This window comes from Pristiophorus japonicus, chromosome 4 (assembly GCF_044704955.1).
Source record: "Pristiophorus japonicus isolate sPriJap1 chromosome 4, sPriJap1.hap1, whole genome shotgun sequence".
Taxonomy (NCBI): Eukaryota; Metazoa; Chordata; class Chondrichthyes; family Pristiophoridae; genus Pristiophorus; species Pristiophorus japonicus.
This window is the reverse complement of record NC_091980.1, coordinates 162,826,837-163,980,269: the sequence shown is the minus strand read 5'-3', so window position 1 is coordinate 163,980,269 and position 1,153,433 is coordinate 162,826,837. Positions and strand designations below refer to the sequence as shown.

Here is a 1,153,433-nt window from a genome sequence, read left to right as displayed (position 1 = left end):
GATATCGCGTAGAGTGAATCAAATTGGCTGAAGACTGGCTTCTGTGATGGTGGCGACCTCAGTAGGAGGCCGATATGAATCATATACTCGGCACTTCTGGCTGAAGATGGTTGCAAACACTTCAGCCTTGTCTTTTGCACTTGTGTGCTGGGCTCTGCCAACATTGAGGACGGGGATATTCATGGAACCTCCCTCTCCCGTAAGTTGTTTAATTGTCAACCACCATTCACGACTGGATGTAGCAGGACTGCAGAGCTTTGATCTGATCTGTTGATTGAGGGATTGCTTAGCTCTATTTATAGCATGCTGCTTCCGCTGTTTAGCATGCATGTAGTCCTGTGTTGCAGCTTCCCCAGATTGGGGTATCATTTTTAGATACATCTGGTGCTGCTCCTGGCATACTCTTCTGCACTCCTTATTGAGCCAGGATTGGTCCCCTGGCTTGCTAGTAATGGTAGGATGAAGGGTATGCCGGGCCATGAGGTTACAGATTGTGGTGGAATACAATTCTGCTGCTGCTGATGGCCCACAGTGCCTCATGGATGACCAGTTTTGAGCTGCTAGATCTGTTCTGAATCTATCCCATTTAGCACGGTGGTATTGCCACACAACACGATGGAGGGTGTCCTCAGTGTGAAGATGGAACTTTGCCTCCACAATGACTGTGCAGTGATCACAGCGACCAAGGATGTCATGGACAGATGCATCTGCGACAGGTAGATTGGTGAGGACGAGGTCAAGTAGGATTTTCCCTTGTGTTGGCTCTCTCACCACCTGCTGCAGACCCAATCTAGCAGCTATGCCTTCAGGACTCAGCCAGCTCGGGCAGTAGTGGTGCTACCGAGCCACACTTGGCAATGGACGTTGAAGTCCCCTATCCAGAGTATATTCTGTGCCCTTGCTACCATTAGTGCTTCTTCCAAGTGATGTTTAACATGGAGGAATACTGATTCATCAGCTGAGGCAGGGCAGTAGGTGGTAATCAGCAGGAGGTTGACCTGAAGCCATGAGATTTCATGGGGTCTGGAGTCAATATTGAGGACTTCCAGGGCCACTTCCTCCCTCCCGACTATATCACTGCCGTCACCTCGGGTGGGTCTGACCTGGCGGTGGGACGGGACATACCCAGGGATGGTGATCGAGGAATCTGGGACATTGGCTGAAATTGTGAGTATGACTATGTCAGGCTGTTGCTTGACAAGTCTGTGGGACAGCTCTCCCAATGTTAGCACAAGTCTCCAGATGTTGCTGAGGACTTTGCTGGGTCAGCTGGGCTGGGTGTGCCATTGTCGTGTCCGAGGCCGGTGCTGAGGTCGATGCCGGGTGCTCCGTCCAGTTTTATTATTGTTTTTTGTAGCAGTTTATTACGGGTGGCTCGCTGGGCTATTTCAGAGCACAGTTAAAAGCCAACCACATTGCTGTGGAGTCACATAGAGGCCATACCAGGTAAGGACGGCAGACAAGAGATTAATGTGCAAAGTTAAAGCACATGGGATTGGGGGTAGTGTGCTGACGTGGATTGAGAACTGGTTGTCAGACAGGAAGCAATGAGTAGGAGTAAATGGGGACTTTTCAGAATGGCAGGCAGTGACTAGTGGGGTGCCGCAAGGTTCTGTGCTGGAGCCCCAGCTGTTTACATTGTACATTAATGATTTAGACGAGGGGATTAAATGCAGTATCTCCAAATTTGCGGATGACACTAAGTTGGGTGGCAGTGTGAGCTGCAAGGAGGATGCTATGAGGCTGCAGAGCGACTTGGATAGGTTAGGTGAGTGGGCAAATGCATGGCAGATGAAGTATAATGTGGATAAATGTGAGGTTACCCACTTTGGTGGTAAAAACAGAGAGACAGACTATTATCTGAATAGTGACAGATTAGGAAAAGGGGAGGTGCAAAGTGACCTGGGTGTCATGGTACATCAGTCATTGAAGTTTGAATGCAGGTACAGCAGGCAGTTAAGAAAGCAAATGGCATGTTGGCCTTCATCGCGAGGGGATTTGAGTACAGGGGCAGGGAGGTGTTGCTACAGTTGTACAGGGCCTTGGTGAGGCCACACCTGGAGTATTGTGTACAGTTTTGGTCTCCTAACCTGAGGAAGGACATTCTTGCTATTGAGGGAGTGCAGCGAAGGTTCACCAGGCTGATTCCCGGGATGGCGGGACTGACCTATCAAGAAAGACTGGATCAACTGGGCTTGTATTCACTGGAGTTCAGAAGAATAAGAGGGGACCTCATAGAAACGTTTAAAATTCTGACGGGGTTAGACAGGTTAGATGCAGGAAGAATGTTCCCAATGTTGGGGAAGTCCAGAACCAGGGGACACAGTCTAAGGATAAGGGGTAAGCCATTTAGGACCGAGATGAGGAGGAATTTCTTCACCCAGAGAGTGGTGAACCTGTGGAATTCTCTACCACAGAAAGTTGTTGAGGCCAATTCACTAAATATATTCAAAAAGGAGTCAGATGAAGTCCTTACTATTAGGGGGATCAAGGGGTATGGTAAGAAAGCAGGAAGGGGGTACTGAAGTTGCATGTTCAGCCATGAACTCATTGAATGGCGGTGCAGGCTAGAAGGGCTGAATGGCCTACTCCTGCACCTATTTTCTATGTTTCTATGTTTCTATTTCCTTCCCTAAAGGATATTGGTGAACCAGATGGGACTTTACGACAATCCGGTAGTTTCATGGTCACCATTACTGACACTAGATTTTTATTCCAGATTTATTGAATTCATATTTTGGATCAGTGTCCTGCCCAGCAACCGGCTACATTCACAGCCTGGCTTGTGGATGGACGAGAAAAGCAGCGGTGGAGGCCGTAGCTGAGATAACTTGGGGACTGTCCGTGGCAATAAGGTGGGGGTGCAGGTGGAAGATCCGACATCGCTCTCTTGCGCCCCATTGATCGTGACATCAGCGTGCACAGTGCCTCGTTTCCGCCCCAGTTGTGAGAGTCTGTCTTGCTGCATCGCCAGATGTCAATAACAGCAGCTGCAGGGGACGATGTCACCTCGGCTGGCCACTTGGGGAGTGATATTTAAAGGTTTAGGTCATCAGTTAGGGCAAAATTTATTAATGACCCCAGTCTCGTGTCTTTTGCATTTTTGGCAGCGCTGCACTCTCTTAAAGTGCTTGGGGCTGTTGAGCGCAGGTCCCGTCACCCCATAGAGATAGGATGAAGGTTGCATCACATCAACATTGGCTCCTCCCTTTAAGTGAGGAGAGGAGCATCCAAAGAAGGCAGCGCTGCATGAACATTATTCAGCATTCTGCCATTACCGCCTGTCTCACTGACTTTAGTGTACAAATGGAAGTCATAACACTTGATTTAGTGCTCCACGTCCCTCTTGGAACGCTGAAGCAGATGTTCCCAGGATCAAAACATCTTTTCTGTCTGTGAAAATTTAGCACCCCATTTCTCACCCGTACTTCCTTGACCAAGCTTTTGGTCATCTGCCCTAATTTCTTCCTATAAGGCTCGGTGTCAAATATGTTGGCTTAGACTACTCCTGTGAAGCACCTTGGGACATTTTACTATGTTGAAGGTGCTATATAAATACAAATTGGTATAGTTGTTGTTTGAGGTGGCAGTTTAGAGGGAGCTTTAATTTATATCTAACCCTGTGCTGTACCTGTCCTCAGACTGTTTGATGGGGACAGTGTCAAGAGAGCTTTACTCTGTATCTAACCCGTGCTGTATCTGCGCTGGGAATGTTTGAGGGGCAGTGTAGAAGGAGCTTTAGTCTGGGGAAAGATTCGATACGTTAGCGGCTCCAGTTAGTACCTGGCAGGGGCGCTGATGGGGCACTGAGGCAGCAGTGCCGTGGTGAGGCGAATCCAGCGAAGTACACCAAATTCGGCCTCCCCATAGCACCGCCACTACGAGTTAGTGCCAGGCAGATAGTAATGTCAGTGAGTGTGCAAAGCACACTGGGCGCCCGATCTGCAAAATTAATTGTCGCCCCCTGCCGTAGTGCCTTGCCCCGACAGTGACAAGGAGAGGAAGCGTCTAGGAGGCAGATGCCAGCTCCAGGGGATCATGAGTAATGAGTCGCAGCTGTTTTTATGAATAAATATGAGGAGCTCGTGGACTTCTTTGTCTTTAAGATTGAGACCATCCGTTCGGCCGCCTCTGCCTCTTCCTTTCCTTCCCCGAGTCCGCCTGGCCAAACTTCCTCTCAGGATTCCCCCTGACCTCGCATCTTTCTCCAGTTTCTCTCTGATCTCTCCTCATGACCTTTCTGAGGTCACCCTGTCCATGAGACCCAATTCCTGCTTCCTTGACCCTATTCCCACCAAATTGCTGAGCACCCAACTTCCTTTTCTGGCTGACATTGTTAATGGTTCTCTTTCCTCAGGTACTGTCCCTACCCCCCCCCCCCCCTCAAATCTGCTCTCATCACCTCAAAAAAACAACACTCGACCCCTCCATCCTTGCAAACTGCCGCCCCAGCTCCAAGCTCCCTGTCCTCTCCAAGTTAGAGTGAAGAACCATCGCCAATGGTTAAAGTGGTTACCATGAAGAGTAGTGAAGATATATGCCCCTTGCAAATATTTGGTCAAGAGGTTTGATCTTGGAAAGGTTTGGTTTGTTCACATTGATCATATTTTATCTATAGATGTGGAAGGAGTTGGAATGATTCGATTATTTCTGATGAGTCAGATAGTCTTATTACAAGTAGAGTAGAGTACCAGTAGCAAATCCTACATCAGATGTACTAGAAACAAGTCCAAGAGGGAGTCAGAATTTAAGTCCGAGTCCGAGTCAGGCAGTCAAACAGTCTGAAGTTGTAGAGAATCAAAATGTAGATCAAGGGTTACTCTTGGAGGAAAACTCTCCTCAGCCTAAAATGATTCTATGTTCGACACCAAGTTTGGGAAGTTCTGTTCGAGAGTGAAGGTATCCTCTTCGAAACAGAAAACCAGTGGTTAAGTTTGATTTGTAAATATGCCAAAATAAGTCCATGGGCACAATTTTCCCCAGCGATTTGTGCCTTTTTTTGGTGCATGCCGCTTTTTTTGGCCTAAATTTTTAAAAAATCCAAGTTTTCCCAATCTTTGTGCGCCAGCGTAACTCGGTTAGTTACGATTTTTTTAGGGTTTATTTGGCATCATAGGGGGCGTAACCTGATGTCTGCGCCAATGTTTCATAATTATGCAAGTTTGGCCAATTTAAATTTTTCCAAGGACGGTGTATGTGACCATTCCTGGAAAACCTTCTGGGAACTTAAGGAAAACCAGCACACATCAAAAAATCGGCGCAGAAAGATGCTATTGTTTTTACGCAAAGTTTTGGAGGGAATCAAGAACATATAAATATGCATAATCAAGCTTAATGTTCAAAACTTAAAATGGAAGTTTAATAGAATTCTTTGAGTTTTGATTTTTTTTAAACTGACACCCTACCACCGACCATCTCCAAAGCGGGCTCGAGGGTCGGAGTGTTGGCCGACAGAATCTGTCCCTCGCCCAGATACAGGGACTCTGGGCTCGGCTTGAAAAGAAGCCCGGTGGGGGTTTGGGGGGCTGTGGAAGGCGAACTGAAGGCATGAGAAGCCTTACACTATGCATCAAATGAAGCCTGGGGAGGGGTTGAGGGGGGGCAGTGTTTCCCAATCATTGCATCTGCTCAGACCTGGGTGTGGTCCATACTTAGGGCATCAACCTTGGGGAGAGAGAGAACAAAGAACCTTGTCCTGTCTCCCCTTTTGAGCTTCTTGCAAAGGTACAATATCTTCTGCAAGTTGGTTCCAGCGTTTCTTCATTTCTTTTGGTGAAACTTTTACGTGACCTCTGCTGGTGTCCAGCTCGTGCCATTTGGCCTCAATTACATAAACTAGTGCCTCCACATCATCCTGTATGAAATTCTTGCTCCTTGAGCCGCGGTGCATATCGTATTGCAGTTCTGATTTTTCCAATGAGAATTCAAGTTCTCTCACACAACTGGCTGTTTAAAAATGGCCGAATGCAGACCGAGAGCTGTACTGCGCATGTCCATTTCTTTTTCGCGGATGCTCAGAAGGGGGAGGCATCGTTTTTTCGGCACAGACATTAGCCTCCACCCCCCAAAGCTACAGGACAGGCTGTGCGGCACCAATTTCAAAAAATAGAACGGGGAAGCTTGCTACTTTTTTTTGGAGTAGTAGGGGCCGCACAGCCACGAGTGTAATTCTGGCAAAATACGGCATTGGGGAAAGTTGAGCCCCATATCTTTCGTTGTGTATAACCATGCACGTTACGCATGATAATTATTTTGTTATGATTACTTCTTCATTAAGGAGGGAGAGTGTAATGTCAAGCTCCACCTAGTGGACTACTGCTCCACCTAGTGGACTACTGTGGTAATGCAACTGCTGCTGTAAATACAATAAAAGTCACATGATGTAATGGAGCCATCTTGTGTGTGTGCCTTAGTGATGTTGTAAAGAATATATTGCACTCTTTCCTCCTCCAAGAAATTCTTTAAAACATTTCTCTTTGACCAAGCTTGTCGGATCTCTGGAGCAGCAGCTTGTTCCCGAGGTCTACTTAGTTAGTTTCTCCTTGTGCGGCTCGGTGTCAAATTTTAGAAAAATCTCATAATACTCCTGTGAAGTGCCTTGAGCTTTACTCGATATCTAACCTGTGCTGTACCTGCCCTGGGAGTGTTTGATGGGGCAGTGTAGAGGGAGCTTTACTCTGTATCTAACCTGTGCTGTACCTGCCCTGGGAGTGTTTGATGGGGCAGTGTAGAGGGAGCTTTACTCTGTATCTAACCCGTGCTGTACCTGCCCTGGGAGTGTTTGATGGGACAGTGTAGAGGGAGCTTTACTCTGTATCTAACCCCGTGCTGTACCTGCCCTGGGAGTGTTTGATGGGACAGTGTAGAGGGAACTTTACTCTGTATCTAACCCCGTGCTGTACCTGCCCTGGGAGTGTTTGATGGGACAGTGTAGAGGGAACTTTACTCTGTATCTAACCCCGTGCTGTACCTGCCCTGGGAGTGTTTGATGGGACAGTTTGGAGGGAGCTTTACTCTGTGTCTAACCCCGTGCTGTTACTGGCCCTGGGAGTGTTTAATGGGACAGTGTAGAGGGAGATTTACACTGTATCTAACCCATGCTGTACCTGCCCTGGAAGTGTTTGATGGGACAGTGTAGAGGGAGCTTTACTCTGTATCTAACCCCGTGCTGTATCTGCCCTGGCAATGTTTGATGCGACAGTGTGGGGATAATTGTAACCTTAGCTGCCTGGTCGGCCAGTTTTACTCTTCATTGAATTAATCGGAAAGTACATCCTGGGGCCAATCGGATTGCGACAGTTCCTCACTGGGCTGGTTGGGTTACAATAGACGCCATGTGCCTGAAAATTATTCTGTTCTCCAACATTTACGTGCCAAACCTGGGTGGGCACAAAGGTTCACCAGAAAAAACAAAATAAAGAACATGATTTGGAATAAAATTCCTGCTCAGTTCACCCCGCACACACAGCTGAGAGACTGAGCGCCCTCTTTCAATGCTTTTCTGAATTAAACACTAAAGGATTGTAAGATGACTCATGACCCAAAGTGCAGAGTGGGTTTCAGACTGCAGATGTTGACTCTCCCCTCGCCACAAGCTCTCCCGCTTTTTTCCCCAGTTATTGGGACAGGTCCACTACTGACTGTGGGCTTCTCGTTTTCATATTAGTACTTCAGCGCCTGCACAGGTTAATGCTGGTCCAGCACACGCCACACGACCCGCAGTCAGACTGAGCAATGTACAGGTGATGGAATCGGGACTTCCTGACTCACAGGAGCTGCAGCTCAATAGCAGGTGTTCCCCTAGTAAGTGCCTATCTCTGCCCCTGAGGTATACTCTGTCAATCCTTCCTGCCCCTCTGCTGGTCTCCGTTTGCTGAGATGTCACCATGAAATAGGAAGATGTTGCCTGAAATTGTCCAGTGAAATGAGTTATTGTAACTTCTAAACAACAACTGTTGGAGATCAGGGAGTTCCTCCTAACCCCTGCATTAGAGAGAATTTATAAAGAGCTGCAGGGGCTGGAAATTCGGTACCAGCCATTTTGAGGCGTTATTCCTGGTGGGGTGGTAAGTATAGCGCACTCTCAGGAATAAAGCTGGAATTAGAAAGCAAAAATAAAGAAAGTGAGTTTGAAGGAGAGAGGAAACAAGCAGGAAAAAAGGGTAAAAATACAAACTTAAAGGCACTTTTTCTGAATGCACATAGCATTTGTAATAAGATAGATGAGTTGACGGCACAATTTGAGACAAATGGGTATGATCTGATAGCCATTACAGAGACGTGGTTGCAAGGTGACCAGGACTGGGAATTAAATATTATGGGGTACTTGACAATCTGGAAGGACAGACAGAAAGGAAAAGGAGGTGGGGTAGCTCTATTGATCACTGCAATAGTAAGAAACAATATTGGCTCAAATGATAAGGGTGTTGAAACAGTTTGGGTGGAGATAAGGAACAATAAGGAGAAAAAGTCACTGGTGGGCATAGTCTATAGGCCCCCTAACAGTAGCAACTCCGTTGGTCGGAGCATAAACCAGGAAATGGTGGGGGCTTGTAAAAAGAGAACAGCAATAATCATGGGTGATTTTAACTTCCATATTGATTGGACAAATCAAATAGGTCAGGGTAGCCTTGAGGACGAGTTCATAGCGTGCATAAGGGACTGGTTCCTTGAGCAGTATATAATGGAACCAACCAGGAGGCAGGCTATCTTAGATTTGGTCCTGTGTAATGAGACAGCATTAATAAACAATCTCCTAGTAAAGGATCCCCTCGGAATGAGTGATCATAGCATAATTGAATTTCAAATCCAGATGGAGGATGAGAAAGCTGGATCTCTAACCAGCGTACTAAGCTTAAATAAAGGAGACTATGAAGGTATGAGGGCAGATTTGGATAAAGTGGACTGGGAAAATAGATTAAAGTGTAGGACGGTTGATGAACAGTGGTGTACATTTAAGGAGATATTTCACAACTTTAAAGAAAAATATATTGCAGTAAAGTGGAAAGGGTGTAAGAGAAAAGATAGCCATCCGTGGCTAACTTAAGAAATAAAGGATGGTATCCAATTAAAAACAAGGGCATACAAAGTGGCCAAAACTAGTGGGAGGACAGAAGACTGGGAAGTTTTTAAAAGCCAGCAAAGAGTGACTAAAAAATGATTAAGAAAGGGAAGATAGACTATGAAAGTAAACTAGCACAAAATATAAAAACAGATAGCAAGAGTTTCTATAGGTATATAAAAAGGAAAAGAGTGGCTAAAGTAAATGTTGGTCCCTTAGAGGACAAGACCAGGGAATTAGTAATGGGGAACATGGAGATGGCAGAACAAATATTTTGTATCAGTCTTTACGGTAGAGGACTCTAAACATATTCCAACAGTGGATAGTCAAGGGGCTATGGGGGGCGGAGGGGGAGGAACATAACACACTCACAATCACTAAGGAGGTGGTACTCAGTAAGATAATGGGACTAAAGGCAGATAAATCTGCTGGACCTGATGGTTTGCATCCTAGGGTCTTAAGAGAAGTAGCGGCAGGGATTGTGGATGCATTGGTTGTAATTTACCAAAATTACCTGGATTCTAGGAAGGTCCCAGCAGATTGGAAAACTTCAAATGTAACGCCCGTATTTAAAAAAAGAGGCAGATAAAGAGGCAGGAAACTATAGACCAGTTAGCCTAACATCTGTGACTGGGAAAATGCTGGAGTCCATTATTAAAGAAACAGTAGCAGGACATAGGGAAAACCAAAATTTGGTCAGGCAGAGTCAGCATGGATTTATGAAGGGGAAGTCATATTTGACAAATTTGCTGGAGTTCTTCCGAGGATGTAACAAACAGGGTGGATAAAGGGGAACCAGTGGATGTGGTGTATTTGGATTTCCAGAAGGCATTTGACAAGGTGCCAGATAAAAGGTTACTGCACAAGATAAAAGTTCACGGAGTTGGGGGTAATATATTAGCATGGATAGAGGATTGGCTAACTAACAGAAAACAGAGAGTCGGGATAAATGGTTCATTCTCTGGTTGACAACCAGTAACTAGTGGTGTGCCGCAGGGATCAGTGCTGGGACCCCAATTATTTACAAACTATATTAACGACATGGAAGAAGGGACTGAGTGTAATGTAGCCAAGTTTGCTGACAATACAAAGATGGGAGGAAAAGCAATGTGTGAGGAGGACACAAAAAATGTGCAAAAAGACATAGGCAGGCTAAATGAGTGGGCAACAATTTGTCAGATGGAGTAAAATGTTGGAAAATATGAGGTCATGCACTTTGGCAGAACAAATCAAAGAGCAAGTTATTATTTAAATGGAGTAAGATTGCAAAGTGCCGCAGTACAGCGGGACCTGGAGGCACTTGTGCATGAAAAGCAAAAGGATAGTATGCAAGTACAGCAAGTGATCAGGAAGGCCAATGGTATCTTGGCCTTTATTGCAAAGGGGATGGAGTATAAAAGCAGTGAAATCTTGCTACAGCTATATAAGGTATTGGTGAGGCCACACCTGGAATACTGCGTGCAGTTTTGGTTTCCATATTTACGAAAGGATATACTTGCTTTGGAGGCAGTTCAGAGAAGGTTCACTATGTTGATTCTGAGCATAAGGGGTTTGACGTATGAGGAAAGGTTGAGTAGGTTGGGCCTCTACTCATTGGAATTCAGAAGAATAAGAGGTGATCTTATCGAAATGTATAAGATTATGAGGGGACTTCACAAGATGTTGCAGAGAGGATGTTTCCACTGATGGGGGAGACTAGAACTAGAGGCCATGATCTTAGAATAAGGGGCCGCCCATTTAAAACAATGAGGAGAAATTTCTTCTCTCAGAGGGTTGTAAATCTGTGGAATTCGCTGTCTCAGAGAGCTGTGGAAGCTGGGACATTGAATAAATGTAAGACAGAAATAGACAGTTTCTTAAACGATAAGGGGATAAGGGGTTATGGGGAATGGGCGGGGAAGTGGAGCTGAGTCCATGATCAGATCAACCATGATCTTATTGAATGGCGGAGCAGACTCGAGGGGCCGTATGGCCCACTCCTGTTCCTACTTCTTATGTTCTTATGTTCTAAAGGTTTGCGCCTCCAATCTCAGTCAACTCACCTCTGGCATGTAAGATTAGGATCACAGGTCACACAAACCCAGAGGGTGTTAGGAGTTGTAAAATATTTTATTGAAGAACTAGGGGCTGAAATTGTCCCTTTCGGTGAGGCCTGTAACCGCCAGAAAGCGGCGGGGAATGTCCTGCGGAATGGCCATCATTCGCACAATTGCTCTCATGCGTTTTTCCAGCAGTGAGCATATACCGCCCCGTTTTCCCCCGCCCCCTCCCACCCCCCGCCAGACCCACCCTGCAGCTGTCGAAGCCGCTTCAAGTGCGTCATCAAAGCGGCACCGCTGACAAACTGTCCTGGAAGCGAAATTCATCTGATAAAGTCTTGTGAGTGCGTTTTATGTCAGTACACAGTGCTTGGTGAAGACTGCCAGTGGAGGACGAGGCAGCAGTGCCACCAGAGGAGGAGGAAGAGGAGGAGGGCCAGGAGCAGGAGATGCAGGAACCCGAAGTGCATGAGGAGCAGCAGGAGGAGGACCAGGATGTGGTTGGCCAGCCACGTAGGAGGCGGTGTCACCATGGTGACCCTGCAAGGGAAGCACAAAGCCGTCTCATTACTGCACGTTTCTGATGAGCTAATGCACACTTGGGCCTTCATCTGTGCTGCTCCATGGGCAAACCTATGAGCCCTCTCATGCAGCATTACCACAGTTAAATGAGAGACCGAAACAGAGATTGCAAACCAAAATAAAGATTTATTAGACCCCAAACAATGGATCCACAAAACATAGACATTATCAATTATCACCCTTGTGCATCTCCTTATAACCTCCCCTTACACATACCTATTCATACACCACGCTGCAGTGTCTCTCCGGTGGCTGCTTCATGGCTCTGGGAAGGCTGCACTGTGTCAGGAGAGGAAGCTACAGATGTCCTTCTCGGATGCCCTCTGTTATATATGCAAACTATAGATATACTCTCTGTGTAGTCACTATTGTTGCATAAGATGGAGACTTGTCACCTGATATACTATCAATAAGGTTTACACTGTGTATATACTATGCTGGCACCACTAGAGGGTGCAACTGGTGGAGTCCAGAGTTTCCTGCCCCTGTGGCAGAGGCTGTCCACCAGAGGATACTGTGGTGGGAGACCTGCATAGGTGTGCAGGGCCCAGTATAAAAGGCCCACCATGCTTGTGCCTCACTCTGGAGTTACAAATAAAGGACAAAGGTCACTACAGTTTGAGTACAACACATTGCCTCATGGAATCATTCATAAGTACATTACAGACTTAACAACTGGCAACAAGAATACGGACCTTCACACGATTATGGCTACCTTTGGCACACTAAAAGACTTCGCAGAGGGTGATGATTGGGATGCCTTCACGGAAAGGCTCGAGCAATATTTTGTGGCAAACGACCTGGTTGGGGAGATGGACACAGTGGCAGAGAAGCGCAAGGCTATACTGCTGACCAGTTGTGGGTCCGAGGTCTACAGCCTTGTCAGGGACTTGCTGGCACTCAGGAAGGCCAAGAATAAGACATACGATGAGCTGACTGAACTAATTTGCGACCAACTAAGACCAAAACAGAGCATCCTCATGGATAGGCACAGATTCTACACTCACCATAGACCTGAGGGCCAGGAGATTGCAAAATATGCTGCCGACCTCAGGAGACTTGCAGTGCCGTGTGATTTCGGCACGCACCTCAACGAAGCATTGCGAGACATCTTCGTTATGGGAATTAGCCTCGAGGGCCTCCTTCACAAGCTATTATCTGCCGATACCACAGTCAACCTGCAGAAGGCCATCAGCATCAGTCAGGCGTTCATGACCTCGACCTGCAGCACCAAGCAAATTATTCATCCTGTGGACTCAAACCCGGCAAGTACTGTACACAGAATTCTACCTTTCACAGGCAAGACTGCAGAATGTGGCTCTGCCCACGGCAGAGAGCACAGACCTCAAGTTTCCAGAACTCAGTCTGCCGAGGGGTGCTAATCGTGTAGCACCATGCTGGCGTTGCAGAGGAAACGACAGGGCTCACCAGTGTCGGTTTGCTGAGTACTATGCAAAGCCTGGAACACGAAGGGCCACCTCTAGCGTATGTGTAAAAGAAATACGACTCACCATCTAGCAGAAGAGTCGGTAGATGACTTTGAATCCAGTGGGGAGTATGATGATTTGGCCAGAGAGGCAGCTCAGCCCCAAAAAGAAGTGTATGGAGTGTATACCTGCACCATTGATTGTCCTCCAGTCAAGATGGAAGTCGAGATAAACGGCGTTCCAGTCTTCATGGAAGTGGACACGAGAGCGAGCCAGTCAGTGATGAGCCAGGATGCCTTTGAGAGGCTATGGAATGAAAAATGACCTGAGCTGGTTCCAGTACAGGAAAAGTTGCGCACCTACACCAAGGAGCTGATCCCAATCCTTGGCAGTGCGGATGTAAGTGTAATCTATAATGGCGTGGTGCACAAGTTACCTCTGTGGATTGTTGCAGGTGATGGTCCAACGCTATTCGGAAGAAGGTGGATGGGGAATATCAAGTGGAAATGGGAAAACCTCTTCACTCCAGCAATCAATGTCCTCCGTGCTCAGAGGCAGAGCAAAACCTCACCTTCGCTTGGGCCAGGCATCAAAGAACACAGACCTAAGGCACAGACCGTCCATTAGGACTGCGTGGCAATGATCCGACCGGAATGACCTTCCCAGCTCCAGTGGTAGGGCTCCTGGGGAGGAAGATTGAATTCACAGGCACTGTTCCAGCTTTTGTGGCAGAATCGCGGGAGAGAAGGATCAAGGCAGTCGACCTCGAGGACAGAGGCAAGATGGCATCCATGCTGCAGCGGGATGCAGCGTGGCTGAACAAAAAGATGGCCGCGGCCATATCACGAGGTGCAATGCTGAGAGACCAACAGAACTTAAAGAGACATTGTATGCATGGCAATCAATGTAACGAACTGATTAAGATTGTGAACAAAATGTTGTTGCGAGATGTCGGTACCAGTCCTAATGTAAAGAACAAAATGTTGTTGCGAGATGTCGGGAATAGAGTGTCCCCAAAAGTAACAAGCGAGCGAATTTGGGAGGGTAAAGGCGTTGATCCTGATCCCCTGCCCCAGGTCTATCCCATGCTGCAGGCACCCGATGGCACTATTTGCCTTGGACCTGGAAATTAAAATGGTGCCATATGCGCAGTTGGCCACCATTGCCTAGCACCTGGGTGGAGACGGCACAGCCCCCAGACCCAGTCACTACCTCGGCCATGTCTGGGAGCAAAGGGTCAGAACCAACGAGTTCCCCAAACAGGACCTGGAACAGCCAGGTTCCCAACACCGTAAGAGAGCAGGCAGAAGATTCTGCAGCCCTCAAAATAGGACAGGGAGGTCACACACATCTGTGGCTCTGCCCACCACTAGGCAACATCAAAGGCCCTGAGTCCTGGCTGGGTGAGCGAACCAAGCCCACCCCACTAGCAGGGGCGCAACGCCGCTATCAGATGACGAGGACCCTGTCCGGTTGCTCTGGAACCTGGGTCCTCGCATACCTGTACTGCTACCTCACTACTTACCATGAATGAACCATGAATGCAATCCACCCAATCCTGGCGCACAACCGCAAAACGTAACGAATGTAAATCACTGAACCAAGGTATCACGATATAAACTGTAACTTCCTTTCTTTGTACTTGCACTGTGTCTGATTCTATATGTTAATGTAACGGGCCTGCTACATGATCTCGCTGTGTGTGGCGGGGGGCGGGGGGGGGGAAAGATGGATGTAGCCATGGACACACACATGGATCCACACCCAGAACCCACTGGAACCTCCACTGCATCATCGAACCATCCAAACTGGTAACCACTACCCAATGTTGTGGCAAAAGGACTTGGGGGTTAACAGGGAGAGAGCCAAGCCAAAGCACAACCAAGGTGCAAGGGCTATTGGCACTTATGTCTGGGGCGAGCTAAGCCAGAACACATAGTGCAAAGATAATCAGCACAAAAGACTTGGGGGAGAGTGATGTTATATGTGCAGACTATAGATATACTCTCCGTGTAGTCACTGTATAGTTGCATAAGATGGAGATTTGTTACCTGATGTACTAGCAATAGGGTTTACACTGTATATATTATGCTGGTACCACTAGAGGGTGCAACTGTTGGAGACTGGAGTTTTCTGCCGCTGTGGCAGAGGCTGTCCACTACAGGGCACTGTGGTGGGAGACCTGAGGGTCACATGAATAGGTGTGCAGGGCCCAGTATAAAAGGCTGCCCACCATGCTTGTGCCTCACTCTGGAGTTATAAATAAAGGACCAAGGTCAGTACAGTTTGAGTACAACACATTGCCCCGTGGAGTCATTCATAAGGACATTACAGACATAACACCCTCGACCAGCTCTGTCCCTGGAAGGGCCAGCTGCAGACTGGGCAGCATCCTCCTCGCTGTGTTCAGTCGGCCTTGGCTCGGACGGGTCCATGCTTATCGGCAATGGCGGAGTGACAGGTCTGGGGTCAGGACTGCTGTGATCCTGAGAGAGCACATCATCCTCCTGATCTGAGGAGACTGTGCCACTCCACGGGGGCAGCACCTCACCATCACCACCAATCTGAGGAAGCACAAGTCGGTGGTGTGGCACGACACCGGAACGTCCCCCGTGGACTACGGTGGACCCAACTGCAATGGCAACAGTCAGCTCTCGTGTGGCATCCAGCTGAGACTGCATGAGAGCAGACACAGTCTCAACACCACCAGAGAGGACAGCAGTAAGATGCTCCGTGGCCTGTTGCCCAGAGTGCATAACAGCTTCCAGGGCCAGGGCCATCCTCTCTAAAGCAGCACTCAGACGTTGGTTCCCTTGCGCCTGTGGGTAATTGCAGCTGCCACATCGCCAACGTGCCGCGGCATCACAGCTGGATCCACACGGTCACTTTGGGAGTCCACCATCGTCTGCACACCAATGATGGACTCCATGGTGTTCACAGAGCTGTCCACAATGCTGGGGCCAGATTGCTCCACGCTCGTGACCACTTGCGACAGACTCTCAGATGCCCTTGCCATTGCTGACAGGAGCTCGGATGGCATGGCCTCCACCCTTGTTTAATAAGCCCCAACATCAATGGGCTCGTCTGAGTCCTCTTCAGCAGAACTCACATGCGAAATTGCCCCCGAGAGATGGCACCCGAGGTGCCCTTGGTCCATCACCATGATGCAGCCTGCTAGGGTCTCGGCAATTAGTGCAAGTGTGGGTCCATTACATGCAGCTGTCAGTCTCACATGAAAGGGGAGCCTCCATTGTGAGTGTGCACACATATATATTTACAATCTATTTACAATCGAGATGAACGACTTGGAAGAAGGGACTGAGTGTAACGTATCCAAGTTTGCTAACGTTACGAAGATGGGAGGAAAAGCGATGTTTGAGGAGGACACAAAAAATCTGAACATAGGAACATAGAAAATAGATGCAGGAGTAGACCATTCGGCCCTTCGAGCCTGCATCACCATTCAATATGATCATGGCTGATCATGGAACTTTAGTACCCCATTCCTGCTTTCTCTCCATACCCCTTGATCCCTTTAACCGTAAGGGCCACATCTAACTCCCTTTTGAATATATCTAATGAACTGGCATCAACAACTTTCTGTGGTAGAGAATTCCACACGTTCACAATTCTCTGAGTGAAGAAGTTTCTCCTCATCTCAGTCCTAAATGGCTTACCCCTTATCCTTAATCTATGACCCCTGGTTCTGGACTTCCCCAACATCGGGAACATTCTTTCTGCATCTAACCTGTCCAATCCCATCAGAATTTTACATGTTTCTGTGAGATCCCCTCTCATTCTTCTAAATTCCAGTGAACATAAGCCGAGTCAATCCAATCTTTCTTCATATGTCAGTCCTGCCATCCCGGGAATCAGTCTGGTGAACCTTCGCTGCATTCCCTCAATAGCAAGAATGTCCTTCCTCAGATTAGGAGACCAAAACTGTTCACAATATTCACGGTCTGGTCTCACCAAGGCCCTGTACAACTGCAGTAAGTCCTCCCTGCTCCTATATTCAAATCCGCTCGCTACAAAGGCCAACATGCCATTTGCCTTCTTCACCGCCTGCTGTACCTGCATGCCAACTTTCAATGACTGATGTACCATGACACCCAGGTCTCATTGCACCTCCCCTTTTCCTCATCTGTCAACATTCAGATAATATTCTGCCTTCCTGTTTTTGCCACCAAAGTGGATAACCTCACATTTCTCTACATTATACTTCATATGCCATGCATTTTGCCTACTCACCTAACCTGTCCAATTCAACCTGCACCCTCTTAGCATCCTCCTCACAGCTCACATTGCCTCCCAGCTTAGTGTCATCTGTAAACTTGGCGATATTACATTCAATTCCTTCGTCTAAATCATTAATATATATTGTAAATAGCTGGGATCCCAGCACTGAACCTTGCGGTACCCCACTATTCACTGCCTGCCATTCTGAAAAGGACACGTTTATTCCTACTCTTTGCTGCCTATTTGCCAACCAGTTCTCGATCCATGACAATACATTATCCCCAATACTATGTGCTTTAATTTTGCACACTAATCTCTTGTGTGGGACCGTGTCAAAACCTTTTGAAAGTCCAAATACACCACATCCACTGGTTCTCCCTTGTCCACTCTACTAGTTATGTCCTCAAAAAATTCTAGAAGATTTGTTAAGCATGATTTCCCTTTCATAAATCCATGCTGACTTGGACCGATCCTGCTTTCCAAATGTGCTGCTATTACATCTTTAATAATTGATTCCAACATTTTCTCCACTACAAATGTCAGGCTAACCGGTCTATTATTCCCTGTTTTCTCTCCCTCCTTTTTTAAAAAGTGAGGTTACATTAGCTATCCTCCAAACCATAGGAACTGATCTAGAGTCTATAGAATGTTGGAAAATGACCACCAATGCATCCACTATTTCTTGGGCCACTTGCTTCAGTACTCTGGGATGCAGACTATAAGGCCCTGGGGATTTATCAGCCTTTAATCGCATCAATTTCCCTAACACAATTTCCTGGCCAATAAGGATTTCCTTCAATTCCTCCTTCTTGCTAGACCTTCGGTCCCCTAGTATTTCCGGAAGGTTATTTCCTTAGTGAAGACAGAACCAAAGTATTTGTTCAATTGGTCTGCCTATTCTTTGCTCCCCATTATAAATTCACCTGATTCTGACTGCAAGGGACCTACCTTTGTCTTCACTAATCTTTTTCTCTTCACATATCTATAGAAGCTTTTGCATTCAGTTTTTATGTTCCCTGCAAGTTTCCTCTCATACTCTATTTTCCCCCTCCTAATTAAACCCTTTGTCCTCCTCTGCTGAATTCTAAATTTCTCCCAGTCCTCAGTTTTGCTGCTTTTTCTGGCCAATTTAGATGCCTCTTTCTTGGATTTAACACTATCCCTAATTTCCCTTGTTAGCCACGGTTGAGCCACCTTTCCCGTTTTATGTTTATATGCCAGACAGGGATGTACAATTGCTGAAGTTCATCCATGTGATCTTTAAATGTATGCCATTGCCTGTCCACCGTCAACCCTTTAAGTATCATTTGCCAGTCTATCCTAGCCAATTTATGCCTCATACCATCAAAGTTACCTTTCTTTAAGTTCAGGACCATAGTCTCTGAATTAACTGTCACTCTCCATCTTAATGAAGAATTCTACCATTTTATGGTCACTCTTCCCCGAGGGGCCTCGCACAACAAAATTGCTAATTAATCCTCTCTCATTACACAACACCCAGTCTAGGATAGCCAATTCTCTAATTAGTTCCTCGAAATATTGGTCGAGAAAACCGTCCCTTATACACTCCAGGAAATCCTCCTCCATCGTATTGCTACCAGTTTGGTTAGCCCAATCTATATGTAGATTAAAGTCACCCATCATAACTGCTGTACCATTATTGCACGCATCCCTAATTTCCTGTTTGATGCCATCCCCAACCTCACTACTATTGTTTGGTGGTCTGGATACAACTCCCACTCGCGTTTTCTGCCCTTTGGTGTTCCGCAGCTCTACCCATACAGATTCCACATCATCCAAGCTAATGTCCTTCCTTACTATTGTGTTAAACTCCTCTTTAACCAGCAATGTCATCCCACCTCCTTTTCCTTTCTGTCCATCCTTCCTGAATGTTGAATACCTCTGGATGTTGAGTTCCCAGCCTTGGTCACCCTGGAGCCATGTCTCTGTAATCCCAAATTACATCATATCCGTTAACAGCTATCTGCGCAATTAATTCATCCACCTTATTACGAATGCTCCTTGCATTGAGACACCAAGCCATCAGGCTTGTTTTTTTAACACTCTTTGTCCTTTTAGAATTCTGTTACAATGTGGCCCTCTTTGATTTTTGCCTTTGATTTCTCTGCCCTCCACTTTTCTTTATCTCCTTTCTACCTTTTGCTTCTGCCCCCATTTTACTTCCCTCTGTCTCCCTGCATAGATTCCCATCCCCCTGCCATCTTAGTTTAAACCCTCCCCAACAGCACTAGCATACACTCCCCCTAGGTCATTGGTTCCGGTCCTGCCCAGGTGCAGACCATCTGCTTTGTACTGGTCCCACCTCCCCTAGAACCGGTTCCAATATCCCAGGAATTTGAATCCCTCCCTCTTGCACTATTCCTCAAGCCACATATCTTTCTTAACTATCCTGCTATTTCTACTCTGAGATTACTACCTTTGAGGTCCTACTTTTTAATTTAACTCCTAGCTCCCTAAATTCAGCTTGTAGGACCTCATCCCATTTTTTACCTATATCGTTGGTACCTATAGGCACCATGACAACTGTCTGTTCACCCTCCAGAATGCCTTGCAGCCGCTCTGAGACATCCTTGACTCTTGCACCAGGGAGGCAACATGCCATCCTGGAGTCTCGATTGCGGCTGCAGAAACGTCTATCTATTCCCCTTACAATAGAATGCCCTACAATTATAGCTCTCCTACACTTTTTCCTGCCCTCCTGTGCAGTAGAGCCACCCATGGTGCCATGAACTTGGCTGATACTGCCTTCCCCTGATGAGCCATCTCCCCCAACAGTTTTGAAGGGAGATGACCGCAGGGGACCTCTGCACTACCTTCCTTCCACTGCTCTTCCTGCTGGTCACCCAATCCCTATCTGCCTGTGTAACCATTACTTGCTGTGTGACCAACTCACTATACGTGCTATTCACGACATCCTCAGCATGGTGGATGCTCCAGATTGAATTCATGCGTAGCTCCAGAGCCGCAATGCCGTCTGTCAGGAGCATGACACAGGTCTGGGCTCTCCTGCCATGACTTAACCCTTAAATTAACTTAATTTGGCAACAATGCCAAAGGTTACCTACTGATAAGAAAAGAAAAAGATGAAATACTCACCAATCCACCAGCCAATCACTTACCCGCTTGGCTGTGACATCACACTTCGATTTATTTTTATTTGTCATGCAGGTAATGCAGGAAATCAACTCTTGCACTAATCCGAAGTGGGAATAAAAGAGATTGGGTACAGACCCAAGACAGTTTATAATAACAGGACTCTTGTGTTAGAAACATAGAAACATAGAAAATAGGTGCAGGAGTAGGCCATTCGGCTGAACATGCAACTTCAGTACCCCATTCCTGCTTTCTCACCATACCCCTTGATTCCCCTAGTAGTAAGGACTTCATCTAACTCCTTTTTGAATATATTTAGTGAATTGGCCTCAACAACTTTCTGTGGTAGAGAATTCCACAGGTTCACCACTCTCTGGGTGAAGAAATTCCTCCTCATCTCGGTCCTAAATGGCTTCCCCCTTATCCTTAGACTGTGTCCCCTGGTTCTGGACTTCCCCAACATTGGGAACATTCTTCCTGCATCTAACCTGTCTAACCCCGTCAGAATTTTAAACGTTTCTATGAGGTCCCCTCTCATTCTTCTGAACTCCAGTGAATACAAGCCCAGTTGATCCAGTCTTTCTTGATAGGTCAGTCCCGCCATCCCGGGAATCAGTCTGGTGAACCTTCGCTGCACTCCCTCAATAGCAAGAATGTCCTTCCTCAGGTTAGGAGACCAAAACTGTACACAATACTCCAGGTGTGGCCTCACCAAGGCCCTGTACAATTATAGCAACACCTCCCTGTCCCTGTACTCAAATCCCCTCGCTACAAAGGCCAACATGCCATTTGTCTTCTTCACCGCCTGCTGTACCTGCATGCCAACCTTCAATGACTGATGTACCATAACACCCAGGTCTCTTTGCACCTCCCCTTTTCCTAATCTGTCACCATTCAGATAATAGTCTGTCTCTCTGTTTTTACCACCAAAGTAGATAACCTCACATTTATCCACATTATACTTCATCTGCCATGCATTTGCCCACTCACCTAACCTATCCAAGTCGCTCTGCAGCCTCATAGCATCCTCCTCACAGCTCACACTGCCACCCAACTTAGTGTCATCTGCAAATTTGGAGATACTACATTTAATCCCCTCGTCTAAATCATTAATAAACAGTGTAAACAGCTGGGGCCCCAGCACAGAACCTTGCAGTACCCCACTAGTCACTGCCTGCCATTCTGAAAAGTACCCATTTACTCCTACTCTTTGCTTCCTGTCTGACAACCAGTTCTCAATCCATGTCAGCACACTACCTCCAATCCCATGTGCTTTAACTTTGCACATCAATCTCTTGTGTGGGACCTTGTCGAAAGCCTTCTGAAAGTCCAAATATACCACATCAACTGGTTCTCCCTTGTCCACTCTACTGGAAACATCCTCAAAAAATTCCAGAAGATTTGTCAAGCATGATTTCCCTTTCACAAATCCATGCTGACTTGGACCTATCATATTACCTCTTTCCAAATGCACTGCTATGACATCCTTAATAATTGATTCCATCATTTTACCCACTACCGATGTCAGGCTGACCGGTCTATAATTCCCTGTTTTCTCTCTCCCTCCTTTTTTAAAAAGTGGGGTTACATTGGCTACCCTCCACTCCATAGGAACTGATCCAGAGTCAATGGAATGTTGGAAAATGACTGTCAATGCATCCACTATTTCCAAGGCCACCTCCTTAAGTACTCTGGGATGCAGTCCATCAGACCCTGGGGATTTATCGGCCTTCAATCCCATCAATTTCCCCAACACAATTTCCCGACTAATAAGGATTTCCCTCAGTTCCTCCTCCTTACTAGACCCTCCGACCCCTTTTATATCCGGAAGGTTGTTTGTGTCCTCCTCAGTGAATACCGAACCAAAGTACTTGTTATTACATTAGCCAGCACACGTCCACCTCGGAGAAGCCTCTGACCCTAACTGTCCGCTTTCCCCTCTCGGTCACCCATTTTTATACTTTATTTCAATGGGCTTGTTGATACCAGATGTCAATCATCTTTTGCCCATCTTATAGTCCAATTACAGGGGAAAGTGTACTTATGAGGTCATTTTCTTCCTTATCGCTCTCTGAATGTCTTGTTGTTCTTTCAAGGGACAGCTTGTTTATCTTACTCGGGGGCAGCAACGCAGCTTTATAGACAGCTTAATGCTCAGGTCCAACAAAAAACCCGTGACCTAAAGAATAGATGGTGAGTGGAGAAAGCACAGGAGATTCAGCAGCTGGCCAACAGCCATAATGTGCGAGGATTCTTCATCACAGTCAAGTTCACCTACGGCCCAAGCACCAAAGGCCCCACCCCACTGCAGGCCAAGAATGGAGAGACACTCATCAAGGTCACCGAGGCAATCAGGACCCAATGGAAGGAGCACTTCGAAGATCTCCTTAACCGAAATTCTGCCTTTGACTCAAGTGTCCTCGACTCCATCCCGTAGCGTGCTACCCGCCACCATCTCAGCAAAACCCCAGCCCTGCATGAGGTAGAAAAGGCCATCCGTCAGCTCAAGAACAACAAGGTATCGGGAGCGGATGGAATCCCCGCTGAGGCACTAAAGTATAGCAGAGAGGCACTATTGGCATGAATGCATGACCTCATCTCACTCATCTGGAAGGAGGAGAGCATGCCGGAAGATCTCAGAGATGCAGTAATTGTGACCATTTTTAAAAAAGGGGACAAGTCCGACTGTGGCAACTACAGAGGAATCTCCCTGCTATCAGCCACTGGGAAGATCATCACTAGAATCCTTCTCAACTGTCTTCTCCCTGTGGCTGAGGAGCTCGTCCCGGAGTCACAGTGTGAATTCCGTCCACTACGGAGTACAACGGACATGATCTTTGCAGTGTGTCAACTGCAAGAGGAACAGCACCAACCCTTGTACATGGCCTTCTTTGACCTTACAAAGCCTTTGACACTGTTAACCGCGAGGGAATATGAAACGTTCTCCTCTGTTTCGCCTGCCCCCAAAAGTTTGTTGCCATCCTCCGTTTGCTCCACGACGACATGCAAGCCATGATCCTGACCAACGGATCCACCACAGACCCAATCCACGTCCGGACCGGGGTCAAGCAGGGCTGCGTCATCGCGCCAACCCTCTTCTCGATCTTCCTCGCTGCAATGCTCCACTTAACACTCAAAAAGCTCCCCGCTGGAGTGGAACTAAATTATAGAAACAGTGGGAACCTGTTCAACCTTCGTCACCTCCAGGACAGGTCCAAGACCACCCCATCCTCTGTCGTCGAGCTACAGTACACAGACGATGCTTGCGTCTGCACATTTAGAGGCTGAACTCCAAGTCATAGTTAACATCTTCACTGAGGCATACGAAAGCATGGGCCTTACACTAAACATCCGTAAGACAAAGGTCTTCCACCAACCTGACCCCGCCACATAGCACTGCCCCGCGGTTATCAAATCCATGGCACGGCCCTGGTCAACGTGGACCACTTTCCATACCTTGGGAGCCTATTATCAACAAGGGCAGACATCGATGACGAGCTTCAAAACTGCCTCCAGTGCGCCAGCACAGCCTGAGGAAGAGAGTGTTCGAAGATCGGGTCCTCAAATCTGGCACCAAGCTTATGGTCTACAGGGCTGTAGTGATACCCACCCTCCTGTATGGTTCAGAGACATGGACCATATACAGTAGACACCTCAAATCGCTGGAGAAATACCACCAGCGTTGTATCCACAATATCTTGCAAATCCCCTGGGAGGACAGGCGCACCAGTGTTAGTGCCCTCGATCAGACCAACATCCCCAACATTGAAGCACAGACCACACATGACCAGCTCCATTGGGTGGGCCACATTTTTTGCATGCCTGACACAAAACTCCCAAAGCAAGCGTTCTGCTCAAAACTCCTACAGGGCAAGCGAGCCGCAGGTGGGAAGACAAAACATTTCGAGGACACCCTCAAAGGTTCTTTTGATAAAATGCAACATCCCCACCGACACCTGGGATTCCCTGGCCAATAATCAGCCTAACTGGAGGAAGAGCATCCGGGAACACCTTGAGTCTCATCGCCAAGAGTATGCAGAAAACAAGCGCAGGCAGCGGAAGGAGCATGCGGCAAACCAGACTCCCCACCCACCCTTTCCTTCAATGACTGTCTGTCCCATCTGTGACAGAGACTGTAATTCACATATTGGACCTGTTCAGTCACCTGAGAACTCATTTTTAGAGTAGAAGCAAGTCTTCCTCGATTTTGAGGGACTGCCTATGATGATGATGATGTTTATCTTTAAGACTCCTTGCTAAATCCTTTATCACCATAGCTAGATTGAAGGCCTGTTTTTCTGCCTTGTCTTGCTGTGACCCTAACTCTCTGTGTCTGCTAAGCTGGCACAAGTATTTCTTTTATAAAATCATTACTTCTTTCATAATTTACAATTTCTTTGGGTTTAAAGATTTCTTAGATTGTCCTGTCCTGGTGAGTGACTCACAATGTCAAGCGCCCGCTCCAGGAATATTTTCAGTTTGCTCAACTCACTTGTTTCGGGTACTCTGGGTTTAATCTCCTCACTGTGTTGTGTTCACTGGTCTCAGTCGGCAGTTTCCCTAAACTCCTCACTGTATTTCTATCATTCCTTTCCCTGTGCTCATCCCAGAATTAATCAGTACAGATTGGTTTAGCAGAATGACCTGTTTCTGTGTTGTAATTCCAGACAGCAGCTTTTTTGGCCAGCGCTTAAACATGCTCTCAATGATGGCCTGGATTGTGTTCAATCTGTTAACAATTGGACGGTAAATATCTCATTTCGAAGAATAGCCAACAATCCAACCCATGTACTTCTCCTTGTCACTCTCTGTCAGCAGTCAACCAATGCATAATGATCAAAGCCCACATGACCCAAAGGCCTGTAGTGGAGAGTGTCCCACACTGGAAAGTGTTCACTTCGCTGCTGTCCCATGTTTAGCTTTCTCTGGGTGTAATCTTCGCTCGGTGTTAGTTTTGTTGATCTCAGTCAACTGTTGCGTAAAACTCATCACTGTGCTTCTAACCCACCATACCCCAGGGTTATTCCAGCACTAAACTGCATTTTAGTTGGTTGCCGGTTTAGGATTTATTCTTTCCATAATCACTTCAGTTTTGATTGTCTGTTTTCAATTAATGACCTAAATTCACACAAACATTATTTTCCTTCACTGTCTTTTGTCAACCTGCTATCTTTCACAGCCTTATTTGCCGATTGAGCTAATTCTAAAAGTATGCACTATGCTAAGCGAAACAAGTTCTCCCAGTCTCCCAGCCAACATTCCTCCCCAACAAACACCGCCGTTGTTTACCAGATCAGAGACCACGTGACATGGGTTCATCTCTCACTGTGACGAAAGCTGGAAACTCAGTTATTGCACACTCACTCTCAGACAGACGGGAAGAGGGGAGAATAATAAAGGTTATTGAACAATGTGTAGGGTACATGGGATTAGGACAGCTACTCACATGGAGGAGAAACACCAGTACCATCTGGTTGGGCCCAATGGCCTGTTTCCTTGTTGTAATTCGAGATCGTTCATTTTTTTGGAAGTGAGCAAACACCCTCCCACAGAATTGCAGGAAATCTGTTGTCAACAGAGACACATTCAATATCTCATTTCCAGAAGGGAAAACAATTCAAATCCCATTCTTTCTCCCTATCTGTCAGGATTAAACCAATCTTTACTGATCTCAGCTCTCATGGCCCAAAGTCCCGTGCTGGGAGGGTGTGCTCTGGAGGGCGTCCCTGTGCTGGGAGGGCGTCCCGTGCTGGGAGGGTGTCCCGTGCTGGGAGGGTGTCCCCGTGCTCTGGAGGGCGTCCCCGTGCTCTGGAGGGCGTCCCCGTGCTCTGGAGGGCTTCCCCGTGCTGGGAGGGTGTCCCGTGCTGGGAGGGTGTCACGTGCTGGGAGGGTGTCCCCGTGCCGGGCGGGTGTCTCCCGTGCTGGGAGGATGTCCCCGTGCTGGGAGGGTGTCCCGTGCTGGGAGGGTGTCCCCGTGCTGGAAGGGCATCCCTGTGCTGGGAGGGTGTCCCGTGCTGGGAGGGTGTCCCGTGCTGGAAGGGCATCCCCGTGCTGGGAGGGTGTCCCGTCCTGGGAGGGTGTCCCGTGCTGGAAGGGCATCCCCGTGCTGGGAGGGTGTCCCGTGCTGGGAGGGTGTCCCCGTGCTGGGAGGGTGTCCCCGTGCTCTGGAGGGCGTCCCCGTGCTCTGGAGGGCGTCCCTGTGCTGGGAGGGTGTCCCGTGCTGGGAGGATGTCCCCGTGCTCTGGAGGGCGTCCCCGTGCTGGGAGGCTGTCCCGTGCCGGGAGGGTGTCCCCGTGCCGGGAGGGTGTTCCCGTGCCGGGAGGGTGTCCCCGTGCTGGGAGGGTGTCCCGTGCTGGGAGGGTGTCTCCCGTGCCGGGAGGGTATCCCGTGCTGGGAGGGTGTCCCGTGCTGGGAGGGTGTCTCCCGTGCCGGGAGGGTGTCCCGTGCTGGGAGGGTGTCCCGTGCTGGGAGGGTGTCCCCGTGCCGGGAGGGTGTCTCCCGTGCCGGGAGGGTGTCCCCGTGCCGGGAGGGTGTCTCCCGTGCCGGGAGGGTGTCCCCATGCTGGGGGGGGCGGCGGGGTGAAGCGGTCCCTGTGCTGGGAGAGCGTCCCGTACTGGCGGGTATGCAGCACTGGAGAGCTTCCTGCAGTGGAGAGTGACGCATGCAGCCACCGAACGTCTCAAAGTGCTTTACAGCCAATGAAATACTTTTGGAGTGTAGTCAATGTTGTACTATGGGTTGACCCGTGCTGTCCCTGGGCCTTCAGTTCTTCTGGGCCCCGTACCCTCATCTGTCGCACCTCTGCCACGATCTCTCACCACTCCTCCACCATAAACATTCACCACATCTCGCCACAAACACTCGCCGCTCATCCGCCCTGACCTTCCCACTCCTCTGTACCTGGGTCCTGCTGATGTTCCTGACCACGCTCCAAAACGGCGACCAGGGTTTTGCTGAAGTCACCCAGTTGCCCATCTCAAAATTGTCGCACACTTGGAGTAGGTCGCGCTGGAGGTTGGAGTGGTACACCGCTCCAGCTCTTTTATAGCCCGACTTGTGGAGCTGTTCTCTCGCAGGTTGGGGGGTCACTTATTTTCATGAATAAGGGCTGTATGAATAGACAGAATACAATGGATCGATGGACTAAAACTCAACTGAAACATACAAAGGAAACATCGGATAAAACTAAGAAAGAATATGCAGTGATAAAGTGCTTTCATGTGACTAGGATTTCCTGAAGTGCTTCACAGCCAATTAACTATTTTTAATGTGTGATCATAATGTACGCAAACACAGAAGCCAATCTGTGCACAGCAAGGTTCCAGAAACAGCAATGAAAAACAACAACTAGATATTTTCTTTTAGATATTAGTTGAGGAACAAATGTTGGCCAGGACACCAGTGGAACTCCCTAATCCTTCCTCGAATAAAGCCAAGGAGCCTTTTACATCCATCTGAGATCGCAGATAGGACCTTGGTTGAACATTGGGATTCTTCCCTTCTTCCAGTTTGCTGAGCATCAGGAATTTTGCAGCATTTTTAGGTCACCTTTTTTGTCAGTTTCTTGGGTCAGTTTACACTAAAGTTTATCGTTCAGCCTTGGCTTCAATATTCTCAAGCTGCTGTTTGGAAAATTAAATATTGGTCTCAGATTCTTTTGAGAGGGAGGCGAGTGATTCTACAAGTCTGGTATCAAATGTCTTTTTCTCGGTGGCAGGTGTACATTCTTGCACCGCTAGAGTGTCCTGGGGAAACTCCCGGTGTGTGCTTGGATTCTGAGGAGGTTCCAGCAGATTGGAAAACTGAAAATGTAACGCCCCTATTTAAAAAAGGAGGCAGACAAAAAGCAGGAAACTATATACCAGTTAGCCTAACATCTGTGGTTGGGAAAATGTTGGAGTCCATTATTAAAGAAAAGTAGCAGGATATTTGAAAAAGCAAAATTCGGGCAGGCAGAGTCAGCATGGATTTATGAAGGGGAAGTCATGTTTGACAAATTTGTTGGAGTTTTTGAGGATGTAACAAACAGGGTGGATAAAGGGGAACCAGTGGATGTGGTGTATTTGGACTTCCAGAAGGCATTTGACAAGGTGCCACATAAAACCTTACTGCACAAGATAAAAGTTCACGGGGTTGGAGATAATATATTAGCATGGATAGAGGATTGGCTAACTAACAGAGAACAGAGAGTCAGGATAAATGGTTCATTCTCTGGTTGGCAACCAGTAACGAGTGGTGTGCCTCAGGGTTCAGTGCTGGGACCCCAACTACTTACAATCTATATTAACGACTTGGAAAAAGGGACTGAGTGTAATGTAGTCAGGTTTGCTGACGATACAAACATGGGAGGAAAAGCAATGTGTGAGGAGGACACAAAAAATCTGCAAAAGGACATAGACAAGCTAAGTGAGTGGCAAAGATTTGGCAGATGGAGTATAATGTTGGAAAGTGTGAGGTCATGCACTTTGGCAGAAAAAATCAAAGAGCAAGTTATTATTTAAATGGAGAAAGATTGCAAAGTGCTGCAGCACAGCAGGACCTGTTGATATTTGTGCATGAAACACAAAAGGATAGTATGCAAGTACAGCAAGTGATCAGGAAGGCCAATGGTATCTTGGCGTTTATTGCAAAGGGGATGGAGTATAAAAGTAGGGAAGTCTTGCTACAGCTATACAAGGTATTGGTGAGGCCACACCTGGAATACTGTGTGAAGTTTTGGTTTCCATATTTACTAAAGGATATACTTGCTTTGGAGGCAGTACAGAGAAGGTTCACTAGGTTGATTCTGGGGATGAGCGGGTTGACTTATGAGGAAAGGTTGAGTAGGTTGGGCCTCTCCTCATTGGAATTCAGAAGAATGAGAGGTGATCTTTTCAAAACGTATAAGATTATGAGGGGGCTTCACAAGGTGGATGCAGAGAGGATGTTTCCACTGGTGGGGGAGACTAGAACTAGAGGGCATGATCCTAGAATAAGGGGCCACTCATTTAAAACAGAGATGAGGAGAAATTTCTTCTCAGGGAGGGTTGTAAATCTGTGGAATTCGCTGCCTCAGAGATCCGTGGAAGCTGGGACATTGAATAAATTTAAGACGGAAATAGACAGTTACTTAACCGATAATGGGACAGGAGTAGGCCATACAGCCCCTCTCCTATTTCTTATGTTCTTATGTTCTTATAAGAGGTTACGGGAGCGGGCGGGGAAGTGGAGATGAGTCCATGATCAGATCAGCCATGATCTTATTGAATGGCGGAGCAGGCTTGAGGGGCCGTATGGCCTACTCCTGTTCCTATTTCTTATGTTATTATGTAAATGCATACAGCAGCGCTACTGAGTGACTGAATCCTGGTTCCGGGGACAGATTCTGGCCGAGCCGATAGCTGTGGCATGGTATGCACTGTAAGCATCGGCTCCCCAAGCATTGTTGGACATTATCTGGACATTGCGTTTTAATATTTCTCATTGTAGAAAAGAGCTGGCAGCCCCTGTTGTGGGAGAGGCCCAGGTAATTTTCCATGTTGTACACGAAAAATCCACATCTGATGGGCGGGGATGGTCTGGGAAGTTTCAATGGCCAAGAGAAGGCAACTCATCACAGGTTATGGGCAAAGATGGAGGGTCCTTTGTTAAGCACTGTGAACTCGTCAGAGATCAAGCCATTACCTGGAATGAGATAACCCCGAGAAGCGGGAAACCAGAACAATAGAAAGCCATTAAGCCCCAGACCGGTTGGAAGCAAAACCCCATTACCAGCCATCACTGGAATACACATGGGCCACTCAGACAGAAGCCTCAACACAAGGAAAACTTTATTGGGCCAGAAGAAGCAAACAAACAGGATCCTCAAAACATGGAAAAACGTTATTTGTTCAGAAAAGGCAAACAGACTTTGGATATAAAAGGTAGCCGCATGGCCATACTATAGCTCTCTCTTTTTTTCTCTCGCTTGCTTCACCTCTACAAGGACCGAGCACTCCATCTGCGACGGAGAAGAAAAAAACCATAGACAGTATGGAACCAGAAGAGACACGTTTTCACCAGGAGAAGCAGCGAGTAAGACAACGAATCGATGAGCATCATCCCTGCCCACGCATCTTTAAGATCACAGCCTCTGTGTGAGGAGTGTCGTGTGTTCTCCCAACCAAGCCATAGAAGGGTTTTAGTGGGGAGGTTTTGCTGCAAGGACCATAGGGGTACGCCCAGCCAGTCGGTACAGATTCGGGGGTACACTGTGGATCCGAGCAGAGGGTTTAGATGTTGGGTACTTCGTGATAGGGGCGTTTTAGACACCGCAGGGTATTGGATTGTGACAACATCATCACTGTGTTTACTTGTAGTTTTGCTGTGCTGAGGTAGCTTGAATAAAAGCATTGTCGGTTTTGTCCGAGGTATTTGTCCGTTATTCATTCATCTGTTCAGTACAGTAATCACTCCCTGGTCTACAACTATTGTAATGTGGGGGGTGCGTGGAAAACACCTAAGGGAAACCACTTACACCATGTAGGAGCCAGTGTTTAGGAGAGGAGCAGAGAGAAAAAAATTGAATGAGGAAACTGACAAGAACAATTAAAAAACTAGTTGAACTAGGTTTTAAGTTTCACCGACGGGTGGAGGACTGGCAGCAACAGATCGGCCAGCTGGATTACACCTCGTCTGATTTTCCTGTCCAAGCCCTGGGTGCTTATCCTACACACGAGCAATTGTCCTAATCCCTGTTCCCATTTCCCTTTATTCTGTTTACCACCTATCTAACCTATTCTGAAATGTTGGTCTCTGCTTCGATCACTAACTCCACTACTACACTCTACAGTCACACAATCCGCTGTTAAAAAATATATTCTATACATCTTGACAGAAATCCCAGCATGCTATGAGCTTGTTTATGGCCTTATCATATTATCGTGTGGGCCTTGTGGGGGCCCCGGCAGGTTCCAGGTTTCCGCATGTGCTATACAAGTGCGAAAACCCGGGTCTTGCGATCTGTCAAGGTGCCGAACCATAGGATATTGCGTGGCATAAGCAACAACTATTAAAATATATCGGTGTCCTTATACAAACCTCTCCAGCAGTCCCACTATGTTCATAGCAATCCTTTCCAAGGGAACCTCAGATATTATAAAAGGTCATTCTTTACCATGTGATATGGTGCTGGACCTTTGGTTTTACCTTCAACAGGGTGACCATTTATCAGCACTACCTCTTGCTTCACATTTTGTAGGGCTGGATCATTTATTTGTCCCATTGAAAGCCATAAGTACACATATCAAGTCCCTTGAAATTCATCCTCTTATCCCCTGGGCAGTCGGCCAGAGGAGCTCCCCTCCCAACCCCTCATTCCAGGCCCTGCTGGGGCTGGAGGAGCAGAGTGAATAGGGCCTTGGTCGCCAACTAAAACTCTAGGGCTAGAAATTCATTATAGCCAAGGAATGGGCAGTGTTTAGACTAAAAATGGTTAATTAGCACTTGTGAAAATCGTCTAGGCTGCACGCAAAATTCATTCTCGCTCTTCATTAAAATGATTGCAGTCCTGATTCTAGTCTAAAAACCCAAGCTCATTGATGTTACACTGAAAAGATTGAACAATAGCGGGTGTAGTCTAAACTCAAGTAATGATTGCCAGTGGCTTTTATCACTGCTTAAAGGGGAGGTTCATTGATGCTGCAGTACCTCAGTCTCAGCATTGTTGGGTGTGCAGCTGCCTCACCAACCATAAGAAGAACAAGGAGAACAAGCACTTATTTACAAATCCTGATGGCAGGTCGCCATGCCAGGGAGAGAGCCTGACGGTTTTCTGATGAAGCTTTGGAGGCCTTGGTTTTAACAGTGGAGCGAAGGCGGGCAGTCCTGTACCAACTGGCAGGAGGCCCTCGCCAGAAGTCTGCCGAACTATTTGGAGGGAGCTTGGACACCATGTCACGGGCAGCACTGTGATCCTCAGGATCCACATCCAGTGCAGGAACAAGTTGAACGAGCCCATACAGGTGGTCAGGATAAGTGAAGGCTTCAACAAATGCTACATGCCACCATCTGTACTGCAAGCTTTACATACTGTTCAGTGCACCACCCCCAGCATTCACCCACCAACAATCCCTACCTTGCTACACTCACAGCTACATCTCACACCATCCACACAATGACAGCTATTCAACTATGGCAGGCACAAGGGCCATTAGTTATTAGAATTCATGTGATATGTTTATAGATAAATCAATTAAGTGTGTTTGGAATATTTTGTGGTCTCTCTCATTTCACGTTTGTGCCCAGGAAGATGGTGTGATGTGGTGTGAGACAGGGATGGTATGATGGGGATGTGGTGAGCTGTGGGGATCTGGGGTCTGAGCAGCCGGTCACAGACAGCCCATCCGGCAGGCCCATTGTCTTGCTGTCTCCACCCTCCTCCTCTGGCTCGTCGTCCTCCTGAGGTAATCTCACAATCCCGCAGTTCCCATGACTGTGAGGAATTGTTGTGAGCAGGAGTCTTTAAAAAATAATGAATGACTTCTGCACTTGAATATACATAATAAGAACATAAGAATTAGGAACTGGAGTAGGCCATCTAGCCCCTCGAGCCTGCTCCGCCATTCAATAAGATCATGGCTGATCTGGCCGTGGACTCAGCTCCACTTACCCGCCCTCTCCCCGTAACCCTTAATTCCCTTATTGGTTAAAAATCTATCTACCTGTGACTTGAACACATTCAATGAGCCAGCCTCAACTGCTTCCTTGGGCAGAGAATTCCACAGATTCACAACCCTCTGGGAGAAGAAATTCCTTCTCAACTCGGTTTTAAATTGGCTCCCCCGTATTTTGAGACTGTGCCCCCTAGTTCTAGTCTCCCCTACCAGTGGAAACCACTTCTCTGCCTCTATCTTGTCGATCCCTTTCATGATTTTAAATGTTTCTATAAGATCACCCCTCATCCTTCTGAACTCCAACGAGTAAAGACCCAGTCTACTCAATCTATCATCATAAGGTAACCCCCTCATTTTCGGAATCAGTCTAGTGAATCGTCCCTGTACCCCTTCCAAAGCTAGTATATGCTTCCTTAAGTAAGGTGACCAAAACTGCACGCAGTACTCCAGGTGCGGCCTTACCAATACCCTATACAGTTGCAGCAGGACCTCCCTGCTTTTGTACTCCATCCCTCTCCCAATGAAGGCCAACATTCCATTCGCCTTCCTGATTACCTGCTGCACCTGCAAACTAACCTTTTGGGATTCATGCACAAGGACCCCCAGGTCCCTCTGCACCTCAGCATGTTGTAATTTCTCCCCATTCAAATAATATTCCCTTTTACTGTTTTTTTTTCCCAAGGTGGATGACCTCACACTTTCCGACATTGTATTCCATCTGCCAAACCTTAGCCCATTCGCTTAACCTATCCAAATCTCCTTCCAGCCTCTCTCAGTCCTCTACACAACCCGCTTTCCCACTAATCTTAGTGTCATCTGCAAATTTTGTTGCACTACACTCTGTCCCCTCTTCCAGGTCATCTATGTATATTGTAAACAGTTGTGGTCCCAGCACCGATCCCTGTAGCACACCACTAACCACCGATTTCCAAACCGAAAAGGACCCATTTATCCCGACTCTCTGCTTTCTGTTCGCCAGCCAATTCTCTATCCATGCTAATACATTTCCTCTGGCGCCGCGTACCTCTATCTTCTGCAGCAACCTTTTGTGTGGCACCTTATCGAATGCCTTTTGGAAATCTAAATACACCACATCATATCGGTACACCTCTATCCACCATGCTCGTTATATCCTCAAAGAATTCCAGTAAATTAGTTAAACATGATTTCCCCTTCATGAATCCATGCTGCGTCTGCTTGATTGCACTATTCCTACAAGGATGTCCCGCTATTTCTTCCTTAATGATAGTTTTAAGCATTTTCCCCACTACAGATGTTAAACTAACCGGCCTATAGTTACCTGCCTTTTGCATGCTCCCCTTTTTAAACAGAGGCGTTACATTAGCTGCTTTCCAATCCGCTGGTACCTCCCCAGAGTCCAGAGAATTTTGGTAGATTATAACGAATGCATCTGCTATAACTTCCGCCATCTCTTTTAATACCCTGGGATGCATTTCATCAGGACCAGGGGACTTGTCTACCTTGAGTCCCATTAGCCTGTCCAGCACTACCCCACTAGTGATAGTGATTCTCTCAAGGTCCTCCCTTCCCACATTCCTGTGGCCTGCAATTTTTGGCATGATTTTTGTGTCTTCCACTGTGAATACCGAAGCAAAATAATTGTTTAAGGTCTCAGCCATTTCCACATTTCCCATTATTAAATCCCCCTTCTCATCTTCTAAGCGACCAACATTTACTTTAGTCACTCTTTTCCGTTTTATATATCTGTAAAAGCTTTTACTATCTGTTTTTATGTTTTGCGCAAGTTTACCTTCGTAATCTATCTTCCCTTTCTTTATTGCTTTTTTAGTCATTCTTTGCTGTTGCTTAAAATTTTCCCAATCCTCTAGTTTCCCACTAACCTTGGCCACCTTATACGCATTGGTCTTTGATTTGATACTCTCCTTTATTTCCTTGGTTATCCACGGCTGGTTATCCCTTCTCTTGCCGCCCTTCTTTTTCACTGGAATATATTTTTGTTGCGCACTATGAAAGAGCTCCTTAAAAGTCCTCCACTGTTCCTCAATTGTGCCACCATTTAGTCTTTGTTTCCAGTTTACTTTAGCCAACTCTGCCCTCATCCCATTGTAGTCCCCTTTATTTAAGCATAGTACGCTCGTTTCTGACACAACATCCTCACCCTCAATCTGTATTACAAATTCAACCATACTGTGATCACTCATTCCGAGAGGATCTTTTACTAGGAGATCGTTTATTTTTCCTGTCTCATTACACAGGACCAGATGTAAGATGGCTTGCTCCCTTGTAGGTTCTGTTACATACTGTTCTAAGAAACAATCCCGTATGCATTCTATGAATTCCTCCTCCAGGCTACCCCGTGCGATTTGATTTGACCAATCGATATGTAGGTTAAAATCCCCCATGACGACTGTCGTTCCTTTTTCACATTTCTCCATTATTCCCTTGATTATTGCCCACACCACCGTGAAGTTATTATTTGGGGGCCTATAAACTACGCCGACCAGTGACTTTTTCCTCTTACTATCTCTAATCTCCACCCACAATGATTCAACATTTTGTTCATTGGAGCCAATATCATCCCTCACAACTGCCCTGATATCATCCCTTATTAACAGAGCTACCCCACCTCCTTTCCCTTCTTGTCTATCTTTCTGAATCGTCAGATACCCCTATATGTTTAATTCCCAGTCTTGGCCACCCTGCAACCACGTTTCTGTAATGGCCACCAAATCATACCCATTTGTAATGATTTGTGCCGTCAACTCATTTACTTTATTTCGAATGCTGCGTGCGTTCAGGTCGAGTGTTTTAATACTAGTTTTTAAACCATGATTTTTAGTTTTGACCCCTCCTGCAGCCCCTTTATATTCAGTGGCCCTTTTTGTTTCTTGCCTTGGGTTTCTCTGCCCTCCACTTTTACTCATCTCCTTTCTGTCTTTTGCTTTTGTCTCCTTTTTGTTTCCCTCTGTCTCCCTGCATTGGTTCCCACCCCCCTGCCATATTAGTTTAACTCCTCCCCAACAGCACTAGCAAACACTCCCCCTAGGACATTGGTTCCGGACCTGCCCAGGTGCAGACCGTCCGGTTTGTACTGGTCCCACCTCCCCTAGAACCTGTTCCAATGCCCCAGGAATTTGAATCCCTCCCTGCTGCACCACTGCTCAAGCCACGTATTCATCTGTGCTACCCTGCGATTCCTACTCTGACTAGCACGTGGCACTGGTAGCAATCCCGAGGTTACTACTTTTGAGGTCCTACTTTTTAATTTAGCTCCTAGCTCCTTAAATTCGTCTCATAGGACCTCATCCCTTTTTTTTACCTATGTCGTTGGTACCAATGTGCACCATGACAACTGGCTGTTCTCCCTCTCTTTTTAGAATGTCCTGCACCCGCTCTGAGACATCCTTGACCCTTGCACCAGGGAGGCAACATACCATCCTGGAGTCTCGGTTGCGGCCGCAGAAATGCTTATCTATTCCCCTTACGATTGAATCCCCTATCACTATCGCTCTCCCACTCTCTGTAACACTCCCTGTAACCAAAAAAACTTGAAATAATTAAAGAGCTGTTCAGGTGCAGCAAGTAGCAAGCCAGCACCAAACCTGCATAACCCAATCAGGGACAGCTGATTGGGAATGGTGCCTTTAAATATTGCTGCTGCTGCCTGCTTTCTGCTTGTAGACACCAGCTCTCTCTCTCTCTGCACTGCCGTTAAAGTAAGTGGCTAAATCCAATGTTGCACACACACTGGCATCACGATCTCCATCATGGCAAACTCCCTGGCAATCGAGTTTACCGGCACCGCTACCGGCACCACCGATATGGTGTGTGTCACTGGAACCGGCATCAACTGTTGTTACAGCTGTCACCGGGCTTTAGCATCATCTCCTGACGTTAACGCGTAGCGCAATCCACACGAATTTCTCCTCCAAAGTTATTGGCCCTGTATTTGCAGTCGGAGGTTTCCCACGGGAACAAATCACTGTCACTCCAATGCTTCGAAATCTGTATAAACTGAGTGGAGCCTTTGTTTTTGGAAGTTCCTGTCTTGGGCTGCTGAGACTAAGAGCTTTCCGGCATATGTTGGAATAATGATCATTTTGAACCTATCTCCGGAGTCTGTCATCAATTGAGCATTGATCCTCTATTTCAGTGGGTCCAGTCAGGAGAAAGGAAGATTTCACCACAACAATTGGCGTAGTCTTGGCAGGATCCGGTGGCACCCGTGTGTGGCCAGCAGAGGCAAACCAAAAGGGGCAAGTATTTTAAGTTACCACCCAATAGTTAGGGTTCAACCCGATGCTGCTCGCCTGATAAGACCGAAGTATCTGAACAAATTTGAGACAGGCCCAGGAGAAGGTGCGATCGGGTCGAACGTACTTGTAATGCTGCATAAATATAGAGCGAACCACAGAGTCAGATCTATTAAAGAGCAGATAAGCAAGTTGTGCAAGAACCATCCAAAAGCAGTGGTAGGGAGAAACCCGCTAGATTTACGATTTTAAAGGGATGGCTGAAACAACCATGGATTGGGGACCCGGGGAGTTGATTACTAAGTTCTTAGCTGATGGGCGAAACAACCATTGGGGACCCAAGGGGTCGATTACTAAGTTCATAGCCGAGAGATAAGGAAAAAAGAGAGATATGAAAGTGTGCGTGGAAGTTTTCCTGACTGTGGAATGTTTGGGGTGGGAGTTAATGAATTTTTCATTTGTCTGAAAGCCTATCTTTTAAAAAGAAAGAAGAATGTATATGTTTGTTTTAGCCCCGCCCACCCCACACACTTTTCAGATATAAAGCTGAATCTTTTTTAACCCTTTGTAATGTTGTACTGGATCTGGGAAAATTGTGTACCTAGAATTGAACTAGATTTGAAGTTAGAAACACAGGTGCGGATTTATTTTGATTATGATTTACGGAGCCATGACGCACAAAGACGGGCTGTTTAACAAAAGATAAAACTTCAGCCTTGAAGTTACAGTTGCTAAAAGAAAAACAAATTGAACGTTTTAATTGGATTACCAAAAAAAAATTGTGTGGTCTTGTTTTAAGTCAATTTGACTCGTATCAAAGCATTGTCTTTTCAATTTGATTATTGCAAGCAAATCAATTTGAACGTTTAAAAAACACCGTCTTCTTTAGTGACCCTCTTTAAAAAAAGCCTGCATACATTTCTCAGAGCTACAAGCTAAGGGAAGCTTCATCCTCTTTTTCCTTTTGGGTAAAATATGTGAAGTTTACTAAATACAAAAAGTAATTCAGTATTTTTACACTTCATTGGAAAGGCATCCAAAGAAAGAATATGGAAACTGACGTCAAATTTTATCTGCTCTGTATTGTGTTTAGTTAATAACATACTGGCTACGGGAAAAAAAACATATTGGTCTGAATTTAGTTAAGGTTAATTAACTAATGAAAACTGGACTTCCATTGTGGTCACTTTGAAATTCTGGTTATTTCAAAGTGTGAATGTCGTTAGTTCCAGATATGAAACTTTCACCACATTGGAAAAAGAGATACAAGACACTCTATGTTGATAATGATTTTTGCTAGTAAAAGTAAAAGTTGCCATTTGGTTGTTTGGGAAATTTTATTCTAAATTACATGAAAGTTTCTAGTTCAGTAAAAGAAATGTAAATTTTGGGTTTGGAAATTTTTTTTAATGGATGATACAGGACAGTTTGGAAATAATGCTAGAAAGTTTAGAGGCAATCTAAAATGCCGTATTCTCTGATGAGAGACAGTCGTGCTCGAGGTGGGGAGATCGAGATGAATTGCGAGCACTTGTCTCTCAGATCAGGGAGTTTTTAAAAAAGATTACACAAAGTCACGTAATGATGTCATGCATTCTTACAAACCTGCAAAAGAGTTAACCCTTTCCGCTGACAGCTGTTTTATTTAGTGCACCAACTTTAGCATCGCTGCATGAAATTTAAAAATATTGGACATTATTAATTTAAGTTTCTTAATTGGAAGTGAATGTTTTCCCATATGCCAGAAGGAAAATAAATAGCAACGTTTATAAAGAATTAAAAAAAAATGTGCAATAACTGGGACCAAGTTAGAACATTTGATCTATGTTTTCTATCTTTAATAGGATGTGTAAAATGGAGAGAGGAAGTAAACATGCTTAAGGTAAATGGAGAAGCCACTCCACAGGGAAAGGAGGGGTGGAAGCAAAGGGAATTGGTAGAGGCCGCAGGGCTCCCACAGAGGCCACCGTAATAAAAATAAAAGTGCACCGGAAGATAGAATCCCCGGAACAGTTAGGGAATCAAAGAGCCGATGAAGCTGCCAAATTGGCAGCTGAATCAGAAGGGTGAGAAGAAACAGTTCCCGCAGCCAGTTGTGCTACTGGCCGGAGAAAGTAAATATAATAGAATTGCACAAAGTAACACCCAGGGAAGAAGTACAGGAATGGGAAAATAAAGGTGCAACAAAGGGAACAGACAATCTCTGGCGGTGGGGAGACCAGGTGGCTGCCCCGAAATGTATATAAAACAGCCTGCTAGGAATATATCACAGCCGAGCACATGCTGGCTGATCCAACATGATAGAGAATATGGGAAGATGCTGGTGGTGGCCAGGAATGGGGAAAGATGTAGCCAAGCATTGCCGGAGATGTGTTATATGTGTCCAGCATAATGCCGGGAAGCCCATAAAGGTACAAATGGGACATCAATTAAAACCCACAGGACAGTGGGAAAACCGACAGGTATATTTTACTGGATCCCTCCTGAATTCTAGGAGAAAAACATACTGTCTAGTGGTAATTGATCAATTTACACGATGGGTGGAAGCCTTTGCCATCAGGAATTGCAACCCCACCACTGTAGCAAGAATATTTGCAGAAGAAATAATCCCTCGCTGGGGTGTTTCCCTCAATCAGGGGACACACTTCACCGGGAAGATAATCCAACATACATGAGCCTTGCTTGGGATTAAGCAACAATTCCACATCCCATATCACCCACAAAGCTCAGGGATGGTGGAAAGAATGAACCCAACTCTTAAATTGTCCTTACCTAAAGCTATAGAGGAGACCGGGAAGGGATGGGCAGAATTACTCCCCAGTATAATAATACTTAGGTCCACCTCGAATAGAATGACAGGACTGACTCCCTTTGAATTGATGATGGGTAGAGCTATGAGACTACTGGAGGGAGTAATTACAGGAGGGGCGAATGCAGGACCAGCAAGAGATAGAGGATTATTAAACAATTATATGAGAAATTGCATACCTTAAAGCAAGAAGCGCGGGATCAACAAATAATTAAGGATATCACACAGGATGCAGATAAGCACCAGGGAAACACCCCTGGGGTGGGTGGGAAGCTGATGGTTAAGATAACTCCTGATAAACCAGGATTTTGCACCAAAGTGGCAGGGCCCATATGAGGTGCTTATGAGCAGTGACACCTGCGCATGCGTAGACATGAGAGGAAAGGGAAGATGGAAGCATTGGACACAGCTAAAATTATACAAATAATTAACTGGTGATGATCGGATTATCTTTTCTTACAGATGAGTGGCGATATTGCTATTATTCAATATGATGAAACTGAGGAGTAGTATATAAGACACCGGGACTGGGAAAATTAACTCATTGACGGAACTATATGGTCAATAGTGGGGACCATAATGATAGCTGTAACAATTGTGCAATTTTGGAAAGTTTGGCCAGAAAGACGATAGTGGAGAAGCATCAATCACTGGCAGGAGTTAGAGCTGGTGTGAGTATAAAATGAAGTTAATGATAACATTGGTGATCGGGGTCCTCCGGGGTAGCATGGGTACCAGTTTGGAGGTATATTATACCCCTGATGTTGGATATTGTATCAATGATACTACCATCTCCATGCCAGCTGATACTGGACTTCAGCTGATATGTAAAGGCCCAATAACCCTATATTCAAGGAAAGATGGGTCCCAGGGCCTCTTCCTCCACACCAATGGGGAATCCATTATGGTGAGGTAGAACAAGGATGACAGCCAAATGACTTACAGCACGATGGGTAGTAGTTACCCACAGACAGCACAGACTCGTCAGGTCTGGGTGAAATGCGAACCTAAGACCACAATGGGACGGTGGAAAGCTACAGGCTCCTCATCCTCTGTTAACCCACAAGGGAAGTACACATTGATGCTGGCCCCAGGGGCGAATGAGCCATGGAAAACTATATATTATGATAATACACCCGTAAACAAATATAACAGCCAAACCAAACTGCAAGAGACGACTGTAAGAAACTGTACCAAGAGACATAGAGGTGTTGGGATAGAATGGCAGTGAAATAGTAAGAAGATGGAATGTGTAACATGCTCAGGGACATCTTTCTAGTCATAACGGCATAGGATACCAAACAGCAGCAAGGAACAAGCCAGGGAGAGTGTGACCTCTGGGAATGCCAAAGCGAGAAACATCTGATTGACCAGACAATGCAGATCCTCCGACTAAGAGAATGACGAAGTTTAAAATAACTGGAATGACATAGGGGCCTAGAAAGAGTGGATAAGAAGGACCTATTTCCTGTGGCAGAGGAGTCAACAACCAGGGGGCATAGATTTAAAGTAATTAGTAGGAGGTTCAGAGGGGATTTGAGGGGAAATATTTTCATCCAGAGGGTGGTGGGGTCTGAAACTCACTGTCTGAAAAGGTGGTCGAGGCAGAAACCTGTTATGCCTTTAGATGCTCTGATAATGACTCCATGAGGCAATGTATTGTACTTGAACTCGAGTGACCTTAGTCCATTTAGCTCCAGAGTGAGGATCACAACTGGTGGCCTGCCTTTTATACTAGGCCTGGCACACTTGTACAGGTGACCTACAAGTCTCCTACTGCAGTGCCCTCTGGTGGCACATCTTAGTGACCATACAGCTGGTGCACAAATAGTACAAGCAGTAGACATGTTTGGATAAATGACATCACTCTCCCCCAAGTCCTTAGTGCAAATCGCCTTCATGCATTGACTGTGCTCTGGGCTTAGCTCTACCTGGTTGACCCTTGGAGGGTCGTTTCCATCTTGGGTGAATGGGTGGTGTTTCGTTGGCAGTAGAGGTGCTGGTGGTTTCTGTTTGTGCCTCCTTGACCACTCCATTCTCTCTCCCCCGTGCCCCCCCCACACATAGATTATGCCGGTGGCTCATTACATTCATATACATTCAAGTCCAGAAAAAAAATTGCATTTACATCATTACATTTGTGGTACAGTTGTGAGGCAAGTACATTTGACTGGTGAGGTACATTCTTGGTATTAGTTCTGGTGTCAGCACCAGTCTGTGAGGACAAACTAATACCAGAACTGCTGGATGGTGTCCATGTAGTCTGGTGGGGCACGGTGCCCAGTGCTGGCACCCGATTGGCTCGTGTTGCCTGCTCGCGGGACCTTTGGCGTTGCTCCTAGCGTTGGGCCTGTGACCTCCCTGTCCTCTCCTTGTGCCCCGGGTCGCTGCTGCTCCCTGAGGAGCTGTCGTCTAGCAGTGCACAGGGACTGCTGACTCGCTTGCCTGGGCGTTATTTGGTTTTGGATCCTGGCTGGTCCCGGTCCCATTTGGGAGAACCGTTGCAGGTGACCCTTCATTCCCGGATGTAGCCATGGTGGTGATAGGGTCTGGGGGCTGTGCCTTAGTGCAGTTTGCTCTTTCAAGCTCGTGGCGGTTGGTGCCATCGGGTGCCTGAGAGGTGGAGTTGATCAGCGGCAGGTGTCGATACCGGTGCCGTTGCCCTCCTGAGATCACTTGCTCTGCAGCTTGTCTATATTAGCTGCTTGTGGCCACACTCCGTGGTGCATCACTCTGGTCCCAGGGATGCAGGCTACAGCATTGGGTAGCACGCTGGACCTGTGTGCTCCCAATGGGTGTTTGCCCGCTGCATTAACTGAATGCAGTTGAAATCCTACATCGCACATTTCATTACTTATTGTAGATAAACTGTAGCTCCGATCGCAATTGCATGATTTTTCTTTGCTTATTACATGCATAAAGCTCTGATCATCAATTGCAGGCTTTACATTTAACTCACAGTTGCTGTTACATTGATTGAGAATGTGGACTTGTCCGTTTAAGTGTGGTGGGTTGCTGGCCTCCTTTAAGAGAGCCTTGCTATCTTTACCTCAATCCTCTTCTTCGCTTGGGACCACGCGTTGCTCCCTCAGCGCTGCCCCTCGTGGCCTGGCCGCCGCCATCTTTTCCCTCAGCGCTTCACCTCGTGGTTTGGGTGTCATCTTTCTTCCATCCACAATGTCGACTGCTGTGATCCTCTTCTCCCCGGGTTCTGCCACCGAAGCTGGGAAGTTGTCTTTGGATCCGGCTTTCTTCCTCCGGAGTCCTACCACTGGAGCCTGGAAGGTGCGTTCGAGTCGTCTCAGCTGGATCATCTCCACACAGTCGTGCTGAGTGTTCTATGCCTTGGGTGCTGTGCTGGTCTGCGGATACAACCTCAGGTGAGGGCTTTCTTTGCCTCTGAGTGCAGGGGACGTCAATCACTGGAGGGATGAAATCTTCCCAGCTCCAATGGATCTTCTCCATCCACCTTCTTCCGAGTAGCGATGGTCCATCACCTGCAGCAATCCACAGTGGTAACTTGTGCACCATACTATCATGGAGAACCTTTACCAACCACTACCAACGACTGGAATAAGCTCATTGGTGTGGTTGCACAGCTTTGCCTGAACTGGGACCAATTTGGGTTGTTCAGCCAGATTGTCCCATAGCCTCTCAAAGCTTCCTTGATTCATCATTGACTGTCTCGCCCCGTGTCCACTTCCCTGAAGACTGGAGCGCCATTTATCTCGACTTCCATCCTCAACAGGGAACATTCTGTGATGCAGGTAAACATGCCATATACCTCAACGTGGGGCTGAGCTGCCTCACTGACTATCGTTTCATAATCCGTGCTGGATTCATGGCCATCTGCAGACTCTTCATCAGCACAGTGAGTCATATTTCTTTCACACATTCGCTGGAGGTAGCACTTTGTGCTGCAGCATTTACACACATAGTCCTTAAAAAGGCACTGGTGAGCCCTGTGATTTCCTCCGCAACACCAGCATGCTGCTACTCGATTAGCCCCCCTCGGTGGACTCTGAGTTAAGGGACGCAGGGGCCTGTTCTCTCTGCCCTGAGGAGATTCACGTTCTACAGTCCAACCTCTAAAAGGCGCCAGTCTGTGTACAATACTTGCTGGGTTTGAGTCCTGAGGATGAGTCATCCGCCTAGAGCCGCAGGTCGAGGTCATAAATGCTTGGCTCGTGGTGATGGCCTTCTGCAGTGTGACTGTGATATCCGCAGATAGTAGTCTGTGAAGAAGGCCCTCGTGGCCGATTCCGATGACAAAGATATCCCGCAGCACTTCGGTGAGGTGGTCGCCGGAATCACACGGTGCCGCCAGCCTCCTGAGGTCTGCAGCATATTTCACGATTTCCTGGCCTTCGGGCCGTCGGTGGGTATAAAACCGGTGTCTGGCTGTGAGGATGCTTAAATGGCTTCCTTTGGAAAAAAAAGATTCATACTGATTTTCTTTTCAGAATGGATGATCAAACAATAAAGTTTAAATTGGGATACAATGGGTTCCGATTTTGAATATTTTACATTTTTCACATAATAATGTGGGATTGGATTTTATTGAATCTGTTCCACGCATCTGATTTGTTTTGCACTGATACCGAAGCCGAATTTGAATTTAGACACATGAGTAAAGATTGCCGAACAAGGATGGGAATTGCTGTGTCTGCACTGGTACTTTTTGCTCCAAGCATATATATCCTGGGGTGCAGTTCAAACTATGTATTTTTATATTATCACATTAGCAATATTGATCGAAAGTGTAAAATATTGATCACAATTGCCAAATAAATCTAACTATTGAGGGATGAACACTGACTAGAATGTGACGAGTAACTAGTTAACATTTGAAATGCAAGTGTATTGAAGTAGTGTGGAAACTATTTTAGCTGTACTGTGTTCATACAATATTAATGGTAGGGATCTCCGTGCTGGAACCTGTTGTCTTGCATGACAGGAATTAGATAACATTGCAGGAAATAAATTCTTAAAATATGACACCACAGAAGGATGATAGTTGTTCAGCCTGTTGCCTGTGTGAAACAGCTCTCCGCATTGTCGCATTCCCTTGTCCTGCCCCATACTCCTATCAAATTTAAACTTTTCAAATATTTATCCCTTCCCTTTTGAAAGATGTGATAGATTTTTTTCTACCACTATTTATATTTGTGCATTCTTTGTTCTTGTAACACCCTGCCCGAACAATGTCCCCTTCTTAGTGAGGATTTTAAATAAAAACAGAAAATGTTGCGAATACTCAGCAGTTTAGGCAGCATTTGTGGAGCGAGAGAAGGTGATTTAACCCATCGAGCCTGTGCTAGCTCTCTGTAAGAACACGTCGAGAGGTGGGCGCCAGAGGGACTGGAGTACATCATCACCCCTGGCAACCAAATTTTAATTTGATTGAAGTTGACTGTCTGAAGTTTAATTTGTTTACGTTTGTCGGTTTTAGTGCCCCCCCTTTAATCAGGGGGCACTTGATTATTGTTCTACTTTAAATTAGGATACATTGGGTTCTGATTTTGAAGATTTTACAATTTTCACATAATAACGTGGGATTGCATTTTATTGAATCTGTTCCACACATCTGATTTGTTTTGCACTGATACCGAAGCCGAATTTGAATGTAGACACATGAGTAAAGATTGCCGAACAAGGATGGGAATTGCTGGGTCTGCCCTGGTACTTTTTGCTCAAAGCACATATTTCCTGGGGTGCAGTTCAAACTATGTAGCTTGCAATGAAATATCCATTCACTGCAATCGTTAAATTAGTTAAATAATGAAAGCAGCTCACCTTAAACCAGAGCTTCCTTTCTAGCATTGCAACTCAGTCTCTGCTTATTTATCATCCCATTCCCTCTCCATGTGAATCGGCAATGGGAGATCACTGACTCTGTTTACAGTGTGTCTTTACCATCCAATTGACATTCCACACAATTCTGCAACAGATCGATTTTAAATGATCTGCTGGTTGAACATTGAATTGAACAATATCTGACTACAGTTATTGCGTGAGATACTTCTCTATTGTGCGGCTAAATGGTCTCAATACAATTCTAATGCTGAATCTTTTACAGTAATCATGATTTATATGGAGGTACCGTCTTTCAGATGAGGTATTAAACCGAGGCCCCATCTGCTCTCTCAGGTGGATGTAAATGATCCCATGGCACTATTTTGAAGAAGAGCAGGGCGCTATCCCCAGTGTACTGGCCAATATTTATCCCTCAATCAACATCACCAAAACAGATTGTTTGGTCATTAACAAATTGTTGTTTGTGGGAGCTTGCTGTGTGCAAATTGGCTGCCACCTTTCCTACGTTACAAAAGCGACTTCACTTCAAAAAGTACTTCATTGGCTTCAAAGCACTTTGTGACATCCAGTGATCCTGAAAGGTGCTATATAAATGCAAATCTTTCTTCCTTTGTACGTTTACATATTATAATAAAGCCTGTACAACCCCTGTCACATGATTATCCGATTATTGCTCATGGGCTTTCATTGAAAGAGCGAGTGGTGAAAAATACAATGAGCCTGAAATTGGGCAGCAGTTCTCCCACTGTAAAATGGGTGGGAGGTCGGCAGACAGCTGGAGAAACCACCTATATGGCTGGACATGGCCACACGCCATTTCTCGGGTGGTCCTGGGGTCTCTCTCCGACATTGCAGCACAAACCAGGAGATCCCCCCTGGGGATTTCCAGGTCTGTGTCATCATTAGCCCCAGGAACTGAGGACATGGATTGCTAGCAAATGGAGAAGACCACTAGTCCCCAGAATCCAATCTCATTTTGAATCCTCAAGCCAACGTACCCACGGACCTTTCACTATATCTCTCCTTCATATCTATCTCTAGCCTTTACTAGGCGGCAAGTTTCCTAAGAGTACAGGGCACAGTAGATGGCATCCATGTGTTCAGCATATATCTTGCCTTGTGCGAATGGGTTCTGTTGCACCAGATAACTGAGCTCACCACTCAGCATTTATGCTTCACAAAACAAGCTCACTGTGTGCCCCACAAAACATGATAGACTGCAGTGTTCCTGCAGGCAAGGTGTGTATAGACACTGATGCCCACATAGAGGATCTTGTAGCATAGCGGTTATGTTACTGCATGAGTTTTCCAGAGGCCTGGACAGATGATCCAGAGACATGAGATCAAATCCTATCATGGCAGTTTGGGAATGAAAAGTGATTCAATTAAACAAATCTGGAATAAAAAGCTAATATCTGGAATCTAGTATTTGTAACGGTGAAAATTAAATTATCAGATTGTCATAAAAACTCAAGTGGGCCTTTAGGGAAGGGGACCTACCGTCCTTACTCAGTCTGGCCTATATGTGACTATAGACACATAGCAATATGTTTGACTGTGAAATGACCTAGTAAGCCACTCAATTGTATCAAACTATGAAAAAATATATTTGGAATAAAACCAGATGGATCGACCTGAGCATCGTTCTCGGACACGACAAAGGTACACCCCGCCCAGACAACGCTGCAAAGTCCTCCACACTAACATATGGGGTGTTGTGATAATTGCTGACCTAGTCATATGCACAGAAATGTAACTTTCAGCCAACATCCCAGACTCCTTCATCAGCACCCACCAGCAGGAAAGAGCTGGTCACGCCGTGGTATTCAGGAGGCAGTGGCCCCGGATCTTCTCACTCCCATAGCATCAGGTCAAACATGGGCAAGGAAACCGCTGTCAGATTTCTAAATCTCTGGCATTAAATTGACAGCAAGACCAACTCTTTTAAAACAATTTGGAATATTTTATTAAGCACACACACATGCACATCTATCAGAGAAACAGCAGTTCCCAGCTATCCTACAGATCTACTTAGTTACAACAGATACAATGATGTTACAATAAAAAAGATATAAACAGGTATATTCCACTTCCCTCTGACAAAGCACATGTCCTGCTCCTTTGTCTGTAGAGGAAGGTTCCTGCTTTGCCGTGTGCTAAGGAGAAGAAAGACCCAGCAATCTTCGCTTGGATTATTATAGCCCTTACGGCCATTGTTTCTCAGAAAGCCTCAGGATTGGGTATTATTTTCAGGGCCATTCCTGATTGGCTTCTCCTCACACAGGGCTGTGCCATTCCTTGATTAGGTTAATGGCTTTCCAATTAACATCTTTTCTGGTTTGGCAAGTTTCAAAGCCATGCTGACATGAACTTGGGGAACTCATCCATTTTGTTTATTTTAACACAGCAGCCTTTCCATATAATCTACAATTTTAAAATTTATATATATACAGAATCAATGTTATCATTAATAAACACTTTTATTCCTACACCGCCTGCTGATTATGACTTACGACCTTCCCTCCGCTGATGAACCAGTACTCCTCCATGTTCAACACCACTTGGAAGCAGCATTGAGGGTAGCAAGGGCACAAAATGTACTTCAGTGTCCATCACCAAGTCCCATCTTCACACTGAGGACATCCTCAGCTGTGTTAAATGAGATAGATTCAGAACAGATCTAACAGCAGAAAACTGCGCATCAATGAGTCACTGTGGGCCAGCAGCAGCAGAATTATATTCCACCACAATCTGTAACCACATGGCTCAGCATATCCCTCACTCTACCATTACCATTAAAACCGGAGACCAACCCTGGTTTAATGAGGATTGCAGAAGAGCATGCCAGGAGCAGCACCATCCTTACCAAAAAATGAGATGTTAACCTGGGGAAGGTACAACACAGGACTACATGCGTGCTAAAGAGCAGAAGCAGCATGCTATAGACAGTGTTAAATGATCCAACAATCAATCGATCCAGTCAAAGCTCTGCAGTCTTGCCACATCCAGTTGCACATGTAGGTGGACAATTAAACAACGAACGGGAGGAGGAGGCTCCATGAACGACAATCTTCAGCCAGCAGTGACAAGTGGATGATCAATGTCGGTCCCCACCATCACAGATGCCGATCTTCAGCCAAATCGAATCACTCCAGGTGATATCAAGAAACGGCTAAACACGCTGGACATGGCAAAGACTATGGGTCTCGACCACATCCCGGCTATAGTACTGCAGACTTGTGTTCCTGAAGTGGCTGCACGTCCAGCCAAGTGGTTCCAGTACAGCTACAACACTGGCATCTACCCAAAAAAGTGGAAAACTGCCCAGGTATATTCTGCTCACAAAAGGCAGGACAAATCCAATCCAGCAATTAGCGCCCCATCAGACTACTCCCAATCATCAGCAAAGTGATGGAAGGTTTGTTGACAGTGCTATCAAGTGACATTAAATGCCTAGTGTCGGCTCCATCAGGACCACTCGGCTCCAGACAGCATTTCAGCCTTGGTTCAAACATGGACGAAAGAGCTGAATTCCAGAGGTGGGGCGAGAGTGACTGCCCTTGGCATCAAGGCAGCATTCGACCAAGTGTGGCATCAAGGAGCCCTAATAAAACTGAAGTCGGGAAGGAACAAGGCACACGATAGGTTTGTGGTGCGAGGAGGAGGGAAAGTAAAAGGTACACGCTTGCACCATCGGCAGCTTTTAAATCAAAGGACATTGTGGGATGAGGGGGCAGTGGGATGTGAGAAGGAGGATTAGGTTCGAGGATACCGTCATCTTCAGTGATTTCAGCCCCGCCGCTGGCTACGGCTGCAGTGATCGTCGCTCCAATGATGGCGATTACCATCTCCTCCATCGGGGTAAGGATATGCAGCCGGGCCTGACCCACCGATCAGCTCCTGCTGCCTCTCTTTATGTGTCAACTTGTTCTGCAACAGAAAGGCAAGTGTGTCAGTGAGTGTCATGCAATCTGTTTATGTGATAAGCCTGTCATGGGTGAATAACTGGCAGTATGTGCAAGCTGTGAGATGTGTAAGAATAAAAGTGGTTTATTAATGATTAAAATTGATTCTGTGCATGTATAAATGTTAAAAGTGTAGATTATAAGGAAAGGCCTGTTTGTGTTGAAACAAAATGAAAGCCCATGGGTTGCCAGCACGGGCTGAGTTTTGTAAGAAACAAAATGGAAGCCCACAGAGCTGCCGCATGGGTTTTGTGTATTGGAAAGGCATTTAATCTAATCAAGAGATGGCTGAGCCAGACCAGACAGCCACATGTGTGAGGAGAGCCAATAAGGAACTGCCCTGGAACCAAGGTCCAATCCTGAGACGTTCTGAGGGACAATGGCTTTGAGAGGTATAAAGAACTGGGCCAAAGGTTCTTCGCTCTCTCCTGAACCAGCCAGCCAAAGGGAAGTAATGTATATCACTCTTTATATAACCTCATTGTATCTTTTGTAACTAAGGTGGATGTGCGTGTGTGTGTGTATGTGTTTTTAATAAACTGTTCCAATTGTTTTAAAACAATTGTCTCACTGTCAAATTTAATGCCAGAGATTTAGAAATCTTACAGCTGGGGAGTGCCCGCTGGTGTCCACTGGTGTGCAGCGGCGTGCAACACTCACAAGAGTCCTCCCGCCCACCCGCTGCATCCCCAGTTTGGTCCGGGTGGTCCTCTGTTCCAGCAGGGGAAAAGACCGCCGCCTACAGGCAGGTCTTACCTGAACAGTAAGTATGAAGATCTGCAAAAAAAGATTAGTCCATTTCTTTTCTTTATTTCTTTTGCAGGGACTAAGGTGGACGGGGTCCCCTGAAGGATTTATGATGGTTTTTATTACTGTTTTGAAAACGTTTTATTTTATCAGTTCCCCCCTCCCTGGGCCTTACTCTATCCTTGGCAGTACTTTGCCGAGGATCACATTTGCCGCCCAGAATGGGAGCGACTGCCCGCTGCCGCCCAGAATTGGCGTGCAAGGCCCATTCTTGCCGCCGGATGGTCTCTCCCACATTTTTTCATGAAACTTCTGCCCAAAGTACCGTCAGGATCTCAGCGGTCCTTTGGCTGGTAATTGGGCGGAACTTGGCTTTCACCAAACTCGGGCCCATTGAATTTGGTCATATTATGATCACTGGTAGATAAATGTTCCCTGACTGTTAGACTGTTAAGTGTCAGCTGTGGCTCAGTGGGTAGCACAGTTGCCTCTGAGTCAGAAGGTTGTGGGTTCATAGTCCCACCCTAGGGATTGGAGCACGCAAATCTAGGCTGACACTCCAGTACAGTGTTGAGGGAGTGCTGCACTGTCTGAGGTGCCGTCTTTCGGATGAGACTTTAAACCGAGGCCCTGTCAGCTCGCTCATGTGGATGTAAAAGATCTCGTGGCACTATTTAGAAGAAGAGCAGGGGAGTTATTCCCAGTGCCCTGGCCAATATTTATCCCTCAATTAACAACAAAAACAGATTATCTGGTCATTATCACATTGCTGTTTATGGGAGCTTGCTTTGCAAAAATTGGCTGCCGTAATTCCCACATTACAATAGCGATTACATTCCAAAACAACTTCATTGGCTGTAAAGCACTTTCAGGTAGTCATAAAAGGCACTTTTTAAATTCAAGTCTTTCTTTCTTTCTATTAACTAAGTCTGGCTCTTTACTCATTACTAAATCTAGTGTGGCCTGCCCTCTTTTGGTTCTGGAACATATTGCTCCAGAAAACTATCTTTAATGCACTGAAGAAATTCACTACCTTTCTGGCATGAGCTACTCTGCTCTTCCTAATCGATATAAAAATTAAAGGCCCAGAAATAGCGTTCAGAGGCTTCCCACGGGCAGATGTCCCCGACCTGGAAAATTTATATGAATTTATCTGGTTGTCCCGGAGGTTTGGAGACTTCTGGATCTGGGCCTCTATGCAAAGACCTGTGCAGAGGCCCACATATTCCATGGAGTTAACTGCTTCGTACACATCCCTGGGATCATGTGGGCCGGCCCAACCAAAGATAGGGGGATCCCCATTCATACTTCTGGTGAGTTCCGTATATATAGAACTCACCCTTTGTATGAATGAGAATACCCCAAAAATACACAAGCACTTAAAATAGATTTTTTTTGAGAAAATAATTAATTTTTTAATTAATTATTTGAAACATTCATTTAATTTAAAAAAAAATAAATATATATAATTTAAAGGGTCTAAAAATAAACTTACCTTATTTAGTAAAATTTTAAATGTTCAAATTGTTGAGTAAAGTGTATTTTTCTGTCCTTTAAAAGTCTTACGCTGACAAAAGCAGGCCTTGCACCTTACGTCTGCTTTTATCAGTTGTAAGAATTTCAAGGGCATTCGCTGGGCAGAAAGTGGGTAAATAGCCCAGGTCTCCGCCCGCAGAGGCCCTTTTCTTCTGGATGCATATGATCTATCAGAAGGATTCTTGCCAGATTGCAAGTTGCGGGTTTAGGCGCATGTGCTTCGCATGCCTAACCCCGGAACATGCGGGGCCCCTACATGTGAAACTCACCGCAGCTTTGGGATTTGGCGCAGGCACAGGTGGAAATCGTGAAGTTGCGGTCTGTCATTGACAGCTCTGAAACAGGCCCCTACCCCCACAAAACCAGCAATCTGTGTAATCACCCAAATCAGGGAAACTGATGAAAAATTCAGCTCTTCCGCAGTAATTACACGGTTAAATTCTCCACTAAATGTTGAAGCTAAAAGGATTAGGTGTAACTGGGCTTTTGCGAGCGTTATTACTGCTAAACAAATGTTAAGGGCCTGGAAAACTCATTTTAATTTGTGCCGTGTGTAGTTTGTCCATTTTAATAACAATTAAAATGTTTCAGAAACTTTAATAAGACATATTTTTTGAGTTTGTGCATCGTTATTTCAGGTTTGCCTTTTCCCCATGTGAGAATCCAATCTTTGTTTCGCTCTCTCTAACACTTTTAAAAACGTAGAATTTTAAGAGCTTACTCACTACCTTGTCCGCTGGCTGTGAGAATTCTTCATTTTGTTTGGCTGCTTAGACAGTTTGTTGACATCACAGCAGTTTGCACAAGGGAATCCCCATTAACTTCTGTTGATTAGAATTGAAGGTTAGTAAACCAAAGTTCTCGACACAGAGATTGTGAGATCCTTGTGTGAAGCGTGCTTCAGGGCCAGCGGTGAACACCTTTGCTTTGCAGCTGAGCGCAAATTCCGGGCCATTGAAACTCTGGAGGCAGTTCAGAGAAAAGCTTGAAGATCAGAGGCCTGAGGCCTGAGGGAAGATGGAGAAACTCAGGCTTTTCAACATTGAAAGGGAGTGTCTTTCTACACTGAGATTTGGGCAGCAATCTCTGCTGTCTGTCCTTATTTAGGGTTAGGGTTAGGGTAGCAGGCAGTTTAGCTTTGATAGGTATGTCACCAAAGCCCATCTCCTGAAATCTCCAGCATTCCTAAGAAGACTTTTTGTGCCAAGTCACTAAATATTAGAATGTGAATGGTACAGTAAACTGACACAATCTGACAGAAACATGGCAACATTTACAATTCCAGTTTATTGAGAGACAATCAGGAATCTGGTGAAGAGTCACTTCAGCATTAAATACAAGATGATTGACAGAACTCCCTGGCATGATCAGTGATCACTAAATATTGTACAATTGGTCCCTTCAATCAATTCTGGGATTATGCTAATTCCTAAATGCAGAATAGAGCGGAGGACTACATCAAATCCAATTTTTTAATACAGCCTCTGCCCATTCAAGAGCTGCTTTGCAATACCTACTACAGATCAGTGAGCAGTTTCATGGCCCTTGCCTGACTTCTCCATGGCAAATGGACTGATTCCACCAACCAGAAATCTATGTTTTTGTTTCAGAAGGCAATGCTCTTGAACCTTGAATGTTAAAATAGAGTAATTCACTTAAACCCCTGCACATTGCACTTACCTCGAACAGAAGTCCCGTAAAAATTGCGTATCTTCTGCCCATCGCCGAAGTCATAGGTGATGGGAGTGAAAGGTCCGTTATCACCTGGGCATTTCCCTTTGTTGTATTCTACAGGGTAACGCTGAAATAGAACATATTGTCCACACATTGAAAAACAATCCGCTTGGCCGTCTCATCCCTCTTTGCCCCCTCCTCTCCCTGCGCCCACTTCTCCCAGTCCTCCTCCTAACTTTGCAGTTCCTTTCTCCCACAATCCCCAACATCTTCCGACCCAATGCTTTTCGAACTCATCTCTTCCATGAAAAGCTCACCACCTGCTCTATTGGACACCTGCCAACACAATTCCAGGTTATCAGCCTGGCCCAGTGGTAATATTCTCATCTCTCAGTCAGAACATTGTAGATTCAAGCTTTACTGCAGGGACTTGACTGCATGATCCAGGCTGCTACTTCAGTGCAGTACTGAGGGCATGTTGCATTGTTGGAGGGGCACCATTTGGATAAGATGTTAAACCAAAGCCTTTTTTGCCAGTCCTGGAGGATGTAGAGGATCCCATGGCTCTATTCAAAGAAAAGCAGGGTAGTTCTCCCAGTGTCCCGGCCAACATTTATCCCTCAGTCATCTCTTCCAGAAACAGAGTAACTGATTATGTATCCCATTATTGTCTGTTGATGCTTGCTGTGCCTGCTACGTTTGCCTACTGTAATGTATTCATGGGTTCTTTGCTTAAGAATTCATAACCAAGGTTTAACAATCATACTGCACTTTATCAATTTATCCACTAGGCTCACAAGTGCATGCCTCATCATGGCTGACCTAAACTGAACTGACTGGGTTTTTATTGAATCTTGTGGACATCACGTGACTGGCTAAGCCACTCACAATGTAACAACTCTACAACTATTTCAAGTTGATCTGTAAATCAAGTTGATCTGTAAATCAAGTGCCCCTTGATTAAAGGGGGGCACTAAAACTGACACATTAAGCAAATTAAACTTTGGACAGTGACTTAAATCAAATTAAAATTTGGTTGCCGGGGGTGATGATGCACTCCAGTCCCTCTGGCGCCCACCTCTCGCGGAAGGCAGCGAGTGTACCGGTGGACACTGCGTGCTCCATCTCCAGGGACACCCTGGTTCGGATGTAACCGCGGAAGAGAGGCAGGCAGTCGGGCTAAACAACTCCCTCGACCGCCCGCTGCCTGGACCGGTTGATGACCACCTTGGCCATGCCCAGGAGCAATCCCACGAGGAGGCCTTCCGACCTGCACGCTCCCCTCCGCACAGGAGCGTGGGACTAAAGTGCAGCCGGAATTTGAGGAGCAGCTGCTTCATTTAATGGAAGAGGGGCTGCAACCTCATACTCTCAACATAACCATGGAACACGGACTCCTCTAGACCGCAGAAATTAGAGGCGGCCTGGGAGTCCGTGAACCGACTTAAAAACCGATTGCACGGGACTGCTCCATGTAAAACCCTCCAGGCCAAGTCCCCAATAAATAAAGGGAGGACTCCTGTGTAGAGAGCACTCTATTGAGGGCCCCACCTCCTCTGGATGGCAAGATGGTGTGCCATGGCGTGTCCAGACAACAGACGAGGATGGAAAAGTGGAGAGTGTGAAAGAACAGCCCGTACAGGCATCCCCTCCGCACAGAACTGAAAGGCACGGAGGGGATTTCCCGGAGGAGGCTCAAGTTGTGAGGCACCAGCTCCCGAGGGAGGTTTCGGGCCTGGCGCCGATGGGGAATTCCATCCAGACGGGGATCAGTTCGGACGGAATCTCCCCATGTCCTTGAGCATCCTCGACACACCTAACCGAGTCAGGGCCCAGTGCTGTTTTTAGCGACTCGATGACATTGGCCGCATGTCGGACGTTGGCCCAGGATAGGTGCTGTGCTAGCTCCTCTGGCACCATCCAGCCCACTCCTCCGCCATCGAGCAGGTCCCTGACCCTGATCACCTCGCCAGCCACAGCCCTCTCGTTCGCCTGCCACCTAAAACCGCGGTCGTGGAGGTACAGATTCCTGAGCAGCGGCTTCCAAAGGACAGCCGCCACTCCAAACAGGGGAGAACTGCATTTGGTGGCAACGCTCTTCCAGACCCTGATGAGTTTCTGGTAAAAGACAGGTAGGCCCTGATGCCCTCCAGGCTCACAAACAGGAGCTGCGTGTCATAATTAAGGCAGTACTGCTGGCAGAAAACACACGTTGCCAGCGCACACCTTCGAGGAGGGTGCTCGACGTACAGGTATCTCTGCAGAATCTGAAGACAGAACGTCGCAGCCTGGGTGCTCACGCACACCAACGCCTAACCACCCTCCCTAAGCAAGAGACTCAGAACTGCAGCAGAGACCTGGTGCTTCCTGTTGTTCCAGAAGAAGTCCACCAGCTTTTTCTGTATCTTAGTGACAAACTCGGGGGGAGTGTTAAAAATGACCAACTGGTAGCACAGCACAGCGGCCACCAGCTGGTTTATGACTAGCGCTCAACCCCTGTAGGACAGCACTCGGAGCAGTCCTGTCCAGTGCCCTAGGTGAGCGGCAACTTTAGCCTCCAGCTCGCCGGCCAGCTTCTTCGTCAGGGCTAAGGTAGACTCCCAGATAGAGGAGATGGGTCGTGCTCCAGGCAAAAGGCCTGAGCTCCTCAGGCAGGGAGTCTACCCGCCACTGGCCCACCAGGAGTCCGGAACATTCATCCCAGTTGATCAATGGGATCCTTGACCTTGAGGAGCACATCATCGGCCGAAGCCGAGAGGATGACCTCCATGCCCGGCCCTTGCAGAGCCAGTCCCATCAACCTCTTCCGCAAGAGGCACAGGAAAGGCTCCACGCATTTGAAATATAACTGGCTGGACATGGGGCATCCCTGGAGCACCCCTCTCCCAAAGCACAGGGGCGGCATCAAAACCGTTAACCTTAATCAGACACTCCGCGGCGGCGTACAAAAATCAGATCCGGGTGACGAAATGAGTCCCGAACCCAAAAGCGCGCAGAGTTCCGAACAGATAATCGTGATCCACCCTGTCGAACGCCTTCTTCTGGTCTAGGGAAAGGAAGGCGACCAACAGACCAGCTCTCTGGGAATGGTGGACCAGGTCCCGGTCCAGATGGATGTTGTTGTGGATTATCCGGCCCGGGACCATGTCGGACTGGTTGGAGTGGATCATGTGGTCCAGCACGGCACCAAGGCAAGCAGACATAGTCCTGGCAAAAATTTTATAATCCCTGCTGAGGAGGGAGACCGGGCACCATTTCTTAAGTAGGCAGAGAGGGGCATCTCCCTGGTCGCCAGACTTTCCCCCAGGACCTGTGCGTTGTCGCCCCTGAGGACGTCCCAGAACCCCCTGTGGAACTCCACAGGCTTAGCGGAGCGTCCAGATCTTTGGCGCCCTCTGGGCCAATCTTCGGTAGGTCCTCCCACAAAACTCTACGTGCCTCCTCACTGGATGGATCAGAGAAAACAGAGCCCTGTAATAGTCGCGGGCCCTGTTACTGATGCCCTCCAGATCCAAGACCAGAGATCCGTCGTCGGCCAGCAGCGTCAAGAGCTGCTTACAGACCTCCTGTCTTTTTTCCAGCGAGTATAAGAACGGGGAGCTGCGGTGCAGGTCCCGGAGGAACTGCATCCGCAACCTCATGAATGCACCTCGTGACCCGACAAGTTGCAGGTCCTTCTTCACTTCATACATCATCCACAGGGCCGGGTCCTCGACGACTTGACCGAGACGGGACTTCAGGTCGAGCACCTCCATCTCCAGGCATCCCACCCTGGCCTCCCGCCTCTTGGTCGACCCCTTCGCGTACTCTTGACAGAAGAGATGGACGTGAGCCTTGCCGACCTCCCACCATAACCTCAAGGAGGGGAAGCCCCCCTGCTTCCTTCTCCAGTTGGGCCAGAACCGACAGAACGAATCCCGGAACTGCTTGTCCTCCAGCAGCATGTTGTTAAAGTGCCAGTACACGGACCCCACCCATGCACAGAGCGAAAGAAGCTCCACCCACACCAGGTGGTGGTCCGAGCACGTACTGGCCACATGGAAGCCGCTGGAATGCAGGATACATATGCCCGGGATATGTACAGGCAGTCGATTCTGGACCATCCTCTTCCAGGACTCACCCAAGTGAAGGCACTCGAGTTGGGATGGAGATTTCGCCAAACATCCACCAAGTCGAAGGACCCGACCAGATCCCTTAACTTCTCCATCGCCGTCATGCTCTGCGGGGCACCGAAGAAGTCCCTTGCCTCGAGGGTGCAGTTAAAATCCCCCCCGAGGTCAATGCAGTCGTTGATGTCGAAGGAACCTAGAAGAGTGGACACTCCTTCGAAGTAACATTTGCTACGGACCAGGCTGGGGGGCGTACTCGTTCACTAAATGGAGTGGCCGTCCCCCAGACAAACCGTGACATGGAGCCTGGCACAGGCTCCTCGACCCCCAAGATCTCCGGCTGAAAATGTGGGGACATCAAGATGGCCACCCCACAAGAAGTGGCAGTGAGGTGGCTCATGCGGACCTCTCATGGAAATATAAAAACATAGAAAATAGGTGCAGGAGTAGGCCATTTGGCCTTCGAGCCTGCACCACCATTCAATAAGATCATGGCTGACCATGCAATTTCAGTACCATTCCTGCTTTCTCTCCATACCCCTTGATCCCTTTAGCCGTAAGGGTCACATTTAAATCCCTTTTGAATATATCTAACAAACTGGCCTGTGGTAGAGAATTCCACAGGTTCACAATTCTCTGAGTGAAGAGGTTTCTCCTCATCTCGGTCCTAAATAGATTACACCTTATCCTTAGACTGGGACCCCTGGTTTTGACTTCCCCAACATCTGGAACATTCTTCCTGCATCTAACCTGTCCAATCCCGTTAGTATTTTATATATTTCTATGAGATTCCCTCTCATTCTTCTAAATTCCAGTGAATATAAGCCTAGTCGATCCAATCTTTCTTCCTCTGTCAGTCCTGCCATCCCGGGAATCAGTCTGGTGAATCTTCGCTGCACTCCTTCAATAGCAAGAATGTCCTTCCTCAGATTAGGAGACCAAAACTGTATGCAATATTTAAGGTGTGGCCTCACCAAGGCCATGTACAACTGCAGTAAGACCTCCCTGCTCGTATACTCAAATCGTCTCGCTATGAAGGCCAACATGCCATTTGTCTTCTTCACCGCCTGCTGTACCTGCATGCCAACTTTCAATGGCTGATGTACCATGACACTTTGGTCTCGTTGCACCTCCCCTTTTCCTAGTCTGTCACATTCAGATAATATTCTGCCTTTCTGTTTTTGCCACCAAAGTGGATAACCTCATATTTATCCACATTATACTGCATCTGCCATGCATTTACCCATTCACCTAACCTGTCCAAGTCACCCTGCAGCCTCTTAGCATCCTCCTCACAGCTCACACTTCCACCCAGCTTAGTGTCATCTGAAAACTTGGATATTACATTCAATTCCTTTGTCTAAATCATTAATGTATATTGTAAATAGTTGGGGTCCCAGCACTGACCCTTGCAGTCCCCCACAAGTCACTGCCTAACATTCTGAAAAGCACACGTTTATTCCTACTCCTTGATTCCTGTCTGCCAACCAGTTCTCTATCCATGTCAATACATTACCCCCAATACCATATGCTTTAATACCATGTGCTTTAATTTTGCACACTAATTTCTTGTGCGGGACCTTGTCAAAAGCCTTTTGAAAGTCCAAATACACCACATCCACTGCTCCTCCCTTGTCCATTCTGCGAGTTACATCCTCAAAAAATTCTAGAAGATTTGTTAAGCATGATTTCCCTTTCATAAATCCATGCTGACTTGGACCGACACTGCTTTCTAAATGCGCTGCTATTAGATCTTTAACAATTGATTCCAACATTTTACCCACGACCGATGTCAGGCTAACAGGTCAATAATTCCCTGTATTCTCTCTCCCTCCTTTTTTAAAAAGTGGTGTTACATTAGCTACCCTCCAATCCATAGGAACTGATCCAGAGTCTAGAGAATGTTTGAAAATGACCACCAATGCATCCACTATTTCTAGGGCCACTTCCTTAAGTACTCCGGGATGCCCTGGGGACTTGCCAGCCTTCAGTCCCTTCAATTTCCCTAACACAATTTCCTGACTAATTAGGATTTCCTTCAGTTCCTCCTTCTCGTTAGACCCTCGGTCCACTATTATTTTCGGGAAGTTATTCGTGTTTTCTTTAGTGAAGACAGAACCAAAGTATTTGTTCAATTGGTCTGCCATTTCCTTGTTCCCCATTATGAACTCACCTGATTCTGACTGCAAGGGACCTACATTAGTCATCACTAATCTTTCTCTTCACATATCTCCTTGCCATTCCAGGAGCCACGTGGCCTCGTCTCCCGGAACGGTGTGGGTTTCTTGCAGGAAGCACACTGCACATTTCCCCTCCCATAGGAGCAAAAAATTATTAAATCTACGGTGTGCCTCTCTGCCACAGTTGATGTTGAGGCTGGCTATGGTTATCTTCATGTCAAGAGCATTGTGCAACCTCTACTAACCTACTGTGGGGAGGGAGAGGAGTCGTGTGATGACCTCCACTCCCTCAGCAACCCAGTGAGGAATGTTTTGAGCTGGCACAACTCAAGATTACCTTTTTTGGTCAGGTTCTGTCCATGCCCATGGTTTTGACGACCGTGCGGACGGTCCAGATGAGCAGTGCCAGCTTGGACCATTTGTTCAGGGCCAGCTGGGCTCTATTACAGCGACCCTCCATTCTGCAAATAATCCCGGAGTTGCTTGGCAGGAATGAAGGGGGGACTCAGCGGCGGGCACGAGGAGATCCATCGCCTCACTGGCGATGGACTCTAAATCCTCTCCCGCACCCACCACCAAGTCCCCGTCCTACTCCGGCAGGTCGCCACCAGCGGCCAGTCCATCGACCGCACCATGCGGCCCTACCTCTGTCAGGATCCCATTCCCAGGATCATTGGCGGAGGAGTTCTCTCTGGGCTCCTCCTGGGATGCCGGGTCGGGAAGTGGCAGTGGATGGGGGACCCCTTGCACCCCAGGCACCGGGAAGCATGAAGAAACCGGGCCGAAAAACATTTCCAGATCCTCCAAGTCCCCTGGGGCCACCGTCAGGGACAGAGATTGGGGTTTCTCACCCTCCCCGCCACCACCCTCCGACCCAGCGGGCAGGGGTTCTTGACATTCATTTTCTGCCAGGTCGAGCAGATCCCGGGGGATGTGAAGGTTTGACTGGACGGATTCGGACTGGATCTCTTTCGCCTCGCCCAGCCTCAGTCTCCAGGACGCTCGACCTGTGTTTGACTAACCTGATTGAATTTTTTGAGGAGGTAACCAAGAGGGTTGATGAGGGTAGTGCATAAGATGTAGGATATATGGACTTTAGCAAGGCTTTTGATAAGGTCCCACATGGTAGACTGGTCATGAAGGTTAAAACCCATGGGATACAGGGCAAAGTGGCAAGTTGGATCCAAAATTGGCTTAGAGGTAGGAAGCAAAGGGTAATGATTGATGGATGCTTTTGTGACTGGAAGGATGTTTCAAGTAGGGTTCTGCAGGGCTCAGTACTGGGTCCCTTGCTTTTTGTGGTATATATCAATGATTTAGATTTGAATATAGGGAGTATGATTAAGAAGTTTGCAGACGACATTAAAATTGGCTGTGTGGTTGATAATGAAGAGGAAAGTCATAGGCTGCAGGAGGATATAAATCTAGTGGACAGGTGGGCAGAGCAATGGCAAATGGAATTTAATTCAGAGAAGTCTGAGGTGATGCACTTTGGAAGGGCTAATAAGGAAAAGGTATACACATTAAGCGGTAAGCCACTTAATAGTGTAGATGAACAAAGGGACCTTGGAGTGCTTATCCACAGATCCCTGAAAGTAGCAGGCCAGATGGATAAGGTGGTTAAGAAGGCATACGGAATGCTTGCCTTTATTGGCTGAGGCATAGAATATAAGAGCAGGAAGGTTATGCTTAAATTGTATAATACTTTGGTTAGGCCACAGCTAGAGTATTGCGTGCAGTTCTGGTCGCCGTATTATAGGAAGGACTTGATTGCACTCGAGACGGTACAAAGGAGATTTACTAAGATGCTGCCTGGAATGGAAAATCTTAGCTTTGAGGATAGATTGGATAGGCTGGGTTTGTTCTCATTGGAATAGAGGAGGTTGAGAGGAAACATAAAAACATAGAAACATAGAAAATAGGTGCAGGAGCAGGCCATTCAGCCCTTCTAGCCTGCACCGCCATTCAATGAGTTCATGGCTGAACATGAAACTTCAGTACCCCCTTCCTGCTTTCTCGCCATAACCCTTGATCCCCCGAGTAGTAAGGACTTCATCTAACTCCCTTTTGAATATATTTAGTGAATTGGCCTCAACTACTTTCTGTGGTAGAGAATTCCACAGGTTCACCACTCTCTGGGTGAAGAAGTTTCTCCTCATCTCGGTCCTAAATGGCTTACCCCTTATCCTCAGACTGTGACCCCTGGTTCTGGACTTCCCCAACATTGGGAACATTCTTCCTGCATCTAACCTGTCTAAACCCGTCAGAATTTTAAACGTTTCTATGAGGTCCCCTCTCATTCTTCTGAACTCCAGTGAATACAAGCCCAGTTGATCCAGTCTTTCTTGATAGGTCAGTCCCGCCATCCCGGGAATCAGTCTGGTGAATCTTCGCTGCACTCCCTCAATAGCAAGAATGTCCTTCCTCAAGTTAGGAGACCAAAACTGTACACAATACTCCAGGTGTGGCCTCACCAAGGCCCTGTACAACTGTAGCAACACCTCCCTGCCCCTGTATTCAAATCCCCTCGCAATGAAGGCCAACATGCCATTTGCTTTCTTAACCGCCTGCTGTACCTGCATGCTAACCTTCAATGACTGATGTACCATGACACCCAGGTCTCGTTGCACCTTCCCTTTTCCTAATCTGTCACCATTCAGATAATAGTCTGTCTCTCTGTTTTTACCACCAAAGTGGATAACCTCACATTTATCCACATTATACTTCATCTGCCATGCATTTGCCCACTCACCTAACCTATCCAAGTCACTCTGCAGCCTAATAGCATCCTCCTCGCAGCTCACACTGCCACCCAACTTAGTGTCATCCGCAAATTTGGAGATACTGCATTTAATCCCCTCGTCTAAATCATTAATGTACAATGTAAACAGCTGGGGCCCCAGCACAGAACCTTGCGGTACCCCACGAGTCACTGCCTGCCATTCTGAAAAGTACCCATTTACTCCTACTCTTTGCTTCCTGTCTGACAACCAGTTCTCAATCCACGTCAGCACACTACCCCCAATCCCATGTGCTTTAACTTTGCACATTAATCTCTTGTGTGGGACCTTGTCGAAAGCCTTCTGAAAGTCCAAATATACCACATCAACTGGTTCTCCTTTGTCCACTTTACTGGAAACATCCTCAAAAAATTCCAGAAGATTTGTCAAGCATGATTTCCCTTTCACAAATCCATGCTGACTTGGACCTATCATGTCACCATTTTCCAGATGCACTGCTATGACATCCTTAATAATTGATTCCATCATTTTACCCACTACTGAGGTCAGACTGACCGGTCTATAATTCCCTGTTTTCTCTCTCCCTCCTTTTTTAAAAAGTGGGGTTACATTGGCTACCCACCACTCCATAGGAACTGATCCAGAGTCAATGGAATGTTGGAAAATGACTGTCAATGCATCCGCTATTTCCAAGGCCACCTCCTTAAGTACTCTGGGATGCAGTCCATCAGGCCCTGGGGATTTATCGGCCTTCAATCCCATCAATTTCCCCAACACAATTTCCCGACTAATAAAGATTTCCCTCAGTTCCCCCTCCTTACTAGACCCTCTGACCCCTTTTATATCCGGAAGGTTGTTTGTATCCTCCTTAGTGAATACCGAACAAATTACTTGTTCAATTGGTCTGCCATTTCTTTGTTCTCCGTTATGACTTCCCCTGATTCTGACTGCAGGGGACCTACGTTTGTCTTTACTAACCTTTTTCTCTTTACATACCTATAGAAACTTTTGCAATCCACCTTAATGTTCCCTGCAAGCTTCTTCTCGTACTCCATTTTCCCTGCCCTAATCAAACCCTTTGTCCTCCTCTGCTGAGTTCTAAATTTCTCCCAGTCCCCAGGTTCGCTGCTATTTCTGGCCAATTTGTATGCCACTTCCTTGGCTTTAATACTATCCCTGATTTCCCCAGATAGCCACGGTTGAGCCACCTTCCCTTTTTTATTTTTACGCCAGACAGGAATGTACAATTGTTGTAATTCAGCCATGCGGTCTCTAAATGTCTGCCATTGCCCATCCATAGTCAACCCCCTAAGTATCATTCGCCAATCTATCCTAGCCAATTCACGCCTCATACCTTCAAAGTTACCCTTCTTTAAGTTCTGGACCATGGTCTCTGAATTTACTGTTTCATTCTCCATCCTAATGCAGAAATCCACCATATTATGGTCACTCTTCCCCAAGGGGCCTCGCACAATGAGATTGCTAATTAATCCTCTCTCATTACACAACACCCAGTCTAAGATGGCCTCCCCCCTAGTTGGTTCCTCAACATATTGGTCTAGAAAACCATCCCTTATGCACTCCAGGAAATCCTCCTCCACCGTATTGCTTCCAGTTTGGCTAGCCCAATCTATGTGCATATTAAAGTCACCCATTATAACTGCTACACCTTTATTGCATGCACCCCTAATTTCCTGTTTGATGCCCTCCCCAACATCCCTATTACTGTTTGGAGGTCTGTACACAACTCCTACTAACGTTTTTTGCCCTTTGGTGTTCTGCAGCTCTACCCATATAGATTCCACATCATCCAAGCTAATGTCTTTCCTAACTATTGCATTAATCTCCTCTTTAACCAACATTGCTACCCCACCTCCTTTTCCTTTTATTCTATCCTTCCTGAATGTTGAATACCCCGAATGTTGAGTTCCCAGCCCTGATCATCCTGGAGCCACGTCTCCGTAATCCCAATCACATCATATTTATTAACATCTATTTGCACAATTAATTCATCCACCTTATTGCGGATACTCCTTGCATTAAGACACAAAGCCTTCAGGCTTGTTTTTTTAACACCCTTTGTCCTTTTAGAATTTTGCTGTACAGTGGCCCTTTTTGTTCTTTGTCTTGGGTTTCTCCGCCCTCCACTTTTCCTCATCTCCTTTCTGTCTTTTGCTTTTGCCTCCTTTTTGTTTCCCTCTGTCTCCCTGCATTGGTTCCCATCCCCCTGCCATATTAGTTTAAATCCTCCCCAACAGCACTAGCAAACACTCCCCCTAGGACATTGGTTCCGGTCCTGCCCAGGTGCAGACCGTCCGGTTTGTACTGGTCCCACCTCCCCCAGAACCGGTCCCAATGCCCCAGGAATTTGAATCCCTCCCTGCTGCACCACTGCTCAAGCCACGTATTCATCTGCGCTATCCTGCGATTCCTACTCTGACTATCACGTGGCACTGGTAGCAATCCCGAGATTACTACTTTTGAGGTCCTACTTTTTAATTTAGCTCCTAGCTCCTTAAATTCGTTTCGTAGGACCTCATCCCTTTTTTTACCTATGTCGTTGGTACCAATGTGCACCACGACAACTGGCTGTTCTCCCTCCCATTTCAGAATGTCCTGCACCCGCTCCGAGACATCCTTGACCCTTGCACCAGGGAGGCAACATACCATCCTGGAGTCTCGGTCGCGGCCGCAGAAACGCCTATCTATTCCCCTCACCATTGAATACCCTATCACTATTGCTGTCCCACTCTTTTTCTTGCCCTCCTGTGCAGCAGAGCCAGCCACGGTGCCATGAACTTGGCTGCTGCTGCCCTCCCCTGATGAGTCATCCCCCTCAACAGTACTCAAAACAGTGTATCTGTTTTGCAGGGGGATGACCACAGGGGACCCCTGCACTACCTTCCTTGCACTACTCTTCCTGCTGGTCTTCCATTCCCTAGCTGGCTGTGGACCCTTTCCCTGCGGTAAGACCAACTCACTACACGTGATACTCACGTCATTCTCAGCACCGTGGATGCTCCAGAGCGAATCCACCCTCAGCTCCAACTCTGCAACGCGGACAGTCAGGAGCTTGAGGTGGATACACTTCCCGCACACGTAGTCGTCAGGGACACCGGAAGTGTCCCTGAGTTCCCACATGGTACAGGAGGAGCATAACACCCGACCGAGCTCTCCTGCCATGACTGAACCCTTAGATGCACTTAAATTGGCAACAACAATGTTAAAAGTTACTGACTAATATAAGAAGAAAAAGAAAAACTACTCACCAATCACCAGCCAATCACTTACCCCCTAGGCTGTGACGTCACCTTTGTTTCTTTCTTTGCCTTCTCCCTGTAGCTGCACCGGCACGCCTCTCGCCGACCCCGGACTCGTGCTGCTCCAAGTTCCCGCCTCCTCGACTGACTGCTCGAACTGCTCGACTCCCGCTGGCCTTTATAGGCCTCTCGCCGACCCCGGACTCGCGCTGCTCCGAGCTCCCGCCTCCTCGACTGACTGCTCGAACTGCTCGACTCCCGCTGGCCTTTATAGGCCTCTCTCCGACCCCGGACTCGCGCTGCTCCGAGCTCCCGCCTCCTCGACTGACTGCTCGAACTGCTCGACTCCCGCTGGCCTTTATAGGCCTCTCGCCGACCCCGGACTCGCGCTGCTCCGAGCTCCCGCCTCCTCGACTGACTGCTCGAACTGATCGACTCCCGCTGGCCTTTATAGGCCTCTCGCCGACCCCGGACTCGCGCTGCTCCGAGCTCCCGCCTCCTCGACTGATTGAGGTGTACAATATATTGAGGGCCCTGGACATAGTGGATAGTAAGGGTCTATTTCCATTGGTGGAGGGGTCTATTACGAGGGGGCATAGTTTTAAGGTGACTGGTGGAAGGTTTAGAGGGGATTTGAGGGGGCGCTTCTTTACACGGAGGGCTGTGGGGATCTGGAACTCGCTGCCTGGAAGAGTGGTGAATGCAGAAACCCTCACTACTTTTAAGAGATGGTTGGATGGGCACTTAAAGTGCCATTACCTTTTGTTGGACGGCGCAGATATAATGGTAAGTACTGCAGGGGATCGAATACAGCCAGGGTAGCCTGGGTGGGTCGGAGAGGAATTTTCGCAGATTTTTTCTCCCTGAATCTGGACCGACTAGACTTATATTCACTGGAATTTAGAAGAATGAGAGGGCATCTCATAGAAGCATATAAAATTCTGACGGGATTGGACAGGTTAGATGCAGGAAGAATGTTCCCGATGTTGGGGAAGTCTAGAACCAGGGGTCATAGTCTAAGGATAAGGGGTAAGCCATATAGGACCGAGATGAGGAGAAACTTTTTCACTCAGAGAGTTGTGAACCTGTGGAATTCACTACCACAGAAAATTGTTGAGTCCAGTTCGTTGGATATATTCAAAAGGGAGTTAGATGTGGCCCTTACGGCGAAAGGGATCAATGGGTATGGAGAGAAGGCAGGAGTGGGGTACTGAAGTTGCATGATCAGCCATGATCATATTGAATAGTGCTGCAGGCTCGAAGGGCTGAATGGCCTGCTGCTGCACCTATTTTCTATGTTTCTATGTAAATTGGCCTGGGTTTTTATCTGTTTTTTGCCTCTCCCAGGAGATCACATGGCTCCGGTTGGGGTAGAGTGGAGAATATTTCAGTATAAGGTGTGTTGCAGTTGGGTGAGGTGGACTGGTTGGGCTTGGTGCTTGGTGTCTTTCCGTCATTGTTCATAGATTTATATGTAACCTTTAGGGCTGCTGACCAAGAGCTGTGCGGCTCTTTGTCGGCCGGCGTGGACACGATGGGCCGAAATGGCCTCTTTCTGCGCTATAAATTTCTATGTTTCTATGTTTCTATGTTTTAATTTTGTGATTGTGCAGATGAATATTATCGGAGGCTTGAACTGTAACCTAACCAATACAATTTTGTGTGTTTCGGGGCAAATTCCCGATTGCACCCAAAGCAGAAACTCCACATCTTTTTCAAATGTCGCACTGCACTTTAGACAATGCTGGAACACTCACCTTGTAAAGCTGGAACAGGTTCCCCCCGTACTGATGCAGGAACTTGGTCTGGGTGTGATAGCGGAGGATTGCCGCATGTCTCCAGCTCGTTATGGGCGTGTTGTTGGGTACGTGCCACACGGATATGTCTGAGGCCATGATGTCATAGTAACCCGGGTTCTGTTTGGAAGCAGACACAGTTAGTCAACTATAGCAAGCAGAGTTCAGGAGCATCAAAAAGCATGTGTTACTGAGAGTGACCTCTCTAAGGGCCCAAGTTTCCATATGATTTGCGCCTGATTTTTTAGGAGCAACTGGTGGAGAACGGACTATCTTAGAAATCACAATTCTCCACATTTTTTTTTCTGCAGTTCTAGTCAGGTAGAACAGTTCTACTTTGGAACAGAATTTTTTCTTCAAAAGGGGGCGTGTCCGGCCACTGACGCCTGATTTGAAAGTTTCCACAGTGAAAACGTACTCCAAACTAAAGCAGAATGGAGCAAGTGAAGATTTTTGTACAACTGAAAAAACCTGTTCTACACATTAAAAAATCAGGCGCAGGTTACAAATTAGGCGTCCAGAACGAGGTGGGGGGGGGAAGGGAAGTCATTAAATTCAATAATAAATATTATACAAATAAATCCAACCTGAATAAACATTTATAAGCAAAGAAAAGATTAAATAAACCATCTTCCTACCTGTGTGAAAGTGCTTCAGGCAGGCCTTTCGGGACCGAAGGCTGAACGGGCCGGCCCGAGACTTCGGGCAGGGCCCGTCCCCAGCACCAGATTTACAGGTAGGTGGCGTTGGGTTGGATCGGGTCGGGGAGGTTCGGTTCGGTTCGGTTCGGGGGAGGGGGAGGGAGGGAGAGAGAGGGAGGGAGAGAGAGAGGGAGAGGGAGGGAGAGAGAGAGAGAGGGAGAGGGAGGGAGGGAGGTCAGGTCGGATCCAGTCCGGGAGCGGGAGTCGGGTCGGGTCGGGTCCAGTGGGGGGGGGGGAGGGTCGGGTCGGGTCGGGGGGCGGGAGCGCGGGTCGGGTCGGGTCCAGTCGGGAGGGCGGGGAGCGGGAACAGGAGCGCGGGTCGGGTCGGGTCCAGTTGGGGAGGCGGGGAGCAGGAAAAGGAGCACGGGTCGGGTTGGGTCGGGTCCAGTCGGGGGGTCTGGGGGGGCGGGGAGCGGGAACAGGAGCACGGGTTGGGTCCAGTCGGGGGGTCGGGGGGGGCGGGGAGCGGGAACAGGAGCACGGGTTGGGTCCAGTCGGGGGCGGAGGGGGGGGGAGCGGGAACAGGAGCACGGGTCGGGTCCAGTCGGGGGCGGGGGGGGGGTGGGGGAGCGGGTGTCGGGTCTGGTCCGGAGGCAGGGGGGAAGGGGAGCGGGTGTTGGGTCTGGTCTGGAGGCAGGGGGGGCGGGGAGCGGGTGTTGGGTCTGGTCCGGAGGCGGGGGGGAGCGGGTGTTGGGTCTGGTCTGGAGGCAGGGGGGGGCGGGGGAGCGGGTGTCGGGTCTGGTCCGGAGGCAGGGGGGGCGGGGGAGCGGGTGTCGGGTCTGGTCCGGAGGCGGGGGGGGCGGGGAGCGGGTGTTGGGTCTGGTCCGGAGGCGGGGGGGGCGGGGGAGCGGGTGTCGGGTCTGGTCCGGAGGCGGGGTGGGGGGGAGCGGGTGTTGGGTCTGGTCTGGAGGCGGGGGGGGCGGGGGAGCGGGTGTTGGGTCTGGTCCGGAGGCGGGGGGTGCGGGGGAGCGGGTGTCGGGTCTGGTCCGGAGGCGGGGGGGGCGGGGAGCGGGTGTCGGGTCTGGTCCGGAGGCGGGGTGGGGGGGAGCGGGTGTTGGGTCTGGTCTGGAGGCAGGGGAGTGGGGGAGCGGGTGTTGGGTCTGGTCTGGAGGCGGGGGGGGCGGGGGAGCGGGTGTCGGGTCTGGTCCGGAGGCGGGGGGGGCGGGGAGCGGGTGTTGGGTCTGGTCCGGAGGCGGGGGGGGCGGGGGAGCGGGTGTCGGGTCTGGTCCGGAGGCGGGGGGGTGGGGGAGCGGGTGTTGGGTCTGGTCTGGAGGCGGGGGGGGCGGGGGAGCGGGTGTTGGGTCTGGTCCGGAGGCGGGGGGGTGGGGGAGCGGGTGTCGGGTCTGGTCCGGAGGCGGGGGGGGCGGGGAGCGGGTGTCGGGTCTGGTCCGGAGGCGGGGGGGCGGGGGAGCGGGTGTCGGGTCTGGTCCGGAGGCGGGGGGGGCGGGGAGCGGGTGTCGGGTCTGGTCCGGAGGCGGGGGGGTGGGGGAGCGGGTGTCGGGTCTGGTCCGGAGGCGGGGTGGGGCGGGGAGCGGGTGTCGGGTCTGGTCCGGAGGCGGGGTGGGGGGGAGCGGGTGTTGGGTCTGGTCCGGAGGCGGGGGAGTGGGGGAGCGAGTGTCAGGTCTGGTCCGGAGGCGGGGGAGTGGGGGAGCGAGTGTCAGGTCTGGTCCGGAGGCAGGGGGGGCGGGGGAGCGGGTGTCAGGTCTGGTCCGGAGGCGGGGGGGCGGGGGAGCGAGTGTCGGGTCTGGTCCGGAGGCAGGGGGGGCGGGGAGCGGGTCTGGTCCGGAGGCGGGGGGGGCGGGGAGCGGGTGTCGGGTCTGGTCCGGAGGCGGGGGTGGGGGTGGAGCGGGTGTCGGGTCTGGCCCGGAGGCAGGGGGGTGCGGGGAGCGGGTGTTGGGTCTGGTCGGGGGGGGTGGGGGGAATGCAGGAGCTGGCCGTGGGAGGAGCCTTATTCACGTAGCCCCAGTGAGGCCATTGGGCCAGGGCTAGGGGCTGCGTGCTTCGGGCCCCTCCCACACAGTTCGGCGCCTGGAGCTACTGCACTTGCGTGCCCACTGTAGCGCGCATGTGCAGAGGTCCCGGCACTGTTTTCAGCGCAGGGACCTGGCTCCGCCCCCTACAGCTCGTGCTGCGCTGCGCCGAGGGCCAGAGGACCTGCAGGGAGATGGCGAATACAGAGGATGTTTTTAGGCGCACTTTGTGGCGCAAAAAACGGGCGTCCAGGTCGGGACTGCGCCGTTCTACGCGCGTGTGGAAACTTGGGCCCTTTGAATCAGATCCAGCTGCACAGTATGGAGTTGATAACATGGTTTTTGGAGCCCGTAGCATTGCTGCTCATTGTATGCTGGCTCAATACACTGTGGAATGCTGAGTCCTACAGAGTGCCCCTTACAATAAAAACAAGGGCATACAAAATGGCCAAAACTACTGGGAGGACAGAAGTCTGGGAAGCTTTTAAAAGCAGAAAAGAATGACTGAAAAAATGATGAAGAAAGGGAAGATAGACTATGAAAGTAAACTAGCACAAAATATAAAAACAGATAGCAAGAATTTCTATAGGTATATAAAAAGGAAAAGAGTGGCGAAAGTAAATGTTGATCCCTTCGAGGATGAGACCGGGGAACTAGTAATGGGGAACATGGAGATGGCAGAAACTCTGAACAAATATTTTGTATCAGTCTTTACCGTAGAGGACACTAATAATATTCCAACAGTGGATAGTCAAGGGGCGATAGAGGAGAGGAACATAACACCTCATAATCACTAAGGAGGTGGTACTCAATAAGATAATAGGACTAAAGACAAATAAATCCCCTGGCAAGGATGGCTTGCATCCTTGGCTCTGAAGAGAAGTAGCGGCAGGGATTGTGGATGCATTGGTTGTAATTTACCAAAATAACCTAGATTCTGGGGGTGTCCCAGCAGATTGGAAAACTGCAAATGTAATGCCCCTATTTAAGAAAGAGGCAGACAAAAAGCAGGAAACTTTGGTTCGGTATTCACGAAGGAGGACACAAACAACCTTCTGGATATAAAAGGGGTCAGAGGGTCTCGTAAGAAGGAGGAACTGAGGGAAATCCTTATTAGTCGGGAAATTGTGTTGGGGAAATTGATGGGATTGAAGGCCGATAAATCCCCAGGGCCTGATGGACTGCATCCCAGGGTACTTAAGGAGGTGGCCTTGGAAATAGCGGATGCATTGACAGTCATTTTCCAACATTCCATAGACTCTGGATCAGTTCCTATGGAGTGGAGGGTAGCCAATGTAAACCCACTTTCTAAAAAAGGAGGGAGAGAGAAAACAGAGAATTATAGACCAGTCAGCCTGACATCGGTAGTGGGTAAAATGATGGAATCAATTATTAAGGATGTCATAGCAGCGCATTTGGAAAGAGGTGACATGATAGGTCCAAGTCAGCATGGACTTGTGAAAGGGAAATCATGCTTGACAAACCTTCTGGAATTTTTTGAGGATGTTTCCAGTAAAGTGCACAAGGGAGAACCAGTTGATGTGGTATATTTGGACTTTCAGAAGGCTTTCGACAAGGTCCCACACAGGAGATTAATGTGCAAAGTTAAAGCACATGGGATTGGGGGTAGTGTACTGACGTGGATTGAGAACTGGTTGTCAGACAGGAAGCAAAGAGTAGGAGTAAATGGGTACTTTTCAGAATGGCAGGCAGTGACTAGTGGGGTACCGCAAGGTTCTGTGCTGGGGCCCCAGCTGTTTACATTGCATATTAATGATTTAGACAAGGGAATTAATTGTAGTATCTCCAAATTTGCGGATGACACTAAGTTGGGTGGCAGTGTGAGCTGCGAGGAGGATGCTATGAGGCTGCAGAGTGACTTGGATAGGTTAGGTGAGTGGGCAAATGCATGGCAGATGAAGTATAATGTGGATAAATGTGAGGTTATCCACTTTGGTGGTAAAAACAGAGTGACAGACTATTATCTGAATGGTGACAGATTAGGAAAAGGGGAAGTGCAACAAGACCTGGGTGTCATGGTACATCAGTCATTGAAGTTTGAATGCAGGTACAGCAGGCGGTTAAGAAAGCAAATGGTATGTTGGCCTTCATAGCGAGGGGATTTGAGTACAGGGGCAGGGAGGTGTTACTACAGTTGTACAGGGCCTTGGTGAGGCCACACCTTAAATATTGTGTACAGTTTTGGTCTCCTAACTTGAGGAAGGACATTCTTGCTATTGAGGTAATGCAGCGAAGGTTCACCAGACTGATTCCCGGGATGGCGGGACTGACATATCAAGAAAGACTGGATCAACTGGGCTTGTATTCACTGGAGTTCAGAAGAATGAGAGGGGATCTCATAGAAACGTTTAAAATTCTGACGGGTTTAGACAGGTTAGATGCAGGAAAAACGTTCCCAATGTTGGGGAAGTCCAGAACCAGGGATCACAGTCTAAGGATAATGGGTAAGCCATTTAGGACCGAGATGAGGAAAAACTTCTTCACCCAGAGAGTGGTGAACCTGTGGAATTCTCTACCACAGGAAGTTGTTGAGGCCAATTCACTAAATATATTCAAAAAGGAGTTAGATGTAGTCTTTACTACTAGGGGGATCAAGGGGTATGGTGAGAAAGCAGGAATGGGGTACTGAAGTTGCATGTTCAGCTATTAACTCATTGAATGGCGGTGCAGGCTCGAAGGGCAGAATGGCCTACTCCTGTCCCTATTTTCTATGTTTCTATGTTTCTATAGTCCAGTTAGCCTCACATCTATGGTTGGGAAAATGTTGGAGGCCATTCTTAAAGAAGCAGTAGCAGGACATGTGGATAAGCAAAATTCGGTAAGGCAGAGTCAGCATGGATTTATGAAGGGAAGGTCATGTTTAACAAATTTGCTAAAGTTCTTTGAAGATGTAATGAACAGGATGGATAAAAGGGGACAAGTGTGTTATATATGTGGAATTGTATTTACTCTCTACAGCCACCAAAGAGCTTATCCCCTGGAGTCCCAAGGGATCCCATAATCCCTTGGGAGCACAGGTATTTAAGGAGGTTTCACAGGTTGGAGAGGCACTGTGGAGACCTGCAATTAAAGACTTCGGTCACACTTCACTTTGAGCTCACAGTATTCAGTCTTATTCTTTCTCCATACACAACAACTGGCGATGAGATACAGATAGTGAACCCAAAGATGCAGAGAACAGTGGCCATCCTGGAGAAATTCTCGGAGGGAGATGATTGGCAAATCTTTGTGGAGCGACTCGACCAATACTTCGTGACCAATGAGCTAGATGGGGAAAAGAGCGCTGCCAAACGAAGGGTGATCCTCCTCACCGTCTGTGGGGCACCAACGTGTGGCCTCATGAAAAATCTGCTCACGCCAGCGAAACCCACAGAGAAATCGTACGACGATTTGTACATGCTGGTCTGAGAGCGTTTGAACCCAAAGGAAAGCGTTCTGATGGCGAGGTACCGGTTCTACACCTACAAAAGATTTGACGGCCAGGAAGCGGTGAGTTATGTCGCCAAGCTAAGACGCCTTGCAGGACATTGCGAATTTGAAGGACATTTAGAGCACATGCTCAGAGACTTTTTTGTACTTGACATTGGCCATGAAACCATACTTCACAAACTTTTGACTGTAGAGACACCAACCTTGAGTAAGGCCATAGCGATAGCCCAGGCGTCCATTGCCACCAGTGACAATACGAAGCAAATCTCTCAGCACACAAGTGCTGCTACAAGTACTGTGAATGAAGTGATGTTGTTTTTGAATCATAATATACAGGGCAGGTCACACATACCTGCAGCTGCATGTCCGCAGATGTCTCGAAGTCCACCATCAAGGGTGATGAATGCAAGTTCATTAACATCTTGTTGGCGCTGCGGGGGTGATCATCGTTTCCATTCATGCCAATTTAAAGAATACGTTTGCAAGAGCAAATGGGATACCTCCTACGAGTGTGCAGGTGAGCTGCAAAGCCTGTTAAACCTGCAAGCTACCATATTGCAGAGGAGGATAGATCCATGGATGATCACGACGAAACAGAACCTCAGATAGAGGAGGCAGAGGTACGTGGGGTGCACACATTCACCACGAATTGTCCCCCGGTAATGCTGAATGTTGAACTAAATGGACTCCCGGTGTCAATGGAGCTGGACACGGGCGTGAGCCAGTCCATCATGGGCAAAAAGACATTCAAAAGGTTGTGGTGCAACAAGGCCTCAAGGCCAGTCTTAACTCCAGTTCGCATGAAACTAAGAACTTATACGAAAGAACTGATTCCTGTATTCAGCAGTGCTACCATAAAGGTCTCCTACGAGGAAGTGGTGCACAAGCTACCACTCTGAGTGGTACCAGGCGATGGTCCCATGCTGCTCGGCAGGAGCTGGCTGGGAAAGATACGCTGGAACTGGGACGACATCCGAGTGTTATCGCCCACTGACGACACTTCGTGTGCCCAGGTCTTAAACAAATTTCCTTCGGCTGTTCGAACCAGACATCGGGAAATTTCAAGGAGCAAAAGTGCAGATCCACCTAATTCCGGGGGCGTGACCCATCCATCACAAGTTGAGAGCAGTACTGGACATGATGAAAGGATAGAGATCGAGCTAGACCGGCTGCAAAGAGAGGGCATCATTTCACTGATCGAGTTCGGCGAGTGGGCCAGTCCTATTGTCCCAGTCCTCAAGGGAGACAGCACCATCAGAATCTGTGGCTATTACAAAGTAACTATCAATCATTTCTCCCTGCAGGACCAATACCCACTACCAAAGGCTGACGACCTCTTTGCAACACTAGCGGGAGGAAAGACGTTCACGAAGCTGGATCTGACTTCAGTCTACATGACGCAGGATCTGGAGGAATCATCGAAGGCCCTAACCTGCATCAACATGCACAAAGGTCTTTTTGTTTATAACAGATGCCCTTTTGGAATCTGATCAGCGGCGGCGATATTCCAGAGAAACATGGAAAGTTTACTGAAGTCGGTCCCGCACACCGTGGTCTTCCAGGACAACATCTTGGTCACAGGTTGGAACACAGTCGAGCACCTGCTGAACCTGGAGGAGGTTCTTAGTCGACTCAACCGCGTGGGGCTCAGGTTAAAATGCTCGAAGTGCGTTTTCCTGTTGCCTGAAGTGGAGTTATTGGGAAGGAGGATTGCGGCGGACGGCATGAGGCCCACCAATGCGAAGACGGAGGCAATCGAGAACGCACAGAACATGATGGAGCTGCGGTCGTTTCTGGGACTCTTGAACTACTTTGATAACTTCTTACCGGGTCTCAGCACACGGCTAGTACCACTACCTGTCTTACTATGGAAAGGGGGCGAATGGGTTTGGGGCAAAAGCCAAGAAAATGCCTTAGTAAAAGTGAGAAAATTGTTATGCTCAAGCAAATTGCTTGTGTTGTATGATCCATGTAAGCGTTTGGTACTAGCATGTGATGTGTCGTCATATGGCGTCGGATGTGTACTGAAACAACCTAATGATTTTGGGAAACTGCAACCGGTTGCTTATGCATCCAGGAGTCTGTCTAAGGCTGAGAAAGCCTACAGCATGATTGAAAAAGAAGTGTTAGCATGTGTGTATGGGGTAAAGAAAATACATCAATACCTGTTTGGACTAAAATTCGAATTGGAAACTGACGATAAGCCACTTATATCCCTGTTTTCCGAGAGTAAAGGGATAAATACCAACGCATTGGCCCGCATTCAGAGATGGGCGCTCACGTTGTCCGCATACAACTATGCCATCCGGCACAGGCCAGGCAGAGAAAACTGCGCCAATGCTCTCAGTAGGCTGCCATTGCCCACCACGGGGTAGAAATGGCGCAGCCCGCAGATCTAGCCATGGTTATGGAAGCATTTGAGAGTGAGCAATCACCCGTCACTGCCCGGCAGATCAAAACCTGGACAAGCCAGGCCCCTTATTATCTCTAGTCAAAAGCTGTGTGCTTCACGGGAGCTGGTCCAGTGTCCCAATGGAAATGCAGGAAGAGATAAAGCCGTTCCAGCAAAGATGAAATGTCTATACAGGCAGACAGCCTTCGGTGGGACAATTGAGTAGTGGTCCTCAAGAAATGCAGAGACACCTTCATCAATGACCTCCACAGTACCCACCCAGGCATCGTAATGATGAAAGCGATATCCAGATCCCACGTGTGGTGGCCCGGTATCGATGCAGACTTAGAGTCCTGCGTTCACAGATGTAGTACATGCTCGCAGTTAAGCTATGTACTCAGGGAGGCTTCGCTAATTTATGGTCTTGGCCCTCCAAACCGTGGGCTAGGGTACACGTTGACTATGCTGGCCCGTTCTTGGGTAAAATGTTCCTAGTGGTTGTAGACGCGAACTCCAAGTGGATTGAATGTGAGATAATGTCGGCTAGCACGTCTGCTGCCACTACTGAAAGCCTGCGGGCCATGTTTGCCACACATGGCTTACCTGATCTCCTGGTGAGCGACAACGGGCCATGTTTTACCAGTGCAGAGTTCAAAGAATTCATGACCCATAATGGGATCAAACGTGTCACATCTGCCCCGTTTAAACCAGCATCCAATGGTCAGGAAGAGCGAGCAGTGCAAACCATCAAGCAAGGCTTGAAGAGTGTAACTGAAGGCTCACTGCAAACTCACTTATCCCGAGTCCTGCTTAGCTACCGCACGAGACCCCACTCTCTCACTGGGATCCCATCTGCTGAACTGCTCATGAAAAGAGCAGTTAAGTCAAGGCTCTCGTTCGTTTACCCTGATTTACATGAACAGGTAAAGAGCAGGTGACTTCAACAAAGTGCACACCATGATAGCGCAAATGTGTCACGTGAGATTGAAATCAATGACCCTGTATTTGTATTAAATTATGGATCAGGTCCCTCGTGGCTTCCCGGCACTGTTGTGGCCAAAGAAGGGAGCAGTGTGTTTCGGGTCAAACTTTCAAGTGGACTCATTCAACGGAAACACTTGATCCAAATCAAACTTAGATTCACGGACTATCCTGAGCAACCCACTTTGGACCCTACCTTTTTTGATCCCCCAACATATACACCAGTGGCAACCGGCACCACGGTTGACCACGAAGCAGAACCCATCATCCACAGCAGCCCTGCAGGGCCCAACACACCAGGCAGCCCAGCAAGGCCAGCTGCACAGCAGCCCAGCGAGGGTCCAACAAATGATTCAACAACATTAGCTTTCACACCGAGACGATCAACCAGGGCAAGAAGGGTCCCAGATCAACTCACATTTTAAATAGTTACACTATTGACTTTGGCGAGGAGTGTTATATATGTGGACTTGTATTTACTCTGTACAGCCACCAGAGGGTTTTATTCCCTGGAGTCCCAAGGGATCCATAATCCCATGGGAGCACAGGTATTTAAGGAGGCTTCACAGGTTGGAGAGGCACTCTGGAGACCTACAATAAAAGACTGAGGTCACACTTCACTTCGAGCTCACAGTGTTCAGTCTGACTCTTTCTCCATACACAACACAGTGGATGTGGTGTATTTGGACTTCCAGAAGGCATTTGACAAGGTACCACATAAAAGGTTACTGCACATGATAAAAGTTCACGGGGTTGGAGGTAATATATTAGCATAGATAGAGGATTGGCGAACTAACAAAAAAAGAGAGTCGGGATAAATGGTTCATTCTCTGGTTGGCAGCCAGTAACTAGTGCATTGCCGCAGGGATCAGTGCTGGGACCCCAACTATTTACAATCTATATTAACGACTTGGAAGAAGGGACGGAGTGTAATGTAGCCAAGTTTGCTGACGATACAAAGATGGGAGGAAAAGCAATGTGTGAGGACACACAAAATCTGATAAAGGACATAGACAGGCTAAGTGAGTGGGCAAAAATTTGGCAGATGGATTATAATTTTGGAGAGTGTGAGGTCATGCACTTTGGCAGAAAAGATCAAAGAGCAAGTTATTATTTAAATGGAGAAAGATTACAAAGTGCCGAAGTATAGCGGGACCTGGAGGTACTTGTGCATGAAACACAAAAGGATAGTATGCAGATACAGCAAGTGATCAGGAAGGCCAATGGTATCTTGGCATTAATTGCAAAGGGGATGGAGTATTAAAGCAGGAAAGACTTGCTAGAGCTACACAAAGTATTGGTGAGGCCACACCTGGAATACAGTGGGCAGTTTTGGTTTCCATATTTACGAAAGGATATACTTGCTTTGGAGGCAGTACAGAGAAGGTTCACTAGGTTGATTCCGGGGATGAGCGGGTTGACATGAGGAAAGGTTGAGTAGGTTGGGCCTCTCTTCATTGGAATTCAGAAGAATGAGAGGTGATCTTATCGAAACGTATAAGATTATGAAGGGGCTTGACAAGGTGGATGCAGAGAGGATGTTTCCACTGATGGGTGAGACTAGAACGAGAGGCCATTTAAAACAGAGATGAGGAGGAATTCCTTCTCTCAGAGGTTGTATTTTACTGCCTTGGAGAGCTGTGGAAGCTAGGACGTTGAATAAATTTAAGAGAGAAATAGACAGTTTCTTGAGTGATAAGGGGATAAAGGGTAATGGGGAGCGGGCGGGGAAGTGGAGCTGAGTCCATGAACAGATCAGCTATGATCTTATTGATGGTGGAGCAGGCTCAAGGGGCCGTATGGCCCACTCCTTTTCCTATTTCTTATGTTCTTATCTTCATCTTCTTACATGTTTGATAATGCAATCCAAGAGCATCTCAGGCACATTAAAGACCCAATTTCACAGTAAGTGAGAGGAGGTACCTAGAATATAATTGATGCACCTGACTGGTGTTGTAAGCGCTTGTACAAAAAGCGTGCAGTTAGGTAAAGCACTGCCCCTTAGTTGGGTGTCAGTGTGAAATGCTGCAATACCTGCATGTGGGGAGTGAATGAATGAGTGAATAAAGATGTGAGGAATGAAAATCAAATATAATAGCCGCAAGTTAAGGGGAGATCTCTAACCACATCTGCTTCCTATCCAGAATCTCCATGGTCCTCTGCTCATGAAGTTAATGGTCAGAGCATTGGTGGCCCTTTCCAGTCTGCATGCACTGCCTTTTGTTATGTGCAGCTTTCTCCTGCAAGCAAGTAGTTTAAAGGGATGTACATTGCAAAGTGGAACATGAGGGAAGATGTATGCCACTCAAGTGGCCAAGTTACTAGGCACCTTCTAGGAGTGTGTCAACATTCAGCATGCAGGGCCCTTGTGCTGGCTGTGCACTTGATGATTACACATGGAAGCTGACTCCATGTCTGCCCATGATATTGTCAAGAGGCAGCATGCAGATGTGGAAGAGGAGAGGGCCAAGAATGGATCTTTCAGGGACTCTGAAGGCAATGGTGCAGGGCTGGGAAGAGATGCCATTGCTGGAAACGCCCTGGCTATAACAGAACAGGAAGGAGGGGAAAATCAGAAATGGTGTGGAAAAGATAAATCTGGAGCATCGCTTCAAACTAAACTGTGGCAGAATGACACAGCTTCAAATTAGAAAAACGGGAAATTTAAGACTCATGTGAGGAAGCACTCCTTCAAAAAGAGCGATAAATGCAATGGAATGGATATCTGGGTAGGGTAATGTAGGGGTTACCTTAGAATGATTTGGATGTGGTGCGATGAGGGGAGTGTAACTTTTTACTTTCTGGATTGATGATCTAAAATCAGGCCAAATGGACTCATTGCTATTTATCGATCTTGTGATTCTTTTGTACAGTTGGTGGCAAAACAATAGGGCAGCCAATATGAGCTGCCTTAGTGGTGTTTGCACTGATGCTCTTCTCTGCACTGCCTGCACTATGCTGGTGGTGGGGGCTTTGATGTTCCTCCAAGCTTCAGTTTCACTGGAGTCTTTATTCATTTTGTCCTTTTCCCCAGGTCCCGTGTACAGGATCTAAGTTAACTGAGCATCCAACTGATTCATTCCCCTAAACATTTGAACAATTTTAATCCAACCGCATTTCTTTTGTCCAATGAAAACGAATTACTTTCTGTGAATATCTCATCACTGACTCTGAAATTCCGGCATCATGCTGGTCATTCTGCCCTAATGCGCTCCAGTGCCTAAAACCAATTTCCTTTTTAAGGACGAGTTCCCCATAACTCCCCCGATGTACAGTCTAGTGATCTACACAGGTTAGAAAACATGTTCCAGCTTATAGTTACATTCATTCCTGTCCATGAAGGGTCCTTTCAGTCAGTGATCAGTAATGATGACCAGGTATATTTCTCCTTTGTTCATTCACTTCCCTTCACCTTGCCTGTGCTCTGTGTTTCCTGTTCCAGTTTGTAGAACCTTGGCCTAGACATTCGGTAACGCCCCAGTTGGAAAGTTGGAAAAGTAGCACCAGGCACTAATCATTCTCTCCACCAACGATATTCAGCTTTAGCGCTCCAAGAGGGAAGTGGAGCACGAAATCAAACTCTAACCACTTCTCTGAGTGCGCCAAAGTCCGAGAGTGAGGTGGAAGCGGCAAAGCGCAGAACAATTTCGAGCACATTGGTAACGGCATGAGAGGCGGCTTCCCTCGTGTAAAGGGCAGGATCAGTGATGCTGCACAAGCTCATTGTTGGCAGTTCTGTTTTACAAGGTGACCTGCGCGACTGCCATTATAGCCCCAAACACTCACACAGTGGAGGCCTTGGATATCTTGCACCGGTGAAACATGAAAAACTTTGCACAGGCACTAGACTGGTGAAAATAATAAAGGTTAGAAACATAGAAACATAGAAAATAGGTGCAGGAGTAGGCCATTCTGCCCTTCGAGCCTGCACCGCCATTCAATGAGTTCATGGCTGACCATGCAACCTCAGTACCCCATTTCTGCTTTCTCGCCATACCCCTTGATCCTCCTAGTAGTAAGGATTATATCTCACTCCTTTTTGAATATATTTAGTGAATTGGCCTCAAGAACTTTCTGTGGTAGAGAATTCCACAGGTTCACCACTCTCTGGGTGAAGAAGTTTCTCCTCATCTCAGTCCTAAATGGCTTACCCCTTATCCTTAGACTGTGACCCCTGGTTCTGGACTTCTCCAACATTGGGAACATTCTTACTGCATCTAACCTGTCTAAACCCGTCAGAATTTTAAACATTTCTATGAGATCCCCTCTCATTCTTCTGAACTCCAGTGAATACAAGCCCAGTTGATCCAGTCTTTCTTGATATGTCAGTCCCGCCATCCCGGGAATCAGTCTGGTGAACCTTCGCTGCACTCCCTCAATAGCAAGAATGTCCTTCCTCAAGTTAGGAGACCAAAACTGTGCACAATACTCCAGGTGTGGCCTCACCAAGGCCCTGTACAACTGTAGCAATACCTCCCTGCCCCTGTACTCAAATCCCCTCGCTATGAAGGCCAACGTGCCATTTGCTTTCTTAACCGCCTGCTGTACCTGCATGCCAACCTTCAATGACTGATGTACCATGACACCCAGATTTCGTTGCACCTCCACTTTTCCTAATCTGTCACCATTCAGATAATAGTCTGTCTCTCTGTTTTTACCACCAAAGTGGATAACCTCACATTGATCCACATTATACTTCATCTGCCATGCATTTGCCCACTCACCTAACCTATCCAAGTCACTCTGCAGCCTCATAGCATCCTCCTCGCAACTCACACTGCCACCCAACTTAGTGTCATCCGCAAATTTAGAGATACTACATTTAATCCCCTCGTCCAAATCATTAATGTACAATGTAAACAGCTGGGGCCCCAGCACAGAACCTTGCGGTACCCCACTAGTCACTGCCTGCCATTCTGAAAAGTACCCATTTACTCCTACTTTTTGCTTCCTGTCTGCCAACCAGTTCTCAATCCATGTCAGCACACTACCCCCAATCCCATGTGCTTTAACTTTGCACATTAATCTCTTGTGTGGGACCTTGTCGAAAGCCTTCTGAAAGTCCAAATATACCACATCAACTGGTTCTCCCTTGTCCACTCTACTGGAAACATCCTCAAAAAATTCCAGAAGATTTGTAAAGCATGATTTCCCTTTCACAAATCCATGCTGACTTGGACCTATCATGTCACCTCTTTCCAAATGCGCTGCTATGACATCCTTAATAATTGATTCCATCATTTTACCCACAACCGATGTCAGGCTGACCAGTCTATAATTCCCTGTTTTCTCTCTCCCTCCTTTTTTAAAAAGTGGGGTTCCATTGGCTACCCTCCACTCCAGAGGAACTGATCCAAAGTCGATGGAATGTTGGAAAATGACTGTCAATGCATCCGCTATTTCCAAGGCCACCTCCTTAAATACTCTGGGATGCAGTCCATCAGGCCCTGGGGATTTATCGGCCTCAATCCCATCAATTTCCCCAACACAATTTCCCGACCAATAAGGATTTCCCTCAGTTCCTCCTTCTTACGAGACCCTCTGACCCCTTTTATATCCAGAAGGTTGTTTGTGTCCTCCTGAGTGAATACCGAACCAAATTACTTGTTCAATTGGTCTGCCATTTCTTTGTTCCCCGTTATGACTTCCCCTGATTCTGACTGCAGGGGACCTACGTTTGTCTTTACTAAGCTTTTTCTCTTTATGTATCTATGGAAACTTTTGCAGTCCGTCTTAATGTTCCGTGCAAGCTTCCTCTCGTATTTTCCCTGCCCTAATCAAATCCTTTGTCCTCCTCTGCTGAGTTCTAAATTTCTCCCAGTCCCCAGGTTTACTGCTATTTCTGGCCAATTTGGATGCCACTTCCTTGGCTTTAATACTATCCCTGATTTCCCTTGATAGCCACGGTTGAGCCATCTTCCCTTTTTTATTTTTACGCCAGACAGGGATGTACAATTGTTGTAGTTCATCCATGCGGTCTCTAAATGTCTGCCATTGCCCATCCACAGTCAACCCCTTAAGTATCATTCGCCAATCTATCCTAGCTAATTCACGCCTCATACCTTCAAAGTTACCCTTCTTTAAGTTCTGGACCATGGTCTCTGAATTAACTGTTTCATTCTCCATCCTAATGTAGAATTCCACCATATTATGGTCACTCTTCCCCAAGGGGCCTCGCACAACGAGATTACTAATAAAGTTTGCGCTAACTGGAAACCTTTCCCTTAAATTACCACTCCCCAATTGGCCAGCCATGTTCACAATGCCTCCTCTTGCTGGGGTTGTCGACACGAGGCGTTACAGCAGGGGGCAAGAGTTAATTTTACATCCGGGGCGATAACGGAGCGCAGCGCACTTTATGACATCATGATCAGCGAGGCGCTAGAGGCCCAGGTGCGACGGGTTAGCACCAGCGCTAAACTGACACTGACGTTCGTGGGCGTCCGGTCGCTAACCCCTTCGTGTCCCGTTAGTGCCCCAACCAGGCACTAATGGGTGGCGCTATCCTACCGAATTTCTAGTCCTAATAATGTCAACATTAAAACCCCCCTGCCCTCCCTTAGCCCACCCATTTAATTGTCAATCTCACTTGTATTTGGCACTTGCTCACACAACTAGCTGTCATCATCAAATTAGATATTGGTACAAGAATAACTCTTCCCCATTCAACTTGTTAATAGTGTGAACAGCAAGTGATTCTTGTGAAACTTTACTTATTACTAACTCCCAGGAGGGCTTCAATTTGTCTTCTACCTTCATTTGATTATAAACACAATTTGTTAATAATTTGAAAGCCTTGATCTTCTTCAGAAGACTCCTAAGTCCAGTGTTAGAACATGAGGAAGTCCCATTCTGGTTATTTAGCAGGCAGAGTGGGCTGAGGGCAGCACTCACCAATCACATCGTCATCTCATGGGGTCAAATAGGAGGGACTTCTCTGCACAATATCTGTCAACCATCAATTAACCAGGCAACAAAAGGCAAGATATCACAATATCTCCCCTCACACGGCTGCAAATTGAACGGGTCAGTTCAGTAGATGTCCTTTCTCTTTAACTACAAGCTACACTCAGCTCCTCCAGTTAGACTTCTCCTTCTTTGCACATTTGTCTTAATTGCCTCAGCTCTGGTCAGTGCTCCATTAGCCCCAGTCACTACAAACCATGCATTCTTTTAAGCAAAAAGATTTCACAAAAGTTCATCACCTTCAAGTCGTCACTTGTCGCTCCATCTATTGAACCAAATGTCACATAGTTGGACCATGACCCGTCTCCTGCCGGACGTCGAGCATCATTCCCTTGTTGGCTGGACCAGCGGTCCCCAGTGGTGCATTTCCCGTACATGTTGTTCTCGTGGACGCTTGCGACAACAGTCCAACCACCGCCATTGGTGGTCATGTCACAGAATGCGTGATAGGGTGAGCCACCTTTGGTGCTCAACATCTGGATACCATCTGTGGTAAAGAGTATAATATAAGGTAAATCAATTGAATCAGAGAGTTGGAGAACAGCAATGTCTCTGTACATGAAGGGTTTGGAACCACTACCACAACTGGAAGGATACATTGGGCTCGATTTCCCTGTATTGTGCCTGGGTGTATTGGATCACCTTGAGGACAATCAGGTGGAGGGGATTGAATGCAGGTAATGGAGATCATTCTATACTCAATGTATGGATAAAAAGGTCAGTCAGAGGCTACTCATAATAAAGCGCCTTTCAAACTCGAGAGTGGCTCAACAACAACAACAACTTGTATTTATATAGCACCTTTCAGGTAATCCCAATGCGCTTCACAGGAGTATTATGTGATAAAATTTGAAACCGAGCTGAATAAGTGGAAATTAGTGCAGGTGACCAAAAGCTTGGTCAAAGAGGTTTGTTTTAAGGAGCATCTTGAAGGAGGAAAGAGAGATAGAGAGGCAGGGAGGTTTAGGCAGCAAGTTCCAGAGCTTGGGCCTAGGCAACAGAAGGCACGGCCACCAATGGTTGAGCGATTATAAGCAGGGATGCACAGGAGGGCAGAATTACAGGAGCACAGACATCTTGGGGGTTGTGGTGCTGGAGGAGATTACAAAGATAGGGAGGGGCAAGGCCATGGAGGGATTTGAAAATCAGAATGAGAATTTTGAAACCGAAGCATTGTTTAACCAGAAGCCAATGTCGGTCTGCGAGCACAGGGGTGATGGGTGAACGGGCAGCTGAGTTTTGGATCACCTCTAGTTTAGATGGGGTAGAATATGGGAGTCGAGCTAGGAGTGCATTGATCTAGAGGTAACAAAGGCATGGATGAGGGCTTCAGCTTTGGATGAGCTGAGACAAGGGCGGAGACGGGTGATTCTATGGAGGTGGAAAGAGGCGATCGTAATTATGCTGAGGAAAATGTTTTCGCAAGCTAATTTCCGGGTTATACATGACCACAAGGTTGCGAACAGTCTGGTTCAGCCTCAGACAGGAGTTGCGGAGAGTCATGGAGTCAGTGTCTCAGGAACGGAGTTTGTGGCGGGGACCGAAAACAATGGCTTCGGTCTTCCGAATATTCAATTGGAAAACATTTCTGCTCATCCAGAACTGGATGTTGGATAAGCAGTCTGACAATTTATAGATCGTGGAGGGGTCGAGAGAAGTGGCAGTGAGGTAGAGCTGGGTGTTATCAGCGTACATGTGGAAACTGATGCTGTGTTTCCGGATGATGTCGCCAAGAGGCAAAGTAGATGAGAAACACTCCACAGCTAATGTAAGTTTAATCACTATTGTACTGTTGGGAACAATTATATCGAGGTCGGCGATCACCCCTGCTTGATTTTCCTCTATGCACTGTACCCACCCGATCCAATAAATCCCAACGCAACAACAGGAAACTCGATCCCATTACTTTATTTTTCTTTGCACCTTCCTATTTTCTCCTAAATTTGCCTCTCCCAATGTCAGGCTCTGCTCCTGGGCTGTGGTTCCATGGGCAGCAACTCTGTGCTTCTTCACTGAAGTTCCCATTCTCAGGGTATTTTTCAGACTTTGTAGCACTGGCGGGAAGCTCGCTGGTGTGTACCACATCTTTAAATTAAGGCTCGGAAGCATTGCACACAGTGCCCGTGCTGATTTCTGACACCCGCTTCCAGCACTCGCATCTCCCACCACCAGAGTGAAGTCCAAACATCAGCTGCTTTTAATCGTGGGACCTCAGCAGCACAGTGCAACCTCTCTCCTTTTTTGTCATGGGGCATCCTTTGAGACTCAATGTCACATGATAAAGACAGGAGGAACCCAACTAACTTTATCCTTCACCAAGCTGGAGACGGCCCCTGTGAGACCCTCACAGCCACTCTGGTCTACACTCATCTACAATGCTTTCACGAGTAGGCTTCATGAATAAAACATGATAGAGTTTGGGCTTTGGGGTAATCGAGAGTAAGGACATTTCTCCTTATTTCCCGACCAGATTCATTAGTAACGATCTTGTATTAACTTGTTTTGGATTCTCCCGCAAGGGGAAACATTCACTTCATAACTACCCTGACCAACCCATTAATAATGTTAAAGACCTCGATCAGGTCACCTCTAGGTCTTCTCTTTTCAAATAAAATCCCCAACTTGTTCAATCAGTCACATTGATCTACATTAGAGTTTATTTGCGACATCTGCCTAAGTTTTCTAATGCCTTCTTTTATTTTGTTGCATTGTGATATGTCCTCACTGTACAGTATAAATGCACACGGGCCATACTTGAGAGAAGGTCACTCTGTGACCAGTTACCTTTATTAACAAGACCTCAAGTCGTGAAGGTGGGTGGAGCTTCTCCTTTTATACCTGAAAGTCCAGGTTAGGAGTGTCTCCCACAAGTTCACCCCCTTGTGGTCAGTGTTCTCAAGGTGTGCAACTCATACATGGGTTACAATGATAGTTGAATACATGACATCACCTCCCCTGCAAAGTCTTATTGGGATCACAGGTTAAATCTCTCTGGTGGTTTATGCTCCCTTGTAGAGTGTCAGAGTTGGGGCTCCGGTTACTGGCCTGAATGTCTGCTGTTTGCGGTGCCTCAGGCCTGTCCAGACTGCCCACAGTGACTGGGCTCTCCTCCACTTGGTTCTAGTGTTCGGTCACCTGTGGTGGATTAAACTCAACGTCATGTTCTTCCTCTGCTTCTTCTATGGGGTTGCTGAACCTCCTTTTAGTTTGATCCACGTGTTGTGGCTGATTTGTCCATTGGTAAGTTTAACTACGAAAACCCTATTCCCCTCTTTGGCAATCACAGTGCATGCAAGCCATTTGGGCCCTGCAGCGTAATTAAGGACAAAAACAGGGTAATTGACATCAATACATCGCGCCCTCGCATTCCTGTCATGATAGTCAGATTGTGACTGACGCTTGCTCTCAACAATTTCATTCATAGTAGGGTGTATAAGGGATAACTTCCTTTTCATTAGCAGCTCTGCGGGTGGAACCCCTGTGAGCGAGTGTGGTCGGGATCAATTGATCAACAGGAGGCCTGATAAGTGGCTTTGTAGGGAACCCCCTTGGATTCTGAGCATCCCCTGTTTGATTATCTGCACTGCTTGTTCTGCCTGGTCTTTTAAGGCCGGCTTGAACGGTGCCGTTCTGACATGGTAGATTCCATTGCCTGCCATGAAGTCCTGGAATTCAGTGCTTGTGAAGCAGGGGCCATTGTCGCTGACCAAGACATCCGGTAGACCATGGGTGGCGAACATTGTCCGTAGACTTTCTACTGTGGCAGAGGATGTACTTGAAATTAAAATGGCACACTCAATCCATTTGGAGTAGGTGTCTACTACAACCAAAAACATTTTTCCCATGAAAGGACCTGCGTAGTCCACATGGATGCGTGACCATGACTTGGCGGGCCAGTACCAGGGGCTAAGTGGGGCTTCCCTGGATGTGTTGCCCAGCTGAGCACATAGAAACATAGAAACATAGAAAATAGGTGCAGGAGCAGGCCATTCAGCCCTTCTAGCCTGCACCGCCATTTAATGAGTTCATGGCTGAACATGAAACTTCAGTACCCCCTTCCTGCTTTCTCGCCATACCCCTTGATCCCCCGAGTAGTAAGGACTTCATCTAACTCCCTTTTGAATATATTTAGTGAATTGGCCTCAACTACTCTCTGTGGTAGAGAATGTGTTGCACCTGCGAACACAAAGTTCCAGGTCTGCATCTATCCCTGGGCACCAAACGTGTGACCTGGCAATTGCATTCATCATGACAATGCCCGGGTGCTCATTGTGAAGTTCTCTGATAAACACCTCTCTGCCCATCTGGGGCATGGCTACTCGGTTTCCCCACAATAGGCGATCAGCCTGAATCGAGAGTTCATCCTTGCGCCTATGAAACGGTTTAAATTGCTCAGGGCATGCCCCGTACGTGGCTGCCCAGTCCCCATTCAGGACACATTTCTTAACTAAAGAGAGTAGCGGGTCTTTATTTATCTAGACATTAATCTGACGGGCTGTCACAGGTGAGCCTTTGCTTTCGAAAGCTTCAACAGCCATGACCATCTCAGCATCATGCTCAGTTGCCCCCTCAGTGGTGGCTAGTGGGAGCCTGCTGAGTGCATTGGCGCAGTTTTCAGTGCCCGGTCTGTGCCGAATTGTGTAGTCATAGGCAGCTAACGTAAGTGCCCACCTCTGTATGTGGGCCGATGCATTCGCTTTAATGGCCTTGTTGTCGGCCAAAAGGGACGTTCGGGGTTTGTGATCTGTCTCCAGCTCAAATTTCCTGCCAAATAACTACTGGTGCATTTTTTTTACTGCATATACAAATGCTAGCGCTTCCTTTTCTACCATCCCGTAGCCCCTTTCTGCCTGGGACTGACTTCTGGAGGCATAAACTACCGCTGTAACTGACCATTAGCATTCACATGTTGCAACACACACACATCGCACATTAGAACAAGTTTCTTCCACGGGTCATATAATGTTAACAGTTTGTTGGAGCATAACATGTTGCGTGCTCTATCAAAAGCCCTTTCCTGGCTGTCCCCCCAGACCCAATCGCGACCTTTGCATAGGAGCACGTGTAGCGGCTCTGATAGCGTGCTCAATTTGGGAAGAAATTTACCAAAATAGTTCAGGAGCCCCAGGAACAAATGCAGCTCCGTCGTCTTACGGGGTTTGGGTGCTCTCTGGATCGCTTCCGTTTTGGACGCAGTGGGTCTGATCCCATCTGCTGCTACCCTCCTCCCCAGGAATTCTACCTCTGGAGCTAAGAAGACCCACTTCGCCTTTTTCAGTCGCAGCCCTACCCAGTCCAGTCTGCGTAGCACCTCCTCCAGGCTGTGGGGGTGTTCTTCAGTATTGCGACCCGTGATGAGGATGTCTTCTTGAAAAACCACCGTCCTTGGAATCGACTTGAGGAGGCTTTCCATATATCGCTGAAAGATTGCGGCAGCCGAACGAATCCCGAATGGACATTTGTTAAACTCAAACAACCCCTTGTGTGTCGTGATGGTGGTCAGCTTCTTCGACTCACTCACCAGCTCCTGGGTCATGTAAGCTGAGGTCAGGTCCAATTTTGAAAAAAGTTTGCCACCGGATAGCGTCGCAAAGAGGTCCTCCGCACTCGGTAGCGGGTACTGGTCTTGGAGTGACACCCGATTGATGGCGGCCTTGTAATCACCACATATCCTGACCAATCCATCCGCCTCGAGCACCGGCATGATCGGGCTCGCCCGGTCACTAAATTCGACTTGTGAGATGATGCCTTCCCTCAGCAGGTGGTCCAATTCGCATTCTATCTTTTCCCGCATCACGTACGGCACCGCTCTGGCCTTGTGGTGTACTGGCCTGGCGTCTGGGTTTATGTGAATCACTACCTTGGCCCCCATGAAAGTGCTGATGCCGGGTTGAAATAATGAGTCCAATTTGTCCAGGACCTGTGAGCATGATACTCGCTCCATAGAAGAAATTGCATTGACATCGCCCCATTTCTAGTTCATGACATCAAGCCAACTCCTCCCCAATAATGCGGGACCGTCCCCTGGGACAATCCAGAGTGGCAATCTGTTCCCCGAGTCTTTGTGGGTCACGACTACCATGGCGCTGCCTAGCACTGGAATAATCTCCTTTGTATATGTCCGTAGCTGTGCGTCAATTGACAATAATTTTGGCCTCCTGGCCTTGGACACACCCACAACCTTTCGAACTGTTTGATACTCATCAGGGACTGGCTGGCTCCCGTGTCTAGCTTCATTAATACTGGCATGCCATTGAGGAGCACTTTCATCATTATCGGTGGCGTCCTGAAATATGAACTGTATATGTGCTCCACATGAACTCGCTGAACTTCAGCTTCCAGCGATTTCCATCAGTATTCATTTGCCCTCGGAAGGCTTACATCGGGCCCGTCCTCCTCGTAGATCAATCTGGCTGCAGGCTTCCTGCACATACGCGCCAAGTGAACGCTGACATTGCAGTTTCTGCAGGTATATTGCTGATACCTGCAAGCTCTGGCTGGGTGTTTGCCTCCACACCTCCAGCATGAGCTGGAGGCCCCATTGTTGGAAACAAAAGGTCCATTACCAGTCGATCGTCTCTGACTGTCTCTGTAACTGTCCTTAAGCGCACCATTAACAGGTGTTGATGACCCTATTACTGGCCGCATTGTCCATTGCGATGGCATGAATCGTCGTTCAGCTAGCCATTGTCTCTGTTGAATTCCCCCTTTGGGTTCAACTACATGCTGGGGCATGTCCGATTGCCCTTGTCTGCCTAGAGAACTGTATGCCGCGTTAACAATGTTGACTCCTTAATCGTTTGCTGCATTTGAGCCAAAACTTTTTCATTCTGGTCTCTTCCTCCCCTGAGATAAATGTCTAGGCTATTAGAGCCGCCATTTCCAGGGTCAAGTCTTTGGTCTCAATCAGTTTCCTGAAAACCCCAGCATGCCCGATGCCCTCAATAAAAAAGTCTCGCAGCATCTCCGCTCTGCATGCATCTGGGAACTTACATAGGCTCGCCAGTCGCCGGAGATCTGCCACAAAGTCTGGAACGCTTTGCCCTTCTCGCCGCTGGTGCGTGTAAAACCAGTGTCTCGCCATGTGCATGTTGCTCACCGGTTTAAGATGTTCCCCGAGCAACTTACTGAGGTCTTCCAACGTCTTGTCCGCCGGCTTCTCTGGCGCTATAAGTTCCTTCATCAGGGAGTACGTTCTGGACCTACAAACCGTCAGGAGATGAGCCCTGCGTTTGTCGGCCGAATCCTGTCCCAACCATTCCTTAGTGATAAAACTTTGCTGTAGTCTCTCAATAAAGTCGTCCCAATCATCACCAACACAATACTTCTCTTCTGTGCTGCTAGTGGCCATGTTCGCGTGGTTTAAATCCCAGTTTCTCATCGCCAATGATGTGTCCTTACTATACAGTATAAATGCACAAGAGGCCCATACTTGAGAGAAGGTCACTCTGTAACCAGTTACTATTATTACCAAGACCTCAAGTCGTGAAGGTGGGTGGAGCTTCCCCTTTTATACCTGAAAATCCAGGTTTGGAGTGTCTCCCACAAGTTCACCCCCTTGTGGTCAATGTTCTCAAGCTGTACAACTTAGGTCAGCTTATACATGGGTTACAATGATAGTTGAATACATGAAAACATTCTCCCTCAGTATTAGCTATACTCACAGTTTGGTATCATCTGCAAATTGTGATATTGGGTTACTTGTTCCTAAAACCAAATTATTGTTGTAAATTATGAATGACAGTGGTCCCAGCACTGATCCTTGTGGGACACCGCTTTCTACCTTCCTCCAATCTGATTGACGACTTTCTGCTTTCTATTTTTTAGCCAATTGCTATCCATTCAGCTATTTGTCCTCAGCCTCCACATGCCGTAAGCTTTGTCATGAGCCCGAATTCCTCCCCTTTCTCTGTACGTTTGAGACAACTACTCACCATTTTCTTCTCTTGCAGCCATTTTCTAAACGTAATTCTAAGTTTAAATAGATGATTCATGAAATATTTCTGATTCAACTCCACTTCGACTATGTTCAAAACATAACCTGGACGGACACTTCGGTGCCACACTGAGCAAATGTTGTATTGTGAGATAGTTACAGGGAGGCGAGGTGGGTGTGAGTGAGGCCGAGGATGCAGAGGCCCTGACGACCTTACTGACAGGACCTCAGTTACATATTTAGCTGTGTTTCCCACCCGGCTGATTGGCAGGGGGAAGACCAGCAGCAGGAGGTCACAGCCGTGGGCCCTTGGGAACGGTCCCGGGGAGTTGGCGAGGCCCACGGCCGTAACTTGGGGTGAAGCCCGGGATCGGGAGGGGGAGAGGCCCGGGATCGGGAGGGGGAGAGGCCCAGGATCGGGAAGGGGAGAGACCCAGTATCGGGAGGGGGAGAGGCCCAGGATCGGGAGGGGGAGAGACCCAGTATCGGGAGGGGGAGAGGTCCGGGATCGGGAGGGGGAGAGGTCCAGGATCGGGATGGGGAGAGGCCCATGATCGGGAGGGGGAGAGGCCCAGGATCGGGAGGGGGAGAGGCCCAGGATCGGGAGGAGGAGAGACCCAGTATCAGGAGGGGGAGAGGTCCAGGATCAGGACAGGGAGAGGCCCAGGATCGGGAGAGGGAGAGGCTCAGGATCGGGAGGGGGAGAGCCCAGGATTGGGACGGGGAGAGGCCCAGGATCGGGAGGGGGACAGGCCCGCGATCGGGAGGGGGAGAGGCTCAGGATCGGGAGGGGAGAGAGGCCCAGGATCGGGAGGGGGAGAGACCCATGGTTGGGAGGGAGAGAGAAAGGGAGGAGACCAAAGGCTTCCTTGAGGGGCTGAGGGAGGTGATGCAAACCTGATCCTCCTGGCCTACTTGCACTGTGGGAGCTCGATTTAAATATGTTCATTAAGTGTCTCGCTTCCCCATAGTCGCACACTCGGAGACCCTGATATCTACCGCCGTAAAAAAGGCTCTGGGTGCATGGGCGGCATGTTGTGCTCACATTCTGTAATTTAATTTTTCCTGGGATGTGGGTGTCGCTGGAAAAGCCAACATTTATTGCCCATCCCTAATTGCCCTTGTGAAGGTGGTGATGAGCCACTTCCAAGATAGATTTCCAAGTCAGGATGGCGTGTATTTGGAGGGGAATTTGCAGGTGATGGTGTTCCCATGCACCTGCTGCCCTTGTCCTTCTAGGTGGTAGAGGTCGCGGGTTTGGGATGTGCTGCCGAAAAATCCTTGGCGAGTTGCTGCAGGGTATATTATAGATGGTACACACTGTAGACACAGTGTGCCAGTGGTGGAGGGAATAAATGTTTAAGGTGGTGGATGGGGTGCCAATCAAGTGTGCTGCTTTGTCGTGAATGGTGTTGAGCTTCTTGAGTGTTGGAGCGGCATTCATCCAGGAAAGTAGAGAGTATTCCATCACACTCCTGACTTGTGCCTTGTAGATATTGGAAAGGCTTTGGGGAGTCAGGAGGTGAGACACTCGTCGCAGAATACCCAGCCTCTGACCTGCTTTTGTTGCCACAGTATTTCTGTGGCTGGTCCAGTTATGTTTCTGGTCAATGGTGACCCCCAGGGTGTTGATGGTGGGGGATTGGGCAATGGTAATACTGTTGAATGTCAAGGGCAGGTGGTCAGACTCCCGTTGATTGAGTTTGTCATTGCCTGACACTTGTGTGGTGCAAATCTTACTTGCCACCTATCTGCCCAAGCCAGAATGTCATCTAGGTCTTGCTGCACGTGGGCACGGACTGCTTCATTTTCAGAGCAGTTGTGAATGGAACTGAACACTGTGCAATCATCAACGAACATCTCCAGTTCCCCATGTTCAAATCTTGAAGCCCCAACCTGACCCTCTCCCGCCCGTCGTTGGGTGGGGTTGGGAAGAGTGAGTTCATCTCGAGGCCATTGTCTTTTGGATCAAATAGAAGCTGTATGAAAAATGAAAAATGAAAACATTTACCTTGGGTGATGTGATGTTTCTCTTTGAGTTCCCTGCAGCTCCTGGGTAAATTATTGAAGCTATTTTCCTCGAAGTTTCCAGCTATTGACAATTGTATCTTTCTCAATTTCATCTGAAAACCAAAACAAAGTTATATTTAGTACCATTGGATACAGTGAGACACAGAGAGAAAGAGACAGAAGGAGACACAGAGAAAGAGAGAGAGGAGCAAAGAGAGATACCGAGAGAGACACAGCGAGAAAGAGACATAGAGATAGAGAGAGAGGAGCGAAGAGAGACACTGAGAGGGACAGATATTTGGATGAACACAGAGTGAAAGAGAAAAAGTCAGACAATCAGGGAGCCAGTAAAAGAGGTATGAGGTACAGGGAGAAAGATAGAGAGGGAGAGGAAGACACACAGATGACGAGAAAGGAAAACAGAGAAAAGCCGACAGAGACAGAAAGAAAGAAACAGACATCACAGACAGAGAGAGGGGAAAGGAAATGATAGAGAGAGGCAGCGTGACAAAAACACAGACACAGTGTGACAGAAAGAAGAGAGATACAAAGAGGGGGAAGGAGACAGACAGAGCCAGAAAGATTGACTTAGAAATAGAGAGAGAGAGAGACAGAGTGAGCGGGCAAGAGATGGGAGAAAGATTCAGTACTAGATTGACAGAGCCACACATGCAGACAGACAGGAAGAGAGCCACACGGGCAGAAGGACAGAAAGAAGTGAGAATGAAGGCAGAGATTTATGTTACGATGCAGCTCAGAGGCACCACCAGCCTCTGGTACATTGCTGAATTGGCGATTCTTCCAGTGTGAATCAGACAAGCGAATGTCGTGCAGCTCATCTCTTGGGAGCCAAACTCGTTTTGTCCAACAACATTTAGATGAATATCCTACGGGAATTGCAGGAGGAGCAGGATCCCTGGGCTGTACATCTCTTCCTAGCTCTGGGGAATAGGGGACAGCCAGACTGAGAAAGGACCAAACTGTACACACCACAATCCAACCTGATCTGCACAGTTTGTCCAATATCTTAGTTACCCCAGTTTGAATTCAATAAAGTAAACAAAGTGCAAGAATATGATGGAATCGTCACTTACCACCAGAACCAAGACTGGAGGATTGCTCAATATTGAGAATGACAAGGAGGAGAAAAAGGGCAGCCTTCATGTCTTCACAACAGCTTTCCCGGGGCAAGTGTCAAATCCTGGGAAGGTGAAGTTGACAAGATAAAAGGGTCTGATGAAGAGCACATTAACTGCTGACATTTTGAATATTGAATGAACTCATTAATTCTACATATTGTGAGGACCCAGTCAGTTCCTGCCCATAGATTTTAGAAACCATGTTGTATAAAGATACTCATGGATAATAATGGAAATTTAAGTCATGTTTAGATTTAAAAGTAGAAGCAGTCAGAGAATCACAGATTAATGCAGCACAGAAAGAGGCCATTCGGCCCATCGAGTTTGTGCCAGCTGTTTTGAAGAGCAATTCAGTTAGTGTCGCTCCCCCGCTCCGTCCCTGTATCCCCGCAATTTTTTCTCCTTCATTTATCCAATTCCCTTTTGAAGTTTATGATTGAATCTGTATCCACCATCCTATCAGGCAGTGTATTCCAAAACCTAACCACTCGCTGCGGGAAAAAGTTACTTCCTCATGTCGCCTCTGGTTCTTTTGCCAATCACCTTAAATCTGTGCCCTCTCGTTATCGACCCACCAACCATTGGAAACAGTTTCTCTTTATTTACTTTATCTAAACCTTCATACTTTTAAACACCTCCATCAAATCTTCTCTTAGTCTTCTCTGCTCCAAGGAGAACAAACCCAGCTTCTCCAGTCTATCCACGTAACTGTAATCCACTAACTCTGGAACCATTCTAGTAAATCTCTTCTGCACCCTCTCTAAAACCTTCACATCCTTCCTAAAGTGTGGTGCCTAGAATTGGCACAATACTTCAGCTGGGGCTGCACTTGGGTTTTATATAGGTTTAGCATCACTTCCTGGCTTTTGTACTCAATCTCTCTATTTATAAAGCCCAGGATCCCATGTCCTTTATATATAATCGCCCCTCTCCCCGCAGAGTGAACACCCACTCGGCTCAGCAAGCAGAATTGAGAGCCGTTATTCTCACCGCCCACTATACAGCATCTGAAGCAACAAACATTTGGTCAGACAGCAGCTATGTATGCAATGCAGTTATGGCCTTGCCCCTATACCAAGAAACTGCGTACTATTAGATGATAGAATTCTATTACATTCTGGTATCCTCCGTAAACTTTGGGAAATGCTCCAGAAACGACTCGCCCCTTGTCACATCGGTAAAGTGTGTGCTCACCAGAGAGATTCCTCATCCCATACCTAGGGCAATAATGCAGCTGATCAGTTGGCTAAAGAATCCACAATAACCGGATTAGACGTACCAGGCTGGGTTTTTGAAACTCCTCAGATACCTGCAGTAGCGGCTGCCACTAAAACACAAGCCCTCGACTTGCATCAACTCCAGTCCGAGTACGACCCCTATGCACAAGTCATGGAATGGCATAACCAAGGCTGTCCGCTACCACAAGCCACCTCATGGGCAGACTCCACTGAGCTCCAAAGTTACCATCAGATGGCTGATTCCCTGCTTATGTTTAAAAATAAACTGCATTACCTTGTGGGATGTGTTCCTCCGCAACTTAAAGATGAGATGTTAAGTTTGTTTTATTCCCACCCTACTGCAGGACATTATTCCGCCCCGACCACAATACAAAAATTAAATCAAGTCTGTTGGTGGCCTGGGTTGGAAAATGATGTCACAGAATATGTTAATCGATACTTACCATGTTTACAGACAAACCCTTCTGCCTGCTCTAATCGAGCTCTACTCAGATCCCAACCCCCTCCTGAAGGTCCATGGACACACCTACAAATTGATTTTATTGGACCTTTTAACAAATCCCAGGGTAATTATGAACACGCTCTGGTAGTAATTGATCAGTTCACAAAATGGATCGAAGCCTTTCCAACGAAGGATAATAAGGCACATATGGCCGCGCAAAACCTTTTGAGTGAGGTGTTCTGTAGGTGGGGAATAGCAATACAGGTCGATAGCGATCAGGGTCCACATTTTACTGGAGCAGGTTTTACTATTCTGCAGGACATGCTCCAAATAAGGCACAAGTTGCATATTGCACATCATCAACAATCATCAGGAATTGTAGAAAGGGGTAATCGGACATTGAAAACAATGTTCGGTAAATGATGTACAGAACACCCCACTCAATGGGCTAACATGATGCCTTTATGTTTAATGACAATACGCTCTAACCCTCATGTGACGACAAAGGTAAGTCTATATGAGGCTAGGACTGGGAGACAAATGCCGATACCAGGACACATAACCCTGGGGAATAACACACCACTCAAATTACAGCCTTGTAGCCAGTAATGGTTGCAGACACTGATAGACCATGTGGATACAGTAAACAGACTGGTTACCCAGAACATTGGAAAGTCACAAAACCAAATGAAACACAACTTTAACAAAAGGGTAAGACCATTCGAATATGATGTCACAGACAAAGTAATGGTGCAGAATTTTACCCCAAAGAAACATTCTTTTGATATAAACTGGACGGGTCCACATCAAATAATTGGTAAATTAAACCCCACTGTGTACCTATTGAATGTTCCGTATGGCCCAAAGGGAGAACCAAAACTGAAATGGTTCCAAATCAATCAGATGTAAACTGTTAAAAATTAAAGGATATTATGTTTGATTTTCTTGCAGGTGAATGATGTGGCTCTATACGCTTCTATTGATACTCGGAAATGTGGGAAAGACAATGAATGAAGAGCAGGACTGCAGAGCAGTCTCAGACGATAAATGTACTCAACTCCATTTTTTTTGGAACAGAACCACTGGTTCTTGGTGGACATAAAAAACAAAGATTTATAATGAACCCTATGGATGGCATTTCCCACTGTGGATGAAGAAGGATAATAATGTAGCAACAGAATATACGGCAGGTTGTGGTGCTATGACGGAAGGTGTCGATCAGTGGGAAATAAAAGAAGGAATCGGAGAATGTTTCACATGTCCGTTAAGAGATAGGGAAGGCCCAAAATTATGGAGATTTCTGAAAAAGAGTGGGGGGTTGTGGGGAGACAAAAAAAAACAAAGCAAGGCCCGATAGCATCAGAAAGTAAAGTATGCATCCAATTGTGTTGGCCGAGATGGTGGAAAAAACATGAAAGGCAGTATTCATGCATTGGGACACATATTAAAACTACCCAAACCTGAGGGAAGTGGGATAGGTGTACAGGTGGTGAAATTTGAGGATGCCATAGAAAGATGTTATAATGATAAAGGGGAATTCCGTAGCATTAGGTTTGAATCGTATAAAACATTTCATGACTCAGATCAGGATTAGGGATGCGCAACTGTGTAAAATTAGAAGTTTGATTAAAGCATATCCAGTCAAGCACGAATGCCACAAGGTAGGGAACCAAAAATCATTAGGATTAATAGCACAAGTTCCTAGTTTAATGAACCAAACTAGACCCAAGCCCCTGTTTAGAATAGAGAACACAGGGCTGGCAAAAACAAACCGTTAGCCAATTCCTATTGGCCCCACAATGGTTAATTCAGTTAGAAGAATTAATATGGATTGCACCAAACCTTGAAGGATGTAATATAAATGAGGACACCCTCATTTGTCCTTATGATTTTTATGAGCACTCAAAAAAGACATGTGGTTTCGATTGGAATCAGGAAGGTCGAAATTATCATCATCATCATAGGCAGTCTCTCGGATTCGAGGAAGACCTGCTTCCACTCTAAGAATGAGTCCTTAGGTGGCTATACAGTCCAATACAACAGCCACAGTCCTTGCCACAGATAGGATAGACAGTCGTTGAGGGTAAGGGAGGGTGGGACAGGTTTACTGCATGTTCTTTCCGCTGCCTGCGCTTGTTTTCTGCATGCACTCGGCAATGAGACTCGAAGCGCTCAGCGCCCTCCCGGATGTACTTCCTCCACTTAGGGCGGTCTTTGGCCAGGTACTCCCAGGTGTCAGTGGGGATGTTGCACTTTATCAGGGAGGCTTTGAGGGTGTCCTTGTAACATTTCCTTTGTCCAGCTTTGGCTCGTTTGCCGTGAAGGAGTTCCGAGTAGAGTGCTTGCTTTAGTCCGTAAATCTGAGTTTGCTTTGGTCCAAATGTTTCCTGCAGGTGAGTCCATTTGCGAGTTTGACCACAAACACTCTACTCCCCTCTTTGGCCAAAGCAGTGCCAGAAAGCCACTTGGGACCTTGTCCATAGTTCAACACAAATGCAAGATCATTTATTTCAATTTCGCGTGTCACATTTGCGCGATCATGATATGTATTCTGTTGAAGCCGCCTGCTCTCTATCTGTTCATATAGATCAGGGTGGACTAACCCTTGTCTTTAGTGCCCTTTTCATGAGCAGTTCAGCAGGAGGAACCCCAGTGAGCGAGTGGGGTCTTGTGCGGTAACTAAGCAGGACTCGGGATAGGCGAGTCTGCACTGAGCCTTCAGTTACCCTCTTCAAGCTCTGCTTGATTGTTTGAACTCCTCGTTCTGCCTGACCATTGGACGCTGGTTTAATTGGGGCAGACATAACATGTTTGATCCCGTTGCGGGTCATGAACTCCTTAAATTCAGCACTGGTAAAGCACGGCCCATTGTCATTTACAAGGACATCAGGCAGGCCGTGTGTGGCAAACATGGCCCGTAGGCTTTCAATGGTGGCAGCGGACATGCTTGCCGACATTATCACACATTCAATCCATTTGGAGTATGCATCTACAACCACTAAAAACATTTTTTCCAAGAATGGGCCTGCATAGTCGACATGGACCCTAGACCACGGTTTGGAGGGCCAGGACCATAAACTTAGTGGCGTTCCCTGGGTGCATTGCTTAATTGGGAGCATGTATTACATTTGTGCATGCAGGATTCTAAGTCTGCAACGATACCGGGCGACGACACGTGGGATCTGGCTATCGCTTTGATCATTACGATGCCTGGGTGGGTGCTGTGGAGATCACTAATGAAGATGTCCCTGCCCTTTTTTGGCACAACTGCCCGATTACCCCATAGGAGGCAGTCTGCCTGTATAGACATTTCATCTTTCCGCCGCTGGTACGGCTTTATTTCTTCCTGCATCTCTGTCAGGACACTAGACCAACTCCCGTGGAGCACACAGTTTTTTACGAAGGACAGTAAGGGGTCCTGGCTCGTCCAGGTTCTAATCTGTTGGGCGGTAACAGGTGATTGCTCACTCTCGAATGCTTCCATTACCATAACTAAGTTTGCAGGCTGTGCCATCTCCACCCCCGTGGTCGGCAATGGCAGCCTACTGAGAGCATCGGCACAGTTTTCTGTGCCTGGCCTGTGGCGGATGGTATAGTTGCATGCGGACAACGTAAGCGCCCATCTCTAGATGCGGGCCGATGCATTCGTATTTATCCCCTTGCTTTCAGAAAAGAGGGATATCATTGGCTTATGGTCAGTTTCCAATTCAAATTTGAGCCCGAACAGATATTGATGCATTTTCTTTATCCCGTAAACACACGCTAATGCTTTTTTTTCGCTCATACTGTAGGCTCTCTCAGCTTTAGACAGACTTCTGGATGCATAAGCAACCGGTTGCAATTTCCCAAATTCATTAGCTTGTTGCAATACACACCCGACCCAGTATGGCGACGCATCACATGCTCGTACCAAACACTCACATGGATCGTACAACACAAGCAATTTGTTTGAACATAACAGCTTCCAAGCTTTCTCAAAGGCATTTTCTTGGCTTTTACCCATTCATCTCCTTTATGCAGTCTACCAGGTCTAACAATGTGCAAAGACCCGGTAAGAAGTTACCAAAATATTTCAGGAGTTCTCGAAATGACTGCAGCTCCGTCATGTTCTGTGGTCTCGGTGCATTCTTGATTGCCTCCGTCTTCGAATTGGTGGGCCTGATGCCATCCGCTGCGATTCTTCTCCCCAGGAACTCCACTTCAGGCACCAGGAAAAAGCACTTCGAGCATTTTAGCCTCATCCCCACACAATTGAGCCGACTAAAAACCTCCTCCAGGTTCTGCAGGTGCTCGACAGTGTCCTGACCTGCAACCAAGATGTCGTCCTAGAAGACCACGGTGCGCAGGACCAACTTCAGCAAGCTTTCCATGTTCCTCTGGAATATCGCCGCAGCTGATCGAATCCCAAACGGGCATCTATTATAAATGAAGAGACCTTTGTGCGTGTTGATGCAGGTGAGGCCTTTCGATGATTCCTTCAGCTCCTGCGTCATGTAGGCCGAGGTCAGGTCCAGCTTCATGAACATTTTTCCTCCCGCCAGCGTCTCAAATAGGTCGTGTGCCTTTGGTAGACGGTATTGATCCTGCAGTGAGAAATGATTGATAGTTACTTTGTAATCATCACAGATTCTGATGGTGCCGTCTCCCTTGAGGACTGAAACAATCGGACTGATTAAATTCATTGAATTCGATCTGCGAAATGATGCCCTCTCATTGCAGCCTATCCTGCTCGATCTCCACCCTCTCTCTCATCATGTATGGTACCGCTCTCGCCTTGTGATGGATGGGTCACACCTCCTGAATCAAATGGATCTGCACTTTTGCTCCTTAGAACTTCCCGATGCCTGATTAGAACAGCGAGGGGAACTTGCTTAGGACCTGGACACATGAAGTGTCATCGACAGACGAAAGCGCTCGGACATCGTCCCAGTTCCAACGTATCTTTCCCAGCCACTCCTGCTGAACAGCATGGGGCCATCGCCCGGTACCACTCAGAATGGTAACTCGTGCACCGATCCATCGTTGGAGACCTTTACGGTAGCACTGCCAATTATGGGAATCAGTTCCTTTGCTTACATTCTCAGTTTAATACAAATGGGAGTCAGGACTGGCCTTGAAGCCTTGCTGCACCACAATTTATCGAAAGCCTTTTTGCTCATTATGGACTGGCTTGCACCCGTGTCCAGCTCCATGGACACCGGGAGTCCATTTAATTCAACCGTCAGCATTATCGAGGGACACTTTGTGGTTAATGTGTGCACCCCATATACCTCTTCCTCCTCGGTCTGAGGCTCTGGTTCGTCATGATCCACCGTGGATCTGTCCTCCTCTGCAATATGGTGGTTAGCAGGGTCTGCAGCTCATCTGCACATACATTGGAGGTGTCCCATTGTTCCACAGCCCTTGCAAACCTATCCTTTGAAGTGGCATGAATGGAAATGATGATCACCCCCGCAGTGCCTTGATGGTGGACTCTGATTCATCTGCGGACGTGCAGCTACAGGCGTGTAAGTCCTGCCATGTACATTTCGATTGGAAAACAACGTTACTTTGTTCACAGTACTTACATAAGAACATAAGAATTAGGAACAGGAGTAGGCCGTCTAGCCCCTTGAGCCTGCTCCGCAATTCAACAAGATCATGGCTGATCTGGCCGTGGACTCAGCTCCACTTACCCGCCCGCTCCCCATAACCCTTAATTCACTTATTGGTTAAAAATGTATCTCTCTGTGATTTGAATACATTCAATGAGCTAGCCTCAACTGCTTCCCTGGGCAGAGAATTCCACAGATTCACAACCCTCTGGGAAAAGAAATTCCTTCTCAACTCGGTTTTAAATTGGCTCCCCCTAGTTCTAGTCTCCCCGACCAGTGGAAACAACCTCTCTGCCTCTATCTTGTCTATCCCTTTCATTATTTTAAATGTTTCTAGAAGATCACCCCTCATCCTTCTGAACGCCAACGAGTAACGACCCAGTCTACTCAATCTATCATCATAAGGTAACCCTCTCATCTCCGGAATCAGTCTAGTGAATCGTCTCTGTACCCCCTCCAAAGCTAGTATATCCTTCCTTAAGTAAGGTGACCAAAACTGCACGCAGTACTCCAGGTGCGGCCTCACTAATACCTTATACAGTTGCAGCAGGACCTCCCTACTTTTTACTCCATCCCTCTCGCAATGAAGGCCAACATTCCATTCGCCTTCCTGATTACCTGTTGCACCTGCAAACTAACTTTTTGGAATTCATGCACAAGGTCCCCCAGGTCCCTCTGCACCGCAGCATGTTGTAATTTCTCCCCATTCAAATAATATTCCCTTTTACTGTTTTTTTTTCCAAGGTGGATGACCTCACATTTTACGACATTGTATTCCATCTGCCAAACCTTAGTCCATTTGCTTAACCTATCTAAATCTCTTTGCAGCCTCTCTGTGTCCTCTACACAACCTGCTTTCCCACTAATCTTTGTGTCATCTGCAAATTTTGTTACACTACACTCTGTCCCCTCTTCCAGGTCATCCATGTATATTGTAAACAGTTTTGGTCCCAGCACCGGTCCCTGTGGCACACCATTAACCACAGATTTCCAACCTGAAAAGGACCCATTTATCCCGACTCTCTGCTTTCTGTTCGCCAGCCAATTCTCTATCCATGCTAATACATTTCCTCTGACTCCGCATACCTTTATCTTCTGCAGTAACCTTTTGTGTGGCACTTTATCGAATGCCTTTTGGAAATCTAAATACACCACATCCATCGGTACACCTCTATCCACCATGCTCATTATATCCTCAAAGAATTCCAGTAAATTAGTTAAACATGATTTCCCCTTCATGAATCCATGTTGCGTCTGCTTGATTGCACTATTCCTACAAGGATGTCCCGCTATTTCTTCCTTAATGATAGCTTCAAGCATTTTCCCCACTACAGCTGTTAAACTAACCGGCCTATAGTTACCTGCCTTTTGTCTGCCCCCTTTTTTAAACAGAGGCGTTACATTAGCTGCTCTCCAATCCACTGGTACCTCCCCAGAGTCCAGAGAATTTTGGTAGATTATAACGAATGCATCTGCTATAACTTCCGCCATCTCTTTTAATACCCTGGGATGCATTTCATCAGGACCAGGGGACTTGTCTACCTTGAGTCCCATTAGCCTGTCCAGCACTACCCCGCTCGTGATAGTGATTGTCTCAAGGTCCTCCCTTCCCACATTCCCGTGACCAGCAATTTTTGGCATGGTTTTTGTGTCTTCCACTGTGAAGACCCAAGCAAAATAATTGTTTAAAGTCTCAGCCATTTCCATATTTCCCATTATTAAATCCCCCTTCTCATCTTCTAAGGGATCAACATTTACTTTAGTCACTCTTTTCCGTTTTATATATCGGTAAAAGCTTTTACTATCTGTTTTTATGTTTTGCGCAAGTTTACTTTCGTAATCTATCTTTCCTTTCTTAGTCATTGCAGCAGCACTAGTGTGCTGAGAAATTTGTTTGGTATCGTCACTGATGGCGATTAACGCCTGGGCTATCGCTATGGCTTTAATCAAGGTTGTGGTCTCGACAGTCAAACGTTTGCAAAGTATTACTTCATGGCTGATGCCAAGTACAAAGAAGTCCCTGAGCATGTTTCCTTCAAATTCACAATGTCCTGCAAGGCGCCTTTGCTCGGTGACATAGCTCGCCACTTCCTGGCCTTCAGACCTCTTGTACGTGTAGAACCGGTACCTCGCCATCAGAATGCTTTCCTTCAGGTTTAGATGCTCCCAGACCAGTATGCACAACTCATTGTATGACTTGTCTGTGCGTTTCACTGGAGCGAGCTGGTTTTTCATGAGGCCATACGTTGGTGCCCCGCAAACAGTGAGGAGGATCGCCCTTCGTTTGGCAGCGTTCACTTCTCCTTCCAGCTCGATGGCCACGAAGTATTGGTCGAGTCACTCCACAAAGGTTTCCCAATCATCTCCCTCTGAAAATTTCTCCAGGATGCCCACAGTTCTCTGCATTGTTGTGGTGGGGTTCGTCATTTGTATCTAGTCGCCAGTTGTTATGTCTTGAATAAAGAGTCAGACTAGATACTGCAAGCTCAAAGTAAGGTGTGACCGTAGTCCTTAATTACAGATCTCAGAGTGCCTCTCCAGTATGTGTGGCCTCCTTATATACAGGTGTTTCCAAGGGATTGTGGAATCCCTTGGGACTCCAGGGGATGGTTAGACATGGGATTTACAGGTTTACATGCATAACAGACAGTTTGTTAACCGATAAAGGAATAAGGGGTTATGGGGAGCGCGGGCAGGGAAGTGGACCTGAGTCCATGATCAGATCAGCCATGATCGTATTAAATGGTGGAGCAGGCTCGAGGGGCCGTATGACCTACTCCTGTTCCTATTTCTTATGTTCTAATTGCCCTTGAGAAGGAGATGGAGAGCCGTTATTTCAGAGGCCAGTTAAGAGTCAACCACATTGCTGTGGGCCTGGAGTCACATATGGGCCAGACTGGGTAAGGGCGACAGATTTCCGAAAGGACATTAGCAAACCAGATAGCTTTTTTCCAACAATGGAATATTTTCATGGTCACCATCACTGATGCTGGCTTTTTCCTCCAGTTTCATTTAATTCACTGAATTAAAATTCCCCAGCTGCCATGGTGGGATTTGAACTCGTGTCTCTGGATCATTAACCCAGGCCTCTTGATTGCTGGTCCACAAACATTACCAGTGGTGACCCTACTCTAACATTACCAGTGGTGAACCTACGCTAACATTACTGGTGGTGACCCTGCTCTAACATTACTGGTGATGACCCTACTCTATCATCATCATCATCATCATAGGCAGTCCCTCGGAATCGAGGAAGACTTGCTTCCACTCCCAAAGTGAGTTCTTTGGTGGCTGAACAGTCCAACATGAGAGTCACAGACCCCGTCACAGGTGGGACAGATATTCATCGGGGGAAGGGGAGGATGGGACTGATTTTCTGCACGTTCCTTCCGCTGCCTGCGCCTGACCGCTTCACACTCGCAGAGTTGAGATTCGAAGAGCTCAACGCCCTCCCGGATGTACTTTCTCCACCTAGGATGGTCTTCGGCCAGGGTCTCCCAGGCATCAGTGATGATTTCACACTTCACCAGGGAGGCTTTGAGGGTGTCCTTGTAATGTTTCCACTACCCACCTTTGGCTCATTTGCCATGAAGGAGCTCTGCATAGAGCAATTGCTTAGGGAGTCTCGTGTCTGTCATGCAAACTAAGTGGCCTGCCTAGCGAAGCTGATTGAGTGTGGTTAGTGCTTCAATGCTAGGGATGTTAGCCTGGGCGAGGACACTGATGTTGGTGCGTCTGTCCTCCCAGGAGATTTGCAGGATCTTGCGGAGACATCATTGGTGATATGTCTCCAGCGACTTGAGGTGTCTACTGTATATGGTCGATGCCTCTGAGCCATACAGGAGGGCGGGTATTTCTACAGCCCTGTAGACCATGAGCTTGGTGGTAGGTTTGAGGGCCCGGTCTTCGAACACTCCTTTCCTCAGGTGGCCGAAGACTGAACTGGAGCACTGGAGGCGATGTTGAATTTTCACATCAATGTCTGCCTTTGTTGACAAGAAGCTCCCGAGGTATGGGAAGTGGTCCACGTTGTCGAGGGCCGCACCATGAATCTTGATGACAGGGGGACAGTGCTGTGTGGCGAGGACAGGCTGGTGGAGGACCTTTGTCTTACTGATGTTAAGCGTAAGGCTCATGCTTTCATATGCCTCGGTGAATACATCGACTATATCCTGGAGTTCAGCCTCAGAATATGCGCAGACGCAGGCATCGTCTAACATTACTGGTGATGACCCTACTCCAACATTACTGGTAGTCTCCTGGAGGATGCAACTGGGGAATTAATAATCGAGAAGAGGGAAATGGCAGAGACATTGAACAAATATTTTGTACCAGTCTTCATGGTAGAAGACACTAAAAATATCCCAATAGTGGATAATTACGGGGCTATAGGGAGGGAGGAACCTACACAATCACTATCACTAATGAAGTAATACTAGGTAAAATAATGGGACTAAAGGCGGACAAGTCCCCTGGACCTGAGGCCTTACATCCTAGGGTCTGAAGAGAAATGGCTGCAGAGCCAATGGATGCATTGGATGTAATCTACCAACATTTCCCTAGGATTCTGGGGTGGTCCCAACAGATTGGAAAACCTCAAATGTAGGCAGAGAAAAAGCAGGAAACTATAGACCAGTTATCCTGATATCTGTTGTTGGAAAAATGCTGGAGTCTATAATTAAGGAAGCAGTAGCGGGACATTTGGAAAAGCATGATTCAATCAAGCAGAGTCAGCATGGTTTTAGTAAAAGGAAAATCATATTTGACAAATTTGCTGGAGTTCTTTCAGGATGTAATGAGCAGGGTGAATTAGGTGGAACCAATGGATGTGGTGTATTTGGATTTCCAGAAGGCATTCGATAAGGTGCCACATAAAAGGTTACTGCACAACATAAAAGCTCATGGGGTTGGGGTAATATATTAGCATGGATAGAGGATTGGCTAACTAACAGAAAACAGAGAGTCGGGATAAATGAGTCATTTTCCGGTTGGCAATCAGAAACTAGTAGGGTGCCGCAGGGATCAGTGCTGGGACCTCAACTATTTACAATCTATATTAATGACTGGGTGAAGGGACCGAGTGTAATGTAGCCAGGTTTGCTGATGATACAAAGATGGGTAGGAAAGCAAATTGTGAGGACACAAACAATCTGCAAAGGGATATAGACAGGCTAAGTGAGTGGGCAAAAATTTGGCAGATGGAATATAATGTGGGAAAATGTGAGGTTATCCTCTTTGGCAGCTGTAATAGAAAAGAAAATTATAATTTAAATGGAGAGAAATTGCAAAGTGCTGCAGTACAGAGGTGCCTGGTGGTCCTTGTGCATGAAACACAGAAAGTTAGTTTGCAGGTACAGCAAGTAATCAGGAAGGCAAATGGAATGTTAGCCTTTATTGCAAGGAGGATGGAGTATAAAAGCAGAGAAGTCCTGCTACAACTGTGCAGGGTATTAGTGAGGCCACACCTGGACTACTGCGTACAGTTTTGGTCTCCATAATTGAGGAAGGATATACTTGCATTGTAGGCTGTTCAGAGAAGGTTCACTAGGTTGATTCCGGAGATGAGGGGGTTGACTTTTGAGGATGCGTTGAGTAGGTTGGGCCGACTCAAGAATGAGCGGTGATCTAATTGAAACTTAATAGTTTCAAAAGGGATGCAGAGAGAATATTTCCGCTCATAGGGGAAACAAAAACTTGGGGACATAGAATAAGGGGCCACCCACTTAAAACTGAGATGAGGAGAAATGTCTTCTCTCAGAGGGTTGTAAATCTGTGAAATTCTCTGCCCCAGAGAGCTGTGGAGCGGATCTCGATCTCGATCTCTCTTGATCTCTCTCTCGATCTCTCTCTCGATCTCTCATTCAATCTCTCTCGATCTCTCTCTCGATGTCTCTCTCTCTCGATCCCTCTCTCTCTCGGTCTCTCTCTCTGTCTGTGAATCTCTCTCTGTGAATCTCTCTGTGCCTCACTCGGTCTCTGTCTTTCTCAGTCTCTCTCATTCTCTCTCATTTTCTCTCTATCCCTGTCTCTCTCTCTCTGACTATGTCTCTCTGTCTCTGTATCTCTCTCCGTTTCTCTATCTATCTGTGTGTGTCCATCTCTGTGACTCGCTGTCTGTCTCTCTCTGCATCTCTTTCTCTCTCTCTCTGACACTCCCCCTTTCTGCCTCTGCCTCTCTCTGTCTGTCTCTATCTCTGTCACAGACTCGCACTCTCCCTCTACCTCTCTGTCCCCCTCTCGCCGTGTCTCTCTCCCTCTCTCTCTGTCTTTCTCTGTCACTCTGTGTGTTTGTGTGTGTGTGTGTGTGTGTGTGCATGCATGCATGTGTGTGCGTGCGTCTCAATCCATTTCTCTGTGCATGTCTCTCTCTCTCTCTCTTTCTCTCACACTCTCACTTTCTCTCTCCTCGACTGTGTCTCACTCTTTGTCTCTCTCTGTGTCTCTCATTTTGTCTCTCTCTATGCTTCTATCACTCTCTCTCTCTTTCTGTATATCTGTCTACCAATCTCTGTCTTTCATTCTTTATCTCCCTTTCTGTCCTCCCCACTCTCTCTTTGCCTCTTCCTCTCTCTTTCTACCTCTCTCTCTCCAAGTCCCTCTCTCTCTCCCTATGTTCCTCTCTCTCTCTATTCCTCTCTCTCTCTTTCTCTCTCCCTCTCTATCTGTCTATCTCAGTCTCACTAAATAAGTCTCTATGTCACCCTCACTCCCGTTTTTCTCTGTCTCACTCTCTCTGTCTGTCTTTCTCACATTCACTGTTTCTCTCTGCCTCCACCTCAGTCCCTCTGTCTCTCGCTGTAGCTCCATCGCTCTGTCTCTCTCACACTCTCATTCTTGGTCTCTCTGTCTATGTCGCTTTCATTCTCTTTTTCTGTCTCTCTTTATTTCTCTGTCTGTCTGTCAATCTCACCTCCTCTCTCTCTGTCTGTAGAATTTACCAATATTTCGCAAAGATTCCTTGTACCTTTGCCCTGGAGAGGAGAAGAATCCCTATCTGGACTTTTAAAATGGAAGGAAAAACTTCGGGACACAAATGAGTTTCAAGGGTCAGACGAGGCCTGCAGGGGATAAAAGGGGATGCATTCTTGGAGACCCCCCCCCCCCCCAGTGTTTGGACTCATAGGAAAGGGAATTTAATTTGGAACTCGATGAACATTTTGGTATCCTTGGAAAAACTCTGAGGAAGATACCTAAGAGCTTTACAAGTTTAAGATCGCTAAAAGAATATTTTTGGAACAGACTGCTCGAACAGAGGGTGGGACTTCACTCAGGAATGGGATATTGGAGCTAATTTAATTTGTCTGGGAGAATGAGTTGATCGATAACTAACAAGAACTGTGAGACATAAAAATTCGCTCCCTAGGACATAAACGCATCGAGAGCTATCAGGCTAATCACCGGAGACCATTATTGGCATGCATGTGCAAATAGGCCCATAGAAATCATGGGCCCAGCCCAACGGCCCAAGAGTTTAAACACTGCTTCAACAATGCCAACTGGTGATCTTCCTCATTAACACATCATAATCCAATTACTGCTGAATGAGCCTGACAAATTCTGACAAAGAAGAGAGTTTTAAATCAATGAGCAGCTACCTTGAAACAAAGAGCTGGGCCAGGTTTGGTGGGAGATAAGGAAGCCTTTTTGGGGTATTATCTATTCCCAGTTTTATAAGGAAGGTGGGGAGTGAAGAAATGGAGTAGTGAAGGAAACTACAAGAAATCATCAAGGTCCGACCGAGCACAAGGCCCACGAAATGGAAGGTTGTCAGCAACCAAATTGACAACCCGGGCCACCACAACCAGTGAAACGACCAATCGAAACCAACTCAGCAAAAAGTGAAGAATCGACATTTATTTCCACTCTACAATCTACTTCTGAATGACCAACGGGTGAGAAATTACCTAGAAGGACTAACTAAAACTATTCCTAACCAAAGAAAGTGGGTACTTACCCCATACATCCAAAACACAACTTACCGCATCAACGGACTCACCCCAACTGAAGACTACGCAGTCCGAAGTCTTCTCCTCCGTCCGGGGTACGGCTCGCTTAGAAGTCCAAGTGCAGCAAAACCCAAAACCACGATTCACCGGCAACTATCAAAAGGGGATTGGTGAGCATAGCCGCTGAACTCCCAGAGCTATAACTTAGTTAATTAGGGGAATTGGGAGGGAGAGGCTGGGATAACTTGTGTAAATGTATCTGTATTTTCCTCCTTATCCCATTTAGAATTTAAGCTGTATTCTTTACCCCACAAGCTGTATGTTGACAATTTATTCAATGTGTTGTACCCCTCAATGTGTATTGGTATTACTATTCTATGTGTGTTATTAAAGGTGTGCCTTTTACTTCCTTTTAAACACAATAAAGCCATACCTGCTCCCTACGTTGAAACCGATTGTCTGTCCAAGTCTGTCACAGTCCCTTCATAATTCCAGAGTCTAGAACCAAGGGTGTGGGAGCGATTCGAAACCGCTCATACAAGGTCAGAAGGCAAAGCTGACCCCCCCCCCCCGAAAACCACCCCCTACAGTCTCTCTCCATCCCTCTGTCTCTGACTCACTGTTTATGTCATTCTCTCTCTCTCACGATCTATCTCTTTAAATGGAGAAAAATTGCAAAATGCTGCAGTACAGAAAGACCTGGGGGTACTTGTGCATAAAACACAAAAAGTTAGTATGCAGGTACAGCAAGTGATCAGGAAGGCAAATGGAATGTTGGCCTTTATTGCAAGGGGGATAGAGTATAAAAGCAGAGAAGTCCTGCTACAACTGTACAGGGTATTGGTGAGGCCACACCTGGAGTACTGTGTGCAGTTTTGGTCTCCGTATTTAAGGAAGGATATACTTGCATTGGAGGCTGTTCAGAAAAGTTCACTAGGTTGATTCCGGAGATGAGGTGATTGACTTATGAAGATAGGTTGAGTAGGTTGGGCCTATACTCATTGGAGTTCAGAAGAATGAGAGGGGATCTTATCGAAACATACAAGATAATGAGGGGACTCGACAAGATGGATGCAGAGAGGATATTTCCACTCATAGGGCAAACTAAAATTAGGGGACATAATCTCAGAATAAGAGGCCACCCATTTAAAATGGAGATGAGGCGGAATTTCTTCTCTCAGAGGGTTGTAAATCTATAGAATTTTCTGTTTCAGAGAGCTGTGGAGGCTGGGTCATTGAATAGATTTAAGGTGGAGTTAGACAGATTTTTGAGTGATGGGAATAAAGGGTTATGGGGAGCGGGCAGGGAAGTGGAGCTGAGTCCATGATCAGATCAGCCATGATATTAAAAGGCAGAGCAGGCTCGAGGGGCCTTTTTGTGTTCTTGTGATCTTGTGTTCGCTATCTCTTTCGCTCTGTCTCTGTCCTTTTGTCTCTGTTCCTCTGTATCTGACTCTGTCTCTCTGTGTGACTTCCTGTCTGTGTATCTCTCTTTCTTTTTCTCTATGTCTCTCTGTCTCTCTCGGTGTATTTTCGTTTCTGCATCTCTCTCTCTCCCTCTATCTCTCTAGCTCTGTTTACCTATCTCTGTCTCTCTATTCCTGTCTATCTCTGTCCATCTCTCTCTCTCTCTCTCTCTCTCTCCCTCTCTCTCCTTCTCTCTTTATATGTATCTCTCTCTCTCTCCGTTTCTCTCTGTTTGTACTGCTCTCTGCCTCTCTCTCTTTCTCTTTCCTGCTCTCGCTTTCTCTCAATGTCTCTCTCTTTCTCTCTGCCAGATTCTCTCTCTCTGTTGCTCTCTCTCTCCCCTTCTTTCACTATGTGTCTTTTTCTATCTCACTACCTCTCTCTCTGTTTTCCTCATTCATTCTCTGTGTGTATGTGTCTCTCTGTCTTCCTCTCTTTCTCCTGCTCTGTGTTTCTCTCTTTCTGTCTCCACCTCTCTGTCTCACTCTCTTTCTCTCTGTCTCTATAACTCTGTTTCTCGCTGTAGCTCTCTTGCTCTGTCTCTCTCACAGTCTCACTCTCTGTCTCTCTGTCTCTCTGACATTCTTTCTTTCAGACTCTCTTTATTTCTGTCTGTCTCTGTCCATCTCTTTATCTCTCTATCTCTATTTATGACTGTCTCTATCTCTCTATGTAGCTTTGTCGCTCTGTCTCTGTCCTTCTGTCACTGTTCATCCGTATCCCTCTCTCTGCCTCTCCCTCTCTCTCTTTCCCTCTCTCGCTTTCACTCTCTTTCTCTGATTCTCTCTGCTGTCTCTCTCTCTCTCTCTGTCTGTAAAGTCCTTACTCTACAATATGAAACCACACGAGGTACATTCTGGGGACAAGGTCACTCTGACCTTAACTCTTTATTAACAGGACTCCAAAGACGATGACCCTGCATGGGACTTCCATTTTTATACCTGTGTGATCAGGTAAGGAGTGTCTCCTACAATTTCACCCCTTGTGGTCAAGATGTGTATCTAGGTTGTGTGTATACAATAATACAGTGGTGTTACATTGTGGTGTTAGTGAAAATAAATTCACATAGACTCTGGTAAAGTAAGAGAGACAACTTTATTGCTAACAGAGCTCTGGCAGAAGAGTTTTAGATCCCGCGACCTGCGAAGCACCTTCTCCCCAAGTGCCTGGTGCCGCGGGCTTATAAGCAGTTTACAGAGGGCGGAATACAATCATTTAAATTTATTTACATACAACCAATCAATCCATATGGCAACGCATAAAATTACATTCTCCCAATCATGTTGTTGCACAACTTCTTTAGTCCAAGTGAAACCTGATAGCATGGCACGTGTTTGGGGGGCCCTTCTTCTTTATCTTCCTTTGTGGTTAGTTATTCTGCTTGTTTTCAAAGCTATCTATGAAACTGGCCTGTACCTGGTCATGAGTCACTTGTTGCTGCAGAGTTCATAGCAGCGGACAGCAGATAGGTTTCTTGGTACAAAGTTCATTTAATGGAAAAGCAGAAAGTTGGCTTATCCCATCATGCTTTGCTATTTCTGAAAATCCACTCCAACAGTGGATACAGACATGACATCATCTCCCCACCCAAAGTCTTATTGGGATCACAGGTTCAGTCTTTCAGGTGCTTACGCTCCCTTGTGCAACACCGCAGTTGGGGCTCTGGTTGTTGGACACTGACGTGAGTGTCTGTCATCTGTGGTGATTCCGGCCTGTCCAGGCTGACTGCAGGGACTGTGCATTCTCCTGATTGCTCTTGTTGCTCGTTCACTGGCGGTGTTGTGAGCTCCATCTCATGGTCTTCTTCAGGTTCCTCCGTGTCAATGCTGAACCTTTTTTTTACTTGGTCCAGATGCTTACGGCATATTTGACCATTATTGAGTTTTATCACGATGACCCAATTCCCCTCTTTGTCAATGACAATGCCCTCAAGCCATTTGGGCCCCATGGCATGATTGAGGACAATTACAGGATCATTTATTTCTATACACTTCCCTCTCGAATTACGGTCATGGTACTCGTTTTGTGACTTGCGCTTGCCCTCAACTATGTCGGCCAGGACTGGGTGAATGAGGGACTACCGAGTTTTGAGTGTCCATTTCATTAGTAGCTCTGCGGGCCAGCAGGTGACGCGATAGGCGGCATTGTAGGGAGGGTCCTTGAATCCTGAACATACCTTGCTTAATGGTTTGGACCGCACGTTCTGCCTGGCCATTGGAGGCCGGCTTGAACGGCACAGTCCTGACGTGGATGATGCCATTGCCCGACTTAAACTCTCGGAATTCGTAGCTTGTGAAACATGGGCCATTATCACTAAGCACGATGTCCGGCAAGCTGTGGGTTGCAAAGGTCGCACGTAGGCTCTCCACGGTGGTGGACGATGTGCATGAATTCAGAATGATGCACTTGATCCATTTTGAGTACTCATCTACCACAATAAGGAACATCTTTCCCATGAACGCCCGTGTAGTCAACATGAATGCGTGACCATGGCCTGGTGGGCCAGGGCTACGGCCGTAGCGGGAACAGGAGCGCAGGTCGGGTCGGGTCCAGTCGGGAGGGGGGGGGGGGGCGGAGCGGGAACAGGAGCGTGGGTCGGGTCGGGTCCAGTCGGGAGGGGGGGGGGGGGGGCGGAGCGGGAACAGGAGCGTGGGTCGAGTCGGGTCGAGTCGGGGGGGGGGGGGGGCGGAGCGGGAACAGGAGCGCGGGTCGGGTCGGGTCCAGTCGTGTGGGGGGGTGCGGAGCGGGAACAGGAGCGCAGGTCGGGTCGGGTCCAGTCGGGAGTGGGGGGGGGGGCGGAGCGGGAACAGGAGCGCGGGTCGAGTCGGGTCGGGTCGGGGGGGGGAGCGGAGCGGGAACAGGAGCGTGGGTCGGGTCGGGTCGGGGGGGGGCGGAGCGGGAACAGGAGCGTGGGTCGGGTTGGGTCCAGTCGTGTGGGGGGGTGCGGAGCGGGAACAGGAGCTTGGGTCGGGTCCAGGCGGGGGGCGGGGGAGCGGGCGTCGGGTCTGGTCGGGGGGGGTGGGGGGAATGCAGGAGCTGGCCGTGGGAGGAGCCTTATTCACGCAGCCCCAGTGAGGCCATTGGGCCAGGGCTAGGGGCTGCGTGCTTCGGGCCCCTCCCACACTGTTCGGCGCCTGGAGCTACTGCACTTGCGTGCCCACTGTAGCGCGCATGTGCAGAGGTCCCGGCACTGTTTTCAGCGCAGGGACCTGGCTCCGCCCCCTACAGCTTGTGCTGCGCTGCGCCGAGGGCCAGAGGACCTGCAGGGAGGTGACGAATACGGAGGATTTTTTTAGGCGCACTTTGTGGCACGAAAAATGGGCATCCAGGTCGGGACTGCGCCGTTCTACGCGCGTGTGGAAACTTGGGCCCTTTGAATCAGATCCAGCTGCACAGTATGGAGTTGATAACATGGTTTTTGGAGCCCGTAGCATTGCTGCTCATTGTATGCTGGCTCAATACACTGTGGAATGCTGAGTCCTACAGAGTGCCCCTTACAATAAAAACAAGGGCATACAAAATGGCCAAAACTACTGGGAGGACAGAAGTCTGGGAAGCTTTTAAAAGCAGAAAAGAATGACTGAAAAAATGATGAAGAAAGGGAAGATAGACTATGAAAGTAAACTAGCACAAAATATAAAAACAGATAGCAAGAATTTCTATAGGTATATAAAAAGGAAAAGAGTGGCTAAAGTAAATGTTGATCCCTTCGAGGATGAGACCGGGGAACTAGTAATGGGGAACATGGAGATGGCAGAAACTCTGAACAAATATTTTATATCAGTCTTTACCGTAGAGGACACTAATAATATTCCAACAGTGGATAGTCAAGGGGCGATAGAGGGGAGGAACATAACACCTCATAATCACTAAGGAGGTGGTACTCAGTAAGATAATAGGACTAAAGACAGATAAATCCCCTGGCAAGGATGGCTTGCATCCTTGGCTCTGAAGAGAAGTAGCGGCAGGGATTGTGGATGCATTGGTTGTAATTTACCAAAATAACCTAGATTCTGGGGGTGTCCCAGCAGATTGGAAAACTGCAAATGTAAAGCCCCTATTTAAGAAAGAGGCAGACAAAAAGCAGGAAACTTTGGTTCGGTATTCACTAAGGAGGACACAAACAACCTTCCGGATATAAAAGGGGTCAGAGGGTCTAGTAAGGAGGAGGAACTGAGGGAACTCCTTATTAGTTGGGAAATTGTGTTGGGGAAATTGATGGGATTGAAGGCCGATAAATCCCAGGGCCTGATGGACTGCATCCCAGGGTACTTAAGGAGGTGGCCTTGGAAATTGGCAGTCATTTTCCAACATTCCATAGACTCTGGATCAGTTCCTATGGAATGGAGGGTAGTCAATGTAACCCCACTTTTTAAAAAAGGAGGGAGAGAGAAAACAGAGAATTATAGAGCAGTCAGCCTGACATCAGTAGTGGGTAAAATGATGGTATCAATTATTAAGGATGTCATAGCAGCGCATTTGGAAAGAGGTGACATTTGTGAAAGGGAAATCATGCTTGACAAACCTTCTGGAATTTTTTGAGGATGTTTCCAGTAAAGTGGACAAGGGAAAACCAGTTGATGTGGTATATTTGGACTTTCAGAAGGCTTTCGACAAGGTCCCACACAAGAGATTAATGTGCAAAGTTAAAGCGCATGGGATTGGGGGTAGTGTGCTGACGTGGATTGAGAACTGGTTGTCAGACAGGAAGCAAAGAGTAGGAGTAAATGTGTACTTTTCAGAATGGCAGGCAGTGACTAGTGGGGTACCGCAAGGTTCTGTGCTGGGGCCCCAGCTGTTTACATTGTACATTAATGATTTAGACGAGGGGATTAAATGTAGTATCTCCAAATTTGCGGATGACACTAAGTTGGGTGGCAGTGTGAGTTGCGAGGAGGATGCTATGAGGCTGCAGAGTGACTTGGATAGGTTAGGTGAGTGGGCAAATGTATGGCAGATGAAGTATAATGTGGATAAATGTGAGGTTATCCACTTTGGTGGTAAAAACAGAGAGACAGACTATTATCTGAATGGTGACAGATTAGGAAATGAGGAGGTGCAACGAGACCTGGGTGTCATGGTACATCAGTCATTGAAGGTTGGCATGCAGGTACAGCAGGCGGTTAAGAAAGCAAATGGCATGTTGGCCTTCATAGTGAGGGGATTTGAGTACAGGGGCAGGGAGGTGTTGCTACAGTTATACAGGGCCTTGGTGAGGCCACACCTGGAGTATTGTGTACAGTTTTGGTCTCCTAACTTGAGGAAGGACATTCTTGCTATTGAGGGAGTGCAGCGAAGATTCACCAGACTGATTCCCGGGATGGTGGGACTGACCTATCAAGAAAGACTGGATCAACTGGGCTTGAATTCACTGGAGTTCAGAAGAATGAGAGGGGACCTCATAGAAATGTTCAAAATTCTGACGGGTTTAGACAGGTTGGATGCAGGAAGAATGTTCCCAATGTTGGGGAAGTCCAGAACCAGGGGTCACAGTCTAAGGACAAGGGGTAAGCCATTTAGGACCGAGATGAGGAGAAACTTCTTCACCCAGAGAGTGGTGAACCTGTGGAATTCTCTACCACAGAAAGTAGTTGAGGCCAATTCACTAAATATATTCAAAAGGGAGTTAGATGAAGTCCTTACTACTCGGCGGATCAAGGTGTATGGCGAGAAAGCAGGAAGCGGGTACTGAAGTGCATGCTCAGCCATGAACTCATTGAATGGCGGTGCAGGCTAGAAGGGCTGAATGGCCTACTCCTGCACCTATTTTCTATGTTTCTATGTTTCTATACCAAAGAGGTACTGATGCATTTTTTTTACACCATAGACACATGCAAGCGCTTCCTTCTCAACCATCCCATATCCCTGTTCTGCTTGAGAGAGCGACCTGGAGGCATAAGCCACAGGTTGTAATTAACCCTCAGCACTGCCCTGCTGCAACACACACCCAACCCGATAGGACGATGCATAACATGTCAGAACCAATTTTTTACAGGGGTCGTACAGGGTCAACAACTTGTTTGAACAAAGTAGGTTTCGCGCCCGATCAAAAACCCGTTCCTGACACTCCCCCCAAAACCAATCACAACCCCTACGCAGGAGTACATGTAGCAGCTCCAACAACGTGCTCAAGTTTGGCAGAAAGTTCCCGAAATAGTTCAACAGTCCCAGAAGTGAACGCAACTCCGATGTGTTGCAGGGCTTGGGTGATCGTCGAATCGCCTCTATTTTGGATTCGGTGGGCCGAATCCCATCTGCAGCAACCTTCCTGCCCAGAAACTCAACCTCAGGAGCTAAGAACACACAATTAGACTTCTTGAGTCGCAGGCCTAACCGGTCCAGTCGGCATAGCACCTCCACCAGGTTGTGGAGGTGTTCCTCGGTATCTCGAACCGTGACGAGGATGCCGTCCTGGAATACGATCATTCCAGGAATGGATTTAAGCAGGCTTTCTATGTTTCTTTGAAAAATCGCGGCCGCTGATCGAATGCCAAATGGGCAGTCCCTTGTGCGTGGTGATAGTGGTCAGTAGTTTAGATTAGTCGGCCAGTTCCTGGGTCGTATAGGCTGAAGGAAGATCCAACTTGGTGAACAGCTTGCTGCCTGTCAATGTGGCGAAGAGATCCTTCGCTCTCGGGAGCGGGTATTGATCTTGTCGAGACACCCGATTGATGGTGGCCTTGTAGTCGCCACAGATCCTGACAGAGCCATCCGTTTTACATTAGCGATGAGAAACGGGAATTCACAACCCACGAGAATGGCCGCCGGTAGCACAGAGGAACGGTACTGTGTTGGGGAAGACTGGGATGATTTTGTCGAGAGGCTTCAGCAAAGCTTCGTTATGAAAAAATGGCTGGGGGATGCAGCGGCCGACAAGCGAAGGGCTCATCTTTTGACCAGCTGTGGACCAAAGACTTACACGCTCATGAAGGACTTACAAGCACCCAAAAAGCCGGTGGACAAAACCTTTGAAGAACTTAGCAAATTGATCAGGGAGCATCTCAAACCGGCGAGTAGTATACATATGGCCTGACACAGATTCTACACCCACCAACGTCGTGAAGGACATAGCATACCGGACTTCGTAGCGGACCTCCGGCATTTGGCCAGCCTCTGTAAGTTCACAGATGCCTGCAGGGGGGAGATGCTAAGGGACTTCTATATCGAGGGCATCGGTCATGCGGGAATTTTCCGCAAATTAATTGAGAACAAGTATTTGACCTTGGAAGCGGCGGCGTTGATAGCTAAAACTTTCATGACGGGGGAGGAAGAGACAAAAATAATATACGCGCGCAATTCTGCCTCTAACGCGGCGATGGATCAGGGAGTCAACATCATCAATGCGACTCAGAGCCCCGCAGGCAGGCAGGGGCAGTCCGACACCCCCCCAGGCAGAAATAGACCTCAGAGTAGGACTTCAACAGAGACAATGGCAGGCTGAACGGACATTCACGCCATCACAGTGGTCAATGCAGCCCGGGATGGGGCCATTGACACCCCCTAATAGGGTACTTAAGAGCAGTCAAAGGGACAGTCAGCACGGAATGCCTGGCCACAGTCCCTTTGTTCCCAGCAATGGAAACTTAAACTCATGCTGGAAGTGTGGGGAAACACTCAGCTCGATCTTGTAGATTTCAATAGTTTGTCTGCAGGAACTGCAATCTTAGTGACCACTTAGCTCGAATGTGCAGGAAGCCTGCAACCAGATTAATATATGAGGCAGATGGACCAGAAGAGGGTTCTTTGAGGCAGGTTGACTTGTGCGGCAAATCGATGGATGCCGAGGTTCAGCGGGTCCATGTGGCGAATATTCACAATTCATACACCAAAATGCCACCAATGATGATGAGTGTTTTACTAAATGGTATCCCAGTACACATGGAGCTGGACACTGGGGCCAGCCAGTCATTCATGGGCGTTCAGCAATTTGAGAAGCTTTGGCCACTTAAAGCCAGTAGACCCAAATTACACATATTGAGACACAATTACGGACTTACACTAAAGAAAGCATTCAAGTGCTAGGTAGTGCAATGTTGGCTGTCACACACAATGGGGTAGTGAATTGGCTGCCGCTCTGGATTGTCCCGTGCAATGGTCCCGCACTGTTAGGGAGGAGCTGGCTCGCCGAGATGAACTGAAAATGGGAGGATGTTCACGCAATGTCATCTGTGGAGCGAAGTTCGTGCTAACAAGTCCTACAACAATTCGATTCACTATTCTAACCTGGCGTCGGGACTTTCAAAGGCACTAAAGTACTGATACACATCACCCCGGACGCAAGGCCAGTGCACCACAAAGCTAGAGCGGTGCCGTATGTGATGCAGGAAAAGATTGAGAGCGAATTGGACCGGCTGTTGAGAGAGGGCATCATCTCGCCTGTTGAATTCAGCGACTGGACGAGCCCCATCGATCCCATCCTTGTCGCCAATGTAAAGTCCTTACTCTACAATATGAAACCACACAAGGCACATTCTGGGGACAAGGTCACTCTGACCTTAACTCGTTATTTACAGGACTCCAAAGACGATGACCCTGCGTGGGACTTCCCTTTTTATACCTGTTGATCAGGTAAGGAGTGTCTTCCACATGTTCACCCCTTGTGGTCAAGATGTGCATCTAGGTTGTGTGTATACAGTAATACAGTGGTGTTACATTGTGGTTACATACATGACACTGTCCCTCTCACTATCTCCCACTCTCTCTATCTCGCTATCACTCTCTCGATGTATCTCTCTCTCTCTCTCTCTCTCTCTCTGACCCCGCCTATCTCTGTCCAGCTCTCTCTCTCGCTCTTTCTCTATGTCTAGCTCTGTCTCACTACTTCTGTCTCTATGTCTCCCTCCCTCTTTTTCTGTGTGTCAGTGCCTCTCTCTCTATTGGCTTCTCTTTATTCCGCTCTGTGTGTCTCTGTGTGTCCCCACCTCTCTGCCTACTGTCTCTTTGATCCTCTCTCTCTCTGAACCTCCCTAGCTCAGTCTCTCTCTCTCTCTCTGAACCTCCCTAGCTCTGTCTCTCTCTCTCTCTCTCTCTTTCTCTGAACCTCCCTAGCTCTGTCTCTCTCTCTCTCTCTCTCTCTCTGAACCTCCCTAGCTCTGTCTCTCTCTGAACCTTCCTAGCTTTGTCTCTCTCTCTCTTTCTGAACCTTCCTAGCTCTGTCTCTGTCTCTCTCTCTCTCTCTCTGAACCTCCCTAGCTCTGTCTCTGTCTCTCTCTCTCTGAACCTCCCTAGCTCTGTCTCTCTCTCTCTCTCTGAATCTACCTAGCTCTGTCTCTATGTCTCTGTCTCTCTCTCTCTCTCTCTCTCTGTCTCTGTCCCTCGCTCTCTCACAGTTTTTCTCGCTGTTTGTCCTGTTCTCTGCCTCTCCATCTCTCTCTCTCTTTCTCTTTCCCTCTCTCGCTTTCTCTCTGTCGCTCCCTGTCTCTCTCTCTCTCCGTCACTCTCTCTATCTCCCACTTTCTCTGTATCTCTATCTCTATCACATTCAGTGTATCTCTCTCTTTTTCTCCCTGGCTCTGTCACCATCTATCTCTATCCCTCTATCTCACCATTCTCTGTGTCTATTTCTGTCTCACTACCTCTGTCTCTATGTTTCCCTCCCTCTTTCTCTGTGTGTGTCTGTCTCTCTCTCTGCCTCTCTTTCTCCTGCTCTGTGCTTCTCTCTCTCCCTCTCCACCTTTCTGTCTCTGTTATGTATGTAACCATGTAATACTTGCCACCAGAGGGTGCGACTGTTGGAGTCCTAATGGTCACCTGCACACATGTACAGGGCCAGTATAAAAGGTTGGCTGCCATGTTGTTTAGGCACTCTGGAGTTGTAATAAAGAAGACTTAGCTCACAGTACTCAGCCTTGTGGAGTTCTTCTATACAGAACAATTGGCGATGAGTAACAGAATACGAACATTCACGCAACCATGGCTGCCGTCGGAATATTAGAGAGATTCATAGAGGGTGATGATTGGATAGCCTTCGTCGAGCGTCTCGACCAGTACTTCGTAGCCAATGAGCTGGAAGGAAACACTAACGCGGCCAAGCACAGGGCGGTTCTCCTCACCATCTGTAGGCCTAAAGTATTCGGCCTCATTAGGAATCTGCTCGCACCGACAAAACCAATGGAGAAGAAATATACAGAGTTGTGCACACTGGTTTTGGACCACCTCAAGCCAAAGGAGAGCATCCTCATGGCCAGATATCGTTTTCACACGCACCATCGCTCCGGGGGCCTTGCGGGACGTTGCAATTTTGGAGCTGCGTTGGGGCAAATGCTGTGGGGCTTTTTTGTGCTGGGCATCAGCCACGAGGTCATTCTTCGAAAGCTGCTGGCTGCCGAAGCCCCAGACCTGAACAGGGCCATCGCGATCACCCAGGCATGCATGGCCACGGGCAATAACACCAAACAGTTATCCCCTCAACATCGAAGCTCACCGGCAAGTATTGTGCCTAAAATGACATAGCTAGCAATCCGAACTGCATATGGCAGGGCCTATACGTCTGCGGCTGAAAGACCTGTTATGACTCAGAGTCCGCCATCGGGGATGAATGTGAATCCATCAGCACCGTGTTGGCGCTGCGGGGGTAATCATCAGGCCCATCAATGTCGATTTAAGCACTAGGCACCCAAATTTCTGCAGCCGCTTAGAGCGGCGTAGTTAGCTGTGGTGCGCCAACTTCGTGGGGAAAAAAGCGTGCCGTAAACTTAGTGGGATAATTTGGCTGTTCCTGGATCCCTGTGGTCCCGTGGCGTGGCGCAGGGAAACCTGCGGGGGGGGGGGCGGAGCTATGGCCGCGCTTGCTCAACGCAGCCAGCAGGGGGATGGGGCTTGAGCCCAGCATCTCCTCGAGTGCCGGCAGGGGGATGCATGTCTGTTTCAGCGTGCACAAATGCACAATGTCCGTTTTAGCGTGTGCGCATGCACAATGTGAATTTCAGCGTGCATGCATGCACAATACGCGTTTCAGCGTGTGCGCATGCACAATGCACGTTTCAGCGTGCGCGCATGCACAATGTCCATTTCAATGTGCGCACATGCGCAGTGCAACAGGAAACTTGGCAATCGGCCAATTAAAGGGAGAGCGTCCTTAGTGCCTCAGCAGCATTGGCAATGGACCATATATAAAGGTAAGGTGTGAATAGTGATTTTTGGGTGGCTGAGGGAGTGGAAAGGAGTGCTGCATAGGTGGAAGAAAGGTTAGAACTGTGATTTTTGAACATTACCTGAGTGTAATTCCAACACACGAATGACGCAAGAGCGTGCGGCACGAACAAATAATTTCCTCCATGAGGAAGTGGAGAAACTAGTGATTGTCATTGAGGACAAATGGTTGGAGCTGGATATCAGTAAGAGTGGTCCTACAAATGTTCCACCCAAAGAAATGATAAGACGATGGAACCTAGTTGCAGAAGAATACTCCACAGGGGTGAATAATGCAAGATCTGGAAACCATGCAAAAAGAAATGACAGGACGTTGGTCAAGTAGTGAGTGTAAGTAATATCTTCTTCTTTAAATGGAATTACAATTGAAAATGTGAGCATCTGTATGTGTCCCACCCATCAGAAGCGCACCATGTGTGAAAAGTTATATTTTCATCTTTGCAGCAGAAATTGGCCCACAACTAAAGGGAAAGACTTAGAACAGGAGGAGGTCCGCCAAATCTGCACCAACTCTCACCCCTGGAACAGAGGGTTGCTGCCTTGCTGAGTCACACCGACAGAAAATGAATCAGCTCTGTACAAGCTGGACCCACACGCGAGGGTGAGGGTGATTCATTAAAATGCATCGTCACCCTTCAAATCAACCTGCTGACTGGCCTGCTACGCGTGAGACTACTAATGCACCCATCCTGCCCCTTCCTATGCTGCTAACCGTTTGACTGTTCTGTTGTATTTTGCAGAAGAAGAAGACAATCCGGGACATCCTGAAGATCCACCAGAAGATCCAGATGCTCCAGACCAAGGCAGGTGGGGGGAGGAGGGGTCCATGGAAATGTGTTCACGGGAGAATGCTGACCGCGATATGGATCAGTCCACGGTCATCAACATAGGTAGTCCCTCCGAATCGAGGAAGACTTGCTTTGACTCTTAGCATGAGTTCTTAGGTGGCTGTACAGTCCAATACGAGAACCACAGTCTCTGTCACAGGTGGGACAGATAGTCATTGAGGGAAAGGCTGGGCAGGGAGCCTGGTTTGCAGCATGCTCCTTCCGCTGCCTGCGCTTGACTTCTGCATGCTCTCGGCGATGATACTCGAGGAGCTCAGCGTTCTCCCGAATGCACTTCCTCCACTTAGGGCGGTCTTGGGCCCGGGACTCCCAGGTGTCAGTGGGGATGTCGTACTTTATCGGGGAGGCTTTGAGGGTGTCCTTGGAACGTATCCTCTGCCCATCTTTGGCTCATTTGCCGTGGATGAGTTCCGAGTAGAGCGCTTGCTTTAGGAGTCTCGTGTCTGGCATGCGAACTATGTAGTCTGCCCAGTGGAGCCGATCAAGTGTGGTCAGTGCTTCAATGCTGGGGATGTTGGCCTGGACGAGGACGCTAATGTTTGTGCGTCTGTCCTCCCAGGGGATATGCAGGATATAGCGGAGACATCACGTGTGGTATTTCTCCAGTGACTTGAGGTGTCTGCTGTACCTGGTCCACGTCTCTGAGCCATACAGGAGGGCAGGTATTAGAAACATAGAAACATAGAAAATACGTGCAGGAGTAGGCCATTTGGCCCTTCTAGCCTGCACCGCCATTCAATGAGTTCATGGCTGAACATGCAACTTCAGTACCCCATTCCTGCTTTCTCGCCATACCCCTTGATCCCCCTAGTAGTAAGGACTTCATCTAACTCCTTTTTGAATATATTTAGTTAATTGGCCTCAACAACTTTCTGTGATAGAGAATTCCACAGGTTCACCACTCTCTGGGTGAAGAAGTTTCTCCTCATCTCGGTCCTAAATGGCTTACCCCTTATCCTTAGACTGTGACCCCTGGTTCTGGACTTCCCCAACATTAGGAACATTCTTCCTGCATCTAACCTGTCTAACCCCGTCAGAATTTTAAACATTTCTATGAGGTCCCCTCTCATTCTTCTGAACTCCAGTGAATACAAGCCCAGTTGATCCAGTCTTTCTTGATAGGTCAGTCCCGCCATCCCGGGAATCAATCTGGTGAACCTTCGCTGCACTCCCTCAATAGCAAGAATGTCCTTCCTCAGGTTAGGAGACCAAAACTGTACACAATACTCCAGGTGTGGCCTCACCAAGGCCCTGTACAACTGTAGTAACACCTCCCTGCCCCTGTACTCAAATCCTCTCGCTATGAAGGCCAACATGCCATTTGCTTCCTTAACCGCCTGCTGTACCTGCATGCCAACCTTCAATGACTGATGTACCATGACACCCAGGTCTCTTTGCACCTCCCCTTTTCCTAATCTGTCACCATTCAGATAATAGTCTGTCTCTCTGTTTTTACCACCAAAGTGGATAACCTCACATTGATCCACATTATACTTCATCTGCCATGCATTTGCCCACTCACCTAACCTATCCAAGTCGCTCTGCAGCCTCATAGCATCCTCCTCGCAGCTCACACTGCCACCCAACTTAGTGTCATCCGCAAATTTGGATGTCTCCTGGGGAACAGAGTTTTGGAGTTTACACAATTCCCCAGACAATTTGTTTAAGCTCAAATATCCCAGACAGCTCCAATACCCAAAACTGGCCTTTTCAGAGGTTAATGTTCCCATGGTTTCTGCAGTCCTTTCCCCCTGCAGACCCATGCATCTTTTAACAATCTCAAAGTTCATTTTAAGTGAGTCCAAAATAATCCTTCCTTCGGGTTTCTTCACAAAGTGAGGGAATCTTTGAATTTTGAGAAAACACGAGTTTTACAGATGCTTGGAGATGTCATCTGCTCAGAACCTCCTCCAGCAGCTCAGTGATGAGCAAGAGTTCAGTCTGTTACCATGCCAACCCAACTTGTGTTTTCAATTATCCAATCCTTGGTTTCAAATTACCAAGTGAACTAGCAAAAGCAGACCTTCACACTCGATTTGGTAAAGTTTAGCTCCTGTTCATGGAGATTGACTTGGACTAAATGTGAAAATTGTCCTCAGTTAAAGGGTCTTCGTGTAACAGAGTCTGGCAAACTTTTATTTTTTGCTGACACAATGATTTAAACAATATTGAAGTGGAATTTGTGAATGGGGCAGGACAAGTGGATAAGGCTGTTGAAAAGCTTCATTAGTAGAGGCATAGAGTACAAAAGCAAGGAACCACTGGGTAGGCTCCAGCACAGACCCGAAACTTTAACTCTGTTTCTCTCACCACAGGTGCTGCCTGACCCGCTGAGATTTCCATCATTTTCTGTTTTTATTTCAGATTGCAGCATACACAGTATTTTGCTTTTGTATTATATTTATGGCCCCTAGTTTTAGACTTCCCTTCATGTAGAAACATTTTCTCTATGTCGATCCTATCAAACAACTTCATCATTTTAAAGACCTCTATTCTCTCAGTCTTCTCCTTTCTACAACAAAGAGAACCAGCTCTTCAGTTGCACCCTCTCACTTCTGGTACCGTCCTTATGAATCTTTTTGCAACTTCTCCAATGCCTTGATATCCTATTTGTAATATGGAGACTTGAACAAGCACAGTATTCCAAGGGCAATCTAACCAAGGCTCATAGAAACGTAGAAACAGAGAAAATAGGTGAAGGAGTAGGCCATCCGGCCCTTCGAGCCTGCACCACCATTCAATATGATCATGGCCGATCATTCACCTCAGTACCCCGTTCCTGCTTTCTCTCCATACCCCTTGATCCCTTTAGCCGCAAGGGCCATATCTAACTCCCTCTTGAATATATCCAATGAACTGGCATCAACAACTCTCTTCAGTAGGAAATTCCACAGGTTAACAACTCTCTGAGTGAAGAAGTTCCTCCTCATCTCAGTCCTAAATGGCTTACCCCTTATCCTAAGACTATGTCCCCTGGTTCTGGACTGCCCCAACATCGGGAACATTCTTCCTGCATCTAACCTGTCCAGTCCCGTCAGAATTTTATATGTTTCTATGAGATCCCCTCTCATCCTTCTAAACTCCAGTGAATACAGGCCCAGTCGATCCAGTCTCTCCTCTTATGTCAGTCCTGCCATCCCAGGAATCAGTCTGATGAACCTTCGTAGCACTCTCTCAATAGCAAGAACGTCCTTCCTCAGATTAGGAGATCAAAACTGAACACAATATTCCAGGTGGGGCCTCACCAAGGCCCTGTGCAACTGCAGTAAGACTTCCCTGCTCCAAAACTCAAATACCCTTGCTATGAAAGCCAACATACCATTTGCCTTCTTCACCGCCTGCTGTACCTGCATGCCAACTTTCAATGACTGATGAATCATGACACCCAGGTCTCGCTGCATCTCCCCTTTTCCTAATCTGCCGCCATTCAGATAATATTCTGTCTTCACGTTTTTGCCCCCAAAGTGGATAACCTCACATTTATCCACATTATACTGCATCTGCCATGTATTTGCCCACTCGCCTAACCTGTCCAAATCACCCTGCAGCCTCTAAGCATCCTCCTCACAGCTCACACCACCACCCAGTTTAATGTCATCTGCAAACTTGGAGATATTACACTCAATTCCATCATCCAAATAATTAATATACATTGTAAAGAGCTGGGATCCCAGCACTGAACCCTGCGGCCCTCCACTAGTCACTGCCTGCCATTCTGAAAAGGACCCGTTAATCCCGACTCTCTGCTTCCTGTCTGCCAACCAGTTCTCTATCCATGTCAGTACATTACCCCCAATGCCAGGTGCTTTGATTTTGCACACCAATCTCTTGTGTGGCACCTTGTCAAAAGCCTTTTGAAAGTCCAAATACAGCACATCCACTGGTTCTCCCCTGTCCACTCTAATAGTTACATCCTCAAAAAATTCCAGAAGATTTTCCAAGCATGATTTCCCCTTCATAAATCCATGCTGAATGGACCAATCCTATCACTGCTTTCCAAATGTGCTGCTATTTCATCCTTAATGATTGATTTCAACATTTTCTCTACTTGTGATATCAGGCTAACTGGTCTATAATTACCCGTTTTCTCTCTCCCTCCTTTTTTAAAAAGGGATGTTATATTAGCTACCCTCCAGTCCATAGGAACTGCTCCAGAGTCGATAGACTGTTGGAAAATTATCACCAATGCATCCACTATTTCTAGGGCCACTTCCTTAAGAACTCTGGGATGTAGACTATCAGGCCCTGGGGATTTATCGGCCTTCAATCCCATCAATTTCCCCAACACCATTTCCCGCCTAATACGGATATCCTTAAGTTCCTCCTTCTCACTAGACCTTCGGACCCCTAATACATCGGGAAGGTTATTTATATCTTCCTTTGTGAAGACAGAACCAAAGTACTTGTTCAATTAGTCTGCCATTTCTTTGTTCCCCATTATAAATTCACCTGAATCCGACTGCAAGGGACCAACATTTGTCTTCACGAATCTTTTTCTCTTCACATATCTATAGAAGCTTTTGCAGTCATTTTTTATGTTTCCGGCAAGCTTCCTCTTGTATCCTATTTTCCCCCTCTTAATTAAACCCTTTGTCCTCCTCTGCTGTATCCTAAATTTCTCCCAGTCCTCCGGCTTGCTACTTTTTCTGGCAAATTTGTATGCCTCTTCCTTGGATTTAACACTATCCTTAATTTCCCTTGTTAGCCATGGTTGAACCACCTTCCCCGTTTTATTTTTACTCCAGACAGGGATGTACAATTGTTGAATTTCGTCCATATGATCTTTAAAGGTTTGCCATTGCCTATCCACCGTCAACCCTTTAATTATCATTTGCCAGTCTATTCTAGCCAATTCACGCCTCACACCATCAAAGTTACCTTTCCTTAAGTTCAGGACCCTAGTTTCTGAATTAACTTTGTCACTCTCCATTTTCATAAAGAATTCTACCATATTATGGTCACTCTTCCCCAAGGGGCCTCGTACAACAAGATTGCTAATTAGTCCTTTCTCATTACACATCACCCAGTCTAGGATGGCCAGCTCTCTGGTTGGTTCCTCGACATATTGGTCTAGAAAACCATCCCTAATACACTCCAGGAAATCCACCTCCACTGCATTGCTACCAGTTAGGTTAGCCCAATCAATATGTAGATTAAAGTCGCCTATGATTACTGCTGTACCTTTATTGCACACATCCCTTATTTCTTGTTTGATGCTGTCCCCAACCTCACTACTACTATTTGGTGGCCTGCACACAACTCCCACTAGCGTTTTCTGCCCTTTGGTATTCCGTAACTCCACCCATACCGATTCCACATCATCCAAGCTAATGTCCTTCCTTACAATTGCATTAATTGCCTCTTTAACCAGCCCGCCTCCTTTTCCTTTCTGTCTATCCTTCCTAAATGCTGAATACCCCTGGATGTTGAGTTCCCAGTCTTGGTCACTCTGGAGCCATGACTCCGCGATGCCAATCACATCATACCCGTTAACTGCTATCTGCGCAGTTAATTCACCCACCTTATTCCGAATACTCCTCGCATTGAGGCACAGAGCCTTCAGGCTTGTCTTTTTGACACACTTTGACCCTTTAGAATTCTGCTGTAAAGTGGCCCTTTTTGTTTTTTGCCTTGGGTTTCTCTGCCCTCCACTTTTACTATTCTCCTTTCTATCTTGCAGCCAGTGGAAGGATGTGGGGAAAGTTCAGACGGGATCACGCACCATTGGAGTGAACAGAAATCCAGAGACCGGAGCTTGTACCTGTTATGTATTTATCCCTTGGCAACCAGGCTCTATATAAGTTTAACATAACTTCTCTGTTTTTGAATTCCTTCCCTCTAGAAATGAAACCAAATGCACGCTACTTTTAATATAAAAACAGAAAATGCTGGAAATACTCATCGGGTCAGGCAGCATCTGTGGAGACAGAAACAGAGCTAATTTCTCTGGTCGATAACCTTTCGTCATCTATGAAATGCTACTTTTAATGACTTGTGTAACTGTATCTCTAGACCCCTTTCCACCTCTTCCCCATTTAGACTGTTATTTTCCAAGTGGCCTCCTTATCCCTCCTGCCAAAATGCACCACTTCACACTTATCTATATTGATAATCACCATCAATAAAACAGATTATCTGGTCATTATCTCATTGCTGTTTGTGGGAGCTTGCTGTGCGCAAATTGGCTGCCGTGTGTAACAGTGACTACACTTCAAAAATAATCCTGGCTGGAGGTGTGTTCGGGCACCCTGAGGCTGTGAAAGGCGCTGTAACTGTGGCATCGGATTGCTGCCCCATATAACATCCCTTTTGTCCCCTGCACCTGCAGGGTAAAGGCATTGCAGCCAGCGGAAGGATATGGGGAAAGTTCAGATGGGATCACGCACCCTTGGAGTGAACAGAAATCCAGAGACCGGAGCTTGTACCTATTAAGTATTTATCCCTTGGCAACCAGTATCACACCACCACCAGAGGGCCTACCTGTTGGCGTCCCAAGGGATCTCAGCATTCCTTGGGAGCACTGTATATAAGCAGGCCACTCATGCGATACCTGCACTCTGGAGTCTAATTAAAGGAGCTAAGGTCACACTTACTCATTGCTTACAGTACTCAGTTTCATCCTTTATTATGAGCATAACAATTGGCGAAGAGATAACGAACAACTGCGCGAAAATGCAAAGAACAGTTGGTATCTTGGAGAAGTTCTCAGAAGGGAACGATTGGAAGACCTTTGTGGAGAGACTCGACCAATACTTCGTAGCTAACGAGCTGGAAGGGGACGAGAACGCTGCCAAACGGAGGGCTATCCTCCTTACCGTCTGTGGGGCAACAACCTATGGCCTCATGAAGAATCTTAGAAACATAGAAACATAGAAAATAGATGCAGGAGTAGGCCATTCGGCCCTTCGAGCCTGCACCACCATTCAATAAGATCATGGCCGATCATTCACCTCAGTACCCCTTTCCTGCTTTCTCTCCATATCCCTTGATCCCTTTAGCCGTAAGGGGCATATCTAACTCCCTCTTGAATATATCCAATGAACTGGCATCAACAACTCTCTGCAATAGGGAATTCCACAGGTTAACAACTCTCTGAGTGAAGAAGTTTCTCCTCATCTCAATCCTAAATGGCTTACCCCTTATCCTTAGACTATGTCCCCTGGTTCTGGACTTCCCCAACATCGGGGACATGCATTTCTTATGTCACATTTTTACATTCTGAAATGCTATGTAAACATTTCTAATGAGCATTTCAATGTTAAAATTTCAACATTTATTTGTGAAGCCATGAGATGGCACCGTAATGATAATTCCAATGTTAAAGTTACAATACTGAGCTGTATGGATTACCTGTGTGTCACTCAGTGGTAGTGTATCAACTTTCCCTCACAGCAATATTTCCTGAGAAGAATGTGTGCGCCATTTTCTCAGTAACTAAAGTGTAAAGGGTGGTTTGCAGGGGGTCAGCTTTCCTTCTGACCTTATATGAGCAGTTCCGAATCGCTCCCTTGGTTCTAGACACTGGAATTATGAAGGGACTGTGACAGACTTGGACAGAAAATCAGTTTCAAGGTAGGAAGCAGGTATGGCTTTATTGTGTTTAAAAAGAAGTAAAAGGCACACCTTTAATAACACCAATGCACACTGAGGGATACATTGAATAACACATTGAATAAATTGTCAAATTACAGCCTGTGGGGAAAATAATACAGCTTAAACTCTAAATGGGGTAAAGAGGAGAATGCAGATACATTTACACAAGTTATCCCAACCTCCCCCTCCCAATTCTCCTAACTAACTAAGTTATAGCTCTGAGGGTTCAGGGGCTATGCTCACTAATCCCTTTAGACAGTTGCCGCGGTTTCAGAGTTCGCTGCACTTGGCCTTCTAGGCGAGCTGCACCCCGGACGGAGGAGAGGACTTCGGACTGCGTAGTCTTCGGTTGGGGTGCGTCCCTTGATGCGGTAAGTTGCGTTTTGGATGTATGGGGTAAGTACCCACTTTCTTTGGTTAGGAATAGTTTTAGTTCGTCCTTTTTGGTAATTTCTCACCGTTGGGTCGTTCAGAAGTAGATTGTAGAGTGGTTGTCAATTTAGTTGCTGACAACCTTCCGTTTCGTGGGCCTCGTGATCGGTCAGTTCTTGATGAGTTCGAGTAGTTTCCTTCACTATTCCATTTCTTCACTGTAGAGGAAGCAGGCTGCTTGTGTCTGTGTCTGTGTTCCAGTCTGTGTCCTTCTTCGAATCTGTGCGAGTTTCAGTCTGTGTCCTTGTTCGGGTCTGTGCGAGTTCCAGTCTGTGTTCTGTTAGTTTTTCCTTGCTCCGAATCTTCTAGCTCCGGTAAAGCCAACAACCAAATCCTATGAAGAATTGTGTATGCTGATCCAGGAGCACCTAAATCCTAAGGAAAGTGTTTTGATGGCGAGGTATCGGTTCTACACGTGTCAATGGTCAGAGGGTCAAGAAATGGCAAGCTACGTCACCGAACGAAGGCACCTTGCAGGACATTGCGAATTTGATAGATTTCTAGAACAAATGCTGAGAGACTTTTTTGTGCTTGGCATTGGCCATGAGGTAATCCTTCGCAAACTATTGACTGTTAAAACACCGAATCTGAGCAAAGCCATAACTGGAATTCTTTGAGGATATAACGAGCATGGTGGACAGAGATGTACCGATGGATGTGGTGTATTTAGATTTCCAAAAGGCATTCGATAAGGTGCCACACAAAAGGTTACTGCAGAAGATAAAGGTACGCGGAGTCAGAGGAAATGTATTAGCATGGATAGAGAATTGGCTAACTAACAGAAAGCAGAGAGACGGGATAAATGGGTCCTTTTCAGGTTGGAAATCGGTGGTCAGCGGTGTGCCACAGGGATCGGTGCTGGGACCACAACTGTTTACAATATACATAGATGATCTGGAAGAGGGGACAGAGTGTAGTGTAACAAAATTTGCGGATGACACTAAGATTAGTGGAAAAGCGGGTTGTGTAGAGGACACAGAGAGGTTGCAAAGAGATTTGGATAGGTTAAGCGAATGGGCTAAGGTTTGGCAGATGGAATACAATGTCGGAAAATGTGAGGTCATCCACCTTGGAAAAAAAAACAGTAAAAGGGAATATTATTTGAATGGGGAGAAATTACAACATGCTGCGGTGCAGAGAGACCTGGGGGTCCTTGTGCATGAAACTCTTTTGAGTTTACCTGAAAAAAAAACATAAACATTAAACCGTGCCACCCGCCTGGGTGACACAGCAGACATTTTCAAGGCCCCTTTTTTTTCTTCCTTTTTTTGTGGTTTTTTTTTCTCTTTTTTTTGTGGTTTTTTTTTTGGGGCGCTAAAATCACATTTTTCCAAGTGCCCCCTATAAAAGGGGAGGGGGACACTAAAAGCACCGGCAATTAAAACAAATTAAACTTTAAAATGTAAAATCAAATTAAAATTTGGTTGCCGGGCGTGATGATGCACTCCAGTCACTCCGGTGCCCACCTCTCGCGGAAGGCCGCGAGCGTACCGGTGGACACCGCGTGCTCCATCTCCAAGGACACCCTGGCGTGGATGTACACGCGGAAGAGAGGCAGGCAGTCAGGTTGAACGACTCACTCGAACGCCCGCTGCCTGGATCGGCTGATGGCACCCTTGGCCGTGCCCAGGAGCAGTCCTACGAGGAGGCCTTCGGACCTACCCACTCCCCTCCGCACAGGGTGCCCAAAGATCAGGAGAGTGGGACTGAAGTGCAGCCAGAATTTCAGGAGCAGCCCCTTCAAATAATAAAACAGGGGCTGCAACCTTGTGCATTCCATAAAAACATGGAACACGGACTCTTCCAGACCGCAGAAATTGCAGGCGGCCTGGGAGTCCGTGAACCGGCTTAAAAATTTGTTGCACGGCACTGCTCCGTGCACCACCCTCCAGGCCAAGTCCCCGATGAATAGTGGGAGGACCCCTGCGTAGAGTGCCCTCCATCGGGGACCCCCGCCTCCTCCGGACGGCAAGATGGTACGCCATGGCGTGTCCGGACAGCCGGCGAGGATGGCAAAGTTGAGAGTGTGCAGGAGCAGCCCGTACAGGAAACCCCTCCGCGCGGAACTGAAAGGCACGGAGGGGATTTCCCCGAGGCGGCTCAAGTTGTGAGGCGCCGGCCCCCGAGGGAGGTTCCGGGGTTTGGCGCCGATGAGGAATTCCGTCCGGACGGGGGTCAGTTCGGACGGGATCGCCCCACGTGCTTGAGCCTCCTCGATGCACCTAACGGAGTCAGGGCCCAGAGCTGTTTTTAGCGACTCGATGGCATCGGCCGCGTGGCGGACGTTGGCAGAATTTAGGCGCCGCACCAGCGTGTCTGGCGCCAACCAGCCCGCTCCTCCGCCATCGAGCAGGTCCCTGACCCTGGTCACCTCACCAGCCACAGCCCTCTCTTCCAACCGCCACATAAAACCTCGGTCGTGGAGGTACGGATTCCCGAGCAGCGGCTCCTGCAGGACGGCCGCCACTCCAGCCGGCGGAGAGCTGCGCTTGGTGGAGACTTTGTTCCAGACCCTGATGAGTTCCCTGTAAAAGACAGGCAGCTCCCAGAGGGCGGTCCTGGCACCCCCCAAGTTCACAAACAGGAGCTGCGTGTCATAATTGAGGTCGCGCTGCTGGCGGAAGAAATACGTCGCCAGAGCGCACCACCTAGGAGGGGGCTCGACGTAAAGGTATCTCTGCAGGGGCTGAAGATGGAAAGTCGCGAGCTGGGCGCTGACGCACACCAACGACTGACCGCCCTCCTCAAGCGGGAGACTCAAGACCGCAGCAGAGACCCAGTGCTTCCTGTTGTTCCAGAAGAAGTCCACCAGCTTCTTCTGTATCTTGGTGACAAACGCAGGGGGAGGGGTCAAAGTGACCAGCCGGTACCACAACATTGCGGCCACCAGCTGGTTTATGACTAGCGTCGACCCCGGTAGGACAGCACTCGGAGCAGGCCTGTCCAGCGCCCTAGGCGAGCGGCGACCTTGGCCTCCAGCTCCTGCCAGTTCGCCGGCTAGGCTCCCTCGTCAGGGCTAAGATAGACTCCCAGATAGAGGAGATGGGTCGTGCTCCAGGCAAAAGGCCTGAGCTCCTCTGGCAGGGAGTCCACCCGCCACTGACCCACCAGGAGTCCGGAACATTTCTCCCAGTTGATCCTGGCAGAGGACGCGGCCGAGTAAATCTCCTGGCACTCACACATCCTCCGCAGGTCAGCGGGATCCTCTACCGCGAGGAGCACGTCATCGGCGTAAGCCGAGAGGACGACCCCCACGCCCGGCCCTTGCAGAGCCAGTCCGTCAACCTTGTCCGCAAGAGGCGCAGGAAAGGCTCCACGCAAACGGCGTATAACTGGCCGGACATGGGGCATCCCTGGTGCACCCCTCTCCTAAAGCGAAGGGGCGCCATCAAGGACCCGTTAACCTTAATCAGACACTCCGCGGCGGCGTACAAAAGTCGGATCCGGGCGACGAAATGCGTCCCGAACCCGAAAGCGCGCAAAGTTCCGAGCAGATAGTCGTGATCCACCCTGTCGAACGCCTTCTCTTGGTCGAGGGATAGGAAGGCGACCGACAGACCAGCCTCCTGGGAACAATGGATGAGGTCCCGGACCAGATGGATGTTATCGTGGATTGTCCGGCCCGGGACCGTGTAGGACTGGTCGGGGTGGATCATGTGGTCCAGCTCAGCACCAAGGCGAGCAGACATCGCCCTGGCGAAGATTTTGTAGTCCGTGCTGAGGAGGGAGACCGGGCACCAGTTCTTAAGGAGGCGGAGATCGCCCTTCTTAGGCAGCAGGACGATGACTGCCCTGCGCCAAGAGAGGGGCATCTCCCCGGTCGCCAGACTTTCCCCCAGGACCCGCGCGTAGTCGCTCCCCAGGACGTCCCAGAACGCCCTGTGGAACTCCATGGTCAGCCCGTCCAGCCCCGGGGATTTTCCCCTCGAGAGCCGGGCGAGGGCACCGGTCAGCTCCGCCAGGCTTAGCGGAGCTTCCAGATTTTCGGCGCCCTCCGGGCTGACCTTCGGCAGGTCCTCCCACAAAACTCTACGTGCTTCCTCGCTGGACGGAGCCGGAGAGAACAGAGCCCCGTAATATTCACGGGCCCTGTTGTTGACGCCCTCCGGATCCGAGATGAGAGAGCCGTCGTCGGCCAGCAGCGTCAAGAGCTGCTTATGGACACTCTGCCTTTTTTCCAGCGAGTAGAAGAAGGGGGAGCCGCGGTCCAGATCCCGCAGGAACCGGATCCGCGACCTCACGAACGCGCCTCGGGACCCGACGAGCTGCAGGTCGTTCAGCGCGGCCTTCTTCGCTTCGTACACCGTCCGCAGGGCCAGGTCCTGGACGACTTGACCGAGACGGGCTTCCAGGTCGAGCACCTCTTTTTCTAGGCGCCCGACTCTGGCCGCCCGCCTCTTGGTCGACCCCCTCGCGTACTCTTGACAGAAGACGCGGACGTGAGCCTTGCCCACGTCCCACCATAGCCTCAAGGAGGGGAAGCCCCCCTGCTTCCTTCTCCAGTCAGACCAGAATCGACGGAACGAGTCCTGGAACCGCTTGTCCTCCAGCAGCCGGTTGTTAAAGTGCCAGTACGCGGACCTCGTCCTCGCGCGGAGCGAAGCGAGCTCCGCCCACACCAGGTGGTGGTCCGAACACGGCACCGGCCGCATGGAGGCCGCCGGGACGCAGGAAACGTACGCCCGAGACACATAAAGGCGGTCGACTCTGGACCATCCTACTCCAGGCCTCACCCAAGTAAAGGCGCTGGAGTCGGGCTGGAGATTTCGCCAGACGTCCGCCAAGACGAAGGACCCGACCAGGTCCCTCAACTTCTCCATCGCCGTCATGCACTGCGGGGCACCGGAGCGGTCCCTCGCCTCGAGGGTGCAGTTAAAATCCCCCCCGAAGACAATGCAGTCGCCGACGTCGACGGAGCCAAGAAGAGCGGAACGTCCCGCCCACCTTGAGCCCCTTTTCGAGGGCCAGGGACACCGCCCGCTCCGACCCCAGGAAGAACATAGCCTTCCCAGACATCTTGGAGGCTGCGACAATGGCCGAGGGGCCGACTACCCCAGCCATCGCCCGCACGCACTCCTCAATGCTCATTGTGGGGTGAGTGTAGCTCCTGACCCCGTATTTTCTTGTAATTAATCTGAAAGGTGGCAGGGCAGCGGGTGGCGCAGGAGGTGCCGTGGAAGCGGTTGCCACCTGCGCATATGTCTTTGCTGACCCTGCCACCGGCGTGGATGGGGTCGCCATCACGGGGTCCCTTTAAGGGCTACACCCACCCCAAAGTCACAGGCCCTAATGGTTTTTAAATGGCCTCGTTTAATAGACTGAGCAGAGGAGCTCTTAACGAGGCACACCTCTCTCCTAGTTGGCAATTGGGGAGGGGCCTTGCTCCCTCTGCTCAGTTATTTTTTTGTTTGGTTTTTTTTTTAATTGGGAGGAAGGGGTCTCAGAGAGAGAGGGGAGAGACAGAGAGAGAGAGATAGAGAAAGGGGGGTGCGGGAAAGAGGGAGGCTGCGAGGGCAGGTCTCCCCTCGCAGCTGTGGGTGGGTGCAATCCCCAGATGGCAAAACACAAATAGTCTTTGGGGGTGGTCTTCGGGTGAGGGGAGAAGATGTCTTCACCTGGGGCAGCTAGAGCCACCAGGCACACACTCCTAACGATGTAAAATAGGTGGTAAATTTTCTTGAGCCTGGTAGCTCCAGCTATCCCAGGCTAGGCAATGGGGCAGGGGTGTTCAATTGTGTGTGGGGCCTAGCTGTGGGCAAGACCCCCACACACACTTCCACACAACACACCCCCCGCGATGTTCTGGCCCTCAGTGGTCTTCTTTCCTCCCCCCACCGATATAACAAAGTCTATTGGGGACTGCACCAATACACCCACCTGTAGAATGGTAGAGTCTCCCTCCTTCCACACTGGATTTTGTTGTTGGTCTTTTCCCCCTCTCTCCAACTCTTTGCAGAAATGGTAAAGTGTTCAAAGTTTTCTGCTTCCCTCCTCTCCCTCTGGGTGAAAGTTGGTGGTGAAGCCCCTTCCTTCCTTCTCTTCCTGGGCTGTTCTCAGGGCTCTCCAGGCCTTCCAGGCAGGAGCTAAGGTTGGTAGCTGCTCCTCTCAGCAGCTCAGCTCCAACTGTGCAGGACACGCCTCCACTGCTCCACAATTGGTCCTTGTGCATGAATCCCAAAAAGTTAGTTTGCAGGTGCAGCAGGTAATCAGGAAGGCGAATGGAATGTTGGCCTTCATTGCGAGAGGGATGGAATACAAAAGCAGGGAGGTCCTGCTGCAACTGTATATGGTATTGGTGAGGCCGCACCTGGAGTACTGCGTGCAGTTTTTGTCACCTTACTTAAGGAAGGATATACTAGCTTTGGAGGGGGTACAGAGACGATTCACTAGGCTGATTCCGGAGATGAGGGGGTTACCTTATGATGATAGATTGAGTAGACTTTACTCGTTGGAGTTCAGAAGGATGAGGGGTGATCTTATAGAAACATTTAAAATAATGAAAGGGATAGACAAGATAGAGGCAGAGAGGTTGTTTCCATTGGTCGGGGAGACTAGAACTAGGGGCACAACCTCAAAATACGGGGGAGCCAATTTAAAACCGAGTTGAGAAGGAATTTCTTCTCCCAGAGGGTTGTGAATCTGTGGAATTCTCTGCCCAAGGAAGCAGTTGAGGCTAGCTCATTGAATGTATTCAAATCACAGATAGATAGATTTTTAACCAATAAGGGAATTAAGGGTTACGGGGAGCGAGCGGGTAAGTGGAGCTGAGTCCACGGCCAGATCAGCCATGATCTTGTTGAATGGCGGAGCAGGCTCGAGGGGCTAGATGGCCTACTCCTGTTCCTAATTCTTTTGTTCTTATGTTCTAATAGCCCAGGCATTTATGTCCACCAGTGATAACACCAAACAAATTTCGCAGCATAAAGAGGTTTCGGCCAGTACTGTGTACAAAGTAACGTTGTTTTCGAGCAGGAATATACATGGCAGAACGTACATGCCAGCTGATGCATGACCGCAGATGACCCAGAGTCCGCCATCAATCATTAATGCGAGGCAGTTAACACCTTGTTAGCATTGTGGAGGTGATCATTGGGCCCATTAATGCCGCTTCAAGCACGATGCGTGCAACGGCTGCAGAACAAAGGGACACTTCCAGCGAATGAGCAGGCGAGCTGCAAACCCTGCAAACCACCAAGTTGCAGAGGACGATCGATCCACGGTGGATTAGGTTGAACTAGAGACTCAAACCGAGGAGGCAGAAGTGTACAAGGTACACACCTTCACCACAAAATGTCCACCAATAATGTTAAAAATTAAACTGAATGGAATTCCAGTATCCATAGAACTGGACACGGGGGCGAGTCAGTCCATAATGAGCAAAAAGGCCTTCGACAGGCTGTGGTGCAACAAGGCACACAGGCCCAAGCTCAGCCCCATTCACACCAAACTAAGGACTTACACCAAAGAACTTATCCCTGTAATTGGCAGTGCAGAAGTCAAAGTCTCCTATGATGGAGCAGTGCACGAACTCCCACGATGGATTCTACCAGTGGATGGCCCAACACTGTTTGGCAGAAGCTGGCTGGGAAAAATCCGTTGGAACTGGGACGACATCCGAGCGCTTTCGTCCGTCGGCGATGCCTCATGTGCCCAGGTTCTGAGCAGATTTCCATCGTTGTTCGAGCCAGGAATTGGAAGTTTCTCGGGGGTGAAAATGCAGATCCATTTGGTTCCCGGTACATGACCCATCCACCACAGGCGGTACCGTAGATGATGCAAGAGAAAGTGGAAATTGAGCTGGACAGGCTGCAGCGAGAAGGCATCATCGCGCCGGTGGAATTCAATGAGTGGGCCAGTCCGATTGTCTTGGTACTTAAAGGTGACAGCACGGTCAGAATTTGTGGGGACTTTAAAGTAACGATTAACCGTTTTTCGCTACAGGACCAGTACCCACTACCCAAGGCAGATGACCTATTTGCGACTCTGGCTGGAGGAAAGACATTCACCAAGTTGGACCCGACCTTGGCCTACATGATGCAGGAGCTGGAGGAATCTTCGAATGGCCTCACCTGCATCAACACGCACAAAGGTCTTTTCATCTATAACAGATTCCCGTTCGGGATTCGGTCGGCCGCGGCAATTTTCAAACGAAACATGGAGAGCCTGCTAAAGTCGGTTCCTCGCACTGTGGTTTTCCAGGACGACATACTGGTCACAGATCGGGACATCATCGAACACTTGAAGAATCTGGAAGAGGTTCTAAGTCGGCTAGATCGCGTGGGACTCAGGTTGAAATGCTCGAAGTGTGTTTTCCTGATGCCAGAGGTTGAGTTCTTGGGAAGAAGAATCGCAGCAGACAGCATCAGACCCACCGACGCAAAGACGGAGGCCATCAAGAAAGCTCCGAGACCACAGACCGTGATGGAGCTGCGGTCGTTCCTGGGACTCCTGAACTATTTCAGTAATTTCCTACCCGGGTTAAGCACCTTGTTAGAACCCCTGCAAGTGCTACTGGGAGGGAGACGACTGGATATGGGGGAATTCACAAGAGGCTGCCTTTGAGAAAGTCAGAAATCTGTTCTGTTCAAACAAACTGTTTGTTCTCTATAAACCATACAAACGATTATTGCTAGCTTGTGATGCATCATCATATGGGGTTGGGTGTGCGTTACAACAGGCTAACGAATCGGGAATTTTGCAACTGGTCGCATATGCGTCCAGGAGTCTGTCCAAGGCCGAAAGGGCCGACAGCATGATTGATAAAGAAGCTCTGATGTGCGTTTATGGGGTGAAAAAAATGCACCAGTATTTGTTTGGTCTCAAGTTTGAGCTTGAAACTGACCATAAGCCGCTCATATCGCTGTTCTCAGAGAACAAAGGGATTAACACTAATGCCTCTGCCCGCATCCAAAGATGGACGTTCACGCTATGTAATCCGCCACAGACCGGGCACAGAGAACTGCGCTGATGCTCTCAGTTGGCTTACCATTGCCCACCACTGGGGTGGAAATGGCACAGCCTGCAGACTTGCTCATGGTGATGGATGCATTCGAAAACAAAAAGTCACCCGTTACAGCCCACCAGATCAGGACCTGGACCAGCCAGGATTCTTTACTGTCCCTGGTAAAAAACTGTGTCCTCCATGGGAGCTGGTCCAGCGTTCCAGCGGAGATACAGGAGGTGATTAAACCGTTCCACAGGCACAAAGACGAAATCTCCTTGCAGGTGGACTGTCTCATGTGGGGCAATCGCGTGATCCTGCCCAAGAAAGGCAGAGAAACCTTCATTCATGATCTACACAGCACCCATCCAGTCATTGTAATGATGAAAGCCATAGCCAGATCCCATGTATGGTGGCCCAGCATCGACTCAGATTTAGAGTCATGCGTGTGCCAGTGCAACACTTGTTCTCAACTGAGCAATGCACGAGAGAGACACCAATAAGTTTGTGGTCGTGGCCCTCCAAACTGTGGTCAAGGATCCACGTTGACTATGCGGGCCCATTTCTAGGCAAAGTGTCCTTGGTTGTCGTGGATGCTTATTCAAAATGGATTGAATGTGTAATAATGTCTGTAAGCACGTCCACCATCACCATCGAAAGCCTACGAGCCATGTTTGCCACACAAGGTCTGCCTGATGTCCTAGTCAGCGACAATGGGCTGTGTTTCACCAGTGCTGAACTCAAGAAATTCATGATCCGCAATGGGATCAAGCATGTCACATCTGCCCCGTTCAAGCCTGCATCCAATGGCCAAGCAGAACAGACAGTCCAGACCTTCAAGCAAAGCTTGAAACGAGTGTCGGAAGGCTCCCTGCAGACCCGACTGTCCCGAGTTCTGATCAGCTACCGCACCAGACCCAACTTACTCACTGGGGTTCCCCCAGCCGAGCTGCTCATGAAAAGGGCGCTCAAAACAAGGCTCTCTCTTGTCCACCCTGACCTCCATGATCACATTGAGGGCAGGCGGCATCACAAAATATGTACCATGACCACGCAAATTTGTCACGCGATATTCAGGTCAATGATCCTGTGTTTGCACTCAATTATGGACATGGTCCCAAATGGTTCGTTGGCATGGTCATAGCCAAAGAAGGGAGTAGGGTGTTTCAGGTCAAAATGCCCAATGGGCTAACGCGCAGAAAGCATTTGGACCAAATCAAATTGTGGTTCACTAACAGCTACGAGCAACCCGAAGAGGACACCGCCAAATTCACCCTCCAACACACACACAAGTGGCGACCGACATCATGGTTAACCACGAAGCCGAACTCACCATCCCTAGCAGCCCGGCAAGGCCAGTTGCCCAGCAGTCCAGCGAAGAACCAACCAACTCACCCACACCCGCATTTGTACCGAGACGACCGACAAGGGACGAAAAGCCCCAGATCATTTCACCCTGTAAATAAGTGTACTATTGACTTTACGAGGGGGTGATGTTATGTATTTAACCCTTGGCAACTTGTATCACACCACCACCAGAGGGCCGACCTGTTGGAGTCCCAAGGGAACCCAGCATCCCTTGGGAGCACTGTATATAAACAGGCCACCCATGCAGTACCTGCAAACTTAAACATACTCCACACAAATAACAAACTGGAAATATGCAGGAAAAGCAAAAAAATACATTATTTTTACAGAATTTCATTCCCTGTAGTCTAATTAAAGGAGCTAAGGTCACACTTACTCATTGCTTGCAGTACTCGGTTTCATCCTTTATTATCAGCGTAACAGTACCCAACAGCCCACCACCCTTTCTCGTGCCCACGTGATTATTGCGCCCTTTCTGTCCCGGCCCCGGGGTGTACGGAATGCGCAGGCATATTGCAAGCAGCACCCTGTAAATAGGGAATGAAATTCTGTAAAAATAATGTTTTTTTTGTTTTTACTGCATATTTCCAGTTTGTTATTTGTGTGGAGTATGTTCAAATTTCCCAACCGTTAAGTTTCTGAAATTATTGGACTAAAATGCACTCAATACAGATGAATCAAACTGATTAAAGACAGAAAAAGATAAACAGGTCAGATCCTTTGTCTCTGAAGACCGCATGGACTGGATTGCGAAATCTCAGAAGAACCAGGGGTCAGGTGAGAATATTTTTCCACAGCGAGTTGTTGTGATCTGGAATGGTGCCTGAAGGGCCGGTGGAAGCAGATTCAATAACATTCAAAGGGAATTGGATAAATACTTGAAAAGGAAACATGTTCAGGGCTTTGGGGAAAGAGCGGGGAGTGGGACTAATTTGATCGCTCTTTCAAAGAGCCAGCACGGGCACAATGGGCCGAATAGACTCCTTCTGTGCTGTATCAGTCTATGAAGTAAATTCTGATATTCCTGAGAACTCTAACCCCGATCTTCATCATTTTACAAATGATATATTTGGAGCTATTACTTTGCCTGGTTTGGTATTTTTTGGTGTATAATTGGTGGGTTTTATCCGGTTGGGAGAGAATGTGGTGCACCTGTTACTGTCACGGAATTGTGGGCACATTTTCCTCCTGGGATCCCTCGCGCCCGACCTCAGCTGTGTCGTAGCTCTTGTGAAACATGGGACTAATCCAGTGCACATGTTGGTTGCTCTACAGGCCACATTTACATGTTCTGCAAGGTGAGTTCGGGTGTGACCATCTCCACATTGGATCTGCAACTGAATTTGATACTTCAGTGTCAGCTGTGGCTCACTGGGTAACACTCTCACCTCTAAGTCAGAAGGTCATGGGTTCAAGTCCCACTCCAGGGACATGAGTGCATAAATCTAGGCTGACACTCCAGTGCAATGCTGCACTGTTGGAGGTGCCGTCTTTTGGATGAAATGTTAAACCGAGACCCCATCTGCCCTCTCAGGTGGACATAAACGATCCCATGGCACTACTTTGAAGAAGAGCAGGGGAGTTATCCCCGGTGTCCTGGCCAATATTTATCCCTCAATCAACATAACAAAAACAGATTATCTGGTCATTATCACATTGCTGTTTGTGGGAGCTTGCTGTGTGCAAATTGGCTGCTGCGTTTCCCACATTACAACAGTGATTACACTCCAAAAGTACTTCATTGTGTGTAAAGAGCTTTGCGACGTCCAGTGGTCGTAAAAGGCACTATATAAATGTAAGTAAATTTTTCCTTCCAAATCGATCAGCTGCAGTTAAAAAGAAGCAGAAAACGTTGTTTGTCGAAAGCACCCCCCTTTGTTATTGGCCACATTTGTGCAAATCTCAGGTGCTGAAGTCAGCAATAATCTTTGCTACATTTTGATGATGTGCAAATAGAAAATACAAGAGGGTGGAGCAAACGATAGAGTAAGTTGTCGAAGGATGTTGCGAAGGAGCGCTACTTTAAATAAAAAAGCTCTCTGTGGCAGGAAGCCAGCAAATGCAATTCGATGTGACAGTAACTGCATCTCTCACACGAGCAGAGGGATGGGAGGTGAGGAAAGACCCTCACACTGTACAATCGATGAGGCAGCCTCATCCCCCGTCCCCTCCCCCTCCAGTCACCAGCAAAGCCAACTCTTGCCGGAGGAAAAAGAAAAGAGAGGGCAAAGCTTTTGGCCAACTTCAGGAAAAAGCCAAGATCTTTCCCCGATTGCCGAAGATTATCATGGTTAGATGTGATATATCACGAGCCAAACATCTCTAATCTCCTCCCCATATCCCAATTACCCTTGTATCCCAATTTCCTCAGGAGTACAGGACTGGGCGCAATCATTTCCATCCATCAGGAGATATGACAGCAAAGTCAACCAACGGTAGGAATTAAACGCAAGTGGCATTGGGAGCCATTTTGACTTTGAGCGACAGTGTTAAGCGGCGTCATACAGCTCTCCCCATTTATATTTCTTTTGACATCTGAGGAAATGAAATTGATGAGAGATGTTGAACGGGCAACTGATCCGATATCGCCCATGTTACACTATTGACCAGGGTTACAATTACCCCCATAGTCTGCTAGAACATTCCACTTTCTGTTCCAGTTTAATTGATCTAGATATGAGTTCTTTTTACCAAACGTTCATAAAATTATGAGCAAATGAGGCTAACAGTTACTTAATGCGCATCCAGACAGGGAGGATAGTGTGTGGAGTATTCCCTGAGCTCTCCTCTCAATGTGCATGTTTCCAAATCTGTATAAAATATAATTCAACAGCCCTGGCTGTCCACTCCATGACAGGGACCAGCCATTTCATGTCTCTTCACATCATGCGTTACTGCTACGAGCTGAGGGATGCATCTGGATCCAAGATATCGGCATTTGGGACCAATCTGGATGCCTGTATAGAAACATAGCAGCATAGAAAATAGTTGCAGGAGTAGGCCATTCGGCCCTTCGAGCCTGTACTGCCATTCAATATGATCATGGCTGATCATGCAACTTCAGTACCCCATTCCTGCTTTCTCTCCATACCCCCGGATCCTTTAGCCGTAAGGGCCACATCTAACTCCCTTTTGAATATATCTAACAAACTGGCCTCAACAACTTTCTGTGGTAGAGAATTCCACAGGTTCACAATTCTCTGAGTGAAGAAGTTTCTCCTCATCTCGGTCCTAAATGGCTTACCTCTTGTCCTTAGACTGTGACCCCTGTTTCTGGACTTCCCCAACATCGGGAACATTCTTCCTGCATCTAACCTGTCCAATCCCGTCAGAAATTTCTATGTTTCTATGAGATCACTTTGCATTCTTCTAAATTCTAGTGAATATAAGCCTAGTCGATCCAGTCTTTCTTCATATGTCAGTCCTGCCATCCCGGGATTCAGTCTCGTGAACCTACACTGCACTCCGTCAATCGCAGGAATATCCTTCCTCAGATTGGGAGACCAAAACTGTACACAATATTCAAGGTGTGGCCTCACCAAGGCCCTGTCCAACTGCAGTAAGACCTCCCTGCTCCTATACTCAAATCCTCTCACTATGAAGGCCAACATGTCATTTGCCTTCTTCACCGCCTGCTGTACTTGCGTGCCAACTTTCAACGACTGATGGACCATGACACCCAGGTCTCTTTGCACCTCCCCTTTTCCTAACCTGTCACCATTCAGATAATATTCTGCCTTCCTGTTTTTGCCATCAAAGTGGATAACCTCACATTTATCTACATTATACTGCATCTGCCATGCATTTGCCCACTCACTTAACCTGTCCAAGTCACTCTGCAGCCTCTTAGCATCCTCCTCACAGCTCACAATGCCACCCAGCTTAGTGTCATCTGCAAACTTGGAGATATTACATTCAATTCCTTCATCTAAATCATTAATATATATTGTAAATAGCTGGGGACCCAGCACTGAGCCTTGCGATACCCCACTCATCACTGCCTGCCATTCTGAAAATGACCCGAATATTTCTACTCTTTGCTTCCTGTCTGCCAACCAGTTCTCTATCCATGTCAATACATTACTCCCAATACCAAGTTTCTCACTATTCTCTTGTGTGGGGCCTTGTCAAAAGCCTTTTGAAAGTCCAAATACACCACATCCACTGGTTCTCCCTTGTCCACTCTACTAGTTACATCCTCAAAAAATTCTCGAAGATTTGTCAAGCATGATTTCCCTTTCATAAATCCATGCTGACTTGGACCGATCCTGTCACTGCTTTCCAAATGCGCTGCTATTACATCTTTAATAATTGATTCTAACATTTTCCCCACTACCGATGTCAGGCTAACCGGTCTATAATTCAGTATAGGAGCAGGAAGGTTCTTACTGCAGTTGAAGAGGGCCTTGGTGAGGCCACACCTGGAGCATTGTGTACAGTTTTGGTCTCCTAATCTGAGGAAGGACATTCTTGCTATTGACGGAGTGCAGCAAAGGTTCACCAGACTGATTCCCGGGATGACAGGACTGACATATGAAGAAAAACCAGATCGAAAAGTCTTACATTCAATGGAATTTCGAAGAATGAAAGGGGATCTCATAGAAACATATAAAATTCTGATGGGATTGGGCAGGTTAGATGCAGGAAGAATGTTCCCAATGTTGGGGAAGTCCAGAACCAGGGGTCACAGTCTAAGGATAAGTGGTAAGCCATTTAAGACCGAGATGAGGAGAAACTTCTTCACTCAGAGAGTTGTGAGCATGCGGAATTCTCTACCACAGAAAGTTGTTGAGTTCAATTCATTAAATATATTCAAGAGGGAGTTAGATGTAGCCCTTACGGCTAAAGGGATCAAGGGGTATGGAGAGAAAACAGGAGTTGTGCACTGAAGTTGCATGATCTTATTGAATGGTGGTGCAGGCTTGAAGGGCCGAATGGCCTACTCTGCACCTATTTTCTATGTATCTATAATTCCCTGTTTTCTCTCTCCCTCCTTTTTTAAAAAGTAGGGTTACATTAGCTACCCCCAATGCATAGGAACTGATCCAGAGTCTATAAAATATTGGAAAATGACCACCAATGCATCCACTATTTCTAGGACCACTTCCTTAAGTACTCTGCGATGCAGACTGTCAGGCCTGTGAATTTATCGGCCTTCAATCCCATCAATTTCCCTAACACAATTTCCTGACGAATAAGGATTTCCTTCAGTTCCTCCTTCTCGCTAGACACTCAGTCCACTATTATTTTTGGAAGGTTATTTGTGTCTTCCTGAGTGAAGACAGAACCAAAGTATTTGTTCAATTGGTCTGCCATTTCTTTGTTCCCCATTATAAATTTCCCCTCAAATCCCCTCTAAACCTCCTAACCAATGACTTTAAGTCTATGCCCACTGGTTGTTAACCCCTCTGCTAAGCGAAATCATCATATGCAGTCCCTCGAAACAAGGATGACTTGCTTCCACGCTAAAAAGGGATGAGTTCACAGATGTTTCAATGAAGGACCTAATATTCCAGATCCGAACCTACATGTTGAAGGGTGGAAGATGCCTGTGTGTGGATTTTTTTAATGTGTGGTGACCGTTGCACCCCAGCCACCCCACAGGCTTGACAGAGCGAGGCGTTTTTATCCAGTGGCAAGGGTTATCCAAGACGATTGGAGATCTGCTCTGCTGCACGGACCAAGTGCACACACATATCACAGTGTGGGCAGGCCTGTGCTGCCCCTGGGCCCTTGGCCCTGAACTCATGCCCCTCCTGGGCCCCGATCACATCCCTCCACAGTCCTTCGCCGCTCCTTCGCCCTGACCTCACCAGTCTTGCAGTATCTGCCCACACTCCAATCACCGGCCTGGACCTTGATGACGTCACTCTTCACTCCACGCTGCTCCAAGGCCTCCACACTGCTCCCCAGGGCCCTGCTCCTCGGGGACCCCCACGCCGCTCCCCGGTGCCCTCACGCTGCTCCTCGAGGCTTCCGCGCCGCTCCCAGGTGCCACACCTCCGCTCCTTTTATGGCCCCGACCTGCTGCTGGTGTTCTGAGGATAGATCCTTTCTATCCACTCTATTTAGGCCCCTCATAATTTTATACACCTCAATAAGGTCTCTCCTCAACTTCCTCTGTTCCAAAGAAAACATCCCCAGCCTATCCAATCTTTCCTCATAGCTAAAATTCACCAGTCCATGCAACATCCATGCAAATCTCCTCTGTACACTGTCTACTGCAATCACATCTTTCCTGTAACGTGGCAACTAGAACTGCACACAGTACTCTAGAAGTGGCCTAATTAGTGTTTTATACAATTCAAGCATAATCTCCCTGCTCTTGTGTTCTATGCCTCGCCAATAAAAGCAAATATTCCGTATGTCTTCTTAATCATCTTATTTACCTGGCCTGCTACCTTCAGGAATCTGTGGACATGCACTCCAAAGTGCCTCTTTCCTCTACAGTCTAGACTCAGTGTTGTACCATTAAATGTGTATTCCCTTGCATTGTTGGCCCTCCCCAAATGCATTACCTCACTTCTCCAGATTGAATTCCATTTGCCACTATTCTGTCCATCTGACCAGTTCATTGATATCTTCCTGCAGTCTACAGCTTTCTTCTTCATTATCAACCACACAATAAATTTTTGTATCATCTGCGAACTTCTTAATCATACCCGCTACATTCAAGTCTAAATCATTGATGTATACCACAAAAAGCAAGGGACCCAGCACTGAGCCCTGCGGAACCCCACTGGAAGCAGCCTTCCAGTCACAAAAACACCCATCAACCATTACCCTTTGCTTCCTGCCTCTGAGCTAATTTTGGATCCAACTTGACACTTTGCCCTGGATCCCAAGGGCTTTTACTTTCATGACCAGTCTACCATGTGGGTCCTTATCAAAAGCCTTGCTAACATCCATATACATTACATCATACGCACTGCCCTCATTGACCCTTCTGGTTACCTCCTCAAAAAATTCAATCAAGTTAGTCAGATACCGTCTTTCCTTAACAAATCCATGCTGACTGTCCTTGATTAATCTATGTCTTTCCAAATGAAGATTTATCCTGTCTCTCAGGATTTTTTCCAATAATTTTCCCACCACCAAGGTTAGGCTGACTGGCCTGTAATTACTCGGTCTATCCCTTTCTCTGATAGAGTCTCTGCTATTTCCTCGTTTGCTTCTCTTAACAGCTTTCAAAGATGTTAAACCCCTTAATACTTGCTCTCTCACTGTGTTTATTTCATCTAATATTTCACACTCCTCCTCCCTGATTAGAATGACTGCATAGAAAAAACATAGAAATTTACAGTGCAGAAGAAAGCCATTTTGGTCCATCGTGTCCGTGCTGGCCGAAATGTTAGTCCCACCTTTTATTTAAGGGAACATACTTGCTTTGAACCCTCACAGTCTCCTCCTTGAATGTCTCCCACTGCTCTAACACTGATTTACCTTCAAGTAGCTGTTTCCAGTCCACTTTGGCTAAATCACATCTCAGCTTAGTAAAATTGGCTTTTCCCCAATTGAGAACTTTTATTCCGGGTCTATCATTGTCCTTTTCCATAACTACCCTAAATCTAACTGAATTTTGATCACCAGCACCAAAATGTTCTCCCACTGACACCCCTTCCACCTGCCCAGCTTCATTCCCGAAAACTAAATCCCTTGTTGGGCTTGCTGCATACTGGCTAAATAAAGTTCTCTTGAATGCATTTTAGGAATTCTGCACCCTCATTATCTGGTCATTATCACATTGCTGTTTGTGGGAGCTTGCTGTGCGCAAATTGGCTGCTGTGTTTCCTACATTACAACAGTGACTGCACTACAAAATTACTTAAATTTATCTCTAACCAGCTTTTTAATCCCACAAATCAGGAAACACACAGTAAGTTTGTTAATTTCCATTGCATATTTATTTCCAGATGTTAAACTTCTCACATTTAAATTGTTGAAATAACGTGACTTGAAACATAAATGACGGGCAGGAAAAGACCTGCTGCTCCATCCAGCCTGTCCCACACAACAGCGATGCTTTGTACCCGCAAACAACATTCGGCGATGACTTGAAGCCGCTCGGTGAGTTGCCCTGAGTTCCCCTTCCATGTCGTTCCGGCTCGCACGGAAACCATCCTCAATCTTGTTTGTGAAAGTGCTCACTGTGACACTCTTTAATTTGCCATTCCTATAGGCCGTGTCATACTCAGTGGATTGGAATTGAATTACAGAGCCAGCAATGCTCAGATGAAACATCAGCTCCTAAACATTAACGGACTGAAGGGGGGAGGGATGGGGGATGGGGGTGGGGGTGGGGGCAGTCGGGGATGTGGACCTAATTATCGGGATGCATCGGTACAATTTGTCTGGGAAAATGTTTTTGCCCTCCATCCCCGGCTCCCGTGCTGTGTTAACTTTAAGCACACTCCAGAACTCAGCTTGTTGACACCCAAAGACACCCCAGAACGAGGAGAATCCAGTCACTTCCCTCCCCACAAGGTGGCTTGAAAATGCCGTCAATTGAAGAATGAAGAGGAGCTTACGAGGGAACAGCTTACAAGGGAGCTGATCTTCAGTCGGGCATTCTCCACACACTACTGGCTACTAACCAAGTAGCCGAGGAGGATGGGAATGGCGGCTTAAGCGACCAGGACAGAAATGATAAAGTGATCATTACCCATGAATGCCACACTGCTGGGATACCCTAATCTGGTGGGCATTCCGTCTCAACAGCCAGCCCACCAATCAGAAGCTGGCAAGATCCAAATCCAGGTCCTGATGGTTCAGTTTACTGCTTGGATCTGGCACTGGCACCCGTGAATAACACTCACTTTGATCAATTTGTCCTGGGAGCCAGAGAGTCTGTCCCCTTGCAGGGTCCGCACTTCTCACCCTGAGTACCAGTTGGTCAGTGTCCAACAGTGTGTGGAGCATGTTGGAAGGAAAAATATTGATTCCCTAAATAAAATGTAGGCTTGTCTTTAATCTTCAAATGACTCCTCTGTGAAGTCAGACCAGCAATATTTAACACCAGGGTGTATGAGAAGCATGGTTTGTGAGGCAAGGAAAGGGTTAACCAGAATCACCTTCTGCTGCGATGTTCTGTAGTATCCTGGAGATCAGGCAACCCTGAACAACAGAATCTAGAAACGAAAGAATGAAAGGCTGTCCAGCCTCCACCCTGACTGCCTGAGGTCCTTGAGCAGAGAGGTGATTGTCTGCTGCTACAAGCAAGTCGATCGATCAGGTAACCCCCAAAGTGCTGAAGATATTCTGGAATACCTCAGTGTGGATCATCCATGGGTCAGGGTGAACCACAGAGCAGCTGAGTGTGCCGACTGTAGTATTGTCCACCACGGCCTAATGTGGCAGCAAGAGTGTCACCCCGTTGTTCAAGCACCAGTGGGAAGCAACACGTCAATTTTACAGAGGGACCCAGGAGGGGGGGCCAAGACTGTTGGAAGTCCAGGACAGACTGGATCAACTGGGCCTTTATACATTGGAGTTTAGAAGGATGAGAGGGGATCTCATAGAAAGATACAAGATTCTGACGCCACAGGACAGGTTAGATGCGGGTAGATTGTTCCCGATATTGGGCAAGTCCAGAACCAGGGGGACACAGTCTTAGGACTGAAATGAGGAGAAACGTATTCACTCAGGGAGTTGTTAACTTGTGGAATTCCCTACCGCAGAGAGTTGTTGATGCCAGTTCATTGGATATATTCAAGAGGGAGTTAGATATGGCCCTTGCGCCTAAGGGGATCAAGGGGTATGGAGAGAAAGCAGGAAAGGGATACTGAGGGAATGATCAGCCATGATCTTTTCGAACGGTGGTGCAGGCTCGAAGGGCCGAATGGCCTACTCCTGCACCTATTTTCTATGTTTCTACTGGACTACGGTCATACTGTCTGTTTGTAGACATAGAAACATAGAAACATAGAAATTTACAGCGGAGGAGGAGGCCATTTTGGCCCATTGTGTCCGCGCCGGCCGACAAAGAGCTGCACGGCACTTGGTCAGCAGCCCTAAAGGTTACATATAAACCTATGAACAATGACGGAAAAGCAAAGAGCACAAGGCCCAACCAGTCCGCCTCACACAACGCGAAACCCCTTATATTGAAACATTCCACACTCCACCCCAACCGGAGTCATGTGATCTCCCGGGAGAGGAAAAAAACAGATAAAAACCCAGGCCAATTTAGGGAGAAAAAATCTGGGAAAATTCCTCTCTGACCCGTCCAGGCGATCGAAACTAGTCTAGGAGATCACACTGGCCGTATTCTATTCCCTGCAGTACTTACCATTATATCTGCGCCATCCAACAAAAGATCATCCAGTCTAATCCCAATTACCAGCTCTAGCTCCATAACCCTGCAGGTTACTGCACTTTAACTGCCCATCCAACCACCTCTAAAAATGGTGAGGGTTTCTGCATCCACCACACTTCCAGGCAGCGAGTTCCAGATCCCCACAACCTTCTGCGTAAAGAAGCCCCCCTCCTCAAATCCCCTCTAAACCTTCCACCAACCACCATAAAACTATGACCCCTCGCAATAGACCCCTCCACCAATGGAAATAGACCCTTACTATCCACGGTGTCCAGGCCTCTCAATATGTAGTAATCATCGATAAGGTCTCCTCTCAATCTCCTCTGTTCCAATGAGAACAAACCCAGCCTATCCAATCTGTCCTCATAACTAAGATTCTCCATTCCAGGCAGCATCCTAGAAAATCACCTCTGCACCCTCTCTAGTACAATCACATCCTTCCTGTAATATGGCAACCAGAACTGCACGCAGTACTCCAGCTGTGGCTGAACCAAAGTGTGATACAATTTAAGCATAACCTCCCTGCTCTTATATTCCATGCCTTGGCCAATAAAGGCAAGCATTCCGTATGCCTTCTTAACCACCTTATCCTCCTGGCCTGCTACTTTCAGGGATCTGTGGACCAATGGTGGAGCTTTGGAGGCGTGGCCTATTCAGTTGGAGCTGAGCTGCAGTGAGAGAAGGAACTCCCTGCTTTTGCTCCTGTATAGAAGGCCTGGAGTGAGCCCTGAGATCAGCCCAGGAAGAGGAGGAGAGGGCTGGCTTACTACAACTCAACGTCCAGAGGGAGAGGAGGAGAGCTGAAAAATTCAACAACTTTATTTACTTCTACAAAGAGTTGGAGAGAGGGGGAAAAGAGCAACAACCTGTGTGGAAGGAGGGAGATTCTACAACATTCTACAGGTAGGTGTTGGTGCATTCCCCGAAAGACTTTGTTGTATCGGTGGGGGGAGGAAAGAAGACCTTTCGAGGGCCGGAACATCGCGGCGGGTGTATGTGTGTGGAAGTGTGTGTGGGGGTCTTGCTTACAGCTAGGCCCCACACACCACTGAAGCACCCCTCCTCCATTGCCTAGCCTGGGATAGCTGGAGCTACCTGGCTGAAGTAGCACTAATTACCCTATTAAACATCGTTGGGAGTGTGTGCCTGGGTGGCTCCAGCTACCCCAGGTGAAGACATCTTCTCCCCCCACCCGAAGACCATTCTACAAAGACTGTGTTTTTTGCCATCTGGGGAGTGCACCCCAAGAAACACCCACCCATCGCTGTGAGGGGAGACCTGCCCTCGCAGCTTCCCTCTTTCCCACCCCCCACTCTCTTTCTCTCTGTCTCTCCCCTCTCTCTCTGAGAGCCCTTTCCTCCTAATTGTAAAACAATTAAGAGAACTGAGCAGAGGGAGCAAGGCCCCTCCCCATTCGTTAACTAGGGGAGAGGTGTGCCCCATTAAGAGCTCCCTCTGCTCAAAACACCAACGAGGCCAATTAAAGACCATTAAGGCCTGTGACTTTCGGGTGGGTGTAGCCCTTAAAGGGACCCCGTGATGGTGACCCCATCCATGCCGGTGGCAGGGCCAGCTAGGACATATGCGCAGGCGGCGTCCACATCCACGGCGCCCCCTGCGCCACCTGCTGCCCTGCCACCATTCAGAATAATTACTAAGAAACACGGGGTCAAGAGCTACACTCACCCCACAATGAGCATTGAGGAGTGCGTGCGGGCGATGGCTGGGGTAGTCGGCCCCTCGGCCATTGTCGCAGCCTCCAAGATGTCTGGGAAGGCCGTGTTCTTCCTGGGGTTGGAGCGAGCGGTGTCCCTGGCCCTCGAAAAGGGGCTCACGGTGGGTGGGACGTTCCTGCCGGTGGACCCTCTCGAGGCCACCGCGCAGAGGGTCACCATTTCAAACGTCCCGCCCTTTGTTCCCGCTGAGCTCCTCCTCCCTCACCTACACCAACTGGGGGAGGTAAGGTCGGGGATCAACCCCATACCGCTCGGCCTCAGGGAGAACAGCCTGCGCCATGTGTTCTCCTTCCGCCGCCAGCTCTTTGTCCGGCTGGCGTGGGAGGAGACGACGGAGGGCAATTTTAATGTGGTGCACGAGGGGACTGCCTACCGCGTCTTCTGGACGTCGGACGGCGTGCGGTGCCATGCCTGTAGGGAGGTGGGGCACGTTCGCAAGAACTGCCCCGCCTCCAAGGCCGCCAAACCACCAAAGGCGGCCAAGGCTGGCGCCGCCGCCACCCCTCCCCCTAGTTGTGTCCGCGTGCCGGGAGCTGTGGGTGCGCGGGCATCGTCGGGGGCCTTGTTTTCACGGCCTCTGGAGGGGGGAAGGGAGAGTGTCTGATCGGAAGGAAGGCGCGGAGGAAGGCAAAACATCTCGAGGCGGGTTCCCTCTGTGCGCCAGAAAGTTTGACCACCGCGCTCAGCCCAACCCAGTCACCGGCGAGCGCGGGGTGCCCTGAGCCCGTGCCCGAGCCCTTGAACAACACCACAGAGGGGCTCGGGCGCGGGCATGATAAGAAAAAGGGGGGAGTGGAGCGGGAGGCCTCGGCAGACATGGAGGTCTCCCTGCCTCCGCGCCCCCCCAGGAACAAAAGGAGGCGCCGCTCCAATGAGGCGGAGGGGGAACAACATCCCTCCGCAGAGGAGTCGGTGCCCGCCGCGTGTCCCGCGTCCCCCACCAGCGCCCCCAAGCTGCGCTGTAGGCGAGAGGAGTCTGTCCCCGGGGAGGGTGAGACAGTCGAGGCTGCCCAGCCTCTGCCTCCCGGGGATGGCGTGGAAGATCTGCCTGTTGTGGGGGGCGTGGGGCCAGCGGAGGAATGCGTAGCCGCCGGGTCGAGCGTCCTGGGGACGGAGGCGGGCGGGGCTGAAAAGGCCGAACCTGAGCCCGCCCAGCCAATATCCAACTTCCCCCGGGACTTGCTCGACCCGGCAGAAATACACAGTATTAACAGTTTTAATGAATCTGTACACGTTGGGCCGAGGAGTGGCGGCGAGGAGGGAGAAGAACACCAACCCTCGCTCCCGACTTTGGAGCTGGGGTACTTGGAGGACCTGGAACATTACTTTGACCAGGTCTCTCCGTGTTCCCCGGTTCCTGGGGCGGAGGGGGAACCCCTTCCACCGTCACTTCCTGACCCAGCACCACTTTTAAAAGAGCCCAGTGGGGACTCCTCTGCCGACGATCCTGGGGGTGGGATCAGGGCAGAGCCAGGGCCGGATGGAGCGGCCGGGCCGTTTGCCGTACCTCGTGCGGTCGACGGGCCGGCTGCTGGCGACGACCTCCCGGAGGGGGACGGGGACTCGGTGGGGGACGAGGGAGAAGATCTCGAGTCCATCGCCAGTGAGGCGGTGGATCTCCTCGTGCCCGCCGATGAGACCCCCTCATTCCTGCAAAGGAACTCCGGGACTTTTTGGTCCAGAGCCAGGGTCGCCGCAACCGAGCCCATCTGGCCCTGGAAAGATGGTCCGAGCCGGGGCTGCTCGTCGCGTCCGTCCGCGCCGCAGCTAAAATCATGGCCGCGGGCGGGCCCTTATCAAAGGCGCAAGGCCTTGAGCTGCGCCGGCTCGAAGGGTTCCTCGCTGGGCTGCTGAAGGAGTGGAGGCCAACAAACGACTCCACTCCACCCCCCACAATAGGTTAGGTAGAGGTTGCACTCTGCTTTTGTCATGAAGATAACCATAGCCAGCCTCAACATCAACGGCGGCAGAGAGGCACGCTGTAGATTTAACAATTTTTCGCTCCTGTGGGAGGGGAAATATGCGGTGTGCTTCCTGCAAGAAACCCACACTGTTCCGGGAGACGAAGCCACGTGGCTCCTGGAATGGCAAGGAGAGGTCCGCATGAGCCACCTCACTACCACTTCTTGTGGGGTGGCCATCTTGCTGTCCCCGCATTTTCAGCCGGAGATCTTGGGGGTCGAGGAGCCCGTGCCAGGCTGCTTGCTGCACGTCACGGTTCGCCTGGGGGACATGCCGCTCCATCTCATGAACGTGTACGCCCCTCAGCCCGGCCCGCAGCAAATGCGCTTCTTCGAAGAAGTGTCCGCTCTTCTTGGCTCCGTCGACGTTGGCGACTGCATTGTCCTCGGGGGGGATTTTAACTGCACCCTCAAGGCGAGGGACTGCTCCGGTACCCCGCAGAACATGACGGCGATCGAGAAGTTGAGGGACCTGGTCGGGTCCTTCGACTTGGTGGACGTCTGGCGAAATCTCCACCCCGACTCCAGCGCCTTTACTTGGGTGAGGCCTGGAGTAGGATGTTCCAGAATCGACCGCCTTTACATGTCTCGGGCGTACGTTTCCTGCGTCCCGGCGGCCTCCATGCGGCCGGTGCCGTGTTCGGACCACCACCTGGTGTGGGCGGAGCTCGCTTCGCTCCGTGCGAGGACGGGGTCCGCGTACTGGCATTTTAACAACCAGCTGCTGGAGGACGTGCGGTTCCAGGACTCGTTCCGTCGATTCTGGGCCGACTGGAGAAGGAAGCAGGGGAACTTCCCTTCCTTGAGGCTATGGTGGGACGTGGGCAAGGCTCACATCCGCGTCTTCTGCCAAGAGTACGCGAGGGGGTCGACCAAGAGGCGGGCGGCCAGGGTCGGGTGCCTCGAAAAAGAGGTGCTCGACCTGGAAGCCCGTCTCGGTCAAGTCGTCGAGGACCCGGCCCTGCGGACGGTGTACGAAGCGAAGAAGGCCGCGCTGAAGGACCTGCAGCTCGTCGGGTCCCGAGGCGTGTTCGTGAGGCCGCGGATCCGGTTCCTGCAGGATCTGGACCGCGGCTCCCTCTTCTTCTACTCGCTGGAAAAAAGACAGAGTGTCTGTAAGCAGCTCTTGACGCTGCTGGCCGATGACGGCTCTCTTGTCTCGGATCCGGAGGGCGTCAACAACAGGGCCCGTGAATATTACGGGGCTCTGTTCTCTCCGGAGCTGTCCAGCGAGGAAGCGCGTAGAGTCTTGTGGGAGGACCTGCCGAAGGTCGGCCCGGAGGGCGCCGAAAATCTGGAAGCTCCGCTACGCCTGGCGGAGCTGACCGGCGCCCTCAACCGGCTCTCGAGGGGAAAAGCCCCGGGGCTGGAAGGGCTGACCGTGGAGTTCCACAGGGCGTTCTGGGACATCCTGGAGGGCGACTACGCGCGGGTCCTGGGGAAAGTCTGACGACCGGGGAGATGCCCCTCTCTTGGCGCAGGGCAGTCATCGTCCTGCTGCCTAAGAAGGGCGATCTCCGCCTCCTTAAGAACTGGCGCCCTGTCTCCCTCCTCAGCACGGACTACAAAATCTTCGCCAGGGTGATGTCTGCTCGCCTTGGCGCCGTGCTGGACCACATGATCCACCCCGACCAGTCCTACACGGTCCCGGGCCGGACAATCCACGATAACATCCATCTGGTCCGGGACCTCATCCATCATTCCCAGGAGGCTGGTCTGTTGGTCGCCTTCCTATCTCTCGACCAAGAGAAGGCGTTCGAAAGGGTTGATCACGACTATCTGTTCGGGACTCTGAGCGCTTTCGGGTTCGGGACGCATTTCGTCGCCCGAATCCGACTTTTGTAAGCCGCCGCAGAGTGTCTGATAAAGGTTAACGGGTTCTTGACGGCGCCCCTTCGCTTTGGGAGAGGGGTGCGCCAGGGATGCCCCATTTCCGGCCAGTTATATGCCGTCTGCGTGGAGCCTTTCCTGCACCTCCTGTGGACGAGGTTGACGGGACTGGCTCTGCAAGGGCCGGGCGTGGAGGTCGTCCTCTCGGCTTACGCCGATGACGTGCTCCTCGCGGTCGAGGATCCCGCTGACCTGCGGAGGATGCGTGAGTGCCAGGAGATTTACTCGGCCGCATCCTCCGCCAGGATCAACTGGGAGAAATGTTCCGGACTCCTGGTGGGTCAGTGGCGGGTGGACTCCCTGCCGGAGGAGCTCAGGCCTTTTGCCTGGAGCACGACCCATCTCCTCTATCTGGGAGTCTACCTTAGCCCCGACGAGGAAGCCTGGCCGGCGAACTGGCAAGAGCTGGAGGCCAAGGTCGCCGCTCGCCTAGGGCGCTGGACAGGACTGCTCCGAGTGCTGTCCTACAGGGGTCGAGCGCTCGTCATAAACCAGCTGGTGGCCGCCATGTTGTGGTACCGGCTGGTCACTTTGACCCCACCCCCTGCGTTTGTCACCAAGATACAGAAGAAGCTGGTGGACTTCTTCTGGAACAACATGAAGGACTCGGTCTCTGCCGCGGTCTTGAGTCTCCTACTTGGGGAGGGCGGTCAGTCGTTGGTGTGCGTCAGCGCCCAGCTCGCGACTTTCCATCTTCAGACCCTGCAGAGATACCTTTACGTCGAGCCCCCTCCTAGGTGGCTTGCTCTGGCGACGTATTTCTTCCGCCTGCAGCTCGGCCTCAACTACGACACGCAGCTCCTGTTTGTGAGCTTGGGGGGTATCAGGACCGCCATCCAGGTGCTGCCTGTCTTTTACAAGGAACTCATCAGGGTCTGGAACAAAGTCTCCACCAAGCGCAGCTCTCCACCGGCTGGAGTGGCGGCCGTCTTGCAGGAGCCGCTGCTCGGGAATCCGTACCTCCACGACCGAGATTTTAGGTGGCGGTCGGATGAGAGGGCTGTGGCTGGTGAGGTGACCAGGGTCAGGGACCTGCTCGATGGTGGAGGAGCGGGCTGGATGGCGCCAGACACGCTGGTGCGACGCCTAAATTTGGCCGACGTCCGCCGCGCGGCCGATGTCATCGAGTCACTAAAAACAGCTCTGGGCCCTGACTCCGTTAGGTGCATCGAGGAGGCTCAAGCACGTGGGGAGATCCCGTCTGAACTGACCCCCGTCCAGACGGAATTCCTCATCAGCGCCAAACCCCGGAACCTCCCTCGGGATCCGGCGCCTCACAACTTGAACCGCCTCGGGGAAATCCCCTCCGTGCCTTTCAGTTCCGCGCGGAGGGGTTTCCTGTACGGGCTGCTCCTGCACACTCTCAACTTTGCCATTCTCGCCTGCCGTCCGGACACGCCATGGCGTACCATCTTGCCGTCCGGAGGAGGCGGGGGTCCCCGATGGAGGACACTGTACGCGGGAGTCCTCCCACTATTTATCGGGGACTTGGCCTGGAGGGTGGTGCACGGAGCAGTACCATGCAATAAATTTTTAAGCCGGTTCACGGGCTCCCAGGCCGCCTGCAATTTCTGCGGTCTGGAAGAGTCCGTGTTCCATGTTTTTATCGAATGCACGAGGTTGCAGCCCCTGTTTTATTATTTAAAGGGGCTGCTCCTGAAATTCTGGCTGCACTTCAGTCCCACACTCCTGATCTTTGGGCACCCTGTGCGGAGGGGAGCGGGTAGGTCCGAGGGCCTCCTCGTAGGACTGCTCCTGGGCACGGCCAAGGGTGCCATCAGCCGGTCCAGGCAGCGGGCGTTCGAGTGAGTCGTTCAGCCTGACTGCCTGCCTCTCTTCCGTGCGTACATCCACGCCAGGGTTTCCTTGGAGATGGAGCACGCGGTGTCCACCGGTACGCTCGCGGCCTTCCGCGAGAGGTGGGCACCGGAGGGACTGGAGTGCATCATTACCCCTGGCAACCAAATTTTAATTTGATTTTATTTATTTTACAGTTTGATTTCTTTTAATTGCCGGTTTTAGTGTCCCCCTCCCCTTTTATAGGGGGCACTTGTCGAATTAACGATTTTATGGACCCCCAAAAAAAATTTTTTAAAGTAAAAAAAAAAGTAAAAAAAAACAAACATAAAAACAAAAAAAGGGCAGTTTGAAAAATGCTTGGTGTGTCCCCCAGATTGGGGGGCATTTGATTTAATGTTTATTTTGTTATCCAACCAAAAATAGTTCTGTGGACAAGGGTGGAGCTGTTGGAGGCGTGGCCTGATCATTTGGAGCCTGGAGCAGTGAGGGAAGGAGCTCCCTGCTGTAGCTCCTGCCTGAAGGCCTGGAGAGAAACCTGAGACCAGCCCAGGAAGAGGAGGAAGGGGCTTACTTCATTACAATCCATCCAGAGGGAGAGGAGGAGAGCAGACAATTCAACAACTTTATTACTTCCACAGAGAGTTGGAGAGACGGGGAAAGAACAACAACCTTTGTGGAAGGAGGGAGACTCTACAACATTTGACAGGTGGGTGTACTGGTGTTCATTCCCCTAAAGACATTGTTGTATCGGTGGGGGGAGAAAAGAAGATTTCTTCGAGGCCCGGAACATCGCGGGGGGTGTGTGTGTGTGGAAGTGTGTGTGGGGGTCTTGCTTACAGCTAGGCCCCACACACCACTGAAGCACCCCTCCCCCATTGTCTAGCCTGGGATAGCTGGAGCTACCTGGCTGAAGAATTATTAAGCACCCTATTTAACATCGTTGGGAGTGTGTGCCTGGGTGGCTCCAGCTGCCCCAGGTGAAAACATCTTCTACCCCCCACCCGAAGACCATCCTATAAGACTGTGTCTTGTTTTTTTTCCATCATCTGGGGAGTGCACCCCAAGAAAAACACCCACCCATCGCTGTGAGGGGAGACCTGCCCTCACAGCTTCCCTCTTTCCCACCCCCGTCTCTCTCTCACTCTGTCACTCCCCTCTCTCTATGAGAGCCCCTTTCCTCCTTAATTAAAATTAAATTAAGACAACTGAGCAGAGGGAGCAAGGCCCCTCTCCAATCGTTAACTCGGGGAGAGGTGTGCCCCATTAAGAGCTCCCTCTGCTAAAACACCAACGAGGCCAATTTAAGATTATTAAGGCCTGTGACTTTGGGGTGGGTGTAGCCCTTAAGGGGACCCCGTGATGGCGACCCCATCCACGCCGGTGGCAGGGCCAGCTAAGACGTACGCGCAGGCGGTGTCCACATCCACGGCGCCTCCTGCGCCTCCTGCTGCCCTGCCACCATTCAGACTTATAACAAAAAAACACGGGGTCAAGAGCTACAGTCACCCCACAATGAGCATCGAGGAGTGCGTGCGAGCGATGGCTGGGGTAGTCGGCCCCTCGGCCCTTGTCGCAGCCTCCAAAATGTCTGGGAAGGCGGTGTTCTTCCTGGGGCGGAGCGGGCGGTGTTCCTGGCCCTTGAAAAGGGGCTCACAGTGGGCGGGACGTTCCTGCCGGTGGACCCTCTCGAGGCCACCGCGCAGAGGGTCATCATTTCTAACGTCCCGCCCTTTGTTCCCGCTGATCTCCTCCTCCCTCACCTACACCAAATGGGGGAGGTAAGGTCAGGGATTAGCCCCATACCGCTCGGCCTCAGGGAGAACAGCCTACGCCATGTGTTCTCCTTCCACCGCCAGCTTTTTGTCCGGTTGGCGCGGGAGGAGACGACAGAGGGCAGTTTTAATGTGGCGCACGAGGGGACTGCCTACCGCGTCTTTTGTACGTCGGACGGCGTGCGGTGCCATGCCTGTAGGGAGGTGGGGCACGTTCGTAAGAACTGCCCCGCCTCCAAAGCCGCCAAACCACCGAAGGCGGACAAGGCTGGCGCCACCTCCACCCCTCCCCCTAGTTGCGTCCGCGTGCCGGGAGCCGTAGGTGCGCGGGCATCATCGGAGGCCTTTGTTTTCACGGCCTCCGGCGGGGGGGAGGGAGAGCGTCCAGTCGGAAAGAAGGCGCGGAGGATGGTGAAACATCTCGAGGCGGGTCCCCTCAGTGCGCCAGACAATTTGATTACCGCGCTCAGCCCAACCCTGTCACCGGCGAGCGCGGGGTGCTCTGAGCCCGTGCCCGAGCCCTTGACCAATATCACAGAGGGGCTCGGGCGCCGGCAAGATAAGAAAAAGGAGGGAGTGGAGCGGGAAGCCTCGGCAGACATGGAGGTCTCCCTGACTCCGCGCCCCCCCAGGAACAAAAGGAGGCGCCGCTCCAATGAGGCGGAGGAGGAACAACATCCCTCCGCGGAGGAGTCGGTGCCCGCCGCGTGTCCCGCGTCCCCCACCAGCGCCCCCAAACTGCGCCGTAGGCGCGAGGAATCTGTCCCCGGGGAGGGTGAGGCAGTCGAGGCTGCCCAGCCTCTGCCTCCCGGGGATGGCGTGGAAGATCTGCCTGTCGTGGGGGGCGTGGGGCCAGCGGAGGAATGTGTAGCCGCCGGGTCGAGCGTCCCGGGGACTGAGGCGGGCGGGGCCGAAAAGGCCGAACCTGAGCCCGCCCAGCTATTAACCAACTTCCCCCGGGAGTCGCTCGACCTGGAAGAAATACAAAGTGTTAACAATTTTAATGATTCTGTACACACTGGGCCGGGGGGTGGCGGAGGGAGGGGGAACAACAACAACCCTCGCCCCCTACTTTGGGGCTCGGGGCTTTGGAGGACCTGTAACATTTCTTTGACCAGGTCACTCCAGTTTCCCCGGTTCCTGGTGCGGAGGAGGATCCCCTTCCGCTGTTGCTTCCCGACCCAGCACCACTTTTCAAAGAGCCCAGTGGGGACTGCTCTGCCGACGATCCTGGGGGTGGGATCGGGTCAGAGCCAGGGCCGGATGGAGCGGCCGGGCCGTTTGCCGTACCTCGTGCGGTCGACGGGCCGGCTGCTGGCGGCGACCTCCCGGAGGGGGACGGGGACTCGGTGGGGGACGCGGGAGAAGATCTAGAGTCCACCGTCAGTGAGGCGGTGGATCTCCTTGTGCCCGCCGCTGAGTCTCCCCTCATTCCTGTAAAGGAACTCCAGGACTTTTTGGTCCAGACCAGGGTCGCCGCAACCGAACCCATCTGGTCCGGGTAAAATGGTTCGAGCCGGTGCTGCTCATCGCGTCCGTCCGCGACGCCGCTAAAACCATGGCCGCGGGCGGGCCCTTATCAAGGGCGCAAGGCCTTGAGCTACGCCGGCTCAAAAGATTCCTTGCTGGGCTGCTGAAGGAGTGGAGGGCAACAAAAGACTCCACTCCCCCCCACACAATAGGTTAGGTAGAGGTTGCACTCTGCTTTTGCCATGAAGATAACCATAGCCAGCCTCAACATCAACGGCGGCAGAGAGGCACACCGTAGATTTGACAATTTTTCGCTCCTGCTGGAGGGGAAATATGCGGTGTGCTTCCTGCAAGAAACCCACACTGTTCCGGGAGACGAAGCCACGTGGCTCCTGGAATGGCAAGGAGAGGTCCGCATGAGCCACCTCACCGCCACTTCTTGTGGGGTGGCCATCTTGCTGGGCCCGCATCTTCAGCCGGAGATCTTGGGGGTCGAGGAGCCCGTGCCAGGCCGCTTGCTGCACGTCACAGTTCGCCTGGGGGACGTGCCGCTCCATCTCGTGAACGTGCACGCCCCTCAGCCCGGTCCGCAGCAAACGCGCTTCTTCGAAGAAGTGTCCGCTCTTCTTGGCTCCGTCGACGTTGGCGACTGCATTGTTCTCGGAGGGGATTTTAACTGCACCCTCGAGGCGAGGGACCGCTCCGGTGCCCCGCAGTGCATGACGGCGATGGAGAAGTTGAGGGACCTGATCGGGTCCCTCGACTTGGTGGACGTCTGGCGAAATCTCCACCCCGACTCCAGCGCCTTTACTTGGGTGAGGCCTGGAGTAGGATGGTGCAGAATCGACCGCCTTTATGTGTCTCGGGCGTACATTTCCTGCGTCCCGGCGGCCTCCATGCGGCCGGTGCCGTGTTCGGACCACCACCTGGTGTGGGCGGAGCTCGCTTCGCTCCGCGCGAGGACGGGGTCCGCGCACTGGCATTTTAACAACCAGCTGCTGGAGGACGTGCGGTTCCAGGACTCGTTCCGTCGTTTCTGGGCCGACTGGAGAAGGAAGCAGGGGGGCTTCCCCTCCTTGAGGCTATGGTGGGACGTGGGCAAGGCTCACGTCCGCGTCTTCTGTCAAGAGTACGCGAGGGGGTTGACCAAGAGGCAGGCGGCCAGGGTCGGGCGCCTCGAAAAAGAGGTGCTCGACCTGGAGTCCCGTCTCGGTCAAGTCGTCGAGGACCCGGCCCTGCGGACGGTGTACGAAATGAAGAAGGACCTGCAGCTCGTCGGGTCCCGAGGCGCGTTCGTGAGGTTGCGGATCCCGTTCCTGCGGGATCTGGACCGCGGCTCCCCCTTCTTCTTCTCGCTGGAAAAAAGAGTATCCATCAGCAGGTCTGGACACTGCTGGCCGATGACGGCTCTCTCGTCTCGGATCCGTAGGGCGTCAACAACAGGGCCTATTACGGGGCTCTGTTCTCTCCGGAGCCGTCCAGCGAGGAAGCGCGTAGAGTTTTGTGGGAGGACCTGCCGAAGGTCAGCACGGAGGGCGCCGAAAATCTGGAAGCTCCGCTAAGCCTGGCGGAGCTGACCGGTGCCCTCGACCGGCTCTCGAGGGGAAAAGCCCCGGGGCTGGACGGGCTGACTGTGGAGTTCCACAGAGCGTTCTGCAATGTCCTGGGGGGCGACTACGCGCGGGTCCTGGGGGAAAGTCTGACGACCGGGGAGATGCCCCTCTCTTGGCGCAGGGCAGTCATCGTCCTGCTGCCTAAGAAGGGCGATCTCCGCCTTCTTAAGAACTGGCGCCCGGTCTCCCTCCTCAGCACGGACTACAAAATCTTCGCCAGGGCGATGTCTGCTCGCCTTGGCGCCGTGCTGGACCACATGATCCACCCCGACCAGTCCTACACCGTCCCGGGGCGGACAATCCACGATAACATCCATCTGGTCCAGGACCTCATCCATCATTCCCAGATGGCTGGTCTGTCGGTCGCCTTCCTATCTCTCGACCAAAAGAAGGCGTTCGACAGGGCGGATCACGACTATCTTTTTGGGACTCTGCGCATTTTCGGTTTCGGGACGCATTTCGTCGCCCGGATCCGAATTTTGTACGCCGCCGCGGAGTGTCTGATAAACGTTAACGGGTCCTCGACGGCGCCCCTTCAGTTTGGGAGAGGGGTGCGCCAGGGATGCCCCATGTCCGGCCAGTTATATGCCGTCTGCGTGGAGCCTTTCCCGCGCCTCCTGCGGACGAGGTTGACGGGACTGGCTCTGCAAGGGCCGGGCGTGGAGGTCGTCCTCTCGGCTTACGCCGATGACGTGCTCCTCGCGGTAGAGGATCCCGCTGACCTGCGGAGGATGCGTGAGTGCCAGGAGATTTACTCGGCTGCATCCTCTGCCAGGATCAACTGGGAGAAATGTTCTGGACTCCTGGTGGGTCAGTGGCGGGTGGACTCCCTGTCGGAGGAGCTCAGGCCTTTTGCCTGGAGCACGACCCATCTCCTCTATCTGGGAGTCTACCTTAGCCCCGATGAGGAAGCCTGGCCGGCGAACTGGCAAGAGCTGGAGGCCAAGGTCGCCGCTCGCCTAGGGCGCTGGACAGGACTGCTCCGAGTGCTGTCCTGCAGGGGTCGAGCGCTAGTCATAAACCAGCTGATGGCTGCCATGCTGTGGTACCGGCTGGTCACTTTGACCCCTCCCCCTGCATTTGTCACCAAGATACAGAAGAAGCTGGTGGACTTCTTCTGGAACAACAGGAAGCACTGGGTCTCTGCCGCGGTCTTGAGTCTCCCACTTGGGGAGGGCGGTCAGTCGTTGGTGTGCGTCAGCGCCCAGCTCATGACTTTCCGTCTTCAGACCCTGCAGAGATACCTTTACGTCAAGTCCCCTCCTAGGTGGCGTGCTCTGGCGACGTATTTCTTCCGCCAGCAGCACGGCCTCAACTACGACACGCAGCTCCTGTTTGTGAGCTTGGGGGGCGTCAGGACCGCCGTCCAGGAACTGCCTGTCTTTTACAAGGAACTCACCAGGGTCTGGAACAAAGTCTCCACCAAGCGCAGCTCTCCACTGGCTGGAGTGGCGGCCGTCCTGCAGGAGCCGCTGCTCGGGAATCCGTACCTCCACGACCAAGGTTTTAGGTGGTGGTCGGACGAGAGGGCTGTGGCTGGTGAGGTGACCAGCGTCAGGGACCTGCTCGATGGCGGAGGAGCGGGCTGGATGGCGCCAGACACGCTGGTGCGGCGTCTAAATTCGGCCGACGTCCGCCGCACGGCCGATGCCATTGAGTCGCTAAAAACAGCTCTGGGCCCTGACTCCGTTAGGTGCATCGAGGAGGCTCAAGCACGTGGGGAGATCCTGTCTGAACTGACCCCCATCCGGACGGAATTCCTCATCGGCGCCAAACCCCGGAACCTCCCTCGGAAGCCGGCGCCTCACAACTTGAGCCGCCTCGGGGAAATCCCCTCCGTGCCTTTCAGTTCCGCGCGGAGGGGTTTCTCTGTACGGGCTGCTCCTGCACACTCTCAACTTTGCCATCCTCGCCTGCCGACCGGACCGGAAAATGTACAATATCTTATTCTACCGTTCACAACCCGAGCCTGCTGAAATGACAAGTCAACTCATCCAGTCCACTGGCCTTGAAGCCCATTCCTCCTGAATGTTGCAGCGTTACCTGAAGGCATTACCTGAAGAGCCCGATGGCAGTAGCCCAAATGCCTGGAGGACGCTGTGCCCCAAGATCACCATCACTCGTTCAGATGCTGCGACAAAGGAGAACTGTGGAAACATTACTGGCCGAGTGATAGACATCAAGAATGCTCAACTGGAGGCATATCTCCATCAGTTGAGCCTTCTGGATGACTATCTCTCACTCTCAATGCAGATCGTGACCTGTATGCCCACTAGTAGATAGTTCCTCTGATGGCCAAACATAGAAACATAGAAATTTACAACGCAGAAGGAGGCGCATCGTGTCTGCGCCGGCCGACAAAGCCGCACAGCCCTTGGTCAGCAGCCCTAAAGCTTACATATAAACCTATGAACAATGACTGAAAGGCAAAGAGCACCCAGCCCAACCAGTCCGCCTCACACAATTGCGACACTCCTTTATTGAAACATTCTACACTTCACCTCATCCGGAGCCATGTGATCTCCTGAGAAAGAAAAAAAAACAGATTAAAAACCCAGGCCAATTTAGGGAGAAGAAATCTTGGAAAATTGCTCTCTGACCCATCCAGGTGATCAATACTAGTCCAGGAGATCACACCCTGGCTGTATTCTATTCCCTGTAGTACTTACCATTATATCTGCGCCGTCCAACAAAAGGTCATCCAGTCTAATCACAATTACCAGCTCTACGTCTGTAACCCTGCAGGTTACTGCGCTTTAAGTGTCCATCCAACCATCTTTTAAAAGTGGTGAGCGTTTCTACATCCACCACTCTTCCAGGCAGCGAGTTCCAGATCCCCACAACGCTCTGCGTAAAGAAGTCCCGCCTCAAATCCCCTCTATAACTTCCATCAACCAGCTTAAAACTATGCCCCCTCGTAAAAGACCCCTCCACCAATGGAAATAGGCCCTTGCTATCCACTATGTCCAGGCCCCTCAATATTTTGTGCAGCTCGATGAGGTCTCCTCTCAACTTCCTCTGTTCCAACGAGAACAAACCCAGCCTATCCAATCTGTCCTTATAACTAAGATTCTCCATTCCAGGCAGCATCCGAGTAAATCTCCTCCTCACCGTCTCTAGTGCAATCATGTCTTTCCTATAATACGGTGACCAGAACTGCACGCAGTACTCCAGCTGTGGCCTAACCAAAGTATTTTCAATTTAAGCATAACCTCCCTGCTCTTATATTCTATGCCTCGGCCAATAAAGGCAAGCTTTCCGTATGCCTTCTTAACCACCTTATCCATCTGGCCTGCTACTTTCAGGGATCTGTGGACAAGCACTCCAAGGTCTTTTTGTTCAACTACACTATTAAATGGCCTACCACCTAATGTGTATACCCCTTCCTTATTAGCCCTCACACTTCTCTGAATTAAATTCCATTTGCCATTGCTCTGCCCACCTGACCAGTAGATTGATATCCTCCTGCAGCGTATGACTTTCTTCTTCATTATCAACCACACAGCCAATTTTAGTGTCATCTGCAAACTTCTTAATCTTACTCCCGATATTCAACTCTAAATCATTGATGTATACCACAAAAAGCAATGGACCCAGTACTGAACCCTGCGGAACCCCACAGGAAACATCCTTCCAGTCACATTGGAAACCAATCCACATTGTGAATAACAAACTGCTAATGCTCACTACTTCTGGTGTCTGAACCCAAGTGTCCAGAGTAATTCACTTCCACAGGGAAGTACTGGATGTGACCCACCCACCCAGCTCTGTAGTGGGCTATCAGGCAGTCACTGCTTGGGGACGTGGAGCTGGACAGGGTATCGAAGGTTACTTGTTGCGAGCTCTCTGTATTCCAGGTTCTAGTCTGGAATGATGGGCTAGCATGGGTCATAGGACATTGCGGTCCGGATAAAGCTTTGTCAAGGCTTATGGAGGTAAATGATTACATAGGATTACATAGGAGATACGGCACAGAAACAGGCCATTCGGCCCAGTCAGCCAATGCCGGTGCTTCTGCTCCACCCACTCATCTAACTATCAGCAGAACCCTCTATTCCTTTCTCCCTCATCTGCTTGTCTAGCCTTCCCTTATATAAATCGATTCTATTCACTTCAACCACTCCCTGGGGTAGTGAGCTCCACATTCTCACCACGCTCTGGGTAAAGATTTTCAGGAACTGCAGGTGCCCGTTGGTGCTGAGGGCTTCTTTGGCGAGCAAGTGGAGGAGCTGCTTCATAACTTCTCTACCTTTCAATTCTACCCCTCTAGAAATAAACCCTAGTGCTTGGGCTATTGTGTGGTACCTTATCGACTGGTTGATAGTTCTCTGGACATGTTCTATCTCCCTTAAATACAGGAATGGATTGGTGGTGGTGCTACATTATCCAGAGGAGGAAGGTCCAGAAACAACTGCCTTTACATTTCCTGGGCGTACTTCTCCCACTTTCTGGTGGCTTCCTTACGGCCGGTGGGGTGCTGGAGGATGAGTGGCTCTGGGATTCGTTCCATCAATTCTGGGCATGGCTGAATGTTCTGCTACAGCAGCTCCTCCACTTGCTCACCAAAGAAGCCCTCAGCATCAAATACTAAAGGGTACCTGCAGTACCTCAAAGTGCCCCAAGTTGCATGGCCAAGCTCATTGGTAAGGCAAGATCTACTGGATGCTGGGCCCTGCTCTGATATTGAGGGCACCCACACAGCTTTTTGCTGCAGTAGATGCTCTCTGAAGGTGGTCCTCACTCTGTGACAGGGATTGCTCCCTCAACTCACCTGCGAGGCATTAGGCTGCTGGTCAGTAAAGCCGGCCCCAATGTATTTGGTGGTAGGGAATTCGGGACATGTGCTAAACCCTGCAGGAAGGTCTGCCAGGCCCCAAATGTGGGTGGACCAGGACTAGTTTCACTCGGCAGTAACCTTCCTTCTGATGCCTTCACCACTGAAGTTCACCAGATGCCAATAAACTGCAAGGTGTGAAAGCAGGGTGGCGGAGGCACTATGGATGCTGTCTACCTTGGCCTTAACTGCAGTCCACCCAAACTGTCCAGGAAATTAGTAGGATGAATATAGCTATAGCCTGAGGCCTTTGCAAGAGCCCAAGTAAAAACTAAAGCCCCCGCGCTCCCGCCCCTCCCACAAGTGAAGGGATCTCCAGATCCCACAGTTTCAGACTCGCTCACCCTCGTGTTAAATACATGAAAAAGCCTAAACGACTGGAGATTGTGGTCTGACTCAGGCTCCCAGCTTGGATTCCGAAGGCGGGATGTCTCTGGGAAGCTGCCTCAGGCTGAAGAGATAGGGGAGGTTGATAGTAAGGCTCTGGGAACAGAGATGAGGGCCTCACGATCAGCCTTCCCTGCCGGTTCAGCCCGAGGAAGCTATATGGAGGCTTCCTGCCTTCGGAAGCGATTAGCTACAGGCTCATGAATACAAAGGCCAATGGAGTTAGACCCTCCAGACATGAGCCCCTGTCTCGTGGGGGAGGTGCCACTGAGGCACACATATCCTCCCTTGGAGTGAGAGCCCTTGGAACCTAGATGCCCCATAGGAATTGGGAGAGATCCTGGCACCAGCAGTCACGGACTCCTCCAAGCCAACTGGTGCCAGGGGAGGACTCCCTCTTAATTCTGGGAAGTTTCGGGGCAACATCCAGAGTGTCCCTTCTTGAGACTTTCCTGTTTAGTACCAAGGTGGACCCCTGGCCGGCACTGGTTGGAGATGACTGCACAGACTGGGCTTTACCCAGTGTCAGTGCAGTTCACCCCAAGCAGTGCCGAACTGAGCCTGGAGTTGGAAAAGGGTTGGTGCTTGATGCCGATGCAGGGACATGAGGGCTCGATGGTTCTGTGCTGTGGGCGGAGGGGAGGGGGGGCAGGTATTGGTTATTGGTTATTAAACACAAATTGAAAGATGTCGAGTTGGCACTGAGAAATGGATGGGACACAGAGGGATGGCATCAGAAGAATTTCAGTTGGACCGCTCCGCTCCTTCTGTGGTTTCTCTGTTGGCATTGATTTGATTTCTGTCACAATGTGCTCTCTCTTGTGTGTCTGATCCACTTGTCTTTGTGGTTTTATTACTCACAACTTTAGTCTGTAGGTATTTTGATGAAACCGCCCTTTTGCTCTCTTTCATTCTGACGCCAACCATGAACCTCTAGCAGAAGAAGAAATTACAGATTTGTTTTTAAAACACTGGATCGCAACAAGACAACTACAGGTACTTTAGTGCTACCCTTGTATAGTAAACCATTGGAGCTGTAAATGCTTAATGCAGATTCTGGGTGCAAAACTATCAACGTTTCTTTTCATGTAATGTTACTGGCCACAGATTCTGATGCCACCTGAGTATTAAAGGTTGTGGAGTTGGGGAATGTACACCTTCTTCAGAATCCAAGAGATGGTCCAGAATGGTGGCAATGCTATCAGGTGAACCAGGATGACTGGGACATGGAGCTTCTCTGACACAATCGGAGGGCTATTGGTGGCAGTACCTGAGCCAGCTGACCTGGGAGCAGGTCTTTGACAAGGACCCAGGGATTGGCAAGGTCAGAGGGCACCAGTAACAGCTGGGACAAGAGTTTCCCATCGACTCCTTGTCCCACAGATTATCCCAGTTGATCAGAACAACGAGCGAGTACTGATCTGCTCTCAGTTTCCAGGGTTTGAGCATTGATGTCTGCATGGTCACTGCAGTGGATTATACTGTAACACTCTCTGACTTTCACGGGGAATTAGACAAGCTGGAATAAACAAACCTTCTACAGCTGGACCCTTCTGATTGTCAGCTGGTTAGTGATGATTCCATTGTTCACATTCCCTTCACCAGGTCTTCTCGCCGGCCACATTCACTCCTAGAGAGATCAGCCGGTTAGTCACAGTCAGAACAGCTCCCTTTCCTTCACTTAAACTGCTTGTGCAGCCTCTTCTGCCTCATGTTCTCCCTGTTTACAAACCTATCGTGATGTCAGTGATCACGTGATGCACAGGGTAGGGTCAGGCTTGTCCTGTGATGTCACAGTTTGACCCTTCCAGTTAAAGGGCCTCATCTTCATGCAGCTGTGTTTGGCCAAAAAGCCTTGGGCCTTAGGTTGGATGTGCTAGAATGCAATAACAGCTTTGCACTTGGTTATGAACCAGAGAGTCGGATGTGCAGACAATGGGCAGTGATGGGATTGTTTGCCTTCTCCATGCCCCCTTCTCTCAGTGGGGCCCAGTTACATGTGTGACTGTTGGTCACCCTGCAGACTGTCCCGAGCAATGCCCTGAGGGATCTACCAATGATAAGTAGTTGTCTACATTTACAGAACAGGGAGTGAGCACCAAACTCAAGGGCTGGGAGGGGCTGGTCAGTGAGGGAGCTGAGAGTGGGACTCAGTAACCATCTGTGAGCAGGCTGCAGGCTCCAGACTTCCTATTAACAACGCCAAAAAAGATCTCATAACAAAATGAACTGTTCCAACAACCTACTGTGCATCAGTATTACTGTATCTATTAAATTCTTTATGTTGCTCATTCTGACTTTCACAAATGATGATACAAGATCAATAGGTTAATACCAACCTTTCAAAGCTCACAACCTTCTCTCTAATCTGCTTGTTGATGATGTTTTCATCATGTTCTCTTCATAAAGCAAAGATGGTGAGATATTGTATCCGGCCACATTCACTGCAAGAGAGATCAGCCAATTAGTCACAGTCAGTGCTTTCCTTCACTGAAACTGGTGGTGTCTCAGTTTGCCCCAGGTTATGTTATGTCTGTAATGCACTTAGGAATGACTCCACGAGGCAATGTGTTGTACTCAAACTGTAGTGACCTTGGTCCTTTATTCGTAATTCCAGAGTGAGGCACAAGCTTGATGGACAGCCATTCATATTGGGCCCAGCACACCTATGCAGGTGACCTTCAGGTCTCCCACCACGGTGCCCTCTGGTGGACAGCCTCTGCCAGAGGGGCAGGAAAACCCAGTCTCCACCAGTTGCACCCTCTAGTTGTGCCAGCAGAGTATATACACAGTGTAAACCTTGTAGACAGTACATCAGGTAACAAGTGTCCATCTTATGCAACTATACAGTGACTACACAGAGAGTATATCTACAGTCTGCATATATAACAGGTTACAAACCAATTGTGATGCCTGATCTCACTGTGATGCACAGGGTAGGGTCAGGCTTTCCCTATGATGTCATGGTTTGACCCGTCCAGTGCAAGGGCCTCACCTTGATGTAACTGTTTTTGGCCAAAAACCCCTAGGCTTTAGATTACAATGACTAGATGCGCTAGAATGCAATAACAGCTTTACACTTGGTTATGACCCAGAGAAGAGGGTGCATGGGTGATGGGCAATGATAAGATGGTTTGCCTTCTCTGTGCCCCCATCTCTGGGTGGAGGATGATTGTAGCACTCCAATGTCCTTCTGAAACAGCGTTTATGTTTCTTGGGTTTGTAGTGCAGGACGCACAGATCAACGGTGGTGCAGCAGCCAGAAGAACATAAGAACATAAGAAATAGGAACAGGAATAGGCCATACAGCCCCTCGAGCCTGCTCCGCCATTTAATATAATCATGGCTGATCCGATCATGGACTCAGGTCCACTTCCCTGCCCGCTCCCCATAACCCCTTAATCCCTTATCAGTTAAGAAACTATCTTTTTCTGTCTTAAATCCCTTCAATGCCCCAGCTTCCACAGCACTTTGAGACAGCGATTTCCACAGATTTACAACCTTCTGAGAAAAGAAATTCCTCCTCATCTCAGTTTTAAATGGGTGGCCCCTTATTCTAAAATCATGCCCTTGAGTTCTAGTCTCCCCTATCAGTGGTAACATTCTCTCTGCATCCACCTTGTCAAGCCCCCTCATAATCTTAAATGTTTCGGTAAGATCCCCTCTCATTCTTCTGAATTCCAATGAGTAGAGACCCAATCTACTCAACCTTTCCTCATAAGTCAACCCCTCAGCTCAGGAATCAACCTCGTGAACCTTCTCTGAACTGCTTCCAAAGCAAGTATATCCTTTATTAAATATGGAAACCAAAACTGAACGCAGTATTCCAGGTGTGGCCTCACCAATATCCTGTATAACTGTAGCAAGACTTCCCCGCTTTTATACTCCATCCCCTTTGCAATAAAGCCAAGATAACATTGGCCTTCCTGATCACTTGCTGTACCTGCATACTATCCTTTTGTGTTTCATACGCAACTACCCTCAGGTCTCACTGTACTGCAGCACTTTGCAATCTTTCTTCATTTAAATAATAACTTGCTCTTTGATCTTTTCTGCAAAGTGCGTGACTTCACACTTTCCAACATTAGACCCCAACTGCCAAATTTTTGCCCGACTGCCTATGTCCTTTTGCAGATTTTTTGTGTCCTCCTCACACATTGCTTTTCCTCCCATCTTTGTTTCACCAGCAAACTTGGCTACGTTACACTCGGTCCCTTCTTCCAAGTCATTAATATAGATTGTAAATAGTTGGGGTCCCAGCACTGATCCCTGCGACACCCCACTGGTTACTGATTGCCAACCACAGAATGAACCATTTATCCCGACTCTCTGTTTTCTGTTTGTTAGCCAATCCTCTATCCATGCCCCTATATTACCCCGAACCCCGTGAACTTTTACCTTGTGCAGTAACCTTTTATGTGGCACCTTGTCAAATGCCTTCTGGAAGTCCAAATACACCACATCCACTGTTCCCCTTTATCCACTCTGTTCATTATATCCTCAAAGAATTCCAGCAAATTTGTCAAACGTGACTTCCCCTTCATAAATCCATGCTGACTCTGCCTGACTGAATTATGTTTTTCCAAATGTCCTTCGACTGCTTCTTTAACAACATTTTCCCAATCCAATCCTTTAATCAATCCTCAATCCATGCTAGTATGTTACCCTTAATCCCATTAACCCTAACTTTGTTTAATAATCTCTTGTGTGGCACCTTATCGAATGCCTTCTGATGTGATTTTTGGCACATCATCGCCCATTTATCGCCCATTTATCGCCCGATCATCACCCGATCATCGCCCATTTATCGCCCATTTATCGCCCGATCATCACCCGATCATCGCCCATTTAGCGCCCATTTGGCGCTGAGATTCAGGCTGTCGCCCATTTTTGCCAGAAAGTGGAAACTAGCGCCCGAATATCACCCGTTTATCGTCGGCCCAACTTTCGGCACACATGAATGTGCTGCATCGCCCGGCCTAAGTTTAAAAAAAAATATGACGTCATCCACGTGCCAGGCCAAGAGTAGTGCTGAAAATGGAAACTTGCGTCGCATTATCGCCCAGATGATCGCTACAGCAACTTTCGGCATTTTGCCCGCACTTTGCTGAAATGGTCGCTGGCCGAAAAAGTCGCTGAAAAAAAGCTGCACTCACTGACCTTAAGTCGGAGCTACTCGGCAGTACTTAGCACTACGGACGCCATTTTGAAAGTAGGAAGATCTGTACTGAAAGGCCTCTTCAAGTGCTTGTGAGGAGAATCAATTTGTGAATGATTTTACAGGCGGTTTTGACCCTTGCCAATCATCTAATCACATTTGTATCTGTTGAGGACAAATTAAGGGCATTTATAGCGATTTATAGTGATGGGGCCTGTAATTTCTCAACCAGTATTGGTCTCTAATCACATGCTGCAGACTGAAGTTGGGAGAAGGTACATTGAAGAGCATTATGTGCCCAATCAAAGAGATAGCAGAATGCTGCAGAGGAGGAGACATTACACCCAACGCATTTACAGGGAAAAGTGATCATACCTGAACTTGTCCGATAACACACGCGTTAGGAGGCTGCACTTCCGAAAGGAGGTCATCAGTGAGATATACCAGCTAAATAAGGGAGATCTGCAGCCTACCAGCACCATCAGGACCGCACTGCCCGTTGAGGTCAAGGTTACTGCGGCGCTTTCCTTCTGTGCATCGGGCTCCTTTCAGGCCTCGGCTGGCGACATTTGTGGTATCTCTCAGCACGCCCGCCACACACTGCTCCATTCGACAGGTGACTGAACCGTTTACACACGCAGGATGGACTTTATAAACTTCCCTATGACCAGGGAAGCACAGACTGAGAGGACTTTGGGTTTCTCGTGAATAGCAAACTTCCCCAAGGTGCAGGGAGCAATAGACTGTACACACATCGCCCTGCGAGCACTTTTACAGGATGCAGAGGTGTTTCGGAAGCGAAAGGGATTCCACTCCCTGAATGTGCAACTTGTTGTCAACCACAAGCAAATAATCATGGCATTAAAGGCTAATTTTCCAGGCAGCATCCATGATGTGTACATCTTGTGTGAGGGTACTGTCCCTGACCTGTTTAAGAGTCAGCCACAAGGTTACGGTTTGATGCTGGGGGATAAAGGATATGGCTTTGCCAGCTGGCTCATGACCTCCCTGCGTAAGCCCCAGATGGAAGCCGAGAAGTGCGACAATGAAAGCCATATAACTACATGCAATGTTGTCAAAAAGACAATTGGAGTGCTTAAGCAGTGCTTCAGATGCGTAGACCACTCAGGAGGTAACCTACAATACCACCCTGAGCAGGTCACTGAGTTTATTGTGGTGTGCTGCATGTTGCATTACCTAGCTATCAAGAGAGGACAACAGTTGCTAGATGGGTCTGCCGGTCCACCTCAGGAGAGAGGGGAGGTGGAAGAGGAGGATGAGGAGGAGGATGACGAGGACCTCGGGGAGGACAATCAGCCTGGCGATGAACCCATGCCCCCACACCCCACCCCCCCCACAAGACTGGAAAAGCCCCGTGGTAGTTACACGGCTGCAAAACACTTGCGTCAGCAGCTCATAAATGAACACTTTGCGTGAACTTACATTGGTGACACTTACAGTTACGTTACATTTCATCCTTGCCTGGCCTGGCCATGGCCATTGTTTACAACCATTGTACTGATGTTTTACCTTACATTATTAGAAGACACTTCAGGACAATTGTAAAATTAAATAAAAATTAAATAAAATTAAACACAAATCTGAAAATGTTTACAACAAACATATATAACACCCGCCCCCCCACCCCCCACCAACCCCGAACATTCAACAATATTTTCAACATAACAATAACATAACAGTGAACATTTAACAAAAATGTATTTTGAACAAGAGGTAGCAACAATATACAACACCCCTCTCCTTCCCCTCTCCTTACCTGCGGCCATGCTGCCCTCCTGAACCTTGACCTTCCCTTCTAATAAGCCCCCGTTTCAATCCATGAGTCATGGGACCAAAACGTCTTGCAGCAGGGGACCTCAAGGCCTGCTGCTGTGGTGGGGGCGGGGGTGACGTCGGCAGAGTCTCCTCAGTGGCTGGAGGAGAAGACGTTTCGGAAGAAACGTTTTCCGAGTCAGAAGGAAGTTCTTCCTCCTGACTCACATCTGTCCGGGTGGTTGGTGGGACGGCACCTTGGGGGGCCGCAAGGCATGGACAGCGTCGGTCGTTTGGCCCATTGCCACAACTATCCGCTCCATGCCCTCCATTATTGGTGCGGACATTGCGGCAATGTTTCCGGTCAACCACCAATCACGTGGAGGAGCTCTCGACCGATGTCGATGCTCTCCCTGGACAGTGCGACCATGTCCTTGTTAGGATCAGCCCGTCGCAGCGCGTGCCTACCTCGCCAACTCAACCTCCGTGGGGTTGGCTTGGGCACTGTGCACCTTCAAGTGGCCTGCTGCAAGCCGCTGGGCCCCGGTACTTCATCTGTCCATGAAGACATGGCCGCAGGTACAACAGATGACAATTGGTCATCTTCCTCCTCCTCAGTAGTCTCCTCTGGACCCGTGGTGATGACCACCTGCAATGGCACAGGCATTCGTGGAGGGGCCTCTCTTCGCGCCTCGGGAGTCTCGGGACCTGCAAAACATAATTGAGGTTATTAGAACAGAAGGGTAGACATGAGAATGCTTGTGCTGCGCTGACATATGTAGGAGGAGCAACACTACTGCAATAAATGTGAATGAGAGACGTTACATATGATTACATCATATGGTTGTACATCTATGGAATTCACTGCCCCAGAGGGCTGTGGAGGCTGGGGCATTGAATATATTTAAGGCGGAGATAGACAGATTTTTGAGCGATAAGGGACTAAAGGATTATGGGGAGCGGGCAGGGAAGTGGAGCTAAGTCCATGATCAGATCAGCCATGATATTGATTGGCGGAGCAGGCCAGAGGGGCCAAATGGCCGACTCCTGCTCCTATTTCTTATGTTCTTATGGTTTTAACCTGGGAGTACTACAGAAGGTGCATGCATAACATGGCATCATTATTATATTATAATGAAATGCCATTAAATGACTTTAAATTATCACTGGTTTACCACTGGTTTACACATTACTCACGTGGTACAACAACGGGACCTGCACCACCCCGGGTGGCAGAGCGACTGTGGCTGCCCGCTGGTGCTGCAGCACATTCCTCCAAGTCAGTCAGGGTCTGTATATCAGCAGGGCCTCCTCCGGTGCGCCTCTGCTCTGCCTGATTCTTGGATATCTTCCTCTGCAAACGTGACAAGAGCATGGTATAAGCTAATTGACTAGGCACTATTACGGAAAGACAACAGACGTTATATGCTAATATGGTTTGTATCCACAATGGATGCATGGTTATAACATCTACGTTCAGAGAAAATATTTGGACTTTCAAAAGGCTTTTGACAAGGTTCCACACAAGAGATTAATGTGCAAAATTAAAGCACATGGTATTGGGGGTAATGTATTGATGTGGCTAGAGAACTGGTAGGCAGACAGGAAGCAAAGAGTAGGAATAAACGGGTCCTTTTCAGAATGGCAGGCAGTGACTAGTGGGGTACCGCCAGGTTCAGTGCTGGGACACTAGCTATTTATAATATACATTAATGATTTAGATGAAGGAATTGAATGTAATATCTGCAAGTTTGCAGATGACACTAAGCTGGGTGAGCTGTGAGGAGGATGCGAAGAGGCTGTCGGGTGACTTGGACAGGTGAGGTGAGTGGGCAAATGCATGGCAGATGCAGTATAATGTAGATAAATGTGAGGTTATCCACTTTGGTGGCAAAAACAGGAAGGCAGAATATTATCTGAATGTCGACAGATTAGGAAAAGGGGAGGTGCAACGAGACCTGGGTGTCATGGTACATCAGTCATTGAAAGTTGGCATACAGGTACAGTGGGCGGTGAAGGCGGCAAATGGCATGTTGACCTTCATAGTGAGAGGATTTGACTATAGGAGCAGGGAGGTCTTACTGCAGTTGGACAGGGCCTTGGAGAGGCCACACCTTGAATATTGTGTACAGTTTTGGCTCCTAATCTGCGGAAGGACATTCTTGCTATTGAGGGAGTGCAGCGAAGGTTCACCAGACTGCTTCCCGGGATGGCAGGACTGACATATGAGGAAATACTGGATCGACTAGGCTTATTCTCACTGGAACTTAGAAGAATGAGAGGGGATCTCAGAGAAACATAAAATTCTGACGGGATTGGACAGGTTAGATGCAGGAAGAATGTTCCCGATGTTGGGGAAGTCCAGAACCAGGGGTCACAGTCTAAGGATAAGGGGTAAGCCATTTAGGACCGAGATGAGGAGAAACTTCTTCACTCAGAGAATTGTGAACCTGAGGAATTCTCGACCACAGAAAGTTGTTGATGCCAGTTCGTTGGATATATTCAAAAGGGAGTTAGATGTGGCCCTTACGGCTAAATGGATCAAGGAGTATGGAGAGAAAGCAGGAATGGGGTACTGAGGTGAATTATCAGGCATGATCTTATTGAATGGTTGCAGGCTTGAAGAGCCAAATGGCCTACTCCTGCACCTATTTTCCATGTATCTATGAAACATTCTAAAATCAATATTGCAGGTGAGGCCTCATCAAGGCCCTGTACAACTGCAGTAAGACATCCCTGATCCTATCCCCTAGCTATGAAGGCCAACATGCCATTTGTCTTCTTCACCGCATGCTGTACCTGCATACCAACTTTCAATGACTGATGTACCATGACACCCAGGTCTCATTGCACCTCCCCATTTCCTACTCTGCCGCCATTCAGATAATATTCTGCCTTCCTGTTTTTGCCACCAAAGTGGATAACCTGACATTTATCCACATTATACTGCATCTGCAATGCATTTGCCCACTCACCTTACCTGTCCAAGTCATCCTGCAACCTCTTAGCATCCTCCTCACAGCTCACACCGCCGCCCAGCTTATTGTCATCTGCAAACTTGGATATATTACACTCAATTCCTTCATCTAAATCATTGATGTATATTGTAAATAGCTGGGGTCCCAGCACTGAGCCCTGCAGCATCACACTAGTCACTGCCTGCCATTCTGAGAAGGACCGGTTTATCCCTATTCTCTGCTTCCTGTCTGCCAACCAGTTCTTTATCCACATCAATACATTACCCCCAATACCATGTGCATTAATCTCTTGTGTGGGACCTTGTCAAAAGCCTTTTGAAAGTCCAAATACACCACATCCACTGGTTCTCCCTTATCCACTCTACTAGTTACATCCTCAAAAAATTCTAGAAGATTTGTCAAGCATGATTTCCCTTTCATAAATCCATGCTGACTTGGACTGATCGTGTCACTGCTTTCCATCTTTATGTACTGCTATTTCATCTTTAATAATTAATTCCAACATTTTCCCCACTACTGATGTCAGGCTAACTGGTCTATAATTACCCGTTTTCTCTCTCCCTGCTTTTTTAAAAAGTGGTGTTACATTTGCTACCCTCCAGTCCATAGGAACTGATCCAAAGTCGATAGACTGTTGGAAAATGATCACCAATGCATCCACTATTTCTTGAGCCACTTCCTTCAGTACTCTGGGATACTGACTGTCAGGCCCTGGAGATTTATCGGCCTTCAATCTCATCAATTTCTCGAACACAATTTCCTGACTAATAAGAATTTCCTTCAGTTCTTCCTTCTCGCGAGAATCTTGGTTCCCTAGTATTTCCGGAAGGTTATTTGTGTCTTCCTTCGTGAAGACAGAACCAAAGTATTTGTTCAATTGGTCTGCTATTTCTTTGTTCCGCATTATGAATTCTCCTGATTCTGACTGCAAGGGACCTACATTTGTCTTCACTAATCTTTTTATGTTCCCAGCAAGCTTCCTCTCATACACTATTTTCCCCCTCCTAATGACACTCGTTGTCCTCCTCTACTGAATTCTAAATTCAGTCCTCAGGTTTGCCGCTTTTTATGGCCAATTTACATGTCTCTTCCTTGGATTTAACACTATCCTTAATTTCCCTTGTTAGCCACGGTTGAGCCACCTTCCCCGTTTTATTTTTACTCCAGACAGGGATGTACAATTGCTGAAGTTCATCATGTGATCTTTGAATGTTTGCCATTGCCTATCCACCGTCAACCATTTAAGTATCATTCGCCAGTCTATTCTAGCCAATTCACGTTTCATACCATCGAAGTTACCTTTCCTTCAGTTCAGGATCCTAGTCTCTGAATTAACTGTGTCACTCTCCATCTTAATAAAGAGTTCTACCATATTATGGTCACTCTTCCCCAAGGGGCCTTACACAACAAGATTGCTAATTAGTCCTTTCTCATTACACATCACCCAGTCTAGGATGGCCAGAACTCTATAGTTGGTTCCTCAACATATTGGTCTAGAAAACCATCCCTAATACACTCCAGGAAATCCTCCTTCACCGTATTGCTACCAGTTTGGTTAGCCCGATCTATATGAAGATTAAAGTTGCCCATGATAACTGCTGTACCTTTATTGCACGCATCCCTAATTTCTTATTTGATGCTGTTCCCAACCTCACTACTACTGTTTGGTGGTCTGTACACAACTCCCACTAGAGTTTTCTGCCCTTTGGTATTCTGCAGCTCTATCCATACAGATTCCACATCATCCAAGCTAATGTCCTTCCTTACTATTGCGTTAATTTCCTCTTTAACCAGCAATGCTACCCCACCTCTTTTTCCTTTCTGTCTATCCTTCCTGAATGCTGAATACCCCTGGTTGTTGAGTTCCCAGTCTTGGTCACCCTGGAGCCATGTCTCCATAATCCCAATTATATCATATTCGTTAATAGCTGCCTGCGCATTTAATTCATCCACCTTATTATGAGTACTCCTCGCATTGAGTCACAGAGCCTTCAGGCTTGTCTTTTTAACACACTTTATCCCTTTAGAATTTTGCTGTAATGTGGCCCTTTTTGATTTTTGCCTTGGGTTTCTCAGCCCTCCACTTTTACATTTCTTCTTTCTATCTTTTGCTTCTGCCCCCCATTTTACTTCCCTCTGTCTCCCTGCATAGGTTCCCATCCCCCTGCCATATTAGTTTAACCTCTCCCCAACAGCACTAGCAAACACTCCCCCTAGGACATTGGTTCCGGTCCTGCCCAGGTGCAGACCGTCCGGTTTGTACTGGTCCCTCCTCCCCCTGAACCAGTTCCAATGTCCCAGGAATTTGAATTCCTCCCTCCTGCACCACTCCTCAAGCCACGTATTCATCTTAGCTAACTTCCAATCCTACTCTGACTAGCATGTGACACTGGTAGCAATCCTGAGATTACTACCTTTGAGGTCCTACTTTTTAAATTAACTTCTAGCTCCCTAAACTCAGCTTGTAGGACCTCCTTCCATTTTTTCCTTACATCGTTGGTACCTATATGTACCATGACAGCTGACTGTTCACCCTCCCACTCCAGAATGTGCTGCAGCCGCTCCGAGATATCCTTGACCCTTGCACCAGGGAGGCAACATATCATCCTGGAGACTCATTTGCGACCGCAGAAACGCCTATCTATTCCCCTTACAATGGAATTCCATGTCACTATATCACTCCCACTCTTTTTCCTGCCCTCCTGTGCTGCAGAGACACCCCTGGTGCCATAGACTTGGCTGCTGCTGCCTTCCCCTAATGAGTCAACTCCCCCAACAGTACCCAAGGTGGTATTTCTGTTTTGGAGGGAGATGACCGCAGGGGACCTCTGCACTATCTTCCTTCCACTGCTCTTCCTGATGGTCACCCATTCCCTATCTGCCTGTGTAACCTTTACCTGCGGTGTGACTGTTATATATGTGGACTTTGAGTCATCTGCGGACGTGCAGCTGCAGGTATGTTTGACATGCCCTGTACATTACAATTCGAAAACAACATCACTTTGTTCACAGTACTTGTAGCAGCAATTGTGTGCTGAGAGATTTGCTTGGTATTGTCACTGGTGTCAATGAACGCCTGGGCTATCGCTATGGCCTTACTATGGGATCTCTATCGTCAAAAGTTTGCGAAGTATGGTTTCGTGGCCAATGCCAAGAATGAAAAAGTCTCTGAGCATGTGCTCCAAATGTCCTTCAAATTCGCGATGTCCTGCACGGCGTCTTAGCTCGGCGACATAACTCGCCATATCCTGGCCTTCAAACCTTTTGTAGGTGTTGAACTGATATCTCGCCATCAGAACGCTTTCCTTCAGGTTCAAATGCTCTCGGACCAGAGTGCACAAATCATCGTACGATTTTTCCGTGGATTTCGCTGGAGTGAGGCCATACGTTGGTGCCCCACAGACGGTGAGGAGGATCGCCCTTCGTTTGGCAGCGCTCTCTTCCCCATCTAGCTCGTTGGCCACAAAGTATTGGTTGAGTCGCTCCACAAAAGTTACACAATCATCTCCCTCCGAAAATTTCTCCAGGATACCCAGTGTTCTCTGCATCTTTGGGTTCGCTATCTGTATCTCATCACCAGTTGTTGTGTATGGAGAAAGAGTCAGACTGAACACTGTGAGCTCAAAGTAAAGTGTGACCTTAGTCTTTTATTGCAGGTCTCCAGAGTGCCTCACCAACCTGTGAAGCCTCCTTAAATACCTGTGCTCCCAAGAGATTATGGGATCCGTTGGGACTCCAGGGGATGAGCCCTCTGGTAGCTGTACAGAGTAAATACAAGTCCACATATATAACAGTGACCAACACACTAAACGTGCTATTCACGACATCCTCAGCATCGCGGATGCTCCAGAGTGAATCCATGCACAGCTCCAGTGCCGCAATATGGTCTGTCAGGAGCTGCAGCTGGATACACTTCCCACACATGTTGTCATCAGGGACACTGGAAGCGACCCTGACTTCCCACATAGCGTAGGATGAGCATGACATGGGTCTGGGCTCTCCTGCCATGACTTAACCCTTAAATTACTTCATTAAGGATGGAGTGGATATTACACACGTAGATGGACTTCACGAAAATAAACTATTCCTTAAAACCAATGGGAATGTGCCTCAGTATCAGGTCGAAGATAATGACCAGTAGATCCGCCACTGCCATGGCCAACAGGTAATAAGGGACACATTTGGAGAGACCGCAGTTTCCCCGGGACAGGACCACAATCGTCACCATGTTAACTAGGAGGAAAGGAAATGAATAGGGACAGTATATATCAGGCTGGGCGCAAGAGCAGCAGTTTGTTGCAATTCAGGGTGAAATATGCAACACATTAGCGACATCACTGATATAATCTAATTCTATTACCTGTGGGACTGAATACAGGGTTTATGGTGAGGATAATCGGGAATACATCGTGGAATCAATAAATGAAATGGAAATAAATACAACATGAATGTGTCGGATGTTTAATCAATGGGAAATTAAATGACAGATCCACCTTTAGCCTAGCGGACAAAAGCAGGGCCCGAGGTCCTTGGGACACAAAGTGTTATGTATGGAGAAAGAGTCAGACTGAATACTGTGAGCTCAAAGTAAAGTGTGACTGTAGTCTTTTATTGCAGGTCTGCAGAGTGCCTCTCCAACCTGTGAGGCTTCCTTAAATACCTGTGCTCCCAAGGGATTATGGGATCCCTCGGGATACCAGGGCTGAGCCCTCTGGTGGCTGTAAAGAGTAAATACACGGTTACATATATAACAACACTCCCCCAGCCCCCGCACCCCCCCGCCAAAGTCAATAGTGTAACTATTTACAATGTGAGTCGACCTGGGGCCCTTCTTGCCCTGGTTGATTGTCTCGGTTTGAAAGCTGGTGTTGTTGGATCATTTGTTGGGCCCTCGCTGGGCTGCTGTGCAGCTGGCCTTGCTGGGCTGCCTGGTGTATTGGAACCTGCTGGACTGCTGTGGATGATGGGTTCTGCTTCGTGGTCAACCACGGTGCCGGTTGCCACTGGTGTGTATGTTGGGGGATCAAAAAAGGTAGGATCCAAGGTGGGTTGCTCAGGATAGTCCGTGAATCTGAGTTTGATTTGGTCCAAGTGTTTCCGGTGAATGAATCCATTTGAAAGTTTGACCCGAAACACCCTTCTTCCCTTTTTGGCCATGACAGTGCCAGGAAGCCACTTGGGACCTTCTCTATAATTCAATACAATTACAGGATAATTGATTTCAATCTCACGTGACACATTTGCGCTATCATGGTATGTACTTTGTTGAAGCCACCTGCTCTCCACCTGTTCATGTAGATCAGGGTGAACTAACGAGAGCCTTGTCTTAAATACTCTTTTCATGAGCAGTTCAGCAGGTGGGATCCAAGTGAGCGAATGGAGTCTCGTGCGATAGCTAAGCAGAACTCGGGATAGGCGAGTCTGCAGTGAGCCTGATCATTAGATGCTGGTTTAAACGGGGCAGATGTGACATGTTTGATCCTGTTCTGGGTCATGAATTCTTTGAGCTCAGCACATGGCCTGTTGTCGCTCACCAGGACATCGGGTAGGCCGTGTGTGGCAAACATGGACCGTAGGCTTTCAGCAGTGGCAGCGGACATACTAACCGACATTATCTCACATTCAATCCACTTGGAGTACGCATCTACAACCACAAGGAACATTTTACACAAGAACGGGCCTGCATAGTCAATGTGTACCCGAGACCACCGTTTGGAAGGCCAAGATCAAAACTTAGCGGCGCCTCCCTGGGTACATTGGTTAACCGCAAGCATGTATTACATCTGTGAACGCAGGACTCTAAGTCCACATCGATACCAGGCCACCACACGTGGGATCTGGCTATCGCTTTCATCATTACGATGCCTGGGTGGTTACTGTGGAGGTCATTGATGAAGCTATCTCTGCCCTTCTTGGGAACCACTACACGATTGTCCCACAGAAGGCAATCTGTCTGTATTGGCGACGAGGTAATGAACAACCACGCGAAAATGCAAAGAACAGTCGGTATCTGGAGAAGTTCTCAGAAGGGGACGATTGAGAGGCCTTTGTGGAGAGACTCAACCAATACTTCATGGCCAATGAGCTGGACGGGGATGAGAACGCTACCAAACGAAGGGCGATCCTCCTAACTGTCTGTGGAGCAACAACCTATGGCCTCATGAAGAATCTCCTGGCTCCGGCAAAACCAACAGAGAAATCCTACGAAGAATTGTGTACGCTGGTCCGGGAGCACCTAAATCCTAAGGAAAGCGTTTTGATGGCGAGATATCGGATCTATATGTGTCAACGATCGGAGGGCCAGGAAGTGGCGAGCTATGTCACCGAACTAAGGCACCTCGTAGGACATTGTGAGTTTGAGGGATTCCTAGAACAAATGCTCAGAGACTTTTTTGTATTGGGCATTGGACCTGAGACAATCCTTCGCAAACTGCTGACTGTAGAAACTCCGAATCTAAGTAAAGCCATAACGATAGCCCAGACATTTATGTCCACCAGCGACAACACCAAGGAGATTTCGCAGAATAAAGAATTTTCGGCCAGTACTGTGCATAAAATTAATTCGGTTTCGAGCAGAAATGTACATGGCAGAACATACACGCCGACTGCTGCTGCCTGAGCTCAGTTGACCCAGAGTCCGCCATCAATCGTTAATGCGAGGCTGGTGTTGTGGAGGTGATCATCGGCCCCATCAATGCCGCTTCAAGCACTATGTGTGCAACGGTTGCAGAACAATGGGACACCTCCAGCGAATGTGCAGGCGAGCTGCAAACCCTGCAAACCACCACATTGCAGAAGAAGATCGATCTCGTGTGGATCAGGCTGAATTGGAGTCTTGTACCAAGGAGGCAGAAGTGTACGGGGTGCACACATTCACTCGGAAATGTCCACCGATAATGTTGAAAGTTGAACTGAACAGTATTCCAGTATCTATGGAACTGCACAGGGGTGCAAGTCAATCCATAATGACTAAAAAGGGCTTCGACAGGCTGTGGGGCAAAAAGGCACTCAGGCTCAAACTCAGCCCCAATCACACCAAACTAAGGACTTACACCAAGGAACTCTTCCCTGTAATTGGCAGTGCAGAAGTCAAAGTCTCCAATGATGGTGCAGTACACAAACTCTCGCTGTGGATTGTGCCAGGGAATGGCCCCACGTTGCTTGGCAGAAGCTGGCTGGAAAAAATCCACTGGAACTGGGATGACATACGAGTGTTTTCGCCTGTCGATGACGCCTCATGTGCCCAGGTTCTGAGCAAGTTCCCATCATTGTTCGAGCCAGACATTGGAAGCTTCTTGGGGGCGAAAGTGCAGATCCATTTGGTTCCCGGTATGCAACTCATCCACCACAAGGCACGGTCGGTACCGTACATGATGCATGAAAAAGTGAAAATTAAGCTGGACAGGCTACAGCGAGAAGGCATCATCATGCCAGTGGAAATCAATGACTGGGCTAGTCCAATTGTCCCAGTACTTAAAGAGAACGGCACAGTTAGAATTTGTGGGGACTATAAAGTAATGATAACCTGTTTTTTGCTGCAGAACCAGTACCCGCTACCCAAGGCAGATGACCTATTTGTGACCCTGGCTGGAGGTCAAGCTAGACCTGACCTCGGCCTGCATAATGCAGGAGCTGGAGGAGTCTTCGAAAGGCCTCACCTGCACACACACAAAGGTCTATTCATCTATAACCGGTGCCCGCCATTCAATAAGATCATGGCTGATCATTCGCCTCAGTACCCCTTTCTTGCTTTCTCTCCATACTCCTTGAACCCTTTAGCCGTAAGGGCCATATCTAATTCCCTCTTGAATATATCTAACGAACTGGCATCAACAACTTTCTGCGGTAGAGAAAGCCACAGGTTAACAACTCTCTGAGCGAAGAAGTTTCTCCTCATCTCGGTCCTAAATGGCTTACCCCTTATCCTTAGACTGTGACCCCTGGTTCTGGACTTCCCCAGTATCGGGAACATTCTTTCTGCCTCTAAACTGTCCAATCCCGTCAGAATTTGATATGTTTCTAGGAGATCGCCTCTCATTCTTCTAAACTCCAGTGAATACAGGCCCAGTCGATCCACTCCCTCCTCATATGTCAGTCCTGCCATCCTGGGAATCAGTCTGGTGAACCTTCGCTGTACTCCCTCAATAGCAAGAACGTCCTTCCTCAGATTACGAGAGCAAAACTGAACACAATATTCCAGGTGAGGCCTCACCAAGGCCTTGTACACCTGCAGTAAGACCTCCTGCTCCCTTAATCAAATCCCCTAGCTATAAAGGCCAACATACCATTTGCCTTCTTCACTGCCTGCTGTACCTGCATGTCAACTTTCAATGACTGATGTACCATGACACGCAGGTCTCATTGCACCTCCCTTTTTCTGAATAAGTAGCCATTCAGGTAATATTCTGCCTTCCTGTTTTGCCACCAAAGTGAATAACCTCAAGTTTATCTACATTATACTGCATCTGCCATGCATTTGCCCAGTCACCTAACCTGTCTAAATCACCCTGCAGCCTCTTAGCATCCTCCTCACAGCTCACACTGCCACCCAGCTTCGTGTCATTTGCAAACTTGGAGATATTACACTCAATTCCTTCATCTAAAGGAGCAAGAAGATTCTTCATGAGGCCATAGGTTGTTGCCGCACAGACGGTGAGCAGACGCGCCCTTCATTTGGCAGCGTTCACATTCCCTTCCAACTCGTTGGCCACGAAGTATTGGTCGAGTCACTCCACGAAGACCTCCCAATTGTCCCCTTCTGAGAATTTTTCCAGGATACCAACAGTTCTCTCCATTTTTGTTATCTCGTCGCCAGTTGTTATGTCCAGAATAAAGTAACATCATTGAGTACTGTAGACATGAGTAAGTGTGACATTAGTCTCTTTATTCTAACTCCAGAGTGCTGGTACAGCATGGGAGGCCTGCTTATATACAGTGCTCTCAAGGGATGCTGGAATCCCTTGGGACTCCAATAGATACGCCCTCTGGTGGTGGTAGAATGCTGGTTACACAGGGTTGCATACATAACAAAAACGACATTACTTTGTGTACAGTACTTGCTGATGTATCTATATGCTGCAAAATTTGTTTGGTGTTATCGCTGGTGGACATGAATGCCTGGGTTATCGTTATGGCTTTGCTCAGGTTCGGTGTTTCAACAGTCAATAGTTTGTGAAGGATAACCTCATGGCCAATGCTGAGCACAAAAAAGTCTCTTAGCATTTGCTCCAGGAATCCACCGAATTCGCAATGTCCTGCAAGGTGCCTTAGTTCGGCTACATAGCTCACCACTTCCTGACCTTCAGACCGTTGACATATGTATATAAGCGATACCTTGCTAACAGAACACTCTCCTTCGGATTTAGGTGCTCCCGGACCAGCGTATACAGTTCTTCATACGATTTGGTTGTTGGTTTCATCGGAGCAAGAAGATTCTTCATGAGGCCACAGGTTGTTGCCCCACAGACGGTGAGGAGGATCGCCCTCCGTTTGGCAGCATTCTCATTCCCTTTCAGCTCGTTGGCCACGAAGTATTGGTCAAGTTGCTCCACGAAGGCTTCCCAATCATCACCTTCTGAAAATTTCTCCAGGATACCAACAGTTCTCTGCATTTTCGAGTGGCGGTTCATTATCTATTACCCTATTACCTGTCACCAGTTGTTATGTCTCATCTCATCTGAGTACTGTAGACTTGAATAAGTGTGATCTTTGTCTCTTTGTTCTGACTCCAGAATGCTGGCACAGTATGGGAGGCCTGCTTATATGCAGTGCTCTCAAGGGATGCTGAGATCCCTTGGGACTCCAAAAAATACGCCCTCTGGTGGTGGTAGAATGCTGGTTACAAGGTGTTGCATACATAATAGAGGCCCTGGAGCTGGTAGGCAGGAGCACTGGTGGCAGAAGGCTCCCAGTGGTCCCGGAGCGTGGCATAGAAACAGAGAAACATAGAAAATAGGTGCAGGAGTAGGATATTCGGCCTTCGAGCCTGCACCACCATTCAAAAAGATCATGGCTGATCATTCCCTCAGCACCGCTTTCCTGCTTTCTCTCCATACCCCTTGATCCCCTTTCGCCGTAAGGGCCATATCTAACTCCCTCTTGAATATATCCAATGAACTGGCATCAACAACTCTCTGCGGCAGGAAACTCTCTGAGTGAAGAAGTTTCTCCTCATCTCAGTCCTAAATGGCCTACCCCTTATCCTAAGACTGTGTCCCCTTGTTTCTGGACTTCCCCAACATCGGGAACATTCTACCCACATCTAACCTGTCCCATCCCATCAGAATCTTATATGTTTCTATGAGATCCCCTCTCATCCTTCTAAACTCCAATGCATAAAGGCCCCATTGATCCAGTCTCTCCTCATATGTCAGTCCAGCCATCCCGGGAATCAGTCTGGTGAACCTTTACTGCACTCCCTCAAGAGCAAGAAAGTCCTTCCTCAGATTAGGAGACCAAAACTGTACACAATATTCCAGGTGGGGCCTCACCAAGGCCCTGTACAACTGCAGTAAGACCTCCCTGCTCCTATACTCAAATCCCCTAGCTATGAAGGCCAACATACCATTTGCCTTCTTCACCGCCTGCTGTACCTGTATGCCAACTTTCAATGACTGATGAACCATGATACCCAGGTCTCGTTGTACATCCCCTTTTCCTAATCTGCCGCCATTCAGCTAATATTGTGTATTTGCGTTTTTGCCCCCAAAGTGGATAACATCACATTCATCCACAATATACTGCATCTGCGATGCATTTGCCCACTCACCTAACCTGTCCAAGTCACCCTGCAGCTTCTTAGCGTCCCCCTCACAGCTCACACCGCCACCCAGTTTAGTGTCATCTGCAAACTTGGAGATATTATACTCAATTCTTTCATCTAAATCATTGTAAAGAGCTGGGGTCCCAGCACTGAGCCCTGCGGCACCGCACTAGTCACTGCTTGCCATTCTGAAAAGGACCCGTTTATCCCGACTCTCTGCTTCCTGTCTGCCAACCAGTTCTCTATCCATGTCAGTACATTACCCCCAATACCATGTGCTTTGATTTTGCACACCAATCTCTTGTGTGGGACCTTGTCAAAAGCCTTTTGAAAGTCCAAATACACCACATTCACTGGTTCTCCCTTGTCCACTCTGCTAGTTACATCCTTAAAAAATTCCAGAAGATTTGTCAAGCATGATTTCCCCTTCATAAATCCATGCTGACTTGGACCGATCAGGTCACTGCTTTCCAAAAGTGCTGCTATTTCATCCGTAATATTTGATTCCAACATTTTCCCCACTACTGATATCAGGCGAACCGGTCTATAATTACCCGCATTCTCTCTCCCTCCCTTTTTAAAAAGTGGTGTTACATTAGCTACCCTCCAGTCCATAGGAACTGATCCAGAGTCGATAGACTGTTGGAAAATGATCACCAATGCATCCACTATTTTTAGGGCCACTTCCTTAAGTACTCTGGGATGCAGCCATCAGGCCCCGGGGATTTATCGGCCTTCAATCTCATCAATTTCCCAAACATAATTTCCCACCTAATAAGGATATCCTTCAGTTGCTCCTTCTCACTAGACCCACAGTCCCCGAGTACTTCCGTAAGGTTAGTTGTGTCCTCCTTCATGACGACGGAACCAAAGTACTTGTTCAATTGGTCTGCCATTTCTTTGTTCCCCATTATAAATTCACCTGAATCCGACTGCACCCGAAGGTGCCGCACCTCCATTGCCAACCACACGAGAGCCAGGAGCAATATCTTGCTTCTGGCGTGGAGCACATTCCCACCTTGGGACCGTCCTCTCCCTTATCCGTCCAAGCAGCGGTTCGGTCATCATCCCCCACTCCACCCCACCAATGAAGCATCGCCTGAGGAGCTCCAAGTGGCTTGGAGTCAGGAGGGGAAGGGGAAGGGGTAGAGATGGGGAGGAGAAGCGGTGGGGGGGCGGCGAGGGTGGGGGGAGGGTTCTTTTTTGCAGAGAAACTGATGATTTCAGAGAAATGTTCGGTTTAAATGTTTTTTATTTACCAAAACCTTGTTGCGCATTGGCTCAGATAGTTGCACCGTTACTCGCTGGTGATTCCTTATCAAAGGGTACAATCACACTGAACCTCAATCGACTTACACTTTAACTTTCACCAAGGTAATGCACACCATTGATTTATGACCTGCACACACAGCAGTGTGTCAGCCTTGTAAATAACACCAACATTCTTTCAGGCAATGCGCTCATTGATGAGCTCCTGACGTAAGGCTCTGACAGCTATCATGCCACCATGGGTCCTTTCATGCGGTCTACAGGGGGGCGGGGGCATGGCTTCAGCATCAGCCTGATTGTCTGGGCCGATGTCAGCATCTGCCTCCTCGCCCTCCTCTTCCTCTCTCTGGTGAGGCGGACTGTCAGGCTCATGAGGCAATTCTTGTCCCTTCCTGATAGCTAAGTTGTGTAGCATGAAGCACACCACCACGAATTGCGCTACCTGCTCAAGGTGGTATTGGAGGTCACTTCCTGAGTGGTGCAGGCATCTAAAGTGCTGCTGAAGCACTCCAATGGTTTTCTCCACGATATTGCGAGTGGTTCTGTGGCTCTTGTAGTATCGCCTCTCGGCTTCGGTGTGGGTGTCACGCAGGGGCTCATCAGCCAGGTGGCGAGGCCACATCCTTTGTCACCAAGCATTCAGCATTGATCTTGTGGCTCATTGATAAACAAGTCAGATACAGTGCTCTCACGCAGGATGTGAGCATCATGGATGCTGCCCTGAAATTTAGCATTCACTGGCATTATAATTTGTTGGTGGTCGACAACGAGTTGGAAATTCAGGGAATGGAATCTCTTGCGGTTCCTGAAATCCTCTGCATCCTAAAAAGGTACCCGCATCACGATGTGCGTACAGTCTATTGCTCCCTGCACCTTGGGGAAGTTTACAATTGTGGAGAATCCTAGAGCCCTCAGAGTCTGAGCCTCCCTGGTCATAGGGAAGCTGATCAATTCCCTCCTGTGTGCGTACAGGGCTTCAGTGACCTGTCTAATGCAGCAATGTGTGGCATGCTGAGACAGACCGCAAATGTCGGTAGCTGAGGCCTGAAAAGAACCCGACGCGTAGAACGACAGTGCCGCGGTGACTTTGACCTCGATGGACAGTGCAGTATTGATGGTGCTGGCAGGCTGCAGATCTCCACTTATGAGCTGGCATACCTCAGTGATAACCTCTTTGTGGGAACGCAGTCTCTGAAGGCAGGTGGTGTTGGACAAGTCGAGGTAAGACTGTTTGTCCTTGTACTTGCGGGAGGTGTAACGTCTTGTCCTCCTCATCAGTCTGGCACGTCTGACATTGGGCACATAATGTTGTGAAGCATACCTTCGGCCATCTCGAATCTGCAGCATGTAAGTGGTCATCAAGAGAGGGTGAGAAAGGACAGGCCCCATTACAATAGCTCTCTGTTTTCCACCAATTGGTCACAAAGAATGAATGTCCTGACAAAGACACCTATTAAATTCCAATTGATCACAGTATGCTCAAGATGTTTGTACAGATGTTCACATCACCTCCAAAGACCTCCAGAGTACATCCGAACTCCCCCGAGGTTGAAGCAGAACAGCCTTTTAAAGGATGCGACATGTGATGTAGAACATAGTATCCATAATGCTGTGATTAGTTCCGGTTAGTTCCACTTTTTCTGGGCGTTTTTTTGGGCGAGCGATATTGTGGGCGATATGTATGCGAGGTGGTGAAAGTGACGCTGGGTGATCTCATGGCCGTTAGTTTCGGCAAATGTGATCCTTACAACAAAAAAAGTGGGCGGGCGGTATTATTGAATCTCGGCATTAATTCCACGTGGAAACTAACACTGGGCGATATTATAGGTGTTGATTTCGCCCATTCTGATGGTTCTGCCCAAAAAATGTGGGCGGGCGGTATTATTTTTTCCCGGCATTACGCACATGAGGAAAGTAACGCTTGGTGATAAGTTTCCGAAAAATGCCCATCAGTTTCTATTTTGTGGCTAAATGGCCGATATATGGGCATTATACATCATTTCAGCGGTAAAATGGACATTAAGTGGGCATTAAGCATGCAAATAAAGTGGAAAAACAAGCCCCATGTCCCCTCGTTTTAGTTTCCTTTATGTGGAAATATCTTCTCTGCATCCACCTTGTCGAGCCCCCTCATTACCTTAAAAGTTTCACGAATATCACCTCTCATTCTTCTGAACTCCAATGTGTATAGGCCCAACCTACTCAACCTATCCTCATAAGTCAACCCCCGCATCTCCGGAATCAACCAAGTGAACTTTCTCTGAACAGCCTCCAATGCAAGTATATCCTTCTTTAAATACGGAGACTAAAACTGTACGCAGTACTCCAGGTATGGCCTCACCAATATCCTGTACAGTTGAAGCAGGACTTCTCTGCATTTATACTCTACCCACTTAAAATAAAAGCCAACATTCCATTTGCCTTCCTGCTTACTTGCTGTACCTGCATACTAAATTTTTGTGTTTCATGCACAATGACCCCCAGGTCTCTCGGTACTGCAGCACTTTGCAATTTTTCTCCATTTAAATTATAATTTGCTTTTCGATTATTTGTGCCAAAGTGGATAACCTCATATTTTCCCAGATTATACTCCATCTGCCAATTTTTTGCCCAGTCACTTAGCCTGTCTATGTCCTTTTGCAGATTTTTGTGTCCTCCTCACAATTTGCTTTCCCAACCATGTTTGTATCATCAGCAAACTTGGCTCCATTATACTCGGTCCCTTCAGAGAGCAGCCATAGCATCATAGGCAGTCCCTCGAAAGCGAGGAAGACTTGCTTCCACTCGAAATGTGAGTTCTCAGGTGACTGTACAGCCCAATATGGGAATTACAGTCTCTGTCACAGAAGGGACAGACGGTCATTGAAGGAAAGGGTGGGTGCGGAGTCTGGTTTGCCACACGCTCCTTCCGCTGCCTGCACTTGTTTTCTGCATGCTCTCGGCGACAAGACTCAATGTGCTTAGCGCCCTCCCAGATGCTCTTCCTCCACACAGTGCGGTCTTTATCCAGGGATTCTGTTGTGTATGCAATAACTGTTAGACTGAGTACTGTTTAACTCCAAGAGGTGTGACCTTGGCTCTGCTTTATTAAGGCCCAAAGTGATTAATATATGAAATGACTGGCCTTTTATACTTGGGCTGCACACACGGTGCGTGCAGCCCAATGGCCTCCAACAGTGATGCCATCTAGTGGCTAGTGATCCCAAAAGTACATACATAACAATACCCCCCCCCACCCTCTGAGATATTAACACAGTCTTGTACAAATTGTGATGTCCGGTGTTTTACGCTCCCGGGTTGATCGTCTCAGTTGAACTCCAGCCTTGGGTGAGTGTTCAGAGTCTGTTGTGACTGGTGGCTGGGTGGCTGACCTGATGGGAGTGGTAGTGGCCATGTCAGGGATTGAAAGTCCCGATTCACTGATGACCACTGAGTCCTCTGATGACTGGGGGTAGGTTGATTGGTCGTCGATTGTCTCTCCCTCTGACTGTTCCGGTTCGTCTGTGTGCCACAGCTTTGTCTGATCCATATGTTTCCTGCATGTTTGCCCATTTTGGAGCTTGACAATAAATACTCTGTTGCCCTCCTTGGCCATGACAGTACCAGTGATCCACTTGGGACCCTGACCATAATTCAGAAGATATAAAGGATCATTTACAGAAATATCATGCGACACAGCTGTGCGATCTTGAAACCCTTGCTGACTTTGTCTTCTATATTCAACATGATTATTCAAGTCAGGGTGTACAAGAGATAGCTTGGTCTTAAGACCTCTCTTCATTATTAGTTCAGCAGACGAGACCCCGCTAAGCGTGTGTGGTCTTGTCCTGTAACTACGCAGTATGCATGACAGGCGGGTCTGCAGTGACCCTTGGGTTACTCGCTTCATACTCTGCTTTATGATTTGGACGGCACGTTCTGCTTGCCCACTGGATGCAGGTTTGAATGATGCTGACCTTACATGTTTGATACCATTGAGTTTCATGAACTCTTGAATGCCCTGACTGGTGAAGCACGATCCGTTGTCGCTAACAACGATGTTAGGCAGACCACGTGTCGCGAACATGACGCTGAGATTCTCAATGGTAGCTGTGGATGTGCTGGATGACATGATTATACATTCTATCCACTTCGAATATGCATCCACCACAACTAAAAACATCTTCCCCAGGAAGGGACATGCAAAGTCCATGTGGATCCTGGACCATGGTTTGGACAACCACGACCACAGACTCAGCGGCGATTCCACTGGTGCTTTGCTGAGCTGCATGCAAGTGTTGCACTGATGCACACATGATTCCAGCTCAGAGTCAATTCCCGGCCACCATACGTGAGACCTGGCGATGGCTTTCATCATTGCAATGCCGGGATGTGTGCTATGTAGCTCACGTACAAATTTCTCTCTCCCTTTCTTGGGCATAACAACACGATTACCCCACAGCATACAATCCGACTGAATAGACAGTTTATCTTTGCGACTAATGTAAAGTTTGGTCTCCTCGTACATTTTCTTGGGTATGGCAGACCAATCATCTTTGAGGATGCAACTATTCACCACAGATAAAATGGCATCCTGGCTGAACCAGGTCTTAACTTGTTGAGCTGTGACAGGTGTTCCTTCACTCTCAAAAGCATCCATAACTGACACTCGGTCCGCCGGTTGTGGCATTTTCACCTCCGGTGTGGGCAACGGCAGACGGCTCAAAGCATCGGCACAATTCTCGGTTCCAGGTCTGTGGCGAGTGAGATAATCATAAGCGGATAATGTCAGCGCCCACCTCTGGATGCGGGAAAACCTTTGTTTTCAGAGAACAGTGAAATCAGTGGTTTGTGATCTGTCTCCAGTTCAAACTGAAGACCAAACAGGTACTGATGCATCTTTTTAACCCCATACACACAGGCTAGTGCTTCTTTCTCTAGGCTCTTTCCGTTTTCGACAACCTTTTAGAAGCATATGTGACTGGTTGAAGTTTACCCGACTCATTAGCTTGTTGGAGTATGCAACCAATCCCATATGACGAAACATCACAGGCCAATACTAAACATTTACATGGGTCATAATGTACCAGTAGCTTGTTGGACCAAAGCAGATTCATGGTTTTCTCAAAGTTCTGTCTTGAAACGTACCCCACACCCAGTTGTCGCCTTTTCTTAGCAGCATGTGCAGTGCTTCTAATAAGGTGCTCAATTTAGGTCGGAAGTTACCGAAGTAGTTGAGTAGACCCAGGAACGAATGCAGCTCCGTCACATTCTGCGGCTTGGGTGCATTCTTGATAGCCTTGGTTTTCGCGTCCGTGGGCCTGATGCCGTTAGCTGCAATTTTCCTCCCCAGGAATTCGACCTCTGATGCCATGAAGGCTCACTTCGAGCGTTTCAGTCTGAGTCCCACTTTGTCCAGACATTGTAGAACCTCTTCCAGGTTGTTCAGATGTTCCTCAGAGTCATGACCTGTGATCAGGATGTCATCTTGGAACACGACGGTTCTGGGAACAGACTTCAGTAGACTCTCCATGTTCCTCTGAAATATTACTGCAGCTGAGCGAATTTCAAAAGGGCACCTGTGATAAATAAACAGTCCTTTATGCGTGTTAATGCACGTGAGTCTCTTCGATGTCTTGACCAGCTCCTGTGTCATGTAGGCCGATGTCAAGTCCAGTTTGGTGAATGACTTCCCCCCGGCTAGCATTGTAAACAAGTCATCAGCCTTCGGTAATGGGTACTGATCCTGTTTCGAAACCCTGTTGATTGTAGCCTTGTAGTTTTCACAGATTCTGACTGTGCCATCACTTTTCAGCACAGGAACAATGGGGCTGGCCCATTTATTAAATTCAACCGGTGACATGGTTCCTTCACGCTGGAGTCTGTCCAGTTCGATTTCGACCTTCTCCCTCATCATATACGGAACTGCCCGAGCTTTATGATGGACGGGTCTTGCATCCAAGTCCACATGGATCTGCACCTTGGCTCCCATGAAGTTGCTGATGCCTGGCTCGAACAGCGAGGGGAACTTGCTCAGTACTTGGGCACATGTATCTTTCTCCTACGACAACGCCTTGATGTCGTTTCAATCACATCTGATTTTTTTCAAGCCAGTTCCTGCCGAACAAAGTTGGGCCATTGCCTGGGACAATCCATAGCAGTAACTTATGAACCGCACCGTCATACGACACTTTAATTGTGGCACTGTCAATCACTGTTATGAGTCCTTTGCTGTACGTGTGCAACTTGGCATTGACTGGACTCAGCTTGGGCCTCACAGCCTTAGTATCCCACAGCTTGTCGAATGCCCTCTGGCTCATTATCGATTGACTTGCCCCCGTGTCCAGTTCCATCGATACCGGCACCCCATTAAATTTCACATTGATCATTATCGGTTTGCTCTTAGTCAGGAACGAGTATAGTCCATACACTTCCTCTTCTGGTATCGCAGATTGCGTATCCGGATCTGAGCTGGTCTGACCATCATCCTCCACGTGGTGTGTCGCAGCACACTTGCTCATCAGCGGACACTTGCACTAGAGATGCCCCACTCTGAGACAGCCTTTGCAACTATATTGCTTAAATCGGCACTGATGGTGCCGTTGATTTCCCCCACAACACCAACATGGAGAAATCGGATGCATTCCCGCTGGCAGACTTTGGGCAGCCACAGGTTTTGCGTATGCAGTCGAGTAGGCCCTGCCATGTGCCGCTCTGCCGAATGCTGAATCAATCCTATTTACAGTACTTACCGAGTTTCAATTTTTCATTGATATCTGCTTTAGACTTCTATCGGTCGTCATGCATGACTGAGCGATCGTGATGGCCCTGTTCAAGTCCAACGTCTCCACCGCCAGTAGTTTATGCAGGATCACCTTGTGGTTGATGCTGATTACAAAGAAGTCCCGCAGCATGTCGGCCAACATAGCCCGAACTTACATGGTCCCGCTTGACGTCTCAGGTTGGTAACGAATTCTGGCCCTCTGAGCAAACGTGCGAGTAAAATCTGTATCTCGAGATGATGATGCCTTCGTCTGGCTTAAGGTGGTCCTGTACCAATGTACACAATTCTTCATACGTCTTCTCTGTTGGACTCAGAGGCAGGACTAGATTCTTTATCAGACCATAAATGTGTGGACCGCAAACTGTGAGGAACACCGCCCGGTGCTGATCTGTGTCGCCGACCTCCTCCATTTTGTTGGCCATGAAGAACTGGCTCAAACGGCTCACAAAGTCTGCCCAATCTCCTCCTTCCACAAGTCGCTCCAACAATCCAATTGTGCTCATTTTTGGATTCATCGGTTCTTGTTGCCTTGTCGCCAAATGTTGTGTATGCAATAACTATTAGACTGAGTACAGTTTAACCCCAAGAGATATGATCTTGGCTCTGCTTTATTAAGGCCCAAAGTGACTAACATACAAAATGGCTGGCCTTTTATACTTGGGCAGTACACACGTGTGTGCAGCCCAATGGCCCCCAACAGTGACGCCATCTAGTGGCTAGTGATCCCAAAAGTACATACATGACAGATTCCCAGGTGTCGGTGGGGTTGTCGCACTTTATCAGGGAGGCTTTGAGAGTGTCCTTGAAATGTTTCCTCTGCCCACCTGGGGCTCGCTTTCCATGTAGGTGTTTCATGTTGGGCATCTCATGTTGGGCATGCAGACAATGTGGCCGCCCATCAGAGCTGGTCGAGTGTGGTCAGTGCTTCGATGCTGGGGATGTTGGCCTGATCAAGAACACTGATGTTGGTACGTCTATACTCCCAGGGGATTTGCAGGATCTTGCCGGAGAACTGTATTCCACTGTAGAGTACATCAGGGCGAGTGTTCTCAGAAGGTTTGAGTGTCTGCTCCTCATGTGGAGCCGGTGAGTTGACCCGACTCTTTAATTTCTTCCCAACGTTCTGGAGATGCTGTCCATATGACAGGGTGCGATATCGAGCATGGCTCCTAAATAGGGTTTTTTGGGTATGTTTTACTGCTGTGCCACAAAAGGAGACTTTTAAAGCTTGGTTTGCTTGTTGGGTGTTGAGGTGGAATGTCGATGTGACGGTCTTTAGTGGGTTTGGTTGGAGTCACCATCGGCGGAAGTAGTCCTCTTCCTCTGCAAGTCATTGGTCAGGGTCTCCTCGGTGACGGACAGATTCATGTTTTGCATGGCCAAGGCAGTGTATACGAACTTGCGAGACTCTGTTTTGGGCAGATCACTGGTATAAACCTTGAATAACATGGGTGCCAGGACAGAAACCTGTGGGAGTCATTGTTCAATGTCCTATATCTGTTCTTCTGAGTGCCAAAGATCGAGGTACGTTTAATTCGTCAAGGTGGCAGAGAGAATATAACCCAAATCTATGTTTCCTCTCTAAATACAGCAAAGGAAACCCAATCATCGTCTCCAGAACTGTGCTCAATGACTTCCTCAATCATCAAAGTTGGCATCGAAATTCCTGTCAATACATCAACATCGGAAGGCCGGCAAACCTTCCAAAGATCAGTTGACACCAACATCAGCTCGATTCCGGCAACCACCAATGCCTTCAACAGATTTATAGGAATTATTAACCTGCTGCCAAATGCAGTATACCTCAGTGGTTTAGAAACACATATATTCCTTGCAGGACAGAAGAAAGCAAGGCTCTCTACCAGGAGTGATCGCAGAACAAGAACCAAGCCACAGCCACTGCAATGCCCTTGAACTCAGCAAGATGTGAACGGTGGAGGAGCCTTGTGGAGAAAACTAACCATTCACTCCAGCAGGAAAGCATGGACCCTGCTCCATCACAGGACAACCATCAGAGCGGACGTCATTGCATCCCATTTGATACAGACATCAAAGGCTCCGGTGGACAAAGAATTTCAATGCCAGGTGCAGCAACAGCTTTCGACAAACTTGATGGCGGTACCAAGGTTGTCAATTATGTTTGATCCATTCACCTTGGATAGTAGATACATTGGATGTAAAAATTCCTTGGATTCTAGAGAGGTCCCAGCACATTGGAAAACAGCAAATGTCGCTGCCTGGAAGAGTTGTGGATGCGCAAATGCTCACTACTTTTAAGAGATGCTTGGATGGGCACTTAAAGTGCAGTAACCTGCAGGGTTACGGACCTAGAGCTGGTGATTGGGATTCGACTGGATGACCTTTTGTTGGACGGTGCAGATATAATGGTAAGTACTGCAGAGAATAGAATACAGCCAGGGTGATCTCCTGGAGTGGTTTTGATCGCTTGGATGGTCGGCGAGGAATTTTCTCAGATTTTTTCTCCCTAAATTGGCTTGAGTTTTTATCTGCTTTTTGCCTCTCCCAGGAAATCACATGGCTTCAGTTGGGGTGGAGTGTAGAATATTTCGGTACAAGGGGTGTCGCAGTTGTGTGAGGCGGGCTGGTTGGGCTGGCTGCACTTTGCCTTTCCGTCATTGTTCATAGGTTTATATGTAACCTTTAGGGCTGCTGACCAAGGGCCAAACTTCTCTTTGTCGGCCGGCGTGGACACGATGGGCCGAAATGGCCTCCTTCTGCGCTGTAAATTTCTATGTTTCTATGTAACACCTCTTTTTAAAAAAGGAGGCAGACAGAAAACAGAAAACTTTAGACCAGTTCGCCTCACATCTGTCATTGGGAAATGCTGGTGTTCATTATTAAGGAAGCAGCAGCAGGGCATTTGGAAAAGCATAATACAGTCAAGCCGAGTCAGCATGGGTTTATGAAAGGGAAATCACGTTTGACAAATTTGTTGGAGTTCTTTGAGGATGTAATGAGCAGGGTGGATAAGGGGGAACCAGTGGATGTGGTGTATTTGTATTTCCAGAAGGCATTTGATAAGGTGCCACATAAAAGGTTACTGCACAAGATAACAGCTCACGGGGTTGGAGGTAATATATTAGCATAGTTAGTGGATTGGCTAACTAACAGAAAACAGAGTCAGGATTAATGGGTCATTTTCCGGTTGGCAAACGGTAACCAGTGGGGTGCCACAGAGATCGGTGATGGGGCCTCAACTATTTACAATTTATATTAATGACTTGGATGAAGGCACCGACTGTAATGTAGCCGAGTTTGCTGATGATACAATGATGGGTGGGAAAGCAAGTTGTGAGGAGGACACAAAAGATCTTCAAAGGGATATGGACAGGCTAAATGAGTGGGCAAACATTTGGCAGATGGAATCTAATGTGGGAATGTGTGAGGTTATCCACTTTGGCAGGAAAAATAAAAAAAACACGTTATTATTTAAATGGAGATACAAAAGGCTGCAGTAAAGAGGGACCTGGGAGTCCTTGTGAAACACAAGAAATTAGTATGCAGGTACAGCAAGTAATCAGGAAGGAAAATGGAATGTTGGTATAAAATCGGAGATGTCCTACTACAACTGTACAGGGTATTGGTGAGGCCACACCTAGAATACTGCATAGTTCAGTCGTGGGGAAAATGTTGGAATCAATTATTAAAGATGAAAGAGCAGTGCATTTGGAAAGCAGTGACAGGATCAGTCCAAGTCAGCATGGATTATGAAAGGGAAATCATGCTTGACAAATCTTCTAGAATTTTTTGAAGATGTAACTACTCGAGTAGACAAGGGAGAACCAGTGGATGTGGCATATTTGGACTTTCAAAAGGCTTTTGACAAGGTCCCACACAAGAGATTGGTGTGCAAAATTAAAGCACATGGTATTGGGGGCAATGTATGGAGGTGGATAGAGAACTGGTTGGCAGACAGGAAGCAGAGAGTCGGGATAAACGGATCCTTTTCAGAATGGCAGGCAGTGACTAATGGATGCCGCAGGGCTCAGTGCTGGGACCCCAGCTCTTTACAATATACATTAATGATTTAGATGAAGGAATTGAGTGTAATATCTGCAAGTTTGCAAATGACACGAAGCTGGGTGGCAGTATGAGCTGTGAAGAGGATGCTAAGAGGCTGCAGGGTGACTTGGACAGGTTAGGTGTGTGGGCAAATGCATGGCAGATGCAGTATAATGTGAATAAATGTGAGGTTATCCACTTTGGTGGCAAAAACATGAAGGCAGAACATTATCTGATTGGCGGCAGATTCGGAAAAGGGAAGGTGCAACGAGACCTGGGTATCATGCTACATCAGTCATTGAAAGTTGGCATGCACGTACAACAGGCGATGAAGAAGGCAAATGGCATTTTGGCCTTCTTAGCTAGGGGATTTGAGTATAGGAGCAGGAAGGCCTTACTGCAGTTGTAGAGGGCCTTGGTGAGGCCTCACCTGGAATATTGTGTTCAGTTTTGGTCTCCTAATCTGAGGAAGGACATTCTTGCTATTGATGGAGTGCAGTGAAGGCTCACCAGATTGATTCCCGGGATGGCAGGACTGACTTAATAGGAGAGACTGGATCGACTGGGCCTGTATTCACTGGAGTTTAGAAGAATGAGAGGGGATCTCATAGAAACATATAAAATTCTGACGGGACTGGACAGGTTAGATGCAGGAAGAATGTTCCCGATGTTGGGGAAGTCCAGAACCAAGGGTCACAGTCTAAGGACAGTGGGTAAGCCATTTAGGACCGAGATGAGATGAAACTTCTTCACAGTGGAATTCTCTATTGCAGAGAGTTATTGATGCCAATTCGCTGGATATATTCAAGAGGTAGTTAGATATGGCCCTTACGGCTAAAGGGATCTAGGGGTATGGAGAGAAAGCAGGAAAGATACTGAGGTGAATGATCAGCCATGATCTTATTGAATGGTGTTGCAGGCTCGAAGGGCCGAATGGCCTAATCCTGCATCTATTTTCTATGTTTCTATATCGTTTTCGTGTCCTTATTTAAGGAAGGATATACTTGCACTTGAGGCAGTTCAGAGAAAGTTCACTAGGTTGAGTGGCGAGAGTAAATGTTGGTCCCTTAGAAGACGAGACCGGGGAACATGGAGAAGGCAAAAACTCTGAATATATATTTTGTATCAGTCTTTACGGTAGAGGACATTAATAATATTCCAACAGTCGATAGTCAAGGGGCTATAGCCGGGGAGGAGCTTAACACAATCACAAGATAAGATAATGGGACTAAAGGCGGATAAATCCATCGGACGATTGCATCCTAGGGTCTTAAGAGAAGTAATGGCAGGGATAGTAGATGCATTGGTTGTAATTTACCAAAATTCCCTGGACTCTTGGGAGTCCCAGCAGATTGGAAAACTGCAAATGTAGCACCTGTATTTAAAAAAGGAGGCAGACAAAAAGCAGGAAACTATAGACCAGTTAGCCTAACATCTGTGGTTGGGAAAATGTTGGAGTCCATTATTAAAGAAGCAGCAGCAGGACATTTGGAAAAGCAAAATTCAGTCAGGCAGAGTCAGCATGGATTTATGAAGGGGAAGTCATGTTTGACAAATTTGAGGATGTAACAAACAGGGTGGATCAAGGGGAACCAGTGGATGTGGTGTATGTGGACTTCCAGATGGCATTTGACAAGGTGCCACATAAAAGGTTACTGCACAAGATAAAAGTTCACGGGGTTCGTGTAATCTATTAGCATGGATAGAGGATTGGCTAACGAACAGAAACAGAGAGTAGGGATAAATGATTCATTCTCGGGTTGGCAATCAGTAACCAGGGGGTGCCGCAGGGATCAGGGCTGGGACCCCAACTATTGACAATCTATATCAACGACTTGGAGGAAGGGACTGAGTGTAATGTGGCCAAGTTTGTCGACAATACTGTTTTGTATTTAATTTTTTGTAACCTGCATGACACCTGACCACCAGAGGGCCCACCTGTTGGGAGTCCCAAGGGATCCCAGCATCCCTTGGGAGGACAGTATATTAGCAGGCCACCCACGAGATATCTGCACTCTGGAATCTTATTAAAGGAGCTAAGGTCACACCTGCTAATTTCACACAGTATTCAGTCTCACCCTTTATTATGAATGTAATAATTGGCAACGAGGTAACAAACAACTGCACGAAAATGCAAAGAACAGTCGGCATTCTGGAGAAGTTCTCTGAAGGAGATAATTGGGAGGCCTCCGTGGAGAGACTCGACCAATACTTCGTGGCCAACAAGCTGGAAGGGGATGAGAACGCTACCAAATGAAGGGCAATCCTCCTAACTGTCTGTGGGGCAACAACCTATGGCCTCATGAAGAATCTCCTGGCCGCGGCAAAACCAACAGACAAATCCTACGAAGAATTGTGTACACTGGTCTGGGAGCACCTAAATCCTAAGGAAAGTGTTTTGATGGCGAGATATCGGTTCGACATGTGTCAACGATCAGAGGGCCAGGAAGTGGTGAGCTACGTCGCCGGACTAAGGCACCTCGCAGGATGTTGTGAGTTTGAGGGATTCCTGGAACAAATGCTCAGTGTCTTTTTTGTATTGGGCATTGGACATGAGACAATCCTTCGCAAACTGCTGACTGTAGAAACTCCGAATCTAAGTAAAGCCAGAACGATAGGCCAGGCATTTACGTCCACCAGCGACAACACCAAGCAGATTTCGCAGAACAAAGAAGTTTCGGCCAGTCCTGTGCATAAAGTAACATCGGTGTTGAGCAGAAATGTACACGGCAGAACGTACACGGCGGCTGCTGTGGCCCGACCTCAATTGACCCAGAGTCTGCCATCAACTGTTAATGCAAGGCAGTTAACACCCTGTTGGCACTGCAGAGTTGATCATCGGCCCCATCAATGCCGCTTTAAGCACTGTGCGTGCAATGGTTGCAGAAGAATGGGACACCTCCAACGAATGTGCAGGCGAGCTGCAAACCCTGCAAACCACCACATTGCAGAGGAAGATCGATCTACTGTGGATCAGGCTGAATTGGAGACTCGTACTGAGGAGGCAGAAGTGTACGGGGTACACACGTTCACTCGGAAATGTCCACCAATAATGTTGAAAGTTGAACTGAATGACATTCCAGTATCTATAGAGCTAGACACGGGGGTAATTCAGTCCATAATAACACAGGTTGTGTGGAAATAAGGCAAAAAGGCCCAAGCTCAGCCCCTTTCACACCAAACTAAGGACTTACACCAAGAAACTAATCCTTGTAATTGGCAGTGCAGAAGTCAAAGTCTCCTACGACGGAGCAGTACAAGAACTCCCACTGTGGATTGTACCAGAGGATGGTCCCACGTTGTTTGGCGGAAGCTGGCTGGGAAAAATCAACTGGAACTGGGATGACATCCAAGCGCTTTCGTTCGTTGACGATGCCTCATGTACCCAGGTTCTGAGCAAGTGCCCATCGTTGTTCGAGCCAGGCATTGGAAACTTCTCAGGGGCAAAAGTGCAGATCTATTTGGTTCCTGGTACACAACCCATCCACCACAATGATGCAGGAAAAAGTGGAAATTGAGCTGGACAGGCTGCAACATGAAAGCATCAATCAACGACTGAGCCAGTCCGATTGTTCCGGTACTCAAGGAGGATGGCATGGTTAGAATTTGTGGGGACTATAAAGTAACGATTAACCGTTTTTCGCTGCAGGACCAGTATCTGCTACCCAAGGCAGACGATCTATTTGCGACCCTGGCTGGAGGGAAGACGTTCACCAAACTGGACCTGACCTCGGCCTACATGACGCAGGAGCTGGAGAAGTCTTCGAAAGGCCTCACCTGCATCAACACACACAAAGGTCTGTTTACCTACAACCGGTGCCCGTTCGGGATTCGGTCGGCCGCGGCAATCTTCCAGCAGAACATGGAGAGTCTGCTAAAGTCAGTTCCTTGTACAGTGGTCTTCCAGGACGACATATTGGTTACAGGTCGGGACACCATGGAGCACTTGAAGAATCTGGAGGAGGTTCCTAGTCGGTTGGATCGCGTGGGACTCAGGTTGAAACGCTCAAAGTGTGTTTACTTGGCACAGGACGTCGAATTCTTGGGAAGGAGAATTGCAGCAGACGGCATCAGACCCACCGACGCCAAGACGGAGACCATCAAGAACGCACCGCGACCACAGAACGTGACGGAGCTGCGGTCGTTCCTGGGACTCTTTAACTATTTCGGTAATTTCCTACCTGGGTTAAGCACCCGACTAGAACCCCGACATGTGCTACTGCGCAAGGGAGACGACTGGATATGGGGGAATGCACAAGAGGCTGTCTTTAAGAAAGCCAGGAATCTGTTGTGTTCTAACAAACCGCTTGTCCTGTATAACCCTTGTAAATGATTAGTGCTAGCTTGCGATGTGTCATCATATGGGGTCGGGAATGTGTTACAACAGGCTAATGAATCGGGGATTTTGCAACCGGTCGCTTATGCGTCCAGGAGTTTGTCCAAGGTCGAAAGGGCCTACAGCATGGTTGAAAAAGAGGCTCTGGCATGCGTTTACGGGGTAAAAAAAATGCACCAATACTTATTTGGCCTCAAGTTTGAGCTTGAAACTGACCACAGGCCGCTCATATCGCTGTTCTCTGAGAGCAAAGGGATTAATACCAATGCCTCTGTCCAGATCCAAAGATGGGTGCTCATGCTGTCGGCATACAACTATGTAATCCGCCACAGACCGGGCACAGAGAACTGCGCAGATGCTCTCAGTCGGCTGCCATTGTCCATCGGGGTGGAAATGACACAGCCAGCGGACTTGCTCATGGTCATGGAGGCATTTGAGAATGAGAAGTCCCCCGTTATGGCCCGCCAGATCAGGACCTGAACCAGCCAGGATCCTTTACTGTCCTTGGTAAAAAACTGTGTCCTCCATGGGACTAGTCCGGTGTCCCAGTGGAGATGCAGGAAGCGATTAAGCCGTTCCACAGGCGCAAAGACGAGTTGTCCCTGCAGGCGGACTGTCTATTGTGAGGCAATCGTGGGGTCTTGTCCAAAAAGGCAGAGATACATTCATATGTGAACTACACAGCACCCACCCAGGCATCGTAACGATGAAAGCCACAGCCAGATCCCATGTGTGGTGGCCTGACATCGACTCAGATTTAGAGTCATGCGAGCGCCAGTGCAACACTTGCTCTCAGCTGAGCAATGCACCCAGAGACGCACCGCTAAGTTTGTGGTCATGGCCCTTGAAACTGCGGTCAAGGATCCATGTAAACTATGTCGGCCCATTTCCAGGCAAAATGTTTTTGGTTGTTGTGGACGCTTACTCAAAATGGATTGAATGTGCAATAATGTCTGTCAGCACATCCACGGCCACCACTGAAAGCCTATGAGCCATGTTTGCCACGCACAGCTTGCCTGATGTCCTAGTCAGCGACAATGGGCAGTGCTTCACCAGTGCTGAATTCAAGGAATTCATGACCCGCAACAGGATCAAACACATCGCATCTGCCCCGTTCAAGCCCGCATCCAATGGCCAGGCGGAACAGGCAGTTCAGACCATCAAGCAAAGCTTGAAACGTGTGTCGGAAGGCTCCCTGCAGAACCGCTTGTCCCGAGTGCTGCTCAGCTTCTGTACCAGACCCCACTCACTCACCGGGGTTCCCCCAACTGAGCTGCTCATGAAAAGAACACTCAAAAAAAGGCTCTCTCTTGTCCACCCTGATCTCCATGATCACGTGGAGGGCAAGCGGCATCAACAAAGTGTGTACCATGACCACGCATATTTATCACGTTTTATTGAGATCAATGATCCTGTGTTTGTGCTCAATTATGGACATGGTCCCTATTGTGTTCCTAACACAGATGAGGCTGCACACAGGGATGTTAAAGTAACAGTGACCTCAGTCTTTAATAAGACACTCCAGAGTGAGGAACAGGCCTTAGGGGCCGGCTTATATACAGTGCTCCCAAGGGATGCTAGTATCCCTTGGGACTTCAGGGGATGAGCTCCCTGGTGGTGGAACATGGGAGTGCATGCTTTACAGATACACGACATCACTTCCCCCCCCCACAAAGTCAAAGTGAAAACTATTTACAGGGTGAGGCGGTCGGGGGCCTTTCTTTCCCTGGTGGACCGCCTAAGTACAAATGTCTGTTCTGTTGTGTTGGCTGTGCCCTCGCTGGGCTGGCATGTTGTTGGCCTCTGCAAGGCTGCTAGGTGAGCCTGGCCTTGCTGGGCTGTTGGGCGTGATGGGTTTGATTTCCTGGTCCGGCGTGGTGTCGTTGATCCTTTGGGTGTGTGTTGTGGGCTCGAAAAAGGTGGTGTCTGCTGTGGGTTGTTCAGGGCAGTCTGTGAACCGCAGCCTCGTTTGGTCCAGGTGCTTTCTGCAAATTTGTCCATTGTCCAGTATGACTGCAAACACCCTATTCCCTTCTTTAGCTATCACCGTGCCCGCAATCCACTTGGGACCATGTCCATAGTTTAGCAGACACAGGGTCATTCAGATCAATTTCCCGTGACACAATGGCGCGACCATCGTTTACATTTTGTTGCTGCCGCCTGCTCTCTACCTGATCATGCAGGTTGGGGTGAACCAGCGAGAGTCTGGTTTTAAGTGTCCTTTTCATGAGCAGCTCAGCCGGGGGTACCTCTGTGAGCGAGTGGGATCTCGTGTGGTAGCTGAGCAGTACTCAGGACAGGTGGGTTTGGAGTGACCCTTCTGTGACTCGCTAAGGGCTCTGCTTGATGGTTTGTACTGCCCGCTCTGCCTGCCCATTGGAGGTTGGTTTAAACGGGGCCGAGGTGACATGTTTGATCCCAGTGCGGGTCATGAATTTTAAAAATTCGGCACTGGTGAAACATGGCCCGTTGTCACTGACCAGTATGTCAGGCAGGCCGTGGGTGGCAAACATGGCCCTCAGGCTTTCAATGGTGGCAGTGGTTCCCAACATTATTTCACATTCAATACATTTTGAAAAAGCATCCACCACCACCAGGAACATTTTACCGAGAAACGGGCCCACATAGTCGACATGGATCCTCGACCATGGTCTGGAGGGTCAGAACCACAAACTTAGTGGTGCCTCTCTGGGCGCGTTGCTCAACTGAGCACATACGATGCATTGCCATACACAGGACTCGAAGTCAGAGTCGATACCGGGCCATCACATCGGATCTGGCTATCGCTTTCATCATTACTATACCCGGGTGTGTGCTGCAGAGATCTGAGATGAACATCTCCCTGCTCTTTTTTGGTAGCCCTACACGGTTACCCCACAACAGGCAGTCTACCTGAATGGGCAGCTCGTCCTTTCGCCGCTGGAACGGCTTGATTGGCTCTTGCATTTCAATGGCAATGCTGGCCCAGCTCCCATGCTGTACACAGTTTTTTTCTAGGCACAGCAAAAGATCTTGGCTGGTCCAATCCTAATCTGGCGGGCCGTGACAGGTGATTTATCATTTTCAAAGCTTCCATGACCATCGACAAGTTTGCGGGCTGCGCCACCATCAACAAGTTTGCAGGCTGCGCCATTTCCACCCCCGTGGTGGACAATGGTAGCCGACTGAAAGCATCCGCACAGTTCTCGGTGCCTGGCCTGTGGCGGCTGGTATAGTTATACGCTGATAGCGCAAGTGGCCACCTTTGTATGCGGGCTGAGGCATTAGTATTTATCCCCTTGTTTTCAGCAAACAGGGATGTGAGGGGCTTGTGATCGGTTTCCAGCTCAAATTTGAGGCCAATCAGGTACTGATGCATTTTCTTTACACTGAACACACACGCTAATGCCCCTTTCTCAATCATGCTGTCGGCCCTCTCGGCCTTAGACAAGCTCCTGGAAGCATAGGCGACAGGTTGCAACTTCCCCACAACGTTAGCTTGTTGTAATACACACCCGACTCCGTACGACGATGCGTCACATGCTAGCACAAGTCTTTTACATGGGTTATACAATGCAAGCAGCTTGTTGGAGCATAAAATGTTTCTGGCTTTCTCAAAAGCAATTACATGTTTTTTTTTCCCATACCCAGTTCTCACCTTTGCGCAATAACACATGTCGGGGCTCTAAAAGGGTGCTTAATCCCGGAAGGAAGTTATCAAAATAGTTGGAGTCGTCCCAGGAACGACCTCAGCTCCGTGACGTTCTGTGGCCCGGGCACGTTCCTGATAACCGCTGTCTTGGCGTCTGTGGGCCGAATGCCGTCCACCGCGATCTTTTTCCCCAGAAACTCCAATTCTGTTGCCATGAAGACGCATTTCGACGTCTTCAGCCGCAGTCCTACGTGATCCAGTCGCTGGAGGACCTCCTTCAGGTTTTGTAGGTGCTCGGCGGTGTCCCGATCCGTGACCAATATGTTGTCCTGAAAGACCACCGTGCGTGGTACCGACTTGAGTCGGCTCTCCAAGTTTCTCTGGAAGATCGCTGCAGCCAACCGAATTCCAGCGGGCATCTATTGTAGATGAACAGTCCCTTGTGCGTGTTGATGCAGGTGAGGCCCTTCGAAGACTCCTCCAGCTCCTGCATCATGTAGGCCGAAGTCAGGTCGAGCTTGGTGAACGCCTTGCCTCCTGCCAGCGTCGCAAATAGGTCGTCTGCCTTAGGTAGCGGGTATTGGTTCTGCAGTGAGAAGCGATTAATAGTTACTTTATAATCGCCACAAATCCTGACCATGCCATCACTTTTGAGTACTGGAACAATCGGGCTGGCCCATTTGCTGAATTCCGCTGGGGAGATTATGCCCTCGCGTTGCAGCCTGTCCAGCTCGATTTCCACTCTCTCCCTCATCATGTGAGGTACCGCTCGCGCCTTGTGGTGAATGGGTCGTGTCTCTGGGACCAAGTGGATCTGCACCTTCGCCCCGGAAAAGTTTCCAATGCCTGGCTCAAAAATGGAAGGAAATTTGATAAGAACCTGGGTACATGAGGCCTCATCGACATGTGATAGTGCTCGGATGTCATCCCAGTTCCAGCGGATTTTGCCCAACCAGTTCCTTCCAAGCAGTATGGGGCCATCGTCCAGGACAATCCAGAGTGGCAGTTCGTGCGCCATGCCCTCGTAGATGATCTTGACCATGGTGCTGCCCAGGACAGTGATAAGCTCTTTGGTGTACGTTCTCAGTTTTGTGTGGATGGGGCTCAGGGCTGGTCTGAATGCCTTGTTGCACCACAGTCTCTTAAACATCTTTTTACTCATGATGGATTGGCTAGCGCCAGTGTCCAGTTCCATGGCTTCGGGTAAGCCAATCAATTTTACGTTTAGCATTATAGGTGGACATTTCATCGAAAATGTGTGCACTCCGTGTACTTCAACATCTGCCTCCTCTCTCTGAGGCTCAAAATTGCTTTGATCCACCATGAACCGATCTTCCTCTGCCGTATAGTGGTTAGCAGGTTTTACAGAGCTTGCAGCTCATTTGCAAGCTCGTTGGAGGTGGCCCATTGTTCCACAGCTCTTGCAAACATACCCTTTGAAGCGGCATGAATAGGCTGAATGGAAGCCTCCACAATGCCAACAAGGTGTGAATTGCCTTACATTCATCCTTTGTTGCGGACTCTGAGTCATCTGGGTCACCTGAGGCCTGCTGGCAGTTGCAGACTCATGGGTTCTGCCCTGTACATTTCTGCTCATAAACACTGTTCCAGTTAATTTATGAACATTGCTAGCACTTGTGTGCTGAGAGATTTGTTTGGTGTTATCACTGGTGGACATAAACACCTGTGCTATTGCAATGGCCTTACTGAGGGTCGGTGTCTCTACAGTCAAAAGTTTTCGTAGGATGGTCTCGTGGCCAGTACCCAGTACAAAAAAGTCTCTGAACATTTGCTCCAGGTAGCCATCAAACTCACATTGTCCTGCAAGTCGCGTTAGCTCGGCAACGTAGCTCGCCACTTCCTGACCTTCAGATCGCTGGCATGTGTAGAACCGATACCTCGCCATCAGCACGCTCTCCCTCGGGTTAAGATGCTCCCGAACCAGTGTACACAGCTCCTCATACGACTTATCTGTGGGTTTCACCAGAGCCAGAAGATTCTTCATGAGGCTGTAGGTCGGTGCCCCGCAGACTGTGAGGGGGACCGCTCTCCTTTTTGCAGCACTTCCTTCTCCATCCAGCTCGTTGGCTACAAAGTACTAGTCTAGCTGTTCGACATAGGCTCCCAGTCCTCACCCTCCGAGAACTTCTCCAGGATGCCCACAGTTTGCTGCATCTTTGCGTTGGATTCGTATTCTCGTCAACAGTGTTCCTAACACAGATGAGGCTGCACACAGGGAGGTTAAAGTAACAGTGACCTCAGTCTTTAATAAGACACTCCAGAGTGAGGAACAGGCCTTCGGGGCCAGCTTATATACAGTGCTCCCAAGGGATGCTGGGATCCCTTGGGATTTCAGGGGATGAGCTCCCTGGTGACGGAACATGGGAGTGCATGCTTTACAGATACACAACAGTCCCAAATGGCTTGCTGGCACGGTCACAGCCAACGAGGGGAGTAGGGTGTTTCAGGTCAAATTGGCCAATGGACAACCGCACAGAAAACATTTGGACCAAATCGAATTGCGGTTCATCAACAGCTACAAACCACCCGAAGAGGACACCACCAACTTTGACCTTCCAACACACACACACAAGTGACAACTGACATCATGGTTGACCACGAAGCCGAACTCACCATCCCCAGCAGCCCGGCAAGGCCGGATGCCCAATAGTCCAGTGAAGAACTGACCAAACCACCCACACCCGCATTTGTACCGAGACGATCGACAAGGAAGCGTAAAGCCCAAGATCATCTCACCTTGTAAATATGTGTACTGTTGACTTCACGGGGAAGTGATGTTATGTATTTAACCCTTTGCAAGGATTAAATACATAACATTTAACCCCACCTGTTAGAAACATAGAAAAATAGGTCTAGGAGTAGGCCTTTCGGCTCTTCGAGCCTGCACCACCATTCAATAAGATCATGGCTGATCATTCCCTCAGTACCCCTTTCCTGCTTTCTCTCCATATCCCTTGATCCCCTTAGCCTCTTGAATATATTCAATGAACTGGCATCAGCAACTCTCTGCGGCAGGGAATTCCACAGGTTAACAACTCTCTGCGTGAAGAAGTTTCTCCGCATCTCAGTCCCAAATGGCCTACCCCTTATCCTAAGACTGTGTCCCCTGGTTCTGGACTTCCCCAACATTGGGAACATGCTTCCCGCATCTAACCTGTCCAGTCCCGTCAGAATCTTATATGTTTTTATGAGATTCCCTCTCATCCTTCTAAACTCCAGTGTACAAAGGCCCAGTTGATCCTGTCTCTCCTATTATATCAGTCCAGCCATCCCGGGAATCAGTCTGGTGAACCTTCGCTGCACTCCCTCAATAGCAAGAACGTCCTACCTCAGATTAGGTGACCAAAACTGAACACAATATTCCAGGTGAGGCCTCACCAAGGCCGTGTACAACTGCAGTAAGGCTTCCCTGCTCCTATACTCAAATCCCCTAGCTATGAAGACCAACATACCATTTGCCTTCTTCACCGCCTGCTGTACCTGCATGCCAACTTTCAATGACTGATGAATCATGACACCCAGGTCTCGTTGCAACTCCTCTTTTCCTAATCTGCTGCCATTGAGATAATATTCTGCCTTCGTGTTTTTGCCACCAAAGTGGATAACCTCACATTTATCCACATTATACTGCATCTGCCATGCATTTGCCCACTCACCTAACCTGTCTCAGTCACCCTGCAGCCTCTTAGCATCCTCCTCACAGCTCACACCACCACCCAGTTTCGTGTCATCTGCAAATTTGGAGATATTACACTCAATTCCTTCATCTAAATCATTGATGTATATTGTAAAGAGCTGGGGTCCCAGCACTGAGCTCTGCGTCACTCCACTAGTCACTGCCTGCCATTGTGAAAAGGACCCGTTTATCCCGACTCTCTGCTTCCTATCTGCCAACCAGTTCTCTATCCATGTCAGTACATTACCCCCAATACCATGTGCTTTGATTTTGCACACCAATCTCTTGAGTGGGACCTTGTCAAAAGCCTTTTGAAAGTCCAAATACACCACATCCACTGGTTCTCCCTTGTCCACTCTATTAGTTACATCCCCCAAAAATTCCAGAAGATTTGTCAAGCATGATTTCCCTTTCATAAATCCATGCTGACTTGGACCGATCCGGTCACTGCTTCTCAAATGCGCTGCTATTTCATCCTTAATAAATGATTCCAACATTTTCCCCACTACTGATATCAGGCTAACCGGTCTATAATTACTCGTTTTCTCTCTACCTTCTTTTAAAAAAGTGGTATTACATTCGCTACCTCCAGTCCATAGGAACTGATTCAGAGTCGATAGACTGTTGGAAAATGATCACCAATACATCCACTATTTCTAGGGCCACTTCCTTAAGTACTCTGGGGTGCAGACTCTCAGGCCCTGGGGATTTATCGGCCTTCAATCTCATAAATTTCCCGAACACAATTTCCTGACAAATAAGAATTTCCTTCAGTTCTTCCTTCTTGCGAGAATCTCAGTCCCCTAATATTTCCGGAAGGTTATTTGTGTCTTCCGTCATGAAGACAGAACCAAAGTATTTGTTCAATTGGTCTGTCATTTCTTTGTTCCCCATTATAAATTCACCTGAATCCGACTGCAATGGACCTATGTTTGTCTTCACTAATCTTTTTCTCTTCACACATACATAGAAGCTTTTGCAGTCAGTTTTTATGTTCCAGGCAAGCTTCCTCTCGTACTCCATTTTCCCCCTCTTAATTAAAGCATTTGTCCTCCTCTGCTGAATTCTAAATTGTTCCCAGTCCTCAGGTTTGCTGTTTTTTCTGGCCAATTTTATATGCCTCTTCCTTGGATTTAACACTATCCTTAATTTCCTTGTTAGCCACGATTGAGCCACCTTCCCCATTTTATTTTTACTCCAGACAGGGATGTACAATTGTTGAAATTCATCCATGTGATCTTTTAATGTTTGCCATTGCCTACCCACCGACAACTCTTTAAATATCATTGGCCAGTCTATTCTAGCCAATTCACGCCTCATACCATCGAAATTACCTTTCCTTAAGTTCAGGACCCGAACTCTGAATTAACTGTGTCACTCTCCATCTTAATTAAGAATTCTACCATATTATGGTCACTCTTCCCCAAGGGGACTCACACAACAAGATTGCTAATTAGTCCCTTCTCATTACACATCACCCAGTCTAGGATGGCCAGCACTCTAGTTGGTTCCTCGACATATTGGTCTGGAAAACCCTCCCTAATACACTCCAGGAAATCCTCCTCCACCGCATTGCTGCCAGTTTGGTTAGCCCAATCAATATGTAGATTAAAGTCACCCATGATAACTGCTGTACCTTCATTGCACGCATCCCTTATTTCTTGTTTGATGCTGTCCCCAACCTCACTACTACTGTTTCGTGGTCTGTACACAACTCCCACTAGCGTTTTCAGCCCTTTGGTATTCCGTAGCTCCACCCATACCGATTCCACATCATCCAACCTAATGTCCTTCCTTACTGTTGCATTAATTTCCTCTTTAACCAGCAATGCCACCCCACCTCCTTTTCCTTTCTGTCTATCCTTCCTAAATGTTGAATACCCCTGGATGTTGAGTTCCCAGCCTTGGTCACCCTGGAGCCATGTCTCCGTAATGCCAATTATATCATAGCCGTTAACTGCTTTCTGCGCAGTTAATTCATCCACCTTATTCTGAATGCTCCTCGCATTGAGGCACAGAGACTTCAGGCTTGTCTTTCTAACACACTTTGCCCCTTTAGAATTTTGCTGTAATGTGGCCCTTTTTGCCTTAGATTTCTCTGCCCTCCACTTATACTTTGTTTCTTTCCATCTTTTGCTTCTGCCCACATTCTGCTTCCCTCTGTCTCCCTGCATAGGTTCCCATCCCCCTGCCATATTAGTTTAACCCCTCCCCAACAGCACTAGCAAACACTCCCCCCAGGATATTGGTTCCAGTCCTGCCCAGGTGCAGACCGTCTGGTTTGTACTGGTCCCACCTCCCCCAGAACCGGTTCCAATGTCCCAGCAATTTAAATCCCTCCCTCTGCACCACTCTTCAAGCCATTCATCTGAACTATCCTGCGATTCCTACTCTGACTAGCACATGGCACTGGTAGCAATCCTGAGATTACTACTTTTGAGGTCCTGCTTTTTAATTTAGCTCCTAGCTCGCTAAATTCGTCTCGTAGGACCTCATCCCGTTTTTTTACCTATATCGTTGGCACCTATATGCACCACAACAACTGGCTGTTCACCCTCCCTTTTTAAAATGTCCTGCACCCGCTCCGAGACATTCTTGAACCTTGCACCAGGGAGGCAACATACCATCCTGGAGTCTCGGTTGTGGCCGCAGAAACGTCTATCTATTCCCCTTAAAATAGAATCCCCTACTACTATTGCTCTCCCACTCTTTTTCCTGCCCTCCTGTGCCGCAGAGCCACCCACGGTGCCATGAACTTGGCTGCTGCTGCTCTCCCCTGATGAGTCATCCCCCCCAACTGTACCCAAAGCGGCTTATCTGTTTTGTAGGGGGATGACCGCAGGGGACCCCTGCACTATCTTCTTTGCACTGCTCTTCCTGTTGGTCACCCATTCCCTATCTGGCTGTGTACCCTTTACCTGTGGTAAGACCAACTCACTAAACATGCTGTTCATGTCATCCTCAGCATCGTGGATGCTGCAGAGTGAATCCACCCGCAGCTCTAGTGCCGCAATGCGGTCTGTCAGGGGCTGTGGGTGGATGCACTTCCCACACACATAGTCGTCAGGGACACCGGAAGCGTCCCTGTCTTCCCACGTATTACAGGGGGAGCATAACACGTGTCCGAGCTCTCCTGCCATGACTTAACCCTTCGATTACTTAATTTGGCAACAGCAATGCTAAAAGGTTACTTACTGATAAAGAAAGAAAAATAAAAACTACTCACCAATCACTTACCCCCTTGGCTGTGATATCACATTTCGATTTCTTTCTACTTCCTTTTTGTCTTCTCTCCCAGCAGCAGCTGCACCGGCTGGCCTCTCCGGCTGCCTCACGAACTCCTCGCTGGCCTTTATAGGCCTCCCGATGTTGCTCCTCGATCTCCCGCCTCTCCGGCTGCCTCACGAACTCCTCGCTGGCCTTTATAGGCCTCCCGACATGGCTCCTCGATCTCCCGCCTCTCCGGCTGCCTCACGAACTCCCTGCTGGCCTTTATAGGCCTCCCGACGTTGCTCCTCGATCTCCCGCCTCTCCGATGATTGAGAGTAGACTGATAGGATGGTAATTGGCAGGTTTGGATTAGGTCTGCTTTTTGTGGGCAATTGTCCACATGGTCAGGTAAATGCCAGTGTTGTATCTGTACTGGAACAGCTTGGTTAGGTCTGGAGTACAAATTTTTGTCACTGCAGCTGTGATATTGTCAGGACCCATAGCTTTTGCCATGTCCAGTGCACTCAGCTGTTTCTTGATATCAAGTAGAGTGAAGTGAATTGGCTAAAGACTGGCATCTGTGATGGATTGGGACCTCAGGAGGAGGTCAAGAAGGATCATCCACGTGGCACTTCTGCCTGAAGATGGTTGCGACTGTTTCAGCCTTCTGTTTTGCACTAACATGCTGGGCTCTGCCATTATTGATGATCGGGGTGTTCATGGAGCCTCCTTCTCCCTTTAATTGCTTAATGTTGCTAGATGTGGCAGGGCTGCAGAGCTTTGACCTGATCTATTGGTTAGATAGGTGTTTGAAGGAAAGGGGTATAAAGGGATGGGGGAAATAAAGAGATATAGGAACAGGGCAGGCACACGGGATTAGGACTGTTGCTCATGTAGAGGATAAACGACAGAGTGGTTAGCCGAAACAGCCTGCTTCCATGTTGTAATTTCTATGTCGTTCTATGCTTGGGTTTCTGGTCTGGGTGTGTATTTTATTTAGTTCAGCCATTTTTTTTGGCAGCACATTGCAGGTTTCATTGCTGCTTTCCACAAGCCAATAGTGCACACCAGCTGTTTAATAATTCGAATACCTTACCCATGAGGAAGTTACAAGCTCAAGTCAATAGTTGTGTTTAGTAATTGTCACAACGATTCGGTTAATCATTGCACGGGTGTTCAGCTGAACAGCAGATACAGCAACAGACAGTGGGGCAAAACAGGAGCCCAAAGTGTGCGAAAGCTGCATTGGTTAGGTGTTTGTAGGAGACCATTTTCAGTGCTTTACTCATGTTGCACCAACCCCACTAGGGTTTTTTGGATGAGACGTTAAACCGAGGCCCCGTCTGCTCTCTCAGGTGGACGTAAAAGATTCCATGGCACTATTTTGAAGAAGAGCAGGCGAGCTATCCCCGGTGTCCTGGCCAATATTTACCTCTCAATCAACATAACAAAAACAGAGTATCTGGTCATTATCACATTGCTGTTTGTGGGAGCTTGCTTGTGTGCAAATTGGCTGCCGCATTTCCCATATTACAACAGCGACTACACTTCAAAACTACTTAATTGGCTGTAAAGCACTTTGAGACATCTGGTGGTCATGAAAGGTGACATCTAAATACACGTCTTTCTTTCTTTTGTTGATTTAAAATGAAAGTCGGGGTTCAACCGACAGCAAAACTTGCTCCACTCTACTCCATACCCAGCCTTAACCCCAAAATTAGAACTGAACCTTTCTCTGCACCACCGTGACATCAACATGTCCCACACCAATCACCCTTGAGATTTCTCTGTGAGATTAATACTCAATTGGGGACAATTATCTGCTGTGAGCATTCATTCCTGAGAATCTAATCAGATACCTCCCCAAAACATTGTCTGCCAGCTCTTGGGAACGGGGGCGAGATCCCATTAATCTTGGGTGTATTTAGAGTTCAGCTCCCTGAGGTGGAAGGACAGGTTATATCTTGTTTCTCTCTACAGCTTCTATTGCAATCTTGTTCAGTTTTGTTTTGAAATGACAAACATACGAGAATCAAAAATACCCTTACTGACACAGAAAATTCTGTTTGGAAAGCACTTTTTCAGAAACTTTCTATGTGACAGAAAGGGAAAGTTGGGTGGTTTCCTTTTGTCAATTATACCGCACTATAAAGATTGCAGCAGAAAACTTAACCAAACAGGCAAAAAAACTGTTCAACAAGGATAACATTCGATAATTAATTAAATGCAATCACTATAGAATCATAGAATGATACAGCACAGAAGGTGGCCATTCGGCCCATCATGCCTGTGCCGGCTCTTTGAAAGAGCAATCCTATTCATCCCACTCCCCTGCTCTTTCCCCATAGTCCTGCAAAATCTGTCTAAGTATTTATACAATTCCCTTTTGAAAGAAAAAGACTTGCATTTATATAGCATCTTTCACAACTACCAGACGTCCCAAAGCGCTGTACAGTCCATGAGTTGCTTTTGAAGTAGCATCATCATCATAGGCAGTCCCTCAGAATCGAGGAAGACTTGCTTCTACTCTTAACATGAATTCTTAGGTGGCTGTACAGTCCAATACGAGAACCACAGTCTCTGTCACAGGTGGGACAGAGAGTTGTTGAGGGAAGGGGTGGGTGGGACTGGTTTGCCGCATGCTCTTTCCGCTGCCTGCGCTTGATTTCTGCATGCTCTCGCCAACGAGACTCAAGGTGCTCAGCGCCCTCCCGCATGCACTTCCTCCACTTAGGGTGGTCTTTGGCCAGGGACTCCCAGGTATCAGTGGAGATGTTGCACTTTATCGGGGATGCTTTGAGGGTGCCCTTGTAACGTTTCCGCTGCCCACCTTTGGCTCGTTTGCCGTGAAGGAGTTCCGAGTAGAGCACTTGCTAACTATGCAGCCTCCCAGCGGAGTTGATCAAGTGTGGTCAATGCTTCAATGCTGGGGATGTTGGCCTGTTTGAGGACACCAACGTTGATGCGTCTGTCCTCCCAGGGGATTTGTAGGATCTTGCGGAGACATCGTTGGTGGTATTCCTCCAGCGAATTGAGGTGTCTACTGTACATGATCCATGTTTCTGAGCCATACAGGAGGGCGGGTATTACTACAACTGTTTTGAGGGTCTGGTCTTCAAACACTCTTTTGCTCAGGCAGCCGAAAACTGCAGTGTCGCACTGGAGGCGGTGTTGTAGTATAATCACTCTTGTAATGTAGGAAACGCGGCAGTCAATATGTGCACAGGAAGCTCCCACAAACAACAATGTGATAAATGACCAGAGAATCTAGTTTTGTAATGTTGGTTCAGGGATAAATATTGGCCAGGACTGGGGATAACTCTCCTGCTCTTCTTCAAAATCATGCCAAGGGATCTTTTATGTCCCCCTGAGAGGGCAGACAGGGTCTCGGTTTAACGTTTCATTTGAAAGACGGTACCTCCGACAGTGCAGCACTCCCTCAGCACTGCACTGGAGTGTCAGCCTAGATTTTTATGCTCAAGTCCCTGGAGAGGGAATTGAACCCACTACCTTCTGACTCAGAGACAAGAGTGCTACCCACTGAGCCACAGCTGACACTAATATTGAAACTTGTTATTGAATCTGCTTCCACCACCCATTCCGGCAGTGCATTCCAGATCATAACAACTCGCTGTGTGGAAAGAAAATGTTTCCTTATCTCGCCTGCGGTCCTTTTGCCAATGACCTTAAATTTGTGTCCTCTGGTTACCGACCATTCTGCCACATGAAGCAGTTTCTCCTAATTTACTCGATCGAAATCCTTCCTGTCTCTATCAAGTCACTCACAAGCACCTACAGTATTCTCCGAAGCCCCACAACAAAGCTATGAGAGATCCACCAGTTTCAAAAATGATTTCTTCACAGATGCTCCAAACAGCCTGTTGAGGAAAGTTCTTTGTGAACTGTGTTTTTAAAAACTGTGTTAGCCCAATTATATTCCAAGTAAAACCTTCGGTTTATAAGGTATTTGTATTTTGGACTGAGGTGGTTTCCATCTCCCCGGGCTATCGATTCCTTATGCCGTTGTGGTGGGGTTTCACCTGGATAGTTTCCCATCATGTGTAGTATGCACTACCATCACTGATGTGTAATGTAAAGGGCAAAGATTTCTTCCCTCCAACAGCACCCGAGAGTTACTACTGGAGGCAGTTCAAATACAAGCCCAATAGAGACTGGAGAGACACTGCAAGCAGGAATCAGAGGGTGTGGCACTCGTGGGTCACAGGTCTGTGCTGGAGCATCTCTCTCTTACTGCCCTAACCAACATCATCAAAACGGCATCACACACTGAAACAAAGGAAAAAAACTTTGCATTATAGAATGCCTTATCGACTCACTCAATATACAATGAATTACTTAATAGTACAGTCACTGTTGTTGTAAAAATGGTAGTTGTTATACATCCAGAAAAATTTCACAAATAGCATAAAGGACCAGTGTTACATGTCAAACAATTTTGGTTAACTCATCTGTCTTTGATGTGACATTTGCATACGTCAGCAATGTGTATCCTCACCAACATGGAGAAAATAAGTTCGCAGAATTTCGCAAACAGCTGAGAAACTCTCCCAGACCATAAAAATTTAAAGTAACTAGTCACACCTCACAAATAATTATTAAAAATACAGACTTCAAGAATTGAGATGTATCTAAACCAATGTTTCCCCTAATTTTATTTTTGGGTGCGCGGTCCCTTTTAAGGAGCTGTGTGGCCCAGTCACAGGTTCACGCCACATGAACTTTAACACAGGAAAAGCCCGTCCCGGACTGCAAGAGATCGGCAGAGAGCTGCGCAGCTGCACAGCTTATAGGGAACGTTGGTCTGAACCCCTATCCACACAACTGAGACACTGGCACCAGTACTGGGGAAAGAGGCTGCTGTTCGGTTGGGACAGGCTTCATTTAGACTGTGCTGGGACTAGGGTCCTGGCGAATTGAATAACCAGGGCTGTAGAGAGGGCTTTAAACTAATTAGGGGTGGGCGGGGCGGGGGGGAAGCGGGGGATGGTTCAGGTGAGCGGGAATTAAAAAAGTCAAAGAATAAGGAGAAGACAATTGAGTAGGGAAGCACAGGGGGAAATGAAAAACCAGAGCGAGGCAGGAAGGGACAGAATGTACAAACATAAAAGTGAATCAGAAAGTGGGACCAAAACAGGAAAAAATGGTAAAAAAAAAATTTAAAAGCTCTTTAAATGAATGCACGCAGTATTCGTAACAGAATAGATGAGTTGGTGGCACAAATAGATACAAATGGGTATGATCTAATAGCCATTACAGAAATGTGGTTGCAAGATGACCAAGGCTGGGAATTAAATATTCAGGGATATTTGACAATTCGGTGGACAGACAGAAAGAAAAAGGACGTGGTGTAGCTCTGTTAATAAAGGATGAGATCAGTGCATTAGTGAGAAATGATATTGGCTCAGAAGATCAAGATATTGAATCAGTTTGGGTGGAGAAAAGGAATAATAAAGGGGAAAAGTCAGTGGTGGGCATAGTCTGTCTATAGGCTCCCTAACAGTAACTACACAGTTGGACAAAGTATAAATCAAGAAATAATGGAGCCTTGTAAAAAAGGAAAGTTAATAATCATGGGCAATTTTAACCTTCATGTAGATTGGACAAAACAAATTGGCCAGGGTAGCTTTGAGGAAGAGTTCACAGACTGTATCCGGGGTAGTTTCCTTGGAACAGTACATTGCGGCACCAACCAGGGAGCAGGCTATCTTAGATCTGGTATTGTGTAATGAGACAGGATTAATAAACAATCTCCTCATAAAGGATCCTCTGGGATGAGTGACCATAACATGGTTGAATTTCAAATTCAATTGGAGGGTGAGAAAGTTGGATCTCAAACCAGTGTCCTAAACTTAAATAAAGGAGACTACAAAGGTATGAAGGCAGAGTTGGCTAAAGTGGACTGGGAAAATAGATTAAAGTATGGGACAGTTGATGAACAGTGGCAGACATTTAAGGAGATATTTCATAACTCTCAACAAAAATATATCCCAATGAGAAGGAAAGACTGTAAGAGAAGGGATAACCATCCGTGGCTAACTAAGGAAATAAGGGATGGTATCAAATTGAAAACAAGGTCATACAATGTGGCCAAGACTAGTGGGAGGCCAGAGGATTGGGAAACTTTTAAAAGCCAGCAAAGAACAACTACAAAAAATAATAAAGAGAGGGAAGATAGATTATGAAATTAAACGAGCATGAAATATAAAAACAGATAGTAAGAGTTTCTACAGGTACATAAAAAGGAAAAGAGTGGCTAAAGTAAATGTTGGTCCCCAAGAGGATGAGACTGGGGAACTAATAATGGGGAACAGGGAAATGGCAGACACTTTGAATAAATATTTTGTATCGGTCTTCACGGTAGAAGACACTAAAAACATCCCAATAGTGCATAATCAAGGGGCTATAAAGAGGGAGGAACTTAATACAATCACTATCACTAAAGAAGTAGTACTCGGTAAAATAATGGGACTAAAGGCGGACAAGTCCCCTGGACCTGATGGCTTGCATCCTAATGTCTTAAGAGAAGTGGCTGCTGAGATAGTGGATGAATTGGTTGTAATCAACCAAAATTCCCTGGATTCTGGGGAGGTCCCGGCGGATTGGAAAACCGCAAATGTAGCATCTCTATTTAAAAAAGGAGGCAGACAGAAAGCAGGAAACTATAGACCAGTTAGCCTAGCATCTATCGTTGGGAAAATGCTGAGGTCCATTATTAAAGAAACAGTAGCAGGACATTTGGAAAAGTTTAATTCAATCAAGCAGGGTCAGCATGGTTTTATGAAAGGGAAATCATGTTTCACAAACTTGCTGGAGTTCTTTGAGGATGTAACAAGCAGGGTGGATAAGGGGGAGCCAGTGGATGTGGTGTACTTGGATTTCCAGAAGGTATTCGATTAGGTGCCACATAAAAGGTTACTGCACAAGATAAAAGTTCACAGAGTTAGGGGGAATATATTAGCATGGATAGAAGATTGGCTAACTGATAGAAAACAGAGAGTCGGGATAAATGGGTCATTTTCGGATTGGCAAACAGTAACTAGTGGGGTGCCGCAGGGATCGGTGCTGGGGTTTCAATTATTTACAATTTATATTAATGACTTGGATAAAGGGACCGAGTGTAATGTAGCCAAGTTTTCTGATGATACAAAGATGGGGAAGAAAGTAAATTGTGAGGAGGTCACAAAAAATCTGCAAAGGGATGCAGACAGGCTAAGCGAGTGGGAAAAAATTTGACAGATGCAATATAATGTGGGAAAATGTGAGGTTATCCACTTTGGCAGGAAAAGTAGAAAAGCAAATTATAATTTACATGGAGAAAAATTGCAAAGTGTTGCAGTACATTGGGACCTGGGAATCCTTGTGCATGAAACACAAAAAGTTAGCATGCAGGTACAGCAAGTAATCAGGAAGACAATGAAATGTTGGTCTTTATTGCAAGGGAGAGTATAAAAGCAGAGAATTCCAGCTACAACTGTACAGGGTACAGGTGAGGTCACACCTAGAGTACTGCATACAGTTTTGGTCTCCGTATTTAAGGAAGGATATACTTGCATTGGAGACTGTCAGATAACGTTCATTTGATTGATTCCGGACATGGGGGGTGGGGTTGACTGTTGAAGATAGGTTGAGTAGGTTGGGCCTATACACACTGGAGTTCAGAAGAATGAGAGGTGATCTTATCAAAACTTATAAGGTAATGAGGGGGCTCGACAAGGTAGATGCAGAGAGGATATTTCCACTCGTAAGGGAAATAGTCTCAGGATAAAGGGCTGCCCATTTAAAACTGAGATGAGGAGGAATTTCTTCTCTCAGAGGGTTGTAAATCTGTAGAATTCTCTGCTTGAGAGGTGTGGAGACTGTGTTATTGAATATATTTAAGGCGGAGATAGACAGATTTTTGAGCGATAAGGAAATCATCATAAATGGTCCCTCGAAACGAGGATGACTTGCTTCCACGCCAAAAAGGATGAGTTCACAGGTGTTTCAATGAAGGACCCGAATTACATCCTCAAGGTTGGAAGATGCCTGTGCGTGGATTTTTTTAACATGTGGTGGCCGTTGCACACCAGCCACCACACGGGCTTGACAGAGCGAGGTCTTGGTCCAGTGGCAAGGATTACCCAAGACGACTGGAGACCAGCTCTGTTGCATGACCTAGTGCGCACATATCGCACTGTGGGCTGGTCCCGAACTCACTCCTCCCCTGGGCCACAGTCTCTCACTGCTCCAGCGATAAGGGAATAAACGTTTTTGGGGAGCGGGCAGGGAAGTGGAGTTGAGTCCATGATCAAATCAGCCTTGATCTAATTAAATGACGGAACAGGCTTGAGGGGCCAAATGGCCTACTCCTGCTCCTATTTGTTACGTTCTTATTGTCTTAACCAGTTAATCGGGTATTGATGGAGGGGGGAATGCTGACAAGACACCAGCAGAAGTCCTTATCTTATTTGAATAGTGCACAAGATAATTAGCATCCTCCTGAATCAAGGTTAGAGGAAGAGAGGTTTAGCATCTGGAAATGCAGCACACCTTCAGTACTGCACTCGAGCATCAGCCTGGACTGTGTGCTCAAGTCCTATTGTGGGGTTGGAACTTGCAACCTTTTTACCCAGAGGTGAGGGTGCACTGAGCTCAATCAGGGGCCAAATATTGTGTGCTTAACAATACTTCCGGAGTTTCCCTTGACCTCCATTACATACATTGAAATAATTCTCTTAATTGACAATGGCACTCACTTGGTTTGGTTTCTTCCTTCAGCTTCTCCAGTCGTTCAGCAATGGCTCGGTCCTCTTTGGACAGACCCCAGTACTTCGAGCCTGAGCCAGTGCCTGGTAACTGACAGCCTGCCTTGTGGACTGCAGTTTGTCCCTGCTGTTTGGCCTCTAACGCAGCCACTCGCCTAGATTAGAGAAAAACTTTATAGAAGCTTTATCATAAGAGAAATCACTTATTCAGTGTTCATTTAGTCAAGAACATACATTCCATTTGTGAAAAGCTCAGATTACCAAGAGTTATAATCACAGAACCAGTACTTGATCCAGGATTTTTCAGTGTCAATGCTGCTACATTGTTCCTGTGATACGTGGATCATAACTAAACAGTATTCCCTGCAAAGCAGGAGAATTTCTAATATCTCCTTAACTCTTCTTGGGCAGTCCCCCGGAGTCGAGGGTGACTTACTTCCACACTAAAATGAGTTGTCAGGTGACTGATGAGACCAATGCGGTATCGACAGTCCCTGTCACAGGTGGGGCAGGTGGTGTTTGAAGGGACCAGTGGGTGGGGTGCTTGAGTTGTCGTACATTCCTTCGCTGTTTCTCGGATGCTTCTCCTCCACTTTGAGCGGTCTTGGGCCAGGGATTCCTAAATATCGATGGGGATGTTGCACTTTTTCTAAGGAGGCTTTGAGGTTGTCTGAAGCGTTTTCTCTGCCCTCCTGGGAATCCCTCGCCGTGTCGGAGCACGGAGTGGAGTGCTTGTTTCGGGCGTCTAGTGTCGGGCATGTGGACAATGTGGCCCGTCCATCGGAGCTGGTCGAGCGTGGTCAATGCTTCAATGCTGGGGATGTTGGCTTGAGCGAGAACACCGATGTTGGTGCGCCTATCCTGCCAATGGAATTCCCCTTTGGTCTCTTCCATAACTTTCAGGGTTGGGGCATACGTGCTGATGAGCATAGCATACTGGTTCCGGGTTAGGGTGAGCCGAAGGGTCATGAGGCGTATGTTTATCCTGCAAGGGACACCAGAGAGACCAAAGAGGAATTCTACTCCAGGCTTAAACAATCCCTGTCCCGAGTCCCAACGGGCGACAAGCTGATTCTCCTTGGCGACTTTAATGCCAGAGTTGGAGAATTTCTAATATCTCCTTAACTACAATAATATTTAGTAAATGTGCAAGGCCTGTCCTATGTGCCAGCCGACAGTTTAGTGGCCAACGAATGTGGTGCAAAGGATATTATGGTAATATTGCTAGATGTACCAAGCTTTGTGCTTTCTAAAGATAAATTAGAAATGTTCAGCACCCGACATTTGGTAAATGCATCACATGCAGTACAAACTGGGAAAGTTCTACGAAGTTTGATTTTGAATCGTGATAATTGCTCTCAGTATACGTGAGCTCAGTGGCATGGGGAAGCCTGTACGGTTTCTACTGATTGCTATCCAGTGACCCTGCTGGAAAGTTTATTTGTGGGAGTGTATGATGAGGACAAAATTGTGCTCAGTTGTGCTGCCACCCATGGTCAAACTGCCTGCCACACTCACTATCTATGCTCCTGTACGAAGAATGGACAGAATTGCCGGCTCCAGTGGAACCATACACCAGCAGGGATCATCACTTTCAGGATAAAAGGGAGAAAGCATTTTCTTCCTTTCAGTCTCCTAATCCAAGCATTGTACCTTATGGCATCTTTGGAAAAGTGGATTGTTATAATATCAACGGATACATTGGCTTGTGGCTGGGGGAGCGCAAGCTCGCATTTCTGACATTCTTTGCGATGGTGCAGTCTGGAGATATCAAAAGGGTTAAAAGTTGAAGATTGAAGTTTGGAATAAAAACAGGATGTTTGGATTGAAACAGGCTGCTAGACGATGGAGCCATGTAGCCAATCAAATGTGTCTATCTGATCACCTGTGTGTTTATAGTACTTCATCTGGGAATTGATTTATGGCAGTGAGACTTGACTTCAGGATAATAAGTGGCTGGTCATTTGTCTGTATGTTGTGTGTTTGAGTGTAACTTGTTACTATGTGAATAATAATTTGAGTGGACCTTGTTACGATGCGAATAATAATCGGAGTTATGTATAGTAATTCATGATATTGTCTGTATTTGAGTGTACCTTATTACTATGCGAATAATAATTTGATGACATCGCCTGTATGTTAAACGATTCAGAAAGCAGTCAGCCGTGATTTCAGGACAATGCCATTTGATCGTCGGGGGCCAGCATCGCAAGAGGAGCAGCGCAGGACGACTCAGGGCGGCGGCAGCAACTGGAAACAGCGGCAGATTGTCGGGAGCCAGCATGTGCAGAGGCTGAAAGTAAAACAAAGAAGTAAAATGAAATCGAAGTGTGATGTCACAGTCAAGCGGATAAGTGATTGGCTGGTGGATTGGTGAGTGTTTAATCTTTTTCTTTTTATTTCCTTATCAGCAGGTAACCTTTGGCATTGTTGCTAAATTGTTAATTTAAGGGTTAAGCCATGGCAGGAGAGCCCAGACCCATGTCATGCTCCTCCTGTGCTATGTGGGAAGTCAGGGATGCTCCCAGTGTTCCTGACTGCTATGTGTGCAGGAAGTGTGTCCAGCTGCAGCTCCTGACAGACCGCATTATGGCACTGGAGCTGCACGTGGATTCACTCTGGAGCATCTGTGATGCTGAGGATGTCGTGAATAGCACGTTTAGTGAGTTGGTCACGCCGCAGGTAAAGGTTATTCAGGCAGATAGGGAATGGGTGACCATCAGGCACAGCAGTGGAAGGAAGGTAGTGCAGGGATACCCTGTGGTCATCTCCCTCCAAAACAGATACACCGTTCTGGGTACTGTTGGGGGAGATGACTCATCAGGGGAAGGCAGCAGCAGCCAAGTCCATAGCACCATGGGTGGCTCTGCTGCACAGGAGGGCAGGAAAAAGAGTGAGAGAGCTATAGTGGTAGGGGATTCTATTCCAAGGGGAATAGATAGGCGTTTCTGTGGCCGCAATCAAGACTCCAGGATGGTATATTGCCTCCCTAGTGCAAGCGTCAAGGATGTCTCGGAGCGACTGCAGGGCATTTTGGAGGGGGAGGGTGAACAGCCAGTTGTCATGATGCATATAGGTACCAATATAGGTAAAAGAAATGGGATGAGGTCCTACAAGCTGACTTTAGGGAGCTAGAAGTTAAATTAAAAAGTAGGACCTCAAAGGTAGTAATCTTAGGATTGCTACCAATGCCACGTGCTAGTCAGAGTAGAAATAGCAGGAGAGTTAAGATGAATATGTGGCTTGAGGAATGGTGCAAGAGGGAGGGATTCAAATTCCTGGGACATTGGAACCAGTTCTGGGGGAGTTGGGACCAGTACAAACCGGATGGTCTGCACATAGGCAGGACCGGAACCAATGTCCTGGGTGGAGTGTTTGCTAGTGCTGTTGGGGAGGGCTTAAAATATTATGGCAAGGGGATGGTAATCTATGCAGGGAGACAGATGGAAGTAAAATGGAGGCAGAAGCAAAAGGTAGAAAGGAGATAAGGAAAGGTGAGAGCAGAGAAAGCAAAGGCAAAAAATCAAAAAAGGCCACATTACAATATAATTCTAAAAGGACAAAGAGTGTTAAAAAAACAAGCCTGAAGGCTCTGTGTCTCAATGCGAGGAGCATTTGTAATAAGGTGAATGAATTATCTGTGCAGATAGCTGTTAATGGATATGATGTAATTGGGATTATGGAGACATGGCTCCAGGGTGACCAAGGCTGGGAACTCAACATCCATGGGTATTCAATGTACAGGAAGGATAGACAGAAAGGAAAAGGAGGTGGGGTAGCGTTGTTGGGTAAAGAGGAGATTAACGCAATAGTAAGGAAGGACATTAGCTTGGATGATGTGGAATCTGTATGGGTAGAGCTGCGGAACACCAAAGGACAGAAAACGCCAGTGGGAGTTGTGTACAGACCATCAAACAGTGGTAGTGAGGTTGGGAATGGCATCAAACAGGAAATTAGGAATGCTTGCAATAAAGGTACAGCAGTTATTATGGGTGACTTTAATTTACATATAGATTGGACTAAACAAACTGGTAGCAATAAGTGGAGGAGGATTTCCTGGAGTGTATAAGGGACGGTTTTCCAGACCAATATGTCAAGGAACCAACTAGAGAGCAAGCCATCCTAGACTGGTTCTTGTGTAATGAGAAAGGATTAATTGGCAATATTGTTGTGCGAGGCCTCTTGGGGAAGAGTGACTATAATATGACAGAATTCTTCATTAAGATGGAGAGTGACACAGTTAATTCAGGGACTAGGGTCCTGAACTTAAAGAAAGGTAACTTCGATGGTATGAGACGTGAATTGGCTAGGATAGACTGGCAAATGATACTAAAAGGGTCTACGGTGGACAGGCAATGGCAAACATTTAAAGATCACATGGATGAACTTCAACAATTGTACATCCCTGTCTGGCGTAAAAATAAAACGGGTAAGGTGAGTCAACCGTGGTTAACAAGGGAAATTAGAGATAGTGTTAAATCCAAGGAAGAAGCATATAAATTGGCCAGAAAAAGCAACAAACCTGAGACTGGAAGAAATTTAGAATTCAGCAGAGGAGTACAAAGGGTTTAATTAGGAGGGGGAAAATAGAGTATGAGAGTAAGCTTGCAGGAAACATAAAAACTGACTGCAAAAGCTTCCATAGGTATGTGAAGAGACAACGATTAGTGAAGACAAATGTGGGTCCCTTGCAGTCAGAATCAGGTGAATTTATAATGGGGAACAAAGAAAAGACAGACCAATTGAACAAATACTTTGTTTCTGTCTTCACTAAGGAAGACACAGCTAACCCGGAAATACTACGGGACCGAGGGTCTAGCGAGAAGGAGGAACTGAAGGAAATTCTTATTAGTTAGGAAATTGTGTTAAGGAAATTTATGGGACTGAAGGCCGATAAATCCCTAGGATGTGATAGTCTGCATCACAGAATAGTTAAGGAAGTGGCCCTAGAAATAGTGGATGCATTGGTGGTCATTTTCCAACATTCGAGAGACTCTGGATCAGTTCCTATGGATTGGAGGGTAGCTAATGTAACCCCACTTTTTAAAAAAGGATGGAGAGAGAAAATAGGGAATTATAGACCGGTTAGCCTGACATCGGTAGTGGGGAAAATGTTGGAATCAATTATTAAAGATGTAATAGCAGCGCATTTGGAAAGCTGTGACAGGATCGGTCCAAGTCAGCATGGATGTATGAAAGGGAAATCATGCTTGACAAATCTTTGAGAATTTTTTGAGGATGTAACTCATAGAATGGACAAGGGAGAACCAGTGGATGTGGAGTATTTGTACTTTAAAAAGACTTTTGACAAGGCCCCACACAAGAGATTAGTGTGCAAAATTAAAGCACATGGTATTGGGGGAATGTATTAACGTGGAGAGAGAAGTGGTTGGCAGACAGGAAGCAAAGAGTTGGAATAAACGGGACCTTTTCAGAATGGCAGGCAGTGACTAGTGGGGTACCGCAAGGTTCAGTGCTGAGCCCGCATCTGTTTACAATATACATTAATAATTTGGACGAAGGAATTGAACATAATATCTCCAAGTTTGCAAATGACACTAAGCTGGGTGGCAGTGTGAGCTGTGAGGAGGTTGCAGGGTGACTTGGACAGGTGAGGTGAGTGGGCAAATGCATGGCAGATGCAGTATAATGTCGATAAATGTGAAGTTATCCACTTGGTGGCAAAAACAAGGAGGTAGAATATTATCTGAATGGTGACAGATTAGGAAAAGGGGAAGTGCAACAAGACCTGGCAAATGGCCTTCATAGTGAGAGGATTTGAGTACTGGAGCAGGGAGATCTTACTGCAGTTGTACAGGGCCTTGGTGAAGCCACACCTTGAATATTGTGTACAGTTTTGGTCTCCTAATCTGAGGAAGGACATTCTTGCTATTGAGGGAGTGCAGCGAAGGTTCACCAGACTGATTCCCGGGATGACAGGACTGACGTATGAAGAAAGACTGGTTCGACTAGACTGAAATTTAGAAGAATGAGAGGGTATCTCATTGAAACATATAAAATTCTGATCGGACTGGAAGATGCAGGAAGAATGTTCCCGATGTTGGGGAAGTCCAGAACCAGGAGTCACAGTCTAAGGATAAGGGCTAAGCCATTTAGGACTGAGATGAGGGGAAACTTCTTCACTCAGAGAATTGTGAACCTGTGGAATTCTCTAGCACAGAAAGTTGTTGAGGCCAGTTCATTAGATAAATTCAAAAGAGAGTTAGATGTGGCCCTTATGGCTAAAGGGATCAAAGGGTATGGAGAGCAAACAGGAATAGGGTACTGAAGTTGCATGACCAGCCATGATCATATTGAATGGTGGTGCAGGCTCGAAGGGCCGAATGGCCTACTCCTGCACTTATTTTCTATGTTTCTATGATTCTACATCGTCGGCATGTTAATTGTCTGAATGTACTATGCAAAGAAATAAGAGTTCAAAGGCTTTTTCGGTATAAAGATGAGAGTTTGACACTGGACACTAGACACTGGAATCTCAGAAGGCGTGTGCTACAAGCAGCCACGGAAATTGGAAGAGCTGCCTTTGTGACGTGTCTCAGTAACTTTCATACTTGGTTTGTACAGAATGAATGTCTGAATAAAAGACCTGATCCTGCATTGACTACAACTGAGTGTGTGTGTGTAATTCGATGTTTAAAGCAACGAAATGAAAAGAGCAAGGTAGCCTTACAACATATTGGTGACCCCGACGTGATTTTCAAACGTTCGTTGGCTGAGTTGTTCGAAGAAGTGTTTCCGACACATCAGTTCGAAGGGTAACCATTCTCTTACTTGTTGTGACTTAAAGGGATCTCCAGTTAGTAATGGGAGGATCAGGGAATATTCCAGATGAAGTCCGGTCATTTCTTAATGAGTGGATTGAGTCCAAAGTGGGACCTAATGGGATAAGGCAGGAAACAATGACAGGAGGATGCCGAGAGACACAGCAGTCCTCGAGGAGAGTGTCCAGTTAAAAAAAGATTAAAGAGTTTGCGTTAAAAAATGATAAAAAGAGAACAGCATTTGTGTTGCAGTGTCTAATGCTGGGGATTCAAAAGTTATGTGAAGAGGCTGAGGCTAGAGATAGGGAAGTCTCAGAACTCAGAGCGCAGCTAACAGCAATGGGTAATGAAGTAGAGAATTGATGATGTCAGGCATTCGGGGCCCCAGGACTGGATCAGTATCTTGCTGATGAACAGAACCGTAATCAAGCTCTAGAGAAAGGAATATCTAAGCTGCAGCAGATGGTGATATTAGGGACAGCAATTGATAAAGCTGGGTGGTATTCAGAGGATTCCCCAGGTCTGAGAGTTGAAAAGGGCATTAAGGGACAGGGAGAAAGCCCACCATTCCCTTCCACACCTCCGTTGCCTTCTCCGACTCCGGAGCCTTGAACCAGTGTTCAGACAAGGCGAGAGCAGGATCATAATTCCTCTACTCCCTATGGAGCTAGTGAAGGGAACACTACCTTAAGTGGTTTTGGGGATTCCTGGTATGAGCGAGGAGGGGTAAAGTCGCAGGACATGCGAGCTATCCTTAGTGAAGTGGGACCTGCACCGCTTCAGGATCTGAATAAGTTTGTCCAATGGTGGTGTAATATTCTGGGATGGTGGCAGTCAGGGTCACATATCGGAAAAACAGAAGGTTCACATGATTCTGTGAGTTTTAGGGAATCACTGGGGAAAGGTAGTAGGTTTTGAAACAACTTCCAGGGCTCTGCTTGGTTGAATCATAGTTGCAATCTTTGGTGCTCACTCAGGGCCACAGTTAATAAAGCAGCTTGCACTATTACCAGGAGAAGGACCCAGGGAAACGGGGAAACATATATTCCAGTTATGTAAAAGTTTGGGAACTAATTGGATTGCTGTCATTACGGGGATGATACACATCGAGAGAACATTTTGACACTCCTACCCACTTCAGTAGTTCTGGAAGTAGATGCCTGGGGCGGGGACGATAGTTTTGATAAATGATTGGCAAGGGTAGAAAGCTTGTATCAGAGAGCTGCAGGAATTTCAGTCATGGAAGTGAGACAGAGGTTACAGTGATGGAAAGCAGAAGGGCCTGAGTGGATGAACCCCGCGAGGAGTCACATAAAAGGAGTAGGACCAGTGGTGCCTGGATCCCGACCCGTCAGTTGATAGAGGACAGGGATAGACTGGCTAAAGAATTGGAAAAGGTAAAAGAAAAGCTGAAGAATCAGGAAAGAGAAGCTAGTGTCACAGACAGGAATGATATCTCGGTTCAGTTGATGAGGTCAGGGGTAGATTCCGCAGGTGAGGGAGGATTCCTATAGGGCTGCCGCGCATCAACCACACGTCGTTTCTTTAGGATCCGTACTTCAGGATAGGGGTGGCCATACCCTTATCGAGGCTTGTGGGGAAGGGCAGCGGGAAATTAACACAGGGTCCGCCGGACAAATGAAGGTTGAGGTGGTCCTGGAGGAAGGGGATTTCCCTCTTCAGAGACAGTACCCCAACACCCCAGATGCACGAAGAGCAGTTATTGAACAGTCGGAGATGAAAGCAGTGGGAGAAGCTTGTTCAGAAGCATTTAAAGTTTCTGCAGGAACGGGCTGTCTCAGAACCGATGAGATGTTCAGTGAAAAGCTCAAATGTGGGAGTTATAAACATGATCTTAAAGGATGCGAAATAGAAGTTGCAGCATTGCAAATGTGGAGAGAGGAAATTACTGCAGTTCTGAAGGGTGAACTGAGAGAAGGACTGGGTCTCTCGACTGACTATTCAGCATTTCCGTCATCTTTTACTCTATGTTGTTACACTTCTCCCACAAAGCAGAGGAAATGGTTAAAAACTGTGCAGTGGGCAACAGACTTGGTCGAAGACAACAATTGTGAGTTTACATTTCTGAATGTAAACAGCATGGAATTCAGTAGAAAACATCAACAATTGAAAGTTGACTTTGAAATGAAAATGGAAACGGTGATCACAGACCAACGGACTTTAAAATGACATCCTGAGAATCTGAATCTGCAGCAACCCTACTTTGACCCTAATTGTGCTGCTATTCGGAAGAAGGAAATGCAGAAATGGAGTACAGGATTTCAACAGCTACGGAGTTTGAATTAAGCAATTGTGGACATTAACCATCACACTGTGGAAAGTGAGAACATTCGCACAACTTTGGAAAATGTTACCCAGATAGGGCCTGCAGAGAGGCAAAGAGAAGAAGTGGGGGAATGTGGGAGCACAAGCCAGCATTTCTGAAATACTTTGCTTCAGCCGTGGTCTATTTGGCCAGTCGTGTCCTCAGCTGACATTGAGTCAACAGGCTCAGCTCTACATTAATTAATGAGAAATCCCAACTATGAATTTCTATGCCAGAGATTATTTTCACTAACTCTCTTGGCATCTTAAAATCCATCACGCACAGTCCAATTCTGAAGATAGGTGCTCAAACAACAATGCTTCTCCGGTTCTGGGAACTGTGGAATATCTAAGTATAGAGGCTTCATATAATGGAATACTTCAGAGCAAAAATGACTCCTGGCTGGATAGCTCCCTCGGGAGCACCTCACTGTGCACCTCTATCCTTGGCCATCTGCTGCCATGCATAGCCCTTTCTCCCCCAATCTCCTCTCTTTCACTGTTTAAGTTCACCTGGCTCTCGCAGTGGATGTATTTTTGCCCTAACAACAAGCTAACTGGTAGTTTAAACTGCCACTGCCCATTCCTGACCATGCCTGCACTTTGCCAGCACTGGATCTTTTCTCAAATTCTCTGCAATTTAAGACTACGCTTCTGCGCTGGACCACACTGGACTACACCGTAAGACTCAACTGTGTGTCTCTGATCTCCTGCCCAGTTGCTTCAAGTTTGAAGCAACTTTGTTCAGCTTACAGCCCTTCCCACATTGCTGCTGTTACCTGCTGAGCCTTGACTGGCCGACTGGTTCTACTGTTTTTCAGCTTCAGCTACAATCTGGTTCCTGGTTGAAGCTCCACACTCCTGGGTCAAAGTACATTTCTTTGCGGACGTGTTAATTTACAGCACCTAATGCTCTGATTGGTCCACTTGGATGACAAGTCTTGATTGCTGATTGATTCACTTGGAGGACAAAACGCAGCCAGCAGTTTCTCTGGAATGCATAATTAGATCCTCCTTGCCTATAGAAACATAGAAAATAGATGCAGGAGCAGGCCATTCGGCCCTTCAAGCCTGCACCACCATTCAATATGATCATGGCTGATCATTCACCTCAGTATCCCTTTTGTGCTTTCTCTCCATACCCCTTGATCTCTTTAGCCGTAAGGGCCACATCTAACTCCCGCTTGAATATATCTAACGAACTGGCCTCAACAACTTTCTGCGGTAGAGAGTGCCACAGGTTAACAACACTCTGAGTGAAGAAGTTTCTCCTCATCTTGGTCCCATCAGACTTTTATATGTTTCTATGAGATCCCCTCTCATTCTTCTAAACTCCAGTGAATACAAGCCCGTCGATCCAGACTCTCCTCATATGTCAGTCCTGCCATCCCAGGAATCAGTCTGGTGAACCTTCATTGCACTCCCTCAATAGCAAGAACGTCCTACCTCAGATTAGGTGACCAAAACGGAACACAATATTCTAGGTGAGGCCTCACCAATGCCCTGTACAACTACAGTAAGACCTCCTTGCTCCTATACTCAAATCTCCTAGTTATGAAGGCCAACATGCCATTTGCCTTCTTCACCGCCTGCTGTCCCTGCATGCCAACTTTCAATGACTGATGTATCATGACACCCAGTTCTCGTTGTACCTCTCCTTTCCTAATTTGTTGCCATTCAGATAATTTTCTGCCTTCCTGTTTTTGCCATCAAAATGGATAACCTCACATTTATCCACATTATACTGCAACTGCCATGCATTTGTCCACTCACCTAACCTGTCCAAATCACCCTGCAGCCTCTTAGCATCCTCCTCACAGCTTACACCGCCACCTAGCTTGTGTCATCTACAAACTTCAAGATATTACACTCAATTCCTTCATCTAAATCATTGATGTATATTGTAAATAGCCGGGGTCCCAGCACTGAACCCTACGGCACCCCACTAGTCACTGCATGCCATTCTGAAAAGGACCCATTTATCCCGACTCTCTGCTTCCTATCTGCCAACCAGTTCTCTATCCACGTCAATACATTACCCCCAATACCATGTGCTTTAATTTTGCACACTAATCTCTTGTGTGGGATCTTGTCAAAAGCCTTTTGAAAGTCCAAATACACCACATCCACTGGTTCTCCCTTGTCCACTCTACTAGTTACATCCTCAAAAAATTGTAGAAAATTTGTCAAGCACGATTTCCCTTTCATAGATCCATTCTGACTTGGACCGATCCTGTCACTGCTTTCCAAATGCACTGCTATTTTATCTTTAATAATTGATTCCAACATTTTCCCCACTGCTGATGTCAGGCTAACCAGTCTATAATTACCTGTTTTCTCTCTCTCTCCTTTTTAAAAAAGTGGTGCTACATTAGCTACCCTCCAGTCCATAGGAACTGATCCAGAGTTGATAGACTGTTAGAAAATGATCACCAATGCATCCACTATTTCTAGGGCCACTTCCTTAAGTATTCTGGGATGCAGACGATCAGGCCCTGGGGATTTATTGGCCTTCAATCCCATCAATTTACCTAACACAATTCCCTGACTAATAAGGATTTCCTTCAGTTCCTCCTTCTCGATAGACCCTCGGTCCCCTAGAATTTCCGGAAGGTTATTTGTGCCTTCCTTCGTGAAGACAGAACTAAAGTATTTGTTCAATTGGTCTGCCATTTCTTTATTCCCTATTATAAATTTACCTGATTCTGACTGCAAGGGACCAACATTTGTCTTCACTAATCTTATTCTCTTCACATATCTATCGAAGCTTTTGCAGTCAGTTTTTATGTTCCCTGCAAGCTTCCTCTCATACTATATTTTCCCGCTCCTAATTAAACCCTTTGTCTTCCTCTGCTGAATTCTAAATTTTTTCCAGTCCTCAGGTTTGCTGCTTTTTCTGGCCAATTTATATGACTCTTCCTTGGATTTAACACTATCCCTAATTTCTCTTGTTAGCCACAGTTGAGCCACCTTCCCCGTTTTATTTTTACTCCAGACAGGGATGTACAATTGTTGAAGTTCACCCATGTGACCTTTAAATGTCTGCCATTGCCTATCCACCGTGAGCCCTTTAAGTGTCATTCGCCAGTCTAATCTAGCCAATTCACGTCTCAAACCATCGAAGTTGCCTTTCCTTAAGTTCAGGACCCTAGTCTTTGAATTAACTGTGTCACTTTCCATCTTAATAAAGAATTATACCTTATTATGGTCACTCTTCCTGAAGGGGCCTCACACAACAAGATTGCTAATTAGTCCTTTCTCGTTACACATCACCCAGTCTAGGATGGCCAGCCCTCCACTTGGCTCCTCGATATATTGGTCTCGAAAACCATCCCTCATACACTATGGGAAATTCTCCTCCACCATACTGCTATCAGTTTGGTTAGCCCAATCTATATGTAGATTAAAGTCGCCCATGATAACTGCTGTACCTTTATTGTACGCATCCCTAATTTCTTGTTTGATGCTGTCCCCAACCTCACTACTACTGTTTGGTGGTCTGTGCACAACTCCCACTTGCGTTTTCTGCCCTTTGGTATTCCGCAGCTCTACCCATACAGATTCCACATCGTCCAAGCTAATGTCCTTCCTTACTATTGCATTATTTTCCTCTTTAACCAGCAACGCTACCCCACCTCCTTTTCCTTTCTGTCTATCCTTCCTGAATGTTGAATACCCCTGGATATTGAGTTCCCAGCCTTGGTCACCCTGGAGCCATGTCTCCGTAATGCCAATTATATCATATTCGTTAATAGCTGCCTGAGCAGTTAATTCGTTCACCTTATTATGAATACTCCTCACATTGAGGCACAGAGCCTTCAGGCTTGTCTTTTTAACACACTTTGTCCCTTTAGAATTTTGCTGCAATGTGGCCCTTTTTGATTTTTGCCTTGGGTTTCTCTGCCCTTCACTTTTACTTTTCTTCTTTCTATTTTTTGCTTCTGCCCCCATTCTACTTCCCTCTGTCTCCCTGCATAGGTTCCCATCCCCCTGCCCAACAGCACTAGCAAACACTCCCCCTAGGACATTGTTTCCGGTCCTGCCCAGGTGCAGTCCATCCAGTTTGTACTGGTCCCACCTCCCCCAGAACCGGTTCCAATATCCCAGGAATTTGAACCCCTCCCTCCTGCACCACTCCTCAAGCCACGTATTCATCTTCGCTATCCTGCTATTTCTACTCTGACTAGCACGTGGCACTGGCAGCAATCCTGAGATTTCTACCTTTGAGGTCCTACTTTTTAATTTAAGTCCTAGCTCCCTAAATTCAGCTTGTAGGACCTCATTCCATTTTTTACCTATATCGTTGGTACCTATACGCATCACGATAACTAGCTGTTCACCCTCCCTCTCCAGAATGCCCTGCAGTCACTCCGAGACATCCTTGGCTTGCGACAGGGAGGCAACATACCATCCTGGAGTCTTGGTTACGACCGCAGAAACGCCTATCTATTCCTCTTAGAATAGAATCCCCTACCACTATAGCTCTCCCATTCTTTTTCCTGCCCTCCTGTGCAGCAGAACCATCCACGGTGCCATGAACTTGGCTGCTGCTGCCTTCCCCTGATGAGCCATCTCCCGGAACAGTACCCAAAATGGTGTATCTGTTTTGTTGGGAGATGATCGCAGCGGACCCCTGCACAACTACCTTTCATTGCTCTGCCTGATGGTCACCCATTCCCTATCTGGCTGCGTAGCCTTTACCTGCGGTGTGACCAACTCACTAAACGTGCTATTCACGACATCCTCAGCATCGCGGATGCTCCAGAGTGAATCCATGCGCAGCTCCAGTGCCGCAATGTGGTCTGAAAGGAGCGGCAGCTGGATGCACTTCCTGCATACATAGTCGTCAGGGACATTGTCCCTGATTTCCCACATAGCACAGGAGGAGACTGGACTCTTGTACCATGACTTAACCCTTAAATTAATTTAATTTGGCAATATGCCAAAGGTTGCTTACTGATAAGAAAAAGAAAAAGATAAAGATAAGGAAAAACTACTCACCAATCACCAGCCAATCACTTACCCCATTGGCTGTGTTGTCACCTTTCGATTTCTTTTTACTTCTTTTTTCTCCCTGCAGCTGCTGGACCTTTAGTAGGCCTCTCACCTTTCACCTTTCACCTCTCGCTGCACCGCCTCCCAACTGCTGCTCCCGATGCAGCTGGACCTTTAGTAGGCCTCTCACCTTTCACCTTTCACCTCTCGCTGCACCGCCTCCCGACTGCTGCTCCCGACGCAGCTGGGCCTTTAGTAGGCCTCTCACCTTTCACCTCTTGCTGCACTGCCTCCCGACTGCTGCTCCCGACGTTGCTGGACCTTGAGCAGGGCTCTCACCTCTCGCCGTTCGCTGCTCCGCCTCTATGTAATCAGTTACTTTGCAAAGTGTAATTCGAGCCCTTCTGACTGCAGACACCACAGACAAAGCTCACTTGGAACAGACAGGGCTCACTCTCATGGGTTAAGACTTTCTCCCATCTGCAAACAAGTTCCTGCCCCGACTGCCCAAGTTCATGACCGCCTCCCTCCTGCCACCCAGATCCGTGACCTACTCCCCCCACTCCTGTGATGTATGTAGCACTCAAATTACTGACTCCACACAGTCTGATGTTGTAGTAACTGCTGTGACCTTGGTTCTTTATTGTGTAACTCCAGAGTGCTACTCAGGTGTGGTGGGCAGCCTTTTATACTCTGTCTCGCAGGTACTTTCGGGTCTCCCACCACAGTGCCCCTTGTGGTGCACCATTGTAACTATACATTTAATGTACATGGACAATACATAACATCTCACTCCCCGCCCAGTTCCAAAAGCAAATTGCCGGTAACCTCGGCCTTGTTCGTCCTGGTTGATTTGTGAGTGTGAGTCCATGACCATCCACCTATGCAAGCATGTGGTATTTGCAGTCCTTACATGGGTGACACAAGTACACAAACATAATCTCCAGTAGAAAACAGGTACACATAGACCGTACATTTGTATGACACATATAGATGCGTTGAAGAGTTATATCAAAAGGTTGCAGATACACTGAACAGTTATTAAATCCCAGCTCCACTGGGTGAGGCATGGTGGCAGCATACAGCCCCTTTTTGCCCGAGGTAATGGGCTGCGCTGACAAAGGGTATGGCAACTAGTGCGTTGCCTCTGTTCTCAGAAAATAGTTGCCTTTAGCGGCTTGTCTGCAGCCACTGAGCTATTGCATGAATCACATAAAATCATTTTAATCACAGTAATCATTTTGACTCACTCTTGTCCTTACAAAAGTCTCTTTGTGCAGACCGCAATGGTGTAAGGCCCCTTTAAGATTCCCGGGTACATGTCCCTTTTAAGCCGCCATTTTGTTTTCCCCACGAGGTTTCTACTGGGTGCCGCCATTTTAGGTGCTCTGCTGGTGCTTGCCCGCCTCTCTCTGCAGAACTCTGCTGCTGGTGCCTGCTCTCTCTCTCACTCGAGAGCCGCCACACTCTGAACGCACCCGGGAGCTGCAACGCACCGGCCCCTGCACCGCCGCATCCTCCGGAGCACCCCACGCAACTGACCTTTTTGACCGGGAGCCACCGCACACTCACACACGTCCTCCGGGGCCGAGCTCCTCACTGCCGCAGCCGATCCTCGGAGCACCGGCCTTCACGACGTCGCCGAGCGAGTCCCGCTCCCGAAACTGCCGATTCACCGCTCCTCTCGCTGCAAGCCCCGCGAACGGCCGCCTCTGCCTGCGGGCCGACGGTGCCTGCTGGAGCAGCCCGTCGAAGCCCTTCTCCCTTCTCCAGCTCGGTCGGTGCTGCTGCTGGTTCCAGCGCCTCTTTCTCACTCTCAGACTTTGCAGGGGGGAGTCGATGGCTGCCGCTGCTCTGCCCAACCCCACACACGCTTCCTTCGCTGCTCTCCGATCCGAAGGTGGAGGCCTGCTCTGCCTGTGAACACGGGGGACAGCGGTCTGTGGAGGAATGAAGTCTTCCCAGCTCCCACGGACCTTCCCCATCCATCTCCTGCCGAGTAGCGTCGGCCCATCGCCTGCAATGATCCACAAAGGTAAACCATGCGTCTCGCCACCGTGGGATACCTGCACATCTGCTCTGCCAAGAACAGGTATCAGTTCCTTGGTGTAGGTGCGCAGCTTCGCCGTGACCGGGACCAGCTTGGGTCGTGCAGCTGGGTTGATCCACAGTTTAGCAAAAGTTTCCTGACTCATCAGCGACTGACCCGACCCAGTGTCCACTTCCATACTCACTGGGACTCCGCTAATCTTGACTTCCATAATCACTGGGGCCAAATCGTCGGTACAAGTATACAGTCCAAACGCCTCATCTTCTTCTACCTGGGGCTGGGATGCCCGTCGAGCCAAACTGCAATGTTCCTCGCTGGATAGCAGATCATCTACCGTCTCCCTCAGCCACACGGTGAGTCGTGTTTCTTTTGCACATACGCTGAAGGTGGTCTTTCGTGTGGCAGGTATTGCCCGTATACTCCGCAAACCTGTGCCTGGCCGTGAGGATGCTCTCCTTCGGTTTCAGTTGGTTACGAATGAGTTCAATCAGTTGCTCATATGACTTGTCCTTGGCGCTCGCAGGTGCCAGCAAACCCCTGACGAGACGGTAAACCTCATCGCCACAACTGAGCCCCATGGCTTCCCCGCAGCGCCAGCATGATGCTACTTGATTAGCCCCCCTCAGCGGACTCTGAGTTCCAGGACCCCGAGGTCCGTGCTCTCTGCCCTGGGCAGAGCCACGTTCTGCAGTTTTGCCCGTGACGGGCACTATCCTGTGAATAGTACCTGCCGGGTTCGAGACTGTGTGGATCATCTGCTTGGTGCTGCAAGTCGAAGTTATAAATGCCCTGCTGATGTTGATGGCTTGCTGCAGGCTGACTGTAGGTTCAGTAGATAGCAGCTTGTGAAGGAGACCCTCATGGCCAATCCCCATAACAAAAACGTCTCGCAGTGCCTCGTTAAAGTGCATGCCAAAATCACAAGGCACTGCAAGTCTCCTGATGTCCACAGCATATTTGGTGACATCCTGGCCCTCAGGTCTGCAGTGGTGGTAGAATTTGTGCCTGGCCGTGAGGATGCTCTCCTTCGGTTTCAGTTGGTTACTAATGAGTTCAATCAGCTGCTCATATGACTTGTCCTTGGCGCTCGCAGGTGTCAGCAAATCCCTGACGAGACGGTAAACCTCATCGCCACAACTGGACAGCAATATCGCCTTATGTTTCTCTCTCAGTGCATCCGTGTTCCCTGTCAGGTCGTTTGCTATAAAATAGTACTCGAGCCTTTCCGTAAAAGCATCCCAGTCATTACCCTCTGGGAAATCCTTTAGCCCACCCAAAGTAGCCATGGTTACGTGAAGAGCTCGTCTGTGTCCTCGTCGCCAATTTGTGATGTATGTAGCATTCAAATCACTGACTCCACACAGTCTGGTGTAGTAACTGCTGTGACCTTGGTCATTTATTGTGTAACTCCAGAGTGCCACTCAGGTGTGGTGGGCAGCCTTTTATACTCTGTCTCGCAGGTACTTTCGGGTCTCCCACCACAGTGCCCCTTGTGGTGCACCATTGTAACCATACATTTAATGTACATGGACAATACATAACATATCCCCCATCCCAAATGGGAGCCTGACCTCTACCTTTTCCCCACCTCCTCAGCCCCCGATTCCCGCTCTCTCTCCCTCCAATCCCTCCCCCATGCCCTCTCTCTCCTCGATTCTCTCTCTCCCTCCCCACTCTCCATTCAATCCCCCCTCTCTCTCCCTCCTATCCATTCTCTCCCACTACTCTCTCCCTCCAATTCCCCCTCCCTCTTCCCGATCCTCCTTCTCTCTCACCCCTCTCTCCCCCTCGAATCCCCTCTCTCTCTCCTCCAATTCCCTCTCTCTCTCCTCCAATTCCCTCTCTCTCTCCTCCAATCCCCTCTCTCTCTCCTCGAATTGCATCTCTCTCTATCCAATCTCCCTCTCTCTCCCTCTCTTCCTCCAATCCCTTCTCTCAATCAGATTCCCTCGCTCTCCCTCCCTCTCCCTCCAATCCCTCACTCTCTCCCCCTGATCCCCTCTCCCCCCCTCTCTCTCCCTCTGATTCCCTCTCCCTCTCTCTCCCTCTGATCCCTCTTCCTCTGATCCCCTCTACCTCCCCCTCTCTCTCCCTCCCATCCTCCTCTCTCTCCATCGGATTCCCTCTCTTTCCCTCTCCAAGGGTCACAGTTTCAGAATAAGGGGTCAGCCATTTAGGGATCAGATGAGAAGTTTCTTCACTCAGGGAACGGTGGATCTTTGGAATTATCTACCTCAGAGGGCTATGGAGGCTCAGTCATTGAGTATATTCCTGACCTTCTCCCCCTGAGTTCAATGAACTTCAGCCCCCACGTTCCTGACCTTCTCGCGTCGAGTTCCTGACCTTCTTTCACTTCCCTCGCCCCAGGTTTCTGACCTTCTCCCCATGGGTTTCTGTCTTCCCCCTCCCATTCCTACCGCACCCCCACCCCGAGTTCCTGACCTCCTCCTCCTCATTTCTGAACTTCTTCCCCCAAGTTCCTGACCTTCTCACCTTGAATTCCTGGCCTTCCCTCCCAGAATTCCTGACTATCTCCAACCTCCCCGCCCCGCCGCCCCCCCCCCACCCCACCCGCCCCGGAGTTCCTGACGTTCTACTCTCCGGCGAGCTCCTCTCCCCCTACCCATCTCAGAACTCCTCTCCTCCCCACTCTGAACCCCTCACCTCCCCCACACTGAACTCCTCACCTCCCCCACACTGAGCGTCTCTCCTTCCCCAATCCGAGCGCCTCTTTTCCCTCTCCTCTCCTGCTCCGAGTGCCTCTCCTCCCCCGCTCCGAGCACCTCTCCTCCCCCGCTCCGAGCGCCTCTCCTCCCCCGCTCCGAACGCCTCTCCTCCCCTGCTCTGAGTGCCTCTCCTCCCTCTCCGATCTCCTCTCCCTGCGGGGCCTCCCGCTTCGATCCCCTTTCCAAACTTCCCCGCACTTTGATACCCTCTGTTTTGCAATTCATTCCATTTCAGCAGTTCACTCTCTCACTCATTTGATTTGAGCCCTCTCAAATATATTCAAAAACTATTTGAAGTATCATCGGCTGTCTGCAAAGTTTGGGGTGTGGGGGGTGGTGGAGTTTGGTGCTGAGCAACTTTCAAACAACCACTGATTTGTTCACATGTATCACAGGTGCTTTTTCCGATTGTGGTTGCAGTTATTCAAATCCAGGAAGTCCTGGTTATAATATAGAGCTTGCACTCATGGACTACTGCTCCACCTAGTGGACTACTGTGGTAATGCAACTGCTGATGTAAATATAATAAAAAGAGCACGTGGCAAAGTCACATGACAAGTTCCTGTAGTGCCATCTTGTGTATTTGTGTGTGTTTGTGATAGCGTAACAAATATATCACATTGGTGACATCGGATAGCATAATCGTATGCCGAGCTGAAATTTTTGTTGGTGGATAATTCTGCCAACTGACAGAGAGACTTTGAGGGCTTCTTTGTTTTGCAGAATTGCTAAGAATCCACGGTAAATTTCAAGCAGACTTGGCTGAACTTGGAGTCCAGATGGCCGCTCCTATGGGAATAACAGGGTGCTTGGGTGAGTTCCATCATGACCGAGACTTTTGGAGGGAAATGGAGTGGCTAGAAATATTTTTTCACTGTGAATAGCATCGTTGAAGTCCTCGATGATGAAATCCGTAACCGGATGGGGTTAGAAAGAAAACAGGCTATTTTCTTGACTGAAGCAGGCCTTGAGGTGCATGAAATACTGAAAAATGTGCTTATTCCAGTCAAGCCCAAGAACACACCACTGATGGAGATTCTAAGCAAGTTAAAATAGCACTACAGTCCTGAGCCCCTATAAATTGCTGAAAGTTATTATTTTGGAAACAATATCAATTAACTGACGAGTGTACCAGTGAGTACATTGCAGCTTGAAAAAAGCTATCCATTCAGTCATTTCGGAAACTTTCAGGACCGAGCATTGTGTTCCCGCTTTGTTTTTGGGATGAAAAATGAAGCAATCAGAAGGAAGTTATTGACAACCCCTAACTTGACTTTTGATTTAGCTTGCCAGCCGACTATGTTGATTTATATGGCCGACCAATACTCCCGAGAATTTTCTGCCATTTCCAGTCATTAGCCAACCCAGGTCAATCACCTTCAGGTTAAAAGTAAAAGGCAGTTGGGCCCCAAGGCCTCAGCAAATAGCCACGGTAACAGTGAATTGAAGTTGTGCTATCATTGCCTGGGACGCCACCATCATCATTATAGGCGGTCCCTTGAACGAGGATGACTTGCTTCCACATGAGTTCACAGATGTTTCAATGAAGGACCAGATATTACAGTCCTGAACTCCAATTGAAGGGATGGAAGATGCCTGTACATGGATTTTTTTAATGTGTGGTGTGGTGACCGTTGCACATCAGCCACCACACGGGTTTGACAGAGCTAGGTCTTTATCCAGTGGCAAAGGTTAACCAGGACAACTGGAGACCTGCTCTGCTGCATGGACCTCGTGCACACAGATATCGCAGTGTGGGCTGGCCCGTGCTTGATGTGGACCCTCGGCTCTTCTGGGCCCCGTACACCTATTTTGCCGCATATCCGCCACGATCTCTCGCCGCTCCTCCGCCACAAATATTTGTCGCATCTCTGCCACGATCACTCATCGCTCCTCCGCCACAAAACACTCACTGCACCTATGCCATGATCTCCCACTGCTCCTCCACACCAAACATTCGCCGAACCTCCACCGCGATCACCCACGATCCCGCAACGTCCCTCCACCTTGATCACTCGCCACACCTCTGCCACGACCTTCCCGCTCCTCTGCTTTACCAAGTTCCCGCCGATGCTCCGTCCCATGCTCCAAGCAGCAACCTGGGTCCTGATGACATCACCATTTGTGTCAGCTCACGCTGGAAGTTGTAGTGGTATGCTCCAGCTCTTTTATGGCCCGACCTGCGGAGGTGTTCTGGGACAACACATTGCTCAAAACTGTTTCTTCTGAAAGAAAACAGGGCATCTTGCAAAGGCATGGCGACTGAAGAGTAAATCAATGTTCAATGCTTGAAGTAGAAATCACCAGATACTATATAGCATTGAAGAGAAGCAACAGGATGAGGAGTTTCTGGAGATACATGTCATCAGGAGCACAAGGGTATCTAACAAGGATTCGCGTAATATGCTCATCCAAGTAGATGTTGCAGGAACCAGGATACCCATGGAAATCGACACTGGTGCATCCGTGAGCGTAGTACAGAATCGTTATATCTCGACAAGTTGAGTGATTTTCCACTGGAGAAGTTGAAGATAGAGCTGTGAGGCTACTCAGGAGAGAACATTCCTGTAGTAGGATGTATCACCGTACCGGTGAAGTACAAGGATCAGTTTTAGAACTTGCCTCTCTTAGTAGTGGCAGGAGACAAGGCTGGTGCATAGGTAGAAAGTTGGGTTCAAAATAAACTTACCCTATTGCACAGGGTTTTTAATGTATAAATGATTGGTCAAATATTATATATTTTTTAACTCTTACGCTGGTAAAAGCAAACCTTATGCCTGCTTATACCAGGCGTAAGAATTTCATGGGCATTCTCTGGGCAGAAGTTGGGTAAATAACCCAACTCTCACCTGCAAATGCCCTTTTTCTGGGAATACATTGGATCTGTCAAGAAAATTCTTGACAGATCACAAGTTCCAAATTTTTGCGTATGCATTTCGCGCGTGAAATCCCGGAACTCGCCAGGCCCATAGGGGCCGCAAATTATGGCCTATTACATATATATATATATGCATGTTCTTGTTATTTACTTGCTTATTCAAATTTTGTTAAATAAATTTGTTTAATAGTTTAAACCTAAAAGGTTTGATGTTGTGATGCTCTACTGCTTATCGAAGACAGATGAGCAATCAATGCTTTGGAAGCAAAAAGTACTTGTGTCGTCAAAATACTTAACAGAAGTGTTATTCTGTTGGTCAACTTGGGTACGTTACAATCCGCTGGACTATGTTTCAGTGCACTGCTGCCCTCTCACAATCACCTGTGCTGCTGTATTGGGTCCTGGACAGAAATCCACCTTCCCCTGGGCCACATTCCATTTCTCTGCTGGCTTCTCGGCTTTACTGTGACCTCCACTTTCTACTGTATTCTTCATTGAACTGTCTCTTTTCCAGCACCTGGTCTGCCTCCCCAGGCTCAGTTTTCTGCTCCTTTGGTACTTTAGACTATGCTGAGGGAGCTCTGATCCATTCCTGCTGTTGCCCCTCTACTCCCACTGTCTCCTCACTGATAAGGACATCACCGACCACTTCCTTGCATCACCCAAATCCCCTACTGGCTTTGAACCCCATTTCATTCTGTATCACCCCTGGATAAGATTCTTTCCCAAATCATTTAAAACGGCGCTTTCAAACTCCCAACTGCCAGGCCTTTGGCCCTTCATTCATCATCAATTTGCTCAACCACCTCCTTACTTTCACCTTTGTTGTCCTTGTCTCTATTAAAACCTTTACTCTCTCCCACCCTGCTCATTTCCCCATGTATGGCTCCCATCTTGGCTCTCTTAATTCCAAAGGATACAGAATTGAGCGTATTTCATGCATTGGTTTAGCCATCCATCACAGGATCTGGCTGGATCATGTCAAGCCCTGATTAGGCCTTACTCTCTTCTGATGGGGCATGATTCACCTGGACAGTACAGCAAGCAGCTTGGGATGAACCAGAACTATGGGCAGGAGATTGGAGCTTGGGAAGAAGAGTAGGTGACCAGGGACTGATGGGGTCGGGGATTGGGGCTTGGAGCAGGGTCAAGATTGACAGTGGACAGGTATTCAGGGGAGAGGGGGGTTGGGGATTTGGATGATTTGGAGACCGGGGAATGCGAGACTGGGGAAAAGGGGTCGGGGCTTGGTGGTCAGGGAGAAAAGGTTCCTTGGCTCCCAAACCTTCAGATTTAAAATGCTCATCCTTGTGTTTAAATCTCTTCATGGCCTTGGTCCTCACAATCTTTAGAACCTTCTCGAGCATACAACCCTTCTCCCCAACTTTCTGTTCCTCTGTCTCTGGCTTTTTGTGCATCCAACTCCTCCTTTACTGGTGGCCGAGCCTTCAACTATCAGACACTCCAGAATGCTCCACCTAAGCCAGTCTGTCTCATTGCATTCCGCTCCCTGATAAGACTCTTCTTAAAAGCCATCTCTTTGATCAACGTTTTGTTCACCCTTCATAATATCTCCTTCTTTGGGTTGGTGTCCATGTTTTTCACATTATGCTATCCTGAAGTGTCATAGGGTTTTCTTTCTATGTTGTGCCATGAGATTATTTTCTATGTTAAGGGCACTATATAAATGGAATTAGGAAATACTATCTCACCTCAGTTAGATCACTCCTCAACCTCTGAACTCGAGGGAATACGTGCCAAGTTTATAAAAATTGTCCTCATAATTTAACCCTTTAAGCCCCGGTACCCTTTCCATGGCCAATATATCCTTCCTTTGGGGCGGTGTCCAAAGCTGAATTCAGTACTTCAAGATGCTGCCGAACTGAAGTATAGCTTTTTTCTGCATTCCAGTCCCTTTGAGATAAAGGCCAACAATCCCTTTGCCCTTTTTCTTTAGTTTTTGTACCATACATAATTTCAAACTATCAACGTGCCAAAAATTGAAGCCATTTTGTCAGTATTAGTTTTATCCATTGGTTTCATCTTCATTGGCTGCTGGACATATATGGGTAATTAGTTTCTGTTGGCTATTTCTGCAAAGTACGAAACCTGAGCTTCAGTTTCCGTCAAACAAAATACACCCAGTTTGATTGAATCTGTTGAACAGTATCTTGGATAGCGGACTCGACAATGTGTTCATCACTGGCCATTGTAGGTTATTCAAGCACTTGGCACTCCTCCAGTTATCCCTTTCAAATCGTAGGTGATTAAAATTCCGAGCTTCTATCTGATACAGTGTATATTCAGTCTGCTTGCTGAGATGCAGTGGATCATCTGGTGGCACCTAGTACATTCCAGTATGCACATTGGGAAGGGCTTTCTGTTCAACCCCTGGGTCTTGCTGTCCCTTACCTAGATATGGGGAAAGCAAAGGTACATTCTGGTTCATGTAGGATGCAAGGTCCGCTTATAGAACTGTTTGGTGATGCAGACCCCAAGTAGGATATCTGGCATAAAACCCGAAAACAACAACGGAGAAAGCCTTTATGTCAAAGGCATATTGATAGTAACCAGATTTTAATAAATAAACTCAAGGCACAATCTGAATAACAGAAGGTAACAGACATAACTTTCTTTTTAATCCACCAGCATTGCCTTTTGGAAAAATTGGAATGCACAAGGTCACAAGGGGCTAAACAGCTTTATTTCCAAGTACTTACATTGGTCAAAGCAACTTCTGCTTTGGTGGCTGTGCTTTGCGGTGCCGAGGCCCCATGCTCCGGAATTCCTCCAAAACCCTCTGCTCTTTTAAGATCCTCCTTAAATCCCACCTCTTTGGCCCACCCGCATCTCTCTTCTTCAATTGCTCCTCCGTGAAGTGGCATGGGACACTTTCTATGCTGAAGCCACTGTATAAATTGTACTTGTTGTATTAACTATTGAAAACTGATTGGCTTTTGATCTTAAATACCAATAGGCAATAAAGTACTGTGCTTGAATACAGAACTGACCATACACCTGTGCTGTAACTATCAATTGCATGTCACTACTATTTACATACATATATCAGATAGCCAACAGTAAAATCTGAAGACTTCTTGCATTTAAAGCATTATCATCAATAGCTAGATTTCCATGTACAGCAATCCCAGATTAAATGACTCAGAAAAAGTATTTTTGACTATTTAGACTCAAAACAATCCAGCAGAGATTTCAACAAAAGAATAAACTAAAACTTGTTTGAATTTGACAGGAAATGGTCCATTTCCAGGAGTGATTAATGTGAACACAATAGAAGGTGGATTGCTGGAGAACAGGACTAGTCTGTTGGCAAACCATGGCTTTACTACACTGGCGTTGGCCTACCGTGATTACGATGACCTCCAAACGATGTGATAAACTTCGACTGAGATTATTTTGAAGAAGCCGTGAATTTTTTGAGGCAGCATCCAAAGGTGAGTTACATCATCAAATAAACTATTTGCATGTAGTAGATTTTGCACTATGATGGAAAATCTGTGGCAATGATGTTTAATGATAAGCATTATGTCATGTAACGCACAATGTATTATATAGTTGCCATTGCTTATGGACAGTATTATATATCTCCCTTTGTGTAAGTATTTCTTTGCTTCTTCCTTACAACGTAATTATTTTCTCTCTGTCTGCCTCTCCCTCTATTTCTGTCTCTCTCCTCCTTCACTTCTCATTGTCCTTTTAAAGCACTTGGGTCAGGCAGGTCAGTTGGGAAGCACTTGGAGGGTGTCACCACTGGGTGAGTGAGCAAGCACTCACTGCGTTTGGTTCCCCTCCTGTAATTGCCAACCAAACACCACAGTTCATGTAGAAGCTGGGTTGGATAAGCCTGCTAAAGGGATCACGTAAATGTGAACTGCATATTTATTATTTTAACGTGCCAAGGCGGATAGAGAAATGGATAATTCACTGTGCTATACTGTTTGTTCATCTATCTTATGTAAATAAATTCACATGCCAGCAGGCGATGCATTCCAGTAGAAAGTGAGGGTTTTCTGTTATGATCCTTGGGTCACTATCATTTACCCAGACACTGAGCAAGGAACAGGTGAGGCAACAATACAGAAAGTACAGGGTCCCCGGCTACTGGTTTGGTTGGTGGTTCATTCTTTTAGTTAATCTACTGGAACTCTAGGGACTTATTTACAAGTCACCAGTCGGAATACAGTCACCAGTCAGAATACATATTTGTGCATCTCAAGTCTCCTAGTCTTCATGTTGCTAGCTGCTGTGCTATCATTCTTGCATTTAGGAGCACTATCTTTCAAGTAAGATGTTTTCAAGGAGGAAGAAAAAATCCAAACACAGGCGACATTTTCGTTGCAGTGGCATCATATACAAATGATGTGTATATTGGCTGTTGTGTCTTTGTTCTTAAGTAAATGAAGTAAAGCTTGCCAACCAGCTTTTATTGAAATAACAATCATTTTCATCCAGCACTTGTATCGAAACAAAACTATTTTTGCATTTCATTCTCTCGAGCAAGGTATTATAATGGATTCATTCTAAAAAATAAAATTATGAATATCAGATCAGTTAATAGATCACTACGTTGAAATTAGTGCACAGGAGTCACTTAATTAGCCTCTTCAAAATATGTGAAAAGAAAATCTGAATATTGTGCCCATTGGCGCACTGACTCACTGCACTGCTCAAAGAAACGTAGAAACATAGAAACATAGAAAATAGGTGCAGGAGTAGGCCATTCGCCCTTGGAGCCTGAACCACCATTCAATATAATCATGGCTGATCATTCAACCTCAGTGCCCAATTCCTGCTTTCTCTTCATACCCCTTAATCACTTTAGCCGTAAGGGCCACATCTAACTCCCTTTTGAATATATCTAACCAACTGGCCTCAACAACTCTGTGGTAGCGAATTCCACAGGTTCACAATTCTCTGAGTGAAGAAGTTTCTCCTCATCTCGGTCCTAAATGGCTTACTCCTTATCCTTAGACTGTGACCCCTGGTTCTGGACTTCCCCAACATCGGGAACATTCTTCCTGCATCTAACCTGTCCAATCCAGTCAGAATTTTATCTGTTTCTATGAGATCTCCTCTCATTCTTCTAAATTCCAGTGAATATAAGTCTAGTCGATCCAATCTTTCCTCAAATGTCAGCCCTGCCATCCCGGGAATCAGTCTGGTGAACCTTCGCTGCACTCCCTCAATATCAAGAATGTCCTTCCTCAGATTAGGAGACCAAAACTATACATAATATTCAAGGTGTGGTCTCACCAAGGCCCTGTACAACTGCAGTAAGACCTCCCTGCTCCTATACTCAAATCCTCTCGCTATGAAGGCCAACATGCCATTTGCCTTCTTCACTGCCTGCTGTACCTGCATGCCAACTTTCAATAACTGATATACCATGACACCCAGGTCTCGTTGCACCTCCCCTTTATCTAATCTGTAACCATTCAGGTAATATTCTGCTTTCCTGTTTTTGCCACCAACCTCACATTTATCTACATTATACTGCATCTGCCATGCATTTGCCCACTCACCTAACCTGTCCAACTCACTCTGCAGCCTCTTAGCATCCTCCTCACAGCTCACACTGCCATCTAGTTTAGTGTCATGTGCAAACATGGAGATAGGAGATATTACATTCAATTCCTTTGTCTAAATCATTAATGTATATTGTAAATAGCTGGGGTCCCAGCACTGAGCCTTGCGGTACCCCACTAGTCACTGCCTGCCATTCTAAAAAGGACACGATTATTCCTACTATTGGCTTCCTGTCTGCCAACCAGTTCTCTAATACATTACCCCCAATACTATGTGCTTTAATTTTGCACAACAATCTCTTGTGTGGGACTTTGTCAAAAGCCTTTTGAAAGTCCAAATACACCTCATCCACTGGTTCTCCCTTGTCCACTCTACTAGTTCTATATTCTAGAAGAGTTGTCAAGCATGATTTCCCTTTCATAAATCCATGCTGACTTGGACCGATCTTGTCACTGCTTTCCAAATGCGCTGCTATTACATCTTTAATAATTGATTCCAACATTTTCCCCACTACCGATGTCGGGCTAACCGGTCTTGAATTCCCTGTTTTCTCTCTCCCTCCTTTTCTCAAATGTGGGGTTACATTAGCTACCCTCCAATCCATAGGAACTGATGCAGAGTCTCTAGAATGTTGGAAAATAACCACCAATGCATCCACTATTTCTAGGGCCACTTCCTTAAGTACTCTGGGATGCAGACTATCAGGTCCTGGGGATTTATCGGCCTTCAATCTCATCAATTTCCCTAACACAATTCCCTGACTAATAAGGATATCCTTCAGTTCCACCTTCTCACTAGATCCTCGGTCCCCTCGTATTTCCAGAAGGTTATTTGTGTCTTCCTTAGTGAAGACAGAACCAAAGTATTTGTTCAATTGGTCTGCTGATTCTTTGTTCCCCATTATAAATTCATCTGATTCTAACTGCAAGGGACCTACATTTGTCTTCACTAATCTTTTTCTCTTCACATATCTATCGAAGCTTTTGCAGTCAGTTTTTATATTCCCTGCAAGCTTACTCTCATACTCTATTTTCCCCCTCCTAATTAAACCCTTTGTCTTCCTGAATTCTAAATTTCTCCCAGTCCTCAGGTTTGCTGCTTTTTCTGGCCAATTTATATGCCTCTTCCTTGGATTTAACACTATCCCTAATTTCCCTTGTTAGCCACTGTTGAGCCACCTTCCCTATTTTATTTTTACGCCAGACAGGGATGCACAATTGTTGAAGTTCATCCATATGATTTTTAAATGTGTGCTATTGCTTATCTACCGTCAACCCTTTGAGTATCATTCACCAGTCTATCCTAGCCAATTCACGTCTCATACCATCAAAGTTACCTTTAAGTCAGGACCCTAGTCTCTGAATTAATTATGTCACTCTCCATCTTAAATGAAGAATTCTACCATACTATGGTCACTCTTCGCCAAGTGGCCTCAAACAAAATTGCTAATTTAACCTCTCATTACACAACACCCAGTCTCAGATGGCCAGTTCTCTAGTTGGTTCCTCGACATATTGATCTTGAAAACCATCCTTTATATACTCCAGGAAATCCTCCTCCACCGTATTTCTATCAGTTTGTTTAGCCTAATCTATATGTAGATTAAAGTCACCCATGATAACTGCTGTACCTTTATTGCACACATCCCTAATTTCCAGTTTGATGCCATCCCCAACCTCAGTGGCAAAATATGAGCAGGCTACTGAATGGACTGTTTGGAGAATGTGATCCACAAAATATTTAAAGAAATCCACAAATCTTGTGCATTTAAAAATGAATTTGACTTATTTAGTTACCAGAAAATAATGAATGAGTTTTTCTCACATGACAACTTATCTACAATGTCTGAGAGATTAATAGAGGTAAAATTCACAACAGTGAATGAAGAATGGTATCAGCAAAAACCTGGGAGAAGGTCAGCTCCTGTCCACTTGATAACATGCAAACCAGAGGGTCGAACTTCTAAATTAGGAGATAAAGGCCTAGAAATTCGAGCTCACCCAAAACACAGGGATCAATCCCCCCACCTGAATGGATAGGCCCAAGACCTTAGAGCTCATTATTATCAAGCCGGTGAGCTGCGGACATTTAATAGACGTCCCCAGACAGGCCACCAGGGAAGTGGACTTGAAGATCAGGCTGCTGCAACGCCAGTAGCGACCCTTGGGTAAAAGTTTAAAAGGGTCCAGGAAACGAAGGTGATTGGGATGCATGGGTAACAGTCAGGATTGGGGAGGAAAGATGATGGGATCGGGGAGGGGGTGTTGTCGAGGTCACAATCGGTGGAGGTAAGAAGTACCGATCGGGAGGGGGGAGGCCGGCAGAGGTCCTCATGACTTTAATGTGGAGTCAGGAGAAGCACTCAACAACAACAACTTGTACTTATATAGTGCCTTTAACATAGTAAAAAGTCAAAATTAGGGCAGACTTGGTCAACGAGGTAGGTTTTAAGGAGCGTCTTAAAGGAGGAAGAGAGGTGGAGATGTTTAGGCAGGAAATTCCAGAGCTTAGGGCAACAGAATGCATGGTCGCTAATAGTTGAGCAATTATAATCAGGGATGCTCAAGAGGGCAGAATTAGAAGAGCGCAGATATCTCTGGGGGGGTTTGTGGAACTGGAGGAGATTAGAGATGGGTGGGGGGTGTGGGGGGTGGTGGCGGTGGCAAGGCCATGAAGTGATTTGAAAACAAGAATGAGAATTTTGAAATTGAGACATTGCTAAACTGAGAGCCAATGTAGGTCCACGAGCACAGGGGTGATGGGTGAACGGGACTTGGTGCTAGTTAGGACATGGGCAGCTGAGTTTTGGATGAACTCAAGCTTATGTCGGGTAGAAAATGTAAGGCCAGCTAGGAGTGCATTGGAATAGTCAAGTTTAGAGGTAACAAAGACATGGGCGAGGGTCTCAACAGCGGATGAGCTGAGGCAAGGGTGGAAACAGGTGATGTTATGGAGGTGGAAATAGACGGTCTTAAATTATGTCACAGTTATGTATTCGGAAGCTCATTTCAGGATCAAATAAAACACGAGATTTGCGAACAGTGTGGTTCAGCCTCAGCCAGATGCCAGGTTCTCCTGGCTCCACATTCAGGTAAGTGTTATGTATGTAAATATTACCAATGACTTGCCACCAGGGAGCACACCTGTGGGAGACCCAAGGGCTACCTACACACCCTGGGCAAGTAGGTATAAAAGACAATCTACCATGCTGCTTCCTCACTCTGGAGTTACATTAAAGAGACCAAGGTCACAACAGTTTGAGCTTACAAAATACAGTTTTGTGGAATTATTCTGAACATAACAATTGGCGACGAGTAACAGATCACAAACTGTCACACAGTTACCGCTGCCGTTGATATTCTTGACAGATTTGTTGAAGGTGATGATTGGGAAGCCTTCGTTGAGCATCTTGACCAGTACTTCTTGGACATTGAGCTGGAAAAAGAAGAAACCGCGGTCAAGCGCAGGGCGATTCTCTTCACCGTTTGCGGGTCCACGATATATGGCCTCATCAAAAATCTGCTAGCACCGACAAAACCAACAGAGAAGACATATGAAGAGTTGTGCATGCTGGTTCGGGAACACCACAAACCGAAGGAGAGCATCTTGATGGCCAAGTATCGCTTTTATACGCACCATCGCTCAGAGGACCAGGATGTGGCAAGTTATGTCGCCGACCTAAGATGCCTTGCAGGACCGAGCGTATTTGTTTAATTTTTGGGGGAAGTGTTGCGGGACTTTTTCGTGCTTGGAATTGGCCATGAGGTCATTCTGCGCAAACTGCTTTCTGCCAAATCCCGAGATCTGAGCAAGGCCATTACGATAGCCCAAGCTTTCATGTCCACGAACAATAACACTAAACAGATATCATTGCAGCATCGAAGCTCACCGGCAAGTACTGTGCATAAAATAATGCCTTCAGCAGGCAGAACTGTACATGGCAGGGCCTACACGCCTGCAGAGGCCAGACCTAGGATGACTCACCAAGTCCGCATTGGGGCGTGAATGCGAATCCATTATCATGTTGGCGCTGCGGGGGTAATCATCGAGCCCATCAATGTCGATTCAAGCACTACGTGTGAAAGGGCTGTGGAACAATGGGGCACCTCCAGCGAATGTGCAGACATGCTGCAACTCACCACGTGGCAGAGTCGGCAGAAGATGACGATCCGGCGCGGATCACGCTGAACGGATGAGAGAGGCAACTCAACCTGAGGCTGGAGAGGAAGCGTATGGGGTACACACCTTCACCACCAAAAGCCCTCCGATAATGTTAAAAGTCAACTTAAACGGCATTCCAATTTCCATGGAATTGGACACGGGGGTGAGTCAGTCAATTATGAGTCAGAAGGCTTTTGAGAAACTGTGGGGCAACAAGGCACAAAGGCCAAAACTAAGCCCGCTCCACTCCAAGCTGCGCACTTACACCAAAGAGCTAATACCAGTCATTGGCAATGTGGCAGTGAAGGTATCATACGATGGAGCTGTGCATGATTTACCACTATGGATTGTACCAGGCGATGGCCCAATGCTGTTCGGCAGAAGCTGGCGAGGAAGAATCCAATGGAACTGGGACGACATCAAAGCACTGTCTTCGGTGGATGACACCCCGTACGCCCAAGTGCTAAACAAATTCCCGTTGTTATTCGAGCCAGGCATCGGCAACTTCACAGGCGCCAAAGTGCAGATCCATCTCGTCCCTGATGCAAGACCCGTTCATCACAAGGCCTGAGCAGTTCCATACATGATGCAAGAGAAAGTCGAGATCGAGCTGGACAGACTTCAACGAGAGGAGATCATATCGCCAGTCGAGTTCAATGAGTGGGCCAGTCCAATTGTTCGGGTGTTGAAAAGCAATGGCACGGTCAGAATCTGCGGGGACTACAAGGTCACGATCAACCGAGTCTCGTTACAGGACCAGTATCCACTACCCAAAGCGGATGACCTGTTCGCAACGCTAGCACGGGCGAAGTCATTCACCAAGCTGGATCTAACCTATGCTTACATGACACAGGAGCTGGCTGAACCTTCGAAAAAATTGACGTGCATCAACACGCACAGAGGACTGTTCATATACCACAGATGCCCCTTTGGGATTTGTTCGGCTGCAGCCATCTTCCATAGGAACATGGAGAGTCTGCTGAAATCGGTTCCGTGCACCGTGGTGTTTCAAGACGATATCTTGATGACTGGCCGCAACACCACCGAACACTTGCACAACCTGGAAGAGGTTCTCAAGCGACTGGACAGAGTGGGACTCAGACTGAAACGCTCCAAGTGTGTTTTCCTGACGCCAGAGGTCAAATTTCTGGGGAGAAAGATTGCTGCTGACGGCATCAGGCCCACAGACTCCAAGACAGAGGCCATCAAGAATGCACCCAGAGCACAGAATGTGACGGAGCTGCGTTCGCTCCTGGGAATCCGCAACTATTTTGGTAACTTTCCACCGGGCATGAGCACTTTGCTGGAGCCATTGTATTTATTGCTACGCAAGGGTGACGACTGGGTTTGGGGTAAATCTCCAAGTGACAGCCTTTAACAAGGCTAGAAACATGCTATGTTCTAACAAGTTACTTGTATTGTATAACCCATGTAAATGTTTAGCACTAGCTTGTGATGCATCTTCGTACGGGGTCAGTTGTGTGTTACAACAAGCCAATGTGTCAGCAAACTGCAACCGGTTGCATATGCACCCAGAAGCTTATCTAAGGCTGAAAGAGCTTACAGTATTGTTGGGTAATAGGTATTAGCATGCACATATGGGGTTAAGAAAATGCATCAATACCTATTTGGACTCTGGTTCGAGCTTGAAACCGACCACAAGCCGCTCATTTCGCTGTTCTCAGAAAGCAAGGGTATTAACACCAATGCTTCGTCCCGCATCCAAAGATGGGCACTAACGTTATCTGCGTATGACTATGTAATGCGCCACAGACCAGGCACTGAGAACTATACTGATGCCCTTAGTCGGCTACCATTATCCACCACCGGGGTAGAAATGGCGCAACCCGCAGATTTGCTTCTTGTAATGGATGCTTTTGAGAGCAAGGGGTCACCTGTCACGGCTCGCCAGATCAGGACCTGCACTAGCCAGGACCCTGTGCTGGCACAAATAAAAAGCTGCGTCCTCAATGGGAGATGGTTGGCGGTTCCCGGGGAAACGCAAGACGAAATTAAGCTGTTCCACCGACACAAGGTTGAAATGTCCATCCATTTGGACTGTCTCCGATGTTGGAATCATGTAGTTTTGCCAAAAAAAGGCAGGAAAAAGTGTATACGCGGCCTTCACAGTACCCACCCAGGCATAGTCATGATGAAGGCTATCACCAGGTTGCACGTTTGGTGGCCCAGCATTGACTCGGAATTGGAGTCATGCGTACACCAATGTAACACTTGCTCACAGTTGAGCAATGCACCAAGGGAGGCCCCACTGAGTCTGTGGCCATGGCCCTCCAAACCGTGGTCCAGGGTCCACGTAGATTTCGCTGGCTCCTTTCTAGGAAAAATGTTCCTCGCAGCAGTGGACGCTTACTCTAAATGGATTGAATGTATATTAACGTCATCATGTACATCCACTGCCACCGTTGAAAGCCTCCGGGTCAATGACACCAATGACATAGGTAAAAAACTAAATGAGGTCCTACAAGGCGAATTTAGGGAGCTAGGAGCTAAATTAATAAGTAGGACCTCAAAATTAGTAATCTCAGGATTACTACCAGTGCCACATGCTAGTCAGAGTCGGAAACGCAGGATAGCTCAGATGAATACGTGACTTGAGGAGTTGTGCAGAAGGGAGCGATTCAAATTCCTGAGACATTGGAACCAGTTCTGGGGGAGGTGGGACCAGTACAAACCGGATGGTCTGCACCTGGGCAGGACCGGAACCAATATCCAAGGGGGAGTGTTCGCGAGTGCTGTTGGGGAGGATTTAAACTAATAGGGCAGGGGGATGGGAACCTATGCAGGGAGACAGAGGGAAATAAAAAGGAGGCAGAAGCAAAATATAGAAAGGAGAATATTAAAAGTGGAGGGCAGAGAAACCCAAGGCAAAAAACAAAAAAAAGGCCACATTACAGCAAAATTGCAAGCCTCTGTGCCTCAATGCGAGGAGTATTCGGAATAAGGTGGATGAATTAACTGCGCAGATAGCAGTTAACGGATACGATGTGATTGGCATCACGGAGACATGGCTCCAGGGGGACCAAGGCTTGGAACTCAACATCCAAGGGTATTCAGCATTTAGGAAGGATGGACAGAAAGGAAAAGGAGGCAGGGTGGTATTGCTGGTTAAAGATGAAATCAATGCAGGAAGGACATTAGCCTGGATGATGTGGAATCGGTATGGGTGGAGCTGCGGAATACCAAAGGACTGAAAACGCTAGTAGGTGTTGTGTATAGACCACCAAATAGTAGTAGTGAGGTTGGAGACATCATCAAGCAAGAAATAAGGGATGTGTGCAATAAAGTTACAGCAGTAATCACAGGCGACTTTAATCTACACATTGATTGGTCTAACCTAACTGGTAGCAATGCAGTGGAGGAGGATTTCCTGGAGTGTATTAGGGATGGTTTTCAAGACCAATATGTCGAGGAACCAACCAGGGTGCTGGCCATCCTAGACTGGGTATTGTGTAATGAGAAGGGACTAATTAGCAATCTTGTTGTGTAAGGCCCCTTGGGGAAAAGTGACCAGAATATGGTAGAAATCCTTATTAAAATGGAGAGTGACAAAGTTAATTCGGGAACTAGTGTCCTGAAATTAAGGAAAGGTAACTTTGACGGTATGAGGCGTGAATTGGCTAGAATAGACTGGCAAACAATACTAAAAGGGTGGACGGTGGATAAGCAATGGCAAACATTTAAAGATCACATGGATGAACTTCAGCAAATGTACATCCCTGTCTGGAGTAAAAATAAAACTGGGAAGGTGGCTCAACAATGGCTAACAAAGGAAATTAAGGATAGTGTTAAAGAACATAATACATAAGAACATAAGAACATAAAGCCAAGGAAGAGGCATATAAATTGGCTAGAAAAAGCAACAAACCTGAGGACTGGGAGAAATTTAGAATTCAACAGAGGAGGACTAAGGGTTTAATTAAGAGGGGGAAAATAGAGTATGAGCGGAAGCTTGCAAGGAAGATAAAAACTGACTGCAAAAGCTTCTATAAATATGTGAAGGGAAAAAGATTAGTAAAGACAAGCGTAGGTCCCTTGCAGTCAGATTCAGATGAAAGTATAATGGGGAACAAAGAAATGGCAGACCAATTGAACCAATACTTCGATTCTGTCTTCATGAAGGAAGATACAAATAACCTTCCGTAGGTACTAGGGGACAGTGGGTCTAGTGAGAAGGAGGAACTGAAGGATATCCTTATTAGGCGAGAAATTGTGTTAGGGAAATTGATGGGATTGAAGGCCGATAAATCCCCAGGGCCTGATAGTCACCCGAGGTGATGAAAACTACTGTATTAATGCAAGTGCATTCCTTTAACTTCGCTGCTCCTCTTAAAAAGATGCCATGGGTTCTTTTACGTGCACCTGAGATGGCAGACAGGGGCTCGGTTTCTCATCACATCTGAAAGACAGCACCTCTGGCAGTGCAGCTCTCCCTCAGTACTGCACAGCAATACAAGCCTGGATTTTGTGCTCAAGTTCTAAAGTGGGGTTTGAACCCACAACCTTCTGACTGAAAGATGAGAGTACTACCAATGAGCCAAGGCAGATACTTAACATAACAATAATCACTTAAACAACGTCATTTATACAACACCTTGAACATAGAAAAACATGCTCACGAGGTGTAATCAAACAGAAATTGAACCTGAGTAAAGTTGGAGAAATTCAGAGGGGTGACTAAAAGCTTGGTCAAAGAGATGGATTTTAAGGAAGGCGGAGAGGGAGTAGAGATGCGGGGGGGTTAAGGCAATGGTGACTGAAGGCTCGGCCACCAATGGTGGTTTAAAGGGAGAGGGATGCACAAAAGACCAGAGTCAGAGAAAAGGCCCATTGTGGGATGGGTTGGAAGGGTTGTATTCTGTTACAGAGATGGGGACTGGTGAAGCTGCAAAGGGATTTAAATATGGGGATGATCATTTTCAATTTGAACCATCGGAGGACCAGAGGTCAATGGAGGTCAACAGAGGCAGGGGTCATAGGTGCCTGGGACTTGGTGTGGGGTAGGGTCCGGGCTGCATGAGCAGTTTTGGATGAGCTGATGTTTGTAGAACGTGGAGCACAGGAGGCCAGCTGGGGGAATGTTGGAGTAATTGCGAATAGAAGTGACAAAGGCGTGGACCCTCTTTAAAACCCATGTCTTTATTCACCCATCCTCATCTCTCATTCCTTTGCTGAGCGCCATCTTCTTTATGTTTCTGTGAGGCACCTTGGGACAGTGTTGTATGTTATAGGTGGTGTATAAAGGCAAGTTGTTGTCCCAACACACAGGTGTCCACAGGTAGCATCATCTACAATGTGTACGTCCTGTATGATTTATAATCTCAATACAAAATGAGGTTAGAAGAAGTTTAGATTTTTTTAATACCTAAGCTCATAGATTTCAAAGCACAGAAAATAAGGAGTTTTTTTTTTAACTCTTTCCATGTCAAATACACTAGGCAAATACTTGAAAAACTGTCTAAAAATCACAGATGTTTAATAGTGAATTAAAAGGACATGGTCCGTAGATAATGTTAATACCATAGATGAAACTATCTATGTTTGATGGGTCAATAATACTTTTCTAACAGGATCACATTTATAGATATTTTCCATGGAGTATCTTGTTTTGAGACTGTGTAAGCCCCAGTTAATTATAATCACATGATTGTCTCCACTTGTTTGTTCCATGAACTGTAAGTAATATTAAAAATGATGTAACTGAATTATCTCACTGGAGATTTCCCTCCTGTATAAATACGAGGTTCCTCTCGATGTATCATGTAATCAGGCAGAGTTGTTGCTTCCGGCATCTACAGAAACCATCACACCTCACGGAAAATGCGTGAACCAACAACACTCCATCAGATAGAAGACATTTACTACCCTGTTCTTGCAGTTATTGGAGTTCCTGGTAAGCCAACAAATCATTTAATACAAGCAAATTACTTTTGACATGTAAATTTATTCATGTTATTTTGAAATGTATCATTTCTTTGAACTTTAAAATTCTGTTTAATACCTAAGAACATAAGAAATAGGAGCAGGAGTAGGCCATTTGGCCCCTCGAGCCTGCTCCACCATTCAATAAGATCATGGCTGATCTCCTACCTCAACTCCACAATCCTGCCCTATCCCCACATCTCTTGATTCACTTAATGCCCAAAAATCTGTTGAACTTCCTTAAATATACTCAACGACTGAGCATCCACAGCTCTTTGGGGTAGAGAATTACAAAGATTCACAATGCTCTGATTGAAGACATTTCTCCTCCTCTCAGTTCTTAATGCCTAGCCCATGACCCTGAGACTACGGCCCCTAGTTCTAGCCTCTGCAGCCAGATGAAGCAGCCTCCGAGCATCTACCCTATATAGCCCTCAAGGAATTTTATACATTACAATGTGATCATGTAAGATTTAGGATCACAGGTCACACACAGATACCTAATGGGGCTTAGGAGTTTTAAGGTATTTTATTAAGGATCTACAGTTTAAAGCATAATCAGATATTACATGTAGTTAGGATAAGTATAATAGATATACAACCTGTAACAAGGAGCGATGTATGACCCCCGAAGCGGAATGCCATGACCGGATGGATGGATGGGCTGACAGAGGGTTAGATGCCCAATGAGACAGCGCAGAGGTCTCAGTTCAGCAGTCACTTCTCCTGGTCCATCCCTCGAGCTGTTGGGGATGTTAGGTTATTCACCAGCATGGATCTATCCCGGGGGATAAACTTGATCAGGGTGTTGAGTTATTCACCAGCATTTGTCCACCCTGAGGAAGCCTTTGCCCCTCGCTGACTGACCATTTCACTCTCGGCCTTCTATCTTTATACTCTATTTCGGTGGGGTGGTGATTGCCTGGTGTCAATCATTTTGTCCCTCACCTATGATCTAATTATTCCTCCCTGCCTGGCTGACAAGGCCTGTTCTCTTATCTTTCTGGGAAAATGCCTTATGTTTTCGTGGGTTCCACGCTGTCTGTAAATCCGGTCTTCTCCAGAGCAGTCCCATGATTTCCTAACGTCATGTGCTGTCTTGCATTTTGCAACCCTCTTCTCACTATTGTGTTTTGGCCGAGAGGCCATTTGTCTCAATATTTGTTATCTTACCTTGCTGACATTCTTGTCATCTGTTCACGAGTGCATTTTATCATTTCTGTTCTTTAAGAATTTTTGTATTTAATAGCTATTTCTTACAATAACCCCATTTTGGGTCGAATAACTATTTTCCCTCTCATTCTACTGATCTCCAGAGAATATAAACCCATTCTACTCAATCTCTCCTCATAGGACAACCTTCTCATCCCTCGAATCAATCTAATGAATCTTTGTTGCACTCCCTCTAAGGCAAATATACCCTTCCTTGGATAAGGAGACCAAAACTATGCACAATACTCCAGGTGTGGTCTCACCAAAGCCTTGTACAATTGCAACAAGTTTTCCTTACTCTTGTCCTCCAACCTTCTTGCAATAAATGCTGACATACTATTTGCCTTCATAACTGTTTGCTGTTTCTGCAAGTTAACTTTCTGAGATTTGTGTACAATGACACCCAAATCCAACTGAATACCAACATTTTCTAGTCTCTCACCTTTCAAAAAATACTCAACTTTTCTATACTTCTTATCAAATTGGATCATTTCACATTTTCCCTTGTCTACTGCAGTTGAACTTTCTATATCCCGATGCAGCACCCTCACTTGCCCACCTAACTTTGTAGTCAGAAACCTTGGATACATTACACTTGGTCCCATCATCTCAGTCATTCCTTTAGATTGTAAATAGCTGAGGCCCAGGCACTGATCATAGTTTAAACCTGCGAATCTGAAAACTGCCCGTTCATTCCAACTCTCTGTTTTCTGTCCGAAAGCCAATTCATGCTACTCCCATTCCCTTGAGCCTTAATTGTGCAAAAATCTCTTATATGCGGATGATAAAACAGCGCCAGGGTCAGTGCAAGACCAGTGGGAGATAAAAGCTGGGAGCTGGGAGCAGCGGGGGATAAAAGCTGGGAGCTGGGAGCAGTGGGGGATAAAAGCTGGGAGCTGGGAACAGCGGGGGATAAAGCTGGGAGCTGGGAGCAGCGGGGGATAAAAGCTGGGAGCTGGGAACAGCGGGGGATAAAAGCTGGGAGCTGGGAGCAGCGGGGGATAAAAGCTGGGAGCTGGGAGCAGTGGGGGATAAAAGCTGGGAGCTGGGAACAGCGGAGGATAAAAGCTGGGAGCTGGGAGCAGCGGGGGATAAAAGCTGGGAGCTGGGAGCAGTGGGGGATAAAAGCTGGGAGCTGGGAACAGCGGGGGATAAAAGCTGGGAGCTGGGAGCAGTGGGGGATAAAAGCTGGGAGCTGGGAGCAGTGGGGGATAAAAGCTGGGAGCAGCGGAGGATAAAAGCTGGGAGCTGGGAGCAGCGGGGGATAAAAGCTGGGAGCTGGGAGCAGCGGGGGATAAAAGCTGGGAGCAGTGGGGGATAAAAGCTGGGAGCAGCGGAGGATAAAAGCTGGGAGCTGGGAGCAGCGGGGGATAAAAGCTGGGAGCAGCGGGGGATAAAAGCTGGGAGCAGTGGGGGATAAAAGCTGGGAGCAGTGGGGGATAAAAGCTGGGAGCTGGGAGCAGTGGGGGATAAAAGCTGGGAGCAGTGGGGGATAAAAGCTGGGAGCTGGGAGCAGCGGGGGATAAAAGCTGGGAGCTGGGAGCAGCGGGGGATAAAAGCTGGGAGCAGCGGGGGATAAAAGCTGGGAGCAGTGGGGGATAAAAGCTGGGAGCAGTGGGGGATAAAAGCTGGGAGCTGGGAGCAGTGGGGGATAAAAGCTGGGAGCTGGGAGCAGCGGGGGATAAAAGCTGGGAGCAGTGGGGGATAAAAGCTGGGAGCAGCGGAGGATAAAAGCTGGGAGCTGGGAGCAGCGGGGGATAAAAGCTGGGAGCAGTGGGGGATAAAAGCTGGGAGCAGTGGGGGATAAAAGCTGGGAGCTGGGAGCAGCGGGGGATAAAAGCTGGGAGCTGGGAGCAGTGGGGGATAAAAGCTGGGAGCAGCGGAGGATAAAAGCTGGGAGCTGGGAGCAGCGGGGGATAAAAGCTGGGAGCTGGGAGCAGCGGGGGATAAAAGCTGGGAGCTGGGAGCAGTGGGGGATAAAAGCTGGGAACAGTGGGGGATAAAAGCTGGGAGCTGGGAGCAGCGGGGGATAAAAGCTGGGAGCTGGGAGCAGTGGGGGATAAAAGCTGGGAGCAGCGGAGGATAAAAGCTGGGAGCTGGGAGCAGCGGGGGATAAAAGCTGGGAGCAGTGGGGTTAAAAGCTGGGAGCTGGGAGCAGTGGGGGATAAAAGCTGGGAGCTGGGAACAGCGGGGGATAAAAGCTGGGAACTGGGAGCAGCGGAGGATAAAATCTGGGAGCTCGGAGCTTCATCAACGGACGGACCTGTGAGGGGAGAGAGAAAAAAAAATCAAAGTGTGACATCACAGGAAAACAGGTAAGTGATTAGCTGGTGAGTATTTCTCTATTTCTCTCTTTCTTCTAAACTTGGGAATTGGTTTAAATTAGGAGCCATGGTTCAGGTTAAAAACTATACGTAGATATTGTGATATTTCAAAGTGTGAAATTTAAATCGTTAAACAAAGTACAATAGAGATTGCAGGGTAGGCGGTGACCCAGCTGTGGAGGCTCGGTCATTGAATATATTTAAGGTGGAGATAGACAGATTTTTGAGCGATAAGGGAATCGAAGGTTATGGGGAGTGGGTGGAGAAGTGGAGTTGAGGCCAGGATCATATCAGCCATGATCTTATTAAATGGCGGAGCAGGCTCGAGGGGCCAAATGGCCTACTCCTGCTCCTATTTCTTATGTTCTTGTGGCACCTTATTGAATGCCTTCTGAAAATCCAAATATACCATATCCACTGGTTCCCACTTTTCTACCCCATCAGTTACACCCTCAAAAAACTCTAATACATTTGTCAAACGCAATCTCCTTTTCATAAAACTGTGGTGCCAATGCCGAATCATATTATGATTTTTTAAGTGCTGTGTCCCACATAATAGATTCTAGCATTTTCCCTTCTTCTGATGTCAGGCTAAGTGACCTATAGCTCCCTGTTTTCTCTCTCCCTCCTATCTTGAACAGCAGGGCTATTTGTGACCATCCAATTCACAGGAACCATTCCAGAATCTAGCGAACTCTGGAAGATCAAAGCCAATAGAAGAAAGAAGAAACATAGAAACATAGAAAAATAGGTGTAGGAGTAGGCCATTCGGCCCTTCGAGCCTGCACCGCCATTCAATAAGATCGTGGCTGATCATTCCTTCAGTACCCCTTTCCTGCTTTCTCTCCATACCCCTTGATCCCCTTAACCGGAAGAGCCATATCTAACTCCCTCTTGAAGATATTCAGTGAACTGGCATCAACAACTCCCTGCGGCAGGGAATTCCACAGGTTAACAACTCTCTGAGTGAAGAAGTTTCTCCCCATCTCAGTCCTAAATGGCCTACCCCTTATCCTAAGACTATGTCCCCTGGTTCTGGACTTGCCCAACATCAGGAACATTCTTCCCGCATCTAACCTGTCCAGTCCCGTTAGAATCTTATATGTTTCTATGAGATCCCCTCTCATCTTCTAAACTCCAGTGAATAAAGGCCCAGTTGATCCAGTCTCTTCTCATATGACAGCCCAGCCATCCCTGGAATCAGTCTGGTGAACCTTTGCTGCACTCCCTCAATTGCAAGAACATCCTTCTTCAGACTAGGAGACCAAAACTGAACACAATATTCCAGGTGAGGCCTCACTAAGGCCTGTACAACTGCATTAAGACCTCTCTGCTTCTATATTCAAATCCCCTAGCTATGAAGGCCAACATACCATTTGCCTTCTTTACCGCCTGCTGTACCTGCATGTCCACTTTCAGTGACTGATGAACCATGACACCCAGGTCTCGTTGCACCTCCCCTTTTCCTATTTGCCGCCATTCATATATTATTCTGCCTTCGTGTTTTTGCCCCCAAAATGGATAACCTCACATTTATCTACATTATACTGAATCTGCCATGCATTTGCCCATTCACCTAATCTGTCCCAGTCACTCTTAGCATCCTCGTTACAGCACGCACCGCCACCCAGTTTAGTGTCATCTGCAAACTTGGAGATATTACACTCTATTCCTTCATCCAAATCGTTAATGTATATTGTAAAGAGCTGTGGTTCCAGCACTGAGCCCTGTGGCACTCCACTAGTCACTGCCTGCCATTCTGAAAAGGACCCATTTATCCCAACTCTCTGCTTCCTGTCTGCCAACCAGTTCCCTATTCACGTCAGTACATTACCCCCAATACCATGTGCTTTGACTTTGCACAACAATCTCTTGTGCGGTACCTTGTCAAAAGCCTTCTGAAAGTCCAAATACACCACATTCACTGGTTCTCCCTTGTCCACTCTGCTAGTTACATCCTCAAAAAATTCCAGAAGATTCGTCAAGCATGATTTCCCTTTCATAAATCCATGCTGACTCGATCCGATCCTGTCACCGCTTTCCAAATGCTCTGCTATTTCATCCTTCATGATCGATTCCAACATTTTCCCCACTACTGATGTCAAGCTAACCAGTTGAAAATTACCTATTTTCTCTCTCCCTCCTTTTTTAAAAAGTGGGGTTACATTAGCTACCCTCCAGTCCATGGGACTGATCCAGAATCGATAGACTGTTGGAAAATGATCACCAATGCATCCACTATTTCTAGGGCCACTTCCTTGAGCACTCTGGGATGCAGACTATCAGGCCCCGGGGATTTATCTGCCTTCAATCCCATCAATTTCCCTAACACAATTTCCCGCCTAATAAGGATATCCTTCAGTTCCTCCTTCTCACTAGGCCCACTGTCCCTTTGTACCTTCGGAAGGATATTTCTATCTTCCTTCGTGAAGACAGAACTGAAGTATTGGTTCAATTGGTCTGCCATTTCTTTGTCCTCCATTATAATTTCATCTGAATCTGACTGCAAGGGACCTACGTTTGACTTTACTAATGTTTTTCTCTTCACATATTTATAGAAGCTTTTGCAGTCAGTTTTTATATTCCCTGCAAGCTTCCGCTCGTACTCTATTTTCCCCCTCTTAATTAAACCCTTAGTCCTCCTCTGTTGAATTCTAAATTTCTCCCAGTCCTCAGGTTTGTTGCTTTTTCGAGCCAATTTATATGCTTCTTCCTTGGCTTTAACACTATCCTTAATTTCCTTTGATAGCCATGGTTGAGCCACCTTCCCAGTTTTATTTTTACTCCAGACAGGGATGTACATTTGCTGAAGTTCATCCATGTGATCTTTAAATGTTTGCCATTGCTTATCCACCGTCAACCCTTTGAGTATTGTTTGCCTGTCTATTCTAGCCAATTCACGCCTCATACCGTCAAAGTTACCTTTCCTTACATTCAGGACCCTAGTTTCCGAATTAACTATGTTATTCTCCATCTTAATAAGGAATTCTACCATATTATGGTCACTTGTCCCCAAGGGGCCTCGCACAACAAGATTGCTAATTAGTCCCTTCTCATTACACAATACCCAGTCTCGGATGGCCAGCTCCCTGGTTGGTTCCTCCACTATCACTGCAGCCACTTCTTTTAAAACCCATGGGTGCAGGCCAGCAGGTCCAGGTGATTTGTCGGCTTTCTCAGGACCCGTTCATTTTCAGAACAAGAGTTCATCAACCATCACCAATTCTTCCATCGCCCCAGCTTCCTGCTCCCTCACACACTCTCAACTGCGTCACTACAGAAAAATCTGAATTAATTCTGATGTTCACCTTCTTCAGCATACAACGGGCCCTCATCTGGTCTTTTCCGCTTTTCTTAGGTTTCATGCTATTCATTTATTTACCAATTTCCACGGTAGTGAATGATGTTTGACATATATTTTCAGAACAAATTACTGACACAGTTTAAAGGATTGAATTGCATTGTATTTGTGGTCAGTGAAGCTTGTGAGTATTAAATTCCACATACATTCATCTCAAACTATTGTTGTCATTGGGATCTCTCTCTGCAATTCCCTTGCTCTCTGGAATTCATGGCTCGAGAGGTCGAATGGCCTACTCCTGCTCCTAATTCTCATGTTCTCTTATGTTCTCGTATGTTCAAGTACTTTTTAAATGTGATAAGGGTTTCTGCCTCTACCAACCTTTCAGGCAATGAGCTCCAGACCCCCACCACCCTTCTGGGTGATTTTTTTCTCCCTCTTCTTCCCTCTAATCCTTCTACCAACTACTTTAAATCTATGCCCCCTGGTTATTGACCTCTCTGCTGAGGGAAATACATCCTTCCTATCCATTCTATCAAATCCTCTCATAATTTTATACGCCTCAATAAGGTCTCCTCTCAGCCGCTCTATTCCAAAGTAAATAACCCAGCCTATCTAATCTTTCCTCCTCGATAATATTTTCCAGTCCTGGCAACATCCTCGTAAATCTCCTCTGCACCCTCTCTCGTGCAATCACATCCTTCCTGTAATGTGGTGACCAGAACTGCATGCAGTACTCAAGCTGTGACCTAACTAATGTTGTATAGAGAACATAAGAACATAAGAATTAGGAACAGGAGTAGGCCATCTAGCCCCTCGAGACTGCTCCGCCATTCAACAAGATCATGGCTAATCTGGCCATGGACTCAGCTCCTCTTACCCGCCCACTCTCCATAACCCTTAATTCCCTTATTGGTTAAAAATCTATCTATCTGTGACTTGAATACATTCAATGAGCTACCCTCAACTGCTTCCTTGGGCAGAGAATTCCACAGATTCACAACACTCTGGGAGAAGAAATTCCTTCTCAACTCGGTTTTAAATTGGCTCCCCCGTATTTTGAGGCTGTGCCCCCTAGTTCTAGTCTCCCCTACCAGTGGAAACAACCTCTCTGCCTCTATCTTGTCTATCCCTTTCATTATTTTAAATGTTTCTATAAGATCACCCCTCATCCTTCTGAACTCCAATGAGGAAAGACCCAGTCTACTCAATCTATCATCATAAGGTAACCCCCTCATCTCCGGAATCAGCCGAGTGAATCGTCTCTGTACCCGTTCCAAAGCTAGTATATCCTTCCTTAAGTAAGGTGATCAAAACTGCACGCAGTACTCCAGGTGCGGCCTCAGCAATACCCTGTACAGTTACAGCAGTACTTCCCTGCCTTTGTACTCGATCCCTCTCGCAATGAAGGCCAACATTCCATTCGCCTTCCTGATTACCTGTTGCACCTGCAAACTAACTTTTTGTGATTCATGCACAAGGAAAAAAAAAAAAAGGGGGGAAAAAAAAGGGCCTTGTAAATGTCTGGAGTGTCACCCAGGTCGGGTGGCACCGTTTAATGTTTTATGTTTTGCAGGTGAACTCCAAAAAGAGTTTCATGCACAAGGACCAATTGTGGAGCAGTGGAGGCGTGTCCTGCTCAGTAGGAGCTGAGCTGCAGAGAGAGGAGCAGCTACCAACCTGTGCTCCTGCCTGGAGAGCCCTGAGAACAGCCCAGGAAGAGAAGGAAGGAAGGGGCTTCACCACCAACTTTCACCCAGAGGGAGAGGAGGAAAAAGCAGAAAACTTTAACAACTTTTACCATTCTGCAAAGAGTTGGAGAGAGGGGGAAAAACCAACAACAAACATCCAGTGTGGAAGGAGGGAGACTCTACCATTCTACAGGTGGGTGTTGTGCAGTCCCAAAAAAACTTTGTTGAATCGGTGGGGGGAGAAAAGAAGACCACTGAGGGCCGGAACATCGCGGGGGGTGTGTGTGTGTGGAAAGTGTGTGTGGGGGCCTTGCTTACAACTAGGCCCCACACACAATTGAACCCCCCCCCCCCCAATTGCCTAGCCTGGGATAGCTGGAGCTACCAGGCTGAAGATTTTCTTTTCCTTAAATACCCTATTAAACATCATTAGGAGTGTGTGCCTGGTGGCTCGAGCTGCCCCAGGTGAAGACATCTTCTCCCCTCACCTGAAGACCACCCCAAAGACTTTGTGTTTTGCCATCTGGGGATTGCACCCACCCACAGCTGCGAGGGGAGACCTGCCCTCGCAGTTCCCCCCCCCCTTCCCACCCCCCTCTCTCTTTCTCTGTTACTCTGTTTCTCCCCCCTCTCTCTGAGGCCCCTTTCTCCTAATTTAAAAAAAAACAATTGAGACAACTGAGCAGAGGGAGCAAGGCCCCTCCCAATTGCCAACTAGGGGAGAGGTGCCTCGTTAAGGGCTCCTCTGCTCAGTTAATATACGAGGCCAATAAAGACCATTAAGGCCTGTGACTTTGGGGTGGGTGTAGCCCTTAAAGGGACCCCGTGATGGCGACCCCATCCACGCCGGTGGCAGGGCCAGCGAGGACATATGCGCAGGTGGCAACCGCTTCCACGGCACCTCCTGCGCCACCCGCTGCCCTGCCACCATTCAGATTAATCACCAAAAAACACGGGGTCAAGAGCTACACTCACCCCACAATGACCATCGAGGAGTGCGTGCGGGCGATGGCTGGGGTAGTCGGCCCCTCGGCCATTGTCGCAGCCTCCAAGATGTCTGGGAAGGCCGTGTTCTTCCTGGGGTCGGAGCGGGCGGTGTCCCTGGCCCTTGAAAAGGGGCTCACGGTGGGCGGGACGTTCCTGCCGGTGGACCCTCTCGAGGCCACCGCGCAGAGGGTCATCGTGTCAAACGTCCCGCCCTTTGTTTCCGCTGAGCTCCTCCTCCCTCACCTACACCAACTGGGGGAGGTAAGGTCGGGGATCAACCCCATACCGCTCGGCCTCAGGGAGAGCAGCCTGCGCCACGTGTTCTCCTTCCGCCGCCAGCTCTTTGTCCGGCTGGCGCGGGAGGAGACGACGGAGGGGAACTTCAATGTGGTGCACGAGGGGACTGCCTACCGCGTCTTTTGGACGTCGGACGGCGTGCGGTGCCATGCCTGCAGGGAGGTGGGGCACGTTCGCAAGAACTGCCCCGCCTCCAAGGCCGCCAAACCACCGAAGGTGGCCAAGGCTGGCGCCGCCGCCACCCCTCCCCCTAGTTGCGTCCGCGTGCCGGGAGCCGTAGGTGCGCGGGCATCGTCGGAGGCCTTTGTTTTCGGGGCCTCCGGCGGGGGGGAGGGAGAGCGTCCGAACGGAAGGAAGGCGCGGGACAAGGAGAAACATCTAGAGGCGGGTCCCCTCAGTGCGCCAGAAAGATTGACCACCGCGCTCGGCCCAACCCAGCCACCGGCGAGCGCGGGGTGCCCTGAGCCCGTGCCCGAGCCCTTGAACAACACCGCAGAGGGGCCCGGGCGCGTGCAAGAAAAGAAAAAGGGGGGGGGGCGGAGCGGGAGGCCTCGGCAGACATGGAGGTCTCCCTGCCTCAACGCACCTCCAGCAACAAAAGGAGGCGCCGCTCCGTTGAGGCGGAGGGGGAACAACATCCCTCCGCGGAGGAGTCGGTGCCCGCCGCGTGTCCCGCGTCCCCCACCAGCGCCCCCAAGCAGCGCTGTAGGCGGGAGGAGTCTGTCCCCGGGGAGGGTGAGACAGTCGAGGCTGCCCAGCCTCTGCCTCCCGGGGATGGCGTGGAAGATCTGCCTGTCGTGGGGGGCGTGGGGACCGCGGAGGAATGCATTGCCGCCGGGCCGGGCGCCCCGGGGACTGAGGCGGGCGGGGCCGAAAAGGCCGAACCTGAGCCCGCCCAGCCAATACCCAACTTCCCCCGGGAGTCGCTCGACCCGGCAGAAACCGAAACAAATGTTTATTATGACACTGTAGATGCTGGGCCGGGGGTGGCAGCGGGGAGGGGGAGGAACACCCACCCTCGCCCCTTACTTTGGAGCTGGTGCACTTGGGGAGCCTGGGGATTTCCTATGGCCGGGTCTCTCCTTGTTCCCCGGTTCCTGGGGCGGAAGGGGAACCCCTTCCGCTGTCATTTCCCGACCCAGCACCATTTTTAAAAGAGCCCAGTGGGGACTCCTCTGCTGACGATCCTGGGGGTGGGATCGGGGCAGAGCCAGGGCCGGTTGGAGCGGCCGGTTCATTTGCCGTACCTTGTGCGGTCGATGGGCCGGCTGCTGGCGGCCACCTCCCGGAGGAGGACGGGGACTTGGTGGGGGACGCGGGTGAAGACCTAGAGACCACCGCCAGCGAGGCGGTGGATCTGCTCGCGGCCGCCGCCGAGACCATCCTCATTCCTGCAAAGGAACTCCGGGACTTTTTGGCCCAGAGCCGGGGTCGCTGCAACCAAGCCCGACTGGCCCTGGAAAAATGGTCCGAGCCAGAGCTGATCAAGGGGTCCGTCCGCGCCGCCGTTAAAACCTTGGCCGCGGGCAGGCCCTTGACAAAGGCGCAACACCTTGAGCTGCGCGAGCTCGAGGGACTCCTCGCTGGGCTGCGGAGGGAGCGGAGTTCAACAAAAGACTCCGCTCCCTCCCCCACAATAGGTTAAGGTAGAGCTTGCACTATGCTTTTGCCATGAAGATAACCATAGCCAGCCTCAACATCAACGGCGGCAGAGGGGCACGCCGTAGATTTGACAATTTTTCGCTCCTGTGGGAGGGGAAATATGCGGTGTGCTTCCTGCAAGAAACCCACACCGTTCCGGGAGACGAAGCCACGTGGCTCCTGGAATGGCAAGGAGAGGTCCGCATGAGCCACCTCACCGCCATTTCTAGTGGGGTGGCCATCTTGCTGGGCCCGCATTTTCAGCCGGAGATCTTGGGGGTCGAGGAGCCCGTGCCAGGCCGCTTGCTGCACGTAACGGTTCGCCTGGGGGACGTGCCGCTCCATCTCGTGAACGTGTACGCCCCTCAGCCCGGCCCGCAGCAAACGCGCTTCTTTGAAGAGGTGTCCGCTCTTCTTGGCTCCGTCGACGTCGGCGACTGCATTGTCCTCGGGGGGGATTTTAACTGCACCCTCGAGGCGAGGGACCGCTCCGGTGCCCCGCAGTGCATGACGGCGATGGAGAAGTTGAGGGACCTGGTCGGGTCCTTCGACTTGGTGGACGTCTGGCGAAATCTCCACCCCGACTCCAGCGCCTTTACTTGGGTGAGGCCTGGAGTAGGATGGTCTAGAGTCGACCGTCTTTACGTGTCTCGGGCGTACGTTTCCTGCGTCCCGGCGGCCTCCATGCGGCCGGTGCCGTGTTCGGACCACCACCTGGTGTGGGCGGAGCTCGCTTCGCTCCGCGCAAGGACGGGGTCCGCGTACTGGCACTTTAACAACCGGCTGCTGGAGGACGTGCGGTTCCAGGACTCGTTCCGTCGATTCTGGTCCGACTGGAGAAGGAAGCAGGGGGGCTTCCCCTCCTTGAGGCTATGGTGGGACGTGGGCAAGGCTCACATCCGCGTCTTCTGTCAAGAGTACGCGAGGGGGTCGACCAAGAGGCGGGCGGCCAGAGTCGGGCGCCTAGAAAAAGAGGTGCTCGACCTGGAAGCCCGTCTCGGTCAAGTCGTCCAGGACCCGGCCCTGCGGACGGTGTACGAAGCGAAGAAGGCCGCGCTGAAGGACCTGCAGCTCGTCGGGTCCCGAGGCGCGTTCGTGAGGTCGCGGATCCGGTTCCTGCGGGATCTGGACCGCGGCTCCCCCTTCTTCTACTCGCTGGAAAAAAGGCAGAGTGTCCGTAAGCAGCTCTTGATGCTGCTGGCCGACGACGGCTCTCTCGTCTCTGATCCGGAGGGCGTCAACAACAGGGCCCGTGAATATTACGGGGCTCTGTTCTCTCCGGATCCGTCCAGCGAGGAAGCACGTAGAGTTTTGTGGGAGGACCTGCCGAAGGTCAGCCCGGAGGGCGCCGAAAATCTGGAAGCTCCGCTAAGCCTGGCGGAGCTGACCGGTACCCTCGCCCGGCTCTCGAGGGGAAAATCCCCGGGGCTGGACGGGCTGACCGTGGAGTTCCACAGGGCATTCTGGGACGTCCTGGGGAGCGACTACGCGCGGGTCCTGGGGGAAAGTCTGGCGACCGGGGAGATGCCCCTCTCTTGGCGCAGGGCAGTCATCGTCCTGCTGCCTAAGAAGGGCGATCTCCGCCTCCTTAAGAACTGGCGCCCGGTCTCCCTCCTCAGCACAGACTACAAAATCTTTGCCAGGGCGATGTCTGCTCGCCTTGGTGCCGTGCTGGACCACATGATCCACCCCGACCAGTCCTACACGGTCCCGGGCCGGACAATCCACGATAACATCCATCTGGTCCGGGACCTCATCCATTGTTCCCAGGAGGCTGGTCTGTCGGTCGCCTTCCTATTCCTCGACCAAGAGAAGGCATTCGACAGGGTGGATCACGACTATCCGCTCGGAACTCTGCGCGCTTTCGGGTTCGGGACGCATTTCGTCGCCCGGATCCGACTTTTGTACGCCGCCGCGGAGTGTCTGATTAAGGTTAACGGGTCCTTGATGGCGCCCCTTCGCTTTAGGAGAGGGGTGCGCCAGGGATGCCCCATGTCCGGCCAGTTATACGCCGTTTGCGTGGAGCCTTTCCTGCGCCTCTTGTGGACGAGGTTGACGGGACTGGCTCTGCAAGGGCCGGGCGTGGAGGTCGTCCTCTCGGCTTACGCCGATGACGTGCTCCTCGCGGTAGAGGATCCCACTGACCTGCGGAGGATGCGTGAGTGCCAGGAGATTTACTCGGCCGCGTCCTCCGCCAGGATCAACTGGGAGAAATGTTCCGGACTCCTGGTGGGTCAGTGGCGGGTGGACTCCCTGCCGGGGGAGCTCAGGCCTTTTGCCTGGAGCACGACCCATCTCCTCTATCTGGGAGTCTACCTTAGCCCCGATGAGGGAGCCTGGCCGGCGAACTGGCAGGAGCTGGAGGCCAAGGTCGCCGCTCGCCTAGGGCGCTGGACAGGACTGCTCCGAGTGCTGTCCTACAGGGGTCGAGCGCTAGTCATAAACCAGCTGGTGGCCGCAATGTTGTGGTACCGGCTGGTCACTTTGACCCCTCCCCCTGCGTTTGTCGCCAAGATACAGAAGAAGCTGGTGGACTTCTTCTGGAACAACAGGAAGCACTGGGTCTCTGCCGCGGTCTTGAGTCTCCCGCTTGAGGAGGGCGGTCAGTCGTTGGTGTGCGTCAGCGCCCAGCTCGCGACTTTCCGTCTTCAGACCCTGCAGAGATACCTTTACGTCGAGCCCCCTCCTAGGTGGTGCGCTCTGGCGAGGTATTTCTTCCGCCAGCAGCGCGACCTCAATTATGACACGCAGCTCCTGTTTGTGAACTTGGGGGGTGCCAGGACCGCCCTCCGGGAGTTGCCTGTCTTTTACAGGGAACTCATCAGGGTCTGGAACAAAGTCTCCACCAAGCGCAGCTCTCCGCCGGCTGGAGTGGCGGCCGTCCTGCAGGAACCGCTGCTCGGGAATCCGTACCTCCACGGCCGAGGTTTTATGTGGCGGTCGGAAGAGAGGGCTGTGGCTGGTGAGGTGACCAGGGTCAGGGACCTGCTCGATGGCGGAGGAGCGGGCTGGATGGCGCCAGACACGCTGGCGCGGCGCCTAAATTCTGCCAACGTCCGCCACGCGGCCGATGCCATCGAGTCGCTAAAAACAGCTCTGGGCCCTGACTCCGTTAGGTGCATCGAGGAGGCTCAAGCACGTGGGGAGATCCCGTCCGAACTGACCCCCGTCCGGACGGAATTCCTCATCGGCGCCAAACCCCGGAACCTCCCTCGGGGGCCGGCGCCTCACAACTTGAGCCGCCTTGGGGAAATCCCCTCCGTGCCTTTCAGTTCCGCGCGGAGGGGTATCCTGTACTGGCTGCTCCTGCACACCCTCAACTTTGCCATCCTCGCCGGCCGTCCGGACACGCCATGGCGTACCATCTTGCCGTCCGGAGGAGGCGAGGGTCCCCGATGGAGGGCACTCTACGCAGGGGTCCTCCCACTATTCATCGGGGACTTGGCCTGGAGGGTGGTGCACGGAGCAGTGCCGTGCAACAAATTTTTAAGCCGGTTCACGGACTCCCAGGCCGCCTGCAATTTCTGCGGTCTGGAAGAGTCCGTGTTCCATGTTTTTATGGAGTGCACAAGGTTGCAGCCCCTGTTTTATTATTTGAAGGGGCTGCTCCTGAAATTCTGGCTGCACTTCAGTCCCACTCTCCTGATCTTTGGGCACCCTGTGCGGAGGGGAGCGGGTAGGTCCGAAGGCCTCCTCGTAGGACTGCTCCTGGGCACGGCCAAGGGTGCCATCAGCCGGTCCAGGCAGGGGGCGGTCGAGGGGGTCGTTCAACCTGACTGCCTGCCTCTCTTCCACTCTTACATCCGGTCCAGGGTGTCCTTGGAGATGGAGCACGCGGTGTCCACCGGTACGCTCGCGGCCTTCCGCGAGAGGTGGGCACCGGAGGGACTGGAGTGCATCATCACGCCCGGCAACCAAATTTTAATTTGATTTTACGTTTTTAAGTTTAATTTGTTTTAATTGCCGGTGCTTTTAGTGTCCCCCTTCCCTTTTATAGGGAGCACTGGGGAAAATTGTGATTTTAGTGCCCCAAAAAAAACCCCAGAAAAAACCAGAAAAAGAAAAACACAAAAAAAAAAGGGAAAAAAAAGGGCCTTGTAAATGTCTGGAGTGTCACCCAGGTCGGGTGGCACCGTTTAATGTTTTTTTTTTTGCAGGTGAACTCCAAAAAGAGTTTCATGCACAAGGACCAATTGTGGAGCAGTGGAGGCGTGTCCTGCTCAGTAGGAGCTGAGCTGCAGAGAGAGGAGCAGCTACCAACCTGTGCTCCTGCCTGGAGAGCCCTGAGAACAGCCCAGGAAGAGAAGGAAGGAAGGGGCTTCACCACCAACTTTCACCCAGAGGGAGAGGAGGAAAAAGCAGAAAACTTTAACAACTTTTACCATTCTGCAAAGAGTTGGAGAGAGAGGGAAAAACCAACAACAAACATCCAGTGTGGAAGGAGGGAGACTCTACCATTCTACAGGTGGGTGTTGGTGCAGTCCCAAAAAGACTTTGTTGAATCGGTGGGGGGAGAAAAGAAGACCACTGAGGGCCGGAACATCGCGGGGGGTGTGTGTGTGTGGAAAGTGTGTGTGGGGGCCTTGCTTACAACTAGGCCCCACACACAATTGAACCACCCCCCCCCCCAATTGCCCAGCCTGGGATAGCTGGAGCTACCAGGCTGAAGATTTTCTTTTCCTTAAATACCCTATTAAACATCATTAGGAGTGTGTGCCTGGTGGCTCGAGCTGCCCCAGGTGAAGACATCTTCTCCCCTCACCTGAAGACCACCCCAAAGACTTTGTGTTTTGCCATCTGGGGATTGCACCCACCCACAGCTGCGAGGGGAGACCTGCCCTCGCAGTTCCCCCCCCCTTCCCACCCCACTCTCTCTTTCTCTGTTACTCTGTTTCTCCCCTCTCTCTCTGAGGCCCCTTTCTCCTAATTTAAAAAAAAAACAATTGGGACAACTGAGCAGAGGGAGCAAGGCCCCTCCCCAATTGCCAACTAGGGGAGAGGTGCCTCGTTAAGGGCTCCTCTGCTCAGTTAATATACGAGGCCAATAAAGACCATTAAGGCCTGTGACTTTGGGGTGGGTGTAGCCCTTAAAGGGACCCCGTGATGGCGACCCCATCCACGCCGGTGGCAGGGCCAGCGAGGACATATGCGCAGGTGGCAACCGCTTCCACGGCACCTCCTGCGCCACCCGCTGCCCTGCCACCATTCAGATTAATCACCAAAAAACACGGGGTCAAGAGCTACACTCACCCCACAATGACCATCGAGGAGTGCGTGCGGGCGATGGCTGGGGTAGTCGGCCCCTCGGCCATTGTCGCAGCCTCCAAGATGTCTGGGAAGGCCGTGTTCTTCCTGGGGTCGGAGCGGGCGGTGTCCCTGGCCCTCGAAAAGGGGCTCACGGTGGGCGGGACGTTCCTGCCGGTGGACCCTCTCGAGGCCACCGCGCAGAGCGTCATCGTGTCAAACGTCCCGCCCTTTGTTTCCGCTGAGCTCCTCCTCCCTCACCTACACCAACTGGGGGAGGTAAGGTCGGGGATCAACCCCATACCGCTCGGCCTCAGGGAGAGCAGCCTGCGCCACGTGTTCTCCTTCCGCCGCTAGCTCTTTGTCCGGCTGGCGCGGGAGGAGACGACGGAGGGGAACTTCAATGTGGTGCACGAGGGGACTGCCTACCACGTCTTTTGGACGGCGTGCGGTGCCATGCCTGCAGGGAGGTGGGGCACGTTTGCAAGAACTGCCCCGCCTCCAAGGCCGCCAAACCACCGAAGGCGGCCAAGGCTGGCGCTGCCGCCACCCCTCCCCCTAGTTGCGTCCGCGTGCCGGGAGCCATAGGTGCGCGGGCATCGTCGGAGGCCTTTGTTTTCGGGGCCTCCGGCAGGGGGGAGGGAGAGCGTCCGAACGGAAGGAAGGCGCGGGACAAGGAGAAACATCTAGAGGCGGGTCCCCTCAGTGCGCCAGATAATTTGACCACCGCGCTCGGCCCAACCCAGCCACCGGCGAGCGCGGGGTGCCCTGAGCCCGTGCCCGAGCCCTTGAACAACACTGCAGAGGGGCCCGGGCGCGGGTAAGAAAAGAAAAAGGGGGGGGGCGGAGCGGGAGGCCTCGGCAGACATGGAGGTCTCCCTGCCTCAGCGCACCTCCAGCAACAAAAGGAGGCGCCGCTCCGTTGAGGCGGAGGGGGAACAACATCCCTCCGCGGAGGAGTCGGTGCTCGCCGCGTGTCCCGCGTCCCCCACCAGCGCCCCCAAGCAGCGCTGTAGGCGGGAGGAGTCTGTCCCCGGGGAGGGTGAGACAGTCGAGGCTGCCCAGCCTCTGCCTCCCAGGGATGGCGTGGAAGATCTGCCTGTCGTGGGGGGCGTGGGGACCGCGGAGGAATGCATTGCCGCCGGGCCGGGCGCCCCGGGGACTGAGGCGGGCGGGGCCGAAAAGGCCGAACCTGAGCCCGCCCAGCCAATACCCAACTTCCCCCGGGAGTCGCTCGACCCGGCAGAAACCGAAACAAATGTTTATTATGACACTGTAGATGCTGGGCCGGGGGTGGCAGCGGGGAGGGGGAGGAACACCCACCCTCGCCCCTTACTTTGGAGCTGGTGCACTTGGGAGCCTGGGGATTTCCTATGGCCGGGTCTCTCCTTGTTCCCCGGTTCCTGGGGTGGAAGGGGAACCCCTTCCGCTGTCGCTTCCCGACCCAGCACCATTTTTAAAAGAGCCCAGTGGGGACTCCTCTGCTGACGATCCTGGGGGTGGGATCGGGGCAGAGCCAGGGCCGGTTGGAGCGGCCGGTTCATTTGCCGTACCTTGTGCGGTCGATGGGCCGGCTGCTGGCGGCCACCTCCCGGAGGAGGACGGGGACTCGGTGGGGGACGCGGGTGAAGACCTAGAGACCACCGCCAGCGAGGCGGTGGATCTGCTCGCGGCCGCCGCCGAGACCATCCTCATTCCTGCAAAGGAACTCCGGGACTTTTTGGCCCAGAGCCGGGGTCACTGCAACCAAGCCCGACTGGCCCTGGAAAAATGGTCCGAGCCAGAGCTGATCAAGGGGCCCGTCCGCGCCGCCGTTAAAACCTTGGCCGCGGGCAGGCCCTTGACAAAGGCGCAACACCTTGAGCTGCGCGAGCTCGAGGGACTCCTCGCTGGGCTGCGGAGGGAGCGGAGTTCAACAAAAGACTCCGCTCCCTCCCCCACAATAGGTTAAGGTAGAGCTTGCACTATGCTTTTGCCATGAAGATAACCATAGCCAGCCTCAACATCAACGGCGGCAGAGGGGCACGCCGTAGATTTGACAATTTTTCGCTCCTGCGGGAGGGGAAATATGCGGTGTGCTTCCTGCAAGAAACCCACACCGTTCCGGGAGACGAAGCCACGTGGCTCCTGGAATGGCAAGGAGAGGTCCGCATGAGCCACCTCACCGCCATTTCTAGTGGGGTGGCCATCTTGCTGGGCCCGCATTTTCAGCCGGAGATCTTGGGGGTCGAGGAGCCCGTGCCAGGCCGCTTGCTGCACGTAACGGTTCGCCTGAGGGACGTGCCGCTCCATCTCGTGAACGTGTACGCCCCTCAGCCCGGCCCGCAGCAAACGCGCTTCTTTGAAGAGGTGTCCGCTCTTCTTGGCTCCGTCGACGTCGGCGACTGCATTGTCCTCGGGGGGGATTTTAACTGCACCCTCGAGGCGAGGGACCGCTCCGGTGCCCCGCAGTGCATGACGGCGATGGAGAAGTTGAGGGACTTGGTCGGGTCCTTCGACTTGGTGGACGTCTGGCGAAATCTCCACCCCGACTCCAGCGCCTTTACTTGGGTGAGGCCTGGAGTAGGATGGTCTGGAGTCGACCGTCTTTACGTGTCTCGGGCGTACGTTTCCTGCGTCCCGGCGGCCTCCATGCGGCCGGTGCCGTGTTCGGACCACCACCTGGTGTGGGCGGAGCTCGCTTCGCTCCGCGCGAGGACGGGGTCCGCGTACTGGCACTTTAACAACCGGCTGCTGGAGGACGTGCGGTTCCAGGACTCGTTCCGTCGATTCTGGTCCGACTGGAGAAGGAAGCAAGGGGGCTTCCCCTCCTTGAGGCTATGGTGGGACGTGGGCAAGGCTCACATCCACGTCTTCTGTCAAGAGTACGCGAGGGGGTCGACCAAGAGGCGGGCGGCCAGAGTCGGGCGCCTAGAAAAAGAGGTGCTCGACCTGGAAGCCCGTCTCGGTCAAGTCGTCCAGGACCCGGCCCTGCGGACGGTGTACGAAGCGAAGAAGGCCGCGCTGAAGGACCTGCAGCTCGTCGGGTCCCGAGGCGCGTTCGTGAGGTCGCGGATCCGGTTCCTGCGGGATCTGGACCGCGGCTCCCCCTTCTTCTACTCGCTGGAAAAAAGGCAGAGTGTCCGTAAGCAGCTCTTGATGCTGCTGGCCGACGACGGCTCTCTCGTCTCTGATCCGGAGGGCGTCAACAACAGGGCCCGTGAATATTACGGGGCTCTGTTCTCTCCGGATCCGTCCAGCGAGGAAGCACGTAGAGTTTTGTGGGAGGACCTGCCGAAGGTCAGCCCGGAGGGCGCCGAAAATCTGGAAGCTCCGCTAAGCCTGGCGGAGCTGACCGGTACCCTCGCCCGGCTCTCGAGGGGAAAATCCCCGGGGCTGGACGGGCTGACCGTGGAGTTCCACAGGGCATTCTGGGACGTCCTGGGGAGCGACTACGCGCGGGTCCTGGGGGAAAGTCTGGCGACCGGGGAGATGCCCCTCTCTTGGCGCAGGGCAGTCATCGTCCTGCTGCCTAAGAAGGGCGATCTCCGCCTCCTTAAGAACTGGCGCCCGGTCTCCCTCCTCAGCACGGACTACAAAATCTTCGCCAGGGCGATGTCTGCTCGCCTTGGTGCCGTGCTGGACCACATGATCCACCCCGACCAGTCCTACACGGTCCCGGGCCGGACAATCCACGATAACATCCATCTGGTCCGGGACCTCATCCATTGTTCCCAGGAGGCTGGTCTGTCGGTCGCCTTCCTATTCCTCGACCAAGAGAAGGCATTCGACAGGGTGGATCACGACTATCTGCTCGGAACTCTGCGCGCTTTCGGGTTCGGGACGCATTTCGTCGCCCGGATCCGACTTTTGTACGCCGCCGCGGAGTGTCTGATTAAGGTTAACGGGTCCTTGATGGCGCCCCTTCGCTTTAGGAGAGGGGTGCGCCAGGGATACCCAATGTCCGGCCAGTTATACGCCGTTTGCGTGGAGCCTTTCCTGCGCCTCTTGCGGACGAGGTTGATGGGACTGGCTCTGCAAGGGCCGGGCGTGGAGGTCGTCCTCTCGGCTTACGCCGATGACGTGCTCCTCGTGGTAGAGGATCCCGCTGACCTGCGGAGGATGCGTGAGTGCCAGGAGATTTACTCGGCCGCGTCCTCCGCCAGGATCAACTGGGAGAAATGTTCCGGACTCCTGGTGGGTCAGTGGCGGGTGGACTCCCTGCCGGGGGAGCTCAGGCCTTTTGCCTGGAGCACGACCCATCTCCTCTATCTGGGAGTCTACCTTAGCCCCGATGAGGGAGCCTGGCCGGCGAACTGGCAGGAGCTGGAGGCCAAGGTCGCCGCTCGCCTAGGGCGCTGGACAGGACTGCTCCGAGTGCTGTCCTACAGGGGTCGAGCGCTAGTCATAAACCAGCTGGTGGCCGCAATGTTGTGGTACCGGCTGGTCACTTTGACCCCTCCCCCTGCGTTTGTCGCCAAGATACAGAAGAAGCTGGTGGACTTCTTCTGGAACAACAGGAAGCACTGGGTCTCTGCCGCGGTCTTGAGTCTCCCGCTTGAGGAGGGCGGTCAGTCGTTGGTGTGCGTCAGCGCCCAGCTCGCGACTTTCCGTCTTCAGACCCTGCAGAGATACCTTTACGTCGAGCCCCCTCCTAGGTGGTGCGCTCTGGCGAGGTATTTCTTCCGCCATCAGCACGACCTCAATTATGACACGCAGCTCCTGTTTGTGAACTTGGGGGGTGCCAGGAACGCCCTCCGGGAGCTGCCTGTCTTTTACAGGGAACTCATCAGGGTCTGGAACAAAGTCTCCACCAAGCGCAGCTCTCCGCCGGCTGGAGTGGCGGCCGTCCTGCAGGAGCCGCTGCTCGGGAATCCGTACCTCCACGACCGAGGTTTTATGTGGCGGTCGGAAGAGAGGGCTGTGGCTGGTGAGGTGACCAGGGTCAGGGACCTGCTCGATGGCGGAGGAGTGGGCTGGATGGCGCCAGACACGCTGGCGCGGCGCCTAAATTCTGCCAACGTCCGCCACGCGGCCGATGCCATCGAGTCGCTAAAAACAGCTCTGGGCCCTGACTCCGTTAGGTGCATCGAGGAGGCTCAAGCATGTGGGGAGATCCCGTCCGAACTGACCCCCGTCCGGACGGAATTCCTCATCGGCGCCAAACCCCGGAACCTCCCTCGGGGGCCGGCGCCTCACAACTTGAGCCGCTTCGGGGAAATCCCCTCCGTGCCTTTCAGTTCCGCGCGGAGGGGTTTCTTGTACAGGCTGCTCCTGCACACTCTCAACTTTGCCATCCTCGCCGGCCGTCCGGACACGCCATGGCGTACCATCTTGCCGTCCGGAGGAGGCGGGGGTCCCCGATGGAGGGCACTCTACGCAGGGGTCCTCCCACTATTCATCGGGGACTTGGCCTGGAGGGTGGTGCAGGGAGCAGTGCCGTGCAACAAATCTTTAAGCCGGTTCACGGACTCCCAGGCCGCCTGCAATTTCTGCGGTCTGGAAGAGTCCGTGTTCCATGTTTTTATGGAATGTACAAGGTTGCAGCCCCTGTTTTATTATTTGAAGGGGCTGCTCCTGAAATTCTGGCTGCACTTCAGTCCCACTCTCCTGATCTTTGGGCACCCTGTGCGGAGGGGAGCGGGTAGGTCCGAAGGCCTCCTCGTAGGACTGCTCCTGGGCACGGCCAAGGGTGCCATCAGCCGGTCCAGGCAGCGGGCGGTTGAGGGGGTCGTCCAACCTGACTGCCTGCCTCTCTTCCGCTCTTACATCCAGTCCAGGGTGTCCTTGGAGATGGAGCACGCGTTGTCCACCGGTACGCTCGCGGCCTTCCGCGAGAGGTGGGCACCGGAGTGACTGGAGTGCATCATCACGCCCGGCAACCAAATTTTAATTTGATTTTACGTTTTAAAGTTTATTTTGTTTTAATTGCCGGTGCTTTTAGTGTCCCCTTCCCTTTTTTAGGGGGCACTGGAAAATTGTGATTGTAGTGCCCAAAAAAAAACCAAAAAAAAAGAAAAACTCAAAAAAAACAAAAAAAGGGGAAAAAAAGGGCCTTGTAAATGTCTGGTGTGTCACCCAGGTTGGGTGGCATGATTTAATGTTTTATGTTTTTGCAGGTAGACTCTAAAAGAGTTTCATGCACAAGGACCCCCAGGTCCCTCTGCACCGCAGCATGTTGTAATTTCTCCCCATTCAAATAATATTCCCTTTTACTGTTTATTTTCCCAAGGTTGATGACCTCACACTTTCCGACATTGTATTCCATCTGCCAAACCTTAGCCCATTCACTTAACCTATCTAAATCTCTTTGCAGCCTCTCTGTGTCCTCTGCACAACCCGCTTTCCCACCAATTTTTGTGTCATCTGCACATTTTGTTACACTACACTCTGTCCCCTCTTCCAGGTCATCTATGTATATTGTAAACAGTTGTGGTCCCAGCACCGATCCCTGTGGCACACCACAAACCACCAATTTCCAACCCAAAAAGGACCCATTTATCCCGACTCTGCTTTCTGTTAGCCAGCCAATTCTCTATCCATGCTAATACATTTCCATTGATTCCGCGTACCTTTATCTTCTGCAGTCACCTTTTGTGTGGCACCTTATCGAATGCCTTTTGAAAATCTAAATACACCACATCCATCGGTACACCTCTATCCACCATGCTCATTATATCCTCAAAGAATTCCAGTAAATTAGTTAAACATGATTTCCCCTTCATGAATCCATGCTGTGTCTGCTTGATTGCACTATTCCTATCTACATGTCCTGCTATTTCTTCCTTAATGATAGTTTCAAGCATTTTCCCCACTACAGATGTTAAACTAACCGGCCTATAGTTACCTGCCTTTTGTCTGCCCCCTTTTTTAAACAGAGACGTTACATTAGCTGCTTTCCAATCCGCTGGTACCTCCCCAGAGTCCAGAGAATTTTGGTAGATTATAACGAATGCATCTGCTATAACTTCCGCCATCTCTTTTACTACCCTGGAATGCATTTCATCAGGACCAGGGGACTTGTCTACCTTGAGTCCCATTAGCCTGTCCAGCACTACCCACTTAGTGATAGTAATTGTCTCAAGGTCCTCCCTTCCCACATTCCTGTGACCAGCAATTTCTGGCATGGTTTCTGTGTCTTCCACTGTGAAGACCGAAGCAAAATAATTGTTTAAGGTCTCAGCCATTTCCACATTTCCCATTATTAACTCCCCCTTCTCATCTTCACAGGGACCAACATTTACTTTAGTCACTCTTTTCCGTTTTATATATCTGTAAAAGCTTTTACATCCGTTTTTATGTTTTGCGCAAGTTTACCTTCGTAATCTATCTTTCCTTTCTTTATTGCTTTCTTAGTCATTCTTTGCTGTCGTTTAAAATTTTCCCAATCTTCTAGTTTCCCACTAACCTTGGCCACCTTATATGCATTGGTTTTTAATTTGATACTCTCCTTTATTTCCTTGGTTAACCACGGCTGGTCATCCCTTCTCTTACCGCCCTTCTTTTTCACTGGAATATATTTTTGTTGAGCACGATGAAAGAGCTCCTTAAAAGTCCTCCACTGTTCCTCAATTGTGCCACCGTTGAGTCTGTGTTTCCAGTTTACTTTAGCCAACTCTGCCCTCATCCCACTGTAGTCCCCTTTGTTTAAGCATAGTACACTCATTTGAGACACTACTTTCTCACCCTCAATCTGTATTACAAATTCAACCATACTGTGATCACTCATTCCGAGAGGATCTTTTACTAGGAGATCGTTTATTATTCCTGTCTCATTACACAGGACCAGATCTAAGATAGCTTGCTTCCTTGTAGGTTCTGTAACATACTGTTCTAAGAAACAATCCCGTATGCATTCTATGAATTTCTCCTCCAGGCTACCCCATGCGATTTGATTTGACCAATCGATATGTAGTTTAAAATCCTCCATGATTACTGCCGTTCCTTTTTCACATGCCTCCATTATTCCCTTGATTATTGCCCGCCCCACCGTGAAGTTATTATTTGGGGGCCTATAAACTAAGCCCATCAGTGACTTTTTCCCCTTACTATCTCTAATCTCCACCCACAATGATTCAACATTTTGTTCATTAGAGCCAATATCGTCTCTCACAACTGCCCTGATATCATCCTTTATTAACAGAGCTACCCCACCTCCTTTCCCTTCTTGTCTATCTTTCTGAATTGTCAGATACCCCTGTATGTTTAATTCCCAGTCTTGGCCCCCCTGCAACCACGTTTCTGTAATGGCCACTAAATCATACCCATTTGTAATGATTTGTGCCGTCAACTCATTTACTTTATTTCGAATGGTGCGTGCGTTTAGGTCGAGTATTTTAATACTCGTTTTTCAACCATGATTTTTAGTTTTGACCCCTCCTGCAGCCCCTTTATATTCAGTGGCCCTTTTTGTTTTTTGCCTTGCGTTTCTCTGCCCTCCACTTTTACTCATCTTCTTTCTGTCTTTTGCTTTTATCTCCTTTTTGTTTCCCTCTGTCTCCCTGCATTGGTTCCCATCCCCCTGCCATATTAGTTTAACTCCTCCCCAACAGCACTAGCAAAGACTCCCCCGAGGACATTGCTTCCGGTCCTGCCGAGGTGCAGACCATCCAGTTTGTACTGGTCCCACCTCCCCCAGAACCGGTTCCAATGCCCCAGCAATTTGAATCCCTCCCTGCTGCACCACTGCTCAAGCCACGTATTCATCTGAGCTATCCTGCGATTCCTACTCTGATTAGCACGTGGCACTGGTAGCAATCCTGAGATTACTACTTTTGAGGTCCTACGTTTTAATTTAGCTCCTAGCTCCTTAAATTTGTCTCGTAGGACCTCATCCCTTTTTTTACCTATATCGTTGGTACCAATGTGCACCACGACAACTGGCTGTTCACCCTCCCTTTTCAGAATGTCCTGCACCCACTCCAAGACATCCTTGACCCTTGCAACAAGGAGGCAACATACCATCCTAGAGTCTCGGTTGTGGCCGCAGAAACGCCTATCTATTCCCCTTACAATCGAATCCCCTATCACTATCGCTCTCCCACTCTTTTTCCTGCCCTACTGTGCAGCAGAGCCAGCCACGGTGCCATGAACTTGGCTGCTGCTGCCCTCCCCTGATGAGTCATCCCCCTCAACAGTACTCAAAACGGTGTATCTGTTTTGCAGAGGGATGACCGCAGGAGACCCCTGCACTACCTTCCTTGCACTGCTCTTCCTGCTGGTCTTCCATTCCCTAGCTCGCTGTGGACCCTTCACCTGCGGTAAGACCAACTCACTAAACGTGCTATTCATGTCATTCTCAGCATCGTGGTTGCTCCAGAGTGAATCCACCCTCAGCTCCAATTCCGCAACGCAGTCTGTCAGGAGCTGGAGGCAGATACACTTCCCGCACACGTAGTCGTCAGGGACACCGGAAGTGTCCCTGAGTTCCCACATGGTACAGGAGGAGCATATCATGTGACTGAGCTCTCCTGCCATGACTTAACCCTTAGATACACTTAAATTGGCAACAACAATGCTAAAGTTTACTCACTGTTATAGAAGAGAAAAAAGAAAAACTACTCACCAATCACCAGCCAATCACTTACCCCCTTGGCTGTGACATCACCTTTCTGTTTCTTTCTACTTCTTTTTTGCCTTCTCCCTGTAGCTGCACAAGCACACCTCTCACCGACTCCGGACTCGCGCTGCTCCGAGTTCCCGCCTCCTCGAACTGCCTGACTCCCGCTGGCCTTTATAGGCCTCTCGCCGACCGCGGACTTGCGCTGCTCCGAGCTCCCGCCTCCTTGACTGACTGTTCAAACTGCCTGACTCCCGCTGGCCTTTATAGGCCTCTCGTCGACCCCGGAGTCGCGCTGCTCCAAGCTCCCGCCTCCGCGACTGACTGCTCGAACTGCCTGACTCCCGCTGGCCTTTATAGGCCTTTCGTCGACCCCGGATTCACGCTGCTCCAAACTCCCGCCTCCGCGACTGACTGCTCGAACTGCCTGACTCCCGCTGGCCTTGATAGGCCCCTCGCCGACCCCGGATTCACGCTGCTCCGAGCTCCCGCCCCCGCGACTGACTGCTCGAACTGCCTGACTCCCGCTGGCCTTTATAAGCCTCTCGCCGACCCTGGACTCGTGCTGCTCCGAGCTCCCGCCTCCTCGACTGACTGCTCGAACTGCCTGACTCCTAGTATAACTTCCCAGCTCTGATATTCTATGCCTTGGCTAATAAAGTAAAGCATTTCGCATGCCTTTTTAACTACGTTATCGACCTGTCCTGATACCTTTAATGATCTGTGGACATAAACTCCAATGTCCCTCTGTTCCTCCACACCCCTCAGTATCCTTCCATTTATTGTGTATTCCCTTGCCTTGTTCCCCCTCCCCAAATGTATTACCTCACACTTTCCCAGATAGAATTCCATTTTCCACTTTTCTGCCCAACTGACCAGTTCTTCGATATCTTCCTGCAGGCTAAATCTTTCCTCCTTACTGTCAACCACACGGCTAATTTTTGTATCATCTGCAAATTTCTTTATCATGCCCCCTACATTGAAGTCTAAATCACTAATATATATTTCCAAAAGCAAGGGGCCGAACACTGAGCCCTGTGGAACCCCACTGGAAACAGCCTCCCAGTCGCGAAAGCACCCATCAACCATTAACCTTTGCTTCCTGCCACTGAGCTAATTTTACATTCAATTTGCCACTCTCCCTTGGATCCCGTGGGTTTTTACTTTTTTGATCAGCCTGCCATGTGGGACCTTGTCAAAAGCCTTGCTAAAGTCCATGTAGATTGCATCAAAGGCAGTGCCCTCATCGATCTTCTGTGTTACCTCCTGAAATAAATGCCATCAAGTTAGATGGCAACAGAAAGTTGCAAAAGGACATTGACTGATTGAGAGAGTGGGCAAAACTGTGGCAGATGGAGTTCAATGTGGAGAAGTGTGAGTCCATCCACTTGGGACCTAAGTGAGACAGATCAGAGTATTTTCTAAATGGCGAGAAGCAAGGAACTGTGGATGAGAAGAGAGAATTTGGGGTCAAAATACACGAATCGCTAAAAGCTCCTGGACATCTACAAAAAATAATTAAAGAGGCCAATGGAATGATGGCCTTTATCTCAAGATTGGAAGGATATATTAGCCTGGGAGGGGGTGCAGCGCAGATTCACCAGAATAATACTGGGGCTGCAACGGTTAAACTATGAGGACAGGTTGCATACACGAGACTTGTATTCCCTCGTGTATGGAAGATTAAGGGGTGATCTCATTGGGGTGTTTAAGATGAATAATGGAGTTGATAGGGTAGATAGAGAGAAACTATTACCTCTGGAGGGTGAGTTCAGAATAAGGGTGCATAACATCAAAATGACAGCGAGGCAGTTCAGGGGTGATGTCAGGAAGTACTTGTTCACACAAAGGGTAGTGAAAATCTGGAACTCCCCACCCCACCTCCAAAAAGCTGTTGAGGCTGGGGGTAAATTGAAAAGTTCAAAACTGAGATTGATAGATTTTTGTTAGGCGAGGGTGTTGAAGGTTACGGAACCAAGGCAGCTAAATGGAGTTAAGATACAGAGCATTAATGATCTAATTGAATGGCGGAACAAGCTCAAAGAGCTGAATGGCCTACTCTGCTTCGAAAGTTCTAATGTCCCGATGTAATTCCCTTGCTCCCTAGGATTCTCAGCAAAGTCCAGGAACCCGCAGGGAGGAATTCCCAAAAAGAAAACACAGCCTGATTCAGCATCTCTGTGATTTTCAGAGCATCACAGAATGTTGAAAGAGTTGGTGCAGAGGAAATCTTTAATGGCAAAAGCATTAACCTCGGGTAGAAGTCAAAGATATGGGGAAGGTGGATTGAGGTAAAAGATCAGCCATGATCTTATTGAGTGACTGAGCAAGCTTACTCCTGCTCCTATTTCTTGCCTTGCTCTCCTGAATGTCTATCTATAATTCCCTTGTTTTCTCTATTTATTCCAGTAAACTCAGTGGCCATTCTGATCCTGTCCCGAGGAAAGTATGGTCTCTCCAAATGTATCACCCGTTACCTGGTGGCCATGGAAGTGGCAGATCTGCTGGTCATTTTCACTGACGTGATACTGTTTATCATTATTCTTTTCACTTCCCAGGTACTTACCTGGACACCACTCCTGCAGGTTCTGTCTTACATGTCCTGCTTTCTGCAGCCACAGACATTTCTGTCTGGTTCACCGGCACTTTCACCTTTGATCAATTTGTCGCAATCTGTTGCCAGAAACTAAAAACAAAATATTGCACAGTACAAACTGCGGCTGTGGTTATAGCGACAGTGAGTGTACTGTTCTGCTTGAAAAACATGCCTTGGTACTTTATATATGAACCTGACTATATAATTGACAATATACCCTGGGGCCTCACCACATCACCCAGCTTTTACACCAATGCTGCATGGGTAGCATTTGACTGCCTCAGTATTATTTTAACCCCTTTCCTTCCATTTGTTCTGATTTCACTGCGCAATGCTCTGACTGTCAGACACATTTTAGTGGCCAGCAGAGTCCGCAGGAGACTACTGGGCAACAGCAATAGTGAGAATCACAATGACCCAGCGATAGAGAACCGAAGGAAAACCATAATTTTACTCTTCGCTATATCTGGAAGCTTTATACTGTTATGGATGACAAATGTTCTATATTTCTTTTATTGGCAAATTACTGACATTTATGATTACACAGGTCCCCATGATCCTGCATATATCACTGAACAAACTGGCTACATGCTGCAGCTTTTGAGTTCCTGCACCAACACCTGTATTTATGCAGTGACCCAGACCAAATTCAGACAGCAGTTGAAGCTTGCAGTGAAATATCCATTCACTGCAATCGTTAAATTAGTTAAATAATGAAAGCAGCTCACCTTAAACCAGAGCTTCCTTTCTAGCATTGCAACTCAGTTTCTGCTTATTTATCATCCCACTCCCTCTCCATGTGAATCGGCAACAGGAGATCACTGACTCTGTTTACAGTGCATCTTTACCATCCGATTGAAACTCCACACAATTCTGCAACAGATCGATTTTGAATGATCTGCTGGTTGAACATTGAATTGAACAATATCTGACTACAGTTATTGCGTGAGATACTTCTGTATTCTGCGGCTAAATGGTCTCAAGTACAATTCTGATGCTGAATCTTTTACAGTAATCATGATTTATATGGAGGTACCGTCTTTCAGATGAGGTATTAAACCGAGGTCCCATCTGCTCTCTCAGGTGGATGTAAATGATCCCATGGCACTATTTTGAAGAAGAGCAGGGCGCTATCCCCAGTGTACTGGCCAATATTTATCCCTCAATCAACATCACCAAAACAGATTGTTTGGTCATTAACAAATTGCTGTTTGTGGGAGCTTGCTTTGTGCAAATTGGTTGCCACCTTTCCTACGTTACAAAAGCGACTTCACTTTGAAAAGTACTTCATTGGCTTTAAAGCACTTTGTGACATCCAGTGATCCTGAAAGATGCTATATAAATGCAAATCTTTCTTCCTTTGTACGTTTACATATTATAATAAAGCCTGTACAACCCCTGTCACATGATTATCCGATTATTGCTCATGGGCTTTCATTGAAAGAGTGAGTGGTGAAAAATACAATGAGCCTGAAATTGGGCAGCAGTTCTCCCACTGTAAAATGGGTGGGAGGTCGGCAGACAGCTGGAGAAACCACCTATATGGCTGGACATGGCCACATGCCATTTCTTGGGTGGTCCTGGGGTCTCTCTCCGACATTGCAGCACAAACCAGGAGATCCCCCCTGGGGATTTCCAGGTCTGTGTCATCATTAGCCCCAGGAACTGAGGACATGGATTGCTAGCAAATGGAGAAGGCCACTAGTCCCCAGAATCCAATCTCATTTTGAATCCTCATGCCAACGTACCCACAAACCTTTCACTATATCTCTCCTTCATATCTCTCTCTAGCCTTTACTAGGCGGCAAGTTTCCTAAGAGTACAGGGCACAGTAGATGGCACCCATATGTTCAGCATATATCTTGCCTTGTGCGAATGGGTTCTGTTGCACCAGGTAACTGAGCTCACCACTCAGCATTTATGCTTCATAAAACAAGCTCATTCTGTGGCCACAAAACATGATAGACTGCAGTGTTCCTGCAGGCAAGGTGTGTATAGACACTGATGCACACATAGAGGGTATTGTAGCATAGCGGTTATGTTACTGCATGAGTTTTCCAGAGGCCTGGACATGAGATCAAATCCTATCATGGCAGTTTGGGAATGAAAAGTGATTCAATTCAACCAATCTGGAATAAAAAGCTAATATCTGGAATCAAGTATTTGTAACGGTGAAAATTAAATTACCGGATTGTCATAAAAACTCATGTGGGCCTTAAGGGAAGGGGACCTACCGTCCTTACTCAGTCTGGCCTATATGTGACTACAGACACATAGCAATATGTTTGACTGTGAAATGACCTAGTAAACCACTCAATTGTATAAAACTATGAAAATATATATTTGGAATAAAACCAGATGGATCGACCTGAGCATCGTTCTCGGACACGACAAAGGTACACCCCGCCCAGACAACGCTGCAAAGTCCTCCACACTAACATATGGGGTGTTGTGATAATTGCTGACCTAGTCATATGCACAGAAACGTAACTTTCAGCCAACATCCCAGACTCCTTCATCAGCACCCACCAGCAGGAAAGAGCTGGTCACGCCGTGGTATTCAGGAGGCAGTGGCCCTGTGTCTTCTCAGTCCCATAGCATCATGGGCAGCGAAACCGCTGTCAGATTTCTAAATCTCTGGCATTAAATTGACAGCAAGACCAATTCTTTTAAAACAATTTGTAATAGTTTATTAAGCACACACACATGCACATCTATCAGAGAAACAGCAGTTCCCAGCTATCCTACAGATCTACTTAGTTACAACAGATCCAATGATGTTACAATAAAAAAGGTGTAAACAGGTATATTCCACTTCCCTCTGGCAAAGCACACGTCCTGCTCCTTTGTCTGTAGAGGAAGGTTCCTGCTTTGCCGTGTGCTAAGGGGAAGAAAGACCCAGCAATCTTTGCTTGGATTATTATAGCCCTTACGGCCATTGTTTCTCAGGAAGCCTCAGGATTGGGTATTATTCCTGATTGACTTCTCCTCATACATGTGTCTGTCTGGAGGGCCGTGCCGTTCCTTGATTAGGTTAATGGCTTTCCAATTAACATCTTTTCTTGTTTGGCAAGTTTCAAAGCCATGCTGACATGAACTTGGGCAACTCATCCATTTTGTTTATTTTAACACTGCAGCCTTTCCATATAATCGCCATGTTTAAAATTTATATATATACAGAATCAATGTTATCATTACTAAACACTTTTATTTCTACACCGCCTGCTGATTACGACCTACGACCTTCCCTCCACTGATGAACCAGTACTCCTCCATGTTCAACACCACTTGGAAGCAGCATTGAGGGTAGCAAGAACACAAAATGTACTTCAGTGTCCATCACCAAGTCCCATCTTCACACTGAGGATTCCCCCAGCCGTGCTAAATGGGATAGATTCAGAACAGATCTAACAGCAGAAAACTGCGCATCAATGAGTCACTGTGGGCCAGCAGCAGCAGAATTATATTCCACCACAATCTGTAACCACATGGCTCGGCATATCCCTCACTCTACCATTACCATTAAAACCGGAGACCAACCCTGGTTTAATGAGGATTGCAGAAGAGCATGCCAGGAGCAGCACCATCCTTACCAAAAAATGAGATGTTAACCTGGGGAAGGTACAACACATGCATGCTAAAGAGCAGAAGCAGCATGCTATAGACAGCGTTAAATGATCCAACAATCAATCGATCAGATCAAAGCTCTGCAGTCTTGCCACATCTAGTTGCACATGTAGGTGGACAATTAAACAACGAACGGGAGGAGGAGGCTCCATGAACGACAATCTTCAGCCAGCAGTGACGAGTGGATGATCAATCTCGGTCCCCACCATCATAGATGCCGATCTTCAACCAAATCGAATCACTCCAGGTGATATCAAGAAATGGTTAAGCGCGCTGGACATGGCAAAGACTATGGGTCTCGACCACATCCCGGCTATAGTGTCGCAGACTTGTGCTCCTGAAGTGGCTGCACATCCAGCCAAGCGGTTCCAGTACAGCTACAACACTGGCATCTACCCAAAAAGTGGAAAACTGCCCAGGTATATTCTGCCCACAAAAGGCAGGACAAATCCAATCCAGCAATTAGCGCCCCATCAGACTACTCCCAATCATCAGCAAAGTGATGGAAGGTTTTGTTGACAGTGCTATCAAGTGACATTAAATGCCTAGTGTCGGCTCCATCAGGACCACTCGGCTCCAGACAGCATTTCAGCCTTGGTTCAAACATGGACGAAAGAGCTGAATTCCAGAGGTGGGGTGAGAGTGACTGCCCTTGGCACCAAGGCAGCATTTGACCGAGTGTGGCATCAAGGAGCCCTAATAAAACTGAAGTCGGGAAGGAACAAGGCACACGATAGGTTTGTGGTGCGAGGAGGAGGGAAAGTAAAAGGTACACGCTTGCACCATCGGCAGCTTTTAAATCAAAGGACATTGTGGGATGAGGGGGCAGTGGGATGTGAGAAGGAGGATTAGGTTCGAGGATACTGTCATCTTCGATGGTTTCAGCCCCGCCGCTGGCTACGGCTGCAGTGATCGCCGCTCCAATGATGGCGATCACCATCTCCTCCATCGGGGTAAGGAGATGCAGCCGGGCCTGACCCACCGATCAGCTCCTGCTGCCTCTCTTCATGTGTCAACTTGTTCTGCAACAGAAAGGCAAGTGTGTCAGTGAGTGTCATGCAATCTGTTTATGTGATAAGCCTGTCATGGGTGAATAACTGCCAGTTTGTGCAAGCTGTGACATGTGTAAGAATAAAAGTGGTTTATTAATGATTAAAATTGATTCTGTGCATGTATAAATGTTAAAAGTGTAGATTATAAGGAAAGGCCTGTTTGTGTTGAAACAAAATGAAAGCCCATGGGTTGCCAGCACGGGCTGAGTTTTGTAAGAAACAAAATGGAAGCCCACAGAGCTGCCGCATGGGTTTTGTGTATTGGAAAGGCATTTAATCTAATCAAGAGATGGCTGAGCCAGGCCAGACAGCCACATGTGTGAGGAGAGCCAATATGGAACTGCCCTGGAACCAACGTCCAATCCTGAGGCTTTCTGAGGGACAATGTCTTTGAGAGGTATAAAGAACTCAGCCGAAGATTCTTCTCTCTCTCCTGAACCAACCAGCCAAAGGGAAGTAACATATATCACTCTTTATTATAACCTCATTGTATCTGTTGTAACTAAGGTGGATGTGCATGTGTGTGTGTGTGTGTTTAATAAACGGTTCCAGTTGTTTCAAAAGAATTGTATCACTGTCAAATTTAATGCCAGAGAATTAGAAATCTTACAATTGGTGGAGAATGTGGGCACCTGTTGGAGACAGCTTTTTGATGATTCTTTTGAAAAATTGGAAATCTCTGGAGTTGCGATTCTAATCTGTGTTGCGAAGTATAAGCTTGAAACGATTAAGCGGATCGGGAGAAATTGCATCTTAAGGAGCGGTCATCTCAATAGTTGTAACTGTTTAAGTGGGGACCCATCAGTAGTTATATTCAAAAGACACAGAATGAAGGGATCGCTCATGAACAGAAAGCCAACAGTGAAAAGAAATGTTGAGCTAATTTATCAGGAGAAGTTGTCCAAAAATTTCCCGATACAAGACATAGAAGAGTTAAAGGCACAGGCACAGCACATCTTGGAGGGGCAACCTGCATCCTTCGCGGAGATGGTGAAACTTATCCAGGAGAGAGTAGATCAGGGAGAGCTGAGGCTAAAACAGGCAAACAGTCTCGTGGCATTCAGCACATTTTATTGTGTCCGGAGAGATGAGGAATTAATGAGTCAGGATGCCAAAGTGATACAAGATTTGAAAGAATTGCTAGTAAAAGAGATTCAACAAAAAGAAAGAGAGAATGAAAGTATAAAACAACAAAAGGAAGCAGACCTCCAACTTGTGAAGCAGTTAAAAGAGGGTAAAATATAGCATTTAAGACAAGAAATTGGCCAATTAAGCCACAGTATTAAGCAATTAGAAAGAGGGGCGGAACAGGCAGCTTCATTGCTGCAACAACAGTCTCTCAAACTTAAATGCCACAGCAGCCGTTTTGAAGCAAATGAAAACAAATTAGAGTTAAAAAAAAAAAATTAGGAAACTTGAGGCTCCAGCAAGAGATAGAAGATGCTGGGGGCCGTTAAGGGAAGTCATTAAGAAGCCACATAGGGAGGCAGATCACTCCCAGTGTCAACTAAAAATGCGAGGCTAAAAAATAAGTTAGGGGAGCAGCAGGCTCTGGTATCCGCAGTAACACGGGGAGCCGTAACAGAGACAGCAGAAGGGGATGAGGGGGAGACAGATTGGGAAGAGGAAGGAAGTCAGTATAATCCCCAGGATAGTGGTGTAGAATGGGATACCTTGGAGACACAAGAGCCAATTGTAGCCGGAGTAACCACCTCGTCACGATGTAATGTGCACGGCCACATCACGAGTAACCATACCGACTCACAGACCATATCTGGTGCTGACGCCACGGCGTGTAGCCACAAGTTGGGGCCCATTCATGATGGGGCGACCCACTGGAAGTTGATAGGAGGTGGGCAAATTTCAGGAGGGGACACCTCGAGTTGGAAGAGTCCTCCTCTTGGCTTGTTCCACTTCCCTAAAAGATAATCTGCCAGACTCAGTCCTCCAACCTGGTGCAGTGGCCGATGCACTCATGACCGAGATCCTAAACCATTTAGGGATCCGAAACTTGAACTTAGTGGCTCTGCTTAATCAGACCAAGCAACACCCAGAAGAGATCCCTAGAGCCTTCAGTGATCGCCTGTACAAATCTATCAAAGCATGCAGAACCAGGCACCCGCAAATGCTACAGTAGGAAAGAATCAGGAACAATTTAAATCGATGTTCCTGACCCAACTCCACCCTTTAGTTAAAACCACCCTGGGAATAGCCATGAGGCCCACCAATCAGTGGACAGATATAGAGACCAGCGCTCAAAGAGCCTGGGAGATGGTAAAAGACCAGTTAAAGGGGAAGTCACCACCCACTGCAAATAAGCCAGTGTTGATGGTGGAGGGATATCGAAACTACCCCTTTAAGGGACAGTGCTTTAATTGTAAGAAGGTAGGCCACCTAGCAAAAGACTGCAGGAGATCCAGACCAGCACCGAACCATGATGCAACGCATAGATACCTCCTGAGGGATGAATCCAAGCCCACTGGGACAGATCAAAGATTGGATCAATTGATAACCTTAAAACAAACCCAAATTGCCATGGGGAGGATGCAAAATAATTTACCAGTGCACGCAATCGCCGATGCACACTCATTAGAGAGACCCATTCAAGGACCGATCCTGTGACAAGGTTCGGCCCCCAAAGATTGGTCGGAAGTGGGGTTCCGATGTGATGGTAGTGGGAGCCCTGTAGTCCATGTTGTCTTAAAAGGGGGCAGACAGCAGATTATGCTTATCGATACTGGTTCAGCCATTACCATCATCCACACCCCATACTCTAAATGCCATGCAGCGGCGGGCAAGGGTTATATGACCTTTAAAGAATTTAACGGTGATACAACCACTGCATATACAGGGAAGGCCACTGAACTTCAGTTGGGAGGCCTCACCTGTAAGGTCCCAGCACCTATGCTGATGACCACCCCAGATGGAAGGGGAATTTTAGGGACTGATGTGTTGAATCAGTATGGCACGGTGATAGATTATAATCAGGACTGTGTTTGGATGGGATTGAGAGATAAGGCAGGAGTGATAGAAATTTCAGATGCTCACTCAGTTTTTGCTATTAAAAAGCCATCTGATTATGACGCTCCAGGGAGTGAAAATGAAGCTGTGGCAAAACTAATTCAGGAACACCTAGCAGTGTTTGCCACATGCAAGCATGACTGTGGAAAAATGATAGGCGAGGAATCTATTGAGGGACACCCCCCCACTCATTCACTAAACAGTACCCCATTCCAAGGGAGCGTCACCCTTACATCCAAGACACCATAAAATCTCTAGTCGAGCAGGGTGTTCTTAGAACAGGCATTTTCACGACCAATTCACCCACATGGCCGGTTAAAAAGCCTGATAGAAGCTGGCGACTAACTATTGATTACAGAAAGTTAAATTCTGTAACACCAGCCTGCTCACCGCCAATAAGAGAAACTCCTACCATATTATCTCAAATTCCTGCTGGTTTGACCCTCGACTTCACCAATGGATTCTGGAGTATCCCTGTTAAAGGGGAAGACCAGTACAAATTTGCGTTCACATTTGAGGACCAGAACTACACCTGGACATGCTTGCCTCAGGGGTTCCACAATGCCCCCACGATATTCCATAAAAGAATGGCTGCAATTTTAAAAGACTTTTCCCGTGCTACCTGTTTGCTGCAGTCCGTAGACGACCTACTACTGGCAACCAACAGCATGGAGGAGCAGCTGTCCCTTTTGCACGAACTTTTGACATTGTTGGCTCAGGCGGGACTAAAGGTGAATCCCCGTAAGGCTCAATTAGTAAAAGAATGGGTCACCTTTCTCGGAATGTCCATTTCTCCAAAGGGATCATCTCCCGACTCTCACAAGGTGGAGATAATACCGCGACTGCCATTACCCACTTCCAAAACAGCCCTACGATCATTCTTGGGTTTGGTGGGGTACCAAAGGTACTTTATCCCAGGATTTGCAGAGTGTGCAAAGCCCCTGTATGATTTCATAAAACTGCAGGGTGTTGACATATGCCCAGCATGGACTGATGCCCACACCTAGTCCGTGGCTAAATTAAAAACTGCAGTGATACTGGCCACATGTCTGATCCCACACAGCCCATCCATTTGGAGGTCGGGGCCACAGAACAAAGCTTCACTGCAGTTCTGTACCAAATGCGAGCTGATCGACTGCAGACCATTGCATATGCGTCTTGAATCCTGCAGGGGGCACAAAAGATGTATGCTGCATGTGAGCACCACCTACTGGCCATCTTCTGGTCGGTACATCACTTTACTTTTATTACTGGGTTACAGGATACAATCCTGCACAGCGGACACCTCTGAAACTACTGATGAAACCTGGAGATTCACGAGTTTGCTCGCAGTGCTTCAGCAAATGGACATTGGAATTTATGGAAGGGACATTGATACCAATTCCAAACCCACCACATAGCTGCCACAATTTCTGATCTATGAGGGGTCCCGCATGTATGTCCGTTACCCCTGATTAACTTTGAGACCCATCCTGTGCAGAAAGAGCCCATTAAGGGTGCCCCAGATGTCTAAATCGATGGGTCCTCATATCACATTGAAGGATCCCCTCACAGCGGATATGCTGTGCTATTGCCAGAAAGAACCATCCAGCGAAGATGCAACAGACAGTCTTCACAATATGCAGAAATCACTGCACTTCTAACTGCTATAAAGGTGACCTCAGATAGACCCGCGAATATTTGGTCCGATAGTGCCTATGCTATAAACACCATGCTGTCCCTGCCACTATACCACAAAAATGACTATTGTACGATAGACGGTAAGGCCCTCGTCTATGGGTCCTAGTTACATGTGCTCTGGTCATACCTTAAACATACCAGCCCTGCTTCATAGGAAAGGTAATAGCCCATAGAAAAGGGGTTCCACATAGTGAGGGAAATTCCAGAGCAGACAGAGCAGCCAAGGACACTGTGATTGATGGGGAGATTGAGGATATAGTTGTTGAGCACTGCAATGTTGTTAGCAAGGCCTCCCCAACAGATCACCTAGATTTAAAATCCCTGCAGCAGCAATACTGTTCATATGCTGTTGTAAGTGCCTGGCACGAGGAAGACAGACCCCTTCCTCAACCAACAGCCTGGGCTCCGAATACCATACTAGCCACTGCCCCTGACTCAGATGAGCAGTTGCTGATGTTCAAAAGAAAGCCAAACGCCTGTCCGGTGGTGTGTGTTCCACCAGAGATGGGTTAAGAACTGCTCATCCTCTTTCACTCCCACCCCACAGCAGGGAATTATTCGGCCTTGGTAACCTTAAGGTAGCATCCACAGCTTGGTGGCCTTCCATGAGGGAAATAATCAACCAATACATGGCACGATGCCTACCGTGTGCAACACAATCCTCCCGCATGTACTAACTGAGCCTTGCTTCAATGCGCACCCCCACCTCAAGGGCCATGGTCTCACCTCCAGATAGACTTCATTGGGCCACTTCCACAGGCACAAGGCAATTTTCAGCATGCCCTAGTAGTGGTGGATCAATTCACTAAATGGATCGATGCATTCCCCTACCCCAATCACAGCTGCCAAAACACTATTGAATCATGTGTTTTGTAGGTGGGGAGCACCAGTGCAAATGGACAGCGATCAGGGTTTACATTTTACCGGTAAAATTTTTACCCACCTGAAGAAAATGTTGGGGATAAAACACAAATTACACCACCCCCCCAGTCGTCCAGAGGAGTCGAAAGGGGGAACAAGACCCTCAAGTTAATGTTAAAAAAATTGTGTACAGACCACCCCACAACGGGCTAACATGCTGCCAATGTGCTTAATGGCAATGAGGTCCATACCTCATAGAACAGGGGTCTCCCTATATCAGGCCATGATGGGGAGGCTCATGAGAACACCAGGCCAGCTAACACTAACAGGATGGGTCCGCTGACAATGAAAACGCATAGTTCCAAGTGGCTGGAACAAGTGGTAGATCACACCGATCAGATCAATCGATTTGTGGCCACCAAATTGGGGAAGTCAAGAAGACACGATAAAAATTACTTTAAGAAGAAAGTACATCCTGTTGAATAGGAGGTGGGAGACTCAGTAATGATTCCAAATTATGGGAAAAAGAAGCTGCCTTTGGGCCCAGGTGGTGGGGACCGCATAAGTTTATAGACCGATTGAACCCTGCGGTTTATTTGATTCAGTTACCGGGGGAAAAGGGTGTTAAATACAAGAAGTGGTTTCACATTAATCAGTTAAAAGCTGCCAAAGAGTAAATACTGCACTGATTTGTTTCCCACAGATCATGTTACGGATCCTCACGATTGTCAGGACAATACCGGCCACGACCGAAGCCGAGGGAAGATGGAGAAGTGGGAGCTGCAGCATGACTCACGGACATCATTAATCATCAATGTGTTCTGAGAAGCGACGGTGCACTGAAGATACGGGAGATGTGAGATGTGATTGGACTATAATAAATCCCCGACGTGTCCTACACCTTACGAGGTGGGGACCAAGTCAGGCTATCCACTTCTCTCTCTCTCCCTCGCAATATCTATGATATGTAATCCCTGAGGAGATAAACTATATGAGGGGTCAATAAAGATATTTCCCCCTCAAGGTGGGGACTTTGTAAGAATAAAAGTGTTTATTAATGATTAAAATTGATTCTGTGCATGTATAAATGTTAAAAGTGTCGATTACAAGGAAAGGCCTGTTTGTGTTGAAACAAAATGAAAGCCCACAGGTTGCCAGCATGGGCTGAGTTTTGTAAGCAACTAAATGGGAGCCCACAGAGCTGCCGCATTTAATTTTTTGAAAAATAAAGATACATAATTTAAAGGGTCTTAAAATAAACTTCAGGCACAGGTGGAAATCGTGAAGTTGCGGTCTGTCATTGACAGCTCTGAAACAGGCCCCTACCCCCACAAAGCCAGCAATCTGTGTAATCATCCAAATCAGGGAAACTGATGAAAAATTCAGCTCTTACGCAGTAATTACACGGTTAAATTCCCCACTAAATGTTGGGGCGAAAGAGATTAGGTGTAACTGGGGTTTTGCCAGTGTTATTACTGCTAAACAAATGTTAAGGACCTGGAAAACTCATTTTAATTTTGTGCAGAGTGAAGTTTGTCCATTTTAATAACAATTAAAATGTTTCAGAAATTTGAATAAAATATATTTTTTAATTTGTCCATCGTTATTTCAGGTTTGCCTTTTCCCCACATGAGAATCCAATCTTTGTTTTGCACTCTCTAACACTTTTAAAAGCGTAGAATTTTAAGAGCTTACTCACTATCTTGTCCACTGGTTGTGAGAATTCTTCATTTTGATTGGCTGCTTAGACAGTTTGTTGACATCACAGCAGTTTGCACAAGGGAATCCCCGTTAACTTCCGTTGATTTGAATTGAAGGTTAGTAAACCCAAAGTTCTCGACACTGTGGTGAACACCTTTGCTTCGCCTCTGAGCGCAAATTCTGGGCCATTGAAACTCTGGAGGCAGTTCAGAGAAAAGCTTAAAGATCAGAGGCATGAGGCCTGAGGGAAGATGGAAAAACTCAAGCTTTTCAACATTGAAAGGAAGTGTCCTTCTAAACTGAGATGTGGGCAGCAATCTCTGCTGTCTGTCCTTATTTAGGGTTAGGGTTAGGGTAGCAGGCAATTTAGCTTTGATAGGTATCTGTCACCAAAGCCATCTCCTGAAATATCCAGCATTCCGAGAAGACTTTTTGTGCCGAGTCACTAAATATTAGAATGTGAATGGTACAGTAAACTGCTGACACAATCTGACAGAAACATGGCAGCATTTACAATTCCAGTTTATTGAGAGACAATCAGGAATCTGGTGAAGAGTCACTTCCGCATTAAGTACAAGATGATTGACAGAAATCCCTGGCGTGATCAGTGATTAATGATTTCTCCCCCGCACCAAACTCTAAATATTGTACAATTAGTCCCTTCAATCAATTGTGGGATTGTGCTCATTCCTGAATGCAGAATAGAGCAGTGGACCATATCAAATCCAATTTTTTAATGTTTAAATGCTAAATGTTGTACAGTTGCCTTCAATCATTCAGTGTACTAGGAAGAGAGATCCGAGAAGATGTGGATTGTGTTAACGGTAGAAGATCAGCACAGCTGCTTCTGTGATCACTTTTGTTGCACTGTACGCCTTTCCCTTGCCGTACCCACTCCAGTCAAATGCTGCAAAATCTCCACACTGCCTCGGGCGTCCCCCAGGAAAGTATCCTCCGCCTCCGATACAGAACTACAAATAAATAATGTGAAATATTTTAACTGTCAGGTACAGAGATGGCCCAGTGGGCAAAGGCACCAGTCACTGCAGTATTGAGGCAAACCCTGAACTGTGCAGATCAAGAAAGTTCCAGGCTCAATTCCCCCAATGTTAGTTGATCTCAGTTGGGGCAGTGTTAGGGTAGAGAGGGGAAAAATAGCCTGGGTTGTCTCCTGGTCATTGTCTAGTGACTCCTGCTGGAACATCTGTGTGTGGATCAGCCTCAGCTGTGATGCCCCACCCTCTGTCCACTGACTTTTCCTATTTTCTATTGGCTCATCCCCAGTTACATCGATTCACTCCTCTGTCATCCCTCTCTAATGCAGTACCCGTACTTACATGTTCTGAATTGCATCCTTTGGTTTTCATTCCAGAACACATGGCAAGAGCTGCCCTTTCCTTGTTGAACACCCTGAATTGCACAAAGCCAGGTTCAAATTCTCCTGTAAACACATATCAGAACACATAATTATTTATATATAAACAGGTTAGACATCCAGCACACACCTGCCATGCTTCAGATCTCACATTTCAAAGAATCACAATTAGAAAAAAAGGGACAACATCCAATCATTCTCTGCTGTTTTTTGACCTTGATAACTGTGGCTTTCAAACAGTTGCATTTGAGTCCAGAATGTGCCTATTAAACCATTTCCACACAGGGAGCAGTGGTCTTATAGGGACAGGTCAGGTTAAACACAGCTCCATTTTAGTTTACAGATACTTAGAGCCTTTTTTCACTTTCCCGACATGGCCACGGGATTCACGCAGTTCAGGAACCACGTCTGTCAACCTGAGGCGGGAATTTCGTGGCCATTCCTCCAGCTGATTACTTGACACATACAATGTACAGTAAAAGCTCCCACCCGACAGATGATCAATTTCCTCAGCAGAAGCTGTTGTTTAGTGCATTTCCAGCACAGATTTTGCAGTCTGCAAGTGTTTCCAGCAAAGTCTCCATCCAGTGTCACCTCATTGGAAGAACTCACTCACCATTGACAGAATGCTTCTGTCATCTGTACTTCACCTGCCATCTACTCCATCAACATGGATGCCGTCGATACTGTCCCACCTTGGTCCTTCGCTGACGTTGCTGGTGGGGCTCTGGAGCACGGCCCTGGATTCAACGCCTCCCTACCGCCCCAGCAATGCCCCTCCATGGACGATGATTGCCTCTAATAGCGCTCTGCCTCCATTGAGGGGTGAAAGGTCTGAATTCCACGTCGGGGACTGAACTTCCGGACCAAGAGATAAATGTTCCCGCCCCGGAAGCTTACCGCCTCCAAACGGGGCGTGGGGCAGTTTCGCCCCCTTTAAGCTTGACACATTAACAGAAACTTTACATAAACATTGGGTAAAGCACACAATTGGCTACCCTTATATGTTGTTAGTTGGTATGATTGCACTAGGGTGGGGGTAAGTGTGAGGGGTGGCTAGTGAGATGAGGATGTGATAATGAAGATAGAGAGAGATGGATGCATGGAGGTGCAAGGTATGGTGTGAGTAAGGATGTTTAGGAGTAGGACTCGGAAGGCAGAGTGATGGGAATGTGATGAGAGGTTTCCTGATTTAATGAGATCATTGAAACGTTTGCAGCACTGCACCCAGGTCCTCCTGACCACATCACTGCTTGTGACATCATCTGCAATCTGCAACCAGGCTGCCTTGTCTCCCGGGGAGGTGTCTTCCACCCATCGGAAGGGAAGAGGAGCTCCCTTATTGCTCTGCCTCCCTCCATAAGCATCTGGAAGGAGACATGGGAGAACCTGGGTCAGCCCTCTGCCTCTGTGCAGTCATTGTCGGTGTTTGCAGCAGTCCAATGCTGTAGTGCACTGACAGCACAATGTTAGATTATACTTCAAATGGAATGTGGCCGGGTTCACTTTGAAGATCCCGGCGGAAAACGCATCATGAATGACATCACCAGACCCGCTCCATCTCATTGGGCTTAATAGGCCCTATTAAGGTTAAGTTCATTTTCAACAGTGGGATGGAGTCAGCAGTGGGGTCATGACCCACCACAGACACCGCCCGCACCGGACCCGCCCAGGTAGGCTTGCAGAAGACTATGGCATCTAATAGAAGTGAACAGACATAAACTAGAGGAGGGTTCAAAGCTCCATTTGTCAAGGCCACCTTGGACATAAAAACAAAAGCAAAATACTCAGCAGTTCAGGCAGCATCTGTCGAGAGAGAAACAGAGTTAACGTTTCAGGTCGTTGAACCTTCATCAGAACTGGTGAATGTTCGAAAAGAACAGATCCTGAGGATCACTGAAAGGGGGCGGGGAAGAAAGAACAACATCGAAGATCTGTGATAAGGTGGAACACAGGAGAGATTAGAGACAAAAGGGACGATGAGCCAAATTCAACTGGTATTGGCAGAAGTTAGTAAAAGATTAGTCTAGATAGTGTGTGAATGGCAGAATAATTAACCAGCTGCCACTGGGGAGAAAGAGAAAAGAAACACATAAGATTGGGTGGGAGGGGGTTGGCGGTGGAATGGAGCCAAAAATGGGCACAGGTTATCTGATTGTTGAACTCGATGTTGAGTCGAGAAGGCTGTAAATTGCCGAAATGAAAGATGAGGTGCTGTTCCTCGAGCTCACGTTGAGCTTCACTGGATCAGTGTAGGAGGCCGAGGACGGAGATGTCGCAGTGGGAGTGGAGCGGGGAATTAAAGTGACAGGCGACCGGAAGCTCAGGGTCACGCTTCCAGACTGAACGGAGGTGCTCCGCAAAGTGGTCACCCAATCTACATTTGTTCTCCCCAAAGTAGAGCAGACCACGTCGTGAGCAGCGAATACAGGATACTAAATTGAGAGAAGTAGGTAAATCATTGTTTCACCTGGAAGAAGTATTTGGGGCCCTGGATAGTGGGAAGGGAGAAGGTAAAAGGGCAGGTGTTGCATCTCCTGCGCTTGTATGGGAAGGTGCTGTGGGAAGGGGAGGGATGCTGGAGGTGACTGCGGAGGGAGCTGTTCTTTCAGAACGCTGAGAGAGGAGGGGAGGGATAGATGTGATTGGTGGTGGGATCACGCTGAAGGTGGCGGAAATGACAGTAAATGATCCGTTGAACATGAGGGCTGATAGGGTGAAAGTTGAGGACATTACATTGGAGGCAGTTCAGCGAAGGTTCATTAGGTTGATTCTGGAGATGAAGAGGTTGACTTATGAAGGTAGGTTGAGTAGGTTGGGCCTCTACTCATTGGAGTTCAGAAGAATGAGAGATGATGTTATCAAAATGTATAAGATGAGGGGGCTTGTCAACCTGAATGCAGTGAGGATATTTCCACTCATAGGGGAAACTAGAACTAGGGGCATAGTCTTAGAATAAAGGGCCACCCATTTAAAACTGTTGAGGAGGAATTTCTTCTCTCAGAGGGTTGTAAATCTGTGGAATTCTCTGCCACAGAGAGCTGTGGAATCTGGGTCATTGAATATATTTAAGGCAGATTTTTAAGCAATAAGGGAATAAAGAGTTATAGGGAGCGGGCAGGGAAGTGGAGCTGAGTCCATGATCAGATCAGGCATGTTGTTATTAAATGGCGGAGCAGGCTCGAGGGGCCAGGTGGCCTACTGCTGCTCCTATTTCTGATGTTTTTATGACAAGAGGAACCCTGTTGTGGTTCTGAGAGGGAGGGGAAAGGGTGAGAGCAGAGGTGTGGGAAATAGAACGAACACGGTCGAGGGCCATGTTAACCATGGTGGAGGGGAATCCTCGGTTGAGGAAAAAGGAAGACATGTCAGAGGCACTAGTGTGAAAGGTGGCATCGTCAGAGCAGATGTGACGGAGATGGAGAAACTGGGAGATTGGAAGGGAGTCCTTACAGGATGCGGGGTGGGAGGAAGTGTAGTCGAGGTATCTGTGGGAGTCAGTGGGCCTATAGTGGATACTGGTCGATAGTCTATCCCCAGAAATGGATTCAGAGAAGTCGAGGAAGGGAAGGGAAGTGTCGGAGATGGACCATGTGAAGGTGAGGGAAGGGTAGAAATTGGATGCAAAGTGAGTGACATTTCCTAGTTCAGGGAGAGAGCAGGAAATGGCACCGATTTCATTTGAACTGTTCATCATCAAGGTGTACCTCCTCAGGTGGATGTAAAACATTTTGTGGCACTTTTTGAAGAAGTGCAGTGGAGTTCTGGGGCCATTGGCATGATTTATCCCTTTATCAACACTGTCATGATCGCTGTTTAGAATCCTGGGGGGGAAATTGGACTCTGTAACACCCATTGTTTTGTCGGTATGTGATTTTCAGATGGGTAGTGCACTGGACAGCATCTTGGTAAAAGGGTATGCGCGTGTGCACCTAACATCCGTCGCTAACTTGCAGAGCAGGCAAATTATAATGTCAATCACTATGCAATGCTAATTTGATGCCAACACTGCAATTTATGAATACCATGTTCCAGCCTCGACCTTGTCTTAACCTCACACTGCTGAACACGACAGTAAACGGCATGAAGGGCCCCACCAGTGCTATTTAATGGAATCATGAACTACTTACAGGTTAGTTGCTGGATTATTTCTTCTGAATTCTGATGCAATTTACACGTTGTTGGAGCTTTCCGACACTTGCTGAAAGTTTCAGTAGTGTGATAGCTTCACAGAGCACAGCACACACACAGCTTCTTAAGATGGCAGGCTCTCTGTACGGAAGCTACCGGAAAGCTGCCTGTCTGTTTATTATAACTCTGCAGCTGCTGTACACAATACGTCCACATCCACAGTATGGAGCTACAAGCATTACAAGCTTACAGCACTTACAGACATCACAAGTAGTCTACAAGGAGTGGTCTGGCTAGTGCTGGCACTTTTTTATTCATTTAAAAGCTTGTGCTGGACAAGTTACTGCCAGACATGGGTGGCCTGGTAGGTCTTCCTCTTGTAATTGAGCATGACTGGGAGAACGAAGAGAGGCCCAAGCAGAGCAGGTCAAGCTGCTGAAAGAGGGAGGAGAAGGGGGAGCAGGTTTATATGCAGTAGGCCATATGCACATAAAGATTTTAATGAGCAATGACCTTACCCCAACTTCAGTGACGACCAACACTTGAGATGTCTTCGCTTTGCCCTGGAAGCCCCTTTGAACAGTGGTATCCAGAAATGGCAGCAGACTGAGTTTGCAAGGCAGCAGTTTGAGCTTCCCCTGCTGCTTTCAGACATTTTGATTGAAGCTGTTTGTGCTGCAATGGAAGCTGTGACATCGGCCAGCAGACACTGCATCATGGAGGGTTCCACAGGTGTGCTGACAGAGATGACCACCTGCTCTGTGATGGCAAGGTCTGCGCAAAGCTTTGTGCCAAGTTGATGCTGGACTCCTCCATGCTCCATTGACATTGAGTGCAGGCGCCTGGTTCTGTACACCCATCAGCCTTTTTCTGTAGCCTGGCCCATCGATGTCCTCACCTGAGTCCTTTGCAGCAGGACTAGTGTGTGGCCTCGCCCTTTGGTGAGCTGTAACCTGCGCTATCCTTTCCCTCTGCCCTGGCTCCTGTGTACTGCAGCTCGTTGTCTCATTACATGCAGAGTCCCTCCTCAAACTTAGCCTCTAAAATACTCGCAGTGTCAGTCTCTGAGCTGGTGGCTGGAAGTGCAAGATCGAGTAATGTATTTTTTCTCTTCCTCCACTGACTGCTAAAGCTCCAAGGGTTTGGTGTGGGGAGAGGAGAAAGTAAGAAGTGCGTGCTTACACTCTCTGCAGCTTGTGAGTCAGAAGAGATTGTGGGATGAGGGTGAAGTGGGATGAGAGAAGGAGGATTGAGTATGTAGATACTCTCATTGTCAATCCCTCCAGTGGCCACAGCCTCAGTGATGCCACTTCCCATAATGGTCAGCACTGTCTCGTCAATAGAGGTTAAAACTTGGTTGACTTGCTGCCAGTGTGTGTGAGCTATCAGTTGTAGGTGCGAGACTTGCAACAGTGCTAAGTGTGCGAGGATGAGGTAAAGAATATGGATTTTAGGGTTGAGTACTGATTGATAGAGAGATGAGCGATAGGGGTATAGTAAATTGAGCAGTTGATGAAGTTAGTGGTGCAGTTGTTGGGATCTGCCATTTGAAGATGAACTCACTCACCTTGATGACTTGTATGAGATTGTTAAACTTCTGCCTGCACTACATTATGTTCTTGGAGCCACACTCCTGGCATTGACCTCTGACACTATTTGTTTTCACTGCCTCCTGAGCAAATGTTTGGAGACCTGCTGCCCCCTGCAGATATAGGAGATCTCTCCTTTGTAAAGTCCTGTCCCTGCAGTACAGAATCACACGAGGCACATACTGAAGTCAAGGTCACTCAGGACCTGCACCTTTATTACACAGCTCTCGAATGCCACACTTGCCTGAGACCTGTCTTTATATACCTGTGTGAAACAGGTATCCAGGGTCTCCTGCAAGTGCACCCCTGGTGGTAAGGTGAGCTTGTGGTTACAGGTCATCTCTAGTTACAGTCATGTATAGCATGGTAACATACAGTTATGTACAGTAGTGTGAGATACATGACATCACCCTCCCCCAAGGTCTTATTGTCTTTATAGGTTCAGAGGTGGTTTACGTTCTCACGTGGAGCGTTTTAGTTGTGGTTCAGTTGTTTGCCTTGGTGCCTGTTTTTCTTCCAGTGTGATTGCTGGTATCTCGCCTGGGCTGTCTGTTTCGTTCAGTATGATTGTTGGTGTCTCACCTGGGCTGTCTGTTGGGATTGCCATTTCCTCAGGTTGTTCCCTCTGTCTGTCCACCAGGTGTGGTGTGAGTTCCACATTGTAGTCTGCCTCTGGTTGTTGGTAAATCTACTTTTGACTTGGTCTACATGCCTCCGGCAGGTTTGGCCATTGTCCATTTGTACCACCAATAGCCTGTTTGCTTCCTTGCCTGTTACTGTCCCTCCAAGCCATTTGGGACCCCTGCCATAGTTTAGCACAAACATTTTGTCCCCTATCTCATTCCACCTCCCCCTCGAATTTCGGTCATGGTACTCAGTTAGCTTACGGCGCTTTGCCTCACCGATTTCATGCATGTCTGGGAGAATTAATGAGAGCCTTGTCTTTAAGGTCCGTTTCATCAATAGTTGCGTTGGGGGGACTCCAGTCAACGAATGCGGACGAGATCTGAATGCCAGCAGCAGTCACGACAGGCGGCCCTGCAGCGTGGGACCTTGGATTTTCAGCATGCCTTGTTTAATGATTTGCACTGCTCGCTCCGCCTGGCCGTTGGAGGCCGGCTTGAATGGTGCCGTCGTAATGTGATTTACGCCGTGGTCACTTATGAAATCTTGAAATTCTGCGCTGGTGAAGCACGGACCATTGTCACTGACCAATATTTCAGGAATTTCGTGTGTTGCGAACATAGTTCCAAGGCTCTCCACAGTGGCGGAGATGGTGTTCGAGTTTAAAATGGTGCATTCGATCCACTTTGAAAATGCATCTACAACTACGAGGAACATTTTGCCAATGAATGGGCCCGCATAGTCTATGTGCACCCGCGACCACGGTTTGGTGGGCCAGGGCCAAGGGCTCAGGAAGGCCTCCCTGGGGGCATTACTGAGTTGGGCACAAATGGTGCACCGTCGGACGCAGAGCTCCAAGTCTGCATCAATGCCAGGCCACCAGACGTAGGATCTAGCAATGGCCTTCATGAGAACGATCCCCGGGTACTCGCGGTGGAGCTCCCGGACAAATGCCTCTCTGCCTCGCAGAGGCATAACTACTCGGCTGCCCCACATCAGGCAGTCTGCTTGTAGTGACAGCTCATGCATGAGCCTATGGGAAAGTTTGATCTCCTCGGGGCAGGTATCGCGAGCCTCTGCCCAGTCACCAGTTAAGCCACATCTTTTTACTAAGGATAACGTGGGGTCGCTGGTCGTCCAGGCTTTGATTTGGCGAGCCATCATGGGCGAACCTGTGGACACATATCTCATAGTCCTGTTCTTCAGACCCTTCCGTAGTCACCAGGGGTAGCCTGCTAAGCGCGTCAGCACAGTTCTCAGTGCCTGGTCTGTGCCTTATGGTATAGTCGTAAGATGCCAGCATGAGTGACCACCGTTGAATGCGCGCCGAGGCTTTGGTGTTTATTGCCTTGCTCTTGGATAGTAGGAACGTGAGGGGCTTGTGGTCAGTTTCTAATGCGAACTTGGCCCCGAAAAGGTATTGGTGCATCTTTTTGACACCGTACACGCACGCGAGCGCCTCCTTCTCCATCATTCCGTACCCGCGCTCCGCCCGCGAAAGTGACCTGGAGGCATAAGCTATGGGTTGTAATTTACTCGCACCATTGACACGTTGTAAAATGCACCCGACCCCGTATGCTGACGCATCACATGTAAGAACTAGCTTTTTACCTGGATCAAAGAAAGCCAAACACAGTTGGAACACAGAGGTTGCGTGCCTTATTGAAGGCGCGTTCCTGGGCGTCCCCCCAAAACCAATCGCACCCTTTTCTGAGTAGAATGTGGAGAGGCTCCAGCAGCGTGCTTAAGTTCTGCATAAAGTTCCCAAAGTAATTGAGTAGCCCGAGAAACATTCTGGGGCCTGGGTGCCAGGCGATTTGCTTCGGTTTTGGACACTGTTGGGTGGATTCCACCAGCGGCAATCCTTCTGCCCAAAAATTCAACCTCGGGCGCGAGAAACAGGCACTTGGATTTCTTAACTCTTCGGCCAAACCGATCCAACCGCTATAGTACTTCCTCCAAATTGCGGAGATAGGAGTCGGTGTCGCTGCCCGTGATAAGTATGTCGTCTTGAAATACAACCAGCCCCGGGATGGACTTGAGCAGACTCTCCATGTTGCACTAGAATATGGCAGCTGCCGACCTGATGCCGAATGGGCATTGATTGTACATGAAAAGACCTCGATGTGTGTTGATGGTGGTGAGTAGGTTAGACTCTTCGGTCAGTTCTTGCATCATGTACGCAGATGTCAGATCTAGTTTTGAGAAAAGTTTTCCTCCAGCCAATGTGGCAAATAGGTCCTCCGCTCTTGGCAGCGGGCATTGGTCCTGTAGGGAGACTCTGTTTATGGTAGACTTGTAATCCCCACAGATTTGTACGGATCCATCAGGCTTCATGACTGGGACGATGGGACTTGGTCAGTCGCTAAATTCCACGGGTGCGATAATGCCTTCCCGCAGAACCCTGTCCAGTTCATGTTCAATCTTTTCTCTCATCACATAGGGCACAGCTCTAGCCTTGTGATGGACCGGTCTAGCATCCCGTGTGATATAGATTTTGACTTTAGCCCCTTTGAAGGTGCCCACACCTGGCTGAAAAAGATGTTCAAATCGACTTAGAACTGTTGAGCAGGAGGTCCGTTCCTCTGACGACATAGCGTGCATATCATCCCATTTCCAATTTAGTTTTGCCAGACAGCTTCTCCCCAACAGTGCTGGGAGATCTCCGGGGACAATCCACAGGGGAAGTCGGTTCACTGTTCCTTTGTGTGTGACTGAGAGTATGGCACTGCCAAGGACTGGGACGATTTCTTTGGTATAGGTCCTTAGTTTGGTATCGACCCTTATGAGTTTTGGCCTGTCTCTTGTGCGGCCACAGCTGTTCAAATTGTTGAGCGCTCATGAGGGATTGATTCGCTCCCCTATCCAGCTCCATGTTGACAGGTATCCCATTGAGTAGGACCCTCATCATTATTGGAGGTGTCTTGTTGTAAGAGAAGTGGCCATTGATCGTGTTGACCCGCTGTACATCAGTGCCCCGGGTACTGTCCCCACCGTCTTCTGGTCCGCTTTCCGACCCTTCCGATTCGTATACCAACTGAGCTGCCGTTTCTCTGCACATGCGGGCCAGATGTCCTGTATAGTTGCAGTTTCTGCAAATGGCATGCTGAAATTGACACCCCCTTGATGAGTGCCTTCCCCCACATCTCCAGCACAGACCGCTTGCATTGTTTCCAAGGAATGAGCTGCGTCTGGCTGATCTCTCTTGAGCTTCTCTCAGTTTGTTGTTGATTGCTCGCATTGCGGGTTGATGAGGTGTGAACGGCCGTTCACGTGGCCCTTGATGGCTTCTGGTGCCACTGCCTGCTGTTGAGGGCCTGCTCTCCTGCCTTTGCCTGTGTGTGGGGGTAGCGGCTTGTTTCACGCTGTGAACCCCTTGTTCCGATGTTTCGTTAGTTGTTTTACCCGCAGTGTAGATCAAACTCGTTTCTTCTTCTCCTGCTAAGAATGTCTGTGCAACCAGTGCTGCCGCCTCTAGGGTCAAGTTCTTGGTCTCTATGAGCTTTCGGAATATGCCTGCGTGGTCTATTTCTTCAATAAAAAAGTCTCTCGGTACTTCTCTCCTTAGTTCATCGGAGAACTCACATAAGCTAGCCAACCTCCGAAGTTCTGCCACGAAGTCGGGTATGCTCTAGTCCACACAGCGTCTGTAGTTGTAGAACCTGTGTCTGGCCATGTGTAGGCTGCTCACTGGCTTCAGGTGGTCACTTACCAGTGTGCTCAACTCTTCAAACAACTTGCTTGCTGGTTTCTCGGGTGCCAGCAGGTCCTTCATTAAGGCGTATGTTTTCGAGCCACAGCTGGTCAAGAGATGGGCTCTTCTCTTGTCTGCCTTATCGTCGCCTAACCAGTCTTCAGTTACAAAACTTTGCTGAAGCCTTTCTATAAAGTCGTCCCAATTATCTCCAGCATTGTATTTTCCATCTGAGCCATTGGTCGCCATTCTGTGGATTCTGTAATCCCGTAACTCGTCGCCACTGTAAAGACCTGTCCCTGCAGTACAGATTCACACGAGGCACATACTAAAGTCAAGGTCACTCAGGACCTGCACCTTTATTACTCGAATGCCATACTTGCCTGAGACCTGTCTTTATATACCTGTGTGGAACAGGTATCCAGTGTCTCCTGCAAGTGCACCCCTGGTGGTAAAGTAAGCTTGTGGTTACAGGTCATCTCTAGTTACAGTCATGTACAGCATGGTAAGATACAGTTATGTACAGTAGTGTAAGATACATGACATCCTTCTTTCCACCACATCTACCAAGACCTCCAGTGCATCTTCTGAAAACCTTTGTGCTCACTCTCTCACATGTTTAGCCATTGCTCAAGTATCACAGCCCAGATTGCCTTTTAAAAAAATTCCCACCACTTCTTGCAGCCACAATGCACTTCCACTTTAAGAGGAGCAGGCTGCCTTTAAGTAGCGATGGCCACTCGAGATATCAGGCCGCTGCTGATACGTGCAGCCAATGAACAGTGGGGTTAGTGCTGGCTGCATGCAGAGATCATGTAAAAGAGCATCAGGCACCAACTTACCGAGCTGCCTGCAACACATTGAACAGGTGCGGGTTAATCACACACTGAAATCCCCAGGCACGTTTTCGGGGGTTAGTCAATTTCTCCCCCCTGGTGTCCTGGCCAGGATTTATCCCTTAGTCATTGTTTAGAATCATAGAATGATACAGGAGGCCAATCGCCTCATTGCACTTGCGCCGGCTCTTTGAAAGAGCTCTCCAATTAGTCCCACCCCCTGCTCTTTCCCCATTGGCCAGCAAATTTTCCCCTTCCGGTATTTATCCAATTGAAGATTATTATTGAATCTGCTTCCTCCACCCTTTCAGGCAGTGCATTCCAGGACATCACAACTCACTGCATTAAAAATAAAGTCTTCATATCGCCTCTGATTCTTTTGCCAATTACCTTCAATCTGTGCCCTCTGGTTACCGACCCTTCTGCTCCTGGAAACAGTTTCTCCTTATTTATAACCCTTCATGAGTTTGAACACTGCTATCAAATCTCCCCTTAACCTTCTCTGCTCTACGGAGAACAACCCCAATTTCTCTAGTCTCTCCACTTAACTGAAGTGTTTCAGCCCAGGTACCATTCTAGTAAACCTCCTCTGCACCCTCTCGAAGGCCTTGATATCCTTCCTAAAGTGCGGTGCCCAGAATTGGCCACATTATTCCAGTTGGGACCTGACCAGTGATTTATGAAGGTTCAGCATAACTTCCTTGCTGTATGTGGGACTTTGCTGTGTTCAACTAAGCTGCTGCTTTTGCTTACAAAACAGTATTTCAAAAAGTTTGAATTATCAGCTGTGAAATACTTTAGGATGTTCTGAAGATGCAGAAATGCAATATAAATGCAAGTTCTTTCATTTAGATACAGCCTCTGCCCATTCAAGAGCTGCTTTGCAATACCTACTACAGATCAGTGAGCAGTTTCATGGCCCTTGCCTGACTTCTCCATGGCAAATGGACTGATTCCACCAACAAAAAATCTATGTTTTTGTTTCGGAAGGCAATGCTCTTGAACCTTGAATGTTAAAATAGAGTAATTCACTTAAACCCCTGCACATTGCACTTACCTCGAACAAAAGGTCCGTAAAAATTGCGTATCTTCTGACCATCGCCGAAGTCATAGGTGATGGGAGTGAAAGGTCCGTTATCACGTGGGCATTTCCCTTTAATGTATTCTACAGGGTAACGCTGAAATAGAACATATTGTCCACACATTGAAAGACCATCCACTTGGCCGTCTCATCCCCCTATGCCCCCTCCTCTCCCTGCGCCCACTTCTCCCAGTCCTCCTCCTAACTTTGCTGTTCCTTTCCCCCCCGCAACCCCCAACATCTTCCGACCCAATTTTTTTCAAACTCATCTCTTCCATGAAAAGCTCACCACCTGCTCTATTAGACCCCTGCCAACACAATTCCAGATTTACAGCCTGGCCCAGTGGTAATATTCTCATCTCTCAGTCAGAACATTGTAGATTCAAGCTTTTCTGCAGGGACTTGACTGCATGATCCAGGCTGCTACTTCAGTGCAGCACTGAGGGCATGTTGCATTGTTGGAGGGGCATCATTTGGATAAAATGTTAAACCAAAGCCTTTTTTGCCAGTTTTGGAGGATGTTGAGGATCCCATGGCTCTATTCAAAGACAAACAGGGTAGTTCTCCCAGTGTCCCAGCCAACATTTATCCCTCAGTCAACTATTCCAGAAACAGAGTAACTGATTATGTATCCCATTATTGTCTGTTGATGCTTGCTGTGCCTGCCATGTTTGCCTATTGTAATGTATTCATGGATTCTTTGCTTAAGAATTCATAACCAAGGTTTAACAATCATACTGCACTTTATCAATTTATCCACTAGGCTCACAAGTGCATGCCTCATCATGGCTGACCTAGACTGAACTGACGGGGGTTTTATTGAATCTTGTGGACATCACGTGACTTCCTAAGCCACTCACAATGTAACAACTCTGCAACTATTTCTATTTGATCTGTAAATCAAGTTGATCTGTAAATCACGTGCCCCCTGATTAAAGGGGGGCACTAAAACTGACACATTAAACAAAATAAACTTTGGACAGTGACTTAAATCAAATTAAAATTTGGTTGCCGGGGGTGATGATGCATTCCAGTCCCTCTGGCGCCCACATCTCGCGGAAGGCCGCGAACGTACCGGTGGACACCCGTGCTCCATCTCCAGGGACACCGTGGAAGAGAGGCAGGCAGTCGGGCTGAACAAGTCCCTCGACCACCCGCTGCCTGGACCGGTTGATGGCCACCTTGGCCATGCCCAGGAGCAGTCCTACGCGGTGGCCTTCCGAGTTGCACACTCCCCTCCGCACAGGAGAGTGGGACTAAAATTCAACTGGAATTTGAGGAGCAGCCCGTTCAAGTAATGGAAGAGGGGCTGCAACCTCATACACTCAACATAAGCATGGAACACGGACTCCTCTGGACCGCAGAAATTACAGGCGACCTGGGAGTCCGTGAACCGACTTAAAAACCGATTGTATGGGACTGCTCCATGTAAAACCCTCCAGGCCAAGTCCCCAATAAATAAAGGGAGGACTCCCGCGTAGAGAGCACTCTATTGAGGGCCCCACCTCCTCCAGATGGCAAGTTGGTGCACCATAGCGTGTCCGGTCAGCAGCCGAGGATGGCAAAGTGGAGAGTGTGCAAGAGCAGCCCGTACAGGCATCCCCTCCATGCAGAACTGAAAGGCACGGCGGGGATTTCCCGGAGGAGGCTCAAGTTGTGAGGCACCAGCTCCCGAGGGAGGTTTCGGGGCCTGGTGCCGATGGGGAATTCCATCCGGACGGGGGTCAGTTCGGACAGAATCGCCCCATGTGCTTGAGCATCCTCGACACACCTAACGGAGTCAGGGCCCAGTGCTGTTTTTAGCGACTCGATGGCATTGGCCGTGCACCGGATGTCGGCCCAGGATAGGCGCCGTGCCATCTCCTCTGGCTCCATACAGCCCATTCCTCCGCCATCGAGCAGGTCCCTGACCCTGGTCCCCTCGCCAGCCACAGCCCTCTCGTCCGCCTGCCACTTAAAATCGCGGTCGTGGAGGTACGGATTCCTGACTAGCTGGTTTATGACTAGCGCTCGACCCCTGTTACAGAGCACTCAGAGCAGTCCTGTCCAGCACCCTAGGTGAGCGGCAAATTTAGCCTCCAGCTCTTGCCAGCTCGCCGGCCAGGCTTCCTCGTCAGAGGTAAGGTAGACTCCCAGATAGAGGAGATGGGTCGTGCTTCCTTCTCCAGTTGGACCAGAACCGACGGAACAAATTCCTCGTCCTCCAGCAGCAGGTTGTTAAAGTGCCAGTACACGGACCCCACCCATGCGTAGAGCGAAAGAAGCTCCGCCCACACCAGGTGGTGGTCCGAACACGTGCTGGCCACATGGAAGCCACTGGAATGCAGGATACATACGCCCGGGATATGTACAGGCAGTCGATTCTGGACCATCCTCTTCCAGGCCTCACCCAAGTGAAGGCGCTTGAGTTGGGATGGAGATTTCGCCAAACATCCACCAAGTCGAAGGACCCGAACAGGTCCCTCAACTTCTCCATTGCCATCATGCTCTGTGGGGCACCGGAGCGGTCCCTCGCCTCGAGAGTGCAGTTAAAAATCCCCCCCCACCCCCCCCCAAGGACAATGCAGTCGCCGACGTCGATGGAGCCGAGAAGAGTTGAAACTTCTTCCAAGAAACGCACTTGCTGCAGGCCGGGCTGGGGGGCATACACGTTCACTAAATGGAGCAGCCGTTCCCCAGGAGAACCATGACATGGAGCAAGCGGCCTGGCACAGGCTCCTCAATCCCCAAGATCTCCGGCTGAAAATGTGGGGCCAGCAAGATAGCCACCCCACAAGAAGTGGCAGTGAGGTGGCTAATGCGGACCTCTCCTTGCCATTCCAGGAGCCACGTAGGCTCATCTCCTGGAATGGTGTGTTTCTTGCAGGAAGCACACTGCATATTTCCCCTCCTTTAGGAGCGAAAAATTGTTAAATCTACGGCGTGCCTCTCTGCCGCCGTTGATTTTGAGGCTGGCTATTGTCATCTTCATGACAAGAGCATAGTGCAACCTCTACTAACCTAGTCGTGTGCTGACCTCCACTCCCTCAGCAAACCAGTGAGGAACGTTTTGAGTCGGCGCAGCTCAAGACTACCTTGTTTTGGTAAGGTCCTGTCCGCGCCCATGGTTTTGATGACGGCGCGGACGGACCTGATGAGCAGCGCCAGCTTGGACTATTTGTCCAGGGCCAGCTGGGCTCTATTGCGGTGACCCTGGCATTCCGCCAAATAATCCCAGAGTTCCTTGGCAGGAATGAGGGGGGGACTCAGCGGCAGGCACGAGGAGATCAATCGCCTCACTGGCGATGAACTCTACATCCTCTCCCGCACCGACCACCAAGTCCCCGTCCTCGTCCGGCTGGTTGCCATCAACGGCCAGTCCGTCGACTGCATGGGGTATGGCGAATGACCCGGCTCTACCATGCGGCCCTACTTCTGTCATGATCCCACCCCCAAGATCGTTGGCAGAGGAGTCCTCCCTGGGCTCCTCCTGGGATGTCGGATCGGGAAGTGGCAGTTGGGGAAGTCCAGAACCAAGGGTCACAGTCTAAGGATAAGGTTAAGCCATATAGGACCGTGATGAGGAGAAACATTTTCACCCAGAGAATTATGAACCTATGGAATTCTCTACCACAGAAAGTTGTTGAGTCCAGTTCATTGGATATATTCAAAAGGGAGTTAGATGGCCCTTACGGCTAAATGGATCAGCTATGGAGAGAAGGCAGGAGTGGGGTACTGAAGTTGCATGATCAGCCATGATCATGTGGAATGGTGGTGCAGGCTCGAAGGGCCGAATACCCTGCTCCTGCACCTATTTTCTATGTTTCTATGTAAATTGGCCTGGGTTTTTATCTGGTTTTTGCCTCTCCCAGGAGGTTGGGGTGGACTGTAGAATGGTTCAGTATAAGGGGCGTCGCAGTTGTGTGAGGTGGACTGGTTGGGCTGGGTGCTCGTTGCCTTTCCGTCATTGTTCAGAGGTTTATATGTAACCTTTGGGGCTGCTGATCAAGGGCTGTGTGGCTCTTTGTCGACCGGAGTGGACACAATGGGCCGAAATGGCCTCTTTCTGCGCTGTAAATTTCTATGTTTCTATATTTCTATGTTTTAATTTTGTGATTGTGCAGATGAATATTATCAGAGACTTGAACTTGAACCTAACCAGCACAATTTTGAGTGCGTTTCGGGGCAAATTCCCAACTGCACCCAAAGCGGAAACTCTACATCATTTTCAAATGTCACACTGCAGTTTAGACAATGCTGGAACACTCACCTTGTAAAGCTCGAACAGGTTCCCCCCGTACTGATGCAGGAACTTGGTCTGGGTGTGATAGCGGAGGATTGCCGCATGTCTCCAGCTCGTTATGGGCGTGTCGTTGGGTACGTGCCACACGGATATGTCTGAGGCCATGATGTCATAGTAACCCGGGTTCTGTTTGGAAGCAGACACAGTTAGTCAACTATAGCAAGTGCAGTTCAGGAGCATCAAAAAGCATGTGTTACTGAGGGTGACCTCTCTAAGAATCAAATTCAGCTGCACAGTATGGAGTTGATAACATGGTTTTTGGAGCCTGTTGCATTGCTGCTCATTGTATGCTGGCTCAATACACTGTGGAATGCTGAGTCCTACAGAGTGCCCCATACAATTAAAAACAAGGGCATACAAAGTGGCCACAACTACTGGGAGGACAAAAGTCTGGGAAGCTTTTAAGAGCCAGCAAAGAATGATTAAAAAAATGATTAAGAAAGGGAAGATAGACGATGAAAGTAAACTAGCACAAAATATAAAAACAGATAGCAAGAGTTTCTATAGGTATATAAAAAGTAAAAGAGTGGCTAAAGTAAATGTTGGTCCCTTAGAGGATGAGACCGGGGAACTAGTAATGGGGAACATGGAGATGGCAGAAACTCTGAACAAATATTTTGTATCAGTCTTTACAGTAGAGGACACTAACAATATTCCAACAGTGGATAGTCAAGGGCCTATAGGGGGGTGGGGGGACATAACACAATCACAATCACTAAGGAGGTGGTACTCAATGGGATTAAAAGCAGATAAAAATCCCCTGGACCTGATGGCTTGCATCCTAGGGTCTTAAGAGAAGTAGCGGCAGGGATTGTGGATGCATTGATTGTAATTTACCTAAATTCCCTGGATTCTGGGGAGGTCCTAGCAAATTGGAAAACTGCAAATGTAACGCCCCTAATTAAAAAAGAGAGCAGACACAAAGCAGGGAACTATAGACCAGTTAGCCTAACATCTGTGGTTGGGGAAATGTTGGAGTCCATTATTAAAGAAGCAGTGGGAGGACATTTGGATAAGCAAAATTCGGTCAGGCAGAGTCAGCATGGGTTTATGAAGGGGAGGTCATGTTTGATAAATTTGCTGGAGTTCTTTGAGGATGTAACAAACAGGGTGGATAAAGGGGAACCAGTGGATGTGGTGTATTTGGACTTCCAGAAGGCATTTGACAAGGTTCCACATAAAAGGTTACTGCATAAGATAAAAGTTCACGGGGTTGGGGGTAATATATTAGCATGGATAGAGGATTGGCTAACTAACAGAAAACAGAGAGGCAGGACAAATGGTTCATTCTCTGATTGGCAACCAGTAACTACAGTGCTGGAACCCCAATTATTTACAATCTATATTAACGACTTGGAAGAAGGGATGGAGTGTAACATAGCCAAGTTTGCTGACGAGACAAAGATGGGAGGAAAAGCAATGTGTGAGGAGAACACAAAAAATCTGCTAAAGGACATAGACAATCTAAGTGAGTGGGCAAAAATTGGGCAGATGGAGTATAATGTTGGAAAGTGTGAGGTCATGCACTTTGGCAGAAAAAAAATCAAAGAGCAAGTTAATATTTAAATGGAGAAAGATTGCGAAGTACTGCAGTGCAGCGGGACCTGGGGGTACTTGTGCATGAAACACAAAAGGATAGTATGCAGGTACAGCAAGGCCAATGGTATCTTGGCCTTAATTGCAAAGGGGATGCAGTATAAAAGCAGGGAATTCTTGCTACAGTTATACAAGGTATTGGTGAGGCCACACCTGGAATACTGCATGCAGTTTTGCTTTCCATATTTACGAAACGATGTACTTGCTTTGGAGGCAGTTTAGAGAAGGTTCACTAGGGTGATTCTGGGAATGAGGGGGTTGACTTATGAGGAAAGGTTGAATAGGTTGGGCCTCTACTCATTGGAGTTCAGAAGAATGAGAGATGATCTTATCGAAATGCATAAGATTATGAGGAGGCTTGACAAGGTGGATGCAGAGAGGATGTTTCCACTGATGTGGGAGACTAGAACCAGAGGGCATGATCTTAAACTAAGGAGCCGCACATTTAAAACAGAGATGAGGAGGAATTTCTTCTCTCAGAGGATTTTAAATCTGTGGAATTTATTGCCTCGCAGAGCTGTGGAAGCTGGGACATTGAATAAATTTACGATAGAAATACACAGTTTCTTGAGCGATAAGGGGATAAGGGGTTATGAGGTGCAGGAGGGGTAGTGGAGCTGAGTCCATGATCAGATCAGCCTTGATCTTATTGAATGGCAGAGCAGGCTCGAGGGGCCTTATGGCCTACTCCTCTTCCTAGTTCTTATCTTCATGTTCTTACATGTTTGATAATGCAATCCAAGAGCACCCCAGGCTCATTAAAGACCCAATTTCACAGTAAGTGAGAGGAGGTACCTAGAATATAATTGATGCACCTGACTGGTGTTGTAAGCACTTGTACAAAAAGCATGCAGTAAGGTGTAGCACTGCCCATTAGTAGGGTGGCAGTGTGAAATGCTGCAATGCCTGCCTGCATGTGCAGAGTGAATGAGTAAATAAGGAAGTATGAAATGAAAATCAAATATAATAGCCGCAGGTTAAGGAAAGACCTCTAACCACACCTGCTTCCTATCCAGAATCTCCATGGTCCTCTTCTCATGAAGTTAATGGTCAGAGCATTAGAGGCCCTTTCCAGTCTGCATGCACTGCCTTTTGTTGTGTGCAGTCTTCTCCTGCAAGCAAATACTGTAAAGGGATGTACATTGCAAAGTGGAACATGAGGGCAGATGTATGCCACTCAAGTGGCCAAGTTACTAGGCATCTTCTAGGAGTGTGTCAACATTCAGCGTGCAAGGCCCTTGTGCTGGCTGTGCACTTGATGATTACATGTGGAAGCTGACTCCATGTCTGCCCATGATATTGTCAAGAGGCAGCATGCAGATGTGGAAGAGGAGAGGGCCAAGGATGGATCTTTCAGAGACTCTGAAGGCAATGGTGCAGGACTGGGAAGAGAAGCCATTGCTGGAAATGCCCTGGCTATAACAGAACAGGAAAAAAGGAGGGGAAAATCAGAAATGGTGTGGAAAAGATAAATCTGGAGCATCGCTCCAAACTAAACTGTGGCAGAATGATACAGCTTCAAATGAGAAAAACGGGAAATTTAAGACTCATGTGAGGAAGCACTCCTTCAAAAAGAGCGATCAACGTAATGGAATGGATATCTGGGTAGGGTAATGTAGGGATTACCTGAGAATGATTTGGATGTGGTGGGATGAGGGCAGTGTAACTTTTTACTTTCTGGATTGATGATCTAAAATCAGGCCAAATGAACTCATTGCTATTTATCGATCTTATGATTCTTTTGTACAGTTGGTGGCAAAACAATAGGGCAGCCAATATGAGCTGCCTTAGTGGTGTTTGCACTGATGCTCTTCTCTGCACTGCCTGCACTATGCTGGTGGTGGGGGCTTTGATATTCCTCCAAGTATCAGTTTCGCTGGAGTCTTTATTCATTTTGTCCTTTTCCCCAGGTCTCGTGTACAGAATCTAAGTTAACTGAGCATCCAACTGATTCATTCCCCTAAACATTTGAACAATTTTAATCCTACCGCCTTTCTTTTGTCCAATGAAAATGAATTACTTTCTGTGAATCTCTCGTCACTGACTCCTAAATTCCGGCATCATGCTGGTCATTCTGCCCTCACGCGCTCCAGTGCCTAAAACCAATTTCCTTTTTAAGGACGAGTTCCCCATAACTCCCCCGATGTACAGTCTAGTGATCTACACAGGTTAGAAAACATGTTCCAGCTTATAGTTACATTCATTCCTGTCCATGAAGGGTCCTTTCAGTCAGTGATCAGTAATGATGCCCAGGTATATTTCTCCTTTGTTCATTCACTTCCTTTCACCTTGCCTGTGCTCTGTGTTTCCTGTTCCAGTTTGTAGAACCTTGGCCTAGACATTCGGTAACGCCCCGGTTGGAAAGTTGGAAAAGTAGCACCAGGCACTAATCATTCTCTTCTTCAGCGATATTCAGCTTTAGCGCTCCAAGAGGGAAGTGGAGCATTAAATCAAGCTCTAACCACTTCTCTTCGTGCGCCAAAGTCCGAGAGTGGGGTGAAAGCGGCAAAGCGCAGAACAATTTTGAGCACATTGGTAACGGCATGAGAGGCTGCTTCCCTCGCGTAAAGAGCAGGACCAATGATGCTGCACAAGCTCGTTGTTGCCAGTTCTGTTTTGCAAGGTGACCTGCGCGACTGCCATTACAGCCCCAAACACTCACACAGTGGAGGCCTTGGATATCTTGCACCGGTGAAACATGAAAAACTTTGCGCAGTGACCAGACTGGTGAAAATAATAAAGGTTGCGCTAACTGGAAACCTTTCCCTTAAATTACCGCTCCCCAATTGGCCAGCCGTGTTCACAATGCCTCCTCTTGCTGGGGTTGTCGACACGAGGTGTTACAGCAGGGGACGAGAGTTAATTTTACATCCGGGGCGATAACGGAGCACTGCGCACTTTATGACATCATGATCAGTGAGGCACTAGAGGCCCAGGCGCGACGGGTTAGCACCAGCACTAAACCAGCACTGAAGTTCATGGGTGTCGCTGCATTCGCCGCGTGTGGTCGCTAACCCCTTCGTGTTCCGTTAGCGCCCCAACCAGGCACTAACGGGTGGCGCTAAACTACCGAATTTCTAGTCCTAATAATGTCAACATTAAAACCCCCCTGCTCTCCCTTAGCCCACCCATTTAATTGTCAATCTCACTTGTATTTGCCACTTGCTTACACAGCTAGCTGTCATCATCAAATTAGATATTGGTACAAGAATAACTCTTCCCCATTCAACTTGTTAATAGTGTGAACAGCAAGTGATTCTTGTGAAACTTTACTTATTACTAACTCCCAGGAGGGCTTCAATTTGTCTTCTACCTTCAATTGATTATAAACGCAATTCATTAATAATTTGCGAGCCTTGGTCTTTGTTATGTATTGTCCAGGTACATTAAATGTATAAGTACAATGGTGCGTCACAGAGGGCGCTGTGGTGGGAGACCTGAAAGTACCTGCAAGACAGAGTATAAAAGGCAGCCCACCACACCTGAGAGGCACTCTGGAGTCAGACAATAAAGGACTAAGGTCACTGCAGTTACCACAACACCAGACCATGTGGAGTCAGTGATTTGAGTGCTACATACATCACATTGGCGACAAGGACACGGACGAACTTCTCGCATCAAGCAACTAAAGGATTTTACAGTGAGAAATGATTGGGAGGCCTTTATGGAAAGGCTCGAATACTACTTCACAGCAAACGACCTGACAGGGAACACGGACGCACTAAGAGAGAAGCGTAAGGCGATATTACTTTCCAGCTGTGGCGATGAGGTTTACTGTCTCGTCAGGGATTTGCTGGCACCCGGGAGCGCCAGGGACAAGTCATATGAGGAGCTGGTCGTACTCATTGGTGACCAACTTAAACTGAAGGAGAGCATCCTCACGGCCCGGTACAAATTCTACCACCACTGCAGACCTGAGGGCCAGGATGTCACCAAATATGCTACGGACCTCAGGAGACTCACGGCACTGTGTGATTTTGGCACACACCTTGATGAGGCGCTGCGAGATATTTTTGTTATGGGGATTGGCCATAAGGGTCTCCTTCACAAGCTACAATCCACGGAACCTACAGTCACCCTGAAGCAAGCCATCACCACCAGCAAGGCATTTATGGCATCGACTTGCAGAACCAAGCAAATGATCCACACAGTCTCGAACCTGGCAGGCACTGTCCACAGGATAGCGCCCACCATGGACAAAACTGCAGAACGTGGCTCTGCCCAGGGCAGAGAGCACGGACCTTGGGGTCCTGGAACTCACAGTCCGCCGAGGGGGGCTAATCGAGTAGCACCATGCTGGCGCTGCAGAGGAAGCCATGGGGCTCACCGGTGCAGGTTTGCAGAGGATACGTGCAATACCTGCCACACGAAAGGCCACCTTCAGCGTATGTGTAAAAGACACCTGACTCACCGTGTGGCTGAGGAGATGGCAGAGGGTCCAGAGGGCCCATTTTCCAGTGAGGAGCAGGCAGAAGAAGACGAGGCGTTGTTTGGACTGTATACTGTACCGACGGTTCGGCCCCGGTGATTTTGGAGGTCAAGATTAACGGAGTCCCTGTGAGTATGGAAGTAGATACTGGCTCGGGTCCGTCGTTGATGAGTCAGGAAACTTTTGAAAAACTGTGGGTTAACCCAGCTGCACGACCCAAGCCAGTCCCGGTCACGGCAAAGCTGCGTACCTAACCAAGGGACTGATGCCTGTTCTTGGCAGAGCGGATGTGCAGGTATCTCACGGTGGCGAGACACACGGTTTACCTTTGTGGGTCATTGCAGGCGATGGGCCGACACTTCTCGGCAGAAGATGGATGGGAAAGGTCCGTGGGAGCTGGGAAGACTTCACTGCTCCACAGACCGCTGTCCCCCGGGTCCCCAAAGAGCAGCGTCGACCGAGCTGGAGATGAAATAAGCAGTTCATCAGCAGTCTCAATTCCACAGGCCACAGCAACCCTGCAGCCCCAACCCTGGAAGAGCAGCTTTTCAACCCGGCTGCAGGAGCGACGGCAGGTGCTGGAGCAGGAGCGGGGGCCACAGGAGAGACGGCACCAGCGGCAGGAACGGAGGCTGCAGGAGAGACGGCACCAGCGGGAGGAGCGGAGGCCACAGGAGAGACGGCACCAGCGGGAGGAGCGGAGGCCACAGGAGAGACGGCACCAGCGGCAGGAACGGAGGCCACAGGAGAGACGGCACCAGCGGCAGGAACGGAGGCTGCAGGAGAGACGGCACCAGCGGGAGGAACGGAGGCCGCAGGAGAGGTGGCAGGTGCTGGAGCAGGAGCGGAGGCCACAGGAGAGGCGGCACCAGCGGCAGGAACGGAGGCCACAGGAGAGGTGGCAGGTGCTGGAGCAGGAGCGGAGGCCACAGGAGAGACGGCACCAGCGGCAGGAACGGAGGCCACAGGAGAGGTGGCAGGTGCTGGAGCAGGAGCGGAGGCCACAGGAGAGGCGGCACCAGCGGCAGGAACGGAGGCCACAGGAGAGACGGCACCAGCGGCAGGAACGGAGGCTGCAGGAGAGACGGCACCAGCGGGAGGAGCGGAGGCCACAGGAGAGACGGCACCAGCGGGAGGAGCGGAGGCCACAGGAGAGACGGCACCAGCGGGAGGAGCGGAGGCCACAGGAGAGATGGCACCAGCGGCAGGAACGGAGGCCACAGGAGAGACGGCACCAGCGGCAGGAACGGAGGCTGCAGGAGAGGCGGCACCAGCGGGAGGAACGGAGGCTGCAGGAGAGACGGCACCAGCGGCAGGAACGGAGGCTGCAGGAGAGACGGCACCAGCGGGAGGAACGGAGGCCGCAGGAGAGACGGCACCAGCGGCAGGAACGGAGGCTGCAGGAGAGACGGCACCAGCGGCAGGAATGGAGGCTGCAGGAGAGACGGCACCAGCGGCAGGAACGGAGGCTGCAGCGGCGGCGGAGGCTACGGAGGCGGCAGGTACGACTCGGGAGAACGCGATTTCTCGGACAGATGCAGGAGCCAGAGCAGAGGATACAGCAAGATTCAAGATCATGTTTTGGCTGTTTTCTTTCCTTCTTTCTTCGTTATTTCTTCTTTTCCATAGAGTAAAACGGCAGGCCAGCGAGCTCAAGATGGCGGCAGAAGAGCTCTGCAAAGAACAAAGGCAAACAGTACAACTAAAATGGTGGTGCCCAAGCCTCGTGGGAGCCACAAGATGGCATCTTAAAAGGGAAATGCACCCGGGAGTCTTAAAAGGGATTACACCGTTGGCGGTCCCCACAAAGAGACTTTTGTAAGGCAAGAGCGAGTCTAAATGAGCAATGTGAATGTAGGATGACGGATTTATGATAAGAATTAATATTTTAATGCTGAATGGTTACTGTATTTAAAATAATGGATATGAATTATGATTTATGATAAGAGTTAATATTTTAATGCTGAATGGTTACTGTGTTTAAAATAATGGATATGAATTATGATTTATGATATGAGTTAATATTTTAATGCTGAATGGTTACAGTGTTTAAAATTAGGGATATGAATTATGAAAAGAGTTAATACCACGAGGTTCAAGTAAAAGGGATATGGACCCGTGACTAACATGACCAATGGGCGAATGCGATTTTCGATTTAGGTGATTCATGCAATGGTTCAGCGGCTGCTAAGGCGACTACTTCATGAGAACAGAGGCAACGCACCAGTTGCGATATCCTGTCTCAGCGCAGCCCATTACCGCGGGCAAAAAGTGGCTGTGTACCACCACTGTACCTCACCCAGAGGAGCTGGGATTAAATAACTGTTCAGTGCACCTGCAACCTTTTGACATAACATCTGTACCACATATTATATGTACCATACAAATGTACCGTCTATGTAAACCTGCTTTCTGTTGGAGGTTATGCTCGTGTGCTTTATCCACCATGTAAGGACTGCAAATACCACATGTGTGCACCGGGTCCTCCACATGGGGGAGAAGAGGAAAGTGGATGGTCATGGACTCACACTCACAAATCAACCAGGACGAACAAGGCCGAGGTCACCGGCAATGGCTTTTGGAACTGCGGGGGGGAGTGAGATGTTCTGTATTGTCCAGGTACAGTAAATGTATAAGTACAATGGTGCACCACAGAGGGCGCTGTAGTGGGAGACCTGAAAGTACCTGCAAGACAGAGTAGAAAAGGCTGCCCACCACACCCGAGAGGCACTCTGGAGTCAGACAAGAAAGGACTAAGGTCACAGCAGTTACCACAACACCAGACCGTGTGGAGTCAGTGATTTGAGTGCTACATACATCACAATCTTCTTCAGAAGACTCCTAAGTCCAGTGTTAGAACATGAGGAAGTTCCATTCTGGTTATTTAGCAGGCAGAGTGGGCTGAGGACAGCACTCACCAATCACATCGTCATCTCATGGAGTCAAATAGGAGGGACTTCTCTGCACAATATCTGTCAACCAACAATCAACCAGGCAACAAAAGGCAAGATACCACAATATCTTCCCTCACACGGCTGCAAATTGAACGGGGCAGTTCAGTAGATGTCCTTTCTCTTTAATTACAAGCCACCCTCAGCTCCTCCAGTTAGACTTCTCCTTCTTTGCACATTTGTCTTAATTGCCTCAGCTCTGGTCAGTGCTCCATTAGCCCCAGTCACTACAAACCATGCATTCTTTTTAGCAAAAAGATTTCACAAAAGTTCATCACCTTCAAGTCGTCACTTGTCGCTCCCTCTGTTGAACCAAATGTTACATAGTTGGACCATGACCCGTCTCCTGCCGGACGTCGAGCATCATTCCCCTGTTGGCTGGACCAGCGGTCCCCAGTGGTGCATTTCCCGTACATGTTGTTCTCGTGGACGCTTGCGACAAGAGTCCAACCACCACCATTGGTGGTCATGTCACAGAAGGCGTGATAGGGTGAGCCACCTTTGGTGTTCAACATCTGGATACCATCTGTGGTAAGGAGTATAATATAAGGTAAATCAATTGAATCAGAGAGTTGGAGAACAGCAGTGTCTCTGTACATGAAGGATTTGGAACCACTATCACAACTGGAAGGATACATTGGGCTCGATTTCCCTGTATTGTGCCTTGGTGTATTGGATCACCTTGAGGACAATCAGGTGGAGGGGATTGAATGCAGGTAATGGAGATCATTCGATATTCAATGAATGTATAAAACGATCAGTCAGAGGCTACTCATAATAAAGAACTTGTATTTATATAGTGCCTTTCAAACTCAAGAGTGTCTCAACAACAACAACAACTTGTATTTATATAGCGCCTTTTAGGTAGTGAAACGTCCCAATGCGCTTCACAGGAGTATTATGTGATAACATTTGAAACCGAGCCGTATAAGTAGAAATTAGCGCAGGTTACCAAAAGCTTGGTCAAAGAGGTTTGTTTTAAGGAGCATCTTGAAGGAGGAAAGAGAGATAGAGAGGCAAAGAGGTTTAGGCAGCGAGTTCCAGAGCTTGGGGCCGAGGCAACAGAAGGCAAGGCCACCAATGGTTGAGCGATTATAAGCAGGGATGCACAGGAGGGCAGAATTACAGGAGCGCAGACATCTCGGGGGTTGTGGGGCTGGAGGAAATTACAGAGATAGGGAGGGGCAAGGCCATGGAGGGATTTGAAAATAAGAATGAGAATTTTGAAACCGAAGCGTTGCTTAATCAGAAGCCATTGTCGGTCAGCGAGCACAGGGGTGATGGGTGAGTGGGCAGCTGAGTTTTGGATCATCTCTAGTTTACATCGGGTAGAATGTGGGAGGCCAGTCAGGAGTGTGTTGGTCTTGAGGTAACAAAGGCATGGATGAGGGCTTCTGCAGCAAATGAGCTGAGGCAAGGGCGGAGATGGGCGATGTTACGGAGATGGAAAGAGGCGGTCTTAGTTATGCTGAGGATATGTGGTCAAAAGCTAATTTCTGGGTTAAATATGACCACAAGGTTGCAAACAGTCTGACAATTTAGAGATCGTGGAGGGGTCGAGAGAAGTGGCAGTGAGGTAGAGCTGGGTGTTATCAGTGTACATGTGGAAACTGATGCTGTGTTTCCGGATGATGTCGCCAAGAAGCAAAGTAGATGAGAAACACTCCACAGCTAATGTAAGTTTAATCACTATTGTACTGTCGGGAACAATTATATCGAGGTGGGCGATCACCCCTGCTTGATTTTCCTCTATGCACTGTACCCACCCGATCCACTAAATCCCAAAGCAACAACAGGAAACTCTATCCCATTACTTTATTTTTCTTTGCACCTTCCTATTTTCTCCTAAATTTGCCTCTCCCAATGTCAGGCTCTGCTCCTGGGCTGTGATTCCATGGGCAGCAACTCTGTGCTTCTTCACTGAAGTTCCCATTCTCAGGGTATTTTTCAGACTTTGGAGTACTGGCGGGGAGCTCGCTGGTGTGTACCACATCTTTAAATTAAGGCTCGGAAGCATTGCACACAGCGCCCGTGCTGATTTCTGATACCCGCTTCCAGCACTCGGGTCTTCCATCACCAGAGTGAAGTCCAAACATCAGCTGCTTTTAATCGTGGGACCTCAGCAGCACAGTGCAACCTCTCTCCTTTTTTGTCATGGGGCATCCTTAGAGACCCAATAAGGTCACACGATAAAGACAGGAGGAACCCAACTAACTTTATCCTTCACCAAGCTGGAGACGGCCCCTGTGAGACCCTTGTCATGTATTCAACCAGCATTGTAACCCATGTATAAACTGACCTCAGTTGTACACCATGAGAACACTGACCACTAGGTGGGAGACACTCCGAACCTGGACCTTCAAGTATAAAAGGGGAAGCTCCACCCACTATCATCACTTGAGTGCGAAGGAATAAAGGACAGGTCACAGACTGACCTTCTCTCACACATGGGCCTCGTGTGCATTTATACTGTATAGTAAGGACGTATCAATGGCGACAAGAAAGTGGGATTTAAACCACGCGAGCATGGCCACTAGCAGAACAGACGAGAGGAACTGTGTTAAGGAATGGTTGGGACAGAGATTCAACATTGTTAAAGTAGCACACAGTTCTCCAGGCAGACAAGGGCAGTCGGGCATGCCCCAACATGTAGTCGAACCCAGAGGGGGAGTTCGACAGAGACAATGGCAAGCTGAACAGCGATTCAAGCCATTGCAAGGGACAATGCGTCTAGTAATGGGGCCATCAACACCTGTTAATGGTGCACTCAAGGACAATAACCGGGGCAGTCAGGGACGATCGACTGGCAAGGGACCTTTTGTTTCAAACCGCAACTCATGCTGGAGGGGTGGAGGCATACACTCAGCCGGAGTTTGCAGAGATGAGCAAAATACCTGCAGAAATTGCAGAAATGGACACTGGGGGAAATCGCTGGAAGCTGAAGTTCAGCGAGTTCATGTGGAGCACGTATACAGTTCATACACCAGGACGCCACCAATAATGATGAAAGTGCTCCTCAATGGCATCCCAGTATCAATGGAGTTAGACACGGGTGCCAGCCAGTCCCTGATGGGTATCAAACAGTTCGAAAAGTTGTGGGCATCCAAGGCCAGGAGGCCAAAATTATCGCCGATTGACGCACAGCTATGGACTTACACAAAGGAGATCATTCCGGTGCTAGGCAGCGCTATGGTAGTCATGACCCACAAAGATTCGGAGAACAGGTTGCCACTCTGGATTCTCCCTCAGTATTAGCTATACTCACAGTTTGGTATCATCTGCAAATTGTGATATTTGGTTACTTGTTCCTAAAACCAAATTATTGTTGTAAATTATGAATGACAGTGGTCCCAGCACTGATCCTTGTGGGACACCGCTTTCTACCTTCCTCCAATCTGATTGACGATTCTCTGCTTTCTATTTTTTAGCCAATTTGCTATCCATTCAGCTATTTGTCCTCAGCCTCCACATGCCGTAAGCTTTGTCATGAGCCCGAATTCCTCCCCTTTCTCTGTACGTTTGAGACAACTACTCACCATCTTCTTCTCTTGCTGCCATTTTCTAAACGTAATTCTAAGTTTAAATAGATGATTCATGAAATATTTCTGATTCAACTCCACTTCGACTATGTTGAAACATAACCTGGACGGACACTTCGGTGCCACACTGAGCAAATGTTGTATTGTGAGATAGTTACAGGGAGGCGAGGTGGGTGTGAGTGAGGCCGAGGATGCAGAGGCCCTGACGACCTTACTAACAGGACCTCAGTTACATATTTAGCTGTGTTTCCCACCCGGCTGATGGGTAGGGGGAAGACCAGCAGCAGGAAGTCACAGCCGTGGGCCCTTGGGAACGGTCGCGGGGAGTCGGCGAGGACCACGGCCGTAACTTGGGGTGAAGCCCGGGATCGGGAGGGGGAGAGGCCCGGGATCGGGAGGGGGAAAGGCCCAGGATCGGGAGGAAGAGACGCCCAGGATCGGGAGGAAGAGACCCAGGATCGGGAGGAGGAGCGATCCAGGATCGGGAGGAGGAGCGATCCAGGATCGGGAGGAGGAGCGACCCAGGATCGGGAGGAGGAGCGACCCAGGATCGGGAGGGGGAGAGGCCCAGGATCGGGAGGAGGAGAGGACCAGGATCGGGAGGAGGAGAGGCCCAGGATTGGGATGGGGAAAAGCCCACAATCGGGAGGGGGAGAGGCCCAGGATAGGGAGGGGGAGAGAAAGGGAGGAGACCAAAGGCTTCCTTGAGGGGCTGTGGGAGGTGATGCAAACCTGATCCCCCTGGCCTACTTGCACTGTGGGAGCCCGATTTAAATATGTTCATTAAGTGTCCCCCTTCTCCACAGTCGCACACTCGGAGACCCTGATATCTACCGCTGTAAAAAAGGCTGTGGGCACATGGGTGGCATGTTGTGCTCGCATTCTGTAATTTAATTTTTTCCTGGGATGTGGGCGTCGCTGGAAAAGCCAACATTTATTGCCCATCTCTAATTGCCCTTGTGAAGGTGGTGATGAGCCACATCCAAGATATACTTCCAAGTCAGGATGGCGTGTATTTGGAGGGGAATTTTCAGGTGATGGTGTTCCCATGCACCTGCTGCCCTTGTCCTTCTAGGTGGTAGAGGTCGCGGGTTTGGGAGGTGCTGCTGAAAAATCCTTGACGCGTTGCTGCAGGGCATCTTGTAGATGGTACACACTGTAGACACAGTGTGCCATTAGTGGAGGGAATAAATGTTTAAGGTGGTGGATGGGGTGCCAATCAAGTGTGCTGCTTTGTCGTGAATGGTGTTGAGCTTCTTGAGTGTTGGAGCAGCATTCATCCAGGCAAGTGGAGAATATTCCATCACACTCCTGACTTGTGCCTTGTAGATGGTGGAAAGGCTTTGGGGAGTCAGGAGGTGAGACACTCGCCACAGAATACCCAGCCTCTGACCTGCTCTTGTTGCCACAGTATTTCTGTGGCTGGTCAAGTTAAGTTTTTGGTCAATGGTTACCCCCAGGGTGTTGATGGTGGGGGATTGGCTAATACTGTGTATGTATATACCCTGTACACTCAATGTACAGTTACATAAGACCAATGAATATATCGTTACACTGTATACATTATGCCTGTACCACCAGAGGATGCAACTGGTGGAGACCTAGAGGTCACCTGTACACTGCAGGTGACCAGGTATAAAAGGGAGCCTACCTTACTGTAACCTCATTCAGGAGCTGCAATAAATGGACTAAGGTCACAACAATTCAAGTGCAATACCTTACCTCGTGGAGTCATTACTAAAGTGCCTGCAAACACCACAATTGGCGACGAGAATACGAATTCCACGTGAAAAATGGCTAATCTGAGCATCTTTCAACAATTTTCTGATGGAGAAGATTGGGATGCCTTTGTGGAAAGGCTAGAACACTACTTCATCACGAACAACCTGGCTGGAAACACACTGACCTCACTGGCTGATAAGCGCAAGCCATCCTGCTCAACGGTTGTGGGCCCACCGTTCATGGCTTTGTCAGGGACTTGTTAGCCCCAGAGAAGGCGATAATGGAAACAATCGCAGAGCTCGTAACCCTGATACAGGAACAGCTTAAGCCAAAAAAGAGCATCCTAACAGCCAGACACTGTTCTACACACACCGGTGACCCGAAGGCCAAGAAATCGCAAAATACGCTGCAGACCTGAAGTGATTGGCTGCACCGTGTGATTTTGGCGACCACCTCACTGACGCACTGAGGGACGTCTTTGTTATCAGAATCGGCCACAAAGGCCTCCTCCACAGGCTGCTCTCTGCGGACACCACCGTCACGCTACAGAAAGCAATTAGCGTGAGCCAAGCGTTCATGGCCACATCCTGCAATTCCAGAAGGATAATGACTCAACCCCAGGACTCCAACACAGCAAGTACATTGAATCGAATGGTGCCTTTCAGAGGCAAGACAGTGACCCCAAGCCCTGCAACCCTGAGGCCACCGCAGGGGGCCAACTGGCCAGCCCAATGCTGGTGCTGTGGACTAAATCACAGAGCCCACCAATGCTGATACAGAGAATATACTTGCAAGGGCTGTATCACTAAAGGCCATCTACAGCAAATGTGTAAAATAAATTTTACTCACCGAGTCGCTGAAGAGTTGGCCGATCACCGGGGCTCCAGCGCTGATGAACACGAAGAGCGAGTCCAGGAGGTAGCTCAGCCCCAGGAAGAGGTGTACGGAGTGTTTACCTGCTCCACCGAGAGTTCCCCGTTGAAGATAGAAGTTGAAATCAACGATGTTGCAGTCTCGATGGAGGTCGATACAGGGGCGAGGCAATTGCTGATGAACCAGGCGACCTTCGAGAAACTCTGGGACAACCCTATCGAACAACCTAAAATGCGACCAATCCAGGCAAAGCTGCTCACTTACACAAACGACACCATCCCAGTTGTTGGCAGCATGGATATCCAGGTGTCCTATGGCGGCACGATGCACAAGCTACCTTTGTGGATCATTGCTGGTGATGGTCCAATGCTGCTAGGAAGAAGTTGGATGAAGCAAATCCAAATCTGTTGGAGCTGGGAAAGCCTCCAGACTCAGGCGATCGACGTCCTAGGCGGCCCCAAACTTGGATCCATCGCAGCACCTGAAGATCCTACTGTCCAGCTCTACTGCGCGGCGACAACACAGACCTGTCATGTATTCAACTATCAGTGTAGCCCATGTATAAGCTGACCTAAGTTGTACACCTTGAGAACATTGACCACAAGGGGGTGAACTTGTGGGAGTCACTCCTCACCTGGACTTTCAGGTATAAAAGGGGAAGCTCCACCCACCTTCAGGACTTGAGGTCTTGGTAATAAAGGTAACTGGTCACAGCGTGACCTTCTCTCAAGTATGGGTCTCGTGTGCATTTATACTGTATAGTAAGAACATATTATTGGCGATGAGAAACTGGGATTTAAACCATGCGAGCATGGCCACTAACAGCACAGAAGAGAGGTTCTGTGTTGGTGATGATTGGGACAACTTTATTGAGAGACTACAGCAAAGTTTTGTTACTAAGGAATGGTTGGGACAGGATTCAGCCGACAAACGCAGGGCTCATCTCCTGACGGTTTGTGGATCCAGAACGTACTCACTGATGAAGGAACTTCTAGCACCAGAGAAGCCGGCGGACAAGATGTTCGAAGAGCTCAGTAAGTTGATCGGGGAACACTTTAAACCAGCGAGCAGCATGCACATGGCGAGACACCGGTTTTACATGCACTGGCGGCGAGAAGGGCAAAGCGTGCCAGAAGTCGTGGCAGATCTCCGGCGTCTGGCGAGCTAATGTAAGTTCCCAGATGCATGCAGGGCGAAGATGCTGTGAGACTTTTTTATTAAGGGCATCGGGCACGCTGGGGTTTTCAGGAAACTGATTGAGACCAAAGACTTGACCTTGGAAGCGGTGGCTCTGATAGCCCAGACATTTATCTCAGGGGAGGAAGAGACCAGAATGATGCATGATAAAAATCTTGGCTCAAATGCGGCAAATGTCCAGGGAATCAACATTGTTCACGATGCACACAGTTCTCAAGGCAAACAAGGGCGATCGGACATGCCCTAGCATGTAGTTGAATCCAAAGGGGGAATTCAACAGAGACAATGGCTAGCTGAACACCGATTCATGCCATTTAATGGACAATGCGGTCAGTAATGGGGCCATCAACACCTGCTAATGGTGCACTTAAGGACAGTTACAGAGACAGTCAGAGACGATCGATTGGTAATGGACCTTTTGTTTCCAACAACGGGGTCTCTAGCTCATGCTGGAAGTGTGGAGGCAAACACCCAGCCAGAGCCTGCAGGTATCAGCAATATACCTGAAGAAACTGCAACGTCAGCGGTCACTTGGCGCGTATGTGCCTGCAGCCAGGTTGATGTATGAGGAGGATGGGCCAGATGTAAGCCCTATGAGGCCAAATGAATGCTGGGGGAAATTGCTGGAAGCTGAAGTTCAGCGAGTTCATGTGGAGCACATATACAGTTCATCGACCAGGAAGTCACCGATAATGATGAAAGTGCTTCTCAATTGCATCCCAGTATCAATGGAGCTAGACATGGGGGCCAGACAGTCCCTGATAAGTATCAAACAGTTTTAAAGGCTGTGGGTGTCCAAGGGCAGGAGGCCAAAATTTTTGCCGATTGATGCACAGCTATGGACATATACAAAGGAGATCATTCCGGTGCAAGGCAGCGCCACGGTAATCGTGACCCACAAAGATTCAGAGAACAGATTGCCACTCTGGATTGTCCCAGGGGACGGTCCCGCACTACTGGGGAGGAGTTGGCTTGCTGTCATGTACTGGAAATGGGGTGATGTCAATGCAATTTCTTCTGCGGAGCGAGTATCATGCTCACAGATCCTGGACAAATTTGACTCATTATTTCAACCCGGCATCGGCACTTTCATGGGGGCCAAGATAGTGATTCACATAAACCCGGACGCCAGGCCAGTACACCACAAGGCCAGAGCGGTGCCATACGTGATGCGGGAAAAGATAGAATGTGAATTGGACCGCCTGCTGAGGGAAGGCATCATCTCGCCAGTCGAATTCAGTGACTGGACGAGCCCGATCATGCCGGTGCACAAGGTAGATGGGTCGGTCAGGATATGTGGCGATTACAAGGCCACCATCAATCGGGTGTCACTCCAAGACCAGTACCCGCTACGGAGAGCGGAGTACCTCTTTGCGACAATATCCGGTGGCAAACTTTTTTCTAAATTGGACCTGACCTCAGCTTACATGACCCAGGAGCTGGCGAGTGAGTCGAAGAAGCTGACCACCAACACGACACACAAGGGGTTGTTTGAGTCTGACAGATGTCCGTTTGGGATTCGTTCGGCTGCCGTGATCTTTCAGCAAAATATGGAAAGCCTCCTCAAGTCGATTCCAGGGACGGTGGTTTTTCAAGACAACATCCTCATCACGGGTCACGATACTGAAGAACACCTCCACAACCTGGAGGAGGTGCTACACAGACTGGACCGGGTAGGGCTGCGACTAAAAAAGGCGAAGTGCGTCTTCTTAGCTCCAGAGGTAGAATTACTGGGGAGGAGGGTAGCAGCAGACGGGATCAGACCTACTGCGTCCAAAATGGAAGCGATCCAGAGCGCACCCAGACCCCGTAACACGACGGAGCTGCGTTCATTCCTGGTGCTCCTGAACTATTTTGGTAACTTTCTTCCCAAATTGAGCACGCTGTTTGAGCCACTACACGTGCTCCTACACAAAGGTCGCGATTGGGTCTGGGAGGATAGCCAGGAAAAGGCTTTTGATAGAGCACGTATTTTTTATGCTCCAACAAACTGTTAACGTAATATGACCTGTGTAAGAAACTCGTTTTAACGTGCGATGCGTCGTCCTCTGGGGTCGGGTGTGTATTGCAACATGTGAATGCCAATGGTCAGTTACAGCCGGTAGCCTATGCCTCCAGAAGTCTATCCCTGGCATAAAGGGTCTACGGGATGGTAGAAAAGGAAGTGCTAGCATGTGTATATGCTGTGAAAAAAATGCACCAGTACCTGTTCGGCAGGCAGTTTGAGCTGGAGACAGATCACACACCCCGAACGTTCTTTTTGGCCGACAACAAGGTCATAAATGCAAATGCATCGGCCCGCATACTGAGGTGGACACTCACGTTAGCCGCCTATGACTACACAATTCAGCACAGACCAGGCAGTGAAAACTGCACCGATGCACTCAGCAGGCTCCCACTAGCCACCACTGAGGGGACAACTGAGCATGCTGCTGAGATGGTCATGGCTGTTGAAGCTTTCGAAAGCGAAGGCTCACCTGTGACAGCCCATCAGATTAAAGTCTGGACAAATAAAGACCCACGACTGTCTTTAGTTAAGAAATGTGTCTTGAATGGGGACTGGGCAGCCACGTGCGGGGCATGCCCTGAGGAATTTAAACCATTTCATAGGCACAAGGATGAACTCTCGATTCAGGCTGATTGCCTACTGTGCAGAAACTGAGTAGTCATGCCCCAGAAGGGCAGAAAGGTGTTTATCAGAGAACTTCACAATGAGCACCCGGGCATTGTCATGATGAAGGCAATTGCGAGGTCACACATTTGGTGGCCAGGGATAGATGCAGACCTGGAACTTTATGTTCGCAGGTGCAACACGTGTGCTCAGCTGGGCAACGCACTCAGGGAAACCCCCCTTAGCCCCTGGTCCTGGCCCGCCAAGCCATGGTCACGCATCCATGTGGACTACGCAGGTCCTTTCATGGGAAAAATGTTTTTGGTTGTAGTAGATGCCTACTCCAAATGGATTGAGTGTGCCATTTTAAATTCAAGCACATCCTCTGCCACGGTAGAAAGTCTTCGTGCAATGATCTCCGCCCATGGTCTACCGCATGTCTTAGTCAGCGACAGTGGCCCGTGCTTCACAAGCACTGAATTCCAGGACTTCATGGCAGGCAATAGAATCAACCATGTCAGAACGGCACTGTTCAAGCCAGCCTCAATCAGCCAGGTGGAACGAGCAGTGCAGATAATCAAACAGGGGATGCTCAGAATCCAAGGTGGTTCCCTGCAAAGCCGCTTATTACGCCTCCTGTTGGCCAATAGATGCCGACCACACTCGCTCACAGGTGTTCCACCCTCAGAGCTGCCAATGAAAAGGAAGCTCAAAACCAGGTTATCCCTTATACACCCCACTATGAAAGAAATTGTTGAGAGCAGGCATCAGTCTCAATGCGACTACCATGACAGGAATGCGAGGGCGCGATGTATTGATGTCAATGACCCTGTTTTTGTCCTTAATTACGCTGCAGGTCCCAAATGGCTTGCATGCACTGTGATTGCCAAAGAGGGGAATAGGGTTTTGGTAGTTAAACTTACCAATGGACAAATCTGCCGCAAACACGTGGATCAAACTAAAAGGAGGTTCAGCAACCCCATAGAAGAAGCAGAGGAAGATCACAACGTCGAGTTTACTCCACCACAGGTGACCGAAGACCGGAACCAAGTGGAGGAGAGCCCAGTCCCTGTGGGCAGTCCGGACAGACCTGAGGCACCACAAACAGCAGACATTCAGGCAAGCCTCCAACAACCAGAGCCCCAACTCAGGCACTCTGCAAGGGAGAGTAAACCACGAGAGAGTCTTAACCTGTGATTCCAATAAGACTTTGGGGGGTGGAGGTGATGTCATGTATTCAACTATCAGTACAACCCACGTATAAGCTGACCTAAGTTGTACACCTTGAGAATATTGACCACAAGGGGGTGAACTTGTGGGAGACACTCCTAACCTGGACTTTCAGGTATAAAAGGGAAGCTCCACCCACCGTCTGTCTCTTGAGGTCTTGGGAATAAAGTTAACTGGTCACAGAGTGATCTTCTCTCATGTATGGGCCTCGTGTGCATTTATACTGTATAGTAAGGACATATTACAATCCAATGGTGAGATGATCCAACCTGAATGGACAGAGCACACATTCCGGGCCGAGGCAGGACTCTGAAGGGAGAAGATCGATGCAGAAGGTATTTCCCCAGCTTCAGTGGCAGACCCTGGGAACATAGACATAGAAAATAGGTGCAGGAGTAGGCCATTCGGCCCTTCGAGCCTGCACCACCATTCAATGAGTTCATGGCTGAACATGCAACTTCAGTACCCCATTCCTGCTTTCTCGCCATACCCCTTGATCTCTTTAGCCGTAAGCGCCATATCTATCTCACTCTTGAATATACCCAATGAACTGGCATCAACAACTCTCTGCAGAAGGGAATTCCACAGGTTAACAACTCTCTGAGTGAAGAAGTTTCTCCTCATCTCAGACCTAAATGGCCTACCCCTTATGCTAAGACTATATCCCCTGGTTCTGGATTTCCCCAACATCGGGAACATTCTTCCCGCATCTAACCTGTCCAGTCCCGTCAGAATCTTATACGTTTCTATGAGATCCCCTCTCATCCTTCTAAAGTCCAGTGAATAAAGGCCCAGTTGATCCAGTCTCTCCTCATATGTCAGTCCAGCCATCCCTGGAATCAGTCGGGTGAACCTTCGCTGAACTCCCTCAATAGCAAGAACGTCCTGCCTCAGATTAGGAGACCAAAACTGAACAGAGTATTCCAGGTGAGGCCCTGCCAAGGTCCTGTACAACTGCAGTAAGACCTCCCTGCTCCTATATTCAAATCCCCTAGCTATGAAGGCCAACATACCATTTGCCTTCTTCACCGCCTGCTGTACGTGTATGCCAACTTTCAATGACACCCAGGTCTCGTTGCACCTCCCCTTTTCCTAATCTGCCGCCATTCAGATAATATTCTGACTTCGTGTTTTTGATCCCAAAAAGGATAACCTCACATTTATCCACATTATACTGCATCTGCCATGCATTTGCCATCACCGAACCTGTCCAATTCAACCTGCAGCCTCTTAGCGTCCTCCTCACAGCTCACACCGCCACCCAGTTTAGTGTCATCTGCAAACTTGGAGATATTACACTTAATTCCTTCATCTAAATCGTTAACGTATATTGTAAAGAGCTGGGGTCCCAGCACTGAACCTACGGCACTCCACTAGTCACTGCCTGCCATTCTGTAAAGGACCCATTTATCCCGACTCTCTGCTTCCTGTCTGCCAACCAGTTCTCTATCCACGTCAGTACATTACCCCAATACCATGTGCTTTGATTTTGCACACCAATCTCTTGTGCGGGAACTTGTCAAAAGCCTTTTGAAAGTCCAAATACACCACATCCACTGGTTCTCCCTTGTCCACTCTGCTAGTTACATCCTCAAAAAATTCCAGAAGATTCGTCAAGCATGATTTCCCTTTCATAAATCCATGCTGACTTGGACCGATCCTGTCACTGCTTTCCAAATGCGCTGCTATTTCATCCTTAATGATTGGTTCCAATATTTTCCCCACTACTGATGTCAGGCTAACCGGTCTATAATTTTCTCTCTCCCACCTTTTTAAAAAAGTGGTGTTACATTAGCTACCCTCCAGTCCATAGGAACTGATCCAGAGTAGATAGACTGTTGGAAAATGATCATCAATGCAGCCACTATTTCTAGGGCCACTTCCTTAAGTACGCTGGGATGCAGACTATTAGGCCCCGGGGATTTATCAGTCTTCAATCCCATCAATTTCCCTAACACAATTTCCCACCTAATAAGGATATCCTTCAGTTCCTCCTTCTCACTGGACCCACTGTCCCCTCGGACATTCGGAAGGTTATTCGTGTCTTCCTTCTTGAAGACAGAACCAAAGTATTTGTTCAATTGGTCTGCCATTTCTTTGTTCCCCATTATAAATTCGCCTGAATCCGACTGCAAGGGACCTACATTTGTCTTCACTAATCTTTTTCTCTTCACATATTTATAGAAGCTTTTGCAGTCAGTTTTTATGTTCCCTGCAAGCTTCCTCTCGTACTCTATTTTCCCCCTCTTAATTAAACCCTTTGTCCTCCTCTGTTGAGTTCTAAATTTTTTCCAATCCTCAGGTTTGTTGTTTTTTCTAGCCAATTTATATGCCTTTTCCTTGGTTTAACACTATCCTAATTTCCCTTGTTCGCCACGGTTGAGCCACCTTCCCAGTTTTATTTTTACTCCAGACAGGGATGTAAAATTTCTGACGTTCATCCATATGATTTTAAATGTTTGCCATTGCTTATCCACCGTCAACCCTTTAAGTATCCTTTGTCAGTCTATTCTCGCCAATTCACGTCTCATACCGTCGAAGTTACCTTCCCTTAAGTTCAGGACCCTAGTTTCCGAATTAACTGTGTCACTCTCCATCTTAATAAAGAATTCTACCATATTATGGTCACTCTTCCCCAAGGGGCCTCGCATAACTAGATTGTTAATTAGTCCCTTCTCATTACACATCACCCAGTCGAGGATGTACAGCTCTCTAGTTGGTTCCTCGACATATTGGTCTAGAAAACCATCCCTAATACACTCCAGGAAATCCGCCTCCACCGCATTGCCACCAGTTTGGTTAGCCCAATCAATATGTGGATTAAAGTCGCCCATGATAACTGCTGTACCTTTATTGCACACATCCCTTATCTCTTATTTGATGCTGTCCCCAACCTCACTACTACTGTTTGGTGGTCTGTACACAACTCCCACTAATGTTTTCAGCCCTTTGGTATTCTGTAGCTCCACCCACACCGATTCTACATCATCCAGGCTAATGTCCCTCCTTACTATTGCATTAATTTCCTCTTTAACCAGTAACGCCACCCCACCTCCTTTTCCTCTCTGTCTATCCTTCCTAAATGTTGAATACCCCTGGATGTTGAGTTCCCAGCCTTGGTCACCCAAGAGCCATGTCTCCGTGATGTCAATTACATCATCGAGTTAACTGCTATCTGCGCAGTTAATTCATCCACCTTATTCCAAAAACTCCTCGCATTGAAGCACAGAGCCTTCAGGCTTGTCTTTTTAACACACTTTGCCCCTTTAGAATTTTGCTGTAATGTGGTTCTTTTTGTTTTTTGCCTTGGGTTTCTCTGCCCTCCATTTTTACTATTCTCCCTTCTAACTTTTGCTTCTGCCTCCATTTCATTTCCCTCTGTCACCCTGCATAGGTTCCCATCCCCCTGCCATGTTAGTTTAACTCTGCCCCAAGAGCACTAGTAAACACTTCCCCTTGGACATTGGTTCTGGTCCTGCCCAGGTGCAGACCGTCCGGTTTGTGCTGGTCCCATCTCCCCAAGAACCGGTTCCAATGTCCCAGGAATTTGAATCCCTCCCTCTTGCACCACTCCTCAAGCCATGTATTCACCTGAGCTATCCTGCGATTCCTCCTCTGACTCGCACGTGACACTGGTAGCAATCCTGAGATTACTACTTTTGAGGTCCTACTCTTTAATTTAGCTCCTAACTCCCTAAATTCGTCACGTAAGGCCACATTCCATTTTTTACCGATATCGCTGGTACCTATATGCACCACGACAACTGGCTATTCACGCTCCTCCTCCAAAATGTCGTGCACCCGCTCCGAGACATCCTTGACTCTTGCACCAGGGAGGCAACATTCCATCCTGGAGTCTCGGTTGCAGCCGCAGAAACGCCTATCTATTCCCCTAACAATCGAATCCCCGATCACTATAGCTCTCCCACTCTTTTTCCTGCCCTCCTGTGCAGCAGAGCCACCCACGGTGCCATGAACTTGGCTGCTGCTGCTCTCCCCTGATGAGTCATCCCCCTCAACAGTACCCAAAGCAGTGTATCTGCTTTGCAGGGGGATGACCGCAGGGGACCCCTGCACTACCTTTCTTCCACTGCTCTTCCTATTGGTCACCCATTCCCTATCTGGCTGTGGACCCTGTACCTGCGGTAAGACCAACTCGCTAAATGTGCTATTCACGTCATTCTCAGCATCATGGACGCTCCAGAGTGAATCCACTCGCAGCTCCAGTGCCGCAATGTGGTCCGCCAGGAACTGGAGGTGGATACACTTCCTGCACACGTAGTCGTCAGGGACACCAGAAGCGTCCCTGACTTCCCACATAGTACAGGAGGAGCATAACACATGTCCGAACTGTCCTGCCATGTCTTAACCCTGAGATAAACTTAATTTGGCAACAACAATGCCAAATGTTACTTACTGATATAGAAAAGAAAAAGAAAAACTACTTAACAATCACGAGCCAATCACTTACTCACTTGGCTGTGACGTCACCTTTCAATTTATTTCTACTACTTTTTTGGCTCCCTGCTGCAGCTGCACCAGCTGGTCTCCCGCCGACTCCCGAACTCCCGAGCCTCTCCTCGATCTCCCCGCTCTGTCTCCCGCCGACTCCCGAACTCCCGAGCCTCTCCTCGATCTCCCCGCTCCGTCTCCCGCCGACTCCCGAACTCCCGAGCCTCTCCTCGATCTCCCCGCTCCGTCTCCCACCGACTCCCGAACTCCCGAGCCTCTCCTCGATCTCCCCGCTCCGTCTCCCGAGCCTCTCCTCGATCTCCCCGCTCCGTCTCCCGAGCCTCTCCTCGATCTCCCCGCTCCGTCTCCCGAACTCCCGAGCCTCTCCTCGATCTCCCCGCTCCGTCTCCCACCGACTCCCGAACTCCCGAGCCTCTCCTCGATGCTGGGCCTTTTGTCGGCCGCCTCGATCTCCCTGCTCCGCCTCTAGGGGAGAGAAGGATCACCTCAGCCTGCCTCGAGGAGAGTGAAAAGATGGCGTCCGCACCACGAGGCGAAGTTCCTGAAATCAAGATGGCTGCAACCAGACCACGAGGGGCAGCGTTGAGGGAGCAACACGTGATACCGAGCAGCGAACCGGATTGTGGTAATGATTGCAAGGCCTTCTTAAAGGAGACCAGCAACCCAGAACAATTAAAGGGACAGTTCCACTTTTTGTACAGAGATGCCGTGATACTAAAGTGAGACATGTAATTAACAAATGCAAGTATTTAACTATACCGTTGAACAGCGATGCCGGTAGGATACGCAGAAAAGGTGTAATTGATGAACACAAGTATCTAAATGTAACATTGACAGCGATGCTGATAATATACAGGGAAAATATGTAATTGAGTGTAAAGAAGTAATTGACAAACATAAACTCGTACCTGAAAGCGATCGGAGCCAATGTATCATGAATGTAAACGATGGAATAATGTGTGATGCCGGGTTCAAGATGCTCACCGACAAAACCAAGGGGGATCTCCCGTTTGAAGCATCCAGGTCCAACGGGCTACCCAATCATGTAGCCTGCACCGCCGGGACCAAGGTGATGCCCCAGGGAGCGTGGCCACACACAGTGGGAACTTACCCACTGCAGGGCCAGCGATCAGCACAGGCACCACTGCTGGCACCCTGCCCCAGATCGGCCCTCCCTCACTGGTCACCAGGACCAGCACAGGGAGCAAGAGGCCAGCAAACTCCAGCGCTCCCGAGAGGGCCTGGGATGACCCAGGCTCCCACTACTGCTGAAGGGCAGCAGGGAGACCCTGCAGCCCTCAAAGGAGAACAGGGAGGCCACACATTCCTGTGGTTCTTCCACCACGAGGCAATGGCAAAGGCCCCGAGACCCAGTCAAGGGAGCGACTCGAGCTCACCCAGCTGGAGGGGGTGCAGCGCCGGCATCAGACAACCTGGACACAGTCCAGTGACTCTGGAAATAGCGTCCTCACCCACCTGCACCTGCACCCCAGGGGCAAGACTGTAATACCATGTATATACCCTGTACACTCAATATACAGTTACAGAAGACCAATGAATGTATCTTTACACTGTATACAATATGCCTGTACCACCAGAGGGTGCAACAGGTGGAGACCTAGAGATCACCTGTACACTGCAGGTGACCAGGTATAAAAGGGAGCCCACCTTACTGTAACCTCATTCAGGAGCTGCAATAAATGGACTACAGTTCAAGTGCAATAACTTACCTCGTGGAGTCATTCCGACAGTGCCTGCAAACACCACAGGTAATGCTGTAGAATGTCAAGGGGAGGTGGTTAGACTCCCGTTGTTTGAGTTAGTCATTGCCTGACACTTGTGTGGTGCAAATCTTACTTACATAGAAACATAGGAAATAGGTGCAGGAGTAGGCCATTCAGCCCTTCAAGCCAGCACCACCATTCAATAAGATCATGGCTGATCATTCACCTCAGTACCCCTTTCCTTCTTTCTGGCCATACCCCTTGATCCCTTTAGCCATAACGGCCATATCTAACTCCCTCTTGAATATATCTAACGAACTGACATCAACAACGCTCTGCGGGAGAGAATTCCACAGGTTCACAACTCTCTTAGTGAAGAAGTTTCTCCTCATCTCGATCCTAAATGGCTTACCCCTTATCCTTAGACTGTGATCCCTGGTTCTGGACATCCCCAACATCGGGAACATTCTTCCTGCATCTAACCTGTCCAGTCCCATCAGAATTTTATATGTTTCAATGCGATCCCCTCTCATTCTTCTAAATTCCTGTTAATACAGGCCCAGTCGATCCAGTCTCTCCTCATATGACAGTCCTGCCATCACGGGAATCAGTCTGGTGAACCTTCGCTGCACTCCCTCAATAGCAAGAACATCCTTCCTCAGATTAGGAGACCAAAACTGAACACAATATTCCAGGTGAGGCCTCACCAAGGCCCTGTATAACTGCAGTAAGAGCTCCCTGCTCCAACACTCAAATCGCCGAGCTATGAAGGCCAATATGTCACTTGCCTTCTTCACCGCCTGCTGTACCTGCATGCCAACCTTCAATGACAGATGTACCATAACACCCAGGTCTCATTGTACCTCCCCTTTTCCTAATCTGCCGCCATTCAGATAATATTCTGCCTTCATGTTTTTGCCACCAAAGTGGATAACCTCACATTTATCCACATTTTACTGCATCTGCCATGCATTTTCCCACTCACCTTACCTGTCCAAGTCACTCTGCATCCTCTTAGCATCCTCCTCACAGCTCACACCGCCACCCAGTTTAGTGTCATCTGCAAATTTGGAGATATTACACCCAATTCCTTCATCTAAATCATTGATGTATATTGTAAATAGCTGGGGTCCCAGCACTGAGCCCTGCGACACCCCACTAGTCACTGCCTGCCATTCTGAAAAGGACCCGTTTATCCCGACTCTCTGCCTCCAGTCTGCCAACCAGTTCTCTATCCACATCAATATATTACCCCCAATACCATGTGCTTTAAATTTGCACACCAATCTCTTCTGTGGACCTTGTCAAAAGCTTTTTGAAAGTCCAAATACACCACATCCACTGGTTCTCCCTTGTCCACTCTACAAGTTACATCCTCAAAAAATCTAGAAGATTTGTCAAGCATGATTTCTCTTTCATAAATCCATGCTGACTTAGACTGATCCGGTCACTGCTTTTCAAATGCGTTGCTATTTCGTCTTTAATAATTGATTCCAACATTTTCCCCACCACTGATGTCAGGCTAACCGGTCTATAATTCCTCGTTTTCTCTCTCCTTCCTTTTTTAAAAAGTGGTGTTACATTAGCAACCCTCCAGTCCACAGGAACTGATCCAGAGTCGATAGACTGTTGGAAGATGATCACCAATGCATCCACTATTTCTGGGGCCACTTCCTTAAGTACTCTGGGATGCAGACTATCAGGCCCTGGGGATTTATCAGCCTTCAATCCCATCAATTTCCCTAACATAATTTCCTGACTGATAATACTTGCCACCTATCTGCCCAAACCTGAATGTCATCCAGGCCTTGCTGCACATGGGCACGGACTGCTTCATTTTCTGAGGAGTTGCGAATGGAACTGAACACTGTGCAATCATCAGCGAACATCTCCAGTTCCCCATGTTTAAATCTTGAAGCCCCATCCTGACCCTCTCCTGCCTGTCGTTGGGTGGGGTTGGGGAGAGGGAGTTCATCTCGAGGCCATTGTCTTTTGGATCAAATAGAGGCTGTATGAAAAATGAAAACATTTACCTTGGGTGATGTGATGTTTCTCTTTGAGTTCCCTGCAGCTCCTGGATAAATTATTGAAGCTATTTAACTCGAAGTTTCCAGCTATATTGACAATTGTAACATCATGCTTTGCAAAGTCAATTTCATCTGCAAACCAAAACAAAGATATATTTAGTACCATTGGATACAGCGAGACACAGAGAGAAAGAGACAGAAGGAGACACAGAGAAAGAGAGAGAGGAACAAAGAGAGATACCGAGAGAGACACAGCGAGAAAGAGACAGAGGCAAACACAGAGAGAGAGAGAGGGACAAAGAGAAACACTGAGAGGGATAGATATTTGGATGAACACAGAGTGAAAGAGAAAAAGTCAGACAATCAGGGAACCATTAAAAGAGGTATGAGGTACAGGGAGAAAGATAGAGAGGGAGAGGAAGACACACAGATGACGAGAAAGGAAAACAGAAAAGCCGACGGAGACAGAAAGAAAGAAACAGACATCACAGACAGAGAGAGGGAAAGGAAATGATAGAGAGAGGCAGCGTGACAAAAACACAGACACAGTGTGACAGAAAGAAGAGAGATACAAAGAGGGGGAAGGAGACAGACAGAGCCAGAAAGATAGACTTAGAATCAGAGAAATAGAGAGAGAGACAGAGTGAGCGGGTAAGAGCTGGGAGAAAGATTCAGTACTAGATTGACAGAGCCACACATGCAGACAGACAGGAAGAGAGCCACACGGACAGAAGGACAGAAAGAAGTGAGAATGAAGGCAGAGATTTATGTTACGATGCAGCTCAGAGGCACCACCAGCCTCTGGTACATTGCTGAATTGGTGATTCTTCCAGTGTGAATCAGACAAGCGAATGTCGTGCAGCTCATCTCTTGGGAGCCAAACCTCTCAGTGTTTCTCTTTGTCCCTCTCTCTCTCTCTCTGTTTGCCTCTTCTTTCTCGCTGTGTCTCTCTCGGTATCTCTCTTTGTTCCTCTCTCTCTTTCTCTGTGTCTCCTTCTGTCTCTTTCACTCTGTGTCTCGCTGTATCCAATGGTACTAAATATATCTTTGTTTTGTCCAACGACATTTAGATGAATATCCTACGGGAATTGCAGGGGGAGCAGGATCCCTGGGCTGTACATCTCTTCCTAGCTCTGGGGAATAGGGGACAGCCAGACTGAGAAAGGATCAAACTGTACACACCACAATCCAACCTGATCTGCACAGTTTGTCCAATATCTTAGTTACCCCAGTTTGAATTCAATAAAGTAAACAAAGTGCAAGAATATGATGGAATCGTCACTTACCATCAGAACCAAGACTGGAGGATTGCTCAATATTGAGAATGACAAGGAGGAGAAAAAGGACGGCCTTCATGTCTTCACAACAGCTTTCCCGGGGCAAGTGTCAAATCCTGGGAAGGTTAAGTTGACAAGATAAAAGGGTCTGATGAAGAGCACATTAACTCTGCTGACATTTTGAATATTGAATGAACTCATTAATTCTACATATTGTGAGGATCCAGTCAGTTCCTGCCCATAGATTTTAGAACCCATGTTGTATAAAATTACTTATGGATAATAATGGAAATTTAAGTCATGCTTAGGTTTAAAAGTAGAAGCAATCAGAGAATCACAGATTAATACACATCAGAAAGAGGCCATTCAGCCCATCGAGTTTCTGCCGGCTCTTAAGAAGAGCAATCCAGTTAGTGTTGCTCCCCCGCTCCGTCCCCGTATCCCTGCAATTTTTACTCCTTCATTTATCCAATTCCCTTTTGAAGTTTACTATTGAATCTGTATCCACCATCCTATCATGATTAGCACGTTGAGTGAGTTGGTCATACCGCAGGTGAAGGTTACACAACCAGATCGGGGATGTGTGACCAGCAGGAAGAGCAGTGGAAGGAAGGTAGTGCAGAGGTCCCCTGTGATCATCCCCCTCCAAAACGGATAGACCGTTTTGGGTACTGGTGGGGGCGATGACACATCAGGGGAGGGCAGCAGCAGCCAAGTCCAGGCACCGTGGCTGGCTGTGCTGCACAGGAGGGCAGGAAAAAGTGTGGGAGAGCTATCATGGTAGGAGATTCTATTGTAAGGGGAATAGATAGGCATTTCTGCGGCCGCAACCGAGACTCCAGGATGGTATGTTGCCTCCCAAGTGCAAGGGTCAAGGATGTCTCGGAGCGGGTGCAGGACATTCTAAAAAGGGAGGGAAAACAGCCAGTTGTCGTGGTGCACATTGGTACCAACGACATCGGTAAAAAAAGGAATGAGGTCCAACGAGACGAATTTAAGGAGCTTGGAGCTAAATTAAAAAGTAGGATCTCAAAAGTAGTAATCTCAGGATTTCTACCAGTGCCATGTGCTAATCAGAGTAGGAATCATAGGATAACACAGATGAATACGTGGCTTGAGCAGTGGTGCAGCAGGGAGGGATTCAAATTCCTGGGGCATTGGAACTGGTTCTGGGGGAGGTGGGACCAGTTCAAACCAGACGGTCTGCACCTGGGCAGGACCGGAACCAATGTCCGAGGGGGAGTGTTTGCTAGTGCTGTTGGGGAGGAGTTAAACTAATATGGCAGGGGGATGGGAACCAATGCAGGGAGACAGAGGGAAACAAAATGGAGACAGAAGCAAAGGACAGAAAGGAGATGAGTAAAAGTGGAGGGCAGAGAAACCCATGGCAAAAAACAAAAAGGGCCAATGTACAGCAAAATTCTAAAAGGTCAAAGTGTAATAAAAAGGCAAGCCTGAAAGCTCAGTGCCTCAATGCGAGGAGTATTCGGAACCCAGGAGAGGGCTCTGAGCTGGTTAGAGTGGGTGAGAGCTCAGATAAACAGGACCCCAAGAAAGAATGCAAAAGGCAGGAGGCAACAGATCAGAGTAGCACTGGGGTAAGTGTAAACCACAAGGTGATAGGAAGGGACAATATGTATGAAGATAAAGGGGCTGCAGGAGGGGTCAAAACTAAAAATCATGGTTTAAAAGCTAGTATTAAAACACTCTACCTAAACGCATGCAGCATTCGAAATAAAGTAAATGAGTTGACGGCACAAATCATTACAAATGGGTCTAATTTGGTGGCCATTACAGAAACGTGGTTGTAGGGTGACCAAGACTGGGCATTAAACATACAGGGGTATCTGACAATTCAGAAGGATAGACAAGAAGGGAAAGGAGGTGGTGTTGCTCTGTTAATAAAGGATGATATTAGGGCAGTTGTGAAAGATGATATTGGCTCTAATGAACAAAATGTTGAATCATTGTGGGTGGAGATTAGAGATAGTAAGGGGAAAAAGTCACTGGCGGGCATAGTTTATAGGCCCCCAAATAATAACTTCACGGTGGGGCGGACAATAATCAAGGGAATAATAGAGGCATGTGAAAAAGGAACAGCAGTAATCATGGGGGATTTTAACCGACATATCGATTGGTCAAATCAAATCGCACGGGGTAGCCTGGAGGAGGAATTCATAGAATGCATACGGGATTGTTTCTTACAACAGTATGTTACAGAACCTACAAGGGAGCAAGCTATCTTAGATCTGCTTCTGTGTAATGAGACAGGAATAATAAACGATCTCCTAGTAAAAGATCCTCTCGGAATGAGTGATCACAGTATCGTTGAATTTGTAATACAGGTTGAGGGTGAGGAAGTAGTGTCTCAAACGAGCATACTATGCTTAAACAAAGGGGACGATAGTGGGATGAGGGCAGAGTTGGCTAAAGTAGACTGGGAACATAGACTAAACAGTGGCACAATTGAGGAACAGTGGAGGACTTTTAAGGAGCTCTTTCATAGTGCGCAACAAAAATATATTCCAGTGAAAAGGAAAGGTGGTAAGAGAAGGGATAACCAGCCGTGGATAACCAAGGAAATAAAGGAGAGTATCAAATTAAAAACCAATGCGTATAAGGTGGCCAAGGTTAGTGGGAAACTAGAAGATTGGGAAAATTTTAAACGACAGCAAAGTATGACTAAGAAAGCAATAAAGAAAGGAAAGATAGATTACGAAAGTAAACTTGCGCAAAACATAAAAACAGATAGTAAAAGCTTTTACCGATATATAAAAAGGAAAAGAGTGACTAAAGTAAATGTTGGTCCTTTAGAAGATGAGAAGGGGGATTTAATAATGGGAAATGTGGAAATGGCTGAGACCTCAAACAATTATTTTGCTTCGATCTTCACAGTGGAAGACACAAAAACCATGCCAAAAATTGCTGCTCACGGGAATGTGGGAAGGGAGGACCTTGAGACAATCACTATCACTAGGGAGGTAGTGCTGGACAGGCTAATGGGACTCAAGGTAGACAAGTCCCCTGGTCCTGATGAAATGCATCCCAGGGTATTACATAGAAACATAGAAAATAGGTGCAGGAGTAGGCCATTCGGCCCTTTAGCCTGCACCGCCATTCAATGAGTTCATGGCTGAACATTCAACTTCAGTACCCCATTCCTGCTTTCTCGCCATACCCCTTGATCCCCCTAGTAGTAAGGACCTCATCTAACTCCTTTTTGAATATATTTAGTGAATTGGCCTCAACAACTTTCTGTGGTAGAGAATTCCACAGGTTCACCACTCTCTGGGTGAAGAAGTTCCTCCGCATCTCGGTCCTAAATGGCTTACCCCTTATCCTTAGACTGTGACCTCTGGTTCTGGACTTCCCCAACATTGGGAACATTCTTCCTGCATCTAACCTGTCTAACCCCGTCAGAATTTTAAATGTTTCTATGAGGTCCCCTCTCATTCTTCTGAACTCCAGTGAATACAAGCCCAGTCTTTCTTGATAGGTCAGTCCCGCCATCCCGGGAATCAGTCTGGTGAACCTTCGCTGCACTCCCTCAATAGCAAGAATGTCCTTCCTCAGGTTAGGAGACCAAAACTGTACACAATACTCCAGGTGTGGCCTCACCAATGCCCTGTACAACTGTAGCAACACCTCCCTGCCCCTGTACTCAAATCCCCTTGCTATGAAGGCCAACATGCCATTTGCTTTCTTAACCGCCTGCTACACCTGCATGCCAACCTTCAATGACTGATGTACCATGACACCCAGGTCTCTTTGCACCTCCCCTTTTCCTAATCTGTCACCATTCAGATAATAGTCTGTCTCTCTGTTTTTACCACCGAAGTGGATAACCTCACATTTATCCACATTATACTTCATCTGCCATGCATTTGCCCACTCACCTAACCTATCCAAGTCGCTCTGCAGCCTCACAGCATCCTCCTCGCAGCTCATACTGCCACCCAACTTAGTGTCATCCGCAAATTTGGAGATACTACATTTAATCCCCTCATCTAAATCATTAATGTACAGTGTAAACAGCTGGGGCCCCAGCACAGAACCTTGCGGTACCCCACTAGTCACTGCCTGCCATTCTGAAAAGTACCCATTTACTCCTACTCTTTGCTTCCTGTCTGACAACCAGTTCTCAATCCATGTCAGTACACTACCCCCAATCCCATGTGCTCTAACTTTGCACATCAATCTCTTGTGTGGGACCTTGTCGAACGCCTTCTGAAAGTCCAAATATACCACATCAACTGGTTCTCCCTTATCCACTCTACTGGAAACATCCTCAAAAAATTCCAGAAGATTTGTCAAGCACGATTTCCCTTTCACAAATCCATGCTGACTTGGACCTATCATGTCACCTCTTTCCAAATGCACTGCTATGACATCCTTAATAATTGATTCCATCATTTTACCCACTACCGATGTCAGGCTGACCGGTCTATAATTCCCTGTTTTCTCTCTCCCTCCTTTTTTAAAAAGTGGGGTTACATTGGCTACCCTCCACTCCATAGGAACTGATCCAGAGTCAATGGAATGTTGGAAAATGACTGTCAACGCATCCACTATTTCCAAGGCCACCTCCTTAAGTACTCTGGGATGCAGTCCATCAGGCCCTGGGGATTTATCGGCCTTCAATCCCATCAATTTCCCCAACACAATTTCCCGGCTAATAAGGATTTCCCTCAGTTCCTCCTCCTTACTAGACTCCCCGACCCCTTTTATAACCGGAAGGTTGTTCGTGTCCTCCTTCGTGAATACCGAACCAAAGTACTTGTTCAATTGGTCTGCCATTTCTTTGTTCCCCGTTATGACTTCCCCTGATTCTGACTGCAGGGGACCTACGTTTGTCTTTACTAACCTTTTTCTCTTTACATACCTATAGAAACTTTTGCAATCCGTCTTAATGTTCCCTGCAAGCTTCTTCTCATACTCCATTTTCCCTGCCCTAAGTATTAAAAGAGACGGCGTAAGTTATAGCAGATGCATTGGTTATAATCTACCAAAATTCTCTGGACTCTGGGGAGGTACCAGTGGATTGGAAAGCAGCTAATGTAATGCCTCTGTTTAAAAAAAGGGGGCAGACAAAAGGCAGATAACTATAGGCCGGTTAGTTTAACATCTGTAATGGAGAAAATGCTTGAAGCTATCATTAAGGAAGAAATAGCGGGACATCGAGATAGGTATAGTGCAATCAAGCAGACGCTACATGGATTCATGAAGGGGAAATCATGTTTAACTAATTTACTGGAATTATTTTAAGATATAACGAGCATGGTGGACAGAGGTGTACTGATGGATGTGGTGTATTTAGATTTCCAAAAGGCATTCGATAAGGTGCCACACAAAAGGTTACCGCAGAAGATAAAGGTACGCGGAGTCAGCGGAAATGTATTAGCATGAATAGAGAATTGGCTGGCTAACAGAAAGCAGAGAGTTGGGATAAATGGGTCCTTTTCAGGTTGGCAATTGGTGGTTAGTGGTGTGCCATAGGGATCGGTGCTGGGACCACAACTGTTTACAATATACATAGATGACCTGGAGGAGGGGACAGAGTGTCGTGTAACAAAATTTGCAGATGACACAAAGATTAGTGGGGAAGCGGGTTGTGTAGAGGACACAGAGAGGCTGCAAAGAGATTTAGACAGGTTAAGCGAATGGGCTAAGGTTTGGCAGATGGAATACAATGTCGGAAAATGCGAGATCATCCACCTTGGAAAAAAAAACAGGAAAAGGGAATATTATTTGAATGGGGAGAAATTACAACATGCTGCGGTGCAGAGGGATCTGGGGGTCCTTTGCATGAATCCCAAAAGGTTAGTTTGCAGGTACAGCAGGTAATCAGGAAAGCGAATGGAATGTTGGCCTTCATTGCGAGAGGGATGGAGTACAAAAGCAGGGAGGTCCTGCTGCATCTGTATAGGGTTTTGGTGAGGCCGCACCTGGAGTACTGTGTGCAGTTTTGGTCACCTTACTTAAGGAAGGATATACTAGCTTTGGAGGGGGTACAGAGACGATTCACTAGGCTGATTCCGGAGATGAGGGGGTTACCTTATGATGATAGATTGAGTAGACTGGGTCTTTACTTGTTGAAGTTCAGAAGGATAAGGGGTGATCTTCTAGAAACATTTAAAATCATGAAAGGAATCGACAAGATAGAGGCAGAGAGGTTGTTTCCACTAGTCGGGGAGACTAGAACTAGGAGGCACAGCCTCAAAATACGGGGGAGCCAATTTAAAACTGAGTTGAGAAGGAATTTCTTCTCCCAGAGGGTTGTGAATCTGTGGAATTCTCTGCCCGGAAGCAGTTGAGGCTAGCTCATTGAATGTATTCAAATCACAGATAGATACATTTTTAACCAATAAGGGAATTAAGGGTTATGGGGAGAGGGCGGGTAAGTGGAGCTGAGTCCATGGCCAGATCAGCCATGATCTTTTTGAATGGCGGAGCAGGCTCGAGGGGCTAGATGGCCTACTCCTGTTCCTAATTCTTATGTTCTTATGTGAACAGCCAGTTGTTGTGGTGCAAATAGGTACCAACGATATAGGTAAAAAAACGGGATGAGGTCCTACAAGCTGAATTTAGGGAGCTAGGAATTAAATTAAAAAGTAGGACTTCAAAGGTAGTAACCTCAGAATTGCTACTGGTGCCACATGCTCGTCAGAGTAGGAATCACAAGCTAGCTCAGTTGAATACGTGGCTGGAGGAGTGGTGCAGAAGGGAGGGATTCAAATTCCTCGGACATTGGAACCGGTTCTGTGGGAGGTGGGACCAGTACAAACCAGACGGTCTGCACCTGGGCAAGACAGGAACCAATGTCCGAGGGCGAGTGTTTGCTCGTGCTGTTGGGGCGGGGTTAACCTAACATGGCAGGGGGATGGGAACCTATGCAGGGAGACAGAGGGAAGTAGAATGGGGGCAGAAGCAAAAGATAGAAAGAAGAAATGTAAAAGTGGAGGGCAGAGAATCCCAAGGCAAAAATCAAAAAGGGCCACAGTACAGCAAAATTCTGAAGGGGCAAAGTGTGTTAAAAAGACAAGCCTGAAGGCCCTGTGCCTTAAAGTGAGGAGTATTCAAAATAAGGTGGATGAATTAACTGCACAGGCAGCAATTAATGAATATGATGTAATTGGCATCAGGGAGACATAGTTCCAGGGTGACCAAGACTGGGAACACAACATCCAGGTGTGTTCAACATTCAGGAACAATAGACAGAAAGGAAAAGGAGGTGGGGTAGCATTGCTGGTTAAAGAGGAAATTAACGCAATAGGAAGGAAGGACATTAGCTTGGATGATGTGGAATCTAAATGGGTGGAGCTGTGGAATACCAAAGGGCAGAAAACGCTAGTGGGAGTTGTGTACAGACCAGCAAACAGTAGTAGTGAAATTGGGGGCAACATCAAATGAGAAATTAGGGATGCGTGCAATAAAGCAGTTATCATGGGTGACTTTAATCTACATAGAGATTGGACTAACCAAACTGGTAGCAATACGGTGGAGGCGGATTTCCTGGAGTGTATTAGGGATGGCTTTCGAGACCAATATGTCGAGGAACCAATTAGAGGGCTGGCCATCCTCGACTGGGTGATGTGTAATGAGAAAGGACTAATTAGAAATATTGTTGTGCGAGGTCCTTGGGGAAGATTGACCATAATATGGTGGAATTGTTTATCAAGATGGAGAGTGACACAGTTAATTCAGAGACTAGGGTCTTGAATTTGGGGAAAGGTAACTTCGATGGTATGAGACGTGAATTGGTTCGAACAGACTGGCAAATGTTACTGAAAGGGTTGGCGGTGGATAGGCAATGGCAAACATTTAAAGATCACATGGATGAACTTCAACAATTGTACATCCCTGTGGGAGTAAAAATAAAATGGGGAAGGTGGCTCAATCGTGGCTAACAAGGGAAATTAAGGATAGTGTTTAATCCAAGGAAGAGGCATATAAATTGGCCAGAAAAAGCAGCAAACCTGCGGACTGGGAGAACTGTAGAATTCAGCAGAGGAGGACAAAGTTTAATTAGGAGGGGGAAAATAGAAAAAGGAGCGAAAGATTAAACGGGTAATTATAGACCAGTTAGCCTGACATCAGTAGTGGGGAAATTGTTGGAATCAATTATTAAAGATGAAATAGCAGCGCATTTGGAAAGCAGTGACAGGATCGGTCCAAGTTAGCATGGATTTATGAAAGGGAAATCATGCTTGACAAATATTCTGGAATTTTTTGAGGATGTCATCATCATCATCATCATCATCATCATCATAGGCAGTCCCTCGGAATTGAGGAGGATTTTTTTCCACTCCCAAAGTGAGTTCTTTGATGAGAGAAAGCTTGCAGGGAACATAAAAACTGACTGCAAAATCTTCTATCGATATGTGAAGAGAAAAAGATTCGTGAAGACAAACGTAGGTCCCTTGCAGTCAGATTCAGGTGAATTTATATTGGGGAACAAAGAAATGACAGACCAGTTGAACAAATACTTTGGTTCTGTCTTCACGAAGGAAGACACAAATAAACTTCCGGAAATACTCGGGGACCGAAGGTCTTGTGAGAAGGAGGAACTGAAGGAAATCCTTATTAGGCAGGAAATTGTGTTCGGGAAATTGATGGAATTGAAGGCCAATAAATCCCCGGGGCCTGATAGTCTGCATCCCAGGGTACTTTAGGAAGTGGCCCTAGAAATAGTGGATGCATTGGTGAACATTTTCCAACAGTCTATCTACTCTGGATCAGTTCCTATGGACTGGAGGGTAGCTAATGTAACACCACTTTTAAAAAAAGGAGGGATAGATTAAATGGGTAATTATAGACTGGTTAGCCTGACATCAGTCGTGGGGAAAATGTTGGAATCAATTATTAAAGATGAAATAGCAGCCCATTTGGAAAGCAGTGACAGAATCGGTCCAAGTCAGCATGGATTTATGAAAGGGAAATCATGGTTGAAGAATCCTCGCATATCGTGGCTGTCGACCAGTTGTTGTATCTCCTGTGCTTTCTCCATCCACCACCTGCTCTTTTAGTCCCAAGTTTTTTGTTGGACCTGAGCCTTGAGCCGTCTGTAATGTTTTGCAGCTCCCGAGTTGGGCTGTTGCTTGAGGCTCAGAAATGCTCTGTGCTTGCGATCTATTAGTTCTTCGATCTCCTGATCATTTTTTCAAACCAGTCCTGGTGTTTTCTGGTTGAGTGACCAAGTGTCTCTTCACAGGCACTGGTTATAGAGGCCTGGAGGGCAGACCAAGCGCTATGGGGATTCAGCATCTAAGGGTCATCAAGGCACGCCAGATTGGCTGTGAGGCGCTGGCTGTATAGGGCTCTCTTAGCTGGGTCTCTCAGTGCCCCGGCATTAACTTTTTTGCGGAACTGCTTCTGCTGTCCCCTCTGCTTTGGGGCAATGTTAATGTTGATGATGGATCGGAGTAGGCAGTGGTCCGTCTAGCAGTTGTCAGCTCCTGTCATGGCGCCGGTGATGCGCACAGCCTTGTGATCCCTGGCTCGGATGATGGCATAGTCAAGCAGGTGCCAGTATTTGGAGCGAGGATGTTGCCACGATGTCTTTTATTTGTCCCTCTGGTGGAACAGGGTGTTGGTGATGAGGAGTTCATGTTCTAGACATTTTGTCAGGAGTAGGGTACCACTGGAGTTGGCTTTCCCTACCCCCTCCCTGCCAATCACGCCTCCCCAGAGGGCTGTGTCTTTTCCAACCCTGGCATTAAAATCACCCAGGAGGATCAATTTGTCACGCATGGGGATACGGGACAAGGATGTCTCGACGTTGGAATAAAATCCCTCTTTAGCCTCGTCCGTTGAATCGAGTGTAGGGGCGTATGCACTGATGACTGTGGCACATTGGTTCCGAGATAGGGTAAGGCGAAGGGTCATGAGGCGTTTGGTAACCCCACAGGAGGAGTCTTTGAGGCGATAGACCAGCTCATTCTTGACGGCAAAGCTGACTCCATGAAGGCGGCGTTCTGCCTCTGGTTTCCCTTTCCAGAAGGTGTAGCCTCCACCATGTTCCTTCAACTGGCCTTCCCCTGCCTACCGGGTCTCGATTAGGGTGGCGATGTCAATGTCAAAACGTCTGAGTTCCCGGGCAACTATGGTGGTGCGGCATTCTGCTCTGTTGCTGAGTGAGTGGGCAAATGCATGGCAAATGCAGTATAATGTGGATAAATGTGAGGTTATCCACTTTGGTGGCAAAAACACGAAGGCAGAATATTATCTGAATGGTGGCAGATTAGGAAAAGGCGGGGTGCAACGAGACCTGGGTGTCATGGTACATCAGTCATTGAAAGTTGGCGTGCAGGTACAGCAGGCGATGAAGAAGGCAAATGGTATGTTGGCCTTCGTAACTAGGGGATTTGACTACAGGAGCAGGGAGGTCTTATTGCAGTTGTATAGGGCCTTGGTGAGGCCTCACCTGGAATATTGTGTTCAGTTTTGGTCTCCTAATGTGAGGAAGGACATACTTGCTATTGAGGGAGTGCAGCAAAGGTTCACCAGACTGATTCCCGGGATGGCAGGACTGACCTATGAGGAGAGACTGGATCGACGGGTCCTGTATTCACTGGAGTTTAGAAGGATGAGAGGGGATCTCATAGAAACATAACATTTTGACGGTACTGGACAGTTTAGATGCAGGAAGAATGTTCCTGATGTTGGGGAAGTCCAGAACCAGGGGACACAGTCTAAGGATAAGGGGTAAGCCATTTAGGATTGAGATGAGGAGAAGGAGAAATCTCTTCACTCAGAGAGTTGTGAACCTGTAGAATTCCCTACTGCAGAGAATTGCTGATGGCAGTTCATTGGATATATTCAAGAGGGTGTTAGATATGGTCCTTACGGCTAAAGGGATCGAGGGGTATGGAGAGAAAGCAGGAAAGGTTTACTGAGGTGAATGATCAGCCATGATCTTATTGAATGGTGGTGAAGGCTTGAAGGGTGAATGGCCTACTCCTGCTCCTATTTTCTATGTTTTTATGTCTCTATGTTTCTATCAGGCAGTGTATTCCAAAACCTAACCACTCGCTGCGTGAAATAGTTACTTCCTCATGTCGCCTCTGGCTCTTTTGCCAATCACCTTAAATCTGTCCCCTCTCGTTATCGACCCACCAACCATTGGAAACAGTTTCTCTTTATTTACTTTATCTAAACCTTCATAATTTTAATCACCTCTATCAAATCTTCTCTTTGTCTTCTCTGCTCCAAGGAGAACAAATCCAGCCTCTCCAGTCTATCCACGTAACTGTAATCCACTAACCCTGGAACCATTCTAGTAAATCTCTCTGCACCCTCTCTAAAACGTTCACGTCCTTCCTAAAGTGTGTTGCCTAGAATTGGCACAATACTTCAGCTGGGGCTGCACTCGGGTTTTATATAGGTTTAGCATCACTTCCTGGCTTTTGTACTCTATGTCTATTTATAAAGCCCAGGATCCCATATGCTTTATTAACTGCTTTGTAAACCTGTCCTGCCACCTTCAAAGATTTGTCCACAAAGACCCACAGGTCTCTCTGTTCTTGCACCCCCTTTAAAATTATACCATTTAGTGTGTATGGTCTGTCTTCATTCTTCCTACCAAGATGTATCACCTCACACATCGTTGCATTGAATTGCATCTTCCATGTGTCCACCCATCTTATATGTCATTGTGACGGATGTTACTTCAGTTTATTCTGGGAGCCATTCATCTGCTCCTGGCACAGGTCTGCTCCCCTGTCAATTCTCCCTTGTCTCAGACCCTCCTGAATCCTACTCTCGTTCCTCAGTCTCCCACTCCCCTCTCCCGCAATTCCAGTTTCCCACACCATGCTCCGCCTTCCAGATTCACAGTCCCCTTTTTCAGGCTTATGTTTCTGTCAGTTAGGTTTCCAACTTACTTGTCCCCTGTTATGTATGTAAACCTGTAAATGCCATATCTAACCACCAGAGGGCTTATCCCCTGGAGTCCCAAGGGATCCCACAATCCCTTGGGAGCACCTGTACGTAAGGAGGCCTCACAGGCTGGAGGGACACTCTGAGATCTGTAATAAAGGACTACGATCACACCGTACTTTGAGCTTGCAGTACCCAGCCTGACTCTTTATTCAAGACAGAACAACTGGCGATGAAATACAAATGACGAACCCCACCACAACAATGCAGAAAACCGTGGGCATCCTGGAGAAATTGTCGGAGGGAGATGATTGGGAAACCTTCATGGAGCGACTTGACCAATACTTTGTGGCCAACGAGCTGGAAGGAGAAGCGAATGCTGCCAAACGAAGGACGATTCTCCTCACCGTTTGCGGGGCACCAACGAATGGCCTCATGAAAAATCTGCTCGCTGCAGCGAAACCCACAGACAAGTCATACAATAAGTTGTGCACATTGGTGCAGGAGCATCGAAACCCGAAGGAAAGCGTTCTGATGGCGAGGTATCGGTTCTACACGTACAAGAGGTCTGAAGGCCAGGAAGTGGCGAGCTACGTCACCGAACTAAGGCACCTTGCAGGACATTGCAAATTTGAAGGACACTTGGAGCACATGCTTACGGACTTCTTTGTACTTGGCATTGGCCATGAAGTAATACTTTGCAAACTTTTGACTGCAGAGACCCCAACCTTGAATAAAGCCATCGCGATTATAGCCACTAGTGACAATACCAAAAAAAATTCTCAGCACACGAGTGCTGCTGCAAGTACTGTGAACAATGTTGTTTTCGAATCAAAATGTACAGGGTAGTAATTACACACCTGCAGCTGCACATCTGCAGATGACTCAGAGTCCACCATCAAGGGTGGTGAATACAAGGTCATTCACACCTTGTTGGTGGTGCGGGGGTGATCATCGTTTCCATTCATGTTTGCAAGGGCTGTGGAACAATGGGACACCTCTATCGCATGTGCAGGCGAGCTGCAAACCCTGCTAATCCAGAAAACCACCATTTTGCTGAGGAGGACAGATCCATGGCGGAACGCGATGAACCACAGCCTCAGCCAAGGAGGCAGAGGTATATGGGGTGTACACATTTACTACAAAGTGTTCCCCGATAATGCTGAAGGTTGAATTAAATGGACTCCTGGTGTCCAAGGAGCTGGACACGGGCACAAGCCAGTCCATAATGAGCAAAAAGTCTTTGGATAAATTGTGGTGCAGCAAGGCCCATTCATACTAAACTGAGAATGTACAGAAAGGAATTGCTACTGTAAAGGTCTCCTACGATGGAGCGGTGCACAAGTTACCACTCTGGGTGGTACTGGGCGATGGCCTCACACTGTTCAGCAAGAGCTGGCTGGGAAAGATACGCTGGAACTAGGACGACGTCCGAGCGCTTTCGCCCGTCGACGACATATCATGTGCCCAGGTGCTAAACAAGTTCCCCTCGCTGTTCGAACCAGGCATCGGAAAGTTCCAAGGAGCAAAAGTGCAGATCCGTTTGATTCTGGGGGCGCGACCCATCCCTCACAATATGAGAGCAATATCTTACATGATGAGAGAGAGGGTGGAGAACGAATTGGACAGGCTGCAATGAGAAGGCAACATTTTGCTGATCGAATTCAATGAGTGGGCCAGTTCGATTGTTCCAGTCCTCAAGGGAGACGGCACCATCAGAGCCTGTGGTGATTATAAAGTAACTATCAATCATTTCTCACTGCAGGATCAGTACCCGCTACCGAAGGCAGACGACCTATTTGCGATGCCGACGGGAGGGAAAACATTCACGAAGCTGGACTTAACCTCAGTTTACATGACGCAGGAGCTGGAGGAATCATCGAAAGGCCTCACCTGCATCAACATGCACAAAGATCTCTTCATTTACAACAGATGCCCTTTTGGGATTCGATCGGTCACGGCGATATTCCAGAGGAACATGGAAAGCTTGCTGAAGTCGGTCCCGCACACCATGGTCTTCCAGGACGACATCTTGGTTACAGGTCGGGACACCGTCGAGCACCTGCAGAACCTGGAGGAGCTTCTTTGTCTGGTTACTCATGTGGGGCTCAGGCTAAAACGCTCGAAGTGCGTTTTCCTGGTGCCTGAAGTGGATTTCCTGGGGAGAAGAATCGTAGCGGACGGCATCAGACCCACCGATTCGAAAACGGAGGCAATCAAGAATGCACCGAGACCACAGAACGTGATGGAGCTGCAGTCATTTCTAGGATTCCTGAACTATTTTGGTAACTTCTTACCGGGCCTTAGCACATTGTTAGAACCCCTGCACTCTTTACTGCGTAAAGGAGATGAATGGGTAAAAGCCAAGAAAATGCCTTTGAGAAAGCTAGGAAGCTGTTATGTTCAAACAAATTGCTTGTGTTGTATGATCCATGTGAGTGTTTGGTACTAGCATGTGATACGTCATCATAAGAGATCGGGTGTGTATTGCAACAAGCTAATGAATTTGGGAAATTGCAACCCATTGCTTATGCATCCAGATGTCACTCTAAGGCCAAGAGGGCCTACAGTATGATCGAAAAAGAAGCATTAGCATGTGTTTACGGGGTAAAGAGAAGGCATCAATATTGTTCGGGCTCAAATTTGAATTGGAAAGTGACCATAAGCAGCTTATATCCCTCTTTTCTGAAAGCAAGGGGATAAATACGAATGCATTGGTCCGTATCCAGAGATGGGCGCTCACATTGTCCGCATACAACTATGCCATCCACCACAGGCCAGGCACAGAAAACTGTGCCAATGTTCTCAGTAGGTTGCCATTGCCCACCACAAGGGTGGAGATGGCATAGCCCGCAGATTTAGTCATGGTAATGGAAACATTCAAGAGTGAGCAATCACCTGTTACCTCCCGACAGATTAGAACCTGGACGAGCCAGGACCCCTTACTGTCCTTCGTAAAAAAAACTGTGTGCTCCACGGGAGTTGGTCTAGTGTCCCGTTAGAGATGCAGGAGGAAATAAAGCCGTACCAGCGGCGCAAAGATAAAATGTCTATACAGGCAGACTGCCTCCTATGGGGTAATCGGGTAGTGGTGCCAAAAAAGGGCAGGGACACTTTCATCAGTGATCTCCACAGCACCCACCCAGGCATCGTAATGATGAAAACGATAGCCAGATCCCATGTGTGGTGGCCTAGTATTGTTGCAGACTTAGAGTCTTGCATGCACAAATGTAATATATGTCCACAGTTAAGCAATGCACCCAGGGAGGCGCCACTAAGTTTATGGTCCAGGCCCTCCAAACCGTGCTCCAGGGTCCATGTTGACTATGCAGGCCCATTCTTGGGAAAAATGTTCTTAGTGATTGTAGATGAGTACTCCAAATGGATTGAATGTGTGATAATGTCGGCAAGCACATCCGCTGCCACCATTGAAAGCCTACGGGCTATGTTTGCCAAGCACGGCCTGCCTGATATCCTTGTAAGTGACAAAGGGCCATGCTTTACCAGTGCCGAGTTCAAGGAGTTCATGACCGGAATGGGATCAAACATGTGACATCTGCCCCGTTGAAACCAGCGTCCAACAGTCAGGCAGAATGAGCAGTTCAAACAATCAAGCAGAGCTTGAAAAGGGTAACTGAAGGCTCACTGCAGACTCGCTTATCCCAAGTCCTGCTTAGTTACCGCACAAGACCCCACTCGCTCACTGGGGTCCCTCCCGCTGAACTGCTCAGGAAAAGGGCACTAAAGACAAGGCTCTCATTTGTACATGCTGATCTACATGAACAGGCAGAGAGCAGACGGCTTCAACAGGATCATATCATGATCGCGCAAATGTGTCACGTGAAATTGACATAAATGATCCTGTGTTGAACTTTGAACAAGGTCCCAAGTGGCTTCCTGGCATTGTTTTGGCCAAAGAGGGGAGTAGAGTGTTTTTGGTGAAATTCTCAAATGCACTCACCTGCAGGAAACACTTGGACCAAACCAAACTCAGAACAACTCACAATAGACTCCACCTTTTTCGATCCTCCAACATACATCCAAGTGGCAACCGACCCAGCGGTTGACCACGAAGTAGAACCCATCACCCACAGCAACCCAGCAGGACTCACCACCCCCAGCAGCCCAGCAAGGTCAGCTGCACAATAGCCTGGCGAGGGTCCAACAAACGACTCACCAAAACCAGCATTTGCACCAAGGCGATCAACCAGGGAAAGGAAGGCCCCAGATCGACTCACATTGTAAATAGTTACACTATTGACTTTGGTGGGGGGGGAGTGTTGTTATGTATGTAAACCTGTAAATGCCATGTCTAACCACCAGAAGGCTTATCCCCTGGAGTCCCAAGGGATCCCACAATCCCTTGGGAGCACCTGTATATAAGGAGGCCTCACAGGCTGGAGATCTGTAATAAAGGACTATGGTCACACCCTACTTTGTGCTGGCAATATGCAATCTGACTCTTTATTCAAGACATAACATCCCTGACCTGGAACATAAGAACATAAGAAACAGGAGCAGGAGCAGGCAATTTGGCCCCTCGAGCCTGCTCCGCCATTTATTAAGATCATGGCTGATTTAATCATGGATTTAACTCCACTTCCCTGCCCGTTCCCCATAACCTTTTATTCCCCTATCGCTCAAAAATCTTTTTATCTCCCCCTAAAAGGTGGCTTCCTGATTACTTGCTGTAGCTGCATACTAACTTTTTGTGTTTCATGCACAAGGACCCCCAGGTACCTCGGTACTGCAGCACTTTGATATTTTTCTCCATATAAATAATCATTTACTTTTCTAATTTTTCTGCCAAAGTGGATAACCTCATTTTCCCACATTCTCCTTCATCTGCCAATTTTTTGCCCATTCATTAACCTGTCTATATCGCTTTGCAGATTTTTTGTGTCCACCTCACAACTTGCTTTCCCACCTATCTTTGTATCATCAGCAAACTTGGTTACATTACACTCAGTCCCTTCATCCAAGTCATTAATATAGATTGTAAATAGTTGAGGCCCCAGCACCGATCCCTGCAGCACCCCACTAGTTACTGTTTGCCAACCGGAAAATGACCTATTTATCCCGACTCTCTGTTATCTATTAGTTAGCCAATCCTCTATCCATGCGAATATATTACCCCCAACCCCGTGAAATTTTACCTTGTGCAGTAACCTTTCATGTGGCACCTTATCAAATGCCTTCTGGAAATCCAATTACACCACATCCACTGGCTCCCCCTTATCCACCTGCGTGTTACATCCTCAAAGAACTCCAGCAAATTTGTCAAACATGATTTCCCTTTTTTTAAACCATGCTGACTCTGCTTGACTGAATTATGCTTTTCCAAATGTCCTGCTACTGCTTCCTTAATAATGGACTCCTGCATTTTCCCAATGACAGATGTTAGGCTAACTGGTCTATAGTTTCCTGCTTTCTGTCTGCCTCCTTTTTTAAATAGGGGAGTTACATTTGCGGTTTTCCAATCTGCTGGGACCTCCGCAGAATCCAGGGAACTTTGGTAGATTACAACCAAAGCATCCACTATCTCTGCAACCACTTCTTTTAAAACCCTAGGATGCAAGCCACCAGGTCCAGGGGACTTGTCCTCCTTTCGTCCCATTATTTTACTGAGTACTACTTCTTTAGTGATAGTGATTGTTTTAAGTTCCACCCTCCCTAAAGCCTCTCATTCCCTAATTTCATACTTCTTGGTTTCCTATTCACTCCTCCATTTCCGATTTGCAGAGACCTTGTTCCCATTCCCCTCTCACGGGCTCCAAATCTCCTGCACCACTTAAATACCCAGCCTCCCGCTGACCTCCCTCACATTTCTAGCCTCCCGCTCTCCTCCCTTACATTCCCAGTTTCCCGCCGACCTCCCTCACATTCCCAGTTTCCCGCTGACCTCCCTCACATTCCCAGTCTCCCGCTGACCTCCCTCACATTCCCAGCCTCCCGCCGACCTCCCTCACATTTCCAGCCTCCCGCTCTCCTCCCTTACATTCTCAGTCTCCCGCTGACCTCCCTCACATTCCCAGTCTCCCGCTGACCTCTCTCACATTCCCAGCCTCCGGCCGACCTCCCTCACATTGCGAGCCTCCCGCTAACCTCTCTCACATTCCCAGTCTCCCGCTGACCTCCCTCACATTCCCAGCCTCCCACTGACCTCTCTCACATTCCCAGCCTCCTGCTCTCCTCTCTCACATTCCCAGCCTCCCGCTAACCTCCCTCACATTCCCAGCATCCCGCTCTCTCTCACATTCCCAGCCTCCCGCTCTCCTCTCTCACATTCCCAGCCTCCCGCTGACCTCTCATCAGATTCTCAGTCCCATAGGATCAGGAGAAGGCCGTTCAGTCCTTTGGGCCTACGCCGACATTCACTTGGATCGTGGTTGAGTTGCACCTCAACTTTATTTTCCCGCCTGTGCTCCATATTCCTTTATAACCCTCGCTAACAAAAATCTATCTAACTTAGTCTTGAAAGGGCCATTTCTCATAGCACCACATTCTTGATTTCTACGAGCTTTTGTGTGACTATTTCATCCTAATTTGACTCCTGAATGGCCTATCACGAATTGTAAAGTTACCCCCCCCCCCCCACCTTGTTCTGGACTCCCCCACCAGAGCAAATAGTTTCTCTTTATCTACCCTATCAAATTATTTAATCATCGTTAATACCTCGATCACATCACCCCATCATTTCCTATATTCAAGGGATTACAGCTCAAATTTATAGAACATGTCCTCACAGTTTAATCGTTTTAGCCCTGGTATAATTCTGGTGAAACTGTGATGCCCCCACTCCAAGGGCAATATATCCTTCCGGGGGAGCGGTGCCCAGAACTGAACACACAACTGCAGATGGGGTCTGATGAAAGCTTTATGCAGCTGAAGTATAATTTCCTCTCCTTTAATGAAAGCTAACATACCATTAGTCTCTCTGATTGCTTCTCGTAACTATGCATTAGCTTTTAGTGATTTGTGTACATGGACACCTAAGTCGCTTGGCTCCTCCAGAGATTCTAGTCTCTCACACTTCAAAACAAAGGGTTTGACAAAAGATAAAGAAAACCAGTTACTTCCAATCTACAGAATGACTCTCCCAGCAACAGAAAATATCTTAGCTTGGAGCTTCCACCATGGGTGCAACCCAGAGGTTAGACCCAAAAATGCGCCCACTCCAGTGCCCATTCTGCCAATGTCAAATTACACTCAAAATTATTGAGAGTCTGATTAGAATACATGCAAATGTAAAATGGGCATAAATGAGTGAACACAACAAGGGCTCAACTCACACCATATAGTTCTTCTATCAGTATGAAAATTAACGTATTAAGTGATTTAACCATCATTCATGCACATCAGGCACAGCATGCTTAATAGCCTGTAATCGGGGAAGCTTTTGAACCATTAAGGTGACTTCACAGAATCATAGAATTATAGAAAGTTACAGCATGGAAGGAGGCCATTTTGGGCCCGTTGTGTTCCCGCCGGCCGACAAAGAGCTTTCCCGACTAATACCACTTTCCAGCTCTTGGTCTGTAACCCTGTAGGTTACGGCACTTCCAACTGCACAGCCAAGTACTTTTTAAAAATGGTGAGGGTTTCTGCCTCTACCACCCTTTCTGACAGTGAGTTCCATGACATACACCATAAAAATGTTTTCAAAGAAACAGAAAATGCAGAACATGTCGCAGAGAAGATAACTTTTTTTAAATGCACAAAAATTTGCAATAAAACTGAAAAATTACCCGCCTTACCTGCAAACCTGGTTGTAATTTCAAGAGAGCCCCTGGGCTCGTAATGGGGCTCTGTAACTGCGGACCAAATGTAACTGCAGGAAGCTTGTAATGGGGCTCTGTAACCTGGGGCAGGGCCAGGTTTACGGATTGAAATGCTTTTGGGCAGAGGGTTTGATAGACGGCGATAAAAGATTGAGGTGATTTGGGCATATTGCACTTACGATCGTAGTTCACTTATGCACAAAATTCTGCGACGGTTTAGTACCCCGGTTACCCATATCTCTGTGCGCAAGTACGAAGGAAATTCAAGGCCCTTCTTGTGACGGGAGTCAGACTGACCTTAACAATCACACGTGGTATGTTTTCCAGGGTTTGAACATTGAACTTGAAAACTGTCCCAGGGATTGATAAGACTGTAAGAGCACAATCCCAGTCTCAGTAACTGTCCCAGGAATTGATAAGACTGTAAGAGCACAATCCCAGTCTCAGTAACTGTCCCAGGGATTGATAAGAGAACCAACAGAGCTCACAGAAATTACATTGGACTGGAACATAAACCTTTTTGATAGTCTGGATAGTTTGGATCATGCACGCGGTAGGCCAATAGCCAATTTTCTAAGTATAATTACAGTGCAAAGTCTCTCATCAGCGGCTGCATTCGAAGAGAGGGCAACTTGGCCAGTTGCCAACCAAAGAGCCACAGACTGATTACTCGGCTAGACTTTTCACGAGGTGGCTAAGGCCTAAAAAAATGGGCCTTGTTCCAGTGATGTGGGATATATTTCCCGTGCTGACCAGTGGCACAAGGCCCATTTTTTTTTGTTGGATTTTCCACTTGGCCTTACCCCGTCGATGTCAAATGTGCGATCTGATTTTTCGGTGATCTCACGATCGCCCAAAGAAAATGCAAGTCAAAGAAGAAAAAAAAGCTTCCCTAGCAATGTCATTCTGTGCATGTGTAGCATTTTTTTTTCGGTCGATTTTCTTTGCCGCATTTTGAGAGGTCAGGGGTCATCAGACATGCTCAGAAGCACTGGGAGGGTCAGAGAGAGAGAGAGGGGAGAGAGGCTTTTTGGGTTGTATGGTTGCATTGTTGAAATTTAAACTTAAAACTGCAAAAATTAGACATCGTTCGATTTTTGTTCGAATTTTAAAAACTTTGAAATACTGAAAAGTACAGTGAAAATCTTTTTGGAAAGTTAAAAACTTGGAAATACTGAGAATTCCAGTTAAAAATTTCTCAGCAGCATTTAATTGTAGAAATAATGGAGGGATCAAGTGAAAGGCAAAGGGCCAAGCCCTTCAGCGAGGAGGCCAATGAGGCCCCTGTGAATATAGTTAGCACGAGGTGGGAGGATCTGACATGGGTGGGCATGTGAAAGCTCCACCCCGTGCATATAGGAGGATATGGGCAGAGATTGCCAACGTGGTCACATCGACATCGAATGAAGCACACACACCGGACCGGTGGGGTGTGAACACGGGGTGGGACAGGACCTGGAGGGAAACGTGGCCGCAGGTCGGGAGGGGGGAGTGTTTTTCAAAAGTTCAATAAATGTTCTTACTTAAATGTTCAATTGTTTTTTCATCTTATAACGTTTTGGGGATTTGAGGGAAGGGTGGGTTGGTGCGGGGGGTGGGCGGGGGGTTGGAGGGAGGGTGTTGTTCATTAGTTTTAAAACATTTTCAATCTTTGTTAATAAAAAAAAACTTTAATTCAACAACTTTTGTGCCTTCTCTCTTAGTTACATTAATTTTCAAATGTACACTTTTTCATCCATATTTGTTTGTTTATTCTGTTATTACACCAGTACTTTTATTATGCCAGTATTTTAAACTTTACTTAAACTAACTCAGCTGATAGGCCAGTGCAGGCAATACAACAAGGAAACCCCACGCAAATGTAACTTTTGATTAACCCGAACTGTAATTGAATATTTGAATATCCACAATTAATAGTTCATGCAAAGCGTTCATTAATGAGCTGCTGACACAAAAGCTTAGCGGCCGTGTAACTGCCACTGGCTACTGGTCTTCGGGAGAGGTGTGGTGGTACTGGTGCTAGATCACCAGGCTGATTAAGCTCCCCAATGTCCTCGCCCACGTCCTCTCCCACTTGTTCCTCCTCTTCATTCTCGCCGGCTGCCTCTTCTGTCTCATCTCCTTCTGGAGGTGGACCTGCAGCAAGATCTGGCATTATTTGTCCTCTCTTTATAGCTAGGTTATGCAGCATGCAACACACCACAATAAACTCTGCTACCTGATCAGGGTGGTACTGCAGGCTGCCTCCAGAATGATCCAGGCATCTGAAGCGCTGCTTTAGGACTCCAATTGTCTTTTCAACGATGCTGCAAGTCGCATTGTGACTTTCATTATACCGTTTCTGTGATTCAGTGACGGGATTACGCAGAGGGGTCATCAGCCAATTTGCAAGGCCATACCCTTTATCCTCCAGCATCCAACCGTGACCTTCTGGCTGATTGACAAACAGGTCAGAGATAGCACTTTCACGTAAGATGTGCGCATCATGGATGCTGCCAGGAAACGTAGCATTCACTGTTAAAATTGTTTGATTGTGGTCGGCAACAAGCTGCACATTTAGTGAGTGGATCCCCTTTCTATTACGAAACACCTATGCGTTCTTTAAGAGTGCTTTCAGGGCAATGTGCGTGCAGTCTATTACTCCCTGTACCTTGGGGAACTGTGAAATCCCTCTCGGTCTGTGCCTCCCTGGTCATTGGGAAGCTTATGAAGTCTATCCTGCAGCGTAAAGGGCTTCAGTCACCTGTTGAATGCAGCAGTGTGTAGCGTGCTGAGAGATACGGCAGATGTCGCCAGCTGAAGCCTGAAAAGATCCCGATGCGTAGAAGGATAGGGCAGCAGTAACCCTTCACCTCAATGGACAGTGCGGTTCTGATGGTGCTGGAAAGCTGCAGGTCACCCTTGACGATTTGACATATTGCATCGATGACCTCCTTCCGGAATCGCAGACTCCTAAGACAAGCATTTTCAGACAAGTTCAGGTAAGATTGCTTTTCCATGTAATTTCGTTGGCTGTACGGTCTCCTCCTCTGTCTTCGTCTCCGTCTACGCATTACCCTGCCACCTCTTTGATTGATCCTTTCTGTAACCAGTGTGTGAGCAGTTGCAATTAAAGGCAGGGAAAGCATAGGCCCCATCACTATCGATAATTACTTTCACTAATTTTAATAATCTCTCCACTCTATACTCTCTAATCACTGTACTCTGCATTCTCTGTACTCTCTACGCTGTATACCAGTCAGTTTGATAGGCACAAACTGTTATATATTCAACCAGCATTGTAACCCATGTATAATCTGACCTAAGTTGTACACTGTGAGAACAATGATTACTTGGTGGTGAACTTGTGGGAGACACTCCTAACCTGGACCTTCAGGTATAAAAGGGGAAGCTCCACCCACTTCCATCACTTGAGTGCGAAGGAATAAAGGACAGGTCACAGATTGACCTTCTCTCAAGCATTGGCCTCGTGTGCATTTATACTGTATAGTAAGGACATATCAATGGTGACGAGAAACTGGGATTTAAACCACCCGAGCATGGCCACTAGCAGAACAGACGAGAGGTATCGTGTTAAGGAATGGTTGGGACAGAGATTCCACCTTGTTAAAGCAGCACACAGTTCTCCAGGCAGACAAGGGTGATCGGGCATGCCCCAACATGTAGTCGAACCCAAAGGGGGAGTTTGACAGAGACAATGGCAAGCTGAACGGCGATTCATGCCATTGCAAGGGACAATGCGGCCAGTAATGGGGCCATCAACACCTGTTAATGGCGCACTCAAGGACAGTCACAGGGGCAGTCAGGGACGATCGACTGGCAAGGGACCTTTTGTACCCAACAACAGCTCATGTTGGAGGCATGGAGGCACACACTCAGCCGGAGTTTGCAGAGATGAGCAAAATACCTGCAGAAATTGCAGAAATGAACGCTGGGGGAAATCGCTGGAAGCTGAAGTTCAGCGAGTTCATGTGGAGCACGTACACAGTTTATACACTAGGACGCCACCGATAATGATGAATATGCTCCTCAATGGCATTCCAGTATCAATGGAGCTAGACACGGATTCCATCCAGTCCCTGATGGGTATCAAACAGTTCGAAAGGTTGTGGGCGTCCAAGGCCAGGAGGCCAAAATTATCGCCGATTGACGCACAGCTACAGGCATACGTAAAGGAGATCATTCCGGTGCTAGGCAGCGCCACGGAAGTCGTGACCCACAAAGATTCCGAGAACAGGTTGCCACTCTGGGTTGTCCCGGGGGATGGTCCCGCACTACTGGGGAGGAGTTGGCTTGCTGTCATGAACTGGAAATGGGGCAATGTCAATGCAATTTCCTCTGTGGAGCGAGTATCATGCTCACAGATCCTGGACAAATTTGACTCATTATTTCAACCCGGCATTGGCACTTTCATGGGGGCCAAGGTAGTGATTCACATGAACCCGGATGCAGGCCAGTACACCACAAGACCAGAGTGGTGCCGTATGTGATGCGAGAAAAGATAGAAGGTGAATTGGACCGCCTGCTGAGGGAAGGCATCATCTCGCTCGTCAAATTCAGTGACTGGGCGAGCCCGATTGTGCCGGTGCTCAAGGCGGATGGGTCAGTCAGGATATGTGGTGATTACAAGGTCACCATCAATCGGGTGTCACTCCAAGACCAGTACTCGCTACCGAGGGCGAGGAACCAGGAGAGGCATGAGTTCAGGGCCAGAAGAGGCGAGGGCCCAGGGGCAGCACTGTGATATGTGTGTGCACTAGGTCAGTGCAGCAGAGCTGGTCTCCAGTCATCTTGGTTAATCCTTGCCACTGGACCAAGACCCAGCTCTGTCAAGCCCGTGTGGTGGCTGGGGTGCAACGGCCAACACACGTTAAAAAAAATCTACGCACAGGCATCTTCCACCATTCAGAATGTAGTTCAGGATCCGGAATATCATTGAAACAACTGTGAATTCATCCATTTTCGGTGTGGAAGCAAGTCATCCTCGTTTTGAGGGACTGCCTATGATGATGATGTTTATGGGAGCTTGCTTGTGCGCAATTTAGCTGCCACATTTCCTGCATGCCAACAGTGACTACACCAATAAAGTATTTCATTGGCTGTAAAACGCTTTGGATGTCCTGAGGTTGTGAAAGGTGCTATACAAATGCAAGATTCTCTTTCTCATTCTTTTACCACATTGTGTGAGATCAGCTGACTGAGCACAGGCTGAGGAGGAACATGCCATGGGCTAGACTTTCGGCACATCATTGTCCATTTAGTGTCCATTTAGTGCCCATTTATCGCACATTTAGCACACATTTAGTGCCCATTTAAGCACTGAGATGCAGGCTATCACGCATTTTTGCTAAAAAAGTGAAAACTAGCGCCCGATTATCGCCCATTTATCGCTGGCCGAAAAAGTCGCTGAAAAAAAGCTGCACTCACCTGACCTTAAGTCGGCAGTACTCGGCAGTACTCGGCACTACGGACTCCATTTTGAGAGTCGGAGGTTCCGTACTGAAAGGCTGCTTCAAGTGCTTATGAGGAGAATCAATTTGTTTAAGGCCCTTTTTGACTTTTGCCACTCATCTAATCACATTTGTATCAATTGAGGACAAATTAAGCGCATTTATAGCGATTTATAGTGATGGGGCCTGTAATTTCTCAACCAGTATTGGTCACTAATCACATGTTGCAGTGTAGAGATGGGAGAAGGTATATTGAAGAGCATTATGAGATGGCACACTGCGGAGGAGGAGATGTTACATCCAATGCACTTACAGGGGAAAGCGATCATACCTGAACTTGTCCAATAACATGTGCGTTAGGAGGCTGCACTTCAGAAAGTAGATCATCAGTGAGATATGACAGCTAATTAATGGAGATTTGCAGCCTACCAGCACCATCAGGACTGCACTGTCCGTTGAGGTTAAGGTTACTACGGCACTTTCCTTCTATGCATCGGGCTCCTTTCAGGCCACAGTTGGCGACATTTGCAGTATCGCAGCACGCCACACATTGCTCCATTTGACAGGTGACTAAAGCCCTTTATGCACACAGGATGGACTTCATGCACAGACGGAGAGGGCTTTGGATTTCTCGTAAATCGCAAACTTCCCCAAGGTGCAGGGAGCAATTGATTGTATGCACATCGCCCTGCGAGCATCTTTACAGGATGCAGAGGTGTTTCGGAACCGAAAGGGATTCCGCTCCCTGAATGTGCAGCTCGTTGTCGACCACAAGTAAATAATCATGGCAGTGAATGCTAATTTTCCGGGCAGCATCCATGATGCGCACATCTTGCATGAGAGCACTGTCTCTGACCTGTTTAACAATCAGCCACAAGGTCACGGTTGGATGCTGGGGGATAAAGGATCATCATCATCATCATAGGCAGTCCCTCGAAATGAGGATGACTTGCTTCCATGCCAAAAAAGGATGAGTTCACAGGTGTTTCAATGAAGGACCTAATATTCCAGTCCTCAACTACATATTGAAAGGTGGAAGATGCCTGTGCGTGGATTATTTTTAACGTGTGGTGGCCGTTGTACTCCAGCCACCACATGGGCTTGACAGAGCTAGGTCTTGGTCCAGTGGCAAGGATTAACCAAGGTGACTGGAGACCAGCTTTGCTGCACGGACCTAGTGCACACACATATCACAGTGCTGCCCCTGGGCCCTCGCCTCTTCTGTCCCTGAACTCATGCCTCTCCTGGGCTCCGATCCCGTCCATATACAATCTCTCGTCATTCCTTCGCCCCGACCTCGCCGCTCCTGCTGTACCTGCCCATGTTCCAATCAGCGACCTGGACCTTGATGATGTCCCTCTTCACTGCCGTCGCCCTCCTGCACCAGCTCGCGTTGTACCTTGGGTATGCCGCTACACTGCCCATGGCCGTCGCTCGTTGCTCCTTTTATGGCCCCGACCTGCCGCTGATGGTCTCGCGCAGGTCAGGGTCGCTGGGGGATAAAGGATATGGCCTTGACAGCTGAATCATGACCCCGCTGCGTAAGCCCTAGACGGAAGCCGCGAAGCGTTACAATGAAAGCCATATAGCCACATGCAGTATCGTCAAAAAGACAATTGGAGTGTTTAAACAGCACTTCAGATGCCTGGGCCACTCGGGAGGCAACCTACAATACCACCCCGAGCAGGTCACTGAGTTTATTGTGGTGTGCTGCATGTTGCATTCCCTAGCTATGAGGAGAGGACAACAATTACCAGATGGGACCGCCGGTCCATCTCAGGAGAGAGGGGAGGCGGAAGAGAAAGATGAGGAGGAGGATGACGAGGACCTCGGGTAGGACAATCAGTCTGGCGATGAACCCATGCCCCCATGCCACCCACTCCACAAGACTGGAAAAGCCCCGTGGTAGTTACGTAGCTGCAAAACTCTTGCGTCAGCAGCTCAGAAATGAACATTTTGAGTGAACTTACGTTGGTGACAGTTACACTTCCGTTACGTTTCATCCTGGTCTGGCCTGGCCATGACCATTGTTTCCAAACATTGTATTGATGGTTTACCTTAGATTATTGGAAGACACTTCAGGACAATTGCAAGGTTAAATAAAAATATTTAATAGTTAAACACAAATCTGAAAATTTTTACAACAAACATATATAACCGACCCCCGCCACCCCCCCGCCACCCCGCACCGCAGAGTGAGCACCCACTCGGCTCAGCAAGCAGAATTGAGAGCCGTTATTCTCACCGCCCACTATACAGCATCTGAAGCAACAAACATTTGGTCAGACAGCAGCTATGTATGCAATGCAGTTATGGCCTTGCCCCAAACTAAGAAACTGCGGACTATTCCTCAGATGGTAAAATTCTATTACATTCTGGTCTCCTCCGTAAACTTTGGGAAGTGCTCCAGAAACGACTCGCCCCTTGTCACATCGGTAAAGTGTGTGCTCACCAGAGAGATTCCTCATCCCATACCTAGGGCAATAATGCAGCCGATCAGTTGGCTAAAGAATCCACAATAACCGGATTAGACGTACCAGGCTGGGTTTTTGAAACTCCTCAGGAACCTGCAGTAGCGGCTGCCACTAAAACACAAGCCATCGACTTGCATCAACTCCAGTCCGAGTACGACCCCTATGCACAAGTCATGGAATGGCATAACCAAGGCTGTCCGCTACCACAACCCACCTCATGGGCAGACTCCACTGAGCTCCAAAGTTACCATCAGATGAGTGATTCCCTGCTTATGTTTAAAAATAAACTGCATTACCTTGTGGGATGTGTTCCTCCGCAACTTAAAGATGATATGTTAAGTTTGTTTCATTCCCACCCTACTGCAGGACATTATTCCGCCCCGACCACAATACAAAAATTAAATCAAGTCTGTTGGTGGCCTGGGTTGGAATATGATGTCACAGAATATGTTAATAGATACTTACCATGTTTGCAGACAAACCCTTCTGCCTGCTCTAATCGAGCTCTACTCAGACCCCAACCCGCTCCTGAAGGTCCATGGACACACCTACAAATTGATTTTATTGGACCTTTTAACAAATTCCAGGGTAATTATGAACACGCTCTGGTAGTAATTGATCAGTTCACAAAATGAATCGAAGCCTTTCCGACGAAGGATAATAAGGCACATATGGCCGCGTGAATCCTTTTGAGTGAGGTGTTCTGTAGGTGGGGAATAGCAATACAGGTCGATAGCGATCAGGGTCCACATTTTACCGGAGCAGGTTTTACTATTCTGCAGGACATGCTCCAAATAAGGCACAAGTTGCATATTGCACATCATCCACAATCATCAGAAAGTGTAGCAAGGGGTAATCGGACATTGAAAACAATGTTAGGTAAATGATGTATAGAACACCCCGCTCAATGGGCTAACATGATGCCTTTATGTTTAATGGCAATACGCTCTACCCCTCATGTGACGACAAAGGTAAGTCCATATGAGGCTAGGACTGGGAGACAAATGCCAATACCAGAACACATAACCCTGGGGGATAACACACCACTCAAATTACAGCCTTGTAGACAGAAATGATTGCAGACACTGATAGACCATGTGGACACAGTAAACAGACTGGTTGCCCAGACATTGGAAAGTCACGAAACTAAATTAAATACAACTTTAACAAAAGGGTAAGACCATTCGAATATGATGTCGGGGATAAAGTGATGGTACAGAATTTTGCCCCAAAGAAACATTCTTTTGATTAAACTGGATGGGTTCACATCAAATAATTGGTAAATTAAACCCCGCTGTGTACCGATTGAATGTTCCGTATGGCCCAAAGGGAGAACCAAAACTGAAATGGTTCCAAATCAATCAGATGTAAAATGTTAAGAATTAAAAGATATTATGTTTGATTTTCTTGCTGGTGAATTGATACTCAGAAATGTGGGAAAGACAATGAATGAAGAGCAGGACTGCAGAACAGTCTCAGACGATAAATGTACTCAACTCCTTTTTTTTGGAGCAGAACCACTGGTTCTTGGTGGACATAAAAAAACAAAGATTTATAATGAACCCTATTGATGGCATTTCCCACTGTGGATGAAGAAGGGTAATAATGTAACAACGGAATCTATTGCAGGTTGAGGGGCTATGACGGAATGTGTCGATCAGTGGGAAATAAAAGGAATCGGAGAATGTTTGACATGTCCGTTAAGAGATAGGGAAGGCCCAAAGTTATGGAGATTTCTGAAAAAGAGTGGGGGGTTGTGGGGAGACAAAAAATAACAAAGCAAGGCCCGATAGCATCAGAAAGTAAAGTATACATCCAATTGTGTTGGCCTAGATGGTGGAAAAAACTGAAGGGCAGTATTCATGCATTGGGACACATGTTAAACCTACCCACCGGGAAAATGAAGCTCTCATGCGTACCTTTAAGATTTGGGGAGAATATACCTACCCCAAACCTGAGGGAAGTGGGATAGGTGGACAGGTGGTGAAATTTGAGGATGCCGTAGAAGGATGTTATAATGATAAAGGGGAATTCCGTCGCATTAGGTTTGAATCGTGTAAAACATTTCATGACTCAGATCAGGGTCAGGGATGCGCAACTGTGTAAAATTAGAAGTATGATTAAAGCATATCCAGTCAAGCACGAATGCCACAAGGTAGGGAACCAAAAATCATTCGGGTTTGTACAAATTCCTAGTTTAATGAACCAAACTAGACCCAACCCCCTGTTTAGAATAGAGAACACAGGGGTGGCAAAAACAAACCGTTAGCCGATTCCGAACGGCCCCACTATGGTTAATTCAGTTAGAAGAATTAACATGGATTACACCAGACCTTGAAGGATGTAGTATAAATGAGCACACTCTCATTTGTCCTTATGATTTATATGAACACTCAAAAAAAACATATGGTTTTGAGTGGAATCAGGAAGGTCTAAATTATCATCATCATCATAGGCAGTCCCTTGGAATCGAGGAAGACCTGCTTCCACTCTTAGAATGAGTCCTTAGTTGGCTGTACAGTCCTTGCCACAGATAGGACAGACAGTCGTTGAGGGTAAGGGAGGGTGGGACAGGTTTACTGCATGTTCTTTCCGCTGCCTGCGCTTGTTTTCTGCATGCACTCGGCAATGAGACTCGACGTGCTCAGTGCCCTCCCGGATGCACTTCCTCCACTTAGGGTGGTCTTTGGCCAGGGACTCCAAGCTGCCGGTGGGGATGTTGCACTTTATTAGGGAGGCTTTGAGGGTGTCCTTGTAACGTTTCCTCTGTCACCTTTGGCTCGTTTGTCATGAACGAGTTTCAAGTAGAGCGCTTGTTTTGGGAGTCTCGTGTCTGGCATGTGGACAATGTGGCCTGCCCAGTGGAGCTGATCAAGTGTGGTCAGTGCTTCAATGCTGGGGATGTTAGCCTGGTCGAGGACGCTAATTTTACTATGGAAGTGACAGGACCATCAGATGTGAGAACTAGGACTGCTTATGTATGGGGGGAAAATATTGTTTCACCATCCTAGAAGATCATTATCATTATGGATTCTCTAAGTGCTCGATTAGTCCTGGTACCTAATGTCTGATGCCTACAAAAACTACCATTTTTGGGGGAAGAACTCTTCTTGTAGTGGCCGCACCTGAACAACAAGTATTGCAGGTGGAGGATAGTTTATACATTAACTGTCATGTATTTAACTGTCATTGTAACCCATGCATAAGCTGACCTAAGTTGTACACCGTGAGAACATTGACCACTAGGTGGTGAACTTGTGGGAGACACTTCTAACCTGGAATTTCAGGTATAAAAGGGGAAGCTCCGCCCACCTTCATCACTTCAGTGCTGGCGAATAAAGGTTACTGGTCACAGAGTGATCTCTCAAGTATGGGCCTCGTGTGCATTTATATTGTTTAGTAAGGACATATTTTTGGCGATGACAAACTGGGATTTAAACCACGCGAGCATGACCACTAACAGAACAGACGAGAGGTACTGTGTAGGTGATGATTGGGACAATTTTATTGAGAGACTTCAGCAAAGTTTCGTCACTAAGGAATGGCTGGGACAGGATTCGGCCGTCAAATGCAGGGCTCATCTCCTGACGGATGTGGATCCAGGACGTACTCCCTGATGAAGGACCTTCTAGCGCCAGAGAAGCCGGCGGACAAGACTTTTGAAGAGCTCAGTAAGTTGATCGGGGAACACTTTAAACAGGCGAGCAGCATGCACATGGCGAGATGGTTTTACACGCACCGGCGGCGAGAAGGGCAAAGCATTCCAGACTTCGTGGCAGATCTCTGGCTACTGGCGAGCCTATGTAAGTTCCCAGATGCATGAAGAGCGGAGATGCTGTGAGACTTTTTTATTGAGAGCATCGGGCGCGCTGGGGTTTTCAGGAAACTGATTGAGACCAAAGGCGTGACCCTGGAAACGGGGCCTTTGATGGCCCAGACATTAATCTCAGGGGAGGAAGAGACCAGAATGATGTTTGTCAAAAATCTTGGTTTAAATGCAGAAAATGGACAGGGAGTCAACATTGTTAACATCGCCCACAGTTCTCCAGGCAGCCAGGGGCAATCGGACATGCCCGAGCAAGTAGTCGAGCCCAAAGGGGGAATTCAACAGAGACAGTGGCTAGCTAAACGGCGATTCATGCCATCGCAAGAGACAATGTGGCCAGTAATGGGGCCATCAACACCTGTTAATCATGCACTTAAGAACAGTTACGGAGACAGTCAGAGACGATTGACTGGTAATGGACCTTTTGTTTCCAACAACAGCTCATGTTGGAGGTTTGGAAGCGTACACACAGCCAGAGCTTGAAGGTATCAGCAATATACCTGCAGAAACTGCAATGTCAGCGATCACTTGGCGCGTATGTGCAGGAAGCCTGCAGCCAGGTTGATATACGAAGAGGACGGGGACTATGTAATTCCTACGAGGCCAAATGGACACTGGGGGAAATCGCTGGAAGCTGAAGTTCAGTGAGTTCATGTGGAGCACATGTACAGTTCATACACCAGGACGCCACCGATAATGATGAAAGTGCTCCTCAATGGCATCCCAGTATCAATGGAGCTAGATACAGGGGCCAGCCAGTCCCTGATGAGTATCAAACAGTTCAACAAGTTGTGGGCCTCCAAGGCTAGGAGGCCAAAATTATTGCCAATTGACTCACAGCTAAGGACATATACAAAGGAGATCATTCCGGTGCTAGGCAGCGCCACAGTAGTCGTGACCCACAAAGATTCGAAGAATAGGTTGCCACTCTGGATTGTCACGGGGAATGGTCCCGCACTGCTGGGGAGGAGTTGGCTGGCTGTCAGAACTGGAAATAGGGCGATGTCAATGCAATTTCTTCTGTGGAGCGAATATCTTGCTCACAGGTCCTGGACAAATTTGACTCACTATTTCAACCCGGCATTGGCACATTCATGGGGACCAAAGTAGTGATTCACATAAACCCGGACACCAGGCCAGTACACCACAAGGCCAGAGCGGTGTCGTACGTGGTGCGGGAAAAGATAGAAGGCGAATTGGACCGCCTGCTGAGGGAAGCCATCATCTCGCCAGTCGAATTCAGTGACTGGGCGAGCCCAATCATGCCGGTGCTCAAGGCGGATGGGTCGGTCAGGATATGTGGTGATTACAAGGCCAGTATCAATCGGGTATCACCCCAAGACCAGTACCCGCTACCGAGAGTGGAGGACCTCTTTGCGATGCTATCCGGTGGCAAAGATTTTTCAAAATTGGACCTGACCTCAGCTTACATGACCCAGGAGCTGGCAAGTGAGTCGAAGAAGCTGACCACCATCATGACACACAAGGGGTTGTTTGAGTACCGTTTGGGATTCGCTCTGCTGCCGCGATCTTTCAATTAAATATGGAACGACTCCTCAAGTCGATTCCAAGGAGAGTGTTTTTCAAGACGATATCCTCATCACGGGTTGTGATACTGAAGAACACCTCCGCAACCTGGAGGAGGTGCTTCGCAGACTGAACCAGGTAGGTCTGTGACTGAAAAAGGTGAAGTGCGTCTTCCCAGCTCCAGAGGTAGAATTCCTGGGATGAGGTTAGCAGCAGATGGGATCAGACCCACTGCGTCCAAAACAGCAGCGATCCAGAGAGCACCCAGAGTCCGTAACACGACGGAGCTGCGTTCGTTCCTGGGGCTCCTGAAATATTTTGGTAACTTTCTTCCCAAATTGAGCACGCTGTTAGAACCGCTACATGTGCTCCTACGCAAAGGTCGCTAATGGGTCTGGGGGGACAGCCAGGAATCTGCTTTTGATAGAGCACAAAATTTGTTATGTTCCAACAATCTGTTAACACTATATGACCCATGTAAGAAACTCGTTTTAACGTGCGACGTGTCATCCTATGGGGTCGGGTGTGTGTTGCAGCATGTTAATGCCAAGGGTCAGTTAAAGCCAGTAACATATGCCTCCAGAAGTATGTCCCAGGCAGAACTGGGCTACGGGATGGTAGAAAAGGAAGCGCTAGCATGTGTATATGCTGTAAAAAAAATGCACCAGTAACTGTTTGGCAGGAAATTTGAGCTGGAGACAGATCACAAACCCCGAACGTCCCTTTTGGCCGACAACAAGGTCATGAATGCAAATTCATTGGCCCGCATACAGAGGTGGGCACTCACGTTAGCCACGTATGACTATACAATTCGGCACAGACCATGGCTTGGCGGGCCAGGACTAGGGGCTAAGGGGGGGCTTCCCTGGGCGCATTGACCAGCTGGGCACACGTGTTGCACCTGCGAACACAAAGTTCCAGGTCTGCATCTATCCCTGGCCACCAAACGTGTGACCTGGCAATTGCCTTCATCATGACAATGCCCAGGTGCTCGTTGTGGAGTTCTCTGATGAACCTCTCTGCCCATCTGGGGCATGACTACTCGGTTTCCCCATAGTAGGCAATCTGCGCTGATGCACTCAGCAGGCTCCCACTAGCCACCACTGAGGGGGCAACTGAGCATGATGCTGAGATGGTCATGGCTGTTGAAGCTTTCGACAGCGAAGGCTCACCTGTGACAACCCGGCAGATTAAAGTCTGGACAAATAAAGACCTGCTACTGTCTTTAATCAAGAAATGTGTCCTGAATGGGGACTGGGCAGCCACGTGCGGGGCATGCCCTGAGGAATTCAAACCATTTCACAGGCGCAAGGATGAACTCTCAATTCAGGCTGATTGCCTACTATGGGGAAACCGAGTAGTCATGCCCCAGATGGGCAGAGAGGTTCATCAGAGAACTCCACAACGAGCACCTGGGCATTGTCATGATGAAGGCAATTGCCAGGTCACACGTTTGGTGGCCAGGGATAGATGCAGACCTGGAACTTTGTGTTTGCAGGTGCAACACGTGTGCCCAGCTGGTCAATGCGCCCAGGGAAGCCCCCCCTTAGCCCCTAGTCCTGGCCAGCCAAGCCATGGTCATGCATCCATGTGGACTACGCAGGTCTTTTCATGGGAAAAATGTTTTTGGTTTTAGTAGACACCTACTCCAAATGGATCGAATGTGACATTCTCAATTCAAGCACATCCTCTGCCATGGTAGAAAGTTTCGGGAAATGTTCGCCGCCTATAGTCTACCGGACGTCTTGGTTAGCGACAATGGCCCGTGCTTTTTCAGGACTTCATGGCAGGAAATGGTATCAACCATGTCAGAATGGCACCGTTCAAGCCGGCCTCAAACGGCCAGGCGGAATGAGCAGTGCAGATAATCAAAAAGGGGATGCTCAGAATCCAAGGGGCTTCCCTGCAAAGCCGCTTATCACGTCTCCTGTTGGCCAATAAATCCAGACTACACTAGCTCACAGGGGTCCCACCCGCAGAGCTGCCAATGAAAAGGATGCTCAAAACCAGTTTATCCCTTGTACACCCCACCATGAAAGAAATTGTTGAGAGCAGGCGCCAGTCACAATGGCCCCAAGTTTCGCCATGATTTGCTCCTGATTTTTAGGAGCAACTGGTGTAGAACAGAGTATCTTAGAAATTGGAATTCTCGCCATTTAGTTTGCTCCAGTTCTAGTCAGTTAGAACAGTTTCACTTTGGAACAGAATTTTTTTTTCAAAAGGAGGCGTGTCCGGCCACTTACGCCTGTTTTCAAAGTTTCGTCAGTGAAAACTTACTCCAAACTAACTTAGAATGGAGTAAGTGAAGATTTTTGTACGCTCGAAAAAACCTTGTCTACACTTGAGAAAATCAGGCGTAGGTTACAAATCAGGCGTCGGGAATGGGAGGGGGAGGGGGTTTAAAGGGAAGTTTACAAACATTAAACACTTCAGTTTTACAAATAAAGAGCCATCATCAATAATAAATGATAAATACATCAATAAATCAACCAATAAATCAATCAAAAAAAATTAATAAGAAATAATTTTTTTTTTAAATCAATAAAAAAAACATTTTCTACTGACCGACTGCAGCACCGGGAGCCCTCCAACAGTGTGCTGGGATGCCCCCGCCTCTCTCCCCAGTGTGTCTCTGTCAGTGTCTCTATCTCTCTGTCTGTCTGTCTGTGTGTGTCTTTCATTTTCTGTCTGTCAGTGCCTGTGTTTCTGACAGCGAGGGAAGGGGGAGGAGGGGGGTAGAGGGAGAGAGAGGGGGGAGCAGAGGGAGGGAAGGTGGAGGGATGGGGGAGAAGGGGGAGAAGGGGAGGGGGAGAAGGTGGAGGGGGAGAAGGGGGAGGGGGAGGGGGGAGAAGGGGGAGGGGGAGGAGGAAAAGGGGGGGAAGAAAAAGGGGGGGAAGGAGAAGGGGGGGAAAGGAGAGGGGGGAAAGGAGATGAGGGGCGGGGGGGAAATAAAAAGGGGGAGGGAGGCTGAATGGGCCGGGCCCGAGACTTTGGGCAGGGCCCAAGATTTCAGGCAGGGTCCGTCCCCAGCACCAGATTTACAGGTAGGTGGCGTTGGGTCGGGTCGGGATCGCGGGTCGTGTCAGGGGGAGCGCGGGTCGGGGTCGGGAGCGCTGGTCAGGGTCGGGGGGGTGGTGGGAGGGAGTTCGGTTCGGTTCGGGTCGGGGGGAGGGAGAGAGATGGAGGTCAGGTCGGGGGGAGGGAGGTCAGGTCGGGTCCAGTCGGGGGGGGCGGGGGGGCGGTGTGGAAGCGGGAGTCGGGTCGGTGTCGGTGTCAGGTCCGGTCTGGAGGTGGGGGGAAAGCGGGAGTCAGGTCGGTGTCGGTGTCGGGTCCGGTCCGGAGGCGGGGGGCGGGGTGGGGGGGAAGCGGGAGTTGGGTCGGGTCCAGTCCAGGGGGTCGGGTCCGGTCCGGTCCGGGGGCGGGGGGTGCGGGCGGAAGCGGGAGTCGGATCGGATCCAGTCCAGGGGGTCGTGTCGGGTCCGGTCCGGGGACGGGGCGGGGGGGGAAGCAGGAGTCGGGTCGGTGTCGGGGTCGGGTCCGGTCCAGGGGCGGCGGCGGCGGGGGAGAAGCGGGAGTCGGGTCGGTGTCGGGTCCGGTCCGGAGGCGTGGGGCGGGAAGCGGGAGTCGAGTCGGGTCGGGAGGAAGCAGGAGCTGGCCATGGGAGGAGCCTTATTCACACAGCCCCAGTGAGGCCATTGGGCCAGGGCTAGGGTCTGCGTGCTTCGGCCCCTCCCACACAGTTTTAAGCGCCTGGAGCTACTGCACATGCGCGCCCACTGTAGCGCGCATGTGCAGAGGTCCCGGTACTGTTTTCAGCGCAGGGACCTGGCTCCGCCCCCTACAGCTCGTGCTGTGCTGCGCCGAGCTGCAAACGACCTGCAGGGAGCTGGAGAATCTGGAAATTATTTTTAGGCGCACTTTGTGGCGCCAAAAACGGGCGTCCGGGTCGGGACTGCGCCGTTCTAGGCGCGACTCGAAACTTGGGCCCAAAGTGACGACCATGACAGGAATGCGAGGGCGCGATGTATTGATGTCAATGACCCTGTCTTTGTCCTCAACTACGCTGCAGGGCCTAAATGGCTAGCAGGCACTGTGATTGCCAAAGAGGGGAATAGGATTCTGGTAGTTAAACTTACCAATGGACAAATCTGCCGCAAACACGTGGATCAAACAAAAAGGAGGTTCAGCAACCCCGTAGAAGAAGCAAAGGAGGAACACGATGTAGAGTTCACTCCTCCACAGGTGACCGAACACCGGAACCAAGCGGAGGAGAGCCCAGTCACTGTGGGCAGTCCGGACAGGCCTGAGGCACCACAAACAGCAGACACTCATTCCAGCGTCCAACAACCGGAGCCCCAACTCAGGCGCTCTACAAGGAAGTGTAAACCACCAGAGAGACTTAACCTGTGATCCCAATAAGACTTTGTCGGGGGAAGGTGATGTCATGTATTTAACTGTCATTGTAACCCATGCATAAACTGACCTAAGTTGTACACTGTGAGAAAATTGATCACTAGGTGGTGAACTTGTGGGAGGCACTCCTAATCTGGACTTTCAGGTATAAAAGGGGAAGCTCCATCCACCTTCATCACTTCAGTGCTGGCTAATCAAGGTTACTGGTCACAGAGTGACCTTCTCTCAAGTATGGGCCTCGTGAGCATTTATACTCTATAGTAAGGACATATTATTAACCTAGAGGATTACATTACTAAATTTGGATATGATATCCTGGAATTGCCTGAATATTTAACGGCCTTTAATGATTCAAATAAACAATTCCCAACGTCATTACTATAGATTGGAACAAAGAGATGAAGCCATAGCTAAAGAGATCCCAGGGATAGGAGTTACAACACATTGGTGGGATATAGGGATTAATATAGATATTCCTCCCTGGATTAGAATAATTTCACATTTATTGGTAATAGTTCAACTCACAGTGTTAATATGTTTAATTGTGTATACCTGCTATTTAAAGCACCTAATACGCCTGACACAAACACGATTTAATGTTATAACTGCACAAAGTCTATTAGACAAGAGTAAAAATGAAAACTTTAGATATTCAAGACTTTAAGGGGAAATTCAGACAGATGGTCACCAGAGTGGGTACTGAAGGTAGTGGACTGATCCGACACATAAAATGGTCCAGATTAAAAAGGCTTATCAGTATCAGGAGGTTGTGAGGAGTCGGAAGTTCCTCCACCTCAAGGTAGGGACTGTAAGATATCGCCTATTGACAGGTATTAGAAGTTAGAATTAAGAAGCTTATTTTAAACTTCACACACCTTGAATATTGTGTATAGTTTTGGTCTCCTAATCTGAGGAAGGACATTCTTGCTATTGAGGGAGATCAGCGAAGGTTCACCAGACTGATTCCCGGGATCACAGGACTGACAAATGAAGAAAGACTGGATCGACTAGGCTCATATTCACTGGAATTTAGAAGAATGAGAGGGGATCGCATAGAAATATATAAAATTCTGAGGAAAATGGACAAGTTAGATGCAGGAAGAAGGTCCCCGATGTTGGGGAAGTCCAGAACCAGAGGTCACAGACTAAGGATAAGCGGTAAGCCATTTAGGACCGAGATGAGGAGAAACTTCTTCACTCAGAGAATTGTGAACCTGTGGCATTCTCTACCACAGAAAGTTGTTGAAGCCAGTTCGTTAGATATAATCAAATTGGAGTTAGATGTGGCCCTTACGGCTAAAGGGATCAAGGAGTATGGAGAGAAAGCAGGAATAGGGGACTGAAGTTGCATGATCAGCCATGATCATATTGAATGGTGGTGCAGGCTCGAAGGGCCGAATGGCCTACTCCTGCATCTATTTTCTATGTTTCTATGTTTCTAAATATCTTTAATTAATGAATAACCTGTATGTTTGTAACTTCCTTTATATGCATTGATTGTATGTAAAACTCATTTATAAATGATAGAAAATGGCCGCATAACATAAAAAGGGTTTAAAATGGCCAAAGGCTGAAAAGCAAAGCCTCATGGTAAAATGAGCCGTTATTATGTTCACCATTTTTGTAACTGCTGATACAGCTTCATTTAGAACTAGAATGATCAAGTCCAAAATTATTCATCAATAAGATAAAGGTATGCAGCCTGTACCATTTCTTATCATAATTTTGTCAAGCCAGGCTCAGAATTCTGTGTGACATGGTCTGTATAATTGCTCTCAGAGAAGTGATTCCTGCCACAGGGAGGGGAGGGGCGATAGAGATAACATAGAAGGTCAAAAGCAGTAGACATAATATGATCTATTGTAAGGCTGAAACAGCTGTGAATTTTCACAGCATTTGAACGGGAAGAAAAGGGTATAAAGTAACAGCTCTTCTACCAGGAAGGGAGTGCGAATCAAGACAACAGGAAGAAAGAATCTTCAGAATAAAGAGATGGCACTATGGTCTCTCGAGAGGACACTGTCGAGAACAGGCTGTGACTATCATTTGTTAATTATTACTTTTTGTAACAGAACATAATTTACTTGATAAATCTCTGTTGTTTTGACTCAATTTACCTGTATTAAAAGCATTTATTATAATCTGAGCAAGAGTCTCTCAGTTTGAATTAAATATAAACCCTGAGAATAGTTGAATTGCTATAATTAGCAAAGTGGCAAAAAGCTGCGAAGTAGTTAAAAACTACATCTGGCGACCGCAAAGTGACTAAACAAAGAGATATTGTACAAAATACAATATACTCATTAAACAAGTTAACTGGGGACTCTTGTCATTTTTTATTCTTCATTTGAAAACAGGTTGTTGAATATAAACAGCAGACATAAGGCAGATCGTTTGATCACCGATCGAACCTTGTGGTGTGTTGATTTACGGCAACCGATAGTGACTATTATCTTCTTTAAGGAAGCTGAAAGCCAGGGCAGCTCTCCCCCAGTCCAGGCTGGGTCACTGTGTGAGTGACAGCAGCTGGAGAGACTGACACAGTCTGGGTAAAGGTGACTGGACCCCTCATTGCTCAGTCATGCCCCATCCATCAACGTAACCCAAAAGGAAACGGTGCCCAAATTAGACTTAAAGGATGCAAGTTCTAACCCCAGTCCAAATCTTAGCAGGGAAACTACGCAAGATTACCCAGCTTCATTACAATCCGGCAGATTTACATATTCAGTGGATCATGACAATTTAAAAACTATTTAATACTTACTCTTGCGGAAGCAACCAGGCTGTTCCGCCTCTTGCGGCACTGGTCAGATTCACGCCTATCATGGAACACTGACGACACTACATCAGCGATCTCACCCCATATTTTCTGATACATCCAGGGTGGAGGTGTCCCACGCCCACCCCGGGTTAATTGGCCCCACCGCATCTCGATGTCATTGACCAATGTGTCATTTACTTCGTCAGAGAAGGGTTTTGCCCTCCTTCTCCCTGCAACCTCCTACAGACTCTCTCCCGAGTCCTCGTGCGACATCTCCATAATTTTTATCTTTCTAATGATTTACAATCGTCTTCCCACTTTATAACTAACTCCTTCACAGCTATAGCACTCGAAAAATCAGCAATCCTTCAAAAATCAGCAATCCTTCCCTCCTTCACAAAACCTCTTCTCCTTCCCCACAACAAACACTCTCCCTCTCTTTGTCTTCTGAGCAAGCGCAGATGACCAGTGACCTCCCAAATCGCAGGAAAAATTCTTTGCTAAAAAAAAGGCGCATGCGCAGAACGACCGTTGCTATGGATGCCAGCCTTGCACGACTGAAAACATCGTAAGGCCCATTTCACATCGCTAAGGCTATCGCCCAAAAGAAAAAGCCGAAACTAATGGTTTTTAAAATGGGCGATCCTGAAAAATAAAAATTCACTAAGGCTGGAAATATCACCCATTTTTTGGGCGATAGCGATCTTACTGGAAATTCTAGCCTACGGACTCTTCCTGCCCTGAGTGGGGCTCAGTACCACTGGACTAAAATATATTTTGAATGATGTTTGCACACTGTAGCCTGTGTAATTCAGTACTATTACATACCTCCACGGGCAGATGCTGACAGGTAAATACACACCACAAGCACGGAGAGAACGAAGATTGTTATCCTGTGTCCAGCCTGAAAAATATGATCATCAATGAGAAATGTCATTTTATTTGCTGCTGATATAAATCCATTTAAAATCAGAACTACTGCCCAGTTTCAGGTGAATTACCAACACACAAACAGCCACCCTGGTACTCACTGCGATACTTCACCAAACGAGTCTCGCCCTGAGCTGATGCAATAACCTGGGCACAACCTGCTACAATTTATACTCTGCTGAGCTCAGTGACAGCCCACTGCATTGAAGTAAATAAGGAGGCGGTGCTGACACTGCTGTCCATCCAAACACTCAGAGAGCTTTCATTGCCAGTACTTTCTGACATCACCGATTTGTACAATGATCACAAGATAATTAGGAGGAGGGAGTTCACTCGGCCCATCTTAATCCATCCGCCCAGAAAGATAAACAGGCTGGATTTTCCGGCCTTCTCCGCTCCGTTTGTTGGCACAGAGCGGCGGCAATGGTGGCGGTGAGATGTTTTGGTCGGGCAGTGAGATGTTTTGGTCGGGCGGTGAGATGTTTTGGTCGGGCGGTGAGATGTTTTGGTCGGGCGGTGAGGTGTTTTGGTCGGGCGGTGAGATGTTTTGGTCGGGCGGTGAGATGTTTTGGTCGGGCGGTGAGGTGTTTTGGTCGGGCGGTCAGCCTCCAGTGCCCCGCAGTGATCCTCGGGTCCGGTTTTACGGTGGCGCGGAGCAACACCGCCCGGAAGATCTGCGCCGGTGAGCAACGGCCCTGGTTGCGACACCGGCACGAGTTTGAGCTCCTGCCCGACCCGTCCGGCCAGAAGCACGCCCCACAATGACCGCCTGGGAAATCAGGGCGCTCCAACCATCCCGTCGGCGAAGAGGTGAGTAATGGACTCCTGAGGTTAGTGTGAGTGTTTTTTCTTTTAATGTTTGTTAGCGATTTGTGTTGTGGTGGAGTGGGCAATGTTTTGGGATGTTTTTGTGTTTTTGTTTCAGTTTCCTCCCCACCCCTCAGACGTCTCTCGGAGCGCTCCTGTCCCGGCCCTTTAGCTCGGGAGTTTCCCATCCTTGTGCCAAGAGAGGTGTACAATGCCTCCATTAGCACGGTGCCTCCAGACACAGAGCCCAGCTGCCCAAACTTAAATACTGAGGCCCAAACTATTCCCGGCCGCTAACTTTCCCGCCCCGCCGACATTATTGCCTCAAAAACAGTAAAACCTAAAATCCAGCCAGATAATTCCACCCTCCCCCACCCGACTGTTCCTTCAATGATCACAAGTAATTCCCTCCCCAACTCTGGGAGAGCATCCGGTGAGTCGATCGCTCACTCCTGATCTCAGTCCGAATTTTCCCTTTCTTCGTTTGACTGTGACTTTTGCACAAACATAATCTCAAAAATTAAGAACTGCAGGTGACTGTTGTGGCGAAGAGCACTACCTCAGATATGAAGGGCCGGATTGTACTTTTAAATGAGACGTTTCATTGACTTTCAGCCTGTGAAGCTTCACTTGATATTCATGGGGAGAATGGCAATCATTTCAACATAAAATGAAGGCTCGAAACAAACAACTTGGGCAATGCGGGCTTAGATCAGTAAACATCGGTTTAATGTTGACAGAGAGGGAGAAGTTGAAGATTCTGGTTTAGTCTGTTGGCCCTTCTTGGAAATGAGATACTGAATGTGCATCTGTTGACAACAGATTTAATGCAATCCTGGCGTTCAGTGGGAGGGTGTTTGGCCATCTCCCAAAAAACGAGCGACCTGGAATTACAACAAGAAGTCAGGCCATTTGGCCCAAACAGTCTGGACTGGTGTTTTTCCTCCACATGAGTAGCTGTCCTAATCCCATGTACCCCACACCTTTGCGTCTTGTTCAATTTCCTTTATTATTCTGTCTCCCTTCCCATCTGTCTGAGAGTGAGTGTGCACCGTGTGTAATACCTGAGTGTCCAGCTTCCTGCACAATGAGAGACAAATCCATGTCACATGGTCTGTGATCTGGTAAGTAACGGCGATGTTTGTTGCGGGTGGAATGTTGGCTGAACTTGCTTTTCTTAGAATAGTGGAAACTTTTAGAATTAACTGAATAGGCAATCGAGGCTGTAAGAGATGGTGGGTTGACACAGGGCAGTGAAGGAAAATAATGTTTGTGTAAATTTAGGCCATTGATTGAAAAGAAACGATCGATACTGAAACGCAGTTTAGTGACCGAATAACCCTCGGGGATGGCGAGTTAGAAGCACAGTGATGAGTTTTAGGCAACTGCTGACAGAGATCAGCGAACCCAACACTGAACAAAGATTAAACCCAGAGAAACCTAAACAAGGGAGAACAGCGAAGTGAACATTCTCGGCACAGTTCACACTCCAGTAAAGGACTGTCTCCAGTATGGGGTGTTCCCCCAGCATGGGTCACTCTCCCCAGCACTGGACGCTCTCCCAGCACGGGACACTCTCCCCAGCACAGGACGCTCTCCCCAGCACGGGACGCTCTCCCAGCACGGGGTGCTCCCCCAGTACGGGACATAAGAACTTAAGAAATAGGACCAGGAATAAGCCATTTGGCCCCTCGAGCCTGCTCCGCCATTCATTAAGATCATGGCTGATCTGATCATGGACTCAGCTCCATTTCCCTGCCCGCTCCCCATAAGCCTTTATTCCCTTATTGTTCAAAAATCTGTCTATCTCTGCCTTAAATATATTCAATGAGCCTCCATAGCTCTCTCGGGCACAGAATTCCATAGATTTACAACCCTCAGAGAGAAGAAATTTCTCTTCATCTCAGATTTAAATGGGCAGACCCTGATTCTAAGTCTATGTTCCCGAGTTTTAGTTTCCCCTATGAGTGGAAATATCCTTTCTGCATCCACCTTGTCGAGCCCCCTTATTATCTTATAAGTTTCAATAAGATCACCTCTCATTTTTCTGAACTCCAGTACGGGACATACTCCAGGAGAGTGTCCTGTACTGCAGAATGTCCCGCACTGCAGAATATCCTGTACTGCAGAATATCCCATGCTGCAGAACGTCCTGTACTGCACAGTGTCTCATACTGCAGAATGTCCCGTACTGCAGAATGTCCCGTACTGCAGAATGTCCCATGCTGCAGAATGTCCCATGCTGCAGAATGTCCCATACTGCAGAATGTCCTGTACTGCAGAATGTCCTGTACTGCACAGTGTCCCATACTGCAGAATGTCCCATACTGCAGAATGTCCCATACTGCAGAATGTCCTGTACTGCAGAATGTCCTGTACTGCACAGTGTCCCATACTGCAGAATGTTCCATACTGCAGAATGTCCTGTACTGCAGAATGTCCCGTACTGCACAGTGTGCCGTACTGCAGAATGTTCCCATACTGCAGAATGTCCTGTACTGCACAGTGTCCCGTACTGCAGAATGTCCCGTACTGCAGAATGTCCCGTACTGCAGAATGTCCCGTACTGCAGAATGTCCCGTACTGAAGAATGTCCCGTATTGCAGAATGTCCCGTATTGCAGAATGTCCCGTATTGCAGAATGTCGCGTATTGCAGAATGTCCCGTATTGCAGAATGTCCCGTATTGCAGAATGTCGCGTATTGCAGAATGTCCTGTACTGCAGAGTGTCCCGTACTGCAGAATGGCCTGTACTGCAGAATGCCCTGTACTGCAGAATGTCCTGTGCCGGAGAATGTCCCTCAATAGCAAGAATGTTCTTCCGCAGATTAGAAGACCAAAACTGTCCACAATGTTCAAGGTGTGGCCTCACCAAGGCCCTGTACAACTGCAGCAAGAGCTCCCTGCCTCTATACTCAAATCCTCTCGCTATGAAGGCGAACATGCCATTTGCCTTCTTCACCGCGTGCTGTACCTGCATGCCGACTTTCAATGACTGATGTACCATGACAACCAGGTCTCGATGCACCTCCCCTTTTCCTAATCTGTCACCATTCAGATAATATTCTGCCTTCCTGTTTTTGCCACCAAAGTGGATAACCTCACATTTATCCACATTATACTGCATCTCAAATGTATCTCAAATGTATCATCACCTCCCAGCTCCCTGCCAAGCTCTCACAAAAGCCCGTGTTTGAATCCATGCTCTCAGACACTGTCTCTCTGTCCACCAAATTGAATTTAATATCCTTGATCTCGTCTCCAAATGCCTCCATGGCCTTACCCCATCCTACCTCTGCAATCTCCTTCAGCCCTGCGTCCCCTCCTGCACCCTTTGGTCCTCCAACTCTTGTGCATTCATTCCTCCCTTTTCCCCACCACCCACATAAGGCCTTCTGCTGCCTTAACCATTCTCCACATCAGCTTACAATACTTTAACTTCCTTTTTTCTCTTTCAAAAGCATGCTTTCAGATTTCCCAGTAGCTGAATACCTGAAGACACAGCATAATGATATACAGAGGTATGGGGACCAGGAATGTCTCAAGTTCCAGAACGCCTTATCCCTCGATGCGGGGACAGGAGAAGTAGCAAGGGTTTCAACTCCTGATTGATAGCCAGTGACCCTGTTGAACGTATATATGTGTGGACTTTAGCTTAGACAGGTTTAGTGTTGGCCGAAGGCAGGATCTGGCTCGGCTTTAGTGCCCCCTACATTGAATGACCCATTAACACCCAAACTCCATGCTCATCACTGAAGAATAACCATTGGCCTGTGGTATTGGGTGATGATACACCCTGTGAATCCTATGTATTCCAGCATAGTAGAGGAGGTGTAATGGGACGAAATCAGAGGGAAATATTGACTGAATGAGGGGTTGTGGGAGGACACGTGAGAAACATTCAGCGAAACTTTCAACTGCATCAGGGCATAAAATGGACGATAGTGAACTGGGTTCTTGTTACACACGCCACACAATTTTATTTCTATTGCCTTCAATGGAAGGAAAACTTGGATGGTGTATATCAGGCGGCCGATGGACTACCACCAGTTTTATGCCCCGCCACAGTTGAAAGATTTGCTCATTATTTGAAAGTAAAATGTATTTGTTAAAAGCTGTAAGGTTATTGTCATGTATGTAACCTTTACGTAACAACACAGCAATACTGTATATACGTAAGAAATGCACACCTTGACCACAGGGGGTCAACTTGTGGGAGACACTCCTCACCTGGTCACCCAGGTATATAAAGGGAGGTCCCACGCAGGGTCATCACTTCTCGGTCCTGTGAATAAAGGTTTAGGTCATGGAGTGACCTTGTCCATAGAATGTGCCTCATGTGGATTTGTGGTATTGTGTAAGGAACTTACATTGGCAATGAGAAATGGGAATCAACGACCCATGAGAATGGCCACCGGCAGCACAGATCAACGGTACTGTGTTGGTGAGGACTGGGACGATTTCATTGAGAGACTTCAGCAGAGTTTTGTCATGAAGGACTGGCTGGGAGACGCAGCGGCCGACAAGCGAAGGGCTCATCTGCTGACCAGCTGTGGACCTAAGACTTATGCGCTCATGAAAGACCTGCTGGCACCTGAGAAGCCGGTGGACAAAACCTTCGAAGAGCTCAGCAAACTAACCGGTGAGCACCTCAAAACGGCGAGCAGCGTACACATGGCCCAACACAAATTCTATACATACCGACGTCAGGAAGGACAGAGCATACCGGATTTTGTTGCGGTCTTCTGGCACTTGGCCAGCCTTTGTAAGTTCACAGACGCCTGCAGGGGGGAGATGCTAAGGGATTTCTTTACTGAGGGCATTGGTCATGCTGGGATTTTCAGAAAGCTAATTGAGACCAAGGACTTGACCTTGGAAGCGGCGGCATTGATGGCTCAGACTTTTATGGCGGGGGAGGAGGAAACCAAGATAATATACGCGCCCAATTCTGCCTCCAACGTGGCGATCGATCAGGGAGTCAATATCATAAACGCGATACAGAGCCCCGCAGGCAAGAGCAGTTCGAGACACCCCAGGCAGCAATCGACCCAAGAGTAAGTCTCCAATAGAGACAATGGCAGGCTGAAAGGAAATTTACGCCCCCCCCAGTGGACAATGCGGCTTGGGATGGGGCCATTGACACCCACTAACAGGGTGCTCAAGGGCAGTCAAAGGGACAATCAGTGAGGAATGCCTTGCAATAGCTCCTTTGTTCACAATAATGGGAATCTCAGCTCAGGCTGGAGGTGTGGAGGCAGACATGCTGCCAAGACTTGCAGGTTTCAACAGTTCGTCTGCAGAAATTGCAAACTCAGTGGCCATTTCGCCAGAATGTGCAGAAAGCCTGTAACCAGGCTAATATACGAGCCGGATGAACCAGATGAGGGGTCTGCAAGGCCTGATGACGCTTGGGGCAAATCAATGGACACTGAAGTTCAGCGGGTTCATGTGGCAAACATTCACAGCTCATATACGAAAACACCACCGATGATGATAAAAGTCCGATGAAATGGCATCCCTGTATGCATGGAGCTGGACACAGGAGCTAGCCAGTCACTCATGAGTGTCCAACAATTCGAAAAGTTGTGGCCACTCAAAGTCAGCAGACCCAAACTAGAATGCATTGAGACGCAATTACGGATGTACACCAAAGCAATCATTCCAGTGCTAGGCAGTGCAATGTTGGCAGTCACACACAATGGATTGGTGAACCGGCTGCCGCTCTGAATTGTCCCGGACAATGGTCCCGCATTGTTGGGGAGGAGCTGGTTAGCTGAGATGAACTGGAAATGGGAGGATGTGCACGCCATGTCATCTGTGGACCGAAGTTCATGCTCACAAGTCCTACAGCAATTTGAGTCACTATTTCAACATAGCGTCGGGACGTTCAATGGTACCAAAGTGGTGATACGCATCACCCTGGATGCCAGACCAGTGCACCACAAAGCCAGAGCTGTGTCGTATGTGATGCAGGAGAAAATTGAGAGCGAGTTGGACCGGTTGCTGAGAGAGGGCATCATCTTGCCTGTTGAATTCAACGACTGGGCAAGTCCCATCGTTCCCATTCTAAAAGCAGATGGCTCAGTCAGGATCTGTGGCGACTACAAGGCCACTATCAACCGGGTGCCCCTACAAGACCAATACCTGCTCCCGAGAGCGGAGGAGCTTTTTGCCACACTGGCAGGCGGCAAGCTGTTCACCAAGTTGGATCTCACTTCAGCCTACATGACCCAAGCACTGGCCGACGAATCTAAACTACTGACCACCATCACCACGCACAAGGGACTATTTGTTTACAACAGGTGTCCGTTTGGAATCGATCAGCGGCCGCGATTTTTCAACAAAACATGGAAAGCCTGCTCAAATCCATTCCTGGAACAATCGTATTTCAGGACGACATCCTCATCACCGGTCGTGACACCGAAGAACACCTCCATAACCTAGAGGAGGTGCTACGCCGAAAGGACCGCGACTCAAGCAGTCTTAGTGTGTGTTTTTGGCTCCCGAGGTCGAGTTTCTGGGCAGGAGGGTTGCTGCAGACGGGATTTGGCCTACCGAATCCAAAATGGATGCGATTCGACAAGCGCCCAGGCTCGGCAACACATCGGAGATGCGTTCATTTCTGGGACTCTTGAACTATTTCGGGAATTTTCTGCCGAACTTAAGCACATTGTTGGAGCCGCTACACGTGCTCCTGCGTAAGGGTTGTGATTGGTTTTGGGGGGACTGTCAGGAACGGGCTTTCAATCGGGCGCAGAACCTACTTTGTTCAAATAAGTTGTTGACCCTGTACGACCCCCGTAACAAATTGGTTCTGACATGTGATGCATCGTCCTATCGGGTTGGGTGCGTGTTGCAGCAGGGTAATGCTGAGGGCCAACTACAACCTGTGGCTTATGCCTCCAGGTCGCTCTCTCAAGCTGAACGGGGTTATGGGATGGTTGAGAAGGAAGCACTCGCATGTGTCTATGGGGTGAAAAAGATGCCTCAGTACCTTTTTGGCAGGAGATTCGAATTAGAAACGGACCACAAGCCGTTAACATCCCTGCTGTCAGACAGCAAGGCCATCAATGCCAATGCGTCAGCTCGCATACAGTGATGGGCTCTCACGCTCGCTGCTTATGACTACACCATCCGGCACCGGCCCGGATAATTGCGCTGATGCACTCAGCAGGCTTCCACTGGCCACCACCGAGGGGGCAGTGGTGCAAAGCGCTGAGATGGTCATGGCTGTTGATGCCTTTGACAGAGCAGGTTCCTCCATCACAGCCCATCAGATCAAAATCTGGACCAACAGAGATCCCCTCCTATTCTTGATGAAGAAATGTGTCCTGACTGGGGATTGGGCGCCCGCACACGGAGCATGCCCTGAGGAGGTCAGACTGTTCCACAGATGGATGGATGAGCTCTCCATCCAAGCCGATTGCCTACTCTGGGGCAGCGGGGTAGTCATGCCCCAGAGAGGCAGGGAAGCATTCATCAGGGAACTCCACAGCGAGCACCCGGGCATCGTGCTGATGAAGACCATTGCCCGGTCACATGTGTGGTGGCCGGGAATTGATTCAGACCTGGAATACTGTGTTCGCAGGTGCACTACATGTGCCTAGCGAGGTAATGCCCCCAGGGAGGCCCCGCTCAGCCCGTGGCCCTGGCCCACCAGGCCATGGTCACGTATTCACGTAGACTACGTGAGCCCGTTCATGGGAAAAATGTTTCTCATCGTGGTTGATGCGTACTCGAAATGGATCGTGTGCATCATTTTGAATTCGTGCACGACATCCACCACCATGGAGAGTCTGCGCGCGGGCTTTGAGACCCACGGCTTGCCGGACATCCTTGTTAGCGATAATGGCCCATGTTTCACAAGCTACGAATTCCGGGAGTTCATGTCGGATAATGGCATTAACCATGTCAGGACAGCACCGTTCAAGCCGGCCTCCAATGGTCAGGTGGAACATGCGGTCCAAATCATAAAGCAAGGCATGATCCGGATTTAAGGACCCTCCCTTCAATGCTGCCTATCGCGCCTCCTGCTGGCCTATAGGTCCCAACCGTACTTGCGCACGGGGGTCCCGCCTGCGGAGCTACTCATGAAATGAACACTTAAAACGGCTGTCCCTCATTCATCCAGTCCTGTCTGATATTGTTGAGGGCAAGCACCAGTCCCAAAATGAGTACCATGACTGAAATTCAAGGGGGAGATGTATAGAAATTGATGACCCTGTATTTGTTCTCAATCACGCTTTGGGGCCCAAATTGCTTGAGGGTACTGTAATAGACAAAGAGGGGAATAGGGTCATAATGGTTAAACTTAACAATGGGCAGATATGCCGCAAGCATCTGGACCAAGTAAAAAAAAGATTCAGCATGGACACTGAGGAACCTGTGGAAGATCATGAGATGGTATTCACACCACCGCCAGTGAACGAGCAACAACAACATTCAGCAGCATGCACAGTCCCTGCGGTCAGCCTGGACAGGCTCCGGAATCACCACAGGTGACAGACACGCATACCAAGGCTCAACAACCAGGACCTCAACTGCCGCACTCCACGAGAGAGCGCAGACCACCCAAGAGACTGAACCTATGATCCCAATAAGATGTTGAGGGGGAGGTGATGTCATATATGTAACCTTTATGTAACAAAACTGCAATACTGTATATACGTAAGAAATGCACACCTTGACCACAGGGGGTGAACTTGTGGGAGACACTCCTCACCTGGTCACCCAGGTATATAAAGGGAGGTCCCACGCAGAGTCATCACTTCTTGGTCCTGTGAATAAAGGTTCAGGTCATGGAGTGACCTTGTCCATAGAATGTGCCTCATGTGGATTTGTGGTATTGTGCAAGGACCTTACAGTTATGATTAACATGTCTGCAATATATCATTCTAAAAGAGAAAAAGCAAGAGCAAGAAAAAATACAAAATACAAATTACTATTTTTTCAAGGGGAATTAAAAGCTTACGATTCATACGTGTAATAGACCTTGTACAACATTCATGGCGAATAAAATAACTCGGGCGATAGAGAGAGTTTTAAACTAATTAGTGTGGGGGAGGATTCAGGTGAGTGAAAATTTAAAAAGTCAAAGATTAAGGAGAAGGCAGTGGAGCAGGGTGGCACTGGGGGAAGTGAAAACCAGAGCGTGACAGGAAGGGATAGAATGTACAAACATAAAGGTGAATCAGAAAGTGGGGTCAGAGCAGGAAAAAAAGGTAAAAACAAATTTAAAAGCTCTTTATCTGAATGCACGCAGCATTCGTAACACAATAGATGAGTTGTCGGCACAAATAGAGACAAATGTGTATGATCTGATAGCCAGCACAGAGACGTGGTTGCAAGGTCAGCAAGGCTGGGAACTAAATATTCCTTATCTCCACCCAAACTGATTCAACATCTTGATCTTCTCAGCCAATACCGTTTCTCACTAACGCACTGATCTCATCCTTTATGAACAGAGCCACCCCACCTCCTTTTCCTTTCTGCTGTCCTTCCGAATGAGTGACCATAGCATGGTTAAATATCAAATTCATTTGGAGGCTGAGAAAGTTGGATCTCAAACCAGTGTTCTAAGCTCAAACAAAGGAGACTACGAAGGTATGAAGGCAGAGTTGGCTAAAGTGGACTGGGATTAAAGTGTGCCGGTTGATGAGCAGTGGCAGACATTTAAGGACATATTTCACAGCTCTCAACAAAAATATATTCCAATGAGAAGAAAAGACTGCAAGAGAAGGGATAACCATGTGTGGCTAACTAAGGAAATAAGGGATGGTATCAAATTGAAAACAAGAGCATACAAAGTGGCCAAGACTAGTGGGAGGCCAGAGGATTGGGAAACTTTTAGAAGCCAGCAAAGAACGACTAAAAAAAAAGTAAAGAGAGGGAAGATAGATTATGAAAGCAAACTGGCATGAAATATAAAACAGATAGTAAGTTTAATAAAGAATCTGACCAGATACTGTAAGCTCAAAGTAATGTGTGACCGTAGTCCTTTATTGCAGGTCTCCAGAGTGCCTCTCCAGCCTGTGAGGCCTCCTTATATGCAGGTGCTCCCAAGGGATTGTGGGATGCCTTGGGACTCCAGGGGATGAGTCCTCTGGTGGCTAAGCAAAGTATTTACAGGTTTACATATGCAACAACATTCCCCCCCAAAGTCAACAGTGTTACTATTTACAATGTGAGTCGACCTGGGGCCTTCCTTTCCCTGGTTGATCGTCTCGATGCAAATGCTGGTTTTGGTGAGTCGTTTGTTGGGCCCTCGCTGGACTGCTGCACTGCTGGCCTTGCAGGGCTGCTGGTTGTGGTGAGTCCTGCTGCGCTGCTGCAGGTGATGGGTTCTGCTTTGTGGTCAATCGCTGGGTCAGTTGCCACTTGTGTGTGTGTTGGGGGGGTTGAAAAATGTCGAGTCTAGTGTTGGTTGTTCTGGATAGTCCATGAATCTGAGTTTGGTTTGATCCAAGTGTTTTTTGCAGGTGAGTCCATTTGAAATTTTGACCAGAAACACCCTACTCCCCTCTTTGGCCATGACAGTGCCGGGAAGCCACTTGGGACCTTGTCCATAGTTCAACACAAATACAGGATCATTAATCTCGATTTCGTGTGACACATTTGCGTGATCGCATGTATTATGTTGAAGCCGCCTGCTCTCTACTGTTCGTACAGATTAGGGTGGATTAGCGCGAGCCTTGTCTTAAGTGCCCTTTTCATGAGCAGTTCAGCGGGGGGAACCCCAGTGAGCGAGTGGGGTCTTGTGCGGTAACTAAGCAGGACTCGGGATAGGTGAGTGTCCAGTGAGCCTTCAGTTACCCTCTTCAAGCTCTGCTTGATTGTTTGCACTGCTCGCTCTGCCTAACCATTGGACGCTGGTTTAAATGGGGCAGATGTGACATGTTTGTTCCGATTGCGGGTCATGAACTCTTTGAACTCGGCACTGGTGAAGCACGGCCCATTGTCACTCACAAGGACGTCAGGCAGGCCGTGCGTGGCAAACATGTCCCGCAGGCTTTCAATGGTGGCAGCGGACGTGCTTGCCGACATTATCTCACAATCAATCCATTTGGAGTACGCATCTACAACCACAAGGAACATTTTTCCCAAGATTGGAATTGCATAGTCGAGATGGACCCTGGACCATGGTTTGGAGGGCCAGGACCATAAACTCAATGGCCCCTTCCTGGGTGCATTGTTTAACTGTGAACATGTGTTACATTTCTGCATCGATACCGAGCCACCACACGTGGGAACTGGCTATCGCTTTCAGAATTACAATGCCTGGGTGGGTACTGTGGAGGTAACTAATGAAAGTGTCCCTGCCCTTTTTTGGCATCATTACCCGATTACCCCATAGGAGGCAGCCTGTCTGGACATTTCATCTCTGCGCCGCTGGTACGGCTTTAATTCTTCCTGCAGCTCTAACGGGACACGAGACCAACTCCCGTGTAGCACACAGTTTTTTACTAAGGACAGTAAGGGGTCCTGGCTCGTCCAGGTTCTAATCTGTCGGGCGGTAACAGGTGATTGCTTAATCTCGAATGCTTCCATTACCATAACTAAAACTGCGGGCTGTGCCATCTCCACCCACGTGGTGGGCAGTGGCAACCTACTGAGAGCATCGGCACAGTTTTCTGTGCCTGGCCTGTGGCGGATGGCGTAGTTGTATGCGGACAACGTTAGCTCCCATCTCTGGATGCGGGCCGATTCATTCGTATTTATCCCCTTATTTGCAGAAAAGAGGGGTATAAGTGGCTTATGGTCGGTTTGCAATTTAAATTTGAGCCCAAACAGATATTAATGCATTTTCTTTACCCCATAAACACACGCTAACGCTTCTTGTTCGATCATGCTATAGGCCCTCAGCCTTAGACAGACTTCTGGATGCATAAGCAACCGGTTGCAATTTCCCAGATTCATTAGCTTGTTGCAATACATACCCGACACTGCATGATGACGCATCACATGCTAGTACCAAACGCTTACATGGATCATACAACACATGCAATTTGTTTGAGCATAACAGTCTCCTAGCTTTCTCAAAGGCTCTTGGCTTTTACCCCACATCTATTCATCTCCTTTAGGCAGCGAAGAGTGCAGTGGTTCTAACAGTGTGCTAAGACCCGGTAAGAAGTTACCAAAGTAGTTCAGGAGTCCTAGAAACGACCACAGCTCCGTCATGTTCTGTGGTCTTGATGTGTTCTTGATTGCCTCTGTCTTCGAATCGGTGGGCTTGATGCCATCTGTCGCGATTCTTCTCCCCAGGAACTCCACTTCAGGCGTCATGAAAATGCACTTCGAGTGTTTTACCTAAGCCCCACATGATTCAGCCGACTAATAACCTCCTCCAGGTTCTGCAGGTGCTGGACAGTGTCCCAACCTGTGACCAAGATGTCGTCCTGGAAGACCACGGCACGCGGGACCAATTTCAGCAGGCTTTCCATGTTCCTCTGGATATTGCCGCAACTGATCGAATACCAAACGGGCATCTGTTGTAAATTAAGAGATCTTTGTGCGTGTTGATGCAGATGAGGCCCTTCGATGATTCATGTAGGCCGAGGTCAAGTCCAGCTTCGTAAATTTTTTTTTCCCCGCCAGCATCGCAAATAGGTCATCTGCCTTAGGTAGCGGGTATTGATCCTGCAGGGAGAAACGATTGATAGTTGTTTTGTAATCACCACAGATTCTGCCGGTGCCATCTTCCTTGAAGACTGGAACAATCGGACTGGCGCACTCATTGAATTCGATCAGCGAAATGATGCCTTCTCGTTACAGCCATTCCATTTCGATCTCCACCCTCTCTCTCAACATGTACGGTAGCGCTCTCGCCTTGTGATGGATGGGTCGCGCCCCCAGAATCAAACGGATCTGCACTTTTGCTCCTTGGAACTTTCCGATGCCTGGTTCGAACAGCGAGGGGAACTTGTTTAGCACCTGGGCACATGATATGTCGTCGACGGACGAGAGCGCTCAGATGTCGTCCCAGTTCTGGCGTATCTTTCCCAGCCAGCTCCTGCTGAACAGCATGGGGCCATCGCCCGGTACCACCCAGAGTGGTAAATTGTGCACTGTTCCACCGTAGGAGACCTTTACGCTAGCACTACCGATTACGGGAATCAGTTCCTTTGTGTACGTTCTCAATTTAGTATGAATGGGAGTCAGGACTGGCCTTGAGGCCTTGCTGCACCACAATTTATTGAAAGTCTTTTTGCTCAGTATGGACTGGCTTGCGCCCGTGTACAGCTCCATTAACACCAGCAGTCCATTTAATTCAACCTTCAGCATTATCGGGGGACACTTTGTGGTATATGTGTGCATCCCATTTACCTCTGCCTCCTCCGTCTGAGGCTCTGGTTCATCATGATCCACCGTGGATCTGTCCTCCTCTGCAACATGATGGTCTGGAGGATTAGCAGAGTCTGCAGCATGTCTGCACATACATTGGAGGTGTCACATTGTTCTACAGCCCTTGCAAATGTATCCTTTGAAGCGGCATGAATGAAAACAATGATCACCACCACAGCGCTAACAAGGTGTTAATGGCTTTGCATTCACCACCCTTGATGGTGGTCTCTGAGACATCTGCAGACAAGCAGCTGCAGGCATGTGACGCCTGCCCTGTATGTTATTATTCGAAAACAACACTACTTTGTTCACAGCATTTGCAGCAGCACTCGTGTGCTGAGAGATGTGTTTGGTCTTGTCACTGGTGGCGATGAACGCCTGGGCTATCGCTATGGCTTTACTCAAGGTTGGGCTCTCTACATTCCAAAGTTTGTGAAGTATTACTTCATGGCCAATGCCAAGTACAAAGAAGTCCCTGAGCATGTGCTCCAAGTGTCCTTCAAATTCGCAATGTCCTGCAAGGCGCCTTAGCTCGGCGACATAGCTCGCCACTTCCTGGCCTTCAGACCTCTTGTACGTGCAGAACCGGTACCTCGCCATCAGAACGCTTTCATTCAGGTTTAGATTCTCGCGGATCAGTGTGCACAAATCACCGTAGGACACCTCTGCAGGTTTTGCTGGAGCGAGCAGATTTTTCAAGAGGCCATATGTTGGTGCCCCGCAAACGGTGAGGAGGATCGCCCTTCGTTTGTCAGCATTCGCTTCTCCTTCCAGCTCATTGGCCACAAAGTATTGGTCGAGTCACTCCACAAAGGTTTCCCAATCATCTCCCTCCGACAATTTCTCCAGGATGCCCACGCTTCTCTGCATTGTTGCACTGGGGTTCGTCATCTGTATGTCGTCGTCAGTTGTTCTGTCTTGAATAAAGAATCTGACCAGATTCTGTAAGCTCAAAGTAACGTGTGACCGCAGTCCTTTATTGCAGGTCTCCAGAGTGCCCCTCCAGCCTGTGACGTTTCCTTATGTACAGGTGCTCCCAAGGGATTGTGGGATCCCTTGGGACTCCAGGGGATGAGTCCTCTGGTGGTTAAGCAAGGTATTTACAGATTTATATATATAACAGTAAGAGTTTCTATCGGCAAATAAAAAGGAAAAGAGTGGCTAAAGTTAATGTTGCTCCCTAGCAGGATGAGACTGGGGAATTAATATGGAGAACAGGGAAATGGCAGAGACTTTGAACAAAAATTTTGTATCGTTCTTCACGGTAGAAGACACTAAAAATATCCCAATAGTGGATAATCAAGGGGCTATAGGGAGGGAGAAATTTTATACAATCACTAAAGAAGCAGTACTCGGTAAAATAATGGGACTAAAAGTGAACAAGTCACCTGGACCTGATGGCTTGCATCCTAGGGTCTAAAAGAAGTGCCTGCAGAGATAGTGGATGCATTGGTTGTAATCTAGCAAAATTCTCTGGATTCTGGGGAGGTCCCAGCGGATTGGAAAACCGCAAATGTAACAGCCCTATTTAAAAAATGAGGCAGACAGAAAGCAGGAAACGATAGACCAGTTAGCATAACATCTGTCGTTGGGAAAATGCTGGAGTCCATTATTAAGGAAGAAGTAGCAGGACATTTTGAAAAGCATGATTCAATCAAGCAGAATCAAAATGATTTTATGAAAGGGAAATCATGTTTTACTAATTTGCTGGAGTTCTCTGAGGATGTAACGAGCAGGGTGGATAAGGGGGAACAAGTGGATGTGGTGTATTTCGATTTCCAGAAGGCATTCAATAAGGTGCCACATAAAAGGTTACTGCACAAGATAAAAGTTCACGGGTTTGGGGGTAATATATTAGCATGGATAGAGAATTGGTTAACTGACAGAAAACCGTGAGTCGGGATAAATGGGTCATTTTCAGGTTGGCACACAGTAACTAGTGGGGTGCCACAGGGATCGGTGCTGGGGCCTCAATTAGTTACAATCTATATTCATGACTGGGTGAAGGGACCAAGTGTAATGCAACCAAGTGTACTGATGATACTGATGATGGTGGGAAAGCAAGTTGTGAGGAGGACACAAAAATTCTGCAAAGGGATATAGACAGATTAAGTGAGTGAGCAAAAATTTGGCAGATGGAGTATAAAGTGGGAAAATGTGAGGTTATCTACTTCGGCAGAAAAAATAGAAAAGCAAATTATAATTTAAATGGAGAAAAAATGAAAAGTGCTGCAGTACAGAGGGATCTGGAGGTCTTTGTGCATGAAACATAAAAAGTTAGTATGCAGGTAATCAGGAAGGCAAATGGAATGTTGGCCTTTATTGCAAGGGGGATGGAGTATAAAAGCAGAGAAATCCTGATACAACTGTACAGGGTATAGGTGAGGCCACACCAAGAGTACGATATACTTGCATTGGAGGCTGTTCAGAGAAGGTTCACTACGTTGATTCCAGAGATGAGGATTTTGACTTATGAAGATAGGTTGAGTAGGTTGGGCCTATACACATTGGAGTTCAGAAGAATGAGAGTTGATCTTAATGAAACATATAAGATAATGAGGGGGCTCAAAATGGTGGATGCAGAGAGGATATTTCCACTCATAGGGGAAACTGAAACTAGGGGGCATAGTCTCAGAATAAGGCACCGCCCATTTAAAACTGAGATGAGGAGTCATTTCTTCTCTCAGAAGTTTGTAAATCTGTGGAATTCTCCACCCCAGAGAGCTGTGGATGCTGGGTCATTGAATATATTTAAGGCAGAGATAGACAGATTTTTGAGTGATAAGGGAATAAAGGGAGCAGGCAGGGAAGTGGAGTTGAGTCCATGATCAGATCAGCCATGATCTTATTAACTGGTGGAGCAACATCGAGGGGCCAAATGGCCTACTCCTACTCTTATTTCGTATGTTCTTATGTTTATAGATTTACCAAATTCTCAGTTTACAAAAATCGTTTCGGGCTCCAGGCTCCTTCACTAACAAAGAAACATCATAACTTGCTCCTCACTAAAACTTTCTGTCAGCGGCTTAGTCATATATATGCAATGTCCACAAATCCAGACATGTGTTTCGAAATGTGTGTGCCAGTGATTGCATGTGTGTTATCTTCACATTGTTCACTGGCACTATTGAAAGTATAGCAGCACTAAACACTACCTAACTGAAATCATTACAAGCTCACTACCATATTACAATCACAAAAATACAGACACAAGAATAAATGGCTGGTTGCCTGGTTTAGCTTAGTAGGGTTATGAACATACTTGTATTGCAGGCAGTTTGCTTAAATAACTGACTAGGGGCACAGAATTCCATAGATTTACTACCCTCAGAGAGAAGAAATTTCTCCTCATCTCAGATTTAATTGGGCGGCCTCTTATTCTAATTCCATGTCCCCAATGATTGGAAATATCCTCTATGCATCCACCTTGTGGAGCCCCCTCATTATCCTTTAAGTTTCAATAAGATCATCTCTCAATCTTTTGAACTCTAATACGGGACATGTTCCAGGAGAGTGTCTCATACCAGAATGTCCTGTACTGCAGAATGTCCTGTACTGCAGAATGTGCTGTGCCGGAGAATGTCCCGTACTGCAGAATGTCCTGTGCCGGAGAATGTCCCGTACTGCAGAATGTCCTGTGCCGGAGAATGTCCTGTGCCAGAGAATGTCGTGTACTGTAAAAGTGCCCTGTACTCGAGGCTGTCCTGGAGTGTGTTCCATAGTAGAGAATGTTCACTTCGCTGCTCACCCTTCTTTAGGTTTCTCTGAGTTTAATCTTTGCTCAATGTTGGGTTCGCTGATCTCTGGCAACAGTTGCCTTAAATTCATCACTATGCTTCTAACCTACCTTCCCCCAGGGTTATTCCGTCACTAAACTGCGCTTCCATTGGTTGCCGGGCTTGGATTCATTCTTTGCATAATCGCTTCAGTATTGATCGTTTGTTTTCAATTAATGGCCTAAATTCACACAAACATCATTTTCCTTCACTGCCCTTTGTCAACCTGCCATCTTTCACAGCCTCATTTGCCTATTCAGCTAATTCTAAACGTTTGCACTATTCTATGAGAAGCAAGTTCTCCCAGTCTCCCAGCCAACATTCCTCCTCCAACAAACACCGCAGTTGCTTACCAGATCAGAGACTACGTGACATGGGTTCATCCCTCACTGTGAAGAAAGCTGGACACTCAGTTATTGCACACCGCGCACACTCACTCTCAGGCAGAATGGAGGAGGGGCAGAATAATAAAGGATATTGAACAAGACTCAAAGGTGGAGGGTACATGGGATGAGGACAGCTACTCATGTGGAGGAGAAACACCAGGACTGTCTGGTTGGGCCCAATGGCCTGTTTCCTTGTTGTAATTCCAGGTCACGTGTGAACATCAAGTGAGGACTGGGTCAGACACAACTGTGATAATAAACACTATCTATCCCAGTAACTATCAAATAAACACATAGATAGTGGCTGCTTGGTAAAGGTACTGTAGGGGGGCTGCATCAAAGGAATTGTACCCCAGCAACGAGTCAATGGTTTCAAGAGAGAAAGGAATAGTTTGCAACTGTGCTAAATGATGGTATAAGTGCTCCCATGTAATTTCCTCTGGATTCCCCGAAGGGTCTATCCTCGGCCCCCTCCTATTACTTAACTACACGTTGCTGCTCAGCTTCGTCATCTGAAAACATGTCATATGTCACATGTACGCTGACGACCCGAGTTCAACCTCAAAACTACCTCTCTCGACCCCTCCACTGACTTGTTACACTGCTTGCATGACATCTGGTACTAAATGAGCAGAAATTTCCTCCAACTAAATATTGGGAAGACCAAAGCCATTGTCTTCAGTCCCCGTCACAAACTCCGTTGCCTAGCCATCCCTCTCCCTGGCAACAGTCTGAGGCTGAACCAGACCGTTCACAAACTTGGTTTCATATTTGACCCCAAGATGAGCTTCCAACCACATATCCATTCCATCACCAAGACTGCCGACTTCTACTTCTGATATGTTATCCAACTGCCTCAGCTCACCTGCTGCTGAAACCCTCATCCATGCTTTTGTTACCTCTAGACTTGGCTATTCCAATGCTCTCCTGGCCGGCCTCCCAACTTCCACCCTTTATAAACTTGAGCTCATCCAAATCTCTGCTGCCTGAGTCCTAACTCGCATCAACTTCTGTTCACCCATCACCCCTGTTCTCTCTGATCAACATTGGCTCCCGGTCTGGCAACATCTCCAATTTAAAATTCTTTGTTTTCAAAGCCCTTCATGACCTTTCCCTTCCCTATCTCTGTAACCTCTTCAAACCTGCCAAGATATCTGCCTCCCTCCAATTCTTGCCTCAAGCATCCTCGATTTTAATCACTTCACCATTGGCGGCTATGCCATCAGCTACCTCGGCTCCAAGCTCTGGAATTCCCTCTTCACCTCTCCATCTCCTCCTTTAAGATGCTCTTTAAAACCTACCTCTTTGACCAAGCTTTTGTTCATCTGTCCTAATATATCCGGATGCACCAATTTGTACTAACAAAATGACTGTCGTGTCTCTGATTTGCTCTCCATTATCACATGACCTATTGTTGATTGGTCCCCTTGGAGGATAATCCACACCCTGACATTTCTCTGGAATGTGTAAATGGAACCGCCCAGCCCAAGTTCTGACTGACTTTGCAAATTTGATCCATTCTGACTTCAGAAGCCAGAGAGGACAGATCGCGAACAACCCAGCAAAAGCCACCAAGTTCCAGCCAAAGGCCCTGACCCCAGCGTCAGTGCTGCCTGTCCCAGCCGAAGCCCCTTACCTCAGCATCAGTGCATGACCTTAGCCGCACCCCACGCCATAGATGGGGCATTGTGTGCGGATTATTAACAGGTTTATTGGGTAGCATCCGAAGCTGGGTCGCTATGCCCAGAGTTCCTTGAGGGCGCCCTGCGAGGCCATCTGCAGTCTCTCCCACTGAAAGACAGCAGCCTTCCACCAGCCATGTTGCAGCCACTGGGGTAGCATTGAGTAAGAGCATTAGGATAGGCAAAGGCACATGCAAGACAGTAAGTAAAGCAATGCACAATAGTGATTAGTTACATTTTTGATGTAATATTGGATGCATATATGGAGAATGTTTGATTAGAAAGTTTGATTTGTGGGTGGTTTTATTTCAGCATTGTGGCCAAGAGGACACTGTGACGGTCACTAACAGAGAGAAGGTAAGGTGCGGGAATAATGTTGAATGGGGAATTGGGGAACGTAAGGTGTGGGAATAATGTTGAATGGGGAATTGGGGAACGTAAGGTGTGGGAATAATGTTGAATGGGGAATTGGGGAACGTAAGGTGTGGGAATAATGTTGAATGGGGAATTGGGGTTGTGTTCAATCGAACCACAGCCGGACGATTCGACCCCGGATATTCCGGTGAGAAAGGGGCTGTCTGGCTTGCCTCCAGCTTTCTGCCTCCTCATCCTCCATCCCCTCCTCCTCCTCCTGAGCTGGTGGCCGTATCCCCGGTGGCAGGGGCTGTGCCCTCATGATGGCCAGTTCTGGAGGATACAGCACACCACCACAAGTCGCGTTGCACGCTCCGGTGGGTACTGTAGGGCTCCTCCAGAGCGATCCAGGCATTGGAACCATTACTTCTGTTCCATGATGTTTTGTGTGGCAGCTTGGCTCTCATTGTAAGCATGCTGCCCATGTGTGGTTGGGTAGCGGTGTGGAATCATGAGCCAGGTGGTCAAGGGATAGATCTTGTCACCCAGTCACCACACTCTGGTTTGAGGTGGCTCAAAGACTGAGGGAACAGCAAATGGCGCAAAGAAAAAGCATCATGACTGCTGCCAGGATTGTCGGCATTCACCATCATGATGTGCTGAGCATGGTCGCACAACAACTGCACATTTAATGAGTGGAAACCTTTGTGGTTGTGGTACATCTCAGCATTTAGAAGCGGCACTCATAAAACCATGTGTCTGCACTTGATGGCGCTCTGCACCTGCTCTGGTCAGACTGAAGTCAATGAAATCCCCTCTTCTGGCATAAAGAGCTTCTGTCACCTCTCTTATGCAGCCCCGCAGTCAGCGCAGCCCCCGGCCAATGAGCATCAGCAGAGCAGGCCGGGCAGTGGAAGGAGCAGCATGGCAGCGTACCACTCCAGGGAGCAGCATGTGCTGGAGCAGGAGAACAATGGCAGTGAAAAGGGACGTCACCAAGGTCCAAGTCTGTGATTGGCGCGTGGGCGGATACTGAAGGAGCAGCGAGGTCGGGGGCGAAGGAGCGGCGACAGATTGTAGAGGGACATGATCGGGCCCAGGAGAGGCTTGAGTTTGGGGTGCAGAAGAGGTGAGGGCCCAGGGACAGCACAGGCCAGCCCACACTGCGATATGTGTGCACACTAGGTCTGTGCAGCAGAGCTGGTCTCCAGTCGTCTTGGTTAACCCTTGCCACTGGCCCAAGATCTCGCTCTGTCAAGCCTGTGTGGTGGCTGTTGTGCAACAGTCACCCCACGTTAAAAAAATCCACGCACAGGCATCTTCCACCCTTCAAGATTTAGTTCGGACCTGGAATTTTAGGTCCATCATTGAAACACCTGTGAACTTATTGATGTGGAAGCAAGTTATCCTCGATTGGTGGCACTGCCTACGATGATGATATACAGCAGTGGATGGTGAACTGCTAGATGTTACAGATGTTGCCTACTACAGCCTGGAAGGATCCCAACGCGAAGAAATTCAGGGCCATGCTTATCTTCACAGTTGCTGGCAGTGCTGACCTTGCGCTGGAGAGAGGTTGCAGGTCTGGTTGTAAGAGGCATCTCCTTCGTAAAGCACAGACGTCTCACTCACTGCTCCTAGCTCAGGTTGAGGTAAGGCCTCCTGCTGAGACCTTCTCCCCCTCCTCCTCCATTCCTCTAAGATCAGCTTGTCCTCTTCCTTGCTGCCTCTGCTCGAGATCCCTGTTATGCTGTAGGCAGCGGGGGATAACAACAAGAGCTGGGAGCAAGTGGTCTGACCAGAACCTTGAAGTCAGAAACAAGGCCTTCTCCACTTGCAGCACCACTGCCTGTCCCCTGACTAACTTTGAAGACCTCGTGAAAGCTTCAAACAGTTTAAGAAACTTCCTCAGAGCCAATAGAAATCAAAACGCAAGTTACGTGAATATTGTTGATAATCTCCTTAATTAGCGCCGGTGAGGGTGAATATTCCCTCTAATTATTTTTTAACAGGCTGTACGGCCCTTTCAGAATTCCGCGCATGTGCAATTTGTCCATTTAAAAGCGTGAGCCATCTGCACGGGACCTCCAGAGCGCTGAGCCGCTGTGCAGCTTAAAGGGAACATTGGTGAGGGTCCTTCCTGCTGCTGAATGTTAGTTTAGCTGTGCGAGGTTCAGAGACCGTTAGCTCCAGCAATGATGATGAAAATGGCAACAATGGTGTCAAATCAACGTTGTACCCTGATTGACATCACAATGCTTCTCGCGCACACTTCTAATGGCTGCCCTACCGCCCCCACCAAGATGGCATCCAGTGTGGCCCGCACCAAAAGCACTGAACAACGAGCGATACGGAACCGAATTTCTAGGCCTGTATCTGTTTGTTGAATCCAGTTACAGTTTAAAATACTCAATGTTAGGAATCAGTAACTCTACCTTGACTTCAAAGTTTTTCAAGAAACATCAACGAGGGGTCCCCAATTATCTGATGCTCACGTCACTGATGGCTCAGCTATTTGAGCCATAACGTCCAGGATGGTCCCATAATTCAATCCTTGCTCTGTCCTGAGTTAACTGATCTCAGTGAGAATTGTAGTAGGGTCACTACAATTACCCTCATAGAACATAGAAACATAGTACAGGAGCAGACCATTCAGCCCCTGAAGCCTGTCCCATCATGGCTGATTTGTAACTCAACTTCATTTACCTGTCTTTGTTCCATATCCCTTAATACCCATTGCCTAACAAAAATCGATCAGTCTTAGTCTTGAAAATATCAATTGACCCAGTATCAACAACCATTTGAGGGAGACAGTTCAAGATCTCACGACACTTTGCGTGAAAAAGGTGCTTCCTGATTTCACTCCTGTAGCGCATATCTCTAATTTTAAGATTGCGCTGCCATGAGAGGAAATAGTTTCTCTGTATCTACCCTATTGAATCCATTTATCATGTTAAGCAGCTCAATGACAATGAATGCTCAACAGTATAAACCCTGGGGAATACAAGCCAAGTCTAAGCAATTTGTTCTCATAATTTAACCCCTTCAGCCCTGATATCTGCTGCCAGACTTGCGTTGCATCCCGTTTAAGGTCGATATATTTTTCCTAAGCTGCGGTGCCCAAAACTGAACTCATTGCTCCAGATGAGGTCTAACCAAGGCTCAGTACAAACTGAAGCATAATTTCCTCACTTTTGTATTCCAACCCAATGGCTAAATTTTCCCCTTTTTTGCATGCTTAATGCCCACAATGTCCATTTTAGATTTGAAATGACGTATAACGCCCAGATATCACCCAATTAGCCACAAAATGGAAACTGAGCATTACTTTCCCCATGTGCGTAACGCCGGGAAAGTATAATACCGTCCGCCCACTTTTTTTGGGAGGAATCATCAGAATGGGCGAAATCAACGGCCATAATATCGGCCAGCGTTAGTTTCTGCACGGAATTAACGCCGAGATTCAATAATACCGAACACCCACTTTTTTTTGTCGTGAAGATCACATTTGCCAAAACTAACGCCCAGGAGATCGCCCAGCATCACTTTCACCACCTCGTACACATATCACCCACAATATCGCTCGCCCAAAAAACCACCCGGAGAAAGTGTAACTGTTCTGAATGAATCACAGCATTATGGACGCCATGTTCCTCATCACATGTTGCATCATTTAAAATGCTGCTCTGTTTCAACCTCAGGGGAGGTCGGATGTACTCTGGAGGTCTTTGGAGGCGATGTGAACATCAGTACAAAAATCTTTATCATACTGTCAATGATTGGAACTTAATAGGTGTCTTCGTCTGGACATTCATTCTTTTGTGACCAATCGGTGGAAAACAGAAAGCTATTGCAAATGGACCTGTCCTTTCTCACCCTCTCTCGATGACCAAATACATGCTGCAGAGTCCAGGTGGCAAAGGTTCACTCCACAACATTATGTGCCCAATGAAAGATGTGCCAGACTGATGAGGAGGACCTGCCATTACACCCCCCACAAGTACAGGGAGAAGGAGTCTTATCTCAACTTGCCCGACACCACCTACCTTCGGAGACTGTGCTTCCACAAAGAGGTTATCACTGAGGTATGCCAGCTCATAAAGGGAGATCTGCAGCCTGCCAGCACCATCAGTACTGCACTGTCAATCGAGGTCAAAATCACTGCGGCACTGTTGTTCTACACGTCAGATTCTTTTTAGGCCTCAGCTGGTGCCATTTGCGGTATATCTCAGCATGCCACACATTGCTGCATTAGACAGGTCACTGAAGCCCTGTACGCATGCAGGATGGACTTTATCAGCTTCCCTATGACCAGGGAGGTTCAGCCTGAGAGGGCTTTAGGATTCTACCTAATTGCTAGCTTCCCCAAGGTGCAGTGAGCAATAGACTGTACGCACATCACGATGCGGGCACCTTTTCCGGATGCAAAGGTTTTCAGGAACTGCAAGAGATTACACTCCCTGAATATGCAACTTGTTGACGATCACCAACAAATTATTATGGCAGTGAACGCTAAATTTCTGGGCAGCATCTATGATGCTCACATCCTGCGTGAGAGCACTGTATCGGACTTGTTTAACAATCAGCCACAAGGTCAATCCTGGATGCTTGGTGACAAAGGACATGGCCGCGCCACCTGGCTGATGACCCCTCCGTGACACCCACAGTGAAGCCGAGAAACAATACAATGAGAGCCACAGAGCCACTCGCAATATTGTGGAGAAAGCCATTGAAGTGCTTAAGCAACGCTCTAGATGCCTGGACCACTCAGGAATACCACCCTGAGCACATAGCTCAATTCGTGGTGGTGTGCTCCATGCTGCACAACCTGGCTATCAGAATGGGACAAGAATTGCCAGAAGAGTCCAACAGTCCACTTCACCAGAGAGAGGAAGAGCAGAACGAGGAGGTGGATGCTGACCTCGGGCCACACAATCCGACTGATGCTGAAGCCATGTCCCTGCCCCACTGTAGACCGCTTGAAAGGGCCCATGGTTGCATGATAGCTGCAAGACTCTGACATCAGGAGCTCATCAATGAGCCCTTTGCCTGAAAGAATGTTGGTGGTATTTGCAAGGCTGACACACTGCTGGGTGTGCAGGTCATACACCAATGGTGGGCATCACCTTGGTGACAGCTAAAGTTTAAGTTGATTGAAGTTAAGTGTAATTATACCCTATAATGTTAAGGAATCACCAGTGTATAACGGTGCAGCTATCTGAGCCAATGTGCAACAAGGTTTTGTGAAATAAAAAAACATTTAAACCGAACATTTGTCTGAAATCATAAGTATATCTGTATAAACCAATCCTTCCCCTCCCCAGTTCTCCTCCCCACCTCTACCCCTTCCCATTCCCATCCTGACTCCAAGCCGCCTGGCCAAGGAGCTTCTCAGGCGATGCTTCATTGGGGGAGCGGAGGGCGGGGATGATGGCCGATCCGGTGCTTGGACAGATATGGGAGAGGTCTGTCCCAAGGTGGGAACGTGTTACGAGCCAGAAGCAAGATGTTGCTCCTGGCTCTCATGTGTCATTAGAAATGGGGGTGCGGCACATTGGGGTGCAGTGCTGCGCTCTGGGACCACTGGGAGCCCTCTGCCACCCGTGTTCTTGGCTACCAGCTCCAGGGCCTCCACCATCCCTTCCATGTTATATATTATTTGTTAGCCAAAAACTCAGTGCCAACTATGTGCTTGGTGCTTAGTAGGCTTTTTGTTGCTGGTGAATCTCCCTCATGCCTCCCACAACAACCAAACAAGCACACACCACAGCCACACATGATTTTAGTCCCTCTCAGCTCCCTCTCTCTCTGTCTTCTCTTCTATGCATGTTATTATGACCCTTGACCTCCTGTATCACGGGAATCGAGCATTGCCATGCCATTGCTAAGGACGGCAACACTTTACAGCAGAATGTCAGAGAGATTTAACACCACCATCCATGTCATATCACTCGTGGTAACGCTCAATTTCAAAAATGGAGACTAGGGGCTTTGAGAATGGGTGAGAAGCCAACTATATGAAAACCCATTTTTACTGCCGACACCGGAAATAATGCCCATTTTTGGGCAATCTGCACAAAAGTGTAAAATCTAGCCCAAAGGCCAGCACTCCATTAGTCTTTTTGATTGCTATTTGTACCTGTGCTTGCTTCCTCTTTACAATTGGGACCATTCTACAGACACCTTCACAATGTAAACATCATTCAACCTACAACAACAACTTGCGCTTTTAACATCGTGAAATGTCCCAAAACATCTCACAGGAATATTAAGAGACAAAAATTTGACACCGAGCCTCATAAGGAGAAATTAGGGCAGGTGATCTTGGTCAAAGAAGTAGGTTTTAAGGAGTGTCTTAAAGGAGGGAAGAGAGGTAGAGAGGTGGTGAGGTTTCGGCAGGGAATTCCAGAGCTTAGGGCTGAGGCAACAGAAGGCATGGCCACCAATGGTTGAGCGATTATAATCATGGATGCTCAAGAGGGCAGAATTTTGCCACAGTTTTTCTCACTCACTAATCCATCAATGTTGCTTTGTAATTTTATGCTTCCGACTACACTACTTACCATACCACCAATCCTTGTAACATTGACAAACTTGGACATATGGCTCTCTATGATATTATCTAAGTCATTAATAAATATATTGAATAGTTGAGGCTCCAGCACAGATCCTTGTGGGACACAACTCACTTCTTCCTTACAATTCGAATAAATACCCGTTATCCCTACTCTCGTTGCTATGCCTGCCTTTACGTGGGATATGTGAAACATTCTTTGTTCCAGTATTACCTATGTCCACTCTTTCATCTCTTTTTCCGATACAGTAATGATTGTATCAGTGCCGCTTCCTGCTCTCACCCCAAACTAAAACATTTCATCAACTTTGATTCCAAATTCCACACACCCCCATCACCTTCACATGATCGATCTCCGACTCTTCCCTTCCCTTCTTCGATGTCTCTGTCTTGATTTCTGGGGATAGGCTGTCAATAAGTATTTACAATGAGCCCACTGAATCCAAAGCTATGTTGATAACACATCCTCCCATCCCGCTTCCTGTAAGGACTCTATTCCATTCTCCCAGTTTTTCAATCTCCGTTGCAGCTGTTCTGACGATGTCACGATAATGATAGAATGTATAGCGCCCTCTTGTTAGGAGTTATAGCACCCTCAACCTGCAGCGGGAAAGCTCATGTGTGTTTGAGAATCGCACATTGCTGACTGAGCTCCAGAATAAATAGAGTTAAATTGAACTTAAGAGTTGTTCAAGAGACAATAAAATACATGGTGCCAGAAGCAGATACTTCCGATCTTTTGACAAACGCATCTACGATCAAAATATTGGAACTGTAAGACTTTTTCAAGCAAATCGAAATCGACATTAAGCAGAGCAGTGCAGAGCATGCGTCGTAGACATCGCGAGTGAGACCGTGAAACTGTATGTACCTATTCCACTATGGATGGAACAGTTGCAAAATGAACAATATCAATGGACTCAAAGGACGATAAATTGGCATAAGCTTGTAGAGTACTCTAGAGGTTTTAGTAAAATAAACTTAATGTAGCATAAGCTATTGTCGAGCCTTGATTGAAAAAGTATTTCTGCAAATACATGGCCATGATATTTTACTAATTAGACTAGTTCTAGTCCTCTGGTTATTTGAACCGACATACTCAAAGTCCTAAACAGCAGTGTGCTATCATGACCACCATGGTGCCAACTGCCGCACACATTCCCATTGCAGGTGACTGGCAATTTGAAAGCCAACTGGAAAAAATTCAAACAGCTGTGGGACAGTTATGAAATTATCATGAATATTGTGGAAAAACCAGATAGAATTAGGGTTGCAACGTTTATCAGTGCCATTGGCAGAGATGCCCTAGATATTCACAATAATCTTCCCTACAAATCAGACGAAGACAAACAGGAAATTGCGATTATTTTGAAGCTCTGGGAAGAGGACTGTACAGGTAAAACCAACATCATCCATGAAAGGTACCATTTTAACAACCGTATACAAGGGGATGAGCGTTTTGACAGATATCTCAATAAAGTGAGGGAGCTGGCATCGTCATGTGATTTTGACAATTTAAGGGATAGTCTACAGAATATCTGATAACACTCTGCATAGGAGGCTGTTGCAAGAATCAAGCCTAACACGAGATAAGTGTGCGATGCTCTGTAAATCTACAGAGGCCACAGTTGGCCAAATGAAAGCCATGAAGCTCACTAGAACAGATTTAGACTCTGAAGATGTCAAAGTTGTCAGACAGAAACCCCCACCCACAAAGAAAGAATTCACAGACAAAGAGTTCACGAACAATTGTAGATATTGTGACAAAAGACATGAGTCAAAAAACTAAAGGCCCAGCATATGGGAAGACCTGCACAAGTTGCAGCAAACAAAATCGCTTTTCTCAAAAGTGCAGGTAGAATGGATTGAGGCAGAAGTCTACAAATAAGCCTAAATATAAGGGCAAGTCAAAAGTTAATGCACTATATGAAGACAGTGATGATTCTGATTTTGACATCATGATTGTAGAGATGCTTGTTAAAGTTAATCACAAATTCGAGGACAAAACTGATCGAAAATATCCGAACAAGATTATGGCTACCTTCTCCATTTAAGGTCAGTAGTAAAAATGCAAATAGATTGTGGGGCCACATGCAATGTGCTATGTCATCGATACTTACCTAAAGGCTTAAAGGTAAATAAATCTAAGACAACACTGTCACTATATGACAACCATGCAACCATTCCTGTGGTAGGAACTTGTAAGTTGCCATGGAGAACACAAAGAACAAGCAAAAGTACATTGTGCCCTTTGTGATCATTGAGGGCCAAAGTGCACCACTGATTGGCTCACGCACTGCTCAACCACTACAACTGATACAATTACAGCATCAGAATATTGTGGTGGTAAATGAATCATGCAAATCGCAAATTATGAACAATGCAAACATCTCGCTTGTGTCAAAAACTGATGTCAACAATGCGTATCCGGATGTATTTAAGAGACATGGACACATGCCAGGGACAGTTCACCTTGAACTTAATGAATCAGCGACACCAGATGTAATGCCACCCAGATGGGTGCAAATAGCGATCAAACAAACACTGAAAGAGGAACTCGATCATTTGGAAAAACGACAAATCATCACGAAAGTTGTTGAACCGACAGATTGGGTATCCAGTCTGGTGATGATACAAAAGCCAAATGGAAAGCTATAAGTATGTATCAACCCTCAACATCTGAACAATGCCCTGAAACGCGGACAGTATCCTGTGATCAATAACATCTTGTCACAGATGTCAAATGTAAAGGTCTTCAATAAAACAGACTGCAAGGAAGGTTTCTTGCAATGTGGACCAGACACAGGATCCTCCTACCTCACGACCTTCCAGACTCCATGGCGATGATATTGATATAATAAAATGCCATTTGGAACCAGTCCTGCCCCAGAAATCTTCCAGCAGAAACTAGACCAGAACCTTGCGGGTTTAGATGGCATCTACAAGATTGCAGACGATATCTTGATCACTAGACACGGTGAGACAAAGAGGCCAATCATGATGCAAACTTACGCAAATTCATGCAGAGATGCAGAAAGCGAAGCATCAAACTAAACTTCGATAGGTTCAAATACTAGAGCTCCCAAGTGAAATACATGGGATACATACTGTCTAATGATGGACTCAAAGCCGACCCAAGCAAAGTGATCGCAATCAATGAAATGCAGAAACCGCAGGATGTCGCAGGTGTATAATGATTTGTCATCATGACAAAGTACCTCACAAAATTCTTGCCAGATCTTTCAGATCTCAGCGAGACTCTGTGACAGCTTACTCATAAAGACATGGTCTGGAAATAGATAGAAGAACACAACAAAGCATTTGAAGCTATCAAACAATGCATGACAGATTCTCCGATGCTCAAACACTTTGACCCCAAACTTGCAACCGAAGGTCAAGGAGATACTTTGAGCAAGGATCTTGGGTTCGTCCTTCTGCAACAGGATCAATCAATTGCATACGCGAGCTGAGCGCTCACTCCAGCAGAAACGCGGTACTCTCAAATTGAAAAGGAGCTGCTCGCTCAATTCTTCGGAATGGAACAAAACCATCAATATGTATGCAGTTGCAAGATCATGCTATGGACAGACCAAAAGCCTTTGGTTGCCATTCAACGCAAACTGTTATCTGCAGCACGCAAGCGGCTACGACGTCTGATCATTCAGCTCAACCAATATGACGTCGAAATAAAGTATCAACCAGGAAAATAAATGTACCTAGCAGACACCTCTCATGCACATACCTCAAAAACATGGAGAGATCACCAACTGAAATTGTAGTGGAATGCATCCACGTGGTGGACTTTCTCCCACACTCCAAACAAGGACTGACTACCATACAATGCGCAATTGCAAGCGACTACACACTACAACTGGACATACAACAAATCATCACGGGTTGGCCAGAAACGACATATGAATTCCCGCCCAAATTTACAACACAGGATGGCATAGTCTTCAAAGGCTATCGCTGTGTCATACCAAGAACGTTGAGATCTGACATTCGTCAGTGACTTCATGCTGCTCACACTGGCATCGAGAACACTCTTCGACGTGCCACAGAATCCGTTTACTGGCCAGGACTGAACAGTGACAGAAAAGACTATGGGCTAGACTTTCCACTTGGTGGCTAAGGCCGAAAAAAATGGGCCTTGTTCCAACGATGCGGGACGTATCGGCTGTGCTGATCACCGGCTCAAGGCCCATTTTTTTTTTTTGCGATTTACCACTCGGCCTTAGCCCAGCGATGTCAAATGAGCGATGTGATTTCTCGGCAATCTCATGATCGCCCAAAGAAAACAGAAATGAATGAAAAAAAAAGCTTCCCTAGCAATGCATTACTGCGCATGTGCAGGTTGATTTTTTTTTCAGGTTGATGCTCCTTCCCGCGTCTTCACACATGCTCAGAAGCTCTGTGTGGGTCTGGGAGAGAGAGAGCGAGAGAGAGAGAGAGCGAGAGAGAGGAGAAAGGAAGCAGATTATCTTGAGCATCTGAAAAAACAGATACATTTAAAGAATGGAGGGAGTTGCAGGAAATCGAAGGGCCAAACCCTTCAGCGAGGAGGCAAATGAGGCCCTAGTGAATAGTGTAAGCACGAGGTGGGAGGATATGACACGGGGTGGGCATGGGAAACCTCCACCACATGCATATCGGAGGATTTGGGCAGAGATTACCGACATGGTCACGTTAGCATCTAATGAAGCCCGGACACCGGACCAGTGCCGGAAAAGATGGAACAGTCTACTGGCGGCTGCAAGAGTAAGTTGAAATTTAAATTTGAAATCATCCATATTTATTATTTAATGTTGTATGGAAAATCTAATTAGAATCTACAATGTTATATCGTAATCTTTAAGCATGACTAAGTAACTACATTAGGATTAAATTATTACCTTTATGCACCGCATCATAAATTTGAATGTTACAGTATGAAATATCTTCCTATGCAATGTATTGCAAACTTGAAATTGAACTTATAAATCTGTCAATCCTAAATATTTATTGCCATATCCATCTGCTTATGCTGTGCCATGTTACCTTACCTGTTACAGAAGAAGATCTCCATCAACCAGCGGGAGCAACGCAGGACTGGCGGGGGCTGTGCCATGCTGCAGTCGCTCAACGCCGACGAGGTGTTTGCAGTGGCCTTGGTGGGACCAGAAAACCGTTCGGTCACAACCCGTGGTGTGGCCGAACCCATCCTAGAGTCACGTGAGTAATGAGAATTGTGCATTGTGCAATGTGTGAATCAATAGTAAATATTTGTGATGTGGGTAATCCTATGCAATGATACTTTAATTTGATATATAATTGAGTTATACTATTGAGATGTGCTATTGATCTTCAAATGAGGTCATGTTAGGCCTGGTGACTGCTTGTGCATATGGGCTAATGGTAATGTTTTGAGTTCTTAATTAAGATGAATTGATTTGCATTGTTAAACGTTGTTTATAACTTCCATTTGTTTTTTAAAGGTCAATAGTATTGATGGAGTCAATGGACATGTCCACTGACCAATCGGGAAACTCCCAGGAGGAAGAGCCAGAGGAGGAGGCAGTGCAGAATCCTGCTGAGGCTGTGCGAGAACAGGAGGCAGAGGAGGAAGAACAGGAGATTTTTTTTGTGGGGGGGGAACAACTTGCGGCCATCTCTTTTGAGACAGATGAGGCACCGGGACCAAGCGGTGTGCAGGTGGTGACACCAAGACACGTGATATTGCACACGCTGACCCCACGGTGGTCCGGTCAGCATGATATGCACTCGCCTGCCACAGAGGACCAGACGGAGAGCTTACTTTCCCTGTGCAGGGAGACAGTCGCGTTCGGTCGCGACCTTATCCAGGGGTTTGTGTGTTTCTCAGACAATTGGAGCCAGTTCTCCACAACCTGGAGCAAGTTCTGCTCGCGCTTCTCCAGCTGGTCTTCTGAGCAATCACAGACTGCTCAGGAGACGTTGGAGGCGATCAGGGAGCAGACAGCTGCAAGAAATGCCCTACGGCACGCGTTGCTGGCTGGACACGGCGCTGCACCCCAAGGTGTCATGTCCGCTCGCAGCGAAACCCCAAGCACACAAGCGAGTACGGAGGACACAGTTCCTCTTGATTCGGAAGTAGAGCCTGAGGCTTCTGCTTCCGCTCCGTTACCTCCACCATGGCAGGAAGTCTTGCCGACCCACTCTGCACGACGTCTTGGTGTCGGTCTGCGGAGACCAAAATGGGCGGGTGGGGTGCGAACACGGGGTGGGATAGGATCTGATGGGAAACATGGCCACAGGTAAGGAGGGGGGAGTGCTTCTTAATAGTTCACTTGTTTTAAAATGTTCACTTGTTATTATCACTTTATTATTCTCTTGTTATTGTTACTAAATTGGCCACGTATTCAATTGTTAAATGTTCACTTGTTATCATTACTTAACTGTTCACTTTCCATTCTTTCTGAAATGGTCACTTGTTATCATGACTTAAATGGTCACTTGTTACCATGACTTAAATGGTCACTTGTTATCATCACTGAAATGGTCACTTGTTAGCATGACTGAAATGGTCACTTGTTATCATTACTTAAATGGCCACTTGTTCTTTAAAATGTTCAATTTCTTCTTCGAACGTTTTGGGGATTTTGAGTGAAGGGTGGGTTGGTGCGGGGGCATGGGGGGTTGGAGGGAAGGTGTTGTTCATAAGTTCTTAAAAAAAAAAATTGTTTCTTAATAAAAACATTTTTTTTTACACATCTTTTGTACCTTCTCTCTTAGTTACATAAGTTTTACAACATACAGTTTTTCATGCATATTTGTTTATTCTGTTTCCCCACGGAAATGAAACTTTTGACTCAATGTAACTGTAATTGAATGTTTGAATATCAACAATAATAGTTCATGCGAAGCATTCATTAATGAGCTGCTGACGCAAAATCTTAGCGGCCGTGTAACTGCCACTGGCTACTGGTCTTCGGGAAGGGTGTGGTGGTACCGGTGTTAGATCGCCAGGCTGATTAAGCTCCCCTATGTCCTCGCCTGCATCCTCTCCCGCCTGTTCCTCCTCTTCATCTTCGCCGGCTGCCTCTTCTGTCTCCTCTCCTTCTGGAGGTGGACCGGCAGCATGATCTGGCATTATTTGTCCTCTCTTTATAGCTAGGTTATGCAGCATGTAACACACCACAATAAACTCTCGGTCTGTGCCTCCCTGGTCATTGGGAAGCTTATGAAGTCCATCCTGTGAGCATCAAGGGATTCAGTCACTTGTTGAATGCAGCAGTGTGTAGTGTGCTGAGAGATATGGCAGATGTTGCCAGCTGAAGCCTGAAAAGATCCCGATGCGTAAAAGGCCAGGGCAGCAGTAACCTTCACCTTAACGGACAGTGCAGTTCTGATGGTGCTGAAAGGCTGCAGATCATCCTTGACGATTTGACATATCTCATCGATGACCTCCTTCCGGAATTGCAGCCTCCAAAGACAAGCATTTTCAGACACGTTCAGGTAGGATTGCTTCTCCAAGTACCTCCGTTGGCTGTACGGTCTCCTCCTCTGTCTTCGTCTCCGTCTACGCATTACTCTGCCATCTCTTCGATTGATCCTTTCAGTAACCAGTGTGTGAGCAGTTGCAATTAAAGGCAGGGAAACATAGGCCCCATCACTATCGATAATTACTTTCACTAATTTTAATAATGTCTGCACTCTATACTCTCCAATCATTGTAGTCTGCCCTGTCTGTACTCTCTAAGTTGTATACCAATCAGTTTGATAGGCACCAACAATATCATTAAATAACTTCACTATGTAAAAGCTATTTACTAAATAATTCCAATATATGAGATCTATTTAGCATAAATAGGTTGATAATACCTATTTATATTCCCTGTCCCAAATTTCTGAGTACAATTTGCTTCAATTTTACTCTCTAAATGACTCAGAACTAATTCTCCACCCTTCCTCAGAAGTTAAAAATGGCATCCGTAGTCCCCATTTCCTTCTCTTAGGCCCTGAAAAAGCAACTATTTTTGAGCACTCTTTTGGGCCTTGCATTGGCCCAGTGAAGTGTGTGCTAGGTGCTGAAACTTGGGACGGGCCTTGTGAGGGCGATCATTTGGGCGATCATCTCGGCGATCAAAGTGGAAAATTAGGGGCCTATTTTTCCAGCGATATTTTGGGCCTAGTTTCCACTTTTTGCTCAAAATGGGCAATAGAGGTCCATTTTGGGTGATAGATGGGCTTTAGATGGGCGATATGAAGTGGAAAGTCTAGCCCTATGTTTCAAAGTGTGAAACATGCAACACCTATCATTCAAGCCAACCAAAAGAGCCAATGATAAGTGACGACTGATACGTCCTTACTATACAGTATAAATGCACACGAGACCCATGCTTGAGAGAAGGTCAGTCTGTGACTTGTCCTTTATTTCTTCGCACTCAAGTGATGAAGGTGGGTGGAGCTTCCCCTTTTATACCTGAAGGTCCAGGTAAGGAGTGTCTCCCACCTAGTGTTCTCTCAGTGTACAATTTAGGTCAGATTATACATGGGTTACAATGCTGGTTGAATACATGACATCACCTCTCCCCAAAAGTCTTATTGAGATCACAGATTGAGTCTCTCTGGTGATTTACGTTCTCTTGTAGAGCGCCTGAGTTGAGACTCTGGTTGTTGGGCGCTGGCCTGAGTGTCTGCTGTTTGCGGTGCCTCAGGCCTATCCAGACTGCCCACAGTGATTGGGCTCTCCTCCCTTTGGTTCCGGTGTGCGGTCACCTGTGGTGGAGTGAACTCTACATCGTGTTCTTCCTCTGCTTCTTCTATGGGGTTGCTGAACCTCCTTTTTGTTTGATCCACGTGTTTGCGGCAGATTTGTCCTTTGGTAAGTTTAACTACCAGAATCCTATTTCCCTCTTTGGCAATCACAGTGCCTGCAAGCCATTTGGGCCCTGCAGCATAGTTGAGGACAAAAACAGGATCATATACATCAATACATCACACTCTCGCATTCCTGTCATGGTAGTCATATTGTGGCTGGCGCCTGCTCTCGACAATTTCTTTCATGGTGGGGTGTATAAGGGATAGCCGGGTTTTGAGCGTCCTTTTCATAAGCAGCTCTGCGGATGGAACCCCTGTGAGCGAGTGTGGTCGGGATATATCGGCCAACAGGAGGCATGATAAGCGCCTTTTGTAGAGAACCCCCTTGGATTCTGAGCATCCCCTGTTTGATTATCTGCACTGCTCGTTCTGCCTGGCCGTTTGAGGCCGGCTTGAACGGTGCCGTTCTGACATGGTTAATTCCATTGCCTGCCATGAAGTCCTGGAATTCAGTGCTTGTGAAGCATGGGCCATTGTCGCTGACCAAGACGTCCGGTAGACTATGGGCGGCGAACATTGCCCGTAGACTTTCTACCGTGGCAGAGGATGTGCTTGAATTTAAAATGTCACACTCGATCCATTTGGAGTAGGCGTCTACTACAACCAAAAATATTTTTCCCATGAAAGGACCTGCGTAGTCCACATGGATGCGTCACCAAGGCTTGGCGGGCCATGGCCAGGAGCTAAGGGGGGGCTTCCCTGGGCGCATTGCCCAGCTGGGCACACGTGTTGCACCTGTGAACACAAAGTTCCAGATCTGCATCTATCCCTGGCCACCAAACGTGTGACCTGGCAATTGCCTTCATCATGACAATGCCCGGGTGCTCATTGTGGAGTTCTCTGGGGACTACAGTGGGATGAGGGCAGAGTTGGCGAAAGTAGACTGGAAACACAGACTAAACGGTGGCACAATTGAGGAACAGTGGAGGACTTTTAAGGAGCTCTTTCATAGTGCTCAACAAAAATATATTCCAGTGAAAAAGAAGGGCGGTAAGAGAAGGGATAACCAGCCGTGGATAACCAAGGAAATAAAGGAGAATATCAAATTAAAAACCAATGCGTATAAGGTGGCTAAGGTTAGTGGGAAACTAGAAGATTGGGAAAATTTTAAACGACAGCAAAGAATGACGAAGAAAGCAATAAAGAAAGGAAAGATAGATTACGAAGGTAAACTTGTGCAAAACATAAAAACGGACAGTAAAAGCTTTTACAGATATATAAAACGGAAAAGAGTGACTAAAGTAAATGTTGGTCCCTTAGAAGATGAGAAGGGGAATTAATAATGGGAAATGTGGAAATGGCTGAGACCTTAAACAATTATTTTGCTTCGGTCTTCACAGTAGAAAACACAAAAACCATGCCAAAAATTGCTGGTCACAGGAGTGTGGGAAGGGAGGAACTTGAGACAATCACTATCACGAGGCGGGTGTAGTGCTGGACAAGCTAATGGGACTCAAGGTAGACAAGTCCCCTGGTCCTGATGAAATGCATCCCAGGGTATTAAAAGAGATGGCGGAAGTTATAGCAGATGTATTCGTTATAATCTACCAAAATTCGCTGGACTGGGGAGGTACCAGCGGATTGGAAAGCAGCTAATGTAACGCCTCTGTTTAAAAAAGGGGGCAGACAAAAGGCAGGTAACTATAGGCTGGTTAGTTTAACATCTGTCGTGGGGAAAATGCTTGAAACTATCATTAAGGAAGAAATAGCGGGACATCTAGATAGGAATAGTGCAATCAAGCAGGCGCAGCATGGATTCCTGAAGGGGAAATCATGTTTAACTAATTTACTGGAATTCTTTGAGGATATAACGAGCATGGTGGATAGAGGTATACCGATGGATGTGGTGTATTTAGATTTCCAAAAGGCATTCGATAAGGTGCCACACAAAAGGTTACTGCAGAAGATAAAGGTACGCGGAGTCAGAGGAAATGTATTAGCATGGTTCGAGAATTGGCTGGCTAACAAAAAGCAGAGAGTCAGAATAATTGGGTCCTTTTCGAGTTGGAAATCAGTGGTTAGTGGTGTGCCACAGGGATCGGTGCTGGGACCACAACTGTTTACAATATACATAGATGACCTGGAAGAGGGGACAGAGTGCAGTGTAACAAAATTTGCAGATGACACAAAGATTAGTGGGAAAGCAGGTTGTGTAGAGGACACAGAGAAGCTGCAAAGAGATTTAGATAGGTTAAGCGAATGGGCTAAGGTTTGGCATATGGAATACAATGTCGGAAAGTGTGAGGTCATCCACTTTGGGGAAAAAAAACAGTAAAAGGGAATATTATTTGAATGGGGAGAAATTACAACATGCTGCGGTGCAGAGGGACCTGGGGGTCCTTGTGCATGAAACCCAAAAAGTTAGTTTGCAGGTGCAGCAGGTAATCAGGAAGGCGAATGGAATGTTGGCCTTCATTGCAAGAGGGATGGAGTACAAAAGCAGGGAGGTCCTTCTGCAACTGTATAGGGTATTGATGAGGCCGCATCTGGAATACTGCGTGCAGTTTTTTGGTCACCTTAAGGAAAGATATACTAGCTTTGGAGGGGTTACAGAGACGATTCACTCGGCTGATTCCGGAGATGAGGGGGTTACCTTATGATGACAGATTGAGTAGACTGGGTCTTTACTCGTTGGAGTTCAGAAGGATGAGGGGTGATCTTACAGAAACATTTAAAATCATGAAAGGGATAGACAAGTTAGAGGCAGAGAGGTTGTTTCCACTGGTCGGGGAGATTAGAACTAGGGGGCACAGCCTCAAAATACAGGGGAGCCAATTTAAAACCGAGTTGAGAAGGAATTTCTTCTCCCAGAGGGTTGTGAGTCTGTGGAATTCTCTGCCCAAGGAAGCAGTTGAGGCTAGCTCATTGAATGTATTCAAGTCACAGATAGATAGATTTTTAACCAAAATGGGAATTAAGGGTTACGGAGAGCGGGCGGGTAAGTGGAGCTGAGTCCACGGCCAGACCAGCCATGATCTTGTTGAATGGCGGAGCAGGCTCGAGGGGCTAGATGGCCTACTCCTGTTCCTAATTCTTATGTTCTTATGTTATGTTCTCTGATGAACACCTCTCTGCCCATCTGGGGCATGACTACGCGGTTTCCCCACAGTCGGCAATCGGCCTGAATCGAGAATTCATCCCTGCGCCTGTGAAATGGTTTAAGTTCCTCAGGGCATGCCCTGTACGTGGCTGCCCAGTCCCCATTCAGGACACATTTCTTGACTAGAGACAATAGCAGATCTCTATTTGTCCAGACTTTAATCTGACGGGCTGTCACGGGTGAGCCTTCACTTCCGAAAGCTTCAACAGCCATGACCATCTCAGCAGCATGCTCGGTAGCCCCCTCAGTGGTGGTTAGTGGGAGCCTGCTGAGTGCATCGGCGCAGTTTTCAGTGCCCGGTCTGTGCCGAATTGTTTAGTCATAGGCGGCTAACGTGAGTGCCCACCTCTGTATGCGGGCCGGTGCATTTGCATTTATGGCCTTGTTGTCGGCCAAAAGGGATGTTCGGGGTTTGTGATCTGTCTCCAGCTCAAATTTCCTGCCAAACAGGTCCTGGTGCATTTTCTTTACCACATATACACATGTGAGCGCCTCCTTTTCTACCATTCCGTAACCCCTTTCTGCCTGGGACAGACTCCTGGAGGCATAAGCTACCGGCTGTAACTGACCCTTGACATTGACATGCTGCAACACACACCCGACAACATAGGACGACGCATCGCACCTTCACACAAGTTTGTTACATGGGTCGTATCGTGTTAACAGAGTGTTGGAACATAACAAATTGCGTGCTCGATTAAAAGCCCTTTCCTGGCTGTCCCCCCAGACCCATTCACGACCTTTGCGTAGGAACACGTGTAGTGGGTCTAGCAGCGTGCTCAATTTGGGAAGAACGTTCCCAAAATAGTTCAGGAGCCCCAGGAATGAACGCAGCTCTGTCATGTTACGGTGTCTGGGTGCTCTCTGGATCGCTTCCATCTTGGACGCAGTCGGGCTGATCCCGTCTGCTGCTACCCTCATCGCCAGGAATTCTACCTCTGGAGCTAGGAAGACGCACTTCGCCTTTTTCAGTCGCAGCCCTACTTAGTCAAGTCTGCATAGCCCCTCCTCCAGGTTGTGGAGGTGTTCTTCAGCATCGTAACCCGTGATGAGGATGTTGTCCTGAAAAACCACCGTCCCTGGAATCGACTTGAGGAGGCTTTCCATATTTCGTTGGAAGATCGCGGCGGCCGAGCGAATCCCGACCGGACATCTGTTGTACTCAAACAACCCCTTGTGTGTCGTGATGGTGGTCAGCTTCTTTGACTCACTCGCCAGCTCCTGGGTCATGAAAGCTGAGGTCAGGTCCAATTTTGAAAAAAGTTTGCCACCGGATAGCGTCGCAAAGAGGTCCTCCGCTCTCGGTAGCGGGTACTGGTCTTGAAGTGACACCCGATTGATGGTGGCCTTGTAATCACCACATATCCTGACCGACCCATCCTCCTTGAGCACCGGCATGATCTGGCTCGCCCAGTCACTGAATTCCACTGGCGAGATGATGCCTTCTCTCAGCAGGCGGTCCATTTCGCCTTATATCTTTTCCCGCATCATGTACGGCACCGTTCCTGGTGTATGAACTGTATACGTGCTCCACATGAACTCACTGAACTTCAGCTTCCAGCGATTTCCCCCAGCATTCATTTCTGCAATTTCTGCAGGTATTTTGCTCATCTCTGCAAACTCAGGCTGAGTGTGTGCCTCCACGCCTCCAACATGAGCTGCTGTTGAAAACAAAAGGTCCCTTGCCAGTCGATCGTCCCTGACTGCCCCTGTGACTGTCCTTGAGTGCGCCATTAACAGGTGTTGATGGCCCCATTATTGGCCACATTGTCCCTTGCAATGGCTTGAATCACCATTCAGCTTGCCATTGTCTCTGTCGAACTCCACCTCTTGGTTCGACGACATGTTGGGGCATGCCCGACTGCCCTTGTCTGTCTGGAGAACTGTGTGCTGCTTTAACAATGTTGAATCACTGTCCCAACCATTCCTTAACACAGTACCCCCTCGTCTGTTCTGCTAGTGGCCATACTCGCATGGTTTAAATCCCAGTTTCTCGTCGCCATTGATAAGTCCTTACTATGCAGGATAAATGCACACGAGGCCCATGCTTGAGAGAAGGTCAGTCTGTGACTTGTCCTTTCTTTCTTAGCACTGAAGTGATGAAGGTGGGTGGAGCTTCCCCTTTTATACCTGAAGGTCCAGATTAGGAGTGTCTCCCACCGAGTGGTCATTGTTCTCACAGTGTACAACTTAAGTCAGATTATACATGGGTTACAATGCTGGTTGAATACATGACAACGACCTCCCTCAGTGAACATGGGAAAAGATTAGTTGTGAGAGATTCACACTCGATGGCCAAGACTGCTTGTGCACAGTGGACTACTACTTGGGCTATTTCGAGATAGACAATCTACACGGAAAGAAGGATGCCACTGTTATCATCAAATACCTCAAGAAACACTTCTCCAATCATGGTATTCCAGACACAGTTCAATCCGACAATGGACCTCCCTCCAACTCACAGCACTTCACAAACTTTGCCACAAAATATGGATTCGATCACATGACAAGCTCCCCAGAATATCCACAAAGCAATGGAAAAGTTAAGAACGCGGTTAAGCTCGCAAAGCGTTTAATCAAGAAGGCAAAGAGAGACTGCGGTGACTTCTACATGAAACTTCTCATCTGGCGAAACACACCAATTGAAGGCCTTGATAGTTCACCAGTACAACACTTAGTCAGTCGCCGCAAAAAGACAAACATCCCTATCGCAAACGAACTACTCAAACCAAGAATCGTACAGGACATCAACATCAACAAAGAAAAGAAGCGTGCCAAACAAGCACACGACTACAACAGAGGTGCTACAGCACTTCCTACACTGCAGGAAGGAGAAACAGTGAGACTCAAACAAATGCAAGAAGCAAAGTTTGGCAAAAAGCTCAGGTTCAGAAACAGGTCTGCCTTCGGTCATATCAGGTCATTACAGAAGATGGCTTTCAGTATCACCGACATAGGAGACATATGAAAAAGAGCGCTGAGACATTCATCGAAACTCCAGAGATCTCAGTGACACACACACATGTTCCGCTGCCAACACAGCCAACTAACACATGAAACAGCACTTCAACGACAACACCCGAAAACACTGAAAAAGGGACTAAAGCAATCAGTGCACAGAACACCACTGAAACAGTTTGAGGCAAAGCAGCAAAATCGGCACAACACCAAAATACCTGGATCATTATGTACAGAAATAAGAAATCATTAACACTGGACACTTGGATAAATAAACATTAAGACAAGGTTTTAGTTGTTAGAAACATAGAAACATAGAAAATAGGTGCAGGAGTAGGCCATTCGGCCCTTCTAGCCTGCACCGCCATTCAATGAGTTCATGGCTGAACATGCAACTTCAGTACCCCATTCCTGCTTTCTCGCCATACCCCTTGATCTCCCTAGTGGTAAGGACTACATCTAACTCCTTTTTGAATATATTTAGTGAATTGGCCTCAACAACTTTCTGTGGTAGAGAATTCCACAGGTTCACCACTCTCTGGGTGAAGAAGTTTCTCCTCATCTCGATCCTAAATGGCTTACCTCTTATCCTTAGACTGTGCCCCTGGTTCTGGACTTCCCCAACATTGGGAACATTCTTCCTGCATCTAACCTGTCTAAACCCGTCAGAATTTTAAACGTTTCTATGAGGTCCCCTCTCATTCTTCTGAACTCCAGTGAATACAAGCCCAGTTGATCCAGTCTTTCTTGATATGTCAGTCCCGCCATCCCGGGAATCAGTCTGGTGAACCTTCGCTGCACTCCCTCAATAGCAAGAATGTCCTTCCTCAAGTTAGGAGACCGAAACTGTGCACAATACTCCAGGTGTGGCCTCACCAAGGCCCTGTACAACTGTAGTAACACCTCCTTGCCCTCGTACTCAAATCCTCTTGCTATGAAGGCCAACATGCCATTTGCTTTCTTAACCGCCTGCTGTACCTGCATGCCAACCTTCAATGACTGATGTACCATGACACCCAGGTCTCGTTGCACCTCCCCTTTTCCTCATCTGTCACCATTCAGATAATAGTCTGTCTCTCTGTTTTTACCACCAAAGTGGATAACCTCCCATTTATCCACATTATCCTTCATCTGCCATGCATTTGCTCACTCACCTAACCTATCCAAATCACTCTTCAGCCTCATAGCATCCTCCTCGCAGCTCACACTGCCACCCAACTTCGTGTCATCTGCAAATTTGGAGATACTACATTTAATCCCCTCGTCTAAATCATTAATGTACAATGTAAACAGCTGGGGCCCCAGCACAGAACCTTGCGGTACCCGACTCATCACTACCTGCCATTCTGAAAAGTACCCATTTACTCCTGCTCTTTACTTCCTGTCTGCCAACCAGTTCTCAATCCACGTCAGTACACTACCCCCAATCCCATGTGCTTTAACTTTGCACATTAATCTCTTGTGTGGGACCTTGTCGAAAGCCTTCTGAAAGTCCAAATACACCACATCAACTGGTTCTCCCTTGTCCACTCTACAGAAAACATCCTCAAAAAATTCCAGAAGATTTGTCAAGCATGATTTCCCTTTCACAAATCCATGCTGACTTGGACCTATCATGTCACCTCTTTCCAAATGCGCTACTATGACATCCTTAATAATTGATTCCATCATTTTACCCACTACTGATGTCAGGCTGACCGGTCTATAATTCCCTGTTTTCTCTCTCCCTCCTTTTTTAAAAAGTGGGGTTACATTGGCTACCCTCCAGTCCATAGGAACTGATCCAGAGTCTATGGAATGTTGGAAAATGACTGTCAATGCATCCGTTATTTCCAAGAGCACCTCCTTAAGTACTCTGGGATGCAGACCATCAGGCTCTGGAGATTTATCTGCCTTCAATCCCATCAATTTCCCCAACACAATTTCCTGATTAATAAGGATTTCCCTCAGTTCCTCCTTCTTACTAGACCCTCCGACCCCTTTTATATCCGGAAGGTTGTTTGTGTTCTCCTTAATGAACACCGAACCAAAGTACTTGTTCAATTGGTCTGCCATTTCTTTGTTCCCAGTTATGACTTCCCCTGATTCTGACTGCAGGGAACCTACATTTGTCTTTACTAACCTTTTTCTCTTTACATATCTATAGAAGCTTTTGCAGTCCATTTTAATGTTCCCTGTAAGCTTCCTCTCGTACTCTATTTTCCCTGCTCTAATCAAACCCTTTGGCCTCCTCTGCTGACTTCTAAATTTCTCCCAGTCCCCGGGTTCACTGCTATTTCTGGCCAAGTTTTACACCACTTCCTTGGCTTTAATACTGTCCCTGATTTCCCTTGATAGCCATGGTTAAGCCACCTTCCCTTTTTTATTTTTACGCCAGACAGGGATGTACAATTGTTGTCGTTCATCCATGCAGTCTCTAAATGTCTGCCATTGCCCATCCACTGTCAACACCTTAAGTATCATTCGCCAATCTATCCTAGCCAATTCACGCCTCATACCTTCAAAGTTACCCTTATTTAAGTTCTGGACCATGGTCTCTGAATTAACTGTTTCATTCTCCATTCTAATGTAGAATTCCACCATATTATGGGCACTCTTCCCCAAGGGGCCTCGCACAACGAGATTGCTAATTAATCCTCTCTCATTACACAACACGCAGTCTAAGATGGCCTCCCCCCTAGTTGGTTCCTCGACATATTGCTCTAGAAAACCATCCCTTATGCACTCCAAGAAATCCTCCTCCACTGTATTGTTTCCAGTTTGGTTAGCCTAATCTATATGCGTATTAAAGTCACCCATGGGTAACTGCTGCACCTTTATTGCATAAACCCCTAATTTCCTGTTTGCTGCCCTCCGCAACATCACTACTACTGTTTGGAGGTCTGTACACAACTCCCACTAGCGTTTTCTGCCCTTTGGTATTCCGTAGCTCCACCCATACCGATTCCACATCATCATGGCTAAGCCTTTCCTTACAATTGCATTAATTTCCTTTTTAACCAGCAACGCCTCCATTTCCTTTATGTCTATCCTTCCTAAATGTTGAATACCCTTGGATGTTGAGTTCCCAGCCTTGGTCACCCTGGAGCCATGTCTCCGTGATGCCAACCACATCGTATCCATTAACTGCTATCTGCACAGTTAATTCATCCACCTTATTCCGAATACTCCTCGCATTGAGGCACAGAGCCTTCAGGCTTGCCTTTTCAACACACTTTGACCCTTTAGAATTTTGCTGCAAAGTGGCCCTTTTTGTTTTTTGCCTTGGGTTTCTCTGCCCTCCACTTTTATTCATCTCCTTTCTGTCTCATGCCTCTGTCTCCATTTTGGTTCCTTCTGTCTGCCTGCATTGGTTCCCATCCCCCTGCCATATTAGTTTATGTCCTCCCCAACAGCACTAGCACACACTCCCCCGAGGACATTGGTTCCGCTCCTGCCTAGGTGCAGACCGTCTGGTTTGTACTGGTCCCACCTCCCCCAGAACCGGTTCCAATGCCCCAGGAATTTGAATCCCTCCCTGCTGCACCACTGCTCAATCCACTTATTCATCTGAGCTATCCTGCGATTCCAACTCTGACTAACACATGGCACAGGTAGCAATCCTGAGATTACTACTTTTGAGGTCCTACTTTTTAATTTAACTCCTTGCTCCTTAAATTCATCTCGTAGAACCTCATCCCGTTTTTTACCTATATCGTTGGTACCAATGTGCACCACGACAACTGGCTGTTCACCCTCCCTTTTCAAAATATCCTGCACCCGCTCCAAGACATCCTTGACCCTTGCACCAGGGAGGCAACATACCATCCTGGAGTCTCGGTTGCGGCCGCAGAAACGCCTATCCATTCCCCTTACAATTGAATCCCCTATCACTATCGCTCTCCCACTCTTTTTCCTGCCCTCCTGTGCAGCAGAGCCAGCCATGGTGCCATGAACTTGGCTGCTGCTGCTCGGCCCTGATGAGTCATCCCCCTCAACAGTACTCAAAGCGGTGTATCTGCTTTGCAGGGGGATGACCGCATGGGATCCCTGCACTACCTTCCTTGCACTGCTCTCCCTGTTGGTCTTCCATTCCCTATCTGTCTGTGGACCCTTTACCTGCGGTAAGACCAACTCACTAAACGTGCTATTCACGTCATTCTCAGCATCGTGGATGCTCCAGAGTGAATCCACCTTCAGCTCCAATTCCGCAACATGGTCCATCAGGAGCTGGAGGTGGATACACTTCCTGCACACGTAGTCGTCAGGGACACTGGAGACATCCCTGATTTCCCACATGGTACAGGAGGAGCATAACACAAGTTTGAGTTCTCCTGCCATGAATTAACTCTTCGATTAACTTAAATTGGCAACGATGCTAAAGGTTACTTACTGATGAAGAAAAAAGAAAAGCTACTCACCAATCACCAGCCATTCACTTACCCCCTTGGCTGTGACGTCACCTTTTTATTTCTTTCTACTTCTTTTTTGCCCTCTCCCTGTAGCTGCACCAGCTGGCCTCTTGTAGGCCTCTCCCCGATCCCGGACTCACGTCTCTCCGACGCACCTCCCTACGCCTCTCGCAGCCTCTTATCGATCCTGGACTCGCGTCTCTCCGACGCACCTCCCTATGCCTCTCGCCTCCTATTGTAGGCCTCGCGCCGACCCCGGACTCACGCCTCTCCGTCGCACCTCCCGACGCCTCTCGCAGCCTCTTGTAGGCCTCGCGCCGACCCCGGACTCCTAAACTTGTAGTTGTTTAAGACATGTATTCATAAGAAATTAATTACCAGTTTATGTTGCATTTCACTGTAATCCACTTTGTTTCTTGTGGAAGGAAAGGTGCAACGTTTGAAGGTACCGCCTCCTCTAGTTAGGAGGCATAGCGCCCTCGATCTGTAGCGGGAAACCTCGTGTGTATGAGGATCACCATTTTAACTGCACATTGCTGACTGAGCTCCAGGATAAAGAGAGTTAAATTGAACTTCAGAGTTGTTCAAGAGACAATAAATACTGTCACCTTCCACAACAGCGTTTCCAATATGTTTACCTTTTTCCTCAACCGAGGATTCTCCTCCACCGTGGTTGATAGGGCCCTCGATTGTGTCCGTTCCACTTCCTGTACTTCTGCCCTCGCCCCTACCCCTCCCTCCAAGAACCACAATAGGGTTTGCCTTGTCCTTAGCTTCCACCCCACCAGCCTCCACATTCAACGGATCATCCCCTGCCATTTCTGCCACCTCCAGTAGGATGCCAACACCAAACACATCTTCCCCTCCCCTCCTTTTTAAGCATGCTGAAGGGAGTGATCCCCCCGTGACACCCTGGTCCACTATTCAATCACCCCCAACACCCCCTCCACTTCCCACGGTGCCCTCCCAGGCAGGCGCAAATGATGCAATATCTGTCCTTTCATCTCCTCCCTTCCCAGCATTCAAGGCCCCAAACACTCCTTCCAAATGAAACAGCAATTTACTTGCACTTCTTCAATTTAGTATACTGTATTTGCTGCTCACATTGCAGTCTCCTCTACCCCGGGAGACAAAATGCAGATGAGGTGATCACCTTGCTGCACACCTCAGTTCAGTCTGCAAGCGTGACCCTGAGCTTCTGATCGCTTGCTATTTTAATTATCCATCCCATTCCTACTCTGACCTCTCTCTGCAGCCTCCTACGCTGTTCTAATGAAACTCAACGGAAGCTCGAGGAACAGGACCTCATCTTTCGATTGGGCACGTTACCGTTCTTCAGGGCTCAACATCAAGTTCAACAATTTCAGACCATAACCACTGGTCCCATTTTTTCGGACGGTTGGTGGTGGTGATGGTCCTGCTGTTGCCTTTTACAGCTCCTGTAGACCCATCTTGTATCTTTACTTGTCCAATTTCTACCCCCTTTAGCCCTGCACCACCATCCCTTTTGTCATTTAATCACGCCTGCCTTCAACCCTATCACAGACCTTCCCTGTTGTTCTTTCCTCCCCTCCCCGCTTTTCCCTGCCCCTGTACTTGCTTTACACATGTCATATCTCTAACCATTGGCAGTTCTGAGTAAAGGTCATCGACCTAAGAACATAAGAACATAAGAATTAGGAACAGGAGTAGGGCATCTAGCCCCTCAAGCCTGCTCCGCCATTCAATAAGATCATGGCTGATCTGGCCGTGGACTCAGCTCCACTTACCCGCCCTCTCCCCGTAACCCTTAATTCCCTTATTGGTTAAAAATCTATCTATCTGTGACTTGAATACATTCAATGAGCTAGCCTCAATTGCTTCCTTGGGCAGAGAATTCCACAGATTCACAACCCTCTGGGAGAAGAAATTCCTTCTCAACTCGGTTTTAAATTGGCTCCCCCGTATTTTGAGGCTGTGCCCCCTAGTTCTAGTCTCCCCTACCAGTGGAAACAACCTCTCTGCCTCTAACTTGTCTATCCCTTTCATGATTTTAAATGTTTCTATAAGATCACCCCTCATCCTTCTGAACTCCAACGAGTAAAGACCCAGTCTACTCAATCTATCATCATAAGGTAACGCCCTCATCTCCGGAATCAGCCGAGTTAATCATCTCTGTATCCACTCAAAAGCTAGTATATCCTTCCTTAAGTAAGGTGACCGAAACTGCATGCAGTACTCCAGGTGCGGCCTCACCAATACCCTGTACAGTTGCAGAAGGATCTCCCTGCTTTTGTACTCCATCCCTCTCGCAATAAAGGCCAACATTCCAATCGCCTTCCTGATTACCTGCTGCACCTGCAAACTAATTTTTTGGGTTTCACGTACAAGGACCCCAGGTCCCTCTGCACCTCAGCATGTTGTAATTTCTCCCCATTCCAAATAATATTCCCTTTTACTGTTTTTTTTCCCCAAGGTGGATGACCTCACACTTTCCGACATTGTATTCCATCTGCCAAACCTTAGCCCATTCGCTTAACCTGTCCAAATCTCTTTGCAGCCTTTCTGTGTCCTCTACACAATCCGCTTTCCCACTAACCTTTGTGTCATCTGCAAATTTTGTTACACTACACTCTGTTCCCTCTTCCAGGTCATCTATGTATATTGTAAACAGTTGTGGTCCCAGCACCGATTCCTGTGGCACACCACTAACCACCGATTTCCAACCCGAAAAGGACCCATTTATCCCGACTCTCTGTTTTCTGTTCGCCAGCCAATTCTCTATCCATGCTAATATATTTCCTCTGACTCCGCGTATCTTTATCTTCTGCAGTAACCTTTTGTGTGGCACCTTATCGAATGCCTTTTGGAAATCTAAATACACCACATCCATCGGTACACCTCTATCCACCATGCTCGTTATATCCTCAAAGAATTCTAGTAAATTAGTTAAACATGATTTCCCCTTCATGAATCCATGCTGCGTCTGCTTGATTGCACTATTCCTATCTTGATGTCCCGCTATTTCTTCCTTCATGATAGTTTCAAGAAATTACCCCACTACAGATGTTAAACTAACCGGCCTATAGTTACCTGCCTTTTGTCTGCTCCCTTTTCCAATTCGCTCCTCAGAGACCAGAGAATTTTCGTAGATTATAACGAATGCATCTGCTATAACTTCTGCCATCTCTTTTAATACCCTGGGATGCATTTCTTCAGGACCAGGGGACTTGTCTACCTTCAGTCCCATTAGCATGTCCAGCACTACCCTCCTAGTGATAGTGATTGTCTCAAGGTCCTCCCTTTCCACATTCCTGTGACCAACAATTTTTGGCATGGTTTTTGTGTCTTCCACTGTGTAGACCGAAGCAAAATAATTGTTTAAGGTCTCAGCCATTTACACATTTCCCATTATTAAATCCCCCTTCTCATCTTCCAAGGGACCAACATTTACTTTATTCACTCTTTTCCATTTTAATTATCTGTAAAAGCTTTTACTATCTGTTTTTATGTTTTGCGTAAGTTTACCTTCGTAATCTATCTTTCCTTTCTTTATTGCTTTTTTAGTCATTCTTTGCTGATGTTTAAAATTTTCCCAATCCTCTAGTTTCCCACTAACATTGGCCACCTTATACGCATTGGTTTTAAATTTGATACTCTCCTTTATTTCCTTGGTTATCCACGGCTGGTTATCCCTTCTCTTACCGCCCTTCTTTTTCACTGGAATATATTTTTGTTGCGCACTATGAAAGAGCTCCTTAAAAGTCCTCCACTGTTCCTCAATGGTGCCACCGTTTAGTCTAATTTTCCAGTCTACTTTAGCCAACTCTGCCCTCATCCCACTGTACTCCTCTTTGTTTAAGCATAGTACGCTCGTTTCTGACACAACTTCCTCGCCCTCAATCTGTATTACAAATTCAACCATACTGTGATCACTCATTCCGAGAGGATCTTTTACGAGGAGATCGTTTATTTTTCCTGTCTCATTACACAGGACCAGATCAATGATAGCTTGCTCCCTTGTCGGTTCTGTTACATACTATTCTAAGAAACAATCCCGTATGCATTCTATGAATTCCTCCTCCAGGCTACCCCGTGCGATTTGAGTTGACCAATCGATATGTAGGTTAAAATCCCCCATGACTACTGCCGTTCCTTTTTCACATGCCTCTATTATTCCCTTGATTATTGCCCGCCCCACCGTGAAGTTATTATTTGGTGGCCTATAAACTACGCCCACCAGTGACTTTTTCCCTTTAATATCTCTAATCTCCACCCACAATGATTCAACATTTTGTTCATTAGAGCCAATATCATCTCTCACAAGTGCCCTGATATCATCCTTTATTAACAGAGCTACCCCACCTCCTTTCCCTTCTTGTCTATCTTTCCGAATCGTCAGATACCCCTAGATGTTTAATTCCCAGTCTTGGCCACCCTGCAACCATGTTTCTGTAATCGCCACCAAATCATACCCATTTGTAACGATTTGTGCCGTCAACTCATTTACTTTATTTCGAATGCTGCGTGCATTTATGTAGAGTGTTTTAATCCTCGTTTTTAAACCATGATTTTTAGTTTTGACCCCTCCTGCAGCCCCTTTATATTCATTAACTTTGTTTTTCTCTCCACTGATGCTGCCACACTTTCTGTTTTTATTCCCTACCCTCTGTCTTCTACCACCCAACCAATCACCTAACAGGGTCAATAATTTACCTTCAATTCCATGAACTTCAGCCAACAGTCCTTTATGTAGAACCTTATCGCATGCCTTCAAAAAGTCCATATAAGCTACATCCATAGACATTCCCCTGTCAACTACTTTAGTTACCTCCTCAAAAAATTTAATTAGGTTCTTTCGACATGATCTACCCTTTATAAATCCATATTGGCTCTCTGTCATCAGCTCAAATTTCTCTAAATGCTCAGTCTGATACAAGTTTATAACCCATCTTTACCACCTTGAAGAACAAATAGTTCAAATCTATTTGGTTGTCCATCATTCACCAACTTCTGCCTCAGTGTCAAATGTTAAACTATTGAACATTCTGAATTGTTTTGATTAATTCATGCGCTTTGGGTTGGTGAGGAAATATTCCAGCACCTGATCACTATCCGACGACTGCTGGTAGAAGGGTGCATGTTGACAGGATGTGCTGTAAAGGGTTAATGGCTTGTGAAGGGTTAATATCCTCACTGAAGCAACAGTCACAAGAGCCAATCTTGTTAATGGCTTCACTTCCTGGACCATTATAAATGTGTTCGTTAGTTAATACTTGCTGTCTGCAAAACACAAATACTCAATCACCAGGACCAGTCTTGTTGATGGCTTTACACAAAGGCCCAGTCTTTAAGGCCAGATTTGTTGATGACCTTACTGAGTGGACTATTGTAAATGTGTTGCCTAGTTAATGCTTTCTGTCTGAGAGACACGGTCACAAAGGACAGAGGAGATGGGAGCAGATCCTGAGATTGGAATCTGATCATTCAATCATCAACTGCACAGGGCAAAGCCCGAACAGCCATCAATGAGGAATATAATAATGTTTATTGTTTACTTTTTCTCTCAAAAAAGCGTTGTAGAGCTGTTACATTGTGAGTGGCTTAGCCAGTCACATGATGTTCAATAAAAGATGTTCAATGAGGAATGTGACCATTGTATATTGAAGAAGGGGAAAAGAAAGTTAAGTTCCAGACCCCTCGCCACACGAAGGAGATGAGTGCAAGGAAGGAAGAGAGTGTGACCAGAGGGGCATCCCACGTCAGCACTTTCCATCGTCCTTGGTTGTCCGGGAAGTATGGAGGCTGCACCATGTCGCCTCTACAGTCCGGGGGTGGCCAGGTCCCTTGCAGCTCCAAAGAGATGTGAATTCTCCTCTACTCCCCTAAGAAAGGAATGGGAGCGCCTATTGTCGCCAGCAGCCTGATAGAGAGAAACAGGGCGTCAGCGGGCTGTACCATGTTGGCCCTCCAGTATGGGGGGGCGGGGGGTCAGATTGAGCAGCGCGCGGCCGCCATGTTAATGGTTTTGGCGGGAAGCCGCCGCGGCCGCCATCTTGATGATCGCGGGATGGGCACTGGCGGCCGTGGGTTAGATTTATTTGTGTTTTAGGGGCTGGGTCGCTGCTGTGGTAAAGTGGGGGAGGGATGGTGGGGTTTTTGCCGCCCACACACCGTCTGAGGGAGCGGAGGCTCGGCCGCCATGTTGAGGAGATGGCGCCTCCTCCCCCGGGCCGGGCCCCGACACTCTGGCAGCAGGTCGCTGCAATCCGGGCCGGGCCTTTCAGGGCCCTGAGCTTCGCTTGTGGCTGCTTTACTTTCCCAGATATTTTAAACGTGAGTTAAAAAACAAATGCCTTATAAAATATTGCTCGTTATATTTAACTTGGTGTCGTTCGCTTAATACAGCTGACAGTGGGTTTATCACAAAGTCAACCTTTTACATCCCATTCTCAATCCAGCACCTCTGAGAAACCCCACTTTAAATTCCTGGAATTCACTTAAAAAATATACAAACCTATTTTTTCTGGTTACATTGGGCGGGATAGCTGTTTGTCGGCCGGCACGGACACGATGGGCCGAATGGCCTCCTGTGCTGTAAATTTCTGATTCTGTGATTTCTGTGAAGTAAAACCTGTGGTTTAACCAAGTCATTACTGACCAAGTTTGTATAATGCATGCTGAATGTGTTAATAAACTTTCTGGTTTACTAAAGCGAGTAACCGTGTCACCATTTATGCCAGTGGGATCTAAGTAAATAAGGGCATTTAAAATTCCCTCCAGTGCTTGGCCAGGTTTGGGCTCAGCTCTGATTCTCCCTGCAGGGGCCTGTTGATGCTGACTGTCTGGGCTCACACATGAATGGCCATTTGGGGGAGGTGTAGGATACCCTGCATCTGTAAAACCACACTCCAGCACCGAGTCATTCCTTTCAGTTGATGAGCAGGGTCAAGGAAGAACATTTGTAGAAAAACAAGATGCATTCTGGCATATTGAACAGGTGTATAAAATCATTTGTCTCATCTACTCCTGCTCTCCTGTAGTTACCTTACACCTGCATATGGTAGCTTGCTTTTTTATCTTGCCTATGATACTGGCTGAAGTTTAAAAAGAATTGAGGTACCATGTTGGTGTAGTGCTTTGGTTATCAACACATAGCAACATTGGATGCTGGTACACAAGTTAAAATTGCCACTCCGCTGAATTTCTGGTCTCGCTTGCATGAATGCAAAGAGGTTCTGAGTGAAGGCAGGAATGGAAAGTTGGCGAAAGGGTCACATTTAAACATCTGAGTCGTACTTTAAGGAGTTTTAAAGTGAAATTCATTGATCTGTTCTGAGCAGGAAATATAGGATTATCAGCTCTGGCTAGACTTATTCCTGGAGGCTTCAATGTATGACTACTGGCCTCGCCCAGTCAAACAGCCCTTTTCCTGCATCTCCAATATTTTTATAATAAAATGTATTCTAAGAAAACGGGGGGCGAAAACCCACCATTTTCTTTAATCTTTAATTCTTGGAGATTCCAGGATAATCCTGGAGGGTTGGCAACCATGAGAAAATAAGATCCTCAATAAGAAACCTTGCATAGAATACGTGTGGGTTCACAGTTAGATCTTTCTTTTCATTTTATTTTATTTTTGTTTAAATGTGATACAAAGAGCTCTTTACCCTTTCTCTCCCAAACTTCATCTGGAGAGTGGAAGTTCAGGAGGGGATCCATTAGAATGTAAATAATTCTAAACTGTAACTCATCTGCGAAGCGACCCAAGCAATGTGACAGGAGAAAGGGTGCTGTTGATTGTAGTTTCTGCTGCACCCTATCTTTGCCAGTTTCAGTGCAGAGGGATTTAAAGGGGCTGCTCCTGAAATTCTGGCTGCACTTCAGTCCCACACTCCTGATCTTCGGGCACCCTGTGATAGGGGAGCGGGTAGGTCCGAGGGCCTCCTCGTAGGACTGCTCCTGGGCACGGCCAAGGGGGCCATCTCAGCCGGTCGAGGGGGTCGTTCAGCCAGACTGCCTGCCTCTCTTCCGCGCATACATCCGGTCCAGGGTGTCCTTGGAGATGGAGCATGCGGTGTCCACCGGTACGCTCGCGGCCTTCCGCGAGAGGTGGGCACCGGAGGTACTGGAGTGCATCATCACGCCCGGCAACCAAATTTTAATTTGATTTTATGTTTTTAAGTTAATTTGTTTTAATTGCCGGTGCTTTTAGTGTCCCCCTCCCCTTTTATAGGGGGCACTTGGAGAAAAATTTGATTCTGTGCCCAAAAATACCCCCAAAAAATAAAAAAAAAAGGCCCTTGTAAATGTTGGTGTTTCCCGCAGATCGGGGGGCACGGTTTAATGTTTTTTGTTTACTCCTAAAAGAGTTTCAGTGCAGAGGGGATTTACTAAACTGCTAAATTAAAAGATGGTTAATCCTAATTTCAACCCAGTTTATCTTTCCAGCCAGATCATGAGAACACATTGGAGGCACCTAAAGGAGTTGGGAGCTTATTACAAAGGAGCATCGAAAGCCTGTGCTCCATTCTATGGCCGGTGGGAATGCAGGCTGCCAAGTCCAAGACATGCTGAGGGAACACCAGGGTTATTAGGAGCAGATTTCTCAGATGGGAGGTCATTTTAAGGGCAAGATTTGGAGGTTTGTAGACCATTTATGACCCATTTTTGGAAACTTTTTTTTTCCTGTTGGCACTTAAATTTTCATGAGCCATTGTGGCAGTTATCGTGGATTATAATTTATTTTTCCCCAGCTCCAATTGGTTTGTCAGTGGGAAACCTCCAAATTACCATGTTTGGAGGAATAGAATAGTACGCCAGACAAGAGGTGCTCTCTGCCAGCTCCCATACATCCTCTTTTATGTAGAAATGACCTTACTTTGGCAGGTGTAGTGCTGGTGGAGGCTCCACGTTTAAAGAAAGCATCACTAGACCATCCATAGTAGCTTCACCATGACATTTGAGTAGGCTAGGCCTATATTCCTTAGAGTTTAGAAGAATGAGTGGTGATCTCATTGAAACATCTAAAATCTTTAAGGGGCTTGACAGGGTAGATTATGGGGGAATGCTTCTCCTGGCTGGGGAGTCTAGAACTGGGGGTTCACAGTCTCAGAATAAGGGGCAGTCATTTAGGACAGAGATGAGCAGGCATTTTTTCACTCAGAGTTCTGAGTCTTTGGAATTCTCTCCCCCAGAAAGCTGTGGATGCTCAGTTGTTGAATATATTCAAGACAGAGATTGATAGATTTTTGGATACTAAGGGAATGTGGGGATAGTGCGGGAAGGTGGAGTTGAAGTAGATCAGCCATGATCTTGAATGGCGGAGAAGGCTCAAATGGCCAAACGGTCCACTTCTACTGCTAATTATGTTCTTATGAATGTTTAATTGGCTATTATGCTGAGTGGGGTGGTTCATAACCATTCACAGCATATGAGTTCGATGTCCCTCCGTATAAAAATGACTCCTAACAGTTATTTAAAGGGCACTTGTAAGGTTCACTGGGAGCTATCTTATGAGATTAAGAACTTGAGATGATGTATCTTATGCACAAAGCAAAGTTAATTTATTTCATATATCAGTGTCATAGAGTAATACAATGCAGCTGCATGTGATCATCAGCAACATGATCAAATCAACCTTCACAATTTAATATGGTATGGCTGCAGGTAACATCAACCTTCACATTCAACATGAAGAGCACATAATCTAAATTCTAGTCATTGCAATGCATGTAAATATTATTGTCAATACAACAGAATAAATTGTGTTGTTCCAGCCCCTTCTTGCAGAAGTTTAGTGATCAGATCTGGCTGGTTGGAGAAGTGAAAGAGTGAGAAATGGATAGTCTGACTTTTGTCCCGAGGTGGTGTGATTCACAGACAGCTGACACAACTCCGATGTAACTTTCAGCCAGTACTAGAAGTTTAGCCATTAGTCAGTATGATGTAAAGTGACTTTGAAACCGAACTAGACAAATTAACCGTTGATTTTATTTGAAATTTCCCCAAAAAAGCCTCCAATTGAATCGCATGCTCGGATTAAAATGGTGTTCAGAAATCCCTTGATTTTAGTTGAAACAAATGGAAAAGCATAGAAGGTAGATATTACTCCAATAGGAACATGAATGTTATTGTGTCAGCATGCCATGGTTGTACAGCAGTTTCTCAGTTTGCTCTTTGCTGCCCTCTACTTGTTTAGGGCATTTTGGAGAAATGCCTGAACTTTTGGCCACAAGTGGGTCTGAGCAGATGCGTGTGCCTTGGCATTCCCTTCCCACATTGAATGCATATCTATCAGAGTGGTAAGAGGCACAGCAAAAGAGGAAATATGGAGGCTGCAGGTAATGTCCAGCACCTGGATAACTGAGGAGCTCATACTTATCTTTGCCATGTTCTTTCATTCTTTTTATGGCTTCATCAGCATAGTACTTGCTTTTCCAGTTCTTATCATTATCTTCGACAATGAACAGGATGGCTCCCTCGGTGATTTTCTATTGGGATCACACTGCCCTTGTTAACTTCTTTCATGGCCTCAACTGTGTTTGCAACTCCTGATTCTGCAATTTGTATTCGGCTTGTAGACCAGTGGAAAGCAATTTATTTTTGAAACACAATCCAAATACACCACTTGTAATGCATCCATTGATAACAACAGCTGCTCTCACATCTGGTAGAAAGGTGACCATCGAGAGAACCAAATCTGCACCTTTTGCTATTCCCATTGCTCCAACACCAGGACCTTTAACCTGGAAGACATTTTTGAAATATTCATTAATGGCAACAAATACGTAAATAGCTCTAGACAATACGAGCATGAACCAGAAATAGGAAATAAACCACAGGGGTTAAGATTCTGTATTACCGCATGTCAGAGGCAATCCTATTATATACTTCCTATTTTTAAGGTTAATATGGCCTAAAAATATGACTGTGCAGTATCCATTTCTCTGGCACTAGATGGTCTCCTATGATGGCAGAACGTGCATGTTCGTTATGAGCTGAAAGTGCATCACCTGCCATAAAGGTTCAGGCTAAAAAAGACATCCAGGTTCCATGCCTGAACAGGCATTCAGTCCTTTTGCATATTCAAATAACAAGTCTAACACCCATTTTAAGCCCCGTCTGCAATATTAGGTTGCAGGAAAACCAGGTCTGCATGCAGCCTAATAGGCGGTCCTTAACAGGTTGCAGCCTGCAGCTGTCCCTTTATGTTCAGAATAACTCCCCAAGACTGTATATTGTAAGCTCAAACTGTTGTGACCTTGGTCTCTTTAATGTAACTCCGGAGTGAGGAAGCAGCATGGTAGACTATCTTTTGTACCTGCTTGCCCAGGGTGTGCAGGTCTCATACATGTGCACCCCCTGGTGGCAAGTCTTATACATTGGTAATGTTTATATACATAACATCATTCCCCCACCCCAAAGTCTTAGTTACAAGTTATTTACAAGTTGAGGTGATCCTGGGCTCTGCGTTCCCAGGTTGATCGCCTGAGTTGAAGTCCTGGCATGGGTGAGTCGGTCGGATCATTGCTGCACTGCAGTGTGGCTGGTCTGATTGGACTGTCAGGCATGGTGGGTTCATCCTCGTGGTTGACCGCGAGGTCGATTGCTGGTTGGGTGGGTCATTGATGGTAATGTCCTCTTCAAACTGTTCTTGGTTGTCAGTGAATCGCAGTTTGGTCTGATCCAAGTGCTTTCTGCACATTTGTCCATTCAAAAGTTTGACAACAAACACTCTTCCCCTCCTTGGCTAACACAGTGCCAGCAACCCATTTGGGACCATGACCGTAATTAAGAACAAACACAGGGCCATGAACCTCAATGTCATGTGATACAGCCGTACGATCGTGGTATAAGTTATGCCGGTGACGCCGGGTTTCTACATGATCATTGAGATCCGGGTGTACTAAGGAGAGCCTGGTTTTCACTGCTCTCCATTAGCAATTCTGTAGGGGGCATCCCGGTAAGCGAGTGGGATAGTGTGTGGTAGCTGAGCAGAATCCGAGATAACCGGGTCTGCAGGGAACCGTCCATCACGCGTTTCAAACTCTGATGGTGTGTACTGTCCGTTCCGCTTGACCATTGGATGCGGTCTTAAACGGCGCAGACCTGACATGCTTGATGGCATTGTGGTCATGAACTCGTTGAATTCCGAGCTGGTGAAACATGGTGCATTATCACTAACAAAGATGTCGGGCAAACCATGGGTGACGAACATGGCCCGGAGGCTTTCAATGGTGGCAACGGCACAAATCATTACAAATGGGTATGATTTGGTGGGCATTACAGAAACGTGGTTGCAGGGTGGCCAAGTCTGGGAATTAAACATACAGGGGTATCTGACAATTCAGAAAGATAGACAAGAAGGGAAAGGAGGTGGGGGGGTAGCTCTGTTAATAACGGATGATATCAGGGCAGTTGTGAGAGACGATATTGGCTCGAATGAACAAAATGTTGAATCATTGTGGGTGGAAATTAGAGATAGTAAGGGGAAAAAGTCACTGGTGGTAGTTTATAGGCCCCCAAATAATAACTTCACGGTGGGGCGGACAATAATCAAGGGAATAATGGAGGCATGTGAAAAAGGAACGGCAGTAATCATGGGGGATTTTAACCTACATATCGATTGGTCAAATCAAATCGCACGGGGTAGCCTTGAGGAAGAATTCGAGAATGCATACAGGATTGTTTCTTAGAACAGTATGTAACAGAACCGACAAGGGAGCAAGCTATCTTAGATCTGGTCCTGTGTAATGAGACAGGAATAATAAATGATCTCCTGGTAAAAGATCCTCTCGGAATGAGTGATCACAGTATGGTTGAATTTATAATACAGATTGAGGGTGAGGAAGTAGTGTCTCAAACGAGCGTACTATGCTTAAACAAAGGGGACTATAGTGGGTTGAGGGCAGAGTTGGCTTAAGCAGACTGGGAACACAGACTAAACGGTGGCACCATTGAGGAACAGTGGAGGACTTCTAAGGAGCTTTTTCAGAGTGCTCAACAAAAATATATTCAATGTGAAAAAGAAGGGCGGCAAGAGAAGCGATAACCAGCCATGGATAACCAAGGAAATAAAGGAGAGTATCAAATTAAAAACCAATGCGTATAAGGTGGCCAAGGTTAGTGGGAAACTAGAAGATTGGGAAAATTTTAAATGACAGCAAAGAATGACTAAGAAAGCAATAAAGAAAGGAAAGATAGATTACGAAAGTAAACTTGCGCAAAACATAAAAACAGATAGTAAAAGCTTTTACCGATATATAAAACGGAAGAGAGTGACTAAAGTAAATGTTGGTCCCTTAGAAGATGAGAAGGGGGATTTAATAATGGCTGAGACCTTAAACAATTATTTTGCTTCGGTCTTCACAGTGGAAGACACAAAAACCATGCCAAAAATTGCTGGTCACTGGAATGTGAGAAGGCAGGACCTTGAGATAATCACGATCACTAGCGGGGTAATGCTGGACAGGCTAATGGGACTCAAAGGTAGACAAGTCCCCTGGTCCTAATGAAATGCGTCCCAGGGTATTAAAAGAGATGGCGGAAGTTATAGCAGATGCATTCGTTATAATCTACCAAACTTCTCTGGACTCTGGGGAGGTATCAGCGGATTGGAAAGCAGCTAATATAACGCCTCATTTTTTTTAAAAAAAGAGGGCAGACAAAAGGCAGGTAACTATAGGTCGGTTAATTTAACATCTGCAGTGTGGAAAATGCTTGAAGTTATCATTAAGGAAGAAATAGCGGGATATCTAGATAGGAATAGTGCATTCAAGCAGACGCTACATGGATTCATGAAGGGGAAATCATGTTTAACTAATTTACTGGAATTCTTTGAGGCTATAACGAGCATGGTGGATAGAGGTGTACTGATGGATGTGGTGTATTTAGATTTCCAAAAGACATTCGATAAGGTGCCACACAAAAGGTTACTGCAGAAGATAAAGGTATGCGGAGTGAGAGGAAATGTATGAGCATGGAGAGAATTGGCTGGCTAACAGAAAGCAGAGAGTTGGGATAAATGGGTCCTTTTCAGGTTGGAAATCGGTGGTCAGCGGTGTGCCACAGGGATCGGTGCTGGGACCACAACTGTTTACAATATGCACAGATGATCTGGAAGAGGGGACAGAGTGTAGTGTAACAAAATTTGCAGATGGCACAAAGATTAGTGGGAAAGCGGGTTGTGTAGAGGACACAGAGGCTGCAAAGAGATTTGGATAGGTTAAGCGAATGGGCTAAGGTTAGGCAGATGGAATACAATGTCGGAAAGTGTGAGGTCATCCACCTTGGGGGGAAAAAAAAACAGTAAAAGGGAATATTATTTGAATGGGGAGAAATTACAACATGCTGCGGTGCAGAGGGACCTGGGGGTCCTTGTGCATGAAACTCTTTTTGGGAGTAAACAAAAAACATTAAACCGTGTCCCCCCGATCTGGGGGAAACACCAAACATTTACCCCTTTTACTTTTTTTGTGTTTTTTTTTGGCACAAAAACATATTTTTTCTCCAAGTGCCCCCTATAAAGGGGATCCTTGTGCATGAAACTCTTTGAGTCTACCTGTAAAACATAAAACATTAAACCGTGCCACCCGCCCTGGATGACACAGCAGACATTTACAAGGCCCTTTTTTCTTTTTTGTGGTTTTTTTTGTGTTTTTCTTTTTTTTTTGGGCGCTAAAATCACACTTTTTTCCAGTGCCCTCTATAAAGGGGATCCTTGTGCATGAAACTCTTTTAGATCCTTGTGCATGAAACTCTTTTTGGAGTTCACCTGCAAAAACATAAAACATTAAACCGTGCCACCCGACCTGGGTGACACACCAGACATTTACAAGGCCCTTTTTTCCTTTTTTTGGTTTTTTTTTTGTGTTTTTCATTTTTTTTTTGGTTTTTTTTTGGGCGCTAAAATCAGATTTTTCCAGTGCCCCCTATAAAAGGGAAGGGGACACTAAAAGCACTGGCAATTAAAACAAATTAAACTTTAAAACGTAAAATCAAATTAAAATTTGGTTGCCGGGCGTGATGATGCACTCCAGTCCCTCCGGTGCCCACCTCTCGCGGAAGGCCGCGAGCGTACCGGTGGACACCGCGTGCTCCATCTCCAAGGACACCCTGGACCGGATGTAAGAGCGGAAGAGAGGCAGGCAGTCAGGTTGGTCGACCGCCCGCTGCCTGGACCGGCTGATGGCACCCTTGGCCGTGCCCAGGAGCAGTCCTACGAGGAGGCCCTCGGACCTGCCCGCTCCCCTCCGCACAGGGTGCCCAAAGATCAGGAGAGTGGGACTGAAGTGCAGCCAGAATTTCAGGAGCAGCCCCTTCAAATAATAAAACAGGGGCTGCAACCTTGTACATTCCATAAAAACATGGAACACGGACTCTTCCAGACCGCAGAAATTGCAGGCGGCCTGGGAGTCCGTGAACCGGCTTAAAAATTTGTTGCACGGCACTGCTCCGTGCACCACCCTCCAGGCCAAGTCCCCGATGAATAGTGGGAGGACCCCTGCGTAGAGTGCCCTCCATCGGGGACCCCCGCCTCCTCCGGACGGCAAGATGGTACGCCATGGCGTGTCCGGACGGCCGGCGAGGATGGCAAAGTTGAGAGTGTGCAGGAGCAGCCCGTACAGGAAAGCCCTCCGCGCGGAACTGAAAGGCACGGAACTGAAAGATTTCCCCGAGGCAGCTCAAGTTGTGAGGCGCCGGCCCCCGAGGGAGGTTCCGGGGTTTGGCGCGATGAGGAATTCCGTCCGGACGGGGGTCAGTTCGGACGGGATCTCCCCACGTGCTTGAGCCTCCTCGATGCACCGAACAGAGTCAGGGCCCAGAGCTGTTTTTAGCGACTCGATGGCATCGGCCGCGTGGCGGACGTTGGCAGAATTTAGGCGCCGCGCCAGCGTGTCTGGCGCCATCCAGCCCGCTCCTCCGCCATCGAGCAGGTCCCTGACCCTGGTCACCTCACCAGCCACAGCCCTCTCTTCCGACCGCCACATAAAACCTCGGTCGTGGAGGTACGGATTCCCGAGCAGTGGCTCCTGCAGGACGGCCGCCACTCCAGCCGGCGGAGAGCTGCGCTTGGTGGAGACTTTGTTCCAGACCCTGATGAGTTCCCTGTAAAAGACAGGCAGCTCCCGGAGGACGGTCCTAGCACCCTCCAAGTTCACAAACAGGAGCTGCGTGTCATAATTGAGGTCGCGCTGCTGGCGGAAGAAATACCTCGCCAGAGCACACCACCTAGGAGGGGGCTCGACGTAAAGATATCTCTGCAGGGTCTGAAGACGGAAAGTCGCGAGCTGGGTGCTGACGCACACCAACGACTGACCGCCCTCCTCAAGCGGGAGACTCAAGACCGCAGCAGAGACCCAGTGCTTCCTGTTGTTCCAGAAGAAGTCCACCAGCTTCTTCTATATCTTGGCGACAAACGCAGGGGGAGGGGTCAAAGTGACCAGCCTGTACCACAGCATTGCGGCCGCCAGCTGGTTTATGACTAGCGCTCGACCCCAGTAGGACAGCACTCGGAGCAGTCCTGTCCAGCGCCCTAGGCGAGCGGCGACCTTGGCCTCCAGCTCCTGCCAGTTCGCCGGCCAGGCTCCCTCGTCGGGGCTAAGGTAGACTCCCAGATAGAGGAGATGGGTCGTGCTTCAGGCAAAAGGCCCGAGCTCCTCCGGCAGGGAGTCCACCCGCCACTGACCCACCAGGAGTCCGGAACATTTCTCCCAGTTGATCCTTGCGGAGGACGCGGCCGAGTAAATCTCCTGGCACTCACGCATCCTCCGCAGGTCAGCAGGATCCTCTACCGCGAGGAGCACGTCATCGGCGTAAGCCGAGAGGACGACCTCCACGCCCGGCCCTTGCAGAGCCAGTCCCGTCAACCTTGTCCGCAAGAGGCGCAGGAAAGGCTCCACGCAAACGGCGTATAACTGGCCGGACATGGGGCATCCCTGGCGCACCCCTCTCCTAAAGCGAAGGGGCGCCGTCAAGGACCCGTTAACCTTAATCAGACACTCCGCGGCGGCGTACAAAAGTCGGATCCGGGCGACGAAATGCGTCCCGAACCCGAAAGCGCGCAGAGTTCCGAGCAGATAGTCGTGATCCACCCTGTCGAACGCCTTCTCTTGGTCGAGGGATAGGAAGGCGACCGACAGACCAGCCTCCTGGGAACAATGGATGAGGTCCCGGACCAGATGGATGTTATCGTGGATTGTCCGGCCCGGGACCGTGTAGGACTGGTCGGGGTGGATCATGTGGTCCAGCACGGGACCAAGGCGAGCAGACATCGCCCTGGCGAAGATTTTGTAGTCCGTGCTGAGGAGGGAGACCGGGCGCCAGTTCTTAAGGAGGCGGAGATCGCCCTTCTTAGGCAGCAGGACGATGACTGCCCTGCGCCAAGAGAGGGGCATCTCCCCGGTCGCCAGACTTTCCCCCAGGACCCGCGCGTAGTCGCTCCCCAGGACGTCCCAGAACGCCCTGTGGAACTCCACGGTCAGCCCGTCCAGCCCCGGGGATTTTCCCCTCGAGAGCCGGGCGAGGGCACCGGTCAGCTCCGCCAGGCTTAGCGGAGCTTCCAGATTTTCGGCGCCCTCCGGGCTGACCTTCGGCAGGTCCTCCCACAAAACTCTACGCGCTTCCTCGCTGGACGGATCCGGAGAGAACAGAGCCCCGTAATATTCACGGACCCTGTTGTTGACGCCCTCCGGATCCGAGACGAGAGAGCCGTCGTCGGCCAGCAGCGTCAAGAGCTGCTTACGGACACTCTGCCTTTTTTCCAGCGAGTAGAAGAAGGGGGAGCCGCGGTCCAGATCCCGCAGGAACCGGATCCGCGACCTCACGAACGCGCCTCGGGACCCGATGAGCTGCAGGTCCTTCAGCGCGGCCGCCTTCGCTTCGTACACCGTCCGCAGGGCCGGGTCCTGGACGACTTGACCGAGACGGGCTTCCAGGTCGAGCACCTCTTTTTCTAGGCGCCCGACTCTGGCCGCCCGCCTCTTGGTCGACCCACTCGCGTACTCTTGACAGAAGACGCGGACGTGAGCCTTGCCCACGTCCCACCATAGCCTCAAGGAGGGGAAGCCCCCCTGCTTCCTTCTCCAGTCGGACCAGAATCGACGGAATGAGTCCTGGAACCGCACGTCCTCCAGCAGCCGGTTGTTAAAGTGCCAGTACGCGGACCCCGTCCCCGCGCGGAGCGAAGCGAGCTCTGCCCACACCAGGTGGTGGTCCGAACACGGCACCGGCCGCATGGAGGCCGCCCGGACGCATGAAACGTACGCCCGAGACACGTAAAGGCGGTCGACTCTAGACCATCCAACTCCAGGCCTCACCCAAGTAAAGGCGCTGGAGTCGGGGTGGAGATTTCGCCAGACGTCCACCAAGTCGAAGGACCCGACCAGGTCCCTCAACTTCTCCATCGCCGTCATGCACTGCGGGGCACCGGAGCGGTCCCTCGCCTCGAGGGTGCAGTTAAAATCCCCCCCGAGGACAATGCAGTCGCCGACGTCGACGGAGCCAAGAAGAGCGGACACCTCTTCAAAGAAGCGCATTTGCTGCGGGCCGGGCTGAGGGGCGTACACGTTCACGAGATGGAGCGGCACGTCCCCTAGGCGAACCGTTACGTGCAGCAAGCGGCCTGGCACGGGCTCCTCGACCCCCAAGATCTCCGGCTGAAAATGCGGGCCCAGCAAGATGGCCACCCCACTAGAAATGGCGGTGAGGTGGCTCATGCGGACCTCTCCTTGCCATTCCAGGAGCCACGTGGCTTCGTCTCCCGGAACGGTGTGGGTTTCTTGCAGGAAGCACACCGCATATTTCCCCTCCCGCAGGAGCGAAAAATTGTCAAATCTACGGCATGCCCCTCTGCCGCCGTTGATGTTGAGGCTGGCTATGGTTATCTTCATGGCAAAAGCATAGTGCAACCTCTACCTTAACCTATTGTGGGGGTGGGAGCGGAGTCTTTTGTTGAACTCCGCTCCCTCCGCAGCCCAGCGAGGAGTCCCTCGAGCTCGCGCAGCTCAAGGTGTTGCACCTTTGTCAAGGGCCCGCCCGCGGCCAAGGTTTTAACGGCGGCGCGGACGGACCCCTTGATCAGCTCTGGCTCGGACCATTTTTCCAGGGCCAGTCGGGCTTGGTTGCAGTGACCCCAGCTCTGGGCCAAAAAGTCCCGGAGTTCCTTTGCAGGAATGAGGATGGTCTCGGCGGCGGCCGCGAGCAGATCCACCGCCTCGCTGGCGGTGGTCTCTAGGTCTTCACCCACGTCCCCCACCGAGTCCCCGTCCTCCTCCGGGAGGTGGCCGCCAGCAGCCGGCCCATCGACCGCACAAGGTACGGCAAATGAACCGGCTGCTCCAACCGGCCCTGGCTCTGCCCCGATCCCACCCCCAGGATCGTCGGCAGAGGAGTCCCCACTGGGCTCTTTTAAAAATGGTGCTGGGTCGGGAAATGACAGCGGAATGGGTTCCCCCTCCGCCCCAGGAACCGGGGAACAAGGAGAGACCCGGCCATAGGAAATCCCCAGGCTCTCCAAGTGCTCCAGCTCCACAGCAAGAGGCGAGGGTGGGTGTTCCTCCCCCTCCCCGCTGCCACCCCCCGGCCCAGCATCTACAGTGTCATTATAAACATTTGTTTCATTTTCTGCCGGGTCGAGCGACTCCCGGGGGAAGTTGGGTATTGGCTGGGCGGGCTCAGGTTCGGCCTTTTCGGCCCCGCCCGCCTCACTCCCCGGGACGCCCGGCCCGGCGGCAATGCATTCCTCCGCGATCCCCACGCCCCCCACGACAGGCAGATCTTCCACGCCATCCCCGGGAGGCAGAGGCTGGGCAGCCTCGACTGTCTCACCTTCCCCGGGGACAGACTCCTCTCGCCTACAGCGCAGCTTGGGGGCGCTGGTTGGGGACGCGGGACACGCGGCGGGCACCGACTCCTCCGCGGAGGGATGTTGTTCCCCCTCCGCCTCATCGGAGCCGCGCCTCCTTTTGTTCCTGGGGGTGCGCGGAGGCAGGGAGACCTTCATGTCTGCCGAGGCCTCCCGCTCCGCCCCCCCCCCCTTTTCCTTTTCTTGCTCGCGCCCGGGCCCCTCTGTGGTGTTGTTCAAGGGCACGGGCTCGGGGCACCCCGCGCTCGCCGGTGACTGGGTTGGGCCGAGCGCGGTAAACAAATTGTCTGGCGCACCGAGGAGACCCGCCTCTGGATGTTTTGCCTTCTCCCGCGCCTTCCTTCCGATCGGATGCTCTTCCTCCCCCCCGCCAGAGGCCGTAATAGCAAGGGCCCCCGGCGATGCCCGCGCACCTATGGCTCCCGGCACGCGGACGCAACTAGGGGGAGGGGTGGCGGCGGCGCCAGCCTTGGCCGCCTTCGGTGGTTTGGCGGCCTTGGATGCGGGGCAGTTCTTACGAACATGCCCCACCTCCCTACAGGCATGGCACCGCACGCCGTCTGACGTCCAGAAGACGCGGTAGGCAGTCCCCTCGTGCACCACATTGAAAATTTCCTCCGTCGTCTCCTCCCGCGCCAGCCGGACAAAGAGCTGGCGGCGGAAGGAGAACACGTGGTGCAGGCTGTTCTCCCTGAGGCCGAGCAGTATGGGGTTGATCCCCGACCTTACCTCCCCCAGTTGTTGTAGGTGAGGGAGGAGGAGCTCAGCGGGAACAAAGGGCGGGACGTTTGAAATGATGACCCTCTGCGTGGTGGCCTCGAGAGGGTCGACCGGCAGGAATGTCTCGCCCACCGTGAGCCCCTTTTCAAGGGCCAGGGACACCGCCCGCTCCGACCCCAGGAAGAACACGGCCTTCCCAGACATCTTGGAGGCTGCGACAATGGCCGAGGGGCCGACTACCCCAGCCATCGCCCGCACGCACTCCTCGATGCTCATTGTGGGGTGAGTGTAGCTCTTGACCCCGTGTTTTTTTGTAATTAATCTGAATGGTGGCAGGGCAGTGGGTGGCGCAGGAGGTGCCGTGGAAGCGGTTGCCACCTGCGCATATGTCCTCGCTGGCCCTGCCACCGGCATGGATGGGGTCGCCATCACGGGGTCCCTTTAAGGGCTACACCCACCCCAAAGTCACAGGCCTTAATGGTCTTTATTGGCCTCGTATATTAACTGAGCAGAGGAGCCCTTAACGAGGCACCTCTCCCCTAGTTGGCAATTGGGGAGGGGCCTTGCTCCCTCTGCTCAGTTGTCTCAATTGTTTTTAAAAAAAATTGATTTGGGAGGAAAAGGGCTCAGAGAGAGGGTGGGGGGGGGGAGGGGAGAAACAGAGAGTAACGGGGAAAGAGAGAGGGGGGGTGGGAAGGTGGGGGGGGGAACTGCGAGGGCAGGTCTCCCCTCGCAGCTGTGGGTGGGTGCACTCCCCAGATGGCAAAACACAAAAAACACAGTCTTTGGATTGGTCTTCAGGTGGGGGGAGAAGACGTCTTCACCTGGGGCAGCTGGAGCCACCAGGCACACACTCCTAACGATGTTAATAGGGTGATTAAGAAAAATCTTCAGCCTGGTAGCTCCAGCTATCCCAGGCTTGGCAAATGTGGGGGGTGGGGGGGGGTTCCAATTGTGGGGGGGGGGCCTAGTTGTAAGCAAGGCCCCCACGCACACTTCCACACACACACACACCCCCCGCGATGTTCCGGCCCTCAGTGGTCTTCTTTCCTCCCCCCACCGATATAACAAAGTCTTTTTGGGAAATGCACCCACACCCACCTGTAGAAATGTAGAGTCTCCCTCCTTCCACACTGGATGTTTGTTGTTGGTTTTTCCCCCTCTCTCCAACTCTTTGCAGAATGGTAAAAAGTTGTTAAGTTTTCTGTTCTCCTCCTCTCCCTCTGGGTGAAAGTTGGTGGTGAAGCCCCTTCCTTCCTTCTCTTCCTGGGCTGGTCTCAGGGCTCTCCAGGCCTTCCAGGCAGGAGCAAAAGTTGATAGCTGCTCCTCTCACTGCTCACAGCTCCAACTGAGCAGGACACGCCTCCACTGCTCCACGATTGGTTCCTTGTGCATGAAACTCTTTTAAGTTAGTTTGCAGGTGCAGCAGGTAATCAGGAAGGCGAATGGAATGTTGGCCTTCATTGCAAGAGGGATGGAGTACAAACACAGGGAGGTCCTGCTGCAACTGTACAGGGTATTGGTGAGGCTGCACCTGGAGTACTGCATGCAGTTTTTGTCACCTTACTTAAGGAAGGATATACTAGCTTTGGAGGGGGTACAGAGACGATTCACTCGGCTGATTCCGGAGATGAAGGGGTTACCTTATGATGATAGATTGAGTAGACTGGGTCTTTACTCGTTGGAGTTCAGAAGGATGAGGGGTGATCTTATAGAAACATTTAAAATCATGAAAGGGATAGACAAGATAGAGGCAGAGAGGTTGTTTCCACTGGTCGGGAAGACTAGAACTAGGGGGCACAACCTCAAAATACGGGGGAGCCAATTTAAAACCGAGTTGAGAAGGAATTTCTTCTCCCAGAGGGTTGTAAATCTGTGGAATTCTCTGCCCAAGGAAGCAGTTGAGGCTAGCTCATTGAATGTATTCAGATCACAGATAGATAGATTTTTAACCAAGAAGGGAATTAAGGGTTTTGGCAAGCTGAGTCCACGGCCAGATCAGCCATGATCTTGTTGAATGGCGGAGCAGGCTCGAGGGGCTAGATGGCCTACTCCTGTTTCTAATTCTTATGTTCTTATGTTCCTAATTCTTATGTTCTTATGTTATTATGGACGTACATGACATTATTATACATTCAATCCATTTAGTGTAAGCATCTACTGCTACTAGGAACATTTTTCCTGGAAAGGGGCGAGTGAAATCCTACGTGGATCCTGGACCACGGTTTGGAGGGCCATGGCCACAGACTCAGTGGGGCCTCCCTTGGTGCATTGCTCAACAGTGAGCAAGTGATACATTGGTGTACGCATGACTCCAATTCCGAGTCAATGCCGGGCCACCAAACGTGCGAACTGACGATAACCTTCATCATGACTATGCCTGGGTGGGTACTGTGAAGTCCACGTATAAACGTTTCCCTGCTTTTTTTTGGCAAAACTACACGATTCCCCCATAGGAGACAGTCCGAATGGATGGACATTTCATCCTTGCGTAGATGGAATGGCTTAATTTCGTCTTGCATTTTCCTGGCAACTGCCAACCAGCTCCCATTGAGGACGCAGCTTTTTACTTGTGCTAGCACAGTGTCCTTGCTAGTCTAGGTCCTGGTCTGGTGAGCTGTGACGGGTGACCTCTTGCTTTCAAAAGCATCCATTACAAGAAGCAAGTCTGCAGGTTGTGCCATTTCCACCCCGATGGTGGGCAACAGTAGCCGACTGAGGGCATCAGCACAGTTCTCACTGTCTGGTCTGTGGCGGATTACATCGTCATATGCAGATAACGTTAGTGCCCATCTTTGGATGTGGGATGAAACATTGGTGTTAATACCTTTTGCTTTCTGAGAACAGCGAAATGAGCAGCATGTGGTCGGTTTCGAGCTCAAACCGGGGTCCAAATAGGTATTGGTGCATTTTCTTAACCCCCGTATACGCATACTAATGCTTCTTTCTCAACCATACTGTAGGCTCTTTCAGCCTTGGATAAGCTTTTGGACGCATATGCAACCGGTTGCAGTTTGCCTGACACATTGGCTTGCTGTAACACACAACTGACCCCATACGAAGATGCATCACAAGCTAGTACTAAACATTTACATGGGTCATACAATACAAGTAACTTGTTAGAACATAGCAGGTTTCTGGCCTTGCTAAAGGCTGTTCCTTTGAGATTTACCCCAAACCCAGTCGTCACCCTTATGTAGCAATAAATGCAATCGTTCCAGCAAAGTGCTCAACCATGGTAGATCATTACCAACATAGTTGAGGAGTCCCAGGAGCAAATGCAGCTCTGTCACATTCTGTGGTCTGGGTGCATTCTTGATGGCTTCCGTTTTGGAGTCCATGGGTCTGATGCCGTCTGCCGCAATCTTTCTCGCCAGAAATTCGACCTCTGGTGCCAGGAAAACACACTGGGAGCATTTCAGCCTGAGTCCCACTCTGTCCAGTCGCTTGAGAACCTCTTCCAGATTGTGCAAGTGTTCGGTGGTGTTGCAGCCAGTGATCAAGGTGTCGTCTTAAACACCATGGTGCGCGGAACCGATTTCAGCAGACTCTCCATGTTTCTCTGGAAGCTGGCCGCAGCCGAGCAAATCCCAAAGGGGCATATGTGGTATATGAACAGTTCTCTGTGCGTGTTGATGCATGTCAATTTTTTTGACGGTTTAGCCAGCTCCTGTGTCATGTGAGCAGAGGTTAGATCCAGCTTGGTGAACAACTTCCCCGTGCTAGCGCTGTGAACAGGTCATCCGCTTTGGGTAGTGGGTACTGGCCCTGTAACGAGATTCGGTTCATCGTTACCTTGTAGTCCTCATAGATTCTGACCATCCCATCGCTTTTCAACATTGGAACAATTGGACTGGCCCACTTGTTGAACTCGACTGGCGATATGATCCCCTCTCATTGAAGTCTGTCCAGCTCGATCTCGACTTTCTCTTGCATCATGTAAAAAACCGCTTGGGCCTTGTAATGAACGGGTTGTGCATCAGGGACTAGATGGATCTGCTCTTTGGCGCCTGTGAAATTGCCGATACTTGGCTCGAATAACGACATAAATTTGTTCAGCACTTGGACATACCGAAGGCAGTGTTTTGATGTCATCCCAGTTCCATCGGATCTTTCCTGGCCAGCTTCTGCCGAACAGCGTTGGGCCATCGTCTGGTACGAACCATAGTGGGAAATCATGCACAGCTCCATCGTATGATAACTTCACTGCCGCACTGCCAATGACTGGTATGAGCTCTTTGGTGTAAGTGTGGAGCTTGTAGTGGATCGGGCCTAGCTTTGGCCTTTGTGCCTTGTTTCCTCAGTTTCTCAAAAGCCTTCTGGTTCATAATTGACTGACTCGCCCCCGTGTCCAATTCCATGGAAACTGGAATGCTGTTTAATTTGACTTTTAACATTATTGGAGGGCTTTTGGTGGTGAAGGTGTGTACCCCATACACTTCCTCTTCAGCCTCGGGTTGAGTTGCCTCTCATTCGTTCAGCGTGATCCACGCCAGATCGGTCATAGAAACATAGAAAATAGGTGCAGGAGAAGGCCATTCGGCCCTTCGAGCCTGCACCATCATTCAATAAGATCATGGTTGATCATCCACCTCAGTACCCCTTGCCTGCTTTCTCTCCATACCCCTTGATCCCTTTAGCCGAAATGGCCATGTCAACTCCCTCTTGAATATATCGAATGAACTGGCATCAACAACTCTGCGGTAGGGAATTCCACAGGTTAACAACTCTCTCAGTGAAAAGGTTTCTCCTCATCTCACTCCTAAATTGCTTCCCCCTTATCCTTAAACAGTGTCCCCTGGTTCTGGACTTCCCTAACATCGGGAACATTCTTCCTGCATTTAACCTGTCCAGTCCGGTTAGAATTTTATATATTTCTGAGATCCCCTCTCATCCTTCTGAACTCCAGTGAATAAAGGCCCAGTTGATCCAGTCTCTCCTCATATGTCAGTCTAGCCATCCCGGGAATGAGTCTGGTGAACCTTCGCTGCACTCCCCCAATAGCAAGAACATCCTTGCTCAGATTAGACGACCAAAACTGAACACAATATTCCAGGTGAGGCCTCACCAAGGCCTTGCACAACTGTAGTAAGACCTCCCTGCTCCTATACTCAAATCCCCTAGCTATGATGGCCAACATGCCATTTGCCGCCTTCACCGCCTGCTGTACCTGCATGCCAACTTTCAATGACTGATGTACTATGACACCCAGGTCTCGTTGCACCTCCCCTTTTCCTAATCTGCCATTCAGCTAATATTCTGCCTTCGTGTTTTTGCCCCCAAAGTGGATAACCTCACATTTATCCACATTATACTACCTCTGCCATGTATTTGCCCATTCAAGTAACCTATTCAAGTAACCTGTCCAAGTCACTCTGCAGCCTCTTAGCATCCTCCTCATAGCCACCCAGTTTAGCGTCATCTGCAAACTTGGAGATATTACACACAATTTCTTCATCCAAATCATTAATGTATCATGTAAATAGCTGGGGTCCCAGCACTGAGCCCTGCAGCACCCCACTAGTCACTGCCTGCCATTCTGAAAAGGACCCGACTCTCTGCTTCCTGTCTGCCAACCAGTTCTCTATCCACGTTGCCCCCAAAACCATGTGTAATGTCCTGACCCTGCAGTATAGACTTACATGAGGCACATGCTGAAGTCAAGGTCACTCTGGACCTGCACCTTTATTTCACAGCTCTCGAGTGCCACACTTGCCTGAGACCTGCCTTTATATACCTGTGTGGAACAGGTATGCAGTGTCTCCTGCAGGTGCACCCCTGGTGGTGAAGTATGCTTGTGGTTACAGGTCATATCTAGTTAGTCATGTATAGCATGGTAAGATACAGTAGTGTGAGATACATGACATCATCTCTCCCAAGGTCTTATTGTCTTTATAGATTCAGTCTCTCAGGTGGTCTGCGCTCTCACGTGGAGCATCTTAGTTGTGGTTCAGTTGTTTGCCTTGGTGCCTGTTTTTCTTTCGGTGTGATTGCTGGTATCTCGCCTGGGCAGTCTGTTGAGACTGCCCTTTCCTCAGGTTGTTCCCTCTGTCTGTCCACCAGGTGTGGTGTGAGTTCCACATTGTAGTCTGCCTCTGGTTCTGCAGTGTTGTTGGTGAATCTCTTTTTACTTGGTCTTCATGCCTCTTGCAGGTTTGGCCATTGTCCATTTGTACAATCAGTAGCCTGTTTCCTTCCTTGCCTGTTACTGTCCCTGCAAGCCATTTGGGACCCCTGCCATAGTTTAGCACAAACACTTTGTCCCCTATCTCATTCCACCTCCCCTTGAATTTCGGTCATGGTACTCAGTTAGCTTCCGGCGCTTTGCCTCTACAATTTCATGCATGTTTGGGAAGATTAACGAGAGCCTAGTCTTTAAGGTCCGTTTCATAATAGTTGCACAGGGGGAAACCCCAGTCAACGAATGCGGACGAGATCTGTATGCCAGCAGCAGTCGTGACAGGCGGCCTTGGATTTTGTGCCTTGGTGCCAAAAGCAGGCCAGCAAAGTGTGGGGAGACATCGTGCTCAGGTTGCTAAGGCCCAGTCCCGTCGGAGAGTGAGTGGCTCCAGGGAAATGGGAGGTGGTGTCATTCCTCAGGATGACAGCATTCCAGATTCCATCACCCACTCGCCAACCATACACCTTAGACAGTTGACACCCCAGCCACCTGTGACTGGTAACACCGAGGAAATGGCACCCCAGTCGAAAGCTGGGACTTCTCGGCCAGGAGCTGGTCCAGTGCATCCTCAGACGTATTGTCTGACCTCCCCCCCCCCCCCCCCCCCTCAATACATCAGCCCTTTAGCAGTCTTGCAACTGGAACATGAGGCCACATTGAGGAGGAGCAGCAGGCATAGGAGGGGTTTGAAGGGAAGGGGTGGTGGGGGACCTTGGATTTTTAGCATGCCTTGTTTAACAATTTGCACTGCTCATTTCGCCTGGCCATTGGAGGCCGGCTTGAATGGTGCCATCTTAACGTGATTTATGCCGTGGTCAACCATAAAATCTTGAAATTCTGCGCTGGTGAAGCACGGACCATTATCACTGACCAATATGTCAGGAATTCCGTGCGTTGCAAACATGGTTCTAAGGCTCTCCACAATGGTGGAGGTGGTGCTCGAGTTTAAAATGGTGCACTCGATCCACTTTGAAAATGCATCGACGACTACGAGGAACATTTTGCCCATGAATGGGCCCGCGTAGTCTACATGCACAAGCGACCACTGTTTGGTGGGCTTAGGGGGGCCTCCCTGGGGGCATTACTGAGTTGGGCACAAATGGTGCACCGCCGGACGCAGAGCTCCAAGTCCGTGTCAATGCCAGGCCACCAGACGTGGGATCTGGCTATGGCCTTCATAAGGACGATCCCCGGGTGCTCGCGATGGATCTCCTGAACAAACTCCTCTCTGCCTCGCAAGGGCATAACTACTCGGCTGTCCCATATTAGGTAGTCTGCCTGTAGTGGGTTCATGCATGCGCCTATGGAAAGGTTTGATCTCCTCGGGGCAGGCATTGCGAGCCTCTCCGCAGTCACCAGTTAAAACACATCTTTTTACTAAGGATAACTTGGGGTCGCTGGTCGTCCAGGCTCTGATTTGGCGAGCCGTCATGGGCGAACCTGTGGATTCAAAGGCATTGATTGCCATGACCATCTCAGTCCTGTTCGGTGGATCCTTCTGTGGTCACCAGGGGTAGCCTGCTAAGCACATCGGCACAGTTGTCTGTGCCTGGTCTGTGCCTTATTGTGTAGTCGTAAGATGCCAGCATGAGTGCCCACCGCTGAATGCGCGCCGAGGCGTTGACGTTTATTGCCTTGCACTCGGATAGCTGGGATGTGAGGGGTTTGTGGTTGGTTTCTAACGCGAACTTGGCCCCGAAAAGGTATTGGTGCATCTTTTTGACACCGTACATGCACGCGAGTGCCTCCTTATCAACCCTACCGTACCCGCGCTCTGCCTGCGAAAGTGACCTGGAGCCATAAGCAATGAGTTGTAATTTACCCGCATCATTGACATGCTGTAAAACGCACACGACCCCGTATGCTGACACATCACATGTAAGAACTAGCTTTTTATCTGGGTCAAAAAAAGCTAAAACACTGTTGGAACATAAAAGGTTGTGTGCTTATTGAAGGCGCGTTCTTGTGTTGATGATGATTCTTTTTCCTCAATCTGGTTCAGCGGATTCACTGAGTCGAACACCGTAGCCGCTTATAACAAAGCAGACTTTATTAATTGTTTCACCGGCCGGGACTTATCAGAACAAAGGAACGCTCTCCTTTCAGAGTGCGCTCACTTTCCACGGACAAGCCCCGTTACAATGTAGGGGCGCAACGGTTATACACTTTCGATACATGATTCAATTGAGTAACATTCAGTTCACCCTATCCTCTTGTGATCCCTCCTTCCCTTTGTCCACTCATGAGCTGACACCTGGCCTTCCTTGCCCAATTCGGTACGGCCAAGTGGTTATGTGTAACAGCAACTGTTCAATTGTTTTTACGCACACAGCTTTTCACCCTTTTTATTGTTGCAATTTTACTGGCATGACTAGCAAGACCTTGAGCAAGTCTGTTATTTGTGCCAATGTTGTAACATTTGCAGTCTGACATTCTTAATGTTGTTCTTCCATGAATCCTTTGTTCACTTCACTGTCTCTATACATTTCACTGTCTCTATACATTTTCACACATTCTCATTCCCCCCTTTTATCATTCCATGATAATCTTTAGGATTATTCCAGGAGTATCGCATTCAGCCATTCGCACTCTCTCTTTTCTGATCTCCCTTGTCGAGTAGGTCTTTAGTTTGCTGGATCATAACCCGGGAGCCCATGGCCACAAGAGGGTTTGCTAACCTTGCCATCATGACTTTACAACAAAGGTTAAAGCAACCAACAATCAAGCAACAGGTAATTATTACTACGATGAGAATAATTGCCCCGTGCATTAGATAGGATCCCCAGGATCCACCTAATAGCCAATCAAACCAGCTAGATCCTCCTGCTGGCGTGGATAACTTCTTTACCTCCCTTCTTATGTGATCAGCGAGATTGGTTATGTTTTCTGAACTATCGGGAATGTAAGTGCAACATTCAGATCCTATCAGGGCACACATTCCCCATTTCTCAGCTAACAGATAATCGAGGGCCATTCGGTTTTGTAATGCTACGGTCCGTATCACTATAATTTCGGCCGTGATGTCCTCCAGAGCTTCAGCGGTATAGTTAGCTATCTGTTCCAATACCCTCTCTGGGTTCTGTACTTCATCCATGGTGCGTCCTATCCTGAATGGGAACATCATGACCCCAAAGAACCTTTCGGCGGGGGTGAGGGCTTGCCTGTGTCGGCTGGAGGCATGTGCTTCCGCCAGGGTACGTGTTTGCCGAACAAATGCCACCACATATCCAAAATAGCAGGACCTTGCCCATCGCCTAGGCAACCAGGGATATGCCCTATGCCCGCACACAAAATACGTGCCGTTATACGTTGCCTTATATATTGTGTTGGTGTCCCAAGACTGGGCCCACAGACCTCCACCTGTTTTATTCGGAAGGTGAGAGAGGATAGTGACTCGTGCACCTATTGTGATGTTGAGGTTGTGTGGGCAATCGCTGCACCCTATGATATGTCCCTTGCTACTGGTGTCATTTCGGGTTAAACATATGTTCCCGGTTGGCCTCCCGATCCCTGAGGTATTGGTCAGGACTAAGAATTGGGGTTCCTTTTTACGGTCATAGGGTGGTTGGTACGTTTGACTAATGGGGTACCCAGCACTCTCCCACTTGGTGACGTCCCCGTGGTTATCCACATGGTAACGGTATGATGCTCCTCCTGCCCTCCGTTATCCCTCTCTTGACCCGCCTTTCATCTTTCGTATTTGCATTGGCCCCCCTCCTCTCATGCTAGGCTGGCTCAGAAGCCGCTTGACAGTCTCCGTTCGGGTCAGTGGAACGGGGCGCAAAGGAATTCCCCCTTTGGAATGTATAGGGATATGTGAGCACACCCAGCAACTAGAAAAATTCCCATTTCGCGCATAAACATAAGACATATACAAAAAGGTGTTTACATGGAGCTCTCGCTTCAGTCTCTCTTCCCACGCGCCGCACCTGACGTACACCAACGCTACTATACAGACTGTGGAACACAGACACAGTTTCATCTTATCGCTCTAGGTTAACAATTACTCGAGAACAAAATGTTTCTTATAGCGTCTCTGGACAAGGATAAATAGTCCGAATATTTTGCTAATTCAAAGAGTTCGGTTTTCTCGCCTCTCTCCTCAGGTCACTGTCAGTGTAGCTCTCGGTTAGTCGGGACGCTCCTAGGAAGGACCTTATTCAGCTATGGAGAAGAGGAAGTCTGGAACAGAAACAGGGGTTCGGATAACCAGTAAAATAGATTCGTTAGAGGGTGGTGAGCTTGCAGTGGTGCAGGTGAACCCAGGCACTTCTCCCCTCAACCTTAGCTGCAGTGGGGGTAGTAAGTAACACATGAAAAGGCCCCTCCCATCGTGGCTCTAATCCCTTCCGAATCCATTTCTTAATCAGGACATACTTCCCTGGTGCCACGAGGGACGATTCGGGCAAAACTGGGAGGTCGAGCTGAACATCTCGAACCTGGTTGTGGGCTATTCGCAGAGCCTGAGTCAGAGAAAGAACATAGGTGGTCATTTCTTCAGTCATGTGGTGGAATTGGACAGTGGAGGGGACATTCTGATTCCAGGGGGTCCTAAGGGGCCTACCATAAATGACCTCAGCGGGGGTCAGTCTAGCCCTACCGGTGCAAGTAGTTCGGATCTGGAATAGGGCTATGGGAAGCAGTTTGAGCCAGTTGAGTCCGGTTGATGCTACCAGTTTTGCAAGCTTTGGTTTTAACAGTTTGATTAGCACGTTCAACTAGTCCCGTAGCTTGGGGTCGGTAGGCACAATGCAGCTGCTGGTTAATGCGCATCTGAGAACAGAATTCTTTGTTAACTTGGCCAATAAAGTGAGGGCCATTATCGGAACTCAGTCGAGCTGGGATACCATATCTAGGAACAATTTCCCTCATTAACACCTTAACAACAGAGCCTTATTGTCCAGGGTAGAGTAGGCTTCGATCCATTTGCTAAACACATCTACTATTACTAACACATATTTGTAACACTGAACTCTTTGCAACTCAATGTAGTCCAACTGCAAGGTCTCAAAGGGACATTCTGGTAGGGGCATCTTACCTCAATCACAGGGGACTCCCTTCCCTGGATTATGCTGTTGGCAAACAAGGCAGCAACTACTGATGTTCTGGGCCAGTGCCTGGAGTCTAGGGTGCCACCAAGTGGCTAAAAGTGTGTCACTTGTTGTCCTTGCTCCACAATGAGTAGAAAAGTGCATACATTCAATAACCCATAGGGTCAACTCATCAGACATGCAAGTCTGTTCCGCGGGAGTGGCCCAGGGTTTAGAAACATTATCATAAGTACATCCATAATCTTTCCACAACAGTTTATCTTTTTCAGGAGAGTCCTCCTGTGCTTTAATGACATCTTGGATGGTTGGCATTGGTTTTTCCGAGGCTAACTTATCCTTTGCAGGATTTTAGTCTGACTCATCTTTTATCCATGCATGTCGAGGTCACTCCATGAAATCGGAGGTCAGGGTTAGGTTGCGTTTGTGGATTCCCCACCGTGGGGTATATTGGCACTTTTGCCACAGGTAATGGTGCTATGGCTGTGCACTGTGCTATCTGTATCTGTCGAGTCCCGTTTAAAAAAAAAAAAATCTCTTTCAGCTTATTTATCTTAGCCTTTTAACTCTTCAATTTGTTTTGTTTGAGTATCTATTTCTTTATTGTATCAGGCAAGTATTATTACATGAGCTAGTTCTATTTTATTCTGACTATCCTACCATTTCCTTTATCTGTCAGGTGAGTCTTTATTCTATTAAGAAATCCAAATGAATAATGTTCAGTATAAAACGGCTGTCAATGGAAAGGGTTAACTCCTTTACAGGTTTGTAAGAAAGCCTGATGTCATTGCGTGACTTCACGTAATCATCCGAAAAAAAAGTCTTTGTGCCTTCAAAACTTGCTTAGAAATTAGGAATCCGTTAAACAGCAGAAATCATTAGTAAAGCCGTCATAATAAAAATTTTCTCATTAGGAAAGGCAGCATTTTAAATTAAACTCCCAATTTTTTTAACTTCTAATTCAAGTACTTGCCAAAGATTTAAAAAAAAATGATTTAAAACGAGGCCACACATTTTTAATAGCTATTTGTTTACTGAAATTCAATTTCGTCATCAGCCTCGGTCAATGCAAAGCCAACCATTTGACTACGTAGTCGGTCAATACCTTTCTCCGAGGTCCCAGTGGAACTCTTAGTACGTTTTTCGCGCGCGCACTCTTTCTTTAAGACGTGTACGGTTTAACATGTCCTCCGTCCATCAATGAGAATCCTAATTTAGTGGCTTTCTCCTGCCAACTTGACAGAAGTGATGCATCTTTTCAAACTGCAGTGGAACTTTCTCATAATTTAAAATTTCAGAACACTTTTTTTCCTTTCAGCACCTATTTCGTACGTTACGTCTTTTTTTTTTCAGATCTCCTTTCTTCAAATTAGGTTTTGTATTTTACACAGACGGCTCAGGTCTCGGTAAATTTGTCAATTTAAAATCTCAGACAATCGAAGACACTTTTTCTTTCAAATTCATTCAATTTGTTTTCTTTCAAGGTTGCGTCTTTTTTTCCCCGTCTTTTCCATAACTAGAGGGGAGTCTGGCACGTAGGCTGAGAGGGCTGCTTTTCGTTATCTCAATTGTTCCAGCCTCAAGGTCGTGTTACACTGTCTCTTTGAAACTGCTAAAGCTTGCTGTTTTTAACATCTCAAAAAGTCCCCTTTTACACCTTCGCAGATAGCTCGCCACTTTCCCAGGAGTTTGACCTGATCCCTGAAGGTATTTCTAGATTGTTTCCAAACCTTTTTAGTTTTATATCTCCTATTTTCTTTTGGAGATCAGATTTAATATAATAATTTTTTTTTGAATCCACCTCAGTATTTTGCTGTGCCTTCTCTGAATATCTCAAAATCCCAATTCAAACTTTGTAATTTCAATCTTTATTTAAAACTTTTTTTTTTTAGCTTAGAAGCTTTTAAAAAGGCATTCTTTAATCTCATTCTGAGACTAAATTTATGTCTTTCAACCCAATGTAATCAATCATTGCATGTTTTCTTTCGACAAGTAAGTGAGCGTGTCAAATAAATTCTTTTTTTTCAACCACCGGGACCATGTATTTTTTTATATTTTATTCAACAAACTTATCCTTTGTGCATTTCCTAGCTCCGTAACTTATCATCCGAATATATCCACACCTGCGTTCCTAACTTAAAATGTAATTCAATAAGGTTCACACTCTTAAACTTCCCTCATACAGGACAACACCCTATGAAGGGTTTAAAAAAAACTTTCACTCTGTTTGAAAAAGTGGGTGGAGCTAAAACAAACCACAACTCCCCGGTTTCCCAAACAGGCTTTCATATCCACAGTCAGAATCACACAAGTACTAAATCACACAAATACTTCTCATTCAAAACAGACGTTCACAAAAGTCTCTCTTCTTTCCTATTGTTTTGGTCGGCTCTATTTTTGGATCCATGATCTTTCAGGGAATTCGTAGTATTATCTAAATTATCCATCCTCGCGTCGCCCCGCGTAGGATCAGGGTCCTAATTAGTTCCGATTGTCCCCGCGTCGCCCCGCGGTGGTTTAAATGATCTTATCCAGAGCCTAGGCGGACCAAGTGATATACAAGATCGACGCCGTACCTGGAATAAGTACAATTTTAAATTTGCACAGTCCCACGTCACCCCGCAGCTTAATTTTACGTAATTCCCTAACCTCCGCGTCGCCGTGCGGTCGCGCGATTGTCTATTTCTCTTTTCTTCCGCGTCGCCCCGCGGTTTTCCTGTTCGCATCGCCGAGCGATTTCCCTATCCTTCCCTATCCTAAGTTTAGAAGGTATTCGCCAGATTGACCTGGATCTCGTGCAGACGCTACCTGAGAACCAGCGAGTGGCCAAACTTTCCTCAGACCTTTGGAACGGAAGGAAACTGAAGTGATATTTAAAGTATACTCACTCCAGTGGCCACTTTCCTCCCGTCTCATCCAAGGCTAGTCTGGCTCTTAATTCGCAAGTTTTCGGCAGTCTGTTGAGATCCCACTTCTGACACCAAATGTTGATAAGGATTCTTTTCCCTCAATCTGGTTCAACGAATTCACTGAGTCGAACACCGTAGCCGCTTATAACAAAGCAGACTTTATTAATTGTTTCACCGGCCGGGACTTATCAGAACAAAGGAACGCTCTCCCTTCAGAGAGCGCTCACTTCCCACGGACAAGCCCCATTACAATGTAGGGGTACAACGTTTATACACTTTCGGTACATGATACAATTGAGTGACATTCCGTTCACCCTATCCTCTTGTGATCCCTCCTTCCCTACCTGGCCTTCCTTGCCCAATTAGGTACGGCCAAGTGGTTATGTGTAACAGCAACTATTTTTACACAAAGAGCTTTTCACCCTTGTTATTGTTGCAATTTTACTGGCATGACTAACAAGACCTTGAGCAAGTCTGTTATTTGTGCCAATGTTGTAACATTTGCAGTCTGACATTCTTAATGTTATTCTTCCATGAATCCTTTGTTCACTTCACTGTCTCTATACATTTCACTGTCTCTATACATTCTCACTTGGGCGTCCCCCAAAACCAACCGCACCCCTTTCTGAGTAGCACATGGAGAGGCTCCAGCAGTGTGCTCAAGTTCTGCATAAAGTTCCCAAAGTAATTGAGTAGCCCGACAAAGGCACGCAGTTCCGAGACATTCCGGGGCCTAGGTGCCACACGAATTGCTTCAGTTTTGGATTCTGTTGGGTGGATTCCATCAGCGGCAATCCTTCTGCCCAAAATTTCAACCTCGGGCACGAGAAACAGACACTTGGATTTCTTAACTCTTAGGCCTACCCGATCCAATCGACTTAGTACTTCCTCCAAATTGCGGAGATGGGAGTCGGTGTCCCTGCCCGTGATGAGCATGTCATCTTGAAACACAACCGTCCCCGGGATGGACTTGAGCAGACTCTCCATGTTGTGCTGGAATATGGCAGCTGCCAACCTGATGCCGAATGGGCATCGATTGTACATTAAAAGACCTCGATGTGTGTTGGTGGTGGTGGTGAGTAGCTTAGACTCTTCGGTCAGTTCTTGTGTCACATACACAGATGTGAGATCTAGTTTCAAGAAAAGTTTTCCTTCAGCCAATGTGGCAAATAGGTCCTCCGCTCTTGGCAGCGGCTATTGGTCTTGTAGGGAAGACTCTGTTTATGGTAGACTTGTAATCCCCACAGATTCGTACGGATCCATCAGACTTCATGACGGGGACGATGGGACTTGCTCAGTCGCTAAATTCCATGGGTGAGATAATGCCTTCCCGCAGAAGCCGGTCCAGTTCGTGTTCAATCTTTTCCCTCATCACATAAGGCACAGCTCTAGCCTTGTGATGGAATGGTCTGGCATCCTGTGTGATGTAGATTTTAACTTTAGCCCCTTTGAAGGTGCCCACACCTGGCTGATAGAGATGTTCAAAATGACTTAGAACTGTTGAGCAGGAGATCCGTTCCTCTGACAACATGGCGTGAACATCATCCCATTTCCAATTTAGTTTTACCAGCCAGCTTCTCCCCAACAGTGCTGGGAGATCTCCGGGGACAATCCACAGGGGAAGTCGGTTCACCGTCCCTTTGTGTGTGACTGAGAACATGGTGCTGCCAAGGACTGGGATGATTTCTTTGGTATAGGTCCTTAGTTTGGTGTTGATCTTTGTGAGTTTTGGTCTGTTGCTTTTGTGCGGCCACAGCTGTTCAAATTGTTGGGCGTTCATGTGAGATTGACTAGCTCCCGTGTCCAGTTCCATGTTGACGGGTATCCCGTTGAGTCGGACCCTCATCATTATTGGAGGCGCCTTGTTGTAAGAACAGTGGACATTGACCGCGTTGACCCGCTGCACCTCGGTGTCCCGGGCACTGTCCCCAACATCTTCTGGTCAGTTTTCTGAGCCTTTTGATTCGTATACCAGCCGAGCTACTGTTTTTCTGCACATGTGAGCCAGATGCCTTGTATAGTTGCAGTTTCTGCAAACGGTATGCTGAAATCGATACCCCCTTGAGTGCCTTCCCCCACATCTCCAGCACAGACCGCTTCCATTGTTTCCGAAGGATGAGCTGCGTCTGGCTGATCTCTCTTGAGCTTCTCTCAGTCTGTAGTTGATTGCTCGCATTGTGGGTTGATGAGGTGTGAACGGCCATTCATGTGGCCCTTGATGGCTTCTGGCGCCACTGCCTGCTGTTGATGGCCTGCTCTCCTGCTTTTGTCTGTGTGTGGGGGTTGTTTCACGCTGTGAACCCCTTGTTCCGATGTTTCGTTAGTTGTCGTACCCGCAGTATAGATCAACCTCGTTTCTTCTTCTCCTGCCAAGAATGTCTGTGCGACCAGCGCTGCTGCCTCTGGGGTCAAGTTCTTGGTCTCTATAAGCTTTCGGAATATGCCTGCGTGGCCTATTCCTTCAATAAAAAAGTCTCTCAGTACTTCTCTCCTTAGTTCATCAGAGAACTCGCATAAACTAGCCAGCCTTTGAAGTTCCGCCACAAAGTCAGGTATGCTCTGGCCCACACAGCATCTGTAGTTGTAGAATCTGTGTCTGGCCATGTGTAGGTTGCTCTCTGGCTTCAGATGGTCTCTCCAGTGTGCTCAACCCCTCAAACGACTTGCTTGCTGGTTTCTCGGGTGCCAGCAGGTCCTTCATTAAGGCGTATGTTTTTGAGCCGCAGCTGGTCAAGAGATGGGCTCTTCTCTTGTCTGCCTTTTGGTCGCCCAACCAGTCTTTGGTTACAAAGCTTTGCTGGAGCCTTTCTTATAAAGTCCTCCCAATTGTCTCCAGCATTTTTTTTCTCATCTGAGCCGTTGGTAGCCATTCTGTGGATTCTGTGATCCCGTAACTCGTCGCCACTGTTAAGTCCTGACCCTGCAGTACAGACTTACATGAGGCACATGCTGAAGTCAAGGTCACTCTGGACCTGCATATTTATTTCACAGCTCTCAAGTGCCACACTTGCCTGAGACCTGCCTTTATATACCTGTGTGGATCAGGTATGCAGTGTCTCCTGCAGGTGCACCCCTGGTGGTAAAGTATGCTTGTGGTTACAGGTCATATCTAGTTAGTCATGTATAGCATGGTAGGATAGTTATATACAGTAGTGTGAGATACATGACACCATGTAATTTAATTTTGCACACCAATCCCTTGTGTGGAACCTTGTGAAAAGCCTTTGGAAAGTCCAAATACACCACATCCACTGGTTCTGCCTTGTCCACTCTACTAGTTACATCCTCAAAAAATTCCAGAAGATTTGTCAAGCATGATTTCCCTTTTATAAATCCATGCTGACTTGAACCGATCATGTCACTGCTTTCCAAATGCACTGTTATTTCATCTTTAATAATTGATTCCAACATTTTCTGCACTAATGTCAGGCTAACTGGTCGATAATTACCCGTTTTCTCTCTCCCTCCTTTTTTAAAAAGTGGTGTTACATTAGCTACTCACCAGTCCATAGGAACTGATCCAGAGTCGCTAGACTGTTGGAACATGATCACCAATGCATCCACTATTTCTAGGGCCACTTTCCTAAGTACTCTGGGATACAGACTATCAGGCCCTGGGAATTTATCGGCCTTCAATCCCATCAATTTCCCTATCACAATTTCCCACCTAATAAGGATATCCTTCAGTTCCTCCTTCTCACAAGCCCCTCGGTCTCCGAGTACTTCCAGGAGATTCCTACATAAAGAGAGAACGAAAGTATTTGTTCAACTGGTCTGCCATTTTTTTGTTCCTCATTATAAAGTCACCTGAATTTGACTGCAAGGAACCTATGTTTGTCTTCACTAATCTTTTTCTCTTCACATATCTATAGAAGATTTTGCAGTCAGTTTTTATGTTCCCGGCAAGCTTTCGCTCATGCTCTATTTTCCCCCTCCTAATTAAACCCTTTATCCTCCTCTGCTGAATTCTACATTTCTCCTAGTCTTCAGGTTGCTGCTTTTTCTGGCCAATTTATATGCCTCTTCCTTGGATTTAACACTATCCTTAATTTCCCTTGTTAGCCATGGTTGAGCCTCCTTCCCCGTTTTATTTTTACTCCAGACAGGGATGTACACTTGTTGAAGTTCATCGATGTGATCTTTAAATGTTTGCCATTGCCTATCCACCGTCAACCCTTGAAGTATCATTTGCCAGTCTATTCCAGCTAATTCACGTCTCATACCATCGAAGTTACCTTTCCTTAAGTTCAAGACCCTAGTCTCTGAATTAACTGTGTCACTCTGCATCTTAATAAAGAATTCTACCATGTTATGGTCACTTTTCCCCAAGGGGCCTCTCACAACAAGATTGCTAATAAGTCCTTTCTCATTACACATCACCTAGTCCAGGATGGCCAGCCCTCTAGTTGGTTCCTCGACACATTGGTCCTGAAAGCCATTACTTATACACTCCAGAAAATCCTCCACCGTATTGCTACCAGTTTGGTTAGCCCAATCTATATGTAGATTAAAGTTGCCCATGATAACTGCAGTACCTTTATTGCACGCATCCCTAATTTCTTGTTTGATGCTGTCCGCAACCTCATTACGATTGTTTGGTGGTCTGTGCACAACTCCCACGAGCGTTTTCTGTCCTTTGGTATTCCGCAGCTGCACCCATACAGATTCCACATCATCCAAGCTAATGTCCTTCCTTACTATTGCGTTAATTTCCTCTTTTACCAGCAATGCTACCCCACCTCCTTTTCCTTTCTGTCTATCCTTCCTGAATGTTGAATACCCCTGGATGTTGAGTTCCCAGCCTTGGTCACCCTGGAGCCATGTCTCTATGATGCCAATTATATCATCTTCTGCCGACTCTGCTACGTGGTGAGTCGCAGCACGTCTGCACATTCGCTGGAGGTGCCCCATTGTTCCACAGCTCTTGTACACGTAGTGCTTGAATCGACATTGATGGGCTCGATGATTACTCCTGCAGCGCCAACATGGTGTTAATGGATTCGCATTCACGGCCACGGTGGACTCTGAGTCATCCTAGGTTTGGCCTCTGCAGGCGTGTAGGCCCTGCCATGTACAGTTCTGCCTGCTGAAGGCGTTAATTTATGCACAGTACTTGCCGGTGAGCTTCGATGCTGCAATAATATCTGTTTAGTGTTATCGTTCGTGGACTTGAAAGCCTGGGCTATCGTGATGGCCTTGCTCCGATCTAGGGATTCGGCAGACAGCAGTTTGCGAAGAATGACTTTGTGGCCGATTCCAAGCATGAAAAAGTCCTGCAACATTTCCCTCAAAAATCCAGCAAATACGCACGGTTCCGCAAGTCGTCTTAGGTCAGCGACATAGCTCGCCACGTCCTGGCCCTTGGAGCAATGGTGCGTATAAAAGCAATACCTAGCCATCAAGATGCGCTCCTTCGGCTTGAGGTGTTCCCGAACCAGTGTGAACAACTCTTCATACGTCTACGTCTTCTCCATTGGTTTTGTCGGTGGTAGCAGATTTTTGATGAGGCCATATATCGTGGACCCGCAAACGGTGTGGAGAATCGCCCTACGCTTGACCGCAGTTTCCTCCTTTTCCAGCTCATTGGCCATGAAGTATTGGTCAAGATGCTCAACGAAGGCTTCCCAATCATCATCCTCAACAAATCTCTCAAGAATACCAACGGCAGCCATAACCGTGTGAAAATTCGTGATCTGTTACTCGTTGCCAATTTATGTTCAGAATAATTCCAAGACTCTATATTGTAAGCTCAAACTGTTGTGACCTTGGTCTCTTTAATGTAACTCCAGAGTGAGGAAGCAGCCTTTTATACCTGCTTGACCAGGGTATGCAGGTACCCTTGTGTCTCCCACAGGTGTTGTCCCCTGGTGGCAAGTCTTACAGATTGGTAATGTTTACATGCATAACACAACCAACAAGTTAAGTGTTCAAAACATACTTACCTGAATGTGGAGCAAGGAGGACTAGGCATCCATCTGAAGCTGAACCACACTGTTCGCAAATCTGGTGTCATATTTGATCCTGAAATGAGCTTCCGAATACATAGCTGTGACATAATTTAAGACCGTCTATTTTCCACCTCCATAACATCACCCGTCTCCGCCCTTGCCTCAGCTCATCCGCTGTTGAGCCCCTCGTCCATGCCTTTGCTAGCTCTAAACTTGACTATTCCAATGCACTCTGAGCTGGCCTTCCATTTTCTACCCTACATAAGCTTCAGGTCATCCAAAACTCAGCTGCCCGTGTCCTAACTCGCACCAAGTCCCATTCACCCATCACCCCTGTGCTCCTGGACCTACATTGGCTCCCAGTTAAGCAATGTCTCAATTTCAAAATTCTCCTTGTTTTCAAATCCCTTCATGGCCTTGCCACCAACCCCGGCCCCCTCACCGCTCACCCATCTCTAATCTCCTCCAGCTCCACAACCCCCCAGAGATATCTGCGCTCTTCTAATTCTGCCCTCTTGAGCATCGCTGATGATAATTGCTCAACCATTAGCGACCGTGCTTTCTATTGCCTAGGCCCTAAGCTCTGGAGTTTCCTGCCTAAACCGCTCAACCTCTCTACCTCTCTCTCCTTTTAAGACGCTCCTTAAAACCTACCTTTTTGACCAAGTCTGCCCTAATTTTGACATTTTACTATGTTAAAGGTACGATATAAGTACAAGTTATTGTTGTTGAGTGCTTCTCCTGACTCCACATTAAAGTCATGTGGACCTCTGCCGGCCTCCCCCCTCCCCCGATCGGTACTTCTTACCTCCACCGATTGTGACCTCGACAATACCCCCTCCCCGATTCCATCATCTTTCCTCCCCAATCCTGACTGTTACCCATGCATCCCAATTGCTACCACCCATCTCGATCACCTTAGTTTCCTGGTCAAAAGTTTAAAGTTTTACCCAAGGGTTGCTACTGGCGTTGCAGCAGCCCGATCTTCAAGTCCATTTCCCTGGTGGCCTGTCTTGGGCGTCTATTAAATATCCGCAACTCACCGGCTCAATGATAATGAGCCCTAAGGTCTTGGGCCTATCCATTCAGTTGGAGGGATTGATCCCTGCATTTTGGGTGAGCTCGAATTTCTAGGCCTTTATCTCCTAATTTAGAAGTTTGACCCTGTTATCAAGTGGATAGGAGCTGACCGTCTCCCAGGTCTTTGTGATACCATTCTTGATTCACTGTTGCGAATTTTAGCTCTATTAATCTATCAGACACCGTAGATAAGTTGTCATGAGAGAAAGACTCATTCATTATTTTATGGTAACTAAATAAGTCAAAATCATTTTTAAATACACAAGATTTGTGGATTTCTTTCAATATTTCGTGGATCACATTCTCCAAATCAGTCCATTCAGTAGCCTGCTCATATTTTGCCACTGAGATTGGGGATGGCATCAAACTGGAAATTAGAGATGTGTGCAATAAAGGTACAGCAGTTATCATGGGTGACTTTAATCTACATATAGATTGGGCTAAACAAACTGGTAGAAATATGGTGGAGGAGGATTTCCTGGAGTGAAAAAGGGATGGTTTTCTCGACCAATATGTCGAGGAACCAACTAGAGAACTGGCCATCCTAGACTGTGTTCTGTAATGAGAGGGGATTAATTAGCAATCTTGTTGTCGAGGCCCCTTGGGAAAGAGTGACCATAATATGGTAGAATTCTTCATTAAGATGGAGAGTGACACAGTTAATTCAGAGACTAGGGTGCTGAACTTAAAGAAAGGTAACTTCAATGGTATGAGACGAGAATTGCCGAGGATAGACTGGAGAATGATACTCCAAAGGGTTGATGGTGGATAGGCAATGGCAGACATTTAAAGATCACATAGATGAACTTCAACAATTGTACATCCCTGTCTGGCGTAAAAATAAAACGGGGAAGGTGGCTCAACCGTGGCTAACAAGGGAAGTTAGGGATAGTGTTAAATCCAAGGAAGAGGCATATAAATTGGCCAGAAAAAGCAGCAAACCTGAGGACTGGGAGAAATTTGGAATTCAGCAGAGGAGGACAAAGGGTTTAATTAGTAAGGGGAAAATAGAGTATGAGAGTAAGCTTGCAGGGAACATGAAAACTGACTGCAAAAGCTTCTATAGATATGTGAAGAGAAAAATATTAGTGAAGACAAATATAGGTCCCTTGCAGTCAGATTCAGGTGAATTCATTTATAATGGGGAACAAAGAAATGGCAGACCAATTGAACAAATAATTTGGTTCTGTCTTCACCAAGGAAGACACAAATAACCTTCCAGAAATACTAGAGGACCGAGGGTCTAGCGAGAAGGAGGAACTGAAGGAAATCCTTATTAGTCAGGAAATTGTGACAGGAAAATTGATGGGATTGAAGGCCAATAAATCCCCAGTGCCTGATAGTCTGCATCCCAGAGTACTTAAGGAAAAGGCCCTCGAATTAGTGGATACATTGGTGCTCATTTTCCAATATTCTATAGACTCTGGATCAGTTCCTATGGATTGGAGGGTAGCTAATGTAATCCCACTTTTTAAAAAAGGAAGGAGAGAAAACCAGGAACTATAGACTGGTTAGCCTGACATCGGTAGTGGGGAAAATGTTGGAATCAATTATTAAAGATGTAATAGCAGGACATTTGAAAAGCAGTGACAGGATTGGTCCAAGTCAGCATGGATCTATGAAAGGGAAATCATGCTTGACAAATCTGGAACTTTTTGAGGATGTAACTAGCAGAATGGACAAGGCAGAACCAGTTGATGTGGTGTATTTGGACTTTCAAAAGGCTTTTGACAAGATTCCACACAAGAGATTGGTGTGCAAAAGTAAAGCACATGGTATTGGGAGTAACGTACTGACGTGGATAGAAAACTGGTTGGCAGACAGGGAGCAAAGAGTTGGAATAAACTAGTACTTTTCAGAATAGCAGGTAGTGACTAGGGTACGACAAGTGCTGAAACCCCAGCTATTTGAAATATACATTAATGATTTAGACAAGGGAATTGAATGTAATATCTCCAAGTTTTCAGATGACACCAAGCTGGGTGGCAGTGTGAGCTGTGAGGAGGAAGCTAAGAGGCTTCAGATTGACTTGGGCAGATTAGGTGAGTGGGCAAATGCATGGCAGATGCAGTATAATGTAGATAAATGTGAGGTTATCCACTTTGGTGGCAATAACAGGAAGGCAGAAGATTATCTAAATGGTGACAGATTCGGAAAAGGGGTGGTGCAACGAGTCATCGGTGTCATGGTACATCAGTCATTGAAAGTTGGCATGCAGGTGCAGCAGGCGATGAAGAAGGCAAATGGCATATTGGCCTTCATAGCGAGTGGATCTGAGTATAGGAGCAAGGAGGTCTTACTACAGTAGTACATGGCCTTGGTGAGGCCACACCTTGAATATTGTGTACAGTTTTGGTCTCCTAATCTGAGGAAGGACATTCTTGCTATTGAGGGAGTGCAGTGAAGGTTCACCAGACTGATTCCTGGGATGGCAGGACTGACATTTGAGGAAAGACTGGATCAACTAGCCTTATATTCACTGGAATTTAGAAGAATGAGAGGGGACCTCATAGAAACGTTTAAAATTCTGATGGGTTCTGACAGGTTAGATGCAGGAAGAATGTTCCCAATGTTGGGGAAGTCCAGAACCAAGGGTCACAGTCTAAGAATAAGGGGTAAGTCATTTAGGACTGAGATGAGGAGAAACTTCTTCACCCAGAGAGTGGTGAACCTGTGGAATTCTCTACCACAGAAAGTTGTTGAGGCCAATTCACTAAATATATTCAAAAAGGAGTTCTATGAAGTCCTTACTACTAGGGGGATCAAGGGGTATGGCGAGAAAGCAGGAATGGGGTACTGAAGTTGCATGTTCAGCCATGAACTCATTGAATGGTGGTGCAGGCTAGAAGGGCCGAATGGCCTACTCTTGCACCTATTTTCTATGTTTCTAAAACATCTTACTTGAAAGATAGTGCTCCTAAATGCAAGAATGATAACGCAGCAGCTAGCAACATGAAGACTAGGAGACTTGAGCTGCACAAATATGTATTCTGACTGGTGACTTTTAAACAAGTCCCGAGAGTTCCAATAGATTAACTAAAGGAATGAACCACCAACCAAAACCAGTAGCCGGGGACCCTGTACTTTCTGTATTGTTGTCTCACCTTTTCCTTTCTCAGTATCTGGGTAAATGATAGTGACCCAAGGATCATAACAGAGAACCCTCATTCTCTGTTGCCAGCATGTGAATTTATTTACGTAACATAGAGGAACAAACAATAAAACACAGTGAATTATCCATTTCTCTATCTGCCTTGACACATTGAAATAATAAATATGCAGTTCACATTTACGTGATCCCTTTAGCAGGCTTTATCCAACCCAACTTGTATTTGAAATGTGGTGTTTGGTTGGCAATTACAGGAGGGGAACCAAATGCAGCAAGTGCTTGCTCACTCACCCAGTGGTGACACCCTCGAGTGCTTCCCAACTGACCTGCCTAACCCAAGTGCTTTAAAAGGACAACGAGAAGTGAAAGAGGAAAGAGGCAGAAATAGAGGGAGAGGCAGACCGAGAGAGAAAATAATTACATTGTAGGGAAGAAGCAAAGAAATTCTTACACAAAGAGAGATATATAATACTGTCCATAAGCAATGGCAACTATATAATACATTGTGCGTTACATGACATCATGCTTATCATTAAACATCATTGCCACAGATTTTCCATCATAGTGCAAAATCTACTACAAGCAAATAGTTTATTTGATGATGTAACTCACCTTTGGATGAGAATGTGTAAAGAAGGGTTGCGAATGTGGTAGATGGATAGAAAAGGTGGCAAAAGGATGGAGATAGAGAATCATGCGAAAATAGCTAAAGAAATGTCAAGATGCAGACAACTGCAGAATCAACAGAAAAAAAAGGGGTTACCAAGAGTTGACGTTGAGGTTAGACACGGGTCATGAGAAAGCCGCAAGGCAGCACAAAGAAAGAAAGCAATCCTAGATAGGAAGGGAAAAGTAATAGCTTCTACTGATGATGAGGAGGGGAAACTAATTGGGTTCTTTACTGATAAGGGAAGACAGTGTAGCAAAGCTATAACTAACCTGACCTGACACCAGCCCTAATTGGGAGACTTTCTTGCCTGCTATTGGACGGTGGGTGGGGGGGGGGGGGGGAGGCAGAAAGGGATTGGATAGACCAAGTGCTAATCAAATGTGTTCTGTTTTGAAAATGTATATCTACTGTGCTTTTCGCGCTGAAAAGGGCTTGTCCAGGGGAAGGTAAACAGGCTCTGATTGAGAGTGTCCCTTTGTCTTGACAAGTCCCGGCCGGAGAATCTTCAATAAAGGTCTTTTACAGAAAAGGCAAAGAGGTGTTCGTGTGTCAGTGTATTCGCTGAAACAGATTGAGAGAAAAAGAATCCATATTAACATTTGGTGTCAGAAGTGGGATCTCAACGGACGGCTGCCGAACGCTTGCGAATTAAGAGCCGAACTAGCCTTTGACGATACGGGAGGAAAGTGGCCACGGGAGTGAGTACCCTTTAAAATACCACTTCAGTTTCCTTCAGTTCCAAAAGTCTGAGGAAAGTTTGGCCACTCACTGGTTCTCAGGTAGCCTCTGAACGAGATCCAGGTCAATCTGGCGAATACCTTTTAACTTGGGAAATAAGTGTCCAAGTCAGGTACAACGTCGACTTTGTATATCACTTAGTCCGTCTAGGCGCTGATTGGACTTAAATCGCGCGGCAACGCGGAGGGATAGGGAAATAGACAATCGCGCGGCGACGCGAATTGGAAAACAGCGAGGCGACGCAGAAGAAAAGGGAAATTGTGTAGAACTAAATTGCGGGGCGACGCGAGGAATTGTGTAAGGATAAAAGGAATTGTGTAAGGATAAAATATATCTTTACCGCGGGGCGATGCGGGAATGGGCAATCGTGGATCCAAAAATAGAGCTGGCCAAAGAAAAAAAATTAATTAATAAGCTTTGTTGAATGAAGAGAGACTTTTGTGAATGTCTGTTTTTGAATGAGAGTACTTGTGTGATTTTTTGACTGCGGAATGAATTTTTATGTTTTCATGTTTTTTTTAAAAAAGCCTGTTTGGAGGAGTGGAGCAGCTGTTTGTTTATTTTAACTCCACCCACTTCTCCAAACAGAGTGAAAGTTTTTTCAACCCTTTGTAGTGTTGTCCTGTATGTGGGAAGTTTTAAGACATTTTAAGTTAGAAACGCAAGTGTGAATTTATTCGGATGATAAGTTACGGAGCTAGGAAATGCACAAAGGATAGGTTTGTTGAGTAAAAGATAAAAAATACATGGTCCCGGTGGTTGAAAATTTTTTTTTATTTGACACGCTCACTTACTTGTCGAAAGAAAACATGCAATGATTGATTACATTGGGTTGAAAGACATTAATTTAGTTTCGGAATGAGATAAAGAATGCCTTTTTAAAAAAAAGCTTCCAGCCAAAAAAAAGTTTTAAATAAAGATTGAAATTACAAAGTTTGAATTGGGATTTTGAGATATTCAGAGAAGGCACAGCAAAATACTGAGGTGGATTCAAAAAAAAATTATTAAATTAAATCTGATCTCTTGAAGAAAAAAGGAGATATAAAACTAAAAGGTTTGGAAACAATCTAGAAATACCTTCAGGGATCAGGTCAAACTCCTGGGCGAGTAGCGAGATATCTGCAAAGGTGTAAAAGGGACTTTTGAAAAATGTTAAAAACAGCAACCTTTAGCAGTTTAGAAGAGACATTTTAACGACTTTGAAACTGAAGCATTTTGAGATAATGAAAAGCAGCCCTCAAAGCCTAATTGCGGGACTCCATTCTAGTTATGGAGAAATGAAAAAGATAAAGACGCCACTTTGAAAGTAAACAAATGATTTTAAATGAACAAATTTATGGAGTCACGAGCCCTCCGTGTAAAATACAAAACCTAATTTGAAGAAAGATCTGAAAAAAAAAGATGTAACGTACTAAATAAGTGCTGAAAAAAATGTGTTTGTGATGGAAAAAGATATAACTTACTAAATACTAGTTGATGTTTGCTGTGAAAAAGATATTGGTTTAATTAGGAAAAGGAAAAAAATTGGAAGAGGTAAAAGACACTCTACAGTGATAATGGTTTTAAATTATGAGTAAATTTCACTGCTGTTTGAAAAGATTTCCAAAATGAACGTTGTTTATCAAGAAAAGTCCCGAACAGTCTAAACAAGCAGGAGGGTTTTGAAGATAGCGAGGAGAAAAGATCTAAGCTATGCGAACTCAGCACAAAAAAAACCCTGGGAATTAGAGAATCTTACTGAATTTTAAAATTCTTATAGAAAATGGAACTGGCACGGATGTTTAGATTTTGTGCCGAGAGCGAAATAAAACATAAGATTTGGCCAGTGAACGGGACCGTAAAATAAAACGAAATGTTAGAATGTACACAGCATGTGTGAAAATTGGATTTCAGTAAGCAAAATAGCTATTAAAAATGTGTGGTCTCGTTTTAAATCAATCAAAGAAAAAAATCTTTGGCAATTAGAAGTTATGAAAATATTGGAGTTTACTCGAAAATGCCGTCTTCCCTGATGAGAAGACTTTTATTATGACGGCTTTACTAATGATTTCTGTTTTAACAGATTCCTAATTTCTAAGCAAGTTTTGAAGTCACAAAGACTTAAAAAAAAAAAAAAGAATTTTTCGGATGATTACGTGAAGTCACATAATGACATCAGGCTTTCTTACAAACCTGTAAAGGAGTTAACTCTTTCCATTGACAGCTGTTTTATACTGGACATTATTAATTTGGATTTCTTAATAGAATAAAAAAGACTCACCTAACTGAGGAAATGGTGCGATAGTCAGAATAAAAATTAAAACAGAACTAGCCTATGTAATAATGCTCGCCTGATACAAATAAAAGAAAGATACTCAAACAAAACAAATTCAAGAGTTAAAAGCTAAGATAAATAAGCTGGAAGAGATTTAAAAAAAAAAACGGGGCCAGATGGATAGTGCAGTGCGCAGCCATAGCACCATCACCTATGGCAATAGAGCCAATGTACCCCATGGTGGGTAAGTGTAGTCTACAAACCCAACCTAACTTTACTTCCGATTTCACAGAGTGACCGCAACATGCATGGATAAAAGATGAGTGGACCAGAACCTAACACGTGGTGACGACCAGGCTATCTGTTTAAAATTTGCAGATAAAACACTCACCAAGATGGGACCGCAGCGGCTACTTCGACTCTGGAGACTCAGGATACTGGGGACCTTGAAGCCCACGCAGGCACTGGATAATACAGATGGACTACGAGAGATATAGCACACTCAGGAAAGACACAACTACATGAACTAGCTTTGTTTAATTTGACCCCAGCAGCCAAGGACTGGAGCAAGGACAGAACTTATTTTAACGCATGGCTATGTGTAGTGTATTAAGTAAGGTTGTAATGCAGCAGGTTGCCGATGCCATGGGCACCAGTAGATTCCGAGAACAGGAGCAAGTTCATAGGACCAAAAGGGGAAGGGCGCAGAAATCCAACTGGACGGAATTTCAGTTCTAGAAGCTCATGCCTGGGCGGACGAAGCTGCAAACAAGCAGCCAAATCCACCCCGCAAGAACAGAAGGGTGGGAAGAGAACGGAGCAAAGGGGGAGGCTAGTAATAAAAGAATCTAAAGAAAGGATATAATTTGGGGTGCGTCAGCGACTACTTATCCTAAACCTAATGGATATCATTTTTCCTAGCTTCTGTGGGAATGAAACTATAAGTAGATACCAGAACCTGGCACAACGGATCCTCGAAGGCCCGGAACCCACTACCCTGAGATTTAATGTCAGAAATGGAACAGGGCAAGGTCAAACAAAAAGGGGAATACTGGCAACACTAGGCACGGATTATGCGGCAGGGGTTATGATGATGAATTCCATAGGCCTGTAGGCAATATACGACCGGGTTAACAACTTAATGGCGTAGTCTTGAGTGGTTTAGTGGGGAGGGACTTGCATAACCAAGCCCTACATGTGCGGTGGGGAGATGGCACGGAAGGGAAACTATTACAGGTGGCCCATACATTGCCGAAATGCCAAGACAATAAAATTGGTCCACGCAATGGGGAAAGATATAAGTAAACGATTACAGGCTGAGATAGTTTGCTCTGGGTATGGGGCCTGGATATTAAGTGAGGTACAACATAATTTGGAGCAACTCCAGAAAGGAGACATACCAGATTGGATTCCGAACAGCCGACTTAACAAATGGATTCTAGATTTAAAAAAAAATGAATAACACATGCGAGGTACGAAGGAATAGTCACGCATGGGTGCCGAAATTCAAATGTATTACTGGGCGGGTGAATATGATCGGATTTGTGTTGTCCATACCACAGTATGATGTAACAAAGGGAGACCCCTTATATCAGATTGATAATATTGGTGAAGTGAGAAACCAAACTCGGTTACGTTACCATCAGCCTGCCAGACAGGTGATTAAAATTAACAATAGTACCAAAGGCATTGATATAACTGACTGCTATAAAATTAACCAAGTGGTTTTATGTCGAGGTACGCCATGAATGACGAATGATGATTGCAGATTCCACCAAACAAACAGATGCATGCTGAGTATCACTCCTCTCGAACACAATCTTGAGACCATCGCTGCCCCGCAAGGGAACGGAGAGTGATGCGTGAGCACGGAGGTAGCCAACTTAACCATTAAGACCAGGGAAGGAGTCACCCCCTGTGTCCTCATTACTCCTAACTTCTGCTTCAGACCCAAGGGAGAAATAGACATAGACGGATATCATATACATCCCGAGACAACGGAAATCATCGATGGAACAATCACGGATACCCTCCGAGAGGGGTACGAAGAGGCGGTATGGGAACCGCAAGGCAAACAGATACCGGAACTAAATGAGGAACAATTATGTTTGGTGCAAGGAATCCAGAATCAAAGATGACACGATGTCTGGCTGATGGAAGAAATAGACAACTTACAGAGAGACACTAGCGCAATGCTGGCTGATCAGCCCTGGTACTCAAAGCTGTGGGACATTGGACTTAATATTCAAATTCACCCACGGATAAGAATAATATCACATGTACTTGTAGTAATACAGGGTCTAGTTCTGATGGTCATGATGGGATTAACATGTGCACGAATTAAACAGGCCAATCAATAAGTCAGGGCACGCACTATGATTAAGGCCATAAGGGATGAAAATTTAAGCAGTCCTACAGGAAGGACTTGCCTTGTATAACTCTGGGAAGGTTTCAGGAGGTCCCGAAGCTTGGGAGATGGCCACCCAGGTGAACGAACCTATCTGGAACTTGCCTACAGGGAGATAGTTAATGGGAAATATGGCCAGCTTGGCGTATAGCCAAGGGCCAAAAGGGGGGAAATGTAAGAGAAAAATTTGGCATTAGGGGTACCAGCGGGACAAGGGTTAAAGTGCTGGTTCCTGCACTGGCCCATAAGGAGGTAAAAGGCCTCTCTTTGACCTTGTACCAAGGCTCCAGAAGTTATCAATTCAATAATATTCCGACAGGATATGATGTGAGAACCTAAACCGACATTGATAAGACCTTGCGAAGAGGCTCGAGGCGGACTCACAGACAAAAAGGAGGATCAGGAAAGAGAATGCGCACGGCTAAATGCAATACTCTGAGAATAAGCACCAGGATTATCATGGAATGATAAAAGGGGGGAATGAGAATGTGTAAAGAAGGGTTGCGAATGTGGTAGATGGATAGAAAAGGTGGCAAAAGGATGGAGATAGGGAATCATGGGAAAATAGCTAAAGAAATGTCAAGATGCAGACAACTGCAGAATCAACAGAAAAAAAAAGGGGTTACCAAGAGTTGACATTGAGGTTAGACACGGGTCATGAGAAAGCCGCAAGGCAGCACAAAGAAAGAAAGCAATCCTAGATAGGAAGGGAAAAGTAATAGCTTCTACTGATGATGAGGAGGGGAAACTAATTGGGTTCTTTACTGATAAGGGAAGACAGTGTAGCAAAGCTATAACTAACCTGACTTGACACCAGCCCTAATTGGGAGACTTTCTTGCCTGCCATTGGACGTACTCGGGGGAGGCAGAAAGGGATTGGATAGACCAAGTGCTAATCAAATGTGTTCTGTTTTGAAAATGTATATCTATTGTGCTTTTCGCGCTGAAAAGAGCTTGTCCAGGGGAAGGTAAACAGGCTCTGATTGAGAGTGTCCCTTTGTCTTGACAAGTCCCAGCCGGAGAATCTTCAATAAAGGTCTTTTACAGAAAAGGCAAAGAGGTGTTCGCGTGTCAATGTATTCACTGAAACAGATTGAGAGAAAAAGAATCCGTATTAACATGGATGCTGCCTCAAAGAATTCACGGCTTCTTCAAAATAATCTCAGTCGAAGTTTATCACATCGTTAGGAAGGTCATCATCATCACGGTAGGCCAACGCCAGTGTAGTAAAGCCATGGTTTGCCAAGAGACTGGCCCTGTTCTCCAGCAATCCACCTTCTATTGTGTTCACATTAATCACTCGAAAAGGATCATTTCCTGTCAAATTCAAACAAGTTTTAGTTTATTCTTTTGTTGAAATCTCTGCTGGATTATTTTGAGTCTAAATAGTCAAAAATACTTTTTCTGAGTCACTTAATCCAGGATTGCTATACATAGAAAACTAGCTATTGATGATAATGCTTTAATCATAAGAAGTCTTCAGGTTTTGCTGTTGGCTGTCTGATATATGCATGTAAATAGTAGTTACATGCAATTGATTAATAGTTACAGCACCAGGTATATGGTCATTTCTGCGTTCAAGCACAGTACTTTATTGCCTATTGGTATTTAAGATCAAAAGTCAATCAGTTTTCAATAGTTAATACAACAAGTAGAATTTATACAGTGGCTTAAGCATAGAAAATGTCCCATGCCACTTCACGGAGGAGCAATCGAAAAAGAGAGATGAGGGTGGGCCAAAGAGGTGGGATTTAAGGAGGATCTTAAGAGAGCAGAGAGTTTTGGAGGAATTGCAGAGCATGGGGCGTTGGCACCGGAAAGTACAGCCACCTAATCAGAAGTTGCTTTGTAATTACTTGGAAATAAAGCTCTTTAGCCCCTTGTGACCTTGCGCATTCCAATTTTTCTAAAAGGCAATGCTGGTGGATTAAAAAGAAAATCATGTCTGTCACCTGTTATTCAGATTGTGCCTTGAGTTTATTCATTAAAATCTGGTTACTACCAATATGCCTTTCACATAAAGGCTTTCTCCATTGTTGTTTTTGGGTTTTTTGCCAAATGTCCTTCTTGGGATGTGTGTTGTGTATCTGGAAAGCATACACTCCCATGTTCCGCCACCAGGGAGCTCATCCCCTGAAGGGATCCCAGCAGCCCTTAGGAGCACTGTATATGTTCCTCACTCTGGAGTGTCTTATTAAAGACTGAGGTCACTGTTACTTTAACCTCCCTGTGTGCAGCCTCATCTGTGTTGGGAGCACAATAATCTGCATCACCAAACAGTTCTATAAGCGGATATTGCATCCTATATGAACCAGAATGGACCTTTGCTTTCCCAATATCTAGGTAAGGGACATCAAGACCCAGGGGTTGAACAAAAAACCCTTACCAATGTGCATACTGGAATGTACTAGGTGCCATCAGATGATCCACTGCGTCTCAGCAAGCAGACTGAATATACACTGTATCAGATAGAAGCTCGGAATTTTAATCACCTACGATTTAAAAGGGATAACTTGAGCCGTGCCAAGTGCTTGAATAACCCACAATGGCAAGTGATGAACACGTTGTCGAGTCCGTTATCCAAGATACTGTTCAACAGATTCAATCAAAATGAGTGTATTTTGTTTGACAGAAAGTGAAGCTCAGGTTTTGTACTTTGCAGAAATAGCCAACAGAAACTAATTACCCATATATGTCCAGCAGCCAATGATGATGGAACCAATGGATAAAACTAATACTGACAAAATGGCTTCAATTTTTGGCACATTGATAGTTTGAACTTATGTATGGTACAAAAACTAAAGAAAAAGGGCAAAGGGATTGTTGGCCTTTATCTCAAAGGGATTGGATTGCAGAAAAAAGCTATACTTCAGTTCGGCAGCATCTTGAAATACTGAATTCAGCTTTGGACACCGCACCAAAAGAAGGATATATTGGCCATGGAAAGGGTACCGAGGCTTAAAGGGTTAAATTATGAGGAAAGTTTTCATAAACTTGGCATGTATTCCCTCGAGTTCAGAGTTTGTGGAGTGATCTAACTGAGGTGAGATAGTATTTCCTAATTCTATTTATATAGTGCCCTGAACATAGAAAATAATCTCATGGCACAACATAGAAATAAAATCCCACAGCACTTCAGGATAGCATAATGTGAAAAACATGGACGCCAACCCAAAGAAGGAGATATTATGAAGGGTGAACAAAACCTTGATCAAAGAGGTGGCTTTTAAGAGGAGTCTTATCGGGAGAGGGATGCAATGAGACAGACTGGCTTAGGTGGATCATTCTGGAGTGTCTGATGGTTGAAGGCTCGGCCACCAGTTAAAGAGGTGTTGGATGCAATAATAGCCAGAAGCAGAGGAACAGAAAGTTTAGGAGAAGGGTTGTATGCTCGAGGAGGTTCAAAAGATTGTGAGACCAAGGCCATGAACAGATTTAAACACAAGGATGAGCATTTTAAACCTAAAGGTTTGGGAGCCAAGGAACTTTTTCTCCCCGACCAAGCCCCAACCCCTTTTCCCCAGTCTCCCATTCCCCAGTCTCCAAATCACCCAAATGCAATTGCAATTGCAATGTAATTGTAAGGAAGGACATTAGCTTGGATGATGTGGAATCTGTTTGGGTGGAGCTACGGAATACCAAAGGGCAGAAAACGCTAGTGGAAGTTGTGTACAGGCCACCCAGTGGAAGTTGTGTACAGGCCACCCAATAGAAGTAGTGAGGTTGGGGACAGCAGCAAACAAGAAATAAGGGATGTGTGCAATAAAGGTACAGCAGTAATCATGGGCGACTTTAATCTACATATTGATTTGGCTAACCGAACTGGGAGAAATGCGGTGGAGGAGCATTTCCTGGAGTGTGTTCGGGATGGTTTTCTCGACCAATATGTTGAGGAACCAACCAGAGAGCTCCCCATCCGAGACTGGGTGATGTGTAATGAGAAGGGATGAATTAGCAAGCTTGTTGTGCGAGGCTCCTTGGGGAAGAGTGACCATAATATGGCAGAATTCTTTTATTAAGATGGAGATTGACAAAGTTAATTTAGAAACTAGGGTCCTGAACTTAAGGAAAGGTAACTTTGATGGTATGAGGCACGAATTGGCTAGATTAGACTGGCAAATGATACCTAAAGAGTTGACGGTGGATAGGTAATGGCAAACCTATAAAGATCATATGGACAAACTTCAACAATTGTACATCCCTGTCTGCGTAAAAATAAAACGGGGAAGGTGGCTCAACCGTGGCTAACAAGGGAAATTAAGGATAGTGTTAAATCCAAGGAAGAGGCATACAAATTAGCCAGAAAAAGCAGCAAACCGGAGGACTGGGAGAAATTTAGAATACAGCAGAGGAGGACAAAGGGTTTCATGAAGAGGGGGAAAATAGAGTACGAGAGGAAGCTTGCCGGAAACGTAAAAAATGACTGCAAAAGCTTCTATAGATATGTGAAGAGAAAAAGATTAGCAAAGACAAACATAGGGCCCTTGCAGTCGGATTCGGGTGAATTTATAATGGGGAACAAAGAAATTGAACAAGTACTTTGGTTCCGTCTTCACAAAGGAAGACACAAATAACCTTCCGGATGTACTAGGGGACCGAAGGTGTAGTGAGAAGGAGGAACTGAAGGATATCCTTATGAGGCGGGAAATTGTGTTAGGGAAATTGACGGGATTGAAGGCCGATAAACCCCCAGGGCCTGATGGTCTACATCCCAGAGTAATTAAGGAAGTGGCCCTAGAAATAGTGGATGCATTGGTGATAATTTTCCAACAGTCTATCGAGTCTGGATCAGTTCCAATGCACTGGAGGGTTGCTAATGTAACACCACTTTTTAAAAAAGGAGGGAGGGAGAAAATGGGTAATTATAGACCGGTTAGTCTGACATCAGTGGTGGAGAAAATGTTGGAATCAATCATTAAGGATGAAATAGCAGTGCATTTGGAAAGCAGTGATAGGATTGGTCCAAGTCAGCATGGATTTATGAAGGGGAAATCATGCTTGACAAATCTTCTGGAATTTTTGAGGATGTAACTGGTAGAGTGGACAGGGGAGAACAGTGGATGTGATGTATTTGGACTTCCAAAAGGCTTTTGACAAGGTCCCACACAAGAGATTGGTGTTGGTATTGGGGGTAATGTACTGACGTGGATAGAGAACTGGTTGGCAGACAGGAAGCAAAGAGTCGGGATTAACGGGTGCTTTTCAGAATGGTAGGCCGTGACGAGTGGGGTGCCGCAGGGCTCAGTGCTGGTGTGAATGTTTGAAAATGTATTGAGACATTGAAGTTGAGAACGTGGGAATTATATATGGACAGTGTAAGCTAACAAAGAATTCATGGAGGAATAGCCATGACATCTCAGACTCGAGACTGCAAAATGTTACAATACTAACACATATTGAAACAAAACCCACAGTTTGCAGAAAAACCTCAAGGTCTTAGTAACTCATAATGGGCCTTTGTGTAAAATCATACCATTCTTAGATCGGCTTATGAGTGGACAATGGTAAAGAGGGATCAAAGAGGATAGGCTGAAATAGGATGTCACTCTAATTGTATCTTGTTATCTTTTACCGAAAATGTATAACCGTCGTCCCTTTACAATGTAACGTCACTTTGTCCGTAGGAAGTGAGTGCGATCTATCAGAGTTGCATTCCTTCTGTCTGATAAGGTCCCCGATCGAGATTTGCTTTTTAAATAAAAGCTTGCTTTGTTTAAAGCACAATCGGTATTCGACTCAGTGATTTCACTGAACCAGGTTGAAGGAAAAGAATCCAGAAATCAACACTGGGACCCCAGCTCTTTATAATATATATTAATGATTTAGATGATGGAATTGAGTCTACTATCTCCAAGTTTGCAGATGACACTAAACTGGGTGGCGGTGTGAGCTGTGAGCAGGTCGCTGAGGCGTGAGTCCGGGGATCAGCAGAGGCCTACAAAAGGCCGCGAGAGGCAGCGGGAGTTCGTGGTCGCTGAGTCATGAGTCCGGGGCCCAGCATCGGCGGCAGTCGGGAGCAGCGTGAGTTCGGTGAGAGGTCTATAAAAGGCGTACTTGTGCAGCTACAGGGAGAAGGCAAAAAAGAAGTAGAAAGAAACAGAAAGGTGACATCACAGCCGAGGCGGTAAGTGATTGGCTGGTGATTGGTGAGTAGTTTTTCTTTTTCTTTTTTATATTAGTCAGTAACTTTTAACATTGTGTTGCCAATTTAAGTGTATTTAAGTGTATCTAAGGGTTAAGTCATGGCAGGAGAGCTCGGTCGGGTGTTATGCTCCTCCTGTACCATGTGGGAACTCAGGGACACTTCCGGTGTCCCTGACGACTACGTGTGCGGGAAGTGTATCCGCCTCGAGCTCCTGACGGTCCGCGTTGCGGAGTTGGAGCTGAGGGTGGATTCACTCTGGAGCATCCGCGATGCTGAGAATGACGTGAGTAGCACATGTAGCGAGTTGGTCTTACCGCAGGTGAAGAGTCCACAGCCAGATAGGGAATGGAAGACCAGCAGGAAGAGTAGTGCAAGGAAGGTAGTGCAGGGATCCCCTGTGGTCATCCCCCTGCAAAACAGATACACCGCTTTGAGTACTGTTGGGGGGGATGACTCGTCAGGGGAGGGCAGCAGCAGCCAAGTTCATGGCACCATGGGTGGCTCTGTTGCACAGGAGGGCAGGAAAAAGAGTGGGAGAGCGATAGTGATAGGGGATTCAATGGTGAGGGGAATAGATAGGCGTTTCTGCGGCCGCAACCGAGACTCCAGGATGGTATGTTGCCTCCCTGGTGCAAGGGTCAAGGATGTCTCGGAGCGGGTGCAGGACATTCTGAAAAGGGAGGGAGAACAGCCAGTTGTCGTGGTGCACATTGGTACCAACGACATAGGTAAAAAAAGGGATGAGGTCCTACGAAACGAATTTAAGGAGCTAGGAGCTAAATTAAAAAGTAGGACCTCAAAAGTAGTAATCTCAGGATTGCTACCAGTGCCACATGCTAGTCAGAGTAGGAATCGCAGGATAGCGCAGATGAATACGTGGCTTGAGCAGTGGTGTAGCAGGGAGAGATTCATATTCCTGGGGCATTGGAGCCGGTTCTGGGGGAGGTGGGACCAGTACAAACCGGACGGTCTGCACCTGGGCAGGACCGGAACCAATGTCCTAGGGGGAGTGTTTGCTAGTGCTGTTGGGGAGGAGTTAAACTAATATGGCAGGGGGATGGGAACCAATGCAGGGAGACAGAGGGAGACAAAAAGGAGGCAAAAGCAAAAGACAGAAAGGAGATGAGGAAAAGTGGAGGGCAGAGAAACCCAAGGCAAAGAACAAAAAGGGCCACTGTACAGCAAAGTTCTAAAAGGACAAAGGGTGTTAAAAAAACAAGCCTGAAGGCTTTGTGTCTTAATGCAAGGAGTATCCGCAATAAGGTGGATGAATTAACTGTGCAAATAGATGTTAACAAATATGATGTGATTGGGATTACGGAGATGTGGCTCCAGGATGATCAGGGCTGGGAACTCAACATCCAGGGGTATTCAACATTCAGGAAGGATAGAATAAAAGGAAAAGGAGGTGGGGTAGCATTGCTGGTTAAAGAGGAGATTAATGCAATAGTTAGGAAAGACATTAGCTTGGATGATGTGGAATCTATATGGGTAGAGCTACAGAACACCAAAGGGCAAAAAACGTTAGTGGGAGTTGTGTACAGACCTCCAAACAGTAGTAGTGATGTTGGGGAGGGCATCAAACAGGAAATTAGGGGTGCATGTAATAAAGGTGCAGCAGTTATAATGGGTGACTTTAATATGCACATAGATTGGGCTAGCCAAACTGGAAGCAATACGGTGGAGGAGGATTTCCTGGAGTGCATAAGGGATGGTTTTCTAGACCAATATGTCGAGGAACCAATTAGTGGGGAGGCCATCTTAGACTGGGTGTTGTGTAATGAGAGAGGATTAATTAGCAATCCCATTGTGCGAGGCCCCTTGGGGAAGAGTGACCATAATATGGTGGAATTCTGCATTAGGATGGAGAATGAAACAGTTAATTCAGAGACCATGGTCCAGAACTTAAAGAAGGGTAACTTTGAAGGTATGAGGCATGAATTGGCTAGGATAGATTGGCGAATGATACTTAAGGGGTTGACTGTGGATGGGCAATGGCAGACATTTAGAGACCACATGGATGAACTACAACAATTGTACATTCCTGTCTGGCGTAAAAATAAAAAAGGGAAGGTGGCTCAACCGTGGCTATCAAGGGAAATCATGGATAGTATTAAAGCCAAGGAAGTGGCATACAAATTGGCCAGAAATAGCAGCGAACCCGGGGACTGGGAGAAATTTAAAACTCAGCAGAAGAGGACAAAGGGTTTGATTAGGGCAGGGAAAATGGAGTACGAGAAGAAGCTTGCAGGGAACATTAAGGCGGATTGCAAAAGTTTCTATTGGTATGTAAAGAGAAAAAGGTTAGTAAAGACAAACGTAGGTCCCCTGCAGTCAGAATCAGGGGAAGTCATAACGGGGAACAAAGAAATGGCAGACCCATTGAACAAGTACTTTGGTTCGGTATTCACTAAGGAGGACACCAACAACCTTCCGGATATAAAAGGGGTCAGAGGGTCTAGTAAGGAGGAGGAACTGAGGGAAATCTTTATTAGTCGGGAAATTGTGTTGGGGAAATTGATGGGATTGAAGGCTGATAAATCCCCAGGGCCTGATGGACTGCATCCCAGAGTACTTAAGGAGGTGGCCTTGGAAATAGTGGATGCATTGACATTCATTTTCCGACATTCCATTGACTCTGGATCAGTTCCTATGGAGTGGAGGGTAGCCAATGTAACCCCACTTTTTAAAAAAGGAGGGAGAGAGAAAACAGGGAATTATAGACCGGTCAGCCTGACCTCAGTAGTGGGTAAAATGATGCAATCAATTATTAAGGATGTGATAGCAGCGCATTTGGAAAATGGTGACATGATCGGTCCAAGTCAGCATGGATTTGTGAAAGAGAAATCATGCTTGACAAATCTCCTGGAATTTTTTGAGGATGTTTCCAGTAAAGTGGACAAAGGAGAACCAGTTGATGTGGTATATTTGGACTTTCAGAAGGCTTTCGACAAGGTCCCACACAAGAGATTAATGTGCAAAGTTAAAGCACATGGGATTGGGGGTATTGTGCTGACATGGATTGAGAACTGGTTGTCAGACAGGAAGCAAAGAGTAGGAGTAAATGGGTACTTTTCAGAATGGCAGGCAGTGACTAGTGGGGTACCACAATGTTCTGTGCTGGGGCCCCAGCTGTTTACATTGTACATTAATGATTTAGACGAGGGGATTAAATGTAGTATCTCCAAATTTGAGGATGACACTAAGTTGGGTGGCAGTGTGAGCTGCGAGGAGGATGCTATGAGGCTGCAGAGTGACTTGGTAGGTTAGGTGAGTGGGCAAATGCATGGCAGATGAAGTATAATGTGGATAAATGTGAGGTTATCCACTTTGGTGGTAAAAACAGAGAGACAGACTATTATCTGAATGGTGACAGATTAGGAAAAGGGGAGGTGCAACGAGACCTGGGTGTCATGGTACATCAGTCATTGAAGGTTGGCATGCAGGTACAGCAGGCGGTTAAGAAAGCAAATGGCATGTTGGCCTTCATTGCGAGGGGATTTGAGTACAGGGGTAGGGAGGTGTTGCTACAGTTGTACAGGGCCTTGGTGAGGCCACACCTGGAGTATTGTGTACAGTTTCGGTCTCCTAACTTGAGGAAGGACATTCTTGCTATTGTGGGAGTGCAGCGAAGATTCACCAGACTGATTCCCGGGATGGTGGGACTGACCTATCAAGAAAGACTGGATCAACTGGGCTTGTATTCACTGGAGTTCAGAAGAATGAGAGGGGACCTCATAGAAACATTTAAAATTCTGATGGGTTTAGACAGGTTAGATGCAGGAAGAATGTTCCCAATGTTGGAGAAGTCCAGAACCAGGGGTCACAGTCTAAGGATAAGGGGTAAGCCATTTAGGACCGAGATGAGGAGAAACTTCTTCACCCAGAGAGTGGTGAACCTGTGGAATTCTCTACCACAGAAGTAGTTGAGGCCAATTCACTAAATATATTCAAAAGGGAGTTAGATGAAGTCCTTACGACTCGGGGGATCAAGGGGTATGGCGAGAAAGCAGGAAGGGGTTACTGAAGTTGCATGTTCAGCGATGAACTCATTGAATGGCGGTGCAGGCTAGAAGGGCTGAATGGCCTACTCCTGCACCTATTTTCTATGTTTCTCAGAGGCTGCAGGGTGATTTGGACAGGTTAGGTTTGTGGGCAAATACATGGCAGATGCAGTATAATGTGGATAAATGTGAGGTTATCCACTTTGGGGGAAAAACACGATGGCAGAATATTATCAGATTAGGAAAAGGGGAGGTGCAGTGAGACTTGGGTGTCATGGTTCATCAGTCATTGAAGGTTGGCATGCAGGCACAGCAGGCGGTGAAGAAGACAAATGGTATGTTGGCCTTCATAGCAAGGGGATTTGAGTACAGGAGCAGGGAAGTCTTACTGCAATTGTCCGAGGCCCCACCTGGAATATTGTGTTCAGTTTTGGTCTCCTAATCTGAGGAAGGATGTTCTTGCTATTGAGGGAGTGCAGCGAAGGTTGGGGAAGTCCAGAACCAGGGAACACAGTCTTAGGATAAGGGGCAGGCCATTTTGGACTGAGAGGAGGAGAAACTTCTTCACTAAGAGAGTTGTTAACCTGTGAATTCCCTGCCGCAGAGAGTTGTTGATGCCAATTCATTGTATATATTCAAGAGGGAGTTAGATATGGCCCTTGCAGCTAAAGGGATCAAGGGGTATGGAGAGAAAGCAGGAAAGGGTTACTGAAGGAATGATCAGCCATGGTCTCATTGAATGCTGGTGCAGGCTCGAAGAGCCGGATGCCCTACTCCTGCACCTATTTTCCATGTTTCTATGTTTCAAATCCCTAGCCCCACTCTCCCGTGAATACTTGTCCACTGTCAATCTTGCCCCTGCTCCGAGCCTCAATCCCCGACCCCATCAGTCCCTGGTCACCCATGTTATGTATTAATGCTTGGGGGTCACCAGACACCAGAGGGCGCCGCGCTTGGAGGTCATCGGGCTGTAGGCATGTGGCATGTGTGCTTGGTCACCTGTACATAAGCGGGGTGTCTTTGTCACGTTGGCACACTTGGATTGGAATAACGATGGATCAGGTTGCACCTGAGTGAGTTTACAGTAACCAGACTCTTGAGTCATTACAATTGGCGACGAGGTAATTTAAGAACCTGCGCATGCACAATGGGCACTGTTGGAATCCTGGAAAGATTCATGAAGGGCACGGATTGGCGGATTTTGTCAAACGCTTGGATCAGTATTTTGAGGCCAACGGTATGAAAGCAGAGGCCTGCACAGTTAAGCATAGGGCAGTTCTCCTCATCGTTTGTGGGCTGAAAATTTACGGCCTCGTGAAGAAGCTTCTCTCGCCTGTACATCCGGTGGAAAAAGGGTACGAGGAATTGTGTACATTGGTGGGTAACCATCTGAAGCCAAAAGAGGAGATCATTATATCACGCTATTGTTTCTACATGCATGTTCGTGCTGAGGGCCAGTGCGTGACGGGATTTGTCGCCGACCTGCGACGCCTTACTGAGCCATGTAAGTTCGGGAACATGCTGGATGACATGCTGCGTGATGTCTTCGTGATAGGCATCAGCCATGATGTGATCCTCAGGAAGCTGTTGGCTGCAGAGATGCAGGATTTAAAAAAAGGCCATCGCGACTGCCCGGACATGCATGATGACGGATGATAATTTGAGGCATAAATCATCGACGAGTCGGAGTTCCATGGCAAGTACTGTAAACAAGATGGTGTCATCTTCGCACACAGCTGCTTACGCGAAGCCTGCCACTGCTCAGATCCCACCAACTGGTTCGATCCAGATTTCACCCTGTTGGCGTTGTGGGGGCAATCATCGGCCTCATCAGTGTTGGTTTAGACAATATTCATGCAATGGATGTTCGAAAGTGGGGCATCTTCACAGGATGTGTCCACAACGGAGCAAGCGTGGTGCGGCTCACCATGTGGTTGATGAGGACCAGTTCAGTGATGGCCCGGATATGCAACCCAAGGAGGAAGTGAATGGACTGTTAACGTTCCTCAGCAAGAGCCAGCCGATAGTCATTAATGCGAAGCTGAATGGTGTGCCTGTATCAATGGATCTGGACATGGGTGCGAGCGAATCGATAATGAGCCAAAGGACATTCAACAAGCTGTGGGACACTAAGGCTGCGAAATCGAAGCTGAGTCCAGTCAATGCCAGGTTGCATACTTACACGAAGGAACTCATACTGGTGCTCGGCAGTGCAGCAATCAAAATGTCAGATGAAGGTGTGGTTCACGAGCTAGCATTATGGATCGTCCCAGGTAATGATCCAACGCTGTTCGGCAGGAATTGGCTCAAGAAAATCAAGCTGAACTGGAATGATGTCAAGGGGTTGTCCTTGGTGGATGATACTTCATGTACTCAAGTATTGAAAAAGTTTCCTTCTTTGTTTGAACCGGGCATTGGTAATTTTACGGGAGCCAAGGTGCAGATTCACCTGAACTCCATTGCAAGGCCTGTCTAGCACAAAACTCGGTCTGTTCCCTACATGATGAGGGAGAAGGTTGAAATTGAGCTTGACAGACTCCAGCGTGAAGGGATCATATCATCGGTCGAGATTAATGAGTGGGCTAGTCCCATCCTTCCTGTATTGAAGAGTAATGGCACTGTCAGGATTTGTGGAGACGACAAGTTTACGATTTACCAATTTCCGAAAGAGGATCAGTATCCATTACCGAGGGCTGATGACCTCTTCGCCATGCTAGCTGGTGGAAAGTCACTCACAAAACTGGATCTGACGTCAGCCTATATGACTCAGGAGTTTCGAAGAAACTCACCTGCATCAGCACCCATAAAGGACTGTTCCTCTACAGCAGGTGTCCTTTTAGGATTTGTTCGGCTATAGCCATATTTCAAAGGAGTATGGAGAGTTTACTGAAGTACGTTCCTAAAACTGTTGTCTTTCAAGATGACATTCTGGTCACGGGTCGCGACACTGCTGAACATCTGAACAATCTTGAAGTCCTACAGCATCTGGACAAAGTGGGCCTCAGGCTGAAATGTTCGAAGTGTGTATTCATGGCATCTGAAGTTGAATTCCTCGAGAGGAAGATTGCTGCTGATGGCATCAGGCCCACTGATTTGAAAACCAAGGCCATCAAAAATGCACCCAGGCCTCAGAATGTGACAGAGTTGCATTCGTTCCTTGGGCTACTCAAATACTTTGGAAATTTCATACCCAGATGAGCAGTTTACTAGAGCCACTGCATGTGTTGCTAAGAAAAGGCGACAACTGGGTCTGGGGTGCGTCTCAAGATAGAGCCTTTGAGAAAGCCAAGAATCTGCAATGTTCAAACAAGTTGCTTGTTCATTATGATCCATGTAAGCATCTTGTATTGGCCTGTGATGCTTCATCATATGGGGTTGGCTGCGTACTCCAACAAGCAAATGAATCGGGCAAGCTACAACGTGTTGAGTATGCTTCGAGAAGTCTGTCTAAAACGGAAAGAGCTTACAGTATAGTAGAGAAAGAAGCTTTGGCCTGTGTTATAGGGTAAAACAAATGCACCAGTATCCTGTTTGGTCTTTGTTTTGAACTAGAAAAAGATCAGAAGCCACTCATTTCATTGGTGAAAACAAAGGTACCAATGCATCGTCCCGCATTCAAAGGTGGGTGCTGACATTGTCTACCTATGATTACGTCATCCGTCATAGGCCTGGTACTGAGAATTGTGCCGATGCACTGAGTCACCTGCTCTTACCCACAACTGAGATGGAGACGCCTCAACCTGCAGATGTACTGTTAGTAATGGATGCTTTTGAGAGTGAAGGAACCCCTGTCACTGCTCAACAAGTTGGGATCTGGACCAGTCATGACCAGATTTTATCGGTTGTGAAATGATGTGTACTCAGTGGTGATTGGTCTGCCATACCGATGGAGATGCGTGAGGAGACCAAACCTTACAACTGTCGCAAGGATGAGCTGTCCATTCAGTCAGACTGTTTACTGTGGGGTAATAGTGTAATCATGCCGAAGAAAGGTAGAGAAAAATTTGTATGTGAACTTCATAGCACTCATCCTGGTATTGTCATGATGAGGTCCATTGCTTGCTCTCAAGTATGGTGGTCTGGAATTGACTCTGATGTGGAATCATGCATGCATCAGTGCAATACTTGCATGCAGCTAAGTAAAGTACTAGTGGAATCTCCGCTGAGTCTTTGCTCATGGCCATCCAAATCATGGTCAAGGATCCACGTTGATTTTGCGGGCCCGTTCCTAGGAAAGATGTTTTTTGTCATAGTACATGCATATTCTAAGTGGATAGAGTGTGTTATGTCATCTAGCATGTCTGCAGCTACCATTGGGAGCCTTCGCATCATGTTTGCTGCTCATGGTTTGCCTGACATTGTTGTGAGCGACACTGGATCTTGCTTCACAAGTCTTGAGTTCCAAGAGTTCCTGAAACTCAATGGCATCAGACATGTGAGATCAGCTCCATTCAAGCCTGCTTCTAATGGTCAAGCAGAGCGTGCCATTCAAACGATCAAGCAAAGGATGAAAAGTGTAACTCAGGGCTCACTGCAGAGATGGTTGTCATGTATATTGCTCAGTTACAGGTCAAGACATCATACGCTTACTGGGGTTTCTCCTGCTGAACTACTGATGAAGAGAAATCTGAAGACCAGGCTTTCTCTTGTTCATCCGGATTTGAATGATCATGTTGAAAACAGATGTCAAAGTCAGCAATGGTGTCATCATCGTGTTGCCGTGTCACATGACATCACGGTCAACGATCCGGTTTATCTACTGAACTCTGGTCAAGGTCCAAAGTGGATCGCCAGCACTGTTACAGCCAAGGACGATAACAGAGTGTTTATTGTCATGCTCCAGAATGGGCAAACATGCAGAAAACACCATGACCAGGTTAAACTGCGGCACACGGATGAACTGGAATCGAGTGAGGAAGATGCAGTCAGTGACCAACCAACCATTGTTCTCTCATCAGAGGACTCTGCTGATATTACTGACTTGGAACCTTCAGTCTCTGATATGGTCAGATCAGCTACTCAGCTCTCAGTCTCAACGGACTCACAACGCTCGTCCAGAGCCAAAGTTCAATTGAGACAATCATCTTGTGAGAGGAAAGCCCCAGACCATCTTAATTTGTAAAAAGGCTGTTGTTAAGATTTTAAAAGGGGAATATTGTTATGTATTAATGCTTGAGGGTCATCAGACACCAGAGGGCGTCGCGGTCGGAAATCGTCGGGCTGTACGCATTTGGCATGTGTGCTTGGTCACCTGTATATAAGCTGGGTGTCTTTATCACGCTGGCACTCTTGGGTTGGAATAAAGATGGATCAGGTTGCACCTGAGTGACCCTCACCCTGAGTTTACAGTAACCAGACTCTTGAATCATTACAACCCACTCTTCTTCCCAAGCTCCAATCTCTTGCCCATAGTTCTGGTTCATCCCAAGCTGCTAGCTGTACTGTCCAGGTGAATCATGCCCCATCAGAAGAGAGTAAGGCCGAATCAGGGCTTGACATGATTCGGCCAGATCTGGTGATGGATGGCTAAACCAACGCATGAAATACGCTCAATTCTGTATCCCTTGGAATTAAGGGAGCAAAGATGGGAGCCATACATGGGGAAATGACCAGGATGGGAGAGAGTAAACATTGTAATAGGGACAAGGGCAACAAAGGTGAAAGTGAGGAGGTGGTTGAGCAAATTGATGATGAATGAAGGGCCAAAGACCTGGCAGTTGGGAGTTTGAAAGCGCAGTTGTAAATGACTTGCGAAAGAATCTTATGCAGGGGTGATACAGAATGAAGTGGGGTTCAAAGGCGGTAGGGGATTTGGGTGATGCAAGGAAGTGGTCGGTGATGTCCTCATCAGTGATGAGACAGTGGGAGTAGAGGGGCAACAGCATGAACGGATCAGAGCTCCCTCAGCATAGTCTAAAGTACCAAAGGAGCAGAAAACTGAGCCTGGGGAGGCAGACCAGGTGCTGGAAAAGAGAGAGTTCAATGAAGAATACAGACTCAGTAGAAAGTGGAGGTCACAGTAAAGCCGAGAAGCCAGCAGAGAAATGGAATGTGGCCCAGGAGAAGGTGGATTTCTGTCCAGGACCCAATACAGCAGCACAGGTGACTGTGAGAGGGCAGCAGTGCACTGAAACATAGTTCAGCGGATCTTAACGTACACAAGTTGACCAACAGAATAACACTTCTGTTAAGTATTCTTTGCCTCCAGAGCATTGATTGCTCACCCGTCTTTGATAAGCAGTGGAGTATCACAACATCAAACCTTTCAGGTTTAAACTATTCAACAAATTTATTTAACAACATTTGAATAAGCATGTAAATAACAAGAGCATGCATATATATAATATATATATTATATGCCATAATTTACGGCCCCTGTGGGCCACGCGAGTTCTGGGATTGCACAAAAATCTCAAACTTGTGATCTGTCAAGAATTTTCTTGACAGATCCAACTCATCCCTGGAAAAAGGGAATTTACAGGCGGAGAGTTGGGTTATTTGCCCAACTTCTGCCCAGAGAATGCTCATGAAATTCTTACCCCTGGTATAAGCAGACACGAGGCTTGCTTTTACCAGCATAAGAGTTAAAAAATATATATTTGACCAATCACTTATACATTAAAAACCCTGTGCAATAGGGAAAGTTTATTTTTAGCCCATTAAAACAGATACATTTATTTTTCATAAAATTACATTTTTGTTTTAAAAATTTGGTTAAATATCATTTTAATTTTAAATATGTAATTTAAAAAAATTATTTTGAGTGTAGATGTATTTTTTGAGGTAATCCCATTCATACTGATGGGGTTTCCGTACACACGAAATCCCTATAAGCATGAATGGGGATTCCCTTTTGTCATTGGTTGGACCGGCCCTTGTGATCCCAGGGGTGCTTGTGAACCTCTGGAGAGGCCCAGGACTGTGAATCTCCACACTTACCGGACCGTCAGCTTAGCCAGCATTTTATTTGCCCATTGGAGCCATTTCCCTGTGGGATGCCTCCGACCGCAAATTCAGGGCCATTATATAATATCCATACGCACAATAGAAATCCTTCTACTTATCTCCAGAAAGGAAAATGATAACTGGTTGCAATCTAAATGCTGAGCTTTTTTTTGCGAATCAATTTTAATATACAATGTTTCTTTTTTTTCCTATATTTCTTACTGCCATGGGAGCTGTGCTAGTCTGAACTTATATCTCTGAGTAGTTCCAAACTGATTCTCCCAGATTCAAACAACTACAGCTCGTTAAAAATTCACAGAAAATTACCAGTGTGATATATTCTTTACGACATCACAAACACAAACATACACAAGATAGCTCTACAGGAACTAGTCATGTGATCTTGTCACATGATCCTTATATTTACATCAGCAGTTGCATTACCACAGTAGTCCACTAGGTGGAGCTGTAGTCCACTAGGGGGAGCTTTATATTACACTTCTCCCTCCTTAATGAAGAAGTAATCATAACAAAATCATTAAACATAACTTGCATGGTATGCACAACAAAAGATATGCAGCTAGACTTGGCATTAGTCTCCAGATCGCCCAAAAGTGGGTGGTATTTCCAGTGTTAGCAGTTGTATTGTTTTTTGTGATTGCTGGAATATCGTCCATTTTCAAACCCGCAAGTTTCCACTTTATAATTTGACCATTAGCCGTAGCAATGTGAAATGGGCTTTAGCGATTTATTCAGTCATGCAAGGCCGGCATCCATAACAGCAATCTTTTCCCATGTTTCAGGAGGTTCAGAGTCATCTGCACATGCACAGAAGAGAATGCAAGAGAGAGAGAGAGAGAGAGAGGGGAGAAAGCTGATAGTGTGGTTTGTGGAGTATTGGACTTTTGAAGAGACGAGAGTTATTTTTGAGCAATTTCTGAATTAATTGAAATTATTTGTGATCTAAATGAATCCAATTGAATCTATGGAAAGAAGGATGAGCGCAGAGGGGGAAGGAGTGTGGAAGGGGTAGAAATGGGAGGACGTAGTCGCACAAAGCGCTTTAGCGAGGAGGCCAATGCTGCTCTAGTGGCAGAGATCGAGAATAGGTGGGCACAATTGACCCGGGAACATGGATGCCAGAGGGCAGCTAGTGGTCTCGGAATACGGCACTGCACCACAAGGTGTCACGTACCCACATTGCTCGAGACACATGCGAGTCAGGAGGAAGCTATTGCTTCTGCCTCAGAGGATGTATCCTCGGAAACGTCGTCTCCATCTACAGGACAATCAATGGATCTCCTGTCGCTCCCTCCCTCCGCCCCCACTGAAGCAGCACTCGAGGTGCCCTTTGCAAAATGACTTGGAGTTGGTAGGGGAGGGGAAGAGGTACAGACCCGGCCGGCGGGGGCGGGGGCAGGGAAGGAAAGGAGGGGCGTGGATGCAGGTAGGCAGTTATATACGTAAACCTGTAAATACCTTGTTTAACCAACAGAGGGCTCATCCCCTGGCGTCCCAAGGGATCCCACAATCCCGTGGGAGCACCTGTACTTAAAGAGGCCTCACAGGCTGGAGAAGCACTCTGGAGACCTGCAATAAAAGACTAAGGTCACACTTTACTTTGAGCTCACAGTATCTGGTCAGACTCTTTATTCATACACTGCAACTGGCGACGAGATACAGATGTTGAATCCCACCGCAACTATGCGGAGAACAGTGGGTATCCTGGAGAAATTTTTGGAGGGAGATGATTGGGAAACCTTTGTGGAGCGACTTGACCAATACTTCATGGCTAACGAGCTGGAAGGAGAAGTGAATGCTGCCAAATGAAGGCCGATCCTCCTCACCGTTTGTGGGGCACCAACGTATGGCCTCATGAAAAATATTCTTGCTCCAGCAAAACCCACAGAGAAATCGAATGATGATTTGTACACATTGGAGCATCTTATCCCTCAGGAAAGTGTTCTTATGGCGAGGTACCGGTTGTACAAGTGCAAGAGGTCCGAAGGCCAGGAAGTGGCGAGCTATATTGCCGAGCTAAGATGCCTTGCAGGACATATTGAAAATGAAGGACATTTGGAGCACATGCTCAGGTACTTCTTTGTACTTGGCATTGGCCATGAAGTAATACTTCGCAAACGTTTGACTGTAGAGGCCCCAACCTTGAGTAAAGCCATAGCGATAGCCCAGGCGTTCATCGCCACCAGTGACAATATTGTTGTTTTCGAATCGTAACGTACAGGGCAAGACTCACATGCCTGCAGCTGCACACACACAGATGTCTCAGAGTCCACCATGAAGGGTGATGAATCCGAGGCCATTAACACCTTGTTGGCCTCGTCTGCGGGGGTGATCATCGTTTCCATTCATGTCGCTTCAAAGGATACGTTTCGAGGGCTGCGGAACAATGGGACACCTCCAACATATGTGCAGGCGATCTGCAAACCTTGCTAATACTGCAAACCACCATGTTGCAGAGGAGGACAGATCAACGGCGGATTATGACGAACCAGAGCCTCAGACCGAGGAGGCAGAGGTATATGGGGTGCACACATTTACCACAGTGTCCCCCGATAATGCTGAAGGTTGAATTAAATGGACTCCCGGTGTCAATGGAGCTGGACACGGGCACGAGCTAGTCCATTATGAGCAAAAAGACTTTCAATAAATTGTGGTACAGCAAAGCCTCAAGGCCAGTCCTGACTCCCATTCGCATTAAACTGAAAACTTATACAAAGGAACTGATTCCCGTAATCGGCAGTGCTACTGTAAAGTTCTCCTACGATGCAACGGTGCACAAGTTACCACTCTGGGTGGTACTGGGCGATGGCCCCATGCTGCTCGGCAGGAGCTGGCTGGGGAAGGTACGCTGGAACTGGAAAGACATCCGAGCGCTCTCTCCCGTCTGACACTTCGTGTGCCCAGGCGTTAAACAAGTTCCCCTCGCTATTCGAATCAGGCATCAGGGAAGTTCCAAGGAGCAAAAGTGCAGAACCACCTAATTCTGGGGGCGCGACAAATCCATCACAAGGCGAGAGCAGTACCGTACATGATAGGGTGATGATCGAGCTGGACCGGCTGCAATGAGAGGGCATCATTTTGCCTATCGAATTCAATGAGTGGGCCAGTCCAATTGTTGCAGTCCTCAAGGGAGATGGCACCATCAGAATCTGTGCTGATTACAAAGTAACGATCAATCGTTTCTCCCTGCAGGATCAATACCCACTACCAAAGGCAAATGACCTATTTGTGATCCTGGCGGGAGGAAAGACGTTCATGAAGCTGGACTTGACCTCAGCCTACATGATGCAGGAGCTGGAGGAATCATCGAAGGGCCTCACCTGCATCAACATGCACAAAGGTCTCTTCATTTACAACAGATGCCCGTTTGGGATTTGATCAGCTGTGGCGATATTGGAGAGAAACATGGAAAGCTTACTGAAGTCAGTCCCACTCACCGTGGTCTTCCAGGACAACATCTTGGTTAAAGGTCGGGACACAGTCGAGCATCTGCAGATCCTGGAGGAGGTTCTTAGTTGGCTTAAAGTGCATTTTCCTGGCACCTGAAGTGGAGTTCCTGAGGAGAAGAATCGTGGCGGACGGCATCAGGCCCACCGATTTTGAAGACCGAGGCAATTGAGAATGCACCGAGACCACAGAACGTGACGGAGCTGCGGTTGTTTCTAGGACTCCTGACCTACTTTGGTAACTTCTTACCGGGTGTCAGCACACTGTTAGAACCACTGCACGCTTTACTGCGTAAAGGAGACGAATGGGTATGGGGTAAAAGCCAAGAAAATGCCTTTGTAAAAGATAGAAAACTGTTATGCTCAAAGAAATTGCTTGTGTTATATGATCCATGTAAGCGTTTGGTACTAGCATGTGATGCGTCATCAGACGGTGTCAGGTGTGTATTGCAACAAGCTAATGAATTTAGGAAATTGCAACCGGTTGCTTATGCATCCAGAAGTCTGTCTAAGGCTGAGAGGGCCGACAGCATGATTGAAAAAGAAGCATTAGCGTGTGTTTATGGGGTAAAGAAAATGCATCAATATTTGTTTGGGCTCAAATTTGCATTGGAAACCGACCATAAGGCAGTGATATCCCTTTTGTCTGAAAGTGAGGGGATAAATACGAATGCATCGGCCCGCAAACAGAGATGGGCGCTCACGTCCGCATACAACTGCGCCATCTGCCACATGCGAGGCACAGAAAACTGTCCCGATGCTCTCAGTAGGCTGCCATTGCCCACCATGGGTGGAGATGGCACAGCCCGCAGATTTAGTTATGCTAATGGAAGCATTCGAGAGTGAGCAATCACCTGCTCCTGTCCGACAGGTTAGAATCTGGATGAGCCAGGACCCCTTACTGTCCTTCATAAAAAGCTGTGTGCTTCACCGGAGCTGGTCCCGTTTCCCTTTAGAAATGCAGGAAGAAATAAAGCCATACCAGCGGCACAAAGATGAAATGTCTATACAGGCAGACTGCCTTCTGTGGGGCAATTGGCTAGTAGTACCAAAAAAAAGGCAGGGATACTTTCATTAGTGATCTCCACAGTACCCACCCAGGTATTGTAATGATGATGTGCGGGAAGTGTATCCGCCTGCAGCACCTGATAGACCGCATTGCGGCACTGGAGCTGCAGGTGGATTTACTCTGGAGCATCCATGATGCTGAGAATGACGTGAATAGCACATTGGCCATACCGAAGGTAAAGGGTACACAGCCAGACAGGGGATGGGTGACAAACAGGAAGAGCAGTGGAAGGAAGGTAGTGCAGGGGTCCCCTGTGGTCATCCCCCTGCAAAACAGATACACCGCTTTGGGTACTGTTGAGGGGGATGACTCATCAGGGGAGAGCAGTAGCAGTCAAGTTCATGGCACCGTGGTTGGCTCTGCTGCACAGGAAGGGAGGAAAAAGAGTGGCAGAGCTATAGTGATAGGGATTCGATTGTAAGCGGAATAGATAGACATTTCTGCAGCCACAATCGAGACTCCAGGATGGTATGTTGCCTCGCTGGTGCAAAGGTCAAGTATGTCTCGGAGCGGGTGCAGGACATTTTGAAATGGGAGAGTGAACAGCCAGTTGTCGTGGTGCATATCGGTACCAACGATATAGGTAAAAAACGGGATGAAGTCCCACAAGCTGAATTTAGGGAGCTAGGATTTAAATTTAAAAAGTAGGACCTCAAAGGAAGTAATCTCAGGATTGCTACCAATGCACGTGTTAGTCAGAGTAGGAATCACAGGATAGCTCAGATGAATACGTGGTTTGAGGAGTGGTGCAGAAAGGGGAAATTCAAATTCCTGGGACATTGGCACCGGTTCTGGGGGAGGTGGGACCAGTTCAATGCGGACGGTCTGCACCTGAGCAGGACCGGGACCAATGTCCTAGGGGAACTGTTTGCTAGTGCTGTTGGGGAGGGATTAAACTAATATGGCAGGGGGATGTGAACCTATGCAGGGAGACAGAGGGAAGTAAAATTGGGGCAGAAGCAAAAGATAGAAAGAAGAAAAGTAAAAGTGAAGGGCAGAGAAACACAAGGCAAAAATCAAAAAGGATCACATTGCAGCAAAATTCTAAAAGGGCAAAGTGTGTTCAAAGACAAGCCTGAAGTCTCTGCCTCAATGCGAGGAGTATTCATAATAAGGTGGATGGATGAACTGCACAGGCAGCAATTAATGAATATGATATCATTGGCATCACAGAGACATTGTTCCAGGGTGATCAAGGCTGGGAACTCAACATCCAGGGGTATTCAACATCAGTAATGATAGACAGAAAGGAAAAGGAGGTGGGGTAGAGTTGCTGGTTAAAGAGGAAGTTAACGCAATAGTAAGGAAGGACATTAGCCTGGTTGATGTGGAATCTCGATGGGTGGAGCTGCGGAATACCAAAGGGTAGAAAACGCTAGTGGGAGTTGTGTACAGGCCACCAAACAGCAGTAGTGAGGTTGGGGACAGCATCAAACAAGAAATTAGGGATGCATGCAATAAAGGTACTGCAGTTATCATGGGCGACTTTAATCTACATGTAGATTGGGCTAACCAAACGGGTAGCAATACGATGGAGGAAGATTTCCTTGAGTGTATTAGGGATGGCTTTATGGACCAAAATGTTGAGGAACCAACTAGAGGGCTGGCCATCCTAGACTGGGTGATGTGCAATGAGAAAGGCCTAATCAGCAATCTTGTTGTGTTGAGGCCCCTTGGGGAAGAGTGACCATAATATGGTGGAATTCCTTATTAAGATGGAGAGTGACACAGTTAATTCAGGGACTAGGGTCCTGAACTTAAGGAAAGGTAACTTCGATGGTATGAGACGTGAATTAGCTAGAATAGACTGGCAAATGATACTTAAATGGTTGACGGTGGATAGACAATGGCAAACATTTAAAATCACATGGATGAACTTCAAAAATTGTACATCCCTGTCTGGAGTAAAAATAAAACGGAAAAGGTGGCTCAACCATGGCTAACAAGAGAAATTAAGGATTGTGTTAAATCCAAGGAAGAGGCAAAAAAATTGGGCAAAAAAGCAGCAAACCTGAGGTGAGGACTGGGAGAAATTTAGAATTCAGCAGAGGAGGACAAAGGGTTTAATTAGAAGGGGGGAAATAGAGTATGAGAGGAAGCTTGCCGGGAACATAAAAACTGTTTGCAAAAGCTTCTATAGATATGTGAAGAGAAAAAGATTAGTGAAGATAAATGTAGGTCCCTTGCAGTCAAATTCAGGTGAATTTATAACAGGGAACAAAGAAATTGCAGACCAGTTGAACAAATACTTTGGTTCTGTCTTCACGAAGGAAATAACCTTCCGGAAGTACTAGGGGACCGAGGATCTAGTGAGAAGGAGGAGCTAAAGGATATCCTTATTAAGCGGGAAATTTTGTTAGGGAAATTGATGGGATTGAAGGCCAATAAATCCCCGGGGCCTGATTGTCTGCATCCCAGAGCAATTAAGGAAGTGGCCCTAGAAATAGTGGATGCATTGGTGATCAATTTCCAATAGTCTATCGACTCTGCATCAGTTACTATGGACTGGAGGGCAGCTAATGTAACACCACTTTTTAAAAAAAGGAGAAAGAGAGAAAACTGGTAATTATAGACCGGTTAGCCTGACATCAGTAGTGGGGAAAATGTTGGAATCAATTGTTAAAGATGAAATAACAGCACATTTGGAAAGCAGTGACAGGATCGGTCCAAGTTAACATGGATTTATGAAAGGGCAATCATGCTTGACAAATCTTCAAATGAGGATGTAACTGGTAGATATGGCTCTTACGGCTAAAGGGATCAAGGGTTACGGAGAGAAAGCAGGAAAGGGGTACTGAGGTGAAAGATCAGCCATGATCTTATTGAATGGTGGTGCAGGCTCGAAGGGCCGAATGGCCTACTCCTGCACCTATTTTCTATGTTTCTATGAAAGCGATAGCCAGATCCCACGTGTGGTGGCCCGGTATCGATGCAGACTTAGAGTCCTGCATGCACAAATGTAATACATGCTCATAGTTAAGCAATGCACCCAGGGAGGCGCCAGTAAGTTTATGGTCTTGGCCCTCCAAACCACGGTGTAGGGTCCATGTCGACTATGCAGGCCCGTTCTTTGGAAAAATGTTCCTAGTGGTTGTAGATGATTACTCCAAATGGATTGAATGTGAGATAATGTCGGCAAGCACGTCCGCTGCCAGCACTGAAAGCCTGCGAGCCATGGTTACCACGCACAGCCTGCCTGATGTCCTTGTGAGTGACAGTGGGCCGTGATTTACCAGTGCCGAGTTCAAAGAGTTCCTGACCCGCAATGGGATCAAACATGTCACGTCTGCCCCATTCAACCCAGCAATGGTCAGGCAGAGAGAGCAGTGCAAACAATCAAGCAGAGCTTGAAGAGGGTAACTGAAGGCTCACTGCAGACTCGCCTATCTCGAGTCCTGCTTAGTTACCGCATGATACTCCACTCGCTCACTGGGATTCCACCCGATGAACTGCTCATGAAAAGGGCACTTAAGACAAGGCTCTCGTTAGTCCAACCTGATCTACACGACAGGTAGCGAGCAGGCGGCTTCAACAAAGTACATATCATGATAGCACAAATGTGTCACGCAAAATTGAGATTAATCATTCTGCAATTTTGTTGAACTATGGACAAGGTCCCAAGTGGCTTCCTGGCACTTTCGTGGGCAAAAATGGGAGTAGGGTGTTTCGGGTCAAACTTTCAAATGGACTCATCTACAGGAAACACTTGGACCAAACCAAACTCAGATTCACGGACTATCCAGAGCAACCCACATTAGACCCTACCTTTTTTGACCCCCCAACACACACACCAGTGGCAACCGACCCAGCGGTTGACCACGAAGCAGAACCCATCACCCGCAGCAGCCCAGCAGGACTCACCGCACCAGGCAGCCCAGCAAGGCCAGCTGCACAGCAGCCCAATGAGGGCCCAACAAATGACTCAGCAAAACCAGCATTTGCTCCGAGATGATCATCCAGGGAAAGGAAGGCCCCAGATCGACTCACCATGTAAATAGTTACACTATTGACTTTGCGGGGGAGTGTTGTTATTTATGTAAACCTCGTTTAACCACCAGAGGGCTCATCCCCTGGAGTCCCAAGGGATCGTACAATCCCTTGGGATCACCTGTACATAAGGAGGCCTCACAGGCTGGAGAGGCACTCTGAAGACCTGCAATAAACGACTACGGTCATACATTACTTTGAACTTACAGTATCTGGTCAGACTCTTTATTCATACACTACAGGCAGGAAGGGTTATTGTTCTTGTTAATGTTAAAATATTTGTTCAATGTTGGGTGGGTGGGTGTTTGACTTGTTTAAATTGTTTACATTATATTGATGTTATTTGTTGCTGTTGATGATTTTTCAATTAATAGATTTTAAGATTTTTCACTGTTGGGGTGGGGAAGACGGGGTGCATGCGTGTTTATAAAAATCATTGTTGTTGTTAAAAATGTATTGTTATTTATAAATGTTTCACAGGGTGGAGGTGGGGGAGGTGTGTTCTGTTGTGTTGTGTTTAAAAAAGAATTTTATTAATAAAAATGTTTTATTTCACTTAACATTGTTGTGCATTGTCTTCAGCTAGCAGTTAAGCATATACAAACACTGGGGAGGCCAAGCCAGGAAAGGCAAAGATTAAACATAATGTAAATCAACTGTAACCATCTGTCACCAACGTAACGCAAACAATTCCTTTATGAGCTGCAGACACAACAATCTTGCAGCTGCATAACCACCATGGGCCCTTTCCTGTGGTCTAGAAGGGTGGGGAGGGGGGGGGAGCATGTTTTCCATGTCAGCCTGATTGTCCTCCCCGAGGTCATCGTCCACCTTCTCTTCCATCTATCCTCTCTCCTGAGGTGGACTGGCAGCCCCATCTGGCAATTCTTGTCCCCTCCTAATAGCCAAGTTATGCAGCATGCAGCACACCACGATGAATTGAGCGACCTGCTAAGGGTGGTTTTGTAATTTGCCTCCTGAGTGGTCCAGGCATCTGAAGCGCTGGTTAAGCACTCCAATTGTCTTTTCAATGATACTGCACGTGGCTATGGGCTTTCTTTGTAGCACTTCTCGGCTTCTGTCTGGGGCTTACGCAGGGGGGTCATCAGCCAGCTGGCAAGGCCATATCCTTTATCCCCCAGCATCCAACCGTGACCTTGTGGCTGACTCTTAAACAGGCCAGAGACAGTGCTCTCACGCAAGATGTGTGCATTATGGACACTCCCTGGAAATTTTGCATTTACTGCCATTATTATTTGCTTGTGGTCGACAACAAGTTGCACATTCAGGAAGCACCTCTGCATCCTGAAAAGGTGCAATAATGGCAGTCTATTGTTCCCTGCACCTTGGGGAAGTTTGCTATTCTCAAGAAACCCAAAGCCCTCTCAGTCTGTGCCTCCCTGGTCAAAGGGAAACTTATAAAGTCCATCCTTCGAGCGTAAAGGGCTTCAGTCACCTGTCGAATGCAGCAATGTGTGGCCTGCTGAGAGATACTGCAAATGTCGCCAGCTGAGGCATGAAAGGAGCCTGATGCCTAGAAGGAAAGTGCCACAGTAACTTTGACCTCAATGGGAAGTGCGGTCCTGATGGTGCTGTTAGACTGCAGATCTCTCTTAATGAGCTGGCATATCTCACTGATGACCTCCTTTCGTAAGTGCAGCCTCCTAAGGCAGGTATTCGTGGACAAGTTCAGGTATGACTGCTTGTCCCTTTAAGTGCGTCAGTGGTAAGTTCCCCCCCCCACCCCCCCGCACCTCATCAGTCTGCCACCTCTTTGATTTGGCACATAATGTTCTTCAATATACCATCTCCCATCTCTAGTCTGCATCCCATGAGTAGTCATCAATACTGGCTAAGAAATTACTGGCCCCATTACTATTACTATGGGCAAGAACCTCCACTTTTTTTGCCTGCTTAACGGCCACTTAATGCCCATTTAACTGCTGAAATGACGTATAACGCCCAGATATCGACCATTTTGGCACAAAATAGAAACTGACGTGCTTTTTTTGGAGACTTATTGGCCAAAATTACTTTCCTCACCGACTTCATGCCGAGATTCAATAATTATGCCTGGTGACTGTTTTTTGTTGTAAAGAGTATATTTACCCAAACTAGCGGCCATGGAGATCGCCCACCATCAATTTCACCACCTCGCACACATATCGCCCAGAATATCGCCCGCTCAAAAAACTGCCCACAAAAAGTGAAGCTAACCGGGACAGATGCCAGCGGTGTGGCTAGCATTTGTTAAATCCCACTTTTATGTGAGGAGCTGATATCAGAAAGATTTGCCTGAAAGAGCGCTGATGTGAGTGACAATGCTGACACATTGCTGTGTGTGCAGCTCAGACATCAATGGTGCCCATCACCTTGGTGCCAGCTAAAGTTTACGTTGATGTTGAGTTGTAGTTACCCCTTACCTGGTCAGGAATCACCAGTGTGTAACGATCCAGCTGTCTGAGACAATGTACAACAAGGTTATGTTCAATAACAAAAGTTTAATACCAACATTAGTCTGAAATCATAAGTAACACTGCTAATAACACCCAACCCCCAACCCCCACCAACATCCCACTTGTTCCACCACTGACATAAATCACATGGTCAATATGTCCAGCAACATAGAATACAAAGGCAAAGCAGGAGCGTGGTCCTCAGCCCCCATACATTGCAACAAATTGCATACACCCAGATGGAGATATAACACAGCCATCACCTGCGCACATGCACCTCACTTTCCTTCCCACCCCCCCTTCCTTCTTGCTCCACGGCGCCTGGCCGAGGAGCTCCTCAGGCTGTGCCTCATTGGGGGGGGGGGGGGGATGAAGGCAGATGCGTTGGTTGAATGGGTACAGGAGCGGGGGGTGCCTTGGGACCAACATTCTCTGATGCAGAAGCAGGATCTTGGTCCTTGCTCGCATCTGTCATTCACAGTGGTGGTGCGGAATCTAGGGGTGGAGTGCCGCGCTCTGGGACCACTGAGAGGGCTGTGGCTATTGCATCCAGGGACTCTGCTATGCGCGGAATGTGCTCAGACATGGTGGCCAGGTGTTGGGATATGTCCCCCAAAGCTTTGATGAGCTGGTCACCAACGTCTACAGTCCTCCTGGACAACCGAACCATCTCTCCGCTGTCATGTCGCACTCGTGGAACAGACCTGCCACATCCACGAGGCCTCCGCAGGGTCTGCGCTGTCCTGGGGACAAATGGGGTGCCCTGTGGAGAGGTATTTGGGGCCGACACCTCCAGAGTGGAGGCGGGAATGACCGGAGGACCAATAGATGGCCTTGGGGTGGAATGGGTTCTGGAGTGTGGCGATGCAGGTTCTTTGAAGTCCGCGCTCTCATCTGTCGAGAACAGACCCAGCGGATTGATGGGCAACAATCGGAGCTCCTCAGCACCAGATGTAGTAGGATCATCCGCCGACTCCTGCCCCGTGCCCCCACCTTCTGGCCTCTGTGGCCTTGCCTGGGGCCGAGCTGCTGGCTGAGCTGCAAGACACAAATGAGGTTGTTAGAGGAGAAGGGTGTGCTAGGGTGACAATGTGAGTCCAGCGCTACATGCAGCATATGCACGACAAAAACACCACAGCTCTCAAAATCATCAGACATCACATTTCATGACCTTTAACACATTATGGATTGCAATGATTTTCATAAGGCCACCATTATTTCTATGACACTTTTAGAAATTATCTGTCATATATGATTGGTCGGATATGAGTTGGTGTGGCATCTATTGATTTTTACATCGCGCAATGGTATAAGCTTTACTCACGTGGCATCACTTCAGGGGCTGCAGAGGCGTCCGTGGCTGTCCTGGGGTGCTTCCCCACGAACGCGTCGCTCCTCCATCTCAGTGATGTCGCTGGGGACTGGTGGTCCCCCACCCGTTCGCCTCTGCATGGAACTCATCGTCGATAGCTTCTTCTGTAAAAGGTGACAGGATGACATGGCATGAGATCATTGCAGGATATCATTGCTAGGTACTGTCACAGAGACTGACACAACATATACCCGACAGATGTAATCATGATTATTATGATAATTATTATTCTTTTCCTAAAGATGTACACCGTGACCGCAGGCTTTGAGTAAAACATTCCCGGTAAAAGTGTAAGACCTCACATCTGCTGATAGTCACTCATGACTGTTACAAATCAAATTATATAAATACATAAGCACATGTAAATCAATGTAATACTTACTGTTGCAGATCCCACAAGGTCGTTCCATCGTTTGCGGCATTGGCTGCCCTCGCGCACCTCGTTGGTCACCGATGAGACCACCTCTGCTATCTCGCTCCATATCCTCTGGTAGGCCTTTGGGGTGGGCTTCCCACGCCCTCCCTGTATCAAAGCATCCCAGCGTGACTCGACCTCCTGCAGTCGTGAGGCATTTGCCTCGTCCAAGAACTTCCTGGCTCTTCTGCGGCCTCCAATGTGCTCCTCTCCCACCTCACTGCTCTCTCCAGCGTCAGTCTCCATAATGTGCTATGATGCCTCCTCCTCTCCCTCCATTATAAGGCAAAGTCGGTAAAAATGTGGCTGTTAACAGCTACTTTCTGTTTACCTACTTGCTGTGAAGCTCTAAAATCTCCCTCCTTCCTCCCAAAGCAGCCACACCACACCCAGCCGCGCCTTCAGTCCCTCTGAGCTCCTCTCTCTCTGTCTCCTCTTCTGCACATGTCATGATCGCGGAATCGAGCATTGCCATGCCGTTGCTAAGGACGGCCACACTTTACAGCAGAAGATCAGAAAAATTTAACGCTACCACCCATTTGATATCGCTCATGGTAATGCCCATTTTCAAAAATGTAAAGTAGATGTTTTGAGAAAGGGCGAGAAGCTGGCGATCTGAAAACCCTTTTTTACCACCCACGCTTGAAATAATGCCCATTTTTGGGCAATAAGCTCAAAAATGGAAGTTCTAGCCCATAATGTTTTGTTCAGAATTAATAAATTGTCCTCCAAAAACTCATATAAAAAATTCAAATTGGCCACAACATGATTAGATGGTTGTTCAGATTTTAAAACCACCTTAAAAGCAGTCACAGATTAAATCAAAACTCCCAGAATTTGAAGCAGCCTTTTATATGAAAAGTGCTCTGATTTACAAAATGGCTTCCATGGGTTAAGGTCAGGTGAATGCAACTTTTTTCAGTGATTGTTTGGGTGATATATGAGCGAGATGCCAAAAGTAACACTCGGCGATATTCTGGGCGGTTTCTGGGCGTTAATTTCCATTCTAAACAGTATTCTCTGCGGTGCACTATTGTTGACGTCATAATTTAAAAAATATATAGGCAGGTAGTTTAACTAATTCTCGGCATTAACGTTATGCTGAAACTAACACTGCCGATAAATAGGCGTTAGTTTCCATTTTTAGGGCAAATGGGCGATAAATGGGCATTATACTTCATCTCGGTGGTTAAATGGGCGGTAAGTGGGTGGTAGTGAGGCAAAACTGATGGAAAGTCTATCCCCGACTTATTTTGCCATATTTACAAATCAAACTTAACTGCTTGTTTTCTGTTTCGAAGAGGATACCTTCGCTCTCTTGAACTGAACTTTCCAAACTTGGTGTCGAACTTAGACTCATTCTAGGCTGAGCCCGAAGAGAGTTTATCTCCAAGGGCAACCCTTGAACTGCATTTTGACTCTCTACAACTTCAGACTGTTTGTCTGCCTGACTCGGACTCAGATTTAAATTCTGACTCCTTCTTGGACTTGTTTCTAATACATCTGATGTGGGATTTGCTACTGGTACTTTACTTGTAACAAGACTATCTGACTCATCAGAAATAATTGAATCATTCCAACTTTCAACTCCTTCCACGTCTGTAGGTAAAGTATGATCAACATGAGCAAACCTAACCTGTCCATGATCAAACACCTTGACCAAATATGTGCGAGGACCACTTATCTTCACTACTCTTCCTGGTAACCACTTTAGCCATTTATGGTGATGGTTCTTCACTCTCACCTTCTGATTCAATTTCACACTTCTCTCTCTCTACCTCTATCATGATTTTCTTTCTGTCTTAATTGTTTTTTTTCTACTGACTGTGCCAAGTTTGGCTTGAACAATGAGAACCTGGTTCGTGGCTTTCATTTGAGAAACAACTCTGCTGGTGTTCTACCAGTAGTTGTATGAGGAGCATTACGATAAGTAATTAGAAAATTTTCTAGTTTGTGGTCCAATGACAACTGCTGTTTCTTTCAATGTGGATCCAGCATTTGCTTAAAGAGGGCACATTTTACAATTTGTACATTGTACTCTGCTGCATCATTTGAAGCAGGGTGGTACGATGGAACTTTGGTATGTTTCACACCATTTCTGCTCATGAACTGAGCAAATTCTACTGTCTAAAATTGTGGCTGGTTATCAGACACAATTTCTTCTGGAAGGCTATATGAAGAAAACAATCTTTGCAAATTGTCTAGTGTTTTACTCATTGTTATTGGCATCGGAAACACTTCAACCCACTTCGAATGGCAATCAATCACGATGAACAATTGTTTTCCTTCTAGCTCAGCAAAATCTACGTGTAATCTTTGCCACACCCTGGGAGGCCATTTCCATTGCTGTAATGGTCCTGATGGTGGTTTCTTGCTTACCGATTGACATGTTGTACAATAACTGATGACGTACTCAATGGGCCTGAAATTCCGATCGAGATCTTCCGACTGCGCCCGTTTGAACTTCTGATCCTGAGGCCTTCACTCCCTTCGCATCGGAGCGCGTACACGTTGGGATGTCCGTATGCTGGAGCTGGAGTCACATGGCTCTGGGCAGCCAATCAAGGTGCAGTATTTTCTTATTCATAATAATGGGAACTCCATAAGTTGGAGTTCCCATTATTATGAATGAGAACCCCCCCAAACACACAAAACACTAATACAAAATAGAAAAATACACTACATATTTAAGATTCATTTAAATTAAAGTTCTTAATAAAAAGTCGGGAAAATATATTTTTTATAAGTTTTTTAAATTATGCCTTAAAATAAACTTACCATCATGGGGGGAAGGTTTTGAACAATAAAATGTGTTTTCTTAACTTTTTAAAAATGTTTTAGTGTATTTTTAAACACTTGCTCCTGTAAAAGTAGGCTATATGCCTGCTTTTTCAGGCGCAAGATTTTTGAGGACATTTGCTGGGCAAGATATGCGTAAATATCGCAAATCTTGCCCTGCAAGTGTCCTCGCTCCCAATATGCATGAGATCTATCAAGCCAGAAAATTGACAGATCAGAAAAGCCGGTTTGCAGCGCATGCGCATTGCGCGCTGAAAACTGGCTTTTCCGATGCCTTCCCGAGTCCGTAGAAACTTCGTACGGACCAGCGACATCGGAATTTCAGCACCTATATCTTTATCTGGATCTGGCCACACTAAGTAACTGCGTACAAAACTCTTGGTCAAGCACATTCCCAGATTCTGGTTATGAAAATCGCCTAATAATTTGGATGTGAACTTAGATGCAATAGCTACTCTTGCACCCCACATAATACAATCTTTCTCCACTGATAATTCATCCCTATGAATGAAGTATGGATGAATATCTTTCTCTGATTTTGCTATCCATTTGCTCTGTAATCTTACACCTTTGACATAACTGGGTCACATTTGGTTGCTCTACCAATCTCTTCAGCTGTGACTGACAGTTCATCAATGTATGAAAAATAGAACACCTCTTTCCTATTGTGTGTAACTTGTGATAGGGATGGTAACCTGGCTCTCGCATCAGCATTACCATCTGACTAAGGTACAACAACAATGGGTGTAGCCCAATTAGTTAGATCTACCTTAGAGATAATGTTCTCAAAGGTAGTTCACATCCAAATTATTAGGCGATTTTCATAACCAGAATCTGGGAATGTGCTTGACCAAGAGTTTTGTCGTCTTTTGAGTTCTTGCTCATCTTTCTCCTTGAGTGCGTATGGTACGGGACATGGCTTGTAGTAAACTGGTCTGACGCCCTTCTATACTCTGACACTCACCTTGAAGCCTTGAATCGGACTGCGTGTTTCCCAGAACACCTTCAGATACTGCTTGATGACATCATCCTTCGATGCAAATTTCATTTCAATACGAAAAATCTTATTCCAATCCAGCATCCGTGAACTTAACCAATTTCTACCTGTAAGCCAGGCTTGTCTCCTGCCACTACAAACAGAGGCAAGCTCTGAAACTGATCCTCGTACTTCACCGGCACAGTGATACGTCCTACTACAGGAATGTTCTCTCCTGAGTAGCCTCACAGCTCTATCTTCACCTTCTCCAGTGGAAAATCACTCAACTTGTTGAGATATAACGATTCTGGTACTATGCTCTGTGTCGATTTCCATGGGTATCCTGGTTCCTGCAACATCTACTTGGATGATGATATTACGTGAATCCTTGTTAGATACCCTTGTGCTCCTGATTACATTTATCTCCAGAAACTCCTCATCCTGTTGCTTCTCTTCAATGCTATGTAGTATCTGGTGATTTCTACTTCTAGCATTGAACATTGATTTACTCTTCAGTTGCCATGCCTTTGCAAGATGCCCTGTTTTCTTTCAGAAGAAACAGTTTTGAGCAATGTGTTGTCACAGAACCTGTCCGCAGGCCGGGCCATAAAAGAGCTGGAGCATACCACTACAACTTCCAGCGCGAGCTGACACAAATGGATGACGTCATCAGGACCCAGGTTGCTGTTTGGAGCATGGGCTGGAGATCGGTGGGGTCTTGGGAAAGCAGAGGAGCGGGAAGGTCATGGCAGAGGTGCGGCGAGAGATCGTGGTGGATGTGTGGCAAATGATGTTAAGGGGCCCAGAAGAGCTGAGGGTCCAGGGGCAGCACGGGTCAGCCCACACTGTGATATAAGTGTGCACTAGGTCCGTGCAGCATCGCAAGTCTCTAATCATCCTGGTTAACCCTTGCCACTGGATAAAGGCCTAGCTCTGTCAAACCCGTATGGTGGCTGATGTGCAACAGTCACCACACATTATAAAAATCCACGCACAAGCATCTTCCACCCCTTCAATTGGAGTTCAGGTCTTGAATATCAGGTCCTTCATTGAAACATCTGTGAACTCATGTGGAAGCAAGTCTTCCTCATTCGAGTGACCGCCTCTGATGATGATGGTGGTGGTGTCCCAGGCAATGATAGCATGACTTCAATTCACTGTTACCGTGGCCATTTGCTGAGGCCTTGGGGCCCAGCTGCCTTTTACCTTTAACCTGAAGGTGATTAACCTGGATTGGCTGATGATTGGAAATGGCACAAAATTCTCAGGAGTATTGGTCGGCCATATAAATCGACATCGTCGGCTGGCAAGCGAAATCAAAAGTCAAGTTAGGGGTTATCAATAACTTCCTTCTGATTGCTTCATTTTTCCTCCCACAAACAAAGCGGGAACACAATGCTCAGTCCTGAAAGTTTCTGAAATGACAGTGAATGGATAGCTTTTTTCAAGCTACAATATACTCACTGGTACACTCGTCAGTTAATTGATTTTGTTTCCAAAATAATAACTGTCAGCAATTTGTAGAGGCTCAGGACTGTAGTGGTATTTTACCTTGCTTAGAATCTCCATCAGTGGTGTGTCCTTGGGCTTGATGGGAACAAGCAAATTTTTCAGGGTTTCATATACCTCGAGGCCTGCTTCAGTCAAGAAAAAAGCCCATTTTCTTTCGAACCACACGCGGTTACGGTTTTCGTCATCGATGACCTCAACGATACCATTCGCAGTGAAAAAATATTTCTAGCCACTCCACTTCCCTCCGAAAGTCTCTCGGTCATAATGGAACTCACCCAAGCACCCTGTTATTCCCATAGGCGCGGCCACCTGGACTCGAAGTTCAGCCAGGTCTGCTTGAAATTTACCGTGGATTTTTAGCAATTCTGCAAAACAAAGAAGCCCTCAAAGTCTCTCTGTCAGTTGGCAGAATTATCCACTAACAAAAATTTCAGCTAGGAATCCGATTATGCTATCCTATGTCACCAATGTGATATATTTGTTAGGCTATCACAAACACACACACACACACACACAAGATGGCACTACAGGAACTTGTCATGTGACCTTGCCACGTGATCCTTTTATTATATTTACATCAGCAGTTGCATTACGACAGTAGTCCACTAGGTGGAGCAGTAGTTCACTAGGGCGAGCTCTAACTTAAACCAGGACTTCCTGGATTTGAATAACTGCAACCACAATCGGGAAAAAAACCTGTGATACATGTGAACAAATCAGTGGTTGTTTGAGCATCACTCAACCATTACCCCCACACCCCAAACTTTGCAGACAGCCGATGATTCTTGAAATAGTTTTTGAAATGTATTTGAGAGGGCTCAAATCAAAGACAGAGAGTGAACTGCTAAAATGGAATTAATTGCAAAATAGAGGGCATCAAAGTGCAGGGAAGTTCGGAGAGGGGATCAAAGTGGGGGACCCCAGGGGGGGAGAGGAGATCGGAGAGGGAGGAGAGGCGCTCAGAGTGGGAGAGGAGAGGAGTTCAGAGCGGGAGAGGAGAGGGAGGCGAGGAACTTGGAGCAGGAGAGGAGAGGAGCTCTGCGATGGGAAGGTGAGGAGCTCAGAGTGGGGAAGGTGAGGAGTTCTGAGATGGGAGGGGGGAGAGAAGCTTGCCGGGGAGTAGAAGGTCAGGATCTCTGGGGGCGGGGGGCGGGGGGGCGGCGGTGTGTTGGTCAGGAATTTCAGGAGGGAAGAAGGTCAGGAAGTTGGGGGAAGAAGGTCAGGAACTCGGGGGTGAGGGGTGGGAGGGGGAAATCAGAAACCCAAGGGGAGAAGGTCAGGAACCTGGGGTGGGGGAAGTGGGAGAAGGTGGTCAGGAACTCGACATGAGAAGTTCAGGAACATGGGGGGTGAAGTTCATTGAACTCAGGGAGAGAAGGTCAGGAATGTACTCAATGACTGAGCCTCCATAGCCCTCCGGGGTAGATAATTCCAAAGATTCACCACCCTCTGAGTGAAGAAACTTCTTATCGAAGTCTGAAATGGCTGACCCCTTATTCTGAGATTGTGAGCCTTGAAGAGGGAAAGAGAGGGAATCCGATGGAGAGAGCGAAGAGGATGGGAGGGTGAGAGAGGGGGGGAGGGAGAGGGGATCAGAGGGAGAGAGAGGGGGAGAGAGCGAGGGATCAGAGGGAGAGAGAGTGAGGGGGATGGGAGAGAGAGAGAGGTGGAGTGAGAAGGGATCAGAGGGGGAGAGAGGGGGTCGGATTGAGAGAAGGGATTGGAGGAAGAGAGAGGGGGAGAGAGGGGGATCGGATGGAGAGAGAGAGGGAGAGGAGATCCGAGGGAGAGAGAGGGGGAGAGAGAGAAGGGGAGAGAGGAGGGATCGGAGGGAGAGAGAGAGGGGATCGGATTGAGAGACAGGATTGGAGGGAGAGGGAGATCGGGGAACGGGAGGGGGAATCAAAGGGAGAGAGTAGTGGGAGAGAATGGATAGGAGAGAGAGAGAGATGTGGAGAGAGGAGTGAGAGAGGGGGGATTAGAGGGAGAGAGAGGGGATCGCATTGAGAGAAGGGATTGGAGGAAGAGAGAGAGAGAGGGAAATCAGAGGGGGAGAGAGAAGGGGATCAGAGGGAGAGAGTGGGGATCGAGAAGAGAGTGGGGGAGAGAGATGGCATGCGGGCGGGATTATAGGGAGAGAGAGGAGGAATCGGGGGCTGAGGAGGTGGAGAGAAGGTGGAGGTCAGGCTCCCGTTTGGGGTGGGGGGGAGGGGCGGGGGGAGTCGGTCACGAATCTGGGCAGCATGAGGGAGGAGGTCATGAACTTGGGTGGTAGGGGGAGGAGGTCAGGAACTTGGGTAGTAGGGGCAAGAACTTGTTTGCGGATGGGAGAAAGTCTTAACCCATGAGACTGAGCCCTGTCTGTTCCAAATGAGCTTTGTCTGTCTGGTGTCTGCAGTCAGAATGGCTCGAATTACACTTTGCAAAGTAACTAATTACATAGGCAAGGAGGATCTCATTATGAATTCCAGAGAAAATGGAAACAAAGAAAATAGGTGCTGGATTAGGCCATTTGGCCCTTCGAGCCTGCACCACCATTCAATAAGATCATGGCTAATCATTCCCTCAGTACTCCTTTCCTGCTTTCTCTCCATACTCCTTGATCCCTTTACCCGTAAGAGCCATATCTAACTCCCTCTTGAATATATCCAATGAACTGGCATCAACAAGTCTCTGCAGTAGGGAATTCCCCAGGTTAACAACTCTCTGAGTGAAGAAGATTCTCCTCATCTGAGTCCTAAATGGCCTACCCCTTATCATATGACTGTGTACCCTGGTTCTGGACTTCCCCAACATCGGGAACATTTTTCCCGCATCTAACCTGTCCAGTCCCGTCAGAATCTTATATGTTTCTATGAGATCCCCTCTCATCCTTCTAAACTCCAGTGGAAAAAGACCGAGTTGATCCAGTCTCTCCTCATATGTCAGACCAGCCATGCCGGGAATCGGTCTGGTGAACCTTCGCTGCACTCCCTCAATAGCAAGAATGTCCTTTCTCAGATTAGGAGACCAAAACTGAACACAATATTCCAGGTGAGGCCTCACCAAGGCCCTGAACAACTGCAGGAAGACCTCCCTGCTCCTCTACTCAAATCCCCTTGTTATGAAGGCCAACATACTATTTGCCTTCTTCACCGCCTGCTGCACCTGCATGCCAACTTTCAATGACTGATGAACCATTATACCCAGGTCTCGTTGCACCTCCCCTTTTCCTAGTCTGCCGCCATTCAGATAATATTCTGCCTTCGTGTTTTTGCCCCCAAATTTATCCACATTTATCCACATTATACTGCATCTGCCATGCATTTGCCCACTCACCTAACCTATCCAAGTCAACCTGTAGCCTCTTAGCGTCCTCCTCACATCTCACACTGCCACCCAGTTTAGTGTCATCTGCAAACTTGGAGATAATGCACTCAATTCCTTCATCTAAATCATTAATGTATAAAGTAAAGAGCTGGGGTCCCAGCACTGAGCCCCACGGCACTCCACTAGTCACTGCTTGCCATTCTGAAAAAGACCCATTTATCCTGTTTCTCTGCTTCCTGTCTGCCAACCAGTTCTCTATCCACGTCAGTACATTACCCTCAATACCATGCGCTTTGATTTTGCACACCAATCTCTTGTGTGGGACCTTGTCAAAAGCCTTTTGAAAGTCCAAATACACCACATCCACTGGTTCTCCCTTATCCATGCTACTAGTTACATCCTCAAAAAATTCCAAAGATTTGTCAAGCATGATTTCCCTTTCATAAATTGATACTGACTTGGACCGATCCTGTCACTGCTTTCCAAATGTGCTGCAATTTCATCCTTAATAATTGATTCCAACATTTTCCCCACTACTGATGTCAGGCTAACCGGTCTATACTTCCCCGTTTTCTCTCTCCCTCCTTTTTTAAAAAGTGGTGTTACATTAGCGACCCTCCAGTCCATAGGAAGTGATCCCGAGTCGATAGACTGTTGGAAAATGATCACCAATGCATCCACTATTTCGAGGGCCACTTCCTGAAGTGCTCTGGGATGCAGTCCATCAGACCCCGGGGATTTAGTGGCCTCCAATTCCATCAATTTCCCGAACACAATTTCCTGCTAATAAGGATATCCTTCAGTTCCTCCTTCTCACAAGACCCTCGGTCCCCGAGTACTTCCGGAAGGTTATTTGTGTCTTCCTTCGTGAAGACAGAACCAAAGTATTTGTTCAATTGGTCTGTCATTTCTTTGTTCCCCATTATGAATAAATTCACCTGAATCTGACTGCAAGGGACCTACATTTGCCTTCACTAATCTTTTTCTCTTCACATATCTATAGAAGCTTTTGCAGTCGATTTTTATGTTCCTGGCAAGCTTCCTCTTGTACTCTCTTTTCCCCCTCTTAATTAAACGCTTTCTCCTCCTCAGCTGAGCTCAGAAGTGTCCAATTTTTGCCAGAAAACAAATGTCAAACAATTGAGAACTGAGTGAAGAACACTTCCCTTAACATTTTGTCCTTCTAACGAAGCTCCGCTGCTGTCTGTAATCTGGATCTGATGTCATGCACACCAGGATGGCAGGAAGTGCCATGCAAGGTGGACACAACCCCACATGGTGCCTAGCGGCCTTCCAGTACCTCACTAAACGAGCAGGTTTAAGTCTAGTGGTTGGCAAGTTATTGACTGAGGCCGAGCCTGACCCTGGCTGACGTCAGCTTAGCTCAGTGCAGACTGAGAATTAACCCTACAACCTTCTGGTGTTACCTGTGCCGAGTGCTCAGTGTTCTTGGGCACTGGGTCATATGAGCAGCTTTGAATGTGTCCATGTTTTTGCTTCAGTGTTGTAAAAATTAATACAGCAAAGTGAATTTCCCCAAGCATGGCCCTTCGCCCATTAAAGAACCACAGAGTCCCATGTTATTTCGTTACCCAAAGCCGCTGCATTCTATTTGCTTACATGTATATCTCCAATCCTGAGGAACATTATCAAGGGGAAATCCAACAAATGCCTTATTAATTTAGATGAAAGTTGAAGGTGAGAAGTTTGTCCTTTGTAAATACCGGTTGTGATGAGAATTGAGCCCAAGGTCAGGTACCTGTCTGTATCAGGACTTCTCATTTGTGGCGAGCCCTCCTAAACCTGGCTTTTTACAAGTATGACATTGCTTCCTGTGATGAAGCTTTCAAAGAGAACCTTTGTTACGCCACTTCGTATGAGGTTCAGCTGTTTATTTCTGTTGTCAAAGGTATATTATTTTTTGCACCGAAGCATTACACTCGTAGGTCAGGTTTAGCTAGTGTTAGAAGCAGAGGAAAGATCCCTCTGTTGTGCACCAACAGTAACTGCAAGCTGAGCAGTCCTCTCCTGCTCCATTGTGATAGTTACCCATTTCCCACACCAGCCATCCTATGGCCTCTCTTAGATTTTCAAATTAAGGCTGAGTTAGGTGCAGTTTTGTAATGACTCAAGGGTCTTGTTACTGTAAACTGCCTCAGGTGTAAACTTGATCCATCTTTATTCGCGCCCAAAGTACACACATCACATCGTACCTGTGCTTATATACTAGAGACCGCGCACACGCGCGTACAGCCCGATGACCTCTGATAGTAGCGCATTCTGGTGTCTGGTGACCCCAAGCATCAATACATAACAACATCCTCCTTTCAAGATCTGAATATCAGTCTTTTTACAAATTAAGACGGTCTGGGACATTCCGCTCACGAGTTGATTGTCTCAGTTCAACTTCAGTTCTAGGCGAGCGTTCTGAGTCAGTTGTGACTGAAGGCTGAGTAAGCGATCTGATGGGAGTGGTAATGACCACATCAGAGACTGAAGGTCCAGGTTCAGTAATGACAGCAGAGTCCTCTGATGAATGAACATTGGTTTGTTGGTCACTGACTGCATCTTCCTCAAACGGTTCCAGTTCATCTGTGTGCCACAGTTTTACCTGATCAACATGTTTCCTGCATGTTTGCCCATTCTTGAGCACGACAATAAACACTCTGTTACCCTCCTTGGCTGTAACAGTACCAGCGATCCACTTTGGACCTTAACCATAGTTCAGTTCATAAACCAGATCGTTGACAGAAATGTCACATGACACAGCAACACGATCATGATACCATTGCTGACTTTGACATCCATTTACAACACCATCATTCAAATCAAGATGACCAAGAGAAAGCTTGGTCTTGAGATTTCTCCTCATCAGTAGTTCAGCAGGGGAAATCCCAGTAAGCGTATGAGGTCTTGTCCTGTAACTGAGCAATATACATGACAAACGAGTCTGCAGTGAACCCTGAGTTACACGTTTCATACTTTGCTTGAACTCCTGAAAATCAAGACTTGTGAAGCAAGATCCGTTGTCGCTCTATCCACTTTAAATATGCATCCACCACAGCAAAAAACATCTTTCTCAGGAATGGGCCCGCAAAATCGATGTGGATCCTTGACCATGGTTTAGATGGTCACGACCAAAGACTCAGCGGAGATTCCGCTGGTACTTTACTTAGCTGCATGCAAGTATTGCACTGGTACACACATGATTCCAGATCAGAGTCAATTCCAGGCCACCATACATGAGACCTAGCAATGGCTTTCATCATGACAATACCGGGATGAGTGCTATGTTGTTCACGAAAAAATTTTTCTCTACCTTTCTTCGGCATGTTGACACGATTACCTCACAGTAAACAATCTGACTGAATGGACAGTTCATCTTTGCGATGGTTGTAAGGTTTGGTCTCATCACACATCTCCATAGGTATTGCAGACCAATCACCACTGAGGACACAACGTTTCAAAATCGATAAAATAGGGTCATGGCTGGTCCAGATCCTAACTTGTTGAGCAGTGACAGGAGTTCCGTCACTCTCAAAAGCATCCATTACTAACAGTAGATCTGCAGGTTGAGGTGTCTTCATAGCAGGTGTAGGCAAAGGCCGATGACTCAATGCATCGGCACAATTCTCAGTACCAGGTCTATGACGAATAACATAATCATAGGCATACAATGTCAGCGCCCATCTCTGGACACCAGATGATGCATTGGTATTAATACCTTTGTTTTCCGAAAACAGTGAAATGAGTGGCTTGTGATCTGTTTCAAGTTCAAAACGAAGACCAAACAGGTACTGATGCATCTTTTTTACCCCATACACACAGGCCAAAGCTTCTTTTTCCACCATGTTGTCGGCTCTTTCCGCTTTTGACAAACTTCTCGAAGCATACACAACAGGTTGCAGCTTACCTGACTCATCTGCTTGTTGGAGTACACAGCCAACCCCACATGATGAAGCATCACAGGTCAATACAAGACGCTTACGCGAATCATAATGAACAAGCAACTTGTTTGAACAGAGCAGATTCTTAGCTTTCTCAAAGGCTCTATCTTGAGACACACCCCAGACCCAGTTGTCACCTTTTCTGAGTAGTACATGCAGTGGCTCTAATAAAGTGCTCAATCTGGGTAAAAAATTACCAAAGTAGTTGAATAGCCCAAGGAATGAATGCAGCTCTGTCACATTCTGAGGCCTGGGTGCATTTTTAATGGCCTTGGTTTTTGAATCAGTCGGCCTCATGCCATCAGCGGCAATCTTCCTTCCCAGGAATTCAACTTCAGGAGCCATGAAGACACACTTCGAATGTTTCAGTCTGAGTCCCACTTTGCCCAGACGATGTAGGACTTCCTCAAGATTGTTCAGATGTTCAGCAGTGTCGTGACCTGTGACCAGAATGTAATCTTGAAACACGACAGTTCTAGGAACGAACTTCAGTAGACGCTCCATATTCCTCTGAAATATGGCTGCAGCCGAACTAATTCCAAAAGGTCACCTGTTGTAGACAAACAGTCCTTTATGGGTGTTGATGCAGGTGAGCTTCTTTGAAGTGCCAACAAGCTCCTGTGTCATATAGGCTGATGTCAGATCTAGCTTAGTGAACGACTTTCCACCAGCTAGCATGGCGAACTAGTCATCAGCCTTCGGTAGCGGATACTGATCCTGTTTCGAAAATCGATTAATCGTAACTTTGTAGTCTCCACAAATCCTGACAGTGCCATCACTCTTCAACACAGGAAAAGTAGGACTGGCCCACTCGTTAAAGTCGACCGGTGATATGACCCCTTCATGTTGGAGTCTGTCAACCTTAATTACAACCTTCTCCCTCATCATGTAAGGAACCGACCAAGCTGTATGATAGACAGACAATGCATCAGAATCCAGGTGAATCTGCACCTTGGCTCCAGTAAAATTACCAATGCCCAGTTCAAACAAAGAAGGAAACTTCTTTAACACTTGAGCACACAAAGTGTCATCCACCGAGGATAACGCTTTGACAACATTCCAGTTTAGCATTGGACGATTACCTGGAATGATCTATAATGGTAGATCTTGAACCACAACATCATATGACACCTTGACTACTGCACTACCAATCACCGGTATGAGTTCCTTAGTGTAAGTACTCAACTTGGCATTGACTGGACTCAACTAAGGCTTCACAGCCTCAGTGTCCCACAGCTTGTCGAATGTCCTTTGGCTCATTATCGACTGACTCGCACTCGTGACAATCTCCATTGATACAGGCACGCCATTCAACTTCACATTAATAAGTATCGTCTGGCTCTTTGCCAAGAATGAATACAGCCCATACACTTCCTCCTCGGGTTGTGTATCCAGGCCAGCACTGGACTGGTCATCATCAACAATGTGATGAGCAGCAGCACGCTTGCTCAGTTGTGGGCACGTTCTCAGAAGATGCCCCATTTTTGAACAGCCATTACAGGAGTATTGTTTAAACCGACACTGATGAGGCCGATGATTGCTCCCACAATGCCAACAGGATGAAATCAGATTCGTACCAATTGGCAGACTTTGAGCAGCTACAGGTTTCACATAAACAGTCGAGTAGGCCCTGCCATAAACAGCTCTGCCAGAAGATGACACAATCATGTTTACAGTACCTGCCATGGAGCTCTGACTCTTCGATGACCCTAAATGCAAATTATCATCAATTGTCATGCATGCCTGGGCAGTCGCATTGGCCCTTCTCAAGTCCACCTTCTCTTCGGTCAATAACTTCCGAAGAATCACATCATGGTTGATGCCTATCATGAAGAAATCTCAAAACATATCTTCCGACATGTTCCTGAACTTACACGGCTCAGCAAGACGTTGTAGGTTGGCGACGAATCTCAACACATCCTTGCCCTCAGCACGAACATGTGTATAGAAGCGATAGCATGAGATGTGATCCCCTTTTTCGCCTTAAGATGGTCACACACCAAAACACACAAATCCTCGAGCTCTTTGTCCGTTGGACATAAAGGCAAGAGAAGGTTTTACATGAGGCCGTAAATTTTCTGACCACAAAATTTTCTGTGCCGCACTGCATCAGCCTCCCCCTCCATTTTGTTGGCCACAAAATACTGATCCAGGAAGTCGATAAAATCTGCCCAATCCTCACCCTCCACGATTTTCTCCAGAATTCCAATAGTGCCCATTGTACATGCGAAGTTTCTTAATTTACCTCGTCGCTAAATTTAATGATTTAAGGTTCTTCTTAGTGTAAACTGCCTCAGGTGTAAACCTGATCCATCATTATTCGCGCCCAAAGTACACGTCACGTCGTACCCGTGCTTATATACCAGTGACCGCGCAAACGCACTTACAGCCCGATGACCTCCGACAGTGGCGCCCTCTGGTCTCTGGTGACCCCAAGCATCGATACATAAACAAGTTTCACGCCAAGACCTCGATTGAGAAAGTCTCTTCATTTTCATAGAACCCTTGCAGCCATAGGTCATAAGGAGACTTTCATCCCAGCAGTCTGGACTGGATTTGGACTTAGTTCCCAGAAGTGAAGGTGGAGCCCACTACATCCCAAGTTCAGTTGCTTAGTTATCTGCAAAGTCCTGTTACAAGTTGAGCTGAAGCCTGTTTCTCTGTATTAGAATTATCAGACGCCTGATAACCGGACACAAATGGAACAAGTCAATGATCTCGTCAAACAGATATCAGAAGAAGCAGACATAGACCAGAAATACAGCTCTGGCATCGAAGGTAAGGTGTACAAAAGATGTTTTATTCCACGTTGGCCTGGACCTTTATTTTGCTTCATGAAACACTATTATTGAATTCCAAAATTAGAGGACATAAATATAAAATAGTCACAAAGAAATCCAAGAATGAATTCAGGAGAAAATTCTTTAGCCAGAGAGTGCTTCGAATGTTGGGCTTGTTACCAGATGGAGTTGTTGAGGCGAATAGCATTGATGCATTTAAGGGGAAGCTAGATATGCACATGTGGGAGAAAGGAATAGAAGGCTGTGCTGATAGGGTTAGATGAAGTAGGGTGGGAGGAGACTCATATAGAGCATGAACCAATTGGGCCAAATGACCTGTTTAAGTGCTGTAAATTCCATGCTATCTCTACCCTGTATATTAAAAAATTATTTTCCCCAAACAATTTATAATTATGTTTTTATTTTAATTAATTTTTCCTTTTTTTTCGATTCCTAAGATTCTCTGGTTGTGATGGTAACCAAGTCAGGTTGCCATGCTCCGCCTGGCATACTGGGAAGCGTAGGGAATGACCCTGTTTTCTCTCGTAGGGAGAAGCTGAGCCTACGTCTCCTGATGGAATGGTGGAGTTTGGGAACCCCATCCCTTTTGGAGCGTAAACCTGTCCTCCAGCACTTCATGCCATTGCCCATCAATTGATGCACCATCCCATCTTATTCCCCCTTCTGCCATTATCTTTTATCACTTCCCACTCCTTCTCTGTTGAGCGGGCTAGCTCTTGCTGGGGTACAGTATTACAGGTACCAACAGTCCCCTGGTACCCAATTGGCCATTATTCATAATAAAAATAGAAAATGCTGGAAATCTCTGCAGATATGATCTCTTGCTGGGTGCCATATTCCTCCTCCTCTCTCTCGCCTTTCTCCTCCTCCTTCTCACCCTCATCCTCCTCCTGCTCCTCCTCATCCTCATCCTGCTCGTTTTTCGCCTCCTCTCTCCTTTGCGTGGCCTCTCTTCATTCTCCCAGTCATGTTGAATTCCCAGAGGCAGCTCTACCAGACCACCCATGTCTGGAAGCAACTTCTTTCAGCACAATATTATAAATGACAAAAAAAGGACTTCAAGACCTGCCAGATCACTCCCTGTGGAGGAATCAATCTTTGGAAACTTTAGGCAAGTATAGGAAAGCTCCAAAAACAACAGCAGCCAGAAGAAATAATCCAGCAACTAACCTGTAAGTATTTCATGATTCCTTTAAATAGCATAAGAACGTAAGAAATAGGAGCAGGAGTAGGCCATATGGCCCCTCGAGCCTGCTCCACAATTTAATATGATCATGATTGATCTGATCAAGGATTCAGATCCACTTCCCTACCCTTTATTCCCTTATTGGTTAAGAAGCTCTCAATCTCTATCTTAAATTTATACAATGACCCAGCTTCCACAGCTCGATGAGGCAGCGAATTCCACAGATTTACAACCCTCTGAAAGAAGAAGTTTCCCTGATTTTATGTGATTATACAGATTGCTGGCTTTGTGGGGGTAGGGGCCTGTTTCAGAGCTGTCAATGACAGACCGCAACTTCACGATTTCCACCTGTGCCTGCGCCAAATCCCAAAGCTGCGGTGAGTTTCACATGCCACGTACATAGGGGCCCAGCATGTTCCGGGGTTAGGCATGCGAAGCACATGCGCCTAAACCCGCAACTTGTGATCTGGCAAAAATCCTTCTGACAGATCATACACATCCGGAAGAAAAGGGCCTCTGCGAGCACTTTCTGCCCAGCGAATGCCCTTGAAATTCTTCCAACTGATAAAAGCAGGCGTAAGGCGCAAGGCCTGCTTTTGTCAGCGTAAGACATTTAAAGGACAGAAAAATACATTTTAATCAATAATTTGAACATTTTAAATTTTATTAAATAAGGTAAGTTTATTTTTAGATCCTTTAAATTATGTATATTTATTTTTCAAAAAATTAAATGAATGTTTTACACAATTAATTAAATTCCATTTTGATTAATTTTAAATGTGATTTAAAAAAAAATCTATTTTAAGTACTTGTGTGTTTCTGGGGTATTCTCATTCATCCACAGGTTGAGTTTTGTATATACGGAACTCACCATAAGTATGAATGGGGATCCCCAACTTTGATTGGTTGGGCCGGCCCACATGATCCTAGGGATGTGTACAAAGCGGTTAAGTCCATGGAATACGTGGGCCTCGACGCAGGCCTTTGCATAGAGGCCCAGATCCAGAAGTCTCCAAACCTCTGGAACAACAAGTTAAATTCATAGAAATTTTTCAGGTCGGGGCATCTGCCCGTGGGAAGCCTCCGACCGCTATTTCTGGGCCTTTAATTTTTATATCGATGAGGAAGAGCAGAGTAGCTCATGCCAGAAAGGTAGTGAATTTCTTCAGTGTATTAAAGATACTTTTCTGGAACAATATGTTCCAGAACCAAAAGAGGGCAGGCCACACTAGATTTAGTAATGAGTAAAGAGCCAGAATTAGTTAATAGAAAGAAAGAAAGAATTTAATTTAAAAAGTGCCTTTTACGACCACCTGAAAGCGCTTTACAGCCAGTGAAGTAGTTTTGGAATGTAGTCGCTATTGTAATGTGGGAATTACGGCAGCCAATTTTCGCACAGCAAGCTCCCACAAACAGCAATGTGATAATGACCAGATAATCTGTTTTTATTCTGTTTATTGAGGGATAAATATTGGCCAGGGTACTGAGATTACCTTTCCTGCTCTTCTTCTAAATAGTGCCATGAGATCTTTTACATCCACATGAGAGAGCTGATGGGGCCTCGGTTTAAAGTCTCATCCAAAAGACAGCACCACCGACAATGCAGCACTCCCTTAGCACTGCACTGGAGTGTCAGCCTAGATTTATGTGCTCCAGTCCCTAGGGTGGGACTATGAACCCACAACCTTCTGACTCAGAGGCAACTGTGCTACCCACTGAGCCACAGCTGACACTTAAATGTTCCCTTACTGTTAAACTGTTATCTACCAGTGATCATAATATGACCAAATTCAATGGGCCCGAGTTTGGTGAAAGCCAAGTTCCGCCCAAAGGAGCGCTGAGATCCTGACGGTACTTTGGGCGGAAGTTTCATGAAAAAATGTGGGCAAGACCGTCCGGTGGCAAGAATGGGCCTTGCGTATCGTTTCTGGGCGGCAGTGGGCAGTCGCTCCCATTCTGAGCGGCAAATGTGATCCTCGGCAAAGAACCACCGAGGATAGAGTCGGGCACAGGGAGGGGGAACTGATAAAATAAAACGTTTTCAAAACAGTAATAAAAACCATCATAAATCCTTCAGGGGACCCCATCCACCTTAGTCCCTGCAAAAGAAATAAAGAAAAGAAATGGACTAACCTTATTTTGCAGATCTTCATACTTACCGTTCAGGTAAGACCTGCCTCCATGCTACGGCCTTTTCCCCTGCTGGAGCAGAGGACCACCCGGACCAAACTGGGGATGCAGCGTGTGGGCGGGAGGACTCTTGTGGGCGTCGCATGCCGGTGCACACCAGCGGACACTCCCCAGCAGTCTTCTCTCCCCGCCGGCGTGAGGACCTCACCAAACTCGCTCGGAGGGGAGAGCGCCCAGAAACCAGGGAGACCGGCGAGGAACCTCGGTGCAGCCGATGGTACGTCCACCAAACTCAGGCCCAATGTTAGGATTGAAAAGCAGAAATATAACACATAGATTTTGGTAAGGCTAACTTTAACATGATAAGGCAGAGACTGACGTCAGCAAACTGGTCAAAACCGTTATCAGGTAAAACAACAGATGAACAGAGGGAGATGTCCAAAAATAATTTAGCTTCAAACCAGTATAGACCCCTATGCAGCAAGAAATCTACTTACCAAATAAAACAACCATGGTCAACATAAGAGGTGACCATAAAACAAAAAGAAGTCATACAAAGTGCAAAGAATAGTGTAGATCTGGGGGGGATCGGGAGAGATATAAAGAACAGCAAAGTAAAACAAACAAAGATAGTAAGAGGTGTAAAAGGGAAATACAGAAAGAAACTTGCGATATTAAGATTAACACAAAGGGGCTGAAATCACACCTTTCGTTAATGCCTCTGGCCATCGGAAAACATCGGCCACGGGGTGGCGGGGAATGGCCGCCGAGTTTGTGCGGAATGGCTGACGTTTGTGCAATTGCCCTCGTGTTCTTCCGGCGGTGAGCATATCCGACCCGTTTTCCACCCCCCCGCACCCAACCCACTCCCATCCCACAGCAGCCGAAGCCGCTTTAAGTGCATCATCAGAGAGCACACCGCCGAGGACCCACTCCGGGAACAAAAGAAGTCTTGTGACCGCTTGACGGAGCCTACGTTAGGTTTTTGTGTCAGTAATCAGTGCTTGGTGAAGACCGCCAGCCGTGTTTAAAGGTGCCCCCGCCCTCACCTCTTTTTCTGGTACATTGATGACTGTATCATAAAGATAAGGCAATCTCTGACCATTTTGTTATATCGCTCTTGACCCACATCCCCCTTTCCCAATCCAAACCTCCTTCCTTCTGCATCCGCTCCTGGAAAAAACTATCTCCAAACTCTCTTACAAACTGCACTTATCAACTCCAAACTGACCAACGTTTGGCCCTCCTTTCACAATGACATTTCTGCAGCCACCGATCTGCTCAACCACACCCTCACCATCACATTCGATGCCCTAATTCCTATTAAAACCATTACTCTCTACCACCCTGGCCGTTCCCCCTGGTCCAGCCCTCATCTTCACTCCCTCAAGTCCAAGGGGTGCAGACTTGAACGGATGTGGTGGACAACTGGTTCAGCCATTTACCGCCAGATCTGGCTCAAACACACAAAACCATTATTGGGTCCTGCACTTGTCCACAAAAACTGCTCACTATTCTCCCACCTGCCCTAAACTCACATCTTCCTCTAGTTTCTCTTTGAACTCCTCTCTTGACTTCTCCAAGTTCATATTGTCCATGAGACCCACTTCCTGCTCCCTTGACCCGATTCCCACTAAACTGCTGACCACCCAACTTCCTTTTTTGGCTCCCATGTTAGCCGACATTGTTAACGGTTCTCTCTCCTCAGGACCTGTTCCCCTCCCTCAAATCTGCTGCCAACACCCCTCTCCTCAAAAAAACAACTCTTGACCCCACTGTGCTTGCTAGTTATTGCCCCATCTCCAACCTCCCTTTCCTGTCCAAAGTATTTGAACGTGTTGTCGCCTCCAAAATCCGTGACCATCTTTCCCTGAATTCAATGTTTGAATCCCTTCAGTCTGGTTTGTGCCCCTGCCACAGTACTGAAACAGCTCTCATCAAAGTCATAAATGACATTCTTTGTAACTGTGACAAAGGTAAACTATCCCTCCTCGTTCTCCTGGACCTGTCTGCAGCCTTTGACAGAGTTGACCACTTCATCCTCCTCCAACACCTCTCCACCATTGCCCAGCTAGGTGGGACTGCACTCGCCTGGTTCCATTCTTATCTATCTAATCGTGGCCAGAAACTTTTCCAGCAATGGCTTCTCTTCCCACTCCTGCATCGTTACCTCTGGTGTCCCCCAAGGATCTATCCTTGGCCACCTCCTATTTCTCATCTATATGCTGCCCTTTGACGATATCATCCACAAAGGAGTCAGTGTCCACATGTAGGCTGACGACATCCAGCTCTACAACTACCTCTCCCTCTCCATCACTTCTCTCAACCTCTCCTTGGTCAGTAAATTGTCAGACTGCATGTCCGGCATCCAGTATGGGATGAGCAGAAATTTTCTCCAATTAAATATTGGGAAGACCGAAGCCATTGTCTTTGGTCCCCTCTACAAACTGCGTTCCCTAATCACTGATTCCATCCCTCTCCATAGCATCTATCTGAGGCTGAGCCAGACTGTTCGCAACCTAGGCGTCATATTTGACCCTGAAATGAGTTTCCAGCCACATATCGGCGACATAACTAAAACCGTCTTTTATCACCTCCTTTACAATTCCCGCCTCCGCCCCTGCCTCAGCTCTTCTGCTGCTGAAACCCTCATTCATGCTTTTGTTACCTCTAGACTTGACTACTCCAACTCACTCCTGGCTGACCTCACACACTCTACACAAAATAAACTTGGGGTCACCCAAACCTCGTCAGCCCGTGTCCTAACTCGCAACAAGTCACGATCACCCATCACACCTGTGCTTGATGACCTACATTGGCTTCCAGTTAAACAACACCACGATTTCAAAATTCTCATCCTTGTTTACAAATCGCTCCGTGGCCTTGCCCCTCCCTATCTCTGTAATCTATTTCAGACTCACAGCACCACAAGATGTCTGCGCACCTCAAATTCTGCCCTCTTGAGCATCCTTCATTATAACTGCTCAACCATCGGTGGCCGTGCCTTCAGCTGTTTGGACCCTAGGCTATTGACTAGTATCCCATATAAGCCCATTGCCTCCTACAGCTACCTGGACTTCACTTCCACCCACCCCGCATCCTGTAAGGACTACATTGCAATCTCCCAGTTTCTCCGTCTCCGTCGCATCTGCTCTGACGATGCCACCTTCCACACTAGTGCCTCTGACATGTCTTCCTTTTTCCTGAACCAAGGATTCCCCTCCACCGTGGTTAACATCGCCCTCAACCGTGTCCGTTCTATTTCCCACATCTCTGCTCTCACCCCTTCCTCTCCCTCTAAGAATCACGCCAGGGGGTTCCCCTTGTCCTCACCTTTCAACCCAGCAGACTCCACGTTCAGCGGATCATCCTCCGCCATTTCCGCCACTTCCAGCGAGATCACACCACCAATCTACCACCAATCTACCTCTCCCCTCTCAGCATTTCGAAGGGACCACTCACTCCGCAACACCCTGGTCCATTCCGCAGTCACCCCCAGCAGCCCCTCCCTTTGCACAGCACCTTCCCGTGCAAGCGCAGGAGATGCAACACTTGCCCTTTTACCTCTTCCCTTACCACTATCCACGGCCCCAAATACTCTTTCCAGGTGAAACCACGATTTACTTGTACTTCTTTCAATTTAATATACTGTGTTCGCTGCTCACGATGTGGTCTCCTCTACATTGTGGAGACCAAACGCAGATTGGGTGACCGCTTTGCGGAGCACCCCCGTTCAGTCCGTAAGCATGACCCTGAGCTCCGGTCACCTGTCACTTTAATTCCCCACACCACTCCCACATTTCCATCCTCGGCCTCCTACACTGTTCCAATGAAGCTCAACGCAAGCTCAAGGAACAGCATCTCATCTTTCATTTAGACAATTTACAGCCTTCTGGACTCCACATCGAGTTCAACAATTTCAGATCATAACCTTCCCCCGCCCCACAGACCTTATGTAATTTTTTTCTCTCTATCTCCAATGGCAGCTGGCCATTAATCCGCCATTCACACCCTATCCAGATTAATCTTTTTCTAACTTCTGCCGTTATAATTTCAAGTCGGCCCATCATCCCTTTTGTCTCTCTAATCTCTCCTGTCTTCCACCCTATCACAGACCTTTCCTTTTGTTCTTTCTTCCCCTCCCCCTTCAATGCTCCTGAAGAATGTGTTCTTTTCGAACATTCGCCAGTTCTGACGAAGGATCATTGACCTGAAACGTTAACTCTGTTTTTCTCTCCACAGATGCTGCCTGACCCGCTGAGATTTCCAGCATTTTATGTTTTTATTTCAGATTCCAGCATCCGTGATATTTTGTTTTGGTATTAGTGTTTTAAAGGTGTGTTGGGTTTAGGAGCATTTTTGACGGCAAACTTTTCTCGGACATGTTAAAGCATTGCGAGCAGCCTTGCTGACAGCACGCTTGATTGACAGTGTTCCAGGCTGTTCAAACTCCACAACAGGAGCCGTGATTGAGGAGGCTGGGCTTGGGCAGGAGATGGAAATGGGGGCAGTGCTGGCAGGCCAACGCCTCCTGCACATTGTGCGTGCCAGCGAGGCACACAGGAGAGGGTGGCACCGGGACCAACGGCTGGAGAGGCTGCGGGCGAGGGTTGCAGCAATCATGGCTGACCAGCATGCAGAGGGCCAGGGAGATGGTGAGAGGTCAACCCAGAGAGCTGCAACAGGAAGGGCCTCAGCAAAGGCGTGCCGTCAGGAGCAGGGTGAGGTACACGGACTCCTCGCACCAGATACTGGGCCAGCAGGCCAGGAGGCAGCCTGCAGAGGAGGCAGATGCTGGCCAGCAGCAACCTGCAGAGGCTGAGGACCAACCAGACCAGGAGGGAGAAGCCAATGACACAGCTGAGAGATGAAGGGGCCTGCACAGTTGTGGTGACTGAAGGCACTATCAGCAAAGGGTCTACAGGCAGCAGTTCTCGTACAGGGACCTAACTGATGACCAGTGTCTCTGTAGGCTGCCATTCTGTAAGGATGTCGTCACGGAGCTCTGCAATCTCCTGCAGGCAGACTTGCAGCTACAAACAAGGTTAAGGACAGCCCTGACTGTCGCATCGAAGGTGACCATCGCCCTTAACTTATATGCCACTGGATTGTTCCAAGCTGCAACAGCTGATATACCCAACATCTCGCAGTTTGCCGTGGATACACCCATACGTGAGGTCACAGATGCTCTCTAAGAGGAGGAGTGACTACATCTCCTTCCCAATGAGCAGGGAGAAGCAGTTGGAGCGGCACCCTGGATTCCTGCGCATTGTTAGTGTCCCCAGGGTGCGGGGGCCATTGGCTGCACCCATGTCACACTGAGGGCTCCACAAAACACTCCCGAGATGTTCTGAAACTGCAAGACATACCATTTCCTCAATGTTCAGCTGGTATGCGACCACAGCCACAAAATCATGGCAGTTGATGCCCGGTATCCTGGCAGCAGCCACGATTTGATCATACTGTGGCAGACCGGTGTGCCAGGGGTCTTTACTGGGCCTAATCAAGATTGCGGCTGGCTCCTTGGAGACAAGGGTTACCCACTGTGCACTTGGCCGATAACTCCTCCCCTTCACAACGCCAGGACTGCTACGCAGCACACGTACAATGGCAGTAATTTGGCCACCAGAGCCATCATCGAACACACCATCGGCATCCTGAAACAGGTTCCATTGCCTGGACCACTCAGGAGATGTGCTGCTGTACTCGCCTGAGCGGGTCTCCACATTCATGGTCGTGTGCTGTATGTTTCACAACCTGGCAATCATGAGGACACAACCTTTGGAGGACGAGGCAGCAGTGCCACCTGAGGAGGAGGAGGAGGGCCAGGAGCAGGAGGCGCAGGAGCCCGAAGCACAAGAGGAGCAGCAGGAAGAGGCACAGGAGGAGGATCAGGATGTGGTTGGCCAGCACGCAGGAGGCGGTGTCGCCATGGTGACCCTGCAAGGGAAGCACAAAGCCGTCTCATTACTGTGCGTTTCTGATGAACTAATGCGCACTTGGGCCTTCATCTGTGCAGCTCCATGGGCAAACTTATGAGCCCTCTCACGCAGCATTACCACAGTTAAATGAGAGACCTATACAGAGTTTTCAAACCAAAATAAAGATGTATTAGACCCCAAACAATGGATCCACAAAACATAGACATTATCAATTATCACCCTTGTGCACCTCCTTATAACCCCCCCTTACACATACCTATTCATACACCACGCTGCAGTGTCTCTCCGGTGGCTGCTTCATGGCTCTGGGAAGACTGCTCTGTGTCAGGAGAGGAAGCTACAGATGTCCTTCTAGGATGCTGTCGACCAGCTCTGCCCCTGGAAGGGCCGGCTGCAGACTGAGCAGCATCCTCCTCGCTGTGTTCAGTCGGCCTTGGCTCGGGCGGGTCCATGCTTGTCGGCAATGGCCGAGTGACAGGTCTGGGGTCAGGACTGCTGTGATCCTAAGAGAGCACCTCATCCTCTTGATCCGAGGAACCTGCGCCACTCCCCAGGGGCAGCACCTTACCATCGCCACCGATCTGAGGGAGCACAGCTTCCAGCAGAGTTTCGAGCTCCACATCACTAAAGCTGCTGGCCTTCCTCAAAGGTGTCTCATCAACCATGTCCTCTCAAGCAACAGAGACTAAACCCGGTGCTCAGGGCCGAGCTGCAAAATCTGCCCTTGAAGGCCAGGGAGCAGCTGCCTCGTTGTGAGCAATTGATCAGCAGCTGAATTTCACAGTCCAAAGGCCACTCCGCACACACACCACGGCAAATGGATCATTTCCACCTGCAATACTGCCCCGCTCCTTTTTACAACCGAAAACGCTGCATTTCGCTCTAACCACTGCCGCGGTAATGAATGGCAAAAAGGTGCGCTCCGTTTCGGGCGGCGGGCAATTTCGGCCCCCGACAGTTTAAAGCATAATAAGATACTACATGTGGTTAAGATAGGTATCATAAACATACAACCGTGACAGATGAGAACGGTCTAGGGCCCTGGAGCGAAACGACCGGACGGACTGACAGGCAGACGGACGCACGGCGAGGCAGAGTGGTGGTCTCGGATTGGTGGATCCCTGCAGCCTGCGGCAGCAGTCACCTCTGTTGTGTTGTGTCGAGCTGCAGGAGGTGTTAGGCTGTTAGCCAGCATACGTCAACCTCACAGGCAAGGACTTAACCAAGGTGATAGGCTATTTAGCCAGCACACGTCCACCTCGGAGAAGCCTCTGACCCTGACTGCCTGCTTTCCCCTCTCGGTCACCCATTTTTATACTTTATTTCGATGGGCTTGTTGATACCTGGTGTCAATCATCTTTTGCCCATCCTATAGTCCAATTACAGGGGAAAGTGTAATTATGAGGTCATTTTCTTCCTTATCTCTGTCCGAATGTCTTGTTGCCCTATTAAGGGACAGCTTGTTTATCTTTAGGCTCCTTGCTAAATCTTTTATCACCATAGCTAGATTGAAGGCCTGTTTTTCTGCCTTGTCTTGCTGTGACCTGAACTCTCTGTGTCTGCTGAGCTGGCACAAGTATTTCTTTTATAACATCATTATTTCTTTTATAATTTGCAATTTCTTTGGGTTTAAAGATTTCTTAGTGTGTCCTGTCCTGGTGAGTGTCTCACACTGTCAAGTGTCCTCTCAAAGAGTATTTTCAGTTTGCTCATCTCACTTGTTTCAGGTACTCTGGGTTTAATCTCCTCACTGTGTTGTGTTCACAAGTCTCAGTCGGCAGATTCCCTAAACTCCTCACTGTATTTCTACCATTCCTTCCCCTGTGCTCAGCCCAGGATTAGTCAGTACAGATTGGTTTAGCAGAATAGCCTGTTTCTGTGTTGTAATTCCAGATAGCAGCGTTTTTGGCCAGAGCTCAAACACGCTCTCATTGACGGCCTGGATTGTGTTCAATCTGTTGTCAACAGTTGGACGGTAAATATCTCATTTCGAAGAATAGCCAACAATCCAACCCACGTACTTCTCCTTGTCACTCTCTGTCACCAGTCAACCAATGGATAATGATCAAAGCCCAAGGCCCGTACTGGAGAGTGTCCCACACTGGGGAGGGTCTTGCACTGGAGAGTGTCCCACGCTGGGAGAGAGCGTGTCCTATACTAGAAGGTAAACAGAAAATGCTGCAAATCTCAGCTAGTCAGAGAGCTTCTGTGGAGTGAAAAACAGGGTTAATGTTTCAGGTCGATGACCCTTCATCAGAACTGAGGAATGTTTGAAATGAACGGATTCTTAAGGAGTGCTGAAAGGGGGAGGGGAGTAAAGAACAAAATAGAAGGTCTGTGATAGGGTGGAGGACAGGAGAGTTTATAAAGATAAAAGCAATTAAGGGCTGACTTGATATGGTATTGGTAGAAGTTTGAACAAGGTTAGTCTAAATAGGGTGTGAGTGGCAGAATAATTACCAAATAAGTTCGTGGGGGTGGGGGGAAGGGAGCCAAATATGGGCAGAGATTTTGTTCTGAAATTGTTGAACTTGACGTTGAGTCCAGAAACTGTAAAATGCCTAAACGAAAGAAGAGGTGCTGTTCCTCGAGCTTGCATTGAGCTTCATTGGAACAGAGTAGGAGGTCAAGGACGGAGATAGCGGAGTGGAGTGGATAATTAAAGTGACAGGCGACCGGAAGCTCGGGGACACGCTTCCGGAAATGTACGGAGGTGTTCCACAAAGTGCTCACCCAATCTGCATTTGGTCTCCCCAATGTAGAGGAGAGCACAGTCTAAATTGTTCTTGCTAGGAATCTGTTCCAGATATCCAAAATGCAGTAACATTAGTTATTCATCCAGGGAAAAATGTGCAGGTCGATGGGGAAAGTACTGGGGAGTTGGACTTATTGCCAGCTCTTTCAGAGTGTCAGAACAGGCACGATGGGCCAATTGGCCTCCTTCTGTGCAAAATGATTCTGTGATTAGTGGGCTTTGGTTAGAGTAGAACCACTATCAAAAGTGTAAGTCATCTTTCAGTTCTAAGTGGAATGAGTTGATTATCAAAGTGTCTCATGACTTAAAACCTTAAGGGCCTGAAATTGGTCGAGATACCGCCACACACCACCTGCGGACTGCCGGCGTACCTCCCAAAAGGGCAATTTTGGTCAGAAAACATCTACGACCGCTGACATACCGCTTGAAGGAATATCCCTCATTGACATACCATAGTGCGGTATGCACACCGTCCGCCATACAGGACCACCCGCAGACCGCCCACGAAGTGTGATTTTCATCACATACCGCTGACTTACCACCGGAACTGCATACCCTCCTGGAAAATGTGGTTTTATGCGATGGTAAGTGGCCAGGAATGGGCAGACTGCACGGAGCCGCCATTTGGGAAATCGGGAACAGTCAGCTAAAGCAGTAGCTCTGTATCTCTGAGGTGAAAAGTGATTTTAGAGTGTGATTTTGATTGGAAAAGGTATATTTACTATTGCTGAGTAAATTATTAAGATAGAAAGGCATTTTATTAATTTTTTTTGAAGGAAAAATAATGTGGAGATTTAAAAAGAATGGGGCCTGTGTTATCTCAGCCTGTATTGATGACAACCTGTCGAATGAAGGAACCAGATGTGAGGAAGTTTATTGAGCAGAGTTTTCAGGCTCATGGAAGAAGTCGCAGAATGATGATAAGGAGGAGGAGGCCTTACCCACAAAGGATCTTCAGGGAGAAGTGTTCATACTTGGGCCTGACCGATCGACAGTGTGTCCGAAGGCTGCGCTTCCAAAAAGAGGTTATCACTGAGATTTGCCAGCTCATTAAGACAGACCTGCAGCCCGGTAGCACCAATATTACTGCACTCTCTGTCGAGATGAAGGTGACTGTGGTACTTTCCTTTTATGCATGTGGGTCATTTCAATCATCAGCTGGGGACATATGCACTATTTCTCAGTACGCTACTTATCGGTGCATTTGACAGGTAACCAAACCACTGTATGTACGCCCCATGAAATTTATAAACTTCCCAATGACGAGGGAGGCTCAGAATGACAGGGCTTTGGGATTTGCACGCATTGCTGGCTTCCCCAAGGTGCAGGGTGCTAGTGACTACCCATATTGCGAGCACCATTACAGGAGGCAGGGGTGTACCGAAACCATAAGGGATTTCACTCCCTCAACGTGCAGCTGGTATGTGACCATACACAGTGGATAATGGCAGTGAATGTCAACTTTCTAGGGAGCATCCATGATGCGCATGGCTTGGTCCGGCATTCAGAGGACCCATGGGGGAATCCCATGAATATAGACTCCGAGGTGATGGAGGCTATTCCAGCTGTCCCACATGGAGCTGGTGCATCCTCCTCCGTCTCCAACACCAGCTCCACCTCCACTGGCTGCTGGAGCAGCGGCTCTTCCTGTTCTTCTTCCTCTTCCTCATCAGGAGAGGGCTGGGTGGTGCCAGAGGTGGAGGCAGTGGGTCTGTCGTCAGTGTCACTGTGGTCTGAATCATCCGAGTCTGGAAGTATAAAACAACATTTAAAAAAGCTTGGCAGCAGGGAAGGGGTGAGGGTTACATTAGTACATGGTACATGACTTATCGCAGCCTTACTTAAATGTCCACTGCTGCAGTACTGCATTACATATCGCAGACAGAATACATATATGCATTGCGTTACATGTCCCCAACAGTCCAATACATTACATGAGACCAACATTACAGTGCAATAAACTTACATTACATTATATCAGGCCAACATTACAGTTACAGTTAGATTACATGACATGATAGGACCACAACACAGACCGGGGATTGTATTCAACTTACCATCCTGTGTGAGTGGGTCAGCTCCAATGCCAGTGGTGGCACGGTTGCTATCCCCAAACAGGAACAGGGAATGGATCTCGATATCTGTAAGCGGCTCCTGGGTTTTGGGGCTGTCCCCTGTGCAACACTGATCGGCCGCTATTGCAGATGTCTTCCTCTGCAGAAAGGAAAGCAAATCAAAATATAAATCTTCAATCCATTTAACATGGCACAGACACACACACACAAACACTAAAAAAGCACTGTGTTGATCCGCTTGTCATTGCCTGAAAGCACAAATACATCGCCGTAACCTTAAGATAAATAACATCATCCGTATGACACTGAACCGACGTTTACGTGGTACATGGCACATGGGGAGGGAGGGGGGGCATAAATAAAATCATTACTTACTCTTGTAACCCTCACCAGGTCATTCCACCCCTTACAGCACCTTTCCCCGGTGCGTATCATCGTACTTATCGAGGACACAGCCTCCCTGATCACGTCCCAAATTCGGTTGTACTCCTTTGGGAGGGGCTTTCCACGACCACCCTTGAGGTCAGAGTACCTCTCTGTGATGTGCTTCAGAAGGGCAGGTAACTCTTTCATCGAAGACAGGCACCCTCAACCTCCCCTCCTTCTCGATATTCCTGTGCTTGGATGTTTTTCACATAATTTTTTTCTAGATATTAATTTTCCCTTCTTGTGTTGAAACTGAATAATTATTAGTCGCTACCAATTTTTTCCACTGTGCTATCTATTTTCAAACTCACTGGCCTTCGACTACCTTGCTGCTCCTTCTCACTCTCTCTCCTCCTCAACTCTCTGCGCTTGCGAACAGAGAGTCGATCCTGATCGACTACGAAGATACATACTGCCCGATGCAGACCGCTGACATGCCGCCGACATAACGGCGAAAAACTTTCACCAATTTTGCATTCTTCGGTCTCGACGGTATGAAACGACATACTGCCAACATACCACCAAGAAATGGGCGGACCATTGGTATCGACCAATGTCGGCCCCTAACTATTTTATTGACCTATAGAATTGACATAGCTTATAATTAACTGTATTCTGATAAAATGGTGCGATTGTGCATTCTACATAAGGTGAAAGACCTGAGATTCTTCATTTTAAGACACCTCTGATTGCCTGTATTGCAAATTTCAATGTCTGTTTCCGATACTCTATCACAAGTAATCATGTTCGCTCCACTGAATACTTTTATATTTCATGGAGATAGTGACATAATTGAGAATGGTGGGGAGGGATAGGGTCCATCACATTCTACCACTAAAAGAAGCTGTGGGACTTGTTTTATAATACTACTTATAATGATGGTTACAACGTTTTAGCAGCTTTACCGCTCATGAATATTCATGTAAGCCAGGCATAGAGTATGAATTGTTCCTTTACATCTTGTCATGAATCGTCTTATAAAAACTGCAATTTTAATTTTTGCTATTTCCATTTGGATTTGTGGCTCGCAATGTTTAATAACAAATACGTTTTTATTTTCAGCTATGCCAACTATATAGCACCTCTCCTACTCCTGGATATTATTTTGTGGACAGTGGTGTATTCTCATTTAGGTAAGGCAGAATGTGTTAACACAAATGGCTTCTAGTCAGTTATTGAAGCAAACTGCCTGTAATATAATATGTTCATAACCCTGGTAAGCTAAACCAGGCAACCAGCCATCTATTCTTGTGTCTGTGTATTTTTGTGATTGTAATATGGTAGTGAGCTTGTAATGTTTTCAGTTAGGTAGTGTTTAGTCCTGCTATACTTTCAATAGTGGCAGTGAACAATGTGAAGATAACACACATGCAATCACTGGCACACACATGTCGAAACATATGTCTGGATTTGTGTACAATGCATATATATATGACTAAGCCGCTGACAGAAAGTTTTAGTGAGGAGCAAGTTATGATGTTTCTTTGTTAGTGAAGGAGCCTGGAGCCCTAAACAATTTTTGTAAACTCAGCCTTTGATAAATCCAAGAACATAAGAACATACAAAATAGGAGTAGGATTGGGCCATTTGGCCCCTCGAGGTTGCTGCAACATTTAATAAGACCATGGCTGATCTGATCATGGACTCAACTCCACTTCCCTGTCTGCTCCCTTTGTACCCTTGTCACTCAAACATCTGTCTATCTCTGCCTTAAATATGTTCAATGACCCAGCCTCCACAGCTCTCTGGGGCAGAGAATTCCAGGTTTACAACCCTCTGAGAGAAGAAATTACTCCTCATCTCAGTTTTAAATGTGCGGCCCCTTATTTTGAGACAATGCCCCATAGTTTTAGTTTTCCCTATGAGTGGAAATATCCTTCCTGCATTCACCTTTTTGAGCCCCCTCATTATCTTATATGTTACGATAAGATCATCTCTCATTCTTCTGAACTCCAATGTATATCGGTCTAACCTACTCAACCTATCTTCATAAGTCATAGAAACATAGGTGCAGGAGTAGGCCATTCGGCCCTTCGAGCCTGCACCATCATTCAATATGATCATGGCTGATCATGCAACTTCAGTACTGCATTCCTGCTTTCTCTCCATACGCCTTGATCCCTTTAGCCGTAAGGGCCACATCAAACTCCCTTTTGAAAATATCTAATGACCTGGCCTCAACAACTTTCTGTGGTAAAGAATTCCACAGGTTCACAATTCTCTGAGTGAAGTAGTTTCTCCTCATCTCAGTCCTAAATGTCTTACCACTTATTCTTAGACTGTCACCCCTGACTCTGGATTCCCCAACATCGAGAACATTCTTCCTGCATCTCATCTGTCTAATCCCATCAGAATTTTATCTGTTTCTATGAGATCCCCTCTCATTCTTCTAAGTTCCAGTGAATATAAGCATAGTCGATCCAGTCATCCCGGGAATCAGTCTGATGAACCTTCGCTGCACTCCGTCAATAGCAAGAACGTCCTTCCTCAGATTAGGAGACCAAAACTGAACAAGGTGTGGTGTCACCAAGGCCCTGTACAACTGCAGTAAGACCTCCTTGCTCCTATACTCAAATCCTCTCGCTATGAAGGCCAACATGCCATTTGCTGCCTTCACTGCCTGCTGTACCTGCATGCCAACTTTTAATGACTGATGTACCATGACACACAGATCTCGTTGCACCTCCCCTTTTCCTAATCTGTCACCTTTCAGATAATATTCTGCCTTTCTGTTTTTGCCACCATAGTGGATAACCTCACATTTATCTACATTATACTGCATCTGCCATGCATTTGCCCACTCACCTAATTTGTCCAAGTCACCCTGCAACCTCTTCGCATCCTCCTCACAGCTCACACTGCCACCCAGCTTAGTGTCATCTGCAAACTTGGAGATATTACATTTAATTCCTTTGTCTAAATCATTAATGTATATTGTAAATAGCTGTGGTCCCAGCACTGAACCTTGCGGTACCCCAGTAGTCACTGCCTGCCATGCTGAAAGTCAACCCCTTCATCTCCGGAATCAACGTAGTGAACCTCCTCTGAACAGCCTCCAATGCAAGTATATCCTTCCTAAAATATGGAGACCAAAACTGTACACAGGACTCTCGGTGTGGCCTCATCTATACACTATAAATTTGCAGCAGGAATTCTCTGCTGTTATACTCCATCTCCCTTGCAATAAAGGCCAACATTCCATTTGCCTTCCTGATTACTTGCTGTACCTGCATACTAACTTTCTGTGTTTCATGCACAAAGACCCCAGATCCCTCTGTACTGCAGCAATTTGCATTTTTTCTCCATTTAAATTATAATTTGCTTTTCTATTTTTTCTGCCGAAGTGGATAACCTCACATTTTCCCACATTATACTCCATCTGCCAAATTATTGCCCACTCACTTAGCGTGTCCATATCCCTTTGCAGAATTTTTGTGTCCTCCTCACAACTAGCTTTCCCACCCTCTTTGAATCATCAGCAAATTTGGCTACATTACACTCGCTCCCTTCACCCAGTCATTCATGTAGATTGTAAAGGATCCTTTACCAAGAGATAATTTATTAATCCTGCCTCATTACACAGTACCAGATCTAAGATAGTCCACTCCTTGGTTGGTGTCGCAACGTACTGTTCAAGGAAACTATCCCGGATACACTCTGTGAACTCTTCCTCAAGGCTAAACTGGCCAATTTGCTTTGTTTAATCAATATGAAGGTTAAAATCTCCCATGATTATTGCCGTTCCTTTTTACAAGCCTCCATTACTTCTTCATTTATACGCCGTCAAACAGTGTAGCTACTTTAGGGGGCCTATAGACTTACGCCCACCAACGACTTTATCCCCTTATTATTCCTCATCTCCACCCAAATTGATTCAACATCAAGATCTTCTGAGTCAATATTGTTTCTCACAAACGCACTGATTTCATCCTGTATTAACAGAGCTACCCCACCTCCTTTCCCTTTCTGTCTATCCACCAAATTGTCAAATATCCCTGAATATTTAGTTCCCAGCCTTGGTCACCTTGCAACCACGTCTCTGTGATGGCTATCAGATTATACACATTTGTCTCTATTTCTGCCGACAACTCATCTATTTTGTTACGAATGCTGCATACATTCAGATAAAGAGCTTTTAAATTTGTTTTTTTCCAATTCTTCCTGCTTTGTCCCCAGTTTCTGATTCACCTTTATGTTTGTACATTCTGTCCCTTCCTGTCATGCTCTGGTTTTCACTTCCCCCAGTGCCACCCTGCTCTACAGCCTTCTCCTTAATCTTTGACTTTTTAAATTTTCACTCACCTGAATCCTCCCCCACACTAATTAGTTTAAAGCCCTCTCTATCGCCCGAGTTATTTTATTCGCCATGAATGTTGTATAAGGTCTATTACACGAATGAATCGTAAGCTTTTAATTCTCCTTGAAAAAATAGTAATTTGGATTTTGTATTCTTTCTTGCTCTGGCTTTTTCTCTTTTAGAATGATATTCTGCAGATGATTATGTTAATCATAACCTTATAACTTTTAACAAAAACATTTTACTTTCAAATAATGGGCAAATCTTTCAAATGTGGCGGGGCATAAAACTGGTGGTAGTCAATCGCTGCCCGATATACACCATCCAAGTTTTCTTTCCATTGAAGGCAATATAATTAAAAATTGTGTGGCGTGTGTAACAAGGACCCAGTCCACTAATGTCCATTTTATGCCTCTGATGCAGTTGAAAGTTTTGCTGAATGTTTCTCACGTGTCCTCCCACAACCCCTCATTCAGCCAATATTTCCCTCTGAGTTCCTCCCTTTACTCCTCCTCTACTATGCTGGAGTACATAGGTTTCACAGGGTGTATCATCTCCCCCAATACCACAGGCCAATGGTTATTCTTCAGTGATGAGCATGGAGCTAGGGTGTTAATGGGTTATTCAATGTAGGGGGCAGCAAAGCCAAGCCAGATCCTGCCTTCGGCCAACACTAAACCTGTCTAAGCTAAAGTCCACACATATATACTTTCAACAGGGTCACTGGCTATCAATCAGAAGGTGAAACCCTTGATAGTTCTCCTGTCCCCACATCTAGGGATAAGGCGTTCTGGAACTTGAGACATTCCTGGTCTCCATACCTCTGTATATTATTATGCTTTGCCTTCAGGAATTCAGCTACTGGAAAATCTGAGAGCATGCTTTTGGAAGGGAAAAAAGGAAGTTCAATTCTTGTAAGCTGATGTGGAGAATGGTTAAGGCAGCAGAAGGCCTTATGTGGGTGGTGGGGAAAAGGGAGGAGGGAATGCACAAGAGTTGGAGGACCAAAGGGTGTAGGAGGGGACGCAGGGCTGAAGGAGATTGCAGAGGTAGGATGGGGTAAGGCCATGGAGGCATTTGGAGACGAAATCAAGGATATTAAATTCAATTTGATGGACAGAGAGCCAGTGTCTGAGAGCATGGATTCAAACACAGGGTTTTGTGAGAGCTTGGCAGGGAGCTGGGAGGTGATGATACATTTGTGAACTTTAAAGAGGAATAGGATGTGAAAATGGTTGGAAAACACAGATCAGTTGAGAGCATTCTTTTGAGGTGGGCTAATGATGGTAGTTTTGTACGGGAGAGAAATGGTGCCTGAACAAAGGGAGCATGGGGCCAAGAGGCATAGTTGAGTAGATAGGAGTTGAGTGGCAGGGAATTAAAGGAATATGGGTGGATTTCTTTAAGAGATGAGCTTGGAGAGGGTCGGGGGGGTGATAGGAGAAAAACTGCAGAATGACAGGTGATCAGAGGTAGGGTGGGCGGAGGATCAGGTGGGGAAGTTTGAGCTCAGGCTGGGAGAAGAGGAACAGGAAGCAGCAAAGAGAAAGAAATCCAGCAGCTCTTCACATTTGGTATTGGAGGTGGGGGTAGAAGGGCTGTGTTAAGGGGTTTGAGAAAAGAAGCTTTTTCCTTCAATTTGCAATCTCCTTCAGCCCTATGTCCCCTCCCGCATCCTTCGGTCCTCCAACTCTTGTCCTTGCCCTCCAGGATAATCGTTAGGGTATTAGGAGGATTTGGCTGTGAAGTGGACACAGTAGTGCAGAGGGGAAAGACTGGCAGCACCTCTGCTCTGTGCTCCATCTGTAGCCATCCTTTGTCATCTTGTATTTTACTCCCTCCGTTTCCTCTCCCAGATGCCCTCTGGCTCCTATCTCTGTAATGAAGTAAAATGTTCTGTTGTCACTAAGTGTAAGTACAAATTTACTACTTTCCTGAACTCATTGCCCAAGCTACACTTTCACTCACTCGCGATACCTCAGACAAAAAGTTAAAAGCCCGCCAGACCCGAGTCCTGCTCTTCCCAATCCCTGATCTTGGTCTCTGGCTGAATTCCAACCCTCCAGTGACACCCGTCCCAGCCCCGATGGTTGTCAGCTCTGTCTCTTGTTCTTTGTTTTCACTCCTACCACTGTCAGTCTCCCACCGTGGGCTCCTGCTGCCCGCTGACTGTGCTGTGTAAACAGCTGTCCCAGCCTCCGCTGCTCCCTTACCTCAAATCTTTCACAGCAATTTTCAGCTGCACATTCTTCACATCTTTCTCGCTGCCCAATTTCAGGGCAGTCCTTTGGCTTGGGATTCTAGATTAACCTGCTCTGCAGATCATGCCCCGCCTGGAAAGGTAGCTCCCGTATTGAATCTTGGATGCTGATGTTGTGTTTTTATCTGTTTGCATTTTAATTTACATTTAAAACATGTTGTAAATGAGTTGGTTCCCTTTGATTTTTCATAGGACTCTTGATAGGTGTAATTCTCCTTGACGACAATCATCTTGCATATGTTGTTAAGCGAAAACCATCAGACACCACATTGTTCAGTGAAATTAGCCGAGATTTTCTGCTGCTGGCCATCTGGTGCAGTGGTGTAAACTGGGCGGTAGCTAGCAGAAAAGGGGTAATAGTTCCATCCTGTTAGAGCTCCGTCCCATTGTGCTGCAGTATTAGTACTTGGGGTGTGGTGCAGATCAGCAGTGTACAAAGCACCCTTTTCCAGCAGTGGGAGCTTAATTTAAGTATTAATTTTGGGCTGGGGATATCCCAAATCTCTCTTGATGTTTAGTAGTGCAGGATTTGCAGGAAGGGTGGGGCGGGGGAGTGGGTTATTGCACAGCACCCCTTTTGGGGCGGCAACAGCCGTGCGGCGGGATGTCCTGCACCAAGCATGGAATTCCCGCTCCGTGAACTAAATTCGATGTGCCTCTTGCACGTTTGGCCATTTAACAGTTTGGCTACAAACACCCTGTTCCCCTCCTTGGCCAAAACCGTGCCACAAACCCACTTTGGGCCATGACCATAATTCAGGACAAACACAGGGTCATGAACAGCAATGTCATGTGATATGGTTGCATGATCGTGGTACCATTGCTGCCACTGCCTTCTGGTTTCGACATGATCATTGAGATCTGGGTGTACAAGGGAGAGCCTGGTTTTGAGGCCTCTCTTCATTAACAGCTCGACCAGAGGGACCCCGGTGAGCGAATGGTGTCTCATCCGGTAACTGAGCAGAATGAGGGACAAGCGGGTCTGTAGGGAGCCGTGAGTCACGCGTTTTAGGCTCTGCTTAATGGTTCGGACAGCCCGCTCCGCTTGACCATTAGACGCGGATTTGAAAGTGGCAAACCTAACATGCTCGTTGCCATTACGGGTCATAAACTCGTGGAACTATGAACTGGTGAAACACAGTCCGTTGTCGCTGACAAGGACGCCAGGCAAGCCATGGGTGGCGAACATGGCCCAGAAACTTTCAATAGTGGCAGTGGTCGTGCTGGATGACATGATTACACATTCATTCCATTTGGAGTAAGCGTCCACTACCACTAAAACATTTTGCCAAGAAAGGGGCCGGCAAAGTCTACATGGATCCTTGACCACGGTTTGAATGGCCATGACCAGAGACTCAGCGGAGTCCCCACAGGTGCGTTACTCAGATGCATGCAAGTGTTGTACTGATGCATGCATGGCTCCAAGTCTGAGTCAATGCTGGGCCACCAAATGTAAGACCTGGCAATGGCCTTCATCATGACAATGCCATGGTGGGTATTGTGTAAATCTCGCACAAAAGTTTCCCTGCCTTTTTTGGCACAAACCACGATTACCCCATAATAGACAATCAGACTGAATAGACAATTCATCTTTGCAGCAGCTATAAGGCTTAATTTCATGCTGCATTTCCCTGGGAATGGCAGACCAATTTCCCTTTAGGACACACCTTTTTACGCTTGACAGTACAGGATCCTGGCTGGTCCAGGTCCTAATTCGGCGAGCTGTGACAGGTGACCCCTCGCTCTTGAAGGCATCCATGACCATCAGCAAGTCTGCGGGCTACGGCATTTCCACCCTGGTTGTGGGCAATGGCAGGCGGCTAAGCGCATCAGCACAGTTTTCAGTGCCTGTTCTGTGGCGGATGACATAATCATAAGCGGATAATGTCAGTGTCCCATCTTTGAATGCGGGACGAGGCATTGGTGTTTATATCTTTGCTCTCAGAAAACAATGAAACGTGCGGCTTGTGGTCTGTTTCAAGCTCAAACCGAAGCCCAAATAGGTGTTGGTGCATTTTCCTAACCCCATATATGCATGCTAAAAGCTCTTTCTCTCCCATAATATAGACTTTTCAGCCTTCGACAGACCAACTGGTTGGAGTTTGCCTGATACATTGGCTTTCTGGAGCACACAACCGACCCCATATGATGAGGCGTTGCAGGCCAGCACTAACCGCTTACATGGGTCACAGTGCACCAGTAATTTATTGGAACATAACAGGTTCCTGGCCTTCTCCAAGGCTCTGTCTTGAGATTTGTCCGAAACCCAGTCATTACCCTTTCTCAGCAGCATGTGCGAGGGCTCTCGCAATGTGCTCAAACTAGGTAGAAAGTTACAAAAATAGTTGAGAAGACCCAGGAATGAATGCAGCTCTGTCACACTCTGGGGTCTGGGTGCATTCTTGATGGCCTCTGTCTTCGAGTCCGTAGGCCTGATGCCATCTGCTGCAATTTTTCTCCCCAGGAATTCGACGTCTGGTGCAATGAAAATGCACTTGGAGCATTTTAACCTGTGTCCCACTTTGTGCAGACGATGTCGAACCTCTTCCAGGTTGTGCAGGTGTTCTGTGGCATCGCGACAGGTGATCAGGATGTCATCTTGGAACACGACGGTTCTCGGTACGAACTTCAGCAAACTCTCCATGTTTCTCTGAAATATGGCTGCCGCCGAGTGAATTCCGAAAGGGCATTTGTGGTATATAAACAATCCTTTGTGCGTGTTGATGCAGGTCAGTTTTTTCGATGATTCGACCAGCTCCTGTGTCATGTAAGCGGAGGTCAGGTCCAATTTGGTGAACGAATTACCCCCCCTGCTAGCGTTGCAAACAGGTCGGCAGCCTTGTGTAACGGGTACTGATCCTGTATCGAGACTTGGTTGACCGTTACCTTGTAGTCGCCGCAGATCCTGACCGTGCCATCACTTTTCAACACCGGGACAATTGGACTGGCCCATTCTCTGAACTCAACTGGTGATATGATTCCTTCCTGTTGAAGTCTGTCCAGTTCGATCTCGACCTTCTCCCTTATCATGTACGGAACCGCCCGAGCCTTGTGATGGACGGGTCTTGCATCTGGGCCTAGGTGGATCTGCACCTTGACTCCTGTGAAGTTGCCAATGCCTGGTTCGAACAATGAGGAAAACTTGCTCAGCACTTGAGCACACGAAGCATTATCCATTGATAAGGCTTTAATATCGTTCCAGTTCCACTTAATTTTCTCAAGCCAACTCCTGCCAAACAGCATTCGGCCATTGCCTGGAATGATCCACAATGATAAATCATGCACAGCTCCATCGTACAATACCTTTACTGCTGCACTGCCAATGGCTGGTATGAGCTCTTTGGTGTAGGTACGCAGCTTCGCATTGATTAGGCTCAGTTTGGGTCTTTTTGCCTTCGTGTCCCACAGCTTTTCGAAAGCCCTCTGGCTCATTATTGACTGACTTGCACCCATGTCCAATTCCATTGATACTAGAACCCCATTTAATGTAACTTCCAGCATTATCAGAAGACTTAGTAAAAGAATGTACCCCATACATTTCTTCGTCCTGTACCTTGGGTTGAGTTGCCTTTGCCGCTTGATGCATGCTGGATCGATCATCCTCAGCCACATGGTGTGTTGCAACACGTTTGCTCGGTTGCGGACACATTCGCTGAAGGTGCACCATTGTTGCACAGCCTTTGCATACATATTGCTTGAATCGGCAATGATGGGCCCGATGATAGCCCCCGCAACACCAACAAGGCGAGATTTGATTCACCCCCAATGGCGGACTTTGAGCAGTTACAGGTCGTACGAACGCAGACGAGTGAGCCCTGCCATGTGCAGCTCTGCCTGCCAGCGATATTATTTTATGCACAGTACTTGCCAGTGAGTTTCGATGCTGGGAAGATATCTGTTTCGCGTTTTCATCCGTCGACATGCATGCCTGGGCAATCGTGATAGGCCTGTTCAGGTCTAGAGATTCAGCAGCCAGCAGCTTCGAAGGATTACCTCGTAGCCAATGCCAAGCATGAAAAAGTCCCACAGCATTTCCTCCAACACAGCTCCGAAGTTGCACGGCCCAGCAAGACGTCTCAGGTCGGCAACAAATTCCGCCACGTCCTAGCACTCGGAGCGATTGTGCGTATAGAAAAGATACCTCGCCATGATGATGCTTTCCTTTGGTTTAAAGTGGTTCCAAACTAGCGTACACAATTCATCGTAAATCTTATCCATTGGTCGAGTCGGTGAGAGCAAATTCTTGATAAGGCCAAAAATTTTTGACCGACAAACGCTGAGGAGATCCGCCCTGCGCTTAATGGCATTATCGGTTCCTTCCAATCCGTTGGCTATGAACTACTGGTCGAGGCGATCATTGAAATCTCCCAGTCTTCCCCTACGGGAAACTACGATCTTTAATCGAATTTGGGATTCTACAAGATAAATTAAGTCTGTGGGCAGGTCTAGAGAACTAAAGAAGCCAGTTTGATTATTGAAACTGTCTGGAGCATTGAGACTAAAGTAAATTGTCTGGAAAATGGATACTTGAAAACCCTTCTCCACAAGAGACATTCACATTACAACAATTAACTCAGAGATGGCCAGCCATCAACCTGAACCGGGAAAGCCATTTTCAGCCTATGCATAAAAACAAAAGGGCCACTCCAGCCTGAATGCAAAAACCAAGCACAAAGAACATTACGATTACCAAGCTAATATTTCCATCAAGAAACAGATTTAGAAGATCAACCCACCCGAGACATATTAACTTTTAACGAGCCCGCCAAAATTAAACAAAGAATTTTGGTCTGATTTGGCGCAAAGATTAAGACAGCTCCTACAGTATAACTGGCCCCTGTTTTAACAAAGGGTTTGCCATACTATGCCTATGCCATCAAGAAGGGAGAGAGACCAATGCGACAGTTGTAAACTAACTTCTCCAGTCTCGACATCCTGAAATCGAAAAGGAAGGAAGAACATCACCATCGTGGCAGCAACCGACCGCAGCCAACGTGGTACCACTAAAAACCACTGCGATCGACCAACCTCGAAACAAAACTTCACAAGGAAGAAACCGAAGAATCGAAAGTTTCCACTCTACAATCGAGGCCTGACTACCAACAGGTGAAAACATTACCAAAAAGGACTTTGAAACCTATTTCTAACGAAAGAAAACGGGTACTTACCCCATAAATCCAAAACGCACCCTACCACATCAGCGGACTCAACCCAACTGAAGATTGCGCAGTAAGAAGTCCTCTCGGCCGTTCGGGGTACGGCAAGCAGAACCTACAGAAGCCAACGTACCCCGAAACCGCGAACTACTGCTAACTGACCAGAAAGGATTGGTAATCATAGTCCCTGTCTGCCCTGGAGTCCAACCTAGCCAGTATTAGGTACTTGGGAGGTGGGAGGTGTAATTTTGACTGCAGCCCCTTTCAATGTGTGATGTACTGTTCTTTATTAGTGTAATTATAAGTGTGACATTGTATTTTCTTATTCTTAATAAAATCAAAGTACTTTTGCACCTAACCAGTGGTCTTTTGCACTTGATCACATCCCCAAATAAATCCAGAGTTTGGAACCCAAGGGAGTGGGAGCGATTCATAGAAACATAGAAACATAGAAACAGAGAAAATAGGTGCAGGATTAGGCCATTCGGCCCTTCTAGCCTGCACCGCCATTCAATGAGTTCATGGCTGAACATGCAACTTCAGTACCCCATTCCTGCTTTCTCGCCATACTCCTTGATCCCCCTAGTAGTAAGGACTTCATCTAACTCCCTTTTGAATATATTTAGTGAATTGGCCTCAACAACTTTCTGTGGTAGAGAATTCCACAGGTTCACCACTCTCTGGGTGAAGAAGTTTCTCCTCATCTCGGTCCTAAATGGCTTACCCCTTATCCTTAGACTGTGAGCCCTGGTTTTAGACTTCCCCAACATTGGGAACATTCTTCCTGCATCTAACCTGTCTAAACCCATCAGAATTTTAAACGTTTCTATGAGGTCCCCTCTCATTCTTCTGAACTCCAGTGAATACAAGCCCAGTTGATCCAGTCTTTCTTGATAGGTCATGTCCCGCCATCCCGGGAATCAGTCTGGTGAACCTTCGCTGCACTCCCTCAATAGCAAGAATGTCCTTCCTCAGGTTAGGAGACCAAAACTGTACACAATACTCCAGGTGTGGCCTCACCAAGGCCCTGTACAACCGTAGCAACACCTCCCTGCCCCTGTGCTCGAATCCCCTTGCTATGAAGGCCAACATGCCATTTGCTTTCTTAACCGCCTGCTGTACCTGCATGCCAACTTCAATGATTGATGTACCATGACACCCAGGTCTCGTTGCACCTCCCCTTTTCCTAATCTGTCACCATTCAGATAATAGTCTGTCTCTCTGTTTTTAAGATCAAAGTGGATAACCTCACATTTATCCACATTATACTTCATCTGCCATGCATTTGCCCACTCACCGAACCTATCCAAGTCGCTCTGCAGCCTCATAGCATCCTCCTTACAGTTCACACTGCCATCCAACTTAGTGTCATCCGCAAATTTGGAGATACTACATTTAATCCCCTCGTCTAAATCATTAATGTACAGTGTAAACAGCTGGGGCCCCAGCACAGAACCTTGCGGTACTCCACTAGCCACTGCCTACCATTCTGAAAAATCCCCATTTACTCCTACTCTTTGCTTCCTGTCTGACAACCAGTTCTCAATCCATGTCAGCACACTACCCTCAATCCCATGTGCTTTAACTTTGCACATTAATCTCTTGTGTGGGACCTTGTCAAAAGCCTTCTGAAAGTCCAAATATACCACATCAACTGGTTCTCCCTTGTCCACTCTACTGGAAACATCCTCAAAAAATTCCAGAAGATTTGTCAAGCATGATTTCCCTTTCACAAATCCATGCTGACTTGGACCTATCATGTCACCTCTTACCAAATGCGCTGCTATGACATCCTTAATAATTGATTCCATCATTTAACCACGACCGACCGATGTCAGGCTGACCGGTCGATAATTCCGTGTTTTCACTCTCCCTCCTTTTTTAAAAAGTGGGGTTACATTGGCTACCCTCCACTCCATAGGAACTGATCCAGAGTCAATGGAATGTTGGAAAATGACTGTCAGTGCATCCGCTATTTCCAAGGCCACCTCCTTATGTACTCTGGGATGCAGTCCATCAGGCCCTGGGGATTTATCGGCCTTCAATCCCATCAATTTCCCCAACACAATTTCCCGACTAATAAGGATTTCCCTCAGTTCCTCCTCCATACTAGACCCTCTGACCTCTTTTACATCCGGAAGGTTGTTTTGTCCTCCTTAGTGAATACCGAACCAAAGTACTTGTTCAATTGGTCCGCCATTTCTTTGTTCCCAGTTATGACTTCCCCTGATTCTGACTGCAGGGGACCTACGTTTGACTTTACTAACCTTTTTCTCTTTACATATCGATAGAAACTTTTGCAATCCGTCTTAATGTTCCCTGCAAGCTTCTTCTCGTACTCCATTTTCCCTGCCCTAATCAAACCCTTTGTCCTCCTCTGCTGAGTTCTAAATTTCTCCCAGTCCCCGGGTTCGCTGCTATTTCTGGCCAATTTGTATGCCACTTCCTTGGCTTTAATACTATCCCTGATTTCCCTTGATAGCCACGGTTGAGCCACCTTCCCTTTTTTATTTTTACGCCAGACCGGAATGTACAATTGTTGTAGTTCATCCATGCAGTCTCTAAATGTCTGCCATTGCCCATCCACAGTCAACCCCTTAAGTATCATTCGCCAATCTATCCTAGCCAATTCATGCTCATACCTTCAACGTAGTCTTCTTTAAGTTCTGGACCATGGTCTCTGAATTAACTGTTTCATTCTCCATTCTAATGCAGAATTCCACCATATTATGGTCACTCTTCCCCAAGGGGCCTCGCACAACGAGATTGCTAATTAATCCTCTCTCATTACACAACACCCAGTCTAAGATGGCCTCCCCCCTAGTTGGTTCCTCGACATAATTGGTCTAGAAAACCATCCCTTATGCACTCCAGGAAATCCTCCTCCACCATATTGCTTCCAGTTTGGTTAGCCCAATCTATGTGCATATTAAAGTCACCCATTATAACTGCTGCACCTTTATTGCATGCACCCCTGATTTCCTGTTTGATGCTCTCCCCAACATCACTACTACTGTTTGGAGGTCTGTACACAACTCCCACTAACGTTTTTTGCCCTTTGGTGTTCTGCAGCTCTACCCATATAGATTCCACATCATCCAAGCTAATGTCCTTCCTAACTATTGCATTAATCTCCTCCTTAACCAGCAATGCTACCCCACCTCCTTTTCCTTTTTATTCTATCCTTCCTGAATGTTGAAAACCCCTGGATGTTGAGTTCCCAGCCCTGATCATCCTGGAGCCACGTCTCTGTAATCCCAATCACATCATATTTGTTAACATCTATTTGTACAGTTAATTCATCCACCTTATTACGGATACTCCTTGCATTAAGACACAAAGCCTTCAGGCTTGTTTTTTTAACACCCTTTGTCCTTTTAGAATTTTGCTGTACAGTGGCCCTTTTTGTTCTTTGCCTTAGGTTTCTCTGCCCTCCACTTTTCCTCATCTCCTTTCTGTCTTTTGCTTTAGTCTCCTTTTTGTTTCCCTCTGTCTCCCTGATTCGAACTGCTCAAGTAGGTCAGAGGTGAACCTGACCCCCGGGACCACCCCTTACAAAATGGCGACCATGGCAGGACTCTGGTATAAGGGGTGTAATGCAGAGAGTGCTGGCTTGGGAGAAAGAACCAAGATGGAAGAGAGGATTTCCTCCTATGTGTATAAGAAGGTCAATGTCACTAAAGAATGGGTGCTTGGTCTATTGTGCGCTGAGCATCAAGTTGACGCTGTGGCCCAGTGGACAGCAAGCAAGGACCATAAAGACTCAGTAGAGAAGGCAATTTGGTTGGTCTGTCTAAAGTGACAGGTCCAACTCCTGGAGAACATCGTTTAGTCGCTACAGGCAGAATTATGGGAATGCGCAAAGACCCATCAGGAAAGGGCTATGGCAGAAGAAAGGTTATGGGGAGAACTCCGTAAGCTAAAACAGGGAAAGACCCAGCTAATGGAAAGGTTTAAAAACAGTCAGGACTATTTTCAATGTCAGGTTACCGAGGCTAAAAATAATGAAAAGGTATTGCAGGAGGAAAGCACTTGCCTCACCCTACAAGTAAAAGAGCTGGAGGAAAAATTAAGAGGCATGCAGGCAGCATATAAAGTAGCTAGCTCTAACGGGTTTGAATCAGGAGAGTACAGTCCCTGCCAGCAACAAATCAAAAGTTTAAACCTTGCTCTGTCGAAGGCAAAAGGCATGGTATGCCTAATAAACCCGGGTACGGCCCAGGTAAGCCTGGAAGAGAAGGAAGAAACTGCACAGCCACCAGCTGTGGCGCCGGTGACTACACCGGTTCAGCAGCAGGAGGGGCGAACGAGTTGCGGGGCGGACAGAGATAGCGAACCACCACCACCTGTGGCGCCGAGTTTCAGCTCAGCTTGGCAGCAGGGGGGAGGGGTAGACGAGCCAGAACAGGAAGAGCCAGAACCAGGGCCAATGTGCCCAGTCCGGCAACAGAAGTTTGGCCGCCCACCAGTGCCGGGGATCAAGGGCCCCTGGTAAGTCAGTTTGTGGTTCCCCACACTCCCCAACAGCTTAGGGCTATGATAAGCCACCTGGGAAAGCTAACTCCAAAGGGAGACCCCTCAGTTCACTTTATGGAAGTGGAACAGGCAGGGGATATTTATTAATGGGTGCGACCATGCTGAGATAGCAAAGATGCTCCTCCTATCCCTGTACCAATCCCTCTCTACTGCGAGCAAAAGGGGACAGAGAACATTTGCCACCTTCCAGGAAGACATTTTAGAAGCCATGGGCTGTGATGACGGGAGTCCCTTCTCCAGAATAGAGAAAACAGTGCAGCTCACAGGGGAAAGCCAACAGGCCTTCACAGACAGACTGTGGCCTGTCTACCAGAGCACCTGTGCAGGGGACCTCAACCAAAATCACTTAAGCTGGGACGAGAGAGCCCACTGGTTCCGCAGCCTGGTAGCAAACAGCTTACCCCGAATAAGAACCAAGACTGAGGCCTGGTTTGACCCAAGAGATCTCCAGGCCACCAAACAGGGAGTGGTCAGGCAACTGACCCTAGCCTACTGGAACGGCTGGGGGACGAAAGAGCACCCACCCAAGGGAAGGGTCCACGAGGTCTGGTCTGGTCAGGATAAGAGGGAATGGCAACCCCTCCGATACAAAATGTACCTGCTTCGGATGCGGAAAGAGTGGGCACTGGAGAAAGGATTGTAGAAATCCATGGAAGAGTAGCGCAGGGAAAAGTTCTCCAGCCCCTGCCCAGAAGACTGAGACCGAGAAGCCAGTCCCTCCCGACTCGTTTGATATCTTCCTAACTGCGCTCTGTACAATGCTAGATGGCCCTGGGAGGGTAGCCCCGCCACCAATACCGAAACCCCATCTGCCCCCTCCCAACCAAAACCGTGACTAGGACAGGTACAGCCTGTCCACCTGTGTTCCCTCGAGTATGATGCGCGGGGGAGACCGACCGTTCAGATGGAAGTGGAAAAGGTGAAAGGGACTTACCTGCTGGATACCGGTGCCTCAAGCACCCTTGTCTCTGCAGCTAACCCTGCCGCCTCATCTCTGCCTTGCGGGGTCCCCTACAGGCACGGAGCAGACTCCGTTCCACTCTCCATTCGTTTAGGTACACTCCATACTAAGTGGACTTGTGTCCTGATCAAGTGGGAACAGGAAGGGAGAGGGATCCTGGGGGCTGACTTCATCCTAGGCCACGGGATCCTAGTGGATTTAAGAAACCACTGTCTTTGGGGGTCAGTCTGCACGGGACAGGATGGACTGTTCTTTATTAGTTAATTATAAGTGTGACATTGTATTTTCTGATCCATAATAAAATCAAAGTTCTTTTGCACTAAACCAGTGGTCTTTTGTACTTTATCACATCCCCCAAATAAATACAGAGTCTAGAACCCAAGGGAGTGGGAGCGATTCGAACCGCTCAAGTAGGTCATAGGTGAATCTGACCCCTGGGACCACCCCTTACACTGCGTAAAAGAGATGAATGGGTATGAGGTAAAAGCCAGAAAATGCCTTTGATAAAGCTAGGAAACTGTTATGCTCAAACAAATTGCTTGTGTTGTATGATCCATGTAAGCGTTTGTGATGCGTTGTCATACGGTGTCGGGTGCGTATTGCAACAAGCGAATGAATCTGGGAAATTGCAACCAGTGGCCTATGCATCCAGAAGTCTGTCTAAAGCTGGGAGGGCCTACAGCATGATCAAAAAAGAAGCGTTAGCGTGTGTTTATGGGGTAAAGAAAATGCATCAATATCTGTTTGGGCTCAAATTTGAATTGGAAACCGACCATAAGCCACTTATATCCCTATTTTCTGAAAATAAGGGGATAGATACGAATGCATCGGCCCAATCCAGAGATGGGCGCTCATGTTGTCGCATACATTTACGCCATCCGCCACAGGCCAGGCACAGAAAACTGTGCCAATGCTCTCAGTAGGCTGCCATTGCCCACCACAGGAGTGGAGATGGCACAGCCTGCAAATTTAGTTATGGTAATGGAAGCATTCGAGAGTGAGCAATCACCTGTTACCGCCTGACAGATTAGAACCTGGATGAGCCAAGACCCATTACTTTCCTTAGTCAAAAACTGTGTGCTCCACGGGAGTTAGTCTAGTGTCCCATTAGAGATGCAGGAAGAAATAAAGCCGTACCAGCGGTACAGAGATGAAATGTTCATACAGGCAGACTGCCTCCTATGGGGTAATCGGATAGTAATGCCAAAAAAGGGCAGGGACACTTTCATTAGTGACCTCCACAGTACCCACCCAGGCATTGTAATGATGAAAGCGATAGCCAGATCCCACGTGTGGTGGTCCGGTATCGATGCAGACTTAGAGTCCTGCATGCACAAATGTAACATATGTTCACAGTTAAGCAATGCATCCAGGGAAGGCGCCACTAAGTTTATGGTCCTGGTCCTCCAAACCATGGTCCAGGGTCCATGTCGACTATGCAGGCCCATTCTTGGGAAAAATGTTCCTTGTGGTTGTAGATGCGTACTCTAAATGGATTGAATGTAAGATAATGTCGACAAGCATGTCTGCTGCCACCATTGAAAGCCTGCGGGCCATGTTTGCCATGTATGGCCTGCCTGACATCCTTGTGAATGACAATGGGCCGTGCTTCTCCAGTGCTGAGTTCAAAGAGTTCATGACCCACAATGGGATCAAACATGTCACATTTGCCCCATTTAAACCAGCGCCAATGGTTAGGCAGAGCGAGCAGTGCAAACAATCAAGCAGAGCTTGAAGAGGGTAACTGAAGGCTCACTGGAGACTCGCCTATCTTGAGTCCTTCTTAGTTATCGCACAAGACCCCACTCGCTCACTGGGGTCCCCCCCGCTGAACTGCTCATGAAAAGGGCACTTAAGACAAGGCTCTCGCTAGTCCACCCTGATCTACGTGAACAGGTAGAGAGCAGGCGACTTCAACATAATACATATCATGATCACGCAAATGTGTCATGCGAAATCGAGATTAATGATCCTGTATTTGTGTTGAACTTTGGACAAGGTCCCAAGTGGCTTCCCGCACTATCATGCCAAAGAGGGGAGTAGAGTGTTTCTGGTCAAACTTTCAAATGGACTCACCCGCAGAAAACACTTGGACCAAACCAAACTCAGATTCACAGACCATCCAGAACAACCAACAATAGACTCTACCTTTTTCGACCCCCCAACACACACACAAGTGGCAACCAACCCAACGGTTGACCACGAAGCAGAACCCATCACCTGCAGCAGCCCAGCAGGACTCACCACATCCAGCAGCCCTGCAAGGCCAGCAGCGCAGCAGCGCAGCGAGGGCCCAATAAATGACTCACCAAAACCAGCATTTGCACCAAGACGATCAATCATGAAAGGAAGGCCCCAGATCGACTCACATTGTAAATAGTTACACTATTAACTTTTGTGAGGAGTGTTGTTATATATGTAAACCTGTAAATACCTTGTTTAACCACCAGAGAGCTCATCCCCTGGAGTCCCAAGGGATCCCACAATCCCTTGGGGGCACCTGCACATAAAGAGGCCTCACAGGCTGGAGAGACACTCTGGAGACCTGCAAAAAAGGACTACGGTCACACATTATTTTGAGCTTACAGTATCTGGTCAGATTCTTTGTTCAAGACATAACACTTACTATCTGTTTTTATATTTCATAATCTCTCTTTGTACTCTTAATTTTTTCAGTCGTTCTTTGCTGGCTTCTAAAAGTTTCCCAAACCTCTGGCCTCCCACTAGTATTCCCCACTTTGTATGCCCTTGTTTTCAATTTGATACCATCCCTTATTTCCTTAGTTAGCCACAGATGGTTATCCCTTCTCTTACAGTCTTTCCTTCTCATTGGAATATATTTTTGTTGAGAGCTGTGAAATATCTCCTGAAATGACTGCCACTGCTGATCAACCGTCCCACACTTTAATCTATTTTCCCAGTACATTTTAGCCAACTCTACCTTCATACCTTTGTAGTCTCCTTTGTTTGAGCTTAGAACACTGGTTTGAGATCCAACTTTCTCAGCCTCCAACTAAATTTGAAATGTAACCCTGCTATGGTCACTCATTCGGAAGGACAGACAGAAAGGAAAAGGAGGTGGGGTAGCTCTGTTAATAACGGATGAGATCAGTGCGTTAGTGAGAAACGATATTGGCTGAGAAGATCAAGATGTTGAATCAGTTTGGGTGGAGATAAGGAATATTTAGTTCCCAGCCTTGGTGACCTTGCAACCACGTCTCTGTGATGACTATCAGATCATACACATTTGTCTCTATTTGTGGCGAGAACTCATCTATTTTGTTACAAATGCTGCGTGCATTCAGATAAAGAGCTTTTAAATTTGTTTTTTTACCATTTTTTCCTGCTTTGTCCCCAGTTTCTGATTCACCTTTATGTTTGTACATTCTGTCCCTTCCTGTCACGCTCTGGCTTTCACTTCCCCCAGTGCCACCCTGCTCTACTGCCTTCTCCTTAATCTTTGACTTTTTAAAGTTTCACTCACCTGAATCCTCCCCCACACTAATTAATTTAAAGCCCTCTCTATCGCCCGGGTTATTTTATTCGCCATGAATGTTGTATAAGGTCTATTACACGTATGAATCGTAAGCTTTTAATTCTCATTGAAAAAATAGTAATTTGGATTTTGTATTCTTTCTTGCTCTTGCTTTTTCTCTTTTAGAATGATATACCGCAGGTGATTATGTTAATCATAACCTTATAGCTTTTAACAAATACATTTTACTTTCAAATAATGAGCAAAACTTCCAACTGTGGCGGGGCATAAAACTGGTGGTAGTCAATCGGCTGCCCGATACACACCATCCAAGATTTCTTTCTGTTGAAATCAATAGAAATAAAAATTGTGTGGCGTGTGTAACAAGGACCCAGTCCACTAACGTCCATTTTATGCCCTGATGCAGTTGAATGTTTCGCTGAATGTTTCTCACGTGTCCTCCCACAACCTCTCATTCAGTCAATATTTCCCTCTGAGTTTCTCCCTTTACTCCTCCTCTACTATGCTGGAGTACATAGGTTTCACAGGGTGTATCATCCCCCAATACCACAGGTCAAAGGTTATTCTTCAGTGATGAGCATGGAGTTTGAGTGTTAATGGGTCATACAATTTAGGGGGCACCAAAGCCGAGCCAGATCCTGCCTTCGGCCAACACTAAACCTGTCCAAGCTAAAGTCCACACATATATACGTTCAACAGGGTCACTGGCTATCAATCAGGAGGTGAAACCCTTGCTAGTTCTCCTGTCCCCGCATCTCGGGACAAGGCGTTCTGGAACTTCAGACATTCCTGGACTCCTTACCTCAGCATATTATTATGCTGTGCCTTCAGACATTCAGCAACTGGGAAACCTGAGAGCATGCTTTTGAAAGGGAAAAAAAGAAGTTAAATTATTGTAAGCTGATGTGGAGAATGGTTAAGGCAGCAGAAGGCCTTACGTGGGCGGTGGGGAAAAGTGAGGAGGGAATGCACAAGAGTTGGAGAACCAAAGGGTGCGGGAGGGGACGCAGGTCTGAAGGAGATTGCAGAGGTAGAATGGGGTAAGGCTATGGAGGCATTTGGAGACAAGATCAAGGATATTAAATTCAATTTGGTGGACAGGGAACCATTGTCTGTGAGCATGGATTCAAACACAGGGTTTTGTGAGAGCTTGGCAGGGAGCTGAGAGGTGATGATACACTTGAGAACTTTAAAGAGGAATAGGATGTGAAAATGGTTGGAAAACACAGATCAGTTGGGAGCATTCTTTTGAGGTGGGGTAATGATGGTAGTTTTGTATGGGAGAGAAATGGTGCCTGAACAAAGGGAGCATGGGGCCAAGAGGCATAGTTGAGTAGATAGGAGCTGAGTGGCAGGGAATTAAAGGAATATGGGTGGATTTCTTTAAGAGATGAGCTTGGAGAGGGTAGGGGGTGAGATAGGAGAAAAACTGCAGAATGACAGGTGATCAGAGGTAGGGTGGGTGGAGGATCAGGTGGGGAAGTTTGAGCTCAGGCTGGGAGAAGAGGAACAGGAAGCAGCAAAGAGAAAGAAATCCAGCAGCTCTTCACATTTGGTATTGGAGGTGGGGGTAGAAGGGCTGTGTTAAGGGGTTTGAGAAAAGAAGCTTTTTCCTTCAATCTGCAATCTCCTTCAGCCCTATGTCCCCTCCCGCACTCTTCGGTCCTCCAACTCTTGTCCTTGCCCTCCAGGGTAATCGTTAGGGTATTAGGAGGATTTGGCTGTGAAGTGGACACAGTAGTGCAGAGGGGAAAGACTGGCAGCACCTCTGCTCTGTGCTCCATCTGTAGCCATCCTTTGTCATCTTGTATTTTACTCCCTCCGTTTCCTGACCCAGATGCCCTCTGGCTCCTATCTCTGTAATGCAGTAAAATGTTACGTTGTCACTGAATGTAAGTACAAATTTACTAATTTCCTGAACTCATTGCCCAAGCTACACTTTCACTCACTCGCGATACCTCAGACAAAAAGTTAAAAGCCCGCCAGACCCGAGTCCTGCTCTTCCCAATCCCTGATCTTGGTCTCTGGCTGCATACCAACTCTGCAGTGACACTGTCCCAGCCCCGATGTTTGTCAGCTCTGTCTCTTGTTCTTTGTTTTCACTCCTACCACTGTCAGTCTCCCACCGTGGGCTCCTGCTGCCCGCTGACTGTGCTGTGTAAACAGCTGTCCCAGCCTCCGCTGCTCCCTTACCTCAAATCTTTCACAGCAATTTTCAGCTGCACATTCTTCACATCTTTCTCGCTGCCCAATTTCAGGGCAGTCCTTTGGCTTGGGATTCTAGATTAACCTGCTCTGCAGATCATACCCCGCCTGGAAAGGTAGCTGCCGTATTGAATCTTGGATGCTGACATTGTGTTTTTATCTGTTTGCATTTTAATTTACATTTAAAACATGTTGTAAATGAATTGGCTCCCTGTGATTTTTCATAGAACTCTGGATAGGTGTAACTTCTCCTTGACGACAATCATCTTATTCATGTTGTTAGGGTAACTGGAAGCGAGAACCATCAGACACCTCATTGTTCAGTGAAATTAGCCTATTTTCTGCTGCTGGCCATCTGGTGCAGTGGTGTAAACTGGGCGGTAGCTCGCAGAAAAGGGGTAATAGTTCCATCCTGTTAGAGCTCCGTCCCATTGTGCTGCAGTATTAGTACTTGGGGTGTGGTGCAGATCAGCAGTGTACAAAGTGCCCTTTTCCAGCAGGTGGGAGCTTAATTTAAGTATTCATTTCGGGCTGGGAATATCCCAAATCTCTCTTCTTGAGTTTATTGGTGCAGGATTTCAGGCGGGGGCGGGGTTAGGCGGTGCTGGGAGTAATTGCACAGCACGCCATTTGGGGCGGTAATGGCCGCACGGCGGGATGTCCTGCACCAAGCGCGGAATTTCCGCTCCGCAAATTAAATTCGGGTCACCGCCCCTGAGAGCAAGATAACATGTTCCACTTGCTCTGTGGGGCGCCAGCGGAGTGGAACGAATCAATTTTCAGCCCGGTAATGGCCGGCTGCACGGTACACATCCCCTGAAGCACTCGCTGTCATCGCCTGGCGCAGCAGTCGGAGGCAAAACCCAATGTAGGGGCTTGGGCGCTAACGGGGAAATACACATGACGATGAAGTCATGATCTCCGGATGCAGCAGATCAGGGCGCAATGCCATAGCACCGCCGCTACTGCTAAACTCCCGCCGAATTTAGCGGGTGTCATTAGCAGCGCCGTGCCCGTGCGCAACCTCATTTGCATCCCATTAGCACAAATGGGAGGTGCAAAGTAGCCCAGTTTCTCCCCCTTATCCAATATACATTAATGATTTGGATGAAGGAATTGACTGCAATATCTCCAAGTTTGCAGATGACACTAAGTTGGGTGGCAGTGTGAGCTGTGAGGAGGACGCTAAGAGGCTGCAGGGTGACTTGGCCAGGTTAGTTGAGTGAGTAAATGCATGGCAGATGCAATATAATGTGGATAAATGTGAGGTTATCCACTTTGGTGGCAAAAACAGGAAGGCAGAATATTATCTGAATGGTGAAAGATTAGGAAAAGGGGAGGTACAACAAGGCCTGGGCGTCATGGTGCATCAGTCATTGAAAGTTGGCATGCAGGTACAGCATGCGGTGAAGAAGGCAAATGGCATGTTTGCCTTCATAGCGAGAGGATTTGAGTATGGAGGCAGGAAGCTCATGCTGCAGTTGTATAGGGCCTTGGTGAGGCTACACCTTGAATATTGTGTACAGTTTTGGTCTTCTAATCTATGGAAGGACATTTTTGCTATTTAGGAAGTGCAGCGAAGGTTCACCAGACTCATTCCCGGGATGGCAGGAGTCACATATGAAGAAAGACTGGATTGACTCGGCTTATATTCACTGGAACTTAGAAGAATGAGAGGGGATCTCATAGAAACATATAAAATTCTAACAGGATTGGACAGGTTAGATGCAGGAAGAATGTTTCCGATGTTGGGGAAGTCTAAGGATACGGGGTAAGCCATTTAGGACTGAGATGAGGAGAAACTTCTTCACTCAGAGAGTTGTGAACTTGTGGAATCTCTACCACAGAAAGTTGTTGAGGCCAATTCGTTGGATATATTCAAAAGGGAGATGTGGCCCGTACAGCTAAAGGGATCAAGGGGTATGGAGCGAAAGCAGGAATGGGGTACTGAAGTTGCATGATCAGCCATGATCATATTGAATGGTGGTGCAGGCTCGAAGGGCCGAATGGCCTGCTCCTGCACCTATTTTCTATGTTTCTAATTTTCTATGTTAAGCTATTAAAGCAGCAGTGAGAAACTTCACTGGTTTGACTTCTGTTTGATTCAGTACTTTTTCTTTCCTAACCTCCCAAGCTTTACTCTTTACACTTTTTCTGCTCTTTGCAGAACTGCTTTAAGTTTGTTTTATAACTTCTAGAAACCATTAAATACACTTCTATATTTGTCAAGCGTAGCTCAGTGGGTAACACTCTCAACTCTGAGTCAGTCGGTTGTGCGTTCAAGTCACACTCCAGAGACTTGAGCACAAAAATCTAGGCTGACACTCCAGTGCAGTACTGTTGGAGGTGTCGTCTTTTGGATGAGTTGATAAACCGAGGCCCTGTCTGCTCTCAGGTCGATGTAAAGGATCCATGACAATATTTTGAAGAAGAGCTGGGGAGTTAGCCCCGGTGTCGTAGCCAATATTTATCCCTTAAAAAAAAAGATTATCTGGTCGTTATCACGTTGCTGCTTGTGGGAGCTTGCTGTGTGCAAATTGGCTGCAAGTTTTCCTGCATTACAACAGTGTTTACACTTGAAAAGTACTTAATTGGCTGTAAAGTTCCTTGGGATATCCTGAGGCCATGACAGGCACTATCTAAATGCAAGTCTTTCTTTCTTTGACGAGTAGACAGAGCATACCTTATACACTTTTTAAATTTTTATGAATTCAATCCCACTTAAGGATTTTAAACGTTTGTGGCAAATCCAAGATGAACAATTCTGTTACATGGATCCTTTCTAAGTTGTCATACAACTGAACATGCATGTGTCGATAACTATAACTGCCAGTGTAAATTAGTTTGCTGATCGACAGGTCTCCAATTAGGTGCCACACTTCTCTATTTTGCAAGTGTCTGGGTCACAGCCTGGACAGTGCGGCTCTGATATCAATTGTCTTTCAAGACTTCCTTTCTTGTTAGTCTTGCAAGATCCAGAGCACGTTAATTATTCCACTATTGTACAAGCTGGACATTTACAACTTCTACAAAGACCTCATATGAAATAGTATGTGCCATTATTAGAATCTCAGAATAATAAAATCATGTACAAGTCCTTTGCCCTAGTTCCAACTTTATCGAATTCTCATGTCAGCCCTTTGTTTTACAGAATGTCTGTAGTGTGTTTTAGAATGACCAGTTTAGAAACATAGAAACATAGAAAATAGGTGCAGGAGTAGGCCATTCGGCCCTTCTAGCCTGCACCGCCATTCAATGAGTTCATGGCTGAACATTCAACTTCAGTACCCCATTCCTGCTTTCTCGCCATACCCCTTGATCCCCCTAGCAGTAAGGACCTCATCTAACTCCTTTTTGAATATATTTAGTGAATTGGCCTCAACAACTTTCTGTGGTAGAGAATTCCACAGGTTCACCACTCTCTGGGTGAAGAAGTTCCTCCGCATCTCGGTCCTAAATGGCTTACCCCTTATCCTTAGACTGTGACCCCTGGTTCTGGACTTCCCCAACATTGGGAACATTCTTCCTGCATCTAACCTGTCTAACCCCGTCAGAATTTTATATGTTTCTATGAGGTCCCCTCTCATTCTTCTGAACTCCAGTGAATACAAGCCCAGTTGATCCAGTCTTTCTTGATAGGTCAGTCCCGCCATCCCGGGAATCAGTCTGGTGAACCTTCGCTGCACTCCCTCAATAGCAAGAATGTCCTTCCTCAGGTTAGGAGACCAAAACTGTACACAATACTCCAGGTGTGGCCTCACCAATGCCCTGTACAACTGTAGCAACACCTCCCTGCCCCTGTACTCAAATCCCCTTGCTATGAAGGCCAACATGCCATTTGCTTTCTTAACCGCCTGCTGCACCTGCATGCCAACCTTCAATGACTGATGTACCATGACACCCAGGTCTCTTTGCACCTCCCCTTTTCCTAATCTGTCACCATTCAGATAATAGTCTGTCTCTCTGTTTTTACCACCAAAGTGGATAACCTCACATTTATCCACATTATACTTCATCTGCCATGCATTTGCCCACTCACCTAACCTATCCAAGTCGCTCTGCAGCCTCACAGCATCCTCCTCGCAGCTCACACTGCCACCCAACTTAGTGTCATCCGCAAATTTGGAGATACTACATTTAATCCCCTCATCTAAATCATTAATGTACAGTGTAAACAGCTGGGGCCCCAGCACAGAACCTTGCCTGCCATTCTGAAAAGTCCCCATTTACTCCTACTCTTTGCTTCCTGTCTGACAACCAGTTCTCAATCCATGTCAGTACACTACCCCCAATCCCATGTGCTCTAACTTTGCACATCAATCTCTTGTGTGGGACCTTGTCGAACGCCTTCTGAAAGTCCAAATATACCACATCAACTGGTTCTCCCTTATCCACTCTACTGGAAACATCCTCAAAAAATTCCAGAAGATTTGTCAAGCATGATTTCCCTTTCACAAATCCATGCTGACTTGGACCTATCATGTCACCTCTTTCCAAATGCACTGCTATGACATCCTTAATAATTGATTCCATCATTTTACCCACTACCGATGTCAGGCTGACCGGTCTATAATTCCCTGTTTTCTCTCTCCCTCCTTTTTTAAAAAGTGGGGTTACATTGGCTACCCTCCACTCCATAGGAACTGATCCAGAGTCAATGGAATGTTGGAAAATGACTGTCAACGCATCCACTATTTCCAAGGCCACCTCCTTAAGTACTCTGGGATGCAGTCCATCAGGCCCTGGGGATTTATCGGCCTTCAATCCCATCAATTTCCCCAACACAATTTCCCGGCTAATAAGGATTTCCCTCAGTTCCTCCTCCTTACTAGACCCCCCGACCCCTTTTATAACCGGAAGGTTGTTCGTGTCCTCCTTCGTGAATACCGAACCAAAGTACTTGTTCAATTGGTCCGCCATTTCTTTGTTCCCCGTTATGACTTCCCCTGATTCTGACTGCAGGGGACCTACATTTGTCTTTACTAACCTTTTTCTCTTTACATATCTATAGAAACTTTTGCAATCCGTCTTAATGTTCCCTGCAAGCTTCTTCTCATACTCCATTTTCCCTGCCCTAATCAAACCCTTTGTCCTCCTCTGCTGAATTCTAAATTTCTCCCAGTCCCCAGGTTCGCTGCTATTTCTGGCCAATTTGTATGCCACTTCCTTGGCTTTAATACTATCCCTGATTTCCCTTGATAGCCACGGTTGAGCCACCTTCCCTTTTTTATTTCTATGCCAGACAGGAATGTACAATTGTTGTAGTTCATCCATGCGGTCTCTAAATGTCTGCCATTGCCCATCCACAGTCAACCCCTTAAGTATCATTCGCCAATCCATCTCAGCCAACCACGCCTCATACCTTCAAAGTTAGCCTTCTTTAAGTTCTGGACCATGGTCTCTGAATTAACTGTTTCATTCTCCATCCTAATGCAGAATTCCACCATATTATGGTCACTCTTCCCCAAGGGGCCTCGCACAACGAGATTGCTAATTAATCCTTTCTCATTACATAACACCCAGTCTAAGATGGCCTCCCCCCTAGTTGGTTCCTCGACATATTGGTCTAAAAAACCATCCCTTATGCACTCCAGAAAATCCTCCTCCACCGTATTGCTTCCAGTTTGGTTAGCCCAATCTATGTGCATATTAAAGTCACCCATTATAACTGCTGCACCTTTATTGCACGCACCCCTAATTTCCTGTTTGATGCCCTCCCCAACATCACTACTACTGTTTGGAGGTCTGTACACAACTCCCACTAACGTTTTTTGCCCTTTGGTGTTCTGCAGCTCTACCCATATAGATTCCACATCATCCAAGCTAATGTCCTTCCTAACTATTGCCTTAATCTCCTCCTTAACCAGCAATGCTACCCCACCTCCTTTTCCTTTTATTCTATCCTTCCTGAATGTTGAATACCCCTGGATGTTGAGTTCCCAGCCCTGCTCATCCTGGAGCCACGTCTCCGTAATCCCAATCACATCATATTTGTTAACATCTATTTGCACAGTTAATTCATCCACCTTATTGCGGATACTCCTTGCATTAAGACACAAAGCCTTTAGGCTTGTTTTTTTAACACCCTCTGTCCTTTTAGAATTTTGCTGTACAATGGCCCTTTTTGTTCTTTGCCTTGGGTTTCTCTGCCCTCCACTTTTCCTCATCTCCTTTCTGTCTTTTGTTTTTGCCTCCTTTTTGTTTCCCTCTATCTCCCTGCATTGGTTCCCATCCCCCTGCCATATTAGTTTAACTCCTCCCCAACAGCACTAGCAAACACTCCCCCGAGGACATTGGTTCCGATTCTGCCCAGGTGCAGACCGTCTGGATTGTACTGGTCCCACCTCCCCCAGAACCGGTTCCAATGCCCCAGGAATTTGAATCCCTCCCTGCTGCACCATTGCTCAAGCCACGTATTCATCTGAGCTATCCTGCGATTCCTACTCTGACTAGCACGTGGCACTGGTAGCAATCCCGAGATTACTACTTTTGAGGTCCTACTTTTTAATTTAGCTCCTAGCTCCTTAAATTCATTTCGTAGGAACTCATCCCTTTTTTTACCTATGTCATTGGTACCAACGTGCACCACGACAACTGGCTGTTCTCCCTCCCTTTTTAGAATGTCCTCCACCCGCTCCGAGACATCCTTGACCCTTGCACCAGGGAGGCAACATACCATCCTGGAGTCTCGGTTGCGGCCGCAGAAACGCCTATCTATTCCCCTTACAATTGAATCCCCTATCACTATCACTCTTCCACTCTTTTTCCTGCCCTCCTGTGCAACAGAGCCAGCCACGGTGCCATGAACTTGGCTGCTGCTGCCCTCCCCTGATGAGTCATCCCCCTCAACATCTGTTTTGCAGGGGGATGACCACAGGGGACCCCTGCACTACCTTCCTTGCACTACTCTTCCTGCTGGTCTTCCATTCCCTCGCTGGCTGTGGACCCTTCTCCTGCAGTAAGACCAACTCACTACACGTGATACTCACGTCATTCTCAGCATCGTGGATGCTCCAGAGTGAATCCACCTTCAGCTCCAACTCCGCAACGCGGACCGTCAGTAGCCGGAGGTGGACACACTTCCCGCACATGTAGTCGTCAGGTACACTGGTGTTGTCCCCGTGTTCTCACATGGTACAGGAGGAGCATATCACGTGACCGAGCTGTCCTGCCATGACTTAACCCTTAGATACACTTAAATTGCCGACAACAATGTTAAAAGTTACTGACTAATAAAGAAAAAGAAAAACTACTCACCAATCAGCAGCCAATCACTTACCACGTTGGCTGTGACGTCACCTTTTGATTTCTTTCTACTTCTTTTTTGCCTTTTTTGCCTTCTCTCCCAGCTGGAGCTGCACCGGTACGCCTCTCTCGACTCCCGCCTCTCTCGACGCTCCCCGGACTGCTGAGCCTTTTATAGGCCGCTGCCTCTCTCGACTCCCGCCTCTCTCGACGCTCCCCGGACTGCTGAGCCTTTTATAAGCCGCTGCCTCTCTCGACTCCCGCCTCTCTCGACGCTCCCCGGACTGCTGAGCCTTTTATAGGCCGCTGCCTCTCTCGACTCCCGCCTCTCTCGACGCTCCCCGGACTGCTGAGCCTTTTATAGGCCGCTGCCTCTCTCGACTCCCGCCTCTCTCGACGCTCCCCGGACTGCTGAGCCTTTTATAGGCCGCTGCCTCTCTCGACTCCCGCCTCTCTCGACGCTCCCCGGACTGCTGAGCCTTTTATAGGCCGCTGCCTCTCTCGACTCCCGCCTCTCTCGACAATTCGCTTGCAGTAAGTTCCTGATGTCACCCTTGTCATCAAGAAGTGACCAGTCATTTCCGAAGCTGAAAGATATCCATTATACACTACTTGTTAAATTCCTAATACTATGTGAATGTATTAGCCACTCCTTTTGGCTGTAAGTTTAACAAATCACTAGTAGCTCATTCTTGCCAATTTTCTCCCCTTCCTTCCTCTCTTGAAACCATTGAGTCGTTGCTGGTGTATAATTCCTTTGATGCAGCCCCCGCTACAGTACCTTTACCAAGCAGCCACTATCTATATGTTTATTTGATAGTTACTGTGATAGATAGTGTTTATTATCACAGTTATGTCTGACCCAGTCCTCACCTGATGTTCACATGCGACCTGGAATTACAACAAGGAAACAGGCCATTGGGCCCAACCAGACGGTCCTAGTATTTCTCCTCCACATGAGTAGCTGTCCTAATCCCATGTACCCTACACCTTTGAGTCTTGTTCAATATCCTTTATTATTCTGCCCCTCCTCCATTCTGCCTGAGAGTGAGTGTGCATGGTGTGCAATAACTGAGTGTCCAGCTTTCTTCACAGTGAGAGATGAACCCATGTCACGTAGTCTCTGATCTGGTAAACAACGGCGGTGTTTGTTGGGGAAGGAATGTTGGCTGGGAACTGGGAGAACTTGTTTTTTTAGAATAGTGAAAACGTTTAGAATTAGCTGTATAGGCAAATGAGGCTGTGAAAGATGGCAGGTTGACAAAGGGCAGTGAGGAAAATAATGTTTATGTGAATTTAGGCCATTAATTGAAAACAAACGATCAATACTGAAACGATTATACAAAGAATAAATCCTAGCCCAGCAAACAACTGAAGTGCAGTTTAGTGATCGAATAACCCTGGGGGATGGCAGGTTAGAAGCACAGTGATGAGTTTAAGGCAACTGTTTACAGAAATCAGCGAACCCAACACTGAGCGAAGTTTAAACCCAAAGAAACCCAAAGAAGGGTGAGCAGCGAAGTGAACATTCTCTAGTATGGAACACACTCCAGGACAGTCTCGAGTACAGGGCACTTTTACAGTGCAGGACATTCTCCGGCACGGGACATTCTCCGGCACAGGACATTCTGCAGTACGGGACATTCTGCAGTACGGGACATTCCCCGGCACGGGACATTCTCCGGCACGGGACATTCTGCAGCACGGGACATTCTCCGCACAGGACATTTTGCAGTACAGGACATTCTGCAGTACGGGACGTTCTGCAGTACGGGACATTCTCCTGGCGCATGTCCCGTACTGGAGTTCAGAAGAATGAGACGTGATCTTATTGTAACTTATAAGATAATGAGGGGGCTCGACAAGGTGGATGCAGAGAGGAAACTCGTAGGCGAAACTAAAACTAGGGAACATAGACTTAGAATAAGGGGCCGCCCAATTAAATCTGTAATGAGGAGACATTTCTTCTCTCTGAGGGTAGTAAATCTATGGAATTCTGTGCCCTAGAGAGCTGTGGAGACTCATTGAATATATTTAAGGCGGAGATAGACAGATTTTTGAGCGATAAGGGAATAAAGGGTGATGGGGAGCGGGCAGGGAAGTGGAGCTGAGTCCATGATCAGTTCAGCCATGATCTTATTGAATTGTGGAGCAGGCTCGAGGGGCCAAATGGCTTACTTCTGCTGCTATTTCTTCTGTTGTTATGTCCTGTGCTGGGGGAGCATCTCGTGCTGGGAGAGCGTCCCCTGCTGGGAGAGCACCCCATGCTGGGAATTGTTCCTTTACATCTTGTCATGAATCGTCTTATAAAAACTGAAATTTTAAATTTTGCTATTTCCATTTGGATTTGTGGCTAACAATGCATAATAACAAAGCTGTGCCAACGATATAGCACCTCTCCTGCTCTTGGATATTATTTTGTGCACCGTGATGTATTCTCATTTAGGTAAAGCAGAATGTGTTTACAAATGTGGCTTCTAGTCAGTTATTTAAGCAAACTGCCTGCAATATAATAGGCCCATAACCCTAGTAAGCAAAACCAGGCAACCAGCCATTCTTGTGTCTGTATTTTTGTCATTGTAATATGGTGGTGAGCTTGTAATGTTTTCAGTTAGGTAGTGTTTAGTCCTGCTATACTTTCAATAGTGGCAGTGAACAATGTGAAGATAACACACATGCAATCACTGGCACACACATTTCGAAACACATGTCTGGATTTGTGTACAATGCATATATATGTCTAAGCCGCTGACAGAAAGTTTTAGTGAGGAGCAAGTTATGATGTTTCTTTGTTAGTGAAGGAGCCTGGAGCCCTAAACAATTTTTGTAAACTGAGAATTTGATCAATCTAGGAACATAAGAACATACGAAATAGGAGCAGGAGTCGGCCATTTGGCCCCTCGAGGTTGCTGCAACATTTAATAAGATCATGGCTGATCTGATCATGGACTCAACTCCACTTCCCTGTCTGCTCCCTTTATTCCCTTATCACTCAAAAATCTGTCAATCTCTGCCTTAAATATATTCAATGACCCAGCCTCCACAGCTCTCTGGGGTGGAGAATTCCACAGATTTACAACCCTCTGATAGAAGAAATGGGCGGCGCCTTATTCTGAGACTATGCCCCCTAGTTTTACTTTTCCCCATGAGTGGAAATATCCTCTCTGCATCCACCATTTTGAGCCCCCTCATTATCTTATATGTTTCAATAAGATCACCTCTCATTCTTCTCAACTCCAATGTGTATGGGCCCAACCTACTCTACCTATCTTCAGAAGTCAACACTCTCATCTCCGGAATCAACCTAGTGAACCTTCTCTGAACAGCCTCCAATGCAAGAATATCCTTCCTTAAATATGGAGACCAAAACTGTACGCAGTACTCTCGGTGTGGCCTCACCTATACCCTGTACAGTTGTAGCAGGTATTCTCTGCTTTTATACTCCATCCCCCTTGCAATAAAGGCCAACATTCCATTTGCCTTCCTGATTACTTGCTGTACCTGCATACTAACTTTTTGTGTTTTATGCACAAGGACCCCCAGATCCCTCTGTACTGCAGCACTTTTCATTTTTTCTCCATTTAAATTATAATTTGCTTTTCTATTTTTCTGCTGAAGTGGATAACTTCACATTTTCCCACTTTATACTCCATCTGCCAAATTTTTGCCCACTCACTTAATCTGTCCATATCCGGTTGCAGAATTTTTGTGTCCTCCTCACAATTTGCTTTCCCACCCATCTTTTTATCATCCGTAAACTTGGCTACATTACACTTGGTCCCTTCACCCAGTCATTAATATAGATTGTAAATAGTTGAGGCCCCAGTATCGATCCCTGTGGCACCCCACTAGTTACTGTTTGCCAACCGGAAAATGACCCATTTATCCCGACTCACTTTTTTCTGTTAGTTAGCCAATCCTCTATCCATGCTAATATATTACCCCCAACCCCGTGAATTTTTATCTTGTGCAGTAACCTTTTATGTGGCACCTTATTGAATGCCTTCTTGAAATTGAAATACACCACATCCACTGGTTCCCCCTTAGCCACCCTGCTCGTTACATCCTCAAAGAACTCCAACAAATTAGTGAAATGTGATTTCCCGTTCATAAAATCGTTTTGATTCTGCTTCATTGAATCATGCTTTTCCAAATGTCCTACTACTGCTTCCTCAATAATGGACTCCAGCATTTTCCCAATGACAAATGTTATGCTAACTGGTCGATCGTTTCCTGCTTTCTGTCTGCCTCATTTTTTAAATAGGGGTGTTACATTTGCGGTTTTCCAATCCGCTGGGACTTCCCCAGAATCCAGAGAATTTTGCTAGATTTCAACCAATGCATCCACTATCTCTACAGGCACTTCTTTTAAGACCCTAGGATGCAAGCCATCAGGTCCAAGTGACTTGTCCGCCTTTAGTCCCATTATTTTACCGAGTACTGCTTCTTTAGTGATTGTATAAAATTCCTCCCTCCCTATAGCCCTTGATTATCCATTATTGGGATATTTTTAGTGTCTTCTACCATGAAGAACGATACAAAATATTTGTTCAAAATCTCTGCCATTTCCCTGTTCTCCATATTAATTCCCCAGTCTCATCCTGCTCGGGACCAACATTAACTTTAGCCATTCTTTTCCTTTTTATGTGCCTATAGAATACTTTTTTTAACAAGCAGAGTGCTCACCCCTGGAGTCCCAAGGGATCCCACAATCCCTTGGGAGCACCTGTACATAAGGAGGCCTCACAGGCTGGAGAGGCCCTCTGGAGACCTGCAATAAAGGACTACGGTCACACATTACTTTGAGCTTATAGTATCTGTTCAGAATCTTTATTCAAGACAGAACAACTGGCGACGAGACACAGATGACGAACCCCAGTGCAACAATGCAGAGAAGCGTGGGCATCCTGGAGAAATTGTCGGAGGGAGATGATTGGGAAACCTTCGTGGAGCGACTTGACCAATACTTCGTGGCTAATGAGCTGGAAGGAGAAGCGAACGCTGCCAAACGAAGGGCGATCCTCCTCACCGTTTGCGGGGCACCAACGTATGGCCTCATGAAAAATCTGCTCGCTCCAGCGAAACCTGCAGAGAAGTCCTACGGTGATTTGTGCACACTGATCCACGAGAACCTAAACCCGAATGAAAGCGTTCTGATGGCGAGGTACCGGTTCTGCACGTACAAGAGGCCTGAAGGCCAGGAATTGGCGAGCTATTGCAGGACATTGCGAATTTGAAGGACACTTGGGGCACATGCTCAGGGACTTCTTTGTACTTGGCATTGGCCATGAAGTAATACCTCGCAAACTTTTGACTGTCGAGACCTCAATCTTGAGCAAAGCCATAGCCATAGCCCAGGCATTCATCGCCACCAGTGACAATACCAAACAAATCTCTCAGCACACCAGTGCTGCTGCAAGTACTGTGAACAAAGTAAAGTTGTTTTCGAATCGTAACATACAGGGCAGGCATCACATGCCTGAAGCTGCTTGTCTGAAGATGTCTCAGAGTCCATCATCAAGAGTGGTGAATGCAAGGCCATTAACACCTTGTTGGCACTGCGGTGGTGATCATCGTTTTCATTCATGCCGTTTCAAAGGATACATTTGCAAGGGCTGAGGAACAGTGGGACGCCTCCAATGTATGTGCAGACATGCTGAAAACTCTGCTAATCCTACAAACCAACGTGTTGCAGAGGAGGGCAGATCGACGCCAGATCACGATGAACCAGAACCTCAGACTGAGGAGGCAGAGGTATATGGGATGCACACATTTACCACAAAGTGTCCCCCGATAATGCTGAAGGTTGAATTAAATTGATTGCTGGTGTAAATGGAGCCAGTCCATAATGAGCAAAAAGACTTTCGATAAATTGTGGTGCAGCAAGGCCTCAAGGCCAGTCCTGACTCCCATTCGTACGAAACTGAGAATGTACACAAAGGAACTGATTCCCGTAATCGGTAGTGCTACCACAAAGATCTCCTACGATGGAACGGTGCACAATTTACCACTCTGGGTGGTATCGGGCGATAGCCCCATGCTGTTCGGCAGGAGCTGGCTGGGAAAGATACGCCGGAACTGGGACAACATCCGAGCGCTCTCGTCCGTCGACGACACTTAATGTGCCCAGGTCCAAGACAAGTTCCCCTCGCTGTTCGAACTGAGCATCGGGAAGTTCCACTTGATTCCGGGGGGGGGGGGGGGGGCGACCCATCCATCACAAGGTAAAAGCGGTACATGATGAGAGAGAGGGTGGAGATCGATGTGGACCGGCTACAACGAGAGGGCATCATTTCAACGATCAAATTCAATGAGTGCGCCAGTCCGATTGTTCCATTCCTCAAGGAAGATGGCACCAGCAGAATCTGTGGTGATTGCAAAGCAACTATCAATCGTTTCTCCATGCAGGATCAATACCCGCTACCTAAGGCAGACGACATATTTGCGACGCTGGCGAGAGGAAAAAAATTTACGAAGCTGGACTTGACCTCGGCCTGCAGGAATCATCGAAAGGCCTCGCCTGCATCAACACGTACAAAGATCTCTTCATTTATAACAGATGCCCATTTGGTATTCGATCAGCCGCGTCGATATTCCAGAGGAACATGGAAAGCTTGCTGAAATCAGTACCGCGCACCGTGGTCTTCCAGGACGACATCTTGATCACAGGTCGGGACACTGTCGAGCACCTGCAGAACTTGGAGGAGGTTGTTAGTCGGCTTAATCATGTGGGGCTCAGGTTAAAACGCTCGAAGTGGAGTTCCTGGGGAGAAGAATCACGGCGGATGGCATCAGGCCCACCAATTTGAAGACGGAGGCAATCAAGAACGCACCTAGACCACAGAACGTGATGGAGCTGCGGTCGTTTCTCGTACTCCTGAGCTACTTTGGTAACTTCTTACCGGGTCTTAGCACACTGTTAGAACCACTGCACTCTTCACTGCCGAAAGGAGATGAATGGGTATGGGGTAAAAGCCAAGAATGTGCCTTTGAGAAAGCTAGGAAACTGCTTTGCTCAAACAAATTGCTTGTGTTGTATGATCCGTGTAAACGTTTGGTACTAGCATGTGATGCGTCATCATATGGTGTCTGGTGTGTATTGCAACAAGATAATGAATCTGGGAAATTGCAACCGATGCTTATGCATCCAGAAGTCTGTCTAATGTTGAGGGCCTACAGCATGATCGAAAAAGAAGCGTTAGCGTGTGTTTATGGGGTAAAGAAAATGCATCAATATCTGTTTGGGCTCAAATTTGAATTGGAAACTGACCATAAGCCACTTATACCCCTTTTTTCTGAAAGTAAGGCGATAAATACGAATGCATTGGCCTGCATCCACAGATGGGCGCTCACGTTGTCCGCATACAACTACGCGATCCGCCACAGGCCAGGCGCAGAAAACTGTGCCGATGCTCTCAGTCGGCTGCCATTGCCCACCACGTGGGTGGAGATGGCACAGCTCGCAGTTTTAGTTATGGTAATGGAAGCATTCGAGATTAAGCAATCATCTTGCCGCCCAACAGATTAGAACCTGGATGAGCCAGGACCCCTTACTGTCCTGAGTAAAAAACTGTGTGCTCCATGGGAGTTAGTCTCGTCTCCCATTAGAGCTGCAGGAAAAAATAAAGCCGTACCAGTGGCGCAGAGATGAAATGTCCAGACAGGCAGACTGCCTCCTATGGGGTAATTGGGTAGTGGTGCCAAAAAACGGCAGGGACACTTTCATTAGTGACCTCCACAATACCCACCCAGGCATTGTAATTATGAAAGCGATAGCCAGTTCCCACATGTGGTGACCCGGTATCGATGCAGAAATGTAACACATGTTCACTGTTAAGCAATGCACTCAGGGAGGCACCACTAAGTTTATGGTCCTGGCCTTCCAAACCATGGTCCAGGGTCCATGTCGACTATGCAGTTCCAATCTTGGGGAAAAATGTTCCTTGTGGTTGTAGATGCGTATTCCAAATGAATTGAATGTGAGATAATGTCGGCAAGCACGTCCGCTTCCATCATTGAAAGCCTGCGGGACATGTTTGCCACACACGGCCTGCCTGACGTCCTTGTGAGTGACGATGGGCCGTGCTTCACCATTGCTGAGTTCAAAGAGTTCATGATCCGCAATCGGATCAAACATGTCACATCTGCCCCATTTAAACCAGCGTCCAATGGTTAGGCAGAGCGAGCAGTGCAAACAATCAAGCAGAGCTTGAAGAGGGTAACTGAAGGCTCACTGGACACTCACCTATCCCGAGTCCTGCTTAGTTACCGCACAAGACCCCACTCGCTCACTGGGGTTCCCCCCGCTGAACTGCTCCTGAAAAGGGCACTTAAGATAAGGCTCGCGCTAATCCACCCTAATCTGCACGAACAGTAGAGAGCAGGCGGCTTCAACATAATACATACGATCGCGCAAATGTGTCACACGAAATCGAGATTAATGATCCTGTATTTATGTTGAACTATGGACAAGGTCCCAAGTGGCTTCCCGGCACTGTCGTGGCCAAAGAGGGGAGTAGGGTGTTTCTGGTCAAAATTTCAAATGGACTCACCTGCAAAGAACACTTGGATCAAACCAAACTCAGATTCATGGACTATCCAGAACAACCAACAATAGACTCTACCTTTTTCGACCCCCCAACACACACACAAGTGGCAACTGACCCAGCGATTGACCACGAAGCAGAACCCATCACCTGCAGCAGCCCAGCAGGACTCACCACACCCAGCAGCCCTGCAAGGCCAGCAGCGCAGCAGTCCAGCGAGGGCCTAATAAACGACTCACCAAAACCGGCATTTGCATCGAGACGATCAGTCAGGGAAAGGAAGGCCCCAGATCGACTCACATTGTAAATAGTTACACTGTTGACTTTTGGGGGGGAATGTTGTTTTATATGTAAACCTGTAAATACCTTGCTTAGCCACCAGAGGACTCATCCCCTGGAATCCCAAGGGATCCCACAATCCCTTGGGAGCACCTGTACAATAAGGAGGCCTCACAGGCTGGAGAGGCACTCTGCAGACCTGCAATAAAGGACTACGGTCACACATTACTTTGAGCTTACAGTATCTGGTCAGATTCTTTATTCAAGACATAACACTTACTATCTGTTTTTATATTTCATGCCAGTTTGCTTTCATAATCTATCTTCCTTCTCTTCATTATTTTCTTTAGTCGTTCTTTGCTGGCTTCGAAACGTTTCCCAATCCTCTGGCCTCCCACTAGTCTTGGCCACTTTGTATGCCCTTGTTTTCAATTTGATACCATTCCTTATTTCCTGAGTTAGCCACAGATGGTTATCCCTTCTCTTGCAGTCTTTCCTTCTCATTAGAATATATTTTTGTTGAGAGCTGTGAAATATCTCCTTAAATGTCTGCTACTGCTCATCGACCGGCCCACTTTAATTTTAATCTGTATTCCCAGTCCACTTTAGCCAACTCTGCCTTCATACCTTTCTATCTCCTGAAATGACTGCCACTGCTGATCAACAGTCCGACACTTTAATCTATTTTCCCAGTACATTTTAGCCAACTCTACCTTCATACCTTTGTAGTCTCCTTTGTTTGAGCTTAGAACACTGGTTTGAGATCCAACTTTCTCAGCCTCCAACTAAATTTGAAATGTAACCCTGCTATGGTCACTCATTCGGAAGGACAGACAGAAAGGGAAAGGAGGTGGGGTAGCTCTGTTAATAAAGGATGAGATCAGTGCGTTAGTGAGAAACAATATTGGCTGAGAAGATCAAGATGTTGAATCAGTTTGGATGGAGATAAGGAATATTTAGTTCCCAGCCTTGGTGACCTTGCAACCACGTCTCTGTGTTGGCTATCAGATCATAGAAATTTGTCTCTATTTGTGGCGAGAACTCATCTATTTTGTGACAAATTCTGCGTGCATTCAGATAAAGAGCTTTTAAATTTGCTTTTTTTCCAATTCTTCCTGCTTTGTCCCCAGTTTCTGATTCACCTTTATGTTTGTACATTCTGTCCCTTCCTGTCATGCTCTGGTTTTCACTTCCCCCAGTGCCACCGTGCTCTATTGCCTTCTCCTTTCACTTTTTAAATTTTCACACACCTGAATCCTCCCCCACACTAATTAGTTTAAAGCCCTCTCTATCGCCCGAGTTATTTTATTCACCATGAATGTTATATAAGGTCTATTACACGTATGAATCGTAAACTTTTAATTCTCCTTGAAAAAATAGTAATTTGGATTTTGTATTCTTTCTTGCTCTTGCTTTTTCTCTTTTAGAATGATATACTGCAGACGATTATATTAATCATAACCTTATAGCTTTTAACAAATACATTTTACTTTCAAATAACGGGCAAATCTTTCAACTGTGGCGGGGCATAAAACTGGTGGGAGTCAATCGGCCAGCCGATATACACCATCCAAGTTTTCTTTCCATTTGAAGGCAATAGAAATAAAAATTGTGTGGCGTGTGTAACAAGGACCAAGTTCACTAATGTCCATTTTATGACCCTGATGCAGTTGAAAGTTTCATGTATCCTCCCACAACCCCTCATTCAGTCAATATTTCCCTCTGAGTTCCTCCCTTTACTCCTCCTCTACTATGCTGGAATACATAGGTTTCACAGGGTGTATCATCCCCCCAATACCACAGGTCAAAGGTTATTCTTCAGTGATGAGCATGGAGTTTGGGTGTTAATGGGTCATTCAATGGAGGGGGCACCAAAGCCGAGCCAGATCCTGCCTTCGGCCAACACTAAACCTGTCTAAGCTAAAGTCCACACATATATACTTTCAACAGGGTCACTGGCTATCAATCAGGAGTTGAAACCATTGTTAGTTCTCCTGTCCACGCATCTCGGGATAAGGCATTCCTGGTCTCCATATCTCTGTATTATTATGCTGTGCCTTCACGTATTCAGCTACTGGGAAATCTGAGAGCATGCTTTTGAAAGGGAAAAAAAGAAGTTCAATTCTTGTAAGCTGATGTGGAGAATGGTTAAGGCAGCAGAAGGCCTTATGTGGGTGGTGGAGAAAAGGGAGGAGGGAATACACAAGAGTTGGAGGACCAAAGAGTGTGGGAGGGGACGCAGGGCTGAAGGAGATTGCAGAGGTAGGATAGGGTAAGGCCGTGGAGGCATTTGAAGACGAGATCAAGGATATTAAATTCAATTTGGTGGACAGAGAGCCAGTGTCTCAGAGCATGGATTCAAACGTGGATTTTTGTGAGAGCTTGTCAGGGAGCTGGGGGGTGATGATACATTTGTGAACTTTAAAGAGGAATATGATGTTAAAATGGTTGGAAAACACAGATCAGTTGAGAGCATTCTTTTGAGGTGGGGTAATGATGGTAGTTTTGTATGGAAGAGAAATGGTGCCTGAACAAAGGGAGCATGGGGCCAAGAGGCATAGTTGAGTAGATAGGAGTTGAGTGGCAGGGAATTAAAGGAATATGGGTGGATTTCTTTAAGAGATGAGCTTGGAGAGGGTAGGGGGGGGAGATAGGAGAAAAACTGCAGAATGACAGGTGATCAGAGGTAGGGTGGGTGGAGGATCAGGTGGGGAAGTTTGAGCTCAGGCTGGGAGAAGAGGAACAGGAAGCAGCAAAGAGAAAAAAATCCAGCAGCTCTTCACATTTGGTATTGGAGGTGGGGGTAGAAGGGCTGTGTTAAGGGGTTTGAGAAAAGAAGCTTTTTCCTTCAATCTGCAATCTCCTTCAGCCCTATGTCCCCTCCCGCACCCTTCGGTCCTCCAACTCTTGTCCTTGCCCTCCAGGGTAATCGTTAGGGTATTAGGAGGATTTGGCTGTGAAGTGGACACAGTAGTGCAGAGGGGAAAGACTGGCAGCACCTCTGTTCTGTGCTCCATCTGTAGCCATCCTTTGTCATCTTGTATTTTACTCCCTCCGTTTCTTCTCCCAGATGCCCTCTGGCTCCTATCTCTGTAATGCAGTAAAATGTTACGTTATCACTAAGTGTAAGTGCAAATTTACTACTTTCCTGAACTCATTGCCCAAGCTACACTTTCACTCACTCGCAATACCTCAGACAAAAAGTTAAAAGCCCGCCAGACCCGAGTCCTGCTCTTCCCAATCCCTGATCTTGGTCTCTGGCTGCATACCAACCCTCCAGCGACACCGTCCCAGCCCCGATGTTTGTCAGCTCTGTCTCTTGTTCTTTGTTTTCACTCCTACCACTGTCAGTCTCCCACCGTGGGCTCCTGCCTGCCCGCTGACTGTGCTGTGTAAACAGCTGTCCCAGCCTCCGCTGCTCCCTTACCTCAAATCTTTCACAGCAATTTTCAGCTGCACATTCTTCACATCTTTCTCGCTGCCCAATTTTGGGGCAGTCCTTTGGCTTGGGATTCTAGATTAACCTGCTCTGCAGATCATAACCCACCTGGAAAGGTAGCTCCCGTATTGAATCTTGGATGCTGACATTGTGTTTTTATCTGTTTGCATTTTAATTTACATTTAAAACATGTTGTAAATGAGTTGGCTCCCTCTGAATTTTTCATAGGACTCTTGATAGGTGTAACTTCTCCTTGACGACAATCATCTTGTATATGTTGTTAAGGAAACTGGAAGTGAGAACCATCAGACACCACATTGTTCAGTGAAATTAGCCTAGATTTTCTGCTGCTGGCCATCTGGTGCAGTGGTGTAAACTGGGCGGTAGCTAGCAGAAAATGGGTAATAGTTCCATCCTGTTAGAGCTCCGTCCCATTGTGCTGCAGTATTAGTACTTGGGGTGTGGTGCAGATCAGCAGTGTACAAAGTGCCCTTTTCCAGCAGGAGGGAGCTTAATTTAAGTATTCATTTCGGGCTGGGGATATCCCAAATATCTCTTCTTGACGTTTAGTGGTGCACGATTTCAGGCGGGGAGGTGGGGGGGAGCGGCTGCTGGGAGTAATTGCACAGCACCTCGTTTGGGGCGGTAATGGCCGCGTGGCAGGATGTCCTGCACCAAGCGTGGAATTCCCGCTCCGCGAACTAAATTCGGGTCACCGCCCCCGAGAGCAGGTGGAGTGCAAAATAATATGTTCCACTTGCTCTGTGGGTCGCCAGCGGGGCGGAAGGAATCAATTTTCGGCCCAGTAACGGGGCAATACACATGACACTGACGTCATGATCTCCGGACACAGCAGATCAGGGCGTAATGCCGTAGCGCCGCCGCTGCCACTAATCTGCCGAATTTAGCGGGTGTCGTTAGCAGCGCCGTACCCGGACGCAATCTCATTTGCATCCCATTAGCAAATATGGGAGGTGCCAAGTAGCCCAATTTCTCCCCTTTATTCAATATACATTAATGATTTGAACGAAGGAATTGAATGCAATATCTCCAAATTTGCAGATGACACTAAGCTGGGTGGCAGTGTGAGCTGTGAGGAGGATGCGAAGAGGTTGCAGGGTGACTTGGACAGCTTAGGTGAGTGGGCAAATGCAAGGCAGATGCAGTATAATGTGGATAACATAAGAACATAAGAGTTAGGAACAGGAGTAGGTCATCTCGCCCCTCGAGCCTGCTCCGCCATTCAACAAAATCATGGCTGATCTGGCCGTGGACTCAGCTCCACTTACCCGCCCGCTCCCCATAACCCTTAATTCCCTTATTGGTTAAAAATCTATCTATCTTTGATTTGAATACATTCAATGAGGTAGCCTCAACTGGTTCCTTGGGCAGATAATTCCACAGATTCACAACCCTCTGGGAGAAGAAATTCCTTCTCAACTTGGTTTTAAATTAGCTCCCCCGTATTTTGAGGCTGTGCCCCCTCGTTCTCGTCTCCCCGACCAGTGGAAACAACCTCTCTGCCTCTATCTTGTCTATCCCTTTCATTATTTTAAATGTTTCTATAAGATCACCCCTCATCCTTCTGAACTCCAACGAGTAAAGATCCAGTCTACTCAATCTATCATCATAAGGTAACCCCCCCATCTCCGGTATCAGCATGGTGAATCGTCTCTGTACCCCCTCCAAAGCAAGTGTATCCTTCCTTAAGTAAGGTGACAAAAACTGCACACAGTACTCCAGGTGCGGCCTCACCAATACCCTGTACAGTTGCAGCAGGACCTCCCTGCTTTTGTACTCCATCCCTCTCGCAATGAAGGCCAACATTCCAAGGACCAATGGTGGAGCTTTGGAGGTGTGGCCGAATCAGTTGGAGCTCTGCTGTTGTGAGAGAAGGAGCTGCCTGCTTTGCTCCTGTCTGGGATGCCTTGAGTGAACCCTGAGACCAGCCCAGGAATAGGAAGAGTTGTGGCTTACTACAACTCAACATCCAGAGGGAGAGGTGGAGCGCAGAAAAATGTATATTTATTACAACTGCAGAGAGTTGGAGAGAGGGGAAAAGAACAACCTGAGGAAACACCATCCAGTGTGGAAGGAGGGAGAGTCGTTTCCACAATCTTCGACAGGTGGGTGTGTTTTGGTGCATTCCCCAAAAGACTTTGTTGTATCGGTGGGGGGAGGAAAGAAGATAACTTGAGGGCCGGAACATCGCGGGGGATGTGTGTGTGTGGAAGTGTGTGTGGGGGTCTTGCTAACAGCTAGGCCCCACACACCACTGAAGCACCCCTCCCCCATTGCCTAGCCTGGGATAGCTGGAGCTACCTGGCTGAAGAATCTTTAATCACCCTATTGAACATCGTTGGGAGTGTGTGCCTGCGTGGCTCCAGCTACCCCAGGTGAAGACATCTTCTCCCCCCACCCGAAGACCATTCTACAAAGACTGTGTTTTTTGCCATCTGGGGAGTGCACCCCAAGAAACACCCACCCACCGCTGTGAGGGGAGACCTGCCCTCGCAGCTTCCCTCCTTCCTAACCCCTCACTCTATCTCTCTCTCTCTGTCTATCCCCTCTCTCTCTGAGAGCCCATTCCTCCTAATTTCTTTAAAAAAAACAATTAAGACAACTGAGCAGAGGGAGCAAGACCCCTCCCCAATTGTCAACTAGGGGAGAGGTGTGCCTCATTGAGAGCTCCTCTGCTCATACATTCAAACGAGGCCAATTTAAGACCATTAAGGCCTGTGACTCTGGGGTGGGTGTAGCCCTTAAAGGGACCCCGTGATGGCGACTCCATCCACGCCGGTGGCAGGGCCAGCAAAGACATATGCGCAGGCGGCGTCCACATCCACAGCGCCTCCTGTGCCTCCTGCTTCCCTGCCACCATTCAGACTAATAACAAAGAAACACGGGATCAAGAGCTACACTCACCCCACAATGAGCATTGAGGAGTGCGTGCGGGCGATGGCTGGGGTAGTCGGCCCATCGGCTATTGTCGCAGCCTCCAAGATGTCTGGGAAGGCCGTGTTCTTCCTGGGGTCGGAGCGAGCGGTGTCCCTGGCCATTGAAAAGGGGCTCACGGTGGGCGGGGCGTTCCTGCCGGTGGACCCTCTCGAGGCCACCGCGCAGAGGGTCATTCTATCGAACGTCCCGCCCTTTGTTCCCGCTGAGCTCCTCCTCCCTCACCTACACCAACTGGGGGAGGTAAGGTCGGGGATCAATCCCATACCGCTCGGCCTCAGGGAGAACAGCCTGCGCCATGTGTTCTCCTTCTGCCGCCAGCTCTTTGTCCGGCTGGCGTGGGAGGAGACAACAGAGGGCAATTTTAATGTGGTGCACGAGGGGACTGCCTACCGCGTCTTCTGGACGTCGGACGGCGTGCTGTGCCATGTCTGCAGGGAGGTGGGGCACGTTCGCAAGAACTGCCCCGTCTCCAAAGCCGCCAAACCACCGAAGGCGACCAAGGCTAGCGCCGCCGCCACCCCTCCCCCTAGTTGCGTCCGCGTGCCGGGAGCGTAGGTGCGCGGGCATCGTCGGAGGCCTTTGTTTTCACGGCCTCCGGCGGGGGGGAGGGAGAGCGACCGACCGGAAAGAAGGCGCGGAAGAAGACAAAACAGCTAGAGGCGGGTCCCCTCGGTGCACCAGACAATCTGTTTACCGCGCTCGGCCCAACCCCGTCACCGGCGAACGCGGGGTGCCCTGAGCCCGTGCCCGATCCCTTGACTAATACCACAGAGGGGCTCGGGCGCGGGCAAGACAAGAAAAAGGTGGGAGTGGAGCGGGAGGCCTCGGCAGACATGGAGGTCTCCCTGCCTCCGCGCCCCCCCAGGAACAAATGGAGGCGCCGCTCCAATGAGGCGGAGGGGGAACAACATCCCTCCGTGGAGGAGTCGGTGCCCGCCGCGTGTCCCGCGTCCCCCACCGGCGCCCCCAAACTGCGCCGTAGGCGCGAGGAATCTGTCCCCGTGGAGGGTGAGACAGTCGAGGCTGCCCAGCCTCTGCCCTCTGGGGGTGGCGTGGAAGATCTGCCTGTCGTGGGGGGCGCGGGGCCGGCGGAGGAATACGATGCTGCAGTGTCGAGCGTCCCGGGGACTGAGGCGGGCGGGGCCGAAAAGGCCGCACCTGAGCCCGCCCAGCTATTAACCAACTTCCCCCGGGTGTCGCTCGGCCCGGAAGAAACGGAAATTATGAATTTTAATGATTCTGTACACGCTGGGCCGGGGGGTGGCGGCGGGGAGGGGGAAGAACAACAACCATCTTTGGAGCTGGGGTACATGGAGGACCTGGAACATTACTTTGACCAGGTCTCTCCGTGTTCCCCGGCTCCTGGGGCGGAGGAGGAACCCCTTCCGCTGTCGCTTCCCAACCCAGCACCACTTTTAAAAGAGCCCAGTGGGGACTCCTCTGCCGACGATCCTGGGGGTGGGATCGGGGCAGAGCCAGGGCCGGATGGAGCGGCCGGGCCGTTTGCCATACCTCGTGCGGTCGACGGGCCGGCTGCTAGCGGCGACCTCCCGGAGGAGGACGGGGACTCGGTGGAGGACGCGGGTGAAAATCTCGAGTCCATCGTCAGTGAGGCGGTGGATCTCCTCGTGCCCGCCGCTGAGTCCCCCCTCATTCCCGTAGAGGAACTCCGGGACTTTTTGGTCCAGAGCCAGGGTCGCCGCAACTGAACCCATCTGGCCTGGGAAAGATGGTCCGAGCCGGGGCTGCTCGTCGCATCCGTCCGCGCCGCCGCTAAAACCATGGCCGCGGGCGGGCCCTTATCAAAGGCGCAAGGCCTTGAGCTGCGCCGGCTCAAAAAGTTCCTCGCTGGGCTGCTGAAGGAGTGGAGGTCAACAAACGACTCCATTCCCCCCCCCACAATAGGTTAGGTAGAGGTTGCACTATGCTTTTGTCATGAAGATAACCATAGCCAGCATCAACATCAACGGCGGCAGAGAGGCACGCCGTAGATTTAACAATTTTTCGCTCCTGCGGGAGGGGAAATATTCGACGTGCTTCCTGCAAGAAACCCACACCGTTCCGGGAGATGAAGCCACGTGGCTCCTGGAATGGCAAGGAGAGGTCCGCATGAGCCACCTCACCGGCCCTTCTTGTGGGGTGGCCATCTTGCTGGCCCCGCATTTTCAGCCGGAGATCTTGGGGGTCGAGGAGCCCGTGCCAGGCCGCTTGCTGCAAGTAACGGTTCGCCTGGGGGACATGCCGCTCCATCAAGTGAACGTGCACGCCCCTCAGCCCGGCCCGCAGCAGACGCGCTTCTTCGAAGAGGTGTCCGCTCTTCTTGGCTCTGTCGACGTCGGCGACTGCATTGTCCTCGGGGGGGATTTTAACTGCACCCTCGAGGCAAGGGTCCGCTCCGGTACCCCGCAGAGCATGATGGCGATGGAGAAGTTGAGGGATGTGGTCAGGTCATTCGACTTGGACATCTGGCGAAATCTCCATCCCGACTCCAGCGCCTTTACTTGGGTGAGGCCTGGAGTAGGATGGTCCAGAGTCGACCGCCTTTACATGTCTCGGGCATACGTTTCCTGCGTCCCGGCGGCCTCCATGCGGCCGGTGCCATGTTCGGACCACCACCTGGTGTGGGCGGAGCTCGCTTCGCTCCGCGCGAGGACGGGGTCCGCGTACTGGCATTTTAACAACCAGCTGCTGGAGGACGTGCGGTTCCAGGACTCGTTCCGTCGTTTCTGGGCCGACTGGAGAAGGAAGCAGGGGGGCTTTCCCTCCTTGAGGCTATGGTGGGACGTGGGCAAGGCTCACGTCCGCGTCTTCTGTCAAGAGTACGCGAGGGGGTCGACCAAGAGGCGGGCGGCCAGGGTCGGGCGCCTAGAAAAAGAGGTGCTCGACCTGGAGTCCCGTCTCGGTCAAGTCGTCGGGGACCCGGCCCTGCAGACTGTGTACGAAGCGAAGAAGGCCGCGCTGAAGGACCTGCAGCTCGTCGGGTCCCGAGGCGCGTTCGTGAGGTCGCGGATCCAGTTCATGCGGGAACTGGACCGCGGCTCCCCCTTCTTCTACTCGCTGGAAAAAAGACAGGGTGTCCGTAAGCAGCTCTTGACGCTGCTGGCCGACGACGGCTCTCTCGTCTCGGATCCGGAGGGCATCAACAACAGGGCCCGTGAATATTACGGGGCCCTGTTCTCTCTGGAGCCATCCAGCGAGGAAGCGCGTAGAGTTTTGGGGGAGGACCTGCCGAAAGTCTGCCCGGAGGGCGCCGATAATCTGGAAGCTCCGCTAAGCCTGGCGGAGCTGACCGGCACCCTCGACCGGCTCTCGAGGGGAAAATCCCCGGGGCTGGACGGGCTGACCATGGAGTTCCACAGGGCGTTCTGGGACGTCCTGGGGGGCGACTACGCGCGGGTCCTGGGGGAAAGTCTGGCGACCGGGGAGATGCCCCTCTCTTGGTGCAGGGCAGTCATTGTCCTGCTGCCTAAGAAGGGCGATCTCCGCCTCCTTAAGTACTGGCGCCCGGTCTCCCTCCTCAGCACGGACTACAAAATCTTCGCCAGGGCGATGTCTGCTCGCCTTGGCGCCGTGCTGGACCACATGATCCACCCCGACCAGTCCGACACGGTCCCGGGCCGGACAATCCACGATAACATCCATCTGGTCCGGGACCTCATCCATTACTCCCAGGAGGCTGGTCTGTCGGTCGCCTTCCTATCCCTCGACCAAGAGAAAGCGTTCGACAGGGTGGATCACGACTATCTGTTCGGAACTCTGCGCGCTTTCGGGTTCGGGACGCATTTCGTCGCCCGGATTCGACTTTTGTACGCCGCCGCGGAGTGTCTGATTCAGGTTAACGGGTCCTTGACGGCGCCCCTTCGCTTTGGGAGAGGGGTGCGCCAGGGATGCCCCATGTCCGGCCAGTTATATGCCGTCTGCGTGGAGCCTTTCCTGCGCCTCCTGCAGACGAGGTTGACGGGACTGGCTCTGCAAGGGCCGGGCGTGGAGGTCGTCCTCTCAGCTTACGCCGATGACGTGCTCCTCGCGGTAGAGGATCCCGCTGACCTGCGGAGGATGCGTGAGTGCCAGGAGATTTACTCGGCCGCGTCCTCCGCCAGAATCAACTGGGAGAAATGTTCCGGACTCCTGGTGGGTCAGTGGCAGGTGGACTCCCTGCCGGAGGAGCTCAGGCCTTTTGCCTGGAGCACGACCCATCTCCTCTATCTGGGAGTCTACTTTAGCCCCGACGAGGAAGCCTGGCCGGCGAACTGGCAGGAGCTGGAGGCCAAGGTAGCCGCTCGCCTAGGGCGCTGGACAGGACTGCTCTGAGTGCTGTCCTACAAGGGTTGAGCGCTAGTCATAAACCTGCTGGTGGCCGCCATGTTGTGGTACCGGCTGGTCACTTTGACCCCTCCCCCTGCGTTTGTCGCCAAGATACAGAAGAAGCTGGTGGACTTCTTCTGGAACAACAGGAAGCACTGGGTCTCTGCCGCGGTCTTGAGTCTCCCGCTTAGGGAGAGCGGTCAGTCATTGGTGTGCGTCAGCGCCCAGCTCGCGACTTTCCATCTTCAGACCCTGCAGAGATACCTTTACGTCGAGCCCCCTCCTAGGTGGCGTGCTCTGGCGATGTATTTCTTCCGCCAGCAGCACGGCCTCAACTACGACACGCAGCTCCTGTTTGTGAGTGTGGGGGGCGTCAGGACCGCCCTCCGGGAGCTGCCTGTCTTTTACAAGGAACTCATCAGGGTCTGGAACAAAGTCTCCACCAAGCGCAGCTCTCCACCGGCTGGAGTGGCGGCCGTCCTGCAGGAACCGCTGCTCGGGAATCCGTACCTCCACGACCGAGGTTTTTGGTGGCGGTCGGCTGAAAGGGCTGGGGCTGGTGAGGTGACCAGGGTCAGGGACATGCTCGATGGCGGAGGAGCGGGCTGGATGGCGCCAGACACGCTGGCGCGGCGCCTAAATTCTGCCAACGTCCGCCACGCGGCCGATGCCATCGAGTCGCTAAAAAGAGCTCTGGGCCCCGATTCCGTTAGGTGCATCGAGGAGGCTCAAGCATGTGGGGAGATCCCGTCCGAACTGACCCCCGTCCGGATGGAATTCCTCATCGGCGCCAAACCCCGGAACCTCCCTCGGGGGCCGGCGCCTCACAACTTGAGCCGCCTTGGGGAAATCCCCTCCGTGCCTTTCAGTTCCGCGCGGAGGGGTTTCCTGTACGGGCTGCTCCTGCACACTCTCAACTTTGCCATCCTCGCCGGCCGTCCGGACACGCCATGGCGTACCATCTTGCCGTCCGGAGGAGGTGGGGGTCCCCGATGGAGGGCCACTCTACGCAGGGGTCCTCCCACTATTCATCGGGGACTTGGCCTGGAGGGTGGTGTACGGAGCAGTGCCGTGCAATAAATTTTTAAGCCGGTTCACGGGCTCCCAGGCCGCCTGCAATTTCTGCGGTCTGGAAGAGTCCGTGTTCCATGTTTTTATTGAGTGCACGAGGTTGCAGCCCCTGTTTTGTTATTTAAAGGGGCTGCTCCTGAAATTCTGGCTGCACTTCAGTCCCACTCTCCTGATCTTTGGGCACCCTGTGCGGAGGGGAGCGGGTAGGTCCGAGGGCCTCCTCGTAGGAGTGCTCCTGGGCACGGCCAAGGGTGCAATCAGCCGGTCCAGGTAGCGGGCGGTCGAGGGGGTCGTTCAGCCAGACTGCATGCCTCTCTTCCGCGCATACACCCGGTCCAGGGTGTCCTTGGAGATGGAGCACGCGGTGTCCACTGGTATGCTCGCGGCCTTCCGCAAGAGGTGGGCACCGGAGGGACTGGAGTGCATCATCACGCCCGGCAACCAAATTTTAATTTGATTTTATGTTTTTAAGTTAATTTGTTTTAATTGCCGGTGCTTTTAGTGTCCCCCTCCCCTTTTATAGGGGGCACTTGGAGAAAAAATTTGATTCTGTGCCCAAAAAAACCCCCCCAAAAAAAAAAAAAATGGGCATTGTAAATGTTGGCGTTTCCCCCAGATCGGGGGGCACGGTTTAATGTTTTTTTGTTTGCTCCTAAAAGAGTTTCATGCACAAGGACCAATGGTGGATCTTTGGAGGCGTGGCCTAATCAGTTGGAGCTGTGCTGCTGAGCGAGAAGGAACTCCCTGCTTTTTCTCCTGTCTGGATGGCCTGGAGTGAGCCCTGAGAACAGCCCAGGAACAGGAGGAGAGGGCTGGCTTACTGCAATTCAACATCCGGAGGGAGAGGAGGAGAGCTGAAAAATGTATTATTTACTACAACTACAGAGAGTTGGAGAGAGGGGAAAAGAACAACCTGAGGAAACACCATCCAGTGTGGAAGGAGGGAGAGTCATTTCCACATCTTCGACAGGTGGGTGAATTGGTGCATTCCCCAAAAGACTTTGTTGTATCGGTGGGGGGAGGAAAGAAGATAACTTGAGGGCCGGAACATCGTGGCGGGTGTGTGTGTGTGGAAGTGTGTGTGGGGGTCTTGCTTACAGCTAGGCCCTACACACCACTGAAGCACCCCACCCCCATTGCCTAGCTTGGGATAGCTGGAGCTGCCTGGCTGAAGAATCTTTAATCACCCTATTGAACATCGTTGGGAGTGTGTGCCTGGGTGGCTCCAGCTACCCCAGGTGAAGACATCTCCCCCCACCCGAAGACCATTCTACAAAGACTGTGTTTTTTGCCATCTGGGGAGTGCACCCCAAGAAACACCCACCCACCGCTGTGAGGGGAGACCTGCCCTTGCAACTTCCCTCCTTCCCAACCCCTCACTCTATCTCTCTCTCTCTGTCTATCCCCTCTCTCTCTGAGAGCCCTTTCCTCCTAATTTCTTAAAAAAAACAATTAAGACAACTGAGCAGAGGGAGCAAAGCCCCTCCCCAATTGTCAACCAGGGGAGAGGTGTGCCTCATTGAGAGCTCCTCTGCTCATACATTCAAACGAGGCCAATTTAAGACCATTAAGGCCTGTGACTCTGGGGTGGGTGTAGTCCTTAAAGGGACCCCGTGATGGCGACTCCATCCACGCCGGTGGCAGGGCCAGCTAAGACTTATGCGCAGGGGGCGTCCACATCCACGACGCCTTCTGCGCCTCCTGCTGCCCTGCCACCATTCAGACTTATAACAAAAAAACAAGGGGTCAAGAGCTACACTCACCCCACAATGAGCATTGAGTAGTGCGTGCGGGCGATGACTGGGGTAGTCGGCCCCTCGGCCATTGTCGCAGCCCCCAAGATCTCTGGGAAGGCCGTGTTCTTCCTGGGGTTTGAGCGAGCAGTGTCCCTGGCCATTGAAAAGGGGCTCACGGTGGGCGGGGCGTTCCTGCCGGTGGACCCTCTCGAGGCCACCGTGCAGAGGGTCATTCTATCGAACGTCCCGCCCTTTGTTCCCGCTGAGCTCCTCCTCCCTCACCTACACCAACTGGGGGAGGTAAGGTCGGGGATCAACCCCATACCGCTCGGCCTCAGGGAGAACAGCCTGCACCATGTGTTCTCCTTCCGCCGCCAGCTCTTTGTCCGGCTGGCGCGGGAGGACACAACAGAGGGCAATTTTAATGTGGTGCACGAGGGGACTGCCTACCGCGTCTTCTGGACGTCGGACGGCGTGCGGTGCCATGCCTGCAGGGAGGTGGGGCACGTTCGCAAGAACTGCCCCGCCTCCAAAGCCGCCAAACCACCAAAGGCGGCCAAGGCTGGCGCCGCCGCCACCCCTCCCCCTAGTTGCGTCCGCGTGCTGGGAACCGTAGGTGCGCGTGCATCGTCGGAGGCCTTTGTTTTCACGGCCTCCGGCAGGGGGGAGGGAGAGCAACCGACCGGAAAGAAGGCGCGGAAGAAGACGAAACATCTAGAGGCGGGTCCCCTCGGTGCGCCAGACAATCTGTTTACCGCGCTCGGCCCAACCCCGTCACCGGCGAGCGCGGGGTGCCCTGAGCCCGTGCCCGAGCCCTTGACCAGTATCACAGAGGGGCTTGGGCGCGGGCAAGAAAAGAAAAAGGGGGGGGTGGAGCGGGAGTCCTCGGCAGACATGGAGGTCTCCCTGCCTCCGCGTCCCCCAGGAACCAAAGGGGGCGCCGCTCCAATGAGGCGGAGGAGGAACAACATCCCTCCGCGGAGGTGTCGGTGCCCGCCGCGTGTCCCGCGTCCCCCACCAGCGCCCCGAAACTGCACTGTAGGCAGGAGGAATCTGTCCCCGGGGAGGGTGAGACAGTCGAGGCTGCCCAGCCTCTGCCTCCCGGGGAGGGCGTGGAGGATTTGCCTGTCGGGGGGGGGCGTGGGTCCAGCGGAGGAATGCATTGCCGCTGGGTCGAGCGTCCCGGGGACTGAGGCGGGCGGGGCCGAAAAGGCCGAACTTGAGCCCGCCCAGCTATTAACCAACTTCCCCCGGGTGTCGCTCGGCCCGGAAGAAACGGAAATTATGAATTTTAACGATTCTGTACACGCTGGGCTGGGGGGTGGCGGCGGGGAGGGGGAAGTACAACAACCCTCGCCCCCTACTTTGGAGCTGGGGTACTTGGAGGACCTTGAACATTTCTTTGACCAGGTCTCTCCGTGTTCCCCGGCTCCTGGGGCGGAGGAGGAACCCCTTCCGCTGTCGTTTCCCAACCCAGCACCACTTTTAAAAAAGCCCAGTGGGGACTCCTCTGCCGACGATCCTGGGGGTGGGATCGGGGCAGAGCCAGGGCCGGATGGAGCGGCCGGGCCATTTGCCGTACCTCGTGCGGTCGACGGGCCGGCTGCTAGCGGCGACCTCCCGGAGGAGGACGAGGACTCGGTGGAGGACGCGGGTGTAAATCTCGAGTCCATCGCCAGTGAGGTGGTGGATCTCCTCGTGCCCGCCGCTGAGTCCCCCCTCATTCCCGTAGAGGAACTCCGGGACTTTTTGGTCCAGAGTCAGGGTCGCCGCAACCGAACCCATCTGGCCCGGGAAAGATGGTCCGAGCCGGGGCTGCTCATCGCTTCCGTCCGCGTCGCAGCTAAAACCATGGCCGCGGGCGGGCCCTTATCAAAGGCGCAAAGCCTTGAGCTGCGCCGGCTCAAAAAGTTCTCGCTGGGCTGCTGAAGGAGTGGAGGTCAACAAACGACTCCAGTTCCCCCACCCACAATAGGTTAGGTAGAGGTTGCACTATGCTTTTGTCATGAAGATAACCATAGCCAGCCTCAACATCAATGGCGGCAGAGAGGCACGCCGTAGATTTAACAATTTTACGCTCCTGCGGGAGGGGAAATATGCGGCGTGCTTCCTGCAAGAAACCCACACCGTTCCGGTAGACGAAGCCACGTGGCTCCTGGAATGGCAAGGAGAGGTGCGCATGAGCCACCTCACCGGCACTTCTTGCGGGCTGGCCATCTTGCTGGCCCCGCATTTTCAGCCGGAGATCTTGGGGGTCGAGGAGCCCATGCCAGGCCGCTTGCTGCACGTAACGGTTCGCCTGGGGGACGTGCCGCTCCATCTCGTGAACGTGCACGCCCCTCAGCCCGGCCCGCAGCAGACGCGTTTCTTCGAAGAGGTGTCCGCTCTTCTTGGCTCTGTCGACGTCGGCGACTGCATTGTCCTCGTGGGGGATTTTAACTGCACCCTCGAGGCGAGGGACCGCTCCGGTGCCCCGCAGAGCATGACGGCAATGGAGAAGTTAAGGGACCTGGTCGGGTCCTTCGACTTGGTGGACGTCTGGCGAAATCTCCATCCCGACTCCAGCGCCTTTACTTGGGTGAGGCCTGGAGTAGGATGGTCCAGAGTCGACCGCCTTTACGTGTCTCGGACGTACGTTTCCTGCGTCCCGGCGGCCTCCATGCAGCCGGTGCCATGTTCGGACCACCACCTGGTGTGGGCGGAGCTCGCTTCGCTCCGCGCGAGGACGGGGTCCGCGTACTGGCACTTTAACAACCGGCTGCTGGAGGACGTGCGGTTCCAGGACTCGTTCCGTCGATTCTGGTCCGACTGGAGAAGGAAGCAGGGGGGCTTTCCCTCCTTGAGGCTATGGTGGGACGTGGGCAAGGCTCACGTCCGCGTCTTCTGTCAAGAGTACGCGAGGGGGTCGACCAAGAGGCGGGCGGCCAGAGTCGGGCGCCTAGAAAAAGAGGTGCTTGACCTGGAAGCCCGTCTCGGTCAAGTCGTCCAGGACCCGGCCCTGCGGACGCTGTACGAAGCGAGGAAGGCCGTGCTGAAGGACCTGCAGCTCGTCGGGTCCCGAGGCGTATTCGTGAAGTCGCGGATCCGGTTCCTGCGGGATCTGGACTGCGGCTCCCCCTTCTTCTACTCGCTGGAAAAAAGACAGGGTGTCCGTAAGCAGCTCTTGACGCAGCTGGCCGACGACGGCTCTCTCGTCTCGGATCCGGAGGGCGTCAACAACAGGGCCCGTGAATATTATGGGGTTCTGTTCTCTCCGGAGCCGTCCAGCGAGGAAGCGCGTAGAGTTTTGTGGGAGGACCTGCCGAAGGTCAGCCCGGAGGGCGCCGAAAATCAGGAAGCTCTGCTAAGCCTGGCGGAGCTGACCGGCGCCCTCGACCGCCTCTCGAGGGGAAAAGCCCCGGGGCTGGACGGGCTGACCGTGGAGTTCCACAGGGCATTCTGGGATGTCCTGGGGGGCGACTACGCGCGGGTCCTGGGGGAAAGTCTGGCGACCGGGGAGATGCCCCTCTCTTGGCGCAGGGCAGTCATCGTCCTGCTGCCTAAGAAGGGCGATCTCCGCCTCCTTAAGAACTGGCGCCCGGTCTCCCTCCTCAGCACGGACTACAAAATCTTCGCCAGGGCGATGTCTGCTTGCCTTGGCGCCGTGCTGGACCACATGATCCACCCCGACCAGTCCGACATGGTCCCGGGCCGGACAATCTACGGTAACATCCATCTGGTCCGGGACCTCATCCATTACTCCCAGGAGGCTGCTCTGTCGGTCGCCTTCCTATCCCTCGACCAAGAGAAGGCGTTCGACAGGGTGGATCACGACTATCTTCTCGGAACTCTGCGCGCTTTCGGGTTCGGGACGCATTTCGTTGCCCGGATCCGACTTTTGTACGCCGCCGCGGAGTGTCTGATTAAGGTTAACGGGTCCTTGACGGCGCCCCTTCGCTTTGGGAGAGGGGTGCGCCAGGGATGCCCCATGTCCGGCCAATTATATGCCGTCTGCGTGGAGCCTTTCCTGTGCCTCCTGCGGACGAGGTTGACGGGACTGGCTCCGCAAGGGCCGGGCGTGGAGGTCGTCCTCTCGGCTTACGCCGATGACGTGCTCCTCGCGGTAGAGGATCCCACTGACCTGCGGAGGATGCGTGAGTGCCAGGAGATTTACTCGGCCGCATCCTCCGCCAGAATCAACTGGGAGAAATGTTCCGGACTCCTGGTGGGTCAGTGGCGGGTGGACTCCCTGCCGGAGGAGCTCAGGCCTTTTGCCTGGAGCACGACACATCTCCTCTATCTGGGAGTCTACCTTAGCCCCGACGAGGAAGCCTGGCCGGCGAACTGGCAGGAGCTGGAGGCCAAGGTCGCCGCTCGCCTAGGGCGCTGGACAGGACTGCTCCGAGTGCTGTCCTACAGGGGTCGAGCACTAGTCATAAACCTGCTGGTGGCCGCCATGTTGTGGTACCGGCTGGTCACTTTGATCCTCCCCCTGCATTTGTCGCCAAGATACAGAAGAAGCTGGTGGACTTCTTCTGGAACAACAGGAAGCACTGGGTCTCTGCCGCGGTCTTGAGTCTCCCGCTTAGGGAGGGCAGTCAGTCGTTGGTGTGCGTCAGCGCCCAGCTCGCGACTTTCCGTCTTCAGACCCTGCAGAGATACCTTTACGTTGAGCCCCCTCCTAGGTGGCGTGCTCTGGCGATGTATTTCTTTCGCCAGCAGCACGGCCTCAACTACGACACGCAGCTCCTGTTTGTGAGTGTGGGGGGCGTCAGAACCACCCTCCGGGAGCTGCCTGTCTTTTACAAGGAACTCATCAGGGTCTGGAACAAAGTCTCCACTAATCGCAGCTCTCCACTGGCTGGAGTGGCGGCCGTCCTGCAGGAGCCGCTGCTCTGGAATCCGTACCTCCACGACCGAGGTTTTTGGTGGCGGTCGGACGAGAGGGCTGTGGCTGGTGAGGTTACCAGGGTCAGGGACCTGCTTGATGGCGGAGGAGCGGGCTGGATGGCGCCAGACATGCTGGTACGGCACCTAAATTCTGCCAACGTCCGCCACGCTGCCGATGCCATCGAGTCGCTAAAAAGAGCTCTGGGCCCCGACTCCGTTAGATGCATCGAGGAGGCTCAAGCACGTGGGGAGATCCCGTCCGAACTGACCCCCGTCCGGACGGAACCTCCCTCGGGGGCCGGCGCCTCACAACTTGAGCCACCTCGGGGAAATCCCCTCCGTGCCTTTCAGTTCCGCGCGGAAGGGTTTCCTGTATGGGCTGCTCCTGCACACTCTCAACTTTGCCATCCTCGCCTGCCGTCCGGACACGCCATGGCGTACCATCTTGCCGTCCAGAGGAGGCGAGAGTCCCCGATGGAGGGCACTCTACGCAGGGGTCCTCCCACTATTTATCGGGGACTTGGCCTGGAGGGTGGTGCACGGAGCAGTGCCGTGCAATAAATTTTTAAGCCGGTTCACGGGCTCCCAGGCCGCCTGCAATTTCTGCGGTCTGGAAGAGTCCGTGTTCAATGTTTTTATTGAGTGCACGAGGTTGCAGCCCCTGTTTTGTTATTTAAAGGGGCTACTCCTGAAATTCTGGCTGCACTTCAGTCCCACACTCCAGATCTTCGGGCACCCTGTGCGGAGGGGAGCGGGTAGGTCCGAGGGCCTCCTCGTAGGACTGCTCCTGGGCACGGCCAAGGGTGCCATCAGCCGGTCCAGGCAGCGGGCGGTCGAGGGGGTCGTTCAGCCAGACTGCCTGCCTCTCTTCCGCGCATAAATCTGGTCCAGGGTGTCCTTGGAGATGGAGCACGCGGTGTTCACCGGTACACTCGCGATCTTCCGCGAGAGGTGGGCACCGGAGGGACTGGAGTGCATCATCACGCCCGGCAACCAAATTTTAATTTGATTTTATGTTTTTAAGTTAATTTGTTTTAATTGCCGGTGCTTTTAGTGTCCCCCTCCCCTTTTATAGGGGGCACTTGGAGAAAAATTTGATTCTGTGCCAAATAAAAAGGCCTTGTAAATGTTGGTGTTTCCCCCAGATCGGGGGCACGGTTTAATGTTTTTTGTTTGCTCCTAAAAGAGTTTCACACACAGGGATCCCCAGGTCCCTCTGCACTGAAACATGATGTAATTTCTCCCCATTGAAATAATATTCCCTTTTACTTTTTTTTTCCAAGGTGAATGACCTCACATTTTCCGACATTATATTCCATCTGCCAAACCTTAGCCCTTTCGCTTAACCTATCCAAATCTCTTTGCAGCCTCTCTGTGTCCTCTACACAACCCGCTTTCCCACTCATCTTTGTGTCATCTGCAAATTTTGTTACACTACACTCTGACCCCTCTTCCAGGTCATCTATGTATATTGTAAACAGTTGTGGTCCCAGCACCGATCCCTGTGGCACACCACTAGCCACCGATTTCCAACCCGAAAAGGACCCATTTATCCCGACTCTCGGCTTTCTGTTAGCCAGCCAATTCTCTATCCATGCTAATACATTTCCTCTGACTCCGCGTACCTTTATCTTCTGCAGTAACCTTTTGTGTGGCACCTTATCGAATGCCTTTTGGAAATCTAAATACACCACATCCATCGGTACACCTCTATCCACCATGCTCGTTGTCTCCTCAAAGAATTCCAGTAAATTAGTTGAACATGATTTCCCCTTCATGAATCCATGTTGCGTCTGCTTGATTGCACTATTCCTATCTAGATGTCCCACTATTTCTTCCTTAATGATAGTTTCAAGCATTTTCCCCACTACAGATGTGAAACTAACCGGCCTATAATTACCTGCATTTTGTCTGGCCCCTTTTTTAAACAGAGGCGTGACATTAGCTGCTTTCCAATCAGCTGGTACCTCCCCAGATTCCAGAGAATTTTGGTAGATTATAACGAATGCATCTGCTAGAACTTCCGCCGTCTCTTTTAATACCCTGGGATGCATTTCATCAGGACCAGGGGACTTGTCTACCTTGAGTCCCATTAGCCTGTCCAGCATTATCCCCCTAGTGATAGTGATTATCTCAAGGTCCTCCCTTCCCACATTCCCGTGATCAGCAATTTTTGGCATGGTTTTTGTGTCTTCCACTGTAAAGACCGAAGCAAAATAATTGTTTAAGGTCTCAGCCATTTCCACATTTTCCATTATTAAATCCCCCTTCTCATCTTCTAAGGGACCAACATTTACTTTAGTCACTCTTTTCCGTTTTATATATCGGTAAAAGCTTTTACTATCTGTTTTTATGTTTTGCGCAAGTTTACTTTCGTAATCTGTCTTTCCTTTCTTTATTTCTTTCTTAGTCATTCTTTGCTGTTGTTTAAAATGTTCCCAATTTTCTAGTTTCCCACTAACCTTGGCCACCTTATACGCATTGGTTTTTAATTTGATACTCTCCTTTATTTCCATGGTTATCCACGGCTGGTTATCCCTTCTCTTACCACCCTTCTTTTTCACTGGAATATATTTTTGTTGAGCATTTTGAAAGAGCTCCTTAAAAGTCCTCCACTGTTCCTCAATTGTGCCACCGTTTAGTCTGTGTTCCCAGTCTACTTTAGTCAACTCTGCCCTCATCCCACTGTAGTCCCCTTTGTTTAAGCATAGTACTCTCATTTGAGACACTACTTCCTCACCCTCAATCTGTATTACAAATTCAACCATACTGTGATCACTCATTCTGAGAGGATCTTTTATGAGGAGATCGTTTATTATTCCTGTCTCATTACATAGGACCAGATCTAAGATAGCTTGCTCCCTTGTAGGTTCTGTAACAAACTGTTCTAAGAAACAATCCCGTATGCATTCTATGAATTCCTCCTCAAGGCTACCCCATGTGATTTGATTTGACTAATCGATATGTAGGTTAAAATCCCCCATGATTACTGCCGTTCCTTTTTCACATCCTTCATTAATCCATTGATTATTGTCTGCCCCACCATGAAGTTATTATTTGGGGGCCTATAAATTACGCCCACCAGTGACTTTTTCCCCTTAATATCTCTAATCTCCACCCACAATGATTCAACATTTTGTTCATTAGAGCCAATATCGTCTCTCACAACTGCCCTGATATCATCCTTTATTAACAGAGCTACCCCACCTCCTTTCCCTTCTTGTCTATCTTTCCAAATTGTCAGATACGCCTGCATGTTTAATTCCCAGTCTTGGCCACCCTGCAACCACGTTTCTGTAATGGCCACCAAATCATACCCATTTGTAATGATTTGTGCCGTCAACTCATTTACTTTATTTCGAATGCTGCATGCGTTTAGGTAGAGTGTTTTAATACTAGTTTTTAAACCATGATTTTTAGTTTTGACCCCTCCTGCAGCCCCTTTATATTCATACATATTGTCCCTTCCTATCACCTTGTGCTTTACACTTACCCCAGTGCTACTCTGCTCTGTTGCCTCCTGCCTTTTGCATTCTTTCTTGGGGTCCTGTTCATCTGAGCTCTCACCCACTCTAATTAGCTCAGAGTACTCTCCTGTGTTCCGAATACTCCTCGCATTGAAGCACCAAGCTTTCAGGCTTGCCTTTTTATTGCACTTTGACCCGATAGAATTTTGCTGTACATTGGCCCTTTTTGTTTTTTGCCTTGGGTTTCTCTGCCCTCCACTTTACTCATCTCCTTTCTGTCTTTTGCTTCTGTCTCCATTTTGTTTCCCTCTGTCTCCCTGCATTGTTTCCCATCCCCCTGCCATATTAGTTTAATTCCTCCCTAACAGCACTAGCAAACACTCCCCCTTGGATAAATGTGAGGTTATCCACTTTGGTGGCAAAAACAGGAAGGCAGAATATTATCTGAATGGTGAAAGATTAGGAAAAGGGAAGGTGCAACGAGACCGGGGTGTCATGGTACATCAATCATTGAAAGTTGGCATGCAGGTACAGCACGTGGTGAAGAAGGCAAATGGCATGTTCGCCTCCATAGCGAGAGGATTTGACTATAGAGGCAGGAAGCTCTTGCTGCAGTTGTACAGGGCCTTGGTGAGGCCACACCTTGAATATTGTGTTCAGTTTTGGTCTTCTAATCTGCAGAAGGACATTCTTGCTATTGAGGGAGTGCAGTGAAGGTTCACCAGACTGATTCCCGGGATGGCAGGACTCACGTATAAAGAAAGGCTGGATCGACTAGGCTTATATTCACTGGACCTTAGAAGAATGAGAGGGGATCTCATAGAAACATGTAAAATTCTAACGGGATTGGACAGGTTAGATGCAGGAAGAGTGTTCCCGATGTTGTGGAAGTCCAGAACCAGGAGTCACAGTCCAAGGATAAGGGGTAAGCCATTTAGGACCGAGATGAGGAGAAACTTCTTCACTCAGAGAGTTGTGAACCTGTGGAATCTCTTCCACAGAAAGGTATTGAGGCCAGTTCATTGGATATATTCAAAAGGGAGTTAGATATGGCCCTTACGGCTAAAGGGATCAAGGGTTGGAGAGAGAAAGCAGGAATGGGTTACTGAAGTTACATGATCAGCCATGATCATATTGAATGGTGGTGCAGGCTCGAAGGGCCGAATGGCCTACTCCTGCACCTTTTTTCTATGTTTCTCTCTTTCTATGTTAAGCTATTAAAGCAGCAGTGAGAAACTTCACTAGTTTGACTTCTGTTTGATTAAGTATTTTTTCTTTCCTAACCTCCCAAGCTTTTCTCTTTACACTTTTTCTGCTCTTTGCAGAACTGTTTTAAGTTTATTTTATAACTTCTAGAAACCATTAAATACATTTCTATATTTGTCAGCAGTGGCTCAGTGGGTAACACTCTCGCCTCTGAGTCAGTCGGTTGTGCGTTCAAGTCACACTCCAGAGACTTGAGCACAAAAATCTAGGCTGACACTCCAGTGCAGTACTGTTGGAGGTGTCGTCTTTTGGATGAGTTGATAAACCGAGGCCCTGTCTGCTCTCAGGTCGACGTAAAGGATCCATGACAATATTTCGAAGAAGAGCTGGGGAGTTATCCCCGGTGTTGTAGCCAATATTTATCCCTTTAAAAACAAGGATTATCTGGTCGTTATCATGTTGCTGCTTGTGGGAGCTTGCTGTGAGCAAATTGGCTGTAAGTTTTCCTGCATTACAACAGTGTTTACACTTGAAAAGTACTTAATTGGCTGTAAAATTCTTTGGGATATCCTGAGGCCATGACAGGCACTATCTAAATGCAAGTCTTTCTTTGACGAGTAGACAGAGCATACCTTATATACTTTTTTTATTTTTATGAATTCAATCCCACTTAAGGATTTTAAACGTTTGTTGCAAATCCAAGATGAACAATTCTGTTACATGGATCCTTTCTAAGTTGTCATACAACTGAACATGCATGTGTCGATAACTATAACTGCCAGTGTAAATTAGTTTGCTGATCGACAGGTCTCCAATTAGGTGCCACACTTCTCTATTTTGCAAGTGTCTGGGTCACAGCCTGGACAGTGCGGCTCTGATATCAATTGTCTTTCAAGACTTCCTTTCTTGTTAGTCTTGCAAGATCCAGAGCACGTTAATTATTCCACTATTGTACAAGCTGGACATTTACAACATCTACAAAGACCTCATATGAAATAGTATGTGCTATTATGAGAAGCTCAGAATAATAAAATCATGTCCAAGTCCTTTGCCCTCGTTCCAGCTTTATCGAATTCTGATGTAAGCCCTTTGTTTCACAGAATGTCTGTAGTGTGTTTTAGAATGACCAGTTTCTCTACAATTTGCTTGCAGTAAGTTCCTGATGTCACCCTTGCCATCAAGAAGTGACCAGTCATTTCCGAAGCTGAAAGATATCCATTATACACTACTTGTTAAATTCCTAATACTATGTGAATGTATTAGCCACTCCTTTTGGCTGTAAGTTTAACAAATCATTAGTAGCTCATTCTTGCCAATTTTCTCCCCTTCCTTCCTCTCTTGAAACCATTGAGTCGTTGCTGGGGTATAATTCCTTTGATGCAGCCCCCCCTACAGTACCTTTACCAAGCAGCCACTATCTATATGTTTATTTGATAGTTACTGTGATAGATAGTGTTTATTATCACAGTTGTGTCTGACCCAGTCCTCACCTGATGGTCACACGCGACCTGGAATTGCAACAAGGAAACAGGCCATTGGGCCCAACCAGACAGTCCTGGTGTTTCTCCTCCACATGAGTAGCTGTCCTAATCCCACGTACCCTACACCTTTGAGTCTTGTTCAATATCCTTTATTACTCTGCCCCTCCTCCATTCTGCCTGAGAGTGAGTGTGCACGGTATGCAATAACTGAGTGTCCAGCTTTCTTGACAGTGAGAGATGAACCCATGTCACGTAGTCTCTGATCTGCTAAACAACGGCGGTGTTTGTTGGGGGAGGAATGTTGGCTGGGAGATTGGGAGAACTTGTTTTTTTTAGAATAGTGAAAATGTTTAGAATCAGCTGAATAGGCAAATACGACTGTGAAAAATGGCAGGTTGACAAAGGGCAGTGAGGGAAAATAATGTTTGTGTGAACTTAGGCCATTAATTGAAAACAAACGATCAATACTGAAGTGATTATGCAAAGAATAAAGCCCGGCAACTAACTGAAGCGCAGTTTAGTGATTGAGTAGCCCTGGGGGATGGCAGGTTAGATGCACAGTGATGGTTTTAAGGCAACTGTTAACAGAGATCAGCGAACCCAACATTCAGCGAAGATTAAACCCAGAGAAACCTAAAGAAGTGTGAGCAGCGACGTGAACATTCTCTCGTATGGAACACACTCCAGGACAGTCTCGAGTACAGGGCACTTTTACAGTACACGGCATTCTCTGGCACTGGACATTCTGCAATACGGGACATTCTGCAGTACGGGACATTCTGCAGTACGGGACATTCTGCCGTACGGAACATTCTGCAGTACAGGACATTCTGTAGTACAGGACATTCTGCAGTACAGGACACTCTGCAGCACGGGACATTCTGCAGCACGGGACATTCTACAGTACAGGGCACTCTGCAGTACGGGACACTCTGCAGTATGGGACATTCTCCGCAGAGGATGTTCTGCAGTACTTGACATTCTGCAGTACAGGACACTCTCTTGGAGTATGTCCCGTACTGGAGTTCAGAAGAATGAGAGGTGATCTTATAGAAACTTATAAGTTAATGAGGGTCCTCGACAAGGTGGATGCAGAGAGGATATTTCCAATCATAGGGGAAACTAAAACTAAGGAACATAGACTTAGAATATGGGTCCATCCAATTAAATCTGAAATTAAGAGAAATTTCTTCTCTCTGAGGTAGTAAATCTATGGAATTCTGTGCCCCAGAGAGCTGTGGAGGCTCATTGAATATATTTAAGGCAGAGATATATAGATTTTTGAGCAATAAGGGAGTAAAGGCTTATGGGGAGCGGACTGGGAAGTGGAGCTGAGTCCATGATCAGCCATGATCTTAATGAATGGCGGAGCAGGCTCGAGGGGCCAAATGTCTTACTCCTGGTCCTGGTTCTTATGTCCCATACTGGGGGAGCACCCCGTGATGGGAGAGCGTCCCGTGCTGGGAGAACGTCCCATGCTGGGAGAGTGTCCCGTGCTGGGAGAGAGTCCCATTCTGGGAGAGCGCCCCTTGCTGGGAGAGTGCTTCCCGTGCTGGGGAATGCGTCCCATGCTAGGGAGAGCATCCTGTGCTGGGGAGAGCGACCTGTGCTGGGGAGATCGTCCCGTGCTGGGTGAGCGTCCCGTGCTGGGAAATGCGTCCCGTGCTAGGGAGAGCATCCCGTGCTGGAAGACCGTCCCGTGCTGGGGAGATCGTCCCATGCTGGGAGAGCGCCCCGTGCTGGGAGAGCGTCCCATGCTGGGAGAGAGTCCCATGCTGGGGAAAGTGCTTCTTGTGCTGGGGATAGCATCCCGTGCTGGGGTAGCGTCCCGTGCTGGGGAGAGTGTCCCATGCTGGCGAGAGTGTCCCATGCTGGGGTTGTGCCCATGCTGGCGGAGCGCCCTGTACTGGAGACAGTCCTTTACTGGAGTGTGAACTGTACCGAGAATGTTCACTTCGCGTTCTCCCTTGTTTAGGTTTCTCTGGGTTTAATCTTCGCTCGGTGTTGGGTTCACTGATCTCTGTCAGCAGTTGCCTAAAACTCATTACTGTGCTTCTAACTCGCCATCCCCGAGGGTCATTTGGTCACTAAACTGCGTTTCAGTATTGATTGTTTGTTTTCAATAAATGGCCTAAATTCACACACACATTATTTTCCTTCACTGCCCTTTGTCAACCCACCATCTCTTACAGCCTTGTTTGCCTATTCAGCTAATTCTAAAAGTTTCCATTATTCTAAGAAAAGCAAGTTCAGCCAACATGCCACCCCCAACAAACATCGCCGTTGCTTACCAGATCAGAGACCACATGACATGGATTTGTCTCTCATTGTGTAGGAAGCTGGACACTCAGTTATTACACACGGTGCACACTCACTCTCAGTCAGATGGGAAGAGGGACAGAATAATAAAGGAAATTGAACAAGACTCAAAGGTGTAGGGTACATGGGATTAGGACAGCTACTCATGTGGAGGAGAAACACCAGTCCAGACTGTTTGGGCCAAATGGCCAGATTTCGTGTTATAATTCCAGGTAGCTCGTTTTTTGGGAAGTGGCCAAACACCCTCCCACTGAATGCCAGAATTGCATGAAATCTGTTGTCAACAGATGCACATTCAATATCTCATTTCCAAGAAGGGCCAACAGACTAAACCAGAATCTTCAACTTCTCCCTCTCTGCCAACATTAAACCGATGTTTACTGATCTAAGCCCGCATTGCCCAAGTTGTTTGTTTCGAGCCTTCATTTTATGTTGAAATTATTGTCGTTCTCCCCATGAATATCAAGTGAAGCGTCACAGGCTGAAAGTCAATGAAACGTCGAGTTTAAAAGTACAATCCGGCCCTTCATATCTGAGGTAGTGCTCTTCGCCACATTAGTCACCTGTAATTCTTAATTTTTGAGATTATGTTGGTGCAAAAATCATAATCAAACGAAGAAAGGGAAAATTCGGACTGAGATCAGGAGTGAGCAATCGACTCACCGGACGCTCTCCCAGAGTTGGGGAGGGAATTACTTGTGATCATTGAAGGAACAGTTGGGTGGGAGAGGGTGGAATTATCCGGCTGGATTTTAGGCTTTTCTTTTTTGAGGCGATAATGGCGGCGGGGCAGGAAAGTTAGTGGCCGGGAATAGTTTGGGCCTCAGTATTTAAGTTTGGGCAGCTGGGCCCTGTGTCTGGAGGCACCATGCTAATGGAGGCATTGTACACCTCTCTTGGCACAAGGATGGGAAACTCCCGAGCTAAAGGGCCGGGACAGGAGCGCTCCGAGAGACGTCTGAGGGGTGGGGGGGAAACTGAAACAAAAACACAAAAACATCCCAAAACATTGCCCACGCCACCACAACACAAATCGCTAACAAACATTAAAATAAAAAACACTCACACTAACCTCAGGAGTCCATTACTCACCTCTTCGCCGACGGGATGGTTGGAGCGCCCTGATTTCCCAGGCGGTCATTGTGGGGCATACTTCTGGGCGGACGGGTCGGGCAGGACTCAAACTCGTGCCGGTGTCGCAACCAGGGCCATTGCTCACCGGTGCAGATCTTCCGGGCGGTGTTGCTCCGCGCCGCCGCAAAACCGGACCCGAGGATCGCTGCGGGGCGCTGGAGGCTGACCGCCCGACCAAAACATCTCACTGCCACCATTGCCGCCGCTCTGTGCCAACAAACGGAGCGGAGAAGGCCGGAAAATCCAGCCTGTTCATCTTTCTGGGCGGATGGATTAAGATGGGCCGAGTGGACTCCCTCCTCCTAATTATCTTGTGATTATTGTACAAATCGGTGATGTCAGAAAGTACTGGCAATGAAAGCTCTCTGAGTGTTTGGATGGACAGCAGTGTCAGTATTTACTTCAATGCAGTGGGCTGTCACTGAGCTCAGCAGAGTATAAATTGTAGCAGGTTGTGCCCAGGTTATTGCATCAGCTCAGGGCGAGACTCGTTTGGTGAAGTATCGCAGTGAGTACCAGGGTGGCTGATTGTGTGTTGGTAATTCACCTGAAACTGGGCAGTAGTTCTGATTTTAAATGGATTTATAGCAGTACCAAATAAAATGAAATTTCTCTGATTATTTTTTTTAGGCTGGACACAGGATAACAATCTTCGTTCTCTCCGTGCTTGTGGTGTGTATTTATCTGTCAGCATCTGCCCGTGGAGGTATGTAATAGTACTGAATTACATAGGCTACAGTATACAAACATCATTCCAAATATATTTTAGTCCAGTGGTACTGAGCCCCACTCAGGGCAGGAAGAGTCCATGAGGTAGACATTCCACTCAGATCGCTGTTGCCCCAAAAATGAGTGATATTTCCAGCCTAAATGAGTTTTTATTTTTCAGCATCGCCCATTTTAAAAACTGCTAGTTTCGGCTTTTTCTTTTGGGCGACAGCCTCAGCGATGTGAAATGGGCCTCAGCGATGTGAAATGGGCCTTAGCGGTGTATAAGGCTGGCATCGATAGCAACGGTCGTTCTGCGCATGCGCCTTTTTTTTAGCAAAGAACTTTTCCCGCGATTCGGGAGGACAGGGCTCATCTGCGCATGCTCAGAAGACAAAGGGAGGGAGAAAGAGTGTTTGTTGCGGAGATAGAAAAGAGGTTTTGTGAAGGAGTGAAGGATTGCTGATTTTTGAAGGATTGCTGATTTTTCTAGTGCTATCGTTGTGAAGAAGTTAGTTATAAAGTGGAAATATTGTTGTAAATCATTCGAAAGATAAAAATTATGGCGATGTCGCACGAGGACTCGGGAGAGAGTCTGCAGGAGGTTACAGGGAGAAGGAGGGCAAAACCCTTCTCTGACGAAGCAAATGACACATTGGTCAATGACGCGAGATGCGGTGGGGCCAATTAACCTAGGGTGGGCGTGGGACACCTCCACCCCGGATGTATCAGAAAATATGAGGCAAGATCGGCGATGTAGTGTCGTCAGTGTTCCATGATAGGCGTGAATCCAACTCGTGCCGCAAGAGGTGGAACAGCCTGGTTGCTTCCACAAGAGTAAATATTAAATAGATTTTAAATTGTAATCATCCACTGAATATGTAAATCTGCCGGATTGTAATGAAGCTGGGTGATCTTGCATAGTTTCCCTGCTAAGACTTGGACTGGGGTCAGAACCTGCACCCTTTAAGTCTAACTTGGGCACCGTTTCCTTTTGGGTTACGTTGATGGATGGGGCATGACTGAGCAATGTGGGGTCCGGTCACCTTTACCCAGACTGTATCAGTCTCTCCAGCTGCTGTCACTCACACAGTGACCCAGCCTGGACTGGGGGAGAGCTGCCCTGGCTTTAAGCTTCCTTAAAGAAGATAATAGTCACTATCGGTTGCCGTAAATCAACCCACCACAAGGTTCGATCAGTGATCAAACGATCTGCCTTGCGTCTGCTGTTTATACACAACAACCTGTTTTCAAATGAAGAATAAAAAATGACAAAAGTCCCCAATTAACTTGTTTAATGAGTATATTGTATTTTGTACAATATCTCTTGTTTAGTCCCTTTGTGGTCGCCAGATGTAGTTTTAAACTACTTAGCAGCTTTTAGCCACTTTGCTAATTATAGCAATTCAACTATTCTCAGGGTTTATATTTAATTCAAACTAAGAGACTCTTATTCAGATTATAACAAATGCTTTTAATACAGGTATATTGAGTAAAAACAACAGAGATCTATCAAGTAAATTACGTTCTGTTACAAAAAGTAATAATTAACAAATGATAGTCACAGCCTGTTCTCGACAGCGTGCTCTCGAGAGACCGTGTTGCCATCTCTTTATTCTGAAGACTCTTTCTTCCTGTTGTCTTGATTCGCACTGCCTTCCTGGTAGAAGAGCTGTTACTTTATACCCTTTTCTTCTCATTCAAATGCTGTGAAAATTCACAGCTGTTTTAGCCTTACAATAGATCATATTGTGTCGACTGCTTTTGACCTTCTATGTTATCTCTATCTCCCCTCCCCTCCCTGTGGCAGGAATCACTTCTCTGAGAACAATTATACAGACCATGTCACACAGAATTCTGAGCCTGGCTTTACAAAATTATGACAAGAAATGGTACATGCTGGATACCTTTATCTTATTGATTAATAATTTTGGCCTTGATCATTCTAATTCTAAATGAAGCTGTATCAGCAGTTACAAAAATGGTTAACATAATAACGACTCATTTTACCATGAGGCTTTGCTTTAAAGCCTTTGGCCATTTTAAACCCTTTTTATGTTATACGGCCATTTTTAATCATTTAGAAGTGAGTTTTACATACAATCAATGCACATAAAGGAAGTTACAAACATACAGGTTATTCATTAATTAAAGACATTTAGAAACATAGAAACATAGAAAATAGGTGCAGGAGTAGGCCATTCGGCCCTTCGAGCCTGCACCACCATTCAATATGATCATGGCTGATCATGCAACTTCAGTACCCTATTCCTGCTTTCTCTCCATAGCAATAAGGGCCACATCTAACTCCCATTTGAATATATCTAACGAAGTGGCTTCAACAACTTTCTGTGGTAGAGAATTCCACAGGTTCACAATTCTCTGAGTGAAGAAGTTTCTCCTCATCTCGGTCCTAAATGGCTTACTCCTTATCCTGAGTCTGTGACCTCTGGTTCTGCACATCCCCAACATCGGGAACATTCTTCCTGCATCTAATCTGTCCAATCCTGTCAGAATTTGATATGTTTCTATGAGATCCCCTCTCATTCTTCTAAATTCCAGTGAATATAAGCCTAGTCGATCCAGTCTTTCTTCACATGTCAGTCCTGTCATCCCGGGAAGCAGTCTGGTGAACCTTTGCTGATCTCCCTCAATAGCAAGAATGTCCTTCCTCAGATTAGGAGACCAAAACTGTGCACAATATTCAAGGTGTATGAAGTTTAAAATCAGCTTCTTAATTCTAACTTCGAATATCTGTCAATAGGCGATATCTTACAGTCCCTACCTTGAGGTGGAGGAACTTCCGACTCCTCACAACCTCCTAATACTGATAAGCCTTTTTAATCTGGACCATTTTATGTGTCGGATCAGTTCACTACCTTCAATACCCACTCTGGTGACCATCTGTCTGAATTTCCCCTTAAAGTCTTGAATATCTAAAGTTTTCTTTTTTACTCTTGTCTAATAGACTTTGTGCGGTTATAACATTAAATCGTGTTTGTGTCAGGCGTATTAGGTGCTTTAAATAGCAGGTGTATACTATTAAATATATTAATACTGTGAGTTGAACAATTACCAATAAATGTGAAATTATTCTAATCCAAGGAGAAATATCTACATTAATCCCTATATCCCACTAATGTGTTGAAACTCCTATCCCTGGGATCTCTTTAGCTACAGCTTCATCTCTTTGTTCCAATGTATAGTAATGACGTTGGGAGTTGTTTATTTGATTCATTAAGGCCGTTAAATATTCAGGCAATTCCAGTATATCATATCCAAATTTAGTAATGTAATCCTCTCGGTTAATAATATGTCCTTACTATAGAATATAAATGCATACGAGGCCCATACTTGAGAGAAGGTCACTGTGACCAGTAACCTTTATTAGCCAGCACTGAAGTGATGAAGGTGGGTGGAGCTTCCCCTTTTATACCTGAAAGTCCAGTTTATGAGTGTCTCCCACAAGTTCACCACCTAGTGGTCAATTTTCTCACAGTGTACAACTTAGGTCAGTTTATGCATGGGTTACAATGACAGTTAATACCTGACATCACCTCCCCCTCAAAGTCTTATTGGGATCACAGATTAAGTCTCTGGTGGTTTACGCTCCCTTGTAGAGCACCTGAGTTGGGACTCTGGTTGTTGGGCGCTGGCCTGAGTGTCTGCTGTTTGCGGTGCCTCAGGCCTGCCCGGACTGCCCACAGTGACTGGGCTCTCCTCCACTTGGTTCCGGTGTTCGGTCACCTGTGAAGGAATGAACTCGACATAGTGTTCCTCCTCTGCTTCTTCTATGGGGTTGCTGAATGTCCTTTTTGTTTGATGACATGTGTTTGTGACAGATTTTTCCATTGGTAAGTTTAACTACCAGAATCCTATTCCCCTCTTTGGCAATCACAGTGCCTGCGAGCCATTTAGGCCCTGCAGCATAGTTGAGGACAAAGACAGGGTCATTGAATTCAATACATCGCGCCCTCGCATTCCCATCGTGGTAGTCACATTGTGACTGGCGCCTGCTTGCAACAATTTCTTTCATGGTGGGGTGTATAAGTGATAACCTGGTTTTGAGCATCCTTTTCATTAGCAGCTCTGCGGGTGGGACTTCTGTGAGCGAATGTGGTCGGGATCTATTGGACAACAGGAGGCGTGATAAGCGGCTTTGTAGGGAACCCCCTTGGATTCTGAGCATCCCCTGTTTGATTATCTGCACTGCTCCTTCCGCCTGGCCGTTTGAGGCCGGCTTGAACGGTGCCGTTCTGACATGGTTGATACCATTTCCTGCCATGAAGCCCTGGAATTCAATGCTTGTAAAGCATGGGCCATTGTCACTGACCAAGACGTCCGGTAGACTATGGGCAGCGAACATTTCCCTTAGACTTTCTCCCATGGCAGAGGATGTGCTTGAATTGAGAATGTCACACTCGATCCATTTGGAGTAGGCATCTACGACAACCAATAACATTTTTCCCATGAAAGGACCTGCGTAGTTCACATGGATGCATGACCATGGCTTGGCGGGCCAGGACCAAGGGCTAAGGGGGGCTTCCCTGGGCGCATTGCCCAGCTGGGCACATGTGTTGCACCTGCGAACACAAAATTCCAGTTCTGCAACTATCCCTGGCCACCAAACATGTGACTTGACAATTGCCTTCATCATGACAATGCACGGATGTTCATTGTGGAGTTCTCTGATGAACATCTCTCTGCCCATCTGGGGCATGACTACTCGGTTTCCCCAAAGTAGGCAATCGGCCTGAAACAAGAGTTCATCCTTGCGCCTGAGAAATAGTTTAAATTCCTCAGGGCATGCCCCGTATGTGGCTGCCCAGTCCCCATTCAGGACACATTTCTTGATTAAAGACAGTAGCGGGTCTCTATTTGTCCAGACTTTAATCTGACGGGCTGTTACAGGTGAGCCTTCGCTTTCGAAAGCTTCAACAGCCATGACCATCTCAGCATCATGCTCAGTTATCCCCTCAGTGGTGGCTAGTGGGAGCCTGCTGAGTGCATCGGCGCAGTTTTCAGTGCCCGGTCTGTGCCGAATTGTGTAGTCATAGGCGGCTAACGTGAGTGCCCACCTCTGTATGCGGGCCGATGCATTTGCATTTATGGCCTTGCTGTCGGCCAAAAGGGACGTTAGGGGTTTGTGATCTGTCTCCAGCTCAAATTTCCTGCCAAACAGGTACTGGTGTATTTTTTTTACAGCATATACACATGCAAGCACTTCTTTTTCTACCATCCCGTAGCCCCGTTCTGCCTGGGACAGACTTCTGGAGGCATAAGCTACCGGCTGTAACTGACCCTTGGCAATAACATGCTGCAACACACACCCGACCCCATAGGACGACACGTCGCACGTTAAAACGAGTTTCTTACATGGGTCATATAGCGTTAACAGATTGTTGGAACATAACAAATTTTGTGCTCTATCAAAAGCCCTTTCCTGGCTGTCCCTCCAGACCCATTCGCGACCTTTGCGAAGGAGCACGTATAGCGGCTCTCATAGCGTGCTCAATTTGGGAAGAAAGTTACCAAAATAGTTCAGGAGCCCCAGGAACGAACACAGCTCTGTCGTGTTACGGGGTCTGGGTGCTCTCTGGATCACTTCTGTTTTGGATGCCGTGGGTCTGATCCCGTCTGCTGCTACCCTCATCCCCAGGAATTCTACCTCTGGAGCTAGGAAGATGCTCTTCGCCTTTTTCGGTCGCAGGCCTACCCGGTCCAGTCTGCGTAGCACCTCCTCCAGGTTGCGGAGGTGTTCTTCAGTATCACAACCCGTGATGAGGATGTCGTCTTGAAAAACCACCGGCCTTGGCATCGACTTGAGGCTTTTCATATTTCGTTGAAAGATCGCGGTGGCCGAGCAAATCCCAAATGGTACTCAAACAACCCGTTGTGTGTCATGATGGTGGTCAGCTTCTTTGACTCACTCGCCAGCTCCTGGGTCATGTAAGCTGAGGTCAGGTCCAATTTTGAAAAAAGTTTGCCACCGGATAGCGTCGCAAAGAGGTCCTCCACTCTCGGTAGCGGGTACTGGTCTTGGAGTGACACCCGATTGATGGTGGCCTTGTAATCGCCACATATCCTGACCGACCCATCCGCCTTGAGCACCGGCACGATTGGGCTCGCCCAGTCACTGAATTCGACTGGCGAGATGATGCCTTCCCTCAGCAGGCGGTCCAATTCGCCTTCTCTCTTTTCACACATCACATACGGCACCGCTCTGGCCTTGTGGTGTACTGGCCTGGTGTCCGGGTTTATATGAATCACTACCTTGGTCCCCTTGAAAGTGCCAATGCCGGGTTGAAATAGTGAGTCAAATTTGTCCAGGACCTGTGAGCATGATATTCGCTCCACAGAAGAAATTGCATTGACATCGCCTCATTTCCAGTTCATGACAGCCAGCCAACTCCTCCCCAGCAGTGCGGGACTGTCCTCTGGGACAACCCAGAGTGGCAACCTGTTCTCCGAATCTTTGTGGGTCACGACTACCGTGGCGCTGCCTAGCACCAGAATGATCTCCTTTGTATATGTCCTTAGCTGTGCGTCAATTGGCAATAATTTTGGCCTCCTGGCCTTGGACGCCCACAACTTGTCGAAGTGTTTGATACTCATCAGGGACTGGCTGGCCTCCTGTGTCTAGCTCCATTGATACTGGGATGCCATTGAGGAGCACTTTCATCATTATCGGTGGCATCCTGGTGTATGAACTGTACATGTGCTCCACAAGAACTCGCTGAACTTCAGCTTCCAGCGATTTCCTCCAGTGTCCATTTGGCCTCGTAGGGCTTACATCGTCCCGGTCCTCCTCGTACATCAACCTGGCTGAAGGCTTCCTGCACATACACGCCAAGTGACCGCTGATATTACAGTTTCTGCAGGTATATTGCTGATATCTCCAAGCTCTGGCTGTGTGTTTGCCTCCAAACCTCCAACATGAGCCGTTGTTGGAAACAACAAAAGGTCCATTACCAGTCGATCGTCTCTGACTGTCTCCGTAACTGTCCTTAAGCGCACCATCAACAGGTGTTGATGGCCCCATGACTGGCCGCATTGTCCCTTGCGATGGCATGAATCGCCGTTCAGCTAGCCATTGTCTCTGTTGAATTCCCCCTTTGGGTTCGACTACATTCTCGGGCATGTCCGATTGCCCCTGTCTGCCTGGAGAACTGTGTGCCGCGTTAACAATGTTGACTCCCTGTCCATTTGCTGCATTTAAACCAAGATTTTTGTCAAACATCATTCTGGTCTCTTCCTCCCCTGAGATAAATGTCTGGGCTCTCAAAGCCGCCATTTCCAGAGTCAAGTCTTTGGTCTCAATCAGTTTCCTGAAAACCCCAGCGCGCCTGATGCCCTCAATAAAAAAGTCTCACAGCATCTCTGCTCTGCATGCATCTGGGAACTTACATAGGCTCGCCAGTCGCCGGAGGTCTGCCACGAAGTCTGGAATGCTTTGCCCTTATCGCCGCCGGTGCGTGTAAAACCATCTCGCCATGTGCATGCTGCTCGCCTGTTTAAAGTCTCCCCGATCAACTTACTGAGCTCTTCAAAAGTCTTGTCCACCGGCTTCTCTGGCGCTGGAAGGTCCTTCATCAGGGAGTACGTTCTGGATCCATAAACCGTCAGGAGATGAGCCCTGCATTTGTTGGCCGAATCCTGTCCCAGTCATTCCTTAGTGACGAAACTTTGCTGTAGTTTCTCAATAAAATCGTCCCAATCATCACCTACACAGTACCTCTCATCTGTGCTGCTAGTGGCCATGCTCGCGTGGTTTAAATCCCAGTTTCTCGTCGCCAATACTATACAGTATAAATGCACATGAGGCCCATACTTGAGAGAAGGTCACTCTGTGACCAGTAACCTTTATTAGCCTGCACTGAAGTGATGAAGGTAGGTGGAGCTTCCCCTTTTATACCTGAAAGTTCAGGTTAGGAGTGTCTCCCACAAGTTCACCACCTAGTGGTCAATGTTCTCACAGTGTACAACTTAGGTCAGTTTATGCATGGGTTACAATTACAGTCAAATACATGACAGTTAATGTATAGACTATCCTCCACCAGCAATACTTGTTGTTCAGGTGCGGCCACTACAAGAAGAGTTCTTCCCCCAAAAATGGTAGTTTTTGTCGGCATAAGACATTAGGGACCTGGACTAATTGAGAATCCATAATGATAATGATCTTCTAGGGTGGTGAAACAATATTTTCCCTCCCATACATAAGCAGTCCTAGTTCTCACATCTGATGATCCTGTCACTTCCATAGTAAAATTAGCATCCTTGACCAGGCTAACATCCCTAGCATTGAAACACTGACCACACTTGATCGGCTCCACTGGGCAGGCCACATTGTCCGCATGCCAGACACGAGAATCTCAAAACAAGCGCTCTACTCAGAACTCATTCATGACAAATGAGCCAAAGGTGGACAGAGGAAACGTTACAAGGACACCCTGAAAGCCTCCCTAATAAAGTGCAACATCCCCACCGACACCTTGGAGTCCCTGGCCAAAGACCACTCTAAGTGGAGAAAGTGCATCCGGGAGAGCACTGAGTGCCTCGAGTCTCATCACCGAGTGCATGCAGAAAACAAGCACAGGCAGCGGAAAGAACATGCAGTAAACCTGTCCCACCCTCCCTTACCCTCAACGACAGTCTGTCCTACCTGTGGCAAGGACTGTGGCTGTTGTATTGGATGTACAACCACCTAAGGACTCATTCTAAGAGTGGAAGCAGGTCTTCCTCGATTCCGAGAAACTGCGTATGATGATGATGATAATTTAGACCTTCCAGATTCCAATCGAAACGACATGTCTTTTTTGAGTGTTCATATAAATCCTAAGGACAAATGAGGGTGTGCTCATTTATACTACATCCTTCAAGGTATGGTGCAAACCATGTTAATTCTTCTAACTGAATTAACCATTGTGGGCCGTTCGGAATCGGCTAACGGTTTGTTTTTGCCACCCCTATGTTCTCTATTCTAAACATGGGGTTGGGTCAAGTTTGGTTCATTAAACCAGGAATTTGTACTATTAATCCGAATGATTTTTGGTTCCCTACCTTGTGGCATTCGTGCTTGACTGGATATGCTTGAATCAAACTTCTAATTTTACACAGTTGCGCATCCCTGATCCTGATCTGAGTCATGAATTTTTTACACGATTCAAACCTAATGCTACGGAATTCCCCTTTATCATTATAACATCCTTCTACGGCATCCTCAAATTTCACCACCTGTCCACCTATCCCACTTCCCTCAGGTTTGGGGTAGGCATATTCTTCCCAAACCTTAAAGGTACGCATGAGAGCTTCATTTTTCCGGTGGGTAGGTTTAATATGTGTCGTCAAAGCATGAATACTGCCCTTCATGTTTTTTCCACCATCTAGGCCAACACAATTGGATGTATACTTTACTTTCTGATGCTATCGGGCCTTGCTTTGTTATTTTTTGTCTCCCCACAAACCCCCACTCTTTTTCAGAAATCTCCATAACTTTGGGCCTTCCCTATCTCTTAACGGACATGTCATACATTTTCCGATTCCTTTTATTTCCCACTGATCGACACCTTCCATCATAGCACCACAACCTGCCATATATTCTGTTGCTACATTATTATCCTTCTTCATCCCATCCATAGGGTTCATTATAAATCTTTGTTTTTTATGTCCACCAAGAACCAGTGGTTCTGCTCCAAAAAAAAAGGAGTTGCATTCATTTGTCGTCTGAGACTGCTCTGCAGTCCTGCTCTTCATTCGTTGTCTTTCCCACATTTCCGAGTATCAATAGAAGTGAACAGATCCACATCATTCACCTGCAAGAAAATCAAACATAATATCTTTTAATTCTGAACAGTTTACATCTGATTGATTTGGAACAATTTCAGTTTTGGTTCTCCCTTTGGGCCATACGGAACATTCAATAGGTACACAGCGGGGTTTCATTTATCAATTATTTGATGTGGACCCGTCCAGTTTATATCAAAAGAATGTTTCTTTGGGGCAAAATTCTGTACCATCACTTTGTCCCCGACATCATATTCGAATGGTCTTACCCTTTTGTTAAAGTTGTGTTTCATTTGGTTTCGTGACTTTCCAATGTTCTGGGCAACCAGTCTGCTTACTGTGTCCACGTGGTCTATCAGTGTCTGCAACTATTACTGGCTACAAGGCTGTAATTTGAGTGGTGTGTTATTCCCCAGGGTTATATGTCCTGATATCCACATTTGTCTCCCAGTCCGAGCCTCATATGGACTTACCTTTATCGTCACATGAGGGTTAGAGCGTATTGTCATTAAACATAAAGGCATCATGTTAGCCCATTGAGCGGGGTATTCTGTACATCATTTATCTAACATTGTTTTCAATGTCTGATTACCCCTTTCTACAATTCCTGATGATTGTGGATGATGTGCAATATGCAACTTGTGCCTTATTGGGAGCATGTCCTGCAGAATAGTAAAACCTGCTCCGGTAAAATGTGGACCCTGATCGCTATCGACCTGTATTGCTATTCCCCACCTACAGAACACCTCACTCAAAAGGATTCGCGCGGCCATATGTGCCTCATTACCCTTCGTCGGAAAGGCTTCGATCCATTTTGTGAACTGATCAATTACTACCAGAGCGTGTTCATAATTACCCTGGGATTTGTTAAAAGGTCCAATAAAATCAATTTGTAGGTGTGTCCATGGACCTTCAGGAGCGGGTTAGGATCTGAGTAGAGCTCGATTAGAGCAGGCAGAAGGGTTTGTCTGTAACATGGTAAGTATCTATTAACATATTCTGTGACATCATTTTCCAACCCAGGCCACTAACAGACTTGATTTAATTTTTGTATTGTGGTCAGGGCGGAATAATGTCCTGCAGTAGGGTGGGAATGAAACAAACTTAACATATCTTTAAGTTGCGGAGGAACACATCCCACAAGGTAATGCAGTTTATTTTTAAACATAAGCAGGGAATCAGCCATCTGATGGTAACTTTGGAGCTCAGTGGAGTCTGCCCATGAGGTGGGTTGTGGTAGCGGACAGCCTTGGTTATGCCATTCCATGACTTGTGCATAGGGGTCGTACTCGGACTGGAGTTGATGCAAGTCGATGGCTTGTGTTTTAGTGGCAGCCGCTACTGCAGGTATCTGAGGAGTTTCAAAAACCCAGCCTGGTACGTCCAATCCGGTTATTGTGGATTCTTTAGCCAACTGATCAGCTGCATTATTGCCCTAGGTATGGGGTGAGGAATCTCTCTGGTGGGCACACACTTTACCGATGTGACAAGGGGCAAGTCGTTTCTGGAGCACTTCCCAAAGTTTACAGAGGAGACCAGAATGTAATAGAATTTTACCATCTGACGAATAGTCCGCAGTTTCTTGGTATAGGGGCAAGGCCATAACTGCATTGCATACATAGCTGCTGTCTGACCAAATGTTTGTTGCTTCAGATGCTGTATAATGGGCGGTGAGAATAACAGCTCTCAATTCTGCTTGCTGAGCCGAGTGGGTGCTCACTCTGCGGGGGGAGGTTATATATATATGTATGTTGTAAACATTTTCAGATTTGTATTTAACTATTAAATATTTTTATTTAACTTTGCAATTGTCCTGAAGTGTCTTCTAATAATGTAAGGTAAACCATCAATACAATGTTTGGAAACAATGGCCATGGCCAGGCCAGACCAGGATGAAACGTAACGGAAGTGTAACTGTCACCAATGTAAGTTCACTCAAAATGTTCATTTATGAGCTACTGACGCAAGAGTTTTGCAGCTACGTAACTACCACGGGGCTATTCCAGTCTTGTGGAGGGGGTGGGGTGGGGGCATGGGTTCATCGCCAGGTTGATTGTCCTCCCCGAGGTCCTCGTCATCCTCCTCCTCATCCTCCTCTTCCGCCTCCCCTCTCTCCTGAGATGGACCGGCGGTCCCATCTGGCAATTGTTGTCCTCTCCTCATAGCTAGGTTATGCAACATGCAGCACACCACAATAAACTCAGTGACCTGCTCAGTGTGGTATTGTAGGTTGCCTCCTGAGTGGTCCAGGCATCTGAAGCGCTGTTTAAGCACTCCAATTGTCTTTTTGACGATACTGTGTGTGGCTATATGGTTTTCATTGTAACGCTTCGCGGCTTCCGTCTGGGGCTTACGCAGCGGGGTCTTGAGCCAGCTGTCAAGGCCATATCCTTTATCCCCAGCTGGTGTGCAACGGCCACCACACGTTAAAAAAAATCCACGCACAGGAATCTTCCACCTTTCAATATGCAGTTGAGGACTGGAATATTAGGTCCTTCATTGAAACACCTGTGAACTCATCCTTTTTTGGCATGGAAGCAAGTCATCCTCATTTCGAGGGATTGCCTATGATGATGATGATTATCCTTTATCCCCCAGCATCCAACCGTGACCTTGTGGCTGACTGTTAAACAGGTCAGAGACAGTGGTCTCATGCAAGATGTGCGCATCATGGATGCTGCCCAGAAAATTAGCATTCACTGCCATGATTATTTACTTGTGGTCGACAACGAGCTGTACATTCAGGGAGTGGAATCCCTTTCGGTTCCGAAACACCTCTGCATCCTGTAAAGGTGCTCGCAGGGCGAGTCTATTGCTCCCTGCACCTTGGGGAAGTTTGCGATTTATGAGAAACCCAAAGCCCTCTCCGTCTGTGCCTCTCTGGTCATTGAGAAGTTTATAAAGTCCATCCTGTGTGCGTAAAGGGCTTCAGTCACCTGTCAAATGGAGCAATGTGTGGTGTGCTGAGATACCGCAAATGTCGCCAGCTGTGGCCTGAAAGGAGCCCGATGCAAAGAAGGAAAGTGCCGCAGTAACCTTAACCTCAACGGACAGTGTGGTCCTGATGGTGCTGGTAGGCTGCAAATTTCCCTTAATTAGCTGTCATATCTCACTGATGATCTACTTTCTGAAGTGCAGCCTCCTAACGCACATGTTATTGGACAAGTTCAGGTATGATCGCTTTCCCCTGTAAGTGCAGTGGATGTAACGTCTCCTCCTCCTCCACAGTCTGCCCTCTCTTTCATTGGGCACATAATGCTCATCAGTATACCTTCTCCCATCTCTCGTCTGCAACATGTGATTAGTGACCAATACTGGTTGAGAAATTACAGGCCCCATCAATATAAATCGTTACAAATGCCCTTAATTTGTCCTCAATAGATTCAAATGTGATTAGATGATTGGCAAGAGTCAAAAAGGCCCTTAAACAAATTGATTCCCCTCATAAGCACTTGAAGCAGCCTTTCAGTACGGATCCTCCGACTTTCAAAATGGAGTCCATAGTGCCGAGTACTGCCGAGTAGTGCCGACTTAAGGTCAGGTGAGTGCAGCTTTTTTTCAACGACTTTTTCGCCCAGCGATCATTTCGCTGAAGTGTAGGCAGATGACGCCATTTTTTTTTAAACTTAGGCCGGGCGATGCAGATCATTCGTGTGTGCCGAAAGTTGGGCCAGCGATAAATGGGCGATAATCGGGCGCTAGTTTTCACTTTTTTATCAAAAATGCGTGATAGCCTGCATCTCAGTGCTTAAATGTGTGCTAAATGTGCGATAAATGGGCATTAAATGGGCGCTAAATGGGTGCTAAATGGACACTAAATGGACAATGATGTGCCGAAAGACTAGCCCATGGCATGTTCCTCCTCAGCCTGTGCTCAGTCAGCTGATCTCACACAATGTGGTAAAAGAATGAGAAAGAGAATCTTGCATTTGTATAGCACCTTTCACAACCTCAGGACATCCAAAGCGTTTTACAGCCAATGAAATACTTTATTGGTGTATTCACTGTTGTCATGGAGTAAATGTGGCAGCTAAATTGCGCACAAGCAAGCTCCCACAAACATCATCATCATAGGCAGTCCCTCAAAACGAGGATGACTTGCTTCCACACTGAAAATGGATGAATTCACAGATGTTTCAATGATATTCCGGATCCTGAACTACATTCTGAACGGTGGAAGATGCCTGTGCGTAGATTTTTTTTAACGTGTGTTGGCCGTTGCACCCCAGCCACCACACGGGCTTGACAGAGCTGGGTCTTGGTCCAGTGGCAAGGATTAACCAAGATGACTGGAGACCAGCTCTGCTGCACAGACCGAGTGTGCACACATATCGTAGTGTGTGCTGGCCCGTGCTGCCCCTGGGCCCTCGCCTCTTCTTGGCCCCAAACTCTCGCCTCTCCTGGGCCCCGATCACACCCCTCTATGAACTCTTGCTGCTCCTTCGCCCCGACCTCACCATTCCTGCTGTACCTGCCCACACTGCAGTCAGTCATCGCCCTCCTGCAGCAGCACGCGCTGCTCCCTGCAGTGGTATGCCACCACACGCTGCTCCCTCTAATGGCCCCGGCCTGCTGATGGTCTTGCAGGCTGGGACTGCACCGATTTCTGGGCCGAGCTGCCTCACGCTGCTTCCTCTAATGGCCCCGGCTGACGACCAGAATCGGATCTTGGGGAAAACTGGTACAGGGCGTGTGTTGGTATGGCTGTACATTCCCACAAACAGCAATGTGATGATGACCAGATTGAAATACATGGAGCAGAAAAGAAGTAGATGAGATTGAGATGTTACAATTGGGCTCACTATCAATAAATGGGAGGATACTGAGAGGAGTAGAGGAACAGAGGGACCTTGGAGTGTATGTCCACAGATCGGTAAAGGTAGCAGGACAGTTTGATAAGATAGTTAAAAAGGCATAAGGAATGCTTTCCTTTATTAGCCGAAGCCTAGAATATAAGAGCAGGGAAGTTATGCTGGAACTGTATGCAACACCTGTTAAGCCACAACTGGAGTAGTGCGTTCAGTTCTGGTCACCACATTACAGGAAAGATGTGATTGCACTAGAGAGGGTGCAGAGGACATTTACAAGGATGTTGCCAGGACTGGAACATTTTAGACATCCTTTATAAAAACAGCTATTTATCCTGTAAAAAATGGTCTTGTTTTTCTCATTAAATAGATTCATGACATTTTAATATGAGAGGTTTTTATTCTGTAAGATTGTGCCTTGACTCTACACTTTACAGGGTCCGGACTTGTGAGACAGAACAATATAGACACAGGATATCTCGTTTCCCCTCACGGGGTAACCTTTACTTAAAATTCAACAAAAGTCTACAAGTAAATATCCAATTGCATCAATACACAACAGTTACTGTAGCAACCTACCCTGTAGGACTTACTTTACTTACAGTTCATTTACTTTATCATTGACCGAATTTCAGCAAAACTCACACTTAAGAAATACAACCAGTGGTCAAACACCTCGGGCTAGACTTTCCACTTCACATCGCCCATCTATGGCCCATCTATGGCCCAAAATGGATGTCTATCGCCCATTTTGAACAAAAAGTGGAAACTCGGCCCAAAACATCGCCGGAAAAGCAGGTGCCTAAGTTTCCATTTTGATCGCCCAAATGATCGCCCACACAAAGCCCATCCCAAGTTTCAGCACCTAGCATGCACTTCGCTGGGTCAATGCAAGGCCCAAAAGAGTGCTGAGAAATAATAGCTTTTTCTGGGTCTCAGAGAAGGAAATGGGCACTACGGACGCTATTTTGAACTTCGGAGGAAGGGTGGAGGATTAACTGTGAGTTATTTAGAGAGTGAATATAAAATTAATTGCACTCAGAATATTGGAATAGGGAATATAAAGAGGTATTATCAAGTTATTTTTGGTAAATAGGTTTTATATATTGAAATTATTTTGTAAATAGCTTTTACATAGTGAAGTTATTTACTGATATTGTTTGTGCCTTTCAAACTGACTGGTATACAGCGTAGAGTACAGAGAATACAGAGTACAGTGATTAGAGAGTATAGAGTGAGAGATTATTAAAATTAGTGAAAGTAATTATCGATAGTGATGGGGCCTATGCTTTCCCTGCCTTTAATTGCAACTGTTTACACACTGGTTACTGAAAGGATCAATCGAAGAGGTGGCAGAGTAATGCGTAGACGGAGACGAAGACAGAGGAGGAGACCATACAGCCAACGGAGGCACTTGGAAAAGCAATCTTTCCTGAACTTGTCTGAAAATGCTTGCCTTAGGAGGCTGCGATTCTGGAAGGAGGTCATCGGTGAGATATGTCAAATCGTCAAGGGTGATGTGCAGCTTTCCAGCACCATCAGAACCGCACTGTCCATTGAGGTGAAGGTTACTGCTGGCCTAGCCTTCGATGCATCGGGATCTTTTCAGGCTTCAGCTGGTGACATCTGCCATATCTCTTAGCATGCTACACACTGCTGCATTCGACAGGTGACTGAAGCCCTTTATGCTCCAGGATAGACTTCATAAGCTTCCCAATGACCAGGGAGGCACAGACCAAGAGGGCTTTGTGTTTCTATAGGATTTCACAGTTCCCCAAGATACAGGGAGCAATAGACTGCACGCACATTGCCCTGAAAGCACTCTTAAAGAACGTGGAGGTGTTTCGTAACAGAAAGGGGTTCCACTCACTAAATGTGCAGCTTGTTGTCGACCTCAATCAAACAATTTTAACAGTCAATGCTACATTTCCTGGCAGCATCCATGATACGCACATCTTACGTGAAAGTGCTATTCCTGACCTGTTTGTCAATCAGCCAGAAGGTCACAGTTGGATGCTGGAGGATAAAGGGTACGGCCTTGCAAATTGGCTGATGACCCCTCTGCGTAATCCCGTCACTAAATCACAGAAACGATATAATGAAAGTCACATAGCAACTCGCAGCATCGTTGAAAAGACAATTGGAGTCCTAAAGCAACGCTTCAGATGCCTGGATCATTCTGGAGGCAGCCTGCAGTACCACCCTGATCAGGTAGCAAAGTTTATTGTGGTGTGTTGCATGCTGCATAACCTAGCTATAAAGAGATGACAAATAATGCCAGATCATGCTGCAGGTCCACCTCCAGAAGGAGATGAGGCAGAAGAGGCAGCCGGCGAGAATGAAGAGGAGGAACAAGTGGGAGAGGACATGGGTGAGGACATCGGGGAGCTTAATCAGCCTGGTGATCTAGCACCAGTACCATCACACCTCTCCCGAAGACCAGTAGCCAGTGGCAGTTACACGGCCGCTAAGCTTTTGTGTCAGCAGCTCATTAATGAACGCTTTGCATGAACTATTAATTGTGGATATTCAAATATTCAATTACAGTTAGGGTTAATCAAAAGTTACATTTGCGTGGGGTTTCCTTGTTGTATTGCCTGCACTGGCCTATCATTGGAATTAGTTTAAGTAAAGTTTTTAAAGTACTGGCATAATAAAAGTACTGGTATAATAACAGAATAAACAAACAAATATGGATGAAAAAGTGTACATTTGTAAACTAATGTAACTAAGAGGGAAGGAACAAAAGTTGTTGAATTAAAGTTTTTTTTTTATTAACAAAGATTGAAAATTTTTTATAAACTAATGAACAACACCCTCCCTCCAACCCCCTGCCCACCCCCCGTACCAACTCACCCTTCCCTCAAATCCCCAAAACGTTATAAGATGAAAAAACAATTAAACATTTAAGTAAGAACATTTATTGAACTTTTGAAAAACATTCCCCCCTCCCTACCTGCGGCCACGTTTCCCTCCAGGTCCTGTCCCATCCCGTGTTCACACCCCACCGGTCCGGTGTGTGTGCTTCATTCGATGTCGACGTGACCACGTTGGCAATCTCTGCCCATATCCTCCTATATGCACGGGGTGGAGCTTTCCCATACCCACCCGTGTCAGATCCTCCCATCTCATGCTAACTATATTATCAGGGGCCTCATTGGCCTCCTCGCTGAAGGGCTTGGTCCTTTGCCTTTCACTTGATCCCTGCATTATTTCTACAATTAAATGCTGCTGATAAATTTTTCACTGGAATTCTCAGTATTTCAAAATTGTTAACTTTCCAAAAAGATTTTCACTGTACTTTTCAGTATTTCAAAGTTTTTAAAATTCGAACAAAAATCGAACGATGTCTAATTTTTGCAGATTTAAGTTTAAATTCCAGCAATGCAACCATACAACCCAAAACGCCTCTCTCCTCTCTTTCTCTCTCTCTGACCCTCCCAGTGCTTCTGAGCATGTCTGATGACCCTGATCTCTCAAAATGTGGCAAAGAAAATCGACCTAAAAAAAATACTACACCATGCGCAGAATGCCGTTGCTAGGGAAGCTTTTTTTTTCTTCTTTGACTTCCGTTTTCTTTGGGCGATCGTGAGATCACCGAAAAATCAGATCGCGCATTTGACATCGCCGGGGTAAGGCTGAGTGGAAAATCGCAAAAAGAAAAATGGGCCTTTTGCTGTTGATCAGCAAGGGAAATACGTCCCACATTGCTGGAACAAGGCCCATTTTTGGGGGCCTTAGCCACCTAGTGGAAAATCTAGCCTAGTAATTAGTCCGTGGCTCTTTGGTTGGCAACTGGCCAAGTTGCGCTCTCTTCGCATGCAACCGCTGATGAGAGACTTTGCACTGTAATTATACTTAGAAAATTGGCTATTGGTCTACTGCATGCATGATCCAAACTATCCAGACTATCAAAAAGGTTTATGTTCCAGTCCAATGTAATTTCTGTGAGCTTTGTTGGTTCTCTTATCAATCCCTGGGACAGTTACTGAGACTGGGATTGTTCTCTTACAGTCTTATCAATCCTTGGGACAGTTTTCAAGTTCAATGTTCAAACCCTGGACAACAAAAAACCACGTGTGATTATTAAGGTCAGTCTGACTCCCGTCACAAGAAGGGTCTTGAATTTCCTTCATACTTGCGCACAGAGATATGGGTAACCGGATATGCCCAAATCACCTCAATCTTTTATTGCTGTCTATCAAACCCTCTGCCCAAAAGCATTTCAATCCATAAACCTGGCTCTGCCCCAGGTTACAGAGCCCCATTACAAGCTTCCTGTAGTTACGTTTGCCCAAGGGCTCGCTTGAAATTACAACCAGGTTTGCAGGTAAGGCGGGTAATTTTTCTGTTTTATTGCAATTTTTTGTGCATTTAAAAAAAGTTATCTTCTCTGTGACATGTTCTGCAATTTCTGTTTCTTTGAAAACATTTTCATGGCATATCTTTTGTCAAACCCTTTGTTTTGAAGTGTGAGAGACGAGAATCTCTGGAGGAGCCAAGTGACTTAGGTGTCCATGTACACAAATCACTAAAAGCTAATGCATAGTTACGAGAAGCAATCAAAGAGGCTAATGGTATGTTAGCTTTCATCAAAGGGGAGGAAATTATACTTCAGCTGCATAAAGCTTTCATCAGACCCCATCTGGAGTTGTGTGTTCAGTTCTGGGCACCGCTCCCCAGGAAGGATATATTGCCCTTGGAGTGGGGGCATCGCAGTTTCACCAGAAGGATACCGGGGCTAAAAGGGTTAAACTGTGAGGACACGTTCTATAAATTTGAGCTGTATTCCCTTGAATATAGGAAATTATGGGGTGATGTGATCGAGGTGTTAAAGATGATTAAAGAATTTGGGAGGGTAGATGGAGAGAAACTATTTGCTCTGGTGGGGGAGTCCAGAACAAGAGGTGGGGGGGGGGGGGGGTAACTTTACAATTCGTGATAGGCCATTCAGGAATCAAATTAGGATGAAATATTCACACAAAAGCTAGTAGAAATCGAGAATTCTTCCCCCCAAAATGCTGTGATGTTCGGAGAATTGGCCCTTTCAAGATTGAGTTCGATAGATTTTTGTTAGCTAGGGTTATAAAGGGATATGGAGCACAGACGGGAAAATAAAGTTGAGGTGCAACTCAGCCACAATCCAAGTGAATGTCGGCGTAGGCCCAAGGGACTGAACGGCCTTCTCCTGATCCTTTGGGACTGAGAATCTGATGAGAGGTCAGCGGGAGGCTGGGAATTTGAGAGAGGAGAGCGGGAGGCTGAGAATGTGAGAGAGGAGAGCGGGAGGCTGGGAATGTGAGAGAGGAGAGCGGGAGGCTGGGAATGTGAGGGAGGTCAATGGGAGGCTGGGAATGTGAGAGAGGAGAGCGAGAGACTGGGAATGTGAGAGAGGTTAGCGGGAGACTGGGACTGTGAGAGAGGTTAGCGGGAGACTGGGAATGTGAGGGAGCTCGGCGGGAGACTGGGAATGTGAGGGAGGTCGGCGGGAGACTGGGAATGTGAGGGAGATCGGTGGGAGACTGGGAATGTGAGAGAGGAGAGCGGGAGGCTGGGAATGTGTGAGAGATCAGCGGGAGGCTGGGAATGTGAGAGAGGAAAGCGGGAGACTGGGAATGTGAGAGAGGTCAGCGGGAGGCTGGGAATGTGAGAGTGGAGAGCTGGAGACTGAGAATGTGACGGAGGAGAGCGGGAGGCTGGGAATGTGAGAGAGGAGAGCGGAAGGCTGGGATTGTGAAGGAGGTCAGCGGGAGGCTGGGAATGTGAGAGAGGTCCGTGGGAGGCTGGGAATGTGAGGGAGGTCAGCGGGAGACTGGGACTGTGAGAGAGATTAGCGGGAGACTGGGAATGTGAGGAAGCTCGGCGGGAGACTGCGAATGTGAGGGAGGTCAGCGGGAGACTGGGAATGTGAGGGAGATTGGTGGGAGACTGGGAATGTGAGGGAGGTCGGCCGGAGGCTGGGAATTTAAGAGGCACGGGAGATTTGGAGCCTGTGAGAGGGGAATGGGAACAAAGACTCTGCAAATCGGAAATGGAGGAGTGAATAGGAAACCAAGAAGTATGAAATTAGGAAATGAGAGGCTTTAGGGAGGGTGGAACTTAAAACAATCACTATCACTAAAGAAGTAATACTCAGTAAAATAATGAGACGAAAGGAGGACAAGTCCCCTGCACCTGATGGCTTGCATCCTAGGGTCTTAAAAGAAGTGGCTGCAGAGATAGTGGATGCTTTGGTTGTAATCGACCAAAATTCCCTGGATTCTGGGGAAGTCCCAGCAGATTGGAAAACTGCAAATGTAATGCCCCTATTTAAAAAAGGAGGCAGACAGAAAGCAGGAAACTATAGACCAGTTAGCCTAACATCTGTCATTGGGAAAATGCTGGAGTCCATTATTAAGGAAGCAGTAGCAGGACATTTGGAAAAGCATAATTCAGTCAAGCAGAGTCAGCATGGTTTACAAAAAGGGAAATCATGTTTGACAAATTTTCTGGAGTTCTTCGAGGATGTAACACGCAGGTGGATAAGGGGGAACCAGTGGATGTGGTGTAATTGGATTTCCAGAAGGCATTTGATAAGGTGCTACATGAAAGGTTACTGCACAAGGTAAAAGTTCACGGGGTTGGGGGTAATATATTAGCATTGATAGAGTATTGGCTAACTAATAGATAACAGAGAGTCGGGATAAATGGATCAGTTTCCAGTTGGCAAACAGTAACTAGCGGGGTGCCACAGGGATCAGTGCTGGGGCCTCAACTATTTACAATCTATATTAAAGACTTGGATGAAGGGACTGAGTGTAATGTAGCCAAGTTTGCTGATGATACAAAGATAGGTGGGAAAGCAAGTTGTGAGGTGGACACAAAAAATCTGCGAAGTGATATAGACAGGTTAATGAATGGGCAAAAAATTGGCAGATGAAGTACAATGTGGGAAAATGTGAGGTTATCCACTTTGGCAGAAAAATTAGAAAAGCAAATGATTATTTATATGGAGAAAAATATCAAAGTGCTGCAATACAGAGGTACCTGGGGGTCCTTGTGCATGAAACACAAAAAGATAGTATGCAGCTATAGCAAGCAATCAGGAAGCCACATTTAAGGGGGAGACAGAAAGATTTTTGAGCGATAGGGGAATAAAAGGTTATGGGGAACGGGCAGGGAATTGGAGTTGAGTCCATGACTAGATCAACCATGATCTTAATAAATGGTGGAGCAGGCTCGAGGGGCAAAGTTGCCTACTCCTGCTTCTATTTCTTATGTTCTTATGTTCCAGGTCAGGGATGTTATGTCTTGAATAAAGAGTCAGACTGGATACTGCCAGCTCAAAGTAGGGTGTGACCATAGTCCTTTATTACAGATCTCACAGTGTCTCTCCAGCCTATGAGGCCTCCTTATATACAGGTTTTCCTAAGGGATTGTGGGATCCCTTGGGACTCCAGGGGATAAGCCTTCTGGTGGTTAGACATGGCATTTACTGGTTTACATACATAACAACACTCCCCCCTCAAAGTCAATAGTCTAACTATTTACAATGTGAGTCGATCTGGGGCCTTCCTTTCCCTGGTTGATCGCCTTGGTGCAAATGCTGGTTTTGGTGAGTCGTTTGTTGGGCCCTCGCCGGGCTATTGCTCAGCTGACCTTGCTGGGTTGCTGGGGGTGGTGAGTCCTGCTGGGCTGCTGTGGGTGATGGGTTCTACTTCGTGGTCAACCGCTGGGTTGGTTGCCACTTGTGTGTGTGTTGGAGGGTCGAAAAAGGTGGAGCCTATTGTGAGTTGTTCTGGATAGTCCGTAAATCTGAGTTTGGTTTGGTCCAAGTGTTTCCTGCAGGTGAGTCCATTGACCACAAATACGTTACTCCCCTCTTTGGCCAAAACAATGCCAGGAAGCCACTTGGGACCTTGTCCATAGTTCAACACAGGATAATTGATCTCAATTTCGCGTGACACATTTGCGTGATCATGATATGTATTCTGTTGAAGCCGTCTGCTCTCTGCCTGTTCATGTAGATCAGCTTGTACTAATGAGAGCGTTGTCTTAAGTGTCCTTTTCATGAGCAGTTCAGCGGGAGGGACCTCAGTGAGCGAGTGGGGTCTTGTGCGGTAACTAAGCAGGACTCGGGATAAGCGAGTCTGCAGTGAGCCTTCAGTTACCACGTCAAGCTTTGCTTGATTGTTTGAACTGCTTGTTCAGCCTGACAGTTGAACGCTGGTTTCAACGGGGCAGATGTCACATGTTTGATCCCATTGCGGGTCATGAACTCTATGAACTCAGCACTGGTAAAGCATGGTCCATTGTCACTTACAAGGATATCAGGCAGGCCATATGTGGCAAACATGGCCCGTAGGCTTTCAATGGTGGTAGCGGACGTGCTTGCCGACATTATCACACATTCAATCCATTTGGAGTACTCATCTACAACCACTAAAAACATTTTTCCCAAGAAAGGGCCTGCATAGTCAACATGGACCCTGGACCATGGTTTGGAGGGCCAGGACCATAAACTTAGTGGCGCCTCCCTGGGTGCATTGCTTAACTGTGGACATGTATTACATTTGTGCGTGCAAGACTCGAAGTCTGCAACAATACTAGGCCACCACACATGGGATCTGGCTATCGTTTTCATCATTACGATGCCTGGGTGAGTGCTGTGGAGATCAATGATGAAAGTGTCCCTGCCCTTTTTTGGCACCACCACCCGATTATCCCATAGGAGGCAGTCTGCCTAAATAGACATTTTATCTTTGTGCCACTGGTACGGCTTTATTTCCTCCTGCATCTCTAACGGGACACTAGACCAACTCCTGTGGAGCACACAGTTTTTTACTAAGGACAATAAGGGGTCCTGGCTCGTCCAGGTTCTAATCTGTCGGGCGGTAACAGGTGATTGCTTACTCTTGAATGCTTCCATTACCATGACTAAATCTGCGGGCTGTGCCATCTCCATCCCTCTGGTGGACAATGGAAACCTACTGAGAGCATCGGCACAGTTTTCTCTGCCTGGCCTGTGGCGGATGGCATAGTTATATGCGGACAACGTGAGCGCCCATCTCTGGATGCGGGCCAATGCATTCGTATTTATCCCCTTGCTTTCAGAAAAGAGGGATATAAGCGGCTTATGGTTGGATCCCAATTCAAATTTGAGCCCAAACAGATATTGATGCATTTTCCTTACCCCGTAATCATACGCTAATGCTTCTATTTCGATCATACTGTAGGCTGTCTCAGCCTTATACAGACTTCTGGATGCATAAGCAACGGGTTGCAATTTCCTAAATTCAATAGCTTGTTGCAATACAACCCGATCTCTTATGACGACGCATCACATGCTAGTACCAAACACTCACAAGGATTGTACAACACAAGCAATTTGTTTGAACATAACAGCTTCCTAGCTTTCTCAAAGGCATTTTCTTGGCTTTTACCCATTCATCTCCTTTACGCAGTAAAGAGTGCAGGGGTTCTAACAATGTGCTGAGGCCCGGTAAGAAGTTACCAAAATAGTTCAGGAGTCCTAGAAACGACTGCAGCTCCGTCACGTTCTGTGGTCTCGGTGCATTCTTGATTGCCTCCGTCTTCGAATCGGTGGGCCTAATGCTGTCCGCCGCGATTCTTCTCCCCAGGAAATCCACTTCAGGCACCAGGAAAACGTACTTTGAGCATTTTAGCCTGAGCCCCACACGATTAAGCAGATTAAGAAGCTCCTCCAGGTTCTGCAGGTGCTCGACGGTGTCCCGACCTGTAACCAAGATGTCGTCCTGGAAGACCACGGTGTGCGGGACTGACTTCAGCAAGCTTTCCATATTCCTCTGGAATATCGCCGCGACCGATTGAATCCCAAACAGGCATCTGTTGTAAATGAAGAGATCTTTGTGCATGTTGATGCAGATGAGGCCTTTCGATGATTCCTCCAGCTCTTGCGTCATGTAGGCTGAGGTTAAGTCCAGCTTTGTGAACGTTTTCCCTCCCGTCAGCGTCGCAAATAGGTCGTCTGCCTTCGGTAGCGGGTATTGATCCTGCAGTGAGAAATGATTGATAGTTATTTTATAATCACGACAGATTCTGATGGTGCCATCTCCCTTGAAGACTGAAGCAATCTGACTGGCCCACTCATTGAATTCGATCGGCAAAATGATGCCTTCTCATTGCAGCCTGTCCAGTTCGATCTCCACCCTCTCTCTCATCATGTAAGGTATTGCTCTCACATTGTGAGGGATGGGTCGCGCCCCCAGAATCAAACGGATCTGCACTTTTGCTCCTTGGAACTTCCTGATGCCTGGTTCGAACAGTGAGGGGAACTTGTTTAGGACCTGGGTACATGAGGTGTCGTCAACGGACGAAAGCGCTCGGACGTCGTCCCAGTTCCAGCGTATCTTTCCCAGCCAGCTCTTGCTGAACAGCGTGGGGCCATCGCCCGGTACCACCCAGAGTGGTAACTCGTGCACCGCTCCATCGTAGGAGACCTTTACAGTAGCACTGCCGATTACGGGAATCAATTCCTTTCTGTACATTCTCAGTTTAGTACGAATGGGAATCAGGACTGGCCTTGAGGCCTTGCTGCACCACAATTTATCCAAAGACTTTTTGCTCATTATGTACTGGCTTGCGCCCGTGTCCAGCTCCTTGGACACTGGGAGTCCATTTAATTCAACCATCAGCATTATCGGGGGACACTTTGTGGTAAATGTGTGACCCCATATACCTCTGTCTCCTTGGTCTGAGGCTGTGGTTCATCGCGATCCACCGTGGATCTGTCCTCCTCTGCAAAATGGTGGTTTGCTGGATTAGCAGGGTTTTCAGCTCGCCTGCACATGCGTTGGAGGTGTCCCATTGTTCCACAGCCGTTGCAAACGTATCGTTTGAAGTGGCATGAATGGAAAAGATGATCACCCCCGCACTGCCAACAAGGTGTAAATGACCTTGTACTCACCACCCTTGATGGTGGACTCTGAGTCATCTGCAGACATGCAGCTGCAGGCACGCATGCCCTGCCCTGTACATTTCGATTTGAAAACAACATTACATTGTTCACAGTACTTGCAGCAGCACTCGTGTGCTGAGAAATGTTTTTGGTATTGTCACTGGTGGCGATAACCCACCGGGCTATCGCGATGGCTTTATTCAAGGTTGGGGTCTCTACAGTCAAAAGTTTGCGAAGTATTACTTCATGGCCAATGCCAAGTACAAAGAAGTCCCTGAGCATATGCTCCAAGTGTCCTTCAAATTTGCAATGTCCTGCAAGGTGCCCCAGTTCGGCGACGTAGCTCGCCACTTCCTGGCCTTCAGACCTCTTGTAGGTGCAGAACTGATACCTCGCCATCAGAACGCTTTCCTTCGGGTTTAGATGTGCACAACTTATCATATGACTTGTCTGTGGGTTTCGCTGCAGCGAGCAGATTTTTCATGACGCCATTCGTTGGTGCCCCGCAAACGGTGAGGAGGATCGCCCTTCGTTTGGCAGCGTTCGCTTCTCCTTCCAGCTCGTTGGCCACGAAGTATTGGTCGAGTCGCTCCACAAAGGTTTCCAGATCATCTCCCTCTGACAATTTCTCCAGGATGCCCAGGGATTAAGCCATTCGGCCCTTCGAGCCTGCCCCACCATTCAATAAGATCATGGCTGATCATTCACCTCAGTACCCCTTTCCTGCTTTCTCTCCATACCCTCAATCCCTTTAGCCCTAAACGCCATATCTAACTCCCTCTTGAATATATCCAATAAACTGCCATCAGCAACTCTCTGCAGTAGGGAATTCCACAGGTTAACAACTCTCTGAGTGAAGAGGTTTCTCCTTCTCCTCATCTCAATCCTAAATGGCTTACCCCTCATCCTTAGACTGTGTCCCCTGGTTCTGGACTTCCCCAACATCAGGAACATTCTTCCTGCATCTAACCTGTCCAGTACCATCAGAATTTTATATGTTTCGAAGAGATTCCCCTCTCATCCTTCTAAACTCCAGTGAATACAGGCCCAGTCAATCCAGTCTCTCCTCATAGGTCAGTCCTGCCATCCCGGGAATCAGTCTGGTGAACCTTCGCTGCACTCCCTCAATAACAAGAACATCCTTCCTCAGATTGGGAGACTGATGTACCATGACACCCAGGTCTCGTTGCACCTCCCCTTTTCCTAATCTGCCGCCATTCAGATAATATTCTGCCTTCACGTTTTTGCCACCAAAGTGGATAACCTCACATTTATCCACATTATACTACATTTGTCATGCGTTTGCCCACTCACTCAGCAACAGGCCGGAACGCCGCACCACCATAGTTGCCTGGGAACTCAGACGTTTTGACATTGACATCGCCGCCCTAAGCATGACCTGGTGGGCAGAGGAAGGCCAGTTGAAGGAACATGGTGGAGGCTACACCTTCTTCTGGAAAGGGAAACCAGAGGCAGAACGCCACCTTCATGGAGTCAGCTTTGCTGTCAAGAATGAGCTGGTCTATTGCCTCAAAGACTCTGCCTGTGGGGTTAACAAATGCCTCATGACTCTCTGTATCACCCTATCTCGGAACTAATGTGCCACAGTCATCAGTGCATACGCCCCTACACTCGATGCAACGGATGATGCTAAAGAGGGATTTTATTCCAACCTCGAGACATCCTTGTCCTGTGTCTCCACGGGCGACAAATTGATCCTCCTGGGTGATTTTAATGCCAGGGTTGGAAAAGACACAGCCCTCTGGGGAGGCATGATTGGCAGAGAGGGGGTAGGGAAAACCAACTCCAGCGGTACCCTACTCCTGACAAAATGTCTAGAACATGTACACCTCATCACCAACACCCTGTTCCGCTAGAGGGACAAATAAAAGGCATCATGGCAACATCCTCGCTCCAAACACTGGCACCTGCTTGACTATGCCATCGTCCGAGCCAGGGATCACAAGGATGTGTGCATCACCGACGCCATGACAGGAGCTGACAACTGCTAGATGGATCACTGCCTAATCCGATCCATCATCAACATTAACATTGCCCCAAAGCAGAGGGGACAGCAGAAGCAGTTCCGCAAAAAAGTTAATACCGGGGCACTGAGAAACCCAGCTAAGAGAGCCCTATACAGCCAGCACCTCACAGCCAATCTGGCATGCCTTGATGACCCTGAGATGCTGAATCCCCATAGCGCTTGGTCTGCCCTCCAGGTCTTTATAACCAGTGCCAGTGAAGAGACACTTGGTCACTCAACCAGAAAACACCAGGACTGGTTTGATGAAAATGATCAGGAGATCGAAGAACTAATAGATCGCAAGCGCAGAGCATTTCTGAGCCTCAAGCAACAGCCCAATGCAGGAGCTGCAAAACAACATTACAGACGGCTCAAGGCTCAGGTCCAACAAAAAACTCGGGACCTAAAGAACAGGTGGTGGATGAAGAAAGCACAGGAGATACAACAACTGGTCGACAGCCATGATATGCGCGAATTCTTCGCTGCAGTCAAGGCCACCTACGGTCCAAATTCCCAAGGCTGCACCCCACTCCTGGCAAAGAACAGAGAAATGCTCATCAAGGACACTGAGGCTGTCAGGGCCTGATGGAAGGAGCATTTGAAGATCTCCTCAATCGAGACTCTGCCTTTGACTCGAGTGTACTCGATTCCATCCCGCAGCATGCGACCCGCCATCAACTCAGTGAAACTCCAATGCTGCACGAGGTAGGCAAGCCATAAAACAGCTTAAAAATAACAAGGCTATGGGTGCAGATGGAATCCCTACTGAGGAGCTAAAATATGGCGGAGAGGCGCTGTTGGCATGGATACATGACCTCATCTCTCTCATCTGGAGGGAGGAGAGCATGCCGGGAGATCTCAGAGATGCAGTGATTTTCACCATTTTTAAAAAGGGGAACAAGTCCGACTGCGGCAACTACAGGGGAATCTCCCTGCTTTCAGCCACTGGGAAAGTTGTCGCTCGAGTTCTCCTCAATCATCTTCTCCCTGTGGCCGAGGAGCTCCTCCCGGAATCACAATGCAGATTTTGTCCCCTACGGGGCACAACAGACATGATCTTTGCAGCGCGCCAGTTGCAGGAAAAATGCAGGGAACATGGCCTTTTTCGATCTTACAAAGGCCTTTTAACACTGCCAACCGTGAGGGTCTATGGAGCGTCCTCCTCCGTTTCGGATGACCCCAAAAGTTTGTCAACATCCTTCGCTTGCTTCACGATGACATGCAGGCCGTGATCCTAACCAATGGATCCATTACAGACCCAATCCTCGTCCGGACCGGGGTCAAACAGGGCTGCGTTATCGCGCTAACCCTCTTCTTAATCTTCCTCGCCGTCATGCTCCACCTCACAATCAATAAACTTCCCACTGTAGTGGAACTAAACTACAGAACCAGTGGGAAGCTGTTTAACCTACTCCACCTCCAGGCTAGATCCAAGATCACCCCAACCTCTGTCGTTGAGCTGCAGTATGCGAAAAACGCCCGCATCTGTGCACATTCAGAGACTGAACTCCAGGATATAGTCAATGTATTCACTGAGAAATATGAAAGCATGGGCCTTAGGCGTAACATCCGTAAGACAAAGGTCCTGTCACCACCGCACAGCACTGCCCTCCAATCATCAAGGTCCACGGAGCGGCCCTGGATAACGTGGACCATTTCCCATATCTCGTGAGCCTCTTATCAATAAAGGCAGACATTGATGTGGAGATTCAACATCGCCTCCTGTGCACCAGCGCAGCCTTCGGCCGTCTGATGAAAAGAGTGTTGAAGACCAGGCCCTCAAATCTACCACCAAACTCATGGTCTACAGGACTGCAGTAATACTCACCCTCCTGTATGGATCTGAGGCATGGATGATGCACAAAAGGCACCTCAAAACACTGGGGTATATCACCAACGATGTCTCCGCAAGATCCTGCAAATCCCCTGGGAGGACAGGCGCACCAACATCAGTGTCCTCGATCAGGCTAACATCCCCAGTATTGAAGCACTGACCACACTCGATCAGCTTCGCTGGGCATGCCACATAGTACACATGCCAGATACGAGATTCCCGAAGCAAATGCTTTATGCGGAGCTCCTTCATGGTAAACGAGCCAAAGGAGGACATAGGAAACGTTATATGGACACACTCAAAGCCTCGCTAGTAAAGTGCGACATCACCACTGACACCTGGGAGACACTGGACACAGACCGTCTGAGGTGGAGAAAGTCCATCCGGCGGACGTTGAGCTCTTCGAGTCTCAGCGCAAAGAGCATGAAGAGACCAAGCGCAGGCAGCGGAAGGAGCGCGCGGCAAACCAGCCCCATCAACCCCTTCCCTCGACGAATGTCTGTCCCATCTGTAACAGGGTCTGTGGTTCTCGTATCGGACTGTTCAGCCATCAAAGAAGTCACTTTGGGAGTGGAAGCAAGTCCTCCTCGATTCCGAGGGACTGCCTATGATGATGATGATGACATCCTCATAAAATTCCAGAAGATTTGTCAAGCATGATTTCCCTTTCATAAATCCATGCTGACTTGGACCGATCTTGTCACTGCTTTCCAAATGTGCTGCTATTTCATCCTCAATAATTGATTCCAACATTTTCCCCACTGCTGATGTCAGGCTAACCGGTCTATAATTATCCGTTTAATCTCTCTCTCCTTTTTTAAGAAGTGGTGTTACATTAACTACCCTCCAGTCCATAGGAACTGATCCAGAGTCGATAGACTGTTGGAAAATGATCACCAATGCATCCACTATTTCTAGGGCCACTTCCAAAAGTACTCTGGGATGCAGACTATCAGGCCCCGGGGATTTATTGGCCTTCAATTCCATCAATTTCCCTATCACAATTTCCTGCCTAATAAGGATTTTCTTCAGTTCCTCCTTCTCACTCGACCCTTGGTCCCCTAGTATTTCTGGAAGGTTATTTGTGTCTTCCTTAGTGAAGACAGAACCAAAGTACTTGTTCAACTGGTCTGCCATTTCTTTGTTCCTCATTATAAATTCACCTGAATCTGACTGCAAGGGATCTACATTTGTCTTCACTAATCTTTTTCTCTTCACATATCTATAGAAGCTTTTGCAGTCAGTTTTTATGTTTCCGGCAAGTTTCCTCTCATACTCTATTTTCCCCCTCCTAATTAAACCCTTTTTCCTCCTCTGCTGAATTCTGAATTTGTCCCAGTCCTCAGGTTTGCTGCTTTTTCTGGCCAATTCATATGCCTCTTCCTTGGATTTAACACTATCCTTAATTTCCCTTGTTAGACACGGTTGAGTCACCTTCCCCATTTTAATTTTACTCCAGACAGGGTGTACAATTGTTGAAGTTTCTCCATGTGATCTTTAAATGTTTGCCATTGCCTATTCACTGCCAGCCCTTTAAGTATCATTTGCCAGTCTATTCTAGCCAATTCACATCTCATACCATCGAAGATATCTTTCCTTAAGTTCAGGACACTAGTCTCTGAATTAACTGTGTCACTCTCCATCTTGATAAAGAATTCGACCATATTATGGTCACTCTTCCCCAAGGGACCTCGCACAACAAGATTGCTAATTAGTCCTTTCTCGTTACACATCACCCACTCTAGGATGGCCAGCCCTCTAGTTGGTTCCTCGACATATTGGTCGAGAAAGCCATCCCTAATACACTCCAGGAAATCATCTTCCACCGTATTGCTACCAATTTGGTTAGCCCAATCTAAATGTAGATTAAAGTCGCCCTTGATAACTGCTGTACCTTTATTGCACGCATCCCTAATGTCTTGTTTGATGCTGTCCCCAACCTCACCACTACTCTTTGGTGATCTGTGCACAACTCCCACGAGCGTTTTCTGCCCTTTGGTATTCCGCAGCTCCACCCATACAGATTCCACATCATCCAAGCTAATCTCCTTCCTTACTATTGCATTAATGTCCTCTTTAACCAGCAATGCTACCCCACCTCCTTTCCCTTTCTGTCTATCCTTCCTGAATGTTGAATACACCTGAATGTTGAGTTCCCAGCCTTGGTCACCCTGGAACCATGTCTCCGTGATGCCAATTTTATCATATTCATTAATTGCGGCCTGTGCAGTTATTACGAATGCTCCTCGCTTTAAGGCACAGGGACTTCAGGCTTGTCTTTTTAACATACTTTGCCCCTTTAGAATTTTGCTGTAATGTGGCCCTTTTTGATTTTTGCATTGGGTCTCTCTGCCCTCCACTTTTACTTTTCTTCTTTCTTTCTTTTGCTTCTGCCCCCATTCTACTTCCCTCTGTCTCCCTGCATAGGTTCCCATCCCCCTGCCATATTAGTTTAGCCCCTCCCCAACAGCACGAGCAAACACTCCCCCGAGGACATTGGTTCCCATCCTGCCCAGGTGCAGACCGTCTGGTTTGTACTGGTCCCACCTCCCCCAGAACCGGTTCCAATGTCCCAGGAATTTAAATCTCTCCCTTCTGCACCACTCCTCAAGCCACGTATTCATCTGAGCTATCCTGTGATTCCTACTCTGATGAGCACGTGGCACTAGCAGCAATTCTTAGATGACTAACTTTGAGGTCCTACGTTTTAATTTCACTCCTAGCACCCTAAATTCAACTTGTCGGACCTCACCCCGTTTTTTATCTATATCGTTGGTTCCTATATGCACCACGACAACTGGCTGTTCATGCTCCCCCTCCAAAATGTCCTGCAAACACTCCAAGACATCCTTGACCGTTGTACCTAGGAGGCAATATTCCATCCTGGAGTCTCGATTGTGGCCTCAGAAACGTCTATCTATTCCCCTTACAATTGAATCCCCTTCCACTATAGCTCTCCCACACTTTTTCCTGCCCTCCTGTGCAGCACAGCCACCCATGGTGCCTGGACTTGGCTGCTGTTGCCCTCCCCTGATGTGTCATCCCCCCCACCAGTACCCAAAACGGTGTATCTGTTTTAGAGGGGGATGATCGCAGGGGACCTCTGCACTACCTTCCACTGTTCTTCCTGTTGGTCACCCATCCCCTATCTGTCTGTGTAACCTTTACCTGCAGTATGACCAACTCACTAAACATGCTATTCATGATAGGATGGTGGATACAGATTCAATAGTAAACTTCAAAAGGGAATTGGATAAATGAAGGAGAAAAAATTGCGGGGATACAGGGACGGAGCGGGGGAGCGACACTAACTGGATTGCTCTTCATAAGAGCCGTCAGGAACTCGATGGGCCGAATGGCCTCTTTCTGTGCTGTAATAATCTGTGATTCTCTGATTGCTTCTACTTTTAAACCAAAGCATGACTTAAATTTCCATTATTATCCATAAGTAATTTTATACAACATGGTTTCTAAAATCTATGGGCAGGAACTGACTGGGTCCTCCCAATATGTAGAATTAATGAGTTCATTCAATATTCAAAATGTCAGCAGTTAATGTGCTCTTCATCAGACCCTTTTATCTTGTCAACTTAACCTTCCCAGGATTTGACACTTGCCCCGGGAAAGCTGTTGTGAAGACATGAAGGCTGCCCTTTTTCTCCTCCTTGTCATTCTCAATATTGAGCAATCCTCCAGTCTTGGTTCTGGTGGTAAGTGACGATTCCATCATATTCTTGCACTTTGTTTACTTTGTTGAATTCAAACTGGGGTAACTAAGATATTGGACAAACTGTGCAGATCAGGTTGGATTGTGGTGTGTACAGTTTGGTCCTTTCTCAGTCTGGCTGTCCCCTATTCCCCAGAGCTAGGAAGAGATGTACAGCCCAGGGATCCTGCTCCTCCTGCAATTCCTGTTGGATGTTCATCAAAATGTCATTGGACAAAATGAGTTTGGCTCCCAAGAGATGAGCTGCACGACATTCGCTTGTCTGATTCACACTGGAAGAATCGCCAATTCAGCAATGTACCAGAGGCTGGTGGTGCCTCTGAGCTGCATCGTAACATAAATCTCTGCCTTCATTCTCACTTCTTTCTGTCCTTCTGCCCATGTGGCTCTCTTCCTGTCTGTCTGCATGTGTGGCTCTGTCAATCTAGTACTGAATCTTTCTCCCATCTCTTGCCCGCTCACTCTGTCTCTCTCTCTATTTCTCTGTTTCTAAATCTATCTTTCTGGCTCTGTCTGTCTCCTTCCCCCTCTTTGTATCTCTCTTCTTTCTGTCACACTGTGTCTGTGTTTTTGTCACGCTGCCTCTCTCTATCATTTCCTTTCCCCTCTCTCTGTCTGTGATGTCTGTTTCTTTCTTTCTGTCTCTGTCGACTTCTCTCTGTTTTCCTTTCTCGTCATCTGTGTGTCTTCCTCTCCCTCTATATCTTTCTCCCTGTACCTCATACCTCTTTTAATGGCTCCCTGATTGTCTGACTTTTTCTCTTTCACTCTGTGTCCATCCAAATACCTGTCCCTCTCAGTGTCTCTCTTTGTCCCTCTCTCTCTCTCTCTCTCTCTCTCTCTCTCTCTGTGTTTGCCTCTTCTCTTTCTCGCTGTGTCTCTCTCGGTATCTCTCTTTGCTCCTCTCTCTCCTTCTCTGTGTCTCCTTCTGTCTCTTTCTCTCTGTGTCTCGCTGTATCCAATGGTACTAAATATATCTTTGTTTTGGTTTGCAGATGAAATTGAATTTGCAAAGCATGATGTTACAATTGTCAATATACCTGGAAACTTCGAGGTAAATAGCTTCAATAATTTAACCAGGTGCTGCAGGGAACTCAAAGAGAAACATCACATCACCCAAGGTAAATGTTTTCATTTTTCATACAGCCTCTGTATTATCCAAAAGACAATGGCCTTGAGATGAACTCCCTCTCCCCAACCCCACCCAACGACGGGCGGGAGAGATTCAGGATGGGGCTTCAAGATTTAAACATGGGGAACTGGAGGTGTTCGCTGATGATTGCAGTGTTCAGTTCCATTCGCAACTCCTCAGAAAATGAAGCAGTCCGTGCCCACGTGCAGCAAGACCTGGATGACATTCACGCTTGGGCAGATAGTTGGCAAGTATTATTAGTCAGGAAATTATGTGAGGGAAATTGATGGGATTGAAGGCCGATAAATCCCCAGGGCCTGATAGTCTGCATCCCAGAGCACTTAAGGAAGTGGCCCTAGAAATAGTGGATGCATTGGTGATCATTTTCCAGCGGTCTATCGACTGTGGATCAGTTCCTATGGACTGGAGGGTTGCTAATGTAACACCACTTTTTAAAAAAGGAGGGAGAGAGAAAACGAGGACTTATAGACGGTTAGCCTGACATCGGTAGTGGGGAAAATGTTGGAATCAGTTATTAAAGATGAAATAGCAACGCATTTGGAAAGCAGTGACAGGATTGGTCCAAGCCAGCATGGATTTATGAAAGGGAAATCATGCTTGACAAATCTTCTAGATTTTTTGAGGATGTAACTAGTAGAGTGGACAAGGGAGAACCAGTGGATGTGGTGTATTTGGACTTTCAAAAAGCTTTAGACAACATCCACCCAAGAGATTGGTGTGCAAAATTAAAGCAAATGGTATTGGGGGTAATGCATTGATGTGGATAGAGAACTGGTTGGCAGACAGGAAGCAGAGAGTCGGGATAAACAGGTCCTTTTCAGAATGGCAGGCAGTGACGAGTGGGGTGCCGCAGGGCTCAGTGCTCGGACCCCAGCTATTTACAATATACATCAATGATTTAGATGAAGGAATTGAGTGTAATATCTCCAAGTTTCAGATGACACTAAGCTGAGTGGTGGTGTGAGCTGTGAGGAGGATGCTAAGAGGATGCAAGGTGACTTGGACAGGTTAGGTGAGTGGGCAAATGCATGGCAGATGCAGTATAATGTGGATAAATGTGAGGTTATCCACTTTGGTGACAAAAACGTGAAGGCAGAATATTATCTGAATGGCGACAGATTAGGAAAAGGGGAGGTGCAACGAGACCTGGGTGTCATGGTACATCAGTCATTGAAGATTGGCATGCAGGTACAGCAGGCGGTGAAAAAGGCAAGTGACATGTTTGCCTTCATAGCTCGGGGATTTGAGTATCGGAGCAGGGAGCTCTTACTGCAGTTGTACAGGGCATTGGTGAGGCCTCACCTGGAATATTGTGCTCAGTTTTGGTCTCCTAATCTGATGAAGGACATTCTTGCTGTTGAGGGAATGCAGCGAAGGTTCACCAGACTGATTCCCAGGACGGCAGGACTGACATATGAGGAGAGACTGGATCGACTGGGCCTGTATTCACTGGAATTTAAAAGAATGAGAGGGGCTCTCATAGAAACATATAAAATTCTGATGGGACTGGACAGGTTAGATGCAGGAAGAATGTTCCCGATGTTGGGGAAGTCCAGAACCAGGGGTCACAGTCTAAGGATAAGGGGTAAGCCATTTAGGACCGAGATGAAGAGAAACTTCTTCACTCAGAGAGTTGTGAACCTGTGGAATTCTCTACCGCAGCGAGTTGTTGATGCCAGTTCATTAGATATATTCAAGAGGAAGTTAGATATGGCCCTTATGGCTGAAGGGATCAAGGGTATGGAGAGAGAGCAGGAAAGGGGCACTGAGTTGAATGATCAGCCATGATCTTATTGAATGGTGGTGCAGGCTCGAAGGGCCGAATGGCCTACTCCTGCACCTATTTTCTATGTTTCTATGTAAGTGAGATTTGCACTACACAAGTGTCAGGCAATGACTAACTCAAACAACAGGAGTCTAACAACCTCCCTTTGACATTCTACAGCATTACCTGTGGTGTTTGCAGGCAGTGTACAGGTGACCTCTTGGTCTCCACTTGTTGCACCCTCTGGTGGTACAGGCATATTGTATACAGTGTAACGATACATTCATTGGTCTTATGTAACTGTACATTGAGTGTACAGGGTATATACATACATAACATCACCCCTCCCCCTAAGTCTTGTGCCGCTGGCCTTTGCAGTGGGTGCTATGGTCCTCTACTTGAGTGCCCAAAGCCCTTGCACTTTGTCTGTGCTTGGGGATGGTTCTCTCCCTGTGGATCCCCAGGTCCTTATTGCCACAACATTGGGAAATGGTCAGCAGTGGACGGTTGGAGGTTGAAGTGGTGTTTGTGTGAGTTCTGGGTGTGATCCATGTGTCCATGGCTACATACCCCCATTTCCCCTCCCGCCATACATAGACCATGTGTGTGGCTCAACATTTGCATTTACATACATGTACAAAAAGAAGGATTGGTTTCGTGACTGGGTTTAGCAGTGGTGGAACAAGTCCATTTTACAGGTTAGGTACATACATGGTATTACAGTCTTACCCCTGGGGTGCAGGTGCAGGTGGGTGAGGACACTATTTCCAGAGTCACTGGACTGTGTCCAGGTTGTCTGATGCCGGCGCTGCGCCCCCTGCCAGCTGGGTGAGCTCGAGTCGCTCCCTTGGCTGGGTCTCGGGGCCTTTGCCATTGCCTAGTGGTGGCAGAACCACAGGAATGTGTGGCCTCCCTGTTCTCCTTTGAGGGCTGCAGGGTCTCCCTGCTGCCCTTCAGCAGTAGTGGGAGCCTGGTCATCCCAGGTCCCCTCGGGAGCGCTGAAGGTTGCTGGCCTCTTGCTCCCTGTGCTGGCCCTGGTGACCAGTGAGGGAGAGCCGATCTGGGGCAGGGTGCCAGTAGTGGTGCCTGTGCTGATCGCTGGCCCTGCAGTGGGTAAGTTCCCACTGTGTGTGGCCACGCTCCCTGGGGCATCACCTTGGTCCCTGCAGCACAGGCTACATGATTGGGTAGCCCGCTGGACCTGCATGCTTCAAACAGGAGATCCCCCTTGGTTTTGTCGGTGAGCATCTTCAACCCGGCATCACACTTTATTCCATCGTTTACATTCATGAAACATTGGCTCCGATCGCTTTCAAGTACGAGTTTACGTTTGTCAATTACTTCTTTACGCTCAATTACATATTTTTCCTGTATATTATCAGCATCGCTGTACAATGTTACATTTAGATACTTGAGTTCATCAGTTACACCTTTTCTGCGTATCCTACTGGCATCGCTGTTCAACGGTACAGTTAAATACTTGCATTTGTTAATTATATGTCTTACTTTAGTATCACGGCATCTCTGTACAAAAAGTGGAACTGTCCCTTTAATTGTTCTGGGTTGCTGGTCTCCTTTAACAGTGCCTTGCAATCTTTACCACAATCCGGTTCGCTGCTCGGTATCACATGTTGCTCCCTCAACGCTGCCTCTCGAGGTCTGGTTGCAGCCATCTTGATTTCAGGCATTTCGCCTCTTGGTGCAGGCGCCATCTTTTCACTCTTCTCGAGGTAGGTTGCGGTGATCCTTCTCTCCCCGAGAGGCGGAGTGGGGAGATCGAGGCGGCCTACAAAAGGCCCAGCATCGAGGAGAGGCTCAGGAGTTCGTGACTCGGCGAGAGGCGGAGTGGGGAGATCGAGGCGGCCTACAAAAGGCCCAACATAGAGGAGAGGCTCGGGAGTTCGTGACTCGGCGAGAGACGGAGCGGGGAGATCGAGGAGAGGCTCGGGAGTTTGGGAGTCGGTGAGAGGCAGAGTGGGGAGATCGAGGAGAGGCTCGGGAGTTCGTGACTCGGCGAGAGGCGGAGTGGGGAGATCGAGGAGAGGCTCGCGAGTTTGGGAGTCGGCGAGAGACAGAGCGGGGAGATTGAGGAGAGGCTCGGGAGTTCGGGAGTCAACGAGAGACGGAGCGGGGAGATCGAGGAGAGGCTCGGGAGTTCGGAAGTCGGCGAGAGACGGAGCGGGGAGATTGAGGAGAGGCTCGGGAGTTCGGGAGTCAACGAGAGACGGAGCGGGGAGATTGAGGAGAGGCTCGGGAGTTCGGGAGTCAACGAGAGACGGAGCGGGGAGATTGAGGAGAGGCTCGGGAGTTCGGGAGTCAACGAGAGACGGAGCGGGGAGATTGAGGAGAGGCTCGGGAGCTCGGGAGTCGGCGAGAGGTGGAGTGGGGAGATCGAGGAGAGGCTCGGGAGTTCGGGAGTCGGCGGGAGATGGAGCGGGGAGATCGAGGAGAGGCTCGGGAGTTCGGGAGTCGGTGAGAGACAGAGCGGGGAAATCGAGGAGAGGCTCGGGAGTTCAGGAGTCAGCGGGAGACGGAGCGGGGAGATCGAGGAGAGGCTCTGGAGTTCGGGAGTCGGCGAGAGACGGAGCGGGGAGATCGAGGAGAGGCTCGGGAGTTCGGGAGTCAGTGAGAGACAGAGCAGGGAGATCGAGGAGAGGCTCGGGAGTTCGGGAGTCAGCGAGAGACGGAGCGGGGAGATCGAGGAGAGGCTCGGGAGACGGAGCAGGGAGATCGAGGAGAGGCTCGGGAGTTCGGGAGTCAGTGAGAGACAGAGCAGGGAGATCGAGGAGAGGCTCGGGAGTTCGGGAGTCAGCGAGAGACGGAGCGGGGAGATCGAGGAGAGGCTCGGGAGTTCGGGAGTCGGCGGGAGACGGAGCGGGGAGATCGAGGAGAGGCTCTGGAGTTCGGGAGTCAGTGAGAGACAGAGCGGGGAGATCGAGGAGAGGCTCGGGAGTTCGGGAGTCGGTGGGAGACGGAGCGGGGAGATCGAGGAGAGGCTCGGGAGTTCGGGAGTCGGCGAGAGACGGAGCGGAGAGATCGAGGAGAGGCTCGGGAGTTCGGGAGTCAGTGGGAGACGGAGCGGGGAGATCGAGGAGAGGCTCGGGAGTTCGGGAGTCGGCGGGAGACGGAGCGGGGAGATCGAGGAGAGGCTCGGGAGTTCGGGAGTCGGCGGGAGACCAGCTGGTGCAGCTGCAGCAGGGAGCCAAAAAAGAAATAGAAAAAAATCGAAAGGTGACGTCACAGCCAAGTGGGTAAGTGATTGGCTGGTGATTGGTAAGTAGTTTTTCTTTTTCTTTTCTATATCAGTAAGTAACATTTGGCATTGTTGTTGCCAAATAAAGTTTATCTAAGGGTTACGACATGGCAGGACAGTTCGGACATGTGTTATGCTCCTCCTGTACTATGTGGGAAGACAGGGACACTTCTGGTGTCCCTGATAACTCCGTGTGCGGGCAGTGTATCCGCCTCCAGGTCCTGATGGACCGCATTGTGGCACGGGAGCTGCGGGTGGATTCACTCTGGAGCTTCCACGATGCTGAGAATGACGTGAATAACACATTTAGTGAGTTGGTCTCACCGCAGGTACACGGTACACAGCCAGATAGGGGATGGGTGACCAACAGGAAGAGCAGTGGAAGGAAGCTAGTGCAGGGGTCCCCTGTGGTCATCCCCCTGCAAAACAGATACACCACTTTGGGTACTGTTGAGGGGGATGACTCATCAGGGGAGGGCAGCAGCAACCAAGTTCATGGCACCGTGGGTGGCTCTGCTGCAAAGGAGGGCAGGAAAAAGAGTGGGAGAGCTATAGTGATAGGGGATTCGATTGTAAGGGGAATAGATAGACGTTTCTGCAGCCGCAACCGAGACTCCAGGATGGTATGTTGCCTCCCTGGTGCAAGGGTCAAGGATGTCTCGGAGTAGGTGCAGGAAATTCTGAAATGGGAGGGTGAACAGCCAGTTGTCATGGTGCACATAGGTACCAACGATATCGGTAAAAAACGGGAAGAGGTCCTACGAGACGAATTTATTGAGCTGGGAGCTAAATTAAAAAGTAGTCCCTCAAAAGTAGTAATCTCAGGATTGCTACCAGTGCCATGTACTAGTCAGAATAGGAATCGCAGGATAGCTCAGATGACTACGTGGCTTGAGGAGTGGTGCAAGAGGGAGGGATTCAAATTCCTGGGACATTGGAATCGGTTCTGCGGGGAGGTGGGACCAGTACAAACCAGACGGTCTGCACTTGGGCAGGACCGGAACCAATATACTAGGGGGAGTGTTTGCTACTGTTGTTGGGGAGGAGTTAAACTAACATGGCAGGGGGATGGGAACCTATGCAGGGAGACAGAGGGAAATAAAATGGAGGCAGAAGCAAAAGTTAGAAAGGAGAATAGTAAAAATGGAAGGCAGAGAAACCCAAGGCAAAAAACAAAAAGGGCTACATTACAGTAAAACTCTCAAGGGGCAAAGTGTGTTAAAAAGACAAGCCTGAAAGCTCTGTGCCTCAATGCGAGCAGTATTTGGAATAAGGTGGACGAATTAACTGTGCAGATAGCAGTTAACGGATATGATGTAATTGGCATCACGGAGACATGGCTCCGAGGTGACCAAGGCTGGGAACTCAACATCCAGGGGTATTCAACATTTAGGAAGGATAGGCAGAGAGGAAAAGGAGGCGGGGTGGCTGTTAGCGTGAATGTTTTCTCGGAAGAATCACTCAACACTCCGATTCGGTTCCAACGCCAATGCGGCCTTTTTTTCTCCGGCGGGGAGGAAGCCTCAGGTCTGGATCCAGGCACTTCTCTCCAACGAACAAAGAAATTCGTCGATATTTATATGTTTTACAATAGTTCATTACAGTTACTCAGCCCACTTCGGCTGGACACAATCCAATCATAACGATTGTAGATTACATATAAGTTTCTTTAACTCAATAGAATTCCCCTGATACCTCAGGGTCTGTATGTTTGAGTTTTGTCAGCTCGGGCTGATTAATGACCTCGTTATGTGAGGTGGGCCCCCCCTTATCTCTGTTCCTCGGGCTCTGCTGTGTGAAGTCCTTAATCAAGGACATTCCACACCAGGTACTATAATGGTTCGTTATCGTTATCTTGTCTCAAGTGGATGAACCAAGGCAATCCCGGTAGTGGGCCTCACAGGGTCATTGGTCGGTCATTGCTCAGTCAGCCCCAGTTCATTACTTTACTAACTGAGTTCCCATCATGCTTGGACAGCCATTTTATATGTGGCCACTTTAAACCTATATGAGTTTTGATATATTCAGCAGGTGCCTAATGCCTAGTGTTTTGATATATTCAGCAGGTGCCTAATGCCTACAACAATTCCCCCCTTTCGGTAAAGGGACTAGTCCTAGTCCCCCTTTAACCGACTGCCCTACTTTTATTAGATTTTGTGCACCGCCCGGTACTTCCTGCCTCAACGTGCTGGCCAGTCACGCAATTTCAGGAGTCCTGGTTGCTTAAATCAAATTGACAAAGGCCAAATCCTCCTGCCCCTTTATTAGACAGGCTTGTTTAGTATTTGGGGACCGGTCAAGGGTCCCTCTTCGTCGTGCGTGGTGCCTGCATGCCTGGCAGGCCATTATGCCCCATGTTATTGCTAAGATCAATTGTATCCCGACCAGTATGTGTGAAATTATTCGAATCCAAGGATGGATGTTCACATTTATTCCCCAGTCCCAGACCTTTCTCCACCAACTCTGACTTTGTAAGTCTACATCGGTATCTTCTTCCAGTACTTTGATTTTAGTATGCAGTTGGTGGTAGAGCTTTACGGATTGACCCACCCTGAGCCTCAATTCTCGTAATGCTTCGGTTAGATGTGGGATAGGGACCTGATCTGGCTCGTCATAATCCTGCAAATGATCGTGGAGCTGATCGGTTCCATCAATAACTTCGGGCTTCCGGTGCCTAACCTGGATGATATGCGCTTGCCCGATCGCGACAGGTCGTAGCGGCGCAAACAAAAGTTCGGCTGTGGTATCGGGCACTGCAGGTCATTATACCGGTATGAACGCTCTGTGGTAGAGACGCAGTATCTTCCCTTCCCTCCGTAGCCTGCCCTAGCGAAGTGCCTATGTGCGGGCACTATTTCTAGTACACACCCGTCGGTTCGGTTGAACCCGCAGTTGTCTAGCTCACCTCGGCCTACCGGGTGAGGGCATACTGTGATCTCCCCCCTTTGCTTGCATTCTCTTAGGGAAATTCTGGTAAGTATGTCGTTTCGGCGAACGGCGAAGGTGGTTGTCAGATAGTAACATATGGAGACATTTTCCCGTATTACTCCGATATTCTCTAGTTGGTACAGGAGGAACGGCCCTGAGTCCGGCGTGGCTATAGGGATCATCAGGACTATCCCTATCCCGGTATTCCTACCCATCTGGCAATCTGGAATCGCTGGGTATACTTGGGTCAGTCCCTTCAGAGTACAATTATCCAGTGTCCCCCTCTGGTTTGCCAACTGAGCTAAATGTGAACTGTCTATCCAATCGGGTACTTCCCCGCGTTGGATCTGATCGAGATTGTGGTGGATCTGTCCCACCATCCACAGGCCATAAGTGTGACAGAGTTGCCCCTGTCTTTGCTTTCCAGTATCTTCTTTTTCTCTATCAATGAGGTGATTGATGGTTTTGGCGTGAGCTTCCAGGACTGAGATGCCATCCAACTGGATTTCGGCACCCTTCTTTCCTAGGTTGGCTTGGTCTTCCTGGTTTTGCTCCACCCTTTCTAATAACCCCTTCATCATCCCTCTAAGCTGTTCCACCCTCTCGTTTAACCCTTGTATGTCTATCGAGTTTACTACGGAGGTCCCTGTATTGAAACCGGTAGCAACATCATTAACTATTCCCCTCTTTATCCTGGGGGCTGACCCCTGTCCTCGGAATCTATTGCATCGGCAGCCTGCTGCATTACAACTTTACTTAATATATTGTACATTTTCCTTGACTTAAGTGTTCTGTACAGTATTCCGGCATCTGGATGCCTGAAATATTGATCAGGACAGGCACAATTTCATGTTTAACATTACCATACAATAATTCCCCTTCGTTGTACATTACAATCCCATTTTCTGGTCCCTTAGTGGTTATGGGGCATGGCAATTCCTCAGGCTGTGTGGTGGTTCTTATGGGGCGCGGTGTCGGAGGGGGTGAGAAGCATACATACAATGATATTGCAGCCGCCCCCACCTCCTCGTAGTACCCACACAGCCCCACTCCCTTTTTGCGGAAGACTGATTGCTGGGACTGTCCCGGAGGCGCGCAAATTATGCCGAAAGTATATTCATCGGGCCCTTTGACATCCCTCCGTTTAATGCAGTTGCTCCTTATACCCGTGGAGCACTGTACACATACCCGGTTCTTATTAGGATTCACTTGTAACCATGCATTAAAATAAGTCCTGTCCTTGCTCCAATCCTTGGCTGCTGGGATGCACATTCCATCCGTTAAATTAAACAAGACTCCATAGTTCATGTAGTTGTTTATTTCCTGAGTGCGCTGCAATCCGTTGGTATCATCCAGTGTTTGTGTGGGTCTTGAGGTTTCCAGTATCATGAGTCCCCAGAGTCGAAGTCACCACTGCGGTCCCATCTTGGTGAGTGTTTTATCTGAAATTTTTAAACAGATAGCCTGGTCGTCACCAGGTGTTAGGTTCTGGTCTACTTGTGTCGCTGTCACTCTGTGGAATCGGAGGTAAGGGTTAGGTTAACCCTATTCTTTATAGTCATACCATCTCTATCACTTCATGTCCCTGTCTGGGCTGCCGTCGGTTTTGCATTTGAGCCTGCTGTGCTCGAGCCTGCACGATGACCCATCTATATATTATCCAAACTCCAATCAACACCAATGCCACCACTCATCCCAGTCTGCTTTACCGTTAGGTTGGACTACACCTACCCACCGTGGGGTACATTGGCTCTATTGCCATAGGTGATGGTGCTATGGCTGCACACTGCACTATCCGCCTGGTCTTGTTTTTTTTAAACATCTCTTTCAGCCTGTTTATCTTAGCTTTTAACTCTTGACCAGCTAGTTCCGTTTTATTTTTATTCTGAATATCCCACCATTTCCTCTATCTGTCAGGTGAGTCTTCTTTATTTTATTAAGAAATCCAAATTAATAATGTCCAGTATAAAACAGCTGTCAATGGAAAGGGTTAACTCCTTTACAGGTTTGTAAGAAAGCCTGATGTCATTACGTGACTTCATGTAATCATCTGAAAAATTCTTTATTTTTTAAGTCTTTGTGCCTTCAAAACTTGCTTAGAAATTAGGAATCCGTTAAAACAGCAGAAATCATTAGTAAAGTGGTCATAATAAAAATCTTCTCATCGGGAAAGACAGCATTTTAGATTAAACTCCAATTTTTTCTTAACTTCTAATTCAAGTACTTGCCAAAGAATTTTTTTTCTTTAAATTGGTTTAAAACGAGACCACACATTTTTAATAGCTATTTTGTTTACTGAAATTAAATTTTTTTTTTTTAATTTCTCTCTCAGCACAAAATCTAAACTTCTGTGCCAGTTCCATTTTTTCTTTCTGTGCTGAATTCGCATAGCTTAGATCTTTTCTCCTCGTTATTTTCAAAACTCTCCTGCTTGTTTAGACTGTTCGGGACTTTTGTTGATAAACACTGTCCATTTTGGAAATCTTTTCAAACTGCAGTGAAACTTTCTCGTAATTTAAAATCATTATCAATGTAGAGTGTCTTTTACCTCCTCCAAAATGTTTTTTTTCCAATTAAACCAATATCTTTTTCACAGTTAATATCAACTAGTATTTAATAAGTTATGTCTTTTTCCATCACAAACCCCCTTTTTTTTTCAACACCTAATTAGTGCGTTACATCTTTTTTTTTCAGATCACCTTTCTTCAAATGTTTTTTCTAAACTGCTAAAGCTTGCTGTTCCAACATTTTTCAAAAGTCCCTTTTACACCTTTGCAGATAGCTCGCCACTCGCCCAGGAGTTTGATCTGATCCGTGAAGGTATTTCTAGATTGTTTCCAAACCTTTTAGTTTTATTTCTCCTTTTTTCTTTAAGAGATTTAATTTAATAATTAAATATTTTTTTTAGTTGAATCCATCTCAGTATTTTGCTGTGCCTTCTCTTAATATCTCAAAATCCCAATTCAAATTTTGTAATTTCAATCTTTATTTAAAACTCTTTTTTTTGAGCTAGAAGCTTTTTTTTAAAAGGCATTCTTTATCTCATTCCTAGACTAAATTTATGTCTTTCAACCCAATGTAATCAATGATTGTGTGTTTTCTTTCGACAAGTATGTGAGCATGTCAAATAAATTATTTTTTTTTAACCACCGGGACCATGTATTTTGACCTTTTGCTCAACAAACCTATCCTTTGTACATTTCCTAGCTCTGTAACTTATCATCTGAATAAATCCACACCTGCGTTTCTAACTTAAAATGTCTTAAAACTTCTCACATACAGGACAACACTACAAAGGGTTAAAAAAAACTTTCACTCTGTTTGGAAAAGTGGGTGGAGCTAAAATAAACAGACAGCTGCACTCCTCCTCCAACCAGGCTTTCGGAAACATGAAAACACAAAAAAATTCATTCCGCAGTCAAAAAATCACATAAGGACTCTCAACGACAGACATTCACAAAAGTCTCTCTTCATTCAACAAAGCTTATTAATTTTTTTTTGCCGGCTTTATTCTTGGATCCATGCTTCACTTAAGATAATCACTTTCAAGTTTTTTTAAATTTCTTACATATTGATTTACTTCCTCTGTTGGTTTTACGTGGGCTCGCAGTATCAAGACCACAGCCTTTTCATTTTTATCTTTCTTTTCCTTCTCCCACCATTCCCTTTGATTTGCTGGCAGTTCCTGAGGATCCCATCCTGCTCTAATCATTTTCTCGATTAGTTTCTTTTGTTTTTCCGCCAGGTGGCGGGTAAGGGACCCTTCTGGTCCCCACTCGAGGTTATTTACTTTATTGGCCATTCCTGGGTAGGACTAGAACCGTTGGGAATCTACTCTCAGAGGTCCGCTTTCTACCTAGCATAACTTGTAGTAGACCGTCTCCTGGCTACTGTCAGGTCACAAGTTCTGCTGTTACACAAACTTATACTATTCTTAAAACGCGTTTAAGCAATTCCTCCAGTGCACTACGTATCCTTAATGACTACCTACCACCGCTCTGCCCATTGGTCCAACCCTGTTCACAGGTTTGGATTCCGCCAGTCGCTGCACACCGCTTGGTTCTACCCCGGGGTATATTTCAAATCACACTACTGGGTCCGGAAGATGTCTTTCGGTATCACGATCCCACGGTCCAAGTGTGTTCCTGGCACCTACTTAGTTCCTGGCCGTCACGTGGGACTAAAGTCCTCTTAATTCAGGCTCAGGCTAGGTGTTTGAGATATTGGACCATCTCCTCATGTCGATCAACCAGCATCCACCTTCCGCACCCGTTATAAAATTTTGTTTAAGGTATACTCACCCGGTTTCTCCAAGAGCGTTCAGCGACCTCGAAATCATGTTTGTGACGCCACTGTTAGCGTGAATGTTTTCTCGGTAGAATCACTCAACACTCAGAGTCGGTTACAATGCCAATGCGGCCTTTATTTCGCCGGCGGGAAGGAAGCCTCAGGTCTGGATCCAGGCACTTCTCTCCAACGAACAAAGAAATTAATCGATATTTATGTATTTTACAATAGTTCATTACAGTTACTCAGCCCACTTCGGCTGGACACAATCCAATCATAACGATTATAGATTACATATAGGTTTCTTTAACCCAATAGAATTCCCCTGATACCTCAGGGTCTGTATGTTCAGGTTTTGTCAGCTCGGGCTGATTAATGACCTCGTTATGTGAGGTGGGCCCCCCCCCCACGTTATCTCTGTTCCTCGGGCTCTGCTGTGTGAAGTCCTTAATCAAGGACATTCCACACCAGGTACTATAATGGTTCATTATAGTTATCTTGTCTCAAGTGGATGAGCCAAGGCATTCTTGGTAGTGGGCCTCACAGGGTCATTGCTCGGTCATTGCTCAGTCAGCCCCAGTTCATTTCTTGACGAACTGAGTTCCCATCATGCTTGGGCAGCCATTTTATATGTGGCCACTTTAAACCTATATGAGTTAAGATATATACAGCAGGTGCCTAATGCCTAGTCTTTTGATATATTCAGCAGGTGCCTAATGCCTACAACAGTGGCATTACTGGTTAAAGAGGAAATTAATGCAATAGTAAGGAGGGACATTAGCTTGAATGATGTGGAATCGATATGGGTGGAGCTGCAGAATACCAAAGGGCAGAAAACGCTGGTGGGAGTTGTGTACAGACCAGCAAACAGTAGTAGTGAGGTTGGGGACAGCATCAAACAAGAAATAAGGGACGTGTGCAATAAAGGTACAGCAGTTATCATGGGCGACTTTAATCTACATATTGATTGAGCTAACCAAACTGGTAGCAATGCAATGGAGGAAGTTTTCCTGGAGTGTATTAGGGATGGTTTTCTAGACCAATATGTTGAGGAACCAACAAGAGAGCTGGCCATCCTAGACTGGGTGATGTGTAATGAGATGGGACTAATTAGCAATCTTGTTGTGCGAGGCCCCTTGGGGAAGAATATGGTAGAATTCTTTATTAAGATAGAGATGACACAGTTAGTTTGGAAACTAGGGTCCTGAACTTAAGGAAAGGTAACTTCGATGGTATGAGGCGTGAATTGGCTAGAATAGACTGACAAAAGATACTTAAAGGGTTGGCGCTGGAGAAGCAATGGCAAACATTTAAAGATCACATGGATGAACTTTAGCAATTGTACATCCCTGTCTGGAGTAAAAATAAAACGGGGAAGGTGGCTCAACCGTGGTTAATAAGGGAAATTAAGGATAGTGTTAAACCAAGGAAGAGGCATATAAATTGGCTAGAAAAAGCAACAAACCTGAGGACTGGAAGAAATTTAGAATTCAACAGAGGAGGACTAAGGGTTTAATTAAGAGAGGGAAAATAGAGTACGAGAGGAAACTTGCATGGAACATAAAAACTGACTGCAAAAGCTTCGATAAATAATTGAAGAGAAAAAAATTAGTGAAGACAAACTTTGGTCCCTTGCAGTCAGATTCAGGTGAATTTATAATGGGGAACAAAAAAATGGCAGACCAATTGAACAAATACTTCGGTTCTGTCTTCACGAAGGAAGACACAAATAACCTTCCGAATGTAGTAGGGGACAGTGGGTCTAGTGAGAAGGAGGAACTGAAGGATATCCTTATAAAGCGGGAAATTGTGTTCGGGAAATTGATGGGATTGAAGGCTGATAAATCTTCGGGGCCTGATCGTCTGCATCCCAGAGTACTTAAGGGAGTGGCCCTAGAAATAGTGGCTGCATTGGTGATCATTTTCCAACAGTCTATTGACTTTGGATCAGTTCCTATGGACTGGAGGGTAGCTAATGTAACACCACTTTTTAAAAAGGAGGGAGAGAGAAAACGGGTAATTATAGACCGGTTAGCCTGACATCAGTAGTGGTGAAAATATTGGAATTAATCATTAAGGATGAAATAGCAGCGCATTTTGAAAGCAGTAACAGGATCGGTCCAAGTCAGCATGGATTTATGAAAGGCAAATCATGCTTGACGAATCTTCTGGAATTTTTTGAGGATGTAACTAGTAGAGTGGACAAGGGAGAACCAGTGGATATGGTGTATTTGGACTTTCAAAAGGCTTTTGACAAGGTCCCGCAAAAGAGATTGGTGTGCAAAATCAAAGCACATGGTATTGGGGGTAATGTATTAACGTGGATAGAGAACTGGTTGGCAGACAGGAAGCAGAGAGTCGGGATAAACAGCTCCTTTTAAGAATGGCAGGCAGTGACTAGTGGAGTATCGTAGGGCTCAGTGCTGGGACCCCAGCTCTTTACAATCTACTTTAACGATTTAGATGAAGGAATTGACTGTAATATCTCCAAGTTTGCAGATGACACTAAACTGGGTGGAGGTGTGAGCTGTGAGGAGGACGCTAAGAGGCTGCAGGATGACTTGGAAAGGTGAGGTGTGTGGGCAAATGCATGGCAGATGCAGTATAATGTGGATAAATGTGAGGTTATCCACTTTGGGGGCAAAAACACGAAGGCAGAATATTATCTGAATGGCGGCAGATTAGGAAAAGGGGAGGTGCAATGAGACCTGGGTGTCATGGTACATCAGTCATTGAAAGTTGGCATGCAGGTACAGCAGGCAGTGAAGAAGGCAAATGGTATGTTGGCCTTCATAGCTAGGGGATTTGAGAATAGGAGCAGGGAGGTCTTACTGCAGTTGTACAGGACCTTGGTGAGGCCTCACCTGGAATATTGTGCTCAGTTTTGGTCTCGGAATCTGAGGAAGGATGTTCTTGCTATTGAGTGAGTGCAGCGAAGGTTCACCAGACTGATTCCAGGGATGGCTGGACTGACATATGAGGAGAGACTGGATCAACTGGGCCTTTATTCACTGGAGTTTAGAAGGATGAGAGGGGATCTTAGAGAAACGTATAAGATTCTGACAGGACTGGACAGGTTAGATGTGGGAAGAATGTTCCCGATGTTGGGGAAATCCAGAACCAGGAGACATCGTCTTAGGATAAAGGGTAGGCCATTTAGGACTGAGATGAGGAGAAACTTATTCACTCAGAGAGTTGTTAACCTGTGGAATTCCAGTTCATTGGATATATTCAAGAGGGAGTTAGATATGGCGCTTACGGCTAAAGAGATCAAGGGGTATGGAGAGAAAGCAGGAAAGGGGTACTGAGGGAATGATCAGCCATGATCTTATTGAATGGTGGTGCAGGCTCGAAGGGCCAAATGGCATACTCCTGCACCTATTTTCTATGTCTATGTCTATGTCCCCAGGGTTTGCCACTGAAGCTAGGGAAATACCTTCTGCATCGATCTTCTTCCTTCTGAGTCCTGCCACGGCCCGGAAGGTGTGCTCTGTCCATTCAGGTTGGATCATCTCACCATTGGGTAGTGCGGTTTGTGTCGTCGCCGCGAATAGAGCTGGACGGTAGGATCTTCAGGTGCTGCGATGGATCCAAGTTTGGGGCCGCCTAGGACATCGATCGGTGGAGTCTGGAGGCTTTCCCAGCTCCAACAGATTTGGATTTGCTTCATCCAACTTCTTCCTAGCAGTGTTGGACCATCACCAGCAATGATCCACAAAGGTAGCTTGTGCATCGCGCCGCCATAGGACACCTGGACATCCATGCTGCCAACGACTGGGATGGTGTCGTTTGTGTAAGTGAGCAGCTTTGCCTGGATTGGTAGCATTTTAGGTTGTTCGATAGGGTTGTCCCAGAGTTTCTTGAAGGTCGCTTGGTGCATCAGCGATTGCCTCGCCCCTGTGTCGACCTCCATCGAGACTGCAACATCATTGATTTCAACTTCTATCTTCAACGGGGAACTCTCGGTGGAGCAGGTAAACACTCCTTACACCTCTTCCTGGGGCTGAGCTGCTTCCTGGACTCGCTCTTCGTCTTCATCAGCGCTGGAGCCCCGGTGATCGGCCAACTCTTCAGCGACTCGGTGAGTAAAATTTCTTTTACACATTTGCTGTAGATGGCCTTTAGTATTACAGCCCTTGCAAGTATAGTCTCTGTTTCTGCATTGGTGGGCTCTGTGATTTACTCCATAGCGCCAGCATTGGGCTGGCCAGTTGGCCCCCTGCGGCGGCCTCAGGGTTGCGGGGCTTGGGGTCACTGTCTTGCCTCTGAAAGGCACCATTCGGTTCACTGTACTTGCCGTGTTGGAGTCCTGGGGTTGAGTCATTATCCTTCTGGAATTGCAGGCCGAGGCCATGAACGCTTGGCTCACGCTAATTGCTTTCTGTAGGGTGACGGTGGTGTCCACAGAGAGCAGCCTGTGGAGGAGGCCTTTGTGGCAGATTCCGATAACAAAGACGTCCCTCAGTGCGTCGGTGAGGTGGTCACAAAAATCATACGGTGCAGTCAATCGCCTCAGGTCTGCAGCATATTTTGCGATTTCTTGGCCTTCGGGTCACCGGTGTGTGTAGAACCGGGTGTCTGGCTGTTAGTGTGCTCTTTTTTGGCTTAAGCTGTTCCTGTATCAGGGTTACGAGCTCCGCAAATGTTTTCATTGTCGTCTTCTCTGGGGCTAATAAGTCCCTGACAAAGCCATGAATGGTGGGCCCACAACCGTTGAGCAGGATGGCTTGCGCTTATCAGCCAGTGAGGTCAATGTGTTTCCAGCCAGGTCGTTCGCGATGAAGTAGTGTTCTAGCCTTTCCACAAAGGCTACCCAATCTGCTCCATCAGCAAATTGTTGAAAGTAGCTAAGGTTAGCCATTTTTCGCATGGAATTTGTATTCTTGTTGCCAATTGTGGTGTTTGCAGGCACTTTAGTAATGATTCCACGAGGTGAGGTATTGCACTTGAACTGTTGTGACCTTAGTCCATTTATTGCAGCTCCTGAATGATGTTACAGTAAGGTAGGCTCCCTTTTATACCTAGTCACCTGCAGTGTACAGGTGACCTCTAGGTCTCCACCAGTTGCATCCTCTGGTGGTACAGGCATATTGCATACTGTGTAACGATACATTCATTGGTCTTATGTAACTGTACATTGAGTGTACACAGTATTACCCAATTCCCCACCATCAACACCCTGGGGGTCACCATTGACCAGAAACTTAACTGGACCAGCCACAGAAATACTGTGGCAACAAGAGCAGGTCAGAGGCTGGGTATTCTGCGACGAGTGTCTCACCTCCTGACTCCCCAAAGCCTTTCCACCATCTACAAGGCACAAGTCAGGAGTGTGATGGAATACTCTCCACTTCCCTGGATGAATGCCACTCCCAACACTCAAGAAGCTCAACACGATTCACGACAAAGCAGCCCACTTGATTGGCACCCCATCCACCACCTTAAACATTTATTCCCTCCACCACTGGCACACTGTGTCTACAGTGTGTACCATCTACAAGATGCCCTGCAGCAACGCGCCAAGGATTTTTCGGCAGCACCTCCCAAACCCGCGACCTCTACCACCTAGAAGGACAAGGGCAGCAGGTGCATGGGAACACCATCACCTGAAAATTCCCCTCCAAATACACGCCATCCTGACTTGGAAATATATCTTGGATGTGGCTCATCACCACCTTCACAAGGGCAATTAGGGATGGGCAATAAATGCTGGCTTTTCCAGCGACGCCCACATCCCAGGAAAAAGTTTAATTACAGAATGCGAGCACAACATGCCGCCCATGTGCCCACAGCCTTTTTTACGGCGGTAGATATCAGGGTCTCCGAGTGTGCGACTGTGGAGAAACGAGACACTTAATGAACATATTTAAATTTGGCTCCCACAGTGCAAGTGGGCCAGGGGGATCAGGTTTGCATCACCCCCCACAGCCCCTCAAGGAAGCCTTTGGTCTCCTCCCTTTCTCTCCCCCTCCCGATCCTGGGCCTCTCCCCCTCCCGATCTCGGGCCTCTCTCCCCTCCCGATCCCGGGCCTCTCTCCCTCCCGATCCTGGGTCTCTCCCCCTCCCGATCCTGGGTCTCTCCCCCTCCCGTTCCTGGGCCTCTTCCCCTCCCGATCCTGGGCCTCTCCCTCTCCCGATCTCGGGCCTCTCTCCCCTCCCGATCCCGGGCCTCTCTCCCTCCCGATCCTGGGTCTCTCCCCCTCCCGATCCTGGGTCTCTCCCCCTCCCGTTCCTGGGTCTCTCCCCCTCCCGATCCTGGGCCTCTCCCCCTCCCGTTCCTGGGCCTCTCCCCCTCCCGATCCTGGACCTCTCCCCCTCCCGATCCTGGGCCTCTCTCCCTCCCGATCCTGGGCCTCTCCCCCTCCCGATCCCGGGCCTCTCTCCCTCCCGATCCTGGTCCACTCCCCCTCCCGATCCCGGGCCTCTCTCCCTCCCGATCCCGGGCTTCACCCCAAGTTACGGCCGTGGGCCTCGCCGACTTCCTGGGACCGTTCCCAAGGGCCCACGGCTGTGACCTCCTGCTGCTGGTCTTCCCCCTACCCATCAGCCGGGAGGGAAACACAGCTAAATATGTAACTGAGGTCCTGTCAGTAAGGTCGTCAGGGCCTCTGTATCCTCGACCTCACTCACACCCACCCCGCCTCCCTGTAACTATCTCACAATACAACATTTGCTCAGTGTGTCCAGGTTATGTTTTTAACATAGTCGAAGTGGAGTTGAATCAGAAATATTTCATGAATCATCTATTTAAACTTAGAATTACGTTTAGAAAACAGCAGCAAGAGAAGAAAATGGACAGAGAAAGGGGAGGAATTCGGGCTCATGACAAAGCTTACGGCATGTGGAGGCTGAGGACAAATAGCTGAATGGATAGCAAATTGGCTAAAAAATAGAAAGCAGAGAATCGTCAATCAGATTGGAGGAAGGTAGAAAGCGGTGTCCCACAAGGATCAGTGCTGGGACCACTGTCATTCATAATTTACAACAATAATTTGGATTTAGGAACAAGTAACCCAATATCACAATTTGCAGATGATACCAAACTGTGAGTATAGCTAATAATGAGGGAGAATGCAACAAAATAAAAGGCATTAGAAAACTTAGGCAGCTCAGTGGCAAATAAACTCTAATATAGATCACTGTGAGGTGATGCACTCTGGTAGGAAAATAGAAATATCACCTACACCTTTTAAAATAAGAAACTCAATGGGGTAGAATAGCAAAAAGGATCTAGAGATACAGGTGAACAAATCATTAAAAGCAGCATCACATGTCAGCAAAGCAATTCAAATGCTAACAAAGCACTGGGATTTATTTCTCGGGGTATAGAATTCAGAAGTACTGGAGTTATGCTGAACTTGTATCGGACCCTGGTCAGGCCGCTGGAGCACTGTGCTCTGTTCTGGTCTCCATACTAGAAAAAGGACTTAATAGCACTGGAGAAAGTTCAAAAAAGATTTATAAGAGGGTACCAGAACTGAGAGATTACAGCTACCGGGAATGATTGAACAAGTTGGGGATTTTATTTGAAAAGAGAAGACCTAGAGGTGACCTCATCGAGGTCTTTAACATTATGAATGGGTTGGTCAGGGTAGTTGTGAAGTGAATGTTTCCCCTTGCGGGAGAATCCGAAACAAGAGGCAGTTAATAAAAGATCGTTACTAATGAATCTGGTCGGGAAATAAGGAGAAATATCCTTACTCTCGATTACACCCAAAGCCCAAACTCTATCATGTTTTATTCATGAAGCCCACTCGTGAAAGCATTGTAGATGAGTGTAGACCAGAGTGGCTGTGAGGGTCTCACAGGGGCCGTCTCCAGCTTGGTGAAGGATAAAGTTAGTTGGGTTCCCCCTGTCTTTATCATGTGACCTTATTGGGTCTCTAAGGATGCCCCATGACGAAAAAGGAGAGAGGTTGCACTGTGCTGCTGAGGTCCCATGATTAAAAGCAGCTGATGTTTGGACTTCACGCTGGTGGTGGGAGACGCGAGTGCTGGAAGCGGGTGTCAGAAATCAGCACGGGCGCTGTGTGCAATGCTTCCGAGCCTTAATTAAAAGATACACCAGCAAGCTCCCCGCCAGTACTACAAAGTCTGAAAAATACCCTGAGAATGGGAACTTCAGTGAAGAAGCACAGAGTTGCTGCCCATGGAACCACAGCCCAGGAGCAGAGCCTGACATTGGGAGAGGCAAATTTGGGAGAAAATAGGAAGGTGCAAAGAAAAATAAAGTAATGGGATCGAGTTTCCTGTTGTTGCGTTGGGATTTATTGGATCGGGTGGGTACAGTGCATAGAGGAAAATCAAGCAGGGGTGATCGCTGACCGATATATAATTGTTCCCTACAGTACAATAGTGATTAAACTTACATTAGCTGTGGAGTGTTTCTCATCTATTTTGCCTCTTGGCGACATCATCTGGAAACACAGCATCAGTTTCCACATGTACACTGATAACACCCAGCTCTACCTCACTGCCACTTCTCTCGACCCCTCCACGATCCCTAAATTGTCAGACTGCTTATCCCACATCTAGTTCTGGATGAGCAGAAATGTTCTCCAATTGAATGTTGGGAAGACCGAAGCCATTGTTTTCGGTCCCCGCCAGAAACTCCGTTCCCGAGACACTGACTCCATGACTCTCCCCAATTCCTGTCTGAGGCTGAACCAGACTGTTCGCAACCTTGTGGTCATATTTAACCCGGAAATTAGCTTGCGACCACATACCTTCAGCATAACTAAGACCGCCTCTTTCCACCTCCATAACATCGCCCGTCTCCGCCCTTGCCTTAGCTCATCCGCTGGTGAAGCCCTCATCCATGCCTCTGTTACCTCTAGATCAACGCGCTCCTGGCTAGCCTTCCACATTCTACACTATCTAAACTAGAGGTGATCCAAAACTCGGCTGCCCGCTCACCCAACACCCCATGCTCGCTGATCTGGTTAAGCAACGCCTCGGTTTCAAAATTCTCATTCTTACTTTAAAATCCCTCCATGGCCTTGCCCCTCCCTATCTCTGTAATCTCCTCCAGCACCACAACACCCGAGATGTCTGCGCTCCTGTAATTCTGCCCTCCTGTGCATCCCTGCTTATAATCGCTCAACCATTGGTGGCCGTGCCTTCTGTTGCCTAAGCCCCAAGCTCTGGAACTCGCTGCCTAAACCTCTCTGCCTCTCTATCTCTCTTTCCTCATTCAAGATGCTCCTTAAAACAAACCTCTTTGACCAAGCTTTTGGTCACCTGCGCTAATTTCTACTTATACAGCTCGGTTTCGAATTTTATCACATAATACTCCTGTGAAGCGCATTGGGACGTTTCACTACCTAAAAGGCGCTATATAAATACAAGTTGTTGTTGTTGTTGAGACACTCGAGTTTGAAAGGCACTATATAAATACAAGTTCTTTATTATGAGTAGCCTCTGACTGATCGTTTTATACATTCATTGAATATCGAATGATCACCATTACCTGCATTCAATCCCCTCCACCTGATTGCCCTCAAGGTGATCCAATACACCCAGGCACAATACAGGGAAATCGAGCCCAATGTATCCTTCCAGTTGTGGTAGCGGTTCCAAACTCTTCATGTACAGAGACACTGCTGTTCTCCAACTCTCTGATTCAATTGATTTACCTTATATTATACTCTTTACCACAGATGGTATCCAGATGTTGAGAGCCAAAGATGGCTCACCCTATCACGCCTTCTGTGACATGACCACCAATGGCGGTGGTTGGACTCTTGTCGCAAGCGTCCACGAGAACAACATGTACGGGAAATGCACCACTGGGGACCGCTGGTCCAGCCAACAGGGGAATGATGCTCGACGTCCGGCAGGAGACGGGTCATGGTCCAACTATGTGACATTTGGTTCAACAGGAGGAGCGACAAGTGACGACTTGAAGGTGATGAACTTTTGTGAAATCTTTTTGCTTAAAAGAATGCATGGTTTGTAGTGACTGGGGCTAATGGAGCAGCTGACCAGAGCTGAGGCAATTAAGACAAATGTGCAAAGAAGGAGAAGTCTAACTGGAGGAGCTGAGTGTAGCTTGTAGTTAAAGAGAAAGGACATCTACTGAACTGACCCGTTCAATTTGCAGCCGTGTGAGGGAAGATATTGTGGTATCTTGCCTTTTGTTACCTGGTTGATTGTTGGTTGACAGATATTGTGCAGAGAAGTCCCTCCTATTTGACTCCATGAGATGACGATGTGATTGGTGAGTGCTGCCCTCAGCCCACTCTGCCTGCTAAATAACCAGAATGGAACTTCCTCATGTTCTAACACTGGACTTAGGAGTCTTCTGAAGAAGATCAAGGCTCGCAAATTATTAACGAATTGTGTTTATAATCAACTGAAGGTAGAAGACAAATTGAAGCCCTCCTGGGAGTTAGTAATAAGTAAAGTTTCACAAGAATCACTTGCTGTACACATTATTAACAAGTTGAATGAGGAAGAGTTATTCTTGTACCAATATCTAATTTGATGATGACCGCTAACTGTGTGAGCAAGTGGCAAATCCAAGTGAGGTTGACAATTAAATGGGTGGGCTAAGGGAGGGCAGGGGGCTTTTAATGTTGACATTATTAGGACTAGAAATTCAGTAGTTTAGCGCCACCCATTAGTGCCTGGTTGGGGCGCTAACGGAACACGAAGGGGTTAGCGACCGGACGCGGCGAATGCAGCAATGCCCATGAACTTCAGTGCCGGTTTAGCGCTGGTGCTAACCCGTAGTGCCTGGGCCTCTAGCGCCTCGCTGATCATGATGTCATAAAGTGCGCAGCGCTCCGTTATCGCCCCGGATGTAAAATTAACTCTCGCCCCCTGCTGTCACGCCTCGTGTCGACAACCCCAGCAAGAGGAGGCATTGTGAACATGGCTGGCCAATTGGGGAGCGGTAATTTAAGGGAAAGGTTTCCAGTTAGCACAACCTTTATTATTTTCACCAGTCTGGTCACTGCGCAAAGTTTTTCATGTTTCACCGGTGCAAGATATCCAAGGCTTCCACTGTGTGAGTGTTTGGGGCTGTAATGGCAGTCGCGCAGGTCACCTTGAAAAACAGAACTGCCAACAACGAGCTTGTGCAGCATCATTGTTCCTGCTCTTTACGCGAGGGAAGCAGCCTCTCATGCCGTTACCAATGTGCTCGAAATTGTTCTGCGTTTTGCCGCTTCCGCCCCACTCTCAGACTTTTGCGCACGAAGAGAAGTGGTTAGAGCTTGATTTAGTGCTCCACTTCCCTCTTGGAGCGCTAAAGCTGAATATCGCTGAAGGAGAGAATGATTAGTGCCTGTCGCTACTTTTTCAACTTCCCAACCGGGCGTTACCGAATGTCTAGGCCAAGGATCTAAAAACTGGAACAGGAAACACAGAGCACAGGCAAGGTGAAGGGAAGTGAATTAACAAAGGAGAAATATACCTGGGCATCATTACTGATCACTGACTGAAAGGACCTTTCATGGACAGGAAGGGTCCATTTGAATAATAACTTGTTTTTTGATCTTTTCTGCCAAAATGCATGACCTCACACTTTCCAACATTATACTCCATCTGCCAAATTTTTGCCCACTCACTTAGCCTGTCTATGTCCTTTATCAGATTTTGTGTGTCCTCACACATTGCTTTTCCTCCCATCTTTGTATCGTCAGCAAACATGGCTACATTACACTCCGTCCCTTCTTCCAAGTCGTTAATATAGATTGTAAATAGTTGGGGTCCCAGCACTGATCCCTGCGGCACTGCACTAGTTAGTGGTTGCCAACCAAAGAATGAACCATTTATCCCGACTCTCTGTTTTTTGTTAGTTAGCTAATCCTCTATCCATGCTAATAAATTACTTCCAACCCCGTGAACTTGTATCTTGTGCAGTAACCTTTTATGTTGCACCTTTTCAAATGCCTTCTGGAAGTCCAAATACATCACATCCACTGTGTTGTGTATGGAGAAAGAGCCAGACTGAACACTGTGAGCTCAAGGTGAAGTGTGACCGAAGTCTTTTATTACAAGTCTCCAGAGTGCCTCTCCAACCTGTGAAGCCTCCTTAAATGCCTGTGCTCCCAAGAGATTGTGGGATCCCTTTGGACTCCAGGGGATGAGCCCTCTGGTGGCTGTACAGAGTAAATACAAGTCCACATATATAACAACACTGCCCCCCCCCACCCCCTGCCCAAAGTCAGTAGTGTAACTATTTACAATGTGAGTTGATCTGGGGCCCTCTTGCCCTGGTTGATCGTCTCGGTGTGAAAGCTGGTGTTGTTGAATCATTTGTTGGGCCCTCACTGGGCTGCTGTGCAGCTGGCCTTGCTGGGCTGCCTGGTGTGTTGGGCCCTGCAGGGCTGCTGTGGATGATGGGTTCTGCTTCATGGTCAGCCGTGGTGTCGGTTGCCACTGGTGTGTATGTTAGGGGATCAAAAAAGGCAGGGTCCAATGTGGGTTGCTCAGGATAGTCCGTGAATCTAAGTTTGATTTGGTTCAAGTGTTGCCGGTGAATGAGTCCACTTGAAAGTTTGACCCGAAACACCCTGCTCCCCTCTTTCGCCACGACAGTGCCGGGAAGCCACTTGGGACCTTGTCCATAATTTATTACAAAAACAGGATCGTTGATTTCAATCTCGCGTGACACATTTGCGCTATCATGGTATGCACTTTGTTGAAGTCGCCTGCTCTTTACCTGTTCATGTAGATCAGGGTGATCTAACGAGAGCCTTGTCTTAAGTGCTCTTTTCATGAGCAGTTCAGCAAGTGGGATCCCAATGAGCGAATGGAGTCTCGTGCGGTAGCTAAGCAGGACTCGGGATAGGCGAGTCTGCAGTGAGCCTTCAGTTACCCTCTTCAAGCCTTGCTTGATGGCTTGCACTGCTCTCTCTGCCAGACCCGTTTAAACCTGCTGGTTTAAATGGGGCAGATGTGACATGTTTGATCCCGTTATGGGTCATGAATTCTTTGAACTCAGCACTGGTAAAACATGGCCCGTTGTCGCTCACCAGAATATCGGGTAAGCCATGTGCGGCAAACATGGCCCGCAGGCTTTCCATAGTGGCAGCGGACGTGCTAGCCGACATTATCTCACATTCAATCCACTTGGAGTACGTGTCTACAACCATAAGGAACATTTTACCCAGGAACGGGCCACGGTTTGGAGGGCCAAGACCATAAACTTAGCGGCGCCTCCCTGGATACATTGCTTAACTGCGAGCATGTATTACATCTGTGTACGCAGGTCTCTAAGTCCGTATCGATACCGGGCCACCACACATGGGATCCGGCTATCGCTTTCATCATTACAATGCCTGTGTGGGTACTGTGGAGGTCATTGATGAAGGTGTTTCTGCCCTTCTTGGGTACCACTACTCGATTGCCCCACAGAAGGCTGTCTGCCTGTATAGACATTTCATTTTTGGGCCGCTGGAATGGCTTTATCTCTTCCTGCATTTCCATTGGGACACTGGACCAGCTCCCGTGAAACAGACAGCTTTTGACTAGAGATAATAAGGGGTCATGGCTTGTCCAGGTTTTGATCTGCTAGGCAGTGACGGGTGATTGCTCATTCTCAAATGCTTCCATAATCATGGCTAGATCTGCAGGCTGCGCCATTTCCACCCCCATGGTGGGCAATGGCAGCCTACTGAGAGCATCGGCGCAGTTTTCTACGCAGATGGCTTAGTTGTAGTTGTATGCAGACAACGTGAGCACACATCTCTGGATGCGGGCCGATGCATTGGTATTTATCCCTGTACTCTCGGAAAACAGTGATATAAGTGGCTTATGGTCAGTTTCCACTTCGAATTTTAGTCCAAACAGGTATTGATGCATTTTCTTTACCCCATAGACACACGCTAATGCTTCTTTTTCAATCATGCTATAGGCTCTCTCAGCCTTAGACAGACTCCTGGATGCGTAAGCAACCGGTTGCAGTTTCCCGAAATCATTAGCTTGTTGCATTGCACACCAGACGCCATATGACGACGCATCACATGCTAGTACCAAACGCTTACATGGATCATACAACACAAGCAATTTGTTTGAGCATAACAATTTTCTCGCTTTTACAAAGGCGTTTTCTTGGCTTTTGCCCCAAACCCATTCGCCCCCTTTTCGTAGTCAGACTTGTTGTGGTTCTAGCCGTGTGCTGAGACCTGGTAAGAAGTTACCAAAGTAGTTCAAGAGTCCCAGAAATGACTGCAGCTCCATCACGTTCTGTGGCCTCGGTGCTTTCTCGATTGCCTCTGTCTTCGCATTGGTGGGCCTGATGCCGTTCGCCGCAATTCTCCTTCCCAAGAACTCCACTTCAGGCGCCAGGAAAACGCACTTCGAGCGTTTTAACCTGAGCCCCGCGCGGTTGAGTCAACTTAAGAACCTCCTCCAGGTTCTGCAGGTGCTCGACTGTGTTCCAACCTGTGACCAAAATGTTGTCCTGGAAGACCACGGTGTGTGGGACCGACTTCAGTAAACTTTCCATGTTTCTCTGGAATATCGCCGTCGCTGATCGGATTCCAAAAGTGCATCTGTTATTAACAAAAAGACCTTTGTGCATGTTGATGCAGGTGAGGGCCTTTGATGATTCCTCCAGTTCCTGCGTCATGTTGGCTGAAGTCAGATCCAGCTTCGTCAACGTCTTTCCTCCTGCCAGCATTGCAAAGAGGTCGTTGGCCTTTGGTAGTGGGTAATGGTCCTGCAGGGAGAGACGATTGATAGTTACTTTGTAATCGCCACAGATTCTGATGGTGCCGTCTCCCTTGAGGACTGGGACAATAGGGCTGGCCCACTCGCTGAAGTCGATCGGTGAAATGATGCCCTCTCTTTGCAGCTGGTCTAGTTCGATCTCTACCCTTTCCCTCATCATGTACGGTACTGCTCTCGCCTTGTGATGGATGGGTCGCGCCCCCGGAATTTTGCTCCTTGGAATTTCCCGATGGCTGGTTCGAACAGTGAAGGAAATTTGTTTAAGACCGAGGCACACAAAGTGTCGTCAGCGGACGTTGTCCCAGTTCCAGCGTATCTTTCCCAGCCAGTTCCTGCTGAGCAGCATGGGACCATCGCCCGGTACCACCCAGGGTGTTACCTTGCGCACCGCTCCATCGTAGGAGACCTTTACGGTAGCACTGCCGATTACAGGAATCAGTTCTTTCGTATAAGTTCTTAGTTTCGTGCGAACTGGAGTTAAGACAGGCCTTGAGGCCTTGTTGCACCACAACCTTTCGAAAGTCTTTTTGCCCATGATGGACTGGCTCGCGCCCTTGTCCAGCTCCATTGACACTGGGAGTCCATTTAGTTCAACATTCAGCATTATCGGGGGACAATTTGTGGTGAATGTGTGCACCCCATGTACCTCTGCCTCCTCTACCTGAGGCTCTAGTTCATCATGATCCTCTGCAGATCTGTCCTCCTCAGCAATATGGTGGTTTGCAGGTTTAACAGGCTTTGCGGCTTGCCTGCACACTCATTGGAGGTGTCCCATTGTTCCACAGCCCTTGCAAACGTACTCTTTGGATCGGCATGAATGGAAACGATGACCACCCTCGCAGCGCCAACAAGGTGCTAATGGCTTTGCATTCATCACCCTTGATGGTGGACTCTGAGTCATCTGCAGATATGTGTGACCTGCCCTGTACGTTACAATTCAAAAACAACATCACTTCGTTCACAGTACTTATAGCAGCACTTGTGTGCTGAGAGATTTGCTTCGTATTGTTACGGGTGGCAATGGACGCCTGGGCTATCGCTATGGTCTTACTCAAGGTTGGTGTCTCTACAGTCAAAAGTTTGCGAAGTATGGTTTTGTGGCCAATACCAAGTACGAAAAGATCTCTGAGCATGTGCTCCAAATGTCCTTCAAACTCGCAATGTCCTGCAAGGCATCTTAGCTCCGCGATATAACTCGCCACTTCCTGGCCTTCAGATCTTTTGTAGGTATAGAACCGGTACCTCGCCATCAGAATGCTTTCCTTCGGGTTCATGCTCTCGGACCAGTGTGCATAAATTTTCATACGATTTCTCCGTAGGTTTCGCTAGAGTGAGCAGATTCTTCATGAGGCCATATGTTGGTGCCCCACAGATGGTGAGGAGGATCACCCTTCGTTTGGCAGCGCTCTCTTCCTCATCTAGCTCGTTGGCAAAGAAGTATTGGTCGAGTCGCTCCACAAAAGTTTCCCAGTCATCTCCCTCCAAAAATTTCTCCAGTATACCCACTGTTCTCTGCATCTTTGGGTTCACTATCTGTAACTCGTCGCCAGTTGTTGTGTATGGAGAAAGAATCAGACTGAAAACTGTGAGCTTAAAGTGAAGTGTGACCTTAGTCTTTTATTGCAGGTCTGCTGAGTGCCTCTCTAACCTGTGAAGCCTCCTTAAATACCTGTGCTCCCAAGGGATTATGAGATTCCTTGGGACTCCAGGGGATGAGCACTCTGGTGGCTGTACAGAGTAAATACAAGTCCACATATATAACACACTGGTTCCCCTTTATCCACCCTGTTCGTTACATCCTCAAAGAACTCCAGCAAATTTGTTAAACATGACCTTCCCTTCATAAATCCATGCTGACTCTACCTTACCGAATTTTGCTTATCCACATGTCCTGCTACTGCTTCTTTAATAATGGCCTCCAACATTTTCCCAACCACAGATGTTAGGTTAACTGGACCATAGTTTCCTGCTTTTTGTCTGCTTCCTTTCTTAAATAGGGGCATTACATTTGCAGTTTTGCAATCTGCTGGGACCTCCCCAGAATCCAGATTATTTTGGTAAATTACAACCAATGCATCCACAATCCCTGCTACTTCTCTTAAGACCCAAGAATGCAAGCCATCAGGTCCAGGGGATTTATCTGTCTTTAGTCCCATTATCTTACTGAGTACCACCTCCTTAGTGATTGTGATTGTGTTATGTTTCTCCCCGCCTATAGCCCCTTGACTATCCACTGTTGGAATATTTTTAGTGTCCTCTACGGTAAAGACTGATACAAAATGTTTATTCAGAGTTTCTGCCATCTCCATGTTCCCCATTACTAGTTCCCCGGTCTCGTCCTCTAAGGGATCAACATTTACTTTAGCCACTCTTTTCCTTTATATATACCTATGGAAATTCTTGCTATCTGTTTTTATATTTTGCGCTAGTTTACTTTCATAGTCTATCTTCCCTTTCTTAATCATTTTTTTAATCGTTCTTTGCTGCTTTTAAAAGCTTCCCAGTCTTCTGTCCTCCCAGTAGTTGTGGCCACTTTGTATGCCCTTGTTTTTAATTGTAAGAGGCACTCTGTCGGACTCAGCATCCCACAGTGTATTGAGCCAGCATACAATGAGCAGCAATGCTACGGGCTCCAAAAACCATGTTATCATCTCCATACTGTGCAGCTGGATCTGATTCTTGGAGAGGTCACCCTCAGTAACACATGCTTTTTGATGCTCTTGCATTTGTCCTGACTAACTGTGTCTGCTTCCAAACAGAACCCGGGCTACTATGACATCATGGCCTCAGACATATCCGTGTGGCACGTGCCCAACGACACGCCCATAACGAGCTGGAGACATGCAGCAATCCTCCGCTATCACACTCAGACCAAGTTCCTGCATCGGTACGGGGGGAACCTGTTCCAGCTTTACAAGGTGAGTGTTCCAGCATTCTGTAAAGTGCATTGTGACATTTGAAAAAGATGTGGAGTTTCCATTTTGGGTGCAATCGGGAATTTGCCCCGAAACACACTCAAAATTGTGCTGGTTAGGTTACAGTTCAAGTCTCTGATAATATTCATCTGCACAATCACAAAATTAAAACATAGAAACATAGAAACATTGAAATTTACAGCGCAGAAAGAGGCCATTTCGGCCCATCATGTCCACGCCGGCCGACAAAGAGCCGCACAGCTCTTGGTCAACAGCCCAAAAGGTTACATATAAATCTATGAACAATGACGGAAAGACAACGAGCACCCAGCCCAACCTGTCCACCTCACACAACTGCAACACCCCTTCTACTGAAATATTCTACACTCCACCCCAACCGGAGCCATGTGATCTCCTGGGAGAGTCAAAAACCAGATAAAAACCCAGGCCAATTTACACAGCAACATAGAAATATGGAAAATAGGTGCAGGAGTAGGCATTCGGCCCCTCGAGCCTGCACCACCATTCAATAAGATCATGGCTGATCATTCCCTCAGTACCCCTTTCCTGCTCTCGCTCCATACCCCTTGATCCCTTCAGCCGTAAGGGCCATATCTAACTCCCTCTTGAATATATCCAATGAACTGGCATCAACAATTCTCTGCGGTAGGGAATTCCACAGGTTAAGAACTCTCTGAGTGAAGAAGTTTCTCCTCATCTCAGTCCTATATGGCCTACCCCTTATCCTAAGACTGTGTCCCCTGGTTCTGGACTTCCCCATCATCGGCAACTTCCTTCCAGCATCTAACCTGTCCAGTCCCGTCAGAATCTTATGAGTTTCTATGAGATCCCCTCTCATCCTGTTAAACTCCAGTGTATAAAGACCCAGTTGATCCAAACTATCCTCATATGTCAATCCTGCCATCCCAAGAATCAGTCTGGTGAACCTTCGCTGCACTCCCTCAATAGCAAGAACGTCCTTCCTCAGATTAGGAGACCAAAACTGAACACAATATTCCAGGTGAGGCCTCACCAAGGCCCTGAACAACTGCAGTAAGACCTCCCTGCTCCTATACGCAAATCCCCTAGCTATGAAGGCCTACATACCATTTGCCTTCTTCACCGCCTGCTGTACCTGCATACCAACTTTCAATGACTGATGAACCATGACACCCAGGTCTCGTTGCACCTCCCCTTTTTCCTAATCTGCCGCCATTCAAATAATATTCTGCCTTCGTGTTTTTGCCCCCAAAGTGGATAACCTCACATTTATCTACATTATACTGCATCTGCCATGCAGCTGTCAACTCACCTAACCTGTCCAAGTCACCCTGCAGTCTTTTAGCGTCCTCCTCACAGCTCACACCGCAACCCAGTTTAGTGTCATCTGCAAACTTGGAGATATTACACTCAATTCATCGAAATCAGTAATGTATATTGTAAATAGCTGGGGTCCCAGCACTGAGCACTGCTGCACCCCACTAGTCACTACCTGCCATTCTGAAAAGGACCCGTTTATCCAGACTCTCTGCTTCCTATCTGCCAACCAGTTCTCTATCCGCATCAGTACATTACCCCCAATACCATGTGCTTTGATTTTGTACACCAATCTCTTGTGTGGGACCTTGTCAAAAGACTTTTGAAAGTCTAAATACACCACATCCACTGGTTCACCCTTGTCCACTCTACTAGTTACATCCTCAAAAGATTCCAGAAGGTTTGTTAAGCATCATTTCCCTTTCATAAATCCATGCTGACTTGGACCGATCCTGTCACTGCTTTCCAAATGTGCTGCTATTTCATCTTTAATAATTGATTCCAACATTTTCCCCACTACTGATGTCAGGCTAACCGGTCTATAATTACCCGCTTTCTCTCTCTCTCTCCATTTTTAAACAGTGGTGTTTCATTTGTTACTCTCCAGTCCATAGGAATTGATCCAGAGTCTATAGACTGTTCGAAAATGATCACTAATGCATCCACTAGTTCTATGGCCACTTCCTTAAGTACTCTGGGATTTATCGGCCTTTAATCCCATCAATTTGCCAAACACAATCTCCCGCTTTATAAGGATATCCTTTAGTTCCTCCTTCTCCCGAGACCCTCGGGGTACGTTAGTATTTCCGGAAGGTTATTTGTGTCTTCCTTCGTGAAAACAGAACCAAAGTATTTGTTTATCTGGTCCGCCATTTCTTTGTTCCCCATTATAAATTCACCTGAATCTGTCTGCAAGAGACCTACGTTTGTTTTCACAAATCTTTTTCTCTTCACATATCTATGGAAGCTTTTGCAGTCAGTTTTTATGTTCCCAACAAGCTTCCTCTCATACTCTATTTTCCCCCTCCTAATTAAACCCCTGGTGCTCCTCTGCTGTATTACAAACTTCTCCCAGTCCTCAGGTTTGCTGCTTTTCCTGGCCAATTTATATGCCTCTTCGTTCGATTTAACACTATCCTTAATTTCCCTTGTTAGCCACAGTTGAGCCACCTTCCCCGTTTTATTGTTACTCCAGACAGGGATGTACAATTGTTGAAGTTCATTCAAGTGATCTTTAAATGTTTGCCATTGCCTATCCACCATCAACCCTTTAAGTATCATTTGCCAGTCTATTCTAGCCAATTCACGTCTCATACCATCGAAGTTACCTTTCCCCAAGTTCAGGACCCTAGTCTCTGAATTAACTGTGTCACTCTCTATCTTAATAAAGAATTCTACCATATTATGGGCACTCTTCCCCAAGGGGCCTCGCACAACAAGACTGTTCATTAGTCCTTTCTCATTACACATCACGCAGTGTAGGATGGCCAGCCCTCTTGTTGCTCCTCGAGATATTGGTCGAGAAAACCATCCCTAATATACTCCAGGAAATCTTTCTCCACCGCAATGCTACCAGTTTGGTTAATGCAGTCAATATGTAGATGGAAGTCGCCCATGATAACTGCTGTACCTTTATTGCATGCATTCCTAATTTCTTGTTTGATGCTGTTCCCATCCTCATTACTATTGTTTGGTGATCTGTACACAATTCCCACTAGCATTTTCTGCACTTTGGTATTCTGTAGCTCCACCCATACAGATTCCACATCATCCAAGCTAATGTCCTTCCTTACTATTGCATTAATTTCCTCATTAACCAGCAATGCCACCCCACCTCCTTTTCCTTTCTGTCTACCCTTCTTAAATGTTGAATACCCTTGGATGTTGAGATCCCAGCCTTGGTCACCCTGGAGCCATGTCTCCGTGATGCCAATTACGTCATATCCGTTAACTGCTATCTGCGCAGTTAATTCGTCCACCTTATTCCGAATACTCCTCGCATTGAGGCACAGAGCCTTCAGGCTTGTCTTTTTAACACCCTTTGCCCCTTTAGAATTTTGCTGTAATGTATCCCTTTTTGCTTTTTGCCTTGGGTTTCTCTGCCCTCCACTTTTACTTTTCTTCTTTCTATCTTTTGCTTCTGCCCCCATTCTACTTCCCTCTGCCTCCCTGCATAGGTTCCCATCCCCCTGCCATATTAGTTTAACACCTCCCCATCAGCACTAGCAAACACTCGCTCTTGGACATTGGCTCCAGTCCTGCCCAGGTGCTGAACATCCAGTTTGTACTGGTCCCACCTCCCCCAGAACCGGTTCCAATGTCCCAGGAATTTGAATCACTCCCTTCTGCACCACTCCTCAAGCCACGTATTCATCTGAGCTATCCTGCGATTCCTACTCTGACGAGCACATGGCACTGGTAGCAATCCTGAGATTCCTAATTTGAGGTCCTACTTTTTAATTTAGCTCCGAGCTCCCTAAATTCGTCTTGTAGGACCTCATCCCGTTTTTTACCTATATCGTTGGTACCTATAAGCACCAGTTTTGAATATATCCAACGAACTGGACTCAACAACCTTCTGTGGTAGAGAATTCCAGAGGTTCACAATTCTCTGGGTGAAAAAGTTTCTGCTCATCTCAGTCCTATATGGCTTTTCCCTTATCCTTAGACTGTGACCCCTGGTTGTGGACTTCTCCAACATCGGGAACATTCTTCCTGCATCTAACCTGTCCAATCCCGTCAGAATTTTATATGGTTCTCTGAGATCCCCTCTCATTCTTCTAAATTCCAGTGAATATAAGCCAAGTTGGTCCAGATTTAGGGAGAAAAAAATCTGGGAAAATTCCTCTCCGACCCATCCAGGCAATCAAAATTAGTCCAGGAGATCACCCTGGCTGTATTCGATTCCCTGCAGTACTTACCATTATATCTGTGCCGTCAAAAGGTTACGTCACTTTAAGTGCCCATCCAACCATCTCTTAAAAGTAGTGAGGGTTTCTGCATTTACCATTCTTCCAGGCAGCGAGTTCCAGATCCCCACAACTCTCGAAACCTTCCACCAACCACCTTAAAACTATGCCCCCTCGTAATAGACCCCTCCACCAATGGAAATAGGCCCTTACCATCCACGATGTCCAGATCCCTCAACATTTTGCACATCTCAATGAGGTTTCCTCTCAACCTCCTCTATTCCAATGAGAACAAACCCAGCCGATCCAATCTGTCCTCAAAGCTAAGATTCTCCATTCCAGGCAGCATTCTAGTAAATCTCCTCTGCACCGTCTCTAATGCAATCAAGTCCTTAATATAATACGGCGACCAGAACTGCACCAGTACTCTAGCTGTCGATAACCAAAGTATTATACAATTTAAGCATAACCTTCCTGCTCTTATATTCTCTACCTCGGCCAATAAAGGCAAGCATTCCGTATGCCTTCTTAACTACCTTATATATCTGGCCTGCTACTTTCAGGGATCTGTGGACAAGTACTCCTTTGTTCATTTACACTATTAAATGGCTTACCTTTCCTTATTAGCCCTCCCAAAGTGCATCATCTCACACTTCTCTGAATTAAATTCCATTTGTCATTGCTCTGCCCACCTGACCACGAGATTGATATCCTCCTGCTGCCTATGACTTTCCTCTTCATTATCAACCACACAGCCAATTTAAGTGTCATCTGCAAACTTCTTAATCATACTCCCTATATTCAAATCTAAATCGTTGATATATACCACAAAAAGCAAGGGACCCAGTACTGAGCCCTGCGGAACCCCACTTGAAACATCCTTCCAGTCACAAAAACATCCATCAATCATTACCCTTTGCTTCCTACCTCTAAGCCAATTTTGGATCCAACTTGCCACTCTGCCCTGTATCCCATGGGTTTTAACCTTCATGACCAGTCTACCATGTGGGACCTTATCAAAAAGCCTTGCTAAAGTCCATATATCCTACATCATATGCACTACCCTCATCAACCCTCTTGGTTACTTCCTCAAAAAATTCAATCAGGTTAGTCAAACACGTGTCGAGCGTCCTGGGGACTGAGGCTGGGCGAGACCAAAGAGATCCAGTTCGAGCCCGTCCAGTCAAACCTTCACATCCCCCGGGATCTGCTCGACCTGGCAGAAAATGAATGTCAAGAACCCCTGCCCGCTGGGTCGGAGGGTGGTGGCGGGGAGGGTGAGGAACCCCAATCTCTGTCCCTGACGGTGGCCCCAGGGGACTTGGAGGATCTGGAAATGTTTTTCGGCCAGGTTTCTCCATGCTTCCCGGTGCCTGGGGTGGAAGGGATCCCCCATCCACTGCCACTTCCCGAGCCGGCATCCCAGGAGGAGCCCAGGGAGAACTCCTCCGCCAATGATCCTGGGAATGGGATCCTGACAGAGGTAGGGCCGCATGGTGCGATCGATGGACTGGCCGCTGGTGGCGACCTGCTGGAGGAGGACGGGGACTTGGTTGTGGGTGTGGGAGAGGATTTAGAGTCCATCGCCAGTGAGGCAATGGATCTCCTCGTGCCTGCTGCTGAGTCCCCCTTCATTCCTGCCAAGGAACTCCGGGATTATTTGCGGAATGCAGGGTCGCTGTAATAGAGCCCAGCTGGCCCTGAACAAATGGTCCAAGCTGGCACTGCTCATCTGGACCGTCCGCACGGTCGTCAAAACCATGGGCATGGACAGAACCTGACCAAAAAAGGTAATCTTGAGCTGCGCCAGCTCAAAACATTCCTCACTGGGTTGCTGAGGGAGTGGAGGTCATCACACGACTCCTCTCCCTCCCCACAGTAGGTTAGTAGAGGTTGCACTATGCTCTTGTCATGAAGATAACCATAGCCAGCGTCAACATCAACTGCGGCAGAGAGGCACACCGTAGATTTAATAAATTTTCGCTCCTATGGGAGTGGAAATATACGGTGTGCTTCCTGCAAGAAACCCACATCATTCCGGGAGACGAGGTCGCGTGGCTCCTGGAATGGCAAGGAGATATGTGAAGAGAAAAAGATTAGTGATGACTAATGTAGGTCCCTTGCAGTCAGAATCAGGTTAATTCATAATGGGGAACAAGGAAATGGCAGACCAATTGAACAAATACTTTGGTTCTGTCTTCATTAAGGAAGACACGAATAACTTCCCGAAAATAATAGTGGACCAAGGGTCTAGCGAGAAGGAGGGACTGAAGGAAATCCTTATTCGTCAGGAAATTGTGTTAGGGAAATTGATGGGACTGAAGGCCAATAAATCCCTCAGGGCATCCCAGAGTACTTAAGGAAGTGGCCCTAGAAATGTTGGATGCATTGGTGGTCATTTTCCAACATTTTATAGACTCTGGATCAGTTCCTATGGATTGGACGGTAACTAATGTAACATCACTTTTTAAAAAAGGAGGGAGAGAGAAAACAAGGAATTATTGACCGGTTAGCCTGACATCGGTAGTGGGGAAAATGTTGGAATCAATTATTAAAGATGTAATAGCAGCGCATTTGGAAAGCAGTGATAGGATCGGTCCAAGTCAGCATGGATTTATGAAATCATAATTGACAAATTTAGAATTTTTTGAGGATGTAACTAGCAGAATGGACAAGGGAGAAGCAGTGGATGTGGTGTATTTAGACTTTCAAAAGGCTTTTGACAAGGTCCCACACAAGAGATTAGTGTGCAAAATTAAAGCACATGGTATGAAAGCACATGGTATTGGGGGTAATGTATTGACATGGATAGAGAACAGGTTGGCAGACAGGAATCAAAGAGTAGGAATAAATGCGTCCTTTTCAGAATGGTAGGCATTAACTATGGGGTACCGCAAGGTTCAGTGCTGGGACCCCAGCTATTTACAATATACATTAATGATTTAGACGAAGGAATTGAATGTAATATCTCCAAGTTTGCAGATGACACTAAGCTGGGTGGCAGTGTGAGCTGTGAGGAGGATGCTAAGAGGCTGCAAGATGACTTGGATAGGTTAGGTGAATGGGTAAATGCATGGCAAATGCAGTATAATGTGGATAAATGTGAGGTTATCCACTTTGGTGGCAAAAACAGGAAGGCAGAATATTATCTGAATGGTGACAGATTAGGAAAAGGAGAGGTGCAATGAGACCTGTGTGTCATGGTAGATCAGTCATTGAAAGTTGGCATGCAGGTACAGCAGACGGTGAAGAAGGCAAATGGCATGTTGGCCTTCATAGCGAGAGGATTTAAGTACAGGAGCAGGGAGGTCTTACTGCAGTTGTACAGGCCCTTGGTGAGGCCACACCTTAAATATTGTGTACAGTTTGGTCTCCTAATCTGAGGAAGGACATTCTTGCTATTGAGGGAATGCAACGAAGGTTCACCAGACTGATTCCTGGGATGGCAGGACTGACAAATGAAGAAAGATTGGATCGACTTGGCTTATATTCACTGGAATTTAGAAGAATGAGAGGGGATCTCATAGAAACATATAAAATTTTAACGGGTTTGGACAGGTTAGATGCAGGAAGAATGTTCCCGATGTTAGGGAAGTCCAGAACTAGGGATCACACACTCAGGATAAGGGGTAATCTATTTAGGACCGAGATAAGGAGAACCTTCTTTACTCAGAGAATTGTGAACCTGTTGAATTCGCCTACCGTAGAGAGTTGTTGATGCCAGTTCATTGGATATATTCAAGAGGGAGTTAGATATGGCCCTTATCAAGGGGTATGGAGAGAAAGCAGGATAAGGGGTACTGAGGTGAATGATCAGCCATGATGTTATTGAATGGTGGTGCAAGCTCGAAGGGCCGAATGGCCTACTCCTGCATCTATTTTCTATGTTTTTATGTTTCTAAGAGAGGTCCGCATGAGCCACCTCACTGCCACTTCTTGTGGGGTGCCTATCTTGTTGGCCCCACATTTTCAGCCGGAGATCTTGGGGGTCGAGGAGCCTGTGCCAGGCCGCTTGCTGCATGTCACGGTTTGCCTGGGGGACAGCCGCTCCATTTAGTGAACGTGTACGCCCCCCCAGCCTTTGAAGTGCGACTTCAAAGGAGTGTCCACTCTTCTAGGTTCCTTCGACGTCGACGACTGCATTGACCTCGGGGGGGATTTTAACTGCACCCTCGAGGCAAGGGACCGCTTCGGTGCCCCACAGAGCATGATGGCGATGGAGAATTGAGGGACCTGGTCGGGTCCTTCAACTTGGTGGATGTTTGGCGAAATCTCCATCCCAACTCGAGCGCCTTCACTTGGGTGAGTCCTGGAAGAGGATGGTCCAGAATCGACCGCCTGTACATATCCCGGGCATATGTATCCTGCATTCCAGCGGCTTCCATGCGGCCGGCACGTGTTCGGACCACCACCTGGTGTGGGTGGAGCTTCTTTCGCTCTGCGCATGGGTGGGGTCCATGTACTGGCACTTTAACAACCTGCTGCTGGAGGACGAGCAGTTCCGGGATTCGTTCTGTCGGTTCTGGTCCAATTGGAGAAGGAAGCAGGGGGGCTTCCCCTCCTCGAGGTTATAGTGGGAGGTCGGCAAAGCTCACGTCCGTCTCTTCTGTCAAGAGTACGCAAAGGGGTCGACCAAGGGACGCGAGGCCAGGGTGGAACGCCTGGAGATGGAGGTGCTCGACCTGAAGTCCCGTCTCGGTCATGTCGTCGAGGACCCGGCCCTGTGGACGATGTACAAAGTGAAGAAGGCCGCGCTGAAGGACCTGCAACTTCTCGGGTCCCAAGGCGCATTTGTGAGGTTGTGGATCCAGTTCCTCCTGGACCTGGAGCACAGCTCCCCGTTCTTCTACTCGCTGGAAAAAAGACAGGGGGTCCGTAAGCAGCTCTTGGCACTGCTGGCCGATGATGGATCTCTGGTCTCGGATCTGGAAGGCATCAGTAACAGGGCCCACAACTATTACAGGGCTCTGATTTCTCTTTTTGTGGGAGGACCTACCGAAGGTTGGCCTGAAGGGGGCCGAAAATCTGGATGCTCCGCTAAGCCTGGCGGAGCTGACCGGTGCCCTCGACCAGCTCTCGAAGGGAAAGTCCCTGGGCTGGTCGGGCCAACCGTGGAGTTCCACAGGGGGTTCTGGGATGTCTTCAGGTGTGACAACGCACAGGTGCTGGGGGAAGTCTGCGACCGGGAAGATGCCTCTCCCTTGGCGCAGGGGAGTCATCCTCCTGCTGCCTAAGAAGGGTGATCTCTGCCTACTTAAGAAATGGCGCCCGGTCTCCCTCCTAAGCACGGATTATAACGTTTTTGCCAGGACTATGTCTGCTCGCCTTGGTGCCGTGCTGGACCACATAATCCACCCTGAACAGTCCTGCACGATCCCGGGCCGGACAATCCACGGCAACATCCATCTGGTCCGGGACCTGGTCCACCATTCCCAGAGAGCTGGTCTGTCGGTCGTCTTCCTTTCCTTCGACCAGAAGAAGGCGTTCGACAGGGTGGATTACGATTATCTGTTCAGAACTCAGCGCGCTTTCGGGTTCGGGACTCATGTCGTCACCCGGATCTGACTTTTGTACGCCGCCACGGAGTGTCTGATTAAGATTAATGGTTTTGACGGCGCCCCTTTGTTTTGGGAGAGGGGTGCTCCAGGGATGCCCAATGTCCGGCCAATTATATGTCATATGCGTGGAATCTTTCCTGCACCTCTTGCTGAAGAGGTTGATGGGACTGGCTCTGCAAGGGCCGGACGCGGAGGTCGTCCTCTTGGCTTTGGCCGATGATGTGCTCCTCAAGGCCAAGGATCCCATTGACTTGCGGAGGATGCGTGAGTGCCAGGAGATTTACTCGACCGTATCCTCCACCAGGATCAACTGGGAGAAATGTTCCGGACTCCTGGTGGGTCAGTGGCGGGTGGACTCCCTGCTGGAGGAGCTCAGGCCTTTTGCCTGGAGCGTGACCCATCTCCTCTATCTGGGAGTCTACCTTAGCCCCGACAAGGAAGCCTGGCCGGCGAACTGGCAAGAGCTGGAGGCTAAATTTGCCGCTCACCTAGGGCGCTGGACAGGACTGCTCTGAGTGCTGTCCTACAGGGGTCGAGCGCGAGTCATAGACCAGCTGGTGGCCGCTATGCTCTGCTACCAGTTGGTCACTTTGACCCCTCCCCCTGAGTTTGTCACCAAGATACAGAAAAAGCTGGTGGACTTTTTCTGGAACAACAGGAAGCACCGGGTCTCTGCTGCAGTTCTGAGTCTCTTGCTTAGGGAGGGCGGTTAGGCGTTGGTGTGCGTGAGCACCCAAGCTGCAACTTTCCGTCTTCAGACCCTACAGAGATACCTATACGTCGAGCACCCTCCTAGAAGGTGTGCGCTGGCAACGTATGCCTTCTGCCAGCAGTACTGCCTTAATTATAACATGCAGCTCCTGTTTGTGAGCCTGGGGGGCATCAGGACCGCCATGCGGCGGGTGCCTGTCTTTTACCAGAACTCATCAGGGTCTGGAACAGAGTCGCCACCAAATGCAGTTCTCCCCCGTCTGGAGTGGTGGCTGTCCTTCGGCAGCTGCTACTCAGGAATCTGTGCCTCCACGACCATGGTTTTAGGTGGCAGGCGGACGAGAGGGCTGTGGCTGGCAAGGTGACCAGGGTCAGGGATGAGCAGGCTTGATGGTGCCAGAGGAGCTGACATGGCACCTATCCTGGGCCGATGTCCGACATGCGGCCAATGTCATCGAGTCGCTAAAAACAGCATTGGGCCCTGACTCCGTTAGGTGTGTCGAAGATGCTCAGCACATGGGGCGATTCCGTCCGAACTGATCCCCGTCCGGACAAAATTCCCCATCGGCGATAGGCCCTGAAACCTCCCTCATGAGCTGGTGCCTCACAACTTGAGTCTCCTCTGGGAAATCCCCTCCGTGCCTTTCAGTTCTGCGTGGAGGGGATGCCTGTATGGGCTGCTCTTGCACACTCTCCACTTTGCCATCCTCGTCTGCCGACCGGACATGCTATGGCACACCATCTTGCCATCTGGAGGAGGCAGGGTCCCCAATAGAGTGCTCTCTATGCGGGAGTCCTCCCTTTATTTATTGGGGATTTGGCCTGGAGGTTGTTACATGGAGCAGTCCCGTGCCATCGGTTTTTAAGTCGGTTCACGGATTCCCAGGCCGCCTGCAATTTCTGCGGTCTAGAGGAGTCTGTGTTCCATGCTTATGTTGAGTGTATGAGGTTGCAACCCTTCTTCCATTACTTGAATCGGTTGCTTCTCATATACTGGTTGCACATTATTCCCATGCTCCTGTGCGGAGGGGAGCGGCAGGCCGTCTCGTGGGATTGCTCTTAGGCATGGCCAAGGTGGCCATCATCCGGTCCAGGCAGCGGGCGGTCGAGGGGGTCATTCAGCCCGACTGCCTACCTCTCTTCCGCGGTTACATCCAAGCCAGGGAGTCCCTGGAGATGGAGCACATGGTGTCCACCGGTACGCTCGCGGCCTTCCGCGAGAGGTGGGCGCCAGAGGGACTGGAGTGCATCATCACCCCCAGCAACCAAATTTTAATTTGATTTCAGTCACTGTCCAAAGTTTAATTTGTTTAATGTGTCAGTTTTAGTGCCTTTAATCAGGGGGCACGTGATTTACAGATCAACTTGATTTAAAAAAACTTAAAATAGTTGTAGCGTTGTTACATTGTGAGTGGCTTAGCCAGTCACGTGATGTCCACAAGATTCAATAAAACCCCAGTCAGTTCAGTCTAGGTCAGCCATGATGAGGCATGCAGTTGTGAGCCTAGTGGATGAATTGATAAAGTGCAGTATGATTGTTAAACCTTGGTTATGAATTCTTAAGCCAAGTACCCATGAAGCAAATACATTACAGTAGGCAAACATGGCAGGCACAGCAAGCACCCACAGACAGTAATGGGATACATAATCAGTTACTCTGTTTCTGGAAGAGTTGACTGAGGAATAAATGTTGGCCGAGACGCTGGGAGAACTACCCTGCTTTTCTTTGAATAGAGCCATGGGATCCTCTACATCCTCAAGGACTGGCAAAAAAGGCTTTGGTTTAACATCTTATCCAAATGATCCCCTCCAATAATGCAACCTGCCCTCAGTACTGCACTGAAGTAGCAGCCTGGATCATGCAGTCAAGTCCCTGCAGTAAAGCTTGAACCTACAATGTTCTGACTGAGAGATGAGAATATTACCACTGGGCCAGGCTGATAACCTGGAATTGTGTTGGCAGGGGTCCAATAGAGCAGGTGGTGAGCTTTTCATGGAAGTGATGAGTTTGAAAAGCGTTGGGTCGGAAGATGTTGGGGGTTGCGGGGGAAAGGAACTGCAAAGTTAGGAGGAGGACTGGGAGAAGTGGCCTCTGGGAGAGGTGGGGTAGAGGGGGACGAGACGGCCAAGTGGATGGTCTTTCAATGTGTGGACAATATGTTCTATTTCAGAGTTACCCTGTCGAATACAACAAAGGGAAATGCCCAGGTGATAACGGACCTTTCACTCCCATCACCTATGACTTCGGCGATGGGCAGAAGATACGCAATTTTTATGGGCCTTCTGTTCGAGGTAAGTGCAATGTGCAGAGGTTTAAGTGAATTACTCTATTTTAACATTCAAGGTTCAAGAGCATTGCCTTCTGAAACAAAAACATAGATTTCTGGTCGGTGGAATCAGTCCATTTGCCATGGAGAAGTCAGGCAAGGGCCATGAAACTGCTCACTGATCTGTAGTAGGTATTGCAAAGCAGCTCTTGAATGGGCAGAGGCTGTATCTAAAAGAAAGAACTTGCATTTATATTGCATTTCTGCATCTTTAGAACATCCTAAAGTATTTCACAGCTGATAATTCAAACTTTTTGAAATACTGTTTTGTGAGCAAAAGCAGCAGCTAAGTTGAACACAGCAAAGTCCCACATACAGCAAGGAAGTTATGCTGAAGACTTCATAAATCACTGGTCAGGCCCCAACTAGAATAATGTGGCCAATTCTGGGCACCGCACTTTAGGAAGGATGTCAAGGCCTTAGAGAGGGTGCAGAGGAGGTTTACTAGAATGGTACCTGGGCTGAAACATTTCAGTTAAGTGGAGAGACTAGAGAAATTGGGGTTGTTCTCCGTAGAGCAGAGAAGGTTAAGGGGAGATTTGATAGCAGTGTTCAAACTCATGAAGGGTTATAAATAAGGAGAATCTGTTTCCAGTAGCAGAAGGGTCAGTAACCAGAGGGCACAGATTGAAGGTAATTGGCAAAAGAATCAGAGGCGATATGAAGACTTTATTTTTTATGCAGTGAGTTGTGATGTCCTGGAATGCACTGCCTGAAAGAGTGGAGGAAGCAGATTCAATAATAATGTTCAAAATGGAATTGGATAAATACTGGAAGGGGAAAAATTGCTGGCCAATGGGGAAAGAGCAGGGGGTGGGACTAATTGGAGAGCACTTTCAAAGAGCTGGCGGAAGTGCGATGGGGCGATTGGTCTCCTGTATCATTCTATGATTCTAAACAATGACTAAGGGATAAACCCTGGCCAGGACACCAGGGGGGAGAAATTGACTAACCCCCGAAAACGTGCCTGGGGATTTCAGTGTGTGATTAACCCACGCCTGTTCAATGCGTTGCAGGCAGCATGGTAAGTTGGTGCCTGATGCTCTTTTGCATGATCTCTGCATGCAGCCAGCACTAACCCCAATGTTCATTGGCTGCATGTATCAGCAGGGGCCCGATATCTCGAGTGGCCAGTGCTATTTAAAGGCAGACTGCACCTCTTAAAGGGGAGGTGCATTGTGGCTGCAAGAAGTGGTGGGATTTTTTTTAAAGACAACATTGGCTGTGATATTTAGCAATCAGTGGAGGAAGAGAAAAAAGACAGTGAAGATGAAGACACACCATTACTCGATCTTGCACTTCCAGCCACCAGCTCAGAGACTGACACTGCGCGTATTTTAGAGGCTAGGTTTGAGGAGGGACTCTACATGTAATGAGACACCAAGCTTCAGTACACAGGAGCAGGGCAGGGGGAAAGGATAGCGCAGGTTACAGCTCACCAAAGGGCGAGGTCACACACTAGTTCTGCTGCAGAGGACTCAGATGAGGACATCGATGGGCCAGCTACAGAAAAGCTGATGGGCATACAGAACCAGGCGTCTGAACTCAAGGTCAATGGAGCATGGAGGAGTCCAGCATCAACTTGGCATAGAGCTTTGCACAGACCTTGCCAACACAGAACAGGTGGTCATCTCTGTCAGCACATCTGTGGAACCCTCCATGATGCAGTGTCTGCTGGCCGATGTCACAGCTTCCATTGCAGCACAAACAGCTTCAATTGAAATGTCTGAAAGCAGCAGGGGAAGCTCAAACTGCTGCCTTGCAAACTCAGTCTGCTGCTATCGTGGCTCTGGATACCACTGTTCAAAGGGACTTCCAGGGCAAAGCGAAGACATCTCGAACATTGGTCGTTACTGAAGCTGGGGTAAGGTAATTGCTCATTAAAAACTCTCTGTGCATACAGCTTCCTGCGGATAAACCTTCTCCCCCTTCTCCTCCCTCTTTCAGCAGCTTGACCTGCTCTGCTTGGCCTCTCGTCATTCTCCCAGTCATGCTCAATTACAAGAAGAAGGTCTACCAGGCCACACATATCTGGCAGCAACTTGTTCAGCACAAGCTTTTAAATGAACAAAAAAGTGCCAGCATTAACCAAACCACTCCTTGTAGATTACTGAAACTTTCAGCAAGTGTAGGAAAGCTCCAAAAACACGTAAATTGCACCAGCATTCAGAAGAAATAATCCAGCAACTAATCTGAAAGTAGTTCATGATTCCATTAAGTAGCACTGGTGGGGGCCCTTCGTGCCGATTACTGTCGTGTTCAGCAGTGTGAGGCTAAGACAAGGTCGAGGCTGGAACATGGTATTCATAAATTGTAGTGTTGACATCAAATTAGCATTGCATAGTGATTGACATTATAATTTGCCTGCTCTGCAAGTTAGCGACGGACGTTAGGTGCACACTCGCATATCCTTTTACCAAGATGTTGTCCAGTGCACTACCCATCTGAAAGTCACATACCGACAAAACAATGGGTGTTACAGAGCCCAATTTCCCGCCCAGGATTCTAAACAGCGACCATGACAGTGTTGACTAAGGGAGAAATCATGGCAATGGCCCCAGAACTCTACTGCACTTCTTCAAAAAGTGCCACAGGATGTTTTACATCCACCTGAGGAGGTACACCTTGATGATGAACAGTTCAAATGAAATCGGTGCCATTTCCTGCTCTCGCCCTGAACTAGGAAATGTCATTCACTTTGCATCCAATTTCCAATCTTCCCTCACCTTCACATGGTCCATCTCCGACTCTTCCCTTCCCTGCCTCGACTTCTCTGAATCCATTTCTGGGGATAGGCTATCGACCAGTATCCACTATAGGCCCACTGACTCCCACAGCTACCTGGACTACACTTCCTCCCACCCCGCATCCTGTAAGGACTCCCTTCCAATCTCCCAGTTTCTCCATCTCAGTCACATCTGCTCTGACGATGCCACCTTTCACACTACTGCCTCTGACATGTCTTCCTTTTTCCTCAACCGAGGATTCCCCTCCACCATGGTTAACATGGCCCTCGACCGTGTTCGTTCTATTTCCCGCACCTCTGCTCTCACCCTTTCCCCTCCCTCTCAGAACCACGACAGGGTTCCTCTTGTCATAAGAACATCAGAAATAGGAGCAGCAGTAGATCACCTGGCCCCTTGAGCCTGCTCCGCCATTTAATATGACCATGGCTGATCTGATCATGGACTCAGCTCCACTTCCCTGCCTGCTTCCCATAACCCTTTATTCACTTATCGCTTAAAAATCTGCCTATCTCCACCTTAAATATATTCAATGACCCAGCATCCACAGCTCTTTGGGGCAGAGAATTCCACAGATTTACAACCCTCTGAGAGAAGAAATTCCTCCTCAACAGTTTTAAATGGGTGGCCCTTTATTCTAAGACAATGCCCTCTAGTTCCAGTTTCCCCGATGTGGAAATATCCTCACTGCATCCACATTAATGAGCCCCCTCATTATCTTATACTTTTTGATAACATCATCTCTCATTCTTCTGAACTCCAATGAGTATAGGCCCAACCTACTCAACCTATCTTCGTAAATCAACCCCTTCATCTCCGGAATCAACCGAGTGAACCTTCGCTGAACTGCCTCCAATGCAATGTCCTCAATTTTCACCCTATCAGCCTTCATGTTCAACGGATCATTCGCTGTTATTTCCACCACCTTCAGCGTGATCCCACCACCAATCACATCTACCCCTCCCCTCTCTCTCAGCATTCCGAAAGGACCGCTCCCTCCACGACACATTGGTCTATTCCGCAGTAACCCCCATCAGCCCCTCCCCTTCCCACGACACCTTCCCGTACAAGCGCAGGAGATGGAACACCTGCCCTTTTACCTCCTCCCTTCCCACTATCCAGGGCCCCAAATGCTCCTTCCAGGCGAAACAATTATTTACGCATACTTCTTTCATTTTAGTGTACTGTATTCGCTGCTCACGATGTGGTCTCCTCTACTTTGGGGAGACCAAACGCAGATTGAGTGACTGCTTTGCGGAGCACCTCCGTTCAGTCTGTAAGCGTGACCCTGAGCTTCCAGTCGTCTGTCATTTTAATTCCCCGCTCCACTCCCACTGCGACATCTCCATCTTCGGCCTCCTACACTGATCCAGTGAAGCTCAACATGAGCTCGAGGAACAGCACCTCATCTTTCATTAAGGCAATTTACAGCCTTCTCGACTCAACATCGAGTTCAACAAATTCAGATAACCTGTGCCCATTTTTAGCTCCATTCCGCCCCCCGTGCCCACCCGATCTTATGTGCTTATTTTCTCTTTCTCTCCAGTGGCAGCTGGTTAATTATTCTATCATTCACTCCCTATTTAGACTAATCTTTTACTAACTTCTGCCAATACCATTTGAATTCGGCTCATCGTCCCTTTTGTCTCTAATCTCTCCTGCGTTCCACCTTAACACAGACCTTCCCTGTTGTTCTTTCTTCCCCGCCCCCTTTCAGTGCTCCTCAGGATCTGTTCTTTTCAAACATTCGTCAGTTCTGACGAAGGATCATCGACCTGAAACGTTAACTCTGTTTCTCTCTCCACAGATGCTGCCTGAACTGCTGAGTATTTTGCTTTTGTTTTTATGTCCAAGGTGGCCTTGACAAATGGAGCTTTGAACTCTCCTCTAGTTTATGTCTGTTCACTTCTATTAGATAAGAACATAAGAACATAAGAATTAGGAACAGGAGTAGGCCATCTAGCCCCTCGAGCCTGCTTCGCCATTCAATAAAATCATGGCTGATCTGGTCGTGGACTCAGCTCCACTTACCCGCCCTCTCCCCATAACCCTTAATTCCCTTATTGCTTAAAAATCAATCTATCTTTGACTTGAAAACATTCAATGAGCCAGCCTCAACTGCTTCCTTGGGCAGAGAATTCCACAGATTCACAACCCTCTGGGAGAAGAAATTCTTTCTCAACTCGGTTTTAAATTGGCTCCTCCTTATTTTGAGGCTGTGCCCCCTAGTTCTAGTCTCCCCCACTAATGGAAACAACCTCTCTGCCTCTATCTTGTCTATCCCTTTCATGATTTTAAATGTTTCTATAAGATCACCCCTCATCCTTCTGAACTCCAAGGAGTAAAGACCCAGTCTACTCAATCTATCATCATAAGGTAACCCCCTCATTTCTCGAATCAGCCTAGTGAATCGTCTCTGTACCCCTTCCAAAGCTAGTATATCCTTCCTTAAGTAAGGTGACCAAAACTGCACGCAGTACTCCAGGTGCGGCCTTACCAATACCTTATACAGTTGCAGCAACACCTCCCTGCTTTTGTGCTCCATCCCTTTCGCAATGAAGGCCAACATTCCATTTGCCTTCCTGATTACCTGCTGCACCTGCAAACTAACCTTTTGGGATTCATGCACAAGGACCCCCAGGTCCCTCTGCACCGCAGCATGTTGTAATTTCTCCCCATTCAAATAATATTCCCTTTTACTGTTTTTTTCCCCAAGGTGGATGACCACACACTTTCCGACATTGTATTCCATCTGCCAAACCTTAGCCCATTCGCTTAACCTATCCAAATCTCCTTGCAGCCTCTCTGAGTCCTCCACACAACCCGCTTTCCCACTAATCTTAGTGTCATCTGCAAATTTTGTTGCACTACACTCTGTCCCCTCTTCTAGGTCATCTATGTATATTGTAAACAGTTGTGGTCCCAGCACTGATCCCTGCGGCACACCACTAACCACTGATTTCCAACCTGAAAAGGACCCATTTATCCCGACAGATGCCATAGACTTCTGCGAGCCTACCTGGGTGGGTCCGGTGCGGGCGGTGTCCGTGGTGGGTCATGACCCCACTGCTGACTCCATCCCACTGTTGAAAATGAACTTACCTTAATAGGGCCTATTAAGCCACCCAACTTGTTACCCGGCCCAATGAGATGGAGCGGGTCTGGTGATGTCATTCATGATGCGTTTTCAGCCGGGATCTTTAAAGTGATCCCGGACACATTCCATTTGAAGTGTAATCTAACATCGTGCTGTCAGTGCACTACAGCATTGGACTGCTGCAAACACCGACAATGGCTGCACAGAGGCAGTGGGCTGACCCAGGTTCTCTCATGTCTCCTTCCAGATGCTTATGGAGGGAGGCAGAGCATGCAGGGAGCTCCTCTTCCCTTCAGATGGGTGGAAGACACCTCCCCAGGAGACAAGGCAGCCTGGTTGCAGATTGCAGATGATGTCACAAGCAGTGATGTGGTCAGGAGGACCTGGGTGCAGTGCTGTAAACGTTTCAATTATCTCATTAAATCAGGAAACCTCTCATCACATCCCCATCACTCTGCCTTCCGAGTCCTACTCCTGAACATCCTTATTCACACCATACCTTGCACCTCCACCCATCCATCTCTCTCTATCTTCATTATCACATCCCCATCTCACTCGCCACCCCTCACACTTACCCCCACCCTAGTGCAATCATACCAACTAGCAACATATAAGGGAAGCCATTTGTGTGTTTTACCTAATGTTTATGTAAAGTTTCTGTTAATGTGTCAAACATAAAAGGGGCGAAACTGCCCACGCCCCGTTTGGAGGCAGTAACCTTCTGGGACCGGAACATTTATCGCTCGGACCGGAAGTTCAGTCCCCGATGCGGAATTTGGCTCCTTTGCCCCTCAATGGAGGCAGAGCGCTATTGGAGGTGCTCATCGTCCATGGAGGGGGGTTCCTGGGGCGGTAGGGCAGCACTGAGTCCAGGGCCGTGCTCCAGAGCCCCGCCGGCAACATCAGCGAAGGACCAAGGTGGGACAGTATAGACGGCATCCATGTTGATGGAGTAGATTGCAGGTGAAGTACAGATGACAGAAGCATTCTGTCAATGGTGAGTGAGTTCTTCCAATGAGGTGACACTGGATGGAGACTTTGCTGGAAACACTTGCAGCCTGCAGAATCTGTGCTGGAAATGGACTAACCAACAGCTTCTGCTGAGGAAATTGATCATCTGTTGGGTGGGAGCTTTTACTGTACATTGCATGTGTCAAGTAATCAGCTGGAGCAATGACCACGTAACTCCCGCCTCAGGTTGACAGACGTGGTTTCCGAGCTGTGTGAATCCCGTGGCCATGTCAGGAAAATGAAAAATGGCTCTAAGTATCTATAAACTGAAATGGAGCTGTGTTTAACCTGACCTGTCCCTTTTAGACCACTGCTCCCTGAGTGGAAAGGGATTAATAGGCACATTCTGGACTCAAATGCAACTGCTTGAAAGCCACAGTTATCAAGGTCAAAAAACAGCAGAGAATGATTGGATGTTGTCCCTTTTTTTCTACTTGTGATTCTTTGAAGTGTGAGTTCTGAAGCGTGGCAGGTGTGTGCTGGATGTCTACCCTGTTTATATATAAATAATTATGTGTTCTGATATGTGTTTACAGGAGAATTTGAACCTGGCTTTATGCAATTCCGGGTGTTCAACACTGAAAAGGCAGCTCTCGCCATGTGTTCTGGAATGAAAACCAAAGGATGCAATCCAGAACATGTAAGTAAAGGTACTGCATTAGAGAGGGATGACAGAGGAGTGAATAGATGTAACTGGGGATGAGCCAATAGAAAGTAGGAAAAGTCAGTGGACGCAGGGTGGGGGCATCACAGCTGAGGCTGATCCACACACAGATGTTCCAGCAGGAGTCACTAGACAGTGACCAGGAGACAACCCAGGCTAATTTTCCCCTCTCTATCCTAACACTGCCCCAACTGAGATCAACTAACATTGGGGGAATTGAGCCTGGGGCTTTCTTGATCTGTACAGTTCAGGGTTTGCCTCAATACTGCAGTGACTGGTGCCTTTGCCCACTGGACCATCTCTGTACCTGACAGTTAAAATATTTCACATTATTTATTTGTAGTTCTGTATCGGAGGCGGAGGATACTTTCCTGAGGAAAGCCCGAGGCAGTGTGGAGATTTTGCAGCATTTGACTGGAATGGGTACGGCACGGGAATTTATGGCAGTGCAACAACAGCGATCACAGAAGCAGCTGTGCTGATCTTTTACCGTTAACACAATCCACATCTTCACGGATCTCTCTTCCTAGTACACTGAATGATTGAAGGCATTCAGCATTTAAACATTAAAAAATTGGATTTGATATTGTCCTCCGCTCTATTCTGCATTCAGGAATGAGCATAATCCCACAATTGATTGAAGGGGCCAATTGTACAATATTTAGTGCTTGGTGCGGGGGAGAAATCATTAATCACTGATCACGCCAGGGATTTCTGTCAATCATCTTGTATTTAACGCGGAAGTGACTCTTCACCAGATTCCTGATTGTCTCTCAATAAACTAGAATTGTAAATGCTGCCATGTTTCTGTCAGATTGTGTCAGCAGTTTACTGTACCATTCACATTCTAATATTTAGTGACTCGGCACAAAAAGTCTTCTTAGGAATGTGGAGATTTCAGGAAATGGATTTTGGTGACAGATACCTATCAAAGCTAAACTGCCTGTTACCCTAACCCTAACCCTAAATAAGGACAGACAGCAGAGATTGCTGCTCAGATCTCAGTTTAGAAGGACACTTCCTTTCAATGTTGAAAAGCCTGAGTTTCTCCATCTTCCCTCAGGCTTCATGCCTCTGATCTTTAAGCTTTTCTCTGAACTGCCTCCAGAGTTTCAATGGCCCAGAATTTGCGCTCAGAGGCGAAGCAAAGGTGTTCTCCGCTGGCCTCGAAGTACATTTCGCACAAGGATCTCATCATCCTTGTGTCAAGAACTTTAGGTTTACTGACCTTCAATTCAAATCAACGGAAGTTAATGGGGATTCCCTTGTGCAAACTGCTATGATGTCAACAAGCTGTCTGAGCAGCCAATCAAAAGGCAGAATTCTCACAGCCAGCAGACAAGGAAGTGAGTAAACTCTTAAAATTCTACCTTTTAAAAAATGTTACAGAGAGCAAGACAAAGATTGGGGTTTGCACATGGGGAACAGGTAAACCTGAAATAACGATGCACAAACTTAAAAAATATATTTTATTCAAGTTTTTCAAACATTTTAATTGTTATTAAAATGGACAAACTTCACTCTGCACAAAATTAAAATGAGTTTTCCAGGCCCTTAACATTGGTTTAGCAGTAATAACGCTGGCAAAACCCCAGTTACACCTAATCCCTTTAGCTCCAACTTTTAGTGGGGAATTTAACCGTGTAATTACTGCAGAAGAGCTGAATTTTTCATCAGTTTCCCTGGTTTGGGTGATTACACAGATTGCTTGCTTTGTCGGGGTGAGGGCCTGTTTCAGAGCTGTCAATGACAGACCGCAACTTCGTGATTTCCACCTGTGCCTGCGCCAAATCCCAAAGCTGCGGTGAGTTTCAATGGTGGAATGATGGCAAATGCTGCAGTTCACATCATCCCGGCCGTAACATCTGGGCCAATGTCTACCCTGTACCTTAGTGCCCAGAACTTGACAAAGCAGAGTTGTTTTCATGTGAGACTTCATTTTTCATATAAATTGGGAAGAGCAGAGTTGCACAAGCCAGAATGGTAGTGAATTCCTTCAGTGCATTAAAGATAGTGTTCTGGAGCAATATGTTCTAAAACCATAAGAGGGCAGGCCACACTAGATTTAGTAATGAGTAACAAGCCAGACTTAGTAGAAATGATTGCATTTCTATAGCACCTTTCACAATCACCAGACATCTCAAAGTGCTTTACAGCCAACGAGGTACTTTTGGAATGTAGTCGCTATTGTAATGTGGGAAACACAGCAGCCAATTTGCACACAGCAAGCTCCCACAAACAGCAATGTGATAATGGCCAGATAATCTGTTTTTATGATGTTGATTGAGGGATAAATATTGGCCAGGACACCAGGGATAACTCCCCTGCTCTTCTTCGAAATAGTGCCATGAGATCTTTTACATCCACCTGAGAGCGCTGACAGGGCCTCGGTTTAAAGTCACATGCGAAAGATGGCACCTCAGATAGTGCAGCACTCCCTCAGCACTGCACTGGATTGTCAGCCTAGACTTGAACCCACAATCTTCTAACTCAAAGGCAAGTGTGCTGCCCACTGAGCCACAGTTGACACTTAACAGTCTAACAATAAGGGAACATTTATCTAACAGTGATCATAATATGACCAAATTCAATGTTAGGTTAGAAAAGGAGAAACATAACACATAGATTTTGGTAAGGCTAACTTTAACGTGATAAGGCAGAGACTGACGTCAGCAAACTGGTCAAAACCGGTATCAGATGAACTGAAGGAGATATTCAAAAATAATTTAGCTTAAAACCAGTATATACCCCTATGCAGCAAGAACTCTACTTACCAAAGAAAACAGCCATGGTCAACATAAGGAATGAGAGATAACATAAAACAAAAGGAAAACATACAAAAGTGCAAAGAATAATGTCGATCCAGGGGACTGGGAGAGAAATAAAGAACAGCAAAGGAAGACGAACAAAGATAGTAAGAGCTGTAAAAAGGAAATACAGAAAGAAACTTGCAAGGGATATTAAGATGAACACAAAAAGTATTTACTGTTATATTAGAAGAAAAAGGGTAGTCATGGGTAATGTGGGCCCTTTAAAACCAGATGAGGGCAATACTGCAAATGTAAATAAGGAAGCGGCACTTACTGTGTGTCCGTCTCCACAGCAGAGGAAGAGGATAACATACCTGACATTCCAGGGAAAGTAATATGAATCAAGGACTGGAACTCACTAAAGTTAATGTAAGTGAGAAAGCAGTATTAGAAAAAATAATGGCATTAATGACTGACAAATTCCCAGGACCTGTTGGATTCCACCCTAGGGTTTAGGTGGGGAAATTGCAGATGTTTTAGCTATAATCTTCCAAAGCTCTCTTGATTCAGGAATTGTCCCATTAAATTTGAAAATTACAAATGTAACTCTTTTATTTAAGAACGGTGAGCGAGCGAGAAACCAGGAAATTAAAGACCTGTTAGTCTATTGTGGGGAAGTTATCGAATCTATAATTAAGGATAGATTGAATGAACACTTAGAGAAATATGAGCTAATTAGAGATTTGCAATGGGTAGATCATGTCTAACAAACTTAATTGAATTGTTTGAACAAGTAATTGAAGTAGTAGACAGGGAATGTCTATGGCTGAAGTACATATGGACTTACAGAAAGCATTCGATAAGGTTCCACATAAGAGATTGTTAGCTAACATTAAAGTTCGTGGAATTGAAGGCAAATTATTCACCTGATTAGAAGATTGGTTAGGCGGTGGAAGGCAGAGGGTAGGGATAATGGGTATGTTTGTGAATTCAAAGGAAGTGACGAGTGGTGTCCCACAAGGATCTGTGCTGCGGCCTCAACTCTTCTCTATATTCATTAGTGGCTTAGATAACATAATAGAAAATCAATATCCCAATTTTCCGATGACACAAAAATAGGTGGTATTGTAAGTGGTGTAGACCAGAGCATATCATTACAAAGAGGTGTTGATAGATTAAATGAGTGGTCAAAGCTGTGGCAGATAAGTATGAAGTCATCAATTTTGGTCCAAAATAGGATAGATCCGAGTATTTTTTAAATGTTGAACAACTAGAACAGTGGAGGTACAAAGAGATTTAGGGGTCCATGTACACAGATCACAAAAATGTAGTGGTCAGGTACAAAAAATAATCAGAAAGCCTCGTCAAATGTTAGCCTTTACATCTAGAGGGATAGAATATAAAGGGGAAGTTAGTTAGACCACATCTGGAGTACTGTGAACAGTTCTGGGCACCACTCCTTAGAAAGGATAGATTGGCCTTTGAAGGAATGCATTCGGCAGAATGTTACCAGAGCTCCAAGTGTTAAATTATGCGGACCGATCACGTAAACTACACATGTATTCCCTGAAATGTAGAATGCTAAAGGGTGTTTGGATTGAGGTTTTTAGGATTTTGAAATGAATTGATGGTTAGATAGAAAGAAACTTTTCCACCGGTGTGGGAGTCAAGGGCAAGAGGACATAACCTTAAAATCAGAGCCAGGCCATTCAGGAGAGAAGTTAGGAGCCACTTCTTCAGATAAAGGGTGATAGAAGTGTGGAACTCTCTCCCACAAAAAGCTGTAGATGCGAGCTCAACTAATAATTTGAAATCGAAGATCTCTAGATATTAAGGGATATAGAGCCAAAGTGTGTAGATGGAGTTAGGGTACAGATCATTGATGGCGGGACAGGCTTGAGGGGGTAAATGGGAATGGTAGCATAGTGGTTATGTTAGTGGACTAGTAATCCAGAGACCTGGACTAATGATCTGGAGATATGAGTTCAAATCTGTGGCAGCTGTGGAATTTAAATTCAGTTAATTAAATAAGTCTGGAATAAATAGCTCGTATCCATGAAATGGTGACCATGAAACTACTGGATTGTCGTAAAAACCCATCTGGTTCACTCATGTCCTTCAGGGATGGAAATCTGCCGTCCTAACCTGGTCTGGCCTATATGTGACTCCAGACCCACAGCAATGCGGGTGGCTCTTAACTGCCCTCTGAGTTGTACCAAACGCTACAAAGAAGTACCACCACATGGACTGCAGCGGTTCAAGAAGGCGGCTCACCACCAGCTTCTCAAGGGCACTTAGGGATGGGCAATAGATGTTGGCCTTGCCAGCCATGTCCACAACCCGTGAATAAATAAATTAAAACATGGCCTACTCCTATTCCTATGGGCTGGACTTTCCACTGATGATCGCTGGGCTCTCGCCCATCTATTGCCAAAATAGGCAGGCTATCACCCATTTTACCTAAAAGTGGAAAGTTGGGCCGGAAAATTGCCCAAAGATCGCCAGCCCAACTTTCGGCACAGAAGAATTTCACATCGCCGAGGTGATCGCCCACCACAACTTTCAGCACATCGCCCACACATTGCCGGGCTGATCTCTCACCGAGACGATCACTGGAGAAAAGCTGCTCCCAGTGGGCACTGTTCATAGGACTCAGCACTACAGACACCATTTTGAATGTCGGAGGAAGTGAGAGGCTGCTTGAAGAAGGGGCTTATCAGGAGAAATAATTTGTGAGTTATTTTATGGGCATTACTGACTCTTTGGCAATCAACTTTCACATTTCTATTTATTGAGGACTAAATTTGGGGCATTTATAGCAATAGTGATGGGGTCTGTAACTTCTCTACCATTATTGGTGAATACGCACATGCTGGAGACTGAAGATGGGTTTATTGAAGAGCATCCCAATCAAAGAGATGGCAGACTGATGCCGAGGAGGAGACCTTACACCCGACAAACTTACAGAAAAAGCAATCATACCTGAACTTGTCCGATAAAACATGCTGCACTTCCGAAAGTAGATCATCAGTGAGATATGCCAGCTCATCAAGGGAGATCTGCAGCCTACCAGCACCATCAGGACTGCACTGCCCGTTGAGTGCGGCACTTTCCTTCTATGCATCAGGTTCCTTTCAGGCCTCAGGCAACATTTTTGGTATCTCTCAGTATGCCACACATTGCTCCATTCGACAGATGACTGAAGCCCTTTACGCGTGCAGGATGGACTTTATAAGCTTCCCTATGACCAGGGAGCCACAGACTGGGAGGGCTTTGAGTTTCTTGAGAATAGCAAACTTCCCAAAGGTGCAGGGAGCCCTGAGAATACCTTGCGGAGGTGTTTCATAACCGAAAGGGATTCCACTCCCTGAATGTGCAGCTGGTTGTCGACCACAAGCAAATAATCATGGCAATAAATGAACATTTTTCAGAGAGCATCCATGATGTGCACAGCTTGCGTGAGAGCACTGTCTCTGACCTGTTTAACAGTCAGCCACAAAGTCACGGTTGGATGCTGGGGGATAAAGGATATAGCCTTGCCATCTGGCTCATGACCCCTCTGCATAACCCCCAGATGGAAGACGAGAAGCGCTACAATGAAAGCCATATAGCTACACGCAATATCGTCGAAAAGACAATTGGAGTGCTGAAGCAGGGCTTCAGATGCCTGGACCATTCTGGAAGTAGCCTGCAATACCACCCTGACCAGGTCGCTGAGTTTATTGTGGTATGCTGCAAGTTACATAGCCGAGCTATAAGGAGAGGACAACAATTGCCAGATAGGAAGAGGCAGACGAGGAGGAAGAGGAGGAGGATAATGAGGACCTCGGGGAGTACTATCAGCCTGACGATGTACCCCTGCCCCCACACCACCCTGCCCCCACACCACCCCGCCCCCACACCGCAACTCCCCCCCAACCCCTGCAAGACTGGAAAAGCCCCGTGGGAATTACGCAGCTGCAAGACCCTTTCGTCGGCAATTCATAAATGAACGCTTTGCATGAACTTACATTGATGACAGTTACAGTTATGGAAAGACAACAGTTGCAGTTGCATTACATTGCATCCTTGCCTGGCCTCACCTAGCCTGGCCATTGTTTTCCAACAATTGTATTCATGTTTTACCTTACCTTACGTTATTAGAAGATAATGCGCAACAATTGTAAAATTCAATGAAAAATTTGAATAATTTAACAGTAATTATCTTTTTTTGAACTGTAACACCCCTCCCCCCACCCCCAACAATCACCTAACAATAAATTTTAAAAACAATAGTAAATACACAACAATAATAACAACAATAAAACCCCCCCTCCCTACCTGCAGCCACACTTCCCTCCAGATCCTGTACCCCCCGTGTCTAAGCCCCCCGTTTGAATCCCTGGGTAACGGGACGATGATGACTTGCAGCAGGCGAGATGAAGACTTCCTGCTGTGGGGGGCAGGGAGGAGGTGACGGTGGTAGGATCCTCTCAGGGGGTGGTATGCAATATGCGAGCAGGCACCCAGGACATGTTCCCCGTGAACATACCAAACGCCTGGTGGTGCAGTCCGAAGCCGGGTCGCTTGGCCCAGAGTTCCTTGAGGTCACCCTGCGAGGCCATCTGCAGTCTCTCCCACTGAAAGATAGCAGCCTTCCACCAGCCATGTTGCAGTCACTGGGGTAGCATTGAGTAAGAGCCTTAGGATAGGCAAAGGCACATGCAAGACAGTAAGTAAAGGAATGCACAATAGTGATTAGTTACATTTTTGATGTAATATTGGATGCATATATGGAGAATGTTTGATCAGAAAGTTTGACTTGTGGGGTGTTTTATTTCAGCATTGTGGCCAAGAGGACACTGTGACGGTCACTAACAGAGGAAAGGTAAGGTGTGGAAATAATGTTGAATGGGGAATTAGAGTTGTGTTCAATCGAACCACAGCCGGACGATTTGACCCCGGATATCCCGGTGAGAAAGCGGCTGTCTGGCTTGCCTCCGTCTTTCTGCCTCCTCATCCTCCACCCTCTCCTCCTCCTCCTGAGCTGGTGGCCGTATCCCCGATGGCAGGGGCTGTGCCCTCACGATGGCCAGTTCTGGAGGATACAGCACACCGCCACGAACTGCGTCGCACGCTCTGGTGGGTACTGTAGGGCTCCTCCAGAGCGATCCAGGCTTTGGAACCATTACTTCTGCTCCATGATGTTTTATGTGGCAGCTTGGCTCTCATTGTAAGCATGCTGCCCACGTGTGGTTGGGTAGCGGTGTGGAATCATGAGCCAGGTGGTCAAGGGATAGATCTTGTCACCCAGTCACCACCCTCTGGTTTGAGGTGGCTCAAAGACTGAGGGAACAGCAAATGGCGCAAAGAAAAAGCATCATGACTGCTGCCAGGATTGTCGGCATTCACCATCATGATGTGCTGAGCATGGTCGCACAACAACTGCACATTTAATGAGTGGAAACCTTTGTGGTTGCGGTACATCTTACATCTCAGCATTTAGAAGCGGAACCCACAAAACCATGTGTCTGCACTTGATGGCGCTCTGCACCTGCTCTGGTCAGACAGAAGTCAATGAAATCCCCTCTTCTGGCACAAAGAGCTTCTGTCACCTCTCTTATGCAGCCCCGCAGTCTGCGCAGCCCCCGACCTGAGAGCATCAGCGGAGCAGGCCGGGGAGCGGAAGGAGCAGCATGGCAGCGTACCACTCCAGGGAGCAGCATGTGCTGGAGCAGGAGAACAATGGCAGGGAAAAGGGATGACATCAAGGTCCAGGTCGGCGCGTGGGCGGATACTGAAGGAGCGGCGAGGTCGGGGCAAAGGAGCGGCGACAGATTGTAGAGGGAGATGATCGGGGACCTGGAGAGGCTTGAGTTTGGGGCGCAGAAGAGGCGAGAGCCCAGGGCAGCACAGGCCAGCCCACACTGCGATATGTGTTATGTGTGCACACTAGGTCTGTGCAGCAGAGCTGGTCTCCAGTCGTATTGGTTAACCCTTGCCACTGGCCCAAGATCTCGCTCTGTCAAGCCTGTGTGGTGGCTGGATTGCAACGGTCACCCCACGTTAAAAAAATCCACGCACAGGCATCTTCCACCCTTCAAGATTTAGTTCGGACCTGGAATTTTAGGTCCATCATTGAAACACCTTAGAACTTTTTAATGTGGAAGCAAGTCATCCTCGATTGGTGGGACTGCCTACGATGATGCTATGCAGCAGTGGATGGTGAACTGCTAGATGTTACAGATGTTGCCTGCTCCAGCCTGGAAGGATCCCGATGTGAAGAAATTCAGGGCCATGCTTACCTTCACAGTTGCTGGCAGCGCTGACCTTGCCCTGGAGAGAGGTTGCAGGTCTGGTTGCAAGAGGCAACAGAGTTCTGTGGGCACCTCCTTCGGAAAGCACAGATGCCTCACACACTGCTCCTAGCTCAGGTTGTGGTAAGGCCTCCTGCTGAGACCTTCTCCCCCTCCTCCTCCATTCCTCTAAGATCAGCTTGTCCTCTTCTTTGCTGCCTCTGCTCGTGATCCCTGTTATGCTGCAGGCAGCGGGGGATAACAACAAGAGCTGGGAGCAAGTGGTCTGACCAGAACCCTTGAAGTCAGAAACAAGGCCTTCTCCACTTGCAGCACCACTGCCTGTCCCCTGACTAACTTTGAAGACCTCGAGAAAGCTCGAAAATGTTCTAGAAACTTACACAGAGCCATTAGAAATCAAAAAGCAAGTTACGTGAATGTTGTTGATAATCCCCTTAATTAGCGCCGGTGGGGGTGAATATTCCCTCTAATTATTTTTTAACAGGCTGTACGGCCCTTTCAGAATTCCGCGCATGTGCAGTTTGTCCATTTAAAAGCGTGAGCCGTCTGCACGGGACCTCCAGAGCGCTGAGCGACTGCGCAGCTTGAAGGGTACATTGGTGAGGGTCCTTCCTGCTGCTGAATGTAAGTTTAGCTGTGCGAGGTTCGGAGAGAGCGTTAGCTTCAGCAATGATGATGAAAATGGCAGCAATGGTGTCAAATCAACGTTGTACCCTGATTGACGTCACAATGTTTTGGCTCAGCTATTTGAGCCAAAACGTTCAGGATGGTCCCATAATTCAATCCCTGCTCTGTCCTGAGTTGACTGATCTCAGCAAGGATTGTAGTAGGGTCACAACAATTGACTTCATAGAACATAGAAACATAGGTACAGGAGCAGACCATTCAGCCCATCAAGTCTGTCCCATCATGGCTGATTTGTAACTCAATGTCATTTACCCGTCTTTGTTCCATATCCCTTAATACCCATTACCTAACAAAAATCGATCAGTCTTAGTCTTGAAAATATCAGTTGACCCAGTATCAACAACCATTTGAGGGAGACAGTTCAAGATCCTACTACACTTTGTGTGAAAAAATGCTTCCTGATTTCATTCCTGTAGCGCCTATCTCTAATGTTAAGATTGTGCCGCCACGAGAGGAAATCATTTCTCTGTATCTACCCGATTGAATCCATTTATCATGTTAAACAGCTCGATGACAATGAATGCTCAACAGTGTAAACCCAAGGGAATACAAGTCAAGTCTAAGCAATTTGTTCTCATAATTTAACCCTTTAAGCCCTGGTATCTGCTGCCGGACTTGCATTGCATCCCCTTTAAGGTCGATATATTTTTCCTGAGCTGCGGTGCCCAAAACTGAACTCAGTGCTCCAGATGAGATCTAACCAAGGCCCAGTACAAACTGAAGCATAATTTCCTCACTTTTGTATTCCAACCCAAGGGCTAGATTTTCCCCTTTTTTGCATGCTTAATGCCAACTTAATGTCCATTTTAGAGTTGAAATGTCGTATAACGCCTAGATATCGCCCATTTAGCCACAAAATGGAAACTGAGCATTACTTTCCCCATGTGTGTAACGGCGGGAAAGTATAAAACCACCCGCCAACTTTTTTTGGGAGGAATCATCAGAATGGGCGAAATCAACGGCCATAATATCGCCCAGCGTTAGTTTCTGCACGGAATTAACGCCGAGATTCAATAATACCGACCGCCCACTTTTTTTTGTCGTCAAGATCACATTTGCCAAAACTAACGCCCAGGAGATCGCCCAGCATCACTTTCACCACCTCGTACACATATCACCCACAATATCGCTCGCCCAAAAAACCGCCCGGAATAAGTGGAACTGTTCTGAATGAATCACAGCGTTATGGACGCCATGTTCCTCATCACATGTTGCATCATTTGAAAGGCTGCCCGGTTTCAACCTCAGGGGAGGTCGGATGTACTCTGGAGATCTTTGGAGGCGATGTGAACATCAGTTCAAACATGTTTATCATACTGTGAACGATTGGAACTTAATAGGTGTCTTCGTCGGTGTCATGTATTCAACCAGCATTGTAACCCATGTATAAACTGACCTAAGTTGTACACCGTGAGAACACTGACCACAAGGTGGGAGACACTCCGAACCTGGACCTTCAGGTATAAAAGGGGAAGCTCCACCCACCTTCATCACTTGAGTGCTAAGGAATAAAGGACAGGTCACAGACTGACCTTCTCTCAAGCATGGGCCTCGTGTGCATTTATACTGTGTAGTAAGGACGTATCAATGGCGACAAGAAACTGGGATTTAAACCACGCGAGCATGGCCACTAGCAGAACAGACGAGAGGTACTGTGTTAAAGAATGGTTGGGACAGAGATTCAACATTGTTAAAGCAGCACACAGTTCTCCAGGCAGACAAGGGCAGTCAGGCATGCCCCAACATGTAGTCGAACCCAGAGGGGGAGTTCGACAGAGACAATGGCAAGGGACCTTTTGTTTCAAACCGCAACTCATGCTGGAGGCATGGAGGCATACATTCAGCTGGAGTTTGCAGAAATGAGCAAAATACCTGCAGAAATTGCAGAAATGGACACTGGGGGAAATCGCTGGAAGGTGAAGTTCAGCAAGTTCATGTGGAGCACGTATACAGTTCATACACCAGGACGCCACCGATAATGATAAAAGTGCTCCTCAATGGCATCCCAGTATCAATGGAGTTAGACACGGGTGCCAGCCAGTCCCTGATGGGTATCAAACAGTTCGAAAAGTTGTGGGCATCCAAGGCCAGGAGGCCAAAATTATCGCCGATTGACGCACAGCTACGGACTTACACAAAGCAGATCATTCCGGGGCTGGGCAGCGCCACGGTAGTCGTGACCCACAAAGATTCGGAGAACAGGTTGCCACTCTGGATTGTCCCAGGGGACGGTCCCGCACTACTGGGGAGGAGTTGGCTTGCTGTCATGAACTGGAAAAGGGGCGATGTCAATGCAATTTCCTCTGTGGAGCGAGTATCATGCTCACAGGTCCTGGACAAATTTGACTCATTATTTCAACCCGGCATTGGCACTTTCATGGGGGCCAAGGTAGTGATTCACATAAACCCGGACGCCAGACCAGTACACCACAAGGCCAGAGCGGTGCCGTACGTGATGCGGGAAAAGATAGAAGGCAAATTGGACCGCCTGTTGAGGGAAGGCATCATCTCGCCAGTCGAATTCAGTGACTGGGCGAGCCCGATTGTGCCAGTGCTCAAGGCGGATGGGTCGGTCAGGATATGTGGCGATTACAAGGCCACCGTCAATCGGGTGTCACTCCAAGACCAGTACCCGCTACCGAGAGCGGAGGACCTCTTTGCGACGCTATCCGGTGGCAAACTTTTTTCAAAATTGGACCTTACCTCAGCTTACATGACACAGGAGCTGGCGAGTGAGTCGAAGAAGCTGACCACTATCACGACACACAAGGGGTTGTTTGAGTACAACAGATGTCCGTTCGGGATTCGCTCGGCCACTGCGATCTTCCAACGAAATATGGAAAGCCTCCTCAAGTCGATTCCAGGGACGGTGGTTTTTCAGGACGACATCCTCATTACGGGTTACGATAATGAAGAACACCTCCACAAACTGGAGGAGGTGCTACGCAGACTGGACCGGGTAGGTCTGCGACTGAAAAAGGTGAAGTGCATCTTCCTAGCTCCAGAGGTAGAATTCCTGGGGATGAGGGTAGCAGCAGACGGGATCAGCCCGACTGCATCCAAGACGGAAGCGATCCATAGAGCATCCAGACCCCGTAACACGACGGAGCTGCGTTCGTTCCTGGGGCTCCTGAATTATTTTGGTAACTTCCCAAATTGAGCACGCTGCTAGAGCCGCTACACGTGCTCCTACGCAAAGGTTGCGAATGGGTCTGTGGGGGACAGCCAGGAAAGGGCTTTTAATAGAGCACGCAATTTGTTATGTTCCAACAATCTGTTAACGCTATATGACCCATGTCAGAAACTTGTGTTAACGTGCGATGCGTCGTCCTATGGTGTCGGGTGTGTGTTGCAGCATGTGAATGCCAAGGGTCAGTTACAGCCGGTAGCTTATGCCTCCAGGAGTCTGTCCCAGGCAGAAAGGGGCTACGGGATGGTCGGAAAGGAGGCGCTCGCATGTGTATATGCGGTAAAGAAAATGCACCAGTACCTGTTTGGCAGGAAATTTGAGCTAGAGACAGATCACAAACCCCTAACGTCGCTTTTGGCCGACAACAAGGCCATAAATGCAAACGCATCGGCCCGCATACAGAGGTGGGCACTCACGTTAGCTGTCTATGACTACACAATTCGGCACAGACCGGGCACCGAAATCTGCGCCGCTGCACTCAGCAGGCTCCCACTAGCCACCACTGAGGGGGCTCCCGAGCATGGTGCTGAGATGGTCATGGATGTTGAAGCTTTCGGAAGCGAAGGCTCACCCGTAACAGCCCGTCAGATTAAAGTCTGGACAAATAGAGACCCGCTATTGTCTCTAGTCAAGAAATGTGTCCTGAATGGGGACTGGGCAGCCATGTACAGGGCATGCCCTGAGAAATTTAAACCATTTCACAGGCGCAAGGATGAACTCTCGATTCAGGCCGATTGCCTACTGTGGGGAAACCGCGTAGTCATGCGCCAGATGGGCAGAGAGGTGTTCATCAGAGAACTCCACAATGGACACCCAGGCATTGTCACGATGAAGGCAATTGCCAGGTCACACGTTTGGTGGCCAGAGATTGACGCAGATCTGGAACTTTGTGTTCGCAGGTGCAACACGTGTGCCCAGCTGGGCCATGCGCCCAGGGAAGCCCCCCTTAGCCCCTGGCCATGGCCTGCCAAGCCTTGGTCACGCATCCATGTAGACTACGCTGGTCCTTTCATGGGAAAAATGTTTTTGGTTGTAGTAGACGCCCACTCCAAATGGATCGAGTGTGACATTTTAAATTCAAGCACATCCTCTGCCACGGTAGAAAGTCTACGGGCAATGTTCGCCACCCACGGTCTACCGTACATCTTGGTCAGCGACAATGGCCCGTGCTTCACAAGCACTGAATTCCAAGACTTCATGGCAGGCAATGGAATTAACCATGTTGGAACGGCACCGTTCAAGCCGGCCTCAAACGGCCAGGCAGAACGAGCAGTGCAGATAATCAAACAGGGGATGCTCAGATTCCAATGGGGTTCCCTACAAACCCGCTTATCACGCCTCCTGTTGGCCTCTCGATCCCGACCACACTCGCTCACAGGGATTCCACCCGCAGAGCTACTAATGAAAAGGACGCTCAAAACCCGATTATCCCTTATACACCCCACCATGAAAGAAATTGTCGAGAGCAGGCGTCAGTCACAATATCACTACCATGACAGGAATGCGAGGGCGCGATGTACTGATGTAAATGATCCTGTTTTTGTCCTCAACTACGCTGCAGGGCCCAAATGGCTCACAGGCACTGTGGTTGCCAAAGAGGGATATAGGATTCTGGTAGTTAAACTTACCAATGGACAAATCTGTCGCAAACACGTGGATCAAACAAAAAGGAGGTCAAGCAACCCCATAGAAGCAGCAGAGGAAGAACACGATATAGAGTTCACTCCACCACAGGTGACCGAACACCGGAACCAAAGGGAGGAGAGCCCAGTCACTGTGGGCAGTCCGGACAGGCCTGAGGCACTGCAAACAGCAGACACTCAGGCCAGCGGCCAACAACCGGAGCCCCAACTCAGGCGCTCGACAAGGGAGCGTAAACCACCAGAGAGACTCAACCTGTGATCCCAATAAGACTTTGGGGGGGGAAGGTGATGTCATGTATTCAACCAGCATTGTAACCCATGTATAAACTGACCTAAGTTGTACACCGTGAGAACACTGACCACTAGGTGGGAGACACTCCTAACCTGGACCTTCAGGTATAAAAGGGGAAGCTGCACCCACCTTCATCACTTGAGTGCGAAGGAATAAAGGACAGGTCACAGACTGACCTTCTCTCAAGCATGGGCCTTGTGGCCATTTATACTGTGTAGTCAGGACGTATCAGTTGGGACATTCATTCTTTTGTGACCAATCGGTGGAAAACAGAAAGCTATTGCAAATGGGCCTGTCCTTTCTCACCCTCTCTTGATGACCAATTACATGCTGCAGACTCCAGATGGCCGAAGGTATGCTCCACAACATTATGTGCCCAATGAAAGATGTGCCAGACTGATGAGGAGGACCTGACGTTACACCACCCACAAGTACAGGGAGAAACAGTCTTACCTCAACTTACCCGACACCACCTGCCTTCGGAGACTGTGCTTCCACAAAGAGGTTATCACTGAGGTATGCCAGCTCATAAGGGGAGATCTGCAGCCTGCCAGCACCATCAGTACTGCACTGTCCATCGAGGTCAAAATCACTGCGGCACTGTCGTTCTACGAGTCAGGTTCTTTTCAGGCCTTAGCTGGTGCCATTTGCGGTCTGTCTCAGCATGCCACACATTGCTGCATTAGACAGGTCACTGAAGCCCTGTACGCACACAGGATGGACTTTATCAGCTTCCCTATGACCAGGGAGGCTCAGCCTGAGCGGGCTTTAGGATTCTACCTAATTGCTAGCTTCCCCAAGGTGTAGGGAGCAATAGACTGTATGCACATTATGATGCGGGCACCTTTTCAGGATGCAGAGGTTTTCAGGAACTGCAAGAGATTCCACTCCCTGAATATGCAACTCGTTGATGATCACCAGCAAATTATTATGGCAGTGAATGCTAAATTTCCGGGCAGCATCCATGATGCTCACATCCTGCGTGAGAGCACTGTATCTGACTTGTTTAACAATCAGCCACAAGGTCAATCCTGGATGCTTGGTGACAAAGGACATGGCCGCGCCACCTGTCTGATGACCCCTCCGTGACACCCACAGTGAAGCCGAGAAACAATACAATGAGAGCCACAGAGCCACTCGCAATATTGTGGAGAAAACCATTGGAGTGCTTAAGCAGCGCTCTAGATGCCTGGACCACTCAGAAAGCGAGCTCCAATATCACCCTGAGCAGGTAGCTCAATTCGTGGTGGTGTGCTCCATGCTGCACAACTTGGCTATCAGGAGGGGACAAGAATTGCCAGAAGAGTCTGACAGTCCACCTCACCAGAGAGAGGAAGAGCAGGATGAGGAGGTGGATGCTGACCTCGGGCCAGACAATCTGGTTGACGCTGCATGCCCCTGTCTCCCTGTAGACTGCATGAAAGGGCCCGTGGTGGCATGATAGCTGCAAGACTCTGACATCAGGAGCTCATCAATGAGCTCTTTAACTGAAAGAATGTTGGTGGTATTTACAAGGCTGACATACTACTGGGTGTGCAGATCATCACCTTGGTGACAGTTAAAGATTGAAGTTAAGTGTAATTATACCCTTTAATGTTAAGGAATCACCAGTGTGTAATGGTGCAGCTATCTGAGCCAATGCGCAACAAGGTTTTGTGAAATGAAAAACATTTAAACCGAACATTTGTCTGAAATCATAAGTATATCTGTATAAACCAACCCTTCCCCTTCTCACCACCCCCCCACACTTCTCCTCCCCATCTCTACCCCTTCCCATTCCCATCCTGACTCCAAGCCGCCTGGCCAAGGAGCTTCTCAGGCGATGCTTCATTGGGGGAGCGGAGGGCGGGGATGATGGCCGATCCGGTGCTTGGACGGATTTGGGAGAGGACTGTCCCGAGGTGGGAACGTGTTACGAGCCAGAAGCAAGATGTTGCTCCTGGCTCTCGTGTCATTAGCAATGGGGGTGCGGCACCTTGGGGTGCAGTGCCGCGCTCTGGGACCACTGGGAGCCCTCTGCCACCAGTGTTCCTGGCTACCAGCTCCAGGGCCTCCACCATCCCTTCCATGTTAAATCTTATTTGTTGGACAAAAACTCGGTGCCAACTATGTTCTTGGTGCTTAGCAGGCTTTTTGTTGCTGGTGAATCTTCCTCGTGCCTCCCATAACAACCAAACAAGCACACACCACAGCCACACACGCTTTTAGTCCCTCTCAGCTCCCTCTCTCTCTGTCTCCTCTTCTACGCATGTCATGATGACCCTTGACCTCCTGAATCACGGGAATCGAGCGTTGCCATGCCATTGGTAAGGACGGCGACACTATCCAACAGAATGTCAGAGAGATTTAACACTACCGCCCATGTCATATCACTCGTGGTAACGCCCAATTTTAAAAATGGAGACTAGGGGCTTTGAGAATGGGTGAGAAGCCAACTGTATGAAAACCCATTTTTACCGCCGACGCTGGAAATACCGCCCATTTTTGGGTGACCTGCACAAAAGTGTAAAATCTAGCCCAAAGGCCAGCACTCCATTAGCCTTTTTGATTGCTATTTGTACCTGTGCTTGCTTCCTCTTTACAAGTGGAACCATTCTACAGACATCTTCACAATGTAAACATCATTCAACCTACAACAACAACTTGTATTTACATAGCGCCTTTAACATCATGAAATGTCCCAAAGCATCTCACAGGAGTATTATGAGATAAAAATTTGACACGAGCCTCATAAGGAGAAATTATGGCAGGTTGGTCAAAGAAGTAGGTTTTAAGGAGTATCTTAAAGGAGGGAAGAGAGGTAGAGAGGTGGTGAGGTTTAGGCAGGGAATTCTAGAGCTTAGGGCTGAGGCAACAGAAGGCATGGTCACCAATGGTTGAGCGATTATAATCATGGATGCTCAAGAGGGCAGAATTAGAGGAGCGCAGATATTTCAGGGGGTTGTGGGGCTGAAGGAGATGACAGAGCAAGAGAGGGGTGAGGCCATGGAGGGATTTGAAAACAAAGATGAGAATTTTGAAATCGAGGCGTTGCTTAAGCACGAGCCAATGTAGGTCAGCGAGCAGAGAGGTGATGGGTGAATGGGACTTGGTGCAAGTTGGGACATGGGCAGCCGAGTTTTGTATCATTTGAAGTTTACGTAGGGTAGAATGTGGGATGCCAGCCAGGAGTGAGTTGGAATAGTATGATAAGCAGGCAGAGGAACTAGAGCTGCAATTCACAAAAGGCTAGTCATCTGTAGCATCGGAAAATCTGGCAAATCTGTGTGACAAAGATAACATAGGAAGGAACATAGGAACAGGAGTCAGCCGTTAAGACCCTCGAACCTGTTACGCCAATCACTGAGATCATGGCTGATCTGTATCTTAACTCCATTGACTCGCCTTGGCTCCATTAGCTTTTTGATCCAAAATGGATGACCTCACACTTACCTGCATTGAAATCCATCTGCCACAATTTTGCTCTCTCACTAATCCATCAATGTTGCTTTATAATTTTATGCTTCCGACTACACTACTTACCAAATCACCAAACCTTGTGACATCGACAAACTTGGACATATGGCTCTCTATGGTTTTATCGAAGTCATTAATAGATATATTGAATAGTTGAGGCTCCAGCACAGATCCTTGTGGGACACCACTCACTACTTCCTTTCAATTTGAGTACATACCCATTATCCCTAGTCTCCTAGCTATGCCTGCCTTTACGTGGGATATGTGGAACATTCTTTGTTCCAGTACTACCTAAGTCCACTCCTTCATCTCTTTTTCCGATACATTAATGATTGTATCAGTGCCGCTTCCTGCTCTCACCCCAAACTAAAACAATTCATCAACTTTGATTCCAAATTCCACACACCCCCATCAACTTCACATGATCGATCTCCGACTCTTCCCCTTCCTTCCTCGATGTCTCTATCTCGATTTCTGGGGATAGGCTGTCAATAAATATCTACAATAAGCCGACTGGCTCTGAAGCTATCGTGATTACACATCCTCCCATCCTGCTTCCTGTAAGGACTCTATTCCATTCTCCCAGTTTCTCAGTCTCCGTCGCAGCTGTTCTGACGATGTCACTGTAATGATAGAGTGTATACCGTTCTCTAGCTGGGAGGTATAGCACTCTTGATCTGGAACGGGAAAGCGCGCGTGTGCATGAGGATCGCACGTTGCTGACTGAGCTCCAGAATAAAGAGAGTTAAATTGAACTTAAGAGTTGTTCAAGAGACAGTAAAATACATGGTGTCAGAAGCAGATACTTCCGATCTTTCGACGAACGCATCTATGATCAAAATATTGGAAATGTAAGACTTTTTCGAGCAGATCGAAATCAACGTTAAACAGAGCAGTGCAGACCGTGCATCGTAGACATCACTAGTGAGACCGTGAAACTGTATGTACTTATTCTACTATGGATGGAACGGTTGCAAAATGAACAATATCAATGGACTTAAAGGATGATAAATTGGCATAAGCTTGTTGAGTAATCTATAGGTTTTAGTAAAATAAACTTAAGATAACATAAGCTATTGTAGAGCCTTGATTGAAAAAGTATTTCTACAAATACATGGCCATGATATTTTACTAATTAGTTTTGTTCGAGTCCTCTGGTTATTTGAACTGTTTACATTTAAGTGACATACTCAAAGTCCTAAACGGTCGTGAGCTATCATGACCACCATAGTGCCAACTTCCGCACACATTCCCATTGCAGGTGACTGGCGATTTGAAAGTCAACTAGAAAAAATTCAAACAGCTGTGGGACAGCTATGAAATTATCATGAATATTGTGGAAAAACCAGATAGAATTAGGGTTGCAACGTTTATCAGTGCCATTGGCAGAGATGCCCAAGATATTCACAATAATCTTTCCTACAAATCAGACGAAGACAAACAGGAAATTGCGATTATTTTGAAGCTCTGGGAAGAGGACTGTATAGGTAAAACCAACATCATCCATGAAAGGCACCAGTTTAACAACTGTATACAAGGGGATGAGCGTTTTGACAGATATCTCAATAAAGTGAGGGAGCTGGCATCGTCATGTGATTTTGACAATTTAAGGGATAGTCTACAGAATATCTGATAACACTCTGCATAGGAGGCTGTTGCAAGAATCAAGCCTAACACGAGATAAGTGTGTGATGCTCTGTAAAGCTACAGAGGCCACAGTTGGCCAAATGAAAGCCATGAAGCTCACTAGAACAGATTTAGACTCTGAAGATGTCAAAGTTGCCAGACAGAAACCCCCACTCACAAAGAAATAATTCACAGACAAAGAGTTCATGAACAATTGTAGATATTGTGGAAAAAGACATGAGTCAAAAAACGAAAGGCCCAGCATATGGGAAGACCTGCACAAATTGTAGCAAACAAAATCATTTTTCTCAAAAGTGCAGGTAGAATAGATTGAGGCAGAAGTCTACAAATAAGCCTAAATATCAGGGCAAGTCAAAAGTTAATGCACTGTATGAAGACAGTGATGATTCTGATTTTGACGTCATGATTGTAGAGATGCTTGGTAAAGTTAATCACAAATTCGAGGACAAAGCTGATAGAAGATATACTAACAAGATTATGGCTACCTTCTCCATTTAAGGTCAAATGGTAAAAATGCAAATAGATTGTGTGGCCACATGCAATGTGCTATGTCATCGATACTCACCTAAAGGCTTAAAGGTAAATGAATCTAAGACAACATTATCACTATATGACAACCATGCAACCATTCCTGTGGTAGGAACTTGTAAGGTGCCACTGGAGAATACAAAGAACAAGCAAAAGTACATTGTGCCCTTTGTGATCATTGAGGGCCAAAGTGCACCACTGATTGGCTCACGCACTGCTCAACCACTACAACTGATACAATTACAGAATCAGAATATTGTGGTGATAAATGAACCACGCAAATCGCAAATTATGAACAATGCAAACATCTCGCTCGTGTCAAAAACTGATGTCAACAATACATATCTGGATGTGTTTAAGTGACATGGACACATGCCAGGGACAGTTCACCTTGAACTTAGTGAATCAGCGACACCAGATGTAATTCTACCCAGACAGGTGCAAATAGCGATCAAACAAACACTGCAAGAGGAACTCGATAATTTGGAAGAATGACAAATCATCACGAAAGTTGTTGAACCGACAGAGTGGATATCCAGTCTAGTGACTATACAAAAGCCAAATGGAAAGCTGTAAGTGTAATTTCTGTAAGCTTGTAATGTTTGTAGCTCCACACTGTGGATGTGGACGTATTGTGTACTGCAAGTGCAGGGTTAATAAGAAACAGAACCAGGCAGATTTCCGGAGACTTCCGAGAGAGCTGCCTGCCATGTTAAGAGCTGTGTGTGCTTGAGCTCTGTGACGATATCACATTTGGCGACTGAGAATGGATTTTTCAGATGATTTAAAGCTTAAATTTTGTTGGTGAAGGATTCAGCCAGCCGACTGAGAGACTTTGGAAGTTTCTATCTTTGGAAAAAAGCTACAAAATCCAAGGTAAAATACAGCACACGGTGTGAACAGCTAGAGATTAAAATGGCAGCACCCGCAGGTGAATTGGGACATTTGGGGGAATATAGACACAACCAGGAATGTTCTAAAGCATATGTGGATCAGCTAGAAATGTATTTCACTGCAAATAACATAAGCAAAGTTCCAGACAATGCAATCCAGAACTGGGCTGTGTTGGAACGTAAGAAAGTGATCTTCTTATCGGAGGCAGGTCCGGCATTATATGACACTCTTGTAAATCTGTTTGTGCCTGACGAGCCAAAGGACACAATGCTTAAAGAGATTTTACTGAAGCTGGAGCAGCACTATAACCTCAAACTGTTAGAAATTGCTGAAAGCTATTGTTTCGGGATTCGGAATCAAAAGGCTGATGAATGTATCAGTGATTACATCATAGCATTAATTTTGGAAACTTTCAAAACCGAGCATTACGGGATCGTTTTGTTTGTGGGGTGAAAAATGATGCGATCAGAAGGAAGTTATTGATGACGGATGACTTGACTTTTGAGATTGCTTGTCAGACAGCGAGGTCGATGGGCATGGCCGAACAATATTCCCGAGAATTAAATAATAATTGCGGTCATCAGTCAACCAAGGTAAATCACCTGCAGGTTCAAGGTAAAAAACGGTGGGGGCCCAAAGTCTCAGAAACTGGAAATTCTAACAGAGGGTCTAAGTTGTGCTACAGGTGCCAGGGACAACACATTGCTCAAAGTTGACCATACATGAAGGCAGAGCGTTTCTTCTGCAGGAAGACTGGACATTTTGTGAAGGCATGACGACTGAAGGGTAAGCCAGCTTCCAAAGCTATGAGTCCAGCATTCAAAGCTATGAGTAGAAATCCCAAGAGACTACATAGCATGGAAGAACAACAGGACGAGGAGATGTTCGAGTTACATGTCATCAGGAGCACGAGGTTAATGGACAGCGATTCGGAAAGCATCAAAATCCACATAGATATTGTGGGATTCAAGATACCAATGGAAATTGACACGGGTACAACCGTGAGTGTAGTACCAGAGTCACTATACCATGACAAATTGTGTGATTTTCAACTGGAGAAATCCAAGATAGAGCTGTGAGGCTACTCGGGAGAGAAAATTCTTGTGGTAGGTTGTATCACCGTACCGGTGAAATATAAAGATCAATTTCAGAACTTGCCTCCAATAATAGTGAAAGGAGACAAGTCTGCCTTACTAGGAAGAAATTGGTTGAGCTCACTGAAGCTGGATTTGTGTAAGATTTTCTGTGTGGAAGCAAAATTTTCATTAACGGATGAGGTTATCAAGCAGTATCCGAAGATGTTCTGTGAAACGGGCAGTCCGATCCAAGGCTTCAAGGCGAGTGTCAGGGTACAGAAGGACGCTAGATCAGTTTACTGCAAGCCACGTTCCGTACCATATGCACTCAAGGAGAAAGTTGAGCAAGAACTCAAAAGACTAGAGACTGAGAACATTATTTGTCAGATAGATCGATGTAATTAGGCTACACCCATTGTTGTTGTACCTAAGTCCGATGGTAAGGTAAGATTGTGTGGTGATTATAAAGTAACCGTAAACCAGGCTCCAGAGAGTAATGTCCCCAATACATTGCCGAATATAGAAGATTTGTTCACAACACTGACAGGTGGTCAGATCTTCTCAAAACTGGATCTTACGAATGCCTACTTACAGCTTGAACTAGATGAGGAGTCCAAGTCATGTTTGACTATAAATACTCATCTAGGCCTATATCAATTTAATAGGCTACCGTTTGGAGTGTCTTCTGCTCCTGCCATATTCCAAGGGGTGATGAACCAGATTTTGCAAGGTATTGAAGGGGTAGTATGTTATTTGGATGACATACTAATTTCAGCACCAAATAGGCAAATTCATAATAACATATTGAATGAAGTCCTCAAACGGCGAGAGAAGCACAGAGTACGAGTGTCTGCTCGTAAGTGTGAGTTATTTAAAAACTCAGTGGAGTACCTAGGGTACAGAGTAGACAAAGATGGTTTACATCCAACCATGGAAAAATTGGATGCAATTAGAAATGCACCCACTCCCAGGAATGTCACTGAACTTCGTTCATTCTTGGGTCTTTTGAACTGTTATGGAAAGTTCCCACCAAATTTAGCTACAGTATTACATCCATTGAATGAATTTTTGAAAAAACAGGTCCATTGGAAGTGGTCAAAATAATGCAATACAGCATTCAAGGAGTGTAAAAGCAAATTGGTAGAGAGCACCATGTTAGTTCACTGTGACATATCTAAGGAAATTAAGCTAGCATGTGATGCCTCTCCGTATGGAGTTGGGGCAGTGATCACTCATGTATTAAGTAGTGGGGAGGAGAGACCAATTGCTTTTGCTTCACGCACTCTCAGTGCCAGTGAGAATAATTATGCACAAATTGAAAGGGAAGCTTTGGCATTAATTTTTGGGGTCAAGAAGTTTCACAAATACTTGTATGGTCATAAGTTTACCATCGTTATGGACCATAAGACCCTAACAGCAATCCTCTATCCAAAGTCCCCAGTTCCAACATTAGCTGCAGCCCGAATGCAGAGATGGGCTTTGATTTTGTCAGCATATACATGATATTGAATACAGATGATCAGCTGATCACAGTAATGCTGATGCAATGTCTAGATTGCCTTCACCATCACATGCGACATCCGATAGGGAAGAAGTATTTTATTTTTCATACATTGATGAACTGCCAGTCACAGCTGAGGAGTTTGGTAGAGCAAGCAAACGTGACCCAGTGATGTCAAAGGTGTATGAGTCTATTGCAAATGGATGGCCAGGTAACAGACAAAGATACACATCCATTCTTCATTCATAGGAATGAATTATCAGTCGATAAAGATTGTATCATGTGGTGTGCAAGAGTGGTTATACCAAATAAATTCAGGTCCAAATTATTAGGAGACCTCCATGACCAGCACCTGGGAATGTGCTTGACCAAGAGTTTTGCACGCAGTTATTTATGGTGGCCAGGTCTTGATAAAGATATAGAGTACATCGTGAGTCAGTGTACGACATGTCAATCGGTAAGCAAGCACCCACCACCAGTACCATTACAGCCATGGAAATGGCCTCCCAGGGTGTGGCAAAGGCTACATATTGATTTTGCTGAGTTAGAAGGACAACAATTGTTCATTGTGATTGATAGCCATTCGAAGTGGGTTGAGGTGTTTCCAATGTGGAAAATAACAATAAGTAAAACATTGGACATTTTACAAAAATTATTTTCTGCATTTGGCCTCCCTGAAGAAATTGTTTCGGATAATGGACCACAATTTCGTTCAGAAGAATTTGCACAATTCACAAGCAAAAATGGTGTGAAACATACCAAGGTTCCACCATACCACCCTGCTTCGAATGGTGCAGCAGAGCGCACTGTACAAATTGTAAAACATGCCCTCATAAAATAAATGTTAGATCCAAATCTAAGGAAAAGACAGTTGTCATTGGATCACAAATTGGCTAATTTTTTGATTACATATCGAAATACTCCTCATACAACTACTGGTAGAACACCAGCAGAGTTGTTTCTCAAACGACAGCCACGAACCAGATTCTCGTTGTTAAAGCCAAATTTGGCACAGTCCATAGAAGAGACACAATTAAGACAGAAAGAGAATCATGATAAAGTAAAAGAGAGAAGAGTGAAATTAAACCAGAAGGTGTGAGTGAAGAACCATCACCATAAATGATTAAAGTGGTTACCAGGAAGAGTGGAGAAGATATGTGATCCTCGCACATATTTGGTAAAGATGTTTGATAATGGACAGGTTAGGTTTGTTCATATTGATCATATTTTTCCTTCAGGCATGGAAGGAGTTGAAGGTGGGAATGATTCAATTATTTCTGACTCATCAGATAGTTTTGCTATAGCAGTAGCAAATCCTAAATCCAACGTACTGGAAACAAATCCAGGAGAGAATCAGAATGAAAGTCTGAGTCTGAGTCAGGAAAACAAAGAGCCTGAAGTTAGAGTGAGTTCAAATGAAAATCAAGGAAATTCCGTGGAGGAAAACGTTCCTCAGGATGAGCCTCGAATGAGATTCGATTTGACACCATGTTTGGAAGGTTCTGTTCGAGAGCGAAGGTATCCTCTTCGAAACAGAAAAGTAAAATTTGTAAATATGGAAAAAAAAATTATATCCTGTGTTATGTATAAACATGAAAGTTATGTATGATGTTTGTTATAATAACTTCTTCATTAAGGAGGGAGAAGTGTAATGTCTGTAAGCTTGTCATGTTTGTAGCTCCACACTGTGGATGTGGACGTATTGTGTACTGCAAGTGCAGGGTTAATAATAAACAGAACCAGGCAGATTTCCGGAGACTTCCGAGAGAGCTGCCTGCCATGTTAGGAGCTGTGTGTGCTTGTGCTCTGTGAAGATATCACAGTAAGTATGTATCAACCCTCAACATCTGAACAATGCTCTGAAACGTGGACACTATCCACTTCCTGTGATCAATAACATCTTGCCACAGATGTCAAATGTAAAGGTCTTCAATAAAGCAGACTGCAAGGAAGGTTTCTTGCAATGTGGACTAGACACTGAATCCTCCAACCTCACGACCTTCCAGACTCCATGGTGATGAAATTGATATAATAGAATGCCATTTGGAACCAGTCCTGCCCCAGAAATCTTCCAGCAGAAACTAGACCAGAACCTTGAGGGTTTAGATGGCGACTACAAGATTGCAGACGATATCTTGATCACTAGACACGGTGAGGCAAAGAGGCCAATCATGATGTAAACTTACGCAAATTCATGCAGAGATGCAGAAAGCGAAGCATCAAACTAAACTTCGATAAGTTCAAATAATAGAGCTCCCAAGTGAAATACATGGGATACATACTGTCTAACGATGGACTCAAAGCCGACCCAAGCAAAGTGATCGCAATCAATGAAATGCAGAAACCGCAGGATGTCGCAGGTGTACAACGATTTGTCATCATGACAAAGTACCTCACAAAATTCTTGCCAGATCTTTCAGACCTCAGCGAGCCTCTGTGACAGCTTACTCATAAAGACACTGTCTGGAAATAGACTGAAGAACATGACAAAGCGTTTGAAGCTATCAAACAACGCGTGACAGATTCTCCGATGCTCAAATCTTTTGACCCCAAACTTGCAACCGAAGGTCAAGGAGATGCTTTGAGCAAGGGTCTTGGGTTCGTCCTTCTGCAACATGGTCAATCAATTGCAAACGCGAGCTGAGCGCTCACTCCAGCAGAAACGCGGTACTCTCAAATTGAAAAGGAGCTGCTCGCTCAAGTCTTCAGAATGGAACAAAACCATCAATATGTATACAATCGCAAGATCACACTATGGACAGACCATAAGCCTTTGGTTGCCATTCGATGCAAACTGTTATCTGCAGCACGCAAGCGGCTACAACGTCTACTCATTTGGCTCAACCAATATGACGTCGAAATAAAGTATCAATCAGGAAAATAAATGTACCTAGCAGACACATCTCATGCACATACCTCAAAAACATGGAGAGATCACCAACTGAAATTGCAGTGGAATGCATCCACATGGTGGACTTTCTCCCACACTCCAAACAAGGACTGACTACCATACAATGCACAATTGCAAGTGACTCCACACAACAACTGGTCATACAACAAATCACCATGGGTTGGCCAAAAACGACACATGAATTCCCGCCCAAACTTACAACACAGGATGGCATAGTCTTCAAAGGCTATCGCTGTGTCATACCAAGAACCCTGAGATCCGACATTCGTCAGCGACTTCATGCTGCTCACACTGGCATCGAGAGCACTCTTCGACGTGCCAGGGAATCTGTTTACTGGCCAGGACTGAACAGTGACATAAAAGACTATGGGCTAGGCTTTCCACTTGGTGGCTGAGGCCGAAAAAAATGGGCATTGTCCAGTGATGCGGGATGTATCACCCGTGCTGTTGGCCGGCTCGAGGCACATTTTTGCTTTGCGACTTTCCACTCGGCATTAGCCTAGCGATGTCAAATCGGCGATGTGATTTCTCATCAATCTCATGATCGCCCAAAGAAAACCGAAGTGAATGAAAAAAAAAGCTTCCCTAGCAACGCATTACTGCGCATGTGCAGGTTGATTTTTTTTTCAGGTTGATGCTCCTTCCCGTGTTTTAAGAGGTCAAGAGTATTCACACATGCTCAGAAGCTCTGTGTGGGTCTGGGAGAGAGAGACAGAGAGCGAGAGAGAGGAGAAAGGAAGCAGGTTATCTTGAGCAACTGAGAAAACAAGTAAATTTAAAGAATGGAGGGAGCTGCAGGAAAGCGAAGGGCCAAACCCTTCAGCGAGGAGGCAAATGAGGCCCTAGTGAATAGTGTAAGCGCGAGGTGAGAGGATCTGACACGGGGTGGGCATGGGAAACCTCCACCCCGTGCATATCGGAGGATTTGGGCAGAGATTACCGACGTGATCACGTCGGCATCTAATGAAGCCCGGACACCGGACCAGTGCCGGAAAAAATGGACCAGTCTACTGGCGGCTGCAAGAGTAAGTTCAAATTTAAATTTGAAATCATCCATATTTATTATTTAATGTTGTATGGAAAATCTAATTAGAATCTACAATGTTATATCATAATCTTTAAGCATGACTAAGTAACTACATTAGGATTAAATTATGATTACATTTATGCACCGCAACATAAATTTGAATGTTACAGTATAAAATATCTTCCTATGCAATGTATTGCAAACTTGAAATTGAACTTATCAATCTGTCAGTCCTAAATGTTTATTGCCATATCCATCTGCTTATGCTGTGCAATGTTACCTTACCTATTACAGAATAAGATTTCCATCAACCAGCGGGAGCAACGCAGGACTGGCAGAGGCTGTGCCATGCTGCAGTCACTCAACGCCGACGAGGAGCTTGCAGTGGCCTTGGTGGGGTCAGAAAGCCATTCAGTTACAACCCGTGGTGTGGCCGAACCCATCCTAGAGTCACGTGAGTAATGAGAACTGTGCATTATTCAATGTGTGAATCAATAGTAAATATTTGTTACGCGGGTAATCCTATGCAATGATACTTTAATTTGATATATAATTGAGTTATACTGTTGAGATGTACTATTGATCTTCAAATGAGGTCATGTTAGGCCTGGTGACCGCTTGTGCATATGGGCTAATGGTAATGTTTTGAGTTCTTAATTAAGATGAATTGATTTGCATTGTTAAACGTTGTTTATAACTTCCATTTGTTTTTCAAAGGTCAATAGTATTGATGGAGTCAACGGACACGTCCACTGACCAATCGGGAAACTCCCAGGAGGAAGAGCCAGAGGAGGAGCCAGTGCAGACTCCTGCTGCGGCTGTGTGAGAACAGGAGGCGGAGGAGGAAGAACAGGAGATTTTTTTTGTGGGGGGGGAACAACTTGCGGCCATCTCTTTTGAGACAGATGAGGCACCGGACCAAGCGGTGTGCAGGTGGTGACACCAAGACACGTGACATTGCACACGCTGACCCCACGGTGGTCCGGTCAGCATGATATGCACTCGCCTGCCACAGAGGACCAGGCGGAGAGGTTACTTTCCCTGTGCAGGGAGACAGTCGTGATCGGTCGCGACCTTATCCAGGGGTTCGTGCGTTTCTCAGACAATTGGAGCCAGTTCTCCACAACCTGGAGCGAGTTCTGCTCGCGCTTCTCCAGCTGGTATTCTGAACAGTCACAGGGAGGTGATCAGGGAGCAGACAGCCGCAACAAATGCCCTTCGGCACGCGTTGCTGGCTGGACACTGCGCTGCACCCCAAGGTGTCATGTCCGCTCGCAACGAGACCCCAATCACACAAGCGAGTATGGAGGACACAGTTCCTCTTGACTCAGAAGTTGACTGAGGCTTCTGCTCCTGCTCCGTTACCTCCACCATGGCAGGAAGTCTTGCCGACCCACTCAACACAACGTCTTTGTGTCGGTCTGCGGAGACCAAAACGGGCGGGTGGGGTGCGAACACGGGGTGGGACAGGATCTGGAGAGAAACATGGCCGCAGGTAGGGAGGGGGAGTGCATAGTTCACTTGTTTTGAAATATTCACTTGTTATCACTTTATTATTCTCTTGTTATTGTTACTAAATTGGCCACGTATTCAATAGTTAAATGTTCACTTGTTACCATGACTTAACTGTTCACTTTCCATTCTTTCTGAAATGGCCACTTGTTATCATTACTGAAATGGTCACTTGTTAGCATGACTTAAATGGTCACTTATTAGCATGACTTAAATGGTCACTTGTTAGCCTGACTAAAATGGTCACTTGTTATCATTACTTAAATGGCCACTTGTTCTTTAAAATGTTCAATTTCTTCTTCTTCTAACGTTTTGGGAATTTTGAGGGAATGGTGGGTTGATGCGGGGGGGGGTTGGAGGGAAGGTGTTGTTCATTAGTTCTTCAAAAAAAATTTGTTTCTTAATAAAAACATTTTTTTTATACAACTTTTGTACCTTCTCTCTTTGTTACATGAGTTTTACAACATACAGTTTTTCATGCATATGTTTGTTTATTCTGTGTTCCCATGGAAATGAAACTTTTGACTAAACATAACTGTAATTGAACATTTGAATATCAACAATAATAGTTCATGCGAAGCATTCATTAATGAGCTGCTGACGCAAAAACTTAGCGGCCGTGTAACTGCCACTGGCTACTGGTCTTCGGGAAGAGTGTGGTGGTACCGGTGTTAGATCGCCAGGCTGATTAAGCTCCCCTATGTCCTCGCCTGCATCCTCTCCCGTCTGTTCCTCCTCTTCATCTTCGCCGGCTGCCTCTTCTGTCTCCTCTCCTTCTGGAGGTGGACCGGCAGCATGATCTGGCATTATTTGTCCTCTCTTTATAGCTAGGTTATGCAGCATGCAACACACCACAATAAACTCACGGCCTCCCTGGTCATTGGGAAGCTTATGAAGTCCATCCTGCGAGCATAAAGGGATTCAGTCACTTGTTGAATGCAGCAGTGTGTAGTGTGCTGAGAGATATGGCAGATGTTGCCAGCTGAAGCCTGAAAAGATCCCGATGCGTAAAAGGCCAGGGCAGCAGTAACCTTCACCTTAACGGACAGTGCGGTTCTGATAGTGCTGGAAGGCTGCAGATCATCCTTGACGAGTTGACATATCTCATTGATGACCTCCTTCCGGAATTGCAGCCTCCTAAGACAAGCATTTTCAGACAAGTTCAGGTAGGATTGCTTCTCCAAATACCTTCGTTGGCTATAGGGTCTCTCCTCTGTCTTCGTCTCTGTCTCCGCATTATTCTGCCACCTCTTCGATTGATCCTTTCAGTAACCAGTGTGTGAACAGTTGCAATTAAAGGCAGGGAAAGCATAGGCCCCATCACTATTGATAATTACCTTCACTAATTTTAATAATCTCTGCACTCTATACTCTCTAATCATTATAGTCTGCCCTCTCTGTACTCTCTAAGCTGTACACCAGTCAGTTTGATAGGCACCAACAATATCATTAAATAACTTCACTATATAAAAGCTATTTAATAAATAATTCCAATATATGAGATCTATTTAGCATAAATAAGTTGATAATACCTATTTATATTCCCTGTCCCAAATTTCTGTATAATTTGCTTCAATTTTACTCTCTAAATGACTCAGAACTAATTCTCCACCCTTCCTCAGAAGTTAAAAATGTCGAGCGTAGTGCACATTTCCTTCTCTTAGGCCCTGAAAAAGTAATTATTTTTGAGCACTCTTTTGGGCCTTGCATCGACCCAGCGAAGTGCATGCTAGGTGCTGAAACTTGGGATGAGCCTTGTGTGGGTGATCATTTGCGCGATCATCTCGGCGATCAAAGTGGGAACTTGAGGGCCTATTTTTCCGGCGATATTTTGGGCCTAGTTTCCACTTTTTGCTCAAAATGGGCGATCGAGGTCCGTTTTGGGTGATAGATGGGCCTTAGATGGGCGATGTGAAGTGGAAAGTCTAGCCCGGTGTTTCAAAGTGTGAAACATGCAACACCTGTCAATCGAGCCAACCAAAAGAGCCAATGATAAGTCACGACCTCCCTCAGTGACCAAGGGAAAAGATTGGTTGTGAGAGATTCACACTCGATGGCTGACTATTTATGCACAGTGGACTACTACTTGGGCTATTTCGAGATAGACAATCTGCACGGAAAGAAGGATGCCACTGTTATCATCAAACACCTCAAGAAACACTTCTCCAATCACGGTATTCCAGACACAGTTCAATCCAACAGTGGATCTCCATCCAACTCACAACACTTCACAAACTGTGCCACAAAATATGGATTCGATCACATAACAAGCTCCCCAGAATATCCACAAAGCAATGGAAAGGTTGAGAACGTGGTTAAGCTCGCAAAGCGTTTTATCAAGAAGGCAAAGAAAGACTGCGGAGACTTCTACATGAAACTTCTCATCTGGCGAAACACACCAATTGAAGGCCTTGATAGTTCACCAGCACAACGCTTAGTCAGTCGCCGCACAAAGACAAACATCCCTATCGCAAATGATCTACTCAAACCAAGAATCGCACAGGACGTCAACATCAACAAAAAAAAGAACCGTGCCAAACAAGCACACTCCTACAACAGAGGTGCTACAGCACTTCCTACACTGCAGGAAGGAGAAACAGTGAGACTCAAACAAGCGCAAGACAACAAAGTTTGTCAAAAAGCTCAGGTTCAGAAACAAGTCTGCATTCGGTCATATCAGGTCATTACAGAAGATGGCTGTGAGTATCATGGATATAGGAAACATCTGAGAAAGAGCGCTGAGACATTCATCGAAACTCCAGAGATCTCAGTGACACCCACACATGTTCCGCTGCCAACACAGCCAACTAACACACGAAACAGCACTTCAACGACAACACACGAAAACACTGAAAAAGGGACTAAAGCGATCAGTGCACAGAACACCACTGAAACAGTTTGAGGCAAAGCAGCAGAATCTGCACAACACCAAAATACCTGGATCATTATGTACAGAAATAAGAAATCATGAACACTGGACACTTGGATAAAGAAACAACAAGACAAGGTTTTAGTTGTTGTTTGCTAAACTTGTAGTTGTTTACTACATGTATTCATAAAAAGTTAATTACTGGTTTATATTGAAGTTCACTGTAATCCACTTTGTTTCTTATGAAAGGTAAGGTGTAATGATAGAAGGTATAGCGCCCTCTATCTAGGAGGCATATCGCCCTCGATCTGTAGCGGGAAACCTCGTGTGTATGAGGATCGCCATTTTAACTGCACATTGCTGACTGAGCTCCAGGGTAAAGAGAGTTAAATTGAACTTAAGAGTTGTTCAAGAGACAATAAATACAGTCACCTTCCACAACAGTGCTTCCAATATGTTTACCTTTTCCCTCAACCGAGGATTCTCCTCCACCGTGGTTGATAGGGCCCTCGATTGTGTCCGTTCCACTTCCTGTACTTCTGCCCTCACCCCTACCCCTCCCTCCAAGAACCACAATAGGGTTCGCCTTGTCCTCAGCTTCCACCCCACCAGCCTCCACATTCAACGGATCATCCCCTACCATTTCTGCCACCTCCAGTAGGATGCCACCACCAAACACATCTTCCCCTCCCCTCCTCTTTAAGCATTCTGAAGGGAATGATCCCCCCGTGACACCCTGGTCCACTATTCAATCACCCCCAACACCCCCTCCACTTCCCACGGTGCCCTCCCAGGCAGCCGCAGACGATGCAATATCTGTCCTTTCATCTCCTCCCTTCCCAGCATTCAAGGTCCCAAGCACTCCTTCCAGATGAAACAGTGATTTACTTGTACTTCTTCAATTTAGTATACTGTACTTGCTGCTCACAATGCAGTCTCTACCCTTGAGAGACAAAATGCAGATTAGGTGATCACCTTGCTGCTCACCTCAGTTCAGTCTGCAAGCGTGACCCTGAGCTTCTGATCGCTTGCTATTTTAAATATCCATCCCATTCCCACTCTGACCTCTCTCTGCAGCCTCCTACACTGTTCTAATGAAGCTCAAGGGAAGCTCGAGGAACAGGACCTCATCTTTTGATTAGGCACTTTACAGTCTTCAGGGCTCAACATCGAGTTCAACAATTTCAGACCATAATCACATTTTTTCAGACGGCAGGTGCTGGTTAATATCCTGCTGTTGCCTTTTACAGCTCCTGTTGACCCATCTTGTATCTTTACTTGTCCAATTTCCAACCCCTTTAGCCCTGCACCAACATCCCTTTTGTCATTTAATCATGTCTGCCTTCAACCCTATCACAGACCTTCCCTGTTGTTCTTTCCTCCCCTCCCCCCTTTTCTCTGCCCCTGTACTTGCTTAACACATGTCATATCTCTAACCATTGGCAGTTCTGACTAAAGGTCATCGACCTGAAACGTTAACTTTGTTTCTCTCTCCACTGATGCTGCCACATTTTCTGTTTTTATTCCCTACTCTCTGTCTTCTACCTCCCAACCAATCACCTAACGGGGTCAATAATTTACCTTCAATTCCATGAACTTAATTTTAGCCAACAGTCCTTTAAGTAGAACCTTATCACATGTCTTCAAAAAGTCCATATAAGCTACATCCATAGACATTCCCCTGTCAGCTACTTTAGTTACCTCCTCAAAAAATTCAATTAGGTTCTTTAGACATGATCAACCCTTTATAAATCCATGTTGGCTCTCTGTAATCAGCTCAAATTTCTTGAAATGCTCAGTCTGATAAAAGTTTATAACCCATCTTTACCACCTTGAAGAACAAATAGTTCAAATCTATTTGGTTGTCCCTCTGCTGTAGCAGTCCATTTGCAAGGCACAAAAGTCACCTAAATTATCAAGCAAGTTTAAGTTCAAGATCATTCACCAACTTCTGCCTCAGTGTCAAATGTTAAACTGTTGAACATTCTGAACTGTTGTGATTAATTCATCCGCTTTGGGTTGGTGAGGAAATATTCCAGCACCTGATCAATATCCGACGACTGCTGGTCGAAGGGTGCATGTTGACAGGATGTGCTGTAAAGGGTTAATGGCTTGTAAAGGGTTAATATCCTCGCTGAAGGAAATGTGGAAATGGCTGAGACCTTAAACAATTATTTTGCTTCAGACTTCACAGTGGAAGACACAACAACCATGCCAAAAATTGCTGGTCACGGGAATGTGGGAAGGGAGGACCTTGAGATAATCACTGTCACTAGGGGGGTAGTGCTGGATAGGCTAATGGGACTCAAGGTAGACAAGTCCCCTGATCCTGATGAAATGCATCCCAGGGTATTAAAAGAGATGGTGGAAGTTATAGCAGATGCATTCGTTATAATCGACCAAAATTCTCTGGAATCTGGGGAGGTACCATCGGATTGGAAAGCAGCTAATGTAACGCCTCTGTTTAAAAAAGGGGGCAGACAAAAGGCAGGTAACTATAGGCCGGTTAGTTTAACATCTGTAGTGGGGAAAATGCTTGAAGCTATCATTAAGGAAGAAATAGTGGGACATCTAGATAGGAATAGTGCAATCAAGCAGACGCAACATGGATTCATGAAGGAGAAATCATGTTTACCTAATTGACTGGAATTCTTTGAGGATATAATGAGCATGGTGGATAGAGGTGTACCGATGGATGTGGTGTATTTAGATTTCCAAAAGGCATTCGATAAGGTGCCACACAAAAGGTTACTGCAGAAGATAAAGGTACACGGAGTGAGAGGAAATGTATTAGCATGGATAGAGAATTGGCTGGCTAACAGAGAGCCGAGAGTCGGGATAAATGGGTCCTTTTCGGGTTGGAAATCGGTGTTTAGTGTTGTGCCACAGCGATCGGTGCTGGGACCACAACTGTTTACAATATACATAGATGACCTGGAAGAGGGGACAGAGTGTAGTGTAACAAAATTTGCAGATGACACAAAGATGAGTGGGAAAGCGGGTTGTGTAGAGAGGCTGCAAAGAGATTTAGATAGGTTAAGTGAATGGGCTAAGGTTTGGCAGATGGAATACAATGTCGGAAAATGTGAGATCATCCACCTTGGAAAAAAAAACAGTGAAAGGGAATATTATTTGAATGGGGAGAAATTACAACGTGCTGCGGTGCAGAGGGACCTGGGGGTCCTTGTGCATGAATCCCAAAAAGTTAGTTTGCAGGTGCAGCAGGTAATCAGGAAGGCGAATGGAATGTTGGCCTTCATTGCGAGAGGGATGGAGTACAAAAGCAGAGAGGTCCTGCTGCAGCTGTGCAGGGTATTAGTGAGGCCGCACCTGGAGTACAGTGTGCAGTTTTGGGCACCTTACTTAAGGAAGGATACACTAGCTTTGGAGGGGGTACAGAGACGATTCACTAGGCTGATTCCGGAGATGAGGGATTTACCTTATGATGATAGATTGAGTAGACTGGGTCTTTACTCGTTGGAGTTCAGAAGGATGAGGGGTGATCTTATAGAAACATTTAAAATAATGAAAGGGATAGGCAAGATAGAGGCAGTGAGGTTGTTTCCACTGGTTGGGGAGACTAGAACTAGGGGGTACAGCCTCAAAATACAGGGGAGCCAATTTAAAATCGAGTTGAGAAGGAATTTCTTCTCCCAGAGGGTTGTGAATCTGTGGAATTCTCTGGCCAAGGAAGTAGCTGAGGCTCACTCATTGAATGTATTCAAATCACAGATCGATAGATTTTTAACCAATAAGGGAATTAAAGGTTACGGGGAGTGGGCGGATAAGTGGAGCTGAGTCCACGGCCAGATCAGCCATGATCTTGTTGATTGGCGGAGCAGGCTCGAGGAGCTTGGTGGCCTACTCCTGTTCCTAATTCTTATGTTCTTATGTTCTTATGACCAATGTAGCAGCATTGACGCTGAAAAAGTCCTGGATCAAGTACTGGTTCTGTGATTCTAACTCTTGGTAATCTGAGCTTTTCACAAATGGAATGTGTGTTCTTGACCAAAGGAACACAATAAGTGATTTCTCTTATGATAAAGCTTCTATAAAGTTTTTCTCTAATCTAGGTGAGTGGCTGCGTTAGAAACCAAACAGCAGGGACAAACTGCAGTCCACAAGGCAGGCTGTCAGGCACCAGGCAATGGCTCAGGCTCAAAGTACTGGAGTCTGTTCAAAGAGGACCGAGCCATTGCTGAACGACTGGAGAAGCTGAAGGGAGAAACCAAACCAAGTGAGTGCCATTGTCAATTCCGAGAATTATTTCAATGTATGTAATGGAGGTCAAGGGAAACTCCAAAAGTCTTTATAAACATGCAATATTTTGCAGAGCCCCTGATTGAGCTCAGTGCACCCTCACCTCGGGGTAAAAAGGTTGCAAGTTCCAACCCCACAATAGGACTTGAGCACACAGTCCAGGCTGATGCTCGAGTGCAGTACTGAAGGTGTGCTGCATTTCCAGATGCTAAACCTCTCTTTCTCAAACTGTGATTCAGGAGGATGCTAATTATCTTGTGCACTATTCGAATAAGATAAAGACTTCTGCTGGTGTCTTGTCAGCATCCCCCCCTCCATCAATACCAGATTAACTGGTTAAGAAGATAAGAACATAAGAAATAGGAGCAGGAATAGGCCATTTGGCCCTTCGAGCCTGCTCCGCCATTTAATTAGATCAAGGCTGATCTGATCATGGACTCAACTCCACTTCCCTGCCCACTTCCCATAACCCTTTCTTCCCTTATCGCTGGAGCAGTGAGAGATTGTGGCCCAGGGGAGAAGTGAGTTCGGGACCAGCCCACAGTGCGATATGTGTGCGCACTAGGTCCATGCAGCAGAGCTGGTCTCCAGTCGTCTTGGGTAATCCTTACCACTGAACCAAGACCTAGCTCTGTCAAGCCCGTGTGGTGGCTGGTGTGCAACGGCCACCACATGTTAAAAAAATCCACGCACAGGCATCTTCGAATCTTGAGGATGTAGTTTGGGTCCTTCATTGAAACACCAGTGAACTCATTCTTTTTGGTCTGGAAGCAAGTCATCCTCGTTTCGAGGGATCGCTTATGATGATTCCCTTATTGCTCAAAAATTTGTCTATCTCTGCCTTAAATATATTCAATAACCCAGCCTCCACAGCTCTCTGGAGCAGAGAATTCTACAGATTTACAACATTCTGAGAGAAGTAATTCCTCCTCATCTCAGTTTTAAATGGGCAGCCCTTTATTCTGAGACTATTTCCCCTACGAGTGGAAATATCCTCTCTGCATCCACCTTGTCGAGCCCCCTCATTACCTTCTAAGTTTTGAAAAGATCACCTCTCATTCTTCTGAACTCCAGTGAGTATAAGCCCAACCTACTCAACCTATCTTCAAAGGTCAACCTCCCCCATCTCCGGAATCAACCGAATGAACCTTATCTGAACAGTCTCCAATGCAAGTATGTCCTTCCTGAAATACGGAGACCAAAACTGTACGCAGTACTCTAGGTGTGGCCTCACCAATACACAGTACAGTTGTAGCAGGACTTCTCTGCTTTTATACTCTATCCCCCTTGCAATAAAGGCCAACATTCCATTTGCCTTCCTGATTACTTGCTGTACCTGCATGCACAAGGACCCCCAGGTCCCAATGTACTGCAGCACTTTGCAATTTTTCTCCATTTAAATTATAATTTGCTTATCTCTGCAGCCACTTCTTTTAAGACCCTAGGATACAAGCCATCAGGTCCAGGGGACTTGTTCACCTTTAGTCCCATTATTTTACCGAGTACTACTTCTTTAGTGATAGTGGTTGTATTAAGTTCCTCCCTCCCGATAGCCCCTCGATTATCCACTATTGGGATGTTTTTGGTGTCTTCTACATTGAAAACTGATACAAAATATTTGTTCAAAGTCTCTGCCATTTCCCTGTTCCCCATTATTAATTCCCCAGTCTCATCCTCTAGGGGACCAACATTTACTTTAGCCACTCTTTTCCTTTTTATGTACCTGTAGAAACTCTTACTATCTGTTTCTATATTTCGTGCTAGTTTACTTTCATAATCTATCTTCCCTCTCTTTATTATTTTTTTTAGTCGTTCTTTGCTGGCTTTTAAAAGTTTCCCAATCCTCTGGCCTCCCACTAGTCTTGGCCACATTGTATGACCTTGTTTTCAATTTGATACCATCCCTTATTTCCTTAGTTAGCCACAGATGGTTATTCCTTCTCTTACAGTCTTTCCTACTCATTGTTTGTTGAGAGTTATGAAATATCTCCTTAAATGTCTGCCACTGCTCATCAACCGTCCCACACTTTAATCTATTTTCCCAGTCCACTTTAGCCATCTCTGCCTTCATGCCTTTGTAGTCTCCTTTATTTAAACTGAGGACACTGGTTTGAGATCCAACTTTCTCACCCCGCAACTGAATTTGAAATTCAACCATGTTATGGTCACTCATCCTAGATGATCCTTTGCTAGGAAATCGTTTATTAATCCTGTCTCATTACACGGTATCAGATCGAAGATAGCCTGCTCCCTGGTTGGTTCTGCAACATACTCTTCAAGGAAACTATCCCGGATACACTCTGTGAACTCTCCCTCAAGGCTACACTGGCCAATTTGTTTTGTCCAATAAATATGGTTAAAATCGCCCATGTTTATTGCCATTCCTTTTTTACAAACCCCATTATTTCTTGTTTTGTACTCTGTCCAACAGTGTAGCTACTGTTAGGGGGCTGTAGACGATGCCCACCAGCCACTTTTTCCCCTTATTATTCCTTATCTCCACCCAAACTGATTCAACATCTTGATCTTCTGAGCCACTATCATTTCTCACTAAAGCACTGATCTCATCCTTTATTAACAAAACTATCCACATCCTTTTCCTTTCTGTCTGTCCTTCCGAATTGTCAAATACCCCTGAATATTTAATTCCCAGCCCCGGTGTCCTGGCCAATTTTTATCCCTCAATCAACATAACAAAACCAGATTCTCTGGTCATTTATCACATTGCTGTTTGTGGGAGTTTCCTGTGCACATATTGACTGCCGCGTTTCCTACATTATAACAGTGACTATACTTCAACACCACCCCCAGTGCGTCAATGCAGTCTTCGGCTGCCTGACCAAAAGAGTGTTTGAAGACCAGGCCCTCATAAATGCCACCAAGCTCATGGTCTACAGGGCTGTAGCAATATCCACCCTCCTGTATGGCTCAGAAACATGGACCGTGTACAGTAGACACCTCAATTCGCTGGAGAAATACCACCAACGATGTCTCCGCAAGATCCTACAAATCCCCTGGGAGGACAGACGCACCAACGTTGGCATCCTCAACCAGGCCATCATTCCCAGCATTGAAGCACTGACCACACTTGATCAGCTCCGCTGGGCAGACCACATAGTTCGCATGCCAGACACGGGACTCCCAAAGCAAGTGCTCTACTCGGAACCCCTTCATGGCAAACGAGCCAAAGGTGGGCAGCAGAAATGTTACAAGGACACCCTCTAAGCCTCCCCAATAAAGTGCAACATCCCCACTGACACCTGGGAGTCCCTGGCCAAAGACCGCCCTAAGTGGAGGAAGTGCATCCGGGAGGGCGCTGAGCACCTCGAGTCTCGTCGCCGAGAGCATGCAGAAATCAAGCGCAGGCAGCGGAAAGAGCGTGCGGCAAACCAGTCCCACCCACCCCTTCCCTCAACAACTATCTGTGACAGAGACTGTGGTTCTTCTATTGGACTGTACCACCACCTAAGAACTCATGTTAAGAGGAGAAGCATGTCTTCCTCGATTCTGAGGGACTGCCTATGATGATGATAATACTTCAAAAGCAACTCATGGACTGTACTGCACTTTGGGATGTCTGGTAGTTGTGAAAGGTGCTATATAAATGCAAGTCTTTTTCTTTCAAAAGGGAATTGTATAAATACTTAGAGACAGATTTTGCAGGACTATGGGGAAAGAGCAGGGGAGTGGGATGAATAGGATTGCTCTTTCAAAGAGCCGGCACAGGCATGATGGGCGGAATGGCCACCTTCTGTGCTGTATCATTCTATGATTCTATCGTGATTGCATTTAATTAATTATCTAATGTTATCCTTGTTGAACAGTTTCTTCGCCTGTTTGAGTAAGTTTTCTGCTGCATTCTTTATAGTGCGGTATAATCGACAAAAGTAAACCACCCTGTCATGTATGTAACCACAATGTAACACCACTGTATTACTGTATACACTCAACCTAGATGCACACCTTGACCACAAGGGGTGAACTTGTGGGAGACACGCCTTACTTGATCACACAGGTATAAAAAGGAAGGTCCCACGCAGGGTCATCATCTTTGGAGTCCTGTAAATTAAGAGTTAAGGTCACAGAGTGACCTTGTTCCCAGAATGTGCCTTGTGTGGTTTCATACTGTAGAGTAAAGACTTTACATTGGTGACGAGAAACGGGAATTCACGACCCACGAGAATGGCCACTGGTAGCACAGAGGAGCGGTACTCTGTTGGGGAAGACTGGGATGATTTTGTCGAGAGGCTTCAGCAAAGCTTCGTTATGAAAGAATGGCTGGGGGATGCAGCGGCCGACAAGCGAAGGGCTCATCTTTTGATCAGCTGCGGACCAAAAAGTTACGCGCTCATGAAGGACTTACTAGCACCCGAAAAGCTGGCGGACAAAACCTTTGAAGAACTTAGCAAGTTGATTGGGGAGCACCTCAAACTGGCGAGTAGCATACATATGGCCCGACACAGATTCTACACCCACCGACGTCGTGAAGGACAGAGCATACCGGACTTCGTAGCGGACCTCCGGCGTTTGGCTAGCCTCTGTAAGTTCACAGACGTCTGCAGGGGGGAGATACTAAGGGACTTCTTTATCAAGGGCATTGGTCATGCAGGAATTTTCCGCAAATTAATTGAGACCAAGGACTTGACCTTGGAAGCGGCGGCGTTGATGGCTCAAACTTTCATGGCGGGGGAGGAAGAGATGAAAGTAATATACGCCCGCAATTCTGCCTCTAACGCGGTGATGGATCAGGGAGTCAACATCATCAATGCGACTCAGAGCCCCGCAGGCAGGCGGGGCAGTCCGACACTCCCCAGGCAGCAATAGACCCCAGAGTAGGACTTCAACAGAGACAGACATTCACGCCATCACAGTGGACAATGCGGCCCGGGATGGGGCCATTAACACCCACCAATAGGGTACTTAAGAGCAGTCAAAGGGACAGTCAGCGTGGAATGCCTGGCCATAGTCCCTTTGTTCCCAACAATGGAAACTTTAACTCATGCTGGAGGTGTGGGGGAAAACACTCAGCTAGATCTTGCAGATTTCAACAGTTTTTCTGCAGGAACTGCAATCTCAGTGGCCACTTAGCTTGAATGTGCAGGAAGTCTGCAACCAGACTAATATATAAGGCGGATGGACCAGAAGAGGGTTCTTTGAGGCAGGATGACTTTTGGGGCAAATCAATGGACGCCGAGGTTCAGCGGGTCCATGTGGCGAATATTCACAGTTCATACACCAAAACACTACCAATGATGATGAGGGTTTTATTAAACAGTATCCCAATACGCATGGAGCTGGAAACTGGGGCCAGCCAGTCACTCATGGGGATATGGGATAGTCGAGAAGGAAGCGCTTGCATGTGTCTGTGGTGTAAAAAAAAATGCATCAGTACCTCTTTGGCAGGAAGTTTGAATTAGAAATGGACCACAAGCCATTAACATCCCTGTTGTCAGACAGCAAGGCTATCAATGCCAACGCATCAGCTCGTATACAGCGATGGGCTCTCACGCTGGCTGCTTATGACTACTCCATCCGGCACTGGCCTGGCACTGAAAATTGTGCTGACGTGCTCAGCAGGCTTCCACTGGCCACCACTGAGGGGGCAGCGGAGCAAAGCACCGAGATGTTCATGGCCGTCAATGCCTTTGACAGCGCAGGCTCCCCCATCGGAGAGGCGGGAGATCGAAGAGCAACGTCGGGAGGCCTATAAAGGTCAGCAGGGAGTTCGTGAGGCAGCCGGAGAAGCGGGAGATCGAGGAGCCATATCGGGAGGCCTATAAAGGCCAGCGAGGAGTTCGTGAGGCAGCCGGAGAGGCGGGAGATCGAGGAGCCACGTCGGGAGACCTATAAAGGCCAGCGAGGAGTTCATGAGGCAGCCGGAGAGGTGGGAGATCGAGGAGCAACATCGGGAGGCCTATAAAGGCCAGCGAGGAGTTCGTGAGGCAGCTGGAGAGGCCAGCCAGTGCAGCTGCTGCTGGGAGAGAAGGCAAAAAAGAAGTAGAAAGAAATGGAAAGATGACGTCACAGCCAAGGGGGTAAGTGATTGGCTGGTGGATTGGTGATTGTTTTTTCTTTTTCTTTTCTTTATCAGTAACTAACCTTTTAGCATTGCTGTTGCCAAATTAAGTTAATCTAAGGGTTAAGCCATGGCAGGAGAGCTCGGACACATATTATGCTCCTCCTGTAATATGTGGGAAGTCAGGGACGCTTCCGGTGTCCCTGACGACTACGTGTGTGGGAAGTGCATCCACCAGCACTCCTGACAGACCGCTTTGCAGCACTGGAGCTGCGGGTGGATTCACTCTGGAGCATCCATGCTTCTGAGGATGACGTGAATAACACATTTAGTGAGTTGGTCTTACCACAGGTCAAGGATACATAGCCAGATAGGGGATGGGTGACCAACAGGAAGAGCAGTGCAAGGAAGCTAGTGCAGGGGTCCCCTGCGGTCATCCCCCTGCAAAACAGATACACTGCTTTGGGTACTGTTGAGGGGGATGACTCATCAGGGGAGGGCAGCAGCAGCCAAGTTCATGGCACCGTGGGTGGCTCTGCTGCACAGGAGGGCAGGAAAAAGAGTGGGAGAGCTATAGTGATAGGGGATTCTATTGTAAGGGGAATAGATAGGTGTTTCTGCGGCCGCAACCGAGACTCCAGGATGGTATGTTGCCTCCCTGGTGCAAGGGTCAAGGATGTCTCGGAGTGGGTGCAGGACATTTTGAAAAGGGAGGGTGAACAGCCAGTAGTTGTGGTGCATATAGATACCAACGATATAGGTAAAAAACGGGATGAGCTCCTACGAGACGAATTTCAAGAGCTAGGAGCTATATTAAAAAGTAGGACCTCAAAAGTAGTAATCTCAGGATTGCTACCAGTGCCATGTGCTAGTCAGAGTAGGAATCGCAGGATAGCTCAGATGAATACGTGGCTTGAGGATTGGTGCAGAAGGGAGGGATTTAAATTCCTGGGACATTGGAACCAGTTCTGGGGGAGGTGGGACCAGTACAAATCAGATGGTCTGCACTTGGGCAGGACCGGAACCAATATCCGAGGGCGAGTGTTTGCGAGTGCTGTTGGGGAGGAGTTAAACTAATATAGCAGGGGGATGGGAACCTATGCAGGGAGACAGAGGGAAATAAGAATTAGGAACAGGAGTAGGCTCCTCGAGACTGAAGAGATAAAAGGAGAAACAAGAGATAAAAGTAGAATGGGGGCAGAAGCAAAAGATAGAAAGAAGAAAAATAAAAGTGGAGGGCAGAGAAATCTAAGGCAAAAAGCAAAAAAGGGCCACATTACAGCAAAATTCTAAAGTGGCAAAGTGTGTTAGAAAGACAAGCCTGAAGTCTCTGTGCCTCAATGCGTGGACGATTCGGAATAAGGTGGACGAATTAACTGCACAGATAGCAGTTAATGGCTATGATGTAATTGGCATCACGGAGACATGGCTCCAGGGTGACCAAGGCTGGGAACTATACATCCAGGGGTATTCAACATTTAAGAAGGATAGACAGAAAGGAAAAGGAGGTGGGGTGGCATTGCTGGTTAAAGAAGAAATTAATGCAATAGTAAGGAAGGACATTAGCTTGGATAATGTGGAATCGGTATGGGTGGAGCTGCAGAATACCAAAGGGCAGAAAACGCTAGTGGGAGTTGTGTGCAGACCACCAAACATTAGTAGTAAGGTTGGGGACAGCATCAAACAAGAAATTAGGGATGCGTGCAATAAAGGTACAGCAGTTATCATGGGTGACTTTAATCGACATATTGATTGGGCTAACCAAACTGGTAGCAATGCGGTGGAGGAGGATTTCCTGGAGTGTATTAGGGAGGGTTTTCTAGACCAATATGTCGAGGAACCAACTAGAGAGCTGGCCATCCTAGACTGAGTGATATGTAATGAGAAAGGACTAATTAGCAATCTTGTTGTGCGAGGCCCCTTGGGTCCTGAACTAAAAGTAACTTCGATGGTATGAGGCATGAATTGGCTAGAATAGACTTGCAAATGATACTTCAAGGGTTGACGGTGGATAGGCAATGGCAAACATTTCAAGATCACATGGATGAACTTCAACAATTGTACATCCCTGTCTGAAGTAAAAATAAAACGGGAAAGTGGCTCAACCATGGCTATCAAGGGAAATTAAGGATAGTGTTAAATCCAAGGAAGAGGCATATAAATTGGCCAGAAAAAGCAGCAAACCTGTGGACTGGGAAAAATTTAGAATTCAGCAGAAGAGGACAAACAGTTTAATTAAGAGGGGGAAAATAGAGTACGAGAGGAAGCTTGCTGGGAACATAAAAACTGAATGCAAAAGCTTCTATAGATATGTGAAGAGAAAAAGATTATTGAAGACAAAAGTAGATCAGTTGCAGTTGGATTCAGGTGAATTTATATTGGGGAACAACGAAATAGCAGACCAATTGAACAAATACTTTGGTTCTGTCTTCACGAAGAAAGACACAACTAACGTTCCAGAAGTACTAGGCGACCGAGGATTTAGTGAGAAGGAGGAACTGAAGGGTATCCTTATTAGGCGGAAAATTTTGTTCGGGAAATTGATGGGATTGAAGGCCGATAAATCCCCGGGGCTTGATAGTCTCCATCCCAGAGTACTCAAGGAAGTGGCCTGAGAAATAGTGGATGCATTGGTGATCATTTTCCAACAGTCTATCGACTCTGGATCAGTTCCTATGGACTGGAGGGTAGCTAATGTAACACCACTTTTTAAAAAGGAGGGAAAGAGAAAACGGGTATTTATAGATCGTTTAGCCTGATATCAGTAGCGCGGAAAATGTTAGAATCAATTATTAAGGATGAAATAGCAGCGCTTTTGGAAAGCAGGGACAAGATCGGTCCAAGTCAGCATGGATTTATGAAAGGGAAATCATGCTTAACAAATCTTCTGGAATTTTTTGAGGATGTAACTAGTAGAGTGGACAAGGGAGAACCAGTGGATGTGGTGTATTTGGACTTTCAAAGGCTTTTGACAAGGTCCCACACAAGAGATTGGTGTGCAAAATCAAAGCATATGGTATTGGGGGTAATGTACTAACATGGATAGAGAACTGGTTGGCAGACAGAAGCAGAGAGTCGGGATAAACGGGTCCTTTTCAGATTGGCAGACAGTGACTTGTGGAGTGCCGCAGGGCTCAGTGCTGGGACCCCAGCTCTTTACAATATACATTAATGATTTAGATGAAGGAATTGAGCGTGATATCTGCAAGTTTGCAGATAACACGAAACTGGGTGGTGGTGTGAGCTGTGAGGAGGATGCTAAGAGGCTGCAGGGTGACTTAGACAGATTAGGTGAGTGGGCAAATGCATGGCAGATGCAGTATAATGTGGATAAATGTGAGGTTATCCATTTTGGAGGCAAAAACACGCAGGCAGAATATTATCTGAATGGCGGCAGATTAGGAAAAGGGGAGGTGCAACGAGACCTGTGTGTCATGATTCATCAGTTGGCAAGCAGGTACAGCAGACAGTGAAGAAGGCAATTGGTATGTTGGCTTTCATAGTTAAAGGATTTGAGTATAGGAGCAGGGAAGTTTTACTGCAGTTGTCCAGAGCCTTGGTGAGGCCTCACCTGGAATATTGTGTTCAGTTTTGGTCTCCTAGTCTGAGGAAGGACGTTCTTGCTATTGAGAGAGTGCAGCGAAGGTTCACCAGACTGATTCCGGGATAGCTGGACTGACACAATAGGAGAGATTGGATCAATTGAACCTTTATACACTGTAGTTTAGAAGAATCAGAGGGGATCTCATAAAAACACATAAGATTCTGACGGGACTGGACAGGTTAGATGTGGGAAGAATGTTCCCGATGTTGGGGAAGTCCAGAACCAGGGGACACAGTCTTAGGATAAGGGATAGACCATTTAGGACTGAGATGAGGAGAAACTTCTTCACTCAGAGAGTTGTTAACCTGTGGAATTGCCTGCCGCAGAGTCTTGTTGATGCCAGTTCATTGGATATTTTCAAGAGGCTAAGGGGATAAAGGGATATGGATTAAAAGCAGGAAAGGGATACTGAGGGAATGATCAGCCTTGATCTTGTTGAATTGTGGTGCAGGCTCGAAGGGCCGAATGGTCTACTCCTGCATCTATTTTTCTATGTTTCTATGTTTCTAACAGGTAGGCTCTCTGGGGGTCAAATGCCATGCAGGTTACAAAGGGTTAAATACATAACATCACTCACTGTGAAGTCAACAGTACACATATTTACAAGGTGAGATGACCTGGGGCTTTACGCTTCCTTGTCGATCGTCTCGGTACAAATGCGGGTGTGGGTGGGTTGGTCAGTTATTCACTGGGCTGTTGGGCAACTGGCCTTGCCGGGCTGCTGGGGATGGTGAGTTCGGCTTCGTGGTCAACCATGATGTCAGTTGCCACTTGTGTGTGTGTTGGAAGGTCAAAGTTTGTGGTGTCCTCTTCGGGTTGTATATAGCTGTTGATGAACCGCAATTTGATTTGCTCCAAATATTTTCTGTGCGTTTGTCCATTGGCCAATTTGACCTGAAACACCCTACTCCCCTCGCTGGCTGTGACCATGCCAGCAAGCCATTTGGGACTTTTGTGTATCTGTAAAGCATGTACTCCCATGTTCCGCTACCAGGGAACTCATTCCCTGAAGTCCCAAAGGACCCCAGCATCCCTTGGGAGCACTGTATATAAGCCGGCCCCTAAGGCCTGTTCCTCACTCTGGAGTGTCTTATTAAAGACTGAGGTCACTGTTACTTTAACCTCCCTGTGTGCAGCCTCATCTGTGTTAGAAACACAATAACTGGCGACGAGAATACGAATCCAACGCAAAGATGCAGCAAACTGTGGACATCCTGGAGAAGTTCTCGGAGGGTGAGGACTGGAAAGCCTATGTCGAAAGGCTAGACCAGTACTTTGTAGCCAATGAGCTGGACGGAAAAGGAAGCGCTGCAAAAAGGAGAGCGGTCCTCCTCACAGTCTGCGGGACACCGACCTACAGCCTCATGAAGAATCTTCTGGCTCCAGTGAAACCCACAGATAAGTCATGTGAGGAGCTGTGTACGCTGGTTTGGGAGCATCTTAACCCGAGGGAGAGCGTGCTGATGGCGAGATATCGGTTCTACACATGCCAGCGATCTGAAGGTCAGGAAGTGGCGAGCTACGTCACCGAGCTAAGGCGACTTGCAGGACAATGTGAGTTTGATGGCTACCTGGAGCAAATGCTCAGAGACTTTTTTGTACTGGGCACTGGCCACGAGACTATCCTACGAAAACTTTTGACTGTAGAGACACCGATCCTCAATAAGGCCATTGCAATAGCACAGGTGTTTATGTCCACCAGTGATAACACCAAACAAATCTCTCAGCACACAAGTGCCAGCAATGTTCATAAATTAACTGGAACTGTGTTTGCGAGCAGAAATGTACAGGGCAGAACCCACGAGTCTGCAACTGCCAGCAGGCCTCAGGTGACCCAGATGACTCAGAGTCCCCAACAAAGGATGAATGCAAGGCAATTCACACCTTGTTGGCGTTGTGGAGGCTTCCATTCAGCCTATTCATGCCGCTTCAAAGGGTATGTTTGCAAGAGCTGTGGAACAATGGGGCACCTCCAATGAGCTTGCAAACGAGCTGCAAGTTCTGCAAAACCTGCTAACCACCATGTGGCAGAGGAAGATCGGTCTCTGGTGGATCAAAGCAATTTCGAGCCTCAGAGAGAAGAGGCAGATGCTGATGTACACGGGGTGCACACATTTTGAACAAAATATCCACCTATAATGTGAAACGTAAAATTGAATGGCTTACCCGTAGCCATGGAACTGGACACTGGCGTTAGCCAATCCAGCATGAGTAAAAAGATGTATGAGAGACTGTGGTGCAACAAGGCATTCAGACCAGCCCTGAGCCCCATCCACATGAAACTGAGAACATACACCAAAGAGCTTATCACTGTCCTGGGCAGCGCCATGGTCAAGGTTTGAGGGCATGGTGCACGAACTGCCACTCTGGATTGTCCCGGGTGATGGCCCCACACTGCTTGGAAGGAGCTGGCTGGGCAAAATCCGCTGGAACTAGGATGACATCCGAGCGCTATCACATGTCGATGAGGCCTCATGTACCCAGGTTCTAAACAAATTTCCTTCCCTTTTTGAGCCAGGCATTGGAAACTTTTCCGGGGTGATGGTGCGGATCCACTTGGTCCCAGAGGCACGACCCATTCACCACAAGGCGCAAGCGGTACCTCACATAATGAGGGAGAGAGTGGAAATCAAGCTGGACAGGCTGCAATGCGAGGGCATCATCTCCCCAATGGAATTCAGCGAGTGGGCCAGCCTGATTGTTCCAGTATTCAAAAGTGATGGCACGGTCAGGATTTGCGGCGATTATAAAGTAACTATTAATCGCTTCTCGCTACAGGACCAATACCCGCTACCTAAGGCAAACGACCTATTTGCGACGCTGGCAGGAGGCAAGACATTCACCAAGCTCGACCTGACTTCGGCCTACATGACACAGGAGCTGGAGGAGTCTTCAAAGGGCCTCACCTGCATCAACACGCACAAGGGACTGTTCATCTACAACAGATGCCCATTTGGAATTTGGTTGGCTGCAGCGATCTTCCAGAGAAACATGGAGAGCCTACTCAAGTCGGTACCACACACGATGGTCTTTCACGACGACATATTGGTCACGGATCGGGGCATAACCGAGCACCTACAAAACCTGGAGGAGGTCCTCCAGCGACTGGATCACGAAGGGCTGCGGCTGAAGAGGTCGAAATGCGTCTTCCTGGCAACAGAAGTGGAGTTTTTGGGGAGAAAGATTGCGGCGGACGGCATTCGGCCCACAGACGCCAAGACTGATGCTATCAGGAACGCGCCCAGGCCACAGAATGTCACGGAGCTGCGGTCGTTCCTGGACTCCTCAACTATTTTGGTAACTTCCTACCGGGGGTAAGCACCCTCTTAGAGTCCCTACATGTGTTATTGCGCAAAGGTGAGAACTGGGTATGGTGAAAAAACCAAGTAATTGCTTTTGAGAAAACCAGAAACATTTTATGTTCCAACAAGCTGCTTGTATTGTATAACCCGTGTAAAAGACTTGTGCTAGCATGTGACGCATCGTCATACGGAGTCGGGTGTGTATTACAACAAGCTAACATTGCGGGGATGTTGCAACCTGTCGCCTATGCTTCCAAGAGCTTGTCTAAGGCCGAGAGGGCCGACAGCATGATTGAGAAAGGGGCATTAGCGTGTGTGTTCGGGGTAAAGAAAATGCATCTGTACCTGTTTGGCCTCAAATTTGAGCTGGAAACTGATCACAAGTCCCTCACATCCCTGTTCGCTGAAAACAAGGGGATAAGTAGTAATGCATACAAAGGTGGGCATTTGCGCTATCAGCGTATAACTATACCATCCGCCACAGGCCAGGCACAGAGAACTGTGCGGATGCTCTCAGTCGGCTACCATTGCCCACCACGGGGGTGGAAATGGCGCAGCCTGCAAACTTGTTGATGGTGGCACAGCCCGCAGACTTGTTGATGTTCATGGAAGCGTTTGAAAATGATAAATCACCTGTCACGGTCCGCCAGATTAGGACTTGGACTAGCCAAGATCCTCTGCTGTCCCTAGTAAAAAACTGTGTGCTGTATGAGAGCTGGGCCAGCATCCCCGTTGAAATGCAAGAGCTAATCAAGCCGTTCCAGCGGCGAAAGAACAAGCTGTCCATTCAGGCAGACTGCCTGTTGTGGGGTAACCGCGTAGGACTACCAAAAAAGGGCAGGGAGACGTTCATCTCAGATCTCCACAGCACACACCCGAGTATAGTAATGATGAAAGCGATAGCCAGATCCCACATGTGGTGGCCCGGTATCGACTCTGACTTAGAATCCTGTGTACGGCAATGCAGCATATGTGCTCAGTTGAGCAACGCCCCCAGAGAGGCACCACTAAGTTTGTGGTCCTGGCCCTCCAGACCATGGTCGAGGATCCATGTCGACTATGCAGGCCCGTTTCTCGGTAAAATGTTCCTGGTGGTGGTGGATGCTTTTTCAAAATGGATTGAATGTGAAATAATGTTGGGAAGCACTGTCACGCCCACCATTGAAAGCCTGAGGGCCATGTTTGCCACCCACCCTTGTCTGATATACTGGTCAGTGATAACGGGCCATGTTTCACCAGTGCCGAATTTAAAGAATTCATGACCCGCAATGGGATCAAACATGTCACCTCGGCCCCGTTTAAATCAGCCTCCAATGGGCAGGCAGAGCAGGCAGTACAAACCATCAAACAGAGCCTTAAACGACTCACAGAAGGCTCACTCCAAACCCGCCTGTCCCGAGTACTGCTCAGCTACCGCATGAGACCCCACTCGCTCACAGGGGTGCCCCTGGCTGAGTTGCTCATGAAAAGAACACTTAAAACCAGACTCTCGCTAGTTCCCCCAACCTGCATGATCAGGTAGAGAGCAGATGGCAGCAACAAAATGTAAACGATGGTCGCGCCACAGTGTCACGGGAAATTGATCTGAATGACCCTGTGTATATGTTAAACTATGGACATGGTCCCAAGTGGATTGCGGGCACGGTGATAGCTAAAGAAGGGAATAGGGTGTTTGTAGTCAAACCAGACAATGGACAAATTTGCAGAAAGCACCTGGACCAAACAAGGCTGCGATTCACAGACTGCCCTGAACAACCCACAGCAGACACCACCTTTTTCAAGCCCACAACACACACCTAAAGGATCAACGACAACACGCCAGACCAGGAAATTGAACCCATCACGCCCAACAGCCCAGCAAGGCCAGGCTCACCTTGCAGCCCTGCAGGGCCAACAACACGCCAGCCCAGCGAGGGCACAGCCAACACACCAGAACAGACATTTGTACCGAGGTGGTCCACCAGGGAAAGAAAGGCTCCCGACCGCCTCACCCTGTAAATAGTTTTCACTTGAACTTTGCGGGGGTGGGGGGGCGGGTGATGTTGTGTATCTGTAAAGCATGCACTCCCATGTTCCACCACCAGGGAGCTCATCCCCTGATGTACCAAGGAATCCCAACATCCCTTGGGAGCACTGTATATAAGCCGGCCCCTAAGGCCTGTTCCTCACTCTGGAGTATCTTATCAAAGACTGAGGTCACTGTTACTTTAACCTCCCTGTGTGCAGCCTCATCTGTGTTAGGAACACAATAGTGACCATGTCTATAATTGAGCACAAACACAGGATCATTGATTTCAATATCACGTGACAAATTTGTGTGGTCATGGTACACACTTTGTTGATGCCGCTTGCCCTCCATGTGATCATGGAGATCAGGGTTGACAAGAGAGAACCTTGTTTTGAGCGTCCTTTTCATGAGCAGCTCGGTTGGAGGAACCCCGGTGAGTGAGTGGGGTCTGGTGCTGTAGCTGAGCAGCACTCTGGACAACCGGGTCTGCAGGGAGCCTTCCGACACACATTTCAAGCTTTGCTTGATGGTCTGAACTGTCCGTTCCGCCTGGCCATTGGATGCGAGCTTGAACAGGGCAGATGTGACGTGTTTGATCCTGTTGCGGGTCATGAATTCCTTGAATTCAGCACTGGTAAAGCACGGCCCATTGTCGCTGACTAGGACGTCAGGCAAGCCGTGCGTGGCAAACATGGCTCATAGGCTTTCAGTGGTGGCCGTGGATGTGCTTACAGACATTATTGCACATTCAATCCATTTTGAGTAAGAGTCCACAAACATTTTGCCTGGAAATGGGCCGACATAGTCTAAATGGATCCTCGACCACGGTTTGGAGGGCCATGACCACAAACTTAGTGGCGCATCTCTGGGTGCATTGCTCAGCTGAGAGCAAGTGTTGCACTGGCGCATGCATGACCCAAATCTGAGTCGATGTCAGGCCGCCACACATGGGATCTGGCTATGGCTTTCATCATTACGATGCCTGGGTGGGTGCTGTGTAGTTCACATATGAATGTATCTCTGCCTTTTTGGACAAGACCACATGATTGCCCCACAATAGACAGTCTGCCTGCAGGTACAACTTGTCTTTGCGCCTGTGGAATGGCTTAATCGCCTCCTGCATCTCCACTGGGATACCGGACCAGCTCCCATGGAGGACACAGTTTTTTACCAAGGACAATAAAGGATCCTGGCTGGTCCAGGTCCTGATCTGGCAGGCCATAACGGGGGACTTCTCATTCTCAAATGCCTCCATGACCATGAGCAAGTCCACTGGCTGTGCCATTTCCACCCCGGTGGTGGACAATGGCAGCCGACTGAGAGCATCTGCGCAGTTCTCCGTGCCCGGTCTGTGGCGGATTACATAGTTGTATGCCGACAGCGTGAGTGCCCATCTTTGGATGGAGGCAGAGGCATTGGTATTAATCCCTTTGCTCTCAGAGAACAGTGATATGAGCTGCTTGTGGTCAGTTTTAAGTTCAAACTTGAGGCCAAATAAGTGTTGGTGCATTTTTTTTACCCCGTAAATGCACGCCAGAGCCTCTTTTTCAACCATGCTGTAGGCCCTTTCGACCTTGGACAAACTCCTGGACGCAGAAGCGACCGGTTGCAAAATCCCCGATTCATTAGCCTGTTGTAACACACACCCGACCCCGTATGATGATGCATCGTAAGCTAGCACTAATCGTTTACAAGGGTTATACAGGACAAGCGGTTTGTTAGAACACAACAGATTTCTGGCTTTCTTAAAGGCAGCTTCTTGTGCATTCCCCCATATCCAGTCGTCTCCCTTGTGCAGTAGCACATGTCGGGGTTCTAGTCGGGTGCTTAACCCAGGTAGGAAATTACCGAAATAGTAAAGGAGTCCTAGGAACGACCGCAGCTCCGTCACGTTCTGTGGTCGCGGTGCGTTCTTGATGGCCTCCGTCTTGGCGTCGGTGGGTCTGATGCCGTCTGCTGCAATTCTCCTTCCCAAGAATTCGACATCCTGTGCCAGGTAAACACACTCCGAGCGTTTCAACCTGAGTCCCACATGATCCAGCCGAATAAGAACCTCCTCCAGATTCTTCAAGTGCTCTATGGTCTCCCGACCTGCAAACAATATGTCGTCCTGGAAGACCACTGTACAAGGAACCGACTTTAGCAGGCTCTCCATGTTCTGCTGGAAGATTGCCGCGGCCGACCAAATCCCGAATGGGCACCAGTTGTAGGTAAACAGACCTTTGTGTGTGTTGATGCAGGTGAGGCCTTTCGAAGACTTCTCCAGCTCCTGCGTCATGTGGGCCGAGGTCTGATCCAGTTTGGTGAACGTCTTCCCTCCAGCCAGGGTCGCAAATAGGTCGTCTGCCTTGGGTAGCAGGTGCTGGTCCTACAGCGAAAAACAGTTAATTGTTACTTTATAGTCCCCACAAATTCTAACCGTGCCATCCTCCTTGAGTACCAGGACAATCGGACTGGCCCAGTCGTTGAATTCCACCGGAACAATGATGCCTTCACGTTGCAGCCTGTCCAGCTCAATTTCCACTTTTTCACGCATCATGTACGATGCCGCCCGAGCCTTGTGGTGGATGGGTTGCCTACCAGGAACCAAATGGATCTGCACTTTTGCCCCTGAGAAGCTTCCAATGCCTGGCTCAAACAACGATGGGCACTTGCTCAGAACCTGGTTACTTGAGGCATCGTCAACGGACGAAAGCGCTTGGATGTCATCCCAGTTCCAGCGGATTTTCCCCAGCCAGCTTCTGCCAAACAACGTGGGACCATCCTCTGGTACAATCCACAGCGGAAGTTCTTGTACTGCTCCGTCGTAGGAGACTTTGACTTCTGCACTGCCAATTACAGGGATTCGTTCCTTGGTGTAAGTCCTTAGTTTGGTATGAATGGGGCTGAGCTTGGGCCTTTTTGCCTTATTTCCACACAACCTGTGGAAGGCCTTTTTACTAATTATGGACTCAATTGCCCCCGTGTCTAGCTCCATAGATACTGGAATGCCATTCAGTTCAACTTTCAACATTATTGGTGGACATTTTGTAGTGAACGTGTGTACCCTTACACTTCTGCCTCCTCAGTACGAGTCTCCAATTCAGCCTGGTCCACAGTAGATCGATCTTCCTCTGCAATGTGGTGGTTTGCAGGGTTTGCAGGGTTTGCAGCTCGCCTGCACTTTCATTGGAGGTGTTTCATTGTTCTGCAACCATTCCACGCACAGTGCTTAAAGCGGCATTGATGGAGCCGATGATCAACTCCGCAGCGCCAACAGGGTGTTAACTGCCTTGCATTAACAGTTGATGGCAGACTCTGGGTCAGTTGAGGTCGGGCCACAGCAGCCGCCGTGTGTGTTCTGCCGTGTACATTTCCACTCAACACCGATGTTACTTTATGCACAGGACTGGCCGAAACTTCTTTGTTCTGCAAAATCTGCTTGGTGTTGTCGCTGGTGGACGTAAATGCCTGGCCTATCGTTCTGGCTTTACTTAGATTCGGAGTTTCTACAGTCAGCAGTTTGCGAAGGATTGTCTCATGTCCAATGCCCAATACAAAAAAGACTCTGAGCATTTGTTCCAGGAATCCCTCAAACTCACAACGTCCTACGAGGTGCCTTAGTCCGGCGACGTAGCTCACCACTTCCTGGCACTCTGATCGTTGACACATGTCGAACCGATATCTCGCCATCAAAACACTTTCCTTAGGATTTAGGTGCTCCCAGACCAGCGTACACAATTCTTCGTAGGATTTGTCTGTTGGTTTTGCCGTGGCCAGGTGATTCTTCATGAGGCCATAGATTGTTGCCCCACAGACAGTTAGGAGAATCGCCCTTCATTTGGCAGCATTCTCATCCCCTTTCAGCTTGTTGGCCACGAAGTATTGGTCGAGTCTCTCCATGAAGGCTTCCCAATCGTCCCCTTCTGAGAACTTCTCCAGGATGCCGACTGTTCTTTGCATTTTCGTGCAGTTGTTCGTTAGCTCGTTGCCAATTATTACATTCATAATAAAGGGTGAGACTGAGTACTGTGTGAAATTAGCAGGTGTGACCTTAGCTCCTTTAATAAGATTCCAGAGTGCAGATACCTCGTGGGTGGCCTGCTAATATACTGTGCTCCCAAGGGACGCTGGGATTCCTTGGGACTCCCAACAGGTGGGCCCTCTGGTGGTCAGGTGTCATGCAAGTTACAAAGGATTAAATACAAAACAGTATTGTCGACAAACTTGGCTACATTACACTCAGTCCCTTCCTCCAAGTCATTAATATAGATTGTCAATAGTTGGGGTCCCAGCCCTGATCCCTGCGGCACCCCCTGGTTGCTGATTGCCAACCCGAGAATGAATCATTTATCCCTACTCTCTGTTTTCTGTTCATTAGCCCATCCTCTATCCATGCTAATAGATTACACCAACCCCGTGAACTTTTATCTTGTGTGGTAATCTTTTATGTGGCACCTTGTCAAATGCGTTCTGGAAGTCCAAATACAACACATCCACTGGTTCCCCTTTATACACCCTTTTCGTTACATCCTCAAAGAATTCTAGCAAATTTGTCAAACATGACTTCCCCTTCATAAATCCATGCTGACTCTGCCTGACTGAATTTTGCTTTTCCAAATGTCCTGCTGCTGCCTCTTTCATAATGGACTCCAACATCTTCCCAACCACAGCTGTTAGGCTAACTGGTCTATAGTTTCCTGCTTTTTGTCTGCTTCCTTTTTTAAATACAGGTGCTTATTTGCAGTTTTCCAATCTGCTGGGACCTCCCAAGAATCCAGGGAATGTTGGTAAATTACAACCAATGCATCTACTATCCCTGCCACTATTTCTCTTAAGACCCAAGGATGCAAGCCATCAGGTCCAGGGGATTTATCCGCCTTTCGTCCCATTATCTTACTGAGTACCACCTCCTCCCCGGCTATAGCCCCTTGACTATCGACTGTTGGAATATTATTAATGTCCTCTACTGTGAAGACTGATACAAAATATATATTCAGAGTTTCTGCCTTCTCCATGTTCCCCATTACTAATTCCCAGGTCTCGTCTTCTAAGGGACCAACATTTGCTCTCTCCACTCAACCTAGTGAACCTTCTCTGAACTGCCTCCAGTGCAAGTATATCCTTCCTTAAATAGGGACACCAAAACTGCATAGAAACATCGAAAATAGGTGCAGGAGTAGGCCATTCGGCCCTTCGAGCCTGCACCGCCATTCAATAAGATCATGGCTGATCATTCACCTCAGTACCCCTTTCCTGCTTTCTCTCCATACCCCTTAATCCCTTTAGCTGTAAGGGCCATATCTAACTCCCTCTTGAATATATCCAACGAACTGGCATCAACAACTCTCTGCGGCAGGGAATTCCACAGGCCAAGTGAAGAAGTTTCTCCTCATCTCGGTCCTAAATGGCTTACCCCTTATCCTTAGACTGTGACCCCTGGTTCTGGACTTCCCCAACGTCGGTAACATTCTTCCTGCATCTAACCTGTCCAGTCCCATCAGAATTTTATAAGTTTCGATGAGATCCCCTCTCATTCTTCTAAACTCCAGTGAATACAGGCCCAGTCGATCCAGTCCCTCATATTATGTCAGTCTTGCCATCCCGGGAATCAATCTGGTGAACCTTCGCTGCACTCCCTCAATAGCAAGAATGTCCTTCCTCAGATTAGGAGACCAAAATTGAACATAATATTCCAGGTGAGGCCTCACCAAGGCCCTGTACAACTGCAGTAAGGCCTCCCTGCTCGTATACTCAAATCCCCTTGCTAAAAAGGCCAACATGCCATTTGCCGCCTTCACCACCTGCTGTACCTGCATGCCAACTTTCAATGACTGATGTACCATGATACCCAAGTCTCGTTGCACCTCCCCTTTTCCTAATCTGTCGCCATTCAGATAATATTCTGCCTTCATGTTTTTGCCACCAAAGTGCATAACCTCACATTTATCCACATTTTCTGCATCTGCCATGCATTTGCCCACACACCTAACCTGTCCAAGTCACCCTGCAGCCTCTTAGCATCCTCCTCACAGCTCACACCTCCACCCAACTTAGTGTCCTCTGCAAACTTGGATATATTACACTCAATTCCTTCATCTAAATCATTGATGTATATTGTAAATAGCTGGGGCCCCAGCACTGAGCCCTGCGGCATCCCACTAGTCACTGCCTGCCATTCTGAAAAGGACCCATTTGTCCCGACTCTCTGCTTCCTGTCTGCCAACCAGTTCTCTATCCACCTCAATACATTACCCCCAATACCATGTGCTTTAATTTTGCACACTAATCTCTTGTGTGGGACCTTGTCAAAAGCCTTTTGAAAGTCCAAATACACCACATCCACTGGTTCTCTCTTGTTACTCTACTAGTTACATCCTCAAAACATTCTAGAAGATTTGTCAAGCATGATTTCCCTTTCATAATCCATGCTGACTTGGACCGATCCAGTCACTGCTTTCCAAATGCGCTGCTATTTCATCTTTAATAACTGATTTCAACATTTTCCCCACGACTGAACTATGCAGTATTCGAGGTGTGGCCTCACCAATACCCTGTACAGTTGTAGTAGGACATCTCTGCTTTTATACCAACATTCCATTTGCCTTCCTGATTACTTGCTGTACCTGCATTCTAACTTCTTGTGTTTCACAAGGACTCCCAGGTCCCTCTTTACTGCAGCCTTTTGTAATTTATCGCCATTTAAGTAATAGTGTTTTTTTATTTTTCCTGCCAAAGTGGATAATCTCACACATTCCCACATTAGATTCCATCTGCCAAATGTTTGCCCACTCATTTAGCCTGTCTATATACCTTTGAAGATCTTTTGTGCCCTTCTCACAACTTGCTTTCCCACCCATCTTTGTATCATCAGCAAACTTGGCTACATTACACTCGGTCCCTTCATCCAAGTCATTAATATAAATTGTAAATAGTTGAGGCCCCATCACCGATCTCTGTGGCACCCCACTGGTTACCGTTTGCCAACCGGAAAATGACCCATTTATCCTGACTCTGTTTTCTGCTCGTTAGCCAATCCACTATCCATGCTAATATATTACCTCCAACCCCGTGAGCTGTTATCTTGTGCAGTAACCTTTTATGTGGCACCTTATTGAAATCCAAATACACCACATCCACTGGTTCCCCCTTATCCACCCTGCTCTTTACATCCTCAAAGAACTCCAGCAAATTTGTCAAACATGATTTCCCTTTCATAAAACCATGCTGACTCTGCTTGACTGTATTATGCTTTTCCAAATGCCCTGCTGCTGCTTCCTTAATAATGAACACCAGCATTTTCCCAACCACAGATGTTATTCTAACTGGTCTAAAGTTTCCTGCTTTCTGTCTGCCTCCTTTTTAGAATAGGGGCATTACATAGAAACATAGAAATTTACAGTGCAGAAGAAGGCCATTTTGGCCCATCGTGTCCGCGCCGGCCAACAAAGAGACGCTCGGCCCTTGGTCAGCAGCCCTTAAGGTTACATATCAACCTATGAACAATGACGGAAAGGCAAAGAGCACCCAGCCCAACCAGTCCGCATCACACAACTGCGATACCCCTTGTATTGAAACATTCTACACTCCACCCCAACCGGAGCCATGTGATCTCTGGGAGAGGCAAAAACCAGATAAAAACCCAAGCCAATTTAGGGAGAAAAAAATCTGAGAAAATTCCTCGCCGACCCATCCAGGTGATCAAAACTACTCCAGATCATCACCCTGGCTGTATTCTATTCTCTGCAGTACTTCCCATTATATCTGCACCATCCAACAAAAGGGCATCCAGTCTAATCCCAATCACCACCTCTAGGTCCGTAACCCTGCAGGTTACTGCACTTTAAGTGCCCATCCAAGCATCTCTTAAAAGTGGTGAGCATTTCTGCATCCACGACTCTTCCAGGCAGCGACATTTGCTGTTTTCCAATCTGCTGGGACCTCTCTAGAATCCAAGGAATTTTGGTAGATTACAACCAATGCATACACTATCCAAGGTGAATGGATTAAACATAGTTGACGATCTTGGTACCACCATCAAGTTTGTCGAAAGCTGTTGCTTCACCTGGCATCGAAATTCTTTGTCCACCGGAGCCTTTGATGTTTGTATCAAATGGGATGCAATGGCGTCCGCTCTGATGGTTGTCCTGTGATGGAGCAGGGTCCATGCTTTCGTGCTGGAGTGAATGGTTAGTTTTCTCCACAAGGCTCCTCCACCGTTCACATCTTGCTGAGTTCAAGGGCATTGCAGTGGCTGTGGCTTGGTTCTTGTTCTGCGATCACTCCTGGTCGAGAGCCTCGCTTTCTTCTGTCCTGCAAGGAATATATGTGTTTCTAAACCACTGAGGTATACTACATTTGGCAGCAGGTTAATAATTCCTATAAATCTGTTGAAGGCATTGGTGGTTGCCGGAATCCACCTGATGTTGGTGTCAACTGACCTTTGGAAGGTTTGCCGGCCTTCCGATGTTGATGTATTGACAGGAATTTCGATGCCAACATTGATGATTGAGGGCCTGTGTTGACTTTTGGGGAAGTCGTCGAGAACGGTTCTGGAGACGATGATTGGGTTTCCTTTGCTGTATTTAGAGAGGAAACATAGATTTGGGTTATATTCTCTCTGCCACCTTGACGAATTAAACGTACCTCGATCTTTGGCACTCAGAAGAACAGATATAGGACATTGAACAATGACTCCCACAGAGTTCTGTCCTGGCACCCATGTTATTCAAGGTTTATACCAGTGATCTGCACAAAACAGAGTCCCGCAAGTTCATATACGCTGCCTTGGCCATGCAAAACATGAATCTGTCCGTCACCGAGGAGACCCTGACCAATGACTTACAGAGGAAGAGGACTACTTCCGCCGATGGTGACTCCAATCAAACCCACTAAAGACCGTCACATCGACATTCCACCTCAACACCCAACAAGCAAACCAAGCTTTAAAAGTCTCCTTTTGTGGCACAGCAGTAAACTATACCCAAAAAAACTCCTATTTAGGAGCCATGCTCGATATCGCACCCTGTCATATGGACAGCATCTCCAGAACGTTGGGAAGAAACTAAAGAGTAGGGTCAACTCACCGGCTCCACATGAGGAGCAGACACTCAAATCTTCCGAGAACACTCGTCCTGGTGTACTCTACAGTGGAATACTGTTCTCCGGCAAGATCCCCCTGCAAATCCCCTGGGAGTATTGATGCACCAATGTCAGTGTTCTTGATCAGGCCAACATCCCCAGCATCGAAGCACTGACCACACTTGACCAGCTCTGATGGGCGGCCACATTGTCTGCATGCCCAACATGAGACGCCCAAAGCAAGCGTTCTACTCAGAACTCCTACACGGAAAGCGAGCCCCAGGTGGGCAGAGGAAACATTTCAAGGACACCCTCAAAGCCTCCTTGATAAAGTGCGATAACCCCACCGACACCTGGGAATCTGTCATGTATGTACTTTTGGGATCACTAGCCACTAGATGGCGTCACTGTTGGAGGCCATTGGGCTGCACGCACGTGTGTACTGCACAAGTGTAAAAGGCCAGCCATTTTGTATGTTAGTCACTTTGGGCCTTAATAAAGCAGAGCCAAGATCATATCTCTTGGAGTAAAACTGTACTCAGTCTAACAGTTATTGCATACACAACATTTGGCGACGAGGCAACAAGGACCTTTGCATGCAAAAATGAGCACAATTGGATTGTTGGAGCGACTTGTGGAAGGAGAAGATTGGGCAGACTTTGTGAGCCGTTTGAGCCAGTTCTTGGTGGCCAACAAAATAGAGGAGGTCGGCGACGCAGATCAGCACCGGGCGGTGTTCCTCACAGTTTGCGGTCCAAACATTTATGGTCTGATAAAGAATCTACTCCTGCCTCTGAGTCCAACAGAGAAGACGTATGAAGAATTGTGTACATTGGTACATGACCACCTTAAGCCAGACGAAGGTATCATCATCTCGAGATACAGATTTTACTCGCACGTTTGCTCAGAGGGCCAGAATTCGTTGCCAACCTGAGACGTCTAGCGGGACCATGTAAGTTCAGGGCTATGTTGGCAGACATGCTGCGGGACTTCTTTGTAATCAGCATCAACCACAAGGTGATCTTGCATAAACTACTGGCAGTGGAGATGTTGGACTTGAACAGGGCCATCACGATCGCTCAATCATGCATGACGATGGATAGATGTCCAAAGCAGATATCAATGAAAAATTGAAACTTGGTAAGTACTGTAAATAGGATTGATTCAGCATTTGGCAGAGCGGCACATGGCAGGGCCTACTCGACTGCATACGCAAAACCTGTGGCTGCCCAAAGTCTGCCAGCGGGAATGCATCCGATTTCTCCGTGTTGGTGTTGTGGGGGAAATCATCGGCACCAGCAGTGCCGATTTAAGCAATATAGTTGCAAAGGCTGTCTCAGAGTGGGGCATCTCTAGTGCAAGTGTCCACAGATGAGCAAGTGTGCTGCGACACACCACGTGGAGGATGATGGTCAGACCAGCTCAGATCCGGATACGCAATCCGAGATACCAGAGGAGGAAGTGTATGGACTGTACTCATTCTGAACTAAGAACAAACCGAACACGGAACTGGAACTGGACACGGGGGCAAGCCAATCGACAATGAGCCAGAGGGCATTCGACAAGCTGTGGGATACTAAGGCTGTGAGGCCCAGGCTGAGTCCAGTCAATGCCAAGTTGCATACGTACAGCAAAGAACTCATAACGGTGATTGGCAGTGCCACAATTAAAGTGTCGTATGATGGTGCGGTTCACGAGTTACCACAATGGATTGTCCCAGGCAATGGCCCAACATTGTTCGGCAGGAACTGCCTTGAAAAAAATCAGATGTGATTGAAACGACATCAAGGCATTGTCGTAGGAGAAAGATACATGTGCCCAAGTACTGAACAAGTGCCCCTCGCTGTTCGAACCAGGCATCGGCAACTTCCTGGGAGCCAAGGTGCAGATCTACATGGACTTGGATGCAAGACCCGTCCATCATAAAGCTTGGGCAGTTCCGTATATGATGAGGGAGAAGGTCGAAATCAAACTGGACAGACTCCAGCGTGAAGGAATCATGTCACCGGTTGAATTTAATGAATGGGCCAGCCCCATTGTTCCTGCGCTGAAAAGTGATGGCACAATCAGAAGCTGTGGAGACTACAAGGCTACGATCAACAGGGTTTCGAAACAGGATCAGTACCCATTACCGAAGGCTGATGACTTGTTTGCAATGCTAGCCGGGGGGAAGTCATTCACCAAACTGGACTTGACATCGGCCTACATTACACAGGAGCTGGTCGAGACATCAAAGAGACTTACGTGCATTAACACACATAAAGGACTGTTTCTTTATCACAGGTGCCCTTTTGGAATTCGCTCGGCTGCAGTAATATTTCAGAGGAACATGGAGAGTCTACTGAAGTTATTTCCCAGAACCGTCATGTTCCAAGATGACATCCTGATCATAGGTCATGACTCCAAGGAACATCTGAACAACCTGGAAGAAGTCCTACAAAGTGGGCCTCAGACTGATACGCTCGAAGTGAGCCTTCATGGCAGCAGAGGTCGAATTCCTGGCGAGGAAAATTGCTGCTGATGGCATCAGGCCCACAGGCGCGAAAACCAAGGCCATCAAGAATGCACCCAAGCCGCAGAATGTGACGGAGCAGCGTTTGTCCCTGGGTCTACTCAACTACTTCGGTAACTTCCTACCTAAATTGAGCACCTTATTAGAAGCACTGCACATGCTGCTGACAAAAGGCGACAACTGGGTGTGGGGTGAGTCTCAAGACAGAGCTTTGAGAAAGCCACTAATCTGCTTTGGTCCAACAAGCTACTGGTACATTATGACCCGTGTAAACGTTTAGTATTGGCCTGTGATGTTTCGTCATATGGGATTGGTTGCGTACTCCAACAAGCTAATGAGTCGGGTAAACTTCAACCAGTCGCGTATGCTTCTCATAGTTTGTCTAAAGCGGAAAGAGGCTGCAGCATGGTAGAGAAAGAAGCACGAGCCTGTGTGTATGGGGTTAAAAAGATGCATCAGTACCTGTTTGGTCTTCAGTTTGAACTGGAGACAGATCTCAAACCACTGATTTCACTGTTCTCTGAAAACAAAGGTTTTCCTGCATCCAGAGGTGGGCGCTGACATTATCTGCTTATGATTATCTCATTCGCCATAGACCTGGAACCGAGAATTGTGCCAATGCTTTGCGCCGTCTGCCGTTACCCACACCGGAGGTGAAAACGCCACAACCGGCGGATCTAGTGATGGTTATGGATGGTTTTGAGAGTGAAGGAACCCCTGTCACGGCTCAACAAGTTAAGACCTGGATCAGCTAGGACGCCATTTTATCTGTGGTGAAGAGTTGCATCCTCAAAGGTGATTGGTCTGCCATACCCAAGCAAATGTACGAGGAGACCAAACTTTACATTCGTCGCAAAGACGAACTGTCTATTCAGTCGGATTGTATACTGTGGGGTAATCGTGTTGTTATGCCCAAGAAAGGGAGAGAGAAATTTGTACGTGATCTACATCGCACACATCCCGGCATTGTAATGATGAAAGCCATCGCCAGGTCTCACGTATGGTGGCCGGGAATTGACTCTGAGCTGGAATCATGTGTGCATCAGTGCAACACTTGCATGCAGCTCAGCAAAGCACCGGTGGAATCGCCGCTGAGTCTGTGGTCGTGGTTGTCCAAACCATGGTCCAGGATCCACATAGACTTTGCATGTCCCTTCCTGGGGAAGATGTTTTTAGTTGTGGTGGATGCATGTTCGAAGTGGATAGAATGTATAATCATGTCATCCAGCACATCCACAGCTACCATTAAGAATTTCAGCGTCATGTTTGCGACACGTGGTCTGCCTGACATGGTTGTTAGCGACAACGGATCGTGCTTCACCAGTCAGGAGCTTCAAGAGTTCATGAAACTCAATGGTATCAAACATGTAAGGTCTGCATCATCCAAACCTGCATCCAGTGGGCAAGCAGAACGTGCCGTCCAAATCATAAAGCAGAGTATGAAGCGAGTAACCCAAGGGTCACTGCAGACCCGCCTGTCATGCATACTGCGTAGTTACAAGACAAGACCACACACGCTTATCGGGGGTTTCGCCTGCTGAACTAATGATGAAGAGAGGTCTTAAGACAAAGCTATCTCTTGTACATCCTGACTTGAATAATCATGTTGAATATGGAAGACAAAGTCAGCAATGGTATCAAGATCGCATTGCTGTGCCACGTGATATTTCTGTAAATGATCCTTTATATCTTCTGAATTATGGTCAGGGTCCCAAGTGGATCACTAGTACTGTCATGGCCAAGGAGGGCAACAGAGTATTTATTATCAAGCTCAAAAATGGGCGAACCTGCAGGAAACATATGGATCAGACAAAGCTGTGGCACACAGACGAACCAGAACAGTCGGAGGGAGAGATAATCGACGACCAACCAACCTACTCCCAGTCATCAGAGGACTCAGTGGTCATCAGTGAATCGGGACTTTCAATCCCTGACATGGCCACTACCACTCCCATCAGGTCAGCCACCCAGCCACCAGTCACAACAGACACTGAACACACACCCAAAGCTGGCGTTGAACTGAGACGGCCAACCCGGGAGCGTAAAACACCGGACCGTCGCAATTTGTACAAGACTGTGTTACTATCTCAGAGGGGGGTGGTATTGTCATGTATGTACTTTTGGGATCACTAGCCACTAGATGGCATCACTGTTGGAGGCCATTGGGCTGCACGCACCGTGTGTGCAGCCCAAGTATAAAAGGCCAGCCATTTCGTATATTAGTCACTTTCGGCCTTAATAAAGCAGAGCCAAGGTCATACCTCTTGGAGTTAAACAGTACTCAGTCTAACAGTTATTGCATACACAACAGAATCCCTGGATAAAGACCGCACTGTGTGGAGGAAGAGCATCTGGGAGGGCGCTAAGCACATTGAGTCTTGTCGCCGAGAGCATGCAGAAAACAAGCACAGGCAGCGGAAGGAGCGTGTGGCAAACCAGACTCCGCACCCACCCTTTCCTTCAATGACTGTCTGTCTCTTCTGTGACAGAGACTGTAATTCCCATATTGGGCTGTACAGTCACCTGAGAACTCACATTTAGAGTGGAAGCAAGTCTTCCTCGCTTTCGAGGGACTGCCTATAATGCGATGACTGCTCTCTGAAGGGACCGAGTATAATGGAGCCAAGTTTGCTGATGATTCATAGATGGGTGGGAAAGCAAATTGTGAGGAGGACACAAACAATCTGCAAAAGGACATAGACAGGCTAAGTGACTGGGCAAAAAATTGGCAGATGGAGTATAATCTGGGAAAATATGAGGTTATCCACTTTGGCACAAATAATAGAAAAGCAAATTATAATTTAAATGGAGAAAAATTGCAAAGTGCTGCAGTACCGAGAGACCTGGGGGTCATTGTGCATGAAACACAAAAAGTTACTATGCAGGTACAGCAAGTAATCAGGAAGGCAAATGGAATGTTGGCTTTTATTTTAAGTGGGTAGAATATAAATGCAGAGAAGTCCTGCTACAACTGTACAGGGCTTGGTGAGGCCATACCTGGAGTACTGCGTACAGTTTTGGTTTCCGTATTTAAAGAAGGATATACTTGCATTGGAGGCTGTTCAGAGAAGGTTCACTAGGTTGAATCCGGAGATGCGGGGGTTGACTTATGAGGATAGGTTGAGTATGTTGGGCCTATACACATTGGAGTTCAGAAGAATGAGAGGTGATATTAGTGAAACTTATCAGATAATGAGGGGGCTCAACAAGGTGGATGCAGAGAGGATATTTCCACTCATCAGGGAAACTAAAACTAAGGGACATGGGGCTAGATTTTCCACTTGTTTTGCATGCTTAACGCCCACTTAATGTCTATTTTACCGTTGAAATGATGTATAACGTCTATATATCGCCCATTTAGCCATAAAACGGAAACTGATGGGCACGTTTCAGAAACTTATCACCAAGTGTTACTTTCCCCATGTGCATAATGCCAGGAAAAAATAATACCGCCCGCCCACTTTTTATGGGCGGAATCATCAGAATGGGTGAAATCAACGCCCATAATATCGCCCAGCGTTAGTTTCCACGTGGAATTAACGCCGAGATACAATAATACCGCCCGCCCACTTTTTTTGTTGTAAGGATCACATTTGCTGAAACTAACGGCCATGAGATCACCCAGCGTCACTTTCACCACCTCGCACACATATCGCCCACAATATCGCTCGCCCAAAAAAACGCCCAGAAAAAGTGGAACTAACCGGAACTAATCACAGCATTATGGATACTATGTTCTACATCACATGTCGCATTCTTTAAAAGGCTGTTCTGCTTCAACCTCGGGGGAGTTCGGATGTACTCTGGAGGTCTTTGGAGATGATGTGAATATCTGTACAAACATCTTGACCGTACTGTGATCGATTGGAATTTAAGAGGTGTCTTTGTCGGGACATTCATTCTTTGTGACTAATTGGTGGAAAACAGAGAGCTATTGTAATGGGGCCTGTCCTTTCTCACCCTCTCTTGATGACTAATTACATGCTGCAGACTCGAGATGGCCGAAGGTATGCTCCACAACATTATGTGCCCAATGTAAGACGGACCAGACTGATGAGGAGGACAAGACGTTACACCTCCCGCAAGTACAAGGACAAACAGTCTTACCTCGACATTCCCAACACCACCTGCCTTCAGAGACTGCATTTCCACAAAGAGGTTATCACTGAGGTATGCCAGCTCATAAGGGGAGATCTGCAGCCTGTCAACACCATCAATACTGCACTGCCCGTCGAGGTCAAAGTTACCGTGGCACTGTCGTTCTACACGTCGGGTTCTTTTCAGGCCTCAGCTGGCGACATTTGCGGTCTGTCTCAGCATGCCACGCATTGCTGCATTAGACAGGTCACTGAAGCCCTGTACACACACAGGAGGGACTTGATCAGCTTCCCTATGACCAGGGAGGCTCAGACTAAGAGGGCTCTAGGATTCTCCACAATTGTAAACTTCCCCAAGGTGCAGGGAGCAATAGACTGTACGCACATCGTGATGCGGGCACCTTTTCAGGATGCAGAGGATTTCAGGAACCGCAAGGGATTCCACTCCCTGAATGTCCAACTCGTTGTCGACCACCAACAAATTATAATGGCAGTGAATGCTAAATTTCTGGGCAGCATCCATGATGCTCTCATCCTGCGTGAGTTGTTTATCAATGAGCCACCAGATCAATGCTGAATGCTTGGTGACAAAGGATATGGCCTTGCCACCTGGCTGATGAGCCCCTGTGTGACACCCACACCGAAGCCAAGTTGCGATACTATGAGAGCCACAGAGCCACTCGCAATATCATGGAGAAAACCATTGGAGTGCTTAAGCAGCGCTTTAGATGCCTGGACGACTCAGGAGGCAACCTCCCATACCACCTTGAGCAGGTAGCTCAATTCGTGGTGGTGTGCTTCATGCTGCACAACTTAGCTATCAGGAGGGGACAAGAATTGCCTGATGAGTCTGACAGTCCACCTCACCAGAGAGAGGAAGAGGAGGGCGAGGAGGCAGATTCTGACATTGGCCCAGACAATCAGGCTGATGCTGAAGACCACATGAAAGGGCCCATGGTGGCATGATAGCTGTCAGAGCCTTACGTCAGGAGCTCATCAATGAGCGCATTGCCTGAAAGAATGTTGCTTTCTTTACAAGGCTGACACACTGCTGGGTGTGCAGGTCATACATCAATGGTGTGCATCACCTTGGTGACAGTTAAAGTTGAAGTTGATTGAAGTTAAGTGTAATTATACGCTTGGATGTTAAGGAATCATCAGCGTGTAACGGTGCAACTATCTGAGCCAATGCGCAACAAGGTTTTGTTAAATAAAAAGCATTTAAACTGATTTGTCTGAAATCATCAGTATTTCTGTAAAAAAGAACCCTTTCCCTGCCCCCCACCCCGCACCGCTTCTCCTCCCCACCTCTACCCCTTCCCCTCCTGACTCCAAGCCACCTGGCCGAGGTGCTTAATTGGACGGGGGGCGGCAGGGGGGAGGGGGGGATGATGGCCGAACCGCTGCTTGGATGGATACGGGAGAAGACGGTCCCAAGGTGGGAACGTGCTCCGAGCCAGAAGCAAGATATTGCTCCTGGCTCTCGTGTAGTTGGCAATGGGGGTGCGGCACCTTCGGGTGCAGTCGGATTCAGATGAATTTATAATGGGGAACAAAGAAATGGCAAACCAATTGAACAAGTACTTTGGTTCTGTCTTCACGAAGGAAGACACAAATAACCTTCTTGAAGTACTAGGGGACTGAGGGTCTAGTGAGAAGGAGCAACTGAAGTATATCCTTATTAGGCTGGAAATTATGTTGGGAAATTGATGAGATTGAAGGCCGATAAATCTCCGGGGCCTGATGGTCTGCATCTCAGAGTACAAGGAAATGGCCCTTGAAATAGTGGATGCATTGGTGATCATTTTCCAACAGTCTATCGACTCTGGATCAGTTCCTATGGACTGGAGGGTAGCTAATGTAACACCACTTTTTAAAAAGGGAGGGAGAGAGAAAACGGATAATTATCAACCAGTTAGCCTGACATCAGTAGTGGGGAAAATGTTGAAATCAATTATTAAGGATGAAATAGCAGCGCTTTTGGAAAAAAGTGACAGGATCGGTCCAAGTCAGCATGGATTTATGAAGGGGAAATCATGCTTGGCAAATCTTCTGGAATTTTTTGAGGATGTAACTAGTAGAGTGGGCAAGGAAGAACCAGTGGATGTGGTGTATTTGGTCTTTCAAAAAGCTTTTGACAAGGTCCCACACAAGAGATTGGTGTGCAAAATTAAAGCACATGGTATTGGGGGTAATATACTGACGTGGATAGAGAACTGGTTGGCAGACAGGAAGCAGAGAGTCGGGACAAATGGGTCCTTTTCAGAATGGCAGGCAATGTATAGTAGAGTGCCGCAGGGCTCAATGCTGGGACCCCAGCTCTTTAGAATATACACCAATGATTTAGATGAAGGAATTGAGTGTAATATCTCCAACAAGTTTGCAGATGACATTAAACTGGGTGGTGGTGTGAGCTGTGAGGTGGACGCTAAGAGACTGCAGGGTGATTTGGACAGGTTAGGTGAGTGGGCAAATGCAGAGCAGATGCAGTATAATGTGGATAAATGTGAGGTTATCCACTTTGGGGGCAAAAACGCGAAGACAGAATATTATCTGAATGGTGGCAGATTCAGAAAAGGGGATGTGCAACGAGACCTGGGTGTCATGGTTCATCAGTCATTGAAAGTTGGCATACAGGTGCAGCAGGCAGTGAAGAAGGCAAATGGTATGTTGGCCTTCATAGCTAGGGGATTTGAGTATAGGATCAGGGAGGTCTTACTGCAGTTGTAGTGGGCCTTGTGAAACTCAACTTAAAAATGAAGATTTTAACCATGTTTAATGTAGTCGTGCCTGTCACTACTACAATTCACTACTGAGATTAATGCAGACAGTCTATGACTAGAGGAAGGACGTTCTTGCTATTGAGGGAGTGCAGTGAAGGTTCACCAGACTGATTCCTGGGATGGCTGGACTGACATATGAGGAGAGACTGAATCAACTGGGCCTTTATACATTGGAGTTTAGAAGGATGAGAGGAGATCTCACAGAATCATATAAGATTCTGATGGGACGGGAAAGGTTAGATGCGGGCAGAATGTTCCCGATGTTGGGGAAGTCCAGAAGCAGTGGACACAGTCTTAGGATAAGGGGTAGGCCATTTAGGACTGAGATGAGGAGAAACTTCTTCACTCAGAGAGCTGTCAACCTGTGGAATTCCCTGCCGCAGAGAGTTGTTGATGCCAGTTCATTGGATATATTCAAGAGGGAGTTAGATATGGCCCTTACGGCTAAGGGGATCAAGAGGTATGGAGAGAAAGCAGGAAAGCGGTACTGAGGGAATGATCAGCCATGATCTTATTGAATGGTGGTGCAGGCTCGAAGTGCCAAATGGCCAAATCCTGCACCTATTTTCTATGTTTCTATGTTTCTATGCCGCGCTCCGGTACCACTGGGAGCCTTCTGCCACCAGTGCTCCTGGTTACCCGCTCCAGGGCCTCTGTTATGTATGCAGCACCTTGTAACCAGCGTTCTACAACCATCAGAGGGCGTATCTGTTGGAGTCCCAAGGGATCTCAGCGTCCCTTGGGAGCACTGCATATAAGCAGGCCTCCCATGCTGTGCCAGCATTCTGGAGTCAGAATAAAGAGACTAAGGTCACACTTTCTCAAGTCTACAGTACTCAGTCACATTGCTTTGTATGAGATATAACAACTGGTGACGAGTAATAGATAACGAACTGCCACTCGAAAATGCAGAGAACTGTTGGTATCCTGGAGAAATTCTCAGAAGGAGACAATTGGGAAGCCTTCGTGGAGCAACTTGACCAATACTTCATGGCCAACGAGCTGAAAGGGAATGAGAATGCTGCCAAACAAAGGGCGATCCTCCTCACCGTCTGTGGGGCAACAACCTGTGGCCTCATGAAGAATCTTCTTGGTCCGGTGAAACCAACAACCAAATCGTATGAAGAACTGTATACACTGGTCCGGGAGCACCTAAATCCGACGGAGAGTGTTCTGATGGCAAGGTATCGATTTTATACATGTCAATGGTCTGAAGGTCAGGAAGTGGTGAGCTATGTAGCCGAACTAAGGCACCTTGCAGGACATTGCGAATTCGGTGGATTCCTGGAGCAAATGCTAAGAGACATCTTTGTGCTCAGCATTGGCCATGAGGTTATCCTTCGCAAACTATTGACTGTTGAAACACCGAACCTGAGCAAAGCCATAACGATAGCCGAGGCATTTATGTCCACCAGCGATAACACCAAACAAATTTTGCAGCATAAGGATGCATCGGCAAGTACTGTACGCAAAGTAACGTCGTTTTTGTTATGTATGCAATCCTGTGTAACCAGCATTCTACTGCCACCAGAGGGCGTATCTATTGGAGTCCCAAGGGATTCCAGCATCCCTTGGGAGCACTGTATATAAGCAGGCCTCCCATGCTGTACCAGCACTCTGGAGTTAGAATAAAGAGACTAAGGTCACACTTACTCATGTCTACAGTACTCAATCACATTACTTTATTCTGGACATAACAACTGGCGACGAGATAACGAACCATCATGCGAAAATACAGAGAACTGTTGGTATCCTGGAGAAATTCTCAGAAGGGGATGATTGGGAGGCCTTCGTGGAGCGACTCGACAATACTTCATGGCCAATGAGCTGGAAGTGAGTGTGAATGTTGCCAAACAAAGAGCGAGTCTCCTCAGCGTCTGTGCGGCAACAACCTATGGCCTCATGAAGAATCTTCTTGCTCCTTTAGATGAAGGAATTGAGTGTAATATCTCCAAGTTTGCAGATGACACTAAGTTGGGTGGCGGTATGAGCTGTGAGGAGGATGCGAAGAGGCTGCAGGGTGATTTGGACAGGTTAAGTGAGTGAGCAAATGCATGGCAGATGCAGTATAATATAGATAAATGTGAGGTTACCCACTTTGGTGGCAAAACAGGAAGGCAGAATATTATCTGAATGGCTACATGTTAGGAAAAAGGGAGGTGCAATGAGACCTGGGTGTCATGGTACATCAGTCATTGAAAGTTGGCATGCAGGTGCAGCACACTGTGAAGAAGGCAAATAGCATGTTTGCCTTCATAGCTAAGGGATTTGATTATGGGAGCAGGGAGGTCTTACTGCAGGTGTACAAGACCTTGGTGAGGCCTCACCTGGAATATTGTGTTCAGTTTTGGTCACCTAATCTGAGGAAGGATGTTCTTGCTATTGAGGGAGTACAGCGAAGGTTCACCAGACTGATTCCTGGGATGGCAGGACTGACATATGAGGAGAGACTGGATCGACTGGGCCTGTATTCACTGGAGTTTAGAAGAATGATAGGGGATCTCATAGAAACATCTAAAATTCTGATGGGATTGGACAGTTTAGAGGCAGGAAGAATGTTCCCAACACTGGGGAAGTCCAGAACCAGGGGTCACAGTCTAAGGATAAGGGGTAAGCCATTTAGGACCGAAATGAGGAGAAACTTCTTCACTCAGAGAGTTGTTAACCTGTGGAATTCTCTCCCGCTGAAAGTTGTTGATGCCAGTTCGTTAGATATATTCAAGAGGGAGTTAGATATGGCCTTTACGGCTGAAGGATTCAAGGAGTATGGAGAGAGCAGCCATGATCTTATTGAATGGCGGGCACCGGTTATAGATGAACAGACCTTTGTGTGTGTTGATGCAGGTGAGGCCTTTCGAAGACTCCTCCAGCTTCTGTGTCATGCAGGCCAAGGTCAGGTCTTGCTTGGTGAACGTCTTCCCTACAGCCAGGGTCACAGATAGGTCGTCTGCCTTGGGTAGCGGGTACTGTTCCTGCAGCAAAAAACGGTTAATCGTTACTTTATAGTTCCCACAAATTCTAACCGTGCCGTCCTCTTTAAGTACCGGGACAATCGGACTAGCCCAGTCGTTGAATTCCACTGGCATTATGATGCCTTCTCGCTGTAGCCTGTCCAGCTCAATTTTCACTTTTTCACGCATCATGTACGGTACGGACCACGCCTTGTGGTGGATGAGCTGCGTACTGGGCACCAAATGGATCTGCACTTTCGCCCCCAAGAAGCTTCCAATACCTGGCTTGAACAATGATGGGAATTTGCTCAGAACCTGGGCACATGAGTCGTCGTCGACAGACGAAAGCGCTCGGATGTCGTCCCAGTTCCAGTGGATTTTTGCCAGCCAGCTTCTACCAAACAATGTGGGACCATCCCCTGGCACTGTCCATAGCGGGAGATTGTGTACTGCTCCGTCATAAGAGACTTTGACTTCTGCACTGCCAATTACAGGGAAGAGTTCTTGGTGTAAGTCCTTAGTTTGGTGTGATTGGGGCTGAGCTTGAGCCTGTGTGCCTTTTTGCCACATTATGGATTGACTTGCACCCGTGTGCAGTTCCATAGATGCTGGAATATCGTTCAGTTCAAATTTCAACATTATTGGTGGACATTTCCTCGTGAATGTGTGTACCCCGTACACTTCTGCCTCCTTGGTACAAGACTCCAATTCAGCCTGATCCACAGTAGATCGATCTTCCTCTGCAACGTGGTGGTTTGCAGGGTTTGCAGCTCGCCTGCACATTCTCTAGAGGTGTTCCATTGTTCTGCAACCGTTGCACACATAGAGCTTGAAGCGGCATTGATGGGGCCGATGATCACCTCCACAACGCCAGCCTCGCATTAACGATTGATGGCGGACTCTGGGTCAACTGAGCTCAGGCAGCAGCAGTCGGCGTGTACGTTTTGCCATGTACATTTCTGCTCGAAACCGACGTTATTTTATGCACAGTACTGGCCGAAAATTCTTTACTCTGCGAAATCTGCTTGGTGTTGTCACTTGAGGACATAAATGCCTGTAGCTTTACTTAGATTCAGAGTTTCTACAGTCAACAGTTTGCGAAGAATTGTCTCAGGTCCAATGCCCAGTACAAAAAAGTCTCTGAGCATTTGTTCTAGGAATCCCTCAAACTCACAATGTTCTACGATGTGGCTTAGTTCGGCGACATAGCTCGCCACTTCCTGGCACTCCGATCGTTGACACGTGTAGAACTAATATCTCGCCATCAAATGTTTTCCTTAGGATTTAGGTGCTCCCGGACCAGCATACACAATTCTTCGTAGATTTCTCTGTTGGTTTTGCTGGATCCAGGAGATTCTTCATGAGGCCATAGGTTGTTGCCCCACAGACAGTTAGGAGGATCGCCCTTCGTTTGGTAGCGTTCTCATCCCCGTCCAGCTCATTGGCCACGAAGTATTGGTTGAGTCTCTCCACAAAGGCCTCCCAATCGTCTCCTTCTGATAACTTCTCCAGGATACCGACTGTTCTTTGCATTTTCATGCAGTTGTTCATTACCTCGTCATCAATACAGACAGACTGCCTTCTGTGGGGCAATCGTGCAGTGGTTTCCAAGAAGGGCAGAGATAGCTTCATCAATGACCTCCACAGTAACCACCCAGGCATTGTAATGATGAAAGCGATAGCCAGACCCCACGTGTGGTGGCCCGGTATCGATGTGGACTTCGAGTCCTGCGTTTACAGGTGTAATACTTGCTCGCAGTTAACCAATGTACCCAGGTAGGTGCCACTAAGTTTATGGTCTTGGCCCTCCAAACCGTGGTCTAGGGTACATCGATTATGCAGGCCCGTTCTTGTCTAAAATATTCCTTGTGGTTGTAGATGCATACTCCAAGTGGATTGAATGTGAGATAATGTCAATGTCCTGGTGAGCGACAACAGGCCACGTTTTACCAGTGCTGAGTTCCAAGAATTTATGATCCATAACGGATCAAACATGTCACATCTGCCCCGTTTAAACCAGCGTCCAATGATCAGGCAGAGAGAGCAGTGCAAACCATCAAGCAAGGCTTGAAGAGGGTGACTGACGGCTCACTGCAGACTCGCCTATCCCGAGTCCTGCTTAGCTACCGCACGAAACCCCATTCGCTCACTGGGATCCCACCTACTGAGCTGCTCATGAAAAGAGCATTTAAGACAAGGCTCTCGTTAGTTCACCCTGATCTACATGAACAGGTAGAGAGCAGGTGACTTCAACAAAGTACATACCATGATAGCGCAAATGTGTCACGCGAGATTGAAATCAATGATTCTGTATTTATATTGAATTATGGTCAAGGTCCCAAGTGGCTTCCTGGCACTGTCATCGCCAAAGAGGGGAGCAGGGTGTTTCGGGTCAAACTTTCAAATGGACTCATTCACCAGAAACACTTGGACCAAATCAAACTCAGATTCACGGACTATCCTGAGCAACCCACCTTGGACGCTACCTTTTTTGAACCCCCAAGATACACACCAATGGCAACTGGCACCACGGTTGACCACGAAGCAGAACCCATCATCCACAGCAGCCCAGCAGGTTCCAATACACCAGGCAGACCAGCAAGGTCAGCTGCACAGCAGCCCAGCAAGGGCCCAACAAATGAACCAATGACACCAGCTTTCAAACCGAGATGATCAACTAGGGCAAGAAGGGCCCCAGATCGACTCACATTGTAAATAGTTACACTGTTAACTTTTGCGAGGGCGGGGGGGGAAGTGTTGTTTTTTATGTAAACGCGTATTTACTCTTTACAGCCACCAAGGGGCTCAGCCCCTGCTGTCCCAAGGGATCCCATAATCCCTTGGGAGCACAGGTATTTAAGGAGGCCTCACAGGTTGGAGAGGCACTCTGCAGACCTGCAATAAAAGACTAAGGACTTTACTTTGAGTTCACAGAGTTCAGTCTGACTCTTTCTCCATACCTAACAGTTTGTGTCCGAGGGACCTCGGGCCCTGCTTTTGTCCGCTGGGCTAAAGGTGAATCTGTCATTTAATTTCCCATTGATTAAACTTCCGTCACATTCATGTTGTATTTATTTCCATTTCATTTATTGATTCCACGATGTATTCCCAATTATTCTCACCATAAACCCTATATTTAGTTCCACAGGTAATAGAATTAGATTATATCAGTGAATGTCACTAATGTGTTGCATATTTCACCCTGAATTCCAGCAAACTGCTGCTCTTGCGCCAGCCTGATATATAATGTCCCTATTCATTTGCTTTCCTCGTGGTGACGATTGTGATCCTGTCCCAGGGAAACTGCGGTCTCTCCAAATGTGTCTCTCGTTACCTGTTGGCCATGGCAGTGGCGGATCTACTGGTCATTATCTTCGACCTGATACTGAGGCACATTCCCATTGGTTTTAAGGAATAGTTTAATTTCGTGAAGTCCATCTACGTATGTAATATCCACGCCTTCCTAATTAAGTAATTTAAGGGTTGAGTCATGGCAGGAGAGCCCAGACCCATGTCATGCTCATCCTGTGCAATGTGGGAAGTCAGGGACGCTCCCAGTATCCCTGATGACGACATGTGTGGGAAGTGCATCCAGCTGCAGCTCCTGACAGATCGCATTGCGGCACTGGAGCTGTGCATGGATTCACTCTGGAGCATCCGCGATGCTGAGGATGTCGTGAATAGCATGTTTAGTGAGTTGGTCACTGTTATATGTGTAGACTTGTATTTACTCTGTATAGCTACCAGAGGGCTCATCCCCTGGAGTCCCAAGGGATCCCATAATCCTTTGGGAGCACAGGTATTTAAGGAGGCTTCACAGGTTGGAGAGGCACTCTGGAGATCTGTAATAAAAGACTAAGGACACATTTTACTTTGAGCTCACAGTGTTCAGTCTGAATCTTTCTCCATACACAACAACTGGTGATGAGATACAGATAGCGAACCCAAAGATGCAGAGAACAGTGGGTATCCTGGAGAAACTTTCGGAGGGAGATGATTGGGAAACTTTTGTGGAGCGACTCAACCAATACTTCGAGGCCAATGAGTTAGATGGGGAAGAGAGCGCTGCCAAATGAAGGGCGATCATCCTCACCATCTGTGGGGCACCAATGTATGGTCTCATGAAGAATCTGCTCACTCCAGCGAAACCCTTGGAAAAATCGTACGACGATTTGTACACTCTGGTCCGAGAGCATTTGAACCTGAAGGAAAGCATTCTGATGGTGAGGTACCAGTTCAACACCTACAAAAGGTCTGAAGGCCAGGATATGGTGAGTTATGTCGCCGAGCTAAGATGCCTTGCAGGACATTGCGAATTTGAAGGACATTTGGAGCACATGCTCAGAGACTTTTTCGTTCTTGGCATTGGCCACGAAACTATACTTTGCAAACTTTTGACTGTAGAGATACCTACCTTGAGTAAGGCCATAGCGATAGCCCAGGCATTCATTGCCACCAGTGACAATACTAAGCAAATCTCTCAGCACACAATTGCTGCTACAAGTACTGTGAACAAAGTGATGTTGTTTTCGAATCGTAACATACAGGGCATGTCAAACATACCTGCAGCTGCACAGCTGCAGATGACTCAAAGTCCACATATATAACAGTCACACTGCAGGTAAAGGTTACACAGGCAGATAGAGAACGGGTGACCATCAGGAAGAGCAGTGGAAGGAAGGGCAGGAAAAAGAGTGGAAGTGCTATAATGATCAGGGATTTTTTGTAAGGAGAATAAATAGGCATTTCTGCAGTCGCAAACGAGACTCCAGGATGATATGTTGCCTCCCTGGTGCAAGGGTCAAGGATGTCTTGGAGCGGCTGCAGCGCATTCTGGAGGGGGAGGGTGAACAGCCAGCTGTCATGGTATATATAGGTACCAACGACATAGGTAAAAAATGAAATGAGGTCCTACAAGCTGAGTTTAGGGAGCTCGGAGTTAAATTAAAAAGTAGGACCTCAAAGGTAGTACTCTCAGGATTGCAACCAGTGCCACATGCTAGTCAGAGTAGGATTGGAAGGTTAGCTAAGATGAATATGTGGCTTGAGGAGTGGTGCAAGAGGGAGGGATTCAAATTCATGGGATATTGGAACTGGTTCAGGGGGAGGTAGGACCAATACAAACCGGACGGTCTGCACCTGGGCAGGACCGGAACCAAGGTCCTCGGGGGAGTGTTTACTAGTGCTGTTGGGGAGGGGTTAAACTAATATGGCAGGGGGATGGGAACCTATGCAGGGAGACAGAGGGAAGTAAAATGGGGACAGAAGCAAAAGATAGAAAGAAGAAATGTAAAAGTAGAGGGCAGGGAAACCCAAGGCAAAAATCAAAAAGGGCCACATTACAGCAAAATTCTAAAGGGACAAAGTGTGTTAAAAAGACAAGCCTGAAGGCTCTGTGCCTCAATGCGAGGAGTATTCATAATAAGATGGATGAATTAACTGCACAGGCAGCTAATAATGAATATGATATAATTGGGATTATGGAGACATGGCTCCAGGGTGACCAAGGCTGGGAACTCAACAACCAGAAGTATTCAGTATTCAGGAAGAATAGACAGAAAGGAAAAGGAGGTGGGGTAGCATTGCTGGTTAAAGAGGAAATTAACGCAATAGTAAGCAATAGTAAGGAAGCTTGGATGATGTGGAATCTGTATGGGTAGAGCTGTGGAATACCAAAGGGCAGAAAACGCTCAAGGGAGTTGTGTATAGACCACAAAACAGTAGTAGTGAGGTTGGGGACAGCATCAAACAAGAAATTAGGGATGCGTGCAATAAAGGTACAGCAGTTAGCATGGGCGACTTTAATATAGATCGGGCGAACAAAACTGAGAGCAATATGGTGGAGGAGGATTTCCTGGAGTGTATTAGGGATGTTTTTCTAGACCAATATGTCGAGGAACCAACTAGAGTTCTGGCCATCCTAGACTGGGTGATGTGTAATGAGAAAGGACTAATTAGCAATCTTGTTGTGCGAGGCCCCTTGGGGAAGAGTGACCATAATATGGTAGAATTCTTTGTTAAGATGGAGAATGACACAGTTAATTCAAAGAGTAGGGTCCTGAACTTAAGGAAAGGTAACTTCGATGGTATGAGACGTGAATTGGCTAGAATAGACTGGCGAATGATACTTAAAGGGTTGATGGTGGATAGGCAATGGCAAACATTTAAAGATCACATGGATGAACTTCAACAATTGTACATCCCTGTCTGGAGTAAAAATAAAATGGGGAAGGTGGCTCAACCGTGGCTAATAAGGGAAATTAGGGATAGTGTTAAATCCAAGGAAGAGGCATATAAATTGGCCATAAAAAGCAGCAAACCTGAGGACTGAATTTAGACTTCAGCAGAGGAGGACAAAGCGTTTAATTAGGAGGGGGATAATAGTGCTTGAGAGGAAGCTTGCTGGGAACATAAAAACTGACTGCAAAAGCTTCTATAGATAAGTGAAGAGAAAAAGATTAGTGAAGACAAACGTAGATCCCTTGCAGTCAGAAACAGGCAAATTCATAATGGAGAACAAAGAAATGGCAGAACAATTGAACAAATACTTTGGTTCTGTCTTCACGAAGGAAGACACAAATAATCTTCCGGAAATACTAGTGGACTGAGACTCTCGCAGGAAGGAAGAACTGAAGGAAATTCTTATTAGTCAGTGTTAGAGAAATTGATGAGATTGAAGGCCGATAAATCCCCAGGGCCTGAGAGTCAGCATCCCAGAATACTTAAGGAAGTGGCCCTAGAAATAGTGGATGCATTCGTGCTCATTTTCCAACAGTCAATCGACTCTGGATCAGTTCCTCTGGACTGGAGCGAAGCTAATGTAACACCACTTTTTAAAAAAGCAGGGAGAGAGAAAACGGATAATTGTAGACCGGTTTAGCCTGACATCAGTAGTGGGGAAAATGTTGGAATTAATTATTAAAGATGAAATAGCAGCTCATTTGGAAAGCAGTGACACAATTGGTCCAAGTCAGCATGGATTTATGAAAGGGAAATCATGCTTGACAAATCTTCCAGAATTTCTTTGAGGATGTAACGAGTAGAGTGGATAAGGGAGAACCAGTGGGTGAGGTGTATTTGGACTTTCAAAAGGCTTTTGACAAGGTCCCACACAAGAGATTAAAGCACATGGTATTGGTGGCAATGTTTTGATGTGGATAAAGAACTGGTTGGCAGACAGGAAGCAGAGAATAGGGTCCTTCTCAGATTGGCAGGCAGTGACTAGTGGGGTGCCGCAGGGCTCAGTGCTGGGACCCCAGCTATTTACAATATAGATCAATGATTTAGATGAAGGAATTGAGTGTAATATATCCAAGTTTGCAGATGACACTGAGCTGGGTGGCGGTGTGAACTGTGATGAGGATGCTAAGAGGTTGCAGGGTGGCTTGGACAGGTTAGGTTAGTGGGCAAATGCATGGCAGATGCAGTGTAATGTGGATAAATGTGATGTTATCCACTTTGGTGGGAAAAACAGGAAGGCAGAATATTATCTGAATGGCGGCAGATTAGGAAAAGGGGAGGTGCAACGAGACCTGGGTGTCATGGTACATCAGTCATTGAAGATTGGCATGCAGGTACAGCAGGCGGTGAAAAAGGCAAGTGACATGTTTGCCTTCATAGCTCGGGGATTTGAGTATCGGAGCAGGGAGCTCTTACTGCAGTTGTACAGGGCATTGGTGAGGCCTCACCTGGAATATTGTGTTCAGTTTTGGTTTCCTAATCTGAGGAAGGACGTTCTTGCTATTGAGGGAGTGCAGCGAAGGTACACCAGACTGATTCCCTGAATGGCAGGATTGACATATGAGGAGAGATTGGATCGACTGGGCCTATATTCACTGGAGTTTAGAAGAATGAGAGGGGATCCCATAGAATCATATAAAATTCTGACGAGACTGGACAGTTTAAATGCAGGAACAATGTTTCCGATGTTGGGGAAGTCCAGAGCCATGTGTCACAGTCTAAGGATAAGGGGTAAGCCATTTAGGACCGAGATGAGGAGAAACTTCTTCACTCAGAGAGTTGTTAACCTGTGGAATTCTCTACCGCAGAGAGTTGTTGATGCCAGTTCATTGGATATATTCAAGAGGGAGTTAGATATGCCCCTGACGACTAAAGGGATCAAGGGGTATGGAGAGAAAGCAGGAAAGGGGTACTGAGGTGAATTATCAGCCATGATCTTATTGAATGGTGGTGCAGGCTCGAAGGGCCGAATGGCCTACTCCTGCATCTATTTTCTATGTTTCTATGTTTCTATGAAACATTCTACACTCCACCTCAACCGGAGCCATGGGATCTCCTGAGCGAGGCAAAATCCAGCTAAAAACTCAGGCCAATTTAGGGGGAAAAAATCTATGAAAATTCCTCTCCGACTCGTCCTCTCAAAACAATTTTCGATTCCCTGCAGTACTTACCATTATATCTGCGCCGGCCAACAAAGTGTTGTCCCAGGCACCGATAGCATGACTTCAATGCATTGTTACCTTGGCCAGTTGCTGAGGCCTTGGGGCCCAACTGCCTTTTTCTTTTAACCTGCAGGTGATGCACCTCGGTTGTCTGACGACTGGAAATGGTACGAAATTCTCAGGAATATTGGTCTGCCGTATCCATCAACATAGCGGTCTTACAAGTTAAATCAAAAGTCAAGTTAGGAGTTGTAAACAACTTTCTTCTGATCACTTCATTTTTTAACCCACAAAGAAAGCGGTCACACAATGCTCGGTCCTGAAAGTTTCTGAAATTACAGTGAATGGATAGCTTTTTTAATGCGACAATGTGCTCACTGATACTTTCGTTAATGGATGGCTCCATTCCTTTTATTCTTGTTGTAAACAGCAGAGGTTGTACTACCACAGTAGTCCACTAGATGGAGCAGCAATCCACTAGGTGGAACCTATATTACACTATAACACAGCGTTACCTACATATTAAACAGCAAATGCGGCATGCTATAGACTGAAGGATCAGAGCACAGAATTGTGGGACGCATACAACATAAAGATCCAAACATCATCACTGACCCACCAGCAGAGGTCCCTGGCTTCGACCTCCCTCAGAAAGTAGACAGCACTTGACCCAATCTGCACAGGGCACCTGCTCCACACGGGGAAGGTGAGGGATGACCCGAAGTTGACTGTGGCCCTGAGTCCCAGACCATGGAACACATCACATCAGCCGGCCCATTGAGATCTGTTGCGAAGAGACACCTCATTTCTCCCCTCGGCATCTCAGGAGGCCATGGAATGGAGAGCCAAACTAGACATCCCATTATAAGCCTTTCCCCTCATACAAAACAACAACAAGAGAAACGTTCTGTAACCCTACCACATCCAGTCAAGAATGGTGATGGACAATCAGGTAACTAACACAAGGGGGAGACTCCCTGAATATCCCAATACCTCAACTGGTGGGTCCCAGCACCGCTGTAAGTGATGATTGAAGTGTTTGCAACCATCTTCAGTTGACAGTGCCGAATGGATCTTATTCGGTCTCCTCCCGAGGTCCCCATAATCAAAGATGCCAGTGCCCAGCCAATTTGGTTCACTCCATGTGACATTAAGAAGTATCTCAGAGCACTGGGTGAAGCAAAGACAACATATTGGCTGTAGTGCTGAAGACCTGTGCATCAGAGCTAGCTATCCCTCTAGCCAAGTCCTTCCAGTGCAGCTAGGACACTGGCATCTACCCAACAATCAGGAAGATTGCCCAGGTATGTCCTCTCCATAAAAAAGAGGATAATCTATCCTGGCCAATTACCACCTTCCAGTCGTCAGATGGAAGGAATCATCAACAGTGCCATTAGGTGACAACATACGACAGGTATCGAGGCTTCAGAGATGGTACAACAGAGATTCACTCGTATGATGCCTGGTATGAGGAAGCTCAAAGAAAGGCTTGACTAATTGGATTTTTTTCATTAGAACAGCACAGATTACGGTATAACAGAAGTGTTTAAAATTCTGGAAGGATAGTAAAGGGTAGAGAGAAGCAGACTGTTTCCAGTAGTTCAGGGGCCGAGAACAGGAGTCCATTGGTACAAGATTAAGTGTGAGAGATTTTGATGGGGGCAGGAGAGACTTCTTCACACAGATAGTGGTGAGGCTGTGGGATTCACTCCCAAGGTTAGTGGCTGAAGCAAAAACTGTGTCAACATTCAGGATTAGAGTGGATAGATGGAAGAAGGAAAAGGGGATAAAGGGATATGGGAACAGGGTGGATAAATGTGGTCAGGACTGTTTGCACGTGTGGAGGGTAAAGGCTAACACAGACTGGTTGGGCCAAATGGCCTATTTCCCTGCTGTAACTTTGACGTATTTCCATACTCATCAATAACCTTCTCACTGATGCTCAGTTTGAGTTCTGCCAGAACTACTCAGCTCCAGACTTCACCACAGCTGAGTTGCCGATCTGGGTGTAAGTAAGCTCTGGAAATTCCTCTCTAAACCTCTCTGCCTCTCTACCTGTTTTTCATCCTGTCAGTCACTCCTTAAAGCCTACCTCTTTGACCAAATTTTTGGCTATCTGCCATAGTATCTCTTTATGTGGCTGGTTTGGTGTCAAATTTTGTCTGATAACACTCCTGTGAACTGACCTGATACATTTTACTACATTAAAGTTGCTATATAAATATAAGTTGTTGTTGTTGTTGAGACATTCCGAGGGGTCAGGATTTGAGCCTCTCCTTGCAGAGTACCCAGCCTCTACCCTGCTCTTGTAGCTATGATGTCAATATGGCTGCCCTCGGTAAGCTTCTGGTCAATGCTGACTGCCAGGATGTTGATCTTGGGGATGTGCTGCTGTTCAAAGATAAGGAGGATCTGATTGGGCCTTTTCCTATTGGAGATGGACATTGTGTGACATGGTGTGACTGTTGCCTGCTACTTGTCAGCCCAAGCCTGGACCTTCACTCAAAATACTTCACACAGTTAATTATTTGTGACATGCAGGGACTGTCGGTGTGTAGGTCAGTGAGGATGCCATTTTGTGTTATAGAAAGACAGACTTGCATTTATATAGCGCCATTCACGACCACCATACGTCTCAAATCCCTTTACAGTCAATCAAGTCCTTTTGAGTGGCACTGCTGTAATGTGGGAAACACAGCAGCCAACTTGCCAACAAGCAAGCTCCCACAAACAGCAATGTGATAATGACCAGATAATCTGTTTTTGTTATGTTTATTGAAGGATAAATATTGGCCAGGACACCGGGAATAACTCCACTGCTCTTCTTCGAACCAGTGCCATGGGATCTTTTACGTCCACTTGAGAGAGCAGACGGGGCCTCGGGTTAGAAATATAGAAACGTAGAAAATAGGTGCAGGAGTAGGCCATTCGGCCCTTCGAGCCTGCAGCACCATTCAATATGATCATGGCTGATCATGCAACTTCAATACCGCATTCCTGCTTTCTCTCCATACCCCTTGATCCATTTAGCCGTAAGGGCCACATCGAACTCCCTTTTGAATAAATCCAACGAACTGGCCTCAACAACTTTCTGTGATCGAGAATTCCTCAGGTTCACAATTCTCTGAGTGAAGAAGTTTCTCCTCATCTTGGTCCTAAATGGCTTACTCCTTATCCTTAGACTGTGACCCCTAGTTCTGGATTTCCCCAACATCGGGAACATTCTTACTGCATCTAACCTGTCCAATCCCGTCAGAATTTATATGTTTCTATGAGATCCCCTCTCATTCTTCTAAATTCCAGTGAATATATGTCTAGTCAATCCAGTCTTTCTTCATATGTCAATCCTGCCATCCCGGGAATCAGTCTGGTGAGGCTTCGCTGCACTCCCTCAATAGCAAGAATGTCCTTCCTCAGATTAGGAGACCAAAACTACACAATATTCAAGGAGTGGCCTCACCAAGGCCCTGTACAACGATAGTAAGACCTCCCTGCTACTATAGTCAAATCCTCTCACTATGAAGGCCAACATACCATTTGACTTCTTCACTGCCTGCTGTACCTGCAAGCCAACTTTCAATGACTGATATACCATGACACCCAGGTCTCGTTGCACCTCCCCTTTTCTTAATCTGCCGCCATTCAGATAATATTCTGCCTTCATGTTTTGCCACCAAAGTGGATAACCTCACATTTATCTACATTATGCTGCATCTGCCATGCATTTGCCCACTCACCTAACCTGTCCAAGTCACCCTACAGCCTCTTAGCATCCTCCTCACAGCTCACACTGCCACCCAGCTTAGTGTCATCTGCAAACTTGGAGATATTACAATTAATTCCTTCATCTAAATCATTAATGTATATTGTAAATAGCTGGGGTCCCAGCACTGAACCTGGCGGTACCACACTAGTCAGTGCCTGCCATTCTGAAAAGGACCCGTTTATTCCTTCTCTTTGCTTCCTGTCTGCCAACCAGTTCTCTATCCATGACAATACATTATCCCCAATACCATGTGCTTTAATTTTGCACACTAATCTCTTGTGTGGAACCTTATCAAAAGCCTTTTGAAAGTGCAAATATTTTCTCTGAATGTCGATGTTATAACCATGCATCCATTGTGGATATAAACCGTATTAGCATATAACGTCTGTTGTCTTTCCGTAATAGTGCCTAGTCAATTAGCTTATGCCATGCTCTTGTCACGTTTGCAGAGGAAGATATCCAAGAATCAGGCAGAGCAGAGGCGCACCGGAGGAGGCCCTGCTGATATACAGACCCTGACTGACTTGGCGGAATGTGCTGCAGCACCAGTGGGCAGCCACAGTCGCTCTGCCACCCGTGGTGGTGCAGGTCCTGTTGTTGCACCATGTGAGTAATGTGTAAAGCAGTGGTAAACCAGTGGTAATTTAAAGTCATTTAATGGCATTTCATTATAATATAATAATGATGCCATGTTATGCATGCACCTTCTGTAGTACTCCCAGGTTAAGAACATAACATCAGAAATAGGAGCAGGAGTCGGCCATTTGGCCCCTCTAGCCTGCTCTGCCATTCAATATCATGGCTGATCTGACCATGGACTCAGCTCCACTTCCCTGCCCGCTCCCCATAATCCTTTAGTCCCTTATCACTCAAAAATCTGTCCATCTCCGCCTTAAATATATTCAATGCCCCAGCCTCCACAGCTCTCTGGGGCAGTGAATTCCATAGATGTACAACCATATGATGTAATCATATGTAACGTCTCTCGTTCACATTTATTGTAGTAGTGTTGCTCCTCATACATATGCCAGCGCAGCACAAGCATTCTCATGTCTACCCTTCTGTTCTAATAACCTCAATTATGTTTTGCAGGTCCCGAGACTCCCGAGGTGCGAAGGGAGGCCCCTCCACGAATGCCTGTGCCATTGCAGGTGGTCATCACCACGGGTCCAGAGGAGACTACTGAGGAGGAGGAAGATGACCAATTGTCATCTGTTGTACCTGCGGCCACGTCTTCATGGACAGATGAAGTACCGGGGCCCAGCGGCTTGCAGCAGGCCACTTGAAGGTGCACAGTGCCCAAGCCAACCCCACGGAGGTTGAGTCAGCGAGGTAGGCACGCGCTGCGATGGGCTGATCCTAACAAGGACATGGTCGCACTGTCCAGGGAGAGCATCGACATCGGTCGAGAGCTCCTCCACGTGATTGGTGGTTGACCGGAAACATTGCCGCAATGTCCGCACTAATAATGGAGGGCATGGAGCGGATAGTTGTGGCAATGGGCCAAACGACCGACGCTGTCCATGCCTTGCGGCCCCCCAAGGTGCCATCCCACCAACCACCCGGACAGATGTGAGTCAGGACGAAGAACTTCCTTCTGACTCGGAAAATGTTTCTTCCGAAACGTCTTTTCCTCCAGCCACTGAGGAGACTCTGCCGACGTCACCCCCGCCCCCACCACAGCAGCAGGCCTTGAGGTCCCCTGCTGCAAGACGTTTTGGTCCCATGACTCATGGATTGAAACGGGGGCTTATTAGAAGGGAAGGTCAAGGTTCAGGAGGGAAGCATGGCCGCAGGTAAGGAGAGAGGGGTGTTGTATATTGTTGCTACCTCTTGTTCAAAATACATTTTTGATAAATGTTCACTGTTACGTTATTGTTATGTTAAACATATTGTTGAATGTTCGGGGTTGGTGGGGGGTGGGGGGGCGGGCGGGTTTTATATATGTTTGTTGTAAACATTTTCAGATTTGTGCTTAAATATCAAATATTTATATTTAATTTTACAATTGTCCTGAAGTGTCTTCTAATAATATAAGGTAAAACATCAGTACAATGGTTGGAAACAATGGCCATGGCCAGGCCAGGCAAGGATGAAATGTAATGCAACTGTAACTGTCACCAATGTAAGTTCACGCAAAGTGTTCATTTATGAGCTGCTGACGCAAGTGTTTTGCAGCCGTGTAACTACCACGGGGCTTTTCCAGTCTTGTGGGGGGGGGGGGTGGGGTGTGGGGGCATGGGTTCATCGCCAGGCTGATTGTCCTCCCCGAGGTCCTCGTCATCCTCCTCCTCATCATCCTCTTCCACCTCCCCTCTCTCCTGAGGTGGACCGGCGGTCCCATCTGGCAATTGTTGTCCTCTCCTGATAGCTAGGTAATGCAACATGCAGCACACCACAATAAACTCAGTGACCTGCTCAGGGTGGTATTGTAGGTTACCTCCTGAGTGATCCAGGCATCTGAAGCACTGCTTAAGCACTCCAATTGTCTTTTTGACAACATTGCATGTAGCTATATGGCTTTCATTGTCGCGCTTCTCGGCTTCCGTCTGGGGCTTACGCAGGGAGGTCGTGAGCCAGATGGCAAGGCCATGTTCTTTATCCCCCAGCATCCAACCGTGACCTTGTGGCTGACTCTAAAACAGGTCAGGGACAGTACCCTCACACAAGATGTGCGCATCATGGATGTTGCCTGGAAAATTAACATTTACTGTCATGATTATTTGTTTGTGGTTGACAACGAGTTGCACATTCAGAGGCTGGAATCCTGTTTACTTCCGAAACACCTCTGTAAAAGTAATCGCAGGACGATGTGTTTACAGTCTATTGCTCCCTGCACCTTGGGGAAGTTTGCTATTCGCGAGAAACCCAAAGCCCTCTCAGTCTGTGCTTCCCTGGTCATAGGGAAGTTTATAAAGTCCATCCTGCGTGTGTAAACGGTTCAGTCACCTGTCGAATGGAGCAGTGTGTGGCGGGCGTGCTGAGAGATACCGCAAATGTCGCCAGCTGAGGCCTGAAAGGAGCCCGATGCGTAGAAGGAAAGCGCCGCAGTAACCTTGACCTCAACGGACAGTGCGGTCCTGCTGGTGCTGGTAGGCTGCAGATCTCCCTTATTTAGCTGGCATATCTCACTGATGACCTCCTTTCGGAAGCGCAGCCTCCTAACACGCGTGTTATCGGACAAGTTCAGGTATGATCACTTTTCCCTGTAAATGCGTTGGGTGTAATGTCTCCTACTCTGCAGCAGTCTGCTATCTCTTTGATTGGGCACATAATGCTCTTCAATGTACTTTCTCCCATCTTCAGTCTGCAGCATGTGATTAGAGACCAATACAGGTTGAGAAATTAGAGGCCCATCACTATAAATCGCTATAAATGCCCTTAGTTTGTCCTCAACAGATACAAATGTGATTAGATGATTGGCAAGGTTCAAAAAGGCCTGTAAAATCATTCACAAATTGATTCTCCTCACAAGCACTTGAAGAGGCCTTTCAGTACAGATCCTCCAACTTTCAAAAAGGTGTCTGTAGTGCCGAGTACTGACGAGTAGCTCCGACTTAAGGTCAGGTGAGTGCAACTTTTTTTAAGTGACTTTTTCGGCCAGCGACCATTTCGGTGAAGTGTGGGCAAAATGTCGAAAGTTGTAGTGACGATCATCTGGGCGATAATCGGGCGCAAATTTCCATTTTCAGCACTACTCTCGGCCTGGCACACGGATGACGTCATTTCTTTTTTAAACTTACGCTGGGCGATGCAGCACATTCATGTGTGCCGAAAGTTGGGCCTGCAATAAATGAGCGATAATCGGGCACTAGTTTCCACTTTCTGGCAAAAATGGGCGATAGCCTGAATCTCAGCGCCAAATGGGCAATAAATGGGGGATAAATGGGCAATTATCAGGCGATAATCTTACGATAATCGGGCGATGATCGGGCGATAAATGCGCGATAAATGGGCAATGATGTGCCGATAAACTTCCAGAACGGTTCCGGTGGAGTGGAGGTCGCTAATGTAATCCCACTATTTAAGAAAGGAGGGAAAGAGAAAACGGGAAACTACAGACCAGTTAGCCTGACATCAGTAGTAGGGAAAATGCTCGAATTTATTATTAAGGGCACTGAGAAAATAATAATAGGATTAGACAGAATCAACATAGATTTATGAAAGGGAAAACATGTTTAACAAATCTATTTTAGAAACATAGAAACATAGAAAATAGGTGCAAGAGTAGGCCACTCAGCCCTTCTAGCCTGCACCACCATTCAATGAGTTCATGGCTGAACATGAAACTTCAGTACCCCCTTCCTGCTTTCTTGCCATACCCCTTGATTCCCCGAGTAGTAAGGACTTCATCTAACTCCCTTTTGAATATATTTAGTGAATTGGCCTCAACTAATTTCTGTGGTAGAGAATTCCACAGGTTCACCACTCTCTGGGTGAAGAAGTTTCTCCTCATCTCGGTCCTAAATGGCTTACCCCTTATCCTTAGACTGTGACCCCTGGTTCTGGACTTCCCCAACATTGGGAACGTTCTTCCTGCATCTAACCTGTCTAAACCCGTCAGAATTTTAAAAGTTTCTATGAGGTCCCCTCTCATTCTTCTGAACTCCAGTGAATACAAGCCCAGTTGATCCAGTCTTTCTTGATAGGTCAGTCCCGCCATCCCGGGAATCAGTCTGGTGAATCTTCGCTGCACTCCCTCAATAGCAAGAATGTCCTTCCTCAAGTTAGGATACCAAAACTGTACACAATACTCCAGATGTGGCCTCACCAAGGCCCTGTACAACTGTACCAACACCTCCCTGCCCCTGTACTCAAATCCCCTCGCTATGAAGGCCAACATGCCATTTGCTTTCTTAACCGCCTTCTGTACCTGCATGCCAACCTTCAATGACTGATGTACCATGACACCCAGGTCTCGTTGCACTTTCCCTTTTCCTAATCTGTCACCATTCAGATCTGTCTCTCTGTTTTTACCACCAAAGTGGATAACCTCACATTTATCCACATTATACTTCATCTGCCATGCATTTGCCCACTCACCTAACCTATCCAAGTCACTCTGTAGCCTCATAGCATCCTCCTCACAGCTCACACTGCCACCCAACTTAGTGTCATCCGCAAATTTGGAGATACTACATTTAATCCCCTCGTCGAAATCATTAATGTACAATGTAAACAGCTGGGGCCCCAGCACAGAACCTTGCGGTACCCCACTAGTCACTGCCTGCCATTCTGAAAAGTACCCATTTACTCCTACTCTTTGCTTCCTGTCTGACAACCAGTTCTCAATCCATGTCAGCACACTACCCCCAATCCCATGTGCTTTAACTTTGCACATTAATCTCTTGTGTGGGACCTTGTCGAAAGCCTTCTGAAAGTCCAAATATACCACATCATCTGGTTCTCCTTTGTCCACTTTACTGGAAACATCCTCAAAAAATTCCAGAAGATTTGTCAAGCATGATTTCCCTTTCACAAATCCATGCTGACTTGGACCTATCATGTCACCATTTTCCAAATGCGCTGCGATGACATCCTTAATAATTGATTCTATCATTTTACCCACTACTGAGGTCAGGCTGACCGGTCTATAATTCCCTGTTTTCTCTCTCCCTCCTTTTTTAAAAAGTGGGGTTACATTGGCTACCCTCCACTCCATAGGAACTGATCCAGAGTCAATGGAATGTTGGAAAATGACTGTCAATGCATCCACTATTTCCAAGGCCACCTCCTTAAGTACTCTGGGATGCAGTCCATCAGGCCCTGGGGATTTATCGGCCTTCAATCCCATCAATTTCCCCAACACAATTTCCCGGCTAATAAGGATTTCCCTCAGTTCCTCCTCCTTACGAGACCCCCCGACCCCTTTTATAACCGGAAGGTTGTTCGTGTCCTCCTTCGTGAATACCGAACCAAAGTACTTGTTCAATTGGTCCGCCATTTCTTTGTTCCCCGTTATGACTTCCCCTGATTCTGACTGCAGGGGACCTACGTTTGTCTTTACTAACCTTTTTCTCTTTACATATCTATAGAAACTTTTGCAATCCGTCTTAATGTTCCCTGCAAGCTTCTTCTCATACTCCATTTTCCCTGCCCTAATCAAACCCTTTGTCCTCCTCTGCTGAGTTCTAAATTTCTCCCAGTCCCCAGGTTCACTGCTATTTCTGGCCAATTTGTATGCCACTTCCTTGGCTTTAATACTATCCCTGATTTCCCTAGATAGCCACGGTTGAGCCACCTTCCCTTTTTTATTTTTATGCCAGACAGGAATGTACAATTGTTGTAATTCATCCATGCGGTCTCTAAATGTCTGCCATTGCCCATCCACAGTCAACCCCTTAAGTATCATTCGCCAATCTAACCTAGCCAATTAATGCCTCATACCTTCAAAGTTACCCTTCTTTAAGTTCTGGACCATGGTCTCTGAATTAACTGTTTCATTCTCCATCCTAATGCAGAATTCCACCATATTATGGTCACTCTTCCCCAAGGGGCCTCGCACAATGAGATTGCTAATTGATCCTCTCTCATTGCACAACACCCAGTCTAAGATGGCCTCCCCCCTAGTTGGTTCCTCGACATATTGGTCTAGAAAACCATCCCTTATGCACTCCAGGAAATCCTCCTCCACCGTATTGCTTCCAGTTTGGCTAGCCCAATCTATGTGCATATTAAAGTCACCCATTATAACTGCTGCACCTTTATTGCATGCACCCCTAATTTCCTGTTTGATGCCCTCCCCAACATCACTACTACTGTTTGGAGGTCTGTACACAACTCCCACTAACGTTTTTTGCCCTTTGGTGTTCTGCAGCTCTACCCATATAAATTCCACATCATCCAAGCTAATGTCTTTCCTAACTATTGCAATAATCTCCTCTTTAACCAGCAATGCTACCCCACCTCCTTTTCCTTTTATTCTATCCTTCCTGAATGTTGAATACCCTTGGATGTTGAGTTCCCAACACTGATCATCCTGGAGCCACGTCTCCGTAATCCCAATCACATCATATTTGTTAACATCTATTTGCACAGTTAATTCATCCACCTTATTGTGGATACTCCTTGCATTAAGACACAAAGCCTTCAGGCTTGTTTTTTTAACACCCTTTGTCCTTTTAGAATTCTGCTGTACAGTGGCCCTTTTTGTTCTTTGCCTTGGGTTTCTCTGCCCTCCACTTTTCCTCATCTCCTTTCTGTCTTTTGCTTTTGTCTCCTTTTTGTCTCCCTCTGTCTCCCTGCATTGGTTCCCATCCCCCTGCCATATTAGTTTAACTCCTCCCCAACAGCACTAGCAAACACTCCCCCTAGGACATTGGTTCCGGTCCTGCCCAGGTGCAGACCGTCCGGTTTGTACTGGTCCCACCTCCCCCAGTACCGGTTCCAATGCCCTAGGAATTTGAATCCCTCCCTGCTGCACCACTGCTCAAGCCACGTATTCATCTGCGCTATCCTGCGATTCCTACTCTGACTAGCACGTGGCACTGGTAGCAATCCCGAGATTACTACTTTTGAGGTCCTACTTTTTAATTTAGCTCCTAGCTCCTTAAATTCGTTTCGTAGGACCTCATCCCTTTTTTTACCTATGTCGTTGGTACCAATGTGCACCACGACAACTGGCTGTTCTCCCTCCCATTTCAGAATGTCCTGCACCCGCTCAAAGACATCCTTGACCCTTGCACCAGGGAGGCAACATACCATCCTGGAGTCTCGGTTGCAGCCGCAAAAACGCCTATCTATTCCCCTCACCATTGAATCCCCTATCACTATCGCGCTCCGACTCTTTTTCCTGCCCTCCTGTGCAGCAGAGCCAGCCACAGTGCCATGAACTTGGCTGCTGCTGCCCTCCCCTGATGAGTCATCCCCCCCAACAGTACTCAAAGCGGTGTATCTGTTTTGCAGGGGGATGACCACAGGGGACCCCTGCACTACCTTCCTTGCACTACTCTTCCTGCTGGCCTTCCATTCCCTATCTGGCTGTGGTAAGACCAACTCACTACACGTGATACTCACGTCATTCTAAGTTTCTTGAGGTGGTAACTATCAGAATAGATTGGGGGAACCAGTGGATGTGGTCTGTTTCGATTTTCAGAAGGCATTCGATAAGGTGCCACACAAGAGATTATTAAACAAAATTAGGGTTCATGGGATTCGGGGTAATATACTAGCATGGATTGAGGATTGGTTAAAGGAATGGATTGGGAAAATGTTGTTAAAAAGCAGTAGCAAGACATTTGGGAACGAATAATTCAGTCAGGCAGAGTCAGCATGGATTTATGAAGGTGAAGTCATGTTTGACAAATTTGCTGGAATTCTTTGAGGATATAATGAACATAGTGGATAAAGAGGAATCAGTGGATGTGGTGTATTTGACAAGGTGCCACATAAAAGGTTATTGCACAAGATAAAAGTTCACGGGGTTCGGGGTAATATATTAGCATGGATAGAGGATTGGCTAACGAACAGAAAACAGAGATTCGGGATAAATGGTTCATTCGCTGGTTGGCAAACAGTAACCAGTGGGGTACCACAAGGTTCAGTGCTGGGACCCCAACTATTTACAATCTATATTAGTGACTTGGATGAAGGGACCAAATGTAATGCAGCCAAATTTGCTGGCGAAACAAAGATGGGAGGAAAAGCAATGTGTGAGGAGGACACAAAAAATCTGCAAAAGGACATAGGCAGGCTAAGTGAGTGGGCAAAAATTTGGCAGTTGGAGTATAATGTTGGAAAGTGTGAGGTCATGCACTTTGGCAGAAAAAATTAAAGAGCAAGTTATTATTTAAATGGAGAGAGATTGAAAAGTGCCGCAGGACAGCGAGACCTGAGGGTACTTGTGCCTGAAATGCAAAAGGATAATATGCAGGTACAGCAAGTGATCAGGAAGGCCACTGGTATCTTGACCTTTATTGCAAAGGGGATGGAGTATAAAAGCAGGGAAGTCTTGCTATAGTTATACAGTGTATTGGTGAGGCCACACCTGGAATACTGCGTGCAGTTTTAGTTTCCATATTTAAGAAAGGATATAATTGCTTTGGAGGCAGTTCAGAGAAGGTTCACGAGGTTGATTCCCAAGCTGAGGGGATCGACTTATGAGGAAAGGTTGAGAAAGTTGGGCCTCCATTCATTGGAATTCAGAAGAATGAGAGGGGATCTTATCGAAACGCTTAAGATTATGAGGGGGCTTGACAAGGTGGATGCAGAGAGAATGTTATCACTGATAGGGGAGACTAGAACTAGAGGGCATGATCTTAGAATTAGGGGCCGCCCATTTAAAACTGAGATGAGAAGGAATTTCTTCTCTCAGAGAGTTGGAAATCTGTGGAAATTGTGGCCTCAGAGTGCTGTGGAAGCTGGAACATTGAAGGGATTTAATACAGAAATAGACAGTTTCTTAACTGATAATGGATTAAGGAGTTATGGGGAGCTGGCAGAGAAGTGGACCTGAGTCCATGATCAGATCAGCCATGATCGTATTAAATGGCGGAACAGGCTCGAGGGGCCATATGGCCTACTCCTGCTTCTATTTCTTATGTTCTTATGTTCTTATGACTGCTGCACCACCGTTGATCTGTGTGTCCTGCACTACAAACCCAAGAAACACAAACGCTGTTTCAGAAGGACATTGGAGTGCTAGAATCATCCTCCAGTCAGAGATGGGGGCACGGAGAAGGCAAACAAGCTTATCATTGTCCATCGCCTGTGCACCCTCTTCTCTGGGTCAGAACCAAATGTAAAGCTGTTATTGCATTCTAGTGCATCTAGTAATTGTAATCTAAAGCCCAGGGGTTTTTGGCCAAACACAGTTACATCAAGGTGAGGCCCTTTCACAGGACGGGTCAAACCGTGACATCACAAGGCAAGCGTGACTCGACCCTGTGCATCACAGTGAGATCAGACATCACAATAAGTTTGTAACCTTGGGCAACCTGAGACACATCCCAGTTTCAGTGAAGGAAAGCACTGACTGTGACATAAGAACATAAGAACATAAGAATTAGGAACAGGAGTAGGCCATCTAGCCCCTCGAGCCTGCTCCGCCATTCAATAAGATCATGGCTGATCTGGTCGTGGACTCAGCTCCACTTACCCGCCCTCTCCCCGTAACCCTTAATTCCCTTATTGCTTAAAAATCTATCTATCTGTGATTTGAATACATTCAATGAGCTAGCCTCAACTGCTTCCTTGGGCAGAGAATTCCACAGATTCACAACCCTCTGGGAGAAGAAATTCTTTCTCAACTCAGTTTTAAATTGGCTCCTCCGTATTTTGAGGCTGTGCCCCCTAGTTCTAGTCTCCCCCACCAATGGAAACAACCTCTCTGCCTCTATCTTGTCTATCCCTTTCATGATTTTAAATGTTTCAATAAGATCACCCCTCATCCTTCTGAACTCCAAGGAGTAAAGACCCAGTCTACTCAATCTATCATCATAAGTTAACCCCCTCATTTCTCGACTCAGCCTAGTGAATCGTCTCTGTACCCCTTCCAAAGCTAGTATATCCTTCCTTAAGTAAGGTGACCAAAACTGCATGCAGTACTCCAGGTGCGGCCTTACCAATACCTTATACAGTTGCAGCAACACCTCCCTGCTTTTGTACTCCATCCCTTTCGCAATGAAGGCCAACATTCCATTTGCCTTCCTGATTACCTGCTGCACCTGCAAACTAACCTTTTGGGATTCATGCACAAGGACCAATTGTAGAGCAGTGGAGGCGTGTCCTGCTCAGTTGGAGCTGTGAGCAGTGAGGAAAGCAGCTAGCAATTTGAGCTCCTGCCTGGAGAGCCCTGAGACCAGCCCAGGAAGAGAAGGAAGGAAGGGGCTTCACCACCACTTTACCCAGAGGGAGAGGAGGAGAACAGAAAACATTTAAACATCTTTACCATTTCTGCAAGGAGTTGGAGAGAGGGGGAAAAGGCCAACACCATCCAGTGTGGAAGGAGGGAGACTCAACATTCTACAGGTGGGTGTGGGTGCATTTCCCCAAACAGACTTTGTTGTATCGGTGGGGGGAGGAAAGAAGACCACTGAGGGCCGGAACATCGCGGGGGGTGTGTGTGTGTGTGGTAGTGTGCGTGGGGGCCGTGCTTACAACTGGCCCCCCCCCACAATTGGAACCCCCCCCACCCCCCCACATTTGCCTAGCCTGGGATAGCTGGAGCTACCAGGCTGAAGATTGTTGTTTTTCTTAATCACCCAATTAAAGATCGTTGGGAGTGCCTGGTGGCTCCAGCTACCCCAGGTGAAGACATCTTCTCCCCCCACCGGAAGACCACCTCAAAGACTTTTGTGTTTTGCCATCTGGGGAGTGCACCCACCCACAGCTGCGAGGAGAGACCTGCCCTCGCAGCCCCCCCCCCTTCCCACCCCCCTCTCTCTTTTCTCTGTTACTCTGTTTCTCCCCTCTCTCTCTGAGAGCCCTTCCTTCCAAATTTAATTTAAAAAAAAAAAAAAACAATTTAAGACAACTGAGCAGAGGGAGCAAGGCCCCTCCCCAATTGCCAACGAGGGGAGAGGTGCCTCGTTAAGGGCTCCTCTGCTCAGTTAAATACACGAGGCCATTAAAGACCATTAAGGCCTGTGACTTTGGGGTGGGTGTAGCCCTTAAAGGGACCCCGTGATGGCGACCCCATCCACGCCGGTGGCAGGGCCAGCAAGGACGTATGCGCAGGTGGCAACCGCTTCCACAGCACCTCCTGCGCCACCCGCTGCCCTGCCACCATTTACACTTATAACAAAAAAACACGGGGTCAAGAGCTACACTCACCCCACAATGAGCATCGAGGAGTGCGTGCGGGCGATGGCTGGGGTAGTCGGCCCCTCGGCCATTGTCGCAGCCTCCAAGATGTCTGGGAAGGCTGTTTTCTTCCTGGGGTCGGAGCGGGCGGTGTCCCTGGCCCTCGAAAAGGGGCTCACGGTGGGCGGGACGTTCCTGCCGGTGGATCCTCTCGAGGCCACCGCGCAGAGGGTCATCGTGTCGAACGTCCCGCCCTTTGTTTCCGCTGAGCTCCTCCTCCCTCACCTACACCAACTGGGGGAGGTAAGGTCGGGGATCAACCCCATACCGCTCGGCCTCAGGGAGAACAGCCTGCGCCACGTGTTCTCCTTCCGCCGCCAGCTCTTTGTCCGGCTGGCGCGGGAGGACGTGACAGAAGGGCACTTTAATGTGGTGCACGAGGGGACTGCCTACCGCGTCTTCTGGACGTCGGACGGCGTGCGGTGCCATGCCTGCAGGGAGGTGGGGCATGTTCGTAAGAACTGCCCCGCCTCCAAGGCCGCCAAACCACCGAAGGCGGCCAAGGCTGGCGCTGCCGCCACCCCTCCCCCTAGTTGCGTCCGCGTGCCGGGAGCCATGGGTGCGCGGGCATCGTCGGAGGCCTTTGTTTTCAGGGCCTCCGGCGGGGGGGAGGGAGAGCGTCCGAGCGGAAAGAAGGCGCGGAAGAAGGAGAAACATCTAGAGGCGGGTCCCCTCGGTGCGCCGGAAAGTCTGACCACCGCGCTCAGCCCAACCCAGTCACCGGCGAGCGCGGGGTGCCCCGAGCCCGTGCCCGGGCCCTTGAATACCACCACAGAGGGGCCCAGGCGCGGGCAAGAAAAGGAAAAGGGGGGGGCGGAGCGGGAGGCCTCGGCAGACATGGAGGTCTCCCTGACTCCGCGCGCCCCCAGGAACAAAAAGAGGCACCGCCCCAATGAGGCGGAGGGGGAACAACATCCCTCCGCGGAGGAGGCGGTGCCCGCCGCGTGTCCCGCGTCCCCCACCAGCGCCCCCAAATTGCGCTGCAGGCGCGAGGAGTCTTTCCCCGGGGAGGGTGAGACAGTTGAGGCTGCCCAGCCTCTGCCTCCCGGGGATGGAGTGGAAGGTCTGCCTGTCGTGGGGGGCGTGGGGACCGCGGAGGAATGCGTAGCCGCCGGGCCGGGCGTCCCGGGGACTGAGGCGGGCGAGGCCGAAAAGGCCGAACCTGAGCCCGCCCAGCTATTACCCAACTTCCCCCGGGAGTTGCTCGACCCGGCAGAAACAAAATATATTGATTTTAATGAAACTGTAGACGCTGGGCCGGGGGGTGGCAGCGGGGAGGGGGAGGAACACCCACCCTCGCCCCTTACTTTGGAGCTGGTGCACTTGGGGAGCCTGGGGATTTCCTATGGCCGGGTCTCTCCTTGTTCCCCGGTTCCTGGGGCGGAGGGGGAACCCCTTCCGCTGTCATTTCCCGACCCAGCACCATTTTTAAAAGAGCCCAGTGGGGACTCCTCTGCCGACGATCCTGGGGGTGGGATCGGGGCAGTGCCAGGGCCGGTTGGAGCGGCCGGTTCATTTGCCGTACCTTGTGCGGTCGATGGGCCGGCTGCTGGCGGCCACCTCCCGGAGGAGGACGGGGACTCGGTGGGGGACGCCGGTGAAGACCTAGAGACCACCGCCAGTGAGGCGGTGGATCTGCTCGCGGCCGCCGCTGAGGCCCTCCTCGTTCCTGCAAAGGAACTCCGGGACTTTTTGGCCCAGAGCCGGGGTCGCCGCGACCAAGCCCGACTGGCCCTGGAAAAATGGTCCGAGCCGGAGCTGATCAAGGGGTCCGTCCGCGCCGCCGTTAAAACCTTGGCCGCGGGCGGGCCCTTGACAAAGGAGCAGCACCTTGAGCTGCGCGAGCTCGAGGGACTCCTCGCTGGGCTGCGGAGGGAGCGGAGTTCAACAAAAGACTCCGCTCCCTCCCCCACAATAGGTTAAGGTAGAGGTTGCACTATGCTTTTGCCATGAAGATAACCATAGCCAGCCTCAACATCAACGGCGGCAGAGGGGCACGCCGTAGATTTGACAATTTTTCGCTCCTGCGGGAGGGGAAATATGCGGTGTGCTTCCTGCAAGAAACCCACACCGTTCCGGGAGACGAAGCCACGTGGCTCCTGGAATGGCAAGGAGAGGTCCGCATGAGCCACCTCACCGCCATTTCAAGTGGGGTGGCCATCTTGCTGGGCCCGCATTTTCAGCCGGAGATCTTGGGGGTCGAGGAGCCCGTGCCAGGCCGCTTGCTGCACGTAACGGTTCGCCTGGGGGACGTGCCGCTCCATCTCGTGAACGTGTACGCCCCTCATCCCGGCCCGCAGCAAACGCGCTTCTTTGAAGAGGTGTCCGCTCTTCTTGGCTCCGTCGACGTCGGCGACTGCATTGTCCTCGGGGGGGATTTTAACTGCACCCTCGAGGCGAGGGACCGCTCCGGTGCCCCGCAGTGCATGACGGCGATGGAGAAGTTGAGGGACCTGGTCGGGTCCTTCGACTTGGTGGACGTCTGGCGAAATCTCCACCCCGACTCTAGCGCCTTTACTTGGGTGAGGCCTGGAGTTGGATGGTCTAGGGTCGACCGCCTTTACGTGTCTCGGGCGTACGTTTCCTGCGTCCCGGCGGCCTCCATGCGGCCGGTGCCGTGTTCGGACCACCACCTGGTGTGGGCGGAGCTCGCTTCGCTCCGCGCGAGGACGGGGTCCGCGTACTGGCACTTTAACAACCGGCTGCTGGAGGACGTGCGGTTCCAGGACTCGTTCCGTCGATTCTGGTCCGACTGGAGAAGGAAGCAGGGGGGCTTCCCCTCCTTGAGGCTATGGTGGGACGTGGGCAAGGCTCACGTCCGCGTCTTCTGTCAAGAGTACGCGAGGGGGTCGACCAAGAGGCGGGCGGCCAGAGTCGGGCGCCTAGAAAAAGAGGTGCTCGACCTGGAAGCCCGTCTCGGTCAAGTCGTCCAGGACCCGGCCCTGCGGACGGTGTACGAAGCGAAGAAGGCCGCGCTGAAGGACCTGCAGCTCGTCGGGTCCCGAGGCGCGTTCGTGAGGTCGCGGATCCGGTTCCTGCGGGATCTGGACCGCGGCTCCCCCTTCTTCTACTCGCTGGAAAAAAGGCAGAGTGTCCGTAAGCAGCTCTTGACGCTGCTGGCCGACGACGGCTCTCTCGTCTCGGATCCGGAGGGCGTCAACAACAGGGTCCGTGAATATTACGGGGCTCTGTTCTCTCCGGATCCGCCCAGCGAGGAAGCGCGTAGAGTTTTGTGGGAGGACCTGCCGAAGGTCGGCCCGGAGGGCGCCGAAAATCTGGAAGCTCCGCTAAGCCTGGCGGAGCTGACCGGTGCCCTCGCCCGGCTCTCGAGGGGAAAATCCCCGGGGCTGGACGGGCTGACCGTGGAGTTCCACAGGGCGTTCTGGGACGTCCTGGGGAGCGACTACGCGCGGGTCCTGGGGGAAAGTCTGGCGACCGGGGAGATGCCCCTCTCTTGGCGCAGGGCAGTCATCGTCCTGCTGCCTAAGAAGGGCGATCTCCGCCTCCTTAAGAACTGGCGCCCGGTCTCCCTCCTCAGCACGGACTACAAAATCTTCGCCAGGGCGATGTCTGCTCGCCTTGGTGCCGTGCTGGACCACATGATCCACCCCGACCAGTCATACACGGTCCCGGGCCGGACAATCCACGACAACATCCATCTGGTCCGGGACCTCATCCATTGCTCCCAGGAGGCTGGTCTGTCGGTCGCCTTCCTATCCCTCGACCAAGAGAAGGCGTTCGACAGGGTGGATCACGACTATCTGCTCGGAACTCTGCGCGCTTTCGGGTTCGGGACGCATTTCGTCGCCCGGATCCGACTTTTGTACGCCGCCGCGGAGTGTCTGATTAAGGTTAACGGGTCCTTGACGGCGCCCCTTCGCTTTAGGAGAGGGGTGCGCCAGGGATGCCCCATGTCCGGCCAGTTATACGCCGTTTGCGTGGAGCCTTTCCTGCGCCTCTTGCGGACGAGGTTGACGGGACTGGCTCTGCAAGGGCCGGGCGTGGAGGTCGTCCTCTCGGCTTACGCCGATGACGTGCTCCTCGCGGTAGAGGATCCCGCTGACCTGCGGAGGATGCGTGAGTGCCAGGAGATTTACTCGGCCGCGTCCTCCGCCAGGATCAACTGGGAGAAATGTTCCGGACTCCTGGTGGGTCAGTGGCGGGTGGACTCCCTGCCGGAGGAGCTCAGGCCTTTTGCCTGGAGCACGACCCATCTCCTCTATCTGGGAGTCTACCTTAGCCCCGACGAGGAAGCCTGGCCGGCGAACTGGCAGGAGCTGGAGGCCAAGGTCGCCGCTCGCCTAGGGCGCTGGACAGGACTGCTCCGAGTGCTGTCCTACAGGGGTCGAGCGCTAGTCATAAACCAGCTGGTGGCCGCAATGCTGTGGTACCGGCTGGTCACTTTGACCCCTCCCCCTGCGTTTGTCGCCAAGATACAGAAGAAGCTGGTGGACTTCTTCTGGAACAACAGGAAGCACTGGGTCTCTGTCGCGGTCTTGAGTCTCCCGCTTGAGGAGGGCGGTCAGTCGTTGGTGTGCGTCAGCGCCCAGCTCGCGACTTTCCGTCTTCAGACCCTGCAGAGATACCTTTACGTCGAGCCCCCTCCTAGGTGGTGTGCTCTGGCGAGGTATTTCTTCCGCCAGCAGCTCGACCTCAATTATGACACGCAGCTCCTGTTTGTGAACTTGGGGGGTGCCAGGACCGCCCTCCGGGAGCTGCCTGTCTTTTACAGGGAACTCATCAGGGTCTGGAACAAAGTCTCCACCAAGCGCAGCTCTCCGCCGGCTGGAGTGGCGGCCGTCCTGCAGGAACCGCTGCTCGGGAATCCGTACCTCCACGGCCGAGGCTTCATGTGGCGGTCGGAAGAGAGGGCTGTGGCTGGTGAGGTGACCAGGGTCAGGGACCTGCTCGATGGCGGAGGAGCGGGCTGGATGGCGCCAGTCACGCTGGCGCGGCGCCTAAATTCTGCCAACGTCCGCCGCGCGGCCGATGCCATCGAGTCGCTAAAAACAGCTCTGGGCCCTGACTCCGTTAGGTGTATCGAGGAGGCTCAAGCACGTGGGGAGATCCCGTCCGAACTGACCCCCGTCCGGACGGAATTCCTCATCGGCGCCAAACCCCGGAACCTCCCTCGGGGACCGGCGCCTCACAACTTGAGCCGCCTCGGGGAAATCCCCTCCGTGCCTTTCAGTTCCGCGCGGAGGGGTTTCCTGTACGGGCTGCTCCTGCACACCCTCAACTTTGCCATCCTCGCCGGCCGTCCGGACACGCCATGGCGTACCATCTTGCCATCCGGAGGAGGCGGGGGTCCCCGATGGAGGGCACTCTACGCAGGGGTCCTCCCACTATTCATCGGGGACTTGGCCTGGAGGGTGGTGCACGGAGCAGTGCCGTGCAACAAATTTTTAAGCCGGTTCACGGACTCCCAGGCCGCCTGCAATTTCTGCGGTCTGGAGGAGTCCGTGTTCCATGTTTTTATGGAATGCACGAGGTTGCAGCCCCTGTTCCATTATTTGAAGGGGCTGCTCCTGAAATTCTGGCTGCACTTCAGTCCCACTCTCCTGATCTTTGGGCACCCTGTGCGGAGGGGAGCGGGTAGGTCCGAAGGCCTCCTCGTAGGACTGCTCCTGGGCACGGCCAAGGGTGCCATCAGCCGGTCCAGGCAGCGGGCGGTCGAGGGGGTCGTTCAACCTGACTGCCTGCCTCTCTTCCGCTCTTACATCCGGTCCAGGGTGTCCTTGGAGATGGAGCACGCGGTGTCCACCGGTACGCTCGCGGCCTTCCGCGAGAGGTGGGCACCGGAGGGACTGGAGTGCATCATCACGCCCGGCAACCAAATTTTAATTTGATTTTACGTTTTAAAGTTAATTTGTTTTAATTGCCGGTGCTTTTAGTGTCCCCTTCCCTTTTATAGGGGGCACTGGGGAAAAATTGTGATTTTAGTGCAAAAAAAAAAAAAAAAAAAAAAAAAAAAAAAAAAAAAAAAAAAAAAAAAAAAAACACAAAAAAGGGGGGAAAAAAAAATGGGCCTTGTAAATGTCTGGAGTGTCACCCAGGTCGGGTGGCACCGTTTAATGTTTTATGTTTTCACAGATAAACTCAAAAGAGTTTCATGCACAAGGACCAATTGTAGAGCAGTGGAGGCGTGTCCTGCTCAGTTGGAGCTGTGAGCAGTGAGGAAAGCAGCTAGCAACTTGAGCTCCTGCCTGGAGAGCCCTGAGACCAGCCCAGGAAGAGAAGGAAGGAAGGGGCTTCACCTTCAACTTTAACCCAGAGGGAGAGGAGGAGAACAGAAAACATTTAACATCTTTTTACCATTCTGCAAGGAGTTGGAGAGAGGGGGAAAAACCACAACAACATCCAGTGAGGAAGGAGGGAGACTCTACCATTCTACAGGTGGGTGTGGGTGCATTTCCCCAAACAGACTTTGTTGTATCGGTGGGGGGAGGAAAGAAGACCACTGAGGGCCGGAACATCGCGGGGGGTGTGTGTGTGTGTGGTAGTGTGTGTGGGGGCCTTGCTTACAACTGGGCCCCCCCCCACAATTGGAACCCCCCCCACCCCCCCCCCCAATTGCCTAGCCTGGGATAGCTGGAGCTACCAGGCGAAAGATTCTTTAATCACCCAATTAGAGATCGTTTGGGATTGTGTGCCTGGTGGCTCTAGCTACCCCAGGTGAAGACGTCTTCTCCCCCCACCTGAAGACCAACCCAAAGACTTTTGTGTGTTTTGCCATCTGGGGAGTGCACCCACCCACAGCTGCGAGGGGAGACCTGCCCTCGCAGCCCCCCCCCCTTCCCACCCCCCTCTCTCTTTCTCCGTTACTCTCTGTTTCTCCCCTCTCTCTCTGAGAGCCCTTTTCTTCCGAATTTAAAAAAAAAAAACCAATTAAGACAACTGAGCAGAGGGAGCAAGGCCTCTCCCCAATTGTCAACGAGGGGAGAGGTGCCTCGTTAAGGGCTCCTCTGCTCAGTTAACATACGAGGCCATTAAAGACCATTAAGGCCTGTGACTTTGGGGTGGGTGTAGCCCTTAAAGGGACCCCGTGATGGCGACCCCATCCACGCCGGTGGCAGGGCCAGCAAGGACATATGCGCAGGCGGTGTCCACATCCACGGCACCTCCTGCGCCACCCGCTGCCCTGCCACCGTTCAGACTTATAACCAGGAAACACGGGGTCAAGAGCTACACTCACCCCACAATGAGCATTGAGGAGTGCGTGCGGGCGATGGCTGGGGTAGTCGGCCCCTCGGCCATTGTCGCAGCCTCCAAGATGTCTGGGAAGGCCGTGTTCTTCCTGGGGTCGGAGCGGGCGGTGTCCCTGGCCCTTGAAAAGGGGCTCACGGTGGGCGGGACGTTCCTGCCGGTGGACCCTCTCGAGGCCACCGCGCAGAGGGTCATCATTTCAAACGTCCCGCCCTTTGTTTCCGCTGAGCTCCTCCTCCCTCACCTACAACAACTGGGGGAGGTAAGGTCAGGGATCAACCCCATACCGCTCGGCCTCAGGGAGAACAGCCTGCGCCACGTGTTCTCCTTCCGCCGCCAGCTCTTTGTCCGGCTGGCGCGGGAGGACATGACAGAAGGGCACTTTAATGTGGTGCACGAGGGGACTGCCTACCGCGTCTTCTGGACGTCGGACGGCGTGCGGTGCCATGCCTGCAGGGATGTGGGGCACGTTCGTAAGAACTGCCCCGCCTCCAAGGCCGCCAAACCACCGAAGGCGGCCATAGCTGGCGCCGCCGCCACCCCTCCCCCTAGTTGCGTCCGCGTGGCGGGAGCCATGGGTGCGCGGGCATCGTCGGAGGCCTTTGTTTTCAGGGCCTCCGGCGGGGGGGAGGGAGAGCGTCCGAGCGGAAAGAAGGCGCGGAAGAAGGAGAAACATCTAGAGGCGGGTCCCCTCGGTGCGCCGGAAAGTTTGACCACCGCGCTCAGCCCAACCCAGTCACCGGCGAGCGCGGGGTGCCCCGAGCCCGTGCCCGGGCCCTTGAATAACACCACAGAGGGGCCCAGGCGCGGGCAAGAAAAGAAAAATGGGGGGGCGGAGCGGGAGGCCTCGGCAGACATGGAGGTCTCCCTGACTCCGCGCGCCCCCAGGAACAAAAGGAGGCACGGCTCCGATGAGACGGAGGGGGAACAACATCCCTCCGTGGAGGAGTTGGTGCCCGCCGCGTGTCCCGCGTCCCCAACCAGCGCCCCCAAGCAGCGCCGTCGGCGGGAGGAGTCTGTCCCCGGGGAGGGTGAAACAGTTGAGGCTGCCCAGCCTCTGCCTCCCGGGGATGGAGTGGAAGATCTGCCTGTCGTGGGGGGCGTGGGGACCGCGGAGGAATGCGTAGCCGCCGGGCCGGGCGTCCCGGGGACTGAGGCGGGCGAGGCCGAAAAGGCCGAACCTGAGCCCGCCCAGCCAATACCCAACTTCCCCCGGGAGACGCTCGACCCGGCAGAAACACAATTTACTGTTTTTAATGAAACTGTAGATGCTGGGCCGGGGGGTGGCAGCGGGGAGGGGGAGGAACACCCACCCTCGCCCCTTACTTTGGAGCTGGAGCACTTGGGGAGCCTGGGGATCTCCTATGGCCGGGTCTCTCCTTGTTCCCCGGTTCCTGGGGCGGAGGGGGAACCCCTTCCGCTGTCATTTCCCGACCCAGCACCAATTTTAAAAGAGCCCAGTGGGGACTCCTCTGCCGACGATCCTGGGGGTGGGATCGGGGCAGAGCCAGGGCCGGTTGGAGCGGCCGGTTCATTTGCCGTACCTTGTGCGGTCGATGGGCCGGCTGCTGGCGGCCACCTCCCGGAGGAGGACGGGGACTCGGTGGGGGACGCGGGAGAAGAACTAGAGACCACCGCCAGGGAGGCGGTGGATCTGCTCGCGGCCGCCGCTGAGGCCCTCCTCATTCCTGCAAAGGAACTCCGGGACTTTTTGGCCCAGAGCCGGGGTCGCCGCGACCAAGCCCGACTGGCCCTGGAAAAATGGTCCGAGCCGGAGCTGATCAAGGGGTCCGTCCGCGCCGCCGTTAAAACCTTGGCCGCGGGCGGGCCCTTGACAAAGGAGCAGCACCTTGAGCTGCGCGAGCTCGAGGGACTCCTCGCTGGGCTGCGGAGGGAGCGGAGTTCAACAAAAGACTCCGCTCCCTCCCCCACAATAGGTTAAGGTAGAGGTTGCACTATGCTTTTGCCATGAAGATAACCATAGCCAGCCTCAACATCAACGGCGGCAGAGGGGCACGCCGTAGATTTGACAATTTTTCGCTCCTGCGGGAGGGGAAATATGCGGTGTGCTTCCTGCAAGAAACCCACACCGTTCCGGGAGACGAAGCCACGTGGCTCCTGGAATGGCAAGGAGAGGTCCGCATGAGCCACCTCACCGCCATTTCTAGTGGGGTGGCCATCCTGCTGGGCCCGCATTTTCAGCCGGAGATCTTGGGGGTCGAGGAGCCCGTGCCAGGCCGCTTGCTGCACGTAACGGTTCGCCTGGGGGACGTGCCGCTCCATCTCGTGAACGTGTACGCCCCTCATCCCGGCCCGCAGCAGACGCGCTTCTTTGAAGAGGTGTCCGCTCTTCTTGGCTCCGTCGACGTCGGCGACTGCATTGTCCTCGGGGGGGATTTTAACTGCACCCTCGAGGCGAGGGACTGCTCCGGTGCCCCGCAGTGCATGACGGCGATGGAGAAGTTGAGGGACCTGGTCGGGTCCTTCGACTTGGTGGACGTCTGGCGAAATCTCCACCCCGACTCCAGCGCCTTTACTTGGGTGAGGCCTGGAGTTGGATGGTCTAGAGTCGACCGCCTTTACGTGTCTCGGGCGTACGTTTCCTGCGTCCCGGCGGCCTCCATGCGGCCGGTGCCGTGTTCGGACCACCACCTGGTGTGGGCGGAGCTCGCTTCGCTCCGCGCGAGGACGGGGTCCGCGTACTGGCACTTTAACAACCGGCTGCTGGAGGACGTGCGGTTCCAGGACTCGTTCCGTCGATTCTGGTCCGACTGGAGAAGGAAGCAGGGGGGCTTCCCCTCCTTGAGGCTATGGTGGGACGTGGGCAAGGCTCACGTCCGCGTCTTCTGTCAAGAGTACGCGAGGGGGTCGACCAAGAGGCGGGCGGCCAGAGTCGGGCGCCTAGAAAAAGAGGTGCTCGACCTGGAAGCCCGTCTCGGTCAAGTCATCCAGGACCCGGCCCTGCGGACGGTGTACGAAGCGAAGAAGGCCGCGCTGAAGGACCTGCAGCTCGTCGGGTCCCGAGGCGCGTTCGTGAGGTCGCGGATCCGGTTCCTGCGGGATCTGGACCGCGGCTCCCCCTTCTTCTACTCGCTGGAAAAAAGGCAGAGTGTCCGTAAGCAGCTCTTGACGCTGCTGGCCGACGACGGCTCTCTCGTCTCGGATCCGGAGGGCGTCAACAACAGGGTCCGTGAATATTACGGGGCTCTGTTCTCTCCGGATCCGTCCAGCGAGGAAGCGCGTAGAGTTTTGTGGGAGGACCTGCCGAAGGTCGGCCCGGAGGGCGCCGAAAATCTGGAAGCTCCGCTAAGCCTGGCGGAGCTGACCGGTGCCCTCGCCCGGCTCTCGAGGGGAAAATCCCCGGGGCTGGACGGGCTGACCGTGGAGTTCCACAGGGCGTTCTGGGACGTCCTGGGGAGCGACTACGCGCGGGTCCTGGGGGAAAGTCTGGCGACCGGGGAGATGCCCCTCTCTTGGCGCAGGGCAGTCATCGTCCTGCTGCCTAAGAAGGGCGATCTCCGCCTCCTCAAGAACTGGCGCCCGGTCTCCCTCCTCAGCACGGACTACAAAATCTTCGCCAGGGCGATGTCTGCTCGCCTTGGTGCCGTGCTGGACCACATGATCCACCCCGACCAGTCATACACGGTCCCGGGCCGGACGATCCACGACAACATCCATCTGGTCCGGGACCTCATCCATTGCTCCCAGGAGGCTGGTCTGTCGGTCGCCTTCCTATCCCTCGACCAAGAGAAGGCGTTCGACAGGGTGGATCACGACTATCTGCTCGGAACTCTGCGCGCTTTCGGGTTCGGGACGCATTTCGTCGCCCGGATCCGACTTTTGTACGCCGCCGCGGAGTGTCTGATTAAGGTTAACGGGTCCTTGACGGCGCCCCTTCGCTTTAGGAGAGGGGTGCGCCAGGGATGCCCCATGTCCGGCCAGTTATACGCCGTTTGCGTGGAGCCTTTCCTGCGCCTCTTGCGGACGAGGTTGACGGGACTGGCTCTGCAAGGGCCGGGCGTGGAGGTCGTCCTCTCGGCTTACGCCGATGACGTGCTCCTCGCGGTAGAGGATCCCGCTGACCTGCGGAGGATGCGTGAGTGCCAGGAGATTTACTCGGCCGCGTCCTCCGCCAGGATCAACTGGGAGAAATGTTCCGGACTCCTGGTGGGTCAGTGGCGGGTGGACTCCCTGCCGGAGGAGCTCAGGCCTTTTGCCTGGAGCACGACCCATCTCCTCTATCTGGGAGTCTACCTTAGCCCCGACGAGGGAGCTTGGCCGGCGAACTGGCAGGAGCTGGAGGCCAAGGTCGCCGCTCGCCTAGGGCGCTGGACAGGACTGCTCCGAGTGCTGTCCTACAGGGGTCGAGCGCTAGTTATAAACCAGCTGGTGGCCGCAATGCTGTGGTACCGGCTGGTCACTTTGACCCCTCCCCCTGCGTTTGTCGCCAAGATACAGAAGAAGCTGGTGGACTTCTTCTGGAACAACAGGAAGCACTGGGTCTCTGCCGCGGTCTTGAGTCTCCCGCTTGAGGAGGGCGGTCAGTCGTTGGTGTGCGTCAGCGCCCAGCTCGCGACTTTCCGTCTTCAGACCCTGCAGAGATACCTTTACGTCGAGCCCCCTCCTAGGTGGTGTGCTCTGGCGAGGTATTTCTTCCGCCAGCAGCTCGACCTCAATTATGACACGCAGCTCCTGTTTGTGAACTTGGGGGGTGCCAGGACCGCCCTCCGGGAGCTGCCTGTCTTTTACAGGGAACTCATCAGGGTCTGGAACAAAGTCTCCACCAAGCGCAGCTCTCCACCGGCTGGAGTGGCGGCCGTCCTGCAGGAGCCGCTGCTCGGGAATCCGTACCTCCACGGCCGAGGTTTTATGTGGCGGTCGGAAGAGAGGGCTGTGGCTGGTGAGGTGACCAGGGTCAGGGACCTGCTCGATGGCGGAGGAGCGGGCTGGATGGCGCCAGTCACGCTGGCGCGGCGCCTAAATTCTGCCAACGTCCGCCGCGCGGCCGATGCCATCGAGTCGCTAAAAACAGCTCTGGGCCCTGACTCCGTTAGGTGTATCGAGGAGGCTCAAGCACGTGGGGAGATCCCGTCCGAACTGCCCCCGTCCGGACGGAATTCCTCATCGGCGCCAAACCCCGGAACCTCCCTCGGGGGCCGGCGCCTCACAACTTGAGCCGCCTCGGGGAAATCCCCTCCGTGCCTTTCAGTTCCGCGCGGAGGGGTTTCCTGTACGGGCTGCTCCTGCACACCCTCAACTTTGCCATCCTCGCCGGCCGTCCGGACACGCCATGGCGTACCATCTTGCCGTCCGGAGGAGGCGGGGGTCCCCGATGGAGGGCACTCTACGCAGGGGTCCTCCCACTATTCATCGGGGACTTGGCCTGGAGGGTGGTGCACGGAGCAGTGCCGTGCAATAAATTTTTAAGCCGGTTCACGGACTCCCAGGCCGCCTGCAATTTCTGCGGTCTGGAGGAGTCCGTGTTCCATGTTTTTATTGAATGCACGAGGTTGCAGCCCCTGTTCCACTATTTGAAGGGGCTGCTCCTGAAATTCTGGCTGCACTTCAGTCCCACTCTCCTGATCTTTGGGCACCCTGTGCGGAGGGGAGCGGGTAGGTCCGAAGGCCTCCTCGTAGGACTGCTCCTGGGCACGGCCAAGGGTGCCATCAGCCGGTCCAGGCAGCGGGCGGTCGAGGGGGTCGTTCAACCTGACTGCCTGCCTCTCTTCCGCTCTTACATCCGGTCCAGGGTGTCCTTGGAGATGGAGCACGCGGTGTCCACCGGTACGCTCGCGGCCTTCCGCGAGAGGTGGGCACCGGAGGGACTGGAGTGCATCATCACGCCCGGCAACCAAATTTTAATTTGATTTTACGTTTTAAAGTTTAATTTGTTTTAATTGCCGGTGCTTTTAGTGTCCCCCTTCCCTTTTATAGGGGGCACTGGGGAAAATTGTGATTTCAGTGCCCAAAAAAAAAAAACAAAAAAAAAAAGAAAAACACAAAAAAAAAAGGGGGGAAAAAAAGGGCCTTGAAAATGTCTGGAGTGTCACCCAGGTCGGGTGGCACCGTTTATTGTTTTTATGTTTTCACAGGTGAACTCAAAAGAGTTTCATGCACAAGGACCAATTGTAGAGCAGTGGAGGCGTGTCCTGCTCAGTTGGAGCTGTGAGCAGTGAGGAAAGCAGCTAGCAACTTGAGCTCCTGCCTGGAGAGCCCTGAGACCAGCCCAGGAAGAGAAGGAAGGAAGGGGCTTCACCTTCAACTTTACCCAGAGGGAGAGGAGGAGAACAGAAAACTTTTAAACAACTTTACCATTCTGCAAGGAGTTGGAGAGAGGGGGAAAAGACCAACAACATCCAGTGTGGAAGGAGGGAGACCCAACATTCTACAGGTGGGTGTGGGTGCATTTCCCCAAACAGACTTTGTTGTATCGGTGGGGGGAGGAAAGAAGACCACTGAGGGCCGGAACATCGCGGGGGGTGTGTGTGTGTGTGGTAGTGTGTGTGGGGGCCTTGCTTACAACTGGGCCCCCCCCACAATTGGAACCCCCCCCACCCCCCCCCCAATTGCCTAGCCTGGGAAAGCTGGAGCTACCAGGCTGAAGATTGTTGTTTTTCTTAATCACCCAATTAAAGATCGTTGGTAGTGTGTGCCTGGTGGCTCCAGCTACCCCAGGTGAAGACATCTTCTCCCCCCACCTGAAGACCACCCCAAAGACTTTTTGTTTTGCCATCTGAGGAGTGCACCCACCCACAGCTGCGAGGGGAGACCTGCCCTCGCAGCCCCCCCCCCCTTCCCACCCCCCTCTCTCTTTCTCCGTTACCCTCTGTTTCTCCCCTCTCTCTCTGAGGCCCCTTTTCTACCTAAATTTAAAAAAAAAACCCAATTAAGACAACTGAGCAGAGGGAGCAAGGCCTCTCCCCAATTGTCAACGAGGGGAGAGGTGCCTCGTTAAGGGCTCCTCTGCTCAGTTAAATATACGAGGCCATTAAAGACCATTAAGGCCTGTGACTTTAGGGTGGGTGTAGCCCTTAAAGGGACCGCGTGATGGCGACCCCATCCACGCCGGTGGCAGGGCCAGCAAGGACGTATGCGCAGGTGGCAACCGCTTCCACGGCCCCTCCTGCGCCACCCGCTGCCCTGCCACCATTTAGACTAATTACTAGAAAACACGGGGTCAAGAGCTACACTCACCCCACAATGACCATCGAGGAGTGTGTGCGGGCGATGGCTGGGGTAGTCGGCCCCTCGGCCATTGTCGCAGCCTCCAAGATGTCTGGGAAGGCCGTGTTCTTCCTGGGGTCGGAGCGGGCGGTGTCCCTGGCCCTTGAAAAGGGGCTCACGGTGGGCGGGACGTTCCTGCCGGTGGACCCTCTCGAGGCCACCGCGCAGAGGGTCATCGTGTCAAACGTCCCGCCCTTTGTTTCCGCTGAGCTCCTCCTCCCTCACCTACACCAACTGGGGGAGGTAAGGTCGGGGATCAACCCCATACCGCTCGGCCTCAGGGAGAACAGCCTGCGCCACGTGTTCTCCTTCCGCCGCCAGCTCTTTGTCCGGCTGGCGCGGGAGGAGACGACGGAGGGATCTTTTAATGTGGTGCACGAGGGGACTGCCTACCGCGTCTTCTGGACGTCGGACGGCGTGCGGTGCCATGCCTGCAGGGAGGTGGGGCACGTTCGCAAGAACTGCCCCGCCTCCAAGGCCGCCAAACCACCGAAGGCGGCCAAGGCTGGCGCCGCCGCCACCCCTCCCCCTAGTTGCGTCCGCGTGCCGGGAGCCATGGGTGCGCGGGCATCGTCGGAGGCCTTTGTTTTCAGGGCCTCCGGCGGGGGGGAGGGAGAGCGTCCGACCGGAAAGAAGGCGCGGAAGAAGACAAAACATCAAGAGGCGGGTCCCCTCAGTGCGCCGGATAATTTGACCACCGCGCTCAGCCCAACCCCGTCACCGGCGAGCGCGGGGTGCCCCGAGCCCGTGCCCGAGCCCTTGAACAACACCACAGAGGGGCCCGGGCGCGGGCAAGAAAAGGAAAAGGGGGGGGCGGAGCGGGAGGCCTCGGCAGACATGGAGGTCTCCCTGACTCCGCGCGCCCCCAGGAACAAAAAGAGGCACCGCCCCAATGACGCGGAGGGGGAACAACATCCCTCCGCGGAGGAGTCGGTGCCCGCCGCGTGTCCCGCGTCCCCCACCAGCGCCCCCAAATTGCGCTGCAGGCGCGAGGAGTCTTTCCCCGGGGAGGGTGAGACAGTTGAGGCTGCCCAGCCTCTGCCTCCCGGGGATGGAGTGGAAGATCTGCCTGTCGTGGGGGGCGTGGGGACCGCGGAGGAATGCGTAGCCGCCGGGCCGGGCGTCCCGGGGACTGAGGCGGGCGAGGCCGAAAAGGCCGAACCTGAGCCCGCCCAGCTATTACCCAACTTCCCCCGGGAGTTGCTCGACCCGGCAGAAACACAATATATTGATTTTAATGAAACTGTAGATGCTGGGCCGGGGGGTGGCAGCGGGGAGGGGGAGGAACACCCACCCTCGCCCCTTACTTTGGAGCTGGTGCACTTGGAGGGCCTGGGGATTTCCTATGGCCGGGTCTCTCCTTGTTCCCCGGTTCCTGGGGCGGAGGGGGAACCCCTTCCGCTGTCATTTCCCGACCCAGCACCAATTTTAAAAGAGCCCAGTGGGGACTCCTCTGCCGACGATCCTGGGGGTGGGATCGGGGCAGAGCCAGGGCCGGTTGGAGCGGCCGGTTCATTTGCCGTACCTTGTGCGGTCGATGGGCCGGCTGCTGGCGGCCACCTCCCGGAGGAGGACGGGGACTCGGTGGGGGACGCGGGAGAAGAACTAGAGACCACCGCCAGGGAGGCGGTGGATCTGCTCGCGGCCGCCGCTGAGGCCCTCCTCATTCCTGCAAAGGAACTCCGGGACTTTTTGGCCCAGAGCCGGGGTCGCCGCGACCAAGCCCGACTGGCCCTGGAAAAATGGTCCGAGCCGGAGCTGATCAAGGGGTCCGTCCGCGCCGCCGTTAAAACCTTGGCCGCGGGCGGGCCCTTGACAAAGGAGCAGCACCTTGAGCTGCGCGAGCTCGAGGGACTCCTCGCTGGGCTGCGGAGGGAGCGGAGTTCAACAAAAGACTCCGCTCCCTCCCCCACAATAGGTTAAGGTAGAGGTTGCACTATGCTTTTGCCATGAAGATAACCACAGCCAGCCTCAACATCAACGGCGGCAGAGGGGCACGCCGTAGATTTGACAATTTTTCGCTCCTGCGGGAGGGGAAATATGCGGTGTGCTTCCTGCAAGAAACCCACACCGTTCCGGGAGACGAAGCCACGTGGCTCCTGGAATGGCAAGGAGAGGTCCGCATGAGCCACCTCACCGCCATTTCTAGTGGGGTGGCCATCTTGCTGGGCCCGCATTTTCAGCCGGAGATCTTGGGGGTCGAGGAGCCCGTGCCAGGCCGCTTGCTGCACGTAACGGTTCGCCTGGGGGACGTGCCGCTCCATCTCGTGAACGTGTACGCCCCTCAGCCCGGCCCGCAGCAAACGCGCTTCTTTGAAGAGGTGTCCGCTCTTCTTGGCTCCGTCGACGTCGGCGACTGCATTGTCCTCGGTGGGGATTTTAACTGCACCCTCGAGGCGAGGGACCGCTCCGGTGCCCCGCAGTGCATGACGGCAATGGAGAAGTTGAGGGACCTGGTCGGGTCCTTCGACTTGGTGGACGTCTGGCGAAATCTCCACCCCGACTCCAGCGCCTTTACTTGGGTGAGGCCTGGAGTTGGATGGTCTAGAGTCGACCGCCTTTACGTGTCTCGGGCGTACGTTTCCTGCGTCCCGGCGGCCTCCATGCGGCCGGTGCCGTGTTCGGACCACCACCTGGTGTGGGCGGAGCTCGCTTCGCTCCGCGCGAGGACGGGGTCCGCGTACTGGCACTTTAACAACCGGCTGCTGGAGGACGTGCGGTTCCAGGACTCGTTCCGTCGATTCTGGTCCGACTGGAGAAGGAAGCAGGGGGGCTTCCCCTCCTTGAGGCTATGGTGGGACGTAGGCAAGGCTCACGTCCGCGTCTTCTGTCAAGAGTACGCGAGGGGGTCGACCAAGAGGCGGGCGGCCAGAGTCGGGCGCCTAGAAAAAGAGGTGCTCGACCTGGAAGCCCGTCTCGGTCAAGTCGTCCAGGACCCGGCCCTGCGGACGGTGTACGAAGCGAAGAAGGCCGCGCTGAAGGACCTGCAGCTCGTCGGGTCCCGAGGCGCGTACGTGAGGTCGCGGATCCGGTTCCTGCGGGATCTGGACCGCGGCTCCCCCTTCTTCTACTCGCTGGAAAAAAGGCAGAGTGTCCGTAAGCAGCTCTTGACGCTGCTGGCCGACGACGGCTCTCTCGTCTCGGATCCGGAGGGCGTCAACAACAGGGTCCGTGAATATTACGGGGCTCTGTTCTCTCCGGATCCGTCCAGCGAGGAAGCGCGTAGAGTTTTGTGGGAGGACCTGCCGAAGGTCGGCCCGGAGGGCGCCGAAAATCTGGAAGCTCCGCTAAGCTTGGCGGAGCTGACCGGTGCCCTCGCCCGGCTCTCGAGGGGAAAATCCCCGGGGCTGGACGGGCTGACCGTGGAGTTCCACAGGGCGTTCTGGGACGTCCTGGGGAGCGACTACGCGCGGGTCCTGGGGGAAAGTCTGGCGACCGGGGAGATGCCCCTCTCTTGGCGCAGGGCAGTCATCGTCCTGCTGCCTAAGAAGGGCGATCTCCGCCTCCTTAAGAACTGGCGCCCGGTCTCCCTCCTCAGCACGGACTACAAAATCTTCGCCAGGGCGATGTCTGCTCGCCTTGGTGCCGTGCTGGACCACATGATCCACCCCGACCAGTCCTACACGGTCCCGGGCCGGACAATCCACGATAACATCCATCTGGTCCGGGACCTCATCCATTGTTCCCAGGAGGCTGGTCTGTCGGTCGCCTTCCTATCCCTCGACCAAGAGAAGGCGTTCGACAGGGTGGATCACGACTATCTGCTCGGAACTCTGCGCGCTTTCGGGTTCGGGACGCATTTCGTCGCCCGGATCCGACTTTTGTACGCGCCGCGGAGTGTCTGATTAAGGTTAACGGGTCCTTGACGGCGCCCCTTCGCTTTAGGAGAGGGGTGCGCCAGGGATGCCCCATGTCCGGCCAGTTATACGCCGTTTGCGTGGAGCCTTTCCTGCGCCTCTTGCGGACGAGGTTGACGGGACTGGCTCTGCAAGGGCCGGGCGTGGAGGTCGTCCTCTCGGCTTACGCCGATGACGTGCTCCTCGCGATAGAGGATCCCGCTGACCTGCGGAGGATGCGTGAGTGCCAGGAGATTTACTCGGCCGCGTCCTCCGCCAGGATCAACTGGGAGAAATGTTCCGGACTCCTGGTGGGTCAGTGGCGGGTGGACTCCCTGCCGGAGGAGCTCAGGCCTTTTGCCTGGAGCACGACCCATCTCCTCTATCTGGGAGTCTACCTTAGCCCCGACGAGGGAACCTGGCCGGCGAACTGGCAGGAGCTGGAGGCCAAGGTCGCCGCTCGCCTAGGGCGCTGGACAGGACTGCTCCGAGTGCTGTCCTACAGGGGTCGAGCGCTAGTCATAAACCAGCTGGTGGCCGCAATGCTGTGGTACCGGCTGGTCACTTTGACCCCTCCCCCTGCGTTTGTCGCCAAGATACAGAAGAAGCTGGTGGACTTCTTCTGGAACAACAGGAAGCACTGGGTCTCTGCCGCGGTCTTGAGTCTCCCGCTTGAGGAGGGCGGTCAGTCGTTGGTGTGCGTCAGCGCCCAGCTCGCGACTTTCCGTCTTCAGACCCTGCAGAGATACCTTTACGTCGAGCCCCCTCCTAGGTGGTGCGCTCTGGCGAGGTATTTCTTCCGCCAGCAGCTCGACCTCAATTATGACACGCAGCTCCTGTTTGTGAACTTGGGGGGTGCCAGGATCGCCCTCCGGGAGCTGCCTGTCTTTTACAGGGAACTCATCAGGGTCTGGAACAAAGTCTCCACCAAGCGCAGCTCTCCGCCGGCTGGAGTGGCGGCCGTCCTGCAGGAGCCGCTGCTCGGGAATCCGTACCTCCACGGCCGAGGCTTCATGTGGCGGTCGGAAGAGAGGGCTGTGGCTGGTGAGGTGACCAGGGTCAGGGACCTGCTCGATGGCGGAGGAGCGGGCTGGATGGCGCCAGACACGCTGGCGCGGCGCCTAAACTCTGCCAACGTCCGCCACGCGGCCGATGCCATCGAGTCGCTAAAAACAGCTCTGGGCCCTGACTCCGTTAGGTGCATCGAGGAGGCTCAAGCACGTGGGGAGATCCCGTCCGAACTGACCCCCGTCCGGACGGAATTCCTCATCGGCGCCAAACCCCGGAACCTCCCTCGGAGGCCGGCGCCTCACAACTTGAGCCGCCTCGGGGAAATCCCCTCCGTGCCTTTCAGTTCCGCGCGGAGGGGTTTCCTGTACGGGCTGCTCCTGCACACCCTCAACTTTGCCATCCTCGCCGGCCGTCCGGACACGCCATGGCGTACCATCTTGCCGTCCGGAGGAGGCGGGGGTCCCCGATGGAGGGCACTCTACGCAGGGGTCCTCCCACTATTCATCGGGGACTTGGCCTGGAGGGTGGTGCACGGAGCAGTGCCGTGCAACAAATTTTTAAGCCGGTTCACGGACTCCCAGGCCGCCTGCAATTTCTGCGGTCTGGAGGAGTCCGTGTTCCATGTTTTTATGGAGTGCACAAGGTTGCAGCCCCTGTTCCACTATTTGAAGGGGCTGCTCCTGAAATTCTGGCTGCACTTCAGTCCCACTCTCCTGATCTTTGGGCACCCTGTGCGGAGGGGAGCGGGTAGGTCCGAAGGCCTCCTCGTAGGACTGCTCCTGGGCACGTCCAAGGGTGCCATCAGCCGGTCCAGGCAGCGGGCGGTCGAGGGGGTCGTTCAACCTGACTGCCTGCCTCTCTTCCGCTCTTACATCCGGTCCAGGGTGTCCTTGGAGATGGAGCACGCGGTGTCCACCGGTACGCTCGCGGCCTTCCGCGAGAGGTGGGCACCGGAGGGACTGGAGTGCATCATCACGCCCGGCAACCAAATTTTAATTTGATTTTACGTTTTAAAGTTTAATTTGTTTTAATTGCCGGTGCTTTTAGTGTCCCCCTCCCCTTTTATAGGGGGCACTGGGAAAATTTGATTTTAGCGCCCAAAAAAAAAAAAAAAAACCAAAAAAATAATTTAAAAAAAAAGGGGCCTTGAAAATGTCTGCTGTGTCACCCAGGTCGGGTGGCATGGTCTTAATGTTTTATGTTTTGCAGGTAAACTCAAAAGAGTTTCATGCACAAGGACCAATTGTAGAGCAGTGGAGGCGTGTCCTGCTCAGTTGGAGCTGTGAGCAGTGAGGAAAGCAGCTAGCAACTTGAGCTCCTGCCTGGAGAGCCCTGAGACCAGCCCAGGAAGAGAAGGAAGAAAGGGGCTTCACCTTCAACTTTTACCCAGAGGGAGAGGAGGAAAAAGCAGAAAACTTTTTTAACATCTTTTTTACCATTCTGCAAGGAGTTGGAGAGAGGGGGAAAAACCAACAACATCCAGTGTGGAAGGAGGGAGACTCTACACTTTCTACAGGTGGGTGTTGGTGCAGTCCCAAAAAGACTTTGTTGAATCGGTGGGGGGAGGAAAGAAGACCACTGAGGGCTGGAACATCGCGGGGGGTGTGTGTGTGTGGAAGTGTGTGTGGGGGCCTTGCTACAACTAGGCCCCACACACAACTGAACCCCCCCCAATTGCCTAGCCTGGGATAGCTGGAGATACCAGGCTGAAGATTTTTTTTTTCTTAATCACCCTATTTAAGATCGTTAGGAGTGTGTGCCTGGTGGCTCTAGCTGCCCCAGGTGAAGACATCTTCTCCCCTCACCTGAAGACCACCCCAAAGACTTTGTGTTTTGCCATCTGGGATTGCACCCACCCACAGCTGCGAGGGGAGACCTGTCCTCGCAGTTGCCCCCCCCTTCCCACCCCCCTCTCTCTTTCTCTGTTACTCTGTTTCTCCCCTCTCTCTCTGAGAGCCCTTTCTTCCTAATTTAAAAAAAAAAAATTCAATTGAGACAACTGAGCAGAGGGAGCAAGGCCTCTCCCCAATTGCCAACGAGGGGAGAGGTGCCTCGTTAAGGGCTCCTCTGCTCAGTTAATATACGAGGCCATTAAAGACCATTAAGGCCTGTGACTTTGGGGTGGGTGTAACCCTTAAAGGGACCCCGTGATGGCGACCCCATCCACGCCGGTGGCAGGGCCAGCGAAGACGTATGCGCAGGTGGCAACCGCTTCCACGGCACCTCCTGCGCCACCCGCTGCCCTGCCACCTTTCAGACTAATTACCAGAAAACACGGGGTCAAGAGCTACACTCACCCCACAATGAGCATCGAGGAGTGCGTGCGGGCGATGGCTGGGGTAGTCGGCCCCTCGGCCATTGTCGCAGCCTCCAAGATGTCTGGGAAGGCTGTTTTCTTCCTGGGGTCGGAGCGGGCGGTGTCCCTGGCCCTTGAAAAAGGGCTCACGGTGGGCGGGACGTTCCTGCCGGTGGACCCTCTCGAGGCCACCGCGCAGAGGGTCATCGTGTCAAACGTCCCGCCCTTTGTTTCCGCTGAGCTCCTCCTCCCTCACCTACACCAACTGGGGGAGGTAAGGTCGGGGATCAACCCCATACCGCTCGGCCTCAGGGAGAACAGCCTGCGCCACGTGTTCTCCTTCCGCCGCCAGCTCTTTGTCCGGCTGGTGCAGGAGGACATGACAGAAGGGCACTTTAATGTGGTGCACGAGGGGACTGCCTACCGCGTCTTCTGGACGTCGGACGGCGTGCGGTGCCATGCCTGCAGAGAGGTGGGGCACATTCGCAAGAACTGCCCCGCCTCCAAGGCCGCCAAACCACCGAAGGCGGCCAAGGCTGGCGCCGCCGCCACCCCTCCCCCTAGTTGCGTCCGCGTGCCGGGAGCCATAGGTGCGCGGGCATCGTCGGAGGCCTTTGTTTTCAGGGCCTCCGGCGGGGGGGAGGGAGAGCGTCCGACCGGAAAGAAGGCGCGGAAGAAGGCAAAACATCAAGAGGCGGTTCCCCTCAGTGCGCCAGATAATTTGACCACCGCGCTCAGCCCAACCCCGTCACCGGCGAGCGCGGGGTGCCCCGAGCCCGTGCCCGAGCCCTTGAACAACACCACAGAGGGGGCCGGGCGCGGGCAAGAAAAGGAAAAGGGGGGGGCGGAGCGGGAGGCCTCGGCAGACATGGAGGTCTCCCTGACTCCGCGCGCCCCCAGGAACAAAAGGAGGCACGGCTCCGATGAGGCGGAGGGGGAACAACATCCCTCCGCGGAGGAGTCGGTGCCCGCCGCGTGTCCCGCGTCCCCAACCAGCGCCCCCAAGCTGCGCTGTAGGCGAGAGGAGTCTGTCCCCGGGGAGGGTGAGACAGTCGAGGCTGCCCAGCCTCTGCCTCCCGGGGATGGCGTGGAAGATCTGCCTGTCGTGGGGGGCGTGGGGATTGCGGAGGAATGCATTGCCGCCGGGTCGTGCATCCCGGGGACTGAGGCGGGCGGGGCCGAAAAGGCCGAACCTGAGCCCGTCCAGCCAATACCCAACTTCCCCCGGGAGTCGCTCGACCCGGCAGAAACACAAATGAGTGCTTTTAATGACACTGTAGATGCTGGGCCGGGGGGTGGCAGCGGGGAGGGGGAGGAACACCCACCCTCGCCCCTTACTTTGGAGCTGGTGCACTTGGGGAGCCTGGGGATTGGCCCAGAGCCGGGGTCGCTGCAACCAAGCCCGACTGGCCCTGGAAAAATGGTCCGAGCCAGAGCTGATCAAGGGGTCCGTCCGCGCCGCCGTCAAAACCTTGGCCGCGGGCGGGCCCTTGACAAAGGCGCAACACCTTGAGCTGCGCGAGCTCGAGGGACTCCTCACTGGGCTGCGGAGGGAGCGGAGTTCAACAAAAGACTCCGCTCCCTCCCCCACAATAGGTTAGTTAGAGGTTGCACTATGCTTTTGCCATGAAGATAACCATAGCCAGCCTCAACATCAACGGCGGCAGAGGGGCACGCCGTAGATTTGACAATTTTTCGCTCCTGCGGGAGGGGAAATATGCGGTGTGCTTCCTGCAAGAAACCCACACCGTTCCGGGAGACGAAGCCACGTGGCTCCTGGAATGGCAAGGAGAGGTCCGCATGAGCCACCTCACCGCCATTTCTAGTGGGGTGGCCATCTTGCTGGGCCCGTATTTTCAGCCGGAGATCTTGGGGGTCGAGGAGCCCGTGCCAGGCCGCTTGCTGCACGTAACGGTTCGCCTGGGGGACGTGCCGCTCCATCTCGTGAACGTGTACGCCCCTCAGCCCGGCCCGCAGCAAACGTGCTTCTTTGAAGAGGTGTCCGCTCTTCTTGGCTCCGTCGACGTCGGCGACTGCATTGTCCTCGGGGGGGATTTTAACTGCACCCTCGAGGCGAGGGACCGCTCCGGTGCCCCGCAGTGCATGACGGCGATGGAGAAGTTGAGGGACCTGGTCGGGTCCTTCGACTTGGTGGACGTCTGGCGAAATCTCCACCCCGACTCCAGCGCCTTTACTTGGGTGAGGCCTGGAGTTGGATGGTCTAGAGTCGACCGCCTTTACGTGTCTCGGGCGTACGTTTCCTGCGTCCCGGCGGCCTCCATGCGGCCGGTGCCGTGTTCGGACCACCACCTGGTGTGGGCGGAGCTCGCTTCGCTCCGCGCGAGGACGGGGTCCGCGTACTGGCACTTTAACAACCGGCTGCTGGAGGACGTGCGGTTCCAGGACTCGTTCCGTCGATTCTGGTCCGACTGGAGAAGGAAGCAGGGGGGCTTCCCCTCCTTGAGGCTATGGTGGGACGTGGGCAAGGCTCACGTCCGCGTCTTCTGTCAAGAGTACGCGAGGGGGTCGACCAAGAGGCGGGCGGCCAGAGTCGGGCGCCTAGAAAAAGAGGTGCTCGACCTGGAAGCCCGTCTCGGTCAAGTCATCCAGGACCCGGCCCTGCGGACGGTGTACGAAGCGAAGAAGGCCGCGCTGAAGGACCTGCAGCTCGTCGGGTCCCGAGGCGCGTTCGTGAGGTCGCGGATCCGGTTCCTGCGGGATCTGGACCGCGGCTCCCCCTTCTTCTACTCGCTGGAAAAAAGGCAGAGTGTCCGTAAGCAGCTCTTGACGCTGCTGGCCGACGACGACTCTCTCGTCTCGGATCCGGAGGGCGTCAACAACAGGGCCCGTGAATATTACGGGGCTCTGTTCTCTCCGGATCCGTCCAGCGAGGAAGCGCGTGGAGTTTTGTGGGAGGACCTGCCGAAGGTCAGCCCGGAGGGCGCCGAAAATCTGGAAGCTCCGCTAAGCCTGGCGGAGCTGACCGGTGCCCTCGCCCGGCTCTCGAGGGGAAAATCCCCGGGGCTGGACGGGCTGACCGTGGAGTTCCACAGGGCGTTCTGGGACGTCCTGGGGAGCAACTACGCGCGGGTCCTGGGGGAAAGTCTGGCGACCGGGGAGATGCCCCTCTCTTGGCGCAGGGCAGTCATCGTCCTGCTGCCTAAGAAGGGCGATCTCCGCCTCCTTAAGAACTGGCGCCCGGTCTCCCTCCTCAGCACGAACTACAAAATCTTCGCGAGGGCGATGTCTGCTCGCCTTGGTGCCGTGCTGGACCACATGATCCACCCCGACCAGTCCTACACGGTCCCGGGCCGGACAATCCACGATAACATCCATCTGGTCCGGGACCTCATCCATTGTTCCCAGGAGGCTGGTCTGTCGGTCGCCTTCCTATCCCTCGACCAAGAGAAGGCGTTCGACAGGGTGGATCACGACTATCTGCTCGGAACTCTGCGCGCTTTCGGGTTCGGGACGCATTTCGTCGCCCGGATCCGACTTCTGTACGTCGCCGCGGAGTGTCTGATTAAGGTTAACGGGTCCTTGACGGCGCCCCTTCGCTTTAGGAGAGGGGTGCGCCAGGGATGCCCCATGTCCGGCCAGTTATATGCTGTTTGCGTGGAGCCTTTCCTGCGCCTCTTGTGGACGAGGTTGACGGGACTGGCTCTGCAAGGGCCGGGCGTGGAGGTCGTCCTCTCGGCTTACGCCGATGACGTGCTCCTCGCGGTAGAGGATCCCGCTGACCTGCGGAGGATGCGTGAGTGCCAGGAGATTTACTCGGCCGCGTCCTCCGCCAGGATCAACTGGGAGAAATGTTCCGGACTCCTGGTGGGTCAGTGGCGGGTGGACTCCCTGCCGGAGGAGCTCAGGCCTTTTGCCTGGAGCACGACCCATCTCCTCTATCTGGGAGTCTACCTTAGCCCCGACGAGGGAGCCTGGCCGGCGAACTGGCAGGAGCTGGAGGCCAAGGTCGCCGCTCGCCTAGGGCGCTGGACAGGACTGCTCCGAGTGCTGTCCTACAGGGGTCGAGCGCTAGTCATAAACCAGCTGGTGGCCGCAATGCTGTGGTACCGGCTGGTCACTTTGACCCCTCCCCCTGCGTTTGTCGCCAAGATACAGAAGAAGCTGGTGGACTTCTTCTGGAACAACAGGAAGCACTGGGTCTCTGCCGCGGTCCTGCGTCTCCCGCTTGAGGAGGGCGGTCAGTCGTTGCTGTGCGTCAGCGCCCAGCTCGCGACTTTCCGTCTTCAGACCCTGCAGAGATACCTTTACGTCGAGCCCCCTCCTAGGTGGTGTGCTCTGGCGAGGTATTTCTTCCGCCAGCAGCTCGACCTCAATTATGACACGCAGCTCCTGTTTGTGAACTTGGGGGGTGCCAGGACCGCCCTCCGGGAGCTGCCTGTCTTTTACAGGGAACTCATCAGGGTCTGGAACAAAGTCTCCACCAAGCGCAGCTCTCCGTCGGCTGGAGTGGCGGCCGTCCTGCAGGAACCGCTGCTCGGGAATCCGTACCTCCACGGCCGAGGTTTTATGTGGCGGTCGGAAGAGAGGGCTGTGGCTGGTGAGGTGACCAGGGTCAGGGACCTGCTCGATGGCGGAGGAGCGGGCTGGATGGCGCCAGACACGCTGGCGCGGCGCCTAAATTCTGCCAACGTCCGCCACGCGGCCGATGCCATCGAGTCGCTAAAAACAGCTCTGGGCCCTGACTCCGTTAGGTGTATCGAGGAGGCTCAAGTACGTGGGGAGATCCCGTCCGAACTGACCCCCGTCCGGACGGAATTCCTCATCGGCGCCAAACCCCGGAACCTCCTTCGGGGGCCGGCGCCTCACAACTTGAGCCGCCTCGGGGAAATCCCCTCCGTGCCTTTCAGTTCCGCGCGGAGGGGTTTCCTGTACGGGCTGCTCCTGCACACCCTCAACTTTGCCATCTTCGCCGGCCGTCCGGACACGCCATGGCGTACCATCTTGCCGTCCGGAGGAGGCGGGGGTCCCCGATGGAGGGCACTCTACGCAGGGGTCCTCCCACTATTCATCGGGGACTTGGCCTGGAGGGTGGTGCACGGAGCAGTGCCGTGCAACAAATTTTTAAGCCGGTTCACGGACTCCCAGGCCGCCTGCAATTTCTGCGGTCTGGAGGAGTCCGTGTTCCATGTTTTTATGGAGTGCACAAGGTTGCAGCCCCTGTTCCACTATTTGAAGGGGCTGCTCCTGAAATTCTGGCTGCACTTCAGTCCCACTCTCCTGATCTTTGGGCACCCTGTGCGGAGGGGAGCGGGTAGGTCCGAAGGCCTCCTCGTAGGACTGCTCCTGGGCACGGCCAAGGGTGCCATCAGCCGGTCCAGGCAGCGGGCGGTCGAGGGGGTCGTTCAACCTGACTGCCTGCCTCTCTTCCGCTCTTACATCCGGTCCAGGGTGTCCTTGGAGATGGAGCACGCGGTGTCCACCGGTACGCTCGCGGCCTTCCGCGAGAGGTGGGCACCGGAGGGACTGGAGTGCATCATCACGCCCGGTAACCAAATTTTAATTTGATTTTACGTTTTAAAGTTTAATTTGTTTTAATTGCCGGTGCTTTTAGTGTCCCCCTTCCCTTTTATAGGGGGCACTGGGGAAAATTGTGATTTTAGTGCCCAAAAAAAAAAACCAAAAAAAGAAAAACACAAAAAAAAACAAAAAAAGGGGGAAAAAAAAAAGGGGCCTTGTAAATGTCTGGAGTGTCACCCAGGTCGGGTGGCACCGTTTAATGTTTTATGTTTTCGCAGGTAAACTCAAAAGAGTTTCATGCACAAGGACCAATTGTGGAGCAGTGGAGGCGTGTCCTGCTCAGTTGGAGCTGTGAGCAGTGAGGAAAGCAGCTCGCAACTTGAGCTCCTGCCTGGAGAGCCCTGAGACCAGCCCAGGAAGAGAAGGAAGAAAGGGGCTTCACCTTCAACTTTTACCCAGAGGGAGAGGAGGAAAAAGCAGAAAACTTTTTTAACATCTTTTTTACCATTCTGCAAGGAGTTGGAGAGAGGGGGAAAAAACCAACAACATCCAGTGTGGAAGGAGGGAGACTCTACCATTCTACAGGTGGGTGTTGGTGCAGTCCCAAAAAGACTTTGTTATATCGGTGGGGGGAGGAAGGAAGACCACTGAGGGCCGGAACATCGCGGGGGGTGTGTGTGTGTGGAAAGTGTGTGTGGGGGCCTTGCTTACAACTAGGCCCCACACACAATTGAACCCCCCCCACCCCAATTGCCTAGCCTGGGATAGCTGGAGCTACCAGGCTCAAGAATTTCCTTAATTACCTAATTAAACATCGTTGGGAGTGTGTGCCTGGTGGCTCTAGCTGCCCCAGGTGAAGACATCTTCTCCCCTCACCTGAAGACCACCCCAAAGACTTTGTGTTTTGCCATCTGGGATTGCACCCACCCACAGCTGCGAGGGGAGACCTGTCCTCGCAGTTGCCCCCCCCCTTCCCACCCCCCTCTCTCTTTCTCTGTTACTCTGTTTCTCCCCTCTCTCTCTGAGAGCCCTTTCTTCCTAATTTAAAAAAAAAAAATTCAATTGAGACAACTGAGCAGAGGGAGCAAGGCCTCTCCCCAATTGCCAACGAGGGGAGAGGTGCCTCGTTAAGGGCTCCTCTGCTCAGTTAATATACGAGGCCATTAAAGACCATTAAGGCCTGTGACTTTGGGGTGGGTGTAGCCCTTAAAGGGACCCCGTGATGGCGACCCCATCCACGCCGGTGGCAGGGCCAGCGAAGACGTATGCGCAGGTGGCAACCGCTTCCACGGCACCTCCTGCGCTACCCGCTGCCCTGCCACCTTTCAGATTAATTACCAGAAAACACGGGGTCAAGAGCTACACTCACCCCACAATGACCATCGAGGAGTGCGTGCGGGCGATGGCTGGGGTAGTCGGCCCCTCGGCCATTGTCGCGGCCTCCAAGATGTCTGGGAAGGCTGTTTTCTTCCTGGGGTCGGAGCGGGCGGTGTCCCTGGCCCTCGAAAAGGGGCTCACGGTGGGCGGGACGTTCCTGCCGGTGGACCCTCTCGAGGCCACCGCGCAGAGGGTCATCGTTTCAAACGTCCCGCCCTTTGTTCCCGCTGAGCTCCTCCTCCCTCACCTACACCAACTGGGGGAGGTAAGGTCGGGGATCAACCCCATACCGCTCGGCCTCAGGGAGAGCAGCCTGCGCCACGTGTTCTCCTTCTGCCGCCAGCTCTTTGTCCGGCTGGCGCGGGAGGAGACGACGGAGGGGAACTTTAATGTGGTGCACGAGGGGACTGCCTACCGCGTCTTTTGGACGTCGGACGGCGTGCGGTGCCATGCCTGCAGGGAGGTGGGGCATGTTCGTAAGAACTGCCCCGCCTCCAAGGCCGCCAAACCACCGAAGGCGGCCAAGGCTGGCGCCGCCGCCACCCCTCCCCCTAGTTGCGTCCGCGTGCCGGGAGCCGTAGGTGCGCGGGCATCGTCGGAGGCCTTTGTTTTCAGGGCCTCCGGCGAGGGGGAGGGAGAGCGTCCGACCGGAAAGAAGGCGCGGAAGAAGGCAAAACATCAAGAGGCGGGTCCCCTCAGTGCGCCAGATAATTTGACCACCGCGCTCAGCCTAACCCCGTCACCGGCGAGCGCGGGGTGCCCCGAGCCCGTGCCCGAGCCCTTGAACAACACCACAGAGGGGCCCGGGCGCGGGCAAGAAAAGGAAAAGGGGGGGGCGGAGCGGGAGGCCTCGGCAGACATGGAGGTCTCCCTGACTCCGCGCGCCCCCAGGAACAAAAAGAGGCACCGCCCCAATGAGGCGGAGGGGGAACAACATCCCTCCGCGGAGGAGGCGGTGCCCGCCGCGTGTCCCGCGTCCCCCACCAGCGCCCCCAAATTGCGCTGCAGGCGCGAGGAGTCTTTCCCCGGGGAGGGTGAGACAGTTGAGGCTGCCCAGCCTCTGCCTCCCGGGGATGGAGTGGAAGATCTGCCTGTCGTGGGGGGCGTGGGGACCGCGGAGGAATGCGTAGCCGCCGGGTCGAGCGTCCCGGGGACCAAGGCGGGCGGGGCCGAAAAGGCCGAACCTGAGCCCGCCCAGCTATTATCCAACTTCCCCCGGGAGTCGCTCGACCCGGCAGAAATACAAACTATTAAGAAATTTAATGACACTGTAGATGCTGGGCCGGGGGGGGTGGCAGCGGGGAGGGGGAGGAACACCCACCCTCGCCTCTTGCTGTGGAGCTGGAGCACTTGGAGAGCCTGGGGATTTCCTATGGCCGGGTCTCTCCTTGTTCCCCGGTTCCTGGGGCGGAGGGGGAACCCCGTCTGCTGTCATTTCCCGACCCAGCACCATTTTTAAAAGAGCCCAGTGGGGACTCCTCTGCCGACGATCCTGGGGGTGGGATCGGGGCAGAGCCAGGGCCGGTTGGAGCGGCCGGTTCATTTGCCGTACCTTGTGCGGTCGATGGGCCGGCTGCTGGCGGCCACCTCCCGGAGGAGGACGGGGACTCGGTGGGGGACGCGGGTGAAGACCTAGAGACCACCGCCAGCGAGGCGGTGGATCTGCTCGCGGCCGCCGCCGAGACCATCCTCATTCCTGCAAAGGAACTCCGGGACTTTTTGGCCCAGAGCCGGGGTCGCTGCAACCAAGCCCGACTGGCCCTGGAAAAATGGTCCGAGCCAGAGCTGATCAAGGGGTCCGTCCGCGCCGCCGTCAAAACCTTGGCGCAACACTTTGAGCTGCGCGAGCTCGAGGGACTCCTCGCTGGGCTGCGGAGGGAGCGGAGTTCAACAAAAGACTCCGCTCCCTCCCCCACAATAGGTTAAGGTAGAGGTTGCACTATGCTTTTGCCATGAAGATAACCATAGCCAGCCTCAACATCAACGGCGGCAGAGGGGCACGCCGTAGATTTGACAATTTTTCGCTCCTGCGGGAGGGGAAATATGCGGTGTGCTTCCTGCAAGAAACCCACACCGTTCCGGGAGACGAAGCCACGTGGCTCCTGGAATGGCAAGGAGAGGTCCGCATGAGCCACCTCACCGCCATTTCTAGTGGGGTGGCCATCTTGCTGGGCCCGCATTTTCAGCCGGAGATCTTGGGGGTCGAGGAGCCCGTGCCAGGCCGCTTGCTGCACGTAACGGTTCGCCTGGGGGACGTGCCGCTCCATCTCGTGAACGTGTACGCCCCTCAGCCCGGCCCGCAGCAAACGCGCTTCTTTGAAGAGGTGTCCGCTCTTCTTGGCTCCGTCGACGTCGGCGACTGCATTGTCCTCGGGGGGGATTTTAACTGCACCCTCGAGGCGAGGGACCGCTCCGGTGCCCCGCAGTGCATGACGGCGATGGAGAAGTTGAGGGACCTGGTCGGGTCCTTCGACTTGGTGGACGTCTGGCGAAATCTCCACCCCGACTCCAGCGCCTTTACTTGGGTGAGGCCTGGAGTTGGATGGTCTAGAGTCGACCGCCTTTACGTGTCTCGGGCGTACGTTTCCTGCGTCCCGGCGGCCTCCATGCGGCCGGTGCCGTGTTCGGACCACCACCTGGTGTGGGCGGAGCTCGCTTCGCTCCGCGCGAGGACGGGGTCCGCGTACTGGCACTTTAACAACCGGCTGCTGGAGGACGTGCGGTTCCAGGACTCGTTCCGTCGATTCTGGTCCGACTGGAGAAGGAAGCAGGGGGGCTTCCCCTCCTTGAGGCTATGGTGGGACGTGGGCAAGGCTCACGTCCGCGTCTTCTGTCAAGAGTACGCGAGGGGGTCGACCAAGAGGCGGGCGGCCAGAGTCGGGCGCCTAGAAAAAGAGGTGCTCGACCTGGAAGCCCGTCTCGGTCAAGTCGTCCAGGACCCGGCCCTGCGGACGGTGTACGAAGCGAAGAAGGCCGCGCTGAAGGACCTGCAGCTCGTCGGGTCCCGAGGCGCGTTCGTGAGGTCGCGGATCCGGTTCCTGCGGGATCTGGACCGCGGCTCCCCCTTCTTCTACTCGCTGGAAAAAAGGCAGAGTGTCCGTAAGCAGCTCTTGACGCTGCTGGCCGACGACCGCTCTCTCGTCTCGGATCCGGAGGGCGTCAACAACAGGGCCCGTGAATATTACGGGGCTCTGTTCTCTCCGGATCCGTCCAGCGAGGAAGCGCGTAGAGTTTTGTGGGAGGACCTGCCGAAGGTCAGCCCGGAGGGCGCCGAAAATCTGGAAGCTCCGCTAAGCCAGGCGGAGCTGTCCGGTGCCCTCGCCCGGCTCTCGAGGGGAAAATCCCCGGGGCTGGACGGGCTGACCGTGGAGTTCCACAGGGCGTTCTGGGACGTCCTGGGGAGCGACTACGCGCGGGTCCTGGGGGAAAGTCTGGCGACCGGGGAGATGCCCCTCTCTTGGCGCAGGGCAGTCATCGTCCTGCTGCCTAAGAAGGGCGATCTCCGCCTCCTTAAGAACTGGCGCCCGGTCTCCCTCCTCAGCACGGATTACAAAATCTTCGCCAGGGCGATGTCTGCTCGCCTTGGTGCCGTGCTGGACCACATGATCCACCCCGACCAGTCCTACACGGTCCCGGGCCGGACAATCCACGATAACATCCATCTGGTCCGGGACCTCATCCATTGTTCCCAGGAGGCTGGTCTGTCGGTCGCCTTCCTATCCCTCGACCAAGAGAAGGCGTTCGACAGGGTGGATCACGACTATCTGCTCGGAACTCTGCGCGCTTTCGGGTTCGGGACGCATTTCGTCGCCCGGATCCGACTTTTGTACGCCGCCGCGGAGTGTCTGATTAAGGTTAACGGGTCCTTGACGGCGCCCCTTCGCTTTAGGAGAGGGGTGCGCCAGGGATGCCCCATGTCCGGCCAGTTATACGCCGTTTGCGTGGAGCCTTTCCTGCGCCTCTTGCGGACGAGGTTGACGGGACTGGCTCTGCAAGGGCCGGGCGTGGAGGTCGTCCTCTCGGCTTACGCCGATGACGTGCTCCTCGCGATAGAGGATCCCGCTGACCTGCGGAGGATGCGTGAGTGCCAGGAGATTTACTCGGCCGCGTCCTCCGCCAGGATCAACTGGGAGAAATGTTCCGGACTCCTGGTGGGTCAGTGGCGGGTGGACTCCCTGCCGGAGGAGCTCAGGCCTTTTGCCTGGAGCACGACCCATCTCCTCTATCTGGGAGTCTACCTTAGCCCCGACGAGGGAGCCTGGCCGGCGAACTGGCAGGAGCTGGAGGCCAAGGTCGCCGCTCGCCTAGGACGCTGGACAGGACTGCTCCGAGTGCTGTCCTACAGGGGTCGATCGCTAGTCATAAACCAGCTGGTGGCCGCAATGCTGTGGTACCGGCTGGTCACTTTGACCCCTCCCCCTGCGTTTGTCGCCAAGATACAGAAGAAGCTGGTGGACTTCTTCTGGAACAACAGGAAGCACTGGGTCTCTGCTGCGGTCTTGAGTCTCTCGCTTGAGGAGGGCGGTCAGTCGTTGGTGTGCGTCAGCGCCCAGCTCGCGACTTTCCGTCTTCAGACCCTGCAGAGATACCTTTACGTCGAGCCCCCTCCTAGGTGGTGTGCTCTGGCGAGGTATTTCTTCCGCCAGCAGCGCGACCTCAATTATGACACGCAGCTCCTGTTTGTGAACTTGTGGGGTGCCAGGACCGCCCTCCGGGAGCTGCCTGTCTTTTACAGGGAACTCATCAGGGTCTGGAACAAAGTCTCCACCAAGCGCAGCTCTCCGTCGGCTGGAGTGGCGGCCGTCCTGCAGGAACCGCTGCTCGGGAATCCGTACCTCCACGGCCGAGGTTTTATGTGGTGGTCGGAAGAGAGGGCTGTGGCTGGTGAGGTGACCAGGGTCAGGGACCTGCTCGATGGCGGAGGAGCGGGCTGGATGGCGCCAGACACGCTGGCGCGGCGCCTAAATTCTGCCAACGTCCGCCACGCGGCCGATGCCATCGAGTCGCTAAAAACAGCTCTGGGCCCTGACTCCGTTAGGTGCATCGAGGAGGCTCAAGCACGTGGGGAGATCCCGTCCGAACTGACCCCCGTCCGGACGGAATTCCTCATCGGCGCCAAACCCCGGAACCTCCCTCGGGGGCCGGCGCCTCACAACTTGAGCTGCCTCGGGGAAATCCCCTCCGCGCCTTTCAGTTCCGCGCGGAGGGGTTTCCTGTACGGGCTGCTCCTGCACACCCTCAACTTTGCCATCCTCGCCGGCCGTCCGGACACGCCATGGCGTACCATCTTGCCGTCCGGAGGAGGCGGGGGTCCCCGATGGAGGGCACTCTACGCAGGGGTCCTCCCACTATTCATCGGGGACTTGGCCTGGAGGGTGGTGCACGGAGCAGTGCCGTGCAACAAATTTTTAAGCCGGTTCACGGACTCCCAGGCCGCCTGCAATTTCTGCGGTCTGGAGGAGTCCGTGTTCCATGTTTTTATTGAGTGCACGAGGTTGCAGCCCCTGTTCCATTATTTGAAGGGGCTGCTCCTGAAATTCTGGCTGCACTTCAGTCCCACCCTCCTGATCTTTGGGCACCCTGTGCAGAGGGGAGCGGGTAGGTCCGAAGGCCTCCTCGTAGGACTGCTCCTGGGCACGGCCAAGGGTGCCATCAGCCGGTCCAGGCAGCGGGCGATCGAGGGGGTCGTTCAACCTGACTGCCTGCCTCTCTTCCGCTCTTACATCCGGTCCAGGGTGTCCTTGGAGATGGAGCACACGGTGTCCACCGGTACGCTCGCGGCCTTCCGCGAGAGGTGGGCACCGGAGGGACTGGAGTGCATCATCACGCCCGGCAACCAAATTTTAGTTTGATTTTACGTTTTTAAGTTTAATTTGTTTTAATTACCGGTGCTTTTAGTGTCCCCCTTCCCTTTTATAGGGGGCACTGGGGAAAATTGTGATTTTAGTGCCCAAAAAAAAACCAAAAAAAGAAAAACACAAAAAAAAAAAGGGGGAAAAAAAAAAGGGCCTTGTAAATGTCTGGAGTGTCACCCAGGTCGGGTGGCACCGTTTAATGTTTTATGTTTTCGCAGGTAAACTCAAAAGAGTTTCATGCACAAGGACCCCCAGGTCCCTCTGCACCACAGCATGTTGTAATTTCTCCCCATTCAAATAATATTCCCTTTTACTGTTTTTTTTCCCAAGGTGGATGACCTCACACTTTCCGACATTGTATTCCATCTGCCAAACCTTAGCCCATTCGCTTAACCTATCCAAATCTCCTTGTAGCCTCTCTGAGTCCTCTACACAACCAGCTTTCCCACTAATCTTCGTGTCATCTGCAAATTTTGTTGCACTACACTCTGTCCCCTCCTCTAGGTCATCTATGTATATTGTAAACAGTTGTGGTCCCAGCACTGATCCCTGTGGCACACCACTAACCACTGATTTCCAACCGGAAAAGGACCCATTTATCCCGACTCTCTGCTTTCTGTTCGCCAGCCAATTCTCTATCCATGCTAATACATTTCCTCTGACTCCGCATACCTTTATCTTCTGCAGTAACCTTTTGTGTGGCACCTTATCGAATGCCTTTTGGAAATCCAAATACACCACATCCATCGGTACACCTCCATCCACCATGCTCGTTATATCCTCAAAGAATTCCAGTAAGTTAGTTAAACATGATTTCCCTTTCATGAATCCATGCTGCGTCTGCTTGATTGCACTATTCCTATCCAGATGTCCTGCTATTTCTTCCTTAATGATAGTTTCAAGCATTTTCCCCACTACAGATGTTAAACTAACCGGCCTATTTGCCTGCCCCCTTTTTTAAACAGAAGCGTTGCATTAGCTGCTCTCCAATCCGCTGGTACCTCCCCAGAGTCCAGAGAATTTTGGTAGATTATAACAGTTGCATCTGCTATAACTTCCGCCATCTCTTTTAATACCCTGGGATGCATTTGACTAACTGGCTGATCTCTCTAGCAGTGAATGTGGCCGGATACAATATCTCACCATCTTTGCTTTATGAAGAGAAAACGATGAAAACATCATCAACCAACAGATTAGAGAGAAGGTTGTGAGCTTTGAAAGGTTGGTATTAACTTATTGATCTTGTATCATCATTTGTCAAAGTCAGATTGAGCAACATAAAGAGTTTAATAGATACAGTAATACTGATGCACAGTAGGTTGTTGGAACAGTTAATTTTGTTATTAAATCTTCTTTGGTGTTGTTAATAGGAAGTCTGGAGCCTGCAGCCTGCTCACAGATGGTTACTGAGTCCCACTCTTAGCTCCCTCACTGACCAGCCCCTCCCAGCCCTTGAGTTTGGTGCTCACTCCCTGTTCTGTAAATGTAGACAACTACTTATGTTTGGTAGATCTCCCGGGGCATTGCTCGGGACAGTCTGCAGGGTGAGCAACAGCCACACATGTAACTGGGCCCCACTGAGAGAAGGGGGCACAGAGAAGGCAAACAATCCTATCACTGCCCATTGCCCGCACACCTGACTCTCTGGTTCATAACCAAGAGCAAAGCTGTTACTGCATTCTAGCACATCCAACCTAAGGCCCAAGGCTTTTTGGCCAAATACAGTTGCATCAAAGTGAGGCCTTTGAACTGGACCGGTCAAACTGTGACATCACAGGACAAGCCTGACCCTACCCTGTGCATCATGTGATCACCGACATCAAGATAGGTTTGTAAACAGGGACAACATGAGGCAGAAGAGGTTGCATAAGCAGTTTAAGTGAAGGAAAGGGAGCTGTACTGACTGTGACTTACCGGCTAATCTCTCTAGGAGTGAATGTGGCCGTCTAGAAGACCTGGTGAAGGGAGTGTGGACAATGGAATCATCGCTAACCAGCTGACCGTTGGACGCGTGTTGCTGTAGAAGGTTTGTTTATTCCAGCTAGAACTAGGGGGCATAATCTTAGAATAAGGGGCCACCCATTTAAAACTGAGATGAGGAGGAATTTCTTCTCTCAGAGGGTTGTAAATCTGTGGAATTCACTGTCTCAGAGAGCTTTGGATGCTGGGTCATTGAATGGATTTAAGACAGAAATAGACAGTTTCTTAACTGATAAGGGATTAAGGGGTTATGGGGAGCAGGCAGGGAAGTGGACCTGAGTCCATGATTGGATCAGCAATGATCGTATTAAATGGTGGAGCAGGCTCGAGTAGTATGGCCTACTCCTGCTCCTATTTCTTATGTTCTTATGTTCTTATGTTCTTATGTTCTTATGACTGCTGCACCACCGTTTATCTGAGCGTCCAGCACTTCAAACCCAAGAAACACAAACACTGTTTCAGAATGACATTGGAGTGCTACAATCATCCTTCACCCAGAGATGGGGGCACAGAGAAGGCAAACAAGCTTATCATTGCCCATCACCCATGCATCCTTTTCTCTGGGTCATAACCAAGTGTAAAGCTGTTATTGCATTCTAGCGCATCTAGCGCATCATTGTAATCTAAAGCCCAGGGGTTTTTGGCCAAACACAGTTACATCAAGGTGAGGCCCTTTCACTGGACGGGTCAAACCATGACATCACAGGGCAAGCCTGATCCTACCCTGTGCATCACAGTGAGATCAGGCATCACAATAGGTTTGTAATCTGTTATATATGCAGCCTATAGATATACTCTCTGTATAGTCACTGTATAGTTGCATAAAATGGAGACTTGTTACCTGATGGACTATCAATAAGGTTTACACGTTGTATATACTATGCTGGCACCACTAGAGAGTGCAACTGGTGGAGACCGTGTTTTCCTGCCCCTGTAGCAGAGGCTGTCCACCAGAGGGCACCGTGGTGGGAGACCTGAGGGTCACCTGCATAGGTGTGCAGGGCCCAATATAAATGGCTGCCCACCATGCTTGTGCCTCACTCTGGAGTTACCAATAAAGGACCAAGGTCACTACAGTTTGAGTACAACACATTGCCTCGTGGAGTCATTCATAAGTGCATTATAGACATAACATAACCTGGGGCAAACTGAGACACCACCAGTTTCAGTGAAGGAAAGCACTGACTGTGATTAACTGGCTGATCTCTCCAGCAGTGAATGTGGCCTGATACAGTATCTCACCATCTTTGCTTTATGAAGAAAACATGATGAAAACATCATCAACCAGCAGATTAGAGAGAAGGTTGTGAGCTTTGAAAGGTTGGTATTAACCTATTGATCTTGTATCATAATTTGTGAAAGTCAGAATGAGCAACATAAATAATAGATACAGTAATACTGATGTACAGTAGGTTGTTGGAACAGTTAATTTTGTTGTTATTAGATCTTCTTTGGCGTTGTTAATAGGAAGTCTAGAGCCTGCAGCCTGCTCACTGATGGTTACTGAGTCCCACTCTCAGCTCCCTCACTGACCAGCCCCTCCCAGCCCTTGAGTTTGGTGCTCACTCCCTGTTCTGTAAATGTAGACAACTACTTATCATTGGTAGATCTCCCGGAGCATTGCTCGGGACAGTCTGCAGGGTGACCAACAGTCACAAATGTAACTGGGCCCCACTAAGAGAAGGGGGCACGAAGAAGGCAAACAATCCCATCACTGCCCATTGCCCACACACCCGACTCTCTGGTTCATAACCAAGTGCAAAGCTGTTATTGCATTCTAGCACATCCAACCTAAGGCCCAAGGCTTTTTGGCCAAACACAGCTGCATCAAGGTGAGGCCCTATAATTGGACAGGTCAAAATGTGACATCACAAGCCTGACGCTACCCTGTGCATCACGTGATCACTGACATCACGATAGGTTTGTAAACAGGGTCAACATGAGGCAGAAGAGGCTGCACAAGCAGTCGAAGTGAAGGAAAGGGAGCTGTACTGACTGACTAACTGGCTGATCTCTCTAGGCTAGAAGACCTGGTGAAGGGAGTGTGAACAATGGAATCATCGCTAACCAGCTGACAGTCGGAAGGGTATTGCTGCAGAAGGTTTGTTTATTCCAGCTTGTCTAATTCCCCGCGAAAGTAAGCGAGTGTAACAGTATAATCCACTGCAGTGACCATGTAGACATCAATGCTCAAACCCTGGAAACTGAGAGCAGATCAGTACTCGCTCGTTGTTCTGATCAACTGGGATAATCTGTGGGACAAGGAGTCGATGGGAAACTTTTGTCCCAACTGTTACTGGTGCCCTCTGACCTTGCCAATCCCTGGGTCCTTGTCAAGGACCTGCTCCCAGGTCAGCTGGCTCAGGTACTGCCACCAATAGCCCTCCGATTGTGTCAGAGAAGTTCCGTGTTCCAGTCATCCTGGTTCACTGATGGCATTGCCACCATTGTGGACCACCTCTTGGATTCTGAAGAAGGTGTACATTCCCCAACTCCACAACCTTTAATACTCAGGTGGCATCAAAATTTGACCTGAAACACCCTACTCCCCTCACTGGCTGTGACCGTGCCAGCAAGCCATTTGGGACTTTTGTGTATCTGTAAAGCATGTACTCCCATGTTCCGCTACCAGGGAACTCATTCCCTGAAGTCCCAAAGGATCCCAGCATCCCTTGGGAGCACTGTATATAAGCCGGCCCCTAAGGCCTGTTCCTCACTCTGGAGTGTCTTATTAAAGACTGAGGTCACTGTTACCTTAACCTCCCTGTGTGCAGCCTCATCTGTGTGAGAAACACAATAACTGGCGACGAGAATACGAATCCAACGCAAAGATGCAGCAAACTGTGGGCATCCTGGAGAAATTCTCGGAGGGTGAGGACTGGAAAGCCTATGTCGAAAGGCTAGACCAGTACTTTGTAGCCAATGAGCTGGACGGAAAAGGAAGCGCTGCAAAAAGGAGAGCGGTCCTCCTCACAGTCTGCGGGGCACCGACCTACAGCCTCATGAAGAATCTTCTGGCTCCAGTGAAACCCACAGATAAGTCATGTGAGGAGCTGTGTACGCTGGTTTGGGAGCATTTTAACCCGAGGGAGAGCGTGCTGATGGCGAGGTATCGGTTCTACACATGCCAGCGATCTGAAGGTCAGGAAGTGGTGAGCTACGTCGCCGAGCTAAGGCGACTTGCAGGACAATGTGAGTTTGATGGCTACCTGGAGCAAATGCTCAGAGACTTTTTTGTACTGGGCACTGGCCATGAGACCATCCTACGAAAACTTTTGACTGTAGAGACACTGACCCTCAATAAGGCCATTGTAATAGCACAGGTGTTTATGTCCACCAGTGATAACACCAAACAAATCTCTCGGCACACAAGTGCTAGCAATGTTCATAAATTAACTGGAACTGTGTTTGCGAGCAGAAATGTACAGGGCAGAACCCACGAGTCTGCAACTGTCAGCAGGCCTCAGGTGACCCAGATGACTCAGAGTCCCCAACAAAGGATGAATGCAAGGCAATTCACACCTTGTTGGCGTTGTGGAGGCTTCCATTCAGCCGATTCATGCCGCTTCAAAGGGTATGTTTGCAAGAGCTGTGGAACAGTGGGGCACCTCCAATGAGCTTGCAAATGAGCTGCAAGTTCTGCTAACCATCATGTGGCAGAGGAAGATCGGTCTATGGTGGATCAAAGCAATTTCGAGCCTCAGAGAGAAGAGGCAGATGCTGAAGTACACGGGGTGCACACATTTTCAACAAAATGTCCACCTATAATGCGAAACGTAAAATTGAATGGCGTACCCCTAGCCATGGAACTGGACACTGGTGTTAGCCAATCCAGCATGAGTGAAAAGATGTTTGAGAGACTGTGGTGCAACAAGGCATTCAGACCAGCCCTGAGCCCCATCCACATGAAACTGAGAACATACACCAAAGAGCTTATCACTGTCCTGGGCAGCGCCATGGTCAAGGTCACCTTTGAGGGCATGGTGCATGAACTGCCACTCTGGATTGTCCCGGGCGATGGCCCCACACTGCTTGGAAGGAGCTGGCTGGGCAAAATCCGCTGGAACTAGGATGACATCCGAGTGCTATCACATGTCGATGAGGCCTCATGTTCCCAGGTTCTTAACAAATTTCCTTCCCTTTTTGAGCCAGACATTGGAAACTTTTCCGGGGCGATGGTGCGGATCCACTTGGTCCCAGAGGCATGACCCATTCACCACAAGGCGCAAGCGGTACCTCACATAATGAGGGAGAGAGTGGAAATCAAGCTGGACAGGCTGCAATGCGAGGGCATCATCTCCCCAATGGAATTCAGCGAGTGGGCCAGCCTGATTATTCCAGTATTCAAAAGTGATGGCACGGTCAGGATTTGCGGCGATTATAAAGTAACTATTAATCGCTTCTCGCTACAGGACCAATACCCGCTACCTAAGGCAAACGACCTATTTGCACGCTGGCAGGAGGCAAGACGTTCACCAAGCTCGACCTGACTTCGGCCTACATGATGCAAGAGCTGGAGGAGTCTTCAAAGGGCCTCACCTGCATCAACACGCACAAGGGACTGTTCATCGACAACAGATGCCCGTTTCGAATTCGGTCGGCTGCAGCGATCTTCCAGAGAAATATGGACAGCCTACTCAAGTCGGTACCACACACGATGGTCTTTCAGGACGACATATTGTTCACGGATCGGGACACAACCGAGCACCTACAAAACCTGGAGGAGGTCCTCCAGCGACTGGATCACGAAGGGCTGCGGCTGAAGAGGTCGAAATGCGTCTTCCTGGCAACAGAAGTGGAGTTTTTGGGGAGAAAGATTGCGGCGGATGGTATTCGGTCCTCAGACGCCAAGACTGACACTATCAGGAACGCGCCCAGGCCACAGAATGTCACGGAGCTGCGGTCGTTCCTGGACTCCTCAACTATTTTGGTAACTTCCTACTGGGGTTAAGCACCCTCTTAGAGCCCCTACATGTGTTATTGCGCAAAGGTAAGAACTGGGTATGGTGAAAAAAACAAGTAATTGCTTTTGAGAAAACCAGAAACATTTTATGTTCCAACAAGATGCTTGTATTGTATAACCCGTGTAAAAGACTTGTGCTAGCATGTGACGCATCGTCATACGGAGTCGGGTGTGTATTACAGCAAACTAACATTGCGGGGATGTTGCAACCTGTCACCTATGCTTCCAAGAGCTTGTCTAAGGCCGAGAGGGCCGACAGCATGATTGAGAAAGGGGCATTAGCTTGTGTGTTTGGGGTAAAGAAAATGCATCTGTACCTGTTTGGCCACAATACACAATATTTAAGGTGTGGCCTCACCAAGGCCCTGTACAACTGCAGTAAGACCTCCCTGCTCCTATACTCAAATTCTCTCGCTATGAAGGCCAACATGCCATTTGCCTTCTTCACCGCCTGCTGTACCTGCATGCCAACTTTCAATGACTGATGTACCATGACACACAAGTCTCATTGCACCTCCCCTTTTCCTAGTCTGTCACCATTCAGATAATATTCTGCCTTCCTATTTTTGCCACCAAAGTGGATAACCTCATATTTATCTGTATTATACTGCATCTGCCATGCATTTACTCATTCAGCTAACCTGTCCAAGTCACCCTGCAGCCTGTTAGCATCCTCCTCACAGCTCACACTGCCACCCAGCTTAGTGTCATCTGCAAACTTGGAGATATTACATTAAATTCCTTTGTCTAAATCATTAATGTGTATTGTAAATAGCTGGGGTCCCAGCACTGAACCTTGCGGTACCCCATAGTTAATGCCTACCATTCTGAAAAGGACGCGTTTATTCCTACTCTTTGATTACTGTTTGCCAACCAGTTCTCTATCCATGTCAATACATTACCCCCAATACCATGTGCTTTAATACCATGTGCTTTAATTTTGCACACTAATCTCCTGTGCGGGACCTTGTCAAAAGCCTTTTGAAATTCCGAATACATTACATCCACTGCTTCTCCCTTGTCCATTCTACTAGTTACACCCTCAAAAAATTCTCGAAGATTTGTCAAGCATGATTTTAAATCCATGCTGACTTGGACCGATCCTGTCACTGCTTTCCAAATGTGCTGCTATTACATCGTTAGTAATTCATTCCAACATTTTCCCCATTACCGATGTCAGGATAACCGGTCAATAATTCCCTGTTTTCTCTCCCCCTCCTTTTTAAAAAAGTGGTGTTACATTAGCTACCCTCCAATCCATAGGAACTGATCCAGAGTCCATAGAATGTTGGAAAATGACCACCAATACATCCACTATTTCTAGGGCCACTTCCGTAAGTACTCTGGGATACCCTGGGGATTCATTGGCCTTCAGTTCCATCAATTTTTCTGACACAATTTCCTGACTAATAAGGATTTCCTTCAGTTCCTCCTTCTCGCTAGACCCTTGGTCCACTATTATTTTAGGGAAGTTATTTGTGTCTTCCTTAGTGAAGACAGAACCAAAGTATTTGTTCAATGGATCTCCCATTTCCTTGTTCCCCATTATGAATTAACCTGATTCTGACTGCAAGGGACCTACATTAGTCATCACTAATCTTTTTCTCTTCACATATCTCCTTGCCATTCCAGGAGACACGCGGCATCGTCTCCCGGAATGGTGTGGGTTTCTTGCAGGAAGCACACCGTATATTTCCACTCCTATAGGAGCGAAAAATTATTAAATCTACGGTGTGCCTCTCTGCTGCAGTTGATGTTGACGCCTGCTATGGTTATCTTCATGACAAGAGCATAGTGCAACCTCTACTAACCTACTGTGGGGAGGGAGAGGAGTCGTGCGATGACCTCCACTCCCTCAGCAACCCAGTGAGGAATGTTTTGAGCTGGCGCAGCTCAAGATTACCTTTTTTGGTCAGGTTCTGTCCATGCCCATGGTTTTGACGACCGTGCGGACGGTCCAGATGAGCAGTGCCAGCTTGGACCATTTGTTCAGGGCCAGCTGGGCTCTATTACAGCGACACTGCATTCCGCAAATAAATCCCGGAGTTCCTTGACAGGAATGAGGGGGGGACTCAGCAGCAGGCACGAGGAGATCCATTGCCTCACTGGCGATGGACTCTAAATCCTCTCCCGCACCCACCACCAAGTCCTCGTCCTCCTCCGGCAGGTCACCACCAGCGGCCAGTCCATCGACCGCATGGGGTATGGCGAATGGCCCGGCTGTACCATGCGGCCCTACCTCTGTCAGGATCCCATTCCCAGGATCGTTGGCAGAGGAGTCCTCCCTGGGCTCCTCCTGGGATGCCGGGTCGGGAAGTGGCAGTGGATGGGGGACCCCTTGCACCCCAGGCACCGGGAAGCACGGAGAAACCGGGCCGAAAAACATTTCCAGATCCTCCAAGTCCTCTGGTGCCACGGTCAGAGACAGAGATTGGGGTTTCTCACCCTCCCTGCCACCACCCTCTGACCCAGCGGGCAGGGGTTCTTGACATTCATTTTCTGCCAAGTTGAGCAGATCCAGGGGGAAGTTAAGGTTTGACTGGACCGGCTCGGACTGGATCTCTTTGGCCTCACCCAACCTCAGTCCCCAGGACGCTAAACCTGTGTTTGACTAACCTGATTGAATTTTTTGAGGAGATAACCAAGAGGGTCGATGAGGGTAGTGCATATGATGTAGTATATATGGACTTTAGCAAGGCTTTTGATAAGGTCCCACATGGTCGACTAGTCATGAAGGTTAAAACCCATGGGATACAGGGCAAAGTGGCAAGTTGGATCCAAAATTGGCTTAGAGGTAGGAAGCAAAGGATAATGTTTGATAGATGTTTTTGTGACTGGAAGGATGTTTCAAGTGGGGTTCTGCAGGGCTCAGTACTGGGTCCCTTGCTTTTTGTGGTATATATCAATGATTTAGATTTGAATATAGGGAGTATGATTAAGAAGTTTGCAGATGACACTAAAATTGGCTGTGTGTTTGATAATGAAGAGGAAAGTAATAGGCTGCAGGAGGATATCAATCTAGTGGTCAGGTGGGCAGAGCAATGGCAAATGGAATTTAATTCAGAGAAGTGTGAGGTGATGCACTTTGGGAGGGCTAATAAGGAAAGGGTATACACATTAAGTGGTAAGCCACTTAATAGTGTGGATGAACAAAGGGACCTTGGAGTACTTGTCCACAGATCCCTGAAAGTAGCAGGCCAGATGGATAAGGTGGTTAAAAAGACATACGGATTGCCTTTATTGGCCGAGGTATGGAATATAAGAGCAGGGAGGTTATGCTTAATACTTTGGTTAGGCCACAGCTAGAGTACTGCGTGCAGTTCTGGTCGCCGTATTATAGGAAGGACGTGATTGCACTAGAGACGGTGCAGAAGAGATTTACTAGGATGTTGCCTGGAATGGAGAAACTTAGCTTTGAGGACAGATTGGATAGGCTGGGTTTGTTCTCATTGGAATAGAGGAGGTTGAGGAGACCTCATTGAGGCGTACAAAATATTGAGGGGCCTGGACATAGTGGATAGTAAGGGTCTATTTCCATTGGTGGAGGGGTCTATTACGAGGAGGCATAGTTTTAAGGTGTGATAGAGAATTCAAGCTCTGCAGCCTGGCTGCAGTTTTGAGAAAACACAGACCACATTGCATTAAGTCATCAATCAACTTGACATTTTAGGACCTTTGGTAGCGAGCTAATTAAAGCTTAACAGACTATCAGTTGAGCCAATAAGGTCAAAGAAGGCGCGTTCTTTTCTGTAAATTGAACCAAGTATAAAAACAGCCATTTTGGCCATGTGGTCTCAGAAGGACAAAGGTCTGGCTTAAAGCCAGAAGCTTGTTGCTGCTGCCAGAATAAAATTACATTAAAACGACAACCGGAGTTTGCATTTCATTGAAAATTAAGAGATCTAACAATATTGGCATCACGAACACGATTGCTGAGGAAATAAACTGAATTTTGGACATCGGACCTACATACTGAGGTAAGGACTCCTCTTTATAAAAGTCCTCGGTCAATAGTCTAAATTCACCTCTCCTTCTACGCGATTCCAAAAGCCTCCGGTTTGCGAACCCTCCAGTTGGTAGTCGGCTCGAGTTCCCATAGACGTCTAAACTTCGGCGGTGTGTTAGTTAATTAATCACCGATCCACTGATCGGCTGGAAAGCCTACGACTCGAGGCTCCAGTAAAGAAATAAGTATTATGGCAGCAGGAGATAAGAGCAAAGAATTGCCTACAACTGTTAAAGGCGGGCGGGCACCACCTGAGCTTTTGATAGATGAAATCCTCGAACAGTTGAAAGAATACATAGAGCAACAATTCGACTTATCTAAAACCTGTATTAAGATCGAACAAACGTACGGAACCTCCAAAGGACAATGGTCTGGGGAAAAACGACCCGTATGAAAAATAAAAAGCGAATCAGATGGTCCTAGGCGTTATGAGACAGATTCGACAGCGGAATGAAATTATAATGTGTTCCCAACATGATCGAGAACTGACCAGTACAAAGGACCAATTGCAAGCTGTTTGTGCACAGCTGCGACAGACAAGACTTGAACTTGAAAAGTCGGAAGCGGAAGTTAAAGATCTTAAAGGTGAAATTAAAGAATGGAAAAAATAATTCGGTCAAGAGACAGTAATAGGAAAAGGAAAATGTATCGGTCAATTCCCAGTGTACCCATGTTTGGATAAGTTAAAAGTGCAAACCCGAGGATACGACCGAGGAATAGATCCTCTGACGATACAGGGTCAGAGGATGAAGAATTAGGGGTGTGCTTTGCCCCATTTAAAAAAAGCTGAGTTGTAGTCAAATCAGAAGAGACTGCGGATGAGGGCGGAACCAAAAAAACGAGGAAAAGGGTGTATGCAAAATATTTATTTCATGATCCGGCAGACCCAGAGAAAATTGATAAATGGTCCAAGGAGATGCCCAATCCAAAGAAAGGGGGAGTGAAAACGTGGGACCAATTGGACCGCTTCAGGAATATATATCAACTTCATCCCTGAGACGGAGTGCAAATTTTGACCATAATAGTGCTAAAAACACAAGGAAGAAAATTGCACGACAAGGTAGAAGAAGCTTTGGGGCAGGATGAGCAAGAATTAGACACAGGGTGGGAGGCAATTAAACACTGGCTGCAAGCCTTCAGTCCAGCTAAGACAGACTGGGGAAAAATTGCAGCCTGCCAACAGAAAGGAACAGAGGAGGTCCTGGAGTATGACGAGCGGTTTAGATGCACGTGGCTAGAACATTTGGGTATGAATAATACGGATGAGGAAATGGATGAACAAGTGTTTGGACCCCTGAAAGCAGCTTTCATGGCAGGTCTAAAGCCAGAACTGTCCAAAATGCTTAAGGTAGTGTTACCGGACTGGGAAGGTAGAGGAACTACCTTTGCAGCATTGGTGGATAGGTGTAACCAATTAGTTCGGGATGTGGGAGCTAAAGTCCGAGCTGTGCAGGCTATGGGATGGAAATCCTAGGATTCCGATAAACAGTTATTTGGAAAATTACCCGGAAAATGTCATTATTGTGGAAAAGGTCACTGGGCCAAGACATGCAGGGCAAAACAGCAAGGTCGCAGCCGGGGAAGAGGATGCAGCCAGGGATACAATTCAGCCAACAAACCAGGCTTGTCACAAGATAACGACCTCATAGAAGCATTTAAGCGACAGACAATACAACAACAGAAGGAGTTACTTGGGATAGCAAAAAACGATTAGAGCCCACCCTGGCCCCCTCCTCGCACTAATACAACAAAGGGGATATAACTGTGAGGGTGGGCGATAAGGATGTGGACTGTCTTTTAGACACAGGGGCAGAATTAACATGCTTACCCCAACAATATGGAGACTTTTTGCCGTTGGATGGTAGGGCACGTACAGCCTATGGAGCTGGGGGCCATAAAATGGAAATTAAAAGGACAACACCGGTACTTATAGGGCTGGGTCCACATGAACTAACCACGCCGGTCTGGATAGGCCCAGTAGATCAACCCCTTTTGGGAATGGACGTTCTAATCCAAGTAGATTCAGCGTTGCATTTCGAGGATGGTCGGGTGACATGGTCAATTAGAACTTTGAAGAAAGAAGAATTGAAGGAACACCCGATATGGGCTAAAGATAAGAATGATTGTGGCCTGCTCCAGATGGAGCCTGCAGCATTTACTGGGAACAAGCCTCCATGCACTAAACAGTATCCCATCAGTCCAACTGCCATCGCAGGAATCTTACCAGTTATTCAGCAATTGGAGAAACAAGGGGTGCTTATTAAAACGCTTAGCTCCTCCAATAGCCCCGTGTGGCCGGTACAGAAATCTAATGAGACTTGGCGTTTGACTGTCGATTATAGGAAAGCTAACCAGTGTATTGATCAAAAAGCTCCTTTGGTCGCAGATCCCTCCACCATTTTTAATGCCCTCAAACCGGAACATAAACATTTCTCGGTTATAGATATGGCCAACGGATTTTGGTTGGTGCCTCTGGCACCGGAGGTTCGACAGTGGTTTGCTTTCACTGTCCAAGGACAACAGTATACTTGGACCCGGTTACCACAGGGTTTCCAAAACAGCCCTACGGTATTCCACATGGCTTTACAAAGCCATTTGCGAGAATTACCTCCCCTGTCATCCACAGTCATCCAATATGAAGACGATATCTTGCTAGCTTCAAATACGGAAGAACAGCATGAACAAGATTTACGAGCTTTGCTGGACCACCTTCGGCTGAAAGGACATAAATCCAGCATCGACAAAGCACAAATATCCCAAGAAGAGGTTGTATACCTGGGACAAAAGACTTCACAAGGAAAGAGAGAACTTACCCAGGATAGAACTGCAACCATTCGGGCTGCAAAAAACCCCACAATATTCACGAACTAAGGTCTTTTTTGGGATTGTGTAACTTTAACAGAAATTGGATTGACTCCTTCACACAGCTTGTTCAGCCATTGAATGATATCTTAAAGGGGAAACATGCCTCTAAAGAAGCCATCACCCTCACTAAGGAACAGCAAGAGGAATTCCTGAGTTTGAAAAACGCTTTGTGTTCGGCACCGGCTCTGGGAATCCCCGACAGTGGTAAGCCATTTACCCTGTTTGTCCATGAGATGGGGAAGTTGCCTAAGGGCCATGGAAGCTACATGTCGAGCGGTAATGACCACTGCGGGTCTAGTCCTCGACCAACAGCTGATTGTCAAGTGTCCCCACACCATACATGCTTTGCTGTCTATGAATAGAATGTCTCAGGTGACAGCAGCTAGATGGACCCACTGGACAGCAGTTTTGGAAGCTCCTAATCTCCATATCGTCTGTGCCAGCCCGGTTAATCCCGCAACTATGCTCCCGATGTCAGAATCGAGGGATCAAGAGGGGGGAGAATGTGAAGAGCATGACTGTGTGGAGATTTTAAAAGAAACAGAAGAAGCAGCCTTAGCAGCAGAGGAGCTTCTGCACAACCCAGACCTCATCCTGTTGACAGATAGTTCCTCCTTTGTTGACAATGGTACCAGAAAAGCAGGATGGGCAGTTACAACCTTATATGAGGTAGTGGCAAAAGGATGTTTACCCTCAGGAACGTCAACATAACAGGCCGAGTTATGGGCCCTGTCAGAAGCATGTTCAATAGCAGAAGGACAGACAGCTAATGTCTACACAGATTCGCGTTATGCTTTTGGAGTCGCTCACGACTTTGGTCTGTTATGGCGGAAAAGAGGATTCCTCACTGCTGCTGGTACACCTATCCGAAATGGAAAATAATTCCGAGACTTACTAGAGGCCATACAATTACCTCAGGAAGTGTCCATCCTGAAGTGTAAGGCCCATACCAAGGAAAATACCACAGAAGCACAGGGAAATGCCCTAGCCAACCAGGCAGCTAAAGATGCCGCCTCACAGGGCTTTCCCCCAGAAGAACCAACACAGATGTGCAGATTGAAAGCACTCAGGATTCTGACACGAGACTTTCAAACAATGCAATGCAATGCTCCTGAGAGGAAAAATGGACATGGATTGAGGCAGGAATTAAGCTACGTGAAGATGGTGTCTGGAGACAAATAGTTACTGACAAGCCAGTCGCGCCACAAGCGCGTATGCCTTTTTTAGCCCAACAGATCCACTCGTGGGGACACTTGGCCTCACAACAGATGACAGCACGGTTCCAGAAAAGCTGGTGGGGTCGGGGATTTAAAAAACATGCCCAGCTGGTAACAGACCGCTGTGTGGTCTGCCAGAAAAATAATTCTGGACCCATCACGATAATGCCCCAACTGAGGCCCCCTGCCCCTGTCGGACCATTCCAGCATCTGCAGGTTGATTATATATCTCTTCCTTCATGCCAAGGATACACTAACATTCTTGTCATGTTAGACAGATTCTCTAGATGGGTAGAAGCTGTCCCAACTAAAAGAGCCACAGCCAATCACACTGCAAAGGTCTTGTGTAAGGATTACATTCCCCGATGGGGAATCCCGAGTAGCATTGACTCAAATCAGGGAACATACTTCACAGGTGCTGTCTGCCAAGAAGTCTGTAGGTTATGGAACATTACATGGGATTTACAGTGTCCTTATCATCCACAATCATCAGGACAAGGAGAGCGAATGAATCGAACTCTGAAACAACGACTTGCCAAATATCACCAAGAAGGAACACTATGGCCCCAGGCACTACCAATAGTGCTATGTAGTATTAGGGCAACCCCGAACAGAACTACAGGTCTAAGCCCATTTGAAATTATAACAAGAAGACCCATGTCGCTGCCAGGAACTATCGATTTATGGAAAGCTGATGTTCATTTAATGAGTGACACTTTGTTATCATACTGTCAGAACCTAACCAATGCTATTAGTTCTGTTTCCCGACAGGTATCGGCAGCTTGGGGTAATCCACCCGAAGGAGGACACGACATCATCCCGGGAGTCTGGGTGTATGTGAAAAAGTTGCATAAAGAACCTTTGGGTGCCAAGTGGGAGGGACCTTATCAAGTGTTATTGACCACCCAGGCAGCTGTTAAAGTCCAAGGAAAGAAAGCCTGGATCCACGCTTCACACGTTAAATGAGCACCCGTAACTAAAGCTGAAATCTAATAAGGGCAATTACTTTTTGTCAAAATGTATAAATTTACTGTTTTACTGACTGTAGGTATTCTAGGCATTTGCCTACTTCTTACTAGCCGACCCTCTGCACCAAAGGGAAATAGTAGGATAGCAAGGGAATTACATGTAAATACCTTTTTATATATGTCATACATTTATGCCAAACAAGGTAACATTTCTAGGTGTTGGGTATGTGCGCATATTTCTATTCACTCAAAGGGAGGGATTCCCTTGAGGCCAGTTCCCTTGATATCTCGGAAATCTGAGTGGATAATTAATCAAAACAAAACAGGCAATGCGTTTCAGGATATGGAAAACTGGGCACGAAAATGGAAGTCAACAGGTTAAAATCTGACGAACTTTGAAGGGGGATACCAACCGTGCTACAATAATTCCAAACGGCCCCCATTTTTTGTTGTCACTAATACAACGGCAATAGGAAGACCAGGGGCATCGATCTGTCTGATTAGAAACATCAAAGGAGATCAAAATATGGGGTATAGTACCTGCTCCGGAATTATAATATAATCAAACCACGGAACCGTCCAAGCTGGGCCGATGTGGGAATTCTTAACGTAACAGGATTCTAAATAAAACAGATGGAAAAGCCTGGACAGGCCCCGGAGTGTTGCTGACAAAGAAACAGCTAACATTCATTGCCTATAATGGCACCTATTGGGTGTGTGGCCACAAGGCCTATCCTTGGCTGCCCCAGAATTGGATGAGATCCTGCTATTTAACCTACATTGTGCCTTATATGTATCATATAGAGTCACTGTCGGAACATTTACACCGTCCTAAAAGAGCTATCACAGAAACAGAGAGGTTCTTTGCCATTCTGATCCCCAGGTATGGGACCGCCAGACTGGCAAGGGAATCCATGAACATGGCATCCGTTGTGGAACGGGTAGCCAATGATACCTCAGAGGTCCTAGTTAAAATCAATGCAGAGATGGTAGCAATCCGCACAGTAGCCCTACAGAATAGACTGGCCCTTGACTACATCCTGGCTGAAAAGGGAGGTACTTGTACCCGACTCAGAACTGAGTGTTGCACATATATCCCAGATAGCTCCGAAGAAATTACCCACTTAGCGGAGCATATCCAAAAGGAGGTAGAAAAACTAAAGCAACTCCCATCATCCACTTTGTGGAGCGGAGCCACTGAATGGCTAGGTTCAATAGGAACTTCATTGGTGGAAGGGTTTAATTCTATTTGTTGTAATTATTTTACTTTTATATTGTTTGTTTATGTTGATTAAATGTTGTTGCGACCAGGCGGCTGTAGCTGCTGTCCCGCATGTGAGACACCTTGCAGGTCCCAGCAGACCGTCTGTACGTGGCACAGGGGTATGTTATGCTTCAGGGAAGGTTGTTTACTGGTTGAATTAAGATATTGATTTGGATTAAATTGGAATAAGGTTAATCAACCTACTAAAACCAGACTTCCATTGTGGCCATGATGGAATTCGGGTTGGTGTAAATTTGTGTGGAAGCAACGAGTCCGGACATGTGGCGAAACACATCGACAAATTTTAGAAGGAAACTCTATTAACATGTTTGAAATTATTTTGTAAAATGTTTAACCAGTGATACCTGATGTTTTATGATTCAGTTTGTGAAAGAATCAAAGGGGGGATTGATAGAGAATTCAAGCTCTGCAGCCTGGCTGCAGTTTTGAGAAAACACAGACCACATTGCATTAAGTTATCAATCAACTTGACATTTTAGGACCTTTGGTAGCAAGCCAATTAAAGGTTAACAGACTATCAATTGAGCCAATAAGCTCAAAGAAGGCGCGTTCTTTTCTGTAAATTGAACCAGGTATAAAAACAGTCATTTTGGCCATGTGGTCTCAGAAGGACAAAGGCCTGGCTTAAAGTCAGAAGCTTGTTGCTGCTGCCAGAATAAAATTACATTAAAACTACAACCGGAGTTCGCATTTCATTGAAAATTAAGAGATCTAACAAGATGGTTGGTGGAAGGTTGAGAGCGGATTTGAGGCGGGGGCTTCTTTATGCAGAGTGTTGTGGGGATCTGGAATGCAGAAACCCTCACCACTTTTCAGAGATGGTTGGATGGGCACTTAAAGTGCCGTACCCTTTTGTTGGACGGCACAGATATAATGGTAAGTACTGCAGGGAATTGAATACAGCCAGGGTAATCGCCTGGACTAATTTTGATCACCTGGATGGGTCGGAGAGGAATTTTCCCAGATTTTTTCTCCATAAATCTGGACCAACTCGGTTTATATTCACTGGAATTTAGAAGAATGAGAGGGGATCTCAGAGAAGCATATAAAATTCTGACGGGATTGGACAGGTTAGATGCAGGAAGAATGTTCCTGATGTTGGAGAAGTCCACAACCAGGGGTCACAGTTTAAGGATAAGGGGAAAACCACATAGGACCGAGATGAGCAGAAACTTTTTAACCCAGAGAATTGTGAACCTATGGAATTCTCTACCACAGAAGGTTGTTGAGTCCAGTTCGTTGGATATATTCCAAACAGTCAGTTGTCATGGTGCTTATAGGTAAAAAATGGGATGACGTCTTACAGGATGAATTTAAGGAGCTAGGTGCTAAATTAAAAAGTAGGACCACAAAAGTTGTAATCTCAGGATTGCTACCAGTGCCATGTGCTAGTTAGAGTAGGAATTGCAGGATAGCTCAGATGAATACGTGGCTTGAGGAGTGGTGCAGAAGGGAGGGATTCAAATTCCTGGGACATTGGAACCGGTTTTTGGGGAGGTGGGACCAGTACAAACCTGTGCCTGGGCAGGACTGGAGCCAATGTCCTCGGGCGAGTGTTTGCTAGTGCTGATGGGGAGGGGTTAAACTAATATGGCAGGGGGATGGGAACGTCTGCAGGGAGACAGAAGGAAGTAGAATGGAGGCAGAAGCAAAAGATAGAAAGAAGAAAAGTAAAAGTGGAGGGCAGAGAAGCCCAAGGCAAAAATCAAAAAGGGCCACATTACAGCAAAATCGTAAAGGGCAAAAGGTGTTAAAAAGACAAGCCTGAAGGCTCTGTGTCTCAATGCGTGGAGTATTCGGAATAAAGTGGATGAATTAACTGCGCAGATAGCAGTTAACGGATATGATGTAATTGGCATCACGGAGACTTGGCTCCAGGGTGACCAAGTCTGCGAACTCAACATCCAGGGGTAGTCAACATTTAGGAAGATAGACACAAAGGAAAAGGAGGTAGGGTGGCATTGCTGGTTAAAGAGGCAATTAATGCAAAAGTAAGAAAGGACATTAGCTTGGATGATGTGGAATCTGTATGGGTAGAGATACGGAATACCAAAGGCAGAAAACGCTAGTAGGAGTTGTGTGCAGGCCACCAAGCAGTAGTAATGAGGATGGCGACAGCACCAAACAAGAAATTAGTAATACGTCCAATAAAGGTACAGCAGTTATCATGGGCGATTTCAATCTACATATTGACTGGGCTAACCAAACTGGTAGCAATGCGGTGGAGGAGGATTTCCTGAAGTGTATTAGTGATGGCTTTCTAGACCAATATGTCGAGGAGCAACAAGAGGGCTGGCCATCCTAGATTGGGTGATATGTAATGAGAAAGGACTAATTAACAGTCTTGTTGTGTGAGGCCCCTTGGGGAAGTGACCATAATATGGTAGAATTCTTTACTAAGATGGAGAGTGTCACAGTTATTTCAGAGACAAGGGTCTTGAACTCGGGGAAAGGTAACTTCGATGGTATGAGACATGAATTGGCTGGAATAGACTGGCGAGTAAGACTTAAAGGGTCAAAGGTAGATAGGCAATGGCAAACATTTAAAGATCACATGGATGAACTTCAACAATTGTACATCCCTGTCTGGAGTAACAATAAAACGGGGAAGGTGGCTCAACTGTGGCTAACAAGGGAAATTAAGGATAGTGTTAAATCCAATGAAGAGGCATATAAATTGGCCAGGAAAAGCAGCAAACCTGAGGACTGGGAGAATTTTGTAATACAGCAGAGGAGGACCAAGGATTTAATTAGGAGGGGGAAAATAGAGTATGAGAGGAAGCATGCTGGGAACATAAAATCTGACTGCAAAAGCTTCCATAGATATGTGAAGAGAAAAAGATTCGTGAAAACAAACATAGGTCTCTTGCAGTCAGATTCAGGTGAATTTATAATGGGGAACAAATAAATGGCGGACCAGATAAACAAATACTTTGGTTCTGTTTTCACGAAGAAAGACACAAATAACCTTCCGGAAATATTAGGGGACTGAGGGTCTCGTGAGAAGGAGGAACTGAAGGATATCCTTATAAAGCGGAAGATTGTGTTCGGCAAATTGATGGGATTGAAGGCCGATAAATCCCAGAGTACTTAATGAAGTGGCCATAGAAATAGTGGATGCATTGGTGGTCATTTTCCAACAGTCTCTGGATCAGTTCCTATGGACTGGAGGGTAGCTAATGTAACACCACTGTTTAAAAAAGGAGGGAGAGAGAAAACGGGTAATTATAGACTGGTTAGCCTGACATCAGTAGTGGGGAAAATGTTGGAATCATTTATTAAAAATGAAATAGCAACGCATTTGGAAAGCAGTGACAGGATCGGTCCAAGTCAGCATGGATTTATGAAAGGGAAATCATGCTTGACAAATCTTCTGGGATTTTTTGAGGATGTAACTAGTAGAGTGGACAAGGGAGAACCAGTGGAAGTGGTGTATTTGGACATTCAAAAGGCTTTTGACAAGGTCCCACACAAGAGATTGGTGTACAAAATCAAAGCACATGGTATTGGGGGTAATGTACTAATGCAGATAGAGAACTGGTTGGCAGATAGGAAGCAGAGAGTTGGGATAAACGAGTCCTTTTCAGAATGGCAGGCAGTGACTAGTGGGGTGCCGCAAGGTTCAGTGCTGGGACCCCAGCTCTTTACAATATACATTAATGGTTTAGATGAAGGAATTGAATGTAATATCTCCAAGTTGGCAGATGACACTAAACTGGGTGACGGTGTGAGCTGTGAGGAGGACGCTAAAAGAATGCAGGGTGACTTGGACAGGTTAGGTGAGTGGGCAAATGCATGGCAGATGCAGTATAATGTGGATAATGTGAGGTTATCCACTTTGGGGGCAAAAACACGAAGGCAGAATATTATCTGAATGTCGGCAGATTAGGAAAGGGGGAGGTGCATGAGACCTGGGTGTCATGGTACATCAGTAATTGAAAGTTGGCATGCAGGTAGAGCAGGCGATGAAGAAGGCAAATGGTATGTTGGCCTTCATAGCTAGGGGATTTGAGTATAGGAGCAGGGAGGTCTTACTGCAGTTGTTCAGGGCCTTGGTGAGGCCTCAGCTGGAATATTGTGTTCAGTTTTGGTCTCCTAATCTGAGGAAGGGCGTTCTTGCCGTTGAGGAGTGCAGCGAAGGTTCACCAGACTGATTCTCGGGATGGCGGGACTGACATATGAGGAGAGACTGGATCAACTGGGTCTTTATACTCTGGAGTTTAGAAGGATGAGAGGGGATCTCATAGAAACTTATAAGATTCTGACGGGACTGGACAGGTTAGATGCGGGAAGAATGTTCCCAATGATGGGGAAGTCCAGAAGGAGGGGACACAGTCTTAGGATAAGGGGTAGGCCATTTCGGACTGCGATGAGGAGAAACTTCTTCACTCAGAGAGTTCTTAACCTGTGGAATTCCCTACCGCAGAGAGATGTTGATGCCAGTCCATTGGATATATTCAAGAGTGAGTTAGATATGGCCCTTACGGCGAAAGGGATCAAGGGGTATGGAGAGAAAGCAGGAAAGGAGTACTGAGGGAATGATCAGCCATGATCTTGTTGAATGGTGGTGCAGGCTCAAGGGGCCGGATGCCTATTTCTGCACCTATTTTCTATGTTTCTATGTTTCTATATTTCTAAAATGGAGTTAGATGTGGCCCTTACAGCTAAAGGGATCAATGGGTATGGAGAGAAGGCAGGAGAGGGGTACAGAATTTGCATGATCAGCCATGATCATATTGAATAGTGCTGCAGGCTCGAAAGGCCGAATGGCCTGCTCCTGCACCTATTTTCTATGTTTCTATGTTGCTATGTAAATTGGCCTGGGTTTTTATCTGGTTTTTGCCTCTCCCAGGAGATCACATGGCTACGGTTGGGGTGGAGTGTAGAATATTTCAGTGAGGTGGACAGGTTGGGTGCTCATTGTCTTTCTGTCATTGTTCACAGAATTATATGTAACCTTTAGGGCTGCTGACCAAGGGCCGTGTGGCTATTTTCCGGCTGGTGTGGACACGATGGGCCAAAATGGCCTCTTTCTGCGCTGTAAATTTCTATGTTTCTATGGCCCCAAGTTTCGTGCCATGGCGAAAACGGCGCGCCTCCGAACTGGGCGCCTGTTTTTTGCGCCGAAAACTGCGCCTAAAAAAAAGTCCGATATTCTCGAGCTCCTTGGAGCTCGATGTCTGCTTGGCGCGGCGCGCTCTTCGCAGCAGGGGGCGGAGCCTAACACTCGTGCCGATTTTCGAAGTAGCAGGGGGTGGGTACAATTTATATTAGCCGTCGTGGCGCTGGCAACCCTGCGCGTGCGCGTTGGAGCATGCGCGCACGCGCAGTCTCACACAAACGTTGGCACTTGGCCATTTTTTAAAATACTGCAGAAAAAGTGAAGATTTGTTTCTTGGACCCCTGCAAAGGTTTGTAATTCAATTTTTTTTGATATTTTTGTATGTGAGGGAGTGCTTTTAGCAGCACTGCTGAATAAATCACCTGCTGAAATCAGTGAGTTCAGCTTTTCACTGCTAAACTTGCAGAACCGGTGATGCATTGGTGCATGCAAATTAAGAACTGTGTGTTTGGAGAAATAAGAGTGCCATTTCAACTTTGCAATAATACAATGCAGCACCCATTCTTCAAATTTAAATATAAAACTGTCGATGTGGCTGCCTCTCCCTGTCCAAATGGCCTCAGTCCCCCTCGCAGCTCGAAGGCTGCTGCTGTATCTTCGGCTGCCGGCCAGCCACTGACGCCGCTGATATCCTATGGCCGAATGGCCTCACGTCCGTCCGCTGCTGATTCTTTGGCTGCCGGCCAGCCACTGACGCCGCCCCTAAAGCGTGGCCGAATGGCCTCAAGAACCTTAAGGAGCTGCGTGTGTCCTGCGTTGATTCTTCGGCTGCCGGCCAGCCACTGACGCCGCTGATATCTCATGGCCGAATGGACTCGGGTCCGTCCGGTGCTGCTTCTTCGCGGCCAGCCACGAAGAGAATGAAGGCCTGCCTCAAGCACTGCAGCTCAGCTCGAAGCTTGCTCCCACTGCCGTTGAGACACTGACGCCACACCGCTCCCTGTCTCCAACATGAAAGGCCTGCCTGAAGCACTTTCACACAGGTAGGAACATGGTTTATTTAATCTTTTCTTTGCTTATAAATTTTTATTCAGGTTGGATTTATTTGTATAATATTTGTATAAGTATAACTAAGGATTGATTGTAGAATTTAATGACTTCCCTTCCTCCCCTCCCCCCACCCCCCGATTCCCTACGCCTAATTTGTAACCTACGCCTGATTTTCTAAAGTGGAGACAAGGTTTTTTCGAGCGTACAAAAATCTTCACTTACTCCATTCTAAGTTAGTTTGGAGTAAGTTTTCACTCACGAAACTTTGAAATCAGGCGTAAGTGGCCGGACACGCCCCGTTTTGAAAAAAAAATTCTGTTCCAAAGTGAAACTGTTCTAACTGACTAGAACTGGAGCAAACTAAATGTGGAGAATTCCGATTTCTAAGATACTCCGTTCTACACCAGTTGCTCCTAAAAATCAGGAGCAAATCATGTGGAAACTTGGGGCCATAGTTTCTATGTTTTAATTTTGTGATTGATAATATTCATCTGCACAGAGACTTGAACTGTAACCTAACCAGCACAATTTTGAGTGCGTTTCGTGGCAAATTCAAATGTCGCACTGCACTTTACAGAATGCTGGAACACTCACCTTGTAAAGCTGGAACAGGTTCCCCCCGTACCGATGCAGGAACTTGGTCTGAGTGTGATAGCGGAGGATTTCTGCATGTCTCCAGCTCGTTCTGGGCGTGTCGTTGGGCATGTGCCACACGGATATGTCTGAGGCCATGATGTCATAGTAACCCGGGTTCTGTTTGGAAGCAGACACAGTTAGTCAGGACGATAGCAAGTGCAGTTCAGGAGCATCAAAAAGCATGTGTTACTGAGGGTGACCTCTCTAAGAATCAGATCCAGCTGCACAGTATGGAGTTGATAACATGGTTTTTGGAGCCCGTAGCATTGCTGCTCATTGTTTGCTGGCTCAATACACTGTGGGATACTGAGTCCGACAGAGTGCCTCTTACAATTAAAAACAAGGGCAGACAAAGTGGCCAAAACTACTGGGAGGACAGAAGACTGGGAAGCTTTTAAAAGCAGTAAAGAACGACTAAAAAAATGATTAAGAAAGAGAAGATAGACTATGAAAGTCTAAAAATATAAAAACAAACAGCAAGAGTTTCTAGAGGTATATATAAAGGAAAAGAGTGGCTAAAGTAAATGTTGATCCCTTAGCGGTCGAGACCGGGGAATTAGTAATGGGGAACATGGAGATGGCAGAAACTCTGAACAAATATTTTGTATCAGTCTTTACCGTAGAGGACACTAACAATATTCCAACAGTGGAAAGTCAAGGGGCTATAGGGGGGGAGGAACATAACACAATCACAATCACTCAGGAGGTGGTACTCAGTAAGATAATGGGACTAAAGATAGATAAATCCCCTGGACCTGATGGCTGGCATCCTTAAGAGAAGTAACAGCAGGGATTGTGGATGCATTGGTTGTAATTTACCAAAATAACCTGGACCCTTGGGAGGTCCCAGCAGATTGGAAAACTGCAAATGTAATGCCCCTATTTAAGAAAGGAGGCAGACAAAAAGCAGGAAACTATGGTCCAGTTAACCTAACATCTATGGTTGGGAAAATGTTGGAGGCCATTATTAAAGAAGCAGTAGCAGGACATGTGGATGAGCAAAATTAAGTAAGGCAGAGTCAGCATGGATTTATGAAGGGAAGGTCATGTTTAACAAATTTGCTGGAGTTCTTTGAGGATGTAACGGATAGGGTGGATAAAGAGGAACCAGTGTGTTATATATGTGGACTTGTATTTACTCTGTACAGCCACCAGAGGGCTCATCCCATGGAATCCCAAGGGATCCCATAATCCCTTGGGAACACAGATATTTAAGGAGGCTTCACAGGTTGGAGAGGCACTCTGGAGACCTGTAATAAAAGACTAAGGTCACACTTTACTTTGAGCTCACAGTGTTCAGTCGGACTCTTTCTCCATACACAACAACTGACGACGAGATACAGATACCGAACCCAAAGATGCAGAGAACAGTGGGCATCCTGGAGAAATTTTTGGAGGGAGATGATTGGAAAACTTTTGTGGGGCGACTCGACCAATACTTCGTGGCCAACGAGCTAGATGGGGAAGAGAGCGCTGCCAAACGAAGGGCGATCCTCCTCACCATCTGTGGGGCACCAACGTATGGCCTCATGAAGAATCTGCTCACTCCAGCGAAACCTACAGAGAAATTGTATGACAATTTGTGCACACTGGTCCGAGAGCATGAACCTGAAGGAAAGTGTTCTGATGGTGAGGTACCGGTTCTACACCTACAAAAGATCTGAAGGCCAGGAAGTGGCGAGTTATGTCGCCGAGCTAAGACGCCTTGCAGAACATTGAGAGTTTGAAGGACATTTGGAGCACATGCTCAGAGACTTTTTCGTACTTGGCATTGGCCAAGAAACCATACTTCGCAAACTTTTGACTGTAGAGACACCAACCTTGAGTAAGGCCACAGCGATAGCCCAGGCGTTCATTGCCACCAGTAACAATACGAAGCAAATCTCTCAGCAGGCAAGTGCTGCTACAAGTACTGTCAACGAAGTGGTGTCGTTTTTGAATCGTAACGTACAGGGCAGGTCGCACATACCTGCAGCTGCACATCTGCAGATGAGTCAGAGTCCGCCATCAAGAGTGATGAATGCAAGGCCATTAACACCTTGTTGGCGCTGCGGGGGTGATCATCGTTTCCAATCATGCTGATTCAAAGAGTACGTTTGCAAGGGCTGTGGAACAATGGGACACCTCCAAGGACTGTGCAGGCAAGCTGCAAAGCCTGTTAAACCTGCAAACCACCATGTTGCCGTGGAGGACAGATCCGCGGAGGATCACGATGAACCAGAGCCTCAGATAGAGCAGGCAGAGGTACATGGGGTGCACACATTCACCACAAATTGTCCCCCGATAATGCTGAATGTTGAACTAAATGGACTCCCAGTGTCAATGGAGCTGGACACGGGCGCGAGCCAGTCCATCGTGGGCAAAAACACTTTCGAAAGGTTGTGGTGCAACAAAGCCTCAAGGCCAGTCTTAACTCCAGTTCGCACGAAACTAAGAACTTATACGAAAGAACTGATTCCTGTAATCGGCAGTTCTACCATAATGGTCCCACGCTGCTCAGCAGGAGCTGGCTGATACGCTGGAACTGGGATGATGTCCAAGCGCTATCGCCCGCTGACGACACTTCATGTGCCCAGGTCTTAAACAAATTTCCTTTGCATCAAGAAATTCCAAGGAGCAGATCCACCTAATTCCGGGGGTGCGATCCATCCATCACAAGGCGTGAACAGTACTCTACATGATGAGAGAAAGGGTAGAGATCTAGCTAGACTGGCTGCAAAGAGAGGGCATCATTTCACCGATGGAGTTCAGTGAGTGGGCCAGTCCTATTGTCCCAGTCGTCAAGGGAGACGGCACCATCAGAATCTGTGGCGATGACAAAGTAACTATCAATTGTCTCTCCCTGCAGAACCAATACCCACTACCAAAGGCCAATGACCTCTTTGCAACGCTGGCCGGAGGAAAGACGTTCACGAAGCTGGATCTTATTCAGCCAACATGATGCAAGAACTGGAGGAATCATTGAAGGCCCTCACCTGCATCAACACGCACAAAGGTCTTTTTGTTAATAACAGGTGCCCTTTTGGAATCCGATCAACGGCGGCGATATTCCAGAGAAACATGGAAAGTTTACTGAAGTCGGTCCCGCACTCCGTGGTCTTCCAGAACAACATCTTGGTCACAGGTCGGAACATAGTCGAGCACCTGCAGAACCTGGAGGAGGTTTTTAGTTGACTCAACCGCATGGGGCTCAGGTTAAAACGCTCGAAGTGCGTTTTCCTGGCGCCTGAAGTGGAGTTCTTGGGAAGGAGGATTGCGGCGAACGGCATCAGGCCCGCGAAGATGGAGGCAATCGAGAACGCACTGAAGCCACAGAACGTGATGGAGCTGCAGTCATTTCTGGGACCCTTGAACTACGTTGGTAACTTCTTACGGGGTCTCAGCACACTGCAAGAACCACTACAAGTCTTACTCCGAAAAGGGGGTGAATGGGTTTGGGGCAAAGGCCAAGAAAATGCCTTTGTAAAAGCGAGAAAATTGTTATGCTCAAACAAATTGCTTGTGTTGTATGATCCATGTAAGCATTTGGCACTAGCATGTGATGCGTCGTCATATGGCGTCATATGTATTGCAACAAGCTAATGATTTCGGGAAACTGCAACTGGTTGCTTATGAATCCAGCAGTCTGTCTAAGGCTGAGAGAGCCTACAGCATGCTTGAAAAAGAAGCGTTAGCGTGTGTCTATGGGGTAAAGAAAATGAATCAATACCTGTTTGGGCTAAAATTAGAATTGGAAACTGACCATAAGCCACTTATATCACTGTTTTACGAGAGTAAAGGGATAAATACCAATGCATCGGCCCGCATCCAGAGATGTGCGATCACGTTGTCCGCATATAACTATGCCATCCGCCACAGGCCAGGCACAGAAAACTGCGCCGATGTTCTCAGTAGGCTGCCATTGCCCACCACGGGGGTGGAAGTAGCGCAGCCCACATATCTAGCCATGGTTATGGAAGCATTTGAGAATGAGCATTCACCTGTCACTGCCCGGCAGATCAAAACCTGGACAAGCCATGACCCCTTATTATCTCTAGTTAAAAGCTGTATGCTTCACGCGAGCTGGTTTAGTGTCCCAATGGAAATGCAGGAAGAGATAAAGCCATTCCAGCGGCGCAAAGATGAAATGTCTATACAGGCAGACTGCCTTCTGTGGGGCAATCGAGTGGTGGTTCCCAAGAAGGGCAGAGACACCTTCATCAATGACCTCCACAGTACCCACCCAGGCATTGTAATGATGAAAGCGATAGCCAGATCCCACGTGTGGTGGCCCGGTATCGGTGCGGACTTAGAGTGCTGCGTTCACAGATGTAATACATGCTTGCAGTTAAGCAATGTACCCAGGGAGGCGCCGCTAAGTTTATGGTCTTTGCCCTCCAAACCGTGGTTTAGGGTACATGTTGACTATGCTGGCCCGTTCTTGGGTAAAATGTTCCTTGTGGTTGTAGACGCGTACTCCAAGTGGATTGAATGTGAGATAATGTCGGCTACCACATCCGCTGCCACTATGGAAAGCCTGCGGGCCATGTTTGCCGCACATGGCTTACCCGACATCCTAGTGAGCGACAACGGGCCATGTTTTACCATGCTGAGTTCAAAGAATTCATGACCCGTAATGCGATCAAACATGTCACATCTGCCCCGTTTAAACCAGTGTCCAATGGTCAGGCAGAGAGAGCAGTGCAAATCATCAAGCAAGACTTGAAGAGGGTAACTGAAGGCTCACTGCAGACTCGCCTATCCCGAGTCCTGCTTAGCTACCGCATGAGACCCCACTCACTCACTGGGATCCCACTTGCTGAACTGCTCATGAAAAGAGCACTTAAGACAAGGCTCTCGTTAGATCACCCTGATCTACATGAACAGGTAAAGAGCAGGCGACCCTAAACCACGGTTTGGAGGGCAAAGACCATAAACTTAGCGGCGCCTCCCCAGGCGACTTCAACAAAGTGCATACCATGATAGCGCAAATGTGTCACACGAGATTGAAATCAATGATCCTGTTTTTGTATTAAATTATGGACAAGGTCCCAAGTGGCTTCCCGGCACTGTTGTGGCCAAAGAGGGGAGCAGGGTGTTTCGGGTCAAACTTTCAAGTGGACTCATTCACCGGAAACACTTGGACCAAATCAAACTTAGATTCACGGACTATCCTGATCAACCCACCTTGGACCCTACCTTTTTTGATCCGCTAACATACACACCAGTGGCAACCGGCACCACGGTTGACCATGAAGCAGAACCCATCATCCACAGCAGCCCTGCAGGGCCCAACACACCAGGCAGCCCAGCAAGGCCAGCTGCACAGCAGCCCTGCGAGGGCCCAACAAATGATTCAACAACACCAGCTTTTACACCGAGATGATCAACCAGGGCAAGAGGGCCCCAGTTCGACTCACATTGTAAATAGTTACACTATTGACTTTGTCGGGGGGAGTGTTGTTATATATGTGGACTTGTATTTACTCTGTACAGCCACCAGAGGGCTCATCCCCTGGAGTCCCAAGGGATCCCATAATCCCTTGGGAGCACAGGTATTTAAGGAGGCTTCACAGGTTGGAGAGGCACTCTAGAGACCTGTAGTAAAAGACTAAGGTCACAGTGTTCAGTCTGGCTCTTTCTCCATACACAACACGCTGGATGTGATGTATTTGGACTTCCAGAAGGCATTTGACAAGATGCAACATAAAAGGTTACTGCACAAGATAAAAGTTCACGGGGGTGGAAGTAATATATTAGCATGGATAGAGGATTGGCTAACTAACAAAAATAAGAGAGTTGGGATAAATGGTTCATTCTTTGATTGGCAACCAGCAATTAGTGCAGTGCCGCAGGGATCAGTGCTGGGATCCTAACTATTTACAATCTATATTAACGACTTGGAAGAAGGGACGGAGTGTAATGTAGCCAAGTTTGATGACGAAACAAAGATGGGAGGAAAAGCAATGTGTGAGGGCACACAAAATCTGATAAAGGACATAGACAGGCTAAGTGAGTGGGCAAAAATTTGGCACATGGAGTATAATGTTGGAAAGATCAAAGAACAAGTTATTATTTAAATGAAGAAAGATTACAAAGTGCCGAAGTACAGCAGGATCTGGAGGTACTTGTGCATGAAACACAAAAGGATAGTATGCAGATACAGCAAGTGATCAGGAAGGCCACTGGTATCTTGGCATTAATTGCAAAGGGGATGGAGTATAAAAGCAGGAAAGTCTTGCTACAGCTACACAAGGTATTGGTGAGGCCACACCTGGAATACAGTGGGCAGTTTTGGTTTCCATATTTACGAAAGGATATACTTGCTTTGAAGGCAGTTCAGAGAAGGTTCACTAGGTTGATTCTGGGGTTGAGGGGGTTGACGTATGAGGAAAGGTTGAGTAGGTTTGGCCTCTACTCATTGGAGTTTAGAAGATTGAGAGGTGATCTTATCAAAACGTATAAGATTACGAGGGGGCTTGACAAGGTGGATGCAGAGAGGATGTTTCCACTGATGGGTGAGACTAGAACGAGAGGCCATTTAAAACAGAGATGAGGAGGAATTCCTTCTCTCAGAGGGTTGTATTTTGCTGCCTTGGAGAGCTGTGGAAGCTAGGACATTAAATAAATTTAAGAGAGAAATAGACAGTTTCTTGAGTGATTAAGGGGATAATGGGTAATGGGGAGCGGGCGGGGAAGTGGAGCTGAGTCCATGAACAGATCAGCCATGATTTTATTGATGGCGGAGCAGGCTCGAGGGGCCGTCAGGCCTAATCCTTTTCCTATTTCTTATGCTCTTATCTTCTTATATTCTTACCATGTTTTGTAACACAATACAAGAGCATCTCAGGCTCATTAATGACCTAATTTCACAGTCAGTGAGAGGAGGTACCTAGAATATAATTGATGCACCTGACTGGTGTTGTAAGCGCTTGTACAAAAAGCGTGCAGTAAGGTGTAGCACTGCCCATTAGTTGGATGGCAGTGTGAAATGCTGCAATGCCTGCCTGTATGTGTGGAGTGAATGAAAGTGAATAAGGAAGTAAGAAATGAAAATCAAATATAATAGCCGCAGGTTAAGGAGAGACCTCTAAACACACCTGTCTCCTATCCAGAATCTCCATGGTCCTCTTCTCATGAAGTTAATGGTCAGAGCATTGGAGGCCCTTTCCAGTCTGCATGCACTGCCTTTTGTTGTGTACAGCCTTCTCCTGCAAGCAAATACTGTAAAGAGATGTACATTGCAAAGTGGAACATGAGGGAAGATGTATGCCACTCAAGTGGCCAAGTTACTAGGCACCTTCCAGGAGTGTGTCAACATTCAGCGTGCAGGGCCCTTATGCTGGCTGTGCACTTGATGATTACACATGGAAGCTGACTCCATGTCTGCCCATGATATTGTCAAGAGGCAGCATGCAGATGTGGAAGAGGAGGGGGCCAAGGATGGATCTTTCAGGGACTCTGAAGGCAATGGTGCAGGGCTGGGAAGAGAAGCCATTGCTGGAAACGCCCTGGCTATAACAAAACAGGAAGGAGGGGAAAATCAGAAATGGTGTGGAAAAGATAAACCTGGAGCATCGCTTCAAACTAAACTGTGGCAGAATGACACAGCTTCAAATTAGAAAAACGGGAAATTTAAGACTCATGTGAGGAAGCACTCCTTCAAAAAGAGCGATCAACGAACTGCCAACAAGGAGCTTGTGCAGCATCATTGTTCCTGCTCTTTACGCGAGGGAAGCAGCCTCTCATGCCGTTACCAATGTGCTCGAAATTGTTCTGCGCTTTGCCGCTTCCACCTCACTCTCGGACTTTGGCGCACTAAGAGAAGTGGTTAGAGCTTGATTTAATGCTCCACTTCCCTCTTGGAGCGCTAAAGCTGAATATTGCTGGTGGAGAGAATGATTAGTGCCTGGTGCTACTTTTCCAACTTTCCAACTGTCTCGGCCAAGGTTCTACAAACTGGAACAGGAAACACAGAGCACAGGCAAGGTGAAGGGAAGTGAATGAACAAAGGAGAAATATACCTGGGCATCATTACTGATCACTGACTGAAAGGACCCTTCATGGACAGGAATGAATGTAACTATAAACTGGAACATGTTTTCTAACCTGTGTAGATCACTAGACTGTACATCGGGGGAGTTATGGGGAACTCGTCCTTAAAAAGGAAATTGGTTTTAGGCACTGGAGCGCGTGAGAGCAGAATGACCAGCATGATGCCAGAATTTAGGAGTCAGTGATGAGAGATTCACAGAAAGTAATTCGTTTTCATTGGACAAAAGAAAGGCGGTTGGATTAAAATTGTTCAAATGTTTAGGGGAATGAATCAGTTGGATGCTCAGTTAACTTAGATCCTGTACACGAGACCTGGGGAAAAGGACAAAATGAATAAAGACTCCAGCGAAACTGATGCTTGGAGGAATATCAAAGCCCCCACCACCAGCATAGTGCAGGCAGTGCAGAGAAGAGCATCAGTGCAAACACCACTAAGGCAGCTCATATTGGCTGCCCTATTGTTTTGCCACCAACTGTACAAAAGAATCACAAGATCGATAAATAGCAATGAGTCCATTTGGCCTGATTTTAGATTATCAATCCAGAAGGTGAAAAGTTACACTCCCCTCATCGCACTACATCCAAATCATTCTCAGGTAATCCCTACATTACCCTACCCAGATATCCACTCCACAGCTAATGTAAGTTTAATCAATATTGTACTGTAGGGAACAATTATATATCGGTCAGCGATCACCCCTGCTTGATTTTCCTCCATGCACTGTACCCACCCGATCCAATAAATCCCAACGCAACAACAGGAAACTCTATCCCATTACTTTATTTTTCTTTGCACCTTCCTACTTTCTTCTAAATTTGCCTCTCCCAATGTCAGGCTCTGCTCCTGGGCTGTGGTTCCATGGGCAGCAACTCTGTGCTTCTTCACTGAAGTTCCCATTCTCAGAGTATTTTTCAGACTTTGTAGTACTGGCGGGGAGCTCGCTGATGTGTACCACATCTTTAAATTAAGGCTCGGAAGCATTGCACACAGCGCCCGTGCTGATTTCTGACACCCGCTTCCAGCACTCGCGTCTCCCACCACCAGAGTGAAGTCCAAACATCAGCTGCTTTTAATCGTGGGACCTCAGCAGCACAGTGCAACCTCTCTCCTTTTTTGTCATCCTTAGAGACACAATAAGGTCACATGATAAAGACAGGAGGAACCCAACTAACTTTATCCTTCACCAAGCTGGAGACGGCCCCTGTGAGACCCTCACAGCCACTCTGGTCTACCCTCATCTACAATGCTTTCACGAGTGGGCTTCATGAATAAAACATGATAGAGTTTGGGTTTTGGGGATAATCGAGAGTAAGGACATTTCTCCTTATTTCCCGACTGGATTCATTAGTAACTATCTTGTATTAACTGCCTCTTGTTTTGGATTCTCCCACAAGGGGAAACATTCACTTCACAACTACCCTGACCAACCCATTAATAATGTTAAAAACCGCGATCGGGTCACCTCTAGGTCTTCTCTTTTCAAATAAAATCCCCAACTTATTCAATAATTCCCGGTAGCTGTAATCTCTCAGTTCTGGTATCCTCCTATTCATCTTTTTTTAACTTTCTCCAGTGTTATTAAGTCATATTTTTAGTATGGAGACCAGAACAGAGCACAGTGCTCCAGCGGCCTGACCAGGGTCCGATACAAGTTTAGCATAACTCCAGTACTTCTGAATTATACACCCTGAGAAATAAATCCCAGTGCTTTGTTAGCATTTGAATTGCTTTGCTGACATGTGATGCTGCTTTTAATGATTTGTTCACCTGTATCTCTAGATCCCTTTTGCTATTCTATCCCACTGAGTTTCTTATTTTAAAAGGTGTAGGTGATATTTCTATTTTCCTACCAGAGTGCATCACCTCACATTAATCTATATTAGAGTTTATTTGCCACTTATCTGCCTAAATTTTCTAATGCCTTCTTTTATTTTGTTGCATTCTTCCTCAGTATTAGCTATACTCACAGTTTGGTATCATCTGCAATTTGTGATGTTGGATTACTTGTTCCTAAATCCAAATTATTCTTGTAAATTATGAATGACAGTGGTGCCAGCACTGATCCTTGTGGGACACCGCTTTCTACCTTCCTCCAATCTGATTGACGATTCTCTGCTTTCTATTTTTTGCCAATTTGCTATCCATTCAGCTATTTGTCCTCAGCCTCCACATGCCGTAAGCTTTGTCATGAGCCCGAATTCCTCCCCTTTCTCTGTACGTTTGAGACAACTATTCACCATTTTCTTATCTTGCAGCTGTTTTCTAAACGTAATTCTAAGTTTAAATAGATGATTCATGAAATATTTCTGATTCAACTCCACTTCGACTATGTTGAAAACATAACCTGGACGGACACTTCGGTGCCACACTGAGCAAATGTTGTATTGTGAGATAGTTACAGGGAGGCGAGGTGGGTGTGAGTGAGGTCGAGGATGCAGAGGCCCTGACGACCTTACTGACAGGACCTCAGTTACATATTTAGCTGCGTTTCCCACCCAGCTGATGGGCAGGGAGAAGACCAGCAGCAGGAAGTCACAGCCGTGGGCCCTTGGGAACGGTCCCAGTGAGTCGGCGAGGCCCACAGCCGTAACTTGGGGTGAAGCCTGGGATCGGGAGGGAGAGAGGCCCGGGATCGGGAGGGGGAGAGGACCAGGATCGGGAGGGAGAGAGGCCCGAGATCGGGAGGGGGAGAGGCCCAGGATTGGGAGGGGGAGAGGCCCAGGATCGGGAGGGGGAGTGGCCCAGGATCGGGAGGGGGAAGAGGCCCAGGATCGGGAGGGGGAGAGGCCAAGGATTGGGAGGAGGAAGAGGCCCAGGATCGGGAGGGGGAAGAGGCCCAGGATCGGGAGGGGGAGAGGCCAAGGATTGGGAGGAGGAAGAGGCCCAGGATCGGGAGGGGGAAGAGGCCCAGGATCAGGAGGGGGAGAGAAAGGGAGGAGACCAAAGGCTTCCTTGAGGGGCTGTGGGAGGTGATGCAAACCTGATCCTCCTGGCCCACTTGGACTGTGGGAGCTCGATTTAAATATGTTCATTAAATGTCTCACTTCTCCACAGTCGCACACTCGGAGACCCTGATATCGACTGCTGTAAAAAAGGCTCTGGGTGCATGGGTGGCATGTTGTGCTCGCATTCTGTAATTTAATTTTTTCCTGGGATGTGGGCATCACTGGAAAAGCCAACATTTATTGCCCATCCCTAATTGCCCTTGTGAAGATGGTGATGAGCCACTTCCATGATATATTTCAAAGTCAGGGTGGCGTGTATTTGGAGGGGAATTTGCAGGTGATGGTGTTCCCATGCATCTGCTGCCCTTGTCCTTCTAGGTGGTAGAGGTCGGGGTTTGGGAGGTGCTGCCGAAAAATCCTTGGCGAGTTGCTGCAGGGCATCTTGTAGATGGTACACACTGTAGACACAGTGTGCCAGTGGTGGAGGGAATAAATGTTTAAGGTGGTGGATGGGGTGCCAATCAAGTGGGCTGCTTTGTTGTGAATGGTGTTGAGCTTCTTGAGTGTTGGAGTGGCATTCATCCAGGCAAATGGAGAGTATTCCATCACACTCCTGACTTGCGCCTTGTAGATGGTGGAAATGCTTTGGGGAGTCAGGAGGTGAGACACTCGTCGTAGAATACCCAGTCTCTGACCTGCTCTTGTTGCCACAGTATTTCTGTGGCTGGTCCAGTTAAGTTTCTGGTCAATGGTGACCCCCAGGGTGTTGATGGTGGGGGATTGGGCAACGGTAATACTGTTGAATGTCAAGGGGAGGTGGTCAGACTCCCGTTAGTTGAATTAGTCATTGCCTGACACTTGTGTGGTGCAAATCTCACTTGCCACCTATCTGCCCAAGCCTGAATGTCGTCCAGGTCTTGCTGCATGTGCGCAGGGACTGCTTCATTTTCTGAGGAGTTGTGAATGGAACTGAACACTGTGCAATCATCAGCGAACATCTCCAGTTCCCCATGTTTAAATCTTGAAGTCCCATCCTGACCCTCTCCCACCTGTCGTTGGGTGTGCTTGTGGAGAGGGAGTTCATCTTTTGGATCAAATAGAGGCTGTATGAAAAATGAAAACATTCACCTTGGGTGATGTGATGTTTCTCTTTGAGTTCCCTGCAGCTCTTGGGGAAATTATTGAAGCTATTTACCTCGAAGTTTCCAGCTATATTGACAATTGTAATATTCTGATTCGCGAACTCAATTTCATCTGAAAACCAAAACAAAGATATATTTAGTACTATTGGATACAGTGAGAGACAGAGGGAAAGAGACAGAAGGAGACACAGAGAACGAGAGACAGGAACAAAGAGAGATACTGAGAGAGATACAGCGAGAAAGAGACAGAGGCAAACACAGAGATAGAGAGAGGAGCGAAGAGAGACACTGAGAGGGACAGATATTTGGATGAACACAGACTGAAAGAGAAAAAGTCAGACAATCAGGGAGCCATTAAAAGAGGTATGAGGTACAGGGAGAAAGATATAGAGGGAGAGGAAGACACACAGATGACGAGAAAGGAAAACAGAGAGAAGTCGACAGAGACAGAAAGAAAGAAACAGACATCACAGACAGATAGTGGGGAAAGGAAATGATAGAAAGAGGCAGCGTGACAAAAACACAGACACAGTGTGACAGAAAGAAGAGAGATACAAGGAGGGGGAAGGAGACAGACAGAGCCAGAAAGATAGATTTAGAAACAGAGAAATAGAGAGAGAGACAGAGTGAGCGGGCAAGAGATGGGAGAAAGATTCAGTACTAGATTGACAGAGCCACACATGCAGACAGACAGTAAGAGAGCCACACGGGCAGAAGGACAGAAAGAAGGGAGAATGAAGGCAGAGATTTATGTTACGATGCAGCTCAGAGGCACCACCAGTACATTGTTGAATTGGCGATTCTTCCAGTGTGAATCAGACAAGCGAATGTCATGCAGCTCATCTCTTCGGAGCCAAACTCGTTTTGTCCAACGACATTTAGATGAACATCCAACGGGAATTGCAGGAGGAGCAGGATCCCTGGGCTGTACATCTCTTCCTAGCTCTGGGGAATAGGGGACAGCCAGACTGAGAAAGGACCAAACTGTACACACCACAATCCAACCTGATCTGCACAGTTTGTCCAATATCTTAGTTACCCCAGTTTGAATTCAATAAAGTAAACAAAGTGCAAGAATATGATGGAATCGTCACTTACCACCAGAACCAAGACTGGAGGATTGCTCAATATTGAGAATGACAAGGAGGAGAAAAAGGGCAGCCTTCATGTCTTCACAACAGCTTTCCCGGGGCAAGTGTCAAATCCTGGGAAGGTTAAGTTGACAAGATAAAAGTGTCTGATGAAGAGCACATTAACTGCTGCCATTTTGAAGATTGAATTAACTCATTGGGCCCAAGTTTCGAGCCGCGCCTAGAACAGCGCAGTCCCAACCCGGACGCCCGTTTTTCGTGCCACAAAGTGCGCCTAAAAAAAACTTCCAGATTCTCCAGCTCCCTGCAGCTCGTTTGCAGCTCGGCGCAGCACAGCAGGAGCTGTAGGGGGCGGAGCCAGGTCCCTGCACTGAAAACAGTGCCGGGACCTCTGCACATGCGCGCGGCAGTGGGCGTGCATGTGCAGTAGCTCCAGGTGCCCAAAACTGTGTGGGAGGGGCCGAAGCACGCAGCCCCTAGCCCTGGCCCAATGGCCTCACTGGGGCTGCGTGAATAAGGCTCTTCCCACGGCCAGCTCCTGCTTCCTCCCGACCCGACTCGACTCCCACTTCCCGCCCCCTGCCTCCGGACCGGACCCGACTCCCGCTTCCCCCCCCCACCTGCCCCTGGACCGGACCCGACCCCGACCCGACTCCCGCTTCCCCCCCCCACCCCGTCCCCGGACCCGACCCGACCCCCTGGACTGGACCCGACCCGACTCCCCTTCCCCCCCCCCCCCGCCCCCCGCCTCCGGACCGGAACCGACACCGATACCGATATCGATAATAACGGAAATTTATGTCATGTTTAGGTTTAAAAGTAGACGCAGTCAGAGAATCACAGATTAATACAGCACAGAAAGAGGCCATTCGGCCCATCGAGTTTGTGCCGGCTCTTTTGAAGAGTAATCTAGTTAGTGTCGTTCCTCCGCTCCGCCCCCGTATCCCTGCAATTTTTTCTCCTTCATTTATCCAATTCCTTTTGAAGTTTACGATTGAATCTGTATCCACCATCCTATCAGGCAGTGTATTCCAAAACCTAACCACTCGCTGCGTGAAAGAGTTACTTTCTCATGTCGCCTCTGGTTCTTTTGCCAATCACCTTAAATCTGTGCCCTTTTATTATCGATCCACCAACCATTGGAAACAGTTTCTCTTTATTTACCTTCATAATTTTAAACACCTCCATCAAATCTTCTCTTAGTCTTCTCTGCTCCAAGGAGAACAAACCCAGCTTCTCCAGTCTATCCACGTAACTGTAATCCACTAACCCTGGAACCATTCTAGTAAATCTCTTCTGCACCCTCTCTAAAACCTTCACGTCCTTCCTAAAGTGTGGTGCCTAGAATTGGCACAATACTTCAGCTGGGGCTGCACTAGGGTTTTATATAGGTTTAGCATCACTTCCTGGCTTTTGTACTCGATGCCTCTATTTATAAAGCCCAGGATCCCATATGCTTTATTAACTGCTTTGTAAACCTGTCCTGCTACCGTCAAAGATTTTTCCACAAAGACCCACAGGTCTCTCTGTTCTTGCACCCCCTTTAAAATTGTATCATTTAGTGTGTATGGTCTCTCCTCATTCTTCCAACCAAGATGTATCACCTCACACATCATTGCATTGAATTGCATCTTCCATGTGTCCACCCATCTTATATGTCATTGTGACAGATGTTACTGCAGTTTAATCTGGGAGCCAGGTCTGCTCCCCTGTCAATTCTCCCTTGTCTCAGACCCTTCTGTATCCCACTCTCTTTCCTCAGTCTCACACTTCCCTCTCCCGCAATTCCCGTTTCCCACTCCATGCTCTGCCTTCCAAATTCACTCTCCCCTTTTTCAGGCTTATGTTTCTGTCAGTTAGGTTTCCAACTTCTTTGTCCCCGAACTAGAACATAAGAACATAAGAAATAGGAGCAATTTGGCCCCTCGAGCCTGCTCCACCATTTAATCAGATCATGGCTGATCTGTTCTTGGACTCAACTCCACTTTCCTGCCCGTTCCCCATAACCTTTTATTCCCTTATTGCTCAAAAATCTTTCTATCTCCCCCTTAAATATATTCAATGACCCAGCCTCCACGACTCCCTGAGAGAGAGAATTCCACATATTTACAACCCTCTGAGAGATTAAATTCCTCCTTATCTGAATTTAGAATGGGCAGTCCCTTATCCTGAGTCTATGCCCTCCAGTTCTAGTATCCCCTATGGGTGGAAATATCCTCTCTGCATCGACTTGTCAAGCCCCCTCATTATCTTGTATGTTTCGATAAGATCACCTCTTAATCTTCTGAATTCCAATGAGTAGAGGCGGAACCTACTCAACCTTTCCTCATAAGTTAACCCCCTCATCTCCAGAATCAACCTAGTGAACCTTCTCTGAATTGCTTCCAATGTAAGTATGTCCTTCCTTAAATATGGAGACCAAAACTGTACGTAGTACTCTAGGTGTGGCCTCACCAATACCCTGTATAGTTGTAGCAGGATTTCTCTGCTTTTATACTCCATCCCCCTTGCAATAAAGGCCAACATTCCATGTGGCTTCCTGATTACTTGCTGTACCTGCATACTAACTTTTTGTGTTTCATGCACAAGGACCCCCAGGTACCTCAGTACTGCAGCACTTTGATATTTTTCTTCATATAAATAATCATTTGCTTTTCTAATTTTTATGCCAAAATGTATAACCTCACATTTTCCCGTATTGTACTCCATCTGCCAATTTTTTGCCCATTCAGGAACCTGTGTATATCGCTTTGCAGATTTTTTGTGTCCACCTCACAATTTGCTTTCCCACTCATCTTTGTATCATCAGCAAACTTGGCTACATTACACTTGGTCCCTTCATCCAAGTCATTAATATAGATTATAAATAGTTGAGGCCCAGCACCGATCCCTGCGGCACCCCACTAGGTACTATTCGCCACCCGGAAAATTACCCATTTATCCCGACTCTCTGCTTTCTGTTTGTTAGCCAATCCTCTATCCATGCTAATATATTACCCCCAACCCTGTGAACTTTTATCTTGTGCAGTAACCTGTCATGTGGCACCTCATCAAATGCCTTCTGGAAATCCAATTACAGCACTCCACTGGTTCCCCCTTATCCATCCTGCTCGTTATATCCTCAAAGAACTCCAGCAAATGAGTCAAACATGATTTTCCCTTTTTTTAAACCATGCTGACTCTACTTCACTGAATTATGCTTTTCCAAATGTCCTGCTACTGCTTCCTTAATAATGCACTCCAGCATTTTCCCAATGACAGATGTTAGACTAACTGGTCTATAGTTCCCTGCTTTCTGTCTGCCTCCTTTTTTAAATAGGGGCGTTATATTTGCAGTTTTCCAATCCTCTGGGACCTCCCCAGAATCCAAGGAGTTTTGGAAGATTACAACCAAAGCATCCACTATCTCTGCAGCCACTTCTTTTAAGACCATAAGATGCAAGCCATCGGGTCCAGGGGACTTGTCCTCCTTTAGTCTCATTACTTTACTGAGTATTACTTCTTTAGTGATAGTGATTGTTTTAAGTTCCTCCCTCCCTAAAGCCCCTCATTTCCTAATTTCATACTTCTTGGTTTCCTATTCACTCCTCCATTTCCGATTTGCAGAGTCCTTGTTTCCATTCCCATCTCTCAGGCTCCAAATCTCCTGCGCCACTTAAATTCCCAGCCTCCTGCTGAGCTCCCTTACATTCCCAGTCTCCCGCCGAGCTGCCTCACATTCCCAGTCTCCCGCCGAGTTCCCTCGCATTCCGAGTCTCACGCTCTCCTCTCTTACATTCCCAGCCTCCCACTGACCTCCCTCACATTCCCAGTCTCCCACTGACCTCCCTCACATTCCCAGACTCCCGCCGAGCTCCCTTACATTCCCAGTCTCCCGCTCTCCTCGCTCACATTCCCAACCTCCCACTGACCTCTCTTACATTCCCAGCCTCCCGCTCTCCTCTCTCACATTCCCAGCCTCCTGCTCTCCTCTCTCACATTCCCAGCCTCCCACTGACCTCTCTCACATTCCCAGTCTCCCGCTCTCCTCTCCCACATTCCCAGCCTCCTGCTCTCCTTTCTCCATTCCCAGCCTCCCACTGACCTCCCTCACATTCCCAGCCTCCCGCTCTCCTCTCCCACATTCCCAGACTCCCGCTCTCCTCTCTCATGTTCCCAGACTTCCGCTGACCTCTCTCACATTCCCAGCCTCCCACTCTCCTCTCTCAGATTCCCAGACTCCCACTAACCTCTCTCACATTCCCAGCCTCCCACTCTCCTCTCTCACATTCCCAGCCTCCCGCTCTCCTCTCTCACATTCCCAATCTTCCGCTGACCTCCCTCACATTCCCAGCCTCCCGCTCTCCTCCACATTCCCAGCCTCCCGCTGACCTCTCATCAGATTCTCAGTCCCATAGGAACAGGAGAAGGCCGTTCAGTCCCTTGGGCCTACGCCGACATTCACTTGGATCATGGCTGAGTTGCACCTCAACTTTATTTTCCCGCCTGTGCTCCATATCCCTTTATAACCCAAGCTAACAAAAATCTATCTAACTCAGCCTTGAAAGGGCCAATTCTCCAAGTACCACAGCCTTTTGGGGGGAAGATTTCCAGAATTCTACTAGCTTTTGTGTGAATATTTCATCCTAATTTGACTCCTGATTGGCCTATCACTAATTGTAAAGTTATCCCCCTTTGTTCTGGACTCCCCCACCAGAGCAATTAGTTTCTCTCTATCTACACTCTCAAATTCTTTAATCATCTTTAACACCGCGATCACATCACCCCATCATTTCCTATATTTAAAGGAATACTGCCCAAATTTATAGAACGTGTCCTCACAGTTTAACCCTTTTAGCCCCGGTATCATTCTGGTGAAACTGTGATGCCCCCACTCCAAGGGCAATATATCCTTCCTGGGGAGCGGTGCCCAGAACTGAACACACAACTCCAGATGGGGTCTGATGAAAGCTTTATGCAGCTGAAGTATAATTTCCTCCCCTTTGATGAAAGCTAACATACCATTCGCCTCTTTCATTGCTTCTCGTAACTATACATTAGCTTTTAGTGATTTGTGTACATGGACACCTAAGTCGCTTGGCTCCTCCAGAGATTCTAGTCTCTCACACTTCAAAACAAAGGGTTTGACAAAAGATAAAGAAAACCAGTTACTTCCAATCTACAGAATGACTCCCCCAGCAACAGAAATATCTTAGCTTGAAGTTTCCACCATGGGTGCAACCCAGTAGTTCGATCCGAAAATGTGCCCACTCCAGTGCCCATTCTGCCGATGTCAAACTACACTCAAAATTATTGTGAGTCTGATTAGAATACGTGCAAATTTAAAATGGGCATAAATCAGTGAACACAACCAGGGCCCAACTCACATCATATAGTTCTTCTATCAGTATGAAAAGGAAAGTTTTAAGTTATTTAACCATCATTCATGCACATCAGGCACAGCATGCTTAATAGTCTGCAATCGGGGAAGCTTTCGAATGTTTAAGGTGAATTCATAAAATCATAGAAAGTTACAGCATGGAAGAAGGCCATTTTGGGCCCTTTCGTGTCCATCGCTGGCCGACAAAGAGCTTTCCCGACTAATCCCACCTTCCAGCTCTTGGTCTGTAACCCTGTAGATTATGGCACTTCCAAGTACATATCCAAGTACTTTTTAAAAGTGGTGAGGGTTTCTGCCTCTACCACCCTTTCTGGCAGTGAGTTCCATGACTTACGCCATAAAAATGCTTAAAAGAAACAGAAAATGCAGAACATGTCACGGAGAGGATAACTTTTTTTAAATGCACAAAAAATTGCAATAAAACAGAAAAATTACCCACCTTACCTTCAAACCTGGTTGTAATTTCAAGAGAACCCCTGGGCAAACGTAACTGCAGGAAGCTTGTAATGGGGCTCTGTAACCATTGACCAAACATAACTGCAGTAAGTTTGTAATGGAGCTCTGTAACCATTAACCAAACGTAACTGCAGGAAGCTTGTAATGGGGCTCTGTAACTGATATGTCCTTACTATACAGGACAAATGCACATGAGGCCCATGCTTGAGAGAAGGTCACTCTGTGACCAGCAACTTTTATTCCAGCACTGAAGTGATGAAGGTGGGTGGAGCTTCCCCTTTTATGCCTGAAAGACCAGGTTAGGAGTGCCTCCTACAAGTTCACCACCGAGTGGTCAATGTTCTCACAGTGTACAACAAATCAATTTTTACATGAGTTACAATGACAGTGAAATACATGACATCACCTCCCCCCCGCAAAGTCTTATTGGGATCACAGGTTAAGTCTCTCTGGTGGTTTACGCTCCCTTGTAGAGCATCTGTGTTGGGGCTCCAGTTCTTCGGCATTGGCCTGAGTGTCTGCTGTTTGCGGTGCCTCAGGCCTGTCCGGACTGCCGACAGTGACTGTGCTCTCCTCCACTTGATTCCGGCATTCGGCCATCTGTGGAGGAGTGAACGCTATCATGTTCTTCCTCTGATTCTTCTATGGGGTTGCTGAAACTCCTTTTTGTTTGATCCACGTGTTTGCAGCAGATTTGTCCACTGGTAAGTTTAACTACCAGAATCCTATTCCCTCTTTGGCAATCACAGTGCCTGCGAGCCATTTCGGCCCTGCAGCGTAATTGAGAACAAAGACAGGGACATTGACATCAATACATTGTGCCCTCGCATTCCCGTCATGGTAGTCACATTATGACTGGCGCCTGCTCTCAACAATTTCTTTCATGGTTGGGTATATAGGGATAACCTGGTTTTGAGCATCCTTTTCATTAGCAGCTCTGCGGGTGGGACCTCTGTGAGCGAATGTGGCCGGGATCAATTGGCCAACAGGTGGCATGATAAGCGGCTTTCTAGGGAACCCCCTTGGATTCTGAGCATCCCCTGTTTGATAATCTGCACTGCTCCTTCTGCCTGGCCGTTTGAGGCAGGCTTGAACGGTGCCGTTCTGACATAGTTGATACCATTTCCTGCCATGAAGTCCTGGAATTCAATGCTTGTAAAGCATGGGCCATTGTCACCAACCAAGACGTCAGGTAGAACATGGACGGCGAACATTCCCCGTAGACTTTCGACCATGTCCGAGGATCTGCTTGAATTGAGAATGTCACATTCGATCCATTTGGAGCAGGCGTCGACTACAGCCAAAAACATTTTTCCCATGAAAGGACCTGCGTAGTCCACATGGATGCGTGACCATGGTTTGGCGAGCCAGGACCAGGGGCTAAGGGGGGCTTCCTTGGGCGCATTGCTCAGCTGGGCACACGTGTTGCACCTGCGAACACAAAGTTCCAGGTCTGCATCTATCCCTGGCCACCAAAAGTGTGACCTGGCAATTGCCTTCATCATGATAATGCCCGGGTACTCATTGTGGATTTCTCTGATGAACATCTCTCTGCTCATCTGGGGCATGACTACTCAGTTTCCCCATCGGCCTGAATCGAGAGTTCCTCCTTGCGCCTGTGAAATGGTTTGAATTCCTCAGGGCATGCCCCGTACGTGGCTGCCCAGTCCCCATTAAGGACACATTTCTTGACTAAAGAGAGTAGCGGGTGTCTATTTGTCCAGACTTTGATCTGACGGGCTGTCACGGGTGAGTCTTCGCTTTCGAAAGCTTCCACAGCCATGACCATCTCAGCAGCATGCTCGGTTGTCCCCTCGGTGGTGGCTAGTGGGACCCAGCTGAGTACATCGGCGCAGTTTTCAGTGCCTGTTCTGTGCCGAATTGTGTAGTCATAGGCGGCTAACGTGAGTGCCCATCTCTGTATGCGGGCCGATGCATTTGCATTTATGGCCTTGTTGTCGTCCAAAAGGGATGTTAGGGGTTTGTGATCTGTCTCCAGCTCAAATTTCCTGCCAAACAGGTACTGGTGCATTTTTTTTTTACTGCATATACACATGCAAGCACTTCCTTTTCTACCATCCCGTAGCCCCTTTTTGCCTGGGACAGACTTCTGGAGGCATTAGCTACCGGCTGTAACTGACCCTTGGCATTAACATGCTGCAACACACACCTGGCCCCGTAGGACGACGCGTCGCATGTTAAAACAAGTTTCTTACATGGGTCATACAGCGTTAACAGATTGTTGGAGCATAACAAATTTCGTGCTCTATCAAAAGCCCTTTCCTGGCTGTACCCCCAGACCCATTCACGACCTTTGCGCAGGAGCATGTGTAGCGGCTCTAACACCGTGCTCAATTTTGGAAGAAAGTTACCAAAATAATTCAGGAGCCCAAGGAACGAAGGCATTCCGTCGTATTACGGGGTCTGAGTGCTCTCTGGATCGATTCTGTTTTGGACGCAGTAGGTCTGATCCCGTCTGCTGCTACCCTCATCCCCAGGAATTCTACCTCTGGAGCTAGGCAGATGCATTTCGCCTTTTTCAGTCGCAGACCTACTCGGTCCATTCTGCGCAGCACCTCCTCCAGGTTGCGGAGGTGTTCTTCAGTATCACAACCCGTGATGAGGATGTTGTTTTGAAAAACCACTGTCCTTGGAATCGACTTGAGGAGGCCTTCCATATTGCGTTGAAAGATCGCAGCGGCAGAGCGAATCCCAAACGGACATCTGTTGTACTCAAACAACCCCTTGTATGTCGTGATGGTGGTCAGCTTCTTTGACTCACTCGCCAGCTCCTGGGTCATGTAAGCTGAGGTTAGGTCTAATTGTGAAAATAGTTTGCCACCAGATAGCGTCGCGAAGAGGTCCTCCGCTCTCGGTAGCGGGTACTAGTCTTGGAGTGACACCCGATTGATGGTGGCCTTGTAATCACCACATATCCTGACCGACCCATCCGCCTTGAGCACCGGCACAATCGGGCTCGCCCAGTCACTGAATTCGACTGGCGAGATGATGCCTTCCCTCAGCAGGTGCTCTAATTCGCCTTCTACCTTTTCCCGCATCACGTACGGCACCGCTCTGGCCTTGTGGTGTACTGGCCTGGCGTCCGGGTTTATGTGAGTCCCCATAAAAGTGCCAATGCCGGGCTGAAATAGTGAGTCAAATTTGCCCAGGACCTGTGAGCATGATATTTGCTCCACAGAAGAAATTGCATTGACATAACCCCATTTCCAGTTCATGACAGCCAGCCAACTCCTCCCCAGTAGTGCGGGACCGTCCCCCGGAACAATCCAGAGTGGCAACCTGTTCTCCGAATCTTTGTGGGTCACGAATACTGTGGCGCTGCCTCGCACCGGAATGATCTCTTTTGTATATATCCCTGGCTGTGCGTCAATCGGCAATAATTTTGGCCTCTTGGCCTTGGATGCCCACAACTTTTCGAACTGTTTGATACTCATCAGGGACTGGCTGGCCCCTGTGTCTAGCTCCATTGATCTGGATGCCATTGAGGAGCACTTTCATCATTATCGGTGGCGTCCTGGTATATGAACTGTATATGTGTTCCACATAAACTCGCTGAACTTCAGCTTCCAGCGATTTCCCCCAGTGTCCATTTGGCCCCATAGGGCTTACATCATCCCTGTCCTCCTCGTACATCGACCTGGCTGCAGGCTTCCTGCACATACGCGCCAAGTGACCGCTGATGTTGCAATTTCTGCAGGTGTATTATTGATACCTGCAAGCTCTGTTTGTGTGTTTGCCTCCACACCTCCAACATGAGCCGTTGTTGGAAACAAAAGGTCCATTACCAGTTGATCGTTTCTGACTGTCTGTGTAACTGTTTTTAAGCACACCATTAACAGGTGTTGATGGCCACATTGTCCCTTGCGATGGTGTGAATCGCCGTTCAGCTCGCCATTGTCTCTGTTGAATTCCCCCTTTGGATTCGACTACATGTTCGGGCATGGCTGATTGCCACTGTCTGCCTGGGGAACTGTGTGCCTCGTTAACAATGTTGACTCACTGTCCATTTGCTGCATTTAAACCAAGATTTTTGTCAAACATCATTCTGGTCTCTTCCTCCCCTGAGATAAATGTCTGGGCCATCAAAGCCGCTGTTTCCAGGGTCAAGTCTTTGGTGTCAATCAGTTTCCTGAAAACCCCAGCGTGCCCGATGCCTTTAATAACAAAGTCTCGCAGCATCTCCGCTCTGCATGCATCTGGGAACTTACATAGGCTCGCCAGTCGCCGGAGGTCTGCCATGAAGTCTGGAACGCTTTGCTCTTCTCGCCGCCGGTGCGTATAAAACTGGTGTCTCGCCATGTGCATGCTGCTCACCTGTTTAAAGTGTTCCCCGAGCAACTTACTGAGCTCTTCAAAAGTCTTGTCCGCCGGCTTCTCTGGCGCTAGAAGGTCCTTCATCAGGGAGTACGTCCTGGATCCACAAACCGTCAGGAGATGAGCCCTGAGTTTGTCGGCCGAATGCTGTCCCAGCGATTCCTTAGTGATGAAGCTTTGCTGTAGTTTCTCAATAAAGACGTCCCAATCATCACCAACACAGTACCTCTCGTCTGTGCTGCTAGTGGCTATGCTCGCGTGGTTTAAATCCCAGTTTCTCGTCGCCAATGATATGTCCTTACTGTACAGTATAAATGCACACGAGGCCCGTGCTTGAGAGAAGGTCACTCTGTGACCAGCAACTTTTATTCCAGCACTGAAGTGATGAAGGTGGGTGGAGCTTCCCCTTTTGTGCCTGAAAGACCAGGTTAGGAGTGTCTCCCACAAGTTCACCACCTCGTAGTCAATGTTCTCACAGTGTACCTCTAGTCAGTTTATACATAGGTTACAATGACAGTTAAATATATGACAGTAACCATTGACCAACCGTAACTGCAGGAAGCTTGTCATGGGGCTCTGTAAACTCTGACCAAACGTAACAGTAGGAAGCTTGTAATGGAGCTCTGTAACCATTGACCAAACGTAACTGCAGGAAGCTTGAAATGGTGCTCTGTAACCTGGGGCAGTGCCAGGTTTATGGGGTGAAATGCTTTTGGACAGAGAGTTTGACAGGCGGCGATAAAAGATTGAGGTGATTTGGGCATATTGCACTTACGTTCGCACAAAATTCTGCGGCAGTTTAGTAATTGATTTGCACCCCTGTCACACATATCTCTGTGCGCAAGTACAAAGGAAATTCAAGGCTTTTCTTGTAACTGGAGTCAGGCTGACCTTATCAATCACACATGGTATGTTATCCAGGGTTTGAAAATTGAACTTGAAAACTGTCCCAGGGATTGATAAGACTGTAAGAGAACAATCCCAGTCTCAGTAACTGTCCCAGGGATTGATAAGAGAACCTACAGAGTTCACAGAAATTACATTGGACTGGAACATAAACCTTTTTGATAGTCTGGATAGTTTGGATCATGCACGCAGTAGGCCAATAGCCAATTTTCTAACTATAATTACAGTGCAAAGTCTCTCATCAGCGGCTGCATTCGAAGAGAGGGCAACTTGGCCAGTTGCCAACCAAAGAGCCACGGACTGATTACTAGGCTAGACTTTCCACTAGGTGGCTAAGGCCTAAAAAAATGGGCCTTGTTCCAGTGATGTGGGACATATTGCCTGTGCTGACCAGCGACACAAGGCCCATTTTCTTTTGCGATTTTCCACTCGGCCTTACCCCGGCGATGTCAAATGCGCGATCTGATTTTTCAGTGATCTCACGATCGCCCAAAGAAAACAGAAGTCAAAGAAGAAAAAAAAGCTTCCCTAGCAAAGTTATTCTGTACATGTGTAGCATTTTTTTTAGGTCGATTTTCTTTGCCGCATTTTGAGAGGTCAGGGGTCATCAGACATGCTCAGAAGCACTGGGATGGTCAAAGAGAGAGAGAGAGAGAGAGAGAGGAGAGAGGCTTTTTGGGTTGGATGGTTGCATTTTTGGAATTTAAACTTAAATCTGCAAAAATTAAACATGGTTCGATTTTTGTTCGAATTTTAAAAACTTTAAATAGTGAAAAGTACAGTGACAATCGTTTTGGAAAGTTAAAAACTTTGAAATACTGAGAATTCCAGTTAAAAATTTCTCAGCAGCATTTAATTGTAGAAATAATGGAGGGATCAAGTGAAAGGCAAAGGGCCAAGCCCTTCAGCGAGGAGGCCAATGAGGCCCCTGTGAATATAGTTAGCATGAGGTGGGAGGATCTGACATGGGTGGGCATGTGAAAGCTCCACCCCGTGCATATAGGAGGATATGGGCAGAGATTGCCAACGTGGTCACATCGACATCGAATGAAGCACACACACCGGACCGGTGGGGTGTGAACACGGGGTGGGACACGACCTGGAGGGAAACGTGGCCGCAGGTCGGGAGGGGGGAGTGTTTTTCAAAAGTTCAATAAATGTTCTTACTTAAATGTTCAATTGTTTTTTCATCTTATAACGTTTTGGGGATTTGAGGGAAGGGTGGGTTGGTGCGGGGGGTGGGCGGGGGGTTGGAGGGAGGGTGTTGTTCATTAGTTTATAAAAAATTTCAATCTTTGTTAATTAAAAAAATCTTTAATTCAACAACTTTTGTGCCTTCTCTCTTAGTTACATTAGTTTTCAAATGTACACTTTTTCATCCATATTTATTTGTTTATTCTATTATTATACAGTACTTTTATTATGCCAGTACTTTAAACTTTACTTAAACTAATTCCAATGATAGGCCAGTGCAGGCAATACAACAAGGAAATCCCACGCAAATGTAACTTTTGATTAACCCTAACTGTAATTGAACATTTGAATATCCACAATTAATAGTTCATGCAAAGCGTTCATTAATGAGTTGCTGACACAAAAACTTAGCGGCTGTGTAACTGCCACTGGCTACTGGTCTTCGGGAAGGGTGTGATGGTACTGGTGCTAGATCGCCAGGCTGATTAAGCTCCCCTGTGTCCTCGCCCACGTCCTCTCCCGCTTGTTCCTCCTCTTCATCTTCACCGGCTGTCTCTTCTGTCTCCTCTCCTTCTGGAGGTGGACCAGCAGCATGATCTGGCATTATTTGTCTGCTCTTTATAGCTAGGTTATGCAGCATGCAACACACTACAATAAACTCTCCGTCTGTGCCTCCCTGGTCATTGGGAAGCTTATGAAGTCCATCCTGCGAGCATAAAGGGATTCAGTCACTTGTTGAATGCAGCAGTGTGTAGCGTGCTGAGAGATATGGCAGATGTCGCCAGCTGAAGCTTGAAAAGATCCCGATGCGTAGAAGGCTAGGGCAGCAGTAACCTTCACCTCAATGGACAGTGCGGTTCTGATGGTGCTGGAAAGCTGCAGATCACCCTTGACGAGTTGACATATCGCATCGATGACCTCCTTCCGGAATCGCAGCCTCCAAAGACAAGCATTTTCAGACAAGTTCAGGTAGGATTGCTTCTCCAAGTACCTCCGTTGGCTGTACGGTCTCCTCCTCTGTCTTCGTCTCCGTCTACGCATTACTCTGCCATCTCTTCGCTTGATCCTTTCAGTAACCAGTGTGTGAGCAGTTGCAATTAAAGGCAGGGAAAGCATAGGCCCCATCACTATTGATAATTACTTTCACTAATTTTAATAATCTCTCTACTCTATACTCTCTAATCACTGTACTCTGCATTCTCTGTACTCTACGCTGTATACCAGTCAGTTTGATAGGCACAAACAATATCAGTCAATATTTTCACTATGTAAAAGCTATTTACAAAATAATTTCAATATATAAAACCTATTTACCAAAAATAACTTGATAATACCTCTTTATATTCCCTATTCCAATATTCTGCGTACAATTAATTTTATATTCACTCTCTAAATAACTCACAGTTAATCCTCCACTCTTCCTCCGAAGTTCAAAATGGCGTCCGTAGTGCCCATTTCCTTCTCTTAGGCCCAGAAAAAGCAATTATTTCTCAGCACTCTTTTGGTCCTTGCATCGACCCAGTGAAGTGCATGCTAGGTGCTGAAACTTGGGATGGGCCTTGTGTGGGTGATCATCTCGACGATCAAAGTGGAAACTTAGGCACCTGTTTTTCCGGCGATGTTTTGGGCCAAGTTTCCACTTTTTGCTCAAAATGGGCGACAGACATCCGTTTTGGGCCATAGATGGGCCATAGATGGGCGATGTGAAATGGAAAGTCTAGCCCCAGGTGTTTGACCACCGGTAGTATTTCTTAAGTGTGAGTTTTGCTTAAAATTGCTTAATGATAAAGTAAATGAACTGTAAGTAAAGTATGTTCTACAGGGTAGGTCTCTACAGTAACTGTTGTGTATTCATGCTATTGGATATTACTTGTACACTTTTGTTGAATTTTAAGTAAAGGTTACCCCATGAGGGGAAACGAGATATCCTGTGTCTATATTGTTCTGTCTCACAAGTCCGGACCCTGTAAAGTGTAGAGTCAAGGCACGATCTTACAAGATAAAAACCTCTTTTATAAAGATAAGTCGTGAATCTGTTTAATGAGAAAAACAGGACCATTTTTTTCAGGATAAATACCTGTTTTTATAAAGGATAAGTCTAAAATGTTCCAGTCATTGCAACATCCTCGTAAATGTCCTCGGCACCCTCTCTAGTGCAATCACATCTTTCCTGTAATGTGGTGACCAGAACTGAACGCACTACTCAAGTTGTGGCTTAACTGGTGTTGTATACAGTTCCAGCATAACTTCCCTGCTCTTATATTCTAGGCTTCGGCTAATAAAGGAAAGCATTCCTTATGCCTTTTTAACTATCTTATCAAACTGTCCTGCTACTTTACCGATCTGTGGACATACACTCCAAGGTCCCTCTGTTCCTCTACTCCTCTCAGTATCCTCCCATTTATTGATACTGAACCCAATTGTAACATTTCAATCTCATCTACTTCTTTTCTGCTCCATGTATTTCAATCTGGTCATCATCACATTGCTGTTTGTGGGAATGTACAGCCATACCAACACACGCCCTGCACCAGTTTTCCCCAAGATCCGATTCTGGTCGTCGGCCGGGGCCATTAGAGGGAGCAGCGTGTGGCAGCTCAGCCCAGAAATCGGTGCGGTCCCAGCCTGCAAGACCATCAGCAGGCCGGGGCCATTAGAGGGAGCAGCGTGCGGTAGCATACCACTGCAGGGAGCAGCGCGTGCTGCTGCAGGAGGGCGATGACTGACTGCAGTGTGGGCAGGTACAGCAGGAATGGTGAGGTCGGGGCGAAGGAGCAGCAAGAGTTCATAGAGTGATGTGATCGGGGCCCAGGAGAGGCGAGAGTTTGGGGCCAAGAAGAGGCGAGGGCCCAGGGGCAGCACGGGCCAGCACACACTGCGATATGTGTGCACACTAGGTCTGTGCAGCAGAGCTGGTCTCCAGTCATCTTGGTTAATCCTTGCCACTGGACCAAGACCCAGCTCTGTCAAGCCCGTGTGGTGGCTGGGGTGCAACGGCCAACACACGTTAAAAAAAATCTACGCACAGGCATCTTCCACCGTTCAGAATGTAGTTCAGGATCCGGAATATCATTGAAACATCTGTGAATTCATCCATTTTCAGTGTGGAAGCAAGTCATCCTCGTTTTGAGGGACTGCCTATGATGATGATGTTTGTGGGAGCTTGCTTGTGCGCAATTTAGCTGCCACATTTACTCCATGACAACAGTGACTACACCAATAAAGTATTTCATTGGCTGTAAAACACTGGATGTCCTGAGGTTGTGAAAGGTGCTACACAAATGCAAGATTCTCTTTCTCGTTCTTTTACCACATTGTGTGAGATCAGCTGACTGAGCACAGGCTGAGGAGGAACATGCCATGGGCTAGACTTTCGGCACATCATTGTCCATTTAGTGTCCATTTAGTGCCCATTTATCGCACATTTATCGCACATTTAGCGCCCATTTAAGCACTGAGATGCAGGCTATCATGCATTTTTGCTAAAAAAGTGAAAACTAGCGCCCGATTATCGCCCATTTATCGCTGGCCCAACTTTCGGCACACATGAATGAGCTGCATCGCCCGGCCTAAGTTTTTTAAAAAAATGGCGTCATCTGCTCACACTTCGCCGAAATGATCACTGGCCGAAAAAGTCGTTGAAAAAAAGCTGCACTCACCTGACCTTAAGTCGGCACTACTCGGCAGTACTCGGCACTACTCGGCAGTACTCGGCAGTACTCGGCAGTACTCGGCACTACGGACGCCATTTTGAAAGTCGGAGGATCCGTACTGAAAGGCTGCTTCAAGTGCTTATGAGGGGAATCAATTTGTTTAAGGGCTTTTTTGACTCTTGCCAATCATCTAATCACATTTGTATCGATTGAGGACAAATTAAACGCATTTATAGCGATTTATAGTGATGGGGCCTGTAATTTCTCAACCAGTATTGGTCACTAATCACATGTTGCAGACTAGAGATGGGAGAAGGTATATTGAAGAGCATTATGTGCCCAATGAAAGAGATGGCAGACTGCGGAGGAGGAGATGTTACATCCAATGCACTTACAGGGAAAAGCGATCATACCTGAACTTGTCCAATAACACGTGCGTAAGGAGGCTGCGCTTCTGAAAGTAGATCATCAGTGAGATATGACAGCTAATTAATGGAGATTTGCAGCCTACCAACACCATCAGGACCGCACTGTCCGTTGAGGTTAAGGTTACTGCGGCACTTTCCTTCTATGCATCGGGCTCCTTTCAGGTCTCAGTTGGCGACATTTGCGATATGTCAGCTCCATTTGACAGGTGACTGAAGCCCTTTACGCACACAGGATGGACTTTATAAACTTCTCAATGACCAGGGAGGCACAGACGGAGAGGGCTTTGGGTTTCTCGTAAATCGCAAACTTCCCCAAGGTGCAGGGAGCAATAGACTGTATGCACATCGCCCTGCGAGCATCTTTACAAGATGCAGAGGTGTTTCGGAACCGAAAGGGATTCCGCTCCCTGAATGTGCAGCTCGTTGGCGACCACAAGTAAATAATCATGGCAGTGAATGCTAATTTTCTGGGCAGCATCCATGATGCGCTCATCTTGCATGAGAGCACTGTCTCTGACCTGTTTAACAGTCAGCCACAAGGTCACGGTTGGATGCTGGGGGATAAAAGATCATCATCATCATCATAGGCAGTCCCTCGAATTGAGGATGACTTGCTTCCATGCCAAAAAAGGATGAGTTCACAGGTGTTTCAATGAAGGACCTAATATTCCAGTCCTCAACTACATATTGAAAGGTGGAAGATTCCTGTGCGTGGATTTTTTTTAACGTGTGGTGGCCGTTGTACTCCAGCCACCACATGGGCTTGACAGAGCTAGGTCTTGGTCCAGTGGCAAGGATTAACCAAGGTGACTGGAGACCAGCTTTGCTGCACGGACCTAGTGCACACACATATCGCAGTGCTGCCCCTGGGCCCTCGCCTCTTCTGGCCCCGAACTCATGCCTCTCCTGGGCCCCGATCCCTTCCATCTACAATCTCTCGTCATTCCTTCGCCCCGACCTCGCCGCTCCTGCTGTACCTGCCCATGTTCCAATCAGCGACCTGGACCTTGATGATGTCCCTCTTCACTGCCGTCGCCCTCCTGCACCAGCTCGCGCTGTACCTTGGGTATGCCGCTACACTGCCCATGGCCGTCGCTCGTTGCTCCTTTTATGGCCCCGACCTGCCGCTGATGGTCTCGCGCAGGTCAGGGTCACTGGGGGATAAAGGATATGGCCTTGACAGCTGACTCATGACCCCGCTGCGTAAGCCCTAGACGGAAGCTGTGAAGCGTTACAATGAAAGCCATATAGCCACACGCAGTATCGTCAAAAAGCCAATTGGAGTGTTTAAACAGCACTTCAGATGCCTGGGCCACTCGGGAGGCAACCTACAATACCACCCCGAGCAGGTCACTGAGTTTATTGCGGCGTGCTACATGTTGCATTCCCTAGCTATGAGGAGAGGACAACAATTGCCAGATGGGACCGCCGGTCCATCTCAGGAGAGGAGAGAGGGGAGGCGGAAGAGGAGGATGAGGAGGAGGATGACGAGGACCTCGGGGAGGACAATCAGTCTGGCGATGAACCCATGCCCCCACCCCACCCCCTCCACAAGACTGGAAAAGCCCCGTGGTAGTTACGCAGCTGCAAAACTCTTGCGTCAGCAGCTCATAAATGAACGTTTTGCGTGAACTTACATTGGTGACAGTTACACTTCCGTTACGTTTCATCCTTGTCTGGCCTGGCCATGGCCATTGTTTCCAAACATTGTATTGATGGTTTACCTTAGATTATTAGAAGAAACTTCAGGACAATTGCAAAGTTAAATAAAAATATTTAATAGTTAACACAAATCTGAAAATGTTTACAACATACATATATAACCCCCCACCGCCTCTGCGCCCCCCTCCGCAGAGTGAGCACCCACTTGGCTCAGCAAGCAGAATTGAGAGCCGTTATTCTCACCGCCCACTATACAGCATCTGAAGCAACAAACATTTGGTCAGACAGCAGCGATGTATGCAATGCAGTTATGGCCTTGCCCCTGTACCAAGAAACTGCGTACTATTCGTCAGATGGTAAAATTCTATTACATTCTAGTCTCTCCGTAAACTTTGGGAAGTGCTCCAGAAACGACTCGTCCCTTGTCACATCGGTAAAGTGTGTGCTCACCAGAGAGATTTCTCACCCCATACCTAGGGCAATAATGCAGCTGATCAGTTGGCTAAAGAATCCACAATAACCGGATTAGACGTACCAGGCTGGGTTTTTGAAACTCCTCAGATACCTGCAGTAGCGGCTGCCACTAAAACACAAGCCCGCGACTTGCATCAACTCCAGTCCGAGTACGACCCCTATGCACAAGTCATGGAATGGCATAACCAAGGCTGTCCGCTACCACAACCCACCTCATGGGCAGACTCCACTGAGCTCCAAAGTTACCATCAGATGGGTGATTCCCTGCTTACGTTTAAAAATAAACTGCATTACCTTGTGGGATGTGTTCCTCCGCAACTTAAAGATGAGATGTTAAGTTTGTTTCATTCCCACCCTACTGCAGGACATTATTCCGCCCCGACCACAATACAAAAATTAAATCAAGTCTGTTGGTGGCCTGGGTTGGAAAATGATGTCACAGAATATGTTAATAGATACTTACCATGTTTACAGACAAACCCTTCTGCCTGCTCTAATCGAGCTCTACTCAGATCCCAACCCGTTCCTGAAGGTCCATGGACACACCTACAAATTGATTTTATTGGACCTTTTAACAAATCCCAGGGTAATTATGAACACGCTCTGGTAGTAATTGATCAGTTCACAAAATGCATCGAAGCCTTTCCGACGAAGGATAATAAGGCACATATGGCCACGCGAATCCTTTTGAGTGAGGTGTTCTGTAGGTGGGGAATAGCAATACAGGTCGATAGCGATCAGGGTCCACATTTTACCGGAGCAGGTTTTACTATTCTGCAGGACATGCTCCAAATAAGGCACAAGTTGCATATTGCACATCATCCACAATCATCAGGAATTGTAGAAAGGGGTAATCGGACATTGAAAACAATGTTAGGTAAATGATGTATAGAACACCCTGCTCAATGGGCTAACATGATGCCTTTATGTTTAATGGCAATACGCTCTAACCCTCATGTGACGACGAGGGTCAGTCCATATGAGGCTAGGACTGGGAGACAAATGCCGATACCAGGACATATAACCCTGGGGGATAACACACCACTCAAATTACAGCCTTGTAGCCAGTAATGGTTGCAGACACTGATAGACCACGTGGACACAGTAAACAGACTGGTTGCCCAGAACATTGGAAAGTCACGAAACCAAATGAAACACAACTTTAACAAAAGGGTAAGACCATTCGAATATGATGTCGGGGACAAAGTGATGGTACAGAATTTTGCCCCAAAGAAACATTCTTTTGATATAAACTGGATGGGTTCACATCAAGTAATTGATAAATGAAACCCTGCTGTGTACCTATTGAATGTTCCGTATGGCCCAAAGGGAGAACCAAAACTGAAATTGTTCCAAATCAATCAGATGTAAATTGTTAAGAATTAAAAGATATTATGTTTGATTTTCTTGCAGGTGAATGATGTGGATCTGTTCACTTCTATTGATACTCAGAAATGTGGGAAAGACAATGAATGAAGAGCAGGACTGTAGAGCAGTCTCAGACGACAAATGTACTCAACTTTTATTTGGAGCAGAACCATTGGTTCTTGGTGGACATAAAAAACAAAGATTTATAATGAACCCTATGGATGGGATGAAGAAGGATAATAATGTAGCAACAGAATATACGGCAGGTTGTGGTGCTATGACGGAAGTTGGCGATCAGTGGGAAATAAAAGGAATCAGAGAATGGTTGACATGTCCGTTAAGAGATAGGGAAGGCCCAAAGTTATGGAGATTTCTGAAAAAGAGTGGGGGTTTGTGGGGAGACAAAAAAAAACAAAGCAAGGCCCGATAGCATCAGAAAGTAAAGTATACATCCAATTGTGTTGGTCTAGATGGTGGAAAAAACATGAAGGGCAGTATTCATGCATTGGGACACATATTAAACCTACCCACCGGGAAAATGAAGCTCTCATGCATACCTTTAAGGCTTGGGGAGAATAAACCTACCCCAAAGCTGAGGGAAGTGGGATAGGTGAAAAAAATGATGAAATTTGAGGATGCCATAGAGGATGTTATAATGATAAAGGGGAATTCCATAGCATTAGGTTTGAATCGTATAAAACATTTCATGACTCAGATCAGGATCAGGGATGCGCAACTGTGTAAAATTAGAAGTATGATTAAAGCATATCCAGTCAAGCACGAATGCCACAAGGTAGGGAACCAAAAATCATTCGGATTAATAGAACAAATTCCGAGTTTAATGAACCAAACTTGACCCAACCCCCTGTTTAGAATAGAGAACACAGGGGTGGCAAAAACAAACTGTTAGCCGATTCCTAATGGCCCCACAATGGTTAATTCAGTTTGAAGAATTAACATGGATTGCACCATACTTTGAAGGATGTAGTATAAATGAGCACACCCTCATTTGTCCTTATGATTTATATGAACACTCAAAAAAGACATGTGGTTTTGATTGGAATCAGGAAGGTCTAAATTATCATCATCATCATAGGCAGTCTCTCGGAATCAAGGACGACTGGGCTTGTATTCACTGGAGTTCAGAAGAATGAGAGGGGATCTCATAGAAACATATAAAATTCTGACGGGGTTAGACAGGTTAGATGCAGGAAGAATGTTCCCAATGTTGGGGAAGTCCAGAACCAGGGGTCACAGTCTAAGGATAAGGGGTAAGCCATTTAGGACCGAGATGCGGAGGAACTTCTTCACCCAGAGAGTGGTGAACCTGTGGAATTCTCTACCACAGAAAGTTGTTGAGGCCAATTCACTAAATATATTCAAAAAGGAGTTAGATGAGGTCCTTACTGCTAGGGGGATCAAGGGGTATGGCGAGAAAGCAGGAATGGGGTACTGAAGTTGAATGTTCAGCCATGAACTCATTGAATGGCGGTGCAGGCTAGAAGGGCCGAATGGCCTACTCCTGCACCTATTTTCTATGTTTCTATGTTTCTATGACCTGCTTTCACTCTTAGAATGAGTCCTTAGGTGGCTGCACAGTCCAATACAACAGCCACAGTCCTTGCCACAAGTGGGACAGACTGTCGTTAAGGGTAAGGGAGGGTGGGACAGGTTTACTGCATGTTCTTTCCGCTGCCTGCGCTTGTTTCTGCATGCACTCGGCGTTGAGACTCGAGGTGCTCAGCGCCCTCCCGGATGCACTTCCTCCACTTAGGGTGGTCTTTGGCCAGGGACCCCAAGGTGTCGGTGGGGATGTTGCACTTTATCAGGGAGGCTTTGAGGGTGGCCTTGTAAAGTTTCCTCTATCCACCTTTGGCTCGTTTGTCATGAAGGAGTTCCAAGTAGAGCGCTTGCTTTGGGAATCTCGTGTCTGGCATGCGGACAATGTGGCCTGCCCAGTGGAGCTGATCAAATGTGGTCAGTGCTTCAATGCTGGGGATGTTAGCCTGGTCGAGGACGCTAATTTTACTATGGAAGTGACAGTACCATCAGATGTGAGAACTAGGACTGCTTATGTATGGGAGGGAAAATATTGTTTCACCAATCTAGAAGATCATTATCATTATGGATTCTCTAAATGCTCGATTAGTCCTGGTACCTAATGTCTGATGCCGACAAAAACTATCATTTTTGGGGGAGTAACTCTTCTTGTCGTGGCCGCACCTGAACAACAAGTATTGCAGGTGGAGGATAGTTTATACATTAGCTGTCATGTAATTAACTGTCATTGTAACCCATGCATAAACTGACCTAAGTTGTACACTGTGAGAACATTGACCACTAGGTGGTGAACTTGTGGGAGACACTCCTAACCTGGACTTTCAGGTATAAAAGGGGAAGCTCCACCCACCTTCATCACTTCAGTGCTGGCTAATAAAGATTACTGGTCACAGAGTGACCTTCTCTTAAGTATGGGCCTCGTGTGCATTTATACTGTATAGTAAGGACATATCATTGGCGACGAGAAACTGGGATTTAAACCACGCGAGCATGGCCACTAGCAGCACAGAAGAGAAGTACTGTGTAGGTGATGATTGGGACAATTTTATTGAGAGACTACAGCAAAGTTTCGTCACTAAGGAATGGCTGGGACAGGATTTGGCCGACAAACGCAGGGCTCATCTCCTGACGGTTTGTGGATCCAGGATGTACTCCCTGATGAAGGACCTTCTAGCGCCAGAGAAGCCGGCGGACAAGACTTTTGAAGAGCTCAGTAAGTTGCTCGGGGAATACTTTAAACAGGCGAGCAGCATGCACATGGCAAGACACCGGTTTTATACGCACCGCCGGCGAGAAGGACAAAGCGTTCCTGACTTCGTGGCAGACCTCCGGCGACTGGCGAGCCTATGTAAGTTCCCAGATGCATGCAGAGAGGAGATGCTGCGAGACATTGTTATTGAGGGCATCAGGCACACTGGGGTTTTCAGGAAACTGATTGACACCAAAGACTTGACCCTGGAAAAGGCAGCTTTGATGGCCCAGACATTTATCTCAGGGAAGGAAGAGACCAGTATGATGTTTGACAAAAATCTTGGTTTAAATGCAGCAAATGGACAGGGAGTCATCATTGTTAACACGGCACACAGTTCTCCAGGCAGACAGGGGCAATCGGACATGCCCGAGCATGAAGTCAAACCCAAAGGGGGAATTCAATAGAGACAATGGCTAGCTGAACGGCGATTCATGCCATCGCAAGGGACAATGCGGCCAGTAATAGGGTCATCAACACCTGTTAATGGTATGCTTAAGAACAGTTATGGAGACAGTCTGTGACGATCGACTGGTAATGGATCTTTTGTTTCCAACAATGGCTCATGTTGAAAAGCCCAGCGGGAGATCGAGAGCCAGCGGCAGTTGGTGAGAGGGGAGCGACCTATCAAAAGCCCAGCGGGAGATCGAGAGCCAGCGGCAGTTGGTGAGAGAGGAGCGACCTATCAAAGGCCCAGCGGGAGATCGAGAGCCAGCGGCAGTTGGTGAGAGGGGAGCGACCTGTCAAAAGCCCAGCGGGAGATCGAGAGCCAGCGGCAGTTGGTGAGAGGGGAGCGACCTATCAAAAGCCCAGCGGGAGATCGAGAGCCAGCGGCAGTTGGTGAGAGGGGAGCGACCTATCAAAAGCCCAGCGGGAGATCGAGAGCCAGCGGCAGTTGGTGAGAGGGGAGCGACCTATCAAAAGCCCAGCGGGAGATCGAGAGCCAGCGGCAGTTGGTGAGAGAGGAGCGACCTATCAAAGGCCCAGCAGGAGATCGAGAGCCAGTGGCAGTTGGTGAGAGGGGAGCGACCTATCAAAGGCCCAGCAGGAGATCGAGAGCCAGTGGCAGTTGGTGAGAGGGGAGCGACCTATCAAAAGCCCAGCGGGAGATCGAGAGCCAGCGGCAGTTGGTGAGAGGGGAACGACCTATCAAAAGCCCAGCGGGAGATCGAGAGCCAGCGTACCGGTGCAGCTACAGCGGGAGAGAAAGCAAAATAGAAGTAGAAAGGAATCAAAAAGTGACGTCACAGCCAATGGGGTAAGTGATTGGCTGGTGATTGGTGAGCAGCTTTTCTTTTTATTTTTTATATCAGTAAGTGAACTTTAGCATTGTTATTACCAATTTAAGGGTATCTAAGGGTTAAGACATGGCAGGAGAGCTCGGTCACGTGATATGCTCCTCCTGTACCATGTGGGAACTCGGGGACACTTCCGGTGTCCCTGGGCGCTACGTGTGTGGGAAGTGTATCCGACTCGAGCTCTTGATGGTCCGCATTGCGGAATTGGAGCTGAGGGTGGATTCACTCTGGAGCATCCACGATGCTGAGAATGACGTGAGTATCATGTGTAGTGAGTTGGTCTTACCGCAGGAGAAGGGTCCACAGCCAGATAGGAAATGGAAGACCAGCAGGAAGAGCAGTGCAAGAAAGATAGTGCAGGGGTACCCTGTGGTCATCCCCCTGCAAAACAGATACACTGCTTTGAGTACTGTTGGGGGGGGGATGATTCATCAGGGGAGGGCAGCAGCAGCCAAGTTCATGGCACTGTGGCTGGCTCTGCTGCACAGAAGGGCAGGAAAAAGATTGGGAGCATGATAATGATAGGGGATTCGATGGTGAGGGGAATAGATAGGCGTTTCTGCGGCCGCAACCGAAACTCCAGGATGGTATGTTGCCTCCCTGGTGCAAGGGTCAAGGATGTCTCGGAACGGGTGCAGGACATTCTGAAATAGGAGGGAGAACAGCCAGTTGTCGTGGTGCACATTGGTACCAACGACATAGGTAAAAAAAGGGATGAGGTCCTACGAAAAGAATTTAAGGAGCTAGGAGCTAAATTAAAAAGTAGGACCTCAAAAGTAGTAATCTCGGGATTGCTACCAGTGCCACGTGCTAGTCAGAGCAGGAATCGCAGGATAGCGCAGATGAATACGTGGCTTGGGCAGTGGTGCAGCAGGGAGGGATTCAAATTCCTGGGGCATTGGAACCGGTTCTGGGGGAGGTGGGACCAGTACAAACCGGACGGTCTGCACCTGGGCAGGACCGGAACCAATGTCCTCGGGGGAGTGTTTGCTAGTGCTGTTGGGGAGGAGTGAAACTAATATTGCAGGGGGATGGGAACCTATGCAGGGAGACAGAGGGAGACAAAAAGGAGACAAAAGCAAAAGACAGAAAGGAGATGAGGAAAAGTGGAGGGCAGAGAAACCCAAGGCAAAGAACAAAAAGGGCCATTGTACAGCAAAATTCTAAAAGGACAAAGGGTGTTAAAAAAGCAAGCCTGAAGGCTTTGTGTCTTAATGCAATGAGTATCCGCAATAAGGTGGATGAATTAACTGTGCAAATAGATGTTAACAAATATGATGTGATTGGGATTACGGAGACATGGCTCCAGGATGATCAGGGCTGGGAACTCAACATCCAAGGGTATTCAACATTCAGGAAGGATAGAATAAAAGGAAAAGGAGGTGGGGTAGCATTGCTGGTTAAAGAGGAGATTAATGCAATAGTTAGGAAAGACATATGCTTGGATGATGTGGAATCTATATGGGTAGAGCTGCAGAACACTAAAGGGCAAAAAACGTCAGTGGGAGTTGTGTACAGACCTCCAAACAGTAGTAGTGATGTTGGGGAGGGCATAAAACAGGAAATTAGGAGTGCATGCAATAAAGGTGCAGCAGTTATAATGGGTGACTTTAATATGCACATAGATTGGGCTAGCCAAACTGGAAACAATACGATGGAGGAGGATTTCCTGGAGTGCATAAGGGATGGTTTTCTAGACCAATATGTCAAGGAACCAACTAGGGGGGAAGCCATCTTAGACTGGGTGTTGTGTAATGAGAGAGGATTAATTAACAATCTCATTGTGCGAGGCCCCTTGGGGAAGAGTGACCATAATATGGTGGAATTCTGCATTAGGATGGAGAATGAAACAATTAATTCAGAGACCATGGTCCAGAACTTAAAGAAGGGTAATTTTGAAGGTATGAGGCGTGAATTGGCTAAGATAGATTGGCGAATGATACTTAAGGGGTTGACTGTGGATTGGCAATGGCAGACATTTAGAGACCGCATGGATGAATTACAACAATTGTACATTCCTGTCTGGCGTAAAAATAAAAAAGTGAATGTGGCTCAACCGTGGCTATCTAGGGAAATCAGGGATAGTATTAAAGCCAAGGAAGTGGCATACAAATTGGCCAGAAATAGCAGCGAACCTGGGGACTGGGAGAAATTTAGAACTCAGCAGAGAAGGACAAAGGGTTTGATTAGGGCAGGGAAAATGGAGTACGAGAAGAAGCTTGCAGGGAACATTAAGGCGGATTGCAAAAGTTTTTATAGGTATGTAAAGAGAAAAAGGTTAGTAAAGACAAACGTAGGTCCCCTGCAGTCAGAATCAGGGGAAGTCATAACGGGGAACAAAGAAATGGCAGACCAATTGAACAAGTACTTTGGTTCAGTATTCACTACGGAGGACACAAACAACTTTCCGGATATAAAAGGGGTCGGAGGATCTAGTAAGGAGGAGGAACTGAGGGAAATCTTTATCAGTCGGGAAATTGTGTTGGGGAAATTGATGGGATTGAAGGCCGATAAATCCCCAGGGCCTGATGGACTGCATCCCAGAGTACTTAAGGAGGTGGCCTTGGAAATAGCGGATGCATTGACAGTCATTTTCCAACATTCCATTGACTCTGGATCAGTTCCTATCGAGTGGAGGGTAGCCAATGTAACCCCACTTTTTAAAAAAGGAGGGAGAGAGAAAGCAGGGAATTATAGACCGGTCAGCCTGACCTCAGTAGTGGGTAAAATGATGGAATCAATTATTAAGGATGTCATAGCAGCGCATTTGGAAAATGGTGACATGATAGGTCCAAGTCAGCATGGATTTGTGAAAGGGAGATCATGCTTGACAAATCTTCTGGAATTTTTTGAGGATGTTTCCAGTAAAGTGGACAAAGGAGAACCAGTTGATGTGGTATATTTGGACTTTCAGAAGGCTTTCGACAAGGTCCCACACAGGAGATTAATGTGCAAAGTTAAAGCACATGGGATTGTGGGTAGTGTACTGACGTGGATTGAGAACTGGTTGTCAGACAGGAAGCAAAGAGTAGGAGTAAATGGGTACTTTTCAGAATGGCATTCAGTGACTAGTGGGGTACCGCAAGGTTCTGTGCTGGGGCCCCAGCTGTTTACTTTGTACAATAATGATTTAGACGAGGGGATTAAATGTAGTATCTCCAAATTTGCGGATGACACTAAGTTGGGTGGCAGTGTGAGCTGTGAGGAGGATGCTATGAGGCTGCAGAGTGACTTGGATAGGTTAGGTGAGTGGGCAAATGCGTGGCAGATGAAGTATAATGTGGATAAATGTGAGGTTATCCACTTTGGTGGTAAAAACAGAGAGACAGACTATTATCTGAATGGTGACAGATTAGGAAAAGGGAAGGTGCAACGAGACCTGGGTGTCATGGTATATCAGTCATTGAAGGTTGGCATGCAGGTACAGCAGGCGGTTAAGAAAGCAAATGGCATGTTGGCCTTCATAGCGAGGGGATTTGAGTACAGGGGCAGGGAGATGTTCCTACAGTTGTACCGGGCCTTGGTGAGGCCACACCTGGAGTATTGTGTACAGTTTTGGTCTCCTAACTTGAGGAAGGACATTCTTGCTATTGAGGGAGAGCAGCGAAGATTCACCGGACTGATTCCCGGGATGGTGGGACTGACCTATCAAGAAAGACTGGATCAACTGGGCTTGTATTCACTGGAGTTCAGAAGAGTGAGAGGGGACCTCATAGAAACGTTTCAAATTCTGACGGGTTTGGACAGGTTGGATGCAGGAAGAATGTTCCCAATGTTGGGGAAGTCCAGAACCAGGGGTCACAGTCTAAGGATAAGGGGTAAGCCATTTAGGACCGAGATGAGGAGAAACTTCTTCACCCAGAGAGTGGTGAACCTGTGGAATTCTCTACCACAGAAAGTAGTTGAGGCCAATTCACTAAATATATTCAAAATTGAGTTAGATGAAGTCCTTACGACTCGGGGGATCAAGGGGTATGGCGAGAAAGCAGGAAGGGGGTACTGAAATTTCATGTTCAGCCATGAACTCATTGAATGGCGGTGCAGGCTAGAAGAGCTGAATGGCCTGCTGCTGCACCTATTTTCTATGTTTCTATGTTTCTATGGAGGTTTGGAGGCAAACACACAGCCAGAGCTTGCAGGTATCAGCAATATGCCTGCAGAAACTGCAATGTCAGCGGTCACTTGGCGCGTATGTGCAGGTTGCCTGCAGCCAGGTTGATATACGAGGAGGACGGGGACGATGTAAGCCTGACGAGGCCAAATGGACACTGAGGGAAATCGCTGGAAGCTGAAGTTTAGCGAGTTCATGTGGAGCACATATACAGTTCATACACCAGGACACCACCGATAATGATGAAAGTGCTCCTCAATGGCATCCCAGTATCAATAGTGCTACACACAGGGGCCAGCCAGTCCCTGATGAGTATCAAACAGTTCGACAAGTTGTGGGCATCCAAGGCCAAGAGGCCAAAATTATTGCTAATTGATGCACAGTTAAGGACATATACATAGAAACATAGAAACAGAGAAAATAGGTGCAGGAGTAGGCCATTCGGCCCTTCTAGCCTGCACCGCCATTCAACGAGTTCATGGCTGAACATGCAACTTCAGTACCCCCTTCCTGCTTTCTCACCATACCCCTTGATCCCCCTCGTAGTAAGGACTTCATCTAACTCCCTTTTGAATATATTACAAAGGAGATCATTCCAATGCTAGGCAGCGCCACGGTAGTTGTGACCCACAAAGATTCGGAGAACAGGTTGCCACTCTGGGTTGTCCTGGAGGACAGTCCCGCACTGCTGGGGAGGAGTTGGCTGGCTGTCATGAACAGGAAATGGGACGATGTCAATGCAATTTCTTCTGTGGAGCGAATATCATGCTCACAGGTCCTGGACAAATTAGACTCACTATTTCAACCCGGCATTGGCACTTTCATGGGGACCAAGGTAGTGATTCACATAAATCCGGACACCAGGCCAGTACACCACAAGGCCAGAGCGGTGCTGTACGCGATGCGAGAAAAGATAGAAGGCGAATTGGACCGTCTGCTGAGGGAAGGCATCATCTCACCAGTCGAATTCAGTGACTGGGTGAGTCCAATCGTGCCAGTGTTCAAGGCAGATGGGTCGGTCAGGATATGTAGCGATTACAAGACCACCATCAATCGGGTGTCACTCCAAGTCCAGTACCCGCAACCGAGAGCGGAGGACCTCTTTGCGACGCTATCCGGTGGCAATCTTTTTTCAAAATTGGACCTGACCTCAGCTTACATGACCCAGGAGCTGGCGAGTGAGTCAAAGAAGCTGACCACCATCATGACACACAAGGGTTTGTTTGTCGACCGTTTGGGATTCGCTCAGCCGCCGCGATCTTTCAACGAAATAGGGAAAGCCTCAAGTCGATTCCAAGGACGGTGGTTTTTCAAGACGACATCCTCATCACGGGTTGTGCTGAAGAACACCTCTGCAACCTGCAGGAGATGCTACGCAGACTGGACCGGGTAGGTCTGTGACTGAAAAAGGCGAAGTGCATCTTTTTAGCTCCAGAGGTAGAATTTCTGGGGATGAGGGTAGCAGCACACGGGATCAGACCCACTGCGTCCAAAACAGAAATGATCCAGAGAGCACCCAGACCCCGTAACACGACGGAGCTGCGTTCGTTCCTGGGGCCCCTGAACTATTTTGGTAACTTTCTTCCCAAATTGAACACGCTGTTAGAGCCGCTACACGTGCTCCTTCGCAAAGGTCATGAATGGGTCTGGGGGGACAGCCAGGAAACAGCCAGGGAAGGGCTTTTGATAGAGCACGAAATTTGTTATATTCCAACAATCTGTTAACGTTATATGACCCATGTAAGAAACTCGTTTTAACGTGCAATGCATCGTCCTACGGGGTCGGGTGTGTGTTGCAGCATATTAATGCCAAGGGTCAGTTACAGCCGGTAGCTTCTGCCTCCAGAAGTCTCTCCCAGGCAGAACGGGGCTACAGGATGATAGAAAAGGAAGCGCTTTCATGTGTATCTGCTGTAAAAAAAATGCACCAATACCTGTTTGGCAGAAAATTTGAGCTGGAGACAGATCACAATCCCCTAACGTCCCTTTTGGCTGACAACAAGGCCATAAATGCAAATGCATCGGCCCGCATACAGAGGTGAGCACTCACGTTAGCCACCTATGACTATACAATTCGGTACAGACCAGGCACTGAAAACTGCGCCGATGCACTCAGCAGGCTCCCACTAGCCACCACTGAGGGGACAACTGAGCATGATGCTGAGATGGTCATGGCTGTTGAAGCTTTCGAAAGCGAAGGCTCACCTGTGACAGCCTGTCAGATTAAAGTCTGGACAAATAAAGACCCGCTACTGTCTTTAATCAAGAAATGTGTCCTGAATGGGGGCTCGGCAGCCACATACGGGGCATGCCCTGAGGAATTTAAACCATTTCACAGGCGAAAGGATGAACTCTCGATTCAGGCCGATTGCCTACTTTGGGGAAACCGAGTTGTCATGCCCCAGATGGACAGAGAGATGTTCACAAGAGAACTCCACAATGAGCACCCGGGCATTGTCATGATGAAGGCAATTGTCAGGTCACATGTTTGGTGGCCAGGGATAGATGCAGACCTGGAACTTTGTGTTCGCAGGTGCAACACGTGTGCCCAGCTGGGCAATGCGCCAAGGGAAGCCCCCCTTAGCCCCTGGTCCTGGCCCGCCAAGCCATGGTCACGCATCCATATGGACTACGCAGGTCCTTTCATGGGAAAAATGTTTTTGGATGTAGTAGATGCCTACTCCAAATGGATCGAGTGTGACATTCTCAATTCAAGCACATCCTCTGCCATGGTAGAAAGTCTACGGGCAATGTTCGCCGCCCATGGTCTACCTGACGTCTTGGTCAGCAACAATGGCCCATGCTTTACAAGCATTGAATTCCAGGACTTCATGGCAGGAAATGGTATCAACCATGTCAGAACGGCACCATTCAAGCCGGCCTCAAATGGTCAGGTGGAACGAGCAGTGCAGATAATCAAACAGGGGATGCTCAGAATCCAAGGGGGTTCCCTACAAAACCGCTTATCACGCCTCCTGTTGGTCAATAGATCCCGACCACACTCGCTCACAGGGGTCCCACCCGCAGAACTGCTAATGAAAAGAACGCTGAAAACCAGGTTATCCCTTATACACCCCACCATGAAAGAAATTGTTGAGAGCAGGCGCAAGTCACAATGTGACTACCACGACGGGAATGTGAGGGCGCGATGTAATGATGTCAATGACGCTGGCTTTGCCCTCAACTACGCTGCAGGGCCTAAATGGCTCACAGGCACTGTGATTGCCAAAGAGGAGAATAGGATTCTGGTAGTTAAACCTACCAATGGACAAATCTGCCGCAAACTCGTGGATCAAACAAAAAGTAGGTTCAGCAACCCCATAGAAGAAGCAAAGGAGGAACACGATGTAGAGTTCACTCCTCGACAGGTGACTGAACACCGGAACCAATCGGAGGAGAGCCCGGTCACTGTGGGCAGTCCGGACAGGCCTGAGGCACCGCAAACAGCAGACACTCAGGCCAGCGCCCAACAACCGGAGCCCCAACTTAGGCACTCTACAAGGGAGCGTAAACCACCAGAGAGACTTAACCTGTGATCCCAATAAGACTTTGGAGGGGAGGTGAGGTAATGTATTTAACTGTCAGTGTAACCCATGCATAAACTGACCCAAGTTGTACACCTTGAGAACATTGACCACTAGGTGGTGAACTTGTGGGAGACACTCCTAACCTGGACTTTCAGGTATAAAAGGGGAAGCTCCATCCACCTTCATCACTTCAGTGCTGGCTAATAAAGGTTACTGGTCACAGAGTGACCTTCTCTCAAGTATGGGCCTCGTGTGCATTTATACTCTATAGTAAGGACATATTATTAACCTAGAGGATTAAATTTGGATATGATATCCTGGAATTTCCTGAATATTTAACGGCCTTAATGAATCAAATAAACAATTCCCAACGTCATTACTATAGATTGGAACAAAGAGATGAAGCCGTAGCTAAAGAGATCCCAGGGATAGGAGTTACAACACATTGGTGGGATATAGGGATTAATATAGATATTCCTCCCTGGATTAGAATAATTTCACATTTATTGGTAATAGTTCAACTCACAGTGTTAATATGTTTAATTGTGTATACCTGCTATTTAAAGCACCTAATACGCCTGACACAAACACGATTTAATGTTTTAACCGCACAAAGTCTATTAGACAAGAGTAAAAATGAAAACTTTAGATATTCAAGACTTTAAGGGAAAATTCAGACAGATGGTCACCAGAGTGGGTACTGAAGATAGTGGACTGATCCGACACATAAAATGGTCCAGATTAAAAGGGCTTATCAGTATCAGGAGGTTGTGAGGAGTCGGAATTTCCTCCATCTCAAGGTAGGGACTGTAAGATATCGCCTATTGACAGGTGTTAGAAGTTAGAATTCAGAAGCTTATTTTAAACTTCACACACCTTGAGTATTGTGTACAGTTTTGGTCTCCTGATCTGAGGAAGGACATTCTTGCTAGTGAGGGAGATCAGCGAAGGCTCACCAGACTGACTCCCGGGATGACAGGACTGACATATGAAGAAAGATTGGATCGACTAGGCTTATATTCACTGGAATTTACAAGAATGAGAGGGGATCTCATCAAAACATATAAAATTCTGACGGGATTGGACAGATTAGATGCAGGAAGAATGTTCCTGATGTTGGGGATGTCCAGAACCAGAGGTCACAGACTAAGGATAAGGAGTAAGCCATTTAGAATCGAGATGAGGAGAAACTTCTTCACTCAGAGAATTGTGAACCTGTGCAATTCTCTACCACAGAAAGTTGTTGAAGCCAGTACATTCGATATATTCAAATGGGAGTTAGATGTGGCCCTTACAGCTAAAGGGATCAAGGGGTCTGAAGAGAAAGCAGGAATAGGGACTGAAGTTGCATGATCAGCCATGATCATATTGAATGGTGGTGCAGGCTCGAAGGGCCGAATGGCCTACTCCTGCACCTATTTTCTATGTTTCTATGTTTCTAAATGTCTTTAATTAATGAATAACCTGTATGTTTGTAACTGCCTTTTTCTGCATTGATTGTATGTAAAACTCACTTATAAATGATAGAAATGGCTGTATGACATAAAAAGGGTTTTAAAATGGCCAAAGGCTGAAAAGCAAAGCCTCATGGTAAAATGAGCCGTTATTATGTTAACCATTTTTGTAACTGCTGATACAGCTTCATTTCGAACCAGAATGATCAAGGCCAAAATTATTCATCAATAAGGTAAAGGTAAGCAGCATGTACCATTTCTTATCATAATTTTGTAAAGCCAGGTTCAGAATTCTGTGTGACATGGTCTGTATAATTGTTCTCAGAGAAGTGATTCCTGCCACAGGGAGGGGAGGGGCGATAGAGATAACATAGAAGGTCAAAAGCAGTAGACACAATATGATCTATTGTAAGGCTGAAACAGCTGTGAATTTTCACAGCATTTGAATGGGAAGAAAAGGGTATAAATTAACAGCTCTTCTACCAGGAAGGCAGTGCGAATCAAGACAACAGGAAGAAAGAATCTCCAGAATAAAGAGACGGCACCATGGTCTCTCGAGAGGACACTGTCGAGAACAGGCTGTGACTATCATTTGTTAATTATTACTTTTTGTAACAGAACGTAATTTACTTGATAAATTTCTGTTGTTTTTACTCAATTTACCTGTATTAAAAGCATTTGTTATAATCTGAACAAGAGTCTCTTAGTTTGAATTAAATATAAACCCTGAGAATAGTTGAATTGCTATAATTAGCAAAGTGGCAAAAAGCTGCGAAGTAGTTAAAAACTACACCTGGCGACCACAAAGTGACTAAACAAAGAGATATTGTACAAAATACAATATACTCATTAAACAAGTTAATTGGGGACGCTTGTAATTTTTTATTCTTCATTTGAAAACAGTTTGTTGTGTATAAACAGCAGATGCAAGGCAGATCGTTTGATCACTGAACGAACCTTGTGGTGGGTTGATTTACAGCAACCGATAGTGACTATTATCTTCTTTAAGGAAGCTTAAAGCCAGGGCAGCTCTCCCCCGAGTCCAGGCTGGGTCACTGTGTGAGTGACAGCAGCTGGAGAGACTGACACAGTCTGGGTAAAGGTGACCGGACCCCTCATTGCTCAGTCATACCCCATCCATCAATGTAACCCAAAAGGAAATGGTGCCCAAATTAGACTTAAAAGGTGCAGGTTATAACCCCAGTCCAAATCTTAGCAGGGAAACTACGCAAGATTACCCAGCTTCATTACAATCCGGCAGATTTACATATTCAGTGGATCATGACAATTTAAAATCTATTTAATATTTACTCTTGCGGAAGCAACAAGGCTGTTCCGCCTCTTGCGGCACTATTCAGATTCACGCCGATCATGGAACACTGACGACACTACATCAGCGATCTCACCCCATATTTTCTGATACATCCGGGGTGGAGGTGTCCCACGCCCACCCCGGGTTAATTGGCCCCACCGCATCTCGATGTCATTGATCAATGTGTCATTTGCTTCGTCAGAGAAGGGTTTTGCCCTCCTTCTCCCTGCAACCTCCTGCAGACTCTCTCCCGAGTCCTCGTGCGACATCTCCATAATTTTTATCTTTCTAATGATTTACAACAATCTTTCCACTTTATAACTAACTCCTTCACAGCTATAGCACTCGAAAAATCAGCAATCCTTCAAAAATCAGCAATCCTTCCCTCCTTCACAAAACCTCTTCTCCTTCTCCACAACAAACACTCTTTCTCCCTCCCTTTGTTTTCTGAGCATGCGCAGATGACCAGTGACCTCCCGAATCACGGAAAAAGTTCTTTCTTAAAAAAAAGACGCTTGCGCAGAACAACCGTTGCTATGGATGCCAGCCTTATACATCGCTAAGGCCCATTTCACATCGCTCAGGCCCATTTCACATCGCTAAGGCCCATTTCACATCGCTGAGGCCCATTTCACATCGCTGAGGCTATTGCCCAAAAGAAAAAGCCGAAACTAATGGTTTTTAAAATGGGTGATCCTGAAAATTAAAAAATCACTAAGGCTGGAAATATCACCCATTTTTTGGGCGATAGCGATCTTACTGGAAATTCTAGCCCACGGACTCCTCCTGCCCTGAGTGGGGCTCAGTACCACTGGACTAAAATATATTTTGAATGATGTTTGCACACTATAGCCTGTGTAATTCAGTGCTATTACATACCTCCGCGGGCAGATGCTGACAGGTAAATACACACCACAAGCACGGAGAGAACCAAGATTGTTATCCTGTGTCCAGCCTGAAAAATATAATCATCAGAGAAATTTAATTTTACTGATATAAATCAATTTAAAATCAGAACTACTGTCCAGTTTCAGGTGAATTACCAACACACAATCAGCCACCCTGGTACTCACTGCGATACTTCACCAAACGAGTCTCGCCCTGAGCTGATGCAATAACCTGGGCACAACCTGCTACAATTTATACTCTGCTGAGCTCAGTGACAGCCCACTGCATTGAAGTAAATAAGGAGGCGCTGCTGACACTGCTGTCCATCCAAACACTCAGAGAGCTTTCATTGCCAGTACTTTCTGACATCACCGATTTGTACAATGATCACAAGATAATTAGGAGGATGGAGTCCACTCGGCCCATCTTAATCCATCCGCCCAGAAAGATGAACAGGCTGGATTTTCCGGCCTTCTCCGCTCCGTTTGTTGGCACAGAGCGGCGGCAATGGTGACGGTGAGGTGTTTTGGTCGGGCGGTCAGCCTCCAGCGCCCCGCAGCGATCCTCGGGTCCGGTTTTGCGGCGGCGCGGAGCAGCACCACCCGGAAGATCTGTGCCGGTGAGCAATGGCCCTGGTTGCGACACCGGCACGAGTTTGAGCTCCTGCCCAACCTGTCCGCCCGGAAGCATGCCCCACAATGACCACCTGGGAAATCAGGGCGCTCCAACCATCCCGTCGGCGAAGAGGTGAGTAATGGACTCCTGAGGTTAGTGTGAGTGTTTTTTCTTTTAATGTTTGTTAGCGATTTGTGTTGTGGTGACGTTGTGGATATCTGAACGGAATATATGGAATTAAGGACAGTAAAGTAAACGGGATATATGAAAATGTATAAGCCATGGAAGAATAGCTGGGAGAATGTCAGATTGCAAATAGTGCAACATCAGCATAGCTAACAGTCTTTCTCAAGGTTTCAAGTCACTAATCCTGCCAATAACATCTAATTGTAACATTAAATAAATCTGCAGAATTGCAAGGTCTCAGTTAATAGTCACACCACTAGATTGAAACATTTAGAGGCAATGCTTGAGCTTTCATAAAAACATCTCATATAGATTGACTAATGAGTGGCTGAGTTAGAATGTCAATCTAATTGTATTTTGTTATCTGATTTCAAAACTGTATAACTGTTGACGCTTTACGATGTAACTTCACCTATCCGTAGGGAGTGTGTACGCTCTATCCAGAGAGTATATCTTCTGTCTGATAGGTCTTACTGGCCGGTAAAAATAAAGATTGCTTTGTTCAAAGCACACGAGGTATTCGACTCAGTAATTTTACTGAACCAGATTGAGGTAAAAGAATCCAGGAATTTACAACGTGGGCAATGATTTGGGATGTTTTTGTGTTTTTGTTTCGGTTTCCCCCCGCCACCCCTCAGACATCTCTTGGAGTGCTCCTGTTCCGGCCCTTTAGCTCGGGAGTTTCCCATCCTTGTGCCAAGAGAGGTGTACAATGCCTCCATTAGCACGGTGCCTCCAGACACAGGGCCCAGCTGCTCAAACTTAAATACTGAGGCCCAAACTATTCCCGGCCACTAACTTTCCCGCCCCGCCGACATTATCGCCTCAAAAACAGTAAAGCCTAAAATCCAGCCGGATAATTCCACCCTCCTCCACCCGACTGTTCCTTCAATGATCACAAGTAATTCCCTCCCCAACTCTGGGAGAGCGTCCGGTGAGTCGATCGCTCACTCCTGATCTCAGTCCAAATTTTCCCTTTCTTCGTTTGATTATGATTTTTGCACCAACATAATCTCAAACATTAAGAATTGCAGGTGACTGTTGTGGCGAAGAGCACTACCTCAGATATGAAGGGCCAGATTGTACTTTTAAACTCGACGTTTCATTGACTTTCAGCCTGTGAAGCGTCACTTGATATTCATGGGGAGAACGGCAATAATTTCAACATAAAATGAAGGCTCGAAACAAACAACTTGGGCAATGCGGGCTTAGATCAGTAAACATCGGTTTAATGTTGGCAGAGAGGGAGAAGTTGAAGATTCTGGTTTAGTCTGTTGGCCCTTCTTGGAAATGAGATACTGAATGTGCATCTGTTGACAACAGATTTAAGGCAATCCTGGCGTTCAGTGGGAGGGTGTTTGGTCACTTCCCAAAAAAACGAGCTGCCTGGAATTACAACAAGAAATCAGGCCATTTGGCCCAAACAGTCTGGACTGGTGTTTCTCCTCCACATGAGTAGCTGTCCTAATCCCATGTACCCTACACCTTTGAGTCTTGTTCAATTTCCTTTATTATTCTGTCCCCCTTCCCGTCTGTCTGAGAGTGAGTGTGCACTGTGTGCAATAACTGAGTGTCCAGCTTCCTACACAATGAGAGACGAATCCATGTCACGTGGTCTCTGATCTGGTAAGCAACGGTGGTGTTTGTTGGGGGTGGAATGTTGGCTGAACTTGCTTTTCTTAGAATAGTGGAAACTTTTAGAATTAGCTGAATAGGCAAACAAGGCTGTTAGAGATGATGGGTTGACAAAGGGCAGTGAAGGAAAATAATGTTTGTGTGAATTTAAACCATTAATTGAAAACAAACGATCAATACTGAAATGCAGTTTAGTGACTGAATAACCCTTGGGGATGGCGAGTTAGAAGCACAGTGAATGAGTTTTAGGCAACTGCTGACAGAGATCAGTGAACCCAACACCGAGCGAAGATTAAACCCAGAGAAACCTAAACGAGGGAGAACAGCGAAGTGAACATTCTCGGTACAGTTCATACTCTAGTAAAGGACTGTCTCCAGTACGGGGTGCTCCCCCAGCATGGGCGCTCCCCCAGCATGGGACACTCTCCCCAGCACGGAACGCTACCCCAGCACAGGACACTCTCCCAGCACGGGGCGCTTCCCAGCACGGGGCGCTCTCCCCAGCACGGGATGCAATCCCCAGAATGAGAAGCACTCTCCCCAGCATGGGACGCTCTCCCCAGCACGGAACGCTCTCCCAGCACGGGGCGCTCTCCCCAGCACGGGATGCAATCCCCAGCATGGGATGCACTCCCCAGAATGAGAAGCACTCTCCCCAGCATGGGACGCTCTCCCAGCACGGGGCGCTCTCCCCAGCACAGCACGCTCTCCCTAGTATGGGACGCATTCCCCAGCACGGGACTCATTCCCCAGCACGGGACGCACTCTCCCAGCAAGGGGCGCTCTCCCAGAATGGGATGCTCTCCCAGCACGGGACGCTCTCCCAGCACGTGACGCTCTCTCAGTACGGGGTGCTCCCCCAGTACGGGACATAAGAACTTAATAAATAGGACCAGGAGTAAGCCATTTGGCCACTCGAGCCTGCTCCGCCATTCATTAAGATCATAGCTGATCTGATCATGTACTCAGCTCCACTTCCCAGTCCGCTCCCCAGAAGCCTTTACTCCCTTATTGCTCAAAAATCTGTCTATCTCTGCCTTAAATATATTCAATGAGCCTCCACAGCTCTCTGGGGCACAGAATTCAATAGATTTACAACCCTCAGAGAGAAGAAATTTCTCCTGATCTCAGATTTAAATTTGACTTATTCTAAAGCTATGTTCCCGAGTTTTAGTTTCCCCTATGATTGGAAATATCCTCTCTGCCTCCATCTTGTCGAGCCCCCTCATTATCTGAGAAGTTTCTATAAGATCACCTTTCATTCTTCTGCACTCCAGTACTGGACATACTCCAGGAGAGTGTCCTGTACTGCAGAATGTCCCGCACTGCAAAATGTCCTGTACTGCAGAATGTACCGTACTACAGAATGTCCTGTACTGCAGAATGACCTGTGCCGGAGAATGTCCTGTGCCGGAGAATGTCGTGAACTGTAAAAGTGCCCTGTACTCGAGACTGTCCTGGAGTGTGTTCCATAGTAGAGAATGTTCACTTCGCTGCTCACCCTTCTTTAGGTTTCTCTGGGTTTAATCTTCGCTCAATGTTGCGTTCGCTGATCTCTGTCAACAGTTGCCTTAAACTCATCACTGTGCTTCTAACCTGCCATCCCCCAGAGTTATTCAATCACTAAACTGCGCTTCAGTTGGTTGCTGGACTAGGATTCATTCTTTGTATAATCGCTTCAGTATTGATCGTTTGTTTTCAATTAATGGCCTAAATTCACACAAACATTATTTTCCCTCACTGCCCTTTGTCAACCTGCCATCTTTCACAGCCTCATTTGCCTATTCAGCTAATTCTAAAGGTTTTCACTGTTCTAAAAAAAACAAGTTCTCCCAGTCTCCCAGCCAACATTCCTCCCCCAACAAACACCGCCGTTGCTTACCAGATCAGAGACTACGTGACATGGGTTCATCCCTCACTGTGAAGAAAGCTGGACACTCAGTTATTGCACACCGTGCACACTCACTCTCAGGCAGAATGGAGGAGGGGCAGAATAATAAAGGATATTGAACAAGACTCAAGGGTGTAAGGTGCATGGGATTAGGACAGCTACTCATGTGGAGGAGAAACACCAGGACCGTCTGGTTGGGCCCAATGGCCTGTTTCCTTGTTGTAATTCCAGGTCGCGTGTGAACATCAGGTGAGGACTGGGTCAGACATAACTGTGATAATAAACACTATCTATCACAGTAACTATCGAATAAACACATAGATAGTGGCTGCTTGGTAAAGGTACTGTAGAGGGGGCTGCATCAAAGGAATTGTACCCCAGCAACGACTCAATGGTTTCAAGAGAGGAAGGAAGGGGAGAAAATTGGTAAGAATGAGCTACTAGTGATTTGTTAACCTTACAGCCAAAAGGAACGGCTAATACATTCACATAGTATTAGGAATTTAACAAGAAGTGCATAATGGATATCTTTCAGCTTCGGAAATGACTGGACACTTCTTGATGGCAAGGGTGACATCAGGAACTTACTGCAAGCGAATTGTAGAGAAACTGGTCATTCTAAAACACACTACAGACATTCTGTAAAACAAAGGACTGACATTAAAATTCGATAAAGCTGGAACCAGGGCAAAGGACTTGAACATGATTTTATTATTCTGAGCTTCTAATAATAGCACATACTATTTCAGATGAGGTCTTTGTCGATGTTGTAAATGTCCAGCTTGTACAATAGTGGAATAATTAACGTGCTCTGGATCTTGCAAGACTAACAAGAAAGGAAGTCTTGAAAGACAATTGATATCAGAGCCGCACTGTCCAGGTTGTGACCCAGACACTTGCAAAATAGAGAAGTGTGGCACCTAATTGGAGACCTGTCGATCAGCAAACTAATTTACACTGGCAGTTCTAGTTATCGACACATGCATGTTCAGTTGTATGACAACTTAGAAAGGATCCATGTAACAGAACTGTTCATCTTGGATTTGCCACAAACGTTTAAAATCCTTAAGTGGGATTGAATTAATAAAAATGAAAAATGTGTACAAGGTATGCTCTGCCTACTCGTCAAAGAAAGAAAGACTTGCATTTAGACTAGAACTAGGGGGCACAGCCTCAAAATACGGCGGAGCCAATTTAAAACCGAGTTGAGAAGGAATTTCTTCTCCCAGAATCTGTGGGATTCTCTGCCCAAGGAAGCAGTTGAGGCTAGCTCATTGAATGTATTCAAGTCACAGATAGATAGATTTTTACCCAATAAGGGAATTAAGGGTTATGGGGAGCGGGCGGGTAAGTGGAGCTGAGTCCACGGCCAGATCAGCCATGATCTTGTTGAATGGCGGAGCAGGCTCGAGGGGCTAGATGGCCTACTCCTGTTCCTAATTCTTATGTTCTTATGTTCTTATGTAGATAGTGCCTGTCATGGCCTCAGGATATCCCAAAGAATTTTACAGCCAATCAAGTACTTTTCAAGTGTAAACACTGTTGTAATGCAGGAAAACTTGCAGCCAATTTGCACACAGCAAGCTCCCACAAGCAGCAACATGTTAACGACCAGATAATCTTTTTTTTTAAGGGATACATATTGGCTACAAAACTGGGGATAACTCCCCAGCTCTTCTTCGAAATAGTGTCATGGATCCTTTACGTCGACCTGAGAGCAGACAGGGCCTCGGTTTATCAACTCATCCAAAAGACGACACCTCAAACAGCGCAGCTCTCCCTCAGTACTGCACTGGAGTGTCAGCCTAGATTTTTGTGCTCAAGTCTCTGGAGTGTGACTTGAACGCACAACCGACTGACTCAGAGGCGAGAGTGTTACCCACTGAGCCACGGCTGACAAATATAGAAGTGTATTTAATGGTTTCTAGAAATTATAAAACAAACTTAAAACAATTCTACAAAGAGCAGAAAAAGTGTAAAGAGAAAAGCTTGGGAGGTTAGGAAAGAAAAAATACTTAATCAAACAGAAGTCAAACCAGTGAAGTTTCTCACTGCTGCTTTAATAGCTTAACATGGAAAGATAGAAACATAGAAAATAGGTGCAGGAGTAGGCCATTCGGCCTTTCGAACCTGCACCACCATTCAATATGATCATGGCTGATTATGCAACTTCAGTACCCCATTCCTGCTTTCTCTCCCTCCCCCTTGATCCCTTTAGCCGTAAGGGCCACATCTAACTCCCTTTTGAATATATCCAATGAACTGGCCTCAAAAACTTTCTGTGGTAGAGATTCCACAGGTTCACAACTCTCTGAGTGAAGAAGTTTCTCCTCATCTCGGTCCTAAATGGCCTACCCCTTATCCTTAGACTGTGACTCCTGATTCTGGACTTCCCCAACATTGGGAAAATTTTTCCTGCATCGAACCTGTCCAATCCCGTCAGAATTTTATATGTTTCTATGAGATCCCTTCTCATTCTTCTAAGTTCCAATGAATATAAGCCAAGTTGATCCAGTCTTTCTTCATACGTGAGTCCTGCCATCCCAGGAATCAGTCTGGTGAACCTTTGCTGCACTCCCTCAACAGCAAGAATGTCCTTCCGCAGAATAGAAGACCAAAACTGTATACAATATTCAAGGTGTGGCCTCACCAAGGCCCTGTACAACTGCAGCAAGAGCTCCCTGCTCCTATACTCAAATCCTCTCGCTATGAAGGCGAACATGCCATTTGCTTTCTTAACCGCTTGCTGTACCTGCATGTCAACTTTCAATGACTGATGTACCATGATACCCAGGTCTCGTTACACCTCCCCTTTTCCTAATCTGTCACCATTCAGATAATATTCTGCCTTCCTATTTTTGCCACCAAAGTGGATAACCTCACATTTATCCACATAATACTGCATCTGCCATTCATTTGCCCACTCACCTACCCTGTCCAAGTCACCCTGCGGCCTCTTAGCATCCTCCTCACAGCTCACACTGCCACCCAGCTTAGTGTTATCTACAAACTTGGAGATATTACATTCAATTCCTTCGTCCAAATCATTAATATATATTGGATAAGGGGAAGAAATTGGGCTACTTTGCACCTCCCGTTTGCGCTCATGGGATGCAAATGAGATTGCGACCGGGCACGGCGCTGCTAACGACACCCGCTAAATTCGGCGGGAGTTTAGTGGTAGCGGCGGCGCTACGGCATTGCGCCCTGATCTGCTACATCCAGAGATCATGACCTCATCGTCATGTGTATTGCCCCGTTACTGGGCCGAAAATTGATTCCTTCCGCCCCGCTGGCAACCCACAGAGCAAGTGGAACATGTTATTTTGCGCTTCACTTGCTCTCAGGGACAGTGAACCGAATTTAGTTCGCGGAGTGGGAATTGGTGCAGGACATCCCGCCACGCGGCCATTACCGCCCCAAACGGGGTGCTGTGCAATTACTCCCAGCAGCCGCTCCCCCCCACCTCCCCGCCTGAAATCCTGCACCACTAAACGTCAAGAAGAGAGATTTGGGATATCCCGAGCCCGAAATGAATACTTAAATTAAGCTCCCTCCTGCTGGAAAAGGGCACTTTGTACACTGCTGATCTGCACCACACCCCAAGTACTAATACTGCAGCACAATGGGACGGAGCTCTAATAGGATGGAACTATTACCCATTTTCTGCTAGCTACCGCCCAGTTTACACCACTGCACCAGATGGCCAGCAGCAGAAAATCTCGGCTAATTTCACTGAACAATGTGGTGTCTGATGGTTCTCACTTCCAGTTACCCTAACAACATACACAAGATGATTGTCGTCAAGGAGAAGTTAAACCTATCAAGAGTCCTATGATAAATTCAGAGGGAACCAACTCATTTACAACATGTTTTAAATGTAATTTAAAATGCAAACAGATAAAAACACAATGTCAGCATCCAAGATTCAATATGGGAGCTACCTTTCCAGGCGGGGCATGATCTGCAGAGCAGGTTAATCTAGAATCCCAAGCCAAAGGACTGCCCCGAAATTGGGCAGCGAGAAAGATGTGAAGAATGTGCAGCTGAAAATTGCTGTGAAAGATTTGAGGTAAGGGAGCAGCGGAGGCTGGGACAGCTGTTTACACAGCACAGTCAGCGGGCAGCAGGAGCCCACGGTGGGAGACTGACAGTGGTAGGAGTGAAAACAAAGAACAAGAGACAGAGCTGACAAACATCGGGGCTGGGACGGGTGTCACTGGAGGGTTGGTATGCAGCCAGAGACCAAGATCAGGGATTGGGAAGAGCAGGACTCGGGTCTGGCGGGCTTTTAACTTTTTGTCTGAGGTATCGCGAGTGAGTGAAAGTGTAGCTTGGGCAATGAGTTCAGGAAAGTAGTAAATTTGTACTTACACTTAGTGATAACGTAACATTTTACTGCATTACAGAGATAGGAGCCAGAGGGCATCTGGGAGAGGAAACGGAGGGAGTAAAATACAAGATGACAAAGGATGGCTACAGATGGAGCACAGAGCAGAGGTGCTGCCAGTCTTTCCCCTCTGCACTACTGTGTCCACTTCACAGCCAAATCCTCCTAATACCCTAACGATTACCCTGGAGGGCAAGGACAAGAGTTGGAGGATCGAAGGGTGCGGGAGGGGACATAGGGCTGAAGGAGATTGCAGATTGAAGGAAAAAGCTTCTTTTCTCAAACCCCTTAACAAAGCCCTTCTACCCCCACCTCCAATACCAAATGTGAAGAGCTGCTGGATTTCTTTCTCTTTGCTGCTTCCTGTTCCTCTTCTCCCAGCCTGAGCTCAAACTTCCCCACCTGATCCTCCACCCACCCTACCTCTGATCACCTGTCATTCTACAGTTTTTCTCCTATCTCCCCCCCGACCCTCTCCAAGCTCATCTCTTAAAGAAATCCACCCATATTCCTTTAATTCCCTGCCACTCAACTCCTATCTACTCAACTATGCCTCTTGGCCCCATGCTCCCTTTGTTCAGGCACCATTTCTCTCCCGTACAAAACTACCATCATTACCCCGCCTCAAAAGAATGCTCTCAACTGATCTGTGTCTTCCAACCATTTTAACATCCTATTCCTCTTTAAAGTTCTCAAATGTATCATCACCTCCCAGCTCCCTGCCAAGCTCTCACAAAACCCCGTGTTTGAATCCATGCTCTCAGACACTGGCTCTCTGTCCACCAAAGTAAATTTAATATCCTTGATCTTGTCTCCGAATGCCTCCATGGCCTTACCCCATCCTACCTCTGCAGTCTCCTTCAGCCCTGCGCCCCATCCTGCACCCTTTGGTCCTCCAACTCTTGTGCATTCCCTCCTCCCTTTTCCCCCCCACCCACATAAGGCCTTCTGCTGCCTTAACCATTCTCCACATCAGCTTACAAGAATTGAACTTCCTTTTTTCCCTTTCAAAAGCATGCTCTCAGATTTCCCAATCGCTGAATACAGTGAAGGCACAGCATAATAATATACAGAGGTATGGGGACCAGGAATGTCTCAAGTTCCAGAACGCCTTATCCCTAGATGCGGGGACAGGAGAACTAGCAAGGGTTTCACCTCCTGATTGATAGCCAGTGACCCTGTTGAAAGTATATATGTGTGGACTTTAGCTTAGACAGGTTCAGTGTTGGCCGAAGGCAGGATCTGGCTTGACTTTGGTGCCCCCTACATTGAATGACCCATTGACACCCAAACTCAATGCTCATCACTGAAGAATAACCTTTGACCTGTGGTATTGGGGGATGATACACCCTGTGAATCCTATGTACTCCAGCATAGTAGAGGAGGAATAAAGGGAGGAACTCAGAGGGAAATATTGGCTGAATGAGGGGTTGTGGGAGGACACATGAGAAACATTCAGCGAAACTTTCAACTGCATCAGGGGCATAAAATGGACGTTAGTGGACTGGGTCCTTGTTACACACGCCACACAATTTTTATTTCTATTGCCTTCAATGGAACGCAAACTTGGATGGTGTATATCGGGCAGCGATTGACTCCCACCAGTTTTATGCCCCGGCACATTTGAAAGATTTGCCCATTATTTGAAAGTAAAATGTATTTGTTAAAAGCTATAAGGTTATGATTAACATAATCGTCTGCAGTATATCATTCTAAAAGAGAAAAAGCCAGTGCAAGAAAGAATACAAAATCCACATTACTATTTTTTCAAGGGGAATTAAAAGCTTACGATTCATACGTGTAATAGACCTTATACAACATTCATGGCGAATAAAATAACTCGGGCAATAGAGAGGGCTTTAAATTAATTAGTGTGGGGGAGGATTCAGGTGTGTGAAAATTTAAAAAGTCAAATATTAAGGAGAAGGCAGTAGAGCAGGGTGGCACTGGGGGAAGTGAAAACCAGAGCATGACAGGAAGAGACAGAATGTACAAACATGAAGGTGAATCAGAAAGTGGGGTCAGAGCAGGAAAAAATTTAAAAGCTCTTCATCTGAATGCATGCAGCATTTGTAACAAAATAGATGAGTTGTCGGCAGAAATAGAGACAAATGTGTATGATCTGATAGTCATCACAGAGACGTGGTTGCAAGGTCAGCAAGGCTGGGAACTAAATATTCCTTATCTCCACCCAAACTGATTCAACATCTTGATCTTCTCAGCCAATATTGTTTCTCACTAACGTACTAATCTCATCCTTTATTAACAGAGCTACCCCACCTCCTTTCCCTTTCTGTCTGTCCTTCTGAATGAGTGACCATAGCAGGGTTACATTTCAAATTTAGTTGAAGGCTGAGAAAGTTGGATCTCAAACCAGTGTTCTAAGCTCAAACAAAGGAGACTACAAAGGTATGAATGCAAAGTTGGCTAAAGTGGACTGGGAATACAGATTTAAATTAAAGTGGCGGGTTGATGAGCAGTGGCAGACATTTAAGGAGATATTTCACAGCTCTCAATAAAAATATATTCCAATAAGAAGGAAAGACTACAAGAGAAGGGATAACCATCCGTGGCTAATTGAGGAAATAAGGGATGGTTTCAAATTGAAAATAAGGGCATACAAAGTGGCCAAGACTAGTGGGAGGCCAGAGGATTGGGAAACTTTTCGAAGCCAGCAAAGAACGACTAAAGAAAATAATAAAAGAGGGAAAGCAAACTCGGATAAAATGAAAAATAAGATAGTAAGTGTTCTGACCAGATACTGTAAGCTCATAGTAATGTATGACTGTATTGCAGGCCTCCAGAGTGCCTCTCCAGCCTGTGAGGCCTCCTGATGTACAGGTGCTTCCAAGGGATTGGGGGATCCCTTGGGACTCCAGGGGATGAGCTCTCTGGTGGTTAAACAAGGTACAGGTTTACCTATATAATAACATTCCCCCGCAAAGTCAACAGTGTAACTATTTACAATGTGAGTCGACCTGGGGCCTTCCTTTCCCTGGTTGATCGTCTCGATGCAAATGCTGGTTTTGATGAGTCGTTTGTTGGGCCCTCGCTGGGCTGCTGTGCAGCTGGCCTTGCAGGGCTGCTGGTTGTGGTGAGTCCTGCTGGGCTGCTGCAGCTAATGGTTTCTGCTTCGTGGTCAACCACTTGTGTGTGTGTTGGGGGGGTCGAAAAAGTTAGAGTCTATTGTTGGTTGTTCTGGATGGTCCGTGAATCTGAGTTTGGTTTGGTCCAAGTGTTTTCTGCAGGTGAGTCCATTTGAAAGTTTGACCAGAAACACCCTGCTCCCCTCTTTGGCCATGAGAGTGCCGGGAAGCCATGTGGGACCTTGTCCATAGTTCAACACAAATACAGGATCATTAATATCGATTTCGCATGACATATGTATTCTGTTGAAGCCGCCTGCTCTCTACCTTTTCGTGTTGAGCAAGGTGGACTAGCGAGAGCCTTGTCTTAAGTGCCCTTTTCATGAGCAGTTCAGCGAGGGGAACCCCAGTGAGCGAGTGGGGTCTTGTGCGGTAACTAAGCAGGACTCGGGAAAGGCGAGTCTCCAGTGAATCTTCAAGCTCTGCTTGATTGTTTGCACTGCTCGCTCTACCTGACCATTGGACAAGGTCGAGATTTCGACAGTCACTTCTTGGAGGTTCCACCGAGATGCATACTCTCTGTCCTGTGAGTAAAACGGATACAGGCATAGTGCCTCTCCAGTGAAATGCTTCAGTGGCCAAAACAAGGTGAGCCTTTTGCTCACAAGAGGTTTCTGCAATGTTGAATCGCATATGTAATCTGTTGTCTACAGGGGAGGTACTGCAATCTATATGACTTGACATTTAAAAGCTAAAGTTATTTTTTTTTTTTAACCATTTCTTTCTCAGATTGCAAGCAGAAGAGAACGGGTTCTGAAAAAATCTCGAAACAGCCCGGGGAAGGTTTCAGTAGGTAAGGTAGAAACAGCGCTAGTCGATCGAAAAAGGTTCCTGAAGGTTCTTATGTGATAAGATTAGAAAAAAAAAGCGCTAATCGATCGAAGGTTCTTATGTGATAAGAGTTAATTGTTTTTAATTAGGAAAAGGTTCTTATGTGATAAGAGTAGGAAAAAAAAAGAAGCGCAATCGATCGAAGGTTCTTATGTGATAAGAGTTAGGGTAATGGAACCATAAGTTTTATCAGTTTTATAAGTTTTATTAGGATAAGTTAAGGACTCGGTCTGTAGTGGCGTACAACGCATACTGAGAATTGATTATTTGTTTAGATAGATTTTAAGGTTATGATTTGTGTACTCGCGTGAATATTGTTTGTCCTCGTTGTCCTTGTTGTACTGTTGTGCGCAATACCTTTGTGCGACATTGCCATTAGAGAAACGGGAAGAGTCACTAGGGAAAATTGTGATTCGGGAAAAAAAAACATAAGGATTGATTGAGGAAAGAAACAGTAACTGATTGATCAACTACGGTTGGTTCATGCCAACATATCTCACACACCCAGACTGAGCCCGAATTAAGAGCCTTTTCAGGCCACGTAACGGCCAGGAGAAGTGGGCGTAGAGAACTCGGTTGGCCGAAAGGATTGTGGGATCAGAAACTGTGGAAACTCTTAATCATCCAGAATGGGGGCTGGAACAAGTAAACCACCACCAAAAGGGACCCCAGCCCATTTTATGCTCCAGAATTGTGGTCAGTCTTCAATTGACCACCTAAGAGAATGGGTAAAATGGACTAAGGGTGAAAACAGGCCATTTCCACCCAATGGTTCATTTAATTTAGAGAGAATAACATGTCTAGAAAATGCCTTATAGACAGAGACCCAGGTAGAAGAGGTAAAAAGAGAGTGAATTGGTCGGCGTTTGGAGATTGGAAAAGGGAAGCTGAGGAACGACACGAGAAGAGCCTAAGAGTTAGCAAGCAGTGTACTAGAGGGAGAAAGCAGGTGGATGAATGGATAGAGCAGGTGAATCGCCCTCGACATAGCAAACATCCATTTGTTATGGTTGCTAAAGAGACAAAGGCACACTCACCAAGTGCCCCTAAGGGTTGGGAAAAAGATGAGGATGAGGACTGGGACGAGGATTGGACTCCCTACAGCCATCGACCACCGCCATATGTTCCACCCCCAGCGGGTGCTCCAGGCCAACAAGGAGGAGACGATCCTCGGGCCGGAGCACAAGGAAATGGGGTAACACCCGCTCCCAACGATGCAGGTGCGGCTGCAGGAAAAATAGATCAGTCACAAGGGAATCAATACCATGACGGCCCTGCAGGTGGCACACGAAGTCTTACCCGTGGACAAGGGCCTTGTGCCCTGGAGCCATCATCATCTGCATACCCAGTAAGACTTTTTCCCAGTCCACTCTCTGGGGGGGCTCTGGTCCCTATTTATCGACCATGGTCACCAAGTGAGTTAAGAATAATTGTGGAAGGATTGGCAGACCCTAAAACCAATATTGAAAAGGCCATAGACCAGTTAAAAGTGATCATCTTGTGCCACGAACCCAGTATATTAGATGGTCAAATCTTACTGAAAGCATGGTTGAAGGACACGAAATTTGCCGAACTTGAGATAAAATTCAAAAATTTTAAAACCCATCGAGAGGCTCCAGATGCAGATCCCAGCACGAAGCCAGGAGAGGGGTTCTGGGAAAGATGTTGGGAAGCCTTACATTCGGTGTTCCCAAGGAAAATGAATTGGTCCAAAATTATGGAAACTACACAAAGAAAGGAGGAGGATGTTGAGGATTATGTAGAAAGAGTGCGAGAGATCATGAACCAATGTTCAGGCATGAAAATGGAGGAGGTAGAAGCTCCTATGATCAGCGCCGTGGTAAATGGGCTACGACCCGGACTCAGAGATCCCTTTAAACTAGTTTGTCTCGGATGGCGACAGGAATCGCTATCCAAGGTTGTATCTATGTTAAAGGACATACAAGAGCGAAATAGAGAATCTAAAAGCAAGGTCACCGTGTTTGTGGAACAAGCAGCTCCAACAACACCCACCCCGGTGACACCGTCCTACGGCCCCCCCCCAGGGTAGAGGAAGAGGGCGAGGCAGAGGAGGAAATTTCAGAGGAAGAGGGAGAGGAGGTGCAGGGCGGGAACAATATGATACCTGTTACAATTGTGGTCAGATTGGACACTGGGCTAGAAATTGCCAGGCAAAACAGCAACAACCAAATTATGATTGGACTCAACAGGCAGGTAATAAAGCACCCCCTCCCCCTCCAGGACCCAACCCATATGCGACCCAAGTCCAGGTACATGCTAGACCTCAGACTAATTTCTCTGTTCAAGATCCATTTGGATCACAAAATCAAAAGCAATTCGGCCAGCAACCAAATTGCCCGTATAATGATCAATGACGCCCAATCCCAGACCCGAGTGCTGCGAACAAACAGCTACCCATCATTTCGTTAAATTCCATAGGAGAACCTGAAGTAAAAATACGAATACAAGGAAAGGATATACCATTCCTAGTGGATACTGGCGCCACCTATTCGGTCCTTTCAAGGGAGGATACGAGGGGAATTCCCACTTCCACTAATCAAACCTCAGTGATTGGACTATCTGGACACGCGCAGCAAATGTTTTTCTCCAACCCTATCAATGTACAATTAGAAGATTACGAAGATAGTCATTCATTCCTACTGTCTAAGGAGGTTCCAGTGAACCTGTGTGGACGTGACCTATTATGTAAAATGAGTGCCGCGATCCTCTGTTCCCCAGCTGGTCTGGAGGTTCGAGTCCCCATAGATAAATGTGGCGCATATCCACTACTTCAACCCACAACACCCATATTGTATGCCTGGAAAAATTTGGACCCCACACTAAGCAAAACCCTATCCTATTTGGTTGGTTCATATTGGTGCATAACAAGGTTAATCACAGACTACCTCAAATCTCAAACCTTGGGAAATTGGTACGAAACATTACACTGCACAACATATTGTGACAACACGGGATCAGACACTACAGCACAAATATTTTATCAACCATTCCTGCACCAGAAACATCAATTGATGATTGAACAAATTTTTATCGGACCCGAAGGGATAGCGGCAGGGGTTGAATTATCCTCCTACAGTCAGAGCTTGTTTAGGGTTAAAGGGAGCGTTCCACACTGCACCCTTGCGGTTGCAGGCACACATAAACCCCAGGATTTAGGACGAATGGTTAAAAGAATGCAAGGATCCCCAGTACAAGAGGAATGGCACACACGTAATGGAACTTTGGGGCAACATGAAAGGGGGGGAGGCTATTCTGTCAAGTTGAATGGGAAAATATACTTCGATGCTGTCTTAGAAGAAAGGATGCTTTCAGCCACTAGCTTCCCATTACAACAAAGCACAGCAGAACTTCTTGCTAAGGTTCCAAAACAACTATGGTCTACACACGCTAATGAAGTAGGAAAGATGCTCACCGCACAACCATATAAGGTAGCGATCAATTCAACCACCCCACTCCCCAAGAAGCCCCAATACCCCTTGTCTCCAGCCGCAGAACAAGATATCGAGCCAGTCATTAAGTCTCTGCTGGCCCAGGGAATAATCGTTCCAACTAGAAGTCCGTGTAACACACCGATCTTTCCGGTGCAGAAGCCCAATAGTGACAAATGAAGATTTGTCCAAGACCTATGAGCTGTGAATCATTCTGTATTCCCAACTTATTCGGTGGTACCCAACCCGGCAATTATACTTGCCAGTATTCCGGCATCCTCAACGTATTACACAGTGATTGATCTGTGTTCAGCATTTTTCTCAATACCCATTCACCCAGAGTCTCAATTCCTGTTTGCCTTCAAGTATAAAGGATGCCAATATACGTGGACAAGACTCCCGCAGAGATTTACCGAGAGCCCTACTATATTCTCACAATGCCTAAAGAGAGATCTGGAAGATGTAATTTTACCAGCAGGTTCTACACTTGTGCAGTATGTTGATGACTTATTGCTCACCTCACCCTCCAAATTGGCCTGCGAAATGGACTCCCTTGTGTTATTAAAAGCCCTGGCCTCGAAAGGACACAAGGTGTCAAAGGCAAAATTACAATTTGTCTCAGAAAAGGTTCGGTATCTAGGACACGAATTGGTCAGAGATACGAGACAATTGACACAAGACCGAGTAAAAGCAATCTGCTCTGCCCCACTACCAGTAACCAAGAGAGAAATGAAACACCTCCTCGGCATGACAGGATACTGCCGGCAATGGGTTATGAGTTATTCCGAGATCGTTAGACCACTGTTAGACATGTCCATGCCCGCACTACCAGAGAAGTTGATTTGGAATGAGATATCCCGGAATGCTTTCCAGAACCTTAAACAGTCCCTCACTTCAGCACCAGCCTTGGGATTGCCAGATTACACTAAGCTATTCAACTTATTTGTGCATCACAAGTCGGGTTTTGCACAATCTGTTTTGACTCAGTTACATGGGGACAGGCAGCGGCCGGTAGCGTATTTCAGTACCCAACTAGACCCAGTGGCACGCGGACTACCAGGATGTCTTCCTTCACTGGCAGCAGCTTATTACGCTGTACAACAGGCTCAGACAATAACTCTAAATCATCAGACCATTCTATACATCCCACTCTCTGTCGAGATTTTACTTACTAAATGTGCCACCCAACACCTAACCTCTGCAAGAACCACTAAATATGAAGTTGAACTGTTATCAAATCCGAACCTTATCATCAAAAGATGCACTACCTTAAATCCAGCCACTCTACTCCCCACGGAAGAAGACGGCGAACCCCATTCATGTAAAATGGTAACCGAATTAGTGACTAAACCACGTATCAATCTAACAGATGTACCAATGTGTAACCCTGATCTAGTGTACTATGTTGACGGATCAGCCTTACGAAATGATAGGGGCCAACCTAGAGCGGCTTATGCAATTGTAACCCAGTTTAATGTTGTCAAAACAGCCTCTCTTCCAGACTCTTTTTCAGCCCAACAAGCTGAATTGTTTGCGTTAACTCGAGCCTGTATTCTGGCTGAAGGACAAACAGTTAATATCTACCACTGACTCCAGGTATGCTTTTCGGGTATCACATGACTATGGACAAATTTGGAAGATTCGCGGGTACCTGACTTCTTCAGGAACCCCTATCAAAAATGCAGAACAAGTGGAAAATCTTCTGCGAGCCATTCAATGCCCCTTGAAACTTGCCATTATCAAATGCCAAGCACATACAGGCCAGTCGAATGAGGTGGCACTTGGGAATGCCAGAGCTGATAATGCAGCTAAGTCAGCAGCTCTGTCAAAAGGGAGGATGCAGGTGTCATCCCACTAAGGAAAAATAATTGCTCAGACCCGCCACCCACTATTAATGACGTGCTGACCTTTCAGACACAGGCCAGTACGGAGGAGGTGGTGACCTGGATGAAGGATCAATGTTATAAAAATACAGAAGGAATATGGGTTCACCACGACGGCCACATGGTGATGCCCAAATCCTTACTTCCATGGATTGCCCGATGTGTTCATACATTCACACGTGCAGGCAAAGGGGGAATAGCAGATTATATTTTGGCAACTTGGTATGCACCAGGTATTTCAGCAATTGCAAAACAAATCTGTGAAAATTGTGTTACCTGTCAGACAATGAATCCGGGTAAGACGGAAAAAGTAGAATCTGCCTCCCACCCAAATCCAGTAGGGCCTTTTGTACATTTACAAATGGATTTTATTGAATTACCTATGTGTACGGGATTCAAGTATGTATTAGTTATTGTAGATGTGTTCTCTAGATGGATTGAAGCCTTTCCATGTAAAAAGGCCGATGCCACTACTGTTGCTAAATGTTTGTAAAATGAAATCGTACCGCGCTTCGGAACCCCTGCTAAGCTTTCTAGTGATAACAGGTCACATTTCACGGGAACTGTTATAAGAGAAATGTGTAAAGCTTTACAGATTAATCAATGTTTTCATTGCAGTTATCATCCACAATCAGCTGGACTTGTTGAAAGATGTAATGGAATGCTTAAAAATAAGCTGGCAAAACTATGCAATGACACTGGACTGAAATGGACAGAACTGCTGCCCTTAGCTTTGATGGTAATGCGATCTGCAACCAACAGAACAACAGGCCTGTCACCGCATGAGACAGTTATGGGACGTCCCCAACGACTACCTTTTACAGCACCATTTACTGCAAAACAAATAGACATCCACAAAATGGAGGAAAATATGTTGAATTATTGTATTGCACTAACCAAATGTATTTCCAGCTTTCATTCACAGGTAAAGGAAGCCCAAGTCAAGCCAGCGGAAGGGAAGTGTCATAACCTGGAGCCCGGGGAATTCGTTTACATCAAGATTTTTAAAAGAAAAAGCAGCCTACAGCCAAGATTCGAAGGACCATACCAGGTCTTGCTGGTGACCAATACTGCAATCAAGGTAAAGGAAAGACCAACATGGATCCATGCATCCCATTGCAAACGGGCACCCGACCAGGAGGAAGGGAAGAAGGAACCAGAGGAACAGAAAAAGGAAGACTGAATAAGGAACTGTATGGACTATGTGGATTGATGGTGCTGGGCTTGACAGGGTTTTACTTTGCATTATTGATTACACTAGGGGTACAGACCCGCCACCGAAGGGAATTGCAAGTAAACGTATTTATGGCACTGAGTCATAGGTATGCTCAAGAAAGAAACTTGTCGAGTTGTTGGATATGTTCCCATGTACCTGTCCACTCCGAAGGGGGTATTCCCCTGAGATCTGTCCCCTTTAACGAATCAGAAATGGTAGAATGGTTGATTGTGCAAAATAGGACAAACCTAACCAAGGTGTCAGAAACGAAGGAGCAAACAGAATGGAGGTGAGCAGGGTATAAACTTACAGCCTTCCAGGGATGGTACCAGCCCAATTATGATAATAACCATCAGCCTCCCTTCCTAAGCATTACTCCCAGAATAGGAAATCCTGAAGGTATAATATGCCTAGTGAGTAATGAGACTAAAGGACCAGAAATGGGACGCAGCAAGTGTTCCCAAATAACCAAATGGCAAGCCACAACTAATCCCACTGATGGGAGAAAGATAGCAACCATTGGCTGGACAATGGTCCATAACAAAGCTCTAGGTGAAGGGTGGGAAGGTGAGACCACTCGAGTTTGGATGGTGCGAAAAGACCAGGAGCTGACGTCCTACAATTGCACATACTTTATTTGTGGCCATAAAGCCTACCCATGGTTACCAGCCAACTGGACAGGATCCTGTTACTTAGGATATGTGGTACCCTTTATCAGATCAATAAAGACTCTAAGGGATGCCTATGGAAGTCATAGATTTAAACGGGATTTGACATGGCTAAACGGAATATTCAAGGTAATGGTGCCACCCTATGGAATAGCATCAACCTAATGGCAGTTACGGGAACTGGCTAACTTAGTCGAATCAGTAGCCAACGCAACTTCCCAAGCCTTTGAAGGGGTAAATGATGAAATAGTAGCTATTCGAACAATGGCTCTCCAAAATCGTATGGCCTTAGATTATCTCCAAGCCAAGGAAGGAGGGACATGCGCATTAATAGGTGGAGAATGCTGTATGTATATCCTGGATAAATCAGAAGATATCAGCCGTTTAGCTGAATACATCAGGAAAAAGGTAATAGAGTATAAACAGACAGTTGGCCAGGACGGTATCACCTTGTGGGGTTGGGCATCGGGATGGTTGGTACAGGGTTTGATCATATTCCTGCTGATAGTCTTCGCCCTGTATCTATTATTTGTCATCGTTAAGTGTTGCTGTGCCAGGGTGGGAAGAATTATATTCCTACCGAGACCACGGCTAGAGTTATGGTAGCAACAACTGCTGAAGGCTCTTGTGTGGAAATGGAAATGGAGAGACTGTACAAGATCAGAATGGATTAAGTTGTCCTTGTGAAGGACAAAATGGGGGAATGTGGAAATGTATTTTTATCTAAGCTGATACCACACGGTATTTGTGTGCCCTTTGCAATATATATATAACAAAATGGAGTCCTGGTCCTTCCAGAACTTTCTGCATAAAAGCAGTCAGCTTGCATAAACAGCTAAACCTGGTTTGAGATGGCTGATGGCCATCAGACAGCTAGGAGACAAGTCATGCTGAGACAAGTACCCCCCCCCCCCCTCATGGTGCTCTCCTATTGTCCATACAACACCAGTTGCAATCCACCCCAACCTTTTCGAAGTACTCAAACCACCAGCCATTATCTCTTTTAGAGACCTCATCCATTTGATGCAAAAAGATAACTGACTAGGAAACTGGACAATCCTGACACAATGCAAGGCAGGTAATAGCTCATTACCACACTCTCATCAAGTAATGGCCGGCTGGCCAACTATTAACCCTGACAAAAGGAAATATCTGGAAATCATGTCAGGACAAGGATGTAGTAATTAACTCTTTATCTGTATTCACTGACTGCGAGACAGAGCCAATACACAGGGAGAGGCCATAACTTGGGTTTTACTGTATAAATATCTCGTGAAACTGTACCATTTCGGAGGTGTTCACTTAGCCCTTGACTGAGTGTAACCTGCCCCTTGCTAGCAAGTAAATTAAAGAAACTTCTGCCGGAGCTGAAAGTGTCGGAGTCATTTATCGGAGGTCAAGATTTCGACAGAAGCCACGTGGGACCTTGTCCATAGTTCAACACAAATACAGGATCATTAATATCGATTTCGCGTGACATATTTGCGCGAACATATGTATTCTGCTGAAGCCGCCTGCTCTCTACCTTTTCGTGTTGATCAGGGTGGACTAGCGAGAGCCTTGTCTTAAGTGCCCTTTTCATGAGCGGTTCAGCGAGGGGAACCCCAGTGAGCGAGTGGGGTCTTGTCGGTAACTAAGCAGGACTCGGGAAAGGCGAGTCTCCAGTGAACCTTCAGTTACCCTCTTCAAGCTCTGCTTGATTGTTTGCACTGCTCACTCTGCCTGACCATTGGACACTGGTTTAAACGGGCAGATGTGACATGTTTGATCCCATTGCGGGTCATGAACTCTTTGAACTCGGCACTGGTGAAGCACGGCCCATTGTCACTCAAAAGGACGTCAGGCAGGCCGTGCATGGCAAACATGGCCTGTAGGCTTACAATGGTGGCAGCGGACATGCTTGCTGACATTATCTCACATTCAATCCATTTCGAGTATGCATCTACAACCACAAGGAACATTTTTTCCAAGAATGGGCCTGTATAGTCGACATGGACCCTTGACCAGGGGTTGGAGGGCCAGACCATAAACTTAGTGGTGCCTTCTTAGGTGCATTGCTTAACTGTGAACATGTGTTACATTGTGCACGCAGGACTCTAAGTCTGCATCGATACCGGGCCACCGGTATCTGGGATCTGGGATCTGGCTATCACTTTCATCATTGCAATGCCTGGCTGGGACTGTGGAAGTCACTAATATCCAATTACCCCATCGGAGGCAGTCTGCCTGGAAAGACAATTCATCTCTGCGCCACTGGTATGGTTTTATTTCTTCCTGCATCTCTAACGGGACACTAGACCAACTCCTGTGGAGCACACAGTTTTTTACTAAGGACAGTAAGGGGTACTGGCTCGTCCAGGTTCTAATCTGTCGGGGCGGTAACAGGTAATTGCTCACTCTTGAATGCTTCCATTACCATAACTAAATTTTCGGGCTGTGCCATCTCCACCCCTGTGTGGGCAATGGCAACCTACTGAGAGCATCGTCAGTTTTCTGTGCCTGGCCTGTGGCGGATGGAGTAGTTGTCTGCAGACAACATGAGCGCTCATCTCTGGATGTGGGCCGATGCATTCGTATTTATCCCCTTACTTTCAGAAAAGAGGAATATAAGTGGCTTATGGTTGGTTTCCAATTCAAATTTGAGCCGAAACAGACATTGATGGATTTTCTTCACCCCATAAACTCATGCTAACGCTTTTTGTTCGATCATGCTGTTGGCCCTCTCAGCCTTAGACAGACCTCTGGATGCATAAGCAACCAGTTGCAATATCCCAGATTCATTAGCTTGTTGCGATACACACCCGACACCGTACGATGATGCATCACATGCTAATAGTAAACGCTTACATGGATCATACAACACAAGCAATTTGTTTGAGCATAACAGTTTCCGAGCTTTCCCAAAGGCATTTTATTGGCTTTTACCCCACACCCATTCATCTCCTTTACGCAGTAAAGAGTGCAGGAGTTCTAACAGTGTGCTAAGACCCGGTAAGAAGTTAGAAACATAGAAACAAAGAAAATAGGTGCAGGAGTAGGCCATTCGGCCCTTCGAGCCTGCACCACCAGTCAATGAGTTCATGACTGAACATGCAACTTCAGTACCCCATTCCTGTCTTCTCGCCATACCCCTTTGATCCCCCCAGTAGTAAGGACCACATCTAACTCCTTTTTGAATATATTTAGTGAATTGGCCTCAACAACTTTCTGTGGTAGAGAATTCCACAGGTTCACTACTCTCTGGGTGAAGAAGTTTCTCCTCATCTCGGTCCTAAATGGCTTACCCCTTATCCTTAGACTGTGACCCCTGATTCTGGACTTGCCCAACATTGGGAACATTCTTCCTGCATCTAACCTGTCTAAACCCATCAGAATTTGAAACGTTTCTATGAGGTCTCCTCTCATTCTTCTGAACTCCAGTGAATACAAGCCCATTTGATCCAGTCTTTCTTAATATGTCAGTCCCGCCATCCCGGGAATCAGTCTGGTGAACCTTCTCTGCACTCCCTCAATAGCAAGAATGTCCTTCCTCAAATTAGGAGACCAAAATTGTACACAATACTCCAGGTGTGACCTCACCAAGGCCCTGCCCAACTGTAGTAACACCTTCCTGCCCCTGTACTCAAATCCCCTCGCTATGAAGGCCAACATGCCATTTGCTTTCTTAACCGCCTACTGTACCTGCATGCCAACCTTCAATGACTGATGTACCATGACACCCAGGTCTCGTTGCACCTCCCCTTTTGCTAATCTGTCACCATTCAGATAATAGTCTGTCTCTCTGTTTTTACCACCAAAGTGGATAACCTCACATTTATCCACATTATACTTCATCTGCCATGCATTTGCCCACTCACCTAACCTATCCAAGTCATAGCATCCTCCTCGCAGCTCACACTGCCACCCAACTTAGTGTCATCCGCAAATTTGGAGATACTACATTTAATCCCCTCGTCTTAATCATTAATGTACAATGTAAAAAGCTGGGGCCCCAGCACAGAACCTTGCGGTACCCCACGAGTCATTGCCTGCCATTCTGAACAGTACCCAGTTAGTCCTACTCTTTGCTTCCTTTCTGCCAACCAGTTCTCAATCCACGTCAGCACACTAGCCCCAATCCCATGTGCTTTAACTTTGCACATTAATCTCTTGTGTGGGACCTTGTCGAAAGCCTTCTGAAAGTCCAAATACTCAACATCAACTGGTTCTCCCTTGTCCACTCTACTGGAAACATCCTCAAAAATTTCCAGAAAATTTGTCAAGCATGATTTCCCTTTCACAAATCCATGCTGACTTGGACCTATCATGTCACCTCTTTCCAAATGCACTGCTCTGACATCCTTAATAATTGATTCCATCATTTTACCCACTACCGGTGTCAGGCTGACCGGTCTATAATTTCCTGTTTTCTCTCTCCCTCCTTTTTTAAAAAGTGGGCTTACATTGGCTACTCTCCACTCCATAGGAACTGATCCAGAGTCTATGGACTGTTGGAAAATGACTGTCAATGCATCCGCTATTTACAAGGCCACCTCCTTAAGTACTCTGGGATGCTGTCCATCAGGGCCTGGGGATTTATCAGCCTTCAATCCCATCAATTTCCCCAACACAATTTCCTGAGTAATAAGGATTTCCTTCAGTTCCTCCTTCTTACTAGATCCTCTGACCCCCAAAGTAGTTCAGGAGTCCTCGAAAAGGCCGCAGCTCTGTCACGTTCTGTGGCCTCGGTGTATACTTGATTGCTTCTGTCTTCGAATCAGTAGGCCTGATGCCATCCTCCATGATTCTTTTCCCCAGGAACTCCACTTCAGGCGCCAGGAAAATGCACTTCAAGCATTTTAACCTGAGCCCCATACGATTAAGCCGACTAAGAACCTCCTCCAGGTTCTGCAGGTGTTCGACAGTGTTCCGACCTGTGACCAAGATGTTGTCCTGGAAGACCATGGTGCACGGGACCGACTTCAGCAAGCTTTCCCTGTTCTCTGGAATATCACCATGGCTGATCGAATACCAAACGTGCATCTGTTGGAAATGAAGAGACCTGTGTGCGTGTTGATGCAGGTGAGGCCCTTCGATGATTCCGCCAGCTCCTACGTCATGTAGGCTGAGGTCAAGTCCAGCTTCGTGAACGTTTTTTCTCTTGCCAGCATCGCAAATAGGTCATCTGCCTTTGGTAGCGGGTATTGATCCTGCAGGGAGAAATGATTGAAAGTTACTTTGTAATCACCACAGATTCTGACTGTGCCGTCTTCCTTGAGGACTGTGTCAAAATCTTGACTCACAATATATGACTCTGACACCTTGAGCTCTGGTAGATGTTCTTTTAATTTTTACTTGCAGCAAGGGAAGAGTCTCACTCAGTCAAAGGCTATCTGAAGACCTCCAATATAGTACAGTTTCACGAGCTATTTATGCAGTAAAAAACAAGTTATGGTCCCATCCTGTGTTTTGGTTCTGCCTTTGCAGTCAGCGAATACAGATAAAGAGTTAATGATTACCACATTCTTATCTTGACATTGTTTCCAAATGTCTCCTTTGTCAGAGTTATTGGTGGGCCAGTCAGCCATTACTTGATTAGGGTGTGATAATATGCTATTGCCGGCCTTGCATTGTGTCAGGATTGTCCAGTTTCCTGGTCAGTTATTTGGGCCCATGATTTCCATAGTGGTTGATTGGGTACTTGGCTTCTTGCATATTATAACAAGAGATAATGGCTGGTAATTTGATTATCTCTTAGCGGGGTGAATTGGTGCTGCATGGGTAATACAGGGGAGCATAATGGGTGGCACTTGTCTCAGCAGGACAGTTTAATGTTGTCTGGTGGCTATTAATCAGCTATCAGCAGTTTCAATCCAGGTTAGCATGTTTATGCAAACAGACTGTCTGTTGCGGAAGTTTCTGGAAGGACCAGGACTCCATTTTGTTTTGTATCAAAAAGGGTACAAAAAGCAGTGTAATGCAGCTTTAAAAAAGACATTTCCACATTACTGGAATAATCGGACTAGCCCACTCGTTGAATTCGATCGGCGAAATGATGCCCTCTCGTTGCAGCCGGTCCAGTTCAATCGCCACCCTCTCTCTCATCATTTACGGTACCGCTCTCACCTTGCGATGGATGGGTCATGCAGCCGGAATCAAGTGGATCTGCACTTTTGCTCCTTGGAACTTTCTGATGTCCGGTTCAAACAGCGAGGGGAACTTGCTTAGGACCTGGACACATGAAGTGTCGTCGACGGACGAGAGCGCTCGGACATCGTCCCAGTTCCAGCGCATCTTTCCCAGCCAGCTCCTGCCAAACAGCATGGGGCCATCGCCCGGCACCACCCAAAGTGGTAAATTGTGCACCGCTCCATCGGCAGAGACTTTTACGGTAGCACTGCCGATTATGGGAATTAGTTCCTTTGTGTATGTTCTCGCTTTAGTGTGAACGGGAGTCAGGACTGGACTTGAGGCCTTGCTGCACCATCATTTATTGAAAGTCTTTTTGCTTATTATGGTTTGGCTCACGCCCGTGTCCAACTTCATTGACACTGGGAGTCCATTTAATTAAACCTTCAACATTATCGGGGGACACTTTGTGGTAAATGTGTGCACCCCATATACCTCTACCTCTTCAATATGAGGCTCTGGTTCATCGTAATCCACTATGGTCTGTCCTCCTCTGCAAAATGGTGGTTTGCTGGATTAGCAGGGTTTGCAACTCGTCTGCACATGCGTTGGAGGTGTCCCATTGTTCCACAGCCCTTGCAAACGTATCATTTGAAGCGGCATGAATGGAAACAATGATCATCTCCGCAGCGCCAACAAGGTGTTAATGGCCTTGCATTCACCACCCTTGCTGGTGGACTCTGAGACATCTGCAGACGTGCAGCTGCAGGAATGTGAATCCTGCCCTGTACTTTACGATTCGAAAACAACGTTACTTTGTTCACAGCATTTGTAGCAGCACTCGTGTGCTGAGAGATGTGTTTGGTCTTGTCACTGGTGGCGATGAACGCCTGGGCAATCGCTATGGCTTTACTCAAGGTTGGGCTCTCTACAGTCAAAAGTTTGCAAAGTATGTCTTCATGGCCAATGCCAAGCACGTGCTCCAAGTGTCCTTCAAATTCGCAATGTCCTGCAAGGCGCCTTAGCTCAGCGATGTGGCTCACCAATTCCTGGCCTTCTTGTACGTGTAGAACCGGTACCTCATCATCAGAACGCTTTCCTTCGGGTTTAGATGCTCCCGGACCAGTGTGCACAAATCATCGTACAACTTCTCTGTGAGTTTCGCGAGAGTGAGCAGATTTTTCATGAGGCTACACATTGGTGCCCTGCAAATGGTAAGAAGGATTACCCTTCATTTGGCAGCATTCGCTTCTCCTTTCAGCTCGTTGGCCACGAAATATTGGTCGAGTCGCTCCATGAAGGTTTCCCAATCATCTCCCTCGGAAGATTTCTCTAGGATCCCACGGGTCTCTGCATTGTTGCAGTGGGGTTTGTCATCTGTATCTTGTCGCCAGTTGTTATGAATTGAATAAAGAATCTGACCAGATACTGTAAGCTCAAAGTAATGTGTGACTGTAGTCCTTTATTGCAGGTCTCCAGAGTGCCTCTCCAGCCTGTGAGACCTCCTTATGTACAGGTGCTCCCAAGGGATTGTGGGGTCGCTTGGGACTCCAGGGGATGAGCCCTCTGGTGGTTAAACAAGGTATTTACATGTTTACATATATAACAGTAAGAGTTTCCACAGGTACATAAAAAGGAAAAGAGTGGCTAAAGTTAATGTTGGTCCCTAGCAGGATGAGACTGGGGAATTAATAAGGAGAACAGGGAAATAGCAGAGACTTTGAACAAATATTTTGTATCGTACTTCAAGAGAAGACACTAAAAATATCCCAATAGTGGATAATCAAGGGGCTATAGGGAGGAAGGAATTTAATACAATCACTAAAGAAGTAGTACCCAGTAAAATAATGGGACTAAAGGCAGACAAGTCACCTGGACCTGATGGCTTACATCCTAGGGTCTTAAAAGAAGTGCCTGCAGAGATAGTGGATACATTGGTTGTAATCTAGCAAAATTCCCTGGGTTCTGGGAAGGTCCCAGCGGATTGGAAAACCGCAAAAGTAACATCCCTATTTAAAAAATGAGGCAGACAGAAAACAGGATATGATAGATCAGTTAGCATAACATTTGTCATTGGGAAAATGCTGGAGTCTATTATTAAGGAAGCAGTAGCAGGACATTTGGAAAAGCATAATTCAGTCAAGAAGAATAAAAATGGTTTTATGAAAGGGAAATCATGTTTCACTAATTTGCTGGAGTTCTTTGAGGATGTAACGAGCAGGGTGGATAAGGGGGAACCAGTGGATGTGGTGTACTTCGATTTCCAGAAGGCATTTGATAAGGTGCCACATAAAAGGTTACTGCACAAGGTAAAAGTTCACGGGGTTGGGGGTAATATATTAGCATGGATAGAGGATTGGATAACTAACAGAAAACAGAGTGTCGGGATAAATGAGTCATTTTCCGGTTGGCAAACAGTAACTAGTGGGGTGCTGCAGGGATCAGTGCTGGGGCCTCAACTATTTACAATCTATATTAATAACTGGGTGAAGGGACCGAGTGTAATGTAACCAAGCTTGCTGATAATACAAAGATGGTGGGAAAGCAAGTTGTGAGGAGGACACAAAAATTCTGGTAAAGGGATATAGACAGATTAAGTGATTGGGCAAAAATTTGGCAGATGGAATATAATGTGGGAAAATGTGAGGTTATCCACATTGGCAGAAAAAAATAGAAAAGCAAATTATATTTTAAATGGAGAAAAAATGCAAAGTGCTGCAGTACAGAGGGATCTGGGGGTCCTTGTGCATGAAACACAGAAAGTTAGTATGCAGGTACAGCAAGTAATCAGGAGGCAAATGGAATGTTGGCCTTTATTGGAAGGGGAATGGAGTATAAAAGCAGAGAAGTCCTGCTACAACTGTACAGGGTATAGGTGAGGCCACACTGAGAGTACTGCGTACAGTTTTGGTCTCCGTATTTAAGGAAGGATATTCTTGCATTGGAGGCTGTTCAGAGAAGGTTCACCAGATTGATTCAGGAGATGAGGGAGTTGCCTTATGAAGATAGGTTGAGTAGGTTGGGCCCATACACATTGGAGTTCAGCAGAATGGTAGGCGATCTTATCAAAACATATAAGATAATGAGGGGGCTTGAAATGGTGGATGCAGAGAAAATATTTCCACTCATAAGGGAAACTGAAACTAGGGGCATAGTCTCAGAATAAGGCGCCGCCCATTTAAAACTGAGATGAGGAGTCATTTCTTCTCTCAAAGGGTTGTAAATCTGTGGAATTCTCCACCCCAGAGAGCAGTGGAGGCTGGGTCATTGAATATATTTAAGGCAGAGATAGACAGATTTTTGAGTGATAAGGGAATAAAGGGAGCAGGCAGGGAAGTGGAGTTGAGTCCATGATCAGATCAGCCATGATCTTATTAAATGATGGAGCAATCTCGAGGGGCCAAATGGCCGACTCCTCCTCCTATTTCTTATGTTCTTATGTTCATAGATTTACCAGAGTCTCAGTTTACAAAAATTGTTTCGGGCTCCAGGCTCCTTCACTAACAAAGAAACATCATAACTTGCTCCTCACTGAAACTTTCTGTCAGCGGCTTAGTCATATATATGCACAAATCCAGACATGTGTTTCGAAATGTGTGTGCCAGTGATTGCATGTGTGTTATCTTCACATTGTTCACCGCCACTATTGAAAGTATAGCAGGACCAAACACTACCTAACTGAAAACATTACAAGCTCACGAACATATTACAATCACAAAAATACAGACACAAGAATAGATGGCTGGTTGCCTGGTTTTGCTTACTAGAGTTATGAACATACTTATATTGCAGGCAGCTTGCTTAAATAACTGACTAGAAGCCATTTATGTTAATACATTCTGCCTTACCTCAATGAGAATACACCACGGTGCACAAAATAATATCCAGGAGCAGGAGAGGTGCTATATAGTTGGCACAGCTGAAAATAAAAACACATTTGTTATTCAGCATTGTGAGCCACAAATCCAAATGGAAATAGCAAAACTTAAAATTTGCAGTTTTTATAAGACGTTTCATGACAAGATGTAAAGGAACAATTCTTACTCTATGCCTGACTGACATGAAAATTCATGAGAGGTAAAGTCGCTAAAACGTTGTAACCATCATCATAAATAGGCTTATAAATCAAATCCCACAGCTTCTTTCAGTGGTAGAATGTGCTGGAACCTGTCCCTCCCACCATTCTCAATGATGCCACTATCTCCATGAAATATAAAAGTATTCAGTGGAGCAGACATGAATACATGTGATAGAATATCGGAAACAGACATTGAAATTTGCAATACAAGCAATCAGAGGTGTCTTAAAATCAAGAATTTCGGGTCTTTCACCTTATGTAGAATGCACAATCACACCATTTCATCATAATACAGTTAATTATAAGCTAGGTCAATCCTATAGGTCAATAAAACAGTTAAAGTTTTAAGTCATGAGATACTTTTGATAATCTACTCATTCCACTTAGAACTGAAAGATGACTTACAGTTTGACAGTGGTTCTACTCTAACCAAAGCCCACTAATCACAGAATCATTTAGTACAGAAGGAGGCCAATTGGCCCATCGTGCCTGTTCTGACACTCTGAAAGAGCTGGCAATTAGTCCAACTCCCCCGTACTTTCCCCATAGTCCTGCACATTTTTCCCTGGATGAATAATTAATGTTACTGCATTTTGGATATCTGGAACAGATTCCTAACAAGAACAATAGAGACTGTGCTCTCCTCTACATTGGAGAGACCAAACGCAGATTGGGTGACCGCTTTGTGGAACATTTCCATTCACTCCGTACGTGTGACCCCGAGATTCCGGTCGCCTGTCACTTTAATTCCCCGCTCCACTCCAGCATCTCCGTCCTCGACCTCCAACGCTATTCCAATGAAGCTCAACGCAATCTCGAGGAACAGTAACTCATCTTTCGTTTCGGCACTTTACAGTTTCTGGACTCAACATCAAGTTCAACAATTTCAGACCAAAATCTCTGCCCATATTTGGCTCCCTTCCCCCCACCCCCACGATCTTATCTGGTAATTATTCTGCCATTCACACCCTGTTTAGACGAACCTTGTTCTAACTTCTGACAATACCATTTCAAGTCGGCCCTTAATCCCTTTTGTTTTTTTAAACTCTCCTGTCCTTCACCCTATCACAGACCTTCAATTTTGTCCATTCGTCCCCTCCCCCTCTCAGTGCTCCTTAAGAATCTGTTCATTTCAAAGATTTGCCAGTTCTGATGAAGGGTCATTGACCTGAAACGTTAACTATATTTATCTCTCCACAGATGCTGCCTGACTTGCTGAATATTCCAGCATTTTCTGTTTACTCACTAGTACAGGACACTCTCCAGTACACAACACTCTCCAGCACAGGGCGTTCCCCAGCTCGGGACACTCTCCCAGCACAGGACACTCTCCCAGCACAGGACACTCTCCCAGCACGCGACGCTCCCCCAGCATGGGGGACACTTCTCCAGCATGGGACGCTTTCACAGTACGAAACACACTCCCAGCACGGGACACACTCTCAGCACGGGGCGCTCCCCCAGCACAGGGCATTCCCCCAGCATGGGACATAAGAACATGAGAAAAAGGAGCAGGTGTAGGCCATTTGGCCCCTCGAGTCTGCTCCGCCATTCAATAAGATCACGGCTGATCTGATCATGGACTCAGCTTCACTACCCTGCCCGCTCCCCATAACCCTTTACTCCCTTATCGCTCAAAAATCTGCCGATCTCCACCTTCAATATTTTCAATGAGCCTCCACAGCTCTCTGGGGCACAGAATTCCATAGATTTACCACCCTCAGAGAGAAGAAATTTCTCCTCATTACAGATTTAATTGGGCGGCCCCTTATTCTAAGTCTATGTCCCCTAGTTTTAGTTTCCCCTATGAGTGGAAATATCCTCTCTGCATCCACCTTGTCGAGCCCCCTCATTATCTTATAAGTTACAATAAGATCACCTCTCATTCTTCTGAACTCCAGTACAGGACATGCTCCAGGAGAGTGTCCCATACTGCAGAATGTCCCGTACTGCAGAATATCCTGTGCCGGAGAATGTCCTGTGCTGGAGAATGTTCTGTGCCAGAGAATGTCGTGTACTGTAAAAGTGCCCTGTACTCGAGACTGTCCTGGAGTGTGTTCCATACTAGAGAATGTTCATTTCGCTGCTCACCCTTCTTCAGCTTTCTCTGGGTTTAATCTTCGCTCAATGTTGGGTTCGCTGATCTCTGTCAACAGTTGCCTTAAACTCATCACTGTGCTTCTAGCCTGCCATCCCCCAGGGTTATTCAATCACTAAACTGCGCTTCAGTTGGTTGCCGGACTAGGATTCATTCTTTGCATAATCGCTTCAGTATTGATCGTTTGTTTTCAATTAATGGTCTAACTTCACACAAACATCATTTTCCCTCACTGCCCTTTGTCAACCTGCCATCTTTCACAGCCTCATTTGCCTATTCAGCTAATTCTAAACGTTTTCACTATTCTCAAAAAAAACAAGTTCTCCCAGTCTCCCAGCCAACATTCCTACCCCAACAAACATCGCCGTTGTTTACCAGATCAGAGACTACGTGACATGGGTTCATCTCTCACTGTGAAGAAAGCTGGACACTCAGTTATTGCACACAGTGCACACTCACTCTCAGGCAGAATGGAGGAGGGGCAGAATAATAAAGGATATTGAACAAGACTCAAAGGTGGAGGGTACATGGGATTAGGACAGCTACTCATGTGGAGGAGAAACACCAGGACTGTCTGGTTGGGCTTGTGGGGTATGTCGGCACCTTTAGTAATGATTCCACGAGATAGGGTATGATACTTAAACTGTGCAGACCTGTCGTCCTTTATTTGCAGCTCCTGAGTGACGACAACAAGCTGTGAGTTCCCTTTTATACTGGGGTACCTGCCGTGTGCAGGCAACCCCATGGTCTCCAGCAGCAGCACCCTCTGATGTACCGGTACGGTGTGTACAGTATAAGGGTACATTCAATGTGGCATAACAGTGTTACAGACATCACACAGTAAACAGGCATGCATACACAACAATACTCCCCCCTGAGCATTTTTCATATCCTTATTGTCATGACCAGGGGAGGTGATCAGTGGTGGGCTATGGGAGATTGTGGTGAGGGTTGTGTGGTTGCCAGGTGTGACCCCTGTGCTTGAGGCTGGCCTCGTACGTTTCCCCTCCCTCACACACAAACCAAATGGGTGTCACTGTTGTGGGATCCCTCGGGGAGGTAGCCACTGCAGCAGTGGGTGGTGTGTATACATTGTGATGTGAGTAGTTGTGGGGTGGTGGGCAGGGCCACGAGACTGGGTGGGCTCCTTGTCCACCAATTGGGATGAGGGTCAGGTCATCCCAGGGTTTGCCAGGGAAGCTGGAGGGTATTGGCCTCATGCTCCTGGTGTTGGCCCTGGTGGCCAGGGGCTGTAGGGCTGGTCTGGTGCAGGTTGCCATTGCTGGTGGCTGGGCTGCCCATTAACCACTGTCCCTGTAGTGGGTCTGCTCCCACTGCCTGGGTGTGTGTCCTGCAAGGTGCATCACATTTGTTCCAAAGGCCCAGGCTACATGGTCAGGTAGCCTGCTGGACCTGGGGGTCTCCCACAGAGGGATTCCATTGGCATCAGCATGGTCCCTGTAGGACCAATGTCCTTTGGCAGTATCATACCGGTATACATGACACATTGGCTCTGATCACACATAGTCGAGCCTGCATTATACATTCTAGCATTTGCATCACTTTTGGGTGCCCTGGTTTCAACAGACATGGTTACATTACGCATTTCACATTCCTTTTCATTATTGTTAAGCATAATAAACTTGTTCTTAACCTTACTGACACCTGCATTCATCTCATTCGTCACATTAGTTAAACCAGCATCACAATTCATGGTTACATTGCATACATTTTCATACTTGCACCCTTTAATTGCATCTTTAGCTTTAAAGTCCATGTACTCAAATATTTGAAACTTCCCCTTTACATTTTTTTGGTTACCGGTCTCCTTTAAGGGAGCCTTCAAATCCGATTGGCTGCTCGATATCACATGATGCTCCTCCATGTTCACTCATGGCATGGTGGAGGCCATTTTGATTACAGGTTCTGCTGCTTGTGGTGCTGAATCCACTGCCTGGTCTTACTGCAGGTAGGCTGTGGTGGTCTTTTCTTTCACAGGGCCACTTTGCCTGATGTGGACCCGGTTCATCCAATTCCTGCCCAGCAGCATGGGACTGTCGCCGGCTACAAACCACAGGGGGAGTTTGTTCAAAATGCCGTCCTGAGAGACCTGGACGTCTACACTGCCAACGATTTGGATTTTTCCTTTGGTATAGGTGAGCAGCTTTGCCTGGACAGGAGACAGTTTTGATCGAGTGGCAGGATTCATCCAAATTTTTTCAGCGGTCATTTGGCTCATCACAGACTGGCTCGCCCCTGTGTTGATCTCCATGGAAACTAGGACCCCATCATCCACGGAGAACTTCCGGTGGAGCAGGTAAAGATTCCATACTTTTCTTCCAGGGTTTGAGCAGCTTCATCTTCATCTGTGTCGGAGCCCCGGTGATCAGCCAACTCATTAGAGACACAGTGAGTACAGCCTTTTCTGCACATTCCCTGAAGGTGCCCTTTCTCTTTGCAGCCTTTGCATGCATAGTCTTTGTAGCGGCACTGGTGGGCCCTATGGTTTCCTCCACAGTGCCAGCACGGGGCCATCCGGTTTGCCCCATGTGGCGGACTCAGGGTTGCGGGACTTGGGGCATCGTTTCTGCCTTTAGAAGTATCCATGCGGTGCACTGCACTCGCTGGTTTAGAGTCCTGGGTCAGTATTCGCCTGGAGTCGCTGGCTGGAACCAGGTAGGCCTGGCTCACTTGAATTGCTTTCTGCAGGGTGACCGTGATGTCAGCCGAGAGCAATTTGTGTCGGAGGCCTGCGTGGCCAATTCCGATGACAAACATGTCCCTTAATGCTTCATTAAGGTGGTCACTAAAATCACACAGTGCAGCTAGTCTTCTTAAGTGTGCAGCACACTTGGCAATTTTTTGGCCCTCAGGTCGCCGGTAAGTGTAGAACTGGTGCCTGGCTGTGAGGATGCTTTCTTTCGGTTTTAGTTGTTCCTGTATGATTGTTACAAGTTGGCCATAGCTCTTGGTGGTTGTCTTCTCCGGGGCTAGTAAGTCCCTGACGAGACCGTAGATGGTGGGCCCACAACTTCTAAGCAGGATAGCCCTGCGTTTGTTCGGTAGTGTAGCCAGTGTGTCCCGTCCAGGTCGTTGGCTATAAACAAGTGTTCCAATCTTTCCACAAAAGCATCCCAATCTTCCCCCTCTATAAATTCCTGAAAGTTGCTGAGGTTAGACATGTTGAGCATGTAGTTCGTGACCTCGTATTCCCGTTGCCAGTTGTGGGGTATATAGGCACCTTTACTAATGACTCCATGAGGCAGGGTATGATATTTAAACTGTGCAGACCTGTAGTCCTTTATTTGCAGCTCCTGAGTGACGACAACAAGCTGTGAGTTCCCTTTTATACTGGGTTACCTGCCGTGTGTAGGCAACCCCTAGGCCTCCAGCAGCAGCACCCTCTGGTGTACCGGTAGGGTGTGTACAGTATAAGGGTACATTCAATGTGGCATTACAGTGTTACAGACATCACACAGTAAACAGGCATGCATACACAACAGGGCCCAATGGCCTGTTTCCTTGTTGTAATTCCAGGTCACGTGTAAACATCAGCTGAGGACTCGGTCAGATACAACTGTGATAATAAACACTATCTATCACAGTAACTATCGAATAAACACATAGACAGTGGCTGTTTGGTAAAGGTACTGTATGGGGGCTGCATCAAAGGAATTGTACACCAGCAACGAGTCAATGGTTTCAAGAGAGGAAGGAAGGGGAAAAAATTGGCAAGAATGAGCTACTAACGATTTGTTAACCTTACAGCCAAAAGGAGTGGCTAATACATTCACAAAGTATTAGGAATTTAACAATTAGTGTATAATGGATATCTTTCAGCTTCGGAAATGACTGGTCACTTCTTGATGGCAAGGGTGACATCAGGAACTTACTGCAAGCGAATTGTAGAGAAACTGGTCATTCTAAAACACACGACAGACATTCTGTAAAACAAAGGGCTGACATTAGAATTCGATAAAGCTGGAACTAGGGCAAAGGACTTGTACATGATTTTATTATTTTGAGCTTCTAATAATAGCACATACTATTTCAGATGAGGTCTTTGTCGATGTTGTAAATGTCCAGCTTGTAGAATAGTGGAATAATTAACGTGCTCTGGATCTTGCAAGACTAACAAGAAAGGAAGTCTTGAAAGACAATTGATATCAGAGCCGCACTGTCCAGGCTGTGACCCAGACACTTGCAAAATAGAGAAGTGTGGCACCTAATTGGAGACCTGTCGATCAGCAAACTAATTTACACTGGCAGTTATAGTTATCGACACATGCATGTTCAGTTGTATGACAACTTAGAAAGCATCCATGTAACAGAATTGTTCATCTTGGATTGGCCACAAACGCTTAAAATCCTTAAGTGAGATTGAATTAGTAAAAATAAACAAAGTGCTCTGCCTACTCGTCAAAGAAAGAAAGACTTGCATTTAGATAGCACCTGTATTGACCTCAGGATATCCCAAAGAACTTTACAGCCAATTAAGTACTTTTGAAGAGAAAACACAATTGTAATGCAGGAAAAATTGCAGCCAATTAGCACACAGCAAGCTCCCACAAACAACAATATAATAACGACCAGATAATCTTTTTTTTAAGGGAGTAATATTGGCCATGACACCGGGGATAACTCCCCAGCTCTTCTACTGAAATAATGTCATCAGATATTTTACGTCGACCTGAGAGAGCAGACAGGGCCTCGGTTTAACATCGCATCCAAAAGACGACACCTCCAACAGTGCAGCTCTCCCTCAGTACTGCACTGGAGTGCCAGCCTAGATTTTTGTGCTCAAGTCTCTGGAGTATGACTTGAACGCACAACCGACTGACTCAGAGTCGAGAGTGTTACCCACTGAGCTACGGCTGACAAATATAGAAGTGTATGTAATGATTTCTAGAAACTATAAAACAAACTTAAAACAGTTCTGCAAAGAGTAGAAAAAGTGTAAAGAGTAAAGCTTGGGAGGTTAGGAAAGAAAAAATACTTAATCAAACAGAAGTCAAACTAGTGAAGTTTCTCACTTCTGTTTTAATAGCTTAACATAGAAAGATAGAAACATAGAAAATAGGTGCAGGAGTAGGCCATTCGGTCCTTCGAGCCTGCACCACCATTCCTGCTTTCTCTCTGTTGTGTTCCTAACACAGATGAGACTGCACACAGGGAGGTTAAAGTAACAGTGACCTCAGTCTTTATTAAGACACTCCAGAGTGAGGAACAGGCCTTAAATACAGTGCTCCCAAGGGATGCTGGGATCCCTTGGGACTTCAGGGGATGCACTCCCTGGTGGCAGAACATGGGAGTGCATGCTTTACAGATACACAACATCACTCGCCCCCGCAAAGTCAAAGTGAAAACTATTTACAAGTTGAGGCGGTCGGGGGCCTTTCTTTCCCTGGTGGACCACCTCAGTACAAATGTCTGTTCTGGTGTGTAGGCTGTGCCCTCGCTGGGCAGGCATGTTGTTAGCCGAGCAGAGCTGCTAGGTGAGCTTGGTCTTGCTGGGCTGTTGGGCGTGATGGGTTTGATTTCCTGGTCTGGGGTGGTGTCGTTGATCCTTTGGGTATGTGTTGCGAGCTTGAAAAAGGTGGTGTCTGCTGTGGGTTGTTCAGGGCAGTTTATGAACCGCAGCCTCGTTTGGTCCAGGTGCTTTCTGCAAATTTGTCCATTGTCGAGTTTGACTACAAACACCCTATTCCCTTCTTTAGCTATCACCATGCCCGCGATCCACTTGGAACCATGTCCATAGTTGAGCACATACACAGGGTCATTCAGATCAATTTCCCGTGACACAATGGTGCGACCATCGTTTACATTTTGTTGCTGCCGCCTGCTCTCTACCTGATCATGCAGGTTGGGCTGAACCAGCAAGAGTCTGATTTTAAGTGTCCTTTTCATGAGTAGCTCAGCCAGGGGCACCCCTGTGAGTGAGTGGGGTCTCATGCGGTAGCTGAGCAGTACTCAGGACAGGCGGCTTTGGAGTGAGCCTTCTGTGAGTCGTTTAAGGCTGTTTGATGGTTTGTATTGCCCAATCTGCCTGCCCATTGGAGGCTGGTTTATATGGGACCGAGGTGACATGTTTGATCCCATTGTGGGTCATGAATTCTTTAAATTCGGCACTGGTGAAACATGGCCTGTTGTCACTGACCAGTATGTCAGGCAGGCCGTGGATGGCAAACATGGCCCTCAGGCTTTCAATGGTAGTGGTGGAGGTGCTTCCCGACATTATTTCACATTCAATCCATTTTGAAAAAGCATCCACCACCACCACCAGGAACATTTTACCGAGAAACGGGCCCGCATAGTCGACATGAATCTTTGACCATGGTCTGGAGGGGCAGGACCACTAACTTAGTGGTGCCTCTCTGGGCACGTTGCTCAACTGAGCACACATGCTGCATTGCCGTACAGAGGACCCTAAGTCAGAGTCGATACCGGGCTACCACACGAAGGATCTGGCTATTGTTTTCATCCTTACTCTACCCAGGTGTGTGCTGTGGAGATCCGAGATGAACGTCTCCCTGCCCTTTTTTGGTAGCACTACGCGGTTATCCCACAGCAGGCAGTCTGCCTGAATGGACAGCTCGTCCTTTCTCCGCTAAAATGGCTTGATTGGCTCTTGAATTTCAACAGGGCTGCTGGCCCAGCTCCCATGCAGTACACAGTTTTTTCCTAGGGACAGCAGAAGATCTTGGCTGGTCCAAGTCCTAATCTGCCGGGCTGTGACAGGTGATTTATCTTTTTCAAAGGCTTCCATGACCATCAACAAGTCTGCAGGCTGCGCCACCATCAACAAGTTTGCAGGCTGCGCCATTTCCACCCCGTGGTGGGCAATAGTAGCCGACTGAGAGCATCCGCCCAGTTCTCGGTGCCTGGCCTGTGGTGGATGGTATAGTTCTACGCTGATAGCGCGAGTGCCCACCTTTGTATGCGGGCTGAGGCATTAGTATTTATCCCCTTGTTTTCAGCGAACAGGGATATGAGGGGCTTATGATCGGTTTCCAGCTCAATTTTGATGCCAAATAGGAACTGATGCATTTTCTTTACCCCGAACACACACGCTAATGCCCCTTTCTCAATCATGCTGTAGCCCCTCTCGGCCTTAGACAAGCTCTTGGAGGCATAGGCGACAGGTTGCAACTTCCCCGCAATGTAAGCTTGTTGTAATACACACCCGACTCAGTATGACGACGCATCACATGCTAGCACAAGTCTTTTACACGGGTTATACAATACAAGAAGCTTGTTGAAGCATAAAATGTTTCTGGCTTTCTCAAAAGCAATTAATTGTTTTTTTCCCCATACCCAGTTCTCACCTTTACGCAATAGCACATGTCGGGGCTCTAAGAGGGTGCTTAACCCGGTAGGAATTTACCAAAATAGTGAGGAGTCCCAGGAACGACCGCAGCTCCGTGACATTCTGTGGCCTGGGCACGTTCCTGATAGCCTCTGTCTTGGCGTCTGTGGGCCGAATGCCGTCCGCCGCGATATGTCTCCCCAAAAACTCCACTTCTGTTGCCATGAAGATGCATTTTGACCTCTTCAGCCGCAGCCCTACGCGATCCAGTCGCTGGAGGAACTCCTCCAGGTTTTGTAGGAGCTTGACGGTGTCCCGACCCATGACCAATATGTCGTCTTGAAAAACCACCATGCGTGGTACCGACTTGAATAGGCTCTCCATGTTTCTCTGGAAGATCGCTGCAGCCGACTGAATTCCAAACGGGCATCTGTTGTAGATGAACAGTCCCTTGTGCGTGTTGATGCAGGTGATGCCCTTCGAAGACTCCCGCAGCTCCTGCGTCATGTAGGCTGACGTGAGTTCGAGCTTGGTGAATGTCTTGCCTCCTGCCAGCGTCACAAATAGGTCGTCTGCCTTAGGTAGTGGGTATTGGTCCTGTGCCGAGAAACGATTAATAGTTACTTTATAATCGCCGCAAACCCTGACCGTGCCATCACTTTTGAGTACCGGTACAATCAGGCTGGCCCATTCGCTGAATTCCACTGGGGAGATGATGCCCTCGCATTGCAGCCTGTCCAGCTCGATTTCCACTCTCTCCCTCATCATGTGAGGTACCGCTCGTGCCTTGTGGTGAATGGGTCATGCCTCAGGGACCAAGTGGATCCTCAACTTCACCCCAGGAAAGGTTCCAATGCCTGGCTCAAAAATGGAAGGAAATTTGTTCAGAACCTGGGTACATGAGGCCTTATCGACATGTGATAGCGCATGGATGTCATCCTACTTCCAGCGGATTTTGCCCAGCCAGCTCCTTACAAGCAGTGTGGGGCCATCGCCCGGGACAATCCAGCGTGGCCGTTCGTGCACCATGCCCTCATAGGTGACATTGACCATGGCGCTGCCAAGGACAGTGATAAGCTCTTTGGTGTACGTTCTCACTTGTGTGTGGATGGGGCTCAGGGCTGGTCTGAGTGCCTTGTTGCACCACAGTCTCTCAAACATCTTTTTACTCATGATGGATTAGCTCGCGCCAGTGTCCAGTTCCATGGTTACGGGCAAGCCATTCAATTTTACATTTAGCATTATAGGTGAACATTTCGTCAAAAATGTGTGCACCCCGTGTACTTCAGCATCAGCCTCTTCTCTCTGAGGCTCGAAATTGCTTTGATCCACCACGGACCGATCTTCCTGGTTAGCAGGTTTTGCAGAGCTGCAGCTCGTCTGCACACTCGTTGGAGGTGCCCCATTGTTCCACAGCTCTTGCAAACATACCATTTGAAGCGGCATGAACAGGCTGAATGGAAATCTCCACTGCGCCAACAAGGTGTGAATTGCCTTGCATTCACCTGGGTCAACTGAGGCTTGCTGGCAGTTGCAGACTTGTGGTTTCTGCCCTGTACATTTCTGCTCGCAAACACAGTTCCAGTTAATTGATGAACATTGCTAGCACTTGTATGCTGAAGATTTGTTTGGTGTTATCACTGGAGGACATAAACGCCTGTGCTATCACAATGGCCTTACTGAGGGTCGGTGTCTCTACAGTCAAAAGTTTTTGTAGGATGGTCTCGTGGCCAATGCCCAGTACAAAAAAGTCACTGACCATTTGCTCCAGGTAGCCATCAAACTCACATTGTCCTGCAAGTCGCCTTAGCTCGGCGACGTAGCTCGCCACTTCCTGACCTTCAGATCGCTGGCATGTGTAGAACCAATACCTCGTCATCAGTACGCTCTCCCTCGGGTTAAGATGCTCCAGAGCCAGCTCCTCATACAACTTATCTGTTGGTTTCACCGTAGCCAGAAGATTCTTCACGAGGCTGTAGGTCAGTGCCCCGCAGACCGTGAGGAAGACCGCTCCCCTTTTTGCAGCACTTCCTTCTCCGTCCTGCTCGTTGGCTACAAAGTACTGGTCTAGTCGTTCGACATCGGCTTCTCAGTCCTTACCCTCCGAGAACTTATCCAGGATGCCCACAATTTGCTGCATCTTTGCGTTGGATTTGTATACTCGTCACCAGTTATTGTGTTCCTAACACAGATGAGACTGCACACAAGGAGGTTAAAGTAACAGTGACCTCAGTCTTTATTAAGACACTCCAGAGTGAGGAACAGGGCTTAAGGGCCGGCTTATATATAGTGCTTCCAAGGGATGCTGGGATCCGTTGGGACTTCAGGGGATGCACTCCCTGGTGGCAGAACATGGGAGTGCATGTTTTACAGATACACAACACTCTCCATACCCCTTGATCCCTTTAGCCATAAGGGCCACATCTAACTCTCTTTTGAATATATCCAACAAACTGCCCTTAACAACATTGTGTGGTAGAGAATTCGACAGGTTCACAACTCTCTGAGTGAAGAAGTTTCTCCTCATCTCGGTCCTAAATGGCTTACCCCTTATCCTTAGACTGTGACTCCTGGTTCTGGAATTCCCCAACATCGGGAACATTCTTCCTGCATCTAACCTGTCCAATCCCGTCAGAATTTTCTATGTTTCTATGAGATCCCCTCTCATTCTTCTCTGTTCCAGTGAAAATAAGCCTACTCGATCCAGTCTTTCTTCATATGTGAGTCCTGCTATCCCAGGAATCAGTCTGGTGAACCTTCGCTGCACTCCCTCAATGGCAAGAATGTCCTTCCGCAGATTAGGAGACCAAAACTGTACATAATATCTAAGGTGTGGCCTCACCAAAGTCCTGTAAAACTGCAGTAAGACCTCCATGCTCCTACACTCAAAACCCCGAGCTATGAAGGCCAACATGCCATTTGCCTTCTTCATCGCCTGCTGTACCTGCATGCCAACTTTCAATGACTGATGCACCATGACACCCAGGTCTCGTTGCACCTCCCCTTTTCCTAATCTGTCACCATTCAGATAATATTCTGCCTCCCTGTTTTTGCCACCGAAGTGGATAACCTCACATTTATCCACATTATACTGCATTTACCATGCATTTGCGCACTCACCTAAACTGTCCAAGTCACTCTGCAGTCTCTTACCATCCTCCTCACAGCTCACACTGCCACTCAGCTCCGTGTCATCTGCAAACTTGGAGAAATTACATTCAATTCCTTCGTCCAAATCATTAATGTATATTGTATAAGGGGGAGAAATTGGGCTACTTTGCACCTCGCGTTTGCGCGAATGAAATGCAAATGAGTTTGCGACCAGGCACAGCGCTGCTAACGACACCCGCTAAATTCGGCGGGAGTTTAGCGGTAGCGGCGGTGATATGGCATTGCACCCTGATCTGCTACATCCAGAGATCATGACGTCATCGTCATGTGTATTGTCCCGTTAGTGCTCAGGCCCCTAAATTGGGTTTTGCCTCTTACAGCTGCGCCGGGCGATGACAGGGACAGATTCAGGGGACATGTACCGTGCAGCCGGCCATTACTGGGCCGAAAATTGATTCCTTCCGCCTCGCTGGCACCCCACAGAGCAAGTGGAACATGTTATTTTGCGCTTCACTTGCTCTCGGGGGTGGTGACCCGAATTCAGTTCGCGGAGCGGGAATTCCACGCTTGGTGCAGGACAGCCCGCCGCGCGGCCGTTACCGCCCCAAACGGGGTGCTGTGCAATTACTCCCAGCACGCCCCACCCCCCCGAAATTCTGCACCACTAATCGGCAACAAGCGAGATTTGGGATATCCCCAGCCCTAAATGAATAATTAAATTAAGCTCCCACCTGCTGGAAAAGGGCACTTTGTGCACTGCTGATCTGCACCACACCCCAAGTCCTAATACTGCAGCACAATGGGACGGAGCTCTAACAGGATGGAACTATTACCCATTTTCTGCGAGCTACCGCCCAGTTTACACCACTGCACCAGATGGCCAGCAGCAGAAAATCTAGGCTAATTTCACTGAACAATGTGGTGTCTGATGGTTCTCGCTTCCAGTTACCTTAACAACATATACAAGATGAATGTTGTCAAGGAGAAGTTACACCTATCAAGAGACCTATGAAAAATCACAGGGAGCCAACTCATTTACAACATGTTTTAAATGTAAATTAAAATGCAAACAGATAAAAACACAATGTCAGCATCCAAGATTCAATACGGGAGCTACCTTTCCAGGCGGGGTATGATCTGCAGAGCAGGTTAATCGAGAATCCCAAGCCAAAGGACTGCCCTGAAATTGGGCAGCGAGAAAGATGTGAAGAATGTGCAGCTGAAAATTGCTGTGAAAGATTTGAGGTAAGGGAGCAGCGGAGGCTGCGACAGCTGTTTACACAGCACAGTCAGCGGGCAGCAGGAGCCCACGGTGGGAGACTGACAGTGGTAGGAGTGAAAACAAAGAACAAGAGACAGAGCTGACAAACATCGGGGCTGGGACGGGTGTCACTGGAGGATTGGTATGCAGCCAGAGACCAAGATCAGGGATTGGGAAGAGCAGGACTCGGGTCTGGCGGGCTTTTAACTTTATGTCTGAGGTATCGCGAGTGAGTGAAAGTGTAGCTTGGGCAATGAGTTCAGGAAAGTAGTAAATTTGTACTTACACTTAGTGACAATGTAACATTTTACTGCATTACAGAGATAGGAGCCAGAGGGCATCTGGGAGAGGAAACGGAGGGAGTAAAATACAAGATGACAAAGGATGGCTACAGATGGAGCACAAAGCAGAGGTGCTGCCAGTCTTTCCCCTCTGCACTACTGTGTCCACTTCACAGCCAAATCCTCCTAATACCCTAACGATTACCCTGGAGGGCAAGGACAAGAGTTGGAGGATCGAAGGGTGTGGGAGGGGACATAGGGCTGAAGGAGATTGCAGATTGAAGGAAAAAGCTTATTTTCTCAAACCCCTTAACACAGCCCTTCTACCCCCACCTCCAATACCAAATGTGAAGAGCTGCTGGATTTCTTTCTCTTTGCTGTTTCCTGTTCCTCTTCTCCCAGCCTGAGCTCAAACTTCCCCACCTGATCCTCCACCCACCCTACCTCTGATCACCTGTCATTCTGCAGTTTTTCTCCTATCTCCCCCCCGACCCTCTCCAAGCTCATCTCTTAAAGAAATCCACCCATATTCCTTTCATTCTCTGCCACTCAACTCCTATCTACTCAACTATGCCTCTTGGCCCCATGCTCCCTTTGTTCAGGCAACATTTCTCTCCCGTACAAAACTACCATCATTACCCCACCTCAAAAGAATGCTCTCAACTGATTTGTGTTTTCCAACCATTTTAACATCCTATTCCTCTTTAAAGTTCTCAAATGTATCATCACCTCCCAGCTCCCTGCCAAGCTCTCACAAAACCCTGTGTTGGAATCCATGCTCACAGACACTGGCTCTCTGTCCACCAAATTGAATTTAATATCCTTGATCTCTCTCCAAATGCCTCCATGGCCTTACCCCATCCTACCTCTGTAATCTCCTTCAGCCCTGCGTCCCCTCCCGCACCCTTTGGTCCTCCAACTCTTGTGCATTCCCTCCTCCCTTTTCCCCACTACCCACATAAGGCCTTCTGCTGCCTTAACCATTCTCCACATCAGCTTACAAGAATTGAACTTCCTTTTTTCCCTTTCAAAAGCATGCTCTCAGATTTCCCAGTAGCTGAATACAGTGAAGGCACAGCATAATAATATACAGAGGTATGGGGACCAGGAATGTCTCAAGTTCCAGAACGCCTTATCCCTAGATGCGGGGACAGGAGAACTAGAAAGAGTTCCACCTCCTGATTGATAGCCAGTGACCCTGTTGAAAGTATATATGTGTGGACTTTAGCTTAGACAGGTTCAGTGTTGGCCGAAGGCAGGATCTGGCTCGGCTTTGGTGCCCCCTACATTGAATGACCCATTAACACCCAAACTCCATGCTCATCACTGAAGAATAACCTTTGACCTGTGGTATTGGGGGATGATACACCCTGTGAAACCTATGTACTCCAGCATAGTAGAGGAGGAGTAAAGGGAGGAACTCAGAGGGAAATATTGACTGAATGAGGGGTTGTGGGAGGACATGTAAGAAACACTCAGCGAAACTTTCAACTGCATCAGGGCATAAAATGGACGTTAGTGGACTGGGTCCTTGTTACACACGTCACTCAATTTTTATTTCTATTGAATTCAATGGAAAGAAATCTTGGATGGTGTATATCGGGCAGCGATTGACTCCCACCAGTTTTATGCCCCGCCACATTTGCCCATTATTTGAAACAGAAATGTATTTGCTGAAAGCTTTCAGGTAATGATTAACATAATAGTCTGTGGTATATCATTCTAAAAGAGAAAAAGCAAGATCAAGAAAGAATACAAAATCCAAATTAATATTTTTTCAAGGAGAATTAAAAGCTTACGATTCATACATGTAATAGACCTTATACAACATTCATGGCGAATAAAATAACTCGGGCGATAGAGAGGGCTTTAAACTAATTAGTGTGGGGGAGGATTCAGGTGAGTGAAAATTTAAAAAGTTAAAGATTAAGGAGAAGGCAGTAGAGCAGGGTGGCACTGGGGGAAGTGAAAACCAGAGCGTGACAGGAAGGGACAGAATGTACAAATATAAAGGTGAATCAGAAAGTGGGGTCAGAGCAGGAAAAAATGGTAAAAAAACAAATTTAAAAACTCTTTATCTGAATGCACGCAGCATTCGTAGCAAAATAGATGACTTGTCGGCAGAAGTCGAGAAAAGTGTGTATGATCTGACAGCCAGCACAGAGACGTGGTTGCAAGATCAGCAAGGCTGGGAACTAAATATTCCTTATCTCCACCCAAACATTTAACATCTTGATCTTCTCAGCCAATATCGTTTCTCACTAACGTACTGATCTCATCCTTTATTAACAGAGCTACCCCATCTCCTTTCCCTTTCTGTCTGTCCTTCTGAATGAGTGACCAGAGCAGGGTTAAATTTCAAATTTAGTTGGAGGCTGAGAAAGTTGGATCTCAAACCAGTGTTCTAAGTTCAAACAAAGGAGACTATAAAGGTATGAAGGCAGAGTTGGCTAAAGTGGACTGGGAAAATAGATTAAAGTATGGGCTGGTTGATGAGCAGTGGCAGACATTTAAGGAGATAATTCACAGCTCTCAACAAAAATATATTCCAATGAGAAGGAAAGACTGTAAGAGAAGGGATAACCATCCATGGCTAACTGAGGAAGTAAGGGATGGTATCAAATTGAAAACAAGGGCATACAAGGTGGCCAAGACTAGTGGGAGGCCAGAGGATTGGGAAACTTTTCGAAGCCAGCAAAGAACGACAAAAAAAAATAATAAAGAGAGGGAAGATAGATTATGAAAGCAAACTAGCATGAAATATACAAACAGTTAGTAAGAGTTTCTACAGGTACATTAAAAGGAAAAGAGTAGCTAACGTTAATGTTGATCCCTAGCAGGATGAAACTGGGGAATTAATAATGGATAACAGGGAAATGGCAGAGACTTTGAACAAATATTTTGTATCATTCTTCACGACACAAGACACTAAAATATCCCAATAGTGGATAATCAAGGGGCGACAGGGAGTGATGAATTTAATACAATCACTAAAGAAGTAGTGCTCGGTAAACTAATGGGACTAAAGACGGACAAGTCACCTGGACCTGATGGCTTGCATCCTAGCATCTTAAAAGAAATACCTGCAGAGATAGTGGATGCATTGGTTGTAATCCAGCAAAATTCCCTGGATTCTGGGGAGGTCCCAGTGGATTGGAAAACAGCAAATCTAACACTACGATTTAAAAAATGAGGCAGACAGAAAGCAGGAAACGATAGACCAGTTCGCATAACATCTGTCAATGGGAAAATGCTGGAGTCCATGATTAAGGAAGCAGTAGCAGGACATTTGGAAAAGCATAATTCAATCAAGCAGAATCAAACTGATTTTATGAAAGGGAAATCATGTTTGACAAGTTTACTGGAGTTCTTTGAGGATGTAACGAGCAGGGTGGATAAGGGGAAACCAGTGTATGTGGTGTATTTCAATTTCCAGAAGGCATTCAATAAGGTGCCACATAAAAGGTTAATGCACAAGGTAAAAGTTCACGGGGATGGTATAATATATTAGCATGGATAGAGGATTGGCTAACGAGCTGGGGCCTCAACTATTTACAATCTATATTAATGACTGGGTGAAGGGACCGAGTATAATGTAACTAAGTTTGCTGATGATACAAAGATGGGTGGGAAAGCAAGTTGTGAGGAGGACACAAAAATTCTGCAACGGGATATAGACAGATTAAGTGAGTGGGCAAAAAGTTGGCAGTTGGAGTATAATGTGGGAAAATTTGAAGTTATCCACTTCGTCAGAAAAAAATAGAAAAGCAAATTATAATTTAAATGGAGAAAAAAATGCAAATTGCTTCAGAACAGAGGGATCTGGGGGTCCTTGTGCACGAAATACAAAAAGTTAGTATGCAGGCACAGCAAGTAATCAGGAAGGCAAATGGAATGTTGGCCTTTATTACAAGGGGTATGGAGTATAAAAGCAGAGAAGTCCTGCTACAACTGTACTGTGTATAGGTGAGGCCACACCGAGAATACTGCGTACAGTTTTGGTCTCCATATTTAAGGAAGGATATACTTGCATTGGAGGCTGTTCAGAGAAGGTTCACTCGGTTGATTCCGGAGATGAAGATGTTGACTTATGAAGATAGGTTGAGTAGGTTGGGCCCATACACATTGGAGTTCAGAAGAATGAGAGGCGATCTTATCGAAACATATAAGATAATGAGGGGGCTTGAAATGGTGGATGCAGAGAAAATATTTCCACTCATAAGGGAAACTGAATAAGGCGCCGCCCATTTAAAACTGAGATGAGGAGTCATTTCTTCTCTCAGAGGGTTGTAAATCTGTGGAATTCTCCACCCCAGAGAGCTGTGGATGCTGGGTCATTGAATATATTTAAGGCAGAGATAGACAGATTTTTGAGTGATAAGGGAATAAAGGGATTAGGCAGGGAAGTGGAGTTGAGTCCATGATCAGATCAGCCATGATCTTATTAAATGATTAAATGACGGAGCAATCTCGAGGGGCCAAATGGCCGACTCCTCCTCCTATTTCTTATGTTCTTATTTTCATAGATTTACCAAAGTCTCAGTTTGCAAAAATTGTTTCGGGCTCCAGGCTCCTTCACTAACAAAGAAACATTATAACTTGCTTCTCACTAAAATTTTCTGTTAGCAGCTTAATCATATATATGCAATGTACACAAATCCAGACATGTGTTTCGAAATGTGTGTGCCAGTGATTGCATGTGTGTTATCTTCACATTGTTCACTGCCACTATTGAAAGTATAGCAGCACTAAACACTACCTAACTGAAAACATTACAAGCTCACTATATATTACAATCACAAAAATACACAGACACAAGAATAGATGGCTGGTTGCCTGGTTTAGCTTACTAGGGTTATCAACATATTATATTACAGGCAGTTTGCTTCAATAACTGACTAGAAGCCATTTGTGTTATCACATTCTGCCTTATCTAAATGAGAATACACCACTGTGCACAAAATAATATCCAAGAGCAGGAGAGGTGCTATATAGTTGGCACAGCTGATAATAAAAACATATTTGTTATCAAGCATTGCGAACCGCAAATCCAAATGGAAATAGCAAAAGTTAAAATTGCTGTTTGTATGAGATGATTCATGACAAGATGTAAAGGAACAATTCATACTCTATGCCTGGCTGACTTGAAAATTCATGAGAAGTAAAGTCGCTAAAACATTGTAACCATCATCATAAATAGGCTTATAAATCAAATCCCACAGCTTCTTTCAGTGGTAGAATGTGATGGAACCTGTCCCTCCCCACCATTCTCAATTATGCCACTATCTCCATGAAATATAAATGTATTCAGTGGAACTGACATGATTATGATAGAATATTGAAACAGACATTGAAATTTGCAATACAAACAAATAGAGGTGTCTTAAAATCAAGAATGTCAGGTCTTTCACCTTATGTAGAATGCACAATCACACCATTTCATCATAATACAGTTAATTATAAGCTAGGTCAATCCTATAGGTCAATAAAACATTCAAGTTTTAAGTCATAAGATACTTTGATAATCAACTCAGTCCACTTAGAACTGAAAGATGACTTACAGTTTGACAGTGGTTCTGCTCTAACCAAAGCCCACTAATCACAGAATCATTTAGCACAGAAGGAGGCCAATTGGCCCATCGTGCCTATTCTGACACTCTGAAAGAGCTGACAATTAGTCCAACTCCCCCGTACTTTCCCCATAGACCTGCACATTTTTCTCTGGATGAATAATTAATGTTACTGCAATTTGGATATCTGGTACAGATTCCTAACAAGAATAGTTGAGACTGTGCTCTCCTCTACATTGGGCTGAACAAACGCAGATTGGGTGACCGCTTTGTGGAACACCTCCATTCAGTCCGTAAGTGTGACCCCGAGCTTCTGGTCATCTGTCACTTTAATTATCCGCTCCGCTCCGACATCTCTGTCCTTGGCCTCCTTCACTGTTCCAATGAAGCTCAACGCACGCTCGAAGAACAGCACCCCATCTTTTGTTTAGAAACTTTACAGTTTCTGGACTCAACATCGAATTCAACAATTTCAGGCCAAAATCCCTGCCCATATTTGGCTCCCTTCCCCCCCCACCCCTGCGATCTTATCTGGTAATTATTCTGCCATTCACACCCTATTTAGACAAACCTTTTTCTATCTTCAGACAATACCATTTCAAGTCGGCCCTTAATCCCTTTTGTCTTTTTAAACTCTCCTGTCCTTCACCCTATCACAGACCTTCTATTTTGTTCTTTCTTCCCCTCCCAACTTTTAGTGCTCCTTAAGAATTTGTTCATTTCGAACATTTGCCAGTTCTAACGAAGGGTCATTGACCTGAAATGTTAATTATGTTTTTCCCTTCACAGATGCTGCCTGACTCACTGAGTATTTCAGCATTTTCTGTTTACTCTCCAGTACAGGACACTCCCCCAGCATGGGACGCTCTCCCAGCACAGGGCGCTCCCCCAGCATAGGGCGCTCCCCCAGCACGGGGTGCTCTCCCATCACGGGACGCTCCCCCAGCACAGGCACTCTCCCAGCAAGGGATGCTCTCCCAGCACGGGACACTCTCCCAGCACGGGACACTCTCCCAGCACGGGACGCTCTCCCAACACAGGCACACTCTCCCAGCATGGGACACTCTCTCAGCATGGGACGCTCTCCCAGCACGGGATGCTCTCCCAGTGCGGGACGCTCTCCCAGGCATGGGATGCTCTCCCAGCATGGGACGCTCTCCCCAGCACGGGACACTCTCTCCAGCACGGGGCGTTCTCCCAGGCACCGGATGCTCTCCCAGCACAGGACGCTCTGCCAGCGCGGGACGCTCTCCCAGCATGGTACGCTCTCCCCAGCACGGGACGCTCTCCCCAGCACGGGACGCTCTCCCCAGCACGGGATGCTCTCTCCAGCACGGGACGATCGCCCAGCATGGGTCACCCTCCCAGCACAGGGCACCCTCCCAGCACGAGACACTCTCCCAGCACGAGACGCTCTCCCAGCACAGGACGCTCTCCCAGCATGAGACACTCTCCCAGCACGGGACGCTCTCCCAGCACAGGACACACTCTCCCTGCACGGGACAAAAGAACATAAGAAATAGGACCAGGTGTAAGCCATTTGGCCCCTCGTGCCTGCTCCGCCATTCAATAAGATCATGCCTGATCTGATCATGGACTCAGCTCCACTTCGCTGGCTGCTCTCCATAACGCTTTACTCCCTTATCACTCAAAAATCTGTCTATCTCTGCCTTAAATATATTCAATGAGTTTCTACAGCTCTCTGGGGCACAGAATTCCATAGATTTACAACCCTCAGAGAGAAGAAATTTCTCCTCATCTCAGATTTAATTGGGCGACTCCTTATTCTAATTCCATGTCCCCTAGTTTTATTTTCCTCAATGATTGGAAATATCCTCTCCGCATCCACCTTGTCGAGCACCTTCAATATCCTGTAAGTTTCAATAAGATCATCTCTCATTCTTCTGAACTCTAGTACGGGACATGTTCCAGGAGAGTGTCTCATACCAAAATGTCCTGTACTGCAGAATGTCCAGTACTGCAGAATGTCCCGTACTGCAGAGTGTACCGTACTGCAGAATTGTCCTGTACTACAGAATGTCCCGTACTGCAGAATGTCCTGCGCTGGAGAATGTCCTGTGTCAGAGAATGTCCTGTACTACAGAATGTCCTGCGCTGGAGAATGTCCTGTGTCAGAGAATGTCCTGTACTACAGAATGTCCTGTGCCTGAGAATGTCCTGTGTCAGAGAATGTCCTGTACTACAGAATGTCCTGTGCCGGAGAATGTCGTGTACTGTAAAAGTGCCCTGTACTCGAGACTGTCCTGGAGTGTGTTCCACACCAGAGAATGTTCACTTCGCTGCTCACCCTTCTTCAGTTTTCTCTGGGTTTAATCTTCGCTCAATGTTGGGTTCGCTGATCTCTGTCAACAATTGCCTTAAACTCATCACTGTGCTTCTAACATGCCATCCCCCAGGGTTATTCAGTCAGTAAACTGCACTTCCATTGGTTGCTGGGCTAGGATTCATTCTTTGCATAATCGCTTCAGTATTGATCGTTTGTTTTCAATTAATGGCCTAAATTCACACAAACATCATTTTCCTTCACTGCCCTTTGTCAACCTGCCATCTTTCACAGCCTCATTTGCCTATTCAGTTAATTTTAAACGTTTTTACTATTCGAAAACAAACAAGTTCTCTCAGTCTCCCAGCCAACATTCTTCCCCCAACAAACACCGCCATTGCTTTCCAGATCAGAGATTACGTGACATGGGTTAATCTCTCACTGTGAAGAAAGCTGGACACTCAGTTATTGCACACCGTGCACACTCACTCTCAGGCAGAATGGAGGAGGGGCAGAATAATAAAGGATATTGAACAAGACTCAAAGGTGGAGGGTACATGGGATTAGGACAGCTACTCATGTGGAGGAGAAACACCAGGACCGCCTGGTTGGGCCCAATGGCCTGTTTCCTTGTTGTAATTCCAGGTCACACGTGAACATCAGATGAGGACAGGGTCAGACACAACTGTGATAATAAACACTATCTATCACAGTAACTGTCAAATAAACACATAGATAGTGGCTGCTTGGTAAAGGTACTGTAGGGGGGGCTGCATCAAAGGAATTGTATCCCAGCAACGAGTCAATGGTTTCAAGAGAGAAAGGAATTGTTTGCAACTGTGCTAAATGATGGTATAAGTGCTCCCACGTAATTTCCTCTGGATTCCCCTAAGGATCTATCCTCGGCCCCCTCCTATTACTTAACTACACGCTGCTGCTCAGCTTCGTCATCTGAAAACACATCATATGTCACATGTACGCTGACGACCTGAGTTCAACCTCAAAACCACCTCTCTCGACCCCTCTACTGACTTGTTACACTGCTTGCATGACATCTAGTACTGAATGAGCAGAAATTTCCTCCAACTAACTATTGGGAAGACCAAAGCCATTGTCTTCAGTCCCCGTCACAAACTCCATTGCATAGCCATCCCTCTCCCTGGCAACAGTCTGAGGCTGAACCAGACCGTTCACAAACTTGGTTTCATATTTGACCCCAAGATGAGCTTCCAACCACATATCCATTCCATCACGAAGACTGCCGACTTCTACTTCCGTAACGATGTCCAACTCTGCCCCTGCCTCAGCTCACCTGCTGCTGGAACCCTCATCCATGCTTTTGTTACCTCTAGACTTGACTATTCCAATGCTCTCCTGGCTGGCCTCCCAACTTCCACCCTTTCTAAACTTGAGCTCATCCAAATCTCTGATGCCTGAGTCCGAACTCGCACCAACTTCTGTTCACCCATCACCCCTGTTCTCTCTGATCAACATTGGCTCCCGGTCTGGCAACATCTCCAATTTAAAAATCTTTGTTTTCAAATCCCTTCATGACCTTTCCCTTCCCTATCTCTGTAACCTCCTCCAAAATGCCAAGATATCTGCGTTCCTCCAATTCTTGCCTCGAGCATCCTCGATTTTAATCACTTCACCATTGGCAGCTGTGCCATCAGCTACCTCGGCTCCAAGCTCTGGAATTCCCTCTTTGCCTCTCCATCTCCTCCTTTAAGATGCTCTTTAAAACCTACCTCTTTGACCAAGCTTTTGTTCATCTGTCCTAATATATCTGGATGCACCGATTTGTACGAACAAAATGACTGTCGTGTCTCTGATTGGTTCTCCATTATCACATGACCAATTGTTGATTGGTCCCCTTGGAGGATAATCCACACCCTGACATTTCTCTGGAATGTGTAAATGGAACCGCCCAGCCCAAGTTCTTACTCACTTTGCAAATTTGATCCATTCTGACTTCAGAAGCTAGAGAGGACAGATCGCGAACAACCCAGCAAAAACCACCAAGTTCCAGCCAAAGCCCCTTACCCCAGTGTCAGTGTTGCCTGCCCCAGCCGAAGCCCCTTACCCCAGCATCACTGCATGACCTTACCTGCACCCCACGCCATAGATGGGGCATTGTGTGCGGATTGTTAACAGGTTTATTGGGTATGAAGTGAATAGTGACAGTGTCGTGATTTCTGGATTTTATTCACCCCAACGAGGTGGTGGGTTGTGTAGTCCGAAGCCGGGTCGCTCGGCCCAGAGTTCCTTGAGGTCACCCTGCGAGGCCATCTGCAGTCTCTCCCACTGAAAAACAGCAGCCTTCCACCAGCCATGTTGCAGCCACTGGGGTAGCATTGAGTAAGAGCATTAGGATAGGCAAAGGCACATGCAAGACAGTAAGTAAAGGAATGCACAATAGTGATTAGTTACATTTTTGATGTAATATTGGATGCATATATGGATAATGTTTGATTCGAAAGTTTGGTTTGTGGGGGGTTTTATTTCAGCATTGTGGCCAAGAGGACACTGTGACGGTCACTAACAGAGGGAAGGTAAGGTGTGGGAATAATGTTGAATGGGGAATTGGGGAACGTAAGGTGTGGGAATAATGTTGAATGGGGAATTGGGGTTGTGTTCAATCGAACCACAGCCGGACGATTCGACCCCGGATATCCCGGTGAGAAAGGGGCTGTCTATTGGTGACACTGCCTATGATGATGATATGCAGCAGTGGATGGTGAACTGCGAGGTGTTACAGATGTTGCCTGCTCCAGCCTGGAAGGATCCCGATGTGAAGAAGTTCAGGGCCATGCTTACCTTCACAGTTGCTGGCAGTGCTGACCTTGCCCTGGAGAGAGGTTGCAGGTCTGGTTGCAAGAGGCAACAGAGTTCTGTGGGCATCTCCTTCGTAAAGCACAGATACCTCACCCACTGCTCCTAGCTCAGGTTGAGGTAAGGCCTCCTGCTGAGACCTTCGCCCCCTCCTCCTCCATTCCTCTAAGATCAGCTTGTCCTCTTCCTTGCTGCCTCTGCTCGAGATCCCTGTTATGCTGCAGGCAGCGGGGGATAACAACAAGAGCTGGGAGCAAGTGGTCTGACCAGAAGCCTTGAAGTCAGAAACAAGGCCTTCTCCACTTGCAGCACCACTCCCTGTCCCCTGACTAACTTTGAAAACCTCGAGAAAGCTCCAAACAGTTCCAGAAACTTACACAGAGCCATTAGAAATCAAAAAGCAAGTTACGTGAATGTTGTTGATAATCCCCTTAATTAGCACCGGTGAGGGTGAATATTCCCTCTAATTATTTTTTAACAGGCTGTACGGCCCTTTCAGAATTCCGCACATGTGCAGTTTTTCCATTTAAAAGCGTGAGCTGTCTGCACGGGACCTCCAGAGCGCTGAGCCGCTGCGCAGCTTAAAGGGAACATTAGCGAGAATCCTTCCTGCTGCTGAATGTAAGTTTAGCTGTGCGAGGTTCAGAGACCGTTACCTCCAGCAATGATGATGAAAATGGCAGCAATGGTGTCAAATCAACGTTGTACCCTGATTGACGTCACAATGCTTCTCGCGCACACTTCTAATGGCTGCCCTACTGCCCCCACCAAGATGGCATCCGGCACGGCCCGCACCAAAAGCACCGAACAATGAACAATACGGAACCGAATTTCTAGGCCTGTATCTGTTTGTTGAATCCATTTACAGTTTAAAATACTCAATGTTAGGAATCAGTAGTTCTACCTCGACTTCAAAGTTTTTCAAGAAACATCAACGAGGGGTCCCCAATTATCTGATGCTCACGTCACTGATGGCTCAGCTATTTGAGCCATAACGTCCAGGATGGTCCCATAATTCAATCCCTGCTCTGTCCTGAGTTAACTGATCTCAGCGAGGATTGTAGTAGGGTCACTACAATTGCCCTCATAGAACATAGAAACATAGATACAGGAGCAGACCATTCAGCCCCTCAAGCCTGTCCCATCATGGCTGATTTGTAACTCAACTTCATTTACCTGTCTTTGTTCCATATCCCTTAATACCCATTGCCTAACAAAAATCGATCAGTCTTAGTCTTGAAAATATCAATTGACCCAGTATCAACAACCATTTGAGGGAGACAGTTCAAGATCCTACTACAATTTGTGTGAAAAAATGCTTCCTGATTTCACTCCTGTAGCGCCTATCTCTAATGTTAAGATTGTGCCGCCACGAGAGGAAATCATTTCTCTGTATCTACCCGATTGAATCCATTTATCATGTTAAACAGCTCGATGACAATGAATCCTCAACAATGTAAACCCAGGGGAATACAAGCCAAGTCTAAGCAATTTGTTCTCATAATTTAACCCCTTAAGCCCTGGTATCTGCTGCCATACTTGCGTTGCATCCCGTTTAAGGTCGATATATTTTTCCTGAGCTGCGGTGCCCAAAACTGAACTCATTGCTCCAGATGAGATCTAACCAAGGCCCAGTACAAACTGAAGCATAATTTCCTCACTTTGTATTCCAACCCAAGGGCTAGATTTTCCCCTTTTTTGCATGCTTAATGGCCACTTAATGTCCATTTTAGAGCTGAAATGACGTATAACGCCCAGATATCACCCATTTAGCCACAAAATGGAAACTGAGCATTACTTTCCCCATGTGCGTAACGCCGGGAATGTATAAAACTGCCCGCCCACTTTTTTTGGGAGGATTCATCAGAATGGGCGAAATCAACGGCCATAATATCACCCAGTGTTAGTTTCTGCACGGAATTAACGCCGAGATTCAATAATACCGACCACCCACTTTTTTTTGTCGTCAAGATCACATTTGACAAAACTAACGCCCAGGAGATTGCCCAGCATCACTTTCACCACCTCGTACACATATCACCCACAATATCCCTCGCCCAAAAAAACGCCCGGAAAAAGTGGAACTGTTCTGAATGAATCACAGTGTTATGGACGCCATGTTCCTTATCACATGTTGCATCATTTCAACCTCAGGGGAGGTCGGATGTACTCTGGAGATCTTTGGAGGCGATGTGAACATCAGTACAAACATCTTTATCATACTGTCAATGATTGGAACTTAAAAATAGGTGTCTTCGTCGGGACATTCATTCTTTTGTGACCAATCGGTGGAAAACAGAAAGCTATTGCAAATGGACCTGTCCTTTCTCACCCTCTCTTGATGACCAAATACATGCTGCAGACTCGAGATGGCCGAAGGTACGCTCCACAACATTATGTGCCCAATGAAAGATGTGCCAGACTGATGAGGAGGACCTGACGTTACACCACCCACAAGTAAAGGGAGAAGGAGTCTTATCTCAACTTGCCCGACACCACCTGCCTTCGGAGACTGTGCTTCCACAAAGAGGTTATCACTGAGGTATGCCAGCTCATAAAGGGAGATCTGCAGCCTGCCAGCACCATCAGTACTGCACTGTCCATTGAGATCAAAATCACTGCGGCACTGTCGTTCTATGCATCAGGTTATTTCAGGCCTTAGCTGGTGCCATTTGCGGTCTGTCTCAGCATGCCACACATTGCCGCATTAGACAGGTCACTGAAGCCCTGTACGCATGCAGGATGGACTTTATCAGCTTCCCTATGACCAGGGAGGCTCAGACTGAGAGGGCTTTAGGATTCTACCTAATTGCTAGCTTCCCTAAGGTGCAGTGAGCAATAGACTGTACGCACATCACGATGCGGGCACCTTTTCTGGATGCAGAGGTTTACAGAAACTGCAAGAGATTCCACTCCCTGAATATGCAACTCGTTGATGATCACCAGCAAATTATTATGGCAGTGAATGCTAAATTTCCGGACAGCATCCATGATGCTCACATCCTGCGTGAAAGCACTGTATCTGACTTGTTTAACAATCAGCCACAAGGTCAATCCTGGATGCTTGGTGACAAAGGACATGGCCGCGTCCCCTGTCCGATGATGCCCACAGTGAAGCCGAGAAACAATACAATGAGAGCAACAGAGCCACTCGCAGTATTGTGGAGAAAACCTTTGGAGTGCTTAAGCAGCGCTCTAGATGCCTGGAACACTCAGGAAGAGAGCTCCAATACCACCCTGAGCAGGTAGCTCAATTCGTGGTGGTGTGCTCCATGCTGCACAACTTGGCTATCAGGAGGGGACAAGAATTGCCAGAAGTGTCTGACAGTCCACCTCACCAGAGAGAGGAAGAGCAGGATGAGGAGGTGGATGCTGACCTCGGGCCACACAATCCGGCTGATGCTGCATGCCCCTGCCCCCCGCATGAAAGAACCCGTGGTGGCATGATAGCTGCAAGACTCTGACATCAGGAGCTCATCAATGCGAGCTTTACCTGAAAGAATGTTGGTGGTATTTACAAGGCTGACACACTGCTGGGTGTGCAGGTCATACACCAATGGTGGGCATCACCTTGGTGACAGTTAAAGTGTAAGTTGATTGAAGTTAAGTGTAATTATACCCTTTAATGTTAAGGAATCACCAGTGTGTAACGGTGCAGCTATCTGAGCCAATGCGCAACAAGGTTTTGTTAAATAAAAAACATTTCAAACGAATATTTGTCTGAAATCATAAGTATATCTGGATAAACATTCCCCTCCTCACCCCACCCCCGCTTCTCCTCCCCACCTCGACCCCTTCCCATTCCCATCCTGACTCCAAGCCGCCTGGACAAGGAGCTTCTCAGACGATGCTTCATTGGAGGAGCGGGGGCGGGGCGGGGGGGGCGGACGTGTTACGAGCCAGAAGCAAGATGTTGCTCCTGGCTCTCATGTGTCATTAGCAATGGGGGTGCAGCACCTTGGGGTGCCGTGCTGCGCTCTGGGACCACTGGGAGCCCTCTGCCACCAGTGTTCCTGGCTACCAGCTCCAGGACCTCCACCATCCCTTCCATGTTATATATTTGTTGGCCAAAAACTCAGTGCCAACTATGTTCTTGGTGCTTAGCAGGCTTTTTGATGCTGGTGAATCCTCCTCGTGCCTCCCACAACAACCAAACAAGCACACACCACAGCCACACATGCTTTTAGTCCCTCTCAGCTCCCTCTCTCTCTGTCTCCTCTTCTATGCATGTCATGATGACCTTTGACCTCCTGAATCACGGGAATCGAGCGTTGCCATGCCATTACTAAGGACGGCGACACTTTACAGCAGAATGTCAAAGAGATTTAAAACTACCGCCCATGTCATATCGCTCATGGTAACGCCCAATTTCAAAAATGGAGACTGGGGGCTTTGAGAATGGGCGAGAAGCCAACTATATGAAAACCCATTTTACCGCTCACACTGGAAATAACGCCCATTTTTGGGCAATCTGCACAAAAGTATAAAATCTAGCCCAAAGGCCAGCACTCCATTAGCCTTTTTGATTGCTATTTGTACCTGTGCTTGCTTCCTCTTGACAATTGGGACCATTCTACAGACGTCTTCACAATGTAAACATCATTCAACCGACAACAACAACTTGTATTTATATAGCGCCTTTAACATCGTGAAATGTCCCAAAGCATCTCACAGGAGTATTATGAGACAAATATTTGACACTGAGCTTCATAAGGAGAAATTAGGGCATGTTGGTCAAAGAAGTAGGTTTTAAGGAGTGTCTTAAAGGAGGGAAGAGAGGTAGAGAGGTGGTGAGGTTTAGGCAGGGAATTCCAGAGCTTAGGGCTGAAGCAACAGAAGGCATGGCCACCAATGGTTGAGTGATTATAATCATGGATGCTCAAGAGGACAGAATTAGAGGAGCGCAGATATTTCAAGGGGTTGTGGGACTGAAGGAGATTACATAGATCGGGAGGGGTGAGGTCATGGAGGGATTTGAAAATAAAGATGAGAATTTTGAAATCGAGGCGTTGCTTAAGCGGGAGCCAATATAGATCGGCGAGCAGAGAGGTGATGGGTGAATGGGACTTGGTGCAAGTTTGGACATGGGCAGCCGAGTTTTGGATCACTTGAAGTTTACATTGGGTAGAATGTGGGAGGTCAGCCAGGAGTGAGCTGGAATATTATGATAAGCAGGCAGAGGAACTAGAGCTGCAATTCACAAAAGGCTAGTCATCTGTAGCATAGGGAAATCTGGCAAATCTGTGCGACAAAGGCAACATAGGAAGGAACATAGGAACAGGGGTCAGCCGTTAATCCCTTCGAACCTGTTGCGCCAATCATTGAGATCATGGTTGATCTGTATCTTAACTCCATCGAGTCGCCTTGGCTCCATAAGCTTTTGCTCCAAAATGGATGACCTCACACTTACCTGCATTGAAATCCATCTGCCACAGTTTTGCTCTCTCATTAATCCATCAATGTTGCTTTGTAATTTATGCTTCCGACTACACTACTTTCCATACCACCAATCCTTGTAACATCGCCAAGCTTGGACATATGGCTCTCTATGGTTTTATTTCAGGCATTAATAAATACATTGAATAGTTGAGGCTCCAGCACAGATCCTTGTGGGACACCATTCACTACTTCCTTTCAATTCGAGTATATACCCGTTATCCCTACTCTCCTAGCTATGCCTGCCTTTACGTGGGATACGTGGAACATTCTTTGTTCCAGTACTACCTATGTCCACTCCTTCATCTCTTTTTCCAATACAGTAATGATTGTATCAGTGCCGCTTCCTGCTCTCACCCCAAACTAAAACATTTCATCAACATTGATTCCAAATTCCACACACCCCCATCACCTTCACATGATCGATCTCCGACTCTTCCCCTCCCTTCCGCGATGTCTCTATCTCGATTTCTGGGGATAGGCTGTCAATAAATATCTACAATAAGCCCACTGACTCTGAAGCTATTTTGATTACACATCCTCCCATCCCGCTTCCTGTAAGGACTCTATTCCATTTTCCCAGTTTCTCAGTCTCTGTCGCAGCTGTTCTGATGATGTCACTATAATGATAGAATGTATACCGCCCTCTAGCTAGGAGGTATAGCACCTTCGATCTGGAGCGGGAAAGCGCGCGTGTGCATGAGGATCGCACGTTGCTGACTCAGCTCCAGAATAAAGAGAGTTAAATTGAACTTAAGAGTTGTTCAAGAGACAATAAAATACATGGTGCCAGAAGCAGATACTTCCAATCTTTCGATGAACGCATCTACGATCAAAATATTGGAACTGTAAGACTTTTTCGAGCCGATCGAAATCAACGTTAAGCAGTGCAGTGCAGAGCGTGCATCATAGACATCGCGAGTGAGACCGTGAAACTGTATGTACCTATTCCACTATGGATGGAATGGTTGCAAAATAAACAATATCAATGGACTTAAAGGATGATAAATTGGCATAAGCTTGTCGAGTAATAGAAACATAGAAACATAGAAACATAGAAAATAGGTGCAGGAGTAGGCCATTCGGCCCTTCTAGCCTGCACCGCCATTCAATGAGTTCATGGCTGAACATTCAACTTCAGTACCCCATTCCTGCTTTCTCGCCATACCCCTTGATCCCCCTAGTAGTAAGGACCTCATCTAACTCCTTTTTGAATATATTTAGTGAATTGGCCTCAACAACTTTCTGTGGTAGAGAATTCCACAGGTTCACCACTCTCTGGGTGAAGAAGTTCCTCCGCATCTCGGTCCTAAATGGCTTACCCCTTATCCTTAGACTGTGACCTCTGGTTCTGGACTTCCCCAACATTGGGAACATTCTTCCTGCATCTAACCTGTCGAACCCCGTCAGAATTTTATATGTTTCTATGAGGTCCCCTCTCATTCTTCTGAACTCCAGTGAATACAAGCCCAGTTGATCCAGTCTTTCTTGATAGGTCAGTCCCGCCATCCCGGGAATCAGTCTGGTGAACCTTCGCTGCACTCCCTCAATAGCAAGAATGTCCTTCCTCAGGTTAGGAGACCAAAACTGTACACAATACTCCAGGTGTGGCCTCACCAATGCCCTGTACAACTGTAGCAACACCTCCCTGCCCCTGTACTCAAATCCCCTTGCTATGAAGGCCAACATGCCATTTGCTTTCTTAACCGCCTGCTGCACCTGCATGCCAACCTTCAATGACTGATGTACCATGACACCCAGGTCTCTTTGCACCTCCCCTTTTCCTAATCTGTCACCATTCAGATAATAGTCTGTCTCTCTGTTTTTACCACCAAAGTGGATAACCTCACATTTATCCACATTATACTTCATCTGCCATGCATTTGCCCACTCACCTAACCTATCCAAGTCGCTCTGCAGCCTCACAGCATCCTCCTCGCAGCTCACACTGCCACCCAACTTAGTGTCATCCGCAAATTTGGAGATACTACATTTAATCCCCTCATCTAAATCATTAATGTACAGTGTAAACAGCTGGGGCCCCAGCACAGAACCTTGCGGTACCCCACTAGTCACTGCCTGCCATTCTGAAAAGTACCCATTTACTCCTACTCTTTGCTTCCTGTCTGACAACCAGTTCTCAATCCATGTCAGTACACTACCCCCAATCCCATATGCTCTAACTTTGCACATCAATCTCTTGTGTGGGACCTTGTCGAACGCCTTCTGAAAGTCCAAATATACCACATCAACTGGTTCTCCCTTATCCACTCTACTGGAAACATCCTCAAAAAATTCCAGAAGATTTGTCAAGCATGATTTCCCTTTCACAAATCCATGCTGACTTGGACCTATCATGTCACCTCTTTCCAAATGCACTGCTATGACATCCTTAATAACTGATTCCATCATTTTACCCACTACCGATGTCAGGCTGACCGGTCTATAATTCCCTGTTTTCTCTCTCCCTCCTTTTTTAAAAAGTGGGGTTACATTGGCTACCTTCCACTCCATAGGAACTGATCCAGAGTCAATGGAATGTTGGAAAATGACTGTCAACGTATCCACTATTTCCAAGGCCACCTCCTTAAGTACTCTGGGATGCAGTCCATCAGGCCCTGGGGATTTATCGGCCTTCAATCCCATCAATCTCCCCAACACAATTTCCCAGCTAATAAGGATTTCCCTCAGTTCCTCCTCCTTACTAGACCCCCCGACCCCTTTTATAACCGGAAGGTTGTTCGTGTCCTCCTTCGTGAATACCGAACCAAAGTACTTGTTCAATTGGTCCGCCATTTCTTTGTTCCCCGTTATGACTTCCCCTGATTCTGACTGCAGAGGACCTACGTTTGTCTTTACTAACCTTTTTCTCTTTACATATCTATAGAAACTTTTGCAATCCGTCTTAATGTTCCCTGCAAGCTTCTTCTCATACTCCATTTTCCCTGCCCTAATCAAACCCTTTGTCCTCCTCTGCTGAGTTCTAAATTTCTCCCAGTCCCCAGGTTCGCTGCTATTTCTGGCCAATTTGTATGCCACTTCCTTGGCTTTAATACTATCCCTGATTTCCCTTGATAGCCACGGTTGAGCCACCTTCCCTTTTTTATTTTTATGCCAGACAGGAATGTACAATTGTTGTAGTTCATCCATGCGGTCTCTAAATGTCTGCCATTGCCCATCCACAGTCTCGAGGTATTAGTAAAATAAACTTAAGGTAGCATAAGCTATTTTAGAGCCTTGATTAAAAAAGTATTTCTACAAATACGTGGCCATGATACATTACTAATTAGACTTGTTCTAGTCCTCTGGTTATTTGAACTGACATACTCAAAGTCCTAAACAGTAGTGAGCTATCATGACCACCATGGTGCCAACTGCTGCACACATTCCCATTGCAGGTGACTGGCGATTTGAAAGCCAACTGGAAAAAATTCAAACAGCTGTGGGACAGCTTTGAAATTATCATAAATATTGTGGAAAAACCAGATAGAATTAGGGTTGCAATGTTTATCAGAGCCATTGGCAGAGATGCCCTAGATATCCACAATAATCTTCCCTACAAATCAGAGCAAGACAAACAGGAAATTGAGATTATTTTGAAGGTCTGGGAAGAGACTGTATAGATAAAACCAACATCATCCATGAACGGTACCAGTTTAACAACTGTGTACAAGGGGACAAACGTTTTGACAGATATCTCAATAAAGTGAGGAAGCTGGCAGCGTCATGTGATTTTGACAATTTAAGGGATAGTCTACAGAATATCTGAAAACACTCTGCCTAGGAGGCTGTTGCAAGAATCAAGCCTAACACGAGATAAGTGTGCGATGCTCTGTAAAGCTACAGAGGCCACAGTTGCACAAATGGAAGCCATGAAGCTCACTAGAACAGATTTAGACTCTGAAGATGTCAAAGTTGTCAGACAGAAACTCTCAGCCACAAAGAAAGAATTCACAGACAAAGAGTTCACGAACAATTGTAGATATTGTGGAAAAAGACATGTCAAAAAACTAAAGGCCCAACATATGGGAAGACCTGCACAAGTTGCAGCAAACAAAATCACTTTTCTCAAAAGTGCAGGTAGAATAGATTGAGGCAGAAGTCTACAAATAAGCCTAAATATAAGGGCAAGTCAAAAGTTAATGCACTATATGAAGACAGTGATGATTCTGATTTTGACGTCATGATTGTAGAGATGCTTGGTAAAGTTAATCACAAATTCGAGGACAAAGCTGATAGAAAATATCCTAACAAGATTATGGCTACCTTCTCCATTTAAGGTCAAATGGTAAAAATGCAAATAGATTGTGGGGCCACATGCAATGTGTTATGTCATCGATACTTACCTAAAGGCTTAAAGATAAATGAATCTAAGACAACATTGTCACTATATGACAACCATGCAACCATTCCTGTGGTAGGAACTTGTAAGTTGCCATTGGAGAATACAAAGAACAAGCATAAGTACGTTATGCCCTTTGTGATCATTGAGGGCCAAAGTGCACCACTGATTGGCTCACGCACTGCTCAACCACTACAACTGATACAAGTACACCATCAGAATATTGTGTTGATAAATGAACCAGCAAATCGCAAATTATGAACAATGCAAACATCTCGCTAGTGTCAAGAACTGATGTCAACAATGTGTATCCGGATGTGTTTCAGTGACATGGACACATGCCAGGAACAGTTCGCCTTAAACTTAATGAATCAGCGACACCAGATGTAATGCCACCCAGACGGGTGCAAATAGCAATCAAACAAACACTGAAAGAGGAACTCGATCAGTTGGAAGAACGACAAATCATCACGAAAGTTGTTGAATCGACAGAGTGGATATCCAGTCTAGTGACTATACAAAAGCCAAATGGAAAGCTATCAGTGTAATGTCTGTAAGCTTGTAATGTTTGTAGCGCCACACTGTGGATGTGGACGTATTGTGTACTGCAAGTGCAGGGTTAATAATAAACAGAACCAGGCAGATTTCCGGAGAGAGCTGCCTGCCATGTTAGGAGCTGTGTGTGCTTGTGCTCTGTGAAGATATCACATTTGGCGACTGAGATGGGATTTTTCGAATGATTTAAAGCTTAAATTTTGTTGGTGAAGGATTCAGCCAGCCGACTGAGAGACTTTGGAAGTTTCTGTCTTTGGCAAAAAGCTACAAAATCCGAGGTAAAATACAGCACACGGTGTGAACAGCTAGAGATTAAACTGGCAGCACCCGCAGGTGTATTGGGACATTTGGGGGAATATAGACATGACCGGGAATGTTTTAAAGCATATGTGGATCAAATAGAAATGCATTTCACTGCAAATAACATAATCGAAGTTTCAGACAATGCAATCCAGAACCGGGCTGTGTTGGAACGTAAGAAAGCGATCTTCTTATCGGAGGCAGGTCCGGCATTATATGACACTCTTGTAAATCTGCTTGTGCTTGACGAGCCAAAGGACACAACGCTTAAAGAGATTTTAAAGAAGCTGGAGCAGCACTATAACCCCAAACCGTTAGAAATTGCTGAAAGCTATCGTTTCGGGATTCGGAATCAAAAGGCTGATGAATTACATCGTCGCATTAAAAAGCTATCGATGCACTGTAATTTTGGAAACTTTCAAAACCGAGCATTACATGAAAAATGATGCAATCAGAAGTAAGTTATTGACAACGGATGACTTGGCTTTTGAGATTGCTTCTCAGACAGCGAGCTCGATGGGCATGGCCGAACAATATTCCCGAGAATTAAATAATAATTACGGTCATCAGTCAACCAAGGTAAATCACCTGCAGGTTCAAGGTAAAAGACGATGGGGGCCCAAAGTCTCAGAAACTGGAAATTCTAACAGAGTGTCGAAGTCGTGCTATAGGTGCCTGGGGCAACACATTGCTCAAAGTTGTCCATACATGAAGGCAGAGTGTTTCTTCTGCAGAAGGCTGGGAATTTTGCGAAAGCATGCCGACTGAAGGGGAAACCAGCTTCCAAAGCTATGAGTAGAAATCCCAAGAGAGTACATAGCATGGAAGAACAACAACAGGACGAGGAGATGTTAGAGTTACATGTCATCAGGAGCACGAGGTTGACGGACAGCGATTTGGAAAGCATCAAAATCCACATAGATGTTGTGGGATTCAAGATACCAATGGAAATTGACATGGGTGCATCCGTGAGTATAGTACCGGAGTCACTATACCACGACAAATTGCGTGATTTCCAACTGGAGAAATCCAAGATAGAGCTGCGAGGCTACTCGGGAGAGAAAATTCCTGTGGTAGGTCGTATCACCGTACTGGTGAAATATAAAGATCAATTTCAGAATTTGCCTCTAATAGTAGTGAAAGGAGACAAGTCTGCCTTACTAGGAAGAAATTGGTTGAGCTCACTGAAGCTGGATTTGAGTAAGATTTTCTGTGTGGAAACAAGATTTTCATTAACAGATGTGGTTATCAAGCAGCATCCGAAGGTGTTCTGTGAAACGGGCAGTCCGATCCAAGGCATCAAGGCGAATGTCAGGGTACAGCAGGACACTAGATCGGTTTACTACAAGCCAAGTTCCGTACCATATGCACTCAAGGAGAAAGTGGAGCAAGAACTCAAAAGACTAGAGACTGAGAACATTATTTGGTAGATAGATCGATGTAATTGGGCTACACCCATTGTTGTTGTACCTAAGTCCGATGGTCAGGTAAGATTGTGTGGTGATTATAAAGTAACCGTAAACCAGGTTCTCGAGGGTAATGTCCCCAATACATTGCCGAATATAGAAGATTTGTTCACAACACTGATAGGTGGTCAGATCTTCTCAAAACTGGATCTCACGAATGCCTACTTACAGCTTGAACTAGATGAGGAGTCCAAGTCATGTTTGACTATAAATACTCATCTAGGCCTATATCAATTGCATAGGCTACCATTTGGAGTGTCTCCTGCCTCTGCCATATTCCAAGAGGTGTTGAACCAGATTTTGCAAGGTATTGAAGGGGTAGTATGTTATTTGGATGACATACTAATTTCAGCACCAAATAGGCAAATTCATAACAACATATTGAATGAAGTCCTCAAACGGCTAGAGAAGCACAGAGTATGAGTGTCTGCCCGTAAGTGTGAGTTATTTAAAAACTCAGTGGAGTACTTAGAGTACAGAGTAGACAAAGATGGTTTACATCCAACCATGGAAAAATTGGATGCAATAAGAAATGCACCCACTTCCAGGAATGTCACTGAACTTCGTTCATTCTTGGGTCTTTTGAACTGTTGTGGGAAGTTCCTACTAAATTTAGCTACAGTATTACATCCACTGAATGAACTTTTGAAAAAACAGGTCCATTGGAAGTGGTCAAAAGAATGCGATACAGCATTCAAGGAGTGTAAAAGCAAATTGGTAGAGAGCACCATGTTAGTTCACTATGACATATCTAAGGAAATTAAGCTAGCATGTGATGCCTCTCCGTATGGAGTTGGGGCAGTAATCTCTCATGTATTAAGTAGTGGGAAGGAGAGACCAATTGCTTTTGCTTCACGCACTCTCAGTGTCAGTGAGAATAATTATGCGCAAATTGAAAGGGAAGCTTTGGCATTAATTTTTGGGGTCAAGAAGTTTCACAAATACTTGTATGGTCGTAAGTTTACCATCGTTATGGACCATGATCATATGGACAGCAATCCTCCATCCAAAGTCCCCAGTTCCAAGATTAGCTGCAGCCCGAATGCAGAGATGCGCTTTGATTTTATCAGCATATACATATGATATTGAATACAGATGATCAGCTGATCACAGTAATGCTGATGCAATGTCTAGATTGCCTTCCCCATCACAAGTTGCACCCGATAGGGAAGAAGTGTTTTATTTTTCATATATTGATGAATTGCCAGTCACAGCTGAAGAGATTGGTAGAGCAACCAAACGTGACCCAGTGATGTCAAAGGTGTATGAGTATATTGCAAATGGATGGCCAAACCAGGTAACAGACAAAGATACACATTGATTCTTCATTCGTAGCAATGAATTATCAGTCAATAAAGATTGTATCCTGTGGGGTGCAAGAATGGTTATACCAAATAAGTTCAGGTCCAAATTATTAGGAGACCACATGACCAGCACCTGGGAATGTGCTTGACCAAGAGTTTTGCATGCAGTTATTTAAGGTGGCCAGGTCTTGATAAAGATATAGAGTACATCGTGAGTCAGTGTAAGACATGTCAATCGGTAAGCAAGCAACCACCACCAGTACCATTACAGCCATGGAAATGGCCTCCCAGGGTGTGGCAAAGGCTACATATTGATTTTGCTGAGTTAGAAGGACAGCAATTGTTCATTGTGATTGATAGCCATTCGAAGTGGGTTGAGGTGTTCCCAATGTGGAAAATAACAACAAGTAAAACATTGGACATTTTACGAAAATTATTTCTGCATTTGGCTTCCCTGAAGAAATTGTTTCGGATAATGGACCACAATTTCATTCACAAGAATTTGCACAATTCACGAGCAAAAATGGTGTGAAACATACCAAGTTTCCACCATACCAAGCTGCTTCGAATTGTGCAACAGAGCGCACTGTACAAATTGTAAAATGTGTCCTTATAAAACAAATGTTTCATCTAAATCCAAGGAAACGACAGTTGTCATTGGATCACAATTGGCTAATTTTTTTGATTACATATCGAAATACTCCTCATACAATTACTGGTAGAACACCAGCAGAGTTGTTTCTCAAACGACAGCCACGAACCAGATTCTCGTTGTTTAAGCCAAATTTGGCACAGTCTGTAGAAGAGACACAATTAAGACAGAAAGAGAATCATGATAGAGTAAAAGAGAGAAGAGTGAAATTAAATCAGAAGGTGTGAGTGAAGAACCACCACCATGAATGGTTAAAGTGGTTACCAGGAAGAATGGTGAAGATATGTGGTCCTCGCACATATTTGGTAAAGATGTTTGATAATGGACAGGTTAGGTTTGTTCATATTGATCATATTTTACCTTCAGACATGGAAGGAGTTGAAGGTGGGAATGATTCAATTATTTCTGACTCATCAGATAGTTTTACTATAGCAGTAGCAAATCCTAAATCCAATGCACTGGAAACAAATCCAGGAGAGAATCAGAATGAAAGTCTGAGTCTGAGTCAGGAAAACAAAGAGCCTGAAGTTAGAGTGAGTTCAAATGAAAATCAAGGAAATTCCATGGAGGAAAACGTTCCTCAGGATGAGCCTCGAATCCATTTAGATTCAACACCATGTTTGGAAGGTTCTGTTCGAGAGCGAAGGTATCCTCTTCAAAACAGAAAACAAGTGGTAAAGTTAAATTTGTAAATATGGAAAAAAATATAAGTTTATATCCTGTGTTATGTATAAACATGAAAGTTATGTGTGATGTTTGTTATAATAACTTCTTCATTAAGGAGGGAGAAGTGTAATGTCTGTAAGCTTGTAATGTTTGTAGCTCCACACTGTGGATGTGGACGTATTGTGTACTGCAAGTGCAGGGTTAATAATAAACAGAACCAGGCAGATTTCCGGAGACTTCCGAGAGAGCTGCCTGCCATGTTAGGAGCTGTGTGTGCTTGTGCTCTGTGAAGATATCACAGTAAGTATGTATCAACCTTCAACATCTGAACAATGCCCTGAAACGCGTACACTATCCACTTCCTGTGATCAATAACATCTTGCCACAGATGTCCAATGTAAGGGTCTTCACTAAAGCAGACTGCAAGGAAGGTTTCTTGCAATGTGGACTAGACACAGAATCCTCCTACCTCACGACCTTCCAGACACCATGGCGATGATATCGATATAATAGAATGCCATTTGGAATCAGTCCTGCCCCAGAAATCTTCCAGCAGAAACTAGACCAGAACCTTGAGGGTTTAGATGCCGTCTACAGATTGCAGACAATATCTTGATCACTAGACACAGTGAGACAAAGAGGCCAATCATGATGCAAACTTACGCAAATTCATGCAGAGATGCAGAAAGCGAAGCATCAAACTAAACTTCGATAGGTTCAAATACTAGAGCTCCCAAGTGAAATACATGGGACACATATTGTCTAATGATAGACTCAAAGCCGACCCAAGCAAAGTGATCGCAATCAATGAAATGCAGAAACCGCAGGATGTCGCAGGTGTACAACGATTTCTCATCATGACAAAGTACCTCACAAAATTCTTGCCAGATCTTTCAGACCTCAGCGAGCCTCTGTGACGGCTTACTCATAAAGACACTGTCTGGAAATAGACTGAAGAACACGACAAAGCGTTTGAAGCTATCAAACAACGCGTGACAGATTCTCCAATGCTCAAATACTTTGACCCCAAACTTGCAACCAAGGTCAAGGAGATGCTTTGAGCAAGGGTCTTGGGTTCGTCCTTCTGCAACATGGTCAATCAATTGCAAACGCGAGCTGAGCGCTCACTCCAGCAGAAACACGGTAGTCTCAAATTGAAAAGGAGCTGCTCGCTCAAGTCTTCGAAATGGAACAAAACCATCACGATGTATACAGTTGTAAGATCACACTATGGACAGACCATAAGCCTTTGGTTGCCATTCGATGCAAACTGTTATCTGCAGCACGCAAGCGGCTACAACGTCTGCTCATTCGGCTCAACCAATATGACGTCGAAATAAAGTATCAACCAGGAAAATAAATGTACCTAGCAGACACATCTCATGCACATACCTCAAAAACATGGAGAGATCACCAACTGAAATTGCAGTGGAATGCATCCACGTGGTGGACTTTCTCCCACACTCCAAACAAGGACTGACTACCATACAATGCGCAATTGCAAACGACTCCACACAACAACTGGTCATACAACAAATGATCACGGGTTGGCCAAAAACGACACATGAATTCCCGCCCAAACTTACAACACAGGATGGCATAGTCTTCAAAGGCTATCGCTGTGTCATACCAAGAACCCTGAGATCTGACATTCGTCAGTGACTTCATGCTGCTCACACTGGCATCGAGAGCACTCTTCGACATGCCACAGAATCCGTTTACTGGCCAGGACTGAACAGTGACATAAAAGACTATGGGCTAGGCTTTCCACTTGGTGGCGAAGGCCGAAAAAAATGGGCCTTGTTCCTGTGCTGACGCCGGCTCAAGACCTATTTTTTTTTTTTTGCGATTTTCCACTCGGCCTTAGCCCAGCGATGTCAAATCGGCGATGTGATTTCTCATCAATCTCATGATCGCCCAAAGGAAACCGAAGTGAATGAAAAAAAAAGTTTCCCGAGCAACGCATTACTGCGCATGTGCAGGTTGATTTTTTTTTCAGGTTGATGCACCTTTCCGCGTTTTAAGAGGTCAAGAGTATTCACACATGCTCAGAAGCTCTGTGTGGGTCTGGGAGAGAGAGAGAGAGCGAGAGAGAGGAGAAAGGAAGCAGGTTATCTTGAGCAACTGAAAAAACAGATACATTTAAAGAATGGAGGGAGCTGCAGGAAAGAGAAGGGCCAAACCCTTCAGCGAGGAGGCAAATGAGGCCCTAGTGAATAATGTAAGTGTGAGGTGGGAGGATCTGACACGAGGTGGGCATGGAAACCTCCATCCCATGCATATCGGAGGATTTGGGCAGAGATTGCCGACGTGGTAACGTCGGCATCTAATGAAGCCCGGACACCGGACCAGTGCCGGAAAAGATGGAGCAGTATACTGGCGGCTGCAAGAGTAAGTTGAAATTTAAATTTGAAATCATCCATATTGATTATTTAATGTTGTGTGGAAAATCTAATTAGAATCTACAATGTTATATCGTAATCTTTAAGCATGACTAAGTAACTACATTAGGATTAAATTATGATTACATTTATGCACCACATCATAAATTTGAATGTTACAGTATGAAATATCTTCCTATGTAATGTATTGCAAACTTGAAATTGAACTTATAAATCTGTCAGTCCTAAATGTTTATTGCCATATCCATCTGCTTATGCTGTGCGATGTTACCTTACCTATTACAGAAGATTTCCATCAACCAATGGGAGCAACGCAGGACTGGCGGAGGCTGTGCCATGCTGCAGTCGCTCAACACCTACAAGGAGCTTGCAGTGGCCTTGGTGGGACCAGAAAGCAGTTCGGTCACAACCCGTGGTGTGGCCGAACCCATCCCAGAGTCACGTGAGTAATGAGAACTGTGCATTATGCAATGTGTGAATCAATGGTAAATATTTGTTACGCGGGTAATCTTATGCAATGATACTTTAATTTGATATATAATTGAGTTATACTGTTGAGATGTACTATTGATGTTAAAATGAGGTCATGTTAGGCCTGGTGACTGCTTGTGCATATGGGCTAATGGTAATGTTTTGAGTTCTTAATTGAGATGAATTGATTTGCATTGTTAAACATTGTTTATAACTTCCATTTGTTTTTCAAAGGTCAACAAGTATTGATGGAGTCAACAGACACGTCCACTGACCAATCGGGAAACTCCCAGGAGGAAGAGCCAGAGGAGGAGCCAGTGCAGACTCCTGCTGCGGCTGTGCGAGAACAGGAGGCGGAGGAGGAAGAACAGGAGATTTTTTTTGTTGGTGGGGGAGGAACAACCGGCGGCCTTCTCTTTTGAGACAGATGAGGCACCGGGACCAAGCGGTGTGCAGGTTGTGACACCAAGACACGTGATATTGCACACGCCGACCCCACGGCAGTCCGGTCAGCATGATATGCACTCGCCTGCCACAGAGGACCAGACGGAGAGCTTACTTTCCCTGTGCAGGGAGACAGTCGCGTTCGGTCGCGACCTTATCCAGGGGTTCGTGCGTTTCTCAGACAATTGGAGCCAGTTCTCCACAACCTGGAGCGAGTTCTGCTCGCGCTTCTCTAGTTGGTCTTCTGAGCAGTCACAGACTGCTCAGGAGACGTTGGAGGTGATCAGGGAGCAGACAGCTGCAACAAATGCCCTATGGCACGCGTTACTGGCTGGACACAGCGCTGCACCCCAAGGTGTCATGTCCGCTCGCAGCGAGACCCCAAGCACACAAGCGAGTACGGAGGACACAGTTCCTCTTGATTTGGAAGTAGAGCCTGAGGCTTCTGCTTCCGCTCCGTTACCTCCACCACGGCAGGAAGTCTTGCCGACCCACTCTGCACGATGTCTTGGTGTCGGTCTGCGGAGACCAAAATGGGCGGGTGGGGTGCGAACACGGGATGGGATAGGATCTGGAGAGAAACATGGCCGCAGGTAGGGAGGAGGGAGTGCTTCTTAATAGTTCACTTGTTTTAAAATGTTCACTTGTTATTATCACTTTATTATTCTCTTGTTATTGTTACTAAATTAGCCACGTATTCAATAGTTAAATGTTCACTTGTTATCATTACTTAACTGTTCACTTTCCATTCTTTCTGAAATGGTCACTTGTTATTGTTACTGAAATGGTCACTTGTTATCATCACTGAAATGGTCACTTGTTAACATGACTGAAATGGTCACTTGTTATCATTACTTAAATGGCCACTTGTTCTTTAAAATGTTCAATTTCTTCTTCCTCTAAAGTTTTGGGGATTTTGAGGGAATGGTGGGTTGGTGCGGGGGTGTGGGGGGTTGGAGGGAAGGTGTTGTCCATTAGTACTTAAAAAAAATTTTGTTTGTTAATAAAAAAATTTTTTTTATACAACTTTTGTACCTTCTCTCTTAGTTACATAAGTTTTACAACATACAGTTTTTCATGCATATGTTTGTTTATTCTGTTTCCCCATGAAAATGAAACTTTTGACTGAACGTAACTGTAATTGAACGTTTGAATATCAACAATAATAGTTCATGCGAAGCATTCATTAATGAGCTGCTGACGCAAAATCTTAGCGGCCGTGTAACTGCCACTGGCTACTGGTCTTCGGGAAGGGTGTGGTGGTACCGGTGTTAGATTGCCAGGCTGATTAAGCTCCCCTGTGTCCTCCCCCGCATCCTCTCCTGCCTGTTCCTCCTCTTCATCTTCACCGGCTGCCTCTTCTGTCTCCTCTCCTTCTGGAGGTGGACCGGCAGCATGATCTGGCATTATTTGTCCTCTCTTTATAGCTAGGTTATGCAGCATGTAACACACCACAATAAACTCTCGGTCTGTGCCTCCCTGGTCATTGGGAAGCTTATGAAGTCCATCCTGTGAGCATCAAGGGATTCAGTCACTTGTTGAATGCAGCAGTGTGTAGTGTGCTGAGAGATATGGCAGATGTTGCCAGCTGAAGCCTGAAAAGATCCCGATGCGTAAAAGGCCAGGGCAGCAGTAACCTTCACCTTAACGGACAGTGCAGTTCTGATGGTGCTGGAAGGCTGCAGATCAGCCTTGACGAGTTGACATATCTCATCGATGACATCCTTCCGGAATCGCAGCTCCCAAAGACAAGCATTTTCAGACAAGTTCAGGTAGGATTGCTTCTCCAAGTACCTCCGTTGGCTGTACGGTCTCTCCTCTGTCTTCGTCTCTGTCTACGCATTACTCTGCCATCTCTTCGATTGATCCTTTCAGTAACCAGTGTGTGAGCAGTTGCAATTAAAGGCAGGGAAACATAGGCCCCATCACTATCAATAATTACCTTCACTAATTTTAATAATCTCTGCACTCTATACTCTCTAATCATTGTAGTCTGCCCTTTCTGTACTCTCTAAGCTGTATACCAGTCAGTTTGATAAGCACCAACAATATCATTAAATAACTTCACTATGTAAATGATATTTACTAAATAATTCCAATATATGAGATCTATTTAGCATAAATAAGTTGATAATACCTATTTATATTCCCTGTTCCAAATTTCTGAGTACAATTTGCTTCAATTTTACTCTCTAAATGACTCTGAACTAATTCTCCACCCTTCCTCAGAAGTTAAAAATGTTGAGCGTAGTGCACATTTCCTTCTCTTCGGCCCTGAAAAAGCAACTATTTTTGAGCACTCTTTTGGGCCTTGCATCGGCCCAGTGAAGTGCATGCTAGGTGCTGAAACTTGGGATGGGCCTTGTGTGGGCGATCCTTTGGGCGATTCATCTCGGCAATCAAAATGGGAACTTGAGGGCCTATTTTTCCGGCGATATTTTGGGCCTAGTTTCCACCTTTTGCTCAAAATGCGCGATCGAGGTCCGTTTTGGGCGATAGATGGGCCTTAGATGGGCGATGTGAAGTGGAAAGTCCAGCCCGATGTTTCAAAGTGTGAAACATGCAACACCTGTCAATCGAGCCAACCAAAAGAGCCAATGATAAGTCACGACCTCCCTCAGTGACCATGGGAAAAGATTGGTTGTGAGAGATTCACACTCGATGGCCAAGACTACTTATGCACAGTGGACTACTACTTTGGCTATTTCGAGATAGACAATCTGCACGGAAAGAAGGATGCCACTGTTATCATCAAACACCTCAAGAAACACTTCTCCAATCACGGTATTCCAGACACAGTTCAATCCAACAATGGATCTCCATCCAACTCACAACACTTCACAAACTGTGCCACAAAATATGGATTCGATCACATAACAAACTCCCCAGAATATCCACAAAGCAATGGAAAGGTTGAGAATGTGGTTAAGCTCGCAAAGCATTTTATCAAGAAGGCAAAGAAAGACTGTGGAGACTTCTTCAAAAACCTTCTCATCTGGCGAAACACACCAATTGAAGGCCTTGATAGTTCGCCAGCACCACGCTTAGTCAGTCGCCGCACAAAGACAAATATCCCTATCGCAAATGAACTACTCAAACCAAGAATCGTACCGGACGTCAACATCAACAAAGAAAAGAAGCGTGCCAAACAAGCACACTCCTACAACAGAGGTGCTACAGCACTTCCTACACTGCAGGAAGGAGAAACAGTGAGACTCAAACAAATGCAAGACAGTAAAGTTTGGCAAAAATCTCAGGTTCAGAAACAAGTCGACATTCGGTCATATCAGGTCATTACAGAAGATGGCTGTGAGTATCACCAACATAGGAAACATCTGAGAAAGAGCGCTGAGACATTCATCGAAACTCCAGAGATCTCAGTGACACCCACACATGTTCCGCTGCCAACACAGCCAACTAACACACGAAACAGCACTTCAACGACAACACACGAAAACACTGAAAAAGGGACTAAAGCGATCAGTGCACAGAACATCACTGAAACAGTTTGAGGCAAAGCAGCAGAATCGGCACAACACCAAAATACCTGGATCATTATGTACAGAAATAAGAAATCATCAACACTGGACACTTGGATAAAGAAACATTAAGACAAGGTTTTAGTTGTTGTTTGCTAAACTTGTAGTTCTTTACTACATGTATTCATAAGAAGTTAATGTTGTTTACGACATGTATTCCTAACCAGCTTATGTTGCAGTTCACTGTAATCCCTTTTGTTTCTTAGGAAAGAAAAGGTGTAACAATAGAAGCTACAGCGTCCTCTAGCTAGGAGGCATAGTGCCCTCGATCTGTAGTGGGAACATAAGAATTAGGAACAGGAGTAGGCCATCTAGCCCCTCGAGCCTGCTCCGCCATTCAACAAGATCATGGCTGATCTGGCCGTGGACTCAGCTCCACTTACCCGCCCGCTCCCCATAACCCTTAATTCACTGATTGGTTAAAAATCTACCTCACATTTTCCGACATTGTATTCCATCTGCCAAACCTTAGCCCATTCGCTTAACCTATCTAAATCTCTTTGCAGCCTCTCTGTGTCCTCTACACAACCCGCTTTCCCACTAATCTTTGTGTCATCTGCAAATTTTGTTCCACTACACTCTGTCCCCTCTTCCAGGTCATCTATGTATATTGTAAACAGTTGTGGTCCCAGCACCGATCCCTGTGGCACACCACTAACCACCGATTTCCAACCCGAAAAGGACCCATTTATCCCGACTCTCTGCTTTCTGTTAGCCAGCCAATTCTCTATCCATGCTAATACATTTCCTCTGACTCCGCGTACCTTTATCTTCTGCAGTAACCTTTTGTGTGGCACCTTATCGAATGCCTTTTGGAAATCTAAATACACCACATCCCTTGGTACACCTCTATCCACCATGCTCGTTATATCCTCAAAGAATTCCAGTAAATTAGTTAAACATGATTTCCCCTTCATGAATCCATGTTGCGTCTGCTTGATTGCACTATTCCTATCTAGATGTCCTGCTATTTCTTCCTTAATGATAGTTTCAAGCATTTTCCCCACTACAGATGTGAAACTAACCGGCCTATAGTTACCTGCCTTTTGCCTGCCCCCTTTTTTAAACAGAGACGTTACATTAGCTGCTTTCCAATCCGCTGGTACCTCCCCAGAGTCCAATGAATTTTGGTAGATTATAACGAACCAACTAGAGGGCTGGCCATCCCAGACTAGGTGATGTGTAATGAGAAAGGACTAATTAGCAATCTTATTGTGAGAGGCCCCTTGGGGAAAAGTGACCATAATATGGTATAATTCTTTATTAAGATGGAGAGTGACACAATTATTTCAGAGACTAGGATCCTGAACTTAAGGAAAGGTAACTTCGATGGTATGAGACATGAATTGGCGAGAATAGACTGGCAAATGATACTTAAAGCGTTGACAGTGGATAGGCAATGGCAAACATTTAAAGATCACATGGATGAACTTCAACAATTGAACATCCCTGTCTGGAGTAAAAATAAAACGGGGAAGGTGGCTCAACCCTGGCAAAGAAGGGAAATTACGGATAGTGTTAAATCCAAGGAAGAGGCATTTAAATTGGCCAGAAAAAGCAGAAAAACCTGAGGACTGGGAGAAATGTAGAATTCAGCAGAAGAGGACAAAGGGTTTAATTAAGAGGGGGAAAATAGAATATGAGAGAAAGCTTGCCGAGAACATAAAACTGACTGCAAAAGCTTCCATAGATATGTGAAGTAGAAAAAGATTAGTGAAGACAAATGTAGGTCCCTTGCAGTCAGATTCAGGTGAATTTATAATGGGAAGCAAAGAAATAGCAGACCAGTTGAACAAATACATTCGTTCTCACTTCATGAAAGAAGACACAAATAACCTTCCGGAAGTACTAGGGGACCTAGGGTCTAGTGAGAAGGAGGAACTGAAGGATATCCTTATTAGGTCTGAAATTGTGTTAGGGAAAGTGATGGGGTTGAAGGCCGAGAAATCCCCAGGGTCTGATAGTCTGCATCCCAGAGTACTTAAGGAAGTGGCCCTAGAAATAGTGGATGCATTGGTGATCATTTTCCAACAGTCTATCGACTCTGGATCAGTTCCTATGGACTGGAGGGTAGCTAATGTAACACCACTTTTCAAAAAAGGAGGGAGAGAGAAAACGGGTAATTACAAACTGGTTTGCCTGACATCAGCAGTGCGGAAAATGTTGGAATCAATTATAAAGATGAAATAACAGCACATTTGGAAAGCAGCGACATGATCGATCCAAGTCAGCATGGATTTATAAAAGGGAAATCATGCTTGACAAATCTTCTGGAATTTTTTGAGGATGTAACTAGTAGAGTGGACAAGGGAGAACCAGTGGATGTGGCGTATTTGGACTTTCAGAAAGCTTTTGACAAGATTCCACACAAGAGATTGGTGTGCAAAATTAAAGCACATGGTATTAGGGGTAATGTACTGAGGTGGAGAGAGAACTGGTTGGCAGACAGGAAGCAGAGAGTCGGGACAAACGGATCCTTTTCAGAATGGCAGGCAGTGACTAGTGGGGTGCCGCAGGGCTCAGTGCTTGGACCCCAGCTATTTACATTATACATTAATGATTTGGATTAAGGAATTGAATGTAATATCTCCAAGTTTGCAGATGACACTAAACTGGGTGGTGGTGTGAGCTGTGAGGAGGATGCTAAGAGGCTGCAGGGTGACTTCGACAGGTTACGTGAATGGGCAAATGCATGGCAGATGCAGTATAATGTGGATAAATGTGAGGTTATCCACTTTAGTGGCAAAAACACGAAGGCAGAATATTATCTGAATGGCAGATTAGGAAAAGGGGAGGTGCATCGAGACCTGGGTGCCTTGGTACATCAGTCATTGAAAGTTGGCATGCAGGTACAGCAGGCGGTGAAGGCAGCAAATGGTATGTTGGCCTTAATAGCTACAGGATTTGAGTATAGGAGCAGGGAGGTCTTACTGCAGTTGTACAGGGCCTTGGTGAGGCCTCATCTGGAATATTGTGTCCAGTTTTGGTTTCCTAATCTGTGGAAGGATGTTCTTGCTATTGAGGGAGTGCAGCGAAGGTTCACCAGACACATTCCCGGGATGGTTGGACTGAAATATGAGGAGAGACTGGATCGATTGGGCCTGTATTCACTGGAGTTTAGAAGGATGAGAGGGGATCTCATAGAAACATATAAAATTCAAACGGGACTGGACAGGTTAGATGCAGGAAGAATGTTCCCGATGTTGGGGAAGTCCAGAACCAGGGGACACTGTTTAAGCAATTTAGTTAAGCAATTTAGGAGTCAGATGAGAAGAAACGTCTTCACTCAGAGAGTTGTTAACCTGTGGAATTGCCTACTGCAGAGAGTTGTTGATGCCAGTTCATTCGATATATTCAAGAGGGAGTTAGATATGGCCCTTACGGCTAAAGGGATCAAACGGTATGAAGAGAAAGCAGGAAAGGGGTACTGAGGTGGATTATCAGCCATGATCTTATTGAATTTTGGTGCAGGTTCGATGGGCCGAATGGCCTTCTCCTGCACCTATTTCCTATGTTTCTATGACCGCTCTGGCGGGGATCACGCTGAACGAGTAAGAGACGTAACTCAACCCGAGGCGGAAGAGGAAGTGTATGAGGTACACATCTTCAGCACCAAAAGCCCTCCAATAATGTTAAAAGTCAAATTAAACAGCATTCCAGTTTCCATGGAATTGGACACGGGGGCGAGTCAGTCAATAATGAGCCAGAAGGCTTTTGAGAAACTGTGAGGCCACAAGGCACAAAGGCCAAAACTAAGCCCAATCCACTGCAAGCTGCACACTTACACCAAAGAGCTCATATCAATCATTGGCAGTGCGGCAGTGAAGGTATCATACGATGGAGCTGTGCATGATTTATCACTATGGATTGTACCAGGCGATGGCCCAACGCTGTTCGGCAGAAGCTGGCTTGGAAAGAGCCGATGGAACTGGGACGACATCAAAGCACTGTCTTCGGTACGCCCAAGTGCTAAACAAATTCCCGTCGTTATTCGAGCCATGTAACGGCAACTTCACAGGCGCCAAAGTGCAGATCCATCTAGTCCCTGATGCACGACCCATTCATCACAAGGCCCGAGCAATTCTCTACATGATGCAAGAGAAAGTCAAGATTGAGCTGGACAGACTTCAACGAGAGGGGATCATATCGCCAGTTGAGTTCAACGAGTGGGACAGTCCAATTGTTCCGATGTTGAAAAGCGATGGCACGGTCAGAATCTACGGGCACTACAAGGTAGCGATCAAGTCTCGTTACAGGACCAGTATCCACTACCCAAAGCAGATGACCTGTTCACAACGCTGGCACGGGGGAAGTTGTTCACCAAGCTGGATCTAACCTCTGCTTACATGACACAGGAGCTGACTGAACCTTCAAAAAAATTGACGTGCATCAACATGAAAGAGGTTCTCAAGCGACTGGACAGAGTGGGACTCAGGCTGCAATGCTCCAAGTGTGTTTTCCTAGCGCCAGTGGTCGAATTTCTGGGGAGGAAGATTGCGGCGGACGGCATCAGACCCATGGACTCCAAGACAGAAGCCATCGAGAATGCACCCAGACCACAGAATGTGACAGAGCTGCATTTGCTCCTGTGACTCCTCAACTATTTTGGTAACTTTCTACCATGGTTGAGCACTTTGCTGGAACAATTGCATTTATTGCTACGCAAGGGTGACGACTGGGTTTTGGGTAAATCCCCATGTGACAGCCTTTAACAAGGCCAGAAACCTGCTATGTTCTAACAAGTTACTTGTATTGTATGACCCTTGTAAACATTTAGTACTCGCTTGTGATGCATCTTCGTACGGGGTTGGTTGTGTGCTACAGCAAGCCAATGTGCCAGGCAAACTGCAACCGGTTGCATATGCTTCCAAAAGCTTATCTGAGGCTGAAAGAGCCAACAGTATGGTTGAGAAAGAAGCATTTGCATGCGTACACAGAGTTAAGAAAATGCACCAATACCCATTTGGACTCTGGTTTGAGCTCATTAGAACATAAGAACATAAGAATTAGGAACAGGAGTAGGCCATCTAGCACCGCGAGCCTGCTCCGCCATACAACAAGATCATGGCTGATCTGGCCGTGGACTCAGCTCCACTTAGCGGCCCGCTTCCCGTAACCTTTAATTCCCTTATTGGTTAAAAACCTTTTTGTCTGTGACTTGAATACATTCAATGAGCTAGCCTCAACTGCTTCCTTGGGCAGAGAATTCCACAGATTCACAACCCTCTGGCAGAAGAAATTCCTTCTCAACTCGGGTTTAAATTGTCGCTCCCATATTTTGAGGCTGTGCCCCCGAGTTCTAGTCTCCCCGACCAGTGGAAACAACCTCTCTGCCTCTATCTTATCTATCCCTTTCATTATTTTAAATGTTTCAATAAGATCACCCCTCATCCTTCTGAACTCCAACGAGTAAAGACCCAGTCTACTCAATCTATCATCATAAGGTAACCCCCTCATTTCCGGAATCAGCCTAGTGAATCGTCTCTGTACCCGCTCCAAAGCCAGTATATCCTTCCTTAAGTAAGGTGACCAAAACTGCACGCAGTACTCCAGGTGCGGCCTCACCAATACCCTATACCTTTGCAGCAGGACCTCCCTGCTTTTGTACTCCATCCCTCTCGCAATGAAGGCCAACATTCCATTCGCCTTCCTGATTACCTGCTGCACCTGCAAACTAACTTTTTGGGATTCATGCACAAGGACCCCCAGGTCCCTCTGCACCGCAGCATGTTGTAATTTCTCCCCATTCAAATAATATTCCCTTTTACTGTTTTTTTTTCCAAGGTGGATGACCTCACACTTTCCGACATTGTATTCCATCTGCCAAACCTTAGCCCATTCGCTTAACCTATCTAAATCTCTTTGCAGCCTCTCTGTGTCCTCTACACAACCCGCTTTCCCACTAATCTTTGTGTCACCTGCAAATTTTGTTACACTACACTCTGTCCCCTCTTCCAGGTCATCTATGTATATTGTAAACAGTTGTGGTCCCAGCACCGATCCCTGTTGCACACCACTAACCACCGATTTCCATCCCGAAAAGGACCCATTTATCCGGACTCTCTGCTTTCTGTTCGCCAGCCAATTCTCGATCCATGCTAATACATTTCCTCTGACCCCGCGTACCTTTATCTTCTGCAGTAACCTTTTGTGTGGCACCTTATCGAATGCCTTTTGGAAATCTGAATACACCACATCCATCGGTACACCTCTATCCACCATGCTCGTTATATCCTCAAAGAATTCCAGTAAATTAGTTAAACATGATTTCCCCTTCATGAATCCATGTTGCATCTGCTTGATTGCACTATTCCTATATAGGCATGACTCCAATGCCAAGTCAATGCCGGGCCACCCAAAGTGAGACCTGGCGATAGCCTTCATCATGTCTATGCCTGGGTGGGTACTGTGAAGGCTGTGTATAAATGGTTCCCTGCCTTTTTTTGGCAAAACTACATGATTCCCCCATAGGAGACAGTCCGAATGGATGGACATTTCATTCTTGCGTAGGTGGAATGGCTTAATTTTGTCTTGCATTTCCCCGGGAACTGGCAACGAGCTCCCATTGAGGATGCAGCTTTTCACTAGCGATAGCACAGGGTCCTGGCTAGTCTAGGTCCTGATCTGGCGAGCTGTGACAGGTGACCCCTTGCTCTCAAAAGCATCCATTACAAGAAGTGTGTCTGCGGGTTGCGCCATTTTACACCCCGGTGGTGGGCAACAGTAGCTGACTGAGGGCGTCAGCACAGTTCTCACTGCCTGGTCTGTGGTGGATTACATCATCATATGGAGATAACGTTAGTGCCCATCTTTGGATGCGGGATGAAGCATCGGTGTTAATACCTTTGCTTTCTGAGAACAGCAAAATGAGTGGCTTGTGTTTGGTTTCGAGCTAGTCAGAGTAGGTATCGCAGGATAACTCAGATGAATACGTGGCTTGAGCAGTGGTGCAGCAGGGAGGAATTCAAATTCCTGGGGCATTCGAACCGGTTCTGGGGGAGGTGGGACCAGTACAAACCGGACGGTCTGCACCTAGGCAGGACTGGAGCCAATGTCCTAGGGGGAGTGTTTGCTAGTGCTGTTGGGAAAGAGTTAAACTAATATGGCAGGGGGATGGGAACTAATGCAGGGAGACAGAGGGAAACAAAAAGGAGACAAAAGCAAAAGACAGAAAGGAGATGATTAAAAGTGGAAGGCAGAGAAACCCAAGGCAAAAAACAAAAAGGGCCACTGAATATATAGGGGCTGCAGGAGGAGTCAAAACTAAAAATCATGGTTTAAAAACGAGTATTAAAATACTCTATCTAAACGCACTCAGCATTCAAAATAAAGCAAATGAGTTGACGGCACAAATCATTACAAATGGGTATGATTTTGTGGCCATTACAGAAACGTGGTTGCAGGGTGGCCAAGACTGGGAATTAAACATACAGGGGTATCTGACGATTCGGAAAGATAGGCAAGAAGGGAAAGGATGTGGGGTAGCTCTGTTAATAAAGGATGATATCAGGGCAGTTGTGAGAGACGATATTGGCTCTAATGAACAAAATGTTGAATCATTGTGGGTGGAGATTAGAAATAGTAAGGGGAAAAAGTCACTGGTGGGCGTAGTTTATAGGCCCCCAAATAATAACTTCATGGTGGGGTGGGCAATAATCAAGGGAATAATGGAGGCATGTGAAAAAGGAACGGCGGTAATCATGGGGGATTTTAACCTACATATCGATTGGTCAAATCAAATCGCATGGGGTAGCCTGGAGGAAGAATTCATAGAATGCATACGGGATTGTTTCTTAGAACAGTATGTTACAGAACCTACAAGGGAGCAAGCTATCTTAGATCTGGTCCTGTGTAATGAGACAGGAATAATAAACGATCTCCTAGTAAAAGATCCTCTTGGAATGAATGATCACAGTATGGTTGAATTTGTAATACAGATTGAGGGTGAGGAATAGTGTCTCAAACGAGCGTACTATGCTTAAACAAAGGGGACTACAGTGGGATGAGGGCAGAGTTGGCTAAAGTAGACTGGAAACACAAACTAAACGGTGGCACAATTGAGGAACAGTGGAGGACTTTTAAGGAGCTCTTTCAGAGTGCTCAACAAAAATATATTCCAGTGAAAAAGAAGGGCGGTAAGAGAAGGGATAACCAGCCGTGGATAACCAAGGAAATAAAGGAGAGTATCAAATTAAAAACCAATGCGTATAAGGTGGCCAAGGTTAGTGGGAAACTAAAAGATTGGGAAAATTTTAAAAGACAGCAAAAAATGACTAAGAAAGCAATAAAGAAAGGAAAGATAGATTACGAAAGTAAACTTGCGCAAAACATAAAAACAGATAGTAAAAGCTTTTACAGATATATAAAACGGAAAAGAGTGACTAAAGTAAATTTGGTCCCTTAGAAGATGAGAAGGGGGATTTAATAATGGGAAATGTGGAAATGGCTGAGACCTTAAATAATTATTTTGCTTCGGTTTTCACAGTGGAAGACACAAAAACCAGGCCAAAAATTTCTGGTCACAGGAATCTGGGAAGGGAGGACCTTGAGAGAATCACTATCACTAGGGGGGTAGTGCTGGACAGGCTAATGGGAGTCAAGGTAGACAAGTCCCCTGGTCCTGATGAAATGCATCCCAAGAGTATTAAAAGAGATGGCAGAAGTTATTGCAGATGCATTTGTTATAATCTTCCAAAATTCTCTGGACTCTGGGGAGGTACCAGCGGATTGGAAAGCAGCTAATGTAAAGTCTCTGTTTAAAAAAGGGGGCAGACAAAAGGCAGGTAACTATAGGCCAGTTAGTTTCACATCTGTAGTGGGGAAAATGCTTGAAACTATCATTAAGGAAGAAATAGCGGGACATCTAGATAGGAATAGTGCAATCAAGCAGACGCAACATGGATTCATGAAGGGGAAATCATGTTTAACTAATTTACTGGAATTCTTTGAGGATATAATGAGCATGGTGGATAGAGGTGTACCGATGGATGTGGTGTATTTAGATTTCCAAAAGGCATTCGATAAGGTGCCACACAAAAGGTTACTGCAGAAGATAAAGGTACGCAGAGTCAGAGGAAATGTATTAGCATGGATAGAGAATTGGCTGGCTGACAGAAAGCAGAGAGTCGGGATAAATGGGTCCTTTTCGGGTTGGAAATTGGTAGTTAGTGGTGTGCCACAGGGATCGGTGCTGGGACCACAACTGTTTACAATATACATAGATGACCTGGAAGAGGGGACAGAGTGTAGTGTAACAAAATTTGCATATGATACAAAGATTAGTGGGAAAGCGGGTTGTGTAGAGGACACAGAGAGGCTGCAAAGAGATTTAGATAGGTTAAGCGAATGGGCTAAGGTTTGGCAGATGGAATACAATGTCGGAAAGTGTGAGGTCATCCACCTTGGGAAAAAAAACAATAAAAGGGAATATTATTTGAATGGGGAGAAATTACAACATGCTGCGGTGCAGAGGGACCTGGGGGTCCTTGTGCATGAATCCCAAAAAGTTAGTTTGCAGGTGCAGCAGGTAATCAGGAAGGCGAATGGAATGTTGGCCTTCATTGCGAGAGGGATGGAGTACAAAAGCAGGGAGGTCCTGCTGCAAAGGTATAGGGTATTGGTGAGGCCGCACCTGGAGTACTGCGTGCAGTTTTGGTCACCTTACTTAAGGAAGGATATACTAGCTTTGGAGCGGGTACAGAGACGATTCACTAGGCTGATTCCGGAAATGAGGGGGTTACCTTATGATGATAGATTGAGTAGACTGGATCTTTATTCGTTGGAGTTCAGAAGGATGAGGGGTTATCTTATTGAAACATTTAAAATAATGAAAGGGATAGATAAGATAGAGGCAGAGAGGTTGTTTCCACTGGTCGGGGAGACTAGAACTAGGGGGCACAGCCTCAAAATACTGGAGCGACAATTTAAACCCGAGTTGAGAAGGAATTTCTTCTGCCAGAGGGTTGTGAATCTGTGGAATTCTCTGCCCAAGGAAGCAGTTGAGGCTAGCTCATTGAATATATTCAAGTCACAGACAGAAAGATTTTAACCAATAAGGGAATTAAGGGTTACGGAGAGCGGGCGGGTAAGTGGAGCTGAGTCCACGGCCAGATCAGCCATGATCTTGTTGAATGGCGGAGCAGGCTCGAAGTGCTAGATGGCCTACTCCTGTTCCTAATTCTTATGTTCTTATGTTCTCATGTTCCTCGACATATTGGTCCAGAAAACCATTACTTATACACTCCAGGAAATCCTCCTCCGCCGTATTGCTACCAGTTTGGTTAGCCCAATCTCTATGGAGATGAAAGTCGCCCATGATAACTGCAGTACCTTTATTGTATGCATCCCTAATTTCTTGTTTGATGCTGTCCCCAACCTCACTACTACTGTTTGGTGGTCTGTGCACAACTCCCACTAGCGTTTTCTGTGCTTTAGTATTCTGCAGCTCCACCCATACAGATTCCACATCATCCAAGCTAATGTCCTTCCATACCATTGCGTTAATTTCCTTTTTAATCAGCAATGCTACCCCACCTCCTTTTCCTTTCTGTCTATCCTTCCTGAATGTTGAATACCCCTGGATATTTGGTTCCCAGCCTTGGACACCCTGGAGCCATGTCTCCATGATGCTAATTATATCATCTTCTGCCGACGACCACATGGTGAGTCGCAGCACATCTGCACATTCGCTGGAGGTACCCCATTGTTCCACAGCCCTTGCACACGTAATGCTTGAATCGACATTTATGGGCTCGATGATTACTCCCGCAGCGCCAACATGGTGTTAATGGATTCGCATTCACGCCCCACGGTGGAATCTGAGTCATCCTAGGTCTGGCCTCTGCAGGCGTGTAGGCCCTGCCATGCACAGTTCTGCCTGCTGAAGGCGTTAATTTGTGCACAGTGCTTGCCGGTGTGCTTCGATGCTGCAATGATATCTGTTTCATGTGATTGTTCGTTGACATGAAAGCCTGGGCTATCGTGCTGGACTTGCTCAGATCTAGGGATTTGGCAGACAGCAGTTTGCGAGAATGACCTCGTGGCCGATTCCAAGCATGAAAAAATCCCGCAATACTTCCCTCAAAAATCCAGCAAATACGCACGGTCCTGCAAGACGTCTTAGGTCGGTGACATAGCTCACCACGCCCTGACCAACATCGCCCCCTGATGGCAAGTCTGACACATTGGTAATGTTTACATACATAACACAACAAACAAGGTAAGTGTTCAAAACATACTTACCTGAATGTGGAGTCAGGAGGACCCGGCATCTGTCTGAGGCTGAACCACACTGTTCGCAAATCTGGTGTCATATTTAATCCTGAAATGAGCTTCCGAATACATAGCTGTGACATAATTAAGACCGTCAATTTCCACCTCCATAACATCACCCGTCTCCACCCTTGCCTCAGCTCATCCGCTGTTGAGACCCTCGTCTATGCCTTTGTCACCTCTAAACTTGACTATTCCAATGCACTCCTAGCTGGCCTTCCATTTTCTACCCTACATAAGCTTGAGGTCATCCAAAACTCAGCTGCCCGTGTCCTAACAAGCACCAAGTCCCATTCACCCATCACCCCTGTGCTCGTGGATCTACATTGGCTCCCGGTTAAGCAATGTCTCAATTTCAAAAATCTCATTCTTGTTTTCAAATCCCTTCATGGCCTTGCCACCAACCCCCCCACCCCCTCCCTCCAGCCGCCCCCCCATCTCTAATCTCCTCCAGCTCCACAACACCCCAGACATATCTGCACTCTTCTCATTCTGCCCTCTTGAGCATCCCTGATTATAATTGCTCAACCATTTGCGACCGTGCCTTCTGTTGCCTAGGTTCTAAGCTCTCGAATTTCCTGCCTAAACAGCTCCACCTCTCTACCTCTCTTTCGTCCTTTAAGACACTCCTTAAAACCTACCTCTTTGACCAATTCTGCCGTAATTTTGACGTTTTACTATGTTAAAGGCACTATTTTAGTACAAGCTGTTGTTGCTGTTGAGTGCTTCTCCTGACCCCACATTAAAGTCATGTGGACCTCTGCCTTAGAAACATAGAAACATAGAAAATAGGTGCAGGAGCAGGCCATTCAGCCCTTCTAGCCTGCACCGCCATTCAATGAGTTCATGGCTGAACATGAAACTTCAGTACCCCCTTCCTGCTTTCTCGCCATAACCCTTGATCCCCCGAGTAGTAAGGACTTCATCTAACTCCCTTTTGAATATATTTAGTGAATTGGCCTCAACTACTTTCTGTGGTAGAGAATTCCACAGGTTCACCACTCTCTGGGTGAAGAAGTTTCTCCTCATCTCGGTCCTAAATGGCTTACCCCTTATCCTCAGACTGTGACCCCTGGTTCTGGACTTCCCCAACATTGGGAACATTCTTTCTGCATCTAACCTGTCTAAACCCGTCAGAATTTTAAACGTTTCTATGAGGTCCCCTCTCATTCTTCTGAACTCCAGTGAATACAAGCCCAGTTGATCCAATCTTTCTTGATAGATCAGTCCCGCCATCCCGGGAATCAGTCTGGTGAACCTTCGCTGCACTCCCTCAATAGCAAGAATGTCCTTCCTCAAGTTAGGAGACCAAAACTGTACACAATACTCCAGGTGTGGCCTCACCAAGGCCCTGTACAACTGTAGCAACACCTCCCTGCCCCTGTATTCAAATCCCCTCGCTATGAAGGCCAACATGCCATTTGCTTTCTTAACCGCCTGCTGTACCTGCATGCTAACCTTCAATGACTGATGTACCATGACACCCAGGTCTCGTTGCACCTTCCCTTTTCCTAATCTGTCACCATTCAGATAATAGTCTGTCTCTCTGTTTTTACCACCAAAGTGGATAACCTCACATTTATCCACATTATACTTCCTCTGCCTTCCTCCCCCCTCCACGATCGGTACTTCTTACCTCCACCGATTGTGACCTCGACAACCCTCCCCCCTCCCCGATCCCATCATCTTTCCTCCCCAATCCTGACTGTTACCATGCATCCCAATTGCTACCACCCATCCTGATCATCTTAGTTTCCTGGTCTAAAGTTTAAAGTTTTACCCAAGGGTTGCTACTGGTGTTGCAGCAGCCTGATCTTCAAGTCCACTTCCCTGGTGGCCTGTCTGGTGCGTCTATTAAATGTCCACAGCTCACCGGCTCGATGATAATGAGCCCTAAGGTCTTGGGCCTATCCATTCAGGTGAAGGGATTGATCCCTGCATTTTGGGTGAGCTCGAATTTCTCGGCCTTTATCTCCTAATTTAGAAGTTCGACCCTCTGGTTTGTATTTTATCAAGTGGACAGGAGCTGACCTTCTCCCAGGTCTTTGTGATACTATTCTTGATTCACTGTTGTGAATTTTACCTCTATTAATCTCTCAGACATCGTAGATAAGTTGTCATGAGAGAAAGACTCATTCGTTATTTAATGGAAACTAAATAAGTCAAATTCATTTTTAAATACACAAGATTTGTGGATTTCTTTCAATATTTTGTGGATCACATTCTCCAAATCAGTCCATTCAGTAGCCTGCCCATATTTTGCCACTGAGATTGGGGATGGCATCAAACTGGAAATTAGGGATGTGTGCAATAAAGGTATAGCAGTTATCATGGGTGACTTTAATCTACATATAGATTAGGCGAAACAAACTTGTAGAAATACGATGGAGGAGGATTTCCTGGAGTATATAAGGGATGGTTTTCTAGACCCATACGTCGAGGAACCAAGTAGAGAACTGGCCAGCCGAGACTGGATGTTGTGTAATGAGAGAGGATTAATTAGCAATCTTGTTGTAGAGGCCTCTTGGGAAAGAGTGACCATAATATGGTAGAATTCTTCATTAAGATGGAGAGTGAAACAGTTAATTAAGAGACAAGGGTTCTGAACCTAAAGAAAGGTAAGTTCGATGGTATGAGACGTGAATTGCCAAGGACAGACTGGCAAATGATACTCCAAAGGGTTGACGGTGGATAGGCAATGGCAGACATTTAAAGATCACATGGATGAACTTCAACAATTGTACATCCCTGTCTGATGTGAAAATAAAATGGGGAAGGTGGCTCAACCGTGGCTAACAAGGGAAGTTAGGGATAGTGTTAAATCCAAGGAAGAGGCATATAAATTGGCCAGAAAAAGCACCAAACCTGAGGAATGGGAGAAATTTAGAATTCAGCAGAGTAGGACAAAGGGTTTAATTAGTTGGGGGAAAATAGAGTATGAGAAAAAGCTTGCAGAGAACATGGAAACTGACTGCAAAAGTTTCTATCGATATGTGAAGAGAAAAAGGTTAGTGAAGACAGATGTAGGTCACTTGCAGTCAGAATCAGGTGAATTTATAATGGGGAACAAAGAAATGGCAGACCAATTGAACAAATACTTTGGTTCTGTCTTCAGTAAGGAAGACACAAATAACCTTCTGGAAATACTAGGGGACTGAGGGTCTAGCGAGAGGAGGAACTGAAGGAAATCCTTATTAGTCAGGAAATTGTGTTAGGTAAATTGATGGGATTGAAGGCCAATAAATCCCCAGTGCCTGATAATCTGCAGCCCAGAGTACTTAAGGAAGTGGCCCGAGAAATAATGGATGCATTGGTGGTCATTTTCCAACAGTCTATAGACTCTGGATCAGTTCCTATGGACTGGAGGGTAGCTAATGTAACCCCACTTTTTAAAAAAGGAGGGAGAGAGCAAACAGGGAATTATAGACTGGTTAGCCTGACATCGGTAGTGGGGAAAATGGTGGAATCAATTATTAAAGATGTAATAGCAGCAAATTTCAAAAGCAGCAACAGGATTGGTCCAAGTCAGCATGGATTTATGAAAGGGAAATCATGCTTGACAAATCTTCTCGAATTTTTTGAGGATGTAACTAGCAGAGTGGACAAGGCAGAACCAGTGGATGTGGTGTATTTGAACTTTCAAAAGGCTTTTGACAAGGTCCCACACAAGAGATTAGCGTGCACAATTAAAGCACATGGTATTGGGGGTAATGTATTGACGTGGATAGAGAACTGATTGGCAGACAGGAAGCAAAGAGTAGGAATAAACTCGTCCTTTTCAGAATGGCAGGCAGTGACGGGGGTATGACAAGGTTCAGTGCTGAAACCCCAGCTATTTACAATATACATTAATGATTTAGACAAAGGAATTGAATGTAATAGCTCCAAGTTTGCAAATGATACTAAGCTGGATGGCAGTGTGAGCTGTGAGGAGGAAGCTAAGAGGCTGCAGAGTGACTTGGACAGGTTAGGTGAGTGGGCAAATGCATGGCAGATGCAATATAATGTAGATAAATGTGAGTTTATCCACTTTGGTGGCAAAAACAGGAAGGCAGAATATTATCTAAATGGTGACAGATTAGGAAAAGGGGAGGTGCAATGAGTCCTGCGTGTCATGGTACATCAGTCATTGAAAGTTGGCGTGCAGGTACAGCAGGCGGTGAAGAAGGCAAATGGCATGTTGGCCATCATAGCGAGAGAATCGGAGAATAGGAGCAGGGATGTCTTACTGTAGTTGTACAGGGCCTTGGTGAGGCCACACCTTGAATATTGTGTACAGTTTTGGTCTCCTAATCTGAGAAATTGCAATTGCTTGCTAGTGAGGGAGTGCAGCGAAGGTTCACCAGACTGATTCCCGGGATGGCAGAACTGACATTTGAGGAAAGACTGGATCGACTTGGCTTATATTCACTGGAATTTAGAAGAATGAGATGGGATTGCAGAGAAACATATACAATTCTTACAGGATTGGACAGGTTAGATGCAGGAAGAATGTTCCCGCTGTTGGGGAAGGCCAGAACCAGGGGTCACAGTCTAAGGATAAGGAGTAAGCCATTTAGGACGGAAACGAGGAGAAATTTCTTCATTCAGAGAATTGTCAACCTGTGGTATTCTCTACCACAGAAAGTTGTTGAGGCCAGATCGTTAGATATATTCAAGAGGGAGTTAGATGTGGCCCTTACAGCTAAAGTGATCAAGGGATATGGAGAGAAAGCAAGAATGGGGTACTGAGGTTGCATGATCAGCCATGATCATATTGAATGGTGGTGCAGACTTGAAGGGCCGAATGGCCTATTCCTGCATCTATTTTCGATGTTTCTATGAGCAGTGCAGAGTTAGTGTGCCAATGGACACAATATTCAGATTTTCTTTTCACATATTTTGAAGAGGCTATTAAGTGACTGCTGTACACTAATTTCAACGTAATGATCTATTAACTGACCTGATGTTCAAAATGTTACTTTTTAGAATGAATCCATTATAATACCCTGTTCAAGAGAATGAAATGCAAAAATACTTTTGTCTGGAAACAAGTGCCGGATGAAAATGATTGCTATTTCAATAAAAGCTGGTTGGGATGCTTTACTTCATTTACTTAAGAACAAAGACACAACAGCCAATATACACATTTGTATATGATGCCACTGCAATGAAAATGTCGCCTGTGTTTGGATTTTTCCTTCCTCCTTGAAAACATCTTACTTGAAAGATAGTGCTCCTAAATGCAAGAATGATAGCACAGCAGCTAGCAACATGAAGACTAGGAGACTTGAGATGCACAAGTATGTATTCCGACTGGTGACTGTATTCCGACTTTTAAACAAGTCCCTAGAGTTCCAATAGATTAACTAAAAGAATGAACCACCAACCAAAACCAGTAGCCAGGGACCCTGTACTTTCTGTATCGTTGCCTCACCTGTTCCTTGCTCAGTATCTGGGTAAATGATAGTGACCCAAGGATCATAACAGAGAACTCTCACTCTCTACTGGAATGCATCGCATGCTGGCATGTGAATTTATTTACATAAGATAGATGAACAAACAGTATAACACAGTGAATTATCCATTTCTCTATCCGCCTTGACATGTTAAAATAATAAATATGCAGTTCACATTTACGTGATCCCTTTAGCAGGCTTATCCAACCCAGCTTGTACTTGAAATGTGGTGTTTGGTTTGCAATTACAGGAGGGGAACCAAACGTAGTGAGTGCTTGCTCACTCACCCAGTGGTGACACCCTCCAAGTGCTTCCCAACTGACCTGCCTGACCCAAGTGCTTTAAAAGGACAATGAGAAGTGAAGGAGGAGAGAGACAGAAAAGTCCCTTTTGACCTTGCGCATTCCAATTTTTCCAAAAGGCAATACTGGTGGATTAAAAAGAAAATGATTTTTGTCACCTTCTGTTATTCAGATTGTGCCTTGAGTTTATTGATTAAAATCTGGTTACTATCAATATGCCTTTGACATAAAGGCTTTCTCCGTTGTTGTTTTCGGGTTTTATGCCAGATATCCTACTTGGGGTCTGCATCACCAAACAGTTCTATAAGCGGACCTTGCATCCTATATGAACCAGAATGTACCTTTGCTTTCTCAATATCTAGGTAAGGGACAGCAAGACCCAGGGGTTGAACAGAAAGCCCTTCCCAATGTGCATACTGGAATGTACTAGGTGCCACCAGATGATCCACTGCATCTCAGCAAGCAGACTGAATATACACTGTATCAGATAGAAGCTCGGAATTTTAATCACCTGCGATTTGAAAGAGATAACTGGAGGAGTGCCAAGTGCTTGAATAACCTACAATGGCCAGTGATGAACACATTGTCGAGTCCGCTATCCAAGATACTGTTCAATAGATTCAATCAAACTGGGTGTATTTTGTTTGACAGAAAGTGAAGCTCAGGTTTCGTACTTTGCAGAAATAGCCAACAGAAACTAATTACCCATATATGTCCAGCAGCCAATGATGATGGAACCAATGGATAAAACTAATACTGACAAAATGGCTTCAATTTTTGGCACGTTGATAGTTTGAAATTATGTATGGTACTAAAACTAAAGAAAAAGGGCAAAGGGATTGTTGGCCTTTATCTCAAAGGGATTGGAATGCAGAAAAAAGCTATACTTCAGTTCGGCAGCATCTTGAAATACTGAATTCAGCTTTGGACACCGCCCCAAAGGAAGGATATATTGGCCATGGAAAGGGTACCGGGGCTCAAAGGGTTAAATTATGAGGACACTTTTCATAAACTTGGCATGCAGTCCCTCGAGTTCAGAGTTTGAGGAGTGATCTAACTGAGGTGAGATAGTATTTCCTAATTCCATTTATATAGTGCCCTTAACAACATAGAAAATAATCTCATGGCACAACATAGAAAGTAAATCCCACGACACTTCAGGATAGCATAATGTGAAAAACATGGACACCAACCCAAAGAAGGAGATATTATGAAGGGTGACCAAAACCTTGATCAAAGAGGTGGCTTTTAAGAAGAGTCTTTTCAGGGAGAGGGATGCAATGAGACAGACTGGCTTCGGTGGAGCATTCTGGAGTGTCTGATAGTTGAAGGCTCGGCCACCAGTAAAGGAGGAGTTGGATGCACTAAAAGCCAGAGGCAGAGGAACAGAAAGTTTAGGAGAAGGGTTGTATGCTCGAGGAGGTTCAAAAGATTGTGAGGACCAAGGCCATGAAGAGATTTAAACACAAGGATGAGCATTTGAAATCTGAAGGTTTGGGAGCCAAGGAACCTTTTCTCCCCGACCACCAAGCCCAGACCCCTTTTCCCCAGTCTCGCATTCCCCGGTCTCCAAATCACCTGAATCCCCAACCCTCCCTCCCCTGAATACCTGTCCACTGTCAATCTTGCCCCTGCTTCGAGCCCCAATCCCCGACTCCATCAATCCCTGGTCACACATGTTATGTATTAATGCTTGGTGATCACCAGACACCAGAGGGCGCTGCGGTCGGAGGTCATCGGGCTGTAGGCATGTGGCATGTGTGCTTGGTCACCTGTATATAAGCAGGGTGTCTTTGTCACGTTGGCACACTTGGGTTGGAATAAAGATGGATCAGGTTGCACCTGAGTGAGTTTCCAGTAACCAGACTCTTGAGTCATTACAATTGGCGATGAAGTAATTTAAGAACCTTTGCATGCACAATGGGCACTGCTGGAATCCTGGAGAGATTCATGGAGGGCGAGGATTGGCGGATTTTGTCGAGCGCCTGGATCAGTATTTTGTGGCCAACGGCCTGAAGGCAAAGGCCTATGCAGTTAAGGGTAGGGCAGTTCTCCTCACTGTTTGTGGGCTGAAAATTTACGGCCTCATGAAGAATCTTCTATCACCTGTAAATCCGGCGGAAAAAGGGTACGAGGAATTGTGTACATTGGTGGGTAACCATCTGAAGCCAAAAGAGGGGATCATCGTATCACGCGACTAGTGGGGAAAATGCTTGAAACTATCATTAAGGAAGAAATAGCAGGACATCTAGATAGGAGTAGTGCAATCAAGCAGACGCAGCATGGATTCATGAAAGGGAAATCATGTTTAACTAATTTACTAGAATTCTTTGAGGATATAACGAGCATGGTGGATAGAGGTGTACCGATGGATGTGGTGTATTTAGATTTCCAAAAGGCATTTGATAAGGTGCCACACAAAAGGTTACTGCAGAAGATAGAAGCGGAGTCAGAGGAAATGTATTAGCATGGATAGAGAATTGGCTGGTGAACAGAAAGCAGAGAGTCGGGATAAATGGGTCCTTTTCGGGTTGGAAATCGGTGGTTAGTGGTGTGCCACAGGGATCGGTGCTGGGACCACAACTGTTTACAATATACATAGATGACCTGGAAGAGGGGACAGAGTGTAGTGTAACAAAATTTGCAGATGACACTAAGATTAGTGGGAAAGCAGGTTGTGTAGAGGACACAGAGAGGCTGCAAAGAGATTTGGATAGGTTAAGCGAATGGGCTAAGGTTTGGCAGATGGAATACAATGTCGGAAAGTGTGAGGTCATCCACCGTGGGGAAAAAAAACAGTAAAAGGAAATATTATTTGAATGAGGAGAAATTACAACATGCTGAGATGCAGAGGGACCTGGGGGTCCTTGTGCATGAATCCCAAAAAGTTAGTTTGGAGTTGCAGCAGGTAATCAGGAAGGCGAATGGAATGTTGGCCTTCATTGCGAGAGGGATGGAGTACAAAAGCAGGGAGGTCCTGCTGCAACTGTATAGGGTATTGGTAAGGCCGCACCTGGAGTACTGCGTGCAGTTCTGTTCACCTTACTTAAGGAAGGATATACTGGCTTTGGAGTGGGTACAGAGACGATTCACTAGGCTGATTCCGGAGATGAGGGGGTTATCTTATGATGATAGATTGAGTAGACTGGGTCTTCACTCGTTGGAGTTCAGAAGGATGAGGGGTGATCTTATAGAAACATTTAAAATCATTAAAGGGATAGACAAGATAGAGGCAGAGAGGTTGTTTCCACTGGTAGGGGAGACTAGAACTAGGGGGCACAGCCTCAAAATACGGGGGAGCCAATTTAAAACCGAGTTGAGAAGGAATTTCTTCTCCCAGAGGGTTGTGAATCTGTGGAATTCTCTGCCCAAGGAAGCAGTTGAGGCTAGCTCATTGAATGTATTCAAGTCACAGACAGATAGATTTTTAACCAATAAGGGAATTAAGGGTTACGGGGAGAGGGCGGGTAAGTGGAGCTGAGTCCACGGCCAGATCAGCCATGATCTTATTGAATGGCGGAGCAGGCTCGAGGGGCTAGATGGCCTACTCCTGTTCCTAATTCTTCTGTTCTTATGTTCTTATGTTTCTACACGCATGTTCGTGCTGAGGGCCAGGAAGTGTCGGAATTTGTCGCCGACCTGTGACGCCATGCTGAGCCATGTAAGATCGGGAACATGCTGGATGTCTTTGTGATAGGCATCAGCCATGATGCGATCCTCAGGAAGCTGTTGGCTGCAGAGACGCAGGATGTGAAAAAGGCCATCGTGACTGCCCAGACATGCATGACAACGGATGATAATTTGAGGCATAAATCATCGACGAGTCGGAGTTCCACAGCAAGTACTGTAAACAAGAAGGTGTCGTCTTCGCACAGAGCTGCTTATGTGAAACCTGCCGCTGCTCAGATCCCACCAACTGGTTTGATCCAGATTTCACCTTGTTGGCGTTGTGGGGGTAATCATTGGCCTCATCAGTGTCGGTTTAGACAATACTCATGTAATGGATGTTCGAAAGCGGGGCATCTTCACAGGATGTATCCACAATGGAGCAAGCGTGGTGCGGCTCACCACGTGGTTGATGAGGATCAATTCAGTGATGGCCCGGATATGCAACCCGAGGAGGAAGTGAATGGATTGTATTCGTTCCTTAGCAAGAGCCAGCCAATAGTCGTTAATGTGAAGCTGAATGGCGTGCCTGTATCAATGGAGCTGGACACGGGTGCGAGCCAATCGATAATGAGCCAAAGGACAGTCGACAATCTGTGGGACACTAAGGCTGCAAAATCGAAGCTGAGTCCAGTCAATGCCAAGTTGCGTATTTACACTAAGGAACTCATACCGGTGCTCGGCAGTGCAGCAATCAAGGTGTCATATGATGGTGTGGTTCACGAGCTAGCATTATGGATCGTCCCAGGTAATGATCCAATGCTGTTCGGTAGGAATTGGCTCGAGAAAATCAAGCTGAACTGGAATGATGTCAAAGGGTTGTCCTCGGTGGATGATACTTCATGTGCTCAAGTATTGAAAAGGTTTCCTTCTTGGTTTGAACCCGGCATTGGTTATTTTACGGGAATCAAGGTGCAGATTCATCTGAACTCCATTGCAAGGCCTGACTAGCACAAAACTCGGTCTGTTCCATACATGATGAGGGAGAAGGTTGAAATTGAGCTTGACAGACTCCAGCGTGAAGGGATCATATCATCGGTCGAGATTAATGAGTGGGCTAGTCCCAACCTTCTTGTGTTGAAGAGTAATGGCACTGTCAGGATTAGTGGAGACTACAAGGTTACGATTTACCGATTTCCGAAAGAGGATCAGTATCTGTTACCGACGGCTGATGACCTCTTCGCCATGCTAGCTGGTGGAAAGTCATTCACGAAACTGGATCTGACGCGGCCTATATGACTCAGGAGCTTCGAAGAAACTCACCTGCATCAACACCCATAAAGGACTATTCGTCTACAGCAGGTGTCCTTTTAGGATTTGTTCGGCTACAGCCATATTTCAAAGGAATATGGAGAGTTTATTGAAGTACGTTCCTATAACTGTTGTCTTTCAAGATGACATTCTGGTCGTAGGTCGCGACACTGCTGAACATCTGAACAATCTTGAAGAAGTCCTACAGCATCTGGACAAAGTGGGCCTCAGGCTGAAATGTTCGAAGTGTGTATTCATGGCATCTGAAGTCAAATTCCTCGAGAGGAAGATTGCTGCTGATGGCATCAGGCCCACTGATTTGTAAACCAAGGCCATCACAAATGCACCCAGGCCTCAGAATGTGACAGAGCTGCATTCGTTCCTTGGGCTACTCAACTACTTTTGAAATTTCTTACCCAGATTGAGCAGTTTACTAGAGCCACTGCATGTGTTACTAAGTAAAGGCGATAACTGGGTGAGTCTCAAAATAGAGCCTTTGAGAAAGCCAAGAATCTGCTATGTTCAAACAAGTTGCTTGTTCATTATGATCCATGTAAGCGTCTTGTATTGGCCTGTGATGCTTCATCATATGGGGTTGGCTGCGTACTCCAAAAAGCAAATGAATCGGGCAAGCTACAACGTGTTGCGTATGCTTCGAGAAGTCTGCCTAAAGCGGAAAGAGCTTACAGTATGGTAGAGAAAGAAGTTTTGGCCTCTGTGTATAGGGTAAAAAAAATGCACCAGACCTGTTTGGTCTTTGTTTTGAACTAAGAACGGATCACAAGCCACTCATTTCATTGTTTGCAGAAAACAAAGGTACCAAAGCATCGTCCCGCATTCACAGGTGGGCGCTGACATTGTCTGCCCATGATTATGTCATCCGTCATAGACCTGGTACTGAGAATTGTGCCGATGCACTGAGTCATCTGCCCTTACCCACAACCGGTGTGCACTCAGTGGTGATTGGTCTGCCATACCTATGGAGATGTGTGAGGAGGCCAAACCTTACAACTGTTGCAAGGATGAGCTGTCCATTCCGTCAGACTGTTTACTGTGGGGTAATTGTGTAATCATGCCTCAGAAAGATAGAGAAAAATGTATACGTGAACTTCATAGCGCTCATCCTGGTATTGTCATGATGAGGTGCATTGCTCGGTCTCATGTATGGTGGCCTGGAATTGACTCTGATGTGGAATCATGCATGCATCAGTGCAATATTTGCATGCAGCTAAGTAAAGTACCAGCGGAATCTCGACCGAGTCTTTGCTCATGGCCACCCAAATAATGGTCGAGGATCCACATTGATTTTGCGGACCCGTTCCTTGGAAAGATGTTTTTTGTCGTAGTAGATGCATATTCTACGTGAATAGAGTGTGTTATGTCATCCAGCATGTCGACAGCTACCATGGAAAGCCTTCGTATCATGTTTGCTACTCATGGTTTGCCTGACATTGTTGTGAGCGACAACGGATCTTGCTTCACAAGCCTTGAGTTCCAGGAGTTCCTGAAACTCAATGGCGTCAGGCATGTGAGATCAGCTCCATTCAAGCCTGCTTCTAATGGTCAAGCAGAGTGTGCTGTTCAAACGATCAAGCAAAGTATGAAACGTGTAACTCAGGGCTCACTGCAGAGATGGTTGTCATGTATATTGCCCAGTTATACGTCAAGACATCATACGCTTCCTGGGGTTCCTCCTGCTGAACTACTAATGAAGAGAAATCTCAAGACCAGGCTTTCTCTTGTTCATCTGGATTTGAATGATCATGTTGAAAACAGACGTCAAAGTCAGCAATGGTGTCATCATCATGTTGCCGTGTCACGTGACATCTCGGTCAACGATCCGGTTTATGTACTGAACTCTGGTCAAGGTCCAAAGTGGATCACCAGCACTGTTACAGCCAAGGAGGATAACAGAGTGTTTATTGTCATGCTCAAGAATGGGCAAACATGCAGGAAACACCATGACCAGGTTAAACTGCGGCACACGGATGAACTGGAATCGAGTGAGGAAGATGCAGTCAGTGACCAACCAACCATTGTTCCCTCATCAGAGGACTCTGCTGACATTACTGACTTGGAAACTTCAGTCTCTGATGTGGTCATGACGACTCCCATCAGATCGGCTACTCAGCCCTCAGTCTCAACAGACTCAGAACGCTCGTCCAGAGCCAAAGTTCAATTGAGATGATCATCTTGTGAGAGGAAAGCCCCAACCATCTTAATTTGTAAAAAGACTGTTGTTAAGATTTTAAAAGGAGAATGTTGTTATGTATTAATGCTTGAGGGTCATCAGACACCAGAGAGCGCCGCGGTCGGAGATCATCGGGCTGTACGCATGTGGCATGTGTGCTTGGTCACCTGTATATAAGCTGGGTGTCTTTGTCACGCTGGCACTCTTGGGTTGGAATAAAGATGGATCAGGTTGCATCTGAGTAACCCTCCCTGAGTTTACAGTAACCAGACTCTTAAATCATTGGAACCCACTCTTCTTCCCAAGCTCCAATCTCCTGCCCATAGCTCTGGTTCATCCCAAGCTGCTAGCTGTACTGTCCAGGTGAATCATGCCCCATCAGAAGAGAGTAAGGCCTAATCAGGGCTTGACATGATCTGGCCAGATCTGGTGATGGATGGCTCAACCAATGTATGAAATACGCTCAATTCTGTATCCCTTGGAATTAAGGGAGCAAAGATGGGAGCCATATATGGGGAAATGACCAGGGTGGGAGAGAGTAAAGGTTTTAATAGGGACAAGGGCAACAAAGGTGAAAGTGAGGAGGTGGTTGAGCAAATTGATGATGAATGAAGGGCCAAAGGCCTGGCAGTTGGGAGTTTGAAAGCGCAGTTGTAAATGATTTGGGAAATAATTTTATCCAGGGGTGATACAGAATGAAGTGGGGTTCAAAGGCGGTAGGGGATTTGGGTGATGCAAGGAAGTGGTCGGTGATGTCCTCATCAGTGATGAGACAGTGGGAGTAGAGGGGCAACAGCAGGAACGGATCAGAGCTCCCTCAGCATAGTCTAAAGTACCAAAGGAGCAGAAAACTGAGCCTGGGGAGGCAGACCAGGTGCTGGAAAAGAGAGAGTTCAATGAAGAATACAGACTCAGTAGAAAGTGGAGGTCACAGTAAAGCCGAGAAGCCAGCAGAGAAATGGAATGTGGCCCAGGAGAAGGTGGATTTCTGTCCAGAACCCAATACAGCAGCACAGGTAATTGTGAGAGGGCAGCAGTGCACTGAAACATAGTCCAGCGGATCGTAACATACACAGGTTGACCAACAGAATACCACTTCTGTTAAGTATTCTTTGCCTCCAGAGCATTGATTGCTCACCCATCTTTGATAAGCAGTAGATCATCACAACATCAAACCTTTCAGGTTTAAACTATGAAACAAATTTATTCAACAAAATTTGAATAAGCAAGTAAATAACAAGAGCATGATTATACAATATATATATATTATCGGTCATAATTTGCGGTCCCTATGGGCCACGCGAGTTTCGGGATTGCACAAAAATCTGGAATTTGTGATCTTTCTTGACAGATCCAACGCATCCCTGGAAAAAGGGAATTTGCAGGTGGAGAGTTGGGTTATTTGCCCAAATTCTGCCCAGAGAATGCCCATGAAATTCTTACCCCTGGTATAAACAGGCACAAGGCTTGCTTTTACCAGCGTAAGAGTTAAAAAATATATATTTGACCAATCATTTATACATTAAAAACCCTGTGCAATAGGGTAAGTTTATTTTTAACCCCTTAAAACATGTACATTTATTTTTCATAAAATTACATTTTTGTTTTAAATATTTGGTTAAATATCATTTTAATTTGAAATATGTAATTTAAAAAAATTATTTTGAGTGTCGGTGTATTTTTTGAGGTAATCCCATTCATACTGATGGGGTTTCCGTACATACAAAATCCCTATAAGCATGAATGGGGATTCCCTTTTGTCTTTGGTTGGACCGGCCCACATGATTCCAGGGGCGCTTGTGAACCTCCGGTAAGGCCCAGGACTGTGAATCTCCACACTTCCCGGACCGTCAGCTTAGCCAGCATTCTATTTGCCGATTGGAGGCATTTCCTTGTGGGATGCCTCCGACCGCAAATTCAGGGCCATTATATAATATCCATGTGCACAATAGAAATCCTTCTACCTAGCTCCAGAAAGGAAAATGATAACTGGTTGCAATCTAAATGCTGAGCTTTTTTTTGCCAATCAATTTTAATATACAATGTTTCTTTTTTTCCGATATTTCTTCCAAGGGAGCTGTGCGAGTGTGAACTTATGTCTCTCAGTAGTTCCAAACTGGCTCTCCCAGATTCAAACAACTGCAGCTCTTTAAAAATTCCTAGCAAATAACCAGTGTGATATATTCTTTAAGACATCACAAACACATACATACACAAGATAGCTCTACAGGAACTAGTCATGTGATCTTGTCACATGATCCTTATATTTACATTAGCAGTTGCATTACCACAGTAGTCCACTAGGTGGAGCTGTATTCCACTAGAGGGAGCTTTATATTGCACTTCTCCCTCCTTAATGAAGAGGTAATCATAACAAAATCATTAAACATAACTTGCATGGTATACACAACAAAAAATATGGGGCTAGATTGGCATTAGTCTCCAGATCACCCAAAAGTGGGTGGTATTTCCAGTGTTAGCAGTTATATTATTTTTTGTGATCGCTGGAATATCGTCCATTTTCAAACCCGCTAGTTTCCACTTTATAATTTGGCCATTAGCCGTAGCGATGTGAAATGGGCTTTAGCGATTTATTCAGTCATGCAAGACTGGCGTCCATAGCAACAATCTTTTCCCATGTTTCAGGAGGTTAGGAGTCATCTGCACATGCACAAAAGAGAATGCAAGAGAGAGAGAGAGAGAGAGAGAGAGAGGGGAGAAAGCTGATAGTGTGGTTTGTGGAGTATTGGACTTTTGAAGAGACGAGAGTTATTTTTGAGCAGTTTCTGAATTAATTGAAATTATTTGTGATCTAAATGAATCCAATTGAATCTATGGAAAGAAGGAAACATAGAAAAATAGAAACATAGAAAATAGGTGCAGGAGTAGGCCATTCGGCCCTTCTAGCCTGCACCGCCATTCAATGAGTTCATGGCTGAACATTCAACTTCAGTACCCCATTCCTGCTTTCTCGCCATACCCCTTGATCCCCCTAGTAGTAAGGACCTCATCTAACTCCTTTTTGAATATATTTAGTGAATTGGCCTCAACAACTTTCTGTGGTAGAGAATTCCACAGGTTCACCACTCTCTGGGTGAAGAAGTTCCTCCGCATCTCGGTCCTAAATGGCTTACCCCTTATCCTTAGACTGTGACCTCTGGTTCTGGACTTCCCCAACATTGGGAACATTCTTCCTGCATCTAACCTGTCTAACCCTGTCAGAATTTTAAATGTTTCTATGAGGTCCCCTCTCATTCTTCTGAACTCCAGTGAATACAAGCCCAGTTGATCCAGTCTTTCTTGATAGGTCAGTCCCGCCATCACGGGAATCAGTCTGGTGAACCTTCGCTGCACTCCCTCAATAGCAAGAATGTCCTTCCTCAGGTTAGGAGACCAAAACTGTACACAATACTCCAGGTGTGGCCTCACCAATGCCCTGTACAACTGTAGCAACACCTCCCTGCCCCTGTACTCAAATCCCCTTGCTATGAAGGCCAACATGCCATTTGCTTTCTTAACCGCCTGCTGCACCTGCATGCCAACCTTCAATGACTGATGTACCATGACACCCAGGTCTCTTTGCACCTCCCCTTTTCCTAATCTGTCACCATTCAGATAATAGTCTGTCTCTCTATTTTTACCACCAAAGTGGATAACCTCACATTTATCCACATTATACTTCATCTGCCATGCATTTGCCCACTCACCTAACCTATCCAAGTCGCTCTGTAGCCTCACAGCATCCTCCTCGCAGCTCACACTGCCACCCAACTTAGTGTCATCCGCAAATTTGGAGATACTACATTTAATCCCCTCATCTAAATCATTAATGTACAGTGTAAACAGCTGGGGCCCCAGCACAGAACCTTACGGTACCCCACTAGTCACTGCCTGCCATTCTGAAAAGTACCCATTGACTCCTACTCTTTGCTTCCTGTCTGACAACCAGTTCTCAATCCATGTCAGTACACTACCCCCAATCCCATGTGCTTTAACTTTGCACATCAATCTCTTGTGTGGGACCTTGTCAAACGCCTTCTGAAAGTCCAAATATACCACATCAACTGGTTCTCCCTTGTCCACTCTACTGGAAACATCCTCAAAAAATTCCAGAAGATTTGTCAAGCATGATTTCCCTTTCACAAATCCATGCTGACTTGGACCTATCATGTCACCATTTTCCAAATGCACTGCTATGACATCCTTAATAATTGATTCCATCATTTTACCCACTACAGATGTCAGGCTGACCGGTCTATAATTCCCTGTTTTCTCTCTCCCTCCTTTTTTAAAAAGTGGGGTTACATTGGCTACCCTCCACTCTATAGGAACTGATCCAGAGTCAATGGAATGTTGGAAAATGACTGTCAACGCATCCACTATTTCCAAGGCCACCTCCTTAAGTACTCTGGGATGCAGTCCATCAGGCCCTGGGGATTTATCGGCCTTCAATCCCATCAATTTCCCCAACACAATTTCCCGACTAATAATGATTTCCCTCAGTTCCTCCTCCTTGCTAGACCCCCCGACCCCTTTTATAACCGGAAGGTTGTTTGTGTCCTCCTTCGTGAATACCGAACCAAAGTACTTGTTCAATTGGTCCGCCATTTCTTTGTTCCCCGTTATGACTTCCCCTGATTCTGACTGCAGGGCACCTACGTTTGTCTTTACTAACCTTTTTCTCTTTACATATCTATAGAAACTTTTGGAATCCGTCTTAATGTTCCCTGCAAGCTTCTTCTCATACTCCATTTTCCCTGCCCTAATCAAACCCTTTGTCCTCCTCTGCTGAGTTCTAAATTTCTCCCAGTTCCCAGGTTTGCTGCTATTTCTGGCCAATTTGTATGCCACTTCCTTGGCTTTAATACTATCCCTGATTTCCCTTGATAGCCACGGTTGAGCCACCTTCCCTTTTTATTTTTATGCCAGACAGGAATGTACAATTGTTGTAGTTCATCAATGCGGTCTCTAAATGTCTGCCATTGCCCATCCACAGTCAACCCCTTAAGTATCATTCGCCAATCCATCCCAGGCAATTCACGCCTCATACCTTCAAAGTTAGCCTTCTTTAAGTTCTGGACCATGGTCTCTGAATTAACTGTTTCATTCTCCATCCCAATGCAGAATTCCACCATATTATGGTCACTCTTCCCCAAGGGGCCTCACACAACGAGATTGCTAATTAATCCTCTCTCATTACATAACACCCAGTCTAAGATGGCCTCCCCCCTAGTTGGCTCCTCGACATATTGGTCTAAAAAACCATCCCTTATGCACTCCAGGAAATCCTCCTCCACCGTATTGCTTCCAGTTTGGTTAGCCCAATCTATGTGCATATTAAAGTCACCCATTATAACTGCTGCACCTTTATTGCACGCACCCCTAATTTCATGTTTGATGCCCTCCCCAACATCACTACTACTGTTTGGAGGTCTGTACACAACTCCCACTAACGTTTTTTGCCCTTTGGTGTTCTACAGCTCTACCCATATAGATTCCACATCATCCAAGCTAATGTCCTTCCTAACTATTGCCTTAATCTCCTCCTTAACCAGCAATGCTACCCCACCTCCTTTTCCTTTTATTCTATCCTTCCTGAATGTTGAATACCCCTGGATGTTGAGTTCCCAGCCCTGATCATCCTGGAGCCACGTCTCCGTAATCCCAATCACATCATATTTGTTAACATCTATTTGCACAGTTAATTCATCCACCTTATTGCGGATACTCCTTGCATTAAGACACAAAGCCTTTTGGCTTGTTTTTTTAACACCCTCTGTCCTTTTAGAATTTTGCTGTACAATGGCCCTCTTTGTTCTTTGCCTTGGATTTCTCTGCCCTCCACTTTTCCTCATCTCCTTTCTGTCTTTTGCTTTTGCCTCCTTTTTGTTTCCCTCTATCTCCCTGCATTGGTTCCCATCCCCCTGCCATATTAGTTTAACTCCTCCCCAACAGCACTAGCAAACACTCCCCCGAGGACATTGGTTCTGATTCTGCCCAGGTGCAGACCGTCCAGATTGTACTGGTCCCACCTCCCCCAGAACCGGTTCCAATGCCCCAGGAATTTGAATCCCTCCCTGCTGCACCATTGCTCAAGCCACGTATTCATCTGAGCTATCCTGCGATTCCTACTCTGACTAGCACGTGGCACTGGTAGCAATCCCGAGATTACTACTTTTGAGGTCCTACTTTTTAATTTAGCTCCTAGCTCCTTAAATTCATTTCGTAGGACCTCATCCCTTTTTTTACCTGTGTCGTTGGTACCAACGTGCACCACGACAACTGGCTGTTCTCCCTCCCTTTTTAGAATGTCCTGCACCCGCTCCGAGACATCCTTGACCCTTGCACCAGGGAGGCAACATACCATCCTGGAGTCTCGGTTGCAGCCGCAGAAACGCCTATCTATTCCCCTTACAATTGAATCCCCTATCACTATCGCTCTCCCACTCTTTTTCCTGCCCTCCCCCCCGCAGCGCCAATAAGGTGTTAATGGTCTCGGATTCATCATTCTTGATGGTGGACTCTGAGACATCTGTGGACGTGTAGCTGCACGCATGTGAGGTCTGCCCTGTACGTTACAATTCGAAAACAACACTACTTTGTTCACAGTATTTGCAGCAGCACTCGTGTGCTGAGAGATGTGTTTGGTCTTGTCACTGGTGGCGATGAACACCTGGGCTATCGCTATGGCTTTAAAGGTCTCTTCATTTACAACAGATGCCAGTTTGGGATTCGATCAGCCCCGGCGATATTCCAGAGAAACATGGAAAGCTTACTGAAGTGGGTCCCATGCACCGTGGTCTTGGTTAAAGGTCGGGATACAGTCGAGCATCTGCAGAACCTGGAGGAGGTTCTTAGTTGGCTTAATCGCGTGGGGCTCAGGTTAAAATGCTCGAAGTGCGTTTTCCTGGTGCCTGACGTGGAGTTCCTGGGGAGAAGAATCATGGTGGGTGGCATCAGGCCCACCGATTTGAAGACAGAGGCAATTGAGAATTTCTAGGACTCCTGACCTACTTTGGTAACTTCTTACCGGGTCTCAGCACACTGTTAGAACCACTGCACGCTTTACTGAGTAAAAGAGACGAATGGGTATGGCGTAAAATCCAAGAAAATGCCTTTGTAAAAGCTAGAAAACTGTTATACTCAAAGAAATTGCTTGTGTTGTTTGATCCATGTCAGCATTTGGAACTGGCATGTGATGCGTCATCAGACGGTGTTGGCTGTGTATTGCAACAAGCGAATGAATTTGGGAAATTGCAACCAGTTGCTTTTGCATCCAGAAGTCTGTCTAAGGCTGAGAGGGCCTACAGCATGATTGATAAAGAAGCGTTAGCATGTGTTTATCGGGTAAAGAAAATCCATCAATATCTGTTTGGGCTCAAATTTGAATTGGAAACCGACCATAAGCCACTGATATCCCTTTTGTCTGAAAGTAAGAGGATAAATACGAGTGCATCAGCCCGCAAACAGAGATGGACGCTCATGTTGTCCGCATACAACTACGCCATCCACCACAGGCAAGGCACAGAAAACTGTTTGATGCTCTCAGTAGGCCGCCATTGCCCACCACGGGTGGAGATGGCACAGCCCGCAGATTTAGTTATGCTAATGGAAGCATTCGAGAGTGAGCAATCACCTGTTACTGCCCGACAGATTAGAACCTGGATGAGTCAGGACACCTTACTGTCCTCAGTAAAAAAACTTTGTGCTTCACGGAGCTGGTCCCGTGTCTCATTAGAAATGTAGGAAGAAATAAAACCGTACCAGCGGCGCAAAGGTGAAATGTCTATACAGGCAGACTGCCTTCTGTGGGGCAATTGGGTAGTGATACCAAAAAAAGGGCAGGGACACTTTCATTAGTGATCTCCACAGTACCCACCCAGGCATTGTAATGATGAAGTGCGGAAAGTGTATCCGCCTGCAGCACCTGACAGAGCGCATTGCGGCACTGGAGCTGCAGGTAGATTTACTCTGGAGCATCCACGATGCTGAGAATGACGTGAATAGCAAGTTTAGTGAGTTGGCCATACCGCAGGTAAAGGGTACACAGCCAGATAGGGGATGGGTGACCAACAGGAAGAGCAGTGGAAGGAAGGTAGTGCAGGGATCCCCTGCAGTCATCCCTCAGCAAAACAGATACACCACTTTGGGTACTGTTGAGGGGGATGACTCATCAGGGGAGAGAAGCTGCAGCCAAGTTCATGGCACCATGGGTGGCTCTGCTGCACAGGAAGGGAGGAAAATGAGTGGGAGAGCTATAGTGATCGGGGATTAGATTGTAAGGGGAATAGATAGACGTTTCTGCAGCTGCAATCGAGACTCCAGGAAGGTATGTTGCCTCCCTGATGCAAGGGTCAAGGATGTCTCGGCATGGCTGCAGGACATTTTCAAAAGGGAGGGTGAACAGTCAGTTGTCGTGGTGCATATCGGTACCAACGACATAGGTAAAAAATGGGATGAGGTCCCACAAGCTGAATTTAGGGAGCTAGGAGTTAAATTAAAAAGTAGGACCTCAAAGGTAGTAATCTCAGGATTGCTACCAGTGCCACGTGCTAGTTAGAGTAGGAATCGCAGGATAGCTCAGCTGAATACGTGACTTGAGGAGTGGTGCAGAAGGGAGGAATTCAAATTACTGGGACATTGGAACCGGTTCTGGGGGAGGTGGGACCAGTACAAACATGACGGTCTGCACCTGGGCAGGACCGGAACCAATATCTGAGGGGGACTGTTTGCTAGTGCTGTTGGGGAGGTGTTAAACTAATATGGCAGGGGAATGGAACCTATGCAGGGAAATACAGGGAATACAAGGAAATACGCCTGTCTGGCGTAAAAATAAAAATAAAACGAGGAAAGTGGCTCAAACGTGGCTAACAAGGGAAATTAGGGATAGTGTTAAATCCAAGGAAGAGACATATAAATTGGCCAAAAAAAGCAGCAAACCTGAGGACTGGGAGAAATTTAGAATTCAGCAGAGGAGGACAAAGGGTTTAATTAGGAGGGGGAAAATAGAGTATGAGAGGAAACTTGCCGGGAACATAAAAACTGACTGCAAAAGCTTCTATAGATATGTAAAGAGAAAAAGATTAGTGAAGACAAATGTAGGTCCCTTGCAGCCAGATTACGGTGAATTTATAATGGGGAACAAAGAAATGGCAGACCAGTTGAACAAATACTTTGGTTCTGTCTTCGTGAAGGAAGACACAAATAACCTTCCGGAAGTACTAGGGGACCGAGGGTCTAGTGAGAAGGAGGAACTGAAGGATATCCTTATTAGGTGGGAAATTGTGATCGGGAAATTGATGGGATTGAAGGCCGATAAATCCCTAGGGCCTGATAGTCTGCATCCCAGAGTTATAAGGAAATGGCCCTAGAAATAGTGGATGCTGCATTGGTGACCATTTTCCAACAGTTTATCGACTCTGGATCAGTTCCTATGGACTGGAGGGTAGCTAATGTAACAGCACTTTTTAAAAAAGGAGGGAGAGACAAAACGGGTAATTATAGACCGGTTAGCCTGACATCAGTAGTGGAGGAAATGTTGGAATCAATTATTAAAGATGAAATAACAGCGCGTTTGGAAAGCAGTGACAAGATCAATCCAAGTCAACTTAGATTTATGAAAGGGAAATCATGCTTGACAAAATCTTCTGGACTTTTTTGAGGATGTAACTAGTAGAGTGGACAAGGGAGAACCAGTGGATGTTGTGTATTTGGACTTTCAAAAGGCTTTTGACAAGGTCCCACACAAGAGATTGGTGTGCAACATTAAAGCACATGGTATTGGGGGTAAAGTACTGACGTGGATCGAAAACTGGTTGGCAGACAGGAAGCAGAGAGTCGGGATAAATGGGTCCTTTTCAGAATGGCATGCAGTGACTAGTGGAATGCCACAGGGCTCGGTCTGCGACCCCAGCTAATTGCACTATACATTAATGATTTAGATGAAGGAATTGAGTGCAATATCTCCAAGTTTGCAGATGACACTAAATTGGGTGGCGTTGTGAACTGTAAGGAGTATGTTTAGAGGCTGCAGGGTGACTTGGACAGGTTAGGTGAGTGGGCAAATGCATGGCAGATGCAGTATAATGTGGATAAATGTGAGGTTATCCACTTTGGGAGCAAAACCATGAAGGCAGAATATTATCTGAATGGTGACAGATTAGGAAAAGGGGAGGTGCAACGAGACCTGGGTGTCATGGTACATCAGTCATTGAAAGTTGGCATGCAGGTACAGCAGGCGGTGAAGAAGGCAAATGGTATGTTGGCCTTCATAGCTGGGGGATTTGAGTGTAGGAGCAGGGAGGTCTTACTGCAGTTTTACAGGGCCTTGGTGAGACCTCACCTGGAATATTGTGTTCAGTTTTGGTCTCCTAATCTGAGGAATGACGTTCATGCTATTGAGGGAGTACAGCGAAGGTTCACCAGACTGATTCCTGGGATGGCTGGTCTGACATATGAGGAGAGACTGGATCGACTGGGCCTTTATTCACTGGAGTTTAGAAGGATGAAAGGGAATCTCATAGAATCATATAAAATTCTGACTTAACTGGACAGGTTAGATGCAGGAAGAATGTTCCCGATGTTGGGGAAGTCCAGAACCAGGAGGCACAGACTAAGGATAAGGGGTAAGCCATTTAGGACTGAGATGAAGAGAAACTTTTTCACTCAGAGAATTGTTAACCTGTGGAGTTCCCTACTGCAGAGAGTTGTTGATGCCAGTTCATTGGATATATTCAAGAGGGAGTTAGATGTGGCCCTTATGGCTAAGGAGATCAAGGGGTACGGAGAGAAAGCAGGAAAGGGGTACTGAGGTGAAAGATCAGCCATGATCTTATTGAATGGTGGTGCAGGCTCGAAGTGCCGAATGGCCTACTCCTGCACCTATTTTCTATGTTTCTATGAAAGCGATAGCCAGATCCCACGTGTAGTGGCCCGGTATCGATGCAGACTTAGAGTCCTGCGTGCATAAATGTAATACATGCTCACAGTTAAGCAATGCACCCAGGGACGCGTCACTAAGTTTATGGTCTTGGCCCTCCAAACCGTGGTCTGGAGTCAAGTCGACTCTGCAGGCCCATTCTTGGGAAAAATGTTCCTAGTGGTTGTAGATGATTACTCCAAATGGATTGAATGTGAGATAATGTCGGCAAGCACATCCACTGCCACCATTGAAAGCCTGGGGGCCATGTTTACCACGCACAGCCTGCCTGATGTCCTTGTGAGTGACAGTGGGCCACGATTCACCTCTGCCGAGTTCAAAGAGTTCCTGACCCGCAAGGGATCAAACATGTCACTTCTGCCCCATTCAAACCCAGCATCCAATGGCCAGGCAGAGAGAGCAGTGCAAATAATCAAGTAGAGCTTGAAGAGGGTAACTGAAGGCTCACTGCAGGCTCGCCTATCCCGAGTCCTGCTTAGATTCCGCACGATACCCCACTCGCTCACTGGGATTCCACCCACTGAACTGCTCATGAAAAGGGCACTTAAGACAAAACTCTCGTTAGTCCACCCTGATCTACATGAACAGGTAGAGAGCAGGCGGCTTCAACAAAGTACATATCATGATAGCGCTAATGTCTCACACAACATTGAGATTAATGATTCCGTAATTGTGTTGAACTATGGACAAGGTCCCAAGTGGCATCCCGGCACCTTCGTGGCCAAAAATGGGAGTAGGGTGTTTCGGGTCAAACTTTCAAATGGACTCATCTACAGGAAACACTTGGACCAAACCAAACTCAGATTCACGGACTATCCAGAGCAACCCACATTAGACCCTACCTTTTTTGACCCCCCAACACATACACAAGTGGCAACCGACTCAGTGGTTGACCACGAAGCAGAACCCATCACCACAGCAGCCCAGCAGGATTCACCGCACCAGGCAGCCCAGCAAGGCCAGCTGTACCGCAGCCCAACGAGGGCCCAAGAAACGACTCAGCAAAACCAGCATTTGCTCCGAGATGATCAACCAGGGAAAGGAAGGCCCCAGATCGACTCACCTTGTAAATAGTTACACTATTGACTTTGCGGGGGAGTGTTGTTATTTATGTAAACCTTGTTTAACCACCAGAGGGCTCATCCCCTGGAGTCCCAAGAGATCGTACAATCCCTTGGGAGCACCTGTACATAAGGAGACCTCACAGGCTGGAGAGGCACACTGAAGACCTGCAATACAGGACTACGGTCACACATTACTTTGAACTTAGAATATCTGGTCAGACTCTTTATTCATACACTATTGGCAGGAAGGGTTATTGTTCTTGTTAATGTTAAAATATTTGTTCAATGTTGGGTGGGTGGGTGTTTCAATTGTTTAAATTATGTTGATGTTATTTGTTGCTGTTGATGTTGATTTTTCAATTAATATATTTTAACATTTTCACTGTTGTGATGGGGGAGGGGGGTGCATGCGTGTTTATAAAAATCATTGTCGTTGTTAAAAATGTATTGTTATTTATAAATGTTTCACAGTTGGGGTGGGGGAGGTGTGTTCTGTTGTGTTGTGTTTGTTCAAAAAAATAATTTTATTAATAACGTTAAAAATGTTTTATTTCAGTTAACATTGTTGTGCATTGTCTTCTTCAGCTAGCAGAAACATTAAGCATATACAAACACTGGCGGGGCCAGGAAAGGCAAAGATTAAACATAATGTAAATCAACTGTAACTACCTGTCACCAACGTAACGCAAACCATTCATTTATGAGCTGCTGACGCAACAGTCTTGCAGCTGTGTAACCACCATGGGCCCTTTCCTGTGGTCCAGAAGGCGGGGCGGGGGGGCTGCTGGGGAGCATGGTTTCCACGCCAGCCTGATTGTCCTCCCCGAGGTCATCGTCCACCTTCTCTCCTCTCTCCTGAGGTGGACAGGCAGCCCCATCTGGCAATTCTTGTCCCCTCCTGATAGCCAAGTTATGCAGCATGCAGCACACCACGATGAATTGAGCGACCTGCTCAGGGTGGTATTGTAATTCGCCTCCTGAGTGGTCCAGGCATCTGAAGCACTGGTTAAGCACTCCAATTGTCTTTTTGATGATACTGCACGTGGCTATGTGGCTTTCTTTGTAGCACTTCTCAGCTTCGGTCTGGGGCTTACACAGGGGGGTCATCAGCCAGCTGGCAAGGCCATATACTATATCCCCAGCATCCAACCGTGACCTTGTGGCTGACTCTTAAACAGGTCAGAGACAGTGCTCTCACGCAAGATGCGTGCATCATGGGCATTCCCTGGAAATTTTGCATTTAATGCCATTATTATTTGCTTGTGGTCGACAACAAGTTGCACATTCAGGGAGTGTAATCCCTTTCAGTTCTGTTAGCGTTAGTGTTCTCTCAGAAGAATCACTCAACACTCAGAGTTGGTTCCAATGCCGTCACGGTCTTTATTACGCTCAGCGGGGAGGAAAACTCAGGACCATATCCAGGTTTCTCTCCACAGAACAAAGGGTTACATGCACCTTTATATGTTTCACAACAGTTACAAACAGTTTACTACAGCTACACAGCCCATCACAGCTGGACACAAGCCAATCACAACGATTATAGATTACATATAGGTTCTTTTAACCCAATAGAATTCCCCTAGTGTCTCGGGAACCATATGTTCGATTATTGTCAGCTTGGGCTGATTGATGACTTTACTATAGGAGATAGGTTCTCTCCCTAGTTCTTTCATCTGGGAGAAATAATTGGTTTATAACCTTGTTTACAGGAGATGGTTTCCCTCTTATCTTTCTTCCTGGGGAATTAATTGGTTTATGGCCTTGTTCACAGGGGATGGTTTTCCTCTTATCTCTTTCTTCCTGCATCCAAGGCATTCCTATAGTGGGCCTCACAGGGTTATTGCTCGGTCATTGAACATTCAACAGTTCACAGCTTGACTACCTGATTTCCCATCATGCCTGGGCAGCCATTTTATGTGTGTGTCCATTTAAGCTTATGTGAGTTTTAAATATCCAGCAGGTGCCTAATGCCTAGGTCTATATATATATTTCTACTCTCTACAACAATTCCCCCTTTCGGTAAAGGGACTAGTCCTAGTCCCCTTTTAACCAAAGACCGGAACCAAGTGGAGGAGAGCCCAGTCCCTGTGGGCAGTCCGGACAGGCCTGAGGCATCGCAAACAGCAGACATTCAGGCCAGCACCCAACAACCAGAGCCCCAACACAGGCGCTCTACAAGGGAGCATGTACCACCAGAGAATCTTAACCTGTGATTCCAATTAGAATTTGGGGGCGGGTAGGGGTTAATGTCATTTATTCACCTATCAGTGTAATTCATGTATAAGCTGACCTAAGTTGTGCACCTTGGGAACACTGACCACAAAGGGCGAATTTGTGGGAGACACACCTAAGCTGGACTTTCAGGTATAAAAGGGGAAGCTCCACCCACTTTCATCACTTGAGTGCAAAGGAATAAAGGACAGGTCACAGAGTGACCTTCTCTCAAGCATGGGCCTCTTGTGCATTTATACTGTATAGTAAGGACATATTACTACCCAATGGTGAGATGATCCAACGTGAATGGACAGAGCACACCTCCCAGGTCGTGTCAGGACTCACAAGTGATCGATGCAGAAGTTATTTCCCCAGTTTCAATGGCAGTCTCTGGGGACATAGACATAGACATTGAAGGCGTAAGCTATTCGGCCTTCGAGCCTGCACCACCATTCAATAATATCATGGCTGATCATTCCCTCAGTACCCCTTTCCTGCTTTCTCTCCATGCCCCTTGATCTTTTTAGCCGTAAGGGTCATATCTAACTCCCTCTTAAATATATCCAATCAACTGGCATCAACAACTCTCTGCAGCAGGGAATTCCACAGGTTAACAACTCTCTGAGCGAAAAAGTTTCTCCTCATCTCAGTCCTAAATGGCCTACCCCTTATCCTAAGACTATGTCCCCTGGTTCTGGACTTCCCCAACATCGGGAACATTCTTCCCGCATCTAACCCGTCCAGTCCCGTCAGAATCTTATACGTTTCTATGAGATCCCCGCTCATCCTTCTAAACTCCAATAAATAAAAGCCCAGTCTCTCCTCATATGTCAGTCCAGCCATCCCTGGAATCAGTCTGGTGAACGTTCGCTGCACTCCTTCAATATCAAGAACGTCCTTCCTCAGATTAGGAGACCATAACTGAACACAATATTCCAGGTGAGGCCTCACCATGGTTCTGTACAACTGCAGTAAGACCTCCCTGCTCCTATACTCAAATCCCCTAGCTATGAAGGCTAACATACCATTTGCCTTCTTCACCGCCTGCTGTACCTGCATGCCAACTTTCAATGACTGATGAAACATGACACCCAGGTCTCGTTGCACCTCAACTTTTCCTAATCTGCCACCATTCAGATAATATTCTGCCTTCGTGTTTATCCCAAAAAGGATAACCTCACATTTATCCACATTACATTGCATCTGCCATGCATCTGCCCACACACCTAAACTGTCCAAGTCACCCTACAGCCTCTTAACGTCCTACTCACAGCTCACATCGCCACTCAGTTTAGTGTCATCTGCAAACTTGGAGATATTACACACAATTCCTTTATCTAAATCGTTAAAGTATGTTGTAAAGAGCTGGGGTCCCAGCACTGAGCCCTACGGCACTCCACTAGTCACTGCCTGCTATTCTGAAAAGAACCCGTTTATCCCGACTATCTGCTTCCTGTCTGCCAACCAGTTCTCTATCCACGTCAGTACATTACCCCCAATACCATATGCTTTGATTTTACACACCACTCTATTGTGCGGGACCTTGTCAAAAGCCTTTTGAAAGCCCAAATACACCACATCCACTGTTACATCCTCAAAAAATTCCAGAAGATTCGCCAAGCTTTCATAAATCCATGCTGACTTGGACCGATCCTGTCACTGCTTTCAAAATGCGCTGCTATTTCATCCTCAATAATTGATTCCAATATTTTCCCCACTACTGATGTCAGGTTAACCGGTCTATAATTACCCGTTTTCTCTCTCTCTCCTTTTTTAAAAAGTGGTGTTACATTAGCTACCCTCCAGTCCATAGGAACTGATCAAGAGTCGATAGACTGTTGGAAAATGATCACCAATGCAGCCACTATTTCTAGGGCCACTTCCTTAAGTACTCTGGGATGAAGACTATCAGGCCCCGAGGATTTATCTGCCTTCAATCCCATCAATTTCCCTAACACAATTTCCCGCTTTCTAAGGATATCCTTCAGTTCCTCCTTCTCACTGGACCCACTGTCCCCGAGTACATACGGAAGGTTATTTGTGTCTTCCTTCATGAAGACAGAACCGAAGTATTTGTTCAATTGGCCTGCCATTTCATTGTCCCCCATTATAAATTCACCTGAATCCGACTGCAAGGGACCTATGTTTGTCTTCATTAATTTTTTTCTCTTCACATATTTATAGAAGCTTTTGCAGTCACTTTTTATGTTCCCTGCAAGCTTCCTCTCGTACTCTATTTTCCCCTCTTAATTAAAACCTTAGTCCTCATCTGTTGAATTCTACATTTTTTCCAGTCCTCAGGTTTGTTGATTTTTATGGCCAATTTATATGCCTCTTCCTTGGATTTAACACAATCCTTAATTTCCCTTGTTTACCACACTTGAGCCACCTTCCCCGTTTTATTTTTACTCCAGACAGGGATGTACAATTGCTGAAGTTCATCCATGTGATCTTTAAATGTTTGCCATTGCCTATCCACCGTCAACCCTTTAAGTATCCTTTGTCAGTCTATTCTAGCCAATTCACGCCTCATACAGTCGAAGTTACCTTTCCTTGAGTTCAGGACCCTAGTTTCAGAATTAACTGTGTCACTCTCCATCTTAATAAAGAATTCTACCATATTATGGTCACTCTTCCCCAAGGGGCCTCGCACAACAAGATTGCTAATTAGTCCCTTCACATTACACATCACCCAGTCTAGGATGGCCAGCTCTCTAGTTGGTTCCTCGATATGTTGGTCTAGAAAACCATCCCTAATACACTCCAGGAAATCTTCCTCCGCCGCATTGCTACCAGTTTGGTTCGCCCAATATATATGTGGATTAAAGTCACCCATGATAACTGCTGTACCTTTATTGCACATAACCCTTATTTCTTGTTTGATGCTGTCCCTATTCTCACAACTACTGTTTGGTGGTCTGTACACAACTCCCACCAGCGTTTTCTGCCTTTGGTATTCTGCAGCTCCACCCATACCAATTCCACATCATCCAGGCTAATGTCCTTCCTTACTATTGCATTCATTTCCTCTGGAACCAGCAGCACCACCCCGCCTCCTTTTCCTCTCTGTCAATCCTTCCTAAATGTTGAATACCCCTGGATGTTGAATTCCCAGCTTTGGTCACCCTGGAGCCATGTCTCTGTGATACCAATTCAATCATAGCCTTTAACTGCTATCTGTGCAATTAATTCGTCCACCTTATTCCAAATATTCCTCACATTGAAGCACAGAGCCTTCAGGCTTGTCTTTTTAACACACTTTGCCCATTTAGAATTTGGCTGTAATGTGGCCCTTTTTGTTTTTTGCCTTGGGTTTCTCTGCCCTCCATTTTTACTATTCTCCTTTCTAACTTTTGCTTCTGCCTCCATTTTATTTCCCTCCGTCTCCTTGCATAGGTTCCCATCCTCCTGCCATACTACTTTAACTCCTCCCCAACAGCACTAGCAAACACTCCCCCGAGGACATTGGTTCCAGTCCTGCCCAGGTGCAGACCGTCCGGTTTGTACTGGACCCACCTCCCCCAGAACCGGTTCCAATGTCCCAGGAATTTGAATCCCTCCCTCTTGCACCATTCCTCAAGCCACGTATTCATCTGCGCTATCCTGCGGTTCCTACTCTGACTAGCACGTGGCACTGCTAGCAATCCTGAGATTACTACTTTTGAGGTCCTACTTTTTAATTTAGCTCCACGCACCCTAAATTCATCTTGTAAGACCTCATCCCATTTTTTACCTATATCTATACCTATATGCACCACGACAACTGGCTGTTCACCCTCCCATTTCAGAATGTCCTGCACCCGCTCCGAGACATCCTTGACCCTTGCACCAGGGAGGCAACATACCATCCTGGAGTCTCGGTTGCGGCCGCAGAAACGTATATCTATTCCCCTAACAATTCAATCCCCGATCACAATAGCTCTCCCACTCTTTTTCCTGCCCTCCTGTGCAGCAGAGCCACCCACGATGCCATGAACGTGGCTGCTGCTGCCCTCCCCTGATGAGTCATCCCCCTCAACAGTACCCAAAGCGGTGCATCTGTTTTGCAGGGGGATGACCGCAGGGGACCCCTGCACTACCTTCTTTCCACTGCTCTTCCTTTTGGTCACCCATCCACTATCTGGCTGTGTACCCTTTACCTGCGGTAAGACCAACTCGCTAAACGTGCTATTTACGTCATTCTCAGCATCATGGATGCTCCAGAGTGAATCCACTCGCAGCTCCAGTGCCGCAATGCGGTCCGCCAGGAGCTGCAGGCGGATACACTTCCTGCACACGTAGTCGTCAGGGACACCGGAAGCGTCCCTGACTTCCCACATAGTACAGGAGGAGCATAACACATGTCCAAACTGTCCTGCCATGTCTTAAACCTTAGATAAACTTAATTTGGCAACAACAATGCCAAATGTTACTTACTGATATAGAAAAGAAAAAGAAAAACTACTTACCAATCACCAGCCAATCACTTACCCCCTTGGCTGTGACGTCACCTTTCGATTTTTTTCTACTTCTTTTTTGGCTCCCTGCTGCAGCTGCACCAGCTGGTCTCCCGCCGACTCCCGAACTCCCGAGCCTCTCCTCGATCTCTCCGCTCCGTCTCCCGCCGACTCCCGAACTCCCGAGCCGCTCCTCGATCTCTCCGCTCCGTTTCCCGCCGACTCCCGAACTCCCGAGCCTCTCCTCGATCTCCCCGCTCCGTCTCCCGAGCCTTTCCTCGATCTCCCCGCTCCGTCTCCCGAGCCTCTCCTCGATCTCTCCGCTCCGTCTCCCGAACTCCCGAGCCTCTCCTCGATCTCTCCGCTCCGTCTCCCGAACTCCCGAGCCTCTCCTCGATCTCTCCGCTCCGTCTCCCGAACTCCCGAGCCTCTCCTCGATCTCTCCGCTCCATCTCCCGCCGACTCCCGAACTCCCGAGCCTTTCCTCGATCTCTCCGCTCCGTCTCTCGCCGACTCCCGAACTCCCGAGCCTCTCCTCGATCTCCCCGCTCCGTCTCTCGCCGACTCCCGAACTCCCGAGCCTCTCCTCGATCTCCCCGCTCTGCCTCTCGCCGACTCCCGAACTCCCGAGCCTTTCCTCGATCTCTCCGCTCCGTCTCTCGCCGACTCCCAAACTCCCGAGCCTCTCCTCGATCTCCCCGCTCCGTCTCCCACCGACTCCCGAACTCCCGAGCCTCTCCTCGATCTCCCCGCTCCGTCTCCCACCGACTCCCGAACTCCCGAGCCTCTCCTCGATCTCTCCGCTCCGTCTCCCGAGTCTCTCCTCGATCTCTCCGCTCCGTCTCCCGAGCCTCTCCTCGATCTCCCCACTCCGTCTCCCACCGACTCCCGAACTCCCGAGCCTCTCCTCGATGCTGGGCCTTTTGTCGGCCGCCTCGATCTCCCTGCTCCGCCTCTCGGGGAGAGAAGGATCACCTCAGCCTGCCTCGAGGAGAGTGAAAAGATGGCGCCCGCACCACGAGGCGAAGTTCCTGAAATCAAGATGGCTGCAACCAGACCACGAGGGGCAGCGTTGAGGGAGCAACACGTGATACCGAGCAGCGAACCGGATTGTGGTAAAGATTGCAAGGCCTTCTTAAAGGAGACCAGCAACCTAGAACAATTAAAGGGACAGTTCCACTTTTTGTACAGAGGTGCCAGTGATACTAAAGTGAGACATGTAATTAACAAATGCAAGTATTTAAATGTACCGTTGAACAGCGATGCCGGTAGGATATGCAGAAAATGTGTAATTGATGAACACAAGTATCTAAATGTAACATTGACAGCGATGCTGATAATATACAGGGAAAATATGTAATGGAGTGTAAAGAAGTAATTGACAAACATAAACTCGTACCTGAAAGCGAGCGGAGCCAATGTATCATGAATGTAAACGATGGAATAATGTGTGATGCCGGGTTCAAGATGCTCACCAACAAAACCAAGGGGGATCTCCCGTTTGAAGCACAGGTCCAGCGGGCTACCCAATCATGTAGTCTGCGCCGCCGGGACCAAGGTGATGTCCCAGGGAGCGTGGCCACACAGTGGGAACTTACTCACTGCAGGGCCAGCGATCAGCACAGGCACCACTGCTGGCACCCTGCCCCAGATCGGCCCTCCCTCACTGGTCACCAGGACCAGCACAGGGAGCAAGAGGCCAGCAACCTCCAGCGCTCCCGAGGGGACCTGGGATGACCAGGCTCCCACTACTACTGAAGGGCAGCAGGGAGACCCTGCAGCCCTTAAAGGAGAACAGGGAGGCCACACATTCCTGTGGCTCTGCCACCACGAGGCAATGGCAAAGGCCCCGAGACCCAGCCAAGGGAGCGACTCGAGCTCACCCAGCTGGAGGGGGCGCAGTGCTGGCATCAGACAACCTGGACACAGTCCAGTGACTCTGGAAATAGCGTCCTCACCCAGCTGCACCTGCACCCCAGGGGCAAGACTGTAATACCATGTACGTACCTTACCTGTAAAGTGTACTTGTTCCACCACTGCTAAACCCAGTCACGTAACCAATCCTTCTTTATTGTACATGTATGTAAATGCAACTGTCGAGCCACACACATGGTCTATGTATGGACGGTGGGGGGGGGGGGGAATGGGGCTATGTAGCCATGGACACATGGATCACACCCAGAACCCACACAAACCCCCACTTCAACCTCCAACCGTCCACTGCTGACCCTTTCCCAATGTTGTGGCAATAAGAACCTGGGGGTCCACAGGGAGAGAGCAATCCCCAAGCACAGACAAAGTGCAAGGTCTTTGGGCACTCAAGTTGAGGGCCAGAGCACCCACTGCAAAGGCCAGTGGCACAAGACTTAGCGGGGAGTGATGTTATGTATGTATATACCCTGTACACTCAATATACAGTTACATAAGACCAATGAATGTATCTTTACACTGTATACAATATGCCTGTACCACCAGCGGGTGCAACAGGTGGAGACCTAGAGATCACCTGTACACTGCAGGTGACCAGGTATAAAAGGGAGCCCACCTTACTGTAACCTCATTCAGGAGCTGCAATAAATGGACTACAGTTCAAGTGCAATAACTTACCTCGTGGAGTCATTACGAAAGTGCCTGCAAACACCACAGGTAATGCTGTAGAATGTCAAGGAGAGGTAGTTAGACTCCCGTTGTTTGAGTTAGTCATTCCTTGACACTTGTGTGGTGCAAATCTTACTTACATACAAACATAGAAAATAGGTGCAGGAGTGGGCCATTTGGACCTTCGAGCCTGCACTACCATTCAATAAGATCATGGCTGATCATTCACCTCAGTACCCCTTCCCTGCTTTCTCGCCATACCCCTTGATCCCTTTAGCCATAAGGGCCATATCTAACTCCCTCTTGAATATATCTAACGAACTGGCATCAACAACTCTCTGCAGTAGAGAATTCCACAGGTTCACAACTCTCTGAGTGAAGATGTTACTCCTCATCTCGGTCCTATATTGCTTACCCCTTATCCTTAGACTGTGATCCCTGGTTCTGGACATCCCCAACATTGGGAACATTCTTCCTGCATCTAACCTGTCCAATCCGATCAGAATTTTATATGTTTCTCTGAGATCCCCTCTCATTCTTCTAAATTCCAGTGAATACAGGCCCAGTCGATCCAGTCTCTCCTCATATATCAGTCCTGCCATCCCGGGAATCAGTCTGATGAACCTTCGCTGCACTCCCTCAATAGCAAGAACATCCTTCCTCAGATTAGGAGACCAAAACTGAACACAATATTCCAGGTGAGGCCTCACCAAGGCCCTGTACAACTGCAGTAAGACCTCCCTGCTCCTATACTCAAATCCCCTAGCTATGAAGGCCAACATGTCACTTGCCTTCTTCACCACCTGCTGTACCTGCATGCCAACTTTCAATGACTGATGAACCATGACACCCAGGTCTCGTTGCACCTCACCTTTTCCTAATCTTCCGCCATTCAGATAATATTCTGCCTTCAAGTTTTTGCCACCAAAGTGGATAACTTCACATTTATCAACATTATACTGCATCTGCCATGCATTTGCCCACTCACCTAACCTGTCCAAGTCACCCTGCAGCCTCATAGCATCCTCCTCACAGCTCACATCACCATTCAGCTTATTGTCATCTGCAAATTTTAAGATATTGCACTCAATTCCTTCATCTAAATCATTGATGTATATTGTAAATAGCTGAGTTCCCAGCACTGAACCCTGCGGCACCCCAATGGTCGCTGCCAGCCATTCTGAAAAGGACCTGTTTATCCCGAATCTCTGCTTCCAATCTGCCAATCAGTTCTCTATCCACATCAATACATTACCCCCAATACCATGTGCTTTAATTTTGCACACCAATCTCTTGTGTGGACCTTGTCAAAAGCTTTTTGTAAGTCCAAATACACCACATCCACTGGTTCTCCCTTGTCCACTCTGCTAGTTACATCCTCAAAAAATCTAGACGATTTCCTTTCATAAATTCCCTTTCATAAATCCATGCTGACTTGGACCAATCCGGTCATTGCTTTCCAAATTCGCTGCTATTTCATCTTTAATAATTGATTCCAACATTTTCCCCACTACCAATGTCAGGCGAACCAGTCTATAATTCCTCATTTTCTCTCTCCCTCCATTTTTTAAAAGTGGTGTTACATTAGCTACCCTCCAGTCCATAGGAATTGATCCAGAGTCGAAAGACTGATGGAAAATGATCACCAATGCATCCACTATTTCTCGGGCCACTTCCTTAAGTACTCTGGGATGCAGACTATCGGGCTCCGGGGATTTATTGGCCTTCAATCCCATCAATTTCCCTTACATAATTTCCTGACTAATAATACTTGCCACCTATCTGCCCAAGCCTGAATGTCGTCCAGGTCTTGCTGCATGTGGGCAAGGACTGCTTCATTTTCTGAGGAGTTGCGAATGGAACTGAACACTGTGCAATCATCAACGAACATCTCCAGTTCCCCATGTTTAAATCTTGAAGCCCCATCCTGACCCTCTCCTGCCTGTCGTTGGGTGGGGTTGAGGAGAGGGAGTTCATCTCGAGGCCATTGTCTTTTGGATCAAATAGAGGCTGTATGAAAAATGAAAAATGAAAACATTTACCTTGGGTGATGTGATGTTTCTCTTTGAGTTCCCTGCAGCTCCTGGGTACATTATTGAAGCTATTTACCTCGAAGTTTCCAGCTATATTGACAATTGTATCATTCTGCTTCGCTAACTCAATTTCATCTGCAAACCAAAACAAAGATATATTTAGTACTATTGGATACAGCGAGACACAGAGAGAAAGAGACAGCAGGAGACACAGAGAAAGAGAGAGAGGAGCAAAGAGACATACCGAGAGAGACACAGCGAGAAAGAGACAGAGGCAAACACAGAGATAGAGAGAGAGAGCAACAAAGAGAGACACTGAGAGGGACAGATATTTGGATGAACACAGAGTGAAAGAGAAAAAGTCAGACCATCAGGGAGCCATTAAAAGAGGTATGAGGTACAGGGAGAAAGATAGAGAGGGAGAGGAAGACAAACAGATGACGAGAAAGGAAAACAGAGAAAAGCCGACAGAGACAGAAAGAAAGAAACAGACATCACAGACAGAGAGAGGGGAAAGGAAATGATAGAGAGAGGCAGCGTGACAAAAACACAGACATAGTGTGACAGAAAGAAGAGAAATACAAAGAGGGGGAAGGAGACAGACAGAGTCAGAAAGATAGACTTAGAAACAGAGAAATAGAGAGAGAGAGACAGAGTGAGCGGGCAAGAGATGGGAGAAAGATTCAGTACTAGATTGACAGAGCCACACATGCAGACAGACAGGAAGAGAGCCACACGGGCAGAAGGACAGAAAGAAGTGAGAATGAAGGCAGAGATTTATGTTACGATGCAGCTCAGAGGCACCGCCAGCCTCTGGTACATTGCTGAATTGACGATTCTTCCAGTGTGAATCAGACAAGCGAATGTCGTGCAGCTCATCTCTTGGGAGCCAAACTCGTTTTGTCCAACAACATTCAGATGAATATCCTACGGGAATTGCAGGAGGAGCAGGATCCCTGGGCTGTACATCTCTTCCTAGCTCTGGGGAATAGGGGACAGCCAGACTGAGAAAGGACCAAACTGTACACACCACAATCCAACCTGATCTGCACAGTTTGTCCAATATCTTAGTTACCCCAGTTTGAATTCAATAAAGTAAACAAAGTGCAAGAATATGATGGAATCGTCACTTACCACCAGAACCAAGACTGGAGGATTGCTCAATATTGAGAATGACAAGGAGGAGAAAAAGGGCGGCCTTCATGTCTTCACAACAGCTTTCCCAGGGCAAGTGTCAAATCCTGGGAAGGTTAAGTTGACAAGATAAAAGGGTCTGATGAAGAGCACATTAACTGCTGACATTTTGAATATTGAATGAACTCATTAATTCTACATATTGTGAGGATCCAGTCAGTTCCTGCCCATAGATTTTAGAAACCATGTTGTATAAAGATACTCAAGGATAATAATGGAAATTTAAGTCATGTTTAGGTTTAAAAGTAGAAGCAATCAGAGAATCACAGATTTATACAGCACAGAAAGAGGCCATTCGGCCCATCGAGTTTGTGCCGGCTCTTATGAAGAGCAATCCAGTTAGTGTCGCTCCCCCGCTCCGTCCCTGTATCCCCGCAATTTTTTCTCCTTCATTTATCCAATTCCTTTTGAAGTTTATGATTGAATCTGTATCCACCATCCTATCAGGCAGTGTATTCCAAAACCTAACCACTTGCTGCGGGAAAAAGTTACTTCCTCATGTCGCCTTCGGTTCTTTTGCCAATCACCTTAAATCTGTGCCCTCTCGTTATCGACCCACCAACCATTGGAAACAGTTTCTCTTTATTTACTTTATCTAAACCTTCATAATTTTAAACACCTCCATCAAATCTTCTCTTAGTCTTCTCTGCTCCAAGGAGAACAAACCCAGCTTCTCCAGTCTGTCCACGTAACTGTAATCCACTAGTCCTGGAACCATTCTAGTAAATCTCTTCTGCACCCTCTCTAAAACCTTCACATCCTTCCAAAAGTGTGTTGCCTAGAATTGGCACAATACTTCAGCTGGGGCTGCACTAGGGTTTTATATAGGTTAAGCATCACTTCCTGGCTTTTGTACTCAATCCCTCTATTTATAAAGCTCAGGATCCCATATCCTTTATATATAACCGCCCCCCTCCCCGCAGAGTGAACACCCACTCGGCTCAGCAAGCAGAATTGAGAGCCGTTATTCTCACCGCCCACTATACAGCATCTGAAGCAACAAACATTTGGTCAGACAGCAGCTATGTATGCAATGCAGTTATGGCCTTGCCCCTACTCCAAGAAACTGCGTACTATTCGTCAGATGGTAAAATTCTATTGCATTCTGGTCTCCCTCGTAAACTTTGGGAAGTGCTCCAGAAACTACTCGCCCCTTGTCACATCGGTAAAGTGTGTGCCCACCAGAGAGATTCCTCACCCCATACCTAGGGCAATAATGCAGCCGATCAGTTGGCTAAAGAATCCACAATAACCGGATTAGATATACCAGGCTGGGTTTTTGAAACTCCTCAGATACCTGCAGTAGTGGCTGCCACTAAAACACAAGCCATCGACTTGCATCAACTCCAGTCCGAGTACGACCCCTATGCACAAGTCATGGAATGGCATAACCAAGGCTGTCCGCTACCACAACCCACCTCATGGGCAGACTCCACTGAGCTCCAAAGTTACCATCAGATGGCTGATTCCCTGCTTATGTTTAAAAATAAACTGCATTACCTTGTGGGATGTGTTCCTCCGCAACTTAAAGATATGTTAAGTTTGTTTTATTCCCACCCTACTGCAGGACATTATTCCGCCCCGACCACAATACAAAAATTAAATCAAGTCTGTTGGTGGCCTGGGTTGGAAAATGATGTCACAGAATATGTTAATAGATACTTACCATGCTTGCAGACAAACCCTTCTGCCTGCTCTAATCGAGCTCTACTCAGATCCTAACCCCCTCCTGAAGGTCCATGGACATACCTACAACTTGATTTTATTGGACCTTTTAACAAATCCCAGGGTAATTATGAAAACACTCTGGTAGTAATTGATCAGTTCACAAAATGGATCGAAGCCTTTCCAATGAAGGATAATGAGGCACATATGGCCGCGCGAACCCTTTTGAGTGAGGTGTTCTGTAGGTGGGGAATAGCAATACAGTTAGCTAGCGATCTGGGTCCACATTTCACCGGAGCAGGTTTTACTATTTTACAGGACATGCTCCAAATAAGGCACAAGTCGCATATTGCACATCATCCACAATCAGCAGGAATTGTAGAAAGAGGTAATCGGACATTGAAAACAATGTTAGGTAAATGATGTTTGGAACACCCCGCGCAATGGGCTAACATGATGCCTTTATGTTTAATGACAATACACTCTACCCCTCATGTAACGATAAAGGTAAGTCCATATGAGGTTAGGACTGGGAGACAAATGCTGATACCAGGACACATAACCCTGGGGAATAACACACCACTCAAATTACAGCCTTGTAGACAGAAATGGTTGCAGACACTGATAGACCATGTGGACACAGTAAACAGACTGGTTGCCCAGAACATTGCAAAGTCACGAAACCAAATGAAACACAATTTTAACAAAAGGGTAAGACCATTCGAATATGTCACAGACAAAGTAATGGTACAGAATTTTGCCCCAAAGAAACATTCTTTTGATATTAACTGGACAGGTCCACATCAAATAATTGGTAAATTAAACCCCGCTGTGTACCTATTGAATATTCCGTATGGCCCAAAGGGAGAACCAAAACTGAAATGGTTCCAAATTAATCAGATGTAAACTGTTAAAAATTAAAAGATATTATGTTTAATTTTCGTGCAGGTGAATGATGTGGCTCTATACGCTTCTATTGATACTCAGAAATGTGGGAAAGACAATGAGTGAAGAGCAGGACTGCAGAGCAGTCTCAGACAATAAATGTACTCAACTCCATTTTTTTGGGAACAGAACCACTGGTTCTTGGTGGACATAAAAAACAAAGATTTATAATGAACCCTATGGATGGCATTTCCCACTGTGGATGAAGAAGAATAATAACGTACCAACAGAATATACGGCAGGTTGTGGTGCTATAACGGAAGGTGTCGATCAGTGGGAAATAAAAGAAGGAATCGGAGAATGTATGACATGTCCGTTAAGAGATAGCAAAGGCCCAAAGTTATAGAGATTTCTGAAAAAGAGTGGGGGTTTGTGGGGAGACAAAAAAAAACAAAGCAAGGCCCGATAGCATCAGAAAGTAAAGTATACATCCAATTGTGTTGGCCTAGATGGTGGAAAAAACATGAAGGGCAGTATTCATGCATTGGGCACATATTAAACCTACCCTCCGGGAAAATGAAGCTCTCATGCATACCTTTAAGGTTTAGGGAGAATATACCTACCACAAACCTGAGGGAAGTGGGGTAAGTGTACAGGTGATGAAATTTGAGGATGCCATAGAAGGATGCTATAATGATAAAGGGGAATTCCGTAGCATGAGGTTTGAATCGTATAAAACATTTCATGATTTAGATCAAGATCAGGGATGCACAACTGTGTAAAATTAGAAGTTTGATTAAAGCATATCCAGTCAAGCACGAATGCCACAAGGTAGGGAACCAAAAATCATTCGGATTAATAGTACAAATTCCTAGTTTAATGAACCATACTAGACCCAAGCCCCCGTTTAGAATAGAGAACACAGGGGTGGCAAAAACAAACTCCGTTAGCCGATTCTTAACAGCCCCACAATGGTTAATTCAGTTAGAAGAATTAATATGGATTGCACCAAACTTTGAAGGATGTAGTATAAATGAGGACACCCTCATTTGTCCTTATGATTTATATGAACACTCAAAAAAGACATGTGGTTTCAATTGGAATTAGGAAGATCTAAATTATCATCATCATCATAGGCAGTCTCTTGGAATCGAGGAAGACCTGCTTCCACTCTTAGAATGAGTCCATAGGTGGCTGTACAGTCCAATATAAGTGCCACAGCCCCTGTCACAGGTAGGACAGACAGTCGTTGAGGGAAGGGGTGGATGGGACAGGTTTGCCGCGTGTTCTTTCCGCTGCCTGCGCTTGTTATCTGCATGCTCTCGGCGATGAGACTCGAAGCGCTCAGCGCCCTCCCGGATGCACTTCCTCCACTTCGGGTGGTCTTTGGCCAGGGACTCCCAGGTGTCAGTGGGGATGTTGCACTTTATCAGGGAGGTTTTGAGGGTGTCCTTGTAACGTTTCCTCTGCCCAGCTTTGCCTTGTTTGCCATGAAGGAGTTCCGAGTAGAGCGCTTGCTTTAATCTGTAAATCTGAGTTTGGTTTGGTCCAAGTGTTTCCTGCAGGTGAGTCCATTTGCGAGTTTGACCACAAACACCCTACTCCCCTCTTTGGCCAAAACAGTGCCAGCAAGCCACTTGGGACCTTGTCCATAGTTCAACACGAATACGAGATCATTTATTTCAATTTCACATGAAACATTTGCGCAATCATGATATGTATTCTGTTGAAGCCGCCTGCTCTCTATCTGTTCATGTAGATCAGGGTGGACTAACCCTTGTCTTTCGTGCCCTTTTCATGAGCAGTTCAGCGGGAGGAACCCCAGTGATCGAGTGGGGTCTTGTGCGGTAACTAAGCAGGACTCGGGAGAGGCGAGTCTGCAATGAGCCTTCAGTTAACCTCTTCAAGCTCTGCTTGGTTGTTTGAACTGCTCATTCTGCCTGACCATTGGACGCTGGTTTAAATGGGGCAGACGCGTAACATGTTTGATCCCGTTGTGGGTCATGAACTCCTTAAATTCGGCACTGGTAAAGTACGGCCCATTGTCATTGACAAGGACATCAGGCAGGCCGTGTGTGGCAAACATGGCCCGTAGGCTTTCAATGGTGGCAGCGGACGTTATTACACATTCAATCCATTTGGAGAACGCAACTATAACCACTAAAAACATTTTTCCCAAGAATGGGCCTGCATAGTCGACATGGACCCTAGACCACGGTTTGGAGGGCCAGGACCATAAACTTAGTGGCGCTCCCTGGGTGCATTGCTTAATTGGGAGCATGCATTACATTTGTGCACGCGGGACTCATTGATACCGGGCCACCACATGTGGGATCTGGCTATCGCTTTGATCATTACGATGCCTGGGTGGGTGCTGTGGAGATCACTAATGAAGGTGTCCCTGCCCTTTTTTGGCACCACTACCCGATTACCCCATAGGAGGCAGTCTGCCTGTATAGACATTTCATCTTTCCGCCTCTGGTACGGCTTCATTTCTTCCTGCATCTCTGACGGGACACTCGACCAAAACCGTGGAGCACACAGTTTTTTACTAAGGACAGTAAGGGGTCCTGGCTCGTCCAGGTTCTAATCTGTTGGGCGGTAACAGGTGATTGCTCACTCTCGAATGCTTCCATTACCATAACTAAGTCTGCAGGCTGTGCCATCTCCACCCCCGTGGTCGGCAATGGCAGCCTACTGAGAGCATCGGCTCAGTTTTCTGTGCCTGGCCTGTGGCAGATGGTGTAGTTGTATGCGGACAATGTAAGCACCCATCTCTAGATGCGGGCCGATGCATTCATATTTATCCCCTTGCTTTCAGAAAAGAGGGATATAAGTGGCTTATGGTCAGTTTCCAATGCAAATTTGAGCCCGAACAGATATTGATGCATTTTCTTTATCCTGTAAACACACGCTAACGCTTTTTTATCGCTCATACTCTCGGCCCGCTCAGCTTTAGACAGACTTCTGGATGCATAAGCAACCGGTTGCAATTTCCTAAATTCATTAGCTTGTTGCAATACACACCCGACCCCGTATGATGATGTGTGCTGAGAAATTTGTTTGGTATCATCACTGGTGGCGATTAACGCCTGGGCTATCGCTATGGCTTTACTCAAGGTTGGGGTCTCGACAGTCAAAAGTTTGCGAAGTATTACTTCATGGCCGATGCCAAGTACAAAGAAGTCCCTGAGCATGTGTTCCATGTGTCCTTCAAATTCACAATGTCCTGCAAAGCGCCTTAGCTCGGTGACATAGCTCGTCACTTCCTGGCCTTCAGACCTCTTGTACGTGTAGAACCGGTACCTCGCCATCAGAACGCTTTCCTTCGGGTTTAGATGCTCCGAGACCAGTGTGCACAACTCATCGTACAACTTGTCTGTGCATTTCACTGGAATGAGCAGGTTTTTCATGAGGCCATACTTTGGTGCCCCGCAAATGGTGAGGAGGATCGTCCTTCGTTTGGCAGCATTCGCTTCTCCTTCCAGCTCAATGGCCACGAAGTATTGGTCGAGTTATTCCACGAAGGTTTCCCAATCATTTCTCTCCAACAATTTCTCCAGGATGCCCACAGTTCTCTGCATTGTTGCAGTGGGGTTCGTCATTTGTATCTCGTCGCCAGTTGTTATGTCTTGATACTGCAAGCTCAAAGTAAGGTGTGACCGTAGTCCTTAATTACAGATCTCAGAGTGCCTTTCCAGCCAGTGAGGCCTCCTTATATACAGGTGTTTCCAAGGGATTGTGGAATCCCTTCAGACTCCAGGGGATGGTTAGACATGGGATTTACAGGCTTACATGCATAACAGACAGATTCTTAACCGATAAAGGAATAAGAGATTATGGGGAGCAGGCAGGGAAGTGGATCTGACTCAATGATCAGATCAGCCATGATCGTATTAAATGCCGGAGCAAGCTCGAGGGGCCGTATGGCCTACTCCTGCTCCTATTTCTTATGTTCTAATTGCCCTCGAGAAGGAGGTGGAGAGCCGTTATTTCAGCGGCCAATTAAGAGTCAACCACATTGCTGTGGGTCTGGAGTCACATATGGGCCAGACAGATTTTCCTAAAGGACATTAGCAAACCAGTTAGCTTTTTTCCAACAATGGAGTATTTTCATGGTCACCATCGCTGATGCTGACTTTTTCCTCCAGTTTCATTTAATTAACTGAATTAAAATTCCCCAGCTGTCATGGTGGGATTTGAACTCGTGTCTCTGCATCATTAACCCAGGCCTCTCGAATGCTGGTCCATAAACATTACCAGTGGTGAACCTACGCTAACATTACTGGTGGTGACCCTGCTCTAACATTACTGGTGGTGACCCTACTTTATCATCATCATCATCATCATAGACAGTCCCTCGGAATCGAGGAAGACTTGCTTCCACTCCCAAAGTGAGTTCTTTGGTGGCTGAACAGTCCAACACGAGAGTCACAGACCCCGTCACAGGTGGGACAGATATTCATCGGGGAAAGGGGAGGATGGGACTGATTTGCTGCACGGTCCTTCCGCTGCCTGCGCCTGACCGCTTCACGTTCGCAGCGTTGAGATTCGAAGAGCTCAACGCCCTCCCGGATGTACTTTCTCCACCTAGGGTGGTCTTCGGCCAGGGTCTCCCAGGCGTCAGTGGTGGTTTCTCACTTAACCAGGGAGACTTTGAGGGTGTCCTTGTAATGTTTCCACTACCCATCTTTGGCTCATTTGCCATGAAGGAGCTCCGCATAGAGCAATTGCTTAGGGAGTCTCGTGTCTGTCATGCAAACTAAGTGGCCTGCCCAGCGAAGCTGCTTGAGTGCGGTTAGTGCTTCAATGCTAGGGATGTTAGCCTGGGCGAGGACACTGATGTTGGTGCGTCTGTCCTCCCAGGAGATTTGCAGGATCTTGTGGAGACATCATTGGTGATATGTCTCCACCGACTTGAGGTGTCTACTGTATATGGTCGATGCCTCTGAGCCATACAGGAGGGCGGGTATTTCTACAGCCCTGTAGACCATGAGCGTGGTGGTAGGTTTGAGGGCCCGGTCTTCGAACACTCCTTTCCTCAGGTGGCCGAAGACTGAACTGGAGCACTGGAGGCGATGTTGAATTTTCACATCAATGTCTGCCTTTGTTGACAAGAAACTCCCGAGGTATGGGAAGTGGTCCACGTTGTCGAGGGCCGCACCATGAATCTTGATGACAGGAGGACAGTGCTGTGTGGCGAGGACAGGCTGGTGGAGGACCTTTGTCTTATGGATGTTAAGCGTAAGGCACATGCTTTCATATGCCTCGGTGAATACATCGACTATATCCTGGAGTTCAGCCTCAGAATGTGCGCAGACGCAGGCATCGTCTAACATTACTGGTGATGACCCTACTCCAACATTACTGGTAGTCTCCTGGAGGATGCAACTGGGGAATTAATAATCGAGAAGAGGGAAATAAATGGCAGACATTGAACAAATATTTTGTACCGGTCTTCATGGTAGAAGACACTAAAAACATCCCAATAGTGGATAATTAAGGGGCTATAGGGAGGGAGGAACCTACACATTCACTATCACTAATGAAGTAATACTCGGTAAAATAATGGGACTAAAGGCGGACAAGTCCCCTGGACCTGAGGCCTTACATCCTAGGGTCTGAAGAGAAATGGCTGCTGAGCCAATGGATGCATTGGATGTAATCTACCAACATTTCCCTAGGATTCTGGGGCGGTCCCAGCAGATTGGAAAACCTCAAATGTAGGCAGAGAAAAAGCAGGAAACTATAGACCAGTTATCCTAACATCTGTTGTTGGAAAAATGCTGGAGTCTATAATTAAGGAAGCAGTAGCGGGACATTTGGAAAAGTATGATTCAATCAAGCAGAGTCAGCATGGTTTTAGTAAAAGAGAAATCATGTTTGACAAATTTGCTGGAGTTCTTTGAGGATGTAACGAGCAGGGTGGATTAGGTGGAATCAGTGGATGTGGTGTTATTGGATTTCCAGAAGGCATTCGATAAGGTGCCATATAAAAGTTTACTGAACAACATAAAAGCTCATGGGGTTGGGGTAATATATTAGCATGGATAGAGGATTGGCTAACTAACAGAAAACAGAGATTCGGGATAAATGGGTCATTTTCCGGTTGGCAATCAGAAACTAGTGGGGTGCCGCAAGGATCAGTGCTGGGACCTCAACTATTTACAATCTATATTAATGACTGGGTGAAGGGACCGAGTGTAATGTAGCCAAGATTGTTGATGATAAAAAGATGGGTGGGAAAGCAAATTGTGAGGACACAAACAATCTGCAAAGGGATATAGACAGGCTAAGTGAGTGGGCAAAAGTTTGGCAGATGGAGTATAATGTGGGAAAATGTGAGGTTATCCACTTTGGCAGCTGTAATAGAAAAGAAAATTATAATTTAAATGGAGAAAAATTGCAAAGTGCTGCAGTACAAAGGTGCCTGGTGGTCCTTGTGCATGAAACACAGAAAGTTAGTATGCAGGTACAGCAAGTAATCAGGAAGGCAAATGGAATGTTAGCCTTTATTGCAAGGAGGATGGAGTTTTAAAGCAGAGAAGTCCTGCTACAACTGTGCAGGGTATTGGTGAGGCCACACCTGGACTACTGCGTACAGTTTTGGTCTCCATAATTGAGGAAGGATATACTTGCATTGTAGGCTGTTCAGAGAAGGTTCACTAGGTTGATTCCGGAGATGAGGGGGTTGACTTTTGAGGATGCGTTGAGTAGGTTGGGCCTATATACATTGGAGTTCAGAAGAATGAGCGGTGATACATTGGAGTTCAGAAGAATGAGAAGTTTCAAAGGAGGTGCAGAGAGGATATTTCCACTCATAGGGGAAACAAAAACTTGGGGACATAGAATAAGGGGCCGCCCATTTAAAACTGAGATGAGGAGAAATGTCTTCTCCCAGAGGATTGCAAATCTGTGAAATTCTCTGCCCCAGAGAGCTGTGGAGCGGATCTCGATCTCGATCTCTCTTGATCTCTCTCTCGATCTCTCACTCAATCTCTCTCGATCTCTCTCTCGATGTCTCTCTCTCTCAATCCCTCTCTCTCTCGGTCTCTCTCTCTGTCTGTGAATCTCTCTCTGTGAATCTCTCTGTGGCCCCCTCGGTCTCTGTCTTTCTCAGTCTCTCTCATTCTCTCTCATTTTCTCTCTATCCCTGTCTCTCTCTCTCTCTGTCTATGTCTCTCTGTCTCTCTCTCCGTTTCTCTATCTATCTGTGCGTGTCCATCTCTGTGACTCGCTGTCTGTCTCTCTCTGCATCTCTTTCTCTCTCTCTCTGACACTCCCCCTCTCTGCCTCTGCCTCTCTCTGTCTGTCTCTATCTCTGTCACAGACTCGCACTCTCCCTCGACCTCTCTGTCCCCCTCTCGCCATGTCTCTCTCTCTCTGTCTTTCTCTGTCACTCTGTGTGTGTGTATGTGTGTCTGTGTGTGTGTGTGTGTGTGTGTGTGTGTGTGTGCGTGCGTCTCAATCCATTTCTCTGTGCATGTCTCTCTCTCTCTCTCTTTCTCTCACACTCTCACTTTCTCTCTCCTCGACTGTGTCTCACTCTTTGTCTCTCTCTGTGTCTCTCATTTTGTCTCTCTCTCTCTATGCCTCTATCACTCTCTCTCTTTCTATATATCTGTCTCCCAATCTCTGTCTTTCATTCTTTATCTCCCTTTCTGTCCTCCCCACTCTCTCTTTGCCTCTTCCTCTCTCTTTCTACCTCTCTCCAAGTCCCTCTCTCTCTCCCTATGTTCCTCTCTCTCTCTATTCCTCTCTCTCTCTTTCTCTCTCCCTCTCTATCTGTCTATCTCAGTCTCACTAAATAAGTCTCTATGTCACCTTCACTCCCGTTTTTCTCTGTCTCACTCTCTCTGCCTGTCTTTCTCACATTCACTGTTACTCTCTGCCTCCACCTCAGTCCCTCTGTCTCTCGCTGTAGCTCCATCGCTCTGTCTCTCTCACACTCTCATTCTTCGTCTCTCTGTCTATGTCGCTTTCATTCTCTTTTTCTGTCTCTCTTTATTTCTCTGTCTGTCTGTCAATCTCACCTCCTCTCTCTCTGTCTGTAGAATTTACCAATATTTCGCAAAGATTCCTTGTACCTTTCCCCTGGAGAGGAGAAGAATCCCTTTCTGGACTTTTAAAATTGAAGGAAAACCTTTGGGACACAAATGAGTTGAAAGGGGCAGACGAGACCTGCAGGGGATAAAAGGGGATGCATTCATGGAGACCCCCCCCCCCCCCAGTGTTTGGACTCATAGGAAAGGGAATTTAATTTGGAACTCGATGAACATTTTGGTATCCTTGGAAAAACTCTGAGGAAGATACCTAAGAGCTTTACAAGTTTAAGATCGCTAAAAGAATATTTTTGGAACAGACTGCTCGAACAGAGGGTGGGACTTCACTCAGGAATTGGATATTGGAGCTAATTTAATTTGTCTGGGAGAATGAGTTGATCGATAACTAACAAGAACTGTGAGACATAAAAATTCGCTCCCTAGGACATAAACGCATCGAGAGCTATCAGGCTAATCACCGGAGACAATTATTGGTATGCATGTGCAAATAGACCCATAGAAATCATGGACCCAGCCCAACGGCCCAAGAGTTTAAACACTGCTTCAACAATGCGAACTGGTGATCTTCCTCATTAACACATCATAATCAAATTACTGCTGAACGAGCTTGACAAATTCTGACAAAGAAGAGAGCTCAAAATCAATGAGCAGCTGCCTTGAAACAAAGAGCTGGGCCAGATTTGGTGGGAGATAAGGAAGCCTTTTTGAGGTATATCTATTCCCAGTTTTATAAGGAAGAACACACAAGCAGCCGGAGGTGGGGAGTGAAGAAATGGAGTAGTGGAGAAAACTACAAGAAATCATCAAGGACCAACCGAGCACGAGGCCCACGAAATGGAAGGTTGTCAGCAACCAAATTGACAACCACGGGCCACCACAACCAGCGAAACGACCAACCGAAACCAGCTCAGCAAAAAGTGAAGAATCGACATTTATTTCCACTCTACAATCTATTTCTGAATGACCAACGGATGAGAAATTACCTAGAAGGACAAACTAAAACTATTCCTAACCAAAGAAAGTGGGGACTTACCCCATACATCCAAAACGCAACTTACCGCATCAACAGACTCACCCCAACTGAAGACTACGCAGTCAGAAATCCTCTCCTCCGTCTGGGGTACGACTCGCTTAGAAGGCCAAGTGCAGCGAACCCCGATACCGCGATTCACTGGCAACTGTCAAAAGGGGATTGGTGAGCATAGCCCCTGAACCCCCAGAGCTATAACTTAGTTAATTAGGGGAATTGGGAGGGGGAGGCTGGGATAACTTGTGTAAATGTATCTGCATTCTCCTCTTTACCCCATTTAGAGTTTAAGCTGTATTCATTTCCCCACAAGCTGTATGTTGACAATTTATTCTATGTGTTGTACCCCTCAATGTGTATTGGTATTACTATTCCGTGTGTGTTATTAAAGGTGTGCCCTTTACTTCTTGTTAAACACAATAAAGCCATACCTGCTCCCTACGTTGAAACTGATTGTCTGTCCAAGTCTGTCACAGTCCCTTCATAATTCCAGAGTCTAGAACCAATGGTGTGGGAGCGATTCAAAACCGCTCATACAAGGTCAGAAGGGAAAGGTAACCCCCCCGAAAACCACCCCTTTCAGTCTCTCTCTCTCCATCCCTCTGTCTCTGACTCGTTACTTATGTCATTCTCTCTCTCTCATGATCTATCTCTTTAAAAGGAGAAAAATTGCAAAATGTTGCAGTACAGAGAGACCAGGGGGCACTTGTGCATGAAACACAAAACGTTAGTATGCAGGTACAGCAAGTAATCAGGAAGGCAAATGGAATGTTGGCCTTTATTGCAAGGGGGATAGAGTATAAAAGCAGAGAAGTCCTGCTACAACTGTACAGGGTATTGGTGAGGCGACACCTGGAGTACTGTGTGCAGTTTTGGTCTCCGTATTTAAGGAAGGATATACTTGCATTGGAGACTGTTCAGAGAAGGTTCACTAGGTTGATTCCGGAGATGAGGTGGTTGACTTATGAAGATAGGTTGAGTAGGTTGGGCCTATACTCATTGGAGTTCAGAAGAATGAGAGGTGATCTTATCGAAACATACAAGATAATGAGGTATGAGGTAATGACAAGGTGGATGCAGAGAGGATATTTCCACTCATAGGGGAAACTAAAATTGGGAGACATAATCTCAGAATAAGAGGCCGCCCATTTAAAACAGAATTTCTTGTCTCAGAGGGTTGTAAATCTATAGAATTTTCTGTCCCAGAGAGCTGTGGAGGCTGGGTCATTGAATAGATTTAAGGTGGAGATAGACAGATTTTTGAGTGATGGGAATAAAGGGTTGTGGGGAGCGGGCAGGGAGCTGAGTCCATGATCAGATCAGCCATGATATTAAAGGGCGGAGCAGGCTCGAGGGGCCAAATGACCTACTCCTTCTAATATCGTGTTCTTGTGATCTTGTGTTCGCTATCTCTTTCGCTCTGTCTCTGTCCTTCTGTCTCTGTTCCTCTATATCTGACTCTGTCTCTCTCTGTGACTTTCTGTCTGTGTATCTCTCTTTCTCTTTCTCTATGTCTCTCTGTCTCTCTTGGTGTATTTTCGTTTCTGCATCTCTCTCTCTCCCTCTATCTCTCTAGCTCTGTTTACCTATCTCTGTCTCTCTATTGCTGTCTATCTCTGTCTCTCTCTCTCTCTCCCTCTCTCTCCTTCTCTCTTTATATGTATCTCTCTCTCTCTCTCTCTGTTTCTCTCTGTTTGTACTGCTCTCTGCCTCTCTCTCTTTCTCTTTCCTGCTCTCGCTTTCTCTCAATGTCTCTCTCTTTCTCTCTGCCAGATTCTCTCTCTCTGTTGCTCTCTCTCTCCTCTTCTTTCAATATGTGTCTTTTTCTCTCTCACTACCTCTGTCTCTATGTTTTCCTCATTCGTTCTCTGTGTGTATGTGTCTCTCTGTCTTCCTCTCTTTCTCCCGCTCTGTGTTTCTTTCTTTCTGTCTCCATCTTTCTGTCTCACTTTCTTTCTCTCTGTCTCTCTATCCCTCTGTTTCTCGCTGTAGCTCTCTCGCTCTGTCTCTCTCACAATCTCACTCTCTGTCTCTCTGTCTCTCTGTCATTCTTTCTTTCAGACTCTCTTTATTTCTGTCTGTCTCTGTCCATCTCTTTGTCTCTCTATCTCTATTTATATCTGTCTCTATCTCTCTATGTAGCTCTGTCGCTCTGTCTCTGTCCTTCTGTCACTGTTCATCTGTATCCCTCTCTCTGCCTCTCCCTCTCTCTCTTTGATTCTCTCTGCCGTCTCTCTCTCTCTCTCTGTCTGTGAAGTCCTTACTCTACAATATGAAACCACAAGAGGCACATTCTGGGGACAAGGTCACTCTGACCTTAACTCTTTATTTACAGGACTCCAAAGACGACGACCCTGCATGGGACTTCCATTTTTATACCTGTGTGATCAGGTAAGGAGTGTCTCCCACAATTTCACCTCTTGTGGTCAAGATGTGCATCTAGGTTGTGTTTGTACAGTAATACAGTGGTGTTACATTGTGGTTACATACATGACATCACCTCCCCACCCAAAGTTTTATTGGGATCACAGGTTTAGTCTTTGAGGTGGTCTACGTTCCCTCGTGGAGCGCCACAGTTGGGGCTCTGGTTGTTGGACACTGACGTGAGTGTCTGTCACCTGTGGTGATTCCGGCCTGTCCAGGCTGACCGCAGGGACTGTGCATTCTTCTGATTGCTCTTGTTGCTCGTTCACTAGCGGTGTTGTGAGCTCCATCTCATGGTCTTCTTCAGCTTCCTCCGTGTCGATGCTGAACCTTTTTTTTACTTGGTCCAGATGCTTACGGCATATCTGACCATTGTTGAGTTTTACCACGATGACCCTAGTCCCCTCTTTGTCAATTACAATGCCCTCAAGCCATTTGGGCCCATGGCGTGATTGAGGACGAATATAGGATCATTTATTTCTCGACACCTCCCCCTCGAATTACGGTCATGGTACTCATTTTGTGACTTGCGCTTGCCGTCAACTATGTCGGTCAGGACTGGGAGAATGAGGGACAACCGAGTTTTGAGTGTCCATTTTATTAGTAGCTCTGCAGGCTGGACCCCCGTGAGCGAGTGCGGTCGGGATCTATAGGTCAGCAGGAGGCACGATAGGCGGCATTGTAGAGAGGATCCTTGAATCCTGAGCATACCTTGCATAATGATTTGGACCGCACGTTCCGCCTTGCCATTGGAGGCCGGCTTGAACGGCGCAGTCCTGACGTGGTTGATGCCATTGCCCGACATAAACTCTCGGAATTTGTAGCTTGTGAAACATGGGCCGTTATCACTAACCAGGATGTCCGGCAAGCCGTGGGTTGCAAAGATCGCACGTAGGCTTTCCACGGTGGTGAATGACGTGCATGAATTCAGAATGATGCACTCAATCCATTTCGAGTACACATCTACCACAACACGGAACATCTTTCCCATGAACGGGCCCGCGTTGTCAAAATGAATGCGTGACCATGGCCTGGTGGGGCAGGGCCACGGGCTGAGCGGGGCCTCCCTGGGGGCATTACCCAGCTGGGCACACGTCGTGCACCTGCAAACACAGTGTTCCAGGTCTGAATCAATTCCAGGCCACCAAACGTGTGACCGGGCAATGGCTTTCATCAGCACAATGCCTGGGTGCTTACTGTGGAGTTCCCTGATGAATGCCTCCCTGCCCTTCTGGGGCATAACTACTCAGCTGCCCCATAGTAGGCAGTCAGCTTGGATGGAGAGCTCATCCATCCGTCTGTGAAGTGGTCTGACCTCCTCATGGCATGCTCCATGTGCGGGCGCCCAATCCCCAGTCTGGACACATTTCTTAATCAGGGATAGGAGGGGATCTCTGCTTGTCCAGATTTTGATCTGGCGGGCTGTGATGGGAGAGCCTGCGCTGTCAAAGGCATCGACGGGCATGACCATCTCAGCGCTTTGCTCCGCTGCACCCTCAGTGGTGGCCAGTGGGAGCCTGCTGAGCACGACAGCGCAATTGTCAGTGACGGGCCAGTGCCGGATGGAGTAATCATAAGCAGCCAACGTGAGAGCCCATCGCTGTATGCGAGCAGATGCGTTGGCATTGATAGCCTTGCTGTCTGACAACAAGGATGTTAATGGCATGTGCTCCATCTCTAATTCAAACTTCCTACCAAAGAGGTACTGATGCATTTTTTTTACACCATAGACACATGCAAGCGCTTCCTTCTCGACCATCCCATTTCCCCGTTCTGCTTGAGAGAGCGACCTGGAGGCATAAGCCACAGGTTGTAGTTGACCCTCAGCACTGCCCTGCTGCAATATGCACCCAACCCGATAGAACGATGCATCACATGTCAGAACCAATTTTTTACAGGGTTAACAACTTATTTGAACAAAGTAGGTTTCGCGCCTGATCAAAAGCCCGTTCCTGACAGTCCCCCCAAAACCAATCGCAACCCTTACGCAGGAGCACGTGTAGCGGCTCCAACAACGTGCTCAAGTTCAGCAGAAAGTTCCTGAAATAGTTCAACAGTCCCAGAAATGAACGCAACTCCGATGTGTTGCAGGGCCTGGGCGCTCGTCGAATCGCCTCTGTTTTGGATTCGATGGGCCGAATCCCATCTGCAGCAACCCTCCTGCCCAGAAACTCAACCTCAGGAGCTAAGAACACACATTTAGACTTCTTGAGTCGCAGGCCAACCCGATCCAGTGGGCGTAGCACCTCCTCCAGGTTGTGGAGATGTTCCTCGGCGTCTCGACCTGTGATGAGGATGTCGTCCTGGAATATGATCATTCCAGGAATGGATTTAAGCAGGCTTTCCATGTTTCTTTGAAAAATCGCGGCCGCTGATCGAATGCCAAACGGACACCTGTTATAAACAAACAGTCCCTTGTGCGTGGTGATGGTGGTCAGTAGTTTAGATTCGTCGGCCAGTTCCTGGGTCATATAGGCTGAAGTGAGGTCCAACTTGGTGAACAGCTTGCCGCCTGCCAGTGTGGCAAAGAGGTCCTCCGCTCTCGGGAGCGGGTATTGATCTTGTAGGGACACCCGATTGATGATGGCCTTGTAGTCGCCACAGATCCTGACAGAGCCATCCGCTTTACATTGGCGACGAGAAACGGGAATTCATTACCCACGAGAATGGCCACTGTGTTGGGGAAGACTGGGACAATTTTGTCGAGAGGCTTCACCAAAGCTTCGTTACGAAAGAATGGCTGGGGGATGCAGCGGCCGACAAGCGAAGGGCTCATCTTTTGACCAACTGCGGACCAAAGACTTACACGCTCATGTCGGACTTACTAGCACCTGAAAAGCCGGTGGACAAAACCTTTGAAGAACTTAGCAAATTGATCGGGAGGCACCTCCAACCGGCGAGTAGTATACATATGGCCAGACATAGATTCTACATCCACCAACGTCGTGAAGGAAAGAGCATACCGGACTTCGTAGCAGACCTCAGGCGTTTGGCCAGCCTCTGTAGGTTCACAGACGCCGGCAGGGGGGAGATGCTAAGGGACTTCTATATCGAGGGCATCGGTCATGCAGGAATTTTCCGCAAATTAATTGAGAACAAGGATTTGACCTTGGAAGCGACGGTGTTGATAGCTCAAACTTTCATGGCGGGGGAGGAAGAGACGAAAATAATATACGCGCACAATTCTGCCTCTAACACACCGATGGATCAGGGAGTCAACATCATCAATGCGACTCAGAGCCCTGCAGGCAGGCAGGGGCAGTCCGACACTCCCCCAGGCAGAAATAGACCTCAGAGTAGGACTTCAACAGAGACAATGGCAGGCTGAACGGACATTCACGCCATCACAGTGGACAATGCGACCCGGGATGGGGCCATTGACACCCCCTAATATGGTACTTAAGAGCAGTCAAAGGGACAGTCAGCACGGAATGCCTGGCCACAGATCCTTTGTTCCCAGCAATGGAAACTTAAACTCATGCTGGAGGTGTGGGGGAAAACTTGCAGATTTCAACAGTTTGTCTGCAGGAACTGCAATCTTAGTGGCCACTTAGCACGAATGTGCAGGAAGCCTGCAACCAGATTAATATATGAGGCAGATGGACCAGATGAGGGTTCTTTGAGGCAGGATGACTTTTGCGGCAAATCGATGGACGCCGAGGTTCAGCGGATCCATGTGGCGAATATTCACAGTTCATACACCAAAACGCCACCATTGATATGATGAGGGTTTTACTAAACGGTATCCCAGTACACATGGAGCTGGACACTGGGGCCAGCCAGTTACTCATGGGCGTTCAGCAATTTGAGAAGCTATGGCCACTTAAAGCCAGTAGACCCAAATTAGCACGTATTGAGACACAATTACGGACTTACACTAAAGAAAGCATTCCGGTGCTAGGCAGTGCAATGTTGGCTGTCACACACAATGGGGTAGTGTATCAGCTGCCGCTCTGGATTGTCCTGGGCAATGGTCCCGTGCTGTTGGGGAGGAGCTGGCTAGCTGAGATGAACTGGAAATGGTGGGATGATCACGCAACGTCATCTGTGGAGCGAAGTTCGTGCTCACAAGTCCTACAACAATTCGATTCACTATTCCAACCTGGCGTGGGGACTTTCAAAGGCACTAAAGTAGTGATACACATCACCTCGGACGCCAGGCCAGTGCACTACAAAGCCAGAGCGGTGCCGTTTGTGATGCAGGAAAAGATCAAGAGCAAATTGGACCGGCTGTTGAGAGAGGGCATCATCTCGCCTGTTGAATTCAGCGACTGGACGAGCCCCATCGATCCCATCCTTGTCGCCAATGTAAAGTCCTTACTCTACAATATGAAACCACACAAAGCACATTCTGGGGACAAGGTCACTCTGACCTTAACTCTTTATTTACAGGACTCCAAAGACGACCCTGCGTGAGACCTCCCTTTTTATACCAGTTGATCAGGTAAGGAGTGTCTCCCACAAGTTCACCCCTTGTGGTCAAGATGTGCATCTAGGTTGTGTGTATACAGTAATACAGTGGTGTTACATTGTGGTTACATACATGACACTGTCCCTCTCACGATCTCCCACTCTCTCTATCTCGCTATCACTCTCTCAATGTATCTCTCTCTCTCTCTCTCTCTCTCTGACCCCGCCTATCTCTGTCCAGCTCTCTCTCTCGCTCTTTCTCTATGTCTAGCTCTGTCTCACTACTTCTGTCTCTATGTCTCCCTCCCTCTTTTTCTGTGTGTCAGTGCCTCTCTCTCTATCGGCTTCTCTTTATTCCGATCTGTTTGTCTCTGTGTGTCCCCACCTCTCTGTCCTCTGTCTGTCTGTCTGTCTCTCTCTCTCTGAACCTCCCTAGCTCTGTCTCTCTCTCTCTCTCTCTCTCTGAACCTCCCTAGCTCTGTCACTCTCTCTCTCTCTCTCTCTCTGAACTTCCGTAGCTCAGTCTCTCTCTCTCTCTCTGAACCTCCCTTGCTCTCTCTCTCTCTCTGAACCTCCCTTGCTCTCTCTCTCTCTCTGAACCTCCCTAGCTCTCTCTCTCTCTCTCTCTCTCTATGTCTGAACCTCCCTAGCTCAGTCTCTCTCTCTCTCTCTCTCTCTCTGAACTTCCCTAGCTCAGTCTCTCTCTCTCTGAACCTCCCTTGCTCTCTCTCTCTCTCTCTCTCTGAACCTCCCTAGCTCTGTCACTCTCTCTCTCTCTCTGAACCTCCCTAACTCAGTCTCTCTCTCTCTCTCTGAACTTCCCTAACTCAGTCTCTCTCTCTCCCTTTGAACCTCCCTCGCTCTGTCTCTGTCTCTCTCTCTCTCTCTCTGAATCTCCCTAGCTCTGTCTCTCTGTCTCTCTGTCTCTCTCTCTTTCTCTCTGTCTCTGTCTCTGTCCCTCGCTCGCTCACAGTTTTTTTCGCTGTTTGTCCTGTTCTCTACCTCTCCATCTCTCTCTCTCTCTCTTTCTCTTTCCCTCTCTCGCTTTCTCTCTGTCTCTCCCTGTCTCTCTCTCTCTCTCCATCCCTCTCTCTATCTCCCACTTTCTCTGTATCTCTATCTCCCACTTTCTCTGTATCTCGATCTCTATCACATTCAGTGTATCTCTCTCTCTTTCTCCCTGGCTCTCTGTCACCATCTCTCTCTATCCCTCTATCTCACCATTCTCTGTGTCTATTTCTGTCTCACTACCTCTGTCTCTATGTTTCCCTCCCTCTTTCTCTGTGTGTGTCTGTCTCTCTCTCTGCCTCTCTTTCTCCTGCTCTGTGTTTCTCTCTCTCCCTCTCCACCTTTCTGTCTCTGTTATGTATGTAACCATGTAATACTTGCCACCAGAGGGTGCGACTGTTGGAGTCCTAATGGTCACCTGCACACATGTACAGGGCCAGTATAAAATGTTGGCTGCCATGTTGTTTAGGCACTCTGGAGTTGTAATAAAGAAGACTTAGCTCACAGTACTCAGCCTTGTGGAGTTCTTCTATACAGAACAATTGGCGACGAGTAACAGAATCCGAACCTTCACGCAACCATGGCTGCCGTCGGAATATTAGAGAGATTCATAGAGGGTAGTGATTGGATAGCCTTCGTCGAGTGTCTCGACCAGTACTTCGTAGCCAACGAGCTGGAAGGAAACACTAACGCGGCCAAGCACAGGGCGGTTCTCCTCACCATCTGTAGGCCTAAAGTATTCGGCCTCATTATGAATCTGCTCGCACCGACAAAACCAATGGAGAAGGAATATACAGAGTTGTGCACACTGGTTTTGGACCACCTCAAGCCGAAGGAGAGCATCCTCATGGCCAGATATCGTTTTCACACGCACCATCGCTCCGGGGGCCAGAACGTGGCGGATTATGTCGCCGACCTGCAACGCCTTGCGGGACCTTGCAATTTTGGAGCTGCGTTGGGGCAAATGCTGTGGGGCTTTTTTGTGCTGGGCATCAGCCACGAGGTCATTCTTCGAAAGCTGCTGGCTGCCGAAGCCCCAGACCTGAACAGGGCCATCGCGATCACCCAGACATGCATGGCCACGGGCGATAACACCAAACAGTTATCCCCTCAACATCGAAGCTCACCGGCAAGTATTGTGCCTAAAATGACGTAGCTAGCAATCCGAACTGCATATGGCAGGGCCTATACGTCTGCGGCTGAAAGACCTGTTATGACTCAGAGTCCGCCATCGGGGATGAATGTGAATCCATCAGCACCGTGTTGGCGCTGCGGGGTTAATCATCAGGCCCATCAATGTCGATTTAAGCACTAGGCACCCAAATTTCTGCAGCCGGTTAGAGCGGCGTAGTTAGCCCTGGTGTGCCGACTTCGTGGGGAAAAAAACATGCCGAAAACTTAGCGGGATAATTTGGCCATTCCTGGATCCCTGTGGTCCCGTGGCGTGGCGCAGGGAAACCTGCGGGGGGGCAGAGCTTGGATCGCGCTTGCTCAGCGCAGCCAGCAGGGGGCGGGGCTTGAGCCCAGCATCTCCTCGAGTGCCGGCAGGGGGACGCATGTCCACTTCAGCGTGCGCGCATGCACAATGTCCGTTTCAGCGTGCACACATGCACAATGCGCGTTTCAGCTTGCGCGCATGCACAATGCGCGTTTCAGCGTGTGCGTATGCACAATGTGCATTTCAGCGTGCGCGCATGTACAATGCGCGTTTCAGCGTGCGCGCATGCACAATGTCCATTTCAATGTGCGCGCATGCGCAGTGCAACAGGAAGCTTGGCAATTGGCCAATTAAAGGGAGAGCGTCCTTAGTGCCTCAGCAGCATTGGCAATGGACCATATATAAAGGTAAGGTGTGAATAGTGATTTTTGGGTGGCTGAGGGAGTGGAAAGGAGTGCTGCATAGGTGGAAGAAAGGTTAGAACTGTGATTTTTGAACATTACCTGAGTGTAATTCCAAAACACGAATGACGCAAGAGCGTGCGGCACGAACAAATAATTTCCTCCATGAGGAAGTGGAGAAACTAGTGATTGTCATTGAGGACAAATGGTTGGAGCTGGATATCAGTAAGAGTGGTCCTACAAATGTTCCACCCAAAGAAATGATAAGACGATGGAACCTAGTTGCAGAAGAATACTCCACAGGGGTGAATAATGCAAGATCTGGAAACCATGCAAAAAGAAATGACAGGACGTTGGTCAAGTAGTGAGTGTAAGTAATATCTTCTTCTTTAAATGGAATTGCAATTGAAAATGTGAGCATCTGTATGTGTCCCACCCATCAGAAGCGCACCATGTGTGAAAAGTTATATTTTCATCTTTGCAGCAGAAATTGGCCCACAACTAAAGGGAAAGACTTAGAACAGGAGGAGGTCCGCCAAATCTGCACCAACTCTCACCTCTGGAACAGAGGGTTGCTGCCTTGCTGAGTCACACCGACAGAAAATGAATCAGCTCTGCACAAGCTGGACCCACACGCGAGGGTGAGGGTGATTCATTAAAATGCATCGTCACCCTTCAAATCAACCTGCTGACTGGCCTGCTACGCGTGAGACTACTCATGCCACCCAACCTGCCCCTTCCTATGCTGCTAACCATTTGACTGTTCTGTTGTATTTTGCAGAAGAAGAAGACAATCCTGGACATCCTGAAGATCCACCAAAAGATCCTGATGCTCCAGACCAAGGCGGGTGGGGGGGGGAGGTGTCCATGGAAATGTGTTCACGGGAGAATGCTGACCGTGATATGGATCAATCCACGGTCATCAACATAGGCAGTCGTTCCGAATCGAGGAAGACTTGCTTCAACTCTTAACATGACTTCTTAGGTGGCTGTCCAGTCCAATACGAGAACCACAGTCTCTGTCACAGGTGGGACAGATAGTCATTGAGGGAAAGGCTGGGCAGGGAGCCTGGTTTGCAGCATGCTCCTTCCGCTGCCTGCGCTTGATTTCTGCATGCTCTCGGCGATGATACTCGAGGAGCTCAGCGTTCTCCCGAATGCACTTCCTCCACTTAGGGCGGTCTTGGGCCTGGGACTCCCAGATGTCAGTGAGGATATCGTACTTTATCGGGGAGGCTTTGAGGGTGTCCTTGAAATGTTTCCTCTGCCCACCTTTGGCTCATTTGCCGTGGATGAGTTCCGAGTAGAGCGCTTGCTTTGGGAGTCTCATGTCTGGCATGCGAACTATGTGGCCCGCCCAGCGGAGTTAATCAAGTGTGATCAGTGCTTCAATGCTGGGGATGTTGGCCTGGATAAGGACGCTAATGTTTGTGCGTCTGTCCTCCCAGGGGATATGCAGGATATTGCGGAGACATCACTGGTGGTATTTCTCCAGTGACTTGAGGTGTCTGCTGTACCTGGTCCACGGCTCTGAGCCATACAGGAGGGCAGGTATTACTACGGCCCTGTAGACTATGAGCTTGGTAATAGTTTTGAGGGACTGGTTTTCAAACACTCTTTTCCTCAGGTGGCCAAATGCTGCACTGGCGCACTGGAGGCGGTGTTGGATATAGTACAGGGCATCACACTGCCAGAAATCTCCAGAATTCCTTGGCAACATTCCATGGGTTCGTACTTTAAGAGGTTGCAGGTCCCAGTGGCGTTGGTGAAATGCATGTTGGGACACCCAGTGACCCACCGTCCCAGCCTGCATCTCGCACTGGAAGGGTGCCACTAGGCAGACCCATGGCGAGGGGAAGGAGAAGCCGACCAGTCTCTCCTGAGATGCAGCCTTCATCAGATGTTAATCAGGTTATGTCATTGGGTGAGGAGACCAATGCCCTTACAAGATCACTCGTGGCGACCATCAGTGGGATGTGTGACAAGGTAGCGACACTGTCGGGAGAATTATCAGCATTGAGACGGGAAGTGAGGGCGGGCATTTCAGAGGGTGTTCAAATGATGGCAGATGTCATGAGGGAGCTAGCTTCTGCAATAAGGGCACAAAGGCCGGAGACTCAAATGCCACTCCCACTTCAATCCAGGGCCCCCAATCCCCCCCACCCACCACCATCACTGACCCTATGAGGAAGCGCACTTTTCCCAAGATGTGGGTGAGGGATGGATGCAGCCTTTCTTTGCTGTGGTTGCTGTTGTTGTTGTGTTGTCGTTGAAGTGCATTGTAAAATATCCAATAAAAGATATTTTGCATTAATACTGAATCATGTTCCATTAAGACCACACAACATTTAGGAACAACTATAAAAAGTAAAAATCCCTCACCCCTACAGTCGTGTGTGCCTGCCTCCCCTAGCCCTGGCAGGAGGGCTAGCCAGTGTGTTCTGCAGTCGGCAAGGTGGGACTGCTCTATTTTCAGTAGCTGATTTATCTTTCATTTATTTGTGATGATGTTGTGCAGCTGTTGTGCTGAAGATGTTGTGCTGATGTTGTGAAGGTGTTTAGTGCTTCAGAATCCTCTAACTCACCTCCCCCACCCACATCTCTGGCTATCTGCGCTGATTTCTTAAATGCAGGTAAGGCTGACAAAAGTAGACACATACATTGGCCTAAGTTATTTTGGAGTAACTTTTAACTGGCCAAATTTGCTTCTGTGGCCAAAACAGGCATAAGTGGCTTGTCACGCTCCCTTTTGGAGAGAAAAAACGAAACTAATAAAAAACCTAACTAACTAACTTACACTGGAGCAAGTTAAATGAGGAAATTTGCAATTTTTAAGTTATTCCAAAAAAAGCTACTTACCCCCCAAAAAACAGGGCAACTCCTGGGGAAATTTGAGCCCAATATAACAAAGTGTTGGATGTTGGTGGCTCCAGATAATCTTACAGGGTTGGCCATCCAACATGCCAAGTACAGAAGCGTGGTCACTGCTGAGCAGCCTGCAGGATGTGTAGGGGGTCGTGTGTGGGTCAGGTTCCCTTCTGACCTTCTGAGCGGTTCGAATCGCTCCCACTCCCTGGGTTCTAGACTTTGGATTTATTTGGGGATGTGACAAAGTGTCGCAGACAACTGGTTTGGGTCCAAGAAACCTTGATTTTATTTAGGAAAGAAAATACGATGTCAAAAGTTACAATCTCTGGAATAAGGAGCACTTTATTACACATACAAAAGGGGTTATAGAAGATAATACTCCTCCCGCCTCCCACGGCCTAAATCTGACTAGGTTAACTCTAGGGCAACAGGGATAATGCTCACCAATCCTCTTATTCACAGTCAGTGGTGGTTCGCGATTTCGGGGTTCGCTCGACTCTGTAGGTTCTGCTTGCCATATCCCGAATGTTGTGGAAGACTTCTCACTGCGTAGTCTTCAGTTGGGTGGTGTCCGTTGATGCAGTAGGCCGCGTATTAGATTTATGGGGTGAGTATCCACTTTCTTCTGGTAGGCGTAGGTTTTAAAGTTCTCTTAGGTAATGTTTTACCCGTTGGTAGCTCAGGGATAGCTTGTAGAATGGAAGCAGCTTGCGAATCTTCTGGTTTTCATCGAGTTGACTTCGGTTTGGAAATCGTTGGTCACGTTGGCTCAATATTACCAATTTGGTTGCTGGTAATAGCTTGGTGGTTGTTCCGTGAGCCTCTTGCAGCAGCGGCGTGCTTGGTGTCCTGGTCGTTTGCAATGCTGTCTTGGTCGAGGTTCTGAAGGACCAGGTTAACGAAAGCTGATGTACTGATCTTTGAAGTCTGCCAGGTCTGAATCATACGAAGCTGGTGTAGAAGCAAAGTGACTTTTTGGCTGTAAAACAAGGCCTGAATAATACCTTGTGAGCCTTTCTTAATCTGCGCGCCAAATCAAACCCGATTCTTTGTCTTAATTTTGGCGGGCTTATTAATTCTTTGTTGGATTTTGGCGGGCTTGTTAACGGTAACTTGTTTGGGATGTGTCGATCGGTTGAATTCGAGTTGCGCTTGTACAAATTATTTCTGGTGTTTACGTTGTCTGCCTAAGCCTGGGTTTTCCATGCAGGCCGGATAGGCGATTAACATTATGCATGCGCTGGATGGGTTTCATGCATGGAGCTATGGCTGGCTATCTCTGGGTCAATTGTTGCTATGTTAATGTCTCCTGGGGAGCAGAGTTTTGGAGTTTACACAATTCCCCAGACAATTTGTTTTAGCTCAAATATCCCAGACAGCTCCAATACCCAAAAACTGGCCTTTTCAGAGGTTAATGTTCCCCTGGTTTTTGCAGGCCTTTTCCCCTGCAGATCCATGCATCTTTTATCAATCCCAAAGTTCATTTTAAGCGAGTCCAAAATGATCCATCCTTCAGGTTTCTTGTCAAAGTGGGGGAATCTTTGAATTTTGAGAAAATTCGAGTTTTACAGTCCTCCCTGTGATACTCTACATGTGAGAGTGTCATGCTAAGTGAGCAAAATTCTTGATTGCCGAGAGTCAACTTTCCCCTGCATTTACTTTGCTAAGACTCAAACTTACATTACCCTTTTGAAATGTAATGCAGTTTACAGGCAAATAGTTATTTTGATTACATTACAGCACAGAGGGAGTCTGACGTCCTTCCATTTCTCCGGTTTTACAGAAAATAAAAGCACACAGTCAAAACAAGTGAGTAAAACTCTTACAACACTTGACCTCTGCGTTTTTACAGCAGGTAAAATCACAAAAAAACAAAATCGGACATTATAATATGGTACTGCCCCTCCCTGTGCAATCCCCAAGTTTGGCCAGGGAGCGTACAGCACCCTCTGGTGCCGGACTCGACGGCCCCTGCCTCTCACTCGGCAAGTAATACACCACAAGTAGAGAATAATCGCGAGTTGACAGACAACTAAAATATGGGAAGCTATTCTGACCCAGGCTGGGGCTTCTATGTTTCTGAAAATGTCCCACCACGGTGGAATTGTGATCTCCAGAATTTTCCTCCCTATCCCAAATGTTTTTTGTTCTAGAGTGTAGAAATGTTTCTGTGAGATTACTACAGCTTCCAGTAGAGCGGTAAGATGTTCGGGTAGAGGGGGGATTTCATAGCCAAAATGTGCAACATAATCTTGCAGGTTTGTGATGTTTTCACTTATAGGGCCCAAGTTTCCACATGATTTGCGCCTGATTTTTAGGAGCAACTGGTGGAGAACGGACTAGCTTAGAAATCGCAATTCTCCACATTTTTTTTTCTGCAGTTCTAGTCAGGTAGAACAGTTCTACTTTGGAACAGAATTTTTTCTTCAAAAGGGGGCGTGTCCGGCCACTGACGCCTGATTTCAAAGTTTCCACAGTGAAAACGTACTCCAAACTAAGTTAGAATGGAGCAAGTGAAGGTTTTTGTAGAACTGAAAAAACCTGTTCTACACATTAAAAAATCAGGCGCAGGTTACAAATTAGGCGTCCAGAACGAGGTGGGGGGGGGGGGGGGGAAGGGAAGTCATTCAATTCTATAATAAATCCTTATTTATACTTATACAAATATTATATAAATAAATCCAACCTGTTCGTGCCGCTGAGCGGGAGGGGGGTGGAGAGAAAGCCGTTCGTGCTGCTGAGCGGGGGGGGGGGGGGGAGGAGAAAGCGGTTTGTTGCCGCGGAGGGAGGGGAGGGAGGGGAAGGAGACAGCGGCTTGTTGCCGCGCAGGGGAGGGAGGGGAAGGAGAGAGCCGTTTGTTGCCGTGGAGGGGAGGGAGGGGAAGGAGACAGTGAGAAGGGTAGCCTCAGTGCTGATGTGCTGATGGCAATGTGATTTTATTAAAAAATGTTCAAAAATTAAACAGCTACAAAGAACTACAAAAATGGCCGAGTGCCAATGTTTTTTTTCACACTGCGCGTGCGCGAACGCTCCAACGCGCACGCGCAGCGTTGTCGGCAGGAAAAAAACAAATTTGAATAGTACCCGCCCCCTCCCACTTACAAAATCGGCGCGAGTGTAGGCTCCGCCCCCCTGGGCGCCGCGCCAAACAGACAAGGAGCTGCAAAGCGCTCGAGAATAGCGCGTTTTTTTTCTGCCGCCGTTTTAGGCGTGAAAAACGGGTGCCCAGCTCGGAGGGGCGCCCGTTTTTTATCCTGTGGAAACTTGGGCCCATAGTGAGGTGAACAGTGGAGGATCGGGAATGGGGACAATCCGTTCCTGGGTCACTTGAACTTCTGCCTCGGGTTTAAAACAAGAACTGCTGTCACTCACCGGACACCAGAAGTGTTGTCCATGCTGGTAGTGGGGCACTGGTGGTGACACAATATGTCCCAGCCCCTGTGTATGCTACCTGTGGAGGGACATGGTCATGTGCCATTACTTCCATGGTACAGTTGATGGGCTGTGCGCCAGCAGCTTTAACCCGCACTGTGGTTTAGAATAGGCATTCAAGTGCTGGGGACACAGTATTATGTGTGCACCCCGGCTCCGGCACCCGGAGAGGTCAGTACCAGTCATAGTGTGCTCCCACTTTATGACATAAGGTGGGACCGCTGTGAAACAAACGTGTGCACCTCCTTGAATGACTCCAATGTTCTCCACCCTGTATACCGGTGCGGGTCGGGCTGTCCCACCCATGACCAGCATCCTTTGTACTATCCCCATAATGGTGTGATTAGAACACCCACAATCCACTGGGACAGGGTAGGCTTCAGAAGCTAGACCGAGCTGGCACGGGCTTAGTGAATTACTATACGGGTGGAGAGCTGCGAGGTGCTGGTTGCTGATCCAGGAGGGGACTAAACCTTGTTTTAAATCCTCCAGATTGTTGCGGCCCTCGCCCAATAACTATGCCCCGTACAGCACACACACCTCATTCTGTGCAGCCTGGTCTGAAGCATTCCTACACTCCCGTATGAGTGCATTCACTGTTTGTGCGTGTCTTTCCAGCTCAGCAATAATCTCTTTTAAATGGACTGCCATAGCCTGATCCTCCTGTAGCTCTGAGCCCACCACTGTGTTTTCCTCTTTTAGGATCTTTCATAGTTGGTTCTTTAGACCATTTATTTATGTCTGCAGTTGTATATCATCCATACTATTTATCACAGAGGATCCTGTATTATATGCAGTAAAAATGTTGTTTCAGGTTCCCCTTCTTTGTCTCCCCATACCCATAGTGTTCCCAGCTTGCAGGGTGTATAAATCTGCTTTGTCTACGTTGCCAAAATCTAACTCGTAAAATTTCTTGAACATTTCTCTAAGTAGGGCCTGGTATAGCTGCTCTGTTTCCTTCGGGCACCAGTCAGGTAAGTGCACCTCGGTAAGGTTTAAAATTACTGAAGCTACTGCATAATGTACCCCCTGGTATAACACCTTTTCGGTTGGTACCAATACTAATCCATTCCCTGGTCCCTTGGTGGTGGTAGGACACCTCTCTATTATTGTCCGTACTGGCGGGGTCATGGGCGGGGGTTTCTTAATGTGTGTTGCAAGTTCGGTGGCGTTGATTGGGCGCAGGGAGTGTGGAACCGCACACCTGTGTAGGCTGGAATCCCACCCCATCCCCTTCCTGTCACCTTGCCATTGCCTGGCGAAGGTGATCGATATGCCTGCGGGACAGATCCTCTCTGATCCCCACATGCACAAGTAAATTCCCTGTTCCCACTCCCACCACTTGTCCCAACACACACTCACTCCTCCCTGTGTTCCCATCGTGGTCCAGTAAGTATCATTACCGAGTTGCTCCCAGTCAGACTCCTGGTCCTCTGTGTCCTTGCTCAGCTTCCTGAGCCACCACCATCTATCCAGAGGAATCTGCCCTTTACAAGTCAAACACACACGTTTTCCTTCTGTAATGCTGATCCGCGCAGCAACGATCCTGGTGCATGGGAAGGTGGCTTCCCCGTAGGTAAACCCGGTTTGGCTGGAGTATCGAGTGGAGTTAGACCCCAGCCACCCTGGCCACCTTCCTTTGTGGAAATAAACGGCGAGCTCTTCCACACCCGGTGTGCCACCCCCTGCAGTTACGATCGGTGCTCTCCCTCCCGAACATCCATAAATGAGGGATACTTCCACGTCACCTTGGTCACCGATGCTCATCCCCATCAGGGCGAGCAGGAGCAGGACTCTGTTCATGTCGATCTCCTTCCTGTAGGGACACAGAAAAGCTATCCGGCTTGACAAAGGTGATCGAGTTCCAACTTAGGCTTATTTCTTCACGGAAATCTAATAGTCTTTAAACAACTGGGCTGCCTTTATCTCAGTTTCTACCTTGGAACTGATGTCTGTTTTTTCCTTCTGTCTCTTGTTCAGTTAGCTTAATAGCTACAATGATGAATTCTTTCCTACCCCCCCCAAATACTACCAGGTACATGTCACTAGTCTCATTCTCTAATAGCTGTGGAGGTGGATTCTTCTTACTCCCGAATGGGTTCTTTTCATACCTCCCCCAAATACTACCAGGTCCAGGTCACTAGTTGAACATCAGCTGCCGGCCAAAACTCCTTCATTAACCGATTTTATTATCCGTCTCACTACTTCTATATGCATGGTTCTTCTTGAGGTTGTGGTGACCTAGAATTACTACATTTTTACCTAAACTAAAACTCCTAAACATTCTTAAACTCATACTGTACTATTATATACATCTGCCACCTGTCTCCGGGTGGCCAGGTTAATCCCTGTTCTCCTCCTTCCTTTTGCAGCCTCTTAGCTGCTTGAATGGCCGACGGTAAGGCGGCCTACACCGCAGGACCTGGAGTCTTCTAACCGGAGGTGTGTCTGAGTCCCACATTATCGGGGGAATGGCCCCTCTGGTGCTACAGCACACTGCCCCTTTAGGTGTAGCTGCAGAGTTCATTTCGTTCACTGAGGGTGTAGGGGAGGACGAAAACCCCCTTATTTTACCCAGAAGGAAAAGGGCTGTGGGATCAGTCTGTGCTGTGAATTGAAACCGATACAGTTTGACCTTGGCAGAGCAGCGATTAGATGGGGGAGAACACTGGAGGGCCAATGGTGAGACAGAGTCAGCCCGAAGCATGGGGCTTTCAAGCCAATGGGAGAGCACTTGCTCGAAAACTGTGCGACTGACTCACAGCCATTGTCGGACTATTGTCTTCCCCATGTTTACACTATGGAAGGAAATTATGCAGATCTTCAGACAACTAGGGAACCCGAAACAAACCAAGGCCAGAAATAGCAATGAACCCGGGGACTGGGAGAAATTTAGAACTCAGCAGAGTAGGACAAAGGGTTTGATTAGGGCAGGGAAAATGGAGTACGAGAAGAAGCTTGCAGGGAACATTAACACGGATTGCCAAAGTTTCTATAGATATGTAAAGAGAAAAAGGTTAGTAAAGACAAACGTAGGTCCCCTGCAGTCAGAATCAGGGGAAGTCATAACGGGGAACAAAGAAATGGCAGACCAATTGAACAAGTACTTTGGTTCGGTATTCACCAAGGAGGACACAAACAACCTTCCGGATATAAAAGGGGTCAGAGGGTCTAGTCAGGAGGAGGACCTGAGGGAAATCTCTATTAGTCGGAAAATTGTGTTGGGGAAATTGATGGGATTGAAGGCCGATAAATCCTCAGGGCCTGATGGACTGCATCCCAGAGTACTTAAGGAGGTGGCCTTGGAAATAGCGGATGCATTGATAGTCATTTTTCAACATTCCATTGACTCTAGATCAGTTCCTATGGAGTGGAGGGTAGCCAATGTAACGCCACTTTTTAAAAAAGGAGGGAGAGAGAAAACAGGGAATTATAGACCGGTCAGCCTGACCTCAGTAGTGGGTAAAATGATGGAATCAATTATTAAGGACGTCATAGCAGTGCATTTGGAAAGAGTCCAAGTCAGCATGGATTTGTGAAAGGGAAATCATGCTTGACAAATCTTCTGGAATTTTTTGAGGATGTTTCCAGTAGAGTGGACAAGGGAGAACCAGTTGATGTGGTATATTTGGACTTTCAGAAGGCTTTCGACAAGGTCCCACACAAGAGATTAATGTGCAAAGTTAAAGCACATGGGATTGGGGGTAGTGTGCTGACATGGATTGAGAACTGGTTGTCAGACAGGAAGCAAAGAGTAGGAGTAAATGGGGACTTTTCAGAATGGCAGGCAGTGACTAGTGGGGTACCGCAAGGTTCTGTGCTGGGGCCCCAGCTGTTTACATTGGACATTAATGATTTAGACGAGGGGATTAAATGTAGTATCTCCAAATTTGCGGATGACACTAAGTTGGGTGGCAGTGTGAGCTTCAAGGAGGATGCTATGAGGCTGAAGAGCTACTTGGATAGGTTAGGTGAGTGGGCAAATGCATGGCAGATGAAGTATAATGTGGATAAATGTGAGGTTATCCACTTTGGTGGTAAAAACAGAGAGACAGACTATTATCTGAATGGTGACAGATTAGGAAAAGGGGAGGTGCAACGAGACCTGGGTGTCATGGTACATCAGTCATTGAAGGTTGGCATGCAGGTACAGCAGGCGGTTAAGAAAGCAAATGGCATGTTGGCCTTCATAGCGAGGGGATTTGAGTACAGGGGCAGGGAGGTGTTGCTACAGTTGTACAGGGCATTGGTGAGGCCACACCTGGCGTATTGTGTACAGTTTTGGTCTCCTAACCTGAGGAAGGACATTCTTGCTATTGAGGGAGTGCAGCGAAGGTTCACCAGACTGATTCCCGGGATGGCGGGACTGACCTATCAAGAAAGACTGGATCAACTGGGCTTGTATTCACTGGAGTTCAGAAGAATGAGAGGGGACCTCATAGAAACCTTTAAAATTCTGACGGGGTTATACAGATGAGATGCAGGAAGAATGTTCCCAATGTGGGGGAAGTCCAGAACTAGGGGACACAGTCTAAGGATAAGGGGTAAGCCATTTAGGACCGAGATGAGGAGAAAATTCTTCACCCAGAGAGTGGTGAACCTGTGGAATTCACTACCACAGAAAGTTGTTGAGGCCAATTCACTAAATATATTCAAAAAGGAGTTAGATGAAGTCCTTACTACTAGGGGGTACTGCGAGAAAGCAGAAATGGGGTACTGAAGTTGCATGTTCAGCCATGAACTCATTGAATGGCGGTGCAGGCTAGAAGGGCCGAATGGCCTACTCCTGCACCTATTTTCTATGTTTCTATGTTTCTATGTCTACAATGGATACAGGAGGCCAACCCAATTAACACCTACTCAACCTTGAGTAGGTTAGAGAAAACTGAATTGAAGGAAAATTATGCAGACCTTTCGAAACCAGGGAACCCAAAACAACCCAAGGGCCTTCACAATGGCTACAGGAGGCCAACGCAATCAACACCCACCCAAACCTTGAGTAGGTTAACATCAGTGGAAAAAACCCGCAATAATCTAAAACTGCTGCATTTTTCAAAATCACAAAGCCCACCAATGGGAAGAATCGATTTCAGCAGGAGAGGCGGACTGGATAATCTGGCTATAAAAAGGGGTTTCTGACGTAGTGTGGGTGGTTCCCTGCCCTCGTCATCCAACAACCAGCAAGACTCTCGACACTGAAGGAAAACCAGTGTCCGAAGACACTGAAGATAGAAGAAACAAACCACTAGACTTGCAGAAGACACACTAGTGAGTATAACCTCTGGTCCCCGGAACTCCCAACTCAGTTAGGCCAGGAAAGGTGGGAGGTTGGGCATTGTACTGCTAAACTTGTGTAAAGATTTTCGTTGTGTCCGTTTAGTGGGATTTAGGGGGATTGTTTTGTTGCTGTATTGCTGTTTGTTGAGATACACCTTGTCAAATAAATTGGAAGCCTAAAGTTCCTCTTGGAATCACCTTGTCTCAGTTCTATTGTATTATATCTCCTGATCGTGAGTCTTATGTCAGAACAGTGTAAGGGAAGCTAGGAGCGCCTCGAAAATGCTCAACTGTGTGTCAGAGGCTAGAGAAGAAGGGGTTAGGAGTGTTTGACACTCACAGGTGCCTCACAGGCTAGGCATAAGCTGTGGGGACGCACGAGTCTCAAAACCCCCTTCATAAGCTGTGGACACAGTCCCTCCAGGGGTGCTCTTGCAGCATTCAGGGTACCTCACAGGCCAGGCATAAGCTGTGAGGGCAGAAGCCCAGAGAGAGAGACACCCAAGGCACAACAACACTCCCTGAAAACCCCTTACAGAATTACAAGGGCTCTGCACAGTCGGAGCTTGCAGGCTGGGGACTCTCAGTTGGTGGCTGGTCCACCACTACCTCTCCCGTGAGTCCCTCGCCGCCGAAGGCTGCCAGCTGGGGGCCCCTGTCCATGGACTGGTCCCTAATCTTGCCTAATCTTTTTCGGATGGCGAACCTCCCGGGGCTGACCCACTGAAACTGGGGTGCTGGTGACCACGGTGTCTTAGGCCATGGTGTGCGGGGAGTCCTTCTTAAGGCTCTGGTTACTGGGGGTGGGTCCGACTCCCAGATGATTGGGGGCATAGCTCCTTCAGTAACACAGTTCACCGCCCCTCTAGGTACAGTCTGTGAATCTGCAACGTCCCCTGTGGGCTTCCCACAGTCGGAGGCTGCTGGCTGAGGATCCCTGTCCCCAGAACGGTTCACTGTTCCTGGCTGCCCCTTGTGCTTAGCAGCTATCCCGGGGATAACCAGTTTACACTGGTTTATGTGGAACCACGTGGTAGGCGGAACATCTTTATGGCACAGACCATGGGGTTTGCCTTGTCGACAATGTGGTACGGCCCCATGTACAATGCCTCAAAAGCCCCTACTCGAGCATAGTTCTGTACCATAATGTGGTCCCCTATCTCCCATTCGTGGTGTTTGCGGGGCTCTAGCAGCTGTCGATTGCTCCGATGCTGTTTTCCCATGTTGTTAGCATCCTGCCAGTGAATCTGTTTAACGTGTTCGAACAGATTCCTGACAAAGCTGACCCGGCTCGCTTCCCTGAGCTGACCTTCCATGAGCACCGGGGCTAGTACATGGGTCGGGGTACGCATGGCTCTGCCGGTCATGAGCTCGTACGGGGAGTACCCCATGCTCTTTGACTGGCTGGCCCTGGATCTCCATGAGGACCAGTGGCAAGACTTCGACCCAGCCTTTGGGTGAGTCCCCCGTTTCTTTTTGGATCTTTTCTTTAATCGTGTGGTTTAAATGATCCACAGGCCCGGATGACTGCGGGTTGTGGGCGACATGCCACTTCCCCTCGATGCCAAGCACCTTAAGGGTCTCCTGCATCACCTGCCCGGTGAAGTGACTCCCTTGGTCGGACTCCATGTACTGGGGTAGTCCCCATTGGGAGAACACTTCCCTGACCAGGATCCTAGCTGTTCCCAATGCAGTAGCTGTTTGGCATGGGAAGGCTTCCACCCACTGAGTGAACACATCCACCAACACTAGGCAGTACTTGTAGCTTCCCTGGGCAGTGGGTAGCGGCTCGATGTAATCGACCTGGATCGACTGCCAGGGTCCCTCTATCCTCCAAATATGTCCCATAGACACCTTCCTTTTCTGGGGGTCCGGGTTGTTGGCAGCGCACACCAGACAGCCAGCGCAGAACTCGCGGACATCTTCCCTGAGTTCCGGCCACCACCCGGCCTGTTCCACTCGTTGCCAGGTGGTTTCAGGTCCGGGGTATCCTGCTCCTGGACCCTCGTGGGCCAGCTGGAGGAATTCTCTCTGGTGTTGTTGCAGTACCACCCATTGCTCCCCCCTGAACAGCATGCCTTCTTTAACGGCAATAGCTGCGGTGCCGTATGGGCAGTCTACCTTTTCCCCTTTAGCTTGCGTGTTCAGGACAGTTTTGAGGTACGGGTCTCGGATCTGAACCGTTTTGAGTTCCGGGGGCAATGCTACACCTGCCCTCCTTGTCGTCCCAATCCCACCCCTAACCGCTGCAATGGGGCCTGGGTTGTACGGGACCCAGAGCTTGCCCGTGCGAGCATCTTGCTTGGCCAACATGTCAACCTGCCGGTTTCCCTCGCTACGGGGTTCAGTGGTTGAATGTGCCTTAACTTTCCGTATATAGACCTTTCCTTCCTCCCCTATGGTGGCCATGATCTTTTCCAGTGAAGGCTTACTCACCAAGGGTCTCCCATCTGCAGATGTGTATTCGCGATGGGACCAGATAGCCAGGTATTCCGTACACGAATTGCATGTGAACGTAATGTCCGAGCAAATTGTGTACGGGGTAGGGAATTCTCGGGGTGTGTGACCACATACACCACCGCCGACAGTTCAGCATGCTGGACACTCATGGTACTGGGGAGCTTAATCACCTGGGCAATGCCTGCCTCTGGGTCATGAACTCTGCAGCCTGTGAGTCGTTCACCCACAGATACAGTGCTTGAACCATCAACATAGATTTCTCGGCCTGTGGGGTGTAACCCGGCCCGAAAGCCTTGGCTCGCAGAGACCTTTTACCCTTAGGTCCATCTGGGAGAGGAGTAGGGTCCAGCGAGCAATGCGGGCACTGCTCACCATCCCGTCCTTAATGCTTCCATCCAGGAGCATCTGGGTGGGCGTGTGATGGGTAAGGAATGTGATAGGGGATCCCCCCTGTGAAGATCAATGATCTTTTCACAGCCCAGTGAGTGGCTAGGAGGTACCTTTCACAGTTGGAGTACCCCTTCTCCACGTCCGTGAGTATCCTGGAGGAGTAAACCACTGGTCTCAGGCGGCCGTGCCGCTCCTGGAGCAGTACAGCACTCAGACTGTCCCCGCTGGCTGCTACTTCCAGGAAAAACTCTTTCCCCCCCATCAATAGCCCCTAAAGCTGACGTGGTCTGCAGGTCTTTCTTGAGTTGGATAAATGCTGCCTCGCAATCGTCCCAATGCCACTCCACTCCCATGTGTAGGAGTCGGAGCAGAGGGGCTGCTGTGGCTGCATAATCCTCAATGAAATCTCTGCAATACCCAGTTAGCCCCAGAAAAGATCTTACTCCTGGTACTGTGTTGGGGCCTGGTAACTCCTGCACTGCTTTCCTTCTTGCTTTATCAATGGCTCTTTCCCCAGCGCGCACAGCCAGTCCCGGGAATTTTACTTTCTTCAGGCCGATCTGTGCCTTCTTGGGGTTTTCTTTAAACCCTTCTTCCTTCAGTAGCTCCAGTAGCTCAGCCAGCAGTGGGCCATGCTCCTCCCCCTCATCGGTGAATAGGAGCAGGTCATCCACATACTGTACCAACTGCATTGCTGGCCTTTAAAGGTAAAGGCAAACTTGTACTGGTCTTCTCTTCGTAAAGGGATGGACCAAAACCCGTTGGAAATATCCAGCACCGTGAAGGTGGTCGCGGAGGCTGGGATACTTCCAATGAGGTCGGTGACAGCAGTGACCGTGGGTGCACAGGTGGGGATGTTACGGTTGAGTACTCGATAGTCCACCATGGCTTTCCAGGAGTTGTCCGGTTTCCTAACCGGCCACAATGGAGAGTTCACATGGGTGGTTATTGGTCTCAATAACCCCTGCTTAACCAAAGAACCCAAGGCTATTTCCATGTCTGCCTTCGCCTCCCTGGAGAAGTTGTACTGCTTTTGCGGTCGGGTCATGGGGTCCCCATCTACGCTAACCTTGACCCCGTTTACCCTTCCACAGTCGTGTTTGTGAGTGGCAAAAGCTGCAAGGTGTGCCCTCACATACTCTTGGTATTCCATTGGAGTGTTACTGACAAGCGATTCGAGGTCGTAACCTCCTTTGGCTTCATGGTACACACCGTCCCTTTGCCCTGTTTTTCTGGGATAACTACCACCTCACTTTCCTGTCCCGTACATATTGCCCCCCAAAGACAGTGATTCCTTAAATCCACTAGAATCCCATGGCCTATAATAAAATTGGCCCCCAGTATCCCCTTCCCTTCCTGCTCCCACTTCATTAGGACACAAGTGCACTTGGTGTGGAGTGTTCCCAAATGAATAGAGAGCGGAACGGAGAATGAGCCAGCCTGCTCGGTGCCTGTGAAACCCACCAAGCTGTATGGCACCCTGTTAGACAGAGGTGAAGTGGCGGGGTTATCTGCATAGATGAGGGTGCTTGATGCACCGGTATCCAGCAGATAAGTCCCCTTCACCTTCTCCACCTCTATCTGAACGCACAGTCTCCTCCACGCACCGTACTCGAGGGAACACAGGTGAACAAGCTGCGTCTGTTCGAGTCACTGTCCTGGTTGGGATGGGGCAGATGGGATTACAGTACCGGTGGCAGCGGCTATTCTCCCAGGGCCCCCTCATACTGTTTGGCGCGCAGTCATGAATGTGTCGAACGTGTGGGGAGAGACTGGTTTCCCGGTCTCAGTCTGTTGGGCAGGGGCTGGAGAATTCTTCCCTGCGCTACTCTTCCATGGATTCCTACAATCCTTTCTCCAGTGTCCACTCTTCCCGCACCCGAAGCAGGTACGCTTCATATCGGAGGGGTTGCCCCCTTCCTGGTGCCATTGCTTTTTATCCTGACTCGGTCTGACTTCGTGGACCCTTCCTTTGGGTGGGTGCTCTTCCATTCCTCTGCCATTCCAGTAAGATAGGGTCAGTTGCCTGACCACTCCCTCCTCGGTGACACGGGGATCGCTCGGGTCAAACCAGGCCTCAGTCATTGCTCTGATCCATTGTGAGCTATTTGCCACCAGGTTTCAGAGCCAGCGGGCTCTCTTGTCCCAGGTAAGGTGTTCCCGGTTGAGAGCCCCACCACAGGCGCTCTGGTACACAGGCCACTGTCTGTCTGCGAAAGCCTGTGGGGTTTTCCCCTGTGAGCTGCACTGTCTTCTCCACTCTGGAGAAAGGGACTCCCATCATTTCAACCCATGACTTCCAAAATGACCTCCCGGATGGCAGCATATGTACTCTGCCCCCTTTTGCTCTCGGCAGAGAGGGACTGATACAGTTTGCCATCCAGTGAGAGGAGGAGCATTTTTGCTATCTCGGTATCATCGCATCCATTAATATCCCCTGCCTGTCCCACTTCCATAAAGTGGACCGAGGGGTCTCCCTTCGGAGTGAGCTTGCCCAGGTGGCCTATCATAGCCTTAAGCTGTTGGGTAGTGTGGGGAACCACGAACTGACTTTCTCGGGGCCCTGACCCCCACCACCGTTGGGTGGGCTAAACTTTTGTTGCTGGATCAGACACATCGGTCCCGGTTCTGGCCCTTCTTGCTCTGGCTCGTCCGCCTCTCTCTTCTGCCAAACCGAGCTGAAACTCGGCGTCACAGGTGGTGGTGGTCTGCAATCCCTGTCCGCCTCACAACTCATTCGCCCCTCCTGCTGCCGAACCGGTATCAACCCTGGCGCCACAGGTGGTGGTTGAACAGTTTCCCCCTTCTCTTCCAGGTCTACCCGGGCCGCACCCGGGCTTATTAGGCATACCATGCCTTTGGCCTTGGGAGCACTGTATATAAGCAGGCCACTCACGCGGTACCTGCACTCTGGAGTCTAATTAAAAGAGCTAAGGTCACACTTACTCGTTGCTTACAGTCCTCAGTTTCATCCTTTATTATGAGCATAACAATTGGCGAAGTGATAACGAACAACTGCGCGAAAATGCAAAGAACAGTTGGTATCTTGGAGAAGTTCTCAGAAGGGAACGATTGGAAGACCTTTGTGGAGAGACTCGACCAATACTTCGTAGCTAACGAGCTGGAAGGGGACAAGAACGCTGCCAAACGGAGGGCTATCCTCCTTACTGTCTGTGGGGCAACAACCTATGGCCTCATGAAGAATCTTCTAGCTCCAGTAAAGCCAACAACTAAATCCTATGAAGAATTGTGTATGCTGATCCGTGAGCACCTAAATCCTAAGGAAAGTGTTTTGATGGCGAGGTATCGGTTCTACACGTGTCAATGGTCAGAGGGCCAAGAAGTGGCAAGCTACGTCACCGAACTAAGGCACCTTGCAGGACATTGCGAATTTGTTGGTTTGCTAGAACAAATGCTGAGAGACTTTTTTGTGCTTGGCATTGGCCATGAGGTAATCCTTCGCAAACTATTGACTGTTAAAACACCAAACCTGAGCAAAGCTCTAACTGGAATTCTTTGAGGATATAATGAGCATGGTGGACAGAGATGTACCGATGGATGTGGTCTATTTAGATTTCCAAAAGGCATTCGATAAGGTGCCACACAAAAGGTTACTGCAGAAGATAAAGGTACGCGGAGTCAGAGGAAATGTATTAGCATGGATAGAGAATTAGCTAACTAACAGAAAGCAGAGAGTCGGGATAAATGGGTCCTTTTCAGGTTGGAAATCGGTGGTTAGTGGTGTGCCACAGGGATCGGTGCTGGGACCACAACTGTTTACAATATACATAGATGACCTGGAAGAGGGGACAGAGTGTAGTGCAACAAAATTTGCAGATGACACAAAGATTAGTGGGAAAGCGGGTTGTGTAGAGGACACAGAGAGGCTGCAAAGAGATTTAGATAGGTTAAGCTAATGGGCTAACGTTTGGCAATGGAATACAATGTCGGAAAATGTGAAGTCATCCACCTTGGAAAAAAAAACAGTAAAAGGGAATATTATTTGAATGGGGAGAAATTACAACATGCTGTGGTGCAGAGGGACCTGGGGGTCCTTGTGCATGAATTCCAAAAAGTTAGTATGCAGGTGCAGCAGGTAATCAGGAAGGCAAATGGAATGTTGGCCTTCATTGCGAGAGGGATGGAGTACAAAAGCAGGGAGGTCCTGTTGCAACTGTACAGGGCATTGGTGGGGCCGCACCTGGAGTACTGCGTGCAGTTTTGGTCGCCTTACTTAAGGAAGGATATACTAGCTTTGGAGGGGGTACAGAGACAATTCACTAGGCTGATTCCGGAGATGAGGGCGTTACCTTATGATGATAGATTGAGTAAACTTGGTCTTTACTCGTTGGAGTTCAGAAGGATGAGGGGTGATCGAATAGAAATATTTAAAATAATGAAAGGGATAGACAAGATAGAGGCAGAGAGGTTGTTTCCACTGGTCGGGGAGACTAGAACTAGGGGGCACCGCCTCAAAATACGGGGGAGCCAATTTAAACCCGAGTTGAGAAGGAATTTCTTCTCCCAGAGGGTTGTGAATCTGTGGAATTCTCTGCCCAAGGAAGCAGTTGAGGCTAGCTCATTGAATGTATTCAAATCACAGATAGATAGATTTTTAACCAATAAGGGAATTAAAGGTTATGAGGAGCGGGCGGGTAAGTGGAGCTAAGTCCACGGCCAGATCAGCCATGTTCTTGTTGAATGGCGGAGCAGGCTCGAGGGGCTAGATGGCCTACTCCTGTTCCTAATTCTTATGTTCTTATGTTCTAATAGCCCAGGCATTTATGTCCACCAGCGATAACACCAAACAAATTTTGCAGCATAAAGAGGTTTCGGCCAGTACTGTGTACAAAGTAACGTTGTTTTCGAGCAGGAATATACATGGCAGAACGTACATGCCGGCTGCTGCATGACCGCAGATGACCCAGAGTCCGCCATCAATCGTTAATGCGAGGCAGTTAACACCTTGTTAGCATTGTGGAGGTGATCATTGGGCCCATTAATGCCGCTTCAAGCACGATGCGTGCAACGGCTGCAGAACAAAGGGACACTTCCAGCGAATGAGCAGGCGAGCTGCAAACCCTGAAAACCACCAAGTTGCAGAGGACGATCGATCCACGGTGGATTAGATTGAACTAGAGACTCGAACCGAGGAGGCAGAAGTGTACAAGGTACACACCTTCACCACGAAATGTCCACCAATAATGTTAAAAGTTGAACTGAACGGAATTCCAGTATCCATGGAACTGGACACGGGGGCGAGTCAGTCCATAATGAGCAAAAAGGTCTTCGACAGGCTGTGGTGCAACAAGGCACACAGGCCCAAGCTCAGCCCCATTCACACCAAACTAAGGACTTACACCTAAGAACTTATCCCTGTAATTGGCAGTGCAGAAGTCAAAGTCTCCTATGATGGAGCAGTGCACGAACTCCCACTATGGATTCTACCAGGGGATGGCCCCACACTGTTCGGCAGAAGCTGGCTGGGAAAAATCCGTTGGAACTGGGACGACATCCGAGCGCTTTCGTCCGTCGACGATGCCTCATGTGCCCAGGTTCTGAGCAGATTTCCATCGTTGTTCGAGCCAGGAATTGGAAGTTTCTCGGGGGTGAAAATGCAGATCCATTTGGTTCCCGGTACACGACCCATCCACCACAGGCGGTACCGTATATGATGCGAGAGAAAGTGGAAATTGAGCTGGACAGGCTGCAGCGAGAAGGCATCATCGCGCCGGTGGAATTCAATGAGTGGGCCAGTCCGATTGTCTTGGTACTTAAAGGTGACGGCACGGTCAGAATTTGTGGGGACTTTAAAGTAACGATTAACCGTTTTTCGCTACAGGACCAGTACCCACTACCCAAGGCAGATGACCTATTTGTGACTCTGGCTGGAGGAAAGACGTTCACCAAGTTGGACCCGACCTTGGCCTACATGACACAGGAGCTAGAGCAATCTTTGAATGGCCTCACCTGCATCGACACACACAAAGGTCTTTTCATCTATAACAGATGCCCGTTCGGGATTCGGTCGGCCGCGGCAATTTTCCAATGAAACATGGAGAGCCTGTTAAAGTCGGTTCCTCGCACTGTGGTTTTCCAGGACGACATATTGGGCACAGGTCGGGACATCATCGAACACTTGAAGAATCTGGAAGAGGTTCTAAGTCGGCTAGATCGCGTGGGACTCAGGTTGAAACGCTCGAAGTGTGTTTTCCTGATGCCAGAGGTCGAGTTCTTGGGAAGAAGAATCGCAGCAGATGGCATCAGACCCACCGACGCAAAGACAGAGGCCATCAAGAACGCTCCGAGACCACAGACTGTGATGGAGCTGCGGTCGTTCCTGGGACTCCTGAACTATTTCAGTAATTTCCTACCCGGGTTAAGCACCTTGTTAGAACCCCTGCATGTGCTACTGTGCAAGGGAGACAACTGGATATGGGGGAATTCACAAGAGGCTGCCTTTGAGAAAGTCAGAAATCTGTTCTGTTCAAACAAACTGTTTGTTCTCTATAAACCATACAAACGATTATTGCTAGCTTGTGATGCATCGTCATACAGGGTTGGGTGTGCGTTACAACAGGCTAACGAATCGGGAATTTTGCAACTGGTCGCATATGCGTCCAGGAGTCTGTCCAAGGCCGAAAGGGCCGACAGCATGATTGATAAAGAAGCTCTGATGTGCGTTTATGGGGTGAAAAAAATGCACCAGTATTTGTTTGGTCTCAAGTTTGAGCTTGAAACTGACCATAAGCCACTCATATTGCTGTTCTCAGAGAACAAAGGGATTAACACTAATGCCTCTGCCCGCATCCAAAGATGGACGTTCACGCTGTGGGCATATAACTATGTAATCCGCCACAGACCGGGCACAGAGAACTGCGCTGATGCTCTCAGTTGGCTTACCATTGCCCACCACTGGGGTGGAAATGGCACAGCCTGCAGACTTGTTCATGGTGATGGATGCATTCGAAAACAAAAAGTAACCCGTTACGGCCCACCAGATCAGGACCTGGACCAGCCAGGAATCTTTACTGTCCCTGGTAAAAAAACTGTGTCCTCCATGGGAGCAGGTCCAGCATTCCAGCGGAGATGCAGGAGGTGATTAAACCGTTCCACAGGCGCAAAGACGAAATCTCCTTGCAGGTGGACTGTCTTATGTGGGGCAATCGCGTGGTCCTGCCCAAGAAAGGCAGAGAAACCTTCATTCATGACCTACACAGCACCCACCCAGGCATTGTAATGATGAAAGCCATAGCCAGATCACATGTATGGTGGCCCAGCATCGACTCAGATTTAGAGTCATGCGTGTGCCAGTGCAACACTTGTTCTCAACTGAGCAATGCACGAGAGAGACACCGATAAGTTTGTGGTCGTGGCCCTCCAAACTGTGGTCAAGGATCCACGTTGACTATGCGGGCCCATTTCTAGGCAAAGTGTCCTTGGTTGTCGTGGATGCTTATTCAAAATGGATTGAATGTGTAATAATGTCTGTAAGCACGTCCACCATCACCATCGAAAGCCTATGAGCCATGTTTGCCACACACGGTCTGCCTGATGTCCTAGTCAGCGACAATGGGCTGTGTTTCACCAGTGCTGAGCTCAAGAAATTCATGATCCGCAATGGGATCAAGCATGTCACATCTGCCCCGTTCAAGCCTGCATCCAATGGCCAAGCAGAACAGGCAGTCCAGACCTTCAAGCAAAGCTTGAAACGAGTGTCGGAAGGCTCCCTGCAGACCCGACTGTCTCGAGTTCTGATCAGCTACCGCACCAGACCCAACTTACTCACTGGGGTTCCCCCAGCCAAGCTGCTCATGAAAAGTGCGCTCAAAACAAGGCTCTCTCTTGTCCACCCTGATCTCCATGATCACATTGAGGGCAGGCGGCATCACAAAATATGTACCATGACCGCGCAAATTTGTCACGCGATATTCAGGTCAATGATCCTGTGTTTGTACTCAATTATGGACATGGTCCCAAATGGCTCGCTGGCATGGTCATAGCCAAAGAAGGGAGTCGGGTGTTTCAGGTCAAATTGCCCAATGGGCTAACGCGCAGAAAGCATTTGGACCAAATCAAATTGTGGTTCACTAACAGCTACGAGCAACCCGAAGAGGACACCGCCAAATTCACCCTCCAACACACACACAAGTGACGACCGACATCATGGTTAACCACGAAGCCGAACTCACCATCCCTAGCAGCCCGGCAAGGCCAACTGCCCAGCAGTCCAGCGAAGAACCAACCAACTCACCCACACCCGCATTTGTACCGAGACGACCGACAAGGGACGAAAAGCCCCAGATCATTTCACCCTGTAAATAAGTGTACTATTGACTTTACGAGGGGGTGATGTTATGTATTTAACCCTTGGCAATCCGTATCAAACCACCACCAGAGGGCCGACCTGTTGGAGTCCCAAGGGATCCCAGCATCCCTTGGGAGCACTGTATATAAACAGGCCACCCATGCAGTACCTGCAAACTTAAACATACTCCACACAAATAACAAACTGGAAATATGCAGGAAAAGCAAAAAAAAAACATTATTTTTACAGAATTTCATTCCCTGTAGTCTAATTAAAGGAGCTAAGGTCACACTTACTCATTGCTTGCAGTACTCGGTTTCATCCTTTATTATCAGCAGTACCCAACAGCCCACCACCCTTTCTCGTGCCCGCGTGATTATTGCGCCCTTTCTGTCCCGGCCCCGGGGCGTACGGAACGCCCAGGCATGTTGCAAGCAGCACCCTGTAAATAGGGAATGAAATTCTGTAAAAATAATGTTTTTTTTGTTTTTCCTGCATATTTCCAGTTTGTTATTTGTGTGGAGTATGTTCAAATTTCCCAACGGTTAAGTTTCTGAAATTATTGGACTAAAATGCACTCAATACAGATGAATCAAACTGATTAAAGACAGAAAAAGATAAACAGGTCAGATCCTTTGTCTCTGAAGACCGCATGGACTGGATTGCGAAATCTCAGAAGAACCAGGGGTCAGGTGAGAATATTTTTCCACAGCGAGTTGTTGTGATCTGGAATGGTGCCTGAAGGGCCGGTGGAAGCAGATTCAATAACATTCAAAGGGAATTGGATAAATACTTGAAAAGGAAACATGTTCAGGGCTTTGGGGAAAGAGCGGGGAGTGGGACTAATTTGATCGCTCTTTCAAAGAGCCAGCATGGGCACAATGGGCCGAATAGACTCCTTCTGTGCTGTATCAGTCTATGAAGTAAATTCTGATATTCCTGAGAACTCTAACCCCGATCTTCATCATTTTACAAATGATATATTTGGAGCTATTACTTTGCCTGGTTTGGTATTTTTTGGTGTATAATTGGTGGGTTTTATCCGGTTGGGAGAGAATGTGGTGCACCTGTTACTGTCACGGAATTGTGGGCACATTTTCCTCCTGGGATCCCTCGCGCCCGACCTCAGCTGTGTCGTAGCTCTTGTGAAACATGGGACTAATCCAGTGCACATGTTGGTTGCTCTACAGGCCACATTTACATGTTCTGCGAGGAGAGTTCGGGTGTGACCATCTCCACATTGGATCTGCAACTGAAATTGATACTTCAGTGTCAGCTGTGGCTCAGTGTGTAACACTCTCACCTCTGAGTCAGAAGGTCTTGGGTTCAAGTTCCACTCCAGGGACATGAGTGCATAAATCTAGGCTGACACTCCAGTGCAATGCTGCACTGTTGGAGGTGCCGTCTTTTGGATGAGATGTTAAACCGAGACCCCATCTGCCCTCTCAGGTGGATATAAACGATCCCATGGCACTACTTTGAAGAAGAGCAGGGGAGTTATCCCCGGTGTCCTGGCCAATATTTATCCCTCAATCAACATAACAAAAAGATTATCTGGTCATTATCACATTGCTGTTTGTGGGAGCTTGCTGTGTGCAAATTGGCTGCTGCGTTTCCCACATTACAACAATGACTACACTCCAAAAGTACTTCATTGTGTGTAAAGAGCTTTGCGACGTCCAGTGGTCGTAAAAGGCACTATATAAATGTAAGTAAATTTTTCCTTCCAAATCGATCAGCTGCAGTTAAAAAGAAGCAGAAAACATTGTTTGTCTAAAGCACCCCCCTTTGTTATTGGCCACATTTGTGCAAATCTCAGGTGCTGAAGTCAGCAATAATCTTTGCTATATTTTGATGTGCAAATAGAAAATACAAGAGGGTGGAGCAAACGATAGAGTAAGTTGTCGAAGGATGTTGCGAAGGAGCGCTACTTTAAATAAAAAAGCTCTCTGTGGCAGGAAGCCAGCAAATGCAATCCGATGCGACAGTAACTGCATCTCTCACACGAGCAGAGGGATGGGAGGTGAGGAAAGACCTTCACACTGTACAATCGATGAGGCAGCCTCATCCACCGTCTCATAGAAACATAAAATTCTGACAGGTCTGGACAGGTTAGATGCAGGAAGAATGTTCCCGATGTTGGGGAAGTCCAGTACTAGGGGATATAGTCTAAGGATAAGGGGTAAGCCATTTAGGACTGAGATGAGGAGAAACTTCATCAATCAGAGAGTTGTTAACCTGTGGAATTCCCTACCGCAGAGAGTTGTTGATGCCAGTTCATTGGATATATTCAAGAGGGAGTTAGATATGGCCTTTACGGCTAAAGGGATCAAGGGGTATGGAGAGAAAGCAGGAAAGGGGTACTGAGGTGAATGATCAGCCATGATCTTATTGAATGGTGGTGCAGGCTCGAAGGGCCGAATGGCCTACTTCTGCACCTATTTTCTATGTTTCTATGTTTCTATGTCCCCTCCCCCTCCAGTCGCCAGCAAAGCCAACTCCTGCCGGAGGGAAAAGAAAAGAGAGGGCAAAGCTTTTGGCCAACTTCAGGAAAAAGCCAAGATCTTTCCCCGATTGCCGAAGATAATCATGGTTAGATGTGATATATCATGAGCCAAACATCTCTAAACTCCTCCCCATATCCTAATTACCCTTGTATCCCAATTTCCTCAGGAGTACAGGACTGGGAGCAATCATTTCCATCCATCAGGAGATATGACAGCAAAGCCACTGATTCAGTCAACCAACGGTAGGAATTAAATGTGAGTGGCATTGGGAGCCATTTTGACTTTGAGCGATAGTGTTAAGCGGCGTCATACAGCTCTCCCCATTTATATTTCTTTTGACATCTGAGGAAATTAAATTGATGAGATGTTAAACGGGCAACTGATCCGATATCGCCCATGTTACACTATTGCCCAGGGTTACAATTACCCCCATAGTCTGCTAGAACATTCCACTTTCTGTTCCAGTTTAATTGATCTTGATATGAGTTCTTTTTACCAAATGTTCATAAAATTATTAGCAAATGAGGCTAACAGTTACTTAATGCGCATCCAGACAGGGAGGATAGTGTGTGGAGTATTCCCTGAGCTCTCCTCTCAATGTGTATATTTCCAAATCTGTATAAAATATAATTCAACAGCCCTGGCTGTCCACTTCATGACGGGGACCAGCCATTTCATGTCTCTTCACATCATGCGTTACTGCTACGAGCTGAGGGATGCATCGGGACCCAAGATATCAGCATTTGGGACCAATCTGGATGCCTGTATAGAAACATAGCAGCATAGAAAATAGTTGCAGGATTAGGCCATTCAGCCCTTCGAGCCTACACCGCCATTCAATATGATCATGGCTGATCATGCAACTTCAGTACCTCATTCCTGCTTTCTCTCCATACCCACTGATCCTTTAGCCGTAAGGGCCACATCTAACTCCCTTTTGAATATATCTAACAAACTGGCCTCAACAACTTTCTGTGGTAGAGAATTCCACAGGTTCACAATTCTCTGAGTGAAGAAGTTTCTCCCCATCTCGGTCCTAAATGGTTTACCTCTTGTCCTTAGACTGTGACCCCTGGCTCTGGACTTCCCCAAAATGGGGAACATTCTTCCTGCATCTAATCTGTCCATCCCGTCAGAAATTTCTATGTTTCTATGAGATCCCCTCACATTCTTTTAAATTCTAGTGAATACAAGCCTAGTCGATCCAGTCTTTCTTCATATGTCAGTCCTGCCATCCCGGGATTCAGTCTGGTGAACCTACACTGCACTCCCTCAATAGCAGGAATGTCCTTCCTCAGATTAGGAGACCAAAACTGTACACAATATTCAAATGTGGCCTCACCAAGGCCCTGTCCAACTGCAGTAAGACCTCCCTGCTCCTATACTCAAATCCTCTCACTATGAAGGCCAATATGCCATTTGCCTTCTTCACCACCTGCTGTACTTGCATGCCAACTTTCAATGACCGATGGACCATGACACCCAGGTTTCATTGCACCTCCCCTTTTCCTCAGCTGTCACCATTCAGTTAATATTCTGCCTTCCTGTTTTTGCCACCAAAGTGGATAACCTCACATTTATCCACATTATACTGCATCTGCCATGCATTTGCCCACTCACTTAACCTGTCCAAGTCACCCTGCAGCCACTTAGCATCCTCCTCACAGCTCACAATGCCACCCAGCTTAGTGTCATCTGCAAACTTGGAGATATTACATTCAATTCCTTCATCTAAATCATTAATGTACATTGTAAATAGCTAGGGACCCAGCACTGAGCCGTGTGGTACCCCACTAATCACTGCCTGCCATTCTGAAAAGGACACGAATATTCCTACTCTTTGCTTCCTGTCTGCCAACCAGTTCTCTATCCATGTCAATACATTACCCCCAATACCATGTTGCACACTAATCTCTTGTGTGGGGCCTTGTCAAAAGCCTTTTGAAAGTCTAAATACATCACATCCACTGGTTCTCCCTTGTCCACTCTACTAGTTACATCCTCAAAAAATTCTAGAAGATTTGTCAAGCATGATTTCCCTTTCATAAGTCCATGCTGACTTGGACCGATCCTGTCACTGCTTTCCAAATGCGCTGCTATTACATCTTTAATAATTGATTCTAACATTTTCCCCACTACCGATGTCAGGCTAACCGGTCTATGATTCAATATCGGAGCAGGGTGGTTCTTACTGCAGTTGTACAGGGCCTTGGTGAGGCTACACCTGGAGTATTGTGTACAGTTTTGGTCTCCTAATCTGAGGAAGGACATTCTTGCTGTTGAGGGAATGCAGCAAAGGTTCACCAGACTGATTCCTGGGATGACAGGACTGACATATGAAGAAAAACCGGGTCGAATAGTCTTACATTCAATGGAATTTCGAAGAATGAGAGGGGATCTCATAGAAACATATAAAATTCTGACAGGATTGGACAGGTTAGATGCAGGAAGAATGTTTCTGATGTTGGGGAAGTCCAGAACCAGGGGTCACAGTCTAAGGATAAGTGGTAAGCCATTTAGGACCGAGATGAGGAGAAACTTCTTCACTCAGAGAGTTGTGAGCATGTGGAATTCTCTACCAAAGTAAGTTGTTCAGTTCAATTCATTAAATATATTCAAAAGGGAGTTAGATGTAGCCCTTATGGCTAAAGGGATCAAGGGGTATGGAGAGAAAACAGGAGTTGTGCACTGAAGTTGCATGATCTTATTGAATGGTGGTGCAGGCTGGAAGGGCTGAATGGTCTACTCCTGCACCTATTTTCTATGTTTCTATAATTCCCTGTTTTCTCTCTCCCTCCTTTTTTAAAAAGTAGGGTTACATTAGCTACCCCCAATGCATAGGAACTGATCCAGAGTCTATAAAATATTGGAAAATGACTACCAATGCATCCACTATTTCTAGGACCACTTCCTTAAGTACTCTGCGATGCAGACTGTCAGGCCTGGGAATTTATCGGCCTTCAATCCCATCAATTTCCCTAACACAATTTCCTGACGAATAAGGATTTCCTTCAGTTCCTCCTTCTCGCTAGACACTCAGTCCCCTATTATTTTCGGAAGGTTATTTGTGTCTTCCTTAGTGAAGACAGAACCAAAGTATTTGTTCAATTGGTCTGCCATTTCTTTGTTCCCCATTATAAATTTCCCCTCAAATCCCCTCTAAATCTCCTAACGAATGACTTTAAGTCTATGCCCCCTGGTTGTTAACCCCTCTGCTAAGCGAAATCATCATATGCAGTCCCTCAAAACAAGGATGACTTGCTTCCACGCTAAAAAGGGATGAGTTCACAAGTGTTTCAATGAAGGACCTAATATTCCAGATCCCAAACTACATGTTGAAGGGTGGAAGATGCCTGTGCGTGGATTTTTTTAATGTGTGGTGACCGTTGCACCCCAGCCACCCTACGGGCTTGACAGAGCGAGGCGTTTATCCAGTGGCAAGGGTTATCCAAGACGATTGGAGACCTGCTCTGCTGCACAGACCGAGTGCACACACATATCACAGTGTGGGCAGGCCTGTGCTGCCCCTGGGCCCCTGGCCCTGAACTCATGCCCCTCCTGGGCCCCGATCACATCCCTCCACAGTCCTTCGCCGCTCCTTCGCCCCGACCTCGCCACTCTTGCAGTATCTGCCCACACTCCAATCACCGGCCTGGACCTTGATGACGTCACTCTTCACTCCAGGCTGCTCCCAGGCCTCCACGCTGCTCCCCAGGGCCCTGCTCCCCGGGAGCTCCCACGTTGCTCCCCGCGGCCACCACACCGCTCCCCGGGGCCCCCACGATGCTCCCCGATGCCTCCACGCCGCTCCCAGGTGCCACACCTCTGCTCCTTTTATGGCCCTAACCTGCTGCTCGTGTTCTCAGGATAGGAAGGATCGATCCTTTCAATCCACTCTATTTATACACCTCAATAAGGTCTCTCCTCAGCTTCCACTGTTCAAAAGAAAACATCCCCAGCCTATCCAATCTTTCCTCATAGCTAAAATTCACCAGTCCAGGCAACATCCATGCAAATCTCCTCTGTACACTGTCTACTGCAATCACATCTTTCCTGTAACGTGGTGACCAGAACTGCACACAGTACTCTAGAAGTGGCCTAACTAGTGTTTTATACAATTCAAGCATAATCTCCCTGCTCTTGTATTCTATGCCTCGCCAATAAAAGCAAATATTCCGTATGTCTTCTTAATCACCTTATCTACCTGGCCTGCTACCTTCAGGAATCTGTGGACATGCACTCCAAAGTCCCTCTTTCCTCTACAGTCTAGACTCAGTGTTGTACCATTAAATGTGTATTCCCTTGCTTTGTTGGCCCTCCCCAAATGCATTACCTCACTTCTCCAGATTGAATTCCATTTGCCACTGTTCTGCCCACCTGAGCAGTTCATTGATATCTTCCTGCAGTCGACAGCTTTCTTCTTCATTATCAACCACACAATAAATGTTTGTATCATCTGCGAACTTCTTAATCATACCCGCTACATTCAAGTCTAAACCATTGATGTATACCACAAAAAGCAAGGGACCCAGCACTGAGCCCTGCGGAACCCCACTGGAAGCAGCCTTCCAGTCACAAAAACACCCATCAACCATTACCCTTTGCTTCCTGCCTCTGAGCCAATTTTGGATCCAACTTGACACTTTGCCCTGGATCCCAAGGGCTTTTACTTTCATGACCAGTCTACCATGTGGGTCCTTATCAAAAGCCTTGCTAACATCCATATACATTACATCATACGCACTGCCCTCATTGACCCTCCTGGTTACCTCCTCAAAAAATTCAATCAAGTTAGTCAGATACCGTCTTCCCTTAACAAATCCATGCTGACTGTCCTTGATTAATCTACGTCTTTCCAAATGAAGGTTTATCCTGTCTCTCAGGATTTTTTCCAATAATTTTCCCACCACCAAGGTTAGGCTGACTGGCCTGTAATTACTCGGTCTATCCCTTTCTCTGATAGAGTCTCTGCTATTTCCTCGCTTGCTTCTCTTAACAGCTTTCAACGATGTTAAGCCCCTTAATACTTGCTCTCTCACTGTGTTTATTTCATCTAATATTTCACACTCCTCCTCCCTGATTAGAATGACTGCATAGAAAAAACATAGAAACATAGAAATTTACAGCGCAGAAAAAAGCCATTTTGGTCCATCGTGTCCGTGCTGGCCGAAATGTTAGTCCCACCGTTTTTTTAAGGGAACATACTTGATTTGAACCCTCACAGTCTCCTCGTTGAATGCCTCCCACTGCTCTAACACTGATTTACCTTCAAGTAGCTGTTTCCAGTCCACTTTGGCTGAATCACACCCAAGCTTAGTAAAATTGGCTTTTCCCCAATTGAGAACTTTTATTCCGGGTCTATCATTGTCCTTTTCCATAACTACCCTAAATCTAACTGAATTATGATCACCAGCACAAAAATGTTCTCCCACTGACACCCCTTCCACCTACCCAGCTTCATTCCCTAAAACTAAATCCCTTGTTGGGTTTGCTGCATACTGGCTAAAGAAAGTTCTCTTGAATGCATTTTAGGAATTCTGCACCCTCATTATCTGGTCATTATCACATTGCTGTTTGTGGGAGCTTGCTGTGTGCAAATTGGCTGCTGTGTTTCATACATTACAACAGTGACTGCACTACAAAAGTACTTCATTTATCTCTAACCAGCTATTTAACCCCACAAATCAGGAAACACACAGTAAGTTTGTTAATTTCCATTGCATATTTATTTCCAGATGTTAAACTTCTCACATTTAAGTTGTTGAAATAATGTGACTTGAAACATAAATGATGGGCAGGAAAAGACCTGCTGCTCCATCCAGCCTGTCCCACACAACAGCGATGCTCTGTACCCGCAAACAACATTCGGCGATGACTTGAAGCCGCTCGGTGAGTTGTCCTGAGTTCCCCCTTCTGTGTCGTTCCGGCTCGCACGGAAACCATCCTCAATCTTGTTGTGAAAGTGCTCACTGTGACACTCTTTAATTTGCCATTCCTACAGGCCGTGCCATACTCAGTGGATTGGAATTGAATTACAGAGCCAGCAATGCTCAGATGAAACATCAGCTCCTAAACATTAACGGACCGAAGGGGGGAGGGTTGGGGGATGGGGGTGGGGGTGGGGGCAGTCGGGGATGTGGACCTAATTATCAGGATGCATCGGTACAATTTGTCTGGGAAAATGTTTTTGCCCTCCATCCCCGGCTCCCGTGCTGTGTTAACTTTTCGCACACTCCAGAACTCAGCTTGTTGACACCCAAAGACAACCCAAAACGAGGAGAATCCAGTCACTTCCCTTCCCAACTAGGTGGCTTGAAAATGCTGTCACTTGAAGAATGAAGAGGAGCTTACGAGGGAACAGCTTACAAGGGAGCTGATCTTCAGTCAGGCATTCTTCACACACTACTGGCTACTAACCAAGTAGCTGAGGAGGATGGGAACGGCGGCTTAAGCGACCAGGACAGAAATGATAAAGTGATCATTACCCACGAATGCCACACTGCTGGGATACCCTAATCTGGTGGGCATTCCGTCTCAACAGCCAGCCCACCAATCAGAAGCTGGCAAGATCCAAATCCAGGTCCTGATGGTTCAGTTTACTGCTTGGATCTGGCGCTGGCACCCGTGAATAACACTCACTTTGATCAATTTGTCCTGGGAGCCGGAGAGTCTGTCCCCTTGCAGGGTCCGCACTTCTCACCCTGAGTACCAGTTGGTCAGTGTCCAACAGTGTGTGGAGCATGTTGGAAGGAAAAATATTGATTCCCTAAATAAAATGTAGGCTTGTCTTTAATCTTCAAATGACTCCTCTGTGAAGTCAGACCAGCAATATTTAACACCACGGTGTATGAGAAGCATGGTTTGTGAGGCAAGGAAAGGGTTAACCAGAATCACCTTCTGCTGCGATGTTCTGTAGCATCCTGGAGATCAGGCAACCCTGAGCAACAGAATCTAGAAACGAAAGAATGAAAGGCTGTCCAGCCTCCACCCTGACTGCCTGAGGTCCTTGAGCAGAGAGGTGATTGTCTGCTGCTACAAGCAAGTCGATCGATCAGGTAACCCCCAAAGTGCTGAAGATATTCTGGAATACCTCAGTGTGGATCATCCATGGGTCAGGGTGAACCACAGAGCAGCTGAGTGTGCCGACTATAGTATTGTCCACCCCAGCCTAATGTGGCAGCAAGAGTGTCACCCCGTTGTTCAAGCACCAGTGGGAAGCAACACGTCAATTTTACAGAGGGACCCAGGAGGGGGGGGGCAAGACTGTTGAAAGTCCAGGACAGACTGGATCAACTGGGCCTTTATACATTGGATTTTCGAAGGATGAGAGGGGATCTCATAGAAAGATACAAGATTCTGACGCCACAGGACAGGTTAGATGCAGGTAGATTGTTCCCGATGTTAGGGAAGTCCAGAACCAGGAGGACACAGTCTTAGGATAAGGGGTAGGCCATTTAGGACTGAGATGAGGATAAACTTATTCATTCAGGGAGTTGTGGAATTCCCTACCGCAGAGAGTTGTTGATGCCAGTTCATTGGATATATTCAAGAGGGAGTTAGATATGGCCCTTGCGCCTAAGGGGATCAAGGGGTATGGAGAGAAAGCAGGAAAGGGGTACTGAGGGAATGATCAGCCATGATCTTTTCGAACGGTGGTGCAGGCTCGAAGGGCCGAATGGCCTACTCCTGCACCTATTTTCTATGTTTCTACCGGACTCCGGTCATACTGTCTGTTTGTAGACATAGAAACATAGAAACATAGAAATTTACAGCAGAGGAGGAGGTCATTTTGGCCCATTGTGTCCGCGACAGCCGACAAAGAGCTGCACAGCACTTGGTCAGCAGCCCTAAAGGTTACATATAAATCTATGAACAATGACAGAAAAGCAAAGAGCACAAGGCCCAACCAGTCCGCCTCACACAATGCGACACCACTTATACTGAAACATTCTACACTCCACCCCAACCGGAGTCATGTGATCTCCTGGGAGAGGCAAAAACCAGATAAAAACCCAGGCCAATTTAGGGAGAAAAAATCTGGGAAAATTCCTCTCTGACCCGTCCAGGCGATCGAAAGTAGTCTAGGAGATCACACTGGCCGTATTCTATTCCCTGCAGTACTTACCATTATATCTACGCCGTCCAACAAAAGGCCATCCAGTCCAATCCCAATTACCAGCTCTAGGTCCAAAACCCTGTAGGTTACTGCACTTTAACTGCCCATCCAACCCCCTCTTAAAAATGGTGAGGGCTTCTGCATCCACCACACTTCCAGGCAGCGAGTTCCAGATCCCCACAATCTTCTGCGTAAAGAAGCCCCCCTCCTCAAATCCCCTCTAAACATTCCACCAACCACATTAAAACTATGACCCCTCGTAGTAGACCCCTCCACCAATGGAAATAGACCCTTAATATCCATGGTGTCCAGGCCTCTCAATATGTAGTGCACATCGATGAGGTCTCCTCTCAACCTCCTCTGTTCCAATGAGAACAAACCCAGCCTATCCAATCTGTCCTCATAACTAAAATTCTCCATTCCCGGCAGCATCCTAGAAAATCACCTCTGCACCCTCTCTAGTGCAATCACATCCTTCCGATAATACGGCGACCAGAACTGCACGCAGTACTCCAGCTGTGGCTGAACCAAAGTGTGATACAATTTAAGCATAACCTCCTTGCTCTTATATTCTATGCCTTGGTCAATAAAGGCAAGCATTCCGTATGCCTTCTTAACCACCTTATTCTCCTGGTCTGCTACTTTCAGGGATCTGTGGACCAATGGTGGAGCAGTTGGAGGCGTGGCCTATTCACTTGGAGCTGTGCTGCTGTGAGAGAAGGAGCTTGCTGCTGTTGCTCCTGCCTGGAAAGCCTTTGTGAGACCTGTGAAACAGCCCAGGAAGAGGAGGAAGGGGCTTTCTAAAATTCCAATTCATCCAGAGGGAGAGGAGGAGAGCAGAAAATTCAACAACCCTTAATACTGCTGCAGAGAGTTGGAGAGAGGGGGAAAAAGATCAACAACTATCCAGTGTGGAAGGAGGGAGAAACTTCATCAACCAAAGGTGGGTGTTTTTTGGTGCATTCCCCTAAAGACTTTGTTGTATCGGTGGGGGGAGGAAAGAAGACTTGATAGAGGGCCGGAACATCGCGGGGGGTGTGTGTGTGTGGAAGTGTGTGTGGGGGTCTTGCTTACAGCTAGGCCCCACACACCACTGAAGCACCCCTCCCCCATTGCCTAGCCTGGGATAGCTGGAGCTACCTGGCTGAAGAACTATTAATCACCGAGTTAACATCATTGGGAGTGTGTGCCTGGGTGGCTCCAGCTGTCCCAGGTGAAGACATCTTCTCCCTCCACCCGAAGACCATCTACAAAGACTGTGTTTGTTTTGCCATCATCTGGGGAGTGCACCCCAAGAAAAACACCCACCCATCGCTGTGAGGGGAGACCTGCCCTCACAGATTCCCTCTTTCCCATCCTCTGCTCTCTTTCTCTCTCTCTCTGTCTCTCCCCTCTCTGAGAGCCCCTTTCCTCCTAATTGAAAAACCAATTAAGACAACTGAGCAGAGGGAGCAAGCCCCTCCCCAATTGTCAACTAGGGGAGAGGTGTGCCTCTTTTAGAGCTCCCTCTGTTCAAACACCAACGAGGCCATTTAAGACCATTAAGGCCTGTGACTTTGGGGTGGGTGTAGCCCTTAAAGGGACCCCGTGATGGCGACCCCATCCACGCCGGTGGCAGGGCCAGCAAAGACATATGCGCAGGTGGCATCCACATCCACGGCGCCTCCTGCACCTCCTGCTGCCCTGCCACCGTTCAGACTAATAACAAAAAAACACGGGGTCAAGAGCTACACTCACCCCACAATGAGCATCGAGGAGTGCGTGCAGGCGATGGCTGGGGTAGTCGGCCCCTCGGCCATTGTCGCAGCCTCCAAGATGTCTGGGAAGGCTGTATTCTTCCTGGAGTCGGAGCGGGCGGTGTCCCTGGCCCTTGAAAAGGGACTCACGGTGGGCGGGACGTTCCTGCCGGTGGACCCTCTCGAGGCCACCACGCAGAGGGTCGTCCTTTCTAACGTCCCGCCCTTTGTTCCCGCTGAGCTCCTCCTCCCTCACCTACACCAACTGGGGGAGGTAAGGTCGGGGATCAACCCCATACCGCTCGGCCTCAGGGAGAACAGCCTGCGCCACGTCTTCTCCTTCCGCCGCCAGCTCTTTGTCCGGCTGGCGCGGGAGGAGACGACGGTGGGATCATTTAATGTGGTGCACGAGGGGACTGCCTACCGCGTCTTCTGGAATTCGGATGGCATGCGGTGCCATGCCTGCAGGGAGGTGGGGCATGTTTGGAAGAACTGCCCCGCCTCCAAGGCCGCCAAACCACCGACGGCGGCCAAGGCTGGCGCCGCCGCCACCCCTCCCCCTAGTTGCGTCCGCGTGCCGGGAGCCGTAGTGCGCGGGCATCGTCGGGGGCCTTTGTTTTCACGGCCTCCGGCGGGGGGGAGGGAGAACGTCTGATCGGAAAGAAGGCGCGGAGGAAGGCGAAACATCTCGAGGCGGGTCCCCTCAGGGCGCCAGACAATTTGATCACCGCGCTCAGCCCAACCCTGTCACCGGTGAGCGCGGGGTGCCCTGAGCCCGTGCCTGAGCCCTTGACCAATACCGCAGAGGGGCTCTGGCGCGGGCAAGATAAGAAAAAGTGGGGAGTGGAGCGGGAGGCCTCGGCAGACATGGAGGTCTCCCTGCCTCCGCGCCCCACCAGGAACAAAAGAAGACGCCATTCCAATGAGGCGGAGGGGAAACAACATCCCTCCGCGGAGGAGTCGGTGCCCGCCGCATGTTCCGTGTCCCCCACCAGCACCCCCAAACTACGCCGTAAGCGGGAGGAGTCTGTCCCCGGGGAGGGTGAGACAGTCGAGGCTGCCCAGCCTCTGCCTCCTGGGGATGGCGTGGAAGATCTGCCTGTCGTGGGGGGCGTGGGGCCAGCGGAGGAATGCGCTGCCGCCGGGTCGAGCGTCCCGGGGACTGAGGCGGGCGGGGCCGAAAAGGCCGAACCTGAGCCCGTCCAGCTATTAACCAACTTCCCCCGGGAGTCGCTCGACCTGGAAGAAACAAAAAATGTTAACAATTTTAATGATGCTGTACACGCTGGGCCGGGGGGTGGCGGCGGGGAGGGGGAAGAACAACAACTCTCGCCCCCTATTTTGGAGCTGGGGTACTTGGAGGACCTGGAACATTACTTTGACCAGGTCTCTCAGTGTTCCCCGGCTACTGGGGCGGAGGGGGAACCCGTTCCGCTGTCGCTTCCTGACCCAGCACCACTTTTAAAAGAGCCCAGTGGGGACTCCTCTGCCGACGATCCTGGGGGTGGGATCGGGGTGGAGCCAGGGCTGGATAGAGCGGCCGGGCCATTTGCCGTATCTCGTGCGGTGGACGGGCCGGCTGCTGGCGGCGACCTCACAGAGGGGGACAGGGACTCGGTGGGGGACGAAGGGCAAGACCTCAAGTCCATCACCAGTGAGGCGGTGGATCTCCTCGTGCCCGCTGCTGAGTCTCCCCTCATTCCTGCAAAGGAACTCTGGGACGTTTTGGTCCAGAGCCAGGGTCACCGCAACCGAGCCCATCTGGCCCTGGAAAGATGGTCCGAGCCGGGGCTGCTCGTCGCATCCGTCCGCGCCGCCACTAAAACCATGGCCGCGGGCGGGCCCTTATCAAAGGCGTGAGGCCTTGAGCTGCGCCGGCTCAAAAGGTTCCTTGCTGGGCTGCTGAAGGAGTGGAGGTCAACAAACGACTCCACTCCACCCCCACAATAGGTTAGGTAGAGGTTGCACTATGCTTTTGTCATGAAGATAACCATAGCCAGCCTCAACATCAACGGCGGCAGAGAGGCACGCCGTAGATTTAACAAATTTATCACTCCTGCGGGAGGGGAAATATGCGGTGTGCTTCCTGCAAGAAACCACACCGTTCTGGAAGACGAAGCCACGTGGCTCCTGGAATGGCAAGGAGAGGTCCGCATGAGCCACCTCACTACTACTTCTTGTGGGGTGGCCATCTTGTTGGCCCCGCATTTTCAGCCGGAGATCTTGGGGGTCGAGGAGCCCGTGCCAGGCCGCTTGCTGCACGTCACGGTTCGCCTGGGGGACGTGCTGCTCCATCTCGTGAACGTGTACGCCCCTCAGCCCGGACCGCAGCAAACGCGCTTCTTCGAAGAGGTGTCCGCTCTTGTTGGCTCCATCGACGTCGGCGACTGCATTGTCCTCGGGGGGGATTTTAACTTCACCCTCGAGGCGAGGGACCGCTCCGGTGCCCCGCAGTGCATGACGGCGATGGAGAAGTTGAGGGACCTGGTCGGGTCCTTCGACTTGGTGGACGTCTGGCGAAATCTCCACCCCGACTCCAGTGCCTTTACTTGGGTGAGGCCTGGAGTTGGATGGTCTAGGGTCGACCGCCTTTACGTGTCTCAGGCGTACGTTTCCTGCATCCCGGCGGCCTCCATGCGGCCGGTGCCGTGTTCGGACCATCACCTGGTGTGGGCGGAGCTCGCTTCGCTCAGCGCGAGGACGGGGTCCGCGTACTGGCATTTTAACAACCAGCTGCTGGAGGACGTGCGGTTCCAGGACTCGTTCCGTCGTTTCTGGGCCGACTGGAGAAGGAAGCTGGGGGGCTTCCCCTCCTTGAGGCTATGGTGGGACGTGGGCAAGGCTCACGTCCGCGTCTTCTGTCAAGAGTACGCGAGGGGGTCGACCAAGAGGCGGGCGGCCAGGGTCGGGCGTCTAGAAAAAGAGGTGCTCGACCTGGAGTCCCGTCTCGGTCAAGTCGTCCAGGACCCGGCCCTGCGGATGGTGTACGAAGCGAAGAAGGCCGCGCTGAAGGACCTGCAGCTCGTCGGGTCCCGAGGCGCGTTCGTGAGGTCGCGGATCCATTTGCTGCAGGATCTGGACCGCGGCTCCCCCTTCTTCTACTCGCTGGAAAAAAGACAGAGTGTCCGTAAGCAGCTCTTGACGCTGCTGGCCGACGACGGCTCTCTCGTCTCGGATCCGTAGGGCGTCAACAACAGGGCCCGTGAATATTACAGGGCTCTGTTCTCTCCGGAGCCGTCCAGCAAGGAAGCGCGTAGAGTTTTGTGGGAGGACCTGCCGAAGGTCAGCCCGGAGGGCGCCGAAAATCTGGAAGCTCCGCTAAGCCTGGCGGAGCTGACCGGTGCCCTCGACCGGCTCTCGAGGGGAAAAGCCCCGGGGCTGGACGGGCTGACCGTGGAGTTCCACAGGGCGTTCTGGGAAGTCCTGGGGGGCGACTACACATGGGTCCTGAGGGAAAGTCTGGCGACCGGGGAGATGCCCCTCTCTTGGCGCAGGGCAGTCATCGTCCTGCTGCCTAAGAAGGGCGATCTCCACCTCCTTAAGAACTGGCGCCCAGTCTCCCTCCTCAGCATGGACTACAAAATCTTCACCAGGGCGATGTCTGCTCGCCTTGGCACCGTGCTGGACCACATGATCCACCCCGACCAGTCCTACACGGTCCCGGGCCGGACAATCCACGATAACATCCATCTGGTCTGGGACCTCATCCATCATTCCCAGATGGCTGGTCTGTCGGTCGCCTTCCTATCTCTCGACCAAGAGAAGGCGTTCGACAGGGTGGATCACGACTATCTGTTCGGAACTCTTCGCGCTTTCGGGTTCGGGACGCATTTCGTCGCCCGGATCCGACTTTTATATGCTGCCTCGGAGTTTCTGATTAAGGTTAACGGGTCCTTGACCGCGCCCCTTCGCTTTGGAAGAGGGGTGCGCCAGGGATGCCCCATGTCCGGCCAGTTATATGCCGTTTGCGTGGAGCCTTTCCTGCGCCTCCTGCGGACGAGGTTGACGGGACTGGCTCTGCAAGGGCCGGGCGTGGAGGTCGTCCTCTCGGCTTACGCCGATGACGTGCTCCTCGCGGTCGAGGATCCCGCTGACCTGCGGAGGATGCGTGAGTGCCAGGAGATTTACTCGGCCGCATCCTCTGCCAGGATCAACTGGGAGAAATGTACCGGACTCCAGGTGGGTCAGTGGCGGGTGGACGCCCTGCCGGAGGAGCTCAGGCCTTTTGCCTGGAGCACGACCCATCTCCTCTATCTGGGAGTCTACCTTAGCCCCGACGAGGAAGCCTGGCCGGCGAACTGGCAAGAGCTGGAGGCCAAGGTCGCCGCTCGCCTAGGGCGCTGGGCAGGACTGCTCCGAGTGCTGTCCTACAGGGGTCGAGCGCTAGTCATAAACCAGCTGGTGGCCGCCATGTTGTGGTACCGGCTGGTTCCTTTGACCCCTCCCCCTGCGTTTGTCACCAAGATACAGAAGAAGTTGTTGGACTTCTTCTGGAACAACAGGAAGCACTGGGTCTCTGCCACGGTCTTGAGTCTCCCGCTTGAGGAGGGCGGTCAGTCGTTGGTGTGCGTCAGCACCCAGCTCGCGACTTTCCATCTTCAGACCCTGCAGAGATACCTTTACGTTGAGCCCCCTCCTAGGTGGCTTGCTCTGGCGACGTATTTCTTCCGCCAGCAGCACGGCCTCAACTATGACACGCAGCTCCTGTTTGTGAGCTTGGGGGGCGTCAAGACCGCCTTCCAGGAGCTGCCTGTCTTTTACAAGGAACTCACCAGGGTCTGGAACAAAGTCTCCACCAAGCGCAGCTCTCCACCGGCTGGAGTGGCGGCTGTCCTGCAGGAGCCGCTGCTCGGGAATCCGTACCTCCACGAGCGAGGTTTTAGGTGGCGGTCGGATGAGAGGGCTGTGGCTGGTGAGGTGACCAGGGTCAGGGACCTGCTCGATGGCGGAGGAGCGGGCTGGATGGCGCCAGACACGCTGGCGCGGCGCCTAAATTCCACCAACGTCCGCCGCGCAGCCAATGTCATCGAGTCGCTAAAAACAGTTCTGGGCCCCGACTCCGTTAGCTGTGTCGAGGAGGCTCAAGCACATGGGAAATCCCGTCCCAACTGACCCCCTTCCGGACGGAATTCCTCATCGGCGCCAAACCCCGGAACCTCCCTTGGGAGCCGGCGCCTCACAACTTGAGCCGCCTCGAGGAAATCCCCTCCATGCATTTCAGTTCCGCGCGGAGGGGTTTCCTGTACGGGCTGCTCCTGCACACTCTCAACTTTGCCATCCTCGCCTGCCGTCCAGACACGCCATGGCGTACCATCTTGCAGTCCGAAGGAGGTGGGGGTCCCCGATGGAGGGCACTCTATGCCAGAGTCCTCTCGCTATTTATAGGGGACTTGGCCTGGAGGGTGGTGCACAGAGCAGTGCCGTGCAATAAATTTTTAAGCCGGTTCACGGGCTCCCAGGCCGCCTGCAATTTCTGCGATCTGGAAGAGTCCGTGTTCCATGTTTTTATTGAATGCACGAGGTTGCAGCCCCTGTTTTATTATTTAAAGGGGCTGCTCCTGAAATTCTGGCTGCACTTCAGTCCCACACTCCTGATCTTTGGGCACCCTGTGTGGAGGGGAGCTGGTAGGTCCGAGGGCATCCTCGTAGGACTGCTCCTGGGCACATCAGCCGGTCCAGGCAGCGGGCGGTCGAGGGGGTCGTTCAACCTGACTGCCTGCCTCTCTTCCGCGCGTACATCCGCGCCAGGGTGTCCTTGGAGATGGAGCACGCGGTGTCCACCGGTACGCTCGCGGCCTTCCGCGAGAGGTGGGCACCGGAGGGACTGGAGTGCATCATCATGTCCGGCAAACAAAGTTTAATTTGATTTTATGTTTTAAAGTTTCATTTGTTTTAATTGCCGGTATTTTTAGTGTCCCCCTCCCTTTTATAGGGGGCACTTGGAGAAAAAAAAATATGATTTTAGTGCCCAAAAAAAAACTTAAATAAAAAAACACACAAAAAAAACAACAAAAAAAACCCAAAAAAAAGGGCCTTGGAAATGTTTGGTGTGCCCCCCAGATCGGGGGGACACGATTTAAGGATTAATGTTTTAGTTTCCTCCCAAAAGAGTTCTGTGGACAAGCACTCCAAGGTTCCTTTGTTCATCTAAACTATTAAGCGGCCTACCGCTTAATGTGTATACTCTTTCCTTATTAGCCCTCCCAAAATGCATCACCTCACACTTCTCTGAAATAAATTCCATTTGCCACTGCTCTGCCCACCTGACCAGTAGATTGATATCCTCCTGCAGCCCATAACTTTCCTCCTCATTATCAACCATAGACATGCTGATTTACCCCGCACCGAGTCTGAAAGTGTACAATGTCCTATTATACCATTCACACCGCGAGCCTGATGAAATGACAAGTGAACTCATCCATGCCTACTGGCCTTGAAGCCCGTTTGTCACTGCCTTGCCCACCTGACCAGTAGATTGATATCCTCCTGTAGCCCATAACTTTCCTCCTCATTGTCAACCATCAACATGCTGATTTACCCCACACCGAGTCTGAAAGTGTACAATGTCCTATTATCCCGTTCACACCGCGAGCCTGCTGAAATGACAAGTGAACTCATCCATGCCTACTGGCCTTGAAGCCCATTCCTCCTGAATGTCGCAGCATTACCTGAAGAGTCTGATGGCAGTAGCCCAAATGCCTGGAAGTTACTGTGTCCCAAGACCACTATCATTCGTTCAGTTGCTGCGACAAAGAAGAACTGTGGAAACATTACTGGCCGAGTGATAGATATCAAGAATGTTCAACTGGAGACAAAACTTCATCAGTTGAGACTTTTGGATGACTATCTCTCACTCTCAATGTGGATGGTGACCAGTATGCCCACTAGTAGATAGTTCTTCTGATGGTCAAACATAGAAACATAGAAATTTACAGCATGGAAGGATGCCATTTCGCCCCATCGTGACCGCGCTGGCCGACAAAGAGCCACACGGCCCTTGGTCAGCAGCCCTAAAGGTTACATATAAACCTATGAGCAATGACGGAAAGGCAACAAGCACCCAGCCCAACCAGTCCGCCTCACACAACTGCGACACCCCTTATACTGAAAACATCTACAGTCCACCCCATCCGGAGCCATGTGATCTCCTGGGAGAGGCAAAAAACAGATAAAAACCCAGGCCAATTTAGGGAGAAAAGATCAGAGAAAATTTCTCTCCGACCTATCCAGGAGACCACACCCAGACTGTATTCTATTCCCTGTAGTACATACCTATATATCTGCGCCGTCAAACAAAAGGTCGTTCAGTCTAACCCAATTTCCAGCTGTAGGTCTATAACCCTGCAGGTTACTGCACTTTAAGTGCCTATCCAACCAGCGTTTCTGCATCCACCACTCTTCCAGGCAGCGAGTTCCCCTCTGCGTAAAGAAGCCCCCCCCCCATCAAAATCCCTCTAAACCTTCCACCAACCACTTTAAAACTATTCCCCATCATAATAGACCCCTCCACCAATGGAAATAGACCCTTACTATCCACTATGTCCAGGTCCATCAATATTTTATACATCTCGATGAGGTCACCTCTCAACCTCCTCTGTTCCATTGAGAACAAACCCAGCCTATCCAATCTATCCTCATAACTAAGATTCTCCATTCCAGGCCGAATCCTAGTAAATCTCTGTACCCTCTCAAGTGCAATCATGTACTTCCTATAATATGGTGACTACAACTGCATGCAGTACTCCAGCTGTGGCCTAACCAAAGTTTTATACAATTTAAGCATAACCTCCCTGCTCTTATAGTCTATGCCTCGGCCAATAAAGGCAAGCATTCCATATGCCTTCTGAACCACCTTATCCACCTGGCCTGCTACTTTCAGGTAAAGGGGAAAATGGGAAGGCTTCTCTTTCCACAAGCAGGAAGGGGTGACGCTCGTCCCAACCCATGTAGCAGCCCTCGAAGTATTAGATGGAGACGGATGGCAAGGTGTAACGATCTTTAATTATGGACGTCTGGAAACACTTCTCATCACAGTCGCCTGTGAGTGGAGATGTTCCCTGAATAGCAAAATTGTACATCATTTATATATTTCATAGATTCCTTCGTCCCCCCCCCCCCCCCCGGTATGACTTCCCTCGATCTCTAATTGGGTTACCATATTAGTAACATGTTGGATTGACAGACCAAGACCTCAAGACAACCTTTAGATCTTAACTGGGATGACCTCATTGGGTTAGAAATTGCTGATCATACGGAGCGCCTAAAAGTCTATTTAGAGTCTTTTCACAGCATCTTATCTTGTCGGACTGGACGTACTTTAATGTTATCTCGTGTTTTCTTACATCAATGTTGAATCAGAGGCCTCTGGGTCCTTGGTGCTGGAATAAGTTAGAATGTGAGGTCAGCCACAGACCTTCTGCCCCTTTTGCTGAGCCAATGTAGAAGCCGGCACTTTAAACTATTTTCGCTTATACACCTAATGCCAATTTTCTCTTACACTCCAAGGTCCCTTTGTTCTTCGACACTATTAAGTGGCCTACCACTTAATGTGTATACCCTTTCCTTATTAGGTCTCCCAAAGTGCATCACCTTACACTTCTCTGAAATATATTCCATATGCCACTGTTCTGCCCACCTGACCAGTAGTTTGATATCCTCTTGCAGCCCAAGACTTTCCTCCTCATTATCAACCATAGACATGCTGATTTACCCCGCATCGAGTCTGAAAGCGTGCAATGTCCTATTATACCGTTCACACCCTGAGCCTGCTGAAATGACAAGTGAACTCAGCCTTGTCCACTGGCCTTGAAGCCCATTCCTCCTGAATGTCGCATTACCTGAAGAGCCTGATGGCAGTAGCCCAAATGCCTGGAGGACACTGTGCCCCCAAAACCACCATCACGCGTTCAGATGCTGCGACAAAGGAGAACTGTGGAAACATTACTGGCCGAGTGATAGACATCAAGAATGCTCAACTGGAGTCATATCTTCATCAGTTGAGACTTTTGGATGACTGTCTCTCAATATCAATGCGGATAGTGACCAGTATGCCCACTAGTATATAGTTCCTCTGAGAGTCAAGCATAGAAACACAGAAATTTACAGAGCAGAAGGAGGCCATTTCGGCCAATCTTGACAGCACCTGTCGACAAAGAGCCGCACGGCACTTGGTCAGCAGCCCTAAAGGTTACATATAAACCTATGAACAATGACGGAAAGGCAAATAGCACCCAGCTCAACCAGTCCACCTTACACAACTGCGACACTCCTTATACTGAAAACATCTACACTCCACCCCAACTGGAGCCATGTGATCTCCTGGGAGATGCAAAAACCAGATAAAAACCCAGGCCAATTTAGGGAGAAAAAAATCTGGGAAAATTCCTCTCCGACACATCCAGGCGATCGGCACTTGTCCAGAAGATCACACCCTGGCCATATTCTATTTCCTGTAGTACTTACCATGAAATCTGCACCGCCCAACAAAGGGTCATCCAGTCTAATCACAATTATGAGCTCTAGGTCATAACCCTGCAGGTTACTGTACTTTAAGTGCCCATCTAAACATATCTTAAAAATGCTGAGGGTTTCTGCATCCACCACTCTTCCAGGCAACGAGTTCCAGATCCCCACAACCTTCTGCGCAAAGAAGACACCCTCAAATTCCCTCTAAACCTTCTACCAACCACCTTAAAACTATGCCCCCTTGTACTAGGCCCCTACACCAATGCAAGTAAACCCTTACTAGCCACTATGTCCAGGCCCCTCAATATTTTATACACCTTGATGAGGTCTCCTCTCAACCTCCTCTGATCCAATGAGAACAAACCCAGCCTATCCAATTGGTCCTCATAACTAAGATTCTCCATTCCAGGCAGAATCCTAGTAAATCTCCTCTGCACCCTCTCTAGTGCAATCATATCCTTCCAATAATACGGCGACCAGAACTGCACACAGTACTCCAGCTGTTGCCAAATCAAAGTATTATATAATTCAAGCATAACCTCCCTGGTCTTATATTCTATGCCTTGGTCAATAAAGGTAAGCATTCCATATGCATTCTTACCCAACGTATCCATCTGGCCTGCTACTTTCAGGGATCTGTGGACAAGCACTCCAAGGTCCCTTTGTTTATCTACACTATTAAGTGGCCTACCGCTTAACGTGTATACCCTTTCCTTATTAGCCCTCCCAAAGTGCATCACCTCACACTTCTCTGAAATACGTTCCATTTGCTACTGCTCTGCCACCAGTAGATTGATATCCTCCTGCAGCCCATAACTTTCTTCTTCATTATCAACCATAGACTTGCTGATTTACCCCGCACCACGTCTGAAAGTGTACAATGTCCTATTATACCAATAACACCGCGAACCTGCTGAAATGACAAGTGAAATCATCCATGTCCCTGGCCTTAAAGCCCATTCCTCCTGAATGTCGCAGCATTTGCTGAAGAGCCTGATGGCAGTAGCCCAAATGCCTGGAGGACACTGTGCCCAAGACCACCATCTCTCGTTCAGATGCTGCGACAAAGGAGAACTGAGCAAACATTACTGGCCGAGTGATACACATCAAGAATGCTCAACTGGAGAAATATCTTCATCAGTTGGGCCTTCTGGATGACTATCACTCAGTGCAGATGGTGACCAGTATGCCCACTAGTAGATAGCTCTTCTGATGGTCAAACGTAGAAACATAGAAATTTACAGCGCAGAAGGAGGCTATTCCGACAAAGAGTCATACGGCCCTTGTTCAGCAGCCCTAAAGGTCACATATAAACCTATGAACAATGACGGAAAGTCAAGGAGCACCAAGCCCAACCAGTCCGCCTCACACAACTGCGTCACCGCTTATGCTGAAAACATCTACTCTGCACCCCATCCGGAGCCATTTGATCTCCTGGGAGAGGCAAAAACCAGATAAAAACCCAGGCGAATTTAGGGAGAAAAGATAAGAGAAAATTCCTCTCCGACACAGCCAGGCAATTGACACTAGTGCAGGAGATCACACTCCGACTGTATTCCATTCCCTGTAGTACATACCATTATATCTGCGCTGTCTAACAAAAGGTCATTCAGTCTAATCCCAATTTCCAGCTCTAGGTCTGTAACCCTGCAGGTTACTGCACTTTAAGTGCCCATCCAACCAGCGTTTTTGCATCCACCACTCTTCCAGGCAGCGAGTTCCCCTCTGCGTAAAGAAGACCCCCCTCAAAATCCCTCTAAACCTTCCACCAACCACTTTAAAACTATTCTCCCTCATTATAGACCCCTCCACCAATGGAAATAAACCCTTACTATCCACTATGTCCAGGTCCATCAATATTTTGTACACCTCGATGAGGTCACCTCTCAACCTTCTCTGTTCCAATGAGAACAAACCTAGCCTATCCAATCTGTCCTCATAACTAAGATTCACCACTCCAGGCAGAATCCTAGTAAATCTACTCTGTACCCTCTCGAGTGCAATCATGTCCTTCCCATAATACGGTGACTAGAACTGCACGCAGTGCTCCAGCTGTGGCCTAACCAAAGTTTTAAACAATTTAAGCATAACCTCCCTGCTCTTATACTCTATGCCTCAGCCAATAAAGGCAAGCATTCCATATGTATTATGAACCACCTTATCCACCTGGCCTGCTACTTTCAGGTGAAGGGGAAAATGGGAAGGCTTCTCTTTCCATGAGCGGGAAGGGGTGACGCTCATCCCAACCCATATAGCAGCCCTCGAAGTAATAGATGGAGACGGATGGCAAGGTGTAACGATCTTTAATTATAGACGTCCGGGAACACTTCTCATCACAGCCGCCTGTGAGTGGAGATGTTCCCTGAATAGCAAAATTGTACATCATTTATATATTTCATGGATCCCTTCGTCCCCCCGGTATGACTTCCCTCGATCTCTAATTGGGTTACCATATTAGTAACATGTTGGATTGACAGACCAAGACCTCAAGACAACCTTTAGACCTTAACTAGGATGACCTCATTGGGTTAGAATTTTCTGATTGTACGTAGCGCCTAAAAGTCTGTTTAGAGTCTTTTCACAGCGATTTATCTTGTCGGACTGGACGTACCTGAATGTTATCTCGTGTTTTGTTACATCAATGTTGAATCAGAGACCTCTGGGTCCTTGGTGCAGGAATATGTTAGAATGTGAGGTCAGCCACAGACCTTCTGCCCCTTTTGCTGAGCCAATGTAGAAGCCAGCACTTTAAACCTTATTTCGCTTATACCCCTAATGCCAATTTTCTCTTACACTCCAAGGTCCTTTTGTTCATCGACACTATTAAGTGGCCTACCACTTAATGTGTATACCCTTTCCTTATTAGGTCTCCCAAAGTGCATCACCTCACACTTCTCTGAAATATATTCCATTTGCCACTGTTCTGCCCACCTGACCAGTAGATTGATATCCTCCTGCAGCCCAAGACTGTCCTCCTCATTATCAACCATACACATGCTGATTTACCCCGTGCCGAGTCTGAAAGTGTATAATGTCCAATTATACCATTCACACCCCAAGCCTGCTGAAATGACAAGTCAACTCATTCATGTCCACTGGCCTTGAAGCTCATTCCTCCTGAATGTTGCAGCAATACCTGAAGAGCCTGATGGCAGTAGCCCAAATGCCTGGAGGGCACTGTGCCTCAAGACCACCATCACTCTTTCAGATGCTGCGACAAAGGAGAACTTTGGAAACATTACTGGTCGAGTGACAGACATCAACAATGCTCAACTGGAGACAGATATTCATCAGTTGAGCCTTCTGGATGACTATCTCTCACTCTCAATGCGGATGGTAACCAGTATGCCCACAAGTAGATAGTTGCTCTGATGGTCAAACATAGAAAATAGAAATTTACAGCGCAGAAGGAGGCCATTTCGGTCCATCATGTCCGCGCCAGCCAACAAAGAACCGGACGGCTCTTGGTCAGCACCCCTAAAGGTTACATATAAACTTATGAACAATGATGGAAAGGCAAAGAGCACCCAGCCCAACTAGTCCGCCTCACACAGCTGCAACACCCCTTAGACTGAAAACATCTACAGTCCACCCTATCCAGAGCCATGTGATCTCCTGGGATAGGCAAAAACCAGATAAAAACCCAGGCCAATTTAGGGAGAAAAGATCAGGGAAAATCCCTCTCTGACCCATCCAGGCGATTGAAGTGCATGCAAACTTCACAGGAACCCCCGCCACCAGTGTTTGGGCTCATTCAAAAGGAAATTTAATTTGGGACTCTCTACCAAAAAGTTTGGTAACCTAAAGTGCTTATGGAAGAAACTACGAACTTTAATAGAATTTTGAACTTTATAAGACAAATTCAAGGCTGCGGGCAGGCCTAAAGAACTAACAGGAGACACCCTGATCAGTGAGACTACCTGGATGTGAGGACTTAAGTAACCTGTCTGGAGAGATGGGCATTCGAGAATCCTTCTCCACAAGAGACATTAACATTACAACATGACCCAGAGATAGCTAACCATCAACTTGAAACTGGAAAACCATTTCAGCATATGCATCACAAAGACGCCCAATCTAGCCTGTATGCGAAAAACTAAGCACAAAAGAACATTGCGATTACCAAACTAATATTTCCATCAGGAAACAGTTTTCGAACATCAACCCACCCAAAATATATCAACTTTTAACGAGCCCGCCAAATTATTACAAAGAAGAGTCAAGCCCGCCAAATTTAAACAAAGAATTCTGAACAGATTTGGCAGCAAGATTAGAACCACTGAAACCGTATAACTGGCCCCTGTTTCAACAGAGCGTATGACTGACAGACTAGTACCACACTATGCTGGTGTCATCAAGACAAGGAGAGAAACCAACGTGACAGTTGTAAACTAACTTCTCCAGCCTCGAAGTCCTGAAGTCCTGAAGGAAGGAAGAACATCACCATTGCGGCAGCAACCGACCACAACCAACATGGTATCAACGAAAAACCACCGCGATTGACCAAACTCGAAACAAAACTCCAATGGGGAAAAACCGAAGAATCGAAAAGTTTCCACTCTACAATCTAATCCTGACCTACCAACGGATAAAACATTACCTAAAAGACTGTAGAAACCTATTTCTAACCAAAGTAAATGGGTACTTACCCCACAGATCCAAATCGCAACTTACTGCATCAGCAGACTCAACCCAACTGAAGATTGCGCAGCAGAAAGTATTCTCCGATGTTTGGGGTATGGCACGCAGACCCTACCACATCCAGTGAACCCTGAAACCGCGATCTACCGTTAACTGTCAAAAGGATTGGTAAGCATAGTCCCTGCCAGTCCTTGAGTCTAACCAAGCTAGAATTAGGTATTGGGAGGTGAGAGGTGTAATTCTTGTGTAACCCCCTTTGAATGTAATATGTTGTTCTCTATTAGAGTCATTAAAAGCTATTGTAACCCCCTCTGAGTATGTAATGAATTGTTCTTTAATAATTTTTGACATTGTGCTTTCTTATTAGAGTAATTCTAAGTTTGTATTTTCTTGACTGTAATAAAAATCAGAGTTCTTTTGCATCAAACCAATGTCCTTTGCACTTTGTCACATCCCCCAAATAAACCCAGAGTCTAGAACCCAAGAGAGTGGGAGCGATTCGAACCGTTCAAGTTGGTCAGAAGGGAACCTGACCCCCGCATAGAGACCATCCCCTTACACGATCGACACTAGTCTTGGAGATTACACCCTGGCCGTATTCTATTCCCTGTATTCTATCACCATTATATCTGCGCCATCCAACAAAAAGTCATCCAAGCTAATCCCAATTACCAGCTCTAGGTCTGTAACCCTGCAGGTTACTGCACTTAAAGTGCCCATCCAACCATCTCTTAAAAGTGCTGAGGGTTTTTGCATCCAGCACTCTTCCAGGCAGCGAGTTCCAGATGCCCACAACCCTCTGCGGAAAGAAGACACCTCTCAAATCCACTCTAAACCTTCCACCAACCAGCTTAAAACTATGCCCCCTCATAATAGATCCCTCCACCGATGGAAATAGACCCTTACTGTCAACCAAATCCAGGCCCCTCAATATTTTGTACACCTCGATGAGGTCTCCTCTCAATCTCCTCTGTTCCAATGAGAACAAACCCAGCCTATCCAATCTGTCCTCATAACTAAGATTCTCCATTCCAGGCAGAATCATAGTAAATCTCCTCTGCACACTCTCAAGTGCAATCATGTCCGTCCAATAATACGGCGACCAGAACTGCACGCAGTACTCCAGCTGTGGCCTAACCAAAGTATTATTCAATTTAAGCATAACCTCCCTGTTCTTATATTCTATGCCTCGGCCAATAAAGGCAAGCATTCCATATGCCTTCTTAACCAACGTATCCACCTGACCTGTTACTTTCAGGGATCTGTGGACCAATGGTGGAGCTTTGGAGGTGTGACCTATTCAGTTGGAGCCTGGAGCAGTGAGAGAAGGAGCTTGCTGTTGTTGCTCCTGCCTGGGAGGCCTTGCGTGAGCCCTGTGAAACAGCCCAGGAAGAGGAGGAAGGGGATTTCTACAATTCCAATTCATCCAGAGGGAGAGGAGGAGAGCAGAAAATTCAACAACCTTTAATACTGCTGCAGAGAGTTGGAGAGAGGGGGAAAAAAGGACAACGATCCAGTGTGGAAGGAGGGAGAAACTTCATCAACCAAAGGTGGGTGTGTTTTGATGCATTCCCCTAAAGACTTTGTTATATCGGTCGGGGGAGGAAAGAAGACTTGCTAGAGGGCCGGAACATCGCGGGGGGTGTGTGTGTGTGTGGAAGTGTGTGTGGGGGTCTTGCTTACAGCTAGGCCCCACACACCACTGAAGCATCCCTCCCCCATTACCTAGCCTGGGATAGCTGGAGCTAGCTGGCTGAAGAACTATTAATCACCTATTTAACATCGTTGGGAGTGTGTGCCTGGGTGGCTCCAGCTGTCCCAGGTGAAGACATCTTCCCACCCCACCCGAAGACCATCTACAAAGACTGTGTTTGTTTTTCCATCATCTGGGGAATGCACCCCAAGAAAAACACCCACCCATCGCTGTGAGGGGAGACTTGCCCTCACAGCTTCCCTCTTTCCCACCCCTCACCCTTTCTCTCTCTCTTTGTCACTCCCCTCTCTCTCTGAGAGCCCCTTGCCTCCTAATTGAAAAACCAATTAAGCAACTGAGCAGAGGGAGCAAGGCCCCTCCCCAAATGTCAACGAGGGGAGAGGTGTGCCTCTTTTACAGCTCCTTCTGTTCAAACACCAACGAGGCCATTTAAGACCATTAAGGCCTGTGACTTTGGGGTGGGTGTGGCCCTTAAAGGGACCCCGTGATGGCGACCCCATCCACGCCGGTGGCAGGGCTAGCAAAGACATATGCGCAGGCGGCGTCCACATCCACGGCACCTCCTGCGCCACCCGCTGCCCTGCCACCTTTCAGACTAATAACAAAGAAACACGGGGTCAAGAGCTACACTCACCCCACAATGAGCATTGAGGAGTGCGTGCGGGCGATGGCTGGGGTAGTCGGCCCCTCGGCCATTGTCGCAGCCTCCAAGATGTCTGGGAAGGCGGTGTTCTTCCTGGGGTCGGAGCGGGCGGTGTCCCTAGCCCTTGAAAAGGGGCTCACGGTGGGCGGGACGTTCCTGCCGGTGGACCCTCTCGAGGCCGCCGCGCATAGGGTCATCCTTTCAAACGTCCCGCCCTTTGTTCCCGCTGAGCTCCTCCTCCCTCACCTACACCAACTGGGGGAGGTATGGTCAGGGATCAACCCCATACCGCTCGGCCTCAGGGAGAACAGCCTGCGCCACGTGTTCTCGTTCCACCGCCAGCTCTTTGTCCGGCTGGCGCGGGAGGAGACAACAGAGGGATCATTTAATGTGGTGCACGAGGGGACTGCCTACCGCGTCTTCTGGACGTCGGACGGCGTGCGGTGCCATGCCTGTAGGGAGGTGGGGCACGTTCGCAAGAACTGCCCCGCCTCCAAGGCCGCCAAACCACCGAAGGCGGCCAAGGCTGGCACCGCCGTTGCCACTCCCCCTAGTAGCGTCCGCGTGCCGGGAGCCGTAGGTGCGCGGGCATCGTCTGGGGCCTTTGTTTTCACGGCCTCTGGCGGGGGGGAGGGAGAACGTCCGATCGGAAAGAAGGCGCGGAGGAAGGCGAAACATCTCGAGGCGGGTCCCCTCAGTGCGCCAGACAATTTGATCACCGCGCTCAGCCCAACCCTGTCACCGGCGAGCGCGGGGTGCCCTGAGCCCGTGCCCGAGCCCTTGACCAATATCACAGAGGGGTTCGGGCGTGGGCAAGATAAGAAAAAGGGGGGAGTGGAGCGGGAGGCCTCGGCAGACATGGAGGTCTCCTTGCCTCCGCGCCCCCCCAGGAACAAAAGGAGGCGCCGCTCCAATGAGGCGGAGTGGGAACAACATACCTCCGCGGAGGAGTTGGTGCCCGCGGTGTGTCCCGCGACCCCCACCAGCACCCCCAAACTGCGCCGTAGGCGAGAGGAGTCTGTCCCCGGGGAGGGTGAGACAGTCGAGGCTGTCCAGCCTCTGCCTCCCGGGGATGGCGTGGAAGATCTGCCTGTCGTGGGGGGCGTGGGGACCGCGGAGGAATGTGTAGCCGCCGGGTCGAGCGTCCCGTGGACTGAGGCGGGCGGGGCCGAAAAGGCCGAACCTGAGCCCGCCCAGCTATTAACCAACTTCCCCCGGGAGTCGCTCGACCTGGAAGAAACAAAAAATGTTAACAATTTTAATGATTCTGTACACGCTGGGCCGGGGGTTGGCGGCGGGGAGGGGGAAGAACAACAACCCTCGCCCCCTACTTTGGAGCTGGGGTACTTGGAGGACCTGGAACATTTCTTTGACCAGGTCTCTCCGCGTTCCCCGGCTCCTGGGGCGGAGGAGGAACCCCTTCCGCTGTCGCTTCCTGACCCAGCAACACTTTTAAAAGAGCCCAGTGGGGACTCCTCTGCCGACGATCCTGGGGGTGGGATCGGGGCAGAGCCAGGGTCGGATGGAGCGGCCGGGCCGTTTGCCGTACCTCGTGCGGTCGACGGGCCGGCTGCTGGCGGCGACCTCCCGGAGGGGGACGGGGGGACTAAGTGGGGGACGAGGGAGAAGATCTCGAGTCCATCGCCAGTGAGGCGGTGGATCTCCTCGTGCCCGCCGCTGAGTCCCCCCTCATTTCTGCAAAGGAACTCCGGGACTTTTTGGTCCAGAGCCAGGGTCGCCGTAACCGAGCCCATCTGGCCCTGGAAAGATGGTCCGGGGCTGCTCGTCGCGTCCGTCCGCGCCACCGCTAAAACCATGGCCGCGGGCGGGCCCTTATCAAAGGCGCAAGGCCTTGAGCTGCGCCGGCTCAAAAGGTTCCTCGCTGGGCTGCTGAAGGAGTGGAGGTCAACAAACGACTCCACTCCCCCCCCCACAATAGGTTAAGGTAGAGGTTGCACTATGCTTTTGTCATGAAGATAACCATAGCCAGCCTCAACATCAACGGCGGCAGAGAGGCACGCCATAGATTTAACAATTTTTCGCTCCTGCGGGAGGGCAAATATGCGGTGTGCTTCCTGCAAGAAACCCACACCGTTCCGGGAAACAAAGCCACGTGGCTCCTGGAATGGCAAGGAGAGGTCCGCATGAGCCACCTCACTACCACTTCTTGTGGGGTGACCATCTTGTTGGCCCCGCATTTTCAGCCGGAGATCTTGGGGGTCGAGGAGCCCATGCCAGGCCACTTGCTGCACATCATGGTTCGCCTGGGGGACGTGCCACTCCATCTCGTGAACGTGTACGCCCCTCAGCCCGGCCCGTAGCAAACGCGCTTCCTCGAAGAAGGGTCCGCTCTTCTTGGCTCCATCGACGTCGGCGACTGCATTGTCCTCGGGAGGGATTTTAACTGCACCCTCGAAGCGAGGGACTGCTCCGGTGCCCTGCAGAGCATGACGGCGATGGAGAAGTTGAGAGACCTGGTCGGGTTCTCCGACTTGGTGGACGTCTGGCGAAATCTCCATCCCGACTCCAGCGCCTTTACTTGGGTGAGGCCTGGAGTAGGATGGTCCAGAGTCGACCGCCTTTACGTGTCTCGGGCGTACGTTTCATGTGTCCCGGCGGCCTCCATGCGACCGGTGCCGTGTTCGGACCACCACCTGGTGTGAGCGGAGCTCGCTTCGCTCTGCGCGAGGACGGGGTCCGCGTACTGGCATTTTAACAACCAGCTGCTGGAGGACGTGCGGTTCCAGGACTCGTTCCGTCGTTTCTGGGCCGACTGGAGAAGGAAGCAGGGGGGCTTCCCCTCCTTGAGGCTATGGTGGGACATGGGCAAGTCTCACGTCCGTGTCTTCTGTCAAGAGTACGCGAGGGGGTCGACCAAGAGGCGGGCGGCCAGAGTCGGGCGCCTAGAAAAACAGGTGCTCGACCTGGAAGCCCGTCTCGGTCAAGTCGTCCAGGACCCGGCCCTGCGGACGGTGTACGAAGCGAAGAAGGCCGCGCTGAAGGACCTGCAGCTCGTCGGGTCCCAAAGCGCGTTTGTGAGGTCGCGGATCCGGTTCCTGCGGGACTGGACCGCGGCTCCCCCTTCTTCTACTCGCTGGAAAAAAGACAGAGAGTCCATAAGCAGCTCTTGACGCTGCTGGCCGACGACGGCTCTCTCGTCTCTGATCCAGAGGGCGTCAACAACAGGGCCCGTGAATATTACGGGGCTCTGTTCTCTCCGGAGCCGTCCAGCAAGGAAGCGCGTCTAGTTTTGTGGGAGGATCTGATGACGGTCGGCCCGGAGGGCGCCGAAAATCTGGAAGCTCCGCTAAGCCTGGCGGAGCTGACCGGCGCCCTCGCCCGGCTCTCGAGGGGAAAAGCCCCGGGGCTGGACGGGCTGACCGTGGAGTTCCACAGGGCATTCTGGGACGTCCTGGGGGGCGACTACGCGCGGGTCCTGGGGGAAAGTCTGGGGACCGGGGAGATGCCCCTCTCTTGGCGCAGGCCAGTCATCATCCTGCTGCCTAAGAAGGGCGATCTACGCCTCCTTAAGAACTGGCGCCCGGTCTCCCTCCTCAGCACGGACTACAAAATCTTTGCCAGGGCGATGTCTGCTCGCCTTGGCGCCGTGCTGGACCACATGATCCACACCCGGGCCGGACAATCCACGATAACATCCATCTGGTCCGGGACCTCATCCATCATTCCCAGGAGGCTGGTCTGTCGGTCGCCTTCCTATCCCTCGACCAAGAGAAGGCGTTCGACAGGGTGGATCATGACTATCTGTTCGGAACTCTGCGCGCTTTCAGGTTCGGGACACATTTTGTCGCCCGGATCCGACTTTTGTATGCCGCCGCGGAGTTTCTGATAAAGTTTAACGGGTCCTTGACGGTGCCCCTTCGCTTTGGGAGAGGGGTGCGCCAGGGATGCCCCATGTCCGGCCAGTTATATGCCATCTGCGTAGAGCCTTTCCTGCGCCTCCTGCGGACGAGGTTGACGGGACTGGCTCTGCAAGGGCCAGGTGTGAAGGTCGTCCTCTCGGCTTACGCCGATGACGTGCTCCTCACGGTAGAGGATCCCGCTGACCTGCGGAGTATGCGTGAGTGCCAGGAGATTTACTCGGCCGCATCCTCTGCCAGGATCAACTGGGAGAAATGTTCCGGACTCCTGGTGGGTCAGTGGCGGTTGGACTCCCTGCCGGAGGAGCTCAGGCCTTTTGCCTGGAGCAGGACCCATCTCCTCCATCTGGGAGTCTACCTTAGCCCCGACGAGGGAGCCTGGCCGGCGAACTGGCAGGAGCTGGAGGCCAAGGTCGCCGCTCGCCTAGGGCGCTGGACAGGACTGCTCCAAGTGCTGTCCTACAGGGGTCGAGCACTAGTCATAAACCAGCTGGTGGCCACCATGTTGTGGTACCGGCGGGTCACTTTGACTCCTCCCCCTGCGTTTGTCACCAAGATACAGAATAAGCTGGTGGACTTCTTCTGGAACAACAGGAAGCACTGGATCTCTGTCGCGGTCTTGAGTCTCCCGCTTGGGGAGGGTGATCAGTCGTAGGTGTGCATCAGCACCCAGCTCGCGCCTTTCCGTCTTCAGACCCTGCAGAGATACCTTTACGTCGAGCCCCCTTCCAGGTGGCATGCTCTGGCGACGTACTTCTTCCGCCAGCAGCACGGCCTCAACTACGACACGCAGCTCCTGTTTGTGAGCTTGGGGGGCATCAGGACCACCTTCCAGGAGCGACCTGTCTTTTACAAGGAACTCATCAGGGTCTGGAACAAAGTCTCCACCAAGCGCAGCTCTCCACCGGCTGGAGTGGCGGCTGTCCTGCAGGAGCCGCTGCTCGGGAATCTGTACCTCCACGAGCGAGGTTTTAGGTGGCGGTCGGACGAGAGGGCTGTGGCTGGTGAGGTGACCAGGGTCAGGGACCTGCCCGATGGCGGAGGACCAGGTTGGATGGCGCCAGACACGATGGTACGGCACCTAAATTCTGCCAACATCAGCCGCGCGGCCGATGCCATCGAGTCACTAAAAACAGCCCTGGGCCCCGACTCCGTTTGGTGCATCAAGGAGGCTCAAGCACATGGGGAAATCCCGTCTGAACTGACCCTCGTCCGGACGGAATTCCTCATCGGCGCCAAACCCGGAACCTCCCTCGGGAGCCGGCGCCTCACAACTTGAGCCGCCTCGAGGAAATCCCCTCCGTGCCTTTCAGTTCCGCGCGGAGGGGTTTCCTGTACGGGCTGCTCCTGCACACTCTCAACTTTGCCATCCTCGCCTGCTGTCCAGACACGCCATGGAGTACCATCTTGCTGTCCGGAGGAGGCGGGGGTCCCCGATGGAGGGCACTCTATGCGGGAGTCCTCCCAATATTTATAGGGGACTTGGCCTGGAGGGTGGTGCATGGAGCAGTCCCGTGCAACAAATTTTTAAGCCTGTTCATGGGCTCCCAGGCCGCCTGCAATTTCTGCGGTCTGGAAGAGTCCGTGTTCCATGTTTTTATTGAATGCACGAGGTTGCAGCCCCTGTTTTATTATTTAAAGGGGCTGCTCCTGAAATTCTGGCTGCACTTCAGTCCCACACTCCTGATCTTTGGGCACCCTGTGCGGAGGGGAGCGGGTAGGTCCGAGGGCCTCCTCGTCGGACTGCTCCTGGGCACGGCCAAGGGTGCCATCAGCCGGTCCAGGCAGCGGGCGGTCGAGAGGGTCGTTCAACCTGACTGCCTGCCTCTCTTCCACGCGTACATCCGCGCCAGGATGTCCTTGGAGATGGAGCACGCGGTGTCCACCGGTACGCTTATGGTCTTCCGCGAGAGGTGGGCACCGGAGGGACTGGAGTGCATCATCACGCCCGGCAACCAAATTTTGATTTGATTTTATGTTTTAAAGTTTAATTTGTTTTAATTGCTGGTGTTTTTAGTGTCCCCCTCCCCTTTTATAGGGGGCACTTGGAGAAAAAAAAATATGATTTTAGTGCCCAAAAAAAACTTTAAAAATAACAAAAACACAAAAAAAAAAGCAAAAAAAAACACCAAAGAAAGGGCCTTGTAAATGTTTGGTTTGCCCCCCAGATCAGGTGGGACACGATTTAAAGATTAATGTTTTAGTTTCCTCCCAAAAGAGTTCTGTGGACAAACACTCCAAGCTCCCTTTGTTCATCTACACTATTAAGTGGCCGACCGCTTAATGTGTAAACCCATTCCTTATTAGCCCTCCCAAAGTGCATCACCTCACGTTTCTCTGAAATATATTCCATTTGGTGCTGCTCTGCCCACCTGACCAGTCGATTGATATCCTCCTGCAGCCCAACACTATTCTCTTCATTATCAACCATAGACATGCTGACTTACCCCACACCGAGTCTGAAAATGTACAATGTCTTATTATACCGTTCACATTCCGAGCCTGCTGAAATGACAAGTCAACTCATCCATGTCCACTGGTCTTGAAGCCCATTCCTTCTGAATATTGCAGCATTACCTGAAGGCATTACCTGAAGAGCTCGATGGCAGTAGCCCAAATGCCTGGAGGACGCTGTGCCCAAGATCACCATCACTCGTTCAGATGCTGCGACAAAGGAGAACTGTGGAAACATTACTGGCCGAGTGATAGACATCAAGAATGCTCAACAGGAGACATATCTCCATCAGTTGAGCCTTCTGGATGACTATCTCTCACTCTCAATGCAGATCGTGACCTGTATGCCCACTAGTAGATAGTTCCTCTGATGGCCAAACATAGAAACATAGAAATTTACAACGCAGAAGGAGGCGCATCGTGTCTGCGCCGGCCGACAAAGCCGCACAGCCCTTGGTCAGCAGCCCTAAAGCTTACATATAAACCTATGAACAATGACTGAAAGGCAAAGAGCACCCAGCCCAACCAGTCCGCCTCACACAATTGCGACACTCCTTTATTGAAACATTCTACACTTCACCTCATCCGGAGCCATGTGATCTCCTGAGAAAGGAAAAAAAAAACAGATTAAAAACCCAGGCCATTTTAGGGAGAAGAAATCTTGGAAAATTGCTCTCTGACCATCCAGGTGATCGAAACTAGGCCAGGAGATCACACCCTGGCTGTATTCTATTCCCTGTAGTACTTACCATTATATCTGCGCCGTCCAACAAAAGGTCATCCAGTCTAATCACAATTACCAGCTCTACGTCTGTAACCCTGTAGGTTACTGCGCTTTAAGTGTCCATCCAACCATCTTTTAAAAGTAGTGAGCGTTTCTACATCCACCACTCTTCCAGGCAGCGAGTTCCAGATCCCCACAACGCTCTGCGCAAAGAAGTCCCGCCTCAAATCCCCTCTACAACTTCCACCAACCACCTTAAAACTATGCCCCCTCGTAAAAGACCCCTCCACCAATGGAAATAGGCCCTTGCTATCCGCTATGTCCAGGCCCCTCAATATTTTGTGCAGCTCGATGAGGTCTCCTCTCAACTTCCTCTGTTCCAATGAGAACACACCTAGCCTATCCAATCTGTCCTCATAACTAAGATTCTCCATTCCAGGCGGCATCCGAGTAAATCTCCTCTACATCCTCTCTAGTGCAATCATGTCTTTCCTATAATATGGCGACCAGAACTGCACGCAGTACTCCAGCTGTGGCCTAACCAAAGTATTTTCAATTTAAGCATAACCTCCCTGCTCTTATATTCTATGCCTCGGCCAATAAAGGCAAGCATTCTGCATGCCTTCTTAACCACCTTATCCATCTGGCCTGCTACTTTCAGGGATCTGTGGACAAGCACTCCAAGGTCCTTTTGTTCATCTACACTATTAAATGGCCTACCACCTAATGTTTATACCCTTCCTTATTAGCCCTCACACTTCTCTGAATTAAATTCCATTTGCCATTGCTCTGCCCACCTGACCAGTAGATTGATATCCTCCTGCAGCCCATGACTTTCTTCTCCATTATCAACCACACAGCCAATTTTAGTGTCATCTGAAAACTTCTGAATCTTACTCCTGATATTCAACTCTAAATCATTGATGTATACCACAAAAAACAATGGACCCAGTACTTAGCCCTGCGGAACCCCACTGGAAACATCCTTCCAGTCACATTGGAAACCAATCCACATTGTGAAAAACAAACTGCTAATGCTCACTACTTCTGGTGTCTGAACCCAAGTGTCCAGAGTAATTCACTTCCACAGGGAAGTACTGGATGTGACCCACCCACCCAGCTCTGTAGTGGGCTATCAGGCAGTCACTGCTTGGGGACGTGGAGCTGGACAGGGTATCGAAGGTTACTTGTTGCGAGCTCTCTGCATTCCAGGTTCTAGTCTGGAATGATGGGCTAGCATGGTGCAAAGGACATTGCGGTCCGGATAAAGCCTTGTAAAAGTTTATGGAGGTAAATAATTACATCGGATTACATAGGACATACGGCACAGAAACAGGCCATTCGGCCCAGTCAGCCAATGCCGGTGCTTATGCTCCACCCACTCATCTAACTATCAGCAGAACCCTCTATTCCTTTCTCCCTCATCTGCTTGTCTAGCCTTCCCTTATATAAATCGATTCTATTCACTTCAACCACTCCCTGGGGTAGTGAGCTCCACATTCTCACCATGCTCTGGGTAAAGATTTTCAGGTACTGCAGGTGCTGCTGCATAACTTCTCTACCTTTCAATTCTACCCCTCTAGAAATAAACCCTAGTGCTTGGGCTATTGTGTGGTACCTTATCGACTGGTCGATAGTTCTCTGGACATGTTCTATCTCCCTTAAATACAGGAATGGATTGGTGGTGGTACTACATTATCCAGAGGAGGAAGGTCCAGAAACAACTGCCTTTACATTTCCTGGGCGTACGTGTCCCGCATTCTGGTGGCTTCCTTTCGGCCGGTGGGGTGCTGGAGGATGAGTGGCTCTGGGAGTTGTTCCATCAATTCTGGGCATGGCTGAACGTTCTGCTGCAGCAGCTCCTCCACTTGCTCATCATAGAAGCCCTCAGCATCAAATACTAAAGGGTACCTGCAGTACCTGAAAGTGCCCCAAGTTGCATGGCCAAGCTCATTGGTAAGGCAAGACCCACTGGATGCTGGGCCCTGCTCTGATATTGAGGGCACCCACACAGCTTTTTGCTGCAGTAGATGCTCTCTGAAGGTGGTCCTCACTCTGTGACAGGGATTGCTCCCTCAACTCACCTGCGAGGCATTCAGCTGCTGGTCAGTAAAGCCGGCCCCAATGTATTTGGTGGCAGGGAATTCGGGACATGTGCTAAACCCTGCAGGAAGGTCTGCCAGGCCCCAAATGTGGGTGGACCAGGACTAGTTTCACTCGGCAGTAACCTTCCTTCTGATGCCTTCACCACTGAAGTTCACCAGATGCCAATAAACTGCAAGGTGTGAAAGCAGGGTGGCGGAGGCACTATGGATGCTGTCTACCTTGGCCTTAACTGCAGTCCACCCAAACTGTCCAGGAAATTAGTAGGATGAATATAGCTATAGCCTGAGGCCTTTGCAAGAGCCCAAGTAAAAACTAAAGCCCCCACGCTCCCGTCCCTCCCACAAGTGAAGGGACCTCCAGATCCCACAGTTTCAGACTCGCTCACCCTCGTGTTAAATACATGAAAAAGCCTAAACGACTGGAGATTGTGGTCTGACTCAGGCTCCCAGCTTGGATTCCGAAGGCAGGATGTCTCTGGGAAGCTGCCTCAGGCTGAAGAGACAGGGAAGGTTGATAGTAAGGCTCTAGGAACAGAGATAAGGGCCTCACGATCAGCCTTCCCTGCCGGTTCAGCCCGAGGAAGCTATATGGAGGCTTCCTGCCTTCGGAAGCGATTAGCTACAGGCTCATGAATACAAAGGCCAAAGGAGTTAGACCCTCCAGACATGAGCCCCTGTCTCGTGGGGGAGGTGCCACTCAGACACACATATCCTCCCTTGGAGTGAGAGCCCTTGGAACCTAGATGCCCCATAGGAATTGGGAGAGATCCTGGCACCAGCAGTCACGGACTCCTCCAAGCCAGCTGGTGCCAGGGGAGGACTCCCTCTTAATTCTGGGAAGTTTCGGGGCAACATCCAGAGTGTCCCTTCTTGAGACTTTCCTGTTTAGTACCAAGGTGGACCCCTGGCCGGCACTGGTTGGAGATGACTGCACAGACTGGGCTTTACCCAGTGTCAGTGCAGTTCACCCCAAGCAGTGCCGAACTGAGCCTGGAGTTGGAGAAGGGTTGGTGCTTGATACCGATGCAGGGACATGAGGGCTAGAAGGTTCTGTGCTGTGGGCGGAGGGGATGGGGGTCAGGTGTTGGTTATTGGTTATTAAACACAAATTGAAAGATGTCGAGTTGGCACTGAGAAATGGATGGGACACAGAGGGATGGCACCAGGAGAATTTCAGTTGGACCGCTCCGCTCTTTCTGTGGTTTCTCTGCTGGCATTGATTTGATTTCTGTCACAATGTGCTCTCTCTTGTGTGTCTGATCCACTTGTCTTTGTGGTTTTGTTACTCACAACTTTAGTCTGTAGGTATTTTTATGAAATCGCCCATTTTTTCTCTCTCATCCTGACGCCAACCATGAACCTCTAGCAGAAGAAGAAATTACAGACTTGTTTTTAAATCACTGGATCGCAACAAGACAACTACAGGTACTTTAGTGCTACCCTTGTATTGTAAACCATTGGAGCTGTAAATGCTTAATGCAGATTCTGGGTACAAAACTATCAACGTTTTTTTTCATGTAATGTTACTGGCCACAGATTCTGATGCTACCTGAGTATTAAAGGTTGTGGAGTTGGGGAATGTACACCTTCTTCAGAATCCGAGAGATGGTCCAGAATGGTGGCAATGCTATCAGGTGAACCAGGATGACTGGGACACGGAGCTTCTATGACACAATCGGAGGGCTATTGGTTGCAGTACCTGAGCCAGCTGACCTGGGAGCAGGTCTTTGACAAGGACCCAGGGATTGGCAAGGTCAGAGGGCACCAGTAACAGCTGGGACAAGAGTTTCCCATCGACTCCTTGTCCCACAGATTATCCCAGTTGATCAGAACAACGAGCGAGTACTGATCTGCTCTCAGTTTCCAGGGTTTGAGCATTGATGTCTGCATGGTCACTGCAGTGGATTATACTGTAACACTCTCTGACTTTCACGGGGGATTATACAAGCTGGAATAAACAAACCTTCTACAGCTGGACCCTTCTGACTGTCAGCTGGTTAGTGATGATTGCATTGTTCACAATCCCTTCACCAGGTCTTCTCGTCGGCCACATTCACTCCTAGAGAGATCAGCCGGTTAGTCACAGTCAGTACAGCTCCCTTTCCTTCACTTAAACTGGTTGTGCAGCCTCTTCTGCCTCATGTTCTCCCTGTTTACAAACCTATCGTGATGTCAGTGATCACGTGATGCACAGGGTAGGGTCAGGCTTGTCCTGTGATGTCACAGTTTGACCCTTCCAGTTCAAGGGCCTCATCTTGATGCAGCTGTGTTTGGCCAAAAAGCCTTGGGCCTTAGTTTGGATGTGCCAGAATGCAATAACAGCTTTGCTCTTGGTTATGAATCAGAGAGTCGGGTGTGCGGGCAATGGGCAGTGATGGGATTGTTTGCCTTCTCCGTGCCCCCTTCTCTTAGTGGGGCCCAGTTACATGTGTGACTGTTGGTCACCCTGCAGACTGTCCGGAGCAATGCCCCGAGAGATCTACCAATGATAAGTAGTTGTCTACATTTACAGAATAGGGAGTGAGCACTAAACTCAAGAGCTGGGAGGGGCTGGTCAGTGAGGGAGCTGAGATTGGGACTCAGTAACCATCTGTGAGCAGGCTGCAGTCTCCAGACTTCCTATTAGCAATGCCAAAAAAGATCTAATAACAACAAAATGAACTGTTCCAACAATCTACTGTGCAACAGTATTACTGTATCTATTAATGTTGCTCATTCTGACTTTCACAAATTATGATATAAGATCAATAGGTTAATACCAACCTTTCAATGCTCACAACCTTCTCTCTATTCTGCTGGTTGATGATGTTTTCATCAGGTTCTCTTCATAAGGCAAAGATGGTGAGATATTGTATCCGGCCATATTCACTGCGAGAGAGATCAGCCAATTAGTCACAGTCAGTGCTTTCCTTCACTGAAACTGGTTGTGTCTCAGTTTGCCCCAGGTTATGTTATGTCTATAATGCACTTAGGAATGACTCCACGAGGCAATGTGTTGTACTCAAACTGTAGTGACCTTGGTCCTTTATTCGTAACTCCAGAGTGAGGCACAAACTTGATGGGCAGCCATTCATATTTGGCCCTGCACACCTATGCAGGTGACCTTCAGGTCTCCCACCACGGTGCCCTCTGGTGGACAGCCACTACCACAGGGGCAGGAAAGCCCGGTCTCCACCAGTTGCACCCTCTAGTGGTGCCAGCAGACTATATACACAGTGTAAACCTTATTGACAGTACATTAGGTAACAAGTATCCATCTTATGCAACTATACAGTGACTACAAAAGAGTATATCTATAGTCGACATATATAACAGGTTACAAACCTATTGTGATGCCTGATCTCACTGTGATGCACAGGGTAGGGTCAGGCTTGCCCTATGATGTCATGGTTTGACCCGTCCAGTGAAAGGGCCTCACCTTGATGCAACTGTGTTTGGCCAAAAACCCCTAGGCTTTAGATTACAATGACTAGATGCGCTAGAATGCAATAACAGCTTTATACTTGGTTATGACCCAGAGAAGAGGGTGCATGGGCGATGGGCAATGATAAGCTTGTTTGCCTTCCCTGTGCCCCCATCTCTGGGTGGAGGATGATTGTAGCACTCCAATGTCCTTCTGAAACAGCGTTTGTGTTTCTTGGGTTTGAAGTGCTGGATGCTCAGATCAATGGTGGTGCAGCAGTCTTAAGAACATAAGAAATAAAAGCAGGCGTAGGACATATGGCCCCTCGAGCCTGCTCCACCATTTAATACGATCATGGCTGATCCGATCATGGACTCAGGTCCACTTCCCTGCCCACTCCCCATAACACCTTAATCCCTTATCATTAATCCCTTATCAGTTAAGAAACTGTCTATTTCTGTCTTAAATCCATTCAATGACCCAGCCTCCACAGCTCTCTGAGACAGTGAATTCCACAGATTTACAACCCTCTGAGAGAAGAAATTCCTCCTCATCTCAGTTTTAAATAGGAGGCCCCTTATTCTAAGATTATGCCCTCTAGTTCGAGCTGGAATAAACAAACCTTCTACAGCAACGCCCTTCTGACGGTCAGCTGGTTAGCGATGATTCCATTGTCCATACTCCCTTCACCAGGTCTTCTAGACGGCCACATTCACTCCTATAGAGATCAGCCAGTTAGTCACAGTCAGTACAGCTCCCTTTCCTTCACTTAAACTGCTTGTGTAGCCTCTTCTGCCTCATGTTGTCCCTGTTTACAAATCTATCGTGATGTCAGTGATCACGTGATGCACAGGGTAGGGTTAGGTTTGTCCTGTGATGTCACAGTTTGACCCGTGCAGTTAAAGGGCCTCATCTTGATGTAACTGTGTTTAGCCAAAAAGCCTTGGGCCTTAGGTTGGATGTGCTAGAATGCAATAACAGCTTTGCTCTTGGTTATGAATCAGAGAGTCGGGTGTGCGGGCAATGGGCAGCGATGGGATTGTTTGTCTTCGCCATGCCCCCTTCTCTTAGTGGGGCTGAATTACATTTGTGACTTTGCTCACCCTGCAGTCTGTCCCGAGCAATGCCCCGGGAGATCTACCAATGATAAGTAGTTGTCTACATTTACAGAACAAGGAGTGAGCACCAAACTCAAGGGCTGGGAGGGGCTGGTCAGTGAGGGAGCTGAGAGTGGGACTCAGTAACCATCTGTGAGCAGGCTGCAGGCTCCAAACTAACTATTAACAATGCCAAAAAAGATCTAATAACAACAAAATGAACTGTTGCAACAACCCACTGTGCATCAGTATTACTGTATCTATTAAACTCTTTATGTTGCTCATTCTGACTTTCACAAATTATGATACAAGATCAATAGGTTAATACCAACCTTTCAAAGCTCACACCCTTCTCTCTAATCTGCTGGTTGATGATGTTTTCATCGTGTTCTCTTCATAAAGCAAAGATGGTGAGATATTGTATCTGGCCACATTCATTGCTAGAGAGATCAGCCAGTTAGTCAGTCAGTGCTTTCCTTCACTGAAACTGGTTGTGTCTCAGGTTGCCCAAGGTTACAAACCTATTGTGATGTCTGATCTCAATGTGATGCACAGGGTAGGATCAGGCTTGCCCTATGATGTCACGGTTTGACCCGTCCAGTGAAAGGGCCTCACCTTGATGTAACTGTGTTTGGCCAAAAATCCCTGGGCTTTAGATTACAATGACGAGATGCACTAGAATGCAGTAACAGCTTTACACTTGGTTATGACCCAGAGAAGAGGGTGCACGGGCGATGGGCAATGAAAAGCCTGTTTGCCTTCTCCATGCCCCCATCTCTGGGTGGAAGATGATTGTAGCACTTCAATGTCCTTCTGAAACAGCGTTTATGTTTCTTGGGTTTGTAGTGCAGGACGCACAGACCAACGGTGCTGCAGCAGTCAGAAGAATATAAGAACATAAAAAATAGACGCAGGAGTAGGCCATACAGCCCCTCGAGCCTGCTCCGCCATTTAATACGATCATGGCTGATCCGATCATGGACTCAGGTCCACTTCCCTGTCCGCTCCCCATAACCCCTTAACCCCTTATCAGTTAAGAAACTGTCTATTTTTGTCTTAAATCCCTTCAATGCCCCAGCTTCCACAACACTTTGAGGCAGCGATTTCCACAGATTTGCAAACCCTCTGAGAAGAAATTCCTCCTCATCTCAGTTTTAAATGGGCAGCCCCATATTCTAAGATCATGCCCTCTAGTTCTAGTCTCCCCTATCAGTGGTAACATTCTCTCTGCATCCACCTTGTCAAGCCTCCTCATAATCTTAAACGTTTCGGTAAGATCCCCTCTCATTCTTCTGAATTCCAATGAGTGGAGGCCCAATCTACTCAACCTTTCCTCATAAGTCAACCCCTCAGCTCAGGAATCAACCTCGTGAACCTTCTCTGAACTGCTTCCAAAGCAAGTATATCCTTTCTTAAATATGGAAACCAAAACTGTACGCAGTATTCCAGGTGTGGCCTCACCAATATCCTGTATAACTGTAGCAAGACTTCCCTGCTTTTATACTCCATCCCCTTTGCAATAAAGGCCAAGATAACATTGGCCTTCCTGATCACTTGCTGTACCTGCATACTATCCTTTTGTGTTTCATACGCAACTACCCTCAGGTCTCGCTGTACTGCAGCACTTTGCAATCTTTCTCCATTTAAATAATAACTTGCTCTTTGATCTTTTCTGCAAAGTGCATGACCTCACACTTTCCAACATTATACCCCGACTGCCAAATTTTTGCCCGACTGCCAAATTTTAGCCTGGCTATGTCCTTTTGAAGATTTTTTGTGTCCCAAGTTCATGGCACTGTGGCTGGCTCTGTTGCTCAGGAGGGCAGGAAAAAGAGTGGGAGAGCGATAGTGATAGGGGATTCAATTGTGAGGAGAATAGATAGGCGTTTCTGCGGCTGCAACCGAGACTCCAGGATGGTATGTTGCCTCCCTGGTGCAAGGGTCAAGGATGTCTCGGAGCGGGTGCAGGACATTCTAAAAAGGGAGGGTGAACAGCCAGTTGTCGTGGTGCACATTGGTACCAACGACATAGGTAAAAAAAGGGATGAGGTCCAACGAAACAAATTTAAGGAGCTAGGAGCTAAATTAAAAAGTAGGACCTCAAAAGTAGTAATCTCGGGATTGCTCCCAGTGCCACGTGCTAGTCAGAGTAGGAATCGCAGGATAGCGCAGATGAATACGTGGCTTGAGCAGTGGTGCAGCAGGGAGGGATTCAAATTCCTGGGGCATTGGAACTGGTTCTGGGCTAGGTGGGACCAGTACAAACCAGACGGTCTGCACCTGGGCAGGACCGGAACCAATGTCCCAGGGGGAGTGTTTGCCAGTGCTGTTGGGGAGGAGTTAAACTAATATGGCAGGGGGATGGGAACCAATGCAGGGAGACAGAGGGAAACAAAAAGGAGACAAAAGCAAAAGACAGAAAGGAAATGAGGAAAAGTGGAGGGCAGAGAAACACAAGGCAAAGAACAAAAAGGGCCACTGTACAGCAAAATTCTAAAAGGACAAAGGGTGTTAAAAAAACAAGCCTGAAGGCTTTGTGTCTTAATGCAAGGAGTATCCGTAATAAGGTGGATGAATTAACTGTGCAAATAGATGTTAACAAATATGATATGATTGGGATTACAGAGACATGGCTCCAGGATGATCAGGGCTGGGAACTCAACATCCAGGGGTGGTCAACATTCAGGAAGGATAGAATAAAAGGAAAAGGAGGTGGCGTAACATTGCTGGTTAAAGAGGAGATTAATGGAATAGTTAGGAAGGACATCAGCTTGGATGATGTGGAATCTATATGGGTAGAGCTGCAGAACACCAAAGGGCAAAAAATGTTAGTGGGAGTTGTGTACAGACCTCCAAATAGCGGTAGTGATGTTGGGAAGGGCATCAAACAGGAAATTAGGGGTGCATGCAATAAAGGTGCAGCAGTTATAATGGGTGACTTTAATATGCACATAGATTGGGCTAACCAAACTGGAAGCAATACGGTGGAGGAGGACTTCCTGGAGTGCATAAGGGATGGTTTTTTAGACCAATACGTCGAGGAACCAACTAGGGGGGAGGCCATCTTAGACTGGGTGTTGTGTAATGAGAGAAGATTAATTAGCAATCTCGTTGTGTGAGACCCCTTGGGGAAGAGTGACCATAATATGGTGGAATTCTGCATTAGGATGGAGAATGAAACAGTTAATTCAGAGACCATGGCCCAGAACTTAAAGAAGGGTAACTTTGAAGGTATGAGGCGTGAATTGGCTAGGATAGATTGGCGAATGATACTTAAGGGGTTGACTGTGGATGGGCAATGGCAGACATTTAGAGACCGCATGGATGAACTACAACAATTGTACATTCCTGTCTGGCGTAAAAATAAAAAAGGGAAGGTGGCTCAACCGTGGCTATCAAGGGAAATCAGGGATAGTATTAAAGCCAAGGAAGTGGCATACAAATTGGCCAGAAATAGCAGCGAACCTGGGGACTGGGAGAAGTTTAGAACTCAGCAGAGGAGGACAAAGAGTTTGATTAGGGCAGGGAAAATGGAGTACGAGCAGAAGTTTGCAGAGAACATTAAGACTGATTGCCAAAGTTTCTATTGATATGTAAAGAGAAAAAGTTTAGTAAAGACAAACGCAGGTCCTCTGCAGTCAGAATCAGGGGAAGTCATAGCGGGGAACAAAGAAATGACAGACCGATTGAACAAGTACTTTGGTTCGGTATTCACTAAGGAGACACTAACAACCTTCCGGATATAAAAGGGGTCAGAGGGTCTAGTAAGGAGGAGAACTGAGGGAAATCCTTATTAGTCGGGAAATTGTGTTGGGGAAATTGATGGGATTGAAGGCCGATAAATCCCCAGGGCCTGATGGACTGCATCCCAGAGTAATTAAGGAGGTGGCCTTGGAAATAGCGGATGCATTGACAGTCATTTTCCAACATTCCAGTGACTCTGGATCAGTTCCTATCGAGTGGAGGGTAGCCAATGTAACCCCACTTTTTAAAAAAGGAGGGAGAGAGAAAACAGGGAATTATCGACCGGTCAGCCTGACCTCAGTAGTGGGTAAAATGATGGAATCAATTATTAAGGATGTCATAGCAGCGCATTTGGAAAGAGGTGACATGATAGGTCCAAGTCAGCATGGATTTGTGAAAGGGAAATCATGCTTGACAAATCTTCTGGAATTTTTTGAGGATGTTTCCAGTAGAGTGGACAAGGGAGAACCAGTTAATGTGGTATATTTGGACTTTCAGAAGGCTTTCGACAAGGTCCCACACAAGAGATTAATGTGTAAAGTTAAAGCACATGGGATTGGGGGTAGTGTGCTGACATGGATTGAGAACTGGTTGTCAGACAGGAAGCAAAGAGTCGGAGTAAATGGGTACTTTTCAGAATGGCAGGCAGTGACTAGTGGGGTACCGCAAGGTTCTGTGCTGGGGCCCCAGCTGTTTACATTATACATTAATGATTTAGACGAGGGGATTAAATGTAGTATCTCCAAATTTGCAGATGACACGAAGTTGCGTGGCAGTGTGAGCTGTGAGGAGGATGCTATGAGGCTGCAGAGTGACTTGGATAGGTTAGGTGAGTGGGCAAATGCATGACAGATGAAGTATAATGTGAGTAAATATGAGGTTATCCACTTTAGTGGTAAAAACAGAGAGACAGACTATTATCTGAATGGTGACAGATTAGGAAAAGGGGAAGTGCAACGAGACCTGGGTGTCATGGTGCATCAGTCATTAAAGGTTGGCATGCAGGTACGGCAGGCGGTTAAGAAAGCAAATGGCATGTTGGCCTTCATAGCGAGGAGATTTGAGTACAGGCGCAGGGAGGTGTTACTACAGTTGTACAGGGCCTTGGTGAGGCCACACCTGGAGTATTGTGTACAGTTTTGGTCTCCTAACTTGAGGAAGGACATTCTTGCTATTGAGGGAGTGCAGCAAAGGTTCACCAGACTGATTCCCGGGATGGCGGGACTGACCTATCAAGAAAGACTGGATCAACAGGGCTTGTATTTACTGGAGTTCAGAAGAATGAGAAGGGACCTCATAGAAACGTTTAAAATTCTGATGGGTTCAGTCTGGTTAGATGCAGGAAGAATGTTCCCAATGTTGGGGAAGTCCAGAACCAGGGGTCACAGTCTAAGGATAAGGGGTAAGCCATTTAGGACCGAGATGAGGAGAAACTTCTTCACCCAGAGAGTGGTGAACCTGTGGAATTCTCTAACACAGAAAGTTGTTGAGGCCAATTCACTAAATATATTCAAAACGGAGTTAGATGAAGTCCTTACTACTAGGGGGATCAAGGGGTATGGCGAGAAAGCAGGAATGGGGTACTGAATTTGCATGTTCAGCCATGAACTCATTGAATGGCGGTGCAGGCTAGAAGGGCCAAATGGCCTACTCCTGCACCTATTTTCTATGTTTCTATGTTTTCCTCACACATTGCCTTTCCTCCCATCTTTGTTTCACCAGCAAACTTGGCTACGTTACACTCGGTCCCTTCTTCCAAGTCATTAATATAGATTGTAAATAGTTGGGTCCCAGCACTGATCACTGCGGCACGCCACTGGTTACTGATTGCCAACCACAGAATGAACCATTTATCCCAACTCTCTGTTTTCTGTTAGTTAGCCAATGCTCTATCCATGCCCCTCTATTACCCCGAACCCCGTGAACTTTTACCTTGTGCAGTAACCTTTTATGTGGCACCTTGTCAAATGCCTTCTGGAAGTCTACTGTTCCCCTTAATCTACTCTGTTCATTACATCCTCAAAGAATTCCAGCAAATTTGTCAAACATGACTTCCCCTTCATAAATCCATGCTGACTCTGCCTGACTGAATTCTGTTTTTCCAAATGTCCTTCAACTGCTTCTTTAACAACATTTTCCCAATCCAGTCCTTTAACCAATCCTCAATCCATGCTAGTATGTTGCCCCTAATCCCATGAACCCTAATCTTGTTTAATAATCTCTTGTGTGGCACCTTATTGAATGCCTTCTGAGAATCCAAACAGACCACATCCACTGGTTCCCCCGATCTATTCTGCTAGTTACCACCTCAAGAAACTCAAAATAGATTTGTTAAACATGTTTCCCTTTCATAAAACTATGTTGACTCTGCCCAATCCTATTATTATTTTCTCAGTGCCCTTAATAATAGATTCTCGCATTTTCCCGACTACTGATGTCAGGCTAACTGGTCTGTAGTTTCCGTTTTCTCTCTCCCTCCTTTCCTAAATAGTGGGGTTACATTAGCGACCTTTCAGTTCACAGGATCCATTCTAGAATCTATGGGGCTAGATTTTTGGCACATTATCGCCCATTTATCGCCCATTTATTGCCCATTTATCGCCCATTTGGCGCTGAGATTCAGGCTATCGCCCATTTTTGCCAGAAAGTGGAAACTAGCGCCAGATTATCACCCGTTTATCGCCGGCCCAACTTTCGGCACACATGAATGTGCTGCATCGCCCGGCCTAAGTTTTTAAAAAAATATGACGTCATCCGTGTGCCAGGCCAAGAGGAGTGCTGAAAATGGAAACTTGCGCCCGATTATCGCCCAGATGATCCCTACAGCAACTTTCGGCATTTCGCCCACACTTTGCTGAAATGGTCGCTGGCTGAAAAAGTCGCTGATAAAAAGCTGCATTCGCCTGACCTTAAGTCGGAGCTACTCGTCAGTACTCGGCACTACGGACGCCTTTTTTAAAGCCGGAGGACCTGTACTGAAAGGCTGCTTTAAGTGCTTGTGAGGAGAATCAATTTGTAAATTATTTTACGGGCGTTTTTGACCCTTGCCAATCATCTAATCACATTTGTATCTGTTGAGGACAAATTAAGGGCATTTATAGCGATTTATAGTGATGGGCCTCTAATTTCTCAACCTGTATTGGTCTCTAATCACATGCTGCAGACTGAAGATGGGAGAAGGTACATTGAAAACCATTATGTGCCCAATCAAAGAGATAGCAGACTGCTGCAGAGGAGGAGACATTACACCCAACGCATTTACAGGGAAAAGTGATCATACCTGAACTTGTCCGATAACACGCGTGTTAAGAGGCTGCATTTCCGAAAGGAGGTCATCAGTGAGATATGCCAGCTAAATAAGGGAGATCTGCAGCCTACCAGCAGCAGCAGGACCGCACTGTCCGTTGAGGTCAAGGTTACTGCGGCGCTTTCCTTCTACGCATCGGGCTCCTTTCAGGCCTCAGCTGGCGACATTTGCGGTATCTCTCAGCACGCCCGCCACACACTGTTCCATTCGACAAGTGACTGAACCGTTTACACACGCAGGATGGACTTTATAAACTTCCCTATGACCAGGGAAGCACAGACTGAGAGGGCTTTGGGTTTCTCGCAAATAGCAAACTTCCCCAAGGTGCAGGGAGCAATAGACTGTACACCCATCGCCCTGTGAGCACTTTTAGAGGATGCAGAGGTGTTTCGGGAGCGAAAGGGATTCCACTCCCTGAATGTGCAACTTGTTGTCAACCACAAGCAAATAATCATGGCATTAAATGCTAATTTATCAGGCAGCATCCATGATGCGCACCTCTTGTGTGAGGGTACTGTCCCTGACCTGTTTAAGAGTCAGCCACAAGGTCACAGTTGGATGCTGGGGGATAAAGGATATGGCCTTGCCAGCTGGCTCATGACCTCCCTGCGTAAGCCCCAGACGGAAGCCGAGAAGCGCGACAATGAAAACCATATAGCTACATGCAATGTCATCAAAAAGACAATTGGAGTGCTTAAGCAGCGCTTCAGATGCGTGGACCACTCAGGAGGTAACCTACAATACCACCCTGAGCAGGTCACTGAGTTTATTGTGGTGTGCTGCATGTTGCATTACCTAGCTATGAGGAGAGGACAACAGTTGCTAGATGGGTCCGCCGGTCCACCTCAGGAGAGAGGGGAGGTGGAAGAGGATGATGAGGAGGAGGATGATGTGGACCTTGGGGAGGACAATCAGCCTGGCGATGAACCCATGCCCCCACACCCCACCCCCCCCACAAGACTGGAAAAGCCCCGTGGTAGTTACACGGCTGCAAAACACTTGCGTCAGCAGCTCATAAATGAACACTTTGCGTGAACTTACATTGGTGACAGTTACAGTTGCGTTACGTTTCATCCTTGCCTGGCCTGGCCATGGCCTTTGTTTCCAACCATTGTACTGATGTTTTACCTTACATTATTAGAAGACACTTCAGGACAATTGTAAAATTAAATAAAAATATTTAACAGTTAAACACAAATCTGAAAATGTTTACAACAAACATATATAAAACCCGCCCACCACCTCCCCCTCTCCCCACAACCCCGAACATTCAACAATATTTTTAATACAACAATAACATAACAGTGAACATTTAACAAAAATGTATTTTGAACAAGAGGTAGCAACAATATACAACACCCCCTCTCCTTCCCCTCTCCTTACCTGCGGCCATGCTTCCCTCCTGAACCTTGACCTTCCCTTCTAATAAGCCCCCGTTTCAATCCATGAGTCATGGGACCAAAACGTCTTGCAGCAGGGGACCTCAAGGCCTGCTGCTGTGGTGGGGGCGGGGGTGACGTCGGCAGAGTCTCCTCAGTGGCTGGAGGAGAAGACGTTTCGGAAGAAACATTTTCCGAGTCAGAAGGAAGTTCTTCCTCCTGACTCACATCTGTCCGGGTGGTTGGTGGGACGGCACCTTGGGGGGCCGCAAGGCATGGACAGCGTCGGTCGTTTGGCCCATTGCCACAACTATCCGCTCCATACCCTCCATTATTGGTGCAGACATTGCGGCAATGTTTCCGGTCAACCACCAATCACGTGGAGGAGCTCTCGACCGATGTCGATGCTCTCCCTGGACAGTGCAACCATGTCCTTGTTAGGATCAGCCCATCGCAGCGCGTGCCTACCTCGCCGACTCAACCTCCATGGGGTTGGCTTGGGCACTGTGCACCTTCAAGTGGCCTGCTGCAAGCCGCTGGGCCCCGGTACTTCATCTGTCCATGAAGACATGGCCGCAGGTACAACAGATGACAATTGGTCATCTTCCTCCTCCTCAGTAGACTCCTCTGGACCCGTGGTGATGACCACCTGCAATGGCACAGGCATTCGTGGAGGGGCCTCCCTTCGCGCCTCGGGAGTCTCGGAACCTGCAAAACATAATTGAGGTTATTAGAACAGAAGGGTAGACATGAGAATGCTTGTGCTGCGCTGACATATGTATGAGGAGCAACACTACTGCAATAAATGTGAACGAGAGACGTTACATATGATTACATCATATGGTTGTACATCTGTGGAATTCACTGCCCCAGAGAGCTGTGGAGGCTGGGGCATTGAATATATTTAAGGCGGAGATGGACAGATTTTTTGAGCGATAAGGGAGTAAAGGATTATGGGGAGCGGGCAGGGAAGTGGAGCTGAGTCCATGATCAGATCAGCCATGATATTGATTGGCAGAGCAGGCTAGAGGGGCCAAATGGCCGACTCCTGCTCCTATTTCTTACGTTCTTATGTTTTTAACCTGGGAGTACTACAGAAGGTGCATGCATAACATGGCATCATTATTATATTATAATGAAATGCCATTAAATGACTTTAAATTACCACTGGTTTACCACTGGTTTACACATTACTCACGTGGTACAACAATGGGATCTGCACCACCCCGGGTGGCAGAGCGACTGTGGCTGCCCACTGGTGCTGCAGCACATTCCGCCAAGTCAGTCAGGGTCTGTATATCAGCAGGGCCTCCTCCGGCGCGCCTCTGCTCTGCCTGATTCTTGGATATCTCCCTCTGCAAACGTGACAAGAGCATGGTATAAGCTAATTGACTAGGCATTATTACGGAAAGACAACAGACGTTATATGCTAATACGGTTTATATCCACAATGGATGCAGGGTTGTAACTTCTACGTTCAGAGAAAATATTTGGACTTTCAAAAGGTTTTTGACAAGGTTCCACACAAGAGATTAGAGTGCAAAATTAAAGCACTTGGTATTGGGGGTAATGTATTGATGTGGCTAGAGAACTGGTAGGCAGACAGGAAGCAAAGAGTAGGAATAAACGGGTCCTTTTCAGAATGGCAGGCAGTGACTAGTGGGGTACCACCAGGTTCAGTGCTGGGATACCAGCTATTTATAATATGCATTAATGATTTAGATGAAGGAATTGAATGTAATATCTCCAACTTTGCAGATGACACTAAGCTGGGTGAGCTGTGAGGAGGATGCGAAGAAGCTGTAGGGTGACTTGGACAGGTGAGGTGAGTGGGCAAATGCATGGCAGATGCAGTATAATGTAGATAAATGTGAGGTTATCCACTTTGGTGGCAAAAACAGGAAGGCAGAATATTATCTGAATGTCGACAGATTAGGAAAAGGGGAGGTGCACCGAGACCTGGGTGTCATCGTACATCAGTCATTGAAAGTTGGCATACAGGTACAGTGGGCGGTGAAGGCGGCAAATGGCATGTTGACCTTCATAGTGAGAGGATTTATGTATCGGAGCAGGGAGATCTTACTGCAGTTGGACAGGACCTTGGTGAGGCCACACCTTGAATATTGTGTACAGTTTTGGTCTCATAATCTGAGGAAGAACATTATTGCTATTGAGGGAGTGCAGTGAAGGTTCACCAGACTGATTCCCGGGATGGCAGGACTGACATATGAAGAAAGAGTGGATCGACTAGGCTTATATTCACTAGAACTTAGAAGAATGAGAGGGAATCTCATAGAAACATATAAAATTCTGACGGGATTGGACAGATTAGATGCAGGAAGAATGTTCCCTATACTGGGGATGTCCAGAACCAGGAGTCACAGTCTAAGGATAAGGGGTAAGCCATTTAGGACCGAGATGAGGAGAAACTTCTTCACTCAGAGAATTGTGAATCTGAGGAATTCTCTACCACAGAAAGTTGTTGATGCCAGTTCGTTGGATATATTCAAAAGGGAGTTAGATGTGGCCCTTATGGCTAAATGGATCAAGGGGTATGGAGAGAAAGCAGGAATGGGGTACTGAGGTGAATTATCAGACATGATCTTATTGAATGGTGGTGCAGGCTTGAAGGGCTGAATGGCCTACTCCTGCACCTATTTTCCATGCATCTATGAAACATTCTAAAATCAATATTGCAGGTGAGGCCTCACCAAGGCCCTGTACAACTGCAGGAAGACCTCCCTGATCCTATACTCAAACCCCCTAGCTATGAAGGCCAACGTGCCATTTGTCTTCTTCATCGCCTGCTGTACCTGCATACCAACTTTCAATGACTGATGAATCATGACACCCAGGTCTCGTTGCACCACCCCTTTTCCTAATCTGCCACCATTCAGATAATATTCTGCCTTCCTGTTTTTGCCACCAAAGTGGATAACCTCACATTTATCCACAGTATACTGTATCTGCCATGCATTTGCCCACTCACCTATCCTGTCCAAGTCACCCTGCAACCTCTTAGCATCCTCCTCACAGCTCACACTGCCACCCAGCTTATTGTCATCTGCAAACTTGGATATATTACACTCAATTCCTTCATCTAAATCATTGATGTATATTGTAAATAGCTGGGGTCCCAGCACTGAGCCCTGCAGCACCACACTAGTCACTGCCTGCCATTCTGAGAAGGACCGGTTTATCCCTATTCTCTGCTTCCTGTCTGCCAACCAGTTCTTTATCCACATCAATACATTACCCCCAATACCATGTGCTTTAATCTCTTGTGTGGGACCTTGTCAAAAGCCTTTTGAAAGTCCAAATACACATCCACTGGTTCTCCCTTATCCACTCTACTAGTTACATCCTCAAAAACTTCTAGAAGATTTGTCAAGCATGATTTCCCTTTCATAAATCCATGCTGACTTGGACCGATCGTGTCACTGCTTTCCATCTTTGTGTGCTGCTATTTCATCTTTAATAATTAATTCCAAAATTTTCCCTACTACTGATGTCAGGCTAACTGGTCTATAATTACCCGTTTTCTCTCTCCCTGCTTTTTTAAAAAGTGGTGTTACATTAGCGACCCTCCAGTCCATAGGAACTGATCCAGAGTCGATAGACTGTTGGAAAATGATCACCAATGCATCCACTATTTCTAGGGCCAGTTCCTTAAGTACTCTGGGATGCTGACTGTCAGGCCCTGGGGATTTATCGGCCTTCAATCTCATCAATTTCTCTAACACAATTTCCTGACTAATAAGAATTTCCTTCAGTTCTTCCTTCTCGCTAGAATCTTGATCCCTAGTATTTCTGGAAGGTTATTTGTGTCTTCCTTCGTGAAGACAGAACCAAAGTATTTGTTCAATTGGTCTGCTATTTCTTTGTTCCGCATTATGAATTCGCCTGATTCTGACTGCAAGGGACCTACGTTTGTCTTCAGTAATCTTTTTATGTTCCCAGCAAGCTTCCTCTCAGACACTATTTTCTCCCTCCTAATTACACTTGTTGTCCTCCTCTGCTGAATTCTAAATTCAGTCCTCAGGTTTGCTGCTTTTTATGGCCAATTTACATGCTTCTTCCTTGGATTTAACACTATCCTTAATTTCCCTTGTAAGCCACGGTTGAGCCACCTTCCCCGTTTTATTTTTACTCCAGATAGGGATGTACAATTGCTGAAGTTCATCATGTGATCTTTGAATGTTTGCCATTGCCTATCCACTGTCAACCCTTTAAGTATCATTCGCCAGTCTATTCTAGCCAATTCATGTTTCGTACCATCGAAGTTACCTTTCCTTAAGTTCAGGACCCTAGTCTCTGAATTAACTGTGTTACTTTCCATCTTAATAAAGAATTCTACCATATTATGGTCACTCTTCCCCAAGGGGCCTCACACAACAAGATTGCTCATTAGTCCTTTCTCATTACACATCACCCAGTCTAGGATGGCCAGCACTCTAGTTGGTTCCTCGACATATTGGTCTCGAAAACCATTCCGAATACACTCCAGGAAATCCTCCTCCACCGTATTGCTACCAGTTTGGTTAGCCCGATCTATATGTAGATTAAAGTCGCCCATGATAACTGCTGTACCTTTATTGCATGCATCCCTAATTTCATGTTTGATGCTGTCCCCAACCTCACTACTACTGTTTGGTGGTCTGTACACAATTCCAACTAGAGTTTTCTGCCCTTTGGTATTCTGCAGCTCTATCCATACGGATTCCACATCATCCAAGCTAATGTCCTTCCTTACTATTGCGTTAATTTCCTCTTTAACCAGCAATGCTACCCCACCTCTTTTTCCTTTCTGTCTATCCTTCCTGAATACTGAATACCCCTGGTTGTTGAGTTCCCAGTCTTGGTCACCCTGGAGCCATGTCTCCATAATCCCAATTATATCACATTCGTTAATAGCTGCCTGCGCATTTAATTCGTCCACCTTATTCCAAATACTCCTCGCATTGAGTCACAGAGCCTTCAGGCTTGTCTTTTTAACACACTTTATCCCTTTAGAATTTTGCTGTAATGTGGCCCTTTTTGATTTTTGCCTTGGGTTTCTCTGCCCTCCACTTTTACATTTCTTCTTTCTATCTTTTGCTTCAGCCCACCATTTTACTTCCCTCTGTCTCCCTGCATAGGTTCCCATCCCCCTGCCATATTAGTTTAACCCCTCCCCAACAGCACTAGCAAACACTCCCCCTCGGACATTGGTTCTGGTCCTGCCCAGGTGCAGACCGTCCGGTTTGTACTGGTCCTTCCTCCCCCGAACCAGTTCCAATGTCCCAGGAATTTGAATTCCTCCCTCCTGCACCACTCCTCAAGCCACGTATTCATCTTAGCTAACCTTCCAATCCAACTCTGACTAGCACGTGGCACTGGTAGCAATCCTGAGATTACTACCTTTTAGGTCCTACTTTTTAATTTAACTCCTAGCTCCCTAAACTCAGCTTGTAGGACCTCATTCCATTTTTTACCTATATCATTGGTACCTATATGTAGCACGACAGCTGGCTGTTCACCCTCCCCCTCCAGAATGTGCTGCAGCCGCTCAGAGACATCCTTGACCCTTGCACCAGGGAGGCAACATATCATCCGGGAGACTCGTTTGCGACCGCAGAAACGCCTATCTATTCCCCTTACAATGGAATCCCCTATCACTATAACACTCCCATTCTTTTTCCTGCCCTCCTGTGCTGCAGAGACACCCCTGGTGCCATAGACTTGGCTGCTGCTGCCTTCCCCTAATGAGTCATCTCCCCCAACAGTACCCAAGGTGGTATTTCTGTTTTGGAGGGAGATGACCACAGGGGACCTCTGCACTACCTTCCTTCCACTGCTCTTCCTGATGGTCACCCATTCCCTATCTGCCTGTGTAACCTTTACCTGCGGTGTGACTGTTATATATGTGGACTTTGAGTCATCTGCGGACGTGCAGCTGCAGGTATGTTTGACATGCCCTGTACATTACAATTCGAAAACAACATTACTTTGTTCACAGTACTTGTAGCAGCAATTGTGTGCTGAGAGATTTGCTTGGTATTGTCACTGGTGGCAATGAACGCCTGGAGCTATCGCTATGGCCTTACTCAAGGTTGGGATCTCTACAGTTAAAAGTTTGTGAAGTATGGTTCAGTGGCCAATGCCAAGTACGAAAAAGTCTCTGCTCCAAATGTCTTTCAAATTCATAATGTCCTGCACGGCGTCTTAGCTCGCCGACATAACTCGCCACTTCCTGGCCTTCAGACCTTTTGAACTGGTACCTCTCCATCAGAACGCTTTCCTTCGGGTTCAAATGCTCTCGGACCAGAGTGCACAAATCATCGTAGGATTTTTCCATGGGTTTCACTGGGGTGAACAGATTCCTCATGAGGCCATACATTGGTACCTCACAGACGGTGAGGAGGATCGCCCTTCGTTTGGCAGCGCTCTCTTCCCAATCTAGCTCGTTGGCCACAAAGTGTTGGTCGAGTCGCTCCACAAAAGTTTCTCAATCATCTCCCTCTGAAAATTTCTCCAGGATGCCCACTGTTCTCTGCATCTTTGGGTTCGCTATCTGTATCTCATCACCAGTTGTTGTGGATGGAGAAAGAGTCAGACTGAACACTGTGAGCTCAAAGTAAAGTGTGACCTTAGTCTTTTATTGCAGGTCTCCAGAGTGCCTCACCAACCTGTGAAGCCTCCTTAACTACCTGTGCTCCCAAGAGATTATGGGATCCCTTGGGACTCCAGGGGATGAGCCCTCTGGTAGCTGTACAGAGTAAATACAAGTCCACATATATAACAGTGACCAACTCACTAAACATGCTATTCACGACATCCTCAGCTTCGCGGATGCTCCAGAGTGAATCCATGCACAGCTCCAGTGCCGCAAAGCGGTCTGTCAGGAGCTGCAGCTGGATACACTTCCCACACATGTTGTCGTCAGGGACACTGGAAGCGTCCCTGACTTCCCACATTGCATAGGATGAGCATCACATGGCTCTGGGCTCTCCTGCCATGACTTAACCCTTAAATTACTTCATTAAGGATGGCGTGGATATTACACATGTAGGTGGACTTCACGAAAATAAATGATTCCTTAAAACCAATGGGAATGTGCCTCAGTATCAGGTCGAAGATAATGACCAGTAGATCCGCCACTGCCATGGCCAACAGGTAATGAGAGACACATTTGGAGAGACCGCAGTTTCCCCGGGACAGGACCACAATCGTCACCACGTTAACTAGGAGGAAAGGAAATTAATAGGGACAGTATATATCAGGCTGGGTGCAAGAGCAGCAGTTTGCTGGAATTCAGGGTGAAATATGCAACACATTCGCGACATTCACTGATATAATCTAATTCTATTAGCTGTGGAACTGAATACAGGGTTTATGGTGAGGATAATTGGGAAAACATCGTGGAATCAATAAATGAAATGGAAATAAATACACCATGAATGTGGCGGATGTTTAATCAATGGGAAATTAAATGACAGATCCACCTTTAGCCCAGCGGACAAAAGCAGGGCCCGAGGTCCGTGGGTCACAAAGTGTTATGTATGGAGAACACTGTGAGCTCAAAGTAAAGTGTGACCTTCGTCTTTTATTGCAGGTCTGCAGAGTGCCTCTCCAACTGTGAGGCTTCCTTAAATACTTGTGCTCCCAAGGGATTATGGGATCCCTCGGGATACCAGGGGATGAGCTCTCTGGTGGCTGTAAAGAGTAAATACACATTTACATTTATAAAAACACTCCCCCGCCCCACCCCCCAGCCAAAGTCAATAGTGTGACTATTTACAATGTGAGTCGATCTGGGGCCCTTCTTGCCCTGGTTGATCGTCTCGGTTTGAAAGCTGGTGTTGTTGGATCATTTGTTGGGCCCTCGCTGGGCTTCTGTGCAGCTGGTCTTGCTGGGCTGCCTGCTGTATTGGAACCTGCTGGGCTGCTGTGGATGATGGGTTCTGCTTCGTGGTTAACCGTGGTGCCGGTTGCCACTGGTGTGTTTGTTGGGGGATCAAAAAAGGTAGCGTCCAAGGTGGGTTGCTCAGGATAGTCCGTGAATCTGAGTTTGATTTGGTCCAAGTGTTTCCGGTGAATTAATCCATTTGAAAGTTTGACCCGAAACACTCTTCTTCCCTCTTTGGCCATGACAGTGTCAGGAAGCCACTTGGGACCTTCTCCATAATTCAATACAATTACAGGATCATTGATTTCAATCTCGCGTGACACATTTGCACTATCATGGTATGTACTTTGTTGAAGCTGCCTGCTCGCTACCTGTTCATGTAGATCAAGGTGAACTAATGAGAGCCTTGTCTTAAATGCTCTTTTCATGAGCAGTTCAGTCGGTGGGATCCCAGTGAGCGAATGGAGTCTTGTGCGGTAGCTAAGCAGGACTCGGGATAGGCAAGTCTGCAGTGAGCCTGATCATTGGACGCTGGTTTAAACGGGGCAGATGTGACATGTTTGATCCTGTTCTGGGTCATGAATTCTTTGAACTCAGCACTGGTAAAACATGGCCTGTTGTCACTCACCAGGACATCGGGTAGTCCGTGTGTGGCAAACATGGCTCGCAGGCTTTCAGTAGTGGCAGCGGACATGCGAGCCGACATTATCTCACATTCAATCCACTTGGAATACGGATCTACAACCACAAGGAACATTTTACACAAGAACGGGCCTGCATAGTCGATGTGTACCCTAGACCACCATTTGGAGGGCCAAGACCATAAACTTAGCAGCGCCTCCCTGGGTACATTGGTTAACTGCGAGCATGTATTATATCTGTGAACGCAGGACTCTAAGTCCGCATCGATACCAGGCCACCACACGTGGGATCTGGCTATCGCTTTCATCATTACGATGCCTGGGTGGTTACTGTGGAGGTCATTGATGAAGCTATCTCTGCCCTTCTTGGGAACCACTGCACGATTGCCCCACAGAAGGCAGTCTGTCTGTATTCGCGACGAGGTAAAGAACAACTGCTCGAAAATGCAAATAATAGTCGGTATCCTGGAGAAGTTCTCAGAAGGGGACGATTGGGAGGCCTTCGTGGCGAGACTCAACCAATACTTCGTGGCCAATGAGCTGGACGGGGATGAGAACACTGCCAAACGAAGTGCGATCCTCCTAACTGTCTGTGGAGCAACAACCTATGGCTTCATGAAGAATCTCCTGGATCCAGCAAAACCAACAGAGAAATCCTACGAAGAATTGTGTACGCTGGTCCGGGAGCACCTAAATCCTAAGGAAAACATTTGATGGCGAGATATTGGTTCTACATGTGTCAACGATTGGAGGGCCAGGAAGTAGCGAGCTATGTCGCCGAACTAACGAACCTCGTAGGACATTGTGAGTTTGAGGGATTCCTAGAACAAATGCTCAGAGACTTTTTTGTTCTGGGCATTGGACCTGAGACAATCCTTCGCAAACTGTTGACTGTAGAAACTCCGAATCTAAGTAAAGCCATAATGATAGCCCAGGCATTTATGTCCACCAGCGACAACACCAAGCAAATTTCGCAGAGTAAAGAATTTTCGGCCAGAACTGTGCATAAAATAACGTCGGTTTCGAACAGAAATGTACATGGCAGAACGTACACGCCGACTGCTGCTGCCTGAGCTCAGTTGACCCAGAGTCCGCCATCAATCGTTAATGCGAGGCTGGCGTTGTGGAGGTGATCATCGGCCCATCAATGCCGCTTCAAGCACTATGTGTGCAACGGTTGCAGAACAATGGGACACCTCTAGCGAATGTGCAGGCGAGCTGCAAACCCTGCAAACCACCACATTACAGAGGAAGATCGATCTACTGTGGATCAGGTTGAATTGGAGACTTGCACCAAGGAGGCAGAAGTGTACGGGGTACACACATTCACTAGGAAATGTCCACCAATAATGTTGAAAGTTGAACTGAACAGTATTCCAGTATCTATGGAACTGCACACGGGTCCAAGTCAATCCATAATGACTAAAAAGGGCTTTGACAGGCCGTGGGGCAAAAAGGCACACAGGCTCAAGCTCAGCCCCAATCACACCAAACTAAGGACTTACACCAAGAAACTCTTCCCTGTAATTGGCAGTGCAGCAGTCAAAGTCTCTTATGATGGAGCAGTACACAAACTCTCGCTGTGGATTGTGCCAGGGGGTGGCCCCACGTTGTTTGGCAGAAGCTGGCTGGGAAAAATCCACTGGAACTGGGATGACATCCAAGCACTTTCATCTGTCGACGACGCCTCATGTGCCCAGGTTCTGAGCAAGTTCCCATCATTGTTCGAGGCAGGTATTGGAAGCTTCTTGGGGGCAAAAGTGCAGATCCATTTGGTGCCCGATACGCAACTCATCCACCATAAGGCGCGGTCGGTATCGTACATAATGCATGAAAAAGTGAAAATTGAGCTGGACAGGCTGCAGCGAGAAGGCATCATTGCACCAGTGGAATTCAACGACTGGACTAGTCTGATTGTGCCGGTACTTAAAGAGGATGGCACGGTTAGAATTTGTGGGGACTATAAAGTAACGATTAACTGTTTTGTGCTGCAGGACCAGTGTACGCTACCCAAGACAGATGACCTATTTGTGACCCTGGCTGTAGGGAAGACATTCACCAAGCTAGACCTGACCTCGGCCTACATGATGCAGGAGCTGGAGGAGTCTTCAAAAGGCCTCACATGTATCAACACACACAAAGGTCTGTTCATCTATGACCGGTGCCCGCCATTCAATAAAATCATGGCTGATCATTCACCTCAGTACCCCTTTCCTGCTTTCTCTCCATACTCCTTGAACCCTTTAGCCGTAAGGGCCATATCTAACTCCCTCTTGAATATATCTAACGAACTAGCATCAACAACTTTCTGCAGTAGAGAATTCCACAGGTTAACAACTCTCTGAGTGAAGAAGTTTCTCCTCATCTCGGTCCTAAATGGCTTACCCCTTATCCTTAGACTGCGACCCCTGGTTCTGGACTTCCCCAGTATCGGGAACATTCTTCCTGCCTCTAAACTGTCCAATCCCGTCAGAATTTTATATGTTTCTATGAGATCCCCTATCATTCTTCTAAACTCCAGTGAATACAGGCCCAGTCGATCCAGTCTCTCCTCATATGTCAGTCCTGCCATCCCGGGAATCAGTCTGGTGAACCTTCGCTGTACTCCCTCAATAGCAAGAACGTCCTTCCTCAGATTACGAGAGCAAAACTGAATACAATATTCCAGGTGAGGCCTCACCAAGGTCTTTTACAACTGCAGTAAGACCTCCCTGCTCCTATACTCAAATCCTCTCGCTATGAAGGCCAACATGCTATTTGCCTTCTTCACGGGCTGCTGTGCCTGTATGCCAACTTTCAATAACTGATGTACCATGACACCCAGGTCTCATTGGCTACATATTATGAAAAAGGGAGGTGCATTCAGATAATATTCTGCCTTCCTGTTTTGCAACCAAAGTGGATAACCTCACATTTATCGACATTATACTGCATCTGCCATGCATTTGCCCAGTCACCTAACCTGTCCAAATCATCCTGCAGCCTCTTAGCATCCTCCTCACAGCTCATACTGCCACCCAGCTTCGTGTCATCTGCAAACTTGGAGATATTACACTCAATTCCTTCATCGAAAGGAGAATGAAGATTCTTCATGAGGCCATAGGTTGTTGCCGCACAGACGGTGAGGAGACTTGCCCTTCGTTTGGCAGTGTTCTCGCTCCCTCCCAGCTCGTTGGCCATGAAGTATTGGTTGAGTCGCTCCACGAAGACCTCCCAATCGTCCCTTCTGAGAATTTTTCCAGGATACCAACAGAACTCTGCATTTTTGCATGATGGTTCATTATCTCGTCGCCATTTGTTATGTCCAGAATAAAGTAAGGTGATTGAGTACTGTAGACATGAGCAAGTGTGACCTTAGTCTCTTTATTCTAACTCCAGAGTGCTGGTGCAGCATGGGAGGCCTGCTTATATACAGTGTTCCCAAGGGATGTTGGAATCCCTTGGGACTCCAATAGATACGCCCTCTGGTGGTGGTAGAATGCTGGTTACACAGGGTTGCATACATAACAAAAATGACGTTACTTTGTATACAGTACTTGCCGATGCATCGTTATGCTGCGAAATTTGTTTGGTGTTATCGCTGGTGGACATAAATGCCTGGGCTATCATTATGGCTTTGCTCAGGTTCGGTGTTTCAACAGTCAATAGTTTGCGAAGGATAACCTCATGGCCAATGCTAAGCACAAAAAAGTCTCTTAGCATTTGCTCCAGGAATCCACCAAATTCGCAATGTCCTGCAAGGCGCCTTAGTTTGGCTACGTAGCTCACCACTTCCTGGCCTTCAGACCGTTGACATATATAAAATCGATACGTTGCCATCAGAACGCTCTCCTTTGGATTTAGGTGCTCCCGGACCAGTGTATACAGTTCTTCATACGAGTTGGTTGTTGGTTTCACCGGAGCAAGAAGATTCTTCATGAGGCTACAGGTTGTTGCCCTGCAGACGGTGAGGAGGATCGCCCTTCGTTTGGCAGCATTCTCATTCCCTTTCAGGTCGTTGGCCATGAAGTATTGGTCAAGTTGCTCCACAAAGGCTTCCCAATCATCACCTTCTGAGAATTTCTCCAAGATACCAACAGTTCTCTGCATTTTTGAGTGGCGGTTCGTGATCTATTACTCGTTGCCAGTTGTTATGTCTTGTGAATGTTTAAAAATGTATAGAGACATTGAAGTTGAGAACGTGGGAATTGTATCGGGACAGTATAAGCTAACAAAGAATTCATGGAGGAATAGCCATGACATCTCAGACTCGAGACTGCGAAATGTTACAACACTAACACGTATTGAAACAAAACCCACAGCTTGCAGAAAAACCTCAAGGTCTTATTAAATCATGTTATTAACCTGAAACATTAACAGAAGATCTTTGTTTAAAATCAGACCATACTTAGGTCAGCTTATGAGTGGACAAAGGGAAAGAGGGATCAAAAGAGATAGGCTGAACTAGGATGTCACTCGAGCCCTATCTTGTTATCTTTTGCCGAAAATGTATAACCATCGTCCCTTTACAATGTAACGTCACTTATCCGTAGGGAGTGTGTACGCTCTATCGAGAGAGTATATCTTCTGTCTGATAAGTCTTGCCGGCCAGTAAATAAAGACTGCTTTGTTGAAAGCACAAGAGGTATTCGACTCAGTAATTTTACTGAACCAGATTGAGAGAAAAGAATCTACATTTACATTTGGTGTCAGAAGTGGGATCTCAATGGACGACTGCCGAAAACTTGCGAATTAAGAGCCAGACTAGCCTTGGACGAGACGAGGGGGAAGTGGCCACTGGAGTGAGTATGATTTCAATACTGCTCCAGTTTCCCCTGGTTTCAAAAGTCTGAGGAAAGTTTAGCCACTCGCTGGTTCTCAGGTAGTGTCTGAACGAGATCCAGGACAATCTGGTGAACACCTTTCAAACTTAGAATAGGGATAGAGATAGGGAAATTGCGTGGTGACGCAAACCAAGCGGCGACTTGGAAAGATAGGTTATAGTTAGAGCCAGATAGGGATAGATGATCAATCATGGATCCAAAAATTAATAGGAAAGAAAAGAGACTCTTGTGAACGTTTGTTTTAAATGAGAAATGCTTGTGTGATTTTTACTGTGTAAAAAAAAAAGCCGGGGAGTTGTGGTTTGTTTTAGCTCCACCCACTTTTTCAAACAGAATGAAAGTTTTTTTTAACCCTTCGTAGTGTTGTCCTGTATGTGGGAAGTTTAAGAGTGTGAACCTTATTGAATTACGTATATTCGATGATAAGTTACGGAGCCAGGAAATGCACAAAGGATAGGTTTGTTGAGTAAAAAAAAGAAAAAAATACATGGTCCCGGTGGTTAAAAAAAAGGATTTAACTTGCTCACTTACTTGTTGAAAGAAAACATTCAGAGAAGGCACAGCAAAACAACTGAGATGGATTCAAAAGGATTAAAAAAAAATATTATATTAAATAACATGACCTTGAGGCTGGAACAATTGAGATAACAAAAAGCAGTCCACAGCCTACGTGACAGACTTCTCTCTAGCTATGGAAAAGACAAAAAAAAGTAACGTACTAAATAGGTGCTAAAAAAAAATGTTCTGAGATTTTAAATTATGAGAAAAATTCCACTGCAGTCTAAAAAAAAATCACTCCTGTCCAGTTGGCAGAAAAACTCCATTAAATTAGGGCTTTCATTGACTGATTGGATTTAAACTGCGCAGTGACACGAAAGGATAGGGAAATTTGGAGACTAAAAGAAATTAAATAAGGCTCATAAGAAATCAAATTTAGAAAATTAGGCTCACAGGGAATTAAGTAAGGCTTATGGGGAATTAAATAGAGGATAGGTGTTCAAGTCAGGTGTGACGTCGACCTCGTATACCACTTGGCCCGTCTAGGCACTGATTGGATTTAAATCACACAGCAACTCGAAAGGTAGGGCTAGATAAGCAGGCGGCAGCGTGAACGCGCAGTGGCGTGGGATGTACGGTGGTGCGAGCGCGCGGCAGAGTGAACATGGGCCGATGCAGACGCGCAGCAGCGTGAAACGCGTGGCGGCGTGGGACATGCGGCGGTGCGAGTGCGCGGCAGAGTGAATGTGGGCCGACGTGAACGCGTAGCAACGTGAACCGCGGGGTGATGCCGAAGTCAGTGCTGGTTTCAGTAAGTCTGTGTTTATTTTAAGTTTGTTAAATCGCGCGGTGACGCGAACTGCGGGGTGACACGGAAGTCTGTGTTTATTTTAAGTGTTTCAAATCACGCGGCGACGTGAACCGCGGGGCGACGCGGAAGTCAGTGTTAGTTTTAGTAAAGTCTGTTTATCTTAAGTATTTCAAATAGCGCGGTGACGCGAACTGCGGGGCGACACGGAAGTCAGTGTTAGTTTTAGTAAAGTCTGTTTATTTTGAGTTTGTTCAAATCGCGTGGCGACGCGAACCGCAGGGTGATGTGGAAGTCAGTGTTAGTTTCAGTAAAGTCTGTGTTTATTTTAAGTTTGTTCAAATCGCACGACGACGCGAACGCATAACGACACGGTAATTAGAGTCAGTTTAAATACGAGGGGCAGCGTGAAAATGGGTAATCAGTTGGATAAAACAACTGATGCAGATATTCCGCTACAAAAGTTATGTGAGGAATTCCCTGAAAGAGCTGAAGACTTTAGAAAATTATCAGGAGCCCTGAACAAATTATTAGGAGATGACCAATGGCCTCTAGGTGGCACTAGAAGCGTAGAGGTAGCAAAAAAAAAAGCACAGGGATTGTCGAAATTAAAAGATGCATCACTTCTGTCAAGTTGGCAAATAAATGCTTTTAAATTGGGACTCTCATTGACAGAGGGAACACATGTTAAGACTGTAGACGTTTTAAAAAAAAAAGAATGTGCACATGAGAAACTTACTAAGAGATCCTCTGGGACCTCTGAGAAAGGTATTGACCGACTACGTAGTAAAATGGCTGGCTTTGTGTTAACCGAGGCTGATGATGAAATTGATGAGTGGTCACTGACTCAGCGCCCAACGGCGCCTCCCGCACCCCCTGGCCCCTTGCTCCAGTCCTCTTCCCAACACCCTCCACCTTACACTCCGGCGAGAGGAGTTAAAAATAACCCCATACCACCAAAGCAACAAACCCAAACTGACTCCTCATCCTCTGATAGCGATTCGGATCCCCAGTTCACAAGCAATATAGCCGAAAGGACCAGATCTCACACTCGAAAGGGCAGAACTATATCTCGATATCACAGACAGTCCCGTAAATCTTCTAGTCAATCTACCAGTCCAAGTTGTGAAAGACATAGCAAACACCCCCGCCGATCGAGACGCAGAACTGCCAAGCAGTCAGACAGCTCCGAAACATCCTCCGACCGAGAAATGATTTCCAAGATCCCAAAGTCCCGACACCAATTCCCTGTCAGACCAATGCCAAACCCTGATGCACAACAAGCTGCAGACCACCCCACTATAGATGTCTATGTGCCCTGGAAACCTAACAAAATTATGGCCCTTATGGCCAGCATACCAGATCGGAAAAAAGAACCTATCAAATTTATAGATTATCTTTGAACAACTATTTCAGTTTATAATGCAGAATCAAAGGAACTGTGGGCCTTGGTAAAGCAAACCTTGAGCCCAACTGAACACACCCGATTTCTAACTCACCTAGGACGTGCTACTCATGATGGTTGCTCACCCTAACGATGTCCAGGATCACCTAAATGCTATCTTTAATGCTCTCACCACGACCCTTCAGAAGCCCATCAGTATGAAGCCGCCTCGGGTGGAAGGACCAAAACCTGACCCAAGGGGATACCAGATGGAACCGCAGTATTGCGTGCAGGGTTGGGTGGATAAACAGGGATACGGTTATATCAAACACCCAAATGGCCCGGGCCCTGCTAATTACAGACCGCCCGACTGTCCCCGGCCTGGTATGGGAAGAGGTCGGGGCTGGGAAAGACGAGATGGATGCTTTATTTGTGGGCAAGAAGGACATTGGAATAGAAATTGTCCCTCCCGTCAGCACGAAAAAGGAAGAGGAGGAAGAGGAGGGGGGCAAGGGGGGAGAGGACGGGGATCTTACACTAACTTCTCCCAGAACAACCCCTTTGGCCAACCGTCCCCCGATTCGTATTGACTACACAGGGACCCTCCCCGGATGACGAACCGATGATATTGTAAAAAATTCGAAATGAGTGGCAACCCTTCTTGATAGATACGGGAGCCTTCATGTCTTCTGTACAATCAAAGCTTAAACTCCCCGCCTTCACTGAAAAACAGGGGCTGTCAGGACAAGTCTCTACATTCCCGGTGTCAGAACCGGTTAAAATGGGTGACCAGGAAGAATCGGTGGAACATCGATTTGTTATCACAACCAATCTGGACTGTAACTTGATGGCTAGAGACCTTCTCTGCAAATTCCAGTTGCATTTGGAGTGTGGAGATGATGGGATTATTGTAAAACAGGGAACCCTTAAGCGGCAGTATACCACTAGAACCCCTCAGTGGTGGTCTCTGGACCTGCCGCAGGCACCCTATCACGTGACCCTAGCATACGATCCCAGTGGAAATGGGAAGACCTCTTCACTCCAGCAATCGATGTCCCCCATGCTCAGAGGCAGAGCAAAACCTCACCTTTGCTTGGGCCAGGCATCAGAGAACAGACCAGTACAGCACCTGAGGCACAGACCATCCATCACGACTGCGTGGCAATGATCCGACTGGAACAATCTAAAAATACCTTCCCAGCTCCAGTGGCAGGACTCCTGCGGAAGAAGATCAATTTCATAGGTACCCTTCCAGCGGTTGTGGCAGAATCGCGGGAGAGAAGGATCAAGGCAGTCGACCTCGAGGACAGAGGCAAGATGGCGTTCCTGCTGCATCGAGGGGCAACGTGGTTGAAAAAAGAGCCCCACCACGCTAAAGATTTGGAAGTTATGGTGCGCCAGGCTATAGACGAGGCTGACCCTACCAGCCGGGATGTGCAAATTGTAAAACATGGCCGAACAGTCCAATTCCACGGGGACCCCGAGAAGGTCTTAACGACTCTGCAGCATCATACTGGCTCTGGCATACCTGACTATGTGGATCCTCATGTGTGGGCAGAGGACCCCTCCCAAGTGGGTTATACTCCCATTGATCCGATTGAGATCCCAATGCAGGGCAATGTGGACTGGCCCTCTATCCGACAGAACCCACTGAAATCACAGGCAATCCTAAACTGACCTTTCGGCACTGTACTGCAATTAATCCGGCCTGTTTTCTTACTGAGCCACCCCAAGATGAGGAAGAACCCAGTCATGATTGTTTATCTTTAATTTAAGAGGCCACATGAGTCAGGGAAGATTTTGTTGATGTACCAATTGAAGATCCAGACTGTATTATGTATGTTGACTGAAGTTCTTCTATTAATCCAGAAGGTACACGAATCTCAGGATACGCCATAGTAAACCAGGAGAATCAGATCTTGGAATCTGCTGCTTTTGAAACTGCCTATTCTGCCCAACAAGCTGAACTATTCGCCCTCACCCGAGCCTGTATCTTGGCCAAAGACCTCAAAGTCAATATCTATACCGACTCTAGGTATGCCTTTGGGGTGGCCCATGATCTGATTTGTTGCAAGCCCTCATGCTCCCCAAGCACATTGCCGTTGTTGAATGTACCGTCCACACCACCGGAAAATCCCCGGTTGATATAGGGAACCACTGTGCTGACAAAGAGGCTAAACAGGCCTCTCGTGACCAACAGATGGTGGTGCCCAAAATTATGAGTCAGACTAAAAATCCTGCGAAGGATAAGTTAGCCTCGGAAAAACCAATGCCAACCATCCAAGATGTTATTAAAGCACAGGAGGACGCTCCTGAAAAAGATAAACTGTTGTGGAAATATTATGGATGTACTTATGACAATGTCTCTAAACTCTGGACCACTCCCGCGGAACAGACTTGCATGTCTGACGAGTTGGCTCTATGGGTTATTGATTGTATGCATTTTGCTACTCATTGTGGAGCAAGGACCACGAGTGACACACTTTTGGCTACTTGGTGGCAACCTAGACTCCAGACGCTCGCCCAGAACATCAGTAGTCGTTGCCTGGTTTGCCAGCAACATAATCCAGAGAAGGGAGTCCCCTGTGATTGGGGTAAAATGCCCCTACCTGAAGGTCCCTTTGAGACATTTCAGTTGGACTACATTGAGTTGCAAAAAGTTCAGTGTTACAAATATGTGTTAGTAATAGTAGATGTGTTTAGCAGATGAATTGAAGCCTACCCTAACCTGGACAATAAGGCTCAAACTGTTGTTAAGGTGTTAATGAGGGAAATTGTTCCTAGATCTCAGCTCGACTGATGACCACCTATGTTCTTTCTCTGACTCAGGCTCTGCGACTAGCTCACAACCAGGTTCAAGATGCTCACCTCGACCTCCCAGTTTTACCCGAATTGTCCCTCGTGGCACCAGGGAAGTATGGATTCGGAAGGGATTAGAGCCACAATGGGAGGGACATTTTCAGGTGTTACTCACTACCCCCACTGCAGCCAAGGTTGAGGGGAGGGGTGCCTGGGTTCACCTGCACCACTGCAAGCTCACCACCCTCTAACGAACCTATTTTACTGGTTATTCTAATTCCTGTTTCTGTTCCAGACTTCCTCTTCTCCATAGCTGAACAAGGCCGTTGGCATCCTAATTGGAACGTGGACCAGTTTGAACTTTTACCCGTAGTGAGAGACAGCCAGCTACACCGACAGTGACCTAAGAATAGAGATGGGAAAACTGAACTCTTTTAATCAGCAAAATAATTGGACTATTTATCTGAATCCTGAGCCATAAGATGAAACTGTCTGTATGCCAGTCTGTATAATAGTGTTGATATATGACAGTTTCGGCGCATGGGAGGGGAGACAGAGACGAGAGCTCCATGTAAACACCTTTTTGTGCATGTCTTATGTTTATGCGCAAAATGGGAACTTTTCTAGATGTTGGGTGTGTTCACATTCCCGATACATCCCCTATACATTCCAAAGGGGGAATTCCTTTGCGCCCCATTCCACTAACCCTAACTGAGACTGTCAGATGGATTCAGAACCAAACTATCATGAGAGGAGGGGGGCCAATACAATACTGCTGAAGCTCTGGAGGGCATCACAGCTGAAATGGTAGCAATAAGGACCGTAGCATTCCAAAACTGAATGGCCCTCAATTACCTGTTAGCTGAGAAAGGGGGAACGTGTGCCCTGATTGGATCTGAATGTTGCACTTACATTCCTGATAGTTCAGAAAACATAACCAATCTCGCTGATCACATAAGAAGGGAGGTGAAGAAGTTATCCACACCAGCAGAAGGATCTAGCTGGTTTGATTGGCTATCAGATGGATCTTGGAGATCCTATCTAATTGTTGGTTGCCTTAACCTTTGTTGTAAAGTAATGATGGCAAGGTTAGCAAACCCTCTTGTGGTCAAGGGCGCCCGAGTTATGATCCAACGAACTAAAGAACTACTCGACACTAACAACAATATGATTCAGGAAATAGAGTGTGAACGGATGAATGCGATACTCCTAGAATGATCCTAAGTGTTTTATCATGGAATGATAAAAGGGGGGAATGTGAATGTTTAAAAATGTATTGAGACATTGAAGTTGAGAACGTGGGAATTGTATAGGGACAGTATAAGCTAACAAAGAATTCATGGAGGAATAGCCATGACATCTCAGACTCGAGACTGCGAAATGTTACAACACTAACACGTATTGAAACAAATCCCACAGCTAGCAGAAAAACCTCAAGGTCTTATTAAATCATGTTATTAACCTGAAACATTAACAGAAGATCTTTGTTTAAAATCAGACCATACTTAGGTCAGCTTATGAGTGGACAAAGGGAAAGAGGGATCAAAAGAGATAGGCTGAACTAGGATGTCACTCTGGCCCTATCTTGTTATCTTTTGCCGAAAATGTATAACCATCGTCCCTTTACAATGTAACGTCACTTATCCGTAGGGAGTGTGTACGCTCTATCGAGAGAGTATATATTCTGTCTGATAAGTCTTGCCGGCCGGCAAATAAAGACTGCTTTGTTGAAAGCACAATAGGTATTCGACTCAGTAATTTTACTGAACCAGATTGAGAGAAAAGAATCTACATTTACAGTCTCTTATAAAGCAATGTGACTGAGTACTGTAGACTTGAGTAAGTATGACCTTAGTCTCTTTATTCTGACTCCAGAATGCTGGCACAGCATGGGAGACCTGCTTATATGCAGTGCTCCCAAGGGACGCTGGGATCCCTTGGGACTCCAACAGCTACGCCCTCTGATGGTGGTAGAATGCTGGTTACAAGGTGTTGCATACATAACAGAGGCCCTAGAGCTGGTAGCCAGGAGCACTGGTGGCAGAAGGCTCCCAGTGGTCCCCGAGCGCGGCATAGAAACATCGAAACATAGAAAATAGGTGCAGGAGTAGGCCATTCGGCCCTTCGAGCCTGCAGCACCATTCAATAAGATCTTGGCTGATCATTCCCTCAGTACCACTTTCCAATGAATCTATCCAATGAACTGGCAACAACAAGTCTCTGCGGCAGGGAATTCCACAGGCTAACAACTCTCTGAGTGAAGACGTTTCTCCTCATCTCAGTCCGAAATGGCCTATCCCTTATCCTAAGACTGTGTCCCCTGGTTCTGGACTTCCCCAACATCGAGAACATTCTACCCGCATCTAACCTGTCCCATCCCATCAGAATCTTATATGTTTCGATGAGATCCCCTCTCATCCTTCTAAATTCCAATGTATAAAGGCCCAGTTGATCCAGTCTCTCCACATATGTCATTCCAGCCATCCCGGGAATCAGTCTGGTGAACCTTCGCTGCACTCCCTCAATAGCAAGAATGTCCTTCCTCAGATTAGGAGACCAAAACTGAACACAATATTCCAGGTGAGGCCTCACCAAGGCCCTCTACAACTGCAGAAAGACCTCCCTGTTCCTATACGCAAATCCCTGAGCTGAGAAGGCCAACATACCATTTGCCTTCTTCACTGCCTGCTGTACTTGTATGCCAACTTTCAATGACTGATGTACCATGACACCCAGGTCTCATTGCACATCCCCTTTTCCTAATCTGCCGCCATTCAGATAATATTCTGTCTTTGCGTTTTTGCCCCCAAAGTGGATAACATCACAGTTATCCACTTTATACTGCATCTGCCATGCATTTGCCCACTCACCTAACCTGTCCAAGTCACCCTGCAGCCTCTTAGCATTCCCCTCACAGCTCACACTGCCACCCAGTTTAGTGTCACCTGCAAACTTGGAGATATTACACTCAATTCTTCATCTAAATCATTGATGTATATTGTAAAGAGCTGCGGTCCCAGCACTGAGCCCTGCTGCACTCCACTAGTCATTGCCTGCCATTCTGAAAAGGACCTGTTTATCCCAACTCTCTGCTTCCTGTCTGCCAACCAGTTCTCTATCTATGTCAGTATATTACCCCCAATACCATGGGCTTTGATTTTGCACACCAATCTCTTGTGTGGGACGTTGTCAAAAGCCTTTTGAAAGTCCAAATACACCATATCCACTTATTCTCCCTTGTCCACTCTGCTAGTTACATCCTCAAAAAATTCCAGATTTGCCAAGCATGATTTCCCCTTCATAATCCATGCTGACTTGGGCTGATCCTGTCACTGCATTCCAAAAGCGCTGCTATTTCATCCTTAATAATTGATTCCAACATTTTCCCCATGACTGATGTCAGGCTAACCAATCTATAATTACCCGCTTTCTCTCTCCCGCCCTTTTTAAAAAGTGGTGTTACATTAGCTACCCTCCAGTCGATCGGAGCTGATCCAGAGTCGATAGACTGTTGGAAAATGATAACCAATGCATCCACTATTTCTAGGACCACTTCCTTAAGTACTCTGGGATGCAGACCATCAGGCCCCAAGGATTTATCTGCCTTTAATCTCATCAATTTCCCAAACACAATTTCCTGACTAATAAGGATATCCTTCGGTCCCCTAGTACTTCTGGAAAGTTATTTTCTTCGTGAAGACAGAACCAAAGTACTTGTTCAATTGGTCTGCCATTTCTTTGTTCCCCATTATAAATTCACCTGAATCCGACTGCACCCGAAGGTGCCGCACCTCCATTGCCAACCACACGAGAGCCAGGAGCAATATCTTGTTTCTGGCTCGGAGCATGTTCCCACCTTGGGACTGTCCTCTCCCATATCCATCCAAGCAGCGGTTTGGCCGTCATCCTCCCCTCCCCCCGCCCCCCCAATGAAGCATCGCCTGAGGAGCTCCAAGTGGATTGGAGTCAGGAGGGGAAGGGGAAGGGGTAGAGGTGGGGAGGAGAAGTGTTGGGGCGGGGGGCGGTGGGTGGAAGGGTTCTTTTTTACAGAAATACTGATGATTTCAGACAAATGTTCAGTTTAAATGTTTTGTATTTAACAAAACCTTGTTGCGCATTGGCTCAGATAGTTGCACCGTTACACGCTGGTGATTCCTTAACATCCAAGCATATAATTACACTTAACTTCAACTTTAACTGTCACGAATGTGATGCACACCATTGATGTATGACCTGCACACCCAGCAGTGTGTCAGCCTTGTAAATAATACCAACATTCTTTCAGGCAATGTGCTCATTGATGAGCTCCTGACGTAAGGCTCTTGCAGCTATCATGCCACCATGGGCCCTTTCATGCGGTCTACAGGGGGGAGGGGGCATGTCTTCAGCATCAACCTGATTGTCTGGGCCGATGTCAGCATCTGCCTCCTCGGCCTCCTCTTCCTCTCTCTGGTAAGGCGGGTTGTCAGGCTCATCAGGCAATTCTTGTCCCCTCCTGATAGCTAAGTTGTGTAGCATGAAGCACACCACCACGAATTGAGCTACCTGCTCAAGGTGGTATTGGAGGTCACCTCCTGAGTGGTCCAGGCATCTAAAGTGCTGCTTAAGCACTCCAATGGTTTTCTCCACGATATTGTGAGTGGCTCTGTGGCTCTCGTAGTATGGCCCCTCGGCTTCGGTGTGGGTGTCACGCAGGGGCTCATCAGCCAGGTGGCGAGGCCATATCCTTTGTCACCGAGCATTCAGCATTGATCTTGTGGCTCATTGATAAACAAGTCAGATACAGTGCTCTCACGCAGGATGTGAGCATCATGGATGCTGCCCAGAAATTTAGCATTCACTGCCATAATAATTTGTTGGTGATCAACAACAAGTTGGACATTCAGGGAGTGGAATCCCTTGCGGTTCCTGAAATCCTCTGCATCTTGAAAAGGTACCAGCATCACGATGTGCGTACAGTCTATTGCTCCCTGCACCTTGGGGAAGTTTACAATTGTGGAGAATCCTAGAGCCCTCAGAGTCTGAGCCTCCCTGGTCATAGGGAAGCTGATCAAGTCCCTCCTGTGTGTGTACAGGGCTTCAGTGACCTGTCTAATGCAGCAATGCGTGGCATGCTGAGACAGACCGCAAATGGCACCAGCTGAGGCCTGAAAAGAACCCGACGTGTAGAACGACAGTGCCACGGTAACTTTGACCTCGACGGGCAGTGCAGTATTGTTGGTGCTGACAGGCTGCAGATCTCCCCTTATGAGCTGGCATACCTCAGTGATAATCTCTTTGTGGAAACACAGTCTCTGAAGGCAGGTGGTGTTGGGAAAGTCGAGGTAAGACTGCTTGTCGCTGTACTTGCGGGAGGTGTAACTCTGGTCCTCCTCATCAGTCTGGTCCGTCTTACATTGGGCACATAATGTTGTGGAGCATATCTTCGGCCATCTCGAATCTGCAGCATGTAATTGGTCATCAAGAGAGGGTGAGAAAGGACAGGCCCCATTACAATAGCTCTCTGTTTTCCACCAATTGGTCACAAAGAATGAATGTCCCGACAAAGACACCTATTAAATTCCAATTGATCACAGTATGGTCAAGATGTTTGTACAGATATTCACATCACCTCCAAAGACCTCCAGAGTACATCCGAACTCCCCTGAGGTTGAAGCAGAACAGCCTTTTAAAGGATGCGACATGTGATGTAGAACATAGTATCCATAATGCTGTGATTAGTTCCGGTTAGTTCCACTTTTTCTGGGCGTTTTTTTGGGCGAGCGATATTGTGGGCGATATGTGTGCGAGGTGGTGAAAGTGACGCTGGGTGATCTCATGGCCGTTAGTTTCGGCAAATGTGATCCTTACAACAAAAAAAGTGGGCAGGCGGTATTATTGAATCTCGGCGTTAATTCCACATGGAAACTAACGCTGGGCAATATTATAGGTGTTGATTCCGCCCATTCTGATGATTCTGCCCAAAAAAAGAGGGCAGGCGGTATTATTGTATCTCGGCGTTAATTCCACGTGGAAACTAACGCTGGGCGATATTATAGGTGTTGATTTCGCCCATTCTGATGATTCCACCCAAAAAAAGTGGGCGGGCAGTATTATTTTTTCCCAGCATTAAGCACATGGGGAAAATAATACTTGGTGATAAGTTTCCGAAAAATGCCCATCAGTTTCCGTTTTGTGGCTAAATGGGCGATATATGGGCATTATACGTCATTTCAGCAGTAAAATAGACATTAAGTGGGCATTAAGCATGCAAAAAAAGTGGAAAATCTAGCCCCATGTCCCCTCGTTTTAGTTTCCCCTATGAGTGGAAATATCCTCTCTGCATCCAGCTTGTCGAGCCCCCTCATTATCTTATAAGTTTGACTAATGTCACCTCTCATTCTTCTGAACTCCAATGTGTATAGGCCCAACCTACTCAACCTATCCTCATAAGTCAACCCCCGCATCTCCAGAATCAACCTAGTGAACAGCCTCCAATGCAAGTATATCCTTCCTTAAACACGGAGACTAAATCTGTATGCAGTACTCCAGGTATGGCCTCACCAATATCCTGTACAGTTGTAGCAGGACTTCTCTGCATTTATACTCTACCCACTTAAAATAAAAACCAACAATCCATTTACCTTCCTGCTTACTTGCTGTACCTGCATAGTAACTTTTTGTGTTTCATTCACAAGGACCCCCAGGTCTCTCAGTACTGCAGCACTTTGCAATTTTTCTCCATTTAAATTATAATTTGCTTTTCGATTACTTGTGCCAAAGTGGATAACCTCATATTTTCCCAGATTATACTCCATCTGCCAATTTTTTGCCCAGTCACTTAGCCTGTCTATGTCCTTTTGCAGATTTTTGTGGCCTCCTCACAATTTGCTTTCCCACCCATGTTTGTATCATCAGCAAACTTGGCTCCATTACACTCAGTCCCTTCAGAGAGCAGTCATAGCATCATAGGCAGTCCCTCGAAAGCGAGGAAGACTTGCTTCCACTCTAAATGTGAGTTCTCAGGTGACTGTACAGCCCAATACGGGAATTACAGTCTCTGTCACAGAAGGGACAGACGGTCATTGAAGGAAAGGGTGGGTGCGGAGTCTGGTTTACCGCACGCTCCTTCCGCTGCCTGCACTTGTTTTCTGCATGCTCTCGGCGACAAGACTCAATGTGCTTAGCGCCCTCCCGGATGCTCTTCCTCCATACAGGGCGGTCTTTATCCAGCGATTCTGTTGTGTATGCAATAACTGTTAGACTGAGTACTGTTTAACTCCAAGAGGTATGACCTTGGCTCTGCTTTATTAAGGCCCAAAGTGACTAATATACTAAATGGCTGGCCTTTTATACTTGGGCTGCACACACGGTGCGTGCAGCCCAATGGCCTCCAACAGTGATGCCATCTAGTGGTTAGTGATCCCAAAAGTACATACATGGCAATACCCACCCCCTCTGAGATATTAACACAGTCTTGTACAAATTGCGATGGTCCGGTGTTTTACGCTCCCGGGTTGACCATCTCAGTTCAACTCCAGCCTTGGGTGTGTGTTCAGAGTCTGTTGTGACTGGTGGCTGGGTGGCTGACCTGATGGGAGTGGCAGTGGCCATGTCAGGGATTGAAAGTCCCGATTCACTGATGACCACTGAGTCCTCTGATGACTGGGGGTAGGTTGGTTGGTCGTCGATTATCTCGTCCTCCGACTGTTCCAGTTCGTCTGTGTGCCACAGCTTTGTCTGATCCATATGTTTCCTGCAGGTTCGCCCATTTCTGAGCTTGATAATAAATACTCTGTTGAACTCCTTGGCCATGACAATACCAGTGATCCACTTGGGACCCTGACCATAATTCAGAAGATATAAAGGATCATTTACAGAAATATCACGTGACACAGCTGTGCGATCTTGATACCCTTGCTGATTTCGTCTTCTATATTCAACATAATTATTCAAGTCAGGGTGTACAAGAGATAGCTTGGTCTTAAGACCTCTCTTCATCATTAGTTCAGCAGGTGAGACCCCGATAAGCATGTGTGGTCTTGTCCTGTAACTACGCAGTATGCATGACAGGCGGGTCTGCAGTGACCCTTGGGTTACTCGCTTCATACTCTGCTTTATGATTTGGACGGCACGTTCTGCTTGCCCACTGGATGCAGGTTTGAATGATGCTGACCTTACATGTTTGATACCATTGAGTTTCATGAACTCTTGAAACTCCTGACTGGTGAAGCACGATCCGTCGTCGCTAACAACCATGTCAGGCAGACCACGTGTCGCGAACATGAAGCTGAGATTCTCAATGGTAGCTGTGGATGTGCTGGATGACATGATTATACATTCTATCCACTTCGAACATGCATCCACCATAACTAAAAACATCTTCCCCAGGAAGGGACATGCAAAGTCCATGTGGATCCTGGACCATGGTTTGGACAACCACGACCACAGACTCAGCGGCGATTCCACTGGTGCTTTGCTGAGCTGCATGTAAGTGTTGCACTGATGCACACATGATTCCAGCTCAGAGTCAATTCCCGGCCACCATATATGAGACCTGGCAATGGCTTTCATCATTACAATGCCGGGATGTGTGCAATGTAGCTCACGTACAAATTTCTCTCTCTCTTTCTTGGGCATAACAACACGATTACCCCACAGTATACAATCCGACTGAATAGACAGTTTGTCTTTGCGACGAATGTAAAGTTTGGTCTCCTCGTACATTTGCTTGGGTATGGCAGACCAATCACCTCTGAGGATGCAACTCTTCACCACAGATAAAATGGCGTCCTAGCTGAACCAGGTCTTAACTTGTTGAGCCGTGACAGGGGTTCCTTCACTCTCAAAAGCATCCATAACCATCACTAGATCCGCCGGTTGTGGCGTTTTCACCTCCGGTGTGGGCAACGGCAGACAGCTCAAAGCATCG

The 1,153,433-nt window shown here is 47.9% G+C and overlaps 3 protein-coding genes, 1 long non-coding RNA gene and 2 pseudogenes across 14 annotated transcripts; 3 read left to right on the top strand and 3 right to left on the bottom strand.

Moving 5' to 3' along the window:
- Nucleotides 1-53,103: 53,103 nt before the first annotated feature.
- On the bottom strand, nucleotides 53,104-101,294 carry LOC139262720 (intelectin-1b-like). Its single transcript, XM_070877870.1, has 7 exons — nucleotides 101,188-101,294; nucleotides 99,915-100,038; nucleotides 94,371-94,482; nucleotides 84,663-84,910; nucleotides 67,925-68,083; nucleotides 53,884-54,004; nucleotides 53,104-53,210 (listed from the first exon to the last, which is right to left on the bottom strand). Exons 1-7 carry the CDS (start codon nucleotides 101,292-101,294, stop codon nucleotides 53,104-53,106), a joined length of 978 nt encoding a protein of 325 aa, XP_070733971.1.
- A 162,679-nt stretch (nucleotides 101,295-263,973) lies between these two features.
- LOC139262251 (probable G-protein coupled receptor 139) lies at nucleotides 263,974-293,620 on the top strand (annotated as a pseudogene).
- An 11,738-nt stretch (nucleotides 293,621-305,358) lies between these two features.
- Nucleotides 305,359-393,841, bottom strand: LOC139263148 (intelectin-1-like). 5 transcript variants are annotated; one of them, XM_070878773.1, is made up of 9 exons: nucleotides 393,250-393,841; nucleotides 393,047-393,122; nucleotides 352,119-352,225; nucleotides 350,839-350,964; nucleotides 331,715-331,962; nucleotides 322,428-322,586; nucleotides 318,155-318,275; nucleotides 306,186-306,289; nucleotides 305,359-305,819 (listed from the first exon to the last, which is right to left on the bottom strand). In XM_070878773.1, exons 3-9 carry the CDS (start codon nucleotides 352,186-352,188, stop codon nucleotides 305,667-305,669), a joined length of 981 nt encoding a protein of 326 aa, XP_070734874.1. In that variant the 5' UTR covers nucleotides 352,189-352,225; nucleotides 393,047-393,122; nucleotides 393,250-393,841; the 3' UTR covers nucleotides 305,359-305,666. The 5 variants fall into 5 exon arrangements, with proteins under 5 accessions (XP_070734874.1, XP_070734878.1, XP_070734876.1 ...); XM_070878777.1 differs by lacking the exon at nucleotides 350,839-350,964; XM_070878775.1 differs by lacking the exons at nucleotides 393,047-393,122; nucleotides 393,250-393,841 and adding an exon at nucleotides 379,693-379,773.
- On the top strand, nucleotides 393,754-787,667 carry LOC139263147 (intelectin-1b-like). 7 transcript variants are annotated; one of them, XM_070878771.1, is made up of 13 exons: nucleotides 445,585-445,670; nucleotides 535,338-535,446; nucleotides 551,046-551,116; nucleotides 617,580-617,655; nucleotides 636,263-636,339; nucleotides 650,630-650,736; nucleotides 651,749-651,874; nucleotides 673,799-674,046; nucleotides 681,581-681,739; nucleotides 694,403-694,523; nucleotides 701,947-702,050; nucleotides 738,427-738,590; nucleotides 787,564-787,667. In XM_070878771.1, exons 6-12 carry the CDS (start codon nucleotides 650,667-650,669, stop codon nucleotides 738,553-738,555), a joined length of 957 nt encoding a protein of 318 aa, XP_070734872.1. In that variant the 5' UTR covers nucleotides 445,585-445,670; nucleotides 535,338-535,446; nucleotides 551,046-551,116; nucleotides 617,580-617,655; nucleotides 636,263-636,339; nucleotides 650,630-650,666; the 3' UTR covers nucleotides 738,556-738,590; nucleotides 787,564-787,667. The 7 variants fall into 7 exon arrangements, with proteins under 7 accessions (XP_070734871.1, XP_070734870.1, XP_070734872.1 ...); XM_070878768.1 differs by lacking the exons at nucleotides 738,427-738,590; nucleotides 787,564-787,667 and adding exons at nucleotides 593,466-593,540; nucleotides 702,418-702,871 and having other exon boundaries at nucleotides 445,586-445,670; XM_070878770.1 differs by lacking the exons at nucleotides 445,585-445,670; nucleotides 535,338-535,446; nucleotides 738,427-738,590; nucleotides 787,564-787,667 and adding exons at nucleotides 393,754-393,958; nucleotides 413,453-413,497; nucleotides 702,418-702,871.
- Nucleotides 449,477-524,005, bottom strand: LOC139262718 (peroxisomal succinyl-coenzyme A thioesterase-like; annotated as a pseudogene).
- A 48,751-nt stretch (nucleotides 787,668-836,418) lies between the features above and the next one.
- On the top strand, nucleotides 836,419-891,548 carry LOC139262250 (uncharacterized). The gene is made up of 3 exons (XR_011592928.1): nucleotides 836,419-836,499; nucleotides 837,200-837,280; nucleotides 890,346-891,548. It is a non-coding gene; the product is annotated as an uncharacterized lncRNA (long non-coding RNA).
- The last annotated feature ends 261,885 nt before the right edge of the window (nucleotides 891,549-1,153,433 follow it).

Coding starts and splice junctions, on each gene's coding strand:
- LOC139262720 (XM_070877870.1), bottom strand. CDS start 101,294: ATGACGGAGCTGCAGTCATTTCGAGAACTCCTGAAATATTTTGGTAAC. Junction 84,911..94,370: donor GAAACATCACATCACCCAAG/GTAAATGTTTTC, acceptor TCTTTACCACAG/ATGGTATCCAGATGTTGAGC. Junction 53,211..53,883: donor TTACGGGACTTCTGTTCGAG/GTAAGTGCAATG, acceptor ATCTTCCCTCAG/GCCTCAGGCCTCTGATCTTC.
- LOC139263148 (XM_070878773.1), bottom strand. CDS start 352,188: ATGAAGGCCGTCCTTTTTCTCCTCCTTGTCATTCTCAATATTGAGCAA. Junction 350,965..352,118: donor CTCCAGTCTTGGTTCTGATG/GTAAGTGACGAT, acceptor TTTGGTTTGCAG/ATGAAATTGACTTTGCAAAG. Junction 322,587..331,714: donor CGACAAGTGACGACTTGAAG/GTGATGAACTTT, acceptor GCTTCCAAACAG/AACCCGGGTTACTATGACAT.
- LOC139263147 (XM_070878770.1), top strand. CDS start 650,667: ATGAAGGCTGCCCTTTTTCTCCTCCTTGTCATTCTCAATATTGAGCAA. Junction 651,875..673,798: donor GAAACATCACATCACCCAAG/GTAAATGTTTTC, acceptor TCTTTACCACAG/ATGGTATCCAGATGTTGAGA. Junction 674,047..681,580: donor CGACAAGTGACGACTTGAAG/GTGATGAACTTT, acceptor GCTTCCAAACAG/AACCCGGGCTACTATGACAT.